General features: G+C 46.9%; 1 protein-coding gene across 4 annotated transcripts; it reads right to left on the reverse strand.

Moving 5' to 3' along the window:
* Window positions 1-22125: 22125 nt before the first annotated feature.
* LOC138453356 (glutathione S-transferase-like) lies at window positions 22126-834558 on the reverse strand. Of its 4 annotated transcripts, none has more exons than XM_069606105.1 (7): window positions 834414-834558; window positions 666715-666820; window positions 583539-583590; window positions 383223-383355; window positions 224314-224455; window positions 160406-160537; window positions 22126-22800 (listed from the first exon to the last, which is right to left on the reverse strand). In XM_069606105.1, exons 1-7 carry the CDS (start codon window positions 834434-834436, stop codon window positions 22678-22680), a joined length of 711 nt encoding a protein of 236 aa, XP_069462206.1. In that variant the 5' UTR covers window positions 834437-834558; the 3' UTR covers window positions 22126-22677. The 4 variants fall into 4 exon arrangements, with proteins under 4 accessions (XP_069462206.1, XP_069462208.1, XP_069462210.1 ...); XM_069606107.1 differs by lacking the exon at window positions 834414-834558 and adding an exon at window positions 834067-834201; XM_069606109.1 differs by lacking the exon at window positions 834414-834558 and adding an exon at window positions 714714-714830.
* Window positions 834559-1102432: the final 267874 nt, after the last annotated feature.

The following is a 1102432-nucleotide window of genomic DNA, read 5'->3' on the forward strand; positions in this document are numbered from 1 at the left end:
GTGTTTGCTCTACTTGTTTATATGAAGTGTGCCTGTTTTTTCACAAATAATTGACATGATTTTCATGACATTTACAGGGGCTTTTGAGATAGCCCCTGGTGTATCAAAACCATTACCTATTGGCTTTAACAGTGCTTGCTTGTTTAACTCTGTTAACTCTGTACTTTTCATGTTGCTATTTAGGAATGTTGCCAAGTGTGCTTGTGAGAACCACAGCAAAAGAGATTACTTATTTTACTGAACACCAGCTTAAAAGAAATGTATTTTCTTCAGCTGTATGTTAATATTTTCAGATACAGTTACACAGTGAGAAAAACTTTCATTTCTCATCTGTATGAGATTAGAAATATCAAAACACACTCATGGCAAGACATTTCACACTTAATGATACCCACTATTACTGACACCCACTATTACTGACTTCAATAAGCAAGAGAAAGTACAACTTATTCTTCCCTCTCCCTCCTTACTTTCTTCCTCCCCTTTTCCCAGGAAACCTGGTCAATCCTGTTCTTTCAAATAAAATGCTGAATTCACATTAAACAGCACACCTTTCCCTTCATTAGACTGATTATCCACTAGCTGAAGGTGGTGATGCTTCCCTTTCGATGTTCTCCTCTAAACTTTCCCTATTCAGCACACTGCCACCCTGGTAGTATCTGCAAATTTGGACCACAATTGAAACCATTGCCCATGACGGTCTGTGCATCTTGCAGCCATAATGTTATTTCCTTCCATTTGATATACAACTCCTTAACCTTCTGCAGCCACTTTATCTTGGATGCTGGAAAAGTCCTCCTCCAACATTGTGCCAAACTTGCCCGCTAACAATATATAATGTCATGTGAGGAATGGGGCAGGATTTCTCCCCCTTTGGGAGTATTCCAAATAACAATAGCAAGGGTTCATTTTTCTTTCTAACCCTTTAATGCTTTTCATCCATCATAAAACATCTGGCCAAAACCTTTACACCACTTTACAAGACCACCAGATTATCCCTTTTCTACACAAACGTTCACCACATCAGGGTACATCTTCACTCATTTTACCTGGGTAGCTGCCATCTATTTAACAGTTTAATGGCATGGAGTACAAATTGAGCTGACAAAGTCTTACAGGTCAAACCCACCCATTATAGGAAATTCTGTATCCTTTTCCCTTCTTTCTATTAAATCCGATGAAGTATTTCACGCACAATATACTTGTATCAATAGCTGATGTTATGCCTTTATTTCCCGGGTGAGCATCTAGTATTTGTTCAAATGGAGGAGTAAAAGGTCTAGAAATGTATGGTTTACAATTTTCCTGTAAAACAAAATCCAAATTTTGATACTTTTTTTTGGCCCAACTGAAAATATTATGCAGAGATGGTAGCTTCATCAGATGGCGATCACAAGATAAATGAGCAACAAAGAAAATCACACACACAGCTGGACATTGCTTTTACAAACTCCAATGGCCGTGGGAAGAAGCATGACAGGAATTTCAGTCCTGCATGGCCCCTTTATCTAGGGCCGTACACTTAGAAGGAAACAGATGCATAACCAAATGCTGAGAAGCCGTTCTCATTACTCAGAAATTACATTTCAAGCAGAGCCACGTTAATTACCCAATGTTGATGTAATGCATAATGTGTGCAAACACTTAAACACGTGTCTAATAAGTGGAACCGAATATGAAAAAACAGTGATGCTGTTTAAGATGGATTTCTAAACTCTGACCTGGTGGGCAGAAGTTTAGGAGACCATCCTAATTTAGTGGAACAGGGGAACCTTCTGGACAAGCCAGATCAATCAGGGTGGCTTGGCGGAGGTCACAACTAAGTCTCGCGAGGGGGGCGAGAGTAATCGGAAGCCCACAATGAGCACACACAGTGAAACCCCCACAGAATAATCTTAGAAAAGTGTATATCAAAAATACATGTACATTTATTATATGCCTTGTAATTAAACATGAATAAACCACAGTGATATAAACCACACGCATTTCACTATTTTAACATATATACAGTTATGTTTCGGCTAATGCGGTAAAGGGGAAAACACAGCCTGTAACAGAAGGGTAGGTTAACACAAATATAGCATTAGGCAGTTCTTCATAATCGATCCCTAACTTAAGCAGTCCAGCCCTACGAAGTGGGGAGCCTTGTGCTCAAAGGTATAGCAGTGCGTTGAAAACGCACAGTTGTGCGTACTGAGAAAGCAGGTCCTTTTCAGGAAGGGGCTTGAGGTGATGAAGAACAATGTCCCACTATTGGAGGAGGGTCTACCCATGCAGGCAGAGAGTTTCGGGAATAGGTAGGGAGCGCAGGCTAGCCCAGCTAAGGTGAGTAACTTTTTAGGGATTCTCGTGTGTAAAGAACAAGGCTGTGCCAGGGGGTCACCGGTAAGTGATGCAAGTACTCACCGACCCTCGACACAGTGCGGATCAAACTTTGCCAGTCTAGTCCCAGTTGCTTGCACGTTGCTTCGGCTCTCAGCTGCTGCAGGACGGGATGATCATCCATGGGGGGACCGTAGCCTTTTTTCAGCTCACAATGAAGAAAAGAGGACAGTTCCAGTGCAGCACGTCTCAGTGCACAGGGGGGCAGGCAAGGCTCCAACGACAGTCACCACAGCAGGGTGACACATGGACTGCAAATGCTTGCTGCGTGGCGCCTTCTAGTAAATCGCGACCCAGAGGAGCTAGGAATTTATCGAGAGAGGGCCCAGGACCACAAGCTAGAGATTCCCCATGTCTCGAGTGTCAATTTGGGACGGCGACGCTCCTATGCGATACCCCGTCTTCGAACTGGTCAGTTCGCTGGATGGTCCAGGAACACTTCCGATGAGGCTCTTTTGGGGGGTAATCAGGATGTGCCGAGAGTAGTTTTTCCCACTACTCCAAAGGGTTGAAGCCATTGCAGGCCTTCTGTGATTGATGCAAAGGCAGGGGTCCGACGGGACAACAGCAGGCTCAGGGTGCCAAACCTTCCAGCATGTCTGACGGTTCCACGGGTCTGCTTTAGCATTTCAGGATACTTGGCTCCTGAATAGTTGCTGCCTTGCTGAACATTAGGAAGTAGTCCAATCAGCAGTGAGGACTGCACATTCTATTGAATCCAGGTGAATCCTTACTACATAATATGGGAACCTAAATACTGTGCAACTTTTGTTTAATCATTTTACGATGTAGTTGAAAGCACTCAACTAATGAACTCTACTAGAGATGCAATTGAAGAATATGGATGTATGATCTTAAGTTTTTGCTACTGAAGAAGGGTCTTGATACCCGAAACGCAGCTCTGTTTGTATATTATTTTTGGAATTGATAACTCGTTTTAATTTTTTCTCTGATTAAAATATTTTGTGCTTTTTGATATACATGTTTTCATGTGAAATTTCTTTGAGCTTTCATGCATACCATGGTTTAACGGTGACTGATATCAGTGTAAGCGGTGTGCTGGGGGCGTGAGGGGCCTTACCTTAGGGCTCTTTCTCTTCTCTTGTCAATGTGTGACCTTGTGCCAGGGTCTTTTTCCCTGCCGAATCAATATAATAAATGCAATACATTTTCAAAGTGTTAGGTCACTTTTGATAAAGGTGTGCACTGTTAGAGAACCAGTAGACTTTCCTATCTCAGCATACATGGCAATAGAGGTAAGTGTTTATCTCATGGAGGCTTTGCCCATAGTGTGTCTGGATTCTGACCCCCTCCTGGAAATTGAAATCCCAGGACAAATGCAACTATGTCTCTCACCTCAAGACATCACATATAAGGAATTATTCCCTTACTTGGGGAAAGAGAGAGGGGCGCTGATGTAATTTTATCAGCTGGAGGAAAGACACGCAGAGCAGGCGCCGCCTGGAGGCGGGACCACAGCCCTTACGTGGTGGGCAGAGAGCCCGTGCAACGCTGCCGAGGCCTGCAGCGGCAGAGTAGCACGTTTCTTGGCTCTCCATCTGAGAGTCACCTCAATTGAGAAGGTGGAAGACAGCGTGCCAGAGAACAGGCACCTGCTGGTGGAAGCACAAAACCAGTCTGGAGGAGACCACCGCTGATGGAGCAACAGCAGGGGTGGGAAGGGGAATACCAGGGAACAGCATTTATGCTGTGGGAGAGCCGGAGAGGAAGGAGGGCGATTGAGCTCCACAGCCAGCTGCGGAAAGCTCAGAATCCTGTAACTGAGAGGCCCGATCTGGCCAGGCGAGGATGCCCGCTTGAGACCTAAAGAAGGGCAATCAATAACTTGCTTGGCCAAAGAGCCCCCTAGAAAACCTAGCACAAGAGAAATATCTTTTGTTGGGGAACCAAAAGAGTACATGCAAGAAGTGGGTGCAAGATAAACGGAACAGAGGAGAAGACCCAAGAGGGGGTGTAGGCGAAAGGGCTAGTTCACCTGATAGAGATACAGAGTTCAGAGCCGATCAAATAATCAATGTCACTTAGAAAAGCCAAAGAACTTTAATCAAGGCTGTGAATCAAATGCAACAACTCCTCAGGTAACCACCAGAAACTAACCCAAACAAGAGGGTGAACTTGTCCCAAGGGGAGAGCCAAAGGGACTAGTAGAATTACCTTAAACGCTACAAAACCTAATTTTAAATAAACAGGCAGTTTACCTGTAAAAGTTGTCACAAGTGTATGGAAGGGCCGCTCGCTGTTTGCACAAATACACAGATAGACAAATCCTTGAAAAGGCGGGGGGGGGGGGAGAGCAGGGCTCAGTGGTCCTGGGAATGTGAAGGTGGCAATCTACCAGGACCTGTCCTTACTCACACTGACGAAGAGGCATCAATGCGCCCCTTAATGAAGTGACTCAGTGAGAAGGGGGTGAGATACCGATGGGGCTTCCCTTTCTCCATATCCTTTGAAATTGAGGGCTACAGTTACAAACTGGTGACGGAGGAAGACATAAGAAGGACCACAGAGGAGCTGATGGGAGGTGAAGGGCAGAAAATTGCCGGCAAGGAAAAAGCCAGGAGGACAGGCAATGGCACATAAAGGGTCCAAATAGATGCAAAGTCCCAGGCTCAAGAAAATTCTGGAAGCTCAACTCCCCTCTAGACGGTCCCTCATGAACCGATGGGACATGCCCGGAGGCATATCGATGGGACATTGTGCATAACATGAGGGGGGAGGGGGCAGCTGGCATATTGATCTTTGTTGAAAAAAGGGGTTTGAGTTAGTGGGCTTTGTAAATCTGGTCCTTGCGCAGAGAGGACCTCTGGTGATTCATTCCCATCAGAGGAGATGCATCCGGACGAGGTTGGAAACCGTGGGATAGGGGGTTGAGGGGAGATGGGGTTGTTAAGGTTCAGGGGATGAACGTCCTCACATTATGGTGCGGTGTAGGGGCCAAGTTTAAAAGGGTTCTAATCATGGATCTGTCTTGGAGGAGGGGGGGTATGGTGATATCTCAAAAAAGAGGCGAGGTATGGCCTGGGTGAGATGAGCTTCAGCTCCCTGAATGTCCGGGGCCTTAATTGGCCCTCTAAAAGATCCTTCGTACTCTGTGAGTTAAAGAGGGCCAACCTCGATTTGATGTGCCTCCAGGAAACCCACTGGCATAGGAGGGGGTGAACCCAAATTGCACTCTCGGGAGGTGGGGGACGTGATTATGGCCTCAGATGTAAAGAGGCGTGGAGTGGTGATCCTGATATCAACCCGGCTGGGATTCACGATAGTGGGTACTGTCCGACCCAATGGGAAGTATGTGTTTGCGAAGGGCCAGCTGAATGGTGTCATGCTTACGATGGGTGCAGTGTATGCACTGAATGTGCATCCGTTTGAATTCTGGGAGAGAGTCAGGGATAGATTAATCAAATTTGTCAAGTGTCATCTAGTGGTTGGGGGACATTTTGGTGTTAGACCCTTTAGGAAAGAGGATAGGGGAGAGACAAATGAGCAGGGCAAACTCTAGTTATTCGGAACGGTTTAAAGAGGTCAGCAAAGTGTTGGGGTTGTGTGACTCCCTCCACCCAATACCAGAATGTGACATGCAAGTCACCTTTTATTCTGTGGTCCACGACTCCTCACGTATAGACCTCGTTCTGGTGGACTCATCCCTAAAGGAACAGGTCCTGGAATCCATGGTAGCCCCTATCCCGTGGTCGGACCACAATATGTTGAGGGTCTCCATTGAAATGGGGGGATCCCGGGGCCCTGGGGGGGAACTAGAGATGTAATGACTTTCTGCTAAAGGAGAAGGCACTGCAACAGGAACTGCTTAAGGAAATTGAACAATACTTCCTCTTCAATAACACTGGAGAGGTGGGGAATCCAATCAGTCTGGGAGGGCTTCAAGGCAACTATTCGGGGGACCATGATGAGAATAGGCTCAAACAATAAGAAAGAAAGGGTCAGAGGGAGACCATGTTCTGTAGAAAAATAGAATAGGTACAGCCGGAGGGGAACCAGGGAAAGTATATTTCCACTTCCGAGGTGAAAGAACTGAGACGGTATAAGACACAACTGAAGGCCATCCTGACGCAGGACATGGAGAAAAAAAATCCTGTTCCTCAAGCAGAAATACCACGAGAAGGCGCACCGGGCAAATAGGATCCTGGCCTGGAGACTGAGGGAGGAGAGAAAGAGGAGGAGCATAGGCGCCATCAAGATGGAGGAGGGCATGTCTATCTACGACACCGAGAACATCAGGAGGGAATTTGTAAAGTTCTTCACTACCCTCTACACCCCTGAGTGGACAGGGGAGGAGGCTCAAATAGATGAATTTTTGAGAAGGTTACCCCTCCCAGGGCTCCCCAAGAAGATGGTGGAAAACCTTGAGGACCCCATAACCATAGAGGAGGTCAAGCGGGCCATTACAGGGATGAAGTCGGGGTCGGCCCCGGGGGAAGGCGGTTTCACGATAAAATGTTATATATTATTTAAGTCTCCACCAGCCCCATTTCTGGTGCAGGTGTTCAACACTTGTTTGGGAGGGGACCCTCTCAACCCCACAATGATGGCCGCAATCACAGTAGCAATCCCAATGGATGGGAAGGACCCCACTAGGCGATCCTCCTTTAGGCCCATTTCCCTCCTCAATCGAGATCTAAAGAGACTGGCTAAAATTCTGGGTTTGAGACTGGAGGAGTGTCTGCCACTTCTAATACATGGAGACCAGGTGAGTTTTATTAGGGGGAAGACAAGGATCAGATAACATCAGGAAGACTATCAACCTAATCCATGGTGCACAAGTGGGGGAGCTAGTTGCATTGGACTCAGAGAAGGCCTTTGACAGGGTTGAGTGGCCCTTCATGATGAGGGTCCTGGGGAGGATGGAACTGGGAACGAACTTCCTAAAATGGGTGACAGCACTATACGATAGGCCCAGGGCAAAGGTCTGAATAAATAGGGGACTCACAGAGACCTTCGAACTCAAGAGAGGTACTAGGCAGGGATGCCCCCTCTCCCCACTGTTGTATGCCCTAGCGATGGAGTCGCCTGCAATTGCAATTCGAATGAACGACCATATCAAGGGTATAGCGGGGGGAGACATTGAGTGTAACATTTCGCTATTCGTAGATGATATTTTGCCTTGCCTTACAAACATCCAGGACTCCCTCTCAGCACTCATGTCCCAGATTGCAGAGGATGGCCGCCTCTCTGGGCTCAAAATCAATGTGGGAAAATCTACAATTATGCCGATGCTAGTGCAGAGTCCCCTTCTAGGCGTGAAAGAGACTTTTCAAGGCCTGAGGGTTAACCAGGGAAGCATTCAATATTTGGGAATTTGGGTAGCAAGGAACCTGGGGGAGATGGTGGAGACCAACTACAATCACGTCTGAGCTCAGTTGGCGGCCAACTTTAAGAGGCGGCAACCATTGGTATTGACATGGTATGGCAGGATGACCTCTGTAAAAATGAACATACTCCCCAGACTGTTATACTTGTTTGCAACCGTTCCGAGACAGCTCCTGGAGACGTTTGTCTTGGAGGTTATGGGGGAGCTCCGTTGGTTCATATGGGGGGAACAAGACACCAAGGGTGAAAATGGCAACCCTGACTCTTTCAAGGGACAAAGGGGGAATATGGGTTCCCAGATATCCGCTTATATTACAAGGCGGCGCAAATTAGGGGGATGCAGGAACCCATGAGGGAAGATCTGAGGACCTATTGGACTTATATGTAAGACCTTGCTGCACAGCCACTGAAGGTCAAAGATTACTTTTGGTCCCCGCTAAGATCAAAACCATAATGTCTCAGGTTCCCCCCCACATTGGGGGTCTTCTGGTCAGGCTGGCGGGAGAATCCAGAGATACACTGGGGTATACATTTGTGGCCCTCCCCTATGTCTTCAGTATGGGGCCCCCGTTCAGCCTGGCACACCAGGGATTAGCCCGCTCACAGCACTGGTCAGAAGCAGGTCCTGAGAGGGTGGGACAACTGTTTGAGCGGGGAAGCTTCCAGGAATGTCCCAAGGTGCGGGACGTACTGGGTGGGGACTTGATTACAATATTCAAATATCTCTGCATCAAGGGTATCCTGACAGACCCAAAATGGGGGCAATAGGGGGCTAGAGAACTAACAGCAATGGAAAAAGTTCTAGACCACTCCACAACAAGTAAGGGCATATTGTCCAAGCTATACAAAGCGATGAATGACACCTGTATGGAGGGGAAACGAACCTTCCAGAGGTATTGGGTGATGTTGGGGGAAGAGATTACTGAGGAGTGGACACTAATATACAAGGTGGTCTTCCAGGGTAGATTGTTTACCTCCACGATAGAACACAACTTTAAAATGCTAATGGGATGGCACAGTGACCTGGTGAAACTGTCCAAGATGTTTGCGGAAGCTTCCCCTATGTGCCCCAGAGGTTGTGGGAGTCGGGGTACCCTGTCCCACATGTGGTGGCGATGTCCCTTGGTACAAGTGTTTTGGAAAGAGGTGTTGAGTTTTATGGAAGAGATCACAGGGATAGGGCTGGGCCTGGACCCGCTACAATCCCTATTAGGACTACTGCAAAGAGATAGGGAAGAACATAAACTCACGCAGATGTGGGAAGCAATGGTAAGAGGGGGGAGATTGGCCATAGCTAAGTGTTGGAAATGTGAAAAGCTCCCCTCGAAAGTGGTTTTGGGAAGTTAATGTACAAAACATGATGGTTATGGAGAGGCTGACAGTGGTGGTGAATAATAGGATGGAGGAGTTTCAAGCTGAATGGTGCGCTCTGCTGCTCAAATTGGGTCTGCAGGAGGGTAACCATGTGAATTGACACAGCAAGTGAATGGACTAGGATGGGGGCAAGGGAGGTAGCAGGCCCGAGGGGAGCCGACAATGGTTATGAACAGACACAGTGTGAACTTTTGCCTCAGACATATTGGGGGCTGGGGGAGGAGAGACCTGCACCGCTGAACAAGGGTTTAGTCAGAAGAGGGGGTGGGGTGGCGGGAGGGGGATTTTGGGTGGGGGGCAGAGGGTCTTTTGTTACATTGGAAATTTCTTGTTCTCTTTACAAATGCTAATAAAACCAAGTTTTCACTGGTTGGCGTTCCCAAGCATTGATAAGATGCTTGACTTGCCCTAACTTGCCCTAACTGTGCCCCCTTGTGAGTCTTTTGAATCTGTATTTGAAGACATGTTAAATTTGTAGCCCCCATATATCTTTTTTGTTCTAGTGTCAAGAATTGCAATTGAGACTCCGGGCATCTTTGGGTAGAGGTGGTTCTTGCTCCACAAAGATGGTGGCTGGACCAGTGACAGGATAAAGTCATGCTACAGGATTTAACTCTCGCACCGTGCCTCCAGCTGGGTGAACACAAGTTATTCCTATTGGTGTTCCTTCCTGCCAGGGAGCATTATCAGAATAGGCTTAAAAATGAATGAGAACTGAATCGCCTCCCTCCTCACCCTCTGGAGGATTTTTCTGTACCAGGTTGCCCTTTGGCGTGGCTTGAGTGCCCCCCTTCCCTATAGGCTTAGTTGGACCTCCGCCTTTGTCACTCTGGATAGGGGATAGTGGCAGCGAACAAAGACATTTTCTTGACCCCCAATTATTTACATTTGCTGTAGTTCTGATATTTTTACTCTTTCACTTTTGCCCCCCCCCCCCACTGACTTTTTCATGCTCTAGTAAAATATGAAGTTATTCGGAAGTACCTTGACGTCCTCAAGATTTTAGGCATTTTCCACTGGCAAACCGGCGGCAGATAAGTCAGCTTGAGGAACACATATGCACAACTATCGTGATGAGATGACTGCTGGGACAACATACATGTTTGCATCACCTCCCAGAGTTGGGTTTCTTCCTCCTCGGGCAGCGTGACTGTTGCACTCACCCATGACTTACTCTTCAATTTCAGCCGATTCGAAATCGGAACCTCCTATAAGGCACTCGGTCGACACAGAAAGTTTCAACGCTGTAATATATCCTTTAATGATGGACATCTTGGAGGTCAGAATATTCAAAAGTGCTGCATGCTCTTTGCAGGTTACATTGATACTCGCATACGTTTGTACTAGTGGGGTCAAGGCGAAACTAAATGCTGAGGTGGTAGTGGCCACCAAAGGGGGGCCTGGCATGCATGATTTCTGTGCAGATGACAAAAGACAGGGACGATGATAAAATCGATGCAGATTTAGGACTCACAGGTTTATCCTCGATCATCAGTGGAGAAGAAGGGACAGGAGAATGTAGCTCCAACAGAGCAGCCACTGTATAATTGATAATGTTTACCAGTGCATCCTGTAATTTGGCATATGGTAGAAATATAGGCATGGAATCACTAGCTCTTGGTAAGGGTGTGGAAGTTAAGTCCATGCCCTGCTCACATCTCAGTAAATCCTTGTCGGGAGTGTCTTGCACGGAAGTAAATGCAATAGCCTTTAAGGAGGCATCAATAGAGGCAGGAGAGGCAGATTTAGAAAAATAACACGTGACTGTAGAGCTCAGTGTTTTTGAAAAACCCATTGTGTGTGGACGAGAAGGAGATGACAAAAAGTGGGCCAGCAGAGTCCTCGGTGACCGTGTGTCCTATAGGAAGGGGTGGAAGTGGAATAACTGGGCTAACTCCCCGCACAGTAGCTGCTGAAAAACACGCTGGCCTGGCCTCTCCAGAATAGAATTCTTCCCCCAAAAACAGGGGAGTTCTGGCTGATGTTGCTTTGCTATGTAGCGTGTTGTTTGTTGGCATTTTCCTCCAAGCAGGAGAGCAGATTTCAAACTAGCGGGCTGTGGTATCCCAAGTCACGGCCTTCCTAACAACGCAGCCCAGCTAGATGGTCTGTACTTCAAAAGAGGACCCTTGGAGCGTCTCAACGGGCGACCAACCCTGTAGTCACTGCCCTTGCTTTCTTCAAAGATGCCATAGTTTCATGTACACAAGAAGTATGAGTGTCCGAAGCAGATAATACAGCTGGTGCCATGTGTCGTCAGATAATGTGCGTGCACAATTGGCCAAACACTGCAGCACTTACCACAAGCGGGTGCTGAAGCCCACCTGCAAGATCCCCCTGGGCCCCTGTCTCCCACACCAGGGATCACCGGAATCGCTACCACACAGCCTTGCCACCAACCTCCTGATCACAGCTGTGCAGATGAAACAAGAGACTGAGTGCCTGGCCTGGTCGAAGAATCTTGGTATGATCCTGTCCATCACTGACCCAAGCTAGAGGAAAGGCGCACACAAACGCACACCAGCATCAAGCCGCATTGATCATACTCTCATGCAAGGTCACTCGGCCAGCCGCTTCTGATGCTTTCTCATGGTTTTTCCTTCTTTTACACTGCCGTACACTCCACATCCATCACCCTGTGGCAGACTAGCAATTGACAATAGTGAGTCCGATTAGGCGCAAGTCAGAGTAAATAGCACTGTCAACCATTAAATTACTTCAAGGGTTTTTGAGGCAGAGGTCAGAGATTTAAGGGGTACACACATTTATTAATGTTAAAGGACATTTGTACCGTGCACTATCACCACCGCAGAGGTCCCCTGGTGCTCTGGTGGATCTGAAAGGTAAGAGGGTAGGGAGGGTTAGGGGTCTAGCGGGATAAAGGTAGAGCGAGATTGGTGATGTCCTGTTGGCAGCTTCAGTTCGGTTAAAACCGTTCGCTGAGCATGGGTATGGTTTACGGATCGGTAGACTCCCATGTGCTGTAGTTCAAGACTGCAATTTGTTTTGTTGTTGCAGTGTACTGAAGTGCGTGCAGTTTACTGTCAAGAAATTGGCTGAGTTTGTTTAGGGTATGAGGTGCAAGCAGAGAGTTGAGTTTTTTTGTTTTATTTTATCGGATGGTTTAGTGGGTTTGCCTTGTTGTTTCGGACAACTGTGTTGAGTGTCTGTGCCCTTGCTGTCTGCAGGAGCGTTCCCTTGGCGGCTTATTCGTCTGGATGTGCCTGAGGCGGTGGCATGTCTCTGTGACTGTCTGGTGATCTGTGGGTGGGAAGGTGGTGGGGGTTTCCCCTCCAAAAGGTTAAGATCGCTATGGTTGTGGGTTGCTCTTTGGTTGACAGTGGGGTCTGCCTGCCCTTGCCTTCCCGAGTTCCTGAGGTGAGGTTTCCTCCCTCCAAATCCAATGTTCAAATAAATCACAAGGTTTCCATAACAATAATAACACTGTAATGGCCACCAAAAGCCATGCCCTTTTTTGAGGAACAATTCATTAGGTTTCTAGACAGACTCACAACAGCTAACACTACCGTCATCATCCTTGGCAATTTTAATCTCTGGGCCAACGATCCTCTAGACAAAGAAGCTACTTCTTTGTCAGCAGCCTTAGGCATCAGAGTATTCCCAGACTGTGAGCAGACCCACTCGCATTGCAGACCACACCTTTGATTGGATTCTCTCACATTGCTTACCGGTGTCTGACATTTCCATCCGAGCATGGCCTTGGTCAGATCACTCTTTGGTAACGGCTCTTGTGCATCCCCCAGCCCCTCTGATGAGGAACAATGCTAATTCCAATTACACCACGACTTCAAGAAATCTAAAAGAGTCGTGGCCGAGAACCTTCTGCCCATTCTTAAAACCAAACTCACTGGGCTCGAGAAATTTGATAACTCCTCCAACCTGGCCCCCTTTCTTGTGGACACCTTGAATACAACAGTCAACTCTCTTGCCCTCCTTCAAACCAGTGTCCTCGAAGAACTGCTGGTTCAACAAGGACATATTTGGAGTGGAAACACTCCAAAAGGGCAGCGGAAAGTACCTGGCATAAATCCCCCTCTCCGCTTACGCTGACCCTGTATAAACAAGCCGTGCAAAACCTCGTCGGGCATTACAGCCGCTAAAACCACTACCTACAATAATAGAATTTCTCAGGCTAAGTCCCACTCCAAGGAGCTCTTCACAATCCTGAAGGAATTTGTGGGCAAGTCAGTGGTAGGACCTACACCCACTAAGGACTCAGTGGTGTCAGACAAGCCACAATTAATTCAATCAAAAAATATGCAAACATCAGGAGGCTATTTGCGCCGACAGGGAGACCATTCCATCTCCTGGGGTGGATATAAGTCCAAGCCCACCCTAGGTTGTAGAGTCAACGAGTTTACCTTCTCTCCCTGTTCTGAGATTGGCATCTCTCAAATCATAAGCTAATTGAAACCAACCGCCTGCCAAGTAGACGCTTGTCCCTCAAGGGTGTTTAAGGACTGCACGGTCATTCTTGTTCCCTGGGTTACCAAGCTTGTGAATTCATCCTTTGTCGAAGGCCTGGTACCCCAATTTCTGAAGGAGGCCTGGATTACGCCAGTTCTCAAAAAAGGCAGCCTATCGTCCCAGCACAAACGCTCCCTTTCTGCTGAAAGTGTTGGATCATGCACCAGCACTACAATTCCAGAGCTACATCGAGGAATATAACATTCATTGATACTCACCAGTCTGGCTTTCGAACCAGACATGGTACGGAGACTGCCCTAATTGATCTGAAATCCAACCTCTCTCTCATAGTGGATGATGGGCATCCCGCACTGTTGATATTGCTTCACCTCTCCGCAGCCTTTGATCTTGTGGATCATTCCCATCTGATCAATCGGCTGTGGGAGGTAGCAGGCTGCTCGGAGGTGGCGGCTCAGTGGGTTGCTTCCTTCTTGGGACAACGCAATGCCGGAATTTCTGTTGACAATGCAGCTTCCACTCCTGATGCCATTTCCTGCGGGGTACCACAGGGTCCTGAATCTCGCCGATTTTTTTAATATTTACATCCTCGGCTTACTGGCACTTCCTGACAACCTTGGTGTGCAATATGCCAACTATGCTGATGACACCCAGATGGTCTTGAAGCTTTCAGGGATCTATATGCAAGACACAGCAACCATCAATATGGTCTATGGCGTGATCCACGCCTGGATGGCAACTAACGCATTAGTTCTGAACAAAGACAAAACAGAACTACTGATTGTCGCTACAGGGCATCGGCTGAAAAAACTATCTGCAGACTTTGAAAATAGCTGGATCTATCATCCCGGTTGCAAAAAGTGTTAAGACCTTAGGGGTTATGTTCGACTCGGAACTCTCCATGAAGCCCCACGTATCCCTTTTACGAGCATTCTGTGGCTATAGTAATAAACCTCTTAGCCACAGTCGCCCTTTCCTGTGACCAGAGGACATGGTCCTCCTTGCTTCAGCACTTGTTAACTCACGCCTGGACTACTGTTACAGTTTGTTTCTGGGCACCTGCCAGGCAAACCTAGCAGCACTCCAGGTGATTCAAAATGGGGCAATCCGGGCTACTAAACATCTAGCCAGACGAGATCACATCACCCAAGCAAGAAGGGAGCTTCTTTGGGTCCCGTTGAAACATTGGGTTACCCACAAGGCCCTGACACTGAGCTATAAATGCCGGAACCTCCAAGCCCCTGCATATCTGTGCAAACGCACCAAACGATACCAACCTGGCCACTCACTTCGATTGGCCGATAAGGCCAGCAATAAAGGGTTTGGTGGTACCTCATTTGATGCTCAGGCCCCCATGCCATGGAACGCACTTACTCCTGATCTGAGAAAGATAATTTCCCTCACAGATTTTAAGAAAAAAATCAAGATGTACCTCTACATGGCATAATGGAACCCCCTCTATCTGATCTTTCTGACCCAATCTTTGTCTGTCCCCTTTATGTGCACCCTGAGACCTACGGGTGAGTAGCGCTTTATAAAAATGTAAATAAATAAATAGGCCCCCTGTTCTGTTGGGCACTAGTTAATGATCGCTTTCCATGAACTAACGCAGAGAAGCATTTGCCCTAAAGACACTGAAAGTGGACTCAAGAAGTCCAGACTCCCCAACGGAACTAGACTGTGAAACTGTTGCATAGTGAGAAAGTGATTTGAAACCCCACACCTAGAGTAAGTTGATTGGGAAATCGAGGGCTGCTGGCAGAGTCAGCCCAGACCCCGAGAGTGAATTACTAACTGCGGCACAGTTACAAACTGATGATGTGAATCCAGAATCCCAGAGAAAGATACAGGTAGAATCACTTGATTTGAGAATACTGTTTGCTGCGGTATTCAGCGCCAAAGGCCTCAAAGAGAACTGAAATATCTAAGGCTGATACAAAGAACTAAAACTCTTGGTATCACATGTTTTGCGGCAGCCTTTTTTCACTGTGGCCATCTGTGGTGTATTGACTGCTGACGTTTTTTTTAATGGAGTGTGCGGGGGCCGTACTGCCCCAGCCCTCCATCTAACCCACCCCAGCACCTCACCCTGCCACCCACCACCACAAATCCCCTAACCCAAACGCACACATTTATGCAACCCAAAATCAAAATAACTACCATAAACGGCTGTGACAAAAGCACCATGTTTAAAACAGCTGCCGTGAATCCTGCCGCGACAGAACCTCGTTAACTGGCATAGAGGAGTGTTCTCTAGTACCACTAACAAGTTTTCCTAGAGATGAGCCTAGAAGGAGAAGCAGACATCAACATTGAAACTGGGTCACTTGGTGCAAGCAGAAATCTGATTGGAGAGAATCCTTCGAGCTTCATTTCTGTCAACCAGTTTTGAAAGTGGGTGTGCTTGAGAGAGGTACCGAAGATGATGAAGCTGGTTTTGAGGGGTTGAGAGTTAGGATGTCTGCTGTAATTCTTTTGCCCTGTTAACATACTAGGTAAGTGTCCTTTTCACACCACGATTATGAAGCATGCTTCAGATCTTGAAAAAATTAAATAAGGGCAAAAAGACGTTTATTTGGATTGAATTCCAATACCAATTAAGTGTGAACTAGAATCATGTTGACTGGTTCGTGAAAGTCACATTAGTTACCCCTTATTTGGGACTCATCTGCTCTGTAGACTAAGGGTGCAGTGTGCCACTGGGAAGTGGCCAATGGGGAATTCCAAATATCTCCATGTGCTCAGCCATTCCTGTTTTATGCAGTAGAAGCTGCGTAGCAACTCTCGTTTGAGCCATCTATGCGTGCAGAAAGTAAATCATGTCACCATATGTAGAGGCTCGGCAGTGCCTTAACTCTAAGAATCTGTCCTTTGGGTAAAGTAAGTCCAGTCCAGCTGTTGCTACACTCTATTACCCAACAGTGAAATATCCAAACAGACCAATCTCCCAGAGAGAAGCATGACTTCTGTCCGTGTGCTGAGCAGCTTGTACCCATAAGCCAAAGATGCTTACCTGTGAAACACCTATTGGGTACAAGGGGCAAACGTGAATAACAATCCCTCTCAAAGAGAGGCATACTTGCCTCTTAAAGGAATAGTGCGCTCTAAAATATTATTGCTTTAAAAGATGGGCAATAGTCTAAAACATACTTTAAACATTTTTTTATGAAAGTTCCTATGTAAACTCTTTGAGCAAACGAGGCTCAAAGCGTTTACATCGGAGCATCCATTTTGCCATTTCAGGCAGCCTCCTCAACTCTGCCCTGGCGGCACTAAACAAGCAGCAAGCTTACTGCAGCCAGGGCAGAGCTGAGGAGGCTGCCGTCACTTTCATTTTACGTTTTCGGTGCTCCCCAAGTCCAGGGAAGCACAGAAAATGTAAAATGAAGGAAGAAAATATGGGGAGAGGGAACGCCCGGGCTGAGTTTTGGCCAAATTTGCCCGCCGGGAGTTCGGGTCCCCAAACATCCCGGCCACCGAGAGACCCGATGGCACCTTAGCTACACCACCACAGGACATTAATTCCGAATTCCTGTCCTTCTATGAATCCCTTTATTCAAACGCTGATAGTGTTTCTTTGTCTGAGATCGATGCTTTTTTAGACAGCCTTCCCCTCTCAACCATCTCCGCTGAAACTAGCTGCTGCCTGGATGCCCCGATCACTGCAAAGGAAGTCTCCAAAGCTATTGAGTCATTAGCATCGGGTAAAGCCCCGGGCTCAGATGGCCTTGCAGTCGAATTTTATAAACAATACAAATCCTTAATATCTCCCACCTGATGGCACTTTGGGACGAATCCTGTGTGATTGGTAGACTACCTCCATCTCTCAGTGGAGCCATTATATCTGTACTACTCAAACCTGGCAACCCCCCTACTCAATGCGGATCATACCGCCCCCTTTCCCTCATTAATTTCGATGTCAAAATGTATGCCAAACTTCTGGCCTCACGATTGGCTCCATACATGCCGCATATTATTCACCCAGATCAAGTAGGATTTATTCCTGGATGATCCACCTCCCTGAATCTAAGACGCTTATTTAACATTATTAGTAGAATTGACCCGAACGTTCCAGCAGTGGCAGATACGCTGGATATGCAAAAGGCATTTGATTCTGTATCATGGAAGTACCTCCGGAGAGTTCTCGAAAAATAAAAATTTGGTCCCCGGTTTCGCTCCTGGGTTGGGCTGCTTTACTCTGACTCGGTGGCCAGGGTCCGCACTTTTTCGAATTGCCAGAGGCACGCGACAGGGATGCCCCTTCTCGCCCTTAATCTTTGCAATAGCCATAAAACCGTTTGCGGATATGATGCGTCAGACTCATGCTCACAGGGGTTTGCGTACGGCCGGCCAGTCAGATATTGTTTATCTTTATTCGATCCCCTGCTGATTACCTTGCACCAATACTGGAAGATGTTGTCCACTTTGGTAATGTCTCCGGCTTTAAGGTAAACTGCTCCAAGTCCACCCTATTCCCACTCACCGAGGTGACACTCCCCCCCTCCTGATCCAATGGGTTTCAACTGGTCTCAATCAAAATTCACCTACCTTGGCATAGTGGTGGCTCGCCACTCTGAGATGCTACTTGAGGAGAACTATCAGAAATATCTAACAACACTTGAAGTGAAGGCCTCGGGCTGGGGGAGACTCCCAATCTCCCTGGCGGGCAGGATTGGTATTCTGAAAATGATCATACTACCTCAACTTCTGTATCGGTTCATTAACCTGACCCTATGGCCAGGTGAAAGTTTCTTTCAAACCCTGACCCGTACTGTTAATACATTTCTGTGGCACTCCGGTGCTGACCGACTCAAACTTGGGACGTTGTCTACTCCCATGGAGAATGGTGGATTTGGCGCCCCCAACTTCCCCAGATACTGGATGGTTGCACAGGCCCAATTCGCTTCCCACTGGTTCAACACCTCGGACCCTCCCCCGCACATTTGACTGTCAGAGGGCGAGATATCTGCTACCTGATTCTTGCCCCCCCCCTGCAACCTGGGTGGCTCTTGCATGACCCCATCGCCAGCACGTCCATTGCTCTCTCAAAAATCTGGAAGCTATCCGGCATGCCCCACCCCTTCCATGGCAATTTGCTTCTATGGAATTTCCTACCAGGGGTCCCGCACATTCCCTTATCCATTATACGCCACTGGGCCGATGCTGGCTATGAATCAATCCGTGATGTTTTCGATCAGGGAAACTTTCTTGAGTGGTCTGACCTTCCACTCACCCTGCGACGGAAACCATCAGCTTGGCTCCAATACTCTGCCCTTCGAAAGACTACTTAAGCTTAGGTATCCTAATTTTCCTACGGTACCCACTGATGACCCCGTGGTTGCTGAGTTGTGTAACTTCAACACTTTTAGGGGGAAGGTATCCAGATTATATGCTTTGCTACAGGCTAGATCTATTCCCCTGTTCGACAAATTGAAGCGTTTGTGGGCTCATGACCTGTAAGTGGAAATGACTGACCAGCGTTGGAGCCTTATGTGCACACGCAGCCACAATGTGTCCTTTAACTCCCGATTTAAGTTAATCCAATTCAAGGTCCTACAGAGATATCATTACACTCCAATCAGACTGCACCGCATCTCACAGGACCACTCCCCCAGATGCGGTTCTGAGGACGCTACATACATCCATATGATCTGGTCCTGCTTGCACCTGGCCCAATTCTGGGCAGAGGTATGTTCCACCATATCTACTATCCTTGATCACACTATTGCCCCTTCACCGTTAGTGTCTATTTCATGAGTTTCCTGGTCTGGCCCGCGACTCCAAAAAAACAGCCGGCCTTTGCATGCTCCTAGCTGTACGCTGTATTTTACTGTGGTGGCTAGGCCCTGGATTGCCCTCACACATACAATGGGTCAGGGCTGTAACATGGGCCTCGGATACCTGGACCAATCAACAGCCTCCGCATTCTAGACCCAGGAACATTTGGTCATTGTTTGGCTCCTATATGAACTCTATCTACGGACCCTGATGATATATCCCCTGCACCCTCCTCTCCCATTCCTACCAATTCTTGAATTTATGCCCATGGTCTCAATTGTATAGCTATGTGCCTCTTGACTATCGCCGTCATGCATGCATGTAATATTGACTTCTACTTGTATATACTGTATGTGTCATTGCCTGACTAATTGTTGCTCGCTTCTCCTCTGTCTTGTCGAGCTCAATAAATAAAAGTAAAAAATAAAAAAATAAAAAATAAGCACTTACCCAGATGCAGCGTTCCTGCCTGCAATCTCTGGTCTCCGGCTTCCGGCACCAATGAAGCAAAAGCCACCCAATGGTAGCTTTTGTTTATTTCAGCTGGCTGGCTTTTGCATCATTAGTGCTGCAAGGGCAAGCACAGGAGGCATCCATTTCACAAAATGGATGCCTCCTAGTGCTTCACATTTTTCAGTTTGAGCTTCATTTGCTCAATACTTTACATAGGGACTTTGTTTAAAAATATTTTTTAGATATATTTTTGATTATGGACCATCTTTTTAGCCAATAATATTTTAGAGCACATTATTCCTTTTAAACCTGCCGACCTAAACAAAGGTCCTAACTTTGCTTGTTAAAGGGGCGGCCCAGGAAGTCTGTAAAACCATGTGACCAGCATCTTTGGCATGTGAGGCTCTATATAAACGCTTTTGAGACCGGGGCACCCATTATGTCATGATGGAAGCAGTCTGGAGCCACACTGATGCACCCTGGTGATGGTTTCAAGATTTTAGGATCCTGACTGCACTTGCAGTGATTTCTAAACATGAAGAATCTGTTGAAGGTATTCATTAGCACAAGGGAAGGGAGCATAGCTCAGGGGCAATGCGTTTGTCTTGGAAGCAATACAACTCGGAGCTGCACAGGTTTGACTCCCAGTCCCATACTTACTGGTATCAAGCAGGTAGATTATTAAATTAACAAATTCGTGTAGAATGGTCCAAAGACATTTCTTTGAACCACTCACACAGGGTTCAATTGCAGCGATTGATAAAAGCAGCGAAATGGCTGCCTTGAAAGCCTGATGCAAGCCCCTTCAGTGGAAGCAGGACATGAGAAAACGCCAAGCAAACCTCTTCGGCCAAGTATGATGATCCACTCCCCACCTGACCCTTTGCAATCTCATTGTACCCACCATCCTTCCCACTATGTTTGCATTTACGGGCATCTCTTCCTGCTTTGCTCACTGTGTTCTGCAAGTATATTTGGACACTTTTGCTGCATTGGTGTTCTCAGGGAAGTCATTTAGGGGTCGCCAGAGGTCGCAACTACGACCTCTGAGGTCTCCCTTGCTACTCCTGCAAGCTCCTGGGCTGTGGCCAGCACCGTGTGGCTCTTAACTTCTGGAGTGGCTCGCTTTCTTGTTCAGGACTCTTAAAAAAAAAAAAAAAAATTATAAAACCGGGGTGCCACAAGTAAGAAAAGGAATACCAAATAATATGTCTTTCTTGAATTCTATACAGTAATTGCTACACTCGGTTTATTTCAGGCACACTTCAGGGGGTGAGTCACTGATTTAGTCTGTTCTTATACACCTCAACTCAGCCCTTCATCTTTGAGGTCGATAAATGAGTACCAACACAGGTTGGGTGATATTGGTTCTATATTTTCTCTATATAAAGTGCTTAAGCGTAAGTGCTATATAATAACACATCATTATCATTTGGCCATGGACATCTGCTTGCATTCACAGTAATTTGGTAATATGGGTCTATACACACTGATCCTCAGGATACATATGGTGATCCATTCTTGTATGACATGTACATCATCACATTATAGTGATATCGTAAACATGTTTTTTGTAGTGTACTTAGGAACAATGCTAGGTGATGTCACTTCCTCTTTCTTCAAGGGGTGAAAGGTCGAGTTCCATTGCTTCCCGCGATATCACTTCGGGTGGGGTCAAATGACATCACTTCCTGTGATGTCATCAGTGGTCAAGGGTCATGTGATGTCACTTCCGCTACCCCATGCATTTTGGTGAAATGACGTTCAGTATGCAAAGGTTCCGACAGCTGCACCCATGGTAAGAAAAGGGCAGAAATGCCTGCAGGCACTCTGCTCCTTCCCGAGGAGCAGGAGCCCTCGCTTCAGAAGACTTGCATGCATGACTGAATGCAGAAACAGCCAAAGCCACACATCCTGTCCACATTGGTATGTATGGCTTACAATTTTCATATATTTGTTAGAGTATTGTGGCCAATGAAAAGAGCAGAGTCCAGCTTCCATTACCCACTCAAAATGTTTTCTTGCTGAATCACTAACCCAGACATGTTTCAAATTTAAAATGGTGGACATATTCTTATGTTCCCAAAATGCTCTCTGCTTTTATGCAAATCGTGATGCTTGGGTCCAATGAATAGATACTGTGTTGCATGACCTGGACTGGGGCCACCCCCCTGCCCTTCCCACCAAGGAGGGTATTTGTGTTCCATTGCCAGTACTGCTGCATCTTGAAGGTTCTCTACTCCATACAACACAATTTCCAGAGTACATTTTGGGCAAAATGCCATTTGTAGGCGTTCATATTTGGCAAATATCCGAGGAACAGGAATGACCGAGAAAAAGTACTCGCAAGGTTCCAAAGGCACTTTATTCTCCAGGAGTATATTGTACAGTTCATTATGCATTTGATTGCCTGGCATACTGGTTGATTTTATTCTAGGCACCGTTCTACATGTACATGGAACTTCTGTGCATTGTTTGCATACATGTTAATACAGACAACGTTCCGACATCAGTTATCCACTCTGCTAACGTAAAGTCGCACGTTAATTACATTTAAAGACAACCTACAGTGATTTATTTTATTTCATTTTCTATTGGCGAAGTTTTAAAATCATTCTAATTTTAAAATAGTTACTCATTAAATCTCTTACAATGTGCTACGTGCAGCAGAAAACGCTTTTTCTTCAAACAGAACAAACATTGCAAACAGAAGGGGGCTAATTCTGAAGATGGTTCTCACTAGTCCGCATGCATGACACTTTAGCAATGTAAATAGACACAGGTAGCAATTTGCAGATAATCAGAATATGCGATTGCATAGTAGGACGAATTTGGGGCCTTCCATTTCCCAGAGCAGCCGGCCTTTAGCTGCTCTAATTGCAAAGTGAATTCCATTTTTCAGTCGAGCTGGTAAATCTCCTTTATGACTTGTACTTGCTTTTGTTCGAGGGGTGGCTTTCTTTGGCTCCCTGACAGGTACTTCTGAATGGTTGGAATGCGGCTGGTCTGCAATTTGTATGCCTACAAGGATTACAAAATAACAATGAATGCTGTGCCAATTCCCTAGAAGCAGTTCAGCAAAGCAGAGCGCATGGAAATGCTTCGTAATACACTGCACAAGTAAAGTCATTTGTAAATAGTGCATACATATCCAAACATACGAGCAAGAAAGGTGCAAGTGAATTCAGTGTTCTGCAACCAGATTACTTCACAAAAGAAGGCCCATAAGGTGGGTGAGAAGGTAGTTCAGGCACCACATACACACCTTGCAAGCTGCCAACGTTGTGCCAATGTCCAGAACTGTTTTGTGAAAAGTAGTATGTAGGAGGGGGCTAGCTGGTAGAGGTTTAGTTTCCTGAGAAGGTGACGCCAATCGGATAGTGGTGATCAACCAAAAAATATAACAGTTTAAAGGAATGGGAGGATTATGGTGGGGAAGCCAAACATCCTGTAAGACCAGTCGACAAGGAACAAGCTCCTGCGAGAGAGACCAAGGAGCATGACATAGGTTCATACGAGACTGGATATCTAACGAGTTCTCCAATGGTTCAGCAAACCACCAATCAAAAAGGCTGATGGCCAGACCTTTCCTCCACAGATGAAGAAAGGAGGAACGCATCTATTCCAGAAGGCACCAAATCTTCCCTCACAGAGTTTACTTGTCTGAGCCAGAGGGTGATGCCGTCTGTGGAGTAGTTTATACCGCATATCTTTAGTCTGCATGCAGAGAGGTCTTTGCTGCTCATCAGATCTGTTCCCACAACAATTCTTTTCTCAAACATCCATATACAAACTGGGCCCAAGAGGATACTTTCCTTGTAAATAGCAGAAATTAGCCCCTTTGGTGATCGTACCCCTTGAAGTATTTTCTAAAAAGGCAGCGAAAGGCGGGCTTCCCAGTGCCTCAACTGAAGGTAATTTAGTCGATGTCAGCATTGCATAGTTTACTGAAACGAGATCACCCAGATGGAGCACCTTCGCCCCCCACATCTGAAATTATCTCCTAGCCTAGCCTGGGGAAAAAGCAGAGCTTCTGAAAAGTGGTGTGAATGGTGAGGGGGGGAAGGTGGCCCCTGATTTTCATAGGTCATGCCAGTGATTTGCACTCAAGTACCCAGAGTTGGAGCTAGCTACTGCTGGAGCAAGGGCTGCTTTCAGATGTGCGTCAACAACCAACTGCTTCATGAATAGCCCCAGCTTCTCCAATCTGTTCTGCATCCACCCCGCCTCCCCAATTCTCTGAGGATGCTCTGCAATACCCCAGTATACGAAGGCATCCAATGCCTCCACTTGATTTTGTCCTTAATTTAATACTTGAACGCATCTAACAATTGTTCCTCGTTAAATGCAGTGCCATTGTTGTCTGCATCCACCTCCTAATATATGATGGGATTAACAGGGAAGGGGTTGCTCTGAAAGGAGTAGCCTTTAATAGAGTCTAAATATCTGGTCATAGCACCTGGTCTTCCAACCATGGACAAAGAAAATGTGGTTCTGAATTATTTTGCTTTGTTGCAGGATGTTAAGCAAAGTTCCAGTCTAGCGGGGTGTTGGAGCAGATAGTGAACACCCCTGGTCAGATGGTCAATATCCCCACCACCCAGAATGGCATCTAAGTATTGAATAAAAAAGGCCCCAGAGATTACAAGCTTCCAAGTCTATATAACCGAGATTAGATGGAAACTCATGAAGAGGCTATTACTGAAGTAACCACCATCAATTGCAAGGATTAATAGAATCAATACTAAAAGATGGTTTAAAAGGAATATTGGAATTCTAAGCGAAAGTCTTATACGGTCATTGTGATAAATATATCTCATAATACCCCAAAATTGAATTTGTCCAAGTTGAGCCTCAAAAACCACCCGGAGGCAGGGGGGGCCAAAAAAAGCATTGGCGGGTTGATTTGCAATTATGATGCACTGACACATTTATATACAGCTGGAAAGAAAATCAATAGGCTAGAAATGAATACCATCCTGGGCCCTCTAGATTAAGCAGCTCATTACTGGTACTTGGGTTTAGAATTGAGTACTGCCGCAAATTATAGACCTATAGTTGAAATAAAATCTAGGAAAGCAATAGACAATATGCTGCAAGTAGGTCAATTTTCTGAAGAACACGCAGGATATTCACTAGATAGTATTCTTTCTCTATATAAGCAGTGCTTTTGCCCGACAATTTTATATGGGCTTGAAACACTTGCAATGAAAGACCTTAAACGGATGAGCAGACTGGAGGAGACTTTTTAGCGCAGTATCTTGAGGTTGTCCCCGTCTTTCCCCATGGAGTTTCTTTGCCTTGAATTGGGTTTCATTTCTCTAAATGATATGGTACTTGGAGAGGTGAGCTTTGTATTAAGTCTTTGAAATGTTCCCTCTCTCAGGACGAATTCAGCATCATGGTTTCCTCCCAACTTTGACAATAAGGGGCATTTAGGGAAAGTCAAAGAGCTAAATATAGAACTGTGAGACCATTGGTTGGACTCCCAGCTTTGAGCAGGGGGTGCGAGTTACGTTGTAATGAAGATAACTTTTAATAAAAAAAACCTGACGCCTGGGATTGGTACAATAGAGATTTGCAACTATATAAATTGAAGCGCTACCCAGAAGTATCAAGTTAAATAGCACATCCTTATTTACTGCTATGTGCTGATTCAGCGGTCCGCCAGTTAATGTTGCTGTTACGTACAGACCAATTACCCATATTGACAATCAGGGGGGCGGGGGGGTCTCAGCGTTAAATAGCGAACAAGGCCCGTTACTGCTGAATATGCAAAGTGCCTCAAACCGGAGACGGCCAAGCATGTTTTTACAGAATATGTTAAATTGGGTGCATTATACATGAGTACTTGTGTAAAACGGCTTCACACTTATGAAGCAATTAAGACACACGACTTCTGGAATTACTCTTAACACTAAATCACTTGCCATGCAAATTGTACTATATTGACTTTGGGTCCATATAGAAAACTGTTTAAATTAAGGCTATTGATGGTCTTGAGAGATTTTAAGACTTACAGATGTGATGACTATAGGATATGGAGGTTGGGGGGTTTGTGGGAATCTTTTAACATGAATTTACAGATTATTTTAAAATGTTCTTAAAGGAATGGTGCGGTCAGAAATATTATTGTCCCTATGGTTCGGCCATGTGTTTTTAACCATACGTTGATCGATCGTACAAACATTTCCTATGCACCTTACCGTAGTTTTCGTCTTTTGTACACAATAGGCAGCAGGGCGCGGCCATCTTGTGATAATCTTATCAGTTGCCGCATCGCCCAGGGTGTACTGCCTTTGTGGCACTAAATCATATCCCCCGCCCCTGAGCCTGACATCACCAAATCATTGATATTCTCCGCATTTCTCCCTGACGTTACTGGGTAGCGTAGCCAAACTCACCCAGTCGTCACCTATGCGACTTGACGTAGAACCCGGAAAACAACACACATCGTCTCACAACACAGCACGTCACAATTCAGAATATGAAACTGTACTTCAAAAGGAAACAGCAAAACTGTACAATTGGTAAAGTACATTTATTTCACAATAAATGCTTCGAGAACATTCGGCGATTGACATATCCAATCAAAATGGAACTTTTTTTCTTTGCTCTCGATCCCCAAATGGTTATTGTGAGTCACGCGCTGTTCCTTTTGGGTGTACAGGGTGTTCGTTTTGGGGAAAAGAAGCACTTTGGTCGCACAGTGAATTGCAATGCTTGTGCATCAACTTGGCACTAGACCACCGTAAAGGTTATGTTGCTCCTAATCGCTGGTACAGCGTAACGGTATATCAGTCCTTGGCGATCGTCTCAAAAAAGAGTCAAATAAATCCAGTGATTGACATGTAGCTGCAGCTGGCGGTTGAAGAAACTATCGGTTGGGGTCTGGAATAGATGACAATCGCAGAATGGCAGGATGTACCCGTTTGCAAAACATAAAAATAGAAATATGTCTCAGTAGCCGATCTTTATTACAATTAATAATTGTACTTATTAGCACAGACGTGACACAATGTGAACAGAGAGAACACAACGTGGAAAGTACTTCACTATTTGCTTCTGAGGATAGTGCAATGGAGTATGTTCAGCTCTAAACATAATGTGTAAGCTGAGGCAACAATTTGAGGTGCACAATGTAATGATTTATTAGCGTTGAACCAGGGGGAACAGAGTAGTGGTCTACATGCGTGTCGATTCTGGATTGCCCATGTACCCGGTAGAAAGACCAGCACACAAAGGTTGTACTTGCGCATTTCATTGCACTATGCCACACAGATCGAACGAGTACAATGTAATCCAGCAATAACGGTCAGCTATTGATATTTGGACTAGTTCTGGTATAAAATCGTCTAAAGTGAAACTTACATTATATTCTGCATTTCCATTCTCTTGGCGTAATGCAGACTCTGTTCGTGTGAACGAGTTTTCATAAACTGAACTTACATGTAACCAAGTCCAGTTTTGGAATTGGACAACCTTATCATATCTTACATAATTACACCCCTCCTTCAATTCAATCCCTTTCGGAATGGTCACTGACTCTCAAGGTCAAAAAACAATAGAACCTTATACTGTGTGTGCGACGCGTGGGCTTCCTCAGCTCGCAAGCAAAAATTAAAAGCTGGTGACCTTCACTCACAATGAACATACATTCTTAGTTTGCAATATCTCGTGTCAACGCATCCATGAGAACTGGAATTGTAAAGCACGGGCCCTGGAGGAAAAATTTGGGGGCTGTCACTGCTCGCTGTTCGTGGCGCTGCTGAGGGGTAGGGGAAACTTGGCAATGACAGAATGCGACCTACTCCAAAATTGTAGCCGAGGAAACACAAAAACTGAGTCAAAGTGTGTCTAGCAATACCCCCACCTCTGCTTATCTCACGGCCTCCTACCCCATGGCATGTTTTCACAGTCAGTACTTCTTGCGTGCCTAGTATCTTGAGTAGCCTAGATCTCATCCCTTTTGTGTGACGAGCAGTTATTCAGCGGCTTGGGGAACTGTATGGTAAGGCAACTGCCGAAACCCAAAGATTCTTACACACTGTTATCCATCTGGCCCTACCACGATAAATGAAGGTCCCACAGTAGCTCGACGAAACTGTGAAATGTGAAAGCACAGTGTTTACCTGCCCACTACCGCAAGGCCTTAAGATAAATCCAGAAGCGTGACTCCCCTGTGGCGGCATGTGAACGAATAGAGTCGGAATAGCGTTTGGGAGCAATTTTTGAGGAGTCGTCAGTTGATTCTTCTTTGTGTACAAGGATGTGTCGTACATATTCAGGGTAAAGTGCAGGCTGCAGATGCGGTATCGATCACCCCTCTTGTCCTCCTAGACTTTTTTGACTCTACTTTCAAGCTCTGCTGGTGCAGATCCGCAATATCTGACCCATTCTCTAATTCGATCTACAGTCTTTGGGAATACATGCATTGTAGTGCCTTCAGATTTGTCATGGGTCTTAGAAGGGCAACCGAAAATCGAACATGCAGGCATTGTTGTAAATTCTGCAAAAAAAAGTCAACATTATTCAAAACTTACTTTGCATAAAAATGTGAGAAAGAAGGACTTATACCATACATTCTTCAATGCAAGCTTTGTTTTGGTCACCTGGTCACCACGGCAAAACCAGTGCATCGTGGGCGGCTGTTTTATAGGATAATTTTCATAAACAAATCATTGATGTGACGAAAATCAGAACATGTTACTCGTCCCTAGGATGAACTATCGTGCATCAAAAGGAAACATGCTTATATTATAGACACAGTCCGCGAAGGATGCAATTCGATGCCAATTGACACTGATGAAAATTGATATATCGATAACATTACAAATGAAACTCCAGTCAATAGCAATGAGATGAATGAACATAACACTACTCAGTACGTTAGTTCGAAATAGATAGAAATTTACAGATGAAGGAGATATGATTAGGATACATGCCCTTACCTTGACCAACAAACAGTTAGATTCAGCAAGCAGAGTAGTTGGTGGCAGGAGAACAGGGCGATGTTCACAGGTAGCACGGTGACGAGTTGACTTGCAGCGGTCACAGAAGTTCACAGATAGCACGACGATGAGCAGATTAGCATCGGTCACCAGGGTTCTCAGGTAGCACGATCATGAGTTCACTTGCAGTGCTCAAAGATGTTCTCATGATAAATATCAAGTGGTTTATAAAGAATTACAAAAATGGGTGTGTATGTGAATGAATGACCTGTATATGTCGTGGTATTATGTGTATTGCAGACAAGGCACCGGAACACTGGTGAATGGAGACACACCTATGTGGATTGCAGGGGCGCGGCCTGCTTCAAGGGGAGCCTGCCAGGAGACCCGGGGTCTGAGGAGGGCATGTGAACAATGACACCTGCGTGTAAGATACCTTTAAAATGTACATGGTGTTTGGCACCTTGGCCGTTCGCGCCCCTTGGCAGCGCACATCCACTGGTGCCAACTGCCTTTGATAACAGAGGGGGGATCAATGGGCCTGGGGCGTGCAGACAAGGCACCAGAACACTGCTGAATGGAGACACACTTATGTGGATTGCAGGGGCGTGGCCTGCTTCAAGGGGAGCCTGCCTGGAGACACAGGGTCTGAGGAGGGCATGTGAACAAGGACCCCTGAGCGTAAGATACCTTTGAAGTGTACATGGTGTTTGGCACCTTGGCCGTTCGCTCCCCTGACAGCACCCCTTGGCAGCGCACATCCACTGGTGCCAAACGCCTTTGATAATGGAGGGGGGATGGATGGGCCTGGGGTCACTTGATTCACTGAAAAACAAACAACCATTGATAAAAAATATGTTGGGTTTAATTTTGTTTCTTATTTTGATGGCACAAAACTACGACACATTGTAAAGGTCTGGTTGCAGCACAGTGAGGGAAAATCCCCTGTACTGACCGCTGTCACTGCGGAAAGTTTCTCGAATGGCACCAACGACACAGGGGGGTATTACTCGTCAAACGCGGTGTCCAAGCCTCCCATGAAGCCACCATGTAAAAGAACGATAGGCCACGAGCCTGTACCACCTGTAAAAGAGAAAGATACAAACTGTTTTTAAATGACCAAGATAAGTGTATTAAGCCTTAGTTGTCGATGACAATTCTTGTATCCAATGGCATTTTAGCCAGTACAATTGCTACCTAGACACTGCACAATATTGAACGACTATTACTAGAGAATTGCAAGACTAAATTGGTATTACAATGATATACTGAAGTTAAGACAGTAAAGGAGACAACCATGAAATAGTAGTGGCCTAACAGACATCACAACCAGAGTATACTTACTCGTTACTTGGATTACGAGGGCGAACTGTTGCGCAAAGTTCGTGCATAAGCACCATCAAAATCCTCAACACGGACCATGTGAGGCAGGCTGCCCTGAAGTCCGGCAGCTCGGTAACGCATTGCGGCCATGGCTCGCCTTGCGATATGTAGGACAAGCATCCAGAGTTTTCTCGGCAGCAGCAGTTTTCCACCTCGGTTGGCATTAACGTGCACCAATTGCAGGTACACCAGGTGGAGATGCCATCCATGCGACTAGGCTCAGGCTCTTGATCTGTTGAATCGTCCTCCCAACTGTCGTCCGAAGCCCCATCGTTTCCGCATCTTTCTCTTTCCAGTAATTCCGCCTCAGAATACTCAGGCTCGTACTGGTAGGGCATTATTGTTGCCATTGTGTGGTAAACAAATGAAAATCATTTATAGCAATGGTACTGGTATCTGTTCGCACGGGCTACAAGCAACAAAGGTAGCTGACCAGAGCACAGAAACGAGTCACAGAATACTCAAAGAAATACAGTGAGAGGAATGGAATAGAAAATCTGATGATGTGTGTTGTGAAACGTTCTGTTTATACTTATTGAGGAAAGAGGCATCCTGCCATTTCCATGGCGACACGTCAGCTGAAGTGCAGAGAATGTTGACACGAGATGTGCTTTGGTGTTGTGAAATGGGCGGTACGCGTCTAGTGATGTCAGGCTCAGGGGCGGGGGATATGATTTAGTGCCGCAAAGGTAGTCCACCCTGGCCGATGCGTCAACTGATAAGATTATCACAAGATGGACACGCCCTGCAGCCTGATTTCACTTGTGTACAAAAGACGAAAACTCCAGTAAGGTGCATAGGAAATGTTTGTACGATCGATCAACGTATGGTTAAAAACACATGGCCGAACCATAGGGACAATAATATTTCTGACTGCACCATTCCTTTAATGTTTTAAAATGTAAATGCAAAGTACTGTAAGTATTGGATAACCATTTTATCGTGTTCCTAAATGATTTGTGTTGCATTGTGTATGTATTGTGCATGACTGATGAATTTTCAGTTTTGGGGAAAAGTCCAATTTGCACTAAAACACACAAGATTAAAAATATACTAGAAGAAGTTGGAAAAATAGAACAACAGATTTTAATACTAAATCATTGCGCAGTTGTGCACATAGAATATAAGGTATTTTCTTGCTCTTGGCTAACCTTTCTTTTTTCCATTCTTTAACCATGTTGAGAATAGCTTTTTCTTTATACATCTAAGCTGCGGGAAAATGTAAGTTTTGTTTTATTCCGTTCACGTGATTGTGTTCTAAATGCATTTAAATGTCCATGCATATGCCACTGTATCCTTTGTTTTAGCCACTATACATGAACTGTCATGTGAAGCGATTCCTTTGCATATAATATTTTCTGATTACATCCGTTTCTCATGTGTGCATTCGTATTTTTCAATCGGAATTTGATTTACTGAAAAGAGCTTTGTGTGAGTGACTCCCCTGGAGTCACGAAATGCGGAATGGCTTGGGACCATGCAACATTACAGCACTTGTAGAACGGAAAGATTGTGATTTTGGCTGACTTTTGGCAGGCACTTTCTAGAAGGACCTATTCAGGTGATTTATGAGTAAGGTGTCTGGGTAGACAATTCCTTAGTGTAATAGCAGCGATTAGTTTCTTAAAGTCTCGTGTACGGTTTTGATCATGTCACAAGGGCTTAATGTGCAAGGGTTGATGTCTGGTGGGTGGATCAAGTTGCTTCTGGTTTCTTTTGGTAGAGAACACTGCGCTCTGTAGATTGTCTTGCAAGACAAATCTGACTCAAACTCTGCTGCTATCCAAAAATGATTTTGTGAGCTTGGTTTCATCAAAATAATTAGCACAGGGATTCATGTTTTCTCATTCCGAAGGAGCACTGCCAGCTTGTGGACTGCTTTCTCCAAAACCCCACCAACAAAGAGGTAAGGAGCCCTATTTAAAACCTCCAGTAGGGAGGTCTGGACCATAAGTGGTGCTTCTGTGTAGCCGCTCAGGGAACCGATGATTAGTCCCGTATTGAGATGAAATGCAGAGAATTTAGTAACTGGTAAAGGATCACATCTGGTTAATAGTTTTGTAAAGTATTCTTTGTGGATTTGCTAAGAATAAAATATACCCTCTCTGTCTGACAACTTGGAATTTAAATCTTGCCAGGCATTATGATTGAAGTAGGCATGCAATTTTGTTCCCCCTTTTAGGATAGTTTAGCAGAATCGCTAGTATCCTAATCCCCTTTCTCCTCGGGACGGCACAAAATTGGGATTTTCCTTGTGTGCTAATAGTGAGTGTGATTTGGCTGATGGAAATATAATCATATTTAAATAGAAAAAAAGGAACAATATAATAAAAGCAAGGTAATGGAACAGTCTAAAGAAGTCCCTATGCCACCAACAGGCTTGCCGGCACACCAAATATAAATTAAATACAACAGCAGGACGTGCAAGTATTTACAAGAAAGGCATAACCTTACTCAGGAGAATCGGCATAACCAGTCCCCGCTAGAAGATACCTTTCACCATGAGGAGCTAACTAACTGTGAATTATGGTTAAAGAAAGGAAAAATGTGTCAAACGATGGGGGGCGGGGCCTTACTCTTATTAATAGTATCCAAAATTAGGGGACTAACAGATTTGAATGACAGATTGAGGGATCAAAAGAAAAGCCTAAAAAAGCATGGATGATAGGGAAGGGACAGTGTTGGCACCAGATTAACTGTATACAATTGGTAAAGGATAAGCTGGGTAAGGAGAAAGCAGTGGATATAAAGTAGTTCTTGACTAGTGCATAGCCTGTCCCTTAACAAAGCAAGCAATTGGGTGGTGTGATCCCTCTACTAAACTGAATTGACCAACTCAGGTGACAAGACCACAGGGGGGGTCTCAAGGTAATCCTTTGAATTTAACACAATACTGCCTGCATACGTCCATACAGGGATGCATGGAGGGACGGCCAACCCAAGTTCACAGATAGCCATTTCGCCCCCTTTTACTGCTTTGCATGAGCAACCAACAATGGAAGGAACTCTCGTGTTATCCAAGCACTGATAAGACAAGTGTCAGGGAACACCAACCGCACAGACGGGGAAGATGTTTTAGTTTTCAGGAAACCTTAGGAATTTGGTAAAGGAATTTCTAAATATTCGAGAACCACATCAATGTTTCACTGAGGAGGTTTGTATTTGAATTTATTTGAACATGGATGTTAATTTTGAACAGAAATGTCTTACAATAACACATTTGCAGATGGTGGAGGTATTACCATGAAGGGCGCCTGTACAACAGCACGAATATGAGAACAAGTGGTGAACCAGTTTACGAAGGTGCACACAAGTGGGGCATACAAGGGACAAAACCAAGAGGAAAAAATAATCTATATACACAAGTTACTATTGAGTGTGCTTGGAGGGTACAGCGGGCCTGGCGTACAGTGTCTCCTGGGATGCTGGATGTCCTGGAGAAGTCTGAAGAGTGGTCCATCACTGCTTTACTGTTTGGAGGTTTATTCCACAGCTGTGCTTTGCTGCTTCGTGACTGCTGCCATCAGGAGAGCCTGGGAGCTTGCTTGACTCATCGGTGCTGCACTGTGAACTGTGCAGTGATCCACCTAGTCCCCTCCCTCTGAACTCAGAGCCCGGAAGCTATAAAACCTGCTACAGGGAAGTCCAGGCAAAGTCTGCCAAGTCACTGTACAAGCTTCTAGAAGGTGCTGTTTTTTCACAAACTTGATCTTTTATCAATTCCAACTTTACTGCTTCCTCGCTTTCAATCTGGTTTTCGTCCCTATTATTCTACTCTGACTGCTTTACTTGCGGTATGTAACTCCTCTCTCAGCTTGACATGCAAAGCAGTCGTCACTCCCAATTCTCCTTTATGATCTCTACAGCTTTCAATACGGTTGATCACGCTCTTCTCCTTTCCTCCCTTTCGTCCCTCTGTTTCTCTGGCTCTGTCCTTAATTAGTTTAAATCCTATCTCTTCACCCACACCTACTCTGTCTTTCGGATGGGCAAGGCCCCTCCAACGTTACCTCTTAACCACAGTGTTCCTCAAGGCTCTGTTCTGGGTCCCCTCCTCTTCTTGCTTTACACCCTCTTGCAGCTATTATCTCCTCTTTCAAACTTTCCCACCATTGCTACATAGATGACACCCAGCTTTTTCTATCCCTTTTCACTCTAGAGATTCACAATACCATTTCCTAGTGTCTTCTGGCCATTAAATCATGAATGGCCGACCACTATCTGGTCATTCATTCTTCTAAGACAGTAGTTCTTTTCTTTCCTGCTTCATCTATCCCGCCCTCTCTTCCACCTGCCTGCATCTCCTTTCCTTCCTCTGCCTTATCCATCTCATCTGCAGCTAGCAATCTTGGGGTCTCATTGAACTACTCCAACTATTACCATATTTCTTTTCTCCCCCGCTCATGCAGAACTCACCTCTTCAACATCCATAAAGCCTGACCCTTGCTTTCCTTCCATGCTACCAAGCTCACAATCCCTTCCCTAATCTTTTCACATGTTTTCTATTGCTCTTGTGTACTATTTGGTCGCTATGTCTCCCACCTAACTCCCCTCCAATCTATCTAGAACTCCCTGATACGCCTCCTATTCTCGTTGTCCTCTCGTGAATCAATCTCTCCTGCTCTTTCGTCACTGCAGTGGCTTCCGTTCCACTCTAGTCTTAAGTTCAACGTTTTATGTTTAGTCTAAGTCGGTTCCTAACCTCTCCCCTGTCTATCTGTTTTCTCATGTTTTTATTTCCCTACTCGTTCTCTCCACTCGCAGTCAGTTATTTCTTACTTTCCTCTCACCCCCCACCCCCTGCACTCAGTCCCACTGGAATCCACTCCCTTTGGTACTGTTCTCTTTCCACTCACTCTTTTCTGTACTCATGTAACAAAAATCGTCTGTTATCCTCAACTATTTTACCTGCGAGTTCCTCCCGTTGTGACTCGTGATGTACCGCTTTTAATCTGCTCAGCGGTTTGGCGTAAGGCGCTATATAAGTTCAAATAAAATACAAAATATATATATTTCATTGATAAAACGAGCTGAAGCACTGTTAAGGTGAAACAATCTGATGCAGCAAAACCCTTGAAATTCAGTGAAAAAATGTTAGTTGAAGTAACAATAAGGTGCCCATTAAATGAACAAGAATCCTGAAATTCAGCAGGTGCTGGACGCTAAGCCACCGTAACTATGAGGCCTGCATTGCGCTGCCCGTAAGCACCATGGCATCACAAATTACACCACGGATGATATCACATATGACATCACTTATGGAATTAAGAGTGACATGACTGGCACAGTAGATCACGCATGCAAGAAAGATGCAACATTTATAAATTGCGTTTCTGCATAGCAGGAGCATCACTGTTGTTCAGTGCTCCCCCTCCCCCTGCGCATCCTGCTCCTTCCTCAACTCTAGCACCAATGTAGCTTCCTATGCAGGTGCAAAGGCTGTTTAAAAATAAATATGACATTGTGGCACGGTGCTGTGCCATGCCATACCTTCAGAAGTATTTTCTCTGTTGATGACATCACGGTCATCAGAGAAAATGGATTTCAGGAACTAGGACTTGGTGCCGAAGTGCACTGCAAGGTGTCTTCTTTTTTTCAATTAGAGACCCTTAGCACCTGCATAGGAAACTAAACTGGTGTTAATGGCGAAATAATTTGTGGCAGCAGGCTGAGACTGCCGGTAACAGTACCTACCGCTGCCTGCATTAAGGGACCCTTGTTTCATTTGGGCCTTTAACTTGAGCGGAAGGCGGTTTATCGGCAGCTTAAGCCGTTGCTGTGCTGCTTAATATTAAACCCACCTCCCCTAGTTTAGTGTTGTTTTTTTTTTACTTTTTATTGTGGTTCTGAAAAGAACCATTATGGGGTCAAGGAGAGGAAGGGAGTGGATGTAGGAAAGATAGGTGGAAAGTAGACAATTTATTTTTTTGACATGTTTTATAAAAAACATTTCTTATCGGTATGAAGTTACAAGTTGGACAGGCAGCTCTGTGAATTAAGTGCTTGCAGCTAAGATATGTATGCAATATGTAGGTCGCAGGTTTGAATTCCAGCAGGACCACCTTAGCCTTTCCTCTACCTCAGTATAATAAATTGAGTACCTCTAAACTAGACACCAGTAGTTGTGTATTTGATGGATATTTAGGCCAGAAAAAATTTCCCAAAAATAGTATTTGTCACAGACACAGGAAAAACACTTAACAAATATCTTTTGTTAGTATAAATATAAGGAGCCACATTACATGGCCTGCGGTAGCGGCCCTGTAGTTATGGTTAAGTTGCTCAACTCATAAGAAGAACACTTTTTTGGCGGCTTATAACTTTGACCCTCCCACCCCCCCCTGGATGAATCTGCACAAAACCTTGCCAAAAAAAGGTATATAGCCCAGTCAGATTGATTCTGCAAAGTTTGGTGATGTTTCATACAGGGGTTGCAAAGTTATAGGGGGGGTCCCACAATGTGTGTTTTTTCCATAGACGGAATGGAAAAAAAATGTTGCTCATGCCTACAGCCCAAATTCGCTGGATGGATTTTCACCAAATATGCAGCAGCTTGGTCCAAAAAGCGTGCCTTTGTACATTTGGCATTAATCCGTCCAGTAGCTATTTTTAAAAACGGCCCAAAAGTAGGTAAAAGAAATTAGTAATATCTGGGTTCAGTCTGCAGACCCATTTCCCTGTTCACTCCGCTAACCGAGTTCCGATTGGTCTAGAGTGTGACGTGATGTCCGCAGACACCAGACGTGCTCGCCGATTGGATGGTGAAGAGCGTGAGGTGCATTCTATTTTTCTGAAACGCCCGCCATGTTGGATCCGCTGACAGCGGCTGTGTCCGTGGACAGCGCAACTAGGGAAAAGGTCTGGGAAACACATTTAGGGTTGGTGGTGGAAAGAAGAGGGACTGGGGAGGGTGAGGGAGTGTAAAATGATATGGGGCTCTTTGTATAGGTGGCAACAGAGTATAAGGGTGGTGCGGTAGTCAGACAGCTTGAGAAACTCATTTAGGGGTATTTGGTGCCTGACAGAGGGCTTCATCAGGGTAGGGCAGTGGAATACAGATGATATGGGGATTTCATTGGTTATAAATAGGGTTGGCGGTCCATTTTGATGTCTGCAGATGTTATTTGAATTGGGAGGGGGGAGTTCAGGGCGAGTTGTGTTATTCCAATATGTGTTCTATGTCCTTCTTATATATGGTTTAATTATGCTGTGGTGGTTGTGGCCAGATTCTTGTGTGCAAGGCTGAAGGCCATGCACCCAAGAATATGGCCACTGTCCACAACCATTATAATATGTGTCTAGTAATTAAATCTGGCCACAACCATTATAATAATATGTGTCTAGTAATTAAATCTGGCCACAACCATTATAATAATGTGTATAGTAATTCTAGATAGTGTAGGGGCAGTTTGTAACATGGTGACATAATACAATTGAAGTTATGATTGCTGTACAATTTAGGGTATAGGTTGAGTTTGTTGTACATGGTAATGAAGGAGAAATCTTTGCTTCTTTCTCTGCACAGTATGATATGTTAGGCAGGATAGTTTAAAATGTTTCGTTGCATACAATGTCACATATTCATGTACTTTTTAGACCCTAATAATCAGTACATTCTAAGTACTATGTTTGGAACAACATTACAACAGAGTGGTTGCCCCTGGGCTAGCAAACCAGTTTTAGTTTGGATTTAAAAATATTTGTTGATTTTCCGGCGCCTTGGACGCCGTAGTCCTCCCCTGCCTCTCCTTCCCTGCTTGCAGCTTGGTCCCGCCTCCCTCTTCCCTTCCCAAGCCAGACTGACGTTGAGTGGGCAGCACAGCCCTCTTATATCATCTGTCTAGGGCAGCCCACTGCCTGTTGCAGCCCCTTTGGCGAAGGACAACTCCAGACCGTGTTGGCCCGTGTTAGCCTGTGGGGCCTGCAACCATCACACAGCAGCCACTGACTAAGTGCGGTTACTGCAGGGGGTGCAGCCATTACTGCCTTCCACTAAACTGGCCAACCCAAACCCTCCTTGTTACCCTTGTGCTTAACCTTATTGTGCCATATAGCATTTCACATTTAGCCAGATTGTGCAGGATAGCCTGATTGTGCCAGATGGCAGCATTTCAAATTTAGCCTAATTGTGCCAGATAGCAGCATTTCACATTTAGCCTGATTGTGTCAGATAGTCTAATGGTGCCAGATAGCATTTCACATTTAGCCTGATTGTGCCAGATAGCAGCATTTCACATTTAGCCTAATTGTGCCAAATAGCATTTCACATTTAGCCCGATTGTGCCAGATAGCATTTCACTTTTTGCCTAATTGTGCAAGATAGCCCAATTGTGCCAGATGACAGCATTTCACATTTAGCCTGATTTTGCCAGATAGCCTGATTGTGACAGATGGCAGCTTTTCAAATTTAGCCCAATTGTGCCAGACAGCCTAATTGGGCCAGATAGTTTTTCACATTTAGCCTAATTGTACAAGATAGCCTAATTGTGCCAGATAACAGCATTTCACATTCAGCCTGATTGTGCCAGACAGCCCGATTGTGCCAGACAGCCTAATTGGGCCAGATAGTTTTCACATTTAGCCTAATTGTACAAGATAGCCTAATTATGCCAGATAACAGCATTTCACATTCAGCCTCATTGTGCCATATAGCACCATTTCACATTTAGCCTGATTGTGCCAGATAGCTGATTGTGCCAGATAGCTGATTGTGCCAGATAGCTGATTGTGCCAGATAGCTGATTTTGCCAGATAGCCTGATTTTGCCCGATAGCATTTCACATTTAGTCTGATTGTGCAAGATAGCCTAATTGTACAAGATAACAGCATTTCACATTTAACATGATTGTGCCAGATAGCCCGATTCTGCCAGATAGCAGCATTTTACATTTAGCCTTATTGTGCCAGATAGCCTAATTGTGCAAGATAGCATTTCACATTTAGCCTGATTGTGCCAGACAGCCGATTGTGCCAGACAGGCGAAATGCAATCTGGCACAATTAGGCTGTCTGGTACAATTAGGCTAAAAGTGAAATGTTGCTATCTGGCACAATCAGGCTATCTGGCACATTCGGGCTAAATGTGAAATGCTATCTGGCACAATTAGACTAATTGTGCCAGATAACAGCATTTCACATTTAGCCCGATTGTGCCAGATAGCAGCATTTCACATTTAAGCTGATTGTACCAGATAGCAACATTGCACATCTATCCTGATTGTGCCAGATAGCCTAATTGTGCCAGGTAAACTAATTCCTAATTGTTACCAGATTTATTTATTTTATTTATTTATTACATTTGATTACACGCCCAAACCGTTGGGTATCACGGCGTACATGAAGCTTAGTCAAACATCTTATTTACAGGATTCAAAAGTAATTAACATTTGCAGGAAAATTCAGTATTCAAATCGGCTTTAGCAGTTACAGGCAGGTTAGTTACAAGCAGGTTAGTTACAAGCAGTTAAGCCAATGCCGGAATGGTGGGCTATGTGGCGTGGGTGCTGCTAGTATTTATTGAACAGCTAGGTTTTTAGTTTCTTGAACTTGAGAAGGGAGGTTTTGTTGCTGAGGATGGTGGGGAGCGAGTTCCAGATAACCTAATTGTACCAGATAGCCTAATTTCTTTTGCCATATAGCAGTATTTCACATTTATCCCGATTGTGCCAAATAACCTGATTCGGCCAGATAGCAGCATTTCACATTTAGCCTGATTGCGCTATGTAGCCTGATTGTGCGCCAGATAGCCTGATTGTGCGCCAGATAGCAGCATTTCACATTTAGCCTAATTGTGCCAGATAGCCTAATTGTGCCAGATAGTGCCAGATTATGCCAGATAGCAGACTTTAACATTAGCCGGATTTCACCAGATAGCATAACTGTGCCAGATAGCTGAATTGTGTAAGATGAACTGACTGATTCAAGATAGTAACACTCAACATTTAGCCCAACTGTGTCAAACAGCAGCACCTCACATTTTAGCCTAACTGTGCCAGATAGCCTAATTTTGCCAGACAAGCCTAATTTGCAAGATGACCAGATTGGGCTACATGGCAGCACTTCACTTTCACCTGTCTGTGCCAGATAGCCCAATTCTGCAGCATAGCCCAACCGTACAAAGGTCTTTCTCATTGACTACTATATCTAAAACTAGACATACCCTTATAAAGCTAACCAGAAACCCCAACAATAAGCCTTAAATCCCATCAACCCTAGGACCTCCTCTAGTAAATCCAACGGTAAAACAAGGACCCACAGGCTACTTCCCCCAACAGTCTTCCCACCCTCCCCACAACTACCTGGCATACCAAGCCATAAGACCGCCCAAGGTTAAACCATTACGCCTATAATCGCAAACGTAAGGAAGCCAAGAACCATCATAATCCAACCAGTAAAGCATTGCATGTGGGCTACAGCCCCTGCAAACTGAAAAGAAAGCTAAACGCAAACAAACTTACAAACGAAACCCAAAAGATCACAGCACTGACAACCCAAACAAACACCTAAAACAACCTACCACTAAGGAATGCAACATGCCACGAAAACAAACAGGACCACACAAAAGACAACCCTGAGTAGGAATGAACCAAATGCAACCACACCACATAATCACAGCCATGGAACACACCCCAACAAACACCGTCGACAACAGATCAAACGCCAAAAGAAGAGAAAAATCTCTACACCTAACAACACACCTCGTGACCAACAACTCACCGGAGCAAGTCAATTCGGCCAACGTTGCGAGATGGACCAACAAAAGAGCTGCGCAGAAAAAGGACAAACGCCAAGAAGGAATATGAACAAAATCGATGCACTCACCTCATTTATCACAAAAACACGAGGACACCTCCTTCAACTACAACAAAATATAGAAGAGGAACCTGAAGTTTAGTTTAGTTTAGTTTATTATTTGTATAGCGCCGCCTGGCCCTAGGGCATCCAGGCGCTTGCGATGAATACAACAAGAATAATGAATACAACAAGAATAATGCAGCAGAAATGTACAAATCGATTACATATTTACAAATTTACAGTCTTGGTGCATGCTAGTGCGGTAGGGCTAGGCAGTTTCTTTGGATAGAAGCCAAGTTTTGGTGTTGTGTCTAAATCTGTGAAAGGACGGTTCTGATCTCAGCTCGAGTGGAAGTGAATTCCAAAGTTTGGAGGCAAGCACGGGGAAGCTGGAGCCACCTGCTTTTTGGAGCTTAAATCTTGGGATATTTAAGCAGTGTGTTTGAGCTGATCTGGTAGGGCGCGCTGGGGTGTGGTGCTTGAGGTTGTCGGATAGGTATCTGGGTGCTTGGTTAGCTAGGCATTTGTGTGTGAGTGAGATGGTTTTATATTCAATTCTTTGTGGTATGGATAGCCAATGGCAGGTGCGTCTGGCGTCCGAGATGTGTTCTTGTTTGGGTATGTTCAGGGCTGCTCGCAAGGCGTTGTTTTGTATGACTTGTAGTTTGTTGATGTTTTTCTGACTGGTTCCCAAGTATAGCGCATTGCAGTAGTCAACTTTGGAAAGGACTAGCGCTCTGGCTAAGGTGATGCAGTTGGATGGTGAGAGGTAAGGTCTGCTGGCATTGATAAGTTTACAAGTGTAAGCAGTGGCTGAAGAGATGGAGTTGATCTGTCTTGTCAGTGTGAGGGAGGAGTCGAGGTAGATTCCTAGGGTTTTGACGCTGTTAGAGACGGTGATGTTATTGCCGTCTATGGTGAATGCTTGATAGAGTTTGTCGAGTTTATTAAGTCTGGGTTGGGAACCTAGGAGGAGAAGCTCGGTCTTGTCGTCATTAAGGCATAGGCCATGCTTGGCCATCCATTCTTGTATAATGGAATAAATGTTGTTGAGAGCAGTGAGGTCGGTGGAGTAGTCGCCTGTTAAAGGGATCAGTATTTGGGTGTCATCTGCGTAGTTGGTGTAGATGACACCCAAGCGGTCCAGTATGTCAAAGAGGGGTTTCGTGAATACATTGTATAGAGTGGGGGAGACGCAGGAGCCCTGGGGGACACCGCAAGTGACTGGGGCTGGGATGGCAGAGGCTGTGGGTGCGAAGACTCTCATGGATCTGTTGTTAAGGAAGGAATGGATCCATGCGTTGGCGTTATCTGAGAATTTGGCTGCTGAGGATAGATGTTTGCAGAGGATGTCGTGGTTGACCAGGTCGAAGGCGGCCGATAAGTCAAGGAGGAGAAGGAGGGCTAGTTTACCATTGTCTTTAATGTTGTCCATCTGTGTCTTAAGGTCAATCAGGGCGGTCTCAGTGCCATGTTTGGGGCGGAATCCTGATTGTCTGAGTCCTAGTAAGTTATTTTTCTCGAGGTGGTTCTGTATCTGGAGATAGGCAGCTCTGTCGAGGATTTTTAGTAGGAAGGGTACAGTCGTTATGGGTCTGTAGTTGGTGGGGACATTAGGGTCAAGGGTGGGCTTCTTGAGTAAAGGAAGAACCCAGGAGTCCTTGAGGTTGTTGGGCACTATGTTGGAGGTGAAAGATGCGTTGATGAGGGTGGTGATGAAGGGAGCAAGTTGTTTGGCAGCATCTTTAATGATAGGGGCTGGGCAAGTGTCGCCTTGGCATTTGGACGGTTTAAGGGAGTAGATTATTTCTTCAACCTCTTTAATGGTTATGATGGAAAACTCAAAGAGGTTATTGTCATCATTTTGGGGGGTGGTGTGGGTGTGTGTAGAGGGGGTGATGTTATCGGAGAGGGTGAGGCTTTCTTTCTTTGTCAAGATTTTGGCTTGTAGCGTGGCAATTTTGCCTAGGAGTGCTTCCTGGATGTTCGTGCACCAGTGGATGTCTTTGTTGCAGGTGTCTGGAATGGGGGAGGGTGATTCGAGTTCTCTCAGGATATTGAAGAGCTCTTTGGTATTAGATTTGGCGTTGCTGATTCTTTCATTGTACATGTTTTTTTTAGACTGGATGATGGCTGTTTTATAGATGTTCGATGCTAGTGCGTAGGATGTCTTGTTAATGGTGGATGGTGACTGTTTCCATGCTAATTCAGCTTGTCTTTTGGCTTTGCGGAGTGTTTTTAGTTTGGGGGTGAACCAGGAATTGAGGTGTGCTCTTGGTTTGGCTTTCCGAAGCTTGAGTGGTGCTATGGTATTTATGGCCTTAAGGATAGTTGTGTTGTATAGATCTACTAATTCAGTAGGGTTGGTCATGGTGGGTGAGAAGTCGATGATGGGTTGGAGTAACGGGAGGAGTTTCTCTAGTGTGATATTTTTGTTGTTTCTTGTGAGTGTGGGTGGGGCATTGGAGGAGGGCCCTGGTGTTTGAGTGCCTTTGTTGATGGTGAAGGTAATAAGGTGGTGATCGGTCCAGGCGCATGGAGTGTTGGAGAGGATGGTAGTGTTGCAATTGAGGTCAGCTATCCAGTCAAGGATGCGTCCTTTGTTATGTGTGGGTTGTGCGATATGGTGGGTGAGTCCTAATTCTGAAATAGTGTTGGCGATAGTGTGAGCTTTGTCATCTTTCTCATCATTGAGACCTAGATTAAAGTCTCCTAGGATGAGTAGTCGAGAGTTAGGTTTGATATTGTTAGAGAGTAGAAGGGCTATGTCGTCATTAAAGGATAGTATGGGGCCTGGCGGTCTGTAGATGAGGTGGATGGTGATAGTGCTTGTGTGTGTTGTGGATAGTTTGAGGGTGAGTAATTCCGCTGATGTCAGTGATTGGTTTTGTATGTGTCTAATGTTGATGGAACTTTTTGCAATAACGGCTACTCCACCACCTTTAGCTGTTTGTCTGTCTGCACGATAGATGGTATAGTCATTGGGTATAGCAAGTGATAGAGAGGGGCCAGATGCTGGGTGGAGCCAGGTCTCTGTAATAGCTATGAAGTCGAGATCATTAGCGGTGATAATGTCTGCAATGTCTAAGGCATGGGCGACTACAGATCTCGCATTGATGAGTGCACCTTTAATGATTTCGGTGGTGATGCATGATTTTTTGATGTGGGTGCGGGGGGAGGGTGCGATCAGGCCGTGTGATATCTGGTCTGTCGGGGGTGTAGGGCGTGTGCAGTGAGGGGCAGATTTGGTAAAGGTTATGTTTTGTTTGTTGCCTAGATTGGGGAAGGATGCGGGTGTGTGTGTTCTGGATCTGAGTCGGGTGAATCTCGATAATCCTGAGCAGGGATAGGATCTGCTGATAGTAAGGTTCGTGATAGTGGGTTGGCCGATGGGAGTAGTTTGTGATGCTTCTTGGGGGCTGGGGGTGTCTGCTATGCGATGAGAGTCAATGGAGGAGGTAGGCTGGAAGGGGTTGATGTTAGGTAGGAAGGGGGTGGGGCAGGGTATGGGATAATGTCTGGGGCAGGCTAGTCTGCTGAGGCCGTTGGGGTGTAAGCGAAAGTGTGACCCTGTACAAGGGGTGTCATGGGGGACCAGGCAGAATGGGAACATAATGAGGAAGGTCCAGGTTATCATTTCTGAGTTTAGAGGGAACTGACGCACAAAATCGTCAGAGAGAAGCTAGTGCGCAATGTTAGTACGCAATGGTGCTGCAGTGCGGGTACTAGCGCAGAGAATCGGAGAAATGCTAGTGCACAGTGCTGATACTCAATACTAATACGCAGTGTAGTCTAGGCGACCATAAGGCACTACACAGTGTCACAGTAGTCTCTAAGCGACCATAAGGCACTACACAATGTCATAGTGGTCTCTAAGCGACCATAAGGCATGAAGAAAACAAGAACCCAATGCTTAACCTACCAGACCCATTCAACAACTGAACCACCATCACACCCTGAGAGCAACATGGAAGCAAACCAACAAAAGACAAAACCGTTATTAAAAGACAAACACCAAGTCAAAAAAATCCACTGCAACCTAATCAATGCAAGGTCAATGTCAAAACACGCCACAGAGATATACGACCTGCTCTGCGACTACGGCATCAACTTCCTATTCATCAAAAAAACATGGGTGGATGACAACTACAAAATCACACTCCACAGCTGCCTACCCGACAACCTGAAGAGCACAAAGTTAAACAAAAAAGGAAGAAAAGGAGGAGGTCTTGCAATAGCTTTCAAAGAACACCTGAAAATAAAAACAGATGAACCACTAAACATCAAAAACTGTAAATCCATGGTCCTTCACTTGGAAGGAAACCCAAAAACAAACATAAAATTCATACTGATTTACAGACCACTGACATAAGATGCAACGTTTGTCGACAACTTCATAGAAGCCATCACCAACATAGCCATCCAACATGAACCTCTGATAATCCTCTGGGACTTCAATATCTGGTTTGAAGAAGAAAATGCAAACTCATGAAAATCGCTAATCGAGCAACTAAAAGCCATGAAACTACGACAATTGTTCAAAGGAGCAACACACACAGCAGGACACACACTTGACGTACTCTACGCCAACAATAATCTCAATAATCTTATCGCCACTGCACCACCAATACAGGTACTCTGGAGTGACCACCTCATCATACTATGACAAAAACAAACTGTAAAGCTGTCAAAGCAAGCAAATTAATAGAACAACTTGAACTCACAAAACCAACTACCACTAACCTGGACGAAGCGGACCTCAAAGGAAAAACAGCGTTACTTCACAAATGGATCGCTGAAACAATTGACGGCATCTCCCCTGAAAAACCTTTCACTGTGTCATGAAAGAGAGCAATGGCAAAATGGTTTACCCTAATGCTCAGCACCATGAAAAATAAGAACACGAAACTCGACCGGGAATGGAGGAAAGAATACGACCAAACAAAGAGCACAATTCCAACGACAGATCCGATCTTACAAAAACGAAATTCAAAAAGCCAAAAAGGAACACTATGACAGCAGAATCACCAAAGTCACCAACATCCAAAAATAACTGTTCAACATCATAAATAAAATGAGGAACCCACCGGGGTGCAACAACAACCTGGTACCTTCCCAGAAACTATGAAACGACCTAGCAAACCACTTAAAAAAAAATAATAATAATCAGGGACATACATCAAATTATACAAAGGAAACCAGTCAACCCAAACACACAACCAATGCCGCCAAACAAGGAACCACAGTATAAACTCCAAAGCTTCCCTCAAATACCAATAGAGACATTCGTCAAGCTGGTAAGACATAGCAATAAAGCAGGATTCCCCCATCGACCCCTGCCCCCCAGACATTTTTAAATCCATCCTCACACAGGGCGCACCACTGGAACACTACATAAACCCTTTTAACCTGTCACTCGAAACAGGGAAAGTACCACGATCATTCAAATCGGCGCACATCAAACCACTCCTCAAGGACACGGGAGGAGACGTGGAAGACCTCTCCAACTACAGACTGATTTCAAACATTCCCAACCCAGCAAAACTACTAGAAACCTATGTCTACAAACGAACACATAGAACATTCACCAGCTTTTGGACCATGCGCAAGTCGGCTTTAGACCCGTGAGGGGAACAGAAACTGCACTCCTATCTATCTGAGATGACCTAAAGACAAAGGCAAACTCCGCCACAAACTCTACCCTAATTCTACTTGACCTCTCTGCAGCATTCGGTACAATCAACCATGACATCCTCATCAACAGATTAGAAGAAATAGGAATAACAGATTTAGCCCTACTCTGGATAAAATAATTCCTAGCAAATAGAACAAAAACTGTCCTGTATAAAATCCTTCAAATCCAATCCAAGGGACACAGACTGTGGAGTACCACAAGGATCATCCGTATCCTCACTTTTCTTCAACATCTACCTGGCTCCGCTAATAAAGATCATCAAAAAACACAACCTTACGTGCTACAACTACGCAGACGACATACAAATTATCTATAAAATGGAAGATACACAAGAAGAGAACACAACGTTGGTAGAATGTCTAAAAAACCCCTACGACTGGATGAACACAAACAGCCCAAAACTCAACCCAGGCAAGACAGAAATCATGATTATATCCAAAAACCTGGAGAACGAAAACACTTATGTCCCATGGCCCACAGAACTAGGAACAGCACCCACACCATCGAAAATAGTCAAACACCTGGCAATCCTAATAGACCACGTGCTAACATTAGAACCACAAGTAAATGTGATAATCATGAAGTGGATTTTCCTTCTACACCCAGTAAAAAGAATCCTACCGTTACTGTCTTTCACCTATAAGATACTGACAATCATCACCCTCATCATGTTAAGAATTGACTACGCCAACAGCCTTTAGCTTGGAATGCCAGAACACCTACTGAAGAAACTGCAATGTATCCAAGACGCAGCGGCCAGTCTCCTCCTCAAACTTTCACGAAGAGACCACATCACCCCAGCGCTAGAAATGTTACACTGGCTTCCAGTCAAACAACTAATCATGTTCAAAACAATGTGCATAATGCACAGAGCTATCCACAACCAAGGAGCAGAATTTTACCAACCGATCAGAACACTCAATTCATGCAACGACATCCGCCTTGAACCAAAACCTTACACAAGGAAAAGGCTAGGGAGATCCTCCTCTCACCTGGTAGCAAAAACTTGAAACACTTTCCCAAAAGACATCCGAAATACAAAGGACCACCTAAAATTCAGGAAACTACTCAAACCCGGGCTCTTCGCCACAGAACCAGAATGAATTTGGTACCTCCAAGCCAAGCCCCCTCGCTAAGATAAACCCAAGGGACAGGGACCATTGCTAGAGATGAAGGAGCAGTAAACACACCCGACAGGAGAGGGAGCACTTACAACTCATAGGGAGGGGACCACCCATAGGAACAAAGGGAGACTATGCTAGACAGAGTACTCTTACGACCAAAATAAAAACTGATAACCTTAGCAATCTCAACCCCGGGTGGCGGAGGCCCTCACCTCCTGTCTCCCCCATGGAGCACTAGACAGCTTCAGGGGTAGGCCGTCGCCTCGTGCAGAACTGGGTGAAGGAACGGCAGCTGAATGCTCCAACCGACAGTAAAACCACAGAAAGAAACGCAAGACAGAGAAAGAACAAGATAATCCTACTAGCACAACCGCTAAAACCTCAACTCTTGGCACACACCTTTCAAACGTTAAACAAACACAAACACTCTCCTGCACCGCAAACACTTCACTGCTCTGCAACAACAAAACAAGCCGCACATAGTATTGCGCAAATGCACATGGTAACCCACAGACCCAGAAATTGCACCCATGCTCAGCAAACGGGGTGCTAACCGAACTGAAGCTGCCAACAGGATAACTCAAATCTCACTCTAACTTTATCTCGCTACACCCTATTAACCGATCCTATCCTCTTAACTTTCAGACTCGCCAGAGTGTCAGGGGACCCCTCCGCCGGTGATAGTGGATAGTGTGTGGTATAAATATCCTTAACATAACATTTAGCCTGATTGTGCCAGACAACCGGATTGTGCCAGATAGCCTGACTGTGCCATATAGCAGCATTTTGCATTTAGCCTGAGTGTGCCAGATTGACTAGTTGTGCCAGATCTCTCACATCAAGATGATTATTAGTGAGCAATATCTCAAAACTAGGTAGACTATACTCTGTGCTAGCTAGTCCAGACACAATTGCATATATGAGCCAGCGTCACAATTAAACAGAATTGTGAAGATTAGCATTACGTCATATCTAGACAGAACTGTAATACTAACTTGCGTCATATCTATACAGAATTGTGAAGATTAGCTTGCATCATATCCAGACAGAATTGTCAAGATTAGCTTGCGTCATATAAAGACCGATGTAATACTAGCTTGCATCCTATCTAGACAGAATTGAGAATGTCAGCTTGCACCACATCTAGACAGAATTGTGAAGATTATCCTCTGTCACATCTAGAGAAAATTGTAATACTAGCTTGTGTCACATCTAAACAGAATTGTGAAGACTAGCATTGCATCACAACTAGTCAGAATTGTTATACTAGCTCACGTCATATGTAGACAGAATTGGAGACTAGCATTGTGTCACATCTAGGCAGAATTGTAATGCTTGCGTCCCATCCAAATAGAATTGTAAACATAAGCTCGCCTCATACCTAATCAGAATCATGAATGTCAGCTTGCATAACATCTAGATGGCATTGTAAAGATTAGCAGTGCACCACATCTAGATAGGATTGTGAAGATTAGCATGCATTGCTTCTAAATAGCGATGCCACTAACCAACCCCACTAAACAATCTCACCCCTCTGCATACACCTCTCATACTCTGCACATACACAACCACACCTCCAAAGCACTACAAACTGCATGCACATCACTACATCGCAACAACAAAATATAACACACATAGCCTCGCACAACAACACATGACGGCTACCAACCGAAAATCACACCTAAGCTCAGCGAACAGTGTTAACCGAACTGAGACTGCCAACAGCACATCACAGCTCTCTTGCTCTTTTTCCTGCTCAACCTTACTAACCAATTCCACCCTCTTTCTTTTTCAGATCCACCAGAGCGCCAAGGCACCACTATGGTGGTGATAGTGCGCAGTATAAATATCCTATAACATAACAGTTGCTGTTTCTATTTGCATAATCATTGGGGAAAAAAAATCATACAGGAATCAAAAAACCCTACTATATTTATGTGAGTTTATGTTTGACAGTGAGTGCACAGATAAGTGTATTTGTTATTACAAGCAGTGTGGAGTATTTGAATTGAAGTGTAATGAAGGGTATTTTTGAAGTAGTTGGATACCTGTTGGCATACTGTAACTGTTTTGCTTTTCAAAAGTACCTTTGTACTATTCTTTTAAAGGTATTTTTGAAGTATTTAGATACCTTTTGGCATATTGACACTGTTTCGCATTTTTAAAGCAGCATTTCAGTACTGTAGATGTAGTTAGATACCAGTTGACGTATTCTAACTCTTGATAGTTTATAGTTCTGAAGGGTATTTTTTAAGTAGTTAGATACCTGTTGGTGTATTCTAACTATTTTGCTTTTCAAAAGTAGCATTGTAGTAGTATGGATGTAGTTAGATATCAGTTGGTGTATTCTAACTGTTGATAGTTTTACAGGTCAATGACTAAATTTAGGTTTAAGGAATATTAAGTAGGCATTTGTTAGATATGCTTGTAATCTGTTTTAGAGTAACGGAAGTGTCCTTGCATTAAAGCAAGCACTTCTTTTTTAATGTATGCAGTGGTTGTAGCAACAGTGTGGTAGATTATGCCTACTGTTGTGAAGGTTTTCTTGCCAAGAGATATTTGCCTGTGTGTGAAGCTAGTAGGCTTGCAGTTGTTTTTGGTACCATCTGCATTGTACCTTAAACGCAATAGTATCAGATATTGGCTATGTTAATTTATGTGCATGGTGAAACGATTGTCTGAATTGCAACAAATGCATAATATGGCATGATTTGCATTTTGCAAAAGCTGATGAAATGGAATGGATTCACAATTTGGTATGGATACATACACAAATCGTTCATTAGGGATGTGCAAATGTGAAACATGGTTCCATAGAGTGCATGTATGTTTCCACGTATATGAAATCTGGAAGATTTCATTTATAGGTATGTTTTTGGTTTCCAGTACTTGCAGTAAGTACATTAGAAATTCTAGTGGATCTTCCTGTGTGTTTATGGTTTATTTTATTGTTCCTGTACAATAGTCAAATTATTGCCTTATTCCTGAAACACTAAGTGTTGTCAGGATTACTTGTGGCATTTCTATGAAGGACGAGCATTTACAAACACAACTGGTCTAAGCCATTCAAGTAAATATTTTCAACAATTGGTGGCAATTGGAAGAGAAGATTGATTGCTACATATGCATAGAAATTCACACCAGTTGTGATGGAAAATGTAAATGTACCAGAAAATTCTGTCTCTGTGTCATTTGCTGGACTTCCACTTGTTCTTTTTTAGAAGAAATATTTCCCTTTCCATCTTCTGATGGATCTGCAGTTCTGTTTGCACTAGACAGTTTTGTGGTTGTACTGCTTGATGGACAGGTGGAATATCAGTTATTTTTTGTTTCTTTGGTGGTATTGTTGGGAGATCTTTTACAAGCTCTGTTTGCATTAATTTTGTTTTCAAAACTTTAGCTTTTTGAGCAAGAGGGTACATATCTAGATGAGGTATGTAAAGTGTATGTAGTCTATTGTACTCTAGGATACTAGGAATGTCAGCCTTGACTTTGCATCAAAATTGACTAGGAATAATCCTTCGAGTGTGTAAGTAGATGTTAAAGTGCTACATAACTCCTAACTTCTTTAAAGACGGTGCTGCCAATGTCATTCAATGCCTGATCTAGGGTTAGACCTAGCGATTTGTGTATAGTGACAGCATATGCAAGAGACAGAGAGAATTGTTCTCTGCGTACATACATATGTTTGAAAAGAAGGAAACGTGCTGTTGAGTGCCCTATTATTTTAATTCCTGCAAATTTGTCAAAGTGGATGTTGACAAACTGAATGTTGTTGTCATGTGGATATGTCTGGAAGCCAACAACTTTGCCAGTTTCTCCATTGACTAAACCTTGTCCTACATTAAGTTTATGTTTAAGAATAACTCTGCAGTTTAGACACAACATTAACATTTTCTCCAATCCAGCTGTGTTGGAGATAGATTTGTCCAAGCTATTTAGTCGTGCACTTGCTTGTTGACATATAGGGAGGGTCATTCCGTGCACTTACAGTTTTCCAGCATCTGTTTTATCGTTTTGTTGCATTTTTCTACCAATCCATCCATCTGGTGATGGTAGACCGATGTTCTGTTCCTTTTTTTTTTTTTTTTTTATTTTTTTTATTTTTATTTGATATGGTTAAAAATTTCAACCTTTCAAATTTAAAATATCACACCTTTACCATATTTTTAGCAGTAACTTATATAGAACAACCCTATATTACAGAATTGCCTATTATACTTTGTGTCTATCAGTTTAAAAATAAATATGTGGCCTCTAAAAACATAAAAGGACATAATAATTTCATTACATTCAGTTACATTTACATAATGGGATTTCACAGCGTTCCTTCAAAAGCTAAGGGGTCCCTTTTTTTTTTTTTTTAAAAAACAACTGTGGAACACACAACTTTAAAGTTGCTAAACAAGATAGGGACATTTCGACATCAATTGACATCGTCCTTAGCAGTATATGGTAACACTGTTTGGACGAATTGAGTTAAGGCAATGTGTATGACTGTTCTGTTGCTCGTGATCAAGGCTATCCATATTTCATAATGTGAGCGTAGACAAAAAAATTGCAGTACATTTTTGAAATATTGTTCTCTCAATCCAGACAAGGCCAAACATTCAACAATTATATGGTTTAACGTCTCAATTTGATTCACATTAGTACAAAACCGACAAAAGGCTTCGCTTTTGGGAATAAGTCCCCGTCTAGCTAGTATTTGGTTGGTTAAACACAGATTCAGTCGTATTCTTAACATGGTGGCACGAACCACCATAGACGGGCATTTAACTAAATAGTCACTCATCTGTCTGATTTTTTTGTGGGGAAAAACGTTGGAATCAAAGTCGACATAGCCAGAGCAGACCTGTTGGGTTATAATCCAATCATGACGATATAAACTTGCTTTGGCTTTACTCGGGTTTGATAGCAGCGTCTGTATAGATATGTCTGCATCCACAAGCGCATTTAGCACAAACAATCTCCAACTCTTAGAAAATATATCCGATGAGGAACACAAATGATGGCCAACAATTCCTAAGATGTTATCTGATTGCAAGCCCAATAGAAGTTTACGGTAAAAATTGCAAAATTTCCACACCACCTGTGCATGCATTGAGATCAAGCCCAATTCGTATCTTATTAACCATATTGGGGTACAAGATGGCAAGCGAAGAACTGTTTTCCAAAACTTTCCTTCAAAGTGATCCCAGTATCCTCTTTCCCTGGGCGGAAACGTTTCAGCCCCATAAGACAGAATTGGGACGACTTTCTGCAAGTAGAAGGTTTTGACATGGCTTGTGGTAAATTGCCCATACTTAAATAGGATAATTTTGCCCTGTGATGTCAAGGCCATACTTTTGGCTTTAATGGTGTCCTCACGGATTGAGTTTGTTCTTGACCCTGAAAATGGAAGGCCCAAATATTTATAATGCAGTACTTTCTTCAAAGACAGAGTGGATACCTTCCATTGATAATTCATCATTTTTGGATTGGCTTTTCTAAGACAAGACACAATTTGCGTTTTGTTTGTATTGATTATTAAATTGTTCTTGGTTGTATAATCCGCTAATTGGTTCAACAGTTCTTGTAACCCATTTGGGGTAAGAGATACCAATACTAAGTCATCCGCATACAAGAGCCACATAATCTTTTGTGTACCTAATTTCGGTGCATCTGCCCTGCAGTCCTGCAGGCTTATACCCAGGTCTAGTAAGAATAAATTAAATAGAGTTGATGCCAAAATGCAACCCTGTTTTAGACCTCTGAACGTTCTAATCGCAGATGATAGTAACCCATTAAGTGACAATTTAATTTGTATGCTCGTGTTTATGTGAAGTTTTTTAATCACAGTAAGCAAAGAAGAGGGACATCCATATTTGTGCAATTTCTGAAACAGTAGGCTACGGTCTATTGAGTCAAAAGCGTTTCGAAAGTCAACAAAAGCCATATACAGTGGCTGCCCAAGTTTGTGATATTTTGACTTTAGCAAGTTTAATGTGGTTAGATTTACGCCTGTTCCCATTCCAGCAACAAAGCCCGATTGAAATGGATCTCTTTTTCCCTGTTGGATGGCCCAGGTATTTAGTCCTTGTAGAATTATTCGACTATACAACTTTCCAGGGGCGTCCAACAGAGCAATCGGTCTATAGTTGTCTGGTATTTGCCGATCTCCGCTCTTGAATATGGGCACTATTATGGATCTTTTCCATGATTCAGGAATGAGTTGTGTCACATTAATTTGTTCAAAGATTCGGTATAGGATATCAGCCCAGACCTCGGGCTGTTGCTTGAATAAATAATTAGACAACCCATCAGGGCCCGGGGCTCTTGACTTACTGATTTTATTTATGAAATATAATATGTCTGGTTTCTCGATGTTTATATGAAAGGGATCATTATTTTCCTCAAGCTCCATGGGCCTTGTTTCAATAGGGCTTGCATATAACTTCGAATAATGTTTTACCCATTCGACTTCAGGCACAGTATGGACTTGGAGAGCTATTTGTGATGGCACGAGTGCTGTGTTTAATAATTTCCAAACACGGGCCGTGTTATGTCCATGCAAAGCTTTGAGCATATGTTCCCCATCTGTTTGTAACAATTGAATTCTATGCCAGCGACACCAATTCCTATAAGTCGTTTTAGCCTTTTTTAGAGCAAAAGGTTGCTTATCTATTGACAATTTCATAGCTGCACGTTTTTCAGTGCGAAACAACGTTTTCCTTGTTCTGGCAGCTTCATTAAATATGTGACGATTTTGTACCGCTCGATGATTATTTACGCTACAAGGAGCAAAATATTGCATGAGCTCACAGTAAGGAATACTACTGATTTGGTTATGATTTTTTGAAGGCAAATAGGCTAATTGTAACATTTGATCAAATTGGTGCACCTTTGCCTCTGTCCATTTTATTCGATTCAAGCTATTGTTCACGACTAAGGGCCCGTTCACAGGATATAGGGCTGGCGCCTCTACATTACTTGCTTCAGACCATTCAAGAATTAACATACAGTGATCACTGTCAGGATGCGGACAAATGACAAATGTTTGTATTTTGGACCACAATTTGTCGTCTACATAAATATAGTCAATTGTAGCCGTATGTTGTCCTTGTCGCCACGTGTATTGTATACAACTGTGGTCAAACCGACTCCCATTTAGCATATTTAAGCTTCTTGAGGCCATGAGTTGCCCCCATAAAGTTGTACAAGTGTTTTCTACGTTAAGGGCTTGTGGTCCACAATGTAAGTTCAGATCCCCCGCTACAATGGTGTGGCTAATTTCAGGGACCTGGGCAATGTAATCCAAAGCCGTTGAGATTTCAGAAAGGAATTTTTCTTCTTCATAGCTCTTATGATTCCAGTATATGTTAACTACCGCATAAAGAATCGACTGAATCGATAAGACTGTTAGTTGCACAAATGGATTTAACGCCAAAGCATGCACAATGTAGACTTTCGCATTAAGTTTTGTGGCCGTTAAAAGGCCAGCCATCGGTCGTCCCTTGGATTTTTTCAATGCTGCTGTAAAGTGTATCTCATGGTTGTCCCAAGAAGGTTCATTAGACATCCATGTTTCTTGCAGCAAAACAAGGTCAAAATTGTTCAAAGTATTAGCTTTGTTATTTATTAAGTGCCTAAAACCGCGCGTATTCCACGATATCATGGAAAATACGCTTGTTGTCTTTATCTTACTAGGTAGTTAACTATTAGAATCACAAGAGCAGCAGCATTTGGATTTTGTGTCTGGTTCATAGTGTCTGGGATTGTTAAACCCATTGGCAGGAGTTTTAGGGGATACCTCTACTTTTGTATTAGTACTTGCAGGCCCCGATATTAATATGAATCCCATAGACGCTAGTTGTTCTTTGGCCTCCCAAATTAGATTTCTTACGATTCTTGATCGCACCCATAGACAGACCATGCTCAATGAGTCCTTATTGAAGAATTCTACTTGTTCAATGTCAGAGGATTCAACTTCTTCCAGGGCTGTGATGTCTGAGAATAATTCTAGGATGCTCTGCCGATTCAGCAAAAATTGTTGGTAGGGGGGAGGACGGCAGCTCAACACAAGAGCAAAGGTTTGTTTATCTGGTCTTATTGGGCTGCTAATTTGGTTCTTTTTCTTATTTATGATGGTCTCCTTCGCAACTGATCGTATGACTGTGTGCGAGGGGGCATAGATGGTTTGCAGCACTTTTGTTAAATCCGCTTGATGTATAGCAAATTCATGTGTTTCCGTTTCAGTTATTATGTTTTTGTCATCCACAAACCTCACTTTTGTCTTTGGAGCAAGACACGATTTTAGGGGCAGCTGTGCTGGCAGGCTACTCGCCCTTATGCTCTCATCAAGACTCTCGGGAGCTTTTCTATCTACCATTGTGGGTGCAAATTCAGGCATGGTGGGGCATAATGACGGAGCCTGAAGGTTTGGCAGAGGCATAAAACTATCCATATATGCATCAACAGCTTTTCTAATCTCGAGTCTTCTCAATATGAGCTCGGAATGTTGCTTATCTGGGCTAGAATTTATATTATTTATCAGCCCTGGTCGCGCTTTTGTGCTGTTAGACTCTAACATCTTCTGCTCTGCTGAGGCACTCTGGGATTTTTTAGGGGTCTGGGCAATTTTTGGTGTAAAGACAGCCGCCGAATTTCTCTCACTTTCATGTTCTTTCACTGCCGCAACCAACTCATCTAGCGGTTCATAGGCCGTTTGCGAGGAGGCGACTTTTCGTTTTTTGCCAGCTTTCACATTGCGTTGTTGGTCCAATAACGCATATTTTTTTAGTAACCGCATTAGAGGTTATTAGTGCGTTTTTCGCGGGTAAGTTGATGTTTTGGATAAATCGCTTCGAGGCCGTTGTCGCCAATACCTTAGATAAGGGCATATTTTTGGTTTTTTTTTTCTCGCCTAGGGATTGTACTTTTGAACGAGATATGTTTCCTTTTTTATCGAAGATGGTATACAGTTTGGAATCAGATCGAGTGTTTCCATCTACTGGTTCATGTATGACCTGTGCCGTGTCTTCACCACTATGTTTGTTAATTGAAGTGTTCTCTGTTATTATAGTCGGAAAAAAAAGGTAATGGCTGCGGAGTGAAAGAGTTCTCGACCACCTGAGTTAAGCTCCTCAAAGCAATTTTATCTTTCGGATCAGAAACCAGCTTAGGGATGTCGTTATGTGTAACTCTATCTGCTGACTCAAACATTGGAGAGAGCTTCTGGTCCACCATCACTGGAAAACTTTCTTGCGGTGGCCGTTTATGACGGCAAGTGGAGGAAGTCTGGTTAGCCTGCCAATTTAGCACTGCAGATAGTTGCACATTTTGCGAGTCCATTTTAGCGCTGAGTGAGTTGAATAATTGCATCAACGTCTGCAAAGTTAAATTCATAGCTTCTAAAGTCAGTTCAATGAATTTGGGTGATTGTTGTGGTTTTTGTGACATTGGGAGTTTTTGACTACCTAGATTTCTACGAGGGGTAGGGGCTAGGAATGAGGATGATTGATTCGGTTGTGATGGTTCAATACTCGATAACATCTGAGGAGAGTAAGATAAATTTTCAAAATTTTCCTGTATAGTAAAATTGGATTCCGCTACCGATAGGTCTATAATGGCTACATCATCCAAATTTATATCTGAGATTGTGTCAAGCACGATCTCACCAGTGTCAACCACACGCTCTAAGCATGGGGGCACTGGAAGTGACACAACATCAGTTTCTGGGAACACTTTCGCGGTGGGTGACGCATTCATGCAAACAACATCAACACTATTAGTGTTCTCTATAGTCGAGTTTCGTTCCTTAACAATCTTGCAATTTCCCCATTGTTTCCCACGAGAGTCTGGGAAAAAGCGTCTAATGTCACCCCCACCTTCACTTGGTTTTATAACCTTAGCTCGCAAATTGGAGATTGGTGACTGTTGTGAGGAAAGCATTCTTGTTTTAGGCAAAGGATGCATCGGGGTGGAGACACGCGCCAAGTTTTGAGTTGGTTTTTTGGGACAAGCAGTTTGGCATTCTATCTGCGGCATGCCCGTGCGCAAGGTATACAAATTGCGACTCATGTCGCCCAAACCAAATAAGATAAAAACTGAGTCTTGTTGTATTATTGTGCGCCGTCTAATATGCAATGTGAGTAAGCGCCTTTTTAGTTGTAAAAGCACCTTTACGCTTACAGACACACCTTTAAAACGGTGCCCGTTCCGCTCCGCTCGCGAACTCGGCGAAGCGGCAAAGCGGGACTTCTACGGGACTTCCTCGGGTGCGCGCGCGCGGTGCGCGCGCGTTCCAGTTAATATAGGCCCGCCTCCACACAAATCAGCAAAGCCTAGAGCAAACAGAAACAAAGGTTATAGCTACATATAACCCAGTATGAATGCTAATGCTAGTATAGTTCAGCATAAAGTTTGCACTCTTCACCTCCTGGTAGTATGAGTCCGTGCAGTGACGTAACCAAAAACACGCCGTGAAGTAAGAGAAGGAGTCCGGCAGCAGTAAAAACAGCGTCTCCAGGCAAAGGCAAAGCGGGACTTCTACGGGACTTCCTCGGGTGCGCGCGCGCGGTGCGCGCGCGTTCCAGTTAATATAGGCCCGCCTCCACACAAATCAGCAAAGCCTCCTGGTAGTATGAGTCCGTGCAGTGACGTAACCAAAAACACGCCGTGAAGTAAGAGAAGGAGTCCGGCAGCAGTAAAAACAGCGTCTCCAGGCAAAGGCAAAGCGGGACTTCTACGGGACTTCCTCGGGTGCTCGATGTTCTGTTCCGTTTGACCTTCAGTTGTTGACAAACGGTTTTCATGATGGTTGGAACAAAATTCCTAATCTGATCAGTGACAATTTCACTGGGGATACGAACCCGGGCGAAAAAAGGGATCAGAAGATTGCACACCGAGAACTTTTTCAATAGTTTCTCTTGCGTTTTCTGGGTACCCAAATGTCCCCCTGTGGCCTCATGTGCCAATTAAAGGACAACCTTGCGGAACTGCCTTGGCACCAGTAGTTGCTCTGCTTCCTTGTTTGCTTTGTCGATTATCACTCTGTAGATCAATCCTTTTCATTTACCACAGTGTGGTGGTCCCTTGCGGCCGAGCAGATAGTGCCTGTTCCTGGGCTCTCTGTAAATAGGGTCCTTGAGAGTCTCAATTCTGAATGTCGCCTCCTTACCATCACTCAACCAGTCAGTGAGGCAGCTGACGGCTCTAGACTCGGCCCATTTTCTTTTGATCAATCTCACCTCTGCCGGCACTTTAGAGGCCATCTCACTTTGGGGTTATTTAGTTCTGCGTTGGAAAAAGGGGCCTTGCCCAACCACTCCAGGTCCTTGACACACTCCCTAAATGAGGGAAGGTCAGTTCCCAATAGGACAGGAGATGGCAGCAAAGGCATTATGGCAACTCTCACATCGGAACAGGTTTTATTCACTCTCACGTTCACCACTTTGGAGGGATAGCTCTTAATGTCCCCATGCACACATTTAACCGGCATAGGTGAACCATCCCTTTTCTTTACAAAAAAGGTAGCAGGCGCTCCTCTCCAGAAAGAACATGGCATGATAACCTGTTCTGAGATGAGAGTTTGCAGCACACACTTTTTGCTCACTGTACCTTTCAAAGATGGGAAATATCCATTTGCATATCAATCTTTGTCCCACCCACATGGGCAGTCCAGCACCGAAATGCTATGGCAATTCCTCTCTGAACAAGAGAACCAACAGCAAGCCCATACACGTGTTTCAGCCTTGTTGGGCATCATCAGTGAGGTGAAGCTGCGTCTCTCTGAGTACAGTGAGCAGGGAGTCCACGTCTGGTTGCCCCCAGGTAACTTAGGGTGACCAACCCCAAGTTCCTTACAAATATTTCAAAAAAGGTTACAGGCAATCCTCTCCAGAAAGAACACGGCATGATAACCTGTTCTGAGATTAGAGTTTGCAGCACATGCTTTTTGCTCACTGTACCTTTCACAGATGGGAAATGTCCATTTGCATATCAGTCTTTGTCCCACCCACATGGGCAGTCCAGTACGAAATCGCAAACTCTCATTTTAGAACAGGTTATCAGCAGAAAAGTTTTAACAAAAATGCCAGCTTCAAAAGGATCTCTGTAGAGTCAATAGGAATCAAAGTTTGATAGAACCAGGTCCCTACACAACTTAAGTTTGCGCAGTTCATATACTACTTCTATAGCCACAGTTTTAAAATTCAATCTTCTCAGGTCGCAAGTTTTGTATTAGCCCTGATATCACAAACCTAGGAACTTCATCTCATTTTAGGTGCTTAGGTACGATTGAGTCACACGGTACTTTGCCTTTGAGGAGTATAAATTGGTTCCGTTGTGCTGCTACTGCCAATTTAGATGTGACAGTAATATTTAAACTAGCCGCTTATTTCGCATTGGCGTGGAATGGCCCACTGGCTTAAGGGGCCACCAGAGTCCCTCTCCCACCCTCATGTGTGTATATGTACAATTTCCAATAAAAGTGCAGAACCCACTCTGGGTGCACTTGAGAAAAGAAAGCGCTCTTCTGCCACAGGTTGCTCAAGACACTGGCGGTGGGATTGCACTGAGGATGCTGCTTAGATTTGTAGACACCCCAGAAGGCAGAAACAAAGGAACGGAAACAGGGGTGACAATAGATGCATGCCCAACGATTTTCTGTGGCTGTTTCCAGTCAAGATCGCCGGAGGCAGAAAGGTCACACAGGGCAAGATAATCTTGGCAATAGTTTGTTCTTAGCTTGAGTTGGGTGTTTACTCAATAATGTTCACCTAAATTACATTTTGTTTACCGCATGCAAGTCCACACACGGTCATTTTACAGGCTCCTTCACTATAGTTAAGCGCAGGGCCTCGTACCCCAGCACCAGTCCAGGCCAGGCCCACGGAACACAGAACACTCAACCTCACTCTGGAGACTGCAGTGTGGAGAGGTAACTGTACCTCCAGAAAACAAGACCAGGGACAGCTAGGGTTGCCTGGTGGTACCCACAGCAGAACCCCTCCCCTGGGCCAGGAAGGCGTACCGAGGTCTCTGAGGGGCAGGATATGAGAGCCTGACCTCATTTGAACATCCCCTTCAGGCTCCTGCAGCTCCCGAAATCATGGAATGCTCTTTTGGGGAGCTGCGAAGTGGGATCACAGTGCATTCTGGGACTGGGAGTCCAAACATTTTCAAAAACATATTTTGAGAGGAGGCTCGAGCCCGACAGAGGGAGGTCTTCCCTATGATATATAAATCTTGAGGAGAGGGGTCTGAACCCGGCAGAGGGAGACCCTTAAATTGCAAGGCAAAACACACGAGGAAGCAGCAGTTCCGTGATGGCAGTTCAATACGATGAGAAAGACGGCAAGACCAGAAGGGGTTGCCAGGAGGGAATTGCTCTTGGCCTTTTCAGAGGAAAACCGCTACTTTCACAAGCCCTCGAGAATAAGAAACCCAAGCCCCAGAATTAAAGCTGAAGAAAGGTTGAGTGTCGAAGGTATCCGGGGCTCCCTGCATCGATGGCCAAGGTGGGGAGGAGCGATTGCCGCTGTGGTACTGTCCTTGACTCCTACAACAAAGCAGTGCAAGTAAAGTCAGCCCAGCTGGTGAGTCGGGGAGACTGATAGCAGACCGGTATGTGTTAGAGCCAAGGTTGCAAGCGGCAACATTGCAGAGTGCGAGGCGTATGTGATGAGCGACATGAATATAATTGAATATCCAAGAAGTGACTGAACTTTTGAAGCCATGATAGATACCATATACAGAGTGGTCCAGCACCACATGGATGCTCATTCGAAGGTCTTTGTTAGGTATCCAACTGAGAGTGTAAAATTGTGAAATCGAAGTGGTCCTGCAACGGGTCAAGCTAAACCCTGTGCACATTTGAAAGTCTTCGATAGCTAATACGAAATGCAATTGGTCTGAGCCTGGCTGACGGAGACTGGGGGGAAAGCAAAAATCTGAGCCTGGATCAGGGGGATCCGAGGTGAACTGTGAGTCACCCGAGAAAAGATATTCTATAAGCATTGGAGAAGATGACCTGAGCCCGGAAGAGGGGATCCAAAAGTGTCACACTCAAGACCACCAAATGGGTGTATACAGAATTCACTAATTGCAAAACAACGTGGGCTGTCTACGGAATACGATGCCCTTGCAACTTGATATACAGCAGCAAAAAAAAAAGAGCAGTGCGTCAATGCATCTGCGAACACTGCTCATGTGTTAAAAACAAAATAGCAGATAAATCTATGGTCGAGCACTTTCATGCCAAACAACACACTCAGGCAAACATTAGCTGGTTCGTCATCCAAACTGTACCAGCGAAAAAAACACGCTGGAGAAAGAGATCTAGCCCTGAGACGTTTGGAGCAAAAATGTATCCAGAAAGTAGACAGTGTAAAGAATGGCATGAGAGAGAGAGAGAGAGAGAGAGAGAGAGAGAGAGAGAGAGAGAGAGAGAGAGAGAGAGAGAGAGAAAAAAACAAAAAAAAAAAAAAAGCAGCACAGAAAAGCGTGGCGTGGGCTACGGTCTTATCATGAAATGGATCTGGAACTGCCAAAAAGGTAAGATAGATGAGTAAGTATTCAGGAAGTTCAAGTAAGCTATATAATAGACCTTAATCTACTACCTAGCATGAAGAGAGATATTGGGCAGAAGCGTCTCCGTATCAGTCGAGGAAAGGCTCGTTCCCCTGTAACGAGGGAAGGATCTTGAAGAAGGTTGGAACAAGAACTGGGTTGAGATTTCGGACGGTAGATGGAAAGCGCTGCTAATGATGTGTCCGCTTTAAATCAAACAACAAGAGATTAGGAGGCAGAAAATACACAGATAAAAAATTCCCTAGTTTTTGTACACTCACGGAGCGTCTGTCTGAAGAGTAGCGACGCGTTGACTTGCTATTCCGTGGCTGCTATATTGTCACGTGACTTCTCTCCGGCGTCGGAGACGTGCGTGTAAAGACCGCACCTCTTATCCCCAAAAGACAGGAAGATTCTACTGCCATCTTTGGAGAGGCAAGCAATAACGAGTTACAATGCCTTCCGCGGTGCCACAGAGACCATTGCCGATAGTGGGATGTAACAGTATGCCCCCTCCGCAGAGGCGGAATCCCTGGTTTGCCGGGGTGCCGCCGAAAGAACTGTCTCACCAACTGAGGGGCATGAACCCCCGAAGCCGGTTCCCAAGAGCGATCTGCTGGTGAGTACCCTTTCCAATCAACCAAAAACTGTAAACGCCCTCTATGGTATTGAGTCACAGATGCCAGCCACCTCAAACTCTGGACCTGTAGCAGTGACAGTGGGAGGAGGATGGGTCGAAGGGTGTCTTCGGAAACGATCTGCCACATTCAGCTTGATCTGGGAGAGATGAAAAACTGGATGGAGCAGGCGTACAGCAGCTTCACCCACCAAAGCCTGTATCCGAAAGGGTCCAAAGAATCTGGGTGAAAGTTTAGACGGAACCAGGTGACGTGGTAAGAACCGAGAAGCCAGCCAAACTGTATCTCCCACCGCCAGGGCGGGAGCAGGTCGACGATGTAGGTCAGCATATCTTTTGGCACGATCCTGTGCTGCCAAAAGAGCTTGGTGAGCAGTACGGTGCCCTGTGTGTAAGTCAGAAATGAAACTATCGACGCCAGGACATTTTGTGGAGGCTGCCATGGCTGTAGGTACAAAGGAGGGATGAAAGCCATAAGTGCAATAGAAAGGACTAACCTTGATTGCCGTATGAGCAGCATTGTTATAAGCAAACTCGGCCAAAGGAAGGAGATCCACCCAGTTGTCATGGACTGCAGAAACAAAACAGCGCAGATACCCCTCCAGAGTGATTTAAACGTTCTGTTTGGCCGTTAGTTTGAGGGTGATAGCCACAGCTAAGTGCTCTCTGTAACCCCAGATAGGCATAGATCTTCTGCCAAAAATAAGAGGTATACTGAGGGCCCCTATCTGATACGACAGTTTCCGGGAGCCCGTGACGAGAAAAAACCTCCTTGATAAAAACACGGGAAATTTGTTCTACCGTTGGTGGTTTGAGCAATGGAGTAAAGTGCGCCAATTTTGTGAAATAATCGATGATTGTCACCATGATAGTGGTATGTTGTTTCGAAGGAGGTAAGTAGACTATGAAATCCATTGAGATTACTTGCCAGGGTTTGTCAGATATCGGCATCCGAGAGAGGAGACCTAACGGTGGTACGCGGGGTGTTTTGGATTGTAAACATGTGGGGCAAGCCAAGACATAATCCTTAACATCCGATCAAAGAGTCGGCCACCAAAAATGTCTCTTGATCAGATCCAACGTAGTTTGATATCCCCGATGACCTGCCACACGCGAATCATGGCACATGCGCAGAACCTCCCTCTGAAGGGCTTCTGTTGGGACCACAACTTGTTCATCATGAAATAAATATCCCTTCTCAGGGATGAGATGGTAGGTTTGGGACATGGTCCTGCAAGATGGTAATGTGAGGTTTGTTGGCTGTTTGATCATCTGTAGGAAATCTGTCAAAACCAAAATTAATTTAGCCCATGGGAAGAGTCTCTCAGGTCTGAATTTGGAGACAGACTGGTCCTTGCGGGAAAGAGCATCTGCTCAGACATTCAGACGTCCAGGCAGGAATGTGAAATGGATTTGGAAAGGAAAAAAAAAAGAAATGAGCCCAGCGTGCCTGCCGGCTATTGGTAGTCTGTGCATATTGTAGAACTTTCAAATTTTGGGGATCGGTTCGGACTTCAATTGGATGAGGAGAACCCAAGAGAATGTATCTCCACTCCTCAAAGGACTTTTTCATAGCTAAAAGTTCCTTCTCGAGGACCGAGTAATTAATCTCAGAGGCATTGAAAGTCTTAGACAAATATGCTATTGGTTTTTCACCTTCGGTTCCAGACTCTTGGAGGAGAACTGCTCCCAACGCATTATGGGAGGCATCTGTTTCTAGGATGAATTTCTTTGTTTGATCAGGTGTGGATAAAAAAGGGGCAGTAGTGAACAGCTCGTTGAGCTTTGAAAAGTCCTCCTGTGTTTGATCATGCCAATTGAATCGGATGTTCTTCTTTAGAAATTGGGTAATAGGCAAGATGATTTCCAAAAAGTTTGGGATAAATTTGCGATAGAAATTTGCGACTCCAATAAATCTTTGTATTTCTTTAATGTTAGTGGGAGGTGGCCATTCCAGCACCGCAGCTACCTTTCGAGGATCCATGGAGATGCCCTTGGCTGACAGAACGAACCGTAAATAGTTTACCTGGGCTTGGTGGAACTCACATTTGTCAAGCTTGCAGTATAACCGGTTTGCCTGTAGTCTTTCCAGGACCAAAGAGACATGATGGATACGTTTCTCTGCATTGGGAGAAAATATTAAGATGTCATCGAGGTATACAACCATAAAATGTAGTAAGATATCTGAGAAAATATGGTCCATAAAGCGTTGAAATACAGCAGGCACGTTGGCCAGCCCGAAGGGCATAACATGGTACTCATAATGTCCAAAAGGAGTACGAAAGGAGGTCTTCCATTCATCCCCAGGGGCTATTCGTATGAGATGCTATCCCCCACGGAGGTCAAGTTTTGAATAAATGGTGGCCCCTTGTACCGCCTCCTCGACTAAAGTGATTTTGTTTAAACCTCTGTAGTCGATACAAGGTCTTCACTCCTCAGAGTCCTTCTTTGGAATAAAGAAAAGGGAGGCCCCAGCTGGAGAAGTGGATTCGGTGATCAGACCGTTTTGAAGATTGGTATGTAGATATTCCTTAAGGGCAAACTTTTCTTTTTGGGACAACATATACATTCAACCAAAAGGGATAAGTGTATCTGGTTGTAATTCAATGTGACAGTCATCTCTCCTATGTGGGGGCATTGTTGAAAACTGTGGGTTGGAGAATATGGAGGAGTATTGGTAGTACATCTCCGGAATCTTGTTTACTAGACCCACCATAGTAACTGTAGTAGGAGCAGATGTAGGAGGAGACACCTGGAGGCCGGCTGACCTGTTAGCTAAACAGTGTGATGCACAATACTCGGACCCCAGGAAGAGCGTTCCGGCAGCCCAATTGATGAAAGGATTATGTAGCCGTAGCCACGGTAATCCTAAAATAATGGGGAAATGAGCAGCTTTGATTAAATCAAAGAACAGTATTTCTTTATGGGATGAGATCTGACAATCGAGGGGCTTTGTTTGCTCTTGGATAGGACCGGAACTCAGTGGACTACCGTCCACTCCTTGTATAGTGGTGATGGACTCCTTAGCCACCCGTGCAATTCCATCCTGTTCTGCCCATAGGTCATCGATGAAATTACCAGCAGCACCGCAATCTACCAATGCTGGTATACCAGAAATGACCTGATCTTGAATGTGTAAACTAAGCGAGACCACCACCATCGACAGATCTGTAGGAAGAGAAGTTTGAGAGGGAGCTACTGTTTTTGAGGAACCATTCTTGGATTCCCTGACCGTGTTCCTCCTACGGCAGGGTTTTGGAGTTTCCCGGCAATAAGGCTGCAGGTTTACGAGGAGGTACTATGGGACATTCTCGGAGGACATGGGCTGCAGAACCACAGTACATACACAATCCCAAGGATTTATGTCTTTCCTTTTCTCCTTTAGTTAAAGGTCCCCTTGCCGAACCAAGTTGCATAGGTTTGTTTTGTGGTATAGGTTTAACCACTGATGACAGGCCCTCGGAACGAGGACGAAACGACCTCCCTTTCTTTCGTTCATGTTGAAGTTCTTGTAGACGGTAATCCATTTGCATGGTTAAGGTAATCATATCTGCCAGATTCGCGGGACGGGGTACCCGTGATACCTCATCCTTAAGTTCCACGGTAAGACCCCTCCGGAATTGAGTCAATAAAGCGTCATCTGGCCAAGTAGTCTCAGAGAAAAGCTGCTTGAACATAGTGATACAAGACATCAGTTCCTGTGTGCCTTTCTTAAGGTTCTAAAAGATTTTCTTGAGCTGCCACTAAAATCTCCTGTCTACTGAACATGGATTTTAAGCTATTTACAAAGGCGGTGTAAGAATCTAGGACGGGATTCCCCGAAGTCACTAAGGGAGTTGCCCAAGCTAGGGCCGCTCCTGAGAGATGTGAAACTAAAAACCCAACCTTGTCTTTGTCCGTTGGGGAATAGCGAGGTTTGAATGTGAATTGCACTGTACAGCTATCTAAGAATTCCTTCAGTTTGAGGGTTTCCGTCATATTTACCAGTGGGTAACGCAGACGAGGGAACCTCAGGAACAAGCCGAGCCACTTGTTGTCTTAACTGGCTGTTTTCCTGCTTAAGGTTCTGTACTTCATGAGACAGAGACTGCATTGCAGCCATAAGCTGCTGCATCTGTTGTTCCATGATTTTTCACTGCACTAATTTGTTCTTTTGGCGTCGCTATCTATTACAATTCTGTACGTAGACAGGTACTTAAACAGTTATACCAAAGAAAACAAAAGCAGATTTCCACTAACCTGCCGTGAAGACCGTGTGTGAAGATAATGAGAGTTCCCCTGAAAATTCTACCACCCCCCCTTCGTTTACGAAACCGGAGGCGAGAGGGGAGTACTCCCAGGGAAACCCTCTGGGGCAGAAAAATCTGCAGTGGAATGGATGTTGCTCCTCGGGAATTGAAGGATCTTCGGAGCAGGGATCGAATCACAATTGAATTCAGTACTCAGATGGATTGTCTGAATGTTGCTGGACGGAATCGCCCACTATAAGGTAAGTGATAAGAAACGAGAAGTTAGAGCCAAGGTCAGTAAAGAAAGAAATGATTAGTGGGAGACGGGAGAATCCTACCTAATGGATGCTGGTTTGCCGATCAAATGATTTTAACAGGATCAGCGTTGAAGGAACAGAGAAAACGCTTACACTGTAGTGTGGCGAGAGAGAGAGAGAGAGAGAGAGAGACCATCAGATGAGAGCAGTGACTAAGAGCGATTTAGATAAATACTCGTTTCCTACTGGAAATACTTGAATGAGGATGCAGCACAGAAGAGCGTAGCGTGGGCTACAGTCGGATCATGAAACGGATCTGGAACTGCCAAAAAGGTAAGATAGATGAGTAGGTATTCAGGAAGTTCAAGCAAACTATATAATAGACCTTTACTACCTAGCATGAAGAGAGATATTGGGCAGAAGCGTCCCTATATCAGTCGAGGAAAGGCTCATTCTCCTGTAACGAGGGAAGGATCTTGAAGAAGGTTGGAACAAGAACTGGGTTGAGATTTCGGACGGTAGATGGAAAGCGCTGCTAATGGTGTGTCCGTTCTAAATCAAACAACAAGAGATTAGGAGGCAGAAAATACACAGAGAAAAAATTCCCTAGTTTTCATACACTCACGGAGCGTCTGTCTGAAGAGTAGCGACGCGTTGAGTTGCTATTCCGCGGCTGCTATATTGTGTCACGTGACTTCTCTCCGGCGTCGGAGACGTGTGTGTAAAGACTGCACCTCCTATCCCTGAATGACAGGAAGATTCTACCGCCAACTTTGGAGAGGCAAGCAATAACGAGTTACAATGCCTTCCGCGGTGCCACAGAGACCATTGCCGATAGTGGGATGCAACACTCACATTGCCAATAGAGAGCCAGAAGCAATTGGTATCTGGTATAATCCAAAGCAAATAAAGCCTGTAGATGAAGAATCACTGCAGTACACTAGACAACCACCAAGGAAAGGTAGGAATATGTTCCTATGAACATTAAGACTGAATGATCCTGTCTAGAACTATGTTTAAATACATCTGGTTTAGGGTTTAACTAGGACCCCATGTGATTTGATTCAACAAATACTGATGCCTCAACGCGACATATGCGACGCCTCTACATTGTAACCTGTCCTTGCGCTGTCCACCAAATAAGGTTAGTGGATAGATCCGTGCTAGTATCTATATATGCTCTATATATTAAGAGCATGGTTTTAACCAAGACATCCATTTCCCTGTTTTTAATTTGTAGATTACAAACTTACCTGGGTTTAGAAGACTAAAGACCTTACAAGATCACTCATCTCTGTCCTGACGAAGGCCAAATACAAATAATGAGAAGACCAAGTTTGGATTTGGTCTATCTCCACTCAGAAGGGCCGAAACGCACCGCGTCAACACTATATCTGTATAGATATCCACTGTGAATTAAGAATATACTAGAGGTGACAGAGAGTCAGCCCCTCCCAGAGATAATACAAGGGGTTAGAGTAGAGAAAGCCAGAGATATTAATAAACATACAAAGAATAGAGCTGTGAGCAAATGAGTCATGACACCACTCGAAAGGCTTGGAACAAGATAATATCAAGTCTTCGTATATACCTTGTATGACGAACTGTATATATGATTGTTTCTCTACCCTACAGAAACCCTTGGTCAATGTTATTCTGTGTAAGGAGTTTGCCAAAGCAATATGAATTTCTAGAATTATGGAGGGAGAATGGAGTAGCTGGTACTCTAAGGCACATTGTTGTTTGTCTGTGCTATATTAACCCAGAATTTATTTATACATAAGTAAATGTGCTATATGCGATTTTGTTATTTGTTACGTTATATGTTTTTTAATGAAAAGGGAATGGTTCTGTGAAACACAGAAACCTCAACATAGAAAAGAATAAAATATGGTTCTGTGTTTGATAATACAAAAAAAGTGTATATTTCTTGTTCTAGAAGCGGTAAATGAATGAACTCTTGGATACTAGTTTGGGTCTGACGATTTAGAGTCACTGTTGTGCAATAGCAGGAGGAAGTTTGTGATTCCCCTTTTGTTCTCATTATACAGGTACCCTCATATATCACAGACCCCTCGAAAATCAAACATTTTTGGTTTGACCTACTTTACAGATGACCTCTAGGTTAACCTGAGATAGGCTTAAGTGTTTTAGCGTGACCTCTCAGGGACCACACTGCAAGGACTAGTTTGTGAGGAGCAGGGTGGAGTACCCTGCCCCCCTGCTGGGCCAGGAGAGGAGGTGGGTCCAACGGCAGGTGAATGGGTGGTCTGTCCGATAGGCTGAGTAGCTCGGAGAACCACTGTCTCGCCGGCCACCAGGGAGCTATCAGAATGATGCTGAGGTGCCAGGATTCCTTTATTTTGCAGATCATCCTGTGGACCAGGGGTGTGGGCGGGAAGGCATAAGCCGTCATGTTGTTCCATTGTATCTGGAATGCGTGGCCCATGGAGCCGGAGCCCTGCTCCTGCCAGAAGGCAAACTGTTGGCATTTCCTGTTGTCCAGGGAGGAAAAAAGATCCACCTGGGGATGCCCCCACCTGAGGAAGATCTCCTTCAGTAGCAGGTCGTTCAATTGCCACTCGTAATTGTCTGCCCCAAGTCTGCTGAGCCTGTCTGCTTCCAGGATGGAGTCCCTCCCGGGAGGTGGACAGCCATGAAGTAGATGTCATTCTCCAGAGCCCATTCCCACATGCCAACTGCTAGGCTGCACAGCGGAGGGGATCTGGTGCTCCCCCTGCCTGTTGACATAGCACATGCTGGTGGAGTTGTCTGTCTGGATAAAAACTGTCTTACCCTCGATAAGAGGGAGCAAGGCCTTGAGAGCCAACCATTGGCCTTATATTCTAGCCAATTGATGTGAGACTCCGGCAGAGTCAAGACTCCATGGACACTGTGGTTGACCAGGGTGGCTCCCCAGCCATCTGGGGAAGAGTCCGTAGTAACTGTGACCTGAGGGGCCGGCTGTCAGAGGAGCTTGCCCTGTCTCAGGTTGAAGTCCGCGGACCACCATTGGAGGTCTGACAGGAGAAAGGGAGGAATGTTTACTAGCTCCTCTTGGGAGCCCTTCTCCTGATTCCATGAGGCTGTGAGTGCAGCTGTAATCTGTGTGGGGCACAGCCAAAAGGACTGCTGCCTTAAGACCCAGTAGGTATTGGTACCACCAGGCCGAGGTCACAGGCCTGGAGAGGAAGTGAGCTGTAACTCTCTTGATGGCCACAATCTTGTCCTCCGAGGGAAAGACTCTCACAGAGCTTGTGTCCCAGATGAGGCCCAAGAAGGTCAGGCTCTGCGTGGGGTGCAGCTGAGACTTCTTGAGATTGATAGTGAACCCCAGGTTGTGCAGTGTGTTCATCAGTGCGGAGGCAGTATTCTGAACCGCTTCCGGAGAGGTGGCCCGGATGAGCCAGTCATCCAGGTATGGGTAGATGTGGTGGCCCTGGGCCCGGAGGAGGGCTCCCACTGCATTCATTAACTTGGTAAATACCCTGGGTGCCGAGTTGAGGCTGAAGGGTAGCACTTTGTATTGGAAATGGAAGCCCATGATCCTGAAGCGCAGTAAGGAACGATGCAGCTGCCAAATCGGGACGTGCAGATAAGCGTCCTTCAGATCCAGGGAGCACATCCAGTATCCCCAGTCCATTGTTTCCGCAATAAGAGCTGGCGTAACCATCTTGAGTTTTTGCAGAGGGAGGGAGAGATTGAGGGTCCAACACAATTCTCAGGCCAGCCTGGTTCTTCTTCTGTTTGGCAAAATATCCTGGAATAGAAGCCCAATCCTCGCTGGGAGGCTGGGACTTCTTCCACTGCCTGGCTCTCAACGAGCGACCGGATATATGCCAGCAGAGTTGTTGTCCAAAGCTGTGGGAGAGGAGGGGACGAGGGAGGAGAGAGTAGAGTAGAGGAGGGGAGGATGCAGGAGAGGAAGGAATCGGTAGGCGGTACCCTGTGGAGACTATGGAGAGGATCCAGGGGTCCGAAAAATTCTGGCACCAAAATTGCCCGTGAAAGGCAGGCCAGCCCCCCACCTAAGACACGTGGAGGAGGGGGGATTGGAAAAACCCTTGCACGCCCCCTCCTTTTGTCGTTTCCTCCGATGCTGACTCAGAGAATGGTCAGGTTGTCTGGACTTCCGTTCTTGGAAGCCTCGGAACCCGCCAAACGCCTGCCCCTTGTTGGGGTGTTGCTGCAACTGGGTGTAGGCCTTGGGCGTGGCTTTCGTAAGAATAGCTAAAGACTTTGCGGTTTGCAAGCTATTCTTTTTATCTAATTCCTCATCCGTGGTGGATGGGAAGAGGTCACTACCCTCGAAGGGAAGGTCCAATATGCGTTCCTGGACATCAGGATTAAACTTAGTAGCCCGGAGCCAAGCCGGTCTTCGCATGTCCATGGCAATGCAGATGGCCCGGGCAGAGGTATCGATGTGGGCCATGGTGGACTCCATCATGTCTGCGCTACCAGACTGGATTCTACTGGTCACGCCTTCAAGCGCGCTTGGCTCTGTGCCGGAAGTTCTGGGAGGAAGTCTGCAATTTCCCAGCAGAGACCAGAGCCTTTGCTTAGCGGTTGCCAGAATGGCATCTACGTTGGCCTGACGCAGGTGCAAGGAGGCATTGGAGTACAGCTTTTTGCGTACGCCTTCAAGATCTTCTCTTCCTTGCCTAGCAGCGTCGAGGACGAGGTGGCCAAGGATGGCTGAGACTTGGAATAGAGTGACGCTGCAGCGATCACGGAAGGTGCAGTTGAGGATGCGCTGAAAGCAAGAGTGTGTCCCCCTCCATCTGCCTGTACTTGGTGTCTAGGCACCGATTGACAGGCTTGGCAGAGTGTGGCTTGAGCCCCCCCCCTTCTTGGCCAGGGCATCTACATCTTTCTGCATCGGGATCCCTGTTTTGGTAGGGCGGTCTTAGGGTGAGGACTTCTGCTGTGGAGGTTGGTGTGGAACCGCCACAGTGTACCGTGGGAGGCAGGGAAGCCAGAATCGGAGGAGCCGGCTGGGCAGCAGCAGCTGCGCTAGGGCACCGGAGCCATAGGCGGAATGACCATGGGTGCCGGTAGGGTAACCCGGGGGAGCATGTCCCTGATAGCGCCCTGAAGGATGGCCCTCATCAGCCCTAGGAACCTTTCGAAGAACCTGTCTTCGGAGGCTGTAGAGGTGGCAGGTGATATTGATGGAGTTTGCCAAGGGAAACTGGGGCACACACTGCCTGAGGTGCAGGGGAAACCAGCCCTGCCCTGCTTATGGATAAACTGTAGGCCACACACTTGGCTGACACCAGTCCCACCTTGTGATTCTTTCCTCCACCCACTCTGCAAGAGGGGGTATTGGACAAGCGGCCATCTTGTCTGGCACAGCAACCATTTTGTCGAGCTGCGTGCCACATGCCAAAGTTGTGGTGCCTGGCTCGCTGGAACCAGCCCTGTCCAAGACGCTTAGTGTTGGAACAAAAGGCCTGTCCGGCACCTCAGGCCATGACCTGGAAGGTGTATTGCCCTCGGCAGAGCTACTGGTAGTGCTGCGTGAAGGCACCCCCTCGGACATGATGCAAATACTAGGGCGTTGCCCCTTGCGACTAACCCGGGTAAACGAACCTTACGGTCCCTCAGCACTGACCCCGGAAGGATCCAGAGACCCCTCAGCCTTGAGGCCGGTAGCTGGACTAGCCTTGGTACATATGCTGGTGCTAGAACCCAAAAGGTTCCTCCCAATCGGGCGCTTCCTTGGGAGTCGCCTTTACAGGGGGGGGCAATGGTGAATAGAGGCCTTTCCTTCAGCCTCGAGCGATGTTTGATGAAGACCTTTAGGCCCTCCGGAGGTGACTTCTGGAAGAGCTCCCTTCCCCTAGCTAGCCTGTTGTTCAGTGCCCGTGGAGTCATTGTGTCACACGCAGACCAACCGTCCCATCCGCGGTCACGTCCAAGGCAGCGGAGGCAAAGGGCATGGGTTTCGGATGTAGGGAAGAGCCCCTCACAGGCTGGACACCTGCTGAAACCCGCTGAAGTAGACATGTGCCGGGGAGGGGGAGCGTGGCATCGGAGGCCCAAGTACCTAAGGGAAAAGAAAGATTGAAGAATATCTGTGGAAGAGCATGTGGTATTACATGGCCGAAGCCAAACCCAGGAGCGCTGGTGAATTCGGCCCAGAAAAGGGGACTGAGGAGTGGCACCAGTGGGTGGAGTCAGGCAAGCACATGCTCCCAGGGCCGCACCCCAGCGTGCCTCTAAATTTAACGGGGAACAAGATTTTTTCTGGTGAAAAAGGTTCTGTCTCCCGTCCCTCGTGAGGGACGCCCATACAGTATGGAGGAAAGGGGACGGGATATAAGAGTATTGGTGGGAATAGAAGCAAAACCATGGGCAGAAATTCAATTCACTATAGTTCAACATTGTCAATCAATGCAAGAGAATGCCAGAAAGAAACTTCAGGAAAGAAAGCTGGAGGAAGTGAAGTTAGTTCAGAAAAAGCCATCAAAGTTTTCAGTGGAAGGAGCCGTGTTTACGAGTGGGGAAGGGGTGGCTACACCAAACACACAGCAGGCACAGCCAATGGCTGGATAAAATTTCACAGGAAAGGGAGGATAGAATTATTGACCACGAGGAAGAGGCGTTAGATTTAATGGGGGACAGCTCAGAACTGGAGGAGAGCCTCAGCAGTGCTGGAGGTGTAGGAAAATGAGACACATTGCTAAAGTATGTAGAAGCAGGGGATGGATGGAACAGAATTGGCAGGATCCAAGAGGGGGAATGATGTATCCTCCACCATACAGTGCAGAGCCACCTGAACATTATGCCTAAAATCACACACTGTATTAGACATATTCACTGCAAATACAACTTGCACAACAGGCACCAATGCAAGCATAGCAGCCACCAATGCAAGCATAGCAAGCTTCCAGGCAGACACAGATGCAACCGCAAGAACAGAATACTGTGGTGACATGGAACGCCATTGCAGGGGCACACGCACCTACACCCAGAATAGGGAGTGTGAGCATGGTGGGAGGACACCCTTTCATTGGGACGGTGATGAACATATACACGCAATAGGACAGCCCACAGAGGGACTTGATGTGTTCACTTCTATCATTTACACCAGACACAGAAGAGGAACCACGGGTTGGAGTGACCATAGGTGATGAGACATTCTCCTTCTGTGTAGATCCGGGAGTGACTAGGTGCTGTTTTAGGGAGGAGAAGTACCCAATGTCGGGTATTGCCATGAATGTGCAGGGTTTCTCTGGCACCACAAGTTTGGTTGCATTTACTGATGACTTACCTATCACTATAGGGGAACATGACCTTTCCATGCCACTATTACACTTCCACAAGACACCAGTTACTATAATGGGAAGGTATATGTGTAAGCACAATATGACCACATCCTTCACTGACCAGTGCTCCTCTCCAGGGATTCACTATATCAATGCACAATAATTCATATCAGCATTCTTTGGCAAAAAAAGCACAGCAGGCGTACCATTAGATCCAGAAGTATTTCTTTATGGAGTACAACTCTTGTCAGCATGTCTTCCTGGGTTAAGAGGTAGATTATTGTGAATACCTGCAGAAATGTTGTTTAGACCAGTAGTAGCTATGGATGATGAGGAAGGACATGTGATCCCCATAGAGCTAGAAGCAGTTATAGTGAGGGAAGAAAGGGTGATTATTGACAGGATTAATGATGAGGGAAAAGCCTTGCAAGCAGTAATAGCTCTTGACGAAGGGCATAGGCTGACTGATTTGACAGATGAACTATTCAGAGACGAGGATTCAGATGAAAGGTTGTGTTTTTTTTTTATAAGCCTCACTTATTGGGTGAAAATTGAGAGCAGAGAAGTACTGCAGAGAATGGCATTGATAGAAAAAGACACCATCATTTTTCTGGGAACATTTGGCACAGGTACCGAGTATTGTATGGACCAGCAGTCCATATCACGTTGGACTACTGAAAGGAGTAGGTGCAGTCAAAATCAAACTGAAACCATTTACAATGAGTAAGAAAGTATCCAATGTCAAAAGAAGCAGATGGGGGCATTTCTAACAATCTCTGTGCTAGTACGACAGGGAATATAAGTGCCATCAGAATCACCATGCAACACAGCGATGTACCCAGTGAAAAAAGCAACGGGGGGAGGGTCATGGAGATTTATTCAGGACCTACGCCCCCTAAACAATATTGTTGAAGCACAATTTCCATTGGTCCCAAATCCAGCCACGATATTGTGCAACATCCCATCCAAAGACAAATATTTCACAATGGTCGATTTAAAGAATGCTTTCTTTTCAATCCCACTCCACCAGGAGTCACAAGACTTGACTTTGTTTTAATGCAGAAATGAAAAGTGAAAACACACTTGTTTATCCCCAGTGTACGGTGAAGTCCCATCAATTTTAACAGGGTCCTCCAGCTTGACCTAGGAAATGTACACCTTGACAGTGTAGTGATCCAGTAAGTAGATGGCATTCTGGTGTGCAGAGATGCAGAGGGACAGTGCCGAAGAGGGGTACAAAGTAGACCAGGAGAAATTACAATATTGCCAGGAAGAGGTCTTGTTCATAGGGCAGTTAATATCCCAAGAAGGCAGATGATTGACCCCTGAGAGAGCAAAAGATCATGAAAACAGCTGAACCAAGAACAGTGAGGGAGATGCAACAATTTCTGGGCCTTTGCAACTACTGCAGGGAATGAGTCTTTGATTACAGTACATACATCAGACCCCTCTTAAAAGGACTCGAGGAAGCTCAGGTGAAATGACAGAAGCTTTCGCTGAATTAAAAGGGATAATATGCACAGCACCCGTTCTAGTAATTCCAATCCAGAATTGTTCCTATTCTCTCATTCAAACAGAGCAGTAATGACAGCAATGCTCACATAGAAGACTGCCATGGGACACAAACCACTAGCATATTACAGTGGGATCTTATATCCAGTCATGAGAGGACATTATCCTTGTGAACAATCACTGGCAGCAGCCACCTTTGCAATTGAGAAGTCTGCCAGTATCACAATGGGCTGTTCCCTCACATTATATGCGGAACATGCCTTGTTTGCCATTCTTGAGAAGCCCAAAAGCACATTGACCACACAGAGAGCATCAGGGTACGAGGTGATTATATAGAAACCAGCAATCAAAAAGGTCCAGTGCAGAGTAGTGAATCCAGCAACATTCGTAGCTGAGCCAGTGGAGAAAGGAGACAATGTGCATAATTGCACCAAGTACGCTGAACAATATGACGATATAGCCTATGTTACAGAAAATGCTCTTGGAAAGGGTGCGGGGACCAGAGCACAGGTGGACGCAGTGGTAAAACTGAATGATAACTGAGACAGTTGTGGGGGGGCGTGGCTAAGGAGCTATGTGAGAGGACGGGATTCTCTGTGGGCTCCCGTAGATCCGGTAAACATCCGAAAAAAAGACAGTGCAAACTGCAGCGTTTTAACCTGGAAAAAGAGGAGGCTGCGTGTGAAGCTTCGGAGAACAAGGAGGCGTATTGTGCGAGTGATCCTGGCAGCGAGAGAGGAACGGTGTCCAAAGGAAGGTCGCGACACGAAGGCGACCGAACAAAGGAAGATGGCCGACGGCAGACAGTGAAAGGACAAAGAGACCTGCTGCGGGCGACGGAGAAGCGGAGGCAACCCTGGTCAAGGAGACGCCGCCCTGGAAGTCATAGGATCCCCTGAAGTGTAAGAAATACAGGCAGTGCAGGTATGAGGAGCAGCACACCAGAAGTGTACTGATCATGAGAGCCGGATGAGGCTAGTAAACGGCCGCCTCTCCGAGATGTGAGGAAGGACGTGGGACGGACGCCGCGGGACACATTGTAGCCCCGCTCCGACGCCAAAACAGGCCATCGCGCTGTGCAGTGCGATCATGCATGGGGCTGGACACAAAGTATCCGCCACAGTAACGAGCGAAAGAGCGGCCGCGGAGGGGGGCCCGGTAACAAAAGACAGTGCACACGGCAGCATTAGGCTGTGTGGTGATACATAGTGCACAGGACTGGCCTCAAACAGGCACTAAAGACAGCTCTCCCCAGAGAAGGCAGATACAAGGAGAGGACAATTGGGGAAGATCACACGGGAGATACAGATAATGGAGGAGCGCACCTGAGGGGTACAGCCACGGACAACGAGATAAGGCATAGGGGCAGCTAGCCACCAAGGGTGCCCCCCATAATAACACTACAGTTCCAGCCCTGGATAATTACCTCTCAACCATTTGTGTTTTTGGCGAGCGAGAGGCCCATTGAAATGAACGGGTGTGATGGAGGCTTGGCGGGGGAGTCTGCTGTTTGGAGCTTTTGAGGGTCTGTGGCCCCCCCATGCTGTGGTAGGGCATTGGACATCTGGTTGCGGAGTTGAAGCGGTGGGTGGACCCACAACAAGTGACTGCTGCGTTATGTCTACCAAGCCAATACGACAAAAAGTGAAGCAACCTACACTGGACAAATTTGCCAGGACGCTGACAGGCCCGGAAAGTGCTAGAAGTAAAGATAAACCCCCCGCAGGTGGCTTGGCCGCCGCGGGCCCAAATCAAGAGGTTCTGGCTGCAATTGCGGACTTAAAAGCAGATTTAAAAGCGGCCTGGGAGGCCAAGCTCGAAATAGTGGTGGCAGAATTGAAGGCTGTGTTGGACCTTAAAGTTGGTGAAGTGCAGGAGGAGATGAACCTACTCCGACAGGATGTGAGGTCCCTGGCGGAGCGCAGAGAGAGCTTGGAGAAAGAAGGGAGCTCGAACACAGCGGATTGTGCTGCACACACATCTGAACTGCATGCCCTTGTGCAAAGAGTGGGCAACCTGGAGAGCAGAGCAGAGGAAGCGGAGGGACGCGCCCGAAGGAACAACATCCGTCTTGTGGGCATACCGGAGGGAACAGAGGGCCACAACCCCACGGAGTTCATCGAAAACATGTTGTTGCAGGAGATCACAGGAGGAGCTCTGTCTCAGGGATTTTCTGTGGAACGAGCGCATAGGGCCCTGACGAGGAGGCCGGCGCCAGGCAATCCGCCCAGGCCAGTGATCGCCAAGATCCTTAATTATCGGGACCGGGAGAGGATTTTGGAACACTTTCGTAAAGGGGGAACAATCAAGCGAGGAGAGGCAAGCATAACAGCTTACCCGGACTACACCCTTATGGTGCAGCGGAGCCGAATGAACTTCGGGGCTGTAAAGAGGAGACTGAGGGAGGCGGGCCAGAAATACATGTTACTTTATCCGGCGAAATTGAAGGTCTTTCATAAGAACAGAACTTTTTTTTTGACACGCCGGAGGATGCCATGGGATGGCTTGATACGCAAGACTGCCCCCAGGAGCCGGACGTCCAGGCGAAAGAAGGAGATGGTAGAGATAAGTAAAGAGTGCTGGGAGCACAGTGAGATTGTGCGGTGTAAGACTATGGGACTGGATTATAGTTATTGGAATTGCCTGTTTGTAGACGGGCCTGGAGTAGCATAGATAATGCACTGTTTGCACTGTGGCTATTGCTTTGTAGGGAGCCCTCCAGGGCTAGTCCCCATACCCCCAGTTAGTATTAATAGTTAAGTGGCCATTAGGGCGACTTCACCCTACTGAGCTCTGTGTGTATCAGACGGGGCTAGATGTGGGGGTGCCTGAGATCCAGGGATGGAGCTGGGCAAAAGTTGGGGAGGGAGTTGTTGGGGAAGGGATGGGTGGGGGGAAGGGGAGTTTGGGGTGTATGCAGTTTTTGGGAGTTTGAGTTTTTACGCGAGCCTTCAGGGAATAGCCCTAGTATTGTATTTGTGTTGCGCAGGCGGACGGGCGGGCCAAGAGGGAGGGAGTTGGATGCTGATGAGCCATGGGAGATCTTAAAATAGTGACATGGAACATCAGGGGACTTAATAGCTATTTAAAAAGAAACAAAGTCGTGATGTATTTGAAAAGACAAAAGATAGATATTGCATTGTTACAAGAGACGCACTTGACACGGGAAAAACTGGAGCTGGTGAAGAGGAAGTGGAGGGGTACAGTAGTGGGATCTTCATATTCGGCCTATGCTAGGGGTGTGCTGGTCTGGGTGGCGCCGCATGTCCCGTTCCAGCTGCTACAGGAAACGGTGGAAACTGAGGGGCGTTTGGCCATGGTGAGAGGAGTGGTGGAGAATAAAGAGATGTGCATTGTGAACACGTACGCCCCTAATCAAAACACGGCGGAGTACTTCCGGACTATGTGCACCAGCCTGAGCTTGTGCGCGGGTAGTGCGGTGATCTGGGGAGGGGATTTTAACTGTGTGCTGCACCCCGCAGTGGACAGGTCGGATGACAAGTTGGCCAGGCCTGCCCCAGCAGCTAGAGCATTGCAATCGTTGTTAGACGACTTTGGACTGGTGGATGTGTGGAGAACTAAACACCCTCAGGTTAGGCAGTATTCACATTACTCGGCACCGCAACAGTTAAACACTAGACTTGATTATGTCTTTGCCACGTCCGATGTAATGATAGAGATCGCTCATATAGAATACAAGGCGAGGGTCCTGTCGGACCACTCGCCTCTGGCCGTGGGGTGGCAATACTGCACCCCTAGGGCACGGATACTGGTGTGGCGCCTCCGGGCTGAGGCGCTCAAAGACCCGGCTTTTCGGGAGGATATGAGAGATGAAATCATTAGTTATTTCGAGGTGAATACAGGCAGTGTGGACTCGGCAGGGACACTGTGGGAGGCCTTCAAAGTGGTGATACGGGGGGTGGCCATCTCTAAGTCCAAGGGCTTGCAGGATGGGGTCCTGGCTGATTTACAGAGAGCGGAAGGCGAATTAGAGAGGGAACTAAAAGGTGAACGCATAGACACCAAGCTGGTGCTTAAGCTACAGCAACGGTGCACGGAACTCTGGGAAAGTCTCTGCAATCTCAACTACAAAAAGTACGTTGAGAGACAACATGCAGGCGGAGATAAAACGGGCCGTCTTTTGGTGTGGCTATATAAAAGTGAAACCCCGAGGCCCCCGATTAGGACAATAACCAGAGAAGATGGAGAGGTGGCAGACACCCAGGAGGGAGTTAACAGAGAATTTGCAGATTACTATAGAGAATTATATGGAGACAGAGGGGGAGGCAGCAGGGAGGAAATGCTGGAAACTCTGCAAGACATTGGATTGGCTAAGATTAGCACAGAAGAAAGAGAGGAACTAGATGCTCCGATTACGTTGGAGGAACTGGAGGAGGTTGTTAGGCAGCTACCTACTAGTAAGACCCCGGGAGCAGATGGTCTACCTAGTGAATTTTATAAAGCATATGGGGCGGAAGTGATCCCCCGATGTTGGAAATGCTCAACGAGGCGTTTGAGGTGGGACAGTTGCCGGAGTCGCTCAGAGAGGCGGTCATAATACCACTCCCCAAACCTAATAAACCGGGACATAGCTGTGGGTCATACAGGCCATTGTCAATGTTGAACCAGGACAGCAAGATATTAACGGCTGTCCTGGCGAATAGATTGCGGAAAGTAATAGGCAAACTGATACACCCAGACCAAACGGGCTACGTTCCGGACAGGAATATTACTCACAACCATAGGCGACTCCATCGGGTGATCGAATGGGGCTGTGACGATGAAGGAGAGATGGCAATCGTGTCCTTGGACGTGGTAAAAGCTTTCGACTCGGTCAGGTGGGCGTGGCTGCTCGCGGCCTTGGGGGAGTATGGAATGGGATCGGGATACATTAGATGGGCGGAGATGCTGTATAGTGTGCCATTAGCCAGGGTGCGAACAGGGAAAGTGATATCTGAGAGATGGCAACTTAGCAGGGGCACCAGACAGGGGTGCCCCTGGTCCCCGATGCTATACGTTCTAGCTCTGGAGCCTTTGGCACTATACCTGAGGCAGCAATACGATGATAGGTATCATGGTTGGGGGGAAAGGCACCTGATATCCCTGTATGCGGATGACTTGTTATTATATTTGAGATACCCGGAAGAAAACCTTCAGTATATTCTGGAGGTGATGGAAGGGTATGCGAGGTTGTCCGGTATAGCGGTGAAACCCCAAAAATCTAGCATTTTCCCGCTGGGCAGTTACAAAGGGATCCCTGTGGAAAGGTTACCGGTGTTGCAGGTGCCGTGGACTGTGGTATCTTCCCACTACCTTGGGATAGAGGTGTGCCACACGGCGGAGGAGGAACACAGGCGTAATACTGAGATGGCCGTTGAGAAAATCCGTAAGTGTATGAGGTTTTGGGAGAAGTTGCCCTTGGCGATGATGGGACGGGGTGCGATGCTTAAGATGGTGGTTCTGCCTAGGCTCTTGCATTTCTTTAGCAATATCCCTAATATGATTCCTAAGAGGTTTTTTGCCCAATTGAATGGGGTGTGTAGAGACTTTCTGTGGCATGGTACCAGGAACAGAGTAGCGCTCTGGAAGTTGCAGAACTTTCACGTAAAAGGGGGGTCAAGCTACCTAATTTTGAGGCCTACTATATAGCAAGTCAATTACAGTTTGTGGCCAAATGGCTCTCTGACGAACCGACCAGCGAATTTAGATTGTTTGGGCATGACTGTGCCCCGTTATACCTGAAAGAAATGATCTGGTTGCCTGAGGCAGAGACTAAGGAATACCCGAAGATGATGAGGCTGGGGTGGAAAATGTGGCGACGAACATGTATAATGATGGGGGATCTGCTGCCGTGTTCCCCGCAGGTACCTCTAGTTGCTTTGGCGGGTGGAGATAAGCAACTGAGGGGGATTATTAGAACCTATTGGGAGTCTGTGGGACTGGTAACGTTAGGTGATATATGGCAGGAGGGGTCCATCAGAGAGTTTGAAGGACTTGAAGAGGAGGTGGGATTACATGGGTGCCAATATGTTACATATCACAAGCTGGTGCGGAAGATTCGGATAACGTGGCCTGAGACGGTGCTGGCGGAGGAGCCAGACGCCATTGTGGGGATGATATGACATATCTGAGGGAGGGCATGAGATCGCCAGATTGTATGAAATGGTAATGACTAAGGTTGGGTAAGAATTGACACATTTGAGATTGGATTGGGAAACAGAAGTGGGAGCCCAAATGGATGATGGGATGTGGGAGCGGGCCCTGGGATACCATAAGAAAGTATCTAGAATGCCAGACTGCAGCAAATACAGTTGTATGTGACGCATAGAGCGTATATGACCCCGCTGAGGATATCTAAATTCCGGAATGCCGGGAGACAGGCGTGCCTTAAGTGCGATGAGGAGAATGTGGATATGACACATATGTTTTGGGCGTGCCCAGTGATTGAGGGTTTCTGGAGAGAAGTGGCCCAAAAGCTAGCAGAGAAAGGGGTCACGCTTGCCGTTGACACGGCTTGGGCTTGTCTGTTGGGAGGGTTTCCTAGGCCACGAAAGCTGAAGCATGTTGGGAAATTGAAAGACCTAGCGTACATGCTTGCAAAGCGAAGGATAGCTATGGGCTGGAAGAAGTGTCATAAGCCACGGGTGGAGGTGTGGTGGAAAGACTTACAGAAGTGGGCAGAGGCTGAGACGGTGGTGTGGCAGGAAGCAAGTTGCATGGCTTGGGAGGAAGAAGCGGGTACCCTGATGGCATGGAAAACATTGATATCAGGCTTATTTGGGACAGTGTCAGACCCAGAGGAATCTGATGAAAATGACGCCCAGCTATGTGCGGCAGATACTGGATGTGAAGGACAAACAGGCTCGCGAAGGGGGGTGGGAACAGGGGGGCAGTGAACAAAGACCAATTGATGCTAATGTAATGATGGTGGATTGCACTGCGTGTTTTGTTTGAATTGTTGGTTGTATTGAAAAACTAATAAAATTTTAATTAAAAAAAAAAACTAAAATAAAAACTGAGACAGTTGTGAGTGTGCGATTGCCTTTACATTTTTCAGCCCAAGCGGCAGAACTAGCAGTGTTTATTGAGGCACTTGAAACACATGAAGATGAGGAGGTAACTGTGTATTCTGACTCTGCCTGCATGACATCAACAGTACATGTAGGATTGTCACTATTATTCCGGCTCATAGACGCACTACAACTACAATCAACCATCACTGTGGTGAAGTGTGTAGCCCACACTAAGGGCGCAGACAATTTCCTATTGGCAATGAAGCTGCAGACACAACAGAGGCCAAAAAAGCAGCGTATTTTTCTGAAATATCTGGATTTGGCACAGCACCAAATAAATACACACAGGCAGCAGCATGGTAATGACCTCCACCAGAAAAACAGGATTCATGGAAGCGTAGGGAGTGCTTATTGTTCCCCACTAATACAATTTGGTGGCAGGACAGCACTGGAAAACCAGTGTTGCGCATTGGATTACATAAAGTAGCATTAGATTAACTGCACTACCCAGCACACACACAACACGAGACTTGCAGCTCTGGTATCGGAAGAATCGTTTGTACCAAACTTAACCGAAGACATTGCTGCTTTTATTATAAACTGCAGAGTCTACCAGAAGTTTACCGCAGGGCGAACAGTCAGAGAAGCAATACCATATACTACTAGACTCTTCCAGCATTTGCATGTCAGCTGTGTACATATGCTCCAAGTTTGTAATGGCTACAGATATATGCTAGTAGTCGTATGTCCTTTTTCTCAATGGATCTAAGCTGCCCCGTGCACACATCCTGATGCCACATGTGCCGTGGAGTTCCTTGCACGGGAGGTTTTCCCGAGATGGGGAGTGTGGGAAGACCTTCAGTCTAACAATGGACCCCATTTTGTAAACAAAGTGTTTGAGAACATCACCATCCTACTGGGTATTAAGTATAAATTCTCTTCTGCTGATCACCTGCATGCAAACAGAATTTGCAAGTACCTCAACTGCCTTCTCAAAGAAAGACCTGCTAAGATAGAAATGACCATGAAGAAAGGATGGCTCCATTGCCTACCCTCCCTTAGCCCTATTGAGCCCGGCTCAGACTATCACCTTACTCCTCATGAGCTAGTGACTGGACACTGTATGCATATACTTTGTGCTCCTTCCAGTTAAGTGTGAACCTTTGACCAGAACACTAATGTGCATGGCTCTGAAATACATGAATACTTAGTTGCTATGATTGCTAGTGTCTCTTGTGTCTCAACAGCTTTGAGATCGGCAGGGGAGGTCAAGGAAGAATGCGGAAGACAGCGAACAGTCAATCCCCAAAACCTGCTCAAGCCCCCCACCCTATACCCTAGTGATCATGTTCTTATAAAAGATTTTGTGCAGCAATAGCAAAAGCCACGCTTTGAAGGTCCTCACCTCGTTGAGGAGGTCACCCCCACTGCAGTTCAATTATAAGTAAGACGTCAAACCATACAAATGGAGAGATCCCTCTGCCAGAAGCAGCTGAAGAAGAGGTGACGCGGATACAGACACGATCAGCCACAAGAAGCAGACAGAAAGAGAGACAATGTGATCATCCCAAATAGGCAAAAAAGAAGCAAATAAAAACATTTCCTCCTGAGGATTTTACCCAGACAATTAAAGAGATCACACTTGTCCAAGCAGACATTCGACTTTGCGCCTACAAACACTATTATTTGCAATTTCCTCTTATATAGTAAATTCCTGCTCTGCTTCGTGAGGCAGATAACGTTACTATTGCCATTCTCTTTTGTAACCCGAAGACTTACTTTATCCTCAAAAGAGTCCTTCATGTCATCATTGTGCAATTTTTCTTGTAGAAGCCTACAGTGTGGAAACATCCTGAAAGAGGCGTTGCTGTTGTAATTGTGCAATTCTTTTTGCAGGCATTGACATTTTCGGAAACACAAGGATTGATTTTTAAGTTTGGCAGATATAAACTCTTGGCACGAGGGCCTTGTAATGCCCGTGGCCCTTTGCAACATGTTGACAGATTAGCAGTAATGCTTGTAGTTACATTTATTAACATTATGCGGTCTCTATTTCTTTATTCTTTTAGCATTGCAAGAATTGGTCTTCTATAATGTATCAAAGCCAATAAATAACAATGTGACCCCCATTCCCATGTTGGATGGGACACTAAACCAACACTTTTCTGTTGCCACTAACCAGATGAAAAGAAATGCTAGAAATAACTTCCAACACAACTCACCAATTCTGCCCAGGTGACTAATATGTGGTACAAGCACATGAGCCAGGTGGGGGAGGGAGACATTGGATGAGAGCTGCTATGTGTGCTGCCTCATTCCCTACACCATGAGTGCTTACAGGAGATTTGTGGACACAAAGATACCTGCACATGATGCACATTGCCTTACGCATTCAGCAATGTGCATAATTAGGGGGCAATTTGAAGGAAAATGGGCCACTTTACGATGAATGTCAAAAAGCATGTTCCCCTATGAGGATAGCTATATAAAACCAAAGACTATAATGGACGACCCAAAGATGAAAAATAAGATGCTACAATATTGGATGGCCCAAATAAAGGAGAGTCTAAAACAGTAGATCAACAATTGCTACAATGCCCAACTGTAGGGAAGGAGACAGCTGGGGTGCAAGGGTATTGCGAGAGAGAGCTCAGTTATTGATATATGGACAGGTATTTACCTCAGAAGGGTCGGTCGAAGGGATGATGGGGTGAAAAGTACAAGCACTCATTGATAACAGTAGAGGTGGTACAGAACGCAAATGATAAATGTCTGAAGGAATGGACTAAATTTTCCAAATTGCTCACATGGGTAGAGGATGAAGCAGGCCCCTTACCCATAATTCCTGTAATAAATGCCACCCTATGCTTCTACAATAATGGTACCATAAACGTTGCAAAAAATAAAGGGTGTAAACAGATCTTTGATGTGCCTGGCATGAAAATAGGCATTGATGGACCACTATTGGGCTTGTGGATCCAGAACATATATGATTTTACCCACTGACTGGGGAGGGTTATGTTCCCTAGTGCAAATGAGCATATACCCACTATGTTAGTATCCCAAAGTGCACACCTGAGAAAGAAAAAAATCCATCACCCTTACTGTCAGGAATAGGTGTTGGGGCAAAAGGAGACGTGTAACTTGTAAGAAACGGCTGTGAACTACAATTCCCAGCAGGCTGTGGGACATTGTGTAGTTCAAAGCGTTCCCGCGGCAGGCCAGCTGGTGTAATCATGTGGCTTCATAAATCGTCAACCGCCTGTGCTCCAGTGCGGATAATTACGGATGAACAGCATGGGCAGCTGCGGTGTTCCATATGGGTGAGGCGATCTAGAGGTTAGTGGAACGCCAGAGGTACGTTGCCTGAGAAGACCAGGCCGCTACACTGAAGATGAGCAGCTGCGGTGACATGCTTATCCAGGAGCCCGGGCTGCGGCAGTGAACAAAGGCGGCCCCGGCTATATCCCACGTCATTCTTCAGGGTCCGGGTATCCTTGTGAGGCGCAGATAAGTGCCTTGGTATTCATTCCTTTGGGAATAGTGTGTTCACAACTCTCTTACTTGTTAATGGGAAAAGCATGCACGGGCCAAGTGTACGCTATTGATAACTGATGAGGAAACGAAGTGAGAGGAGTTAGAGTCACGCTTCTCTACTTAACAGCGCATATGCCTTTGAGGTTTTAGAGCACGACATACATGCTGACAAAGGATATTTAGGAGACATTATTTTTTAACATTACATGCCATATAGGGGTGATTTCTCCAGACCAGTGGAGAGGAGCACAGCTAAACGTAATGTTTTGCAATGTTTGTTTGTTGCTTATGCTTGCCCATTGGGCCATGTGTCTTGTGTTTTCATGGAAGGGTACTCCCCTTTGTTTGTGCCATACCGCTTGCGGTTAAATCTAGTTCCTGTATATTGATACCATAAGTTTGCTTTGTGGTGCTATGTTCAGTTATGCTTTTTGTACCTAACACATATGTTGTATGTGCATTCATGTTTAGGCTTTGTGCTGCTCCAGCAAAATGCTAGAGTGCAAATAATACGCCTGGAGGCAGGAATAAGGTTGATTGAACAGGTTTTGGGAGGTCAGGTTTAGGATTACAGGCTGAAGAGTACAAGTTTTACAGGGATGTGCTTTGTTCGTGTTTGATCCACCCTGACAATAGATTGTTTGTCAATTGATTCTATTGCTTGTGAACACGATAATAATGTTTGTCATTGTGGGGAACAGTTATGAATTCCTTTTCCCCATATGTTTTTAGTATGGTTTTCTTGTCTTTTAGCATTTTGGATGTTTGTCATTTTATGATGAGTTGTGTTTGAATGTTGAACCATGAATGGCAAGTATGTGTGATGATGTTTTAGCCTATTTTAGGCATATTGTAGCTGCTGTTTTGCTATGTTCAAGTGATTAGTGTTTAATAATTTGTGATTTAGTCACCATTTTTTCAATTTTGTATCACTTTAAATAAATTTTGATACAGCACTATAAATATTTCTTTCTCTGGACATATTTTTTCTGTTTATTGAAGAGTACAAGTTGTCATTAGAATTTCAATGTTTTTTTTGTTGAATAATTTTTATTAAATCCAACTGAACAATACAAACCAAACAAAACATGAGTCATCAAAAACATCATACACTTGACATCAATGTACTGCTTCCCCCGCCCCTCCTCCCGGTCCGAGCCTAACCATCTTCATTTTCCATTTCTGCATCCTGTGGCAGATGCTGCTTCCCCGTGGAGTCATCTGGGTCCGGAAATGACCCGAACAGTTCCGCTATTAGTGACTTCCAGGCCATCAGGGACTCCGTACCCTCCAATCCGCTGACATTGCTAGCCTCCTGCCATGCCATAGTTTCTGCCTCCGCCCATTTCTGCAAGTCCCTCCACCACACCTCCACCCGTGGTCTATGACATGTCTTCCATCCCATGGCTATTCTTCTTTTTGCCAGCACATATGCTAAGTCCTTCAGTTTGCTCACATGTTTTAGTTTATCAGACCTCGGGAACACCCCTAACAAACAAGCCCACACCGTGTCCACTACCATCTTGACCCCCTTCACTGCCAGTTTACTTTCCACTTCGCGCCAAAATCGTGCAATGACCGGGCACGACCAGAACATGTGTACCATGCCCGCGTTCTCCTCATCACACTTGGGGCATGCCGGTCGTCCTGCATTCGCAAGCCTCGATATCCTCTGGGGTGTCATATAGGCCCTATGCGTGATATACAGTTGTATCTGTTTTAACCTAGCATTTCTAGACACCTTCTTAGGATACCCCTGCACCCGTTCCCACATCCTGTCCTCCATCGGGGTCCCCACTTCAGTTTCCCAATCCAATCTCAGTTGGGTGATCTCTTTCCCCACTTTCAGCATCAACATCTCGTATAATCTAGATGTCTCATGCCCCCCTTCCGCTATGTCGTAGATCGCATCCACTGTGGCATCTGGCTCTCCCTCTAGCACGGTTTCAGGCCACATTTCCTTAACTCTCTGCACCAGTCTATAGTATGTAATATACTGACCCGCATGCAACCCACACCCATCCCGCAACTCCTCAAAAGCAACAATTGAGCCCTCCTGCCAAATGTCTCCCATGGTTGCGAGCCCCACCGGCTCCTAGTGGTTCCTGATTATCATCCTTCGCTGTACATCCGCCCCCGTCAATGTAACCAGTGGTATCTGCAGGGAGCATGGAGTTGCACTTTCTAACATCTTACACGCTCTACGCCACACTTGCCACCCCAGCAACATCATCGCCGGACGCCCTTTCAGTTCAGCTCTGGGTACCCACATCATTTCTTTCAAGTAAAAAGATGTGCAATCCCGCCCAAACAACCTGTGTTCAGAGTTTTCTTCATCAGAAAGCCATTTAGCGACGTACTGCAGTTGGCTTGCCACATAATACACCTCATAGTTGGGTAGTTTTATCCCTCCTCTTTCGTGGAAGTTCTGTAGCTTCCACAATGCCACTCTATTCCGTGTGCCATGCCACAAAAAATCCCTACTCATACTGTTCAGTCTGGTGAAGAACTTCTTAGGTATCAGGTATGGAATGTTCGCAAAATAATGCAGGAGTCTAGGCAGGACCACCATCTTGAGCATCGCTGCCCTCCCCATCATAGCTAAGGGCAACCTCACCCAAAACCGCATGCAGTTCTCAATTTTCCCCAACGCCATCTCGGTGTTGTGCCTATGCTCTTCTTCCGCAGTGTGATAGATATCTAACCCTAAGTATCGGAACGTATCAACCGCCCATGGCACCGGCAATACAGGTAACCTCTCCGCCGGGATCCCCTTATACCTTCCCAGCGGGAACATGCTTGACTTCTGGGGGTTCACTGCTATACCGGAAAGACCCGCATATCTATCCATTACCTCCAGGATGTGTTGAAGATTCTCTTCCGGGTACCTCAGGTACAGCGACATGTCATCTGCATATAGAGAGATGAAATGTTTTTTCCCCTTTTACCTCAATGCCTATTGTATCGTACTGTTGTCTCAGGTATATCGCTAGAGGTTCCAGGGCGAGTATATAGAGCATTGGGGACCACGGACAACCCTGTCTGGTGCCCCGACCTAGCTGCCACCTTTCTGATATCACCGATCCTGTCTTGACCCTGGCCAGCGGCTCCTTATACAAAATCTGCGCCCACCGTACATATCTTGGCCCCAGCCCATACCCTTCTAGGGTCGCCAACAACCATGGCCACTTAACCGAATCAAAGGCCTTTATTGCGTCCAGGGACACTATCGCCATTTGCCCGGTGTGTTTGCTGCTGCTTTCAATGATACGCTGGAGTCGCCTGTGATTATTCGAAATATTCCTGTGTGGGACATATCTCGTCTGATCAGGGTGTATTAATCTACCAATCACCCTCTTCAACCTATTTGCCAATACAGCCGTCAATATTTTACCGTCTCGATTAAGCATTGACAAGGGGCGGTACGAGCTACAGCTGTGCCCAGGCTTATTGGGCTTGGGCAGCGGTATTATGACCGCTTCCCTCAATGACTCCGGCAGATATCCTGTCTCAAATGCCTCATTCAACATTTCCAGCAGCGGAGGGAGAATCTCTTCCGCATATATTTTATAAAATTCAGTCGGGAGTCCATCTGTCCCCGGCGTCTTGCTGGTGGGTAACTACCTCACTACCTCCCCCCAGTTCCTCCAGGGTGACTGGTGTGTCCAACTCTTCTCTCTCCTCATCACTTATCTTGGGCAACCCGATATCCTCCACTGTCTCCACTATCGTATCTCGGCAGTTTTCCCCTTGGTCTGCATATAATGTCTTATAATAGTCCACAAATTCTTGGTTGACTTCCTCTTGAGTATCTGCTACACTACCGTCCTCCCTTGTAATAGTTCTAATCGTAACTCTAGGGTTCTCACTCTTATATAACCATGCTAAAAGTCGACCTGGTTTATCCCCCCCTGCGTGCTGCCTCTCTACATATTTCCGATAATTTCCGGTTACACAATCTGTCCCAGTGCTCCGCACACTTCTGCTGCAGCATAAGTACTAACTCTAATTTCTCTTTAGTGTCGTCTTCACCCCTCCTCTAGTCTCTCTTCTGTCTCCCGTAGGTCAGCCAAAATGCCACCTTGTAACCCTTTAGATTTAGCGATAGCTGCCCCTCTCATCACAACTTTAAAGGCCTCCCACAGTGTTCCCGCTGAGTCTACGCTACCTGTATTCTCCTCAAAATAATTCACAATCTCCTCCCTCATGTCTTCTCTAAAGAGGGGGTCTTTCAATGCCTCCGCTCGCAGGCGCCACGTCGGAATCCTCGCTCTCAAGGGGCTAAATCGCCAGGCGAGAATCGGGGGCGAGTGGTCCGAAAGGATTATATTCTATTTGTACCAACTCTGCTGTCACTTCAGACGTAGTAAAGAAATAATCTAGCCTAGTGTGCAGCTGCTGCGGGGCAGAATAATGAGAGTACTGCCTCTCTAGGGGGTGACACGCTCTCCATGCATCCACTAGCCCAAAATCATTCAACAATGCCTGCAGCGCTTTGGCCGCAGGAGCTGGGCTATCCATCTTCTCGTCTGACCCATCTACTCTTGGGTCCAATACGCAGTTGAAATCACCCCCCCAAATCACAGCACTCCCCACGCACTTGCTCACGTTAGTACACAACATCCTAATGTACGCTGCTGTGTTCTGGTTCGGGGCATATGTATTTATTATGCTTATTTCCCTATTTTCCACTAGCCCTCTCAGAATGACCATCCTCCCGTCCGCCTCTGCCACCTCTTGTAACCGCTGGAAGGGGACATGCGGAGCCACCCAAATGAGCATGCCCCTAGCATAGGCAGAGTAAGATGAGCACACCATCACTCCCTTCCACTTCCTAGCGATCATATCCGCTTTCTCGCATGTCAGGTGAGTCTCTTGTAGCAATGCAATGTCTATTTTATGCCTGCACAGGTAAAGCATAACCTTATTCCTTTTCAAATAACTTTGTAGCCTCCTCACATTCCATGATATTATTCTAAGGTCCCCCATAACTTTCTCCAAGTGCCTTCCGCCTCCCACAGGCGCAGTACGACTCCGAGGTCTCTACTCGTCTATTTAGGCTCTTTCCCAAATACCAACTCCCTTTAACCCAAAAAACACCCAACTCCCCGCTCCACCTTCCCTCTCCTCCCAAAACTATATACACGTCAAACTGCACGGTTTTCCTTCAGTTCTAATTTCGGATCGAGGTAGTCAATTTATTTCTCATTTTTGGCGAAGTTGCTGTCGGTCGGCTCAAATTGATGTGAGACTTTCGACCAGCCACCACCCTCAAACCGGCGGACAAACCGAGAGGACCAATCAAACTCTGGAACAGTATTTGCGCTGCATGCTACAACAAACTGAAAAAACTTGGAAAGATATCCTTTGGATAGCCGAATATGCCTACAATAACTCTGTCCACTCGGGAACTGGGAAGACCCCGTTTTTTCTTTTATACGGTAGTCACCCTCGAACCTCGGAGTTGGATCCACTCCAAGATCTTGGAACACCAGCAGTAGACCACCTGCATTCTACAATCACCCAAGCCTTTAAGGAAGCCGTTTCTCACCTTCAAAGGGCTAAAGAACAATACAAGAAAGGAGCAGACCAACATCGGAAGGAAGCCCCCCAATATCAAGTAGGAGATCAAGTCTGGTTATCCACCAAATATCTACCTCTAAAAGGACCACGCACATTCAACCCAAGATACCTTGGTCCGTATTCCATCACTACCATAGTAAATCCAGTAGCGGTCAAGTTGGACTTGCCCGCTCACATGAAGATACATCCGGTCTTCCACGTCTCTCTATTAAAACCTGTGCAACCGCAAACCCGACTAACTACATCTCCAAAACCTATTCTAGTTGATTGAGAACTCAAGTTTGAAGTCAAAAGCATCCTGGATTCCAAGATCTCCAAATCTAAACTATTTTACCTGATTGACTGGAAAGGCTACGGTCCCCAAGAAAGATCCTGTGAACCTGCAGAATATGTCCACGCGCCTCGTCTAATCAAAAGATTTCATCAAACATTTCCTAACAAGCCCAAACCCCCGGAGAAGCCCGGTTTGGGAGGGGCCTTGAGGGGGGATGCTGTCATGATCTCTGCTTCCAAAAGATCAGGACTTGCCCGACTCCCTTGGAAGCAGACCCATAACCCCGGTTCCGAGTGCCAGCCAGTCCCAATTGGGACCTTTTAGACCCTGTCCTGGCGCCAGTGGCACCAGGCTCATAAAGATGCCCAGTCCCAGCGCTGGAAGCGCCGGGCTCATAATGCTTGGGTGGACTTACCTGCAGCAGACCATGCTGCTTACTTACCTGCCAGTTGAACCCCTGATCCTCTTCTGTTTGGGACTACTTTTCCTGTTGGGTGGGGCAGGAGCCACTCCCTAGGTTCAGAACACTGGAACTCTTCTGGAAAGCAGGAACTCTTTTCTTACCTAGGCGTGGCTGTGGAAGGAGACACCCAAGCACTACAGGAGGCTATTTAAACCACACCCGATGGATGAATCTTGCTTTGCGTTATTCTGCATTCTCTGCAGCAGAACGCTCATCGTGTCTTCTGCTTCTGATCCTGGGCCTAAGGGAACAAAGGCTTACCATCCTGGAATCCAGTCTTCAGCAGCACCTGTAAAGACAAAGAAAGAACAGGTTAGCACTACGGTCTTCAGTGGCAGCGCATCTCTTACCTGGTCCATCGGCTGTCACCAACGCCTCGCGCTGCATTCCGGCATCTGAAAGACAAAGGCTTACCTACTCTTCGCATGCTCCGGAGGTCTTCGCACTGCATTCGGCATCTGAAAGACAAAAGCTTACCAGCTCTTCGCACGCTCCGGAAGCCTTCGGCGCTGCATCCCGCATCTGAAAGACAAAAGAAGGTGCGTTTAAAGACATTGGGCAACTTTATTACTCACGTGCCATTACTCCTTCCCACGCCGAATCCAGTGGGTATTCCAGCACCCTTCAGCTTCTCTAAAGCTCCGAACTTGTACCTGCAAGATAAAAGGGACAGTTAGTGCGCATCGTGAAGCAGGCTACAAGCGCTTACTTACGTGCTTCCAGGCGCTTCTATTCCTCACGCGGGTTCGATCCTCAACTCTCATCAGCCCGCCATCGCCGGAACCCTGCAAAACAAGAGATATCATTACAAAAGACTTTTAAGACATTTGAAGTGCCCAGAACTTACAGTTCGTGCAGTTAACGACGGACAGCAGTCCTCTAGGTCAAGAGGCCTGCACCCTTATCCAGTGAAGAAACTGGTTACGGCACCCTGCCCCGAGGCAGATGGAGAGCTCGGCGTTCACTTACCTAAGGTGAGGGCGTTAACCTTTGGGGTTCTACAGGAGAAGAGAAAGGGAAGAGGAGAGAGGCACCCAATAAACCCAGTTCATTAATCCCATATTTTCTATCTGCAGACATCTTACTCTTCGAGTCAGACATACAGTGCACAGAGGTCCAGCCCAAAGAGCCAACCGTGTGTTACACATCACCTTTGAAGATACGGCATTCACCCAGTCAAGACCGGCGCCTCTGCGGGAATCAGGTGAGCGTTACAGAATTCAGTTGACCTGAGGAGGGGGTGACCAGGATATGGACCCCCAAAGTGCTTTACTGGGTAGAGGGCCCTCGAGTAGATGTCTGTCCCTTCCCGTATCATAGAAATGAGAGGAGTACATCATATGCTGCAAGGGGAATCAAGTTGCCGAGTCCCAAGAGGAGAAAGGAGCACAACTTTGGGTTAAAAGTTGCAAGAAGGTGAAAGAAGGGTCTAGAGCACCCATGCCTAGCAGACAACTGATTAGAGGGGTCCTGAGAGAACAGGGAACTGTTGCTATTGAATTAACAAGTGTAAAGTCCAAACTACACCAGGGCTCGAAATCTCAAGGGGGTGAGGTGGGCTTCAAGATTGGACATTGGCGGAGGAGACAGGCTTGAAGATTGCACATTGTTGGAGAAGGAGGATAAGTCAAATACTCCTCTGAGTATGTGATAAAAGCTTGGGTGAATGGAGTGAATGAATGACTTGTATACGAGGAACTGAGAACGATCTGGATTTGCTTTATGAAAACTGAACTGTGATGAGGAACTGTGTGATCTGGATTTTCTTCATGAGAAATGTTACAATGAACCAGGTGGCCAGGGAGTGTCCTGGAGAGAACATCTATTAAGAGCATCTTTTAAGAGAATATATGAAGAAGAAGGGGTCAGCTAGAGGGGTTTACCCAAACCCAGGGTGTTTCATTGTTTTGTTTCATCTAGTGGTAGGGCCAGATAGTTTGTCGAGAGGCAGATAAATACATAATTCATGGCGTCTGCCCCTCCCCCACCTCCATATCATAGAAACGAGAGGAGTATGTCATTTATGGTGTCTGCCCCTCCCCACGTTTATACCGCAAGCACGAGAGACGCTATTCACTTAGGCAACCCTACTGACATTATCCCGGAACCATCAAAGAAGAGATAAATCTGTAAACTCCAGATGAACTAAACATGGTGCTGTAAATGAAGAGAACAAGTGACATCTCTTCCAAACGGACTCAGGTACACACAATAGACAAGAAGCAGATATACACTAACCGTGAAGAAACAGACATTAGGTCAAAAGTGCATTTAGACATGAAGAATGTTACCTGCAACATAGAGACATTAGTAACACAACAATCAATGTATACGCTGAAACGCAAGGCAAACTATATACATGCAAAGCTTGCTTAATGTAGAAATGCAATAGTAACGATGTGGCCATATTGTATATAATGAACGGCGAAGCCACGTTAGAGTGAATCGGAAACTCCAAAGCTCCAGGCCGACTCCGTGCTGAAATACAGATCTTTGCTAGCCTGACACTGGCTACACAGCTCCCTCTCAAGGTTACTACAGAAAAGGGAGGTTTGGATCGCTCTAAAGAGGAACAGAAGATAATAATTCCCAAGCGCAAGGCATATTTCTCTTATAGGTAAAATATTCAACAATTTTTCGGTGACAAATGCCCAGCAATTAAAAGCTGAATATTAAATGAGGAATAGCTCGACCAAGTCTCCATTGGCCAAAGAGGGTAATGGCACCCAGATTAATACGAGCTAAATTCACTGTAATAGCAGGGCAGAATAATTCAAAATGTGGTCCCCTCACATGCGATCTATAAGAAACAGTGCCCATTTATTAGCGCCAGTCACTGCACCTGCCTCAACTCCCCAACGATTCCCAGGACAAGAAATGCAGAATAAGGCCAAATTCAAAGCTAAAAGTCCTGGCTTGTGGCCTAGGAAATCGGGGATGGTGTCTTATTCAAGTCAAAGAGGCCGTTCCTTGATGTTGCTCCCCCTACCACTAGACCCATGTTAACAAGTTTGACAAGTTAGTAAGGAGTACTGTTTTCTCAGTTATTCTGACAAATTGACGAGCACCTTAGTTTTGGTTTCGCAGGAAGTCCATCCCCTTTCAGCAGTAGGGCAAGTTAGGCATTATTCTTTCTATATGAACACAAAAAACACACTGAACCATGTCCTCTGATCAGAGTAGCACTTCTGGTAACCCACACTGCCAAATAAAACCTATAAATTATCAATGTGCTGTTAGTGTTCCAGCTCCTTGAAAGTCTCTGAAGGCAAAAAGGTGGAACAGGAACTGTGTCCAAGGCAGCTTCACACAGCAGACTATTAAATCTGTGAGTTTGGCATGTTCTCTAAATCTGTAAGGAATAGTGCATATTTTATCAACATGGCTTTGATTACTAGAATTCCTAATGAGGTATGATGATTGTTCATACATGAATTTGAAAATGATCCCCTTTGCTAGTATCTTTGTGTGCGCTCACAGTAGTACCACTATCATGATAGACATCCCAGGAACAAAGACTAGTTGAATTGATAACAATATACAATACAACTCGGTGAGTTTTTTTTTTGGTTTTATCCAGTCTTGAGGATCAGCTCAAGAAAATGCTAGATTTTGGTTGCTGTTGTTATGGGTAGGAACATGGTCTAAGAACCCAATATAACAAATCATTAAAAAGCATTTTTTACATGACTTGTCCGTCACAACATATGTTTTTGTATTCATTACATTTTTTAATAATTTGCTTTTGCATCAAAGCATCTAAGAATTTACAAGTAGGCGTGTTGGAATGCAATAAAAACAGAACATATTTCTTCTTCCAACTTCAATTATTGTTGTTTTTTTGTCGTTACTTTTAGAGTCTGATTAATAAAAGTATATAATGCATTATTTTAAAAATGTTTATTAAGTGCTTTTTGAACTTTGTGCTCGCAGAAATAAATTTGCTAATTCTTTAGTAGACCAGACTTTCAAATATATAATGTCATGCTTTGACATGCACTTGAACGCATGAAGTGATTAAGTTGCACACAGCCCTCCAAATTCCATCTTTGAATTTAACAAAACATTTTTACTTCCTGTTCTACTCATTTCACCAGTCCCACTGCTACTGCAAATAAGTACATCAATATTGTATATGCAACAAAGTGATTTAGTTCACAGAGTACCATTCAAGAAATGCTAGTCATTTGATGGTGTATATCCTTGGTTCAAATGTATCTAAGTGACAGTTAATAAATCACACCAGCACACTATTCGTCATGGGTCCTCAAACGAGGGACACAAATTCAGGTCTTCAAGGAATATTGCCCTTAGCAGTTCTCCTTTCTTCCAGTAAATACTGCTGTTCATCATGTTCATTTGGGTGAATCACCTCAGGCAGCAATTCATCCACATCAGGCTAAGGTGCTGTGAAGCTACAACTTGAGTAGTTACCGCCATGTACTCTGGGTAGAGAAAACGTTCTCACCTTCTCCCAGAGCATCTAGTCATTAACAAATTGACTTGAATTTCTACTTCGTCCACCACAAGACCAAAGTCAATCTGATCATTCACTGTCATTACCATACCTGTAACTTGAAGATCAACTCTCAGTAATCTTAACTACTCCTTGTAGTGCTAGGGTAACAGCAACACCTTTGAACATCTAAGGGAAGCCATGAACAGAAATGGTGCGCCACACTTGCTCAGGCAAGCTACTCTGTATTTGTCAATGAGCATTACCCACAGTTGGACTGGCCCCCAATATCACGAATATCTGTGTAATCATTTTCATCCATTAACCTTCTCAAATGGACACTACATAGTAAAACGGACGTTGGCATATTCTGTAGTAAGCTGTTGCTGCAAGAAGGCAAAAGATACTAGAATAACAAAAGTCTCTGGGCCAAACATGAGGAGGAAAGACTGCCCCTTTGAGTCAACAACTCTGCCAATAAAGAAAAAGGAGGTTCACAGAGTGGATATCCAAGGTGTTTGCAATGCATCTCTGGTATCCATTCATAGGGTCATATGGTCCACAAGTAAACCAGTTTCACCAGGACCCTGAATTCAGGGAGGCTTATTGTGCAATGATGTTTGTGATGGCGAATGCGACTACCATTTACTACATGCCCATAAGGGTTACACATTAAAATGCTGGCCTTATGGGATCCAGTTTAGTCTGGTGTTGCAACCTCTCTTATTTGCTTCCATTACCTGTTTTGTTTTAGGAGAAAACCCAATCCCCTTATAGGACCCTGTGTTTAAAACCAAACGATTCAGCAGTTACAGGTAACTTCTTGGGATGCAACACTCAAGAAAAAGATATATTTTGCTTTAGGTGGTAGGAAAAGGAAAACATGAGTTGAAGCATGACTACATTTGAATTTCTCAAGAGAGGACAATGGTCTTTTTAAACCGCTTATATTTTAAAAGGATATTCGTTCTCATAGGTTTCCCAAATGACATAAGCTTGACTCTTCTAGTCTCTCAATCTATTTAAAAATTGAGCTTCAGTCTAGGGAAACAGTAAGGGTAGAGCCATGTTGTATTATCTCGAACGGGCTGTCAAATCCATGATGGCACAGCTTTCACTGTGGTGAACAATACAGTGAACCAAACCAATCTCATCAGACTCTTCAACTTCCTATACCACGCAATAGTACTGAAATTCATTCAATAAATTAAAGAATTTAATTGTTTTGATCTAAGAAAAGCAGCAGATTTTTAGATAACACAGGTTGAAAGGAGGACCATAATACATTCTTTAGAAGACCCGTTTTTTTCACCCAGAACACACAAATCTTGTACTTGTTTTATTTATTCTATTTATCCCATGTACTGCACTGTCCCCTCTCCCTTACCACCCCGCACTTTTCCCCCTTCCTATGTACTTGAACGATCTGAATGACACCTGGCCTAGTAAGATCGTTGTTTGTCTTCCCTGTCCCCCTCCTTGCCCTGTCGCGCCTTGAAACACTTGTGTATAGGCACGTTATAAATGCCATATCATATGAATTTCCATGAAGATTTACAGCACTTAGAAGGACCCGTCTCTCTCTGATGACTCTTTCTTTCTCCATTTGCACCATGTCAAATTTGAGAAAAACTGAATATGAACTTCAGCTCCAAAAAACAGAGCATAAGTATCTTTTTTAAGATCAACCAAGGATTCGGCATGAGAGTTGCCATTGGGGGGTTGGGGGGGCAGAGGTAACTTCATTGGGGAAAGAACATGCAGGGTCGCTGGTTATAGGGCATGCACCAGCCTCATTTGAAATATTAACGCTCTTGCCACCATTCCTAGTCTACTGAGCATACATTGTTTTGTGCATTATAAAACAGAAAATGAGAGCACCACTGTATTTGTGTATGGGAGGGGTTGCCAGGATAAGCTGGGATAAGATGACTGAACCATAAGTGCACGGGGGTCTTGCGTATCCGGATTTTGAACTGTATTATCTGGCATCCCAGGTCCAGTTTGCTAAGCACTGGTACACTATAGATGCTGAAGTGATACATCTACTGCTAGAACAATATGGTGCGTCCCCCACTAACCTCCAGTCGGTACTGTTTTGTGACGGATATATAGACTCTTGCACCCATGTCCCTATTAGAACCACGGTCAACGCTTGGTCACGGATTTTTCGGAAATTGCAGATTTACACTCCTTGCCATAAGGCGGTCCAACTTTGGGACTTTCCGGACTTGACACCCACGTTCAACAGGGAACTTAGAAAGGCTTGGGACCCTGAAGGACTATTGATCCTTGGGGATATGTTCCAAGAAATGGAAGTTCGTGTTAATTGAGGATTTCTCTTGTCGACTAGGGGTAACCCTCTACGAATGCTGCAATACTACCGCATGGAGGCAGTGTTTCGATGGAGATGGTCTTCTTTCCCCGCGGAGCCAGTGACTTATTAATGCATTTGTTCAATAGTGGCAGCAGATGCGACTAGGCATGTGGTGTCTACATTATATTGTATACTACAATCACACATACAAACATAAAATGGCATGCAGGCGGTATGGGAAAGGGACGATGACCAATGGCGACAATGCTGTCAACTGACTAAGAATGTTTTGTTAAATGCTGGCCTCCGACAGATACAATTTAAAGTGTTAAATCACATACACGATACACCAGCTAGACTTACTAGGACCCCCTACACCCCACCCCCGATGCGTGCACCAGTTGTGTTAATTGTGGACACGAGCAAGCAGATTCATTTCACACGTACTGGGCCTGCCCCCCTGTTACTGCATTCTGGAAAGATGTTGCTGAGATACTTGAACATATGTTGCATATTCCACCATCCCTTTCACTGATAAAGTACCTGCTGGGGGACATAGGGAAATTGCCTGAAACTTCTCGATGATTGTTCAATGTGGCAAGCATAGTGCACTCGACAAAATCAGAGCGACAGTTGACAAGCCTTGATTTCAACCCCTGCACAACTTGTGTAACTCCTTGTGTGCACTTGGGGCCCGCTATATATTTCTGAATAAACACTACTGCTTCACGGCATGGTGTTTCTTCCCCACTTCTTGGCTTCCCTCGATCCTCCCCTGGCTCCTCCTCCATCCTATCCCCGGCCGCTGATTGGCTGAGCGACCCCATTTGTTAGAAGCCTTAGGGCAGCCACTGCCCGTTGCAGCCCCTGTGGCGAAGGGCCCCAAAGAATAGGGCGGCTCCTACAGAGGGGGCTCCAATCTGTGTCTGCAGGTGTCAGCAGGGGAAGCCAGTGGCCAGCCGTCAACCACCAGCAACTACCAAGGTACGTGTGGCATGGGTGGTGAGTAGAGCAATTACTCTACACCAGCAAGGCCTGCCACTCTACCTTACCTCGGAACATAGCTGTCCAGGCTTATATTACTAACCAGCTCCACAAAGGGTGAGAATTGTTGAATTATTAAGCGAGCTACATTGGGACAGTACTGTGAACATTGGCCTGCGTCACACTCTTGGGGAACTGTGCCTTGAGCCACATCTAGATGGTGCCACATTGGGATGGAACTGTGACTATTAAGATGGAACTGTGACTATTAACCTGCAGCGCTCTCTTAGAGAATTGTCAATATTAGCAATCTCCCACTATATAGTACTCTCATCTAGGTGTAACAAACCATCTATGTCTGTTATATTATGAAAACCAACTGTATTACATTATGAAAAAGTACTGTATTGTGAAACCTAGGCCTCTCCCACTGTACAAGACTCCTAAATCTAGGTATAGCCTCCATCTTTGTCTATTCCATGTTGAAACCTACTGTATTGTGAAACATATGCCTCTCTGCCACTGTACAGGACCCTCAAATTTAGGTGTAGCCTCTGTCTTTCTCTATTATATTTGAAACCCACTGCATTGTGAAACCTAGGCCTCTCTCCCACTATCCAGGACTCCCAAATCTAGGTGTAGCCTCCATCTGTATCTTTTATATTTGAAACCGTCTGTATTGTGAAACCTAGACCTCTCTCCCACTATACAGGATTCTGAAATCTAGGCAATGAGCCAAATTGCAAATGTTAGTTGTAAGACATATAACCTACTAACCAAAAAAGCTTAAATGTCTGCATACTTAACTCACACAAAAACCCACACAACCACCTCTCGCACAGAAAACCACACGCACTTCACAACACCAAACAATACATAAGCCGCACCAACAGCACACAAGAACTGACATCGATCCAATATTCGCACCCAAGCTCAGCGCACAGTGAAAACCGAACTGAAGCTGCCAACAGGACACCACTCCTCTCACTATCCTACTCCCTCTTCACTAACCCTCCCTGCCTTCTCGTTTGCAGATCCACCTGAGCGCCTGGGGACCAATTCCGTTGGTGACGGTGTGCGGTACAAATACCTTTAACATTTCACATAGTAGTTAAAAGATGCAGACTGGAAATCGAGACATTCCACCAGTAGTACCGAAAGGCTGCGCTCCTTGATTGGCGTTAATGATAGAGAAGAGACCTATGTAAGGATGGTTCCGTCTGGGAGCTGGCCTAAAGGGATCTGGGAGCCGCTCAGGCGATACTTAACATTGACTGAGTCTGTTAATTCCACGGGGAGTGGGGACATCGACAATTGCGCACTGGTTGCTGTTTAGAGCCCATAAGTGATGCATGCACCCAGGACATCAAAGATGACATCACCTATCAAATTAATTCTGATTAAGTCTATACAAGGAGTGGTGTTTACAATGTTGGTAGCTTTAATTCTACAAAAAGAAGACGTGTATCAAAAGTATTGTGTATCCAAAAAGCCAATTTAGCAAAATGTCTTATATTCTCATGAAAATAAATACACATTTTATTGAACAAAAAACTTTTAAAACAATCATAAAATGATCACATTATGTAAAACTTTGTATGAAATACAACACCTAAAACACAACATATAAAAAAAACAACAACACAAGTTGACCAATGTGTATGGGTCCTAATCATATAGTACACTCAAATACTCCGTGTGACTTCACGCTGGGGCCTTTTAGCCTTTCAATTAGGTCTATTAGGTTTCTCTTATTATACTTTATGACAACCCGACTTGTACAAGTTTCTGTCCATAATACACACATCAATGTTGGACATTCTTCAGGGGCAAACGTTGTATTGTGTCTGTAATGTTAAACAATCTTTACTTGTTTTCATATCCTTTCTTCAGAACAATTTGTGTGGTACCCTCGTGGGCTACTAGGGTATTTATGCCCAAGCCTTGGGTCAACCTCAAGTGTTTGTTTGTTTGTTTGTTTATTTATTTATATTGCGCGCCAGACCCAAGGGTAACCGGGCGCAGTGAACAGAATATGCGAAGCTTACAATGTTGCGTAGAAATTACAGTGTTACAGCAAATTCAAATTACAATGTTGCATAATTAAATTTACGATAGTGGTAAAACTCTGATGATACATATATACATTCAGATAAGTAACATAACACAAATTAAGTCTTTCAGTCCTTATGTGTTGTTGTCATTGAGGTGTTTGATAAGATTTGTTCTAAATTGAGGGAAAGGTTGATCTGATCTGAGGTTATGTGGCAGGGCATTCCACCATTTGGCGGCTAGCACAGGGAAGCTAGTGCCGCCAATTTTGGCAAGTTTGAATCTTGGAATTTCCAGACAGTTGGAATTGGGAGTTCTAATAGGTCTGCTAGAGGTTTTTGTTTTTATTTTGTCCATCAGGTAAATGGGGGCAGCGTTATTGAGGGCTTTATGCGTCAGGGAAAGCATTTTTAGGTGAATTTTATTGTTAGTGGAGAGCCATTTGTATTGTCTAGTGAAGGAGATATGTTCCCTTTTGTTTATCCCTAAGGCGGCTCGAAGGGCGTTGTTTTTTTGGTGATAGTTTTTTTAGCGCCATTGTAAAGGGCATTGCAGTAATCGAGTCGTGATAGTATTAAGGCTCTCGCTAGGATCATGCAACTGTTATTAGATAAGAAGGGTTTACCTGCTCTTATTAGTTTGCAGGTATAGGCTGTCATGGAGGCTAAGGAGTTAACTTGTTTGGCACACGACATGGTGGAGTCGAGATAGAAGCCTAGTGTTTTTACTTCACTCGAATCCTTGATGCTGTTGCCATCTATGTTAAACGTGGAGTAGTCCTTGCCTAGTTTGTTGATATTGGCCTGTGTGCCCAGAATGATCAACTCAGTCTTATCATTCAGGCAGAGGCCATGTGATGCCATCCATGCCTGAATAATGAGGTACACCCTATTCACCAATTCCCCGTCTTCGCTGTGATCCCCATAAAGCGGGAGGAGAATCTGTGTATCATCTGCATAGTTAGTGTAGGTGATACCTAGAAGGTCCAGATCATCGAAGAGGGGTTTAGTGAATATGTTGTACAGGGTTGGTGAAACGCAGGAGCCTTGAGGGACGCCGCACGTGATTGGGAGAGGGTCGGCTGCTGCCGAAGGGGAGAAGACTCTCATTGTTCTCTCACTCAGAAAGGATTCAATCCATTTGGTGGCATGCGTGGAGAAGTGTGCAGCAGTGTCCAAGTGTTTGCAGAGGACCCTGTGATCCACTAGATCGAAAGCAGCTGAGAGATCAAGTAAGAGGAGGAGTGCCGTTTTACCTTGGTCTCTCAGTTCGTCTATTTGGGTCTTTAGATCAATGAGTGCAGTTTCAGTACTGTGGAGTGGGCGGAAACCAGATTGTCTGGCTCCCAGTAGATTGTTTGAATCAAGGTGTCTTTGAATTTGTGTATAGGCAACCTTGTCTAATATCTTCAATAGGAAAGGTACGGTAGTGATGGGCCGATAATTAGTGGGGATGAGAGGGTCAAGAGTCTGCTTCTTGAGAAGAGGGAGCACCCATGATTGTTTTAGGTTCGCCGGGATATTACCTGTGGCGAAGGAGGAGTTGATCAATTTTGAAATGAACGGTGGAAGGTCTCTGGCAGCGTCTTTTATTAGTTGTGCTGGGCAGATGTCACGTTTGCAGTTCGACGGTTTGAGGGAAAGGATGATTTTCTCTACCTCTAAGATGGTAGTTTTAGTGAAGGAGAATTTGTTGGTTGGGTTGTTGATGGTGTTGTTAGGTGGCGGCTTGTTTGTGAGGTTTAGGGAGTCTTTTTTTAGTTGGATTTTATTTTGCAGTGTGGTGATTTTATTTGCTAGGGCTGTTTGGATATCTGTGCACCAGGTCTGGTCTTTAATGCAGGTATCTGGTGTGGCAATGGGGGACTCGAGTTCTTTCAAGATGGAGAAAAGTTCCTTCATACTTGAATTGGCATTGGCAATGCGAACATTGTAGGAATTACGTTTCGCTAGACAAATTTCATTTTTATAATGCCGAGAGATATTAGTTAAATTAGCTTTATTCTCTTCGGTTGGACATAGTTTCCAGTCAGATTCACATTTTCTTTTGTTTAGGCGCAAGACCTTAAGTTCTGGCGTGTACCACTTGTTTAAATGTGCCTTGGGTTTGCTTGTTCTCATTTTGAGAGGGGCGACTTTGTCCATAGTGGTGCGCATGATGTTGTTGAATTCGTTGACCAGTGCACTAGGGTCAAGGTTGTCTGGCAGTGCATTTAAGGTAGGGAGGATCAGGGGAATAATATTATCTGCTGTAATATTTTTTGTTTCTTGTAGGGCATGGTGGAGCTGCCTGTGGGTCAAGGCTGGGTGGTTTGATAGTTAGTAAATTAAAGGACACCAAGGAGTGGTCTGTCCAAGAGAGGGGCGTAATAGAGGATACTGTGGCTGAGCAGTTGGAATCAGCGACCCAGTCAAGTATTCTACCCTTTGCATGTGTGGGGGAGCTGACTTTTTGGGTAAGTCCTAAGGTGTGAAGGGTATTGGCAATAGTGGCAGCATGGGCATCTGCTTGGTCATTCAAGCCAAGGTTAAAGTCCCCTAATATCAGCAATTGGGAAGTAGTTTTGGTATTGTTGGATAGTAGACTGTGCAGGTCCTCCTCGAAGGTTCCAAGTGGAACCGGTGGTCTGTAAATTAGGTGAATAGAAACAGTTTGGGTGTTGTTTATGGGAATTTTGGCAGTGAGCGTTTCACAGGATTGCATAGTTGTGGTAGGGGCTAGGCGTAGTGATAAGTTTATTTTGGATATAATGGCGATTCCACCTCCGCTGGAGCCTTCTCGATCCTGCCTAGATATGGTGTAACCGTCAGGAATGGCCAATATGAGCGATGGGCCTGCTGCATTGTGTAGCCAGGTCTCAGTTATAGCAATAAAGTCTAGATTGGCTTCTGTGATTAAGTCAGCTAGGTCAATGGCGTGTGCCACTAGGGATCTTACATTAAGGAGTGCTCCCTTGAGGGAGTGTCCTTTAGGGTCCATTTTGGTTGTGGCCGAGTTGGATGAGTTGGTATTTGTCTTAAGCAAGTTTGTATTCACTGATGGGGAGGATTGAGGGGGTACAGTGCATATTCTAATGTGTTGGTCTTTCGTTGTGCGTTTTATAGTGGGGAGGCATCTTCTAGGAGGTTCATAGAGTTTATTAAGTCTGGCGCGTAATTTAAGGTTTCTCTCGTGAGTTGGGGTAGGCTGAGCGATGTAGACTAGTTGGCCTGGCATGGCCTGGCATGGCCTGGTGCACAGGGCTGATGTGGCCAGGGTAGTTGGGTATCTTGGGTGTGGTGAGTAGGAAAGGAGGCGCGAAAGCTGGCTTGGAAGGGGGAACTTCAGTGCGGCTATTCTTGGGGGAGGCGTGCAGTGTGGCCATGATCATTAGAAAGTAAATATTGAGTAAGCTAGACATAGTGCAAAGCTATTCCTATTAGCTAGCAATGCCACTTGGTGTGTGTGGACTAGGGTAACTGGCCCTCAATGTACTGAGTGTCCGTAATTGGTGTTCATCAACCTGTCTCCTCTTATTCCATTCTGGGGTCACTAGTTTCTATGTCTTCCCTCCAGGTAGCAAATAAAACGGCAAATGATTCCAAAGATGTTTATTTAGCCAGTCACGATCTCGATTAAGAGCCTCTGCTTCTTAAAGGATCAAATCTATGATGCGGGACATCCGTTTTCCAAAATACTCCTCACAGAATTTATTTGTATCTCCTATTTGGTTCATCAGGCTCCACCAAAAATACCTCAGGATCACAATGTTGGTAGCAACATATCAGGGATGATCGGTAGTGCTCTCACGAACTACTTAATGTATTAAAAAATGTACTCATTTAAACAAAATGTTATATTGGAGTATTCTTGCTAATAAAACGACCTAATGATACATACACATAGGCAATAGGTGCAGCGTGAACCACAGAAAAACAGTATTTTTAATCTGTTAATTTTGGACATTAAAATAATGAATGCAAGGCTATCAGAATCTTGACTAATGTGAAACTTGGAATTAATACCTCACAATACAAGACTTACTACACATTTGCGTTGGTACAAACGATACATATAAACAGCCACACACAGGGAAACTCCAGTAAGGAGGAAAGAAAGAACACCCCTAGAAAATGAGAATAAGATTAGAGTTTAATGTCATGTATACAAATTAATTGTATACAAGAGACGTGCTTATTTCCCCGTGTATGTGTAGCATGGGCTCAGGCCATATCCTAAAGAAAGCACCTTAACAACATAGGACAAAGTTAACATCTAGATATAAAGCACCTTTTCAATTTTAAAATTCTTATTGTCATTGAAGAAAAACAACTGGCCTAGACATGTCAGTTAACAAAAACAAGTGGCCCACATATGTGATGTCATCCATGACATTTGTGATGTCATCACTGATGTCCTTGGTGTTAGTGTTAGCAGTGTACGGTTCTGGCACGAGTTATGGTTGCTTAGATTACCATAACTGGCGAATTTCTGGGGTTTTTCGATTTTACTTGTAATTTCAAAGGTTTTTATTAGTGCAACGTAACCATAACGTCCTTTAACTAAGGTTTTTCACAGAATTTCATAGGTTTTTACCAGTGCACCCTAACTTGCTACAACTTCCTAATATCATACTCACCCCCAATATAGCAGCATTTTAGGCTGATCTAGGAAGTTTTAACTGAAAACTGTGCCTTTCCCCGCCTCCTAGTAACATTCTTAACACTTCTATCAACTTTCTACACCGTTTTCTGTTCGCTGACGTTCACAAACGTCTGATGTTATCACAGACTTCCCGAACAGTGTCAAGTGGCCGCGTGCATGGTGTGATTAAGTGTTTGCGAACGTGTCTGTTCTTCGCAGACATTTTTCGAAACTGCATTTGCAGCCGATCTAGGAAGTTTCAAGCTGAAAGTTTTCCCTTGCACAGCTCGTAGACCTATTCTTACTGATTTTCCATCTGCAATCCAGGAGAGAGTACCTGCTTGGAGAGTATTAGTATACGGCTGTTTAACTTAAAAAATGAGAGAATCATGGGTGTTGTGGTTCTTTAAGACCGTATGAGGGATATCCAAGGCTCAGGCTACCCATGTTGAATGCATGGAGTGTGGAATCATACTCAGTCGGGGACAACAAGGGGAGTACTCTTTTGGTACCACTTACATGCGCTGCCACACCCACTCACACCACCCAGGTGCTCTGAGAAATACTGTTCCTTTCTCGGGAAGTAGTAGGCTGTCTTCCTCTACCTCATTTTTGTCAACCGCTATTGCCACCACACAGGCTACTCCTGTGGGGCAGAAGATCCCACCAGCTACCTTGCAAGCCATAAAAGAGGCTGTTATCCATTTCTTTCCAAGACAACAGTACTCTGTATTTACAGCAACACACAACTCTGCAGGGGGGAGCAGTTTCAAAGCGTTTTCGAGGCTGCAATCAAGGAGCATGAGAAACAATGTCCTTTACCTAAGATTTAATTAACACCCAACATCTTCCCCTTTCCACCTGCCCCTCTGTATCTGTGGTTGGTGCCCCTAACCTCATTTCCCTCCTCCACCTTCCTTCCTGGCCTCTCCTGCATAAAAAGAAGAAAACAATACAAAATCAAAAAACACCACAAAAAAATTCCTTTTGGAGCCACCTTTCAGAGTTAAAAAATAGAACTAAAAACATTAATCTTATAGATTTCATCTACTTTACATTTTTGAATAAAGTTGTTAGACTCAAGATTCTGCAACATTCCCATGAGCATTTTGGACTATACTAATGGAAGTAATGGACAATTGTATACTAGATAAAAAGAAAAAAGGGCAGAAACTATTTTCTGTCACAAATACTTTCCTCTAGCATACAATAAGGACCATAATCCATGGACCTTCATAACTACCCGCAGTCTCTGCAGTCCCCTTTCCAGGCCAGGCATCATTAAAAGACCAGGATGGCGGAGACCACCATGGGGCGCAGACGTTATGGCTGCCTGAGCCGTCGTCTCCCTCTCCAAGCACAGGAAAATGGTGAAACATCCCCCTTAATGGAATCCCCATAAAACTCTGACTGCACATCCCAACAGCTAATGAGGTGGAGTGCGACGCAGCGAAGAAAGGAACAGAACTGTGACTGATTTCTTAGCAAACGCGACAAAGAAAATTGACCGAGCTGCCATGATACGGAGGGACCAAGATGGCAGGCGCTGGGTAGCGGACACGGAGTACTAAGAGAAGCAGAAGCCGTGGCACCAGTATCAAACAAAGCAGAACAGCGTAAAAACCCCACAGCCGTCCCGCAGAGTCAAGGTCCTCCTCCGGTCAAAGCAGCGCCACAAGCGGAGAGACCCGTGAGGAATGACAAGCCCATAAGACGCTCGGTAAGCAGGGAGCGCTCTTCTTTATGCATGGCGCCATGGCCGGGCTGCTTTCCATGCCGCAGAGCCTCCCGCATGCACCGGCAGGGAGTAGGCAGCTAAAGAAGGTCACTGTTCATTGATGGAAGCGAGCGCATCTACACAGAAGCATCTGCCCATTCTCGCAGCCCCATACACATGCGGCTGCATGACTTTCCCCTCCCAGTCTCCAGGGAGCGTGGAGGAAGGCATACCAGTCAGCGGGCCGTGTGGGAGCAGCGCAGAGGACTGCATAGTGAACAATGATATTAAGAACGCCATGAAGTGAGGGAAAGCGGTGGACAACTGCATGCATATGACGTTTTAATTGGATTGGTTTATTTGTAATAGTGCATTCACATCGGAGTTCTGAAGCTCCACGAACTGCACTTTCTCCCAGGGAAAGTTAATCCTCAAAGCTACGGCCTAGAACAAATAGAATAAACATGTGAAGCGAAAACAGCATTCCCAGACACACCAAAAGCCCCTTCCAAGGGACCTTATCTGTAAAATGGAGTTCAGGAGCACCTGAGTTTGCGTGTACAAAAGGCAATGCAAGAAGACACCGGGAGAACAAAACATACTTTTCAAACATAATAAAGAAGAAACACAGGTTTTTTTCTGATTGAAGAAGTTATTGCCCCAACCTCGGAGGAAGAGGCTTGCTTTGGGTTCGGTTTGAAGGCCAACCACGTGAGGCGCCTTTGCCAAAAACGCTCACTGAACCCCCACGCCCATCGGAGCACTGGACCCAAGCACATTTTCAAAATTGGGGACATTCAGCCGTACCCCAAGAGACATGGAGCAGGACGAAGTGCAAAGCTCTTCAGAAATACCTGGGAATGACCGAGATAGTGCCACCAAGTCCGGCATTCGGCTCCTGCTTGGAGAAATGCGTTCAATAAAGTCCAGCCTCACAGAAACAGTTTCAGACTTGCAGGCGAGGATGGTGAAAGTTGAAGATCGGATTGAGGCAGTAGAAAACAACCAGCTGTCAGGTGATCTGGCAGTGATGAACTGTGAAGCCAGGTTCCAAGATCTGGAACAAAACGTGAGGGATATAGAACTGAAGCTTGACGACCTGGAAAACCGGAAACGGATGACAAATATATGCATTATTGGCTTCAGCGAAAAGCAAGGAGAAACCCCAGATGGCTTAGAGAGTAGAGTAAATGCTCTAGTGGCATCTCTGTTTGATGCGGTTCCCGTCCCCGCTATGGAATTTGACAGAATCCATATTGCTGGAGGCCCCCCCCCGAATGGCCCAAGATCAATCCTGGTAAAATGTCATTATTACAAGCAGAGGCAGTACATATTACAAAGAGCAAGAGAGAGAGAACCCATAGAGTTAGAGGGATCCAATGTGAAAATCTTTGAGGACCTCTCTGCAGCAACGCTGAATAGACAGAGAAGCTGCCGCCCTTTGACCACCTGGCTGCAAGAGCACGAAATTTGCTACAGATTGGGGGGTAGAGGGTACCATTTTCTTTATGCTTTTAACACAAAGGAGAAGGTTATCGGGTTACTTCGGAGGAAGAGGAGTTCTAGAGGGCTTACAGGCGGGCACGTTAGGAACTGACAGGGATAAATCTAGGAAATCCGGCAGGCCGCTGCATAAAGCTTTACCCTCATCGCCGAAAAGAGGCCAAGCTCCAGGAACTAGAAAATACAAGCGTTAAAACATGCCCTAAAAGTTTACACTCTTCCGGAGTACTGTATGTGAGTGAACGTTTTTCAAAAAGTGTTGGCACGCGCTCCCACTGGGAGGTGATGGCTCGCTCCAATAATGCAAATTAACAAGGGGCGGTCCTGGGAGTCTCTCTGCCAGACATTAGTCCTGGTTACGAGAGCCTTACCCAGATTCTTTAGTTCACTATCATTCACAGAGGAGAAGTACCCAAAACATAGCCTTTGTCCTGCCCTGGGGCAGTCCTGCACCGAAATGCTAGGCAGTTCTCCTCTGAACAAGAGTACCAACAGCAAACCCAGACACGTGGTTCAATCTGGTTGGACCTAATCAGTAGAGTCGAGCTGTGCCTCTCTAAAAATAGTGAACAAGGGGTCCACATCTGGATTCCCCTGGTAACTTACGGTGTGACCCAAATCTAACAAATTATGAAATTTAACAAGGGGGGGGGTCCTGGGAGTCTCTCTGCCAAACATTAGTCCTGGTTAAGAGAGCCTTACCAAGATTCTTTAGCTCACTACCTTTCACAATATCCAAAACATATTAGTCTTTGTCCTGCCCTCAGGCAGTCCAGCACCGAAATGCTAGGCAATTCTCTTCTGAACAAGAGTACCAACAGCAACCCCAGACATGTTTCGATCTGGTTGGACCTCATCAGTAGGGCCGAGCTGTGCCTCTCTAAGAATAGTGAGCAAGGGGTCTTTCCCCTTGTGTAATGGCTTGGCAAGCAAAGAAATATGGTCTGGAGGGTTGCCCAGAGCAATGCCAATGGTTAAGAGTCATTCTAAAACTTCCAGCCATCACCTCTTTGTTTTTGCTTTGTCACTCCGAGTGGGACGGGTATGCCCAGACGTGGGTCCCGTGCCCGCTGGGCCTAGAGACCCAAGCTACTCCTCACTGATGAGGCCCAACAAGGCCGAAACATGTTTGGGGATGCTTGTGGTCTCGTACAGAAGGGATGTGACCTAGAATTTCGGGCTGGACTGCCCCTTTTGGGTGGGTCCAGGCTTGATTTGCATATGGTATTTCCCCTCCTCTAATGGCTTGGCAGGTGAAGAACCATGGTCTGCAGGGTTGCCCAGAGCAATGCCAGTGGTTAAGATTCATTCTAAACCTTCCAGCCGTCACCTCTTTGTTTTCGCTCCAATAATGGGCATAGAAGAACATATGTGTTGTCAATAATGGTAAATTGGTTTGGTGCCTTTTAAAGGCCATGTGCGTTGGGATGTTCTTAAAGTAAAGTTATGTTGCAGGATACTGCTGCCATTTAACCTTTGGTTCTGTTACAGTTATGACTATTAGCCTGGAGAGGAGTCAGTGTATTGTGGCCCTTTTTCAACTGCGTCTCAGTTGTTGGAAGGTGCCTAGGATGGCATTTTTCAAGGGGAAAGGAGGGGGATAGCAGGGAGACATGCATCAGAGGGATGGGAAAGTGCACTTAAATACCTCAAAAGCTTCGCAAACACAGCCCTACACATTTTTCAATCTGTAACATTCTATGCGCGGGTTAATCGCATACATCCAGATAATCCGCCATGCAACAACTAATACAGCAACATGGCATTACTTGACGGGATAAAACGTCAAATGCCTCAACTCCCCACAAAAGCGCTCTATGATAGCACAGGAATTTAAACTCTCAAAATTAGAAATAGTATTTGTACAGGAAACAAAATGTGCCTAAGGAAAAGAATACAGGTTAATAAGTAGCGAAATAGGGGGCACACTACGGGCTTCGGGAGGTCACAAGAGGGAGGGTATGGGAATGATATATAGGAAACTGGTAGACCTTCAGGTCGAACAAATACACCGAGAAGAGGAAGGGAGGTTTGTAGCCCTGAAAGGGAAATTAAGATCGCGCAGAGTCACATTTTGTTCTGCTTATGCCCCCAACCAGAATCAGACGCAATTCAGCAAGTCCCTCTTCAACTTCCTAGATTCCTGGAAAGAAGGCATATTGGTATGCAGCGGTGATTTCAATACTGTAGCCGACCAGAGTCTAGATTGGGATTCTATGAGATGGGGTGCATTCCTGCCAAGTGGCACTCTGGGGGAAAGATTTTCAAGCCAACTGAGGGCAAACAATTTAATCGATGCATTGCGTATGGTGTACCCACGGAAGAGAGCTTTTACATTTTACCCCCTCATCTCACCTACTCTCGGATAGACCATTTGTTGGTTGGAGCAAACAATGAAGGTTTCATTTTAAGCGCAACTATAGAGATAGTAGCCTGTACAGACCACGAACTAAGTAGGCTGGAATTAGATTTCAGACCTTCCTACTATAAAGAACGTAGATGGACTTGTAACGATACCCTCTATAAGGACCCATTATTTAAAAACACCCTCACAGATGCGATAAAAGATTATTTTACACAAATGATACAGGTGAACTACCATTCAGCACAGTATGGGAGGCGGCGAAGGCCACAATTCGAGGTGTCCTGATTGCGTGGCCGCACATAGGAATAGGATCAGGCTAAAAAGGGAGAGAGCTGAAATCCGATATCACGCGTAAGGAATTAGATCTTTGTGTGCAGCCAGCGGATGCAGAGGGAATTTTAGGGCAGATTGGGGAGCTCAGAATGAAATTAAGGGATATTTGGCAGGGCAAAGCATTGACACAATTGAGATACTTAAAACAAAAATGTTATGAAAAAGGCAATAAAGCCCACACCTTGCTGGCCAATCCCTTGCGTAAACAAAGGGCAGACAGGGCAATCCCCAAAATTAAGAACAAAACGGGAATAAACGTAATGAATCCCAGAGAAATCACAGAGTGCTTCTTGAGATTCTACACCTCCCTATATACACCTGAAGGGGAAGGAACAGAGGCCGAAATTGAGAGTTATTTGTCGAACTTCCCCTGTGCGCCAATACCGCTAGTCCTCCAGCACATGCTAAATAGCCCAATAACAGCTGAAGAAATCCAAACTGCCATCTCCACGATGAAAGCAAGCTCGGCACCCGGGCAGGATGGGTATACATAGTATTCTATAAAGTCAACTGCAACTCGTTAACCCCCTTTTTAGTAAAACTTTTTTACTCAATCCTAGAAACAAGTCAAGCCCCGCCATCGTTCAACGAATCCAGAATTGTATTTATACCCAAAGAAGGTAAAGACACCACAGAATGCACATCATACCGCCCAATATCTCTCATAAATGTGGATGCAAAGATCTACGCTAGCATTCTTGCCAACCACTTGGCCCAGATTCTGCCTCAGTTAGTACATACCGACCAGGTCGGCTATGTGAAAGGTAGGCAAGGTGCAGAAAAATGTCTGCAAAACCCTTGATCTAATTGCCACCATCGGCGAGAGAGAAGACCGCCCTATTTTGATGTCCATCGATGCAGAGAAGGCATTCGACAGAGTCGAATGGCCTTTTCTACAAGCGGTTATGAAATGGGCAAGCTTTGGATGTCGGGTGCGTTAGCACTATACCGTACCGCTGTTACCAAAGTCCTGGTCAATGGAATGACTTTGTGGCCCTTTAACCAGACACGGGGCATGCAACATGGTTGCCTTTTGTCCCCCCTTTTGTATGCCCTAGAGGTGGAACCCTTCATGCAGGCAGTTGGAATGAACCCCCAAATTCACAGGATAGAAATAGGGGGGAGGGAATATAAATTGGCACTATTTGCGGACAATATCTTAACTTGTATCTCCCAGCCGTTGGAATCAGTGCCTGCCCTTTTTGAGTTCTTGAGGAAATATGGTGCACTATCAAGATTCTGGGCAGACCTGAACAAAACGATGGCGCTGGTGCTCCAACCGAATGCGGTTCTCCCAACCCAACTAGTGACAGAGTGGGGCTTCCAAGTGCAGATTAAGATATCTAGGGGTACAAATCACAAAACAAGTGGCCAATTTATTCAATGCAAATTATAGACTCCTTTGGAGCACTATCAAAGCAGATTTAGAGAGATGGTCTAAACTAATGCTCTCATGAGCTGCAAGGTATACATCAATCAAGATGAGCATACTCCCTAGATTTTTATTTCTCTTCCCATCTCTCCTGGTAGCTGTCCCAGAGGCATTTCATGCAGAGGTCAAGCGGTCCCTTCTAGCATATTTATGGGCAGATTCAAAACCCCAGGTCTCATATGTGACCCTGATATTACCAAAAGACAAGGGGGGCATGGGATACCCTGATCTCGTTGAATACTATAGGGTCTCACAATTTCGCATCCTTGCGGATCATTTGTGGGAAAACTCTGAGAAACAATGGCTAGTCTTAGAAAATGAACAGTTATCGCCCATCACCCTGGGTGAATGGCTGTGGGTTCTATATCGAACTATGCCACGTAAAATTCGGGAACACCCAATCTTAGCAGTATTGTGGTCTCTATGGCATCCCACTCACACTATGAAGGGAGTAACATCCTGGCCATCTCCCCTCAGTTGCATATGGGCTCCTCCTATTCAAGACCAATTGACCGACGTACTTCGCTTTCAGCCCCAATATGAGGAAGGTCTGGTAAAGGCAGGGCAGATGTGGAGGGAAGGCTCCAACATCTTTAAGTTAGAGGAAGCACTACATGGGGGTGTGCAAGGGTGCAGATATTTTGGGAGGAGGTCCTGGGGTGGATCCCAGCGATAGATGGCATCACTAGGAGGTTCTCCCCGTTGCTTGTTTTGTTTAGTATTGAAACCGGCGGAGAAGAGGCATGCACAATCCTCTCTCATATGCCTAGAAATTTGTTGTTAGCAGCAAGAGTGTGCTTAACAGTTAAATGGAAATACAGCACTTTGCCGATGAAAGGGGGATGGCTCACGAAAGTGTATACCATTTACCAGATAGAAAGTATTATGGTGGCCTTGCTGGAGTCCCATTCCCACATAGATATGATTTGGCTTCCCTTTCTGGAACACTACACTGCATATAGGGATGCATTGATGGGGAGGGAGTGAGCTAAAGGGAAAGGTCCCCACCACTGTTTGCACGAAGTTCAAAGTGCCCCTGGGTGGTGTCCCTGCTGAGATGTTATGAAAGGTTAACATTGGACATGAAGGAGGCTCAAATGCATGGAAAGGAAAGTCTAGTGAAATGTAAAGGGTAAGAAAACTAATAGTGTTGCTTTTGATATTTCTCTCATGTGTGGGGTGAGGGGTGAGGGGAACGAGGGAGGAAATATGAATGTTATCATTATTGTTGACCACCACCTAACTGGAGACGACTTGGTTAGTGCCGACAGGCGAATAACAAATCCCGTAGGAAATGCAACTTGGACTTTGTAGATACTAGTCAGAGAGATATAGGATATACAATGGTTTGGTGTTCACTCGCCACTTGGACTATATTGTTGATTCAAAGTCTACTGTCCCAGTGAAGTTAACATGTGCATGGAGTCGCTTTTAAACTTGCTGTAAAACCAATAAAATACGTTAAAAAAAATAATTAAAAAAGACGTCCTGGATGGCACGTGCACACCATCACACAGGACAGCCCTTCTAACTCTTTTTACTTTTATGTTTGTAACACTCCCTCATTGCCTGCTTTCGAACAGTCACACATCCATCCAGCAATCACTTCCAAAAAACTCTACATGTAACCCTATCAACATATTAAACTTCCACACACCAACGACCACTTAATGTTCTAGAAATCTTTTCCATCTGAATTTCCTTACTTATTAAAACATTGTACACAGTGCTGCTATAAATGCACATATGCATTTTGCAGTGAGAGAAGTTCATGAATGGAAGGGGGAGTAGGGATGGGCAAGTGCTGATGGGAGCCTGGGAAGGAAGTGCCAAGGGCTGCCAAGGTGGGAGGCCACTGGCTACGTACTGGGGCAGAGGAGTCCCAAGATTAGGGTGCACAGCAGCCAGGCGGTGGGTCCGCAAGGACAGTGCTGAAGGGAGAGGGGTTGGGAGGGCGGGTTCTGATGTCGACTAGGTATAGGGCCTGGAACCTGTGAGGTTCATGAGTGAACAGGCCGCCAGTCTTGGTGGCAGTGGGATGAGTTTGCAGGGAAGGGAGAGAGGGGAAAAGAAAGGCAGAGTTTTTAGAAGTTTCCAGAACTTAAGAAAGTCCGGCTCAATTCTAAGAGGGGCAGGGAGGCTGTTCCAAAGAGAGGCACCAGCTGAACAGAGAGACCTGCCTCCCGCTCTCTGTTTGAAGAAGAGTTTCACAAACAGAGCTCTCCGCTCCTCCAACTTAAATTCTCTAACGGGGGAGTATTTAGGGAGACAAAGTTGGAAATAGCATGGTCCCAGGCCCCAGAAAGCATTGCGATTGATGCAGAGGGTCTTTAATTTACTTTCTGCAGCCCTAAAATCTCTACACTGGCTCCTGGTGACCGCAAGGATGAGATTCCTGGGTTTGAGGACAAGCATAAGGCTTGCAGCCCTATTCTGGATTAGCTGAAGCGGGTGTAGGGAACAAAGGGGGAGATTGAGGAATACGCTGTTGCAGTAGTCCAGCCTAGAGAGGATCATGGCTCTGGAGACGTTGAGCTTCTGGGGGGAAGGTGAGGAAAGGTAGATGTCTATAAGGAGGTGAAGCTGAAAGTGGACCTTCTTGAAAACATCCAAGATGTGAGGAGTGAAAGAAAGGGAGGACTCAAAGATGACCCCAAGGTTTTTGGCATCACAGGATGGTGAGGATATAGGGCACAAGGAGAGCGGCCAGCGGGTAGGAGGGAAACAGGGCACAGGTGTCACAATCAGAAGGATCTCCGTCTTACTGGCATTGAGACAGAGATTGTTAGCCGCACACCATGCCTGGATGGCAGTCACACAATCCAGTATTACAGGAGGGACAAGAAAAAGTAGTACAGGGAAGTTTTCAAGGAAAGCTGTGTGTCATTGGCATAACACTGGAAATGAGGAGAGAAGGAGGAGATCAGGTGAGCCAGAGGGAAAAGATAGATATTAAAGAGCCACAGTGATAGGATAGAACTCTGGGAGATGCTGGAAGTAGAGACAGAGTGAGGTGCTGGAGAAGAAATGGCCCAGTTGCAGCTGGGACGGGCGGTTAGTGAGGAAAGATGTCAGCCAGTCCAGAGCCTGGTCCGTGATGCCAAAGGTATCATGAAGCCGTTTAATAAGGATAACAAGGATAGAATGGCTGACTGTGTCAAAGGTGAAGGAGAGATTGGGGATCACTAGCCCCACATGTTCTACGATCATAAATACCATATACACTTCAATTACATATATGGTACACTCCCCTTATAGTACCTATACTAACTATGCACATATTACTATAGCCCACAATAGAATTAAACCATATAACAAGTATGTGCAATACACCTTCAAATAACAAGACTCACCCACACTCCCCCCTATCTGCTATATTATTCTTTGATACATTCCTTTTTTAACCCCAATTAATAGTCCACGGACTGCACAATTATTTGGGGGTCTGTTTACAAAATAGGGTGACCGTGGAAATCGCAGTGTCTGTACATGTTCCGGTCTGACATGACGCACTCTTAATTAGTCCGCGGACAGCACGCCCATTTGTAGACATTCATGCACATGCGCCTGGCGTCTACCGCTCCCAGTGGTCCGTGGACACCCGCCGCTGACATCCCAGACGTCATCATGTGACTGCGCCCGTGCAGTGTGACAGCATGTCCGTGGATCTTGTCAGTCACTGTGGACAGTTTCAAACTGCATTTTCGGCCAATCTATGTTCAAGTTGAAAGTTTACCTTTCCAGAGCTTTTAGAAGAACACGTTACTTACCAACTGATAACGTTCTTTTCGACTGGATGTTCCTCCAACGTATTCCACATCTTTGACATGTAATGTCCACAGCTGCGCTGCTTTGGACATTTTTCGGCAGAGGACATCCTGCGTCGATGGATTCGGGTAAATGTCCCTCGAAGGCCTCCGTCGAGGGTGATATCATCGGATGTTATAAATAGGCCCGTAGCCTCAGTTGACTGCACATAGCCTTGCGGGAACGCAAGCTGCAATAGCATAGGAAATTCTTCAGAGGGGCAGGCTGGGAGGGCGATGAGGAATACGTTGGAGGAACATCCAGTCTAAAGAACGTTACCAGTTGGTAAGCAACTTGTTATTCAAATGGATTGTGTCCTCCAACGTATTCCACATCTTTGACAGACTCCCAAAGTAGTATCAGTGATTGGAGGAGGGAGAAGAATTTAGAAATACCCAATCAGATGGCAGAATAAAGTACTGCTTCACCAAAGGTCATATCCTGACCATGGAAAGTATCCAGGGAGTAATGCTTTCCAAAGGTGTGGATGGAACACCACGTTGCAGCATCACAAATATTCTTAATAGGAACTCCCTGTTGCAGGGCTGTGTAAGTAGCCAAACCCCCTGGTGGAGTAAGCTCACAAACCCTCAAAAGGGTCCTTGCCAGCCAATCTGTAACATTCAGTAATGGTGAGGATAATCCACCTGGATAAGGTCCGTTTGGTAACAGCCTGGCCCAATCGGTGTCTAGTGTACCCCACAAAAAGATGGTCGTCCACTCTGACCCTGGACATCCTAGAAACATAAAAGCTCAAAGCTCTCCTAAGGTCCAACCTATGTCGTCTCTCCTCTTCCCTACCAGGATGAGGAGGAGGATAGAAAGCAGGAAGTACCACTTTCTGGCTCAAATGAAACTCAGACACTACCTTAGGTAGGAAGGACGGACGTACCCTCAATACAACCCTATCCTTGTGGAACACAGTAAAGGGTGGCTTAGATGAAAGTGCCTGCAATTCACTCACTCTGCGAGCAGATGAAACTGAAACCAAGAAAGCAGTCTTGAAGGTCAACAGTCTTAAAGGACAAGAGAGCAAAGGGTCAAACATAGCACCCATCAGTAATTTCAAGACTAAATTCAGATCCCAAACCGTAACCTGAAAAGGGGACGGCAGGACAACATTCGTGAGCCCTTTTAGAAATTGGGGAATCAAAGGAATCTTAAAATAAGAACATTCTTCAGACGAGCGCTTGAAAATAGACAGTGCTCCCAGGTAGCCTTTAATGGTACCCACTTGAAGGCCCTTGTGGGCCAAAGAAAGAAAGAAAGAACCATTGGAATGGAACACTGAAAAGGATTGACATGGTGTCCTCTGCACCAGTCGCAAAACTTACGGTAACGGTACAGGGATTTAGTTGCCGGACGTCTGGCCGAAAGCAACACCTCCATCGCGTCATCCGGGAGGGCCCAATCTCAACCTTTCAGAAACCAAGCGTGAAGGTTGAGAGTCCTGACCTCTGGATGGAGAACCCAAACCCTTCCACCCCCATGCCCCCCCCACCCACAGAGAGAAGTTCCTCTCTGTGGGGAAGAGGGTGAGGAGGACAGATGGACATTTCTAGAAGTCCTCGGTACCACGCTCTCCTGGCCCAATCTGGAGCAATTAGGATCATGTGAGTCCCGAACCTCCACAACCTCCTTAGAACCCGAGGAATGACGGGGACTGGAGGAAACACTTACAGAAGCGGGAATGAGCAACCCACGACAAACGCGTCCCCTAAAGCTCCTCTCAGAGGAAATTCCCTGGAGCAAAATCTTACGCACTTTCGGTTGGCACCGGATGCAAATAGATCCACTTGAGGGGTTCCCCAAAGGACGAAGATCTCCTGAAGGACTTCCTAAGCTAACTTCCACTCGTGGGAGACCGTGCTCTGACTGCTCAGAGCGTCCGCCACCGCCGCATTCTCCTTTCCGGCCAGACGAACTGCCAAGAGTGAGATTTCTTGCTGTATTGCCCAGAACCAGAGCTGCATCGCCCCTCTGCACAGCGTGAGTGACCCTACCCCCCCTTTTTTTTGAGGTAATGCATGGCCACTGTGTTGTCCGTCATGATCAGGACACTCTTCCCGCGCAGACGGCAGAAAAGCCTTCAGGGCTAACCTGATGGCCCTCAACTCCAAAAGATTTATGCAGAGTTTGGACTCTGATGGAGATCAATGACCGCTGGTGGACAGCTCGTTGGCGTGAGCTCCCCATCCTGTGAGGGAAGCATCCGTCACCACTGTCTTTTCTGGCCATGGCTGCCAAAAATGCTCCCCTCTCATCAGATTCCCTTCGCTGGCCCGTCACAGAAGATCCTGTGAGACCGTGAGTGGAATCTGAAGAGGATCCGACATTTTGCCTGAGGACTGTGACCACTGCATCCTGAGAGCCCATTGAAGGGATCTCATCCTCAGTCTGGCCTCTGGCACAAAGAAAATACAGGATGCCATGAGGCCGAGCAACCTTAAGAATTCGAAAGCCGGAAGACTCTGGGCATGTTAAAATTTGTTGACCATCTGTACAATCTGATGGGCCCTCACCTTGGGTGGCGAGCACTTCCCCACGGATGTGTCCAACACAGCCCCGATGTACTGGACCTGTTGGGAAGGTGTCAAATGCGACTTCTTGAAATTGAGGGAGAAGCCCATCTTGTGAAGGGAGTGGCAGGTGAGACGGAGATGTTCCAAAGCTTGTTCGGGAGAACGCGCTCGGATCAGCCAGTCGTCCAGGTAGGGGTGGACGTGAATCCCCCGCTCTCCTGAGATACGCTGCCACCACCACCATGAGCTTGGTGAAGACCCTTGGGACGGAGGTCAATCCGAATGGCAGGACCCGAAACTGAAAGCACGAGTCGCCAGCCGCAAACCTCAGGTACTTTCTGTGCTGTGGATGTATCGGCAAGTAAGCATCCTGTAGGTCCAGAGACACCAACCAATCCTGAAGTCGAAGGGCCTGAAGACTTGAGAAAGAGTGACCATCTTGAACTTGTCCTTCTGGAGGAACTCGTTCAAGCACCGTACGTCCAAGATGGGTCTCAGTCCTCCGTCTTTCTTTGGAATAAAAAAATCTGGGGAATACCAACCCTTGTTACTCTCCGCCACAGACACCAGTTCTATAGCGCCTTTCTCCAGCAGGGTCAAGATTTCCTGCATAAGGAGCAGGTCTGGAATCTTCAAAGAGAGGTTCCCTGGTGGATTGTCGTGAGGCCAACGTAGAAAGGGTAGGCAGTAACTGTGGGCTATTGTTTCCAGAACCCACGCATCTGAAGTAATGATTCACCACTCTTCGAGATGCTGAGACTGTCTGCCCCGAACTGGCGAACAATGGGACCTGACCTCATAGCTGTTTTGGAGTAGCTGTGGCAGCCCCGCAAGGCAACGAGGCAGCTGCCTGAGCGGCTTTGGCACCTCTTCCCCGTCCACCACGGGTAGTTTTACGGTGTCCCCTTTGACTGGCTGCTCCTCTCATTCTACCAAAAAAGGAGTAGTAACGAAAGGAACCGCCCCTCCACTGCTGTCCCCTAAGACGAAAAGGCGGAGGTTAACGCACAGCTGCGCCCAAAGATTTTGCATCAGCCTTGCAGCCAAACAAATGAGAGCCATCAAAGGGCATGTTGAGAAGACGGGCCTGCACATCCGGAGCAAAACCAGACTTCTTTTATTTTTTTTAAATTTTGTTTGGTTTAAAAAAACCTTTAAAATATTTGCTCCTAATTACAACACATCATAAGAACCCACACCATCCCTTCGTAAGTTCACAATCATTTCCTGCTTTCTCATATCTCGACTAGGAATCTGTTGGAAACAACGCAGGTGTGGGATTCAGATAAGTCAAGCAGATTTTTAGGTCTTTCAAGAACAGTACTAGTCCAAACATGACTTTTCGTTCCGATCCTTCAAACATGAATTTCCACCAATCATTTGCGAAGTAAGTTCGCTGCTCCTCTATAAGTGGTCAAAACAATTGGGCAAAATAAGGTCGGATGTTTGAGAGTCTCTGTAGGGTATTCGCAGAAACAACAAGTTAAGTTAGAGTTTTCATTCCGCCTCCAAGTTCTTGCGCGGTCTTTAGTCAGATAGAGGTTTAGTCGGTATTGTAGAAATGACAGTCTGGAATTTTGATCTGGTGATTGAGCCAGATAAGACTGTAGTTTGTCATACTCTCTTGCTTCCGGGGGCGCATCCTTCATGAGGTGAGAACTTGCAGATCTACGCAAATTTGGTGCCAGTCCGTTCGCCATAACTTTAGTTTGGCTTTGTCTGGATTTTCTAACAGTGTTGTGATTTTTATGTTGTTAGCAGCCAGTACTTCGGTGCATAAGTTACTCCATTTAGAAAGGACCTTGTGCGTTTGGTCGGAGGCTGGTTTTTGTAAGATTTTGAATTGTGGTGTTGGTTTGGGAAGTAAAGTCTTCCTGTAAAGGGTTAATGCATTCCAACACACCCTAGCTTGTATTGATATCAGGCCCAATTCATATCTTATATTGCTGGTAGGACAGCCCTTCGGAAGGTGCAACGCTCTGGTCCAGAAGGTGTTCTCCAATGTGTTCCATAAAACATGCGGACAGCCAAACATGTTTTCTGTGCCATAAATTAGTGCCGGAACAGCCTTCTGTCGATAGAAATCAATCATGGGCTTTATAAAGAATTTGCTGAATTTTTTGTTTATAATGGTGGCTTGGCAAGCTAGCTGTTGACATTTCCTTTTTGTAGCCTCCACCCATGGACCATCGTTTATGTTAGAACTTATTAGAGATCCCAAGTACTTAATGGAAGGTGAGATTTTGAGCGTTGCTTTTTCTAGGTGCCTGACATGTTGTTTGGTTCCTCTTTTATGATTTGACAGGTTTCGTAAAATCAGGACTTTGCATTTTTGCTTATTAATGACGAGCCCATTTTTGTTGACATACGTTTCGAGGGCGTTCAACCTTTGCTGAAGTCCAATGGGCGTGACGTCTAAGAGTATTAAATCGTCTGCGTATATAAGCCAGCCTAGATGAGGTCCATGGAGTTTAGGTGAAAAGCCTGCAACCATGTTAAGTGTGTCACCAATGTCAGAAATGAAGAGATTAAAAATGATTGCAGCCAAGGAAAAACCCTGTTTTACACCTTTGTAGGTCTTGATCAGTGCGGACAAGGTGCCACCTTGATCTAGTCTGACTTGAATGGTCGTATTCAAGTGCAGTTCTTTTATTGCAGCAAGTAGACTAGGTGGACACTTCCCTGCTTCTAGTTTGTCCCACCGATTTTGGCGGTCAACGCTGTCAAAGGCATGTGAAAAATCGATTGATGCCACATAAATTGGAGCGTTAGTTCTGATTGATTCCATTTTTAATAGGTTTAGCAAAAGTGTATTTAAGCCACATCCAACGCCTTTTACAAAACCTGCTTGCCGAGAGTCAATGTGGTTGTTTTCAGTTGACCACGCTAGCAGCATTTGTTACAATTGGCGTGCATAGCTCTTTCCAAGCACGTCAAGCAGGGCGATTGAGCGATAGTTCCTTGGGTTGGATCTGTCGCCTTTTTTGAAAATGGGTACAATGGTAGCATTTTTCCATGATTTCGGTGTTTCACATTTCCTTGTTATTCTTTCGAATAAAGTGACGCAAACGATCGTCCATGCATCAGGATTTAATTTTGGCGTATAGTTTGTGAGGCCGTGTGGGCCTGGGGCTCTTGAGGCACTGGAGTTTTTGATCGAGCTCAGGATGTCAGATTTGTCAAACTTCAACTCCCACGTCATCAAGTTTTCAGGTTTATTCTCCATTTCCGCTTTTGGGTTAGTAAGCATTTCAGTATAGTGTTTTACCCATGTTTCTTCAGATATTGGGGAAGCTTGAATCACATCCTGTGGTGTGGCCAGATTGTTTGAGGCTCCAAAATTCAGAGGATTTTTTGTTCTTAAGTTTCATCAGCATCTCCTCTGAGTCGTTTTGAAGCAAGTTTGCGTTGTGAGCTTTTATTTTTCACGTGATAGCTCTCGTATCTCTCTGCGCATCATTCGTTTGTGTTGCAACACCTGGATGTCAAATTTGTGTTTGTGTTTCGTCCTGCGTTGTTTTAGCCCTTGTTTGTGTTCCGAAAGTTGCGACAAGAGATGCTGGTATTCTATCGCATCAGATGTTGATGACATGGTTGATACGATCAGGTTCACGTCACTATTTTTGAGATTAAGCCTTATTCTTCCCCAACGGTAGATGGTGTCATGTGGCCATGATGTTTGTGAAGTGTTATGAGTGTTATTGCAAATGTTAAAGGTCATTTTTAACAGATCATGGTCACTATGTTCCGTCTTGCAAACCTCCAAGCAGCAAGCTTTTGGTAGAAAGGATTCTGAGACGAAAATATAATCCAATGTTGAGAGCTGTTGATCTCGGCTCCACGTTGGATTTGCTGGAATGTCGCCAGACAGATTCCCATTCAGGAGTGTTAGTTTGCGGGAGTCCATTTCTGAACACCATGTGTGGGTGGCTTCTTCGTTCGCCCTCTTACCACCTAGCTTTGTTGTGTGATTAGTGTCCAGGTTCAGACAATCAATGTTTAGGTCACCACAGATTATTATTTGGGCAACAGATGAGTTTTCAAGTATTGTGTCGATAATCAAAGTCACTTGATCGATAAATAGTGTTGTTCCCGTTGCAATCTGGTTCCAATAAAGGTCAATAATGTAGAAGAACTCAGGAGAGCCAACGCCTGGTGTCGTCACTTTAGCGGTTTGTATATAAGGAGTGAAATTCTTTGTCTTGACAATCTTAAGGCCGAGTTCTTTTTTGACGGCTATTAGGAGACCAGCCATTGGTCTACCTTTACTCTGCTTGATCGCGGAGTTAAGGGCTATCTCAAACATTGGTGATATAAGACTCTCACTTGGCCATGTTTCCTGGAGGCAGATCAGATCCAGGTTTCGCATCCACAGTGTGTGAAACAAGTGGACAAAGCCACGTGTGTTCCATGATCCAAAAGTCCGGCTTTCACATTGTTTGTGGCGTTACTTGCTCTGCTTGTTGTTGAGCGGAGGCCAACCATACCCAGTTTCCGTTTTCAGAGATACTTCCAGCCATGTCTTCATGAGGGGTTATGTCGTGCTTGGTAGAACGGCCTTCAATCATTATTTTGATTTGCTCATCTGCAACCAGAATTCCGCAACCACGCAAACCTGCGTATCAAGGTGCTTGCAGCCATGGACCGGCTAACCCTATCAGCTGTGTCCAACCCAGATTGAAGGGATTCACACATGGCATTCTTGCCATCCTGCACAATAGCAGGAAAACCATCCCTTTCTTCCCCTTTGGGAATATGCTCAGCCGCTAGAGAGACACAATTCCACAGAGTGTGTGAAAATGTTGCCAAGGCACAAGTGGAGTTCGCCGATTTCAGTGCCATACTCCCAGCTGAAAATAACTTACGTTCCCATCCATCGAAGCGCTTGCCGTCCCTATCAGGAGGGATGGTAGGCTACACAGCCTGCCTCGAGGTGGCCGTGGCCGCCTGAACCAACAAACTCTCAGGAGTGGGGTGAGTGGATAGGTAGCCGGGGTCGCTACTGGATGGGTGATATTTCTTAGTCAACAAAGTGTTGACCGCCGGAAGAGTCTTCGGGGTCTGCCAAGTAGCAGCCACCCTCTTCTGTAATGCCATGTGAAATGGCAACACTGGGTCAATGGACGGACCCGGATCTAAAATGTTTGTCAGGTCATCCTGGGTGAAGTCAACTGGAGGGCTGGCCCACCCTAGGTACTCCGTAACTCTCAACATGAACCTCCTATAAGAGGATTCAGCATGAGCCCCACGCTCTGGTCTCCCAAACTCCATCTCAGGGGATGTGTCAAGACCACTGGCATCATGTAGAGACGGATGCAGATCCTCCAACTGACTTTCCTGAGAGAAGACCATCTCAGTAACCTCAGGTGTTTCACCAGGAGTATCAAAAGGCTCCAACTTTACATCAGACGTCTCCTCATCCTCATAAATGTCCTGCAGAGAATGAAAGAACTTCTTCCTAGGGACAGGAGCGGGCCCTGGAATGAAGAACAGGCCTCACAGTCTTAGATAGAGCCTTTCTCGGAGGATCCACAGCCACAGAGGCCTCCAACTGCAAATTCCGGCCATTTGGCATCAACAAGGGTGCCCGAAGGCTCTGAGGACCGGACTGAAGGCAAAGGCCCAACAGCCACACTCGATGGAAAAGGCGCTGACATGACGACACCGTCCTCAACACCTTGCTAGATTTCGTCAGTTTCGTTGGGGACGAAGACCGCAATCTAGATCTGGCACGTCACTGGTGATACGCCATAGCCTTGTCCGAACTGGACCTCGACGGTTCCCGTTGTTTAATGCACCGAGTGCCCGGGTCCGAGGGCACGCGAGCATCGGACCGAGACCGTTCCCTGCTGGCTTCCACCGAAGGCGCGGACAGAACTGTGCCCTGGGATTGAAAAATCACCAGCCTTTGCTCCCTGAATTCCTCCCATTCCTCTGGAGTAGAGGATTGAGTGGGACAAGCCACATTCCTCACGGAGCCATCATCCAACGAGGACGGGGAAGGCGAACGGGGAAGCAGCTTCCGGGAGTGCCTCGACGAGGACGAGTGGCGGGAACGACTATGGGACAGAGATCCCCTGGACTCCCTCTTACGGGGGGGGGGGGGGAGTCACCTCTCGAGTCGTCGGTAGACAGACCCGTAGACTTTTTGGATTTACCTAGTTTAGAAACCCGACCTACCTGCAACTTCCCCTTACGCTCCCGTAAGGCCTTGGCAGTCAACAACTGGCACTTCGAGCAGTCGTCGGTATCATGGCCTTCACCCAGACACCACAAGCAGATACAGTGCGGGTCCGTGATGGACATTTTGGACTTACAGTCCTTCCATTTTTTAAAGCCAGTCCGCGGAGTCGGTGGGGTAGAAGGCAAAGACATTCTTTCGAAGAAGATAACACGTGGCGTGCCGAGTTCTCGAAGCAAACAAGTTTGCGGAAGAAAAGAAAACTGAGGCTACTTGCGCTGTGCGTCCTATTTATAACATCCGATGACATCACCGGAGGCTTTCGAGGGACATCGACCCGACGCCATCGATGCAGGACGCCCTCTGCCGAAAAATGTCTGAAGCAGCACAGCTTACATGTCAAAGATGTGAAATACGTTGGAGGACACAATCCATTCGAACCATTCTTACTTGATCTTTCAACATTTTAAAACTCTCCAAGGCCTATTTTCGGCTTGGTAGTCTGCAAACAGTCACCCAGCCTACGGATGGTTCCTCTGAAGGGACCCACCCATTACTTTTAGGCATTCTCAATCTGGCACACCAGGAGAGAGCTACTTCCAGGAGTTTAAAAATCTGTTACGGCCATCCCTCCTTCCCAGGGGCCGCCATCACCAAGTGGAGGGCCTGGACAGGGGAACAGGCGCAGTGATGTGGAGGAGGATGACAAGGAACAAGAAGAGGAGGTAGAGGTGGTAGAGGAATTGCCTACCTCCAGCACCTGGAAAGACTCATGGGTGTGATGTTTTTTTACCACACTTGGGGGTGTACCAAATGCTCGGGCTGCCTAGGTGAAATGCATTGAATGCGGGTCGTACTCAGTCACAGACAACCTGGGCAGTACTTCCTCGGAACACCTCCATGCGCCGCCACACCAGATCCAACCACCTGGGTGCTCTGAGAAAGGCTGTTCTTTTCTCAGGGAGAAGCAGGTTAACGCCTTCTACCCCATCTTCCTTAACCGCTCCTGCCATCATACAGGCTAATCCTGTGCGGCAAAGGATCCCGCCGGCTGCCTCGCAGGCCATACAAGAGACTGATGATCCTTACCTTTCGAGGGTCACAGTTCTCTGTATGCACTGCGACACACCGCTCTGCAGGGGGGAGCAGTGCTTTCGAGCCCGCGGTCAAGGTGCACGAGAAAAATAGACCCCTACCTTAGAATTAAGGCCCGCCGAACATCTTCCCCCATCTACCTGCCCCTCTGTATCTGGGATTGGTCCCCCTCCCTCCCTTACTTCCCTCCCCCACCTTACCTACTCACCTCTCGACAAAAAAAAGGTTCCTTTAGAAACCACATTTCAGATAAGAAATAAAACTAAAAATAAAAATCACAGGACGCTTTGAGGTCTGTGTATTCTGCAGACAGTACGAAAAGTTCAGACACCTAGAAAATTCCAGGCATGGGGTGGGGGAATTAAAATCATTGAAATCTTTTTTTGTTCAAAAATTGTGGTTCTTAAAAGAACCTTTTTTGTCATTTTTGGGGGTTTTTATATATTGAACTAACAAATGTTCTACCAAACTTATTCATTTTTTCCCCAACTTTCACAAAAACTGCTTCAATTTCTTTTTTTTACAGTTTTTGTTTTTTATTTACTACAAAAATAATACTTGACGACATATTTCACAGGTTCACAAAAATTGTTGCAGTGCATTTTGGATGATCATAAGAAAACTCTGATTTCCAACATCAGTCAAATGCACTCTATCTTCTCAGAAAATATTTACGCCATCCAAATTTTCGTTGTCATCTGTGATGTCATCATTGTATTCATAGGCTGCTCAACAGGGGGGGCGAAGTTAAGCAGGCTTCAGCTGAATTTCAGGGCTTTCATTGTGTTAAGTTCTCACCTTAACGTCCCTGCAACTAAAGTTTTTTCATTGAATTTCCAAGGTTTTGTTACAATGTATTGCTCACATTACCGTCCTTGCAACTAAAGTGTTTTCCTTGAATTTTAAGGGTTTCGCTATTCCGTAGATTTCTAGAACGCTTCCAGACCACTAGCATGGTCTTCGGCCACGGTCAGTGGGCACGGCCTTTGGTTGGGCCCACTGTCCATTTTAAAACGCTACCAGCCCACAAGCCATGGCCTTTGGCTATGGCTGGTGGGCACGGCTGAACACTACCAAAACCACCAGCCATGGCTGGTGTGCACAACCACTCTGTATTTTAAAACACTTGCAACCCATCGCTCAAAAGCAATCAATCACAAGCTGATTTTGGCCTGTTTTGACAGTTGTGTTATGTATAAAAGATTTCAGGCTTTGACAACTTTGAGAATGTTTTTAGTCAATGCGCTGTGAGATTAAATGATTTGCCATGGACCAGACCCTTTGGTTAAGCAGCATGCTCCAAGTCCCTTGTTTTATGGCGGGTCTCTTGGTGATTGTTGTGATACATGGCACAACCCCAACAAACCACATTTAAGCAGCCCGGAAACGGGAAAAGAAATGTTCGGCTGAAAGAATAATACATGCCCAGGTACTTTCTGCGCCCATAGCGAAAATCAAAAGCTGGCATCCATCAATATACGCACAGTAAGTGAACATATATCTTAAAGTGAAATATACAAATGTAGTTCATTTGACGTTGCCCTTAGAAGAAAGTGCACAAGTCAAAATAGCTTTAGACTTTTTAAAAAAGTGATGAACACCAGAAAAATAACCAGATAGAGGAAATGTTCCAATAAATATGTTGGCAGAGTATAAAAGGTGCTCATCTTTTAAACCAAGTTATCTGTCGTGAAATATTCCCTGGTAAACAAAATCCCAATACGAAACAAGTGCTTGTGGTCTTGTAGGTAAGTGTCTGCACTGGGAACATGACAACCCGAGTAAAATCCTGGTAGCCAAATACTTGAGTAAGCTTGCCAACCTCAAAAAACTTGAGTTGCGTCCGTCCTCTGAAAAAAAGGTACGCTCTTCACACACGTGTCCTTTACTTGTGCCCTGAAAATCAGTCACAATCAGGGGAGAATAACAGCACCAGTGTCCAGGATTACATACTCTTGCCACAATGTGGGCAAATACTCACAACCTACTTACCCTCTCATCACTTCCCCTCCTCACCCTCATATCTGGCTTTCAACAATTCTATAATTTATAAAGATAACTTGAAAAGTACACATTCCATAGTGTCACTCAAATATATAAATCCTCATTGAACTACGTTAGGAAATTGTGCCATTATCTCCATCCCACTCTTGACTGGCACACTACAAATACCAGAATGCAATTCAGCAAAAGGCAAAAAAAGAAATGCTCTCTGACTGCAATACTTTCAAGGACTGACAGTAGAACGTTAAAAGAAAAATTAAAGTGGATGCCATGCGTTTTATTAGTGTGTTATGCAATATTTAAAATGGAGAAAACACACAGCACCAGACTGTGGACTGTCTCCAATCCATGCAGTAACCGGGGCCAATTCTGTTTAGCTTCAAAGTGAGGAAAGGGCCGACCCCCTCAGGCTATATTGCTCTAAGTGGTCTTGTAACTTTGCCTCACTTATTAGGCACCATGGCCTAAGGGGGCTGACCTTTTCCTTGCTTTGAAGCTAAGCAGGATCGGTCCTGGTTACTGCATGGATGGGGGATGCAGGTCACTAGTTATTTTTCACCCCCGATGTCACTATCTGTAAAAATATCTATTTTCTTTTATTTTGTATAAATTATTCCAGGCTTTGAGAACTCCGAAAGTTTGTAGTTAATGCCCTCTGCGATTAAATTATTTGCTGATGATCACACACTTCGGTTAAACTGCATGCTACAAGCCCCTTGTTTTATGTCCAGTCTCTTGGCGACTGTTGTGATACATCGCACAATCTAAACTAACTCCATTTAAGCAGCACGTAAAAGGGAAAAAAGGACCAGCTACAAGAATAACATATGCCCAGGTACTTTTGCCCTCACAGCGAAAATCAAAAACTGGCACCTATGAATATATGCCTAGTAAGTGAACACATATCTTACAGTGACATATACAAATTTAGTTCAATATACCTACACCCTAGATGAAAATGTGCAAGACAAAATAGCATTGGAAGTTTAAAAAAGTAATGAACACCAGAAAAATAAACAGAGGAAATGTTCCAATAAATATGCTGGCAAAGTATAAAAAGGTGCTCACCTTTTAAATCCAGCAATCTGTTGTGAAATGTTCCCTGGAAAACTAAATCCCAATACGAAACAAGTGCTTGTGGTCTTGTGAGTACACGTCTGCACTGGGACATGACAACTTGAGTAAAATCCTGGTAGCCAAATACTTGAGCAAGCTTGGCAACCTTGAAAAACATAAGGGGTTGCGACTGCCCTCTGAAGAAATGTAACGCTGTCCACCTACATGTGTCCTTTACTTGTGCCCTGAAAAGCAGCCACATTTAGGGGGAAATAACTGCACCAGTGTCCAGGATTGCAAACCCTCTTGCCATATCATTGGCAAATACTCATGACTTACTTTTCCCTCTTATCACTTCCACTTCTCACCCCATGTCTGGCTTTCAACAATACTCTGCTTTATAAAGCTAACTTGAAAAGTACACATACCACAGTGTCACTCAAATATATAGATCCTTATAGAACTATGCTAGGCAAAAGGTGTATAATTGTTGCATCATTCCCTCATCTGGACTGAGACTACAAATACCAGAATGCAATTCAGCAAAAGGCCAAAATATTGTCTGAGTGCAAAACTTTCAACAACTGACAGTAGCACGGTTTAAAAAAAATAATGTGGATGCCATTTGTTATGAGATATTCAAAACTAAGAAAACACACAGCATTCAGGACTGTGGACTGTCTCCCATCCATGCAGGGACCGACCCTGCTTAGTTTCAAAGCGAGGAAGGATCCAGCCCCATTAGGCATGTTTCTCTAAGTGGTCTTGTAATGTGGGCTCATTTATTAGGCAATATGGCCTTAGGGGGCTGACACCTTCCTCGCTTTGAAGCTAAGCAGGGTCTGTCCCGGTTACTGCAGGGATGGAAAACCCACTGTTGCTGTAAAAATATCTATTTTTTTATGATTGACTGGGAGAATACAAATACCAGAATGCAATTCAGCAAAAGGCAAAAAATGGTCTCAGAGTGGAAACCTTTCAAGGACTGACAGCAGCACGGTTTAAAAAAAAAAAAAGAATTATGATGCCCATTCGTTCGCCGATCCAAACAGTAACTGGGACTGAACCTGCTTAGCTTCAAAGCGGGTCTGACCCTACTTAGCCTCAAAGCAAGGAAAGGGCCAGCCCATTTCGTAAGTGGTCTTGTAACTTTGGCTCATTTATTGGCAACATGGTTTGAGGAAGCTGGCTCCTTCCTCATTTTACAACTAAGCAGGGTCTGTCCTGGTTAATGCATGGATCGGAGACCTGAATGGCAATCGTATCACTGGCCATGGCCAATGGTTTTTCACCCCTGATGTCACTTTAGCTGTAAAAATATCTTTTAAAATAAAACTAACTGCAGGGACTGAACTACACATATCCTTGGCTATCCCTAGTCCTTTACAGCCTCGGGTATAGCCGCAAATTTTGGAAAAACGGCTGAAGGAAAAAATGCTTTCCTGCCCCCATGCACTCACCAAGTGCCCCCCTAATCTGTGCCAGCTCTCCCCACACCTCAGATGGCCTACTCACCTCCCCTGCCCTCTCGCTGCCATAACACACACTGTTTCTGTGACACAGTTTACTTTGAGATGTCAGCTATTCGTGGTTATAGCCAAGGCTACAGAAAGCTTTGTTTTGTAAACTCAGTCCCTAGACCCCCTACAACTCCCAAATTTCACTTGGTGCACTCTGGCCACCCCCGGCCCCCTCTAGCCTTATGACATTTGCTTGTTTTTTGACCTGCAAATAGCTGTTTTGCTGCGTTTCATTTTCCTATAACCTTGAATATCTCTCGCATCGAGAGAAAAACAAGATTGCAACTTTTTCATTTCTGAAAACCATGGTCCTGCAATGCACCATGGGAGATCTAACTAGCCATTTTTCAGAAGGGCCCCCCCCCCCATACTCCATTAAATATTTAAATAACTACTACGCAGAATAACAACAAAGCATGCATGGATCGCAACGCTTCGTGGCCAAGTTGTTTCAGACCTGGTCCAAATCCGTCCAGCGGTTTGGGCTGGGCACTTTGGCAAAAACTGACCTTGTTTGTCTCTGTGAAAATGAATGGGAAGTAGGTCACAACTTTGGAAAAAAAGTTTTTTGGGCTTCTTAATAACTATTTTGTAAGGGATCTTTACAAAACTTTGCACTTGGGGGAGGGGAGAGCGCAGGTCCCTAAACATTTTCGAAATTTTGGTCAAATCTGTTCATCTAATCAAAAGTTATTAACAATAGAATTTGGAGGGCTTCCTATGGGAGTCTGACTCGCATTAACTATGAGGTGGCTTTCGCCGCCCTATAAAATATATATAATGGGCTCAACACTAAATTGTTCTTTCTCCTCTGGTTGGTACCTAGGTCAACCATGCCACAGTACAAATACTCTAATACTCTGCCTGATGGGACCTACAACCAGTATTTGATGATATCCCTTTGTTGTATAATAATCATGTACAAGGTAACTTGTAGCAACAGGCTTTCTTTATCCTCCTCATGCAATAACAAGCATAACTGGTAAATGTGTCCAGGCTGCAGGTGTAGGTTATGCAGGGTATTGGGCCTCAGGCTTGCCCTCCAGGCCCTGTGGCAGTCTTCAAGTCCTTGGTTAAAGAGGAGTGCCAGGAGCTGCCTGCTCAGTGTCACTGGCGCTGTCCTAATGCTTGTGTGCCGTTGTGTGCGCTTCACAACGAGATCTCTCGAGACTATGGCGGTGCCGCATCTCACAAGCTCTCTACACAATTCCCTTTGGAAAACAACAATGTCTATTCCATAATAAAGTCATCATACTTCACCGGTCTTCTGTGCTCTCTTCTAGGACGACCCTCTTTCGTCCCGGGTGCGTCCGGTGCTTGCATCGTTTCACGAGACACTTCCAGCCTCTCGCTTTCTGACTTGTTTTCTATGACCTCTTCCACTGATGCTTCTCTCTCTTGCTCTCTCCTTGCATCGTGGTCTTTGCAGTTGCTAGGATGGGACTCATCTTGCGTTTTCTCAATGGTCTGTTGCTTCTCAAACATTGCCACACATTACATGTTCCACGTGCAGCCATCTTCTGTGCGGACATGATTGATTCCTCTGTGTATAACTGTTATGGGCTTGCAGAACTTCAACCCTGTAGTCTGATCCTTATAGGGTAGACACATTTTGATCCAGTCTCCTTCCCCGACTTTGGGTCGCTCTTCTCCAGTCGCTCCACTTTTTCATTTGTGCTTTGTTACTTTCCAACCACCAGACAACCTGCTCCATGCTCACTTAATCATCTATTTTACCTTGGTCAACCATGGCAGTACCAGTGTAGATGCCGCTCCCCTCCCCCTCAGCATGCGAAAGGGCGATACTTGGGTGACACCATTGGGGGTTAATCTGTGGGCTGCTATGGCCTCCTTGACGGTTTTCAGGGGATCCATTCCTGACGCCGTTGCTAACTGTATCGCCCCCTTGATAAACCTGTTGGGCTTTTCAACTAGTCCATGCGCCTGGTGTGATACAATGCGGCCTTCCTTTGCCTTATGTTGTGTCTCTGCATAAATGACTCCATTTCCTGTGAGACTAGTTGAACTGTGTTTCCAGTGACAATATCTTTTGGGAGGCCTTCGCTCTGAAAGATGGACATGAGGACTTCTATAACTGTTGCGGTAGTGATATTGGGGACACATTCCGCCTTGACCCATTTTGACAGATCGTCCACGATTCCTACTCTGTACCAATGTTTGGGAGCCATCACTTTTAATGGACTGATGGATCTCTGACAGAATCATGGGGGCCTGCCTGGTCTTCAAACGGTTATCACTGTTCATGCATTCATGGCATCTCTCAATCATAAAGCGGATGTTCTGATCCATCGCTGGCCACCAGTATGCATCTCTTACTCGCCAGCGTGTCATGCAGTTCCCCAAATGTCCTGAATGGGCTCTGCATAGGATGAACCTTCTCATTCCTGTTGTGGGTATTACTTGGTCACCCTTGAGAATCAGTCCTTCTGCCTCGGATATTTGTTCCGCCACCTTCCAGTAGGGCCTCATGCATTGTGGAATGACTCTTTCTTCTGCCCACCCACTCCTGACCCAATCTCTGACTCTCACCATTACTGACCTCCTTGTTCCAGTGACCTTCACTCATCTCAAGGAACTGTGGACGTCTCAGGTCTTGAATGGATGCGACAATACACTCATCCAGGAGGATTGTGGTGGCTCTCTCTCTCTTTCTGTGGAGCCTGGACATACAGTCCGCTTGGGCATTCTTCCACCCGGCTATGTGGGTTATTTCAAACGTATACTCCTGAAGTTTTGCTGAAAAGCGCCAGGCGGGGTGTGCATGACTTTGTTCCTCCTTGACACAACATTTGGATCAGGGGCTTAAGGTCCGTAACCAATTTGAATGTTGTGCTCCATATGTAAGTCATGAAATGTTCTACTGCCCAAGCACAGGCTAACATCTCCTTTTCTACAGTGGAGTAGTTCCCCTCAGCTTTGCATAGGGCTTTGGAGGCGAATGCCACCACATGTTCGGTATCACCTTTACTCTGGGTGAGCCCGGCGCCTAGTCCACACACGCTGGCATCCATGGTGATGACAGTGTCCCATGCGGGATTGAATGGCTGTGGACACAGTGCTTCTACTATCCTTCCTTTTATGTCTTCCATGGCCTCCTTCTGGGCTTCAGACCAGGTGAACTCTGCTCCTTTCTTGGGCAGGTCTCGCGGTGGTGCAGTGACTTCCGAAAACTTTGGGGGTGAACTTGGCATATTATTCTGAAAGTCCCAGAAATCATCTTACTTCGTCTTTGCTGGCAGACTCTGGAGCTTTGATAATGGCCTGCACTAGGTTTCGTTTGGGGCCGATTTCTCTGGCAGATATCTTGTACCCCAGGTATTCCACTTCTTGTGCTTTCAAGACACACTTCTTGTATCTTAGCTTCACCCCAGCATTCTGTAACATGGTGAGCACTCTTCTCAATGTGGCATCATGCGTGTCCTCGTCGTTGGCGTACACCAGTATGTCGTCCTGAAAATAGGAGAATTTTCCTATATCTCGCATTAGTGAGTCCATCATACATTGGACTGCTGAGGCTGCTGGTGATAGGCCGAAAGGCATCTTGGTGAAATGGTATATCCCAAACGGGATAATGAATGCTGTGAGGGGCTTGGAGTCTTTCTGAAGATGGATCCGATGATACACATTCCTCATGTCCAGTTTTGAAAACACTTTTGCCTCTTTCATTATGAGTATAGGTTCATTTATATTGGGGAGGGGATAGCTGTCCGTAATGATCTCTAGGTTGAGGCTGCAGAGGTCTATGCAAACCCTCAAGTCCTCCGAGTTTTGTTTTTATAAGCACAACTGGGCTCAGCCACTCCGATGCCTCCTCTTCCTCGATGGTGCCCCTCTTTCACCATCTTGCTGAGTTGATTTTTTTTGTGTGTCCCTAGTAGCGGCTACACCTTGTGCTGGACAGGGACAGCGTTGGCCAGGAGTGTTATTTTGTGAACAAAGTTCTTGATTTTCCCTGGACCCTCAGAAAACAAACAATCTGGGGAAGTCTTCTTGCACTACCGCCACTCCTCCTGTATTGACTGCCAATACCTGATCTTTCGTGCTGGTATCCAGTTTGATCTTAAGTTTGGCTTGGTTGTCCCATCCTAGGACGGCCTGGCCTTCTCTGGACAGGTATACTTTCGTCGTGGTCTCTCTTCCTTTGAACACCACGACACCTTTTTTTTAAAAAAAAATGTATTTGTTTTTACAACAAACAATTAACAGTCAACAAACCCAGCAGTGCTTGTCATAATACTTTAAACATCGTATAAATATCGTTAAGTGTCCACTGCTTACCCATTACCCTCCCGCCCCCCAACACAAGCCTACTCCATTTTGCCCTCTGCCTTTTTTTCCCATAGGAGTACCTCCCCATCGGTATTCTCAGAGGTATCATGATCGCTTGAGCAGTCCTGTGTGGACCCCGACAGAGTGGCCACTAAGTGTTTCCAGGCCGTCGGGGTTTCTGCTTCCTCCTCCCCTCCCCCGCTGGCCGCTTCATTCCATACCGCCGTTTCCGCTTTGGCCCATTTCTGGAGATCGTTCCACCAAACCTCTACATTTGGTCTATTGCATGCTTTCCACCCCAAGGCGATTCTGCGCTTGGCAAGTATGTAAGCCAAGCCCTTAAGTTTGCTCACATGTTTCAATTGGCGCGGTCTAGGAAACCCCCCTACCATGCATGCCCACACAGATTGCACGTTTAGCGTGATCCCTTTCTCATTTGATCTGTGGGCTACTTCTCCCCAGAATTTCCCAATTTCCGTACATGCCCAAAACATCTGTATCATCCCTGCCTTCACTTCCTCGCATTTGGGGCATGTTTGTCATTCTGCGCTTTTAAATCGAGCAATCCTCTGGGGTGTCATGTAGGCTCTGTGGGTTACATATAGCTGGATTTGTTGCATCCTCGCGTTCCAAGACACTTTTTTATGGTACCCCTGAACCCGCTCCCACAACCCATCATTCATGTGTTCCCCTGCTTCCTGCTCCCAGTCCCGTTTTAGCTTGGTCTTTCCCACCATGGACATCAGCAGTTCGTAAATTTGGGAAACCTTGTGCCCTCCCTCTGCAACATCGTACATTGTTTCTATGGCCGTATCGCTTTGATCTTCCAGCACTATTTCAGACCATGTCTCTCTCACCCGCCGTACCAATCTGGTATAAGTGATACACTGCCCTTGGTGTAAACCTGTTTCTTCTACCAGCACAATGAATTCCTTTACCTCCTCCTCTTACCATATATCTCCCATTGTTGTAATCCCCACCGGTTCCCAATGCCTACGAATCATCATCTTCAGTTGCTAGTCTCCTGCGGTCAATGCCACTAGCGGCACTTGCGGAGGACACGGGGTCGGGTTCTCCATGGCCTGGTAAGCCTTACGCCATATCTTCCATCCTAGTTCCAACATTCCCGGGTGCCCTTTTCTCTCTGGTTTGGGCAGCAATATCCATTCTTTCAAGAAAAACAGGGCACATTCAGATCTCAACAGTCTAGACTCTGATGTTGTCTTCCGTTAACCACCTAGCCACGTATTGTAGTTGACTGGCCAGATGGTAAATCTTAAAGTTGGGCAGTTTTATGGCCCCCTTGTCATACATGTTCTGTAGTTTCCATAGGGCTATTCTATTCCTAGTACCATGCCAAATGAATCCCCTTCATATGGCTCTGGAGTTTAACAAAGAATCATTTGGGTATCATATATGGTATGTTCCCAAAAAAGTGTAGTAGCCTGGGCAGTACGACCATCTTCAACAGCGCCCCCCTCCCCATCATGGCCAAGGGGAGCTTAGTCCAGAACCTCATGCTATTCTCAATGTTTGCTACCGCCTTCTCAGTATTATGTTTATATTCTAACTCTACAGTGTGATGGATATTGATCCCCAGGTATCCAAAGGTACTGGTCTCCCATGGAATTTGTAGTACTGGCAGTTGTTCCTGCGGGACCCCTATATACCTCTCTAGGGGGAATATGCATGACTTCTTAGGATTTACTGCAGTGCGGGAGAGCAACGCAAATCGCTCCATTACTTCTAAAATGTATTGCAGATTTTCCTCAGGGTACGTCAAATTTAACAACATATCATCTGCATATAGTGATATTAAGTGTGCTCCCCCTTTTGTGTAGACCCACTTCCTCATACTGTTGTCTCATGTATATCGCTAGGGGTTTCAGTACGAGAATGTACAGCATCGGGGACCAAGGGCATCCCCGTCTAGTGCCCCTACTGAGTTGCCACCTCTCCGAAATGATCGCTCCCGTCTTGACTCTGGCTAATGGTGAGCTATATAGTAGTTTCACCCACTTCAGGTACCCGGGTCCCATCCCATATTCCTTTAGGACCGCCATCAGCCAAGGCCATTTGACGGAATCGAAGGTCTTCAATGCATCTAATGATTCAATTGCAATCTCGCGCGTGTCTCCTCCTGTTTGCTCTATGACATGGTGGCGCCTTCTGAGGTTGTCGGATATGCTTCCGTGCAGTACATATCCGGTCTGATCGGGATGTATTAGTCTGCTTATGACCTGTCTCATTCTATTTGCCAACACAGCCATGCGTATCTTGCTGTCCTGGTTTAGCATCGATAGCGGTCTGTACGACCCGCAGTCCATGCTCAGCTTCTTAGGTTTGAGGAGTGGACTAATGATCGCCTCTCTCAGGGATTCTGGCAATATCCCTGTTTTGAATGCTTCATTTAACATTGCCATTAGCGGGGGAAGCACTTCCTGCTTATACGTTTTGTAAAAGTCACTGGGGAGTCCGTCTGCTCCCGGGGCCTTGCTTGTAGGTAGTTGTTCAACCACTGCTTCTAGTTCTTCCAATGTGATCGGGCCATCTAGGTCTTCTCGCTCTTCAGCACTTAATTTTGGTAGGCCAATATCCTCTAGTGTTTCCACCATCTCGCTCCCTTCAACCCCTCCTTCATCTCTGTACAATCGTTTACAAAATTCAAGGAACTCTCCCTTCACGCCCCCCTGGGTATCCAATATTTGCCCACTCTCCCCCATTACTGATCTAATCATTGGTCTGGGGGTCTCACTTTTATACAATCATGCTAGCAATCTCCCTGGCTTCTCTCCACTAGTGTGCTGCCTTTCTATGTATTTCTTGTAGTTTAAGTTGCATAATCTCTCCCAGTGCCCTCCACATTCTTGCTGCAATTAGTTTATGGTTTCAGCACCTCCTCTACCCAAGACTGCCACTAGTTTCGCCTCTGCAGCTCCCGTAGTATGCCTCCCTGCAGCCCCTTAGATTTGGCTATAGCTGATCCTCTCACCACCACTTTAAATACTTACCATAGAGTGCTGGCCGATTCTACACTCCCAGTGTTATTTTCGAAGTATTCTACAATTTCCTTCCTCAGGTCCCCCCTGAACACTGTGTCTTTCAATACTTCAGCTCTGAGCCGCCAAGTTGGGATCCTAGCTCTAGTGGGCACGTATTGCCATGTTAAATCCAATGGCGAGTGGTCCGAGAGGACCTTCGCTTTGTATTCTGATCGTACTATTTCTCCCATCATCTCCTGAGAGGCGAACATATAGTCTAACTGTGTGTACAAGTTTTGTGGGGCAGAGTAATGCAAATAATGTCCATCATGTGGGTGGTGTAGCCTCCACATATCCTCCAGCCGAAGGTCCCCCAACAGGGTCCTTAGAGTTTTGGCAGCGGCGGTGGGTTTGTCTAATTTCGTGTCTGACCTGTCCACCCTGGGGTCCAACGTGCAATTAAAATCGCCTCCCCATATAACCATGCCCCCCAGTTACGGGCTAATTTTACTATATAGGGTCTTGAAATAGGCCGCTGTATCTTGGTTCGGGGCATATGTATTGATAATGCATACTTCTCTATTTTCTATCAATCCCCGTATTGCCACTATCCTCCCGTCAGACTCCGCTGTGGACTGTAGCAGCTGGAAGGGGACATGTGGTGCTACCCAAGTGATTACCCCTCTGGCATAAGCCAAATATATTGCACCTATGGTGGTCCCCTTCCATTTCCTCTTCATCACTTCTTGTTTTTCCTTCGTGAGATGCGTTTCCTGTATTAAGGCAATATCTATTTTCTGCCTCCTCAAGTAACTGATCTTATTCCTCTTCAAGTAACTGTTGAGCCCCCTGACATTCCAGGTTATTATCTTTAGGTCTCCCATCTTTCATCCATACCCAGTCGCACCTCTATATCTTCCGCGTCAAGCTCAGCAGAGTGTGTGTGTGTAAGCTCGTTCCCTCACTAATAGCACTGCAAATCACCCAACTCCCCTCCGTCACCCCATCCTTCCAGACACAAACTGTTGCCCAGCTCCATCCCTGGATCTCAAGCGATCCCGCATTTAGTCCTTTCTCGGCTTGCCGGTATTAGGAATTTAGCAGGGGGTTACCACACTACCGGTATCCTAACTAAACTATCTATAGGGGTATGAGAGTGAGTACGCTCTATCTCCCGCAATCATGCCACATTATACTATGCTCGCCCGTATTCTTCTACTTAAAGCCTAGCTCGTCTCTCAGCTTACGTTTGCCCTATCTTATAATGAAGTCCCAATGTTATAGTTAATACAGCACCTCGGCCTCTGGAACCGCTGCCTGACTTGTCTGTTCCTTCCACCTTCTGTTTGTCTGTCCCCAACGGGCAATTCTGTGCATCTAGCCACTCTATCGCATCTTCTGGAGTTTCAAAAAACAGGGTCCTGTTCCTATGAAACACTTTCAGTTTTGCCGGGTACATCAGCATGTATTTAAAGCCCGCCTCACGCAGCCTCTTCTTCACAGTCCCGTAGTTCAGTTGCCGTCTCTGCACCAGGAGTGTATAGTCCGGGTACGCCGTGATGGACGCGGATGCCCTTTGTATTGTACCCCCTTTCCGGAAGAATTCCAGGATCTTCTCCCTATCCCAATAATTCAAAATGTTGGCAATTATCGGTCTCGGGTGGGGGGGCCTCCCGGCGGTGGTTTTCTTGTCAGAGCTCTCTGTGCTCTTTCCACCACAAACCCTTGGGTAAGCGCACCTCCTTTGATTTCTTGCAGAAGCATGGTCTCGATGTAATCTGTGGGGTTTAGTCCTTCACCTTCCGGGAGTCCCACAATGCGTATGTTGTTTCTTCGGGCCCATCCTTCAGCTTCCTCTGCTCTGTTTTCCAGATTGCTCACTTGTTGCTGCAGCGTGTGGATCTCTGAGGCGTGGGTCGTGCAGGCTGCTGTGTTTGAATTTACTTCTTTCTCCAGTTCACCTGTGCGTTCTGCTATTTTCCTTATGTCTTGCCTCAGTAGGTTTACATCCTCTTGTACTGCACCAATTTTAAGATCGAGTGCTGTTTTGAGTTCAACCATGGCTGCCTCCAGTTTGGTTTCCCATGCTATTTTCAGGTCTGCAATCGCTTCCAAGATCTGCTGATCATTGCGCGCTGGTGCAGTGTCTGTTTGTGGGTTCCTTTCCCTGTTCCTGGCCCCCTCCGTTGACTGTGGTGTTTTCGTAAATTGCTCCATTGTTGAGTTTTTCCCCTTTGTTTTGGATGCCATCACGGTGCCGCCAAGTGTATCAGTACACAGTAGTTGGGGTCAGTCTTACGGGCCCTTCAGCTTGCCCCGGCTCGTCTAGTGCTTGGGTCCATTTGGGGGATGCTAGTTGCGCCTGCGGGGTGTGGGGTGTGTCTGCAGTTGTTAGTGCCCGCTAAGGTGTGCTGGTTGAATGCGTGGGCCTGGTATCGGGGGCCTCTTACTGCGCCTCCCAAGCATGGTTGTGGCCCCTGCACCTCCTTGCTCTGGCGGGGTTGTCCCTCCTTAACAGTATTGATTATTGTTCAGGTTCCTACTGTGAGGTGTCGTTTTGTGCAGTTCTCATGCATGCATGGTGCTGGGCTGTGCTCCCTCCAGCTAGTCTTTAGTCGGGTTCATGGGCATAGCAGGCTTTTATTTATTCAGGGGAGCTCCTCCAATTCTCTGGCCAGGTCCGTTTGCTGTCTTCCACCTCACTGTGCTCTGCTGGTCAGTCTTCCCAGGTCTGGTGGTCATAGCCCTCATACGTGCTGACCTCTGTGTCTAGTGTCTTCCCAATGCATTCTGTGACCCAGCTTACTTGTATGCAAGCGTTTTTCAGTTCGTTTTGTGGCTCCGCGCCAGTTGCATATGTATTGCCTCAGCGTGGCTCTATTCCAGCCGGTTAAGTACTTCCTATAGGGCTTGCTCTAGTGGGCGTAATGCAAGGGCCTGACTAGCCCTTTATATGAGCATGTTCCGCGTATATCCTCAGCACTTCCGCTGCCTCTTAATTGTGGCGGTGCCTGCATGTGCCTAATCTGGGGTCTACATGTGCCCCAGAGTCCCGGGCTGGTGATCTCCTCGGCCGTGTGGCTGCCTGTGTCCGCGCCCAGAGTCCCCACCGTGCTTAATGTGGGCATGTATCGCTTCGTATTTCGAAATGCCAGTCTCGCAGGTATATTCTGTCCAGCCCCCACTGCGGTTCGTTACTCATACTGTCCCAGCACCACCTCCGTGTTCGCCGAGGACTCTCTGGTTATCTTCACTCTCCGTGTCATCTTGCTCCTCTGTTCCGGATCTGCTTCTGTTACTGCTGATTAGCGTACCACAGCCCTGGACTTCTCAGGTGCATTCGTTCTCACAGTGTTTACTTCGGCTTCGGACCAGATTTCGTAGGTCTGCTTTTCAGAGGATTCCTTTGTCTCGGGCCGTCGCCATCTTGGGGATCAATGTACTTGATCTGCAACAGGACTTTCTCAGCTGTTTCCTCAATAACCGCTTCAGCGATCTGAGTCAGGATATTCCCATCTGTGCCACGGCATATCACAGGCTAATTTCTGTTGTTGTCTCCGCTCAAGGATCTCTCAATGTGAGTCTCTTTCAAGGATTATTAAAGGATCAGCGGGAGCTTCTACGGATGCACATCCTGTTAAATGGCTCCTTAGCCAAGCCCCCACAACTCCAAGACACCCTTCATGTACCCTAACAGGTTCACTGACGCACCTCCTAACATGGTGAGCTTGTGGTGCATGCCGAGTACGTCAGTTCACACTATTTCCTTGTACGTGTGTAAGGATAAGGGGGTCAAATCTGAGCCTGAGTTCGCCATCACTCGTCACCATGGTGTTCACCCTTATCATGCAGTATGATATGATATGTTATTTATAACGTGCTTAATACCCAGAGGTTTCTAAGCGCGGACCCGGGGATCGAACCTGTGTTGCTCAGTGTTGTCTTGCTTTCAAGCCGAGCACGTTGCCCCTAAGCTATGCTCCCGATCAGTGGGGCTTCTCACTTCTGGCTCTTGAACAGTTCACCATCAACACTGTGGGTCTCTCTTCTTCTGACGAGGAATCTACTTCCATGTTGTGTTCTGCATGGATGGTCGTCATCTTTTTGATGCGCCACCTGCAAACCAAAGCAAAGTGTCTGATTTTCTTGCGCACAGAGCACTGTTAGTCCCTCGCTGGACATTCTCTGTCATTGGCTAGTTGTTGAGTGCTGGTGCACCTGTGGCCCTTTAATGGCTCCTTTCTTCCCCCTTTCCCCACTTCACTTCTCTTGTGTCCGTCACTTGCTTTTCTTTTCTGTTTTTAAAGGTGATCGCTTGGACCTCTGCTGGGACTGAGCTGCCTGCAAACTCTTTCTGTCGCCCCACGGTCTCTTCTACGGCCCTCGCTATATCTACGGCCTTGTCGAGCTGAAGTTCTTTCTCCAATATCAACTTATCTTGCAGCTTCCTGCTGTTGGTGTGAACCGTCAACATGTCGCAGATCATACCTTATCATTTCCGAAGTTGCATAGTGCGGCTAGTTCCCGTAACTTGGTTACATAATCGTCCACGGGTTCTGACGCTTCTCGTTTGCGTCCATAAACTCAAATTCTGTGCACCACTGTGTTTTCCTTGCTAGCAAACTGCTTCACACTTCTTACGGCCTCCTTGTACACATAGTCGTTCTCATCACCTGCTTCGGGCGTAAGGCCTGTGTGAGAAACCTGAAGGTGTCTCCCTAGCTAGTCCCTGGGGTTCTGTCATCCAGGTGACCAGGACACGGCCATCGCTATTGGATCCAGTTCCTGGGGGTGGACCAGTGAGGGGGGATTGCCTGGATGGGGTTCCTCGGGGAGGGGGCGTGGGAGACCAACGGGTGAGATGCTGTATCCCTCTTCCTTTTACACCTTTTCCTCATCCTCTCACAGAGGACATTCCAAACCACTGCCCCACCCCCTTTCTAACTAACACTTTCGCACAACATAAAGGACAACAGACTAACACCACAGCCGTTTACCTAACATGTCCCAATACAAGGGTCAGGCAAAGTCAGGCAATTGATTGGAATCCCACACACCCCATGGCCCTTTCCGTTCCCCACAGGGATAAAAGATGGAGCCAGAGAGCACAGTACGAGCAAGGCGAGTACAGCAGACAGCATGACGAGACAGGTACCACGCTGTAGTTTAAAAGAAGGAGAAAGGCGGCGGGAATCGAGGGGGTGGCGAGGAGAGAAGTGACCTTGCCCTTTTCGTCCCAGGCCTGCAGAACCTTCCTGGAAGAGAGCCTAAGACTGTGAACAATAGCACAAGTGTCCTGCAGTAGATGTCAACAGTACACGGGGAAAGCCTATGACAATAAGCAGGAGCGAGGGAAGCTCTCGTGCCCGTGGTACTGGCCTTGACTCCAGAGAAGCCAAAAGCCAAGCGGTTCATCACAGCCGGTGAGAGGGGAGAACAGATAAGAAACGGGATGTGTGGAGTGAGAATCACAAAGTGGCAAGTTTTGAACCAAAGCTGATGAACTTTGAATGAACTGTTAAAAGTGTGAAGCGGAGTCCAGCTGCAGAGAGAAAGCGGCACCCCGTGGGTGCTAACTCTAGAGACTCTGGACGAGCCCCATATGAGAGAAACTACAAGTACCACAAGGCCCTAGGAAGGCCAGCGAAATAGGTCAAAGTGGTCATACAGAGCATCAAGCAAAATCCCAGTACAATCGAAAGACTTTGATCTACAAGCACTGTGAAAGAAAGGAAGGAAAGTCAATCCCACAAACAGTAAACTGTATAAAAGATATAGTTGGAAGTAAAGAGAAGAACGGTTCAAGCCCGACCGAGGGAGAACCAGGGGTGAAGCTATCACCCAAAGTTGATCGAATGAGGAACTGTGATACATTTTGGAATATGGTACGTGAAGGGTCTGCGCTCAGAAGAGGGGGGCCCAGGGGTGACCCCGTCACCCAGCAAACTTTGATCTGTTAAAGGAAGTTTTATTTGTTGTTATTTGAACACAAATGGCCCTGAAGGCAAGAGACTTTCACAGGAAACGAGACTTAGCCATCGACGGTCCTGAGAACTGCCATTGGAACTGTTGTCTCATGCTGGAGAAGCCCGAGACTGTACTGTGCTCCAAACTCCCATCTTATCCAGTGTCCAAAACGTGAGGAAGGGATACCCAGGCTACTGCATCCTGACATATTTGAGAACACTTCTTTCTTTTCTTGAGAACTATCCCACACCCCTTTTTGTATTAGTTGTGAGGTTTGGCAATAGGTTTCTTAGTATAGGCCATTTTTGTTTTGACGCCACTAGGACTACCTTACAGCATTCATTGTTCAATAAACACCCTTGAACTGTGATCACTTGTGTCTGTCTTACTTGTTGTCACCATGAGTTCCTCACATATGGTGTCAGTAGTGGGATGTGACCTTACAATTTCAAAAGCTTAGTCAGAGAGCCTCCAACCCTTGCACTGCCACCAAGGAATCAATAGGGTTTGATATCTGTAGAAGTAGGGAAACTATCATTCCTCCTGGGAAAAGAGGAATGATTCCTACGGATTTAGTTTTGATTCCCCCTCCGGAGTGTTACATCCTACTGCCCCAAAATCTGGCATTGCATGGAAATTCGAGATAGACGTCTTAGCAGGCATTATTGACTCACAAACAGCATTCATTGTTCAATAAACACCCTTGAACTGTGATCACTTGTGTCTGTCTTACTTGTTGTCACCATGAATTCCTCACACCTGCGAAAACGCGTTCTCCTTGTACTCCCGAGGGCATTCAATAACATTACTCTGTGCCTCGCAGTGGTATATCCCGCACCTACAAGTGCCTCAACATATGTCGTGAATAGGGGGTTCCCATTGTGGCCATGGGATGGCAGGCCTACCTGGTGTTTGCAGGAACGGCGGGGGAGGCGTGGCTCCTTGCATGGTGATATGCAGGTGTCAGGATCACGTCCTTTGTCGCCAAATATGTTGTATAATAATCAGGTACAAGGTAACTTGTAGCAACAGGCTTTTTTTTTTCCTCCTCATGCAATAACAGGCATAACTGGTAAATGTGTCCACAGTGTGTCCATAGGCTGCAGGTGTAAGGTATGCAGGGTCTGGGGCCTCAGGCTTGCCATCCAGGCCCTGTGGCAGTCTTTAAGTCTTTGGATAAAGCAGAGCGCCAGGAGCTGACTGCTCTGTGTCACTGGCTCCTTCCTAACGCCTGTTTGCGGCTGTGTGCTTTCTCAGCAAGATGTTACAAGACTTCGGCAGTGCCGCGTCTCACGAGCTCTCTATACCCTTCCTAATTGGCTGACATTTAGTATTATATGGCAGAATGATGCAGCACCGGTGTGCCCTACATTTACACCCACATCAAGAGCAATGTACTGATACAACGTTTATGAAAAGAAGAGGTAGCTATGGCCATCTGGATCAGAAGGAAATATCAGATGAAGCCGGTGTTGCAAATCTAAACTGAAAAGTTATTCTATTCAATATGCTTCGCGTGATTTACAGAATTTGGATGTCCCCTCAAAATGCTGCCGATTTTTGACCAGTGAGGGTCATGGCGGACCATTCGGATAATGAAACAGACTGGTTAACTCTGGCGCTAATGCATAGAAATATTTCTGTAATTTGACTTTGGTTTTAGAAGCAGCGTGGCTTTGGTATTTAAAGGAAAGTAAAATCAATGATGCCATTTTTTTTTATTGTGCGGGCCAGAAGACTTATTATCCGTGAAGTATTTCTGCAATGAAACTTAAATGCAAACCCTAAAGTTATATTACCATGTGGACTGCTTTAATTACTCCTAAAATCATATTATTGAAAAATGTGTGTGTGGAGGAACAAAGACAATGTTGTTGCATTGCATTTGCGTGGTGAATAAATACTTTGAGTACATTTTGCTCTGGCATCTGCTCACGTCAAGAGGAGAGGAGTGGTTTGCAGGCTGTGGCTGCATACTTGACAAGCAGTGGAGGGAGTGGGCTCTGGTTTACAGCCGACAGGACATTTGATCTCAGCTTGATCATGGTTGAGATTAGGTTATCACAAAATGGTGGCTGGGAACACGTGCGGTTCCCAGCACTGCTTCCAAACGTAACTTAGGCTCTACGAAAACAAGCATTGCCAATGCCAGTAGTTTTGGCGTTTACTATTGTTCTTTGCATTTTGTATTTATATGCACCGGTGTGCAAGGAGGAGAGTTCAAAGTAGGATGTGATAGGGGGTGCAGGTGTGACATAGAATAAGAAGAATACAGTAATGGAGGATGCCATTGATTGAGAGTGCCATCAATGATGAGCAAGTGCAAATATGAGCAAACAAGGGTGAGTGTAAGAAAGTCAGCACGGAGATAGTGACAATGCACAGAGAGACAGCAAAGAGAGAGGGGAAGTGTGGAGAAAGAGAGACAGTGCATAATGAGAGAGAGTGGCAGCAAAGAGTAAAACAGAGGAGAGAAAGGCAGTGCAGAGAGAGGCAGCACAGAGACAGCAAAGAGCGAGGAGTGACTGCACAGTGTGTGTGGAGTGGCAGTGCAGAGAGCCATATAGAAAGGCAGAACACGGGGAGAGTAGCAGTGCAGAGAGTGACAGCACATAGAGAGACAGCACAGAGAGAGAGAGAGACAGACGGCACAGAGATTAACATGTATAGTAAATATGTGCATTGTGGGGTTGTTGCCTCTACCAGTAAAGTCGGTGTTCAGCAGTTGCAAGGCAGACAGCAAACGCAACTGAGCTGTGACGGGGCCTGCGCCGCACTGGCGATTCCAAATGCAGCTGAACAGCCTCAATCTGGCTCAGACTACAGGTGTGGCTGTTTATCGAGAGTGGTGAAGGTGGGAAGGCTGATTTAGGTTTGATACACCTCCTTTGGATTACTGAAACAACACCTATTTCGATCAGCAGCTCTTCAACCTCTCACGAGTGTTCCAAATACAGCCCCTGCAGCGTGCAAGTGCCCAAGTCCTAATACCTACAGACATAGAACCTTGGCACTTGGAGTGAACCCAGCACCCTCACTCGCACAAGATCTGCGGGGACCCATTTCGAATGTTTAGGGGCCATCTTGCCTACAGCTGGGAAAACCCACTTTAATATGTTAACACAATACAGTGGCAGAAGTTTCATTGCAGGCTTCAGTTCATGCCCCAGTTTATGCACTTGTCCACTATGTGATCCAGGTCAGATTACGGTGCATTTCTGCCCCATATTGTTTGTTTCTTAATATAACTAACGCTGGAAATGGGCTACAGGTAAGCACTGTTGACCCAAAGTGAATAGATGTTAGAGTTTAAATTAAATAAAAATTGTCCTCCCACTGTTACCTCAAATACCATGAAACAGTACAGTATTTGCCTACAAAATTCCTCAACGGGAGAAAATCAAACATGTCACGCATAAATCAGCCATATCCATCTTACTGACACCCTACGCAGAACATCACCACATCGGACCTACACGCAAGCCACGCATGGACGCACAGGTAAAAACCATTATTGCACAAACCGGCAAAGCCATTATTGCCCGCACAAGTAAAACACACTTCACAGAGCTTTGGGCAGCCTTGGCACCTGAGACTGCATACAGAAACTGCAAAAGCCTCACATCAAACAATCTGTCCCCACATAGGAGAAGGGGGCACAGCAGTGTCGTGAAGCGGGCCTTGAAAGACACTAGACCATTCAGAAATGCATACAGGATATGGGCAGCAGTCCTCCCTGCGCTACGCAAGCTGCCCCTCCATACCAGAAACCATGGAAGCAGGGCGTGAAAAAATGTTGCCCCCCGACAGCCAACACCCAGTACCCCAAAAATCATAGCACTCTTGGAGCCAAAGTTGCCATGTTTAAATATACCATGGGGGGACCGCAGATTTCACCAACGGGTGCAAAGCCCCACAGAGATCTCTGGTGGGGATGCCCAGCACAGGCGGGCACTCAGACTGCTGCATTCACCCACCCCGCCGGCAGCTGCCATTCAAGTTTTAAAACAATGCTGTGGTTCCCGATTCTAAAAGGGAAAAAGTGGGTTTGAATGTGGCAAATGCAGCTATATTCGGGCAGTAGCATAATGGATACTGAACACATAAAAATGAACACACTGGAATAAAGAAGTAGCGCACACTGCAAACATGCTGCAAAACACAATTCTACACACCAACAGCCCGTACAAAAAAAGCATGATACGAAACGAAGAGAACACTGCAGCCACATTCAGACCCTCCAAGGGAGCGAACAGAAACGCGCACCTTCCAACGAAATAAACATAGCTATAATCTGGTCGATGCTCCAACCCTCTCTCAAGTGTCGTACTAGAACATCGAAACGAAACACGCCACTGCCGAGTTAACACACAACAAATGAAATGCCTGCTTAATGTCCCTCATGGACGAGGTGCACTTTTAATCCATACCTTAACCTGTTACTACTCCACACAAATGATATCCCCATCCCCCGGACCCCCCCCCCTTGTCGTGTTCAGTCTGGCACCGTCCTACCACACCAGGCACAAAGCAGGATTTAATGTAGGAGGGGGCAGGAGGTGGTGGCGATGTGGGAAAAACACATCAAAAGCACATTTGCAATGCTACAGATCCCAGAACCAGTCAGCCGACGTGGACAAAGGATCCGATGCGCAATAGGGTCACTCCGGGATAGACCACTGGACACCTCCTGCTTCACTTCATCTGGGGATGCTGAAGGGACTTTGTTTGGGGGCTGCAAAAAAGAGTTCAATCTGCGGCGTACATTAAACATAGTCCGAAAGAAGTTCAATTAACAAAAAGCATTGGTGTATACAAATATCATAGTTAACTGCAGTCATTTTGCTCTTACTTCAGAGCAGCACAGCTCCCCAGCAAAAGCAACAGGCCGGCAGATGTAAGCGAGAGGGACAAGGCCTTGCTGGTGCTTCGCCCATTTCATCGCCAAGTGTTGGCATGTTGCCATGCCAATACCATACACTGATCCGAACTCCCCTTTACAGTTTTTTGTTTTACTGTAGCAATGTTTTGGCAATATTGTGGTGGTTGAACCACCAAAATGCACCAAAACCAAATAATTGCTACATCACTATGTGGTGTGGGGGAATGTCATGATGACTGATTGAATTAAACGTGTGGGTAAAACATTCCTTTAAGGGTACCAGTGCAGGAAGATTGTCATTTCAGGATTCCAATTTAGTTTTTTATTGTAGCATCAATCTACCTTATAGTGAAGTGCTGCGGGGGTATTTTGTAGCCCTATTTTCTTTGTTTTTCATCTTTTTTAACCTTACTGTTGTGGCTCAGCCACCCTGGTGGCCGTGAGCCGTGGTTTGCTTATTATTGTAGTGTAATACTGCGCAACATTCCTATTACTACATACCATTTCTAGTACCATATACTAGAAAACAACCATGCTGTGTAGTTTTAACCCTGTCTTTATGGCCTCTCTGGTGCAGAGAAGCCATATAAGGTGTGAACATTTTCAGGATCTAGCCTTGGATTCCCAGGCAATGTGCTTTGTGCATCTGACCTGATGGAAATGAGGGTTTGGACTTTCTGGTCCCAATCAGCATCCATACCAAAGCAGGGCTGTTGCTGGGCAGCTATGGGGTTTGAGGGTGCCCAGAATTGGACAGCTGTTAAATGTTTGAATGGTGCAGGCCCTTGCCCAGCTCGAGTTTTGCATAAGAGGAGGGTGGCATCCACTGGACTCAACACCTTGAAGAGGAGTTCGCCCCCCACACACTCCCCTACTGAAGATCTAGAAGAAATGCTGCTATGGAAAGCCAGTATTATCAAGGCCTTTCCCAGTGAAGCCCTGCTACTCTTGATGAGACAAAGACGACCCTTGCCATTGCTTAACACTTGTACTGATGGGAACAACCATTTTGAACCAGAAGCCCCGCCATCTGAGTACATGGGAAGTTTCCCGAACACCACTATGGGCTGCCCATATTCCGCAAAGGAGCTCTCTGCTGCACCGGTTGCAGTGCCTGGCATGCAGATCATTGTCTTGTAGCCCAAGATCATCTCTCCTCCGGTTTCTACTCTCCTGGATGAAGAGAGGAAGTCCTGCAGCCGAATCGTTACCACTGCCACGATTCAAACCTGCTGACCCCAGTTTTTCATTGCTACTGTACTGCTTATGCTGTGACCTGGAGATCACTTCACATTGGGGGACGTGCAGGGACTGTTGTCTAGTGTGTCTTGCCTGCTAAGCTATAAACCTGTTGAAGTAGTCCCAAAACGGGAGATCGGAACCACAAGCATAGCTTGACCCCAATCTTCAGCACTTACACCTGTGACCACTGGACCTCCATGGATGGGGCCAATGGCAGAAAAAAGGGTCCCCAGAGATGGTCACTGAGTATGTAGCGCAAGAGTTCACATCCGATTTCGCGGTCCCCTACTGCCATAGGGATTTAAAGGGTGCACAGTTGCCTCTAATATGGTGGGATTAAGAGTGTACCGCTAAAAGTATTACTTACCTTCCAAATCCAAAGGTGCTTTTAAAATACATTTTACTAACCTTTGAGCTTTCTGAAGGCTTGTGATGGGTAACATTTCAGAAACTTACCTTGAACTTTTACTCCGTTGAGGCACTTGCCTTGCTTACCTGATATGATATGGCATTTGTAATGTGCCTACATACAAGTGTTTCGAGGCGCGACGAGGCAGGGGGGGGAACACGGGGAGACAGACAACGATCCTACTAGGCCAGGTGTCATTCAGATCGCGCAAGTGCAAGGGTAGAAGGGAAGGGAAAAGTGCAGGGGGGAAAGGGAGAGGGGAAAGTGCAGTACAGGGTTAATAGCATAAGGATAAATAACAAGGGCCAGCTAGTAGTAAGTGCGAGGTAAGTGCAGACAAGTGCTGGGAAGGGGGGCTGTAGGGATACAGACACAATCCCGCAGTGCAGGGGGTGCCAGGGAGGCAGTGCAGGGGAGAGTGGCTGGGCCAAGAACCGAGAACGGTGAGTGGCCCAGTTGCAGATTCAGTGCAGTTTCAGTAACTTTAGCAGGGGAGAGGGGGAGAGAAAGCAGAGGCGAAGAGGAAGGTTTTGAGGTGCTTCCGGAACCGGAGATGGTTCTCCTCAAGTTTCAGGGAGGCAGAAAGGCTGTTCCAGAGGGAGGCCCCTGCAGTGCAAAGAGATCTGCCCCCAAGTCGTTGTTTGGAGAAGCGGCTGACCCTGAGGGAGTTGGAGGCGGATGAGCAAAGAGCTCGAGAAGGGAGATATTTAGGAAGAGAGAGTTGAAGGTATTTTGGCCCAAGGCCCCAGAAGGCCTTGTGGACAATGCAGAGGGTTTTGAACTTGATCCTTGCAGTCACTGGGAGCCAGTGTAGTGATTTCAGTCCTGGAGAGATACGGTCCCTGGGCCTGAGGCCAAAGACAAGTCTCGCAGTCCTGTTCTGGATGAGTTGCAAAGGGCGGAGAGTAGAGGCAGGCAGATTTAGATAGAGGCTGTTACAGTAGTCCAGCTTTGAGAGAACCAGGGCTCTAGAGACAGTGAGCTTCTGGGGGAAGGAGAGGAAAGGAAGGATACCTCTGAGGAGGTGTAGCTGGTAGTGTGACTTCTTAGAGACGTCGGATATGTGAGGAGAGAAGGAGAGTGTGGAGTCGAAGATGACCCTGAGGTTTTTTGCCTTGCAGGTAGGAGCAGGAAGAGGGCCAGAGAGCTTCAGGGAAGGAGGGGGTGGGTGTGCCGATGAGTAGAATCTCAGTCTTACTGGATTAAGGCAGAGGTCATTGGCGGCACACCAGTCCTGGATAGCAGAAAGACAGTCAGAGATGAGGGAAGGAGAAGAGGAGGCTGAGGGTAGCCTGAAAATGAGCTAGGTATCATCCGCATAGCACTGAAGGTTGGGGCAGAGAGCGGCGATGCGGTGGGCGAGAAGTGCCAGTTACTGGTTGAAAAGCCAGGGAGAGAGGTTAGATCCCTGGGGGACACCACAGGTAGAGAAAAAGATGTTAGAGAGGAAAGACCCCAGTTGGACCTGGGAGGGTCGATTGGAGAGGAAAGAGGTCAGCCATGCCAGAGCCTGACCAGTGATACCCAGGTTATCACGGAGACGGTTGAGCAGGATGGTAAGGTTGACAGTATCAAAGGCAGAAGAGAGATCAAGCAAAATAAGAACACATGGAGTGTTGTGGTCAAGGTTCGAAAGCAGGTCCTCACGGATTTTCAGGAGAGCAGGTTCCGTGCTTCTGGCACCTCTGAAGCCAGACTGATGGTCATGAAGACTACCAACAGATTCAGCATGGAGATTAAGCTGGGAGATGGCCAGTTTCTCCAGGAGCTTGCCCACAAAGGGAGTGATAGAGATTGGGCGATAGTTAGCTGGGCAGGTGGGGTCAAAAGGGTTTCTTAAGAAGGGGGTGCATCAGGGAGTGCTTGAGAGGGGATGGGAAGACTCCAGAGGTGAAGGAGTGATTGCAGAAAAAGGAGTCGATGTGGTCCTTGATAGTTTTGGAGGAACAGGGGTGGACCTGTTTTGACGAGACTTTCATAGATCGGACTTGTCTCGAAACCTCAGCAGAAAAAAGGGGAAAGGCAGAGAAGGGGAGAGGAGGGGTGGCTGCAGAAGGGCCAGAGGAAGAGCAGGGAATAGAGGGGGGAGGTGATAGGAGGAGAGTGAGGACAGGATGTCCTGAGTTTTTGAAATGAAGTGAGAGGCCAGTGCTGTGCAGAGGGCCTGGGAGGGGACAGGAGAGGTAGAGACTGCAGCAGGATTGGCCAGCTCCTTGCAGATTGTAAAGAGTCCGGCTGAATTGTTAGATGCCGCAGAGATGCAGGCTTGGATGAGGGCTCTCTTCTTGTAGAGAACCGAGAACTGGTATTGCCTTTGGAGCAGGTGACAGGCCAGTTTGTCAGAGGATGAACATGAAGCACGCCATTTCCTCTCTGCCACCCTGCACTTGCGTTTAAGGGTGACGAGATCCGAGTTATACCATGAGTTACATTTGGCTTTGGGCTTCAGGCGGATTCTCATGAGAGGGGCAAGAATATCAAGAGTATCAGATATAGCAGAGTGGAGAGGGCTGTGTCAGGGTGGGAGTCAGCCGAAGGGGGAGGAGGGGGCGAGATAGTGGCAGTGAAAATATCAACTGACACGCGCTTCATGGGTCGGATGACCGAGAAGGAAGGTGGCAGTGAAGAGGGTGGCTTAGCCTGTGGGGTAGGGAAGGTGAGGTGGGAGGAAAGGAGAAAGTGATCACTCCAAGAGAGAGGAGTGGAGAGAGGGACAGAGAGGGGAAGGTCAAAGGAGATCAGAGCATCAAGAGTGTGCCCTGCAGAATGAGTCGGCCCAAACGGGAGAATAGAGAGTGAGAGAGAGTCGCAGAGGTCGCGAAAGAGTCCAGAGGGGGTACAGGAGGCATCCAGGTGGATGTTGAAGTCTCCAAGAAGGAGGAGTTGAGTGGTTGAGTACAGGAGTGAGCAGGAGAGGTCCGCCCACTCAGAGAGGAAGGAAGAAATTTGTCCAGGTGGCCGATAGATAGTAGCCACGGTAAGGGAATGGCTATGAGAGAGAGAGTCGTCAGACAAGACATTCAAAGGAGGAGTAGATCTGCGTGGGAGTAACAGTGGCAGGAATCCACTCAGGGAAGATAAGGGCCACACCCCCCCAGCACGGTTGGGCCTGAGCACTGAGAGGATCTTGTAATCGTCAGGTAAGAGTGTGTCAAAGCTGGTGACAGAGCTGGCCGTGAACCATGTCTCAGTGAGACCGAGTACGTCAAGGTCCAGTTCCTCAAGAAGCCGGCAGATATCAGAGGAATGTTTAACGGCAGACCGAGCGTTAAGTGTGGCAATGTGGAGAAGGCTGCCATCTTTGAAGGACTTCCGGGGAGGGGTACAGATCAGAGGTACTCCCTGCAGAGGTGAAGAGGGAGAGCGAGAGGGGGCAGGGAGGGAGGGTGGAGGCAAGGTAGCCGAGGACAGAGGAGGGGGGACAGCAGGAGAGGACAGGAAGTTGATGAGGCGCGGGAAGCATCTATCAAAGAGGTGAAGGTTGGCCTGAGGGCCTTAGACCAAGACGGTTCCATTAGCATAGACATTTAAGATGGCCTTAGAGGAGTGGAAGGAGGCCAAGAGGACATCTCAACGTGTGCCACCATTAATGGGAGAAGAGGAGAAAGGAGAGAGCACAGAGACCATATGAAGGGTCCATAGGTCAGGTGAAGGCACGAAAAAGAGGATGTCAGTGAGAGTTTCCTTGGAGGAGGCACTAGTGTAGGTGTCAGCGATAGGGAGGCCTGGGTTGGAGACCAGGATGTCCTTTTTAAAGTTTTTCCTACCAGATTTAGTGAGGAGAGAAGGATAGTCAATGGAGAAGCAGTTAGAAAAGATAGGTGAGATAGAGAGCACCATGGAATAGGAGGGAGTGGGGGGGAGACAGGACGAGCACAAGAGGGCAGGAAGAGAGCGGCAAGCTCTAGTTTACCACAAGTTCAGAGCACAAGAGAACACAGTAATGCGTATCAGGTACCCAGTGGAGAGGCCACCTAAGTTTGAAAATCCTGCGAGGGGAGAAAAACCCTAGTTTCCAATGATTAGCAAACACAATTAGGTGTGGCACCCGGCGAAGAAGTGAAGAGGTAAGGGTGGGGTGGGCCGGGGGAGCAGGTGGAGCTCACAAGAAGCAGCGGCGGGATGGCGCCTGGCGTCCCCTGCGGAGACCTGCAGACACAGTGGGAGCCGCACCCGTAGGTGGATAGGAAGGATTGCTGAGGTTGGGCATCTGCCTCATACTTATAAGCCAGGGTCTGTGGTTTATGTTTCAGTTCATGGTTCTCCTAATGGTGTAACCATCCAAAAGAAGCATATGTTGCAAAAAGGGTAAAAAATGCTCATTCCAACCCACAAAATATTAAAACTGTCAAAAAAATTACAAGTTGGAATAAACGTCAAAGTGCAACGATTTAGCCCCATGAACAGTTTGCTGCCTTAGGGTAAAGGGATCTGAAAGATCGTATCTTCTTCCACAGCAGTTCAGCTCTGACATTTTAGTTTTCCGCCACATGCTTGAAGCAAGCGTTAAAAAGAGAATTTTGATTAATTGCCAATTTGTAAGCAGTTCTAGTCTATCAGAACCTTTTATTCTCGTTCTTCTACATTGGCACTTAATCGGCACACTTTACAAGTGTCCAAACCTTTTGTTTTGAATCCACAGGAACCCCTCTCTGTACTATATATATTGAATGCCCACTGGTTCCTAATCTTGGGCGGCCTTGTGGTCTATATAATATACTTCTAGTCTATAGGCCATAGTCAATGAATTTGCTGCTTGCTCTCTTGCCCAGGCATTCAAGTCTTGTGGGATCAGCTGTGCCGCCATCTGCATGTGGAGTGATGTAGCCTTCGGCCTCTTTTAAGAAGTGGATCCTTACTGTCTGATACAGTTGGTTGATAAAGAATGAGTTGCTTCCCTTTAAGCTCATTTACTGCACCCCCCCAGTTTCCCTGTTAGCCTAGCCAATCCAAACCTTTCAAATGGGTATCATTCATGTAATCAACTGCAATGGTCACTTTGTCGATTTCCATTGAATTGAAGTCAATTTTACATTGTCGGTTGTACACAGTCTGGTAAAACAGCCATGTGTGTCTTTGACGAGGAAATGCAAGAGTAGTGCTGCCTATGTTAGCCTCTTAGCAACTGTCTTTGACAAAGAACAGAACGGCAGCTTCGCCCATATTAAAAAATATATATATATTTCGGGCTTCATTAGCTCATTTAAAAAATTGGGCGCGTCTGTTTAGCTTCACTTTTACATTAACTGACATGGAAGTGTGCCATGTACACATGCATCTTTAGAATAGGACATGTAAACACCCTTATTATAATTGCAGACTATTAGTATCTTCTTCTTATAACCTAATGACCGCGAATGAGGGAGCATTTTCTCTTTGCATGACATCACATTAAATAATGACGGATTTCTACATTTTTGTGTGACATGGACCAGTTTAAAGAGAGGATTATTTAAAATGATTACATTACAATTTACAAGGATGTGATGTGCGTGACAATGTAAATGTATGCTTATTACAGTTAGTCATGAAGCATTTAAAAATACGCTTCTCGTGTTTAAATACCCATGCTTCTTTGAAATGATTGTACGTAATGTATGTAATTTAATTTATTAAGCGCATACCAAGGACAAATGGCATCACAAAACATTTCTGACCTGAATACAAAAACATTTTGAGAGCTCTTCAGAAACACAAGTGCCCCGCAATCTGCCGCGGGTAAAGTCCACAGTAATTATTTCCAGGGCCTTTTTTAGTTTCCAGTCCAGCCCTGTCCATAACATGGGGGCTAAGACCGAGAAAGAGCGCCCACCAGCTTGCACCTTAAAAAAACAAAACACTGAACATGCAGCTAATTCGCAGAGGCTGAGCACAAAGTACAGCAGGGGGCATAGCGAATTAACTTAGACTGAAGAAAAGATGGGCGGAAGATTAAAAGCATGACGATGTGCAATGCAAAGTGCCTTAAAGTTTGTACTGCTTTTCACCAGAAGCCAGTGAAGCTTTACCAGCAAAGAAGAGGCAGAAGAACACTTAGGGGTATTTAATGCCAGACACGCTGCAGAGTTTTGTAGAATCTGGAGCCTATGGACCAAATATTCTGGTTGCCCCAAATAAATGCCATTGCAATAGTCCAAAGAGCCCATGATGGAGCCTGTGACTATAGTAGCACGAAAAGGAAGCACCTTCCTTAGGAGTTTCAATTTGAAAAACTCCGAGTTACAGACTGATGCAATCTGTGCTCCTCTTGAGCCAGGATTTAACAGGTAGGCTCAGGGCTGGGTAAGGTCTGAGGGAATAAAGGCAGAAATCTGAATGCCAGAAAGAGTGGGCATTCAAAGGACCAATCACCAGAATCTGTTTTCTCGCCATTGAGCCTCAACCAATTCTGTGACATCCAATCCCTGACGGACAAGCTTTTAATTTAGTTGGGGGATCAGATAAACAGAACTGAGCCTCAAAATTGATTACGTGTCGTCGGGATATGTATAAAAACATACCTCGAAAGAAGAAAGATTAGCCAATGGGTGCATGTTTAAATGAAAAAGCAGAGGGGATAGAGGTGATCCCTGTGGGATACCACACGCTGATTGGTGTGGGGGCAGCTTGAAAAGGAAACACTTATACAGTCTGCAAACGATAGGTTGCGCTCTGCACTGTATTGTCATAATAAAGTGAGAGAATAACAGATAACTTGCTATGCAGGTTTGTTTTAGCAGAGCATGTTTGGTAAAATGTCTAGCTTTAGGCCAGCACCCTCACGTCAACTGCAGTGAACAGTTTTTAACTATCAATTTAAAACGGTTGTAATCATGGTTTCTATATTTTCATTTGTGCTTGAAAGGACTGTCAAAGCCAATAGTTGTGAATGAGCATGTCTTAATGTCAAAAGGAAATTGAGAGCTGTTCAAATCACAGGTATAGTTATGCAGTTTATGACACCACTTTTAGGCCACCCCCATAGCTCCTGACGTCTGCCATACTGCTCAGTTTATATTGCCTAGATTAAGTCGGGATAGGCAAAGTGTCAATAAGTGTTTACTGACTCGGTCGCCTCTTAGATCCCTCCCATTTGGCTGGTTCTGAAAAGCCACCTTAACACTTAACAATTGCCAACAGCTGGCAACAGCACAGTGTTTTTTCACTCTTTAATTTCCTCTTGTATTACAGCGATGCACACAGCCCTATTCCATGTGCTGCAGCCATCAGCCTTGATCTAATAATTATTCTGAACTCCTCTTTTGTTTCCAGGTGGAAACATGGGGGCTATGGTGGGTTAATGCAGTTTCTGGGGTGTGATATGTAATGTGCTGGTTATGCGCAGGAAGCCTACCAATCCATTGATGTAGTTTTCTAGAACACAAAGACCTACATTATTGAATGGTTGAGTTGCCTCCTTTTTCCACAGACTGTAGGGTATGCTGCAAAGCACACATAGCTTATTTACCCTTGCAAAGGATGGAGCCACGTACAACAGACAATCAAGTGGAGGAACTCCTGTGTTGTCAAACCAAATGGCCCACTAACATTGGGGGACAGAAGCGGGCCTGAGTAACTGTTCCTACTGGTAACAAAGGATTCTCTTAACACAAAACGTTACCTCCCATACATACCTGTAATATAGGGAAGTTCACCAGCACGGTGGGAAAAGTTTCCTCTACTGATAGTAAAGTTTCAAGAAGATGTACATCTGCAAAGCTCAACTGGTTTCCAACGAGAAAATTCTGCCCATGATCTTTTAAAACCTAAGAAATAAACAAGACATAAATTAAGCATGGTAGGACATGCATTTGAAAAATTTGCAGTTTTCAGAATTCAAGTCAGTGTGCAGTACAGTTTTGTACCACAATCAAAGTAACAATCCCTCTGCACAAATTCAGGAAGAATTCAAGAGAAAGATGTAGTTGGCAATCCAGCAGAAACCAGCATTGGCTTTCGACAAACTGTAGATAAACACCTACTAACAGCTCTCCCTGATCCGTTCCATCAACCCCCAAAGTGATGATGGTCCTCGCGATACTCGGGCCGCGGACAGATGATACCCAGTCCATTTGCGAAAGGTAAAAATGTCATCTCTAATACAAGTATAAAGTTCTCCAGAAACAAGACACTGAATTCCAGACTACCCCAGGCAGTGCTAAACAGAGAGGGGACATAGGTGGCAGCCATTAAAATCTGCACCAAGTTGCAAAGTATTGGCATATCTGTATTTTAGTTTAGTAAGGTAGACTGGTAACAAGGTAGTGTAACCTATCCACCTGTAAGTCCCAAACCACCAACTTCAATATAATCATGGCCACTTGCCAACTACAGCAAAGCACCTAGCAAGTATAAGAAATGTGAGCTCTCTGCAAAGTTAGAGGAGAAGGCAGACAGGAACATTGTAGAGAGCACTGCTCGTGTAAAGCAAGGCCAACATACATTGCCGTAATGAAGGTAGCCGGTAAAAAGCTAAAAGATGCCCCTTGACTTGCCATGGCTGCAGGCATTGGAGAGACTCGTGAGGCTGAGCCACGTCACTCGCTATGTGACGTAGGGCCTGGGGGCAGTATGAGTATCACATCTGGTTTCCCCCACAGCACAGGGATATGCTGGCAGGGGATTGTGACACTGTTAACACTACACTACACAACCATCATAAACGACTCCCTCTCCTTAGGAATTTTTCCCAACGCGTTCAAAACTGCTCATGTCAAGCCTCTTCTAAAATAACTTCCCTCGACCCTCATGACCCAAAAAACTACCGCCCTATCTCAAACACCAGGTTTCTTGCTAAACTCATCAACCGAAACGCTTACTCCCAACTAAATTCCTTTGTCGAAGCCAACAATCTCTTAGACCCCGCTCAATCAGGTTTCAGACCCCGACACGGAACCGAAACCACCCTAGCCCCAATCTGGATGACCTTAAAAATACTGCAGAGACTGCGGGATGTGCTGCACTAATCCTTGACCTATCGGCCGCCTTTGACACAATCAACCAGTCAATCCTCCTCAACCGCCTTCACTCCCTTGTAATCTGTGGAAACGCTCTCAAGTGGATAGCATCCTTCTTCACAATAGGAACCAAATAACCCTACTCTCCTCCTTTACTTCCGGCGCCCGACCAGTCGATACCAGAGTTCCACAAGGAGCGTGTCTATCAGCCCTCCTTCTCAACCTCTATATGTCCACCCTCCCACGAATAATCCTCTCGCACAATATCCTGTGTTACAACTACGCTGACGACACCCAACTAATCCTAAAACTCAAAACCCAGCTGCCAACCCGACCTCGCTGCCTGCCTCCTTGACATGGACTACTGGATGACCACAAACCATCTCCTTTTAAACCACTCCAAACCGAAATCATGGTGTGTGGCAACACCAAACTTCTTCCTCACCCTCTACCCTGGCCACCTGCCGTGGGGAAATTCCCAGACAACGTCAACCTCATTTAAAAACCTTGGATGCACCATCGACTCTGACCTAACCGTCTTGCACCAAATCAACAACGTCTCTAAGTCCTGCCACTACCACCTCAAAATTCTTAGGCGCATTTTCCCATACCTCTCCTTTCCCAACAGACTCCCTGCGGTCCAATCAACTGTAATGTCAAGACTAGACTATGCTAACTCCCTCTACCTCGGAGTCCATGCGTACCACCTCACTAAACTACAAAGAGCACAAAATGCAGCAGCCAAACTGCTACTAGCACTTGGCCCAAGGGATCACACCTCCAAAAACTCTCTCAAAACTCTGCACTGGCTCCCGGTTGGCCGAAGGGTGACCTTCAAAACCTTATGCATCTTGCACCGAGCAATGCATAAAACCGGACCTCAGTATCTACAGGACAAACTAAGACCCTACCATCCACCACACACTCTAAGATCAAGCTCTGCCCGTCTCCTAGTGATACCAAAAACCAACTCAGTTAGGTTAGGTGGATCATCATTCTCTGCCCTGGCCTCCACTCTGTGGAACTCACTTCCACCCCACATCCGACTCACCGAAGACCTCATGTCTTTCCACAAATTAATGTAAACATGGCTCTTCCCCTAAAAATCGACTCTTAACACAAACTGTATAAACAGCAACAATAAACAGTAACCCTGCTGAATCAAAAAAGCATCGAGACCCGATCGTGAAAAATTGAAAACTAAAACTGCCAGTGTAAATTTAAACAGATAAACTAAACAGAATCGAATGAAATGGATGAAAGAAAATTAATGGATGAAACAAGTAAAACGGATGCAGTGGATAAAACGGATCAAATGGATGAAATGGATCACTCTGATGAAGCTGATGTAAGGGACGACGTGGATGGAACGGACGAAGGGGACGGAACGCACAAATGAAATGGATAGAACGGATGCAATGGATAGAATGGATACAGTAGACAGTACAGTTGGTGTAGATGAAACAAATGATGCGGTGGGTACAGATGGAGTGGATCGATCTGATGGGAGTAGATGGAACAGATGAAGTGGTTGGAACAGATGGAATGGACGGAACAGAAGGAACGAATGGAGCGGATTGAAGTGGATGGAACACATGTAGTAGATGGAGTAGGTGGATCAGGTGAAGTGGATAGAACAGATGGAGTGGATGGAACGGAGGAGTGGATGGAACGGATGGAGTGGATGGAGCGGGTGCAACTGATGGAACGGATTACATGGAACGGATGGAGGCATAGAACGAACGGAACAGATGGAGTGGATGGAACGGCCTTACTGAAAATCACCATATCACAATACCACGGTTACTCTCTCCTATACACCACCACTCAACTAAAACACAGCGATACTATGACACATTCGGTATAGCTGCCTCATACTCCTCAACATCCTAATTAAGCACAGCTAGCTGAGCACACACTGCTAGCCTAAGCGTCTCCTCAGGCCTAACGCAGCCAGAAATCAGTCTGGGTGTCAACCCTCCAGAGTGAACACATGTTCCTGACCTCCCAAACACCACACCTATCGCTAAGAAGCAGCTATCATGCAAGCAAGTGCCACACCAGCTGCACACATATCTGGTGCACTCACGCAATATATATATATCTCCTGACTTGAACTACGGTTCCCAAGGGCCTTCAACCTACCAGCGCTTTGAGATCATACCAGTGATACATAAGGCGCTATATAAATGCAAAGTAACGTAACATAACATGTAATATTTCTGCAAGAGCACCTTCCTAAACAACTGTAAAAAGGAGTTCACATAGCCCTTAAGGCATGACACATGGTATCAGACCCTTGCAAGCAATACCACAGAAGGAGCAGACGTAGAATACACAAAACAGATCGCCACTACTGTGAGAAACTCATGGTGACACAAGTAAGAGACACAAATCATCACAGTTCAAGTGTGTTTGTTGAACAATGAAAAATGGTGTGCGGGTTGGAAAAACTACTAATCTAAACCTAAATCGAAGATGGGACAGGTGTCGACCTAGTGGCGTTGTGTCAAAATAAAAGGGCCTATACGAAGAAACCTATTGCCAAACCTTACAACTACTGCAGAAAAGGGTTTGGGATAGTTCTCAAGAAAAGAAAGAAGTGTTCTCAAATAATAAGTCAGGATGCAGTGGTTTGGGTCTCCCATCCCCACTTTGTAGCACAGGGTAGGATGGGAGCTTGGAGCACAGTACTGTCTCAGGCTTCTCCAGCACGAGACAACAGTTCCAATGGTATCTCTCAGGACCGTTGATGGCCAAGTCTCTTTTCCTCTGACAGTCTCTTGCCTTCGGGGCCTGATGTGTTTCAATAAAAAAAAAAAGTTCTTTTAACATATGAAAGTTTGTTCACAATATTCACTGGGTGATGGGTTCACCCCTGGGTCCCCCTCTTCTGAGCTGACCCTTCTCAATTGTATTCCACTGTTCAAAGTGGGTGATGACTTCTCCCCTGGGTCCCGCTCTTCTGGGCTGACCCTTCACGGATCACTTTCCACTTAAAGTCTTGATGAAAGCTTCGCCCTAGGATCTCCCTCGAGCGGGCTCGGACCTTTGACTGCTAGTACTTGGGTGATAGCTTCATCTTTGGCCTCCCTCCTTCAGGCTTACTGTTGCCGTCTCTTAACTTTTGCTTTGGGGCGACGACTTTTCACCCTTGGATCCCCCTTCTGCCGGGCTCTGACCCCTCTCGATTCTTAGCCTTCCTTCACCGAGTTTGCTATGGACCTCGAGCAGGGCGATAGTGGCTCACCCCTGGTTCCCCCTCTTCTGGGCTGACCCCCCCTTTACTTTCAATGTTCTCTTTCTTTAACTTTTATACACTTCAAAGGATTCGGAATTCACTTCCCCTGCTTTCACGCCAATTCACGAATCAAAGTCTTTTGAATGTATGGGGCTTTTGCTCAACCCTCACATATGACCACTTTACATTCCTTTGGTGGTCTTTCTATGGCCTTCTGGTTTCTGTAGTTTCTCAATATGGGGCTCGACCAGAATCTCTCAAGTTAGCACCCATGTGGTGCCGCTTTCCCTCTGCAGCTGGTCTCCCCCCCACACTTAACAGTTCCTTTAAAGATCCTAAGCCTTGGTTCAAAACTTGCCACTTTGCGATTCTCACTCAACACAGCCCGGTGCTTATCGATTCTCCCCTCGACTCACCAGTTGTGATGAACCGCTTGGCTTTCGGCTTCTTTGGAGTCAAGGCCGGTACCGCGGGAGCTTTGCTCGCTCCTGCTTATCGACATAAACTCGCCAATGTACCATTGACATCTGCTGCAGGACACTCGTGCTATTGTTTGCGGTCTTAGGCTTTCCTCTAAGGTTTCACAGGTTTGGGATGAAAAGGGCAAGGCCACCTCTCCCCACCACCTTTTCAATTCCTGCCGCCTTCTTCCTTCGTTTGGACTTCCGACTTGTATTAGCCGTCTCGTCATGCAGTCTTTCGTGCTCGCCTTCCTCGTCTTGTGCTTTCTTGCTACATCTTTTATTCCTGTGGGGAAAAGGAAGGGCCGTCGGGTATGTGTGATTAGAATGAATTGCCAGACTTTGCCTGACCTTAGTGTCGGGACATGTCAGGTAAACCGCTTTATTAGCAGTCCGTAAAACAGTATGCATGTCGGAATGTCCTACAGGATAGGATTGGGAAACTGTGCTACTGTAAAAAGGGGATTGAGTGGTAGACTGAGGAACAGAATGGGTAGGGTGTGTGAAATAGGCAAAAATGACCGGAATGGAGGACAGAACATGGGGGATCGTGGGAATTGTAGTATTTCATCTGAGCAGATTGGGTGTTTGGAAGATGACAATCAAAGGGAGGGGATTGATAGGGTTCACAAAATAAACAAGGGGAGTTGTGGTAACGGTAGTGTTTTTTCTGTGCAAACGGGAAGCCTGGGAAATACGGACTAGAGGGGCGTGAAAAAGAATGGCCGGGAGCATGCAGGTACAGAACAGGGAAACCAGGGTTTTGGGAGATGCAGCTTTGAGATGCCACAGGGTTTGAACTTGTAGTTGGTTTATCAGAGGTAAAGGGTTGATAGGACTTTACTAAGGGATCTTCTATGGGTGGAAGGGAGGTAGAAATGGAATAAGCAAAGAAAAACGCAGGTAGTTCGTCCCCCTCTTCTTCTTCCTCCTCCTCGGTACAATACCGCGTCTCAGTTGGGTATTCCCCCCTCGCATAACCCGGGCTCCCCTACCCAGGTGATCCTCCCCCACTGGTTCACCCCCAGGTACTGGATTCTACAACGATGGCCGTGTCCTGGCCACCTGAATAAGGGAGTCTCAAGGTTTTACTGGGAGAATACCCTCAGGTTTCTCACACTACTGACAAGCAAGAAAGGCCTAATAAGGCTGATTGCACACACAACACTTATTGCTACTCCAGCGAGTGGAGACGGAAACGCTGAAGGGACAGGAAGTGCATTGGCTCCATCCATCGGGCACAGCACCTGTCCTTCACTCTGCAAGTGTGTGTTGAGCAAACCAAATCTAGTGGGCCTGACTTTTGGAGACTCGATCTTCATCCAAGTCATGTTGCACATCATCCAATTAACTACACCTGAACAGGATTTTCCAGTAGAGGCCTGCCAATCGCTAGGTAGCAGCATTAGCACATGGGGAAGAGAGTCTAGCCAATTAGGTGACTGGAACTGCAGGTGGGCTTATCAGAAAGTATAGTGTTCTCAGCCACCTCTGCCTCCTTCACAGAGTCGGACATTGTTGCAGCCTCTGCTGGTGCCATGTCTTTTCCTTCCAGCTGTCCCGGTCCTCCCCCGACTGGAGCCCCCCGCCCGACTTTCTCTTCCCACTTACCTTCTCATCTGTGTGTCAAGTCTATCCCCTGCACGGGGAAACAGAAAAGGGACAATGTCCTTTGCTTTTTCCCCTGATGTTCCTTCCAGATTTTTCTTTACAGGAATTTGGCAAGTCTAAAAGGTTCAAAGCCACTTTCCCACAGAGAAATAAAATGCCTCTCAAAACTACTTGCTCCCTAGGAGAAAGCCTGGGGTGCTAATAGCAATATCCCCTGCATTCAGGAGCTGACCAAGGTGGTACCATCCAGTTGCCTTTGTCAAGGCTCTTGCTAGACTCAGGCGGGCAGGCCACTACTACCCCAGTCAGCCCCCAAACACAGGTGTTATCGCTAAAAACAAGAACCCCAACTGCAGATCCTCAGGGAAGGCCCGGCCCAGGTTGAAGGAATCCAGTGGTATACAAGCCTACAGGCAGAGGGAAGCAGTGTGGGGATTTGCAAGAGGAGCAACAAGCAGTGTGGAGGTATAAGCAGAGAAGAAGGTGCAGGAAGAGGTGAAGCGGTGGACAGGGCAAAAGGTGGCAAAGGGGTGGACATAGTGAAAGCTGCCGAAGGAGCAGGTGAGAACTGGAGGAGAGGATGGAGGTGGGAAGTAGGTATGATGGGGGAGGTGAACATCAATCAGGAGGGGTTTGATAAGATATTGTAGGTGTTAAATACCAAGGAGGGGGAGGGAGGACAGAGGGGGCTGAAGGAGGTGTATATAAAAGGAAGAGGAGTAGAGTGATGACAAAAGGTTTGAGAAGGTCAAGGAGGGGGTGCGAGTACAGAGGGGTTTGGCAGAGAGGGAGAAATAGAGCAAATGGAGAGAATGAGTAGGAATGGTTCTGGGAAATTAGGTACATTGACAGCGAGAGAGTATTACAATGCACACCTCACGGTTGTCTGGTAGGAGGAACAAGCACAAGTATCAATGAGGTCAGTCGCAAGCCAGGTTGAAGGACAGACACTAGGTTCAATGTCCAGCCCTGAGGCATGAGTGAGCGGTGAATCGTAGAGGTTTAAATTAAGATTGGGGTGGGTCGGAGAAGGATGAGGACCCTTAGGTGGGAAGGTGATGGGAGACCCAACCAGGCCTATAAGGACCCATTCCTAGCCCACTTTGCCTCTGGGAAATGCTGCGACAGACTTGGAAGTTTAACATGGACTACAGAAAAATCCTGAAAGCCACTCCCTGTCCTGTTGCATCCGAGGAAGGGCCCACCAGCAATGTCGTCATAGCCGGTCAGAGCAGTCTGTTTTCTAAGGAATAACGGAAACAGGAAGACTTTTGAGTGATTTCATTTTTGGCACACAACACTTTTTCCCCCTTCTGACCACATGTACATATAAATCAGAATACACTGGTTTTAATCGGACCCATGAGCTGCGTTCTCTGAAGTCCTTTTGGCTTCTTCACACCACCCTACCACAAGTGCATGATCAATTGATTGGAGAGGGACTTGGTGGTGGAAAGTGCCAAAGTTGGCGGTGTTGATAGTAAATCCATTTAGTCATTTTATCTGCTTGTGGCTTAAAGGTGAGTTCTTTATCAAACACAACCCAGTGAATTTTCAGGAACCCAGGTATTTCCTTCTTTATGAACTTACATCAAATGGAACTTAAATTCTGGGGACATTTCCACAAAAAACAAATCCAGAGAAATGTCCACAGAACATGCACTACTGTAAATAAAAGTAATCTTTTCATGGACATTTCTTTAGAATGTTGTATTAATATGAAGTTGGATAATAATTTCGACATTTTAAGAACAAAAATTACAAAAATGAATGATCAATTTCCTGACATTTCCACATAATTCAGACCTTTTGGGAATTATCCTAAAGCATGAAAAAAAATTATTTAACAAAAGTGCCACAGAGCAGAACATGTCCATTCCTACAAGGAGGAAACCTATTTTACAGAGACCTACCACCCATATAACATTCTCAACAACATAACCCTCACATCTCTCAACTTAGAATCATAGCCATCTATATATTTCTTTTGCTTGCAGAATGTCATTTTGCATTGCAACAAACGGACACAATGCAAGACTCAGCAGCCAAATGTCTATTTTCCAAAGATGGTACAATTCCTTGCACTGGCCCAAGAAATGAATTACCTTGAACCACATACAATCATTGCATTGACAGCCATCTGGGAGTTCTGCAATCAGATGAAAGCATGCAGTCTCATCCTAGCATCTATGCAAGGTCATAACTCCTTGTGGATTAGCAACATTCTGATGGCATACGGCAGGTCTGTTTAGATATTAAATTTCAGGACCTGAAATCCTCCTTATGATAGTTTTACTACTGATCAGCAATTGCTGGCAAAACTGCAAAGAAGTGAGGAGACCTGCGACGTGTCCTGGGAATGACAGCAGCAAGATTATCCAAAATGGCTGTGACAAAAGAAATTGAGTATGAAAACATATAAATACATTTTACATAATGTTTAGATTGACGCAAATAAATGAGACAGCTCATAAAGTACTGTGCTAAAATCATTATTTTGACTAATCTCAAACTTCAAATTTAAGTAGGAAGAATTATGGACCCAGGGCTGTTAAGCAAGATTGTATGCAGTACCCTTAGGGTGCGCTACAATAACCTTGACCTCCTGGCAATAGGAACCCAACCTTTTGTATAAGTCTGTACTAAACAGGTTGGTAGTGTGGCTGAGCAGCCAGGCTTATCTCAAGAGGAGTCAGTGTGAGCTGTAGGGGGTTACACAGAGATTTACAGTGACTAGGATTTAAATAAACACTTACACACAAGGTTTCTTGAATAAACAATTATTAATTTATCAGTCAGTTAGAATAAGCCTTCTTCAGAAGGGAGCAATATAAAAAGCAACACACAAATCCACTTCAAAAATTGTACACTCTTAGTTTCTAAATCAGTAAAGACCCCTTTAGGAGGGCCCACAGTCACAACCTACACCCTGAGGTGTCTTCAATAGCTAGGTTGCTGGGGACATTAACATCTTACTGTTGCATTTAGAATACTCTTAGAAATTGGTCAAAGGAAAAGATTATTAGAACAAACAGGAGACCACAAATATTCATAAGCAGGCAAATGCTTTTGGATCCCCAAATCAGAGTCATTCAGTATAACAGTTTAAGCCAAAGTCTATGGGCAAAAGTCTTGTATGGGCTGAAGCACTTCTGGTAGTTAAGTAGAAAAGTCTTTGCACAATGTTTTAGAAATCTTTGAAGAAAAGAAGAATCAAATGTAGTGCCACAAGCTGATTAGACATGTGAGTAGTAGAAAATGCAAGCAACTCTACAATGAGAGGCAAGTTCTCTCAGACTTTACAGTACCTTTGTATTGAAGACAAAGTGAAGCAAATGACTTCTGTTCCTGTGCAGCTCTGCATATCTCACTATTCCTGGGCCTCAGTCGTGGGGACAAGAGGTAGGACTTCTGGGGACTCCTGCTCTGCAATGGGACAGTCACCGCTCGCAACCGGCAATCTTTCCAACAAGTGTCACTTCGGTGTTTCAGCTTCTCAGGACTACCGTAAATAGCAACACCGCGGCTTCTGGCTGTTGAAATGGACCTTCCTTGCTTCTGGGTTCCCGTACTCTGTTGAGGGGGCTCAGGCTCGGTCAGTCCTGCTTCCTGGCAGTCCGGAGGATCTTCCTGGAGTTCTTCGCCAACTTAAAAGCAACGCCCACAATCTGGTGTTCCTCTCCCTGGCTGTTCGGTTTCCAGCAGCAACTCTGTGGAAATGCAAAAGGGAGAAGTCGTCCTTGCAGGGGCTTCTTTGTCGATACGAATTTGGAGTTTCAGCACAGCAGCAGGGCTTCACCGGGCAAACCAATGGTCCAGGAGTTGCAGCAGGCGTCCTCTTCAAGTTCTTCTTTGGTTCCTTCGTCCAGTGGTTGACTCTGCCTTCCAAGTCAAAAACCTCGCCTTTTATTCAGTTCTCTCCCATTCATTCCAACCTAGCTGTCATTCACCCAGTAGGGTGGCTGTCCTTGCCGGACAGTCAGCCGGACAATCACTACAGAGTGCATTTGGGTCTGCTAGAAGACTACGCGCACAGGGAGTTTCTGGCACCTCCCTCACTTCCTGCCCACCACAGACACCCTGGAGCCAGAGGCGGGCTTCACTTATGAATCCGGCCAAAGGCAAAGCGAACAATGGGACCAAACCTGGTTTGGCACGCAGAGTAAATCTCAAGAAGGACATATCCACAAAGAAATGGCAAAAAAAGAAGACTGGGGCCATTTTGACAAAAATTGCACCCTTGGATGCTTTACTGCAGCTGTGAACGGAGTTGGTCCCCAGGCGCTCTGGTGGATCTGTAAGGGAGAAGGCAGGATGGGTTAGTAGGGTGAAGAGGGAGTATGATAAAAAGAGGAGTGATGTTCTGTTGGCTGCTTCATCTCAGTGTACACTGTGCGCTGAGCTTTGGTGCGAGTATCGGAGCGATGTCAGTCCTCGTGTGCTGTTGGTGCAGTTTATGTGTTGTAGCGGTGTGGTGAAGTGAATGGGGCTTGCTTTGCGAGAGGTGGTTGTGTTAGTCTTGTGAGTGAGTTAAGTATGCAGAAAACGTGAGCTTTTATTTTTTGGTTAGTGGGTTATATATTATGAAACTAATCATCGCAGTGTGGCTGAGTGCCTCAATTTCGGGAGTCCTGCATGGTGAGAACAGCTAGGTTTGCGAGTCCTGTTAGTTAAGTGCAATCCTAAGGCACAGCTAGATTAGAGGGTCCGTCCTGTATAGTGTGAAGGGGCCTAGGACTGACAGAAATTTAGGTTTTTTGGTGGAACGTGCCTCCTGTTCTATTCTAATGAACTATGTATAGTGTTGCAATTTTAATGAAATAAGTATAGTGGGGATAGGTGTCTATTCTCCTCCATGGGTGTCGGAGCAGATGTGGTCTCCTTTTACCATATTGTCTATGTGAATGTGTCAAGGGCCCAATGTGTCAAGAGAAGGCATTTAAACCTTTGGGAAATCTGAAAGACTTCCCTCTGCCACTGCACTGAAGGTGATGTGCGACACCACGTGAAAGATGCCTATGGAGTTTGTCAGACTTCACAACCAAAAGAAACAGTGTTCAAAAATCACATTAAAATACATGAGAGAGTGGGAAAAAGGGTCTCACTCTCTCCAGGTAAAAGAATCAAGTCCTAAAATCCAGCAAAGTTGCTGGGGGTCTCTAAGGTGGAGGGAATTAGCACATTTCTGAGAATTCTCCCTAACAATGGTTACAGCAAAGGGAAGGAATTCTGAAGGAAGGAGAGGTGGGTCTGGTGGGCAAAAGATGCTTCACTGAATGTGAGTGTGCCCAATGAGTAAAACCAAGTGGGGGAATCCGGCACAACATTTGATATATGATTTGATATGGTATTTATAACGTGCTTGTACACAAGTGTTTCTAGGCGTGACAAGATAAGGAGGGGGGAAACAGAGGGAGGAAAAAAACAACAATCTTACTAGCCCTTGTGTCATTCAGATTGTGCAAGCGCAGGGAAGGGGAGAAGTGCAAAAAAGGGGTGGGGGTTGCAGGTAGTCAAAAGTTCAGCCAGCCGGTGGCTCAGTCCAGGTAATCAGAAAGTGCAGCTAGGGGGTAGCTCAAGGAAGTGCAAGGTGTAACTGGACAGGCAGGGACCTGGGCCCAAATTCAGAGGGTAGACAGATGACCAGTGCATGGAACAGATGGGTCTCAGCACGGTGGGGTGGGGGGGAGAAAGCGGAAGCGAAGAGGAAGACAAAGGTCTTGAGTTGCTTCCGGAACCAAAGATGGTTCTGCTCAGGTTTGAGAGAGGCAGAGAGTTGAAGTGGATGAGCGGAAAGATTGAGAAGGGAGATACATTTTGGAAGGGAATGTTGGAGGTAGTGCAGTCCCAGGTCCCAGAAAGCCTTGTGGACAATGCAGAGAGTCTTGAGATTGATTCTTGCTACCACTGGGAGCCAATGAAGAGATTTCAGAGCTGGAGAGATACGATCCCTGGGGTTGAGGCCACGGACAAGTTTTGCGGTCCTGTTCTGCATGAGTTGTAGAGGACACAGAGCAGAGGCAGGAAGATTTAGAAAGAGGCTGTTGCAGTAGTCCAGCCTCGAGAGGACTAGAGCTCTGGAGACAGTGAGCTTCTGGGAGAAAGTGAGCAAGGGAAGAATACCTCTGAGGAGGTGCAGCTGATAGTTTGACTTCTTAGAGAAGTCAGAAATGTGAGGAGAGAAGGAGAGAGTGGAGTCAAAGATGGCCCTGAGGTTCTTAGCCTCACAGGTAGGAGCAGGAAGAGGACCCAGTGTGGGCGACCAGAGAGAGAGAGGAAAGGAGGTAGCTGGTGTTCCGATGAGGAGGATCTCCATCTTAAAGGCATTAAGGTAGAGATCATTAGTGGCACACCACTCCTGAATTACACACAGTCAGGAATGAGAGAAGGAGTATAGGCGGCCGAGGGGAGCAAGAAAGAGAGCTGGGTGTCATCCACATAACACTGAAAGTTGGAGCAGAGTGCAGCGATGCGGTGGGCGAGAGGTGTCAGATATTGGTTGAACAGCCAGGGAGAGAGGTTAGACCCCTGGGGAACACCACAGATAGATAGAAGAGAGGAAGGACCCCACTTGGACCTGAGAGAGTCGGTCAGTGAGAAAGGCGGTCAGCCAGGCCAGGGCCTGATCAGTGTTACCCAGGTTATCACGGAAGAGCTTGAGCAGGACGGCATGGTTGACTGTGTTACAAGCAGAAGAAAGATCGAGGAAAATGAAGCCAGAAGGTAGCTTAGAGTCAAAGTTGGAGAGCAGGTCTTCACGGCTGTTCAGAAGAGCGGTTTCCGACTGATGGCCCTGGAACCAACCAACAGATTCAGTATGAAGGTTAAGCTTGGAGATTGTCAGCTTTTCCAAGAGTTTGCCCAGGAAAGGAGTGATAGAGATGATAGTTAGCCAGAGGGGAAGGATTGGCAGAGTGCTTCTTAAGGGGGTTGAGGTGGGCACAAGGGGGTGCTTCAGGGGGAGGGGAAAGTTCCAGTGGCAAAAGAGGGATTGCAGAAATTGGCCAGGGCTGGAGAAAGGGTATATATGTGGTCCTCGATGGTTCTGGAAGAACCTGTTTTGACGAGACTTTCATAGATCAGACTTGTCTAGAAATATCGTCAGGGTGAACAAGGGAGGAGTGGAGGAGGCCCAAGGCAGGCCAGGAGTGGTGGAGAAGGAGTAGGAGGAGGAGAAGGAAGAGAGGGTGGACAGGATGTCCTGAGTTTTAGTGATGAAATGAGAGGCCAAGGCAGTGCAGAAGGCCTGGGAGGGAACAGGAGAGGTAGAGACTGCAGGGTTGGCCAGCTCCTTGTAGATTTTGAAGCGTTTGGCCGAGTTGTTAGATGCTGCAGAGACGCAGGCTTGGTTGTGTGCTCTCTTCTGGGCGAGGGCAGAGAAACTGTACTGCCTTTGAGGCAGGCAGCAGGCCATTTGTCAGAGGGTGCACCTGTAACCCTCCACTTCCTCTCAGCCACCCTGCATTTGCGTTTGAGGGTGACAAGGTCAGAGTCGTACCAAGAGTTGCACTTGGATTTGGGATTCAAGCTGATCCTGACGACAGGGGCAAGTACATCAAGAGTGCCTGAGATACAAAGATAGAGGTTAGAAAGGGCTGTGTCAGGATGCGAGTCAGCCAAAGGTGCAGGAGGAGGAAAGAAAGTTGCGGCGAAAGCCTCCACTTACGCACGCTTCATGGGTCGGATGATCGGGAAGGTAGGTGGCAGTGCTGGAGTAGGCTTGGCCTCAGGGGTAGAGAGAGAGATGGGAGGAAAGGAGAAAGTGGTCACTCCAGGAGAGAGGAGTGGTGAGAGGTTTGGAGAGAGGGAGGTCTGAGGAGATCAGAACATCAACGGTGTGACCTGCAGAGTGAGTCGGGCCAGAGGGAAGAACAGAGGGACAGAGGGAGTCGCAGAGGTTGCGGAAGAGTCCTGCAGAAGGACAAGAAGCATCCAAGTGGATGTTAAGGTCTCTGAGGAGGAGAAGGTGAGAGGCAGAGGCGAGGAGAGAGGAGGAGAGATCCACCCACTCAGAGAGGAAGGAAGTGAGGCACTGAAGAGAGGCACCAGAGCAATTTAGGATTGATTTAACTTGTTAAAACGACCATAGATTGAGTAAACAAAGTTGTGAAAGTTCACTAAGGTCTGTCATATTCAGGATATCATTCTATACTGAGTAAGAGAAGGAGATAGTTGTAACCAAGAACTAAAAGGAGCATGCAGAACATTTCTTGAATATATGCCAGCTCTAGCAACTGAGCAATCGTTGCCTTTAACTAGAAAGTGAACGTGAGAAGGTAATCTGGTGTCTGCACGAACACGGAACATACGATCTTAAGAGGTATTTAAAATCCCTGCATTAGTGATGTTGGGCGACTGTTTAACATACAGATACCTCGTTTAATTTTTCTCAGTTTTCTTTTAAAAAAGCACAAAATAAGTGAGCTATCCATACAGGGTACTAGACTTGTTGCGTTTCAGTGACTACACAAATCCCCATTTGTAACAATGAGTTTGCACATGTCACACACAAATGACCTATTCAGGTTAGTGAATCTACCCCCAGTGTCTGTTTAATGCATATTGTTGAAACTCCCCCTTAAAGAAGATGCTAATTTAGTCCGGTGCCATGCAGGTTGAATTTCTGTGCAAGTGAAGTCAGCTTCACTGGAAATGGTGCAAAAACAGCAAGGGTAGTCTTTTTTTATTCCATCTTATTGAGCAGAAATTCATAAAAGAATGCACTACCCATCTTCTAACTTACATCAATGCAAGAAAGCCGAAACACACTAAGGATCAGACTGGGGCATAACATTCTCCCGGGCACCAATGAAAAAGTGGTCCACTGCTGCAAATGGCAATTCATTCCCTTTGTTATATACTGTTTGTGTAGTACCCGAGGGGGTTGATAAAATGTGATGCAAATTGTGCATTTTAAAGAATATGTATACAGTAACACTGGTCAAAACTACTAACCGCATGTTGAAGTAACTTATCAAACTGGACCATATGGGCCAAACAATTGGCCCAATTTGACCAACAAACTGGCCCACACTAGCATTTTGCGTCATGGTTTTTGGTTCGGGCCAGTCCGAGCCTAAATACACAGTGAACAAGGCACGGCCAGAACCTCTCTCAGACAGTGAGATGGGACAAGTGAAGAAAGTATACCCCAATGTGCTAAAGGAGCTGGGAAAGGCATGCAGAACCCTTACTAAAATGCAGGGAGCAGAAGGGAAAAACGCAATTGTGTTAAAAAGTGTCCTACGCCCTATTGAAGTCCTATCTACAGATAAAAACAGGACTGTATCTACGTCTCCCATTAAAAGTACAGGACTGTATCTACGTCTCCCATTAAAAGTACCGAACCGAGCAAATCATGACATCTAGCAAACAGACTGAAAATATTGAGGGGAATCAAAATGTGGAGAATAAGACAACAAATCAAGATGATACCCCAGGAACGTTATTAAGGCTTCCTTCCAGGAGAGTCACACAATTATTGCAGTGAAATTGAAGGCTGTGGTGGATTAGGGCAAGGACATCCAAGAGTATTTAATAAAGTAAGATACCATCTTGTGTTACCCTATTCTTTGGAAATGCATTTCTGATATGCTTCGGATGAATTTGTTTCTTGAAACATTGCACATTTGTTTATTTAGGTAGACCAGAATCGTCTGGCCTTGGTTGCATCATTTGGACACCTGACATTCAAGGACAAGACCGTCCCCAGGCTCCCACCAATACATGTAAATCCTACTACTGCTTCAGGACTGTAGGTGGGCTTTTCAGGAGCACAGGAACACACATTCCCTAAAGCAGTATAAACTGATCCGATACAGCTCATAGTGAGGCCAGCTCACTGTGCCTGTTTCCTCGTATTTGGTGCAGCATTTCTACAAGGAGCAAGGCCCCATTCCCTCTTTCTAGTCCGCACAAACCATGAATATTAAAATAGATATTCCCTAGCCCCGCAATCCCCATAATAATACAGCGAACAAACGCAGAAAAACAGCTTTGAAAAAATGCAGGAAAACGGCCACGATGATTGGGCCAGTACGCTACGAATATAGGAGGGAGAGGGAGAAGGAGAGAGGGAGGAGGAGGAGGAGAGGGAGAGAGAGACTATCCTTGTCAGGACTTGTGCATGAAAACACACACTCTGTGGGGACTTGGTTTCACTGTGAGGCCCTAAACCCATGTCCCCACATGGTCATATCTTCCAAATGATTTACAACTTAAAAGACATCTGTGCCAATTTGTATTACTTTTTTAAAAAATTGCCTTGTGGGGACCTGTGTTTATTTTGGTGTGTTGATTTTTTTCTCAGCTCTGCCCCCGCAGGCTGGGTGTGGTATGGCAGTCATCAACACACAGACAGGAATTTAAACACATATCGTAAGTCTAATGCCTTACATGCATGGCAGCAAACAGCAGATTCCTGGGAACCATTTATACATAGATAGAATTGTGTTTTTAATGGCCTTCAATTGAATTAAGCTATTTTATGTGCATTTTGAATGTTTACAGAATTGAATATAATCAATGCTCAGCTAAGTCTTCCCTCATTGCACAACACACTTCCAGATTCAGTTTAAGCATTGCCTACTTTTGTAACAAACCAATCAAAATGTGACTTACTTTACTTCCTTATGTTTCTGTCATTTTGTTGAAGTCCCCACATGGGTGGTGTGTTATTATATTGAATTCCACACTGTGAACACAACATAATGTGTACACTGCTGCTGCCTTGTCTATAGTCTGATATGTGAATTTATTGAATATTGGCTTTACATTTTTACTGATTATACAAAAATGTTCACAGGGTTGATGTTTAATTGATACTAATTTGGTCTCATTGCAAGTTAGCCGGTAAGGGGAAAGTGGCAGTAACGGAACTGTCGCCACTTTCATCAATCTGCTTATATAAGAGTTATTGTTAATGGATACAAATTCCATTGGTGGAATTAACCCAGAAGAAACTAGCACTGGAGGAATAAACAATGAAAAACAGTGATAATTCCACCGGTGCTGAATCCGTCCGCGGAATTTGTTTATTCCATCGTATCTTCAGGTTGAAATACCAGAGGAAGCTCTGCCAAAAATAGTAGCCAAATTAACCAAAAGCATAATGCAGCTGCCTCCATCCAAAAGGTGAAGGAAAATGCATTCAGTTGATGCAAATGAAGCCACGGGTGCAACGAAGTGGCCCATAAAGGGTATGTGAGGCCCACAGCTTCTCCAAACATACTTTCCAACACCATGCAGCCACTACATACAACCACCAGCAGTAGCAAACCTTAAGATCCAATACTTCCTGCTTTACATTGAGCTGAAGGGGCATGCACGGCTGTATCACAGAGTACAATCAACACAAATTCAGAGGAGATGCCTTGAAAAGAGAGCACCAATTCCCCGGGTCTGGCAATTTCCCTAGGCACTACCTGATGTGCAGCTGATAAAAATATAGTGCGTTAACAGAGACATTAGCTCAGCTACTCTCCCAGTTACAGGCACATCTTGAAGGATTGATGAACACACGATCAGCCATCCCACCATTGCTGAAGCTTTTGTTGGTGCCTTACGTTTATGCCACAGGCACCTTCCAGCACATTATGGGCATGCAGCATGGCATGTCTTTCCCAGGTGCTGGACACATTCATGCAGCATGCAACCCAGCACATCTCCCTGCCCACCACCCCTGCACAGCTAAATGCAACAAAGGCACAGTTGTATGCGACTTCCCACTTGTACAACATCAGCGCAGCAGTGGTGACATTGATGGTGCCCTGGGCATTGAAAGAGGTGTACTGTAACAGGAAACAACATTGCCTTAACATATAGGTGGCCTGTGATGCAGTCCTCAATGTGACCCAATTCTATGCCCACTTGCCTAGGTTCCACCAATGATGCCATGGTCTTGTGGATCCTGGGTAAATACAATCAGCATCAAACACACAGGGTTCCCACATGTAAATTGTAGGACCAATGAGGGGTTGGGTTTTCACCTATGTGATTGTAATGTAATGCAAGCCCTCTCACTGCTCTGTGCTAAGATGACCTGCCCTCTGACCCAACAAATAAGCACTACCCTACTGGACAAAACCCTGCACAACAACATCTAAGAATGAAAGGAATGCAAACACCCAAATTAACAATGACTGAACTACAGGTCCCCCAATGTATAGGAAAACCATACCTAGACATGAGACAGCACAGTTCTCCGGTGTAAGACGACAGTGCAACACTGACAAGCAAAGATGGCCCAAAAGCTGCACCATATGAATATCATTTCCCAAGAGCAGTGTCACTATCACAAAGTCCACAAGATTATCAGAAAGCATACCAAGGCATGCATGCATGAGTGCACAATATTGAAGATCCAAAGATAACATGTCAGTTTGAAATCCAGTTACAGTGTATGTCTGTGGAAATGGGGTAATAACCTAGTGACATTAATTATTTCCCCCCTCATTCTACGAGGGACTGCATGATTCAGGTAGAGCGAGAAATTATGTAACAATTGTACCATTCGTACATTACCTGACAAATTGACCATCATGCCATGACTACTTGTTCAAAACCAAACTAAAAGCCTACCTCCTTGCCACTGAGTTACCCACTTAATCTACTTTTCATCTGCCTGCAAGCTAACATTTTTCCCCTCGCCTTTAACCTGCCTCTGTCCCTCACTTCCTCTGTCTCCACTCTAGCACTATACCCATCATGGTCACATCTCGAGCACAGCTGGCCGTACCGCCTACCTACACTTAAAAAAGTCAAATGTTGGTTGTCCTTAATCTATGTATGTTGTAAGGGTGCAGTAGTAAGACTTTGACATGGAGGGGTCATAGTGGTTGGCATAAACATTTATGTTATCACGAAACTGAAAAGAAAAGCCTATTGTACTCTAACTCTAAGAGGAGTTTCCCGGTCTCAACCAAAATAACGAATGGTCACTGAGGATGTCGAAAGAAAAAAGTCTCAATATCCAATGTCAGAACCATAACTCTGTCACTCAACACTCTAAGTTTAAACTAAATGAAAAGGAGGTCTTCTTGGCCCAGAGGAATTACTCTTCCCCTGGACAAAAAGGCAGTTCAGAGTTTATTAGTTCCTTTAAATGGTAGGGGGAATGTCTCCCTTCCCCAGCCTCCTTTATGCTTCTGGTGCAGTTCAACTACTGGGGGATGTCACCCTTTCCCAGCCTTCTTCAGGCTTGCAACACAGTTGAACCTCTTCTCTGTCTCTGGGGTCCCCGACCCCTGAATTAGCAAGCCTGGTTCTTTTCTCACCAGGCACTATGACCAAGAAGAGTTTGGATACGTCTCAAAAGTGCGGTGGGCCCCTGACCCTGGTGGCAGACCTGGCTTCCTTTGACCAAGTACTGTGACGAAGAAGAGTGGCTTGGATGCTCCTCCAAGCTCTGGGGGTCCCTGATCCTGTTTGGCAGGCCTGGTTTCCTCCTACCAGGCAATGCAATGAAGAAGAGTGGCTTGGATGCTCCTTCAAGCGGAGGTAGGTCCCCAACCTCGATTAGCAGACCTGGTTTCCTTCCAAAGCTTGCGTTAGCTCTCATCGACATCTGAACCACAGTCTGCCCATTCTAACAAGTTTGCCACTGCAACCCCGTCAGCTAAAGCGCTGTTGCCTCAGCTCGAACAGAGAAGTGCTGCTGCATCTGCATTGCTCAAACCACTGTTCTCACCACCAGCCTCTTCATTGCTGATAGAGTCTATGACCGAATCACCACTGGTGTTCTTCCCAAACCAAATCCTTCAAGCCACATCAAACCAACTCTCTGCCACATCCTGTTATCAGTCCATCCCCTGTTGAACCTTAACCAGTGAACCAAACCTGATGACCTCCATGATCGGCACAACTTGAGCCGCTTTGAACTGCAGCCTTTTTCCGGTTCAATACCTCCTCGACACCTGGTCATTGCTGAACGTCCATGACTGCCACATCTAGATCTGACTCGAACTACCGAACAGTGCTGAGCAGCCTTGTCCGCTATTGCTGAGCCTCCAAGATCCCGCAAAAAGGTATCAATGCCTGATTTCTGCCCCATTTTGGGCCGTAGGCACTAGGACACATTAATCCCTTTTTCCAACACAAGAACATATGCTTTTTGGACATTGTAGTTTTTAGTGCCTTTTATCCCTCTGTCTCATTACGCAGTGTTGCATCTTTGCATATTCTGTGTTCTTTCATCATTCATGGGGTGGGGTTTTGTAGTGTTTTCTATTCAGTCATAATTGCACATGGTGTGTTTATCTGAAGTATATATATATTTGTATAGAACCTTGATTAAACATTCCTTTATTTTGGACTAATATGCTTCACTATTTAGTTTGCTATTGAACCACATTCACACCTCTCTTGAGAGTATAACCTTTCCTCTGGCCCACATAACCACAATAGGCAAAGGAGGTAGCTCTCTCTTAACTGTGCCTGTTTTACCTATATGATTGTGTTGGCAGTCGGTTTGTAGAACTCTGAGGACTGAGTTGGAGTTTAAGCTTCTGCTCTTCCTTGAACTCCTGCAGGGAAGAAGACAATTTGTCACACCAGGCCTCTCTCGCCAACTCCTAATGCCACCTCCATGACTACGCACGTTACAGATTTTATGGAACTGTTGCTCCTGCCTCTTTGCCGTGCTTCACTGGACAAGGTACCCCTGTGAGCAGTCAAAAATTTGTGACCATGACTGAGATACATAACTGGCTTAGTTGTGCAGTACCAGATAAGCTAAAGGGTCAAAGTGTATCGAGATCTGAGCTTTCATGTTGCTCTTTCCGCATAGGAAATTGACATGAGCGGTTTGGTCTTTGCCCTCATGCAGCACTCCTCCATCAGGCTGCTGCAGGATCTGCATACGCTCCTAACCAGACTCCAATAATCCTGCATCTACTGCGAGTCTTACACTCCTGTCTTTCTCTCCCATCTGATCAGAGTTTAGAGTATATAGGACTGGCATACTGGCTATCAGAACAGCACTGCATAATTAACTCTGGAACATCCATTAAAGTGACAGATTCAGCATGGCCATACTGATTGTGACAATTGAGGAATCAGATGAAACCAACTTTGGATCTAACATCATGCTGTGGGTGTTGGCCCCGGCTCTTGCAACCACTCCATCCAGTACCCCATAGACAGGCAGGGGACATTTGTCTCCCCCCTTCTATCCCATTCAGGGAGTTAGTTTGAGATGGATATGACAGGGCAAAGGTAGAGAGGCCTTGTAAGTCCTGTGGTAATTCCCCATGGGTTCCTTAACCTAAGTGTCCAAGTTCCTTTTGTTCAGTGAAGTCCATACTGCTTCTGGGGTCTCCATCCTTTGTCTTTCCATTTTCTGCTGGAGCCACGCTTTGAATTGGGGTATATCAGTGCTCATGATGACATCTTCTGGCACCTCCAGCATGACTACAACTTAATCCCATACCCACTGGTTCCCAACAAGAAAGTTCAGTTGGGTATTAGGGTAACTCTCCTGGAGCCTGTGCACATCCACACAAGTCACTGACACCTTTGCTTTCGGATAAGCTATTCCGGATACACAAGTTTGGACCTGGCCACCATCTGCTATCTTCCATAGTCTAGTAGAGCCATCACTGGTTGTTCGTCTAGCTTAATGGGAAGGTAGCATTTTCTCCTCGTCCTTGGGTAAGCATCATCTTTTCTCCAGGTATCTTGTCCCACCAAGATCGAAACCCCCACTTCTCAGCTTTATGTTTGGTATTCACTGATCGACATTAAATACTGTACATTTGCTCCAGGACCAACTTGGCCGGGCAGTTCCTGGCAATATGTTCCAACCTTGCGCATGCATAGCAATACATTGGAACTTAAATAGTGGCAGGCAGGGTTACAGTGCAAACTAAGGTCCTGTGGTGGGAAGGCCCCAAACTCCAGACCAGTTATTGCCTTGAGAAAGGGGTACTTGGTTAATTACTGCCTGTTGCAGGCTCAGTGGACCTCTGTTGCTGGGCTTGTTAACGACCCACAGCAATCTCAATCACCATCTCCAAAGTAGGTTGACAGTGGTGGTGTTCAATAATAATCTCTGGATTCTTCTGACTGCAACTTTCCAAGCCATTTCTCCTGTAAGCTTTTTACTCTATAAGTAATCTATTGAAGTGATTCCTGAGATAACAAACAGACTTATCATACCTGTTGACGGTGATACTCTTTATCATAGCTCAACCGTCCCAGTATCCTACTCTTCAAGGTGTCCTACATCCAATCTTGTGTCAGACTGGTGTTCTCAGTGAACGGCCTTACCTGAGGGTCCTCCTTGGTCTTCCCTTGGTCTTGTCTGGGAAAAGGAAGTGCCAGTGTCCACGAACAGCCACCTCGTCCCCTGACCTGAACAGGGGAGGAGTATACTTCCGAGGGAACGTAGCCTTTTCCCCAATACTGGAATATGCGATGTCTGAGACTACACTGGGTGTTTCCAGAATGAAAGAAAGAGAGGAGGGAAAGAGTAAGGCAGAAACAACAGTGGGAAAAACAAAAAAGACAGGAATGATAGGCATGGAAACGCAGGGGTACAAGAATTAATGCACTGAGGAGCGAAAGGCAACTCTAAGAGAGAAAGGAGTTGCGACACAAAGTTTACCATACTTTAAACCGTGGTCTCTATTCCTCACTGAACACAGCTGCTATCTTGGTTGCTGACGACAGTGAGCGTGCGTCCGCACATGCCAGCCATCTTTAATGAGTCTCTAGGTGCCTGCAAGTAGCCATCTTTGAAGAGGCATGTTTTGATGCCATCATTGCCATAGCAATAGTCCTGTCTCCGCTTGTCAGGTACAGAATCTGAAAGGTTCCCATCACTAGGATCGGGGGATAGCTCAGGGGCAACGCGTTTGTCTGGTAAGCAAGTCGACGCATAGCAACATAGATTTGAATCCTGGTCATGTGCTTAGAAACCGTTCCGGTATTAAGCACGTTATAAAAGAACAGTAATAATTATAATAATTATAAATAGGAGAACTCCAGGAGCTGGAGGCTTCACAGTTTGGTCTTTATGTCTCTTCAAAGCATTTGCGACCCTTTTCAAAAGGGACATTTTTGCCTCCACACTCAACAATGAATTGCCCATTTCCTTCAGTTGGAGGCTGATTCTATTTGCAAAGATAAGACGCCTTCTTCCAGAATTGGGGTACACCACCTATTATACTTTGCAACGATTGCAAGAATGTTGATATTGTCAGAAGCTCTACATCAAAAAAAACATTGTACACTACAAAAATACCACATTTATGTAAATGCATAAATGTTAGCAAGATAAAAACCCTTCTGAAATCCAACAGAAAGATGTTTTTTGTGGTCCACACTGTTAGCTGGCTTTATGAAATAATATTTCACTGTGAGTGCAACATTCTGCAAAAAGCGATGATGCTGGGGCATTCATGCTGTTACTAATGTACATAAAAAGAATTGCAGGTCACAGAAAAACTATTGCTATAGCAGTGCAGTAATCTGATGACCTATAATTTAAATATACAGAAGCCCATTGAACTCAAATGCATACCTTCTAGTATCTGGTGAACAATTCATTTTGTTGAGCAACTTTTAAATGATTTACAAATCCTTCACTTACCAACTTCTGTTCATACATTCAACACAACACAGGCTCTGCAGACTTCTACACAGATTCAAATTCGATCTCTGACAACCCATGTGAATAATCACACACTTGAGTTGAATAAAACATGCCTCTGATCACAACAGAATGCCATAATTTAAACAGTCGAGGCATTGATAAAGATGTTATGTTTGTCCCACCAGAGCAGTAGTGTATTACTCAACATGGGAAATTACTGACCCATCCTTTGAACACTGTTGCACACGATGTATGGGTTATTCAGACCCAAGAAAGTAGAGATGATTTCCCCAAATTCTTTGGACTGGTTCTATGTCCGTGAAATCAAAGTTCCAACGTTCGTTTTTAGTTCTAACTGGGGCGGGTTCCAAGCAACTTACCAATGCATGTTGATAAAAATAAATGCCTGACAAGTGATTTCTTTTCAAATACGAATTCAGCCATACCAGGCTTTCTAAAACGGCTCTGTTTCCAGGGTGCTCCTGCAGGGCACTTCCAGGAGGAACTGCCACACCTCTTTAACGAGGCGTTAACAGTCAGAAGTGGCAGAGCAATATTCAGCAGTAGGCATGAATATACAAATGGCAGCCTTTGGTGGTTTCATTAGTTTGCTTTCAGGAAAGGTTTGTTAAGTCTTAAAACCTTTTGTTAAAAAATAATACAGAATAAATATTAAAGATTAAGTTACTTTGAGAATAATAATATGTGCTGGGAATATGCACAAGGATAATTGGGCTTTGAGAGCAATGCTGCCACGTTTTGAAAGAAATCAGAAGGCTCGGCTGGTCACCCTCCCCCTCTACGCTCATAGCCTCATTTTCATTAAAGTTTCAGAGCTGATGCTCATGTAACTGGGATAGAAGTGGTGCAGCACAGAGACATTGGCTTGGAAAGTGATGACTTTACCATCCATCAAAAGCCCAATTGATATTTGTATCACCTGAACGGTACCTGCTGGTATATACGTTATCCTCCCATAGTGACGTTAGTGTCTATTGGGAATGAGCCCTCCCCACCAGAAGTTCAAAAAGTCCTTGAAAACTTGGATTTTTTTTTTGTTTTTTAATATGTTTATTTTTGAACAAGGAAGGAAAAATAACACATCCACATAATATCCACATTTAGTATGCATTGCTTATACAAGTATGTTTCTCCCCCCCCCCTCCCTATGTCCGTTATATTTTCAGATTCCCTCTTCTCCCTCCTGCTCCTGTGGGGCAACCCAGCTCTCTAGCACCCTCCTGGCCAGCTGGGGTTTGACGGTCAATGCTGGGAAGTCTCGATCGAACTCAAGGACAGGGTTCCAAATGTTCTGGAAGCGGTGGAGGAGCCCCGCTCTGGCTGCCGTCACCTTTTCTGCAATTATTACATCCCACAGCTTCACCCACCAGAGAGGCAGGAGCGGGCCCTCTACCGATTTCCATGTGCGGGCCACCAATATTCTAAACCCCAACAGACATTGGGATAACAGTTTGGCTGTAGGCCCCGTGCGTGAGTAAATCCAGGGAACCGGGGTGCCCAGGAGGATAGGTTCGGGCTCCAGAGGGAGTTTTGTGTGCGTAATTTCTGCAATGACCGCCAGGCATTCCTTCCAGAAACTTTAGGCTTTTGGACCAGTCCATAACATGTGAAAAAAGGATCCTATTTTGCCGCAACAGTCTCCAGCAAGCTGGGTCTACAGTATGGTTCATGTGGTGGAGTCAGAGGGGATAGTACCAGCGCAGTAAGATTTTATAGGCACATTCTCTATTTGTGACACAGGTAGATGCCGATTGGGCGTGAGTCCAGATGTCCACCCAGGAGTGGTCCTCAGTGGGGTGACCTAGGTCCTCCTCCCATTGTGCCATGGACCGAGATTTGGAGGTGAGAATGTCTTTCTGGAGGAGCTTGTATAGCACAGAGATCTTGCCTCGAATCGGTAGGTCATTGAGAGTTAATTCTATGGGGGTGGGAGAGCGGGTTGCTGCTTGGAGTGTCTGAGGGTGGGTGCACCAGTGGCTCAGCTGGAGGTATGTAAACCTGTCCTTTTCTTGGAGGTGGAAGGTTTCCTTACACCGTTCATAAGAAAGTGGTTGTTTGCCTTTGAAAAGCTGCCCCACAGTCTCCAGTCCCCCCTCAATCCAGTTTTTGAAGTTTTGGGGAGCTGCTCCAGGTGAGAAGGCTGGGTTCAGAAAAACCGGGGATGAGGGGCTGAGTCCCCTTGGGATCTTCTTTTGCTTCAGCATTTTGTCCCAAATGGCAGTGGTATGTTTGGTGGCCAATAGTAGGTTCTGCCATTGCCGTCTTATCGCTGGTGGGATGTGGGGGAGAAAGCGTAGGGGGAGAGCCAAGCGCGATTGTTCCATGTCCACCCATCTGGGGCGATTAGTGATTGTTTGCCATGCTTGAGTGCACGTTAGTTAAGCTGCCATCTGGTATTTCTGTAAGTCTGGGACCACCAGGCCGCCAAGTTTTGCATTCCCCAGCATCGTGTCTCTCGGGATTCTGGCTTTTTTCCCCCTCCAAATGAATTGTAACATTTTTCTCTGAAGGTTCTGAAGAGCTGGAGTCGGGATCATCACCGGGAGGGCGGAGCATGCATACAAGAATCTTGGGAGTAAGCTCATTTTACACGCTGTGATCCGGCCCATCAGGGAAATCTCTTGGGTCGTCCAGTGTTTTAGGGCGGTTTCCAGCTCTTTGAAGAGCGGAGGGAAGTTCATGCGGTAAACGTCTGTTGGTTTGGCTGGGATCTGGACCCCCAAGTAGCTGATAGCCTTCGTCTTCCATTGTATTGGGCACATTGGGATCAGGTCTTCTCGCTCTCTTGATGAAATCCCTACTCCCAGGGCTGCCGACTTGTTGAAGCTAATGGGGAATCCTGCGACCTTTCCATAGCTGTTTAGTTCTGCTAAGGCGTGTGCCAAAGAGTTGCGGGGGTTTGTGATGGCCAGGAGGACATCGAAGGCATAGAGGGCCAGTTTATGGTGCGAGGGGCCAACTTGGAGACCCTTAATTAGGTGGTTCAGTCTAATCCGTTGGGCAAAGGGCTCCATGATTAAGGCGAATAGAAGCGGGGACAGCGGGCATCCCTGTCTAGTTCCGCAAGTCAGCGTAATGGGGGCTGAGAGATTACCATTGATCCTGAGTAGAGTTTTGGGTGATTTGTAGTTGGCTAGAACCATGTTGCGGAATTCCAGCCCAAATCCGAATGTTTCCAGGGTAAGCCTCATGAATGTCCAATCCACCTTGTCAAACGCTTTAGTTGCGTCTAGTGCCATGAGCACGATCCCTTGTACGTCTCGGGAGGCCAGGTCCACCAGGTTCAGGGCTCTGCGGATGTTGTCAGCTGTAGATCGGTTCTTCAGAAAGCCACATTGGTCAGGTTGGATTATTTCTGTGAGGACGTGAGCTAGGCGATTTGCCAGAATCTTGGAGTAAATATTGGCATCAATGTTGAGAAGAGCGATAGGTCTGTATGAAGTTGGGCTTCTCGGATCCCCCCCGGGTTTCAGGAGAAGGATTGTGATTGACTCTTGCATGGAGGGGGTTATGACGCCAGTTTCCCTAAAGGAGTTGAATAGCTGTACCAGTGGTGCGAGTAGCTGGTGCTTGAAGACCCTGTAAAACCTGGTTGTGTAGCCATCTGGGACAGGGGCCTGGGATTTAAGGGATTTTATGGCTTCATCTACCTCCTCACTGGAGATCGGAGAGTCCAGGAGGTCTCGGGTTGACTCGGATTTGGGGGAGTGCTGCTTTTTGTAGGTATTCCTTTTGTTCACCCACGTCTCGTGGGGGGGCGGTCATTACCTGTCTCAGATGCTCCGCTGCCAGGCGCTGTTTGTCTTGCTCTGCGTATTGGTTTCTGCCTTGTGCATCCCGGAGTCCAATGATCATGTTTCGTTTTGCTTTGGCCAGTTTGGCTGCCAGTAATTTGTTTGCTTTGTTGTTTTTAGCATAGTAGAATTGCTTGGCTTTTGTGAGTTGGTGTGCTGTGTGTTCGGCGTAGTGGGCTTCGATCTTTTTCTGTGCCGTGCGAAGGGCACGTTGGGTTTTCAGGGACCATCCTTTTTCTTTATGGGTTTGCTCTGCTTTCCGGAGGTCGTCCTCGAGGGCCAGGCGGGTTTGGCGCCTAGCTTTGTGGAAAGCTATGCCTTGAGCTATCAGTTCCCCACGTACAACCGCTTTCATGGCATCCCAGGTGTTGGCGGGAGAAGTGTCAGAAGTGGGGGCAATCGAGTCCCTAAGCAGCATTTCGTTGAGGATTGGATCATAGAGAGTCCATCTACTTTGGGCAGGGCGGGGTGGTTCCTGTATCTGGATTTCTAAGATCACCAGGCCGTGGTCCGACAGAATCCGTGGGCCTATGGTAAAATCATTGGCGAACGAGAGAATCTGGGGAGAGACCAATAAGAGATCAATTCTAGAAAATGTTATATGGACGTAAGAATAGAATGAAAAGTCTTTTTCAGAGGGGTGGAGAACCCTCCATGAGTCTACCACCTCCAACGTTCTAAATAGCCGTAGGAGTGCCAGGGCTAAGGTGAAGTCTACGGATGATGGAGGGTGAGATTTGTCTTTTGTGGGATCCGGGACTCCATTGAAGTCACCGCCAATGATAACTTGGCCCTCCAGGAAGGAGGGGAGGGTGGAGCATAGGGCATCATAGAAAGCAGCTTGGGCTGTGTTAGGAGCGTATATTGATACAATGGAGTATAGTTGTCCAAGTAGCAAGCATTTCACAGCAACAAATCTGCCATCCGGGCAGAGTTTAGTGTCCAGTATCTGGGGATCTAGCCCCTTCTTAAAGAGGATGGCAGTGCCCCCTTTCTTGGTGTTTCCAAATGCGCAGAACTGTTTCGGGAAGAGGCGGGAGTGTAAGCGCCCGAAATCGGCTGGCAATAAGTGCATTTCCTGCAACAGGACCACTGCAGCAGTTTCGTTTTGAAGTTTTTGCAATATTGACTTGCGTTTGGCTGGGGAGTTTAGTCCTCTAACATTCAGCGAGACGAATTTCAGGGTGGAGTGATCTGGAGTGAAAAGCGAGGGTATCGCGGTGTCCGGAGAAGGGGCGGGAGACGTAGGCGCGTCAGCCGGCATCTCGTAGGATCTGTGGTCATGTTCTTCCCTGCCATTGAAGTTTTTGCTCCGGCCTCAAACAGAGAGGCGGAGATTTAACTGGTGGAGGGGGCAGCTTTGTGGGTCCAGCGCCCCCCCCGGCCAACGTGGCCAAATAATTGTTCGTAGCCAACATGGCTAAAATTGTGGGTATAGTCTTCCAAGGACTTAGATGGATTGTACCTTGGAAGCGGGCATAGGCCGTGGGGTAGGGACCGTTGCCTCGATCGTCAGGGCGTTCTTTCGCTTGTCATAGACGACAGTGTTCCCTCGGGAGAGGCCATTTCTTTCTTCTGAACCTTGGGACTCTTGACCAGGAATTTGGTTTAGCGTTAGGCGACATGGGGAGGTCCGAGTCGGTAGTATTCTCAGGATTCATGGGTGACTGAGCCCCAGGGGGGGTCGGGTTCATGATTTTCTGGGCATCTTCCAGGTGGCTAATCCTTCTCTGGGTGCCCTTGTAGGAGAACTGCAAGGCCGTGGGGAAGAGCCATCGATAACAAATTTGTTGGTCTTGCAAAAAGACAGCCAGGGGACGGAGACTTTGTCTTCTCTGGAGGGTGAGGATGGATAGATCTTGATAAATTTGGAGGGGGGCGCCCTGAAAAGGTATTTCATCAAGGGTGCGACTGATTGCGGAGATGGCTTCTTTTGTCGTGAAGAAATGTACTCTAGTAATGACGTCTGGTGGAGCGTCGGATTTCACTCCACGGCGAGGGCGCATCCTGTGTGTGTGGTCTAGGAGGAGTTGTGACTTTTCTAGGTGTGGGAGAAGGGACTGGAATAGATCCCCCACATATTCTGCCAGGTTTTTATCTGGGACTGAGGTCGGGACCCCTCAGATGCGAAAGTTGTTGCGTCGGGCCCTATTTTCCAAATCTTCTTGTTTAAACTCTAATATTTCGCATTTATCCTGGAGGAGTTTGATTGAGCGCTGGACCTCCGCCAGGGTGGAAGCTTTGTCCTGGCTCCGGTCTTCGACTTCCCCTAATTTCTGTTCAGCATCTGTCACCCTCTGGTCAGTGTTTTCCAGTTTGGTGGATAATTCCGACATACATGATCTAAATTCGGATTTGATGTCAGCCATGAATGCCCTAATGTCACTTTTTGTTGCGAGTGTACTTTTGTCCTCAAGGGACTACTGAGGGTTAGAGCCAAGAGGTTCTTGTTTCTTGGCTCTGTCAGTTGACATCAGCATTGTTGCAATGTCTGAGGAAACGGATAATGAGATCACCTCCTGCTTAGGTAAGGAGACAGTCCTAGTTCTAAATCTAGTTGACTAGGTCTACTCTCACCTTTTATATTCCCAAAGACCTGATTTCTGCTCACACCATCTAAGCCATACCCATCACACCAAGAAAAGCTATATTTTTGTTAGCACCACAATTCTCTGGCAAAAGGAAGGAAGCCCACCCTACACCTAGTGGAGCTTCCTTGAATCATGTCAGGAGCAGTCACCCATGTCGGGGAGTAACAGAGTTACCATAGCATTACCACTATTCTGCCCCCACCGCTATACTCGTAATGAGGCCCATAGACTTAATTTAGTTAGATAAGGCATAGTGAGATAAAATAATTTATTTATTGGATATTTATAAGGCGCTTATACAGTGTTTCAAAGCGCCACAAGGCACAAGGGAGTACGGGAGTAAAATAAATAATGGAAAAGAACAAATATGATATAGGATATATGATATGGCATTTGTAACGCGCCTATACACAAGTGTTTCAAGGCACGACGAGGCAGGGAGGGGGGGAAACAAGGGGAGGACAGACAACGATCCTACTAGGCCAGGTGTCATTCAGATCGCGCAAGTGCAGGGGTAGGGGGAAGGGAGAAGTGCAAGGGGAAGGGGAGGGGGGAAGTGCAGTACAAGAAAAGGGCCAGCTGGTGGCAAGTGCAGGGTAAGTGCAGACAAGTGCTGTAGGGATACAGAGACAGTCCCGCAGTGCAGGGGTTGCCAGGGAGGCAGTGCAAGTGGAGAGTGGCTGGGCCCAGGACCGAGGTCGGTGAGAGTGGCCCAGTTGCAGATTCAGTGCAGTTTCAGTGAAGAATTAGCAGGGGAGAGGGAGAGAGAAATCAGAAGCAAAGAGGAAGGTTTTGAGGTGCTTCCGGAACCGGAGATGGTTCTCCTCAAATTTCAGGGAGGCAGGAAGGCTGTTCCAGAGAGAGGCCCCTGCTGCAGAGAGAGATCTACCACCAGCTCGTTGCTTCGAGAAGCGGCTGACCCTGAGGGAGTTGGAGACGGATGAGCGAAGGGCTCGGGAAGGAAGATATTTAGGAAGAGAGAGTTGAAGGTATTTAGGCCCCAGGCCCCAGAAGGCCTTGTGGACAAGCAGAGGGTTTTGAACTTTATCCTCGCAGCCACTGGGAGCCAGTGTAGAGATTTCAGTCCTGGAGAGATACGGTCCCTGGGCTTGAGGCCAAGGACAAGTCTCGCAGTTCTGTTCTGGATGAGTTGCAGAGGGCGGAGAGCAGAGGCAGGCAGATTAAGATAGAGGCTGTTACAGTAGTCCAGCTTTGAGAGAACCAGGGCTCGGGAGACAGTGAGCTTCTGGGGGAAGGAGAGGAAGGGAAGAATACCTCTGAGGAGGTGCAGCTGGTAGTGTGACTTCTTAGAGACGTCAGATATATGAGGAGAGAAGGAGAGTGTGGTGTCGAAGATGACCCCGAGGTTTTTTGCCTTGCAGGTAGGAGCAGGAAGAGGGCCAAGAGAGGCCGGCCAGAGAGCTGCAGGGAAGGAGGGAGTGGGTGTGCCGATGAGTAGAATCTCAGTCTTACTGTCATTAAGGCAGAGGTCATTGGCGGCACACCATTCCTGGTAGCAGACAGACAGTCAGAGATGAGGGAAGGAGAGGAGGAGGCCGAGGGTAGCCTGAAAATGAGCTGGGTATCGTCCGCATAGCACTGAATGTTGGGGCAGAGAGCGGCGATGCGGTGGGCAAGGAGTGCCAGATACTGGTTGAACAGCCAGGGAGAGAGATTGGATCCCTGGGGGTCACCACAGGTGTAGAAAAAGATGTCAGAGAGGAAGGACCCCAGTTGGACCTGGGAGGGACGATTGGAGAGGAAAGATGTCAGCCACGCCAGAGCCTGACCAGTGATACCCAGGTTATCACGGAGACGGTTGAGCAGGATGGCATGGTTGACAGTGTCAAAGGCAGAAGAGAGATCGAGCAGAATGAGAACACACGGAGTGTTGGAGTCGAGGTTCAAGAGCAAGTCCTCACGGATGTTCAGGAGAGCAGTTTCCGTGCTTCTGGCAGCTCTGAAGCCAGATTGATGGTCATGAAGACTACCAACAGATTCAGCATGGAGGTTAAGCTGGGAGATGGCCAGTTTTTCCAGGAGCTTGCCCAGGAAGGGAGTGATGGAGATTGGGCGATAGTTAGCCGGGCAGGAGGGGTCAGAAGAGGGTTTCTTAAGAAAAGGGTGCACAAGGGAGTGCTTAAGGGGGGATGGGAAGACTCCAGAGGCGAAGGAGTGGTTGCAAAAGTCAGCCAGGGCAGGAGCCAGGGAGTCGATGTGGTCCTTGATAGTTTTGGAAGAACAGGGGTGAACCTGTTTAGACGAGACTTTCATAGATCGGACTTGCAAGAGGTGGAGCTAACTTGGCACAAGGAGAAGGCAGAGCTGTTAACGTGGCTAGGTACACCCCTGTGAGGCTGGTGGAAGAGCACTGCAGAAGAAGGAAAAAACAAATCTTTAAGCAGCCACCAATTGGGAGAAAAGCTTAAGGAGGCCGAGCGAGACACCCTCTGGTGCAAAATTCTGTAGAGGTTAGAGCTTGTTGCTGACAAGGGGCACTCTTCTGAGCCTAGTGGAAGAGCACTGCATGGGCAAAAAAGAAATAACCTCTTAAGTAATTACGATTTGGCAGGAAAAGCTGGAGAAGGCAGGGCTAGGCCACATGTAGAACAAAAAATAAAGGAGGCATAGCATACACTTTCTCCAAACCCATATCAATCAGTTTAGCCACATGGTCTCCAGCTGCAATATCCTCTGCCACAATTCCTTACTTCCCTGAAATGTTAGGAACCATAGACTTCCCTCCTCAAATATAGTCAGAAATCTATGCATCCCCATCCAACGCTAACTTTCTTGACATGGCACATAAATCATTTCTGTATCCTCCAACTCATGTTTCAGAATGCAATGGATTGACTGGAGAATTTGTACTTGAGGAGATACTTGTCTATCACTTGTAATAAAGCAGTCACTTTGGTCAGGCAGACCCATATCTTGTGCTGGGAATTCCAAATTATTCAATGCATTTACCAATTCTTCTGGTGTTAATTCTGTTGAAATATAATAAATGTTTGAATAAGGATCATTTAATGATCTGTCTTCATCAAGGTCTGGATCACCTGCAGGTGTTTCAGGTACTGATGTTTCCCTCTTAATTCTGCTGCAATAGCCATGCCCATCCTAGCCTGTAGCTGTCCCTTTCACTTGGGCATCTTAGGAGAAACAGACCTCTCATGAGAGACCCTTTCCCCTGTTTCTAGGGATTTCAATATCACAGTAATTGCTTCAGCGATATAGCTACTTCTATATCATAGACACCATACACCATCTCGCAAGGGACTTCATTGACAGAATCATCGCACACCACAGCTGTATTTTATATGCTTGCTTATAGAGTGAACCTAGCTCAAGAGCAGCAAAGCACTTTAAAACAGGAGGGTGCCAGAAATTGAGTTGGCAATGAATGCAGTAGTGTAGTACTGTTGGTAGAGGGAAAACAGGGATTTGTATACGTTCAGCAGGTATTGTTGAAAGAGCCAAGTTTTTTGTGTTTTGCAGAACTAGGAGCGGTAAGGACTATACCATCATCCCCATCACACACTATCTGTGGGGGCGTAAGCATCTCCAACAATACACTTTAATAGCACAATCACCACACACTATCACTTTAAATACTTTACTGTTTCCTTCCTTCCTCACTTACTACCCCTTTTGGGATTTACATAAACATTTATAACATCACACATAATGTCTATGGTTACTTAAAAAGCTGTTTTGGATATAAATGTAACTCTTCACACGCATCACACATCATCCCATTGGGTGCTGCAACACTGCTATTTTGTCAAACTTCTCTATGGGGACTTTAAAGTAATGATTATCACACACTATTTCTGTGGGGACATCAATGGCATGATCATCAAACACTACCTCTGTAAGAACTATACACATACTTCATCACAATCACAATCTGAATTAACTTACAAATCTCCCAATGACTAAACCGTCTCTGTGGGAACTCCAATATTACAGTTCGCACACCATCTCTGTGGGTTCTTCAATAGCACAATAATCACACACTATCAATATGAGGATTTACCATCCCCCTCTCCACTAAACATCTCTTTTGGGTATCAAGCATTTCTGATACCACACAAATATGTATAGTCACTTAAATAACTCTTTTGGGTATTAATGTTACCCTTCACTCTCATCACACACCATCCCTGTGGGGGCTTCAACAGCACTACTTTTGGACACATCTCTGTGGGGACTTTAATGCCATTATTAGCACACACTATCTCTGTGGGCACATCAATGGCATAATCATCAAACACTCTCTGTAAAGACTATACACATACTTCATCACAATCTGTCATGTAACTTAAAAATCTCGCAACGGCTAATTCATCTCTGTGGGAACTCCAATATCACAGTTCACACACCATCTCTGTGGGGACTTTTATGGCACACACATCACACAATATCACTGCCAGGACTTACCATCCTCCTCTCCACCAAAGAACAAGTTACTCTCTTACCTGGTAACGTTCTTTCGATGGGATGGTCCGACGACGTATTCCATATCTATGACAATAATCACCACAGCTGTGCTGCTTCGGAAAATCTTTCGGCGTCTGCATCCTGCGTCGATGACGTTGATACGCTGTCCCCGAGGGCCTCCGTCGAGCTGACGTCACCGGATGTTATAAGTAGGACGCACGACGCCCGTAGTTTTTTTTTCCCCAGAACGTGTGGCACCAATCTTCTGCCAGTATGACCACAGAAAGCCTTGCGGAAACGTAAGCTGCAATCGCATAAGAAATTCAGTAGCAGGGTAGGCAGGGTGGGAGCGATATGGAATACGTCGTCGGACCATCCCATCGAAAGAACGTTACCAGGTAAGAGAGTAACTTGTTCTTCGAGGGGATTGGGTCCTCCGACGTATTCCATATCTATGACAGACTCCCAAAGCAGTACCAACGTATGGAGGAGGGAAAAAGAATTTAGAATATAGAAATTTAGAATGCCCAATCAAATTGCAGAGTAAAGGATCGCCTTGCCAAAGGCCAGATCCTGCCCATGGATAGAATCTAGGGAGTAGTGTCGTACAAAAGTATGGACCGAAGCCCAAGTGGCTGCTTCACAGATGTTACTAATAGGAACACCCCTCTGCAGGGCAGTAGAGGCAGCCATACCCCTAGTAGAATGGGCCCGTAAGCCTACCGGAGGATCCTTACCCGCCAAGCGGTAACATTAAAAAAATTGCCAAGATAATCCATCTAGACAAAGTGAGCTTAGTAACAGCTTGTCCCAAACGCCTTCCAGCGTAACCTATAAAGAGCTGACCATCCACTCTGACACGGGATATGCGTGAAATGTTGAAACTTAAAGCTCTCCTAGGATCCAACCTATGGAGCCTCTCCTCTTCCTTACCAGGATGCGGAGGAGGATAAAATGCCGGAAGAATGACCTTCTGGCTTAAATGAAATTCCGACACCACTTTCGGAAGAAAGGAAGGACGAACTCTATGGACAACCCTGTCCTTATGAAACACAGTGAAGGGTGGCTTAACTGAAAGTGCCTGTAACTCACTCACTCTGCGAGCGGAAGTGACCGCAACTAAAAATACAGTTTTAAGGGTTAACAGTCTCAAAGGACAAGAACGTAAAGGCTCAAATGGAGCATCCATTAGGAACTTTAGAACAAGGTTCAAATCCCAACCAGACACCTGGAAAGGTGACGGTGGGAACACATTAGTGAGCCCTTTCAAAAACTGAGAAATTAAAGGAATTTTGAAATAACAACACTCCTCAGACGAGCGCTTAAATATGGACAGCGCCACCAGGTAACCTTTAATGGTACTCACTTGCAGGCCCTTGTGGGCTAAAGAAAGCAAAAAAGACAGAACCACAGGAATGTCACATGAAAAAGGATCCACATTCTTAACCATGCACCAGTCGCAGAACTTTCTCCAACGGAAACGGTACAGGGACTTTGTTGCCGGCCGTCTGGCCGAAAGCAACACCTCCATCACGTCTTCAGGAAGGTCCCAAACCTTCTACCTCAACCTTTCAGAAGCCAAGCGTGAAGGTTGAGGGATCTGACCTCTGGATGGAGAACCTGACCCCCTTCCCGTGAGAGCAGATCGTCTCGGTAGGAAAGACGACGTGGAGGGCAGATGGACAAGTCGAGAAGGTCCGGGTACCACGTCCTCCGGGCCCATGCCGGAGCAATGAGGATAATCCGGGAACCGAACCTCCGTAACCTCCGCAACACTTGCGGGATGACGGGGACTGGAGGAAACGCATACAGCAGTGGGAAGGACCACTCCACCACGAACGCGTCTCCTAAGGCTCCTCTTGGAGGAAATTCTCGCGAGCAGAACCTTTCACACTTCCGCTTGACACTGGAGGCGAAGAGATCCACTTGAGGGGTCCCCCAAAGGGCGAAGATCTCTAGGAGAATCTCCTGAGCCAACTCCCACTCATGAGAGATCGCGCTCTGCCTGCTCAGAGCGTCTGCCGTCTCGTTTTCGTCTCCAGCCAGATGAACTGACGAGATCGAAAATTCCCTGCTGGATGGCCGAGAACCAGAGCTGCATCGCCTCCCTGCACAGAGGAAGTGACCCTGCCCCCCCTTTTTGTTGAGGTAGTGCATGGCCACCGTGTTGTCCGTCAGAATCAGGACATTCTTTCCTCGCACAGTCGGCAGAAAAGCCTTCAGGGCAAGCCTGAAGGCTCTCAGCTCCAACAGATTGATATGGAGTCTGGACTCCGACAGAGACCAACGACCGCTGACTGTCAACTTGTTGGCATGAGCTCCCCAACCCATGAGGGATGCGTCCGTCACGATCGTCATCTCCGGCCAGGGTAGCCAAAACAGAGCCCCCCTCATCAGAGTGCCTTCGTCGGCCCACCACAGAAGGTCCTGAGCGACGAGGGCGGCACCTGAATGGGGTCCGACATCTTGCCGTAGGACTGTGACCACTGCATCTTGAGAGCCCATTGCAGCGATCTCATCAGCAACTGGGCCTCTGGCACCAGAAGAATGCAGGATGCCATGAGGCCGAGCAACCTCAAGAACTCGAACGCCGAGAGACTCTGGGCACGCTGAAACTTGTGTACCATCTGCGGAATGTTAAGAGCCCTCCCCCGGGGAGGAAAACACTGCCCCTGGATGTGTCGAGCACTACTCCGATGTACTGGAGCCGCTGAGTTGGCATCAAGTGGGACTTCTTTAAGTTGAGGGAGAAGCCCAGCTTGTGAAGGCAGTGGCAGGTGACGGACAGATGATCCAGGACTTGCTCGGGAGAGCGCGCCCTGATCAACCAATCGTCCAGGTAGGGGTAGATGTGGATCCCCCCTTTCCTGAGATACGCTGCCACCACCACCATGAGCTTGGTGAAAACCCTCGGGGCGGAGGTCATTCCGAACGGCAGGACCCGAAACTGAAAGTGTGAGTCGCCAACCCCGAACCTCAGGTGCTTCTTGTGCTTGGGATGGATCGGCACATGAAAGTAAGCATCCTTGAGGTTGAGAGACACCAACCAGTCCTGAAGTTGAAGGGCCTGGAGGACTTGAGAGAGAGTAACCATCTTGAACTTGTCCTTCCTGAGGAGCTTGTTCAAACCGCGCAAGTCCGTGATGGGTCTCAATCTCCTGTCTTTCTTCGAAATCAAAAAATAAGGGGAATACCATCCCTTGTTCCTCTCCGCTACAGGCACCAGTTCTATGGCGCCTTTCTCCAGCAGGGACTGAATTTCCTGCGCAAGGAGCGGATCCGGACACTTCGAGAGATTCCCTGGTGGATTGTCGTGAGGCCTCTGCCAGAAAGGAAGACAGTAGCCGTGGGCTATGATCTCCAGAACCCATGCATCTGAAGTAATGGCACGCCCTTCTACAAGAGGCTGCGCCAGCCTTCCCCCAACTGGCGAACCATGGGACATTGCCTCATGACTGAGCTGAAGCGCTGCGGCATTGCCTGAGGGTAAAGAGGCAACTGCCCAAGCGGCCTTGGCACCTCGAGTACCCTGTTTTCCACCTATGGCACTCCTACGGTGGCCCCTTTGACGTGCAGCTCCTCTCGATCTACTAAAGGGTGAGTAATATCGAAAGGAACCTCCCCTCCATTGCTGTCCCCTAGGACGAAAAGGAGGAGGTTGGTGAACTGCAGCGCTCAACGACTTCGCTGCAGATTTGGAGGTCTGCAACCTCTCAAGGGTCTCGTCAGCCTTGCTGCCAAAAAGATGTTCACCATCAAAGGGCATGTTGAGGAGCCGGGCTCGCACATCAGGAGCAAACCCCGACTTCCACAACCACGCAAACCTGCGTATTACGGTGCTCGCCGCCATGGACCGGCTGACACAATCTGCTATGTCCAGACCCGACTGAACGGACTCACACATGGCATCCTTGTCATCCTGCACCATGGCAAGAAAACCATCCCATTCCTCCCCTTCGGGAATATGATCAGCTGCTAACGAAATATAGTTCCACAGAGTGTGTGTGAAACGTGACAAGGCACACATGGAGTTGGCTGCCTGCAAAGCCATACCCCCTGAAGAAAACACTTTCTTCACCCAGCCATCAAAACGCTTGTCATCCCTATCAGGAGGGATGGTAGGGTACAACGCCTGCTTTGCTGGGGCCATAGCCGCCTGCACCACCAAACTCTCCGGAGTGGGGTGCGTGGTCAAGTAGCAGGGGTCGCTACTGGTAGGACGGTATTTTCGCGGCAAAGACTTGCTCACTGCCGGGAGACTCTCCGGGGCAGTCCAAGCCGCCGCCACCCTTCTTTGCAAGGCCATATGGAATGGCAGTACCGGGTCAGTTGGTGGACCTTGGTCGAGGATATCCGTCAGGTCATCCTGCAGAAAATCCACTGGTGGCGTAGACCACCGCAAGTATTCTGTTACCCTCGACATAAGGTGCCGGTACGAGGACACGGCATGGGTGCCAGGCTCAGGCCTACAGAACTCCACCTCCGGAGAGGTGTCCAGACCACTGGTGTTGTGCAATGACTGCCGCAGGTCTTCAATCTGGCTATGCCCAGACAAAATCTCATCAGGTACCTCCTCAGGACTCATACCTTCCTCAGACCCTTCATCCACCTCAGAAATATAATCCAGAGGCTGGAATGAGGGCACATAAAAAGGGATAAAGACATTTTTAGCCTTGGCCAGAGCCTTTCTAGGGGGTTCCACCGTGCCACGGGGTACCTCTGACAAAACAGCCTCGAAAGGCGTCGATGGAATCGGCGTCAACTTTGAGCGTGGCGTCGACAGCTTCGGCACAGTCCTCGAGGGCAGAGCCCCGAGCGTGTCCTTCGACATCCTGTGCGCCAATGGCATCGACGGCTTCCTTGGAGGCGGAGCCTCGAGAGAGTCCCTCGACGACCTCGGCGCCTCAGGCGTCGATGTCTTCTTCAAAGACTGCACAGGCTCCGACGGTCTCGAGGGTGTCGAGGACCGCAACCTGGAACGGGCATGTCTAGAGCGACCAACCTTGTCCGACCGCGACCTCGAAGGCGCCCGGTGATCGTGACGACCACTCATGCCCGAAGGCGTGCGAGTGGAGTCTCTAGAACGGTCATGGCCGGCGTCTTTCAATGGCGCGGACGGACCGGAGCCCTGCGACTAAAAAATTGCCATCATCTCCTGCTGAAAGGACTGCCATTTGGCAGGACTGGAATGCTTGTTGGGTCAAGCAACCCGCCGACAGGCGGAGTCCTCGGACGAGGACAGGGAAGGCGACCGGTGACGGTGCTTCCGTGAGTGCCTTCAAGAGGCAGAGGAATGGCGGGACCTACTCCGGGACCGAGACCCCCCGGACCGACGACGACGATGATGCAGAGAGTCGCCCCTCGAATCGTCAGTCGAAAGGCCGTTGGACTTCGACTTCCGGGGCTTAGCCACCTTACCTACAGAAAGCTTCTTCTTATGCTCCCGCAAGGCATTCGAAGCAAGTGACTGGCAGTCCACACTGTCATCCGTGTCGTGGTCCCCACCGGGGCACCAAAGGCAAGCAACGTGCGAATCCGTCAACGACATCTTGGACCCGCATTCCCGACACTTCTTAAAACCCAGCCGCGGGGTAGAAGAAGACGAGGGCATCATAGATATTCACAAACGAACAGGTTCGAGGAACCGAATTAGAACAGAACTCAGAAGAGTCGAGGCGCGCCGAGATCTCCGAAGTGAACACGTTTGCGGAAAAAACGGAACTGAGGCTACGGGTGTCGTGCATCCTACTTATAACATCCGGTGACGTCGGCTCGACGGAGGCCCTCGAGGACAGCGTATCAACGTCATCGACTCTGGACGCAGAAAGATTTTCCGAAGCAGCACAGCTGTGGTGATTACTGTCATAGATATGGAATACGTCGGAGGACCCAATCACCTCGAACACCTCTTTTGTCAATCAATCATTTCTAATACCCTATGTATTAGATACCACATGTAATAATACATTTCTCTACTCTTATAGCCGCCTCGCACGTGCTTGCTAAATTGATTCTGCTGCCTTTTGAATGCGCTTTGATGGCATGTCTTCTGTTACAGTCACATAATGGTAGAACGAACTTAACTGCCCATTACGTCCGTTTTTAATTGTGATCTCAGCACATGACTTTACTTGCACCTTCTTAAGTGTACAAAAACAAATTTAACTGCCTAATACATGCTAGGTGCAATGCTAAAACTCCAGTAACTGCCTTCAAGTGTTGTCACAAAACAACGTTATCGCATTTTTATGTGCTATGATAACACTATCTTGGCTATCACTATCTTAGCTGCTTGTTACATACTATGCTCCATAACTAATGGCCTGAGGAATTGCCTTATTCACCCATCGATACCTACACTTGCTCCCTAGTTTAGATCTCCCAACCTGTAGTGCAACAATCACATTAAAGTGCAGTACTCTATGCTACAGTACTTCTTCTCCACTGTGCCCTGACTGCTTAATATGCCCCTGGGCCACTTAGCATTACCGTCACAGATGTTACTCACACTCTTCACCATATTAGCCTGGGCATCTCTGCATACAGCCCACTTACAGCTCCCTAGTTCCACTACACCCAACATTCCCACTGGTATAATGACAAATCCTGTTAATAGTCGCTTTCTGAATCAACCACAACAGATATTTATTTATTTATTTTTATTTATTTGCATTTTTAAAGCGCTCACACAGCCCGTGGGCATCAAGGCGCTGTTACAGGAACTGTTTCTTTTTTAGTTGCGTAATTGTTTTTTTTTTGTCTTAGTTGCGTATTTACAACACACTTAAATACCCAGAGGTTTCTAAGCGCGGACCTGGGGATCGAACCTGTGTTGCTTTGTGTCGTCTTGCTTCCAAGGCGAACACGTTACGCTGAGCTATCCTCCCGAGATAGTGATACTGCGGGATGGTTCCAGGCACGTAACACATTACTTAGCGACTCATCCACATCCACCAATCCTTATCTAAATTCACCCGCATTATGGCTTGAACACTTCGCTGAGAAACCTCTACCCAATCAACCCTGCGCTGTCCACCTAAGAAACTACATACTGGGCTCTAGAACTCCCTGTATCACCAGTTGCACACAGAAACCTTGCACCTTGACCAATTTACCTACTCTGAGCCACAATCACTTTGAGCCAGCCACATCTCATCTAAACCCACGCACAACACCCTACCACATACTCCCAAAGTTACACCCATTAAGGGCGCTCTAATCAATGCTAGGTCCCTCCCTGCTCAAGCATTGGAAATTGCAGATCTCATCAAGACGCAAGACCTTGATTTTATCGCCATAACAGAGACGTGGCTCCATGCAGCTTCTGGACCACTTCTCTCGCTCGCCATACCAACGGACTACTCCATTACTAGATGTGACCGTAATACTTCGCAATCTAGAGGGGGCAGAGTTGCCTTTATTCATAAAAATTTACTTGGTTTTAGAGCGATGCCTAGCAAAAAGTTTACATCATCTGAGATGCTGTCAGTCATGCCTCCTATCTCTCCTAATCAAACGGCCACCTTACATCTCATTTACAGACCACCTGGCCTGGCAACTTCTTTTGGGGAGGACATCACATCCCTATTATTAGAAAATTCAGAAACTAAATTTCATTATCCTACTGTGGGACTTTACTGGGGGACTTCAACTTGGGTTTCCAAGATCGGAATGACCCTCATGCGCTGATTTCGAGAACACAAACTGACCTAGGGTTCTCTCACCACATTTTTTAACCTACTCACACTAAAGGGCGGACACTCGATTGGTTAGTAGACTCTAATTGTAACATTAGCCTTCCGACCAATGCACCATGTGCTTGGTCTGACCATCATATTGTTACCTTCAACATTGAAGCTATTCAATGCCCTAAACAAGCAATTTCTCTGGCATTCCTACTAGAAATAAAAGGGATATAACAAGAGACAAACGTCTCCCTCTTATTCTCCCCTCCCTTTGCAAAGCGTCTGTTTCATGTTCTGACCCTTCGATTCTAGCGGAAAAATATAATCATGTTATGCTCACAGCACTGACCTCAATCGCCCCAATTAAACTTAGGAAATGTAAACTTCGTGCACATCTCAATGCATGGTTCACACCTCAACTGATAGTGCTACATAAAGAAAAACGCAATGCTGAAGCCCGTTGGAAAAGTCATCCTTCAGATGCCCACAAGAACAGTCTCATCATAGCCTCCATTAATTATAAAGAGACCATCCTTCAGGCCAAAAAAGACACAACCGTATAACGCAAGCAAAATCTAACACTAAAGAATTATTTAAGATTCTTAAGGAACTTGAATCGCCTGCTACTCCCCCTGATTCTTGCATTAAAGACAGCAAATGGGGCTCGAACATACAGAAAGCACTCGTGGACAAAATTGTCACGCTCCAAACTAAAATCAAAATTAAACAAAACTGTCTACAGACAGACACGCAACTTAATACTACTACGTCTGTACTCCCACAGGCCACTTCCAACATCAAACCTTTCACCTTCTCCCCACTCGCTATCGCTGAAGTTGAATGTATCATTAATAAAATCAACCTTCCAATTGTCAAGGTGATTCGTGCCCAGCCCCCATTATCAAGGAGGCCTCCCACGAGCTAGCCCCATTCATTACCGCCTTTATAAATTTATCCTTCAAAACAGGTACTGGGTCATCCCTTTGCTTAAAAAGCCCTCCCTTGATGCTAGCGTACCTACCAACTATAGGCCTATTACCACGGTCCCATTTTTGCTTAAAATATTGGACCGTGCCGCCTACCTCCAGATCCACGACTATCTGGAAGTAAACAATCTTCTTAGTTTAAGGCAATCTGGTTTCCGGCCCATGCATAGGACGGAAACCACCCTTATCGACCTAAAAACACAGATTGAGGTATTGAAAGACAACAGGGAAAATAGCCTTACTATTATTAATGTTCTCTCAGCGGCTTTTGACTTGGTCAATCACCACATCCTTTGCCAGCACCTCATATCAGCCGCCCACTTTTCTGACTCTGCCACTGCCTGCATCAGATCCTTCTTAAGCGACAGATCTATGCGGGTTATCTCTCCGTCAGCATCTGCAGAGCCTGCTCCCATGAACTGTGGTGTACCACAAGGGTCTTGTGTGTCACCAACTCTTTATAATGTGTTTACCAAACCTTTGTTTGATGCTCTTGACTATCTGGGTGTCTCGTACACCAACTATGCCGACGACACCCAGATACTCATCCCCATCACGGGTGACTATGCAGTGGACACTAAAGCCCTGAATGATGTTTACTTGGTTATTCAGGCCTGGGTGGCGCAACATGAGCTTTGCCTCAGTGATGACAAGACGGAACTACTTATTCTGGGTTCACACCAGCGTCTCAATAAACTTGACCCGTCCTTCACGTCTTTCATCATTGATGGCAACATCATCAAGGTATCTAAGGACACTAACACTCTAGGAATCTACCTCGATTTCTCACTATCACTATGCCGACAAACCAATGCTGTCAGTTCAGCGTCTGCATATACATGCAAACTTATCGCTGCATGTAGACCATTTTTGACTAGTCCAAATTGCATTACTTTGGCCAGAACACTTTTTATGTCCAAGATAGACTATTGCAGCGCCCTTTACCTAAGGACTAGTCAATCTAACTTTAACAATCTGCAAGTCATTCAGAATAATGCCATTAGAGTAGCATTTAACATACCTAGAAACCACCATATGTCTAACCTCAGGCGCGATCTACTTTGGCTTCCTGTTAAGCATAGAAGCTCCTTGAAAACACTTGCCTTGTCTCACAAGTGCCTTACCAACCAGGCACCTATCTGCTTAGCCAACCGACTTACACCACACACTTCCACCCAGCCTATGAGAGCAGCCCAAGCCCACAGTTTACACCTCCCTAGGTTCAAACGACAAAAAGCGGCCGGCTCGAGCTTCCGGGCCGTGCCTCTAAGCTTTGGAATACCCTTCCTAATGATATTAGAGCAGAGACTTCCTTCCTAGCCTTCAAGAACAAAACATTTAGGAGCCTCATTACAAGTTTTGCAGTATTCCGGTGGTAAATCTGTCCAGAATTCTGCCAAACAAAATTACTGTTACAGCCACTTGGCCCGGTGGATTTACAGCCGGATTACACGTGGTGATAAGCAGTGTTAGTCCCCATTTATTGGAGTCCATATTAATCCCCATGGAGTTAATCGGAATTACCCCTGGCAGTAATTCTTACGATTTTGATGATTTTAGGCAGTAAAGTGGCAGATTTACCTCCAGCCTTCTGCATCACCCAACTTGTAGTGCATTCATGCGGTAATGGAGTTACCATGCTGTTACCGCCAATTTTTAGCACACTGCCAGACTCATAATAAGCCCCAATACTACAGTGCCTCTTTTGGATATTAATTTTACTCTTCACTCTCATCACACAACATCCATGTGGGGACTTCCACACCACTATTTACGGACACCATCTCTGTGGGGACTTTAATGCCATTATTATCAGACACTGTCTGTGGGGACTTCAACTGTAAAATCATCCCATACCTCCTGTGTAAGGACTATACCATACCCTTCATCACACTCACTCTATGTTGTGACTCAAAAAACTGCAACAACCACCATCCCTGTCAGGACTCCAATATCACAGTCATCACACATCATCGCTGTGGGGACTTCAATATCACAATTCTCACACATCATCTCTTTGAGGACTTTGCCATCTCCCACCTCACTGACCCCCTCTGCTGAGACTTAAACAATTCTAATATCCCACAAAATATTTGTGGTCACTCAAACATCTTTGTTTAATCTTAACATCACTCTTCACTGTCATACACCATCCATGTGGTGACTTTAACACCACTATATCCGCACTCCATCTCGGTGGGGACTTTAATGTCATTATCACGTGCCATCCCTACGGAGACTTTAATCACACTATCATGCAACATAGCATCCCTGTGGAGACATGCATCTCACCGTCACAATATATCATCCCAACGTAGGGAGCAACATCTTTATAATCATACTATTCTTGTGGCGAGGATCTATTTTAATGGTTATGATGGTGTCTATGCAGCCATAAAACCTAAATTTAAACCTCAGTTTCCACTCTCTGCCACATATCATACTCCTAGGCCAATCCCAATCAAAATGTCTCACTTAGTTTTACATTTTTGAAACCCTGAAGCACATGGAATGTGGGTACAGCCCAAAATGTAGTGTCATTAAATGAACACACAATACATCTGTTCGAAAATTCAAAATCAATAAACTGCATTCATTGAGGATCCCCTAATATTCCTAAAGTGAGTTCTATATGGAGAAAGAATTGTGTAATTAATGTGTGTTGTTGTAAATATGCATTTGGGCATTTGAACATGAAAGAACTAGATTCCAAAACAGAGTAATAATCCAAGTGCCAACCAGTATAGTAACACGTTCAAGTCCCCACAAAGATGGTGCTGTACACGTGATTAAAAAACAATCTTAAATTGGATCCTTAAATATGATTTTTTTCTGAACATGTTTCTGCTATTAACGCATTAAACATTGGTAAAGGATACTCCCCACAAGGTGGGGGGGGCAGAGGGAGAGAGAAAGAGAGAGAAAGCGAGAGACAGAGAGAGACAGAGATTTCAACCGCACAGTGTTGCCTAAGAATCCCAATCACCTGCTCTTCACCACCCCTCCAACTGTGGCAAAACCAAAGTCCAGTGGATAGTGCCAGATAATCCAGAACAAAGTCCCTTTCTCGGTTAACCCTTTTCATTAACACAGTGGGAGAAACGATTTTAAAAAGGAATTCCACAACTGTAAGGGTGCCCGCCCCCTGATTGCAAATTAGAAATGCATCCTGCATGTTTTGCTTGCCCGTTGTAAATTCCAATGCCTTCTTGGCCCAATAATGTTGTCAGTGAAGCAATCTGTTCTCTTCAGATTATCCCCGTGAAGCGTGGTTTGTTTCCAACACATGAGCAATGGGTGAGCCGGCTCCAGCCAAACATCCAGTGGCTTGCAGCCTGAACACAACTGTCCAGATGTAGTGCCCACAGATGATGGTGGTGCCCTTCTCTGCTCTTCCAGTTGTGCCACATAAGGGTCCGAGGCACAGGCAGGCAGATTAATGCATGTGCTCAGAATCACACCAAGCTGTTCAAGTGAACGAGCGATTTAAACACAGGACTCGTAGATGCCAAGTCGGTAGTGCAGCTTCTAACCCACATCTGCACCATGTGTGTTGTATTTTTTCTATCAACTAATTCTGCAAGAAATGCTAAAGACGTTGGGCGATTCTCACTTTACTTCTAACCACACAGCATTTGCTCCAGTCAGCAAATAGCAGATTTCCCTGTGGGTTCAGAAACAGCCATCTAGCACTGCACGTTGCACTTTAAGTGTGGGAGGGTATTATCACAAAACATGAGCTGTCAGTTGTAATGGTACAATACTTAAAATAGCCGCCCAACATATACAATGCATATATGCCCCCCTGCTTGCCATTAGGAAGTCTCCCTGCAGCGAACCTGAGAAAACCTCTAGCAGAATACCCAAGTTGAGGGCTTATGACAAGTCCTCACCTTTCACCTTTAGGGACCAGAAACCTAATAAGGAGTGACATCCCAACGTGTCACACCTGCATTTCACTACCCAGGGAATCTACAGTATGCATTTTGCAACAGCCTCGCACATTACAGTGCCTCATTTAAATAAATGGCGCTCGATATTTTAAGCAAAAGTCTAATCGAAGTTTGATAAATCGTCCTTGGAAGATACTTAAAATCTGCTAGGAATTTTGACTAGAACCCCTCATTTACAATTTAGGATGGAAAAGCTTTTGCAGAGCTGGGATACTGAGTGTCCTTCTGGGTAATTCTTACCCCATTGTCACCCCCTCCCCCCAAGGCTCTTCCGGGCTAGCTAAAAAAAAGTTCATTCAATAATCATTCCATGTGAGCCAGGTTTATAAGCAATCAAGTCTCGAACATTCTGGGACTAAGGTCTTGTGCTGCAATTATGTTGCAGGCATAGGCGTTGCTGGGGGGGCGAAGGGGGCTATAGTCCCAGGTCTTTTGGTTGTAGCCCCGGATAGAATCTCAGGAGCTACATCCAAAAGGCTAGCTTGAGCCCAGTCCTGACGATTCTGGCATTAGCAAAGCCCCAGATCTTTTCTAGACGTAGCAACACCCCTGGTTGCAGGCCTTGTAAAGGGGGACCTTTGGAGGGAACGCGTCCTGGTCCCCACAAGAACACTGACAGTGCGTGCTAAAGGGTAGGTGTGCAATAACGATTGAAGTTGCAAAGGACTCTGACTTGTGGATGTATATATTAGACCACCTGGGAGAAAGATGCACTAAAGTTGCGAATAGGTTATATGTTAAAAATATATCTTGGAATGTAGGGTCCTCCCTTTTTTAGTTTGGGCTATTAGGTGTTGTTTGCGATGCCAAAAGCCGAAACTATTGCATTGCAGTACAGATGGGGAGGAATGGCATATGAGGAGGGACACAGAGGAATGACATAGGAGGGACACACAGACTATAGATGTTGTTTGGCAAAGAGCCCATACATTGCCTTGCAAATCCATATGGCCATTCCCACCCATTCCTGCCTCTGCCCGCCCAAAACACTTCCTGTTGGGAACTCCTTGAGCTCGCTTTAATCAAGCCTTACCATCAGGCTTTGCATTCAAAATATCTCCCAGTGTTTGTTCAAAGCAGTCTTCTGAGAGCTATTGACTTTATTGGAGTGTAAACATGCTGTCTTACCAGGTCTGCCTTCAGCCGCTCAATTTAGATTTACTTACCATGTCCTTCACTCAAGTCCTGTATGAAACAAGCATTGGCAAAACCGACATTTTTGGCTTGTGCATAAGTTTTAAGCTTTTGCCAGACACTGCTATTAGATACCTAGGTACTGCACCATTTAGCACCTGCCACCAACAATGGTTAGCTAATAACACTACAGCTGTGCCTAGCAAGTGGCTTTGCCATCTCCACAAAAAAGCCCAAACTGTTGACATTGCCTATAAAGCCCAAACTATTGCGTTCAAATTCAGCTTCATGTACATATGGAGGACGGCATATGACAAGGGGCACAGCAAAATGACATTTGAGAAGGGATACACTGTTTTATCATGAGCCAACCAATTCCCTGCCCATAGCCAGGGCCATTCCCACCCATTACTGCCTTGGCCCACCCAAGCTCCTCCTACACGGGAACTCTTTGAGCTCTCGTCCGTGGTGGCAGCCATATTTTGCAGCATGCTGATTTTATGTACACAGAGACCGTGCTAGGTAAATCTGCTGGTAAAACAACTATTTAGGTATTTCTTTACATTAGTTAGCTGATTGTTGCTACTACAATATAGCACTATTTTTAGTGAGGTTTATTTTTTCTATGTCTACTTCTGGAGGGGGAGATGGGAGAGTTGCCTAAGAAAGTGATAGGCATTACTAGATTTTCGGCTACTTTGACATCTGTGCACCTCTACATGGGCGTCAAATGAGAAATATAGAAGGCATCGCACTATGTAGACAGCTGTCTACACTTTGAGTGGCAGTCCCTTTACGCTTGTTGAAGCAAATCTTGGCTAACTGTGTTAACGGGAATACGGTGCTTTGCTGCAAAGAAAATGTGTGTGGCCATGTCTGCAGGTAGGTGGTGTGAAGGCATCACGAGTCAGACACAGACAACAGGTTCAAGGTTTTCAACAAAGTTTTACCAAATGAAAAGGCAGGGTGGAATAATACCTAACTTGCCCTATGGTAAGGTGGGATTTCCCTACCTGAAAAAAACTAAGGATAGTCTGCATCAGAAAGTCCAGAGTAAAAGCTTGGTCTGTGTCCAAAAAACCTATACTTGCCCTGACAACTAACTGCATACAATTTGTACGGATGTCAGCATCAAAAATTAATAGTGTTCAAAGTAAAGTTCAGAGCTTCTTCTAGCTCTTTGACTTGTAATCAGCTTCCCTTCCCCAAGTTCAAAGTAGTTAATCAAACACAGGGGTTTCCTTCCCAAGAGTTCAAATCTTCCAGCTTTCAAACAAAACACAGGGGTTTTCGTTCCCCAAGGATCCATATCTTCCACCTCCAACTACTCAAACACCACTTGACTTCAAACTTCAAAATCACAAAAAAGGTCTTTGTACAACACAAGCTTCTTTATAGGTGTTTTCAGTGGCGTATCCATTCAGGGACACCCGGTCTAGGTGCTGTTGTCAAACCACACTGTGCACCCATTACAGATCACACAACCGGTACCCCTCATTGACTTCTTTTCCATTTGACACCAGTTCACTGCTTCTCCTCAGCAGTGGGCCTTGCCTCAGTCCCATGTGTCACACTCTCCTGACACTGTATAGCGACTTGGTTAGCCATCATGCACTTGTTACACTTTAAGTTCCCTTGGCTCTTTCCAATGCATGTCCTTATAATATACCGTTTTTTGCACTTTCCAGGCTTGGACCAATGCTGAATTTCTCAGATCATGCATACAACTCTTTCTGCTCTCTTGGCTTTGCTACACTTGTTTTCAGCTAATGCAGTTCATTGTTTCAATGCAGTTAAACAACTTTCTTTCAAGTAAGATTCACAATTTTTCTTTCACTCTTCTCAAGATGCAAGAGTGTTCCCAACTTGCTTTCATTTCGTTCAGTATTCAAAATGCCTTGCCTTCATTTCGTTCCGTATTCAAAACGCCTTGCTTTGACTTTCATAGCAAAGCGTACTTTCCATTCATTTTACTGTCCATAGCTTTATTTCCATCACCGCCTGCCAGCCCGGTGTTCCTCTTCCTGGTTGCACTCGCTGGTTGCTCTTACGGCTTCTTGCAAGGTCCTCGCCACCACGGCCAGAGAGGTCTGCCTGCACCCAACAGTTCATGGCTGTTCTCCCACAGCTGACTCCATTTCTTTCAGGCTTGCAGCTTTTAAAGCTCTTGCGTCCATTCGCATTCCAAAAAGGACTAGACCACTCACCTTCAAAGTGGTAGTCCTGCTTTGCTCTTGTTGTCCTCCTTTTCACAGTACTTGGCTGGGGCTGATAAGTGTTCGTTTTCACAAAGTGAGGCTGTGTTGTTCTAGGTGTCCTCTTCTTCGTCCCAGTACCATACTGGTGCAATTTGGGGAATACTTTAGGGGAGTCACAGAAAAAAGGCTGACAAGTGCCCATAAAGGCTTGAGGGATGGAGGGTTTGTGCTGAAAGAGGAATGTGGGATACCATGTCTCACTTAAGGACGTCCTCTCCCCAAGTCTCCTCCTACCCCCACCTGCGAGGCCAAGAACCTCGGGGTCATCTTTAACTCCACCCTTTCCTTCTCCGCCCAGATCTCTAAGGTCTCTAAAAAGTCAGATTTCCAACTGCACCTCCTCAGAGGTACTCTGCCTTTCCTCTCCTTCACCCAGAAACTCATGGTATCTCAAGCTCTGGTTCTCTCTAGCTTGGACTATTGTAACAGCCTCTTTCTAAATCTAACTGCCTCTACTCTCCGCCCTCTGCAACTAATCCACAACAGGACTGCGAGACTTGTCCTTGGCCTCAAGCCCTGGGATCATATCTCTCCAGCTCTGAAATCTCTCCACTGGCTCCCAGTGGATGCAAGGATTAAATTCAAAACCCTCTGCATTGTCCACAAGGCTTTCTGGGGCCTGGGTCCAAAATACCTTCAGCTATCCCTCCGCAAATACCTCCCCTCTCAAGCTCTTCGCTCCTCTACCTCCAACTCACTCAGGGTCAGTCGTTTTTCTAAGAAACGAGCTGGGGGTAGATCTCTGTCTTCGGCTGGGGCCTCCCTCTGGAACAGCCTCCCTGCCACTCTAAAACTTGAGGAGAACCATCTCCGGTTCCGGAAGCACCTCAAGACCTTCCTCTTTTCTTCTGCCTTCGCTCCCCCTCTCCCCTGCTGATCTGTTCTCTGTTGGCACCGTGCACCTGGCCACCCTCTTTCTTTTGGGCCCAGGTACCTGCTCATCCTGCCACCCTCCCGCACTGCCTCCGGGCCACCCCTTGCACTGGGGTCTGTATCTGTACCCATACAGCCCCCCTTTTTCTTCCTGCACTTATCAGACCTACCCTGTCTGCTGCCTTAAACCTAGCACTTGCAAATTGCTGGCTGCATTACCACTGTTTGTTGCCTTTATTATTTATTGTTATTTATCCGTTCCTCCTCTGCTTCGCACTTTCCACCTCTCCCCCCTTCCATGCACTTTTCCCCTCCCCCTCTCCCATGCACTTGCGCGTTCTCAATGTCACTGGGCCTAGTAAGATTGCTGTTTTGTTCTCCCCTGTTCCCCTCCCTTGCCTTGTCGCGCTCTGAAACACTTGGGTACGAGCGCAATAGAAATAAAATATCAATCAATCAATCACCCAGGTTATCCTCCCTCACATATCCACTGCCAAGGTCGGGATCCAAAAGTGACGGCCTTTCTCTGGCCACCTGAGAAGAGGATACCAGGGTTAAAGAAGTGAGGACGCCCTGAGGTTCCTCACAATGGTAACAAGAGGGTGGAAAGAGTTTGGGCAAAAGTCAGTTCACCACTGAAAGAGCCTGGGGGCAAAAAATAGCAGCTGGGGACACCTGGGACCGAACGCAGTAACGTCATGCCGCGCTGCTTATCCCAGTTTTTTTGTGGGACAAGCTCCTGGATTGCGTGCAGCTCGGTGTTGTATGCTAGTCAAAGACTTGTTTTTAAATACGTAATACTCCCAGGTACTTTTGCACAAGCCAGGATTTTAATCCCAGGCATCCAAAGGAACTTCAAAAATGGCTTCCTTTTAAAATGAACACTGAAGCCATAGAATTGAGTTCAATGAAAGTGTGAAAAGGCCATGTGTGTCTGTCTGAGCCCTTCTGAAAAGAAACCGTTCGCTGAGCGATCACTGAGTACCTTAATGTATGGGGGTTGTCCCATTTTTTACTGCACATTTTTTGAGACTTGCTCCACTGGCCATTCATTGCCAAATTTGTTTATTTGCCAGAAGCCTTTAAAAGAATCCCCTGCTTATGCTGCATTCAACCGATCGGCTAACGTGTGTATAATTGGGGGCAACCACAAACATTCAAATATTTTAGATCCCAAGAGAAGGAACTGCACCCATAAACTATTGTTCACTGCCACGGCAAAAATGTAAAAATGGTTTGTGATCGTTCTGTATACAGCACAGTGAGAACTATTTCATGTGCACTCAATAACAGGCAGCACTGAAATATGTCAGAACAACTTTTTGTAAAATAGCACTCCGATATTTTAGCAAACGTAATCTGAGGCTGCCCGGGTTCACTCTAAAGTGGTTGTAAATGGCCCTTATGCAGTTGTGTGGTAGCTTCTGGTTTGTTAGTTGTTTTTGTAGGTTGGGATTTAAACCAAAATTATTGCATTAGAGTACATGTAAAACTGAGATGACGCGAGGAGGGTCACACAGCTTGTGGGTATTGTTTGGTTATTTACCCACCCATACACTTCCCTTGGCCATGCTAGTCCCTATGAGCATTCCCACCCACTTGCTCTATCAAGCAGAAACATCAAACTTTAGCCGACCAATGTTTTTTTCTATGCAGTCTGCTAAGAGTTAATGGCTTAATTACAGCTGTAAATAGCTTAATAAAATACCTTATTCAAGTGTTCCTTTCTCCACCTTATTTATATCTGTTCCTTGCACTGAAGTCCTGTTAAAAAAAAACGCATTGACAAAGCCAGAAGTTGGGGCTTATGTATAAGCCATTAGGTAGGCCATTGCAAGGCACTGCTGTCATATATCATGGTAATCACATAATTTTATAGCTGTTGCAATCTTATGGCCAGGCAGTTATATTTCATCGGTGCCGAGCAAATGCCTATCACACCTACATAAAAAGAAGCCCAAACCGTTGCCTTTGCCGATGCTTGTTTCTGCTATTGGTTGCACCGATGCACTTGCACAAAGGGGATACAAACATGAGCATTCATATATATTGGTAGAGGATCTATTGCTAGACTAAAAACTGCTCCAATTTATTTTTCTCCTTTTTTGCCAGAATTTTACGACCAAAATGTAGATGATGGGTTGGGGTCAGGCAATATTGGTAGGGTGGGTGGCAAAGGGTAGTGGAGGAACTTCAGGGGTTGGGTGGCGCAGGAGGAAATTGCCCCCTCCTTTCATAAAAAAGTTAAGTGGAACGTGTGGCAGGTGAGAAACAGGAGTGATGACTAGACATTTGTTCTCACATTTCTTTGTTTTTAAGCAAGAACATAATAATCTTTTCCTAAAAGCAAGAACTATTCTATGAAGGCGGAGACGTCTTTATGGGAGGGCAAAAGAGGCACTTGCCCCGGCCTTGCAGGGGGCCCCCACAAGGCTGTCTAATGTAAAGAAGTCAGTTACCTCTGTTCAAACATAAATAGCATGTGTCAGTATATTTTATGGCATGCTGCTGAAGCTAAACAGATTGCCTGTCTTGTTGAGAAATACATTCATGCAATAATGCTTTCTGTGTTCACTGTGGTACACATAGTTTGCGCATTCCCTATGGCACAACTCCTGTAGCATTTTCACCTTTCTATGGGATCATATTGATTATGTGCAATAGCCTAGGTTGAAATGCATATTGGTAGATTTTAAGCACTCATTGCAGAGATCTGTGTTCAGTTGCAAGATTACAAAACCAGATTCCAGTAAGGCTAACTCAGCCTTTACTATGTCTGAAGTTGATACCTGCATGCATATGAATTTTGTTTTGTAGCTCATCAGGTGCTATTATCAGCAATCTACCTGCACCAGAAAGCACTTGCTATAGAAACAAACACTGCATCAGTATGGTGAAGGTCTATGAATCGGTTTCTTCAGACGGGTGGTTGTAAACCCTAGGCAGACACTCCCAATGATGAGCAGAAAGTGTAAGACTGGAGAGGTGATTAGGTAACCTACTTTGAATCTGTGGAACCAAAGAAGTCATTCATGTATCCTGGCTTTGCCAGCAGAGGATACCTTGGTCCTAGACAAATCATTGTATGTTGATAACAATATTGTGCTGTCTTCTGTGAAAAGGTCTGCCTTCTCACACCTGGTGGCATTGTTAATTCATTACCTGATCTTTCTTTTTCTAACGGACGTTTGACTGGAAGGGGCTCTAGACCACCAAAGCATAACCGTCGCAGGCCTCAGGCAAGCATATTTTTAAGTCTGCTCATTTGACAGAAAAGCGGTTTGCTTTTTCGTACAATTCAAAGGATTATCTGCACATTTATATATAATTTTACAAGCCTATGTTCTGGGCATATTTAAAGCTTTAAAATGCAAAAGAAAAACCCAGATAAAATCTTGCAAGATCACATCAATTATAATGCTGGTACTCGTATACTTCCTTTGATGGAGACAATGAAGCTAGAATCCTTCTCATTTTGCATAATATGACATACCATTTTGTTTTTTTTTAAAAAGGTTCATGGTAAGAACTGGAAAAGAAAGTGATAAAGTGCAGGAATTTCAGAGTGGGCGCAAACCCCAGTGTAACATCTTAACTCTTTAATCTCGTATTGCCTAACTTGTCAAAATTACCAGTCCCTAAACCTTTCAAAATTGTCACCCTTCAGAGTGATTTCATTCTCAGGGCATCGGCTTCAAAAAAGCCTCACTCATGGTTTCACTGGCTATAGTGTTGCTTCATCTATGATAATATATGATAAATTGCACAACACAGCCACTTGTCTTTTTGCTCCCTAATGGCAACACCACTTGAAAACCATGTCGGTCTTCTAATTTCAGTCCGTATGGATACAGACACCTTCCTGGTACATTCTAATCATCATCCAGTATATATACACAATGATATGTGTAGCTATCTTATTGCCTCCAATTTGTCTCCACTACCCATGCTTGGGTACTTCATTCTGTGAAGCAGCTAATCACAGTCGTCTGTCTATTTTGGATTATTGCACCTTTTTCATGTGATCTGTTTCCTTCATTTATATGGCCAGTATACTTTCCAAATGGCTGCTATTCATAAAACGTGCCTATGCTAGAACCCAAGAACCCTTATCGTGGACTACTAATGTGGCCCTTGAAATGCGATTTGTTTTTTTCTGATTCTAGCAAGAATGAAGAGGGTAATGGAACTGAAAGGGAGCACACATGCTTATTTTGATCGCTGCTATTGGTGATGATCGCAATGAGGGGGGCGCAACCAGATATTCAGATCCCTTAATCTTTTGGTTTGTGGGAGGGGGCCACAAAGGTATATGTGCCCCAGGCCCCAAAAGTGCTTAAGATCGACCAGTACATGAAGGAAAATCATAACGGTGCTCATCAAGATAACTCAACAACATAACAGTCCTCCGTACAAAATTCTAATCTAACCTAACCATGAACCTATCTTCAAAAGGAGACAACACCAATAGACTTTGGGGTATTGCAAAGGGTGGCTGCTGGTTTTTGACCCATCCTAATCATATCCCCTCTTTAAAAAGGACCGGTTCCCACAACTCCAGTTCAGGGCATACAGTTCTTGTGGGGCTGGAATGTTGTCCAGAGGTTCCAGCCCCAAGTCTCTTTCATGTCTCATCCCCTTTTAGGGTTCTGTCAGTCTTTCTTCCTTATTACTCCAAGGGTACTCCAAGGGCTTGTCGCTTTCCCACTCTGGGGCTTTCCCCTCCTTTCCACTCCCCACTTTGGAATTCTTTTCACTTTATCCACTCAGGGGAGTCTTTCTCTCCGTGTTCTGGGCTCCACTCTGGTTCTCCTCACTCGAGTGGTCTTTCCACTACCCACTCTGGGGTTTTCTCTGTTCCTCCCCACTATGGGGTGCTTTCCTTTCTCACTCCCAACTTTGGAGGTAGATCAGCTTCCCCCCACTCTTCGGTTTCCCTATGTGTCTCTCCACTCTAGGGTGCTTCTCTTGCTCTTGCCCACTTGGGAGTAATTCTTGTTCACTCCCCTCTCCAGGATCCTTCTCTTCCTTTCACTCTTTTCCACCAACTTCTCTCTCCTGTGAAGCCACTGTGTCCCAGTGATCTTCGCAAAGGCCAGGGATCAGGTCTCTTTCTGCTTGTTGCAGAGCTGCCTATGCAACTATACAACTGGGCTCTGCTTTTGTCTGTCAAGGATTGGCCCCCTCGCTCTTGCAGCCTTCCAGGGCTGTTCTGGTTGGCTGGTGACTGTGTTCTATGGCAGCCCCTCTGGTGCACCTCTGGCTCTGTTACGCCGACACTGACATTCCCTCTTTATCCCTGAACACACCTCCTTTAATCTCCTTTGAGAGGTTGAACTCTGTGGGGCCTTGTGACTCCCCTTTGGGGGGCAACGATCCCAAAAGGGTTGCAGGGCCCATGAACTGCTGAAGGTGTAATAATTGGTTTTCTCAGGTAGGATCCTCATGGGGGCTGGTTTACTCGTTCTTTCTTGGCTTCCAAATGAAATTGGGCACAGGTAAGGTCAGTTTTTACTGAAGGGTGTCTAAGATCATGCTAAGTACCAGTCCCTATTTACCCCAGAAAGGTGGTTTGTAATGCGGGGGCGGGTGAGGCAGTGACCTACATCCCTATTGGGGACTCTCTCCCCAAAGGGGAGTCAACTCCAGAGGGATCTCGCTTACCCTGTCCCCTAGGAGGTGTAAAGCATAGTGGGCTCACCTCCCCAGCTCCTAAAACGGTGGTTCCCCCTTGGGGAGAGGCAACAATCTCCCTGGATCCATCACATACCCCCTGCCATTGGATTGAAGCCCCCCTCTAGTGTGGTTGGAATCTTAGTCAGGACTTCTTTCCAAATCCACTTGCAGCCAGTCCTTCCTCGTGGAACTACTGCCAGGAGGACAACAAGGAGTACATCACCTGGGCTACTTCCTTGGAGGCAGGGTGAAGAAAATCTTGAAAATGAGGGAAGTTCAGGGTATACATTCCTTAGTGGACTGGACTGTTGTCCAGATGTTTCAGCACCAAGTCTCTTTCCATCTCCTCCCCATTTAGGGCTATGTCAGTCATTCTTCTGCTTCACTACAGGGGTTTCTTAATAGCCTTTCCACTCTGGAGCTTTCCTCCTTTCTATTCCCCACGCTGGGGTTCTTTCTGCTGTTGCACACTCTAGGGAGTCTGTCACTCCCCGTTCTGGACTCCTCTCTGGTTCTCCACACCCTGGGGCACTTCTCCAATCTAGGGTGGTTTCCTTTCTCACAGCCCACTTTGGGGTTTTCTCTTCTTCTCCCAAATTCTCGGTTTCCCTTCATGTCTCTTCACTCTAGAGCACTTACCTTGCTCATTTCCTACTCTGGGGGTGGTTCTCTTGCACACTCCCCCCTTTGGGCTGCTTCTCCTGCTCACTTACCCCTGTGGGTTTTTTTCTTGGTCACTCTTTTCCACTTGCTTCCCTGTCTCGTGGAGCCACGACATACATGAATGCCTCAAGCAGTGTTCCTTGGTAGGGCTGGGAGGGGGCAGGGGGGGAATCAGGATCAGGTCATCATTCTTCTCGTCACACAGTGGCTATCACAACTATTCAACTGGGCTCCACAGTGGGCGGGCTCAGCTTCCTAGGTCTCGCAGTTTGGTCTCAGCAGAGGTGCTTACGTGACATCTCAGCTGGGCTTTGCTGATGCCGTTTGAGGGTCGACTCCCTCGCTTTTGCAGCATTCCAGAGCTGCAATGGTCGGCAGCTGAGTCCTGCGGCACCCGCTTCATGCCGTTCAGGCCAAGTCACGCTGAAACTGGCGTTTCCTCTTTCTCCCAGGCCACACCTCCTTTTATCTACTTCCAGTGGTTGAAGTGAGCGGGAACGGTCGGGAGCGGTGCTCCTATACTTTTTAAAATTAACTTATACAGTTCCTATAATTTTATTTTAAAAAGAAACCATTCCGGAATGGTTTTGTTTTAAAATAAAATTATAGGAAGAAGTTGAAACCTTCACTTTCAGTGCACTGCACTGAACGTTCCATTAAACAGCAGGTGCAGGTGTTTGGGGGGGGTTTACTGTGTGTGGGAGGGGTTGTGGCAATGGGGTTTGTGGGGAGCAGGGGCAGGCCAGCAGGGAACATAGTTCCACTACTTCTTTTCGTACACTTCAACCACTGTCTACTTCACATTGTTGAACTCACAGGGCCTGGTGGAAGTTTGACGATTGGTTGTCAGAGGGAGACTCTTCCTGGGGGCTGGTTTACTCAATCCTCCTTTGCTTTCAAAGCAGATTGGGCACAGGTACGGTCAGAAACCAAGTTAGCCAAGACTGAAGGGTGTCTACGATCATGTTAAGTACCAGTCACTATATACACCCCACAAAGGTGTTAATAGGGGGCTAGATGGGCACCTACATCCCTACTCGGACCTTTGCTCCCAAAGGGGAGTCACCTCTGGAGGGATCCCACTTACCCTGTCCCCTAGGGGTTGGGTGTAAAGGATTGCCATTTTAAGGGTGTAGAAGCCCTGGCGTTTTAGAATTGCATTAATAAAACGATGCTGGTAATCATCTCTGAAAGGGTGGTCTGCTAGACAGATGCCCCTATTATTAAACTCCATGCCAAAAGCATACTGTACACCTGCATCTTTATGCATCAGTCTACCAGACCTGCAGCTTCTGATTTCCAGTGGCACAGTGCAGGTTCAGAGGTTGCAGGAGCCCTGTTTGACAGAAGTTGTGACAGTAAATTCACGGCAATGCAGGGGTCTTATTTATTTCTGCACCTCTGTTTCAACACCATAATAAATATCATAAACTACTACCTGGTGGCAGGGTAATCTTAAAGTATACGCCAGGCATAGATTTTGGTTTGGTTTTTGGTAGTTAATTATTAAAAAGCTACACCTGACTGTAACACACACATCAGCAATGTGGGCCCAAGGGTTGTGTGTATTCTCGACAGCCCCTCTCTGCTCAAACAGCAGGTCAATGGGCAGGAATACTATGCCTCTTTGCTCTTTTGTGAGATCAGGTAACATCTCTGTCCAGCAGGAGCCACCTGGAAAACAAGCTTCAAAGGGCACACCCTAAATAAAGGGAGAGCATTGCACCAGGCCGTTGCTTACCAAAGAACCTTTGCAGTACAGGTTTGGGGAAGGGGCAGGTTTAAGCAGACAGAGCGGAGTGTTCCTCCATCTTGGTTTTTTGTGGGCCTCTTTTGTTCCTGTCTCCTATACAGAAAAGCACTTTGTGTATGTTGCCAGGAGGCAAGTCACCAGTTACCTAAACTGGGATTGGATCCCTCCGAGGAGGCTTGCTTTTGTGCAATCCTAGATGGTCTTTTGCAGTTATAGGGAAGGGATCTTCTACTCCTTAGTCTATTCACTTTTGAATCTTAAAGGACAACAGAAGAATTCATCTGGATCCTGCTGGGAGAGCAGTCCTCCCCAAAGACCTGTGCCAGAGGTGACGGCAGATGCTCCAAGGCAGAAGCAAGGTCTGCTCTCTACTGACATGTAATTTGAATGTGTCATACTCTAAAATGGTGTAATGAGTGAGTGAGGAGCCATCACTGGCTTCCTTCCCCTCTTTTTACCTAGACAGGCTTGAAAGTCTTATGTATAAATATGGAGTCTACCTTCTTCTCATTTTAATATGATTTTTACCAAGTGCCTGGAGATACAAGCAACATAGTGCCTTACATAGACAGGTAAACCCTGAAAGCACTATATACTGGAATGGTACATAACACACAATGAAACAGCTTAGCAGTAAGTGTAATGTTCAACATTTCTACACTGGCCATTCTGCATTGCAATGATACAAATGTGCAATATGCAGCCCTGTTCTTGGAGAATGGTAAACATCCATTTACTATTATTGAAAGGGAATTTTTATGGTAGCTCACAAGAAGGAACAGTATGACCTAGCCTTGAGGAAGCCATGAGCTTCCGTACAAGAAAATTCAGTGGGGTGATAAGATGTACCATCCAAAATCACTCGCAGCCATTTCTTCAGGGACATGAATTCAGCGCATTCCTAGATGGCTCTCTGACTGCAAGTGCAGACGTAGCTGCGTCAACTGGTGTAACATCAGTGAGAGAGAATTATACAACAAACCTATAAATTGCGCCAGCAACTATTGGAGTTAGGGGTGTGACAAGACAGGACATTGGAGCCACTGCCACATAGGAATTCATTGGGAACCACCAACAGACGACTAACTGTCAAAGTCCATCACAGATCCAGCATTAGGGGGTGCCCATACGCCAAAGTAGGTATAAAGGTGGCCATCAGACTTCATTCTGGAGGCTGCCAGGATAGGCATGCAGATTGGATAAGGACTGTCCTGCAAGAGGCCATCCTAGGAGAAGCAGTCGATAAATGGCTCATAACATGTTAAATTATGTATATGTTTCCTGGAAATATATATTAGCATTCAAAGGGTGAACTAGATGCAAGGATTTGCATTAGATTTGTTTTGCATTGGGAACCTTTCTTGCATTTCTGAATGCACTTGTCTATAATAGAAAGTGGTGCTTCCAGCATCCATGGCTGAGGAGTTGGCTATATTTTAATGAATGCATTTAATGCCTTACATATTAACTGTGCCCTGATGCCTGAGGGTTTGTGTGCACTGTACAAATGAAAAAATAAATAAAATATATAAATAAACTGCTGTTTGCATTTAATCTGATTTGTTTAGTTGCTGAACATTTCTGAAATAGTATGTGGTACACAGCCCTGTTATTCATTTATGATACTTTGGGTACACAAGTGATTGCAAAAGCCTTCTGAATTATGCTATATGATCTGTAGGAGAGTAGTTATCATGTGTTATTAACTTAACACCTGCTCTCAAATAAAGTGTCCTTTAGTATTTTGCTTCACACTGTGAAAGTGATGTGTGGTTTACATCATTCACCATATAGGATATACAAGCGTCTTGCATTGCATCTGGTGTTTGAATCCGATATGATTAATGGGGTGGCAGTTACCATGCGTTATTGAATTAGCACCTGCCCTCAGAAGAAGAGAAAGCTATAAGCTTAATATGTGTGCTTAAGTGTTTGAAATGCTGTGATCGCATTAACTGAGTTGAAATGTTCTTTTGGTCTTAAGTGGCTTTTGGTTTTGAGAATTGTCTGAAAAAGTGGCTTGTATACTTTTAATAATAACATGTTTTGAAAATACAAAGAGAATAGTCAGTGCATTTTCTTGAGTTCATATTTCATTTGATTGATATGCTACAGTCTGAAAATGAATGCCATATTGTCCAGTATGTGTTGTTCACTTTTGAATGCATTGCATTGAGGTACTACAACGTGAAAGGCGTGTCTGAATTTAACAGTGCCTTCCAGGGTTGGATGATTGTGCTTAAGGTGGGCTAGAAATAACATTCCTTACGAGTATTATGTAAGAGGATGCTGACTGGCTTCAAGAACTCATGAAAAATAAAATGAGTTGATTGTAGGCATAATAAGATTGCACTTCCAGGCAAACAGACGTCTGTTTACATCTGGGTTCTGTAATCTATGCTGTCTGTCTTTTAGAGCGGATGCTAGCTTTCGTCTGTGAATGAGTTACAGGTGGGGATATTTTCGTATCCCCGTTGGATGCAGCATTTCCTATGCTAGCTGGCATTTTCAAATAGAAAACACAACACTACCTATTTCCCAGGGCACATTAGGGGGCACTGCTTCTGGAGCAAGGCCTGCCTCTTTGCCAGCTGCACTGGTACACAGGCCCCTCACTGTAGGTGCTAGCTAGCCTCCCCTGGGTGGGAGTGAAGGGAACAAGGACCCATCTTGTCCCAGAGAGCCCAAACTGGGACACACCACACCAGAAGAAGCAAAGCAGCTGTTTTCTACATTGCTCTTAGTCCAACCACCATTGACCATCGTCTACCCTGTGCAAATGCCTTTGAAACATCAGGACCCATAGAGCTGCATTTGTCACTTCTTCAAACGCTATTCATGCATTCCTCGAAACAGTTCACTACCTCATTACACCAGCTGAGGGCCTCCTTGGCTCAAAAAAGAAGCGCTATTGCAGAAGACTTCAAACAGTGCCTCAAACCACCAGCATCTTCACTCACCAAAAGCTTGACTGTCAAACCAACTCTGATGGCGCCTGCATCGTTCAAATGCTGCATAGAACTGCACAGAGCTTCGCCTCAGCGCAGATTCCCTGTCTGGATAACCACGACTCTGCAGCTGAATCTGGAACGACCCACTCGCACAATGTGGAAATGCCTGGTTTGACACCATCGAACCACCAATAACTGGGGAAGAACTGGTCAAAAGTTAATTATTAAAAAGAAAGGTACTGTTGAGAGGCCCCAGCCTCCTTGATCCACTTTTGGGATCTTAGAGACTGCTATGCGACCCATTTGCACCTTTCTCAACATAGATATTGTTTGGGATTTGTTTTTCACCTGTTCCCTGCTACATTACCCAGAGTGCTTGCTACATTTAGAATATTCTGTGTTCTTTCCACAAGGGTGGTTTTTGTTAGTGTTTTATAGTACAGTTATTGCATATTGGTGCGCTTAATTAAAGTACCACAGAGGTAGGACCAGCTTGTTCTTGGGTGATTTGATCTATAAAACCTTGAAGAAATGGGAGGAAAACTACATAAGGAAAAAGGTGAACATGCTGGAATTACAAGCAACAGTTTGACAGAAGGCCAGACTGAAAGTCAGGTATGAGGGTAAAATGGTGGCAATCTAGGCATTCCCCGACACAATACACGGGAGATCAGTTAGTGTCCTAGTGCAGTAGCAGAGGTTGCTTGAATCAGGTTGGATTCTTTGAATGTTGAGGACAGAATCAGCATAATGCAGCAATGATGAGCACAATGATTTACACAGCAACTTTTAAAATAAATATGAAACATTTCCTACTTGCTGGTCTTAAGAGTTTTGAAGCCGAACACTGCACTGTGCTCTTTCGATGGCTTTGTTAAAACAGCGCAGTATTCCATACCTTTTCGTACACTGGGAAATACCGTGTGGTGGCCTTCTCCCACATGAGCTTTAGTCGCATTTCATGGTCATCAGCTGATAGAAAGGGGAGCATTATCACCAGTTCCATCAAATCCGATGTTCCTCCAACAAACATGTCAATTCTACACAAAATACAAAAGGGTTATTTTTAATTATTAGTAATCCGCTCTCTACATTCTATTTGAAGATTGCTTTGGGTTTTTCCAGGAGATGGACTTCCACCAAAGATTGCGAGAGATACAAGCATAAATTGAGACTTTGATTGATACATTGGGATGCCGCGCATTGTAGAAATGCCCCTGCACATATTCCCTTTGCCTAGCTGCAGAAAGTATGCAAAAGTACCAGAAGAAGGAATGCAAGAACCCTTTTGTTCAATAACCCACTTCCAGGCAATCAAAGGCTGCTTCTGTCCAGGGACAATAAAAGCACAAAAGGCTTGAACAGGCCAGCTGCCTAGCCCAGTTGAGTAGAGTGGGGGAACAAGCAGACCAGGCTGCAATAACTACACCTGCAGCATCAGCCATCAAGTCGATAACACAGGGTGCATTCGTGGAATAGCATAACACTGAACATGGAACAAGTTTGCACCTCTACTAAAATTCTGCATCGAACCACTGGATGTGCCATTGTGCATACCCTATGTATCTTAAATAATGTTTGAAATGGTCCGGGTCACTTGGACAGGTTATGTGACTGGGTCCTACACAGCGCAACTACTAAGCAAAAACAAAGAGGTGATGGCTGGAAGGTTTAGAATTAAACTTAACCACTGGCATTGCTCTGGGCAACCCTCCAGACCACCATCCTTTGCCTGCCAAGCCATTACAGAAGGGGAAAGACCATATGCAAATCAGGCTTGGCCCCACCTCAAAAGGGGCAGTCCAGCCCGAACTGCTAGGTCACATCCCTTCTGCACGAGACCACAAGCATCCCCAAACACGTTTTGCCATTGTTGGGGCTCATCAGTGAGGAGTAGCTTGGGTCTCTAGGCCCAGCAGGCACGGGACCCACGTTTGGGCATACCCGTCCCACTCGGGGTGACAAAGCAAAAACAAAGAGGTGATGGCTGGAAGGTTTAGAATGAATCTTAACCACTGGTATTGCTCTGGGCAACCCTCCAGACCACCATTATTTGCCTGCCAAGCCATTACAGAAGGGGAAATACCATATGTAAATCAGGCTTGGCCCCACCCCAAAAGGGGCAGTCCAGCCTGAACTGCTATGTCACATCCCTTCTGCACGAGACCACAAGCATCCCCAAACATGTTTCGCCATTTTCATGGCCTATGGCTACTGATCAACTTACATTTGAAAGAACCATCAATCCTTTATCATTGTGTTCCTCTCCCAGTCGCAACTCATTGTGTGTGTATTGTGTCAAACAAGAATGTATTAAAATTTTTATTTCAGTAGATCAACAGCACTTAATGTAACAAATCACAATAAAACTCCATCAATATGTACTGAAATACATCTCCCCCACCTGCAATCATAGCCCCCACAAGCATAACAATGAAAGGAAGAGTAAAATGATCATCTCCAAGTTCACATACAGCTAGTACGCACTGCTTAAAGTAGCAAACCTTGGGACTCCCAAGATGCTGCCAGGGTGGTAACATCGGGCTAGCTCCCTCTGCGCCCCCGGGGCCCTTCCACAAAGCACAAAACATGGAAATGTCCCGATCTGAGCCAGTGTGGCGAGAAAAGAGAAACAGCGCCCTTGGAGCAGTAGGATAATCGTGATTGCTCAGTGACCAAGACTTTGGTCCTCACTCTCCCAGGGATGGGCTCAACCCCATCCTCTTTAGGATTTACCAAAGCCCCCCCCCCCTTTTTGCACAATCACTGGGACAAGGAAGAGGGTGACTAAGAGTAACCAGACTAACTCCATCACATCGTACTGGACATGTCCCGTTAATCGGGTCAGGCAAAGTCATGCACTTTACCCTAAGTGCATACACCCGATACCAATTAGCTCCCCTCACCCGAAAAAAAGACACACGGAACACGAAAAAGAGCAGAACTTCCGGGACGAGAACTGCAGGCTGAAAACAAGGCTTCCCTACTGGAGGTGGTTGCCTCAGACAGATCCCGACAGACACGTGGAGAAAGCCAGATCTCACAAGGGAAGATTGCATTGTGTTCCAAAGATGGCAGCAACTCTCCTGGGTGAACAGCACTGTTGGGGAGGGGAGGACAAGCCTGTTGTACTAACCTTGGCTCGAAAATTTAAAAACTGCAAACCAAGAAAGAAGCACACACAGTCGGTGCATTGGCAAGCGACTTAAGAGACTGGTGTGTGTCAAAGTGAATGAAGTAGCAATATCATATCACAAGTGAATGCTGCATGCGTGTGGATGAGACGCGAAGAAAGGCAGACCCGTGAATGAACTTGAAAGTAAAATACAGCTGCAAGATCAGCAATACTAAGTAACAGAGTTGTACTGTGAAAGGAAGTAGCCCATTCGCAAGTCTCAGTGCACGGTGCATTGCTTGAAGCTAAAGGGTGAACAAACAGCAAGAGTGAAAGTAAATAGTGAATGTTAAGTCGAAGTGGTCCTGCGGTGGTCTGTAACAAAAACCCACGCACATTCAAAAGACTTCGACATCCGAGAGTTGTCCGCACCCGATTGTGGGAGACCCGAAGTGTATTAAGCATGGGGAAGGGAGCCCACCTTGCAACTTTGTGTGAACTGCATCGTGGGAGGTCTGAGCCCTGCAGAGTGGGACCTACGAGAAGTGTGTGGTGAAAGGTCTGAGCATGGCAAAGGGGGACCTTTGTAAACATTTTGGTTGAAACAGTATTTTGGAAGTCAAACAAAGCAACTGTAAATCTGGAAGGCCAGGGGGGCCTCGATCCACGGTTTTGAACTTTGTACTGTGTTCGAAGCTGAGCCAGAGTGTGTCATCCTGCCTCCAAGGATCGCCTTACCCCGTGAGGCCTAACGTGGGGAGGAGAGCAAGTTCAGCCACATTATCATTTGAACACTGACTTTTCCTTTTGCATACATTTTCTCTTTGTACACTTTTTGTATAAGAGATAGGGCAGGCATTAGGTTTTTGTTAGCATAGGCCATTTTGATTTGACAGACTCCACTAGGATTGTTTTATTTATCGTTTGGTGGTCAAGACTACTCTCATCTTAGCTATAGGGCAGAAGAACAAGTTACTCTCTTACCTGGTAACGTTCTTTCGATGGGATGGTCCGACGACGTATTCCATATCTATGACAGTAATCACCACAGCTGTGCTGCTTCAGAAAATCTTCGGCGTCTGCGTCCTGCGTCTATGACGTCGATACGCCGCCCTCAAGGACCTCCTCTGACGGCCGACGTCACTGGATGTTATAAGTAGGACGCACGACGCCCGAAGCCTCAGTTGTGGTTTTGTTCCCAGAACGTGTGCCACCAGTCTTCTGCCAGTCTGACACACAAAGCCTTGCGGAAACGTAAGCTGCAATCGCATTAGAAATTCTGTAGCGGGGAAGGTAGGGAGGGAGCGATATGAAATACGTCGTCGGACCATCCCATCGAAAGAACGTTACCAGGTAAGAGAGTAACTTGTTCTTCGAGGGGATTGGGTCCTCCGACGTATTCCATATCTATGACAGACTCCCAAAGCAGTACCAATGCAAGGAGGTGGGAAAAGAATTTAGAAAACAGAAATTTAGAATGCCCAATCAAATTGCGGAGTAAAGGACTGCCTTGCCAAAGGTCAGATCCTGCCCCCAGATGGAATCGAGGGAATATTGACGTACAAAAGTATGTACCAAAGCCCAGGTGGCTGCATCACAGATGTTTCGAATAGGAACACCCCTCTGCAGGGCAGTAGAGGCAGCCATACCCCTGGTAGAATGGGCCCGTAAGCCGACCTGTGGGTCCTTACCCACCAAGCGGTAACACTCGGAGATAGCCAAAATAAACCAGCGAGACAAAGTCTGTTTCGTCACAGCCTGTCCCAAACGCTTTCCAGCGTAACCAATGAAGAGCTGATCGTCCATTCTGACCCGGGACATGCGTGAAATATAAAAGCTTAACGCTTCTCCTAGGATCAAGCCTATGGAGCCTCTCCTTACCATGATGTGGAGGAGGATAAAACGCCGGAAGAACAACCTTCTGGCCTAAATGAAATTCCGACACCACCTTCGGAAGAAAAGGAGGACGAACTCTAAGGACATCCCTGTCCTTATGAAACACAGTGAAGGGTGGCTTAACTAAAAGTGCCCGTAACTCACTCACTCTGCGAGCGGAAGTGACCGCAACCAAAAATACAGTTTTAAGAGTTCACAGTCTCTAAGGGCATGAATGCAAAGGCTCAAACGGAGCACCCATCAGAAACTTGAGAACAAGGTTGAAATCCCAACCGGGCACCTGGAAAGGTGACGGAGGGAACACATTAGTGAGCCCTTTCAGAAACTGAGAAATTAAAGGAATTTTAAAATAGGAACACTCTTCAGACGAGCGCTTAAATATGGACAGCGCCGCCAGGTAACCTTTAATGGTACCCACTTGAAGGCCCCTGTGGGCCAAAGAAAGCAAAAAAGACAGAACCGTGGGAATTTCACATGCAAAAGGATCCACATTCTTCACCCTGCACCAGTCGTAGAACTTTCTCCAACGGCAACGGTACAGGGACTTCGTTGCGTGCCTTCTGACCGAAAGCAACACCTCCATCACGTCTTCAGGGAGATCCCAATCCTTATACCTCAACCTTTCAGAAACCAATCATGAAGGTTGAGGGACCTGACCTCTGGATGGAGAATCTGACCCCACTCCCGTGAGAGCAGATTGTCTCGGTAGGGAAGACGACGTGGAGGGCAGATTGACAAGTCGAGAAGGTCCGGGTACCACGTCCTCCGGGCCCACGCCGGAGCAATGAGGATCATCCGGGAACCGAACCTCCGTAACCTCCGCAGTACTTGCAGGATGACGGGGACTGGAGGAAGCGCGTACAGCAGTGGGAATGACCACTCCACCACGAACGCGTCTCCTAAGGCTCCGTTTGGAGGAACTTCCCGCGAGCAGAACCTCTCGCACTTTCGGTTGACACTGGAGACGAAGAGATCCACTTGAGGGGTCCCCCAAAGGGCGAAGATCTCCAGGAGAATCTCCTGAGCCAACTCCCACTCGTGAGAGATCGTGCTCTGCCTGCTCAGAGCATCCGCCGTCTCGTTTTCGTCTCCTGCCAGATGAACTGCTGAGATCGAAACTTCCTGCTGGATTGCCCAGAACCAGAGCTGCATCGCCTCCCTGCACAGAGGAAGTGACCCTGCCCCCCCCTTTTTGTTGAGGTAGTGCATGGCCACCGTGTTGTCCGTTAGGATCAGGACATTCTTTCCTCGCACAGTCGGCAGAAAAGCCTTCAGGGCTAGCCTGACGGCCCTCAGCTCCAACAGATTGATATGGAGTCTGGACTCCGATGGAGACCAACGACCGCTGACTGTCAACTCGTTGGCATGTGCTCCCCATCCCGTGAGGGATGCGTCCGTCACGATCGTCACCTCTGGCCAGGGCAGCCAAAATGGAGCCCCCCTCATCAGATTGCCTTCGTCGGCCCACCACAGAAGGTCCTGGGCGACCGAAGACGCCACCTGAACAGGGGCCGGCATCCTGCCGGAGGACTGATACTACTGGAGCTTGAGTGCCCATTGCAAAGATCTCATCCGCAACCTGGCCTCTGGCACCAGAAGAATGCAGGATGCCATGAGGCTGAGCAGTCTCAAGAACTCGAACGCTGAGAGAGTCTGGGCAAGTTGAAACTTGTGCACCATCTGCTGAATGTGATGAGCCCTCACCTGGGGAGGAAAACACTGCCCCAGGGACGTGTCGAGCACAGCTCCGATGTACTGGAGCCTCTGAGTTGGTGTCAAATGGGACTTCTTTAAGTTGAGGGAGAAGCCCAGCTTGTGGAGGGAGTGGCAGGTGACTGACAGATGATCCAGGACTTGCTCGGGAGAGCGCGCCCTGATCAACCAATCGTCCAGGTAGGGGTAGACGTGAATCCCCCCCTTTCCATGAGCTTGGTGAAGACCTTCGGGGCGGAGGTCAATCCCAACGGCAGGACCCGAAACTGAAAGTGCGAGTCGCCAACCGCGAACCTCAGGTACTTCTTGTTCTTTGGATGGATTGGCACATGAAAATAAGCGTCCTTGAGGTCGAGAGACACCAACCAGTCCTGAAGTTGAAGGGCCTGGAGGACTTGCGAGAGAGTAACCATCTTCAACTTGTCCTTCCTGAGGAGTTTGTTCAAACCGCGCAAGTCCATGATGGGTCTCAATCCCCCGTCTTTCTTGGAAATCAAAAAATAAGGGGAATACCATCCCTTGTTCCTCTCCGCTACAGGCACCAGTTCTATGGTGCCTTTCTCCAGCAGGGATTGAATTTCCTGCGCAAGGAGCGGATCTGGACTCTTCAAAGAAAGATTCCCCGGTGGATTGTCTTGAGGCCTCTGCCGGAAAGGAAGACAGTAGCCGTGGGTTATGATCTCCAGAACACACACATCTGAAGTAATGACGCGCCACTCTGCAAGATGCTGCGCCAGCCTTCCCCCAACCGGCGAACCATGGGTCATGGCCTCATGACAGAGCTGAAGCGGCTGCGGCATTGCCTGAGGGCAAAGAGGCAACAGCCCAAGCGCCCTTGGCACCTAGAGTACCTTGTTTTTCACCTCTGGCACTCCTACGGTGGCCCTTTGACTGACAGCTCCTCCCGCTTTACCAAAGGATGAATAATAACGAAAGGAACCTCCCCTCCATTGCTGTCCCCTAGGACGAAAAGGCGGAGGTTGTCGAACTGCAGCGCCCAACGACTTCGCTGCAGCTTTTGAGGTCTGAAACTTCTTAAGGCTCTCATCATCCTTGCTGCCAAAAAGATGTTCCCCGTCAAAGGGCATATTGAGGAGCCGGGCCTGCACATCAGGAGCAAACCCCGACTTCCGCAACCACGCAAACCTGCGCATCACGGTGCTCGCCGCCATGGACCGGCTGACGCAATCTGCCATGTCCAAACCTGACTGAACGGCCTCACACATGGCATCCTTGCCATCCTGAACCATGCCCGTTCGTCCCCTTCGGGAATACGTTCAGCTGCCAAGGAAACACAGTTCCACAGAGTGTTCGTGTAACGTGACAAGGCATATATGGAGTTGGCCGCCTGAAGCGCCATACCCCCTGCAGAAAACACTTTCTTCACCCAGCAGTCAAAACGCTTGTCGTCCCCATCAGGAGGGATGGTAGGGTACGATGCCTGCTTTGCCGGGGCCGTAGCCGCCTGCACCACCAAACTCTCCAGAGTAAGGAGCTTGGACAAGTAGCAGGGGTCACTACTGGCTGGGCGGTATTTTCGCGGCAAAGACTTGCCCACTGCCGGGAGACTCTCCGGAGCAGTCCAAGCCGCCGCCACCCTCCTCTCTAGAGCCATATGAAACGGCAGTACCGGGTCAGTTGGCGGCCAATGTCGAGGATATCCGTAAGGTCATCCTGAACAAGCTCCACCGGGGGAGCAGACCATCCTAAGTACTCGGTGACCCTCGACATAAGGCGCCGGTACGAAGAATCGGCATGAGTGCCAGGCTCAGGCCTACAAAACTCCACCTCCGGAGAGGTGTCCAGCCCACTAGCATCATGCAGGGACTGTCTCAGGTCGTCAAACTGGCTATGGCCCGAGAGAATCTCGTCTGGCACCGTGTCAGGCACCATGCCATCATCAGAGCCCTCATCCACCTCTGAAATAAACTCCAGATGGCAGTAAGAAGGCACAGAACTTGAACCAAAGCCATGCTTGATCTTGGCCAGATCCGTTCTAGGTGGTTCCCCCGAGCCACGGGGTACCCCCGTCGACACAGCCTCGAAAGGCGTCGAGTGAATCGGCGGCGACGCCTAGCGCGGCGTCGACAACATCGACGGTGCCGACACAGTCCTCGAGGCTGGGGCTCCCGAGCGTGTCCCTCGACAGCCGGAACGCCGATGGCGTCGACGGCTTCTTCGAAGGCAAGCCCTCGAAAGAGTCCGTCGACGACCTCAGCGTCGACGTCTTCCGGGAAGACACCACAGGTTCACACAGTCTCGAGCGCGTCGAGGACCGGGACCTGGACCGGGACCTGGACCGGGCATGCCGAGAACGATTCCCCTTGTCCGAGCGGGACCTTTCCCGCGAATCGTGACGATCACCCGAGCCGGAAGGCATGCGAGCGGTGTCTCTCAGCTGATCACAACCGACCTCACTCGGAGGCGCGAACGGACCAGTGCCCTGCGATTCGAGAATCGCCAACATTTTCTTTCCGATGGAAGCCCATTCCTCCGGTGTCGCATGCTTGGTGGGGTAAGCGACGCGCCGACGGGCGGAGTCCTCGGATGAGGATGGGGAAGGCGATGATGACGGTGCTTCCGGGAGTGCCTCAAAGAGGCAGAGGAGTGGCGAGACCGACTCCAGGATCGAGACCCACTGGACTTCCGACGACGACACGGAGAGTCGCCCTTCGAGTCGTCCGTCGAAAAGCCCTCGACTTCCAGGGCTTGGACACCTTACCTACCGATACCTTCATGCGCTCCCGCAAGAGTTTCGACGTGAGCGACTGGCAGTCGACACAGTCATCCATGTCATGGGCCTCCCCGAGGCACCAGAGGCAGGTGTCGTCCGAGTCCGTGACCGACATCTTGGACCCACAGTCCCCACACCTCTTAAAGCCCGGACGCGGTGTGGAAGACGAGGTAGATATCTTCACAAAGAAATACTTCACAAATACCAAACAGGTTCGAAGAACCGAGAAACAACAGAAACTCCAAAGAGTCGAGGTGCGCCGAGATCTCCGAAGCGAACACATTCGCAGAAAAAACGGAACTGAGGCTACGGGCGTCGTGCATCCTACTTATAACATCCAGTGACGTCGGCACATCCAGTGACGTCTGCCATCGGAGGAGGTCCACGAGGGCGGCGTATTGACGTCATCGACACAGGAGCCGAAGATTTTTCAAAGCAGCACAGCTGTGGTGATTACTGTCATAGATATGGAATACGTCGGAGGACCCAATCCCCTCGAATATGAGTTTCTCCAATCCCAACATTTTTAATAAAGGTTTTACAAATTGTATCCATTGTGTCAGTGTCAATACTTGTCATACCATGTCTTCGTTACAGTTATGACTTACCAAATGTGCTGAATTTCAGGGGTTTTGTTGCGATAAATCTGGCCAACTTAACAAAACTGTAACTAAAGTTTTTTCACTGAATATGTATAGATGATATATACACACACATCATAGTTATTTTATGGGCTACTAGCCATGGCCTTCACTGTGTCCACTGTATATCTTCCCACAATATGTTTCTTTTACACCCACTAAAGTGGGGTCCAAAAGCCATGTATAGTGGTCATGACCATTTTGTAAAATATGCCGTCCGGTAGTGTTGTAAAACATACAGTGGGCTCGGCCCTGGCCAATGCCCACTGTATATTTTAATACACTACCGGGCCACTAGCCATGGCTCTCCGCCATGCCCAGTGGCCACAGCCTTTGGACGTGTCCACTGTACATGTTCCCCCAATATGTTTCATTTGGACACAATAGGTGGCCACGGACTTCAGCCATGGCCACTATACATGCTGCAGCCACTACACACCATTCTTTATAACTTTTTAATTTTTTGACAAATTGTTCCCAACATTTCCAGTTTGGGGGGCCCTTAACAATCTTTTGGCTTAGAAAATGTCATCCACATCTGTCCAGCAAATCAAAAGTTATTAGCCTCGCTCAGCCTCTATGCTCAAAGCATCAATACCGATGTAAAGGTTTTAAGGCGCAGAGGTCACCACGTTCTCTGTCAAATATTTTAAGAAATACTGGATAGATTTACCCCAAACCAGTCAAGGAAATTAGTCCATGTTTTGTGCCCAAATTGCGTCCAAACCTGCCAAGCGGTTTTCACACTACGGCAGTTGAAATACTGCATTTTTTCTCTCTGGGAAAATGAATGTGCGTAGACTGAAAGCAGCATTTTTTATGTGTTTTCTTAATAACGTTTTCATTTTCTAATTAATCATTCCCAAAATGTTCAGTTTTGTTGGGCTCTTGATAAGCTGTTTGGAAACTTTCATCCAAAGTCAAAAGTTATTAGACTCACTCATGCCTCACTGGTGTAAAAAGCACCAAGGCGGATATCAAGGTTTGAAGGAGCAGGGGCCACCCCATTCTCCTGTCAAATATTTTAAGAACTACTGGATGTATTTACGCCAAACCAGTCAAGAAATGTAAGACAAAGCTTTGTGCCCAAGTTGTTTCTTATTTGGTCCAAATCTGCCCAGTGATTTTCACGTTAAGGCTGTACAAAAACTGCACTTTTTCTCTATGTGAAAATACATGATGGAAAACGGTGGTGTTTTGTTTCCTGAATAATTTTTTCATTTTATAATGTTTATCTTCAGTTTGAGGGATGGGTGGCCTTGACAAACCTTTTTTTTATATTTTCATCCAAAACCATTAAGCAAGTCAAAAGTTATCTGCAATAGAATCTTGGGGAAAAATGGCTCCTTTTTCATTTCTGACGCACAATGGAGATATAGCTATACATTTGGGAGACGAGGGCAACCAGCCCTATAGATAAGGGGTGTATCACCCCCCTTTTACTCCCTGAAAATTGGCAAATAATTCCCCAAAAATAAAAATGGGGAGTAAAAATACTCCCAACCAAAAATAGGAAAAAGATGTGTAGAATTTTGTGCCCCTGCTTTCACCTTCACAGCTCCATGGATATGTTTGGACTAGTAGTGCATGCAGTACTGAAGGAAGACACTACTATTTTAACTGCCTGATTGTGAGAAATAAACATGTATCTTTTAATGTGTATGAACAACTAGGTGCAAGGAAATACACATTACAAAACCATTTCTGTTTTTCAGTTAAAAAATGTTTACTCGCTTAAAAAATACTCACATTGGGAACTGGACTTGCTTCCTAAAAAATCATTTTACTCCCAACATTAAAAAATAGGGAGTAAAATACTCCAACTTCCAAATGTTATCTGGAGCACTGGGGGCAACCCCTTCCTCAAGTATTTTAAAAACTACTGGATGCAATAACCCCAGACCCCTCCCGGAAATAGAGTCAATGCTTCGTGCCCAAGTTGTTTCATACCTGGTCCAATTGTATCCAGCGGTTTTGGATGTGCGCTTGAGCAAAGATTTGACCTTTTCCTCTATGGGAAAACAAATGGGGACCAGGACGAAACAGTGTTATTTTACATTTCTTAATAACTTCTTATATTTGTATGAATCTTTCCCCAAAGGTCCAGTCTAGGAAGGGGGCCGTGAGTACAATTATGTTTGAAAAACCTCAGCCAAATCCATCATACCGGTCGAAAGCTACTATTAATTCATTTTTAGGTTTTCCTATGGAACTCAATACTCAATGTAGCTATATTGTGGCAACTGCCGCATTATTATATTTATATATATATATATATATATAATATACACAAAATATATATATTTTTGCAAAGGGTGTTGAGAGGCGCACTGTTTTTCTCAGCTCAATCACACAGTCCAGATCATGTTCTCCTCCAAGCGCTTTCGTGCTATATATATATATATATACACACAAAACTCAGAAGAGAACAATTGAATACTTTAAAGTCCACAAGGAGACCAGTATAATTAGACAACACTAGGGAAACACATAGCCCAGGAAGCTTAGCCCCCTACTAGAGGGCAGTAACATGTACACCGACCAAGCTGGGATACTCGCAAAAAGAAGACATAAGTGAATACAGACAATTCTGAAAAACAAGTGATTTTAGGAACAAAGTAGGGTACCATCGGCAACATGAGTAATATTACAACATATGTCCTCCAATACCCCAAAAACAGAATAACGTATCAATAGCAGGGCGTTTTCACAGTATTACTCAAATTGACCTTTTACAATTGACCTTTTGTCCTATATATTATTTTAGTTATTTTATATATGTATTGGGTGGGTTTTGGATTATAAATAATATAAGGGGATTGGGTGGGAATATGCAGGGGGTTTTGGATTGGGTGAGGGGTTGCAGGGGGTTTCCCCCGCATATATGTCCTAATTGACCTTTTAAATTAGGTCATTACTCACGAGGTCAATTGTGAAAAGGTCCATTAGTATACATCCATTTTTTACGGTCATAAACTGTACTGTATTGCATTTTGCACACAGCATACAGCGCGCTCTGTCCCTGTGGCACCATGCCTGCTGTAAAAAGAAACGTTATGCATAAAAAGCCACAGGCTACCCTAATTATGAAACCCGACCAGATTTCTATTAAGCTTGGCTAGAAAATCCCAGCCATTGCTCCTGTGGTCATCTCACCATTTCCTACCAGGGATGGCACTGTTGAGGTTCCGGTGGTGAGCTTGCGCAGGAGGTAGGGATCTAACCTCTCTATGCACATGGTACATATCTTCCCATTGATGATATGGGGATTAGGGCTAACCCTGAACCATATACTGCCTCAATACATCTGATATCTGATTCTGAGGCCTGTCCACAGCCCCATTTTACCCCCGATCAATGGACACAAGTAAAGGCCAACATGTCCAAAGAGCTGAACATGTGCAATAGTTTTTGTGAATTTTGTACATGGATGGATACATTGGATAAATGTGCTGAGGAATCGCGTCCGGCTAAAACAGATAGTTCCTCCCAAATTGATTACACACCTCCGCCTGGGGAAGTCCAACATATGGATAAAGTGGACAGTCGCTGTCAGACTGACTGTCAATTAGGGGAAGTGACCCAGACGCTTCAATCCACACAGACCATATCTAATGGGCCAGGCTTTGAAATCGCTTCCCTCTCTACGGCCTTATGTTCGTCTGCATTTTCTGTCGCAAGTGAGCGAGTGCCTGTGTCAAATACCTTCCCCTCAGTCGCTGTAAAAAAATAAAAGCCAGTTTTTTCAGGGGTTTATAGTCCTGCAGAAGCTTGTGCACTTCTAGCTATGTCTAGAAGTTTGCGGATAAGAAAATCCCTAATGCCGTCCACTATGGAGAATAATACCAGAGACATTGTGATGGACCAAAGATACGTTATTATTACCAATATTGAGAAACCTTGTGATAAAGAGCCGAGAGAAGCCTTACGGAATAAAGTAATGTAATGAATCCACCAAAGAACTGAGACAGGAGTCGTTAGAACCTCTGACTTGAAGATCTTGCGCAGACTGGATATAGACAATTGGTGTACTCTGGAGAATAGGGACTGTGTATTGGTACGTTGTGGGACAAGTAATCTGCCACATTTCCTTAGCATCTGCCAATATTTGCCCAAAGGCTCCTCAAAGCTTACCCTTATAATCGATTAAGATTTGTTGTTTTAGTAGGAATGCTTCCTTCTATGGTTTTCTGATCTTTGTGTGTCTTGGTCTTATGTGTTTTGTAAACTGTTCTCTGTTGTAGCGCTCTGATGCCTGCAGGCTTTCAGCGCTATACAAACAAACCAACAAATCTGCTCTGTAAATTGCACAGAACATCAGAGACACAATGAGTAGAGGTGATGTATAAATCTCCATAGTGAGTAAAGCTGCCGACATACTTGGGCATCATCAGCAAAATTCCAACAGATGATACTGTCCAGAGAGTGAACATAAAGTCACATGCGTACCTGGAGAAGATAAATAAATGAGTCTTGTCATCATGGACAATCCAACGGCATTTAATTTGTTTGAATCCCAAACTCCGTTTGAACTCCAAAATGGTTTGCATGTATCTTTGACAGTTGCAGTGAAGTACATACATGTTTCGGTAGTCTCCTTTTTTCTCCCCCAAAGCCAGCTTCAGGATTATATTGAGGTCTCTGAAATTAAATATTATTAAGAGGATAGGATGCTGCACCACACCTGGAACTGGCTTGGACCCAGCGATCTGTGTCCTTTGTTTTTCCTGTGGGGCAGGCAAAACAAGGAGGTTTCTGATCAACTGCAACATGTAGTGTTTCATACCACACCACCAACACTGCCAATGTTATTCCTGCGGGAACGACTCAAAATATGAATTATGTGCAGCAATTACTTTCAATAATGAATTCATGTTCTCAACCTCTAAAGGGCAAGCAGCACACCTTATTCCACACTGGAAATACTCTGCTCAGCTTTGTTCGTGTGAATACCATGCCGCCCTAGTCTCTTCTGCAGGCATTCCATTTTACATGTACGGGTATCAGTTTCAGCACCCAGCATGTTAATGCCCTCCAGCATGTTAAACTCCAAAAACACAGACCGCACTTCTGCCTGTCTGGTAAAGATTGGGCATGGCAGACCGTTTGGGACATCAGAGGCACTTTGGTTGGGGATGGGGGTAGGTTTCCTGACTTTCTTCCTCTCCACCAGCCTCAAAGTTCATTTTCGATTGGTGCCAGTCCAGTTTGCCCGTGATCAGTGTTAGAGAAATGTATCTTTTTGCAACTTGCTCTTCATTGATTCTAACGGAAACTGCAAGCTTATCAGACTATGTTTCGGTATCTTGTCTTTTTCTGGAGTCGGTTTATTCTTTTTAACTACACTCATCTACCCAATTCACTTGTTTTGGAGGCCCTGATCAGTCTCTAATCCTGCAAGTTCAGGGAGAGTTCCACCCCCCTCCCCACCCATTTGTATTTTCCTGTTTTCACTATGTATTAGACAACCCTTTAAGTGGAGTGTTACTGTCACAGTGTCCCTTTCTCTTTTTGTTTGGCAACATGTTTATGCCTGTGTGATATGCCTAAGACAGGCTGGTGGCACTGACGCATGTTTTACAACCTTTTCTGGTTCACTACCATGCGCCATCCCTTTTTACTGAGGTATTGTCATTTTGGGTACCATACCTCTTAGATAACCGGGTCTGTGGCTCAGTGGACTAATGCATCCACTACAGGGACCTGTGTTTGACCTCATGGTCACAGGTTCGAATCCGGCAGGTCCACTCAACCCTTCATCCTTCTGAGGTCAATACAATGAGTACCATTAAGTTGGGTAACAATAAACATCTGTTATTAGCACCAAGATGCCCCTTCTGGGGTGAACGTGCACTTTACAAATACACATGTTATGTTATGTTATAGGGCGTACACTTTCACGATATCTGCATAAGGGTAATTCCCAGTCAGTGCTTTGCATGACAGGCAGGGTCAGTCAGTGCTTTATTAAAAAAATATATGATTTAGCATACAATTAAAATTACAATAATACATCAACAAAATACTAAAATACAGGCCTTCACAAAGACAAAATAATAAAATGTGGCAAGCACAGTATATGCTAGTTGGGGAAGAGGGCTATTAAGTGAATTTAGGAAGCAATTCTTCTTTAACCTTAACATACAATGTAGGGATTGTTTGATAAATGAACCTAAAATGTTTCAGAAGGTGGTATTTGGTGGAATTTATGGTACTTTGAAAGATTTAATTTGTTGATAGAAATTGAATAAAAAAACAGTGTAAAACAGAAGTGTTGCCTATGCATGTTTTCATTATCCTTTGTTGTTTTGTTTGGAGAAGCGTTCCCGTGATTTTACAATGAAGATCTCTATTTTTCAGATTTTCATTTATGACTTGTGCATTTAAATACATATATAAAACAGTCATTTGTATTAAGCATTGTTAGGCAGAAACCTGTGCAGTTCCCTTAGGGACCACTGCAAAAGATGTAAGACTACAGGTGTTTGGCAGTAAACCCACTTGGTAGCAGTCTGTACCACACAGATTCACTTGGTAGCTGTGGCTGAGCAGTTAGACTTCCCTCAAGAAGAGTTAGGCAGTATGCAGAGTGTACACCATAGGTACAGAGACACAGTAGCACAAACAAACACTGACCAGAGCTTTGGTGTAAAAGTATATAATTATTTATTTAAAGACACACTTGGGATTTACACTAGCAAAAACGAGGTAAGTAAATTCAGCACACAGTCACAATCATATATTTATATACAACCCTATGCACTGATTAAACAAGTCTTAGTGAGAAACACCACTTATTTTCAGACAGAGGTGAGCTCTTAACATAAGATGACACTCTAATAAGTTATAAAGAAAGGGAGGGAAAAAGGCAGAGTTAAGGAAACACACAAGTTTCAATACTTTTAAAAAGAACCACAGTAAGGCTTCTACTGGGGAGCCAGGAAGTCAATTGCAAGGCCCACTCTTGGAGAGAGCAAGCAGAAGGGGTCCAGGTTCACACAGTGGGGTTATGCCCAAAGAGTCTTGTAGATAGTTCGCACAAAAAGGATGAAATTAAAGTCAGGAAAAGTTAGCTAGGTTGTCCCAGGCTAGCCCAGGTTAGAAAGTCGAGGCTTTACTGTCACCCCGAATGATCTGTTGCAAGGGAAGCCAGGCGGGACACAGTACCTTAAGTGTGAAGGAAGCTCCAGAGGGGGCAGTTGTCCCTGGCAGCAGGTGCAAGTCGGTGTTTCGTCCAGAGGAAGAAGAGGTCTCGCTGTGGAGGAAAGATGAAGGTCGTTGCACTGCCAGGGAAGAAACCAGCCGCAGAGTTCTTCGGTTAAAAGGTACTACCCTTCTCTTCGCGGTAGTGGTAAACCGTGGTATTCCGTTTGCCGGGATGCTTGGCACGGGCAAGGCGGCCACGAGATGCTCCATGAAGGTGAAAAGAAGGCAAAACTGGTTATCCCCACCAGTCAAAGGAAGAAGACTCTCCGGACTGGAGATCTCCTCTGTCAGGAAAAGTGGTGAGACGGTTTAGTAGGGCTCCACCGGTGGTGTCATCGTTGCAGGTCGGCTCAGCTTCTCCCTCCTCGGATTCTTAGGTCCTGTGGCGGCTTCTGAAGTTCCAGCCCCCAAAGCCCTGCTTTTATGCAGCACACCCCCATTCACTCAGCCTAGCTGTCAATCAAACATGCTAAGTGGTGAGCCGGCCGGCTCACCACTTGGGCCAATCACACAAGAGTGCGACTTGAGTTACCAAGGTAACTCAGTCCAGGGTGTCTAAACCCCCTCCCACACCCCCTGTAGTACCCAGAGTGGCACCACTTTTGGAGGCTTCTGTGGAGAAGCCCGCCAAAGAGTGGAACAAAGGGCTCGACTTGGGTTGGAGTCACAGAAGAGAACACAAACGCCATTTTAGAATTGAGTTCTGGCAAAAAATACCAACCGGGGAATTAATATTAATTAAATAAACCGGCGGTATGTTCGAGGCTATAAGAATTAAATAATTAAAGTTGGTAGCTTCGAACAATGGGAAAATCCCATAGAGATATATTCGCGGTCGAATATAAAAAGTAGTTTCCACTGCCAACAGCCAAAACTCGATCAGGGGAGACGGAGACGTGCCCCCTCGAACAACAGACCACGGGGCAATTGAATTGCCCCGACCAGTACGTCCACAATATGATGGTTTGTACTGGTTTCTGATCATAATTTGGGACTAGTAAAGCCAATGGTGACTTTACATGCCCTGGGAGACAGTAGTCAGTCCCAGGGTATGGAATCTATGTTGGGGGGTCGCTACGACACCCCTGGGTTACGGCACTGAGGGTGCTGTGTAACCCACATCAAAAACGCATGAGACCCTATGGAGTAAAAGACCCCATAGCCCATAAAACACATGGAAAGATAAAGGAACACCTCAAATCATGTCTAAGAGTGGGGGTAAAAGAATCTCACTCTTAGCAGGAGAGAAAAAAATAAACCCCAAAAATCCAGCAAAGCTGCGGGGGGACTCACTAAGTTTGGGAAATTAGCCTTACAGAGAATTCTCCCTAACAAGCATTAAATAAAGGTAATGGTTAGTCACTTTGGAAATTGATACTGTGAAAAAATGCTTTTCAAAGATCTCAATTTTCTTTGAGATGTAAGATCGATTCATCGAGCAGCAAAATAAAAGAGAAAATGATTCACAAACATAAAATAATAAAATGTGACCAACATGTTATATGCTGGTTGGGGAAGAGGATTAGTAAGTGAATTTAGGAAGCAATTCTATTTTTTTTTAAAGAAATAAATACAGGAATTGTTTCCTAAATTAACCTGAAATATCTTAGAGGGTGGTGTTAAGGGGAATGTAATGTTTGGGAATATAGGACAATCTTTGAAAGCTTACATTTGTGGATTCAAATTAATAAAAAAAAGTTTGCTGCAGAAGCGCGAATGTTGCCAATGCAAGTTTTCATTCTGCTTTGTTTTGAATGCACATGCATTTCATGTGATTTAACAATCAAGAGCTTGATTTTTGGGGGGGAGGGGGGGGGAAGTCAGCAGTGAAGATCGCCATCTTCATATAAGAAGCATGCATTTGAATACATATATAAAACAGTTATTTGCAATTGAATGGTTCAAGGGAAAATGGAAGGAGCATTAAAGAGAGGTAGGGGTCGAGTTCCTTTGGAAATTGATATAGTGAGAAGGGAGAAAAATATGCACTATTTTTTTCAAAGAACTTGATTCTCATTCCGATTCTGGGAGAAGGCCACCAGAAGATTCAGTTAAATTCGATCACAATCTCAATCTTCATGTATGAACCATATAAATAGATAATGTTGTAAACAGCAATTTAAGGTTTTTGGATGTGAAGGGAGAATCCTACTATGGAAATCTCGATCTTTATATATTTAAACAATATAGATATATTACACAGTGGCTGTGTAGTCATGGTTAAATTGCTAATCCCGTAGGAAGTGCACATTTTGGGCGGCTTATAACTTTGCTCCCCCAGGACAAATCCTCACCAAACTTTGCAGGACAAGTATAGGGCCCACTCAGAATTTCTTTTCAAATTCTGGTGAGGTTTGGTCCAAGGGGAGCAAAGTTGTAAGGGGGGGGATCCCAAAACTTCTGTTTTTCCCATAGACATAATGGGACGGATTTGCACCAAATTTGAGGCAGGAACGGCGGCTTGGTCCCGAAAGCGTGCTTTTGTTAATTTGGTGTAAATTCGTCCAGTAGATTTAAAAAAAATATAAGTGATATCTATGCCCGCTCCGCGCACACACTTCCCTGTTGGCTCCGCGGACAAGACACCGATTGGCTACTTTGCTTGTGTCATGTCCGCGGACAAGCAATGTGTTCGCTGATTAGCTGGGGTGAGGCGTGAGGTGCGTCACATTGTTTCGATGTGCCCGCCATCTTGGATCCACTGACAGCGTGGCAGCGAACAGAGGCAAAATGCAATTTTGGGGAGTGTGCTGGTGTGCAGAAGTGCTTGGGAGGGTTGGGGAGTAAGAGATGGGTGAAATACAGTATTAGTTTAGGTGGCAGGTGCCCCTGATGTGTTCATTATGTCTGCGGTCGTAGCGGTTGTCCGCAGATATAATCAATGCACTACTGACTATTTTACTTTAGTATGATGTTGGTTTTGGGTTGCTGGTAGAGGATTGATTGTAATTAATATCCCCTATAAGCAGCCCACATACCACAGTCAAAATGTTTGGTATTATAGGTGTGTTATGCTGCAGTGATTGTGGCCAGGGCGTAGTCTCTTGGGTGCATGGCCGAAGGCTGTAGGCCATGCACCCAAGACTCTACGCTCTGGACACAACCACCGCAGCATAACACACCCTCAGAATCAAACACCCATCAAATATCAAGAACGCAAACGTTTGTGTACCATTTCATTTGTAGAGTTTGTATGTGAAGTTTTGGCTAGGCTATGCAGTTAAGATTGTAGGGTTTGTAATAGAACTGTGTTATTATATACCTTTGGAAGTAAATATTTTGGATGGTGGTGTATGATTGTGTACATTTTCTTTGAGATCTAATCGTAAACAAACTACTTTGCCACAAATGACTCACTAATTTAGAGGGAGGTAATTTTGCTGTTTTTGTTGAAGGTGTACTGTGGCGGTGGCGAACAGAGGCAAAATGCAATTTTGAGGAGTGTGTTGGTGTGCAGAAGTGCTTGGGGAGGGTTGGGGAGTAAGAGATGGGTCAAATACTGTATTTGTTTAGGTGGCAGGTGCCCATGATGTGTTCGCCATGTCAGCAGTCGCAGTGGTTGCCCGTGGATATAATCAATGCACTACTGGCTATTTCACTTTAGTAAGATGTTGGTTTTGAGTTGCTGTGCGAACAGGAGATGGGCCGAGCTGACGGGTGGTGTGGCCTGACTGTGGGAGTCACTGGGAGACTGCGAAGTTCTCCAGAGGAACAAAATAAATCCATAGAAACGTCGGCCGCATTGGGGAATGGTAGCAAACAATTCAATTCAAAAATATTTGTAATGCCTCTGTGCTGTGAAGCGCTATCGGTTTCCATTCTGAGTGAAGGTCAGCACCGTTGAATTTTTGTTTCCTAGCTGAGCACAGCCACGCATGGTACAGAGTATAAGGTTCAATTGTTTTTTGACCTTGAAACAAAGGGAGAATTGTGAACGGAATGCATGAAAGGAGGTGTGTAAGACTATCAAATATGATAATGTTCACCGTTGAAAAATTGGACAAAGGAACATGTAATTTCATTTTATGAAAATTAGTTGAAGTGGAAGGAGTGCTTGTTTTACACAGATAGAATGGAAATGCCGAATATTATGCAAGTTTTACTTTGGACGATTTTATACACAAACTAGTCAAATTATAATTCGGTGACAATTTTGGTGGGGTACATTGTATTTTGTGTTGTGTGTGGTATATTGCAATGACACGCGATTAGAACTTTTGTGTGTAGTTTGTTTTTTCGTGGGGATATGGACAGTGCAGCATCGAGAGGGGTGTAGTGCAGTAGTGGGTTCTCCCAGGTTCACAAACGTGTAACTGAACGCTAATATTGAATTAAAATTCTGTAGGGGGCGCAGAGATGAACAGGCTCTCTGCGTGAGCTCTGTCTGCGCTGCCCCGAAAGACGGATTGAGCCCCCTCTTTTCGGCACCCCCCAACGAAAGTGAATGGAGATATAGTTGTGGGAACACCCCCCCCCCGGTGTGGAAAAAACTCTGATGAAAAACAGACCTCCGCAACCCGTGAAATCAGTGAGTGAAGCGGAGGCCCCTGACCGCTGGTAGCACCCGGAGCGACATCCTGCTGCGTATGCACGAAGATGCTGGGACTCCGGGGCCCTGACACTGGACCCCACGATCGCTGCCCTCCAAGAGACGTAAGCTTTGAAAGAACCCGTGTCGGGACTTCGCCGACCCGTTCTGAGCCAGTGACCAGCCGTTGCCTGCGAGCTGCCTGGATGCCACGCAACAAGGGACAGAGACACGGATGAGAACCCCGCTCCATTTCGCCTGACAACAGCGACCTGCATGGGGCCGAACGCTCCCTCACCACCACGTCCGACGCCATAAGCAAGTATGGCACTGATCCCATTGAAGGGCCTTTCCCCGCCAAAAGGTGTATCACGACTAACTGGGTATGAGGCCTTCATACGTGCGCGAGGCGTGCAGCAGAGCAACGCCTAAAGCGCCCGCTACTATTCCTGATCCCCGGGCTCCACATGAACTATTGCCGGAGGCCACCTCCCTACTACCCTACGACGAGCCTCTGGAGAAGGACGGGGGTTTTTCACCCGCACTTGCTTCCCCTTAGGAAGTTAACTGTGCCGCTACTCAGGGAATAGGCCGCAGTGGAATCTAATGAAGAGGTGCGTGTTCTAGAGGCAGAGAACATCACTCCCACACACAGATCGCCCCTGTTCCGGGGCATCACTAGGACAAACGGACCCAGTCACACCGCTCACCTCGGGGCACATATGTGATTTAGTGCCCCTCTCTTCTCTGGGACTCTGGGACTCTGGGCCATGTGACTCCTGATTAGGAGAGTAAAACCCTGTGTGGTTTTGACAGCACTAGGCCGCAACGCCTGAGCCCTCCCCTGAGGCCCACACAGAACCACACGGTGCTATACAGTGATCTATTACCGGTGTGTGCCACCTCATAGGGTTCGGAAGGAGACGCAAACACGCAGACAAGGGAGGCATCATTCGCCCTCGACGCCCAAAGAGGCTTGAAATTCGCTTCTCAAAGAATTCAACGAAATCCCACGGCGTACCCTGCACCCCGAAACCCTAAACAGCAAATCTGTGACACAGAACGTAACCGGGCCTGACACCCTACGCACTGCACGTTGGATACCACCGCCAGAGATCCATATGAACGTTCAACACAAGCTGTCGTTTTTTGCCTACACCCCTACTTCGCCTGCTCTCACTAAACCGAAGCTGGCAAATTCCGCCTCTATTGAAAATGATCTTGCTGCAGCAACAAAGGGAGACATTGCCGCCCTCCTGGGGGAAATCAAGAATCTGGGCACAAGCATAGGAGGCAAGATAGACAGGATAACCCAGAGACTAGACAGTATGGAAGACAGACTTGAAGGGGTTAAAAACAATCAGGCCTCCATCGGCACGCTAGAGGCCCAGCTTGATCAAAGAATGAATGAGTTAGAACATCGAGAGTAGGAGTTCAAACTCAAGCTCCATGATTTAGAGAACAGAGAACGACGGAACAACATCTGCATTTTTGGAATCCCCGAAAGAGAAGGGGAAACAGAAGCAGACTTGAAGGAAACACTCCACAACATTATCAAACTCCTGACGGCAGACGACGCGGTAGATGAGCCGATAACCGAATGAATTCACAGAGCAGGAGGCCCCTCGGGTGGACCACGTTCGGTTCTTGCCCCATTTCACTGCTTCCAAGACAAAGCTCGAATTCTTGAAAAGGCCAAAAGGAGCGATATGATCACGTTGGGAGGAGCTCAAATTTCGATATACCAGGACTTATCCTCTCTGACATTAGCCCTCAGAAGGATGTGTGGCCCCCTCACAAAGAGACTCAAAGAGAAGAACATTCGATACAGATGGGGCTACCCCTTCTCGTTGACATTTGAATATGAAGGAACCAGACACAAGTTGAAATCTGAAAAAGAAATAAAGGCGTGCATATGCGACATCCTCGGAACCTGTGAGGATGATGCCAACCAGAACGAGACCCGAAAAGGGGAACCGGAATGGCGTGTGCAGGGCGCCCGGAGGAAGAAAGTGAAGGGGTCCCGAAAGTTCCGTAGAGGTAACCTTTCCCCAGAGGGGGATAACTGAAGCGCTACAGTACAGGTAAGATGAAATCGAATCAGCTTTCTATGGGGCGTATACAAAAGAAACTATCATTAGCACAGTTAAGATAATCCTACAACCCCAATGAGGATAACTGGGGGGATCATGGAGGGGCTCAATCTAAACAAAGATGGCACAATTGGACAAGGGGCGTGATGTAACGGCCCTGAAGGTGGTTCGACACCGACTCGGTGCAGTCAACCGGGTGCGATCGGATGCCACCGACTGGGAATGGGAGGGGGAGGGGGGTTTACGGGGGGGGTCTAAGGTCCTTGAAACGGTCAGAGCAGCACTCATGGTAAACCAATGCAGTCCACGCAGCGTGCAACTGAGAACTGATAAACAACAAAAAATAGCGATTATAAGATATCCTCCTGCACAAATAATCAATGGCTACAAACACTAATGCAGGGGCTACGTCTCTCTTGAGAGTGGGCACACTCAATGTTAAGGGACTAAACTCCCCAACGAGAAGGTCACTTGTGGCCAGAGAATTCCGCAGGGCCGAGATTGACATCCTCCTTTTGCAGAAAACAAAATACATGAAGGGTGAAGAGCGACGAATCCTACCAAAGTGGGGTGGAACAGAATTCTGGGGCTCCGGGCCATTGAAGAGATGGGGGGTTGGGATTCTCATTAGGAAAAGCATAGGCTTCGTACTCACCAAGATGTGGTCTGACGTAGAAGGTCCAACCCTCCTCGTAAATGGCCTAATAGGGAAAGTAGAAGTCACAATCACTACCCTCTATTCCCCAAACACTGGCCAGACCAGATTCCTTACCAGAATGATTCCGAAGATACTATCTGAAGCATCAGGCCATATTATCTTGGGTGGTGACTTCAACCAATGGGCAGACCCGACCAAGGACCACAAACCCGGCAACCCCAATGTGAAACACACAGCAGAATCGACCAAACCGATCTCGCATGTGTGATGGAAATGTATAATATGAGAGACTCATGGAGAGATCATCACCCGGAGGAACGAGGCTATACTTTCTACTCAAACCCCCATAATTCATACACCCGAAATTACTATATATACTTATCCAGGGAGCTAATCGAGGTGATGTCACACTCAGATTACCCCGATCACTTGGTCTGACCATGATATGGTCCTTACAGACATGCAATGTTCTAATCTGCCAACCAGGGGTGGAAAATGGCGTAGTAACGAGAACCTATGGAAAGATGCAGTCTTTAGAGCGCAAATGGAAACTGAAATTTCCCAATTCTTTGAAGTAAATAATGGTGAAGTGTCCAAACAGATGGTGTGGGAGGCGGGAAAAGCTACTTGGAGGGGAATTCTAATAAGAGAAGGCTCGTCAAAGAAAAGGGAGCGAAACATTATCGAACACAGATTACGGACCGAAATCTCTCCGCTGGAAAATCATAATAGGAGAGATACAGAGGTCGACCTCGCGAAATCGAATGAGGCAAAATAGAAGAGACAGGAATTGAAGCTACTAGAACACGAACAGATAGTGCGCAAGCTGAGATTTTTAAAACAAAAATTCTATGAGAAAGTGGATAAGGCAGACACACTTCTCGCCCCGAGGCTCCGGGAATAGAGAGCTGAAAGAACAGTCCTACGAATAACAGAAGAACCCCCCCCCCCCCCAATACGCACACTCAGTCCACTATACCAGAGTGCTTTGCCAACTTTTATGAGAATTTATACTCCTCGGAAACAAATCCCGACCTACCAGAAATAGAATCCTATCTGTCCTCCGTAAACATACCCCGTATACCGCCCATAGATGCCGAGGTCCTGGAATCCCCTATAACAGAATCGGAAGTCCAGGCTGTCATAAAGAGACTCACCATAGGTAAATCCCCGGGTGAAGACGGTTACACTGCCGGATTCTACAAAACTTTTACCACTTCACTCACTCCTTTCCTAACGGAACTCTTTAATGAAATAATAGACACCGGGAAACCCCCGGACTTCTTCACCAGAGCGCTAATCAGGGTTATTCCCAAAGAAGGGAGAGATCCCATGAACTGTGGATCGTATAGCCCTATTTCTTTGCTCAACCTTGATGCGAAGATCTATACGAGGGTTTTGGCCGCAAGGTTGGAAACATGAATGCCACAACTTATACACTCTGACCAAGTTGGGTTTATACTGGGGACACAGGGGGCCGACACAATGCGTAAGACCCTGCACCTAATACACGCATCCCAAACCATGACTAATGACCCAATTCTCCTATCCATCGATGCAGTGAAAGCCTTTGATAGGGTCGAGTGGGGTTTCTTGAAAGCGGTCTTACGTAAGGTGGGAATGGGCCCTAGGTTTAGGAAGGCAATACATGCGGTGTACACAAACCCCAAAGCATCAATATTTGTAAATGGTGAATACTCTAGATGGTTTAATTTGGAACATGGAACTCGCCAAGGGTGCCCCCTTTCCGCAATCCTTTTCGCGCATTCCCTAGAGCCCCTAGCAATAATGATGAGGGGTGACCCCATGGTTGAGGGTATTTGCCTGGGGACAACGGAATATAAGGCAGCCCTGTATGCAGACGACATCCTTCTTCACATCACTAACCCCATAATTTCAATCCCCCGAGCCCTCCACCTATTGGATGAGTACGGCAGACTCTCAGGGTTCAAAGTGAACAAACAGAAGTCCACACTCTTTCCCCTACAGGGTCTGGAAGAGGCCAACACCGCTAAATTCTCCACACTGGGTCTCAAAATTGAACATGCACAATTACAATATCTGGGGATACAAATCACTAGACAGCTAAATGATCTTTATGAAGCTAACTTCCCTCCCCTATTACGCCAATTCCGGGCTGATCTTGCAAGGTGGGATAAGCTCACAATATCTTGGCTGGGTCGACTCAACGCGATTAAGATGGTGTCCCTCCCCCGATTTCTATATCCCTTCCAAATGTTGCCTATTAAAATCCCAAGCAGTTTTTTTCTCGAAACCAAGAGGGCCCTCCTTCGGTTCCTCTGGCAAGGGAAGAAAGCGAGGATTCCGTACAAGACCCTAACACTTCCCAAAGAGAGGGGTGAGGTTGGGCTTCCTAACTTGCAGAAATATTATGAAGCCTCCCAACTTCGAGTTCTGATCCCCCCACTTACGTGACCGCACGAATATCCAATGGGTCAACATGGACAACCACTATTTTTCGCCAGCCACAGTGTCTGAGTGGCTATTGTCCCCCAAGAAAAGGATATGCAGAAAACTTAAAGGTCACCCAATACTGAGCACGCTATGGGACATCTGGACACAGGGCAAGAACATGCGAAACATCACTACATGGCCCGCCCCCTTAAGCCACCTATGGTCACCTGGAATCAACGACCAGATACCGAATGTAGCAAGATTTCAAACATGGTACGAGGCTGGCCTAGAGAGAGTTGGGCAACTACAAAAAAAGGATTTCATTATATCCCTCACAGACCTAACAGATGCCCTTGGAATTGGCCCTCTATCCACCTTCCAATATCTACAGATAAAGGGTGTTTTGACGAGACCAATATGGAAGTCCCAATTAATGCGAGATCTCACGCCCTTTGAAAAGATCCTAGACTCAAGAACGGAAATTAAGGGTCTGATATCGGCAATGTACAGAGAACTGTTGGGAGCATGGGCGGGGACTACAGACTCACTGAGAGACAGGTGGGGAAAGGACTTAGGCGAACAGATCACCCCAGAGCTATGGGATACCATGTGTCTAGCGGCAACAAAAATCTCCATTTCAAACCAATATAAACTCCACGCCATTAAATTGCTCCATAGATGGCAATATGACCCTGTCAGAATATCGAAAATGTTTCAAACTGCCAATCCGGAATGCTGGCGGAAATGTGGAGTGAACGCTGACTATTGGCAATTGTGGTGGGGTTGCTCTCGAATCAAAGTTTTCTGGAATGAAGTCCTAGGCTGGATTAAAGAGATTGATGGCATTGCGAGAACAGCTGACCCCTGCCTGGTATTGTTTGGTCTCGAGAAAAGTGAAGAAAAATGGTCTAGAGTAAGAGATATAGCCCCACAGCTTCTCCTGGCAGCTCGAGCTGTACTCGTTATGAAATGGAAATCCAACTCCGTACCCACTAAAACCGAATGGATCAACGTCGCCACCAATATATGTATTATGGAGCACATAACAGCATCACTGCACGGAAGGTCATCACAAACGGAGGCCCTATGGGCAGACTGCAAAAACAAATATCTCTCAAGTGGACTCTTTCGTGGTTCAACGCATGGCCCGCCAACTGAGGGGTAAAGCACAATATGGGAACGTACAATGCTTCCACACTACAGTGTTCTCACTCCTGAAGTGACCCTATGACACACAGAGACTGCGATTTGCACAGGATAAATGCTGCAATGGTTGAACTGAGACCCGCACGACCGGCGGGGGGAGGAGGTATGGGGGAGGGAGGGAGGAAGGGGGGAGGGGGTGGGGGGGGGAGTCATGGACTTTTGCCAGACCCAATCGGAGATATCGAGACTGTAAAGATTATTAAGTATACGGAACTTCACTGACCTGTCTTGTAATCTGATGTTCTTGAAATGTTTCTTTTTTTTACCATGTCTAATATTTGTAAACCAATAAAGCCAAATTTACAAGAATTCTGGCCATCTGTTCTTTTTGGTTTTATTTAGCTCTCTGATTGCAGCATCAGCGTTAGCATCCCATTTCAAGCTCACAATAATCCGTAGCAGTAACGTGTACAGCAAACTGAAGAGTAATTTGCACGTTCTTTTGTTCGAGCTATCATTGTTTGACGTCCGTGGTTATCAATAGTTATAACAGGGGCCCAAATTGATGGTTAAAATGATAAACTGTAATAAGATTGGTTACTGAAACATATTTCTGTTATCTTTTTTTTTAAACAGCTACATCTTGACATTCTGCGATTTTCATGGATTCCAGATACCAACTGATGTTTTTTTTTTAACCGTCAGCTACAGATATACATCAGTGGTTGGATTACAAGCGATGCTTTTTTGTGATGATCGACACGGGCCCATATGCCCGTACGCCATACCAGCGATATGGAGCAACTTCATATCTTTTGTGGTGGCCTAGCGGAAGTTCATGCCAAAGTCTTCACAGTGCGTCCAATCTGTTTTTAAATCCAAAAGGAATACCGCGTGACTCAACATTTGTGATGTCATCTTTGATGTCCTGGGTATTAGTCTTAGCAGTGCACGGTGGTGGCGTGAGTTATGGTTGCTTAGCTTACCATAACTGGCGAATTTCAGGGGTTTTTCGGTTTTACTTCGAACCATAACGACCCTTTAACGTTTTTTTTACTGAATATATATATAGCATGAGGAAGGATCACTCAGGGGCAACACAGGTTCGAACCCCGATCCCACGCTTAGATACCACTCGCTGGTATTAAGCACCTTATAAAATTATAATATATAAAAGTATATAAAGAAATAGAAAGTCAAGTATAATAGTTTACAAAGAAAATGGCTAGTTGAGGATCTCCCTTCATAAAACAATCTTTACATTTCGGTTTACTATATAATATATTCCATATGATTTATGACATGAAGATCTACCAGTGGGCTGCTCCCAGATCCAGAATGAAAATCAATATCTTTGAAAAAATAGTGAAAATGTTCTCCCTACTCACTATCAATTTCCAAAGGGACACAACCCCTACATCTCTTTAAAGCTCCTCTACCGTCTGACAGTCCTCTGCACTGGCCCTTTTGGGTCTCAGCTCCAACTAGGGCTGCACTGCTACTGGACCCCACAGGCCGCTACATTAGCAGGTGTGGGATGATGGAGTAAGGAGGCTGACAAGCCGTTATCATTTTGGCTATAGACTTATAATACAGTACCCGTTTCTCCCTATTCCTAAAAGGGTTTGCCCTACCTCAACACAGAATAACTTGGATGCTCGTCAGGATGCAAGTCAAAAACAAATTACCGTCCTCTGTCCAATCCCTACTATTTAAAGGATTCAATGAACCTCTTATGAAAGCCACCAGCAGAATGGCTCCCTTCTCCTGGTGAAACAATCCAGTCTTAGGCGGACTTAACAGCAGTCTCTCTTAACAGCAGTCTCTTGCAATAGGGTATGATTTATCAAATACACGTAGACCTGGAGAATGACTCCCTTCTCTGGAAGAGGTTTGGAGACTGTTCTTTGATATTTATTTTATTTATTTTATTTTTTAAATGTATAAAGCGCACTGGCAGCCTGGAGGTATTGAGGCGCTGTTACAGGAATGTGTCTTAGTTAACAGGTACATACATTGCTACAGATTACAATCAGTGTAGCAAAGTTAAGATTTGAATGTACTTTATGGTGTTGTAGTTACATGAGGCATTTACAGTTACAATCACCACATTGAGAACAGTGAGAACCCATTCAAGGGGTGATGGCAGGTTCATTACGAACAGCATAGTTTTAATTGCTTTGCGGAAGGCTAGGTGGGAAGCTATTCCTCAGAGGTAGGGTGGTAGGGAGTTCCATTGGTTAGGAGCTATGAAAGGGAAGCTGGAACCTCCGGCCGAGTCCTCAATACCTTGGGCACTGTGATTCGGTTGGTGTATGGGTTTCTGGTGGGTCTAACTGTGTGTGGTCTTGTGATTCTTTGTGCTAGGTACAGGGGGGCTGTATTGTGGATGCATTTGTGTGCGAGGGCCAGTGTTTTGAAGAGAACTTGTTCTTTAATGGGGAGCCAGTGGGCTAGTTTCCTGGCTGCTGTTATGTGGTCCCTTTTGGGGATGCCGATGGCAACACAGAGCACGTTGTTTTGGACAATCTGGAGTTTTTTTCAATGTTTTTGGCGGAGGTGCCGTCAGGAGAGCGTTGCAATAATCAACTCGGGATCCAATTATGGCTCTAGCTATGGTTAGGCGGTTCTGCTCAGAAAGGAAGGGTCTAGCTGCGTTGAGTAGTTTGGAATGGTAGGCCGCTGCAGAAACTATAGCATTTACCTGTCTGGTCATAGAGAGGTTGGAGTGTAGGTAGACCCCCAGTGTTTTGACGGCTTTGGAGACAGATTTGTGAGTTGTCGATCGTGAAAGCACTGTATTGGTTGTCAAATTTCCTTAAGGTTTCTGGGGATCCAATTAGGAGTAGTTCAGTTTTGTCCCCGTTTAGGCACAACCAGTTTTCTGCCATCCCGGTTTGGATGGTAGAGTAGATGGAGTTGAGGGTTTCGGTGTCAGACTCGTAGTCGCCGGATAGTGGGAGGAGGACCGGAGTGTCATCGGCGTAGTTTGTGTATGTAATGCCTAGTGAGTCAAGGATGCTGAACAGTGGCCTAGTGAATATGGTTTAGTTTAGTTTAGTTTATTCATTTGTTTTGCGCACCAGACCCGAGGGTATGAGGGCGCATGAGCAGCAAGGTTATTCAAAGCTTGGTTACAGGTTGCTTATACTTTACATTACATACTTCCGGTGTGACAATGAAGGAACATGTGTACAGTTTGGCAGGAGATAATGCAGTAAATATATTTCAAGAATTACAAATATTTACAAATTTAATATTACCAATTTACAGATTTACTTAAAGCATGCAATGCGGAGAGCAACCGTGTGGTGTTAGAGGTGTTAATGGTTCGTGTTCTTTAACCAAGAGTTCTGAGCGATGGTGGTAAGGAGTTCCAGTGTTGAGGTGCTTTCACCTGGAAGCTGTTGCCGCCCATTTTGGTGCGTTTAAACCTGGGGACAGTGAGTAGATTAGCATTGGAGGTTCTGGTGGGTCTGATGGGGGTGTGTTTGCATATTCTGTCTGCCAGATAGCGTTGGGCAGCGTTATTCAGGCATTTGTGGGTGAGCGATGCTACTTTAAGCAGGATTTTGTCTGTTGTGCTGAGCCAGTTAGGGGATTTCCTGATATTGGAAATGTGTTCCCTCCTGGGAATGTTGAGCGCTGCCCTAAGAGCGTTGTTTTGTAACGTCTGAATTTTGTTGGTGATTTGCTTGGTGGCTCCTATGTAGAGGGCGTTACAATAGTCCAGTTTGGATAATACCAATGCTCTGGCTAGTGTAGTGCAACTCTGGGTGGAGAGGAATGGTTTGGCTGCTCTTATAAGCTTACATGTGTAGGCCGTGGAGGATGCCATCGAGCTAACCTGTTTGTGGAAGGTTAGGGAGTCGTCGAGGTATATTCCTAGAGTTTTTACTTCTTTGGAAACCTTGATTAGGTTCCCGTCTATGATGAAGTTGGCGTAGTTGTGGTTGAGTTTGGTTAGGTTGGAAGTGGAACCAAGGATGATGAGTTCAGTTTTGTCATCATTCAGGCATAGACTGTGCGAAGCCATCCATGCCTGGATGATGAGATACACCTTGTTCGCCAAGGCCAAATCCTGGTTGTAATCTCCCGGCAACGGGATGAGGATCTGTGTATCATCGGCGTAGTTGGTGTAGGTGATACCTAGGCCATCTAGATCATCAAACAGGGGCTTTGTGAACACGTTGTACAGAGTGGGGGAGACGCACGAGCCCTCTGGGACTCCACACGTGATGGGGATGGGCTCGGCAGAGGAGGAGGAGAAGACACGCATGGATCTGTTGTTGAGGAATGACTCAATCCAACTGATGGCTTCTTGTGAAAAGTGGGCAGCTGAGTCTAAATGATTACATAGGATTTTATGGTCAACTAGGTCAAACGCCACGGAGAGGTCTAACAAGAGTAGTAAGGCAGTTTTCCCATTAACTCTAAGGACGTCTATTTGGGCTTTCAGATCTATCAGGGCGGTTTCAGTTCCATGTTGGGGTCTGAAGCCGGATTGTCTTATTCCTAGAAGGTGGTTTTGTTTCAAGATATTTTTGGATTTGTTGGTATGCCGTCTTGTCTAGTATCTTGAGCAAGAATGGGACGGTGGTAATCGGTCTGTAGTTGGTCAGGATGGACGGATCAAGGGAGGGTTTTTTGAGGAGAGGGAGGACCCAAGACTCTTTGAGGTTACTGGGGACTGTTCCTGAGGAAAAAGAGGCATTGACGAGTCTGGTGATGAATGGCGAGAGGTCTCTTACCGCGTCTTTAATGATTTGTGGGGGGCAAAGGTCGCCTTTGCAATTGGAGGGTTTAAGGCCAAGAATGATTTTTTCTACTTCGAGAGTAGAGACTTTGGAAAAGCTGAAGCGAGCAGTGTTGGGTGTGTGGTGTGAGGGTGGAGGGCTCGAGTGGGGGTTGGCGAGTTTGGTGAGGGAGTCTTTCTTGTTTTTAATTTTTGTTTGAAGGCCAGTGACTTTGTTATTTAGTGCATTTTGGACACTGGTGCACCATTGTTTGTTTTTAACGCAGGTATCTGGGATTGTTACCGGGGTTTCCAATTCTTTCAGGATAGTAAATAATTCTCTGGTGCTGGAATTGGATTGTGAGATTCTCTGGTTATAGGATTCTTGTTTGGCCGCTATGATTTCTTTTTTATAGTTGGCCGTTATTTTGTTAAGCATTAGTTTGTTATGGTCTGTCGGAGACTGTCTCCAGACTTGTTCCAGTTTAGGCTTTTCTAATCTAAGGCTTTTAAGATGGCTGGAGAACCATTGTTTGAGGTGCTTTTTTGGTTTGGATTTTCTAAGTTTCAATGGTGCAATGGCATCTAAGGCTATGCGCATTGGTGGTGTTGTAGCCTTCTACGAGGTCATAGGGATTAGAGTCTTGGAGTTGGCTAAGCATAGGAAGAATGAGCGGGATCAATTTTTCCACTGTGATTTTTTTTTTACTTCTCGTGGGGATGGCTGTGGCTAGTGCCATGTTGGTTGTTGGGCTTGAGGCCTCAAGTGAGAAGGAGAGGAGATGGTGGTCAGTCCAGAATTGGGGAGTGTTATTAGTGATTGATACGGCACAGTTGTAGTCTGCTATCCAGTCAAGGGTTCTCCCTTTGTTATGGGTGGGGCTGGTTACTTTTTGTGTGAAGCCTAGTTCAGACAAGGTGTTACTGATGAGTGGCTTGATTGTCTTTGGGGTCTTTGTAGCCTAAATTGAAGTCTCCTAAGAGGAGGCATTGTGAGGAGTTTTTTGGGTTATCGGTAAGGATGGCATTGAGGTACAATCCCAGGGGTCCAGGCGGTCTGTATAGTAAGTGAATGGATATTGTTTGGGAGTTGGCAGTGGGTAGCTTGGCTCTAAGTGATTCGCCTGAGGGGAGGTGTGTAGCGGAGTTAAGTCTGATGTTAAGGTGGGTCTTGGCAATGATGGCCAAACCTCCGCCTTTAGCTTCAGTTCTGTCCGATCGGATGATGGTGTAATCAGTGGGGATGGCTAGCGAAAGGGCTGGGCCTGCGGCTGCATGAAGCCAGGACTCTGTTACGGCTAAGAAGTCTAGATCTTCCGCTAAGATGAGATCAGCGATGTCCGTGGCATGGGCAATCATGGAGCGTGCGTTGATGAGGGCACCTTTTATAGGTAGGGTATTGGTTTTGGCAGGGGTGGGGGTGGTTGCTGTGATGAGCGCTCTGTTAGTTGTAGTGGAGTTGACGGGTTTAAGTTCGGGTTTTTTTAGCGTAAGGTTAGCGCAGGTGCTAATGGATGTTCGGTTTGTGAGTTTGGATTGTGTGGAGTCCCTGGCTCTAGGCTCATGTATTTTGGGAAGTCTGGGTCGTAATCTGGTCAGCCTGTCCGAAAGGCATGGGGGAGAGAGTAGGGTAAGCATGATTGTGGTGCTAGGCTCTGTGAGGGTGGGTGATGTGGTGCCTAGGCTGGTCAAGTTGAGGGGTGAGCTGGGCAGGCATGCGGAATTGATGATGTGGAGAATGATTCTCAGTAGTATAGAGTAAAGGCCCGGGAGGAACATTGTGTGAGGTGGGTAAGATGCAATGCGTGTCCTGTCTAGGGTCAAAATCTAGCAGTAGGCACGTAAGTGTAGTCAGTGCAGCCTGCCTGGAATAGCACTTAATCCAAGTAGCGCATGGTTGCAGATTGGCATCTGATTCAGATACAGGCATGCAAAGTGGCCCTTAGATTTAGAATAGTGCAGATGTGCAGATTAGCAATTAGAATCAAAAATTGCAAGCGTTTGTAAATTAGCACAGCATTAGGTTTAGAATGGCACCAGCGTACCAATTAACATCTTGGAGCTCAGAATAACACCTAGATTCAAGATAACACCTAGATTCAGAATAACACCTAGATTCAGAATAACACCTAGATTCAGAATAACACCTAGATTCAGAATAACACCTAGATTCATCCTAACACCTAAATTCTGAGTGACACTTAGATTAAACGTGACATGAGTTTGCAGATTAAGCACAACATTGAGTTTAGCGGCTATAAAAATATGTTGCACGAGGACACATTGGGCTACAGGTCAACAGATCTAGAGGCAATTGGTGAGCAGATCAGCTGAACAAAGGCAGATGGTCACAGTGCAGTTAAAAATGGCAACTAGAATTGCATTAGGGTAACAAAGCAGCAATGAGGCACAGTGCAGTTATATTAACCACAAATTCAGAAAAGTGATTGGGCTACAAGTCAGCAGTTGTAAAGGCCATTGGTGAACATAGCAGGGGCCGTTAGGCACAGTGTAGTTATAGCGATATCTAAATTCAAGATGTTGCATTGGGCTGCATCTAAGTAATTCTAACGGCAATTGGACACAATGCGTTTATAGAAGCATCAAAGATCAACATATTGCGTGTGGGCTATAAATCAGCGAGTCACAAAGTAGTTAGGCACAGAGCATTGTCATAGCATCTAGATTCGAAATGTTATAATTGGGCTGTAAACCAGTCAAAGTAGAATGCGGTCAGACATGATGAAGGAAGGTTTAAATAGGCACACGCGTGTGACTTTTGAATGGATTTTGTGTCGTATTTAGGCACAGAGCGCTCAAGTCACCCTGACGGGCATAGGGTGTCACGGATAGATGTTACCTTAGGAGACTGGTGTTGGGAGGCCAGAGGGACTGGCGGGTGGCAGGATCGGCAGGTAACAGGCAGAGAACAGGCTCCAGCCTTGTTCCCGAGGGCCTTGTTGTGAGAGGGCCGGCTTCGCCAGCCGGCGGCCAATGGCTGCAGTCATAGTTGCACTAGCCAATCCGCAGGGTCGGGCTACTGCTGGGTGCCTGATGGTGCACACCATGAAACAGGCATGAAAACGGCGGCCATCTTTGAAAGGGCGCCTGGTGTAGGGTGCCTCGAATGCTGATTTGGGCACAAGAACAAGCTCTTTCGGCTGCGGAGCAGGTACAGGGCTGAAAGGGGTTCCGAATCCTTACAAATGCTTTTGGGGCAATTAGGTGTAAATGCACGCCAAAATTGAAAAAATGACCATGGAGGCAGGATGTAGCAGAATGTGGCCGCGCTTACCGGGGATGGTTTCCTGGGCCTGCCCGCTGCTCCTGCAGTGTCAGGGCCTCGAGGATGGAGCTCCTGCTCACCGGCTGAGTTCTGCAAATGCGGCATATCCCCCACCCTGGTGTACAGGGTGGGGGATATGCATGAACCCTGCAGGACTCTGCACTTGATGATGTTTGGGTCGGCGCAGGCTTGGTCTGAGAAGACTCTCATGGCTCTATCTTGGAGGAATGAGGTGATCGATGCTGTGGCATTGGGGGAGAAGTTCGCAGAGGATGAAAGATGATGGCAAAGGGTTTTCTCATCAACAAGGTCAAAGGCCGCTGACGGGTTTAGGAGGAGTAGAAGGGCTGGTCTGCCCAAATCTTTGATATCGTCCATTTGATTCTTGAGTGTTTCGGTTGCTGTTTCAGTTCTGTGGCTTGGGTGGAAGCCTGACTGATGGAGACCAAGAAGGCCGTTAGCTTCAAGGAACTTTTGTACTTGCAGATAAGCTGCTTTATCAAGGATCTTTAAGAGAAACGGGACCATGGTAATGGGTCTATATTCCCTTGATTGGTTGGGTCCAACGTGGGTTTCTTTAAAAGTGGGGCTACCTAGGCCTCCTTAAGGCAAGTTGGGACATGCCCAGTGGAGAAGGAGGCGTTGATGAATGCCGTGAGGAAGGGGGCAAGGGTAGAAGCACACTCTTTGATTTGATAAGAGGTGGAGGGCAGATGTCCCCTTTACAGTTGGATGGTTTGATGGAGTTCAGAAGGGCGATGACTTCCTGCTCATTGACTTCCTTAAAGGGGAAGAGAGGAGTTTCACTAGAGTTGAGGTTTGGGATGTTTTGTCCTTGGTGGTTAAGAGACTGTTGGTGAGCTAGGATTTTGCTCTGTAGGGTGTCCAGTTTGAAAAGCATGGCAGATTGGATGCTGTTGCACCAGGCTGTCTTTGGTGAAGGTTTGTGGGGGAATGTGGGGGGGGGGATAATTCTAGCTCCCTGAAGATGTAGAGGATCTATTTGGTGTCTGATTTGGCATTGTCTATTCTGGTGTTGAAGGTGGGGGCTTTGGCTCTAATGATAGCTAGTTTGTTTTCCTTAGCGTTCTTGTTGAACTCTAGTTTTGTGGAATCGCCAGGTTTGGCTTTCCAGGTGAAGAGTGCCTCCCTTTTTCTGGTGCGTAGCTCCAGAAGCTCAGGCGTTGGTGTGCTTGGTGCATTTGGCTTTCCTTGAAGTGAGTGGGGTGATAGTGTCTACTGCTTGGGTAATGATGTTGTTGAATGTTAGTGCTAGTGTTTTAGGGTCTTTAGAGAATGGGGGCCTCAGGGTAGACACTGAGAGGTGCGGGAGAGCTGGCAGGAGCTCCTTATGAGGGCTGGGGGAAGGGGAGTCTCTTGCTGGGGTGTTGTCTTCGCAGTGTTAAGATCGAATAGGATGATGTGGTGGTTGGTCCAAGGAAGGGGTGAGTTAGAATTGATTCTAGGAGGGCAGTTGATGTGCAATCCAATCGAGGGTGCGACCTTTGCTGTGGCTGGGGTTCGTGATGGCTTGTTTGAACCCTAGAGTTGCTAATGCTTTATCAAGTGAATTTGCTGAGGAGTCATTGGGATCATTTAGGCCAAGGTCAAGGTCTCCTAGGAGGATGGCCTTAGTGGATTTTTTAAATTGTCAGAGGAGGTGCATCAGGGAAGCCTGGAAGGCAGCGGCGGATCCCGACGGGCGGTAGATGATGTGAAGGGTGATGGTGCATTTCGGGGAGGGGTTCACTTTGAGGTGTAGGTAGTCACTGTTTCCTATTTCACTGTCCACCTTTCTGATCAGGATGGTTTCTCTCGCTATGAGTGCGACCGCACCCACTTTTAGGTGGGGGCGATCTTGCCTGAGTATTGTGCAGCCAGGAGGGATTGCTAGGGCTAATGCTGGGCCAGATGCTTCATGGAGCCAGGTTTCATTGATTATAAAAAGGTCAAGATTGAGGGGTTCCATGTAATAATGTCGCCACAAAAATATCGCCATACAAAAATATCGCTGCAAAATGGTCTTTTTTTTAATTTTTATGTTTTTTTTTGCCCCTATCGCCACATATATGGTCACCCAAATAATAACGCCACAACATTTTCCAGGCAATTATTATTTACGGCGACCATATATGTGGCGATATTGTGATGGTTGAGCTAAAACATGGCGCTGGTGCGCAGTGCATTCTGGGGGAACTCAGAGCCATAATGGATATTTATCCATGCCTCAGTGGAAAGCTGCACTTGCTTTGTGAAACAACATGTTTTCAACGTTATTTGCTGATGGGCTTGGAATGCAGGCCTTCTCAGCCAAGGACACGGCGCTGGGAATGCTAAGATCCGCAGGTGCTGGCTGGTACCTGATAGCGAAGTTTGTTTTGGTTTGCTATGCCTGTGCCAAGGTTTTGAGATGAGTTATGGAATTGTTTCCCGGGGCGTTTAGGAGAGAGAAGCGCTTTGCTCCTTGAGGTTGCTGTCGGTTGACCCAGCTGGCAACCAACGGTCACCCATCAATGCGCAAGCGCATTGCCAGAAGGTTCGAGAAGTTGCCACCCCTTGTTGAGGAGGGCATATATGCGGAAACCCTCAACAGTCAGATGGGATAAGCACAAAGACCTCAGTCGGAGGGGGGACGCTTCGGTCCGACACTCCTGTGGGTTGTTGTGCTCTCGGCCTGGCTGTTATCAGGGTCTTTCAGCTGCTTCTGGCGAGATGAAGTTTCATTAAGTTACGCCCACGGTGATGTATTCTTTCTTTGACTTCTTTATGTGTTCTGTGATCTATGTCCATGTTAGTTGTATGAGTTATTTCTATGTACCTGTAAGCTTTGAATAAATAGCCGTAAAGAGCTGATTATCTTCTAAAGTGTGCGTGGCTGTGAATTATTGTGTCTGTTTTTGGGTTGAAGTATTTGCTCTATAATTGCATTGGTGATTTATGGTAGTTCCGTGCACTTTTCAGAGGAGAGCAATACAGATATTAATACCTGATACCGATTGAGGCTGGTGATTAATTATGTATGTCCAGGGCGTGGGCTGGGAGTGACCGGGCATTGATGAGGGTGCAGCTAAGTGGTGGGGTTTGCGCTTTGCCTGGTTTGGTGAGGTGGGGAGTGGGGCTAGTGGAGGAAGAGGCATTGGTGGGGACCTTTGTGATGTTGTTACTTGTGGTCTTGTGGCGAATGGGCAACTCATTATTATGCTTCCTGGATGGTGCATGTGGGTCTGAGGGCGTGGGCAATTCCAGGCATAAAAGGTAGAGGAGACTGATCAGCATACCTCATGGTAGGAGCATGTGGAGTAAAATGCATTTTAGTGTCACTATCAATTACATGTGCAGGCAGTGCAGCAGACAAATCAACAAGCTTGCTAGTGGGTACAGGTGGAACAGATGAATACATTTAATTATCACAGTCATTTACGAGTGCAGCAGACAAGTCAACAAGCTTGCTAGTGGGTACATGTGGGACAGAAAATGTTTTGGTATCACAGTCATTTACGAGTGCAGGCAGTACAGCAGACAAATCTAGAAGCTTGCTAGTGGGTACAGGTAACTCAGTGCATTTTGGAATGAGGGTCAGTTACGAAGGTAGAAGAAGCAACAGATAATTCAACATAATTCATGTTAGGTGTGCAGAGATCAACAGGCATTTAGCGGCAGGGTCAGTTGTGGGTATAAGTGATTCCGCATGCACGTTATCAGCGTGATTGAAAGTGGGAGCATGATTTACAGAAGCATATTTACTGAGTGGCGCATGCGGGTTGGAAGGCCGATAAACAACATTGTTATGGAAAGGTGCAGGCGGGTTGGTGGGCATTTTGTGAACATTGGGAGATGTGGGAACATGCGTATAAGCCGGCACATGCATTTCGTGAATCACAGTGGGCATGATAGGTCAATGAGCATTTGGGTGATAAAAATGGTTCTTGGCTCATGTACAATAGCGTTCAAAATGTTGGGTCTGGTTGATTGCAGGTATTGGAGGAGCAATCTGTACGTTAGCCGTATGATCCTTTGTGGGGCGTTTAGACTTGGGGTGCATGATCTTCGTGGCACGTGTCTGAAGACTGGATATGATGCGGGGTGCGCCGTTGTGTTGAGTGCTGGCAGGATGAGAGGTTTTTCCATCCTCCTCTGTTGGCCTAAGCTTTGCTTTGGTGAGTCAGGAGAGAGCTGCATGTGGATGCGCACAAGTGACACCATCGTGCGTCATAGGGCTGCGGGGTAGGTATGCATGGTGTCGCGGCGCATGAAGTGGCTGATGGGTTAGGAACGTGGACGGATTTCTAGGGCTGGTGCATAGACAGATGTTCCGGGCGTGGGTGGGCATGTGGGTGGATGCCAGGAGAGTTGGGAGGGAGTGCACCCAGAGGTGTGCTAGTCTGGTGGGGTAAGGGTATGTAACCGAGGTGGGGATTGGTGGGGGTGCAGCTCTGACCCAATGTGAAGGGGGGAGCAAGCTGAAGCCTGCACTTGTTTCGGCGTTGGGTATCTTACTTTGCAAGCTTACAGAGCAGGGTGGTTTGGCAATGTGAGGTGGCATCGCCGAGCAGCAGAGAGTAGATCAGGCCTTTGCACATGACCTGCTGGCTAGTATGCCATCCATTTATTGGATGTGATGATCCTGACCAATCCGGGCCTGCTGCAGTGAGTTTCAAGGATTCTAGTGTTGCTAAGGATGCAATCTCCTTGTGGGTGGCCATTTTGGGGAGGCTTCGGTCTCTTCCAAAGTCGCTTGATGTGGGAGCTGATGCAGGAGCTGCAGGGAAGCACTCCAGTGCCACTGGGAATGTTGTGGACTGAGGGCCTCGCAGCAGAGTGGCAGAGAGTAGATCAGGCCTTTGTACACAGCCTTTGCTCGACGCCGGCTTTTCCTGCCGGCCAGTATGCCATCCATTTAATGGATGTGATGATGCTGACCGATCCGGGCCTGCAGCGGATAATTTGTTGTATACGTTTTTTAGAAGTCTCTTTATTTTCTTCCAAGGATTTGCAAACAACAGAGTTAAGACTTTATCAACTCTTCTTATTGCTGGCAGTGTGAGGACTTTTTAGATCTTTTATGTTTAGGAGATTATTCCCCGACAGTTCTTTGTCCTTTGGTATCATTCACATGTGTGGGATTTTCCACTGTGATGAGGGAGTTCACCTCTGAAGCACTCTTGAGATGTATGGTTTATCTTGTCACCATGGTTACAAGGGAGATCACTCCCGAGGAATACTTGACTCTTTGGGCTCCGTGGACCCCAAGTCGGCTTTCCCACAAATCCTGTTACCTGTATCTCCAATGGGTAGTGCTACCGGTTCTTCCCAGGTCACTGCTGGTTATGCATGCGTTCAGTGTGTGTTCCTGCTTTCCTCTCTGGTCTATGCCGCTCCACAGAGTTGTTGCTGCGGCGGTCTCAGCATGTTTTAGGCAAAGCCATTGCTGGATTCTTCCTGCTTCTGCTCGCATGGTTCCTTTTAGCCTCTCCTTCCAAGACCGACTGTCTCTCGATGCTTCGGGCAGCACAGGTTTGAAATTCCTGGGGCCAGCAGGACAAACACCAGCTTCCCTCACTACTCTTCCTGCTCTCAAACACCTATAGTCCTTCCTCAGTCTTTATTTTATATTGCTTGGACAGCCCCAGCGTAGCACCAATGTTCATCGTTCATGCCTCCGAAGATATCTTCATACCTCTTAGGGCCTCCTTATTGAAGTTCTTTGGTATTCCCTTCTACTGTTCTGTATGTTTATTTGGTTCTTCTTCGTCTCTGTTGTAGATGGCCTTGAATAATGGGATAGTAGAAACTTCACAGTAACACCCAGTAGTAGTTTCAGGTTGGATGGGAGTAGTTGTTAATAGAGCCATGGCTTCTGGGAACAAGGGTTTGGGGAGGTCCATCATGGGATGGGAGTCCTTATCCCCATGAGGGGAGTCTCTCCCTATGAGTTCTTCCTGCTTTTTACCACCCATAGGGGGACTACTGGGTAATGGTCTCCCTTCCCTAGCCTCGTCTTGAAGGGCTCCTCTCTGCGGAGAAGTGGTGAAATCCTGTGAATCGTCACACAGGCCACATACAGGAACCACTGGAAGACCTGCTCACCAGTGTATGCAGGCAAAAAAAATATACTGGTACCAGAACCCATCCACTTCTGCGGTTTCTCTGGAAGGTGGTCACAGTGGGCTGGGGGACCACAGGAAGGATAGTTGCAAGATAACTTAAGCTTGTGGCTTTGCAATGTTCCAGCAAATTGCTTAATCTTAAGAGCACCTCCTGGCCTATGTGTTAAAGTTGCAGAGCTCTCCAGTGTATCAGGCATGAGAGGTCTCTATTCTACACCGAATATTGGTAAGCGTTCCGATAGCTCATCAGTCCGCCTCTGCATGGCCGATGACTTTCAACACCTTACTAGTCCAAGTAGAACCACACCAGGATCTCTAATTCCGTCCCGATCACTGCAGTAATTAAGCCTAAGTGTTTTGACCACAACTAATTCAACCTAAGGGCACGCCCACCAGACATGGAGACCAGTATCCCCACAATATGCCTACAGGTCTCATCTCTTGTCATGGTTGAAAGCTTCACTGGGGTCAAAACCCACCTACGTAGTGAAGATAGCATGCCCATTTTGTCTTGGTAGTTCTATTTAGGCAAAGGAGGAGAGTTTACCAAGACCTAGAAATGGCAGGGATAAGTGGCACCTATAGCACTGTCAATCGCGCACTCGTTTCTCAGAGCACCTCTTAGTGTACTCTCCAAATATCCACAGTTGTGCTGCTTTATAATACCAAACTAAACCTGGGCAGCCTATGTTTCCCCTGTTAACCAGGGATGGAATTCCCATACGCAATGTATATTATTCTATATATTATATCTATATAAACCTAGTCTGACGGGTTTTGCCCAGAGAAAGGAGAAGCCAAGACCAGAAACATGTACAAAAGTCACTGAAAGACATTCATTTCAGTACATTGATCCAGCGAAAAATTGTAAAACTAAGCCTTTTAAACTTCCCCAGGTCGGCTGCAACAGATCCAAAGAGAGATGATTAGTTGCATCTGTGAAGGTCCCACATTCTGTTGGTAATATTGACCACAAGGTATCATTTTTCAGTGCACTTGTATCCAACTATCGCTGAGATTTTCAATCAATCCCCTGCCATGAACCTGCGACCCATTTCATCTGATTTTCAAATATTGTTTTTGAATCCAGACTTCTACATTTGTCCCAATCTCCCTATCCAGTTTAGGCAAATACATGAGGGTCAGAAATGGCCAATACATAAGCTCCAAACCTCACTAATTTAAAAAATGGTTGGATCTTACAATATTTTGGTGAATGGTCCTATGGCCAGAACGAATAAAAAGAGGGCAGCCCTGACCAAATGCTCTGCCCAGAAGGCTCCTACGCCAGGAAGGCCATCATTGGCTATAACCATTGTGATCGGGTAGACCTAGATCAGAAGGACGTTTTTGTGAAGCACTGCACCAAACTAACCAGCACTCAAAGCTATGAAAAGGACCAGTCCACCCTATCAAACGCTTAGTAAAGCGTCTAAAGAGGGCTCCCAGGGAGAACAGATTTACTTTATCCGCAAGATGGGCAACTTAAAATCTTACCAAACAATGATGGTCCCATATGAAGAAAGAATGGTCTGCATGAATGATCCATGTCCTTCTTAAGACAAGAGGACAAGACTTTGTTATTTGTTTTACATCAGTGTTTAATAATATGATTAGCCTAAAGGAGCAGCAAAGCGCTTCGGTATGTGTGTGGCTTCAGACATGTACTTTGTCCGTACCAGTTTTCTGAAATGAGTTGAAAAGCTTTGTAAGGAGGGGGTATGGGACACCAATGTCTTTGAGAAGATCTTAAAGAAAAGCACCATAAGACCATTGGTACCCAGTGCCTTATATGTTCTAAGGGTCAAAATTGCTGCAATAATCTCTTTCAATAGGCGCATATAGCTTCCTTTTGTTCAAGGAAGATTTTGAACAGTGCAGCTGTGTTTGTGTATTCTACTGCCGAGTGGAAGTCTGGGTAAAATTATGTGAAGGATTTCATTTTGTGTTTCCAATAATATCTAGTGCCAGTTTTGTCCCTACCTGCTTTGATGAAAGTTCCCCTGCTAATAGAATGTACATTTGAGAGGCTTCTTTCGCACCTATCTATCCGCAAATGACCACTTACGGATTGCAGCATCCTGAAAATCGCCATCAAGCCTGTTAACCTGTAACTGGATTCCAGTACCCCAAGTTCCTTTTGTAATGTGTATGTGGCAGTCTTGCAGAGTCTCTTGATATGTGTGGCATACTCATGAGTAGGTCCTAAGGCCTTAAAAGCAACACTAGCTGACGAGATATATTCTAATGACAGGGGTATGAGCATGCCTGCCTGTTTGGAGAGCTCAGTGGTCAGTGTAAGAAACTCATGGTGGCAACAGTAAATAAAGATACAAGTGATCACAGTTCAAGGGTGTTTATTAAACTGTATGAATGGGTGAGAAAAATGCCTAATCTAAACCTAAAGCTAAAATGGGGGCAAGCTACAACCATCAAAAAATAATAAGGCAGTCCTAATGACGTCTTGTCAAATGAAAAGGGCCTATACTAAAAAAAAAATTCCCAATCCTTACCACCAAGTTACAAAAGAGTGTCAGATCTAGTTCACCAGAAAAGAAAGAAGTGTTCACAAAATGATAAGTCAGGATGGTATGGCTGGAGTCTCACTTCCCCACGTTTTAAGCATGGGACAAGGCAGGTCTTCTGAGCACAGCACACTCCTCGGCCTCTCCAATACGAGGTTCACAATTCCATTCAACAATACCAGAACCTTCAGGGACCAAGTCCCATTTCTCTAAAGTCTCTTGCCTTTGAAAGTCTGCTGGATCAAAACAACAATCAATCAAAAGTTATTTTGGTGGTCTTGCACCTTGGGCGATTGCTCTTTGCCCCTAGGATCTCCCTCCGTCTCATCAAAAGCAAGGTTCCCTTCTCCTAGCGTTCTTTAGGCAATGGGTCAGAGACTTTCGATTGTACAAGAGATTTGACGTGAACCTTGTAGGACCACTCCTACACCTCACGCCTGCCCTTTCCTAGGGCCTTCTGATACTTGCAGTTTTAGAATAAAACAAAAGGGGTCAGCAAGAGTCCTTCGAATGAGCACTCCTGCAGCACTTGACCACTCTGCAGCTGGCCCTTCTCTGGGCTTTCCCAAAAGTTCAAACACACACACAAGTTCTTTGTTCCCAAGTTCCTTGCGTTCATATAATGTTGCCACTTGCACCCTTGGGCTCAACACAGTTCGGTTTGCCATCAGCTTTCTCATACTCACAAGCTGTGCTGAACCCGTTGGCTTGTCCTGCTTCTGGAGTCAAGGACGGTACCACTGTAGCTAGCGTGCCTCCCAGCCTGTGTTATTAATGCAGTAGGCCCCCCATGTACTGTTGACACCTAGCACACCACACGCCAGCTGTACTTCCCAGTCTTGTGATTCTCTTTTCGGGGGCTTTGCAGGTCTGAGTTGAAAAGGGCAAGGGCAATTCCCTCCTCGTCGTCCTTTCAGGGCTCACCGCCTTTCTCCTCTGCTTGAACTACTTGTCCGGAATAGCTGCTCCCTCGTGCGTTCGGCCTTGCTCAAAGTGTGCTCTCGTGCTCCACCTTCATTCCCTGTGGGGAAGGGAAAGGGCCATCAGGTGTGCTTAGTTATGGCCAATTGCCTGACTCTGCCTGACCCTTGTGTGGGACATGGCAGGTAAACGGCTCTGGTGTTCGTCCATTGCCTTTCACAGTGTAGTAAAGTGTTTGTGTCAGAAAAGGTGGGAGCTGGGGGATTAGAGCTTCTAAGTATCCTATAGGGTAGGATGGGGAAAAGATGTCATAAGGAAGGGAGTGGTTGATCAACTCCGAAAGGTCAGATTTATAGGGTTTGTGAAATGAAAAGGGGGGATTGTAGGAACAATAGTGTTTTATCAAAGCATACTGGGAGTTTGGGAGAGAATAATGAGAGGGACATGGAGAGTGTACTCCGAGACCTCCGGCCGGCCATTAGAGCCGAGGTTTGCTCAGAAGTACTTTAAGACGAGATAGCTGCACCCTTGAGATGGATGGGGGTGCAGATTAATTACACCAAACACCAATCAATAAGGACAACTCAATGGTTTAGCAAAGGGAGTCAGTTTAATGACAAGTACAGAAAACGGGGAGTCGTGGATGTCAGCAGTGATGCGATCGTCCTCGCGTCAAACTCCAACGAACTTCATACAAGTTGTAACATTTATACTCAAAACTCGTCATCATTGACGTGTAACACTCGTAAACACTGTCAGGTGGGCGTCTAAGCCCTTCCTTCAAAAATGACTACTGTAGACGTCACTAAAAGTACAACATCCCATTGGTTCTTCTAACTATAGGACCCTAGATTATTTGGTCCACTGTGATTGGGTTGGCAGCAACCCCATGCATACTTTTCCACTTTGCTTAGCAGCACGCAGAATGGTCAGCCAGGTGCGGGGTGCCCCTTAGTAACCATAATCAGAGGAAGGCCGGGTAACTATCAATCATTACTTTAATAGCCATGTGTCAATTAGTTCTCTGTGTTTGGCCTCGAAACTGCATCTTCTGTCTGGAAAAGTTCTTTTTTTTAAACTTTTTTTTATTATTCAACGTGGCAGCAAAAACACAGGCGAACAGCGCCAGGCAAGTACAATATGAATACAAATTCACACAATTTAGGCATACAGAGGTGGCTTCACATGAAAACATAACCAATGGGCACATTTGTACCATGGGCAGGATGTCAGAGAGCTATGATAGGGGTGAGGACCCGGGCTGGTGGGGGGGAAGCATCCTGTGTTGTTTCAAGGTCGGACATATAAGAACGGAATCTGAGCCAAATGTTCCTAGGCCTGGAGTGGGTGGGCTGTAGATGAGACCAGGCTTCCTCGGAGTCCGAAGCCCACGTGACCGCTCTTAGCCATTGGGCGTGTGTGGGAGGTGAGGGGCGAAGCCAGCAGAGCAGGATGGATCGCACCGCGAGGAGCATGCAGTGGCCAGCCAGTTTTTTGGAGTTCCGGGAGAGGCCTGGGAGGTCGTGGAAAAGGCATACCACCGGGGAGGGATCGATGGGGTGGTCAAGCATGGCGGACACCGTCGAGAAAACTGCCTCCCAAAACTGCGAGAGGTGGAGACAGGACCAAATCATGTGAATGTAATCGGCAGCATCCTGACCACATCTAGGGCAGCTAGAGGGGTGATCCCTGGACATGCGGTGCAATCTGATCGGGGTGTAGTGGAACCTATGTAGTACTTTGAACTGAATAAGTTTAAAACGGGAGTTGAAAGACACCCGATGTGTGCGCTCACATAAGTGTGCCCAGCGCTCATCCGACATTTCAACACCAAGGTCTACCTCCATGCTCGTTTCAGTTTAGTGAAATCTGGGATAGTTCTGGACTGTAGCATAGTGTATAGTCTAGATATATTGCCTCTCGTAGGTAAGGGGGAGGTGAGTTCCTCGATGGCAGGGTCGTCCGGTGGTAATGCGGGGAACATTTGGTAATTACGCTTAAGGATCCTACGGAGGGACGAATATTGGAGCCATACACACTGGCCCCTCCTTAAGGACAATGGGAGGTCAGGCCATTCAGCAAATATACCCTGATCAAACACATCACGCAGCAACTCATAACCCGCCTCAGCCCAGCGACGAACCACAGCTGGTGGCACCCGTGGGACCCCTGGAAGGAAGTTCCAAAGAGGGAGGTTGCCGTGAAAGGCGTAAGCAGTTCCGGTTAGCCTCCTAGTTTGCGCCAATGCCAGGGATGTGCAGGCGACCGGGTTCTGTGAGTCCAGCGCCAGGGAGGCGGGCTGTATCACCAGGGAGCGAATGTCGCGGTCGCAGACCGCAAGTTTCTCGAGTCTAACATGTGGGGGAGGGTCCGTCGTGTTAAACCAGTAGGATGTATATTGGATTTGGGATACCAGCCAGTATTTGAGGAAATTGGGGGCACCAAAGCCCCCGTAAGTCATAGGGGTAGACAAGGTATCCAGTTTGAGACGGACCGCGCCCGAGTGCCAAAGAAAGGAGTTGACTGTGCGGGTCAGTTCGCGGAAGAAGCCCCCTCCTGGCCACACGGGAATGTTGGTAAACCTATAAAGTAGCTGGGGCAACACCACCATTTTCAGTAGACCTATTCTGCCTGCGAGGGATATCGGGAGTTTGTCCCAGACTAGAACTTTAGCCGACAGGTGTGCAAGATACTTCTGGTAGTTCTCCTTGAAAGTTAGCACTTGATGGCGCGTTACCTCTATCCCCAGATAGGTAATCGTGGACTGAGCCCAAGTGAACCCCTGGGTGTCGGGAGGGGGGAGAGTGCACTCCGTAAGTGGGAAGAGAGTGGATTTTGAGCAATTCACCTTAAGGCCCGAGATTCAGCCAAAATGAATGACGTCCTCCAGAATTGGGGGTAAGTTGATGGAGGGGGAGCGTATAAACAGTGCGTCATCAGCATATAGGGACACTATGTCCGCCTGGCCCGCAGTACGGAGACCTCTGTGTGCATGGAATTGGCGGAGCATATCGGCGAAAGGCTCTATTGCTATGGCAAAGATCAGGGGAGAGAAGGGGCAACCCTGTCTCGTCCCCCTGGCAATATCGAAGAGAGGGGAGCAACTGTCTTCTGTGGAAACCCTAGCCACAGGGGCAGAGTAAAGCAATCTGACCCAGGATAGAAAGGAGGGCCCAAATTTACAGCTCTTGAGAACTCGCCACAGATACCTCCAAGAAACTGAATCGAACGCTTTGTGCATGTCCAGTGTGGCAGCCACCGCATGTGTATCGGGGTTTATCCTGTTAATTATATTAAAGAGACACCTTAGGTTCAGGGAGGTAGAGCGACCTGGGATGAAGCCCCCCTGATCCGGGTGGATGATAGATGGTAAAAAGGGAGCCAAGCGGAGTGCCAGAGCCTTGGCGTATATTTTGACATCCGAATTTATAAGTGAGAGCGGGCGATATGAACCACATTGCGAGGGGGATTTGCCAGATTTAAGTAATACTGTGATTGTGGCCTCACGGAGAGAGGGGGGAAATACACCAGCCTCCACCGACTCCTCCCAGAGAGCAAGCAAGTGAGGGAGCAGTAGTGACTTATAGCGCTTGTAAAATTCGACTGGGATACCATCAGAGCCGGGGGCTCTCCCCGAAGATAGGGAATCCATAGCATCTGAAAGCTCCTCAAGCGTAAGTGGAGAATCAAGGGAGCCCGCGGTCTCTGGGGATAGGGTTGACAAAGGGAGGGCATCAAGAAAGGAGTCGATCTCCTCCACTGACACCTCATCCGAGTTGTAGTATAGGGTTTCATAGAATGAAAAAAATACTGTGTTGATGTCCTGCGAGGAGACAGCCATAGAACCGTCAGACCTCTCAATCCCAAGTATATGCATGGATTCCGTCTCGTGGCGAATCAGTCTCGCCAGAAATCGGCCAGGGCGCTCGCCCTCCCCGTATTTCCTCGCCATGCCAGGGTTATCCAAAAATCTTTGTTCGCACTCCGCAAGGGAACGGAACGTGTCCAACTCCACCCCGATGTCCGCCAGGGTATCCGGGGTGGAGTGAGCATTTAGCTTCCAGGGTCGATAATTTGGATTCACACACGGCGAGATCTCTCCGGATTGACCTGAGGACACCATTCTCCTTTGACAACGCCATCCGTCTGATATAAGCCTTAAAAGACTCCCATAGGGTGGCCTGTGATGTTACCGAAGCCGTGTTCGTTTCGAAGAACTCCTCAATATACTCCTCGAGCTCGGAACAGAACTCCGGGTCCAGCAGGGAGGGGGGTTTCAACCTCCAGCGTCGAGTACGGCCGGGATCAGGGTCCCAACCTATGGTGACAGTTACAGGAGAGTGGTCAGACAGAGTTCTGGGAAGGATCATTAACTGTATAACGCTCTTAACCAATTCGTTGGAGATCACCCATCTGTCAATACGGGAATAGGAATCGTGGACTGAGGAGTAGAAAGAGTACACACGGGAGTCCGGGTAGAAGAACCTCCATGCATCTACCATGGCGAGACGGGGCAGGGATGATAGTGCAGCGTAGGCTGCCCTGGAAAGTTGACGGGGCCTGGATCCAGATCTATCAAGGGCTACATCGAAAATCGTGTTGAAGTCACCCCCCCAAAGGATGGGGACAAGGGGGAAGCCATCAAGGAGGGACGTGACCTGTACATAGAAATCCGGGTCATCTAAGTTAGGGCCGTAAATGTTCAGCAGGACCACCTCCTTGTTTTGGAGTGTGGCATGAAGCAGCACATATCTACCTTGAGGGTCTATTTGTGAAGAAATAAGAGTAAACTTGAGACTCTTGTGAATGAGGGTCATGACCACGCGGCTTTGGGTAGAGAAATCGGTAAAAAATCTATGGGGACCCCAAATTTTTGCAAAATGCATACACTCTTCTGTGCGAGCATGTGTCTCTTGTAGAAACAGAATCTTGGACCCATGACGCTCGGCCTGTAACTGGAGCTGCCTCATCTTTTTATAATTGCCCAACCCACGTACGTTCCAGCTCATGAAGGTCAGGTCACTCTCGGTCACAGGTGCAGTGGTGGTTGAATAAGAAAAAATGTCAATACCCAGCGGGCCAATTTCACAGCCCTGCGGCACCAAGTCCTGAGTACCACCTCGCGGTCTGCCTTCGCTGCCAACGTCAACTTTTTAATAACATAACCCCCAACATGACCCACCCCCACTCACATCCCCCCCCAAACAGAGAAACAGAGGGATGACAGTCCCAACCCCCCTCAACCAAAACCAAACCAGAGGCATCAGCGCCTGGGGGCCTGTAGGCCGGACTGGCTGCCGCACTCCGGGCTGCAGCAGATCCAAATAAGACAAAAGGTGCCCACAGTAGAAATTTGCATGTAACTTGAACGGGGTTTTTGCACATGTTGGTGTGGCACATATTTGTAAGATGAACAAAACAAGCAGATTCCGGAATAGAGGGTCAAAGTGGCCCTGATGCAGGAAGACGGCCGGGCCTGGCCTCTCCCCGTCGGGACAGAAGGGTAACTCCAAAACCGTGATCAGAGGAGAGGGGTCAGCCAGGGAAATGTTCGTCCATAAACCTGGAGGCCTCCTCCGGGATCGTGAAGAAGAACACCTGGTTGGCGTCTTCTATGCAGAGTTTGGCAGGATAGAGCATGGCGTATTTGATTGAGTGGTCTCGCAGCCTACGTTTCACAGCTTGGAAAGTCTTGCGTTCACGTTGGACGGCCGTTGAAAAGTCCGGGTAAAGATGAATCCTTGCGCCGTCCAGTAGTAGCTCACCCTTAAGTCTGGCCGCCCCGAGGAGGGCATCACGATCACTGAAGTTCAGCACCCGGGCTATGATGGGCCGAGGTGGAGCACCGGGCTTAGGTTTAGCCATCAGGGCTCGGTGTGCCCGCTCAATGGCGAAGTGCGGGGAAAGCTTGGGAGAATCCAGGAGCGAGACCAATGTATGCTCAACAAAGACCTCCATTGGTTCATGAACTTCATTCTCGGGAACCCCGATAATGCGGAGGTTGTTACGCCTTGATCGGGATTCCAAGTCCTCGTTCTTCTTCTCCACCTCGAGGACTCGGCTGGAGTGAGCGACGAACTCGGAGCGCAGGGCACCAAGTGCATCCTCTGCGGAACCGACCCGTGTCTCGACCTCTGACACTCGACTATCGGTCCTCTCGATGTGGGCCTTAATAGAGGATATAGTGCCGTTCATGTCATCCAATTTTGAGTGAAGTGCAGTGAAGCCCTCACGGATAAAGTCCATCATATTTTGGGATTCCGGTGCTGTGATGGATGATGATGCAACGGGGGCCTGCTCAGTGGTCTCCTCTGACGATCTCACCGCAGCCTTCGCAAACATGTTGATGGAGCTCTGTTTCCTCGCGCCCCCTTTGGTCATCTTGACGATGTTGGAAGTCGAGTGGGGGTGAGGGAGGAACCCCAGCAGCCCTAGGAGAGAGGCGGGGGGAGCTCGGACCCTGTACCACGCGAGGCAGTATGCGAGGTATGGTATGAAACAGGGAGTAATGCAGAGGGTGCCGTGGCTGTGAATCCGTATAGATGAGATATTGCGGCTACCAGTGCAGGTCGCGGGGTCTCAGCCAACCCAGGGAGACGTGGGGGACAACGCCAGGAGACCTCGGGGGTAGGAGACCCCAGGGATGGGGGTGATGATGCCCAGCGGACACTGAGTGCAGGAATCCAAATATGAGTGACCAAGTGCGATGAATGGAGAAGAGCACCTCCCAGCACAATGCTCCGCAGGGTAGACAGGCCGCACCTCGAGCGCAGCGATGTAGGATAGGGCAGGCACCTGGTAGGCAAAAGGTCCTGCGTAGAGTAGTGGCACTGAGATCACTGTGGCCCCCTCAGAAGGTAGGAGTCCCCCAAGAATGAAAATATGCGTGGCCTGCGAGGCCAAAGGCTCACCCAGTAGGGCGAAGGGGTGAAGGCAAGTCCGCGAGGCAGGGGGGCGCTCAAATAAATGCAGGCTAGGGAAAGTTCGAGCGCGCTAATCTCGGGGTGACACCAGTTGTTAATGGGCCTTGAGGCTGGGGGCCGCCGATGGACAATCCGTGAGGTACTGCAGGGAGGGGGTGAGGCAGTGTCACCGCCCAGGGGCGTCTGCGGGGCCTCCCCGCTTCACGTACCTGATTGCTGCAAGGATCCGGCAGCACAGCGTGTGTCGACGCAGGGAGCGCAGTACCTGGTTCCCACTTGTGTACCGCAGCTCCACCCCGAGGGTTGAAGTCTCGCTGTCGGTAGGGGGGAAGGCTCCCGCTGAGTAGGTTCCACGGCGAAGGCCAGCAATCGAGGAAAAGGGCCTGGGCAGCCCCGATGCAGGGCAGACGTCCCTCCAAGTACGCCGGAGCAGCCCGCCCCGGGCCGCCCAGCACCAGCGGTCGCGGCCACCCAAGCCGGCGGTGCGCGGCCTCAGGATGCGCCCAGGCTGCCTCCAAATCTCACTGCCAGCCGGGGCAGAGGCGGACCGCCGCCCGCCGGCACACACCCGCCAGGGCAAGGGCACACCGCAGGCCCCCAGGCGAGTCTGTCCGCCACTCCGCCGGGGCTGGGTTTTGACGCGTAGGAGCGCTGCAGGCGGGGGGATGGTCACAGCGGCGCCCAGAGATAGTGTTCCACAGCTCCGTTTTCCGTCGGGATTCGGTCTGCAGGGTCCCAGGGGTAGCGGCTCAAAAAGCATGTAAGCCGGGATCGGCTGCCTGGTGGTGGAAGTGCCGAATTAGGATTTTGCGATCTGCCTGCCGCGGAGCTCGAGATTCAGGCGGCCATCTTGTTCGGCGCTCAACAGCGCCCCCCCGTCTGGAAAAGTTCTGATATCTCTGCTTGGTCCGGTGCCAAGCGTAGGTGTGAACTCTTGCTTCTTCTTGCTCGGCTGGTCAGGTGATTCCTACACTGTGAATCTATCTCTTTTCTCTCAATTTGTGTATTTGATTCTCATTTAGCCCACCACCTGCCTACGTCTTCTTATCTCAACCTTTCAGAGGCAGGATATTCTGTTCTCAGTTTCAATTAGATGTAGCTACTGTTCGCCGCTTTTATTAGTATGACCTTGGCTTTCTTGGCACGAGTTGCCTCTGCCGAGTTTCGATTCAGCCGTCTCTTCTCGTTTTGCTAAATATGAATCTTTCTCATTTGGCCTTTAGTAACCTGGGTTGATTCTGTTTTTTGTGCAAAGTAGAAATATACTTATAATACTGTGCTTCGTTTGAGGTAGATTATGTATAATGGCGCTAGCCGAACTATTCTTCTACTAAGCATAGCAAGCCACACTCTTTTCTTAGCTTTCTTGCGGTTCCAAGCATATTTACAGGTGTTAAGTGGTCGAATATCTTCATCTTGCTTACAGCTTGAACTTCTTTGCATTTCGACATTGTCCTTTCACTTTAGGTTCACAATATCCTCATTCATGGCGTTTCATCTCTGTGTGTCATTCTCTGGTTGTCATTTCTTCTATCTGCAAGTCAGTCTGGGTCCTTGTGACGTCATTATTCGTCTTTCATTAAGGCCTTTTTGGTTTCTTCAGGGACTGTACTCAGACAATCTTCATTTTGTTTCATTTGTTGGTAAGGTTTTCTCAATGGATACCTTACTGTCCACGGTTTTCTGGTTATCGGTACTTCAACAGGTGCTGTTCTTCTGATAGGCACTGGGCAGAGCCCTACTGCGGCTCTCTGCTTGTTTATTTGCTCATCATACGTCTCATATCTCGTTGTTAACGTTCCTGGAACTTCAAAATGGACGATTGCAGTGCAGGCTTTATTTGGGACCTCCTCTACACTCCCCCCTCTGGGAGATTCATCAACCACTTTCACTTCCGTCTTTGCATTCATCTTACTCGGTTCTTCTGCATTCATCTTCTTTTCATCGCCTGGGTTCATTCCTTCTTCATCTTCTGGATCTATACATGATGGTCTGAAGACGTGTCTCTTTGGAGTCCATATTTTTATTGCTCAGGCTTCCTGCTGTCCTTAAATGTTCATCTTTATTCCATGTCATCAATTGACATTGTCCATTTGGGCTGCAGTAAACCCATCTTCCCACATAGTTTCGAAGTTTCCTGGGGTAGAGAAATTTTGTTCCCTCTGGTGCGTGAATGCTGGCCTTCACAAAGTCTCTCATTTCTTCATCAGTCAGTTCTTTGGGCTTCCATCCTGGGTTGACATCAATCATGATCTTGATCCCTATGGCTTTTTTCGCAGTCTTCTTGCATTGAGAGATTATTATCTTGATAGCACAAAAGCCTAGTAATATCATCACTAGCAGGGCTCCCAGGAACTTGAATGCATCTGCCATCCATTGTGGGACCCATGAGAATAGTCATCCAAACCAACTGTCATCATCAACTTCGTCAGTTTCGTCAATCATCTGGTTCTGCAGTTTTGTCAGCATACCTATGGCTTCTGTTAGGGTTCCATTTTCCTCATCGTGAAAAGGTATAAATGTGCAACATGATTCTCCGATTTTTGCACAAACTCCTCCATTCATAGCTGTGATCATGTCAAGCACATATCTGTTCTGGAGAGTCATCAGTCGGATGGCTCTTAACTCTTCCTTGATTGCATTGAATCCTTTTATTGTCATGTTGATGGTTTGCAGTAACTCCCATCTGGTTATCTGCAACCGTTTGGTATTTGCTCCAACTTGGAATCTTGGCATGAAAATTGTTGCGAACACTGATGAGGTGAGGCTGAACAGCTTGTGTTCATATAGGATATCATGAAAGGCTTCTTCTGATTTGGCAGAGAAGTAATTTTCCCTTTTCAATCGAGTCATCAGTTCTACAGATCTCTTTTTGCTCAGGTGAGCATCTGCTTTCGGAAAACTGTCAATATTCAGGTCACTTTTCGGGATCACCAGTGCTGGAACGTGGACATTCACTATGTTGCATATACCTCCCCAGTTTCTCGGCAGTCTGATGTACGCTTTGGATCCACACGCCCAATAGTGATCCATAATTCCTGCAGTTCCGTGCTCCATGCCTGGGGCATCAAAGATTCGTCCACAATTCTGATTCTCTCCCATCTTTCTTGTGCCATTGTTCCTGAAGCACAATGTTGAGCTTTCTAGTGGCACTGTCTGCAAAGGCCCTCCTCTGTCTTCAACCCATGTCAGTAGTTTTGCGAGCTTTGGCCACAATGGCTTGCATAGCCTTTGTGAATTTTCAATTGCTTCTTTGCAGGCTCTCAGGACAATTCATGCTCTGCAAATCACTACTCCTTTTTCCCATCCATCTGGTGAAGCACTGTTCCCCAAATCTGCATTTGCCCTCTGTTCCTCCAACTTTGAGCCTCTTCTGGAGTTTTTCCTTGGTCATTTAGCTTCTGATTCACTTCTCTTCTGATTTCTGCTCCTTTAACTCCAGGCTTCTCGTACCTGATCACGTGATTTCTAGTTTGAGCTCTATTTCTTGTCTTTATATCTTGGACATAATCATCTTCATCTGGATAGGCTGTTTCAGTTGCCCATACCAGTGAGGCATCACTACCCATAAACTGGCCTCTAGTCTTGCACATGGCTACGTGCGAAAGACAGTGTGCTGTCTGGACATCGATTTCTACAGCTACGAAGATCTTGGACTTCCCCATGCTGTATGGTAGGAGTGCACAAACAAAGCATTCCCCTTCTGAATTTCATCTTCCAACTTCTTTCATGTGCTGGTACCAAATGTTGTTTCCCAAATGTGCTGTGCTGTGCTGTCCAGGTAATCATTTAGTTTGTTGTCATCTCGGTGCATGCTCCTCTTGATTCTTAAGTTTTTCATGTAGTTTGCTATAACTACATCCCTGAATGCATCTGTATGGCTCTTTCTTGCTGGAGGATTCTCAGGTATCCCGGTCCATGGTGCAGGCATCCTCATCTGCGCCATTCGTGTAGAGCATAGAGCAGAGTCTGGCAGCCTTTTCCTTGTCTTCATATATCTTTTTCTTTCTGGTTAGAAATGTCCGCATCCACTCTGGCATTGGTCCAGTATGTGGCTGTACTGTAGAACCTGTACTTGTCCCTTTCACTGGAACATATATGCTCAGCAATGTTGTCTCTGTGGGCTTCTTCGTCAGCTCCTCCAGTCTTTTCCTTTCTCTGGCTATGAATGGCCATAATGAATCTATTATCAGCTGTGCTCGTGCAGAGACCTTCTCAGAGTTTGCTTCTGCCTTTCTTGGCTTTCTTTCCAACTCTTCTTGTCTTTCCATGATGTCTGCTTCCTTCATTTGGCTCTTTGGTTTACTTGTAGTAATATTTCCCACAGTAGGCAGTCTCTTCTTCTCTGAGGCTTTGAATTGTGGTTCTGCAGTCATTGACACTAGGCCTGTTGCGTGTGCATTCCATGTTTGCATGCGTGTGGTTGTCCGTAATCTTGTCACATTCATGCTTTGCCGACCCTGTCTTCGGCTTTTCGATTTGTTTGTCACCACAAGTCTGTCACATCTGTGTGTCATTGCTAATCACATCCATCTCAAGTTCATTCATTCTACCATCAGATCTTCTAGGGACTGGACTGACCATGTAAGGTCTGGGTATTTTCGTGGGTTTCATGCGTACATCATCAGGTGGGTGCACTGGAATAGGAACGCTTTGTGCACCAATACAAAATGCAGTTCTGATTGTTAATGACAATAAAACTATGATGAATATAATACATTATGCCCCTGTATGTCAGGCGGCAGCATTTATTTCCAGAGAAGCATGGCCTTCTTTCCTCCTGCGGGAGGACAAGGTTGCTGCTCTGGATCCCCATCTCGATCATTCGCCAAAATGTTAACTTTTACTATACTCGTTTAATAAATATTGTCTTTCGGATTCCTTATTGCTAGTTTCAGGTGTTACACAATTGTCCCCCCTCTTGTGAATAATGAAGTCTATTATCTCAAGATACAGTTTTTACTAAAATATGGGAAGTGTCAAAATTAAGTGATAATTCAGCAAATGTCTTTACTGTGCATGTTTGAAGTATGTCAGCTCCCAGTCCGTGCCCCTGATCTGCTTCAGTTCCGAAGACATGTTGCCTTTGTTAATGGAAAATAAGAAATGAAATCTCTGGCAATGCTTTCTCGATCTGTCCCTCGGTGGAAAGCTTTTAGAATCTCCTCAGATAGTTCTGCTGATGGTTAGAGAGTAACACTTGTAGTACTATTTCATGCAACAGCATGCCCATTTGTGCAATATTGGCTGGGTCTCTGATAAATGTGAGGACGTCAACATTGATCGGTCTCCCCACTAAATCTGGAAAATCAGTGACTAAACAAAAGAGAACGTTGTGGGCCAATCTACTGTCTTCTGGTGACAGGGACATTTGTTCCGTTTTGCTGATGTTCAGGACTGTATGCTTTCACTTCAATGTAAACAATGTCTGCACTGTCCGTTTGCGTGGAGTGCAACTAAGATCACAATTTTATTGAGGAATTGGCTTAGATGTTCTGTATTTGCTGGGTCTCGAAGAAACGGGAGTACATCAGTTGTTCTTCTGAAAAGATTTGGACAGTCTTCAATTATTCGAAAGAACAATGTATTGATAAGCTCATTTACTTCCTTCTCTGCTTGGGACATTTGGCTTCTCCTTGCTGTATTCAGGAAGTAGGAGAAATTGTTTGGCAATTACAGTAAGCAATCTTCTTATTGTCTTTTTGTTTTCAGGATCTTGAAGAAAGTCAGTGACACTGGTGAGCCTTCCCACCAATGAAGGGTATGATCTTAGCACTAGATTAAAATATGTTACCACATCTTTGGTGATGTCACTACTGTGGGACACCATAAGTGATTCCGAATAGGGTCTCGGTGTGGAATGAGTCTGGATACTGTATTTTTTTTTCCAATTTACGTGCCCTCGATCAAAATTTGGCATGTTATTTCCTCGTCACAGTTTTAATGTATCTCGATCCAAAGTTCAAGTTGAACAGACTATGTTGTGGCTTATACGTGCAATTTTTTCTTCACCCTGCAACTAGGATGCACAGAGTGTCCTTCGTTTATGTCCTTATCCCCTTTTTTGCTCAGAGGAAATGTCCAATTTTAAGTCACAATTTTCAAAAAGTTCTTTGTCTTGGTCTGGCTGGTCATGCGTCCTTTTTCTTCGTCATGGATCTCGTCTGTATGTTCTGTGGTTCTTCCCCGTCGCTCGTAGTCTCCTTGCGCTGGGGTGCAGGCAGGGGGCATTCTCCGATGTAGGGTTTGATATCGCCCAAGAAAATCCAAGCTCTCTTGCCTTGTAGTTTCACTCCGGAGGGACTGCAGTCCTCCACTGTAAAGGGACCGTTAAATCTTGGCTCATCCCACCTTTTCCTCGTATGGTTTCGTACAATGATGGTATCTCCAGGGAAAATGGATGGTACACAAAGTCCTTGAGCTGTGTCTCTAGTAGTATCTCCTTCTGTGTTCCGTGCTGCCCTGCACCCCTTTCGTCGTCTCTGCAGCTGGTCTGGAATTACAGTAAGGCAAGATGTCATGCAATTCAGGTAATTTTGCATTTCAGACCCTAAGATTTCTCCTGTTGACTGGGCATCACATCTAGCTCTGTCTCGGGGTGTCAGGGGAGTGTGCATTCTTCTTCCTGTGGCTATCTCGTGTGGCGTAAAATGATGGTCGGAACCGGGTTGGTTCGTGAGGGCGTACAGTGCCAAGGGAAGGCAGTGCAACCATCTCTTTCTTAGAGTAAGCTTCAACTCAGCTATTCTTTCCTTTAATAAGCCGGTGAGCTTCTCACATATTCCATTAACTTGCGGATGATACGCCGAAGAGAACTTGTGCTTTATACCAAGCAGCAAGCTAATCTGTTCCAAAATCTTGTTTACAAAGTGAGCTCCATTGTCTGATCTCATGACTTCACACACCCCCCACCTGGGAAATACCTCTCACAAAAAATGTGCCCGCACAGTTAGAGTCTGGGTGTGTACATGGACCTCCCTCTATCCATCTAGAGAATGGACACACCTCAACAATTAAGTATCTGTACCCCTTATATACTTGAATCATGTCGACGTAATCGACGTGCAAGTGCTGAAAAGGCACATTTGGCCTGGGGATGACTCCTCTCATTACTTTTAATGTGTGCCCAGCTGTGAATTGTTGGCAGATTATACAGTTCACTATAAAAAATGCAACGTGCTCGGTTAAATTCGGTATGAACCAGTCTTCTGCAGACGTTGCTGCTAGATTCTCTTTTGTTTTGTGTGTCGGATAATGTAGCTGCTCCAGCGTTAATTTTAACAGGGCTATAGGCATCACTGGTTTACCAGTACTGTCTTGTTGCCACAAACTGTCAGAGGGGTTTAAAGAACACCCTCCCCGTTTCCATAGATTTTTCTCTTCCTGTGGTGCCTCCCCTTGGAGTTGCATTAACTGGGTTTGCCCCATGTTACTATAACCCTCAGGTTCGCTTCGTGCAACAATCATTCTCTCATTGGTATGGGTGACTTCCACTTCCATGATCGTCTCATTCTTGGATGCCATACGTTTGGCTTCCATGTCTGCTGCTTGGTTTCTGCGTGAGATAAAATCTGTCCCTTTCATGTGGGTGGAGCATTCCACAACCGCTATGCCCACTGGGAGCTGTAGTGCCTTGATTAGCCTGTCCAATAAGGCTGCGTGCTGCACTGGCGTGCCGTCTGCTCGGAGGTAGCCCATTCTTTTCCAGCACGCTAAGCCTGTGTGCACTGTTGACGTCACATAGGCGGAGTCACTGTACACCGTTACTTCCTGGTCTGCGTGATTCTCAATGGCAAGTATCAAGGCCAATAATTCTGCAGATTGTGCTGAATAGCGAGATGGTATTCGTGCACTAAGGAGTACTCGAAATTCTCCATTTGCGGTGTGTCATTACAGCGACGCCTGTTTATCTTTGCCCCTCGCTTTGATCGATTCTCGAAGAACCGTCAATAAAGACACTTTCTCCTTCTGCCAAAGCATTTTCTTTTACCCTGGGAATTTCATCATATAATTCTTCATAGTTCACACAGTCATGTATTGGTTCTCCTTAGGTGACTGGCTCTGCTATAAACATAGCTGGGTTCACTATCTTACATCAGACTACTTTAATCAATGGATTCGATATGATCACCTCATAGGCAGAAGCTCTCTGGGATGTCAACGTGCCCTTTGGTTTCTCTAGAATAGCAAATAGTGAGTGCTCGACGTACAACGTCATTGAGCATCCCATTACAATGGCAGTAGCCTTTTCAATTGCGAAGGCTGCGGCAGCTAAACTTTGTTCGCACGGGAAATGGCCTTTCATCACTGGGTACAAATTCCCACTGTAATATGCCAGTGGCTTGTACCCCAATGTGGTTCTCTTTGTGAGCACTGCCGTCATAACGCTGCCATTCGTGTGTGAAAACAGGTAAAATTCCTCTGCATAACTGGGAATCCCTAGAACTGGTGCTGTGCAAATAGCTTTTTAGAGTACAGCAAATCCTTCCTCCATGGTCTCAGACCATTCAATTTTCTCTTTCGTCACTTGGGCCTTCTTTAGGACCTGAAGTAGAGGCTTAGTGTAAGAGCTATAGTCGAAGACCCATGCCCTGACATAGCTGCACAGGCCTAAAACGCTCTGCATCTGTTTTATCGTGTGTGGCTTAGCCGTGTTCAGTATGGCTTCAGCCCTTTCTGGGATCATTCTTTTTCCCTCATGTGAGATCAGCTTGCCTATGCACAGCACTTCTTGTTGACAATATTGTAACTTTTCTTTTTCAACTTTATATCCTTTCTCAGCCAGTATAGCCAATAGCTGAACAGAATCGTGCCTGCATTGCTCCTCTGTCGTGCTGCAGATTAAGATGTCATCCACATATTGCAGGACAACGCTTTCCAATGTAATATTGCTTAGGTCTATCTGCAGGACTCTGTTAAAAATAGAAGGGGACTCACAGTACCCCTGGGGAAGCCACATGCTTTTCAGATGCATCTGTCTGAACGTGAATGACGTCAGATCTTGTGAGTCACAGTGCAACGGGACTGAGAAAAATGCATTTTTCAAATCAATCACCGTGAAATATTTTGCTTCAACAGGTATATTACATAGAATTGTAGCCGGGTACGGGACTAGAGGGAACTCGGCCTCAACAATATCATTTATTGGGAGTAAATCCTGAATTAGCCTCCAAGACCCTCCCTTTGATTTTTTGATCGTATAAGCCACAGTATTGCATGACGATTCTGATGTCACTAAGATGCCGTGTTCCATTATAGCAGAAATTGTCTTAAAAATCCCTTCATCTGCCTCTGTGGACATGGGATATTGTCGGGCTCCTGGTTTCAGTTTGATTTTCACTTCTCCAACCCCTTTCAATAGGCCTACGTCATAGGGTCCTGTGGTCCACACTGAGACAGGCACCTGGGCCATGTCGTCATCAAAATACTCAGGACTGTTTCGTGTCAACACCATTCTCTGAGGCACTTCTCTTTTGATCATTCTCACCCAAAAAGTGAGACTCACCTCCACCATGGTCTCTTCCATATCTGCTTGCTCTTCAAACAGATCGTCATCAGTGACATCAGTCAATCGGTATCCTTCTTCAATGGCGATTATTTGGGACCTCCTCTACACTCCCCCCTCTGGGAGATTCATCAACCACTTTCACTTCCGTCTTTGCATTCATCTTACTCGGTTCTTCTGCATTCATCTTCTTTTCATCGCCTGGGTTCATTCCTTCTTCATCTTCTGGATCTATACATGATGGTCTGAAGACGTGTCTCTTTGGAGTCCATATTTTTATTGCTCAGGCTTCCTGCTGTCCTTAAATGTTCATCTTTATTCCATGTCATCAATTGACATTGTCCATTTGGGCTGCAGTAAACCCATCTTCCCACATAGTTTCGATGTTTCCTGGGGTAGAGAAATTTTGTTCCCTCTGGTGCGTGAATGCTGGCCTTCACAAAGTCTCTCATTTCTTCATCAGTCAGTTCTTTGGGCTTCCATCCTGGGTTGACATCAATCATGATCTTGATCCCTATGGCTTTTTTCGCAGTCTTCTTGCATTGAGAGATTATTATCTTGATAGCACAAAAGCCTAGTAATATCATCACTAGCAGGGCTCCCAGGAACTTGAATGCATCTGCCATCCATTGTGGGACCCATGAGAATAGTCATCCAAACCAACTGTCATCATCAACTTCGTCAGTTTCGTCAATCATCTGGTTCTGCAGTTTTGTCAGCATACCTATGGCTTCTGTTAGGGTTCCATTTTCCTCATCGTGAAAAGGTATAAATGTGCAACATGATTCTCCGATTTTTGCACAAACTCCTCCATTCATAGCTGTGATCATGTCAAGCACATATCTGTTCTGGAGAGTCATCAGTCGGATGGCTCTTAACTCTTCCTTGATTGCATTGAATCCTTTTATTGTCATGTTGATGGTTTGCAGTAACTCCCATCTGGTTATCTGCAACCGTTTGGTATTTGCTCCAACTTGGAATCTTGGCATGAAAATTGTTGCGAACACTGATGAGGTGAGGCTGAACAGCTTGTGTTCATATAGGATATCATGAAAGGCTTCTTCTGATTTGGCAGAGAAGTAATTTTCCCTTTTCAATCGAGTCATCAGTTCTACAGATCTCTTTTTGCTCAGGTGAGCATCTGCTTTCGGAAAACTGTCAATATTCAGGTCACTTTTCGGGATCACCAGTGCTGGAACGTGGACATTCACTATGTTGCATATACCTCCCCAGTTTCTCGGCAGTCTGATGTATGCTTTGGATCCACACGCCCAATAGTGATCCATAATTCCTGCAGTTCCGTGCTCCATGCCTGGGGCATCAAAGATTCGTCCACAATTCTGATTCTCTCCCATCTTTCTTGTGCCATTGTTCCTGAAGCACAATGTTGAGCTTTCTAGTGGCACTGTCTGCCAAGGCCCTCCTCTGTCTTCAACCCATGTCAGTAGTTTTGCGAGCTTTGGCCACAATGGCTTGCATAGCCTTTGTGAATTTTCAATTGCTTCTTTGCAGGCTCTCAGGACAATTCATGCTCTGCAAATCACTACTCCTTTTTCCCATCCATCTGGTGAAGCACTGTTCCCCAAATCTGCATTTGCCCTCTGTTCCTCCAACTTTGAGCCTCTTCTGGAGTTTTTCCTTGGTCATTTAGCTTCTGATTCACTTCTCTTCTGATTTCTGCTCCTTTAACTCCAGGCTTCTCGTACCTGATCACGTGATTTCTAGTTTGAGCTCTATTTCTTGTCTTTATATCTTGGACATAATCATCTTCATCTGGATAGGCTGTTTCAGTTGCCCATACCAGTGAGGCATCACTACCCATAAACTGGCCTCTAGTCTTGCACATGGCTACGTGCGAAAGACAGTGTGCTGTCTGGACATCGATTTCTACAGCTACGAAGATCTTGGACTTCCCCATGCTGTATGGTAGGAGTGCACAAACAAAGCATTCCCCTTCTGAATTTCATCTTCCAACTTCTTTCATGTGCTGGTACCAAATGTTGTTTCCCAAATGTGCTGTGCTGTCCAGGTAATCATTTAGTTTGTTGTCATCTCGGTGCATACTCCTCTTGATTCTTAAGTTTTTCATGTAGTTTGCTATAACTACATCCCTGAATGCATCTGTATGGCTCTTTCTTGCTGGAGGATTCTCAGGTATCCCGGTCCATGGTGCAGGCATCCTCATCTGCGCCATTCGTGTAGAGCATAGAGCAGAGTCTGGCAGCCTTTTCCTTGTCTTCATATATCTTTTTCTTTCTGGTTAGAAATGTCCGCATCCACTCTGGCATTGGTCCAGTATGTGGCTGTACTGTAGAACCTGTACTTGTCCCTTTCACTGGAACATATATGCTCAGCAATGTTGTCTCTGTGGGCTTCTTCGTCAGCTCCTCCAGTCTTTTCCTTTCTCTGGCTATGAATGGCCATAATGAATCTATTATCAGCTGTGCTCGTGCAGAGACCTTCTCAGAGTTTGCTTCTGCCTTTCTTGGCTTTCTTTCCAACTCTTCTTGTCTTTCCATGATGTCTGCTTCCTTCATTTGGCTCTTTGGTTTACTTGTAGTAATATTTCCCACAGTAGGCAGTCTCTTCTTCTCTGAGGCTTTGAATTGTGGTTCTGCAGTCATTGACACTAGGCCTGTTGCGTGTGCATTCCATGTTTGCATGCGTGTGGTTGTCCGTAATCTTGTCACATTCATGCTTTGCCGACCCTGTCTTCGGCTTTTCGATTTGTTTGTCACCACAAGTCTGTCACATCTGTGTGTCATTGCTAATCACATCCATCTCAAGTTCATTCATTCTACCATCAGATCTTCTAGGGACTGGACTGACCATGTAAGGTCTGGGTATTTTCGTGGGTTTCATGCGTACATCATCAGGTGGGTGCACTGGAATAGGAACGCTTTGTGCACCAATACAAAATGCAGTTCTGATTGTTAATGACAATAAAACTATGATGAATATAATACATTATGCCCCTGTATGTCAGGCGGCAGCATTTATTTCCAGAGAAGCATGGCCTTCTTTCCTCCTGCGGGAGGACAAGGTTGCTGCTCTGGATCCCCATCTCGATCATTCGCCAAAATGTTAACTTTTACTATACTCGTTTAATAAATATTGTCTTTCGGATTCCTTATTGCTAGTTTCAGGTGTTACACAATTGTCCCCCCTCTTGTGAATAATGAAGTCTATTATCTCAAGATACAGTTTTTACTAAAATATGGGAAGTGTCAAAATTAAGTGATAATTCAGCAAATGTCTTTACTGTGCATGTTTGAAGTATGTCAGCTCCCAGTCCGTGCCCCTGATCTGCTTCAGTTCCGAAGACATGTTGCCTTTGTTAATGGAAAATAAGAAATGAAATCTCTGGCAATGCTTTCTCGATCTGTCCCTCGGTGGAAAGCTTTTAGAATCTCCTCAGATAGTTCTGCTGATGGTTAGAGAGTAACACTTGTAGTACTATTTCATGCAACAGCATGCCCATTTGTGCAATATTGGCTGGGTCTCTGATAAATGTGAGGACGTCAACATTGATCGGTCTCCCCACTAAATCTGGAAAATCAGTGACTAAACAAAAGAGAACGTTGTGGGCCAATCTACTGTCTTCTGGTGACAGGGACATTTGTTCCGTTTTGCTGATGTTCAGGACTGTATGCTTTCACTTCAATGTAAACAATGTCTGCACTGTCCGTTTGCGTGGAGTGCAACTAAGATCACAATTTTATTTAGGAATTGGCTTAGATGTTCTGTATTTGCTGGGTCTCGAAGAAACGGGAGTACATCAGTTGTTCTTCTGAAAAGATTTGGACAGTCTTCAATTATTCGAAAGAACAATGTATTGATAAGCTCATTTACTTCCTTCTCTGCTTGGGACATTTGGCTTCTCCTTGCTGTATTCAGGAAGTAGGAGAAATTGTTTGGCAATTACAGTAAGCAATCTTCTTATTGTCTTTTTGTTTTCAGGATCTTGAAGAAAGTCAGTGACACTGGTGAGCCTTCCCACCAATGAAGGGTATGATCTTAGCACTAGATTAAAATATGTTACCACATCTTTGGTGATGTCACTACTGTGGGACACCATAAGTGATTCCGAATAGGGTCTCGGTGTGGAATGAGTCTGGATACTGTATTTTTTTTTCCAATTTACGTGCCCTCGATCAAAATTTGGCATGTTATTTCCTCGTCACAGTTTTAATGTATCTCGATCCAAAGTTCAAGTTGAACAGACTATGTTGTGGCTTATACGTGCAATTTTTTCTTCACCCTGCAACTAGGATGCACAGAGTGTCCTTCGTTTATGTCCTTATCCCCTTTTTTGCTCAGAGGAAATGTCCAATTTTAAGTCACAATTTTCAAAAAGTTCTTTGTCTTGGTCTGGCTGGTCATGCGTCCTTTTTCTTCGTCATGGATCTCGTCTGTATGTTCTGTGGTTCTTCCCCGTCGCTCGTAGTCTCCTTGCGCTGGGGTGCAGGCAGGGGGCATTCTCCGATGTAGGGTTTGATATCGCCCAAGAAAATCCAAGCTCTCTTGCCTTGTAGTTTCACTCCGGAGGGACTGCAGTCCTCCACTGTAAAGGGACCGTTAAATCTTGGCTCATCCCACCTTTTCCTCGTATGGTTCCGTACAATGACGGTATCTCCAGGGAAAATGGATGGTACACAAAGTCCTTGAGCTGTGTCTCTAGTAGTATCTCCTTCTGTGTTCCGTGCTGCCCTGCACCCCTTTCGTCGTCTCTGCAGCTGGTCTGGAATTACAGTAAGGCAAGATGTCATGCAATTCAGGTAATTTTGCATTTCAGACCCTAAGATTTCTCCTGTTGACTGGGCATCACATCTAGCTCTGTCTCGGGGTGTCAGGGGAGTGTGCATTCTTCTTCCTGTGGCTATCTCGTGTGGCGTAAAATGATGGTCGGAACCGGGTTGGTTCGTGAGGGCGTACAGTGCCAAGGGAAGGCAGTGCAACCATCTCTTTCTTAGAGTAAGCTTCAACTCAGCTATTCTTTCCTTTAATAAGCCGGTGAGCTTCTCACATATTCCATTAACTTGCGGATGATACGCCGAAGAGAACTTGTGCTTTATACCAAGCAGCAAGCTAATCTGTTCCAAAATCTTGTTTACAAAGTGAGCTCCATTGTCTGATCTCATGACTTCACACACCCCCCACCTGGGAAATACCTCTCACAAAAAATGTGCCCGCACAGTTAGAGTCTGGGTGTGTACATGGACCTCCCTCTATCCATCTAGAGAATGGACACACCTCAACAATTAAGTATCTGTACCCGTTATATACTTGAATCATGTCGACGTAATCGACGTGCAAGTGCTGAAAAGGCACATTTGGCCTGGGGATGACTCCTCTCATTACTTTTAATGTGTGCCCAGCTGTGAATTGTTGGCAGATTATACAGTTCACTATAAAAAATGCAACGTGCTCGGTTAAATTCGGTATGAACCAGTCTTCTGCAGACGTTGCTGCTAGATTCTCTTTTGTTTTGTGTGTCGGATAATGTAGCTGCTCCAGCGTTAATTTTAACAGGGCTATAGGCATCACTGGTTTACCAGTACTGTCTTGTTGCCACAAACTGTCAGAGGGGTTTAAAGAACACCCTCCCCGTTTCCATAGATTTTTCTCTTCCTGTGGTGCCTCCCCTTGGAGTTGCATTAACTGGGTTTGCCCCATGTTACTATAACCCTCAGGTTCGCTTCGTGCAACAATCATTCTCTCATTGGTATGGGTGACTTCCACTTCCATGATCGTCTCATTCTTGGATGCCATACGTTTGGCTTCCTTGTCTGCTGCTTGGTTTCTGCGTGAGATAAAATCTGTCCCTTTCATGTGGGTGGAGCATTCCACAACCGCTATGCCCACTGGGAGCTGTAGTGCCTTGATTAGCCTGTCCAATAAGGCTGCGTGCTGCACTGGCGTGCCGTCTGCTCGGAGGTAGCCCATTCTTTTCCAGCACGCTAAGCCTGTGTGCACTGTTGACGTCACATAGGTGGAGTCACTGTACACCGTTACTTCCTGGTCTGCGTGATTCTCAATGGCAAGTATCAAGGCCAATAATTCTGCAGATTGTGCTGAATAGCGAGATGGTATTCGTGCACTAAGGAGTACTCGAAATTCTCCATTTGCGGTGTGTCATTACAGCGACGCCTGTTTATCTTTGCCCCTCGCTTTGATCGATTCTCGAAGAACCGTCAATAAAGACACTTTCTCCTTCTGCCAAAGCATTTTCTTTTACCCTGGGAATTTCATCATATAATTCTTCATAGTTCACACAGTCATGTATTGGTTCTCCTTAGGTGACTGGCTCTGCTATAAACATAGCTGGGTTCACTATCTTACATCAGACTACTTTAATCAATGGATTCGATATGATCACCTCATAGGCAGAAGCTCTCTGGGATGTCAACGTGCCCTTTGGTTTCTCTAGAATAGCAAATAGTGAGTGCTCGACGTACAACGTCATTGAGCATCCCATTACAATGGCAGTAGCCTTTTCAATTGCGAAGGCTGCGGCAGCTAAACTTTGTTCGCACGGGAAATGGCCTTTCATCACTGGGTACAAATTCCCACTGTAATATGCCAGTGGCTTGTACCCCAATGTGGTTCTCTTTGTGAGCACTGCCGTCATAACGCTGCCATTCGTGTGTGAAAACAGGTAAAATTCCTCTGCATAACTGGGAATCCCTAGAACTGGTGCTGTGCAAATAGCTTTTTAGAGTACAGCAAATCCTTCCTCCATGGTCTCAGACCATTCAATTTTCTCTTTCGTCACTTGGGCCTTCTTTAGGACCTGAAGTAGAGGCTTAGTGTAAGAGCTATAGTCGAAGACCCATGCCCTGACATAGCTGCACAGGCCTAAAACGCTCTGCATCTGTTTTATCGTGTGTGGCTTAGCCGTGTTCAGTATGGCTTCAGCCCTTTCTGGGATCATTCTTTTTCCCTCATGTGAGATCAGCTTGCCTATGCACAGCACTTCTTGTTGACAATATTGTAACTTTTCTTTTTCAACTTTATATCCTTTCTCAGCCAGTATAGCCAATAGCTGAACAGAATCGTGCCTGCATTGCTCCTCTGTCGTGCTGCAGATTAAGATGTCATCCACATATTGCAGGACAACGCTTTCCAATGTAATATTGCTTAGGTCTATCTGCAGGACTCTGTTAAAAATAGAAGGGGACTCACAGTACCCCTGGGGAAGCCACATGCTTTTCAGATGCATCTGTCTGAACGTGAATGACGTCAGATCTTGTGAGTCACAGTGCAACGGGACTGAGAAAAATGCATTTTTCAAATCAATCACCGTGAAATATTTTGCTTCAACAGGTATATTACATAGAATTGTAGCCGGGTACGGGACTAGAGGGAACTCGGCCTCAACAATATCATTTATTGGGAGTAAATCCTGAATTAGCCTCCAAGACCCTCCCTTTGATTTTTTGATCGTATAAGCCACAGTATTGCACGACGATTCTGATGTCACTAAGATGCCGTGTTCCATTATAGCAGAAATTGTCTTAAAAATCCCTTCATCTGCCTCTGTGGACATGGGATATTGTCGGGCTCCTGGTTTCAGTTTGATTTTCACTTCTCCAACCCCTTTCAATAGGCCTACGTCATAGGGTCCTGTGGTCCACACTGAGACAGGCACCTGGGCCATGTCGTCATCAAAATACTCAGGACTGTTTCGTGTCAACACCATTCTCTGAGGCACTTCTCTTTTGATCATTCTCACCCAAAAAGTGAGACTCACCTCCACCATGGTCTCTTCCATATCTGCTTGCTCTTCAAACAGATCGTCATCAGTGACATCAGTCAATCGGTATCCTTCTTCAATGGCGATTACTGCGCACCATTGTCGGCCTTTGTCGTCATAACCATCTATCAATGCCATTTTTCCTCGTACTGCAGCTGTGTGCATCATTAAGGGAAATACTTGTCCCTTCTCCTCGTGCATAGGTATTGTTGGTCTAAATAGAAACTCATCTGGGGTTTTCATGATTCTGTCTGCAAGGCCTGGCAGTCCTGCCATTAGCACACGTATTCCATACGCAAATATTTCTGGCTCTAATGGTATAGTCCTCATGGCTGTGTGTCCTGCGTATGCTCTAATCATTTCGCATATGTTTGAATAGTGCATTCCTGGAGTTGAACATACTATGCCCTCCTCCGTGAACGAGATTGTCATATTTAACTTTGTCATTAGATCTCGACGCAAAAGGTTTACTGGGGTCTTTCGTGAATATAATAGGAGGCACGTTCATTTCACATTCTCCTATAGAGACTGGAAGTGCGTTTGTGAAGGGAACACGACTTGTAGCTCCTGTGAAACTGAGTATTTATGGCTTCGCCAGACAAGGAAAACTTGCCTTCACGTATACACGAGCGTGTTGCACCTGTGACAAGTAAGAAGGAATATTCTTTATCCCCTATAACGACATCCACCCTAGGTTCCCGGTGAAGGTCTGGTGTCACTGATAGGATAGAACACATCAGGGTTCCCAGTGAGCTGTTCTAATCCATATATAGCTTGCGCCCACCGTGTGCTGATGGATTTCCCCCATTCCCAGTGTTATAACCCATTCTAGGGTTCACGGTCTACCCTGCACTCATTGTTTGTGACAATTGAAGCAGTGACTGTTGGGACTGCCCTTGTGGAAAACTCACTATATTCTGAGGTTACAAGACTTGTTGCGCTCCTGGCACTTGTTGCATCGTGTGATTCTGTGCAACTCCATGTTGTACGAAGGTGGGTGGATTTGCCACGCCTGCTCCTATTACTTGACCGTTTTGCATCATGCCTTGATTTCTGCAGGTGCGCGCTAAATGCCCTGTCATCCCACACAACCAACATTCTAGGGGTGGTCAGATCATTTGCCCATTTGATGTAACTTGATTGCCATTTTGCATGTTTTGGAAACCTCCTTGATTATTCTGAAAACCTCCACGATTACTCTGCCATCCCCCTCCTCCAAATCTTCTTCCCCTTGGGTAAAACCCTATATTGCCCAGATTATTCTGTTGTGGATGAATGACCTGCTGCATGCTCGATTCAGCTGTGCTAGTTATCATGGCTCCCTCAAGAGCATATTTTGACAATTTCTTCTGCACCAATTTCGCTTCCTCACCCTTTCGTGCAGCTTCCTTTTTGCAATTCTTCTCTTGTAGTAGCCTGCAATAGTGTGCGATGGTCAGCTGTATTTCTGACCATGGCTTAGCCTCGATTCCTACCAATTTCTTGAGCTGTTTCTGTACCGGCTCTGGCAGCCCTTGGCACAATATATGGTAGAACACAGATATAGATTTTGTCCAAGATGCATGAGTCTCGAGTACCCACGTGTCTTGAAAATTCTGTATGTAAATCAATGGATCGTCAGACTTCTTCATTTTACGTGTCATTATAGCTCCCATATCAGAAGTGTCTGGGTAAAGCACACGTAGTGCCTTCCATACCGTGGCTATGCAATTGTTAAATGGAGCTCCGTCATGCATGGTATTAATTGTGGTCACACCAGGGTAACCTGCCCGTGTCCACACGTCGTCTGCTCTCTCACCAAGTATGGCGATTAGGAGACCCTTGATATCCCCTATAGCTAGTGCGTTTCCTCCTGTCATTTTTTCTAATTCGTGTATCCATTTTCCGGCTCCCGATTTCAGCATTGGAAGCTTGTTTTTCAAATTCTCTCGATCCATGTGTAGCCATGGAATATATTGTGGTCTTGCCCACCCCTTTCTCTATTAATGGAAATTGGGATGTACAGCTCTCTCTCTCTCTCTCTCTTCTCTCATTGTTCTCCTTTCTATTGCGAGGGTAATATTCCTGCATCACCGCCAGCCTGGCAATGTCCTTAGCCTGTCCGCATAGGGCGGTGATGACACCCCCCTCTGACCGTGAGATACTTCTTTGTGTCGGTCTGACTGTGTGGCTGACTCTGATGCCCTTGGTGCAGACTCGCTAGTGTCTGACCACCTTATCCCTTTCTCCCTTGGGAGTAGTTTTTCACTCCTTTCCTCTTCCTCCTTTTCCTCACGCTCCTCCCTTTCTGAGTCGGACATTGTCTGTGCCCAACTCGTGCCACTTCTTGTGTCTTGTTTGTTCCTACTTATTTCTAGTCCATCCAGGGATAATGCTCTATTGCCACCACTTCAGAAAACATCCTCAGTGTCGTACAGCTGAGTGCTCTCCAGGCGCTCGTCTTCCCCCTCCCCTTGGGGTATTTGTTCTAACCCCATTTCATCATATATTCTATCCATTGTTTCTCCGATGCTTCTGGTCATGAAGTCATCCTCGATATTCGCCCTAGACGTGCCTGGTATTGAATCGTATGCAGGGAAGAATTCTTCTATATGTTCCCAATCTACTACTTGCTAAGGTTTTTTAACCTCTCTCTCCAGATATTCAAGATCACATGCTCTGTCTTCACTTACGTTCTACATAGTCATCGAATTCTCTGCACTTCCTCGCCTCTTCTCTGACCCGATCTTCTTCCTTCTTTTCATTTCTACATTCATCTGCCCTTTAGATTTCCTCATCCCTTTGTCTCTTTATTCTTTTCTCTCAGATCCTCTGCTCTTCCTCTAACTTACGCTGCTCGGGTCTGTCTTGATCATTGGCTGCTGTCGTAACTTGCCACGAAGTGAAGAGTATTGAGCCTCTGTCCACAAATCACCCACAGGGAGAGAAAGATAAGCACTCCCTGTGCGAGCTTTGAGGCCACAGGTGGTTGTTGGTTTGTTGAATCAGATGGCGCCGAGGACCCCAGAGGCTGTTGGAAGGAAGTCGGGGTTAATACAGGCAAAGACAGTGCTTTAGTTAAATGCAAATAAATGATACTCTCTTACCTATGTTCAGTGGAAGGGAGCCTGAGGAATTGGTGCAAGGGAGCGCCAACGATTCAAACAGTCAAGTACCTGGAGGCAGGTACGGGCTGACCACCCGTAACACTTAAGGTGCACGTAATGGTTTCCAAGAAAGAACGGAAGGAAGGTCGTAAACAATCCAAGGGTCAAAATCCAGGTTGTAGCAAGTGAGCAGATAGGGAAAATCCAAAGCAGTCCGTTATGCGTAAGCCAAAGGTCCAAAGTACCAGTATCCGTGCAGAGCATCAGCAACCGTATCCAAGGAGCAAGAGTTAACCAAATCCGTGATGTGTAAGCCTGAAGTCGAAATCCGATGTGGTCAAAAACAAGAGTCAAGAACGCCGAACAGTGTTGGGAAACAGCTGTGAAGCGGCGAGTGATTCAAAGCTCCCGGCTTTTATGTGAACCGCCTCCTGATCACGTGAGCGGGGTTTCGTGCACGTGATCGGGAAGTTGATGTGAAACCAGGAAGCAATCGCGATCGGCTGTTCCAGCCCGATCGCAATCTCCATGGCAGTTGCCATTGGAGACGAGGAAACAAACAACGCCGTCCTCTGCGTGTGAACCGAAACCATCGGTGATGGCGACTCCCCTGCACCCTAGGTGATGGGATAACTGGAGGGTTTGACTGTGACCCGGGGAGCCTGAGAGTCCTTTGTGTCGGAGTGTTATGCAAGGTGTTGTATGAATGTGTAACTGACCTATTGTGCATGACAGCTGCTCTCTGTTTGCGATCGAGCTGTCTTTCTTGCTCTTCGAGATGTAACAGTTCTCGTCTCTGTCCATCTTTTTCCCTTATTGGTTCGTCTCTCAATTCTTTCTCTTTTCTCTGTACATTGTCTAGTCTCTCCTTTTGTTTCGCATCATCAATGCCTTTGCCATCGAGTTTCAATAAAATTTGCCCTCCCATCCATTCGTCTTTTGCAAATGCTATCTCATCAGTTCTATCTTCGCTTCCTTTCCATCTTTTGCCTTCTCTCTCTTTATCGAGAGGTGCACTTGTCTGAGCCTGGTCCCTTCTCTCATCATCGCGTGTCTCCTTGTCCCTTGGGACTATGGAGGTGATATCCTTATCTTCACCTTGATTCTCGTCACTACTTTGCATAGGTGACTCATGCCAGGTTGCTACACCCTGTAGCTGCTTTAAGTTCTCTCAGCGGGTATAACCCCTCGTCTTTATTTTCTTCAGTCTTTGTTTCGGATGGGGCAGGTGGCGCGGTAGGCGTCTCACCCCCTCTGTGCATACATTAAGTATCCAATCTATTGGCGGCTCCTCTTCCTTTCCCTGTTCATACATTTTCCAAAGCTCTAGAACAGCTAGGGGTTTGTCTAACTTTTTGCCCATGTATGTGGCGTGCAAATATGTCGTCATGTGTTGCAAAATAGCTTTAGATAAGGACCTGCCCTATGGCCATGGCATAAACATTTTGTGGGCGGTTCCCTTAACCCACTCTGTACTGTATTTTTTCATCTTAGGTGAATGTTTCGGCAACTGTTTGCATAGGTGTGCCAATAGAGTTATGTCCTCCATGCTTAAATCTGTTCCCGTTCTCCTTATATGACACTTTAAACAATTCCGACAATATGAGCGAGCACCAATCACTGCAAGCTCCAATACAGATTTTCTCACAAAATTTGATATCTTCTATTTTACTCAAAAAACATCAATTCATATACTATAATATCTCAGTTATTCAATTGCGTAAAATTTAAGTCAGTTCTAAAGAAAAGGTTCAACTTATGACGTCACAACAAACAACATGCAAGACAGACGTTTAACAGACTAGACGAACACCAGCTGGTCACATGTATCTCTGCCTCTAAAGTTACCCCGACATGGAGTTTAAACATATCCCTTTCGCAGCGCCTTTAACCGCCGTGGTAGTCTATTCGATCCCCTGTTATTTGGGACTCGATACACGTTTCTTCTAGCCGCTATATTAGCGTAGGAATAAGGCAAATCATCTCTCTTCTTGGGTGTCCTCCTCGGTAACCTCTCTCTTCTCGGGTGTCCTCCCTGAAATCTTTCCTCTAGTTACTTCCCAGTTACTCTTGAGTCATTATTCCCTTCCCCTTAGATATATGCATTCTTCTCTACTTCTAGCTATATTCTGTTTTCCCGCCTCCCTCCGTTACTTTACTTGTTCTTTACTTGTTCTAAAGCATGCACTTTTGCCAAAACACTCTTTTTCACTCACCGTTCGCATGTTTCCTCTCTGGACCCTCAGGGATCACTGCCTTCGTTACCGTGCTTTTCTCCCGCTCAGCTGCCCGTAGGAATGGGAAGGGGTTACGTGGAGAAACACAGGTCTCTTCAGACCTTGTTCTGCAGGTTTATTTCTTAAACTACCACTGTCTACGGGGAGCTTCACGGTCTACTCAGCCGAATGGCAAAGGACTTGTGATATTGCCGAAGACCTAGAGTTACTTTATATCGACGGTCAATGGGTGTCTTATTCTAATCGATAATTGATGGCCATCAATCTCTGCTACCAAGTGTACTCCGAGACCCCCGCCTGGCCCAGAGAGCCGAGGTTTGCTCAGAAGTACTTTAAGACGAGATAGCTGCATCCTTGAGATGGATGGGAGTGCAGATTCATTACTCCAACACCAATCAATAAGGACAACTCAATGGTTAGGCAACGGGAGTCCATTTAATGACAAGTACAGAAAACAGGGAGTCGTGGATATCAGCAGTGATGCGATCGTCCTTCTCGCTTCAAACACCAACGAACTTCATACAAGTTGTGACATTTATACTCAAAACTCTTCATCATTGACATGAAACACTCAAAAGTTAATATGCATTTCTATTGGTTAGGAAAGGTAACTTTACTATAGGTACTATATCTGTATATGGGAACGGAGTGAGGGGATTGGGTAAACACGGTCAGGTGGGCGTCTAAGCCCTTCCTTCAAAAATGACTACTGTAGACGTCACTAAAAGTACAAAGTCCCATTGGTTCTACTAACTATAGGACCCTAGATTATTTGGTCCACTGTGATTGGGTTGGCACCAACCCCATGCATACTTTTCCACTTCACTTAGCAGCACGCAGAATGGTCAGCCAGGTGCGGGGTGCCCCTTAGTTACCCGGCCTTCCTCCGATTATGGTTACAATCAATCATTACTTTAGTAGCCATGTGTCAATTAGTTCTCTGTGGTTGGCCTCGAAACTGCATCTTCTGTCTGGAAAAGTTCTGATATCTCTGCTTGGTCCGGTGCCAAGCGTAGGTGTGTACCCTTGCTTCTTACTCTGCTGGTCACGTGATTCCTACACCGTGAATTTGTCTCTTTTCTCTCAATTTGTGTATTTGATTCTCATTTAGCCCACCACCTGCCTACGTCTTCTTATCTCAAGCTTTCAGAGGCAGGATATTCTGTTCTCAGTTTCCATTAGTTGTAGCTACTGTTCGCCTCTTTTATTAGTATGACCTTGGCTTTCCTGGCACGTGTTGCCTCTGCCGAGTTTCGATTCAGCCGTCTCTTCTCGTTTTGCTAAATATGAATCTTTCTCATTTGGCCTTTAGTAACCTGGGTTGATTCTGCTTTTTGTGCAAAGTAGAAATATACTTATAACACTGTGCTTCGTTTGAGGTAGATTATGTATAGTGGCACTTGCGCACTATTCTTCTACTAAGCATAGCAAGCCGCACTCTTTTCTTAGCTTTCTTGCGGTTCCAAGCATATTTACAGTTGTTAACTGGTCGAATATCTTCATCTTGCTTACAGATTGAACTTCTTTGCATTTCAACATTGTTCTTTCACTTTAGGTTTTATTTGGACCTCCTCTACAAGAGTAATGACTGGGAGTATTTGGGTAGGAAATAGGAAAACAGGGATTCTGGGAGATGTGGTTTTCGAGTGCAACAGGGTTTGGGCTCCTAGAGGATTTATCAGATATGGATAAGAGAGATTCTTTGGGTGGAAGGGAGGTAACAAACGCCTCAGAGACTTCGCCGTCCTCTCCTTTCACTGTATAATACCGCGTCTCACCTGGGATATTACTCAAAGCATAACCCCAGGCTCCCCTACCCAGGTGATCCTCCCTCGCTCGTCTGTCCCTATGGGTGGGATCTGAGAGTATCAGCCCTTCCCTGGCCACCTGAATAAGGGATTTTCTAGGTCTTCTTCGGAAAATACCCTCAGGTTTCTCACACCAGGAATCATTTGAGCCCATGCAAAACAAGTTCAATTCAGAAAATATTGAGACAAGAGGACAGGGAGCTGTAAAAGGCCAGTTCAATAGATGGAGAAGAAGAGATAGGTCGTCAGGCGTTTGTGGAATTATGGCAGGTTTTCTCCACTTCAGAGGTGAGCAGGAAGGACATTACAGATCCTTGGAGGCTAGGACATCGCGTTTTCTGCTTGTTGATATTATTTAAGGTGGGGGCATGCAGGAGGATGTGTCTGAACTACAGGGGTCTTCTTGGAGAGGTTTCTGAAAGCAGCCATACGGGTAAACCTTGAATGTGACATAGGGGATGCACTTGCTAGTTGAGCCAGGAAACTTTGTTCAGGATGCCTTGAAATTTTTCCAGGATGCCTTGAAACATTTAGGACGATATCAGCCAACATCAAGAAGTGAAGGGGTTGAGCTGGTTATGTGTCATCCATATACATCTGGACGTTTAAGCCAAAACCACTGATTGGGAGGTCAGAGGGTCTAGGTAGAATGTTGAAATGGAGTAAGCTAAGAGGGAAGACAGCATTGGGGAACACCACAACACAGCATACACAAGGGGGCGAGAGAAGGGGAAACAGTCTGACCTGTTTTGATGTTTGATCTAAGAAGGTGGTGAACCAGTCTAGGGCATGGTCAGAGATGTTGCACCCTGACTTTAGTTGGCCGATGAGCATTGTATGATAAACAAATCAAATGCTGTGGTCGAGTCAAGGAAAATCAGGATGGTGGATGGTGAGGCATCTAGTTGTTCCAGGATTAGTTCCCCAATGATGAGAAGCACCATCTCTGTTCACAAGCTGGTCCGAAACCTGACATGTGCCAAGAGAGTTTAGTTAAAAATCAGATGGCAGCCGATTAGCACTTTTTCCATTACATTGCCCAGATAATAGGTTGAAGGTGAGGCAGCAATTCAGAGGATGGCCAGGGAAATTGAAGATTTCTTTAGAAGCAGGGTAATGATTGCATGTTTAAGTATTGATGACACCCTTCCTTCCTCAAAGGATTTTTTGATGATCCTCAATTGATCATAAGCAATATTTTCCTCACGTATAATCACAATAGGAAGGGGAATGGGCCGTTGGGAGACTCAGAAGGGCATGCATACTTAATGAAATTCAGAATGTCATAGTCTCTGGCTGGTTTAAAACGATTGAGGCAAGGGGGAGGAGGAATGTTAGACAGGGTATGGGTGGTGTCAGGCTAGATGGAAGGAGGCTATTCTTTTTTGGATTGATTTTTAAGATGAAAATGTGCACAAGATTCCTGAGGTTCTGGGGTTATGGTATAGGAACGGAGATGCAGAGTGGTACAGTGAGGACGCTGCAGCCCGTGAATTACTCTTTAGAGTTGCTCTGGTCATCTTTTCACTGAGCATCTTAGTTTAGCTGTTGCTGTGGTTTTGAGGGTTTGTTGCTGTATTCGGCAGGTGAGCTGATCTTCCAGGAGGCTAGTTTCCCCACCTTTGTCATATGAGTTGATGTGTGATCCTTTTGATTGATTTGTCACGTGTGAAACATTTATTCAGTCGATGGTTAAGAGGTTTAGAAATGCAAGCTGGGGAGTTTCTCAGTTTCCATCTATGGGGCTGAAGATCTGGATGAAAGCGTGTGGTGCGACTACTTGCAAAGGCTTAGTAATGGAAAGGGTTGATTATGTAATCTTCTATGATAAGCTCAGAGCAAATGGGTTTCCTGAATAAAAACATACTTCTGCCTCTTGTTCATGAAGTAGTTGAAATCGGTATGCCTTCTTGTTAAGAACTTAACGCTTACTGTCTGATCAGCACATGGCTATAAAGTGATGTGACCTTCCAGTGCAAATCCCTCCACCAAGAATCCCTTGCATGCATATTTCGTCCATCCCCAACCTCCAACAGCCACTCTCTCCCAGTTCAACACAACAAGAAATTGTAAAAACTGCAGGGGGGATAGGTTCCTGCCCCACCCAGAATGTGTGTCCTCACCTGCAAAGTCAGGCAATAGACATATTCGAAATGGAAGACACACACACATTCAAGAATAGGGTCAGTACAATTTGGAGACATTGGGCTGCAATACGAGATCAGCAGTAACCCGCCTGTGCATCCGGCGGGTTGCCGCAGACTCCGTAATACTGGACCTTCCGCCTGGCTTCTCGGTGCCACCGGGACATTACAAGTGACGGCAGAGCAGGAAGTCAGGCAGCAGATCTTGTAAGTCTGCATTGGGAATGGGGACGCTGAGGCACCGTCGCTGATGGTGCTTGCATGGCAACTCTGCCTGCGGGGACTGCTGCGCCCGTCAAGGTCAGACCTGCTGGGTGCAGTGGTCCAGGCAGTCAGACTCGTAGGGCGGCGGTCTGGAAACAAGGGTGGCGGTAAGCTTACCGGCACCCTTGTTTCCGGACCACCACACTTGTAATGAGGGGTGCACTCCTTACTCTGGCCCTATCAGCTCTCCCCTGTTCTCTATCCGTTTCTCTACATTTACCGAACATCTTCCTCCAAGTGCTTATCTCTCCCCCAACCACTCTGATCACTTCCATTGTTTTCAATAGTAAAAGTCTGCACAAGTCCCCCACTTCTGACCAGTCTGGTAACGCGCTCGCCCAAAGTACCCCATCTAATTCTGAGAGCATATTGCCAGGAAGTCCCGGTTTCAGGGGCACTTCTTGATAACAGACTGTGCAGTCCCTGTGTGAATAATATGACAGGGTTCAATCTCACTCCTTTCTTGAGGAGCTCTTGCTTTGTTCTGAAATACGGCTTGTTAGGGAGAATTCTCATTTATGGCTAATTTCTCTCACCTAGTGAGTCCATGAGCAGCTTTGCTGGATTTCTGGGGTTTATTTTTTCCCACCTGGTAAGAGTGTGAACCTTTTTTCCCACTCTTACATGTGTTTTGCCATGTGTATTTCTACTTTTTGTGTGATCTTGGGCTCTGGAGCCACACCACTCCATGAGCCCCACTTTTTGTGTGTGTTACACAGCACCTTCAGTGCAGTGACACTAGGTTGTCTTTGAGACTTCCCCCTGACTCCATTTTTCTGGGCCTGACTACTGTCCCCCAGAAACATGTAAAGTTGCCATTAACTTTATGTAGTCTCTAAACTACAGACCCAGTACACCCCATCTTACATGGAGTATTGGAAAGGGTTAGTTCCTGCCCCTTTTTGTCTGTGCCTCCTGGAGCCTTGTTTCGCTCCCTTAACATTAAGACTTGGCTGGTGGCAGTGGTCTCTACCCTAACTTTTCTACTGCGATTATAGCACATAAATGTGGTACTGTTTTAGGCTATTGTATTAGCCTCGAACATAAACCCGCTTGACCAAATACATTTTATTTTGGCTCCGGTCGGGTTTAGTCACCATTTCTTTTTGTTAAAGTCCTTCTTGTGTTTTACTTTTCGCGCCAAATCAGGTTTGCCTTCTTTGTTCGCCGTCCTTTGGCGGGCTTCTGCCCAGAAGCCCTCCTTTGGTGTCTGGGTGTCTAGGTGGGCTGAATGTGAGGGAGGGGTTTAGTAACCCCCTGCACAGGATCTCCTTGGAGACCCAGGTCGCACTTTGTGTCCATTGGTTGAGGTAGTTGTCCGGGCCGGACAACCCCCCTGCTGGGTGAGTGACAGCCAGGCTGTGTGAATGGGGGATTTTGGCATAAAAGGCAGGACTCTTGGGCTGGAAGTCAGAGTCGCCACTGGAACTGCAAGAACCGAAGAGAAGCGGAGAAGAAGACGGCTGCTGCAACTCCCGAATCCCAGTGAAGCCCTGCTGAAGTCCTGAGCTATCTACCCTTCAACGACAGAGAAGATCCAGTCCAGAGTCTTCTTCCCTTGAGCCTGGTGAGATCAACCAGCTCACCTCTAACAGCCAGAGAATCCTCTTCTGGGTCAAAATCGCTGCACACAGCTGTAGTGGTCCAGATAGCCATCAGAAGAGCCCTCTCCTGTTTTAAAGGAGCACACCTTTTATCCACTGTTGCTTCCCTGCTGCTGGCTTCATCCCTGGGTAGTGCAGAACGCTCCAGACGTCGTCCTTGTCCCCACAACTGAAGCTTCAGGAACCGTGAGTATGCAGGAACTACCAGGAACAACTGCTGCAGCACCAGCGTTCTTCATACGAATAAGGTACTGTGTCCATTTGGTCGTTCTCTCCGTCCGACCTTGAGGAATCGGGGTGAACCCTTTTCCTTTCCGAAGGCTTGTCCTTTCTTCCTTCCCTCTTATAACTTTTGCTTCCCTTTGACAATATCCAAGTACTCCTGGCAATCGTTAATCATGAACTATTTAACTGTGTGATCCTCGACAACAGGATTTCTGTTCCATTTGACACTGGCGCAGGCCTATTGACTTTTATCTACCTTTTAGAAAGTGTCCTCTGTTTCTATTTGCCTTGACAGAAGTATTGCCTATGATTTTTATTCCTTATTCCCTTGTTTTAATTCCTTGTGCTAAGTGTGTTGGAATTCAGGCGTGTTTCTTCCCGCGGATACGCTTTATTTTCGTAAGAGCGAACTGTCATTACTGTCAAAAAGTGATCGCGTATTAACCCCTGCTAACGTCTTTCTTTCGAAACACTGGTCTGTCAAAATCTAATGTACTTACCTTGAATTGACCTAAACAAGAGGAATTGGTTGTGTGTAGTATAGTTTAAGTGTGGTTTTATTTAATAGAAGTGAAGTGTTTTGTGAACAGATGGTTTAAAAATAAATGTACTTATATTTAACCAGAAACCTTGAGTTAGTGTTTGAGTCACAGTAATTGTAGTCCTTTGTTTAATCTCTACTACTGCTCATTTGCTCTTGAGATAAGTTTGGCTGCTCAGCCATTGCTACCACTTTACTGTGTAGTGCAGGCATGTACCAAAGGTGAAATTGTGCTACCACTTGTAGTCTTAATTGTGTGCAGTGGTCCCTAAGGGCACTGCATATGATTCTGCCTAACACGGCTTCTATCAATGGTTCCAGAGTCAACTATTTGGTTGGTGCAAACTCAGTAGCTTGGAACCCCGTCTGTGGCGAGGTAGTAAACGTGGTCCTGGGATTGTACTGTAATCTTTGTATACATGGGATGGACCACAATATAACTGATTTTTTTCTTTGGATTGTTGGTCTGTGTTAATACCTCTGTTTCTGTAGCGTTTGCAACAAGATGTTCCTGAAAATAGAAATCATGCTCCCAGAAAATGAATCTGGAGTTTCTCTTGTTGATGTGGTTAGGTTACATTCCTTTTGCAGTAAAATCACTAACAAGAATGTCCCCAAATCTGTCACTGTCAGCGGTGGTCTTGGGAGAAGTCCAGCGAGCCCTCTGCATTTCCAGTTGAAACCCCTGCTTTTCCAGTAAAATAGAGTTGAAAAGCTAGAGTGCATAGCCATGCATTCAGTTGCCCATACACGATCTGTTCAACGTTCTCACGTTTTTAACAAAAGTGAATGGAGGGCTTTGAGTTGCACAAGATCTTCATTGGAGAAGGTAGCAGCAAAGTGTTTTTTTTCTTCATTAATGTGGACCCGTCCATCCAAGGACTGAAACTCTAGTTGGGCGTCTTTAACAACTTCAGTGCTTCTTCCTTCACACAATTCGTCAAGACTTCAGAATTAAAAACTCAGTGGCATGAGTAGCCCCAGTTTCCGGCCCTAACCCAAGCCAGTGACCACACCCATTCCTGGCCTATGTCGGCGACAGTCCCCATGGACACCACCAGTCTCACCACACTGTCCCGCTGGGTAGGAAGGGGTGCTGCGCCTGCCAAATAAAATTGCTGTGAACAGAAGATGAACTACACCCTGAGTTCTTAGATGGCTAAATGGGCACACAAACCAGAGTGGATTGTGTAGGTATCCCAACAGGGACCCCTCTATTTCTTTATTATAAAAACATGTATTCTTTTAAAACATTCTTATTCCCTGTCCTCCTTTCCCCTGGCATGAGTGCCAACTAGACAGGGACCTTCTATGCCAGCTCACCCTTCCTTAGAGAGGTCTGATGGACCCAAAGTGTGAGGGATGCCACAAAACCCTTCCCTGACTTCAGGTACCACCCACATGGAGTGTAAGGCCATACATTCCCCAACGCTATACTCCCCCACCTCCCACATACCAGTTGCAGATATATATTTACACTACTTAACATTTAATAATTAAATATGCACATATAAATATATATACATAGACATACAACATATAAACAGGATATCACAATGGGTTATCAGAGGCCTAGCCCCACTTTTGTCCTTTCTTCTGGGTGGCCCAATCCTGTGGGCCACACAGAAGAAAGAATACAGCAACAGATTTGCTGGCCATGAGGCGGGCCAACTGGGGGTATGGCTGGGCAGCCTGGTTCCTCTTCCACAGACCACCTATTAAGTCTGAAGTAACATCAGGTCTTACCCACCTTGTTGTGTCCCTCCCTCCCCCACCTCCTCCATGTACCCAAACATGAGCTCCTGTTTAATAAATATCGCCTAGTTGGGCACTGATCTACTCAAAGCCATAGTACATGTCTGGCCAGACATGAGTTCAGTGTCTCTGGAGGATAGCTCAGGGGCAACGTGCTCGTCTTGGAAGCAAGACAAACGACCAACACGGGTTTGATCCCCAGGTCCGCGCTCAGAATCCTGTGGGTATTAAGCGCGATATAAGTAATCTATCACATCTTACTGGGTTGGCATCTTGGATATCGGCTTGTGCTGTTCGAAAGAAAAAACCTGCTGGTACACTTGCAGTTCTATCATAGTGCCCTTCTACCAGTTGTCACCTTCCTAGTCACATAGGGGAGCTGCCCATTGAGTACTTGGTAAAGGTGACTTGCCTGTATGCCATTGAGGGAAAGCATTTCCGATTTATGAGGACACAACACGTTTCTGACTAGGATCTCATCTTGCGCTGACCAGTGATAGCAAACATGTTGGTCCTAGTCCCTTAAGTGATGTTCTAGCCATCATGAGCCAACACTGTGATCCTTATAAATGGGTCCTGGGAATTTTCTTTTTTATCCAATCTTAGAGGTCTGGATTGCTGTGTTCCTTTTTTCTTTCTGGGATTCCAAGGTTTGAAAGGTTCTATTGATAATTGTATGTTTCCATTAACGGTCATCCAAGTCATTTTATTATACATGCTCAAACGTGCAATGGAAAATCACTCTCAGAAATCCATTTTTTGTTTGTCTCACAACAAACCATTGTGTGGCCACCTGAGAGCAAAGACATGCTCGTGGATTTAAGCCCTAGATGTTTTTTTTTGTTAGGTGCATTTATTAAATCATGTTAGTACAGGCACATCAGATGTATAGTCATCTTGAAGGTGCCTTCCTTCCACAGTGTAAGAACAGCCTGTGGCTTAGTTTCTGTGGATTTCATGTATCCTCCTGATTGCACCTAGTATTATTTTTATAAATTATCTTCCATTTTCACTTTGGTATTAAACGTCAGTGTAGTATATCCTTCAAGTCATCTACGAAATGGGTATCTCATGTACTTTCCCACCTTTTAGCGACATTGCATATCGAATGAGGAAAGTTTCAAGTGTTTCTATAGACTGAGTTTAAAGGATTTAAACCATGACATACCAGAACCTTGAAGCAGCTAAAAGATTACATAATAACATCTGAAGTAAGACATTCCTGAAACAAACTATTTGGGCATCACTGAGGCTCGTTAGAAAAGAACCACCAGGACTGGAAAAATGAAAGTGTTGGGATGCCACAACTCAGGTGGAGAAATGACAGGGTGACCTTGGTAAAATGATGGCAAGGCAAATGGGGAACGAAAAGGGGGTGACAGAGAGGAGAACAATGAGGGGGACAAACACTTGTAGGCAGATACTAAAATGTAGAGAAACCGATAGAGAACAGGGGAGGGCAGATAGGGCCAGAGTAAGGAGTGCACCCTAGACTACAAGATTAACAGAGATGCAAAACTACAAAACAGGATGTGGAATTGTATGACGCTTTTTGTATCTGGAAGAAATGGAATTAAACAATGCTTCCATAGGAGGTCTCACTTCACCGTCGTACTTTCAGCAAGATGAGCAGTATTTTCTCTATTATTTACAACCCTTTATTTTCCAACCTCTGACAAATATCAATGTCAAACATACATTTTGCACAATGCTTTAGTTTTAGTCCAATGGATTTCAGCGTTTGTTTTAGACCTTCTGTAATGTTGGCTTTAAAAAACAGTTTCCTGCTTCAGTGGCTGCCTCACCATACTGGTTTTAAGTGCAATCCAGGAAACGAGACCTACTTTCCCCAATTATCGGTTGGGTCATCAGTTGCTCTTGATGAGCGAGATTTGCATGCAAGCTTCTCAAATGTATCTTTCGTTTGGTGGACTTTATCCTGTTAACAAATGTTGGTTTGTAGCTGTTTCGAACAACACATCAACTTGCCATGAATTGATTTCCTATGATCTTGCCCATCGCCAGACTGTTGTCGTTTCCCAGCAGGTTTTCCATACATACTACTACATCTGGCTAAAGGCTCGATATTCCTAAAGCATGTCGTCGCTAGCAGTCTTGTGGCTGCCTCAGTTGTGTCCAATGTTTTCTTTGTGGCTGTTTGTGTGAATAATTCTCCTTCCCACACTTATGTTCCAAGTATATATCTAAGAGGTGTATCATCAGTGCCATCAGCTGAAACCCAATGGTCAACATCTTGCTCTTCATGTCAGTACAGCCCTCCTCCACCTCCTGCACTATACTTTCTACCCTGGAATCTCCTTTCCGGGAGTTCATTCTGATGCAGCTAAATCTTTGTAGCTCCCTGGCTGTAGCAGCAATACTTTAATCTACTTCAAGAGGCTGTTTTGAATTGTGGAGCAGAATTCTATCCATCACTACTCGAACGCACACAAGTGTTTGGAAGAGATTCTTTGCTGGCTGTAGGAGATCTCTTAACCTAGGAAGGAAATAATGTGTTGTTGTCTGACCTGCTGCTAAGCTTTTAATGGTATCTTTAGTGCAGAGTGCTTCTGAACCTTTATGGATGGAGTGTCGAGTGGAATGCTTGGGAGGGTTATAACTATGAAGTTTGGGGCAGGTAGTTTTGTGTTATGAATCAGGTGGTTTCCTCCAGTCTCTCCTGGCTTTTTACTTGCATATATCAGTATTAATAAAAACTCACCTTTTCTAGAGCTGAATAATACTACTTTGGCCAAACCTCATCTCTTTAATCTACTTATATCTGGAAATGGATGCTAACATTTTAATAAGAATATGGAGTGTGATCTTTGATTGGAGGGTCACATCATATAAATGCACTGCTCTTTGATGACTGCATTTTATGTGGCTGTAACGCTCACCTGATTCCCACGGAGGCGCAGGTCTGGCTTCGAGTGCTGATGCTTCTTCAATGGTGAAGCGCAGGACTTCTGAAGATGGACAGGAAGGGCCCTCTACTCTGGCTTCTCCGGCTTGCAGGAATATTCCCCTGTGCGTGAAAAGGGAGTATTACCTACTGACTGAGTTATGCTCAATCCTCCCACTCTCTTCCAACCCTCCACGATACCCTTCCACGATTCCCCGTGAAGTCTCACCTTAGGGTCTGAAAGGACGAGCTCTCCATCCTGCTTCTGACGCAGGGGCGCGTTGAACCCAGTTACTTCACTGGATTGAGGTTGGATGGGAGTTCAGGTAAGCTTGATTATACTGGTAAGGCGCTGTAAAAATTCTGTTGCAAGTTCAAAAGTTCAAGCTTTAAATAATAATGTTCATTGTCTTTTTTCAGGTGATGAATGAAGATTCCTTTGGAGACTTCTTGCAACAAAGCGCTGATGTTGATGTCTTTTCCCCATAGGGGTCGGGGTTCGGAATGCCGGAGATATGGTGCCGACCCGAAGTGAAACGTGCAGTTCCAGTAAAGATCCGGTAAGTCCTAGATGAGCGCTCAAGTAATGTTTTTGCATTCGCTCATCTAATGTCTTTGTCTTTTTTCCCCATAGGGGCCGGGGTCCTGCTTGGAAGCAGCAAGACCCGAAATGAAATGGGAATGACCCAACAGGTAAGTCTTAGAAGGAAACTGAGCTTTTCCTATTCCCTTCCTTCTCTCACCTCTTATTCTTGTCTTTTTCTCTAGGCTCTGGGAAGTGGCAGTGTATCCGGATGATCGCTGCTGAAGATGGAGGAACCCAGGAAAGGTGAGTGAAATGCAGCGCTGCAGCGATCGTAACGAAATGCTTTTAAAAATGATGTCTTCCCTTTCAGGATCGTCGGTGATGTCTCTGTGGTGCAGATTAGCTGGTAGGTCTCTTGTCTCCCTTTGCAGGTGACCCAGGATGCTGACAGGCGTGGCTGAAGTCCAGATGCAGGAGCTGACACGGTGAGCGTCCAGCTGCGAGGAGCAGAACAACGCGAAGCGTGAGTTGCTGATCGGGTGTGGTTTAAATAGCTTTGGAAGAAGTTCCAAGTGTGTATCCTTCCTCCGATCAGGTATGTATCCTTCCCCGACCACACCCGGGTGGAAAGTAATCCCACAGGTAAAGTAGTTCCTATTCAGGCCTCAAGAGGGCCTGGATGTGGCAGCATGGTCTGCATCAGGTAAGTGCACATTAAAACACTTGAACACATGTCTAGCTTTATGAGCCTGGCGCCTAAGGCGCCAGGACAGAGGTCCAACATGAGCCTGGCGCCTAAGGCGCCAGGACTGCGTCCAAAGGGCCCCAGCTTGGGCACGCTGGCACTCCCCTGGGGGAAATGATGCCTGCCTCTGGGGTTGCTGGGTCGGACCTGGCTCCTTGGAGGTAGGCATCATGACAGTGGCAGACCTTCTGGATTCAAATAAGTTAATGTTAGGCAGAATTATATGCAGTATCCTTTGGGAACACCACACACAATTAAGACTACAAGTGACAGTACAAATTCACCTTTGGTACAAGCCTGTACTACACAGTAAAGTGGTAGCGATGGCTGAGCAGCCAGGCTTATCTCAAGAGCAAGTGAGCAGTATCAGAAGTTACAAAAAGGACAGCAATTACTATGATTCAAACAAACACTGACTATAGGTTTCCTATTAAAAGAATATACATTTAATTACACATCAGTTATATAACATCTCACTAAAGTAAAGCAGTTTAAAAATCACGCTCTTAATACGCCACACCACTCCCAATAAGTTCCAGACAAGTTAAGCTCACAAAATGAAGTGGGAGCAAATGGCACTCCAGAAATGTAAAAGGGAGGGAAAGAAAGTTAGGCAGAAATGAAACCACACCAACAGGGAAATTGAGCAAGAGGAACTACAGTGATAGAATCAGGGGAAAAAAGGCTTAGGGCCAAAGTCAATAGGTCAAAAGTCTTTTGCTCAAGATCACACGGTTCAGGGTAGTTCGCAGTAAAGTTTGTGCCATGAGTTCCGGACGAAGTTGGTCGGCAGAAAAGTGAGTTCAAAGAGAAGAAAAGGACAAGCCCTCGGATTGGAGAAAGATTTCACACACTTTCACCGCGGCTGAACGAAACTAACAACCAGATTTGCACAGTACCTTAAAACGGAGAGGGAGCTGTAGCTGAGGCGGACGTTCCTAGTAGTTCCTGCATGCTCACGGTTCCTGAAGCGACTGTCGGACTGACACGAAGTAGAAAGACTGGAGGGTCCTGCACTACACAGGGAAGAAACCAGCAGCAGAGCGAAACAATGAATAAAAGGTGCTCTCCTTAAAACCCAAGCAGGGTCCGACCTTCCTGGCTATTCGGCCCACTGTAGCTCTACAGCGAATTCGACCAAAGGAGGGGTCCTGGCTTGAAGTTTGGGCAAGGGAAGAAGATTCCTGGAGGATCCTCTCTGTCGTTGAAGTTTGGAGATTCAGACCTGCAGCAGGGCTTCACCGGGCGGTTCAGTCGTTGTAGAGGTCCTCTTCTGTCAGCTCCTCATCGGTTCTTTCGTTCCAGTGGCAACTCTGCCTTTCCAGCCCCAGAGACCTGCTTTTTATGCAGTTTTCCCCCATTCACACAGCCTGGCTGTCAATCACGCTGCAGGGTGGGTGTCCTGGCAGGGAAAGTCACCCAGTCAAACAAAAAGGAGTGTGACTTGGGTTACCAAGGGAACCCATGGCAGGGGTCCTAAAACGCCTCCCTCAAATCCTGCCTACACAGACTTTCAGGCACCTTAAGGAGGACTTCTGTGCAGAGGCCCGCGAAAAGACGGTCAACAAAGGGACCAAAGCTGGTTTGGCGCGCAGAGTAAAACACGAGAAAGACATTTACAAAAAGAAATGGAGCATAAACCCAGCCGGAGACGAAATAAAATATATTTGGTCAAGCAGGTTTATGTTCGAGGCTAATAAAATAGCCTAAAACAATACCATGGTTATTTAAGATAACCGCGGTATGAAAAATTGGGTAGTTATCACTGCCACCAGTTAAGTCTTGATGAAAAGGGAGCCAAACAGTCTCCAAGAGAAACCGACAAAAAGGGATAAGAATTTACCCTTTCTAATACTCTATGTAAAATAGGGGGTACTGGGTCTGTGATTTAATGAGACTACATAAAGTTAATGGCAACTTCACATGTTTCTGGGAGACAGTAGTCAGTCCCAGAAATATTGAGTGAATGGGAAGTCTAAAAGACAACCCTGTGTCACTGCACTGAAGTTGCTGTGTAACACACAAAAAATGTTGCTCATGTAGTAGGTGAGGCTCCACAGCCCAAGATCACAAAATTGGTAAAAACACACACAGCAAAACACATGTAAGAGTGGGAAAAAGGCTCACACTCTTACCAGGTGAAAAAAATAAACCCTAGAAATCCAGCAAAGCTGCTGAGGGACTCAGTAGGTAAGGGAAAATAGCCATTTTGGAGAATTCTACCTAACAGTTAAAAAGTGAAGCTTCACGTTGGGAGATTCCTACCAGACATCAACTTTAACCCTTTCATCTACAGACCATAATCATTGTCTGAGACTAGCAGTTTGGGTTTTTCACCCACATAGGTTGTACAGAATATCTCAATTCTATTTTTAATTAGGGTGTTCTGTAGTGACAGGAGCATATGTTTCATACTCTGTTGTGCTCGGAGTGCAACCTTGGGCACAATGCTTACATGATCCAAACATCTGATCAGCCAACCGATTCAAATCTTTATCTTTCAGCTTTATAATGTTGCAGTGTGAACATGTTCGATAACTCTGTAAACCTATTACTTGAAGATCCATTTGAGGATTCTGCCTACTAAATCTTTCTGGGCTGATAATGCTGCAGTTATGTGTTGTCAGGGTTACAGGAGCTGAATTGGGATTGCTCTGTGTGATTGAGGCGTGGCTACTTTCCTCAGGAAATCAATATAAATGACCAGCACCGCCACTTCCTGTGCATTAAAAACGTTTATAAAGTAATGCAGACTCACTGATGTAAACATGGTTCAGTAACAAAATTGAGATTAAGATGCAAGCCATTTGTAAACGTAATACTTATCATTATGGTTAATACTAACACTTTAGCAGGGGGGGGGACACTGTCCAGAGTTTTCAAATCTACCAGAGCTTACCCATGTGTCACCAAATGATGTCCCTTGTTCTGGTCACCAGAAGGTGGAACAAGTATAAGGTAACTTAGTTAACCTGTCACACCCACTAGTGGCACAGATAATTGTGCAGTGACCTGCTATTACAAAAAGGCAGCAACCCGCCAAAGCCTTGGGAGAGCTAATGACTGATCACATGGTGGGTCGGCGGGGGTGTGGGGGGGGGGGTAGTGGGGGGAGGCTATCGGTAGTCTGTTAGCCCATCAAGACTCCTGCCCTATAACTAGGTCTGTTGTCCTTCGTGCACCCTCACAGTGTTGGGAAGATTCTGAGATACCTCTATTGCCCCAAGAGGATATACCAGAAAAAGATTCCAAGTGGACTTTGGGGGAAGTAGGAAAGTCCTAGGCATTCCGTAGCCAATTTCAGTAGCCTTCAGGGCTCTGTGAAGAAGGGCAGCAAAGGAACACAGGAAATAATCCAGGCAAAATAATGGCAGCCATGTGCTGGTGGCGAGAAAAAGCAGCAGGAGCCATTTGCTACCTGCAGAGAATACAAAAAATACTTAACAACAAAATAAGCACAAGTAAGATTTAAAGCTCCATCCCTGTGGTGTGCTGTCAAAGCACGGTTCGGACAGGCCCAAGATCTGTTGTGCCCTGCACCCCCCTCTCAACACAACCAGAGAGAATCCACCCAAGAGTGTGTTACCCTACAAAACCAACCGTACATAGGAGCATTTTCCAATAAATATTCATGATGCCTTTGTCTACAATATATGCCAATGTAAGACATGCTGACGGTGCACAATGCTGATGCTATTGGTACCAAGTTTGACAATTGACTACTGCTCTGCTCTGTAGGAATATATGGATGAAGAGTGGCAAAAAACAACTTAGCAGTGATCCAAATCATAAAGGTGAATCAGGCAGAATCCAACATATATACCCCCTTTGCCTCTTTTGGTAGCATGGGCCGAGGGAAGTATACACTATTCAGGAGGGACAGAAGCAATCCAAACAGTAGTACAGTGGTATCAAAATAAAAGAATGTCCAACCAAGGTTCTATAAAAAAAAACGGGATGTATAATAAAACTAAAAAAAAATGAACACAGCTAAATAACGTTACTGGCCCACTCCTGTAAAGAAACAAAAGCAGACAAATGTCAAGTTTATGAAAAGGTCTTTAAAAAAGAGAGAAGCGGGCTTAAAAGTCAGTAGGTTGCTTTAAGGAAAGACAACGGGGCAGGGCCCCTTCAAATACCTTTGGTTTCTTGTTTTTGGGACTCGTGTGAAGCAGTCAAGCCTTTGTCAAGACAGGTCTTCCTAATGGCGAGTCAGCATTGAAATAATAGGGACGGTTAGGGCGAGGATAGGAAGATAACTGGGAAACTGGAAGGGTCAGTTTAGGGAACTAACCTGGGAAATGCCTAGGATGGATGGGGTCCTTGGAATGCTTATGGAAGCAGGAGCCCGGTCGGGAAGATTAAGGGAGGACCTGTAGGAGATGGGTAAGGGGATGAGGAAGGGGAAGGAATGGCTAACAGGATCGGGGGGTGGGGGGTAGCTAATGGAGGGGGGTGCCTTGGTAGAGAACATTATGGCGAAAAGGGAAGGAGCTGGGCAATGCAAGGCCTGGGTGGGTGTGTGGGGCAGCTAAGGCGATGAATTTTGGACAGCACTGGGTTCAATGAAGAGGGGGGAGTCCCAATAGGTAAGGGAAGAACGCAACGGGGAACAGGAAATTATAAGGTATAATCGATACTATCAAGGGGAAAAGAGAAGGGGGAGAAGAAGAGGGTATGAAGGGGAAAGTAAGGAATATATAATCGGGGACAAAGGGAGAAGTTGGAGGGAACCAATCAAAGAAATGAGGCAGAAAATGACAAGTGAAAAAACTAAACACAGAAAATAAAAAAGAAAATGAAAAGAAAAATGGAAAAGAAAATGTTGGCAGGGGTAGAGAAGGGGGAACGGGCCCCTCAACGGGTCCGAAAGGACCTCAAGGGGGTGGTGGGTTAGGATGCTACCCTCAGTGCAGAATCCCGAGGGTACCAGCGAAACAGAACACCTGTAAGTTACCTCCTGACTTTATGTATGTCTAACCTCCACACAAAGCACCCAGAAATTCCCCAACATCGACACTGAGCCCTGCCACACACACTCTACACTTCTCCCCCACAGACACACTCGGCCCCCCAGCACAAAGCCCTCCCACTCAGCACCCAGGCACCCCCACACTCAGCACCCTTTTGCACCCAGCCCCCCTCTCTCCCTCTCGAAAACACACATACACATGACACCTATAATCCCCCCAACACCACTGCCAGACACACGCAGTCCCACACATACTCAGTACCCTCACACACAGCTTCCACCCCCACCACACCTCCATCTGTGCCCATTCTACGCCAACAGCCTTCCACTACCTCCCCACCTGCTCCGCCCCCTCTACTCCCCCAGATGCCCCCACCCCACTACTGCCCAACTGCATCAATTGCTCCCTTCTCCTTCGCTTAGAGACTGGTCTCCTGTATTAAGGGTGTTGAAAAAAGATTTCATCATTTCTCCACCCAACTGCTCCCACCATTCTGCCCCCCCATATTCCCACTTTTCCCCCACCCCTCTTCTCCCCCAAATCCCCCCTCAGCCCCTCCACTTTCTTCTCCCCTATCCCTCTTCTCCCCAACTGCCCCACCCTATACATAGTACACAGTGTTAAAATACAAATGTTTTACTATAATCTGCTGCTCACCCAGCAAATTTAGCCATACTCTCCTCAGAAACTCTTTTTTTAAAAAAAAACACCCTTTGTTATGGGCAGCACAGTTAAATGAAACCCTCTTTATGAACCAGCTGCTCATCTCTGTCAAACAATGACTAAAATAGGTGACCTTTTTAATCACAAAGGTTATGTTTGTCAGCTTGGTTTATCATGTGATTTGCATTCTTTTTAAGTCATCTCCATCAAAACCCAAACATGTCCTGAAACTGTAGCTGAGAAGATATGTGGTTAAGTACTACAATAGCAAGACTTGGCTCAAGTCCCGATTTCACTACTTCCCTAAAGCTTCTTATGGGAAATTAATTTTGATCTTGCTGTCCCTAGTCTGACAAAATTTGAGGTCCCTGGGAGTGATTTATTTTGCAGGGTACGCAATTATAAAAAGGCCTCAGTCATGGGGCCTCATTACACGTTCGGCGGTAAGGGTTTACCGGTACCGGTAAGGGTACCTTACCTCCTTACTACGAGTTCCCTTTGCAGGACCCGACCTTAACAGCTGGTTTTACCAGCCGTTACAGTAGGGTGCCGCAAAGGAACCTCGGTGCTAATTACGGTACCGCAATTTGCAGTACCGTAATTGGCTCCTTCCCCATTCCCATTATGCCCTATGGGGGCAAAAATGGGAATGGGGAAGTGCCTTGGTGAATGGTGAATTACCGCCCCCGCTCACCTTGGAGTAGGGCGGTAATTCTGCCATCCACCAAGGTGGACACGGTAAAATACCGGCGGCAGCTATGGCGCTAATAGCGCCATGGTTACCGCCTACCGTGTAATGAGGCCCATGGTATTGCTCTAAATGTTTCCTTGTCTCCCCTGGGGTCCTGATCTCCCTTTCCAGAGCAGGGAACCACATGGCAGGTGAAAGCAGATTTTGTTTTGGATGGGTGAGAGCCCATTGAATTATATGGACAGGTAAGAGGCTTGGTCTCAAGCTTTACCCCTGCCAGATTGGTGATTTTGAGGTTGCCTGGGTGCTTGCTTTTCACTGGGATGGAAAAGGATTATCACCCAGGGGTGCATGTTATGTTTAGGCCTGTGGCTTCCATTTTCACCCAACATAGTCTCAAGCTTTACCCTTGCCACATTGGGGATTTTGAGGGTGCTGGGTGCCTGCTTTTGACTGGGATGGCAAAGGATTCTCACACAGGGGATGCATGCTATGTTTAGGCCATGTTTAGGCCTGTGGCTTCCATTTTCGCCCAACATAGTCAAAAAGGTGTGCATAACAAAGCATTCGAAAATTATTCAGCACAAATGCAACTGAGCAAAAGCTGAATGACAATCGGTATTAGTCCGCAAATCATCCTACAAACTCTGTGATGCTCTGAAATAATCAGTAAACCATCCCCAAATCATCAAGAACAAACATGTTTCATGGCGATGCTCATGAAGTAATCAGTAGGTCATCCCAGAATCCTCCCCAAATCATGAGGGACAAACAAGGTGATGCTCTTGAAGTAATCGGCAAGTCATCCTAAAATCATCAGGAACAAAGAGTTTTCTAAAATAGGGATGATGTTGGCATCCTCAGCAAGTCATCCTAAGCTCATCCCCAAATCATCACCCACCATTCTGAGACATTTGCTGATGACTTTAACAGCGTGATGACTTCTGATGATGTGGGAATGCCTTCTACTGTAGTTCGATGATCATCGGATGACTCCAGGATGGCCTCTTAAGTCATCCTTTTAGACTTGTGGATACACAGGCTCCTGGTGGATCAAGTCAGCGTTCTAGATGTTCGTTCGATCAATGTCTTCCACTGGGTGAAGTCTGCAGTGAGTCAATGCTTCTGTGACTGAGTGATCAGTAGCCGTGTTGTAAACACGCCGATTGGTGCTTAGACCCAGAACAGTCTTTTTCAAAGCTTTAACAACCACAATATTAAAATAAATATTGAAAGTGTAGATACATGAACATCCCAATTGTGGTACACGTGTATGTGTAAACATAGGTTACACATCATCACAAAAAGTCAGCACATATCAAATAACGTACCCGAAAACAGTGTCCTTGGTGACTTGATTAATGTGTCAAGTATTAAGAGAAGCGGAGGGGAGAGAGAAAGATGCAATTAAATGAAGTGGTCATCTAAACACCTAATATGTATGTGTGTGGTTATAATATTAGAGTTGCCTCGCCTGATAACACGTGTTAGTCTTAAACATCGGCCACCTGTACCCGTTATTGAATCGTATAATCTGCAAATGATATTGGGTATTATATTGTAAAGGTGAGCTACAATACAATATGTGTACATGCAAGTCAAAAGTGTGCGTAGACCTGTAGAATCTCTTCATGTAAGAACTGCTTATATGCTGCGTGCGTTACCGCCTTTCCTAAAATACTTGGGGCCTCATTAGGAGTTTGGAGGTAACCATGGCACTATTAGCGCCATGGCTGCCTCCAAATCCTTACCCACTCCGCCCTGGTGAATGGAGCTATTACCGCCCCATTCCAAGGTTGGCGGGTGGGTAATTCCCCATTCACCAGGGCCCTTCCCCATTCCCATTTGAGCCCCCATAGGGCTCAATGGGAATGGGGAAGGCGCTAATAACGGTACCACAAATTGCGGTACCGTTATTAGCACCAAAGTCCCTTTGCGGGTCCCGTCATTAACGCCTGGTAAAGGCGTTAAGGGAGGACCCGCAAAGAGAACTCGTAATAGGGCGGTAAGGGATTACCGGTACCGGTGCCCTTACCGGTAATCCCTTACCGCCCACCTCGTAATGAGGCCCTTGGTCAGTCCATCTGTGCAGGTTACATGTATCTTAATGCCACAGAGGATCGTTTTAAACTTTACAGATATTGCAGGTATATGTTATTATTAGTATTAACAAAATATACCCATGCAGTCAGCAGTGCAGGTAGACTATCGTGTGTAGCACAACTGTTTTCTAGCATGCAGAGCAATACCCTGGTGGGTTGCATGAATTGCATGGTGGCATGCCCGATATACCAAATGTCCATTACTTGCCCCCATATAGGCATTGCATTGCCAATGTCTCTCAGTGCTTGTGTGCTGTACAGGGAAGTGCATTAACAAACGGCTAATGTGCTAAGAGTCCGGCTTGGCTTAAGTGGGAGAGTATTATAGTGAAAAATAAAAGAAGTAGAGCTTGCATAGCATAAATATGGTGAGAAGTACAATTGCTGCTACTGGTACCCAATAGTCGTCCAAACGGCTGTGGTCGGCATGCTTCCTGCCCTGTGGGCATGTCAGACGCGATTGGATATGTATGGCATAGAGGTCCTGATTTGTGCTGTTTTGAGTGTGAAATTGGGTCAAGGCGTTCAGCTTCAATGGGTTGAGTTGGCATCTGGATAGGTTGAAGAGCAAGTAAGCAGTTCAACGTACTTTGTGATGAATCCTACTAAACCCCTGCATAAAGTCTCCTCCCAGATGGCCAGGGAAAAGCAGACGCTTCCTGATCCTGACCTTGGGGGTGGTGTACTGCAGGAGAATTAGCTGTGAGGAGACAAGGCCCAGGGTGGTGAGGAGAACCCTGGGCCGAGACACAGCATTTATTCTTTAAAAGGGAGAAACCTTTAAAGTTGCCAGAACAGGTAATGGCTTATTGTCATTATGATGCATCTAAACCACATACAAGGTATGTGGCTCTGAATGCAAATGCTTTTAAACCTGAACGGACCTTAACAATAGAAAGACCATGTAAGGTACTTCAGGATAAAAATCCTCCTTACTCCCAAAGGAATAATGGAAAGGAGTTTAGAATGATGCCATACATGGAACAAGTTACTTACCTGTAACTGTTGTTCTCCAGCATGGGTCTGGCATGGATTCACATGCTCATGAATATGCCCCGCCGTCAGGCCGGGAATCCTCTAAGAAAAGAAAGAAGTCTTGCTTTAAATTCTTGAAAACTGCCTTTCTTTCATTCTCAGTCACTGGAGACTGGATTAGACTGCACCCATCCAATGACGACCATCTCCTTGGGTCCCACCCCCTGCGGCCATCTTCAGATTCAAAACGCATGAGGTGCCAGTATGAATCCAGAAGAGCAGAGCCGGGAAGGAGGGAGGGTTTTCATGTGAATTCATGCCAGACCCATGCAGGAGAACAACAGTTACAGGTAAGTAACTTCTCTTGCATGGGGGCTGGCATGGATTCAAATGCTCATGAATACGATTATACAGCAGTACACCCATGCACAACAACAGGAGGTGGCAAGGCCCAACAGAAATACAAACACTTACCCACGGAACAATACCTCAATCAAACAGGTTGCGTAGCACCGCTTGGCTGACTCTGGACTCCTCCCTGGAATCCTAGTCAACACAGTAGCACCTCGTGAAGGTGTGTGTAGACATCCACATAGCATCCCTGCAGATGTCCAACAGGGGAACCGTAGAGGAACCGCCGTCTTTGCAGCGATGGCTCTGATGGAATAAGCTCTAGGCCAGCCCGGGAGTGGTCTGTAGGCCAGACGATGACAGTGCATGATGCAGCCGGCGAGCCGCCAGGATAAGGAAGCCTTTGACAGGGCATTTCCCCGATTCACAGGACCAAAGTTCACAAAAAGTTGAAAAGTCTTCAGAAAATCCTTTGTGAGAGCCACATAGAACTTCAAGGCCCGAGCAACGTCCAGTGTATGCAGTGACTGTTCAGCAGTTGAAGCAGGATTCGGGAAGAAGATGGGAAGTACCAAGGGTTCGTTAAAATGGAATGCAGACAGAACCTTAGGCATGAAGGAAGGGTGGGTCCGAAGCACCACCCTTGCAGCATGAATTGACTGGTATGGGCGTTTGCAAGAGAAAGCTTGAATCTTCCCCATCCGCCTGGCCAAGGTGATAGCTACCAGAAACGCTGCTTTCCAAGAAAGAAACTTCAGGATGGCTTGATGCAACAGCTAGAATGGTGGCCCATGAGCCTTGTGAGGAGGACATTGAGCTTCCATGCTGGGGCAGGAGCCTTCACTAGAGGGAAGGATCTGAAGAGGCCCTTCATAAATTCTTTGACAAGCCTGCGGGACCACAAGGATGGTCTTCCCGGTGAGCAAGTGTATTGAGATATAGCTGCCAGATGCCCCCTGATAGAGCTGTGGGCCAATCCAGCCTTGGCTAGAGACAGTAGGTACGTCAGGAGCTGTGGGGGGTGTGGCGCGCAGAGGCGTGCTCTTCTGGGACCTGCACCACACCGTAAATCGCTTCCACTTGTGCCCGTTGCACGATAGTATAGACAACGCCCTAGCCTTGGCAAGAGCTGTCTTACAGTCCATAGCACGATCATAGTGGCCCAACTCTAGGGCTACAGGAGCCAAGCCGTGAGGTTCAATGATGCTGGGTCGTGATGCAGAATGGTCCCCCCTTCTCTGGAGAGTAGGTCGGGAAGAGGAGGCAGACAGATGTCTGAAGCCACCGAAAAGCGGAGCGGGTCCGGGTACCACATCTGACGGGGCCATGCTGGGGCGAAGAGTATCATCTTGCAATGACAGAGTTTGAGTGTGTTGATGACACAAAGTAGAAGTGGAATGGGGTGGGGGACATACAGAAACCGCCCTTCCCATCTGAGCAAGAAGACGTCCCCTAGGCTCCCCGGCTGGGGAAACCTGCTGGCGAACTCCTTGCATTTGGAATTCACTGCCTTGGTGAAGAGGTCCATCTGGGGATGGCCCCACTTGTTGAAGAGGAAAGATCCCTGCTCCTGTTGAATCTCCCATTCGTGGAGGACCGCAGCTCCCTGCGGAGGGCATCTGCTACAGTGTTCTTGATGCCTGCCAGGTGAAACGGAACGAGGACCATGCCTTGAATAATCACCCACTGCCACAGGGTCTGAGCCTTTAGCCAAAGAGCAGGGGATCGGGTCCTGCCCTGATTCCTGATGTAGAACCTCATGGTGGTGTTGTCTGTGAAGATCCTTACTAACAGTCCACTCAGAAGAGGCAGGAATGACTTGACAGCCCAGAATAAGGCCCATAATTCCAGCACATTGATGTGCAGATTCTTCTCTTCCGGCCGCCAGAGACCCCTGTTATGGAACTGCCTGGTGTGAGCCCCCCATCCGTCCAGAGAGGCATCTGTGGTAACTGTAGCCTGGAAAGGTGGGATTTGAAACAGGTGTGAGCGCACTTCCCACCATTGTATGGACTGTCTGAATTCCAGGTTGAGGGCAATCTTGTCTGACCATTTCCCTGTGGCTTGGCGCCACCTTGCGTCCAGGAATTCTTGAAGCTGACTCATCTGCAGCCTGCAGAACAGGACCAGGTGGATGTAAGAGGACATCATGTCCAGTAGTGACTTGATTGCTAGAATGGTCCCGGAACGCATTGTGGACAGCCGATGTACCTTCCCCAGGTACCACCCTTTCCTCTGAGGGGTATGCAAATGTCATGATGCCTACCTCCAAGGAGCCAGGTCCGACCCAGCAACCCCAGAGGCAGGCATCATTTCCCCCAGGGGAGTGCCAGCGGGCCCAAGCTGGGGCCCTTTGGACGCAGTCCTGGCGCCTTAGGCGCCAGGCTCATGTTGGACCTCTGTCCTGGCGCCTTAGGCGCCAGGCTCATAAAGTTAAGACATGTGTTCAAGTGTTTGAATGTGCACTTACCTGATGCAGACCATGCTGCCACATCCAGGCCCTCTTGAGGCCTGAATAGGGACTACTTTACCTGTGGGACTACTTTCCACCCGGGTGTGGTCAGGGAAGGATACATACCTGATCGGAGGAAGGATACACACTTGGAACTTCTTCCAAAGCTATTTAAACCACACCCGATCAGCAACTCACGCTTCGCGTTGTTCTGCTCCTCGCAGCTGGACGCTCACCGTGTCAGCTCCTGCATCTGGACTTCAGCCACGCCTGTCAGCATCCCGGGTCACCTGCAAAGGGAGACAAGAGACCTACCAGCTAATCTGCTCCACGGAGTCATCACCGACGATCCTGAAAGGGAAGACATCATTTTTAAAAGCATTTCGTTACGATCGCTGCAGCGCTGCATTTCACTCACCTTTCCTGGGTTCCTCCATCTTCAGCAGCGATCATCCGGATACACAGCCACTTCCCAGAGCCTAGAGAAAAGGACAAGAATAAGAGGTGAGAGAAGGAAGGGAATAAGAAAAGCTCAGTTTCCTTCTAAGACTTACCTGTTGGGTCATTCCCATTTCATTTCGGGTCTTGCTGCTTCCAAGCAGGACTCCGGCCCCTATGGGGAAAAAAGACAAAGACATTAGATGAGCGAATGCAAAAACATTACCTGAGCGCTCATCTAGGACTTACCAGGTCTTTACTGGAACTGCACGTTTCACTTCGGGTCGGCGCCATATCTCCGGCATTCCGAACCCCGGCCCCTATGGGGAAAAGACATCAACATCAGCGCTATGTTGCACGAAGTCTCCAAAGGAATCATCATTCATCACCTGAAAAAAGACAATGAACATTATTATTTAAAGCTTGAACTTTTGAACTTGCAACAGAACTTTCACAGCGCCTTACCAGTATAATCAAGCTTACCTGAACTCCCATCCAACCTCAATCCAGTGAAGTAACTGGGTTCAACGCGCCCCTGCGTCAGAAGCAGGATGGAGAGCTCGTCCTTTCAGACCCTAAAGTGAGACTTCACGGGGAATCGTGGAAGGGTATCGTGGAGGGTTGGAAGAGAGTGGGAGGCTTGAGCATAACTCAGTCAGTAGGTAATACTCCCTTTTCACGCACAGGGGAATATTCCTGCGAGCCGGAGTAGAGGACCTTTCCTGTCCATCTTCAGAGTCCTGCGCTTCACCATTGAAGAAGCATCAGCACTCGAAGCCAGACCTGCGCCTCCGTGGGAATCAGGTGAGCGTTACAGAACGCAAAGCCTACCCACAATTTCCCACCCGGGCGCTATGGAGACTTCCGAGACTGACCAGCTGGCCCAGCTTTTGGGGGAATTACGGGCAGAGGTGCACTCAGCCCGCCAGGAGACTAACGCTCTCAAAAGAGAACTGATCTTATCTAAGGAAAGAACTGATGACCTAGCCAAAAGGTTATTACAGGCCCAGGCAGGGCACACTCCTTTACCTAATTCCGGAGACATTTCCACATCAATGGGTTTGAGTAACCCGGTACAAATTAATCTACCTGGACACATGCCTTTGGCCCCGCCTGAACGTTTTGCGGGGGATCCCAAGAAATATGCCGTCTTTATGAACCAATGTCGTTTACACTTTCTATGCAGACCCGGAGCCTTCCCTAACGACCAGACCAAGGTAGCCTTTATACTATCTTACCTCAGTGGCAGTGCTGCCGATTGGTCTATTCCATTGGTAAATCAGGATGATCCCATTCTCCAGAATTTTCAGGGCTTCCAGGCCAGCATGGAAAGATTGTTCGCTCGACACTCTCAAGGACAGGCCCTTGATAACAAACTGCTATCCTTACGACAAGGTAATCAGGATCTTCTGTCCTACATAGCCACCTTTAACAGACTGGTTGTGGAAACTGGATGGCCAGAAGGCAAAAGGATCACATTGTTTCATCGAGGCCTGCGCGGAGAGCTTATGGATGTTCTAGCTCAGATAGTAAACCCACCCCAGGTCTGCGCAGACTACATTGACTTGGTGGTTCAACTTGATCACAGGCTTCAAAATAGAAAAGCAGATCGGTTCAAGTATGAAAACCGAGCACCTCCAAGAGTACCGACGCATCTGAACCTATGCAAATCGGTGGTGTTAAAGGACCATTAACGCAGAAAGAACGAGAGAGAAGGCGGCAAATGCAACTTTGTCTGTATTGCAGGACTTCCGGTCACTTTCTTTGAAATTGTCCAGTTAAACCACTGAAGAAGGTGGTTGGAGCTACTGATAACGAATTAGTGACACCTGATTCGGGAAACGACCTAGCCCGGCAAGCATAGGGGTCCGCTTGCCGAGCTTGAAAACTAACTCTTTGACCTCGCATTTCGTCATGCCAATGGTGCTCGTGGACCCAAAACAGCCTCAGCAGTTGCATGCTATAAAAGCATACATCGACAGTGGAGCTATTGGAAATTACATAGACCGTGAATTGGCTTCCAGGATTAAGCTTCCTCTCCGCCCGAAAGTAACCCAAGATGTCATTACTACAGTAGATGGAACCGAAATAGCCTCAGGGCCTGTAACGCATTCCACTGTTGAAGTGACACTGGTGGGTCAGGATGGGCATCGGGAAGCAATCGTGTTTGCTGTGATCAAGGCCCCACAATTTCAGGTAATTCTTGGAATTCCTTGGTTAGAAACACATAATCCCAGAATTGACTGGCGAGCAAAGAAGATACGTTTTCCTGATTGTGAACCAACTTGTTATCCAAGAAATCCAGCTATGGGTCTAGCCACAGCAACTTCCACCCCTGTACAGCTACCGTCAGAATACCAAGAATTCCAAGACGTTTTTCAGAAAGAACAGGCTAACACGTTACCTCCCCATCAGTCTTATGATTGCCAGATCGATCTGGTACCCAATGCTCAACTACCTTGTAGTAGGATTTATGCTCTTACGGAACCTGAGAACCTGCATTTGCGTCAGTATTTAGATCAGTACCTAGCCAATGGTTTTATTCGCCCGTCCAAGTCTCCTGTCTCTTCAGCTCTGTTCTTCGTGCCAAAAAAAGAAGGCGACCTTAGAACGTGTATAGACTATCGCGCCCTAAATCAAATAACGATTAAGAATCGTTATCCTCTGCCCTTGATCCCTGAGCTTATCGACCAGGTGAAAGACGCTTGTGTGTACACCAAGTTAGATCTCCGAGGAGCTTATCACCTGGTGCGCATAAAAGAAGGCGACGAATGGAAGACTGCATTCCGCACCAAATTTGGGCTCTTCGAATATCAGGTAATGCCCTTCGGTTTGTGCAATGCACCTGCCGCCTTTCAATACTTTATGAATTATGTTCTTCGGGAACTTATCGATGTCTGCGTCATTGTTTACATTGACGACATCCTGGTGTACTCTTCTTCAGAATCTGATCACAGAAAACATGTTAGGGCAGTTCTTGAGAAACTGCGCCAGCACAGACTATTTGCAAAACTCGAAAAATGTGTTTTTCATACCACAGAAGTTGAGTTTCTCGGATTCATCCTGACACCTCAAGGAGTCCGAATGGACTCGCGAAAGGTGGACGCCATCCTCAAATGGCCATCTCCAAGCTCGGTGAAGGGAGTTCAGAGCATGCTCGGCTTTGCCAATTTCTATCGAAGATTCATCCCGGAATTTTCCCGAACAGTCCAACCCATCACCGCTCTCCTAAAGAAAAACAAACGCTTCGAATGGACTCTTGAGGCCGAACAAGCCTTCCAGGACCTGAAAACCAAATTCACCTCTGCACCTGTATTGAAGCACCCGCACCCAGATCTCCCGTACATAGTGGAAACCGATGCTTCCAGTTCGCCATGGGAGCTGTCCTGTCACAAAGAGACCCAAAAACTAACCAACTACACCCAGTGGCCTTTTGGTCCAGAAAATTTTCTCCTCCTGAAATCAACTACGCAATTACCGATAAAGAGTTACTGGCCATCAAATCTGCTTTCAAGGCTTGGCGTCACTACCTTCTCGGGGCAAGACACAACATCACCGTAATTACGGACCACAGAAACTTACAGTATTTAAAGACGGCCAAAGCTCAATCTTCACGACAACTCCGATGGGCTCTATTCTTTGCGGCTTTTGATTTTGTAATTACCTATCGCCCTGGCTGCAAGAATGGAAAAGCAGACGCCTTATCCCGGATTGGCATGGAAGAACCTAATTCGAGCTTAGAACCTGTGCCCATCATACCTGAGCAAAGAATCTTAGGCTTAACTTCATTGCAATCTATTGAGGATGTCCAAACGCAAGTAAAACAACTTCTAGACTCTTCAACCTTACTGGAATGGAGTCAAAAGGGTCCTCATTACACCGTTAAGGATGACTTACCCTACTTCCAGGAGCGGTTGTTTCTGCCAAGTAAAGAATTGCAAGAACTTGTTATTGCCCATCATCATGAATCTTTAATGGAAGGACACCCTGGTATCGCGAAAACGGAGGAAAAAAATCAAACGCCACTTCTGGTGGCCTTCTTGGAGAAAAGACAAAGTCTTTTGTATTGTCTTGTGGAATTTGCGCCCAAAACAAGGCTCAAAAGAAAAGGCCAGCCGGCCTACTTCAACCCTTGGATATTCCACCGGCACCATGGCACACCCTGTCAATGGACTTTATAACAGATCTGCCTCCTTGTGCTGGTTACAACACAATCCTTGTAATTGTGGACCTATTCTCCAAAATGGCCCACTTTATCCCTTTAAAGGGTTTGCCTTCAGCTTCCACCTTGGCCAAGGAATTCCTGGAGAATATAGTTCGCATACATGGTTTCCCTTCCATTTTAGTCTCGGATCGTGGAAGTCAATTTATCTCACATTTTTGGAAGAAGTGTTGCCAACTAGCACAAATAGATGTGCGGTTATCCACCAGCCACCACCCCCAGACCGACGGACAAACCGAGAGAACCAATCAGACTCTCGAGCAATATCTTCGGTGCATGTTACACCAATCCGAGTTAAATTGGAAAGACATCCTTTGGATCGCAGAATATGCATACAACAATTCAGTGCATTCTGGAACCGGACAAACCCCCTTTTATACTTTGTATGGTCACCATCCTCGGACCTCTGATCTAGATCCACCTCTGACCCTGGAAATGCCCGCAGTAAATCATCTGCATTCCACAATAACCCGAGCCTTCAAAGAAGCTGCAACTCATTTACAGCAAGCCAAGAAAAAGTATAAAGAAAACGCTGATTTGCACCAAAGTAAAACTCCTCCTTACCAAGTAGGAGACCAGGTATGGCTAGCAACTAAACATTTACCCCTCAAGGGCCCGCGAACCTTCAATCCCAGATTCATAGGACCTTATCCCATCAAAGCTATAATCAACCCAGTGGCCTTTAAACTGGATCTACCGTCCAACATGCGTATTCATCCAGTTTTTCATGCATCACTTTTGAAACCAGTACAACCAGGAACCCGATTGTCCAAGCCTCCAGATCCAGTTCAAATTGAAGGGGAATTAGAATTCGAAGTTAAAGACATTTTAGACTCCCAGGTGGTAAAGTCGAAACTCTTCTATCTTGTTGACTGGAAGGGATATGGACCTCAGGAGAGATCGTGGGAGCCTAGTAACCATGTCCACGCACCTCGATTAGTACAAAGGTTTCACTGGAGATTTCCGAACAAGCCCAAACCCCCGGAGGGAAGAACCTTGGGAGGGGCCTTGAAGGGGGGTACTGTCATGATGCCTACCTCCAAGGAGCCAGGTCCGACCCAGCAACCCCAGAGGCAGGCATCATTTCCCCCAGGGGAGTGCCAGCGGGCCCAAGCTGGGGCCCTTTGGACGCAGTCCTGGCGCCTTAGGCGCCAGGCTCATGTTGGACCTCTGTCCTGGTGCCTTAGGTGCCAGGCTCATAAAGCTAAGACATGTGTTCAAGTGTTTTAATGTGCACTTACCTGATGCAGACCATGCTGCCACATCCAGGCCCTCTTAAGGCCTGAATAGGGACTACTTTACCTGTGGGACTACTTCCCACCCGGGTGTGTTCAGGGAAGGATACATACCTGATCGGAGGAAGGATACACACTTGGAACTTCTTCCAAAGCTATTTAAACCACACCCGATCAGCAACTCACGCTTCGCGTTGTTCTGCTCCTCGCAGCTGGACGCTCACCGTGTCAGCTCCTGCATCTGGAATTCAGCCACGCCTGTCAGCATCCTGGGTCACCTGCAAAGGGAGACAAGAGACCTACCAGCTAATCTGCTCCACGGAGACATCACTGACGATCCTGAAAGGGAAGACATAATTTTTAAAAGCATTTCGTTACGATTGCTGCAGCGCTGCATTTCACTCACCTTTCCTGGGTTCCTCCATCTTCAGCAGCGATCATCCGGATACACAGCCACTTCCCAGAGCCTAGAGAAAAAGACAAGAATAAGAGGTGAGAGAAGGAAGGGAATAGGAAAAGCTCAGTTTCCTTCTAAGACTTAGCTGTTGGGTCATTCCCATTTCATTTCGGGTCTTGCTGCTTCCAAGCAGGACTCCGGCCCCTATGGGGAAAAAAGACAAAGACATTAGATGAGCGAATGCAAAAACATTACCTGAGCGCTCATCTAGGACTTACCAGATCTTTACTGGAACTGCACGTTTCACTTCGGGTCGGCGCCATATCTCCGGCATTCCGAACCCCGGCCCCTATGGGGAAAAGACATCAACATAAGCGCTATGTTGCACGAAGTCTCCAAAGGAATCATCATTCATCACCTGAAAAAAGACAATGAACATTATTATTTAAAGCTTGAACTTTTGAACTTGCAACAGAACTTTCACAGCGCCTTACCAGTATAATCAAGCTTACCTGAACTCCCATCCAACCTCAATCCAGTGAAGTAACTGGGTTCAACGCGCCCCTGCGTCAGAAGCAGGAAGGAGAGCTCGTCCTTTCAGACCCTAAGGTGAGACTTCACAGGGAATCGTGGAAGGGTATCGTGGAGGGTTGGAAGAGAGTGGGAGGCTTGAGTATAACTCAGTCAGTAGGTAATACTCCCTTTTCACGCACAGGGGAATATTCCTGCGAGCCGGAGTAGAGGACCCTTCCTGTCCATCTTCAGAGTCCTGCGCTTCACCATTGAAGAAGCATCAGCACTCGAAGCCAGACCTGCGCCTCCGTGGGAATCAGGTGAGCGTTACAGCAAATGAGGCCACTGTGTTGAGGCGGGCACCCAGAAACAGAGCTACCTGCAATGGCACTATCCAGGATTTCAGATAATTGATGTAGAGTCTGAGCTCTGTCAGTAGGCGTATGGTTTCTTCTGTGTGCTGTATCGCCAGGACCTGAGAACACGACCAGATGAGTCGGTCGCCCAGGTACTACAAAGCGCAGGAACATTCGATGCCTCGGGTATATGAGGACGTGAAAGTAGGCATCCTCCAGGTCCAGCGTTGTCATGTAACTCCCTTCCTCCAGTTGGCTAAGCATTTGCTGCAACATGACCATCCTGAACTTCTAGGATTTTAGGTATTTGTTGAAGCATCGCAAATCCGGGATCGGGTGCCAGCCTAAACCCTTGTAGGACAAGGTTGAGGTGTTGAGCGACGCAGGTGTGCAAGACGCTGCCCGATTACACGTAGCATGCTACGATACATCCACGCTTCCGAGCCTTTAATGAACCGAGGTTCAGACCCTCTGCAGCAAAGTCCTCGCAGGACAATGCCAAGGTGTTGAGCGAAGCAGGTGTGCAGGAGTTGCTGCCCAATTACATGTAGCCGGCTACGCTATGTCCACGCTTCCGAGCCTTTAAGAACTGAGGTCCGGACCCTCTACGGAAAAGCCCTTGCAGTACAAAGCCACAGTGTTACGCTGTGTTGAACGGCGCAGATGTGCAGGAGACGTTGCCTGATTACACATAGAACGCTACACTACGTCCCCGCTTCCGAAGCTTTAAGAACTAAGGTTCGGACTCTCTGCGGAAAAGCCCTTGCAGGACAAAGCCACAGTGTTACGCTGTGTTGAGCGGCGCAGGTGTGCAGGAGACGTTGCCCGATTACACATAGAACGCTACACTACGTCCACGCTTCCAAGTCTTTAAGAACCGAGGTTTGGACCCTCTGCGGCAAGGCCCTCGCAGGACAAGGCCGCAGTGTTGAGCAGCGCAGGGATTTGGTGGCGATGGGTTGAAGGGTAGCGGCGCAGATTGTGAGCGTGGACGACTTCACCCTCCTGTCTGTGATCGCAAGGTAAGAAAGTGCGTGGAGCGTTAGCACTGCTACACTTGACGCACCCCCCCTGACCTTGTGTCCCTCTCCCCCCGCACACCCCTTCTCCTGCAATCGGTACTCGCACCCCCACATGCTCGTTCTCCCCCTGCCTACGTGTGCCCCCGGCAACTTAGGCCACGTGTGGCCCCCACAACTTAGGCTGCATGCATTCCCTGCAATTTAGGCTGCCTGTGCTCCCTTGCAACTTAGGCCATGTGTGCCCCCTCACAACTTAGGCTGCGTGTGCTCCCTCACAAATTAGGCTGCCTGTGCTCCCTCACAACTTAGGCTGCGTGTGCTCCCTCACAATTTAGGCTGCGTGTCCTCCTTCACAACTTAAGTCGCATGAGCTTCCTTGCAACTTAGGCCATGTATGCTCCATGCTTCTCAAACCACACGCGCTCCCTCGGATAAGGCCGCAACCATTTTAGGCCACTTGCGCTCCCTAACATCAGGTCGCACACATGTTAGGCCGCATGCGCTCCCCCACAACTTAGGCCGCATGTGCTCCCTCGGATCGTATGGTCCCCGCATCCTGTCCACGCTACCCCTCCCAGCGTTCCCTACCTTCCTCTTGCATCTTTTACCTCTTTGCTCTGACCTATTTTTTTGTCACCCCCTTGCGTGGTGTTCACTGGCCAATCCATTGTTTTGTTCAGTACTTACCTTTGCACTGCCTGCATTCCTCTACTTCTAGGTTCTTCAGTTGGGTACTGTGCCTTGATGGATTGGGTGTCTGCACTGTACTTTGACACTGCCGTTTATTTCCCTACTGTACCAACATTGTGTTCTCTACAGTTTTGCATTGCATTGCCTGCATTCTTTACTTCTAGGTTCCTTGTTGTGTTTTGTGCTTGGTTGTGACATTGTTTTGTTCTCTACGGTTTTTGGCATTACACTGCATTGCCTTAAATCTTTACCTCAAGGTTCCTTGTTGCATATTGTGCGTTCTTGATGGTTCTGTATTGAATCAGATTTCGTACGTCCAGTGTTTCTTGTTCTGTGTTGTGCTCCCCCTCCCTGCTGTGCCCCCCCTTTGTTCCTTCCTCCTGCCTGCAACTTGCACCACCCCTCCCCCCTTCCTCCTGCCTGGGCTCCCCTGAAATCCCCCCTCTTTCTGCCCGCACCCACTTTGTGCTCTCTGTCTCACCTATCTTCTCTAACTGCTATTCTATCGACTATCCTATCCTTCTCACTATGTCTGGCAGGAAGAAGCTCAAAAGGGACATCCTGATCTCCAACCCAGGCCTCCCCATCACTGATACCTACACCAGCACTTCATCCAGACAGAGCCATACTGACATCCTCTGTCATTCCCTCTCAAGGCCTATGGACCCCCAATATGGTCTCTGTTCTCCCTCTCCTTTTTTCTCTTCTCTCGTTAATGGTGACACCCAGTGGGAGGCCCTCCTGGCCCCCTTCCACTCCTATAAAACCATCATTAATGTCTACTTAAATGGCATTGTCTTGGTCCAGGGCCCTCACGCCAATCTCCTCCTTTTTCTAGACACTTCCCACGCCTTATCAACTTCCTTTCTTCTCCTTCTATTCCTACTTAGACCTCTCAGGCTCCTCTGGCGCCTTCTTCCTCTGCCACCACTTCGGCACCCTCTGCTACTTCTTTGGACACCCTGTTGCCTCCTTCCTCCACCACCACTCTGGCATTCTTCTTCCTCTCAAATTACCATGCCATCTCTTCCTTCCTCCTCCGCCCATCTCGGGCACCTCCAACACTTCTGCAGGGCGTACCTCTGGCCTGTACCCCTCCATGGAAGTCCTTTAGTGGTGGCAACCTGTTCCACATCGCTCTTCTCAACTCTTACTCTGCTGTCAAACATTCCTCTTACATCTGCCGTCTCCTGGAAGAGCTTGATTTGGATGTACTCGGTCTCACTGAGACTTGGTTCACGGCCAGCTCTGTCACGAATTTTGACACCCTCCTTCCCGATGGCTACAAGATCCTCTCCGCTGCCAGAACCAACTGTCCCAAAGGGGGGGGTGGCCTTGATTTTCCCAGAGTGGATCCCTGCTTCTGTCATTCCAATGCAGGACTACTCCTCCTTTGAATGCCTGGTCTGCAGGCTGTCTATCTCTCCTGGCATCTCTCTCACTGTGGCCCCCATCTACAGGCCGCCTGGCCAAGTTACCCTGGATGTTACTTACCCCTCTTTGGGGCTCTTTTGCAACCTCTGCTACACTCTCGCACTATACATATTCTTCCCTCTGGCCTGACCCACTCAGCAGGGCACACCCTAGATGTTCTGATCTCCTCAGACCTCCCCCTCTCTAACCCTCTCACCACTCCTCTTTTGGAGTGATCACTTTCTCATTTCTTAACACCTCTCTCCCCCTAGTGCCCCCAGGTTAAGCAGACCCCAGCATTGCCACCTACCTTCTAGGTCATCCGGCCCATGAAGCGTGTGTCAGTTGTGGCTTTCGCCGCTACTTTCTCTCCACTTCCTACAACTTTGGCTAACTAACACTCTGACACAGCCCTCTCTAACCTTCATCTCTCTATCTCTAACACTGTTGACGTCCTTGCCCCTGTCATGAGGATCTGTTTGAAGCCTACATCCAAGTGCGACTCTTGGTGCGATTCCGACCTCGCCAGCCTTAAACACAAGTGTAGGGTGGCTGAAAGGAAGTGGAGGGCATCAGGCGCACCCTCTGACAAACTAGCCAGCCGCCTGCTTCAAAGGCAGTACAGACTCTGTAAGCTCCAAGCCCACATCTCTGAAGCACCTAACAATCCAGCCGAACTTTTCAAAATCTGCAAGGAGCTGGCCAATCCTGTTGCAGTCTCTACCTCTCCTGTTCCCCTCCAGGCCCTCTGCATGGCTCTGGCTTCTCATTTCACAACTAAAACTCAGGACATCCTGTCCACTTTCTCTTCCGCTACCTCCTCACCCTCCTCCTCTACCACCCCTGGCTCATATTCGGGTGTTTCTCCTCCTCCTTTCTCCACCGTTCACACCTGACAAGGTTTCTAGACAAATCTGATCTATGAAAGTCTTGTCAAAGCAGGTTCTCCTCTGCTCATCCAGAACCATCAAGGACCACATTGACGCCCTTGCTCCAGCCTTGGCCGATTTCTGCAATCACTCCTTTGCCACTAGAACCTTCTCCCCCCCCCCCCCTGAAGCACTCCCTTGTGCAACCCCTTATAACAAAGCCTTCTGTCGATCCTTCCTCTCCAGCTAACTATCGCCTGATCTCCATCACTCCTTTCGTGGGAAAACTCATGGAAAAGCTGGCCATCTCCCAGCTTAATCTGCATACTGAATCTGTTGGTTGTCTCCACAACCACCAGTCCGGCTTCAGATCTGCCAGAAGCACAGAAACTGCACTCATGAACACCCATGAAGACTTGCTCTCCAATCTCGACTCTAATCTTCCTTCTGTCCTCCTTCTCCTCGATCTAGCTTCTGCCTTTGACACGGTCAACCATGCCATCCTGCTCAATCGCCTCTGTGACAACCTGGGCATCAACGGTCAGGCACTGGCTGGTTGACCTCCTTTCCCACTGATCGACCCTCCCAGGTACAACAGGGTCTTTTTCTCTCTTCTAGCTCTCTCTCTGCTTGTGGTGTCCCTCAGGCGTCTAACCTTTCTCCCTGGTTTTCCAAACACTACCTGGCACCTCTTGCCCACTTCATCGCTACATTCTGCTCTAAGTTTCAGTGTTCTGCGGATGACACCCAGCTCTCCTTCAGGCTCCCCTCAGCCACCGCTGCTCCTTCTCTCATATCAGAACGTTTGGCAGCAATTCAGGAATGGTGTGCCACCAATGATCTCTGCCTTAATGCCAGTAAGACTGAGATCCTCCTCATCGACACACCTGCTGCCTCCTTTCCTCTCTCTCTCTCTGGCCGCCCACCCTTTCCCCTCTTCCTGCTTCTTCCTGTGCGGCTGAGAACCTTGGTGTCATCTTCAACTCCACCCTCTCCTTCTCTCCTCACATCTCCAACATCTCTAAGAAGTCACACTATCAGCTGCAGCTCCTCAGAGGTATTCTGCCTTTTCTCACTTCCCCCCAGAAGCTCACTGTCTCCAGAACCCTGGTCCTCTCTAGGCTAGACTATTGCAACAGCCTCTTTCTATATCTGCCTGTCTCTAATCTTCGACCTTTACAACTTATCCAGAACAGGACTGCAAGCCTAGTCCTTGGCCTCAAGCCTAGGGATCGTATCACTCCAGCTCTGCAATCTCTTCACTGGCTCCCTGTGGCTGCACGGCTCAAGTTCCAAGACCCTTTGCATCATCCACAAGGCATTCTGGGGCCTGGGACTGCACAGCCTCCAACTTTAAATCTTTATGTATTGTTCATCAAGCCTTCTATAAGGTTTGAACGGAATTCCTTCTGAACAAGTTGCAGCCCTATATTCCCCACGAGACTCTCTGCTCTGGTGGTGACAGTTTGGTCGTGGTTCCCAGGTTCCGCCTTCAGAGAGTTGGTGATAGGGTCTTCTCTGTTGCGGCTGGCAAGCTTTGGAACAGTCTTCCCCCCCTTCAAACTTAAGTCTATCGAGAACCATCTGAACTTCTGTTTGCTACTTAAAACTACTCTCTTCTGCTGATTCTCTTCTAGCTGCAGCCTTGTTGTGTTTCTCCTCACACCAAGATGCCCTTGGGTGTATGTGCGTGTTACAAATTTACCTAACTTAACACACCAGGAGCAGAGCCTGAACAGACTCCTCTTGCCTTCCTCCGACATGGTGAGGCGTGAAGTAGGCCTCACTAGGCCTTCCAATACTTGACAGAAAGATCCAAAAGGTATAGGTGTCGATCTTCACTGGCAACAGATCGCTGCTACCGGTACGGACTACAAGCCAGCTGAAGAGAGATTTAGGACATTTCTTCTGTCGAGAAACAATGATGAAAAAAAAAAGGTTGAAGAGCAACTCACGAGGACTCCCTGCACCAAAACATGCAGTAAAAATATGAAGATGGCCACCGGGGGCGGGACTCAGGGAAACTGACGTCCTTGGATGGGTGCAGTATGACCCAGTCTCCAGTGATTGGATAATGAAAGAAAGGCAGTTTTTAAGCTTTTAAAGCAAGACTGCTTTCTTTTCTTATCGAGGATTCCGGCCTGAAGGCAAGGAATATTCATGAGCATGTGAATCCATGCCAGACCCCATGCTGGAAAAAAAAAAAGTCTTCCCCTCTAACAATACATTCTAATGATTCATCTTTAAGTAAATCCAAGGGAAATACATTTACCCTAAAAACGCAAGTTATTGAAAAGAAGTAACTTCACTGTTGGGGACTACAAGTCCCATAATGCCATAAGTACTGGGACGAGGAAGAGGGTTGAAGAGTCATGCTGTAGTAATAGTCAGGCAATTAAGTCTAATGGCCCACACCTGAAGGAACTTGAGAGGCTTAAAAGGCCCTCTGATGCAGGCAATTAGAAGGAGCTGCAACTGTGGCTAGAGTTTGTGCAGTAGTAGCAGAGGCAGAAGGAAGGCGGCACAGTGTTGGCAATCCAAGCAGAAGTGGGAGAACCAAAGGGGCACTGGAACTTTGATGCAGCAGATTTCACCTGCTTGTTCTGTGAGGGTCCTGTTCCCCCAAACTGAGGTGCAGAGGCTGCACAGCGGAATGTGTGCAGGAAGGCTGCATGCTGTGTCAGAGACCGAGGCAAGGAGCTGTTGTCAAGCCGTGGATCTCAGCAGCGAGAGGGGCTTCGTAATTGAGTGGCTGGACCGGAGACACCTTCAGCGGGGAATGATGTGGGTCCCAGTGAAGTCAGAAGCAGTAGTTGTTGTGCAACACATGGAGAAAGGAACACAGAGGTCGTGAGTCAAACCTGGTGTTCCGATTTCTTGCACGAGCACTGCCGGCAACAGTATACAGCTTAATATTCACACGCATAAAAGCAGAAGCAAGCTGAAATTATTCGTTGAGTTCTTAACAATGGGACAATTGAAATGTAGCACTTGTGTGTGATCAGATATTTTCTCTTTGACTCGCGTGAAGAGCAAACGCTACGGAAAGCCATTGTTAAACCTTTAAACCTTGTAAAAGGTATGAAGAAGTGGTCGAGTGTCCCTAGTTATGCAGAACAAACGGTATGAGAAGCAATTGCTACATCTTTGAACTTTGTAAAACCTATGAAGAAGTGGTTTCGTGTGCCTAATTTCGCTTTTCAGTGGAAGTGTTAACTTTGAATCCATATTCACACAAACAATTGCTCATAAATCAAGTGTTTAAACATTATATTTGAAGTTGGAGAGAGCAATCATTGCCCAAGCCAAGAGTATTCCCCAATTGAGACTGAAACCAGCATTTCCAAAAGACAGAGAACCATTTAAACCATACAGTGTGCCAAATAGAGTTTCTTAATGGCCTCCGATACAACTGTGCAAGCATTACCTGAAGCTAAGAGAGTGGCACCAAAGCTTCTAGGTAATTATTTTGGCTAACAGTTGGCAAAGGGATGAAGGCAAGATTGAGGAAGGGGAACTTGCTACTTCTAAATATTCTTTGAAGTTGATACAACCTACATTGCCAAAGACTCTAGATGGAAGAGAGAGTGTCCTAACAGCAATTAGAGGTTGCAGGTTGCAGATAGACAAGAGCGGCAAAGAGGCTGCCCCTTTGGAAAAGGGATATTCAGGGGAAGAGTGGCTTGCCTATTTGAAGGTGTTGAAGTTCTGAAAGTGAATCTTGTCATAACCTGTTTGAAGTTACAAAGTACTAAAACTGTGGTGGTGTATAGGGTTGTCAGTAGATGCGAGACTTCAGTAGCACAAATGAAGTGGAATGCTATGAGGCAAAGAAGTGTGCTCTTGAAGAGAGGGTCCCTGGAATTTACCTATTGACCCCCATAAGCATGACAGCCCGAAGAGCCAGAAATGCAAGATGCCGGTTACTGTTTGGCCAGCCCGCATCAGGGCCAGTGACATCTACATATGCAAACAGATATTTTCTCAGACAACCATTCAAACCTTATCCAGCTGACCTATACCTGGATACAGGTGCCTCAACACTGATCATGGATGCAGGTGCCTCACTGGACTTGATAGACTACTGACAGATATCCAGCTTTGCTGACGTCATTAGAGACACCAGGACATAGTAACGTTAGCCATGAAGCAAACTCGCATCCCTGGAAGAAGTTACACAGACACACACATGCACACACGAAGAACGTGCTTACACAGTTCCGCAGATAGGACAGCTACATATGCATACTGTCAAAAGCCTTTCCTATTTTTTCTCATTAGCCAAACGCATACACGCAAAAAAGCAAGAGATACAGAGCAAGCATGCAGCCGCCTATTGCAATTAACCATATGGAACTACAGGGTCGTATAAAGAACCTGGAAGGACCAAGTACCACTAACCCATAAGAAAAATAATACAATAGACATATAGAAATCATGGCATAACTATAGTAAAATTACAAGAAGCCACAGGGCTCCGAATATGGGACGAAGGAAAACGGATTTTGCAGCACGCTGTTCAGGGCTAGTGCTCGCAGCCAAGGTCAGAGATGAGCAGAATATTCCTGGCCCCAGAGACAAGGAGCCACCTGCAAAATAACAGAATAAATCCTCACTAATTGAAGACCAGAAAGCTCAGTTTTGCGGTCCCAACACCTGTGATCTGGCTGAGCCGAACAATAGCCATTTACCCGCAGTGGGAAGAGCAGCAGTTCCCAGTGCAGCAGACAAGAACTGATATATGTGTTGTTTTGCAACCCTGCAGGCACTCTCTAAGGCAAAGTGGTAATACCAGTAGCAATAATGGCGACACAGTCTTTCTCATCACCTTGCGAAAGTACACAGATCGCTGAGAACAGACCTGGGTCCCAGGCATGAGGAGACCCGCTCCAGCCAATCGGGGAACACAAAGCCAGGGGTGGATGGCAAAGGGCCAGGGCCAATGTTAATCCTGCGACCCTGTAACAATGCAATAGTTTTTTTTTTTTTAGGTGAAGGCTCAGGCAAAGCCACCTGACATGTGAGGACCAGTTAGCTAACCTTTATAGGTGCTGGCTATAGGCACTACCACCCCAGTCACCCAATCGTGTAAACTCATAGGTTTTTGGGGAAAGCCCCAACTTGTGCCACCACACATCCACAAAAAACCCTGACGCGGGCTCAGGAGCTGTGATTGCTGGAGATTTTCCCATTTCCTGTATGATCCCTGTCTGCTATGGAAAATAAAGGACAATTCTAACTTGCCCTTGGCTGAGTCCTCCGTCTATATATTGGGGAGGGTTTTGTTGGGCCCTGGGTGCTCTGAACAGTGACTCTATAATGTGAACCCCTTTCCTCTGGTATACCCAAACAAGTGGTAGATGCTTCACTATGCCAGTTTGGCATACAGCCACCTCTTCTGTCACAGTGCCTGGAGGGCTGTGAGGCACCACACGGACCGCAAGACCATACGGGAGTGCACCCCATGCAGAGGCCGTCAGGAGACGTCTTGGGAAATATCCTGCCCGCGGTCCGTGAGGAGCCCAGCAGACCAGAAGGGCAGTGTGGCAGTGTTGGGGAGAGCCGGTGGCCGAGCTTTGGGGAGAGTCGGTGGCCAAGCAGCGTCACTGATTTGAAGAATGCTTTCATCTCTATACCACTACACCCAGACTCACAAGACTTAAATTTGTTTCTATATAGAATTAAGAAGTGGAAACATATAAGACTTCCTCGAGGGTAATGCAAATCACCTTCCATATTCAACAGAGTCCTTCAAATGGATTTAAGAAATATAAAATTGGAGAGCGTTGTTATACAGTAGACAACATATTGATTTGCAGCGAGACAGAGACACAGTTTAGTGATGACTCTGTGCATATGTTGACTGTACTAGCAGAAAAGGGGTACAAGGTACACATGGCTAAATTAAAATACTGCCAGAAAGAAGTGTTGTATATTGGACAGCGGATATCCCAAGACGGGCAGAAAATGACACCAGAAAGAGCAGAGGCAATACGCAAGACAGCAAAGCCCACAACCATAAGACAAAAGCAGCAGTTTCTAGGACTATGTAATTATTGTAGAGCATGGGTACTGCACTACAGCACTTACACTAGGCCCTTACTGAGTGCGCTGAAGGAAGCACAAAGAGGGGAGGGTACATTGCAATGGACAAAAGAAATGACTGAAGCATTTTATGAGCTGAAAGAAGCCATATGCACAGCTCCAGTGTTAGGGATCACAGACTATTAAAGGGAATTCTTCTTATTCTTGCACTCAAATGGAGTGACAGCAGTACTAAAACACAGGGGGGTAAGGGTGGGCACCACTATGTTTGTAAAGTTACTTAAGCTTGATGCAGGTCCTTGTAGATTAACTGGCGATCCTCAGAGACCAGATGTACACCACATCAGTACATGAAACCCAAAGCAGAAAAGTGTCTAGTAAAATCTCCACCAGACCTGGGTTCGCCAAGTATTGTAGTTAAAACTACTGAATATTGTGCTTGTGTTCAGTTTATTCTGACTAAGTATATTCATCACAAAAAAATGAAGACGTGTATTTAAAAGATGCATAAAGTCTCTTATTTTATTCAAGTTTGTTTTTCAATGTGATTTGAGCAGAAGCCTCTACCGCCGGTGCATTTAGGACCGAGGTCCTTCTTCAGGGCGGGTTCTACAATAACAATATCAAACAAACAGTATTTAGAAAGGGGCTGACAATTTCAACAGAGCAAGGGAGTCATATTTGTCACATGATTATACGTGCAAAATCAAAAGAAAAAGAAAAGGGAGGAGGAGCCTCATTGTGCCTGCAGTCACGGGAAGTCAAGAGAACATGTGCATACAATAGCTAATGGTGTGCTTCATTTCTGTAATATAAATATGTATGTAATATACAAGGTCGTGGAGTGACCGCAGTAGTGACACTTAAGACAAGCATGGGGCACAAACCTCTAGAATATTACAGTGGGAAGGGGGCGTGGCTTAACAAGCCAGGGGATAAGACGTCTTTCTGCTCGTCTCCTGCTGATCCGAAAATGATCCTGAAGCTACAGCTATTTATACTGTCGAAATCGCCATGAAAATGCACCTGGTGCTTGCTAACACTATGCAGCATATGGAGATCACCCAACGAAGTTGAACCGACCTGTAACTCGATGGTCGCGAGGAGTAATGTGTAAGGAGCGAGCTGTGGCAACAAAAAAAGAAAATGGCACTGGACCCTGGCCAGGGAACAAAGAACTAAGCAAATCCATTGACTGCGGCGCGGATGAGATGGAAAGTGCAGATCACGGTCGCTGATGCGACATACACCAACGGATTGCCGTAACCGCTTACCCCCAGAGACTTGTACGTGGACCAGGAAGTAAGCAGCATATAGATTGAGCACCGAACGAGCACCCGGTAACTACGAGACATCGAACACTGTCCGAGGCGTGTGATATGTAAAGTGCGTCTGGTAGATTGAGGGGCCATCGGCAATGCACAGCGAGGAAGAATATGGAAGGAACATTGCCCTTCGTGCAGTGCGTAAACCTAGACACACGGACATACGAGCACCGTGATGCCTGAACAGAGGGGCACACAAAATCCACCTACCCGCGGCACTGTAGACAGAGGAGAACCAAAACTTCTTGATGACAGGCACAGGAGCCCAGGACCCGGATGACACGCCTGAATGTAGCCACTGGATGCAACACACTGGCGATCACTGGAACGAACTTCCCAGGAGATAGATACACAGACGCATGCAAGGTGATGCTGGCGGTGGCCCCGACAATGCATCAGCGAGTAGGCACAGTAACAATGAAATCTTGGGAGCAACAACGTGCACGCAATGCAGCCAGGTCTTAAGGGCTGGGCAGAGAAGTACTCACACAATACAGAGACACAAATCCCCCCCCCCCCCGTTGATATATATTGCAGTGCAACCAATAACAGAAACACTGATAAAAGGAGGAACCCTGGACCAAATTGACAGAGCACTCTATGGAAGGATTGCCAAGGACAGAGGTACAGCTGCTAAAGGGAGAGATAGAGAGCTTCTGAAAACCCTGAGAGACCTCAGCAGACGAACAGAACCTAAATAATACTGATTGCCCACTGACACTTACCGGCCCCTGCTGCTACAACACAGGGGATAGGTGTGCACATAGCCGGACGCGATAGACAACTATCAGTGGTAGGCTAGCACCGAGGCTCCACAGGCTCGGAGCTCTAACTGTTGCTTGGGCCACAGTGTAACCTCACGTCTGAAACATGGTGTGCGCAAATCTGAGACCATAGGTGAAGAATGGAGTGAGCCTGGAGACACAGAGAGCCCTATGACAATGAAGGTTGAAATTAGGACCCACAACACTGCGCAAACGACCTAGAGAGATAGCGGAAGTGGGCTAATTTGCGACGCCTGTAACAACTAGGAGCCACAGGGGAGCCACAAACCCAGAACCAAGTTGTGACTGGTTGGACCACAGCGGATTTGAAAAGGGAAGTCACGCCAGACAGTGGAGGAGCACATGGTGTCCAAAATGAATAAAACCAAAGCGAAGCAGCTGCTGATGGATATATTCATGAAATCGCTGCAAGCAGGTAAGGCGGCAAAACTGCTGGAACGCAATAAACAGGAAAATCATACCTGGGCGAGAGATGACAGTCAGATCCTCGCAGCAATTGCCGACCTGAAAGTAACATGGGAAGCTAAACTGGCATCCGCCATTGCAGACTTAAAGACATCTCTGGAGAAAAAAAATAGACGCAGTCAGTGTGGACGTCAACCTATTGAGACAAGATGTGAGAGGCCTGGCTGGAGGCACAGGCAAACTGAAAACCGAAGTGCAGACGAACACCAGTAGCTGCACCACTGTCGCCAAAGAGATTGCAACGCTCCAACAACAAGTGCAAAACCTGGAGAACAGGACAGAAGAGGCGGAAGGTAGGGCACGCAGAAACAATCTTTGTATCATCGGCCTGCTGGAAGGGACGGAGAACCCGGACCCAACAAATTATGTGAAAAATCTACTGCTGCAGGAGATTGGAGCGGGCTCGCTCACACAGGGATTACGGTCGAAAGAGCACAGAGCCCAGATGAGGAAACCACCATCTGGCGCTCCCTCTAGACCAATCATCGCCAAGATCCTAAATGATAAGGATAGAGAGAAAATCCTTGAATATTTCCGCAAGGGGGGCACCATCAGCCGGGCGTCAGCAACTATAACAGTATACCCAGATTATACCTTCCAAGTGCAGAGACAACAGTTAAGCTACGTTGCAATCAAACGAAGGCTGTGTGAGTCCGTCCTGAACTATATGCTGATGTATCCAGCAAGATTGAGAGTGGTACACAGGAACAAAACGCTGTAATTTGAATCTCCTGAGGATGCAACAAATTGGATGGACTCGCAGAACTGCCCAGCAAAAGCAGAGGACAAGTCGGAAGGCGATGGTGATAAGTGAACTTAAGTCTCATTTACCGTAACTATGCTGTGTATAGGGCTCAATGTCACAAGAGTTAATAAAGGGGAGTGGATAGGATACACTAGCCGAGCTCTTGAATTGTGGACTTGTACTACGCAAAAGCGGTATATACCGCAAGTGACTAAGAGGCAAACATTTTTTTGGGACTATATTATTAAGACACCCAGTAGGCAGATATGAAGCAGTGCGCAGGATGCACAAGTAGATAACATGATATAGTATTGATGCAGGGGCTTCGGGAAGACGCGTCCTTAACCCCCAGTAGTTAGTTTAGTTAAATATTAGTAGAATATTATCCCCCTACTGGGTTCTGAGTATCGGCCAAGGCCAGGAAAAGGACCAGATGCGGGGTAGCCAGAGATCCAGGGATGGAGCTGGGCAATTGTTTAGGGTGTTGGGAGTTCAGTTTGGGGGTGAGTTGGGGGGGGAGATAGGGGGTCGGTGGAGTTGCTACAAAGGGGGCGAGCTTACACCTATTCACCATTGCGCATGGAGCAGAAGATGAGGGAGGATAGAGGTGGGATAAGGTACAGATAAGATCGGAGACCTCAAGATAGTGGCCTGGAATGTCGGGGGGCTCAATAGCTACTTGAAGACGAAGAAGGTTATGATGTATTTGAAAAAGGCAGAGAATAGATATCACCTTATTGCAAGAAGCTCACCTTATAAAAGAAAAACAGACAATGGTAGAGAGGAAATAGAGAGGGACCACCATAGAAGCTACATATTTGGCATACGCCAGAGGGGTTTTCATGTGGATAGCATCACATGTCCCTTTTAAGCTACTACAATCAACCATAGAACCAGATGGAAGGATGGTGATAATAAGGGGATTAGTGGAGAATAGAGAGGTGTGCATTATGAACACGTAGGCTCCGAACCAAGATGCTACAGGCTATTTCAGGACCTTATACGACAAAGTTAGCCCATACATAGGGTGGGGCAGTTATATTTTTTTATTTTATTTTGCATTTCTTTAAAGCGCTCACACAGCCCACGGGCATCGAGGCGCTGTTACAGGAATTGAATGTTTATTAGTTCGTAATTGTTTTTGTCTTAGTTGCGTATTTATAACGCGCTTAAACACCCAGAGGTTTCTAAGCGCGGACCCGGGGATCGAACCTGTGTTGCTCCGTGTCGTCTTGTTTCCAAGACGCGCATGTTGCCGCTGAGCTATCCTCCCGGGACAATATATGGGGAGGGGATTTAAATTGCACATTGGATCCAAGGGTAGATAGATCAAACAGGAAGACCGAAAAACCAACCCCAGCAGCTAAAACTCTAAGAACCTTGTTGAGAGATTTTAACCCAGCGTACGTGTGGAGAACGCACCACAAGACAGGCAATACTCCCACTATTCGGCCCCGCAAAACTTATACACGCGGTTAGACTATTTGTTTGCTGCTCCAGAGCTGGCAGGATTGTTAGTGCGGTCAAAATACAAAGCGAGAGTCCTACCTGACCACTCGCCGCTGATTATAACATGGCAATACTTGCCACCCAGGGCTAGGATCCCGACGTGAAGACTTAGGGCCGAAGCACTGAAAGATACAGTGTAAAGAGAGGACTTGAAAAAAGAAATTGAGGGATACTTTGAACATAACACCGAGAGCATAGAATCGGCTGGTACACTGTGGGAGGCATTTAAGGTGATGGTGAGGGGAGCGGCAATTGCTAAATCCAAAGGTCTGCAGGGTGGGATAATACGGAAGCTGCAAGAAGTAGAGGAGCAAATAGAAACAATTATGCGTAGAAATGGGCAAACCCCTGAGGAGATGGACACCATACGACAATTGCAACAAGATTGGGGGGAGTATTGGGTGAGATTATGTAACCTGAATTATACAAACTACATAGAGATACAGCACACAGGGGTGATAAACCAGGGAGGCTGTTGGCATGGCTATATAAGAGTGAGACACCCAGACAAACAATCAGAGCAATACGGGGAATGAATGGGCAATTACTTGATACTCAAGAGGGAGTGAATTACGGGTTTCTAGAGTTCTATCAGCAAATGTACAGGGATGTTGAAGGGGGAGAAGAGACTGAGGTGATAGAAACATTGGAGGACATTGGCCTTCCTAAACTAGGGACAGTGGAGAGGGAGAACCTAGAGGCTCCAATTGCAAAAATCTACAAAACATACAAGGCAGAGTTGCTCCCCCCGCTATTAGCTATGCTAAATGAAGCGTTAGATAAGGGGATGCTGCCAGAATCTCTGAGGGAGGCGATCATTATCCCGCTCCTTAAGTCTAACAAGCCAAGCATGGACTGCGGGTCGCACAGACCGCTATTCATGCTGAATCAAGACAGTAAGATACTCACGGCTTTGCTAGCAAATAGGCTGAAACTGGTTATCAGTAAACTTATTCATCCTGATCAGACTGGATGTGTTCCGAATAGAAGTATATCAGACAACCTCAGAAGGCTCCAGCATGTCGTGGAACAGACGAGGAGAGACACAAAAGAGGACGCAATAATCTCTTCAACTCTGTCAAATGACCTTGGCTTTTGCAGATTTTAAGGAAAATGGGATTGGGCCCACATACTTGAAATGGGTGCAACTGCTGTATAGTGCACCACCGGCTAGGGTCAAGACGGGAGCGACCATCTCAGAATGATGGCAGCTCAGTAGGGGCACTAGACAGGGATGCCCGTGGTCCCCGATGCTGTTTATTTTAGCACTGGAACCCCTAGCAATATACATAAGCAGCTATACAGAGAGGTGGGGGATCAGCATGAAGGGGGTGCTACACCTGGTGTCGATGTATGCTGACGATATGCTGCTATACTTAAAATATCCTGAAGAGAATTTACAGTATATTTTGGAAGTTATGGAGCGATATGCAGTGTTCTCTGGCATAGCAGTGAAATCCCTACAGGGGAAAGACGCATGATTTCCCGGGAGGATCTACCAGTATTACAAATACAATGGGAGGCTAGGACCTTCAGATACCTGGGGATTGATGTTTATCGAGGCCGAATACAAACATAACACAGAGAAGGCGGTGACTAACATTTAAAACAGTATGAGTTTCTGGGCTAAGCTCCCTCTGGCCATGATGGGGAGAGTGGCATTATTGAAGATGGTGGTACTGCCTAGGCTTTTGCACTTTTTTGGGAATATACCATAAATGATACTCAGGCGATTCTTTGTTAAGATCCAAAGTATTTGTAGAGGGTTCATATGGCATAACACTAGGAACAGAATAGCACTGTGGAAACTGCCAAACATGTATGATCAAGGGGGCATTAAATTACGCAATTTTGAAGTGTACTATTTGGCCAGCCAATTACAGTACGTGGCTAAATGGTTATCAGAAGACTCAACCTCAGAGTCCAGATTGTTAAGGGCTGAATGTGTTGCGTTTTTCATAAAAGGGTGGGTATGGCTACCGAAATCACAGCAAGTGGGGTGCTCAAGAATGTTAGAATTGGGAAGGCGGATGTGGCGTAAGGCTTACCAGGCTATGGAGAACCCAACCCTGTGTTCCCCACAAATACCGCTAGTGGAAATGACTGGAGTGGACGAGCAATTAAGGAAAATAATCTGTAAGCATTGGGAACCGGTTGACATAGCAACGCTGGGGGATATATGGCGAGATGGGAAGGCGGCAGACTTTGACACACTGTTAGAGGAAACCGGTCCACACCCGGGACAGTAAATCACTTACACTAGATTGGTGAGGAGGGTGAAAGATACGTGGTCGGGTATAGTGCTAGAGCGTCAGCCCGACACGGTCATAGAAACGATTTATGACATTTCAGATGGAGGACATGAGGTCTCCCGAATTTATGACCTGCTGGTGTCAAGGGTGGGAAAGGAGGTGCTCCAACTGAGACAGGACTGGGAGAATGAAGCCAGAGAACCTATAAGCGATGGGGTGTGGGTGAAGGTCCAGAGGTACCACAAGAACGTATCCAGGAATGTGAGGTTGCAACAAATCCAGTTGTATATTACCCACAGGGCGTATATGACCCCTCAGAGGATTGCTCGGTTCAAGAATGCAGGAGTCCAAACATGCCCCAAATGTGGGGAAGTAAACGCGTGGATGATACATATGTTCTGGGCGTTCCCGGAAATTTAGATATTCTGGTGGGAGGAAACCCACCATTTGACTGAGAAAGGGATTAAACTGGAGGTGGAATCTCTGTGGGCGGGCATGGTGGTGGGATTTCTCTAGACCATGCAAGATCAAACATGAGAGCAAAGACTTGGCCTACATGCTGGCCAAGTGCAGAATTGCCATGGGATGGAAAGCAAACAATATACCAAGGGTGGAAGTCTGGTGGCATGACCTCCAGAAATGGGCGAAAGCCGAAACGGTGGTGTGGAGCAAAGCTGTTAGCAGAGAGGGGGATGAAGTAGCTGAGACATTGATGGCCTGGAGACACCTGATGGCCACACCGTATGGGTCCGCCCAGACCTGCTTAGGAGGTGAAGATGCCTCTGAGTGGGGAGGGCAGGGTACCCTCAGATAGTGCGATGGCAGATGGTGAGGCGGAGTAGGATCAAGTTGGGGGAGAGTAACAGGGAGACAGTGGAGATATTGTGCATCTGTGTATGATGCTTGGAACTACGTTTGATGATCACCGTTTGGTTTTTACAGTTTTGTTTGTAAAAAATCAATAAAAATTATTTAAAAAAAATAATAATAATATTACAGTGGGAAATTAGACCCAGTAATGAGAGGACATTCTGCATGCAAAAAGGCACTGATTGCTGCTGCATTTGCAGTAGACACATCGGCGGGTATTACCATGGGTTGCAGCACCACTCTGTATGTGGAGCATGCTCTTCACAATACTGGCAAGGCCCAAAAGTATATTGACAACACAGAGAGCTTCAGGGTACGAGGTGTTACTGTCAAACTCAGCTCTCAAGATAGCGAGATCCCGACTTGTCAACCCGCCGACTTTCATCACTAAACCCATACATGAGGACGACTATGTGCACGACTGCACAGCCAACATAGAACAATTCAGCGACACCCCAAAGGTACATGAGAATGTACTTGAGGGGGGAGATCTGCTTTATATTGATGGATCATCAACAATTGACCAAACAACTAGGGAAAAGACATACTGGGACAGCAGTAGTGAGGTCAAAAGAGGACAGGACGAGCAACGTGGTGACAAGCGCACATCTTCTGTCACATTTTTCAGCACAAGTAGCAGAATTAGTAGCTTTAATATTGGCACTGGAGCACAGCAAAGGCAAGGAAATAACAGTATATTTAGATTCAGCATATGTGACATCCACAGTGCATTCTGGGCTGTCACGTTGGGTGAGGAGGGACTTCAGACGTGTTGATGGGTCACTGTTGCTGCACGCAATCCTATTGGGCAGACTGATAGAGGTACTCCAGTACCCACTGCGCATGGCAGTGGTGAAGTGCCAAGCACACATGACGGGGGAGGACCCCATCTTGAGGGACAACGAGGGAGCGGATGCAGAAGTAAAACACGCTGACCATTTTTAGGACATGTTAGAAATAGATTCTTCATCCCCAGTACGCATTTATCCGAGAACAATGATACTAAAAGAAATATATAACACATTACCAGTGAGACAGATTATGGAATTCCAGGGAGCTGCACCAAGGGAAGAAAAGGAGTATGGATAAAGAGGGGATGTACAATATCTCCGACAAACGCCTTATTTATTTTTATTTTATTTATTCTGCATTTTTAAAGTGCTCACACAGCCCGCGGGCATCGAGGTGCTGTTACAGGAATCGTTTTTTTTGTCTTAGTTGTGTATTTATAACACGCTTAAATACCCAGAGGTTTATAAGTGTGGACCCGGGGATCAAACCTGTGTTGCTCCTTGTCGTCTTGCTTCCAAGGCGAACACGATGCCGCTGAGCTATCCTCCCGGGACAAAATATGGCGGCAAAATAACACAGGAAAAGTGGTAATAACATTACAACATCCTACCCATATACGGAAGGAGGTGCTTGCTGCTCATATTGGAGACAATTGGTTCTGTCCTAATTTGGCAGAATTCATGACTAATTGTCTAGTTTGTAAACAACTTACAGCAGGTCATTCACTAACTGTACTGAGAGGAGCCATACATCGCGCCCAATGGATCCATTCCAACACCTTAATTTCGACTATGTTGAAATGCTCCAGGAATGCCAGGGCTACTGCTACATGATAGAGGTTGCGTGCCCATTTTCCCGATGGATCGAAGCCGGTCCCTGTTCCCATCCTGATGCCCTTAGAGCGGCGAAATTCCTGGTTCAAGAAATCTTCCCATGATGGGGCGTGTGTGAGGTCCTGCGATCTGACATACTGTCCTCACTTCGCTAATGAGATGTTCCACCACATCACAACCTTGTTGGGAATACAACATAAATTCTCTTGTGCCTATCACCTGCAAGCAAACGGTATCTGAGTGCCTCAACGGGCTGGTCAAAGAAGGCATCGCCAAAGTTAAAAAGACCCTTAATAAGAGTTGGCAGCACTGTCATCCATTAGCATGAGGAGCGGCGCATGAGATTTCCCCGGGCCCCTCCCACTAGGGCGTTAAAGGATGCAGAGAAAATGTTTGATGTATTTGGTCAGGAAATGTACGAGTACACCGCTTCCTTGAAGGCTAGTGCCTCTTTTATTTCTCGTCAACTGCAGGGACAATGGGAGAGGCCTGAAGCAAGAGGAGAAAACAATGATCCAGAAGCAAATAAGGACCTTTTAAAACAGCAACAGTTGTATCCTGGCGATCAGGTTTTTCTCAGGGACTTCACCAGGCGGTGGTATAAGCTATGTTTTACAGGACCTTACAGTTAAAAAAGAAATTGATTGAGCAGTAAAGCTACAAGGGAAAATGTCCTGGAATCACCGGAGGGAGATCATGCCCTGCAAAGTGATGGCGTCTCCTAGCACCAACAACGAAAAGGGCCAATGACCCACAAGTAGAAGAAGAAAACATTTTTTTTATTAAAATGTTTTAGTTTGTTCACAAACTTTTCATTTATGATTTACATTCAATGAAACTTTGGTTTGGAAAAAAATAAAAGATACAATGATATACTCGTGAAGATAAACATCCATTTTGCTATTGATATATAAGAGTCTTTCCTTAATCTGACATTGTAGGTCCCTTCATAATTGCTTCCCAGAATGGGATTATTCGGCATGTATTTAAATTGTCATTTCCTATTACAATGTGTCCACCTTTCATCAGGACTAAGCGTTCCAACTGTTTGCTTAAAAATATTTGCAAATAGTCTTCGTTTCTTGTTTATTTCCTGACATTCCATAAAGATGTGACAGAAATTCTTTCTGCTCTTCTTGTCTACAGAATCTACATAATGCTTGTTCTGACGTTATTTGTTTTGTGCTTCTTAAATATTCTTTTGTTGGAAGTATATTTAGTCTCAACCTCAGAAAAATTTCTCTAATTAGACTATCAGGGAAGCGACATAGATAATGAGGTAATTCATTACATTTTCTTATTTCTGTTGCAGGTTGTATTTTCATTTGATATTTTGATTTCTCTGTCGATGTTTGTATCCAATCACTGAGTTGGATTTTTAATTTTGCTTTGTTTGGTTAATTAATCAGGAATTCGGAGGTAATTTCTTCATTCCTCATAAATTGTCTGCACGTATTCCCCCATAAAGTTGTTATAGCTTCATCTGTTTGTGGAGTTGCACGTAATATATCCATTGCTGGGATCTTTTCTGCGGTGAGCGTCTTTCTATACATATTTATGTTCTTCCACATCACTATGGATCCAAGTGATTGTAATGCTAGTTCATATCTTATCCTTGCAATTGGATATGTCGCAGGTAAGGAGATGATTTTCTTCCAAAAGATGGCTTCTAATATCGGCCAGGTTTGTGGCGGGATGTTCAAGGTACTTTCACGTCCATATGTTATTATTGCTATGACTTTTTGTCGACAGAAAGTGATCACGGGCTTCAATGAAAACTTCCCATATTTTCTATGAATTATTGATCCTTGACATGCCAGGGATTGTATTTTATTCTCAGATGTTTTACCCAATTTATTTCTGTTTCTGAGTGGTTTATCCATACTCCCAGGTATTTTACCGTAGTTACTGGCATGATCTTTTATCCTTTTATGAATATTGTCAATGATTTGTTCCGTGGATTTGGTCTGTTAGTCAGTGCATCACTTCCGTTTTTTTGTTATTAATTTGCAGATTATTTTTTTCTGTGTATTGTACCAATGCTGTTAATCTTTTCTGTAGTCCATTTTCTGTTTTAATTAATAGCACAATATCATCTGCAAAGAGCATACATGGTATTTTTACGTTATTCAATTTTGGGGGGTCTCCAGTTATGGCAATATCAGTTGTTCTCAGATCTGCTATATAAAGAATAAACAAGAGGACGCTAGAGAGCCATCCAAGATGGCAGCTCGCTAGAGAGCTCCATGCAGAGCCCCTACATAAATCCTGGAAAATAGTGTTTTGTTTGCCACAATTCTCTACCAACCTACAAGGTCGACGTCCAGAACTCCCAGCAAAGCCCCCGAGACGGCTGTCGGTGCCCAGCAAGTGTGACATCCGCACCGCCCTGACCGGGAACGTGACGGGTGGTGGAAGAAGGGCCTGAGCCCCGCACCTACCCTGAAGAGCGGCGGAGGCGCAGCAAACAAACACCTGTTGCTGAACCGACCGCCACAGCTACCCCACTGGCCACAAGACGCCTGCTAGAGCCAAGGGTGGTCACTGCTATGGTGGTGGAGGTGCAGATCTCTGGCTTACTCCCTAGGCAGAGGCAAAGGGCAGCGACGCCCCGTCCTGCAGTAGAGACCTGGGCCGAGTAAGACAAGAGCCCACCAGACCTCACTAAACAACATTGCTGGACCGCCACTCGTTCGGTTCCCAATTACCATGACCCAACAGCCCCGAGGGCGGGGAGTATCGAGATCTCCGGCCAGCAGTTGCCGCTGAGCTCCGACCCGCACAATCCCCACACAGACATACAGCTGGCAGGAGAAGGCGCCCAGAGACATCCAACAGCAGGATAAGGAAACACGGTGGAGCAACGACAGCCGGAGCCCAGCAGCGAAACCGGCCATCAGATAGGAGCGAACCGCGCTCGACCAGCTATCCCCCCACATTGGCAGAGGTGCGGGGCAAGGAGGCAGACCAGCAACAGACGTGTCGAGGTGAGAGGTGCGCCACGGCCGCACATCCTGGGCTGGGCTGCTCCTCTCTTCACCTCCCCCCACTGAATCCTTGACATTGGCCTCTCCGGACAGAGTGAGCTGGGCGTTGGCGACTGGGAGGCGTCCCGGCCCCGCCATTCGGCCTTGAGCCCGGAGCAGGCAGTTGCAGCGCGGTGCAGGAGCAGCCCACGCACCCCACCTATTTAGAACGGCGAGGACCGCAACCAATGCCAGTGAAAGGGTTCTACCTCTGCCCGCGAGCAACAGCATAAGCAGCCCCCTCCGCTTTGGCCTTCCCCAGCAGTTGCCCAGGAACCACACCGTCAGAACCGCTGCCCACACCAAGAACGCCCACAGCAGCAGACAAACCCATCCTGCCACACTGCCCACACTGAGGGAAACACACCGTTAAGATCACTACGCACAACTGTGAACCCTCCAGCAGCAAGGTGAAACTAGCGCTAAGACATGTGCGGCGCAGTGGCATACCCTCGACAGTCAAAGATACAGACCTCTGATTCTGCAAAGGAGGCCACATCTCGCCGAACTACTGACAAAGCCTGCCAGGACCCAACCATCACTAAGGCATGAATACTCACGTGGCCCGACTGCACGTCCAGTCTAGCTGATATCAGGACTGGCAGTACGATCCTTCTTGTGCATGCTCCATAGCCAGCAGTCAGGCCAGTACATGGACCAGCTGCACCAACCGTCCACCGCTCCCGCCCCAAGGCTGTCAAAGCCCCCCCCCCAATTACCTCATTGCTGCTGACAGCCTACTGGCGAATGACCACTCACTAAACCTCACATATCCCCATAACAGCTCTGCCACACAACGTTCGCCACTCCTGCCAGCAGACCCTCTGGGCCATGGACTCTACGGGTTTGCCCTCCCTGAGAACCCAACACACTAACTGACCACCCTCTAAGAGCCACCGACCCTCCCCTGGGCACAAAACTGGAGTACCGCTATTGGCTCCACCTTGCAGCTTCTCACTAATCGCTCTAGAACATCTCCCACCAAACTGCACTGACTTATCAAGCTCCAGACCGCCGGCTCCCCAGACTCTCTCTACCGAAGCTAGCATTAAAATGGGCAAAACAGACAAATTGCAACAGCGTCTAACCTTTGAAACCGGCCCCATAGTGAAGAACCCCAAACAACCGAGCCAGGAGTCACCTCTACCACCCGCCATGGAATGCGATGATGATGCTACACAGCACCCGGCATTCGAAATCAGTGAAATCCTCCTCAAAGCTGGCATTGGTAATCTCGACTCTAAAATAGATGCCTTGTCATACAAGGTCGACCAGCTGCAGCACCGCCAAGATAAACACGGCAACAGACTCGACACAGTAGAGCAAACGGTCTCCGACCTAGACGACAACACCACATCATTGACGTCCAGAGTAACAACACTCGAAAGACAAAAGCGGTGGCGGACAAAAACGAAGACCTGGAAGGGCGCACCCGCTGAAACAATATCAGGCTGGTAGGAATAAGAGAACAACAAGCCCCGGTAAAAATGGAAGACTTTGTGGAGAAGGTGTGCAGAGATCTCTTCGGGGCACCAGCATTCTCCCAATTATTTGTGGTGTAGCGGGCACACAGAGTTCCGTCCAGCCGCCCGGTCCCCAGAGCAGCACCCTGCCCCATCATTGCAAATTTACTCAACTTCAGAGACCGCGACACCATTCTCAAACTAGCCAGGGATAAGGGTGACCTGCAATATGATGGCAACAAAGTCCAGATTTTCCAGACTTCTCTCCATTGGTGCAAGCATCGCGAAGGGCCTTCGCCGGGGTGATGCGCCACCTGTGTGATAGTCAATTACAGTATTCAATGCTATTCCCAGCCATACTGCGTGTTCTTCACGCAGAGAAAACCCCCATTCTTTACCTCCCCTGAAGAGACCAACTCCTTCTTAGACAGAATTGGCTGCGACCCCCTGCGAGATAATCCCAAACCACAGAGAAGAGAGGTGGGAGAGAACCACCATGAAACCACAGCTATCAGAGTGCTAAAAAGCCAATGACAAATCCGAGTATACCACACAAAAACACGAATGTTTGATCCTTAGCAGGGGCAGCTGCTCTTGTAGGGCACTGGCTCCCCACGCTCTGCACTGTTTACTTTCGTCTTATTAGAAAGGGTGGGTACAATAACGGGCAAGTTGGGGGCTGCCAGACTGGGAGGAAATACGGGAGGGGAAACAAGTTCTGATGGTTGCAACAGTTCCGGGCTCGGCCACCGCCATCCAACGCCCCACAAAGACTCATCAAACTTCAAGCAGTCATGTATCCCCTCGTCCCCGGCAAGACTCCTAGTCTGTAAAATCTCACTGAAATATCTCACCTCGGCTGCCCATTCAAGCTAATCACATGGAACATTAGTGAAGCCAGTGCTTCAGCTAAAACCAGAAAGATATCCCTCTACCTGAGACGTCACAAGGTAGACATCGCCCTCATCCAGGAAACTAACCTTACCCGCACCACCGAAAATAAGTGGGCCACTATGGGAGGATGTCACCACTACTACTGCTCCTTCTCATCATACGCCAGAGGGTTCACTATTCTGATCAGCAGGAACATAACCTTCAAACTGATTAAAGTCTACCAGGACGCAGAAGGTAGGGCACTGTTGGTGAATGGAATCCTATCAGGCATCAATCTAATCCTGGTCAACTCCGACGGCCCCAATGTTCACGACACCAACTCCTTCGACTGGGTAATGCAACACCTGGCAGACTCCGAGCATGCCACGGTCATATGGGGTGAAAAGTTCAATACAGTGCTGAACCCCACGTTAGACAGATCTAACACAAACATTGCACAAACCTCAAAAGTGAGCTCCCAAATCAGGGAAATATGCGACACCCACAACCTGGTTGACATCTGGCGACTTTCTCACCTACCCGTCTGTGAATACACATTCCACTCATAGGTGCAATGGACCGGATCACGCCTCGACTATCTCCTAGTGTCAAGGACAGGAAGACTCCAGTGGTACGAGTGCCAGATCTTACCCCGGACCATCTCTGACCACCCCTTGGTCATCCTCGATGCCACGCTAGCAGGCTACAACTCGAGAGGCTGTTCATGGAGATTCAAAACAGGAACCCTCCAAGACGCAGTGTTTGCTCAAGAACTAAAGGAAGTAATCACATCCTTCTGTTATGGTGTGAACTCCAAAACCCCTGGAGCTGTTGGGCCCATCCCAGTCCCCGCCAACCAGAAGGACTTGGCAGTGCCCCAGAGTCTCATGGACTCAGTCCTGGCGCCGTTGGCGCCAGGCTCATGAAATGGGCTGAATTTATGGAACTATTTAAACTGCCTGTGAGGCTGAGTCTTCTGTTTAGTCCAGGGTGTGGCAGAGGGACTATTTTTCCTGAGAGACAGCGTGCGATAAAGGGACTACTTTACCTGGAACTACTTACAAGGCTATATAAGCCACACCCTGCAAGCAGAACACGCTTCGCGTTATTCTGTACTCCTGCAGCGTAACGCTCACCGTGTCTGCTCTGCCCTCGCGTTTCTTCAGCCACGCCCGTTGGTGCTTTCCATCTATCGGTGCCTGGAACAAGACAAGGAGAAGAACAGGAATTACTACAGCGACAAGCTGGTTCTCTGATCGCCTCCCCTGTTGGAAAAGGACTCCCACGCAGATTCCGATACTCACCTGGGATTCTGCATCCTCTGGGTTTCTTCGGAACGGTTCTTCCATTCTTCATCTTGGGGCCGCGCCGCGCCTGCAAAAGGGGAAACAGAAAAACAGCAGGTTAGTCACGCACCATACAAACGAACATTTACTCTGTCATCCAGCGCCACTCATTCGCACCTATACTCACCTGGAGGCAACCAGCTCAGCATCCGAGGAGGGCCGAATCTTCTCCCGGACGACGCCCAAAATTGCATCTGTAAGAAAGACAAACACGTTTAAAGCCTTGGGACAATATGAGCATCTATACTAAGCTGTTATTGAGATAGAGACTCACCTGATTATCCAAGCATTCCGAAAAAGCAGCAACAGCACTCGGGAACAGTGAAGTAACTGAGCCTACCGCGCCCCTGCTGAAGGTCAAGCAGGACGGAGCGCCAACCTCACCAAACTCATAGGTGAGCAGGAGAGGAGTCAGGCACCATGAGGTGGCAGGTAGTGGGGCCAATCCAACCCACCGATAGCTAACTTCTTGTTTCAACATTACAGGCTTCTGGGGAGATAACAAGGGAGAGGACACCGCTATACCATCAAAACTACACCAGTGCAGTTCCCGGTCATACGACTACGTGCTACGCCCCGTGGAGACCAGGTGAGCGTGACAACTTCCTCGCCTCCAACCAAGAAATGACCCCATCGCAAGCCATACTTTGGTAAACCCTAAAATACTACACAAGGGATGTCTGTATAACCAAAGAACACGCAGTCCTGAAGACTATCAGAAATGACCTCCAAAAGAACGAAACCCATCTGAAAGACCTAGAGCACACCTTTGACCTCACAGGGGACCAAGCCACACTGGGCCTCATAAAAGCAGAACTGAACGAATTCAGGAATAACGCAGAATGCAAAAGTCGCTACTTGGCAAGAAGCCATCAAATACACCAGTACGGTGTAGGGCAAAAACCCAGGGCACTCCTCGCCAGAATGCTCGGCGCGGACAGGAAGCCACAGCAATAGACTGCGTCTACAATCAACAGGGTGCCCTAGTTCACACAGAAAGTGAGATTGTAGAGCCTTCCGAAATTTCTATCAAGAACTTTATAGCTCCAGATCCACAGGCACCACAGAGGCACTCCAGAAATACCTAGATGACACTGAACTGTTTTGGCCGTCAAACGCTATGAGGGATCACCTGAACAAGCAGATCACAACTGAAGAAATACTAACAGTCATAAAAGAACTTCCAGGGTCAAAGGCACCGGGCCCGACCACCTAACGGGTGAATTTTACAAGGCGCTGGGACCGTTGCTTGTCTCGCCCCTCCTATCAGTCTTCAATAAAACCGCAGCAGCGGGACACTTGCCCCCCACACTAGGAGAAGCCAATCTCATTTTATTGCACAAACCTGGAAAGCCCCCAGAAGACTGTGCCTCATACAGGCCAATTTCGCTGATAAATTTGGACAACAAAATTCTGGCCAGAATCCTAACCAACTTGCTCCTTCCTCTGATGCCTGGACTAGTACTAGCCAACCAGGCTGGCTTTATACCAGGACGGAGTACAACCTCTGGAATCCACGTCTCTTCGGCGTCCTGGAAGCATTAGACCCGGCGAGCAAGCCATAGCAGTTCTGCTCGATGCTGAAAAGGCATTAGACTCTGTCGAGTGGCCCTTCCTCTTTGCGGTTCTTCAGAAAATGAGCCTTGGTGCCCCCTTCCTTAAACTAGTCTCACTCCTATATAAGAACCCACTAACCTATATCACACTCCGGACCACAAAATGTGACCCCATAGAGCTGAAAAGAGGCACCAGACAAGGGTGTCCCCTGTCGGCCTTACTGTTTGCCTTGGCCATGGAACCTCTTGCGGCCAATCTCAGGAGCAAATTTATGGATAAAGAAGTCTCCATCGGGCCGCATAAACTGATTCTATCCCTCTACGCAGACGACGTAGCCTTACTAATCAGCGACCCAGTGACCAATTTAAACCCTATGATGAAGGAGGTCCTCAAATTTGGTGCCTTCTGAGGACTGAGAATCAACAATAGCAAATCAATAATATTCCTGCTGACTTCAAGTACAGTTGCTTTTGCCTAGGACTTCCAGTTTCGCTGGTGAAACATCAGGCGTCAGATACAGCGGAATCATGATGTCCAGAGATCACAATGACATTTTCCGAGACAATTAGGCCAGGGTTCTCACGGAGAAGATATCTCGATGTAGACACCTACCCATCGTCAAGATGGTTATACTTCCCAGACTCCTATACCTGTTCGTGAACTTACCACTCCTGCTTACACAGTGTTTTTTCAGACAGCTATGAACACTCATTCTCGATTTGATCTGGGCGGGCAAGCCAGCGAGAGTGGCATACTCCACCCTGATCCAACCCATCGCAAAATGCAGCCTCGCACTTCCCGACCTGGAACGATACTACTGGGCGGCGCAGGCACAGTTTCTTAGCCACTGGTACATGACCCAATTCATCAGGCCACATGTCCAAATCGAAAGGGCACTTGCCACCCAAAATCTCCTGAGAGCGGTTGTTGTAGGGGAGCTGCCCGTTCCACCTAAAACTACATAGTACTCACCACGTACGAGATCTGGAGGAGGATAGCCCACAGATATGGCTTTACACACAGATATTCTCCTGTCCTCCCGGCGAAGTTCATACCAGGGATGCCGATCACCACCGAGAATGTGTACCTCCAGCTGGCTGACAAACTACAGATCACCGTGATAGACGACTGGTTTGTTGAAGACAACTTTATGACACTCCAACAGGTCAAAGAGCGCGGCTCAGTCACATCTCTAGATATCTTTGTGTACTTCAGACTCCGACCCGCATTTAGAGCAAAGTTCTCCACGTTCCCCGCACATCCACCCACATGGCGGCTGTTACACAAAGTCATCATGGCGCAAGGGGAAGGCAAACTAGTGTCAACTATATATAAAGAATTACTCACTACAACGCAATAACCACTAACTGCTAAAGCGAGATGAGAAAAGGCCTTAACGCATACAATCGACAGAGCCGAATGGTCCTATATGCAAAGACAAACGCAAAAGGTCGCTCTGAACGCACGATTCAAACTGGTACACTTTCATTTCCTTCAACAGATACATCTCACACCAAGCAAACTCCAGTGACATCGTAAGTCTATCTTTCCAGCATGCGCATGCACGATGTGGCCTCACCCCCCACCAACTTTCTACATCTAGCCTGGGAGTGTCCACCTGTTAGCCATTTCTGGGATGACGTATTATCCACAATGTCTACAATAGGCGGGGAACAGATCAACAGGTGCCCCACAGTGACCATGCTGGGATACACCCGCGATCTACAACCAATCAACAGGAAACTAATATGACTACTGCTGGTGCTGGCTAAACGACAGATCGCCATGACCTGGAGCAAAGGACCACCACCGACAAGAAGTCAGTGGCTGCAGGCTGTGACATCCTGCCATAACGTCGTAATAGACTTAATTAAATCACTGCTGCTCCACGCCCGACCACCGGACATCTGGAGCCCATTCGTGAACTACTTGCTGACACAGTCCGACTGAGCGCCTGCATCGGCAGCTACAGGAAATACTGCTGCGAGACCACGCTCTCTCACTGGGCACGCCACTAGCAATGTCAACACCGATCAGACTGAGCGGAGGAAGACAGGGACATGGACCTAATTTTGAAATACCGGGGAGAAGAGGGTCGGGTGGGCGGGTGACAATGTGTTTACACTGTAACCTTTTGTTTACTTACGGTTGTGCTTCTTTTTGTTTGCTTATAAGGAAAATACCACAAATAAAGGTTTAAAAAAAATAAAATAAAATACAGAATAAACAAAGTAGCTGCCAGGGGGCAGCCTTGTTTTAGGCCCGAGCTAGTTGGAATCTCCTTTGATACTGCACCTTGTTGGGATAAGCACACTTTTATGGTTGTTTGCGAGTATAGCGCGATTATAGGAGCCAATATGACTTTAGAGCATTTCCATGTTTTTAGTTTCACCCATAGTTTTTGTCGATTCACAGAATCGAATGCTTGTTGGAGATCCACGAAAATTGCATACGAGTTTGTCTTTGTTCTGGATGCTTCATGTTTTAGCCTATTTAGTAGTATTGAATTTGTATTGGTGCCAACATTCTTGGTGAATCCTGTCTGTCGGATGTCAAGAAGGTTGTTCCGAGTTGCCCATGTGGTGAGATTTTTCTGGATACCCCCGCAAAATAATTTCCCTAGAGGATCCAGCAGGGCAATCGGTCGGTAGTTACCCGGAAGAGTTCTATTGCTCTGCTTATGTATAGGGATTAGAATTGCAGTTTTCCAAGTTTTGGGAATTTCCACATAAATGCTTATGGCATTAAATAAGTGTTAGCATATATCTGCCCACTGTTCGGGGTTCTCCTTCATTATTGAGTTGCTCAGGCCATCAGGCCCGGAGGCTCTCGAGCTATTCAAGTGTTATATCTGGTTCAAAATATCTAGACGATCACACCGTATTTCCCATGACACTTGTTGTAGATCACCTTCTTTTTTCTTGTTGTCATTTCGACTGGATTACAGGTTCGAAAAGTGCTCTATCCATTCTCTTTCTGTTACCCCTGAAATTAGTTTACTACTAGCGTCTTCATTATCATTAATTAGCTTCCAAAGGTCTTTGGTGTTTCTCTTATTTAAAGCTGTAAGCATCTTTTCGGCATCCTTTTGATGAATTACGATCTTTCTGTTATATGCATGCAAATGGTTTCCATGCGTTGTTAGACCTTTAGATTGCCTAAATGGAATAAAAAGTAACGGGTGATCTAGTTTTACTTTTCCCCAGATGTTTTGTCCTCAAAAGCGAGCTCAAATTTTACTAGCTGTTTTCCAGATATCCTTAGTCTGTAAGAGGTGTTCACAAGTTCCAATGCCAGGATTTCTAGCATTTGGGTTTTTTCATATACTGCATTCCAAGTCATGGATAATTTATGGTGGTCACTTCGTTCTGTTGGCAATACCTCGTTTGTTTTGATCTTCTGAGTCATTGTCTCTGAAATGTAGATATAGTCAAGTAAAGCCGGGGTTCCATTTCCATATCCGGTTGGTTTTAATCTCGTTTCGTGTGTATCAAGCTTGTCAGCTAGGATCAAGTTTCCTATCCCAGGAGGATAGCTCAGCGGCAGTGTGCTCGACTTGGAAACAAGACAACACGGAGCAACACAGGTTCGATCCCTGGGTCCGTGCTTAGAAACCTCTGGGTATTAAGCGCGTTATAAATAACCTATCATATCATATTTCATATCTTTATCCATTTCCGTTTTCCAAGTTCTTGCTTTTGATGTTAATTTACCTTCCGCTATTTCATGGCCTTCTGGGTGTATAGGTGTATATTTAAGTCTCCACATAATATAATTTCGTCATAGTTACCCATCATCCGTAGATTGTCAATATAAGATAGGACTGTATCTAAGAGGTTTGCCTCTTGGATTCCAGCTGTACCCCAGTAAAGATTGAATATTGCTATTAAACCATCATCTGTTGAATTGCTAATTTCTGTGTTTGTTTTTTGTTTCTTTATTGTTGGTTTCAGAATTATGACTTGTATAAATGGGTTCGGATTATTATGACCAATGAGTCTGAAATTTGCTTCTGCCCTAATTAGGGTAAGCAATCCTCGATCTAGTGATTTCTGGATTTAGCAAGGTTTGATATCCATCGCATGTCGGTTTTGCTATTAACCACGTCTCCTGCAGGCATATCAGATCAAACATGTGTAGGTCATAGTTGTTATTTTTAAATAAATGTTGCGCACCTCTCGTATTCCAGGAGCATAGCAAGAGTATTTCAGATGTTCTTGGTGATGTTGGTTGTTACTGTTGATTCATCCTTCCTTTATCTGTTGTTCGTTTCTTGTCTCTAGATAGTTGTTTGTGGACTAAGTTTCTTTGATTTCCTTTGTCCTGATAAGAGGGTCCCCTGCCTTGTTTTTGGCTTCGGGCCATGGATTCATTAATATAGGAGATTTGAGCTGTATTAATCGACATATGTGATCTTACATGAATGAATTCAGGTTGCTTTTCAGGCGATGTTTGCTTTTGTTGACGATTTACGTAGTTGCCCTCTGTATAACAATAAAACCCGAGCATTCAGAGTTGTTGACAACATCCCAGTAGCTAGTCATGTATCTGCTGTGTACCAGGTGTCACTTCAACAATATCGGTTTCATTTTCAAAGGGAAATTCCATTAGTTGGATATCCCTTGTAGATATGTGCTGTAACTTCTCTGTCACATGCAAGACGCAGGGTGTTTGTTAGATTTAAAATTAGATGCTCTTTTTTCCTGTTGAAGCGTTCAAGTCTCAATTTGTATACATCATTTTTCCGTTGAGCTACAATAATCGGCATTACCAATACCATGTTTCTTATTGATTGGTTGTTCTTTGGTTGTAAATGTTCTCTGTACCGATGGGCTTTCTCTCTTCTGAGCCCTGCATTTCTTGAGTGTTGTCTCATTCTTTGGTTCAATGTTTCGTTGTCTTGTTGATCTGTTCCATACGAGATTTCTCTTATGGTACATGAAGTTTCTAAGTCAGTTTTTTATATGTCTTCCAGGGTTAGAATCTCATTCTCTTCGTTTGTTGAATCACCTTGTTCATATGCATCTACAAAGTACATTGATTCTTGATTTCCATCCGTCATTAATCTTTCTTGCTCAATCTGCGAGTAGATATTGACATTGTCACTGTAGGTAGACAGACTGACAAGCAGGTCTACCATTTCCTAATCTTAATTCTTTTGTAGTTGTATTTCTTTGTTGTTAGTGAGTAATTCATTCTCATTAATTTGGACTGTTTCTTTATTGTTATTATTTATTGTTCCCCTCTTTGTTTTATCTTGTGTTTGTTTCAGTGGTAGCGTCAGGTTGCGAAGGAATGCTCGAGAGCCCCTCTTTTTTGCATTCAATTGTTTTCCTTCGGACTTCTTGTTTGTATTACTTTGTCCATTTTTTGTTTCGAAGTGTTGTACCCTTTCACCCTGTGATTTCGTATCAAATATAGAAAAGCTTTCTATATTTGATGTCACTTTTTGTTGTTTATTCTGGATACTGACATCTGTTCTTATTAGCTCTTTGTCTTTATTCAATTTATTCGTTTCCAGTTGTGATTTTGTATCTTTTGATGATATTGTGTTTCCATCTCTTGTATCTGTAAGTTCTAGTATATCAACTATTTTTCCACTATGCTTCTTGGTATTCTAATCTTTTGGTTGTCAATTTCCCCATCTGCTGTGGTCCATGTTGCATATATCCTGTTATTGTTGTCGGCAATATCAGATCTTGTAGGTTGTCAGATGGTTGTTTCTGCTCTTTCTTTTTCTTTTCTTCTGTGATTTGTGTGTTATCTAAGCCTTGTTTAATTATTTTCCCTTGTAAATGTAGGTTATCCTTATGCGTTATGATCATCATTTCAGTTAATGTATTTGCCATTGCAGCTTTCTCTGCTCTATCTCCTCATGCGATTTCAAATAATCTTTCTTGCCATTGGGCTGAGGCTTCTGCTTCTTTGTCCAGTCTTTGTTGTAGTTTTATTATAGAAGACTCTTGATAGATTTGCTTTGTATGAATCGTCGCTACCAAGGATGTCTGATCTTTTAGTGTCCCAGCCACCGATTCATAAAGCTTCATGAAGGGTATTAGAGAATCTGTTGTTGTGGACATTAGTACATTTTGGAGGTCTAACATAGTTGTTGGGATTGTTTGATATGGTTTTTGACAATCATGTGAACTATCTACTTGATCATGTGCTGCCGAAGATGTATTGCTGTTCAACTGTTGATTTTTTAATTGAACTTGTTTAGAGAGGTAGAGTCTTTCCCATTTCCCCTCTGTGGTTTGTTCGTATTTTGTGGTTGTGAGATGTCTCCAGTATGAGGATTGTTTCATTCCATTTTCTCCCTTTGGTGTGATTTATCCGTCTGTATTGGTGTTGATGTCATGCCTTTTGGTTGTTTCACATATTCTCCTGTTTTCTTATGACAAAATTAATTATGTTGTTTATTCCCGATTTGCCATTATGGGCTCTATTTCTGTTATATCTAATGAGAGTCTAGCTACTCTCTTCTTTGCTCCACTGTGTTCATTTCTTGCCATTTCAATGTGCGATGAATCCTGGATACATTTTTGTTGCCATTTTCTTTTAGCTTCTGCTGCTTTTTCCCTTTGGGTGAGTATTGTGCTCTTATTATTTTCCATTCCTCTATTCTTGTTATTTTCTAATTTAATTTTGTTTGAAGTCAGATTACAATGTTGTGTTGTAATGTCTCCTAGTTGTTCCAACTTGTCATCTGTTTGTACCGTTTACTGAATTATGTCTCATGTTACTGAAGGAGTTTACATTGTTGTACATTTCTTCGTATAGAGATGCTTGTTATGTCTCAGGTAGTTTGGCCTCTGTGGTATTCATCAGCTGGGACAGTATGTCTTTACCCAGCACTTCTTCATCCTTCCCTTTGTTGTTAATAAATGTGTCTGTTGAGTTTCACTTCTTACTGTTGTCAATTCGGGTAGTGTTACAATGTTTGCTGGGTTTCTGGGTTAGTGCTATCCATAATAACTTTTCTATGAGGAAAACAATTGCCTGGAAGCATCACAACCCAACAGAGACCAACCTATGATGACTCGTTCCAGAGCAAGAGAGATAGGGAAAGGACTTCCTACACATACAGAGTGAGGGTGCACCATTTATAATTTCTTTTGCCACATAGCGTCACCATTCATTGTGAAAGTGCAACTGTTATCATTGCATTGTCCCATGCTTCCCCTTTATCCCCATCCTGATATCTTTCAAGGCCAATCTGTCCAATTTGTTAAGAGATCTGACAGCAACAGAAGACGCCATCTTAATGTGTTTTTCTGAGTTTTTATAGCTTATTTCACCCAAGTATATCCACACCTAGAGATAGTAAGTCCATATTGGCTTGCAGTACTTCGTGATCCTAGAATACGCACAGTTTGGGAACAGCTATTCCTTATTGCAATGACCCAACACCAACTTTTGCAGTGCTTGAATTAATGAAATACTAATACAATAATGCCTTATTTTTAGCACATTTCAGGCAGGCAACAAACATCTTGAAGACTACACAGGATTCAAGTCGGTATAAGTGATGGGGGACATTATTAACCCTTTAAATGCCAGCGACGAGCCGGCTCGTCGGTAAAAACCGCTCCAGGTTGCCACCGACGAGCCGGCTCGTCGGTGGCACTTAAGGGGTTAATGAGGGGGGAAATGTTGGCGGGTTTGGGCGGTGAATACCGCGATTTTAAAAAAAAGCCATTGGCACTGGGGGGGAACCTCAATGGCACTTAAGAGGTTAAAAGAATGCCTATTGTGCCCTGTGTTATATTTTCATGTGGTATTTTTGCCCTCATCTTTTGGTGAATGTCATATGTTGCAAGTGATACTGCTGTGACCTTTACTAACACAACCCCAACTCCAGCTGGTGGAACGACCATGTCAGGTGGAAAGGTAAGCACTGTAAGTACAGTAAGGAGAGCTAGATGCAGTGCTGATGCAGACATGGGAGGGGTGGATCTCTATCTCACTGATACTGCTCGAGTATCTAATAACATATGTTACAAGCACATGACTAAAATAGGTAAACCACTGGGGAGAGCTTCTATGTCTGCTCACTAATCCCCTATGCCATGAGTGCCCCCAGAACGTTTGTAGCAACTGAAATACCAGCAGCAAGAGCACAATGCCTTATGTACCTGTCGATGGTTACAAACAGAGGAAGATTCCATGGGAGAACAGCAACATTGCGATGGATGTCCAAGGCAACATTCCCCTATGAAGATAGTTATATAAAAACACTTGACATGATGGATGAGTACTGGAAAAAGACCAGGCTATACAATGCATAACTGACAGCCCACAGAAAGGAGAGACAAAAACAATAACACTGAAAGAATTGCCATGTCCTAAGAAGGGACCCAAAGAAATAGGAGGAGAACCAGGATACTGAGAATGACCACAGATGCTTGTGTATGTCCAAGTGTACACAGCTGAAGGATGGAAGGTGGGAGTAGTAGGCAGCAAGACACATTCGCTGCTACAAGCTTCAGTAAACACAGTACAAACAGAAAATGATAAATTCCTGAAAGAATGGGATGCAAGTACAAAGTTACTGACCTGGATGGACAATGAAGCTAGACCAATGCCCATATTATCACTGAAGAAAGCAGTATTGTGCAGATAAGCATCCAAGCATGAAGGTTGGGACGGCAGTATTAAAGGATCATTATTGGGTGTGCGTATCCAAGGCATATGAAAAGCTGCCACCCAATTAGGGAGGAGTATGTTCGTTAGTGCACATCTATATGCCAGCACTAGTAGTGCCACAAAAGGACATCAAAACAGAAGACTTCCCTAAGATAGACAATGCAAGAAGAAAGAAGGTCAGTAGAAGTGAGAAGAGCGAAAAGAGAGCACTACTTCTCATCTGTATCGGAAGCATCCCTGGACGACAGACCACCTGAACGTTGATTGTTCAGTAGGACAGAGATGTTCTTCGTGTCAGTAGTTCCAGCTGTACAGATATACACAAATGCAAAATGGCTCCAGATTACAAGACGAGAGCTGATGCAGACAAACAACTGTAAATTGCTTCAATGCAATAAAAGAAGAGAAGTAAGGTTGATGGTTCTCTAAACAGATATGTTCTAGACCTTCTCAAAGCCATGGAAGGAGGAGTTTGTGCCAAGAATAGGTCTTCTTGCTGTACATTCGTGCCCACAAATGATGAAGCAAATGGCACACTGACAGAAGCAGTAACAAGATTGTCGAACATGTATGCCAAAATGGAGGAGGAAGCAAAAGGTACAGGAAAAGATCAAAGCTGGCTTTCGTATATATATTTTCATGGATGCCAACATGGATGGAAGACAGACTAAAAATATTACTAGGAGCTTCAAATACTCATGCTATTAGCACTAGGTGTGATTAAGATCTGCATCACGCAATGCCGCAAAATAACAGAGAAAACAATAGGGATGAAAGTACTAGTAGATATAAATAGAAATGGTGAAGAAGATAAGATGATAGAAGAAATAAATAAAATAAGGACACAGATAAAGAAGTGGCCATTGTTCCCGACCGACATGATAACATTCGATGATCCCGGGGACTACAAGAGGTACTGGTCGCAATGTGTATAGTTTAACTCGGGAGGAGACTGCAGTTACATGACATTGACTTTCGATGACCATGCAAATGACTATGGACATCCTGGAGGAATAACACAGATATGGCTACCAAAAGCAACGGTGACTAGGTTTGGTGGCGTGGTCGACAAGGCGACCAGAGGGGGGACTGAAGAGAGGGTCCCTGGAATGCCCTTCTTGACCCACATTAGCATGACAGCCTGAAGAGCCAGAAATGCAAGGTGCCAGTCACTGTTTAGCCATCCACCAGGAGGGCCAGTGACCGCTACATATGCAAACAGATATTCTCTCAGACAACCATTCAAACCTTATCCAGCTGATGTCTTCCCAGATGCAGGTGCCTCACTGGACCTGATCGACTAATGACAAACATCCAGCTCTGCTGATGTCATTAGAGACACGAGGACATATTAACGATAGCCACGAAGCAAACACGCATCCCTGCACGAAGTTACACAGCCACACACGTGCACACACGAAGAACATGCTAACACAGTTCGGTAGATAGAGGAGAGATACATATACATACTGTCAAAAGCCTTTTCCTATGTTTTCTCATTAGCCAAATGCAGAAACGCAAGAAAGCAAGAGATGTAGAGCAAGCTTGCAGCCGCCTATTGCAACTAACCATATGGAACTAGAGGGTCGTATAAAGAACCTGGAAGGACCAAGCACCACTAACCCATAAGGAAAATAATACAATACAGACATATAGAAATCATACCATAACTATAGTAGAATTACATGAAGCCACAGGTCTTAGAATATGGGACGAAAGAGAACACATTTCGCAGCACACTGTCCAGGGCTGGTGCTCGCAGCCAAGATCAGAGATGAGCAGAACATTCCTGGCCAAAGAGACAAGGAGCCACCTGCAAAATAACAGAATAAATCCTCACGAATTGCAGATCAGAAAGCTTAGTTTTGTGGTCCCAACACATGCGATCCACATGAGCCGACCAATAGCCTTTTATGCACAGCGGGAAGAGGAACAGTTCCCAGTGAAGCAGAGAACTGATACATGTGTTGTTTTACAACGTTGCAACCCTGCAGGCACTCCCTTAGGCAAAGTGGTAATAATAGTAGCAACAATGAGGACACAGTCTTTCTCATCACCTTGAGATGGTACACAGAGCGCTGAGAACAGAGCTGAGTCCCAGGCCTGAGGAGATCAGCGCCAGCCAATCAGGGAACACAATTCCTTGGGTGAATGGCAAAGGGCAAGGGCCAGTGGTAATCCTGCGACCCCTCAACAATATAATAGACAGTTTTTGGGGAAGGCTCAGGCAAAGCCATCTGACATGTGAGGATCAGTTAGATAACCTCTATAGGCACTACCACCCAGTCACCCAATCGTGTAAACTCATTGGTTTTGGGGAAGAGCCCTAACTTGTGATGTTACACATCCACAAAAACCCCTGACACGGGCTCAGGAGCTGTGAATGCTGGAGATTTTTCGATTTCCTGTATGATCCATGTCTGTAATGGAAAATAAAGGACAGTTCTAACTTGCCTTAGGCTGAGTCCCCCATCTGTATACTGGATGAGGGTTTGTTGGGCCCTGGGTGTTCTGAACAGTTTTTGTGTAGTGTGAAGCCCGGTCCTCTGGTCTACTCAAACACTCTAGTGGTAAACTACTGTAGAAGTTGAAGTTGTTGAAGTAGAAGAGAATGGCTGTGAGGCCATCCTGACAAAAGATACCTACTGTGACTCCTATTCATATAAAGAGAGACAAAACAAGTGTTAAGCACAAACTTTGTTTTAGTAAAATTTGCAGAAGTTGTATTTCTTATTAACTGTGGCATGCTTTCTTGTATAACTGGAAGCGTTGGCAAAACAGTGTGGCTGGGAAGAACATTGATGCTATTTTAAGGAAGTGGCAAGTCCTTATTTTGCCAAGAAGAAAAGTTTTGTTGTATGTTGGAACTTTGGTTAACAAAAACTTTACCTTGACATTAAAACATCAGGAACTAAATTGAGATTGCACAACCTACATGCATTTCCTTGCTTCTTTTTGTTGAACATTGGAGCTGAATTTACCTTTAATCCCGGGGAAGGGAGTTCACCTAGGTTACTAAAAGGCTATCAAGAAACTGTGAATATAATTGTTGATGTTATTTGATATCATATATTTACTTTGTGTATTTGAGGTTTAAAGGCATACTCTAGTAAAACATTTTATTGTCCCTATGGGTCGGCCATGTTTTTTTAAGGCTAAGTGGGTTGATTTTAGAAAACTTTCCTATGGACCATACTCGAGTTTTCGTCCATTAAACGCATGCGAAAACATGCACCTGTGAGCCGCCATTTTCTGATAATCCTATCTTTTCCCCGATCGCCCTGGCAGACCTGCTTTTGCGGCACTAAATCAATTCCCCCGCCCCTGAGCCTGACATCAGCAGACTCGTACCGCCCATTTCCCAACGCCAAATCACGTCTCGTGTCAACATTCGCTGCGCTTCAGCTAATGACGTGTCGCCATGGAAACGGCAGGAAGCCTCTCTCCTCAATAAGTATAAACAGACCGTTTCACAACACACAGCAGCCGATTTTCGATTCCATTCCTCTCTCTGTGTTACTTTGAGTATTCTGTGACTCGTTTCAGTGCTCTGGTCAGCTACCTTCGTCGCTTGTAGCCCGTGTAAACACCTGTACCATCTCGGTAAATTATTTTACTCTGTTTACCACACAATGGCTACAATAATGCCCTACATGCACGAGCCCGAGTATACCGAGGAGGAACTACTGGAAAGGGAAGCACGCGAAAACGATGGGGATTCGGACGGCAGTTGGGAGGACGATTCAACAGATGAAGAGCCTGGGCCTAGTCGCATGGACGGCGTCTCCACCTGGTGCACGTGCAATCGGTGCGAGCTAATGCCTACCGAGGACGAGAACTGCTGCTGCCGAGAAAACTCGGGATGCCTGGCCTACATTTCGGAAGGCGAGCCACGCCCGCAATGCATCACCGAGCTGCCAGACTTCAGGGCAGCCTGCCTCACACGGGCCGTGTTGAGAATCTTGATGGTGCTTATGCACGAACTTCCAGCAACTGTTCGTCCTCGTAATCCCAGTAACGAGTAAGTATACTCTGCTTGTCATGCCACTCCGATTTCATGTTCTTCTACTATATCCAAAATTACATCTACATATCATTGTAACGCATGTAAGGCCTTGAATAGTGTGCATTGTCTAGATAGCATTTGTCCGTGTAAAATGCCATTAGTTACAAGAATTGTCATTGACAACAAACGTTTATTAAACTTATCTGGGTCATTTAATAACAGTTTGTTTCATTCCTTTTCACAGGTGGTACAGGCTGGTGGCCTATCGTTCCTACACATGGTGGCTTCACGGGAGGCTTGGACACCGCGTTCGACGAGTGATACCCGCCTGTGCCGTTCGTGCCATTAGAGACACGTTCCCGAGTGACAGCGGTCAGTACAGGGGATTTTCTCTCGCTGTGCTGCAACCTGACCTGTATAACCTTTAAAGTCCTCTAATTTTTTTTTTTTTCATGAAAATAAGATTCAAAATAAAACACCACATTTATTTTAACAACATTTGTCTCGATTTTTTAAATGAATCACATATATCTATACTATCAATTACCATTGGATTATACAGGCCTTCGGGTCTTGGCCACTATAATACACTGGTTGAAGTGTGGGTCTGTGCTCACAAGAATCTGCGTTATGTGCCATTTGTTATTGATAAGCAACGATATACTATCATTCATATAAAGGCGATATACTGTATATTCATATAAAGGCGGTTCGCGCCGGTGGATGCTCGCTGGCATGGGGGGGCTGTCCGGGGCGCGAAAGGCCAAGGTGCCAAAGTACATGTACACTTCAAAAGGTGTCCCACGCCAAGGGGCCATCGTTCACATGGCCTCCTCAGACCCCGTGTCTCCAGCCAGGCCTCCCCTTGAAGCAGGTCGCCCCCCTGCAATCCACATAAGTTTGTCTGCATTCAGCAGTCTTCCTGTGCCTTATCTGCACGCCCCAGGCCCATCCATCCCACCCCCCTCTATCGAAGGCGGTTCGCACCCGGGGATGAGCGCTGGCATGGGGGGCTGTGACAGGCGCAAACGGCCAAGGTGCCAAACCACATGTACACTTCAAAAGGTGTCCCACGCCAAGGGGCCATCGTTCACATGGCCTCCTCAGACCCTGTGTCTCCAGCCAGGCCTCTCCTTGAAGCAGGCCGCCCCCCTAAAACCACGACATACATACGTCATTCAACACACCCCTGTTCCAAATACTTTATAAACCACTTGATATGTCTCATTAGAACATCTTTGTGCTTTGCAAGTCAACTCCTGAACGTGTTACCTGGCAACCACCGAGATCTACGCTAATCTGGTCGTCGTCGTGCTATCCGTGAACTTTTGTGACCGCTTCGAGCATACCCATCACTGCGCTACCTGTGGCCATCCACCTGTTCTCCCGCAACATACTGCTCTGCTTGCTGAATCCAACTGTTTGTTGGTCAAGGTAAGGCCATGTATCCTAGTCATATTTTGCAGATTTTTAAATTTCTATCTATTTGCGAGCTGAGTACACAATAGTGCTATGTTCATTGGTCTCATTGCTATTGACTATAGTTTCCATTGCTATGCTATCAATAGATCTATTTATTTTCATCTGTGTCTATTGTCATCGAATTGCATCCTTCGGGGGTCCAGTCTATAATGTAAGCATGTTTCCTCCTCGTGCAATACAGAACAGCCAAGGGATGAGTCACATGTTCAGTTTTTAGTCACATCATTTATACATTTCTGCAATTTATGCAAATACTAAGCCGCACATAATGAACTGGTACAGTTCCTGCGACCAAAACAAACCTTGCATTGATCATTGTATGATTCATTTACTTTTGTATCAAATCTTTATTCTTGAAGATTGTATAATAATGTCGATATTTACTTTTCAGATTTATCAACAATGCCTGCCTGTTCGATTAGCGGTTGCCCTTCGAAGACCCATGCGAAATCTGAAGGAACTACAATGCATGTATTCCCGAAAACTGTTGATCGAATAAGAGAATGGGTCAGACATTGCGGATATCCACTGGATGAGCTGGAAAGTAGAGTCCAACAAGTCTTAGAGGACAAGAGGGGTGATCGATACCGCATCTGCAGCCGGCACTTTCCCTTGGACATGTACACAACTTCTTGGGTAACAAAGAAGAATAAACGGCGAACTACACAGAAATTGCTCAAAAACGCTATTCCCACTCTATTCGTCCACATTCCGCCACCGGTGAGTCAAGTGTCCGGATTTAGCTTTAGGCCTTGCGGTAGTGTGTAGTCGAATGGACTAATAGATATTTTAGGTGTTCTATCCCTTGTAATAATTTCGATATTGATATGAGTGTATCGTTTTTTGAATAATGACATTTATCAATATATTCTTTTTCGATTTCATAACCCACAAACGCAATGTATATATATGGGAACAGGGAACTGTGCTGTATTGAGCATTTTTCAAGTATTCTGTCTGCTTACGTGGCTATTTTTTATATTGACATTTCATTATCACTCATTGATTGACCTTAACAACTTCTTGACTATCCCTTGAATCTGAAGCAAGAACATTCTACATCCTTGACGTGGTCGCAGTTATCAACCACTTCTAGCGCATATCAGGTAATCTTACTAGGCTAATCCGCTACAGACTTGTGTTATGCATGTCAAGTAATAGTTTTATTCTATCGTGTAATTATTTTACCGAATGTTTGGTTACTGCTTTCCAATTAATATACACCTTAGTTATCGCCCACTGGTGTTTGTTTTCAGTTATAATTACTGTTATCCATACTAATGCAAGTACTGTCTTTCAGGGAGATGCTGAAGCGTCCGCCACATCTACAACGTTTCTAGATGTTCCTCACCAGCAGGAGGTATGTATACTGACAGCTCCATCGAGCGTCATCTTCAGAGCCGGAATTCCTGTCGTTTGATTGTTCTACACAATGTTTCATTCGTGGTTAGCCGTTGATATGTACCTGTGCTGTCGACCACAGGTGTATGTTATGTTTTCACAATTGTAATCCTCACTAATGCAAGTGCTGTGTTTCAGGGAGACGACGGAGCGTCAACCCCCACACTTGATGCAGAGCCTGACATTCAAGTATACGAATCGGCGCAACAGCTTTCGGAAGTGCGCACTACATTTGCAACATCCATAGATATTCTTCACCAGCAGGAGGTATGTATACTGACAGCTCCATCGAGTGTCATCTTCAGAGCCGGAATTCCTGTCGTTTGATTGTTCTACACAATGTTTCATTCGTGGTTAGCCGTTGATATGTACCTGTGCTGTCGACCCCAGGTGTGTGTTATGTTTCCAATATTGAAAAGCATACTAATGCAAGTGCTGTGTTTCAGGGAGACGACGGAGCTTCCACCACAATCAGAACATCTCATTTAGATGATGCAGATGTAAAGGAATCGTTGAAATAAGTCGATGAAATGTGATCATATTTGGATTTTCCTTGATTCTTTTGGACAATGCATCTTTCGCGGTTATATCTTTATATGTACCTGTGCGTTCGACCCCAAGTGTGTGTTGTGTTTCCAATATTGAAAAGCATACTAATGCAAGTACTGTGTTTCAGGGAGATGCGGATGCCTCCTCTCCAATACAACCATTCATGGCAGTCCATGCAGAGCCAGAGGTATGGATACTGACAGTTCCATCGAAATAGATCATCACTGGTCAAATATTTGTCATTTGATTGTTGCACACAACGTTTAAATCGTGTTTGGCTATTGAGATGTACCTGTGTGTCCTCACGTGTTTTATGCTAACAATATTTCGATACATAGTAATAAAAGTAATATGTTTCAGGGAGACGATGGAGCCTAATTCCATGCTGTCTATGAGGATACAGAAAATATAGTCCTTGCAGCGCAAGCGGAAGGGAGGACAAGCGGAAAGGAATCGGAGCTACAGCGTGCAGATGTTGAAGGTCGAGTCAAAAAAGTTGCAAAGAAAAAAAAACAAAAAAAGGTTAGTTACAAACAGTTAATAACTTTAAAACAATTGTTGTGGTGTTGACTATTTTATGTTTTTTTCTATTCAATTCTACTACACTCCATCTTGTGTTTAAACTGAACATCCCTTTTCCAATCTCTCCTCCAGTTACCCGTGGGCGTCAGAACTATACACACACAGACAGTGAAGCGAATGAGAGATGTGGCTTGCCAGACCATGTACACTATGGAGGAACTATTAATTGAGGCGCGGCGTGTTCAGGCTCGAGATGCTTATGTCCAATGGCCAGAACATGAATTAGCTCTGTTTGGAGACTACAGCAAAGTTGCATTGGACCATGGCTACTGTGAGACCGGACCACCACAAGAAGATGTTATTGAATGTTTTGGAGATAGCTCGGAAGTAGTTGCAGATCAATTTACACAATCTACACCAGCCAAAAAATTGCCACCAAAAAACATGTCGACATTGTTGTGTTCTCCCATCAATGTTGAATTAGCAGATGTTGAAATGAGAGAGAATGAACCAGCCGCAGCATCCATAGACGCAACAATACTTGATAGCAGCGATATTACTTTCCAATGTGTTGACATCTCCACAATGTCAAAGGCCGAAACAACGTTGACGCAGGATGACAGTCTAATGAAAGAGAGCAAATACATTGTATTCCACAGTTGCTTGATGGAAATTATAAGTATGCTGAAATGTGTGCATTCCGTTAGAGGGAAAGTATGTGGGAAGCCATTCATTAATGTGACTCGTAAAATGAAAGGCTGTAACCTTAAAATAAATTCCGCCTGTAGATTAAATCATAGGTTCTCATGGTCTGCACAACCAATGCTGGGGAAACTGCCAGCAGGCAATTTACTGTGTGCAGCGGCTTTACTTTTTAGTGGCTCAAGTTTTCGAAAGGCAGAGGCTTTCTTTAATTTTATAGGACTCAAATTCATTTCAAGTGCGCTGTACTACACATACCAACGTGATTATCTGTTTCCGGCCATTAGTGATGCTTGGAGAATTGAACAATTGTCTCTTGCAAGTACATTCGAAGGCAAACGATTCAGGCTAGCCGGCGATGGACAGTGCGATAGCCCTGGATTTTCTGCCAAGTACTGCACCTACCACTTTCAGGACATGGATAGTAAGAAAATTGTGAGTTCCGAGGTCGTGCAGGTAACACAATGTACATCCTCAGTGGCCATGGAGAAACTAGGATTTATAAAATCAGTGGAATATCTGCAATCGAGGGGGATGCACATCGACCTCATAGCCACGGATAGACATGTTTCAATTGCCAAGACAATGAGAGAGCAGTTCCCACACATTAAACATCAATTTGACGTATGGCATCTTGCCAAATCAATCAATAAGAAAATCTCGGCTGCAGGGAAAAAAAAAAGGTTTTGAAAGTATTTTGCAGTGGTCACATTCTATCACCAACCATCTTTGGTGGAGCTCAAAAACTTGCGAGGGGTCATTGGAAATACTTCTAGAAAAATGGCGGTCACTGATGCACCACTGTACCAACGTTCACCGCTGGACAGCAAATGAACATTTCCACCAATGTGAACATGGCCCTTTGTCCCCAGAGGAGGCACGGAAGAAGAAGTGGTTGATTCCATCATCACCGACACACAAAGCCATTGAGAAGATTGTTTTCGACAAAACTATCAAGAGATTTGAGAGGACTGACAGAATTCTGTCACACAGGAGATTTGGAGGTGTTCCAAAATATGTGCCTAAAGTACAGGCCAAAGCGCTTGCATTTTAGCTTTCAGGGCATGAAACATCGCACCCTACTAGCGCTCTTGGCCCATAACAGCAATGTCGGATGCGAACAATCTAGGACTAGGGGCAAAGTAAGGATGCCTCGCTACACCAAGGTGTTTTCAAAACGAAGTAAGCAATGGGTGATCAAACCAGTCTATGATGAAATGCAGTTCGACTTTGTGAAAGGCCTTATTGTTGCTGTGTTAGAGAAGCACAGATATGGGATTTTGGACGTTTCTGTAAGGAGCAGTGATCCATTGCCACCAAACATTGCGACTGTGCCATGCCCACCCGAAGCACAGCTGATTGTGAAGTACAAATCGCGGTTTAAATAATTGCAATAGGATTGTATTTTTGTAAATAAATGTTATTGTACAGTGTACCTGTAAACCTAAGCTGTGTGTCATCTTTGAATTCTCTCTATTCACCTCACATATGTGTATGTATATATTTTTCTCATGTCTCATCTCATGTAAATGTAAATGCTGCGCACTGTTAACGGAGGGGAGGCTTGCGTATTGCAAAAAATAAAACAAACAAACAATAAATCTCACTTTTAACTCAACCCCTGTGGTACTTTATACTTTCCCTGACCTTCCGCAAAAAATTAAATGTCTCAATTTGGGCTGCAAAGCTCGCAGACAACGGGGAAAAAATTGGGGCACTTAGAACGCGCCAGCCAAGCAGGCCGTGGCATTTGGGAGAGAAGCCAGTTCGCATTTGCACATTGAGGCGCACTACATAGACGGGTTCAAAACTTCAAGTTCTCATAGATGCCTATACTACGTGATGTTGCAAATAAAGAATGCGAAGGACAGTGCACAGATGAGGCCCACAAGTCGCACTGGAAGTATAAGGGTCTATTGTTTTTTGACCTTGAGACAGGGACCATGCAGAAAAAAATACATTTGAAGGGAGTGCGCAATAACGTGAGACGATAAGGCAGAAAATTCAGAAACTAGACCGAGTTTCAGTTTTAGGTCAGTATACGAAAAATCATTGTCAAGAGCACGGTCCGTTTTACAGATTGCATTACGAAGAGACACAATGGAAATTTCAAATATAATGTAAGTAAATCTTTACACGCTTTTATACCAGAATGAAGATTTAATGAATGGATGCATGAATAAATGAATGAATGAAGACTGTAAAAGATGTTAAAACTATTCGTAGTGGGCACATGTGCATGCTGGATCACTGGTGTCACCGATCTCGCTCCTTGGCCCAGCCACTTTTCCCTGCACCACGGGACTGTCTCTGTACCCTTCAGCCCCTTGTCCCGGCATTTACCTTGCACTTGCCAACAGCTGGCCCAATTATTTAAATTGTATTCAACTAACCACGTACAGCCCTTCCCCATGCGCGATCAGAAAGACACCTGGCCCAGTAGGATCGTTGTCTGTCTGCCCTTGTTCCCCACCTGCCTCGTCACGCCTAGAAACACTACGCGCGTTACAAATGCCATATCATATCATTCCTCATGCATATAGAGTGTCGTTTATCATTGTGTGTTGCCCTCGATTTATCTCGTTACTTTTTGCATTTATGTTAGAGAAGAACATACTCCATTGAACTACCCTTGCAAGCAGTTTCTGATCGGCCGTAATAAATGAAATGAGTAATATTAATGAAGTTCGGCTAGCGAGACTAATTATCTTTTATTTGTTTTCTTAACAGGTATTTGATCCCCTTCTGCAACTGCCACCTGTTTGAGGCACCGGCGGATGGATTCTTCAGCAGACACCTGCAGCTTCGTGTCAACAACTGGAGCACGATCACCATATTATGGGACGATCGCCAAGGGCCCACATGCCCTTACGCTGTACTAGTGGCTAGAAGTAACATAACGAACTTTAGGCTGGACTAGTGCCTAGTTGATGGAACAGCCTTGCGGTTCACCGTGCTTACAAAGTGATTCTTTTTACGAAAATGAACACCCTGTGTGCCATAATGGAACAGCGCGTAACTCAAGATTAAACTGAACAGTTATTGCGGATACAGATAAAAGAAAATAAATGGCTTTCGGAGTTCATATGCCAATTGATGAATATTCTCTAAACATTTAATGTCAAATAAATGTACTTTACCAAATGTACCGTGTTGCTGTTTCATTTTAAAGTACAGTTTCATATTCCGAATTGTGGCGCGCTGTGTTGTGAGTTGATCTGTGTTGGTTTCCGGGTTCTGTGTGGAGTCGCGCAGAAGACGACTGGGCGCGTTTGCCTACGCAGCACAGAAACGTCACGGAGAGAGGCGGGGAATATGAATGTTTTGATAATGTCAGGCTCAGGGGTGGGGGAATTGATTTAGTGCCGCAAAAGCAGGTCAGCCAGGGCGATCGGGGAAAAGATAGGATTATCAGGAAATGGCGGCTCCCAGGTGCTTGTTTTCGCGTGCGTTTAATGGACGAAAACTCGGGTATGGTCCATAGGAAAGTTTTCTAAAATCAACCCACTTAGCCTTAAAAAAAACATGGCCGACCCATAGGGACAATAACATTTTTTACTAGAGTATGCCTTTAAGTGTGAGGGCCAGACATCCTGTGTTGGAGTGTTTCCCTTTAGTTGTGTTAGGCAGGGAAATCGTCGTTAGAGTGGGCATAGTGAGGCGTTAAATAACGTGCGATTTAATAAAATGGCATATTTTGAACAATCATCCAAAAGTAGTCCACCTCGCATTGCGGACCCCTCACAACTAGGGAGTGCAAAACGCAGCACTGTGGGTTCAGTAACAGCTTGAAGTGAGTCGTGCATAGTTGAGCCAGTTCAAACAGTCTCTCTATGTGGTAAACAGGGTTAAGGCGGTTTCCTGGACTTTCCATTTGCCGAGTGATCCAGTCCAGGGCCTCATGAGCAAGGTGAGTACTTTCTTTGCTCTTCCCAGCCAAGAAGGTTTGTAGAGGGCACTTGTAGTTTTCTTTTTACTATCTCAAGTGATAAGGTCTCGGGTACCAGTGCCGCAGTTGTAGGACGTCTCCACACAGCAGTTTTACTCCAAACATGCTCTGTTAAGCTTTCCTCTTCCATGGTGCAGTCGGTCTTAAACTTTATGGGAAAGAACTTTGGAATAGATTGCATGCCCGTGAGATGTCCAGGTGAATCTTTGTCTCCAAGTCCTAAGATCTATCAACTAAAGGGAGCTCCTCATACCTTAGACGAGCAAAGTGCTACACTGGACTGGTTCACCACAAGCCTGTTCTAGGCAAATCCAGACTGATTTATCAAGGCTCCTTTGTCAGCTTATGTCATAACAAGGAAGTGGGTAGAAACGGGTAAGGCGTAATACATTTGGGGGGCCTTAGCAAAATCCAAAATGATGTGACACCCCTGGTCTGAACCACTCTCTATCTGCGTACATCAAAAGACCTCCAGTAACCAGTACCCTGGAGAGAACTAGCCATTGGACTGGGAGGGCTGGATTTGAAGTGCTAGTCCCCAGCTACATCCTATCCCTGGACAGACGTCCTGCTCTAGAGAGGAGATAAACACCCCCAAGAGAATCAAGAGAGAACTTTGAGACCAACACTCGTAGTGCTTGGGGGAAACCGTGCTGGTCCTACAAAGGTAACTGTCCACCATGCGGAAATTCACGACATCGAAGACTTGTGGCTGTATCTCAGGAGCCAACATGTCAAACCAGACATGGTTTATGTTTAGATGTTAGAATACCACCAGAACCTACAATGTACAGTTATTACTTTGGGAAGAAGGTGATTTCAAAGGTATCCATCTAAATGTTCGAATGAAAAAAAAAATGAAGAAGAAATGACTGAATTTAAGTACTTATATTTTTTGAAATTGTGGGACCTTTTTAATAAAAATATAGGTGTGGGTGGTGCAAGGGTATTAGTTAAGGTAGAGGGGTGAAGAGGTATGTGGGGGGTCTCCATGCCCTCAGAATTGTTAGAAAAGAAAACTAATTTCTCCTTCCACATTTTTTTATTTGATCATTTAATGGGAAACCGATTTCAAAGGCAACCCCCATCCCATTCCTTGATACAAAATCTTTGGGCTCCAGTAGGAATGTACATTATCTTTGAACAGTCTATGAACCTTATGAACAGTCTACAGTTTGCCCGGGGTGTGGTGCTGCAAAAGAGGACTTGTTGCATTTTGTTTTATTCTGCCCCCTCTATCATGATGTCAGAAAGAAAAAACACTGATTTGGGACATGTTCCACCCATCAGATGATAAACCACCGTGAACACACATGAGATATACTTGAAACAGACGTGACATGATATGGAATGCACGATTGATACAAGGCTAACTGCATTCTCGCCCCATGCCCAAGCTCCCTATGACACACTTCACACCTCTACACTTCGCTACATAATCTGATACAGACCACAATATGTAAGTCTAGATATGAAGACGGTTTGTTGTTGTGAACTTATCATAAGTATCAGCAGTAAAAAGTGGCAATTAAGATGCAATGAGTAAATGTAAATCATTAATACCAATAAAAATATTTTAAATTTAAAATTTTAAAATTAAAAAATGATGTCAGAAAGAAAGCCATTGTCCCGCTGCTTAAAGCTATGAATTTCTTGTTAGCTTCTCCGGCACCGATTTATCTCCTGCATCCAGAAATAATATCAGTTGCATGGAGTTGCCTGGAATTCTTGAGAAAATCTTGGTCAAAGGAAATAAATGCTAGAAAGCAAGATTTAACTCATTTTTTTTATTCAGAATTTTCTCTCTCCGTTTTAAACATTGGTTGCACATTGTGATTTTATATTGAGGGCAAGTTTTGATCTATATTTTTACCTTGAATTTGCTTGTGATTTTTGTACTGTTTGAGGATCATTTTTTTTTTTTTTTTTACATATTGATATATTGTTGTACTTGTGGTTTATGGATTGTCAATCCGAATATACTTTGATGATGCTGACATTACCTTTGACCTTCTCAGTTTGCTTTACAAGGCGGTTGCTGGGAGATGTCAAGAGACAGTCCCCAGCCGGGACACATGGAAACATTATGGATTCTGGCATGGAGCATAATGAAAGAGGTCTGATTATCAGGCCACTTTCAGAAACAGAATTACAAGCATCATTTAATTATTAAAAATTAAAAAAACTTAGGCTATTTAACTCTCGCAGATGGCATTCAATACAGTAACACAAGCTCATGCTCGCTGTACAAATATATGCCAGTAATCCCATGAAATAAGCACTCATATTGGCTTTGTCCATAATGCATGTAAAAAAAAAAAGCCACTAAGAAAACATCCAGGCTAGCTGTCAGTTCAGACCCCCAAAACCTCCACCCCATTGCTGCCGACTGCATTCTGGTTCACAATTATCACAGCCACAGCCAGCACCTGGTTCCTAAAGCCACAGACACATACAGGCAGACACACACTCTCCTGCAATCATACACACTCTGCTTTTGTTCTTGGGCTATGCAAACCAAAAGCAGGACCCAGAGAGGGAAATTGATTGACACTTCCGACTATGCGCGATTATGCTTCAACTGCGCTCAAGCACAAGGAAGGGAATGAGGCCCTGTAGACTTCCAGTATGTGCCAGAGATTGCTCCGGTGCTGTTCTGCAAAACAGAAAAGAAGCAATCGTCCTAGATCTCCAGATTTGTCCACTTTTAGACTTTGTTAATCAGGTGTAAGTTAGCATGGGCATCACTGATTTGCTCCATTGCATAGCTTTGTGAAACTAGACAGTAAGGTCAGGAATGGAGTACAGACATGTTAATCTAGAACATGAAAAGAATACTAACAAGGTAATCTTGAAATATGCATTAATAGCGAGTGCTTTTAGGTTTTGTTATCCCATTCTTAGCAAACAAGACTTTTGGATGCTGTAACTATATGGCATACTAAAGTAATAATTGTATTGAATAAGTGTCTTGAGTATAGTGTTATCGTCCAGGGTCCTCTCAATGCTTGAGTAGCAAATGTTTGCCAATAACTGACATCCCCCCAAAGTTTTTACTATGCTTTACAGATGGCATAGGACTCTTCATGCTTACATGCTGCTGTATGACTTCAATACTGTAGTGATTTCCTAGAATCTATGCACAGTTTCCCAAAGAGAAAAGGAGGACACCCAATTCTGAAAGAGACAGCAGAAATATTAGTCTCTAACTCCTCGCAAAGATCCCAGGTGGCAGGAACTGCCATCCATAATAAATCCAAATTGAGAAAAAGATCAGACGTTCCAACAAGCATTCCAAGTTGATTCAGTGATTTTAAAAAATCCTTGGAAGCAATTAAGAAAATCTGTGGCACCATATAAACATGTTGGCAGTGCAAAAGATGCAAACAATTCTTCGTTCCCACTGTAATTGTAGGTGGTCAACTGTATTTGCAAAGAGAAAGAGTAAAGTAACAAACACAAGGGATCCTAGTTAATTCACTAAACAGTGATCACATGTTAGTATTATTTACTAAAAGATAACCTTCACTTCAATGGTGACATAATTATGAAGACATACAGCACTCTTTCTTGTAGGTTCTTCCCATAAAGGTTGTACTTTGCTGCGATGTAGCTGAGAATAGCCCTCGTTTGTACCAGCTTCATTCCATCCATTTCGACCATTGGCACTTGTTGAAACAGCAAAACTCCATCTTTGAAAGAAGGCATTTGAAATGAATAGGATTTATTCAAAGACAGTCTCAGAAACTATCATGAATAGAATCACATGTAATACAACCACTCCCCTAAAACTGCAACAATAATCAGATGCAATCTAAAAAAAGACATTGAAAATCATCAATCATATTAGCATTTTAACGACTGATTTTAAATATAAGAGAAAATATTACCCAGTACATTTATGATTTTGCATTGAAAGATTGTCAACTTTAATAAATCTTCAGAGACCTCTCAAATATTATAATCCGAAAAACTAAATAGGATACATCAGAGTCATTAAGCAAACACACCGAATATTTTTATATATAGTACAGGTTCATGAAACTTATGACAGCAAATCATATCTAGACCCATAAAAGAGGGAGGATGTATAAGACAAAAACTTAAGCTCCTTCAGGAAAACGGGACATCACTGAGAAGCTTGGAATTTGGGGGAACAAGAATGAGTACTTTAGAAATTAAGTAACTCAGGGAGTTTTACATCATTGAAAGATCTGCTAAGTAGGCAGGTGCAACACAGAGCCACGAGCTTACACTTGTGCCAGTGGGATGGCTTTAATCTTAGAAAATTGCAATTTAATTTATCAATCCTAAAATCTAGAATCTAAATCTAGATAAACAGCATTAAGGAAAACATGGTGCCAAGTAAAGATACATGTAAAACATCAATGAGTAGTGTGAGGGGTCAGACATGAGAGGCAGACAAAAGGTTATATTATTCTCAAAATCAGACATTTTATTAAACAAAAATGGGTTAGAAAAATGCCTCTCTAGTCCTATTCTACATGGGAATTTCCTACCTCCAACTAAACTAAAAAGGAACGGTCAGGGTTGAGTAGTTAGTAACTAAAAAGCTGTGATTATGTCCAAATAGTCTAAGCTGACCCTCACACTAAAACAAAACATCAAAGGATGCAAGAACATGTCTTTCACTTGATATAAGCAAACAGTGTTCACAATCAAATATTAGGATGACTTCAACAGAAACAACATCCAAAGAAAGATCCTTGGATCCACAGGGTGTTTCCCTTCCCATGGACAGTTAGGTAGGATGGTAAAAGTGTCTCTTTATCCAACATTTCTTTTTGCGTCCTTATGCTGGACACACAAAGTTCTTGTTCAAGTGATGAATGGCATAAAAGTCTTTATTTAACTTGGTCAAACAATTTCCAAGGCAGCTACACTTCACCTTGATGAAGCAATAATTTTCACAACCGCTTTTATTTAACTTGGTCAAACAATACATTCCAGGCCAGTCTGTCTTTAGGTCTTGTGATAACCTTTGCATATTTCCTGGTATACTCCCATGACAAGTATCTTCCCACAATGTCTGAATGTGTATGCAAAATATAATTTGTATACAACTTAAGGTGTCTGGCACTTCTGCTTGCCTGGACTTTTGGTTTACTGTTCTTTCATCTTTATCACAGTAGCATTTTTCCTGCGGTGCTGGACATATTTGCCCATGGTAATACTTGCTTTAGTTTCGCCCACGTTGGCATCTCATGCACCTGTACTGCGTTGTTTGCTGTTGCACTTTGTCTCGCCAGCATTCAAACATTCTGGTCAGATATTTGGAATAGGATTGGACTTTATTTGCATTCAACCACTTTTGGGTATTGTGAGAAACCAGAAGGTGTCTCACCCACTAGTCCCTGGGGACACAGCCATCGTTTTTGGATCCAGTTTCTGGGGGTGGACCAGTGTGGGAGGATCACCTGGGTGAGAGGTCTTCAGGGAGTGGGGGGTGTGACACCGGATGGCGAGACGCGGTATCCCCACCGTAACACCTTTAGCCCATCCTACCAGGTAGGATACGTGGGAACTTTATCCCCTGCCTTCCCTTCAGGAACACTTTCAAATGGACAGCCCACTCTGGGAGAAAACAGATTCACACCCGAGCAGTGTACCTTACATGTCCCAATGCTAAGGTCAAGCAATTACTGACAAATCACTCACACCTGGCTTCCATTAAACTTCCCCCACACGGATAAAAGGCGGAGCATGAGAGCACACCGAGCAAGGTAATGCACACAAAGGAATAATAAGTTTCTGACAGCAGCTGAACGAGGGAAGACAGAAAGAGGAGGGAGATACCCTTCACCTTTTCGGCAAGAAACAGTTACTTTCCAGACCCTGCGAATTAGAAAACATAAGGCCCGGAAACCAAACTGCAGAAGCTTGTATTGTGCGTCAGAGGTACCCGGCCCTCCTGCACAGCTGAGGTACCGCTGTGGTACCGTCCTTGGCTCCAAGATTAAAGTAGCGCCTGAGAGATCACCACCGCTGGTGAGTTGGAGAAACCAATAAAATACCGGTCTGTGTTGAAGTCAAGGTTGCAAGCGCCAACATTGTATGAAGAGCTCAAGAACAAAGATTGAAACGCGTGTAATGAAAGACGTGAGGAAAGCTTAATGGCTGATGGATGTTTGAACATTTACAGAAGAACGATACAATACCAATGACAGAGTGGTCCGGCGCCACATGGGTGCTCAATCAAAAGATCTCTGTAAAAGTAATCAGCCAAGAAGTGGCAAAGACAAAAGAATATTGTGTGAAGTGAATTGAAAAGGTCCTGCGGCGGTCTAAGCAAAAACCATTGCATCTTTGATTTTGATGTCAAGAGGAAAACGTAGAAAGTGAGATTGCATGATCCGAGACCGAACGAGGGAGACCAAATTTGAATATTGTGCAAAAACGATCCGAGCCCGAATGAGGAGATCCATGGTCCGAGCCCGAATGAGGGAGACCATTTGTGAACATTGTGGTAAAAAGGGGTCCAAGCCTGAAGTAGGGAGACCCATGATTAATATTGGAAACAAGAACGTGTACATGTGAAAATCCTGATAAGAAAGGAACTTTGGTGCTTGCTTGTTACGACAGGCCCTCTGCAGTAAGAGAAGCTATTGGAAAGGAGGCTTTGGCAAAAAAAGCCATGTTATCTATGCTTTGAACTGTATCCTCATGGCAGAGAAGTCAGTGTGTTTTCGAGGCTCGAATGTGCCACCTTGCCCCATGCTGAAAATACGGGGAAGGGGACCAACTGCTCAACTATCCTCACATATTATTTCTTAAACACTTTTCTTTTTGTATATGCAATTGTCCCACGCCATTTTGTATTTAGAAGTAAGGACTGGCAATAGGTTTATTAGTATAGGCTCTTAAATTTTGACAGACACTACTAGGACTGCGTTATTATTTGATGGTCGTAGCCTGCTCCATCTTTAGATTTAGGTTTAGATAAGCGTTCAACCAACCCATTCAAGTTCAATAAACACCCTTCAAATGTGATCACTTGTGTCTGTATTTGCAAACTTGTAACATTAAGTAATTTGTTCACACGCATGTCGGTACGCCCTGGAGTCCCCCACAACCTTGGCCAGACTAACCGGTCGTTCACGTTGTCCCCGACTCTTGATGTGCCTTTGCACCAAAGCCTCTTTGCTGGATGGGCTTCCCACGCGGTGCAGACGTTCCCCCAGCGTGTTCTGCAGCTCTGCAATCTCTCGCTGAATTCCCCCTGTGGCTTGGACCAGAGACCACTGCTTGCTGGCACAACTGCACTTCCAGGATCTCTGTTGCAGCTTCCAGTTCTTCCTAGGTCCCTCAGGTGTGCCTGCTGTGTCTCTTCTCCTCTCTCACCATGCCGATAAGTGAGCCTCCTGTTCTTAAGCCGCTGCCAGGCTTTGGACGTTTTCTCTCTTGCTGCTCTCCCCTGCACGGTTCTGTCTCGCATTGTCTTTGCCATTTTTAAATATTGCGCGCATCTAAGGCGCAGCAAGACAACTAGCTTGTGCATTAGGCTTCAGGCTTCTCTTGATCGGCATAGCCTCCTTTCTCCTCTTCTGCGTCTCAGTACTTGCTGTTTTATGGGAAATTAAGTCCATAGCTGCTATTGGGTTTCCTGGGTGTTGTAGTCTTCCAAAAAGCCATATCAAACCCAGAATGTGTAATACATGAGTTATGAATGGCTGAGTCATAAATACAGGTTTTACTACAGGGATTTAGAGAAAAGGTTTTCTGACATTCATTACAGGTGGGCACTGTTAAGTGACAAGCCATTAAAGACTTGAGCATTAGAAAGTCTTTGGCAAAGGAGAGGGGGTAAATACGGAGTCACCACCTCCCCGGGTAGTTGTCTCCTCCCATGTGATCCTCCCTCATATAGCTGCATCCAAAGTCCAGATCAGGTAGCACCTGCCGTCCCCTGATCACATGGGAGAAGGTCATCAAAGGGGAGTCAGTGATGAGTCCCCTCGATTCATCACAGTAGTGAGTTGCCAAACTCAAAGTTGTAGTACAGTACATAAACATTCTAAAAGATAAACCCATGACTCTTGAGGCAACAGCCAAAGTCCTAAAGAAGAACAAGTTACTTTCTTACCTGGTAACATTCTTACGATGGGATGTTCCTCCGACGTATTCCACATCATTGACATTGATTATTACAGCTGTGCTGCTTCGGATAACTTTCTGCGTAGGCGTCCTGCGTCAATGAGCTCCCACGAGGACCTCCTCCAACGGCCGACGTCACCAGATGTTATATGTAGGATGCACGACGCCCGTAGCCTCAGTTGTAGTTTTTTCCCCCAGAACGTGTGGCACCAATCTTCTGCCAGCCTTACCACAGAAAGCCTTGCTGAAATGGAAGCTGCAATCGCAAAAGAAATTCTGTAGCAGGGCAGGTATGGAGGGTACGGAGTGGAATACGTCAGAGGAACATCCCATCGAAAGAATGTTACCAGGTAAGAAAGTAACTTGTTCTTCGAGGGGATTGTGTCCTCCGACGTATTCCACATCTTTGACAGACTCCCAAAGCAATGCCAACATAAGGAGGTGGGAAAAGAATTTAGAAATTTTAGATTGCCCAATCAAATTGCAGAATAGAGGACTGCCTTGCCAAAGGCCAAATCTTGCCCATGGATAGAGTCCATGGAATAATGTTTCACAAAAGTATGGACAGAGGCTAATGTGGCCGCTTTGCAAATATTGCGAATCGGAACACCCCTCTTTAGTGCAGTGGAGGCAGCCATACCACTAGTAGAATGGGCCCATAAACCTACAGGAGGGTCCTTCCCCACTAAACGATAACATTCATAGCGTCAAAATGGTAAATCTAGACAATGTCTGCTTAGAAACAGCCGGACCTAAACGCCTTCCAGCGTAACCAATAAAGAGCTGATCGTCCACTCTGACCCGGGACATCCATGAGAGATAGAAACTCAAAGCTCTCCTGGGATCCAACCTATTGAACCTCTCCTCTTCCTTACCAGGTTGTGGAGGAGGATAGAATGCCGGAAGAATTACCTTCTGGCTCAGATGGAATTCCGACACAACCTTCGGAAGAAAGGAAGGCCGTACCCTAAGGACAACCATGTCCTTATGGAACACAGTGGAGGGTGGTTTGGCGGAAAGTGCCTGCAAATCACTCACTCACTCACTCTTTGTGCGGAAGTAACCGCAACTAAAAATACAGTTTTAAAGGACAACAGTCTCAATGGACAAGAATGTAAGGGCTCAAACGGAGATCCCATCAGGAACTTTAAAACCAAATTCAAATCCCATCCAGGCACCTGGAAAGGCGACGGTGGAAACACATGATTTAGCCCTTTCAGGGACTGGGAAATCAAAGGGATTTTAAAATAAGAACATTCCTCAGAGGAGCGCTTAAACATGGACAGCATCGCCAGGTAACCCTTAATAGTACCTCCTTGCAGGCCCTTGTGGGCTAGAGAAAGCAAAAAAGACAAAACCAAAGGAATGGAACATTGGAAAGGATCCACATTCTGTAGCCTGCACCAGTCGCAGAACTTCTTCCAACGGCAACTGTACAGGGATTTCGTTGCGGGCCTTCTGGCCGAACGCAACACCTCCATCATGTCTTCAGGGAGGTCCCAATCCTTATATCTCAGCCTTTCAGATACCAAGCATGAAGACTGAGAGACTTGACCTCTGGATGGAGAACTCGCCCCCCCTCCTGTGAGAGCAGATTGTCTCGGTAGGGAAGATGACGTGGAGGGCAGATGGACATGTCTAGAAGGTCCAGGTACCACGCTCTCCTGGCCCATGCCGGAGCAATGAGGATCATCCGGGAACCGCACCTCCGCAATACCTGCGGAATGCCGGGGACTGGAGGGAACGCGTACAGCAGTGGGAAGGACCACTCCACTACGAACGCGTCCCGTAAGGCTCCTCTTGGAGGAAATTGCCGCAAGCAGAATCTTTCGCACTTAAGGTCGACACTGGTGGCGAAGAGATCCACTTGTGGGGTTCCCCAAAGGGCGAAGATCTCCAAAAGAACTTCATGAGGCAGCTCACACTCGTGACGAGACTGTGCTCTGCCTGCTCAGAGCATCCGCCGCTGCGTTTTCGTCTCCGGGCAGATGAACTGCCGAGATCGAAATTTCCTGCTGGATGGCCCAAAACCAGAGCTGCATCGCCTCTCTGCACAGTGGGAGTGACCCTGTCCCCCCTTTTTGTTGAGGTAGTGCATGGCCACTGTATCATCCGTCATAATCAGGACATTCTTCCCCCGCACAGATGGCAGAAAAGCCTTCAGGGCTAGCCTGACAGACCGCAGCTGTAACAGATTGATGTGGAGTCTGCACTCTGATGGAGACCAACGACCGCTGGCTGTCAACTCGTTGGAATGAGCTCCCCAACCCGTGAGGCAGGGGCGTTGCTAGGGGGGGGCTAAGGGGGCTATAGCCCCGGATCTTTTGGTTGTAGCCCCAGATAGAATCTCAGGAGCTACAGCCAAAAGACTAGCTAGCCCCCAGTCCCAACAGTTCCGACATAAGCTTAGCCCCGGGCCTTTTCCAGACCTAGCAACTCCCCTGCCGTGAGGGATGCGTCCGTCACAATCGTCACCTCCGGCCATGGTTGCCAAAACAGAGCCCCTTTGAACAGATTTCTTTCGACGGCCCACCACAGAAGGTCCTAGGTGACCGAGGGCGGAATCTGAACGGGGTCCGACATCCTGCCGGAGAAATGCGACCACTACATCTTGAGTGCCCACTGCAGAGATCTCATCCGCAGCCTGGCCTCTGGCACCAGTAGAATGCAGGATGCCATGAGGCCGAGCAATCTCAAGAACTCGAACGCCGGGAGACTCTGGGCACGTTGAAATTTCCACCATCTGCAGAATGTGGTGAGCCCTCACCTGGGGAGGCGAACACTGCCCCAGGGATGTGTCTAGCACTACCCCGATGTACTGGAGCCGCTGGGTAGGTGTCACATGAGACTTCTTTAAGTTGAGGGAGAAGCCCAGCTTGTGAAGGGAGTGGCAGGTGACGTACAGATGATCCAAGACTTGCTTGGGAGAGCGTGCCCTGATCAACCAATCGTCCAGGTAAGGGTAGACGTGAATCCCTCCTTTCCTGAGATGCGCTGCCCCCACCACCATCAGCTTGGTGAAGACCCTCGGGCGGAGGTCAATCCGAACGGCAGGACCCGAAACTGAAAATGAGAGTCGCCAACCGCAAACCTCAGGTACTTCCTGTGCTTGGGATGAATCGGCACATGAAAGTAAGCATCCTTGAGGTCGAGAGACACCAACCAGTCCTGAAGTTGAAGGGCCTGGAGGACTTGAGAGAGAGTAACCATCTTGAACTTGTCCTTCCTGAGGAGCTTGTTCACACCACGCAAGTCCATGATGGGTCTCGATCCCCTGTCTTTTTTCGGGATAAAAAAATATGGGGAATACCATCCCATGTTCCTCTCCGCTACAGGCACCAGTTCTATGGCGCCTTTCCCCAGCAGGGATTTGATTTCCTGCGCAAGGAGCGGATCCGGATTCTTCAAAGAGAACTTCCCCGGTGGATTGTCATGAGGCCTCTGCTGGAAAGGAAGACAGTAGCCGTGGGCTATGATCTCCAGAACCCACACATCTAAAGTAATGGCACGCCATTCTACAAGATGCTGCGCCAGCCTTCCACCAACCGGCGAACCATGGGACATGGCCTCATGACTGAGCGGAAGCGGCTGCGTCAGTGCCTGAGGGCAAAGAGGCAACTGCCTGAGCGGCTTTGGCACCTCGAGTACCTTGTTTTCCTCCTCTGGTACTCCTACGTTTGCCCCTTTGACTGGCAGCTCCCATTCTCATCGATCTACCAAAGGAAGAGTAGTATCAAAAGGAACCTCCCCTCCATTGCTGTCCCCTATGACGAAAAGGCAGAGGTTGACGTACTGCAGCGCTCAACGACTTCGCTGCAGCTTTGGAGGTCTGCAACCTCTCAAGGCACTCGTCATCCTTGCTGCCAAAAAGATGGACACCATCAAAGGGCATGTTGAGAAGCCGGGACTGTACATCAGGAGCAAACCCCAACTTCCGCAACCACGCAAACCTGTGCATCATGGTGCTCGCCACCATGACCTGCTGACACAGTCTGCCACGTCCAGACCCGACTGAACGGATTCACACATGGCATCCTTGCCATCCTGAACGAGGGCAAGAAAACCATCCCGTTCCTCCCCTTCAGGAATATGTTCAGCCGCCAAAGATACAAAATTCCACAGAGTGTGCGTGAATCTTGCAAGGGCACAAACGGAGTTGGCTGCTTTTAAAGCCATACCCCCAGAAGAAAATACCTTCTTCGCCCAACCGTCAAAGCGTTTGTCGTCCCTATCAGGAGGGATTGTAGGGTACGCCGCCTGCTTTGCTGGGGCCGTAGCTGCCTGTACCACCAAACTCTCCAGACTGGGGTGCGTAGACAAGTAACAGGGGTCGCCACTGGCTGGACGGTATTTTTTTCAGTAACAACCTTTTTACAGCCGGAAGACTCTCCGGAGCATTCCAAGCTGCTGCCACCCTTCTTTGTAAGGCCATATGAAATGGCAACACCGCGTCAGTGGGTGGACCTTGGTCAAGGATATCTGTCAGGTCATCCTGCAGAAAATCCACAGGTGGAGCAGACCACCCCAGATACTCCGGCACCCTCGACATGGGGCACCTGTACGAGGAGTCAGCATGTGTACCAGGCTCAGGCCTGCCAAACTCAACCTCCGGGGAGGTATCAAGACCACTTGCATCATGTAAAGATTGACAAAGGTCTTCCGATTGGCTATGACCAGACAACAGGTCATCAGGAACCTCAGGAGGCACCTCTTCCTCAGACCCTTCCTCAACCTCTGAAATTTACTCCAAGGGTTGGAACAAGTCCACCCTGGGAGGAGGAACAGAGTATGGGTCGAGTATAGGCCGCACAGACTTGCTGAGCGCCTTCCTAGGAGCTTCCACAGCTCTCCGGGGTACCTCCGGCAAAAATTCTCCAAAAGGCGTCGAGGGCGCCGATGGGAGTGGCATCGACGTCGACCGAGGCGCCGACGACTTCGACAGCGGCTTTGAGGCCGGAGCCCCGAGCGCGTCCTTCGACTGCCTCGGCGCCAATGGCGTTGATGGCTTCCTCGGAGTCGGAGCCTCGAGAAATTCCCTCGACGGACATGGCGCAGACGGCATCGATGCCTTCTTTGAAGGCCTCACAGGCTCCAACGGTCTCGAGGACCGGGAACTGGAGCGGGCACGATGGCGATCCTCCTTGTCCGACCGGGACCTCGAAGGTTCCCGGTGATCACGCTGACCGCCCAAGCCCAAAGGTGTGCAAGCGGTGGCTCCAGAGCATTCCGTGCCAGCTTCTCTCGAAGGCGCGGCCGGAACGGTGCCCTCCGACTCAAAAATCGCCATCATCTCCTTACGGAAGGTGACCCATTCTGCCGAAGATGAATGCTTGGTGGGACAAGCAACCTGCCGTCTGGCGGAGTCCTCAGATGAGGACGGGGAAGGTGACCGATGATGGCGCTTCCGTGCATGCCTAGAAGAGGCCGAGGAATGGCAGGACCCACTCCTGGAACGAGACCCCCTGGATTTACGCCGACGCAGAGAGTTGCCCCTCGAATTGTCGGTCGAAAGTCCACTGGACTTCGACTTACGGGGTTTGGAAACCTTACCCGCCAACAGCTTCTTCTTCCGCTCCCGCAAGGCCTTCGACATCAAAGACTGGCATTCGTCATAGTCATCAGTGGTGTGGCTCTCACCGAGGCACCAAAGGCAGACGTCGTGCGGGTCCGTCAGAGTCCCGACACTTCTTGAAGCCCGACTTCGGGGTAGCAGAAGACAAAGACCTATTTCCGTTTAACACAATGATATTCGAAGAACCGATTCACAAGAGAACCGCGGCGCGCCAAGATTTAGAAGCGAACACGTTCGCAGAAAAACGGAACTGAGGTTACGGGCGTCGTGCGTCCTACATATAACATCTGGTGACATCGGCCGTCGGAGGTGGTCCTCGAGGGAGCGTATCGACGTCATCGACGCAGGACGCCTAAGCCGAAAAAGTTTTCCGAAGCAGCACAGCTGTGGGAATCAATGTCAAAGATGTGGAATACGTCGGAGGATACAATCCCCTCGAAAAGCAGTATACTGAACAGACTTACTCCCACAAAACATGCAAATTATCCACCCCAAAATAAAAACTAGAGTAAAACTATTCCCAACAAAAAAATGCAAACGGGCCCTTCCTGATTCTTCTAGGGCACAAAGCGCCACTGATGTATAACTATCAGGAGTACCAGCGGAACAGTGTCTCAGGAAGGTTCTCGAATATAAATGTCAAATTTGAAGAGGAACTAAAGTAAACATTTATCTTTTAATTTGAATGAATAACTAGGTGAAAAGAAACATGGATTTTAGAAAGATTCATTTTAGTGTCAAATGATAAGCTTTAATAATCTTTAAAAAGAAAAAAGACGCTGCTCTCACTAGGACTGGGAAGACCTGTAAACAACTAAATGTACCTGGAACTTCACCATGTAAGCAAAAGAGGCTACTAACCGAAAGAGAAAAATATTGGCATTATTAATGGCCATCTTCCTCATAATAGATTTACCCGGCGTAACACTGACATTTTCCAATTAGCCGCTGAGGGTTTATCACATGATCCTTCATGGATTTACTATTTTCTAACTAAAAACCAAGAAAGCTTGCAGCAACAATGCTGAACAGACATCCAGTCTTGAAACAAAGCCTCCAGTTTCCCCATTTCATCACAACAAAAACAGTTTTAGTTGGAATTTTAAATTTAAATTAGTGGCCACCATCCAGGATTCAATTAAAGCCAGGTAAACTATACGGTATTGCCATTTCTGGTTATTACAAAAGTATATTTTTTCATGCTTTTTATATATCTGGATATATAAAGAGAAAAATATGTAGGGAGGTCACAAAAAGAATTACACAATATCTTTATCGTTAGTGAGTCCCACCATCATCTTGGGTTTGGGGAGTAAACAGACAGCAGAGCGAGAAGACTTAGTAATCCCAGTGTAGCTTCTACCAGAGGAAATCATAAAAATCATGGGTAATGCTCTAGGTGAAATACAGTTGTTTTGTTGCTGTTACACACAGGTATGCCAGTGTTAAAAGAAAAAGTCCTTTTATGAACAGATGTCCCAGAGTTGGATCGATGGCTATGGGAAGGAGACCATGATCTGTAATTATACAGAGTTCGCGTCCACGGAGGACTATTGGGGTCAGTAGATGCATAAATGGTAAAACCAGGACATCTGGGAACACTTGTTATGGCCAGCAGTCTTTCATCCATGATAAAGCAACTCTAAGCCTTAGCCACTACAAGATAATGTTTTCAGACTGGTTTGCCGGGTGCTTGCTTACCCAAATCAGGAGATGACAGAAGCAAGAATCAGAAGCCTTGGAAAAAGTAATCAGAAGTTGTATGTCATGTAGCTCTAAGGAAAGAAATGGGAAACTAGCACCAGCCTACCGTGAGGGAAAGCCTGTTCAAAAGGGGAAAAAGGTACGTGATGAAGTTAGGTCCCTGACTCCATTGTAAGGTCAGGAAGGGTATCTGCAGCACAAAAGGCCAGGCCACCAGCGTACTGTCAGTCACAGACTTCTCAGCTGAAGTACAGGTTAGGAGCTGCAAAATCCACCTCCACCCAAGCTATGGTTCTGCCAAAACCAAACTAAAGGGAATCCTGAACTTGCACAGAAATCGGAGCTGAAGCTTATTAGGGATGCCCCTTTCCCCAACGGCTGGATGTAATCTAAAGGCCATTATAGCATGGCAGGTAGGAACCCTGTTGGCTCTGGCAATGCTTCTGGTAGCATGCTTTTGATGAACCCCACGAGATGAAGAAAGAAGTGGGCAGGTAGAACTGACTAAGTTCTATTAAAGGAAGTCAAATGAATAGGAATCAGGCAGGAACCTGTATGTCAGGGTGCCCTGCAATGAGGAGTGAGAACACCAGAAAGCAGAAAGCAGCGAGGATCCCTACTGGGATCCCCATGCACATGTGGGTATCTGAATGAGTGATTCTCAAGAGTTCACTTGCACAAAGAAGGGCAGAGATGGAGATAGTGCTTCTGCAGATGCAGACCAAGAGCATCGCCAGGGAGCAGAGGGCTGGTAGAAAGACAGGACTTCCACCGACATGAAAATCGATGCCAGGTAAACTCATAGCACTAAAGAGCCACAAGAGATAGGATGGATAAATACTGAAACCCAATTAGTCAAACAGCAGATCCCAAATTCAAACTACAGAAGAAACAACCAATCAAAGACAGCGTGACTATAACAGAATTGGGGTGAGAGCTATTAAAGCCATTTGAATGGGCATCACAGGGCACTAAATTCCAGGGAGCAGCAGAGTGGTAATAGCCAAAAGAGTAGATTAGAGCATTGCAGGCTGGATAGAGCCAACATCAGACCAAAGCATTGTAGGCTACAGAGCCCTGAGCAGACCATAGCAACGAGAGCCAGAGTGCAGAAGGCACTACCAGTACCAAGAAGAGCAGAAAAACAAAGGCAGAGGCAAGAACAAAGGGTGTAACACTGGACCTATGACAAGTGGGAGAAATGTCCTAGAGGGCAGTCAGTCATCTGGGGAGGTGAACCCAACCGCTGTGGCGAGGACTGAGGAGGGCTCCCACAACCTGGACATGATCTTTGCTGCTCCCTGGACAGAAGCGGAAACTGCCATCTTGAATGTGATAGCATATTACCTGCAGAGAAAAATACTTGCCAGTGAGGAGTGTACCATATCCCTTAATGAGCGTGAGAGGGCAGACTAACACTTACTAGTGAACTGGTGCAATATAACCTCAACTGAAAATTTCATTCAGTAACGCCAATCTTAAGATCCTTATGTTGGCTTCCCTTACTGGCCCTGATTCTTTTTAAATTGGGATGTCTGACCTTTAAAGCTCTTGGTTATGCTGCTTATATTTCTGAAAAAGTGTATTTAAGGCAGAAATGATAATTCCTAAAATAAAGATAAGCTGCCACTTTTCACCCCAAAGGCAAAAAAGCACTGACAAAAAAACAGGCATTTTCGATTGCTGCCCCAACATTTTGGAATTCTCTTACAATTCACATATGTAAAGGTGATTATTTTCAAATGTATTTATTGGCATTTCTTAAGGTTACAAGAGTGGCATGTCTTGGTCAACATGCTACGACATTAAGCATTGCAGGTGATATATGACAGAACAATAACGTAAAATCAACATTAACTGTCTCCGTGTGCATGATGATATAGCTCAGTATGAGAGGGACAAGTATGGGGGAAAGCATGAGGGGTAAGGGGGGGTGGTCCAATTCGGATTCGGGGAATGACCCGTTACAGGTGCATCTGTGGGTGATGAGTTTCAATAACAATGGAGCGGCTTTGTTCAAGGGGGTTTATCATCAGAGGGATGAAACATACTCCACGTTGGTGCTTTCCATGCGTCCAGCATCACACTTGCATCATCAGGAGTTCTAGCGACACTATCCTCCCAAGTTTTGGTTTCAGCTCCCACCCAGCATTCTAGCTCTCCATACCATGTGTTGTATTGTGGGCCATTAGGTTGTTTCCATGCCATTGCAATGGTCCTTTTGGTTAGTACACACGCAATGCCCATAAATTTCACAGTGTGTTTAATTTTTGCTAGTCTAGGATAAGTTCCTAAAAGGCATTAATTGGGGAACCATTCCTATCGGGACATGCCTGCACTCCTGCACGTCTGTTCCACCTCAGCCCAAAGACGCAGCACCTTGGTGCATTCCCAAATCATATGTAAAAGATCTGCCTCGTCAGCGTTACACCAAGTGCAATTAGGATGAACTTGCTGTTGAACTTCGCCATTCTATGTGGAGTTAGGTATGTGCGATATAGTACATTCAGCTGAATTAGTCAAAACCTGGAATTCCTGGACATCTCTTTAGGGAACGCGAGAGCCCTGTCCCACTCCTTATCAGTCATTTCCAGCCCTAGATTTTCCTCCCACCTGGATTTTAATTTGGTGGTGCGGGCGTTAGGATTGTCCATTAGGTGGCCGTATATTTGGGACACTGGTTTCCAGCCCTCCACGAGGTTATATGGTAATGTCACAAAGGTGTCCGCTTCAGGCTCCTCAGGCCATACATCCCATTTAGCCCGCGCCACCCTACGGATCTTCTGGTACCATAGGAATTGACCGCTAGGTACGTCATCTTCGGACTGCAGCGAGGCAAAATCGTGAAAAGTGCCATCTGTATGTAGATCTCCCCACATGTAAACTCCTTTTCTTTCCCAGAGTCTAATGGTAGCCACGTCGACGCTGGTTTTGCACAGGTCTGAGACCATTGGAATTTCTGGGGAGTATGAATGTTCTAGGTGCAAGAGTGTCTTGGCCCTGTGCCATATTCTCTTTCCCAGGGTAGCTAGTAAAGGCGCTCCACTCAGGGGATGTTGGGGCGCCCAGATGAGTGCTTTCAGTCATATCGGGGTAATCAGATGCTGTAGTAAAGCAGTTTCAGACATGACTGTCTGCTAACCACTTAGCCACGAAGCTAAATTGGGCTGCTAAGTAGTATTTCTCTAGATCTGGGAATTGAATTCCACCTAGTCTATATGGGAGGGTTAGTGTGGACAGCGCCATCTTGTGTCTGCCCTTCCCCCATAAAAACTCCCGGAATGCCTCAAGCAAGCAAAAGAAAGGGGGTATTGATGTAGCAGTGTATGTTTTGAAACCCACAGAGAAACCTAGGAAGGACAATCATTTTGATGATGGATGCTCTACCCATCATAGATAAGGGAAGCTTCGACCAGAAGCCTATCGATTTGCGTAGAGCAGAGAGCACAGCCATAGTGTTGTATTCATGCATCAGTTCCGGAGTGTGCATTATATTGACCCCAAGGTATCGGAATGAGGTCAGTTGCCAATGTACGCCCACTGAAGGTAGGTCTTCAAAGTTCTTGCCCCTCAAGTCTGCCAATGGGAATTGCCAGGACTTGTTTGCTGAACTGTATTCCAGAGACCTTGGCGTACTTATCCAGGACTTCTAGCATGGTCGGTACGTTCAGGTGTGGGTCCCTGATGTATAGGAGGACGTCATCCGCATATAGGGAGATTATATGGTTTACCCCACCCAACTGTATGCATGTATCCAAAAACTGCTTCCTAAAGTAAATGGCAATGGGTTCTAGTCCCAGTATGTAAAGCATGGGGGATAACGGGCAGCCTTGCCTAGTGCCCCTACATATTTCCCATGCCGCAGAGACAAACCTCCCAGATTTCACCCGTGCCCTTGGTTTGGTGTAAAGTATTTCCACCCATCTGATGAATTTCCCCCCAAAGCCAAAACTCTTAAGGACCGACAGTAGCCATTCCCAATAGATGGAATCAAATGCCTTTATGGCGTCTAAGGATAGCAGTGCGTAAGAACCTCAGTTTAAATTGGTCTGGGCTATAACGTGTTGGAGCCTGCGAAGGTTTGCAGTGGTGTTGCGGCCTAGCACGAAGCCGCTTTGATCCGTGTGCACTATCCCGCCCATCAATGTGGAGAGCGTTTTGGCTAGGATCGTGGTTAGTATTTTTACATCGTAATTGAGCATTGCAAGTGGGCGGTAGGAGTCGCACTCATCTGCAGGTTTACTGGGTTTAAGTATCGGGACCACAAGAGCCTCTCGCATGCTTTCCGGTAGGACCCCTTGATCGTATGCTTCTTGAAAGACTTTATGTAGTAGCAGTGTCAGGGATGATTCATAAGCTTTGTAAAATTCTGGGGGTAACCCGTCACTGCCAGGGGCCTTACAGGTAGTCAGGGATTTAATTACCTCAGTTATGTCTTCCATGGTGATGTCTGCATCTAGGGCTTCGCTTTGCGCGGGTGATAATCTGGATAGCCCTATTTCATCCAGTGTGTCTGTAATCTCGTCTGGGGGGGGGACCAGGGTGTCATGAGAGTATAACTGGGCATAGAAAAGTTTAAAGGTTTCATTAATGCTTTGTTGAGTCTGGTGCAGTGTGTCATTGTCGTCTTTCAGTGCGGTAGTTCAATGTCTAGGATGTTCTTTCTTACAGCTGGTAGGCGGCTGGGTCCATCTGCTTCTGTGTGTGCCCTAGTGGTTCTAGTGGTGTTGTCGAACTTAGCGAGCCTGCTCCATGCTTCTTTGCATTGGACTCTGATCTGTTTTAGCTTGTCTTCCTCCCGCTGAGTGCCCTGGGTGGTGGATTCTAGTCTCTCACTCTTTTTCCCATTGTTCCAGTTCAGTCCACAATAGCCTCCTGATGCCCCCTGCTTTTGCTATGATTTCTCCTTGCATTAGTACTTTCAGGACATCCCATACCGTGCTTAGGCGGTCTACACTTCACATGTTTACCTCAATATAATTCTCTAGGGAGTCCTTAAGGTCATTTCTAAATGCCAGGTCCTTCAGTGCTTCAGTGGGCATTATCCATGTCAGGATGGAGGGTCAAGGGCCAGTAATGCTCCATTCCACCACTAGGGGCGAATGGTCTGAAATCGATCCTCCCAAATATTGCGCCATTCCATTTGGGGTAGATGTTCCCTACCAGTAAAAACATAATCTATCCTAGTGTAGAGGCAATGTGGGGATGAAAAATAGGGGTAGCCCTTTTCCCCACGGTCAGACATCTACGAGATATAAGCACTCTAACATGGTGTTCAGCACGGTAGTGGCCGCTGTCGGCCCATTTAGGAGGGGTGTGGATCTATCCATCTCCGGGTTACAAACACAATTAAAGTCTCATTAAAGTCTCCCCCCAGATAAAAAAGCCATTCCTATATTGTGCAATCTTGGCATACATTAGGTTCAGGTGAGCTGGGATATTGCTATTGGGGAAGATATGAGTTCACAATGCATACCTCTTTTTGCTCAATACAACCCCATAGTATCACATACCTGCCCTCCAGGTCCGTCTCTGTCTTGGTTAATTGGAAGGGGAGTTGGGGGATGATCTAAGTGCATACCCCCTAGCATATCTGGAGTAAGCCGCCCCGAACCCCTGCCCGCCCCAGTGTCCCTGCAACTTGGCCATGGATTCCCTTGTTAATGAGTTTCTTGTAGTAAGGCTATTCCAACCTTCTTCCTGTGCAGGTAAAATTTAATTCTGTTTCTGTGAAGATAAGTGCCTAATCCCTGCACGTTCCATGTTAACACATTAATGCGTGCTGCCATAGTGATTCAGGGGAGAATTCTAGGGTTACTTTCCCTCTGCCATCGACACCTCTAGTGCTGGTCAAGCAGTAAGGGTGTCTTGCGTTCCAGACACCTGGTTCCAGCCAGCCCGCCCCACCCCAACCCCACCCAGACCATTGCATCATTATATGTAGACTTCATAACTACATTAACATTCATTCTAGCGAATGAGAGAACAAACCATAACAACAAAGAACTAACCCCAGCAGTTGCCATCTAGGCCCATCCAGGTAATTTGTTGCGGGTGGTGTGCCGGCAACAGGCCTGCACAGGTTCCAATAGGGTGCGTTGTAGCGGATTGCATGTGTGGTTCTGTGGGCTCTCGTCCACAGTAGCAGCTAATGGTATTGCAGTGGTGGGTTGGTTATAATAGCTCTGCATCTTGCGGCCACACAATGTAACCGCTAGCTCAGGTGGAGCCTTCGGTCCCCAAATCTCACATCAGCGCATGTAATGGGCTCCTCGTCTCAGGCCAGGTGTTTGTGCTCCAGCCACATGTTGGCCGCAGCTGGGGTTTCCAGGAATATCGCCTTTACTTTTTAGAGCACCTTGAGGCGTGATGGGTATAGCAGCATGTATTTGAGGTTGAGTTTCCGGAGCCTTGCCTTCACTGGCACAAAAGAATTCCTTGCACGCTGCACTACAGGGGTGTAATCCGGGTACAGGACGATCCTGGAATCATTTAGTTTAATCTCTTCTCCTTCCCTCGAGAATTTAAGTACTGTTTCTCTGTCCCGAAACTTTAGGATTTTCACGATCATTGGGCGTGGGTATGATCCTGGTAGGGGCTGTTTTTTGCAGAGATGTGTGAGCCCTCGCCACTGAGAATCCTATGGAGAGTTTTCCGGCCCCAAATTCTTGCTGTAGCATGGTCTCCACAAATTCAGTCGGGTTCGATCCTTCCATATCTTCCGGAATTCCTAATATGCGTATATTGTTGCGGCGGGCGTGTCCCTCCGCATCTTCGGAGAGCGCCTCGAATCATGCCACCTTCATCTCCAACTCTTGGACTCTAGCGTTCCGATCTGAGGTGGTCTCGACAGTGTCTTGCAGACATGCTTCCGCCGTGGTCACTCTCAGTCAAGTTGCGGGCAGCTTGGCGCATTAATTGCATGTCTGATTTGACCTAGTCTATTTTGGTGTCAATAAACTATCTGAGCGCTGCGATGGCCTGCAGTACTTGTGCGTCCTTAGGATTGTCATCGGAGGCGGGTGGTTCCTGATGTGTGGCGGCCTCGTGCTGCGGTTGCTATTTGGGCCTGATCGCTGTGAAGGAATCCATTATCGATGACTTAGATTTGGTCCTGGAGGGGGACATTTCTATTTGCGTCTGAGTTATCGCAATGGTGTCTGCCTGGTACAGTGCTGCCACAATGTGTTACGTGTGGAACTGTGCAGCAGGCCCCTGATTCAACTAGCCTCAATCGTGGGTAGGCATGAGACCCTCGCACGCGGTGTTGGCGCTCCTTCTGCAGTGGATTCAACCAGAGTACAAGTGTGAGGGACATGCACCCTCTTGTCTTTCCATGATGTCAAACCCAGTGCATGATGTCTAGCGTAGTTTTGTTACCCCAAGTTGCGGCATGTGGGCAACAGTGTTGCCCCTTGCATGTGTTATAGTGACGGGGTATGGGGAGGTGTAGCCCCCAGGTAGCAACCCTCCAGTGACAGACAGGACAAGTGAAAAGGTCTGTGAGGTCTTCTGTTGAGTGCAGGGGTTCACGTTGCGCGCTGCAGATTGAGTGGTGCAAGTTTTCCTATTGGCCCAGTTCTGTCTGGCGCCCCTTGCTTACAGCGTATTGAAGGATCAAGTAGCCCAGCAGGGTTAGCATACAAGTCTCACGCCATCATGCGGGAGGCTCGCTCCATGTGCTGCAACCCAAATGATCTAAGTGTTCCTGATGGCCTTGTGCACAAGGGTGCGGCAGCGAATGGCTAATACAGGGCTCGCACTAGCTCAAAGGATCAGTGCGTATGGCTTGTTTCTCTGCGATCCAGAGCTCCAAGAAAGGAATCCCAGGTGCCGTGAGGGTAAGAATGGGGTCGGGCAGCAATGACAGCAGTCATGGGTCCGGGGGTGGGAGCCCGCACCGACAGTTCTGGGTCACTGCGTTTGCTGAAGCAGTTTCGGTGTCGCGTACCTCACTCCGGGCTTTGGTCCGCTTCCAGACGGTCCTCTGCAGTGGAATCCCTGTGGTGGCCTGGCTCATATGGGCACTCCTAGCAAATGACAAGTACGAGTCTCAATAAGCCCTGCATGGTCAGTCCGACCATCTCGGTTCTTCGTGTGGTAAGCACACGGTGTGCATTAGAGACCAGGCAGCCCAGGCTTTCCTGATGGGCTTCACGAGCGGGTACCCCCGGCGTGTGGTAAAGTATGGGTCCAATCAGACCCACAGGGTCAGCATGCCCAATTTGTGCCTCCGTGTTCTGTGGATCTGGGAGGAGGGAGTCTGGTAGGAATGTTGGTAGTGGCAGTAACCTTAAACACGGGGATGAACGTCCGCGCTTAGGCCGTGCCAGTAGTTCAATGGTGTTATGGATGTAAGGGTAACAGCGCTGCGTACCTTGATGTAGACTCCGGTCCTCTTGGTGTTAGACTGCGGCACTCCAGTGGCCGGGTAGCGTCCAGGGAGCGTTCTTGAGGCCGATGATGTCTGTCCCTTCTGTGGGCCCACGAGTCACTGTTTCAGCCTGTTGCATGGCGTTTCGCACTGTATTTCGACTCTCACCCGAGCAAAGGAGACTCCAGCTCACACTCGAGCAGATCCGAGGTGTAACCATGGGCAGAGAAACAGCCTCCACGCTCAGTAAGCCCTGCACTGCACTGCTGAGGGGTCCGCAGTCTTCAGTGGGCTCCATCCCTCCCCGACCAAGCACTGCAGGCACTCAGCGCCATTTTGCGAGACGCACGGGAGTCGTCTTCTGCGGCTTCTACTCTGATGCACAGGGTCCGATTTTCATCGGAAAATGCACCGGATGGTGGAAAAGGAGTTTATACATCAGGTGCTGTGTTCTGTAAAATTACAGCTGCAACACAATCATTTGCAGGATCTGGGACGGGAGCTCAGCAGAGCTGCTCCCTCACGCCATACGCGCTAGCCACGCCCCCCGTAAAGGTGATTCTTTACTGCATTTTAGAAAGCTGCTAAAAAATGTACCTTTTTTCTAGAAATGAATGTGTTCCTACATCTAGGTTTATATTAGTTTATATTGAATTTGTTCGCATTTTTCGTGTTTTTCTTATTGGAATTATATTTAGCAGAATTGTATTTTGTTTAACAATATACTGTTTTAATATTATTGTCAGTAAGGCCGCAATTTCAGATTTGGAATCTTTTTGTATGAAAAACTTTCTTTTCAGATTTGTACAGCGCTCTGTTTGATTCGGGATCAGGAAGATAATGGGGGAAGACCGGGGTAACCAACAGGAGTGTTTTCCACCACTCACCCCCCAACAGGGCCAGTTTTAGGGAATACACATCCCTCATGCATTTGCAATCCAAAGGGTAAGCAGAAAGCCCAGTCTCCACCTATACAGTTAATGGACATATAGTCAGAGACCCACTTCCTTTCCACACTACCAGGAACATTGGAGAGGTGAGAAATTGTGTCTGCTTCCCAATTGCCAATAGCAAAAGGGAGACGATCACCTGCAGCCTCCATTACAGGTCAAGGACACCAGCACTGCAAACAAAGGAGAAAACGCTTTTTCCACCCAACATGTGTAATGCTAAGTACCCTGAGCCGTTTGATAGAAGTCACCAAAATAAAATTCGGAGAAGGGAAACTCACCAAACTGAGACAGGGGAACAATCCAGCAGTTCCTTCCCAGCCGGCATCAAACAAAGACTGAAGTAGGGTCCAAGATAGCGGCTTCCCCATTTAAAGGCTTCCCCCTTGAACTCAGGACTACAAAGAATCCCAGCAATGGAACATACCCAGAGTGGGCATGTGATCCCTCATTCCCCCCTAGTCTATCATGTAAAGGTAGTCAGTACCAGCACTAAATAAGGGCCAGCCCCCATGGCAAGAGTGGAAGGGAGTGTTGTGGTACAGAGATGAGAAGTTGTGCAGTTAAAAAGGAAAGATTGCTGGAGCAGAGAGAGTATTTGCTGGGCTGGCAGTAAGACCTGGAGTAGAAGAGGAATATTCCTGGAAAGATTCCTGCACAGATTGTAGGACCTGGAGTGGAGTGGTGAATTTTAACTTCTGTTGAAGAGTGGCTGATTGTAGGACCCAGACAGGAGAAACTAATTGTACACCTAGAAAATGGAGGAGACTGAAAGCACAAGACCAGAAATACAGAAAAGTTAGGCGATTGAAGTGGAGACCAAAGCGCAGGTGAATAGAGACCTAGCCACAGCCCTATTCAATAAAAGGGCAGAGGAAGCAAAGGTGGAGGCCTTTGATCAGGGCAAGAAAAGGAAGGTGAAGACAGAGGATCTGACCAAGGGGAAGGAAGAGCAGGAAAGGGCAGGGATTATGAAAGGAGAGAAGGAGGACGTGTTCAAAAGTGGCAGAGAATGGAAGGGTAGAGACCCTGGCCCACGAGATGTAAAAGATATTTAGGAGGAGGAGGAGAAGAATGTAAAAGCTCCCCGGGAGACTAACTCTGGGAAAAAAGAACAGTGTCCTTGTGGAGTGTCGGGTAGCACTTAAACCACAACCATCCTGACACAATGAAATAAAAAGCATAAACTTGAATATCCTTGTTGGGTTCTCTGTTACAACTTGCAACAGTACGATCATCAGTTATCCAGCTTTTAAAATTGGAAGTCTTCTTTAACGTTAAAATGCTGTTCTAACTGCATTCTCCCATTTAAATACATTGGACTAAACTTGCATCTTGGACAGCCGCAGCATGAACAGGCCTGTTTTTGGGAAAAGAAGGAGTGAAAAGTTCATGTCAATGTAAATGCTTTCACTGGGGCAGTTTTTATACTGGGAGAAATGGCTTGAGCTCGGCAAGCGAATGAGATGGGATGAACATAGGTTTGGTCCTGAGTGACAAAAACAAAGTAGAGGTCTAGACGTGTCACAGCAAGTAGATTATTCAGGAGGTGACAATTATATTTTTGTGCATGTAAATGTCCTTTCGTTTGCTTACAGAGTTCATGCACCATCTTAGTTTTTTATTCATTGCACATGATCTGAAGCAGTGGTCATGCTCAACTAAGTACAACAGTTTCACAACCACATGGTGCATATACATGGAATTCAAATGGATGGAATATTTAATGCAAATGAAAACAGCCAGATATTTACTGCAAATAAAAACAGCCGGATATTTAATGCAAATGAAAATAGCCGACACGTGTTTCGACCACAAGGTCTTCTTCCAGGCTAATCTATGCATTTCAAATTTCACAAACAACTGATATACACAATAAATAAAAAATATGAGAGGGTCCAATCCAATTATTGGATGCACCAGACACGGAATTCGGGGCATATAGGTGCAGGTAAGGATATGAGATGGACCAAGCATTGAATTAATGGTCTTAAAGTTACAATAAAACAATTTTACCATTCATGAGTTGAAGTGAATATGGTCACCAAAGTCACCAACAATCGATACTAGGGAAACTAAAATACATGCAACACATAGTGAAGGTATATATAATCCATTGTCAGTTAAAAAAAATCCTGTTTTAGTCTACCTTTCAGAATACAACTAATGTTAGGAGTGGAACTTCACCATGTGAACCAATTAAAAGTACCCATTGGTTAGACATTGGCAAAGGTACCATCAAATGGACAACACTAAAGATTTGAGGTTTGTATGAATTACATCCTCCCTACCTAGGGGTGGGAACCTTGAACTCATGCTGAGGCAATTACAGTCTCGCCTTATTTGCAATTATAGGACAGTCCACTGCGGTGTTAACACGGAGCAGGAGTTCTCTGTGTTCTTGTGATTATATAAATGCACATATATAATCAGATCTAGGTTAGTCAAGAATGGAAATCAGTAAGAGGCACCATGAGCAATGAAATTGTAATGTAACTATGTCCATACATTGGGTTTCCAACCATGCCATTGAGCTTCACACGCTAAATGTTTGCTTCGTTTCTTGCTTTTTCATCAGTGTTGAATATGGTTGTATACATTAGGACTTCCATACATATCTATGCGGTTAGTTGTGTGTATTTATGTTCTGTTAATTTGCTTATATTGCAAGGTCTGCTAAATACTATATAAATCTATGTGCTCCTCAATGCCCATTTGGGTACCATCAGAGCCAAGTTTTGGTTTTATGACCTAGAGCCTCAGTAATAGAAAACCCTGCACATGCAAACACTTTTGTTGGGTTAGCGGTCTCGGTCCGATTCATGCTTCTTATACTCCTCTCCCATGCTAAGATGTTGGGCCAATGTAGCCAAATTCATTCATTCTCAACGTTGCAGCAGTTGCTTAGGAAAATGTGGGAGTCAGTACACGTTACTATTAATTGTGCACGACTTAATTTCTAATGTGAACACTGTACATGGTTACAGTTGTCAGACTTTAACCTTACAACTACCCCAATCTAAGATGGCGGCCGAATTTGGGTTTACGGATCACTTTTGGGTCTTTCGGAGCGGCTTAAAAGAACGCAGTTACAGGGCAGTCGCCATTGAGAATGTATGCACAGCGATCTGCTAGGGATGTCAGGTAAGCGTTATATGTGTTTGGATATGAATTATTCATGCATACTCTAGGTCCCACCCCACAAGTGAAGGGAATGTTCTAACACCATCCTTCCTTTTTTCTTCTCTTGGTTCCTCTAATACCTCCATGGATACCAGATAGATTTGAGAGTTGCGCAATTGCAGGTGATATCATTTACTCAAAACAGGTATGTTAATCTGAGAAGGGGTGTTGAGAGACACCTACAAATAATGATTGGGGGCATTCAATAGGGTGTAAGCCGTTCTTGTTTTTTATTCCAGCATACTTTAATTCACAAAAGTGGGGGAACAGAACACATTACGCCTATGTACATTTGAACCTCAGTTGTTGATTTAGAATTCTACACTACGTGTTACTAACTATGTACATTTGAACCTCAGTTGTTGATTTAGAATTATGCATTCCGTGTAACAACCTACGCGCATCTGAACTTCTCAGCTGTCTGATTTTGACCATTGAGCACCATCATGGCTGCCTTCCACAGAGCTACCTTGGCCTCCTTCCTACCTCTAGTTCAGAAATCCATTCCCTCCTACGCCCAATCTGCACCACAGACTCTCAACCCGAAACCCTCAACTACACTACCCCTCCTCACAGCAACTACACACCATAGCAATAATCTTACACCTCTTGAACGGTTAATCTGTTACACCACACCACTCGTCCCCTGCCCAGTCCACATCAGGAACCAGAGACTAGGCTCCCGTCTCCCAAAACACAAAAGGTACTGCCCTCTCCAAAAACCATCCAATTGGTAACACCCTAGACAGTATGCGCCCTATTGCCCCCTTCATCTCGCCCACTCATATCAATATATCCACACCAGCCCTTTGTATCAAAGGCGCCCTCATCAACGCCAGATCCATTGTTGCTCACTCCTCAGAGATCGCAGACCTCATTATCGCAAATAGCTTAGACTTCCTGGCCGATACCGAAACCTGGCAACACCAGGCAGCAGGCCTGGCACTCTCTACAGCACAACCAGAGGGTTACACCATTATCAAAGCGGACAGATTGTCAGGTAATGGCGGTGGAGTCGCATTCATCGCCAAAACCCACCTCTCCCTCAGACCCATCCCCCACTCCAGCCTCGCTTCCGCTGAGCTCCTGTCAGTGAAACTCAATCTCTCACCCACCCAAACTATACTCCTGCACCTCATCTATCAACCTCCTGGCCCCTCTTCCTCCTTTGAGGACGATATCCTCAATCTTCTCTCCTCGCATACTAAATTGGGGTCTCAAAAAATTCTCCTTGGAGATCTGAACCTTGGCCTCCACAACCCTACTGACCATCTAGCTACAGCAGTGGACAACGCCAAATCTAACCTGGGATTTACACACAAAATCATCTCCCACACACGCCAAAGGCAGAACCCTAGAGTGGGTTTCTGACCTCAATTGTTCAGTTGCTATTACCCAAAACGAACCAGTAGCTTGGTCGGACCACCTCATACTTTTCATGATACCGAGCCGCACCCCGCCCAAAGTAGCATTTGCTTCCCCTACACTCTCCAGAAATTGCTGCAACATCACCATTGACAACCTCCAGCCTCTCATTGGCGACATCCTCAGTGAGCCAAAAATCCACAAGCTTAACCCTGCCAACCTGGTAGAGCTCTTCAACAATAATCTTAAGTCGGCACTAGACTCCACTGCCCCGTTAAAACTCAAGAAAGCCAAACCCTTAGCACACCTCAATAAATGGTTCACATCAGAACTGAAACATCTTAGAACCACCAAAAGATCCACTGAATCATCATGGCGTAAATCTCCAACTCCCATTAACAAATTGGCCTTCACCACTGCTGCCTCTACCTACAAAGCAGCCATCCTTTCTGCCAAAAAAGAAACTTACAATTCCAGGATCCAAAATGCCAAATCCTGCACTAAAGAACTCTTTAGTATCTTAAAAGAGCTTGAAACCCCCGCACCACCTTCACAAGACTGCATCAAAAATGCAGAATGGTGCTCTAAAATCCAGAAAGCCCTGGCAGATAAAATCACCCAATTCCAAGACAAGATCAGAGTAAAAAAAGCAAGCCTCTCCACCAGCCTGCTTACGCCCCCGGACCTGTCACCAAAACCACACACAGGCGCCCCATTGTCTTTCTCGCAAGTGACTCCTAAAGAAGTCGAAAACATCATAAAAAGCCTAAAACCCTCCCACTGCCAAGGAGACATTTGCCCAGCTTCCATCATTAAAGAGGGAGCTAAAACCCTAGCCCCATTCATCTCCTCTTTAATAAACTCATCATTCTCCTCCAACCAGGTACCCAATAACCTCAAGAAAGCTTGGGTCATGACAAAACAACCTTGACCCTAATGTCCCCACCAACTACAGGCCCATTACTACTGTCCCGTTCCTACTAAAAATCCTCAATCGGGTGGCCTACTTGCAAATCCAGAAGCATCTGGAGGACAACCAACTCCTAGGTCTCAGGCAATCGGGTTTCAGACCTAAACATGGTACGGAGGCTGCACTGCTAGATCTCAAGATCCAAATGGGCGAGGCAAAGGATAACGGCAAGCTAGCAGTCCTCCTGTTATTAGATCTTTCTGCTGCCTTCGACCTTGTCGATCACCAAATTCTCAACAAACACCTCAAAACAGCGGCGGCATTCTCCACCAATGCATCCCACTGGATTAAATCATTCCTCTCCAACCGGACTACTAGAGTCTTTTCTCCCTCTGCCTCCGCCAATCCTACTCCAATACTGTGTGGTGTCCCACAAGGATCCTGTGTGTCGTCCACACTATACAATATTTTTACTAAACTACTCTTTGACCGCCTAGATAAGCTGGGTGTTGTCTATACAAATTACGCTGACACACACGTCCTCATTCCCCTCACTGGTTGCTACGATCATGACTCAAAACTGTTAAACAACATCTACAGCGAAATCCAAGCATGGATGGATACCAATAGTCTTTGCCTCAATGACGACAAGACCGAGTTAATGATCGTGGGAACTCAGGCACGCCTAAACAAACTTGACTGAATATACTCCTCTTTTGTCATTGATGGTATCAGGTTCAACGTCTCCAAAAAGATAAAAACTCTAGGGGTCTTTCTTGATTCAACCCTCTCACTCAAAAGACAGATCAACGGTGTCGCAGCCTCCACGGCCTACACTAACAAATTGATCTACAGTTGCAAACCATTCCTCTCCACAAGCAGTTGCCTAACGTTAGCTAGAGCACTTGTCCTTTCTATAATGGATTACTGCAACACATTATTCCTTGGTACGACTGAACAGAATCTAAACAGACTTCAGGTACTTCAAAACAATTCACTAAGAGCCACACTCGGTCTACCCAGATCCCGTCACATCTCTGCCCACAGAAAGAAAGCAAACTGGCTGCCCATCCGTGACAGAATCACACTACGCACCCTAGCCATCACCTTCAAATGCCTCACGAATTCAGCCCCCGAGATATCTGGCAGACAAAATCTGCCTGCACAAACCCACTCGCACTACCAGATCCGCCCTCCACATTAACCTAGTAACACCAAGGTTCAATCTCAAAACCGCTGGAGGAGCCAGCTTCCATGCTGCCAAACACTGGAACTCCCTTTCCACAGCGCTCAAACAAGATCCTTCCTTCCTCTCCTTCAAAGCCAACTTAAAAAACTGGCTCTCCAATGAACACTAATATGTTTTCAACTAATCGTGACCTGACGCTTTACTCATTGTATGCCACAATCACATCTGATCCATATGTAACCTGGGTCCATCACATTTATTTTGTACTATGCCTGTATTCATCTGCCTCCATTCATGTATGCAACCTCAAGCTTTCAAGCCGGGTTTGGTGCGCGATACAAATATTAAACAAATACAAAAAATACAAATAGCTCATTGTATGCTTCCAAAATGCACCCTAATTTCTATAATTAGCTGCAACTTCACAGTCATTTGGTGTCTACTAGATGATCAAGCATGCATTATGATTTACTTGGCTCTGGTGTCACCTATTGGGGCATTATAAACACAGTGAAATACTTGTAATTGGTCAACATGGGGGAGTTCCACCCCTAACATTAGTTGTATTCACAAAGAAAAGACTAAAACAGGATTTTATTTTAACTGACAATGGATTATATGTACCCTCACTATATGTTATATGTCTTTTTGTTTCCCGTTTCCCTACTATAGATTTTTGGTGATCATGTTGACCTCAACATATGAATGGTAAAATAATAATCTTTGAAGGTTGCTAGCTTCACAGACTGCGCTCAATCATATGTTTGCCACAATGATGTGGTGTCAATTGTTATAATTAGAGAATTTTTAAAACATGAGACCATTAGTTTGAGACACACCTTGTGAGTTATAAGTAGGGTTCCTGTATTTTGATATTAACAAAAAGACACATGTATTACTATCATACATCGTATTGTCAAAAAATCAAATGAGCAATTGAAAAGGTTATACTTTTCCATCCAATTAATAAAGTATGAATAGAACCTAGTCACTCTTAATTGGCCTATCCATACATTAAGTTTGTTCTGAAAAGAAATAGATTTGGACACGCCACATAAGTTTGGTCACGCCACGCCAACACGTGTTTCAACCTTGCTAGGCCGTCTTCAGGGCGTAAGAAATGCTACCAAATAATCCAATAGTCAAATTAAACATTCAATCCTGTGAACTGCAGGTTTTCATCGTAATTGATATTCAATTATTCAGCATTGTATATAGGTGCCGTATTCGGTTTGGCTGCAATACTTTGACTGTTGTCAGACGTCTTCGGGTCCTATCAATTACGTTATGTTAGTTTATGTTATGGCATTGACATGTGCTTAGTGGTTCCAGTCCTATGCCATGCCACACACGTTCCCTTTGTCATGCTAAACTACTGTGATAGAATAGTGTTAATAATGTAAAGCTTCTTTCATCAGTAGACAGCATCCTTTTACTCTTTTCAGCTGCAGGACCGGGATACCACGTTATCAGTTTTAGCACTACGCATTAAACCTAGCAATTTGACTTAAACGGTCCATGTGCATCTAACTCACTCCTTGCACACTCAAAGTGAAGTGAAAATAAAACTACCTAATCTCCTCCAGATACAGCATGGATGTCCTAGAAAGTGCGGTCTGAAACTTGTTTTTATTTAGATGCACTTTTTCTCTTTTCCTCAGCATAGCTTAAGTACTTAATTGTGCTGCCCATGTCAAATATATATTTATTTTGCCCATGGTGGGCCCGACTTTTTTATTTGCAAGTAAACAGCCACACATTCCGATAAACCAAGTTTTTGTTACAGCTGAACATGCCATGTATTAATTCCATGCATCTGCCTGGTATATTTGACAGTTATCAAACATAAAATAGCACATTGTGTCTGTGTGCCATATTTATTTAATACATTTAGACTACAAATTGACAACTAGATTTGTCTGCAGGACAAGCAGATTTGTCAAACATCATGTCCCTTTATTCTAGACTTTTAAAACAGTTCCACACCCATGTATGGGGTATGCCTGGACGTGGTTGAATTATAAGTAACCCGTGCCTTATAGCAAGAGACTTCGTCAACACGCCTACCCACTTCCTCCTCTCCTCAGTTTCTAATTGTATCTCCTTTGTGGGCTTGTGGGTCCTATTGCTTCTATTCATTTACTCTTCCTGCCTTTAGCTACTGGAATTCACCTCCCCCAGGCCCCCACCAACACGATCTATTTGCATTGCTCATTACCTCGGTTTTCCAACCCCTTCAAAAAGAGTACTTACTTTTGAATTTGCAATTGCATGGCCGAATGGTTTTCTAAAGCTGCAATTGGGTTGCAATGCTTGGCCTTTTGCATCAAGTTCCTTTTTTTGTAATCCTATTTACTAATATAAAGCGCTTTAGCAAAAGAGTGCAATAGACAGCACAATAAAAATTCAATCGAGGCATCGAACACAGAATGTGGGATGCCTCACTGCAATGGAGTCCATGCAGGAAAGAAAGAACATTAGTTGGATGTGGCTCACATCAAATTTGACCCATTCCCGAAGGAAACCACTGTCACCGACATAGCCTTTCACACAGCATCCTTCACCCAAAAATCAGTACAGCTAAATAGAACGTTACAAGACTTGGCATTTCTGCCAAATGTTCATTTGCATGCAATAGTAAACGCACAGTATCATGAAATATCCTTATCCCAAGTGCAATGTTACTCATATCATGTACGTTCAGATCATGGCAAACCATTTCTTAAACAATCAAGGTTGAGTAAACATGCATGTAAGGTTTACCATACGTGAATGCAGTATGCGTGTAATGCGCATGTAAACCATTTCAGAGCCTCCACCTGCAATCAACGCCTCTAGGGTTAAAAAGTTGCATTTATTCACATAGTTAGCTTAACTTTTAATTCAGCTGCTCTATATCAGCTTGATGAGTTCAATGCCAAATTTGGTCTATACCAGCAATCACATTCACTGGCAAAACAAATTGCACAGCAACCCATGCAATACACAACTGCTGAATACAACTTTGCAGTTTTTGTCTTCTATTAAAAAAGAAATATCATTTGCATGCACTAATGTAATGGCCTTCTCATGCAATGTAATACACTGTTTATCATTTGTTCAGACTACGGTCTGCAGGACCCCAGACAACTAAAACCGTTACCATGACAATGGTGGTTAGCGCTATTAAAAAAATAACATCTCACATACTTATATCTACGGCCCTTGTCCAGAAGAATCGTGTGCTGCAAGGTGACAGAGCAGTAGCTGTTAGAGCCGGAGGGCCATTTAAGGGACCACAATCTCGGAAGGGGGGTCTCTTCGGTTTTAATAAGAGAAGTAGGAGCTGATTGCCAGTCAATGGATGAAGAGCTCCTTCTTTATAACCATTTTAAAATTTAAAAATAATAATAGTGGACCCTAGAGCTCAGAGAGCATGCCTCTCCCCCTAGGAGTGTCCACTCTTCATTTAGTAATGAATGTGATGAAGAAGAGCATGGCTTTGGGTAATGAGGATTACCATATGTAATTGGTGCATTTTTATTACAGAAAGCTAGGCCCTGATCATAGAGCATGGGGGTTGCTTCTCGTCACAGTATTTTATTTGTATGTGGTGTGATGAATCCTGTGGAGTGACCCTGAACCCCAGCCTAAAGTCTCCTCCGATGTGGCCAAGGGAAGGCAGCCGCTATCAGAGGAAAGGATCATAAGGGAGGAGAGGGCTATTCAGGGGAGGTCATGACTTCACTAGGAGAGACGCAGTATCTTCAGTATCCGCACTATCGACTCATCCGCTCTATCGACTCATCCGCTCTATCGACTCATCCGCTCTATCCAGTATATCGACTCATCCGCTCTATCCACTCAGCCGCTCTATCCACTCAGCCGCTCTGCACATTCGACAGTTCTGTACATCTGTTCCAGCGATCTATACACGCTCCGCACTTCGGTATTCACCCGATATCCACATTCATGTGCTCTACATACTCATCCGCTTCACATACTCATCTGTTCAACACATTTATCCGGTTTACGCTCGTCCGTTCTGGACATTCCTCTGTTTTACGTATTCTTGTGCTCTACACGCTTCATTGTACTTGCGCTCTCATCCGCGCGACATGCTCGTAAATTCTACACATTCAGCCGCTCTACACATTCATCCACTCGACATGTTCATCCATTCCATACACTCATCCAATCTACATATTCACTCGATTACCGTACTCATTTGATCTAGATAGGCATTTGTTTTTACACTCATGCATTCGTCAACTCGGCGCATTCATTTGTTCCACTTGTTTTATCGATTCTAACTAGTTCATCCACGCCATTCACGTCGTTCATTCCGCATGCTTTCTGTCCATTTCTGTAGTTTAGACCTCCTTACTATTTCCATATGATTTACTCTTATTAGCCATTTCACTGCTTTCATCTTCTTTATTCGTTTAATTCCGTTTGTCCTTCAAGTTTATATTAGGGGTTATTAGCTGTCGATTTCTCGTATCAGGGGGTTTGATGGATTGGAGTCATTGAGTTGCTGTTGGTCTATTTGTTACGCGTTGGCTTTAGGGGAAGAGCCAGAATTTCAGCAATTTGCGGAAAGACGTTAAATCTTCAGTTAGGCGGATGTGGGGTGGGAGTGAGTTCCATAGCGTGGGAGCCAAGGCTGAGAATGATGATCCGCCTAACCCACTTGGGTTTGTCTTCGGTTTGACTAGGAGGCCGGCTGAGCTTGATCTTAGGGTGCGTGGGGGGTGGTAGGGTTTTAGCTTGTCTTGAAGATATTGAGGTCCGGTTTTGTGCAGAGCTCGATGGGAGATGTACATGGTTTTGAAAGTCCCTCTTCATGCTACTGGAAGCCAGAGCAACGTCTTAAGGGCTGAAGAGATGTGGTCTCTTGGGCTGAGTGCAAGTAGCAATTTGGCTGCAGCGGTTTGTGCCCTTTGGAGTTTATTCAGTTGGTACACGTGGACACCGAGGTATAGGGGGTTTGCGTAGCCCAGTCTTGATATAACGATTGATTGGACCGCAGAGAGTCTGTTGGGAAAGGAGCGATATGGAAAGATGCGCCTCAGGTTCTAAGGTAGTAGTGGCAGGATTTTGAGACGTTGTTGACTTGGCGTGAAAGTGTTAGGTCGGAGTCAAGGGTGCATCCAAGATTTTTCACCGAGTTGGATGGGGTCGGTTAGTTGCCCATGGCGGATGGCCAGGGTAGTGGGTGCGGAACGAGGTCGAAGTTGCCACATACCATGATTTCCGTTTTAGAGGGGTTTAACAGGAGGTGGCTTTGGGTCATCCAGAGTTCTAGGTCAAGGAGGCAGGAGGCCAGGTCTGGTCGGGAGTTGGGTTTTGAGTTCAAGAGTTTTAGAATTAATTGAGTGTCTTCGGCGTAGTTGTAGCACAGGATGTTGTGCGAACGAATTATTGGTGGGAGAGTGATTAAGTAGAGATTGAACAGGAGGGCAGATAGGCATGCTCCTTGTGGGACTCCCGTGTCGACTGGTCGGGCTTGGGAGGTATAGGTGGAGAGTATCGTTATTTGGTACCTATCTTTGAGTAATGAAGCTATCCATTTAAGAGTGGTTCCACGATTCCTAGGGAGTGGATTTGGTCTAGAAGGATTGAGTGATTGATTGTGTCAAAGGCGGCGGATAGGTCAAGAAGGATTAGTGCTGCGCATCCCACGGAGTCTGCCGTCATTTTAAGGTCATCCCAAATTGCGGGATGAGTCGATAGTGCGGATAAGTGGATGAGTCGATAGTAGGGATGAGTGGATGAATGGATAGAGGGGATGACTAGATGAGTAGATAGAGCGGATAGAACGGGGGAACGGATGAGTAGATGAATGGATAGAACGGATCAGTGGGTGAGTGAATGAGTGGATATAGCGGATGTGTGGATAGAGCAGATGAAGTGTACAGAGAGAATGAGTAGATAGAGCAGATGAGTGGATAAAGTGTTCAGAAAGGACGAGTGGAGAGAGCGGACGAGTGGAGAGAGCGGACAAGTGGAGAGAGCGGACGAGTGGAGAGAGCGGACGAGTGGAGAGAGCGGACGAGTGGAGAGAGCGGACGAGTGGAGAGAGCGGACGAGTGGATGCTACGGATGAGTAGATAGAGCGGTTGTGTGGATGGTACGGACGAGAGGACGAATGGATAGAGCGGATGAGTGGATGTGTAGATAGAGCGGATAGAACAGATGAATGGATGAAAGGATAGAACGGATGAGTGGGTGAGTGGATGAGCGGATGGGTGGATAGAACGGATGAGTGGATAGAACGGATGAGCGGATAGAGCGGATGAGTAGATAAAGTGTAAAAAGAGAATGAGTAGATGGCGCGTATGAGTGGATAAAGTGTACAGAAAGGATGAGTTGATAAGATCTGATGAGTAGATAGAGCGGATAGAACGGATGTGTGCATAGAGCGGATGTGTGGATGAGTAGATGAATGGATAGAACGGATGTGTGCATAGAGCGGATGTGTGCATGAGTAGATGAATGGATAGAACGGATGAGTGGAAAGAGCGAAGGAGTAGATAAGTGTATGGATGAGTGGATGATCAGACGAGTGGATAGAGCGGATGAGCAGACAGAGCGGATGAGCAGACAGAGCGGATGAGCAGACAGAGCGGATGAGCAGACAGAGCGGATGAGCAGACAGAGCGGATGAGCAGACAGAGCGGATGAGCAGACAGAGCGGATGAGCAGACAGAGCGGATGAGCAGACAGAGCGGATGAGCAGACAGAGCGGATGAGCAGACAGAGCGGATGAGCAGACAGAGCGGATGAGAGCGGATGAGCAGACAGAGCGGATGAGAGCGGATGAGCAGACAGAGCGGATGAGAGCGGATGAGCAGACAGAGCGGATGAGCAGACAGAGCGGACGACTGGATAGATTGGATGATGAATGGATGAGTAGATGAGTGGATAGAGCGGATGTGTGGACGAGTGGGTAGAGCGGACGTGTGGATAGAGCGGACGTGTGGATAGAGCGGACGAGTAGATAGAGCGGACGAGTAGATAGAGCGGACGAGTAGATAGAGCGGACGAGTAGATAGAGCGGACGAGTAGATAGAGCGGACGAGTAGATAGAGCGGACGAGTAGATAGAGCGGATGAGTAGATAGAGCGGATGACTGGATGGAATGGATAGAACAGATGTATGCATAGAGCGGATGAGTAGATAGAGCAGACGAGATGATGAGTGAATAAAGCGGATGAGCGGATAGAGCTGAGGGTGGATAAGTGTATGGATGAGTGGATGAGCAGACGAGTGGATAGAGTGGACGAGTGGGTAAAGTGGATAGAGAGGATGAGTAGATTGAGCGGACAAGTAGATAGAACGGATGTATGGATAGAGCGGTTAAGTGGATAGACCGGATGAGTAGATAGAGCGGATGAGTAGATAGAGCGGATGAGTAGATAGAGCGGATGAGTAGATAGAGCGGATGAGTAGATAGAGCGGATGAGTAGATAGAGCGGATGAGTTGATGAGTGGATAGAGCAGATGAGTGCATATAGCAGAGGAGTGGATAAGTGTATAGAACGAATGAAAGTATAGAACAGAGGAGTGAACAGAAGAATATATAGAACTTGATATTGCTGCTGATTGCGTGAAAAACGCAATTGCTTAAAGACGATGAGTGCGGGGAGCACATGAGTGCGTAGAGGGAGCGAGTGCGTAGAGGGAGCGAGACGGTAGAAGGGGTGTGTGTGTGTAGAAGGGTGTGTGGGTAGAGGGGATGTGTGGATTGATGGGGGCGAGTGCCTAGAGGGAGTGAATGCATAGACATCTGAAAGAACATATATCCCATCATATCTCACCACCATCTCTCCTGTACATCACCACTCAACTAGAACACAGAGATACTATGACACCATTCGGTATAACTGTTCTCATACCAACATCTGCCGCTCACTCCACATCATTCTAAGTAAACACTGCTGGTTACACACCCCCCAGCCAGGTGTTCTCCTCAGGCCTAACGCAGCCACATCCGATCAGGATATATCCTGCCAGAACGAACACATACTCCTGATCTCTCGACCACCACACCTACCGCTAAGAAGCAGCTATTACACGGATCCCGCATGAGCTGCACACACACCTGGTGCTCACACGTACCTTTGACTCTCTCTACCCTCTCTGATCTGAATTTCGGTTCCCAAGGGCGTTCAACCTACCAGCGCCTTCAGACCATACCAATGGTATATAAGGTGCTATATAAGTGCAAAATAACAATAACAATATAGCGTACATCATTCCCAAATATTTAATGGCATATTATGCTCCAGTCCTTCTAAAATCAAGGTTCCAGGCACCTGTTATAAAGAGGCAGTTAGAGTCAAGTTGGTACCTTAACGGCTCAGAAATGAAATGGAAACCCCTTTGAATTTCGTGATTCTATTCTAAAGAGTGCCTCCCCCCTAATGTGAAATTGCAGACTCTCTATCGAAGCCCTCCTCAATCTGGTCACTCTCAGTTTTTGAAACAATTTAATATAGTTGAAAATAACAGAAGTTAATATCACACATTCTCTTAAAAACTCCAATTCCCATAATGCAAGAAGTACTGTGATGAAGAAGATTAACTCAGAGGCCATGGAGAGCCAGAAGTGCAAATATCCAAAAGGTGAAGTCTAGTCTTCATCAACCAGAGGATCTGAGCGGGATATTTAAAGGCAATAATTAGATGCAGCTGAAGAGATCAAGGAAGAAGCTGGGGCCGTGTTGTACTGAGGTTGATGAAGAAGCAGTTCAGATTTGTGCGGGAGGTGTAGCAGAGGAAGCTCGAGGTGTCCCTGGTGCAGGTGAGAGACCCGCAAGCAGAAGTCAATGGGTGAGGATCCGGAGAACTGCAGAGTACATGCAGCGGAAGGCGGCGTACTACAAGGAAGCCCAGCTGCGAGGAAGACGCGTTGCTGAGGCAGCTTTAGTCAGGCTGGAGGAGCTATGGGAGATAAGCAGAGCTTGTTTTTCTCCCAGAGACAGCTGTGTGCTTGAAGCTTGCCAGAGCGGAAGCAGGGACAGAGGCATGTAAAAAGCGCTGCTGCGAGAACTGACAGCTGAAGGGAGCAGCCGCTAAGAACTGGGGAGTGTTACGGACACCGGCGGGCTCTGCAAAAGGAAGCTGTCAAACAAATGTTTTTTAATATCGAACACTTAATGATGCTAAGCAAAACGTGTGTGATTGGAAATTTATGCAAACAGATGAAAATCAATGGCAAGGAAGAAAGTTTTTGGGCAAAATCTCAGAGCAAGAAAGAGGGAGCAAGTATTGCCTTCAGCCAAAGGGCTGCTATAAGAATTTATGCCAATATCAAGAGAAAGAAGATTGGAATAAGTATTGCATACAGCGAAAAGGCTGTCATAAGACTTTGGGCAAACATCCAGAAGGGTTAGGTTGTAATTAGTGTTGCCTACAGCCAAGAGGCTGTCAAGAGGCTTTGAGCAAACTACCAGTGGGAAACATTCCTAACCATTATCACCTATTACCAAGAAGCAACAGGGCTAAAAAACCAAGACAAACCCTGGGAAATATTCATATTGAGCATTGTGAAGAGGTTGTGAGAGAACCTTAATGATACAACTAAAACTTAAGTTTCCTTTTAAGAGACATCGTTTTGGAAAAGTTTGTGTCTCACATTGCCAGCAATCAAGAAATTGTGAAACCACATCAGAAAACTGGTGTGACGAGTACTGGAACCAGACCAACAAGTTTGAAGTTAGTGGTAGGAGTTTTCTTGCTGGTAGGCGACTACACCAAGAAAGGGACTCAGTACTTAGTCCTGGCAGGTGAGTGGACCAAGAAAGAAGATGATTTGACAACCTTGTTGCTGAAAGAGTTATGGAAAATAATTTTTATTGAATGAAAGAATGTGTTAATGCAATGTTGACAAACCACAGTGTTACGGAAGTGAACTGTTGTTCACTATCCTGACAAAAGAGTGTTGTTATCAAGATGAAGTATTGAGGATTGATGACACAAGAACAATTGCATTCAGACTTTCAATGTTGACAAACGACACGAAGCAAGTTGTGGACTGCTATTCTGACAAAAGGTCTAACATAGAAAAAGTTTTATGAAGCAAGTTGTTGTTTGTTATCCTGACAAAATGGCATTATTCCTAAGCCCAAGAAGTATTAAGAAAGAGACATTGGTTGTGTTGAAAATCAGGTGTACATGACCACAGAACAATTGTAATTAGGTTTTGAACTTGAATCGTCTTTGAATGTATGTATGGGAAGATAGTCCAACATCATTGAAAGTCTTTTGAATGTGTACATCAGAAGAAAGTCAAGCATCCTTGAAAGGGAATCTTGGTGCAGACATTTTATCATTTGAACAACCATCCATTTAGGGTAAAAAGGGCATTGTGTATTTCTTTAAGAAAGACTTTTGCTTGGAGATGACTTTGCTATTCCTTTACCGATAATTTGGGTGCTTCTGAATTCATCCAGGGGAAGGGAATACAACCCTGGTCACAAGGAGTACTTCCAAGATACATTTAAGTTTGCGTTACCCAACTGTTTGGTTGAATTTAAAGCCATTCATAGTTCCTTTGTATATTTTGAGTGTTTGTAATGATTTTGAACATTAGGTCGGTGTCCTTCAGTTTTAGTTTACCGGGCAGGCACCGCTCTATTAGGTTAGGGAAAGTGAGGTGTTTTTCAAAAACCTTTAAATAAATGGCAGATTTTGAGAAGACTTTACCTTTTTGTCTGTTTCGCATTTCTGGCCCCGAACAGTGGAAAGGGTGACTGTAAATAGATTTTCAAAAGCTATTCTGGGGGTGGATTCTGGGAGGCCAACCTATTATGGTGAAAAGGAAAGATACTTAATTCAGCCAAAAACAATCAAGTGGCTAGTAGAGCGGTATGGCTTAGATTTAAAGTGGATGTGAGTAATTTAGGGCTACAATGAGTCTACACCAAAAATTCTACTTAGACATGTAGGTACAAAAATATAATACAATGATTTATTAGGCGGTTTGAAATAAAACAACAAGCAATTAACCCTCTAGGCAAAGATTCTCACATAGTTACTATAAAACATATTATATACATTCACCCTTAGGAGAATATAGAAAGTTTTGGATTCAATAACCAGTGTGAACCAAAAAAGTACACAGATACATAAAATTTAGTGGAAACACTTTAGAGCAACACAAACAATCCTCTAGCACTTAGTAAGTCCAGCCCTAAAATGGTTTGGGGCCTTGTGCCCTAAAGTCATCAGCTCCAAATGTCAACTTTTCAGGTACGTTTACTATTTATTTATTGTTATTTTTAGTTTGAATGAACTTTAAGAACAGTGCAAATTATATTTACATAAATCATCACTGGAAAAAATACATTAAGCATTAACAATATTAGGTCATCAAAATATTAATTCATCAAAATATCACATCCTAAAATTATAAAATCATGATGTGTAACATTCATACAGACCTGGATGGCATCGCCAACATCAATTCTCATATGTTACGATATCATTCTAGATTTGCATCATTTGTTCATACTATGATGTATATGCACTTCGACATCTGCTATCAGTTCAGGATGCTCATAGGATCTTTCCCAGATAGTACCGATTCATAAGGCTGGGGAATAAATGTGTCAAAAAATATAGCAGTGTATATAACAGGTTTGACCATGGACTGGGCTATGTTCCATACATGATATAAGGCAATAATCAATGCTTCAGATGGTTTATTTAAAGTTTAAAGTACCAAAAATGTATGGTAGCAATGGAATCATGGTTATATACATATCAATCATACATCTTCCCATATAGGAGTAAAAGATTAGGACACTCAGTTAAAATATGCTTTACAGTCTCAAGATTGCCCTCAATTTTACATATCCAGCAATACCGTTGATTGGAAGCCAATTTCCAGTGGGTTCCATACGTAGCTTTCACCTATAGTTGGTTCAACCGCATTAATAGTCGAACTGTAGTCAGGGTTTACGTACGGCAGGGCTAGGGCATCTCACTAGATATTTTTGGGAACAACGATGCGTGTGAACAATGCCCTCTAATTATAGATAGTTATGGAGTCTACTCATGTGGCTAGAATTGTCTTGCCAATCTTTTTTCTGGGATTTATTTTTAAAAGCCCCTTTAATGGCCTTATATACACCACAAGTTGAGCGCTCAACTGACCAATTAAGGGCAGCAAAAGAATTCATCCACAATGCATCGTATTTTCTTATATCATTACTTGTTTTAAGTTTGATGAGATTTTGCCCCATAATGCAAAGCATTTGGCTGACCGGATGGCACAATGCTTTCAAAAGGAAGTAAATCTCTTTGATATTGGATGATAGCCCTTAGGGACGTCAGTCCGAACTCGACTTTTATATATAGGTTTATTACGTGATTGGAGGATGCCAGTGGTTGCAACTCAGGCAAGTATCTCAATTCCACTACTCTAGAATAGTCCTAGAATGGGATCCTTGACCAGATCACCACAGAGCTAAGTTAAGAAAGAACGAGATAGGGCCAGGACTTCATGCCCATGTAAGCCCATGGAACAAAGGTTGGGGGAAGGGGTAAGCCATGTTAAGTTACCTCCCCCCCGGCTCAGATTTCTACAGAGACCACTACTGAGTTCCGTAGTCTGCTGGGGACATGTTCTTCTGTGCATTGGCTTGTCTATGGAAGCCAAGGGGTCGCTTGTGCAGAGGTAGTTTTCGGATGCTGGATTTAGTTTTGGTTGATTACAGTGCTTGAATCTCAGTTCCAGGCACCTTCCAGCTGAACACCCTTGTGAATAAAAGATGAAGACCTCTGCAGAGCAGGTGACAGGACACCTCACGGGAACAAAGAAGATGGATTGCAGTGGGAGTCAGCAAGTTCAGGCGGAGACAGGCGAGTAACGGAGCAAGTCCCTTACGGCTTCTGTTGATGCAAGGTGTATTGCATAAACTGAAGATACTTCATGTTCCAAGGATGCACTTTGAACAGAAAAAGCTGCTACAAGATAGCCTAGTAGAGAGCTTGTCAGTCCAGTGGTTGGTCCAGGGGCACTTCCAAAGGTTCGGAAAGCAAGGATCCTCAAGCAGGGGTCGAGACTGGCTGTTCCCACCAGTCCAGAGGTAGAAACACTGATGAAGGTGTTCTTGAGATCAGGAAGAGGAGCAAGGCCTTACCAGGACTTCACTGGAGTTGATGCTGGTCAGTTGCAAAGGTAGTCAACAGATGCACTTCATGATTGATCACAAGTCCCCTGCGAAGATCTCTTGGACAGCTGCAGAAATCCTCCGATCTAAAATTGGGACTGGAAGCTTGCCAAGGTCTATCAATGGTAAGGATCTGCACCGTTCAAACAGGCAGTAGCGCTGGTCACACAATCTGCTCAGAAACACACATTCAGGCACCAGGATGTGGAATGGGACCAGACAGTCCCAGTACCCCACATCCGGCCACGCACACACAAACAGACCATCCATTAGCCCACAAAAGAAGCAGCTTTGCCCGGGGAAGGGCATTCCACATAAGGCAATTCCAGCCCAGAAAGGGCAGGAAGAAGGCCAAAGGACAGACAAATATCTCATGGCACGGCCATTTTCGAGTACTATTCGCTCTTAGTAGCCATTTGCGGTAATTGGAAAGGTGCACGAGTAAAAAGTTTAAAACACGGTACGAAAATATCCACTGCCACAAACCCATCCTGGGCACGTGTATGCAACCCAAAGTTTCAGGTGATGTGTGAAGTTGCAAAAATAAAAGAAATCCATACTCTCACAGCACTGATAGTCTTATGGACTAATCAGTGTCGCCATAAAAATGTGCGCAAAGCAGGTGAAGTAAAGCATAAGGCTTTACTTACCTCCAAAAGGTCAGGTCGGGACTCAAATCAAAAAGAAAGGATGTTTCGGAAGGAAAGCTCTGGGGCTACGCACTTGTCTTGGAAGCACGACAATGCACAGTAGCACAGGTTTGAATCCCGGTCCCACTCTTAGAGACCGCTCTCTGGCATTAAGCACATTAAAAAAGATGAATTAATAGAATTCTATGGAGGGAAGCAGCACAAGAAATCTTTCTTAACAGTGACCAACAATCCCATATTTTGGTGATCTGCTCCAACCAATTTTATGGTCTGTGACGAATCTTTGGATATCGTCCCTGTTAGGAAAGATTTCCATTTATGGGTAATTTTCCCTCCAGTTGTGTACCCCCCAACTTTTTGCTGTTGTTTGACCATCCTAGCCTGACTTTTACCAGTGGAGCCCAGCCCTATGCTGTACTCCGCTGGGCTTTCACTCATTTTGTTATGGGGAAACTAACATGCCCTTAAGACAGTCAGTACTGGGAGACTTTGTTTCCCTTAGTCTTTCACTTTGTTGCTATTCTTTAGTAACATTTTATCAGTGCGCAAAGTACCTTAACAGTGTGCTGGGGTCCCTTTTTAATTTTTAAGGATTTTTTGGTGAATGTACAAGTGTGTCTTGGGCAGAGCTGGTGGCAGCTGTTACTTTTTATGTGTTTTCAACTCTTCAATGGTGCAAACCGCGTTTACCAAGTGTGGCCCAGGACAGTGGCCAGTGCCTAAAATGCCCATGCCACGAGGTTCTTTGTTCTGTCCTTTGGCCATTTTGTCAGTTTGCCTTTCCCAGGTCGAGCAGACCCGGGAAATTCCTTATTTGCTCATGCAGACCCCCGTGCAAACAGAAGCTTTCGCAATCTTCTGCATGCCTTGTGTGTGTGGCTCCAGGATGTAGGCTGGAGCTGTCTAGTTCCAATACACATCCTGGGTGCCAGGATGTCTGGTGTGCTGGGATGACTGGGACCACAGTGGTCTGTGATTGGTCCAGTCTGAGTTGGCTGTATGTAAGCAGATCTCTTATTGGTTTCTCTTTGTTTTGGCGCAAAGGAGATTTTGGATAAGAGAAGGCATCTTACACCCATTTCAGGTCGATCTTCTAGTTCACACCCAACTTAGTAAAGGAGCCAAGTATCCTGAATCAACTAAGCAGATCCGTGGAACTACTGGTGACCCGCTGTAAGGTTTGGCATCCTGAGCCCACTGTTGTCCTGTCGGACCCACCGTTTCTGATCGAACCCAGAAGAACTACAAGGGTGCTTCGACCCATTAGAATAGTGGGACCAACTATTTTCTGCACCTCCAACTTAACCTGTAAGCGAGCCTTTTCGGAAGTGTTCCTGGATCGCCCAGTGAACTGACCAGCTCGTACGGGACCTTTGCCCTGGAACCGCCTTTGGAGACTGTAAACTCCGGGTATAAGGCACTCTCCCACCAGGTTTCGTACATCTAGCATTCATAGGTCTGGAATTCTGAAAGTAAGCCTGAACCCAAGCATACGCGGTCACTGTGTCACCGAGCTGTGGCGACGAACTTCATGGGTGCCTTGCTGCTGTGCCCCCCTGTGCCCTCAGACTCGCTGCAGTGGAACTGGACTGATCCCTTCATCAGGAGCGCAGAAATCGCCACTGTCCCACCATAGAATAATTCCTGGAACGCAGCCCCTGAAAGCTGCAGAGCCGCGCATCTGCAGGATTTGAACCAGAGACCGAAGTGGACTCAACTGCCGAAGTTTGGTCTGGAGTCCGCCAAGGGTTGGTGAGTACTTGCAAGCCTTACTGGTGACCCCTGGCGCACGTATTAATTTTGACCCACGAGTGTCCCCTGAGAGCCACTCTTCTTTATCGAGGTAGCCTTTGCTACCAAGCTATTCCCAACTCTTGGATCATGTTCTGCTCTCTTTGGGAGACCCTGCACGCATAGTGAGAACTTATTCTTCACTGTCTCATCCACCTTCCCGAGTCGCAACAGCCCCTTGATGAGACCCCGTTTTGACTCAACCGCGTGTGCCAGCACTGAAAGTACTTTTGAGCTCAAGGCTCCACTCATCTTAGGGACTGGACTACCTCTTAGTTAAGGTTTGAATTGAAAGGAACTGCCTTATTTGCACTGTGTGAATCCTTTCTTTGAAGGTTGTGGATCAATACTGTGTACTATTCCTTTAAGCCATTCGTGACTGTATATATTTGTTTGCTATATTAGTGTTGTGTTAGTTTTGTTATTACTGCTTTAGATTTACTTTTCTTTACTTAAAAAGGTCTTTAATAAATGTATATATTTTTTATTTTTTTATTTTTTATTTGTTTTTAATCCAAATGGATTTTTTTAACAAAAAGTAGAAGTAGAAAATAGCAGACATGCTTAGAGTAACATAAGTGTTTTCCTGAGAGTAGAGAGAAGAAAAGTCTTAAGTGAATGCAATCGGACCAGTGGTTGAGTCTTGAGGGAGAAGCATCACTTTGGTGATGTATTGCATGATGTTTACTGTTGCCAGCAGCCAAGTTGGTTTATCCCCTCCGATCAATTTGTACCAACAATTTTCCTCATCCTGAAGGGTGGAGTTGGAAAAGATGTTTTCCAAGTATAGCAGGCGGATGTCCTTTGTCGCAGGGTGGGTCAAGAGGAGGTGGCGGATGGTTTCCTTTTTCAAAGTCGATTTGCAAAGCCGGCAACAATTTTCCGAAGATAGGCCTCTAATTGCCAGAACTTCATTTGTTTCCAGTAAGTTCAGGCGGATTTTCAGGAAGAAGTTGCGTACTGCTCTACTCGGGAACAATCTGAGGTAGGTTTGTAAAACGTCTAATTTCTTGAAGAACGGGGGGAGATGAATAGCCAATTTGTTTTTGTTCTCTGTTTCTAAGGTCTTTATCCAGTCAAGTTCCCAGATCTTTTTAGTGACTGACTGGATTGTTTATGAGTTCGTCTTCGTTGCTTTCCACTAAATGTAGAAGAGCCATGTTCTTGGCTTCCCATTTGGACAACATTTTGCAGGATCCAAGGCGAATTTCTTGATTTATCAAGCGGTAGACGTATGGAGCGTCTTTCAGGGTGCATTATCTGTATAGCATGATACTGTTCAAGTCTACCGTTGTTTCCAAAGATGAGAGGCTGAGTTTGCTTTTGATAAGTACGACAGAAGTTGATTTGGCTAGACCAAAGATGGATCTACAGAAGATTGCTTCTAGTTTGGACCATAGCTCTTTAGGGAGATTAGGCATAGCTTCTGAACCGTAGGTTAAAGATGGTATAACTTTCATTTTGTAGAAATCTCTTAACGGAATCGAGGAATAACGTCTGTATTTGAGGTCAATAGCTTTCCCTTGAGCGGCCAATTTGTTTGCTTTCTCATACAGTGTCTCCTGCATAGCTTTTCTTTTGCCGAGATGTCTAGTGCGACACCTAGGTATCTGAAGTATGGAACTCTTTCAACAATGGCTGAACCTAGGCGAAGAGAGATCTTTTCGTTCTTCTTGCTTGATTTTTCAATAATCATCATTTTCGTTTTCTCTTCATTTATTTCCATGTTGTTTTCCACCATGTATTGTTGTAAGTTGTTAAGTTGACGTTGGGGGCCTATTGGAGTGAAATCTAGGAGGATCAGATCGTCGGCGTATAATAGTCGATTGATCTCCTCCAAGTTTTGGTGGAAATGATCGAATTGCTTTTTCAGATTCCTGCAAGTCGCCTAAGTAGGTTTAGAACAGGGCCGGAGGCAAAGGGCAGACTTGTTTAACACCTCTGGATGTGCTGATCTTGTCAGAGGGTCCCTTGTTGGTTGAGTCGGACTCGCATGGAAGTGTTGGAATATAGAGCCTTGATCGGGTTCAGCAGTTCGTGGGGACATTTCCAGTTAGAGAGTTTCTGCCACAGTCTTGAGCAATCAACTTGGTCGAATGCCCGAGTTAGGTCCACAAATGCGATGAAAATTCTGGGTTATCCTTCTAAGATCTTGCTTTTTAGCACGCTCAAGATGAAGATATTTGCATTTGTACCCATATTGTTTTTGAATCCAGTCTGTAGGTGGTCTTGACAGGGAGCGTTGTTTGCCCAGACTGTGAAATGTTGGAGAAGGAGAGACCCGAAGACTTTGCCTATGGGGTCTAGGAGGGCGATTGGGGGATAGTTTGCCAGATCTGCCCTATTTCCCTTTCTGTAGATGGGCACAATGTTTGCGCAGTTCAATGATGGTGGGATGGATTTAGAGGAAGCGCAGCGTCTGAAAATGACACTTAAGAGCGATGACCAGGCTTCAGGGTGAGTTTTCAAATCGAAGTTAGTTATACCATCCGGACCAGGAGCACAAGATGGTTTTAGTTTTCTTATCAGGTCCAGGATGCCTTCTTTGTTGTCTAGCTGTATCCATGGACTGTCGTGTGGGTCCGTGTCCTCTTGGGTGGTTTTGGGGAGTTTGAAAAGGGAGTGGAAATAGGCTTCCCAAGTAGATTCTACAATTCCGTTTAGTTGAAAAGGAGGGGCACCTGCTGATGTTGAGTGTAAGAGCGACCAAATGTCCCTCGCGTGATTCCCGTTAATTGCTGCAAGAATGTTCTCAGCGTGTTGTTGGTATAGAATGTGACGGTAGCCTCTCAACCAAGATTTATAGGATCTTTGTGCCTCACAGACAACGTTTGCTGCGATAGATGGTTCTAGTTTGCGAGCCTGTCTCTTTGATCTTCTAAGGTCCCTCTTTTTTTCCGCGATCAGTTTGTCGTAAAAGTGTTTCTGTTGTGGCTTAAGGTGTTTCTTCTTTCCGTGCGGGACCTTGAATGTGTTCAGTAACGTGTTATAGTCCACTGCCGTGAGATTTTCATGATTTTTTAAATCCCTGTAAGCCACTGTTAGGAAGCTAATTGCTTTTGTTGACATTCAAAGTCTTGTGCCTTGGCTGTTGACCTCAAGATTAGGTGGCGTGGTTGCATTTTTTGGAGGGTTTGTAGACCAAGAGGTTTGTAGAAGATTGTGATCACTTGCAGGTGTCTTCACCACTTCGAAAGATGTTATTTGTGGTAGTAATGATTTTGACACAAATATATGGTCGATTGATGATTTTGAGTTGGCTCTTTCCCAGGTCGGGGGTCTGTTAGGATCGTGGAAGACTGAATCTAGGTTTGAGAACGATCTTGACTTCATCAATTTCAACCATTTAATTGCCCTCTGGTCAAGGTGCGATGTCTTTGGCTTACTCATAGAAATTATATTGTTAACCTTACAGTTGATGTTGAGGTCCCCACACATCACAATGTGGTCAGTTTTGAGGTTGACTTGAATCCAGTCGATTTCTGTCTCGATAATGTTAATGAGTTTCGTGCAGTCAATTATAGCAGGATTCCAGTAGATGGTAATAATGACCATCAACATTGTCAGAATTTTGTTTTTTTCCACGTCAGTTGTTGGCCAGTTTAGTTTAACCATCAGCAGGGAGGAGTTTTCTTTCAATTTTTGAGAGTTAAGCCGTGTCCATTGCGTATTGCAATTAGAAGTCCTGCTGTCGGGCGTCCAGTGGAACCTTTTTTTGTTGCAACTGTATGGATCTCATAACCGTCGAGGGTAGGAGTTTGGAGTAACCACGTCTCTTGCAGGCATATGATGTCGTAGTCACTCAGGTTGATGGAGCCTGGGACTGTTAAATGAAGAAAGCCCCGGGTGTTCCATGAGCACATCTTTATTGAGTCGTGATCTTTTGCCGCTCGGTGGACGCTCATAGGGTTGGGTGTCTTGATCTTGGATGGCTATTTTTGGTGTTGGATCTTCAGGGTGTTTGGGAGCCATGACCACATAGACTGGAGTGAAATGCTAGGTTGTGGTTTTGTCGTAGTGGGGAAGATCTCATTCAAAATTTTCCTTTGGATTTTCGGAGGTTCTTTTAAGTGCACGTTGTTAGCTTGAGAGCTAGGGTCTATGGGGGGTCCTTGAGGTACTGTAATCCTCGGGTTTGGGATATCTTGGTGAGCAAAGTTAGTTATTCGACAGCTGGTTTCATAGCTACCGCCTTCAGTTTATGATAGTTGGCAGTGAAGGGAGATTCTTGAGTCATTGCGTCATGTCTGGAACTCTTTGATGTATTCCGACGATCCACGCTAGTTAGTCTACGTCGAACAGATTTTAACCCTGATTCCAGGATTTTTTCCGGTTCCCGGTTTCTGTTCTCTTTGATTTTCCTGGATGATTCTGTTAGATCGTAGATTATTTGCAGGTCTTCTGTTGATGCTCTTAGGAGGTTGTTTATGGTCGATGATGCTATATATAGGTGAGAAATTGCCTTTGAGCATTCGTGACTTGTATCGACGATCTGGAGGTTTGATGATTTCATTGAGCGCAGTTTCGGAATATGATAGAATAGCTCAATTAACGCTCTTCTGTTTAGAATGATATCGTCATGGTTGACCGGGATCTGTTCAAGTTTGAGTGTCCATCGGGGTTGAATTTTTGTTTGGTAGGTGACAGACTTTTGTTTATAGTAGGACTTTGAGGATTTCTTTTCCTGCTTTCGGACCAGGGGTTTTTCGAGGCGTTTGGTAGATCGGTAGTCACGGGTTCGCCTGTGGGACTTTTCGTCATAGTTTTTCTTTGGGTAATAACTGGGCTTGTCTCGTTTTCTTTCTTCGGAAGTTCTGTGGGTCTTTCTGGGATGAGAGACAGGAGTGCGGTGATGAGCTTGAGCTTTAATGTCGTCATTGTGTTTCATAATCGCATGACGTCTGCGGTGCTCAAGTGTGAAAAACAGTGACTCCGGAGGTTCAGGTTCGTCGCTGGTAGGTGGATTCAGTTGCAGGGTCCTTTTTGACGTTTCTGGGTTTTCTTGGGCCTCCAGGTTTGGACCTGTGGTCGAGTCAGCTAGATGTTGTGTGAGGTTCATCAGCTCTTCGATCCCTGACAATTCTTCTATTTCTCTGGGTGGTTGGTTGATTATCTCGATTTCCTCCATAGGTGGCGCCCGGGCTTCTTTTGCTGTTGGTTTTAGTTTTGGCTGTGGCGCAGGAATTTTTAGAAGAGGTGTGGACGGATTCATTTTTCCCTTTGTTATCTCTGCAAAGTGGAAGATGGGTTTGAGTGTTAATGTTGCGTTGGATTTTATTTCGATTCCTGCGGGATCTTTGGAGTCCGATGCCTTAGCAGTTGATGGAGACATTATTGATGTCAAGTCGATAAAACGAAGAGTTTGGGTACCTTCTGATTTCTGGGAAGTCCTTATTTGTCCCGCTTGTCTCTTGGTCACTATGGCTTCTTGGGGGCTTGCAACTATTGGTGGACGTTGGTCTACAGCCCGGTTGCCATGGTTGTTCTTTAGCTCTAAAGCCATGATGTAGCCTTCAAGAAAAGTTAATTTGGTTAACATCGAGGCTTGTATCGATGTATGGTCTTTGAGTGTGTCTCCAATTGTCTACGAAAATTTCGTAAAAGGTGTCAAGGCAATCGTGATTGCCGACATCAGGGTGCACATATCTGTTTTTTAAGGTTGCATTTCTTTAGATGTTGCAGAACTTTGGGAAGATAGTCTTGGCTTTAAAGGAGATGGAGGCCGTAATGATGGTGTGCCTATTTGAGGCGGCAATTTGTTAAATTGGTCTAAGGAATGTCTTCGAGGACGGTTGTAGTTGTCCAGGTTTGTGTAAAAGGTGTCCAAAGATTTCTCAAATTGTAGTCTGTTTTTTATTTTCGCAGCGTTCTTATTTTCGTAGGCGTATCCCGGCTTTCCTTTCAAATGGCTGTTTGACGTTCCTTCAATTGAAGGTGTTAAATTTTTTTTCTGTTGCTCTGTGTTGATATCACTTTCAGCTGGAGTGGCCCTAGAGTCTCGATTTGTTGACGAGTCTTTTTGTAGGAGAGTATTTGTCATAAGGAGGGACTTCTCTCTAACAGGTGTTAGGTTAGGGCTCGTTGATCGATTTGCGGCCTCCACTCCTGTGTTGTCATTCGGGGTGGGACTCCCGTTTAGTGGTTTGGGTTCCAAGCCATTTTTAGTACGGTTTGATGGTTCTTGTTGGGAAAAGTCATGCAGTTCAGGAGAGCTGGAATCTTTATTTGCCTTTTGAGGTGTTGAAGAAAGCATAGGCAGAAGGTCTATATCTAAATCCGGGTCACAGTTTGGTTGGATGCTCTTGGAAGGTACCAATGTGGGTGGAATTTTTCCTGTGAATTGCCATTTGTCCTTACTGATCTTTTGGCTGAAAAGATCTCCACTTCTCAGTGGAGGTTGAGAAGATTTTCGGGTTGCTGTAGCTAGTTTGCGCTATTTGCGCGGGGGGGGTAGTTTTGTGGACTGCTTCAAGGATTTCAGCATTAGTTAATTCTTGGCATTTTTCTTGTACTGCTTTTAAATGTCTGCAACAACAGAAAATCTGATAATTTTAAAGGGGGTAGTGTTTTCTTTGCTCCTTTTTTTTGCCCTTTCGGCCCATGTGGCCAGATTTGTTTGTCTTGCTTTGTTTTAGGGACATCCTTTGTCTGGACGATAATTTTGTTGTTTTATTTGCTTGAGGTAGGATCGCTATAGCTTCAATTAAGTCTCTAACTTTGCGTTGTCTTTTTTTCCGTTAGATGAGGCTGTTTCTTTTTCATTGAGTCCAGGGACAAGTGTATTTCCTGCATTGGTTTCTAACTGATCCTGGGCTTCCGTGTTAACAGCAGCCATTTGATTCGCGTGTATCAAGGCTTTTACCGTTAATACGGTAATAGGAGGAGCTGCCTCTTTGTTGCTTACACTTTTGCTGTTCGTCTCCCGACTCGCGGCTTCAGACGTCTGAGGGGGCACGGCACTCAAATGCTCACGCAAACCCAAGCTACCACCGTCACCCTCCCCCACCAGACGCCCACTCGCCGGCCTCCGAGGCGACTCACCCTAACCGGCGGAGCTCAGCCCAAAGGCTGCCGGCAAGGCATTTGTTTTGGCCCGGTCAGACACCCCGCAGGACGGCTCGCCAGGAGGTCTCAACGCGGACCCCCCCTCCGGGGGACTGCAGAGCTCCGGGCAAAAACAGACCAGCGTTGAGTCATGCAAGGGTCATGATGGAAGCTGGGGCGTCCTCGTGGAGTCTTTGTTTCAGGGAGGGGGGGGGGGTTAAAGTTGCTTTGCGGTTGAAACTGTACAGTTTTTGAAGACGTATGTAGAGCGCTGTCGTGACACTCTGTGTGTATTTGGCTTTCAGATCTTGAAAGTTCAAGTTGTTGCTGGGTGTCTGGTGTGTTGATATATATACTGGTTGGTATACTAGTTAACAGATCAGTTAAGGGCTCCGTACGGGAGCGCAAACTCCTCAGGCGGCGTCCTGTGTCATCCTCTAAGACTGGAGAAGGAATTGGCTGGGCAGCCCTCTTGCCTGGCATGACTGCAAGACCGCCAATCCGCGTCTGCTCCGCGGATGTAGTGAGCTTTTAAAGGAAGTAGGTAGGTAGCAGGAAACACGCCTCCTCAGCTGCTGTAGACACAGACACAAGACTGGAACAGCAGGGGCAGACTGCAAGACTGCCACTCACCACCACTCCACATGTATATATATTTTTAATGCACACCTGACAGAGTAATTTGTGGTGTTGTTTCCTGTGTGTGCTCATTATGGGCTTTCCATCACCCTCAACCCTCCTGATATCTAGTCTTGACCGCCGCCAATGCCAACGTGATTGGTCTGCCTTGTCCAGAAGGTTACCCTGTTCCAAGAAACTAGGCTGGCCTTCTGAACCTCTGCCCGCCAGGCCAGAGTTCAGAAATCCATCTCAACAGTCCCTGCTTCCCTAATGGGAGCCCCTTCCCAGGAGGCAAGGGAGGTGAGGCCACTACCGATAGTTCCCCTGGGGTAGTACTCAGTGGGAGGATCACATGGGAAGGGATCCCTCTATGGCACTAGGGATGACTACCTCTGGAGAATGCAGTATTCTCCCCACCCGCTCTTCTTCACTCCACCTTCTCCATCCTTTGCCTCCTCTCCTATGTTTTCTGTAGTGCCACAGTAGTGATACGGAGATGAGGAGGAATAGGCAGGAATTAAAGAACTCTGTAAGAACAACCACTGGGACAAGGAAGAGGCACAGAGCAATGAAGAACACTCTGCAGAACCAACATGAGCAATCTAGACACTCTACACCCAATACGAGCACAAGGGTAAATAAAAGGGAAGAAGGACTGATGGGAGAAAGATTCTCCCAGGAGGAGCCAATCACGAGGAAGTCAAACGGCCTGGCATTGAGAGTAGACGGCTAACCAGGATGTCGAGACCTTTCCAGAGGCGTCTCGATCCGGTCAGCAGACCGAAGGAAAAGTTGGAAGGAAGAAGGCCAGGCGGAAGCAAGCCCTGAATCAAGCGATCATGGAGTGAGCCTCCACGCGTCAAGCTTTCCTTGCTCCGAGCCGCCACAGAAGGAACCAACCCTGCAAGAGAGAGAGAACGTGGTAAAGCATACATAGCTGCTGGACTGTCTGGACCAGGAGAGAGGGAGCTGTCGTGGAGAGAGCCTCCAGCCGTCCCGCAGGCACCGCCGCAGAACCACTGCAGGGAGCGTAGAGCCTGTGAAAGAGCGAGAACACAGCAACCTGAACGGAGCTGTTGAAACGCTCTGTCCATACAGAGGAGACCCACCTTTAAACACAAAAGTACAGGGCTTGTTGGTGGGGGAGATTGGAAAAGCACAGGAAACCTGAGAAGTAGGGTCTGGGACTCATATACATATACAGAGACTGTCTTAAGTAAATTCAGCCATAAGAATATCTGGCAGAGTAGATAACTAAGTGTACGAGGAAGAGAAGCACAATCCCTATTCTTTGTCACAGTACCTGGAAGAGAAGCAAACCAAGTCTTCCAACGAGGAAGGGAGACATTCCCCCACCAGTTTTTTAACTGTACTAAAAGCCTGAGAAAGGCTGGGGGAAGGGAGATATTCCCCCACCAGTTGTTGAACCGTACCAAAAGCCTGAGAAAGTCCAGGGGAGGCGAGACATTCACCTTGGTGTGGCACCAGAAACCAGAACGAATTCAGGGGAAGGGAGACATTCACCCTATTACGCTCACCTGACTCCCACAGAGGCGCCGGTCTGATCTGGGCTGCTGCGGCCTCCTCCAGCGTAATGATAGGGCCGAGATGTGTCGTTTGTCTGGCCGGTAGGAGTACTCTTCTGTGAATGGAGAAAGGGGAATTAACCACCCGTGGAGTTGAGCGTAAATTCCCCCCACCCCCGGTGTTCTCCCCACAGACCACCTCCGATGTCCCCTCTAAAGTCTCACCTTATAGTGAGCTCTCCATCCTGCTTCAAGCGCAGGGGCCCGTGATGGATCAGTTGCTCCACTGGTCGAAGGAATTGGTGAGTTCCAGGGCTATTTTGACTCTCCCGGCAAAACGCCCTAAGTATGCAGTTCGTAAGAGTTCAAATGCCTGACCATCACTCCTATCCAATCCCGTAATATGTGGTCTTCTCCTTTATTCAGGTGCTGAGAGAAAACCAGAGTCGAGGAGTTATAACTCCGGCGGTAAAATTAGGTAAGTCTATGGCGGGAGGTGGCTCCCCTTGATTGTCCTTTTGATTCACCCTGTTGTGCTTTTGTTTCCCCTTAAGGGCTGGGGCACGGCGATGGTGCAGTGGGAGCTGCGCCGACCCGAGGAGAGGAATGGTTTCCCCGTTGGTAAATCAGGTAGGTCTTAGGGTGGTAACCATTATTCCTCTATATGTTCCCTTGGCTCACCTTATTGTCTTTATCTCCCCCTAGGTGCGGGAATGCGGCGGGAACATGCAGGAGGCTGCAGTGAAACGTGAAGATGCTGCGAGGAACGGTGAGTGCAGCGCGGCGCTGCTGCTGGCGATGCGACGTGTTTTAAAATAAAGTCTTTCCTTTGGTTCGACGATGCGATGGCTCTGGAATCAGGTAAGAAGCTGGTAAATGTTCTGGTTCTAACCTTTCTCTTTCTTTCCCGTGTTTCTAGGTGCTCCGGGTTCGAGGCGGGCATGGCTGAAGTCTGGATGCTGCTGTAGGCACGGTGAGCGTTACGCTGCTGGATGCAGAATAACGCGAAGCGTGTGCTGCTCTTCGGGCGTGGTTTAAATAGCCTCCAAAGTAGTTACAGGTAAGTATTCCTCCACCGTCACACCCGAGTGGCAAAAGAGTTCCTAGGTAAAGTAGTCCCTTCTAGGCCTCTTGAAGGCTTGGATCCCTTGCAGCATGGTCTGCATCAGGTAAGTCCAGGTAAGTTTTCCCCTTATGAGCCTGGCGCCTATGGTACCAGGACTGAAGTCTCAGATGAGCCTGGCGCCAAAGGCGCCAGGACTGTGTCCAGATGGCCCCTAACAGGGGTCGCTGGGCCTTTCCCCGGGAACGTGATGCCTGCTCCCGGGGCTGCTGGACCTGGTCTGGTTCCCGAGGGTAGGCATCATGACACCCCCCATCAGTCGAGACTGAATTGTAACTTCAAAGTACCTTTTAATTCAGAACTTTATATCTTGTTTTCAAAAGTCACATGCAACCTGGGGATAAGGAAACATCCCCTGAAGGATTCTGCCCCACTTTGGGGAACATTATTTCATCATCCAGAGGAAGGGAGCCCATCACAATTTCTGTGGTGTGATAAAAGACAACACTCTCTGCACTGTTCAACTTGTAGTTTATTTTATTTCATATAAACTTCAAGAAACTGTCAAAGTTCACTGATATAGCTTTTCACTCCTGTCAGTCTTCCTATTTTGGCAGAAGGACAACCCCAAAATCAGCATAGCGTCTCTCTCTCTTTCTTTTTGTTATGGGGCAGGCTGCCTGTAAAGTGGTGCCTTAGTTGCAGCTTCTTCCTTGCTGCATGGCTCTTTCTGGTCTTAACAGTTTATTATCTCCCTTCTCTTTATGGCCCCACGATATTAATTTATATATTCCTTTTACAGTCTCACTTATGACTTTCATGCCCTCGGAGCGTCCATGTCATCTTCGGAATCTTGTGTAGCTTTGTTTACTTAAGAGCGTTTTCCATCCTCACTTGTTTTCTTTTAGTTCCCTGCGGCAACCCTGCTCCCTTCTATGTAAATGAGTTTCCTCACAGACGGGACTCGAAGCGAAGCGCCGTTGCACTTCCGTTCAGGCTATCTGACATACGCCGTATCTAATTTGTATTTGTCAGTTTCCCCATCAGTTCTTCTCTCCAGTGGCTGCGGACGCGAGGGAAGGTCACTCTGACAGCTGTTAGGAGTGCGGCCACCAGAGTATGGCACACCCCCTCAGCTGTTCCTCTCGCTGGCTGCTATTGGGTCGACTCCGTCACCGCCCCTCAACTCAGCGTCTCTCCACAGTTCGGGGTAGGAAAATAAACCCCTGCCTCCCACCGCTGCAGTTACTATTCCTCCCACACAGGTGGCTTCAGCTCGGCATCCAAACGAATGCGCACGTAGCGCAACAGGTTTCCAACTTAATCAGACAGCCAAACGTGGCTAATGTAACATTTAGAACAAGTTCACTTTAACGTAGGATTTCAACCTTAGAAGTCTTCCAGTGTCAATATGCCCACTCATAACAGGCCACGTCCACCGTCTCAGCTGATCCCTGCCAATGAACACACACTGGCATTAGAGAAAAGCACCCTCACAGCTAATTTCACATTTACTGTTTGTTGAATGACCTGTCCATCAACCCTCTAGGAACCACCTCTCTGACCTCACCCTTTTACCCTTTCATTGCAGTGATGCCTGGCATTGCAGGACAATGCCTCCTGGCTTTTCTTCAGATTAACCCCTTCACAGACCCTCCCCCTCCTGGGCCCTTACGTTCGGGAAGGGCATGAGCAAGTGACAGGAAGTCTGCTTGGGCTAACAACCGGCCAGGGTGATGAATGGTCTGGAAGGAGTAAGGTTGTAAGGACAAAAACCATCTGAAGACCCTGGGGTTGGTATCCTTGTTCCAGGACAGCCAGACCAAAGGTGCATGGTCCGTCACTAAGGTAAAGTGTCTTCCTAAGAGGTAATATCTGAGAGCTTCCACCGCCCATTTAACCGCTAGGCATTACTTTTCGATGGTTACATAACCCCCTTCGTGTGGAAGTAGTTTCCGGCTGATAAATAGGATGGGCCTCTCAGTTTCGCCTTGACTTTGGTACAAGACTGCCCCAAGTCCTGTCCCAGAAGCATCAGTATATAGAAAAAAAGGTACCTCATAGTGAGGGCATTGGAAAACTGCTTGATCAGTAAGAGCATTCTTGAGAGAATTAAAGGCTTCTTCCGTCTTCTCGTTTCGCCACTCTCTTCTGGAGGGGGCAGACGATCTTAAGAGATCAGAAAAGAGGAGCTGCAATAGTCGGGAAATGTGGAATAAACCAACAGTAATATCCCACAAAACTGAGAAAAGCCTGTACTTGTCGTGGGTTAGCCGGGAACGGTAACCACTGAATCGGCTCCATCTTCTCTTGTTGAACACAGATGGTCCCTTGACCAACAAATACCAAAGATATTTTGTATGGAAATTGGCCAGGTGTTTTTCAGGTTGATGTGTAAGCCGGCTTGTTGCAAAGTCTTGAGAATACCATACAGATGTTCCAGATCTGGCCAAGTCCGGCAATACACAATAATATCATCTAGATAGGCCCCTACATATTGTTCATGACCCGTAATCAGAGAGTTCATAAGTCTTTGAAAGGTTGTAGGTGCCCCGTGAAGACCAAAAGGTAACAGTGAACTGATACAGGCCGGTGGGCGTGGCAAAAGCCGTCTTCTCCTTGTCAGGTGGGTGGAGAGGTATTTGCCAATACCCCTTTGTGAGATTGATGGTAGTCAGAAATTCTGCTTTCCCCAGTTTGTCCAGTAGGTTGTCAATTCTGGGCATGGGGTACGAGTCAAACTTGGACACTTCATTTAACTTTCGGAAGTCCATACAAAAACGTGAACTTCCGTCCGGTTTGGGCACTAGTTCCATGGGAGAGCACCAGTCACTGTGAGAAGGTTCTATCACCCCTAATTGGAGCATCTTTTGAACTTCTTGATTAATGGTCTGAATCCTAGCTTCAGGGATTCGATATGGTCGCAATCTGACCATAGTTCCTGGCGTTGTATTTATATGATGGTAAGCCAACGTGGTCCTTCCTGGTATGGATGAGAACACCTCTGTATAATTGTCTGCTAACAATGATAGTTCAATCCTTTGAGCTGGATCCAGGTCGTTATTTATGTTCATGCCTTCCTTTCCCATTTTCTCCCAAGTCGGAGGAAGATGTTCAGTCTGCACTTTTTCGGTATTAATCATTGCGACTGCTTGAATAGGTTCTACCTATTTTTTTAATAGGTTAACATGGTAGGTTTGGACAGGCACTTTCCTGCCCGGCTGGCGGACGCAGTAAGTTACCGGACCTAACACTTTTTCTATGGTGTAAGGACCTCTCCACGCCGCCAACATCTTGTTCTCAATGGTTGGTAGAAGAACTAAAACTTGATCACACGGCTGTAAACTTTGCATCTTGCTGTTTTGATTGTAATATTGTTCCTGCCTTCCCTGAGCTTATAGGAGATTGTCTCAGGCCACTGATTGTAGTTTCTCTACTCTTTCCTTCAACTGGGAAGCATATTTGGTGAGGGTAATCTCTTGGGAGGGCTGTTCCTTCCATCCCTCCTTTAATATGTCCAATAGGGTGCAAACAGGTCTTCCAAAGAGCAGCTCAAAGGGCGCAAACCCAGTCGATGACTGTGGTGTGTTTCGCAGCGTCATCAATATCCAGGGTAGCAGCCTATCCCAGTTCCTCTCCCCCGGAGTGGTTGTTTTCCCCAACATTTGCTTGATAGTTTGGTTATATCTCTCAGCCAATCCGCCCGTCTGGGGGTGATAAACAGCAGTTTTGAGTTGGTCGATATGAAGAGTCTCACACACCTGTTTAAGTATTGACAACATAAAATTGGTACTTCGATCAGTCACAATTTCTCTGGGAATACCCACGCGGGCTATGAAAGGGACTAACATCACAGATTTGCTGAGCATTGGTGGATTTCAATGGAAACGTCTCCAGATATCGTGTCACTTAATCTACTATCACCAAGAGATATTTGTGTCAACGACTAGTTGGATCAAGAGGACCTACTATATCCATTCCGATTCGGTGAAATGGCTAAATTGTTTTAGTGGCATAGGGTGAAAGGGTACTTTAGTGATGTAGGCTCTGTTCTTTTTCTGACACTCCCCACATTGCTGACAGAACCTGGCCACTTGTCCATACATCCCGGCCAAAAGAATTGTGCCAATATCTTTTGGAGTAGTTTTCTCCGCTCCCAGGTGGCCTTCTCCTACTTGTACATGAGCCACTTCCAGAACAGTCCTATCATATTTGCTGGGAACCAGAACCTGCCGGACTGCTTCCTCTCCAGGGCCTTGCGAAATTCTGTAATAGAAAACCCTGATCCTTGATGAAATATGGTCCCTTTTCCGTTCGTTTCTTCCCAACAGACGCTCTTGCATGATTCAATACCAGGTCTAGCTGCTGAGCCATTCGGAAACTATCTCCCTGTTCGTCCAGTTTCCAATCCACTGTGATTGGAAGCATATTTTGTTCACCCCACTCTCGTTTGATCTTTCGTCCCCCTGCCCGGGTTTTCCTCTCTTTTACGGACGCTGTGGCAATTTCCTGGTCATGAAAGGGAGCACTTTACAACCAGTTCTTTTCAATGTTTTGGATCAATTGGGGAAGACTAGGTACATCCAATCCAACCAGGAAGGTTTCCGGCAACACCGGCATCACGGCCACCCTGACCTCTATCTGTTCCCCTGCCACCTTTATCTGTATATCCGTAGTTGGATAACTTCTCACACCCCCATGGACACACTGTATTGGAATGCTTCTATTTGAATGAGGCACATCACCTACCAAATCAGAACTGACTGCAGTTTGTAGACTCCCAGAGTCAATCATTGCCCTAGTCTGTCGACCCTCCACCTCCACGTTGCAGGTATACACATAAGGAGACTTCATAAAATGAGCTTCTTCATGAATGTCAGTCTCTTTAGGAACATCGAAGGTTCCAAAGGTTCCAACATCCATTGGTTCTCTCTGGACTCGTTTGGGGCACAGACATGCCCAATGTCCCCACCCCCCCACATTCAAAGCACTGTGTCACGATCCATGCCCTTGGCCCACTCAGGTATAACAGCCCCCTGGCAGCAGTGGGGCTAGAGCCCTTCACACTGGCCCCAAGGGCATTAAAACTCCATCAGAAACATACATGGAGTCAGTCCTGGTGCCTTTGGCGCCAGGCTCATTATCAGGAATAAAGAAATAACAGTTTTGGGCCTTAATCCAACATGGAGGCCTATTAAACAGCTCAGTTCTTTAGAACAAAGCCATGCGGTCTAGTGTTTTGGGTGTGGCTGGGCCTGGAACTACTTGGCCTGGAACTACTTCACCTGGGCTATTTAAACCACACCCAAACAGCAGAACACGCTTCGAGTTATTCTGCACTCCTGCAGCGTAAGGCTCACTGTGTCCAGCTCCTGCTCATCTGCTTCTCCGGCGGCCCGATCCTGAAGCCCTAGATCCGGATTCCATTAATAACCTGGAAGAAGAACAGCATTAGCAAGCAAGAACACTTACCTGTGAAGTAACCGGCCTTGAATCCATCCTGCGCTTCTCTTACCTCGCCCATCTCCGGAGTTCGCCACAACCTGCAAAGGGAAAGAAACAAGGACAGCATTAATAACAATTCTTACCTGGGCAAGCAGCGAGTTCTGGCAGCACCCTGCGCTTCTCTTACCTCACCCATCTCCGGGTTTCACCGCAACCTGCAAGGGAGAAGGAACAAGGTCAGCATTAACAAAGCAGATATCTGGGCAAGCAGTGCTTCGATCGCTCATCACTCCGGAACATCACCGCAACCTGTACAAAGAGAAGAGAACCCAGGTTAGCAATTAACACCAATAAACAGCGCAGCGCTCCGCGCATCAATAACTCACTGTGGTCTTCGCCATCGGCGTGGAAACTCTGAGATCGCAACCATCCCTGTGAAAACAAAGAGACATTGTTAGAGAACAGCGCAGTGGAGCAAGACGCCGAGAAGACAGAGAAAACGGAGGGAAAGAAAGAGACAGAATAAAGACGGAAAATACATTCTAACTCACCTGGAAGACAGCAGGCAGAGTCGGAGTCACAGCCGGTCTGGACCCGACATAAGGGCACACGGAACAGTGAAGCAACTAGGTCCACAGAAAGCCTGCACCAACCAACGCGCCCCTGCACAGAGACGCAGGACGGAGAGTTCAATGCACAAAAACCTAAGGTGAGCAATAACCCCAAGGGAGGGGATTTGGACCAGAGGGAGATGGGAGTCCACCCATCACAGAACCAGTATCTTAACCCTCCATTCTCCTGTTATAGGCGCTACCCAACGTCTGGCACATAACCAAGCAGAGAGGGGTCCGGGATAGCGCTGAGACCTCCATCCAGTATCATGTGGCGCCCCCGTGGATACCAGGTGAGCGTAATACACTGTGGCCCTCTGGAGCTCATGCTGCATGGCCTTGGCACTGGCGTTCCTTCACCGTTAGTGCGTGACCTGGTACTTTCCCAATCTGTTCGATGAATCATGGAGTTTGGCCATCTCTGTATGTTGGCAGGTCTGCTGGCTGAAGTCGAGGCACCATTCACCACTTTGGATGTGCTATTATAAAAGACACCATATTGGCTTGACCGGCCCTTTTGGTATGCTGATGCAATATTAACTGCTTCCACTAAACTAGGGTGATGGTGTTGTCTAACCCAGCGTTGTATGGGTAGCGGAAGCGCTTCTATGAACTGCTCGAGCACAATCTTGTCGGACCTTTCTTGGGTTGTTGTAGTGGCTGACTGAAACCACTTTTCCCCCAGCTCCTTCACCCTGTAGTACAGCTGACGTGGAGTCTCGCCATTTTGTAGTTTACTTTCTCGAAACTTGATCCTGTAGGCCTCTTCATCGTGTCCCAACCTTTCGAGCACCACTCTTTTCATATCTACGTAGTTGGTGTCTCCCGTTGGATTTGCAGCTTGATAGGCACTCTGCATCTCCCCCATCTTCAGGGGGCAATGTAGTGGCACCATCTATCTGCCGGCCACTGTGCTTTTGTTGCCACTCGCTCAAAGTTCACAAAAAATATGCCGGGTCTTCACCAGAATTATACTTCTGGAGGACTGAAGCAGGTACCTGCGAATGCTTCCTTAAATTAGTTGCATCAATTAGCTGGGCCTGCAGGGCCCGTAACGCCTGTTGAAACGCCTGACGGTCCGCTTGGGCCTGTTGGCTTTGTAACAGTAGGGCCTGCTGTAATAGATGTTGACCCTCACTTAGGGTTTTAATAAATGCCTCCATGGTGTTCGTCTTTATCCCACCGCCGCCACCAAATGTCACCATTTCTGTGGTGGGATAAAAGACAACACTCTCTGCACTGTTCAACTAGTAGTTTATTTTATTTCATATCAACTTCAAGAAACTCATTTATTTTTAAATGTTTTTATTGGCATTTTGGTGAAAGACATTCGCGTTACTAGAGGTTAATTATGCAGTAGTGCCAGTTTTAAATAATAACCATCAAACAAAAAAAAAAACCAAAAAAAAAACAAGCGATTCTCGTTACAGTCTTGGCATGTGAAACATGAGGAGAGGCGGATGTCTCCTCATCCGGGGTGCCGTTCTTGCCCTTCTTGGAGGCAACCCCTCCAGTTCACGCATGGTGGGGGTGGGTAGTTTGCCACCCAGGCATGGGGGGAGTGCTCATCATGGTGTGCAGTTCGTTCATGGAGGTTTGTCATCGGAAGGGTGAAACATGTCCCATACTAGTGCTTTCCAGGCAACCCATTTATCACCATCATCCAGCGCTGACCTGCTTACCGCTTCCGCCCATACCTTAGTCTCAGCCTCCGCCCACCTCTAGAATTCCCTATGCCAATGTTGGTACCGTGGCCCCCGAGCCCTCTTCCATGACATGGCAATGGTTCTCTTGGCCAGGATGCATGCGAGGTCCATGAATTTATGCACATGCTTATGTTTGCTGATCCTGGGGTAAGCACCAAGCAGGCACTCCTTCGGTGACCACTCATACCGGGCGACGCCAGCAGCTCTACAGGCTTGTTCAATCCACACCCAAAGATCCCTCGCAGCCCCAAAACATATGCATCATGTCTGCCTCCTCTCTACCGCACCATGGGCAAACCGAACTGGCGCTCCTGTTGAAGGTGGCTATTCTGTGTTGGGTCATGTAGGTGCGGTACAGCACGTTTAGTTGTATCAGTTTGAACCGATGGTTCCGCGAGACTGCTTTGGGGTAACTCAGTGCCCTCTCGCCCTTCCCAGGTCTGCCTCCCATTGTTCTTTCAATGCTGCACTCTTGGGGTTGGGCGTTTCTATGAGCGTGCTATATAGGCTAGAGACTGGGCGCCAGCCACCATCAAGGTTGTACATTAGGGTAAGAATTGGTTCAGCCTGCGGCTTGTCCGGCCAGCCCTCCCAGCCATCTCTGGCCACCTTTCGGACCCGTTGATACCACAGGAACTGCCCACCGGGGACCCCCTCCCGCTCCCGTATTGAGCTGAATTCCCTGAAGACCCCTTCGTCATACATGTCCCCCCACATGTATATCCCATGCCCTTCCCATCTTCGCAGACCCGCCAGGTCCGAACTGTCCTGGCATGCACCTGCCACTATTGGTATCTCTGGAGTATAAGGATGTGTGGTCCCCAGTACCGCTCGCGTTGTTTTCCATATCTTCCGCCCCAGTGTCACCACCATTGGAGTGTGTTTCGCAGCCCAGAGGTTTACCCAGAGTATTTCTTTTAGTGTGAGGGGCGCTACCAGCTGTTGTAGCAGGACAGTCTCTGAGGTGGGGTCATCAGACAGCCCTTTGACCACATGGCTAAATTGGGCCGCCAGATAGTACTTTTCTAGGTTTGGCAGCTTCACGCCCCCACGGTCATATGGCAGGTATAGGGTCTTCAGTGAGTCTGTGGCGAGCAGCACCCCATAGGAACCCCTGGATCAGCCCCTCCAGTGTGCGGAAGAAGGAGGCCTTGACGTAATAGTGCACGTCATTAAAGCAGTATAGGAACCGCGGTAGGATGATCATATTGGTGATGGCGACTCTATTTAGCATTGATAGCGGTAGCCTGGCCCAGAACTTCATAGAGTTCCTCATGCCATGCAACACCCTAGCCATGTTTTCGTGTTTTTTTTCAGGCGAGTGTTTAATGTTGACCCCCAGGTATTTAAACGAGACAGTCTCCCATCGGAGACCTACTGCAGGCAGCATGCTGGGGTCTCTCCCTTTTAAGCCAGCAATTGGGAATATGCAGGATTTAGATCTGCTAAAACTGATTCCAGAAACCTTGGCATAGTTGTCCAGTATATCTAGGATTACCGGGACGTTTAAGTGCGGGTCTCTGATGTATAGAAGGACATCATCCGCGTAAAGGCGATAGTAAGTGCCCCGCACCTGAGACCCAGATGCCTGCATCCAAGTATTGCTTTCTTAGGTATATCGCTATGAGTTCAAGACCCAGGACGTACACCATTGGGGAGAGCGGACAGCCCTGCCTTGTCCCCCTCTCAATATCCCAGATGGCAGACATCAACCTCCCTGTTTTGACCCTGGCCTTAGGATTAGTGTACAGAATACGAACCCAGCGAATGAAGGCCTTCCCGAATCCAAACCCCCTCAATGTCGCTAACAGCCACTCCCAATAGATCGAATCAAACGCCTTAACTGCGTCCAAATAAAGTATAGCGTATTCCTTCTGGGAGCCCTCAGTCTGTGCCAGGATGTGTTGCAGTCTGCGCAGGTTTAGGGCAGTGCTGAGCCCAGGTATAAAGCCTGTTTGATTGCTGTGTATTATATCCCCAATTATTCTATTCAGGCGTTTGGCGAGGACTGTGGTAAGGATTTTGACATCATAATTTAACTTCGCCAAAGGGCGGTATGAGTCGCAGCTTTCAGTCGGTTTTCCGGGCTTCGGTATTGGGACAATTAATGTTTCTCTCATAGACCCCAGTAATACCCCATTGGTGAATGCTTCTTGGTAGACCTCGAGCAGGACCGGGGTGATGACATCAGCATATGTTTTATAGAACTCTGGGGGGAGTTCCTTGCTGCCCGGTGTTTTGCCGGAGGCGAGCGACCTGATTGCCTCAGTGATATCCTCACCTGTTATTTCAGCGTCTAGTGCCTCCCTGTGCGTGTACTCTATTTTGGGAAGGCCTATTTCATCTAGAGTGTCTAATATGTCCGAGTTTGCCACTTGGTGGTCGTGGCTGTATAAGCGGGAGTAGACAAGTGTCATTTATGTCTTGCTGCGTTTTATGTGTTGTGCCTGTTTCGTCCTTTATCTCGATGATTTGGTGCCTCAGGTGTTCCCTCTAGCATAGCCATGCTAACAGCCTGCCCGGTTTGTCGCCTTCAGCGTGTGATTTGGCTGTCTTAACTGTGAAATCGAATTTGGAGAGCCTGGTCCATGCCACCGAACAATTCCCTCGCAGCAATGCTAGTTCTTCCTCCTCCCCCCCCCCCCCCGTGTTCCTGTAGTATTGGTTTCCTTGTGTTTTATTTCCTCTTCAGTTTTTTCAAGTTCCGCCCTTAGTGTTTTCCGTATGCCGCCAGCTCTGCAATAGCCTCCCCCCTGACAACCACCTTCATTGCTTCCCACACCGTGCCCCAGTGTTCTACACTGCCCACGTTTGTTTCCAAGTACCCTTCTAGCTTGTCCCGTAACTCCTCCGCAAAGGTTTGGTCTGTCAGGGCATCTGGGGACATGCGCCACAGTGGTATAGGTGGTCTGGGACCCCTCATTGTCCACAGCACCTGCAGCGGGGAGTGGTCCGATATTGACCTGCCCAAGCATTGGGCAGAGTCCATTTGCGGCTGATAATGTTTGGGCACGAATATGTAGTCTATCCTGGTGCGCAAGGCGTGGGGGCAGAGAAGTACGAGTACTCTGTCCAACGGGTGGAGTTCTCGCCACACGTCGACCAGGTCTAGGGATTCTATCAGCGCGTTGAGTGCCCCGGTCGCCGCATCGTTTCTGGTGATCTAGATCTGTCCAGTTCCCAGTCCCTTACACAATTAAAGTCGCTCCCCCCAGATGCAGAGGCTGTCCTGGCAGCCAGCTAGTTTGGCTCCCAGTGTGTCTAGGTGCTTTGGGATTCCATGGTTGGAAGTATGAGTTTATTATGCAAATGTTTGTCTGCTCGGTCCATCCCCTTACCAGCAGATAGCGACCCTCACAGTCCGCCTCCCAGCTTGACACCTTAAACAGGACCAAAGGGCCGATGCAGACAAGCGCCCCCCGGGCGTATTTGGAGTAGGGAGCCCCATAGCACTCTCCGTCCCAGTGGTCGCTCAGCACCCCCAGGGTTTGTTGGGTCAAGTGGGTTTCTTGCAGCAGAACTATGGACACCTTCTTTCTGTTAAGGAAGGATTTAATTATATTCCTGCGCATGTAGGTCCCCAGGCCCCAAACATTCCATGTTAGGATTCTAATGGCATTGGCCATTTCGGCATGTGCAACCCCACCGGCTGGATCCAGAGCCATCCAGCCACTGATCTCGCCCCAGCAGACAGGCCATTCGCTTGCCCCAGCCGAGCTCACCCCCCACCCAACAACCTGCAGTAGTACTCTCACCCCTCATGCTACATGCCTCATTTTGCGCTGAAATCTCATCGCTTGCGTAATAAGAACAAACCAAAACCAAACAAATGAATAACCAAACCAGAACTAGAACTGAGTAACTCCGCTCAGCAGCCACCTTGTGTCTGTGGCACTCGAGCGCCCCCGCAACTGACTGGCTCTCCAAGGCCAAGGTGTGCGGGCTGTGGTGTGTCAGCAACCGGCCGACACTAAACGGATTGTGGGGTGTGTGCCTTCGCCCAGTCGGAGGCCCCCGCTTGCCCCTGCCTCATAAAATACTGTGGCGGTCATCTCAATGTTATTTTGCGCCCAAGCAGGCTTCACTTGATGCGTCCCCTCCCACATGGCTGTCTGAATCAGCGTTCCTCATGTAACAGCTTCACGGCCATCGTCCAGGTTGTTGTGCTACAGCCACATGTTGGCCGCGGCAGGCGTTTCAAGAAAGACGGGACGCCCTTTATAAAGGACCTCGAGGCGGGTCGGGTACATCAGCATATATTTGAGGTTCAGTTTGCTGAGTTTCAGCTTAACTGGCACAAAGGAGTTCCGGGCTCTCTTCACCATTGGGGTGTAGTCCGGGTATACGGCTATTTTGGCGGTATGCCAGCGGATCCCTCTTCCCTCTCTGGAGAACCTCAGAATGATTTCCCCATCGTGGAAGTTCAGTATCCTAGCTATCATGGGTCGCCGATGTGAACCCGGAGACAGCCTTTTTTGTAGTGATCTGTGGGCACGTTCCACCATGAACCCCTGCGACAATTTCTCCGCTCCAATCTCCTGGAGTATCATGTTTTCAATGAAGTCCGTTGGGTTGGGCTCTTCCATTCCCTCCGGAACACCCAGAACCCGTATGTTATTACGCTGGGCTCACGCTTCAGCATCTTCTGCTCAGGCTTCCAGGGCTGCGTTGTTCCTTTCAAGCTCTGTCAGTCGCCTCCCCAGGTCACTGGTGGTTCCTGCTGTCTCCTTCAGGGTCATTTCGGCCGTGGTGACTCTTTCTGTGAGGTTTCTCATATCTTGTCTCATCAGTTGCATGTCCGACATTATCTCCCTAATTCTGGTGTCGATGAAGGTACGCAGGGCTGCAATTGCTTCGAGCACCTGATTGTCACTGTTAGCGGGGCTCTCTGCGGGATGTCCTTGTGCTTCTGGGGCGGCCTGTGGTTGCCCTTTCTGTTTGGCATTGAAGAAGTCCATGATCATTGTTTCCTTTTTTTGTTTCGTGGATGGCATGGCCCCATTGATGGTCAAAAGTGGAGAAGGATGTAGTGGTCTTGCGAGGGTAGTATTGCGTCTGGTGGTTCACGTGTTGCGTCTAGGGACCAGCCGCTCGTGGTTTATAGAGGTTATAGGCCCCAGGATATGCGTAGTATAGCATGCAGTGTGCCTCAGTACACTGCCCCCAGTTGCTTGTTTCAATGTTTGACCCATCCAGTACCGTCAGCAAATAATGTCCCTGGGTCGTTCGCTGTTGCATGGGTGACCATGACAAATTATGTCCAGGAGTCCCCGGGACCCAACCCCTCTGCGCATATTGTGGCTCTCTCGGTGGGCCTCGGACGTGCGGACGCGCCACGTACCTCTCATCTCCTCCGGGGTCTCCCCATGTGTACCAGGTCCCTCCAGCTGGTGGGCCGGTCTCCGCGTCCCTCGATGTCCTCTGCCGCGCTTTCTCGGTGTGTCGGGCGGGCTCACTCAAAGTCGAACTTGTAGCCGCTCCTCTCCCTCACTGCCAGGCTGAGGCCACGTCGGCCATCTTGAAGCCCGGGGGGTTTCGGGTTTGCCGTCGTCTCTTCTCCCGCCCGCACTCTGATTTTAGGATTTGCGCGGTCCGGGGGCTGGGGAAACGCTTGTCGGAGCCTCCAGTGCGGGTCAAGTCGCTCGGTCTTGCCTTTTATTTAAAGAACGCAGGATCTTTCCAGGATCAGGGCAGGAGCCGTGGTTGAAAACATCCTCACGGCATCAGCTCAAGCCACGCCCCCTTCAAGAAACTCTCATAGTTCACTGATATAGCTTTTCACTCCTGTCAGTCTTCCTATTTTGGCAGGACAGCCCCAAAATCAGCATAGCGTCTCTCTCTCTCTCTCCCTTTCTTTTTGTTATGGGGCAGGCTGCCTGTAAAGTGGTGCCTTAGTTACAGCCTCTTCCTTGCTGCTTGGCTCTTTCTTGTGTTAACAGTTTATTTCCCTTCTCTTTATGGCCCCACGATATTACTTTATATACTCCTTTTACAATCTCACTTACGACTTTCAGGCCCTCAGAGCGTCCATGTCATCTTCGGAATCTTGTGTAGGTTTGTTAACTTAAAGGATAGTTCCGGGACTTTTTTTTTATTGTCCCTACGGGTCGGCCATGTGTTTGTAAGCATAAATCGGTAGATCGTAGGAAACATTCCTATGGACCTTACCCGACTTTTCGCCCATTATCGCACTCGAAATCAGCCTCCATTTTGTGATAATCCTATCATTTCGCCCCATCGACCTGGCTCACCTGCCTTTGCGGCACTAAATCAAATCCCCCGCCCCTGAGCCTGACATCAGCAGACGCGTACTGCCCATTTCAAGCACGTCTCGTGTCAACAATCGCTGCGCCTCAGCTATTGACGTGTTGCCATGGAAATGGCAGGACGCCTCTTTCCCCAATAAGTATAAACAGACCGTTTCACAACATACAGCAGCAGATTTTCGATTCCATTCCTCTCTGTGTGTTACTTTGAGTATTCTGTGACTCGTTTCAGTGCTCTGGTCAGCTACCTTCGCCGCTTGTAGCCCGTGTGAACACCTGTACCATCTCTGTAAATTATTTTACTATCTTTACCGCACAATGGCCACAATAATGCCGTATATGTACGAGCCCGAGTACACCGAGGAGGAACTACTGGAAAGGCAAGCACGCGAAAACGATGGGGATTCAGACGGCAGTTGGGAGGACCAGTCAACGGATGAAGAGCCTGGACCATGTCGCATGGACGGCGTCTCCACCTGGTGCACGTGCAATCGGTGCGAGCTAATGCCAACTGAGGAGGAGAACTGCTGCTGCCGTGAAAATTCCGGGTGCTTGGCCTACATTTCGGAAAGCGAGCAAAGTCTGCAGGAAGGCGAGCAAAGTCCGCAATGCATCACCGAGCTGCCAGAGTTCAGGGAAGCCTGCCTCTCACGGACAGTGTTGAGGATGATGATGGTGCTTATGCACGAACTTCGTGGCACTGTTTGTCCGCGTAATCCGAGTAACGAGTAAGTATACTCTGTTTGTGATGTCAGTGATGCCACCACTATTTCATGGTCGTCTCCCACATATAAAATTACATTTACATATCATTCGAACACATGTAAATTGGTTCCATATAGTGCATTTTCTAGATATAATTTTTTTCTAAGAAAAATGACATGTGTTACCTGAATCGACATTGATAAGAAAGTTTGGTCAGTTTAATACAGTTTGCATCTTTTTTTTTCACAGGTGGTACAGGCTGGTGGCCTATCGTTGCTTCACTTGGTGGCTTCACGGGAGGCTCGGACACCGCGTTCGGAGAGTAATACCTGCCTGTGCGGTACTTGCCATTAGACAACATTTCCCCAGTGACAGTGGACAATACCGCGGATTTTCCCTCGATGTGCTGCAACCTCAACTTTACAATGTGTAATGTTTATTATTTATGTTTAATTAAAATCTAAAATAAAGCCCAACATATATTTTAACAATGGTTGTTTTGATTTTTTAAATGAATCTAGTGTGTCTCCGTTGAATAGCCTTCCAGTGTCTTGTCTTGTCACACCACATGTCTCCGGCCAGCATCCTCCCTCACGCTGGCCGCACACCTTCAATCCACATAACCGTTGAACCCATATATGCAGCAGTCATACATATATTATTTTGTGGGTTGGCATCAAGCGTTGGCAATAAAAAGCTGTTGGATTTTATTGATACAAAACATGGTTATAGGTAAATAATAAATATGGTTGATCATAATAAATCCTCTTTTTGGGCACCGGGTACAGAGATGACCCCCATATATTCTCCTGGGAGGGTGAGGTATTTATAAACTCACCCCCCTGCCTTCCATGTAGTAGATCCTGCAGCCATCCTCTTACATTCAGTTAGATGGCCTCTCCTTGGTGAGGCCCTGCGGCAAACGGGTCTTGTCTGCACGACCACCGCCCCGATCCACCCCCCGCCCTATCAAAGGCAGTTCGCACCAGGGTACTTGCGCTGCTGGCAAGTGGAGCTGTCAGGGAGCGATAAAGGCCAAGAGGTGCCAAAGACCATGTACACTTCAAAGTGGTCTATAGAGCATGGGTTGTTGTTCCCATGTCTACCTCCAGACCCCGTGTCTCATGCCAAGCATCCCCCCTCACGCTGACGCCCCCCTGCAATCCACATAAGTGTGTCTCCATTCACGAGTCTTCCTGTGTCTTGTCTGCACGACCACCGCCCCGATCCACCCCCCGCCCTATCAAAGGCAGTTCGCACCAGGGTACTTGCGCTGCTGGCAAGTGGAGCTGTCAGGGAGCGATAAAGGCCAAGAGGTGCCAAAGACCATGTACACTTCAAAGTGGTCTATAGAGCATGGGTTGTTGTTCCCATGTCTACCTCCAGACCCCGTGTCTCCTGCCAAGCATCCCCCCTCACGCTGGACGCCCCCCTGCAATCCACATAAGTGTGTCTCCATTCACGAGTCTTCCTGTGTCTTGTCTGCACGACCACCGCCCCGATCCACCCCCCCCGCCCTATCAAAGGCAGTTCGCACCAGGGTACTTGCGCTGCTGGCAAGTGGAGCTGTCAGGGAGCGATAAAGGCCAAGAGGTGCCAAAGACCATGTACACTTCAAAGTGGTCTATAGAGCATGGGTTGTTGTTCCCATGTCTACCTCCAGACCCCGTGTCTCCTGCCAAGCATCCCCCCTCACGCTGGACGCCCCCCTGCAATCCACATAAGTGTGTCTCCATTCACGAGTCTTCCTGTGTCTTGTCTGCACGACCACCGCCCCGATCCACCCCCCCGCCCTATCAAAGGCAGTTCGCACCAGGGTACTTGCGCTGCTGGCAAGTGGAGCTGTCAGGGAGCGATAAAGGCCAAGAGGTGCCAAAGACCATGTACACTTCAAAGTGGTCTATAGAGCATGGGTTGTTGTTCCCATGTCTACCTCCAGACCCCGTGTCTCCTGCCAAGCATCCCCCCTCACGCTGGACGCCCCCCTGCAATCCGCATAATGCCACGACATATACACGTCATTCATTCACAAACACACCCCTGTTTCGAATTCTTTATAACCCACTTCATATTTCTAATGAGAACTTCTTTGCGCTTTGCTAGTCAACCCGTGAAGGTGCTGGTTATCTGCTCTTCGTCTCTGTGAACTTCCGTGACCACTTTGAGCAAACTCGTCAGTTTGCAACCTGTGAACTGCTCCCTGTTCTACGACAAGAAACTACTCTGATCCCTGCATCTAACTGTTTGTTCGTCAAGGTAAGTCCATGTACCATAATCATTTTGCGTCCAATTTTTTAATTTGTATCTATTTGCTAGTAGTCATCAAATTGCATCCATGTTTTCTTTTCGTTCACGACAGTACATGCAAGGAACTAGTCACATGTTCTGAGTTTAGTCAAATTACTTTTTCTATTTTTTGAAAGTTATTGAAATACTTATCCGCATGTGAATAACGTGTATAGTTCCAAGAACCAAAACGGACCTTGCATTGAACCTTTTATGTGTCATTTAATGTTTTAACACATTGGTATTCATAGAGAATTGTTGATCTTTACTTTTCAGAACTTTCCATAATGCCTGCCTGTTCCATTGGCGGTTGCCCTTCGAAGACCCATAACAAATCTGAAGATACTATAATGCATGTTTTCCCTAAGACAATAGATCAGATAAGAGAATGGGTCCGATATTGCGGATATCCAGCCTCTGAGCTAGAAAGTAGAGTCCTAGAAGTCTTTGCGGACAAGAGGGGTGATCGATACCGCATCTGCAGCAGGCACTTTAGCCCAGACATGTACTCCACATCATTGCTAATAAAGAAGAAAACACTGCGAGCGAGGCGAAAATTGCTCTCAACCGCTATTCCCACTCTATTCGTCCACATCCCTCCACTGGTGAGTCAAGTTTACGTATTTGTCTCTCGGCCTTGCGGTAGTGTGTAGCATTAGCTAACAATAATTTCCCCATTTATGTATCCACTCAATATGAAGGCGGAAGATTCTCCATCCGTGTCGTTATTGCAGTCATCAGCCACTTCAAGCGCCTATCGGGTAATCTTACTTAGCTATTCTGACACTGACTTGTTTTAGGCATGTAAATCAATAGTTTTAATTGATTGTGTAATTATTTTACCTAATGGTACACCACAGTACTCGTCCTCTAGTCTTTGTTTTCAGTTATAATTATTGTTATCCAAAATAATGCAAGTACTGTCTTTCAGGGAGATGCTGAGGAGTCCAACGCATTGACGACAACCGTAGATGTCACTCAGATGCTCGAGGTACGTTTCCGGACAGTTCCATCGATAGAGATCATCAGATCTTGCATTCTTGTAGCGTGATTGTTACACACAATGTTTCTTTCGTTTTTAGCCATTGGTATGTCCTTCTGTCGTCGCCCTCCTATGTGTCTTCTTTTTTCAATATTGTGTTCATTACTAATGAAAGTCCTATGTTTCAGGGAGTCGATGGAGCATTAGTCCAAGAAGAAGGGGGAGCATGCAGTTACGGGTCGGCGCAACAGCTTGCAGAAGTGTGCACCGCAGTTACAGCGTCCCTTGATGTTTTTATGCATTTCGAGGTATGGATACTGACAGATCAATCATGCGAGATCAAATGACGTGATTACATCCGCTATACTTCCTTCTTTATTAACGCAAGTACTATGTTTCAGGGAGCTGACGGAGCTTCTTCAACAAGAACATCACCCCTAGTAGTTGATGCAGATCTCTGGGTGGTGACACTTCCAACGATGGAGCAAATCGAATCATATTTAGATATCCATTATTTATTTTAGACAACTGATCATTTGTGCAGGTCTATTTAGATGAGCCGTTGACGCCTGCAGAAAGTTTATGTTCTTTTAAACAAAATAGAAAACCATACTAATGCAATTACTGTGTTTCAGGGAGTTGCTGAAGCGTCATCTTCAATAATATCATCAATGGAAGTCTATGCGGAGCCCGAGGTATGGATCTTGACAGTTCAATCTAACTAGATCAACAATGCGTGAACTATTGTCGTTTGAATGTTCTACACAATGCGTTCATTCGTGTTTTGCTATTGAGATGTACGTATGGGTATTGGTCCCCAAGTACATTTTGTGTTTTCAATATTATTATACATACTAATGAAAGTTCTATGTTTCAGGGAGTCGATGGAGCCTCAGTGAGTGATGGATGTGCTTATCATGAAAATATAGTCGTTGCAGCGCGAGAGGAAGTGGAGACATGCACACACGAGTCGGAGCAACAGCGTCCAGATGTTGAAGTTCGAGGCAAGAAAGTTTCAAAGAAAAGAAAGCAAAAGAAGGTTAGTGTCCTGTTCACTATATTATGTTGTCTTTCACTGTCAATAGTTCAATACTGTAAGTTGTGTTTAAACTGAACATCCCTTTTCTAATCTGTCCTCTAGTTGCGAGTGGGTGTAAGAACTAGATCTACACAGACAGTGAAGCGAACGAGAGATGTTGCTTGTCAAACCTTTTGGCAGGGACTTGAGACTGGAGATGCATCGTGCCAATGGGAAGAATATGAAGTGATTGACAACGGAGCTATACCACCACCAGCCATTGATAGTGAATGTCCTCCTGGTAGTTTGGATGCAGTCGGAGATCAATTCACAGAATCCACACCCGCAAAAAATAAGAGCGCGCAAAAGTTGAAGACATTGTTTTTTTCTCCCATCTCCGGACAAGGAACAGTTGTTGCAGTGGAAGAGAATGACATGGACGACAATGAAACACCATCAATATCACTCAGCATAGCGGAAGACGATATCAGAGATTGTACCTTTCATGCGAGTGACATGTCCTCAACGTTACAGGCCGAACCAGCTGGGATGCAGAGTGACAGTATAAGGAAAGAGGCCAAATTCATTGTATTCGATAGCTGTTTGATGGATATTATTATGATGATGAAATGTGGGCATTGGGTTGGTGGGGAAGTATGTGGGGAGCCATTGATTAATGTGACTCGTGCAATTCGAGGCACTAACCTTAAAATACCTGCCACCTGTACACAATATCATCCGTTCGCATGGTCTGCACAACCCATGCTGGGGCAACTGCCAGCAGGCAATCTACTTTGTGCAGCGGCCGCACTTTTTAGTGGTTCAAGTTTTAAAAAGTTACAGTATTTCTTTCAGTTTGTGGGAATCCATTTCATTGCGAAAACTCAGTTCTACAAATACCAAACCGATTATCTATTTCCAGCCATCAGCGAAGCTTGGAGAATGGAAAAAATGTCAATGGAAAGTACATTCGCGGGCAAACGCTTCAGGCTAGCCGGTGATGGACAGTGCGACAGCCCAGGATTTTCAGCCAAGTACTGCACCTACCACTTTCAGGACATGGAAAGTAAGAAAATTGTGAGTTCGGTGGTCGTGCAGGTGTCACAAAGTACATCCTCAGTGGCCATGGAGAAAGTTGGCTTTGTAGCATCATTGCAAGAACTACAATCGCGGGGAATGGTAATCGACCTGATAGCCACGGACAGACACGTTTCAATTGCCAAGACAATGAGAGAAGAGTACAAAAATATAAATCACCAATTTGACGTATGGCATCTTGCAAAAACAATCAATAAAAAATTGTCGGCTGCAGGAAAAAAAAAAAGATATGCAAGGTATTTCACAGTGGTCCAAGTCAATCAGCAACCATCTTTGGTGGAGCTCAAAAACATGTGAAGGGTCGTTGGAAATTCTACTGGAAAAATGGCGGTCAGTAATGTTGCACTGTAGCAACGTACATCGATGGTCGACAAATGAACATTTCCACAAATGTGAACATGGCCATTTGTCCACAGAGGAGGCACGGAAGAAGAAGTGGTTGATTCCTTCATCACCCACTCACAAGGCCATTGAAAAGATTGTATTTGATAAAACTATAACAAGAGATTTGAGGGGACTCACGGAATTCTGCCACACAGGAGATTTGGAGGTGTTCCACAATATGTGCCTAAAGTACAGGCCCAAAAGATTGCATTTTGGCATGGAAGGCATGATAAATCGGACTCTTCTAGCGGTCTTGGCACATAACCATAATGTTGGCCGTCAACAAAGTAGGACGACCGGAACTTTAGGGACGCTTCGCTACAATAAGGCCTTCACTAAAAGAAGTAAACAATGGGTGATCAAACCAGTGTTTGAGGATATGCAATATGAGTTTATTGAGAGACTTATCGTAGATGTCCTCGATAGGCACATACATGGAGTGGTGAACGAACCTATGCAGGGGACAACTGCATTGCCACCCAACATTGCCTCTGTTCCATGTCCACCTAAAGCAGAGCTCATTGAGAAATACACATCACGGTTTAAATGATTGTAATTTGATTGTCTGTTCTCTCGAGTCTCCTCATGTTGCAGGCCCATTGCATATGTGTAGCTATGTATTGTGTAAATAAAAGTGATTGCTCAGTGTAAATGCAATGTGTCTCTCGAACCTTGTTCATTTGCGCATTAAATTAAACCAAACAGTAATATAAATCATTTTTACAAAAATTATAGAATGTTTCCGTATTACAAACACATGGCCGACCCATAGGGACAATAAAAAAAAAGGCACGCAGACAAGATGCCCTTACACTAACTGCAGCTAACTAGAAATGTGTGCTCGCTCAAAGTGAAGGTCAGCTGCTTTGATGTTTTGCTCGGGTGGCGGAACGGCCCACGACCCAGTATAAGGTTCTATTGTGATTTGACCTTGACAGGCCGGGACCATCCTGAAAGACTAAGAAAAGATAATGAATAAAATTTCAGAAACGAAACGATGAGCCACGTTCATTAGAAGAAGTAACGTCGGCAAAGAAGGAGTGGTGTTTCGGGTCTGCCCTACACAGAGACACAATGGAAAATGCAAATATAATGTAAGTAACTTTTGATGAGTTTATACCGCAATTTCATTACTATACAGTGGCTTTAAAGACGGGTTCAGTTGTACTTGTTCGTTCTATGTGGCATATTGTTTTCTACCGCGCACTATCTTGAGGAGAAACATCTGCTTTTACTGAAGCACCTCAAAACCTTCCTCTTTGCTTCTGCTTTCTCTCTCCCTCTCCCCTGCTACAACTGGTCCACTGTCTGCGACCTCGGTCCTGGGCCCTTCCACTCTCCACCTGCACTGCCTCCCTGTCAACCCCTGCACTGGGGGACTGTCTCAGTATCCTACAGCCCCCCCTTCCCAGCACTTGTTCTGCACTTACCTTGCACTTGCCACCAGCTGGCCCTATTTATTTATTATTTTATGCTACTTACCTTGTACTCCACTCCCCCCCCCTCCCTGCCTCGCCACGCCTTTAAACACTTGTGTACACCCAGTAGCGCTGTCCTCGCTATGATTTTAATAAGGATCTGATGGTGAGACTAATTTCATTTTTTATGTTTTTAGGTACATCATTCACTACTGTCTGTGTCACGAGTACCAGACACCGGCGGACGGCTTCTACAGCCGCCAGTTGCTTCTCCGCGTGAACAACGTTACCACCCTGACCATTTTATGGGACGATCGCCAAGTACAAGTATGCCCTTACGCGGTACTAACGGTTAGATGCAACATACCTACCGTTGTGGTGGCCTAGTGCCTCGTTGTTGGAACAGCCATGCGATTATCAGTGCGACCGAAGAGCTTATTTTTATCGTAAACCAACACCCTGTGTACTGCACACGAACATCGCTTCCCTCAAGACGAACTAATTTGAATCGAGAGCAAAGAAAAATGCAAATCGCTGAATATTCTCTAAACATTTGATGTCCAATAAATGTACTTTGCCAAATGTACAATCTTGCCGTTTGCTTTTAAACCACGGTTTCACATTCCGAATTGTGGCGCTGTATTGTGAGATGCTCTAAGACCCTGTGTACAGCAAAGGACCATCGCGTTCCTCAATACGAACTTTTTGGAACATGAGCAAATAAAAATGCAAATCGCTGAATATTCTCTAAACATTTGATGTCAAATAAATGTACTTTACCACATTTACAATCTTGCGGTTTGATTTCAAAGTACAGTTTCATATTCCGAATTGTGGTGCGCTGTATTGTGAGCTGATCTGTGTTGATTTCCGGGGTCTGTGTGGAGTCGCGTAGAAGACGCCTGGGCGCTTTTGCCTACGCAGCTCAGTCACGTCACGGATAGAGGCGGGGAATATGAATGTTTTGATAAAGTCTGTTTCAGGGGCGGGGGATTTGATTTAGTGCCGCAAAGGCAGGTGAGCCAGGTCGATGGGGCGAAATGATAGGATTATCACAAAATGGAGGCTGATTTAGAGTGCGATAATGGGCGAAAAGTCGGGTAAGGTCCATAGGAAAGTTTCCTACGATCTACCGATTTATGCTTACAAACACATGGCCGACCCGTAGGGACAATAAAAAAAAAGTCCCGGAACTATCCTTTAAGAGCGTTTTCCATCCTCACTTGTTTTCTTTTCGTTTGCTGCAGCAACCCTGCTCCCTTCTATGTAAACGAGTTTCCTCACAGACGGGACTTGAAGCGAGGCGCCGTTGCACTTCCGTTCAGGCTCTCTGACATATGGCGTGTCTAATTTGCCTTTGTCAGTTTCCCCATCAGTTCTTCTCTCCGGTGGCTGCGGACGCGAAGGAAGGTTCACTCTGACAGCTGTTAGGAGCGCGGCCACCAGAGTATGGCACGCCCCCTAAGCTGTTCCTCTCGTCGGCTGCTATTGGGTCGACTCCGTCACTGCCCCTCAACTCAGCGTCTCTCCACAGTTCGGGGAAGGAAAACAAACCCCTGCCTCCCTCTGCTTCAGTTACTATTCCTCCCACGCAGGTGGCTTCAGCTCAGCATCCAAACGAACGCACACGTAGCGCAACAGGTTTCCAACTTAAACAGATCAGACAGCCAACCGTGGCTAATGTAACATTTAGAACAAGTTCACTTTAACGTAGAATTTCAACCTTAGAAGTCTTCCAGCCTCAATATGCCCACTCGTAACGGGCCTCATCCACCATCTCAGCCGAACCATGCCAATGAACACACTGGCATTAGAGAAAAGCACCCCCACAGCGGATTTCACATTTACTGTTCGTTGAATGACCTGTCCATCAACCCTCTAGGGACCACCTCTCTGACCTCACCCTTTTACCCCTTCATTGCCGTGATGCCTGGTATTACAGGACAACTCCTCCTGGCTTCTCTTCTTCAGATTAACCCCTTCACAGAGCCATTCCGCTGGACCAAGGAGGCATGCCCTTAAGTCTAATTTGAAGTGTAAGGGACAGAGATAGGATTCTGACATATGACCGTGGACTTTTGATTTGGACATCCTGACAAGTTCCAAAGTATTTTAAATTGAGGCAGGGAAACCCCCTCTTAGAGTTGAGGCAAGATAAGGTTTTTCTTTTCATTTTCATTCATAAATAAACGTCTTTACCAACCACCATGCCTACACCATGTCAGAGTCGTACTTCTGCACCCTTACAGGTATGAACACCATGTCTGGCACACAACCACTCTGGGACAGGGAAAAGTCCTGATTTTGCTTGTCCACAGCTTGATCAGCAGTTCACTGCCCCGCCAGTACTCGGAGATCGGAATGAAGCATATGGTCGCTCTTTTTCCGTGATGCACTGTATTTCAGTGCAGGGTGGCAAAGCGACTCCATATGGGGTATGTCAAAAAGCTTCTTAATGTGTGCTTTGTTTTACCAAAATATTGAAACCGAGAGATTAGTAGTAAATGGCTGCAGACAGCATTGAGTGGAATATTGGGAGGTGGGATTATTGCCCAAGTGGCGCAAGTGGTGGGCAATTAGTAATGGAAAGGGTGCATGTTGCAGCATGCTAAATGACAATAACTGAGCAAGTCATCTAATCAGATTTTCTTTCAGTGGGCCTATGCATTCAGAATATATCTTTGAAACCCAAAAGGATATTAGTTTGTAAATCTTCCATTTAGGATGGTGAAAATAAAGCTATAACCATACCCTTTTTGCTAGGCAGGTTTCTTTAAATATTTATAGTCTGGTCAGTTTATTACATGATGTGTGTACTATTCAAAACATTTGCATAAAACAGTGTTATTTCGGCTTTTTAAACCGTAACAAATATTTGTAAAAACGAAAGCTTACAAGATAAGTGGACCTAAACTGCAGATTTTGCTCACATCCCAGTTTCACTATTCGGCCAAAGCGTGATCCCAGGCACATCAATTAACCTTGCTTTGTCATGTCCTGTGTGTCAGTTTTGGGGGTCCCCAGAAGCAATTCGCTCTGTGGCTTACATTATTAAATAAAATGCCTCAATCATGATTTAATATATTGCTGGTGATAATTCATATACTGCACTTGGCAATTTATTAGAATGTCACCTCCCATGTTTCTCTTTAGTATTAACGACTGATCAAACTCCATGTAATGTTCTTTTCTATTAACTGACTTCTGATGGAGGTCAATAAATATGCAAACTAGGGGGGGGCACGTCCTTGGTGCACAGGACCTCAGCTATACTAGTACACTTGGTCCGCTTGGAGGGGAAAAACCTGTCAGTGGCCTGTATGTTAAAATGCCAATTGTCACTAATGTTACCAAAAATAGTGGATTGGTACGGACAAAAGACACGCAAATTATCCCATACAGTACTGCGGCGACGCCAGACTGCTTTTGATGCACCTCCGCCATCCTGTAAAGTGTCCTATTAAACCATTTTTTATAAAGTTGGCCGACCTACATGTGAACAAGTGTGCAAGGACTGCTCCAGAGTGTGGTGGGGTACTCCACTTACAGCATATGCACGTGTGGTGTTACTCCACTCTGGGTAAATGTGTCTGCTTGAGAGTGTGGAAGAACAACTGTGACTGTAAAGTAGCTGCACCCCAGTGCTGTTTGTGGTACACTCCTCCGAGTGTGTGAGGTGCCCTGAGAGTGACAGCATATCCCATGTGAGTGTGTCTATATGAGAGGCTACGTGAATGTGCAAGGGAGGGTGAGATTGCACTTCCTAAATGTGGCAGGGTATTCTCCTGGAGTGTATGAGGGATTCTGCATCTTATGATAGAGTACCAACATGTGAGCCAGCCTATGGTGCTGCAGTCACCCAAATGAGGATCAGTGGGGATACCCTTCAGTCTGTTGGACTGTCAGTGTTTGTTGAGGGGTGTGGTCCATTACAAAAACTCATCATCCTCTTATGAGGGGACCGAGCCATAGCAGGACCTGATCCGCCAGCTAGAGAGTAGGAGGAGCAATACTCCCTGGTCTCATCACCTCTTCCATACGTGGTATTTGGTTGTCCTCATTGAGGACACCAGACACTGTAGCGTCACAAAGGGACCCCAGGTCCCAGGAGCCCCTGTCCCTGACACCAGGACAGTTCCTAAATAAACCATTTCCTAATCACAAATGGTTAGTAAAATGTCCCTACCTGCATATCAAGGGAGAGGGCAGACGCTGAGCCACCCCTGGACTGAGCAGTCAAATGGGAGTGCCACACTCGGATGCCCAGTGAACAAAAAAAGTCACAAAAACTCTCTCTCAAGACATTTCAATATGGAGTGGGACAATTTGAAGCCACTGAAGCAGCAAATGAGAATGATGGAGGCACTGTTTCTAGCCTGGAGAAGTTGTACAGGGAATGGCAATAGAAGGAGTCACTGATCAAGAATAGGGCAGGGGAAGGAGTGATGTGCCTGGCTCCAAGAGCAAATTGAAGGCCAAGTAAAAGGAAAAAAGAATACTCCAAGGAGAGGGCTGGAGGAGAGCCCTCGGAGAAAAGACTGCTAAAAGAGGGGATGAACCAAGACACCCGGCAGAGGATGGAGTTGAGAGTTCTCCCTGGATTCACAAGAAACCAATTCAAACCCCAAAAGGCAGGGAAAGGGATTAATACCCTTGTCCCAGAGAGAAATATGCATCCTTTAATATTGACCGGGAGGCTGGAGGAGAAGGACTTCTCTGTGCTCATCAAAGTCTCGAGGGAAGTAAAAACACTTGGTTTTTACCTTGATTCTACCATGACTTTTACTAAACAGGTCAACTCTCTAGCCTCTACCACAGCCTACACCTGCAAATTGATAAGAGCAGGTAAGCCCTTCTTATCCAATAATAGCTGTCTGATCATGGCAAGAGCCCTAATACTGTCCCGACTCGACTATTGCAATGTCCTCTATAGTGGAGCTAACAAAGCCACCACCCAAAGACTCCAAACGCTACAAAATAATGCTCTTAGAGCTGCACTCGGCATAAAGAAAAGGGAGCACATCTCCTCTATTAGGCGGCAACACAAATGGCTCTCTACGGACAACAAAATCCATCTAAAAATGATCTCCTTGACCCATAAGGCTCTTAATAATGCTGGTCCTAGTTACCTGACGGACAAAATAAAAATAAAAACTTCCAATAGACCCACGAGAATTGCCAACTCCAACTGCCTGGTAGTACCCAGATTTAGACTTGCCAAAATTGGTGGCACTAACTTCCCTGTGAGAGCTGCCAACTTGTGGAACGCTTTGCCACCCAACCTAAGAGTAGACCAAACTTTCTCACACTTCAGAAGGAACTTCATCAAATACATTAATGCTAACAATGCCTAGACACCCGAATATGACTCCACTGCATGCTTAGCCCTACTCAATTGTACATAGATACTATTAGCTATCCTTCATTATGTTTATAACTGTTAATATTGTATGTATACTCTTGCTCATTTCTTAGTTTCTCCTGGTAATCACTTAAATATATTGTAAGTTTGTAATTGTACATTTATGTAATATTGTAAATTTTATTCATTGTACATTTTTATTTATGTAACACTGTAAGCCTCGCATATACTTTCTGCTGCGCCCGTAACCTCTGGGTCTGGAGTGCATTATAAATAAATAAACAAACAAAATTGGAAGGAAAAAGCAGCTCCATGGCAAGGGTGAAGGGAGTCCCTGCGCTAACTCCGGGCTAGGGAAGGACATAGTAACCTGGCATAAGTGAAAATCAAGCACTGGGCTGGAAAAGAGAATGATACAGTCTGGAAAAGAAACTGTGAAGACAGAGTAGAAGTCCTGGAAAAGCCAATAGAAGTTTAGACCATAAAAGGTTCACAATCATGAGCACCCCCTGGAATGGAGTGCCCAGGGATTTGTTTGTAGATCTGTGAAGGTGCATATCCAGCGTTCTACAGGGTATTGCAAGTTGAAGCTACGAAAAGTATTTTAGCAAGGCCTTAGGCCCAGGTAGTGATACAGTAGCCACATGGTTTGGTGACATCATCAGGTAATTAGAATAAGCATATAGCTGTGCCACACATGAGGGAGCTGGTAGGGTGGAGGGCGTTGCAGAAAACAAACGTGCAGAAGGGAAGTTTTAGAGGGAACTTGGGTCAGTAAACCTATATTGGTAGATTGAAGGGCAGGTAGGTGGGGCTTGGTTTTATTATGTAGGTTGAACTGTATCAAGTATCATTGTTAAGTTGCTGCAGGGAGCAAGAAGACGGCCACATTGGGGTCAGTTAGATTTGAAAGTTGCAGAAGTATTAGCTAAAGGCTGCAGTATCCGTTTAATTGGATTTTATTTTCACTGCTCGGTAGAGAAGCTCAGAGTGAAGGTCAGGATGAAAAGGGGTGCCAAACAAGAGTCTGAAGTGGAGGGGCAGGGAAAATCCCAGAATATAATAGCAAGAGGTCCAATTCGGGGTAAATCCCCACACCCAAGAAATGGAAAAGTCAAACATTTTGACAAAATCAACTTTTTATCATGATATCTCGCAGACTGGGACATAATATGGATATCACAGGATGGCCAACACTTTCTCTCAATTCGTTACAGTCTTGTCAACATCTTTTAACAGGTTGTGATGTCATAAGTGATGCGCTATTCTACAAAAACCTAAGGTAGGTCGGGGTTGATTAGCGGGGCAAACTACGTATAGAAGCTATATGGGGTTAGTTTTTTCATTGGCTACACACTATCTGGTGGCTCCACCCGTGACCACCTCCTAAATGTTGCAACTATAAGCATGTCAGGTTAGTGCATTATAAGGACAATTGTCATGACCGCAGCCTCCAAGGAGTCAGGTTTAGCCCAACTGCCTCGGAAGCCGGGTCACAACTTCATTTCCAGGCTCCCATCGGCTCCCATAGGGGCCTTATGGACCTTGTCCTGGCGCCAGTGGCGCCAGGCTCATAAGGGGACCCAGTCCCGGCACAGGACGTGCCGGGCTCATGATGCAAGGAAGGGTGCTTGGGTGGACCTACCTGCTGCAGACCATGCTGCTCACTCACCTGCAGGATGAAATCCTCATCCATCCATGGCTGGAACTACTTTACCTTCTGGGTGTGGCCAGCACCACTCCCTGGGACTGGATACTGGAACTATTCTGGAAGCTGGGACTTCTTTCCTGGGCGAGGCTGCTGTGGAAGGAGACACCTAAGCACTCCAGTAGGCTATTTAAACCACGCCCGATCAGAGCAACGTGCTTCGCGTTATTCTGCAATAGCAGCAGGACGCTCACCGTGTCAGCTCCAGATAATCTGCAACTTCTGCATCTAGGGAAGAGAAATCCGTAATCTTACCTTCTGAAATACCATCTTTGTCTTCAGCAGCATCTGAGAAGGGAAAAGAACACCAGGTTAGCACGAGATAAAACCAGCGCAGCACTCCATTTTTTGGCACCCTGTGGAAGCAAGGACATTGGTTAGTAACCTTCGTGAACCTTTTCCTACCTGCGCTGCATTCTTCTCGCCTCCGCCGACGCTGCTACTCGCATCTGTAAAACAAAAGGACATCATTAAGAAATACAAAACTCCATCCATACGCACGTGTTTTGGGCAGCTCTCATCTTTCTCACTCCTCGGCGCATTCCTCGACATCTGCAACCTGAAAAAGGAAAAGAGACATAACGAAGTGCTTTAAACTTCGAATTGACATTTCTTACTTACTTGCCTGCAATACCTTCGCATTTCCATCGCTCTCCATTCAAGCAACCGCCGTTCGTGCTGCTAACGACGGCCTAGCTCCAAATCTTCATCCTCTGCAACCAAGAGGCTGGACAATCAACCAGTGAAGTAACTGGCTTCGGCGCCCCTGCACAGACGCAGGATGGAGAGCTCCGCTTTCACCTATATAAGGTGAGCACAGTTAGCCTACGAACTACGTGGGGATTACCAGGAAGGGGAGTCAGCTTGCCTGTCAGGCTTATATATCCTATTAACCCCTTGCTCTCACAATTGCAGACACCTCACCCTTCAGATCAAGATCTCAGTGAGGAGAGGGCCTTTCCAGGGTGGCATTCGAGGCCTGCGCGTGACCCTAGAAGACTCCGAGAACCCCCAGCCCAGACCTGCGCCTCCGAGGGATTCAGGTGAGCGTTACAGAACGCGAAGCCTACCGCAATATTCCCACCCAGGCGCAATGGAAACCTCGGACACAGATCAACTGGCTCAAATGCTTGGGGAACTAAGGGCAGAAGTACACGCATCTCGCCAAGAAACAAACGCCTTACGAAGGGAGTTGATCATGGCCAAGGAACGGACTGATGATCTGGCCAGACAGTTGCTACAGGCTCAAGCGGGACAGACGCCACTGCCTCTCTATGGAGGGGGCGGCACGCCTACAACTTCAAGTAATCCGGTGCAAATTAATCTGCCAGGGAATGTGCCTTTGGCCCCGCCCGAACGTTTTTCCGGAGATCCAAAGCGATATGCAGTATTCATCAATCAATGCCGCTTGCACTTTCTGTGTAGACCCGCCGCATTCCCAACGGACCAAGCCAAGGTAGCGTTTGTACTCTCCTATTTTAGCGGTAGTGCTGGATATTGGTCCATTCCTCTCGTGACACAGGATGACCCGCTCCTCTATCACTTTCAAGACTTTCAGACCAGTATGGAAAAGTTGTTCGCAAGACATTCACAGGGGCAGGCCTTGGACAATGAACTCCTGTCACTCAGACAAGGTAATCAGGATCTCCTGGCTTACATAGCGTCCTTTAATAGACTGGTGGTTGAGACCAGGTGGCCTGAAGATAAGAGAATCACGCTCTTCTACAGAGGCCTACGTGGGGAACTTAAAGACGTTTTAGCACAGGTGGTTAATCCGCCGCAAGACTGTTCAGATTATATCGACCTAGTGGTCCAATTAGATCATCGGCTACAGAACAGGAAGTCCGATCGATCCAGATTTGAAACCCGGGTACTTTCAAGACCTCAGAGCTCCGCTAAAGGGAATGACTCCGTGGAACCAATGCAAATAGGAGTAGTAAAAGGACCATTAACTCAGAAAGAACGGGAAAGAAGAAGGCAATTACAGCTGTGCCTATACTGTGGGAATTCTGGACATTTCCTTCGTGATTGCTCAGTGAAACCGGTCAAGAAGACCGTAGGAGCTTCTGATAAAAATGCTGAGAAACTGGAATCGGGAAACGACCTCGCCCGACAAGCGTAGAGGTCCGCTTGCCGAGCGTTAAAACCAGTTCCTTGACCTCGCATTTGGTTATGCCTATGGTCCTCATAAGTCCCAATAGACCAGATCGCATGCATGCTATCAAAGTATACATTGATAGCGGAGCAATCGGTAATTATGTGGACCACGACTTGGCTACCAGGATGGATCTTCCCCTATGTCCCAAGATGGTAAAGGACGTAATCACTACAGTGGATGGTACTGAAATAGCTTCCGGACCAGTTTCTCATACCACCATGGAGGTAACGTTGCTATGTCAAGGCGGACATCGGGAGAAGATCGTGTTTGATGTAATCAAGGCCCCGCAGTTTCAGGTGATTCTGGGAATGCCTTGGTTGGAAAAGCACAATCCTCAGATAAACTGGCGAGCCAAGGTAATTCGGTTTCCAGAATGCGCTTCAACCTGTTATCCTCAGTCCGAAATCAAGCTAGCAGCCATCACTTCCGAGGACCCCCGATTACCTCTGGAATACCAAGAGTTCAGCGACGTCTTTCAGAAAGATCAAGCCAACACCCTGCCACCGTATCGGTCATACGACTGCCAGATAGACCTGATACCTGGGTCCACCCCTCCGTGCAGCAGAATATATGCCCTCACTGAACCAGAAAACCTCCATCTCAGGCAATACTTGGACCAGTACTTGGCTAACGGATTCATCCGCCCCTCGAAATCCCCGGCTTCCTCAGCTTTGTTCTTCGTCCCGAAAAAGGAAGGTGACCTAAGAACGTGTATCGATTATCGCGCCCTGAACCAGATTACAGTAAAAAACCGATACCCGTTGCCATTGATTCCTGAATTATTGGACCAGGTAAAAGGCGCCTGCATATACACAAAGTTAGACCTCAGAGGAGCTTACCATTTGGTACGCATTAAGGAGGGCGACGAGTGGAAGACGGCCTTTCGCACTAAATATGGATTATTTGAGTATCAAGTAATGCCCTTCGGACTATGTAACGCACCGGCCGCTTTCCAGTATTTCATGAATGATGTCCTCAGAGAACTTATTGATGTGTGCGTAGTCGTTTATATTGACGACGTCCTGGTATACTCAGCCTCAGAAACTGATCATCGTAGACACGTCACAGCGGTTTTACAGAGACTTCGCCAACACCGCTTGTTTGCTAAACTGGAGAAGTGCACCTTTCACGCGAAGGAAGTGGAATTTTTAGGGTTCATTTTATCACCCAACGGAGTTCACATGGACTCAAGAAAAGTGGATGCTATCACCAAATGGCCTTCCCCAACTTCCGTTAAAGGTGTGCAGAGCATGCTGGGCTTCGCTAATTTTTACCGAAGGTTCATTCCTGAATTCTCTCGGGTAGTCCAACCTATCACGGCTCTTCTGAAAAAGAATAAAAAATTCGAGTGGACTCCAGAAGCCGAACAAGCCTTCCAAGAATTAAAAGCCAAATTTATCGCTGCTCCAGTCTTAAGGCATCCCCGTCCAGAACTTCCCTACATCGTTGAGACAGACGCTTCCAGTCTTGCAATGGGGGCGGTGCTGTCACAAAGAGACCCCGAAACGCACCAGTTACACCCTGTAGCCTTTTGGTCTCGCAAATTTTCGGCTCCTGAAATCAACTACACAATTACGGACAAAGAACTCTTGGCAATTAAGTCCGCCTTTAAGGCCTGGCGGCATTATCTTTTGGGAGCCCGGCACACAGTAACTGTAATCACGGATCACCGTAATCTCCAGTACCTGAAGTCAGCTAAAGCTCAATCTTCGAGGCAACTACGCTGGGCTTTATTCTTCGCAGAATTCGATTTTGTAATCACATTTCGACCAGGCGTTAGGAACGGAAAAGCAGACGCCCTTTCCCGGATAGGGGTAGACGAATTTACAGCTAATCCAGAGCCGGTGCCAATAATTCCTGAACAAAAGATACTAGGAGTAATCAACACATTATCCCTCGAAGAGATTAAAGCAAGGGTCAATAAGCTCATAACTCCCGAAGATTCATCGAATTGGCAATTGAAAGGAAAGGACTTTACAATAGATCAGAACCTATTGTATTTCCAAGGAAGACTATTCTTACCCTGCGCGGACTTACAAAAACAGGTCATCACCTGCTACCATGATTCTCTAATGGAAGGACATCCTGGAGTTGCCAAAACCTCAGAGAAAATTAAAAGGCATTTTTGGTGGCCATCTTGGAGGAAAGACGTTAAGGAGTTTGTGGCTTCTTGTGGTATCTGCGCACAAAACAAGAGTCAGAAGGAAAAACCAGCAGGATTATTACGTCCAATAGACATTCCACCAGGCCCTTGGCACACGCTCTCGATGGATTTTATCACGGATTTACCCCCTTGCTCCGGATACAACACAATTCTAGTGATCGTAGACCTTTTTTCAAAAATGGCTCATTTTATCCCACTGAAGGGTTTACCTACAGCTTCCATTCTAGCCCGAGAATTTCTTGAAAACATTGTCCGGTTACACGGTTTCCCTTCAGTACTAATCTCTGACCGAGGGAGCCAATTTATTTCCCCATTTTTGGCGGAGTTGTTGTCGTTTAGCACAAATTGATGTACGACTTTCCACCAGCCATCATCCTCAAACCGATGGGCAGACTGAGAGAACCAACCAAACTCTAGAACAATATCTGCGCTGCATGTTGCATCAATCCGAGGGTACTTGGAAGGATGTCCTTTGGATTGCTGAATACGCTTACAATAATTCAATCCATTCTGGGACGGGAAAAACCCCTTTTTTCCTGCTGAATGGAAGTCATCCTCGAACCTCAAATCTGGACCCACCTCAAGCTCTCGGAACACCTGCTGTTGACCATCTGCATTCGACAATAACTCAAGCATTTAAAGAAGCCACAGCTCATCTTCAACGAGCTAAAGAGTCATACAAAAAAGGAGCAGACCAACATCGAAAAGAGGCTCCTCAATATCAAAAAGGAGATCAAGTCTGGCTGTCCACTAAACATTTATCTTTAAAAGGGCCACGCACCTTCAACCCAAGATACTTAGGGCCCTACTCAATCACGGCCGTGATAAACCCAGTGGCTGTCAAACTAGAATTACCTACTCGAATGAAGATACATCCTGTCTTCCATGTTTCTCTCCTGAAACCTGTGCAACCCGGAACCCGTTTGACTAAACCTCCTGAGCCAATCCATGTTGATGGAGAATCCGAATTTGAAATTCGAGACATCTTGGACTCCAAAATTTCCAAATCAAAACTATACTACCTGATTGATTGGAAGGGATATGGACCCCAGGAGAGATCTTGGGAACCCTCAGAATATGTACATGCACCTCGTCTAGTCCGAAAATTTCATCGGGCTTTTCCCAACAAGCCAAAACCTCCGGAAAAGACAAGCTTGGGAGGGGCCTTGAGGGGGGATGCTGTCATGACCGCAGCCTCCAAGGAGTCAGGTTTAGCCCAACTGCCTCGGAAGCCGGGTCACAACTTCATTTCCAGGCTCCCATCGGCTCCCATAGGGGCCTTATGGACCTTGTCCTGGCGCCAGTGGCGCCAGGCTCATAAGGGGACCCAGTCCCGGCACAGGACGTGCCGGGCTCATGATGCAAGGAAGGGTGCTTGGGTGGACCTACCTGCTGCAGACCATGCTGCTCACTCACCTGCAGGATGAAATCCTCATCCATCCATGGCTGGAACTACTTTACCTTCTGGGTGTGGCCAGCACCACTCCCTGGGACTGGATACTGGAACTATTCTGGAAGCTGGGACTTCTTTCCTGGGCGAGGCTGCTGTGGAAGGAGACACCTAAGCACTCCAGTAGGCTATTTAAACCACACCCGATCAGAGCAACGTGCTTCGCGTTATTCTGCAATAGCAGCAGGACGCTCACCGTGTCAGCTCCAGAGAATCTGCAACTTCTGCATCTAGGGAAGAGAAATCCGTAATCTTACCTTCTGAAATACCATCTTTGTCTTCAGCAGCATCTGAGAAGGGAAAAGAACACCAGGTTAGCACGAGATAAAACCAGCGCAGCACTCCATTTTTTGGCACCCTGTGGAAGCAAGGACATTGGTTAGTAACCTTCGTGAACCTTTTCCTACCTGCGCTGCATTCTTCTCGCCTCCGCCGACGCTGCTACTCGCATCTGTAAAACAAAAGGACATCATTAAGAAATACAAAACTCCATCCATACGCACGTGTTTTGGGCAGCTCTCATCTTTCTCACTCCTCGGTGCATTCCTCGACATCTGCAACCTGAAAAAGGAAAAGAGACATAACGAAGTGCTTTAAACTTCGAATTGACATTTCTTACTTACTTGCCTGCAATACCTTCGCATTTCCATCGCTCTCCATTCAAGCAACCGCCGTTCGTGCTGCTAACGACGGCCTAGCTCCAAATCTTCATCCTCTGCAACCAAGAGGCTGGACAATCAACCAGTGAAGTAACTGGCTTCGGCGCCCCTGCACAGACGCAGGATGGAGAGCTCCGCTTTCACCTATATAAGGTGAGCACAGTTAGCCTACGAACTACGTGGGGATTACCAGGAAGGGGAGTCAGCTTGCCTGTCAGGCTTATATATCCTATTAACCCCTTGCTCTCACAATTGCAGACACCTCAAACCTCACCCTTCAGATCAAGATCTCAGTGAGGAGAGGGCCTTTCCAGGGTGGCATTCGAGGCCTGCGCGTGACCCTAGAAGACTCCGAGAACCCCCAGCCCAGACCTGCGCCTCCGAGGGATTCAGGTGAGCGTTACAACAATGCAACAAAGTGAGAAATGGTGTGGAAGGTGGGTAGGGATTGGTCAGTGAGGGTCTTCTCAGCCTTGGTACATTGACGGTTACCAGCCCATAAGCAACAATTCAAGGTGATGAGAACAGCTCTAAAAGGTGCTGTCTGTACTGTGAGAAACCAAACGGTGCCTCACCCGCTAGTTTTCAGGGACTTGTCATCCAGGTGACCAGGACAAGGCCATCGTTTTTGGATCCAGTTCCTGGAGGTGGACCAGTGCGGGAGGATCACCTGGGTGAGGGGTTTTGGGGAGTGGGGGTGAGATAGCCGATGGTGAGATGCAGTATTCCCTCCTCTTTTGTTTATCTACCCCATCCTATTTTTTTAGGATTTACCGAAGTCCCAACTACCCTCTGACCCCCTTTTTTGCAACACAAACACTGGGCTGAGGAAGAGGGTGACTAAGAGTAACCAGATTTACTCTCTCAGATCGTACTGCACATGTCCCGTTAGTCGGGTCAGGCAAAGTCATACACCTTAGTCCAAGTGCATACACCTGATACCAATTAGCTCTCCTCACATGAATAAAAGGCAACACATAAAGACACACTCTGAGCAAGTTGGAACACAAAAACGAGCATAACTTCCGGGACGAAGGCACACCTACTGGAGCAGAGCAATGGACCAGGGGAAGAGAGCAGCGGGCCAAAAACCCCAATGCTTCCCTACCAGAGGTTGTTGCCTCTGACAGACGGAGAAGGCCAGATCCCACAAGTGAAGATTGCATTGTGTTTCAAGGACACCAGCGACCCTACCGGGTGAACAGCAGAGTTAGCGAGGCCAGGCCAGGCTCGGAAAATTGGAAACTGCAAAACAAAAGAGGCGCACACACCAGGTGAGTTCGAAAGCGACCTGAGAGACTGGTGTGTGTTAAAGTGAATGAAGTAGCAACATCATATCACAAGTAAAGTCTGCACACGTGTAGATGAGACGCGAAGAAAGGCAGACCTGTGAATGAACTTTAAAGTAAAATGCAACTGCGAGATCAGCGATATTAAGTAACTGAGTGAAATAGCCCATCCAAAAGTCTCAGGGACGTCATTTAGGGGTCGCCAGAGGTCGCAAGTGCGACCTCTGGAAAAAAATGTTTAAAACTTTCTGTTTTGTAATGCAATCTCCTCGGCTGTGGCCAGCGCCACGTGGCTTGTTACTTCTGGAGTGGCTGGCTTTTTTATTCAGGCCCTTAAAAAGAAGAAAAATAAGAACAGGAGTGCCAGAAGTCTAACACTTTCAACACTGACCCTAAATAAGAAAGAATATGAATACCAAATAATGTTTCTTTCTGGAATTCTATACAATAATTGCTAGACTCAAAGGTTTATTTCAGGCACACTTCAGGGGGCGAGTCACTGATTTAGCCTGGTTTTAAATGCCTCAACTCAGCCTTTCATCCTTCTGAGGTCAATAAGTGAGTACCAACACAGGTTGGGTGATATTGGGTATATATTTTTTCTATATAAAGCACTTAAGCGTAAGTGCTATATAATAACACATCATTATCATTTGGTCATGGACGTCTACTTGCAATAACAGTAATTTGGTAATATGGGCCTATACAAACTGATCTTAACTATGGCGATCCATTCTTGTATGAAATGTACATTACATTATAGTGATATCGTAACCATATTTTTTGTAGTGTACAATGCTATGTGATGCCACTTCCTGTTTTGTCAATGGGTGAAAGGTCGTGTTCCATCGCTTCCCGTGATATCACTTCGGGGTGGGGTCAAATTATATCACTTCCTGTGATGTCATCAGAGGTCAAGCGTTGTGTGATGTCACTTCCGCTACCCCAGGCATTTTGGTGAAATGACATCCCTGAAAAGTCTATGTCAAAGGTACAATAAACGGCAAGAGTGAAAGTGAAATAGTGAACGTTGAGTCGAAGTGGTCCTGCAGTGGTCTGTAAGAAAACCACGCACATTCGAAAGACTTTGACCTCCAAAAAGGGGTCCAATCCCGATTGAGGGAGAACTGAAGTATCCTAAGCTGGGGGAAGGGAGTCCCCTTGCAACCTAGTTATGTTATCTTGCATTTATATAGCGCCTGATGTACCATCGGTATAATCTCAAGGCGCTGGTAGGTTGAACGCCCTAGGGAACCAAAGTTAAAGTCAGTAGAGAGAGTCAAAGGTGCGTGTGAGCACGGTATGTGTGCAGCTGGTGTGGCATTCGTGTAATAGCTGCTTCTTAGCATTAGGTGTGGTGGTTGGGAGATCAGGCATATGTGTCCGTTCTGGCAGGTCTATCCAGACCGATTCTGGCTGCGTTAGGCCTGAGGAGAACGCCTGGCTGGAGAGTGTGTAACCAGCAGTGTTTAGAGTGATGTGGAGTATGAGGCGGATGTTGGTATGAGAACAGCTATACCGATTGGTGTCATAGTATCTCTGTGTTCTAGTTGAGTGGTGGTGTAAAGAAAAGAGTAAGCGTGGTGATGTGATATTTACATGTTCTTTCAAACGTTCTTCGCACACTAAACCATTCCATGTATGTTGCGTAATTCTATGCGCTCCAATCTGTTCCATGGACTCCAATCCGTTCCACGCTCTCGAATTCGTTCCATGCTCTCAAATTCGTTCCATGCTCTCAAATTCGTTCCATGCTCTCAAATTCGTTCCATGCTCTCAAATTCGTTCCATGCTCTCAAATTCGTTCCATGCTCTCAAATTCGTTCCATGCTCTCAAATTCGTTCCATGCTCTCAAATTCGTTCCATGCTCTCAAATTCGTTCCATGCTCTCAAATTCGTTCCATGCTCTCAAATTCGTTCCATGTACTCCGATCGGTCGATGTATTCCACGTTGATTTATGCACTCCATCCACATATTATACCAGTACCTTCCACATACTTCACCCGTTCCATGTACATATTTCACCCGTTATATCCACATACGTCACCCGTTCCAACCATATACGACATCTGTTCTATCCACATAGATCACCAGTTCCATCCATTTTCTACCCTATTCCATCATTCCGGCGTTCATCCGCTCTGCGCATTCATTCGTTCTACGCCATGTACGACATCTGTTCTATCCACATACATCACCCATTCCATCCATTTTCTACCCTGTTCCATCATTCAGGCATTTATCCGCTCTACACACTCGTCCGCTCTAGGCACTCGTCCGCTCCAAGAACTTGTTCTTACTGCGCACTCACCCGCTCTACGCACTCACCCGCTCTGCGCACTGCCCACTCCGCGCACCCATCCGCTCTTACACCCGCTCCACGCACTCATCCTTTCCGCGGGCTCATCTGCTCTACACAGTTCTTCGCTCTTACGCACTCATCCGTTCCATACACTCATCTGCTCTATACACTCATCCACTCTATACATTCATCAGCTCTAAAACATTAATCTGCTCTATGCACTCCTGCAGGTCTGCACAATTCCTCCGCTATTACGCACTCATCCGCTCTTACACTCGTCCGCTCCGCACAGTTGAACTTTATCGTGAGAGGTCTGAGCCCAGCAGAGGGGGACCTATGAGAACTGTATTGTGAGAGGTCCGAGCCCGGCAGAAGAGGACCTACGAGAACCATATGGTGAAAGGTCTGAGCCCGGCAGAATGTTTTGATAGCATAGGCCATTTTGATTTGACGGACTTCACAAGGACTGTTTTTTTTATCGTTTGATTGTAGATACAACTCCCATCTTAGTTATAGGGCAAAATAGGAGTTTCTCCAACCCCAACATTTGCAAAAAAGGTTTTACTAATTGTGTCAGTGTCAATACTTGTGATAACATGCCTTCCCTACAGTACCAATAAGGTTACCATCTCCGATCCTCTAGGCCTTGAGCTTAGTACACCTCGCTTTCATCATGGTATTATTTTGTATCATCTGTCCTGAGCTGGGTGAGAATGAAGGTCTCTGTCTGGCTCAAATTAACAGGCTTATCTCCCCCCCCTTGTCCGTCCCCCCTCTCCCCCCCCCCCCCCCCCCCCCGAGTCTCAGATCACATGTGTAGAGACCAATGGCTCGACTTTCCTGCTCCACATTTACGAGGATTCTTTTAGCATTTATGCATGCAGGTATCTAATCTAACGACTGTTTCTAATGTGTCCATTTGTCTGTGTCCTTGGGTGTTGATGTGAGACTCTCTCCCTTGATAGCTTTGGCTGGAACACGTCCACCCGCTGCACAGCCAGCCTGGTCTGGATTTCCCTGCTAAATCAGCGAGTCAGGCCTCTGCCTGTGTTCTCGAACCTTCTCCGTGCTTTCCATTCACTCCAATATGGCTGTATTTCCATTTTGGTTTTCATGGCTACCTATTTTTACTGCATTCAGCGTTATGCAAGTTTCATGTCTTATTCTTGTGGGTCATGCGTTGCGGCATAGAAAAGAGTGTATGCCTTCTAACTACGTGTATCAAAACCATGTTCTTCGTGTCTAAGAAGTTTAATTTGGGGGCGTGGCTAGGCAGCACACCATGCGGCAGCGACTGCTGTAAGCTCCGTATGAGGATGCCCATCTGAGCTATATACGGCGCCCTGAAAGATGGAAATTGACCAGGAAAGGTAGTCAGAAGGTGTCTGGAGTCTGTGGCACCCAACAGGGAGCACTTTTGATGGTGAGGAGCAGACTTTTGAAAGCGTTTCATCCGAACCGGCGGCGTACAAAATGGCAGGCAGACTCCCGATGCTGCGTAGCTGAAGAGGCAGAGGCAACGGTAGATGAAAGCACGAAGCGGGTTCTGAAAAGCCTTATCATGGACCAGGGTTTGAGGAGAATATGGTCCGGGTGTGAAGAGGAAGCGCCAAAGGATGAAGCAGTACTGGTGAGACTGACAGCGTTTTACTTTGACTAGCTCAGTGCGCAGGAAACGGAAGAACGCCCAGAGGAGGTGAGCAGTGACTGGAGGACGGGGGGGGGGGGGAGTGCGCTGGAGCAGAAGACCTAGGGCAAGCAAATCAGGTGGCTGAAGGCATCCACTGGCGCCGTCCTGGGGTGGAGCGCTGTGGATCTGTCAGCTCGCGGTCTGCGAGGGACTGCATGGCACGCACGGCCCCGGCGGAGAAGGAGCAGCTTTCCAGTGCTCATCTGAAATGAGAGCTGCAGAAGGTGGGTAAGCTGATGGCGAGGGACTGCCTGCTGAGGACGTGTTTCTGGGTGTGAGCTGGTAAAGGCAGTGTTTAAGTGCAACGTTGCGCTCCATGGAACATGCTTAAGAGAACGGGGCAGTCGAGCTACCCGGCTGTAACAGAAGAGCTACTTATCTGGCTGAACTAGACACACTTCACTTGTACATTTCATCTGGCTCCACATTAGAAAGAATTCTAGTGCGCTCTTGGCTGAAGCCTGTGCGTTGCCTGGCAGGTACAATAGGTCTACTCAAGACCTGCACAATAAATCGCTTTGCAATGCCTAAGACCGCACAGAAACAGAAAGGAAGCGAAATTACAACATATTTGCCGTCTGGAAATCTGGGAAATTCAAAAGCAGATCCCCATCTCCAGCAAGAAGCCGGGTCCCTTGCAGCACCAGTCTTCAAGGCAATACTTTGAGGTGATGAGGTCTCTTAAACAAAATATAACACAGGAAATAAAACCTGAAATAAAATCCTCTAACGATTTCCTTGCTGAACAGAACACTCCTCTAAGCGGTTTGGAGGAGAGAGTTAATGACCTGAAAAAGATTACTTGTGAGCAGGGTCATGACTATGAGGAACTCGCTAAGAGAACTCAGAGCTTGGAAGATCAACTGGAGGAATTAGGGGCGAAACAGGCGGATTTGGAAAGTCGATCTAGAAGAAATAATATCCGCCTTCGTGGAATCCCGAGACAAGTATTAGACCACACCTTTCAGAATACGTCAGAGGCCTTTTTAAGTCCTTGCTAAATCTCGGAGAATCTGATGAACTGATTCTGGACAGGACTCATCGGGTCTATTCTTCAATTCAACAGAGGAAAAACTTTCTGCCCAACGTTCTCTCCAGGGTTCACTTTTTTCACCAGAAAGAAGAAATTATGGCAGCAGCCAGAAGAGCCGAACCAGTGAAGTTCTGTGGTTCCTCGTTGAGTTTGTTTCAAGATCTCTCCCCCTCCACTTTGGCAAATCGCCGACAGCTTCAGAAGGTTACGGCCTGGCTTCAGGAGGAAAAGGTCCGTTATCGGTGGGGATTCCCATGCAAATTGCTATTCGAATATCACAACCGATCCTACGTAATTCACTCTGAGGAAGAAGCAAAAAGGCTAATGCTGGGGCCTAATGGAGGGGAAGCTGACACGGGAGCCAGGGTTTCTGGGGACCGGTCCCGGAGTCCTACGCCGAAGGATGTGAGCAGGAAACCCAAAGGATGGGGTGTTGTTACGCTCACCTGGTCTCTGCGGTGGCATTGGGGCACAGTTGGAGCCCTCCCTCAACTGGACTCCCCTGGATCGCCTCCCTCTCCCAGTTGCCGCAGAGCCTGCTGTTCTGAATACTGGTGTTGCAATTGAGAGAAGATGAGAGGCAATGAGAATGGCGTGGTGGTGTTGTGACTTCCCTCGACCCTCTCGTGCTAAAATGAAGTGCGCAAGCGTTTTCCCATGCAAGCTCACCTGTTGTGTTGTAATGTTGAGCTATCCGTCCTGTTTCTTATAACAGGGGCGCGTAGAGTGACCTACTAACTTCACTGGTCCGTGGAAGTGTTGATCCAGACCGGCTGCAACCAATCCACTTAGAAGGTAAGTCTTTTGGTTATGAATATAGTTAGTTTGTTATGTCGTCTTTGGTCTTGATCATTAATAGTCATTCTTGCAATGTCTTATCTCTTCCCAATAGGTGTGAAGATGCAGATCGGAGTCGTGGAGTGAATCCGTGGATTCCCCTGAGGGTGATGAAGTTCCCAATTTAGCTGGTAAATTGGCCTTTATAATGGAACTCTAGTCTCAGGTATGACGCGGCCAAGCGTTCGTTATCTATATGATTTCTAACCTGTTGTTCCATTTCCCTTGCAGGAGAAGGCCGGCAGCGTAGAGCGAAGTCTGGATGCCCGGCACAGCTCCGCAGTTGCAGGATGAAGGTACCGCGATGGAGAAGAAAAGAAGTGGAGCTCTGAGTAGCTGGACGCCCAGATCAGGTGAGAAGAAGGCTCCGACTCTGACAGTGATGGGATGCAGGTAAGAGGCGCACACATCGATGGAGCGGCTGGAAGTAGGTAAGGTGTACCTTTAGCGGTGGAGTAGCTGGAATCAGGTAAGATGTCTTCAGAGATTGAGCAGCTGGAATCAAGTGGATGCACAGGTAAGGACAGTGGTAAGTGTTACGCTGCAGAAAGCAGAACAACGCAAAGCAGAGGCATGTGAATGGGTTGGCCTTCTATAGACTGGCCCTGGCCCCTCCCTTTAGCCCCGCCTAGTGGCTCCAACTTGCCCCTCCCAGGGATTCCTGCACGTGCCTTCCAATGATGTTCTATGGCCACGCCGGGGCCCTGATGCACGTGCTTTAGGCACAGAGTGTGCAGGGCACACTTTTTCATGAGCCTGGCGCCAGCGGCATCAGAACTGGGTCCATTTGGACCCTGGGGGTGAGGAAGGAATGGACCCTTGTCCAGTGGCCATGACAGCACTCGTCCGCAAGGCCCCTCTCACAGGCGTTCCTCTCCCCGTTCCAGGTTTGGTGGGGTTGTTATGGTGAAACCGCCTGATTAGTCGAGATGTATGGACAAATTCCACAGGTTCCCAAGTGCGATCTTAAGGTCCATAACCATCCCAGTCGATTAAGTAGTACAGTTTTGATCATACTATTTTAGAATCCAGGATGTCTAACCTTGTACACAGGTTCTCCTCCGATAATTTCCGGCTCCGGTGGGTTTTTGATCCGGGTCTCAGGCTTCAAGAGAGAAACGCGAAACACAGGATGAATTTGCATATTGGCGGGTAGATCTAGTTTTACAGCGGCCGGGTATATTTCTGGCAGCCAACCCTACTTTATGCCCAATTTGCTAATGTGGAGCTTCCCTTCTATGCCTGTCAGCAAACTTCTTTTGTAGTTTCTTGGTTTTAGTTAAATTCTTGGTTGCTTCCTTAAGGGTTTGAGTAATAGTCTTAGGTAGAGAGAGGATTGCCGGCATTTCTAGCTCGTCAAGCGGGTCAAAGGAGGACGTCCGAGGATGCTGACCATTCATGGTATAGAACGGGGCTTGTCCCGTACTAGTGTGGATAGAGTTATTGTATGCAAATTCAGTTAACCAAAGAACGTCCTTCCAGGATCCTTCTGTTTGCTGCAGCATGCATCTCAGATATTGCTCTAACGTCTGATTAGTTCTCTCAGTTTGACCATCGGTTTGGGGGTGGTGACTGGTGGATAGACGAAGATTAATCTGCGCTATCTTGCAACAACTCCTCCAGAAGGCTGAGACGAATTGTGTTCCTCGATCAGAAATCAGTACTGAAGGGAAACCATGTAGTCTGGTTACTTGTTGTAGGAATACAGTAGCCAGAGTTCCAGCAGTAGGAGAGAGCCCAGCGGAGCTGACGAGAAGATTGGGCCTTGACTGTCTTTAAATATTTCAAATTACAGTGATCCGTGATAACAGTGACAGTATGTTTAGCCCCCAGGAGGTAGTGTCTCCAGGTTTTAAGGGCTCCTTTGATCGGCAATAGTTCTTTGTCGGTTATGGCATAGTTCTTTCCTGGTGTTGTAAACTTACGGGACCAAAATGCTATGGGATGTAACTGCCCCCATGGCCACACTGGAGGCATCGGTCTCAACCACGTAGGGTAGATCAGGTCGAGGATGCCGAAGAACAGGTGCTGAAGTGAAAGCGAATTTCAATTCCTGGAATGCTTTTTCAGCCTCGTGAGTCCAAGAAAACTTTTTATTCTTTCTTAGTAAAGAAGTGATGGGATCAACGATTTGAGAAAATCCCGGGATGAATCGCCGGTAGAAATTGGCAAACCCAAGTACGCTCTGCACTTCCCTTGGTTGATGTCGGGGATGGCCATTGAAGAATAGCTTCCACTTTACATGTGTCCATGTGCACCTCTCGTGGGGTAAGCATAAAGCCCAAGAACTTGACTTCCGTGACATGGAAAAAACATTTTTCCAATTTGGCGAATAGGTGATGCTTGCAGAGTTTTTCCAGAATGGCCATTCCATGGCCCACGTGATCTTCCTTGGATGCTGAGTAGGTTAGGATATCGTCGATGTAAACAAGGACACAGACGTCCAGCAGTTCGTGGAGTACATAGTTCATAAAGAACTGGAATGCTGCTGTTGTGTTGCATAACCCAAAGGGCATGACCTGGTACTCGAAAAGCCCGTATTTGGTTCGGAATGCTGTCTTCCATTCGTCACCTTTTTTCACTCTTACCAAATGATAAGCTCCCCGTAGGTCTAACTTTGTATAGATTTGAGCATTCTTTACTTGGTCAAGTAGTTTGGGAATGAGTGGCAGTGGGTATCGATTATTCACGGTAATCTGGTTTAACGCCCTATAATCTATACAAGTTCTGAAGTCCCCTTCCTTCTTTGGCACAAAGAAGAGAGCTGAGGAGGCTGGAGACTTGGACGGGCGGATGAACCTGTCATCTAGGTACTGATCTAGATATGTTCTTATGTGCTGATTTTCTTCCACTGCAGGGGTTTTGCGCTCCTGGGACCAGATCGATTTGGCAGTCGTAAGTTCTGTGTGGAGGCAGGGTATTAGCTTGTTCCTTTTAGAACACGTCCAAAAAATCTTGATATTCGGAAGGTAATGTGCCCGAAATTCCTAGGTTGCGTTTCTCCTTGTGTTGTAGATTCCTCACATCCCTATGGTAGCAGCTCTTTGCACATTCTTGAGGGAAGGTCAGCTTTCTTGTGCACCAGTCAATCCTTGGGATATGGGTTTCAAGCCACAGCATTCCTAGGATCATTTGGAACTGAGGGGCTCCTATAAGATCAAACTAAATGCTTTCCCCGATGACCATCCTGGCATGTCAGCATTACCTTATCGGTGTGTTGAGTTACCGGCCCGGAAGACAGCCGAGAGCCATACACGGCAGTAACGTTTTCCGAGTGTGGCTTTTGCTGAAGTGGAAGGCCTATCCGTGCGGCCAGATCCTGATCGATGTAATTTCACACTGCACCACTATCAATGTAGGCTTCTAGAGCATATACTCTTGATGGTTGTGTGTGGTGGGTTATTAATAATGGGATGACCAGGTGTGAAGTCTATACAACTTTCTTAATTCCGCTCGACAAGTGGACCCCTACACTTGCCGGGCATCTGAGTTTTCCGACTGCTGTTCCTTTTCTTTGTTGCCATTGTCCGTGGCGCCTACCATCTTCTTGGGGGGTTTAATAGGGCAATCACGCAAGAAATGTCAAGCCTTTCCGCAATATAAACAAAGTTGTTGTTGCCTCCTTTTTTCTCTCTCAGCCTTGGAAATGGGAGCTCGTAATCCCCCAATTTGCATAGGTTCAGTGGTTTCATGAGCCTTGGTTTGATTGTGCCGAGGTCGTATGTAAACTGATCTCCCTTCCGCCCTTGTACGGTCCATTTTTCGGTCTTGTAATCGGTGGTCCAATTGCACAGTTAGGCTGATATAGTCCCACAACATTTGGGCTGATTGACAACTTGAGCTAGTACGTCTTTTAACTCACTGCATAGCCCACGGTAAAAAAGGGTGGTCCGTTTCTCCTCAGGCCAATTAGTCTGTGCAATGAGGCCGTTGAAGGTGGCAATATAAGTAGGGTTTCCTGTTTTAGGGGTTTCTTTTTTTTTTACTTCCGGGGGTGTTTTTCCAGTGTTTTCAAAATTTTTTGGAATCTGTGGTTATCAGTGTTTTCCCATTTGCCCCTTTCAAAAAATCGCGGACAACTGTTTTTCCAGGTGTAAACACAGACATTTTATTTTATTACTTCATTGCATGCAAATGTAGGGTAATCTCTCAATGTGAGATGTTCTAAGGTCCTGCCCCGTTCTGCTCCTCTGCCACGGCCTTATTTTTTTATTTATTTGGACAATGTTTTTCAGGTCAACATTGCGGAAATAAATAACCGGGTCCATGGACCCGAAGAACATTGTCCAAATAAATAAAAAAAAAAAAACAAGGCAATGGCTGAGGCCTGTAATTGCCGCTGGGCACCAGTGGCAGTAACCGCCCTCCCCACATCCCGCTCCTCTGCTGGTGGGGGAGCTATCGGGGGCCAAGGGCATGACTTGCCTCTTGGCACCGCATGGTTTATTTATTAATTTGGACAACGTTTGTTGGGTCCACAGACCCGTCCAAATAAATAAATAAACCAGGCCGTGGCGAAGGCCTGTAATTTAGGGTGACCAGATTTCCAAAACAAAAACTGGGACAACCAACAACATAAAAGAGGGACTACCACATCGCAGCCCACCAATGACCACCACTCCCCAATACGTCCCCACAACCACCACCCAATCATATTTCCAGCTCTTCTCCTTTTTATAAACTGTATATGATCTCATTAGTGCAGTTTTGTCTCTGAATCTTGGCATGTTAATTCAAAACAAGCGTTTGCTTTAACTGATATTACATGGCCTGCTGTACAATTATTTCCAAGCCAGTCTCTGTAGCACAGTTAGTAAGTGTTGCGACTTGCACCTGAAAGGTTGGGGGTTCAAGCCAATCCTCCAACTCCAACATTGTGAAAAATAATTACAATTTTAATTACCATAGTCACCAACCATGCAAATCCCGGACAGGGTTTCGAAAATGAAAAAAAACTCCCGGGTCGCGGGACGGAGGGCGATTTCCCCGGGAAAACCGGGACGTCTGGTCACCCTACTGTAACTGCCTCTGGTTCCCTCTTGCAGGGGGCACCAGAGGCAGTAACAGTCTTGCTCTCGTCCTGCTTCTCGGCCACGGCTGCGTTTATTTATTTATTTGGACAACGTCTTTCGGGTCTGTGGACCCGATCAATTTATTTATTTCCGCAATGTTGGTACCACCAACATTGCGGAAATAAAATTAATTAATCGGGTCCACGGACCCGAAGAACATTGTCCAAATAAATAAAAAAACACGGCCGTGGCAAAGGCCTGTAACTGCCTCTGGTGCCCCCTTGTAGGGGGCACCAGTGGCAGTAACCGCCCTCCCCACATCCTGCTCCTCTGCAGGTGGGGGAGCTACTCGGGGGCCAAGGGCATGACTTGCCTCTGGCCATTGCCGTGTTAATTTATTTATTTGGACAACGTTTTTCGGGTCCGTGGACCCGATTCATGTATTTATTTCCGCAATGTTGGTCCCATCAACATTGCGGAAATAAATTCATTAATCAGGTCCATGGACCCAAAGAACATTGTCCAAATAAATAAAAAAACACGGCCGTGGCGAAGGCCTGTAACTGCCTCTGGTGCCCCCTTGCAGGGGGCACCAGAGGCAGTAACAATCTTGCCCCCGCCCTGCTTCTCGGCCACGGCCGTGTTTATTTATTTATTTGGACAACGTTCTTCGGGTCCGTGGACCCGATTAATTTATTTATTACTGCAATGTTGGTCCCCACCAACATTGCAGAAATAAATATATTAATCGGACGGACCCGAAAAACATTGTCGTGGCTGAGGCCTGTAGCTGCCTCTGGCAGTGGCAGTAACCGCCGTCCCCACGTCTGGCTCCTCTGCTGGTGGGGGAGCTATTTGGGAGCCAAGGGCATGACTTACCTCAGATACTGACGGCAGGTTGCAAAATGCAAATGCAATTCACCATTCAGCCACAAGGTGGCAATGGTGCATAATCATTTAAGGCACTAAATCCAAGTCTTTCATAGAGCTGCTCACTGGCAATGCTTCTGTCTTGAATACAAAACATCACAGCTTCAAATCCCACTCCCTGCATATGATTTACCGGGGTTTATCGGAGTCCCCCGAGTAATAAATAAATAATAACGGGATCTAGATATCGGGGAAAAATCGGTAATCACCGAAAACGGGAAAATATACGTCAATAAAACATGGTTTCCTTGTCTAAGAGATAGTAACTTGGGTGTGCCTGGCAAACAATTTTTCCAATTCACATTGGAATTCCTCAAAGTTCCGAAGTATTGGATCATCCTGGGTCACTAATGGTGTGGACCAGTCAGCTGCACAGCCTCCCAAATAGGAAAGTACAAAGGCCACCCTTGCGCTGTCTTTAGGGAAGGCTCCTGGTCGGCACAAAAAGTGGAGACAGCACTAGTTCATGAACACAGCATATTCGTTCGGGTCACCAAAGAAGCGTTCAGTTGGGGCCAGTGGGACTGCCCCTGGAAGTACCACCTGCACTGGTGATGATGGCTGTGGCAAAGTAGTTGGTGCAATTCCGGGTAACAGAACTTGTCCTGCATGTGCCTGGAGCATTTGCCTTGCACAATCATCCGTCCGTTCTCAGGCTATAATAAGGTCTCTCCACAAGGATTTAGTCTCTTGTCTAGAGGCATGCACTTCAGCCCCCAGCTCCCCCAGTAATTGAGCTAACTGGTTGGTTTCCGAGATTTCCATAACGCCAAGGCAGAGATTCGGAGAGGCTTTGTGTTCTGTTACGCTTACCTGGTCTCTGCGGGGGCGTTGGGGCACGGTTGGAGCCCTCCCTCGACTGGACTCCCCTGGATCGCCTCCCTCTCCCAGTTGCCGCGGAGCCTGCTGTTCTGGATACTGGTGTTGCCCCTGAGAGAAGATGAGACAATGAGAAAGGCGTGGTTGTGTCGTGACTTCCCTCGACCCTCTCATGCCAAAATGAAGTGCAATCGTTTTCCCATGCAAGCTCACCTGTTTTGTAATGTTGAGCTATCCGTCCTGCTTCTTGTAGCACGGCGCGTAGAGTGGACCTAGTTGCTTCACTGGTCCGTGGATGTGTTGATCCAGACCGGCTGCTACCAATCCACTTAGAAGGTAAGTCTTTTGGTTATGAATATAGTTTGTTTGTTATAATGTTTTTGGTCTTGATCATTAATAGTAATTCTTGCAATGTCTTTTCTCTTCCCAATAGGTGTGAAGATGCAGATCGGAGTTGTGGAGCAAATCCGTGGTTTCCCCTGAGGGCGATGAAGTTCCCAATTTAGCTGGTAAATTGGCCTTTATAATGGAACTCTAGTATCAGGTATGGCGCAGCCAGGCGTTCGTTATCTATATGATTTCTAACCTGTTGTTCTAGTTCCCTTGCAGGAGAAGGCCGGTGGCGTAGAGTGAAGTCTGGATGCTCGGCGCAGCACCGGGGTTGCAGGATGAAGGTACCGCGATGGAGAAGAAAAGAAGTTGAGCTCCGAGTAGCTGGACGCCCGGATCAGGTGAGAAGAAGGCTGCGACTCTGATAGTGATGGGATGCAGATAAGAGGCATGCACAGCGATGGAGCGGCTGGAAGTAGGTAAGGTGTGCCTTCAGCGGTGGAGTAGCTGGATTCAGGTAAGAGACGCCTTCAGCGATGGAGTAGCTGGAATAAGGTAAGATGCGCCTTCAGCGGTGGAGTAGCTGGAATCAAGTGGATGCACAGGTAAGGACAGTGGTAAGCATTACGCTGCAGAAAGCAGAACAACGTGAAGCGGAGGCAGGTGGATGGGTTGCCTTATATAGGCTGGCCCTGGCCCCTCCCTTTAGCCCCGCCTAGTGGGTCCACCTTGCCCCTCCCAGGGATTCCTGCATGTGCCTTCCAATGATGTTCTATGGCCACGCCCGTCCCTGATGCACGTCCCTTAGGCACAGTGTGTGCAAGGCACACTTTTTCATGAGCCTGGCGCCACAGGCGCCAGGACTGGGTCCATTTGGACCCTGGGGGAGAGGAAGGACTGGACCCTTATCCAGTGGCCATAACAGGTGTGGTGAAGGGAGCCTTGGACAAAACAAGAGAACGCAGATTCCTCGTGACTTTGGAAAACTGTTCAAGAATGATAGTCCCAGCGGAAGACACACGAATAACTGATGTCTGCAGACTCACATGCAAATTATGAGCCTATAGATATGGAGCTAACTGAGGCTTGGGCTCTTTGGGGAAGGTTCTTGCTTCTGCAATGAATGCCTGGTTGGCCTTGACAATGCTCTGATGCAGGCTTTGACCACAGGCATATTGTTGTCTCTCTATAACAATGAATTACTCAACATTACTATCAGTCGATACGGAGAGCCTCCCTAGTTGGTGGTTCAAATTTGTTATCTTTACACCAAGACTTCTTTCTGTAGAACACTCATTTGAAGGTAAAAGGGCAAATTTAAAGCTTGGCATATATGGGCGCCCAACACACGGATTACGTCCGCCTTGGTGACCCTGAGTGGGTTGCTGTTCGAGTTTACGAAGGCTTTAAAAGCCTGGCAATTAACTGTTTTGTTTTTGGTTTTCTTTGTTTCCCAAGTTATCCCATGGGGTTTCAATCATGGGTTTTGCTGGCTATGCTGTTTTGTTCACACTGTTAGTACTGGAGTAATGCTGGCACTTAGCGCTGAAACATGGCTGGTCTTGGGGATGGCATGCTCCTCATGGCTCACTGTGACCCTGTATATGCTATATGGGCAGAGGAGGCAAGGAGAGAGAATTTCTCAGGGATGGTTTCATGTGGGAGATCAGATGTCTTAGGTACGCATAGAGATTAAATGGACACCAGAATGGCAAGTCCGAATATAAACTGCCTCACCCTGAACGTACTGGGCCTAAACCCCCCCCCCTAAAGTGGAAAGCTTTATTTCATCATTTGGCCACGCTTAATGCTTCATGTCTAATGCATCTACGTCTTGGTCTTAGTTGCGACGTCATCGGCTCCCTGCACCGTCACAGTCAGTCCACTTGCTCTATCGTCTGCAAGTTTATTTCCTCTAAGTCGTCATCAGGATAGGGTCTGAATGGTTGTCTGAGTGAGTAGCGTTTGTCACATCTGCTGTACAGTGGTGGAGAGGAGGGGGCCAGGAACAATGTACACCTGTCATTTCTGTATCGTCAGGTTGAGGGAGGGACCGGAGCGATGAGGGCCACAATTCATCTGTCTCTCTTCGAGTCCAATTAATTGTTGCAAGGGAGTATTTTCACATTGGCCTAAAGTTGATCTCCAGACAGCAGGTGCCTTCCCAGACAAACAAATGAATACACAGTGATCGTGAAGACACAGTATGGTAGGGTGCACCAGGGGCTCAGATCGTGGCAATGCCAAAGTAAAGAACTAGAAGGGGAGCAACAACACCCCCAATGACTACAGGGCATTTGGATCAGGATGAAAAGTTTGAGGTAGAACTAATAAATAGCAGGAATTAATTTCTAGCAGCAGGGCCGTGCACACGTTTTTCATGTAGCTGTTCATCGCACCGTAGGGTGCACCATGGGGCTCAGATTGTGGCAATGCCAAAGTAAAGAACTAGGAGGGGAGGGGGCGCTAGAGAGCCCGACCAAGATGGCCACGGGTCTGTGAAGCTCTCCGGTGCCAAAAATATCCGGTTTATTATCTGGTAGACTTCTGCACAAATTTAGTATACCAGCAGCATAAATTGACATCCTGGGTCAGCTGGCCCCTGCGGACGGAACCCCGAGGCGAATTAGCACTGGTGTGGCTGTGAGCGCAATGTCGCTGTAGATCAGGCTGATCACATGGAGTGGAGGAGGGGCGGCCCCACCGAGTGCTGGGCATTGAGGAGGCGGCTTTGGCGGACTGTCGCAGGCATCTGCCGGCACCCGGTGGATGTGCGGTGGAGCGCTTGGAGGCCGGTGGCGCTGTTTCTACTGGTGTGCTCTGTAGAGGCCAGACTGCGGTGAGTGGCACCCGGCGGCCGATCCTGCGGAGTGGCATCCACCTCTTGAGGATGTGGACGGGGGCATGGCGAAGAAGCTGCTGGAGGCCGTGACTCTGCACAGGCTCCCCCTGGACTGCGGTGCCCACCGGGAGGCATTCGGTTGGAGAGGCGAGGGAGCGGACCGGCATGCTGAGGGAGCTGACCCAGTCCCTCTTGGGGAAGGTTGGCTCTTACTCTGTGATGGCATTGTATTGGGGCGGATCGCCACCGAGAATTGGTTGGAGAAGGTGACATTGCCCCTGGGCTCCCGGGCTGCAACGTTCCGACTTGCTGGATCCCTGGGCGCCCAGCCCTCGCTTCATCTCATCGCTCCCCATCCGCCCCCTCTCTGGATGCTTACCTTCAGGTCATTCCCTGCCCCCCCTCCCTGACGCTCTGAAGTGCTTTGATCTGCACAGAGCACTATATAAATAATCCACCAGATGAACAAATAAGCACCCCTGGGTCTGGCGTGAGCACCGGCAGGAATACAGAGGAGTGCTTGGGAGCCTGATGAAAAAAAACTGTTGGAGGATGTGGCCTGGTGCCGCCCCTGGTTTGTGGTGCTCCTTGGGTGGCACTCAGCTTGGGAGGTGAGGAGGCAGACCGGCAGGGGAGACACGCTGGGTCCCTCGGAGTGGAGCTGAGGCAGCATTGGTGGTGATTGTGACGCCCGGAGCTGGCTGGCGGGGCGCCAGGGGTGAGCGGAGGATGTGAGGCGACAGCGCTCTGGACCGCCCCCCCTCAATTGGTCCAGCACCCAGGTGGGGGCTGGGAGAGCCGGAGGAGTTTCTCTTGCGGGGACTGGTTCTGGCTCTGTGGCGGCAAGGCTATCTGAGAGACGGGCTGCTGGCAATTAGATTGGTCCCCGCCTTGTGACTCAACGTGCGTGGCCAGAGAGAGGTGAATGAGGGCGGTTAGTAGACGTCCGGACGTTCTTTGATCCTTGGCAGTAAGTGGGGTTGGAGAACAGTGGACTCGGGGGGCAGACCTGGGTGAGCTGCGCAGCGTCTATCCCTGTCACAAACCATGTCAAAATCCGGCAAAGGAGGGAAACAACAAGCTAAATTGAATTTCGAAAGTTCTACACAGGCCAAAAACAGCGGGGCTATGGAGGATTTAGTAGCGCTGCGTACCTCTGGATCAGAAACGGACCCGGGTGCTGCCTTTCGGGACATTAAAGCTATGTTCACGCAATTACAATCTGGGATACAATCGCTGGACAGGAAACTTGATACGTTGATTCGTTGATCTGTAAAGTAGATCATATGCAAGTCCGTCTGGACAAGCATGGGGAGAGGCTGGATGAGGCGGAAGGGAGAATATCCGGGGTGGAAGACGTGGCGGCCTCTGTCTCACGGGAGACGTCAGGAGTGCGGAAGGCTCTGAAAGAACTCAGGGAGAAGCAGGAGGACCTTGAATCGAGGTTGAGAAGGAATAACATTAGGATTGTGAGCCTGGCTGAATCGGCTGACCAGAGAGGTATGGAAGCCCTGGTGGAAGACATTCTGAAGGAGTCGCTGGGGCCTGACTGGTTCTCCCCCATGTCTGTCGTGGAGAGGGCACATAGGATACCCAGTGGGCGGAGACCGGTCCCGGGGGCGCCGCCCAGACAGCCGATAGCCCGTCTATTGAATTACTGAGACAAGCACATGGCGCTCCGAAGGGTAAGAGAAAAAGGCATTGTTACCTAAAGGGGAGCACTATTACATTTTTTCCTGATTTCTCAGACAGGGTGCAAGCGGCTAGGAAAACGTTTCTGGACGTGAAGAGGCGGATGCGGGACAGAAACATGAAGTACGCAATGCTGTTTCCGGCTAAGCTCCGTGTTGAACATAATGGGAAAGCACTTTTTTTTTCAGACTCCGGAGGAGGCAGCGTCTTTCCTCTTCCGGAGGCCACAGGGCAGCATGTTAACAATGCTTGACACGATACCTGAATGCAGATGATCCTTGTTCGAGGAGCCTACCGTGGGATGCGGGCTTCGTAGTTTGTGCAGGAGTCGAGGTGCCCGGAAGGGCCGCTGGAGGGTTGGGCTGGTAGCTGCCCCCGATGCGAAGGCTGGAAGTTGAACTGTTGGGTTCTGGGGGTGAGTCGGCCAGTTGGGGTATCCGGTGTGGGTGGGGTGGTTGTGGGTAGGGGGACGGGGGGTTCGGAGACAAGGGGGGCACAGACCAGTTATGGGGTTGTCGGTGGGGGTGGAGGGGAGGAGATGTAGGTACACAGATGATGCACATATGCAATGTTGCAAGGGGCGAATGGGAGAATGTAATTGTGTTATTAGTGAATGGTGCCGTTAAGACTTATGACCTGGAATGTTAGGGGCCTTAACAATCCACCCAAATGCAGGAAGGTTCCGCAGTATTTGCAGAGGCACCAAATAGAGGTAGCCTTTCTCCAAGAAACACATTAAACGGTGGATTCAGAAGCTAAGTTTGGCAAGAGTTGGGGTTTCCATAGGTATTTTTCCTCCTATTCCTCATATTCCAGGGGAGTATGCTTCTTGGAACATAGCTTGGTGGGGTTTCATCAGACTAAGGTTCTGAAAGATCAGGAGGGCAGAGCACTGGTGGTGCAGGGTATCATTCGGGGGAGACTACATACACTGATTAGTTACTATGGCCCTAACCAAGATATGACCGAATCACTGGAGTGGGTCGAGAGGCAACTGGGGGGCATTCCGGAGGGTGTGGTCTTGTGGGCAGGGGATTTCAACACAGTGCTAGATCCGGCTCAGGATCGGGTGGGGAGTGTGCCACGTCCGACCAGTAGAAGTGCTACCAAAATCCGGGGTATGCTGGAGGTGTGGGGACTCGCAGATGTGTGGCGGTTGACAAACCCGCTGGTTAATCAATTTACGCATCACTCAGCACCGCATAATTCAGCCGCACGATTGGATTACTTTCTGGTGTCCAATGGGCTCATGGGGCAGGTTACGGGGGTGGATACCCTAGCCCGCACTCTCTCTGATCATGCTCCTGTCGTATTAACTATCCGGCTAAGAGGGCGGGCGGGACGTAGACCTCAGTGGAGGTTCAGTAGTGAGGAACTCACCGATATCCTCTTTAAGGAGGCGCTCTCGCGTGCCATAGACAAGTACTTTGAGTTGAATGCAGGGTTGGTTACCTCAGCGGGTACTCTGTGGGAAGGGGTTAAGTTTGTGATTAGGGGGGAGTGCATAGCTAAGGAGTCGGGGATCCTGCGACGTATACACAGAGAGTTGGTAGATTAGGAAGAGGAGATGCGCGCTTTACAAAAGGCGGCCCCCATCCTGTCGAGAACTCAGCATGGAGACATACTAAAGAAACTTCAGGAGTTCAATGATCTGGCCCAACGGGAGGTGAAGTTTGTCTGGGACAGGTCTGCCCCCTCGGAGGTATGGTGAGGGCCAAACTCCAGGAAGATCACTCGCTAAGGCTACTCGGATGGATGGGCAGGGGGGTAGAGTGGCGGTGATAACGGATGAGAGGGGGATAGATCATTTTGAAGATGAGGCGATTGTTAGTGAGTTTCACAAATTTTACAGCCGTCTATATCACGCTCACCTGGTCTCCACGGGGGTGTGCTCGTGTTCGAAGGATGATGTCTGCACTGGTGTTGCTCTGCTTAACTGAGGGTGCTAGCTCACGTCTTCCCTTCGTTCTTGCCTCAGGAGATGTTCGTCTGCAAGTCGAAACAAGATATTAGCCAATTGAATGGTTTTGGTTTTCCCCTCCTTCCGATTTTCACTTCTGTTACTCTGGCTCACTTTGGTTTTTTAATGGGTGAGCTCTCCGTCCTGCACTCTCTGGCAGGGGCGCAGTTTCACAGTCTTTCCAGGATGAAGTTACTTCACTAATCCGATGGATTGCTGAAATGGAAAGGCTGGAGTAAGCAGGTAAATCTATTCCAAGAACTCCTTGAAATAGCTGCCTTAAGTCTTTCTGCTCAAGATATCTAATGTTCGTTCTTGTCTTTCAGGTGCGGCTTTAAGTGGCTTTTGGATGATGGATGACTCTCCTGACAATGATGAGCAGGATTCCAGCTGGTAAGTATAGCACTGTGCGGGGCGCGCTAATTGTTCGCTGTATTTAGCTTTCCTTGCTGTGTGCGACTAACCTGCTTTGTCTGTTTCTGTTCGGCAGGTGCGGCGCAGTTCCAGGAAGAAGATGGAAGAGCCACTTGACGGGTTGAGTTGCGGCACGATGCTGGAATGATGAAGAACTGCTCGATGGAGTTCCTACAGGTGGCCGAATTCAGGTGAGTAGCTACCCGAGAGGATACCTTCAGTTCTGCTCTTCTACAGATACGGTGGTCCGTGGGTAAGCAGAAGGCGAGATCAGGATGTTCTGCAGGTAAGGCCTTCAATGCGTTTCTAACTCCTGTTCTTCTCTTTTCTCAGGTGCCGATGGAAAGAAGACTCTGGATGGGCGTGGCAGAAGGGAAGCAAGAACTGAGCTGACACGGTGAGCGTTACGCTGCAGGAGTGCAGAATAACGCAAAGCGTGTTCAATTTGCAGGGTGCGGTTTAAATAGCCTTGCAAGTAGTACCAGGAAAATAGTCCCCCTTAACCGTATCCTGTCTCCAGGTAAAGTAGCCCCAAGCCACACCCTGTACTGAATGGCTCAGCCTCTCAGAGCCAAGCATAAGGACCATGTATTTAGCACCTACCATGAGCCTGGGGCCAGGACTGAGTCTAGGTGAGCCTAGCTGAGGCCTGGGAAGTCCCCAAGGAAGCCAAAGTCTGGGATGGGCTCACCAGTTTCAGGGTTTTGGGAGCATGCACCATGACACTATACTCTGCCCAATCGCAGACTGGACAAGCAGAAATCGATGCATTTCTTGACCAGACAGGATTGTATTGGTGCTCCGAGGGGCAGCTGGAGTGGTTGAATAGGCCGGTGTCATTGGAAGAGGTGGTGGGTGCCATTAGGTCTCTACCGGGTGGGAAGTCTCCAGGACCCGACGGCTTCTCAGCCGAGTTCTATGAGTGCTATGCTGGCAAGTTGGCGCCGTACCTGTTGCTGTTTATCAAGAAGCAGTATCGGTGGCCCGTTAGCCGGATTCTCTTAGAGAGGCTGTGGTTGTCGTACTGCTCAAACCGTGGAAGCCTGGGGGGGGGGGGGGGGTGGAGTGCTCTTCGTATCGCCCGATATCGCTTATCAATATTGATAACAAGATCTTATCTAAAATCCTAGCGGCTATGTTAGCCCCGCTGATGCCGGTGTTGGCTGATCAGGCAGGGTTTATTCCCGGCCGGTCGATCTCGTTAGGGTTGCGGAGGATGTTTGGGCTGATATCTGCCTTGCCAAGAGACGACCCAGTCGTGGTAGTTCTGCTGGATACCACTAAAGCATTTGATTTTGCTGAGTGGCCGTTCTTGTTCACAGTCCTGCGCAGACTGGGGTTGGGTGGGTTCTTCATTTCCCTGGTGTCCCTTTTATATAAACATCCGGTCGCCAGAGTGTGGGTGAACGGTCAAACAACCAAGTTAAACCTGCTTGAGCGGAGGACACGCCAGGGGTGCCCCCTGTCCCCCCTGTTATTTGCCCTGGCGATAGAGCCGTTGGCTGAATGGGTTAGAGAGCAACATATGCACTGCGGAGTTCAACTGCACACTCACAAACTAGTAATTTCATTGTATGCGGATGATATGGTACTGTTCATTCGTCACTCGGAGGTTAACCTAAGGCCAGTTATGTTAGATGTCCAACAATTGGGGAGATATCTGGCCTCAAGGTGAATACTAGCAAATCGGTTATATTCCCGTTGACCGACGGGTCGGTCCGGTTTCAAGATGGGTGGGGGTTTCAGTGGGATTTGGTCAGGACTCGGTACTTAGGGATCACAGTAGCCAGGGATGAAGGGGTGGTATTGAGCGGTGCTGGAGAGGTGGCGCTCAATTCCACTCAATTTAGTGGCATGTGGAAATAGAGAGGTCGATTGCTTCCCCAGCGCTGCTGCGTTCGGTTATTCTCACCGCTCCAGTCGGCTCCCGGGCACCCCGGAACCTGGTGGAGTTGACATGCGTGCAGGGCTTGGGCCGAGCTGGAGCGCGCGCCCAAGGGCAGTAGATTATATTCACCAGAGCTCCCGATTATATACGTACCGGGAATTCCCCTGTCTAGCGAAGCAGGTTATGTGGCTTTAATGAAGAGACTGGGTGTAACTAAATTTGAGTACTTGTTCCCAGATAGGCGGTTCATTTCTGCTGCTCAGCTAAGGGAGAAAAGGGTTTTATCAAGCCTGGATGTGTGTTTGTACTGCAGACTGCGGGTGGTGCTGCGACAGCTTTTCCCAACATTCCCTGAGCAACCCCGGACAGCTGGCATGCTGGACAGAGCGGTATGGGAATGTCTAGGGAGGAAAGTAGTCTGAGTTATACAGGGAGGCCTTGCAAAATCGACCGCGGGTCGCGGTGTCTCCATGGGAGGAGTGGGAGAAGGTATTGGGTAGGGAGATACCGGAGGCCACCTGGACATATTGTTGTAAGATGATTATGAAAGGCAGTATCAATACTAACTTTAAACTTATTCATTTTAAATGTTTGCATCTGTATTATTACTCACCGGTTTAGTTGAAAAAGTACTTCCCTCTGAGGTCTGGGGCCTGCGCTAGATGTGGGCGAGAGGCAGCCGGATTCCTACACTTAGCCTGGGAGTGTGAGGAGCTTGGTCACTATTGGAGGCGAGTGTTTGAAGTGGTAGGTGAAATAGTGGGCCAATGGTTTGAGCCAGATCCGGTGATGGCTCTGCTGGGGTATACTAAACCGGTTTCTAAGGACACCCGGAAGTTGATTAGTCTCCTGCTAATTCTAGCCAAGCGTAGGGTAACTATGGGTTGGGGCAAGAAGCGTGCCCCAACAGTAGCCCAGTGGTCTGCGGATACTCTGTACTGTAATAACATGGAGTCCAGATGGGGCATAATACAGAGGGGTAGTGAGGGGGGTGGGAAGATGTGGGATGCATACACAGCATATCTGCTCAGACAACCAAGCAGTGAGGAGTCGGCACCTTGCTCCTCACGGAGCGCCCCACACTCATTATTGCCGTAAGCATGTCATACCTGGTACCTGGTACCGAGAGCAGTAGGAATCCTGTAGCCGGGACAACATGGAGTACTAAATGGGACTAAGTCACGGGGCTGTGGCCTGGGCCCACCAGTGGACATTCCTCGACTTTGTGACTATTATTTGTATGGCTTTTCTTTGTGATCTTCTATGTTAAACCTGGGACTCACCCATTGGCGCCCTTGCTGTGGAACAATTTGCCATCTGTGTATAAGCATTAGGGGGTGGAGGGATGCTGTTTGTTGGTTGTTGTAGTTAACGCAAAATGCTAATAAAGTTTCAAATTTTTTTTTTTTTTTTAAAAAGAACTAGGAGGGGAGCATCAACACCCCCAATGACTCTACAGGGCATTTGGATCAGGATGAAAGGTGTGTAGGTAGAACTAACAAATAGCAGGAATTCATTTCTAGCAGCAGGGCCGTGCACATATTTTTCATGCAGCAGTTCATCGCGAGAAGCAAACTAGAAGTTTGGGCCCAGAGTTGGCACATGTATATGCACGGGAGGTACAGAGCGAGCAGGTGCAGGGGGCGAGGGGATCCAATCAGGAGAAGGGGATTGTATGTGCCAAGGGCTGAAACATAGTTTTGTCCTGGCAGATTTCCACACCTAATATCACCCTGGTCAGTTTCGGTGAGATGCTACTGCCTGTGCCATCTCCAACAGAGTGGTCCAATTAGCATCAAGCATTTAATCACCATGCCGCTATAAAGGATGCCAGCCAATCAGTATGCCAAGTTTTGTGCTGACCAGCAGAGTATGTTGTCATCAATGGACAGTATGTTCATTCGTCATAAGAAATTAAACCACCAGTTAGATTTGTTAATGTATAGCATTCTTTAGGGGATCGATGACAAGCAGCCAAACAACATGCTATAATTATACGAATCGTTGCAATTTTCTGCCTTAAACGGTGTAGCCCGGAAGTGGCAATTTGAGAAATGGTTTCCAGTTCAGTTCCACTGAGCCGTCTGTTCTTTCTCCCTTGCAAAGTGTACACTCATTGTTTGACTTTTTTTGGATTATTTCTTGGATTACATTGGGGCATTGCACCTTTACAGATTAGAGCCGATTGGTGTTCGCAATGATTTACAACATTCCTTTGTTGAAATACAGGGTTAGTCAGGAAGCTAAAAGACGTCTCACTGCCTTTAGATTGTTTATAGAATATAGTGTCTCTGGAAGGGGAAGGGCCTAATAAGAAAATGCTTAAGACTTCTTTTCCAGAAAAAATACTCTCAAGGTGCAGAGAGCCCATGGTGAACGCCACTTTGAGTTGTCCCATTGACACGTTCGGTTTTGTGGAGTTATTCCACATTATTTTTAGGTTATTCCTCTATATAGGCATTTTACCAACCTAAACTTTGACACGTTACGTCTGACTAAGACACTGACTCCCATTTCTCTACGGACTAAAACAAAAACAAATGGGCGGTTGATATAATGACTCTCCAATTGTGGTCCTTACGGATACAGCAACAGAAACATGAGCGTCTTTTCATCTCCCTAACCCACTGAATGTAGCTGTCAGCCCAACGCATAGCTCAAGTAAATGGAAGCTCGAAATAACCACAGCCCACACAGAGGGTGATCAGCTGTGAAGCCGGAAGTGGGGGACGCATGGTGGGGTGGTAGTTTATCTCCGAGTGTGTGGGGCTGCATTTGAACAGTAAACCCCGAACATTTGCTGTGCTCATCAACTACACAGCTGATAGCTGCAATATTGTACTGTAGCTGCCAGCAGTCAGGGGCTTGGAGTAAATGGTGGGCATCCTGCTTCGTGTTATAAGGAATAAGAACCACTCACGCATGGAAGAGGACACGAGACGTGTTACTCAAAACTCTTTCTTTATTAAACTAACTGACTCATCCCACTCAAGGCTACTCCTGTTCCTCCTCCTGCGTCATCTCCCTTAACCCTTTCCTTGCTGCTGCCTCCTTCCTCAACACCTCCCCCTCACAACATCTCTTTACATCCATGTTACACTTCAATAAGTCTGCATGGGTTCTTAACGGCTCGCCTGGGTTGCCCCTCTGCCATGTCTTCGTCTCTCGCTCCGGCTGGAGTCTCTCCTCCTCCTTCGGGCGCCCTCAACTCCTGTCTGGTGTCTTCATCCATTTTGAAGTGTTTCAAAAGCGGCGTTGGCCGCTGTTATCATGGTTCCTTTTTATCTCAGTCACTCTGAGGGGGGTGCTGTAGTATCAGGCGTCTGTCTTTCTTTGTACACGCTGCTTTACTAGCACCTCTTCTCCCTCAAACTCCTTGTCCTTTGCTCCTCTGGTCTGGTCAGTCGTTTCCTTTGCAGCTTCTTTCGCCACTGCATCCCATGCCCTTACTTTATCTTGCAGCATCCCCCACTCTCCTGGTTCCCTTTGAGCCGTGGTGGTCCCCTGAGGTAGGCGCATCCTGGCTTGGTATGCCCTCAACAGGTCTCCAGGTGCTACTCCTTCCACTGAGTTCCGGTAGTGGCGGAGCATACGGCACAGGTCTTGCTGGATTGGAATTTCTACAATGGTCGCCTTCTGAATGGCCTCTTGATGGAGGACATAAAACTCTCCGCCATTCCGTTAGCCTGTGGCCACAATGGGGTTATCCTCTGGTGATTGAACCCTAGATGTTTCTCAAATCTGTGGAACTCATAAATGCCATTGAACGGCAGTCCATTGTCTGACTTAACGGTAGTGGGGATGCCCCACTTGCTAAACACTTCGTCTATGACCCCAGTGGTCTGGGCAAAAGATGTGGATGATCTGCGTTTGACGATAGGGCATCTGGAGAACTCATTGATGATCACCAAGAGGTAGTACCCTGTTTTGAGTGGGCCATAGAAGTCCATTGTGACACCTCTCCATACCTCTTTGGGGATGCAACGGCAGCGGAGGGCCGCTCCTTGCTGCGCATTGGCATGGTAGGCAGCTCCTCACAGTATCTTCCACCATTGCGTCCATGAGTGGGAACCATGCTGACTGCCTGAGTAAGTTCTTGGTTGCCTCCACCATGCGTTGTCCTTCATGAGCTTGCTGCACTACTCCTCTGCGGAGAGACGACAGGATGACTAGTCGGCATTCTCTCAGCAGCATACCCTGTTCGGAGACTGCCAGTTCCGTGCTGATCTTGGCAATGCGTTCCAACTCCTGTCTGTTCACTCCCTCGCATTATCACGATAGCCTTTTAAAGTCCCTCCATTTGTTCAACACTGTGAGCTCCCTGGCCCACCTGGTTGACGGGTCGGTATTGTGTCGGTCTGGCTATGTACTCGATGGTGAGTGCGGGTGGGAGGGCCTATTCAATGACTTAGCATAAGTATTCTGCAGCACCCCCGTCCCCTCTCCGTGGCGACAGATACAGTCTGCCGGGTTGCTGTCACCTCCTGGTCGGTGGACGATGGTATAGTTGTACACTTGGAGGCCGATTTCCCACCTTTTGATCGTGGGAGGCATCTTCGTTCTTGGTTTGCCAAAGAGTGATATGAGAGCCTGTTGGTCTCTCACAAGAGTGAACTCCTTCCCTATTATGAAGTAATGGAAGTATTTGCACGACCATACTGCAGCCAGGCTCTTTTTCCGCCTGTGAATATGCCCTCTCCGTCGGGGATAGGAACCTGATTGTGTATGCTACGACACAGCTTGCTGGGGCATCCGGCTTTCCGCGTTGAGCCAGGATGGCTCCCAAGCCGACCAGGCTGGCATCGACCACCAGTTCTGTGGACCATCTTGGGTTGAAGTATGCTAGATGTGTCGCTTTTGCCAGCTCTAATTTATTTATTTTTAACTTAATTTCTATTCACATTTGTTAAGAGAACAAGACATTTCAAAAATAATAATTCCAATCACTAACCATATCACTATCACAGGTCTTGCCCTACCATCCCTATCCAACCCCCCCACTTATTACTTATTCTACCCCTAAGCTACCCTCCTTACTCCACTGCCCTCCCTTTACCCCCCCTCACAACCAAACTCGTCCAGTGGTGGTGTTTCCCCTTCACCAATGTCTCGGAGGCTCCATCTTCATTGTGTCTGTATTTTACCTTGGTAAGCTCCCTCCGGGGCCTCTCCCCTCTCCTCCAATATTTAAAAAACCCACTCATGTGATAGTGCAACCCACCCAGGTTCCCTTCACCCAGTCCCCACTTGAGCAGCAGGGTGGTCCACTCTACTTGAAACTCACTCATTCCATCGTTCACTGCCGCTGTCAGCCTCTCCATTATCATATTGTGTACTTTCCCCACCCATACTTCTTTTGACAGAAGCATTTCACTTTTTCCAACATTGGGTTATGGCCAATCACCCTGCTCTCAACATTGCTTCCCACATTTTAGGGAGCCTGTATTCTTCCCTGTCCTTTTGTAGGATCCCCAAGAGAATCTGCAACAAGTCTAAGCCCAACCGTATTCCCATGACCTCTTCCAACCAGCTCAGCACCTCCTTCAAAAACACTTGCACCTTTGGACGCCACCACCACATATGAGCGTGAGACCCCCCTGCTGTCCACTACCCCTGAGGCACATGGGAGAGGCTCCCGCAAACATTCTGGACAGCCTCAGGGGATCCCTGTGCCAGCCCATCAACATTTGGAAGTTTTGTTCTATCGTGGAGATGAACAGGCCACCCTGGAAGGCGACTTTGTACATTCATGCCCAGTCCTCTTCCGAGATCATCTCCCCCACCAAGTCTACCCAGTACTTTTGGAATGTTCGTCTCCCCTGTAGACACGTCTCATTCATAGCTTTATACAACTTGGAAAGGACACCCTTTTTCGTGGTGGATGAGTCTATTATCTTTTCCACTGCCGTTAACTCTCTCGCCACTGATCTTCCCCACTTTGGGTCTGTTACTATAACCTTGATGCACAGATATTCGAACACTGAAATCAAGTCCCTCCCCAACACCTTCCGAATGGTGACCAAGTCCAGGAAGAACCTTTCCTGAAATAGTTGTCCCACCCATTCAAGGCCCATATCTGACCACATCTGCGAGAGGGCTAGCCCCTGGTGCCCAAAATCAAATGGGGCCCCCATACAGATGACATAGGCAAGGGCCATGTTGCGAGTCCACATGTGCCCTTGGCTTCAAGCCAGATTGCCCAAAACACCCTTGGAGTGGGGGTAGGACCTTAGCTTTTCCAGAATGGACCTGATTGGGGACCAAAGATAGTCCCTCACCTTCAGCTGCTGTACCACCAAGTCCACAGGTCGTCCCTTATGTGTTCGAGCATCACCCTAAATTGGGCCGCCTTGTAATACAGACGGATGAACAGGAACCCGAATCCCCCCCTTATACCTTGGGAGTGTCAAAGTCGCCAGGTTTACCCTAGGTGTCTTATTTTTCCAGATAAATCTACAGAGCTCTCCTGTTACTTTTAAGAAGAACTTCTCCAGGAGCTGTCTCGGGATAGCTGGGAACAGATATAGCAGCCTGGGGAGCACATTCATCTTTATAGAGGTCATCCTGACACACCAGGTCAGTATGAGGGGGTCCTATCTCTTCAAGGCAAATCGTCAGTTCTACCCAGAGGGGGTCATAATTAGCTGGAACCATCTCCTTCAGGTCCATAGTCACCCGAATACCCAAATACTTTATGCTCTTTTCGTCAACCCTCATGCCTTGGTATCTCCTTTTCGAATCGAGGAAGGGGCTTTGCTCAAGTATCAGACCTATACAAGATTTCCCTACACTGATCTTGAGCCCCGAGAGGGAGCCATATTCCGAGATCTGAGTCATGAGTCCCGGGAGGGAGTGCTGTAAGTTGGTGAGGTTAGCCAATATATCTTCTGCAAAGAGCGAGAGTTTGCACTCTATCTCCCCCCCTCTATGCTCTTGATTTGGCCACTTGTCCAAAATGCAATTACCAGTGGTTCCAGCGCCAATGCGTAAAGTAGTGGAGAGAGAGGACACCCTTTGTCTTGTACCTCTTGTTAACACAAAAGTCTCTCTGAGAGCCCTGTTGACCTGGACCCTGGCCCTGGGTTTATTGTAAAGTTCTGCCACCCATCTCACGAAGTTTGCCCCCAGCCCCATCCTCGTCAGGACCTTCATCACGAAGGACCATTCAACCCTGTCAAAGGCCTTCTCTGAGTCCAGCAACACCAGACAAGCACCCTGGCCCTTCACTTGGGCACCGTGAATGAGGTTCATAGTCTTCCGAATGTTGCCCGACCCTTGCCTCCCTCTTATAAAGCCCACCTGATCTCCATGTACTAATAGCAGTAATCCTGCCTCTAGTCTCCTTCCCAAGACTTTTGCCAGGATCTTTACATCCCCATTTAGGAGAGGGATAGGTCGATAAAAACACCTGGTGGGATCCTTCCGCTCCTTGGGTATCGCCACGATTGTTGCGACCAACATTTTGGGGGGCAGGAACTCCCCTTGCAGGCATGCGTTCAACATCTTCACCAGGTATGGGGCTAACAGTGATCTAAATCGTTTATAAAACTTCATCAAGAAGCCATCCTCCCCCGGCACTGACCCCGACTTCATCCCCTTAATGGCCAGCAGGACCTCCTCTACAGTTGTGGGGTGCTCAAGGTTCTCCACAATTAACTTGGGGGGCGCCGGGAGGGGTAGTCCCCTAAAATATTCATCTATCTGTGCCTCATCCCCACTCCATTCCATTCCGATGCATAGAGATTACTGTAGTACTTTACAAATTTGTTTCTGATGCTTCTAGTGTCATACACAGACCCTCCCTCATCAGTCTTTATAGCTCCAATGGTTTTCCGCTTCCTCCCCTCCCTCAGCCTCCATGAAAGAATCTAATACGCGCTGTCCCCTTTCTCATGATACTTCTGTTTCTGTGCCCTGTGTTCTGGGTCCTGTGCCTTCAACTGGGGTTTATATCACCAGAGCTCCTTCCCTTCCATCAGAGATATATACTTTCCCTGAGTGCCCCCCAGCTGTATATGCACCATTTTCTGACAGAGCAAGCTCTCCTTCATCCCCCTTTCTTTTTTTTCCTTTTTAGAGCCTATCCCCATCAGGACCCCCGGATGGTTGATTAAAGCCCTCCCAGACAGACTGGATCCCCACTTCTCCAATATCATTAAAAAGGGAGTACTCCCCGATTCCCACAAGTAGTTCCTGTTGCACTTCCTTATCCTTTAACAGGAGGGTATTGCTGCTCCAGCTCCCCCCAGGGCCCGCTGTCATCCCCATCTGTATCAAGACTCTTACAATATCATGGTCAGACCATGGGATTGGGGCGACCTGGGAGTCCAAAACTTTGAAGATCGAGTCTACCAGGACCAGGTCTATGCGTGAGAAGTAGTTGTCTATTGCTGAGAAATGGTGTACGGCCTATCACCTTCCAAAGGGTGCGTGAGGGATTCACACAGGCCCAAACCCCATTTATCTGCTTTAAGCATTCGGAGTCTCCTATGCTTGCCCTTGCTGTCGGTACCTCCCCCATTCTCTTGCGGTCCCTTATTGGGTCTAACACCATGTTAAAATCTCCCCCAACCACCAGTTGACCTTTGGCAAACTCAATCAATTTTCCCCTGACCCCCCCTCCCAAAATTCACACTGGCCCACATTTGGAGCATACATAGAACCCAGCATAAGCCTGGAACCATACAACTTTCCTTTGAAAAACACATACCTTCCATGGTGGGTCGGCTAATACCGATTCCACCAGAAAGCTCAGCTGGGATGGGATCAGGACCGCGCCACTAAGCCTTTTTTTTCACATTAGAAGCTATGATCACTTCCCCCCCCACCTCCCGGGATCGTAGTCAGGGCTCTCCACTCTTCGGCCAGTGTGTTTCCTGAAGGCACATCCAATCAAGTCGTGCCCTCTAAAATTCCAGAAATGCCATTGATCGCTTACTCGGCGAGTTGAGGCCCTGTACATTGAGGGAGCCAATGATCATTTCACCCGGACCAAACATCACCCATTGCCGCAGCATCATGTAATTTCCCCCTCCCCCGAGACAGATCCATTCATGAACCCATATTGCCTGGGTCCATGCTGCGTACACACCCTCATGAAACGAAACACCCTGTACATTACAAAAACCAACCACCCTTTACTCCCCCTTATCCCCTCATTCCCCCCCCCCCACAGCATCCAACCCCGCCCAGATTCATCACCTCAGACGGGATTAAATCACCAGAGGTCCTCCTAAACCCCGGACGAGCTTAACTAAGCTCTTTTGCTTAAGCCCCCTTCCATCACCATATTTCTCAATTTAAGAAAAAACAAAACTGCCCCCCCCTCCACACCATCGAACACACTGACACCCTTATCCATTAAACTGGCCATTTTCCTCAAACTCAAGACAGCGCAGTCGGGGGGTATTGAGTTTCATAAATTTCGTCGAGCCTGGGACTTTGTGCCTGTTCAGCCCCTGTATGCGCCATTGCCTGTCATCAGGACTTTTTTCCTCTCCTTCCACCATTGGTGCTCCCCCTCCCATCAGTTCTACCATAACCCTCTGTATGTCGTCCTCCGTCACCAGTTTTTAGTTATGGCCAACAACTTTAAAGGATATAGAGAAGGGGAAGCCCCATATGTATCTCACTCCCTTCACGTTCAGCCATTTTGTGAGGGGGGTACATTGGCACCTCTTTGTCAGCGTATGCGAAGATAGACCCTGGTAGTTTGTAATGTTCACATTACCCATGGCCACGGAGCCCTGGCCCTTTGCTTTTTACCAGGATTTTTTGCCTGTCCTCGTAGTTGTGGAAGCATGCAAGAACTGATCGTGGCCTCCGCCCTGCCGTCCCTGCTGTGTGCACCCTGTCAATTTCAGGTTCATCAATATTCTTGTCTCCAAACAAGACCTTTATCGCCTTGTGGATGGTCTTCCTTAGGTCCCATTACGATTCTCCCCCCTTCTCTGGGATTCCAAGAAATCTCATGTTGTTCCTCCTCTCACGGTTTTCAAAGTCATCAATTTTCAGGGCCACCTGACTCTCCCTTCTCTGCAACTCCGCCAACCTCATATCTATTTGAATCTCCATTTATCTCGAGGGAGGTCTGGTTGTTCTCGACTGCTTGGAGTCTCTCGTCCATTCTGTCAATTCTGACATTTATTCTATCCACTTTTCCTCCAATGTCGCCCTTCATCCCTCTGATCTCCTCCAGGAGGGAGGCAATGTCTCTTTGTGGATATGGTGTCACCGCTGCATCCGGCATGGTGGAGTCTGCAGTGTTATTATCCATTTCCGGCATCTAGAATTCAAATTGCCCCAACTTTGCCCTCCAGTCCATGGGCGGGTGGGGTCCTACCTTCTTGATTCTAGATTCACCCCTACCAGACTCACTGGTGACCTTCTGCGGTGCAAATGGGGCTCACCTGTGTGCCCTGGGCCCCCCTTCACACTGCTTGTTATCTGAGTGTCTCCATGTCTCCTCCGGGCCTACACCTCCTGCATGGTTGTGGACCATAGCAACAGGCCTCCTCCCACCGTGATTCCTGTAGGCTTGCCACCTGGGGTGGCCTGTTATCACCTTGGCACATTGGGACCTTAACTTGGTTTCACCACCTTCCACTGAGGTCCGTCGCCGCACTCCCTCTCCTCCTGTGTTCCTTCTCATAGGTAGGCACATTCCCTGGGTTCAGCTCCGGGGGCCCACACCTAGTCACTGCCCTTTGCAGTTGTTCCATGCCCAGCACCCAAGGGTCTTAAATGGCAGCTGCAACGTGGGATGGGCACACTCCCCTCCTCTCCTTCAGGGTGATTAAACCTGTTCCATCAGCTTCCCAGCACTCGCGAGGCCCCCCCTACCGGGCCTAGTCTGTCCCAAGTCTCCACTGGCCTCAACGTATGGCCTTTCGTGCTACCTGCTCCTTCTAGAGGTGCTTAGTGTTCTTCCCCTACTCCTTTCCCCTTCTAGGTTCTATGCTGCCGGGGGGAAATCCTCTCCTATGCCGTGTGAGAAACCTGAGGGTATTCTCACAAAACAGCCCTGAGAATCCCTTATTCAGGTGGCTTGGGAAGGGCCAATGCTCTCAGATCCCCAGAGAGAGAATCATCTGAAAAGGGGAATCTGAGGTTGTACTCAGGGAAAGATCCCAGGTGAGACGTGGTATTATAACGTGGGAGAGAAAGACGAGACCTCTGAAGCCTTTATAGGCTATATGACATCTACCTCCCTTCCTCAGAGTGAATCCCTCCGGCCGAGATACAACGATCCCTTCGTATATAGCCAAGCCACTAAGATTACAAACCACAAACATCTGAGAATCTTCCTTTTTACATTATTCCCCAATCTAATGACCCCTCCATATCAAGCAACTTCCCCAGGAACCCAAATCCTGTTACATTCAAAATCCACAACTCCCAGAACCTGGTGTTTCCGTTTCCTTTCCGAACACTCCCAGTCATTGTTCTCCACATCCCTCTCATTATGGCTTTTCACACTCCCAGTCTATTTGGATCAAACACAATCCACCCTGCTTATTTTCCAACAATAATCCTGGTCATTCCTGTTTGTTCCATAAACTCACCTTTTCCAACACAAACATTTTTCCACACCATGACAGACAACGGACTAGAAAAACTGTTTACCTGACATGTCCCAACCCAAGGGTCAGGCAATTGACCAGAACACCACACACCTGGCGGCCCTTTCCCTTCCCCACAGCGATAAAAGGTGGAGCACAAGACGAGCAAGTCAGGCAGCATGTCCAGGGAGCTAACTCAACACGGCAGTTCAGGAGGAGAAAGACTGTGCATACCGAGAGGGTGACAAGGAGAGAAGCGACCTTGCCCTTTCCGATCAAGGCCTGTGAGACCTCCGGAGAAAAAGAACCATAAGACCGCGAACAATAGCCAGCGTGCATTGCAGCAGACGTCTACGGTTCACAACACCCTCTTCTGTTGATAACCAAGCCGGGGAGAGATGCTTGTCTCCGTGGTACCAACCTTGACTTCGAGAAAAAAGAATGCCAAGGGGTTCATCACAGCCGGTGAGTCGATAAGCACCCGAACTGTGTTGAACGAAAAGTAGCAAACAGTTAATTGAACTTTGAAAGCATAAAGAACAATTGTTGTGACGGGGAAAACCAGCAACAAAGGAGTCCCGCACCACATGGGTGCTCACTCAGAAAACTCTGGGCGATTACCCAAGTATTGAAACTACCGTAACCAGAAGGCCTTGGGAAAGGCGAGAAGAGGGGTCAAAGTGGTCATACAGGGGTCTTGTAAAATCCTTTGTACCGTCGAAAGCCTTTGATCGACAGATGATTGTGAAGCCAAGGGGAGTGAATCCTGCATCCTAAGAGTTTAATGCAGAAGACAAGATTGGCAAGAGTGAACCCGAACAAGGGATGCCGGTAAAGAGGGGGCAAAGTCTAACGTCCCGAAAATACAGTGTGTTGACAAGAGTGAACCCAAACGAGGGAGGCAAACAGTTGAGAGGGGTCTGAGCCCGTTCGATGGAGATCCAAGGGGTGAAAAGTCATCACCCAAAGATTTGTGAATGCCAGAAGGGTCTGAGCCCGAACGAGGGAGATCCAGGGGTGAGCAGCCATCAGCCAAAGATTCTGTGCAAACAGAAAAACAAGTTACTCTCTTACCTGGTAACGTTCTTTCGATGGGATGGTCCGACGACGTATTCCATTTCTATGACAGTAATCACCACAGCTGTGGTGCTTCGGAAAATCTTCGGCGTCTGCGTCCTGCATCGATGACGTCGATACGCCGCCCTCGAAGACCTCCTCAGACGGCCGACGTCACTGGATGTTATAAGTAGGACGCACAACGCCCGTAGCCTCAGTTGTAGTTTTTTCCCCAGAACGTGTGCCACCAGTCTTCTGCCAGTCTGACACACCAAGCCTTGCGGAAACGTAAGCTGCAATCGCATAAGAAATTCTGTAGCAGGGAAGGCAGGGAGGGAGCGATATGGAATACGTCGTCGGACCATCCCATCGAAAGAACGTTACCAGGTAAGAGAGTAACTTGTTCTTCGAGGGGATTGGGTCCTCCAACGTATTCCATATCTATGACAGACTCCCAAAGCAGTACCAATGCAAGGAGGTGGGAAAAGAATTTAGAAAACAGAAATTTAGAATGCCCAATCAAATTGCGGAGTAAAGGACCGCCTTGCCAAAGGCCAGATCCTGCCCCTGGATGGAATCGAGGGAGTAGTGACGTACAAAAGTATGTACCGAAGCCCAGGTGGCTGCATCACAGATGTTACGAAAAGGAACACCCCTCTGCAGGGCAGTAGAGGCAGCCATACCCCTGGTAGAATGGGCCCGTAAGCCGACCGGTGGGTCCCTACCCGCCAAGCATCTTCACAGCTTGTCCCAAACGCTTTCCAGCATAACCAATGAAGAGCTGATCGTCCACTCTCGCACGGGACATGCGTGAAATATAAAAGCTTAACGCTCTCCTAGGATCAAGCCTATGGAGCCTCTCCACTTCCTTGCCAGGATAAAATGCCGGAAGAACAACCTTCTGGCCTAAATGAAATTCCGACACCACCTTCGGAAGAAAAGAAGGACGAACTCTAAGGACAACCCTGTCCTTATGAAACACAGTGAAGGGTGGCTTAACTGAAAGTGCCTGTAACTCACTCACTCTGCGAGCGGAAGTGACTGCAACTAAAAATACAGTTTTAAGAGTTAACAGTCTCAAAGGGCATGAATGCAAAGGCTCAAACGGAGCACCCATCAGAAACTTGAGAACAAGGTTAAAATCCTAACCGGGCACCTGGAAAGGTGATGGAGGGAACACATTAGTGAGCCCTTTCAGAAACTGAGAAATTAAAGGAATTTTAAAATAGGAACACTCTTCAGACGAGCGCTTAAATATGGACAGCGCCGCCAGCTAACCTTTAATGGTACCCACTTGAAGGCCCCTGTGGGCCAAAGAAAGCAAAAAAGACAGAACCATGGGAATGTCACATGCAAAAGGATCCACATTCTTAACCCTGCACCAGTCGCAGAACTTACGCCAACGGCAACAGTACAGGGACTTAGTTGCGGGCCGCCTGGCCGAGAGCAACACCTCCATCACGTCTTCAGGGAGGTCCCAATCCTTATACCTCAACCTTTCAGAAACCAAGCATGAAGGTTGAGGTATATGACCTCTTGATGGAGAACCTGACCCCCCCCCCTCCTGTGAGAGCAGATTGTCTCGGTAGGGAAGACGACGTGGAGGGCAGATGGACAAGTCGAGAAGGTCCGGGTACCACATCCTCCGGGCCCACGCCGGAGCAATGAGGATCATCCGGGGACCGAACCTCCGTAACCTCCACAGTACTTGCGGGATGACCGTACAGCAGTGGAAATGACCACTTCACCACAAACGCGTCTCCTAAGGCTCCTTTCGGAGGAGATTCCCGCGAGCAGAACCTCTCGCACTTCCGTTTGACACTGGAGGCGAAAAGATCCACGTGAGGGGTCCCCCAAAGGGCAAAGATCTCCAGGAGAATCTCCTGAGCCAACTCGCACTCGTGAGAGATCGTGCTCTGCCTGCTCAGAGCGTCCGTCTCGTTTTGGTCTCCAGCCAGATGTACTTCTGAGATCGAAACTATCTGCTGGATTGCCCAGAACCAGAGTTGCATCGCCTCCCTGCACAGAGGAAGTGACCCTGACCCCCCCCTTTTTGTTGAGGTGCATGGCCACCGCGTTGTCCGTCAGGATCCGGACATTCTTTCCTCGCACAGTCGGCAGAAAAGCCTTCATGGCTAGCCTGACGGCCCTCAGCTCCAACAGATTGATATGGAGTCTGGACTCCGACGGAGACCAACGACCACTGACTGTCAACTCGTCGGCATGAGCTCCCCATCCCGTGAGGGATGCGTCCGTCACGATCGTCACCTCCGGCCAGGGCAGCCAAAATGAAGCCCCGCTCATCAGATTGCCTTCGTCGGCCCACTACAGAAGGTCATGGGCGACCGAGGACGGCACCTGAACAGGGTCCGACATCCTGCCAGAGGACTGAGATCACTGGAGCTTGAGTGCCCATTGCAAAGATCTCATCCGCAACCTGCCCTCTGGCACCAGAAGAATGCAGGATGCCATGAGGCCGAGCAGTCTCAAGAACTCCAACGCTGGGAGACTCTGGGCAAGTTGAAACTTATGCACCATCTGCTGAATGTGATGAGCCCTCACCCGGGGAGGGAAACACTGCCACAGGGATGTGTCGAGCACTGCCCCGATTTACTGGAGCCTCTGAGTTGGTGTCAAATGGAACTTCTTTAAGTTGAGGGAAAAGGTCAGTATGTGGAGGGAGTGTCAGGTGACCGACAGATGATCCAGGACTTGCTTGGGAGAGCACGCCCTGATCAACCAATCGTTCAGGTAGGGGTAGACGTGAATCCCCACTTTCCTGAGGTGCGCTGCCACCACAACCATGAGCTTGGTGAAGACCCTTGGGGCGGAGGTCAATCCGAACGGCAGGACCCGAAACTGAAAGTGTGAGTCACCAACCGTGAACCTCAGGTACTTCTTGTGCTTTGGATGGATCAGCACATGAAAATAAGCGTCCTTGAGGTCGAGAGACACCAACCAGTCCTGCAGTTTAAGGGCCTGGAGGACTTGAGAGAGTAACCGTCTTGAACTTGTCCTTCCTGAGGAGTTTGTTCAAACCGTGCAAGTCCATGATGGGTCTCAATCCCCTGTCTTTCTTGGAAGTCAAAAAATAAGGGGAATACCATCCCTTGTTCCTCTCCGCTACAGCAGGGATTGAATTTCCTGCGCAAGAAGCAGATCCGGACTCTTCAAAGAGAGATGCCCCGGTGGATTGTCTTGAGGCCTCTGCCGGAAAGGAAGACAGTAACCGTGCGTTATGATCTCCAGAACCCACACATCTGAAGTAATGGCGCGCCACTCTGCAAGATGCTGCGCCAGCCTTCCCCCAACCAGCGAACCATGGCCACATGACTGAGCTGAAGCGGCTGCTGCGTTGCCTGAGGGCAAAGAGGCAACAGCCCGAGCGGCCTTGGCACCTCGAGTACCTTGTTTTTCACCTCTGGCACTCCTACGGTGGCCCCTTTGACTGGCAGCTCCTCTCGCTTTACCAAAGGATAAGTAATAACGAAAAGAACCTCCCCTCCATTGCTGTCCCCTAGGACGAAAAGGCAGAGGTTGTCAAACTGCAGCGCCCAAAGACTTCGCTGCAGCTTTTGAGGTCTGCAACCTCTCAAGGCTCTCGTCAGCCTTGCTGCCAAAAAGATGTTCCCCGTCAAAGGGCATGTTGAGGAGCCGGGCCTGCACATCAGGAGCAAACCCCGACTTCCGCAACCACGCAAACCTGCGTATCACAGTGCTTGCCGCCATGGACCGGCTGACACAATCTGCCATGTCCAAACCCGACTGAACGGCCTTACACATGGCATCCTTGCCATCCTGAACCATGGCCAGGAAACCATCCCGTTCATCCCCTTCGGGAATATGTTCGGCCACCAAGGAAACAGTTCCACAGAGTGTGCATGAAACGAGACAAAGCACAAATGGAGTTGGCCGCCTGAAGCGCCATACCCCCTGCAGAAAACACTTTCTTCGCCCAGCCGTCAAAACGCTTGTCGTCCCTATCAGGATGGATGGTAGGGTACGACGCTTGCTTTGCCGGGGCCGTAGCCACCTGCACCACCAAACTCTCTGGAGTATGGTGCTTGGACAAGTAGCGGGGGTCACTACTAGCTGGGCGGTATTTTCACAGCAAAGACTTGCTCACTGCCGGGAGACTCTCCGGAGCAGTCCAAGCCGCTGCCACCCTCCTCTGTAGAGCCATATGAAACGGCAGCACTGGGTCAGTTGGTGGACCAATGTCGAGGATATCTGTAAGGTCATCCTGAACAAACTCCCCTGGGGGAACAGACCATCCTAAGTACTCAGTGACCCGTGACATAAGGCGGCAATACGAAGAATCTGCATGAGTGCCAGGCTCAGGCCTACAAAACTCCACCTCCGGAGAGCTGTCCAGCCCACTAGCATCATGCAGGGACTGCCTCAGGTCCTCAAACTGGCTATGGCCCGAGAGAATCTCGTCAGGCACTGTGTCAGGCACCATGCCATCATCAGAGCCCTCATCCACCTTTGAAATGAACTCCAAATGGTGGTAAGAAGGCACAGAACTGGAACCAAAGCCATGCTTGACCTTGGCCAGAGCCTTTCTAGGTGGTTCCCCCGAGCCACGGGGTTCCCCCGTCGACACAGCCCCGAAAGGCGTCGAGTGAATCGGCGCCGCCATCGAGAGAATCGGCGTCGACAACAGATGCGGCGCTGACAGCATCGACACAGCCCTCGAAGGCGGATCCCCGAGCGTGTCCCTCGACATCCTGGGCGCCGAAGGCGTCGACGACTTCCTCGGAGGCGGACCGGGCATGCCGAGACCGATTCCCCTTGTCTGAGCGGGACCTTTCCCGTGAATCGTGACGACCACCTGAGCCCGAAGGCGTGCGAGCGGCGTCTCTCAGCTGATCACGACCGACCCCACTCGGAGGCGCAGACGAACCAGTGCCCTGCAATTCGAGAATCGCCAACATTTTCTTCCCGAAGGAAGCCCATTCTTCCGGTGTCGCATGCTTGGTGGGGTGAGCGACCCACCGACGGGCGAAGTCCTCGGATGAGACCGATGACAGGGCTTCCGGGAGTGCCGAGACCCACTGGACTTCTGACGACGACGCGGAGAGTCGCCCCTCGAGTCGTCCGTCGAAAGCCCCACAGACCTCGACTTCCAGGGCTTGGACACCTTACCTACCGATAACAACTTCTTGCGCTCCCGCAAGGCTTTTGACGTGAGCGACTGGCAGTCGACACAGTCATCCGTGTCATGGGGCTCCCTGAGGCACCAGAGGCAGGCGTTGTGCGAGTACGTGACCGACATCTTGGACCCACAGTCCCCGTACTTCTTAAAGCCCGGACGCAGTGTGGAAGTCGACATTGACACCTTCACGAAGGAATAGTTCACAAACAGGTTCGAAGAACCGAACAAGCAACAGATACTCCAAAGAGTCGAGGTGTGCCGAGATTCCCGAAGCGAACACGTTCGCGGAAAAAACGGAACTGAGGCTACGGGCGTCGTGCGTCCTACTTATAACATCCAGTGACGTCGGCCGCACGACGCAGATGCTGAAGATTTTCCGAAGCAGCACAGCTGTGGTGATTACTGTCATAGATATGGAATACGTCGGAGGACCCAATCCCCTCGAAAGGAACTTTGAAATTGTGTTTATTATTTTGAACCAAACGTCCTAGAAAACAAGGGAGCATAACTATCAGAGGTCCGGGTATCATTAAAGAACTTTCTAAGGGATCTGCGCCCGGAAGAGGGGGATCCATAGATGAAAGACAACAACCAATGATCCTGATATTGCTGAAAAGGAACTCTTTGTTCAGTATTTGAATACTTATTTGATACAATAGGCCCACTGTAGCAAGAGACTTTTTGATGGAAAAGAGACTTAACCACTGTATGCCAAGATTGCTGAAAGCAAAACTTTTAGCTCGTGCTGGGAAAACTCGAGCGTGTGCTGTGCTCCAAAGTCCCACCTTGTCCCATGCTGAAAACGTGGGGAAGGGAGACCTCAAGTACCGCATCCTCACTTATTTGTGAACTCTTTCTTAGGAACATTATCGCACCCTTCTTTTTGTATTCAGCATAAGGATTGGCAATAGTTTTTTTTATAGTATCGGCCCTTTTATTTGGCTCAACGCCACAAGAACTTACTTATTATTTGATGGTCGAAGCTTGCTCCCATCTTAGATTTAGATTAGGCGTTTTTCCAACCTACCTTTACAGTTTAATAAACACTCTTCAACTGTTATCACTTGTGCCGGTCTTTACTGTTGCCACCATAAATTCCCCACAGCGGGCAAACTCCCCAGGCTCCCACTTAGTCACTGTCCCTTGCGGTTGGTTGGAGTGCTGTAAGGCAGGAGTGCGCTCCTTGTTTCAGTTGGGGGGAGGGCGACTCCTCCACTATCGGCTCCACAGTGCTTTACAGACCCCTAAACCGGAGTCCTCTGCGGTCAAAGATTTCCGCCAGTTCAGGCCCCACCTGACTCCCTGCACCACTGGTGCGTGTGCCGTTCCTTTCCCCCAGTTCCTCTCATCTTCCCGAGAGTGTTTCTGCAGTGGGGAAAGGGGGGGGTCAGTCGATCCCACCAGTAGTCCAGGCCTGTTTCTCAAGGGCCTCCTCACCTCTGGGCCTGCCACGACATGCCCATCGCGGTCTGGGCGTCTTCGCGGGACTCCACGCCAGCGGGATAACTTTTGCTTACCTGCTGGCTTCCACAACACTGCTATCTCAGCCTCCCAGTGGTCATTTTTATCTGTTTTTGGACCGGAGTGCGGCCCAAGGTATATGGAACCTCCGGGTCTCCGGTGGCACCCATCTGGGGGTGGGGGGGTCACTGCGGGAGCGCAGTCCACTTTTCGGCCTGCAGGGTCCGGAGGAGTACGTTCAGCCTGCGTTCATGCGCACACCCCATGGTGGCCACGCCAGCTCTAATATGACTGTGTCAAACGCCTTCTGGCATTCTCTTGAGCACGTGAATTGCTTGTCCATTCTTAGGAGCCGGAGGGCTTGGTGGTAATGGCATATTTCTGCAGGTAGCGGGTGTAATACCCTGTCATTCCTAGTAGGATCTGACTTCCCCCCCGTGTGTGGGCTCCTGCAGCTCATTAATAGCTCACACTTTTTCTAGGTCGGGCTACATGCCTTCCCCGGCGATGGTGTGGCTGTAGAACCTTAGTTTTTCCTTACTGATGTTACATTTGTCATAGTTGAGAGTGAGTCCCAGAGACGTCTTTATGGGAGGGCAAAAGGAGCACTTGCCCAGGGCCCCCACCTTGCAGGGGGGGCCCACAGGGCTGCCTGATGTGAAGAAGTAAGATTCCATTGTTCACCAGTCTTAAATAGCACACATATTTTATGGGGTGCTGTTGAGGCTCTAAACCCATTGACTTTGTTTTGACAAGTACATTCTGCCTTGATCAATTCATCATGTTTTGCTTTGTGTGTTCACTGTGGTATACATAGTTTGTGTGTTCCTTACGGCACAACTCTGTAGCATTCTTTCCTCCCTATGGGAATTATGTTGATCATGTGCAACAGGCAACAGTGAAATGCATATTGCGTTAGCAGAACAACATCTCCTATTATCAGCAATGTACCTTCACCAGATAGTGGTTGCTGTAAAGACTAACATATCATCCGTATGGAGAAGTCTCGAAATTGGTTTGTTCAGATGGGTTGTTGTAAAACCTAGGCAATTGCCTCCAACGATGGCATAAACTGTTAGTCCAAGAGTTGAATAAGTATCTAAATACAAGACTATGGAACAAAAGCGTTCATGCTTGTATCCTGGATTTGCCAGAAGATGATACAGTGATCCTGGTTAAATATCTTAAATTACTGTGCTGTCTTTTGTGGGGTTTGCCTTCTTGCATTTTGCTGGTATTATTTAGCCATTTGGGTGGAAGGGTTGGTAGACAGAAGAGAGTGAACCAGATGTTAAAGGCCTCAGGCAAGCATATTTTAAGGTCTGCTTGTTTGACACAAAAAAAGGTTTGCTTTATGGTAAAATTCAAAGGTTCTTATGCATGTTTATAAATGAAAATGTCACAAGCCATTGTTTTGGAAATATTTTAAGCTGTAAAAAAAAAATGTATTAAGTGTATTTGGTTTATTACAAACCTTTCACAATTAGCAAAAATGTTTGACAAAGAGATCAAGCATAGATAAAAGAAATCAAACGTAAGAAAAATGAAGAAAAAAAAAAACAAGAACAAAACAACAACCCTTAATAAATCTAACTTAAAAGAAGCCTCCGGATTTGCGCAAGAGTTACTTGAAGAGTATTTAAAAAAAAGTTTTGAAGAAGTTTGAAGATAAAACGTTACATCTTCTTAGTTATACTAATTAACTTTTTTACATTACATCTTCTTCGTCAAAATGATCTAGCTTTTTAAGGGTTTGTTCTAAAAATGAGAGCGTTACAAAGTTTATTCTTGGGGATCGACAGTCGTATATTAAACGCCACCATTTCTCAGAGTCTAGGCCACATAAATCAACGATGTTGCTGTTTAGTTACAGATTTCGGAGATCTCTTAGTTTTGTGCAAAATAGCACCAAGTGTCTGAGAGATTCTTCACTTCTTTTACACAATCTGCACCTTGTGCATATCTTTTCTTTGGTATATCTTGCCTTTGTTGTTTTTTTTCGGAGCCCGACTGCCGTTTGTCGTAAGTATTTGTATCCTTGATCCACTTTTTCAGTTGTTTTAACAAGAGGGTCGCAAAGATTTTTCCAACACAATCTAGCAGAGCAATTGGGCGGTAATTTTTGGGTTCCATCCTATTACCTTTTTTAAAAATAGCAACAACGATGGCCAACCTCCATGATTTTGGTATTTGTCCCAGATTTATAATTCTCTCAAACAGTCTTTCACATAAAATTGCCCATTTCTCTGAATCTTCTTTTAACACCGCATTCGATAGGCTACCTGGCCCTGGTGCTCTTGAGGAGCTTGCTTTTAGAATGAACAACTTTATGTCTTCTTTATCGAAGGGGATATTCCAGGAACCTGCTTCATTTTCGTTAGTATTGCTTTCGAAGTCCGGTTTTTCTATCTCATTGAACAATTTTGTGAAGTGCTCCATCCAAACAGTTTCTTGGATTGGGTTCATGAGCGCTGCCGCTGATGATTGTTTTTCATTTAGCAAGTCCCATAAAGTCCTGCTGTTTATGTTGTTCATGGTTTTTTGCATGGCTTCAGCATCCTGTTGTAACAATTGTATTTTATGGGATTTCTGCCAATTTTTGTATTTTTGTTTTCTTTTTCGGATCAGTTCTTTTGTTACTTTGTTCTTATCTGCTTTTAATACATATAGATCCTTTCGCAGTTGTTTTTTTTGTATCGTCACCTCTGGATCATATACATGTAATTTTTTGGCTTTTGGTTTCATGTATTTTCCTGTGCTTTGTTTGAATATAGTAGAGACCCATCATATTCTACAGACATTTTTTCTTTGACTTGCCACTTTTCCAGATTTTTCAATACAGTGTCAAAGTCGTTTCTTTTCAGCCTTAGACGATTTAATCCAGATTCCAGCTCGATTTTGTTATCCCATATCGGATTTTCTCTTGTCTTCCAGTGAGAAATCACAGCAATAATTGGCTCATGATCGCTATGAGTTGATGGTATTACCCTGAAGCTTTGGATTTTCGCTAACAGCTGTTCGGAGACAAACAGTCCAGTATATTGCTCATATTGCCATTGGTCCAGGTCTAAGTGGGCGGTATGTCCCCCTTCGTATTTCCATTTAATCTTTGCAATCTCCTCGCTTCCATTTCATCATTCCACGTTTGCCCACGTTTGCATTTTTGGCCATTTTTTGATTTATTTCATTTTGTGTTTGTTTCTTTTCTTCGAAACAGTTTGCATTAAGATCACCGCAGATGATAATATTCAAGTCTTGGTGCGCTTCTCTTTTGCAATCAAGCATTCCATTATTTGATCTATGAATTGTTTGCTTTCATTTTTTAAGGGATTCCAATAAACATTCAGTATTAGCAACCTTTGTGTAGGCTTTGGGGCTTCCGACTGAAATTGCACTACTGTTGCCTGTATGCACGAGTTGATATTTGTGGATTCAAGCACCGTTATTCCAGCCCCGTTTTTAATTAAGGTTAATAGACCTGCAGATGGTCTTCCAAGCAAGCCTCATTTTGCTGGATTGCATAGCACGGTGTATCCTTCCTTACAAGGTGTAATTTTTAACCATGATTCTTGTATGCATATTATTTCAGGGTTATTTAAGGTTGGGTTGAAATCGTTGAAAAGATGGCGGAATCCTCTAGTGTTCCAACTTCCTATTTTCCATTGGTCTGCTTGGTATGTTTTGGATGGCTACAGTTTTGGTTTTATGGCAAGGGTGCCAGCTAGCCAGTTACAATACTTCGGATCATCTTTTAATGTTTGTGTTATATTGTTTAAATCAACCATTTTTTGGTTTCTTTTTATGGTTATTTTTATTTTGTTTAAGTGTTCCTTTTCATGCTTTTGAATTTGTTCTCCATTTTCATCTTCCTTTAATTGTCCTTGCGTTGGTTCTGTAATCTGCCTTGTTGGATCATTGCTGCCACAAAAGTGACTCTGATCGTATTCAGAGTTCTCTCTCTGTTTTGGCTTCACGTTCTCATTTCTCAGTATGTTATGATTCACTTCTTCGTCTTTGAAGGGATCTCTGTTGAAATGCTCAGTTGTGTTATTGCTGCGAGGCCCCGTCTCTTCTTCGAGGTTTTGATTTTCTACTAGTTTTGTGATCTTGAAACCCAGTACTCTGAAATTTTCGTGAGCCTCTAGCATAATGGAGGCAAGTATGACCGAGTTTGTCACAATTTCAACTAGATCACCACGAGCTTCAACGGGGAAACCTACAGACAAAATTTCCTCCGATTTTATAATTTTTAATTTAGGAATATATTGTAGGAGTTTCATGACTGCTGATCTGTTTAATATCAGCCCGTCAACAAAACAAACCCAGATTAAATGTGTTAAATCACATCAATTGGTAGTCTGGTACCTATATACTTCCCTGGATGACAGAGAGAATGAAGCTAGAATCATTCCCATTTTGCAAAACACCCTTCAATAATATCTTCTTTAAAAATGGTCATGTTTGGTAATGTGATTTGTGTACTTTCCAAGTACGTTTTTTATAAAATGAGATTGTTTTAGTTCATGGTAAGAACTGGAAAAGAGTGTTCAAATGCAGAAATTGCAGAGTTGGTACAAATCCCAGCTTCACCCTACCCCTTAACCAATGTGTGATCCTGAGCATCTCATATAATCTTGTTTTGCCTAACCTCTCAATATTGCCAGTCCCTAAACCTTTCAAAATTGTCAGCCATTCAGAGGGATTTCCTTCTCATGGTATGTTCTTCATAAAAGCCTTATTGGTTTCACTGACTATATATAGGGTTGCTTCCACTTTAATAGTGAACATATTTATAATCACACACCACAGGCATTTTTTCCTTTGATATCTAATGGCAACACTATTTGAAAACCATATCCCACTTCTAATCTCAGTCTGTCTGGATAAAGACACCTTCCTGGTAGCTTTAAATCTGTATCCACTATCCTTGCTACGGTGATCCTAATTCACAGAAGCGTTTTATAATGGTGCAATCCCATAGGAAAACGTTCTGTAAATCAGGCCCGGTACGTGTAGCTTTCTCCTTCCTTCCAACGGGTCTCCTCTATCCATTCATTCATGAGCACTTTTGCATTCTGTGAGGCAGCTAATGTGAGTTCTCCGTCTATTAAGGGTTACATGTACCTTTTACATACGGCTCTGCATTCATACTACAGGCTGAATACTTTCCTGGATGCAATTGATAAAAAGTATCCTGTATGTATTAGAACAGTAGCCTCTTCGTAGACTGCTAATGTTGGTCTTCAAATACTACTTGTTTATCATTCTTATCAGAGCAAGAATGAAGAGGGTAAGGCGACTTAAAGGGAGTAAACGTGCTTATTATGCTGCGAGACAGAATATCAACCTATAGGTTGTGAGCGCGACGGGTTGGGGGGGGACAGCGCAACCAGTATTCTTAATTCCTTTGGTTTGGTGGAGGGGGGCCCCAAAGATGTCTGTGCCCAGAGCCCCAGAAGTGCTTAAAATGGCCCTGGTGAGTCCCGCTGTCTTCAGGATCTCGCACACCTCTATCAGTGCCTGATCATGCTCCTCTTGCGATGTGCCATACACTGAGCTATCGTCCGAGTAGTTAAACGCCCTTTTGACAGGGAGGAGCAGGTGCCTGATGGGTGTCCTGAAAATTCTCAGTGGCGGAAGAGATCCCAAAGTTCAACTGCTTGTACCGGAAAAGGCCATTGTGGGACGCTAATGTTGTGATTCCTCTGGAGTCAGGGTGTAGCTCCACCTGGCGGGACCGCAGTGAGGCGCGGAGCGTGAGCGAACATGTAATTCTCTACACATCTTCCCCTTCAAAGATAAGACAAGGTAAGTCCAATTCTCTTTTATTATAAGAGCCCCCACAGAGCCAACACCTGCCTCTCACGCCGTTTCCAACCGCCTCACTGCGGTCCCGCGACAGCCCCGCTTGAACAGCAACAAGACTCGCGTGATCGCAGCGAGGCGCGGAGCGTGAGCGAACACACAATTCTCTACACATCTTCCCCTTCAAAGAAAATAAAGTAACAAAGCAACCAGATCACTCTTACCTAAAATAATGCACTACTATTACTATAATAAAAAATACATGAGAAAAACAAGTAATTAACCTTTGCCCTTCCCCAGAATAATATTTGCAAACCCAAAATTATACAAAATGATAAATGAGGTTGAGCCGAATGAAAATAACTAGCACTATTACATGCAGTGCTTTAACACTCAATCTCTCATCCACACAGGCTTCGACCTTGTCCTATGGGAACCTTCCCCACACAGCTCCTCCTCTACCACTCCTCTTCTGAATCCACAGCTCTTGCTAATCTTCCTTTTGACCACACTTCTCCCCCTTCTAGGATAACTACACTCTTTTTTACTGCACATATCTTTTTCAGACCCAGGAGATTACCTTCCACACATTTATTCACCAACCTGGGGTTTTTAACATAAACCAAGTCCCCAACCTTCCACTCACAATCTTTCACCCTCATCTTATCATCAAACAACTCCTTGTTTCTTTCCTGACTCAAGCCGATAAGCTTCATGATGCGGTCCCTATCAACTTGAACAACTCTGGCCATTCCTAGCCATCCTGGACAGAGCCTTATCACTGGCTCTCTACCCTTAAGGGACACAAACGGAGAAACTCCAGTCACTGTGGGGTAGTTACATAATTCCAAGTTAACATACTCAACACTTCCCTCCAGGGTTTCTTCAACCTCATGGCCATTTGCAAACCCCCTTTCAAATATCTGTTGACTCTTTCTACAAGACCATTCGCCTTGGGATTATACAGCGCTGTCCTAGTGTGTTTTATCCATAACTAGTTAGGAACCTCCTCATAGCCTCAGACACAAACTGTACTCCGATATCCAATACAATTTCAGCGGGAACTCCTTCTTTGAGGAAGACTCTTTCAAAGAACACAATCAGTTCCCTAGCGTGACTTCCTTAACAGCTTCCCACTCAATCCACTTAGAGTGAAAGTCTACCACAAACAACAAAAATCTCAGGCCTTCACCCAATCCCGCTATCGGACCCATAATGTCCACGGCTACTTTGGTCCATGGTTGGTCAGGTATGATGTTGGAAACTAATGGGGTCTCTCTGACAACCTTGCTGTTGTCACAAGTCTGGCAAGCTATACAATTCTTTACATACCTCTCCGCCATCCTGTCAATCCCTGGCCACCAATAGTTCTGCCTTAGTTTCCTTTTCATGGCTCCTTCCCCTGGGTGTCCCTGACGTGCAAGTTCTACCAACGTGGATCTCAGAGAATCTGGGGGAACTACACATCGTCCCCTCCTTATCCTCTCTTCATACAAATTCAACTCTTCCTTAATCTCCCACCACACATTGAACCTCCTGTCTTACTCCTTCCTATCCGGCCACCCCATCACAGTCCACCTTTTGATCAAATTGAGGTCCTCAACCAAATCCTCTTCTTGTGCCCATCTTTCCTGACTAATAGCACTTTGTAATTCTGCTACTACTGACTCCTCATCTGCATCCTTCTCGGCCTTGTCCACTAGTACTTTCCCAATCGGCAACCTAGACAGGCAGTCCGCCACCACATTCTTTTTCCCCAGGCAGATAGCTCACATCACAGTTATAATTTTGAAGTCCTAATCCCCACCTACTTATCGTGGGGTAACCCAGAGAACATCTTCCGCTTTCAAAAAGCTGCACCATGGGTTTGTGGTCCGACCTGACCACGAATCTTCTTCCCCATAAAAATATTTAAAGTGACTCACAGCCCAAAACATTGCTAACGTTTCTCTTTCTATAACGGAGCACTTATATTCTGCCCCCTTAGTGCTTTAGAGGCAAATGCAATGACTCTTTCTGTGTTGTCCCTGTCATATTGTACCACGGTCGCACCCAAACCCAACATGCTCGCATCCACCACCAAAACAATCCTGTGCTTGGGGTCGAACCTTCTAATTGAGGATGCGTTACTCACCGCCTGCTTAATACAATCAAAGGCTGCATCACACTCTGGAGTCCACTCAAACCTTGCACCCTTGTTAAGCAGCATTCTGATAGGTGTGGATACCTTGGCAAAGTCCTTCACAAATCTATGATAATATTCGGCTAAACCTAAAAACGATCTCACTTGATCTCCGTCTACTGGCACGGGAGCACATTTCACCGCCTCCACCAAATCTCTTTTAGGTTTCACTCCTCGTTCATCAATCTCATGCCCCAGATACTCCACCTTGTCCACCGCAATTTTACATTTACTCCTTCTTACAGTCAACCCAGCCTCACTCAATCTGCTTAGCACTTGTCTCAAAATCATATCATGTTCTGTAATGGAATTAGCATATATCAACATGTCATCTTGAAACAAAATAATGTTGTTTACTCCATCTATTATAGTCTCCATCGCTCTTTGGAACACGGCCGCTGCTGAGGCGAGCCCGAATGGAATTCTGCAATATCTAAACGTTCCAAAGATTGTTATGAATGCCGTCAAGTGTTGACAGTCTTCCTTCAGAGGAATCTGATGATATGCCTGAGACAGATCACTGAAAATACTTTGGCTTCATTTAGGACGGACAACTTGTCCCCAATTATCGGCAAGGGATGTCTATCTATTAAAATGTTCCTATTAACGTACCGCAGATCTACACAGAGCCTAATGTCTCCATTTGACTTTGTAGTCACCATCACTGGTGACAACCATTCTGAACTCTCACTCCTTTCTATAATCCCTTTCTGTAGCAATGACTCAATTTTGTCACGGCTCACTCCCTTCGCTCCCGTTCCAGTCACTTGGGGGCATGTTTTGGGGTTTTTTCCCTACTGGATATTTCCTCCGAACCTTATGCTACAGTACTGTGAAGAATTGGGAGCGCTAAAACCTTATTTTCCAAGTTACTTCCCTTCCGGATCCATTCCAGGTTTTTGGCAGCCAGCATGCTACGTTAATCTAATGACTATGCTTCCCAGAATGCCTGGCTCACTGCCTCACCTCCTCCCTTGCAGGACAAGGTTGGGTGGAGGATAGGCAACACCTGTGGCTGCAGGTGCAGCAGGCGGCACACCTGAGGGGTGTGCTTGTTAAGGAGCTTTAAAAGCCTCAGTTTACTTCAGTCCAGCGCTGGTCATTGTTGCAGTGTTCCTGTTGTGACTGGTCTCTTGTTCTTGGTTCCTAGTTTTTGTGCCTGGTTCCTAGTTCCCGTTTCTTGTTCCTCTGCCCTGGATTTCGAATTTATGTGCTTAATTGATTTCTGCTTTCTGGATTTCCCTTTCTGTCTTCCTCTGTCTGCAGGCAGCCTTTCTCTGTGCTTTACCCTTTGATGCTGCCCAATTTGCCTGTGTTCTCTGTTTCTTTGAAGCTGTCCTTTGCTACTGAAAAACTTGATGCATTAGTCTTTCCCTTTATAGATTTAGCTTACTGCCTTTTCTCCTTGGATGGGTGGGAAAGGTTTCCTTTTGTGATATCATTTTCCCTGCTCCTGATCCTTACTTTCTATTGGGATCCATTCCATGTTTTCCATTGCACTTCTGCATTTATTTCCCATTGATTATTAGGTGTGGGGTGCTGTTGTAACTAGTCCCAGTGTGAATGCCCTTTGTTTTCCTCACTATTCTATAATCACTATTCCTACTTGCCCCTTGACTAGGGTCTTATGTATTTACTTTCCTCCACACATTGCTGTTATAGCCTTCAGGGTCCCTGTTTGATCAACTGGGTTTGTGGGTTTACTGACATTCAAGTGGTCTTTACGGTCCTCGTGGGTACTGTTTCTAAGTTCCTTATTCAGTATCATCCAGAGTGTCAGCTCACAGATCCTGTTCTTGCTTGCCCTCTACGTGGGCTTAGCGCTGTCAGTACCTGTAATAGCATAGTGGGTAAGGAGTTTGCCGACTTTCCTTTCAGTCATAAGGAGGTACTAAGTGCTTACCCCACATCCCTTTTCATATATTGGTATTATTGTTTCACTCTATTTGCACTCCTGGGTTTTAGTATGCACGAGTCTTGGGTATTGTATGCACGTTGTTAGATTCAAAGTTGTTCACTGTGTGATTCTGTGCACATTTCCCTTGCCATATTCATTGCCTTCTTCCTTTCTTAACAAATGTCCACTTTCTGTTTCTCACTCAAACCATGAGGCACTGGCCTCACCTTGTGTACCTTCGGACTAGCACCAGCCTTTAAACGTATCTCATGTTCAAATCCCTTCAGCATGCCTAATTCTTCTTGAAAAACCATTGGAAATTCCTTGTCCCATTTATCTCTCAGCTCAGCCACAGCAATTGGTTCTTCTGTACTTGCTTGTATTCTAATTCCCAATTTACCTCACCCCACCCCAGGAGAGACAAATCTTCTTGAGTGACATACACTTCCGACTCACAGCTTCTTCCCTTGTATTTGATAGAAGCTTGGAACTTCCCCAAAACTTGAATTCTCTCATTGCCATAAGCATAAGGTTCTATTCCATGCTCCTTTAATAGTTTCACATTACCTTGCATACAACCTTCAAATGTCGCCCTCGACATGAGGATCCAAGGCGAACAACTGTCCACCTTCATTGCCACTGTTGACCATGAATACATCCGTTGGTGCACCTCCTCTATGTGAAACTTCTGATACTTCCAGCACGTGTTTGGCCTGACTGTTTTGTAAGGTCGCCGAATTCTCCTGTTCAGGTACTCTTCCGCTAGACTCAATGTTTTGCACCAGTCCTGACTCCCGACAGACTCTTGCGAAGTATCCCTTCTTTTTGCACTTCAAACATGAAATGTTTCTCGCAGGACAGAACAAACTCGTAGATATGTGGTGGTTGCTCCCGCACTTATAGCATTTAACTTCCTTGTTAGAGGTTCCTTTGCGGAAGCCTCTTACAGCAGTTACTTCACCTTCCTGTTTGTCGCCTTTCATAGAAGACATATACTTGTGGGTCTGTTCCATACTTCTTGCTGTTTCTACAGCGGTTTCCAGTCACACATCTTTTGACAGCAATCTCTCCTGTATTTCCATGTTATTGGTAAATCAGACTAGTTGGTCCCGTATAAGTGAGTCTGTTAGCGGTCCAAACTCACATGTGTGGCTGAGAGACCTTAATGCTGCAATAACATTTTCCCCTGGTTCCTGTGGATCTTGTGCCCTCTGGAAAAATGTGTGTCTCTCGAATGTAATTTTTTTTTAGCTTCAAAATGAATCTCCAACTTGTTCTCTGCCACAGAATACTGATTAAGTCCCCTTGGCCCTCTTGTGGAGGTTCAGGCAGTCCGTCATAAACGCTTCGCTCTTCAGTACCCAGATTGTGGAGCAATATGGCCTCCTTTCTTGCTAGAGCAAACTTTTCACCTGCTATGGCAATCAGTGTCAAACAGCCTTTTCCATCTATACCACCTTATTGCCGGAGTGCCCGGTTCAGATAGAAAAGGCGGTGGTGGGGCCATGCTTGCTGCAGCCATTGTCAATGAGGGAATTTCTCTGTTATTTTCTGTGGTGAACAAATTCTCTGGCCTTTTTGTGTGCCGTGTTGTATTAAATGTTCCTTTCCCTTATTCAGTACATATATGTGTACAACTTCTGTTTATTACCAGGCCAAGTGTGTTCACAGAATCTGTTGTCTTTTGAACTTCTTATCCTTTACATTCTATTTGCAGGTGCCCCCTTGCCTGATCCTGCTACTGCTGAAACCGCTTTTTGTGGCAATTGGGCTTGTTTGCCTAATACCTTGACTCTTGTTCTCTGAGACTGGTTGCTATGACTATGAGTGGACCTCCCCTTCTGGGTGTGCCCAGCTCTATTCCCTCTTGTCTGCTCCTCACCTCGGTAACCAATGACTGCAGGGTGGGCGGGCCCCAAACAGGTGGAGTATCTGGCGCATGAAATTGATGAAGGAGTGAAACCTAAAAGAGATTTGGTGGAGGCGGTGAAATGCGCTCCCATGCCAGTAGACGGAGATCAAGTGAGATTGTTTTTAGGTTTAGCCGAATATTATCATAGATTTGTGAAGGACTTTGCCAAGGTATCCACACCTATCAGAATGGTGCAAGGTTTGGAGTGGACTCCAGAGTGTGATGCAGCCTTTGATTGTATTAAGCAGGCGGTGAGTAACGCATCCTCAATTGGAAGGTTCGACCCCAAGCACAGGATTGTTTTGGTGGTGGATGCGAGCATGTTGGGTTTGGGTGCGACCGTGGTACAATATGACAGGGACAACACAGAAAGAGTCATTGTATTTGCCTCTAAATCACTAAGGGGGCAGAATATAAGTGCTCCGTTATAGAAAGAGAAACGTTAGCAATGTTTTGGGCTGTGAGTCACTTTAAATATTTTTATGGGGAAGAAGATTCGTGGTCAAGTCAGACCACAACCCATGGTGCAGCTTTTTGAAAGCGGAAGATGTTCTCTGGGTTACCCCACGATAAGTAGGTGGGGATTAGGACTTCAAAATTATAACTTTGATGTGAGCTATCTGCCTGGGAAAAAGAATGTGGTGGCGGACTGCCTGTCTAGGTTGCTGATTGGGAAAGTACTAGTGGACAAGGCCGAGAAGGATGCAGAGGAGGAGTAAGTAGTAGCAGAATTACAAAGTGCTATTAGTCAGGAAAGATGGGCACAAGAAGAGGATTTGGATGAGGACCTCAATTTGATCAAAAGGTGGACTGTGATGGGGTGGCTGGATAGGAAGGAGTTGGACAGGAGGTTCAATGTGTGGTGGGAGATTAAGGAAGAGTTGAATTTGTATGAAGACAGGTTAAGGAGGGGACGATGTGTAGTTCCCCCAGATTCTCTCAGATCCACGTTGGAAGAACTTGCGCATCAGGGACACCCAGGGGAAGGAGCCATGAAAAGGAAACTAAGGCAGAACTATTGGTGGCCAGGGATTGACAGGATGGCGGAGAGGTATGTTAAGAATTGTATAGCTTGCCAGACTTGTGACAAGAGCAAGGTTGTCAGAGAGACCCCATTAGATTCCAACATCATACCTGACAACCATGGACCAAAGTAGTGGAGGACATTATGGGTCCGATAGTGGGATTGGGTGAAGGCCTGATATTTTTGTTTGTTGTGGTAGACTTTCACTCTAAGTGGATTGAGTGGGAAGCTGTTAAAGAAGTCACGGCTAGGGAACTGAATGTAAATTAAGTAAAGAACTGAAGTAAATTCCTGGGTCCGAAAAAAAAATGTGCAGTAGAAAAGAGTGTAGTTATCCTAGAAGGGGGAGAAGTGTGGTCAAAAGGAAGATTAGAAAGAGCTGTGGATTCGGAAGAGGAGTGTGACCGTGCAGCGTGTGGCAGAGCAGCTTTGCGAGTTGATAATAAAAATGCTGGTGGAGTGGTAGAGGAGGACCTGTGTGGGGAAGGTTCCCATAGGACAAGGTCGAAGCCTGTGTGGATGAGAGATTATGAGTGTTAAGGCACTGCATGTAATAGTGCTAGTTATTTTAATTTGGCTCAAACTCATTTATCATTTTGTATAATTTTGGGTTTGCAAATATTATTCTGGGGAAGGACAAAGGTTAATTACTTGTTTTTCTCATGTTGTATTTTTTATTATAGTAATAGTAGTGCATTATTTTAGGTAGGAGTGATCTGGTTACATTGTTACTTTATTTTCTTTGAAGGGGAAGATGTGTAGAGAATTGCGTGTTCGCTCATGCTGCGCGCCTCGCTGCGGTCACGCGAGCCTTGTTGCTGTTCAAGCGGGGCTGTCGCGGGACCGCAGTGAGGCGGTTTGAAACGGCGTGAGAGGCAGGAGTTGGCTCTGTGGGGGCTCTTATAATAAAAGATAATTGGACTTACCCGGTCGTGTCTCCGGCTTCTCTTCCCAGAGCTTGCAGATGGTTACATGCGAATAACCTTATGGAACTGCAGGGGAACTTCTGGAACCTGATGGAACCAAGTGTGACTAATCTATGGAGAACATAGTATAGCTCGAGCATTGTAGAAACTGCATTATAATGGTTTAGGAAAATTACAGCAGGCCACAGACCCCTCAGCAAGAGCCGAGCTGAGCTGAATTTGGGCTGGACAAGGAGCAAAACGTGTGAAACAGGACTCGCTGCCAAGGCCACAAGATACAGATGACATTCCATTCCCTGAACGACCAAAGCACCAGCTGCAGTAAATATGAATAATCCCTCATAATTCAGAGCTGCACAGCTCAAAATCATGGTCTCCGAACACGTGACCCAGCCGACGCAGACATTGGACAGCAACCAGCGCTGGGAAAGGGAGCCCATCTCAGCCTACAAGACAGAAGACCGCAACAAAGACGCTACAATGTAAGACAAGTGTTGCACTGAGCAAACAAGCACTCTCATAGACCAAGGTGGTCCACACAAGTTACAATACAGACACACAGTCTTTGCCATTACCTTGAAAAGGTATACCAAGAGCTAAGAAAATTTGCAGATCCTAGGCCTGGAGACATCAGCTCAAGCCAATCACAGTTTAGTGGCTTAGGGGTGGGTAGCAACGGGCAAGAACCAATGGCAAGACCCTCACACTGCAACATTGTTATAGACAGTGACATGGGGATGGACCAGGCCAGCCACCTGACATGGGAGAGCCAGTAGAATAACATATATAGGTGACCATATAAGGTATTAGGCTCCTGACTGCCAATCCCACAGGTCAATAGGTTTTTGGAGAGAGGCCTAAGTAGTGATAGAGCAGTGATGCAATTTTGTATCCAAACTGGCCTGCGAGCCAGGGGAAGTTGAGACTTCCACAGATTTCTTCTGTCCCTGTGCTGATCACTGTTGGTTTTGTCTGTAATAAACCACAGTTTGAACGTGCCGTTGACCGAGTCCTCCGTTTGTCCTGTGGAAGGTGTTGGGCCTTCCGGGAGTCTGCAAACTCCATCTCCTTCGCTGCCGAACCCAAGAGTCTCTGGGACCCTCGCATATTTCTACAAGACAGGAAAACGCGTGCCCATGTACAGGTCGTCAGGAGCCCCTTGTGAATTATCCTGCCCCGAAGTCAGCGAGTTGTCCAGGCAGACCAAGAACTGGAGGCGAGCGCCTTGACAGGTTACCAGCAGCCGAGCAGCGCTAGCACAGCACGGAGTGTACGTATTGACCCAGTCTAACGGCAACTGTGTGTGTGAGGGAGGGCATTGAGTATTGTGGAGTATTGTTCAGTACTGTCAAGTATTATTAAAGTATTGTCTACTATTGTCGAACGTGAATAGGTACGGGAACGGAGGTAGAAGTACTTTTTCTATGTTTTGGGCACATTCGGTCTTAGAGGTAAAAGCTTCTGGTGAATAACCTAGACTATTGACCCTAGGGCTTGGATGACAAAAGATATGTAAATAGCGGTATTCCTGTGGGTTGGGCGTTTTAGCTTAGGTCACAGATGACGGTATCCCTGTGAGGGTTTGCAAGGGAGCTGGCCTAGATTGTGGAAGTTGAGTCGACTGGTTAAGTCTCCTGGAGTGAGACGTTTCGCATGCTAGATAACGGAGTGAGTGCAGTTCGATCACAAGAGAATATTGGTACACTCTGCCTGGAGCGCGGGAAGCTGTGGGGTTTTCTGTGGTTTGGGAGTAAAAGGCTATTATATATTGTGTGCGCGCAATATTTGATTTTCCTATGCTGTTCTGGTAGCTTGCTGACGTCACCCATAGGTTTGCACACAGGACACAGAGAGCTTGAGATGGTGAGGAGCTAGTACCGGAAATTTGGGATTGGCAGACGAAATGAACCAGCAGCGGTGGGCGGTAGGTGCATGCGCAAGATTATGGGTGTGCCTGGGGAGGCAGTGAGTGCAAAGGTGGGGCGGTGTGCGGAGCATGGCTGTTAAGATTTGGAGCGTGAGAGGCTCGTAGACACTGAACAGTACAGTAATTATATTGTACCCTTTTTCCTTAAACATCGGACTATCAAAACACTAGACTTGAGGTCAGGAAGGATATTGGGATGTATCAAGGCAAATGTGGGGTGCGGGGGATACCCCCCTTCAACACCTGTGTAAGGCACTTCCACCCTCTAGGGAAATCAATCTGTAAATATAGCGGAGAAAGGTCTAAAGGACCTGAGGGATTGTTAACCAAACCATGGCCACCTTGTGGAAGTTTCTCCAAAGATGTACAGCAATCGCTATTGACACATATACAGGGTCCCTACAGGGGGAAGAAATTGACAAAACGCATGGCTATATTCAAGTTGTGGTGCATCTTCCAGGAGGGCGAGGGGGATGCCGCGAGGCGTCAGTGGATGCCAAGCCAGCAAGATGTGAAGGACCAAGGGACCCATCCCTCCGTACTTCCTCCTGTCCCTCCGAGTGTCGCATCCGATGATACAGACGATGAACAGGGAATATATCCAATGAGGGAAGTAAGGGCAGCAGAGGGGTATTCAAATCCAACATATAAACCACCACCATACACAAAGGAAGAGAAACCGAAAGGCGCAGGTAAGCAAGTTAGTGACCCAGAGGTGAGCAGCGAGGTGCAGTAGGGTGCGAAGGATGGGCTTGAGGGCATAACTATGAACAAATGGATAGCAGCACAGGTACTGTTGAAACTTTAAGAGAAAACAAATGGAGAGGCAGAAGGGGCGACCAAGGCAATAGAAAGACTGAAGAGGTACAGCGACACGACAGATTGGGCAGAGAGAATGGTCGAGGAAGACAGGAGGGACAAGGAGAGGGATGTGAGATTAGAGCGCGAAGACAGAGAGCGAAGGAGAGAAGAGAAGTTGGAAAAGGGAGGATAGAGAATGACGAAGGGAGGAAGAAAGGGAACACATGGAAAGGGAGCGGGAAGAAAGGAGAGAACTCAAGGAGCGGAAGAGGGCGGAACGAGAGATGAAGGCGAAAAAGGGAAAGGGAGCTGGAGAAGGCAAAGAGATGGAGAGAGATAGCAGAGCAAGAAAAACGCAAGTTAGCAGAGCGAGAACAGAGTAAGTTACAGTTGACCAGACTGACAAGGAAGCAAGCGCGCAGGGAAGAGGACGAGCGAGCTGTAAGAGCAGTAAAGACACAAGTAGCACTAGAGAGGTGAAAGGATCGTTTTCAGGAGGGCAGACGGACAGAGCCACGCATGCTAAAACTAGTGCTGGATGCCCTCCTGAAGCACGCTAGCACCCACATATCCCTACCACGGACTGCCCAGGAGATAGCCGACACCAAAGAAGGCTTCTATGCACTGGCAGGAATGCCCAATTGTGTTGGTGCCCTGGACTGCACCCATGTAGAATTGGTAGTCCCCCATGGTGTAAAGGCGGTGTACCGCAATCGCAAGCAATACCACTCCATCAATATGCAGATGGTATGTGACTCCAGCAAGATCATCACAATTTGCTGCGCCCGATTTCCCAGATCAACACATGATGCCATGGTGCTGCTTAACTTCACGCTACCCTGTCACATGGAGCGACATGCTGGACAACGTGCCTGGCTGCTTGGTGAGTTGACTGACTGGCCCATGGCAGTACATCGGGGTAGTGATGTGTTGGGATGCATACTCCACCTGGGGGGGGTATGGAGGGGATGCATACTCCACTGGGATGGGAATGGGGGGATGCATACTCCACCTGGGTGAGAATGGGGGGGAGAATGCATACTCCACCTGTGTGGGAATGGGGGGGTGGATGCATACTCCACCTGGGTGGGAATGCACGGTGAGTGGAGAATGCACGCAGAGCTAAACACTCCTGACCTGAACCTCCCAACCCCAACATAACATCACTGGCACACATTGGACCAATTACGTATATCAATGACAACATGTAAGATGCACAACCTGAACACCATGGGTATGTCAAGAAATGCATTACTAAACATGATTGCAACTGTGCCAATGTGGCTAGTGTGACCATGCACATTGTAGTATACAGAGCAAAAATGGCAGGCATAACATCGTCCTGCAACCACAGTACATCCGCATCTGCATGCAAGAATTCACCCTGCATCATCTGTACAACGCCATCCAGACTACCACACCATATTGCAGTATAGACTGCATCTAAATAACATTTGCGCATACGTACAGGGACATGTGTGTTGACAGCAAATAGCTGCGGGCATGACTGTGAATCCTGAAGGTGGCAGCTCAGAGTGACTCACATAGACCCATTTGTATCTGCTTGCAGGTGATGGAGGATATCCCTTGAAGCCGTGGCTACTTACCCCTGTGCAGAACCCGCAGAACAGCCATGAAGAGGACTACAATCGGGTACATACCCGTACCCATGTTGTGACTGAGCAGACCGTTGGCCTGTTGAAGGCGCAGATTACGCTGCCTAAGCAGGTCTGGTGGAGCCCTTCTTTATAGGCTTGAGAAGGTGGCAAAGATCACCATGGCCTGTTTCATGCTGCACAACATGTGCGTCCGGAGAAATGTACCACTGCCACCTGACATTGACATGCATGCACCGGGTGAAGATGAGGATGAAGACGGAGGAGAAGCATCACCCCTGCCAGTACGTGATGCACAGGATGGCCGTGCAGTACGCCAATCACTGATTGACGAATACTTCTGACCCACAGGGAAGTTGATAGATGTGTCAGTGACACATTGTACACTGGGTCCATGTGGACATGCACACAGGGAATGTGGGGAGTTGGGCACTGCACACCGTCATAAATTAAAAGCATACACACGAAATGAACAATGTCCAGGCATTGAATGATTTTTCACACAAAGGGTGTATTGATATGAACAGAAGAAATGTGCAACCCCCCCAAGCCCCCGGTGAATTCTCTAAACCCCCCAGTGAACTCTCAAAACACCCCAGTGAACTCTCAAAACACCCCAGTGAACTCCCAAAACACCCCAGTGAACTCCCAAAACACCCCAGTGAACTCCCAAAACACCCCAATGAACTCCCCCTAATTCACCCATTCACTGCCAACACCATCGGAGCCACTCCCATAGTTCTCCAACACTATTTCCTGCACTTCTTGATGTCCGGGGGCAGCATTTCAGAGTGCCTTGCACTACGTCTTGTTAGACGCACAGAGCTGGAGGGTGCAGAGGAAGTGGGGGCAGAGGAAGCGGGTGTGGTGGATGGGGTGGAAGCCGTGGGGATTTGCATTGCTGGTGCGGGTTGTGGCTGCTGCATGTGCAGCAGGATGGAAGCGAGGACCTGCATGATGGCCCCCAGACTGTCTCATCAACAATGCCGAGGCATTGACAGCAGCAGTGTTCGCCGCTATGGCAGCTGTGGTCGCTGCTATGGCGGATGTGGTCCCCGCTATAGCCTGGGCTATGTCACGCCTCGTGTCCTCCACATCGGCGACATATTGTCTTAGCAGGTCCAACATAGAGTCCTGTCTAGCGCCACCCTCGATAGCCGTGCCTCAAGGTTGTTGGTGGGAGCAGCAGTGGTTGAGGGTGCTGTGACCGGGCCTGCAATGGCAGTGCTGTCCTCGGGGAGGCTGCGGAGGTCAGAATCTTGCAGCAAGGGATCCGCACTGCTGCAGGTGGGTGAGGGCTGAGTGTGGGGTTGGGGGGCGGACACAGGGCTTGGGGAGTGTGGACATGGCACATGGGTCAGTCCATCCTGGTCCACATACTCCTCCACTGCGGTATCAGTGTTGCTCAGTGGGTCAACAGCCTCGCCTTCCACTAGTGTAGCCAGCTCAGTGTCCACGGTGTCCTTGGGTGTTGGTGTGGGCTGCGAGGCTGCCCCGGAAGTGGTGCTGTCGGTGGCCGTTGTCTTTGGCCGGGACGTGGATGCCCTTGCGGTTGGGTCTTCGCTGGCATCTTCTCCATCGGTGCCTTGGGGGGTAGAAGAGATGCAGGGCATCAGTGATGGTGTTACATGCTAGATGCATTATATGGTGCTGTGGAGTATTTCATTTATCATGCATTCATATCTTACAGGTGTGTCACACAGGGTAGTATGAAGGGGCATTTTTGCGTTTGATGCATGGCAGGTGGCATGCCCTTGTGTTGGGGTTTGTGTGATGTATTACATGGGCACAGTCTGTGTGTGTTGGCTGTGTGTTGGTAATGGGATTGGCACTCAGCATGCATTTCAGTGTGGCAGGGTTTGGCCCTCCATCTGCACAAGGATATGTTCATGTGTGTGTTGGGACATGCATTGCCTTGCCTACACTCTCTCCCACATCACTTGTGCTAAGTCATGGTTTCCCCTACAGGGATCTGCAGGGTCACTCGCCTCCATCTCCATCGCCGATGTTGTGGCACCCGTCTCTATCTGCCCAAATCCCTCAATGGACTCCATCTGAATAAACATGCTTGCAGTCTCCTCCCAGCGTGACAATTTGGCAGGTGAGTGGAGACCCCTGCCTGTAGCCATGGCCTCCCTCCTGTTGCTGGCCAGGATATTTCGAACCCTGAGGCAGCGGTCATCCCACCTCTTTTTGCAGTCCTTCACTGTCCGTGGGGTGGTGCCGACTGCCGAGACCTTGCGGCCTACCTCTTCCCAGATCTCCTTTTTGTGCTGCTGCACCTCCCTCTTCAGGTTCTGCAGGTTGATCTTGTCTGCATGTGCAGCAAGGGTGTCTGCCAGCATGTTAAGTTCTTCATCTGAAAAACGATTTTTGCGCAGGCAGGGGTTGTTTTCCGGGTAGCTTTTGACATGGTGAAGGGATTGGCACTAGTCTCTCCTGAACACAACTGGTGGTTTGGGAGGATTACAATGGAGTGTGTTTTTAAAGATGGCCGCCGGTGCATTTCCCATTCTGACACGATGATGTTACTTCCGGGTCCGGTATTACGAGCCCGGTATTAGCATGCTGTTACTACCTGGTCGGTATTAAGGGGTGCCTCCTAGGCGGAGGCGGTATCGGCGGGTCCCGTGATGGCGCTATGGGGGTGTTGGAGGGCCTTTAGCGTCATGGCCATTACCGGCATGGGGGTTCGCACGTGCTTGCGCACTTGTAATCACCCGCTATTAGCGGCGCCATACGAGCATGGACCCGCTAGTTCCTCCATGCTGGTAACAGACCTGTTTTTACTGCCCTCCTCGTAATGAGGCCCATAGTGTGCTCAACACCAGGCATAGACATGCTAAATGTAAGGCAGATTGTTGAAGCATATTGTGGACGCACGGTACAGAGGGGGGAGCCAGTGGACCCATAGATGTTTCAGTATGGGACCGACATTGCATGGCTTGCAGGCATCGCAAGTGTGGCAGGTCCCAAATGAGTGTTTGATCAGGCCAGAAACACAATAGTTCCCATATAAATAGAGGCAGTGGTGGCAAGAGAGAATTGAAGTGCACGGTATGGATCACGGGAGACTAACATGAAAAGCCGAGTTGGGGTGCCCTTTGGGGATGAATTATAAGCAGCTGGGCACTTGAAGTACTAGCTAAACACATAAATGCATTGCTGCAAGCTGAAAGAGAGTACTCTGCACCTTATTTGGTTAACTAAGTGGTAGAGTACCTTATAATAAATAGGGTTCTCTTGTGTCAAATCAAACCCTTAGTTTTAACCATATTGATGCATGGTTCCTGTAAAAAAAAATGCCACAAAAGCCATTACATTTTCAGCATACAAATTATATTATATAGACAAAAAGTACAGTATGTTCAGTACTAAATTTGAACCACAGTAAATGAAAAATGTATATATACATCATGAACAAAGACAAGATCAAAAACACGTGTAAAAAGGACATTGCATCATTTTCCAATCATATTATTCCAATTCGTCGAATGAAAAGACAGTAATAAAGGAAAATAACAAGGAATAAAAGAATAGAACAGTTTAAGGTGTAAGTGAATAGAGACCCAGTGCTCGAAGGGGGTGGCGGGGGGGGAAGAGGATATCCTCTGGTTGAGTAAAGAAAAAATAGTGAAACAGAAGATTTTTACAAAAAACTTAGAAAGAAGTTCATTAGAACAATTAAACAATTTTGTAGAAACAACCCTGTATGTCAAATTATGAAAAAAGGTCTGGTGATTTTAGCAAGGGTAGTCAAGACCATCAGGTTTTTGGTATCCACTGTTTTGCTTATACATCCTGAACGTAATTAGGTCTTAGAGTCACTATTTCTATTTAAGAGTTATTTTTTGCAGGACTCTAGGCGGAAACCCCCACTGGGTTTGCCTGCACTTGTAGGGGGAGCAAGAAAACGTAACTTGTGATGCAGAAAAACCAAAGAATGGTATGCTTCCAGGTTAACCAATAGATCCCTAAGAGTGGGACCAGTTATCTAAATTTCCAAAATGGTGTAGTCTGGAAGCCAATCCCCCTTATCTTTTGTCGCGTTTCGTTGGTTATATGTTACCACCTTTATCGGAGCAGATTCATAATACCCTATTGGGAGATAAAGCAAAGAAGAGAGACTAAGTTTAAATCTGAAAATGTTTGGCTGTAGAGGCAGTAGAGCAGGCTTGAAAATACATATTACGTTACAAAACAAGCTTGCTGAGAAATTTTAAAAGCGAAAGGTTCTGCTTAAAACACAAGACGTGTTGAACCACCCCAAAGGTGGGAATCAATGAAAATATCTGATCCTCACCTGGAGGGGTCTGGGTTGAACAATTTCCGAAAACATGAGAATGCGAACTGTGTGCTTGTCTGCACCGTCTCAGTGACCTTCACATCAAAGTAGCTGAAGGCTGTCGACGTGTCTAAATCACTGTGGCATAGAAGATGTTGGGGCACTGGTTCGGCATAAATGCTGCGAACCTATAAGAAGGTGAGTGATAAATTAGTTCCTAAGACATGTTGGCAGAGGTAGAAAAAATCTACTTAGGACTGCGCTAAACTGTTAAGGTAAATGTGAGGTTATGCAAAAGTAGACACACCTACTGGGAATGTCTAGAATTGGAGGAATTCCACTGAGTAGAGCTGGTTACAAAATCGGATGGTAATAGTCCAAAAGGATCTTGTAACCGCGTTTGACCAGGTATGACGCCTCAAAAGGTTGTCCTGCAATGAAAGCGGGGACCGAATTAGTCTCCGTAGTAATGTCGAGGCGCTGCACAAAAGTGCAGCGTGATGTCAAAATGAGGGACATAACGTCCTGCATCGTGTTAGAAAAGGAGGGTGTGCTGTACTCACCCTGCGTTGTAACTACAGAAAGTTTGTCACACTGGCGGCTGCTCGCAGAGAACGATGAGTCATCTGCTCCTATGCATGAGGAACTCGCCTTCGATAGAGGCGCGGCTCGTTGCGGCCGGTTGCTGGGGAACAAGTAAACTGAAGGCGTCTTATGTCAACGTGGCCCGGAAGTTGAGTTGCTACGTCACGAAGATGAACTGCCAATCCACTGTAAGATTGCACAACCTGCCACATGGACTGCCAATCACTGGCAAGAATAAACACCCAAGAATGAAAAGATGGGTGGTGTCCCGTGATCTAAAGCTGATTGGTTAGCTAAGCTGAGGTGTATGCTAACATCTCGTCTAATAACGGGAGGGGAGAGGGTGAAGTGAGAAGCACAGCAGTGCTTCAGTCAATGCTGACTGTACTTTCACATCAGGAAAAGTAGAAAACAATATTGTATTCTGCTGGTGTCCATGTTACACCCAAATGAAATGACGTGGGGGAAAATATGCGGTAGATAGAGTCCCGGAATCCTCTAGAGTAGAAGTTATTAACATAAGTACTGCTGATTGCGGGTGTTGGAACCTAGTGTGTACATGCGCATTGGTTTAGCAACTGGATACCGTCCGCATGCTATGCAGAACAGGTTCTATGATTGCAGGACCACAGGAGAAAAAGAAGGTGACATTCACTTATGTAAGTGTCCACATGAAGATAAGCCATATTTGTAGATGGGTCCAGTAGTGGACTAGAGAGATGACACCCAGCTTAAGTATTAGAGTCGCTCTCGTAGGTTAACTGGAGGCTGTTCATAGGGCAGGGTGCTACATGGCACAAAATTATGGGGTGTGCGTGTGTCCATCAACACATGATGAATAATTCATGAGACATGCAGTGAGTGGTATGGATATGGTCTCTAGAGTGGTGCAAATTGTTCATTTAAGCCATTCTCTCAGCTGTCCAACCTATGTATCCATCGACTTTCCAAGTTCAAAAGATGTTGTGTTCCAGAGCCAGTGGGCAATTTCTCGAGAACCCACCATAGTAGGCCATCTAGTGTGCGTTTCTTGTTGAGGTAATGCTGGACCAAAGGTGAGGTTTCTTTCCTGCATCGTATCCTGGATCTATGCTCCGAGATACGAGTATTAATGCTGCGCATGGTCTGTCCAACATATCGCAGACCACAGGGACACACAATACAGTATACTACTTGCGTAGATTTACAGTTACTGAAGTGTCGAAATGTCCAAGTTTTGTTCCCAAAAGTGAAGTTTAACATCTTCTTGGTGTATTTACAGCAACACATGAGCCGCATGGGTGGTGCCCTATTATGGGTCTCAAATTCCAAGGTCCGCCCCGAGTTGCTTTCTCAGTGAAACGGGAGTGAACAAGAATGTCCCTAATATTCCGTGTTCTTTTAAATGCAAATCGAGGTTCCATATCTTCCGTTAGATTGAGTCTTGCCAGAGGCCAGTATTTACGGATGATCTTTTTGATGTTTTATGTATGAGGGCCATGTGTAAGAACACACGTCAGTCTCGTATCTTGGTCCTCTTGTTGGAAGTTCCCCTGTGGTGTCAGGATGGACTCGCGGCACGTAAATCTAGCTTGTTTCTTGGATGTGGTCATTAGTTTGTTAGGGTAACCGCTATATCTCAATCTTGCACTTAAATCAGCCGCGTTGTTATAGAAATCCTCCAGTTGTGTACAGTTTCTGCACAGGTGTAAAAATTGGCCATATGGTAAATTTTCTTTCAGGTGTTGAGGATGGTTACTTGTGAAATGTAGCAATGTGTTGCGATCTGTTGCTTTCCTATATAGATTACAACTCCATTTGCCTTCCCTGTTGCTAATCTTCAAATCCAAGAAGTGTATAGTTTGCCTGTTATATTCCATGGTGAATTGACTATCTGGGTCTTGGTTATTTAGCCATATAAAGAAGTTTTCAAGTTCTCCCTGATCACCTTCCCATATAAATATGACGTTGTTGATGTATCGACGCCACCTTTTAATGTGTTCTGTCAAGGATTGGTTTAATTCGTGATGTGTTTCTTCTCGTACGCTGCCATGTATAAAATTGCCATACTGGGAGCAAATGTGGCACCCATGGCAGTGCCCTTGGTTTGTAAATAAAATTGGTTGTTAAAAGTAAAAACGTTTTTACACAGTGCCACTGTCAGAAGTTCAATAATGAATGCTGCAGGGACCCTTGATTGTAAATGTGTCTCTGTCAGAAAGTCATAGATGCAATCAATAGCGGCATTTTGTGGAATACACGTATATAGCGCTTTAATGTCCATTGTTACCAAAATTTGGGTGTCTGGGTTGTATTCCAAATTCTCAAAAGTCTGTATGGTATGTGTAGTGTCTCTGAGATAAGAATGCGTATTTCCAATCATTGGTTTTAAGAATTCATCAATTAATTTGCAGAGTGGTTCCAAAAGGGAGCCACACCCGGATACAATCGGGCGGCCCGGTGGATTGATTGCATCTTTATGCACTTTTGGTAATGCATAAACGCATGGGGTGCCTTCCTCTGATGCGGTCAAAAAGTCAGACTCTTTTTCAGTAATCCACCCTCTTTCTTGGGCAAATTGAACTATTTCTGAAATTTAGGTCCGCAGTTCCTTTGTTGGATCTTTGCGTAGAAGGCGATAGCTGTCTCTGTCACTCAGCAAAGTCATTACCATGGTCTTGTATTGCTCATATGACATGATCACAATGCCCCCGCCTTTGTCTGCCAGTTTTATTACCATATTATTGTTACTGGCTAGTTGGGTAATGGCCTCTCTCTCTAGTCAGGAGCAGTTGTGTTTGATTGGTGTTTTTTATTATTATAACTATTCGGTGCTAGTTTTTTGTATTCCTTGAGTATACATTTCTCAAATGTAATCAAGTAACTCGGCACCTGATTCTCCGTTGGACAGAAAGTAGATTTGGGGTGTAGACCCGTATCTGCTTCTTGTTCAGGTGGTTCTCTCTCCTGAAAGAAAGTTTTTAATCACACCATACCTAAGAAACGTCTGATCTCCATCTCTGTTTGAAACCAGTCCGTGCCGGTGGTAGGTACAAATGTCAAACCTTTGCTTAATATCGAAATTTGTGCTTGTGACAAATCTATATTGGCAAGGTTAAAGATCGGGAGATGTTCATCTGGATTTTCCATCGGTTTTAGCAGCGTCGGCGTCCTGTTCGACGCCAGTGGTCGTAAGGTAGCATTTGCCAATGTGGTGGCCCCCATCCGCCTCCTTGCCCACCTCTGCCTAAAAAAGGCAGAAAGGAAAGGGGTGTTAGGGGTTGTCCAAACTGGTTGAAAACACTGGGTTGAAAATTATACCGAGCTACTCCCTAATGAGCTGCTACTAGAGCCTGAGAAGGATACCCACTTTTTCCTGCCTCCTGTGCTTTGGTTTGATTGTGTTCCTGGTTTATTAATCGAGTTGATATAATCTTCCGAAGTATAAGGATATACTAGTTCAGTTTTGAATTCTTTAATATCCTTCTGCAACTTATTAGTTTTTTTACTTAATGTATTGGTTTTGAAAATGTCTTGTTTATCTATTTCCCGTAATTTTTCCTTTGCGTTTGTAATCACTGTACTAGTTTTAAATTTTGTTTCTTCAATGTCTAGTGTCTTTTGAATCTCAGAGGCAATCCTTTGGGCTGTGGAAATTGTTAGGACCATGAGGTCTCTACTACATTTTGTTGCTATATAGCTGAAATTTGTAGTGTATTCCTTGTCAGTAAGGAATAGGACCGGTTTGTTTCGAACAATGAGTCCTGCTGGTATAATGCTGGCTCCAAGGTATTCTCTAAGAAAATGACCATGGAGCTCTGTGCGGAACACTTTCTTTTTAAGTTTCAATAATTTCTTGCTCGTATTGGTCTGGCCACTACCTGTGTTGCGGGCAGATTGGTCGAAAATAGATGGACTCCAGGTTATTTCTAGGATTTGTTCTTCGGTGTAGCTTAGGGTTGCACTCTCTGCCATAGTGTCGAAGGCTACCTGACATTGGGTCCCGATATGTAGAGACCTGCACACAGTTCGTGGTGTTACATAGAACACCCAATATATAGCAAAACCGATCAAATTAAATAATCAACTGAGTGTCTTGAAAAAATAAAATAAATAATGTACACCCACACTAACAGGGAAACATTTTTTAATAAAAATGCCTGTTGTGGGGCTCCCCCTTTACCAATTCAAACAACCCAGGTGGTCTAGGAAAACTAACATGACAAGCCGAGTTGGCGTGCCCTTTGGGGATGAATTATAAGCAACTGGGCACTTGAAGTACTAGCTAAACACAAAAATACATTGCTGCAAGCTGAAAGAGTACTCTGCACCTTATTTGGTTAACTAAGTTGGTGGAGTACCTTATAATAACTAGGGTTCTCTTGTGTCAAATCAAACCCTTAGGTTTAACCATATTGATGCATGGTTCCTGTAAAAAAAAATGTCACAAAAGCCATAACATTTTCAGCATAAAAATGAGATTATATAGACAAAAAGTACAGTATGTTCAGTACTAAATTTGAACCAGAGAGTAAATGAAAAATGTATATATACATCATGAACACAGACAAGATCAAAAACACGTGTAAAAAGGAAATTGCATCATTTTCCAATCATATTATTCCAATTTGTTGAATGAAAAGACAGTAATAAAGGAAATAAAGAATAAAAGAATAGAAAAGTTTGAGGTGTAAGTGAATAGAGACCCAGTGCTCGAAGGGGGGGGGAGAACACCGGGAGGGCATGGAAAGTGATAAATGCCATTGCAGATGGGTACAGGCTGACCACAGTGACAGCTGATGAACTGTTCAAGGAGGAGAGACAGGCACTGGAGATGGTGTTCAAAATGTGTGTAACATATTGGTTATAGATACACTACATAGAGGTACCACAGAGAATGGCGCTGGAAGCGCCGCCCTCATTCTGGGAGGAGGACATTGCCAAGGTACCCGGCAGTTTATGGACCACAAGTCCTTATGATGTGTGCTGTATAAAGAGCATAGGGGGAGTGAAGTTCAAGCTGAAGCCAGGAGCGATTTTGCCAAGAGTAAAACAGTACCGCCTAACAAAGGAAGCTGATGAAGGTATTCATGAACAATCACAGCTCTGATTGAGAGAAGCATTCTGGTAACATCAGATTCCCCATTTAACACTGCAGTGTATCCCTTGCACAAGGCAAATGGGGGGTCATAGCATTTCTTTCAGGATTTAAGACCTCTTAACCATATTGTAGAAGCAGAGTACCCTCTCATTGCAAACCCAGCGACAATTGTGTTCAGCATTCCAGTGGAAGCTGCCCGTTTCACTGTCACTGATTTGAAGAATGCATTCTTCTCAGTGCCGCTACACCCAGACTCACAAGACTTGACCAGCTTTATGTATAGAAACCAGAAGTGGAAACATACTTGTTTACCACAGGGGTACTGTGAGTCACCATCCATCTTTAACAGTTATCCATATAGATCTGAGCAACATACAGACGGAAAGCACAGTTTTACAGTATGTAGACTGTAAAGACTGGAGGGGGGGGTCTGTACTTCTGCTCTCTATATGGCAGAGGAGAGGCGCAGAAGACCCCAGCCAAGATTCTCTATTATTGGTAACATAGTCGAGCAATCAAGGCCTAGCTTCTCAGGAGGTGATGCAGGTTAGTTCTTAAGTACAGTGTAGTGTAGTCCTCAAGCCCCCACAAAGGAATGTCCACACACTGTATTAGTTAAAAGACAGTCTTTATATAGTTAATATTCAAGGTTATGTACACTATCACAATAACTCACTTTGGGCTCAGAAAATCTACAATGGCAAATATATACAGTTCTAAAGTTGTACCACAATTATTATCAAATCTCATTAAAGTGCATCAACTATACTCTGGTTAAATGTCACACAGATCACTTAATAAAGGTAACTAAGAACAGACATAGAAGGGAAAGCAGTTGGTTAGAATACTGGTCCCCACCACTAGACACAGTTCTGTGTGGAGATTCCCCCCCCCCCCCCAACCTGGGCAACCTGTAAAGCAAAGATAGATCACAAGCCCAGTCCATATATTATTCAAAGAGTCTTATTTCCTTCTATAAGGTTTCTACCCCCCCCAATGTACCTGGTAGAGCAGAGTTCTTCGAAGAGGCGTCAATGGATCCTTCTTGAGTGACTCCCTTTAAAGCAGGAGCTACGGATCGTCGTGAGGCGTCGAAGAAGGTGAACATGGCGTCGATTCAGGCGGTGCACGTCGGCGACGTCCTGCGAGGATGAGGTGTGCGGGACACCTCGGCGTTTGATAGTTCAGGACCGTAAAGAGTTTCTGAAGAACTGTGGCCCGACAAGGGCGTTGAGTCGTCGAAGTCTTTGTGGTCTTCAGGTGACCAGCAGATTCTCCTCGGCGCGTCAGCGTCCTCAATTTTCTCCGGTGGGATAAAGCGGTCGCTGGTGCGGACAAGGGAGTCCTTTGATTCAACAGTCTTAGGCAAAGGAGCGGGCAGCTCCGGTCGTCGGCGGCACAGCATCCAGCAATCCCCTCTTCTGGGCAACACGGTTTCGACGGGCCTCTAGCGGTTACGGCGATACTCCGAACCCTGTTCGACGGCAATGGGCTTCAACGACGTCGATGTCCAGGTGCTTCACTTCGTTCTCCTCGGCGGTCCCCGTCTCTGGTCAGCAACCTTTCGAGGGTCTGACTTCCAGGGAGCTTCGGTGAAGGTTAGCGGTGATCGATGGTCCCTCGGAGCACGGGAAGAGGGCGACTTACCAGGTCCTCTCTCGGATCAGTCCTTGATGAACTCGACCGCTTTCAGATCGGGTCGTAGCAAATGCTGCAGCAGTTCTTCTTCCAGCTGGGTGTCAAGGATAAGCAGTTCCAGTTACTCTTCAAGTGTCAACTCAGCTTCTGAACAATTTCCAGTGGTGAGAGGTCCCCAGATATACTATTCTGTCTCTCATCCACACTGCTCGGTCGCACTCACCAGCCAATCATACAGAAGGGCATTCATGCAGTCAATCAGGCATACAGTGCATTCAGGCCATACTCCTCCCTCTAGGATACTCACAACAAGGAAAGTGTATTGGGACAAGTACCCAGCCATTCAACACTACACACTGCATTCATACAAGTTTCGGGCAGGGCTGTCTCAGTCATTGTGTCAAACACCAGAAACCAGACATCCACAACAAGAAGTGCATATTGGTCACACACTCCATTCACCCAGGTCCCACCCACAGGGTGTACCCACAACATACAATCACTGGGAAGGCTCCAGCCAGTCTGGCCTGGACTTCACAACACCCCCATATATGGAGCTTCCAACCAACAGCCAGTCAGGGGGAAGGGACAGAGTCAGGGCTTCCCAGGACTTTGGGAAAAAAAGGTAACAAGCAATAGAAAGCAAGAGGCCGCAGGGGGCATCTTGTTTCCTATCAGGAATCAACTGATTCAAATGGCAGGGTCTGGGTATCCCAAAATGGAGGATACTCAGAGCACCTGTCAAATTCAGCATGGAGCTGCCACCAGCCCATACCCTGCTCTGTGCGCCACACACTGGTGCCCAAAAACATACACTAGGGGCACAGGGTTGCACCCCCACCCATTGGTGCCATAAGGGTATCCCATGGGTCTGTACACCAAACCAAAAACAGGAAGAGCTGCACTGCCAGGAGTCCCACATGGACTCCTGGGCAGAAAACAATACAGAACACAAATGAAAAAGGACTACAGGACAAGGACAGGGAGGCCCTGTCCTTCCAATGCATCTCCAGCATCACATAGATGACATTCTGATTTGCAGCGAGACAGAAGATCAGTGCAGGAGGGACTCAGTGCAAATGCTGACGGTGTTAGCTGACAAACGATACAAGGTGGACAAAGCCAAGTTACAGTCTTGTCAGAAGGAGGTGCTATACATTGGACAGACGATATCCAAGGACGGCCGACAGATCAACCCACAGAGAGCAGAGACAATACGCAAAACACTTCAGCCAACCACAGTGAGGGAGATGCAACAGTTGTTGGGGTTATGCAATTATTGCAGAGCATGGGTCTTTGATTACATCACATTTATGAGGCCACTATTGTGCACCCTGAAAGAGGCACAGAGGGGAACAAAGACACTGACATGGACCACCGAGATGACTGAATCATTTGAGGAACTGAAGGAAGCAATAAGCAATGCCCCAGTGCTAGGGATCCCATACTTCCTATTCTCACACACTGACAGTGCAGTGATGAAGGTAGCACTGACACAAAAGGCAAGCACGAGCCATATGCCAATTGTTTACTACAGTGGACAACTTGACTGAGTGATGAGAGGAAATTATCCGTGCGAACAAGCTTTGGTTGCTGCGGCCTTAGCAGTGGAGAAGTCAGAGCAGTAACAATGGGGTACACCACCACTCTGTATGTGGTGCACGCCCTCTTTGCGATACTGCACAAGCCAACGAGCACACTGACCACACAGAGCATCAGGGTACAAGGTGATACTATTGAATGTAGGATTGAAGATGGATAGATGCAAGACTGTAAATCCAGCAACATTATTGGCAGATGTGCTCCAGGCAGGAGACTATGCACATGACTGCACAAAGAACAGAGATGTTCAGTGAGAAATGCAAGGTAGAGGAGGACGAACTTGAGTGGGGAGACGTGCTCTACATTGAAGGTTCTTTGACAATTGATCAAACTGATGCGGTCAGACGTACCGGGACTGCAGTGGTAAGACTGAAGGAGGACGGGACAAGCAAGGTGGTTGTAAGTACGCGGCTACCATCCCATTATTCAGCACAGGCAGCAGAACTAGTGGCTATCATATTAGCACTGAAAAACAGTGTGGAGAAGGAGGTGATGATCTACTCTGACTCCGCCTACGTGACGTCAACAGTACACTCAGGACTGACACAATGGCTCAGGAGAGGGTTCAGGAGAGCAGACGGGACCCCAGTGCAGCATGCGCTATTATTGCACAGATTGATCAAGGTGATTGCTTATCCAAAGAAGGTATCAATAGTGAAGTGCCAAGCCCACACAAAAGGGGAAGACCCTATCTCAAGAGGAAATGAAGCAGCAGATTTTGAGGCAAAATGTGCAGCGTACTTTGGGCAATTGCGGGAAATGAGAGAGAGACAAAAGGCTTAAGGGGTGGTGAGGAACATGGTAATGAAGGAGGGTTACAATGTATTACCAGAGACACAAATTATGGAACTGCAGGGAGCTGCACCCAGGGAAGAGAAGGAGCTATGGGTGAAGAGACGGTGCTCAATGTCTCCGACAGACACCTTATGGTGGAAGAACAAAACAGGGAAAGTGGTCATGCCACTAGCATGGTAGCGTTGGCACAATTACACTATCCATCACACTCAGAGAAGGAGGACATTGCTACATGCATTGGAGAAACGTGGTTCTGCCCCAACTTCAATGAACATGTGGCTGAATTTATGACTAACTGCTTGACATGTCAGCAGTTTACAGCAGGGCATACGTTGAGAGTGGTGAGAGGAGCCATACCAAAACCAGTAGGCCCATTTCTGCATCTCCACATGGACTATGTGGATATCATCCAAGTCTGCCAAGGATACCGCTACATGATAGTGGTTATCTGCCCATTCTCTAGGTAGATTGAGGCATGCCCATGTTCACATGGTGATGCCCTTAGAGCGGCCAAGTTCCTAGCCACTGAGGTATTCCCGAGATGGGGTTTATGTGAGGTCCTGCGGCCCGACAATGGCCCTCACTTCGCCAATGAACTGTTTCAGCACCTCACAACCCTTCTAGGCATCCAGCATAAATTCACCTGTGCGTACAACACAAAGGCAAATGGGATGTGTGAACGTCTGAATGGACTCCTAAAGGAGTGCATAGCCAAAACTCAAAGCACCAAGAAAAATGGGTTGCACCGTTTTCCCCTTGCCTTGTTTGCACCGCGCAATAAGCCCGGGTCCGAACACCATTTAACGCCCGATGAGGTGGTGACAGGACGGCGCATGCATTTTCCCCTGGCTCCTACCACAAGAGCACTGAAAGACTGAGAATAGTGCAAATGTGTTAGGACAGGAGATGTACGAGTACATTAATTCTATGGTTGCTTGCGCTTCTTTTATCTCTCGCCAGATACAGCAAATCCAGGGGCGCCCAAAAGACGGCGAAGAGATCAACTGCGATGATGCACTACAAGACTGTGGACTGAAACACCCTGTGAAAGTGGGCGATATAGTGTTAAGAAATGTTATTCAGTGCTGGAATGCACCTAGGTTTACTGGACCCCATGTGGTCGAAGAAGTGGAAGACCGTGCTGTCAAGTTTGTAGGTAAAACTGTTTGGAACCACCTGCAGAAAATCAAGCCCTACAAAGCAGTGGCCTCACCTGGCAAAAAAATTATCTGTGACCGACAGGGCCAACGTTCAGAAGCTGGACGAGCTGCAAGTGCATTCTGAACTTACACGCTTAGGGAGACATGGACACCCCATGGTCACACGATCCCAAGCAGCAGAGGCAGCGACTGGAATACTTGTACAAATCGACTGAGGATACATTGTCTGTCATTGTCTCTTTCCGTACACGCAGGGTCTACGTGAATGTTGTGGGGATTGTACTGTTTGTTTCACCCATGTTACCTTCCACCTACCACACAGACACTTTCTCTAACCAGTTTGTCTACTATCTGAGGAGACCCAACAGATTCAGAGCACAATCTCCTGGAGTATATTACCTTGTCTTTGTAGAGTATTTGGCCCAAACATACCCACAGCTTAAGCACGATGAGCGCCCTGTGCTGGCCACATTAAGAGATCCATCAGTAAGGAATGTCTGGGAGGGGGAATTTGCCTTTGCAATAAGTGATTATTTGGTTCGCTGGGCTAAAGGGCACTGACAATACTAACCCAGTAACGCACTTTCTTGTGCATTTTAGACGGGCAACTGTATCACCAGGCTGTAAAGATCAAGCAGAATAAGTGGAAATTAAGTGAACAATAAAGAACGTTATCGTTATGGCATGTCTTAATTCCCAGTGGATTGATGGGATTCATATTTTGGCAATTATATGTTGGTGTTACTGCTACCTCTGTATCCTCTACAAACAATCCCTTCATGTCAGGTGTACGAGAGAACACTGCTGAAAAGATAAGGAGAGGTAAGCACAGTGTGGTACAAACATGACAAATGTAGGTAAGGAAACCACTGGGGGATAGCTGTTATGTCCGCTCTTTAATCCCCTATGCCATGAGTGCCTCTAGAACATTCATAGCAACTAAAATATCAGCAGCCAAGAGCACAATGCCTAATGTATCTTGCAATGGTGCAAAGGAAGTCAGCAACATTGAGATGGATGTCCAAAGAAACATTTCCTTAAGAAGATAATGACATAAGACATTACACATGATGAATAATTATTGGCAGCTAAAGGAAGCCATACAGTACATAACTGACGGACCTGAGAAGGGGGAAACGAAGACTATCACACTGAAAGAACTGCCATGTCCCTCAACAAGAGTGAAGGAAAAAAGAGGAGAGCCTGGCTGCTGGGAAAGGCCACAGATACTAGTATACGGACGAGTGTACACAAACGAGGGATGGCAGGATGGAGTGGTGGGAAGAGAGGTACTGACACTAGCCCAGTCCTCAGTGAACAAGGTACAGGAAGAAAATGACAAGTGCCTGAAGGAATGGGATGTGAGCGCTAAATTACTGACATGGGTAGAAAATGAGGCTCGATTGATGCCGATAATCCCTCTGAAGACACCAGCCCTGTGTTATCAGAACAATGGTGAGGTTGAAGTTGGTGAGAACGTTGGGTGCAAAACAATTGAACAACTTGCAGCCATGAGGGCGGAAACAGCAGTACTGATGGATCACTACTGGGCTTGTGGAACTAAATCGTATGAGAAGCTACCACCTGAATGGGGAGGCGTTTGCTCATAGGTACACATCAAAATGCCCTTGTTAGTTGTACCAAAGAAGGATGTAAAGCTCAATGAATTCCCGGAAATGAACAACAATAAGCGCAGGAAGAGATCGGTTGAGGTGGCACCAACCGCCAAGGCAGAGAAGACGGAGGAACAGGAAGGATTGAGCAGAGTAAAAAGAGGGGGGAATTACTTCTCAGAAGCATCAGAAACAGCACTGGACGAGAGCCCTGCAGAGCACAGGCTGTTCAGCAGGACACAGATGTTCTTCGCATCAATAATACCATTGGTGCAGACATATACGAACACCATTTGGTTACAGATCACTCGCTGGGAGTTAATGGTAACGATTAACTCTACTGTGAATGGGTTCAACGCCATAAAGGAAGATCTCAGAGCAATACCGTTGGTGGCGCTCCAGAATAGATATGTTCTGGACCGCCTCACAGCTATGGAAGTAGGAGTTTGCGCAAAGATAGGAAGTTCCTGTTGCACATTCACACCTGCTAACAACGAAGATAACGGAACTCTATCGGACACAGGGGCACAACTGGCATGCCAAGATGGAAGATGAAGCACGAGGAACGGGGAAGGGCAAGAGCTGGTTGGGATACATATGGTCATGGATGCCATCATAGCTGTCAGACGGACTGAAGGTGATAGCCGGAGCTCTCGTGCTTGGAGCAGCATCTATGTGCGGGATCAAGATTTGCATGGCAAGGTGCAAGAAAACAGCAGAAGAGGCTATCGGAAAGCAGATCCTGATGGATGTAAACATAGGGAGAACAAAATATGAGATTGTTGCAGAACGGGACAAGCTCAGATAGAAAATTGCACCGTGTCAACTATTCCCAACTGAACACAAAGCTGGACATGAAGCTGGACAACCCGCACAATCCAAAGTACTATGAGGATGGTGGGTCTGTGTTAAGATAGATTTCTGAACTCTGACCTGGTGGGCAGAGGTTCAGAAGGCCAGCCTAGTTTCTTGGAACAGGGTAACCTTCTGGACAAGCCAGACCAATCAAGGAAGCATTGGCTGCGGTCAAGACTAGATCTCAGGAGGGATGAGGGTGATCGAAAGCCCACAATGAGCACACACAACCAGGACACTACAAATTACTCTCAGTCAGGTGTATCTCAAAAATACATATACATTTATTAAAGGCCTTTTAAATCAAAGATAAGCAAAGATCAGTAGCAATGCTTAAACCCACACAACACTACTATAAAAAATATATACAGTTACAGTTGGCCTAAAGGGATGGCACACAGTAAGGGTCCAGAAACTGTAAGGGAAAGGGAGCAAACAGTGCAGATATGCTTTAGGCAGTCCTTCACTTTATCAACCCTATCTGAGAGGCAGTCCAATTCCTAAGAAGAGTGGAGCCTTATGCACAAATGTACTTTCGGATGCAGGTGCACGCGATCGTGTGGTTGGATAAAAACAGGGTCTCTTGCAGGGGCTGTAGCAGCTCAGGAAGGCAGCTGAGGCAGTGAAGAATAAGTTCCCAAGAGGGCAGAACAGAGTCCAAGAGTCGGGAATAGCTTGGTAGTACAGGCTACCTTGATAAAGGTGAGTGGCCCTCAGGGGACACTTGTGCATTAAAAGTGATGGAAGCACCAGGGGCCACCAGTAAGGGTTGAAAGTAGTCACTGACCCAAGGCGCACTCCGGACCAAACTTCGGCAGTCAAGTGCACTTTGGTTGCGGGTTCAAATGATTCAATTGTGCAGCTAAGCGGCTTTCAGCGGCTGAGTTCTAGATATGATTCTGTGGTGGGACAATGACCATTTCTCATCTCCTGGTGAAGGGATCACCTCGATTTCACTGCATCACGTCTCAGGGCAAAGGGGGGCACAGCAGCAGCGCACTCTCAAAGTTCGTCACCACGGCTGGCCGACACAGTGACCGATTGCACTCGGGTTTAGGCATACTCTATTTCCAGACTTAGGTGTACTAAATTCTGCGGGAAAGTGCCTTGGACCCAGTACTTACGATCTCCAAAGTCTCAAAGGTTAACGTGAGACAGCAGTGGTTCCCGAGCAAAGGTCCTGCGCAAGCTGATCAGTTCACTGGTTGGCTCAGGAACACTTCACAGAGGGCTCACTTGGAGGTTAAGGTGGAGGTGCCGTGAATAGTTATTCCCACTATTCAAATGGGTCGAAGCGCTTTTGCAGATCTAAGTTCTATCAGTGGCAGAGGGGTCCTGCGGGACAACAGCAGGGACAGGGTGCCAAACCTTCCAGCAGGTCACCAGCGGTTCCTCGACTGGGCTTCTTGGTTTCAGGATGCTTGGATCCTATCCTAGGTTCAGTGAGAACTCACGAGATTGACCTGGTATGGGTGTGTTGAGACTTCTCTTGTCCAGAATCTCCTTTGTGCCAAGAGGACCCAATGGGATATCTGCTCACATACAGGTCAACCAGCCGTGGACCAATCACGGACCATGTGGTCCCAGTCATTCCCAGCACACCAGACTCTCTGGCACCCAGGTTGTGTATTGCAACTAGACAGTCCAGCCCACATTCTGGAGGCACACACACAAGACATGCAGAAGCCTGTGAAAGCTTTGGGTTTCGCGGGAAAGTGCATGACCAAATAAGGGTTTTCCCCGAGTCTGCTCGACATGGGGAAGGCAAAGGGACAGGGTGGCCAAAGGACCTTGTGGAATGGCCATTTTGGGGCCAAGCCATTGTCCAAGGCCAAACGAAATACATGCGAAATGGACTGCAAGAAAGGGTTAAAAATATGTGAAAAATAACAGCTGCCACCAGCTCTGTCCAAAGTACATTTGTACTTCTACCAAAAAATCCTTTGAGGGAGTCTATGGCCTTTGGAAATGAAAGGAAGACCCCAGCTCACTGTACTATAAAGGTACTTTGTGCACTGGTAACATGTTGCAGAAAACGCAACATTGGAAAGGACTAAGGGAAACAAAGTCTTACAGTACTGACTTTTAAGGGCATGTCGGTTTCCCCACAACAAAGTCAGCAAAAGCCCAGCGGAGTGCAGCAGGAGGCTGTGCTCCACTGGCAAAAGTCAGGCTAGGCTTGTTAGACAACAGCAAAAAGTTGGTGGTTTCAAAATTGGAAGGAAAATTACACAAATGGAAATCTTTCCTAACACTCGCCCGTCCCAGACCAAGGACAGGCGGAATTAATCCACCCCTGGATGAGTCTCATGTTCAATTCAGTTAAACATTCTGGAAGACCCATCAGTATTGCTATGTAGAACACCTGGCCTATGCTCATTCGTGAAGTCAAACCCTTGCAGGCTTATGGACCACCTGAGCAACTTAGGATTCTCTCCCTTTATGTTCATCAGTCACTTTAGGGGTTTATGTTCAGTTTGCACAGTGAAGTGGGTCCCATAGAGGTAGGGCCTCAGCTTTCTTAGGGCCCACACAACAGAGAAACATTCTTTATCTACTGTGGACCACCTGAGCTCTCTGTCCTTAAGCTGGTGACCAATTAATCCAATAGGATGTGTCTTACCCTTCTCATCTACAAGTGATAGTACAGCTCCTATCCCAGTGTCAGAGACATATGTCTGCACAATAAAAGGTCTTTGGTTATCAGGGGCCCTGAGAACAGGGGCCTGGCACAAGGAGTCTTAAGCCATTGAAGGCCTTCCCACAATCCTCAGACTAGGGGACCTTCTTCGGTTTCTTTAGAGTTGTGAGAGCAGTCAGAGGGGCAACTATAGTGCCATAGTCTGCCATAACAGTTCTGTAATACCCTGTGAGTCCTAAAAAGGCTCTCACCTGGGTTTGTGTAGTTGGGGTAGGCCGGTCTTGTACTGCTTGTACTTTACTAGGTAGAGACTGGATCCTCCCTCCACCTACTTCATGTCCAAGGTAGACCACTGAACCTTGACCAATCTGGCACTTACTGGCCTTTATGGTCAAGTGGGCCTTCTGAAGAGCCTGTAACACAATGCTAAGATGTTTCACATGACCCTCCCAGGTGGCACTGAAAACTGCTATATCATCCAGATATGCTAGACAGAATTAATCCAACCCATTAAAAGACATTATTCACAAGTCTTTGAAAAGTGGCAGGTGCGTTCTTCAACCCAAAAGGCATTACCCTGAACTGATAAAGACCCTCTGGAGTTGAGAATGCTGTCTTCTCCTTGGCATGTTCTGCTAGGGCTATTTGCCAATACCCTGCGGTGAGGTCATATGTGCTGAGGTACTTGGAGGCACCCAAAGTATCCCCCAGCTCATCGGTTCTAGGCAAGGGCTGTGCATCTGTCTTGGTGACAGCATTCAGAGCCCTGTAATCCACAAAGAACCTCAACTCAGAGGAACCTGCTTTTGGAACCAAAACCAGAGGGCTGGACCACAGACTACTGGAGGGTTCAATCACCCCAAAATCTAACACCTTGTTGACCTGCGTCTTGATGTAAGATCTCACCATATCTGACATCTGTATCCCCTGCTTTTGGTAGGTACACCATCTCCTGTGTCAATGTCATGTTTGCACTCAGGTGTCAAACCAGGAACTGGGGAAAACAAGGGGGAGAACTGCCTCAGCAAACCTCTCACCTCAGCTTGTTGAACAGAAGTCAGGTGAGGGGCCACTTTGACATCCTCAACGGAGCTGTCTGAAGGACTGCCCTGGAACAGATCAGGAAGAGGTTCTGACTCTTCCTCCTCTACATCTGAAGCCAACAGCAGTGCAGTGCAGCTATTTCAACTCTTGGGATGAAAGCCTTCAGCCTATTTACATGGAACACTTTTGGAGCATGTCCAGCCCTTCCAAGGTCCATTAGTTAACCTCACCCAGTGACCCCACCACTGTGGAAGGGCCTGACCGTTTGCCCTGCAAAGCTCTAGGCCTTATAAGATTCATGATCAGGACTTGCTGGCCAGGTGCAGAGTTGATCAGGGAAGCTTTCTGGTCATACCAATGTTTCAATAGAGCTTGCCCAACCTTCAACCTCTCACTAGCCTGACCCATCAGGAGTACCATTCTTTTAGGAGTAGGAATCTCCCACCCCCCCTTGACTATAGCCAAGGGCCCCCTCACAGGGTAACTAAAAAGAATTTCGAAGGGGCTGAAACCAACACCCCCCTGAGGTACCCCTCTGTAGGCAAACAACAGGCATGGCAAAAGAAGATCCCATTTTCTTCTTTGGGGCTCTTGCAGAGCCCCTTTCATGCTTTTGACAGTTCTATTACACCTCTCAACTAGACCATTGGTTTGGGGGTGATACGCTGAGGAAAACGTATAAGTAACCCCACACTCCTTCCACATGGCCTGCATATACTTTGAAATAAAGCTGCTGCCCCCATCAGACACAACTTCTTTAGGGAAGCCAACCCTAGTAAATATGCCAAGTAAAGCTTTTGCACCTGACTTGGCATTCACAGTCTTCAATGGGATGGGCCTCGGGATTTCTGGTGGCATCGTCGACCTGCACCAGGATTAACCTATTGCTTGAGGATAGTTAGGGGGTCAAGGGGACAAACAATGTCAATCCCTACCCTCTCAAATGGTACCACCACAATGAGGTGTGGTACTAATGGAGCTTGGATTGCTCTGCCACTTTTCCCAGATAACTGGCAAGTGGCACAACTCCTACAGCGACATTCTACTTGCACCCCCATCTTGGGCCAGTAGAAGTGTATGGATAACCTTTGTTTGGTTCTCTTGATATCAAGGTGGCCAGCAAGGGGACTTCATGTGCCAAATGCAAGAGGAAGGGTCTTACAGCAAGGGGACCCACCAACCTCCTATGGTCTCCTTCTGCAGACTCTGTGGGCTCACTGTAGAGGAGCCCACCTTCCCAATAAATCATGTGCTTCTCAGGAGGTTCACCCCCAAGCTGGGAGCAGGCCTGTCTCCTTAGGCCTTCCAAAGATGGGAACTCACGTTGGCCCTTACTGAACTCAACCCTATCAGGACCACCTTCGACCAACAAATTCTGGAGTTCAGGATGGTCACGTGGATTGAGAATTTGAGGCAACACCTCTTCCTCTTCAGGTTCAGGTGTTTGACCAACTACCTCCACTTCAGCGGTAGGTGAGTCATGGGGAATGTTCTCTTTCCCTCTTCTGTCTTTTTTTTACTCCTTTAGCTTTGGGTTTCCCCATTTGGCTTGGGCTTGGCTTTGGTCTTGACCAATGCAGCACTTGTCTGTGACCTTGTGCATGGTCTCTCTGTTGTGTCACCCACAAGACCTAAGTCCCTGAGATTGTTCGCCAGCAGGACTTTGCCTGGGACCTGCCTCTGAATGCTCACTGGAATCCTGACCATAGTTCCATTGATAGTAAGATTTACAGGCATTATTGGGCACCTGACAGGGGGACCATCAGCTAACTTGGTGGGCATGAAAGGAGCTCTGGCAAGTTCCTCTAGATCTACCAAAGTAGAATCCACCACTGTTCTGCTGGCCCCACTAGCCCTAAGGGCAGCACACTGTCCTTAAAGAAGTGCTTGGTATTGTCTGGAATGCTAGCATAAGCCTCTGAGACTTTAGGCACCCAGGAACCCAGGCAAACTAGGACTACCTCAGATTCTATCCCACTGGGGAAGGAGTCTGAGGAGAAGGATTCCCCTGTGATCTCTTCCTCCTCATAGGAGGGAAGGCCAGACTCACAGAGTGGACCCCCAAGGTTTTGACCTTGCATCTGGGGTCCCCGTTCACATAACCAGAGTTCTGCTGGGAAGGATACCATGTACATTCTCTTGGGACTTAACCATTAATTTCTTTTTGTGGTTCTTTTGGGAGGACTTTTTATCAGATTCCCCCAACTTCTTTATCTTTGGACTTTTTCCCCCTCCTCCTGCTTGCCAGGAGTAGTCTTGTCCTTATGAGACACTCTGTGGACACCCATAATTCGGCTGCCATGGCCAACTTCTTAGGATCTAACTAATTTAAAGCAGCCAAATTCTGCTTAAGCTCAGGGGAACAAGATGTAAAAATATGTTTAAGCATGACTAATGAAATCATACCCTCAAAGGTGGAGACCTTATAGCCTTCAACCCAGCCAGTCAAGTTCTTCAAAGAATCTGTAACATAGGACACCCAAGTGTTACCTTCTTTGTTTGTGTACTCTCTAAACCTCTTCAAATATTGGACAGGAGTCTTCCCAAACATTAAGATGAGAGTCTGCTTCAAGTTTGCAAAGTCTACTCTATCAGTCTTTGACATTTCCATAATAGCACTGCAGCCAGAATGGGATAGTCGACTGAGCAACCATGCACTCTTGTCAACATCCACAACCTCTTGAACTTCACATGAATACGCAAATGCAGTCAATAAGTCCATAATGTCATTCTTCTCATCATATACACTGAGCAGATCTTTAGGAAACCTTGGATGAGAGAAGGACCCAGACCCATGTCCAGATCCGTTGAATGAGCAATTTGAAACCTGAAGCTTCGCCAGTTCCAACTGGTGATCCCTGTCGTCCTGTTTTTCTACCTGCTCTACTTTCAGATTTGCCATGTTGAATTCAAGCACCTTCTGCTTAAACAGCAGCTCTTGCTTCTTGAACTTTAACATGGCCTCAGCATCAGAGCTGGCAGAGGAAAGATGGGACATTACATCATCTGTGACATCATGGGCACCATGGACAAGTGCAGCGACAGAACTGTCAGCTCTGTCAGTGATAGCAGCCCCACCACCTTCTGCACAGTCATTTGAGGTAATGGCATTGTGTTGTGACTTGCCAATCCATGACCTCTTGGATCATTTCACTCTTTGTATCTTAAGCAGGCAAGCCTCTCTCTGTACATAGCATTCTCAATGTTTCTGATCTAGAAGCATTTAAGGTCATGTTTGCAACTGTTTCCATATTATAAAGATAGGTTGTTTGGCCTTTACAGTACTATACTACTAAGGTTACTATGTGACCTGGGTACGTGTAATCCGAGTACCTTTACCAGTGTGCAACACTGGGTACCTTCGACCCTATCCCAATGCTGCCACCAATTTGTTAAGAAGGATTTCTGAACTCTGATCTGGTGGGCAGAGGTTCAGAAGGCCAGCCTAGTTTCTTGGAACAGGGTAACCTTCTGGACAAGCCAGACCAATAAAGGTAGCATTGGCGGCAGTGAAGACTAGGTCTCAGGAGGGGTGAGGGGGATCAAAAGCCCACAATGAGCATACACAGCAACAACACTACAAATTACTCTCAGTCAGGTGTATCTCAAAAATACATATACATTTATTAAAGGCCTTTACAATCAAACACAAGCAAAGATCAGTAGCAATATTTAAAAGCACACAACACTACTATAAAACCTATATACCGTTACAGTTAGCCTAAAGGAATGGCACACAGTAAGGGTCCACAACCTGTAAGGGAAAGGGAACAAATAGTGCAAATATGCTTTAGGCATTTCTTCACTTTAGCGTCTTTGTTGTGGTCTTCTATCTGGTAGCCTGAGATCAGCTCCCTTTCCAAGCGCTGGTTGCTGTCCATTGTCTGTCGGCTGGGTCACATGTTCAGAGACCATGATTTTGAGCTATGCAGCTGTGACTTATGAGGAATTATTCATATTTACTGCAGATGGTGCTTTGGTCGTTCAGGGAAAGGAATGTCATCCATTTCTTGTGTTCTTGGCAGCAAGTCCTGTCTCACACATTTTGCTCCTTGTCCAGCCTAAATTGTGCTCAGCTCAGCTCTTGCAGAGAGGCCAGTGGACTGCTGTAATTTTCCTAAACCATTATAATGCGGTTTCTACCGTGCTCGTGCTATACTACATTCTCCATAGATTAGTCACACTTGGATCTGTCAGGTCCCATAAGTGCTCCTGCAGTTCCATAAGGTTATTTGCATGTGAGCATCTGCAAGCTCTGCTCAGGATCTCTTGCTTCTTGCGTTTTCTGGGTTGCTGCGTTTGGCTAATGGCAAAAATAATAAAAGCAATGACAGTATGTCTATGTGCCAGTCCTCTAACTATACAACTGTAAGATTGTGTTCTTAATGTGTTCCAGTGCATGTTTATGTCCCAAAGTAAGTATGGCACGTGTGCTTCATGTCTAAAGCTGCTTAGTCATGGTGTCTCCACCGACGACATCAACATAGCTTCTTGGCACTTTAATAAACACTGTCGATTGATTTGTCTTTAGTTGTAGCCTGGGGCTCCTCATCCACTCTAGGGTACATTTGTACCGCACCTGGTCTGTAGGGCTAGCTGAAGGGGTACCTCTTGTCAACCATCGGTCTGTTGGGGATTCCTCTGAAATAGAATGGCTGATTGCAATGTTTCCTGGCCTCCTTCTGTGTCATGAATTTTGTAGGAGGGGGTAGCCTTCCATGTCCCTCTTCAGTCCCCCCCCTCTAGTCGACCTGTCGACCACATCCCTATATGACAGTTCTGTTACCCTGTGCTGTCATATGGAACAAGTTACTTACCTGTAACTGTTGTTCTCCAGCATGGGTCTGTAACAACAGTTACAGGTAAGTAACTTGTTTCTTCTCCAGCATGGGGTCTGGCATGGATTCACATGCTCATGAATATAAGAATACATAGCAGTATACACCTGCACAACCACAGGAGGTGGCAAAAGGCTCAATATCAAGCAATACAACAACTCAACATTAAGCAACTCTTACCTCCTCATCAGGCTCACCTTAGGCGAACAGGTTGCTCAGCACTGCCTGGCCGACTCTGGACTCCTCCCTGGAATCCCAGTCGACGCAGTAGAATCTCGTGAAGGTATGCGTCGACCTCCACGTAGCAGCCCTGCAGATGTCGAGCAGGGGCACACCAGACAGGAACGCCGTAGTAGCAGCGATCGCTCTGGTCGGATGGGCTCTCAGACGGCCTGGCAACAGTCGGTTTGCCAACCGGTGACAGTGCATGATGCAGCCGGAGAGCCATCTGGAAATAGAAGTCTTCGAGAGAGCCTTCCCTTGATTCACAGGTCCAAAGTTCACAAACAGCTGTGATGTCTTCCGAAAACATTTTGTGCGGTCCACGTAGAACTTCAGCGCTCTAGCTACATCCAGCAAGTGCAGAGTCCTCTCAGCCAGCGACGAAGGCGACGGGAAGAAAACTGGCAACACCAAGGGCTCGTTGAGGTGGAAGTCCGACGGCACCTTGGGCATGAAAGAGGGGTGCGTCCTTAGCACCACCCTTGTGTCGTGAAAAGTCAAGTATGGAGGCTTGCAAGACAGGGCCTGGATCTCTCCCACTCGTTGTGCAGAGGTGATGGCCACGAGGAATGCTGTCTTCCACGACAGAAACTTCAATGGCACTGAATGCATAGGCTCGAATGGGGCCCCCCATGAGCCTAGTCAGCACCACGTTGAGCTCCCACGCCGGGGCAGGGGCATTCACCGGCGGGAATGATCGGAACAGTCCTTTCATAAATTCCTTCACCAGTCGATGAGACCACAAGGACACCCGTCCTGTAGTTCTGGTGTTACGTGAGATGGCAGCCAGATGTACCTTGATGGAAGCGTGAGACAGGCCAGCCTTGGCCAAGGACAATAGGTACGGCAATACTTGAGGGGCCGTAATCCGCAGAGGGTTAATCTTCTGTGCACGGCACCAGACAGAGAACCTCTTCCATTTGTGTCCGTAGCACTTGAGAGTTGAGGATGCCCTGGCCTTCGCAAGAACTTCTCTGCAGTCGGCCGGGATGTCGTATCCTCCAAACTCTAGTGCTGCAGGAGCCAGGCCTGCAAGTTCAACGAGACTGGTTCGTGATGAAGAATGGCGCCTCCTTCTCTGTGAGAGAAGATCCGCGTCCGTCGGCAGCTTGACTGGTGTGGACGCTGAGTAGTCCAGAAGGTCCGGGAACCAGATCTGCCTCGGCCACGCTGGTGCAACGAGGATCATCCTGACCTCTTGAGCTGGTTGACGAGCCGGAGTAGCAATGGCAATGGCGGGAACGCATAAACGAACAGGCCGTCCCAAGGGAACGAGAAAGCATCGCCCATGCTCCTCGGTTGGGGAAACCTGCTGGCGAACCTCCGGCACTTGGAGTTCGCCGCCGCCGCTGCGAAGAGATCGATCTGGGGTTCGCCCCATCGTCGGAAGAGTCGGTCCACTTGATCCTGGCATAGTTCCCACTCGTGGCACGAGCGCAGCTCTCTGCTGAGTGAGTCGGCGATGGTGTTTTTTATCCCAGCCAGATGAAAGGGTACCAGAAACATCCTTGGGCGACGGCCCAATGCCACAGATCCTGGGCTTCCTTGGATAGGGCAGGGGATCTGGTTCCGCCCTGCTTCCGAATGTAAAACATTGTGGTGGTGTTGTCGGTGAAGATCCTCACCACCTTGCCCTTGAGGGACAGAAGGAAGGACCTGAGGGCCCAGAACACTGCACGGAGCTCCAAGATGTTGATGTGGATAGTTTTCTCCTCCGGGAGCCAAAGGCCTCTCGCGTGGAGACCCCCGGTGTGCGCTCCCCAACCTTCCAGGGAGGCATCCGTCGTCACAGTCACCTGGTGGGCCGGGGCTAGGAAACCTGTTCCTGCCGTCAGATGAGAGCGGACACCCCACCATCGTATCGCCTGACGGAACGCTTCGTCGAGCAGGATCCTGTCCTCGAAGCTGCCCGTCGTCTGGATCCAGTGGGCGTCGAGGAATTCTTGCAAGGGCCGCATCTGAAGTCTGCAGTGGCGCACCAGATAAATGCAGGAGGACATCATTCCGAGGAGGGACTTGATAGACCTCACTCTGGCCACGTCCGTGGCCAGCAGACGTTGCACCTTTCCCAGGATAGTCCTTATCCTTTCCTCCGACGGTGAGGCCCGCCGCACCACTGTGTCGAGCTGTACTCCCAGAAAGAGGGCGACTTGCGACGGGACCAGGTGGGATTTTGGCAAGTTGATGGAGAACCCCAGGTCCGTGAGCAGCTGGACGGTCTTCGCAGTGTGTTCCACGGCGAGCTCCCTTGTCCTTGCCCGTATGAGCCAGTCGTCCAGGTAGGGGTAGACCTGGATCCCCTGCAGGCGAAGCCATGCCGCCACCGGTGCTAGGCACTTGGTGAACACCCTGGGCGCCAATTTTAATCCGAACGGGAGGGCCTTGAACTGGTAGTGCCACCTTTTGACCACGAACCTGAGGAACTTTCGGTGCCTCTTTAGAATAGGGATGTGGAAGTATGCATCCTCCAAGTCCAACGACGACAGGAAATCGCCCTCCTCCAGCTGTCCCAGCACGTGCTGGAGGGTGACCATCCGGAACTTCTGTGCTTTGATGTATTTGTTCAGTCGTCGCAGGTCCAGGATGGGACGCCATCTTCCCGTCTTCTTCTTTACGAGGAAGTATCTTGAGTAAACTCCGGAGCCCCGAAGCCTCTTTGGAACGAGCGCGATGGCACCTTTCCTGAGCATCGCCCTTACTTCCAACAGCAGTTGAGGGACGTGATTTTCCTTCCTGGCCACGGGAGGAATGCAGGGGAACCTCTTGTGGAACTTGAGGGCGTGCCCCAGGGCCAGGGCGTCCAGCACCCAACGGTCGGTGGAGATGGACTCCCACATGCCGACGAACTTTGTCAGCCGGCCTCCCACCGGGGTGCTTCGGCGGGGGCCCAACCCGACGGTCGGTTCAATCTTGCTTGGAGGCCGCTTTGCCTCCTTGACCACCTTGGCGACGATGGCAGGATCCACCTGACTTGCAGCGTCCCCTGTAGGCCTCCTGTGACGAAGATCTGGCCGCTTGACGGTACGTAGAGGAGCTGCTGCCGGCTCCCTTGGAGGCACCCTGTCTGCCTCCGGAGCTCCGAAAGGACGGCCGCCGCTGTTGGAGCACACCCAGTGCACGGGCCGTCTCCGTGTCCGTCTTGCCAAAAAGGTTGTTCCCATCGAAGGGCATGTCCAAAACCTTGGTCTGTACGTCCTGGCGGAAATCCGTCACCTTGAACTATCCTCGTCGTCTCAGGCAAATGCCGTTGCCCAACTGATGGAAACCGGTGTCAGCGATGTCCATAGCCACCGTAATGGCGTGATGGGAGGCAATCTCACCTTCCTGTAAGATTTCCAGGGCCTCAGTTCAATTGGCGTCCGGAAGGAAATCCAACAGAGGGGCGATCTTGAACCATAACTCCCTGTCGTAGCGGGCTACGATGGTCAGGGCGTTGGCCGCCTTGATGGTCGTCGCTGCAGATGAGATGACCCGTCGTCCCATCGCATCCAGCTTCCTACCTTCGCCGTCCGGCGGGGAGGTTGAAGTCGAGGCCGATGCCCGCCCCACTTTCTTCTTGGCCGCCGCCGAAACGACCGAATCCGGGGTAGTTTGCTCCCTAGGGCACAAGGGGGCAGTGTCGGGGACCCGGTACTTCTTCTCGTACCGGTCCCTCTTCGCAGGAGCCATGGCAGGGTTCTTGAGGAGGGCGAGCCCCTCATCCCAGATGTCATCAAGAAGCGGTACGGCGAGGACCGTCTTCCTTTTAGCCTCGCGCCGTTAGTAAAGGAACCCTTCCTTCTTTTCTTCGGGGCAGAGCTGGAAGAGCTCGGATGCCCTGGAAATCATAGCCTGGAAGGATCCAATCTCGTTGGGCGGGGACGCCCGGGCAGGGGGCGACGGTGGACGCGTCCTGTCGTCGCCTCCGTACCCGTCGTAGTCGTGTCCATGCCTGCATCATCCCCGTGGGTAGTGGACCGGGGGGAAGGCCGAGAAGGCTGCAGAGGCGGGAGAGGAGGCCTAGGATGCGTCGTCCTCCTCTTAAGTGGTGGGCTCTCCGAAGGTCCTGGCTCCGGTTCCCCCGTCGGGTCTGGCTCAGGTACCTCCGTCAGGGGAAGGGGCAACCTAGTCCTTATCTCGAGCATAAGGACTGGATGGCTGACAAAATGGCCGCCGAGGTGTCCTGCGGCACCGGAAACGACGGGAGTGAGGGCTCTTGAGGAGCCTCGTCTGCGTCACCGTCGCCCTCGTCGTCGCCCTCGTCGGGATCCCTCCCGATGGGCTGGGCCTCCTACACGACTTGGATGAGCTCCTCTTCAGAGGTCGTGTCCGTATCCACGACGGCCACCAACCCCTCTCCCACCCTTTCCAACGAGGACTTCGTGGGGGTCTTCTCATGGGCCTGAAAGACGACTCCCTCCGCGGTGGCAGGGAGACTCAGCGCCTCCACTGGTATAGCCTCCACAGGCTGAGCCAGGGCCGCGGCGACATCCTCAATCGAGGTCTTAGCAGGGTGAATTAAGGCCAACGTCACCTTCTGTACGCCTGGGGCCTTCACCTTGGGGGGAGGGTCCGAGCCTCGCTCCCCCTCTGCCGGAATCTTCGAGATCGACTGGGGCCTCTCCAGAAGCTTCGCCGGGTTCTCAGACTTCCTCTTACCCGAGCCAGAGCGTTGGCTCGTGGTCGATGGCGCCGGGGAGGATGCGCCCTGTCTGGCAGCCAAGGAGCCCGACCGCTCGGCGCTCCCAGTGCCCGCGGACTCGCGGTGCTTAGCCCTTTGTTGGGCCCCCATCGCCGGAGCACCCTCACAGGACTTAGAAGACCGCTCTGACTTCTTTTTCTTCTTCTTCTCGCCTGGCGGGCTCTTACCTTCCAACCAGTTGGCGAGACAGAGGTGGTGATCCTTCATGGTCCACTCCGACATGTTCCCACAAAACGTGCAGTCCTTTTCCTTGTGCATCTTGTCCTCATGGAGACAGTAGAGGCATAACGAATGCTCGTCCTCCTTGAAAACGTTCTGAAGCTGGCATCCAGGGCAGGACCTGAACAGCTTCCCGGGCGTCGAGCTCCCTTTCTCCTGGGCCATGTCGGGGGTAGGCCTCGGAACTACTGGAATCCTTCAAAAGCGTAACTCGACGAAATCTTCACCCTTGAGGGGCGTAGAAACCCCGAAACGGATCCCCGTTGATCGGAAGTAGAAACGGTGGAGCTTGAGGCTCTATTTAACCAAAAAAATGAGAAAATCTCCTGAAAAAAGCGCGAAAACGCAGCAAAAGCTTGAGAGCTACAGCACGAGGACTCCCAACACTTGAACATGCGGTAAAAATCTGAGGATGGCTGCCGGGGGAGGGGCTTAGGGAGAGGGCAGTCATTGGCTGGGGGCAGTATGACCCACAGACCAGTCATTGGTTACTACTGAGAAAGACAGATCAGAAACGAAACTGATACTGATTTTTTCTATACCGAGGATTCCCGGCCTGACGACGGGGAATATTCATGAGCATGTGAATCCATGCCAGACCCCATGCTGGAGAACTTTGTTACTTTGTTATTCCTCCAAGATGTCCATAGTAGTTTGTGTGGTCGTCGAACGACCAGTGCATGTAACAGCATTCTCCTTCAGGGTTACACCAGGCTGTTAGGAAAGATTCCCATTTATGTGTAATTTTCCCTCCAGTTGTGAACCCCCCAACTTTTTGCTGTTGTCTGACAAGCCTAGCCTGACTTTTGCCAGTGGAGCAGAGCCTTCTGCTGCACACAGCTGGGTTTTCGCTCACTTTGTTATGGGGAAACTGAGATGCCCTTAAAGACGGTCAGTATTGGGAGACTTTGTTCGCCTTGGTCCTTTCCAGTGTTGCAAGTGTTTCTGCAACATGTTACAAGTGCACAAAGTACCTTACAGTACAGTGCCCTGGGGTCTTCCTTTCATTTCCAAAGGCCCTAGACGCCCTCAAAGGATTTTTTGGTAGAAGTACAAATGTGCCTTGGAGAGAGCTGGTGGTAGTTGTTATTTTTCATATATTTGTAACACTTTCTTGATCTCAGGCTACCTGATAGAAGACCGCAACAAAGACGCTACAATGTAAGACAAGTGTTGCCCTGAGCAAACGAGCACTATCATAGAGTAAGGTGGTATACACAAGGTACAATGCAGACACATAGTATTTCCTATTACCTTGAAAAGGTACACCAAGAGCTGAGAACCTTTGCAGATCCCAGGCCTGTGGACGTCAGCTCTAGCCAATCACAGTTTAGCGTCTTGGGGGTGAGCAGCAATGGGCAAGAACCAATGGCAAGACCCTCACACTGTAACATTGCTATATATAGTGACTTGGGGATGGACCATGCCAGCCACCTGACATGGCAGAGCCAGTAGAATAACACATATATGTGACCATATAGGTTATTAGGCTCCTGACGGCCAGTCCTACACGTCGGTAGGTTTTTGGAGAGAGGCCGAAGTAGTGACGGAACAGTGACGCAATTTCGTATCAAAACTCGCCTGCAAGCCAGGAGAAGTTGAGACGTCCATGGATTTCTTCTGTCCCTGTGCTGAACCCTGTTGGTTTTGTCTGTAATAAACTGCAGTTTGAACTTGCCGTTGACAGAGTCCTCTGTTTATCCTGTGGAAGGTGTTGGGCCTTCCAAGCATCCGCAAACTCCTAGTGGCCAACTGGCATACCTGGGAGTTTGTCCCAACAAGTGCGATGCTGCTTGTGGTGTGTAGGGGCGCATCCTGACACCCTGCTTGGTCTACCATGACTGCTGGGTTTCAGTTACCATGGCGTGGCGTGCTGCTGGTGTCAAAAGATGATCTGTGAGGAGCTTCCGTCTGCCGCCCTCACTCCTTTGGTGTCTTCTGCTGCCGTGTGATGGGTCACTGTGGCTGCTATTTGTTTTTTTTTTTGTTTTGTTCAGTGTAGGGGCTAACTGGGTGGCTCTAGTGGCCACTCTGGTAATGGTGCCAGTGCCTCACTGGTTGTAGTGTGGCCTATGATGCAGATTGTGCTCTGACCCTCGTCCAGGCCGCAAGGGGCAGGGCTTGCTGACTTATCGCCAACGGTGCAGGCATTTGAGAGGAGTGTCTCTTGCGGGCCTCCTGGATGGCCCGTGGCACTCTTTCCCTCGTTGCCCAGTTTGGAGCTGCAGTGGGCGGGGCTAGCCTCCTTATTGCTAATGGTGCCGGCATTCAGGGTCTGGCTCTCACTTCGATGTGTCCTGCAAAGCCTCCTGGCCCTCGCAGTCTCTGCAGCTCAGGGGTGCCAGGACAGGCATCAGAAAGGACGCTGGTACACGCGCGCACAACAAGGACGGCCCACTGCCCTGGCCAAAGGACGCCAGGCGGCTAGGAGGATGTGTGCTTGCACACCGAAGGACAGCTGCCAGGCTAAATAAGGTCTGCTGATCTCTTGCTCTACCTTCGTTGCCAGTTGTTATAAGGAATAAGGACCAGTCAAGCATGGAAAGAGGACAAGAGACGTGTTACTCGAAACTCTTTATTAAACTAACTGCCTCTTCCCACTCGAGGCTTCTCTTCTTCCTCCTTCTGCCTCATCTCCCTTACCCCTTTCTTTGCTGCTGCCTCCTCCCTTACAACACTTAGCAAGGTGAAAACCTTGTAGAGCAGGAATCACTGCATCATTTGATGCAGGGAGTCCGAAAAAGCCGAAAGGGTGTAGCTGGGAGGAGGGGAGAAGGCCCAAAGAGGATTGGATCATTTCCTGAGTGGAGATTCACTCAACAATTGATCTACGAATCCCTTGCCCTCAACCATAGATTGAAAATTGTGCGCTAGTCTTTATCCAGAACCTCACATTTAAACATTTTAGTATGGCCAACAATCAATGCAGGGAGCCCTCTGAATTCATCCCTAAAGTATTAGACTTCACAGTGAGTGATGCACTTTCTTCTGTGAGCTAAAAAGTAGGAAGATATTCCTGTGTTTTTGTCCAAAACGCATCACTAGTAGTGGTTGCCTTAAGTAAGCCTGCGCCCTGCTGCTCACTACCACCCACCTCGCCTGCCCCAATTACCTCTACTTTGCTCATATCTCAATCTCCCAACAGCCCAAAAATGAAGCTGCCTCAGTTCATCACTAAAGCTTCCTCAGTCCACATCCGTAACTTTTTGGCTTGTACATAAAGCTCATGTGGCTCAAACCTAATGTTTGCAGAGTGCACTGCAGAAACGCACTAACTTGGCAAGCTGACTATGGCCCACGACCAAAGCTTTGCGCTTGATAAGGAAAGTCCACGGCTTCAATGCTAAAGTGAATTAGCTGAACTTTAAATCTATTTGGCTCATATCCAAAGATCGACCCTTTGTTCTTATCTCGACTACTTTGACTTGCTTGAAAGCTTCAAACCCCTCTGCCAAAGCTCCAGATAACTGCAAAAGTTACTTAGTTCAATTCTCAAATTCAGTGCATCACATCTGAAGTTTGTCTTTTCTCCAAGATTTCTGCTCACTTACAACGCAGCTGTGCGTGCACGTTAAACTCCAATGGTTCTTCATGTGCTTCTTATTGTGCAACCCATCACTTAGTAACTTCTGCTTCCCACCATGCTGCTATAACCTTCTCACTCAACCTTCATTTTAAAGATACTCCAACTTGCTGCCACGATTTCTAAGAAGTCTCCTCTGATCAATCGTCTCTATTATTTGGGAGACATGGCACGATACCTCTCCACTATTCCTTTAGCATGCAGGACGTTGCTGGGGCGTTTGATAAGAGCAGCATGCAAGCTGTGGACACAAGGAGGTCTCAGGGCTGCTCGCCATTGCTGCATCAGCGGTCATGCTCACCCCTCGATAACAGGACTTATGACACCACGGCTGTGGAGAACAAGGATGCCAATTCATTTTTACATTGTTGCTTCTGGTTTCACATCCCCATCTGCAAGGTTACTTATCTGCCTGCCGCATGCAGAACAGTAAATGCACGGTTCTGTAACCATGCATGAAAGTATAATTTTAGCTACACTTTACACTCAAAAGCATTTAGCTTTGCAATACATCGGCCTGGCTAAATCTGGGCAGTGTGTCCAGCATCTGCTTCATTCTCTTTATTGAAGGTCGTTTTTCAAGTGCCCTCGAAGGGAGGGGTGAGCAGAATTAGAATGTCACGTTCAAACTAGTGTTCTGCAGTGGTTGGTTTATAAAGCATAGCTGTATCTGACTATGGACCTGTAGTGCGCTTTACAAATCCAAAAATAAAATAAAACAGTGGACGTCATCTTGGGCTCACATACGGTTTTGCAACTGCTAGTGTGAACGTGGTGAACTATCCCGCTATCAGAAAAGGCAGCACATTGTCAACATAGCCTTACTGTAGATTTTGGCAACATGTGCACTACATTTTTATGTTGCTTAATGGGACTGTGAGCACAGGACGCCCTCCTTTGCCTGGCACAAACTCCTGCTGACACGTGCAGAATATGCTCCAGAGAAGCCAAGTGGGCTCAGTGCAGCTTCAAGGTAGTGCTATAACGCTTCTGCACAATGGACTGACCATCACTGCACCCTGTGTGAACTTGGGTAATGGTTCAGCTGGGCATAGAGGACATCAAACTGCCAGGTGCCATTAACAGCACCAAATGCCAAAGCAATGCCATCATATCCCCAGCTACTGTCATCATATACCCAGGTACAATTGCGAGTGCACAGGTACATTCAATAAAAATATATTGACAATACGGCTTCAGTTTCAGACATTTGGTGTTAGATGATTTGTCTTTCAAGGTCAAATGTAATAAAAAAACTGCACTGTTGGATTCTTTCAACTTAATAATAATAATATTAATATATTGAAATGTCATCAAAAGCATTTAAATGCAATGTATTTATACAAAAGAATAATGGATTTCCTTAACACGAACTCAGAGGGATTGGAACTTGCCTATTTTGATTTGATATCGTTTTTTACATTTCAATATCATTTTAATCGAATGACTGCAATTGTACAGTATTTGACCTCACCCGGGAAAGCACTCCCCTCCCACCCCCCGTTTTCATGATCTTTTACAAAAAATTATCTGTTTCATTAGATCTCTGTTAGACCTGGTTTGATCAACAATTTTTGACGTTCGATCTGCTACAGAACAGGAGTTATAAGCAATTCCTTAGTGGGGGATGGGCTAACCCATAGCTAGCCCCCACTCAATCAGAAAATGGACCAAAATGTATTTAATTTGTTAGATCTTTGTTAGATCCAGTATGATCAACCATTTTCAATGTTAGATCTGCCACAGAACACAAGCTATAGGTAATTATTTCGAGGGGAGGGGGGGAAATAACCCACCCTCAATCAAAAATAGTACAACACGGATGTCATTTGGTAGATCCAGTATGATCACCAATTTTCAATGTTAAATTAGTTTCAGAACAGGAGTTGAATGCAATTATTTAGAGGGAGGCTAACCCGTCGTGAACTAGTTAGTACCCCCCAACCAGAAAAAAAAGAAATCAGAAAAAAAAAAAACATTTAAAACAAAAAGAATCAGTGCCATTGGTTAGATATACATTAGATCAGGTATGATCAGTCATTTTTAACATTAGATCTGCTACAGAACAGTAGTTATAAGCAGTTATTTAGAGGGGGGCGCACCCATAGCCAGCCTCACCTCAATCAAAAATATTAAAAATTGACCAAAATGTATGCGATTTGTTAGATCTTTGTTAGATCTGATAGGATCAACCATTTTGAATGTTAGATCCACTACAGAACGAAGCAGTTATTTAGAGAACAAGGGCTAACCTATAGTAAGCTAGTCACTCCCCCATAATCAAAAATAGTACAAAAACATATGTCATTTTTTAGATCTTCGTTAGATCTGGTATGATCAACCATTTTCAATTTGCTACAGAACAGGAGTTCTAGGTAATTATTTAGAGGGGCGCTAACCTGTAGTGAGATAGATAGCCCCCCCTGCCGCAGCCAGAAAATGCACAAAAACATTGATGTCATTGGTTAGATATATGTGAGATCCAGTATGATTAGGCATTTATTTTGTTAGATCACACACAGGTGCTGAAATATGTGGCTGCAAAGGAGTGGGCCTGCCCCCCCGCTGAGCTAAACAAAATATTGGGGGAAAAAGTAATTAATTTCAATACATATTTGCTAGATCCAGTAAGATCAACCATTTTTAACATTAGATCCGCTACAGAACAGGAGGTATAAGCGATTATTTAGAGGGGGGGTGTGACGGGGTGGCCCGCCACCAATAACTACACTGACTTATGAAAAGTCCAATGGTGTTTATTTCGATATACATGGTCAGAATGATTGCTTCTCTCCTTCATTCTCTGGGATCTAAGGAACTGGGAATGATTGGCGCTAGGTCGGTCCCTTTTTCTCTCTCGACTTCCCCAGGTGTGGAACCCACTTCCCAGGTCCAGACTTCCTTATCCGACTGTTCGGACTCTATCAGTAACCCCTCTCTGTTTTCTACTTCTCTATTCTTCAGGGGTTTGCCCTAATACGATGGCTACTTGACTCCCTAGGGAACTACTAACTTTCCCTCTCCTATTGTTGGTTAGTCTCTCTGGGAATAGGGAATGGTGCATTCTTTCGCCCTGTGTCACGTACATTTCTTTCACAAACTCTCACTCCTGACCCTTCACTAATCTGACCTTGTAAGCTACTCTCCTCCCACCACGTCACTGTCCCTTCCAATCTCTCATTGCACCTTTCCACCTGCACCCTCCGATCTTACTTGTTTTCCCACTTTCTTTAACGCTTCTACTTCCAACTATCCTTCTACTTCCATTATTCCTTTTCCCTCCTTACTCTCAGTCTACTTCCCCACTGCTTGATATTCCCCTCATTATAATTTCTGTCTCATTTAATGCCAATAGCCCCTCCTAATCTCCCACTGTCGCTCATCCCGCTCTACTATTGTTCCCAATACCCCGACCTCTTTCTACTACCTTCCAAGTTACTCCGGGATATTGTGCCCTGCACACCACAACCACTGTTACAGACAACCAGGGATATGGTGCCTTGCCAACCCTCTACTAGCCCATATTCCACCCTCAGGGACTTCCAGGGATATGGTGCCCTGCTTATCCTTCTACTAATAATTTGCTTTGCTCGCTACTCCCACCAACTGCTATCTTTACTCCCAGCAACTACTAATGCTACCTCTGCTCCTACTCTACTTCTACTACTGGATGACCGGTGGGCCAGTGGTGGAGCTGCCTGCCCAGTTAAGTTGGGAAGCCCCGGTTGTGCTTCTACAGAAGATGGTGGGTGGGCTTCCCAGGCTGAGCATCTGGAACATCTTCCTTCGAAAACCGTAATGGTCTTGCCTGACTCCCAAGTGGGGAAGCTAAATGGGGTGCTTGACTGTCTCCCTGCACGGGTGGGATGGACAGGCGTTGCCGTCTCCCCCAGGACTCCTGCATTTGCAAGTTTGGGCCAATGTCTGGACAAAAAAGTTGAATATGATTCCTGCCGGTGGACTACTCTGCTTGCGTGTCAAAGAATGCAGCTGGCTGCGAGAACCAGTGTGAATTGCAGGACACATTGACTGACACCAAGCGCACCTTGTGGCCCTGAATTCCTCCTATGGCTCTACCTGTCTGAGGGTCACTTGACTGTCAATAGCCCAAGGACACTCCCCGGGTTCATTACTTGGGCTGTTGCAGGGACCCTGTTTCCTTCATCCCCATAAGGTGAAACCCCGATCAGCACCGTTGCATGATCCTTGGACCCGCCTCAGAGGCTTATTGCTGGAGAATCCTGGCCTCTGTTTCCCCAGCCCAATGTGCCCAAGGGGTGGTGGTGGCAGCCTAAATACATGATGCACTTTCCCCTAACCCCAGGCACCTGGCAATGCCACTTGTCTGTGGTGTCCTATGTCTGCCTGTGTGAGAGCCATGGAGTGCAGGCCTTGCAACTGCATCCAAAGGCCAACTCCTCCTAGGCGTTCTTTAGTGCAGATCTGAACAGCACACACACGGCTGTGCCAGAGGTGCAGGGCTGGGGCAAATCCCCTCAAACAGCCCAGGCCCTGCAGCTGGCTGCCTGTACTTTGGCTCCCCGACCGGGACCTCAGATTAGACGTGGCGACCTGCTGAAATTAAATCATAGAACTAAGCAGAGTAAAAGAGGCAAACCAGTATTCCCTCGTAAATGGCAAGTGAAGAGGGAATAAACCAGTGCAGAATCCACGTCCGGCTGCAGGGTGAGTCCGGTATCGCCCCACCCCCTGGCATACTAGGATCGGGTCATCTTGGAGTTAGGTTGCTTGGGAATACAGGCAAAGTGGGTGGCAAACTTCATGTAAGACCAAATACGGACATCAGACCAATAGCCAACAAGTACCATAAGGGAAAGTTGAAAAGAACTCTGAAGACAGAGTACAAGAGGGTGTGAAACTGTTGAGAGGTAAATGGGTGGGGTCCATGCAGTCCGCTCAGAGGATTCAACCCAGCGGGGCAAGTTGGCGTCCCAGAATGTCAGGTCCCCTTGTGGGACTGCCGTCCGGGCCCACACAACACCTGCAGGTTGCATTTCTTCCATTTGTGCCTCCTGAAGACTTCCCAGTAAATCCCCGGAGGTGCCGATAGCGCTGAAGGCTTCGACGCCGAGAGCACCGACAACCTCGACGCCGTGAGCGCCGAAGGCTTCGGCGTCGACACAGTTGCCGACGGCGCTATGGGCTGGTACGAGGGTAAAGCGTTGACATCCGAGTCGGACTGACATCGAGCCCTCCATAGGTAGCTGCGGTCTCGCTGGGGAGGAGCACCGAGACCTAGAGACACGTCTCTTGCAACTTTTCTAATCCTTTTCTGTACGGGACCTCGAAGGCTCCCGATGCGAGTCACGTCATGGACCCGAGCCCGAAGGCGTGCAAGCCACGGTACGAGACCGATCCTGGCCGGCTTCATCAAAAGGCGTGACCAGACCCATGCCCTGCGATTGAAAAATCGCTAACATAGATTCTTTAAACACCGCCCATTCCGCCATAGTCGAGGACTTTGTTGGGCACGTAACCTTCCTCGAGGCACCATCTTCCGAGGAGGACGGGCAAGGCGACCGGTGACTGTGCTTCCTAGCGTGCCGAGGAAGACGAGTGGCAGGAACCACTCCCGGACCGAGATCCCCGGGACTCCTTCCGACGCGGAGAGTCGCTCCTCGAGTCGTTGGTGGAAACCCCCTTGGACTTAGATTTGCAAGTACGGGACTGAACGGGCTTAGAGCCTCTACCTACCTGGAGCTTCCCCTTGCACTCCCACAATGCCTTGGCAGTCAGCGACTGGCATTTCGAGCAGTCGTCGTTGTCGTGCGACTCGCCCAGGCACCACAAACAAATGCGGTGCGGGTCGGTGAGTGACATTTTCGACTTGCAGTCCCGGCAGGTCTTGAAGCCAGACCGCGGAGTCGCAGTCAAAGAGAAAGACATCGTAACGATGAACACACGAGGTGCATCGAGTCTCACGAAGTTAACACGTTCACGGAAAAAATTGAACTGAGCTACAGGCGCTGTGCGTCCTATTTATAACATCTGCTGACGTCGCCCTCAACAGCGGCCTTTGAGGGACATCGACCCGACGCAGGACGCCCTCTGCCGAAAAAGTTTCCAAAGTGCACAGCTGTGGACATTACATGTCAAAGATGTGTAATACGTTGGAGGACACAATCCATTCGAAAGGCGTTTTTCAAACCCAATTGAAGTTCAAGAAACACCCTTGAACTGTGGTCACTTTTGTCTGTCTTACTGTTTGATACCATGCCTTCCTAACAGTGTTCACTGTCACCAACAGACCTGATTTGGTGGCAGAATAGCAGAGGGAAGCCTGTGATGCCCAAGAAATTGTTAAATGTAGTTTTAGAACAGCTGCATTTTCCCACTCATGCATCAAAGAGCATAGCAGCAGAGCTGAATGAAGGATGGTACGTTCCAAACATGCATGAGCGAGTAAATGGCTTTGTTGGAAATTGTATGGTTTGCAAACAGTTTCTGTCTGGTCACACATTAAACCTTAAGGGGAATGATACCATGGACGGAAGGGCCCTTTGTGCACTTGGATATTGACTATGTCGACATGCAAGAGAGATGCGTCTCCTACAGGTACCTAATGCTAGTATTGTGTCCATTTTCAAGTTGGCTTGAGGCAGGACCCTGTGCAAATAATGATGCTAAATCCGCTGCAAAGTGTCTAATGAGGGATGTATTCCGAAGGTGGGGTATATGTGAAGAGATAAGATCAGATAATGGTCAGCACTTCGCCAATGATCTCTGAGGAGAGAACACGTCTCCAAGGAATTAAACAAAAACTTTGCACAGTTTACCGGCTGCAGGCGAACAGGATTGTGGAAATGATAAGTGGCTTACTAAAAGGGTGTTTGGCTAAGGTAACAAATACTATGTGGCAAAATTGACTTTTTTGCCTTCTTCTTGCATTCTTTGCCCTCCGTAACACATCTTCTACGGATCACCACCTGACTCTGCATGGAATTGTAACTGGAAGGAGAATGCATGTGCCTGTACCTCCTTCACGTTCAATTTCACACACTAACCCTAGCTTAGAAATCCTTAGAAAGGAAACAAAAAACTATCTGACCGAAATGACAAATGTGCTTTGCTACATTTCCTGCCAGATTCAGCAACCCACAAGCGCGCCAACCAACACTGAAGAGAGTGCACAAGCATTTCCATAAAAACAGCCACTCTACCCAGGGGACAAGGTCCTCATTCGAAAAACAGTGAGAAAGTAGAAAGAGCCTCGGTTTTTTGGTACGTTTGAAGTAATCTTCCCAACACCCACAAGCAGTGAAGATAACAGAACGTCGTGCATGGATTCAGTACACTGATGTTCAACGCGATACCAGCAGCACGTTGGAAAGAGGAGGAGTAACTTGACGGGAAGTATAACCCAATTCACATTAACATTTTGTACTACAATAAGGTGTTACAGGAAACCCACAATGAAGATGGACGATGGATAAGGAAAAAGAAAAGGGGCTGGGATTAATGAGAAGAGTGGGGCAAAAGCAAAAAGTGCTATACTCTTCTACATCTTTGTTTTCTGTCTTCTTCTACTCTTCTGGTATTTAGCTCAGAAAGATAAACTGAGCCCATCAGCTGGTGGTGAGAGGTAAACACGCACAGATAGCCCCATTTCATGTTTAACATGCTTGTGCCAGATAGCCACATTTCGCACTTAACCTGATTGTGCCAGAGAGCTTCATTTCACACTTGACCCGAGTGCACCAGACAGCCTTATTCCACATTTAGCCTGACTGGGCTGACCGGATAGCCTTATTCCGCATTTATCCTGACAGTGCCAGATAGGCTTACTTCGCACTTGGCATGATTACGTCAGACAGCCTGATTCTGTAAAACAGCCTATCTTCAAATGTAACTTGACCAGGCCACATTACCACAGTTAGCATCTAGCCTGATTGTACCAGATAGCCGGGTTGGGCCTGATAGCCATAATTCAACTATCCTGGAAACTCAAATCTTGGTTGTCTCTCAAACTACTATGCTCTGAAACGTAGGTCTTTCTCCCCACTGTCCAGGAAACACTAATCTAGGTGTCTCTCATTAACTGCTATATTCTGAAGCTTAGACAACATTCTACAGAGTTAGCCAAACCCTCCCCCCAACCCACAAAGGCAAGCCTTGAATCCTATCAAGCCTGGGACCTCACAAACATAGCCCGTTCGCAAGCAAATCCAGTGGTAAGGTAAGGACTCACCGGCTACGTCCCCCAACAGCCCTCCTACCCCACAACCACCCCACATATCAAGCCAGAAGACCCTACAGCGCTAAACCAATACGACCATAATCACAAACGCAAGGAAGCCAAGAACTGTCACAATCCCAATCCATAAAATGTTGCTCCCGCCCCTGCAACAAAACGCAAACAAACTTCAAAAACCAACTTGGCCCTGAAGAACGCAATATGCCACGAAAAATTACAGGACCATGCAAAAGACAAACAGGAGAAGGAATAAGTCAAATGTTACACAGTTACAAAGGCGGAACACTACCCCCCCCCAAACACGTTTGACAACGGAGCAAACACCAGGAGAAGAGAAAAGTCTCAATACCTAACACCATACCTCGCGACTAGCCATTCACTAGAACACATCAACTCGACCAACGATGCAAGACAACGTACCGAAACTGCACAGAAAAAACAAACACCCAGAAGGAATAGGAACATAATCGACGACCTCACTCAACTCGGCGCCCTCACTCCATAAATCACAAAAACACAGGGACACCTCTTTCAACAAAATATAGAAGAGGAACTGGAAGAACGCAATACGTAACCTAGCAGACCTATTCAACGACGACCTAGATGCCACTGAACTACCAGAGCAACTTGGGAGAAAATCAACACAACAACCACAAGACAAAACAGACATTAAAAACCAAAAAAACCACACCAAAAAAAAAATCTGTGCAACTTAATCAACGCAAGATCAATGTCCAAACATGCCACTTAGATATACAACCTGCTATAAGAGGGCAGCATCAGCGTTCTATTCATCACAGAAGCATGGTTAGATGACAACTACAAAATCACACTCCACAGCTGCCTACCCAACAACTTCAAGTGCACACAGTTAAACAGGAAAGAAAAAAAGAAAAAAAGAAGGAGGTCTTGCAATAGCATTTAAGGAACACCTAAAAATAAAAACAGACAAACCACTAAACATCAAAAACTTTGAATCCCTAGTCCTTCACCTGACAGTAAATCCAAAAACAAACATAAAATTCAGACTGCTCTATAGACCACTGACATACGATGGAACTTAAGTTGACAACTTTGTAGAAGCCATAACCAACATAGCCATCCAACATGAGCATCTGATAATCCTCTTGGACTACAACATCTAGTTTGAGGAAGAAAGAGCAAACTCACAAAAACCACTAATTGAGCAACTAAAAACAATGAAACTCCAACAACTGGTTAAAAGGAGCAACACACAGCAGGACACACGCTTGACGCAATCTTCGCCAACAAAAACCTTATCACTACTGCACCACCAATACAGATACTCTGGAGCGACCACGTCATCATTCCATTTGTGATCAAGCTACCAATTAAAGCAGCCAAACTGCCGAATAAACCCGCAACTACCACAAAAAGAAACTGGAAGACCATCAAAGCAAGCAACTTAATAGAACAACTTGAACTCACAAAACCACTAACCTGGACGAAGCCGACCTCCACGGAAAAACACGGCTACTTCATAAATGGATTATGGAAACAATTGACTGTATCTCTCTGGAAAAACCATTCACCCCATCACGAAAGAGAGCAATGGCAAAATGTTTTACCCTCCTGGCTCAGTGTCATGAAAAGGAAGAACAAGAAGCCTGAACTAGAATGGAGGAAAGAATACAACCAGGAAAAAAGATCAAAATATCAAAGATAAATTCGATCTTACAATTCAAAAGGCCAAAAAGAAATACTTGGGACAACAGAAACACCCCAGCCACCAACACTCAAAAAGAACTGTTCAACATTATAAATGAAATGAGGAACCCACCGGGATGAAACAACACTGAGGGTACCTTCACAGACACTATGCAATGACCTTGCAGACCTCTTCAAAATCAGCAAAATCCATCAAATCATACAAAGCAGACCAGTCAACCAAAATACACAATCCAACCACAACCGTGGAACCACAGAATAAACTCTTCCCACAAATATCAGTAGAGACATTTGTCAAGCTGGTAAGAAATAGCAATAACACAGGCTCCCCCATAGACCCCTGTCCTCCAGAAATCTACAAATCAATTCTCACACAGGGCGCACCACTGGAATGCTACAGAAACCTCTTTAACCTATTGCTCGTTACTGGGAGATTACCGCAGTCATTCAAATCGGCCCACATCAAACCACTCCTCAAGGACACAAGAGGTGACGTGGAAGACCTCTCCGACTACAGACCTATTTCAAACATCCCCTACCCAGCAAAACTGCTAGAAAGCTATATCTTCAAATTAACACAGGAACACAAAGAAAAACACCAGCTGCTGGACCAGGCAAAGGTCTGATTTAGCCCTGAAAGAGGAACAGAAACGCCACTCCCGTCTATCTGGGATGACCTAAAGACAAACACAGATTCCAACCCAAACTCAGCCCTGACACTACTCAACCTCTCTGCAGCATTCAACACGATCAACTATGAGATCCTCATCAAGAGAATAGAAGAAATAGGAATAACAGATTTAGCCCTACTATGGATTAAATCACTCCTAGCGACCAGAACGGAAACTGTCTGGATAAAACCCCTTAAAATCCATTCGTCGGGAAACTAACTGGAGTACCACAAGGGTCATCTCTATCCTCACTGTTCTTCAATATCTACCTGAACCCACTAATAAAGATCTTATGCAGATGGCACACTAATAGAAGAAGGACAAGAAGAGAACAACGCTGGGAGAATGTCTCAAAGAATGTCTCAAAGAACACTACGGCTGGATGACCACAAACAAACTCAACCCAGGCAAGACAGAAATTATGGGTATATCCAAAAACTTGGAAAATAACTATATCCCATGGCCCACAGAACTAGGAACAGCACCCACGCCATTGTAAATAGTCAAAAACCTCAGATTCCTAATGGACAACATGCTAACATTAGAACCACAAGTAAATGCAATAATCAAGAATCCTTCTTCCTTCTAAACTGGATAAACCGAATAGGGACCCTCCCCCACTTGTTCCATCATTTACATTGTAAAATAAGGAAGGCGGAGAGAACGGCGAGGACGGAACGATCGAGCCGGGATCAAGAGGTGTTCGGGGCGCCCCTATGAAAGCGATGGGAGATTTCTTTACAGATCTGCACACAAATTATCCCCGATCGACGTGCCCGGCCAGAGAACAAGGAGGCGAGGGTCCCAAAACGAGGCAGAGTGAGCCAAGATACGCAGACACGACGTCATTGGTTGCGTCAGTATACGGACGAATTGTGTCCTGAAAAGACAAATTGATTGATCATGTGAGTCGTGCCCCGATTCAAAAGTGATCCTGATATTGGTTGAGAGTTGATTTTGCAAAATCAAACACCCAGCGTAAGGTTGATTAGCTAAGGGTAAGGTTAAAACATGCCTGGGGTATTGTCCACCTTAGCGGGATTTTTCCGCTGCGGCGGACAATCTTTGGAAACTGACCAGGTTGCGCCACCTGTGGGAACGCCTGCGTACGAGATATATGTGAAGTATGGTGTGGGAGCAATAATGTTTTGTGAGATTTGGCATAGGCAAACCAGAAAGCAGGAAGATCTTCAGTGGCCGAACCATGGGAGTTTTGAGATGACGAGAATAGGTCATTTGGAGAAGGTATTGATGAAAAAGAAAACACGGCCTGCAGCATTTGATATCCTTAGGGACTGGAGAAGGGAAGCAATGCTTCGCTGGAAAAGTAGAGAGAAACATGCGCGCAGGCATAAGTCGAAAGCAGAGAGAGCAAAAGAAAAGGAAGAGGAGTGGAATGATAGTTTGAAAAAGTCAAATAGATGCGAGCAATTGAGCATAGAAAAGATATACCCACAACGCCAGTTGCATTCATCAGACGAATTAATAGATAAAATATTGACAGATTCAAAGCAAGGTCCGACGAGAGAGACTAAAACAAACGCGTCAGTGGCTATTGCTCAGCCCCCTCCTGTTGCTCAGCCCCTCCCAACTGTTCAAATCCTAACACAGGCACAGACCGCACACTTAGAGTCTCCTAGTAGCCAGTCAGGACCGCAACAGTCATTTCCCATTCTCGTTGTCCCATCTGCACCTCCCTCCCAAGAGATTGGTTCTGCCCTATCTGCCCCTCCCGTAATTGAACTTTTGATGAAAAAGAAGGGGCTGGACAGAGGGGATGTACGAGAGTAACTCGTAGTGCGATCAGTAAGGAAAGTAAGCGAGAGTTGCAAGAACAGACAGAGATGTATATAAACGGGAACAATGGGACGTCAGCACTGGCCTCGATGTATGATTTCAGAAGGAGCAACGAAAGACAGGTAGTGTTGGAATGCATGGGTGAATATTTAGTGGCGAGATGGAAGCAGTTTATTGGGAAGCTGCCTCTGCAACGACTGTTGGATTTGAACGCATTGGCACGTTGAAGAGGGAGGGATGAAGAGATAAGGGAACATGTAGACCGACTTTTTGAGCTCAAGAATGAACTTGATAATGAATCTGCTGAAATGTTTACCACACCTGGGTATAGGAGTAGCGATATTAGGAGAGATAGAACTGAAATTAACGGTAAATGTAAGAACATTTGGAAAAGTTATATCCATGCTTTAACATGGATAAACGAAAACACACATCCAGAAAACAAAGCCACTGACACAATATGTTTTAGAGGCAACTTAACAATAATGCTGGGGATGAATACCAGCTGCAGGAGGACAATAGACATTGCGGCAAGGGGGACGCTGCTTTGATTGACACTTTGTGGGCGTGCGGAGCAAGATAATACACCCAACTACCACCAGATTGGAAGGGAATTTGTGCGCTGGTGACTTCATAGACCACGCTCAATGGGCTATATACGGCTAAGGAAAAAACGGCAGCAGAAAAACAAATGAACCAACATCAGGTAACAAGGAAGAAAAGGTTCAGTAGCAACTATATCTCGGCAAAGTCCACCAGGAGCTTAGAAAACATTCCATCTCATTTGAAACTATTCAGTTCAGCATCTATTTTCTTTACTTCACTTCTGGTACCTGGGGTGCTAGCTGCAGCCAATGCAAAATGGCTGCATATCACCCGCTACAAACTGCTCCAACTGGCAAATGCAACTGAAACTGAAAACGGACTCAACCTGGTGCATGAAGAACTACGGGCTCTATGGTTGGTGACCCTCGAAAACCGTTTTGTTCTCAATCTTATGACAGCAATGGAGGGAGGGGTGTGTCATAAAACAGGGAGGTCATGCTGTACCACAATTCCGACCAATGAAACAATCACAGAGGCGGTAGAGAAAAGAAGAACAATACACGAGAGAATGACGAAAGGGGAGCAAGACATCAGTATCCTGGTTGGATTCATTGTTCGCCTGGGCAGAGTAGGAGCCGCTTCCAGGTAAGTCTCATATTAAGCAAGGCTAAACCTAGCTCGAAGCAGATCACTGAAGTCGGAATTCCATTAGGTAGGGATAAGACGTTTCTCGACAAAAAGGCTTCTAATTTTGACAGATCGAAATAATACAAAAGGTGGTAAATTTCTAGACCGTAGATGGGGGGATGTTCCATATCTATTGTTGAAATGTTTAAATGGGTCATTAATTGACAAGCTTTTTTTAGGTAATTAATTTATATTTCTTTGTTTGGTCTTGCAGTAAATGTAGAGCATGCTCACTTCCTGTCACTCTCCATTGCATCCCCCACTTTTTTTTTTTCCAAGGACTTGTGCCCCGTGATGAAAGGGACCCACATTTATGCCTTTAGCATGTGGAAACCAGAAGATCTTGGAGACATTTCTGTAACGCTCACCTGGTTCCCACGGGGGTGTTGGTCTAGTCTGGATTGCTGTGGCCTCTTCTAGCGTGATGCACAGGACCCGGAACACCGATTGGACAGGACCTCCAAATCGTGCTTGCCTGGCCCGTAGGAATATCCTTCTGTAGATGAGAAAGGGGATTAACAGTCTGCAGAATAGTGTGCTAGCTCCCCCCTTTTCCCCTTCGTTCCTCTCTAACTTCCTCCAAACCCCGGTTTAAGCTCACCTTATGGTTTGGAAGGATGAACTCTCCATCCTGCTTCTGGTGCAGGGGCGCGCGTTCGTCCAGTTACTTCACTGGTTTTCAGAATGGCGCTGGCAAAATCCACTTGAATTTCCTGAGCGATGCGCCGTAAGTATGAAAGTTCAAAGTTCAAGTGAGGCCCCCTTTATGTTGTCTTTCTAACCTGTGATCTGTCCTTTATTTCAGGTGCAGAATGAAGGCGATGCGTCGAGGGGTTAAACTGCCGAGGTGAGTAGTGATGAGGGCGATCCCTCTAATTGTCCTTATCATTTCCCAGAAATGTCTCTTGTCCTTTACCCATAGGGGCCGGGGTACGGTACCTGCCAACGGGGCGGTGCCGACCCGAAATGTGGAAGAAAAGCCGGTAAGTATTATGGCTGTTAATCAGGCTTTCCTTCTGTGTTCCTTCTGCTCACCTTTTGTTTCTTCCTCTCTCCCCTAGGTGCAGAGATGTGGCGTCCGATGCTGACAGCCGCGATGGAGCCAGGAGATGTCTCGAGGACAGGTGAGTGAAGCGTGGCGCTGCAGCGAGCAACGCGATGCTTTTAAATGGAAGTCTTTCTTCAGGGATGCTGGCGAGAAGATTCCGGATGCAGGTAAGAAGTTTGAAATAGTCCTTGGTTTTCACCTTTCTCTTCTCTTCCTTCCTTGCAGGTCTTCCAGGTTCGAGGCGGGCGTGGCTGGAGTCCAGGAGCAGGAGCAGACACGGTGAGCGTTAAGCTGCAGGAAGCAGAACAACGCGAAGCATGAGCTGCTGTCTGGGCGTGGCTTAAATAGCCTCCAAAGAAGTCCCAGGTATGTATCCTTCCCCAACTAGGTATGTATCCTTCCCTGGCCACGCCCGAGTGGAAAAATAGTCCCTATGAAAAAATAGTCCCTTTCAGGTCTCGGGGAGGCCTGAAGCGTGCAGCATGGTCTGCATCAGGTAAGTGCACAAAACACCTCCCTTTAGGAGCCTGGCGCCAAAGGCGCCAGGACTGAGTCCAAAGAGCCCCTATAAGGGGCCGCTGGGCTTTTACCCGAGGGCATGATGCCTGCTTCCGGGGGTGCTGGGCCTGGCCTGGTGCTCCGGGGGTAGGCATCATGACATTTCTGGACCACTAGCCTAAGGTCAACTACAAGTTGACAAAGTGTACTTCCAAAAGGGTGGGGCAATCTCTGGTAAAACCTCTGTAATCTCTGTAATGAAGAATGTGCCAGCAGCTACTGGCCTGAACCGATTGGCATGGGGCATGTCCAACAGGAATTCCCACACTGCATTGAAAGTATTACAGCCAAACCTACAACCCCCGATTGCCATCTGTGCACATGATCAAATAGGCCACATGCCCAGTTTTACACATTATAGGTAAACTAAACAGAAGTGTAATTTCCCTAATTTCCACTTATTTTAAAACAAAAACAAAAATGCACCTTGTATTTCTAGGAATAACTAAGGCGAATCTGTTTCAATGGCAGGCACATTCATCGACTATGATATTACATGTTACTTGTTAATAGATTAAAGTGCATTGTAAACCTATGTATTTTGTTAATCTGTAGTACCAGAAATTGTTTTTCCTAAGAAAATGGTCAGAATTTTCTCAAATCAAAATGTCTTTACATGTGTTAAGTTTGCACTACAATTGCAGATTCAATATAAACATGTTTAGACATAGCAACAATGTCGCCCACACCAAAGAGCCCCATTCACAGAAGTACTTTATAATGGTGCAATCCCATTGAAAAACGTTCTGTGAATCAGGTCCATAGTCTTAATATTCTGAAATGAAATACAGGCCATTAAGTAATGTTTCAGTCTCACCCTTCAACAACTTTAGAAGATCTTGCCTCGTTTCCAGAAACTCTTCCTCGAACTACAAAAGAGTAAAAGAAGATTGAATGCAAGCGCTCGGATGTTGCATACTCCTTGAACAACATCGACAAACTTTAGTGCCTACAGGCTAAGCCCATAGAAATCATACAGGCAAACAAGAAAAGATATGCATGAGCATTACCCCGTTAATACATAAATATTTATTAAAAATAAGTTTATAAAAAGTAGAAAAACACATTACATAAACAAATTCATTATTCATATGGATGGTCCATAAAATGGATCGTTACTAAGATTGCCACTTAAACACTTGTCATTATTCCTTCATGCAACATCAATCCATTTAATCATATATACACGGCAGCAATATTTCACATATAACAAACGCAATACTGCCAACAATGTTTAGATTTCAACTGAGGAATCTGGTACTTTTTCTGAGGTGTACGATAAGAAAGGCAGAAGAAACCGAAATGCATGTTTTTTCGATTGATAACTCATCACACTGACACTTTCCTTTTCATCATAAAGTACAAGGGGGTTTTATGTCACCGGGAACTCTACACAAAGAAATAATTAAATGATTTTTAAACAGACTTCAAAAGGATGGCTGAGTGGAAGGCAAAGTCAACAGAACATAGAAACAAACATATATTCAATTACAAAATGTTTATTAATATCATAAAGATAAAAGCCATTGATCTGAATATTCTGCCCATAATTCATATAGGGCTTCTGCAGTGGATAAAGGGACACAAAGGGCCTCATTACAAGCATGGCGTTCCGGGAACTATGGTACCGGTAAACATGCCGGTACCGTAGTTCCCGGACCGCCATACTACGTGCTCTGCTTGCGGGTGCCGTTTCACCTGCCAGGTTTTTCCTGGCAGGTGTAACAGCACCTGCGAGCAGAGCACGTCAGATGCACCGACTGTTACGCTCACCTGGCTCCCACAGAGGTGTCGATCGGAACTGCACAGCTGCGGTCTCCACCAATGTGACGCGTAGGGCCGAGATGACAGACTGCACTGGCCCACCTAGCTTCGTTTGCTTGGCCCGTAGGAATATTCTTCTGCAAATGGAGAAAGGGAATTAACCACCCGTGGAGTTGAGCGTAAATCCCCCACCCCCGCTGTTCTCCCCACAGATCACCTTTGATGTCCCCTCTTATAGTCTCACCTGATGGTTTGAAAAGATGAGCTCTCCATCCTGCATTGAGCGAGGGGGCGCGTTGATAACCAGTTGCTTCACTGGCTCGAAGGAATTGGTGAGTTCCAGAACAATATTGACTCCGAGATTCCCGGCAAGACGCCGCAAGTATAAAGTTCGTAAGAGTTCAAATGCCTGACTTTCACTCTTGTCTGATTCCTTGCAGGTTGCAGCTTGACCCTAATGAAGAGTTCCTCGTGGCAACCGGTAGTATTCTGGTAAGGATTTGTATTTTCCAACACAGTTCGATAAAATAATGTCAATATGTAACCTGTTGCTTTCTCCCTTATTCAGGCGCTGAGAGAAAGTATGAAGTCTTGGGGAATACCACCTCCGGCAGTAAAATCAGGTAAGTCTATTGTGGTGAGGAGGGTTCACCTTGTTAGTCCCTTTGTTTCACCTTGCTGTCCTTTTGTTTCCCCTTAGGGGCCAGGGTTCGGCGAAGATGCAGTGGAAGCTGCGCCGACCCATGAAGAGGAATAGTACCCCCGGTGGTAAAATCAGGTAAGTCTATGGGGGGGTAACTAATATTCCTCTGTGTATTCCCTTGGCTCACCTTGCTGTTCTTGTCTTCTCCTTAGGTGCCCGAGTGTGGCGGGAACATGCAGGAGGATGCGATGGAATGTGAAGATAACTTCTTTCTTCCAGCTCGAAGGCGCGATGGATTGGGAATTCAGGTAAGGATTAAAAGGTATTGCTCTTGTTCTAACCTTTTCTCCTTCTTTCTCCCTTTTTCTAGGAGCTCCAAACTCAAGGCGGGCGTGGCAGAAGGCTGGATGCAGACTTGCAGGCACGGTGAGCGTTACGCTGCTGGATGCAAAATAACGCGAAGCATGTGCTGCTCTTCGGGCATGGTTTAAATAGCCTCCAAAGTAGTCCCAGGTAAGTATTCCTTCCCTATGGCGCCAGGACTGACTCTCCATATGAGCCTGGCGTCATAGGCACCAGGACTGGACCCAAATAGCCCCTAGCAGGGGTTGTTGGGCTTGCTTAGAATAGCTTGATGCCTGCTTCCGGGGTTGCTGGGCGTGGCCTGGGTCCCCGGGGGTAGGCATCATGACACCGACACAACTCTGAATGTGCCGGTGCATCTGACGTCCCTATCCCCATGCAGCCCCGTGGAGCAGAATGGGGATGGGGAGGCCCTTGATTCCAGCACCCACAAATGGGCAATTACCGGGTCCGCCGAGCTCGGCAAGACCCGGTTCTTGCCCATTCGCAGGTGCCGGAAAAAATGCAACTCCGGCGGCTGCCGTGCCATTTTTAACAGCACGGCTACCGCCAGAGTTGTAATGAGGCCCAAAGTTTCTAATGCCAAAACTTTCCACAGTGTAAAGCTGTTATGCAAACTAGTAAAGAGAAAATATCCCAAGTTGAGACTGCGCCCAGTTTTTTCAACAAGCGTTTTATTATATTGATGCCCTTAGTGATGACACGCGTTTTCGTTCCCTCTTGGACCTTTCTCAGATCAGGGCTGATGTTATGTATCAATCAAAAGAAATCATCACAAAATTATAAAGATATTTTCAAAATCAAATGAAAGCAAAATTAAAAGATGACAAATGTTCATTCACATGTTTTACCAGTTTTTGACAGTAATTGATGGATTAAAGCAAACCATAAAAAATAACAGTTATTAAATCAAAGTAAACCAAAATGCCAGACAAAAAACAGAGTGGGGAATAGGGAGGAATAGTGGGGGTCAAGAGATAGGCAAAACCACATTTTCATTAGTCAATGTTACATGTTGTGTCGCATAGGAAATCAAGGAAATTTGGATTCAAGTTATCTTTACGTTATTTTCATCTACTGCCCCTTATGGGTTAAAGCAAATAGTAGTCTCTCTTCGAGACTCGGGTTAGATCCTTTCAAAAAATTACAAATCACACAAAGTTGTCACCTCCAATTATGTGTGCAAGATCTCCATAGGTATCACCGAATATTGCGAAATAGTAATTCTATAAATCACCAAGGTAGGTGTGTTTCTTTTCATTCTTAAGCGTTGAATTGTCGTAAGGATGTTCATAAGTCTCCATTACTTTGAGTGCCTAATTAATAGTACTGTGCGTTATCCATACATTTCATACCTACATTTATGAGAAAGTAATGCCCTTATTCCTTTTATAAATACTCATTATGGTTTTCAAGTCATTCTTAACTGACTGTGTATTCTGGCTTTTATAAATGTTCTAATAAGGAAACCCGTGCGCGCGAAAAACACTGTGCACGGCAAGACAATAATGCTGCTGAGCGTTTATATCTTGGTCCCAAAGTCACTGCAGACATTTCTAACAAACGCAGCGTGTGCTACACTTGCAGGACGGTCTCTTACCTGACAACTTTGTACTCGCGTCTAATCGCGTGCCACGGATTCTCCTGAGGGGCCAGCGATCGGCGCCAAGTCCCTCATTATTGTGTTCGTGTTGTCATGGAAACAGATCCTAGCCCTGGTCCGTTTTCTAATTGTGTGACAGCATTTCACCTATGCTCTCGTGGCAGCCAATTTAAGCTAGTGTTTTTAAAGTTACTCTGGTGTATTTCGGGCATGTTTTCTATTAAATTTAATTCACCATAACTTTTGATGTATTTTCAGAAATTACTAAAACTTACTATGCCATGTACTACATCATTCCGAGATTAAATTGACAGTGTTATATACTTACGAAACTTTTTAAGACACCCGTATTTTTTACAATTACGTAATGGTTGCATGCATGTTAATCCTGGGTTCTAGTCTCATTTAATGGATTATTAATGAGACAAATAACCACTTAGGGTTCACTGTCTAATATAATTTGTGTAACTATTGTCACTTACTATGAGTGCCAGTCGGAGCATTACAATTCTCATATGAAGATACAATGCTAGAGTGCCATACTGAAACCTGTTCAGAGAGATAGGTACAAGTATACACATTACAATATATTCGTGGTAGTTAATTTGGACAAATAAGGTTGTGAAAGAGAAAAGGGTCCTCTATAGAAAGGACACCATTTCATTGTCCGTGTTTAATCCAAGTACTGTAGGGTTCAGTTTGCAAATTATTCTCGCTTCCGCTTGTCTTAGTTTCTTTTCTTTATTTCCACCTCTTCTGCCTAGTGAGATCTTCTCATGGCCAATAAATCGTAATTCAGCTTTATTAGCCATCTGATGTTTTTCCTGCCAATGGTAGTCTTGGATCTTGACTGCCAATTTTGGCAAGATGTTCTCTCACTCGTATCCTAAATTCTCTTATAGTGCTACCAATGTAGACCAAATTGCAAACACATAATTCCATACACTACATAGTTTGACCTGCAGTTGATTGGTTGTAGAATCTTCAGTGTTTTATTATTAGTGCCAGTAAATGTGTTCGTTTTGTTGTGTGCAAATTTGCACATTGTGCATGTACCACACTTTCTAAAACCATTTGCTTTAAGACAGTTTGTTGGTTCTTCCCCAGTCAGATCTGGTAAGTTCGATGGACTCAATTTGTTCTTTATGGTTGGTGCCTTTTTGTATATAATCCTTGGTTTATCGTCCACATTGTTCGCAATGTTCTCATCCATTTTGAGAAGGTGTCATTGTTTTGCTGGTATTTTGTACAAATTTCTGTGGTCACTAGTGTATTTGATGATAAATCCCATCGTTGGTTGCTCCATCCCTTTAGTCTTGGGTGTTAGTGTACGCTCTTGGGTTAGTATTAAGCTTTTTTTCCAATGCTCTTTTGACACATTGTTCTGTATACCCTCTTTCCAGAAACCTGGATGTTAAAAGAGTACATTCCTTCTCGAAGTGTTAATTTGTTTGGCAATTTCTTCTTGCTCTTATAAATTCACCTGTAGGTATGTTCAAAATTGTTGGTCTATAGTGGCAGCTCCCTGCGTGGAGAGTTGAATTCACTTCCGTTGGTTTCCGGTATGTTCGGGTTCTGATCGGATTGTGATCAATGTGTGAGATCGAGAAAATCTATGCTTGTCTCATTGCAGTTGCCCGTAAATTGTATTCCCATTTGATTTTGATTGATTCTGTCTTTAAAGTCTGTAAAGTCTGAGGTTGTACCTTTCCATATTATTAATACATCGTCGATGTATCTCATCCAATGCACAAGTTCTCTCTCATATGCGTTGTCTTTGTAGATGATTGTGTCTTCAAACATGCCCATAAAGATGTTAGCTAGAGCCGGGGCATATTTGGTGCCCATTGCTACGCCGTTTGTTTGTCTGAAAAAGTTATTGTCGAAGTTGAAGATATTACAAACTATACCAGTAGAAAAGAAGCCGAAGGGGAAAGAGGCTGTGACTCTCTGAATTGTATGAATATAACAAAATGCAGAAAATAGAGAATTTAGACAAATAAAAAAGACATTCATTTTATTTTTATTTTTTTTAATTTAAAATGGTATAGTTTAAACAAACATTTAATTTGAATTCATAAAAATATGCCTCTCGATCGACTGAACATTTCCATCTATTATTTTCTTGTGCAAGAAGAGTTCAACAATATTACAAAAGTGAGTTCTTCAAGTTGCAGACAAGAATGGGGAATAACAAAGTTGAGGGGAAAAAAAAGAATGGTGGAAATAATTTTCCTCAAGTTAGTCTATGGGTTTAGTTCTTTTGTAAGAGCCAAAATATTTGTGAGGAATTGAATGACTATATATCAATTTCTGTATTGGCCTCTTAGTATTTTTGTCCATTTAGAGTCTAGAATGGATTTAAGATACAGGGAAACTAAAGTGAATCTAATAAATTTGACCAAAGTGCATTGAATCTAAAGAACATAGAGTTAAAAATCAATTAAAGTGCATTAAGTCATTAAAATGCATTCAATCTGCAATACATTAAATCTGAAATCAATTGAGGTGCATTGCATCTTAAATCAATTTAAAGTATTTTTTATTTGACAGAAATGCTCTATTTTCTGCCAGTTGTTATATTCATACATACTGTCTTTCCTAACCGGAATCCTAAGAGATCTAGCAAATAGCAAGTAATGTCTTGTGGCTCAAACTCAAAAAACCTTTAAAGTTTGGAGTACACAGATGTAAGAAACTTGAACAAAGGACAGCAAATTATGCTCCGGACTGAATGCTTAGGCAGACTGAGAAAGATAATAGGTGACACTGCTTTCTTCCAATAAAGAGATGCACCGAGCAGAACAGGTGAAAAGCAGCAAATAATGAAATAATGAAACAATGGAAGGGGAGACCTGTTCCAATGGCCAAAGCCAGCCTCTGAGTTGGAGGGACGGGCAGACTATAGTACAGTTTTATAAGACAGGTTGTGAGTGGGTCCATGGAGGATTACCCAACAGCAAAGGCCTCTCCATGTAGTTGATGTATCTGCATGCACACTGTCAATTGTGCCTTTCTTTTCCCACTCTGACCTCGATAGAATAAACAGTCTCTATGCTTCCAAATGTCCAGAAGAAAGTCAGTAAAAATAAAAAAGTGAAACAAAGGGGTCAGTATTGCAAGGAACGAAATGGGTCACTTTCTAGGTGATGAACCGACTACAGATCCCAGCATAGCACGCAAACATGTATCTGCACCTGACCAGGACTATAGATAGATGCAGTAGGTGCATTGACCCACGCACTATCGACATCACACACCCATTGCACAGAGATAAGGAGACTTATAATTTCGCACAAAAGTGGCGCACGCGGCTGGCGCACAGTGTGCGCGTACGAATGTCTGCGCCACCCGCGTGCGCTAAAATCGATTTCCGCGCACATCGTATTCATGGATTTTAGCCTCCAAAACCAGCCGTGGTGCAGAGTGGCGCAGCGACCATGCAGCAGTGCCAGTTACGCCCCCAAGAACGCCCTCGCGCAAGGAAAAGCCATCAAAATTCCCAATTCAGCGCAAAGGGCTGCGCTAACCCTGGACCAGTTTACAGGTCTGCCAAACAGCAAACGCCAAGCGGGGAATGTGTATTACTGGGGTGTGCGTGAAGTTTCACACGCAAAAGGGCCTGTGTGAGTGGGGTACATGTATTACGGGGTGCGCGGGAAGTATCACACGCGATTGGCCTGGGTACGTGTATTTCAGGGGTGCGCGGGAAGTTTCACATGCGATTGGGCTTGGTACGTGTATTTCAGGGGTGCGCGGGGAAGTTTCACACGCGATTGGCCTGGGTACGTGTATTTCAGGGGTGCGCGGGGAATCCTACACGTTAATTGGCAGTGTGGGTCCTCCCAGGTGTCCCCTCTACCCCCTCCACGGCCCCTGCAGGCAGCCCATACCACAGGGGACTACCCTGCACCCCTGGTCATGTCCCGCAGGCGGCCCATCCACTATGGGCATGCCCCCCAGCCAAGCCACATGTCACGTTGCAATATGATCACCAACTCATGTCTCCCAGCACCCCCACCCCCACAGCAGTCAGGGGCACCTGCCAGCAGGCCCCCACCCATGTCCCCCTGCACCCCCACCCCCACAGCAGTCAGGGGCACCTGCCAGCAGGCCCCCACCCATGTCCCCCTGCACCCCCACCCCCCAGCAGCCAGTGGCACCTGCCAGCAGGCCCCCACTCATTTCCCCCAGCCAACACGTCATCACAATCCAGATCCCTGGCTCTTATGGCCACACAAATCCCACCCCACAGCACCCCAGTCCAAACACCCAATCAACCTTTACATCCACTCCAAATTGAAATCCCCCCATTACATGATAGATCACAAATAAGCAGTATGCGCATGAGTACAAGTCTGTCCGACCCACACAATGGCAACACATGACTGAGAAAACCCACATTGTGACATGCATGAAACCAATGAGAGAAGACCAAACATTGAAGTAAGAAACAAAAATGTAATCAAGTCAAAATGAAGGGAATGAAATAAAAACACACAATAATGCCAATAATAATGAAAATGCAGCATGTCCCAAAAAATGATAAATAAAAAAAATGCAAATCCAAATTAATCCAAATGAAAATGTGTCCAAAGTCACCGTCCAACAAAGCAAATACAAAGGGAAATAAAAGCGTAATATCCATTGCTCCATGGTGAAGAAAAATAAAGATGAAGGAGAAAAATCCACTGTAAAACTATGTTCAAATAGCAAATCCAGGGTCCATGAGCCCAACGACATAAATGAAACCTACAATGAAACCTACCTAATTACTAACTATATACAAAAATGTGGGGCATAGTCCATGCACCCCAAATGAAAGAAAAAAGAAATTAAACTTAACGCTAATGAACTATATACAATGGCGGCGGGCAAGTCTAACGGCTCACTTGTTGATGTCATGGGCCAGGGCATCATCGAACTCCTGTTCAATGTCTTGGAGGCGGGGCTGTTCTTTGGCCCCGAGGTCTCAAAGGGATCACGCCATGTCCATCTCCAACTCCCTGCGAATTCCCTCGAGGCACTCAGCCCGCCTTAGCGCCCTGCACATGGAGTTCTCCGCCCTGACCATCGTGAGCCGTGCCTCCTCCGCCACTCCACACCTATCTGCTGGCCCAACCACTGCCACACGGAAGACACTCCCATTCCAGGGTCCTCCTGCCCTCCGGCCGATGCCTGCCCCTCTGATGTAGATTGCCCCGAGCCATGATGCCTCCCACGTTGAGCCTGCCGCTGCCTCTGACGCAACTGCCTCTGCCAGCACGACGGCATCCAGGCTGATGGAATCCACTGATGCCGTCGTGCACGTGCCCTGCTCGATGATGCCAGCACATCCTCCATCTGCTGGGGTCCAGTTGCTGTGGTGACCACCCCTGCTGGACCTCCGACTCCCGACTGTGGCAGGGATGGGATCCACACCGAGCTGGCTGCGTTGGTCAGGGCAGGTCCACAGGGGTCCTGGTGGCATCTGGGCTGGAAGACGGCATGGAGAACGACTGGCGCATAGTCTCCACAGAGGAGGAGAGGGCCGCGCCAGAGTGGCCGACACATGTACAAAACCCCGACCATGGACACTCCCAACTGGGCCACGTTGGCACGCTGCTCTTCGTGATGAGGTGCGTGCTCCCCCCGGGATGCACGCACGTCATCACGAAAGTCACGCGTGCGCAACACGACACCAATCAGGACCTTCTCCATACAGCCAGGGGTACCCTCGTCCGCAGGTAGAGGAGTGTCAGATGACATGGACATCCCTCCTACCTGCGGACGGGCCTGGGATGGGGCATCCCTGCTGGTGCATGGTGGTGCAGTCACAGGGTCAGGGACAGTGACATGCACAGGCCCCTCCGCGGTGACCTGTGCTGCCTCCTGCCCTTGGCCCTGGACTGCACCACTTGCACCAGTTGTACCACCACCACCAGGCCCCATGTGCGGCACAGTAGCGGCCTCCTCCTCCTCTGTGGAAACCTCCAACCTGGATGGCTCCACACCGTCTTCCGCCGTTGCAAGCCCCTGTGGGGGCTCACCCACCCCTTCCGCTGCAGCCGTAGTGGCAGACGCAGCACCAGTCCCCTCACACCCGGACGATGGTAAATTCTGGGAGGGTGACTGGGCCTTGCGTCGCTGGCCAGTGGGGGCATCCACGCCACCTTGCTCCACAGCGCCGTCTCCGCCCTCTTCATCACTTGCTGCTGTGTAGAGGGAGACATAGAACACAAGCATCAGGGTACTGTACAATGGTCCACTAGACAGGAAGCAATAACAGATGAGTGGCACTGTCAAACATCACTTCCATCATGTCCCTCCACAACACATGGGTTAGTGCAGGCAAAACACATGCAGCAACAGGCATGGCGCAAGCCATGAACATTAGCATACATGTCCAAGGGACTCTTGAAACATACAATGCTGGTTTGAAACTCACATGCATCATGGGTCATGCCTATCACATGCACACACTTCACCCTAGTTTCATCCAGCTGGCCTCGTACACCCCAGACACAGTGGATACAAGGATGAGTAGGCTGCATCAGTGAATCTGAACATTATCACAGACGTGTCATGCATCCATGGCATTTCCAAGTCACAGACACGCAAGTCAGACACACAGACATGGACACCATACATGTCCATGACAGCAGCACCCACCTCTCACACCCCATCAATGTCCAATAACAGAGACAGGCATGCATTAAAGTGTGCATTCCCCATGCTGCTCCGCATGTTGCATTGTAACACATGCACCAACCATGTGGTTCACACATTTCTGGTCTCACATGCATGACCATGATGTCCCTGCAGACACACATACGTACATGGCCTATGTCACACATACAGGAAAGTATCAGACAACCAGCACCCTGCAACATGCCCTGTCTCACACAGCAATGCTTGGCCACTTACCGCTCAACTCCGGACGGGTCTGCCTCCGAAGGATCTGGGCGTGGAGTGCTGGGCCTACGCGTTCCAGGACCCTCATCTGGATGGTACTCATGCTGCCCCGCCTCCCCTCCACGAGGCGCCGGGCCTTATGCGCTAAGGGCCTTTGGTCCAATGGAATCGCGTGCGTGCGCTCACGCGCTAAGGGCCTGTCCTCGAATTACACGCTGACGTGCAATTTTTTCACGTGCCAAATCACTCCGTATCAAGCTGGCCACGCGAAAACACACAGAAGACCACGCTCCTGCCCTGAAGGCCATTTTCCTGCCCCCAAGAGCCCCGAGCACGCTCCCACCTGCCATCTGCTGCTGCCTGCCTGCCTGCCCATGTGCCCTGCTATTTGCTGCCTGCACATCAGCCATCTGCAGGGGTGCAGTTGCTGTGACCACCCCTGCTGGAACTGAAGACTCCCGACTGGGATACCATCGCTCCACAGCCCAGCCCCAGGACCCAGTTGCCCACCCACGCCTGCCTCTGGGGTTGCCATGTCGGGCACACCACCATCTGAGACCACTGGCAACCCCCAGCCAGAGAGGCAGAGGGCCACCAGCTTCACTGCCACCGAAGTTGGTGTCCTGGTGGAGCAAGTCCTGGGGCAGTATGATGCCCTCTTCGGAAGTTCGCGCACAGACAAGGAAGGACGGACCAGGATCTTGACGGACATCGTGACTGCCATCAACGCGGAGGGGGTGGCAGTCCGAAGATTCCAACATGTCAAGAAGCGCTGGGAGGACTTCAGGTCCAGGACCCTCAACAAGGCCCGGCACCCCTTAGCATCCGCTGCCTTCAAGAGGCGCCGGGCCACCTGTCGGAACATCAAATGAGGGTCCTGGAACGCATATCCCCAGCGCTCCACGTGCAGGTCCTTGAGAGGCAGACCCGTCTGGTGTCGAGCGGTAAGTGTACATGCATACTGATTGTAAGCTGTGCGTGTGGTGGTGTGTCAGTAGTGTGCAGGTTGCACATGTGGTTTTGTAGGGCCATGTATGGATGTGTATGTACAGGGCCGTGAGGCTAACACATGCGAGTCCTCTCATGTGTGAGACACATGGATGGTGCATGTGTGTGTAAGCTTGCATGCCAAATGCAGATGTGTGAGCACACATGCTTGAATGACTGTGTATGTAAGTTGGCATGGTTGCAGTGTCACACATGGATGTCGGTTCCAGCTGCATGTATCTGCACCGTGTACATGTGCATGTGTGTGTATTTCACAAGGGTGCAACAGTGATGCAACATGGATGGTTGGGACACTGATATGTAGAAGACTGATTGCCAGATTTGACATGGATGCCGATCTCATCACTGCGACAGTTGGTGGAGGTGTACACTTGCATGTAAGTGTGGTGGCGTGTGTGCATGTCTAGTGCACTCCCTGTGTTTCATGTGATGTCTGGCTCACCTTTGGCTGCTCATGCTGTTGTATGTGTATGGATGGTGCTGGCTCTTGCCATATGGCTGTGGAATTGCTCAGATGTGTGAGTTGACATGCTGTGTGTGTTGGGGATTGTGATGCCATGTCTGAAGTTTGACACTGCCACTCATGTGCAACTGGCATGAGTGTATCAGTCCATTGTACAGTGTCCTGATGCCTGTCTCCCATCTCTCCCTGTCTGCAGCATCAACTGATGAAGAGGGCGGAGAGGGTGCTGTGGAGCACAGCGGCGGGGATCACACCACCAGCCGGAGATGCAAGGCTCAGCTCCTCTCCCAGGTTGTGATCTCGTCAGGGAGTGAGGAGTCCGATGCCGCGTCCCAGGCGGCAGCTGCCGAGGGTAGGTCCAAGAGGTGGAGGTCGGAGTTGGACTCCTCGGCAGCTGAGACCCCACAGAGTCCGACGAAGGAAGATGACATGGAGTCATCCAGGTTGGTGGGGGGTTTGGTGGAGGAGGAGGCCGCGCAAGGGACAGACGGGGTCTGGAGGTGGGGATTCCACTGGTGCCAGTGGTGCAGTGCAGGGGCAGGGACAGGAGGCAGCATAGGCCGCCGCGGAGGTGCCTGTGTGTAATACTGTCCCCGATCCTGTGACTGCATCATCCCGCACCAGCAGGGATGCCTACGTCCAGACCCGTTTTCAGGGAGGGGATCCGCCTTACAACAACTGGCCTTCCTCTCCCTGCAGACGTGGCTATCCGGGACCGGGTTGAGCCTGTCCTGGGTGGGGTGGCATTGTGTCAACGGGACATGCGAGGTGACCTGCAGTCTTTTCATGGGGAGACTGCACGTCATCGCGAATGGCTCGTTGACCACGTCAGCCTACTGGGACAGGTCACTCAGGCTGGATTCCTCCATTTGCTGAACCTTGCTTCGACCCCCTCCTCACCTGAACCCCCTATGCGCCAGTCATCCTCCGTGCCATCTTCCCACCCATGTATCACCTGGGTACCCTGTGGAGCTGCCTCTGACCATGCGGCCAGGCTGGTGGAGGACACATCCCTGCCACAGTCGGGAGTCGGACGTCCAGCAGGGGTGGCCACCTCAACAACTGCACCCCAGCCGGAGAAGGATGTGCAGGCAGCAGGAGCCAGGGCACGAGCACAGGCACAGCAGCAACAAGGTGGGAGCCATGATGGCTTGGGGCCTTCGACATCGGAGGGGCAGGCATCGGCCGGAGGGCAGGGGGACCCAGGATGGGAAGTGTCTTCCGTGTGGCAGCGGTTAGGCCATGCTATAGATGCGGAGCGGCAGCGGGTGGAAGAGGCACGGCTCACGATGGTCAGGGCGGAGAACTCCATGCAAAGGGCTCTGAGGCGGGCCGAGTGCCTCGAGGCAATTTGCAGGGACCTGGAGGTCCAGGTGTCATCGTCCCTGCGAACCCTCGGGGCCTTAGAAGAGGACCGCCTCCGGCACATCGAGCAGGAGTTCGATGATGCCCTGGCCCGGGAAATCAGGAAGTGAGCCGTCGGACTAGCCCACTGCCATTGTATATAGTTAATTAGTGTTAGGTTTCCTTTTGGTTTTCATTTCATTTGGGGCGCTTGGACAATGCCCCACCTTTTTGTATATAGTTGTTCATTAGGTAGGGTTTTTGTAGGTTTCCTTTCAATGGTTGGGCTCATGGACCCTGGATTTGTACTTTGTATATAGTTCTACACTGGATTTCACTTCATTTAAGTTTCTTTTTTACCATGGATCAATGGATGTGTCTTATTTTTACATTTTGGATTTGGTTGGACGGACAGACTCTTTGGACCCATTTGCTTTTGGATTGATTTGGATTCTGGTTTCACACATTTTTTTTGAATATTTTGGACATGCAGCTTTTTCTTCATTTTTTCCATTATTGTGTGATTTATTTTTATTCATTTGGTTAATTATTGAATAGACATTTATTATATACTTTACTGATGTGGTCTTATCTCATTTGGTTTGTGCATGTCACAATGTTGATCTTTTCACAGTCATGTGTCACCATTGAGTGGGTCTGAGGGACATGTATTCAATGCCATGCTGGTTATGTATTTTCTATCATTACTTTGGGAATTCAATGTGGGGTGTTTGGACTGGGGTGGGATTTGGGTGGCCATGAGGGGCATGGGTCTGGAGTGTGATGACCTGTCGGGGGGGGGACATGTGTGGGGGCCTGCTGGCAGGTGCCCCTGACTGCTGGGGGGTGGGGGTGCTGGGGGACATGAGTGGGGGCATGCTGGCAGGTGCCCCTGACTGCTGGGGGGTGGGGGTGCAGGTGGACATGTGTGGGGGCCTGCTGGCAGGTGCCCCTGACTGCTGGGTGGTGGGGGTGCAGGGGGACATGTGTGGGGGCCTGCTGGCAGGTGCACCTGACTGCTGGGGGGTGGAGGTGCAGAGGGACATGTGTGGGGGCCTGCTGGCAGGTGCCCCTCAGTGCTGGGGGGTGGGGGTGCAAGGGGACATGAGTGGGACATGAGTGGGGGCCTGCTGGCAGGTGCCCTGCACTGCTGGGGGTGGGGGTGCAGGGGGACATGAGTGGGACATGAGTGGGGCCTGCTGGCAGGTGCCCCTCAGTGCTGGGGGCTGAGGGTGGAGGGGGATCATGCGTTGGTGATCAGTAGTGCAAGCTGACATGTGGCTTGCCTGGGGGGCATGCCCATGGTCGATGGGCTGCCTGCGGGACATGACCAGGGGTGCAGAGTAGTCCCCTCAGGTGTGGGCTGCCTGCAGGGGCCGTGGAGGGTGTAGAGCGAACACCTGGGAGGAGCCACACTGCCAATTGACATGTAGGACTCCACCTCACCCCCGAAATACATGTACCCCTTCCCGCGAACCCCAGATTTACACGTACCCAGGCCAATCGCGTGTGAAACTTCACGCGCACCCCCGAAATACACGCACATGCTATTTTTCACACTGCGGGTGTCCGTATTTGTCGCGTACCCCTTTGCACGTCATTTGTCCTAGAGGGCCACAGTATGGGACATTCATCAGAGCTGTATATATGTGCTTTTTGTTAGCGCACATTTTGGCGCACATTTTTTTCATGCGCAGGGACGCTACCGCCTGCCTTCATGTAGCGGACGTGTTTAGGCCTGTGCGCGTCTTTGCCCGTACGCTGGTTTGCCCTATTCGATTCCATGAATACGTGTTGTAGGCGAGCGTGTGGGCGTTCCGCGCACTTGCCTCCCGTACTTCCCCCGTGACGCCCACATTTTCACGCGTTGTTCCCCATTCTGCGTGTCACGCCCCGTGTTGTGCCTACTTTTGTTATGTGCGCCGCGCTATGTGCGCTTTCGCTGTGGCCGTAGCGCACGCCGTTAGATGACCTGTGCGCCGGCATGCGCCACACAGATTTTCAGCGCACATCCCAGATTTTACTCGCGCACGGACTTCCATGAATTGATGTGCGCGGGTTTCGCTGCGATTTTTGCACTTGCACTGCGATTTTCGCAGTTGCACTGCGATTCGCACGCTTGCGCAGGAATTTTCAGCGCACATTAATTCCATGAATCGGCCAGTAAATATTTACTATGCTTACTGTTGGCCCATTAGATGCATCTCACACCCCAATTCAGAGGGTATTTATTTTCACAAAGATGCTATTCGGAAGGTGTGAGCCATCTAAAAATGGATTAGAGCAGTTAGTCTCCGATTTGGTCTGGGGGAATATTGATAGGGGCAGGGCAGGTTCCTGTCCTCTGCCTTGTTGGTTTCGGTTGACTTAATGGGTTTTAAATGTAAATACATTGCTCTCAGGGGTGAGAAATTTGACAGGATGTTGCTGTAGCGCCGGCCCCTTTCGTATCGTTGCCACGAACAGAGAGCCACAGTAGAGTCCTGCCTTCTGCCTTTAACTTCCTCAATGTGGGAGGGCATAAACCCGCCCAAAGACGGTGACTGATGCCACCACTGCCTGCTCCTGTGAAAATGGAGAACTTTGCGAAAAAGGCCAGGAAAGACAGAAGGCTGAAAAGATTCAAGGATTTGTGAAAGAGCTCCAACACTGAGCGTTAGAGGAGCACACTTCGCAAAAAGCCCCAAAATTCTTAATTTCATTTGAATATGCTTTCATCATGTAAATGGAATCCGCATATTTCATGGGGAGGAGATCTAATATGGATGGGCAGGGAAGGGGAGTGGCAGTAAATCTCCTGACCTTCTACTCAAACCATCAAAACCAAAGGCCGTATTCCATGGTGACCTCTCCAGCCCCCACACTCCTGAAAGAAGACTTTTTCAGAGCTAGCTGATGCTAGAGCAAAGCTCAAGATGGAATCAACTGCAGAGAAAACCCCCAAAAATGCAGCCAGGAGCGGCACCATAGCCACCCTTCCCCACTCAGTTATTGAATGCCATCTTTCACTATTTCAGGAACTAGCAAGATGCTGGCTACCCTAAACGGCGACGAATCAGTGAGACCGTTAGCCCAACATAACAAATGCCTTTCCATTCACCTATAGACCAAGAAAAAACAGAAAATAAAAAATCTGCTCTAAAACAACATAATCGAAACAGCAACAGGGTCAACACCACGAATGTCTCATATTGCGGTTGTACCAAAGAAAAACTCTAAAGATGAATTACGCTATGTGGCCGGGTGCCTAGTCAACAAGGCAATAGAACAGGAGAGGCTTCAGGGCAAACATATAAATGACATGATTAGTTCCCCCAATAGAGCTTGCATAGTCTCCAAGGTAGACCTCAACAAGTGAGATCATCAGATTCAATTAGCCAGCAGTCAAGGTTCATTACCTTTCCACTCACATCGGCATATAAGGGTATAAACTATTGAATTTCGGCACTCGCTTCCCACAGAAATATTTCCAAGAAAGCCTAAGAAATGTCATCAGTAATGTTGGCAAATGCTTCAACTACAGTAATGATATAATAGTGTTCAGGAAACAGCATGGAAGATCATGACAAAAGCCCTAAAGAGGGTGTGAGTTGCCCTTGAGGAAGCTGGCCTCACACGAAGGGAAAATGTGAGTTTGGGAAAAAAGGGACTTTCTCCTGCAATGTAATGCAACCTGATTCAGCTTCAACAGATGGCAAATAAAGATGTTGTCCTTTATAACTCATTCACATGTCTGGCAGCATTTTCCCAACGTCTTTGGGAAACCACTTGAGGAGTAAAAGGTTAGGGGCGTGGATAGGCTTAGGCCCTCCTTGGAGAACTGAAAATAAGGAAAAGAGTGCATCAAAACACGAATTTTACAAAGGCATCTGGCAGATGTAATTGCCACTAGAAAATGCCTTTACGGCTTAGTATTTTAGTGTAAGCTGTTCCATATGTAGCAAGTGTTTTGTAATACATTTAATGGCTTGCATCCAGTGGGTTCAGTCTTTGAGAAGTTGGTAATGGGGCATCAAAAAACACAAATCGCAGCCAGTTGCAACCTAAGGGGAGACACTTCCAAGCCCAGATTCAACTCCTCTTGAAGAAATTAAATGATCTTAACAGAATTGCATGAGAGGGGGAGGAGACCTCCCTTGAGGCATCAAGTTGTGAAAGAATCCCAATGTTTATTATAGCATTTCAGGGTGAAGGTTTCTAAGAGTGTTGAATTGCCAAGGCTACTCCCAAGAACATTTCCATTTCCACTGGTCCTTCTCAGTCAGTAGACAGGACAATAGCCCAAGTCTTTGCATTTAAAACAGGGCGTCATTTCAAGCCGAAATGACTTTCATAGGAGGCACTAACAGAGTAAAAGCAGTCTTCTGGATTGAATGAGTAATACTTGTTGTTAAGAAAGAGGCTTCTTTCTGCAACTTTCCTTCAATCGACATCAATGGAACCCCAACTATTTGCTCGGTCTTGAATCCGAACCTTACTTTTTGCCTAACTTTCCTTGCTCAACGTATGTATTTTTACGGCATTAGTCAGCCAATGAGGTTACCAGCGCCGGAGGCCTGTGCCCACTTTCCGGATTTCCTGTATGGTTTTCATGTAGCACACATCACCATACATTGGAGTGCTGTAGGGTTACTTGATAATCCTTTTTATTTGCTTCTTTTCGCCTTCTTGATGTGTCTAGTCGAGGTTGTGGAAGTGAACCATATTGCTTATATTTCTGATTCACTACTGTGTGACTTTTTTAATGCATAATGCCATTTTGGAATACCACATACTCAAATTAGCCACGTCATGGGGTTTAAATCCAGTCCCTTGGCCACATTGCTTTTTGACAGTCTTCCTGTCCTTTTAGGTGAGGAAATTGCAATGTAGATTAGCACACCTAATTTATGTTGACATGGGTAGATGTAACTCAATTCCGATTTGGAAGAATTTATGCTATGTTTAGGGTGCACGGGAGAAATCTGTGACTTTGGCATCAAAAGTCACTCTCTATACTGAAAACAAACTGTGTGTCCACAACTTATGGACACTCCCGTCCCATGCACACCTATACATACTGAAGAAAACTTCAGTATACATTTTGTAATGTATACGAGACATATTGAATATTCAATATGTCTCGTATACATTACACATTTTTTTTTTAAATACACATTATGGAATATACCTTGGTGTGTATAGTAGTTACTATACTTATTGCACACATGAGTAACTTGAAAACTCAGTAATACCTCATGTTTTAAGTGCACAACAAGATTAGTTACAATTCAGGTTACAATACAATTTACAATGGTGACAATAAACATTTCTTTTTTACAATGGTGACAATAACAAAACACAAAAAAAGTTTTAAGAACTCTACACGTTTTGAGAATTCCATCTCTTCTTCAGGAGCAAAAGTACAGATCGTCTTACATTTTCACCAAAGTGTCTAAAAGATGAATTCCCAAAAAACTGTATCAGAAATTCAAGCCTCATATATGTCAAGTTATTTTTTATAAGAATATGATTTTTAAAGAAGTACTAAATTTTGAGATCTCCATACTTCACCTAATATTTCTTAGCGGTGTGGTAGACTGTGGTAAGATGGTATACCTCCTTTCAATTGCAAAGGTTTTGAGGAATTACAAGACAAATCAACTGTAGAGGATCTATTTGTAGCAAATTAGAAATCCTAATGATTGAATTATGATGCGGACGTCTCTCGCATATCTCAATGTGATGAAATGACCTTACGGCGTGTTATCACAGAACAAATTTTCACACTTGATTTAATAGTATCCGTCTTCTGCCACAATGCAGCTGTCAGGTTGTGGAACTGTGTGAATGCGAGTCACCCCATGGATGGGGAATTTGCATTAGTTTACTGTCTAATATGCTGTAAATTAACAAGTTACTTTCTTACCTGATAACATTCTTTCGATGGGATGGTCCGACGACGTATTCCATATCTATGACAGGTAATGTCCACAGCTGTGCTGCTTCGGAAAATCTTTGGCGTCTGCGTCCTGCGTCGATGACGTCGATGCGCCGTCCCCGAGGACCTCCTCCGACGGCCGACGTCACCCGATGTGATAAGTAGGATGCACGACGCCCATAGCCTCAGTTATAGTTTTTTCCCAGAACGTGTGCCACCAGTTTTCTGCCAGTCAGACACACAAGGCCTTGCGGAACGCAAGCTGCAATCGCAAAAGAAATTCTGCAGTGGGGAAGGCAGGGAGGGAGCGATATGGAATACGTTGTCGGACCATCCCATCGAAAGAACGTTACCAGGTAAGAAAGTAACTTGTTCTTCGAGGGGATTGGGTCCTCCGACGTATTTCATATCTATGATAGACTCCCAAAGCAGTACCAAGCAAGGAGGTGGGAAAGAATTTAGAATACAAATTTAGCATGCCCAATCAAATTGCGGAATAGAGAACTGCCTTGCCAAAGGCCAGATCTTGCCCTCTGATGGAATCAAGGGAATAGTGACGTACAAAAGTATGTACCGAAGCCCAGGTGGCTGCATCACAGATGTGACGAATAGGAACTCCCCTCTGCAGGGCAGTGGACGCAGCCACTCCTCTGGTAGAATGGGCCCGCAAGCCAGCTGCAGGGTCCTTACACACCAGGCGGTAACACTCGGAGATAGCTAAAATAATCCAACGAGAAAGTCTGTTTCATCACAGCTTGTCCCAAACGCTTTCCAGCGTAACCAATGAAAAGTTGATTGTCCACTCTGACCCGGGACATGCGCAAGATATAAAAGCTCAACGCTCTCCTAGGATCAAGCCTATGGAGCCTCTCCTCTTCCTTACCAGGATGTGGAGGAGGATAGAACGCCGGAAGAACAACCTTCTGGCTCAAATGAAATTCCGAAACCACCTTCGGAAGAAAAGAAGGACGAACTCTAAGGACAACCCTGTCCTTGTGAACACAGTGAAGGGTGGCTTATCTGAAAGTGCCTGTAACTCACTCACTCTGCGAGCGGAAGTAACCGCAACTAAAAACACAGTTTTCAGAGTTAACAGCCTCAAAGGGCAAGAATGTAAAGGCTGAAACGGAGCACCCATAAGAAACTTGAGAACAAGGTTCAAATCCCAACCTGGCACCAGACGAGTCTCTGGTGCCAGACGAGCCTCTGGCACCAGAAGAATGCAGGATGCCATGAGGCCGAGCAGTCTCAAGAACTCGGACGCTAGGAGATTCTGGGCAAACTGAAACTTGTGCACCATCTGCTGAATGTGAAGAGCCCTCACCCGAGGAGGAAAACGCTGCCCCAGGGACGTATCGAGCACTGCTCCGATGTACTGGAGCCGCTGCGTTGGTGTCAAATGGGACTTCTTTAAATTGAAGGAGAAGCCCAGCCTGTGAAGGGAGTGGCAGGTGATGGACAGATGATCCAGGACTTGCTCGGGAGAGCTCCCCCTGATCAACCAATCGTCCAGGTAGGGGTAGACGTGAATCCCTCCTTTCCTGAGATGCGCTGCCACCACCACCATGAACTTGGTGAAAACCCCTGGGGCGGAGGTCAATCCGAACGGCAGGACCCGAAACTGAAAGCGCGAGTCGCCATCCGCGAACCTCAGGTACTTCTTGTGCTTGGGATGGATCGGCACGTGGAAGTAGGCATCCTTGACGTCGAGAGACACCAACCAATCCTGAAGCTGAAGGGCCTGGAGGACTTGAGAAAGAGTCACCATCTTGAACTTGTCCTTCCTGAGGAGTTTGTTCAAACCGCGCAAGTCCATGATGGGTCTCAATCCCCCATCTTTCTTTGAAATCAAAAAATAAGGGGAATACCATCCCTTGCTCCTCTCCGCTACAGGCACCAGTTCTATGGCGCCTTTCTCCAGCAGGGCTTGAATTTCCTGCGCAAGGAGCGGATCCGGATTCTTCAAAGAGAGGTTCCCTGGTGGATTGTCGTGAGGCCTCTGCCGAAAAGGAAGACCGTAGCCGTGGGTTATGATCTCCAGAACCCACACATCCAAAGTAATGGCTCGCCACTCTACAAGATGCTGCGCCAGCCTTCCCCCAACCGGCGAACCATGGGACCTGGCCTCATGATTGAGTGGTAGCGGCTGCGGCGTTGCCTGAAGGCAAAGAGGCAACTGCCTGAGCGGCCTTGGCACCTCGAGTACCTTTGTTTCCACCTCTGGCACTCTTACGATGGCCTCTTTGACTGCTAGCTCCTCTCGCTTTACTGAAGGACGAGTAATAGCTAAAGGAACCTCCCCTCCATTGCTGTCCCCTAGGACGAAAAGGCGGAGGTTGGCGAACTGCAGCGCCCAAAGATTTCGCTGCAGCTTTGGAGGTCTGCAACCTCTCAAGGCTCTTGTCAGCCTTGCTGCCAAACAGGTGTTCACCGTCAAAAGGCATGTTGAGGAGCCGGGACTGCACATCAGGAGCGAACCCAGACTTCCGCAACCACGCAAACCTGCGCATTACTGTGCTCGCCGCCATGGACCGGCTGACACAATCCGCCAAGTCCAAACCCGACTGAACGGCCTCACACATAGCATCCTTGCCATCCTGAACTATAGCAAGGAAACTATCCCGTTCGTCCCCTTCGGGAATATGATCAGCCGCTAATGCAACACAGTTCCACAGAGTGTGTGTGAAACGTGACAAGGCACATATGGAGTTGGCCGCCTGAAGCGCCATACCCCCCGAAGAAAACACTTTCTTCGCCCAGCCGTCAAAACGTTTGTCGTCCCTATCCGGAGGGATGGTAGGATACGACGCCTGCTTTGCCGGGGCCGTAGCCGCCTGCACCAAACTCTCTGGGGTGGGGTGCCTAGACAAGTAGCAGGGGTCGCTACTGGCTGGAAGGTATTTTCGCGACAAAGACTTGCCCACTGCCGGAAGACTCTCCGGAGCAGTCCAAGCCGCCGCCACCCTTCTCTGCAAAGCCATATGAAAAGGCAAGACCGGGTCAGTGGGTGGACCGAGATCAAGGATGTCCGTGAGATCATCCTGAATGAACTCCCCTGGGGGAGCTGACCAACCCAAGTACTCTGTAACCCGAGACATAAGGCGCTGATATGACGAATCGGCATGAGCACCAGGCTCCAGCCGACAAAACTCCACCTCCGGAGAGGTGTCCAGACCACTGGCATCATGCAGCGACTGCCTCAGGTCAGCAAACTGGCTATGGCCCGAGATAAGGTCATTTGGAACCGTAACCAGGCCGCCATCAGATCCTTCATCACCCTCTGAAATGTACTCCAGGCAGGGAGAGGAAGACCTCTGCGGACCAAAGCAGTGCTGGACCTTAGCCATAGCCTTTCTAGGGGCAAACCCCGTGCCACGGGGCCCCTCTGACACCACCGCCTCCAAAGGCGTTGAGGGCGCCGAACGAGTCGGTGCCGGCGTCGACAGAAAAGGCGTTGACGTCAGCTGCAACGCCTCCAGCATCTGCGGCGTCGACACAGTCCTCGAAGCCGGAGCTCCGAGTGTGTCTCTCGACAACCTGGTCGTCGACAGCGGACCCCCTCGGAGACGGAGCCTTGAGAGAAATAGTCGACCTCGGCGCCACAGGCGTCGACAGCTTCTTCGAAGACGGTACAGGATCACGCGGTCTCGAGCGCATCGAGGACCGGGACCTGGAACGGGCATGGCGAGAACGGCTACCCTTGTCCGAGCGGGACCTCTCCCGCGAGCCGTGCCGACCACCCGAGCCCGAAGGCGTACGGGTGGTGTCTCTCGACCGGTGCCGACCGACCCCACTCGGAGGCGCGGACGGACCGGTGCCCTGCGATTCCCGAATCGCTAGCATCTGCTTCCCGAAGGAAGCCCATTCCTCCGGCGTCGCTTGCATGGAGGGATGAGCATCCCGCCGATGGGCGGAGTCCTCGGAAGAGGACAGGGAAGGCGACCTATGCCGGCGCTTCCTGGAATGCCTAGAAGAGGCGGAGGAGTGGCAAGACCGACTCCTGGAAGGAGACCCACCGGACTTCAGACGATGACGCGAGACCGACTCCTGGAAGGAGACCCACCAGACTTCCGACGATGACGCAGAGAGTCACCCCTCGAGTCATCGGTCGAAAGCCCCGCAGACCTCTACTTCCGGGGCTTAGACACCCTGCCTACCGACAGCTTCTTCTTGCGTTCCCGCAAGGCCTTTGCAGTGAGCGACTGGCAGTCGACACAGTCGTCCGTATCGTGGGCCTCCCCGAGGCACCAGAGGCAGGCGTCGTGCGAATCCGTGACCGACATCTTGGACCCACAGTCCCCGCAGTTCTTGAAGCCCGGACGCGGGGTCGAAGATGAGAAAGACATCGCCACGAACAGGTCTTCACAACAAACCGAACAGGGTCAACGAACCGAGAATAGAAAACAGCAAACTCCAACGAGACGAGGCATACCGAGATTCACGAAGCGAACACGTTCGCGGAAAAAACGGATCTGAGGCTATGGGCGTCGTGCGTCCTACTTACCACATCGGGTGACGTTGGCCGTCGAAGGAGGTCCTCGGGGACGGCGCATCGACGTCATCGACGCAGACGCCAAAGATTTTCCGAAGCAGCACAGCTGTGGACATTACCTGTCATAGATATGGAATACGTCGGAGGACCCAATCCCCTCGAAATATCCATTTACTTCGATTCTTACAATACTTACAAGAGTTGTTTGTATATTTTCACACGTTATAGCTTTGAGCGGAACCGGAGATGATAAGAGATAATCTCCCTCTGTCTTTTGACTTCCGCATATAACTGTAAAGAAACAAACGTGGCATTCCGTTTGTGTCTTAAAGATCATAAGTGTTAGTTTTTGTCTAATCCCCTAAAGCATTATCCGTGCATTTATAGAACTTTCGTTTTCGTGATCTTCTAATTTCGAGCGGGGACTGTGTGGACCTGCGTGTTAGTGCTCATGGAGTTCCGCCCGTAGTTAGCCTGTGTTGCTTACCGTTACTAGGCAGCAGTTGTCTTTATAAAGAACATAATGATGTCTCAGGTGAGAAAACACCATATAAGGTAATTTACTTCCCAGGATCCAGCTTGGTTTCACAGGCTAGTTGATTTGTGTGGATGAACTAGTCAGGGATAGGTTTGGGAATGTATGGTCCCAATGCACATCCCTACCATGAAGTGTGTGTTGCTGTGCAGATGCGAGGTTTATAGCCATCCATGAGTGGCCAGCCCTCATCTCTTTGAATGCTTCAGATCCTTACCATTGATGGGTTTGGGGGCAGCCCCTAGCCTGAATTTGGAATAAGTGGATCTCTGCAGCCCTTTTTCAAGTCACCACTGCAGCGCAGAATCAAAATAAGGGGCCTGCGCTGAAGACCCGGAATACTGCTGCCAAGGACAACCAGCACTGCCAAAGCCATCTCCCGGTAAAGACCTTTTGCTGCAACCACAGAAGATCTTGCCGGTGCTTCAACCCTTGGACTAGTGGGAACAACCAGTTATGCCCCTGCCACCAGAAGCCAGCCGGTTTATGCCAAAGTGTCCCGAGAGCAACCTGGGGACATCCCATTGCGGACAATGCCTCTCTGCTGGACCAGCCACTGTCCAAAGCTGGAGCATGGGACTCTGTAGGAAAACATTTGGCCTACAATCATTGCTTCTGCTCTCCTGGATGAAGAAAGCCCATCCTGGAGCCTGAATTTGACTACTGCCACAAAGTGTACCCGTCGACCCCAGACTACGATTACGTTGCTGCTGCACTTCATCTGCTGTGTTCTCGAGGACCCTTCACCTAATGGGACCTGCTGTGGCTGCAGTCCTGAGGTGTCTGACCTGACAAGCTGCAAGTCTGTCTGAGCCGCCCCAGAACCAAAGATCAGATCTGCTGTGCAGCCAGACCCACACCGGACATCAACTTCTGCCAACTCAAGACCTCAATGGCAGAATTGTGCCCACCAACTGGATACCCCAGAGGTGGTCAGTCAGTAAGGAGTGCAAGTGTACTTACCTCTTTTCGTGCCCCTCCCCCTCCATAGGGAATTTATGTGTGCAAAGTCCTCCCCCTAACACTTGACAAGTAGAGTTCTAGCCAAGTGTACCCACCAGAGAGGTGGAATTGAGAGTACACCTACAATTTCTACTTATCGGTTTTTTATCAAAGGGTGTTTTTAAACTTTCGAGACTTCCAACCCCCTCAGGTGCATGCCTGGAACTTTGACTGAGGCACTATGCTCACTTGCCTGGTAGGAAGGACCACTACAGTTAGGCATCTGCCTTATAAATATAAAGCCGGGTATTTGGTTTATGTTTTAATGCATTGTCCTTTTCACTTTATTTACTACAATTTCATTGCTTTGTTTTTACTGTGTTTTAATGTAAAGTATAGGTAATCTCATTTGGAGGTTACCAACGGTGTACATGATTGTGTATTTAAGTGTGTTGTGTGATATTTGCTCCTCTTGTGGTTTACCTGCTTACTGTGTTATGGCCAAATCATTTAGTATATGTGTGTACTTCTGTGAGGACTCCAATACTTGACTGGCTATGTGTGGTTAACTGTACTTAGTGAAAAAATGAAGGAGGGCGAGGCGCGCACTCCAGGTCCTGGTCAATTAAACCTGTTGCAAAAAATATATATCTGGGTTAAATCCCAAAATGGACAAGTATTCACCAGGGTTAAATCCCCTCTGCTGCAAATCCCAAAGATGAACAAGTATTAACAGGGTTAGCTCCCTTCTGCTGCAATTCAGTTGCTCAGTATTAACAGGGTTAGATCCCATCAGCTGCAGTTCTGTTTTATGTAGTTGTTCTCCTCCAAGCGCTTTCTTATCTCAAATAATCATCAGGGAGGCTGTGTTTCATTAACAGGTGTTACTGATTAGACTCAAAGGATTCTGGTAGCTGTAGTGAAAAAGTGTTCAGTTCAGGTGACCAGGGACCGACACCCCTCCAAAAGCACAAGTCCTTCCCAAGTTTGGGGGAAGGGAGAGAACCATCTTTATGATTCTCTAAGGTGGGGCACAATAACCCCGGTGCCGCTGCCTCTGGAGCCTAGGACTTCCATAGCATTAAGTGGAAAAAATGAAGGAGGTACTGTACTTAGACCCGCACTACAGCTCCTGAAGTGTGTGTTACTATTCGGCGCATGTTACCTTGATTGAGATCATCAATACCTGTTCAACAACTGGGTTGCTCTCTCAGAATTCCTCCACAGGCCCAATTATGAAAATCCATCTTAACACCAGGTGATTGATTATGAGTAAGGGTTGGAGCATATCAGGGACAAGCACTGGAGGCCACAACAATATTTAAAACATTGATGGCCAGATGCCAGTATTTACAGATTTACAATTTCCATAGAGTAGCCATGATGGCAGACAGTAAGAGATGTGGGTAGAGTGGTTAGTTTGGATAGGAAGGTTAGAAAGAGGTTGGGGTTGTTTAAAAGCTATAAGGGTAAACCTTAATTTGAAGAGTTTTACTGTCCTAAGATCATTGCTCCTGCTGAAGAGATGGCTTTGCTGGCCAGAGATTAGCATTGCAGGAGAGCGGGGCAGGTAAGGAAAAGGAGGCAGGGACAGATAGGTTGCATTTCGAGGAGAGGTGGAGATCTACCAAGTTAGGTAGTGGGACAAATCCATGGATGGATTTATAGAACATTAGCAGGAATTTAAAAAGAGCAATTTGTATGGAGAGCCATCCAGCGTTATGATGGTAGGTAGGGGCATGAAGAGATCTGGGTAGGTTAAAAGGGTGCCTCTTGCAAAGTTGAAGACTTTGTTGAGGGGTAGACTAGGAAAGAGACTTGTGCAGTTGTTTTGTTTGCTGGGCAGAAGGGTAGGGATAAGGTTGAGTGGTGCATGCAATGCGGACATACTTTTCTAATGTTTAGGAGGTAGAGCCTACCTTCGGTGGCAGTGGCCATGATGAACTCAAACTCTCAGTTTGCGGTCAACAGGAAACCCCAAGATTGTGAGATTGAGGAAAGGGGGTAGGAGATATGAGAGAAGGGAAAGCAGGTTGGCATTGGAGGCTAGGAGAAAAATCAGATTTGAAAATGGGCCCAGGACTGATGCTTGAGAAACCTCTACAGGGAGAGGTGTTAGGGAAGAGGAGCTGGCATTCCAGCTAATGGAGAAGGAGCACTTACAGAGAAAGGAGGACACTAGTGAAGTCCGGTGTCCTTGAAGCCAAGGAGAAGAGCTACAGTGGCAAAGGCAGTGGAAGGGTCCAGAAGAATGATGATGTAGGAGTGTTGAGTGGTGGCCAATCTTAAAATAATTGCAAATGTGGGCGACAGCAGACACTGTGGAGGGGAGTTCTGATTGAAGGGTGGGTGCTGCCGCAGGTGAAATTACTCTGGGATAGACTAAATGGATGAAGGATTTTAGAGAGTTAAGAAGGAGAGAGGCAGGTTTGTAGAATGAGGTGTTCATGGGGTCAGCATATGGCTCCTTCAGGAGAGGTATGACACTCGCTGTTTTGCAGCAGGCTTGGATAATTCCAGTTGAGAAAGATAGATTGAATAAGTAAGCAGAGGTGACATGTGCAAGCTCATTAACTGTTAGCGGTGCAAAGCATCAATTGAAGTGAAGGACAGGTAGAAGTTCAGTGGGGCAGATGAGGGAGAAGTGGAATATAGTGGGGGAGAGAGGTTAGAATGAGAACGGAGGCAGTAGAGATAGAAGGATGGCCACTATGTCCTGTGCTTTAGTGAAGAGGTATGAGGCACAGTAATCAGAGAGAGGAGGAAACGGAGTGGTTCTTAAGGGGGTGGCTAAGGTATGGACTGAATCGGCTGTGGATAGCTTGTGGGGATGCAAACAAAGAGTGGAAACAATTAGTGCAACAGGAGAGTTTGGCTGCATCAAGAGCTGTTCTCGGGGGCAACAGAGTTCTTGTAGGCAGTGAGGACGGGAGGACAAAAAAGGGGGAGCAGAGGGTGGGAGGCAGGTGTTGTCCTTATGCCAGTGGCTCTAGAGAACCATGGTTGGGGACACTGGTGGGTTGAAAGCATCTGGAGGGATTGGAGCATAAAAAGGAAGCAGTGTGATGTTGAATCCAATGAAGGCTAGCTCAATGGAGCGGAAACGTAGTGGAGAGAGCTTGCAGAAATATTTTGACTAGGTTGAGGAAGGGGACCATGGAGTTAGGCTTGAATTTACATTTGGTATTAGATTCCATAGTGATAAGGGAGATTGGGGGAGAGCTGCCTGCAGAACCGCTTGGTTGAGAAATGGCAACCTCAATGGGGAGGGGGAGTTTGGGATTATTCATGTTTTCTGCTTAGACATCAGAAGCATCACCAGGCACCACTGTTTCCATTTCCAATATGAACCTATCAGAATAATTCTCACCCCTTCCTCCAGTAGATTGTTGGCAGGAATCTGGGTATATGGGGCTCAGTGGGAAATATGTAAAGTAGAACCTCTGACCAGCTTAGTGATGATCCCCTCTACCAGTGTTTTCGGTCCCTGGTTAGGAAATAGTAATAAGGGTGGCAGAGGCGTGGGGGTCGGAGTAGATTTTTGATGCTACTAAATCCAAACAAAAGGGCTCACACCTTTGTTCAGATCTTCTTGAAGATGCATGTGGTCAGAATGTTTCCAGGCAGATCCTTCTCCATGAGTTCAACTTGACATTCTCTTTTCTAGGGATGTATGATGAAGTCAGATTAAAGAGGTGGCATTCTTCCAAGAAGCATAAAGTTTGGGCCTAATCTGCCAGTGATCAGCGTAGAGTTCCACCCTGGTGATTGGCGTAGCATTTTGCTACTAGATTGCCAGTTCTCACACGACCAGATTTTAGGTCTAATTTCCTGGAGAAACTCTAAAGGGAGAGAAATATGGTGGACAGCTTCCTGGGTTGGGTGACCTCTGGCAACTATTGGAGCTGGCCTCCTTTGCACTGCGTGGTTTTAGGGATAGCTGCCAACATTCATTTTGCTGGTGTCTCATCACGATGATAGGAGGAGCTGGTTCAAACTCCAAGCCTTTGTAGATGTTTACATTCTTCAAACACTACTGAAAGGATGTCATCACAACCAGTGTCATGCGACCAGGGTTTTGTAAACTACGTCTTTTGAATTTCAGTACTGAGAAACGCAGATAAATAAGGATTTAAGATGGAAATTCACCCAGGGAATTGACCGACACATAGGGCCCGATTCATAGAATCGGGCGCAGAAATGGCTTAAGGGCTGCGTGCCAAGAAGGACCCTGCGCGAGCCGTGGCGCAGAATTTATTTTGCGTGCCAAGCATATTCATGGATTTAAAGATGCATTACTGGCCGTCGTGCAAGTACAAATAAGCTGCGCGAGGAATGCCCACAACACGCCCCCAAGCACACCAAAAAGCAAGCAAAAGGACAAACACAACGTAAGCCTCCGTGCCACCCCTGGCCCACCATCTAGTACCCCCGTCAGAAGGCGCGCCTCACCTCACAAGCCCAGGCTGCACCCCAGCAAAAACGCGTGACCTCCCACGCAAAGCCAGACTGCACCCAGAAAAATTGCGTACATCACCTAGCAAGCCCAGGCTGCACACCATCAAAAACACCTGCCCTCCTTGCAAAGCCAGACTGCATCCCAGAAAAATTGCGCACCTCACCTAGCAAGCCCAGGCTGCACACCATGTGCCCTCCTTGCAAAGCCAGACTGCACCCCAGAAAAATCGCACGCCTCACCTCGCAAGCCCAGGCTACACCACAGTGAAAATGCGGGTCCTCCCTCGCAAAGCCAGACTGCACCCCAGCGAAATTGCATGCCTCACCTCGCAAGCCCAGGCTGCACCCCAGTGAACATGCGGGTCCTCCCTCGCAAAGCCAGGCTGCACCCCAGCAAAATTGCGCACCTCACCTCGCAAATCCAGGCTGCACCCGAGCAAAAACGCAGGACTCCCTTGCAAGAACAGGCTGCACCCTCCACACCTGTGACACCCCCCACAGGCAGCCCACTCCAGACTGGACCCCCTGCCCACAGGCAGCTCACTCCAGACTGGACACCCCCCACAGGTAGGCCCCTACAGATTGGGCACAACCCCCTAACCCCCTCACCTGTGACACTCCCCAGGAAGCCCACTCCAGACCCGACACCCCCCACAGGCAGCCCACTCCAGATGGGACACCACCCCCCAGGCAGCCCCCTGTCAGTCTCCCACAATACAAGTGCAATGCATGTTTGCAGCTCATCAGAACTTCCGTGGTCTGACAGCACCATGAAGTGCAACACCAACATGTACTTTGCAAATATGACCAACTGGAAGCACCGGACATCCATCCATGAGTGTAGCATCTGCTCACACACCCTTCCAGGCATTAATCATCCACCCCCATACACAAGTGACACGTGAATGCAAATCTGTGTGCATATTGTCCATGGCGCGTTGCCAAGGTATCAAAGCACATTAACTGAATGTGTGCCCACGACAGAAGCAAACCTACCAAAACATGTTGGAAGATACACAAACAATGGCCAGGCGTTTTACAGCCTGAGCATCAGTGACCTGGGTGGGGAAAAAACCTATCAGGGAACAATCACATGACAGGGCCATGCATGGGTGATGGTAGGGCAGTCAGAGAGAGCATGAGTCACAGAGACTGGAGAATTGTGCAGCCACTCCAGAAGGGCAAACATGGCCCACTACTGAAATCCAGTGGTAGAGGTTGAGCGACACACGGTAGTGTGTGACTGCACATTCTGGTGGGCGCATCTGCATGACATAGGTTTTACACAGCAATGACAAACATGCTATAAACGTGGCCGTGTAACTCCTCCACAGTGAGCCCACCTCCCTCCACCCCAACCACACTGATGCCAAACACACAGTGATGTTGCACAGATAAATACAAATGAAAACATAAAGTGCAAACCCAGTCGTCTGATGGACACCCCCCCACATGTCAGGCACATGTGCATCCTACCATCCGTAACCATCCCAGCAAAAACAACACACAAGCATGCACGCCACAAAACACATGACTTGCAATGGATAGATGCACTGGCTGAAAATAAAACAAAGTGGCTGACACACAAATGAACTGCATGAAATGTGGAATGTAACAAACAGAACTATGTATTGGACATAAATATGTACACAAATAAACGGGGATCAAGCTCAAAGTAGTCCAGCGGAAATTTGAAATGAAAAAAAAAATCCTAATCCTAAACAACTATATACAATAAAAACTGGGAAGTACAGTCTCCAGTCCAGCACCACATCCTCACCCCTCAGATGGGCCTCCGTTGTTGCCTGGAGGGCTAGCAGGTTCTCCAGCATGTGTGTCACTCGGGTGTCCCTACAAGTGGCCTCCAGGATGGCAGTACGCCTCCTTGCCCGACGCAGCACAATGTCAGCCCTGGCAATCACTACCCTCGCTTCCCAAGCCTGCTGCCTCTCTGCCCCGATTTGCTCTTCATATCCTGGGAACAAGGAAGACATCCTGTCCCACAGGTCCACGTGTGCCTCCTGTCTCACACTTTGCACCTGACTCCTTTCGGTGGTCTGCCCTGAAACAAATCATGTCCTCCTGGTTGCCACCTGCTGCCTCAGTGCCTGCTATGTGGTACACCTTCCGAGCTGATGACGATACCCGGGGGCGTATTGCACCTGCACTGCTCCTGGGTGCCTGCTGTCGGTTCATTGCCGGTGCCCCTGTCGCTGAATGGGTAGGCACTGTGACCACCTCAGCTGTTGTGCCCTGGACTCCCAACTCTGGCAAGGATGCAGTCTCCACAAGATTGGGCACTGTGGTTGGGACTGGTGCACTGGGGGCCGTGGTGGTAACTGGGCCGGAAGGCCCCCTGGAGGACGACTAGCGCACAGAGGAGGAAGACGAGGAGGTAGTCGCAGCAGTGAACATCCCATGGAGGACACCATGGAACAGGTATGTTGCAAGCTAGCCAATGAGGCAGTATAGCCCACTGTGATGATGTGCAATCAGACTACGAGTAGTCTGCATGTCATCATTAATGACAGCTGTCTGCCTTGTCAACCCGGCCATCAGGGGTAGCACATGATTCCGGATGGCAACACCAGAAGCGGGTGTCGGTCTGGGTGGACACCCAACACCGGGTGGTGGGTCTGGGTGGAGGCATCCCGGCAGGCGCATATTGCTGCATCTGATGGCCCCGGGACTAAAATTTGAACAGGCACCTGCACAGTGGCCTGCACCGCCTCATGCCCCTGGGACAGGAATGCAGTACGCACGCTCACCTCAACACCCCCACCTGACTCCATGGGCCGGGCTGGGCTGCAACGGCCACTTCCTCCCCATCCCCTCTGTCAATCTGGATGAGACTGGGGCGTCATCCACAATGGATGGCCCCTGTGTGGCATCACCTGTCCCCACCGCTTCTTGGACTCACTCCCAGCAGCCATGCACAATATCACTGGCGCTGCCACAGCTACATCGCTCCTTGAAGATGAGCTGTCACTAGGGCATGGCTGGGGCCTGGTGGAAGCATCCCTGCAGCCATGCTCCACAGCCCTGCTTCCACCCACTTCATCAGATGCAACTGTGGAAAACGAGACACAGAACAGAACCATCAGTGTACTGTGGCAAATTGTGTGTGGCAACACCAACATTCACATGAACATGATTTGTCAAGGAAACGACTATCAACCTCCACACCCACACACAAGGACATTAAATCCACATCTATGCAGACACCTGCCTGGCCATAACTCCACACACAATCACATCAAGCTACTTGCCACGGTCACAAACATTTGCGTATGCTATACACACATGCATCATTTGCACATGCGAGCATGCCACAGCAACAAACACATACACATGTCATGCACACATATCAACTGAGAGGCCCCAAGCAGTGCGATGACCAATCACATCAGAGACCTGTGAACTGCAATGCCTCTACGTAACTAAGTCAGACATCCAAATGCACATGTTGCATACAGGCATGAGTGATGCCCAGTCACACATTCCCATTTTTGGCCCACACACGAGCATCATGCATGCATAGGACACGGGCAACACCACCTCAACTGGCACACTTGTCACACTGGCACATCTCAGACACAAGTAACATTGCATGTGCACGGTCTGCAAGCCAGCACTACAACACACAATGCAAGTGATAGCACTTTTAAAATGCATATAGGTCTGAATGCACACATGGAGCGCAATGTTTGGGGCATGCACGCAGACATCCGTCTCAAACATACTTGCTGCAAGCTTAAGGGGGTCACTGCCAACATGCTAGTACATCCACAAAGCACATGTGCCATAGAGCATTACACCACATGGCTACTCACCAGTCGACTCCAGAGGTTCCCCCGTAACTCGCAGACCTGGGTGTGCAGCGCCGGGTAGAACTTCTCCAGGACCTGCATGTTAGCCAACATCCGGCACCTGCGCACATGGTGCACCTCTGTGGTGGCACCTGCCTGGACGTAGCGCAGGGCCTTGCTGTGGGTTTGGATTTCAGGTCCTTCCAGAGCTTGTGCATTGTCTTGAAGGTGCAGGGTGCCACTCCCTCTGCATTGATGGCATCCATTATCCTGTCCCGGATCTGCTGACGTCCTTCCTTGCCACGTTGCACAACAGGATGGAAAAGGGCACCATAATGCTCCAGGATCTTCTCCACTAGGATGTCAACTTCCCTGGTGGTGAAGTTGACAGCCCTCTGCCTCGCTGCCATGGGTTTGCCACTCTGGTCAGTGGATGATGGTGCTGACATGGCAACCCCCGAGGCAGGTGTGGGTGGACAAGGTGGTCGTGGAGCTCAGCTGTGGAGTGGTGGGGGTGTAATGGTACGGTGGGAGTCCAATGAAGCAGCAGAGGTGGTCACAGGGCCAAAGACAGGAGCACAGGCAATAGCTGGACACCAGGCACTCCAAACACAGTGCAGGTGGGCAGCAGGCACACACTGGTCAGGCAGCAGCAGATGGCTAGGTTGGAGGCAGCACAGGGCAGTAGGAGGCAGGTAAAATGGCACGGAGGCAGGAACGTGCGTCTTCCGTGTCTCGCAATGTAGGCAGCCGGAAACAGAGTGAAGGGATTTAGCATGTAAAAAATTAGCGTGGACATATGAAATCAGAGGAAAGTTCTGCAGGGCGTAACTTACGTGACATGTGCTGCGTGCAGGCGTCCAGCGCGCCATATTCAGGATACATTAGTACATGTAGAAGCAACTCTAGACGTGCGTGCAAAGCGTGTAGAAGCAACTCCAGACGTGCGTGTGAAGGGGAGGAGATGGACGAGTGGAATACTTTGTATTTTGGTGTGCCACGCAATCCGTTCACTTCATGGACTGTACGAATTTCATATTTTGGTGGATTTGCCTCAGCGCATACGCGCATCTACTTTTGATTTTTGCGAGGCTATCATTGAGTGGCGTACGCACTTTTTTCAACTGTGAGTGCCCCTGTGTATCATGTACCACTATTCTTAGCTTTCTGGTTGCTATCTGGGTTATGCGTACGCATTTTTTGTGTTGCTGGGTGCCACTGCATAATGCGCACCGTCTTTTTCTTTTTTCGGAAGCTATCCCGGCATCGCGTACGCATCTATTTTTTTTGGGGTGCCTGTGCGTTACGCATACCATATTTTTGACACCTGGGGTACATTTCAGCCTTGCTAAAACATAGAACTACATCTTCCATCACGTAGACTGCCCCCTTACTCAAATTGCCCAGGACAGTTGCTTGGTGTGTCTTCCATTTTTCCCTTACACCTGCAACATGAATGGAAAGGCCCCAAGCAGGAAAGGGGCCGATATGGCCAGGGACGTGCTGCGGAAGCAGCTGCCCAAGCTACAAGGGTTCAGGGGCGCGCTGCAGAAGCAGCTGCCCAAGCCCCAAGGGTCCAGGCAGAAAAAAATGGCAGAAAAAGCTGAACATTGCCGTGTGACAGTACTCATCCCCCACTAGCAAACCCCCACAACATCTGCAACATGATACCACAACATGCACTCTTGTTAGCTGCATCCTTGCCGTCAGTGACTCTGCTCTGCTAGACATGTGCTTGTGTCCGAAATACGAGTTACACTTCATGCCCTTCAGGGTATAGAATCTCTTTTCACACATGTAAGTAGGTGCTTTCATGCTACATAGAACATAAAAGATGACAACCAAACACCTTACGGCGTGCCCTAAGTGTGCATATGTCTAGACTGTGCACATCCCAGCTGCCATAATGGCAATGACTCCTGAGGCAAATCGTTGTGCAGCCTGATCCCCGCTACCCTCCCACACTCAATGGCTCCATGCCCCTCTCCCTTTTGTGGGTCACTCTACTGTACCTTGTTCCCATCTACAACTCCATTGACTTACTCGCTCCACCTCACAGACCTTGCCTAGGTGGTACTCTTACAGCCATACATCAACTTGGGACCGTTTCCTTTTTCACACACTTATGGCATGTTCCCATTGTGTACAGTCTATGTACCAGTTCAACACTGGTGTGGCATGTGATGGATGCAGACTTGGATGTGGATATGTGCGTCTGCCTGTTGCCATGTGATGAATTGCACATCACAGAGCCACCTGGCCATGCCCATTTCACTGGTATTAGTCAACAGTTAGCTGTGCCATGAGCCATAATGTGCTTCTTAACAACCCTGTTTGTTGGCAATGTGTCCACTGGCAACATGGCCCTGAGCAGGGACTGTTGTTGCCAGTCGGCATATGCCATGCTCAGGTAGCTTGTTGTACACAGTGTGTGGATGCTGTATTTCTTATGATGACATGCCCTGCATTTTGTTGCATGCCAGCAATGTGATACACATGTTTACTGTAGACACTTTGCACATGACTCCACGTTTCTTTTTCTGTCCATGTGCAGGTGAGGAGGCACTAGATGCAGAGGAGGAAGAAGCGTCTGCGGTGCTTCAGACCACCAGTGGAGGATGTGGCATGGCAGGCCGTGAAAATCCATTGGTGCTACAGACCATCCTGAGACGTTCTGCAGACAATTCTGACTCTTTGGACTGAAGTAGCTCTGATGCTGAACCGGATGTGCAGTCCTCAATGCTGGCAGAGGTGAGTGCACCAATGGGTGGAGCAGTTGGGGCCCGTGAGACTGCCAGGGGTCAGGTGCCTTCAAAAGGCCAGTCAGTGGTGTCACACCCATCTGTGGTGGTAACTGCTGCAAGGCCACACTCCCATGTACTGGTTTCTGGCCCTCGGGCAGATGTCCAAGGGAGGGTTGCAGTCTTGCAGCCAGAGATAGGGGTCACATCAAGGGTCATGCTCCCTTGGATCAGGCAGGTGTGGGAGACGTGTGCAGACTGGGCAGACACTGTGAGAGCAACAACAGATTTTGTATTCCGCACACCAACAGGGTGCTGCCCATGAGAGTTTGGCTGAGGGCATGGATAGGGTGGCCAGATCCATGATCCCCCCAGCAACACAGGTGGATCAACAGCTGCAGGTTATGCAGTCCACATGCTGGTCCCACAGGCTGCGCATGGTGGCCAACATCAGGGGCCGACGGGCAGATCTGCAGTGTCTGCAAGCATCCCTGCTTGTAGAGGGACGGACACACAGGGAAGCCCCTGAGGTGTGAGTTGTTGGCCCACAGAGCTGCAATCCGTGAGGAAGAGGCAGCCAGCAGAAGACTGTTCCACCAGGAGATGTTATCATTGAGGCAGACAAACGTGCAGGAACTCTGTACAACCCGTGAGGATGTGCATGGTGACCTCCAAGCCCTCAGTCTGCTGGTGCATTCATCAGTGTCACGCACGGAGGCTGTCACCGAGGGCCAGGGCACTGCATGCTGAGACTCCAGGACCACTTCCAACTTCTGATTCAACGCAGTATATTGGTGCAAGCAGAGACAGGCCTCCCAGTCCACCGTAGCCGTGCGGTCCGTGAGCCCATGGAGGGGAATATATATTTTATTTATTCCGTGCACCCATGGGTCTATGACATGCACCCTGCCCCCCCCCCCCTTACCTGGTCCAGGATAGACATTTTTTATTTTTTTGTTAATTTTTTGATACCAGGGCAGGATGTTGGCATTTTATTTTTGAATTGCCCTTTCCAAGTTTTTTATTTTTTTTATTATATTTTTTCCTTGAGTTGTGCAGTTAACCTCTCAAGGCCATGACATTTGTAGTGGTGGACATGCAGGCATGCATAGTGAGGTCAACTTGCATTTTTGCATGGCGGTGCACAGGATGGCATGTGCAGGTCACCATGGGTTCAGTGTTTCCTCGCACGTGTGCTGTGTGAATGGTACTTTACTATGCCTGTTGTAATGTCTTCTACCATGTGGTTTCAGTAATCCGTGATCTGGGGGTGAATGCTGTCCCGGGGGAGACACCCTGCACCCTTTCATGTCCATGCTCCCCATGTTCTCCACCAGGCACTGTCCTTCCTGTCACTAATTTGGAGACAGTTCCTGTTGAAGGTGATGCAGGATTCACACCATGCCGGCACAGTCAGCGGGTAAGCATGAGCACTGTCTTGCAGGTTGAGCATGCATCATTCGTCACCATGTTTGCTGCATGTGTAACCTTGCTTATATGTGCTTTGTATGCTACCATGCCGGGATGGTTATTTAAGTGGTACTCATGTCACTGTGTTACCTGCCTCGGTCAATTCATCTATGGCCACACCTACTGTGGTGTAGTGCATGTCATTGGCCATCTCCAATCCAAGTAGTGTACTCCTTGCTGCGTGTTTAACTTGGCCTTCCCTCTCACTGCCACTCTCTCCCTCTCTCTGTTGTGGTGTGCTGCAATCACAATCTATCCTGTTACCCTCTTGCAGTGAGTGCTCTCTGCATATTGTCTGGATCAATGCGTGTGTTTTCATGAATAGGCATGTTCTTTCTGTTGTTACTATTCATGTCATTGTATTTAGGAACAATGGGATAAGGTATATCCAATGCGCAGTTCCAGAAAATACGCAATCACATCAGAATATGGAACCAAAGGTCATCTGCCTGTATGCAGGGTTTATTGGTCATAAACAGCCAACACATGTTTCGACCAATATGGTCGTTATCAAGGCGTGAATCCAGTAGTAAAATGAGCAATTGCTCTAAATGATTAGAAAGTAGTAAAGCAGGATAAATACCAACAATTGGTAAAATCTTAGAAAAAGTCAAATGGTAAGGAAATCTGAAATAGCATAGATGCTAATAGCAGTCAAAGGGTCCAATCCCCATAGTAACGTGTTATTTCCTGGAACTGCGCATTGGATATACCTTTTATCTCATTGTTTCTGTATTACGTTTCCTGGTGCTTCCTAGGGGGCGCCAGAAAAAGGTTTACATAGAAGCTGATCCACACACTTATATTAATTAGTGGTATTAACTAGCGCACTACTACCTTATGACCCCCAGGTTTTTCTGCTGCTCATTGTATTTAGGGGCTGCGTCTCCCAATGGGTTGCATTTTATGCAAGGCAGGTGGGTACCCTGTGCAGGTAAGTGAAGGGCATTTGCAGATACTTGTGTGGTGTTTGGCTGGGAGTCTTGCACTGTGTGTGATCACTTGGGATTGATTTGTCTTGTGGGGCACCAGTACGTCTCCATGGGTGCATGTTTGACAGGGTGTGGTTCTGGTGATAGGTCTGGGCATGGTGTTTCTATGGATTGGTGGGGCCAATGGTTTCATATTCATAATTGTGTGAGTTCCAACTGTGTGGGCCTTTCTTGGGTGTTTGGGAGGTTCCATGTAATAATGTTGCCACAAAAATATCGCCGTGCAAAAATATTGCCGAAAAATGGTCGTTTTTTGTGGCGACATTATTATGGTCACCCAAATAATATCGCCACGACATTTTCCCGGCGACCATATATGTGGCGATATAATTACCTGATACCATTTGGGAGAGGGTGGCAGGGCTAGCTGTTTGTGGCCTGTGACAGATGTTGATGGTTGTATTGGTGTGTGACTCATTGAACTTTGACCATGTGTACTGAGTGACACTTCACATCCCTTGCAATGCGTGTGGGCTCTCTTGCTTAGGGTTCCCAAATTATGGTGTGCAGCCCCAGTTACAAGCCACAACCATGGGAACATTGATGCACATTTTTGGGATGCTATGTTGTGTACCAGCACATTACGTTTAGCAGTGTTGGTGTTTTCACATACATGTTCCATGCATGCTGCATCATGGTGTTTGCGGCTTCAAGTTGACAGCAGCTGGGTGGATGGTACTGCTGCATTCAATTGAATGCAGAATTGGACCAATTGTATGCTGTCACAATGAAGTCTGCATTGACCTTGCACTTTTAGTTTGCATCCTACGTTTATCCTTGCCTGCAGTATCACATTGCTTTGTGTTGGAGGCATATGTCTTCCATGGTAGTTGCCTCGGTGGCTAGCCTTCCAGTCTGACATCGGCCTCTGTGAATTGATGAGTCAAGCATGATCCTGCCTGGAGTGCAAGAGGTATGTGTGTACTTGAATTCTTGTGCTTTGCATCACGGCTGAACTCTACAAAATCTGCAGGGAACTTGCCAACCCGTCTGCAGTATCTTCTGCCCCTACTCCATACCAGGCCCTTTGTAATGCACTCGCCTCCCACTTCTTTTCCAAATCCCAGGACAAACTGAACAGCCTTTACACGCACTCTTCCAATCCAACCCTCCCACCTCTGCCCCCCCTACTACCCACCCTTCTCCTTCCTCCTTTGCTTCCCGTCTCCCCTGAAGAAGTCGATAAACGGAAAAGCAGGTGACGGGGCAGGGGAACCTATACCTGCCATAGACCTGGTCGTCAGACATCCCAAAAAAGCTGGTCCTTGGGTGGAAGATCCGGGCATGGCCATGCTCCTCCTCCTCCTGGGGTGTCCCTGGATGATTGCTGCAACAAATGGTGCATTCATCGTGGATGTTTCCGTGCATTTGTTGATCGTGCGTGGTTTTTATGCATTTGTTAGTGTGCGCATTGACGTTTACGCCTGCTATTGCATAGGTGTTTCTGGATTTGCATGTGCTTTTTCGTGCACCGGCATTCCCTGTTCTATTCCTTGAATACGTGTTTTGCACGTGTATGTGTAGTGTGATTGACGGTGGAATGTCCCTCGTAATGCCGGCATTTTTGCTTGTACTTCCTCATTCCACATGTTACGCCCCCTTTTTAGGTGGCTGTGCATGACTCGCCGGCCCTCCTCTTGCAGTCTCGCGCCAGGAGTTTGTTGGGTCGCAGTGACATGGTGGACTGGCGCGGATTCCTCGCAAGTCTTGGGTAAGCCCCAAGTATTGTGTTCCATAAATCAACAAACAGGGACTTGCACGCAATTTTGCACACACATGTTTTTGTCGAATGTTGGGCAAAGAAGACTCAGAAAGGAAATTATTCTGCTCTTAATTGTCCGATAGGGCAGAAGAAAAACCTTGTAGCTAACTGTACTGAACACAACACTGTATTCCAACTGCTGGTTTAGGATTGGTTGAGAATATTTCTAAGTTAATAACCCATCTTTGACTTTCTAGCAGCAAACATACCTTTCTGGCATGGAATTGAGCTACAGAGTCTGACTTGGCATGGATTAACCAGTCATCTAAACAATTGTGAATGTTGATCCCTTGGCCACGTCAAATCAACAGTATAGATGCAAGGACCTTTTGTAAAGACACTCAAAGCAGTTGTGAGCCCAAAGGGAAGTACTTGGAACTGAAAATATTATTTTCCTGCAGCAAATCTTTGGTGTTATTAGAACCAAGAAATCCCTTTTTTCACATCTCAATACACAGACTTCAAACATTTCTTATAGTTGTCTTCAAGTGTGGAACAGATTGGTTGAACAGATTCCATCCTGAAAATCATTGATTTTACAAACTGGTTCAGGTCCTTCGCAGCCAGAGGGTTTACTTAATAGAAATATGATGGACTAAACAGCTTCCCATTGTACTTCTAAGGGCGCACAAGCGATGGCTTTTTTTCTGGAAGAGTTTATGGACACCTTGTAGGGCAGCAGCCTTCTTGTTCCAGGGAACAGGCATTATTTTGTGCATTAAGGGATATTCAGGAATTTGTTAGACTATGCCGGGTGAATGAACTCCAATATCGAAGCGGACAATAAAGGAATTTATTTAATCACCCGTACACCACTGTTACAAATGCAGACAAAAAGAACCCCAATCTAATAGTGAGGAAGACTATTAGCTTGGATGAACCAGTGCGCATGTGGCTTGGATAATTACCCCACTTCCACAAACTCTTACCCTGTTGGATTTAGGGCCATGCAAGGATGAATTTCCAAGGGCTGAGTAGGGAGTGTTATTCCAAGTTTGGCTTGAGGAGCATGGTTTACCATTAACCTACTTGTTTCATTCACTTGCCAAGCATAGAGTCAAATCACTTCTACCCGACGAATATAAGAGTAGATGCACTTTTTGCAAAGCATCAACTTTTAGATCCCTTAGCCAATTGTCTTCTTGCACCCACTGACGATCCAGGTGCTAGTGTGGCTACTGGGTTATGAACAATGTCCAGTGGGACATGTTTTTCAGAACTGTACGACCCTATGACAGAATGCCATCTGTGATGACAGGATAGCCTGACCTGATTTTTTGTAATAAAATTATGCAGGTAGCTCTGTCCTTGGAAGGGATGTCTGTTTATCAGACGCCCCCGTCCAAAAATCCTCCATGGTAAAAAGCATAGTGAACACACGAGTAGACAATTGCATTCCTGCCAGCAACTGTTGGAAACAAAAGGCGAGCAGCCAGGATCTGCCTTCAACAGTGGGCAATCCTGCAAATCACTTATATTTAGATCTGTCATCTGGCCCCAGATCCTGGGGACCACAATTATATAAATGTGGATGCAGCCTGCACCTACATTTATATCATTGTGGGCCCCATGATCTGGAGGCAGATGACAGTTCTAAATATAAGCTATGTCTTGTTATGGCATGGTGCTCTTTGGGCACAAGTATATTGGCCAAACGGTCTGGTGTCATTTTATTAACAGCTTTGTTTCTAGCGACCCTCCTGGTCAGTGGTCTCCCGTGTATTCAATGTCTAGGACTGAGTTTGAACCCAAACAAACCCTTTGGGCTTGGCACCCAGCACACGCCTTTGTCCTCTCTTGGAATGGTGCCACCTTCCAGAAAGACAAGAAATGTCACAGGCCAGGGAGAGGCTCATTGCTTCAAGACCAGGCTCTGCTAGGCTAAAGGAACTCACACCAGGGGTGTAATTTGCAAAGATTCTGATGTAGACAGCCAGGGGAAGGGGGCAGAGTAGCCAGGAGAGAAGCCTCTGTCTACAGAAGGGTCCCAACATGCATCTTGAATTCTCCAAGGGCTCCCAAATGTCCTGTAAACCCTGGAGAGTAAGTAAAACCATATATGTATTTTTACTCACATTTTGCAGTGCTGATTTATACCAGGTGGTATCACACTTTAGTCACAGCTCACGGTACACCCATAAATCTGTTAAAAGGAGCATATTACACAAGATAGGCCTTCATAGTTGCAGGTTCCTGCTGCATTCATTCTGCAGGAGGGCTTTCATGGCCTCAATGTATGTGGGGAACATAATGCAAAGTGCAGTAGCAATGCACGCCTCCTCATCCGCCTCTCCTGCCATGCTTCACTATAGCAGACACCTTAGCGGAAGAGAGGGTCCACACTTGCCTGAAACGGTCTTGCCTGTGAGAAAGAAGAGGAGATGGAGGCACAGCTTTCTTTCATGCAACATATGAAGGGGAGCAGTAGAGTACAAAATAGTAATTGTTTAATGCTTGCCAGCAGAAATCAGCTCTTGGGCTGGAGGCCCTTACCTTTGTTAGTACGTGGACAAGGAAGACTAGATGGCCACATAAGGTGGGTTTTTTTCTCCCGTCAGATCAGAATTCTGACTGTGTTCATAGAGGAATTGCTCGATTTCATGATGGAAATGAGTACTGCAACAGTTTCCTCATTCCTCTACCAGAGTACTCCTTAATAACACTGGTTAAAGTCCTCAGACTGTTTAGCCAAAACTGAATACACCAAAAACAAGGATATCTAATGAATTAAATACATTGTTTGAAAGGACAAGCCAAACAGGAGTATATCAAAATGTTTGGTCGAACAAAAACACAAGAATGACAAGGTAAACTTAAACATGCCAAAAGTATTGATATAAAATGAATTACATGGTTGTTTGAAAAGACAAGCAATAGGTGAACAAACCAAGATGCTTCGTTGAATATATTCTGAATTGATGACCAAAAGAGCAAGTTACCAAATGTCTGAACTTGCAAACTTGAACGGATAAACTTTCGAAATTGGAACTGTAATCATGGGAGAACAGTAAATATAACAGTACTACTAGTACTGGTAATGTCAACTATAATTTCAATGAACTAAAAACAATGAATGATTTTAATCAGAATAAAGGAATAGATGAATTTTGAAAACTACACATAAAATAACGTGAGTGCACAATGAATGCTTTGGGCTACACATTCATAATGAACTAGAGTAAACTAGTTGAACTTTAATAATTATATTAATGGAGCTAACCAAAACAAAAATACCAACTGAAGCAAAGGATTGGAATGCCATCTCCTTTTATTCATTTTTCTTTCTTTGAAGTTTTTATAATAAAATTAAATGATTTTTCAACTTAGCATTTTGAGTAGTGATTGCACATAAGTACCCCAAGATAATTTGACATACCTCCAAAGGCAGTAAACCCGACTGGGTAGTTTGGAGAGACATCAAGTTGTGCCATGTAAGGTGTGAAGTAATAAGCAAGTACTCGTTTTTTCGGCTCAGATTAGATTGCATTTCTTCACGTGTAGTGCTGCATTTAGAATGGAAACAGGAATGCAAAATATTGCAAAAAAGGACTCACACATGATTTAGCACTGTTTCAACATATTTTTTAAAAACGATAGTGTGCAAGAGAGTGATTTTAGGTGATAACTGCTGAACCCATATGCATGCAATTTGTATTGGCCGAACCCTTACCCCCCCCCCCAGTAAATAAGTTAGGTCACAACGTTTGTCAAGTGTTGGGAATAAAAGGCCGTAGGATTTTATTGTACAGATATGGTTATGGAATAACAATCACATATCATAATGATATCATACTTTTGGGCACCGGGCCCTGAGGTTACCCCCTCTGGCCCGAGCCGCCGTATTGTCCCACGACTTGCAGTGGTCACCATACAGTGTCCTTAACCTTCTTATTCTCCCTTCATTTTGTAAGGTGGGAGGGTTTTGTGGTAAAAGAAGCAAAGAGTGGAGGACGCCGAGTAAACAGCGAACCTCCTGTTTGTTTGGGTCCCCGTTCAGGGTCCACAAACAGCTTGTGATTTCTTAGGGCTTGCTGCCCTTATTTATCAGACCCAGGGGAGCCCTGGGCCTTTGTAGTGCATAGTGGGGGCTGTAATCCAGCCCCCAGGCCGGTGTAGCTGACTGTCTGCCGCCCCCCCCGAGGGGAGGGGCAGGTCTTTGAACCCGTGTCTGCCTGACTGTTACTTCCAGGTGCATTAGCACCTTGTTGCTTTCGGAAGGGTGAGGTGATTGTTCGCACCTCACCCATCCTTTGCTTTGTGTGCCAGAGACTGCGTGTCTCCGTGACCGTGGGGGGTGAGGAGCAGGCATGGGGTGGGGGCTGCCCCTCTCCCTGGCCTGCCAGATGGTAACAGCAGTTACCCTGCCTCGCCTTGGGCGGCCCTGCGGCATTGCCCAGAAAAGTGGGTAGTTTTTTTCTTCCACACTAATCTTAGCAGGGTTTCGAATTTTCATATTCACTGGTTCCTTTTCGTGCAGAAAACTCGAAGTTGGAGGGAAGAGAAAACATTTACTCCTGCCAGTTAGGTGGGTTCAGCTATATGTAGCTCTTCAGAGATCTTTGTGCATAGTGACAAGGTCAGTAACCTGGCCGTGTCACAAGGGGATACGAACCGCTCTCTGCCAGGGATGGGAGCCCTACTATATTTGAAGCCAGAGCCTGTTCTAAACCAGGGAGGGAAGGGGAATAACGGTGGCAGTTAAAAGGGCCATTTCCTGACCCCCTCCCCAAGTGCCAATATTGATATGGGCAGTACCCATTTGCATCACCCCATGCCTCTTGCTTCAGATGTTCGCCAGATTGTGCCTCTTTGCTTCAGATGTTCGCCAGATTGTGCCTCTGTTTCAGCACTGAAGTCACTGCTGCAGTCAGAGGAAGAGACCACCCGAAGCAGCAAAACCCTATCGGTGCCCCATGCCATCTGGTCAAGCACTGAAGCAACAAAGGCAGTGAAGCAACGGAGGATGTGGCAGGGAGTCTACGTGGCCACCGGCTACGCCGCACACCGCTCCCCAGCAACAGCGCAAGCAGCAACAAAAATGCTGTGGAGACCAGGAACTTCAATCAGCCAAAAGGACTGTATTTACCTTGGGCGAAGCTACGCTAGGACCCCCTAAGTTTAACTTTAACACTGAGCAATGTAGGCTGCCATTGCTACATCACAGCGGCTCTGCAGAGAGAAGGAGCAGGGCTTCACTCACTATTAGAATAGTCTCTGTATGCGACGCCTCCTGGGCAGGGAAGACGGGGCCAGACAACCAGCCAGACGAGAAGGAGTGTTAAAAAGAGACCCCATGAAACAGGAAGTTGTTGGTTGTTCGGCTGAGGTCAGAGGAGGAGGCAGCAGCAGCAGACAGACGAGCTGGAGGAATGAGGGTGGATAAGGGTGGAGGCTAATTGTAGAGAAGGTGAGGTATTGGTTGGGGAATGCAAATGGTACTGCGTTCAGTGTTCACCCGAAAAAACACGGGTGAGCATCTGCACAATTTTGTTTTATTGGCCACTCATAATCTCAATATCACTGCAACCCAGACATAAGAAATGTATGTACAAATGCGTCTTTCACTCGGATTGGTTGGAATATAACCAATGCGAGTGAACTGTGCCTCTACCCTGGCTGTGTGCTTTTTCTTGACAGAGCAGGCCTGGTGGGCACTGTTAAAGCACACGTGGCAGGTTTAAAGGTGGGGTCTAGAGGTACGATTAGTGCGGCCATTGACAATCCTCATGTTCTTTATGTTGCACAACCTTGTACCCATGCCCCGTTTGTTCAGTTCTGGAAATGCACGGATTCTGACTTGTGACCCATGCTTCTACCCACCCTTCTGCAAAGCAGTTCATCAAAGGGCAATGGACACGTGTTGCCTAATTTTGCTTTTGTGCAGCTGCTGGACCTGTTGGCTGCCTAGAAAGCTGGCTCATTGAGGCACTGTCGGCCCCCTCGGTTGCCACTGATTAACCCGGGGAGAACCAATGCCGCCATGACGGGACTTGCTACTGCAGTGCATAGCGGGTGCCAGAATGCTTCCAGCAACATCACTGTCATCATGAATGTTAAGCTTTAATTACGGAGTCTATTCATTTCAACTGTACTAATGGGGTGCATTCAGGCATGAGAGGAAGTTTGCACACGTTGTTGGACATCATAAAGTCAAGTATTGTGTCGGAGGTAGAGTTGTCACATCTCCCTCTGTGGCAACACAAGCATTACATGTTTCGAGACTCCAGTCTGCGGAACTTCCTTTTTTTAAAACAAAAATTCACTATGCATGGAATAGATCCTTTTGGCGCCAGTGTTCTGCATCATGCAGTCGGCATGTACCAACTTTAAGCCACTTGCTGCATGCTTCAAAAAGCCCTCCAACAATAGTTGTACAGTAGCTATTCCTCAAATACTTGAGGAATGCAAGTATTTCTGTAGCAAAATCCTCAAATGCATAAGAGCCGTAGGGGCACGTGGGCCCTGGCCCATTAGTTTTATGGTGACATGTTTTGTCCCTGAAACGAATCTGCTATTAAGCGTGTGTGTGTCTCACAAAAATAATAGTTCATGCTGTGGAGGTGGGGGGGGGGGGGCGGGGGGGCATCAGAAAATCCAGTGATTGTGCATTCCTACCTGTTGTGGCTTATGAAAACGGCAAGAAAACAGTGTATGGCACTGTAGACTGACGTCTAAAAACGATATGACAGTTCTAAGAACGACTTCTTGCCTTTGATCCGCCTATATCAGTGGCAGGCCCTCAGGCCCCGAACAGACCATGCTAGGTTTAAAACTTTTGTATGGATGAATACTTTAATTTCATTTTAAATGTGAGTTAAACTTAACTCTGAATGGACACATTTGGCAGTTTGTTGTACATGCAAAATTGCAAATTTTGTATTGCTCTGAGCGGTGGCTGGCTCACTCAGACAATAGTGTAATGGAATTAGCCGAGGAGTGAAAGGTAAGGATTTTATGTACTAAAACATGGAGGTGTTATACAACATTATAGACACATGAACCGTCTCTATTAAGGCACAAATGCGCTGTTGCATTAGGTATATCGAGCTGGCTTTTGAACGTATGATAATATTCCCGATTAGACATGCCTACGTCTTCTCTCGTAGAAAAGCCTACGTTTTCTATACATTATAGACAACGATTGATTCATTATTCGAACGCCATCAGGAAGAAATGCTGATAATGAGCCTGCTCTGCAGCCATCAGAGAACAGCCTCTGCATAAAGGGTCTCAGTTTTCTAAGCGATTGATCCTCTGAAATGGTAGGTTAACATTTAATTTAATTTTGTCAACTCCTCAAGCAGATATTCATAAGTGTTTTACCCTTGCATGCATGCATGCATGCATGCATGTTACATTCTGCACTGACCAACAGACGTGATTTTATCCAGAGGAGGATTTAGTTAGCCGATACGCAGTCACTGTGATGGCATGCCTCTTTTCAGAGTGCATATACTTAGCCTGTTAGTATAAAGAATTCTTTTGCATTATCCAACTGATTTAAGCTGCTCTTTGGTGGGTTGTAAGGCAGCCTTTATTGAACAGGGTTTTTGCTGAGTTATTGAAAGGCAACTATGCAGAAGCTTTTCATGTTGGTGTAATTTTTTTAAGATGGGATGGGAGGAAAATATATGGTTTGTCAACTTGCCAAGTTCCAAAGCGTTAAGTGTTGAACCTGGAAACCTGCAGTCAAGTCTCACTTTCTCCTTTGACCAAATGATGTGATCCTGGGTAAATAACTTCACATTGAAACTGCCCCTATTCAGTGGCGACAGACCGTCAAGTGAACTTGTTTTAGCCATAATAATGCATCCATTACCATGGGAGTAAATCTGCAACATGTTTAATATGAACTAAGGCTGGGGAATTATCAATCACCCCAATTACAAGCAAGAGGAACTGGGCAGAGGCAATCCCCTGCACCAAAAATGGAAGCGTCCAGCCATGTGACAAAAGGATTACTGTTTATTCAAAAATGATTAACATGAATTGAGAAATGAACAAAGCACCATTCTCCAGTACTCGCTCAGCGATTTTGAGCCTGTCGTCCAGTTTTAATGCTGCGTGATAGCACAAAAATAAAGATACACCCAGAAAACCTAACAGGGATCAGGATTGGCTAGTAAGGTAGACTAAATATACATTATATAGGGGGTTAGGACATCAATTAAGACAATGCATACCTGGTGGCTTCTCCTGCAACCACCTTTGAAATGTTACAACTAAGACATTTCAGGTTAGTGTGCTGTGATTGGGTGATGCAACAAAGTGTGAGCTTAACGTGAAAGGTGAGTAGGGATTGGGCAAAGAGGGTCCTCTTAGCCTTGGAGCTTTGGACAGTTACCTGGCCAAGTGAAACTATTCAAGGTGGTGAGAACGGCCCTGAAGGTGCTGCATGTTCTCAACAAGTTACCACCTCCGATCTCCTAGGCCCTGAGACAGAACATTCGGCTTTGAACCTGGTATTACTTTTGTATCATCCTGCCTTCGGTTGGATGGGAACAGCTTCCTTAGCCTGGCTCGAAAGAATAGGCTCAGTCTCCCAGATTCAGATCATGTGTGCAGGGACCACAAACTTGATTTCTCCTGCTTGCATTTATGGGGATTTTCAGCTTGTATTCTTGCATGTGCCCTTTCTCGTCTGTTAACTTGAAACTTTCCCTCTTGATGTCCTTGGCAAGGCTGTGCACAGTGGCTGCACTGGGAGCCTGGTCTGCACATCTCTGCGGAATCAGCCTGTCAGTTCCTCTCTGTATTCGAGTCCTTTCAGCTCTTACCATTCACTTCCATTTTGATTTACATGGCTGCCCATGTTAGTTGCGTTTAAGCATCAGCAAGCAGTTCATATATATTCTTGTCCAACTTGTAGTTTCTGCACAGCAAGAGTGTGTCCGTCCTCTATCTAAATGAGTCATAAGCATGTTCTTAGTGTCTGCCAGCAATTAATCCAAGTGTCTGCGTAGCTTCATGCAGGGATGCATAGGTGCTTCATGTCTAACACATCTATGTCAAGGTGTCCATCGTGAAGTCATCGGCTTTTCTTCAAGGTTACAGTCAGTCAACTTGCTCCATCGGTTTCCGGCCTGTCTCTTCAATGTTGTCATCAGAATAGGGTCTGAATGGCTGAGTAAATAGCGTTTCTCACATAGGGAGGAGGAACTCAGGAGCGATGCGCATCTTTCGTTTTTTTGTCGCTGAGATGAGAGTGGGATAGGTGTGAGGACCACGTTTAGGTCTCCCTCTTCAATCCCACCCTTGGTCGATAAACCAACCACACTTCATTGACCATTCTCCCTGTTCAGGTGCAGCTTTGGGATTCATACTTTCGTCACTCCTCCCAAGTGACCATGATACTTCCCTTGTTCGTCTAAACTCCAGGTCATGTAGCAGCAGTCCCTGTCGGGCTTGCACCACACCCATCTTCCCACATAGTTGCGTAGATCTGGGGGAAATGAGAATGTTGTGCCTGGCGGAAACAGAGGACATTGCTTCAGGCGTGACTGTAATGCATCGAAAGTCTGCATTTCTCCATCTGTTTTTGTCTCTATGTCCAGTAATACATTTCATCCCTTTTGTCTTCTCTGTGGTATTCTTGCACTGTGCAATAGCTACTCTAATAACACAGACGACTAGTAGAACTAGTACTAAGGCAGCTACGAGTACCTTCAGTTCACTGGCCATCCATGGTGGTATCCAGGAAAAGATATAGGTCAGCCAATCTTCATCTTCTCCTATGGTGTTTAGCATGCAGGTCTGACAATTGCATTATTGCCTCGGTCAGTGTTCCATTCTCTCCATCATGGGAGGGTTCATATGTGCAGCAAGACAGCCCGCTCTTGGTGCACACACCTACTTCCATGGCTGTGAGGAGATCCAGAACATATCTGTTCTGCAGGGTCATTAGTCGAACAGCTCTCAATTCTTTTTTGATCGCATTGAACCCTTTCGCTGTCTAATTTATCATCTGCAATATTTCCCATCCGGTCACCTGGAGCCATTTGGTGTTTGAATTGGCCTGGACTCCCCGGATCAACTGATGCAATGAACATTATAGTTCTGCTGAACAGTCTGTGCTCTGATGTTATCGCATTGAGTGCTTCGTCCATCTTGGATGAGAGGTAGTTTCCTCTTTTCACTCTTGTAAGCTCCACTGATCTCTTCTTCCTTTGGTGTGCCTCTATTTTGGGGAACCCATCTACTTGCATGTCCTTTCGAGGCACCACTAATGCTTGTGTGTTCAGCTGTACTAGGGAGCATATTTTTCCCCAGTTTGGCAGTAGTTGCACATACGCCTTGGACCCACAGGCCCAATAGTAGTCCATTATCACTGCAGTACCGACCTTCATATCCAGTAGCTTCGATATTCATTTGCATCCTTTGTTCATTCCAACTTTTCCCTGGAGCATCATTCTGGAGACACAGCGAAGAATTCTCGAGTGGTATGATTGGCATATAACCTGCTTCATTATCCACCCATGTAAGCAGTTTGGTGCTTACCGCCCATTCCTTGAGGCAGTCATTTTCCTTCTGTACCACTTCTACTGACCTTTGCACCCCACCATGCCTTCCATCCATCCTTTGCCTGTGAACTCTTGTCCATACACCGGCAGCTGATGTCTCTCCCAGTATCCTGGCAGTCCTCCCATCTCCTTTTCTCCTGTCTTTGGACATTCCAACTCCTTTTGTGTCACTATTCTTGCTTCTCCTTTGTTTGGTCCATCCAAAATATATTCTATTGTCTTGTCTGAACTCCAATAGTCATCCGTCACTGCTTGAGTCTTGATACAGCTATCTTTACATGGGAACGTCTTCTGTGACATCCAACGCAATGTAGCCCATCTTCATTTGGAATCTGCCTCTTGTGGTGCAGAGCGCTAGATGCATACGGCATTGTGCTCTGGCTGTTGGAACTTCTGTGGCTATGTTCTGGAAGCACTCATGGCATAGGGGATGAGAGAGTACACATAGCATCTCTCCTTCATTGGCTCTCTTCCCCACCATGATCATATGCGGATAAAACACGTTGTTGGACACGTGGGCTGAATCAGCTAGATATGCATTTACATGTTCAAAATCTACGTCTATGCTTCGCCAGAGTCTTTTTACCTCTCGGGCAGCACTGGTGACCTGTTCAGATATGGCTTCAGTGATGGCAGGAATTGGGGTTGTATTGACCCCTTCAGTGCCAAGGACGAGATATCTCATCCTTGACATTACCGCCGCAGTGCCAAGGACGAGATAGCTCGTCCTTTTTAGCACTCTGTTTTGAGCGATCCCTGCAAAGCAGGGGTCGCTCAAAACTGTAATCCAACCCTCGGGATATGTGAGGGGGAGGTCCCCCCTCACTGCCAGGGGGCTGGATTACCTTCAGTTTCACATCGGCATGCGTAATGCACACCGGCGTGAAAGTGAAAGTAAATTCACTGTGGCAGCCATTTTCAGCTGCCGCGGTGAAGAGAGAAGGTGAGTGCCCTTCTTCCTCTGCCTCGCTCTTCGGCTGTATTTCAAGCCGGAGATCGAGGCAGGTGTAGTTGGAAAGGGGAGATTCTCCCCTTTCCAACGACATCCTTTGTGTAAGCATTGCTGCTCCCGGATCGGGCGCAGGGCACTATCCGTGGGCAGCAATACCACTAGACGCCAGGGATGTCTAGTCAGTACGGGGGGGCTGCTTACTAGGTAAGCAGCCCCCCTCCCCCGAGGCCCCAAAGCATGGAGCCACATGTATGGAGACCCCTGGGGGCAGATGGATGACCATCCGCCCCCAGGGGTGGGGGGGGGGGGGTCAAAAAAAGAGAAAAAAAAGAAAAACGCCCAAGATGAATGAAAAGCTATGGGAAGGGGGAGGGGGTTGGGGACGCTAGATACCAGGGATTTTGTGATGGTGCCGTTGTAAAGGGGAGATTCTCCACTTTCCAACAATACCATTTGTGTAAGTATTGATGCTTCCGGATCGGGTGCAGGGCGCACGATCCGTGGGCAGCAATGCCACTAGACACCCCCCGAGGCCCCAAAGCATGGGGCCACATGAATGGAGACCCCTGGGGGCAGATGGGTGACCATCTGCCCCCAGGGTTGGGGGGCAAAAAAGAGAAAAGAAAAAGAAATATCATGGCTTGTGTTGGGGGGAGTGCATCCCCACTGGACCACCAGGGATTTTTTTTTTTTTCTTTTTTTAGGGAAAGGGGTTGTCCCCTCCACCCAAAATGGACTTGGGATCATGTCATGCAGCCCTCCGTGGGGGCAGTTATCTGCTCTTAGGAATGGGCATGTAACCCCAGGGAGGGCTGCATGAGAACCCCGCTCTTATCTGCCTCCAGGGAGGGCTGAATGAGATGACCCCAAGTCCATGTTTGGTGGGGAGAGGGACAACCCCTTTCCATAAAAAAATGACATCTGTTGTTGGCGACGTGTTTCGGTGAGTGGACAGAGGGAAATGTCTCTGAAATTGGCTGGAAATAAGACAATTCTCAGACATTTCGCTCTGGCCACCCACCGAAACACACCGCCAACACCACATGACCTACCTTCCCGCGTCCCCACACATGTCCCGATGAAAACGATACCACACATGTGTGGGTGTACCAACCTGGGGCGCAAAAGGAAAAAGGTAACCCATTGGTAACCCCAAGCCTTTCGGCACAGCACATTTTGTTCATGTGGGCAACCTACAGAGTTGGGCCCAGGGTGTCAAAGCCAGCAAGGAAAACAGGGAACCCCATGCATTTCTGAAAAGAGGACATCCGTGGGAATCTACAGAGACTGACTTGTGCAAAACTGCCCAGAATCTACTACCCAGAACCCCCGGCAAAGTCCAAATTTGGGTGTAAAAAACACAATTTTCAGACATTTCACTCTGCTCACCCACCGAAACACAACGCCAACAACATATTTCACACCTTCACGCATTTCCACAGGTGTCCCGACGAAAACGGTACCTCACATGTGTGGGTGCAGCTACCGGGAGCAAAAGGAAAAAGGCTACACCACTCGTAACCCCCAAAGGGCTTGGGGAGACAACATACAGATTTGGGCCTGGGGTGCCCAAGCCACCAAGGAAAACCGGGAACCCCATGCATTTCCGAAAAGATGACATCCGTGGGAATCCACAGAGGTCTGACTTGTGCAAATCAGCCCAGAATTTAAGACCCAGAAACCCCGGCAAACCCTGAAATGGGGTTGAAAAAACCTAATTTCCGCACATTTCACTCGGCTCACCCACCCAAACAGGCCACCAACAACACATGGCCTACCATCCTGCGTTCCCACACGTGTCCCGATGAAAACGGTACCTCACATGTGTGAGTGCACCTACATGGGCGCCAGAGAGAAAGCCTAAAAGACCCCTAACCCCAAGTCTTTTCCGACAGCTGAATTTCACGATGTTTCAGACCGCCACACCATACATATATGGGCCTAGGATGTCCAAGTCACCAAGGAAAACAGGGAACCCCATGCATTTCTCAAAAGAGGACAACTGTGGGAATACACAGGTCTGACTTGCGTGAAGCAGGCCAGAATTTATTACCCAGAACCCCCAACAAAGTGAACATTGTGTTTTTACCCCACCAAATATCACACTTGGTCAGGGATTGTGGGTAATACTGGGCCGCGCAAGTCAGACCTCTGTGCATTCCCACAGGTGTCCTCTTTTCAGAAATGCATGGTGTTCCGAGTTTTCCTTGGTGGCCTGGAAACCCTAGGCCCAAATCTGTATGGTGTGCATATTAGTCAAAATCCTGCATTTCTGCTATGCAAAAAGAGTTGGGGTTACCAGTGTTTTAGGCTTTCCCCTTGGGGCCCAGTTAGGTGCACTCACACATGTGAGGTACTGTTTTCATCGGGACACCTATGGGAACGCGGGATGGTAGGCCATGTGTTGTTGGCAGTGTGTTTCGGTGGGTGAGCCGAGTGAAATGTGCGGAACATGGTTTTTTTTGGCCACATTTTCGGACTTTGCTGGGTTTTCTGGGTAATGAATTCTGGGCCGATTTCTGCAAGTCAGACCTTTGCGGATTCCCATGGGTGTCCTCTTTCCGGAAATGCATGGGGTTCCCTGTTTTCCTTGGTGGCTTGGACACCCTAGATCCAAATCTGTAGGGTGTGCGCATGAGCAGAATTCCTGAAATTATGCTGTGCTGAAAGACTTGGGGTTACCCGTGTTTTCGGCTTTCCCCTTGGCGCCCAGGTAGGTGCACCGACACATATGAGGTACCGTTTTTATAGGGACACATGTGGGAACGAGGGAAGGAATGACATTTGTTGGGTTTATGTGGTTTTCATAACATTTCGACCCATTTGCTGGTGCCCTTTGTCACACACCCCTTTCATTTCCCAAATGTGCCCTACATTTAGTCGCTGCTTTAGGCACCATACACTTTGTAACCTGCACAAGTCACCTACCCTTGAAAAGGTCTGCCTGTACACTTTCAAAAAATGTATGCTTGCCGTTCCTCACCACATTGGTTTTCCTGATTTACACATGCTAAGTATGTCTGTTCAGGCCATAAGCATAAAACTCCTGTGCACCATGGTTCAGTGTGTGGCTTGTGGTATTGCTTGTTTTGTGAAACACTACGGAAAATGTGTGCTTTCCTAACTGCAAGAGTCGGGGGAATATAGCGGAGCATTGTTTTTCTCAAAATTCATAGAAGCCATTGCCGTACCAAGCCAACCATGTCCACCACATACCTTTTTTTTCCTGTCACTTTCCAGCTTTTTCCCCAAACTATGGCCTTTTCCCCTACCTAGTTGTTGCCCGACCTGCGCAAATCACCCCTTCTTGAACTTGGAATTTTGTCTACTTTTCAGAAATGTATGCCTTTCTGTCCTCCAATGCGGCTTTCCTACCCTTTTATTCCATTCCGTCCACGCATGTCCAATTGGCAAAAATGGCCAAAATCGCCTACCTCTCACAAAACTGTTGATAACCACATCAAAATAATGTTTTTTCGTTTCCACTCAACCTGTTCTTGAAAGCCAGCACATTGGGGAATTCAGCACAGTAAAGCATTTGTTCCTCGCTCTTACAAGGAAAAAAACACAGGCTTCTTTGTACATAATTTTATTGGCATTTTTTGAAAAAAACACACATATTCACCCTTTTTGGTTATTTTCTCTCACCCCCCTACAGCAACCTAGGATTCCTGGGTGGCATTATGACGGCCTGCATGTGGGAAAAAAGGGTCCAAAAAAGGCAGAGATATCTCACGTAACAAAAAAGTTACTAGGCATTGAATGGCGACATACCGAAATCACCAAAAAAGCCCCTGGCACTGGGGGGAAAAACCCATGGCACTTAAAGGGTTAATGTGTGCATGAGACAATGCAACCTTTTGTAATGCAAAGAGGGTAAAGAGGTAAAGACAACAGAATGCAGAAAACGTCAATACAATTGCTTTGGCTACAGGTTCCACGTCATGTAGAGCTGTGCAGTTCTGCCTTTGTCCAACCATTTGGCAGAAAAACTTACCAGACCCAAAGACATCATCACTGGTTAGAATAATTAAAATCTTCTATGATAATATTGTGTTAATGCAGCAATAAAGTGTTGCTTGAAAACAAATTGGACCTTTGAGTCCCCAAGCAAAGTAATAATGGGCAGCCAGCGTCTTATCTATATTGGGTATGTGTGTGCAACATAGAGAAGAAAAGAATATAAAAAGATCTTTGCTGGCATCCTCTGCTCCAAAGCTTCTATGAGTTCATAAAGTGCTTTTTAATGTTCGTGCACGTATAAAATTACTGGTCGAAAGACAGTTTAAATATTTGCAGCAGCCACCTAGTGTGACGAAAAAGCAGTGTGCCTACTCTAGTGGGAGGAGCAAGCGGGAGGCGCATGCGTCATCCTGTCACCACCTCATGAGGGGTTAAAATGGTCAGATCCAGATTGATTGCGCAATGCTAATAGGGCTAGGTGCAGGCAATTAAATCATCTCTTTTTCAGTGTCACTTTTTGTTTTGGCCATTTTTTTCCATTCAGCAGGCCATTGAGGCATTCACAAACCCCATTCGCTTGGGGGTAAAAAGCACAGGAAAACATATGCTTAATTCCCAGCAGGGCTTTCATGTGCTCAAACACTTAATTTACAAAGTGAGGTCCATTGTCTGAACACAGGACCTCGCACACCCCCCCATCATGGAAACACCTCTCCGACGAGGAATTTCACTGCGTTAAGGGCAACGGGGTGTCAGCATGGACCAGCTTCGATCCAGTGAGAAAATGGGCACACTACAACATTCATGTACCTTTAGTCATTGCATACTTGGATCATATCCACCTAGTCAATGTTGAGATGTTGGAAGGGCATATTAAGGCACTTTATTGCTCCTTGCGCAGCGTGTTTTGGCCAGGTATGCCAGAGAGGACCACGGTTCACACTACGCAGTCACCGTTCAGAGCACCCAGAACCCAACAAACCAAGGGCAAATAAGAACTGTCCTTTCTTTTCCATAACAGACAGGGATCATAGAGGAAATCATTCTCCGGCAATCACAGCTCCTGAGGCGTTACATTTACGTAAGAGGTCGAGTGAGGCGTCTAGATAGACACCCAGCGTTTTGGCAGTAGGTGAGATGGGGATTAGGTTTCCGTCGATGTTGAAGAAATTGTAGGCCAGATCCAAGTTGCACAGAGTGGTGGGGGAGCCAACAATGAGAATCTCGGTTTGGTTTTATTGTCGTTTAGGAATAGCATGTGTGTTGCCATCCAGTTTTGGGCGATGTTGTAGACTGAGTTGATGGTAGCAGTGTCTTGGTGGTAAGAGCCTGAGAGGGGAGGAGAATTTGGGTGTCATCAGCGTAGTTCGTGTAAGAGATGCTGAGGACATCCAGGTGATCAAAGAGGGGTTTTGTATAGATATTATACAGAGTCAGGGAAAGGCAAGAACCTTGGGGGACGCAGCAGGTAACTGGCATGGGTGAGGAGGCATGATCGTCTATAAAGACCCTAGAGGATCTGTCAGCTAGGAAGGATTTGATCCAGTCAGTGGCTGCAAGAGAGGTTTGCTGTGGTGGTGAGGTGATCCCAGAGAAACTGATGGTCAACGAGATCAAACGCAGCTGAGAGATCCAGCATGAGGAGCAAGACAGGTTTACCTGTGTCTTTGATGTCGTCTAGTTGATTTTTCAGATCAAGCTGGGCAGTTTCCATGCCATGCCTTCTGCGGAAGCCTAATTGATGGGTGCTGAGGATGTGGTTGGCTTCAAGGTATTATTGTACTTGGATGTGGGCTGCACGGTCGAGGATTATTAAGATGAAGGGCTCTGTTGTGAAAGGATGGTAGTTGGTAGGGATGAAGGGGTCGAGGGAGTTTTTTTTTTTTTAGTAGCGGGGTGATGCATGCTTCTTTCAGGGATGCTGGAACAGTTTTTGTGGAGAAGGAGGCATCGATTATGGCTGTGATGAATGGTGTGAGTGACTCTGCACAGTCTTGATGATGGGGGCCGGGGAGATGCCACCTTTACGGCATGAGGCTTCCGATTACGTTGGCTGCTTCCAGTTCTGAGACAAGGTGAAAGTCAAAAGGCGGGGAGGAGGAGAGGGTGGTGCTTTGGCTCGGATGGCTTGTTGCTTGGAGCAGATTTTTTTCTGGAGTGTGCATATTTTTCCTGTAAAGCTTCTTGCACCTTGGTGCGCCAGTCGTCAGCTACTGTGTGAACGGTGGGAAGGGTGACTGGAGACTCGAGTTCGCACAAGATAGTGAAGAGTTCACGGGAGTTAGAATTGGCACTTTCTAGTTCCTTGTTGTAGCTGTTGGCTTTGGCGGTGTGTATGGCCTTTTTGTACTCTTTGACGAGAGAAGTGAATTCAACTTTGTTAGCTAAAGAAGGGTTTTTCCTCCAAGTTGTTTCTGCAGCCCATTTCAGAGTGCGCGAAGCAAGGAGCTCAGGGGTGAACCATGAGTTTTACTTTAGAGCAGGTTTGGCTTTGCGCTGTTTCAGCGGGGCGAGTATGTCAACTGCTTTAGCATTTGTGGCATTGTAGAGATCGACTAGGGCCAAAGGGTTGGTTGTTTTGTTAGTTGGGTTATTGAGGTTTGCGATGATTGGTAGGAGGTGGTCCTTGTTTAGGTTCTTGGTGCAACAGTCTAGGTCATTAGGTTTCATTGTGTGGCAGGAGGATGGCCGGTTGCCCATCGGGATGTCAAAGGTGATGGTGTGGTTATCAGACCATGGGCAGGTCAAGAGAGTCGGGCAGGAGATGTTACTTTGGAGATCAGCAATCCAATCAAGGGTGCGGCCATGGATGTGGGTAGGCTCAGGGATTTTCTGAAGGAAGCCAGAGTGATCGAGAGACATGGCTACACCTTTGGCATGTATATATGTTAGTGAGGGATTGATGATGTGTAAGAGATCTTCCTCGAAAGAGGCGATGGGGCCAGGTGGTCGATAGATGAGGTGGAGATTGATGGTGCATGTAGCTGAAATGAAGAGCTTGGTGGCGAGTGATTCGCTATTAGGGATAAGGCTCGAGTTAGTGGTTCTGATGGCAAGGGTGTTTTTGAAGATGAGTGCGATCCGCCACCTATGTGGAGGATTCTGTCGTTCCATAGGATGGCTTAGCCAGCGGGGATGGCAATGGATAATGCAGGGCCAGCGGCATGATGGAGCCATGTTTCGTATATGGCAAGCAAGTCAAGGTCGTTGGAGGTCAGGAGGTTGTGGATCTCAGGAGCATAAGCTGTTATTGACCCCCCCAGTGACAAGGCCTTTTTTGGTGATTTCGGTATGTCGCCATTCAATGCCTTGTAGCTTTTTGGTTACATGAGATCCTAATTTGCTGTAGGGGGGTGAGAGAAAATAACCAAAAAGGGAGAACATTTTGGGTTTTTCCAAAAAATGCCAATAAAATGATGTACATAGAAGCCTGTGGTTTTTTCCTTGTAAGAGCTAGGAACAAATGGTTTGCTGTGCAGAATTCCCTATTTTCCTGGCTTTCAAGAACAGGTTGAGTGGAAACAAAATATATTTTTTGAGAGGTAGACGATTTTGGCCTTTTTTTCCCCCAAGAGGACGTGTGTGGACGGAATGGAAGATAAGGGTAGGAAAGATGAATGGGACGACAGAAAGGCATACATTTCGGAAAAGTAGAAAAAAATTCCGAGTTTAGGCAGGGGTGATTTGCGCAGGTCAGCCAACAACTATGTAGGGAAGAACTCCATAGTTTGGGGAAAAAGCTGGAAAAAAAGATGTGGTGGACATGGTTGGCCTGGTACGGCAATGTCGTCAATGAATTTTGAGAAAAACATTGCTCCGCTACATTCCCCCCGACTCTTGCAGTTAGGAAATCACACATTTTTTGTAATGTTTCACAAAACAAGCAATAGCACAAGCCAAAAAACTGAGCCATGGTACACAGGAGTGTTATGCTTACGGCCTGAACAGACGTACTTAGCATGTGTAAATAAGGAAAACAAATGTGGTGAGGAAGGGCAAGCATACATTTTTTGAAACAGCACAGGCAGACCTTTTGAAGGGTAGGTGACTTGTGCAGGTTACAAAAGCATCTAGGGCCTAAAGCAGTGACTAACTGTAGGTCATATTTGGGAAATTAAAAGGTTGTGTGACAAAGAGCAGCAGCATAAACGGTACCTCACATGTGTGGGTGCACCTACCTGGGCACAAATGGGAAAGCCGAAAACACTGGTAACCCCAAGTGTTTCGGCAGAGCAGAATTTCAGGAATTCTGCTAATGCGCACAACCTACAGATCTGTACCTAGGGTGTCGAAGCCACCAAGGAAAACAGGAAACCCCATGCATTTCCGAAAAGAGGACACCCATGGGAATCCGCAGAGGGCTGACTTGCGCAAATCGGCCCAGAATGTATTACCCAGAACCCCGACAAAGTTTGATATTTGGTGGGAAAAAGCACAATTTTCACTTTGTGGGGGGTTCCGGGTAATAAATTCACGGCAGCTTTGCGCAAGTCAAACCTTAGTGGATTCCCACGTGTGTCCTCTATTCGGAAATGCATGGGGTTCCCAGTTTTCGTTGGTGGCTTGGACAACCTAGGCCCAAATCTGTAGGTTGTCCACATGAACACAATCTGCTGTGCAAAAGGCTTGGGGTAACCAGTGGGTTAGCCTTTTCCCTTTGCGCCCAGGTAGGTGGACCCACAAATGTGAGGTACCGTTTTTGTCAGGACACCTGTGGGAATGCGGGAAGCTCGGAAATCTGTTGTCGGCGACGTGTTTGGGTGGGTGGGCAGAGGGAAATGTCTCTGAAATTTGGTGGAAATAAACACAATTCTCAGACATTTCACTCTGGCCACCCACCGAAACACGCCCCCAACCAACCACACATGGCCTACCATCCCGCGTCCCCACACGTGTCCCGACGAAAATGGTACCTCACATGTGTGGGTGCCCATACCTGGACGCAAAGGGGAAAGTCTAAAACACGGCTAACCCCAAGTCTTTTCGCACAGCAGAATTTCAGGAATTTTGCTCAAGCTCACACCATACAGATTTGGGCCTAGGGTGTCCAAGCCAGCAAGGAAAACTGGGAACCCCATGCATTTCCGGAAAGAAGACACCCTTGGGAATCCACAGAGGTTGACTTGTGCGAATCGCCCCAGATTTTATTACCCACAATCCCCAAATGGAGGGGGGGCATCTCATGAGGTCCTCCCTGAGGTCAGGTGTCCTTTCCTAGGAGCAGATATCGGCCTCCAGGGAGGGCTGCATGAGATGGCCCCCACTCCATTTTGGGTGGGAGGGGAGAGGGCCACCCTCCTTTTCATTACAAAATTCCCTGGCGGTTTAGGGTGCCCCACAGCCCCCTACAATGTGGTCTACGATTTTCAATTTGTTTCTTTGTTTACCCAACTTCCCTTGGTGCAGGTGGGCACATTAGTGTGCTAATCTGCCTCCAGGGTGCCCAAAACCTACTGCCCCACTCATTGGGGGCCTGTCCGACGTTTTGTGATGGCCCTCTCCCCCCACCCCAAATGGGTGGCGATACCTCATGCAGCCCTGCCTGGGGCTCCCACGAAGGACTGCATGAGGTGCCCCCTCTATTTGGGGTGAGGGGGAGAGGGCCACCACAAAACGTGGGACAAGCCCCTCAGTGGGTGGGGCAGTAGGGTTAGCCCATCTACGCCAAGGGAAGTTTGGTAAACAAAGAAAGAAAATTGAAAATGGTAGGCTGCACTTTAGGAGGGGGCTGAGGGGCACCCTAAAACGCTGGGGAATTTTGTAATGTAAAGGGGGGTGGCCCTCTCGCTCCCACACCAAATGGAGGGTAGGGTGCATCTCATTCAGCCCTCCCTGGGGTTGGATAAGTGGGGGCATCTCATGCAGCCCTCCCTGGGGTCAGATGCCCCTTTCTAGGAGAAGATAACTGCCCCCAGGGGGAGCTGCAGGAGGACATGGCCCCCAGTCCATTTTGGGGGTGGGTGGGACACCCCCTTTCCATTAAAAAAAATCCCTGGTGGTCTAGTGGTGAGCACTCCCCCAAAAACAAACCATGTATTTATTTTTCTTTTTTATTTTTTTTGGGCACCCATCTGTCCCAGGGGGGCCCTAACCTGCAGGCCCCATCCTTTGGGGAGCCTGCCCACACTTTCCTGCTGGCCCTCTTCCCCCCCCCACAAATGGATGGGGGGGCACTTCATGTACTCCTGTCTGGAGGCACCCCCCTTTCCTGTACATACAAAGAAACTACCTGGTGGCTAGTGGCCCACCACCCTCACCCACGTCTTCCGTTTGTATGCTTTTATTATTATTATTCATTTATTTATTTCTTGTGTATCCCCCTTCCCTGGGGGCAGATCATCCCCCTTCCGTGGTGGCAGATCACCCATCTGCCCCCAGGGGTCTGCATAGCTGCGGCCCCATGCTTTGGGGCCTCGAGGGGGGAGAGGGCCGCTTTTCTAGTAAGCAGCTCCCCTTCCCCGCCTCCAAAACGGATCCCTGGTGGTCCAGTGGCATTGCTGAGTGCGGATCGATGCTTGCAAAAAAGGGGTCTTTGGAAAGGGGACAGTGTCCCCTTTCCAATGACACCTCCCTCGATCTCCGGCTTGAAATACAGCCGGAGATCGAGGGAGAGAAAGGTGGACACTCGCCTTCTCTTTTCACCGCGGCAGCCGAAAATGGTTGCTGCAGTGAAAATACTTTCAGTTTCATGTCTCGCATAGCCCGGGATTTGGATTACAGTTTTGCAGGGATCACACAAAACAAAGTGCCTAAAAGGACAAGCTATCTCGTCCTTGGCGACCTGGAGGGAATGCCAAGGACGATATAACTCGTCCTTGGCACTTAAGAGGTTAAGGCAAATTTGAGCCTCGTGTTCTCTGTCATCTAGTGCCTTTCTACATAGTGCCCGACAAGCTCTTGAGTTCCGCAGGCCGTCCACTGCACCTAGCTGCTGCCCCCACTGCTCAGCCTCCAGATGCTTGTGCCCCACACTCTCGGGCCTTACCAAGCCGTTACGTGGCCCAGAGCCCCCAGGCAGCCCTGCCACCACTCCTCACCATGCATCAGGCTCCAATTCAGTTAGGGCAGTCGCTGATGCTCAAAGGTGTACGTTCTCCCAGCTTAGTTTTTCACAGGCCCAACACTAGCCTTCACCTTACCCAGGCAATCTCCCCCAGCACTGTGGCTTCAATGTGTGGCAGTCCTCTCCCTGCCTCCACTCCTGCTGGGTGGCCACTGTACTCAGGCACAGCCCTTAAAGCACACTCCAGCACTTGCCTTCCCCATGGAGAGTTTCTGCCTCTGCTCCTCCCTTACGGCTGTTGGATGTGGGGTTTGCCCTGCAGGCACACCCCACCACTTGCCTGAACCTGGTTGTGGCCTGCCAGCACGACCTCTCCCCACCTCACCTCCTCGCACCACACTCCAGCACTTGCCTTCCCCATGGAGAGTTTCTGCCTCTGCTCCTCCCTTACGGCTGTTGGATGTGGGGTTTGCCCTGCAGGCACACCCCACCACTTGCCTGAACCTGGTTGTGGCCTGCCAGCACGACCTCTCCCCACCTCACCTCCTCGCACCACACTCCGGGCTGCAGCTCCCCTGGACTGTCACCCAATTAAATATCCTCCTATTTGTCATTAGTCGATCAGCTCCATCGAGGCATATGGACCCATGATCAATGTTGGGGCACCCGTATCCATGATGATGATAGGTGGATAAGGTTTGAATGGTTGTCAGAGAATATCTGTTCGCATATGTATTTGTCACTGGTCCTCCTGGGTGCTGTCCTAACAGCAACTGGCATCTTGTGTCTCTGACTCTTCGGGTTGTCATGTTTATAGGGGTCAAGAGGGGCATTCCAGGGGCCCTCTCTTCAGTTCCCCCTCTGGTCAACTTGTCGGTCAAACCAGCAAACCTAGTCACAGTTGCCTTTGGTAGCCATATCTTTGTTGTTCCCTCCAAGATGTCCATAGTAATTTGCATGGGCCTCGAAACTCCATGTCACGTAACTGCAATCTCCTTCTGGGTTACACCATACCCATCTCGACCAGTACCTCTTGTTGTCCACAGGATCATCGAATGTCATCTCGGGCGGGAACAATGGGCACTCCTTATCTGTGTCCTTATGTCATTTCTTTACTCTACAATCTTATCCTCTTCACCGTTTGCATTTATGTCTATCACTTCCCTCCCTATTGTTTTTCCCTTTATAAACCTCTTGCAAATGTGTGTGTAATGGTTGCTGCACAGATTTGGAGAAGCTCCCGCCCTTTGGCCATGGCTTAGTCAATTCACCTTATGTGCTTTTCGTTCACTCTGTGCTACATTTACAAATCTTGTCCTTATATAGCCTTGTAGATAAAACACCTCTGCGAGATTTAACCAGAAGAACACCTTCCACAATTTAAGCCAGCTCCATTTGCTAATCCCTATTTACGGGAATACCATCATCCATGACCCGAGGTAAAATGCCCAATCCACAGGAAATCCAACATTTACATAACTTCTGTCATCCGTACCCTTAAGTTAATAGTCTAGGCTAGCCGCCTGAACCTTTCACCTCAAAGATCGAATGTTCCCTAACGACGAACAAATTACATCTACCTCCGCTCCTTTCCCTACTATACTACATAATACTCGACAATACTTCAACAATACTCATCACCATCCCACAGCAAACATTTATTTACCACCCCACTCAATTGCTGTGTGGCCAAGTCAATACTTACACTCTGCGATCCACCGATGCTGCTCGGCCACCAGCTCTCCCCAAATCTGCCACACACCCTTTTTGGTCTGCTGGGCTCCTCGCACGCAGGATATTTCCAAGGCAGCTCCCGACGACCTCTGCATGGGGTGCACTTCCTGTGTGCACTCCCGCTTTGCGTGGTGCCTCACATTCCTCCAGGCATTGCGACGGAAGAGGCAGCTCTATGCCGAACGGGCGTAGTGAACCATCCCTCTGCTACCACTTGTTGGCTAGTTATGCCACAGAGGACCAGGGTTCACACTAAGCAGTCACCGTTCAGAGCACCCAGGGCCCAACACACTCTCCCCCAGCATACAAACGGAGGACTCAGCCAAGGGCAAGTTAGAACTGTCCTTAATTTTCCATAACAGACAGGGATCATACAGGAAATAATTCTCCAGGAATCACAGCTCCCGAGCCCGTGTCAGTGGCTTTTGTTACAGTCTGACATCACAAATCAGAGGTCTTCCCCAAAAACCTAAGAGCCCGTCTGATTGGGTGATTGGGGTGGTAACACCTGTAGCTGGCACACAGATGTTATTTGGCTGGCCCTCGCATGTCAGGTGGCTTGCCTGAACCTTCCCCAGAAACTATCTTTTATATTGTTGCAGGGTCGCAGGATTACCATTGGCCCTTGCCCTCTGCCATCCACCCCTGGATTTGTGTTCCCCGATTGGCTGGAGCTGGTCTCCCCAGGCCTGGGACCCAGCGTGGTGCCCAACGCTCCATGCACTTTCTCAAGGTGATGAGAAAAACTGTGCCCATTGTTGCCATCAGTATTACCACTTTGCCTTACAGAGTGCCTGCAGGGTTGCAAAGTTGTAAAGCATCGCATGTATCACTTTGTGTCCGTTTAGCTGGGAACGGCTTCTTTTCCTACCACGAGCAAATGGCCATTGTTCGGCTCGGCTGCACCACGTGGGTGAAGACCGCATAATTGAGCTTTCTGGTCTGCAATTAGTCCCAGTACGTCTTTCTCCTGTTGTCTGGTCGATAGTCGAGGATCCACCAATAAGGAGTACCTCTCCGCCCCTGAGGGTATTCTCCCTTGCTCTAGGGATGTCATCATTGTGTTCTGTGTATGTAGTACAGTCGTGTAGATAATCTCCCTCTTCTACTGGTTCTGCTATGAATGTCGCTGGGTTTAAAACTATGCACCTTACTACCTTTATTGCCAGATTTGAGATCATTACCTCATATCCAGACACTGTCTGCGTGGTCAATGTGCTCTTGGGCGTTTCAAGAATGGCAAAAAGGACATGCTCCACAGAGCGTGTTGCTACAGGCCATAGTGACATTTGCTGACTTCTCTACTGTGAAGGCAGCAGCAGCCAATGCTTGTTCGCAAGGCTAGTCACCCCTCATTACTGGATCTAAATGTTTGCTGTAGTAAGCTATTGGTGTATGCCTTAGGGTCGTCTTTTGTGTGGGCACTGCCGTCATGACCACTCCGTTGCAGTGTGAAAGAAGTACAGTCCTGCCTTGTAGTCTGGGATCCCCAACACTGGAGCTGTGCATATTTCCCCTTTCAGTTCATCGAATGCTTCAGTCATCTTCTTTGTCCATGTCAGTTTACCGTTCCCCCCTCTGGGCCTCCTTGAGACAGCTTAGAAGAGGTCTAGTGTATGTGCTGTAGTCAAATACCCAGGCCCTGTATTTATTACAGAGACTCAAAATTTGGTGCATTTCTCTCAGTCTTTGGTGGTGGTGTTCTGCAAATCGCCTCTGCTCTTTCAGGGGTTACCTTCTTGGGATATTAATGTCCAATGTAGAAAACCTCATTCTGGCAATATTGTAGCTTCACCTTTTCCACAGTGTAACCCTTTTCTGCTAACACTGTCAGCAACTTTACTGAGTCTTTTTGACACTGCTCCTCTGACCTGCTACATATCAAAATGGCATCTACGTACTGAATAACCATGCTGTCCAAATGTATGTTCCCCAGGTCCATTTGAAGGACCCTTTTAAATATAGAAGGGGATTTAACACCTCTTAGGAAGTTTAAGTGCAATTTTTGGTGTTTCCTTGTTCCATTGGAATTTGAGAAGGAGGGAGTCCATTTCTGTAAAGAACGTTTTGGGAAAAGAGATGGGAATCATGGACAATAGGAGTGAACATCATGCTTATAGTGTCAAGTCTACCCCACCACGTTAAGTATAATGGAGACAATTTAGTGATCATATTTTCAATCATAGTTGTAATGGAATCAGTATTCATTTTTAGAGAGTGGGAGATAGTCGCTGCAATAATAATTCCAAGGTTTTTAATACTCGTAGGACAAAGATATCCCGAAAGAATCAAAATCATCTGAAATCAAGGAGCTAAGGGGAGAATTTCGGATTTATCAAGATTACATTTATAATCGGATACCTCTAAGAATGTTTTCATGAAAGCAAGGAAATTTGGAATGCAAGATTGAAGATAAGACATGTACAGTAGGATGTCATTCGCATAAGCAAATATCTTTAACAGTTATAGAGTTAACACAAATACCAAAATATTATAAAACATATTTTGATTCACTGCTCAACTCAATCTCGATAATCTAATTGTTGAAATGCATGACAACTTAGATTTAGTCTATATTTCCTCTCCCAACTTATTTCACTTGTGTTACCATTGCCTTTTATCTAATTTCTTTAATTGGAAGAGCTTCGAACGCCTGTCCTATACTTCATGGTGGAATTATCTTTGTTATATTCACAGGAATGAAATGGGTTGTGCAGTTACTACTGGAGATGCACATAATTATAATCAAAAATGGAATTGTTACTGAATATCTTAATTCCTCTTCATTGTAACTTCTCTAATATATCATATTACCACATTTATTCCCCCTTCTGTATCTCTCATTGTCCTTTATGTTGTATTTCCTTTGAATTACTTTGCGTTCAATGGCAAAATACTTCATGTCAATCACTTTCATTAACACTAATTGCTTCTGCAATTAGTTATTATTGTATTACCAATGTAATGTTTCATTTTTATGTATAATTTTGATACACCACTTTGACTCTTCTAACTTGTTAACAAAGCCTTGGTATTTATTCAAGATTTGGTAAGATTATATTTATAACTATGTTGACTGCTGAATTTAACTCTTTGTTCTCATTCATTATAAATGCTTAATATAAAATGTATTTAACAAAAAAAAAAGAAAATGTAGAAGGGGACTTGCATTACCATTGAGAAAGTCTTGTATGTTTCCACTTTTTTGCTTCCATACAGAAAAGGCATCAGATCATGTGACCCTTCGTGTAGTGGGATAGAGAAGAAAGCATTCTTCAAATCTATCACCATGAAACAAGTAGCTTCTGATAGAATACTACACAATATTGCTGGATTGGGAACTCTGCTTTAACAATGGTGTTCAAAGGGCACAAATCCTAAATAAAATGCCACAATCCCACGTTGCCTTCTTCACAGAGTACACAGCCATGTTACACTGTGATTCTGAAGGCACCAAAATCCCTTGCTGCACTAACGCAGAAATTGTTTCAAAAATGCTTTTGTACGCTTCCCTGTATAAAGGATATTGTTTGGCTCTTGGTAAAATTGCCCCTGGCTTAAGCGCCCCCCTCTTTCAACAACCCAACTTCATACGGGCTGTTGGTCCATAATATGTTTGGTACCTGCGTCAGATCTTTCACACTAAACGACACTAGGCCCTTTTTCAGTACGGCCATTCTCTGTGGTACTTCCCTGTAATTAATGCCCACCCAGTAAGTAATGCTCATAAAGAACACTGTCTCAAGTTCTGAATAGTCGCCTCAAACCAATTCATTGTCTGTCAAGTCAGTCTGTCTGTCTGTCTGTCTGTGCCCCTCTCCTACCTCGATCACTGCTCTCCATGGTTGTCCTGTGTCATCAGTCCCATGTAGTACTAACCATTCTTCTTTCACTATAACTGTCTCCAATTCCAGTGGAAACACCCGTTGTCCTTCCTCTTCTAGGGGAATCTCTGGTCTGAACAAAAACTCTTTGGGCAAACAAAGCCATTTGCCCTGTATCCCTGGAAGCCATGCTAATAGCACTTCCACTCCATATTGAATTAATTCAAGGTCTACAGGCACCCCACTCTGTATGGTCTGACCGCAGAAAGCATGAATGAACTCTTGTGCGTTCATGTAGTGCATTATATTACCTATGCTTGTGATGTGTACACCATAGGCTGTTCTAACTGTACTGATGCATGTTGCACTGGTGCCCCATGTGGTGCATGTGTCTACATTTGATCTTGGGCTAAAATGTCACCCCCCGCCCCGTTCTGCTGCATTCCTCCTCTGTTGCTACACATTCGTGATATGTGGCCCATTATTCCGCATGTCCGGCATTGTGGTGGACCTCCCATGGGTCTAGGCTGCCACCTGTTATACCCGTCTCCACCTTGCTGCATTGGATACCCAACTCCTCTTCCCCTGGGCACCCCCTTCTTCCCGTGGCCAACAGTTGGTGTCTACTCACAAAGCTTCCTCCTGCTACCTGCTCTCAATTGTGTGCATTCTGAGTAACCACTCACTCTCCGCTTGTCAACATTGCCCCTTCTATTGTATACTTGGACAATTTTTTCGAAGCTAACTTTGCTTCTTCTCGTTTTCTCTCCTAGCATTTCTCGTGTTTTCTTGCATTAGCGGACAGTAATGTGCTATAGTCAGCTGCATTTCTGACCACAGCTTTGCCTCCATTTGCAATAATTTCTTAAATTGCTTGTGTGCCTGCTCTGGTAACCGATGGCTTAGTATGTGGTAAAATAAACCCACTGTTTTATCCCACGGTTCCCTTGTCTCGAGGCACCAACGTTCCTGATATCTCCTGAATGTATTGAAGTGGGTCTTTGTCATCATACATTTTGTGTGCCATAATCGCGCTTGTGTCAGATATGTGTCAGGATACTGTACGGTCAGAGCCTGCCATACGGCTGCTCTGCTGTTATTGAAAGGCACTCCATTGTGTGCTGTGTTCTGTGCTGTCACTCTGGGATACCCGGCCCATTTCCAAACATTGTCAGCTACCTCCCCAAGAATGGCTGAAAGTAAGCTCATAATGTCACCCACTGCCAATGTCGTCCCTGCGGTCAGTCTTCCTAACTCAAAAATCAATTTTCGTGCTTTCCCCTTTCAATATCCTCCTCTCCATCCCATCATTTCTCTCACTCTGGGCTTGCTCCCCAGGAGGGACAGCATGGTCTCCTCCCTTCGCCGTCATCACTTTCCACTGGGTCCTCATCTGACCCCATGTCATGCGCCGCCTCACCTGGCGCATTTGGCCACACAAACGAGTGTATTGCTCTTAAGCCCCGCCTTTCCGGGCTGACACTGCGTTGCAACTCACTGCTTTCCTCGTGAGTCTGACGCTGTGTTGCTTTCCTATTACCTTCCGTTTTTCCTTGCCTTCCGTGGTTTCCCTTGTCTTTCTCCCTCCGGCCCCCCATGGCGCCGCTTCCCGTCCTTTTCTCTGGTTTCTCTTTTCTCCCAGTTTTCTACTGTTCACACGGCCCTTGTTACCTGCTTGCGGGGACTTCGGCTGCTTTCTGTCCGGAGCCTTTTCCCCTTTTGGCTTCCACCTTGGGTCTCCCCATTTGTTTAGCCATTCCTCTGGACATTTGCAAGTTTCCACGATCAGCCTTCTCTCCTGGTTCATACTTACTTCTGCTGCTGCTGCATTCTGGGAGTCATAGTCCTTCACCGCCAATCCACAGCGAATTCCTTACCTGCCATCTTTAAGAGGTTTTTTTTGCCGGCTGGGTTTTTTTCGCCGGCTGGGTTTTTTTCCTCGTGTTGGACTTCGTCAGAAGGGGGCCCCTCCTGCTTGCCATCACAGAAAGGCAGCAGAGTGGCTTCCGACCGAGGGAGACCCTTTCTCTTCGATCGAAGGTCTAGGTGCAAGAAGAAGAAATAAAGACAAAGACCGGACAACACTGTTACCTCAGCTGAGGAGGAGGAGGAGGAAGGGGATATTGATTCCTGTTGTGGCTCAGAGCATAGCACTGACTCAACTCCTGAGACCAGTTCCGAGCATTCTGAGACCCCAGGCTTCCCATGATGTCATCACTGTCCTCACCCTCTTCGTCTTTAAAATTAAGACCCCCTCAACATGTGTTTCCCCTGTCGTTTCCCCAATGTTCTGTCCAATGAGTCATTCTCCCCCTCAATGGGGACCCCGATATAGTCCTGCTCGCCTTAGGGGCAGAAACACTATCCCTTCTGCTCCTATACAAGATCCCTATTCTCCGTATTCCTTCTCCCTCATCGTCATTTAGACAATTTGGTCCTGTCATAATGTCCTTCTCTACGTCGATGTTCCTTAACAAGTCTTTAAATCTTCATTTTCCTCTTCTCTCTCTTCACTTGCAACTGCCTCTCCTTTTGTTCCTCAGCCTTTCTCATCGCCTTTTCTATCCCCTTCTGTCTTTTCTCTTTTTCCTCTCTCTCTCTCTCTCTCTCTCCTCTTCCACTTTCTCAGACTTCCTTTTCAATGTTGCCTGTTCCTCTTCTCTAAACCTCCTCCATTATCTCTGCCCATTCTCAGTCCTCTTCCTCCTTCTCCTTCTCCTTCCATCTCTGGACTTCCTCCTCAACGTTTCCATGCGCTACTGTAGTCCTTCCATCTAGTTTTGAGCAGTATCTGTCTTCCCACCAACTCGTTTGGTGGGACTGTCGCCACCTTGTCCCCACTGTGTCCTTGAACTATCTTGTTGCAGCCCGTCAACTTCGCTTGCAGGTCGCTGCGCTCTTTGCCTTCATCAATTATAGTCCCCGTTTTCTTATTGGCCAGTTTAGCGCGACTAAGTGTGTCTTCGCTACTATACGCTGGTGATGCATGAACAGGGTTAGTGTATCCTGCTGCTGCTTGTAATTCCTGCAAGGGGTAAAATCCCTGGCCTTCTGTCAGAGAGTCTGATTTGAGGAGGCGGAGGAGGAGGAGCCGTGGGTGCTTCGCCGCCCACATCATACTGGCTTAGCATCCACTCTCTCTTGGGTGGGTCCTCTTCCTTGTCCTCAAACATTTTCCATAGCTCCAATATAGCTAATCGGTTACTCCATTTTTTTCCCTTTATATGCAGCATTTAAATATGTGGTCATGTGTTGCAGCACAGATTTGGAAAGACAGACTGCCCTCCCTGGGCCATGGCTTTGCCATTTTGCCCTCTGTATTGAGAGTCCATTCCGCGTTAAACTTGCATATCTTGTCCCGATACTGCAGAAGGGACTTGCACAAGTGTTTAAGGGGTGTATCCCCCATGGTGGCATGTCACTTTCTGACTGCCCATACTTACTTGACCTCAAGGCGGGATTTTGTATACTTTCCAACGATTGTCAAATTACTGTCATAATTTATCATCAATTCTTAATCAATTTCTCTACAACCACAACACCTCGGAATTTACTCCACCAGCCTCTCCGGCTTCACCAACACCAACAAGAGCATGCATCGCACAGCGCCCGCACTCAAGCATCTGCCCGAAAACGGCCAAGTCACAATTCTTCCATGTGCTCCTCGATGCCCAACCTAGATGGGACAACACTCCTTTACAGCTTCAATATCACCTTGTCTTGTTGAAAACCACCATCTTTTCCATGTTTTCTCTTTTCGCCTTTGACAATTCCGAGCCCCACTGAGGGCTTTCACCTTCGCATCAATGCGTTATGTCCTATTAACAACCTTCTGTGTGACATCACCAGTCCTAATGCAAAACCCCATTACTTTGAGTACACTCTGAAACCCCACAATATCCCAAAACACAACAACACAAATGACCCCTGGCCGTCTTCCTGCTTTTCAAATCACAGGGATACCAACTCTCAAACATGTGCCCTTTCTACACCGGAGCATAGGAATACATCTATAAAGATACACTAAGAAACCACCTTCTGTGACATAAACCAGTGCCTAAACACAGGTATACATTTCTTTGTCCGTAAACTAAGACCGCCTAGAAACAGGTATACTTCTTTTCATCTGTAAACTAAGCTAGCGCCAAGAAACAAGTATCCATACATAATTCATCCGTAACCTAGGTAACGCCTAGGAACAAGTATACTTCATATATAACACAAAAACACATCACTAACCAACAATTTAAAATTTCCCGCCCCAATATTTGTCGGATGCATAGGGCTATATTTACACTCACCTAATCCGCTGAAGCCCTCGGGTACCGCCTCTCCCACAATCTGCCACTCTGCTGTCTAGTCTGCTTGTCGTCCCACATCTAGGTCCTCGCGGATCACGACTCATCCCTTTGGGCACGCATCAGGAAAAAACAGTATTATTTAACTGCTGGGGGTCTTAGCGACCGTCCTCTTCTACCACCTGAAGTAAGGCAGGGGAATTATTATCAATCACCCCAATTACAAGCAAGAGGAACTGGGCCGAGGAAATCCCCTGCACCAAAAGAGACATGAACAATGCAACATTCTCCAGTACTGTCTCAGCGATCTTGAGCCCGTCGTCCAGTTTTGATGCGGCGTGACATCACAAAAATAAAGATACACCCAGAAAACCTAACCGGGGTCAGGATTGGTTAGTAAGGTACACTACATATACATTATATAGGGGGTTGGTACATCGATTGGCTAAAACATACCTGGTGGCTTCTCCTGCGACCACCTCCTAAAGGTTGCAACTAAGACATTTCAGGTTAGTGTACTGCGATTGGGTGATGCAACAAAGTGTGAGCTTAACGTGAAAGGTGAGTAGGGATTAGGAAAAGAGGGTCTACTCAGCCTTGGAGCTTTGGACAGTTAACAGGCCAAGTGCAACTATTTAAAGGTGTTGAGAACGGCCCCAAAGGTGCTGCATGTTCTCAACAAGTTACCATCTCCGATCTCCTAGGCCCTGAGACAGAACATTCGGCTTTGAACCTGCTATTACTTTTGTATCATACTGCCTTTGGCTGGATGGGAACAGCTACCTTAGCCTGGCTCGAATGAATAGGCTCTGTCTCCCAGGTTCAGATCACGTGTGCAGGGACCACAAACTTGATTCCTCGTCTGTTAACTTGCAACTTTCTCTCTGTGTCCTTGTCAAGGCTATGCACAGTGGCTGCACTGGGAGCGTGGTCTGCACGTCTCTGTATTCAAGTCCTTTCAGCTCTTTCCATTAACTCCAATGTAAAAGTGGCTTCCATCTTCATTTACATGGACGCCCATATCAGTTGCGTTTAAGCATCAGCAAGCAGGTCATATGTATTCTTGCACAATTTGCGGTTTCTGCATAGCAAGAGTGTGTCAGTCCTCTATCCAAGTGAGTCATAAGAATGTTCTTTGTGTCTTCCAGCAATTCATCTAAGTGTCCGTGTAGCTTCATGCAGGAATGCCTAGATGCTTCATGTCTAACGCATCTATGTCAAGGTGTCAGTCGGGACGTCATCAGCTTTCTTTGAGGTTACAATCACTCGACTTGCTCCATCAATGGCAGGCCCGTCCCTTCAACGACATCATCAGAATTGGGTTGACTGGCTGTCTGAGTGAATAGCGTTTCTCACACCTGCGATACATAGACGATGGGGAGGAGGGACCAAGGAGCGATGTACACCTTTCGTATCTTTGTTGCCCAGATGAGTGGGATAGGTGCAACAAGGGCCACGTTTAGGTCTCCCTCTACAAATACCTGCTTGTTCTTCCCCCTTTTCTTTTGAAATGCTAGTTTTCAAACTTCTTTGCCTCACTGTGCAGTATTTAAGATGGTAATGAGTAGTCTGTGCTCTAACTCTAAACTTTACCCTAAACAATGAGTCTTTTGCTCTGACCTGAGGCCATACAGCCAATGATAGGCCTCACCTTCCCCAATGTAAAGGTTATAACCTTTCACCCTACAGACATCACTCCATGTAGGAATTCCAGCACCCTCTGCAGTACACACTTCCATAACTGGGGTATTTGAGGTTGAACTTGGTTTACAATAATCGAATGCTAGACACACCTACTCTTTTCTAACTCTGATTATCTTGGTACCCACCAGCCAGGCATTGGACTGGGCCTATGATGTGTCTGCAACTTAAGGAGGAAGTCACTCTTATCACCAAGGGCATGGCCATTAATCAGCTCAGGCAGATCTCACTTTGGAGCCTTGCTATGTTCCCCAATGTTAATCCCAGACAAGGTTTAGGGATGTTTTTGAACTCGCTCAGAGCCAACCAAGTTTCCCAACTCTTGATTTACTTATGCTGTGCTATCCGGACGAAATTAACTGCATATGGGTGCAGATCTCATTCAGGCTTCAACCATTCCAGCGAGAAAGCCAGGTTTGTCCTTATTAGGTAATCCCTAAACTTAGTTAAACAAATGCGTCTTTAGTGTTTTCTGAAATGGAGTCAACTATTTCAGATTCCTAATCCTCTAAGGAATTAATTCCAAAGTTTTGGTCCATAGACTGAGAATCGTCTGTCTCCTCTGGGGACACAAGGGGGAATGACACGCTTATGGATTTTTTGTCCAGTTTCTGTAATAGGCATTTTCTCAGGATGATTACTCAGACTTTATGGAAGTGCAAAAACATTATTTAAGTGGCTCTTTTAGTTCTTCACAGTGACTTTTCAAATCTGCTTGAGTGGTTTCTGTGAAAAGAACAAGTTACTTTCTTACCTGGTAACGTTCTTTCGATGGGATGGTGCGACGACTATTCCATATCTATGACAGGTAATGTCCACAGCTGTGCTGCTTCGGAAAATCTTTGGCGTCTGCGTCCTGCGTCGATGACGTCGATGCGCCGTCCCTGAGGACCTCCTCCGACGGCCGACGTCACCCGATGTGATAAGTAGGACGCACGACGCCCATAGCCTCAGTTAGAGTTTTTTTTCCCAGAACATGTGCCACCAGTTTTCTGCCAGTCAGACACACAAGGCCTAGCGGAACGCAAGCTGCAATCGCAAAAGAAATTCTGCAGCGGCGAAGGCAGGGAGGGAGCGATATGGAATACGTCGTCGGACCATCCCATCGAAAGAAGGTTACCAGGTAAGAAAGTAACTTGTTCTTCGAGGGGATTGGGTCCTCCGACGTATTCCATATCTATAACAGACTCCCAAAGCAGTACCAAGCAAGGAGGTGGGAAAGAATTTAGAATACAAATTTAGCATGCCCAATCAAATTGCGGAATAGAGAACTGCCTTGCCAAAGGCCAGATCTTGCCCTCTGATGGAATCGAGGGAGTAGTGACGTACAAAAGTATGTACTGAAGCCCAGGTGGCTGCATCACAGATGTGACGAATAGGAACTCCCCTCTGCAGGGCAGTAGACGCAGCCACTCCCCTGGTAGAATGGGCCCGCAAGCCAGCCGGAGGGTCCTTACCCACCAAGCGGTAACACTCGGAGATAGCTAAAATAATCCAACGAGACAAAGTCTGTTTCGTCACAGCTTGTCCCAAACGCTTTCCAGCGTAACCAATGAAAAGTTGATCGTCCACTCTGACCCGGGACATGCGCGAAATATAAAAGCTCAACGCTCTCCTAGGATCAAGCCTATGGAGCCTCTCCTCTTCCTTACCAGGATGTGGGGGAGGATAGAACGCCGGAAGAGCAACCTTCTAGCTCAAATGAAATTCCGAAACCACCTTCGGATGAAAAGAAGGACGAACTCTAAGGACAACCCTGTCCTTATGAAACACAGTGAAGGGTGGCTTAACTGAAAGTGCCTGTAACTCACTCACTCTGCGAGCGGAAGTAACCGCAACCAAAAACACAGTTTTCAGAGTTAAAAGCCTTAAAGGGCAAGAATGTAAAGGCTCAAACGGAGCACCCATAAGAAACTTAAGAACAAGGTTCAAATCCCAACCTGGCACCAAAAAAGGTGACGTAGGGAACACATTAGTGAGCCCTTTCAAAAACTGCAAAATTAAAGGAATCTTAAAATAGGAACACTCTTCAGACGAGCGCTTAAATCTGGACAGCGCCGCCAGGTAACCTTTAATGGTCCCCACTTGCAAGCCCCTGTGGGCCAAAAAAAGCAAAAAAGACAGAACCATGGGAATGTCACATGCAAAAGGATCCACATTCTGAACTCTGCACCAGTCGCAGAACATTCTCCAACGGCAACGGTACAGAGACTTTGTTGCCGGCCGCCTGGCCGAGAGCAACACCTCCATCACGTCTTCAGGGAGGTCCCAATCCTTATACCTCAACCTTTCAGAAGCCAAGCGTGAAGATTGAGGGATCTGACCTTTGGATGGAGAACCTGACCCCCCTCCCGTGAGAGCAGATTGTCTCGGTAGGGAAGACGACGTGGAGGGCAGATGGACAAGTCTAGAAGGTCCGGGTACCACGTCCTCCGGGCCCACGCCGGAGCAATGAGGATCATCCGGGAACCGAACCTCCGTAACCTCCGCAGCACTTGCGGGATGACGGGGCCTGGAGGGAACGCGTACAGCAGTGGGAATGACCACTCCACCACGAACGCGTCTCCTAAGGCTCCTTTTGGAGGAAATTCCCGCGAGCAAAACCTTTCACACTTCCGGTTGACACTGGAGGCGAAGAGATCTACTTGAGGGGTCCCCCAAAGGGCGAAGATCTCCAGGAGAATCTCCTAAACCAGCTCCCACTCGTGAGAGATCGTGCTCTGCCTGCTCAGAGCGTCCGCCGTCTCGTTGTTGTCTCCGGCCAGATGAACCGCCGAGATAGAAACTTCCTGCTGGATGGCCCAGAACTCGAGCTGCATCGCCTCCCTGCACAGCGGAAGTGACCCTGCCCCCCCCCCCTTTTTTGTTGAGGTAGTGCATGGCCAACGTGTTGTCTGTTAGAATCAGGACACTCTTTCTGAGGCACAGTCGGCAGAAAAGCCTTCAGGGCTAGCCTGACGGCCCTCAGCTCCAACAGATTGATATGGAGTCTGGACTCCGACGGAGAATAACGACCACCGACTCAACTCGTTGGCATGAGCTCCCCATCCCGTGAGGGATGCGTCCGTCACAATCGTCACCTCCGGCCAGGGCAGCCAAAATGGAGCCCCCTTCATCAGATTGCCCTCGACAGCCCACCACAGAAGGTCCCGGGCTACCGAGGACGGCACCTGAACAGGGTCCGACAGCCTGCTGGAGGACTGAGACCACTGGAGCTTGAGTGCCCACTGCAAAGATCTCATCCGCAGACGAGCCTCTGGCACCAGAAGAATGCAGGATGCCATGAGGTTGAGCAGTCTCAAGAACTCGGACGCTGGGAGATCCTGGGCAAATTGAAACTTGTTCACCATCTGCTGAATGTGAAGAGCCCTCGCCTGAGGAGGAAAACACTGCCCCAGGGACATGTCGAGCACTGCTCCGATGTACTGGAGCCGCTGCGTTGGTGTCAAATGGGACTTCTTTAAATTGAGGGAGAAGCCCAGCCTGTGAAGCGAGAGGCAGGTGACGGACAGATGATCCAGGACTTGCTCGGGAGAGCTCCCCCTGATCAACCAATCGTCCAGGTAGGGGTAGACGTGAATCCCCCCCCCCTTTCCTGAGATGCGCTGCCACCACCACCATGAGCTTGGTGAAAACCCTCGGGGCGGAGGTCAATCCGAACGGCAGCAGCCAAAACTGAAAGTGCGAGTCGCCAACCGCAAACTTCAGGTACTTCTTGTGCTTGGGATGGATCGGCACATGGAAGTAAGCATCCTTGAGGTCGAGAGACACCAACCAGTCCGGAAGTTGAAGGGCCTGGAGGACTTGAGAAAGAGTCACCATCTTGAACTTGTCCTTCCTGAGGAGTTTGTTCAAACCGCGCAAGTCCATGATGGGTGTCAATCCCCCGTCTTTCTTCGAAATCAAAAAATAAGGGGAATACCATCCCTTGTTCCTCTCCGCTACAGGCACCAGTTCTATGGCGCCTTTCTCCAGCAGGGCTTGAATTTCCTGCGCAAGGAGCGGATCCGGAAACTTCAAAGAGAGGTTCCCTGGTGGATTGTCGTGAGGCCTCTGCCGAAAAGGAAGACAGTAGCCGTGGGTTATGATCTCCAGAACCCACACATCCGAAGTAATGGCTTGGCACTCTACAAGATGCTGCGCCAGCCTTCCCCCAACCGGCAAACCATGGGACCTGGCCTCATGACTGAGTGGTAGCGGCTGCGGCGTTGCTTGAGGGCAAAGAGGCAACTGCCCGAGCGGCCTTGGCACCTCGAGTACCTTTGTTTCCACCTCTGGCAATCTTACGATGGCCTATTTGACTGCCAGCTCCCCTCGCTTTACTGAAGGATGAGTAATAGCGAAAGGAACCTCCCCTCCATTGCTGTCCCCTAGGACGAAAAGGCGTAGGTTGGTGAAATGCAGCACCCAACGACTTCGCTGCAGCTTTTGAAGTCCGCAACCTCTGCCAAAAAGGTGTTCACCGTCAAAGGGCATGTTGAGGAGCCGGGACTGCACATCAGGAGCGAACCCAGACTTCCGCAACCACGCAAACCTGCGCATTACGGTGCTCGCCGCCATGGACCGGCTGACACAATCCGCCAAGTCCAAGCCCGACTGAACGGCCTCACACATGGCATCCTTGCCATTCTGAACCATAGCAAGGAAACCATCCCGTTCGTCCCCTTCGGGAATATGTTCAGCCGCTAATGCAACACAGTTCCACAGAGTGTGTGTGAAACGAGACAAGGCACATATGGAGTTGGCCGCCTGGAGCGCCATACCCCCCGAAGAAAACACTTTCTCCGCCCAGCCGTCAAAACGTTTGTCGTCCCTATCCGGAGGGATGGTAGGATACGACGCCTGCTTTGCCGGGGCCGTAGCCGCCTGCACCACCGAATTCTCCGGGGTGGGGTGCCTAGACAAGTAGCAGGGGTCGCTACTGGCTGGACGGTATTTTCGCGACAAAGACTTGCCCACTGCCGGGAGACTCTCCGGAGCAGTCCAAGCCGCCGCCACCCTTCTCTGCAGAGCCATATGAAAAGGCAAAACCGGGTCAGTGGGGGGGACCGAGATCAAGGATGTCCGTGAGATCATCCTGAACTAACTCCCCTGGGGGAGCTGACCAACCCAAGTACTTGGTGACCCGAGACATTAGGCGCCGATATGAAGAATCGGCATGAGTGCCAGGCTCCGGCCTACAAAACTCCACCTCCGGAGAGGTGTCCAGTCCACTGGCATCATGCAGCAACTGCCGCAGGTCATCAAACTGACTATGGCCCGAGATAAGTTCATCCAGAACCGGAACCGGAACCAAGCCGCCATCAGAGCCTTCATCACCTTCTGAAATGTACTCCAGGCGGGGAGAGGAAGACCTCTGGGGACCAAAGCAGTGCCTGGCCTTAGCCAGGGCCTTTCTAGGGGCAAACCCCGTGCCACAGGGCCCCTCCGACACCACCGCCTCGAAAGGCGTCGAGGGCTCCGAACGAGTCGGCGCCGGCGTCGACAGAAAAGGCGTTGACGTCGAGCAAATCGGCATCGACGTCAGCTGCAGCGCCGCCAGCATCGGCGGCGTCGACACAGGCCTCGAAGCCGGAGCTCCGTGCATGTCTCTCGACGACCTACGTGCCGACGGCATCACCGACCCCCTCGGAGGCAGAGCCTCGAGAGAAATCGTCGACGACCTCGGCGCCACAGGCGTCGACGTCTTCGTCGAAGACGGCACAGGATCACGCGGTCTCGAGCACGTCGAGGACCGGGACCTCGAACGGGCATGGCGAAAACGGCTACCCTTGTCCGAGCGGGACCTCTCCCGCGAGCCGTGCCGACCACCCGAGCCCGAAGGCATACGAGCGGCGTCTCTCGACCGGTGCCGACCGACCCCACTCGGAGGCGCGGATGGACCGGTGCCCTGCGATTCTAGAATCGCTAGCATCTGCTTCCCGAAGGAAGCCCATTCCTCCGGTGTCGCTTGCTTGGAGGGATAAGCGACCCGCCGACGGGCGGAATCCTCGGAAGAGGACGGGGAAGGCGACCTATGCTGGCGCTTCCGGGAATGCCTCCAAGAGGCGGAGGAGTGGCGAGACCGACTCCTGGAAGGAGACCCACTGGACTTCTGACGATGACGCGAAGAGTCACCCCTCGAGTCATCTGTCGAAAGCCCCGCAGACCTCGACTTCTGGGGCTTAGACACCTGGCCTACCGACAGCTTCTTCTTGCGTTCCCGCAAGGCCTTTGCCGTGAGTGACTGGCAGTCGACACAGTCATCCGTATCGTGGGCCTCCCCGAGGCACCAGAGGCAGGCGTTGTGCGAGTCCATGACCGACATCTTGGACCCACAGTCCCCGCATTTCTTGAAGCCCGGACGCGGGGTTGAAGACGAATAAGACAACGCCACAAACAGGTCTTCACAACAAACCGAACAGGTTCAACGAACCGAGAATGGAAAACAGCAAACTCCAACGAGTCGAGGCGTTCCGAGATTCACGAAGCGAACACGTTCGCGGAAAAAACGGAACTATAACTGAGGCTATGGGCGTTGTGCGTCCTACTTATCACATCAGGTGACGTCGGCCGTCGTCCTCGGGGACAGTACATCGACGTCGACGCAGGACGCAGATGCCAAAGATTTTCCAAAGCAGCACATTACCTGTCATAGATATGGAATACGTCGGAGGACCCAATCCCCTCGAAACGTCATGTACGTTCACTACTTTAAACAAAGGATACGAATCGTCTCGAGAATAGACTGTTGCACACCAATGAACGTACAAGGCCACTACTGCTCAGGTTTATAATACAAGCTTGATCAGGATTAGGCTTTAACAATTCGACTTGTACTTTAGTCACAATGCTGATCTCAAACCAGGGCACTGCGGCAGGGCCCTATTGCCACAATATAGTCCTAAGGCTCTCGGGTTGATTTCATGTGTGCTTGGAAGTGCACTAGGTGGCAGAGCAGAATGGTATTTAGCCCTTTTATTTTATCTTTATTACCTCACACTAATCTGAAGAAAAAAAATGCAATTTACACACATCTTTCTGAAATTTAACTTTTGATATAATGCAAACAAAATCGATCGTTCTCGTTTTTCAGATTTAAAATAGTACCATTTTACACTTATCTTTCCATCACCCAAACCCCCTAAAATTAGATGATTCCCCACAACGCTCTTTTGCTTATTGACTCACTCATTTATTTAGATGCGCATATGACAAATAAAATCAGAGTGCACATAAGGATTCTACTGCAGCACACAGCTTAAGAACAATTAGAGGTGACATTGACTGCATTGTGAGTGTTCATGTGAGACTAGTGAGTGGGATTACTGGAGGGAGTGAATGTGAAGTGGTTGAGAGAGTAAAAGGAGTTTGACTGGGGAGTAGTAGTGTGGAAGTGTGAAGGAGAGAGTAGCAACATTGAAGTGTGAATGTAAGGCGTAGAAGTGATCAACATCAGAGGGACAGAGGAGGAAGACCCCGGGGAGTAGAAAGAAAGTAGGTGTGTGCATTTAGGAGAAGGAGAGTAGTGAGAGGAAAACATCAGACAGAGAGAGTGAGGAATATGTGGGCATAACAGGATGAGTCAGGCAGTGTCTGAAAGATACACTCTGTGCCTCCAAGTCAACTAAAAACATTGATCTTGGAAGGGTCAGTCTAGGAAGTCCCCGAGTGGCATTGGCCCATCCCATCAAACGAAGTGAGAACCTAGAAAGTAGGGAGAAACCTTTAGTATATGCTAACCTGGGGAATAAAGACGCCTGGGTTAGGCTGGGAGTGGTGCTTTTAGGAGAGAGAGTGAGTGAGCCCTCGATCCCTGAAAGGAAATTGTGATAAACCCTTGACCCATGTCTGGGAGTTTGAGTGTTCTTTCAGCCACCATCCTGCATGCATAGATGCTCAAACATCTGTGCGGTCTTGTTCTTTTATCTTTATGCAGTCAATAAAATGAGTAACCTTTAGTTGGGTAATATCAACATGCATTTTTTAAAGGTTGGGCTCACTGTGAGCTATGGGCACTAACTGATGTAAAGTGCACCGATTGTCTAATTGTGCCAGGTAGCTTTTTGGCCATTTGTTTAGACAGATAAGTGCTTGGGAGCCAATGTGGGCTTAGGGCATTTTATAAAGTTTGCCACATCACCTCTGCCATTCTACGTACTCCCCAGTGACAACCTGTGTTTATGTAGACTTTGGCCTGTTTAGGAGAGACGAGTGGAGACTGGACCGTTGTAGTGAGAACTGCAAATGCCAAATCTTACTATAAAATGGGAGTATTTCAGTGCTTCACACAGCCCCAATTAGCAATCTATCTAAGACAGAAAATAACCACGCACCTTTTTAAACGACTTCATTTATTTACATAATATCTGTTGGGCATCTTTGCATTCTGGGTGAATAGAAGAAAGCCGTTAAATCGGGTCTTAACTTTTAATTTGAAAAAGTATGCAATAGACTATATAAATTCAAACGTCGTCCCAATGCACAGGAGCGTGCTAAAGAAAACGTTGCTCCAATAAAATAAACGCACCTCCTTTTCTTCGCGGGAAACCTTGATTTATACCCACTGCTTTCTTGAATTACTGCAAGACTCTTCATTTCACCGATTAATATATTGTGCTGCTGGTCTTACCTTTCCCGCCCTGCCCACCGATAGTCCCTCTTTCAAGGCTTGTGGCCAGCATGCGTTTCTTTCCTTAAGTACACTTTTTCTAACTTGGAAATCATTTCTAGCCTATTTTTTTTAAACTATGCAAACACATGTTAATGTGCTAAATACAAGAATATAACAGTCTTGTGTAAAAATGAAAACAAACCTCAACTCCAGCTGCTCCCAACAGGAACCGTATGGATTCCATTCTGCCCCTTGCATTAGTATAGTGAAGCTTGGGCTTGTCACCCATGTTTCGAGTTCTAGAATTCCTGTCATATAAAAGAAATGTGTTGTAATCAATAAAACATGCATCCACTGGCACACATTGTATAGAACAAGCGGTTTCAGCAATGGGTTCAAAGCATCCCTGCCTATACTCATTTTGAATATTCACACAGTGATGGCAGCAGCATGATTTATTTTCACAAGTAATATTTTTCAAGACCTCTTTATTTGCTTTAGTTTTGCCTCACAGGTGGCATAATCGTCTATGAGAAAAAACAAAAATTGAGCAATATATATGATTTTCAAAATGTTAAATTTTACTAGCTAATCAAGTCTACTGTCACAAATCTAGCAACATTGTCACCAATTCTCTGGAAGGGAGCTTCTCTTACATGGCCAGGGAAAGGCATAATCTACCTGACTATGACCCTGGGGGGGGCTATCTGAGGGAGGACCGCGAACGTGAGGACAAACTCCAAAGAAGCAGGAAAACACTGAATCAAAATAAACCTGCAGATGTTATTCTTATTGACACCCATGTGCTTTTGCAACATACCTGCATGGCTTATTGTGACGCAGATAAAGAATTCCCAAGTTTTCTTGACCAACAACCTTATTTACCCCCGCCCCTTTTTTTAGTACTGAGACGAGGAAGAGAACAATGAAAATGGGCAGAAGGGGTTAAGCAAACCCTGCGTTCTAGTCTTTGGAAAGTGTTAACTAATTCCGGGAAGTTTAAAAACACACACAGCTGAACAGAATACAAGTGAGAGGCAGAGACTGCAGCAGAACGCAGCTTGGCGGATGCTGTTTGGAAGGCCGGAGGTGAGCACACTGTGGAAGGCAGCACGGAGGCTAACAAGAACTGTGTGCAGAGAGACAGGGCAAAGAAAAGCTCATCACTTCATTGCTATAGGCAACTGGAGCCGCCAGAAGCAAAGGAGGATAAAACGGGAGCCAAAGAGCTAACGGGACACCACCCTGCCTCCAGCCAGCGAACTGAAGGAGACGACAGAAGGACGCGAGAACCGCCAGAGCTGCCCGGTAAGCCCAGAGAGAGGGGGTTTGTTACCAGACCGCTTGAGAGCGAACGTCGCATATCATTAACAGTGTGAGAAAGCTCAATTAAAGTAATTGTGAGGAACTGATACGAATAGTTTTAAGAAATGGTCAGTGACCCAAATCCTGGAAAGAGAGATTGATACAAATACGAACAGTGTTAGTGAACCAGGCAACCAGTGAGTCTGGGACTTGCACCTATAAAAGGATATAACCCCCTGGCAGGAGAGTAAAAAAGGGTGCTGTGCTAGTTTGGGACCCAAACCGAAGAAGTAGAACTGTGATATCCAGGCAGGAGGTAAAACCAGGAGTTAGAAGAGGAGTACACCTGAAATGGTGGAACAGTAGGAACAAATGCAAAAGGGAAGACCCATACCCTTTTAATGGATCAGTAATAAAGTTGCAGTACCATGGCAGGAGAGTAAAACAGGGGTATAAAGGGGAACAGACAAAGGAAAAGGGAAGAACCATACCCCTTTAAGGTTACTTGAAATACCGAGTGGGATAAACTGAACATTTAAAGGAGCTGTGCATTTAAAGGAGACTCAAGGGAAGAATATTCCTCTTTGAACTGTGATAAAGTGAAATTCAAACTACCAGAAGAAATCTAGGGGAAAGAAAGACCCCCTTTCTGGTGGAACTTTATTCCTTTGTTTTCAACACCTTAGAACTTTACGTTTTCGAACACTTAAAGGAATGGTTCGCCCAAAAATGTTTATTTCAAAAATAGATAGCCAATATTAAAAAAAAACGATTGGCTTTTTTTTTTCGAAGTCCCTATGTACAATTTTTACCAATTCAAGCTCAAAGATAGCACATGGGGGCATCCATTTTGTGAAATGGATGCCCACCGCTGTGCTCGCTTTAGCTTTTGCGGCACTAATGGAGGAAAAGCCAGCCAGCTGTAGTAAACAAAAGCTAACACTGGGTGGCTTTAAAAACGTTGTACTTATGTTTGCGGTCGCTTTTGAAGCGACCGCAAACAAATACAACGTTATTGTGTTTGAAAACGCTGCGTTTTTTCTTTCTAAGTTTCTCAGGCTCGGAGGAGCCTGAGAAACTTAGAAAGAAAAACCGCAGCGTTTTCAAACACAATAACGTTGTGTTTCTGCCTGCTGTGGCTATCACTTTGGGTCTCCGGTGCTCCCCCAGGAGAGCACCGGAGACCCAAAGTGAAAGCCAAGGCAGGCAGAAACACAACACGGTTGTGTTTACATGCCGCAGTGTTTCTGCCTACAGCTGATTTCCCATTTGGGGCTCTCGGGCTCCCCACGGGCGGCCCGAGAGCCCCAAATGGGAAATTCTAAATGCTGCAGTGTTTCTGCCTAAATCTGCTTTCCCATTTGGGGCTCTAGGGCTCCCGGGGAGCCCTAAAACCCCAAATGGGAAAGCAGATTTAGGCAGAAACACAACGCGGTTGTGTTTGAAAACGCTGCGGTTTTTCTTTCTAAGTTTCTCAGGTTCGGACGAGCCTGAGAAACTTAGAAAGAACAACCGCAGCGTTTTCAAACACAATAACGTTGTATTTATGTTTGCGGTCGCTTCAAAAGCAACCGCAAACAAATACAACGTTTTTAAAGCTGCAGTTTTATTTCTAAGTTTTACGGGCTCCTCCAGCCCGGAAAACCTAGAAAAAAAACAGCAGCTAGTGCTTATTTTAAAAAAAAATAAAATAAATAGCACTTACCGAGATGCAGCTGCAGCTTTTCTGCCTGTAGACTCCAGTCCGCGTCCTCCGAGTCCCGGCACCAATGAAGGAAAAGCCACCCAGTGGTAGCTTTTGTTTACTAAAGCTGGCTAGCTTTTCCTTCATTAGTGCCGCAAAAGCCAAAGCGAGCACAGCGGCGGGCATCCATTTCACAAAATGGATGCCCCCATGTGCTATCTTTGAGCTTGAATTGCTCAAAATTTTACATAGGGACTTCGAAAAAAAAAAATGCCAATCGTTTTTTTTAATATTGGCTATCTATTTTTGAAATAACATTTTTTGGGTGAACCATTCCTTTAAAGAAAGCTACAAGTAGCTATCTTATAGAAATCCCCTTTTCACACTTTATATTGACTTTAGTGTGCAAGGGCCAGTTTAGGATTTTAGACAGCGGACGCTCTTTTGTTTAACATCCTGACAGACATTCCTTAGTTTTGTTGAAGCACAGAAACCCATCATATAATCATTTTATGATCAGTAAAAGTTTATAATCAACACTTAATATGCCACTGTGTCCAAGTCTTATTCTTGATCCCTTACACTAAACATTTTAGAAAAATCAACATTAAATTTAAAGTTTAACATATAAATAAACATAAACGTAGCATTATATGCTAGAACTATAAACTTAGCATTAAACAGAATATAAAATAAAAATGACATGAAAACTAAGATTTTTGGAATCTAAATGTGCCTCTATTTTAGAATTGGTGTTAATGCATTGATAATTTCATTGTTTTTTTGTGTTTTGATTGCACATCGATGTTATAGGTGTGCTAATTTGTCCTTAGACTGTATACATTAGTTATAGTTTGGTGTGAAAAGTGGTATGAAGATGGTACTAAAAACTGTTGTGAGCTAGTGGTTTTATTGATTGCGGGTGACTTAATTGTATAGGTGTGGACGGGGGCCCTCTCCCAGTGAGCCCAATTATCAGCAGAGAACACTTGGGCCATCAAAGACTCCCCGCCACAAGAACGGAAGACTCAGCCATGAGGCAAAGTTACTGTTTTATTAGCATACAAAATTAGAGGGATCACAAAAGAAAAATAAGTATGCTCCGGAGCTCTCGTCTTCTCAGCATGCCTCCTGATTTTAGCCCAATAGGATGTCAAAAGTTCAGGTTCCAGCCCAAAAACCTATCACACATTTACATTGGTCAGTTTGGGTAGGATACATATAGAAGATATAAGGGTTATTTCTATTATTGGATAGCCATATCTAGTGGCTCCTCCTAGCACCACCTCTACCAGTATCAATCTTCAATGTTGCAGGATCGCAGAGAGACCATTGGCCCATGCAACACATTATATCGCCACGTGAAAGGTGAATCTGGATTCGGCAGAATGTGTCCTCCCATCCCTAGGACCCTGGACGGTTACCAGACTGAGTGTACTGTAAGGAAGGCGTGGTTATCAGAAGCACGACAGAAACAAGGCGTATAATCCAACAGTGTTTATTAAACAGTATAAGGTGATATAAATGCCTAATCTAAGCCTAAATCTAAGATGGGAGCAAGCTACAGCCATCAAAGTAAAGAAAACGCTGTCCTAGTGGTGTTGTGTCAAAAATAAATGGTCTATACTAATAAAACTATTGCCAAATCCTTACTCTATATAACAAGAGGGTGTGGGACAATGATATGTGTAACAAAAGTGTAGTGCAAACTGAAATGTCCAAAAGGGATTCGATAGTTCAGAACTGCTGAACTAGTGTACTCCCTTCCCCACGTCACATCACGGGACAAGGCGGAACAGTGGCATGACTGAGCACCCCTTGAGTCTATAGGTATCAGGACGCAGTTTCTTCAGAAAAGGCACAATTCCTCAAATCAATGTCTTTGGTGTGCCATTAACAGACTTTTCCCAAGTTCTCACAATGCGAGATTCCCCTCTTCCACGGCTTCCTCATGATACCCCCTTTGTTGGATTCACCTTCGTCTTTACACCACTGTTCAGTCACTTTAACAAACTGTGGGATTCACTTTCCCTTGCTTTCACTTGGCATCCCTCTGTCGGGTTCATTATAACCTTCAAATCACATTTCAGTTAACTTCATCAGCTCTACTAGCTTATAACATTCAGGAACTCTTGGTCTTGTTAAACAAATATTTGGTGTGGCATCCCTCCGTCGGGTTCACATTTGCCCATCATCTTTATCACAATTGCGGGATTCGCTCCCCTCAGCTTTCTCTTGGCATCCCTCTGTCAGGTTCACACTTGCCTTTCTCTTTACAACTGTATACTTCATTTCCCACTTGTCAAAATACTTTCAATTGTATGAGGATTTTGCTTGCACCTTCGTATGACTACTTTGGCTTCTTTTACTTTGGTTGGCCTCTCCTAAGGCCTTTTGGTATTTGCAGTATTTTCAATTATTATTATTCAATTACCGGACCACTCAGTTATTCTTAACATATTTCCGTCTTAAACACATTTGCAAGTTGCAGGATTCCCTCGCGGTTTTCTGAGACATGCGCAGCTTCTGCAGTCATTGTTCTGGTTACAATGTACTTTCGCTCGCAGTGTCACAAAACCCTGCGTGCCTCTTCAAATGCTATGGTATCTCTCACCTGATAATGCCAGCCGGTCTCACAGTTCACTCCCCAGTAGCGCTTGATACCATTCGTCCAGCATTTCCTTGAAGCCAAGGCTATCGCCAAAGCACGGCTCGCCTCCTCCAAACTCTTGTCGTTCACCCGAAGGAGGGCCCGTCTTCACCTTGTGCATTAGCAGGGAGGTTTCCTTTGAAAAGTCTGTGTGACCTGCACTCTGCAGCCGGCCGGACCACTGCCCATCTCTCACCTCTTGGCCCTTCTGCTCTCTTTCCATGGTCACTCTAATTTAATGTTATCTGTTCTCCTCCCGCTTGCTGGTTCTGGTCGCCTTGCCTCACAGGTGCTCTCATGCTCCGCCTTTTATCCGAGTGGGGAAAGGGAACAGGATTCAGGTGTGAGTCATCAAGATTAAGTGCCTGACTCTGCCTTACCCTGATATTGGGACATGTCAAACAGACCAGTTATGTGCAAGTCTGTCTTTCTCTGAAGCACTTTATCTGTGCAGCAGAGTGTGTGTAGAAAAGGAGGGTGGGGGTGATAAGGTTCCTAGATGGTATATAGAATGAGGGTGTTCTACAGGGAAATGGTTGTAGGGATATCGTGATCCTCCTGCACTGGTCCACCCCTAAGTCTGAATCCAATAGCGATGGCTGTGCCCCAGCCACCTGGATGACAGATCCCAAGGCACTAGTCAGTGGACACCCTTTGGTTTCTCACAATACCTTTCCAAGGCAATGGGAATAAACATGGATGTGCAAAGTGTTCCCATCTCTGAACACCTAAGGCTGAGAGAGTGCAGTCAGTTAGCAGTTGGTGGGCAACACTTGTAGCTTTCTCCCGTCTGGTTCTATGGGAACAGTTCTCTTCGTCTACCTCGATTGAATGGGCATTCTCCTGTTCAGCTGGGTCACTTGTGTTTAGACCACAAAATTAAGCTTTCCTAATATGAGGATTGTAGCCTGATTTTCTGCAGGTGGCTCAGTGTCTTGGTAACTGGAACTTTCAGTCCTTGGTTGGGTGCCTTGTCTTTGCATGCCTCTGGCTACGACAATCATGTCAGCTTCTCCAGGTACTCTAAGCCTATCTCTCCTTTGCTATCCTTTTCAGAGACCTATTGCTTCCATATCATTCCTTATGGCTTCTCCATGTTAGTAGCAGTCAAGCACGTGCACGCTAAATATATGAATACTTGCATCTTGCAGTTTCAGCTTTGGCGAAGGAAGTGAATGTGAAGAGATGTGTGTGTCCGTCCTCTACCTACGCGAGTCATAAGCATGTGCTTTGTGTCTATATGCGATAAACTAGTGCATGTTCGTGTAATCTTCGTGAATGGATGAGTATGTACTTCATGTATAAATGTGGCTACGTTGTGATGTCATCTCCATGTCGTCCAAATCATTGATTGGGTATGGTCTAAACGGCTGTCTGAGATAATAAAGCTTCTCATATCTGCGATACATAGATGAGTGCGGTGATGGGCCTAAGAATGAGGCACATCTGTTTCTCTGCCTTCGTGTGGAGGACATGAGGGTCAGATTTGGCCCCCCATCTACATGATTTAATATAAATTGTGACTGCATGTGTATGTTTTGAGATCATTTAATATATAATGTAAATTTAGTTACATGGTTACGTGGTGTGTTGTTCAAATGTATTGCATACATTTATGGATTGTAAAGGTATAGTTATGCGATTGTTACTTTTCTTGTTATTTGTGAGTTAAGGTTCAAACATTGTTGGAATGAATGCAGTTTTTATTTTTGGTTACATTTACTGTTAATTTTCCTTTTAATGTTTAATAATATCCTAAACCTCAATATTAATAATATTTCCAATGCTTGTATACTACACTTTTTAGTTCAATAGTAAACTTAACTTCAAGAACTAAATTTTCTCAATTTTATTTGCATGATTTTTTTCCAATCTTGCTTACTTACCCTTTAGAGGTTTAATAGCAACATTAATTCTTTTTTGTTAAAGATAGTATGTGTGTAATAATGGCACATTGTGTGTGGGGAAGAGGTGGCACACAAAATGAGATGCAAATTTACGAGAAGGGGCACACAAAATGAGATGCAAATCTACGACCATTTGTCATTGAACAAATACAAACAGCATAACTATTGGCTTTGCAAATGCTTGTTAGAGAAGTTCTGCTGAGATACAAGAATGTTATTGCACCACAATGCCTTTGGTGACCGTGCGCGTTACAAATATATGATTGCTTGACAACACTACAATCATTTGTCAGACAACATCTACAAATGCTAGAACTACAGGCTTTGCCAAAGCATACTGGCTACATTTTGACACAAGCAATTGCTCTTAGTAATTGATGGCATGTAATTGATGATATGACGGTTTTGTATGAATAAACAACTACAAATGGCAAAGTATTGGATTTACCAATACTTGTTTCTTTATACATTTTTACACAGATGATTGCACAGATTGAAAATATAAGCATGTGTGTAGCGTGCCGCTACTTGGGACTATACCAGCTAGCCTTGACTATGAATTTAATGGGAACTTCTAGCCAAAACCGTCATACCTGGAACGAAAAGGTGGAGCTACATGCACTGAATTAGAACATAGAGAACGTCATCCCTCACCATCATTCAGGTCTGAATGTGCCCTCGTTACGATTTACAAATATTTATGTAGACCTAAAGGCGTATCCTCTTCCCAACCTCATTAGTCACCTGTTGCAGTACTGTTTGAATAACACGCCTTTTTGCTTGTAACAGTGTTATGCTAATTCTACCGCATTAAAATAATAAAAGACCATACTTTAGAGCACAGCATTCAAGACAACAAAAGCCATTGCAAATAAGGTGTAGCCTAAAGGCAAACAACCTCTGTAATTAGGCCACAGGGCCACAGGACTTCAGGACCTCTGGACACATCAAAGCCCTCCAAACAACCAGACCCCATTTGTGGGCTTCATGGGATATTTATAGGGTAAATGTAGAAAGTCCCCAATTGATATACTCTCATATCATTTGATGGGCAATCATTCTGGATCTACTGAGGCTAATACAGATCTATGTGCATGGGCCATTAAGGGTACAGCCTTTAGGTGTGATGTGTATCAATAATTAAATAGTTACGCCACCACCAACAATACGTTGGGCACCAGCTTTAATGCTCGTGGCATATCTGTCACACGCAAAGAGTTTCCTTGCTCTGTCTGCGGCAAAAGCGTCTCATGTATCTAAGGCCACGTTTCATCTGTGCCCAGAAAAAAACTTTCCTGGGGCAGGCTACCCCAAAGCAATTATCTCTCTGTTCTACCAGTCTTCAGCTCAGCTCTTGGCGTCCGACGGCTGGTGTCCTGATGGTTCCACCATAGCACAACTTAAAATGTGCATGTATAAAGGGCAAGCAAGGCCCTTTTGCACAGTACGTCTATAGAGAAAAAATGTATTCACTTGACGACTTGCTGGCTCAGTGTGATGTATAGACTATGCAGAATTGAATATGTACGCATGGCCGTTTGCATCTATGTATATCCTAACTACCAAGCATTAAACTAAAAGGAATGGATTATATGTATAAGTGAATGTAAACACATTACATGGCTGCATCTACGAAATGAGACTTATATAGACCACTATAGGCCTATAGTGCATTAAGTGCCTCTTGCTGAATAAAGCGCTATATTGCTATGCAGTATAAACGGGCCGTTTGTTTAGGTGCTATATTCTAACTATGTTGTTATGCACTGCCCTTTAAGCGTATAGCACCTTGCTTGCTTTAAGGCACTATATAAGGGGAATGAGGATATGAAATGGTATCTCAAGCGCTCTTACTCCCTGCTGGGCAGAATGGGCTCTACCAGATTAAATGTGTCAATGAACAATTACACACACCCAAAAGCATTGGGTTTAGCAATGCCTGTTATTTCGTAGTTTATACACAAGTAATTGAACTTTAACCATGTTTTCAGTGCACTGCAAAATAATTGATTTTGCCAATACTTGTCCTTTCATTCAAATGAATCAATGATCTTGGTAAATGAAGCTACGACCATTTGTTTGTGAAATGCAATGGGCAAAACTGCTGGCTTTTCCCAATATTTGATACGCATTTACACAAGTTATGCCTCAGTGAAACTGTCTGTCATCTACATACTTATCTTGTCAAGAATACAGATAAATGTGGTTTTTCTGAAGTTCATACCTAGTGGTTGGTTGCTGCATTTTTCAAACTTTTGCACTTAAACCAAATGGACAGTAAGCTTCATATCTGTGGAAATAATTAGCTGAATTGAAGCTGGCAATTTTACAATATGTTCTGATAAAGTTTTCCCTGTGGAGATCCCATTCTAATCTAGCATTTCTGGATGGGTTCCTATGCCACATTTTAAAGCACCTGTAGCACATCCTAGGCCATCTCAATTCATGACATAGTAAGATAATTTAGAACAGTAATTTCTGTCTGCAAAACCTGCTGTTGAAAGGTCATGGTTAACTGTAGCCATTAAGCAGCTCCTACTGCAATAGAAACGGTTAACCAACTGTGCTGTATCACCTAATGTCATTGGCAGAGAGCACAGTTCAAAGCTAATAGGTTCGGGAAGTTACCTTTCTGGATCCTGTCGCAGAAGTGAAATGGTAAAACATCAGGGAACAGGTCTATCTACCTATATAAAAGCCACCATTGTTGGATTTGCCAAAAGCCGGAGAACTGACAGGAAGAAGTCTGTTTTTGCCAACCAAAATTACGTTGCGTAGAAAACAACATTTGTTTTTCAACCTTATGTAAACTGGTTTTAGATCGTGTACAATCAACTTATTTTACCAAAAAGGGTCTTCAAACATTCGATGGAGCCCAAAGTGTGGGTGACTCAAGTGATGCCCGAAAAACACCCAGAAAGCAATACTCGGGGGTGGGGGGGTGGGGCTATTTTGCTATGGGCAACATTGCTGGAAGCCACTGTGGCCACAAGTGGGCGGCAGAGCGAAAACCCACCCAAGCCAAAGCATCTGTGTTACCTCATCCGATGGGGTGGATTTTCACACCTAAAAGGCTCCATCCTGTATTTTTAGTACAATGCTAGTGTTTTAAAAAGTTCCCATGGCCTGATGGAGCTTGCTAAAATGTGGCCAACGTATCATTCCATTTTGACTCCCAGACTCTAGCAGAGAAACCAGAAGAAAATAAATGAATAAACATGGAGGCGAGAGGGAGGGGAGAGAAAGATGAAACAAGAACAGGGATCACCTGGCCCAGTTTTATGAAGCTGAGTTCACATGTTGCGTCGCACCTCGAGTACCCATTTATTTGTTAATGAATTGCATTAGTTCACAATACCTTATCACCCTTAAGCCAAAGACATACAGGGAGCATATTGAAGGGTGTCAGATATGTAGCACAACTGCTTCCTCGATGGGATAACTAACCGCCTCTGACAGCGCCAAGAATCCATAGAACACCACAACTTACAAATGGTACATAACATAGAGGGAGGACCATATTAAAGCATTATGTGGCGCTTGCGCAGGCTCAAAAGAAAACTACCAGCTTCCAGAGACCATCTACAGTATGACGTACAAGAGTGCATATTCCGAAAAGAACTCGAAACATGTCTTTCCTTAAATCTCTGCTCAAATTACTTGACAATTCATCACTCTCTTTAGAGACAAATTGAATATAATGTCAATTGTAACCTAGCAAGTGGCAAAAGGTGAATTCGTTTTTTCTAGGTTTTAGGTTTGTAGGTTTTTTTGACAGTGGAGCATTTTCCGACTCTTTCATGAGGCCGTTGCCCACAATACGCACCAGTAGAAACATCCTTTTCATGCTGGCTGTGTCCATAAATGTCCATGGAGGCTGCATGAATATTTGCCAGAATTACCATATAAGGACATATGCTTTACCGGTACAAAATGCCATGACAGAATAAAAGAATATGTTCAGGACGCTGCAACAATGTAGGCAACTTTATAATATTCATGTTGGCTTCATCACCCTTGATGCAGTTACAAAAGGAAAAGAAAACGCACAAAAAAGCCATGCCACAGTAAAGAAAGATCTAGAGATATTGACTCAGCAACGTGGGCCAGTACCATATAGTAATATTCATCATGCTGCCTTTAACCTTGATCGACAGTAATATGCGATGCCAGAGTAAGAAAACATGTCCTCTTGCCTATGAACCCCGGGATGTGACTAGAAATCACCTCTGCTTAAGAGGGGTGGGGTGGGGTGGGGGGCGTGCAGGGCTGGTAACGGACCTGGGCCTAGCGAAGGCCTTCGCTTTGCTCGAGCCTACCCAGGCCTGGGCCGGCAGGCCATTACTGGCCCTGTATGCCCCCCCAGCCCCGCACTTCCCTAAGCAGGGACGATTACTATATTCACTTTCACAGACGCATCAGCATTTATACGGCATTCATTCTCACATTCACCCATAGAGCATTCATGCACTCTCTCATTGGCACGGGCACTTACAAACCAACAATCTTGCATTCACATCCACATACATTTTATTTAACTTTCATACCAGCAGCCCTTCTCCTGCTGCAAAAAATGCCACCCGGCTTCCGCACATCATGCCACAGAAACTAGAGCATGCTTCATGTTTCCTGCATATATGCATTGGATCCAGAGAGCCTCCATCACACCACCCCGTAGTCCCTGCATGTGTGGGGAGGCGCACGAGTGCCCTCTCGAAATATTTAGCCCAACAGTACACCAGCCTGCATCCGGAATGGGCCATGGAAGGCTGGGGAAGTGAAATGCTCAACCTTACATGGCTCATTGGGCATGTATTGTGGACTAGGTGACGAATGGCAGGAATTTGTCCCTTCTCCTCCCTGCCCCCCCCACACCCCACCATGAGACTAGGGAGGTGAACCTGCTCTGCAATACAGTCCTTAGGGGTAGAGGCAAGTGGGACCTCGTCGGGAGAGACTTCCCCTGTGGGGACAAAGACTCCCGCCAGGAATTCCCTCTAGCCAGCCATATCGTGACCTACATGGGGTGTTTCAATATGCCACAAACTACAAAGTATCAGAACTGAGACAAAGAAACTCCTAATGGATATAGTTATGTTATCATACAAAAGGATTATGTACCTTTAATACTGAATGGCCCATTCACTGGGACGGAACCTTAAAAGTGTGCGTCCAGAGGAAGGAGGACGAGAAGAGAACAAAGTGATAGCAGATCGCATACGCAAGCTGGGGGATTCCCCATTCTGCATAACCAGTGGTCGAAGTGGGTGGGAGCGGTGTTCCTCTACTTTTATTCATTAAGTTTTACTGTTCCTATAGTTTTATTATTAAAAAGAAACCATTCCGGAATGGTTTCGTTTTTTAAAACAAAATGTGTAAGAAGCAGTTGAAACTTGCACTTCAGTGAACTGCACTGAATCTTTCCATAAAACAGCAGGCGTATGTGTCTGCGGTTTGTATTGTGCGTGGGAGGGGGCGTGGCGATGGAGCTTGTGGAGAGTGGCGGCAGGCCAGCAGGGAACTCTTCCACCACTGTGCATAACAGCTGGAGGCGCTGAGGACCAGGAAGCGCGCAAGTGTCAAACTCGCCGGAGGCTCAGAACGGAATGACAGACTTGCGGCAGACCCCCAAAACCCGAAGAAAGGGGAACGCAGGAAGCAGTGGTGGTGAGACCATGGAGGGAAGTACGTGGTGGACAGCTGGTCCGCATAACATCACTGATACCACCGGTAAGAGAAGGTCACTATCTGCAAGCGAGCAGCCAAACACTGCAACGAAAAGGAGGAACGAGATGAGACAGGCCCTCAAGAACCGAGAGAGCAGTCCTGAGGAAGGCGGCATTCTAAAATGTTCCCCTTTCAGAACAAAGGTAACGGGGAAAATGGGAAGCCCTGGAGGAGTCATGGGAATCGTTATTGCAGTTTACTCGTCACAGTAGAATCTATGAAACAAAGTAACCCCAGAGATTGTAAATTCCCAAAAACTAATGTTGAAAAACTGAATAGTGTGAGAGAAAACCAATGACAACAATACTGTGGGAAAAGGGGAAGATAACTATTGGTGAAAAGCCGAACAGTGTGAGAGAAAAGCAATAAAAAAAATACCCTGGGAAAAGAGATCGATAATGCGCCATCATGTACAAGACAAAGATAATGGAAGGGAAGAGATGAACCAAACTTCAGAGGAATTAGGCAATTGTGCAGACGCAAAGCCAAATTAACCAAGCTAAATGGACTGTTATTATCCAAGAGAGAAAGGATATCACAGTAAGATTGCCTGCCAAGAATATGCAGAGACACAAGGCAGAGAACATAAAGCTAATAAGGGAAGCCTAAAAGGCAATTTTAGAGAACAGGGAAAACTCAATTGCCCAATTGAGGAATTTCATATACTGATCAGAGAGGCTATCCATAGATTGGATATTAAAGACTAGCACTGGAGGTAAACGCAGAAGGGAGTCATTCTCATGTTCGTTTTCATAAGTGGTAGGGTCAGTTAGGATAGTTTTGGACTGTGGACATATTTCTTTGGGACACTCACGACTGACAAACAAGCCCTAGTTAGTAACACAGGTAGGGACCATACATAGAGATCGGGAAAATTAGGCCTTCTACTGTTACTTTAATAAAATATCATGCATCATGCCATTTGAGAGTCTGGGTCCTACTTCTGAACTGCAACAAATGGTGTCAGAGGTGGAATCTATACAAGCTGATATAAGTTGCGGGCCAATAAAATTCACAAAATTGAGCTCCAAGGTGAGCAACTCCACTGTAGCCACAGCTGAATCCGTAGGGTTTGAACTTCAGAGCACTAAAGAAATTGAAATACCCTCAGGTGAGAGGTGTTTGATCTCCACAGGTTTAACGCTACCCCTCCCAGAGAAACCTATATTAGGCTCACCTCCAAATCTGGTATTGCTTGGATACATGGGTCAGATGTTATGGCTAGAGTCATAGACCCTGATTTCCAGGGGGATGTTAAAGTACTTTTGCACAATCGTGGAAAGAAACCCTATACTGTGAGAGAAGGGGAAAATATTGCTCAAAGTATGTTAGAGAAGGATTTGTTCCTAGTGCCCCAAGAAGTATCAGAACAAGAAGAGACAGTATGGGGTTCAAAGGGGTTTAGCGAAGCAGACTGCTCCTTTGCAGAGAGAAACAACAAAGAACTAGACTAGGTTGCTCCCTTACCGACTAGACCTTCAGCCACTGAAACAATCCCATACTTACAGAAGCCTTTAATGAGGTCATTTTCAAAGAAGCTGGACGTAGTTAAACCAGTCAAAGGATTTTTCATAAAAAGCTGTTTGCTCTACAGAGGCAATATCACCGAGGGAATGCGCCAAACAACTGGTGGGACATAGGTAGGGACCATCCATAGCAATAGGAAAAGTTAGGCCTTATACTGTTACTTTAATAAAATATCCTATATAATGCCGTTTTGACCCACCACAGTTACTACTGAAATGTCGAAGGGAAACCTTGCGGCAGCTGAAGGAGTGCTCAGTGTTTTTACTGGTCTGACTTGGCTCATCCATAATGAGTGATGGGTCAGACCCCTGTCGCCCACTATGGACGAGCCTCCCCTGGTGAAGGGAGGATAGGGAAGGACAACAGACGGAATGATCATCCAAGCCTTTCATTCATGGGTCAGATTGTGTTGGTTTATTTTTAGAACGCTTATTTGCATTTGAAAACATTCATTATTGTTTTCAAAACTATTTCGTAAACCCTTCTTTCCACCCCCACACACCACCACTCAACATGGACACCAAGGCTGCGACGTGCATAATTCCAAGACAACCCCTTTTTATCCTACAAAAGGGAGGAGGCCAATTATTTCAAGACTTCCATGTGCCTTTTCCCATGTATTCCAAACTTTACCATGCTTTTGCAGGCAACCTCTCCATTTGTACACCAACCTCTCGTACTCTATGCTGGGGTTTAAACCTGTGGCATTCTGTCAAGGTAGGTAATTCTGTGGACACCAATCACCTGGAAAATTCCCTTTTTGCAGTCACAGAGCTTATGGTATTAAACAGTTTGCCTGGCCATGTGCCCTGCCCCTCCTCCCCAAATCCTTAAAAGGGCATATTTAACATTTTAATCCAGTGGAATGCAATGAACAAAGTTGAGCTAACTGCAAAGAACATCACAGTATACCTGGACTTGGGACATGGTGTACAAGAATAAACCTGTGACAATTAAGCATTTGGCTATAGGGCATTTACGCTCCAAGCGATCACATGCAAACTCAAAGAGGAATATTAAAATATATGCAGAACCTTAAAATGGTATCGGTCCAATACTTGAGCTGAAGGTGATTTACCTGGGGGGCACATAGAGCCTGTGACCAATTTTCTTCTTCTAATATTCCCAAATATTTTTCCCATCTAGCCTTTCATTTTGAGAAAGGGCCCATTTTATTTTTAGTATAAACCTTGTGCATAGAGGAAATTGGTTCCTGAGACAGCTAGACTCCACTTACCATTCTCTCCGCAGGGGTGACCACCGGCAGATCATACTCCCCACCCAACTGCTCTAGAAGTGTGTCACACCTGAAAATAATGGAAGAAATGTTTTTCACAGGGAACACTCCTTTTGCAGTCCATACATGATGGAGGTAAGCCTGGTGAACCATATCACCCAAAACAAGAAAACCTTAATCCTTCCATTTCCCACTATCAAAGGCCTGCTATACTTCAGGCAATTGGGAATTACCTCTAAGAGTTGCAGTAAGTGTGATTTTTCCAACCAAACCTATTTTTTGGCGACTCCTGCCATAATTGAATAATTATCTTACTCGCAGCAGGTGTGGGTAGCCACATTTCAGTTAGCATGTTGAATCAGCTGGGGCTTTGGGTCATCCTCTCCAGCCTGATAGCTGGAGGTGAGCGATCATTTACATTTTTGCTTTATTGCTTATAGCGCAAACCTACCTAGCATGAAAGCAGCATAGCACTTTACAATGGAAGTGTGCCATTTTATACAGTACTGTTGGTGGAGGGAGGGATTTGTATTAATCGGGCAGGTATTGTTGAAAGAGCAAGGCATACATTAGTTTTGCTAAATTGATTAGCTGAAATTGCTAAAGGAAAAAGAAAAATGGATTAGAAATCCAACCTGAATGGATAGACATATTTTATAATCACTATTTTCAATGGGATGAGCAGTTAACTGCAATACGACATCAATGAAGAATCAACGGTTTCTGTGTGTGCGCCATTTTTATTTTATTATCAAGTTAGACTATTTTGCCAGTGTTTGGTATAAAAGTGATCAGCCACACACAACTGGTTCATTGAAAACTGGATAACACATTTTTGAAAGGACTGTAGGGCTACAATGTTTTTTGAGATGTGCTTGGTGTACATCAGTTCTTTTTGGGGCGAGCTATGCCGAAACTCATTACCACCAGGACGTCTAGGTGTTTTAATACTTTTAAGTGGAAGTTTTGTGTTTTTCAGCTCCTCTTTGGCAACAGACCACCTGGCTGTATTTCCTTGTCTCCATTATAATGTATGCATTCCAAGGATTTCTCTCAGATACAGGCAGAGGGGGACTCCAAAAATCATGTTGAAATGCTCCCACAAGCCGTGGCCAATGCCAGAGGAAGATGTGTCATGGCTTGTGGGGGTCTATTTCAACATGAATGGGGACCCCTCCTTATCATTGTCACCATTGTAATGTATGCACCCCATGGGTGACTCTCACTGTTTTGCTCTCGGCAGGGCCCCCTCCGGCCCAACCATAATGTTGAAATGGGCACCCACACATATAGGTTCCATATGTAGCGTAGCAGAAGGAGCCAATGAGCAGGAGCGATAGGTTTTCATAACTGACATCACAGGGACCCTTTTTGTACTATATAAACTCTGTTGTCTGTTCAAACATTGGAGAATTATGGGGTGAGAACTTGGCTTTTATCTTCATTTTTCCCCGGTCTATTGCAATAAGCTGGGTTACCTTGCATTTAACATACCACACTCTGTGCTGTCTCTTTTTTGACAAATACCAGTTGGAGGGCTTTTTGGTTTTTGACCTCTTCTTATCACTTGGTAGCAGAGGACGGTTCAAGCTTGTGGGATTTTTTGTGCCCTAGCCACCCTCCTTTTGAGCAGCGGATTGATCAGGGGAGCAGATTTACTTGTGTGCACAACTCAACAGTAGGGACAGCAGGGCAAACCTTGGAGTGGAACTGTGCCCGGTCTCCCACTGCCTGCTGGAAGCAACAGAGGAGCTGGCCAGTGAGGGTACCCCGGAAGCCCACAACCCTCAAAGATCCACTGAAAAACCAGAGTGTGCTATGTGCAGGGTAACAGGGGGTGGGACATTTATTGTATGATATTTAAGAAACTTCAGATGATTGAGGATAGCCCAAGACAAGGTCTTGGAAGACTGCGCAGTAGGGCCACTGAGGGCCCAGCCTTGTAAAGTAAATGAGGCAGAGAGATAAGGATATCCCGGGGGGAACCGGAAGACAGCTGTACTTTATTGTGTTGCATTGTGGTTTTGTTGATTAAATTGTTGTTTGCCGGCATTGTGTTTTGTAAGGCAGGTCCTTTAGAGGTGATTTTTCTTGTATGTTGTGAGAGTAGCAGATAGTACTATTTGGTAAAATTACTAAATATCATGCTGAGTGGGTGAAAGAGACTGCTGGAAATGTACCTGTTGTGGCCACAAGGCGGCACTCACTGTCAAAATGTACTCCGTGTGCACGGTACAACGTCCTTTCATCGCAGGATGTTTTTTCCTGGGATTTTATTTTACAAAAAAACCCATCCATTTTTTTAGGGGGTTTAGAAAATTATATATATGGTGTGTGGGTGTTTAGGAATACATAAACCATTAAAGGGAATAGGAGGTTTGGGGGGAAACCCCCCCAAAAAAGAATTTTTAAAAAAGTAATGTTTTTTTCATTTAAAGGAATCCCGGTAAAAAACCCTGTGAAAAAACATCCCGCGATGAAATGACATGGAACCGTGTGCACATACTTACATGCAACACACAAGGGCAGGAATCTCTTGGAACATGCTAAGGGTATTAGAACTCTGGAAGGCCTGAGAAGAAGAAACAGAGGGGTCTAGGAAGGAATGGAAGCTTAATATGTGTTAGGGGGAGAGAGAGCAGCCCACAACACCGCCGCCTCCTCCTCCCTCTGAAGAAAGCGCTTACACATAGCCAACAGCTCCACCAGCTGAGGCAGGCATCCACACACAATTCACAGCACCACCTCCACATGAGGAGAGCACACCAGGTTCCACCATCCCAGGAATATACAACGAGCAGGCAGCAGCTGTAGGGTATAGTAATACCAGGTATGAATACCTTGATAGGAAAGTAATGAAAATAGGAAAAGGGTGAAAGGGGTAAAAGCACCATTACTGCAAATGGAGAATGAAGCATGGCACAGCTCAGAGACACAGTTAAGGGAGGATAAAAAACAGAGCGCTACATAGCTTAGAAAAGCAGCAAAAAGCAGCCAAGGGAGAGCTCCAGAGAGATTGAGAGGCATGCAGATAGATGGCCATATGGCAAGAAGCGTACCCATAGGTAATGGGGATAGTGGTGAGACCATGATGAAACCAGAGAAATGGGTAGTAGGAAAAATATTGCTAAAATTCGATGGGAAAGGCACTGAAAATAGGTATGTGACGAGAGTAGAGTATGTAGAAATGAAGGAAGCAGCCAAGGAGGAAGTAGGATGGAGGCACAGGAAGAGGTAGAGCAAAATGCACAAAGAGAGAAAGAGAGGGCACGCAGAGAAGCAGCAGAGAAGATACAGAGAGGGGAACAGGAAAAACAAAGGAGGAAGAGGGAAGTAGGAGAAAGAGATGAGGATATAAAGAGGCTAAATGAGAAGAAAAGGAGAATGACAAGAGAAAAGGAAGAAATTGAAAAGATGAGGAAGGAGATGAGCAGAAGTATGATGCCAGAGATGTGGGGAGAAGGGAGTGGGACAATAACACCAGAGACGAGGGCAGAGATGTCTTACCAGAGAATGAGTGGAACATATGCAAGGGAGCCTGTTAAGAGAGTGAGATTTGATCTCATACATGAGAATGACGAGAGCGGAGAAGGTGACAGGGAAACAGATTGGGTAGACATGGGGTGAAGAGGGGGGAGAAGAGGCAGTGCAAGCCCCACAAATGGATACCACAGGACCAGGAGTGGGAGAGAGAGCAGATTTACTGGGGCCAAACCTAAGCATGTATCCACCCCTCACTTCAGTACTGCCCATAAATGAAGACAATAAATCACCATATTACTTAAGAAACATGCAAAAATGCCAGCGACATCATGTAGCTGACACATTGAAAAGTAAAACTCGCGCAGCATCACCTTTGCTCAAAAAAAAGGGGTAACGCAATTCCCACTGCTCCACAAGGGATTAGGGCAACCCAAATGTACTCCATGTAATCAGACAGACAAAAATAACTTGATGGATTAGCTAACATCACTGACAGCAGGGGCGGGCCATTGGATCTGCAAGCTAGAGCAAGAGACCGCTGGGATAGTGTTACGCTCACCTGGTATCCACAGGGACGCCACCCAGCCGGGTTACTCGCTGGTATGCTTCTCAGCTTTGCCCTGATGTGGTCTGCAGGGAAGGTTCTGCCTGAAAATACAGGACGACTGTGTTCAAGACTGACCGACTGGGGCAAGTATCCTCCCTCCACCCCCGTATGCTTTCAGTCCCTCTGGCGCCCTCTCCTCACCTTGTAGTAGAATTAGGCGTGCTCTCCGTCCTGCCTTCTTTGCAGGGGTGCGTTGTTTTTCATGGGTGAGTGCGGTCCAGTTACTTCACCGACGCCGGCCCATTTAATATTGTGCAGGTAGGTCTTATTGCTGTTCTTTAGTTTTGTTGCTACCCTGCATGCCTTTCTTTGTTTAAAATGTCTCTTTTTTTCTCCCTTAGGTATGCAGAGCTTCAGCGCGGCGAACTGGCTGGGTTGAGCCCCGCTGGAAAATGATGGCGCATTAAGAGCGCCATGATGCGGTAAGCAAGCGCTATGCGCAGCGCTGCAAAGTTTTGCCTTTGCTAACCTTTGTTTTCCTTCCTTGTAGCTCGCGGTGTTCTTCAGCGCAAGTGGAATGTCCGGTGTGGTGCCAGCCGAGAGGCGACCAGCCAGGTAAGTCTTTTGAGCAGTTCGTAATTTGTAAATGTATCTACAGCTTTCTTTAATGTTCCCTCCATCTTCCTCTTTCAGGGAGGCATACAGATTCGAGGAAGCTGTTCTCAGTAGCTGTGAGTGTTTAAAGATGAAGACTGCAGGTAAGAAGCTGCTGCTAATGATGTTCCTTTTGTCTCCTTGCAGGTTCTGCTTCTCTGAGGTTCGAGGGAATAGCTGGACACGGTGAGCATCATGTTGCAAGCTGCAAAGTAACACAAGGCATGTTCTGCAGTCAGGGTGTGGTTTATATAGCCCAGGTAAAGTAGTACCAGGGAAAGTAGTTCCAGGCCTGCCACACCCAAAACACTAGACCGCATAGCTTGGTTCTTAGGGAACCAAGCTATGTGGATGCCTTCATGTTGGCTGACAATACAATAAAGTAGTTCCCAAGCACATTGTTGTTCATGGTGCAACGCTCACCTGGTTCCCACGGAGGCGCGGCGTCGAAGGCGCAGAACTCTGAAGATGGACAGGAAGGGCCCCTCTATTCTGGCTTCCCTGGCTCGTTGGATACCCTCCTGTGCGTGAAAAGGGAGTATTACCAACTTTGGAACAATGCTCAAGCCTCCCACTCCCTTCCAACCCTCCACGATTCCCCGTGAAGCCTCACCTTAGGGTTTGGAAGGATGAGCTCTCCATCCTGCTTCTGATGCAGGGGCACGTTGAAACCCAGTTACTTCACTGGATTGAGGATTGATGGGAGTTCAGGTAAGCTTGACTGTTCAGGTAAGGCGCTGTAAAAGTTCTGTTCAAAAGTTCAAGCTTAATAATAATGTTCGTTGTCTAATTGCAGCAAGCGCTAATGCTTATGTCTTTTTCCCCTTAGGGGCCGGGGTTCGGAGTGCCGGAGATATGGCGCCGACCCGAAGTGAAACAGTTCTGGATGAGTGCTCAGGTAATGTCTTTGCATTCGCTCATTCAATGTCTTTGTCTTTTTTCCCCATAGGGGCCGGGGTCCGGAGATGCCAGGAAGCGGCAGGACCCGAAATGCAGTGGGAATAATCCAACAGGTAAGACTTAAAAGGAAACTGAGCTTTCCTTATTCCTTTTCTCCCTCTCACCTTTGTTCTGGTCTTTTTTCCTCTAGGCGCCGGGGCGTAGCTGAATCCGGAAGATCGCTGCTGAAGATGGAAGCGCCTTGCAAAGGTGAGTAAAATGCAGCGCTGCAGCGATCGAAACAAAATGCCTTTAAAATGATGTCTTCCTTTTCAGGGCCGTTGGAGAAATGAATCCGGGATGCAGATTTAGCAGGTAAGGGCTTTTCTTCTCCTATTCTCTTCCTTTCTCCCCTTGGAGGTGTTCCAGGGTGCTGGCAGGCGTGGCTGAAGTCAGGATGCAGGAGCTGACACGGTGAGCGTCCAGCTGCTAGGTGCAGAACAACGCAAAGCACGTGTGGCTGTTCGGGTGGGGTTTAAATAGCCTTGGAAGAAGTTCCTGGTATCCATCCTTCCACCAATCAGGTATGTATCCTGCCCCGACCACACCCGGGTGGTGAAGTAGTCCTACAGGTAAAGTAGTCCCATTCAGGCCTCAAGAGGGCCTGGATGAAGCAGCAAGGTCAGCATCAGGTAAGTGTGCACCCAAGCACTTAAACACATATCCTCTTCTATGAGCCTGGCGCCTAAGGCGCCAGGACTTGGGCCCGCTGAGACTTCCCTGGGGAAAATGATGTCTGCCTCTGGGGTTGCTGGGCCCGGCCTGGCTCCTTGGAGGTAGGCATCATGACCGTACCCCCCCTCAAGGCCCCTCACAAGGTCTTTTCCTCCGGGGGTTTTGGTTTGTGTGGGAATCTTCGATGGAATCGTTGAATTAATCGTGGTGCGTGAACATAGTTACTGGGTTCCCAAGATCTTTCCTGAGGTCCATATCCTTTCCAATCAACAAGATAGAAGAGTTTCGACTTAACTATCTTGGAATCTAAAATGTCTTTCACTTCGAATTCTAATTCTCCATCAATTTGGACAGGGCCTGGGGGCTCAGACAGTCTGGTTCCAGGTTGTACTGGTTTTAGAAGAGATGCATGAAAAACGGGATGAATCCGCATGTTGGATGGTAAATCGAGTTTAAAGGCCACTGGGTTGATAATAGCTTTGATGGGGTAAGGCCCAATGAATCTGGGATTAAAAGTTTGCTGACCCTTGAGGGGTAGATGTTTAGTTGCTAGCCATACCTGATCTCCTACTTGGTAAGGAGGAGTTTTACTTCGGTGCAAATCAGCGTTTTCTTTATACTTTTTCTTGGCTTGCTGTAAGTGGGTTGTAGCTTCTTTGAAGGCTTGGGTTATTGTGGAATGTAGGTGATTTACTGCAGGCATCTCCAGGGTCAGAGGTGGATCTAGGTCAGAGGTCCGAGGATGGTGACCATACAGGGTATAAAAAGGAGTCTGTCCGGTTCCAGAATGCACTGAATTGTTGTATGCATATTCTGCAATCCAAAGGATGTCTTTCCAATTTAACTCGGATTGGTGTAACATGCACCGCAGATATTGCTCGAGAGTCTGATTGGTTCTCTCTGTTTGTCCGTCGGTCTGGGGGTGGTGGCTGGTGGATAACCGCACGTCTATTTGTGCTAGTTGGCAACATTTCTTCCAAAAGTGGGAGATAAATTGACTTCCACAGTCTGAGACTAATATGGAAGGGAAACCATGTAACCGCACTATATTTTCCATAAATTCCTTGGCCAAGGTGGAAGCTGACGGCAATCCTTTTAAAGGGATAAAATGGGCCATTTTGGAGAATAGACCCACTATTACGAGAATCGTGTTGTAACCACCACAAGGAGGCAGGTCAGTTATAAAGTCCATTGACAAGGTGTGCCAAGGTGCTGGTGGAATGTCCAAAGGTTGAAGTAGGCCGGCTGGCCTTTTCTTTTGACTCTTATTTTGGGCACAGATTCCGCAAGACAACACAAATGACTTTATGTCTTTTCTCCAAGAAGGCCACCAGAAGTGGCGTTTGATCTTTTCTTCTGTTTTCGCGATACCGGGGTGTCCTTCCATTAATGATTCATGATGACGGGTAATGACAAGTTCCTGCAATTCTTTACTTGGCAGAAATAACCGCTCTTGGAAGTAGGGTAAATCATCCTTAACGGTGTAGTGAGGACCCTTTTGACTCCATTCCAGTGAGGCAGAAGAGTCAAAAAGCTGTTTTACTTGAGCTTGGATGTCCTCAATGGTTTGCAATGAAGTCAAGCCCAGAATTCTTTGTTCCGGTATGATTGGCACAGGTTCTAAACTCGAATTGGGTTCTTCCATGCCTATCTGGGATAAGGCATCTGCCTTACCATTCTTGCAGCCAGGGCGATAGGTAATTACAAAATCAAATTCCGCAAAGAATAAAGCCCATCGGAGTTTTCGCGAAGATTGAGCTTTGGCCGTCTTTAAATACTGCAAATTTCTGTGGTCCGTAATTACGGTGATGGTGTGTCTTGCACCGAGAAGATAGTGACGCCAAGCCTTGAAAGCTGATTTAATAGCCAGTGGTTCTTTGTCGGTAATTGCGTAATTGAGTTCAGGTGGAGAGAATTTTCTGGACCAAAAGGCTACAGGGTGTAGTTGGTTAGTTTCTGGGTCTCTTTGCGACAGGACAGCTCCCATGGCCGAACTGGATGCATTGGTTTCCACGATGTAAGGGATATCTGGGCGCGGGTGCTTCAATACAGGTGCTGAGGTGAATTTGGTTTTCAGGTCCTGAAAGGCTTGTTCAGCCTCAAGAGTCCATTCAAAGCGTTTATTTTTCTTTAGGAGAGCTGTGATGGGTTGAACAGTTCGAGAAAATTCCGGGATGAACCTTCGATAGAAATTGGCAAAGCCAAGCATGCTTTGCACTCCCTTCACAGAGCTAGGAGATGGCCATTTGAGAATGGCGTCCACTTTCCGCGAGTCCATTCGGATTCCTTGAGGTGTCAGGATGAATCCGAGAAACTCCACTTCTGTGGTATGAAAAACGCATTTTTCGAGCTTGGCAAATAATTTGTGCTGGCGCAATTTCTCAAGAACTGCCCTAACATGGTTTCTGTGATCAGATTCTGAGGAGGAATACACCAGGATGTCGTCAATATAAACGATGATACAAACATCGATAAGTTCCCGAAGAACATCATTCATGAAGTACTGAAAGGCGGCAGGTGCGTTGCACAAACCGAAGGGCATTACTTGATATTCGAAGAGCCCAAATTTGGTGCGGAATGCAGTCTTCCACTCGTCGCCCTCTTTTATACGTACCAGGTGGTAAGCTCCTCGGAGATCTAGCTTGGTGTACACACGAGCATCTTTTACTTGGTCGATAAGCTCAGGTATCAGGGGCAAAGGGTAACGATTCTTAATCGTTATCCGATTTAGGGCGCGGTAGTCAATACAGGCCCTAAGGTCTCCTTCCTTTTTAGGTACGAAGAACAAAGCTGAAGAGACTGGTGACTTTGATGGGCGAATGAAGCCATTGGCCAGGTATTGATCCAAATACTGGCGCAAATGCAGGTTCTCAGGTTCAGTAAGAGCATAAATCCTACTACAAGGTAGTTGTGCATTGGGTACCAAGTCGATTTGGCAATCGTAAGATCGATGGGGAGGTAAGGTGTTAGCCTGCTCTTTCTGAAAAACGTCTTGGAATTCTCGGTATTCAGATGGTAGCTGTACAGGGGTGGAAGTTACAGAGGCTAGACCCATAGCTGGATTCCTTGGGTAACAGGTTGGTTCACAATCAGGAAAAGTTATCTTCTTTGCTCGCCAGTCTATTCTCGGATTATGTGTTTCTAACCAAGGGATACCAAGAAGTACTTGAAATTGTGGGGCCTTGATCACATCAAACACGATTGCTTCCCGATGTCCGTCCCGACCCACCAGAGTGATTTCAACTGTGGAATGCGTTACAGGCCCTGAGGCTATTTCGGTTCCATCAACTGTAGTAATTACATCTTGGGTTACTTTCGGGCGGAGAGGAAGCTTTATCCTGGAAGCCAATTCACGGTCTATGTAATTTCCAATAGCTCCACTGTCTATGTATGCTTTTATAGCATGCAACTGCTGAGGCTGTTTGGGGTTCACAAGCAGCATTGGCATGACAAAATGCGAGGTCAAAGAGTTTGTTTTCAAGCTCGGCAAGCGGACCCCTACGCTTGTCGGGCTAGGTCGTTTCCAGAACCAGGTGTCAATAACTCGTTATCAGTGGCTCCAACCACCTTCTTGGGTGGTTTAACTGGACAACTTTGAAGAAAGTGACCGGAAGTTCTGCAATACAGACAAAGTTGCATTTGTCGCCTTCTCTCTCGTTCCTTCTGCGTTAATGGTCCTTTAACACTGCCAATTTGCATAGGTTCGGAAACGTCAGTACTCTTGGAGTTAACGTGGGTCTTGATAGGTACTCTGGTTTCATACTTGAGCCGATCTGCTTTTCTATTTTGAAGTCTGTGATCAAGTTGAACCACTAAGTCTATGTAGTCTGCGCAGGCCTGGGGTGGATCTACTATCTGAGCTACAACATCTTTAAGCTCTCCGCGCAGGCCTCGATGAAACAATGTGATCCTTTTATTTTCAGGCCATCCGGTTTCCACAACTAGTCTATTAAAGGTGGCGATATAGGACAAAAGATCCTGATTACCTTGTCGTAAGGATAGCAGTTCGTTGTCAAGGGCCTGTCCCTGCGAGTGTCGAGCGAACAATCTTTCCATGCTGGCCTGGAAGCCCTGGAAATCCCAGAGAATGGGATCATCCTGATTTACCAATGGAATAGACCAATCGGCAGCACAGCCACTGAGGTAAGATAGTACAAAGGCTACTTTGGTCTGGTCGTTGGGGAAGGCCCCGGGCCTACATAAAAAGTGTAAACGGCATTGGTTCATAAAAACGGCATATTTCTTGGGATCCCCCGCAAAACGTTCCGGCGGGGCCAAAGGCATGTGTCCAGGTAGATTGATTTGTACCGGGTTATTCGAACCCATTGTTGTAGAAATATCTCCGGAAACGGGTAAAGGAGTGTGCTCTGCCTGGCCCTGCAATAACCTTTTGGCCAGATCATCAGTTCTTTCCTTGGATAGGATTAGTTCCCTTCTGAGAGCATTAGTCTCCTGGCGGGCTGAGTGCACTTCTGCCCGTAATTCCCCTAAAAGATGGGCCAGCTGATCTGTCTCGGAAGTCTCCATAGCGCCCAGGTGGGAAATTGTGGTAAGGCTTTGCGTTCTGTAACGCTCACCTGGTTCCCACGGAGGCGCGGCGTCGAAGGCGCAGAACTCTGAAGATGGACAGGAAGGGCCCCTCTATTCTGGCTTCCCTGGCTCGTTGGATACCCTCCTGTGCGTGAAAAGGGAGTATTACCAACTGTGGAACAATGCTCAAGCCTCCCTCTCCCTTCCAACCCTCCACAATTCCCCGTGAAGCCTCACCTTAGGGTTTGGAAGGATGAGCTCTCCATCCTGCTTCTGATGCAGGGGCGCGTTGAAACCCAGTTACTTCACTGGATTGAGGATTGATGGGAGTTCAGGTAAGCTTGACTGTTCAGGTAAGGCGCTGTAAAAGTTCTGTTCAAAAGTTCAAGCTTAATAATAATGTTCGTTGTCTAATTGCAGCAAGCGCTAATGCTTATGTCTTTTTCCCCTTAGGGGCCGGGGTTCGGAGTGCCGGAGATATGGCGCCGACCCGAAGTGAAACAGTTCTGGATGAGCGCTCAGGTAATGTCTTTGCATTCGCTCATTCAATGTCTTTGTCTTTTTTCCCCATAGGGGCCGGGTCCGGAGATGCCAGGAAGCGGCAGGACCCGAAATGCAGTGGGAATAATCCAACAGGTAAGACTTAAAAGGAAACTGAGCTTTCCTTATTCCTTTTCTCCCGCTCACCTTTGTTCTGGTCTTTTTTCCTCTAGGCGCCGGGGCGTAGCTGAATCCGGAAAATCGCTGCTGAAGATGGAAGCGCCTTGCAAAGGTGAGTAAAATGCAGCGCTGCAGCGATCGAAACAAAATGCCTTTAAAATGATGTCTTCCTTTTCAGGGCCGTTGGAGAAATGAATCCGGGATGCAGATTTAGCAGGTAAGGGCTTTTCTTCCCCTATTCTCTTCCTTTCTCCCCTTGCAGGTGTTCCAGGGTGCTGGCAGGCGTGGCTGAAGTCAGGATGCAGGAGCTGACACAGTGAGCGTCCAGCTGCTAGGTGCAGAACAACGCAAAGCACGTGTGGCTGTTCGGGTGGGGTTTAAATAGCCTTGGAAGAAGTTCCTGGTATGTATCCTTCCACCAATCAGGTATGTATCCTTCCCCGACCACACCCGGGTGGTGAAGTAGTCCTACAGGTAAAGTAGTCCCATTCAGGCCTCAAGAGGGCCTGGATGAAGCAGCAAGGTCTGCATCAGGTAAGTGTGCACCCAAGCACTTAAACACATATCCTCTTCTATGAGCCTGGCGCCTAGGGCGCCAGGACTGAGTCCAAAGGACCCCGACTTGGGCCCGCTGAGACTTCCCTGGGGAAAATGATCTGCCTCTGGGGTTGCTGGGCCCGGCCTGGCTCCTTGGAGGTAGGCATCATGACACATGGTGTATGAGCCTGGCGCCAGGACTAACCCGATGAAGGCTTTTGAAGAGAATGCCAGGCTCTAGAGGCCAGAGTCCTGACTCCACCTGGCCAATGGGTTTGCCAGAGGGGGTTTTGGGCGAGGGTCGTGACAGATAGCAGTAGCTGCAGTAACAGAACATATCACCACTAAATATGACGGGTCACCCTTTAATAATTACAGAGCTAATTTATGGAAGGCAGTGAGGGAGCTATTTCTAGATCAATCTGACGTAAGTGCCATAATGGCTAGAAAGATGGGGCCTACTGATGACCCGCTGCCTATATTCAAGACATTAAAGAAAGTTGGCATTTGAAAACTAAAGACAATTGGAATACAAATATACCAATGTTTTATATTCTATGTCAGGGCTTACCTGAAGAAGTACAGAGACAGTTAAAAAAGATTGTGGGGATTGAAATTAGACCATGGCCAGCAATACAACTGACTATCGTCCATCACTGTAGGTTAAAACAGGAGAAGGATCAAAAGAAAGTAGAGGAAAGGCAAAAGGAAGAGGCAAAATTGGTACAGAAGATATGATCCAAAATGGCGGTAGAAGGAGCGGTATTGATAAACACAGAAGAGAGGAATAATGGACAGGGAGTTATGGCACAGCAGGGCATCGGTGGTTGTTTTGCAGGAAGAGGGGAAGAGTAGTTTTTACCCCAGAAGAGGAAGAAGATTCGGTCACAAAGGGAGAGGTCTTGGGGGTAGTGGAAGGACAGCCTGTTTTGGAGGCCCTGTGAGAACTGGAACAGTATGTTGGACATGTGGGAAAATAGGACACACTTCATGAGTGTGCAGAAGTAGAGGAGCAATGCAGCATGGTGAAAAACAGTATGGGCCAAGAGGGGGAGTGGCATATTCAGCACCATATAGTGCACCACAGCAAATCTATGAGTACTATGACTACACACAATATTCACCAGATCAGACAAGCACAACAGGTGCAGCAACCCCAAGGGCCACAGATACAACCACAGACAATGCCACAACAACCACAGAAGACATTGACACAGAAACCCCAAAGTGCAGTACAATCACAGCAAGCAGTGACACAGTGGGATACCAATATTCTGCCACAGACACCACAGATAGGAGGAGTGACAGTGGTTGGGGGGCACCCTTCTACAGGGACAGGACTGAACATGTATCCCCAAATAGGACAGCCCACAGAATAGTTGGTGTGCCCTATTCTATCAGCAACCATAGACACTGAACAGGAACAGAAGGTGGAAGTAGCTACAGGTGACCAGACTCTCTCTTACATGGTGAACACTGGGACAGCAACATCCTGTGACAGTAGGAGAATAGACGGTAGCTATCCCATTCCTATATGCCAGGAAAACACCGGTTAACATACTAGGAAGAGGTCTTATGGCCAAATTCAATATGTCAATATCATTAACAGAGGACAGCATAGTATACTGTACACCAGGCATATACTTACAGACCGAAAAATAATACATACTAGCCTTAAATTGAAAATGGAGAATACAGGGTTGCAACAACAAATAATGTTAGCTAAAATGTTACCATCAATTATGGGAAAAAGATTTGGCAAGGGCACCCGGCACACTATGGATGACCAGTACATACGCTATGCGGTTGTTAAAAGAATTGAAGCAGTAAAAATAAAAGTAATGATAGGGCAAATTTAGCGGAAGTGAAATAGTACCAAATCTCCAAAGAAACGAATGAGGGGATTTATGAAGAAATAAAATTGCTCATTAAGCAGGGAGTGATAGTGCCATCGGAATCTCCTTGCAACGCTGCTGTATACATAGTGAAAAATATCAAGGAGGGTCATGGAGGTTTACTTATTTATTTATTTTGCAATTATAAAAAACACAAAACTCTCGGGCATCACGGGTTAGCGAGATTAGCAAGATTGCACCTGACTCCTTATGAGTTGGTGACAGGCTGTAGGATGCAGGAGCCCATTAACTTGCCAATGCGCGCGCAGAAAGATTCCCAAAGTACTGCGACTGTTTGTAAATGTGTTACAGGACTTGTTGTTGTCCATGACTAATACCTTTCTTTTTCGGTTGTCAAGGTTTTTTGAAATATTTTTTATTACAATTCTTTTTCCAATTGGTCAACATAACCTACGTAAAAACGATAAAAGAGTGCTGCCTCCCTGCCCAGCTAGCAGGATCCCGAGAGAGAAGAGAACGAAATCAGACCCAGGACAACAGCTCAAGTGCATGCTGAGAAAGAAGATAAAAGGAAAAAGAACTTGAGAGTAAAGGAGATCGCATTGCACCACTTGAGGAACACTGATGCTGAACTTTGAGGATGAACGTTTACTGGAACAATAAGAAAGGGTTTGGTGCTTTGCCTTTACTTGATTAAAATTAATTAAAGTTTCTAACGCGCAAACCCAAAAGTAACAAAGCGGCAAGCTACAAATATGCGGAGGACTTTTTGAATACATAACCAACACAGTATTTCTGCTGCTGCCGAGGACTATTGTTTACAAGAACGACCATCTTTAACAGACTATTTTCTCTACCTTCCTACCTCAACCGTGCATTGGGACTATTTTATATACTATTTTTCACAAGGACAATCATCTTTAACGGACAATACCCTCTACATTCCCATCTCTAAATTTTTATTGGGACTATTTTTATACTATGTACACAAGAGCATACATCTACAATGGACTGCTTTTCCTACTTTTATCATCACATTTGTTATTGCGACCATTTCTGTTTTCCACATTTTTATGTTTTATCAGCACTATTTTTATATTTGTCAATGAACATAATGGTGAAAGTGGTTTGAAAATCAAATATTTTATTATTGTCATTGAATGCAAAATGTTTTTAAATCAGTATATACAGCTTGCCTCACTTTCTTGAAAAAATAGTAATTGACTATTGCCCAGTACTAAGCAAACTGTACGAATCTTTTCATATCCTTATGTACCTAATCTCTTCTTAACACCCCAATCAATACGCCGCAGCACACCTCTTCAAACAATTGACATTATGGCTATTGCAGTACTTCTGTTTTTCTTTCTCTTTTGTTGTTTTTATTGCTTACTTTATCTCACATTTCATTTAAATTGATTATGATGAGGGAAATGTATCCCTATGGCATGATGTTAGTGAAGGAGTTAGAAAACAAGCAGATTTCCATTTAGAGCAGGAAATGGTATTACGCCCAGTTGTGGAGACAGTAAGGGCTAGGAGAAGTATTACAGATGAGTATTTCATGAGAAGGTATTTTGATAATTAGATACATATTGAACAAAAGTAATGGTATAGGTCAATGGAGAAATTGGCGAGAGAGAGAGAGATCAAGGGAAAGCTGTTTTGTTTGCTCACTTAGACCCTAAACCATGACAGCCTCTCCAGCATTTATACTTCAAAAGATACCCGAGTACAGAACACATTGCTTGGTACATCTCGCAGTATGCCAGACTAGAGGATATTTTCATGGACAATAGGCCATGATAAAGTATGTCACAGGATCAGAATTCCCATACGTAGACAACTATATAAAAGAAGCACACATGATGGAGGATATAAGAATGTACATACTATCAGGTCCAAAAAGAGGAGATGTTGAAGTAGTAGATAACCAAATGTTAAAGTGTACAGATGCCCAATGTAATATGATACCTCATTGTGCCGACAGACAGCAATTACAAATAAAAGGGAAAGTATATTCCTCAGGGGGATGGGTTGATGGAATAATGGGATGTAAAGCAGAGGCAGTATGGGCTATACCAACAAGTGATAAATAATGCAGACAGAGTGTGCCTTGAAGAATGGAAAGAAACTGCAAGATGTTTAACATGGGTAGAAGATGAACCAGGACCACTACCCATAAACAAACTACAAGCACCAACATTATGCTTTAGAAATAATGGTTCAGTAAAGCTTGTTGACAATGAAGGTTGCAAACGCATTATGGATTTGCCAGGTATGAAAGTTGGCACAGCTATACTAATGGACCATTACTGGGCTTGCGGTACAAGAGCTTATGTACAGCTTCCACCCAAATGGGGTGGCATATGTACCCGCACATGATGATGAGAATGGGACCTTGACAGAGGCCATATACTCCTCGAAGGAGCTGCAGGATAAAATGGAGGAGGAAGTAAATGACGTTGAGGATGCTAGCTGGTTCAGTTATGTATTTTCCTGGATGCCCACATGGCTGACAGATGCATTCAAAATTCTGTTGGCAATTTTGGTACTGGTCCTAAGGCTTTTTGCATCTTGAGAATAACAATAAGCCAATGTAAAAGACTGGCAAGAAGGCACTCCAAATGACAGTAATGGTTAATGTGGCTGACACTGTGCATTAGTACACTAATACTGATGAGGAAGTACTGTCCCATGTAACCATTTAGGCTGCCAGTAAGACAACCTGGAGCATGGTTTACATGCCCAAAAGATACCCATAACTACAACAAGCACTGGATGAAATGTGACGACAGTGGCGAGTGCTGGCCTATGACATGCAGTACAGCAGAATACGTAGCACAAGGAGGTAACGTCAGGGGGGGGTGTCACCAGATTGTGGCTGCACAAGGATGGCTATAATATGAGAAAAAATTAAGGTGTGGTTGATGACTGGACCAGAGGGGGGAAATGTAGTGGGGCAATTGTTGGCTAGAATGCAAGTGCCTCCTTCCTTCCCCAAAAAACACAGAATTATAAAATCAGAAAGAACACATTTGAAACTGCACTTTAAATCCTCCTGGAAATGCAGCTGGCACAAATAATAGTTAGGTTCGCTACACAAGTAGGGACAGAAGAGGCATTAACTGGCACAATTAGTGTGTCCTTTTACATAGAATAGACTAGGTGGCAGGAAAGCGCATACCAAGAGAGGGTCACACTACACATGTAGGGCAGCATGGCTATAATAGGTAGGGTCATGTTGCAGCATACATATAGGTAGAAAAATGTGTCAGACATGCACCAGGCCTTGGTAGGCAGCAAATAAATACAGAGCTAATGTGTGCTGCAGAAGAAACACAAAATGCCATTTTAAAAATTGCACCAGCAGAGAATAATTCAACCCTGCAACTTTAAGAAAGGCCCAGTTGAACACGCTTCAACAAATCAGGAAAAATGCTGTAGCTGGCTTGACAGTGACTAAGCCAAAAGGAATGTCAATGCCAAGCCGTTGCAGGAAGTGCACATGACAAAGTAAGATATTATTGTGTTCAGTCAGTTGTCAGATAAAAGTTACAAGGACACAGCAAACCGTTTTAAGTTTATAGCATCCCAGGATATCGGAAGAAAAGCGACAGATGAATGCATTTTGCACCTAGCTACGCCTGAAGGGAAGATGTGAGGAGTGTCTCAAGAAAAACAATTAAATACTGCAATGAAAACTTAATATGACTCGTAAAATAATCATTCATAAATATGTGAAGAGCAGGATGGCGATTAAGGATTGCGAACAAGGCTTTCAGCATGGCATGGTAGGTAAAACATGGGCTATTTTGATTTAATTGAAATAAAGCAATATGTTGTGTCTCCCTCTCTCGTACCTAGATAAATGTGTCCGCATGCAGCCAGTTCATGGATAGTGTGACGGCATTGTATCCAATAAGCACATGTCTTTTTTCACCGCAGAAGTAATTCAGAGCCTACCAAGTAATCTCCAGATAGGATGAGGCAGCACTTTCTTAGGGGAAGGTCTATGGGTGGGGTCTTAGATAACGATGGTCCAATCCCTGGGTGCACACATATAGGTTTCATATATAGCCTAGCAGAGGGTGCCAATGAGCAGGAGCGATAGGTTTTCATAACTGACATCACAGGGACCCTTTTTGTACTATATAAACACCTTTTGTCTGTTCAAACATTGGAGAATTCTGGAGTGAGAGCTTGGCTTTTATCTTGATTTTTCCCCGGTCTGTTGCTATAAACTGGGTTACCTTGCATTTAACATAACACACTCTGTTTTGTCTCTTTTTTGACAAATACCAGTTGGAGGGCTTTTTGGCTTTTGACCTTTACTTATCAAGTTATCCACATGGCCTAGAATGTATGTCATGCAATATCACATTTTCTTGCCCCATACCTGGGGAGCATATTTCTGGCTAATCTTTCTGTTTTCCCCACAAAATATCTCCCAGGGGACCTCGCGGCAGGGAGAGTGACCAGCCCGATCAAGAGAGCCTGCAAAGATCTGCAAGACCACAAAGCAATCCACAAATTGGACCGGCAGCCGCAATAGTCTACGAAAAAATGTACTGTAAACTTAGCTGTACCTTCAGCTAGATGGTGGAGTGGCCAGTGTGTAAAACCACCATTCCCAACGCTATGGAAAATCCCTGGCAACAAATGTGGAATGGACTGTATCTTGCACAAGCCACCAATATCCAACGCCTGCCAACAAATACTAAAATGTACCATGTTTTGAGCAGACTGCCATTTCCAAATGCCAGTAGACCCATGAACAAGAAAGGGGTGGGGCTTGAAGTTCACTATATGTGCTTGCATACCTGTAACCCAACCCCTAAGGAGAAATAAGCCACTGTTTGGCCATGGGGAACCAGATGAGGGAGAGAACGGGGCACAAGAAACCAGAAGGTGTGGGATGTTTGAGTGAGGCCAAGGAAGGAGCCAGAGGACCAATCTGAGGAAGAAAGGTGCAGAGGAGCGTGGAGAAGGGATGCTGAAAGAGGGTGTAAGGTGAGGTATTGGTTGGTGGGAGAAAAAGATATGTGGTTGTGCATGCAAAGTGAGTGAGGGAGACATACAGAGGGGGGAGTAGGAGGTGAAGGCGAAAGGAAGGGGATGGTAGGAGAAGGTGTGGGTGGAGAGTGCAGTAGAAGAAGGGTGGAAGGGGGAGAGCAGAAGTGTAGGGGGGCAGAGCAGTATCAGAAAGCGGAAGAAAGTAGGAGTAAGAGACCATCAGAGGAACAGCGAAGAGTGGCACCCCTTTGTGCACGATTGTATTTTGGGACCTAGGTTTGCATTCACCTAGAAGAGAGGGAGGGGAGTGGAGTGGAAAGTGGAGAGGGCAATCACCCTTTGGCCATGACAACCAGCCAGTTCATTATTAGATAGCAGTAGTTACCGACATCTAGTGACCATCTTCGGTTGAGGTACACCTTGCCCAGGGAGGGAATCTCCCAGGGAAGACAAGGGAGAAAGAGGGGTGGCCTTTCGTGAGCCCCTTCTCAACTACTTGAATAAAAACCCTTGAACTTTCTCAGAGAGAGTTGGTACGTTCTTGAGGCCATCTGTCACACAGTCTACAGGAAATTGTGTTGCGAGTCCAGTAGAAGGCACATTAGCACTATGGTGATGTTTCCTCATGCGTCACCATGTATTTTCAAATACAAAAAGAATGATGCCGTGGAGTTCATTTCTCTTATGTAGAGTACATAACTAAGTTATTTGAACTGCAAGTCTGACACGATTTTAAAGATTTTGTAAGACCTGATAACATTTCCGGACATTCGTTTTTCTTTGAATATGAGTTTGCCAGCACTATCAAGATATCGTTCACTTTCAGAAAAAAAAAAGGTTCCCGACAGGCTGCCTTTCTCGAACAGCAGCTTGTCGGGAACAGCACATGGCAAAATTTGCATACGCTTTCACCGACTCCGAAGCTGGGGGCAGAGGTGGAGGCAGGGGAGGAGGGTAAAGAGGGAGGTGTGCCGGCAGGAGACCAGAGGTTGCTGGGGTGTCTTTAGCATCTGCATGAGACTGAGGAACTGGGCAGGAGAAAAGTGGGGCAGGGTACTTTAGGGGGGCGCACGTGTGTTCCTCTACATTATAGAAGATGGCAGGGATGTAGCAGCCCTAGGCAAAGTGTTTCCCACACAGCACCAAAGTAGGACCCGGGAAACCGCTTCCACAAAAATTGCCTGCACAGAACACACATGGGACCCTTTTCAGCACCCAATACCTACAAAGAAGCCAATCTGGCGTGTTCATCCTATAGCACTGATAATCAATGTTTCTTTCTGTGTACAGCCACAACAGAGAAGATAGACAAGATGGCCGCCATGTAAATGCTGCTGTGTCTTGGGCTATCAAGACAAGGTAAGGATCAGCTTACTATCTATGCTTATATCTAACCATCCTTACTTTATGTATGCAATGTCCGTTAAGGAGTCCAGCGAGAACTTCAAAATAGATTTTATGTTTTTAGTCCATTTTGAATGTTGGTGACAATCTGCGTACCTTAGGTTGCCTTGAGATTTCTGATATTTTGTCTGTTTTGTGCGGAAAGGCACAAATTATATTGCTGTGCTTTATTGGGTTCATTCTAGACACAAGAGGGAAAACAAACTAGAGTTGGGTGCTGTGCTGACAGACCAGCTTTATTCCGAGCCTTGAGTTAATATTGGAACCATCAGTGGGAATCAGGGGTGAGTAGACGGCACTGCTAGAGAGGTAAATAGCTTTGATCCAACTGGTCAATGGCTGTAAACCACATACATCATTAGTCTCTGTACACTGAGCTTGGCACACTAGGTGTAAATGTATCTTTATTTGCAGATTTCATTGTTTTGCCGTGACTTTTACATCACCTTATGTACTTTCAGGCTTCCAGACTTATTGTGAAGGGTCAGAAATGCGAAACAGACAAAGGTAAAGTTATCTCATGATTTGCCATTTTATTAAGTGAAAAGGGTGGGGATAAAGGCCTATCTTTCCCTGTCCTAATAAGGAAGTCCCTACCTAGCAAACTAAATAAAGAAAGGTGATCTAGGCCCTCATTATGAGGTCGCCGGTAGTACCGGCGGCCTACCAGTAACCTCGGCTTACCGTTTCCACCACCAGATATCCCGGTATTACAGGCAGCGCCAGAATGGTATGTTCCCATTCCGATGGAGTCCTGTGGGACTCCATGGAATGGGAACCACTGAAGCACTTGCACCATTTTAAATGGTGCTTCAGTGAATTATCTGCTGGTAGGGGCCTGAACTACTGGCAGTTCAGGTCTGCCAGTAGTTTACTTTCCCTACCGGGAGACTCAAGAGTATGCCGGTCTGGAAAAGGTGTTGGTAAGCGTTGTTGCCGGCACCTTTTTCCAGACCGGAATGCTCATAATGAGGCCCCTAGTGTCCAAAGGTTTCTGAACCTTGCACTAATACATAAAACAAAATAACACAAGGAACATTTGACTACATTAAATTCAAAAAGTTCAGACATATAAGCTTTGAAAAGTACTCCTTGTGACCAGGGTTGGATCCCTTTCCCCTGAATCAATACAGAAATACATTTGGAGAATTCTTTTTTCAATAAAGTTCTATTCAGTTCAACACATAAGATCTTTTCCTTCAAATGCGACCTTCTGCTTGGAAGTAAATGTCTCTTTAAGAAACACTGGTTCCACAACTTCAAAGCAATTGGTCTTTCCCAATATCCCTCTTAGGAAAGCAGAAATGTCTTTCTCTTTCATAAATCAAAGCAATTGTCAGCAAATGTCTTTCTCCTTCAAATGAATTACTTTTGTCAGCATATCACAGAAACGGTTTCTTTTTTTTTTGTTGAAACTTTATTTTATTGAGAGTCATATCGGTACCAACACATTACATCGACGTCAGTGCAACATGAGCGCAACATCCTGCACATCAAAGAAAGACAATAGATCATGGCGTGGAGATTGGAGAAAAGTCACTGTTGGATAGCATATCACACAGATAGTCTCTAAAAGGTGCCCAGATGTCCTTATGGCGGCTTGTTACAGGCATAGGTAGTACATATTGCTCTTCGCATTTGTTAACAAATGTTAGTTCACTAAGGAAATCGTCAATCGGGGGGCACTTGTGTCTTTCCTACATTTCAATACACAACGTTTTGCAACAACACAAGCCACATTGAAGAGACATCTGGTGGTTTCAGCCACCTTACCAATGTCTCCGAGCAAATATTTCAAGGGGGATATCGAAGCCAGGATTAATGTTATTTTCTCAAGGATCTCTGCAACATGACCTTCGAATACAGTTAACAAAGGGCATGCCCAATACATATGAAAAGTGTTTGCATTTGGTTTGCCACATTTCAAACACTCCCGCAGCAGGTCACCGTAAACCTGGCCATCTTGACAGGCGTATAATGGAGCCGATTAAGAATTTTGAACTAGATCAGGCGTAGGCCAGCGTTTAAAAGACACAGATTTCGTCAGTTGGCAATATCTGAGCCATTGTTCCTCGCCTAATGTTACACCCAAGTCCGTCTCCCATGTAGCCTTTATAGTATTCAGGGTTTTGGAGTGTTTTTGAACCGGTGTATACAAATTAGAAACCTCTTTCTTTACCCCATTCACTGCATTTATTGTGCGTACACACTCATGTGTAGTGGGCTCTTCAGGAAACGTTGGCCATCTTGCAGCAAACTCAGACCTCATGCAGTGATACTGAAGCAATTTAAGCTGTCTGCCATCAGTGTACACAACGTCCCTCAAGCTCATTTAAGTACCCTCAGGAAACATATCCTGCATCTTTAGCTGCTTATCTGGGTCCCATGTCCTCTGCAGTGCCCCGTCAAATGTGGGGGAGATACCAGGGAAGTGCCATAGCAGGACTCGGGGTCATAGGGTATTTCCACACCAATTCTTTGGTATATCTTGGACCATGCATGAGCGGCAGTGCCGACAGGGTCAAACTTGCAGGAGTCTTTATGGAGGGGACTGAAAATGACAGATCTGAGGTCAGTTGGGGAAGCTGCATATTTCTCTATAGGGATATTTGTGGCTGTATCGTCAGGGTCGTACCAGTGTTTGGCGAATTGGGCCTGAGCCATCAAGTAATAAAGTTCGAAGTCTGGTGCAGCAATACCACAGCTCGAGTATGGTTCCACCAGTTTGTACCATTTCATTCTTGCTGCCCCCTTACCTCCCCACACAAATGAAGTAGCTAGGGTTTGTAACTTTGTGGAAAATGTACTGCCTGGCCAGAGGGGGACATTTCCAAAATAGTACAGTAGTTTGGGAAGAATAACCATTTTAAGAAGTGCCACTCTGCTGTATAAGGAGATAGGGAGTTTAGCCCACAGCTGGAGCTTGACTGTTAGTACTTGTAAAAATGCTTCATGGTTATTCGCATATAATGTATGTTTCTCTCTTGCCACAATTATGCCTAAATAGCGGACTCACACAGGAGTCCATTTAAATCCGCTGATATTGGGTGGGCATTTGGTAGCGAGTGTAAGTGGAAACAATTCAGATTTGGAGTTGTTGATTTAATACCCAGAGTAGCGTGCAAAGTCATGTATGTCTGTCATGATGGGTTCCAGGTTCACCTCAGGGTCTCGAATATAAAAGGAGAGTTTTGTCCGCGTAAATACATATTTGCAGCGGGACAGTCATTCTGATGCCCCTATGCGCCCGTTTCTTCCAGACAAACTGAGCTATTGGTTCAATTGTAAGGGTAAACAGTATGGGGCAGAAGGGGCAACCCTGTCTGGTACCTCTGCCCAGGGGAAAAAGTGTGGATAGAGTATGATTGGTGAGGACTCTAGCACCCGGGTTAGTGTAAAGTAATCAGACTTATTTTATAAAATAAGCCCCCAAGCCAAAGCATTCAAGCACCGAGAACAAATATGCCCAGGAGACCGAGTCGAATGCCTTCTTGGCCTCGAGTGCAGCTACTGCTGCGTTTGCATTTGGGCAAACCTGTACCATCACCCCGAATAGCCTACGGAGATCAAGGTCTGTGGAGCGCATTGGGCTGAAACCCGACTGGCCTGGATGTACCAGGCTGGGCATGTTAGGGACAAGTCTAGTCGCAAAGATGCTGGCACAAATGCTGGCATCTGTGTTGATCAGGGAGATCAGGGAGATCAGGGAGAGGGGCCTGTATGGGGACATGTGTGCGGGGTGTTGAGGTTTCAGCAGCACAGTTATTATAGCTTCACGCATGAAATCTGGGAGCATAGCCCGGTCCTTAGCCTCTTCCCACACGTTCAGCAAAATGGGGGCCAATTTCTCGTGGTATACCTTGTACAGTTCAACATCCAGACCATCGGAACCGGGAGCTGTCCCGGAAGTCAGGGCCTTGATAGCGTTTGTTATCTCCTCTGGGGAAATAGGCAAATCCAGCGTGGACCCAACCTCGGGCGAGAGAACTGGAAGCCCAAGTCCGTGTAAATATTTGGATGTTTCCTCACGAACCTTTCGTCACGATCAGAGTACAGTGCTGTGTAAAACTGTAAATGTGGCATTTATTTCTTCCTCATGGTTCACAACCACCCCCTGTGTCGTTTGAATACTAGTAATAGGATTTCGATAGCTTTCCACTTTCAGCATATTGGCCAAGGATTTACTTGCTTTATTGCCCTCACCGTACCTTCGGGCCCTCAATGGGGCAGCCATATATTGCACCTTTCCATCAGCCAGCTTGTGAAATTCACTTAGTAGTTTATGGATGTCTACAAGGGTATCCTTATTATGTGTAACACTATAGTGCTGTTCAAGTTTCAACAGTTGAGACTCTGTTTGACCCAAATCCTTCCTGATTGATTTGAGTAGCCCGGTAGTCTTGGCCATAAGGATACCACGTACCCACACCTTGAATGTTTCCCATAGTGTTGCATAGAAGCCAACGGAGCCTTCATTAATCTCAAAGAACTCCTCTATCTCCGTATGTGGGGATTTGCACACATTAGGATCGTGGAGAATAGCAGAAAGCATCCTCCAGCGCTTAGGTCGCGGGGGGACATTACGGAGTTCAAGGCATAAGGAGATCAGAAAATGATCCAAGAGTGTATGCGGGTGGATGTCGCATGCCGATACCGCATTTGAGAGTGAGGTGTTAAGAGCCAGTAGTCTATCCGAGACTCAAAGTCATGGACCGTGGAATAGTATGTATATTGTTTGTCTGTTTGTGAAGCTTACTCCAAGCGTCTATTAGGGGTGTCTGTAACAAATATCTGTAACAATATCTGTTGCAAAGTGCTGGCCGCTTTCGAGAGCGTGCCGGGGGCAGTGGACGACCTGTCCAGCATTGTGTTGTGGATTGTGTTAAAATTGTCACCCCAAAATACTAGAGTCTCGTCCAGCGGGACGAGCATATCCAGCACAGCCTGATAGAACTCCGGGTCATCTACATTCAGCCATTATGTGTTGACCAGGACCACTGAATGACCGGCTGGTTCCCCCACACCAACACAAATCTTCCCATAGGGTCTATTTTACTGTTTAAATACTGGAAATCTAGTGACAGATGAATGAGGGTAAGGACTTCCCTGGACTGTGCAGAATATTCCGTGTAGTATCGAAGTGGGCCCCAGCGCGTGTTAAAGTTAACAATTACTTTTTTTAGTGCATGCATTTCCTGGAGCATCAATATCTGTGGTTATGTCTTGTCACATATGCAGCCACTTTTCTGGCCTTGCCCGGGTTGTTAAGACCCCGTACATTCCAAGAGAGCAACCTAACTGTCAGTCCGCTGCTGGTATGGTTGCCATTTGTGATCATAATGCTTATCATATGTCGGACATGCATAATCAAGGTCAATACTGTTTGCAGCAACATGACTCATTTTTATAACCTTTAAAATCCCCAAATCGACCCCGTCCAATGTTGAGGGTCGAACATCGTTAGCCCCGCCCCCCCCTTCCCCACCCACACCATCAACCCAAACACAATAATGACATTCCCCCTTGAACTTGTGGAACATTCCAGAGATGCGTATGCTGCCGTTCGCACCTGCCTCAGCCGGACGCTACCAATCCGGCACAACCTTACAGTTTAGTTCAGTGCCACCCAGATACCTCAATCTCCGGCACATAAAAAGGATATTGCTTTCAACAACAGTCAGTCTGTTGGGTCTCTCCCCTCCGCTAAAAGCTGTGGGATTCTGTTCTGGTCTGGTACATGGTCACGTGGCGGTAGTGGAATTGAGGCTTCGATGTAGTCCATTGCTGGATTTTTTAAAAAGTTAGCTCTTCCGCCGTACTATATCCATAGCTTCGCCGGAAAGATTAGCGCATCTGGGACATGTCGCAGTCGGAGTTGCCTCTTAACTTGCTCGTATGATCTCCTCTGAGCCTGCACCCCTGCAGCAAAGTCTGGGTAGGTATGCATGTTGTCTCTTTCGTGACGCAGGGGCCCAATCTCTCTCGCCAACCTGAGGACTGCATCTCTGTAATTGAGCAGTTTGGCAATGATGGTAAGATCAGGAACCCTGGGTTTAGGCGCCGGGGCCAATGTTTGTTGTGCTCTTTCCACGAGAAAATGGTCTGAGACCGAAGTAGCTCTGACGAGGGATTTCAGGAGGAAATCGAGTCAATAATGCAAAACCATGAGAAGCAACATGTTATTTCAACCGTATATACAGACAGGATAATTGACATCAAAACGAGATGATGTCGACTCCTCTACAAAATACTAAATCATGTTCAATGAAAAGAATAATGAAAGAGGAACAATAGGACTTTCAACTATCACAACAAAAGAGTATAGAAACACGCACAAGTGAAAAAAAGGAAAACATTACCATCAACACCACAGCAAAAAATACAAAGTAGAAAATCGGAATCAATAACAAGCCATCACAAACCTTCTCACACACCGAATAATAAAGAGAAAATCTATCCAGCTATTCCAACAACTAAGTTAAAACTACAAAACGCTCTAACAGCGGCAACCCATGCACTACTGCCATTTATGAAACTATATGAAACACTAGCAGAGACAAAAGACCAAACTACACTCCTAGCTTTAATAAATACATACAAAACAGAAATATTTAGAATCATACACACCAACTATGCATCAGAGACTTGACAAAGAGGCTGAAAACTCCATGAAATGGCAGGATAGACTATTTGAAATTGCAAGGAAAGAGAGCGGAGAAAGAGGATTTGACAAATAAAATGACAGAAATGATGATAAGAACTCACAAAGAAAATGTAAATCTCCAAACTGAAATTATTAAACAAGGCCAAAATAAACCAACTACATAAAAACAAAAAACAGAGAGGCCAATAACTGAAGCTGCATAATCCACAGCTCCAGCTGTACTGATGAAAGCTAATGTACAAGTAACTGAAGAATCAAACAGTGATGGAAGGAATATCAGAGTAAAAGAAAAGGAGACGAATAAGAAGATCCACCTCCAAACAAAACAACGCTTACAATAACAAAGAATAATCAAAAAGATGCTCCTCAATCTCAAATATGAAGTTTCTCCATATTTGACTCACTATGAGAACTGATAAACAAAATACATTATTAAATCAAAAGGCGAAAACAAACGACAAAGGGAGAGAAAAAGGTGCAAGGAACAAAGAGGACTCAGAGCATTTTTACGAAATCTAACACTACCAATAAAATCAAACAACAACATAACTAAGAACGAGAAAGTATCAACGTCTAAAAAACAGTTTGATGAAAAGTCAATAAAAAACAAGGAAAGAAAAAAAGAAGATAGAAAGGAACCGGTGGTTGAAATGAAAGACCAACAAGTGATAGATCAATTAATACATTTTTTCAACATACAGTGCCTATGATGATAATGATGACGACACACAGCTAGCGAATACAGGGGACAAAATAACATCTGAAACTTCACATGTTGCATTGTATATTGTAGATGCATATACTCAAGGAGACTCTGTGATATCAGAGAAAGAGATACGACCATTGGATGACATCTCAACAACCGATTTGGAATCTACAAGTGTTACAAGTGACATATTAAATTGGACAATTACACATTGAAACAACAGAACAAACTATGAAAGGAAAAACTGTAAACAAAAAGTTGAGATCAAATGACAGATATACCCAGAAAATTCTCCTGAGGAAGACAATGACTAATATCGTGACAAAAAATGCAGGTAGAAATGCCGATCTTTATAGATCCCTGACGGAAATGCGAATCCTATAGAGTGACATTTGAACGACTGAGGAATAAAAGATCCCTTAATACTGAATCGGACAAACATTTTAAGACTAATACATGTGACAATTATGCTACAATATATCACCTCAAGACATACAAGTAGTAGAATTCCCACTAGAAGAGAAAACTGATATAGTCGAAGTACAACTTAGCTCCTATCCAATATACGAACAAATACTAAAACCAGCTAACACATTTCGGAACCTGGGATTTCGATGCTATGCAGAAGAAGACTACCTGGATAATTCTGAGTTAGACGCATCAAATCACTATCAAAAAAGAACAGACAGTAGGACAGAGGAAACTACCAGTGAGACATCGCAAGATAGTTACAATGACGAAGTAACTGAACGAAATTCAGAAGGAAAAAGTCCAAAAGAAAGATACATTAAACAAAGCAAAGACCAATATTAACAATCAGAAATCTTAATAAGACAGTCTATTTCGTTATGTTCTTTGAATACGAGGGGATTCTCCCACTTATTTGGAAACAACAACAATGACTTACTGGCATTTAATATGTTTGCAAGAAACATGGCTAACTCTTCCTCCAATTTGTGATATATTCAACCCTGCAATTGCAAATGTGAAGGATCGACCGTCAGCAGGGATCTTAACTTTCATCAAAGTCGATGCAAACATTAAAATGATTGACTCCTTTAATTTGACTCCTTTCATTCAAATTATGGTATGTCAAATAAGAACTAAAATAATCCAAAAAACTGCCTATGAACAAGAAGAGAAGGGAAAAATAGCCATTATAAACATCTTTTGGAGCGCTAAAGCAATACATAAAGCAGCTTTTATTGATACATTATTAACACAGATAGATGAATTACAAATCTCACACAATTCACCTATATACGGAAGAAGGCAGAAATATGGACGATAGAAAACTCACTTCGAAAGCGAAAATATGGAATCAAGAAATGACAAATCGAAAGATGATAGTAGCAAATAGTCCATTCACATATAATAATGAAATAACATGGTGTGGAAATGGGAAAACTGCTCTACTTGATAACATATATATTCCAGAATCAATGACGTCAAAAATTGAAAAAAGTGACGTAATACCAACGACACAGAGTGATCATTATAAAGTGGTCATGCAATGGAAGCTGATGCACAACGAACACAAATAATACAATTGCAACCATTAGCCCTGGTGAATGACTCTCACCGATTGCGGATCCGGGATTCCCACGTCGAAGAGCTGAAAACAATATTTCTTGATACAAACAGAACCAGTAAAGAAAAACTAGAGTATCCATGGCTATTGATACCATACAAAAACAAGAAAAAAAGACATACAAGAAGGAAAAAACTGACACCTCCATGCATACAACCAACACATTTCAGAGAAAAAAAAGAATTAAGAAAGAACATTAAACTTGCGAATAAGTTGAAATCAGAACAGTGAATTAAGAAAATACAACTAAAACAATATTATAGAAATTGGGTAAGGAACAATCGAGCTCAAACATTACAAATTGGTGCTGAGAAAATGTTAATGACATTAAATCAAAGGAACACCATAGATTTGTGGATCCTACTTAATTGGAATGAAGACTCTGTAACCAATATGATATCTGGAGTAACGTAATGCGCATGGATTGAGCACTTCTCAAATTTGTACTCTAAATCAGATCACCTAAACGAAAGCCCCAAAAAAACATCAATGGAACCCTGGAATTTACAGTGGGAAAAGAATGATATATTGGAACAAATAAACTGACTAAATGGCTCAAGGGTTCCTGGTCCCGTTGGCTTAAGCAAAGCAATACTTAAAAGAAATCCAGAAAAGTGTTCAGATATTTGTGGGACTATATTTAAAATAGCAAGTAAACATGCGAAAATCCCAATGACTTGGAAAACTACTACACTAAATCCCATTTAAAAAAAAGGAAACAGAACTGACCCTGCTAATTACCAGCCCATTGTATTATTGGATCCGCTGGGCAAATTATTTGCAGGTGCCCTACAAAAGAACCTGACCAAATGGGCATCTTCGATGGACCTATTGGACTATCGACAAACAAGATTTACAAAACAAGTTGGAACAACTATAAATTTGACATTATTGAACATGTTAAAACACAAAGCATATAGACTGCGGAATTGGATTTTCGCAATATTTGTGGATCTTCAACAAGCCTTTGATTTGGTTAACCGACAAAAACTATGGATCAAACTGAAACAATGGCAATGCCCAAAAGATAGTCTAAATCCCATAATAGCACTATACACTCAGACATCTGTAAAAGTGTGATTATCAAAAAAGGGAGCTATGTCAATGGAAATAAAAACAGACATTGGCTTAAAACAAGGATGCCCACTTCCAGCTACATTGTTTATACTATATATCAGATCTGAAAATGACAGAAGTTGCTACGATAGGCGATCCACCAAGATTGAACTTCATAAAAATTGCATATATGATATTTGCTGATGATATTGTCTTATTAGACAAAACTGAAATTGGCCTACAGAAAAGAGTCTCAGCGCTCGTATCATATACAGACAGAAATTCTCTAAGAATTAACATAAAAAAAACAGAAGTAATGTCATTAACTTATCAGACAGCCTCTAAAAAGAAAAAAATCTTGGCCATAAAAATAAAAGGAGAAAAAATCAGTTCTGTAAATACAGTAAAATACTTGGGGCTATGGGTCAATCAATCAGAAACAGAAACAACTCATGTAGAACATCTTAAAACAAAAGCAACATCATTAGCATGTCAGGGATCCATAATTCATAGAAAATACGGAAAATGTTCAATTAGACCACTGACTACCTTTTATAAACAAAAAGTTGTGCCAATTTTGGCATAAGGAAGTGAGTCTCTACTGAACATTCCTCAAAAATCTGGATTCAATTAGAAGCTATCTTTTGGCGAAAAACCTTATCCCTAGCAGCGACATATCCTATGCAGCGTATAAGATATGAGCTAGCGCTATCATCTTTGGAAACAACAATCACTTGGAAAAAGTTAGACATGTATAGGAAAACCTTACTAACGGATAAAATACCAGCGATTGACATCTTGCGTGAAAGAAAGTTCTTCTTAAATCAAACTACGACAACTATATGGGCAAAATCATGTAACCATTTAATTAAGAACTTAGAAATATCTACAGAACTATTAATTAATAGACCAACCAAGGCCAAATTGAAGCTACAACAAAACGATTGGATACGAACATCAAATGATATTAGAAAATATCAAATGAACATACATCATGAGATAGAAACAAGGGCTATTAATGAACTTCCATCATATTTAGCCCTATTTCCAGATCGACATAGCAGAGATATGTCCTTAAGACTGCGATTAAATGTCCTGCCCATTAGAGAATATCTACAACAAAGCAAACAAATAGGACCAGAAGTCGCAGGATGCCGATACTGTACACAGCAACTGATGAAAGAAACTCTTAGACATCTAATTATGGAATGCGAAGCGCTGAAATAAATACGAGACAGATTTGAAAATTTGCTACCCGAAGAAGCAAGAGAAATGGGAGTAACAGAGCGATGGACATATTTTATTTTTAATTTCACACAGTTTATACAAACTTTTGAAATATAAAACTAAAAAAAGAAAAAACCTAATTCTAAAAATAACTAAGAGGAGCGGAGAGGAAGTGGGGAAGAAAGTGGTCTGTTGTGGTCTGCCCTATTTACCTGGAGTATATCTTCTATTGCTACTGTTGGAGGAGGAGCATCAAGGGAGCCCCTACCTACACCAACTACAAAACACCACCTGCAGCGTGGAGCGCGCACGGATAGGAAGTGGGGAAGAAAGTGGTCTGCCCTATATTGCTACTGTTGGAGGAGGAGCATCAAGGGAGCTCCTGCCTACACTAACTACAAAACACCACTTGCAGCACGGAGAGGAAGTGGGGAAGTAAGTGGCCTGTTGGGGGATAGAGAAGGAGAAGGATAAGGTACTTTCCACATGCTTTGGCTTTTTTTGTGAGAATACAAGATTCGCTAATCTTGCATTCATCCCGTCACAACAGCCACCATTGTGACTCTGAAAATAACTTACTAAAAACAGTCGTACATTACTGTGAGTGACTGTTACATACCTATATCAGCGCCGACGTGTGAAGCCCCATCCCTGGTGTTCGGAGGAATGGTCTCTGGGGGAAAAAAATGTTTAAAAAAAGAAAATATACTTTGAAAAATGAAAGCCGCGGGAGCCCGCGCTGCTGTGCTGTTTTGAGTCAGTATAGTTGCGATTGTGCTCGAAGGTCGGATACTGCAGCAAAGCAACCTTGAGTCATATGTCAGTGGGAGACTGCAGAGCAGCGTCTCTTTGATCCTGCTGACTTCTGACTTTGATGTACGGCGATATGCCGAGTACTAAATACAGCGGGAGACTGCGGAGCGGGGTCTCTTTGATCCCGCTGACTAGGTTTTGTCTTTGTGAGTGGCGGTGTGCCGAATGGCTAAATATAGTGGGAAACTGCGGAGTTACATCTCTTTGATCCCTCTGTAAATTACTGCCTCTGAAAAGTTACAAGCGGTTGTGTGCCGTGTAATCTATATAGTGGGAGACTGCAGAGCTGTGCCTCTTTGATCCCGCTGCATAGCCTTTTTTGTTCGAACTCTCCATTTTCTAAACTGCGGGCGTTAGTATGCTGTGCGTTTGAACCCAGTGATAGCAAGTAGAACTCCTCTGCTACTAGCTGGTGAACTGACTTGTTTCTGCTCATGTTATCTACAACTGCTTCTTGAAATTTATTGTTCGATTTTTTTTTGAGTTTCTGCTGCAAGCCAAAAAAAAAAAAAAAAAAAAAAGAGGGAAACACCCCAGCCCAACTGTCAGCTTCTAGGCAGCAGACAAAGCCAGGAGCTGGGACTGCGGACTGGAGGCTGATAACTGTGCAACGTGCAGCCTGTGGGCCAGTCCTCTTAAGTGACCTCTTTACTAGTAATTTAAATATTCTGTGCATTTAAAGTGGCCTACAAAGTAGTTGTTTGGCCGCGTGTGTGTGGTGAAAAGTGCAAATTAATAATTGTGAATTGCGATACACTTTCTGGCAATTGTTGCCGCATTTAAGTATCTATCACTAATTCTGCTGCCACTCCATTGTGTGTATACCTGTGAGTATAAAGTAAATTCTATTGCAGTTGCACCGCGATAAGTGGGAAAACATAACGTACAGCTTTCGCCCACTTCTCTAATAGTACTGTTATATATCTCCTTATGGAATCCACTTTGAGGAACGGTAAGCAAATTTGTGATTCCCCAAAGAAAATGCCGGTTAATAAAATGCCTCATAAAAATGATGAATCTAGGCAATCCTTAGGGACAGGACAAAAGTCTTTACTCTCAGTATCAGTCCAAGAAGATGTGTGTGCTGTTCCTAAACATAACATACCTTTGGCCCTGCCCACTCCCCAAATCACTGCTCCAGAGGCTTTGGAGGAGTCCATACCATTACTAACACATTTCAGTTTAAAGACTGCTAATGACTCTGCTGTGAAATTTAAAGCAACAGCTTTAGGGATTGTAAATGATAACTTAAACTCTAATGAAGGCCCATACAATATTTCATTTGCACCCCTCTCAGACACCTCTATGCTTGCCCCAGGGGTAATTACGGCACTTGAACGGCGAATTAGTCTCTCATTTATCCCATCCACCCGGCTTCTTCTGCGAGTGCATTTCGCGAGCGGGTGCATTTCCATCCGGCTCCACTTCCTTTGCCTTCCTTGTCTAACGCACATGCTTACTGCAGCAAGCCTCTCCCGTTCTTTGGTGCCAATAAGCTTGCTAGTTCTCCTGTAAGGGAATTATTCCCTCGTAAGAATGTACATTTATAGGACGCAGAAAGTGTCCATTCACCCTCTATACACACTCTTCAAGATACTCCAGCAAACTCGACTAGATCTCATTCACCGGTGCCCTCCATACTTCAAGAGGGCAAGTCTGTGCATGCCATGGAACACGAGCTTCACACATTCCTTGTACTCTCCAGGATCCTAAACCTCTTGGCCAAAGGGCATGAATATACCCATCATTTGCTAAAGGATATGAGGGAGAAATTGACCCTTAATACTGAGAAATTAGCCAAAATTGAAGGGTATATTCTGGCTCAAGAAACATGTCACAATTTTCATACTACCTGTCATGAGCGTGCTGCAGCCATTGTAAATAAAACTTTGTCTGCAGCCTCTCCTCTCTTGATTGTACATTCACAAGGAACGCAAACAAAGGAAGACTTATTGCTAGCAAAAGGAATTCCCACCTCGTTTGCTTCAGTATTATCTTCAAACCCTGGTGTTGGTGACGTTATTTCGGTGTCACCTCCCATTGATCTGGTTTCTGTTGCCACATTGCAGCATGAAAGACTGTTACAGGTGGAACACATTCTAATTAATGCTAAACTAGTTCCTCCCACCTTTTTCCAAAATGATTCTGGAGAAAATCCCTTAAAAATGGATGGTGAGCCACCTGACAGTCCCTTTCCTCTTATTGAGATTCTGGAGAAAACTGAGACAGTCTCCGTTCCAACTGTTGAGCCTCTTGTACTAGCATCCACAATCTCAAACATATATCATACTTCAAGAAGGACTAAAAAAGCATTTCAGAAGGCTAGCAAAAGAAAACAGAGCAAAAAACAATAAAACATTAAACCCATTAAACAGCCCACACACGTCTCAAGCTCTATCTGTTGGCTCAGAGCAAGGGGGTTCTAATCCTACTGAAGAACAACTCTTAAATCTGAGCCAACTAAATGAAGAAAGCAAAAAAGCTCTCCAAATCAAATCATTACAGAAGACGTTATCTGACGTACTCTGTAATGCAGCAAATTCTTCACCTCTTACCAAATCTATGTTGATGCCAGAGGTCAAAATAAGCAAGCCGGGTGTGCCTTCTCTGATTTCTTCCAACATGTGTTATGATGAACCTCCAAACACGGTGCAAGCAAATATGAATACAAACTTTCCAACTGCATAAAATAAAAAACCTGTTCATTAGCTTCTAGTGAACCTTCGATTCCAAACATTGTAGGGCCAACCCCCTCTGCGCCTCTTATTTTTATTTATTTTTTTTAATATTTATTTTTGACTTTTTACTGCATCAAATAAACAGTGCTCCAACAGGGAGCCTCATAATACAAATCCCGACAACAGTTCCCCCACCCTTCCGCCCCCTACCCCTCGTGTCCACTGTAACTTTGGTTGCCTCCATCCTTTGTCTGAGTTGGAAGGAAAGCTTTCCACGTTGTCCTTGTGTTCCCTGATCCCACGGCCCCTCTCTCTAGGGCCTCGGATTGTCTGAGTCTGAAGGTTCGGCGTTGTTCATCAGATAAGTGATGTATGGCCCCCAGATGTCGGGAGGGCGCGCATGCAAAGGCAGCGTTCGAATATATTCGGTGTCCATGTCTTGGCAGTATGTTATATCCCTCTCCCAGTCCACAATCTTGGGGAGTGGGCCGCGACCCCACGACATAGCAATTCTTCTTCGTGCTAGCACCATGAGGAGTGCCGTCAACTTGCGTGACGCTGGCTGTAGATATTTAGTGAGGCCGAGGAGTGGTCCCAGCGGTAAGGGGGTCATCTGCTCACCTATAATGTTGGACGTTATTTGTATAACGGAAGTCCAGAAACGTTGAATGCCAGGACAGCCCCATGCCAGGTGAAGAAAATCAGCGTTGGCAAATGCGCATCTCTCGCAATGGGCTGACGCTTCTGGATGGTGTCTATGTTTCCTGACTGGGGTGTAGTATGTTTGGTGCACAAAGTTAAAGTGTATTAGCTTATATCGAGAATTTAGTGCTACCTTTTGGGTCTGTCGAAGAATATAGGCCCAGTCTTCCTCATTAATCGGTTATTGGATAGCCGATTCCCACTTTCGTTGCACTTTAGGTTGAAGTTTCCGGGTGTCTCTTAACAGAGTTTTGTACAGAGTTGACACCAGTCTACCTTCACCTTGTGCTAAAATCGTGCTATGTAACAGATCCCACATAGGGGGTTGCTTAGGGAATGTGGGGAATAACCCCTGAAGGGTGTGGCGGAGTCTAAAATAGAGAAAGACATCAGGGATGTGTTCCCTCCTCTGTCTTTAGCCATTTGAGGGGTTAGAAAGGTGCCCTCTGGGAAGAGGTCTCCCAGCGATTTTATCCCTATTTTATCTATCCATATCAGGAATACTCTTTCATTCGTGAGGGGGATGCCGGGGATGAATTTTACCGGTAACAGGGGGGAAAAATCGTATAGCCACTCCGTATTCGCTAGCGATCTTCTTCCATATCGCATATGTGGATAGGACTGTGTTCAGCGTTTTATGCGGCACGGGAACGTGGCTTATTATGACTGCAGCTAACAGATCGGGGGAAGCTAGGGCCCGCTCCACTTGCACATGTGGTCTGATGTAGTGGGTTGAATACCAGTGACTTAGGAATTGGGCTTGGGCTGCCCAGTAGTTTTTCTCTATATCGGGGAGAGCCAGGCCTCCGCTTGATATCGGTAGTGTAAGTGTGTTGTACGCTACCCGCGCTGTTTCCCCGCACATAGTAGCTCTAGGATCAAGCTCTTGATTTTTGATAAGAAGGATTTGGGGAGGAGTAGCGGGATATTCGTAAAGAGATACAGAAGTTTAGGGAGAATAACCATTTTTGTCAGTGAGGCCCTGCCCCACAGCGTCAGTGGTAGAGATTTCCATCTCTGGATACGTTCTTGTAAAAGCTGCAGTGTAGTTACATAATTGTCTCTAAATATCTTGTGATGGCTTCGTGACATATTGATCCCTAAATAGCGCACCTTCGAGTTTTCCCATTTAAACCCGTGGTCATCTGCAAACTCTGAAGTGCAGGGGGTCAGGGGGAACACTATCGATTTGGAGTGGTTGGTTTTGAGGCCTGACATTAACCCGAATTTTATCACCTCTCGCATTACAGGGTTGAGATTGGTTTGTGGGTCGCTGACAAACAGCATGACGTCGTCAGCATATAAGGAGACGATTAATCTGTGAGGACCCAGCTTTAACCCTCGACATAGCTGCTCGGCTCTCAGCCTCGAGGCCAGGGGTTCCATCACCAGGGCAAAGATAAGGGCCGAGAGTGGGCAACCCTGTCTTGTTCCGCGCTCCAGTGTGATCTCTGTGGATCTGGTATTCCCTAGTGTGATGTATGAGCGTGGTTCGTTATATAACAGAGCTACTAGTTTCAGGAAGAAGTTACCCAAACCCATCTGCCTTAGTGTTGCGAACATGAAGGGCCATTCTACTGAATCAAACGCCTTCTCGGCATCTAACAGAACTGCTATTGCCGGTTGCGTCGGGTCCAGGGCCTCAATGACGCCAAATAGTCTCCTGATGCCATAAGTTGTACTACGCCCTGGGATGAACCTGGCTTGGTCGCCCAGCACCAGAGCTGCCATCAAGGGAAGTAATCTGGTCGCCAGAATTTTAGCTAGGATTTTGTTGTCTAAATTAATTAGTGAGAACGGCCTGTACGATGCGCAATTTTCTATAGGTTTGCCAGCTTTGTGCAACATCATTACGTTAGCCTCACGCATCGTGGGAGGGAGTTTCCCTCGCTCCACCGCCTCTCCATAGACTTGAAGAAGAAGGGGGCCACCATTTCCACGTGTGCTTTATAGAACTCACCATTGAGTCCATCAGGTCCGGGGGCTTTGGTGTTAGGCAAAGATTTGATTGCTGCCTGAATTTCTTCGAGTGATATGGGCGTGTTCAAGGGTTCGCGCAGGTCTTGGCTCACCCAATATAGTTCAGTGTCATTGAGGTACTCTTGTATCGCGTTGGGATCTGAAGCACCTTTCGAGCTATACAGGTTTTGATAGAATTCTCGGAATGTGTTGGAGATCTCTTCTTCTGTGTAAACCTTCTGACCTTGCGCATCCTCGATATATTCAATGCGGGATCGAACTTTATCTATCATTAGTAGCCGGGCCAGCAGTGCACCTGGTTTTTGCCCTTCTCCGTACTGTCTGATCTGTTGCCTGCGACCCAGGAATTTCAATTCTCGGTCCGCTGTCTCTCTGAACCCCAAGAGTTCTTCTTTGAGCTCGGCTTGAGTGCGTGGATCTGGGGCATTGGAGAATTTGTGCTCTAGTTCCTTCAGACGAAGCTCTTTAATGAATAATTCCCCCCGGATCAATTTCAATAAACTGTTTTCTTTTGCCAGGCAAATTCCTCGTACATAGCACTTGAGCGATTCCCAGATGGTACATGCCGATTCGACCGAGTCTTGTTTGATTTCCAGGAAAGAGACTATTTCTTGTCGCAGTTCTGCTGCAAATACGGCGTCTGCGAGTGATTCGGGTTTGAACCGCCAATTGAGGCCAGGTACTGCGACGCCCGCCAGTGTAGCCTCTAGCACAACCATCGAATGGTCGGAGTAAGATCTTGGTAGGATATGGCACGCTCCCCATTTCAATGGGCTATGGGAGGATGCCATGATATAATCGATCCTGGAACTGGTGTTGTGCACGGCTGATCGGAAGGTGTAGTCCCTGCTGTCTCGGTTGTGTCTTCTCCACATGTCAGATACATTAAAGGTCTGACAAATCTCTCGAACCCGAGTACTGGCCTTTGATGGGCTTCCTGATGTATTATGGGATTTGTCGAGCCTGGGATCGAGTGGAGTATTGAGGTCCGCACCCCATATCACAGTCGTCGCGTTGGTCACATCTAGATGGGACATTATCCAGTTGAAATTATCAGGTTCATCTGTGTTCGGTACGTACGAGTTCACAATCACCACCTCTTTCCCCGCGATTATTCCCTTCACCATTAGGGCCCTCCCCTCAGTATCTTTCTTTGACTCAATGAAGCTGAAATTAGTTCTCTTGTCGATCAGGATCGCGACACCTCTGGCGAACGAGGAGTAGGATGAGAAGTATCGATGGCATCCCCATGATCTGGCCCAGTGTTGTTCCGACGAGGGCAGCAGATGAGTCTCTTGGAGTATCACTATGTTAATTTTGTGTCTTCGAAGATATTGAAGAATTCTCCTCACTTTCGTAGACTGGTTACCGCCCCGTATGTTCCAGGTGGCGATTTTCAGCGTTGCTGATGCCATCTAGAGGGGTCAATGTAATCATGTCGAGCCGGGTTTAACTGGAGTCGCATTCCATAGAGGAAAAAGGAGAACTTGACAGTTAAGTACATAGGTCTTCGTGTGACTGTTGCGGAACGGGGGTATGCGGGTTGTGGCGGTTTTGCTGAGCTAACTTCCCTCCCCTGCATGGGCAACCCCCAACTGGCCCGTGATGAACAATCCCGTGTTAACAGTACAACTAGCATTGCTGTGCTCGGGGCGCAGGTGGCCCTCCAAGAGGAGGCTGGCTCCCTTCTTCGGATGCAATATTGATCTGTGGTGGTTGTTTCTAGGCAACCACGAAGTCTCGTGCCGCCGCTTTGGGTATCCTATAGATAAATTTTTACGGCGGGTTTCTTCTAGGTCTGTCGCCCCTTTGTGGTCTTCCGTTAAGTGTGGCGGGTCTGCAGCCGGAGCGATCTAGGTAGTCGCTTGTCTCCTCTGGGGTGTTAAAAAACGGAGTCTTGCCCTCGTGTTGAATACGGAGTTTGGCCGGGAAGAGCATGGAATATTGGATCTGGTTCTCTTGTAGCCTGCACTTCACTGCTGTAAACGATCTTCTTTGCACTTGGACTGCTTGGTAGAAGTCCGGGAAAAACTGGATCTTTTCACCATCGTATTGGAGATCTCCCTTTTCCCTGGCCGCCCTTAGAATAGCATCTCAATCCTTATAGTTGAGCAGTCTCGCTATGATTGGGTGGGAATTTGCCCCCGGGATCGGTCTGACGTTGGGAACTCGATGAGCTCTCTCCACGACAGACAGTTTGGACAGGATCTCTGTACCAAAGAGGTCCATACATAACTTTTCAACGTAGTCTTCCATTTTCGTGGTGAGTTGTTGTTCCCTAACTCCCACGATCCTGATGTTGTTGCGCCGAGAGCGGCCTTCCAAATCCTCGTTCTTTGCGTTTACTGCTTTCATTTGCACTTCCATGGAGGCCACTCTGGATGTCAGGGCCACTGCACCATCGTCGAGGTCAGACACTCTCTGCTCGACTGTGTCCAGTCTGTCAGCGTGTTTATCCAGCCGGTGCTGGAGTAGGTCGACTTTGGAGGAGAGTGCATCGAGTTTGCTTCCCAAACCTCCAATCCCGGCCTTAAGTTCAAGGAGGATTTTCCTGATGTCAAACCTGTGGGCCTCCTCTTCATCCTGGGCTACAACCTGGGAGACTGCGCTCTGCTGTTCGAGGAGGTTGCTTTGGTCGTGGAGCTACTCTCCTTCGCCATCGAGGGACCGGGACTTGGTGTCCGAGGGTCGACGGATGAAATACCACGTTCTGTGCGGATTCGCCTTGGCTACAGACCGGAGGCGACTGTGGACAATTTGCACACCACAGATGCTTCGATTAGTCAGGATTTTAGGGGAGCTCCACGGAGCTCACAGGCGCCATCTTGGACGGCTCTCTAGCGCCCTTTCATGTCTCTGCACCTCTTATTGTTCAGGCCTTGATTCATTCTCCACCCTTGCTTGCAACTACGGAGGAAGCGTCCAGACAAGCAATATCCATGCTTAATGCATCTTCTTTAGAACTGAATAACAATACACTTGCTTGTGATGATATACCAGGTCACGATCCTCCAAAAGGTCCTGGGGCCTTACTTGCTCAGGACCGGAATCTGAAAAAGACGAAGTTGGAAGCACCTACTTTGCCCATTTTTCCTTTGGTTATACATAATGAAACCTTACTTCCATTTCAAGAAATTCCCCTTGAAATGCAATCTAGAATTGGGCGGATTAGCAATACACAGGTGAATGGTATCTCCCGTGTTAGTCACACCTTCCTAATGAATACTCTGTACAAAATTCCCTCACTTTGCAATCTTGTAACGCAAGATGTAGAATGGATCAAACTTGCAAATATCAATAATAACCGCATGCTCTGCAAAGTCCAAACTCCAATTATTGCAAAACTACTGTGGGAGTTTAAATCTGATTTTCGTATTTTTGGGGCTTGAATTACATGCATTCATTTCGATAGAAAAAGCGATGGACTTTGAGTTCATTCCACCTGTAATGCCTTCCCGTCAAAAGGAAACTGAGCCCTCCCTTGCCACTCAGAATGACAACTACGAATTCTTGGCACAATTAGCCTCTCTGACAACTGCATTAAATGGATTACTAGGCATAATATCTCTTACAAAAGCGGCACCCTCAAATTCTTCCCTGCAGCCCTCGTAATGTAATGAACTAATAATTGGGTCATGGAACTGTTGCGGTTTGAAAAATTTAAAATCATGGTTTCTTATAAGAGGCTTCCAACCACTACCTTCAATTTTATTCATTCAGGAAACCATGTCCTCCAAGCATATCGAATTTGATGGCTTTACCTCTTTTTATAATCCAGCCACTAAGAACAATCAAGGTCGGCCCTCAGGAGAACAGCCATCCTGCTTAACAACAACTTACGGTTCACGGTAAATCATACTTTTAACACTTCATTTTTTATCCTGATCGACCTTACAATTTCTAGTCGCAAACTAAAAAATGTTATTCTTATTTCACTTTACTGGAAACCTGCTGCTCTGTCCATTGATTCCGCCATTGACATTTTAAACAATACCTTCACTGAACTAATCTTAAATAACCCTCAATCGGACATTCTTTTGTGGGGGGGGACTTGAATTCCTTTCTATATGCCACTACTACTTTAGATCTATCCTCTTCCATGTCCAGTCATTTCATACACGTCTCTACCAACGGTAGAAAATGGTCCCGATATTTTTTTGATTGGGACTTAATTGTAATCGTTCCAACGTCGTTGCAAAATTATTTTACTTGGAAGAGAGGTGTCTCTAAATCAACTATTGATTACATTGTGATCTCGAAAAATCTATCGGGCTTACTTTGCCCCATTGTCGCCCTTCCTGTCACCCTTGGTGATCACGCTATGATATTCACTACTATCGCAACTGCGGTTGAGAATTTCCAGAATTTACCGACTTTGGCTCTAGTTGAAATTGATAGAACTACTTTCAATTCACTGGAATGCTTCTACGTGCAAACACTTAACATTCTTAGTGAATCGTGATCTTTGGCCGGACTGTGATCGACATCATAACATCTGAAAAAATTCTAAAATGGAATCCTAATATAATCCAAGTCCATCTTAAATCACAGATTCCACACTCCAACACTATTTTGCCTACAAGCACAACACGCTCTCCCCTTTTCTGTCCTGCTTGCCAATTTAAAGACACATTTTTTTTAGAATTAAGGCGATTAAAGAAAGGCGGCAATATTGTGTTGCAAAAAAACATTTTACAGAAGTTTAAAAACAAAACTAAAAGAATTCGCTTTCAAACCTCGCTTGTGCGAAACCAAAAAAATGGTTAGTTACATCTTTAATTACAACACTAGAGACATTTGGCGAATTCTACGTTCTGTAAATGGGATTGTCCACGATTCTTTAGATTCATCTATCGATGGCACCACCTGGTCTACATGTTATGAAGCCAAATACTCTTTTCCGTCTAGGTTCTCTCAGTTTGACATTTCAAACTTATTGCTCACGATTCCATCTAGCTGCCCTTGGACTATTAACAATATTCTGCTTTCCATTAACAAACTTAAGTCATCGAAATGCGCAGGGCCTGATGGTCTACCTCCATGTGTGGTAAAAGATGATCCTCAATTTTGGGCAAGCATCTTCCTAAGGATCTTCCAAATTGTCTTTAAAACCAAGTCAATACCAGACTCATGGGTCACTTCTATTATTATTCCTCTTCACAAAACGGGCCCTTTGAATGATCCATTGAACTTCCATGCTATTGCGCTCATTGACATTGCAGCTAAAGTGTTTGGGCTGCTGTTACTTGGTGAGGTGGAAACTTTTATATCCAAAAACTCTATCCTCAACAAAGCACAAATCGGGTTCCGAAAATTCATGGGTACTCGACTCAATGCATCAATCTTAGCTCATTTAACCGCTGCAGCTCAATCTTCCACTCGTGGGCCCATCTTTATGGCCTCATTAGATCTTTCTTCTGCCTTCAGTTGTGTTATCAGAGGCAGACTTTGGCTAAAGATGTTGGACTTTAAGTTTCCCCCTTATTTGGTTGCACTTATTTCCCTACTTCATCACAATACCAACTTTAAAGTAAGAATCTCCAAAGAAGGTTATCTGACGGAAGCAATCCCAACCTTCATTGGAGTCAAACAAGGATACAACCTGGCAGCGGTACTTTTTAATCTTTATTAGTCAGACATCGGGAGTATCTGGAATCCTAACAAATCCTTTTCAGTACGAATAGGCGACTTACATCTATTATGGCTAGCATATGCTGATGATGTCCTTCTAGATCGAACGCATGCAGAGCTTCAGAATAAACTGGGATGCTTTTCTAAATACTGTACAATAAACAACTTAACTGTAAATTCGATGAAATCCAATATTATAATTTTATCATCAAACAAGAAAAAGAAATGCGAAAATTTCGATGGACGATTGATTCAACTGCAATTCATCTCGTCAGCCATCTAACCTACTATCTCAGATTAATACCTTGCCTGAAGAATTACCATGGAAATGGCGTCTTGCTAAAAAAATAATTTTTCGAAACGATTGGGCTGCGACATCAGACCTAATTTCGAAGTATTCTTCATTTGCTGAATATGCTAGCTTTAGACATAAGCAATATCCTTGCTTGCAATATTTATTGCTTTTCCCCTGTGCAACTTCTCGCACATTGTATATGCGATTTCGTCTCGATCTACTCCATACCAAATCTAGAACAAAGTCCTGGTCAATACAATCAAACTCATTTGACACTCTTACTTGTCGATTCTGCAAAACTGAACGGGCAGAAGAAACATTAAAACATCTTTTTCTGTTCTGTATACACTTTGAAATAGAGCGACTTAACGTTTTGAAAGCTTTTCATCATGCAAACACGGTTACAGGAAGGAATCTTGTGTGGGCTACCTGCACGTGGGTAAGCTGCAATTCAAATCATTCTGGCAACTGTACGCCTTCTTAAAATCATTGAATCTGCTCTCACTGTATAAAGTTCCAAGAAAGGTTATAAAAGCTAAACTTACCTGTCATTAGTTAAAAAAGAAATATAAGGATTGCCTGAGGATCATATTGCGGAAACAAAAACTATATCTTTGCAATCCAATTAGAAACGTTATGTCGATTTATACTTATGCTGTTTGTCCACATATTTTATCTATAAGCAAGCGATTAAGCCTTTTCTTCTTCGTTCTGCTATTTTTTAAATCAAGTTTAAATAAGCTGTTTCTTATTTTTATGTATGTGATTATACTTTGAAGCGATTAAGTCTTTTCTTCTTTGTCTTGCTATTTTTAAATCAACTTTAAATAAGCTGTTTCTTTTTATGTAGGTGTTTATATTTTGATGTTGATAATATGCAATTAACTAATGTAAGAAAAGGTCTTTTTTTTCTTATTTTTCATATATGTGATTGCATTTTGATTTTGACATTATGCATCGATTGTAAGAAAAAAGTGTTTTCTTTCTCTTTTTGTAAAGGTGCGTAAGCACTAAAAACAAAATAAAAATAATAAAAAAAATAACTAAGTAACTACTAAGCAAGAAATAAAAGCAGATGTTTTAGTTTGCATAACTTCATATTAAGCTACATGCATGAATCCACCTCATTGATGTACAGCTGTCACTATCTCCAACATCCTTTGTAACTGTTCTAGGAACCTTGTGAGTGCTAATGTTAGGGATTTGCATTCACTAATATGCATTGGTTGCCACCAATCGTCTTCTTTATATGTCAAGCATTTGCCCAGCTCTTTCCCCAGGTAATTTGCTCGTAGATCTCTTAGTCCAGGGCAAGCCAGTACTAGATGTTTTAAAATTTTCTTTGTTGACTTTGCAGAATCTGCAATTTGTGTTATCCAGATGAATCGTTAGTCTTTGCCTCAGAATTTCTTTGGTTTCAAACATATTTAGTCTAAATTTCAGGAAGAGCCTTCTCAGACGTTTACATGGTCCAATGCCCATGTATTTGGGTATAGTGTTGAGCCTTTTAGCTTCGACAGGTGAGTTTTTCATGCATTTATGTTGGGATCTTTTCTCTACAGTTTCGATCCAATCGAGTTCCAACAATTTTTACTTTACTGAATTTGGGTTAGACCATAAACATTTTTCATCTGTGTCCAGTTGGCTCAAAATGGCATTACATTGTTGTCTCCACACCATTATTGCAGTGTTCGCCTGGTTTTGTCATTCGATTAAGACTTCAAATGGTGGTAAATCCGCTGCCTCCAAGGTCTTTCTAAAGAGTGATAATTTGTTCCATATTATTCTGGCGTTTAATGTGGATACGCCCACTTCATACAGTATACAGTCGGTTGGACAGCTTTGGGGTAACTGAAGAATTCTCTTCCAGAAAGTGCCCTCACTCAGCCGAACATGCTTTCTGCTCCAAAAACCAATATAGGGGTCACCTTGCTTTTGTAAAACTTTATTATTGGATTATAGGAGAATTTCCCATATTTTGTTTGCAGTATTATGCCTTGTGATGTTAGCTGTTTACAGTTGCTTACAGGTTTTTTCATCATTGGTTCATTGTTTATGCTACAATTTACTAGCGTTCCCAAATAACGAGTATAGGGGAACTTATTCAGGCCCTCTGATCCCAATGACCACCTTGACTTGTTTTTTCGTGGGTGACCTCTCAGTTTGTTTCAAGGACGAGAATCTCTGATTTCGCTACATTGATCTCGAGTACTAGGTCTTCAATGAAGGTCTTTAATGTGGTCAGCTTTCTTTGGAGACCGATGGGTGTCAGATCTAAGACAACCATGTCGTCAGCATATAGGATCCAACTTAAATGCACCCCCATTCAGCTTTGGAGGAAACGACACGACACTCTCTAGCGCGGAGCCGACTTCTGATATGTAAAAATTGAAGAGTGTTGCACCCAAGGGGCACCCTTGCTTTACGCCCCTTTCTGTTGGTATGGGCTTAGTTAAGTGTCCCACGCTGTGCAGGCGAATCTGTATCTGAGTTTCTGAATACAGCTCTTTTATTGCTCGAATCAGACTAATGGGACAACCTCTCGCTTTTAGCATTGACCATAGAGTTTCGCGATCGACCCCATCGAAAGCACTGGCCATATGTATAAATGCCAAATAGACCTTCTAGCCTGTTTTAATAGCGTCTATTTTCAGCAAGTTCAGTATGAGCAGGTTTAAACTGCATCCAATTCCTTTGATAAATCCGGACTGTCGAACATTGTAGATCGTATTCGTTCTTATCCATCTCACCAATTGGGCTAGGGGAAGACTTGCGAAAACTTTCCCTACCACATCCAGAAGGGCCATTGGCCGGTAGTTTGCTGGATTGGTGCGGATGCCCTTTTTAAAGATCAAAACAATAATGCCTAGTTTCCAAGTGGATGGAATGCGGCCTTCTTTGATTATATTTTGGAACAGGGTATCGCAAAAGTCTGTCCATTCCTCAATGTTATTTTTGAGATCGGCGTTCGAGAGGCCATCAGGTCCTGCAGCTCGAGAGGAGCTGCACTTTTGGATGCACATCCGAATATCATCTCGTTCGATCCTTAATTCCCATGGGTGACTTATTTGCAGACTAGGGCACAATGTTTTTTTTTTCCTTTTCTTGAAAAGGTGCTTATAATGCTTTACCCAATCATTTTCTTTCACCATATTCGTTAGAGAGGCATCTAACATTGATTCAGCATCTCTTTATTCAACCGTAGCTCTATGTGCTTTGCTCCAATTGTTCTAGATGTTCTTCACTTTTTTTTTTACTCAGACTTTTGTGTAAGATTAACTGCACCACCGATTCTTCTTAGATCCTTTCTCAAATCCTTTTTTTTGGGCAACTTGCGGATCATAATAGTGCCTCTGATAGGTTGATTTGTTCCAAGCACTTTTTTTGACTTTATAAAGTTCAAACAAGAGATGGTACTCTATAGGATCTTTCAGCACTTGCTCATCTTTCAGACTGATGTGTTTGGTTAGAGTTGTGATGTCACAATTTCTTAAGCTTAGTCTGTTATGACCAGAATCCAACAAAATTTGCTGTTGCCATTGCTCATGTGATTGCGGCATTCTTTGTTTCCAAACAATTGTGACCACGTTGTGATCCCTTTGCTTAGACTGTTACTTTAAGAGTAGAGATAGGACGCGCCATTGCTTCCTATACAAAAAAATAATCTAGTATTGAGTTTTGTGCGCCTCTTTCCCAGGTCACCTTGGGCGGGATATCTCCCTTTGTGGCACCATTCAAACAGCAAATTCCTGCTCGCTATTTCCTCAAGCCATCTTTCACTTTTTCGCTTCTCCTTATGATTTGACATTTTTGGACAGGTCAACTTCTAACAACTTCATGTTGAAATCTCCACACAGAACGATTTGCGCATTTGCATTTCCTATTAAGATTATCAATAGTGTCTAAAAGTTCTTCTTCACATTTTTTATGAGCTGCAAGGGTTGTGTTCCGATAAACATTTATCACATGGAGAATTTTTGACGATTGTCTCATGGACTCATTTGTTTCTAGGCTTACATACTGTAGGTGAGACGAAATATTCTGTGCTGTTTTAATCTGCAAGCCACATTTGTGTTTTATCAGAATTAGTTGTCCAGACATTGGTCGACCTTTACTTTGAGTGATTGCTGGGTTTATCGCCACCTCAAATCCATCAACACATGGAGTTTTTTCCAACCACGTCTCCTGGAGACATACTATGTCAGTCATCACTAGAACTTTTGGGAGAGACTTAAGGAGATGTGAAAATCCTCTTGTGTTCCAGGTGGCGAACACAATCTTGTTTGACAGATCATGGCATTAACTTTCCAACGGGCCATTTAGAGCTTTGGCAACCCACGACCAACAATTTTTTTCACCTTCTACTTTGTTGATTTTTTTCGCTGTCCGTAGACTCTGGCATTTTGCACTTTAAGTTCTCTACTGTGATTATAATTTTCTTCCTTCTTAATTCCTCATTTGATACTATCATTTGGGGCACTTGTTCCTTAGTCGAGCCGACTTCTCCCTCTTGTTGTTCCTTTAGAGCTTTCATCAGGGTTATATAAGACTGCGCACTTGACTTTACGTTTTTATTTGAGCTATTTGCTCCTATGGGTGCTAGGGGTTCGTTATTAGCCAAAGCGTTATCGACCTCGTACACTTGATAACCGGCATCTAGCAGCTGTCTTTCGCACAACATCACAGTTTGCACATCTTTTCGTTCGGCAATATGTAGCAAAACAAACTTGCGATTTAGGTCATCCATAATTTCCACTCGATCCATTCTTGTACTTTTAATAGATCTTAGTGCAAGGATGAGATGAAATAACTAATATTGTATGTCTGTTTAGCGGCACATCCCCTTTTTCTGCTCGATCCGTTCAATCAAAATTCTAAATGGCTGAGGAAATTGTATGGACTTCGGGGCTAAAGAGGGCTGGGTGTCGCTCTGCGACTCAGCCCCCTTCTTTTTATCCAGGAGTTCTCTCCCACTCTCCTGGTCGCTCAACAAATCTTTGCGAGGGTCCTCATTAATACAGTTTTTTGTGGTCACTTCACTTGACAACTGCTGTCCAACTCTATTCACTGGATAATTAATTTTGTTAGTTTGAATACTGAGCAAACATTTCTCTTACAATGTCAGGAAGGGTTTTTATCAGTGCCTCCTTCGCAATTTCACTTGTTTTGGTGTTGTCGGTTTTTTTCGGGCATCTGAGGCCACAAGATCACTCGTTTCTCGGGGTGGACTCTCTCATTTGGAGCTGTCGTGTTGGTCGGGTGCATCATAAGTGGCCTGTTTTCTCTTTCATCCGGTTTGCAACCGATGATTTTCATTTTTTTGCACCGGGACCACAAACCGTATCTCATCGTCTCCTTCCTCTTCAGATAGGTCGACATATTCAGCAGCACCTGGGCGTCATCTTCTTCGTCTTGACTCGCCAATGCGGCTTTGCACCCAGTCGTCATTCTTCCCTCTTCACTTCTGTTAGTCAACAGATCGTTCCTTCTAGTTTCAACTGTATCTATTCCATCATTACGGTTTGCAGTGTCGGAGTTGTTAAGAGTGATATTCAAGGCTTTTATGTTTCTGAAAACGTTGGCTGCATTTTGTGAGTTTTTATTCTTTTGTGCTGGCATGTTTTTTGTTTTTGTCTTGCATTTGCCTTGTTTCACAACATCTCCAAATCCTTTATACATCTTTTGCGATGTGGATGTTGTTTGCGGTTTTTCAAATATATCAAACCATTCTACTTCTTTTGGATCCGTCAATGTTACTATGGACTTACTTTTTGGTTGATCCAACAAACCATTTACTGTTGCCGGCCTATGGGAGGCGGCCACCTCGAGACTCTGCTTCACTTCCCTTTCGTTCGTATTGGATGGGCAATTTCCTGCCTCTCCAGTAACGTGCAAATTTGTCCACTCCTCTGACCCCACTGGGGCTTCCATCTGTTCTGCCGGATCTTTCGCACTGCCCACCATCATACACTTCTCTGGTGTGAGGATTTTTCGCACCTTATTCACTTTGCTCAAGTTCAGTTGAGGATTCGTCCGCTTCAGATCGTCCCCACCTTCGGGTCGAGTCTCATTTATTCGATGAGCCTTCGCGCATTCTGACTCCTCAAAGTCTGCAGCTAGGCCAAGGGGTGGCTGACTTTCTGTTTGCGTTTGCTTGGGAGCCACACCGCCCTTCCATCATGTTCTTTTTGGAGTAATTGAAGGGCTTGTCTGGTTACTTCAGCTAGGAGCCTTTTATCATCCTCAGTTATTTTTCAAGGAATCCTTCAATACAGATAGTGAAATATCATTCCCTCTCCTTGTCACCGTGATTTGCGACATCACATCGACAAGATCAGCTTCCAGTTTTACTATTTTTGAGTTGAGGAGAGCGACGAGTGTCGTTTTATCACGATAGTTCTCATTCAAGTTTTCAAACAGTTTTGTTAGCGGAGCCACCGCTATTGTGCTTGCAGACATCAGTATAGGGCGTAATTTGTTGATTACTTTCTCAAGTATCCCTATCGTTGGTTCATGGCATCTTTGTCCTTTTGCTAGTTGGCGCTTAAATTCCTCTTGGTTCCTATTCCTCTTATTACGTGAGCTATCTTCATCTCTTCATCGTCCGAGGATGAAGAGGAGCACGTCTCGATCTCATCTCTTTTATTCTTTAAGAATGTGTGTATACTCGAAACATCCCTTTGATTTCTACTTGAAGGTATCACAACCTTTTTGTGAGGTACGGGCATCACTTTCAGAGTTTATCACATGTCTAGCCCTTTTTTGAGATGTCATAATTTCATCGTTCCTTGCAGCAAATGATGGAGTGTTCAGCTCTAGGCTGACTAGGTCACTCAAATCCTTGTTCTGGAAATGCGCATTTGTCGCTGAAGACGTTGGTATTCCATGTGGTGTTATTTTATTTTCTCTCGCAGAAGCAGCTAGTTTGGAGTTCAAGACTACTAGGTCTTTAAGAACCTGGTCTGCAATTACTAATGAGTTGCGGCGAGAGGGAGGAAAGATGTGATTCGATACTTCAATTAAGCCCCCCTGCTTCTCTAAGGGCTCCCATACTTCAACCAGTCCTTCCACGTCGGATAGCTGGTTTGAACCTTCCGAGTCCGAGTCAGAATCCTGGCACTGGGCATCTGCCTGCACCAATCCACTCATCGGAGATGGCGTTCGAGCAGTTTCAGTGTCAGCCGCCTTTTTTGGCTGTTTTGGTTTATTCATCATGGCAACCCTCCACCATGCTATTTGCTTTAGTGGGGGGTATTACGCCTGTCATTGCACCACTTTTGGAGGCATGAGCTCGTAACAATGCATCACTTTTTCCACTCTTTGTGATTGAATTCGCTGATGTGGAATGGTCAAGAGACATTCTGTTGCCCGTCAGTCTGTATTCATTTTTTTTTTTTTGGCATCTGCGCTAGGGTCTGTGCAGTTTTGTTTGGCAATTACACTATGAGCTCAGCTGTATCACATTCACTTTGGTCTATAGAGGCTGGTGCTTTGGGGCAATGTCTGTATGCACCATCTGTCAGCACTCGCTGCTCACCCCCTGCAGTACCGCATTCACCCGTTCGAGATCACAAAGTTGGGGCGAGGCCCAGCCTATGAGCAGCAGCCGGCACCTTCGCCAGTACACAGCCAGCCATAACACAGCCCGCCACCAAGGGACAGCGCGCCAGCTCCCCAGCAGTTTGCTCAGGCTCATCTGACGCCTCCACAGGTAACATGCTCACCCCCATACCCCCACCTCTGCTTCCTCCCTTCGTCTCAATGTCACTCACTTGGTGTATTCGCTCCAGGAGCTCCGCTGCGACGGCTACAGCATCAAGCTCCAGAGTTGGTTGAATAGCGGGACTCTCTTCGCTCTGCGGTCCACAGTCCACACCCAATATGGGTGAGGGAGCTCTCTGCTTTAGCCCACGTTTCGCCTGGGCACGAGTCGTGGGGATTCCTGTTCTCCGACTCATTCTGAATCAGTCAGTTACCTCTCGGTCACGGTCACCGCTGGTCCTGCGTCCTCACGACTCCCACGGCAACACAGGCATCACACTCCTGCAGGGTGTTTTGTGTTAGCTCCACCTTTTTCAAATGAAGGTGGAAAAAATACTGCCACTCGAACACCACTGGGCAAGCCTCCTCCACAGGCAACACACTCCTGCACACTCTGATGGAAATACATCGTATTAGGGCCATAAAGATTAACACGATCAGACTTATAAAATATTGGGACACTATTATGAAACTAAACATAGCAGTATAAATGGATGGAACAATACACAATTGACCTCAAAGACTGGATGTATGTACTGTGATCTACCCCCTGTGATCCTCGGACATTAAATAATATTAGATTTATTTTTACTGTGAATATGATGTGTTGGCTTTCTTTTTTCTTGATTGTTCTCTTGCTTTTACTTTCTTCTTTTGTCTGTTATTCGCAAATTGACAATGAATGTAAGATGTAAATAATGAAAAGTTTGTTAACAAAATAAATAATTTAAAATAAAATAACATTTGTATAGTTTTATTTTTTTTATTTCTCCTAGATCTGGATTCTAGGTCGTCACATTTGCCATGCATCCTGGCAACCTCACCCTTTAGCAGAGCATTGTCACGGCTGTTTTGGCTGATTGTGTCCTCATTGATACTTATCCTGGTCTCCGCTTCGGTCACCCGGGCGGTTTCCTTATCCAAGCGCACTTTGAGTGACCCAATTGTGGAGACAATGTCATCTAGCTTTATGTTGACGGATAGAAACCCGCTCTGCATGGTGGCGAGGAGATGATCATCCCTGGAAGTATTTGAGGACGTTGTCAGGAGCTCTCCGGTCGCTTGCACCATAGCGGCTGGGGTTTGAGTGTTTCTGAATGAGTCCATCAGACCTTTCTTCCTGGCGCCAGAGCCCTTTGTCATTGACAAGGGGTTGCTGTGCTTATGTTGTCCTGCACGCAGCACAGTGGGAGAGGCCAAAGTTATGCAATGGTGGAAATGTGCCCAGGGGTTGAATGCTTACTGCGACAAAATTATACGTGTGGTGACACCCTGTTGGGGTTTCCCCTCACCGCGTCTGGTTTGATATTAGGATAAATCCCCTCTTCAGCAGGGTCGGGGCATTTGACTGTAGCACTGGCGTGGGGTCCTATGCATGGACAGAGATGAATGAGGTCATCCCAGTATTCACCTCAGGATGAATCGGCGTAGATTCAGTGCCTCGCCCACGTATCAGCGTTCAGGAGTTTAGAACGTGGCTAGTGGTTTGTTCAGGCAATGTTGTCAGCGGTTGAGGGGCCGCTGTTCAGCCGATTATGATGCACCCATCAGATATATTCCTGTGGTTCAGTCACAGTAGCCCTTATTTGGCTTCCCCCTGCTTCCAATGCGTTGCCTTCGGTGCAACCAGTATGTAAAGCCAACATGAAGTATATAGGTCAGTCAAGATTAGGTACCGTATTGTTTTGTATTCTGCCTCCTCCACTCCACACTGTTTGAAAGGATGGTTTGTGCACTCCCACGTCTAACGATATTGACTGCCTCTCTGGATCAAGAACCAATATGCATACAATGTTCTACATTCATGCCTCCCCCTTATCTGACTCGGAGCACGTCATGTAACACACCACTGCGTTTTGTACCGCTGGTTATCGGTGAACGCCAGTGTGTCTCTGATCGTATCTCAAGTGTTGTGCAATCAGGTCCTGGCAACGCTAGTGGTCAGCGCAGGAAGGGGCACTAACTTCAAAGCAGACTTCCATCTCTCGTGCCAAATGCCCATGCAGCTGGTAGGCTTCCAAGTTTCTGAACCAGCATGGAGGCTTGGGCAGGAGATCTCCCTATTCCTGCTGTGTTCGCGGTATCCGCATGTGGCTCCAGCAGGTGGCTCCGTCCAAGATCCATGCGTGCATCACGCCACGTTTAAAAACTAATATCTGGTGTTGGCTGCAGCAATGTCACCAATTGACAATTCTTGACTGTACCCGGGCCTAGGCAGCCCAGCCAACATTAAAGTACGAGTTTCAGTAATCCCCCGGGACTATCCACGGTTTGGGGACCAGGATGCACTGTGGCCACTCATGTAGCAGCCAGTATGTGTATTATGCCAGATGCCCATCAAGGCGGGTGAAGCGTTCAAATTATTTCCCTTTATATGTTCAAGCTCTCTGCTCTGACTGTTTATAGTGATCCAGGGGTTGGCTTACCGTTGGATTGTGGCTCGATATCATCCCCTTCCTAGAAGGATCCAAGTTGGGTTGTGCGTCGCGGGGTTCCCGCTCCCAATTCAGGTTGCAAGCTTCTGCCCTGTGTGTGGCAGGTATGGGCCGGCGGGCCCTGCGCTCGTCGTGTATCTGGCTTTGTAGCCGTATGCAGCAGGCTGACCCTTAGGGTTCGCGCAAGGGATAAGATGCCGCCCATCTACCTCTGCGGTCTGGATCTCAGCTGGGCCATGTTGTCCTCCCGGTCTGGGGCAACATCAGGGCTGAGGAGGGCCTGTGCAAATGGATTGAGTGCATGTCGCTGGCTCCAACCCCCTCTTCCGATCACTGCCGCAGGGTCTTCCTAGCCAGTCTCATAGGGGCCAGCGGTGCAGATGCAGCCGACCACAACATGGCCAGACAGTCAGTCACTGTCCGTCTGTCTCCGTGCAGCCCAGCATTTCGTGTGTGGGCCAACTCCGGTTGCGCCTGACGCGGCTAGTAGGATACACGTCCCCTTCAGCAGGGGTCGGCACGCGGCCCCAACCCCTCAGGATGTTACCAAGGCCGTTCAGCAGCCTCCACACGCGGGGGCAGCAGAAGCGTTATCGTAGCTACGCCGCATGAGTGGGGGAGGTCTCTTCATGCTCAATGATGAGTTGGTGACCTTCTGGGCTCCTCCCTCTGCGCAGCCCAAGGGCGCAGCTCCACCTGCAGGCTAAAGTACTTTCCTTATGGTACCCGCGGTCGGCCTCCGCTCCCCTTCTCTCTGCCAAGTTCTTACGGTGCGGATATCTCAGCCAAATGACGTCGGATTCACACAGTTTTTCTGCCAAGAGGACCTCAGCACATCACAAGCTGGTATCAACGTGAGGTACTTCTCTGGGTGGCTCCAAAGTAGGATGTTTCGCAAATAAGGATTTCGGCCAGAGCGGAGCTCGACAGCTAGGCAGCCATCACATGTGTGCGCAACAGGGCCCCCCGCACAGCAACTGTTTCTGATAATCTCACACTTGTTCTTCAGATGAAATATCTTTAACAAGTTATTTTCATCACACTTCACAAAACATCTTCTTTCCTTGTCCACTCGTCTGCCAGGACTAACTACTATCGGTCCCTTTCCTGGTTTACTCGCCTGCCTGGATATAAACTCCTACAACTACAATTATGCTTTGTGACAATAGTTGCTCCAAGATTCTCCACACCAGTATCCTTTGTGGGGAGGTTTGAACAATGTCTGCCTCTTTTTATGGTTTCTTGACTTTTGGTATGGAGGGTTACAAGTCTCCCCCAGTTGGTGTCCCAGATAAGGGGAGTAGTGTCCTTGATGACTTTCTTCTGTTCCTTTACAGCCTCTTGACTGTTGGCAATGCAGGTTAGAGATTTTTCCCAATTGGTGTCTCAGGTAAGGGACATTACGCCCTTCTTGCCTTTCTTCTGTTCGGTATTCAAAAGTATTGTTCGATAAGTGTTCTTTTCGTAGCACCCCGGATTACCTTTTGTTTTAGGCCCACTCACATGTCTGCTTTGGCATCTCCTGTTCCCTTGCTGGAGCTGCGATGGACCTTTTATCTGCTTTCTGCCTTCCTGTCAGCTCCCTTGTAACTCCCACAGTTTGTACAGCTTCTTCCCAGAGCTCTGATAGCTCCAGCGGACCTCCTGCACACCCAGGTGCTCCTCATCAGCTGGGAGCACGGCTCCCTCTCGGTCAGGCATCTTGCCAGACACCACTTCTCGCTGCACTTACTCTGCCACACCACCTGCCTTCATATCTCTTGCGTCGCCATCAGCTGGCGTTCTTCTTTCTTGTTCTGCATTCGACACAGCACTCTGGTCTGCTTCTGTATCAGCTACTCCTTCGGTGTCCTCTGACACCTGCAACTCATTCCTGAGTTTAAATGTCCCACTCGGGTGTCCTCTGGCTGACTCACATCCTGACACAGCCCTTTCCATGCTCCACTCTGCTATATCTGATACTCTTGATGTTCTTGCCCTCGTCATGAGGATCTGCTTGAAACCCAAAGCCAAGTGCAACTCTTGGTACGACTCAGACCTCGTCACCCTTAAACTGTCATGATCCCAGCCAATGAGTACAGTGTACATTTAGGCATCCCAGATAAACCAGGAAAATTACCTCAGTCAGTGGGTCTAAAGTGGGTGTTATCCTGGCATATATGGCATTTTCACCACTCCCAGCATCAGTTTTCATAGACTCTCATAGTATTAACATTGGTCTTATACTCCAAACATGGCTCCCGCAAGATTCAATTCATATCGGACAGCACGTTCCATTTATATTGCAGAGGGAGCTACTTAAGACCCGCCTCCGCTGTAGCGCTCGCTTCGCGTCTTCTCCACTGACAGCAGGTAACGCTACCAACGCTTTCTCCTCACAGAACCTGTCAAAAGCAGAGAAATATTAAACATAAGTTTCTTCTCAGTAATTAGATGTTATAGCCATTCTATGGTTGTCGGTATAATTTCAGGCTGAGAAAGCATTACGCTCCCGAGGAGTCCAGGTAAGCATTACGTAAACGCAAGTGCAGGGTGGCCGAGAGGAAATGGGTGCTTCCGGTACATCCTCTGACAAACTGGCCTGCCGCCTGCTCCAAAGGCAATACCGGCTCTCTGTCCGCACCAAGAAGAGAACCCACATCCAAGCCCGTGTCTCTGCGGCATCTAACAACTCGGCCGAATTCTTTAAAATCTGCAAGGAGATGGCCAATCCTACTGCAGTCTCTACCTCTCCTGTCCCCTCCCAAGCCCTCTGCAAGGCCCTGGCTTCAAATTTCATCTCTAAAACTCAGGACATCCTGTCCTCTCTCTTCCTCTCCCCCTCCCTCCTCCCTCTACTCCCTGCTCTTCCTCGGTCACCTCTCCTCCCTCCCTCCCTCCCTCCTCTGCCTTTCCCATGTTCTCCTCTGACGAGGTTTCCAAACAAGTCCGATCTCTGAAAGTCTCGTCAAAACAGGTTCACCCATGTTCCTCCAAAACCATTAAGGACCACATTGACACCCTGGCTCCTGCTCTGACTGATTTCTGCAACCACTCCTTTGCCACTGGAGACTTCCCCCTCCCCCTTGAAGCACTCCCTTGGGCACCCTCTTCTTAAAAACCCTCTGCCGATCCTTCCTGCCCGGCTAACTATCATCCAATCTCCATCACTCCTTTCCTGGGCAAACTCCTGGAAAATCTGGCCACCTCCCATCTTAATCTCACAATGAAGATCTGCTCTCCAACATTGATTCCAGCACCCCCGTGCCCTCATCTTATTTGATCTCTCTTCTGCCTTTGACACAGTCAACCATGCCATCCTGCTCAACCATTTCTGTGATAACCTGAGAATCATTGATCAGGCCCTGGTTTGACCGACCTCCTTCCTCTCCAATCGACCCTCCCAGTTCCAACTTGGGTCCTTCCTCTCCTCTATCTCCATCTCTGGTGTTCCCCACGGGTCTAACCTCTCTCCCTGGCTGTTCAACCAATACCGAGCACTTCTTGCCCACCGCATTTCCGCTCTCTTTCAGTGCTATGTGGATGACACTCAACTCATTTTCAGGCTCCTTTCCGCCACCTCTTCTCCTTCCCTCATCTCTGACTGTCTGTCCGCCATCCAGGAGTGGTGTGCCGCCAATGATCTCTGCCTTAATGCCAGTAAGACAGGGATTCTCCTCATCGGCACACCTGCTCCCTCCTTTCCCGCCACTCTCTGGCCGGCCTCTCTTTGCGCTCTCCCTGCGCCCACCTGTGAGGCTAAAAACCTTGGGGTCATCTTCGACTTCACACTTTCATTCTCTCCTCACATCTCTGATGTCTCTAAGAAGTCGCACTACCAGCTGCACCTCTTCAGAGGTATTCTTCCTTTCCTATCCTTCCCCCAGAGGCTCACTTTCTCCAGAGCTCTGGTTCTCTCTAGGCTGGACTACTGCAACAGCCTCTTTCTAAATTTGCCTGCCTCTACTCTCCGCCCTCTGCAACTCATCCAAAACAGGACTGCAAGACTTGTCCTTGGCCTCAAGCCCAGGGATCGTATCTCTCCAGGACTGAAATCTCTGCACTGGCTCCCAGTGGTGGCAAAGATTAAGTTCAAAACCCTCTGCATTGTCCACAAGGCCTTCTGGGGCATGGGACCTCAATACCTTCAACTCTCTCTTTCTAACTTTCTAAATATCGTCCCTCTCGAGCTCTTCGCTCATTCGCCTCCAACTCCCTCAGGATCAGTTGCTTCTCCAAGCAGCGAGTTGGTGGTAGATCTCCTTCTGCTGGGGCCTCCTTCTGGAACAGCCTCCCTGCCTCTATGAAACTTGAGAACCATCTCCAGTTCCGGAAGCACCTCAAGACCTTCCTCTTTTCTTCTGCTTTCTCTCCACCTCTCTCCTGCTGATCTCCTGGCTGAAACTGCACTGGTTACCTGGCTACCATCCAATCTCGGGCCCAGGTCCCCCCTCCCCACCAGTTGCACAACTGCACTGCCCCCTGGCAACCCTTGCACTTGGGGGACTGTGTCTGCATCCCTACAGCCCCTACTAGCACTTGACGCCCGATGTCTGCTCTTACCTTTGCCACCACCTGGCTGCACTTTTATTTGTCTTATTTATTTTACTGTTATCCTATGTACTGCCCCCTCCCCTTCCCCCTGCACGTGCGCAATCTCAATGTCACATGGCCTAGTAGGATCTTGTCCGTCTTCCTCGGTTTTCCCTCCCTTGCCTCATCCCGCCTGAAACACTTGTGTATAAGCACATTATAAATGCCATATCATAACTAGACCGCACATGATGGCTAATGGCATTGTTGCTCCTTACCAACTCTGGCCCCTCCTCGTCTCAGTACCAAAGGCATTATGGATCCTGAAGTAAATAATGGGTTTGGTTTTTTTTATGTTCAATTATTTTACAGTGCTCTGTGAAATTAACATGGTCAGAGTTAGGGGGTTTTGCAGAAAAGGTTAGTGTTTCTACATTGGATTTCAAGCCCCCATTTAAGACATGAGCATGGCAATTAGAGAATGTTACATTTCATTCCTGATTAGATGACTTTTCACAACACGTTCTTTGGATATTTTCATAGGAGGGACTTGTACAACAACAGCATGCCATTAAATATTTGGGGATCTCATCGTTATAATAAAAATGAACACTGTGCCTCTCCCAAAGGAATCAAAACTTCCCACTGACAGCCATCTCCTCCCATGTGATCCTCCCTGATGTTATCACCTGCAGGGTTAGGATCAGGTAGCAGCTGCCTTCCCCATGCCACATGGGAGTAGATCTTAAGCTGGGGTTTAGTGAGGACTTCGAAGGATTCACCACATTATGGTCTGTGCGTTTGCTCAGTGCTTTGTTATGAACCATGGTTCAGGGTCGCCAATCTGCTTTGCTGATCCTGTATGTTAGGGGAGGCCACACTGGATGGGGACCTCTCCGAAATAATCACTTGGGTGCTCAGTGTTGGTCTCCAACTGGCAGGCGTAACGTTGCACACCTTTTTTTGACAGACACCAATCGACCGGGCATGCACGACACTGGCGAAGTGTTCCGTTCACCACATCCCTTCTTAATCATAACAAAACACCTTAACATCACCATAACAGTGTACCAGTTTCTGGCTGACGCCCATCCACATTTACTCCACGGCAGTCGTCTCTCCATCCTTGCAGGGTATGGTTGTTCCCCTGCTGGGCCCTCATGCTCTTATTTCATCTCTTGACTCTCAGGGGTCAGATCACCAAAGCTTGTAGGACGAGCCTCTTCTCTGTCACTCTGGTCCTCACCTCCATGTTCATTGTTGGGTGAATTCACTTCAGGCTGGCCGACCCTCCGGAACCAGCTACAGTTCCTTGTGACCGTTTCCGGTTCCTTTGGCTGTTATCATGGAGACTTTTCTATCTGTCACCCTCCACGGTGATACCTCATACAGAGACTCAACTTGTGTGTGTGGTGCCGATTCTTCAGCACGGCCAGGTCTCCCACCTGAATGTCTGATGACTCTAGCCTACTCTACACTGTTTCGTTGTCATTGCGCCTCTTCTGTGCCTCGGGTACTTTTTCTGTGTCCACTTCAGGGGTGTTTCTGGAGCTATGCTCCAGCATCATTGATACGATTTTCCACCCCATGTATCAGTGCCGGCGACATGAAGATTCTGGAACCTCTGAGAACATCCTCCTCCCCTACTGACAGTTCTGTTTGTACTCGACCACAGGCCTGCCATGAAGGATTTGGGGTCCTCTGTGAGTCGAGCCGGATCCCTCGGAATTGATTTCCAATGGTCTCCTTTCAGCTGGTCAACCACCTGTTCATACCAATGTGCTGTTGCGTTTCTTCAGTGATTTGTGGCAGGGACATGGATTTTGGCACATCCATGTGCAATATCATGTGCACCAGTGCTCCTGCTTCCAGGATCTCTGGTACATTATCCTAGGGCATTGGGGTCTCAACAGGTAGGTAATCTGCCGGGTTGCTTACTCTGGGGCAGGAATTGGAGGGGGTAACCCATAATCTTGTAACTGAGGCATCCAACGGTCCAGTTGGAGTGGCGTTCGAAGTGCGGACCTGTTCAGGGTTGGGTCGTCCAAATATGTACTAATGGAAGACTTTGCACCCCCATAAGACCACCAACACTTGCCTCTCAATTGGCGAGTATTGCTTTTCTGTGGGTGAAAGTTGCTCGTTTCCATATGCCAGGGAGTGTTCACCCCTTCCTCTTTTGCCAGCAGCAGGACAGCATTGAGGTCCACTGGGCTGGTGTCGACCCATATTTCAGCCGGATCTCTGGGATTGAAGACCACCAACTTTATCTCCACCGCCAGTGCTGCCTTGGATTGTTCAAATGGTTCTTGGACTGTGGCTGTCCACGCCCAGTCAGCGTACTTCTTCACAATCGTTCTTAGGGGGTTCTGTGATTGTCACCAGGTCTGGGATGAACCTGCTTCACACTTCAAATGGGTTTGTCGGTGGGTGGAGGCTTTGTAGCCGTGACTTTTTGTAGATCGGGCAAGATCCCTACCCCTTGGAATATGAAGAACTGTACTCAGGCATGTAAAAGGTGGCATTTCTCCCAATGCAGCATAAGCCCCATTTCTCTCAGTCGTTGAAACTATGCTGTCAGGATGTGTAGCTGTTCAGTCTCGTTCTTGGAGAATATTAGCACATCATCACTGAAGTTGATGACCCCTTGCAGACCTGCAGGCACCACTGTGATGGTATGTGGGAACACTTACACGGCCAAGGATACCCCAGAGCTGAGCCTCTTATACTGAAAGAGTCCAACATGGGAAGGGAATGTGGTTATGGGTCTGAATTCCTTTTGCAGGGTCACCGGGTGGTATCTTGCTCTGAGCACAATGGTGGGAAAATACTGTTGACCCCTGCAGGTCCGCCAGTAGGTCATTGAGCAAGGGCGTTGTTCCCTTTTGATCGCCTTGTTGGGCAGTCGCATGTCCATGCATATTCTTACTTCACCTGGCTGCTTGGATTTGGGTGCGACCACAATCGGCAATACCCACAGGGTGGGTCCTTGTACGAGTTTGATGTCGGCCCGTCCCATGCATTGTACTTCTTCTTCTACCTTTTTCCTCAAGTGGAAGGGACTCCGTCGGTGTCGTAGCGAGATGGGTTGCACTGTGTTGTCCACGTGCATCCTAATCTCTTGATCCTTTTGGTAGCCTATGCCGTGAAATAGATTGTCATATTCAGCGCACAGCAGTTCCACGTCAGTGAGGTATACCGAAAACACGAATTGCGCTAGTGCGAGGATTTCTGCAGGTGTACAGCTAAGGAATGTATCTTTTGCTTCATCAGTGACGTAGAATGCCACCTTGGTAGTAGATCACACAGTGTTACTACCGCTTGGAATGCCCCTTGCATCGGGGTGCCAGTTTCAGCATTGGTCTGGGCTGCGTATAATGGGTCATGGGCATTCCATTGACCGAGGCGCCGCTTTCCATCAGTATTGGCACTTGTGTAGATAGAATGGATACCTTGCAGCAGGTCTGCCACTTCTTTTGTTGTAAGCCCAGGGCCATTGTGGAGATGAAGAACACTTCATCAGTGTCGCGGTCCTCAATGGCTGCGATTTCTTCCTCCGGGTAGTACTCCATACCCTCTACAGAGTCTGTTTCAGCGAGTTCCTCAGAGACAGCCAGTTTGGCTGTCCTGCCCTTCTGTGGTGGTTGCGACCTGGGTCTTGCCATTATCGGCCCTGGGGCTCGGCATACATTTGTGAAGTGCCCTATCTTGCTGCACCTTCCGAACCGACCGCTGGATGATGGGCATCGCTCAGTGTGTGGTAATGCTACCCCACAGAAGTCACAGACATCTGGATTCCTCCTTCCGGAGCCCTGGGTTGGTGGCGAGGCTTCATCCTCTTGAACTTGAGGGCCTCTGGGCTTGCAAGCTAATCACGTGCACTTCCTCTATTGTCAGGCCTTTTATAGCTTCTTTCTTAAGGCTTACTTTGTGGCCAACTCTTTTGCGCCCTCCCTAGCTCAAGTGTTCTCATGAGTGATATGCCTGGATCTTTGAGGATCTGCTTTCGCAATTTATTGGAGCTACACTTCTAGATGATTTGTCGATGCAGCTCACCTTCCTCCTTGGGAAACATGCAAGTCACTGCCAGTTGACAAAGCAGTGTGAAGAATCTATCAACGGATTCAGGGTGCCTTTGGGCTGCCTGCCTCAGTGTCAGGATTCGACCATGGAAACTCTGGCATGCTTGGAAACGCCCTGCAGTTTAGAGTTCCTTATCAGGCGGTCTAGTCCTCACCTAATATGGCCGCCATGTGTATTTTACAAAGCCCCACCTACCAACCGGTGCGTTGTATCTGCTTACTGATACTCAACGCTCCGCAGCCAACCACGCTTAGCAGCCCTCCTTTGCCTTCCTAAAAAGTGTGTTAATACCTCTTTCTCTCCTTTCAGTCCGGCTACTTCGCCGAGCTTCCTCAGAAGTTTTCTGCTTCCTTTTCTTTTCAGCACCCGCTCGCTACTATCCTCCTCTCTTTTGTTTTCCTTGCCGGCGGCTACGCCATTCTAGCTTTCGGTTCCACTTCTCCGGTTCCGCCTCCTACAGCTCTCCCAACTGTTTTCTTTCGTGGGATCTCTCTATCTGGTAAATGGGTTCCTAATTTATTGCTTCTTACCTTTTCCTTCCGTGGTACTCCAAACCGTCTCTCCTTCATTCTACGTGTGCTCACCCTTCGTTCACACCGCGGCTGACATCGGCCGCATCATTCTAGTTTCCAGACCTATTCCTTGGATTTACGCTGCAATCATACTCACCCAATCCTTCGGTATCTTCAAGATCTGCACCCCCGAGTATATCTTTTTGTCAAAGTCAAGACCCAGGACATACTCATTTTCCCAGTTGTGTGCATTCACTTGACAACCCGGACCTACCCACAGAAGGACACTGCATCAGGATTTTTTGGCGCCATCCGGCTTTTTCCCTGATCTTTGGGGTTTGGCTCCCCAGAGTTCCCCTCAGACAGGTACCAATCCCTGTCAAGGTGGCCTCTGAGGGAGCCAGACCTTATCTACATGATACGAAATCAAAGGATAAGACACCAAGGGAGAATTCAAGATCCCAGAAGAAATCAACATCCTCTTCCAAGGACAGCAGATCAGATGGTTCAGGTGAGGAGCGGGGGAAGGGCAGGGCACGTTCTGACAGAATACAACGCCTGACCAAACAGATGACTTCCCTAGAATAATACCAAGAAATAGTAACTGCTCTGCAGGGCCTCACAATTGAGGTGCAATCTCTCAAAACTGAAAAACGCTGCACTTCGTCAACAAGTAGTGCTACACAGAGATGTTCAGGGTGATTTACCACCCATGCCATTGTCATTTGGTAAATATGATGGCTATCCAGGAGGTCTTAAGGATTTTTTAGATGCCTGCCAGGTGCATTTTGCCTTTAGACCCCATACCTATGAGACAGCCAGATCCAAGGTGGGTTTTCTTATTGCAAACCTAACAGGTAATGCCCTAGCTTGGGAAACCCCTCTGGTCTCAAATAATGATCCAGCTTTTAATGATTTCGACAGATTTGTGGAATAGTTCAAGGGGAGATTCGACCGTCCTGAAGTCCTGTACATGTCGCTGGAGGCTATTCTGGATGTCAAACAAGGAACCACAGATTTACAGATTTACATCTCCCGCTTTCTGAGATTGGCCGCTAAGGCGGACTGGCCAGATTCAGCAAAACAGACCATTTTTAGAAGAGGACTCCACGACGATATAAAAGACGAACTGGCTCGAGTAGCACGACTTCCCTCCTTTCAAGACCTTGACACTCTCCTTACAGATCGAATACCGGCTATCTGAACGCCGACAGGAAAGACGAAGGCCTCGATTATTCTCTCCATCTCCTAACCCTGCTCCTTCACCATCTAGAGAACCTCCAACTACGGAAGAACCTATGCAGATATGAGCCACCCGTGGACCCTTAGCACCAACCAAACGAAAGAGGCGCAGACACTCAGGTCGCTGTATGTATTGTGGCTCCTCCAAACACCTACTCAGAGACTGTCCAGAGGTACCGCCATGACAGAAGGAAAACTGCAGCCCCCGGTCCTATGCAAGGGAGGTGTCCGGGGGGGCGAGGTCTACCAACCTTTCTATCGCACAAGACCCATCGAAGTAAAGGAGGATAACAGTCTGATGGTTTTTCATGTCAAATTGTGGACTACAGGTACAAGACCCATGGAGGTATTAGCCATGTTGGACTGTGGGGCGGCAGGCAACTTCATGGACATCAATTGGGCCAGAGAGAATCAAGTACCTGTACAACATAAGGAAAGGCCGATACCTGTTGAAGGGGTGGATGGTAGCCCATTGTCCTCGGGACCCATAAGTATGGAGTCCTTACCCTTACAGATGGCATTAAGCGAACACCAAGAGTTAGTAGTATTGGATTTAATCCAAGCAGCACATTTTCCTCTGGTGATCGGAATACCATGGTTGAGGAAGCATACCCCAAACATAGATTGGGCCTCTAACCGAGTAAGTTTTGACTCTTCCTTTTGTAAGAACCATTGCATGACCACTCCTCAGAGGAAGGAAGAGATTGTTGAGAACAGATCAGCCAACCTGAAGATAGTATCCTCAATTCCTCTTCAATACCAGGAATATGCAGAGGTATTTAAGGACACCATACCCAGACTTTTACCTCTGCATAGAACGGAAGACTGCGCTATCGAAACACTCCCAGGGTCGGATGTTCCTTTTGGAAGAATGTACCCATTATCGCTTTCTGAGAGACAGGCTCTAAGACAATATTTAGATGCTATTCTACAGAACGGACTCATCCAAGAATCAAGGTCTTCCGGCGGGGGGACTCATTGTTTTTCATTCCAAAAAAGGATTTGTCAGAATTGCGACCTTGTATAGACTACTGAGGTCTCAATCAAATCGCCACGGGAGACCGCTACCCCATGCCATTGATAAGAGACATTTTGGAATCTGTTAAAGGGGCAAGATATTTCACCAAACTGGACCTCAGAGGGGCATATCATCTCCTGAGATAAGAAGCGGGAATGAATGGAAGACCGCATTTAGGACCCCGTTTGGGTTATTCGAATATAAAGTGATGCCGTTTGGTCTAGTAAATGCCCCGGCTATATTTCAAAGATTCATCGACAAGGTGTTCTCTGACATGTTGTTTATTTCAGTAGTCATCTACTTGGACGATATTCTGATATTTTCGAGAGAACTTCAGTATCATCGCACTTTGGTAAAGAAGGTTCTACGCCGTCTCCAGACCAACCAACTCCTAGTGAAGCCAGAAAAATGCCAATTCGAAGTCACATCAGTCTCTTATTTGGGATTTATCCTCTCAAAGGATGGTATAGAGATGGACCCTTGTAAGATTAAGGCTATCCTGGAATGGAAGGAACCAAGGTGTGTCAAGGACATAAAAGATTTTTGGGTTTGGCTAATTTTTATCACTAATTCATCCCAAACTTTTCAAATCTAATGCTACCCCTTACAGTGTTACTTAAAAAAGGAATCAAGTTTCAATTCAGCCAAGAATAAAGAGAAGCTTTCTCTCATCTCAAGAAATTATTTACCTCTGCACCGATATTGATACAACCAAATCAAGATAAGCCCTTTTTACTTGAGACGGACGCCTCTGGAGGAGCTGTTGGCGCAGTTCTAGTACAAGAAGCAGATGATGGACTAACCCACCCTGTTGCGTATTATTCTAAGACTCTTACAAAGAGTGAGCATAACTACTCTGCCCTGGAAAGAGAGCTCTTAGCCATTAAGCTAGCCGGTCAGGAATGGCGACATCTTCAGGAGGCAGCACACTGTTTCCTTATTCGAACGGATCATCGAAATCTACGAGTATTACAACAAACGGAGTGTTCTAATGCCCGACATGCTAGATGGGCTTACTTTTTCTCCCAATTTGACTTCCAAATAACATACATACCTGGATCAGAAAATAAGATGGCAGATGCCCTCTCTCGCAGTCAAGGAGATGAGACAGGTTTTTACCAAGAGCATGATCTCTTATTCCCAGAACTAAAAGTGATAGCTAATGTGTCACCTTTTCTTCATGAACTCATAACCTTGCACGCTCAACAACCCAGCTTCCCCGTCACTGTAAACCAAGGGTGCGACGACCTTTACTATCATGGCACGGCTCTATACCTTCCTTCTAAGAAACTTAAGGATCAGGTCCTTTCATGGTGTCATGATTTACCCCTCTCCGGACACACGGGTATCAAGAAGACCTATGATCGTATTAGCCGGCACTTCTGGGCCCTAATACGCAAGGATGCCGATAAATATGTGTCCTCATGTCCTGTTTGTGCCGCAAACAAATACAGAATGGGCAAACCTCTCGGAATGCTTCAACAACCCCAGTTACCCGGTCGTCCATGGGAGCACATATCCATGGATTTTATTGTAGACCTGCCCAGTTCGGGGCATATGACTGCCATCATGGTCACAATAGACTCCTACAGCAAGATGGCACATTTTTCTGCTTTATCCCAACTGCCTTCAGCTCCTGAAACTGCCTCAATTTTTCTCAGAGATGTGGTACGCTTCCACGGACTACCTCGAACAATAGTCTACGACAGAGGGACTCAATTCACATCAAAGTTTTGGGCCACTTTAAGTCAACATCTAGGAATTCACAGAGCTCTTTCTTCCGGTTACCACCCACAAAGTAACGGACAAACAGAAAGACTCACCGTGACACTCGAACAATATCTGAGATGCTTTTGCAGCAACAAAAAGGAAAGGTGGTCATCTTTCCTCTCTCAAGCCGAGCTCCCTTATAACAACTCTCATCACTCTTCCATCCAAATGAGTCCATTCTATTGCACCTATGGATACGATCCTCAGCAAATACCATGGACTGGGATACAATCCACAAGAACTCCAGCTATTGAGGACATGCTAACTGAACTCAAGGAGGTCCACAATATGGCAAAGAGGGCTTTAGAGATCAGCCAACAGACCCACAAGAGGTTGGCCGATCGGAGTAGGCTAGCTAACCCTGAATGAAATCCAGGGTAATTAGTCTGGCTATCTACTAAATTCCTACCTCGTTGGGTTCATGTTGGCAAGTTAGCCCCCCGATATTTGGGTCCATTTCCCATCCTAGCTCGAGTGAACCCTGTAGCTTTCAAACTACTTTTACCCAAGAGTCTTCAAAGAGTACACCCGGTGTTCCATACCTCTTTGCTCAAGGAATGTAAAGAGGGTCCATATCAACGGAGGACGCCGAGAATGAAGAACCCCGCTAGACCGGAGCCACAGGAATATGAGGTCGAGTATTTGGTGGATTCTCATTATCGTAGAGGCAGAGTCCAGTACTTGGTCCACTGGAAGGGATATTCAGCTGAAGAAAGAACATGGGAACGAACCCAGACACCATATTCACGCTCCTAAGTTGTTGAGACGCTTTCACGTGCGACACCCTGGGAAGCCGGGGGGTCTCCGGAGGGTAAGGGGTTATACTGTCAGGATTCGACCATGGAAACTCTGGCATGCTTGGAAACGCACTGCAGTTTAGAGTTCCTTATCAGGCGGTCTAGCCCTCACCTAATATGGCCAGGTGTGTGTATATTACTAAGCCCCGCCCACCAATCGGTGCATTGTATCTGCTTACTGATACTCAACGCTCCGCAGCTAACCACGCTTAGCAGCCCTCCCTTGTCTTCCTAAAGAGTATGTTAATACCTCTTTCTCTCCTTTCAGTCCGGCTACTTCGCTGAGCTTCCTCGTACGTTTTCTGCTTCCTTTTCTCTTCAGAGCCGGCTCGCTACTATCCTCCTCTCTTTTGTTTTCCTTGCCGGCAGCTGCGCCATTCTAGCTTTCGGTTCCGCTTCTCCAGTTCCGCCTCCTCCTACGGCTCTCGGTGCTCCCTACTGTTTTCTTTCGTGGTATCTCTCTATATCTGGTAAGTGGGTTCCTAATTTATTGCTTCTTACCTTTTCCTTCCACGGTATTCCAAACCGTCTCTCCTTAATTCTACGTGTGCTCACCCTTCGTTCACACCGCGGCTGACATCGGCCGCATCATTCTAGTTTCCAGACCTATTCCTTGGATTTACGCTGCAATCATTCTCACCCAATCCTTCGGTATCTTCATGATCTGCACCCTGGAGTATATCTTCTTGTCAAAGTCAAGACCCAGGACATACTCATTTTCCCAGTTGTGTGCATTCCCTTGACAACCCGGACCTACCCACAGAAGGACACTGCATCAGGGTTTTTTGGCGCCATCTGGCTTTTTCCCTGATCTTTGGGGTTTGGCTCCCCGGAGTTCCCCTCAGACAGGTACCAATCCCTGTCAAGGTGGCCTCTGAGGGAGCCAGACCTTTTCTACACGATAGGAAATCAAAGGATAAGACACCAAGGGAGAATTCAAGATCCCAGAAGAAAACCTCATCCTCTTCCAAGGACAGCAGATCAGAAGGTTCAGGTGAGGAGCAGGGGAAGGGCAGGGCACGTTCTGACACTCAGTTGGAATCGCGCATAGTCTATGTTCACCCTAGGCATGAAGTAGTTAATCAGGGCTCTGCCAGCATCATTATAGTAGCAATCTCCCTGTGGTAGCATCTTAAATAGCTTGTGTACGTTGCTTCCCACGTAGAAAAGAGGAGTTGCGTTATCTTGTGCGCATCATCTATCTCTGCTGCATCAAAGAACATTTTCGAGGCACTCTGTTTACTGAACCCTGGGACAGGGTTTCTGTCGAAATGTGGGCCATTGTGTTGGTGCTCCCTCCTTTGCAGGTGACTGTGTGGCTGTGTCAAACTCCTCCCTGGGTTGGTCGATACCGATATCTTTCTCATCCCCTCCGTTAACATTGAACCTCTGATCCATGTACATAGTCTCTTGAACGTGAGAAAGGTGCCTGCGGCTATCGGACTGGTGCGGTGATATGATGGTTTATTTGTATAGTGCCTATAGACACCTGTTTCAAAGTGCTTCAAAGCAGGGGAGGGAGCAAGGGAAAAATACAATACCATTCTTACAAGGCCTTGAGACAATAACAATGAGTAATTAACTATCATACTAGGCCTGACGGCATTTTTTATAGTGTAAGAGCATCGACAATAAATAAGGGAAGGGAGGGGTGAGTGACAAACAATAACTATCGTCTAGGCCTGACAACATTTAAGATAGTTCAAGAGCATAGACAATAAATGAGGGTGCCTGTTAACACTTTAATGTCACGGTTTTCTTATTTCTTTTCCCCCCTTTTGGGATGGGAAGGGAGCCTTCAAGTGCTTATATGTGAGGGACAAGTAGGAGGCACTTCAGCGTGGCTGTGCCACCCAATCCTGTGTGGAAGGATGGCCTCAGCATCTCTTCCGTAGCCTGGCCACACAATCATTCTCCTATTGGAGAACTGCAGTCAGGTTCCCGCCTGCATGAGGAGTAGGGAGCAGATTGCGCTGCATCCCAGGCTGGATGCTTCCTGCAATGATTGCACCTGAGGCGCTTAGCCATTGCTGATGCACAGTCCGTCTGAAGGATGGGAGCGAGCAGGTGATTATTGAGAGCACGTCAGGGAGGCCGGACGGCTCAGCACGGTCCTTCCTCCGCTCGTCGCCAATTTTTAGGAGAGGCAGCAATGGATGTGGACCTCTCCGTAATAATCACTTGTACGCTCAGTGTTAGTCTGCAACTGGCAAGCATAAGGTCACTCACCTGCCTTTATTGGCAACCACCATGTGACCCAGCACACACCACACTGAGGACGTGTTCCAGTCACGACACTGCATGTCTTCTTCTGCAGGTCAAGCTCCCCTGCAGGGCAGTGGCGTCGCTAGTGGGGGACCGGGCCCCCCCCTCTGAAATCCTAGGCCCCCCACTTGTGACCCCCCTACATCAGCTGGGCTGCTCTCTCTGCAATGTCAACGCAACACAACACAGGAGCTGAACAACAGGATAGCGTACCGTTGTGCAGAAATAGATAGTGAACAGAGGCCGTCATAAGTCTTCATAAGCACTCGACTTGACTCATAAGCACAACAATCAAAACAGTTCAGTTCCCTCTGCAGCGAAGAACATCCCCTCCAATCAGAATGTAGTGCACAAAACTGCTAAGGGTGGGCCATTAGTCACCAAATAGTTTTGTGCCTGCACGCTGATGGGAGGGGAGGTGCAGTGGGGTGTGGGTAGTTGTGCACAAAAGCCTCTCTGCAGGAGTACTTGTGACGTCACACATTACCTTTCATAGGCAGCCCCCCCACTTTTGTCTGTGGACCCTCTTCTTTTGTCTTTGTCCCCCTTGCCCTCTGTGCCCCTCCTAAATTTAATTCCTGGCAACGACACTGCTGCAGGGGACAGGCAGACTATTTAGTTAGCTCTGAATTCGGAGTAGGCAGACTTGCTTCCGGTGCTGAACGAGGTTCTTTGATAGAGCTATTTTACTTGACGATTTGATGAAGTAGTGCGAGGTACCTCATTTTAAGCCCCCCCAACTCAAGCGCATCTCAAGGCCATCATTTACCCATCATTCGATTTTGAAATACTATCAACACATGGCACTGCTACCCGACGAGGTACTCGAACTGTTCTATATTGACAGTTCTTAATTCTTATCACAACCTCTTTTGGTCTAAACCCATACTACTGGTATAAATGCAGACCAGTAATCACTATCACTTAACCTTATGTTTTCTTTTCCCTTTTGTTGTGACCAATTTCCCTCTGTTTTGTTTCTCAGACTTTCACACACTTTGCCATTTCCGGTTTACCTTCCTCTCAATTTTTCCTTTTCACTCCGCAGAACATGGTTTGGTTTACAACCTGCGTGGGGGGTAAGAGGGGTCACAGTTCGCATAAACGGAAAAGGATTTGGCACTTTACCACCATGGTGGTGATGTGCACAGTATAAAAGCCAATGACATAACATTCATATGCTGTAAGCAGTACAGTAGATCCAAGAAAGCTTTTCGGTGCCCGGGTAGTGGCAGTGAATTGGCAAGGATAGAAAAAGTTGTAAAATGTGTAGTATGTGCATCATAAGTCTTCAACATATCTGGTTGGGTGGAATGGAGGAGAGTTCAGATTGCTTTCAGAATGATGAGTTGCCATCTGCGACGGTGAGAAAGTCCATGCTTTTTTGTTTATTGACATAAAATGTGGGTAATTCTGCTGCTGAAAGGGAGGTGTGCTCATCAGACCCCGGTCCCTTTTCATAAATGCTCTATGCCAAAATTATACAGCACATATGTGCTTCTGCTGAGACACCCTGCAGGCAGCCTGAACACCAGCTCTTTAGTGGCACAGGGCAAGTTCAAAGGTCACATGTGCATCCCCGATAGCTGCTGAGATTCAAAGTTCCTGCAGGCAGAGGTGGCTTTTACATTTTCCGCATATGTGATCTAAATTATAACTGTATGTCTTTGCAGGTCTGGTGGCACATACATCTTTAAATATAAGCCATGTCAAGTAATGGCATGTTAACTAATAAGAGCGCAAAATGATACAGCCACAGCAATTTGATCTCACACAGTGTCAGCTATGTGAGCAGGGCCAGCAATGACGGGACAGTGAATTGGTTTCTGGTCTGATGGTCTCCACTACAGCCACGTGAAACAATGGCCAGGAAGCGGTCTCTGATTCTCCTGCTGGAAGGGGACTGTAGCAAAGCAGATGTACACACCATCTATAGTGCCTGCCCCCTCACCTCTGTCATACTGGAAGAACAAGAAGACACTGTGCATGACACCAGGTATCATCCCAATACCGCATCGAAGATATGAGAGACGCTATGCAATCAGACAACCGTATCAAATGTGCCCTCAAACTGACATGGTAGAAGAATGCCTGCAGACACCACTGAACACAGAAGAGCTATAAGTGAAATCTGACCAGTGTAAAGTGATGTCATAAGGAGAAGACACAAGGACGCACTAAGACACTATGCAAATACTTAAAGAATGAAGATGTGATTGAAGTAACAAAGTGAACATTTACGCAAATATGAAGAAATCACAAGGTAGATGAGATATATAGAAGCTTGCTGCAGTAGAGAATATAGCACGGGTAAAGCAGCCATGATGGTAAAACGGACGTTGACTTTGTATAAATAGTAAATGAGAAGCCTGAAGGAGAGAGACTGAGACTGCAGAGCTAACAGGCGCTGAAAACAGCTTTGTGCAAAGAACAAATGGTATTTGGTTGGCTTGGGATCAATGATTTCACAGCAAGAAGCAATTGCAAAGCACAAAAGCAGTCGAAGAGGATAAGCCATGTACGTAGGGCAAATTTCTCTTAGATCAAGTAAAGGAGTGAACAATTACAAGTGGCAAGTATTGAACAATCAAACGAGCAGAAAGCATATGCAAGACGTAGCAACCAAGTCTACAGAGGTCAAGAGGAGTAATAGCACCCAGTATAATTGAATGAAATAGCACTAAATAGAAGCACAGGATGGACAAAATCATGGTCTCCTCACACGTGGTGAAAGACCAGAAAAACAAGGCCTATTCATTAAGCTCCAGACGTAGATAGCAATGTACCTTCACCCCCAATAAAGTTCCAAGGGAGGGAACAGTCAGCAAGGTCAACTACAAAGAAGCCTTGTTTTAGGGCCTAACTGATCAGAGATGGTAGGCTAATTGGCCAAGTGGGAAGCTGTCTGATGTTGTTCCCCACACATGGGTTTCGTTTTGCTTACATGCTGTAGACGAGTCAAATGTCCAAGGTTGGGACAGAATGCCAACCAATCATAAGGGCCTATGAAATGATGGACTATACATTGTTGCAGAAGCCTATCCGCTGCTGTTATTCTGCTACATCTGTATTATACTCAGGAGGTAGTTCAAGGCGTGCCAACCAGATAAGGGGCAGCCAATGTTACTAACACCTAAATAAGCTATAGATTATATGTTCCCTTAACCAATCCCTCCGTCCAATAGGTTTTATGGTTTGCCACATAGGATGACGTCATTACTGAAGTACATTGAGGTATAAAGCTTTTGTGTAACCAAAATGTATTTGAGAGTGTGTGAGCTGCAATCTGTTTGCTCGCAAGGTTTCCCTACTTTATTGAGCAAATAATAGTATTTTGCCATATTCTTTGAGTCTGTCTGGTTATTTGTGCCAGAGATCATTTATTGGTAATCCATCTGGCACTTGGAACGCTCCAGGTACTACTGCTCATTTTGGTAGCAGTGCAGATGGTTCTGATCCAGTCTCCCGAGTTCAGATCCAGACTCTCAGATTTTTGACGTAGTCCTCCAGTAGCCAGAAGATGGCAGAGTTTCTGGTGGAGAGCGGGGGAAAAAAAAAAAACACGTGTGAAAACGAGACAGTTGGCAGGTGCCCCTTTGAAGAAATACCTGTCCGGTCCCCCTGGGCGCAACGCGGACTGAAGGCAAACTGGTCGAATGAGAAAGAGTCGATACCGAGGGCCTCTAACTGAGCAACGGATGTATGTAGAGCATCGAAAGTGGCAAATACAAGGGGAGGGATTGAGAGTGAGAGAGAGACCTCTACCTCTAGTCCCAAAGGAACAGAAGGGCACACATTACACACATTACACTCACAGAGGGGCAATTTTTTATGGATTCCTGAGGCAAGGCACTCCAAGAGGGAGTAAACTGTAGATAAGCTACCTTTACTAGAGAAAGTAAGAGAAGACTATCGTAGAAAATTATATTGCACATTTGTTTGGGGTTATAAATATGTCAGCGTAAAACATTCGATTTGTTTAAACTAAGAAACATAAAATGATAGTAATAATCTAGCTGGTTATCAGACTCCAAAAATAAGCGATTGCCAAAAATCATAGGAGAATAACAGTTGAGAAAAAATTATGAGTGAAATAAGATTTCTAGATTGTCAATAATAAAATAGCAGGACAGCAAGAATTGATAGAATTATTAACCAAGGAATAGGAGAACATTATTGTATAGGCTTCAAAATTGGTTATTTATGGGTCATGGGCGGCAATTGGTGGTGCTGCCCCGAACTGATTGTTGTGGTATAATTAATTTAAGCTATAACAGAGCAAAATAAGCGGTAAGTATTGCCAGCTAAAAATGACATGGAGACCACCAGGGGGCGCAAACGGAATGGAAGCTTAATCCACCGTCTCCCTCGTTGAGCGGCGAACGACCAAAAAAAAAGAGCCAAGCGCCTAATAAAATGCAGAGAAGGTGACCGAAGGTAACACTGAACCCTCCCTCCAAGTCGGGACCATTTTGGTGCAGGGAGTCCGTGGCCGCTGGCTCCAACCAAACGCAGCCTGTGTCTCAGCAGTGAGGCCTGTGTCGAGTACATGCAGGGGCCCAGGAGGAGAGCTAGGAGCACACCACCGAAGCCCTACAGGGGATGAGAGACAGAGCCCTGCATGTAGCGACACCAGTAAAGTTGAGCTGGGGGGGACCCACAGGCTGAGGGCAGAACAGAAACATTACGGCAGTGAGCCCGGCACAGTGTGATGCTGCCAGTGGCACCCGACGGAGGAGCTAGCTCGCCCCAGCAGTGGAGCCCTAGATCTCCAAATAGCTGGGTTGGTTTCTCGCAAGGCGAGGGGCTACCCTAGGTTGGCCCTTTTTTGTTAGGGCGTCTCGGTCTCGGGGAAGTGCCTTTTCTTTTTCCATCACTTTGGCGTAAAGCGATGGGGCAGGGGTTATTTAGGGACACAGGTAGAAGGCGGCTTTGGTATCAATTGATGAAGGTCATAAAGGCATGGGATGGAGGGACGAGGAAGCGTTTTGCACATCGCACAGGTGAGAGCAGGGTGAAGGGGCTATGTCGCGGGCGAGGAGAGTCTTGAAGTAGCTGAGAAAATTAGAAAACCGGGCTATAATTGGGGATGATTGTTTCGCTTTATTTCGGCCATGTGTCGAGACCTTGTACTTACGCCCCCCGGACCTTTCCTATCGTTGGGTGTAAATCCCGTGCAACAGGAACCGTAACAATAGCCCCAGAAAAGCCCTGTGAGTCCATAACTTTGTTTGACAATTGAAACCCACCATCCCTTATGCAAGATTTGGTGGCCCCTGTGTCTATCAAGAAGAATCTAACTCCCCTAAAATCCATCTACCACTCCTCTATCCGTACTCTATGCCTCCTCGGCCCATGAGACTCTTTCTTCCTCTCTCCTCTCAACTTGGCTGGCTCCCCTTCCTCTCAACTGAAATTTAAATTCCTTTGTCTTGTCTATAAATCTCTCCATGACCTGGCACCCCCTTACCTTTCCTCCCTCCTCTCATTTTACTCCCCCTCCCGCTCTCTCCGCTCAGCAAACCTCTAGCTCCTCACTGTACCTCCAGCTCCATGTGCCTCCTCACGCTTCCGCTCCTTCCAACTCTTGGCCCTCCTACAGTGGAGCTCCCTCCCGCTCTCCATCCGCTCCCCCCATACCTACTCATCCTTCCGCCACTCCCTGAAAGCTCATCTTCTATACTCCCCCTTCCCTTCCCCTCCACTCCTACCCTTGCCCTCTCCTTTCCCCCATCCTCTCTCATTCCCCTCTGATCTTAAATTAGTAACAAATACTACTTAAAGGCAATGAGGACACCAGATCACTCCCCCACCCTCCCTCTGCCCTCCTCCCTCCTCCCGCCCCCCACCTCAAATCCTACACCGTAACTCCCTTCACCTACCCCCTCCTCTACCCTATCCCCACCCTCCCCTCCCTTGTAAATAGTTCTACTTATTGTTCTAATGACCTGTTCATGTTTGTAAATATGCTTCTCTCACTTTGTACCTGTTAGATTGTAAAGCGCTTTGGCTTAAAGCGCTATATAAATTCAATAAACATAAACATAAGAAGTCTCTCTGTCCCATCTTCACTGCTACCTCGTGTTCCTCGTCTGGGTCTTCATTTACTGCTAGGATTGGACACACACGCACATTTTGTGAGCCGTCCTATTTGGGCGTTATTATCTGAGGGAACAGAAAAGTGTTCCCTCCCAGAACAGTCACTCGTGTAATGGGGTACTACATTCTGCCCTAAGAGTGTACCATCCAGTTGTGGAGGTGTTTACGCGGGTGCTTGTAATGCCTGTGTAGGTGTCCCCGGCACCCATGCAGGTGCTCCTTGGGCCGATATCTGTGTCTGTGTCAGGGGCAGCTGGGGCTGAATCTGCTGCAATTAGAACTGGTGGCGTGGCACCTGCTCTGGGGGGGGGGTGTGTTGTGCTTGCTGCACAAAGGGACACGTTAGTGCACTATGTCCTTGGTTGCCACGTAGAAAGTAACACCCAATAAACCTGTATCCCACACATCTAAACCCGCCCCCTCTGCAATTACCCTCTCCCCTTGGGGTAGCATACCATTTGCTGGTAAGCTCCCCCTTGTAGGTTGAACCCCTGCTGCTGGACCCCTCCTTTGTGGGACATAATGTGGTTGCATATACCCCCCTTGTGGGGGCACACTTCCTGCTGGAAACCCTCCCTGCTGGGACCACGGTGGCAGAGACCGATGAGCATTGCCCCTTCCATTGATAACTTTTCCAGCTTCTTTTCTACCGACTTATTTTATGCCTTTGTGGCATTATCGGTTGACTCCCTCTCCTTATCTTGTTTCCTTTTGCAATAGTTGCTTGAATTTCAGACCACCCTTTTGCCTCTATCCCCACTATTTTATCTAGTGAAGCTTGCACATCTGATGGAAACCCCTTGACCAGTATATAATAGAAAAGAGGTATGCATTTGTCCCATGATCTCCTTGTCCCTTATGTCCAAAGCTCCTGTACCCCTCATATATACTCTGCAGGGTCCTCATCTGGCTTCATTTTGCGGGCCATCACTGCCCCTAAATCTGGGATGTAAGGATACATGCTTCACAGTACTTTCCACACGCGAGCTCGCCAGTTATTGAAGGGTGTTCCGTTGTGTATGTTCGTACTTAGTCTAAACCTGTTTTATCCCACTTTTTCCCATATTTTATCCCCTCACTCCTCTATTATTGCTGCAAACAGGATTTTCATGTCCCCTATCACTAGAGTAACCCCTCTTTTTCAACAGCGTTTATATACATTTGCTCACTCAAGCCATGAGGGAGGGCAAGTTGCATATCAAATTGTCCATAGTCTGCCATGGTACATAGTGTGCATCCCCGGTCCCCGTCTGTAACAGGGGCAGGGTTGTCCGGGGCCCTATGTCCTGTCTCCTGCTTGTGACCTTCGCCATTCCCATCTTTACCTTCTTACGGTGGAGGATCGTTGACCAATCTCTTCCTTCCCAGTTGTCCTCCTTTGCTTTCACTCCCTTTCTTTCTGTGATACATCGCCCATGGATCTTCGTCCCCCGTACTCATTTCTGCCTCCTCCTCCGAAGGCTTTTGGTCTGCATTGGATGTGTCCATCGCTTCCTCCCCCTTGTCTGACTCCTCATTGTCCAGTTTAAACATCATCTTCCCCGATGTCCACCCATCGTCACCCCTGGTGGTCCCCTGCTCTTTTTCCTTTCTCTGCACTTCTTCTATCACCCTCTCCGTTTCCTTGAACATTGTGTCCAACTGTCGCTGCATGCTCTTTTCTATGTCTGCAAGGTACTTTCAGTCACCCTTTTCCTTGGAGTCTCCTGCACCACCTTCCTTATTAACCCTCTTCCCTGTCCCAGAGTTCACCCTACTCAGAGGCACGCGCCTTGGGTTGGTGTACCCTGCGGCAGGCTTCAAGGTTGGATACAGCCCATGGGCACGGGTGGGGTGCTGGGTGGTTCTGTCATGTCACTGTCTTGCACGCCCTTCGTCGGGCTCTTTCATTGTCTCTTCATAGAGCTTGCAAAGCCCTATTATATTTTGTCTGCTATTGAGGCACCGGCCCTTCTACCTTGGCCGACTCCACATTAAATCAACAAATGCTCCTTTTATCATGACAAAACAAACACCAGAAAGTTTGATTGCCAAATTAATTCAACATACAACACTCTACCACGCCTTTGCTCAATACCTCAAAAACACTCCATTCCTAAAATGATGTACAATCGCCGGCACTACGCGCAGTTCCCATCGAATGGTTTCCTGCATAGTCTACGTACTCACCCACGCCCTATCGGATGGATGGAACTAAAATCTACTACTACTAAGGCTGATCGTCCTACCCTCCTCTGTAGGATACATCCTAAACACCATAAAAATAATCCCTCTGCCTCCCCCCGTGGACATGAAACCACAGTGCCACGTGTTCATGCGAGGATACACTCACGGGTCCTAGAGATCTTCTAGTCCTCCCGACACACAGCCTTCTGTGTGGCTCACCCTTCCACCTGAGTGCGGGAGGTGCTCAGGATCAGGCAGACCTTTGTGAACTCTGCGTCTGCAGGCCCTCCCTTCAGTGGTGCATGTGGTACAGGTCTGATCTAGCCTGATCCCCGCCCCAATGGAGGGCGGCCAGAATACCCTCAGCTGGCTGTGGAAACAGAGGATCTCGCTGGAGCCTCCAAATGTATTAGGGATCCTCTTGGGCTCGTACAGATGAAATCACAAAAGTAGTTAAAAAAAGATGCGTACACCCAGCAAGATGGAACGCTGTTTATTACAAGTACAGACTCAACTGGGAGAGCAAAATTCATTCAACACAGTGGAACAGGACTGAAAAGAAGGGCGCTGTCGGCGCCGCCTACCTCGGCCAAACATTTTATAGTATTATTAGCATAGAACAAAATTAGCAACACTGTTTAATCATCCTACAAAGTTTTATTGGCGGGACTACGTCAGCCCTTTATAGCAAGGCATACATTAGTCAAACATGATTGGAACAAGCCTTCTTGACTCCCTCCGCCCAAAACTACCCATGGTGACCGACCTTCCCACACCACCCCACAATGACAAACTTTTCATGACACAGCTGTGCTGACCACCAGAACTTTATTAATCTGCCATTGGCAGTGGTTCTCATGAAAAACACAATGCAACCTGGGTTTGTCCTCTCCTGCTCTAGGGATGCCCCTTATCTTTAATCATCATTCCCACAACTCGTAGTTACGCCCCCGCCCCCTTGGCAGTGCTGTATTTGAACCTTAACCGCAAATGTAACAGGTTGGTTGGGTAATGCTTGGTTCTGCTCCAGTTGGACTCTCCTTTCACAAAAGCCCTCACGCAGAGAGGCAGGCATTCAGCTATACCCAGGCTCGAGCTGGCACTAGCTCTCATACATCTAAATCAACATATCACAATACAGCAAGCTCAGTTAGCACAACAGTACGATAACGTGACTTGTGCAGGATCACAATTTGGGCACGCCCGAGACTCTGTCCCTTCCCCTGACTGGCTGTTGGTGGAAGAACCATATATGGTATTGTGGGGAAGTCCATGCCAGACTGGTTTGAGCCTTCACAGTGACTATGTTGTGGGTACACCCTTGGGTGGAAACTGTGTGAATAGAGTGTGACCAATATGCATTCTAGGTTATGGGTGTCTGCTTTGGTATCTGTGTGTGTGACACAAAGAATGAGACAGCCCTGCCTGAAACTGACACGAATGCAGTGTGGTGTGCTGAAATGCTGGGTGCTTGTCCCAATCCACATTCCTTGTTATGGTTGTCTGGGTGGAAGAGAATGGCCTGAATGCACTGTGAGCCTGATTGGCTGCGTGCATGAATGCCCTTCTGTCCAATTGGCTGACTGAGCTTGACTCAGCAGTGTGAATGAGGGACAGATGTGTATATCTGGGGACCTCACTTCCCAATTTGTTCAGAAGCTGAAGTTGAAACTTGAAGCTGTTTATCCTTGAAGCCCAACTGGAAGAAGAAGGTTTGCTGCTGCTTTCCGTCAACAAAATCTAAAAGCTGTCGAGTCTACCAAGGACTGATCCAAGAGAGGACCTGGCTAGGAGACCTCTCCCTGAGCTACGAGGGAACATCGTGCAGAAGCTGATCGTCATCGAGGCACCCTGGAAGTCAGTCCCGAAAAGCTGTTGACTGGAGATGGGGTCCGCCGGGAAATCTTGAAGTAAAGCACCAGGACATCAAGGCCGTCTAAGACCATCGTCGTCGACCGGGGTTTGGAGTATTTCCGTGGCCGCTGGAAGCCCGTCAAGTCATGTTGCACTTCACTATTGAGCATAGACCAGGGAAGAGTTATGATAATGCAGATGGCCTTTCCAGAAGTTATGTTGACCGTCTGGATGAGGGTGTTAATTTCATGGGAGATTGGACCACCCTAACCTCAGTCTGGGGTTGGGGTGTAGGGGGCGACTGTGATGCTGGAAATGCATTGGAAGGACAGGGCCTCCATGTCCTTGTCCTGTACTCCCTTATGTGCGTTCTATGTAGTCTTCTGCACACGAGTCCAGTTGGTACTCCTGGCAGTTCAGCTCTTCCTCTTTTTGTTTGTGGTGAATAGAGTACCTTGGGATACCCTTATGGCACCCATGGGTGGGGCTACAACCCTGTACCCCTAGTGTATGTTTTTGGCCACCTGTGTCTGGCCCACAGAGCAGGCCCACAGAGCAGGGTATGGGCTGGTGGCAGCTCCATGCTGAATTTGACAGGCGCTCTGAGTATCCTCCATTTTGGGATACCCAGACCCTGCGATAGGAATCAGTGAATTCCTGATAGGAGACAAGAATGTCTCTCTTTGTTTCTATTACCTGTTACCTTGTTTTCCCAAAGTCCTGGGAAGCCCTGACTCTGTCACTTCCCCTTACTGGCTGTTGGGTGGAAGAACCATATATGGTATTGGGGGGGGGGGGGGAGTCCAAGCCAGGTGTATGTTGTGGGTACACCCTTGGGGTGGGACCTGTGGGAATAGAGTGTGTGACCAATATGCCTTCTAGGTTATGGGTGTCCGGTAACTGTGCGGGTGACACCAAGAATGAGACAGCCCTGCCTGAAACCGACATGCATGCAGTGTGGTGTGCTGAAAGGCTGGGTGCTTGCCACAATCCACATTCCTTGATATGGGTGTCTGGGTGGTAGTGAATGGCTCGAATGCACTGTGAGCCGGATTGGCTGGCTGCCTGCATGAATGCCCTTCTGTCTGAATGGCTGACTGAGCTTGGATCAGGAGTGTGAATGAGGGACAGATGGGAGAAGAAGCTTTGCTGCTGCTTTGCGTCGACGATATCTAAAAGCTGTCGAGTCTGCCAAGGAATGATCCAAGAGAGGACCTGGCTAGGAGACTTCTCCCTGAGCTACGAGGGAACATCGTGCAGAAGTTGATCTTCATCGAGGCACCCTGGAAGTCAGTCCCGAAAGGCTGTCGACCGGAGACGGGGTCCGCCGAGAAATCTTGAAGTAAAGCACCATGACATTGAGGCCGTCTAAGTCCATCGTCGTCGACTGGGGTTCGGAGTATTTCTGTGACCGCTGGAAGCCCGTTGAGTCGTGTTGCCCAGAAGCAGGGACAGCTTGACGCTGTGCTGCTCGACGACAGAAGCTACAAAGCTCCACCTTGCCTAAGCACATTAAATGAAGGGCTCCCTTGCCATCACCGTCAACCGCTTAGTCCCGCCAGAGAAAGTCGAGGTCACCGATGACCGAGGAAAGTCCACCAGTGGGTTTCCCGCCAACCGGCAGTCCAAAAAGATGCAGACAAGTGAAGATCCGAAATCCAGCTGTGTTTGAGACCCGATCATAGACCTCCGACACCGGGCCTACATTCTTCACCGGGTCCTCTTTGCAACACCAAACTCTTTACATCAAGGTGCACTGCACGCCTCATCTTTGCAGGACCTCGACGATCGATCGTCGACAATCATTGCGAAGGTCGAAGCTGTTGTCTCGATGACAGGATTCACATTTCTTTGGAGGAATCTTGATGCCCTGTGGCTCCTGCTTTAAAGGCAGTCCACTCACGAGGGATCCGTCGACAAACCGTCGAAGAAGCTTTTCTAACTCGGGTACAGTGGGGTAGTTGAACATTTTTACCAAGAAACAAGACTATTTAAACATTAATGGACTGGGCTCGTTAACCCTCTTTATTACAGGTTGCCCAGGTGGGGGCATCCTCATCCAGAACTGTGTTAGTAGCAAGAGAACCAATCTGTCATTGTTTAAACTAACTTGCCTTCCTTCCTATGATTTATGCTCAAGTCAATAGCTAAGTGTGTGTCATGATTCCTGCCCCTCATGTCCCCAGCCCTCCAAGATGTCTGGCTGGAGTCAGGCCACGATCACCTACACGGCCCTCAAGGGCCTCTCCATCCCTCCAAAGACCCACTTGGAGTCAGAATTGGCGCTTGTGGCACCAGACTCACTCACTCACATAGGATAACATTGGGGATTGGACTTGTAGTGCATTGATGGGGACAAGATGGATCCCCCCACATATTTTGGTTCCCAGAACTGCATGTGCGGTCTAGTCTTTTGGGTGTGGTTCAGCCCAGAGACACCTGGGATACCGAGAGACTATTTAAGCCACACCTAGACTGAGAAACATGCTTTGCGTTTTCTGCACCTGCAGCGTGACACTCACCGTGTTCGGATCGGTCTCCAGTAGGCCTGCATCCTTCTTCTGTTCTCAGCTCCTGCAAGAACAAGAACACCGTTAGGAACAGCCTTACTTTGCGGCGCTTCTGCCCATCATTCATCGCTCCTTCTGTTCTGCGGGAATCTTCGGCGGTGTCATTACAATCCCAGCCCGCCGCTTCCTAAGGAAAAGGGAAAACAACAGAAAAAAGGCATTAGTAAGCATTCTGCAAATCTTCGTTTATTTTTAAATACTGTACAAGCTTCAAACGCTTACCTGAATCCCAGCCGCTCTGGAGGAACTCTGTCTCCGGAACTTCTCATCCATCACAAGAGGGAAAAGACACTCCAGGTTAGCGTGGAAACATCTAGAGGCGCCACATACCGCGCTTACCCACCGCATTTGTTCTTCATAAGCGGCATCCACACTGAAAACGTCGCGGCATCTAAAAGACACAGATAAAGAACTCAGTTCAATGCAAATACGAAAGGGGTGCATCGCGTATCGCGCTCTCACTCACCTTCAAGCGCTACTCATCTCAGCAGCACGCCGCCATCCCCGGACGCCGGCCATCATCTAAGGAAGGAAAGAAACAAAGTTAGAGAACTGTTCAAAAGACTCATTATACTTACCTGTCGGACTCTTGCCAGTGCAGTAACTAGGCAGCAACGAGCCCGCATCAATCAACGCGCCCCTGCACTGAAAGCAGGATGGAGAGCATACTATCCAAGAAAACAAGATGAGCTGTGGATCAAAGGGAAGGGTTGGACCCCGGGGAAGCAAGGGTTCAAGCACACAGAGACAATAGGGAGTTAAACTCTACCAATCCTGTGTTTCAGGCCCAGTCTCCAGTCAAATAGCCTCCAGGGAAGGGTTCGAGGTCATAAGAGGTCAGAACAGGCTGAGTGACGTCCCCGTGGATACCAGGTGAGCGTTACAGTGTGGTACCATGTAGACATTGTATATATTTGCCAGATTAGAATTGCCAAAGTACAAAGTGTGTTATCAATTGATGTATATATATTGAACCTTATTTATATAAAGAACTGTGTTAGCACATTACAGTGTGTGGACATTCCTTTGTGGGGGATTTGGGGAATACACTGTACTTAAGAACCAGCCTGCATCCCCTCCTGAAGACTTGAGCCTTGATTGCTCGTCCATACTACCACATAGAGAATCTTGGCTACGGTACTCTGAGCTTCTACACTGCCATATAGAGAGCAGGAGTACAGATACCCCCCTCCAGTCATTACACACCCACCTTACTATATTTAACTTCTATGCCCCAAACATTGATGAATCGACATTTCATTTGACATTCCTCTGAGGGGGCTGACCTCTCCTCCTCACCTCTACCTCTCAGTGGAGGAGAAGTTGAGACTTGAACATCCACATGCATGCTACCAGCCCTTCTTCAGGACTCTTTTGCAACCTCTGCGATATATTATTCTCTCTCTCTCTCTCTCTCTCTCTCTCTCTCTCTACTTTGTAGGGCACAACCTGGATGTTCTGATCTCCTCAGACCTCCCCTTCTCTAACCCTCTCACCACTCATCTCTCTTGGAGTGATCACTTTCTCCTTTCTTCCACCCTCTCTCTCCCTTCCCCCAGGTCAAGCCGACTGCAGCACTGCCACCTACTTTCTCGGTCATCCAACCCATGAAGCGTGTGTCATTTGAGGCTTTCACCGCTACTTTCTCTCCTCCTCCGGCACCTTTGGCTGACTCGCACTCTGACAAAGCCCTCTCTAACCTTCCTCTCCAACACTCTGGATGTCCGTGCCCGGGTCATGAGGATCCACTTGAACCCGAAATCCAAGTGCAACTCTTGGTACGATTCTGACCTCGCCGTCCTTAAATGCAAGTGCAGGCTAGCGGAGTGGAAGTGGAGGGCATTGGGCGCACCCACTGACAAACTGGTCTGCCACCTGCTCCGAAGGCAGTACATACTCTGTCCTCTCCAAGAAGAGAGCCTACATCCAAGCATCTAACACCTCGGCCGAACTCAAAATCTGCAAGGAGCTGGCCAATCCTGCTGCAGTCTCTACCTCTCCTGTTCCCTCCCAGGCACTCTGCACGGCCTTGGCCTCTCATTTCACTACTAAAGCTCACGACATCCTGTCCACCCTCTCTTCCTCTAGCTCCTCTTCCTCTTCCTCCTTTACCACTCCTGGGCCATCTGAGGCCGTCTCTCCTCCTTTCCCGTTCATCCCCGACGATTCTTCTAGACAAGTCCCATCTATGAAAGTTTTGTCAAAGCAGGTTCTCCCCTGCTCACCCAGAACCATCAAGGACCACATCAACACCTTTGCTCCAGCCTTGGCAGATTTCTGCAATCACTCATTTGCCAATGGAACTTTCCCCTCCCCCTTAAGCACTCTTGTGCACCCCCTTCTAAAGAAGCCCTCAGCCGATCCTTCCTCTCCAGCTAACTATCGCACGATCTCCATCACTCCGTTCCTGTGCAAAGTCTAGGAAAAGCAGGCCATCTCCCAGCTTAATCTACATACTGGATCTGTCGGTTGCCTCCATGACCACCAGTATGGCTTCAGAGCTGCCAGAAGCACGGAAACTGCTCTCCTAAACACCCGTGAAGACTTGCTGTCCAATCTTTACTCCAATCTCCCTTATTTAGTTTATTTATTTATGTATTGGTTTATATTGCGCCGAAAGCCCAGGGGCATCGGGGCGCACACACAAACACAAAGGACAAACATGTAGAACGGGACAGTGAAATCTGCCTAAGGGGCAGGATGGGGTAACAAGGTCAGCTCCTTCACTTGAGTTTTCAGGGTCTTGTGAGTGATATGCAATTGGATTTGTGTCTGAGTTGTATTGGTAAGCTGTTCCATTTTTGCGCTGCCATCTACGGGAAAGCCCTACCCAGGCCATTAGACTGTTTGTGGGGCGGACATGTGATGTGCCCCAAAACCTTGGATCTTAGTGTCCGCCTGGGTACATGCTGTGTAATCCATTCTTTAAGGTAGGCCGGGGCCTACCCAAACAGCCATCTATGAACTAAGGTCATGGTTTTAAAATGTATTCTGTCCTCTACGGACAGCCAATGGAGAGCAACTCTGTCAGCCGTAATGTGTTATATTCTTGTTTTTGTTTTAACTATTCTAACTGCGTTATTTTGGGTGATCTGACATTTTGTTAGGCATCCCTTGTTTGCGCCCAACAATAATGCATTGCCATAGTCGATCCGGGATAATATTGTGTTGGGGCCAGATTATCTCCTCGGCTGGGGCCTCCCTCTGGAACAACCCCCCCCCCCTGCCTCTCTCAAACCTAAGCAGAACCACCTCCGGTTCCAGAAGCAACTCAAGACCTTCGTTTTTGCTTCCACTTTCTCTCTCGGCACCTGGCTACCCTGTGATTTCGGGCCCAGGCCTTTGCCCACTCAGCCACATACCTGCACTGCCTCCTGGCAACCTCTGCACTTGGGTCTGTATCTGCAACCCTACAACTCCCCTTCCAGCACTTATTAGACACTGTTTGCCTACACCCAACATTGCACTTCTGCCTCCAGCTGGCTGCACTACCCGTTGTTGCTTGGTCACATTTTCTGCACTTTCCACCCCCCCTGTCCCTTGCACATTCACAATGTCACTGGGCCTAGTAAGATTGTTTTTGTCCTCCCTTGTATCCCTCCCTTGCCTCGTCGCGCCCTGAAACACTTGTGTATGGGCGCGATATAAATAAAATATATCTCTTCCTCTCCCCTGCTGCTGCACCCGACTGCTCTGCGCAATGGCTCCCTCTGAACTCAGCCCAGGCTCCTGCATGTCCAGTTGCCCCCGCACTGCCTCTGGGCTTGCGGGCACTTAAGGGTCTGTATCTGCAACCCTACAATCCCTTCTCCCTGCACTTACGAGCCACCCACTGACTGCACTTGTGAGTTAACTGCACGTCCCCCTCCCCTTCCCCCCTGGCACTTCTCCCCCTTCCCCGCACTTGCGCGATCTGAATGGCACAAGGCCTAGTAATATTATTTTGTCCTCCCTTTGTTGCCCCCCTTCTTGTCTTGTTGCGCCTAGACACACTTGTGTACAGGCACGTTATAAATGCCACATCATGTAATATCAGATCAGCTGGGGAAAGGAGTACAGTATTCGCATACTCAGATTGTGTGGGCAGGTGACTTCAATAACATTCTCGACACGGTTCTGGACAGGTCTAGTAGCGTGGCTAGGACTCTCTCATAATCTGCATGAGAAGTTTGAAGGGGGATGGAGGACCTCTGACTCCTGGACCTGTGGAGGTCTGTACACCCGACTGATGGGAAGTACTCATAACATGCACTCTCGTATGGACTACATTTTTGTGGGGTCTGGGTTTTTTCATAGAACGAGTGTGCACTTTACTCCCACTTGCCTTCTCGGATCAGTCACCTGTACTTGGAAATTCAGCCTGGCTTGAGGGGCTGTGGAGCAACTGCCCTGGCAGTTTAAGTCACAGAGGTTTCTGGATGTCACATTTAAAAGTGATATTGCAGGCTGATTTCTACCTTTATTAAAAGCAATATAGGTTTTGTCCCCTCAATGACAATCTCCGCGGGAAAAACGGTTATTACACTTATTTTAAAACCTGCGAAAGACCCGACCGGTGTCACCTCATATAGACCCTACTTTGTTCATAAACATGGAGACAAAAATCTTTTCCAAGATTCTTGCTGATCATTTGTTATCTCATATCTCAATGATAAACCACCTGGATCAGTCGGGCTTCCTGCCTCGGAGGGCTACGGCTCTGTATCTAAGACAGTTATTTGCTACATTTGATTCTGTCCCTTTGGAGTATCTCTTCTCTAGACTGGAAAGGGTAGGGATCTCAAGTTATTTTGTGCAGTGTGTAACGCTTTTATTCTTTGGGTTGAGTACAAGATCGGGATATTGGGGAGATGATCTTCTTACAGATTGGGTCGAGGGACACAACTGTGGTGTCCGTGGTCATCCTTACTGTTCGCTATAGCAATAGAACCATTGGCCACACAACTGCGTTTTCTACATCGTTAGCGAGGGCTGGCATTGGGGAAGTAACAGGGAGTGGTTATCTCTCTATGCTTACAAAATTATACCATATATTAGGGTCCCAGAAACCAACCTTGTACCCGTTACGCAGGAAATAGAAAGACTTGGCTGCATCTCTGGGCTCCAAATCAATTGGACCAAACTGATTCTTTTCCCTTTAACCACTGCAATCCCAAAACTGTGGGATCACAGTTTGTATAGGTGGGAATAGACATCAGTGACATTCTTGGATAGCACTATCAGTAGCGGTCATACATCCCTGGTAAAGGAAAATCATGATGCACATTTATCATTTGTGAATGAAAATAGCACGTTGGATGCTGTAGTGTGTATCAGGTGAACATCCATTTCAGGGGAACTTTCCACCCACCCCCAAACTAGGCACGCACAATTTTCCTTTATTTAATACATTTTGTTTTATGAATCTGGGACCCCAATTTAATAGCATTGATTCCTTACAGCTTCCCTCCCCTTCCGGGACAGGAAACACGCAGAGTTGCACAGAAGGTCAGCTTCTAAACAAAATAGAAATAACTGAATCGGTTTAAAGATAAACTAATTGTTTTCTCATGAAAGGCCAATGATAAGAAATAATCACACTATTCACCTCAGTTTCCAATAGTACAGTTATAGAAATAGAGACTATTGTGACACACATTATCATAGGTACCTATGCATTTAATTCACCCGGACAACGTAGGCAACATGGAATGAATGCATGAGAGTCCAGGAGGAATCTTATTTGTGAAAAACACAAAATTAGTTTAAAGTATCCCTGTCTATGCAATTCTCTTTACTTTCCCTTTACTCAAAGTACATACTATCCCCTATACTCAGACATGTCCGAATTTCAGCAGCATTTCAAATACTCAATTGCAACAAACTACTAGAAATTCATGTATGTAAATGGCTTGTAGAAAAGACAATGTATGTTCAACATGTATGTAAGCTAGATTCCCTTTGGGGGCATTTCTTAGTAATTAGCGGGTAAAAAGCACACCTCTCACTTTCAATGGGCACCTTAAACAGTGAGAGAATGGGAAGCAAATAATCCTCTCCCATTTGTCGAACAACTTACCTTTAACAACAATATTCTGCTTGATGGTATACCCAAGAGTTACTTCAGTTATATTCTTTGTCTAGGTATGCACACAGATGTCGAAATTTAACTCCAAAGAATTCTTCCATGCTGGACGTCAATACACAGAAAAAGAGTGAGGAGATCTCACTGAAGACACCCCATGGACCGAGTCTATAAAATATATTTTCTTCAGAAGCACATACACTTCTGAAACGTTCCCTAACTTCTCTGGATGCATAATTGATATATAGTCCTACCCCTCATTACTGACAAATAACAGGTGACAGAATGTAATCTAATTTCCTTTATAGTATCACGCCCCTCAGGATTATTTCCCCTTAAGATCATACTCACACAGGCCTCCAGATAAGGTGGGTACCAGACCTTTTTATGCATAAAAATCTTGCAAATACGACAGCTTTATTATTTTCCTGGGTACATTTACACACAGCTTTAGCGCAAAGGGCAGTGCAAAGGTAAAGTTACTTGATAGAAACTAGGAGGCTTATTTTGATTTTTATCTACATGGATGTAATTGCAAGCCACCTCTGAAACAGAATGTATTTCTCTGAAGCCTTTTAAAAAAAGAAACTGCACACTGTGATAAAAGGAATTGTTTCTTTCCATTCAGCTTTAGAAGCACTGTGCATAATTTCCTAGAATTTTAGGTTTGTATAATTAATAAAATGGAAAACTAAGTTGCAATTGAGAATTTATATTTTGTAACAAATTATGCTTTTTTCCAGTGAAATCAAACCAGTATCACACAATTGTATTTTTCAGAGTTCTGGTGCTGTGTGCATAATCATGCAGAGACAGATCATTTTACACTGATAATTTAATTTACACTATAATTATAAGTGTGTAAAATGATGACTATGCACAGTCTAGATTACATCCATTCAACCTTGCAGTCAATGGGGCACATTACTATAAATGTACTGAGTGAGGAACTTCTTGAGTGGGGATCTCATAAGGTGTACTCTCGCGACCCGTATGTTAGTGCTATTAAAGTTGGCAATGGTTTTCTTATTTTATTATTTTATTCTTGTGTCGCAAGGATGTAGGTCAACACGGAGACATAGAGTCCCTCAGCTCCGTTTGTAAAGTAAGCAGTAGTTTGTTTGTGCCTACACCTCTTTGCGCCAAATTTCTGATGTAAATGAATAAAAGTACGTAGTCAAGTTTCTTCAAGTATATTTTCTTAATTTATTTGATATATGTTCTGCCCATATGGATGACACGTGTTTCGGCGTTCCATTGGCGCCTTTTTCAAATCCGGGCCTTATTGAATGTAATGCGAATCTCTCTTTCCTTATTTCCGGGAATTAGTTTTTAGTTGAAGTGTATCACGGTAGTTCCAGGGTTAAATCCCACCTACAAAATTCTCTTGCTCATGCCTCAAGCATCGGGGGTCCTGTTTTGGTTCTGGCAAATCCTTGTTCATATCTGTAACTCTTTATGAACAAGGATTTGCCAGAACCAAAACAGGACCCCCGATGCTTGAGGCATGAGCAAGAGAATTTTGTAGGTGGGATTTAACCCTGGAACTACCGTGATACACTTCAACTAAAAACTAATTCCCGGAAATAAGGAAAGAGAGATTCGCATTACATTCAATAAGGCCCGGATTTGAAAAAGGCGCCAATGGAACGCCGAAACACGTGTCATCCATATGGGCAGAACATATATCAAATAAATTAAGAAAATATACTTGAAGAAACTTGACTACGTACTTTTATTCATTTACATCAGAAATTTGGCGCAAAGAGGTGTAGGCACAAACAAACTACACATTACTATAAATGGTCAGTCGCAGCAGAGTCTTTGCTCAAAGGTGAGTGATTGTCATTACACCAATCACAGGTGTTCTAGCCTCTCAAATCTACAAGACTACAATCAAAACATCCAAAACCTGACTCTCCAGGAAGTGCAAGCGCTGTTCAAAAACAAACAAATGAAAGTTACATTTGTAATTGAAATAGAAACTCAGCAAAACATGTCCCTTTGATAATCCAGATAGGTATTTAACTTCATGCAGTGCTTCATAAATGGTTCATCCAACATCTAGGTACTGTGATTATTATACCTCAGTCGATACTCAGTTAATCGACCTCTGAAGGATGTTAGCCAATAAGATAGCTCAGCCGGTTGAGCACTCATTGCTGCAATCTGTGCGTGAGATGTAGGTTGCAGGCTCGAATCCCAGCAAGTCCAACTCAGCCTTTCATCCTTTCGAGGTCAATAAAGGAGTACCGACTTTGGTTTGGTGATAATTGTGATAAATATGTTCTAAATATGTTCTATGTACAGCACTTGGCCAAAGGCGCTATATAAATAACCATTTGACCTTTAGATTAGATGTAGAATTTAGCATGGATTCATTGCCTCTCTGCACTGTTGTATCATAACATTGGTATACCATTAGGTAGTAATAGCTCCAGGAAATGAGGACTCATTAAACATCAAATGACAATTCTGCTATCAAACCACAAAAACACACAATACAATTCATGTTTGCTTTAGTATGTAATTGGCTAGGTTTTTGTGATTTCAACATTTAAATATATACAGGAGAGATCAAATGACCAGACCTCAGAGAAATAATGAAAGGTGTATTCTGTCACAATGCAGAAGGATGCCATGGGGTAATGATTTTCATACAGTTTGTGAATGCGTCGGCTGGATGTCGCATGCATTTTACTCTCTTGAAAAGGAAAAAAAGTAATTTTTATTCTCTTAAATTCACATTTACTAAAGTAAAATACTCCCACCTCAAAATCTTATCTGGAGCACTGTACTCACATATGAATGAGTGAGCATCAGTAAGCAAGATGGGCCCAGCTTTCCTCCACAGCCTGTCTGCCATTTCTTCCACTGAAGGGGTGGGGCTTTAACTCCTGGTAGGCCTCACTTACAGTCTCTGTTAATAATCCAACAATGGGTCTAAAAGGAGATTAATCTAGTCCTTCTCCTTCCTGTTATCAATTCTTCTTTCTCTCCTCTCCCTGGAAGTGCCCTTGCAAGTGCCTGTCAAAGAGCCTGTTAAGGAGTCCGTGAAGGAGCGGTTTGGCTTCTGACTATTTCGACCTGCAGTCTTCGTTTGTAATCACGTGCTCTCTGTGACCCCACCCATTAATCTTGCACACTTGCTATATCAGGCACGGGCGTACGCCCTTGCAAGTGCCTGTCAAGGAGCCTGTTAAGGAGTCTGTGAAAGAGCTGTTTGCCTTCTGACAGTTGAACGGTGCGGTATGAGTTTTGACCCGCCATCTGTATTTTTTATTTTATTTTTAAAATTTGTTTATTGGCATTTGTGGTTATATGCATTGCACATTTTCATTGGTCAGGTCTTTAGCTCAGGCTGACTGACTTACTTGCAGGTAACATGCCATTACATTCACAAAGGTTAACAACATTAATACAACATAAAAACATTAACTGTCTCCTTATGGGGGTTATCTGGAGGTTGGTCCGTCTTCGGAGGGGGGGTGGACGGTTGGCACGGCTTTGGGGGGGCCATCGGGAATCCTTCTGGGATGGCCTGGTTGACGGGGGGCCGTGTTCCAATATTTATTCGTTTCAGTGGGTCGGTAGGGTGTTCGAGTTCATTATTCAAGGGGGTTTATCATCGGAGGATCGAAATATTTTAGCCATAGTGTCTTTCCATGCCTCCAGTGCCGTGCTTGATTCTTCGGTGGATCTGGCTATGCTGTCTCCCCAGGCTTTGGTTTCAGCATTTGCCCACCTTTCCAGTTCTATGCGCCAGGCTTTACAGCTTCCATGCCATGGCGATGGTCCTCTTGGCTGTTATACACAACAGGTCCATCAATTTCACAGCATGTTTAAGTTTGGCTAGCCTGGGGTAGCTACCCAGGAGGCATTCCGCTGGGGTCCATTTGTATCTCGTGACTTCAGCTACTTCGCAAGTCTGCTTCACTTTTGCCCAGAGAGTTTGTGTCTTAACGCAGTTCCATAGCATATGGATCAGATCTGCTCCTTCCGTCCCGCACCAGTTACACTGTGCTTGGTTGTTCTCATTAAACTTTGCTAGTTTTCTTGGAGTCAGGTAGGTGCGGTAGAGCACATTGATTTGTATTAATCGGAATCTCTGGTTCCTTGACACCTCCTTCGGGAACGACAGTGCCCTGAGCCATTCGTTGTCGGACATTTCCTGCCTCATGTCCATTTGCCAGCGGGCCCTCATTGCTTCACTTCGAGGGTTGGGGATGTTGCGCATGATGCTGTATATCTGCGATACTACCTTCCCGCCATCGTTCAGGTTGTATATCAATGTCAGAAAGGGATCTGCCTCCGGTTCTTCGGGCCAGGTGGCCCATCTAGATCGGGCTATGTTCCGGAGCTTTTGGTACCACAAGAATTGTCCGGCGTGGATATCCTCCATCTCCCGTATTTCGGCAAATTCTCTAAATATGCCGTCCATGTAGAGGTCGCCCCAAGTGTATAGCCCTTTCCTTTCCCACGATCTGATGTTGTTCAGGTTAACGTGTGTTTCGCCCAGGCCAGCCAATATCGGCACTTCTTGGTAGTATGGTTGTTTCAGATGCTGGATCATCATAGCTCTGTGCCATATTCTCTTGCCTAGGTCTGCCAGGAATGGTGGTTTGCACATAAGGTTTTTAGGGGCCCAGATCAATTCTTTCAGCCGAAGCGGCTTTATCAGCCCTTGCAGCAGAGGGGACTCGGAAGTGACTTCGTCTGCTAGCCATTTGGATACATGGCTCAGTTGGGCCGCCAGGTAGTATTTTTCTAAGTTTGGTAGTTGAATTCCGCCCTGCTCATACGGCAGGACCAGCGTAGATAAGGCCACCCGGTGTCTGCCGTTTCCCCACAGGAATTCCTTGATTATTGCGTCAAGGAGTTGGAAAAAGGGTTTTGTAATGTAGAAGTGCACGTTTTGAAATCCGTATAGGAATCTGGGGAGGATGATCATTTTAACTATTGAGGCCCTGCCTAGCATAGACAATGGAAGCTTTGCCCAGAATTTTATGGATTTCCTAAGTATGGGAACCGCTGCCTTCGTGTTATGCTCATGCATCAGCTCCGGGGTATGCATTACTTGGATCCCAAGGTAACGGAAAGCCGTCGTCCGCCACTCGACGCCCACCTTGGGGAGTTCATCGGTGCTTCTATTTTTTAATCCTGCTAGTGGGAACAAGCAGGATTTAGTTTTGCTAAACTTAATGCCAGAGTATTTGGCATAGTTGTCAAGGACGTCCAATATTTTTGGGACATTTTTATGGGGGTTATTTACGTATATCAGGACGTCGTCGGCATATAATGAGATGATGTGGTCTATTCCTGCCAGCCTGATCCCTGCATCAAAGAACTGGTTTCTAAGGTAAATTGCTATGGGTTCTAATCCCAGAACGTAAAGCATGGGAGAGAGTGGGCAGCCCTGCCTAGTGCCCCTTTGGATGTCCCAGGCTTCCGACACGTATTTCCCAGTTTTGAGCCTAGCCCTCGGGTTATTGTATAGGATCTTAACCCATAGGATGAACCTTTGGCCAATTCCAAATCCCTCCATAACCGCTATGAGCCACTCCCAGTATATGGAGTCAAACGCCTTAATGGCATCTAGAGACAGTAGTGCTAGTTGTTCGTCACATGCGTTGGTTTGGGCTATGATATGTTGGAGCCTTCGCAAGTTCAGGGACGTGCTTCGGCCGGGTATAAAACCATTCTGGTCTATGTGTATGACGTCTCCAATCACTTTGGAGAGTCTGTTTGCTAAGACCGTCGTCAATATTTTGACGTCATAATTCAGCATAGCGAGCGGTCGGTAGGAGTCGCATTTATCGGGAGGTTTATCGGGCTTGAGCATTGGTATCACCAGGGTTTCTCTCATGCTGTCTGGTAGGATGCCTTCTTCGTAGGCTTCTAAGAAGACCTGGTGTAGTAGGGGGGTCAGGGAAGGTTCAAATGCTTTATAGAACTCGGGGGGGAGCCCATCTGTCCCCGGGGTTTTACATGTGGCTAGGGAGCGAATGGCTTCTGATATGTCCTCTTGTGTGATGTCAGAGTCTAGGGTCTCGGATCGTGTTGGCGATAGTCTGGGTAGCCCTATTTCTTCTATGGTGTCCAAGATTTGTTCTTGCGGGACTTTTTCTGTATGGGAATATAGTCTGGCATAGTAAGCTTTGAAGGCATCATTGATGCCCTGTTGGGTACCATGCACTGCACCATGTTCATCCTGTAGTGTCGTGGTTATGTGTTTAGGGTGCTCTCTTTTACAAAGCCAGGCTAGTAGCCGGCCCGGTTTGTCCGCTTCTGAGTGTGTTCTGTTTGTTCTGGTTATGAAATCAAATTTGGCTAGTCTGTCCCATGCCCCTGAGCAGTCCTCCCTAAGAGTTCTGAGGTCATTTTCCCTCCCGGGGGTATCCACTGGCGTGGATTCAAGTGTTAATATCTCACATTCTTTCTGTTCAAGGGCGGTTTTTAGGGTTCTCCTGATTCCTCCGGCTTTCGCTATAACTTCCCCTCGCGTAACTACTTTTAGGGCGTCCCATAATGTCCTGGCGTGTTCGACGCTACCTGAGTTTTCAGTTATGTAGTTCTCTATAACTTCATGTAGTTCCTCCCTGAAAGCTGGATCTATTAGGGCCTCGGTGGGCATTCTCCACATGGGGATGGGTGGTCTGGGGCTATTGTGTCGCCAGTCTAGCAGTAGGGGGGAGTGATCGGAGATAGTCCTCCCTAGGTATTGCGTGTCACTTACTTGGGGTAGGTGTTCTCTGCTTATGAAGAAGTAATCAAGCCTGGTGTGGAGTTTGTGGGGTGATGAGTAGTATGAGTAGGCCCTTTCGGCTGGGTGTAATTCCCTCCACGTGTCGGTCAGATCCAGTTCCTTTAATAAGGTGACTAGGGATAGAGTGGCTGCGGAGGGACCCTTCTGTGGGGACCAGGATCTGTCCAGTTCTGGGTCATGAACACAGTTAAAGTCGCCTCCCCACAAAAAGAGGCCCTCTCTGTACTGCACCATCTTGGAACCCAGTGTTTTCAGGTGGTTGGGGATGTTGTTATTGGGGAAGTATGAGTTAACTATGCAAATCTCTTTGTGCTCAAGGGTGCCCCATATTATGAGGTATCTGCCCTCTGGGTCTATTTCCGTTTTATGCAGGTGGATTGGTGTTCGTGGGTTGATCCAAGTGTAAACCCCTCTGGCGTATTTAGAGTAAGGTGCTCCGAAGCCCTGTCCCCCCCAGTACTCATCAAGCCTTGCGTTTGCTTCCTTGTCACAGTGTGTCTCTTGTATCAGGGCTATGTCCACTTTCTTCCTGCTTAGGTAGGATTTGATTCTATTTCTACGAAGGTAGGTGCCCAGGCCCCTTACGTTCCAGGTCAGTATCTTAATGTGCGTTGCCATCTAGGTTATGTTGGAGGTGCGGGAGGGTCTTGCTTCTCCCTGGTGTGTCTGCGTTCTCATCTGGGGCCTCAAGGTCAACCCTTGCCTGTGGACTCCTGCCCCTCCCAGCCACCGTTCTGGCCCCCTGGCCCTCCAGTTGTGCTTCTTCATTTGGAGACTGACTAACTACTTCAACTACCATTCCGGGGAATGGATTAACATTACAAAACAACAAGAAGAAACTGCCCCCAGCAGTTGTTTCAAACTCACAACGCTCGGGGGCTCCCAAGCCTTCCATACCTCTCCAGGTCTTCGGGTTCGGGCGGTGTGTAGCTGCGTTGACTACACCTTGTCTGTTGGGGGGGTTCAGCAGCTGTCTTGTGATTGGGGCTCATGCTTCCTGCCCAATCTTTCTGTTTCCTTGATGCGGATCTGGGTTCAATCATTACGTTCTATTTCGCTTGCGTTGGACTCTTGCGGAGTCAGCTTTTGCTGCTTTTCGCCTGTTCCTCTGTGTCTTCCGCTAGGTTATTATGTTCGAGCCATAAGTTTGCCGCGTCCGGGGTTTCCAGGAAGATCGCCTTCCCTTTGTGTATTATTTTAAGTCTTGCTGGGTACAGCAGCATGTATTTAAGATTTAGTTTGCGTAGTCTGGCCTTTATGGGTACAAAGGAATTTCTTGCCCGCTGCACCACCGGCGTGTAATCAGGGTACATGACTACTAATGCATCATTTCTTTTGATCTCTCCCCCTTCTCTGGAGAACCTCAGTATAGTTTCTCTGTCCCTGAAATTCAAAATTTTTGCAATCATAGGTCTCGGGTAAGACCCTGGGGGTGGGCGTTTCTGGAGAGATCTGTGGGCACGTTCCACGGAGAACCCCTGGGTGAGGTTGCCTGCCCCAATTTCCTGTAGTAGTAATGATTCTATGGATTCTGTGGGGTCTGAGCCCTCCATGCCCTCCGGGATTCCCAAGATTCGAACGTGGATCTTGCTTCTAGTCTTGCCACCGTTGTTTCTAGCGCTTTGACCTTCGCTTGTAGTCCCTGCGTCGCCTCTGAGGTCTCACGTGTGGTGGCTTCTGTGGCGGTGACTCTTTCAGCCAGGTTTCGGGCATCTTGCCTTATTAATTGGAGGTCCGATATTATCTCCCCCCTCATGTCCTCTACTGTTGTTCTCAGTGCCGCGATTGCCTGAAGGATCTGTGAGTCACGAGGGTCTGCCGCCGGTGTTGGCGCCTCGGCCATGTTGTTCTCCGCGTGTGATATCTGTTGTTTCGGTTTGGGGGTAGTAAATGCGTCCATCGTTATGTTTTTTGATCTGCCTTTGGGAGGAGACATTACACCGCCTGAAGGTTCTGGTTTTACCGGTGCCAGTTTATGGATAGTGGCCACGTTGAGTTATGAGGATCTCTCCTCTGGGGATCGTCTCAGAGCTGAGTCACACCCTGGCTTGGTGCTCGTGTTCTCCCCCGTTGGCCGTGGGGGGTGGTTAGATGGTTCCACAGTCCCGCTATAACCGCGTCATCGGCCGTCCGTGGCGCCCCCCCCCGGCGCGACCCTCAGCGGATTGTCCGTGGGCTTGCAGTTCGGGTAGCTGGGAGAATGATAGCTCCCCCCGGGGTTAGGTGGTGTGAAGCAGTTCCGAGCGTTGGTCGCCGCCGCACCCTGCAATTGATGGGACGGTCGGCGGCCCCCGCCGGTGGGTGGCCGTGTGTCCGCTCGTAATGGCAGGCACTTACTTCTGGTGTGCTGGTCGGGGATGCGGTTGCCTCTCCTGATCCGGGCCTTGTCCCGGGCTGGGTGATCCGTGGGTTTCCAGCTGGGGCCCACACCGATGCTCGGGTGTGTCACTTCCGCGTGTGCTCTCGCCGGCGGGCCGGCAGGGACAGCTAGCGGCGGCGCCGGGTCCCCTCGCTCTCTGGCTGTCGCAAGGTTCTCCGCTTTCTCCCTCCACGGGGCGATGCAGCAGGGGCCCGACAATCGTCCGCTTCCTGTGCTTGGTGGGGGATTGTGGTTATGGCCGCAGTCCGCCCTTTGATCCTACGCTCTCGGCAGGCCGTAGCGTTGTGGGTCCCATGGTCCGGCCGCCATCTTGGACGTCTTGGGGGGAGTTTCAGGACGCTTCGTTCTCGGTGTTATCTGCTCCGATTTTCTCCGGTATTTTCGCCGGTCCCCCAGAGGTGGTTCATCTATGGCTCAGCTGAGTTTCAGCGTCAAAAGTGCATTATTTCGGCCGCGATTGTTCGCGCTTCAGGATCATGGGCAGGAGCTTCGTGGAGAGCAGTCCTCACTCCATGCGTGCTGGCCACGCCCCCCCTTGACCCGCCATCTGTATAGTCATACCAACGGGCAATGTTACTTTGGACTTGGACTTTGATATTATCTGTGTCGGCAGTCACACTGTTTTTTATTTTTGCAGTGCTCTCTGTGGCCCCACCCCTTAATCTCGCACACTTGCTATATCGGGCATGCGCACGCGCCCCTGGAAGTGCCTTGCAAGTGCCTGTTGAGCCTGTTTGGCTCTGTGAGGCTCAATTGCTCACTTTGTTTTTCTTGTTTTTTAATTGCGTACGTGGATAAATCCTTAACCTTTCAGAATATTTTTTTGCAGATCCTCTGTAAAAGATTTCAAATTTAAGTTTGAAGACCCTGTTCTTCTATTGATGCAAAAGCAGAGGTAACGTACAAACGCCTATTTCACTCATTTATTGCACCCAAACTTTGTAGGTCTTCGTTTTAGTGATATACACAGAGGTGAAACTTGTGGAACTATTCGCCATCTCTTTATTTTACAAACGCTGTGTTTGATTGTTTCAGACCCTCGTAGTGAAACCGGTGCTGCACGTTACCTCCGCGGAATATTGAGGGATATGTTAACCCGCCCACTGTAAAACTTTAGTGTGCGTAGTCTCTCTGTATCGTTTGAGACCTACCCCTTTATTTAGACCCCTTGACACAGATGATGATTAGTGTGTAACACCCAACGACATTACTAAGGGTACTTATTCCCTTTTACACCTACATTTCTCTATTCGTATCCAGTAGCAATACTGTTTTCTCTTTATCTCGTTTATTCTGGGTGCTCCCTTATATAAAGTTAAAAAAATATATATATATTTTGAATTCATAGTCCTTCCTCCATGGTAGGCGAACTACGCAGCAGGAGGTGCCTCAATAAGCTTGCTGTCTCTCTCAACATTGAAACGGTGTGCACCGTTAACTCCACCAGTAAGAACCCCTCTGATAATCAAACATGGCCTTGCATAATGATGAACACTCTAACAATGTGACAGATGCTGCCCTCTGTATTGGTGATTATCCTCTTTCTGATATCTCTACTACTAAATTGGTGAGTTCTGCCAATTCAATCCCTAGGGTCCTGCCATCGAATCCTAGGGAAATCACGGTTTGTGTGCATGAGCACCACAATTTGGACATGTTGTTTGTTAACAAAAGTGCTCCGGAAAATGTATTACCTAACTCCTCGCAAGGGATTCATTCATACTCCTTCATGAATTTTATGATTTAAACAATTCAGCTCTGAAAAATCATATAAACAATCCTGGTCCTCCTGTGCGGAGATCTTAGTCGTTGAATTCAATTGCCTCTGACAACGAGCCGATCTCCGATAATTCTATTCTTGCACCGGCAGTCATGGCCGAACTTGGTAAAAGAATTAGGCTCTCGGTCACAGTACTCCTATTACACATCAATCTAAAAATGTGGATGAAATAAGCCTATTTTCCAAAGAAAATCCATATGTTAAATCTCCCAGACCAACACTTTCATCTGTTCTGTTTAAAAATAAAATGAGCAATGAATGCGACTCAAGTTCTCCTATTAATGAGTCGTACATAAAATCTCATAATTGAGAGGGGACTCCTAACTGTTCTATAGTCAATCCACAACTTATTGAAAATTCTCATTTTGGGGGCTTGGGTAAGGGGGTTGCGGAGCAAAAGGGTTCCATCAAGCTCCAATCTCTTAACTAATCCCGATATGTCAGATCTACACACTTTTCCTGTAATGTCTAGCATTCTAAATCTTCTAGATAAGGGACATGAACTCACTCACACCTGGAAACCAGGGATATCAAATCTACACTGTCAGACATTTTGTCCAATATTAATAGACTGGGAGACATGTAGACCACCTGTTATTGTTCTCTCCTCGACTCAGGTTACCACTTGTAACATACAAACACAGACAAATCAGGCTATCTTAAAAAGCACAAACATTGCCAAAATGAGTTGGTCACAGTTGAAAGCTCCCTGTACAAAGCTGCCAATTCAGACATTTTAAGTGACCTGAACGCACAACTGAATCGCATAAATGTGGCAAAACATGAAAATACTGACTAACAAAATTCAGTCTACTAAAGACGAAGATTCCATCAAAAACCATTTGGAAATTTCTCTGTGTGAATTGGGGTCCTTGTCTGACAACACTGACACAATACATCCCAACAGTCCATCTGCATTAACCGATATCATTGACTATGAACAAGCGAAAGCAGTAGTTGACAGTTCCTCTGCTAGTGCTACAATCTTTCTCTCACGCAGAAATAAAAGACTCCAAGTGAGAGACGCCAATAGAAGAGCCCATAGGCAAATGATAAAAGACTCTAATATGAAACAAAATAAGAATTAGCTCTTACCTAAGATCAGTGGCCACAATTCAAACATTAAAAGGCTTTGTGTTATTGGCAATGAGGATGAGACCTTAGATCTTTTACAAGTAAATGAAAGTAGACAATACCTACAGCTGAAAGTTGACCCTAAGCATGGGAAGAAGTCTGGAACTAAATCCTCAGTAACCAAGGACAACCATGGCTCCTATAAGGTAGACAGTTTAGTTAAACCTACAATTCCCATGATCAGGAATACCATTTTATTCAAGTCTATCAATGATATACACATTTCTACTACTGACTTGTATGAGCTCAGTGCTAGGAAACAAGCACCCTTGTTTAAGTTTCATCCTGTTGTTGGTAGGATCAAGAGTTCTGGGCCGTCATTGTCTAGACCTACAGTATCTTATGTTCCTCCTGTTCCTGCTGCAAATCCTTTTCAAACTCGTAACCTTTTGACTCAAAGGGTGACGCACTTGTCGTATGCCGAAGTGGTTAGGTGTCAGACTAATTGCCCTCCCCTAGTTGACACTATTCTCCCCCCTAGTCTGGTGAGTAAGCTCTCGCCCCGTTTGAAAAGACCAAATGGTGCTAATGCAACTTCCTCTCAAACGGTCTTGGAGCACAATGCTCCAAAACATGGTACCATCTCGTCCCAACGTACTCACGGTCCTTCCTTGGTCATTACCAATTCATTTATACCTAAAACTCAATTAGAAGGAAGCGCGGGTACTCTACCCAATGCTGATGCTCTTATGCAGCATCCTACTAGTGTCCCTGTAATGATCCCTCCACTTGGTGCCTCCTGATTTATGTCCTTCAGTGGCTGTTAATCATGCCAATTTACCTATCATCAGTCTCTTATCACATTTAAGAATGAATTGTCAAACTATCACAGATGTTCCCCCTTCCAAAATCAATGTCTCTTCCTCTTCGGTAGAGAACCAGTTACACTCTATTGCTAAGAGGACAACTTTAGATGTGGGCAGCATTACTACCCCAATGCCCATTAACTCTGTTGTAGGTGACTGATCAGTGATATACATCTTCACTTACGTCTAATATTATGGGCTTGGAGAGTGATCAAGATTTTAGGCAATCGCACCTCTTAGGCATAATCAAATTCCCTCGTTAAGAATATTAAAATCTGGAGATTTTAATTGGATTGCTTTGGCATTACATAACAACAGATGACTTGTAAAACACATTCTAGTATTGTTTCAAAATTAATCTTGGATTATCGATTGGACTTTGTCCAACTGGGCCTCTCTATTCAACTTTTCAAAAGACAAGAAGAAGCATAGATATTTCTGAAAACCCCTTCTGTCCAAGACGTTTCACTGGAAGGGCGAACTAGGGTCAGTGATTCCGTGCAAATTCCGAACAAGGATAATATTACACAGTTCTCATCACTTGCAGGTTCCATCAAAGACTGGACTTGGATTGAGCCTCTTGTGAAATCTATCCTTCCACCTAAACCTATAGTGACTTCGGCATAGCCCGCTTAGGTGTCCCAAATGTTCTTTGATATCTTGGAATCCATGTGGATTTAATCATTTTCAAAGGTGGTTTTCCCCTTCTTCCTAATACACTCAAACCCAATATCATATTCCTACAAGAGACCATGAAGGTTGGTCAATTTCTTCTAGACGGTTATACCGTATATTCTTTATCAGCCACCTTTGCTCAAACAGGAAGACCTTCTGGTGGTTTAGTTATTGCTATTGATAATGGTCTCAATATAGTTTAACTTATATCATGCTCTGAACATCTTGTAGTTGAAATCTACTCAAATCTCACGGTTGAAAGCGTCTTCTCATCTGTCTGTATTGGAACCCTGCTTAAAGTACAGAAGAAACCATTTTTGACCAAATTGACTATTTTAGAAGATGTATTCATATCTAATTTAAATTATGAGTTAATCGTAGCCGGTGACTTTAAGTCTCACTGTGATGTAAGCTCTTTCTCTGCTACTGCTATAACTCAAGTGTTTTGGCTATTCACTTTCCAAAAGCAGAGGTAAGAAATGGTTGACTATTTTTCCGACTGGAATTCTTATTTTATTAAATTTGCAGATCAATCCGCCATTTACACTTGGAAACGTCGTACAACCTGTTCCTTGATTGAATATTTTTGTGTTTCTAGTTCACTTTTTAATCTCTGTGAGCCAGTGATGGTTTATGATGTTAATTTAAGTGACCACTTAGTAAAATACCATACAAATCCAGTTTGGAAGCTTCTCGAAGTAGATCGTCCAGTAATTTCTTTGCGCTGGAATTCCTATCTGTGTCAAAGTATTACAAATATGACTTTAGTAGAAATACAAAAGGTCTGGGGATATCACGAAGGGTCACAGAAGTCTTGGTGTAATAGAAGAAAAAATTAATAATATATTATCCAATTTAAATCATTTAGCAAATAACCAAAAACCTCTCAATCGATACCATAAGTATTCTTTTAGTGTAGAACTTAATTTGTTAAAATGACAACAACAAAAAAGAATTGAGGTATTTGAGATATAGTAATAAAGACTCTTCAGTTTTGTAATAAGATTATTCTTCAAATTTACAAAAGTAATTTGAAATGAATCAAAAAGTATAATGCTAACAGTCAAAAAATGATCAAATCCATCTGTCAGCACGATAATAAATCCATCTGGTCTATGTTCAAACAAGATTAACACAAATTCGACGAAACCTTATCTTCGTCAATCTCTGCTGAAATATGGAAAGACCATATTACAGAAGTATTTCATCTACCCTCACGTGTACCCTCACGCTTTACAGGTCCTTTGGATTTAAGACTCTCACAATGTATGATGGGCAAATGTGAATGGAACGTCGACGAAATGGAATAGGCAATCTCCAAATCAAACTCTTCGAAAGCCGCCTGGCCCGACGGCATTTCTGCCTGTGTTTACAAATCGAATCCCAAGTTCTGGGCGCGTATTCTCTGGGTCAAATTTGAATATATCTTTGAAACACAGACTCTTCCTAAATCTTGGTTACTTTCATTAATTGTACCCATCTATAAAAAGGGGGATCCGCTGCTCCCCTCAAATTACAGACCCATTTCCCTCACAGACACATCTGCTAAGATTTTTTCTATTCTTATTCTTCACAAATTGGATACATTTATTACTGCACATCACACTTTATCCAAATTTTAAATTGGTTTTAGGAAAAACATGGGTACAGCATTCTGTTGCACATTTTGGCACAATCTAAATGTACAGGATCTAATCCAATTTACATCGCTGCTTTAGACATGTCTACAGCGTTCGATAGCGTCATAAGCGCAATATTGTGGGGAAAAATGTTTAAAATGGGTATCCCTTGTCAGACAATTCTTTTAATATCTATGCTCCATAAGAAAACTGCATATAAGGTAAGGATTAATCAGGAGGGTGCTTTGACTGAAAACATTCATACTTATGTAGGAGTTAAGCAAGGGTGCACCTTAGAATCTGCTCTTTTTAATTTATATTTATGTGATTTGGATGATGAATTGGACGCAAACAATATTTTTTCTGTTAGATTGGGTAAAATGCGCCTTCATTGGATAGCATTTGCAGATGATATTTTATTACTAGATACCACCCTATTTGGACTTCAAAATAAGTTACATATTTTCTCAGCATATGCATTCAAGAACAACTTAACATTGAATCCAAGTAAATCCAAGATAATGATTTTTACAGGAAGAACAGCGGAGTTGGCTGCAGAGTTGCAGTCTGTGGCAGTCACTCCATTTTGCTCCTCTGAGACCGGAGTCTCTCTACAGTTTCCTGCCTTTCATTTGTGGGTGGACCCATAAAACCCTCATTCAGCCACGAAGCGGCCGCGGAGTTGGCTGCAGAGTTGCAGTCTGTGGCAGTCACTCCATTTTGCTCCTCTGAGACCGGAGTCTCTCTACAGTTTTCTGCCTTCCATTTGTGGGCGGACCCATAAAACCCTCATTCAGCCGCGGAGTGGCCGCGGAGTTGGCTGCAGAGTTGCAGTCTGTGGCAGTCACTCCATTTTGCTCCTCTGAGACCGGAGTCTCTCTACAGTTTTCTGCCTTCCATTTGTGGGCGGACCCATAAAACCCTCATTCAGCCGCGGAGTTGGCTGCAGAGTTGCAGTCTGTGCATGGCTGAAATGGCTTCAATGTCAGTGTACTTGCCCTCTATGGACATGGACCATGAACCCGTGGAAGCAGAGGAGGGCCGCCTGCTCAGAAGCGCGTGCCCATGCCTCGCTGCGAAAGCCTTACAACAATGTGGTGCACATTTACAACATTTGCCGGGTCCGTCACATAAACATCTAAAGACCCTAGCAGCAACAACAGTGAACGCCCGCTTAAAACGGGTGGATTTTATTGACCAATCTGCAGCAAAAAGTTTCAAATCACCAACCATCTTGTCAAAAACAAGCCCCACAGAAGCAGTGGACACGCGTCAACACGCACCTGGTCCCCTGCCTCCAGCGTCGGATCCGGAGCCTCTCTGCACCTCGCCAGTGCTTCTTCGACCGCGGCCCCCACCCTCACAGCTCCGGGACCTGATGGCTAGCCTGGGGGGGAGAGCAAAGTCCTGCACCCCGCCCTCGGCAATGGCTGCCCCGCGTAAGGACCTGTGCGAGGCAACGCAGCCGCGGGTCATTCCGGGGGAGGAGCCTGGTTCCATCTCTCCTCCCCCAGCAGCATATGACCCGCACTCGGATGGGCCCGTCGGACCCAAGGTCACGCCCCCCTCCGAGGAGGATTCCCACCTAGCGATCTCACAGGCAAACGGAGTGCAAGAGCCCTCTGGGGACGAGAGAGGACCAGAAAAGCATTCAACAATCCCCACTGCAAATCCAGGACTCAAACACACGCTACAAATAGTAGCTCAAGTGCACTCCAGCCCGCCACTCAAAGCTCCTCAAATCCCAGAGGGCTCTCCTTGTCGTCCAGAAATCGACTGCAGGGTCCTGGTTACCCCAGGAAACGAAGTTCAGGTCCCTGGCCTGGGAAAGCCCCCAGACCCCCTGCCCACCCCCCTGGCAGGAGCACCAAATAACAAAAAACGTAGTAGAAAAGAGTCCCCCGACACCGAAATCTCTAGAGCCTCCAGAAAGAAAGTATCCCCAAAAAAAGCTAACAAAAAACAAAAATGCACAAACAGGCTGCAGGTGCCCAAAAATAAAACAAATGGTCAACCACCTAAGAAACCTTGGATCCCAGAATCAATAAAACCATCGGTTGCTAGCCTCGTAACGGACTTCTTTCACGCATTCGCCCCAGATTCTCATTCCAGGCAAGCTGATCTTACCGATGAGGAAATCTTGGAAGCGATTAAAACCTGTCAACCTCCAGAAAAAGTAAGAAAAATAGGTTAATCGTCAGATCAGCGTGCCCAGTCCCAAAATTCCGCAAACGACAAACAAGAACCACCATCCCCAAAACGGCCCTTGCAGGTGGAATCACCAAAGCAATCTGATTTGGCCCCCCACCTTGGCCCGGCGCCCCGGATTGCATCTGGAAAGGAGAAATCGTCAAAACAAACAGACATAGGCACCAACCCCAGTCGGGGGACTCAAACCGCACTAAAAAATGTCCAAGACTTTGTACCCTCTGACAAGCTTACCAGTGAGATGACAACAGCCTCTCCCTTGGAAACCCTCACACCTGCCAAACCTAAAGCCATGCAAGCCCACATTGAAGGTTCCTTGAATTCAATCCTGCCGACAACCAAAGACCACCCAACAACTTCAGGGCAGGCAGGGGCACAGTCCCCTCAGGCACCAGCCCTTGAAATCCAGAGGCCAGCTGTGTTGTTAAATGGATAGAAGCCCGGAACTTCAACTCACGCGCAGGCCCATCTCGGATAAACAAGGATCATCCAGACAGCCCCCGGCAGGAAGGCGCCCCAATTGAACACCACCTTAAACCGCAGCCCCCGGGGCGACCCAGCCGTGGCCCACCAGACCTATCATCTTCGCCTGTAGTGAGATGGCTCCTAAACGAGAGCTATTTACCTTCACCAGCTCCCAAACAGCGCCTCCTCCCTCAGGGTTTGCCAACGGACTCTCCAGCGCAACACAAGAGAGACCTTCTATCAATGTCAGCAGTCACAATCGCAATGAACCCATTCATCAAACTTTACAAAGGCATTAACGAAAATCTGAAAGACAACACCTCGATCCAAGCATCAATGCTTTCGAACTTAAATTTTCTCGAAGGATACATCACAGCCTTAGATGATAAATTCAAAGGCCTAAGGCTGGACGTGGAACAAGGACACAAAGAACTTGCGAACATCCTCTCAACATCCTTCATGGGGGTTAAACCAGGAGGTCTAAACCCCCGCCAGTGCAATTCCAATCTCCACCTTCCAGCACCACATTCCATCATTCATCGGGCCTCGGCTCGGCAAATCCCGAAATTCACGAGGTGATCGACATCACAGATGACATTTTCAATGTTCCGCTAACCCTGAAAACACCAGTGAGGGTGGAAGACCCTTCCTACCCCCTGCTTGCAGGTCTGAGATCAGAAATGTCAGCACCAGGGGGAGAACCTAAAACCCAGAAATCTGAACCAGTCAAGCAACAAAGCACATGCTCAACCAAAAGAATCGAGAAAGCGGGAAACCCGGCTCAAAGTCCGGTTTCCTACCAAGCAAAACCAAAGGCGACAAACGTCTCTCCCAGAACACCAGATGACTTCCTGGCAGACGAGGTCTTGATGAACATCTCTCAGCATCCAGACGATATTCAAGACTCATCGCCGGACAAAAGTGGGAAAAAGCACCAGCCATTAAATTCGCCGGCCCCTCTACTTGACTGCGGAAACAGACTCGAGAAAGAAATCATCGATGAATCGTCGGAAGAGGAATCTGCTCACAAATGTACCACTCTGGAAGAGCGCAGGACAATTCTCCAACGTCGGAAACCCACCAGCCCACGTAGCCCTCCCAGTTCTCGAGTGGTGTCGTTTACATCACCAACAGCCTGCGAGAGGCCAACTCGTAAAAAGTCAGCCTCTAGTGTCCAACACCTCCAACAGTTTGGGAGACGAAAGCAGGACCACCACTCAAAGCCCCGAGGAGGCCCACTTTTAGAGCTAAAGTCAACCGACAAAAGGGGGCAGCACTCGCAGCCCCACTTCACCTCAAAAACTGAGCAATACCTAAAAGGAAATTACTCCTCAAGGGAGTCCCCCATCAAGCTCGAAAAGCATTCTGAAAACGATGATGACATAATACTGAACAGAAGAGGGATACTCTCGCTATTCAGGCTGATCCCAGCCCTTCGGGAAATAAAGTCTTCAGACTTAAAAATAGTGGATCCATACCATTCAAATGACAGAGCGAAAGCCTATATCCACGCAGCTTCAAAGCGCATCAAAACGGAAATTGCTCGAACAACTACTGATCTGGCTGCGTTAGGATACATCGTGCAAATCAAACCTCACAAACTCCAATGTCAGGAGAAGGGTCATTCGGAAAGGAACTTGGCTCGCAAGGACAAAACCCCAGAAAGAGAGAAGGGTAGCGGATCGTAGAAGAACCACTGAATTCACCCGAACCGTGGTCAACTTACACTCCATGCCACAGGCGAGCCCCTGCGTCAAACTACAAGACAATCCCAGGCGTGACAAGCCGATAAAGACCACCGATCTCAAGACTCCGCAGACCCAACAGCCAAATCCAGACTCGCTCAACTTGAGCACGACTGTGCTCACTGCGCAGAGAAACAGGGCAACAACCCGAGAATCCAAAGAGAGTGTTAGCACGTCTTCAAAATCAGCTGCCAAACTACAGGGGTTGTGGGCCTGGCTCCCAAAGGCTCTGTCTCAATCGAAAAAATAGCAACCCGCAGGTCGGCTTGCTGGGTCCTCGGACTATCGAAAGGTCGACCACTCTTCGTCTTCTCTACACTTCTGCTCATGGAACACGAGAGGTTACTTACACCTCACAACAACGGGCGACGCAAATTTAGCCTCATTTGACATCATTTGTCTCCAAGAGACCTGGCTCAGACAAACTCCGGCTATGGATGGCTACGACACCATCTTGGCCCCAGCCAACAAAGGGGTACTGGGACGTCCGACATCAGGTCTCCTTTTGGCCTGCCGGCAGGGAATTGGTCTGACACTCAAGTCCACTCTCCAATCTAACCTCTCAATCTTGGCAGTATTACTTGATTGGGTCGAAAAACCCTTTTCCAGTCCATCGCAAATAGCGCTGATCAATACCTACTGGAACCCAGCTGCCATCAACCACCAGAATTACCTGTCAATGATGGAAAATTTGGTTGATGAAATTCAAGCAACATACCAGGTCTCTTCAATCATAATCTGTGGGGACCTGAATGCCAAATGCACAAATGAGCCTCGAATGCCGGATGCAACCTCACAAACAACAACAGCAGTGAAAAGAGGGTGTCTATGGTCTTCTTTAATGTCCTCAAGAAAGTTCAAAAATCTGAATTTTGTTTTCCCAAATGACCAGCGTCTGCCAACCTGGGAACAAGGATCACTAAACGCAACCATAGATTACATTTATGCATCCAGACCCCTCCTGGGAAAAGTAAAAACATTTGAAGTCCGAAAAACCACAGCCAGCGACCATAACCAGCTGACGATGTCCCTGGCAAACCACTTCGAAGAGCCCACACCGTACGCCATGGAAGTGGAACCAAACGCTCGTGGAAACCGCCTAAACTTGACAACCCGAGCGGTCACAGCTTTGCTGGCTAAATATAACGGGGATGGAATTGCTGAGGGCCTCAATTCCTTGGACTACGTGCCCCTGCTGCTTAAACACGTGGTGAAATCAAAACAGAAAGTTCTGTCCTCCATGTCTCCCACCAACACCTACGACATCACACTGGTGGCAAAAAGACGTGAACTCCGCAAACTCAAGAGACAGCTGGGAAACCATCTGTCGAACAAAGAAAAACTAAAGTCGGCAATCTCAACCTATAAAATTTGGGTGAAAGACCATCGACACCGACTTTATTTACAAGATGCGGAAACCATGTTAAAAGCCATCTGTGGCAACAAAGTCAAAGAATTTTGGTCCTTGTTGAAATCTGCAGCGCCTTCGCACAACAACTTGACCATCAATGCTATGCCGGAGCATAAATGGATCACCCATTTCACTACTGTCTTCCATGCCCCTGCCCCAACTGTTCAATTGGACAATCCATCCCAGATGTCAGACTGGCTCAAACTGGATGATCAACAAGAAATCAGCAATCACATCAAAAAACTGAAGCCCTCTAGAGCAGCAGGCCCGTACGGGATCTCAAATATCGACCTGAAAGCAAACCGACCAGAATGGGCCTCGCTGATAGCGTCCATCTTCAAGAAATGCTCCGAGCAGAAATCTCTGCCACCTTCATGGACAAAATCCATCATTGTCCCAATCTATAAAAAGGGGGACATCACTGATCCTCTAAATTACCGTCCCATAGCACTTTTGGACTGCATTGGCAAAGTCTTCGGGAGTCTGCTTCTGAATCGTTTCCAATCTTGAGCAGAATCGGCCCCGTGCAATGACAAGTTCCAACCGGGCTTTAAAAAAAACATGGGCACGGCAGCAAACATTTTAGCAATCAGCACCCTGAAAAGCAAGGTCTGGGAGAGAAAACCTCGGATTTTCATTGCCTTCATTGACCTCTCCCAGGCTTTTGACCTAGTTGATAGGTCCCGCTTGTGGAAAAAACTGGAGGGGTGGAGTTGCCCACAGGAGGTACTGCAACCAATTAAAGCCCTTCATACGGACACCACTCTCAGGGTTCGTTTATCCCAAAGAGGCACCCTATCAGATGAAATCCAGATAGGACGGGGGGGGTAAAACAGGGATGCCCTCTAGCTCCAGCGTTGTTCCTCGCATACATTGGTGACTACAGGGCCTCAGAAGATCTGGAGCACACATTTCCACCGTCACTCGCGTCCTCGAAAATAAGTCATCTGTTATACGCCGACGACCTAATCCTACTGGACCAGACCCAGATCGGCCTCCAGAGACAGTTATCCAATCTCTTGAGCTACACTGCTGAAAACAACTTAAAAATAAACAAAGAGAAAACAAAAATCATGATACTGGAAGCCGGTCAGAAGAAGAACAAATGTTCAGAAAAATTCAAATGGTTCCTTGAGAAAAATGCGAGAGGGTCACCGACTACAAATACCTAGGCGTCCAGATAGGCTCCTCGAAAAATGAGTCTTCTATGCAGAACGCACTTCAAATCAAATTAAAGAAACTAGCCTCTCAAGGAAAGGCTATCGATCTAAAGTTTGGAAAATTCACTTGCATCCCTGTAATCGAATTTTACAAGAAAAAAGTTGTCCCCTCGATCACCTACGGAGCCGAGGCCATGCCAACGATTCCAGCAAGAACCTGGCAAAAACTAGAAAGCATGTTCTGGAAGACGGTCCTTGGTCTGCCGAACTCCACATCAATAACCGCAATCCCCCGGGAGCTAAGTCTAGTGTCACTAACAGCAACAGTCAACTTAAACGCTCTTAGGCTATTTAGGAAATGCATCACGGACGAGAGTGACCAAATTTACGGTCTGTTAAACAAAGAACTCCAATCTGGCAAGGTAAAAATGCTAACTATCTGGAAAGAAAAAAACATGTCCCTACTCGAGTCAGTCACGTGTTCGAAAGCTGATCTCATTACAAATCCATCGAGAGTCTATAAGAAGCTGAAAGAACTAGACTGGATTCATACTCGAGATCTAGCAACCAACAACAAACTTCTTCTCCATCTGCCTCCTTTGTTTTCCAAACTCAACGAGCCGATGCAGTACCTCCAAAAATTCCCAATCAGGGGGGCTCGAAACTTCATGCTGAGGACTAGGTTGAACCTGCTTGAAACCAACAAAATCCGAAACATTACAGGTTTATCAGACTCCAGCACGTGCCGTTTGTGCAAAGCCAAGACGGAAACCATCCGGCATCTACTGCTGTCATGCCCGAAAACTTTAGACTTGAGATTGGCCTACGTAAAGCACCTCAGCCTAGACGAGCGTGGGTGGGACAAAGATATTTGCTGGCAAAGACTAATCAGAGGAGACCAAACCACCTGGCTCCTAGCAACCACCAAAATACTCCAACATACCTTGATGAGGATAGCAGGATGAGGGTCCCACCCTTGTGTAGTTACTGCACTTCGTTTTTTTCTCTCAACTTTTTTTTTGTAAAGTTCTTTTGAACATATACAAATAATTAAAAAAAAATAATAATAAAAAAAAAAACACAGAAGCCTTTTAAATGGTCGATTGAAAGCATCCATATAGACCAACCACTATCCGTAAAATACTTGGGTTATACTTTGTGCAATGCTTAGTCTATCAAAAAGTGAAATTAAATACTCCCTCAAAAAATATGACCACTTATATCCCAAATGAAAGTAATCTACTCTAAACACTGCAAATTTTCGATGCTTCCCTTGATAGACTTCTATACTTTAAAAGTTGAACCTGTCTTACTCTATGAATTGGATATCTGTCTCAAATGTATCACTCTATTTGTAAATTTATTACAAGGTCGCACATGGAACTGAACACTAAATCTTGCTCTGTCTGTCCCCAACGCACTACTACGTCATGAACTGGGATTGATTTCGCTAGCTGCCAGGTATGAATGGTGGATGTTAAACAATTATGCCAAAATCTTAAATCCCCCTGTAAACTCTTTGTATGAAGATCTCCATGAAATGAGTCAAGAACGACGAAACTCTTTTGTATCTTATTGTAACAAATGCCAAATTTCACCAAACTTGATGTCTCGAATGAGGACTTCATTATTCGTCCAGGTTATGTCAGGATTGGATTGCAACTATAAGAACTGAACAAATATCAGTTGTACACTGAATACGCAATATTTTTTAGGAAGAGGAGTATACGCAGCTCTTATTTTAATTCCTTCCCATGCCCAAAGGCCCGTCTATTGTATATCCGATTTAAGTTGAATCAATTTCACACAAGAGAGAGAACTGCACATTGGCTATCTGACAGTGTTACTACTCTTCCGTTGCAGTGCCGTTTTGCACTTTGTGAAGAGTTAAAGGAAACACTGAAACACTTGGTCTGTCCCCATTTTAGAAATATTAGACTGTCCACATTTAACCACTTTATCATTAACAAATCAGAATTTTCCATGAATTCATTATGGATGAGAATGATGAGCGGTGAAAACAAGACCCTAATTATTGCACTTAATTGCCTACTGTGGAAAATTGATGAAATAGCACAAAAAACATAATTATCTCGAGGATCTGGCAGTAACTTGGTCTTAAAAACGTGTGTTAACTTGTTCTGGTTTCAATCAAGTAGCAAAACTTTATAGTAAGTGTCAATTTTATATTCTTTGTGAACTTTTATATATGATCTATTGATCTTTGTATTTTGCACATTCTTGCATTTATGCACATTGAACCTATGACTATTTGCACTTGAATTTTATTCTTGTTATTTTCAAATTGTTTTAGCCTCTGAGACATTTCGTTTTTATGTACAAGAACATGCTCTTTTCTTTTTCTTTTTCATAACCTGTTTATCTTTCATATCCGTTATGTGGGAATTGACCTTAATTTTGATACATTAATACTGTTTGGGTTCTAGGAATCTTCAGAGACAACTTGAGATTTGGACCTCCGCCTTGACATTTTATTTTTTTCCGGCTTTAGGAATTTGTAAAAATGGTTCTAAAATATATATTTTAGGCTACTGTAGTTTGCTTTGATATCATTTTTATTGACCTTATACTCTTGCACTACCTGTCTGCACTTTGCACAGTATATTTCACATCTCTACACCTTAGATGTTGCAATGAAATTCTGCAACTCTGTTATATTTTGTTCATGCTGTCTCATGTTTAAGAAGGAATGTTAACTGTTCTTACTGTAAAGTTGTAATTCTATTTGTAAAGTTTGATTAAACCAAATACAATACAAAAAATGTAAAACAATTCTGTCCCGAGTATGTGTTGAATCCTTTATAGAACAGTAGCCCCACCTTTTTGATTCATTTATACTTTCCCCAATCCAATTGGTCAATGTATGTGATTGGACAGTGGTCCAAAAGTGGCATCACAGTAGACATACCCCTCTCAGTCATTGGGCATATTAATTAAGAGGGTAGTCTAATGAGAGTAACTTCTAAATCCAGTTTCCCTTCCATTTCATGTGATGTCATCCCAGGGATTTCTTGCATTAAACAGACTTTATTTCTTTTTGTACGTATTCCAGTCAATAACAGAGCATAATGTATCTTTCGTTCTTTTGCTCTTAGTTCAGGGCTAGAAGTATAGGATTTATCACCCAGTGACTGGCGGTTGATGAGGTCTTTTAAAGTCTTTGGGCTTTTATGACTTTTGTCCTGCCCCTCTTGGACAGCTCCCGAGTCTGGTACATTTTCAGATAACTCTTTCTTTTTCAGGTATCAAGATTGCTGCTTTCAAGAGGGCGCTAGAGAGCCATCCAAGATGGCAGCTTCCTGAGTGAGCTTTGTGTGGCTCTAATAAATCCTGAAACATCGTGGCCCCTGTGGTGACCAGCTAACTTCAAGTTACTGATGTGCACCCCGTGAGGTCTTACTGATTAACCCGAGACCTTTCTTATCTCTCAAGACAATATATAGCCTGCTCTGTGGCTCGTGGTCTCAGGCCCACATGCCGACGCGCAGTGGAGGAGGAGCCATGCTGTGATGCAGCCCGTCGCTGGAGACAACCAGCGTAAACCAGGTCGGCCCGAGTGGGCGCACTGTTCCGTTCAAGACAGCGGGAGGACTTGCGCACTTTCGGCACCACGAGACACGGCGGTCTCCATCCCCGCAGCGGCTTGGTGCAGGGCCTGCCTGGATGTCAACCTGAGCGGTGAAACCCGACCGTTTGCCAGGTAGGAGAGCTCCATAGCGCGCGTGACCTGCTGCGAGGGCCCATGGCGGTCTCGCGGTTCCCTACCGGCCCAGCGAGCGGCTTGCATATTGGGCGGAGAAGCGGGGACGGTCGCCTGCCTCGGCCGCCTACACGCAAGTACGCTCCGGCGTGAGGACGGCCCACGAAAGACCATATTGCGGAACGAGTTTGTCATCTCCAAGACCCCTCCAATAGTCCACCCCAGGTGTGGATCGCTGACGTCTATCGGGCCCGGCCGCGGCTGGGCGCGGAGGGGCTCCGCTGGCCCGGCAAGCGGCATGGAGCATAGCGGAGCTTATCGAGAAGAACTACGGCCGTGTGAACGGAATGAGGTCCTGTCAACCAGATGTCAAGTACCCAACATGAGCCACATTAGCGACTCCCCCAGCTACCTGGTAGAGGGGGCATTGTTGCTTAAACAGACTGGGAGTTCACCAACTTCACTCGGCACGCAATTGAGAAGTCAAGGTAGCCACTGCATCTATGCTCCGTAGCAATCAGCATCAGCATACAGTGGTATGATCTTCAAAACCACCGGACCCCATATCTACACGTTAGCGGATATTCCCCATAGGCGCTCAACCTCCCCAGCTCCTCTAACGGCTTCAATATACACGTCGCACAGCCAGCAGAGATGCGGCAAGACCCCATCAATATCTCAGGGGTCATTGATCAGTGCAGCAGAGAAAGAGAATCACCAAACCGGCTGTCAAGACGCTTCTAGGCCCACAGCAGCAGCGGGAACAAGGTTGAAGCGAGAACATTGGCCTAAGACCTTCCAAACCACGCAGTCTCTCCACACTAATCACCATCACGGAAGCTCTGGCAGTGGAACGCTGAAACAGGTCATCCGCCCACAATACAGCACAATCCCTCAGTTACTCTCTTCCGGATATAGCCAGCAACGATCACTGATCAGAGTGATTAGAACCCCCTCTGAAAACGGCAGCGGGACTCCACTGGCACTGGGACACGCCCGAGTACCATTACCAGAAGCGACAATCACCAACTTTGTCCACTCCAAGATCCGTGTCAATTATGGGGAGAACGGATAAGTCTAAAAAAAACTGAACTCCGAAGCCAGTCCCTCGAATAAACCCATATCCAGCAGCAGATCGGAGTCTCCAACATCCGACATAGCACAAGCGGAGGAGCAGACCCCGCATTTCGACATCAGAGAGATCCAGATGGACTTGAAAGCCGGAATAAGCGGCCTGGGGAGCAACCTAGACACTATCGTCCAAGGTAGATCAACTCCAGCACCATCTCGATAAACATGCTGACAGACTGGACTCCGTTGAACAGCGCGTGTCCGACTTGGATGATGGCACAGCAGCATTGACATCCAGAGTCTCCGCGCTTGAAACCCAGATGAAAGTGGTGTGTGCCAAAAATGAGGACTTGGAAGGTCGTTCCTGGAGGAACAATATCAGAATCATCGGGGTCAGAGAACAGCAACTGCAGGGTAAAATGGAGGACCATGTCGAACGGATGTGCAAAGAACTATTTGGAAACGAAATTCTGTCCCAACTCTTCGTTATAGAAAGGGCACACAGGATCCCAAATGCTCGATCAGCCCCAGGTGCGAATCCTCAGCCCACCATAGCAAAGCTATTAAATTATAAAGACCGCAATGCAATTCTCAAGGCAGCCAGGGATGCAGGGAAACTCCAATTCGACGGTGACCAGATTCAATTCTTTCCAGACTTCTCACCAACAGTCCAGGCGCAGAGGCGGTCATACACAGCGGTCAAGTGGAGACTACAAGATAACCAGATACCTTATTCTATGCTATTCCAGGCGAAACTTTGAATCCAACATGAGGGGAAAGTTCAATTCCTCAATACCCCGGAAGAGGCCAGCGACTATCTAGACCGGGCTGGATGCAGACCCGGTACGAACAACCCCAGGCCTCGACGAGAAGACCGTGTGCGAAGAGACCCACCGTAACCCCTGACACCAGCAACTAAGATTTGGGATGGGATTCCACCCCCATCTTCCAACATAACAATCACCAAAGGGTCAAAATCCTAGTGTAATTGGGAGCCTTTCCCCCACTTGGCAGGCTACTGGCGCCCCGAGCACAGCAATGTTCACAGTTATGTTCTTATGGGCGGGTCTTCCGTGGGCCTTTTGGGGGTTGCCCACGCAAGGGTGGGATGTTGATTTTACCAAGTTATTTAAGACTGTTCACCAACGTTCCAATGCAAGACAACTGAACAAACCCATAATCACCGTTCACGGCCATGCAGCCAGGCTCGACCCCACACTCTTCCAGAAATGTACACCCTCGTCATGACAACCTCAAACATCAGTGTTTTTTTCTTCCATGTTAAGAGTCATCCGAACCCGGCGATTAAGTAATCCTCTGCGATCTTCACCTAAACACTCCCAATGGATCCACTGAAAATAGCCACCTGGGACATCAGGGGTGCCAATCAACCAGCTAAACTTAGGAAGGTCATCCAGTACCTCAGAAGACACAAAATCAATATTGCCATGGTACAAGAAACCCATCTCTTGCCAACGGCCGAACAACATTGGGCCCGATCATGGGGCTGTCATAGGTATTTCTCTTCTTGCTCATCCTATGCAAGAGGGGTAGCCATACTGATCGACAGGAAGACCAACTTTAGTCTAATCGAATCAAAGAAGGACTCTGAGGGAAGGGCTCTCTTGGTAAGAGGGCTACTGGTGGGGAAGGAAATAGTTTTAATAAACTCTTACGAACCCAACACGGAGGGACCAAATAACTTCAACTGGGTCATTTCCCAGCTGGGAACACTTACTTCAGCGACAGTCCTTTGGGGTGCAGATCACAACATGCCACTGGACTATAGAAGTGATAAATCCCACAATACAACCGGTAAACCATCCAAAGCAAGCCAACAGGTGTCCGAGATTTGCCAGTTATTTGAACTGATCGATATCTGGAGGCATACCCATCGTGATGCACGTGAATACACGTTCCATTCAGCAGTCCATGGCACCAGCTCCCGCATTGATTATATCATGACTTCGACCCAAAGCCCATACAGCTTGTACGGGACCTTGTCAAATTCTACCTCGCTCCTTCTCTGACCATTCCATGGTAACGTTAGAGTTTGCACTCCCCAACACCAAGGAAACGCCTCATAACTGGAGATTCAAAACAGGCTCCCTTGCAGACTCCATCTTTGCGGCTAAACTTTTGCAAGCGATAACCACCTTTGTTGAAGTCAATCAAGACTCGGTAAGCTCTCCCGGCATTTTCTGGGAAACAATGAAATTCTATGTACGCGGTGTATGTATGGCAAAAGAAAACGGTATTCTGAAATTAATACGTCGAGAATTGACAAATAGCGAACAACGGCTGCAGGAGCTAGAAAGTAAATACTCCTTTTCCCCAAGATCCTCAGATCAAAGCCGACATGAAGGCAAACTACAAAAATTCCATGCATCAGCTGAACGCGAAGTTTCTAGGTTGGAGACACCGTATCTGGCAATACGGCAAGGGTCAGAAACCGGGCGCACTCCTAGCCCGTCTGCTGAGAATCGACCAAACCCCAGCCCGGGTGGACTGTGTCCGGAATGCACAGGGAAACCTAGTATATACTGAAGAGGAAATAGTAAACACATTCCATGACTTCTACCAAGACCTGTATGGTCCCAAAAATATCATTGACCCCGTATCACTGAAGGAGTACCTCCAGGACACTGAACTGTACTGGGTGGAGCACTATCTCCGTGAACCATTAAACACACCCCTCTCAACAGAAGAAATAATAGAAGCAATTAAATCGCTCCCGAATACTAAGGCCCCCGGGCCAGATGGCCTCACAGGCAAATTTTACAAAGCACATGTCACCATCATAGCCCCGCTACTACTTCGAGTATATGAAGAAGCCCTAGAACAGGAGATCCTTCCCCCCACACTTCGTGAAGCTAACGTGTTCTTGATACACAAACCAGACAAACCCCAAGAAGACTGCGCCTCGTACAGGCCAATCTCTCTAATAAATCTAGACAATAAAATTCTGGCAAAAATTTTAGCAACACGTCTTCTCCCTCTCATGCCCGCTCTAGTGCTAGGAGACCAGGCCAGCTTTATTCCCGGGCGCAGCACCACCTACGGCATCCGTCGGCTATTTGGCGTCATAGCAGCACTTGATCTGACACAAGCAATCGCCGTCCTACTGGACACCGAGAAGGCATTCGACTCCGTGGAGTGGCCTTATCTTTTTGAGACACTTACATGAATGGGCCTGGGGAAATCCTTTCTGAAAATGATCTCTCCTGTATAAAGACCCTCGATCATATATTACCCTTGGTAACAAGAAATCTGCCCATTTCAAACTAGAGCGCAGCACCAGACAAAGCTGCCCCCGATCGGCCCTCATCTTTGCCCTGGTCATGGAACCGCTCGCTTCCAGACTAAGATCCCATCAAATCGACAGAGGCCTCACCCTACGCCCATACAGACTAGTAGTTTCCCTATACGCCGATGACGTCATGCTATTTGTCAACGACCCCCAGGCAAACCTTAACCCAATAATGCAGGAAGTGATCAGGTTCAGTAATATTTCGGCCCTTAAAACTAACCACTCCAAATCAGTGATACTCCCACTGACACCGAATACCCTTAAGTTTACAGATGACCATGGACAAATATGGGAATCTTCGAAAGTATGTTATCTCGGCATCCTAATGTCGCTGAATCACAATGAAATATTCAAGGATAACTATGGCAAAACAGTAGACTCCCTTCGAGAACGCGTTCAGAGGTGGAAGTCTCTCCCACTAACGTTATGGGGACGGATCTCATTGATCAAAATGGTGATTCTTCCCAGACTTCTGTACCTATTCACAAATATACCTCTTCTATTGCCACGCTCATTTCTTCAGAAAATTAAAAGCATCATTCTAGAACTAATATGGGCAGGGAAACCGGCAAGGGTTGCCTACACAACGCTGACACTTCCAATTTCGCAAGGAGGCCTTGCACTACCAGATTTCGAGAAATACTATTGGGCCGCACAGGCACAATTCCTAAGTCACTGGTACACCACACACTTTATACGCCCACATGTGCAGGTCGAACGGGCCCTAGCCTCACCGAACCTCTTAAGAGCCGTCATTATCAGTAATTTTCCAGTATCACACAACACGATGAACACTGTTCTTTCCACCTACGCCGTCTGGGAAAAGATTGCCCACAAATGTGAAATCCAAACGAGATATTCCCCCCTGCTACCAATTAAATTCATTCCCGGTATTCCCCTAACAAGTGAAAAGGTATTCCATAACTGGCTTACCAAACTTGATATCCAATCCATAGGTGACCTATTCCCCGAAGGAATGTTCATTTCCCCTCAGATGGCCAGAGAGAGAGGAGGCAATACATTACCTGACATATTCATCTACTTCAGGCTACGTCACGCCCTACAAGCCCACTTCCCATCCTTTCCCAAGGAACCAACGACATGGGCTCTGCTACACAATATGATTCAGGCGAAGGGAGAGGGAAGACAAGTGTCTATAATATACAAATCACTGCAGATGGACACAATACCCGCCAATACTTGTGCACAGAGACGATGGGAGGTAGCCCTCCAATCCCCAATTCCAGAAGACGACTGGTCCTACATTCTTCGCCAAACCCAGAAAGTGGCCTTGAATACCCGCCTTAAACAAATCCACTTCAATTTCATACACCAAAATTACTACACCTGCCAAAAAACAACACCAAAATTACTACACCTGCCAAAAAACAACACCAACACCCCGAATCTTCAGCTCAATGTGAGATGCAGGGCACCAGACCCAGACTTTGTCCATCTTGCCTGGAGTTGTCCCGGGATCGCTCGATTCTGGTCGTCTGTCCTACAGATAACAGAGGACATAGTGGGAGAGGAACTCAATCCACAGCCGGCCATTACAGCATTCAGTGAGGAGATTGGCGGCCCTTCTAGTACTAGCACGCAGAAGAATAGCATTGTTCTGGGGTCGCGGCCCCCTCCCCACACTAACGGCATGGAAGAGACATTTCTTATTGCCAGGACATGGACACCGAATTCATAAGAACCTTACCCTCCATGCGCGAACCCCCCCGACATTTGGGGCCCTTATATCGCCTTCCTGCTCACCAGCGCAGATTGTGCCGGCTCATGGACACGACCCTCCCAATCACAACGGAGCAACACTTCCACTCCTGCACCAAGCAACGGAATGGGTTGACACACAGTGACCATTATGCTAAAGTGAACAGAGACTACCTATGATGGGACGGGGGGGGGCTAAGTCGAGTGTCTTGCATGTTTTGAATGTTGTTTTTGTTAACTGCACCCCAATGGTGCAGTCTGCTTTTGCCGTTTTGAAAACCCATAAAGTATTAAAAAAAAAAGATTGCTGCTTTCAAGAGAGACCTGGGAGATAGAAATCTCAGATTAGGCAACACAGATCCGCTCGTCAAGCAGAACCCCATTAGTTATTCATTATCATAAACCCACCATACACAGATGCAACCCATAGAAATGCTGGTTTAGGATTGATAGAATGTCTATCCTCCCTGTGACTATGTTGCAGAGACCGTCTTAACATTATCGCTCAACCTCCACCAGTTCATCTCAGCGAGAAAGCATGGGATCGGTTTTCACTTCTCATTTTGGGGGGGGGGTGGCATGAGCAAAAAACAGATGACAGAGTTCAGTTTTGGCTTCATTTAATGTGGTCTCATTCACAATTTCAGATTTTAAATATACATTTTCCTGTTGCCCTTGATTTGACATTTTCCATGAATACGGCAGTCTATCCATTGCACTGGCCTGTCAACTGCCATCAAAGGTTCACATCTGTAGGTTTCATAACCATGATCCCCGATTTCTGTAAAGAAAATAAACACAAAGCAGCAGAACATGCAAATTCACTATTTCTTTCCTCCACTTAAGCAATTCTCCATTTGAAAAAGGTTTTCAGGATATTTTCTTGTACTGGAGATGTTTATCTCTGATTTTGTCAGTTCTATTTTGTTTAGAGAGGACTGCAACCTCACACGTGTGTTTTTCAAATGCTGTGCACAGACCGCAGCTTACATGTTTGTTTTTAAAATAACACCTTGCTCTGCTTCTTTTCTTTGAATGAGATTTCCCTACAGCATCGCTCCCCATCTCCATGTACAGCCGGATAGCCACGGCCTAAGCGCCTTTATTTTGTTCGGAATAGTCCAGTTTGTCCAGCGGCCACTTTCTTTAGACAACTGCGTTTTCTCCTGGTGCCTCTTACTTGGTACCCAAAACAGCCCAGGATTAAGTGGGAAACAATGACCCAACCTTGTGCTTCAGATCCGTGCACCTGACATGGAACTTTATGTTTTGCCGGCACATGCGCAGTTCGTATCATATTGGCGTTCCCCCATGTTAGATTTGAGAGGATGTATGTGCATCCCTATTCGCTGAAGGTTGCCTGGTGTCACCAATTGGTACTGATAAATGCAAGTTAGACATCACAACATTTGGGGTCCGTTTCAAAGATTTCTTAGTGACCACACTGAGGACAGTTGTCCCGCACTGCTCCATCAGCTGTACTGCGTATCCAGGATGTGGAGGTGTACCTGGACAAGGGATACATGCCATGGTTTGGGTCTTGTTCAGATTGGGTGGGGTCCAATGACCAACCAGATGTATCTCACTGTTGAAATGGCTTAGGTATTATTACACATGTAGGTCATTTTGAAGTGCACAAAACGTTTTATTTTAAACTCGGATTCTCCAGGAAACACATCCAGTGGCTGGAAAAGATTATTGTTATGGTGCCAAGAGTAGTGTAGTGGGTGCATTGGAACCAGTTTAGGTGGAGATGGCACAGTTTCCAGTGCCCAAAACCATTACAGAGCAGCACCTCAAGACTCATAGTAATGAGGCCGATGTTAGTAGCCCAGTAAGGCAGCCTGGAGCAACCACAAGAGTCAGCCCTCTTTCTGCCAGCTCAATCCCTTGCAGAGCCTGATGCACTACTTAAAGGCATACTCTAGTAAAACATTTTATTTCAAAAATAGATAGGCCACATTAAAAAAAAATACTAGCATCCTCCGTTTTAAAAGTTCCTATGTAAAATTTTGAGATATTTAAGCTCAAAAGCAAGCACAAGGGCGCCGCCATTTTGTGAAATGGAGGCCCTCCTGTGCTGGCTTTTGCGGCACTAATGAAGGAAAAGCCAGCCAGCTGTAGTAAACATAGTCTACCGCTGGGTGGCTTTCCCTTCATTAGTGCCGGGACTCGGAGGACGCGGACCGGAGACCAGAGCAGGAAAGCTGCAGCTGAATCTCGATAAGTGCTATTTTTTTTTTTACAAAAAATAAGCACTAGCTGCGTTTTTTTTTCTAAGTTTTCCGGGCTGGAGGAGCCCGGAAAACTTAAAAAATAAAACCGCAGCTTTAAAAACGTTGTATTTATGTTTGCAGTCGCTTTTGAAGCGACCGCAAACATAAATACAACGTTATTGTGTTGGAAAACGCTGCGGTTTTAAAACCGCAGCGTTTTCCAACACAACCGTGTTGTGTCTGCCTGAATCTGCTTTTCCATTTGCGAGAGCCCCAAATGGAAAAGCAGATTCAGGCGGACACAACGCGGCATGGCGGAAAACAACCGCGTTGTCTCTGCCTGAATCTGCTTTTCCATTTGGGGCTCTCGGGCTCCCCAAGGGGAGCCCGAGAGCCCCAAATGGGAAATCAGCTGCAGGTAGAAACACTACGCGGCTTGTAAACACAACCGCGTGTGTTTCTGCCTGCTGTGGCTTTCACTTTGGGTCTCCGGTGCTCCCCTGGGAGCACCGGAGACCCAAAGTGATAGCCACAGCAGGCAAAAACACACGCGGTTGTGTTGGAAAACGCTGCGGTTTTTCTTTCCAAGTTTCTCAGGCTCCTCCGAGCCGGAGGAGCCTGAGAAACTTGGAACGAAAAACCGCAGCGTTTTCCAACACAATAACGTTGTATTTATGTTTGCGGTCGCTTCAAAAGCGACCGCAAACATAAATACAATGTTTTTAAAGCTGCGGCTCCTCCAGCCCGGAAAACTTAGAAAAAAAACCGCAGCTAGTGCTTATTTTTTGTAAAAAAAATAAATAGCACCTACCGAGATTCAGCTGCAGCTTTCCTGCTCTGGTCTCCGGTCCGCGTCCTCCGAGTCCCGGCACTAATGAAGGGAAAGCCACCCAGCGGTAGACTTTGTTTACTACAGCTGGCTGGCTTTTCCTTCATTAGTGCCGCAAAAGCAAAAGCCAGCACAGGAGGGCCTCCATTTCACAAAATGGCGGCCCCCCTGTGCTTGCTTTTTCGAATTTTGAGCTTGAATATCTCAAAATTTTACATAGGAACTTTTAAAACGGAGGATGCTAGTATTTTTTTTTTTTAATGTGGCCTATCTATTTTTGAAATACAATTTTTTACTAGAGTATCCCTTTAACCACTCCTACGCAGTTTGGCAGTATGCTCACATGGCTCTAGTTGGTAATGTGATGCAAAGGTTACCACTACTAGGCCTGGGGTGGCATCGAATAATTTCACCACTCACGTTACAGGCAACACTTCAGGAAAGAACCACTTTTGCATAGATAAATCAATTTAATCAGATTGTTGCATCACTGGATTTACATTGTACGGTCCAACTGCTGCATAGTGAGACCTACCTGTTGCTCAATTCCAGTTGATTTTTGCTCAAAAAATTTAAATGGTTGCATATGCAGATTTGTTTGCTTAATCACAATGTTGCATAACCAAATTCAACAGTTGCATAACCGGATTCACATTGCATAGCAAGATTGAGGTCACTTGCTAATCAGATGGTTCTATAGCAAGATTCATGTGACTGCTCCACCACAAATTGTTGCAGATCCAGGTCAAATTACATAGTCTGGACAGAGTTATCTGTTTGCTTAATTAGATCAATTGTTTGCAGACTGATTCACATTGCATATTCAGGCTTGCTTGTTGGCTTAATCAGATTAATTACAGGTATAGTTAGAGCCACATTCAATAGCCATATTTTTGAATGCTTAATCAAATTGTTCCATAAATAGATTCACATTGCAGAAGTTAGTTCTTCATTTTTTCTAGTAGATTTATTTTTGCTTAGCCAGAAAAGAATTTCTAATAGCCAGATCTGCTTCCTGCAAAAACACAGATTATCTGTTTTGCACATTCAGTATCACTGCAGCATAACCAGGCTCATTTACAGGAGCTAGATTTCCTGCTCGACTAGCTAGATTTACTGCTTATAATCTGAGTAACCACAGAATAGTCAAACGCACTTGCCTCATCCATCTTCTAGATCACTGCAACATAGCCAGACCTCGCTTGAATAAAGCTGAGTTCTTTACACAACTCAGATACATTTCAGTTTAGCCAGACCTTCTTTGCCAGGAATCACTGTTAGAACGATTGATCAAAAGTTTAACAATTTGTCCAAGGAATTGTCACAACAGCTTGCCTTACAAAAACCCCTTACATTGGTACCCTCACCATTATTATTATTATGGAATTTATTAAACGTGGTTACATTTTGTCTGGTACCTTTCGACTGAACGTGGACCTGGCTTCGAGAAGCAACTGAGGGCTTTACAGAGGTATACAACAGTACAGATGCGTAGCAGAGTGCTTTTCAGAGGTAACAGAACAGACATACAGCGGGGGTGGGATACAGAGTCATGTGGTGTGAGCGGCGATGTGATGGCTTAGGTTTTGAGAGGTTCCTTGAAGAGGTGTGTCTTACGTTCTTTTTGGAATTGTAGGAGCATGGGGAGAGTCTGATGCTGATGGGGAGGAGGTTCCATAGTCTTGGGGCGTAGGCAGAGAAGGCTTGTTTTCTGGTTATTTCCTTTTTGCAGCAGCAATTTCCAGTCTGCAGGTGTCCTGGCTTCTGGTGGTGCGCTGTCCACCGGAGATGCTGCGTTTCTCTCCAAGGTAGCTTGGTGACTTGAGGGCAACTGCCATATAGATGACGCAGAAAGACTTGAAGGTGATTTGTGCGTGCAGTGGGAGCCAGTCAAGGTCGATGAGGACCGGGGTGATTGGGTTGCATCTGCGTAGACCCTTGATGAGGCGTGCGGCCGAATGCAGGACACTTCTCAAGGGCACAAGGGAGGACAGGAGGCCTTCGAGGAGTGTATTGCCCCCATACAGGTGGGACAGGACCAGTGACCAGTGCTTGAACATTGGATCTAAAACTGTCCGGAGTGAGGAAGGGCTTTTCGCAGGAGGGAGAGCTGACACCAAGCTGTCTGAATTTTCTTAGCTATGTGTGTCTCGAAGGAGAGTTGTCGTTGTGGAACCAGAGGGACTTGGCACAGGAATTGAGCTCAGGTGTGAATCCCTCAGTTCATGGTTGATAGCCAGGTGTGTATGTCTGGTTGTTCGTGCTTTTGGTGAGGAGTAGGAATTCAGTCTTGGAGAGGTTGAGCTTCAAGTATGCACTGGACTTTCAAGACTGGATCAGCAAGAGTCAGGTTTTGAGCCTTACGATGTCCTTGATGGAGTTGATCTTGAGGTATAGCTGTGTGTCGTCGGCCTATTGGTGGAGGTGGCTGTTGTGTGTGGCTAGGAGGGAACCCAGCAGCTCTATGTATAGATTAAAGATCACTGGGTAGGGGATGGAACCCTGCGGGACTCCACAGGTGATGGGTAGCATTGGCGATCTAGCAGAGTGCATCTGAACAAACTGCTGGCGGTTGGGGAGGTAGGACTTCAACCAGCATAGGACAGGGTTGCGGATCCCCATGCGCTGATGCAGGGTATCCGTAAGCGCCTGGTGGTCTAGTGTGTCGAAAGCGGCAGAGAGGTCGAGTAGAACCAGGAGGCAGGGGTGGCCGTCATCAAGGATGTTGAGGGCGTCAACCACCTGTATGGTTGCTGTCGGTGCTGTATCAGGGTCTGAACCCAGATTGGTAAGCTTGGAGGAGATTGTTGGTGTCGATGTGTTGCTGCAGTTGTGCGGTTACTGCTTTATGATGATCTTACCTAGGAAGGGACGATGAGTGATGGGGCGATAGTTACCTAAGTTGTTGGGATCCAGAGAGCGTTTCTTTAGTAGAGGGAGGATTTGTCCTGTTTTTAGGCTTCATGGGAAGGTGCCCAGAGTTAGGGATATGATGATGATCTCCAGGTACGGAAAGAGCTTCTGCAGGGAGGGTCTTGAGGATGGATGCTGGGAGGATGTCATCTGCATACAATGTGGCTTTGAGGGTGGCCAGGGTTTCTACCAGGTCCTCTGTCAAGAATGTCTTAAATGTTGCCCCGAGTGTATAGATTTCGCAAAGGGGGACTCGAGGTGGATCTGTGGATACAGAGCTGGTGTCTATGTGCTGGCGAATCTTGCTGATTCTGTTGATGAACAAGATGTTGATGGCAGTGGATTTTTCAATTGAGCATGGTATGGCAGGGGCGGGTAGCGGGTTGATGCAGTGATTGACTATTTTGAAGAGGACCAGAAGATGGAAAGACAGCAGGATCAGTGATCAGTGCACAAGATATGCCAGCAATCAAAAGAAGTCTGCCCCAAATGCCTATGAACCAACATCAACAAGAGAGATTCATGGAAGCCCAATTCTCTTATCCAAAAGACCCATGAAGACCGTCCCCAGATACCTCCTCAAACAACTCCCTGTTACAGCATCACATGACCAACTCTTTACCCAAGCCAGCATCCTGAAGAACAGCGAACCAACTGAATACAATAGAAGTGTTTCCAACCATAAAATAACCCCCTCGACCACCAAAGCTACAGCACAATCCATATCAAGTCACTTTTAAATCACACCTTACATCACAAACCACCACCCAACAGCCATCCCTCACTTAACTTAGGTCAATCAACCTGACTGACAAAGAACCTACTCCACTTGCTTGAGGACGAAGGCAATAACCAAGAGTCTACAGTTGACTGCGACACAAACAATGAACAAGCCAATCAGCTTACCCTCATCAACACCTGCTCTATCACCAAACATTCTAATGATATACATTATCTTTTTTGCAGTGTAAGTGACAGTCTGCAGTCTGCCTTACCTGCCTCATCTATTGCTACGAGTCTCTCTACGCTTGTTGCTGCTGCCTTGACCCCACCTCTGCTTTTTAAAAAATGTTTACATTTCCTGCGACGGTATCGGCTCTGATTATGGTTCTATGTTTATTCGTTGCATCATACGATAATATTTGGAGCGAACTCAAATCTACTTAGCTGCTATTGGTGGAGGTCAACAATAAATTGGACCTCTGTGACCCAGGCTTTTGCCTTCAGCCGGGTCCTCGCCTTTTAGGCCACAGCACCACTAAATTTGATTCCCCACCAGGCCTACCGGAAGCAGATTTATTGGTGGGTGACAGCCAGGCTTTGCAGCCTTGTATGGCTTTGAGGCGGCAAGAGAGTGCTGGACCAATGCCTGCAACTACAGGGGGGCCGGTGATTATTGACTTGACCAATGAATCCCTTATCCAGGGGCCCAAGCGCAACCAGGAGGTTTCCTCTGAAGGTTCAGCACCTAAGTGTTCTGCGACTTTATCACCTAAAGCGATCAAAGCAGAATTTTCTAAAATGGCCACCTAAATAATCAACAAAAAACTGCCCTTCAAACCACAGCCAACAAATGTCCTGCCAACTATTGCAGAGGAACAGAGACAGTTGAATGAAACAATGCAAAAGGTTGACTTCACGGCGCAAACAACCTTGGATCAGGATGCCATCAGAAGGTACTTGAACGGAACTCCTTCCATTGCCTACCCTGCTGTACCTGATGTGATGCCAACTGAGGCTGGGGGGCTTCCCTAGCTTGAAATCGGCTCTGCCTTGCTTGGGTGTTACTTCTAGCTTATTAGTGCAGGGGGGCCTCTCGGGGGAGGGGGGCGACCCAGCCTCTCTGGGAAATCTGAGGGTGGACGTAGGCGGAGTGGATAAATGCACTGATAAGGAGGGTTTTTGGAAGGCACTTGAGCCTCCTAAAGCCATAACCTCTGATTCGAACACACCAATGCTATCATTGTTAAGTGATAATCCTTGGCAGAATCTGTATTGCCCCAGTATTATTCTCTCTGGCTATTCCAAACTGCGTAGACCCTCAATACAGATAGCCTTGGATGAGAAACTAGCCAGCAAATTGAATAACTCTGAACAACTGCTGCCCAAGCTTATTGGCCTAGATTTGCGGGCAGGTGCATTGGGGAAACCTTCGGCCTGCATGTACCCATCCCTAGCAGCTGGGGTGGGGAACTTGCTGGAAGGATTACACCGGCCCTCTGTAATACAGGGTAGTAGGGCTAATTTAACGGCGCAAAATAATAAGGGACACAATTAATGTAATCATTTACTTGATCCCTGAGCCTATGGTAGTGGCAACGGAGAGATTATTCAAGCAGGGGAGAAAATAAATTGTCCAGCTGTGAAAGAGCACAACACGCTGCAATTAGATTCACTTGCGATTTAGGGAGTAACCCCCTGATATGTATAAACAAAGGTAACTGCTGATTTTTGGTGAAATTTCCGATCTAGCCCTGCTATCATCCTCCGATATTGAGCGGGTGGCCTTTCCTGAAATCTACCACCCTGAAACAGCCATTATTTATTTTAACTCGAAACTAGTAAAGGAGCTGGTACTCTCGAAGAGTACGTCTACAGGCAATTGGTTTTGATGCATGTTCGGTTCATCAACAGGAGGGGTCCCTGTAGACCAGGCTTGTCCAACCTTGTTGAATGTGGGGCCAAAGTATTAACTTTTGTCACCCGGTGGGCCGGTGAGCCAAAGGTCACCACCCTCACCTAAAGCAATATATTCAAAAGTGATGGTGTGTGACCTTTGACACAATAGCATCACAGGCATAGCCATGCAGTCCCAAAGATAGCTTTTGGTGTCAGGGGCAGTGATCAAAGGTTAGTTTCTTGTGATTTCTTCTAGTGTGTATGTGTTGATATTTCTCTGAAATAGTGGGGGCGAACGAGCGTAGAGAGGGAGCTATAACGATCTAGGGAGGGTGTGGGGGGTCCCCCCGCCCCAAGATTTTTTTTCCAAATATGGGGCTGAAATTGTACATTTTACAGGAAATGTGACCTTAAAGCCATAAGTTTAGAATCAATTCTAAAGGGGAACATGTACATTCCATGTCACCAACAGCAGCCAAGAACATTGTAGAACACAACACATTTTAATGATCAATATGTCCACAGTGTGCATTCAATCACTCGATGTATGTCTGCTTCCAAGTGTCGTGGATGAAGGTCCTCCCCCAAAATTACAATGACAAAGTATAATTGTTTCGGTTGCGGTTTTTGAAATTTGTTGAAAATAAAATAAGCATAAAACAATTGTGTTATATAAGAAAAGACAGAACTAAAATAAAATATTGACTTGTACCTCAATCAGCCATTTTTCTGTTCACATGCCTTGGAGGCGTCTTGAACCCTGCAACATTGACCAAATAAATAAATAAACCAGGCTGTGGCCTTTAACTGCCTCTGGTGCCCTCTTCCCCCCTTCATTGAGCATGAGCCACATCCTCTTTCCCTCCATCATTGCCCCTAAACCACAGACACTTTCCCTGCTTCATTTCCCGAGCCACAGACTCTTTCCCTCCGCCATTGCCCTGAGCTACAGACTCCTTCCCTCCACCATTGCCCGAGCCAGACTCTTTCCCTCCGCCATTGCCCCTGAGCCACAGACTCTTTCCCTCCTTCATTGTCGCTGAGCTACACTCTTTCCCTCCGCCATTGCCCCTGAGCCGCAGACTCTTTCCCTCCTTCATTGCCCCTAAGCCAGACTCTTTCCCTCCACCATTGCCCCTGAGCCAGACTATTTCCCTCCTTCATTGTCACTGAGCCACAGACTTTCCCTCCTTCATTGCCCCTAAACCAGACTCTTTCCCTCCGCCATTGCCCCTGAGCCACAGACTCTTTCCCTCCTTCATTGTCGCTGAGCCACAGATTCTTTCCCTCCTCCATTGCCCCTGAGCCGCACTTTCCCTCCATCATTGCCCCTAAACCAGACTCTTTCCCTCCTTCATTGCCCCTAAGCCAGACTCTTTCCCTCCACCATTGCCCCTGAGCCAGACTCTTTCCCTCCACCATTGCCCCTGAGCCACAGACTCTTTCCCTCCTTCATTGCCCCTAAACCAGACTCTTTCCCTCTGCCATTGCCCCTAAACCAGACTCTTTCCCTCTGCCATTGCCCATGAGCCACTCTTTCCCTCCTTCATTGTCGCTGAGCCAGATTCTTTCTCTCCTCCATTGCCCCTGAGCTGCAGACACTTTCCCTCCATCATTGCCCCTAAACCACAGACTCTTTACCTCCTTCATTGCCCCTAAGCCAGACTCTTTCCCTCCACCATTGCCCCTGAGCCACAGACTCTTTCCCTCCTTCATTGTCGCTGAGCCACAGACTCTTTCCCTCCTTCATTGTCGCTGAGCCACACTCTTTCCCTCCTTCATTGTCGCTGAGCCACAGACTCCCTCCTTCATTGTCGCTGAGCCAGACTCCCTCCTTCATTGTCGCTGAGCCACAGACTCTTTCCCTCCTTCATTGCCCCCAAACCACAGACTCTTTCCCTCCTTCATTGTCGCTGAGCCACAGACTCTTTCCCTCCTTCATTGCCCCAAACCACAGACTCTTTCCCTCCTTCATTGCCCCTGAGCCTCAAACTCTTTCCATCCTTCATTGCCCCTGAGCAGCAGACTCTTTCCCTCTGCCATTGCCCATACGCACACTGTTGCTTGCATATTCCTACATGAGCTAGAAAACAGGGGTTGCAGAGCGCAGGAACTAGACCTCAAGGGCTGCATAGAAAGGGGGTGCAGAGAGCAGTGGGTCGCAGGTACTAGACTGCCAGGGCTGCATAGAAAGGGGGGGGGTGCAGAGTGCGATGGGGCGCAGGCACTAGACTTCCAGGGCTGCATGCACGTAAAGGGCTGCAGAAAGCAGTGGGGCGCAGGAATTAAGACTTCCAGGGCTGTATAGAAAGGGGGTGCAGAGAGCAGTGGGGCGCAGGCACTAGACTACCAGGGCTGCACGGAAAAGGCTGCAGAGAGCAGTGGGGCGCAGGAACTAGACTTCCAGGGCTGTATAGAAAGGGGGTGCCCAGAGGCAGTAACAGTCCTCCGCCATGGCACAGTTTATTTATTTATTTGGTCAATGTTTGTCGGGTCTGTGGACCCGATTAATTTATTCATTTCTGCAATGTTGGTTAGACCCAACATTGCATAAATAAATTAATTGGGTCCACGGACCCAACAAACATTGGGCAAATAAATAAACCAGACCATGACTTGTAAGTAACTGCTTCTGGTGCTCCTTTCCCGGGGGACACCAGAGGCAGTCACGGCCCGCTTTATTTATTTATTTGGTCAATGTTTGTCGGGTCCGTGGACCCGATTAATTTATTTATTTCTGCAATGTTGGTCAGTGTAAAGACTGGAGGGGGGTGTCTGTACTTCTGCTCTCTATATGGTAGAGGAGAGGCACAGAAGACCCCAGCCAAGATTCTCTATTACGGTAGCAACGGACGAGCAATCAAGGCCTAGCTTCTCGGGAGGTGGTGCGGGCTGGTTCTTAAGTACAGTGTAGTCCCCAAGCCCCCACAAAGGAATGTCCACACACTGTATTACTGAAAACACAGTCTTTATATAATTTATATTCAAAGGTATGTACACTGTCACAATAACTCACTTTGTGCTCAGGAAAATCAACAATGGTAAATATCTACAATTCTAAAGTGGTACCACCAATATTATTAGATCTCATTAAAGTGCATCCATAGCAATGTAAAAATGTCACACAGATCAATAAAGAGGAAACTAGCAATAGAGATAGGAAGGAACGCAGATGGTTGGAACAATAGGCAGATTTATGGCCCCTACCTCTAGGCACAGTTCTGTGTGGAGATCCCCCCCACCTAGGCAACCTGTAAAATAATATATATATAGCACAAGCCCAGTCCGTATATTGTTCAATAGTCTTATTCCCTCCTATAATGTTTTACCCCCCCCCGATGTACCTGGTGGAGTAGAGTTCTTCGAAGAGGCGTCGACAGATCCTTCTTGAGTGACCCCCTTTAAAGCAGGAGTCACAGATCGTTGAGAGGCGTCTAGGAAGGCGAACTTGGCATTCGGCGTCGGGGAATCGACAACCTTTCTTGAGTGCCCTTCCTTTAAAGCAGGAGTCACGGGTCATCGAACGTCCGACGGTGAACAGGGTAGAACGGCGTTGATGAGGCGGCAACGTCGATCCGAGCGGTGCTCGTCGACAACGGAGCGTTGGCGTCCTGCAAGGAAGAGGCGTGCGGGGCATCTCGGTGACGATAGTTCTGGACCGCAAAGAGTGTAAAGAACTGTGGCCCAGCAAGGACGTCGAGTCGTTGAAGTCTTTGTGGTCGTGAGGTGGCGGGAAACCCACCGGCGGATTCGCCTCGATGCGTTGGTCGTCCTCGGCTTTTTCCGGCGGGATAAAGTGGTCGGTGGCGCGGACAAGGGAGTCCTTTGATTCGAATGTTCTTAGGCAAAGGAGCGGGCGGCTCCGGTCGTCGGCAGCACGGCATCAAGCGGTCCCCGCGTCTGGGCAACACAACTTCGACGGGCCTCCAGCGGTTACACAAACCTGCGAACCCTGGTCAACAGCAATGGACTTCGACGGCGGCGAAGTCCGGGTGCTTCACTTCGATCTCCTCGGCTGTCCCATCTCGGGTCGGCAGCCTTTCGAGGGTCTGACTTCCAGGGAGCTTCGGCGAAGGTTTAGCGGTGCTCGATGGTCCCTCGGAGCACGGGAAGAGGGCGCTTACCAGGTCCTCTCTCGGATCAGTCTTCGACGGATTCGGCAGCTTTCAGATCGTTCGAAGCAAATGCAACAGCAAGTCTTCTTCCAGCTGGGCATCGAGGATCAGCAGTTCCAGTTACTCTTCAAGTGTAGACACAGCTTCTGAACAATTTCCAGTGGTGAGAGGTCCCCAGATATACTATCTTGTCTCTCATCCACACTGCTGGGTCACTCTCAGAAGCCAATCATACAGAAGGGCATTCATGCAGTCAGCCAGCCAATCAGGCACACAGTGCATTCAGGCCATCCTCCTCCCTCTCAGACACTCACAACAAGGAATGTGGTTTGGGACAAGTACCCAGCCATTCAACACTACACACTGCATTCAGGCCAGTTTCGGGCAGGGCTGTCTCAGTCTTTGTCTCTCATGCCAGAAACCAGACAACCACAACAAGAAGTGCATATTGGTCACACACTCCATTCACCCAGGTCCCACCCAAAGGGCGTACCCACAACATGCAGTCACTGGGAAGGCTCCAGCTAGTCTGGCCGGGCCTTCACAACAACACCATATATGCCACTTCCACCCAACAGCCAGTCAGGGGGAAGCGACAGAGTCAGGGCTTCCCAGGACTTTGGGAAAACAAGGTAACAGGCAATAGAAAGCAAGAGGCCACAGGGGCCATCTTGTTTCCTATCAGGAATCAACTGATTCCAATAGCAGGAACTGGGTATCCCAAAATGGAGGACACCCAGAGCACCTGTCAAATTCAGCATGGAGCTGCCACCAGCCCTTACCCTGCTCTGTGGCCCACCCACAGGTGCCAAAAAACATACACTAGGCGCACAGGGTTGTACCCCCACCAATGGGTGCCCTAAGGGTATCCTATGGGTCTGTACACCAAACCAAAAACAGGAAGAGCAGCACTGCCAGGAGTCCCACATGGACTCCTGGGCAGAAAATAATACAGAACACAAATGAAAAAAGGACTACAGGACAAGGACAGGGAGGCCCTGTCCCTCCAATGCATTTCCAGCATCACAGTCAGACCCGACATTGCAGAAATAATAAATTAATCGGGTCCACAGACCCGACAAACATTGGGCAAATAAATAAATAAACCGGGCTGTGGCCTGTAAGTAACTGCCTCTGGTGCACCCTTCCAGGGGGCACCAGAGAAAGTAACAGTCCTCTGGCATGGCCGGGTTTATTTATTTATTTTCCCATTGTTCTTCGGGTCTATGGACCCGATTAATTTATTTATTTCTGCAATGTTGGTCGGACCCAACATTGCAGGAATTAATAATTTAATCAGGTCCACGGACCGACAAACATTGGGCAAATAAATAAACCGGGCTGTGACCTGTAAGTAACTGCCTCTGGCCAGAGGCAGTAACAGTCCTCCGCCACGGCCCGTTTTATTTATTTATTTGGTCAATGTTTGTCGGGTCCGTAGATCTTTATGCAGTCACTGTCATTGGATTGGAAAATGGAGGTTTAAAATGCTAATAGTTTTGAAGTAACTATTGGCAATTTGGTGAAGTGTGTGGAAATGAATTGCACCCCAAGTGTTACGAATGTCAGGCGAGTTTGCAAGGGCCAAAGCTAAGAGGAGAAAGGATATCAGATGGGCTAATGCAGCTTCGACGAATTTAGAGGATAAATTAAGCACGACCAAAAAAAAATAAAATAAATAAATAAAAATGACTGTACATTCATGAAAGATTTGTTGCTGCAACGAGACGCAGAGATAATGCTGTCCGTTTTAATTGCATCAGACATGGGGTCGTTTTGGTCTTCGATGCAGAATAACGATCCTATTACTAAACACAGTCCAGATTAATCCTGTTTCGAAATCTCAGTGGGTGGACCATTTTAAGGCTATATATGGCAAGGGCCATGAGATCAAGGATAGTGGGATCTCAATGCTGAGGATTCAGACCTTTGATCATCTATGGCCTTTCGAATTAAATAGATAAGTCATTCTTAATCTCCTAAAAAAGTGCAGGAAATCGAGGGCCTAATGCCCTAACTAACCAACACCTTTAAGGCAGACCCGGGAAACGGGGCTAGTGCCCTTTTTCTGCAGTTTGGAAGTATTCTTGACACAGGCCTAATGCCAGCTTCGTGGAGTTCGGAAATCGTAGTGCCAATATTTAAAAGGAGCATTATGGTTGACCCAAAGAATTACTGCCCAATCTCTCTGATTGAAGCCAACGGTGGGAACTTGATACACAACACGCCATGAACATGGCAAGGACCTGTGGAGACCCTCCCCCGCTAACAGCGGTCAATACCTGGTCTAAAACCGAGGGGGCAGACGGCGACCCTGAAAACACCCATGGCATAGCACGCATAGCTGGGGACCACATGGCCGCTTCAAAGGAGGATATGGAACGTTGTCTCCAGACATTCTAGGACAAGCTCACAGCGTCCCTTCAAACGCAATTCCACGCTCTCACCACAGAACTTAAAGCAGAGCTGGCAGATATGCGCAAAGACATCGCATTCCTGGGTGAGAGTCGATACTAACGAAAGGGCACTGCAAGACCTGGCGCCGGACTCTTCTAAATCAGGGGAGCTTTTGGATCATCTAGCCAGGACAACCCACAACATTGAGCTACAATGTGATGACCTCAAGAACAGATCTTGTCAGGCCAATATCCGCATTCGAAACCTCTCCGTATCAGTACGGGATGAGGACCTCAAAGAGCAGGTGTCAAATATATTCAAGGACCTGTTGGGCACGGAGGGAGAAACAGATGTTCCAATAGACAGGATTCACTGCGTAGGACTGATACACAAAAACCTGGACGCCCGCCCTAGAGACACCCTGTCCGCATTAGCCTACCCACAATAAGAACTGATCCTTAGGGCGGCAAGGAAGGCAGCCTGAATATCATACTGCAGCAAAGAGATCCAACTATATCAGGACATATCTCAGCTAACCCTGCAGAAGAGAAGGGACATGCGAAACCTGCTGCGACAGCTGCAAACCAAAAAGATCACATAGGTGGGCCTTTCCCTTCAGCCTCCTCTTTAGCAGGAATGGCACACCTCACAGAATAACTACCAAAGAGGAGGGAGCCAGGATAATGCAAATCGAACAGGATGATCAGCCTGGTTCAACGGTCACAAACAGGTACACTCCCAAGGGCACCCGGCATTGGGGATGGACAACGAAGGGACGCACCCAAACGAAGCTCTAAAAGAATTCCCTACAAAGCACACCTGGCGCCACTCCGCCTGCTGGAGAAGCGCCAACAATAAGGGATTGACAACCGATGAAGAGGCCTGTCGGGACATAAATACTATCCATAGCAATTTTCGGGTCGCTACGAGCTGACCTTGGAATCCAACTAGGAGTAAGGGAAGTTTTTTTTTGATGATACCCCGCACATATGTTTTCCTAGTTTATATAGTGGGTTGCCTCCAAGGTCTCATCCATGGTTGGCTTAGTAAAGGCCACCTACACCAGGGAGGGTTGGAGGGAGGGCATCAAGGGTGTGGGGAGGGAGGGGAAAGAATACAGGTTAGGGAACAGGGTTCTCGTCAATGGGTTAGGGAGGTACACAGGGGTATGTTGATGAATACAATACTGACTAGTAAAGATTGTATTCCCAACGGAGGGCGCACTCTGAACAGCCCGGACATTCCAGTGATTAACACTTAACATTCGGGGGCAAATACCCCGTAAAAAGGTGGAAACTAGAACGCCATCTCTCCACTCACCTGCCCGATATACTAGCCCTTCATGAAAGGCACATTACATTACAGGACCAACATAGGCTAAAGTTACGACACTACCCACAAATCATCCAAGCTAATGACAAAGGGAAAACATTAAGGGTGGTCCTAGCATTCAAATTAGGTACCCAAGTGTCAATACTGAAAACACACGCTGACAAAGAAGGCTGCTATATCTTCGTTCTCATCAAACTGGGTCAGATCGCCCTGCGGTTAGCTTCAATATATGCCCTGAGCACTGGCCAAGAGAGCCTTCCAAAAATGGTTCTAGAATGTTTCGGGGAGGGCAAGACAATCCTGCTGGGAGACTTTAACATTGCATGGAACCCCGCACGGAATAGGAGCACTAGTACCAAGTATGCCCAGCCCCTAACGCCCAAAACCCTCAACACCAAATTCGAGCAACTAGCATTTAGGGATGTGTAGACAGCGCTGAGGGGAATGAAGTTGCATACACACATTATTCCCATGTAAATAAGTTGTTCTCCCAGATCGATGACATTTGGTCCTCAACCACACCATTAGGCAATATCTCCGACATATCCATACATGCCATCACCATCTCAGACCATGCCCTGATAACACTCACTCTCACTCTCGCCAATATAAAATACACTATGGACCTGGAAATTCCCTGTTGGGTTGTTAGCAGATCAGGTCCTCTGTGGGGAGATAGACCAGAAAATACAAGAATACTTTTCCTCCAACTCCAGCCGGGTGACTAAGCCAGGCATTCTCTGGGACGCGGTAACTTCAAGGGGAGAGCTCATAGCGGCAGCAACCCACAGGGCAGATTAAGGAAAAAGATAGAAGCTAATCTGGAAACGGAGCTCAGAACCACAATGAAACAAATGGAGACAGACACCAGTGTGCACTCCAGAGGAGATATAGGGATGCAAAGGGTAAATTGAATCTCATACATACGAAACAGGCTGAAAAAAGTTTGCTCTTCCTCTGGCAGAAATAATATATCAAGGCAAACAAAGCTGAAACTTTTGGCGAGACAACTCAGTGGGAAAAACCCAGCCCAAACTAACCTGGGGGTGGAAGACCCGAAGGGGATAAAGTAACGACAACCGACCAAATCTCTGCACAATTTTACGCTTTCTATTCAACCCTATATAAATCGGAACACCCTGCCCTGCAACTCCACAACGAATATCTACAGGCAACCCCCCCTTGAAAACTATTACGACTTCAGACAGGGACCAGTTAGAAGCAGACATCACTCTGTCATCTACATTGACCCACTGAACAGACTTGCTCCATAACCAAGCTGCGCTTCAGCAGAAACAGTAAAATGACTGCGCTGGCTCCAGTGAACACCATTGCACCAAAACTGCGTTTTGCAGCAACAAAAAGATTGCTGCACTGTTTTGCCAAGTGCCATGGGGCAAGATGGAACAGGAAGCACCCCGAGAAAGCTACTAGGATGTGTTCTTGTTTGTCTTAAAGAAATAGAGCGGAAAAGCAGTGCTGCTTTGCTGCAAGCCCAAAATTCCCATTGAAAAAGGGAATAGGTCACCTCTAAAATGATGCCACTCTGATGCTATTTTTTCACGCCCGGCCATATTCATATTGTGCTCCATCAGAAAAGAGCTTTATTCCTGAATGCAGCCAAACCTGAGAAAATCCACAAAAGCTTTCCTTCAGCTACACGGGAAACGCTTAAATTGTGCTACAAAATGTCAAAAATCACTGCTTGAAAAGAAAATCGGAGCTTTCTGTGCACTTGTCAATTTCAGGAGACCTTTGCCTTGCACAGACTGGCGTGTACAAGAAACTAACTATGGATGCAAAACAATGTGGGAATCTAGATAGAAAAACCGGATTTGCAAGAAAAATGCAACTTTCAGTCACCACATGTTAAATGTACTTTTGAAAAATAAAGGAAAATATTGGTTTTAAAAGGGCATGTTGGATAAGGTCCTGCCCTTATCTAACAATGTGAAAGGGGATTGTGCTGTGACAATACATGGATGAGATGGTTCTATTCAGCAGGTTTTCTTCCAATTCAGAGCAAAAATAAATACAATTGAATCAAACTGCAATGGCTGCCTGGGGGGGAAGTCAGCCCAAAAATAGGTTTCTGCAGTGGCTACATGGGGGGAGAACCAGCCAAACAGGTCTGCTGGGAGGATGCTAGCAACATAAGGAGCCCTACAGTAAACGCCTTGAACACACAAGTGATAATTGCTCGTTTGGAAAGACAGTTGTCCGTGCTCCAGTCTCGTGCAATAGAATTCTAGGACACTAAAGTGCAAAGTGAAAATTCACATCTCCTTGTGATTTCCACCAGAAAATTCAAAGGAAGTCTCCGACAACCTGGGGTGAGGGGGTAGCCTTGGAAAGGCATGCTCATACATGGAGAACAATGCTGACATTTGTTTCCAAAGACTATTTGTTAATAAAAATGTTAAAGACTTTTACCTCTGCTGCAGGACTTTGCAAAAATGTGAAAATGTCACAGTTTAAACGTGATTTTGTGGTTTATAATTTAAGACATTGTAGCATTCACTGGGAATAGAAATGGCTGAGAATTGGGTATTCTAAGGAAAGTATCCATTATGCCATTGCGAATTTTAATACTTACATGTCTAATAATAATCTATACACGTGTTCATTTATAGAATTTTAAGTAATATAATTCTCCCTGAAAAGTGTGAAAAACTGGTAGACTGGCAAAACAAGGTACCACAATCGTGAGGATTGGACTGCTATGCTCTACATACAATATGTAATCTGCCCATGTGATTTGTTAAAATGCTGCAAATGTATTAATGTGTAAATTAGGTTATGACTGATTTTGGGCAAAAAGGACTGTGGGATGGCTTTTTACCTCATAAAATGCAACCTCATAAAAAGGGACTCCTCCCAGAGGAGGCAACCAATATTTATTGGCCTATCCACTTCTTGGAGGTAGGCCTAGCTCAGTTCTACCCACCAATAATTCTGCGATGTCCCCATGCTCAATATAAAGAGTAGCTGACAGAATTACAGACACACGCTGTTCCTGAATTTCCTGCTCCTGCGTTCCTAATCTTCTGCATTCATCCTGCCAGATTCCAGACCCCACTGCAGGCCAAAGCATTGCTGGTCATTTTCCCAGCAAGGCCATTGATCCAGAAAAATCCACTAGACTCCGATTAAAAAGGGGAAGAGCTGTGGTACCTTTTGCATCCTGAAATCAGACCAGCTTGCGGCCCACTATCTGCTTGCCCACTAACTGCATCCAGCGGTACCTTTGCCATCCGGTGACCCGAATTGCCCTGCTGTTCGCTACCCGGTGACCAGACCTTGCCCAGCTGACTTGCCAGGCGCGCCGCCGTGTGGTCACCAGACCCTGTTGACTGTCCAAAAATCCCAAAACCAAAAAATGGACTGCGAGTATAATCCCCACCCCATAGAAACACATAGCCTATCTTGTCTTGCCTTTGTCCTCATCCCACTCTCTGAGTAGTCATTTTTTATACCTTTGTAACTTGTTGAAACTGTTAGAATTATCCTCATATCCTGTGCTTAATGTTTACGTGCTAGCGATATCTCTTTTCAATTTTGTCTGATGTAAATTATAACCCATAGTTATATTTGGAGTAATCAAACTCATTTCCATATATTTTATTGTTGGGGTTGAGCACTGGGGTGACAAGGTTGACCTCGCAAATCAACCCTGCAGCTTACTGTGTTCCTCCTTAAAGGGATACTCTAGTAAAAAAATGTATTTCAAAAATAGATAGGCCACATTAAAAAAAAAATACTAGCATCCTCCGTTTTAAAAGTTCCTATGTAAAATTTTGAGATATTCAAGCTCAAAATTCGAAAAAGCAAGCACAGGGGGCCGCCATTTTGTGAAATGGAGGCCCTCCTGTGCTGGCTTTTGCTTTTGCGGCACTAATGAAGGAAAAGCCAGCCAGCTGTAGTAAACAAAGTCTACCGCTGGGTGGCTTTCCCTTCATTAGTGCCGGGACTCGGAGGACGCGGACCGGAGACCAGAGCAGGAAAGCTGCAGCTGAATCTCGGTAAGTGCTATTTTTTTTACAAAAAATAAGCACTAGCTGCGGTTTTTTTTCTAAGTTTTCCAGGCTGGAGGAGCCCGGAAAACTTAGACGTTGTCCAACACAATAACGTTGTATTTATGTTTGCGGTCGCTTCAAAAGCGACCGCAAACATAAATACAACGTTTTTAAAGCTGCGGTTTTATTTCGAAGTTTTTCGGGCTCCTCCAGCCCGGAAAACTTAGAAAAAAAAACGCAGCTAGTGCTTATTTTTTGTAAAAAAAAAAATAATAGCACTTACCGAGATTCAGCTGCAGCTTTCCTGCTCTGGTCTCCGGTCCGCGTCCTCCAAGTCCCGGCACTAATGAAGGGAAAGCCACCCAGCGGTAGACTTTGTTTACTACAGCTGGCTGGCTTTTCCTTTATTAGTGCTGCAAAAGCCAGCACAGGAGGGCCTCCATTTCACAAAATGGCGGCGCCCTTGTGCTTGCTTTTGAGCTTAAATATCTCAAAATTTTACATAGGAACTTTTAAAACGGAGGATGCTAGTATTTTTTTTTTTAATGTGGCCTATCTATTTTTGAAATAAAATTTTTTACTAGAGTATGCCTTTAACAATATAGCCTAGATAATTTAGTGTAAGTAACATTTTGCTTTCTTTCAAAACCGATTTTCTCACTTTTGTCTGCTCCATTTACCTAAAAACGAACCTCACTCTCCCTTCCAAATCTCTCTCAATTTACCAGATAGAGACCTAATTTCACCTCTATATTGTCCCTGTGATATACCTCTATCCCCCAGCCCAAAGACCGCACTCCACATCAGAATATTTCACCCGTTTCTACTTAAAACCGTTTGGGTAATTTAAAGCGGGATTTGAGGAAATTGCAACTTTTCAACGTGTCATTTGGCTGCAGCATGCTCTAATCTTTCCACTCATTTTCGAATTGTATGCCTTTTGCTGATCCATTGCCTTGTGAGTGCCAGTGATATAATATACCTGCTTTTGTGATAAAATATATGTATATTATAATTTAACCACACATTATTTGCGGGTTGAGGGAACATTGCAGGGGGAAACCTTAACTTAGGTGCTATCTTTCCTAAAATCAAAAAGTGCTCCTATTCAATTGTGCAGTGTATATGTTCTGGGAGAAGGCTAATTAAGTGCATTGCTTACATTTCTATTATAATTATAACCCCAATGGTGATTGCTGCCCCATATTAAAAATTGTATGATTTCCTTTGAATTTTAAAAATAAATAAATATTGTATTTTCACCAACCGGCCTGGTTCATGATCCATTGTGACCCAGGGTATTTGAAAAAGGGTGTGTGATGCAAGTGGTGTACCATCTCAAATTGAATTTGCATAAAATAAAGAGAAAGGCATATCAATTGAGCGCTACATCCTAGGCTGAGACCAAAGTGTGTGTCGCCTGATTGAAATCCTTAACAACTCGAGAGGCAGTCCAGAAGGCCATCGCAAACCTCCCCCTAAACAAATCACCGGGCCCAGAAGGCTACCCTCCATCCTTCTATAAAATAATTTAGCTCTACCTTAGTTCCCAAGCTCAGTGATCTCTTTAATTAATTCTCCACCTCAGGCACAATAACGCCTACTATGGAGGAGGCGAAGATAATTCTATTCCCTAAGCCGGGCAAGGACCCGGCCAAAGCAGGTCTTACAGGACAATAGCACTCATGAGCTTGGATGCAAAAATGTACACCAAGATCCTGGCTAACCGCATTGAACACCTGATGCCGGCCCTAATTCACCCCGATCAAACGGGATTAATGAAAAACCGACAAACCCATGACAATCTGCGTAGGATATGCCACCTACTAGAAAAAGTAGATAAGAAAGGGGACCCTGCAGTGCTGGTCTCGGAGAAAGAGTTCGACAGGGGGGAATGGGCGTTCCTCTTCAACACCCTGCGAACAATGGGATTTGGGCCCAAATACATTGTGATGATGAAAGCCAACTACGCCAATCCCAAAGCCAGACTGCTGATAAACTGCCAACTGTCCTACTTGCCCCCTCTCCCCTCCTCTACACACTACACCTAGAGCCCCTCCTGACACAGATCCGCCTACAAGTAGTGATTAAGGGTACACATTTTGGCAGATATACACACACTAATGGCTTACACGGGTGACATGTTCCTTGCCATCAAGCACCCGGTTATTCATTCCCTGCAGCACTGTAGGAAATAGAAACCTTTGGCTAGGTCGCCGGACTAAAAATCAACGTCCCAAAATCAGAAATTCTAAACTTATCAGTCGAGCGAGACAGATTAACCAGAGCCAAGGAAGTGACACAACTGAGGTGGGTCCCCAAAAGCATCCAAATCCTAGGGGTATCCATCAAGTGTTTATTGGGGGAACTGTACAAGGCAAAGTTCGAACCCCTTCTTGCCCAAACCCAACTACAAACATGGACTCCACTTACGATAACGGGGTTGGGAAGAGTCAACTCCATTAAAATGATTATCCTACCCCGGATTCTTTATCTATTTCCAGCCCTCCCCATCAAGGTACCGTCAAACTTTCTTCCGTTCCCTGAACACAATGGTATCCAAATACATTTGGAAGAACAAAACCCCTCGAATAACGTTGGAAACCTTAATGCTCCCCCCAAACAGAGGGGGTCTGTGTCTTCCAAATTTCAGAGAATACTATACGGCAGCACATCTCCGAGTGATAAAAGACTGGTTCGCAGAGAACATAGACAAAAGGTGGGGGCAAATTAAAAGAGTGCTAACAGGCCAGCAGATGGGGGGAAAACTGTGGCTCAATAGGTCGGATAGACCACAGAACATTCACTGTAGTGAGTTTACGAAAATATTGGAAGACACTTGGAACCATGCAATTAGACAGCACCACATCACAACCTTTCCCTCTCCCCTTACCCCAATATTCGCAAACCCCCAGTTCACTCCAGTCATGCAACAGGCGACATTTACAAAGTGGGGAAGGGCGGACTGCACCAAATTCTGTGATATGTTCCAGGGAGATGACATCAAATCCTTTATCCAATGTAAAAAGTAATTAGGCCTACCAGAATCACAGCGGTTCCAATACTTTCAGGTGTGCCATTGGCTGATGCCCCTCCACCCCCCAGACAGACTAGCCGCCACACGACCCTTTGACACCATTTGAAAAATTCCTAACTTCTAATCCAGGAGATAAACATTTGATATCCAGCCTGTACACATTTCTTAATGATGAGCCCCCACTCTCCAGACTCCCTTATCAACTCAAATGGGAACAAACACTGGGAACGCCCCTTGAAGAAGAAAACTGGACCTCCGCGTTAGGCAAAGTTTGTATGCAGTACCCTTTGGGAACACTACAGACTACTAGCACTACAGGTGTAAGCAGACCAACCTTTGGTATAAGTCTGTACTGCACAGTTTTTGGTAGCAGAGCTGAGCAGCCAGGCTTATCTCAAGAGGGAATGTGAGCTGTAATGATGTTGCACAGAGGTCTACAATCACAGGTGTTCAAATAAACTTACAAGCAAGGTTTCTTTGTTAAATACTTATACATTTATTTAACTGTCAGTTATAAAACATTCATAAGAAGGCGGCAATGTAATCATACACAAATATACTTCAGTACTGTACACTCTAAGTTTCTGAGGCATTCAGAATACTTTGATGGAGAAGCAAAAAGGTATAGGTTATCAGAACATAGAAAGAATGTATGATATGATAGTTTATTTATATAGCGCCTATACACAATGTGTTTCAAAGCGCTAATATAAATATAGTTATTTCTTAGGCAGTGCAGATATTTTGAGTTCACCAGAAGAGTCAATTCAATTGGCTAGGCCAAAGTCAATGGGCTAAAGTCTTGGATAGGATAAAGCAGTTCTGGTAGATAAACGGAAAAGTATTTGCAAAAGTTCTTAGGAATAGTTTGTAGCAAGAACAATCATATGTTTGGTCACAAGCTGATTAGGCCTGTGAGTTGGGAAAGTTTCAAGCACTTTCACCGTGAGAGGCAAGTACTCTCAGTCTGGATTTACAGTACCTTTACAAGTGAAGAAAAAGATGCAGCTGGTGACCTCTGTTCCTGGCAGTTCCTGCAGATCTCACTGTTCCTGAGCCTCAGTCGTGGGGACAAGAGGGAGGACGTCAGTGGACTCCTGCACTGCACGGGGACTGGTCAAAAGGCTGGCAACTGGCAGATCTTCACTTCCGGTAGCTGTAGTCAGGAACACAAGCTGGTGTCCCTCCTCCCTGGTTATTCGGTTTCCTGCAGCAATCTGAAGAAAATACAACCAGCTCTGAGAATGGTATCCAGGTCCCACCAACTCAAAGGAAGAAATCGTCCTTGCAGGACTTCTCTGTCGAGATGAATTTAGCGATTCGGACCTGCAGCAGGGCCTTCACCGGGCAAACGAACGGTCAAGGAGTTGCAGCAGCCGTCCTCTTCAAGCTTGTCTTCGGTTCTTTCGTTGCAGTGGTCGACTCTGCCTTCCAAGCCAAGAGACACCTTTTATTCAGTTCTCTCCCATTCATTCCAGCCTAGCTGTCACTCACCCAGCGAGTGGCTGTCCTTGCCGGACAGTCAGCCAGCCAATCACCACAGAGTGCATTTGGGTCTCCTAAGAGACTAAGCACAAGGAGTTTCGGGCACCACCCTCACTTCATGCCCAACCCAGACACTCGAGCGCCAGAGGCGGTCTTCACTCCTAAAGTCCGCCAAAGGCGAAGGAACAAAGGAACCAAACCTGGTTTGGTGTGCAGAGCAAAACTCAAGAAAAACCTTTTCACATAGAAACGGTGAAAAAAGAAGACCGGGACCTGTTTTTTACAGAGGGGGCTCAGACGCCATCTTTAAAAACATGGCTCCCGCGATTTAACGCTACCGGTGTTCGCGGTCGGGAAAAATCATGGTAGTTTGTTGTAAACCACTGCCACCAGCGATTTTGAGGGGAAAGGTTAGCATTTGACTGCTACATGAGTATCTAGACACAGGGGATACTAAGTAATCCCTCCAGAAGTCTATTGTAAGATAGGGGTGCAGGGTCTAGGAATTTAAAAAGACTAGTAAAGTCAATTTCACTTTACTTACTCTGGGAAACAGTAGTTTATCCCAGAAAGGTATTTAAACCTTGAGAAAGCCTGAAAAGGTTTCCCTGCGCCACTGCACTGAGGGTGATGTGCGACACAAATGAAAAGATGATGCCTATGGAGTTGTTTAAACTCCATAATCAAAAAGAAACGAGCACAGAAAACGCATTGAATTAAAAAGTTCAAATTCCCAAAGTTTAGCAAAAGAGCAGGAGGGCTCTAAGGTGGGAGGAATTGGCACATTTATGAGAATTCTCCCTAACACTCCCTATGGTCTGATATCCCACACAGGGACACGGTCTCTACAAATCAGAGAAATGTGGCTAAAAATAATGTTCCAGTGGCATTATACAACCACACTACTACATAAGATGTCTCTATCCATATCGGAGAAGTACTGGGGGGGTTGTGGGAATACAGGGGATTGGCTACACATCTGGCGGACCTGCTCGAAAATACAAGTGTACTGGGAGGAAGTGGAGGGACACATGCACAAAATATTTTGCCTCACTAACGAGAGACCCCTAGCTGAAACCCTTCTGGGCTTGGCTGGGCCGGACAACAGACTTTGGCCAAAATATCGTCAGAAAGCCTACACTATTCTCAGGAGAGCAGCACTAATGGTAATAGCCAGGAAATGGAAGTCTGCAGATCCTCCACAAGCACTGGACTGTACAGACATTTTGGGACTTTGTCTCGGTGGAATGGGTTATGTATGCAATCCAAGGGGAACAACTCAAATTTATGACAGAATGGACAACCATACTGGACTTTCTCCACAGTGATTATGTCGAATAGTACTGCAAACACCGATTATGCCTGCAACCTGCTGGGGATATCCTGAACAGTTCATAGACTCTTGATCTTCAACTACGCCGTCGGTGTACCAGGGTGGAGGGAAAAGAGGAGGCGGGATTGTTTAAATCTTTTCTGTTTGTATTAAAACTCAATAAACAAAAATATAGTTTTTTTAAATAGACCTACTCTTCATCGCAGAAACCTTGCTTCTCAGAAAATCCCTCACCAGTTATATAAAAAAAAAACTTTCCCTCATGTTACAAAATCAAATATAAGATACAATGGGGCTCCTAAAACAACTTTTCACACATTTCAAGAACAAATTATAAACACACCAAAGTTCAATGAATTTGAAACTCTTAAGGACTAAAAAGTAAGACTGCGTGGGAAATCAAACAATACTCAATTTTATTAAAGTGATAAAGAAAATGGATTCAGTAATACTACAAAATATTTTTGTCCACACCAAAACAGAAGACATTTTAATTGAAACAGTCATTAATGTCCCACTACACACACCGGTTCACGGCAAGGATGCTCCTTATCACCCTTCCTATTTACGATGCTGATGAAAACCCTTGGCTGAAAAGGTGGGGGAAGACATCCATTGTACAGGTATCAAGAATGAATTGGGACAAGTCGGAGGTCATGCCCCTGCTACCCGACATCCTTTGGGAACCAGGCAGGGAGACACCATTTAGGCTCCAACGCCACTCTAACATCTAGGAATATACATCAACGCAAAGCTAGCCGACCTGGTCAACTTAAACTATCCCCTCATGCTCCACAAAATACAACATGATTTGGCTAAAAGGAACACATTGCCCCTTTCGCTCACAGGTAGAATTAATGCATTCAAAATTAACCCGCTGTCAGAGCTAATATACCTATCCTACATGATCCCAATGAGCCCAACAGTGACAATGTTTGAGGAGCTAGACAGAAATGTTACGAAATGTATCTGGCGCAGGAAGAAAGCACGCCTAAATAAGTCTAGTTTATAGGCCCCTAAGCCTGATGGTGGAATGGCACTCCCTTCAGGTGTGCTGGGCCAAGAGATGGCTCAATGTAGAGGACACATTGAGCTGGAGATCTACAGAACTACACACGCTCCAGCCATTCACACCACAGGAAATATTAGCCATAATACCGTCCAAACTATCTAAGGTAATTAAGAATCATCCTATCATTGGGCCTACGCTGCTTCAATGGCACCGGATGCGTGCACCAATGAGAAATTACATACATGCTACACCGCCATGGATCAACATCAGAGCACTACTCCCTTATGGCACACAAACTAAGATACACAACAAACAAAACACTGACTGGTAACACATGCGACTCATGGATTTATATGACTCCAAACCCTTGCCGTTTTGTGACGCAAAGTGATTACATGGACTAACAGGCAAATACTGGCTTCAATACACAGCCTTACAATCAATTATTGCCACACAAACAACACCTGAATCGTGTGCTTGTGAACCATCGACATGCGAAGTTGAATATGGACATGATCTATTGGAATTTCCAAAAATTAAAACATTTTATAGCTATGCATACCAAATAACCTTCAATAGGGAAATACCACTAGTTACTGTGTGGGCTGAGGATCTGGAGGTGCCACTATTTGCCAGTGATGTATACGGTTTCTTCTCAGCGATAAAAGACGTATCATACAACTTAAAACACAGAGATGCAACGCAGAGAGATGCTATATAAGAGCATAAAACGGGCATAGTTTACACCAACCAGGTTATATAGCATACGATTTGTACAATCCACCACCTGTGGGAGACAATGTGGCGGCTCTGGGAAAATGGGGCATATATTATTGATGTGCCCGAAGATTAAGCCCTTCTGGTCCATGGTCTTGAAGCAGGCTTTTTTAATACAATGCTCTTCCATTACGATGTCTCCCAGGTCAATGTTATTTGGGGTGGACGATGAGGAGTGGCATGAAGAGGCGTCGACAGGAAAACGTCTCCATATTATGATATTTTCGGCGCTCTAGGCCATCCTCCTCAGCTGGAAGGCTGAGGCCCCACCAAACGAAAAGAAATGGTTAACGCTCATGTATAAAATATCTGCAGGACAGAAAGCTAACTTTTAAGCAAATTGCCAATACCTCACAAGCGGACAGATTCTGGAAATTGGCAGATCCTTTTATATAAATCAATCTTATTCCAAAAACTCTAGAGGAGTAGACATCTGACCAACTATTGGGAGACGTCCCTACTACATGATCCAACGGGGGTCTCACCGCACTGTCCACAGTGTAGTTACTATGGCTACTTTATGTTAGTGTGCACACGAAAGTACCACGATATGTATGGCCTGACACTTATGGGCCTGGTATCTGGGATAACCACATTAGAATGTAATTTTGATATTGTGATTGCATTTGGGGGGGGACGTTGACGGTGGGATTGCAATGGCTTTGAAAACTGCACCGAGCTTTTACAGATCTTACATCTCAATAAAAAGATGAAATCAAGAAAACAATCATTCATGAAAAAGGGTTTTAAACACCAAGCCACCATAAAGAGAAAAGTCCATTCATACATTCACATTCGTGCCACTCCCATGCAAGAAACTTATCAATCATACAGTGCACTGCATAAAAGTAAAAATAAGGTAATAAAGCATTAACAATTAATGTCACAGAGTAAGGGAATGCATCCGCTGAATTGTTTCAATGAATACGATGCCCAAATCTTATTCAAGAGATACACAGGCTGCCCGACATGGCAGTTTTGAACCACCAAATGTGCTATCTATTTCTTCAAGTACGTGGTCTTACTCAGAAGCAAAATAATGTTGTGGTCAACGGTATCATATTTTAAAGAAAAACAGAGGTAACATGATTTTAACAAAGGAAACTCTGATCTTTCAATGATCTACTTAGCCTCTATTGTTATCCACACCGGCTTACAATGTATTCTGAATTGATTAACTCTATTGTTTCAAAAAAATAAAAAGGGGCCAGCTCCCCAGAAATAATTCGGATAAAATGCAATTGTTACATGAAGTAGAGTCAGACCTACTATATGAGTGTTCAAATTATCGTCACGCATAGTCAGGCAAAAGGAGAAAACCCTTGAATACTGAAGTATGATACAACTTGCTAGGATGCTATTTTCTGTGATATCAATTCATATTCAAAATAGGGGGCCCGCGTATCTATTAGGGCTTTGCAAATCCTCAAAACGGTCCTGGTCTTCATCAAAAAACTAGGGGGGTGGGAAACCAAGATGGGGGTCCAAAGAAAGGAACAATTATGGGGTGTGTGTTCCGTTATTTACAGTCCCATTCTTTAGCCGGCACGGATCGTGTCTGGCTCTCAGAGTCAAGCCATACCTAGAGACCATATTAGGGCCTTTCAACCCTTCCAGTTGAAAGAGGCCTCAGGGGATCCATCAGCAACTGGCCCCATGTTGCCAGTCAGCAGTCTTATAACTCTGCAATATATTCCTTTCTAAATTCCTTTTGTTCTCGGGCTTTACATCTGTGCTTTGCAGCGCTCACTTCCCTTCCAGCCATCACTTCCTCAGGTTATACAGAAATGTTAGCACCTATTTGGCTTTTACCACTGGCTGCTCCACACCAGCCGCTTGTTGATACATAGGATGCATAGCTTTAGTGTTGCAACTCCCTGCCCATCTCTTGATAATCAGCGACTATTAACCCCTGGCTGCATTTCTTGGTCTCCATTATACTGTATGCACCTCACGGGTGCCTCAGGCTGTTTTACATTCTAAGCAAGGGGGGGCAATCATCATGTTTAAATGAGCCCTCACCCATCTTCATCCCGACCTGGCCATACTTGACTCCAAACATGAATTCTCTGGCTCCTCTAGCCTGTATACCTGAGGCGGAAGACTAGTAGGTGAGGAAGTTGGGTGGTGTCGGTGATCATGTTTAGTCACGGATTATCAGCAGCCCAAGATGATATCTTGGTTGCCAATGCCGCCTGGATTCTAACCCAGACATTATCTTGTGTATGCAAACACACAATCGTCATTGCAGTGCGTGTTAATCCAAGTTCACAGTTTCCGCGCATAGACCTAGAATATTTCTGCCCTGATCCGATGGAACAAGCCTAATGTTACAAGCATCTAAACAATGCAGTATCTTAATAGGCATAAACTGTTTGGAGCCAAAAGAAATCCACCGTGCTGGTTCCAATGGCTCCGAGCTCTTGTCCATACAAAAGCACAGATGGGGATCTAATGTAAACTGAGATTGCCCAACATTGCACACATCAATAGCATTCTTCCACCGTGTGCTAGCCAGTGTACATTAAACAAATATATCCAGTTTCTTGGTAGGCGCTCATGCTCCCACCCTGTCAGAATAAGCCGATCGACAATGACACTCCTCATCAGTTGCCAAGGTCCTAAACTTGAGTATCTTGCAACTAAACGCAAACACTGTGGGGCAAATACTCACAGAATTAAAAATGCTCATCCTCCATCTGACATTTCTTTAAATGTTAGTCGCCGTGTATGGCAGGCGAATGGGGAAGATTATATTCAACCCCACGTACAGCCACTGCCGGACATCATTTCGCCAAACACTAGATTAGTGGATAAACGGGATATCAAGGAGACAGGGCGCTGTGCTGTGCACTCTTAAAGAAATCTTTTCCACAATTTCATGTGAGCCATTAACTATATTAAATGCCACAAGGGGTGATATTTTTTTGCAACACAGATGAAGCTTCGCGTTCGGCGCGATGGTGTCTTAATTGTTGACTCTGTGAGTTTGGCAGAAATGCGTTGCAACAGTTCACTCACCGGGAGCAACAGCTAGCGTGCATCAATCTGCCAAATGCTACAGCCTGAACCAACCACCTGCGTTTGCGAATGGGCTGTCATCAGCTAGACGCCAACGACACAGAAAAGGGACTATCTTCTCAGGACCGGCTAAGAGAAAGAAAAGGAGGACTTGCCCGAGAGAATGTACTGACACCAACAACGGTTATGGACATGTCTAAAACGGAACGGTTTCTCTTCCCAACAAAGGTAACTACTTAAAACAAAATCGAAAGAAAAATATTGTGTCGCCATATGATTATTTTTTCATGCAACAGTTGACCTTATAATAATTATTTTTTTTTCACGTAACATGTGAAAACAATAATATATGTTACCAAAGCAGAACGGATATAAATAGAAAATGTAATTGTTGTAACAGTACGTTTACAGTAATTGTATGTTTTCTTGATGTGCCTTGCTCAATACCTGCCATTCAACAGAGGAATTCCATTCCAAGATGGAGCCATGCTCTACCTCCTACTACACTGTGACTGTTTTGGTAGTCCTCCCTCTATAAAAGGAGGGAATGAGTAAAAAAAAAAAGCACCAATGGGTCTAAGCTTGCTTCTTTGCATAGCACCAAAGAGCATTTTGGGAAGAAAAAAAACACATAATAGCTTTACATTTAGAAACTATGCTTGGCGAAGATATTTGATAACTACTGCACAACTAAGAAATGCTTTCTGGTACTAATGTAAAGAAATAGATCACACCCTATTGTTGAAGTATTTTCAAAATTGAAGCATATATAGGTACATGGACATCTTACAGTTCGGATGTGAGGGCGATCTGGCTGCGACATCTGTCACCCCATTGATCGCTAGGGTTGATTCGGCTGATCTGGCTGGCTAGGCGGGTGTCCCCTTCCTCCCTCACCGCTCCATATGCGTCCCTCCCGAAGCTGTGCGCTCGGTCGCAGAGGACGGCTGTTCCCCGCTAGAAGAAGTACCGGTCTCCGGTGTCTCCTGGGTATATGAGTAGCTGCGCTCCCCTGCTAGAACCTCCAAACAAGTTTCAAGGTCCATTTGTAGGAGAAACGTAGGGTAGTCAAGCTCCAAGTCTTCAGGCACATCCAAGTTAGGCGCTGCACGTGGCAGTCTGCCTTTCTTTTAAATGGTATTTGCTTTTCTTTTTATGCAAGGCTTGCATTGATTGTTTATTTTCTGCGGCGTTTATCATTAACTAGACTAATTATTAGATTATTATTTTGTTAAAAGAGGGGGCTTTTGTAGTTCACAATACAACTCCGAGGGGCAAACTAATTTGCCAAAGATCACACACTTTAATTATGTGGTGAAGCCAGGATTTGAGGCCAGGGGACTTGATTGCATATTTTCTCAGGTCTACTTGGTAAAAATGTGTGCTTTGTGTGGATTTAAAAAATCAAACTACACCATCTTGACAATTCATTAATTATTAACCCCAGCAGAAATATATTAAGCAAAAAGCATATAATTCTATGTCAAGACCGAAGGCTCGTATTATACTTTCTCTTTACTTCACAAACTCGAGCAGCAAACGCAATCAATCCAGCTTTAACCAACAAACTCAATAAAGCACTACAATTTCCTCGAAACGTGTAGTCTCTTGAAATTTGAACCCTTGAATGCTCTAAGTAATATCACTGTATGGCATTCATGAATCGTGATACTGGTGTCCTATAACCTCGCATGTCCTTCCTATTCCTTTTCTGGGAAAGTGCTGAGAGATTAACACCTCTGGGTCCTGGAAGCAGTGCAGAGCTTTCAGCTAGATTTTATTCATGAACGCTGGCAAGAGAATCCGCCAAACTTGTTCATTCTGTCAGAGGAGGGTCAAGGGTTAATGGACAAGGTGGTCACAGAGATTGTAAGAAAACGAGCAATAAGACCAGTTGATCACAGGGCGCTAGGCTTAATAAACAACCTCTTCCTAGTAAATAGGAAACAAAAAGTCACGCTGGTTATCAACCTCCAAGCCCTCAATTCTTTCCTCGTCTAATGTCATTTCAAGATGGAGGGGAGCCACCTCCTGTGAGATATTCTACAGAAGGGCGATTTGCTGGCCTCCATAGATCTTCAGGACACCTACCTAGCAGTGGCCATATACAAATCGCACCAGCATTTCTTCCAATTCCTCTGGCAACGCTGCCGTTGGGAATTCACCTGTCTCCCGTCCGGGTTGTCCTCGGCTCCTTGACTAAGCTTCTCAAACCAGTAGTAACAAAACTATGCAAGCGAGGAGTAAGGCTAGTACCAATACTATGTAAGTAGGGTGTGAGGCTTATCGTGTATCCCAACCATTTGTGCCTGATGGCGCAGGACGCTCACCTTCTGCAGGCTCAGGTGTCCAAGGCGACAAATCTCCTGGTGGAATTAGGATTTCTTGTGAATTGGGAGAAATCCGAGATCAGGTCTTCGCAGGATTTGTGATGGACTCGGTTCAGGGGACTTTGAGTCTTCCCCTACGGAAGGTCAACAATATCAAAAAGGGGATTAAGTCGGTCATGTCCAAGGATCTAATGTCCCAGAGAGAGCTAGCGAGGATAGTGGTGCGTTTAGCATCCTCCATCCAAGCGATATTCCCAGGGCCTTTACATTATTGGGCCCTGCAGCGTTGAGGCAAAGTTTCATGCCAAGGATGGGGAGTCGTCCTGCGACTGATTGGAGGTGAGTGCTGTTTCCCAGGTCGGAGGACCGGCCCACTCAGGGTACAGTAAGTCACCTGCTGATGCAGTGCTTTTAAAAAAAAAAGTTAGTTTTGTGATTTTCCATATAACGCAACATATTCCCCAATTCCCCCAGACCTCCCCAAAACAAAACCAATAGAAAAGTATGTAGGAATTGGCTGTCAGCCAGGGCAGTCAATGAATGGCCAAAATGCGAAGTTTCTGGGGACACATGGATTCTCTGTAATCATTATGGAGAAATGACAGAATCATACCCCAGTCTGTTTGAAAGCGGGTAGCGTCTCCTTGTAATGTTTAAGTCATCCATTCTAGGGCCACAAATTGCCAACGTTTTGATATCCAGTCTTGTTCACCCGGGATGTTGCCTGTTTCCACTTCTGGGCCAGAACCACCAGTGCTGCTAGGAAGAGAACCATATACTTTTTGCGATGTTGTCGATGTAGCCGCTCTTGGTTGGAGTCCCCCAACCGACAGTCCTCCATTTCCCTTTGTATGTGAGGGCCAAACATCTCTTTTATCCTAGCATTGACAGTCTCCCAAAACGACACAACCTTTGGACTGTGCCACCAATATCGGCCCACTCACCTTCTGCCCCACATCCCCTCCAACAGAGTGCTGATATTGCTGGGTTAACTCTCTGTAATTTCCCTGGGCTATAGTGCCATTGCACCACCATTTTTAGCCCAATCTCCCTCACCTGTATCGCCCAGGTGAGTTTCTGCAGTGCTTTTTTAATGCACATAAAAAAATAATAGAAAGAAAACAGAGATCCGGCAGGCACGCCATTTAGCTGGTTGTGTGTTTCAGGCACAGGGCCTGAGGCGGGGTTTCGGCCTGCGACCAGGAGCAGTCACTAGTCTGCAGAATGGGAAGCAGGATCGGAGGCCTGCCAAGTTACAGCGGGTGGGGCAGAAGTCCTTATGGTTAGCAGAGGCTGGTGGGAGAACAACAGAGTTATTTCTGCTACGCGTGGGATCTTTAGTCATCTGATTCCTGGGCCAATCGTTTGGTGCAGCTGGTTTGCAAGAAAGAATTCCTGGCTTCTCCCCCACACTCCGGATCCATCAGGATACTTTGGCCAAGGCACAAACCCAACAGTTTGGCTCTACAGGAGATGGTACAAGAGTTATTCAAAAATAAATTCCATATGGAGAGTGCCCTAGGGGCCTGCATAGGTAAGGGTTTCTATTCTATCATCTTTCTGGTCCCGAAAGGGCTTGACAAATTTCACTTGGTGATGGATTTGTGGGGCTCAATAAATTTGGGTCCAAACTTCCCTTCAAGATGGAGATGTTTTACAGGATTATTCCAGTGGTGCAAAGAGGGGACTTCATGGTTTACGTTGACTCGCAGGATGCATACTTTCACATCCCAATCTGGAGGTCTCATCAGCAGTTCTTGTGATTTGCAGTGGGGAGGCATCATTATCAATTCAATGCTCTCCCATTTGCCTACAGTTAGCCTCGAGGGTGTCCATGAAAGTCCTCGCCCCGGTGGTGTCTTTCCATACTTGGATGATTGGTTGGTGAAAGCTTGCTTAAAGAAGAGGGTGCTCTCGACAGACTCGTCTGGGCTTCTTGATCAGTTGAGGAAAATCCTGTCTTGTGCCATTACAGGTTCTGTCATTCATTGGGTCTCAATTTTGGAGGGACCTGAGATTGGTCTCACTTCTGTTGTATTGCGCTGTTCATCTTCCGGGGCTGTTGCAGGAGTTGCACTAGATGGAGTTTACATCAGCTAGGATGTTGCTCAAGGCACATGGGGCATATGGCATCTTGTGTGTTTTTGGTGCTGTGGGCACAGTTCCATCTGAGGCTCCTGGTGGCTCATCTTCACAGACATTGGTGCCCGGATTCAAGGGACTTCGAAGCTGTGCCACCAGTGACTCAGGACCTGAAGGACAATTTTCTTTGTTGGATGGATTTGGGCTCATTAAGGAAGGCTTTTTCAGGTGCATTATATGTTGGTCTGGATGGACAATTCACCAGCAGTGGCTCTAATGAATTGGCAAGAAGGCATTCAGTATCCATCTGTGGGGGGATTTGGCACTGTGAACCAGTTCAGTGGTTGCTCCTCTCATCCCAGCAGAAGTCACTATAATTAGCAAAGTTCAGGAAGCTTGGAGCAAAGTTTAGATTTCCCAGCCTTGACCTCTTTGCCTCTCTGGGGAATGTTGAGTTTCTTTGTTGTGCTCCAGGTTTCCAAACAGAAAAGCTTGGGAGTGGATGCAATGTCCTTGGAGTGGCCGGGAGGTCGGGTTCATGTATCACTGATGTGAGAAATGTTACTCTCTCAGACAGCCATTCAGGCCATACCCAGTCGATGATCTGAAGGAGATGCAGATGCCATCAATCGAACAAATTGACTGACCGCAAATCAAGAAATAAATGATGTCATCAGTAACATCACGATGTAGCTGCACTTAGACATGAAGTATATAGTCACCCATTCACGAAGTTACTCGAACATGCATTAGTTTATTGCATATAGACACGAAACACATGCTTATGACTCACACAGGTAGATGACAGACATGCATACATATCTCCATATATTGTCACACTCTTCAACAAAGCTGAACCGTAAGCTGCCAAAGTATACGTATACCAAGCTTGCATATGCTTGACTGCCACTAACATGGAAAAGCCATAAGGACAAATATGGAAGCCACAGGCCCACTGAAATGAATGAGGAAGGGGAGACAGGCTTTGAGTACATGGAAGGTCATACATAATCACTGAAGCCAGAGGCAAGCAGAAACGATGCACCCAGCCAAGGAAGAGTGGAGACAGAAAGTTCCTGGTTACCAAGAGGATAAGCCACCAGCGAGAAATTTAGGTTAAACTCCTCTTAATTACAGTCAAGAGAGCTCCATTTCATGGTCTGGACACACTTGACACAGCAGAACAAGACAATGCCCATTCAATCTAGGTGGACAGAGAGAAGCTGTTCCCACCAAATCAGAGGTGGAAAGATACAAGTGTTGCTCACGAACTGCCAACTGAATGCACTCTCCCAGGCTTGGGTGATCAGAAGTGGCAACATTAGGGAACACACAGCCCCTCCCTGTTCATTCTCATTGCCTTCAGACGGTACACTCAGCCTGGTAATCGTCCAGGGTACCAGGGCTGGGAGGACCCACTCTACCCAGTCCAGAGTCATCTTTCACATGAAGATATATGTTGCAGGAGGCAATGGTCTCCCTGTGACCTTGCAACATAGTAGATTGAAACATGCAGAGGTGGTCCCAGGAGGAGCCACCAGATATGGCCATCCAATAGTAGAATTAACCCCTATATGATATATACCTAGTTCGCCTAAATTGGCCAATGTGAATACCCGATAAGTTTGAGGGACGGAGCTTGGTTTTGTCACATCACACCTTTTGGCATGAGTGAAGCCTGATGGGAAAGTACTTGATTCTGGCAAAAAATGGCCCCGTGAGTGAGATGGAAAGTTTGCCCCGTACTGTAAAAAGTCAGGAGAAAAGCCATCTTAAAATAGCCATGGTAGCGTCCAGCCTCAAAGAAGCCTGGGTTCTACCCCTCCTGAAAAAAATGTTGCTCGACCCAGCCTTACCTAACAACTACCAGCCCATCACGACAGTTATTAAAATACTTGATAGAGCTGCTGATGTCCAAATCCATTGCCATCTAGAAGCAAACCATATCTTAGGAGTCTGCCAATCTGGCTTCTGCCCAGGGCATGGCACAGAGTCAGCACTACTTGACCTGAAAAACCAGATGGACGAAATTAGGGATGAGGGTAAACCTGCCTAACTGCTCCTCCTAGACCTGTCCGCCACCTTTGACTTAGTCTACCACAATATACTTTCCCATCACCTCACCTCTGCAGCCTCATTTTCCCGGGAAGCGGCAACTGCGATCGGCTCTTTCCTAGAAGGTAGGGTAATAAAGTTTTCTCTGAGAATGCCTGCACTGCGCCATCCCCCATCAACTGTGATGCACCCCAAGGATCATGCGTCTCACCGACTTTGTATAATATATTTACAAAGCCTCTCTTCGACCTCCAGGATTTCCTTTGCATAGCCTATACTAATTACGCTGATGACACGCACATTCTCCTCCCCCTCTCCGGCACCTACTCTGATGACGCCACTAATTGCCACCTCCAGCACTATCCAAGCATGGATGGCGACCCATGGCCTCTGCCTCAACGATGAGAACTTCTCATCATTGGGCCCTCTGCTGTGAAAAGAAAACTAGACCCAGAATACTCAACGTTCAACATCGATGGCACATCGATTCAAGTCTCTCTGTCTGTAAAAACCCCCAGAGTATTCCGTGACGCCACACTCTCCCTTACCGGTCAAGTAAATGCCATATCCTCCTCTGCAGCCTATTCAACTAAACTCCTTAATGCCGCCAGACCCTTCCTCTCCAAAGACAAGTGCCTGACAATCGCCCATGCATTGGTGGGCACCAGGCTGGACTACTGTAATGTCCTTTTCGCTGGTACAATGGCCCATAAAATACAAAAACTTCAGACCATTCAAAATAACGTCCTACTAGCCTAGATCTGAACACATATCAGCAGCCCGCAGAGCAGTACACTGGCTCCCCATCTGAGAAAGAATCTCTTTTAAGTCACAATCACCCACAAATGCCTCTCCAACTCTGCCCCGCCTTACATGGTTCAAAGAATTGTCAAGACCCATTCGGCCAGCCCCACTAGAACCCTTTACAATAGGCTTGTCCAACCTTTTTGAATGAGGGGCCGAAGCAGTAACTTTTTGTCACCCGGTGGGCCGGCGAGCCAAAAGTCAACAATCTCACCCAAAGCTGTAGATTAAAAAGCAGTGGTGTGTGACCTTTGACACAATAGCATCACAGGCAGTGATAGCCATGCAGTCCCAAAGATAGCTTTTGGTGTCCAGGGCAGTTATCAAAGGTTCGTTTCTTGTCATTTCTTTCAGTGTGTATGTGTTGATATTTTTCTGAAATAGTGGGGGCGTCCGAGTGTAGCAAGGGCACTATAAGGATCTAGGGAGGGTTTTGGGGGTCCCCCCCAAGATATTTTTCCAAATATGGGGCTGAACTGGTGCATTTTACAGCAGGAAAAGTGACCAAAAAGCCATAAGTTTACAATCAGGTCTAAAGGGGAACATGTACATTCCATGTCACCAACAGCAGACAAGAACATTGTAGAACACAACACATTTTAATAATCAATGTGTCCACAGTGTAAGACAGCACTGTCACTGATGTAACACATTGGCATGCTGGTTGTGCCCAAAATATGCCTCTGTAACAACATGTCTATGCTGGCTGTTCCCAATTTAGGCCAGCATTGTCCTGTACAAAGCATGATTGCTGCTGCCTGAGCATGTGCAGTGTGCCCAATAAATATGCCAGTTTATCTCTGTGATACACATTCATTACTTCTGTGTAAATGATGACGTCACTGCTCCCACGACCCGGTTAATGTATTTATTTCTGCAATATTGGTTGGGTACCTGTATCCAACCAACATTGCAGAAATAAATACATTAATCGGTTGGGCCTCCCCACAGGGACCTGGGCTGAACAGAATTGCTGAAGCCTGCCTTTCGTGGCGCACTGGGCATGTAGTGCTCGTGAAAGGGTGAAAAGGTCTGAAGGTAAAACCTGGCAGAGGCAACTGTGGATCCTCCACATTTCCCAACTCTAGAAGATGTGGCCAGCACCCGGTAATGTCGGACTTCACACGGCTGGCCTACAGCCACATGCCCCGTAAGAGGTACGGCCAGCCTCTGCTTACCCAACTACATTTAGGGACGTATGCCCATGCCCAGCCTCCACGTGGCCAGGAAAGGGCATGGGTAAGTTTGCAGCAAACCGTGTTCGCAGTGTTCCCTCTTGGGATCTTTACCTGCGGTCAGGCTTCCAGCCGGCCAAACCACAACGGGCCATCTCCTTCCTCATCCCCATGTAACGTGGAGTGGCAAACCGGGCATAGTGTGTGGTTGACAATGGCTCCTCGCAGCCGACATGTGGGAGTCAGGCATAAGACACGGGGCCGACAAACATGGGCAAAATAAATAAATAAAACACGCTGTGGCTGAGGCCTGTAAAATGCATCTGGTGCCACCTTGCAGGGGTCACCAGAGGCAGTAACAGTCCTCCCAACGTCCCGCTCTTTTGCCACGACCCTGTTTATTTATTTATTTCTGCAATGTTGGTCGGGTACCATACCCGACCAACATTGTAGAAATAAATAAATTAATCGGGTCCACTGACTCTCTTGAGCCCCGTGGGCCACATCAAATGGCTCGGAGGGCCGCATTGTGGCCGCGGGCCATATGTTGGACAACCTTGCTTTACACACATAGACTGACTCAACCCAAGTACAAATGAGCCAAAGCATGCAGAACTAACTAGCGTCCCATACATCGTTGCCAAGCAATGGAACTCCCACCCACATGCGCTAAGAGCAGAGGAATCCTACTGGGCCTTCCGCAGACCCCTTAAAACATGGCTGTTTGGCTAAACAACTGAACCCCTTGAACCTCTCCAATACTAAACTCCCTTACAATTATGTACCTAATGTGATGTCTAGTACATGCTATGTAACCTCTATGTACTTTGATATGATATGATATGGCATTTATAACATGCCTATACACTTTATGCTTGTTCCCTGCCTCTGGTTACATGTAACTGGTTCTGCCCAGGCCCTAATGCCTTAGGGTGTGTTGTGCTATACAAATGAAATAAATAAGTAGAGATCCTGGTTTAATGCTTGCAGCCTGGTTTGCAACGGCCCTGGGCAGCACCTCGCCTTCCCCTGCTTCACTATAGCTGCCAATATGTCTTTAGCTGGTCACGTACAGCTAATCTCCTGTGTGCGCCGCCTCTTTAACAAGAAATGCAAGCACTTTCTGGGGAAGGATGTCAGTGGGAGGGGGATCGCCCCAGCCTGCGCTGGTGACTCCCGCGCTGCCACCTGTACCTCACTGGTTTGCACAGCTCCTCTGGCCGTTGCAGCGCGGCTCTGTGCCCTTTCAAGCCAAAGCACCTCCCCAGCTCCTCACCCGGCACGTGCTCCGCAGCAGTGGCAATGCTGTGTTAGGACACAGCAGGCCCCAAAGTTCACAGGAAGGGTTAGCAGCCCCATGTAGCCAGAGCAGTGGCGTAGTCAGGAATCAAATTTAGGGGGGGCACAGAGGGGGCCAGAGACAAAAGTAGGGGGGCCACAGACAAAATTAGGGGAGCCGCCTATAAAAGGGAATGTATGATGTCACAAGCACTCCTGCAGAGAAGCTTTTGTGCGCACCAACTACTACCAAACCCCACTGCACCTCATCTCCCATCAGAATGTAGGCACAAAACCATTAAGTCACTAATGACCCATCATTCACAGTTTTGTGTGCTACATTCTGATTGGAGGGGCTGGCCTTGACGGTAGAGGGAACTTAACAGCTCTTCATTGTTGATTGCGGCCCTGTGTGGGTGCCGTGCGGGAGAACACAGCACTGCAGACAGTGCAGTGTGAGTCGCCCAGCCCAAAGGGGGGGGGGGCCTAGCAACGCCACTGAGCCAGAAGAATATGGCTACACCTCTATGAAGCTCTTGACTACGACATTGCAAAAGATTGAATACATATGTGATATGAGGGGCTTTTATATGCTGCACTAATCATCAGAGAGAGTGCCGTTTAGGGAACACCCCGATCGGGCGCAAACCTCGGGCAGAGGTCGAAGCAGAGAACTGGAGAGGAAACAACAGGTGAGCCCTGCAGGGCCTGCAGGCCCTTGGGTGATGTTGGGGGTCGCCTGCCATGGACATCCGGCAGGCGCCCCAGGGTGCTATTCATCAGAGCACCCGACAGGCCCAGTGCCTGTGTGGGTTGGGGCCTGCCACGGACATCCGACAGGACCCCTGGTGCTATGGGACATCAGCACCATCAGGGTGGGGGCACAGCCTGCCAGGCTCCTGAACATGCGAACCTCTGCCACCGTCCTGGCACAAGGGTCCCATGTCATCAGGGCCTGCAGGCCTGGGCCGCCACATGTAGGCCTGCGGCCTATATCATTAATGAGACACAGACTCAGTCGTTCCTCTTTGGGAGTCTGCAGCCGTTCTGTCTTACGTGCCTGCAGGGGCTCCTTTTATTAGCTTGGGCCATGACACTGTCACGTGAGGGTAGAGCGGGAGTCCGGAGCCAGAGACTGGAGGATCACCAAAGGCCAACCGCAGAGGCGAGGCGTGGTCTCGGCTGGGTGCTTCTGGCTTGTTTTCACTGACGAGCAGAGTGGGCACGTGTTTGGGCTCCCTGGTGCTGGCAATACGGCGGCTCACTGACAAGAGATGGTGGGTGCTTCGAGGTTTCTGCATGCTGAGGGACCTTTTGTCACCTGAGAGGTTGTTAATGCTGTCATGTGGAGCACACTATTTTTAAAGAAGGCACTATGATGATGAAATGGATCTCTTAGCAGAGAGGCCCAGGGGGAAGCGGATACCTATGATGCAGGCAGATTCAGTTCACCACTAGGTGGCCAAACCCTACAAAGTACAACTGTTAAGAGTGCGATGAGGCACCAACAGCTACCAGCATGAAAATATAAGATATATTCTTGGACTGTTGGAGCGGAATCCCATTTGGACAGAAGTCCTGCCCACAAGACAACACCAGCAAAAAGTGTAAATCTGATACCTTGATTCACTACGACATATATGGCCACTGGGAAAGGCAACAAGAAAGATAAACCCACTGACTCTGACTTTTTTCTATCACCTGGCTACATAAGCAAACAACCCCACCTGGAGAGGTCTAGGCCATCCTCCCCATCAAGGGACCTGTGATAGCTGCGCTGGGGAGCATTGAAAAATCAGTGACATGTCGGCAGAACAAATTAGACAAAAGGGCAGAGAAGGTGACACAATTGGAGTTGAGAACTTCAGTTTTGGAGCAGAAAACAACAGATTTGGAACAGCAATGAGCCCATTTATCCCCGGTAGTGAAACAGATGGAAAACAGACTTGAATACCTTGAGAATGTTATTAGATCAAAACGAATCAGGGTCATTGGTCTCCCAATGGGCGCAGAAGGGGATGACCCAATTGCGTTTGCAACCACCTGGATTCTGGAGATGCTTGGGCTGGAAGTCGAGGAGGATCCTATATATGTGGACAAGTGCTATCAGATCAAGTCACACCCCTCTGATAGGACACGAGACTCTCCAGTAGGAGCAAGACTAACTGTGAAGTTCTCTGATGCCCGGCATAGAGAGAGAGTGTTAAAAGCAGCAAAGGATGAGGACACTCTGTAATATCAACAACATAGAATCCTTCTCTTCCTGGACTTGGCTCCAGCGACCAAGAGGAGAAGGATGAAACTGAATACGCTCAAGAAATCATTTTTCAAAAGAGGGGTGAAGGCAGGGTTACCTGGCCTGTTTAATTGAGGGTCACCCATGAAGGAACGGGAATATATCTTTTGGTATGCTGAAAGGGCAGAATTACTTTTACGCTCTATCTCGGAGAAGGAGAAGGTTGACACAGACATGGGTTGAATGCTGGGAGTCACGGACGATGGAGGGGACATATGTGGCCTGACACGGAATGTTTAATCACTTGGTATTTGGTTTAGCTTTGTCTAGTGGAATCCTACCTCTTGGTACTGTGGTGGAATTGTGTAGCTTTATGGGTGAGCAAGTAGGGATATTTGGGTGTTTAGCAACACGAGGCATTAGAGTTAGTAGGGGTTACTCTGGCAAGTAGATTTCCTGGGATTGTTGTTCATGAGGTTCATTAACCCAATGGGTGTAGAAACTTAGTAAGGGCTTTCTTAATGGTGATAACATTATATGTTTGCTCCCATCCCCCTTCCCCCGCATTCTTGCATGCACTTTCAGAGTTGTTTTAAGCTTTTCTGAATATAGTAATGTCTATTTGCATAGCTCAATGAGACTTCTCACATTTTGCATTTGTATTGTTTTACATTTCAAACTGAAATAAAAAGAAATGCAATTGAAACTGGCAAGGCTATGCTTAACTAGCAGCTGGCGCATTGAGTGGAACTTTGACGTGTTTAAAGAACCATTATGTATTTAAACAATTGTGTATTTAAACATTACCCCAGGCAGTTTGGCACTTTAATTAGCAACACGGGTCCCGCTGAATTGATAGCACCTTACAGCATTTGGGCAACACCAAGGTGTACTTTGAAGTAACCTGGCATTTTACAGTAACATCCTGCAACCAATTCTCTTATATGCTGCCCCTTTTTCCATAATATCCTGGCAAAATATAAAAACTGGTGTCATTCATACTGACCTATGATGCATAGTTGGGATTGTACTTACAGTTGATGCCCTGCATCAGAAGTATTAGAATATTTATTTTGCCCTACAGAATTGCTTATAAATACTTATTTCTTAATCCAACTTTCCTCAATTATCGTGCTGCAGAATGGCATCATTTTTACCTCTCCTAGGTCACTTTGAGCTACTTCGCCGGCGCCGCATCAGCTTGGGAAAAGCATATACATCGCTCCATTTATAGGTGGCCGACCTACTTTTACTTGTGGGCCCTTATGTGCCCCCCCTCCCTACATTCAATTCCTGGAGACGCCACTGGTCATGTGTTAAAAGTCTGGGAGTGCACTAAGCACTGGTTTGGTTTTGCAAAGCATGTGTTTGTGATGAGATCTGAAACTGCTGGAACTTAGTGCAGCATAGTGCAGAGGTACAATGTAGTGGCAGAAAATTACTCTGCGGTTGGGGTTGAGGGGCTGGAGTCATTGAAGGCAAGTAGTAGGTTTTTAAAAAGTGTAAAAAAATCACCTAGCTGTTTTGTGGAGATGACTTGAAACGTGCATACATTACATATTTAGGAGTAAAGGGGCGACTAGTGAATAAACTGCCTACTGAGCCCTCACACTTCTACAAACCAACAGTGATCTGTGACTAATCACAGAATTCATCCCTTCTCCCCAAGGGGGAGCCACCCCCTTTGGGACTAGGGAGGTGAGCCTGCTACGTAAGTTTCACCCTAGGGGACAGGGCAAGCAGTTACCTACTGGGGGTGACCCCCCACCCCACGGGAACAGGGAAGGATTAATTCCTCCTTTGTTCACTGCAAAGTCCCAAGTGTGTGTTGGTTGTATGGGAACTGAACAAATCAATCATGTACAGGGCCCCAGCAAATTTAAATATATTACAAAGTTTATGGACCTGGCGTGCCTACTGGCCAAAAGATGTATTGCTATGGCGTGGAAATCAATCAAAGGCCTGCAATATACACGCTGGCAAAAAGAGGTTGAACACTGGGCGGCGGTGGAAACTAGGGTGTGGGGCGGCATTGTGGAAAGATCGGAGAAAGGCTCTAGTGCCACCTTCGAATCCTGGAAAACACTGATCTGGGACATGTTCCATTCTTCAGACGACAAACCCCGCTCACACGCTCACCAAGGGACGATACCTGGTTGGGAAGCCGGGCCAAAAGGAACTGAGGGTCAGGATGTCCTGAACATTTGCACCCTAAAAACTGAGCATGCATCTAAAATTGCCTTTGAAGACTGTTTCAAATTGACTGTTGTATTTCTTGTTTAACATAAAAAGCATTCAAACTGTGAAAATGGAAATGACGGACACCGGGTGATCGAGGCTAATACCTAAATGCCAATAAAAACATTTAAAAATAAATCATGTACAGGGCCCCTTTAAGGTAGCTTGATTGGTTTTAATATAAATCGATGTCCATCTTTCCATCATGGTCGCTCTAGCCATGTTATATTTTCCTCTGCAGCAAGATTCTATATGTCTCATCTACCTTGCATTTCTGTGTATACAAACGTATTAGATACGTCAATAGGTTACTTTATCTTCTTTGCAAATACAATTTCTTCATATTTGATTACATGTTTCTCTTGTTACTTTAGTTACATTTTTATTCTTTGAGTATTGGCATATTGTTTCAGCGAGTCGCATTATCTTTCCTCTATGATGTCACTCTGCTCTTGTCAGATTTCACTTATAGTTCTGTGATGTCTAATGATGTGTACAGACATCCTTCCATCCTCTCAGTGCGAGGGTACATTTGATATGGTTGTCTGAGTGCATATCGTTGCTCATACACTCAATGCGGTATTGGGATGATACCTGGTGTCCCACCTTTGATTGAGACGAGGGGGCGGGAGCTATGGATGACTTGTCCATCTGCTCCTCTACATTCCCCCCTCTGGTCGAGTCCTTGACCACATCCTCTTCTTCAATCTTCGTCATTCTCTCTTCACATCTAGGTTTCTTTGAGATCCACATTTTTATCACCCCCCTCAGGTCACCTGCATTCGTTATGTGTTCATCCAGACTCCAGGTCATGTGACAGCATTCTCCAGTTGGTTGACAGAATATCCTAATCCTACATATTTCTTGTGATCCTTAGGGTAGTAGAACTTTGTTCCTGGGGTGCCAGGGGACTTTTCTTCATGTTCTCACAGGTAGTATCTTCAGTCGGTGGTGTATGGTCTCCATTCACTTAACTCATTGGCCCTCATTACAACCCCGGCGTTAAGGGTTAACGACGGCGTTAACCCTTAACGCCGGATTCCCACTTTAACGCCTGCTTTTGGCAGGCGTTAAAGTCCATGGCGCTAACCCGCCATGGTGCTAATTACGCCGCCGTAATTTACGGCGGCGTAATTAGCGCCTTCCCCACTCCCACTATGCCCTATGGGGCAAAAATGGGAATGGGGAAGGGAAAATGGGAAATGGGGATTTACCGCCCCACTCACCTTGGAATGGGGCGGTAAATCCGCCATCCACCATGGTGTAAACGTAGTTTACACCATGGTGGTAAAGTTGGTGCACTTAGCACCAAGGTTGTAATGACCTCCATTATCTTCATCCCAATAGCTTTCTTGGCAGTTTTTTTGGCATTGTCCCAAAACTATCCTTATGAGATGGAATCCTAGCAATACCAACACTAGTATTGCTCCAAGTAATTTGAAGGTATTTGCCAGCCAGGTTGAAATCCACTAAAACAGAGATGAAAACCAGTCATCCCCTGCTGTCTCATCAACTTTATCCTCCATCTTGGTATGCAGGGTCGTCAGCATAGTTATTGCTTCTGTCAGGGATCAATTTCCTCCATCCTGCAAAGGTATGAATGTACAGCAAGAAGGCCTGACCTTGGTATACATGCCTCCTTCCATTGCTGTAATTAAGCTCAGGACATACCTGTTCTGGATCGTCAAAAGCCTAATGGCCTTCCGTTCTTCTCTGATTGCATTAAATCCTTTTATTGTTGCATTGATCATTTGCAGCAGCTCCCATCTGGTGATCTGCAGCCATTTGGCATTCACTGCAGTCTGGAGTCGTGGCATAAATATAGATGTCATTATCATTGCCGTCTTTCTGAATAATGTATGCTCATCTGGTATGTTATTATAGGCTTAATTTGACTTTGATGAGAAATAGTTCTCCCTCCTCGGTCAGCTGAGGTTGTACAACCTCTCCTTCTCTGGTTTTCATTTATTTTTGAAAATGTGTCAATATGGAGGTCACTTTGAGGAGTAACTAATGCAGGAACGTGTATAACCACTAGGGAGAATACAACTCCCCAATTCTTAGGCAGCTGCATATAAGCTCTGAATTCAAAGGCCCAATATTCCTCCATTCATTCCTGGCACTTCGAGCACCTGATTACATCCATTATTTTCTCCAGCCAGGACCAGGCCTTCATTCTTGAAACATGTTGTTGCATTTTTTAGTGGTATTATAGATACTGGTCCTGCTTGATTGTCAACCCATGTTAGTAGTTTAGAGTACTTGGCCCATGATACTAAACACATGTCAGTCACTATTTGTACTATGCTTACTGGTTCCTTCTTTAATAAGTGTGCAGGGCAAGATAACATTCCTCTTCCTATCGTGTGTTATTAGCAACTCGTCCATACAGCAATAACTGAGGTATCTTCCAGCATACTGGTACTCCAGAACTTTCCACTATGTCTGAATATTCCATCCTCCTCATTTTGACAACCTTTATATGTTTTCCAATCTGGGATAGATACATTCATGTTTTGCTTGTCGAACCCATCCCTTTCTCCATCCTTTGGGTTTTCACATAAGTATCTGCCGTTACATGTCTTTTCACCTAATTCTTCTTACCGAAGAAATGTTTCCACAAATGATTTTCATCTAAAACACTTCCATCGAATCTCTATTAATATAACTGAAAGTGTTCATTCACCGAAAATGATTCAACTAAATTAATAGCGAGTTCGATGAAGCATAGAAGGGTTTGAGGAAAGGACCCTATCTAAGTAAATCTTGAGAACTGACAGTTGATAACAACGGTTCCTTGTCATTCACCAGCTGTCAGGCCTAACTCCTTCCTCCCCCGACGCCTCACCTATATCCTCTGTTTCACATTCCTTGTAAACGGAAGTCTGCTTCCTTGTGTGTCTGGAGGAATCCTTGGTTGATCTTTCCCATGACTTCCGGTCATGTAAGTAAGGTCTGGCTCCCTCGGAGGCCACCTTGACAGGGATGGGAACCTGTCTCGTGGGCCCCCGAGGAGCCAAACCCCAATCGTCAGGGAAAAAGCTGAACGGCACATAAAACCCTGGGAAAAGGTCCTTGAAGTACTCTAGGCTTCTCAAAGATGAAGTTAGACTGCAGATGGGATTCCAAAAGCCATGGTATGAGGAGCGTAGGAATGCTGGGCTGATAACGATCCGATGTGGAAATCCTCGGGCTGCACACTGGGAGCTGAGTAAAGTGCTGCCATAAGGGTCCCCAGCAGGCAAACAGGAAGTAGCAAGGTGGAAGGTAAGCACAGAAGACAAGAGGAGAGAGAGAAGGAAAGTAGATAAGAAAACCAGACCCGACTTACCAGATTCAGTGTAGAACACGAAAGAATAGGTTGGAAAGCGAAGCGTCACAGAGGAGGCGGAGCTAAAACAGAAGCCGCAAGCATGGAACGGCGAGGTCGCTGAAAGGTAAGTAGGTAAGTATGAAAACAGAACGGCAGAATGCCGAAAGAGTAAAGCAAATCGAGTAACAGAGGGAGGGAGCACGAAGGGCAACCTGATGGTACCGGGAAGCAAGGAGTAATCAGGATGGCAAAGTGAAGGCTGCTAACGGGGGTTAGCCGCGGAGCGGAATATCGGAAAGCAGATACAACGCACCGTGTAGTGGGTGGAGCCTAGCTTTATAACCCTGGCGGCCATGTTGGTTGAGGACTAGACCGCGGCCACCGACAAAGAACAGCGTTAACCTTCCAGGAATGCCAAAGCTTCCACGGTCGAGTCCTGACAGTATAACCCTTCCCTCACTGGAAACCCCCTGTTTTCCCTGGGTGCTTCTGATGGAATCTCCTCAATAATCTAGGAGCATGTATGTGATGTTTGGGTTCCCAAGTTCTTTCTTCTGCCGCATAGCCTTTCCAATGAACCAGGTATTGGACACTGCCTCTTCGATAATATGAATCCACCAAGTATTCCACTTCATACTCCTGAGGCCCCTTCTGGATAGGTGTCTTGATCTTCTGAGTCTTCCGTAGAAAGGGATCCTCCTTACATTCCTTGAGTAATGAGGTGTGGAAAACGGGATGTACCCGTTGAAGGCTTTTGGGTACGCGTAGTCTAAAGGCTACTGGATTGATTCTAGCTAGGACTGGGAAAGGCCCCAAATACCGAGGAGCAAACTTGCCTTTGTGAACCCAACGAGGTAAGTACTTTGTGGATAACCAGACCATCTGTCCCGGGTTCCATTCAGGATTGACGAGTCTGCTCCGGTCAGTCCACTTCTTATGGGTCTGTTGACTGTTCTCCAAGGCTCTTCTGGCTATGTTATGGACTTCCTTAAGTTCAGCCAACATGCTGTCTATGACCGGGGTCTTTGTAGCTTGCAGGCCTGTCCATGGGATCTGTTGAGGATGATAGCCGTATGTGCACAAGAATGGGCTCATCTGGATCGAAGTGTGATAGGTGTTATTATAGGCGAATTCTGCCTGAGAAAGGTGGGAATTCCAGCTTTCCTGTTTGTTGCTGCAAAAACAACGTAGATACTGCTCTAGACTGGCATTGAGTCTTTCGGTCTGACCGTTGCTTTGCGGATGGTACCCAGATGAGAGTGCTCTGTGAATCTCTAGTTGTTGGCATAATGATGCCCAGAACTTTGAGGTAAACTGGAACCTCTGTCTGAGACTATGGTACGGGGTACACCATGTAGACGAAGGACGTCTCTGAGAAAAACTGCCGCTGTTTCCGGGGCAGTGGGTAGATGACGTAAGGCAGAAAAATGAGCCATTTTACTGTAAGTATCGATGGTTACTATTTTAGTGGTCTTGTCATCTGAACTAGACAGGTCTACTATAAAATCCATGGAAATATGTTCCCAAGGACGGCCTGTTTGGGGTGGTTGTTGAAGTCTTCCTAGGGTCTTGCCTGTTGGGTACTTGTTCACTGCGTAGACTGGGCAAGTAGACACGTATCTTTCCACACCTTGGCATAGGTTGGGCCACCAAAACCGACGGCCAATGAGATCATGGGTCTTCCTTATACCGGGATGTCCTGAAAGGGGTGAGTCATGGCACCATGAAAGGACATGTTCCTGAAGTTTAGCAGAAGGAAGATACAGTCCATCCTCGTGATAATACAGATTGTTGCTTCCCTGGACTACGGACACTGGGAAGTTGGGTAGTTGTGCATACTGGTCTGCCAGCTCGTGAAGAAAGGGTGAAACGCTGGCCATCACTCTTAGCCCTGGAAACAATAGATCATGACCCTTCATGAGGTCTGTATCCTCTTCTTGGCTCAGAGAAAGAGCGTCTGCCATCTTGTTCTCAGTACCCGGTATGTAGGTTATGTCGAAATCAAAGTGGGAGAAGAAGTACGCCCACCTGGCATGTCGAGCATTGGAGCATTCCATCTGTTGTAATACTCGAAGGTGATGTCGCCATTCCTGACATGCTAGTTTAATGGTTAACAATTCCCTTTGTAATACTGAATAGTTGGGTTCGCTCTTAGTCAAGGTCTTAGAATAGTAAACAACCGGATGTGTAAGTCCGTCTTCTGCTTCTTGTAAGAGAACTGCACCCACTGCCCCTCCTGAGGCGTCGGTCTCCAGGATAAAGGGTCTTTCTTGGTTAGGCTGCACCAGGATGGGTGCTGAGGTAAACAGTTATTTGAGCAGAGTAAAGGCTCTTCTTTGTCCTTGGCCGAATAGGAATTTGACTCCCTTCTTAAGTAACCCAGTAATGGGTAGTATTAGACTGGAAAAGGTGGGAATGAATTGGCGATAAATGTTTGCCAGCCCTAGAAATGTCTGGATGTCCTTGACACACCTTGGTTCCTTCCACTCCACAATCGCCCTTATTTTACTGGGATCCATTTCGATTCCCTCCTTCGAGAGGATGTAACCCAGATATGAGACTGAAGTGACCTCAAACTGACACTTCTCTGGCTTCACAAGAAGTTGATTTGTCCTAAGGCGATGTAACACCCTCTTGACTAGGTTCCGATGTTCCTGGAGTTCTTGAGAATATATGAGTATATCGTCCAAGTAGATGACTACTGATACGAATAACATGTCAGAAAATATCTTGTCTATGAACCTTTGGAATATCGATGGGCATTAACTAGGCCAAACGGCATAACCTTGTATTCATATAACCCAAATGGGGTTCGAAAAGCCGTCTTCCATTCGTCCCTGTGCCTTATTCTAAGGAGATGGTAAGCTCCTCTAAGGTCCAACTTGGTGAAGTAGGATGCCCCTCTTACCACTTCCAGGATGTCTCGAATAAGCGGCATCGGGTACCGATCCCGAATAGTGATTTGGTTTAACCCTTGATAATCTATACAAGGACATAATTCCGAGGAGTCTTTCTTGGGGATGAAAAACAAAGTCGCACCCCGTGAAGATCTGAATTCGTGTATGAGTCCATTCTGTAGATTGGCATTTAAGTATTGTCGTAAGGCTTGTTTCTCGGACAGTGACAAGGGATATATCCTGCCGAAGGGAACAACAGCTCCTGGTTGAAGGTCTATGGCACAGTCCTCATCTCTATGTGGGGGTAAGAGCTTGGGTATGGTGTCTTCAAACACTTCTGCGTATTCCTGGTAAAATGTGGAATTGATGAAACTATCCGACGGCCGGAAGGGTTGCATCTTGTAATCACTTCTTCACTCTGGGGGATAGACATGCAGTTGTTCTTGCAAAAGAAGGATTCAAATCTAACTCAGTTAGAAGCCAAGTTGATATGAGGATTGTGCTTTCTAAGCCACGGTATGCCTAGCACCAATGGAAAATGGGCTGCTTTGATCAGATCACATTCTATGAGTTCATGGTGTTCGCAAATGTCTAGGTGTAATGGGTAGGTTTCGGTACTGATGGGACCTGAGGACAGCGGTGTACCATCCACTCCTTCTAAAGTTATCGGCCTCTCCTTCTGTCTTATGGGTATTTGGTGTTCTTGAGCCCACTTGGTGGCCATAAAGTTCCCGGCTGCCCCACAGTCCAGACTGGCAAAGACCTCAAAAGAATCTGGCCCAGTGGTCCATAACTTGACTCGAAACACCATAAAACTGTTGTCTTCTCTGGCTGCGACGGGTCTTGTGAGATTGCAAGGACTGTGTGTGGTTCCCCCGAGACCTCCCTTGCATAAGACCGGGGGCTGAAGTTTTCCTTCCGTCTCGGAGGTACCTCTGCACAGTCCCTGAGAAGATGTCTTGCAGAGCCACAGTAAATACAGACCCTCTTCTTTTCTGTAGGCGTTAACGGTCCTCTGGTAGCTCCTATCTGCATAGGTTCCTCTGTAGTTGGAGTTTCCCTGGATGTCAGAGGAGTCGGATTGGGAGTCGGAATGAATACCCGAGGCCTCCTTCTTTCCTGGCGACGTTCCATTATTCAATATTCTATTTGTAAGGAAAGTGTCATGAGATCCTGAAAGGATGAAGGACGGGCCACGCGGGCTAATTTGTCCTTTATCTCGTCCTGGAGTCCTCTCCGAAATATGGTCTGTTTAGCGGAATCTGGCCAGTCGGCCTTGGCAGCCAACCCTAAAAAGCGAGAGATGTATGTCTGGATGTCTGTAGTTCCCTGCTTAACCTCAAGGATTGCTTCATACGATGTGTAAAGGACTTCAGGGCGATCGAACCTCTCCTTCAACCGGTCTACAAACCTATCATAATCATTCAACGTGGGATCATTGTTTGAGACTAGGGGCGTGGCCCAAGCTAGTGCGTTTCCGGTTAAGTTTGCTATAAGAAATCCCACATTGGTTCTGGCGGTTTCAAAGGCATGGGGTCTAAAGGCATAATACACCTGACAAGCGTCTAGGAATTCCTTGAGTCCTCCGGGGTAGCCATCATATTTTCCAAAAGATAAGGGCATGGGCGGTAGGTCTTCTTGATTGCCTCTGTGTAGTACCACCTGTTGACTTTTTCCGTCTTGAGAGATTGCATCTCGATAGTTAGGCTTTGAAGAGCCACTACTAGCTCTTGATATTGTTCCAAGGATGCCATCTGTTGGGTCGGGCGTTGTTTTCTGTCAGGCCTAACTCCTTCCTCCCCCCGACTCCTCATCTGTATCCTCTGTTTCACTGTCCTTGTAAGCAGAAGTTTGCTTCCTTCTGTGTCTGGAGGAATCCTTGGTTGATCTTTCCTTTGACCTTCGGTCATGTAAGTAAGGTCTGGCTCCCTCGGAGGCCACCTTGATAGGGATGGGAACCTGACTCGGGGGCCCCCGAGGAGCCAAACCCCAATCATCAGGGAAAAAGCCAAACGGCACAAAAAACCCTGGAAAAAGGTCCTTGAAGAACTCTAGGCTTCTCAAAGATGAAGTTAGACTGCAGATGGGATTCCAAAAGCCTTGGTATGAGGAGCTTAGAAATGCTGGGCTGATAACGATCCGATGTGGAAATCCTCGGCTGCACACTGGGAGCTGAGTAAAGGTCTTGCGTAAGGGTCCCCAGCAGGCAAACAGGAAGTAGCAAGGTGGAAGGTAAGCACAGAAGACTAGAGGAGAGTGAGAAGGAAAGTAGATAAGAAAACCAGACCCGACTTACCAGATTCAGTGTAGAACACGAAAGAATAGGTTGGAAAGCGAAGCGTCGCGGAGGAGGCGGAGCTAAAATGGAAGTTGCAAGCATGGAATGGCGAGGACGCCGAAAGGTAAGTAGGTAAGTAGGAAAACAGAACGGCAGAATGCCGAAAGAGTAAAGCGAATCGACTAACAGAGGGAGGGAGCACGAAGGGCAACCTGAAGGTACCGGGAAGCAAGGAGTAATCAGGAAGGCAAAGTGAAGGCTGCTAACGGGGCTTAGCCACGGAGCGGAATATCGGAAAGCAGATACAACGCACCGTGTAGTGGGCGGAGCCTAGCTTTATAATCCTGGCGGCCATGTTGGTTGAGGACTAGACCGCGGCCACCGACAAAGAACAGCATTAACCTTCCAGAAATGCCAAGGCTCCCACGGTTGAGTCCTGACACCAGCTGTCCTGTCAGGTGAATTCTTTATCCCTTGCAGCTCCCTGCGGGGCTGTAGTGACCCTCTCTCTTCCTCACATTGTTCTCGTGCTTTGATCAGCACTATGCTTCTATGAAATATATATTCAATCTCATCATCCTTTGATCCCCTACTTCTGTTCATCTCATCTTTCCTTCTTCTCATCTCTCTTTTCTCTTCCTCTTGCCTTTTTTGCAACCTGCATACATGCATTCTCTGTATTTCTATCTCCACTCGCTTCTTCTCTTCTACTCTCCCTTTTTCATTCCTTGCCTTGTACCTTCTTTGTTCTTCCTTTCACTTCCTCTCTTTTTCCTTCGCTCTGTATGCTCTGTCCTGTTCTCTTTCTTCTCCCACTCTTCTTTCTTCCCTTTCTAGAACCCCATCAATGCCCTTATCATCTAACTTAAGCAATATCTGTCCCCATCAATTAATTCTGTACTAGTGTTACTCCCTTAGCCTTATCTTTCACTTCACTCTGTCGCCTCACTTCATCCTCTATCCCCATCTGTCTATTCTGTCTGTCCTTTCTCTCATCACACTGTTTACTTTCATCGCTTGTTCGCATATATTTGTGTTATTTACTTTTGCTCTCTCCTGCATTATCCTCACTGTTATAAGCGGGGGGCTCATATGTCGGATTAACATACCCCGCTGCTGCTTTCAATTCCTTTAAAGGATAAAATCCTTGTTCCTCAGTATCTGTACTCTTGTATTCAGAAGGAGAAAGAGAGGTTTTTTCAGGAGTGGAAGAGTGGCTCCGGTGTTAGACGAGTACCAGTGAGCCGGGGTAGCAAGGAGAGCTCCTCCAGTGACTGGTGTGAGTTGCAAGAAGCTGGGAAGCAGAGGATTCCAGGCTGCAAGGGGAATCAGCATCAGAGGACCTGGAGGCAGTGAAGGCGAACAGATGCGCACGACAGACCCGGTGAGTTCACTAAGTGATTGTGACCCTGCAGCGCTCAGTAACCATTTGCTTCACAAGACCGGGTGCTGAAACCGTGAAACGAACACAAGTAGAATGAAATTCAAACGGAAGCATTATTTTGAATGCCGAACTGAACTAATGCAAAATAACCATTATTTTGTAAAGCAAGTGGACTGTAAAAAGAACAAGTAGAATAATAAGAACATAATCACCAGACCAGAGGCTTGTGATTTTATGTATGTGGGTTTGACTAGAGGCCAACAACAGGCGAGACCAATTAGGTGAGAAACTAAGTTAAACAACTATTGCCAAAGCCAAATGAGAACTATAACAAGGCAAGTGAAAGTGACCAACCATTGCCATAGCCAAAATAGAACTATAACAAGGCAAGTGAGAGGTAACAACCATTGTCAAAGTCAATAGTTGATAAGGAACATATGAGAGTCTCCATGATTGTAAAACATATTGCTCAAATATAAAGAAGCTCAGAAGAGTAATTGGCGCAAACCCATATTGGAATGTCAGGAAGGCTGCCCTTCTGATAGAAAGCATTCAGAGGGAGTGGAGCATAACCTGCATTGTGTGTGGCAATCGCAAGTGTGTAACAAACAGCACCAGTGTGATTCTTGTTTTCCCTAAAGAAAATTTTGAACTGGATGTTGTGAAGCAAGAGGCATTGCTGATTTGTTGGAGGTTTATCTTTACCACAGAAGTACTTGCAGTTATTTGTTCATTCTGGCCTGGCAGGAGAGTACACCAGGTTAGAAAACCTTGTAGTAGTTTTCTCTGTTCTGGGAGGAGAGTACAACAGAGCAGAGGATGTTGGAGTAGTGGGCCTGACAGGTGAGTGGACCAGGTGGAAGTCACTAAAGTACTGCGGTCTGATTACAAATCTAAAAGAAGAAGTAGCAGAACTACAGTGATGTTTTAAGTTGTTGATAAATCATCCTGACATCACTGAAGAAAGTTGTGTAAACTGGTGTAGAATCATATTCAATTTCTGGAACAAGTATTTATGAATCGTCGCAGAAACAGGAAGAGAAGAACACATTCTAAGTTCTTTGTCATAATTGAAAGGATAAACTATTGGTTAAAGTCAAATTAAACCAAACAGAACTGTGTTGGAACTTTTATTGTCAAGTTAAGACAAACAGAACTGTGTTGGAACATTTGTTGCCACGCTGAAACAAACAGAACTGAGTTGGAACTTTTATTATAACAAGAACCTTTTGGAACTGTTAAATAGAATCCTGCTTGAATCTGGAGAAGGGGAATTCACCCAGATTATTATATATTTTTTTATTTAAAACATATGTTTTTTTACTAACCTTTGTCTTATATCTAACATGAAAACATCTTTTAACATCACCCAAGATCAGTGGACTTGGTCAGCATTTCATTCCATTCTATTAATCACTTTCCATTCTGTTCGCCACTTCTTTTGGGCTCCACAAGATGTCTTCCCCCAATTTAAATCAATAAAATACTTTCTGTAAAAACTTTACCAAAAGCAAAAGTAAAACGAAAAATTCCCCCCACAACATAACTAGCCACAAATCTTCCGCACAATAGGTTTTTTCGGTGACTCCACTTCTCCGCCTCTCGCCCAGAGAATCTACAATTTACTTCACTCTCAGTTTGTTTATAAAGCGAAGTCATCTATTTTGTTGGATAGAGATTGAACCTAAATCTCAAAAAACCTTGTCTAAATCTGGGGCAGGGGAATTTAAAGAGATATTTAGGAAGACAATTGAACCCCTTTACTTCCTGCTGCATGCCTTCATGAAGCCGATAGTTGTTTTTGGCGTTTTATTCAATCTGTCTGCCAAAGCTTTTTTTTTACCTTGTCTGGATTTAACACCAGGATCTCTTGGGCCGTACCTATCTGTTCCAGAATTGAAAGGCATTTAAATTTCCAAAAGTTCATTAGGCTCTCACTACTCTTTGTCAGTCCCTCCCCCAGTTGTTGGCATAATGCATTTCCGAAAGAGAGATAAGGTTTTCCAAGTGGTTCTCGCCACTAAGGATATAAGACCCATCTAAAACCTTAATACTACAGTTGGAAATCTACAAGGGACTCTTAAAACTGCTCTCCAAAAAACTCCCTCATACGATGACCATACCTTCGCTGAAGTACACACCCAGGCCTCTGCTCCATAAGTTGAGCTGGGACTACTTTCGAATTATAAAAAGCTAGCACTGGTTTAATTGGAAACTTCTCATACTTTCTGCGTATCACTCGCCCCTGTGCTGTAAGATTTTTTTGTCTAATTTTCAAATCCAACAAGCAAGCAAGGTGCATCACAAATACCAGAGCTTACACGTGAGCCCAAGTAAATGGTGTATGGAATTACCTCCAATAATTCCAAGTTCAAGTGACATCTGAAAGGTTTCCTCTGAGTGCACTGGGCAAAACCCAAGATCAAAACATTTGATTTAGCAGGGTTTGTTTCAGTTGATTTGCCTCCATGTAGCTCTGCAGCACCAGCAATCTACGCTGAAGACCTATGAGAGTTTGATTGCTCAGGACCAGGTCGTCAGCATAAAGTATCCAACCCAAGTCCTGTCCTCCGATCTTCGGTGGAAAAGATCTTGATAGTTTTAATGAATCTTCTAGATTCCTCAGGAATAGATTAAAAAGGGTCAGAGCCAAGGGCCAGCCCTGCTTCAGGCCCTTATAAGTATGAATCTCCTTTGTAAGCTCCCCTGAGCAGTCAGTCTGACGCGAACTTTAGTTGAAGTATATAATGCCTCCATTGGCACAAGGGGATCCATCGGGCAGCCCCAAGCTTAGAGCTTGGCCCATAGCATTTCTCTGTCGAAATTGTCGAATGCCTTCCTCAGGTCAATGAAGGCAAGATATACTTTGCTTTGCTTACTACAAGCATTGGTTCAGGATGAAAAGATTCAAATCAGTCCCTGCACCTTTACCAAACCCTGTTTGACGGGGGTCTGTTCTATTTGATGTCACTAGCCACTTCTATAGATGGATAAGAATTAATGAGGCATATCATTGGCCCAAGTGATCCAAGTGGGCGATGGGGCGATAGTTTGAAGGATCTGCCTTACCGCCCCTCTTGAATATAGGGACAATTACTGCAGTCCTCCATGTGTAGGTATCACACGCCAACCTATTTACCCATCCAAACAAGGTCTCAATAAAGGGCAGCCTGATCATATCATAAGTCAAACTGTCTGGGCCAGGTGCTCCCGCTGATTACGCCCTCTTGATCAACTACTCTATGTCCCTTTGGTGGAAAGAAATGATCCAAGGGGCCCCACTTCTGCTCACAATGCACTGAGGCAAAAGAGTCATCTAGACCAAATATAGTTCCATAGAATTCTACCCAATCCTGCTCCATGACTCCATTAGTCAGGAGCGCTACCTGTGGGAGTGTTTGGGAACCAATCAGTCACCATATTTGTCTTGTGTCCCGTTTCGCTATTGCAGTCAGCATAGCTTCCGAGTCACTCTGGAGGAGTTGGGCCTTATAGGAAATGAGCCAATTCTTATAGCTTTGCTTTCTTTTTCTGACTAGTATAGAGCTTACTTTATGGATGTTTTGTATGACAGTTTGAAGATCTCTTCTCAATTGTCTTTTTTGCAAGGCAGCTGTTTGATCAAACTCGCCTTGGAAAAAGTCTGCCCTTCTCCTATTTGTCCCTCTTGTACCAAATGCTATCAACAACAACACATAATTAGTGTCCTGGGGGAACGTATCATCTTTTCATTAAAACCATTCACAAAGTAAGTTGCATCCAATGAACACATGCACTGGCGATTCCTGCCCTTATTGACTTCAGGTATAAAGTGCCAGGAGACTCTCTGATCTCTCAGCCCCAACCCACATATTATTTTGACTAATGCATGATCACTATTTAAATTCTTAAAGACTTTCAGTGATTTAACCTTGTTTGCCGACCCATGAGAGGCAAAGAAGTAGTCAAGGACCCTCAATGGATTGTCATTCGACCAAGTTGGTGCAATAGGAATGTCACCCTGCGTTTGTCCATTCAGCATCCCTCCATCGCATGGCGTTCATCCATTTATTGGTTCTCAAGTTTCCCTAAGTCGAGAGTCCCTTCTTGAGCTTATTGCGAACCGCTTGTGTGTCAATGCAGGAAAGATCCAAATCTCCACACAACACTATTGGAAGGTTATCATGATGAGCATGTCCTTCATCAATAGTGTCCATCACTGAGTCAACAAAGGGGTCCATTGAAATGGCCGCCGGGTTCCAATAGACATTTATAATAGGAGGCAGCATCTTAAGATTTGATGGCAGGGCCACCCTTTCGAGTACGAGTGACTGCAAAAATGGATTAGGCGCTTCTTCTGCCATGACTAACAACCCCGCCCCGTGTCTCACCAGAGCCGACAGCCCTGAAGCAGGTCTACCTCTAAGGCCTCTATAGGTCGGGTTTGGAAAAGACCCAAGACCATCCGCAACTGGGGCTGGTTTTAACCAGCTCTCCTGGAAGCATAAAACATCAAGGTTTTCACCACGTGGGTGGGGGGGGGGTGTCTTGACCAAAGAGATGTTTGTGTCCTCGAGTGTTCGAAGAGCCAAAAGACCCTTTCTCTCTTTCCAATTGTGGTGGCTGTTAATTGCTAGTTGCCCGTAGTAATGGTCCCAACAGCATTGAGGAACCCACAAACAATTTTCAGGGTTTGCTTGTTATGTTAGTTAGATCTTCAATGCGCCTTCTGGAGGTATCTTGATTGCAATCAAATGTCACTCTTATTCGATGATTTGGCTTGCTAATAATGGCCTTGGCCCTCCATCAAATATTCTCTCGGGAGCTTCCTATCCATTGGGCCTCTCAGAATTGGGAGCAGGTGCAAATGGATCTAGGTCACCTGGCCTAAGCCCCGCCCACCTGGTGCCTTCTTGCCTGCCGCTCTTTTTCACCACTTAGCAAGCCCCGCCCACCTGGTGCCTTCCTGCTTCCCGCTCTTTTTCACCATTTAGCAAGCCCTGCCCACCTGGTGACTTCCTGCCTGCCACTCTTTTTCACCACTTAGCAAGCCCCGTCCACCTGGTGCCTTCCTGCTTGCCGCTCTTTTTCACCACTTAGCAAGCCCCGCTGTTGTGGCCTCTAAGGACGACAGGACCCCTGGGTAATTATAACTGCCTTTATTGCTTAACAGAACACGTGGCTGCAATAGTCCGTTTGCGGGACGGGACAGGTACTCACAGTCTTAGCTGGGCCTTCCAGTTATCTTCACTGGAGGCGGGGTGTGCATTTGGGCTGCACGCTGTATACTTTCAGGGCCCCCATGAGGCCTCCTTTGGCATTGGACTTATCCCTGGAAGTAAGCTGGCACTGGCTCGGGGCCTTCAGTCACGTTGGCTCCTCATAAGGAGCAGCGCTATCCAGACCGACTTGTCTGGCGCTCTGCCAGCCTCACACTGGCGCCAAAGTCCCCGCTCATGGAGCGCGGGTCCGCAAGATCGCGTTGGGCCGAGATCTCGCGAGACTGCGCTCCCGCGATCACGTGATGTCCCCACACACCTCCTTTGCTGGGAAAAGGATAGAGGGTCATTTCATGATGAAGTCTGCAAACTTGCTGGGTTTCCTTTTCTCCCTCTGTGGTCTGCCTTGGTCTAGAAGTGGAGCAGGGTTGCGGAAGTACTCCTGGGGAGGTGCGGGTGATTCAGATCCTCCTTGTTTTGCCTTCCGCTGCAGCTCCCTGAGTGCAGCAGGGGAGTTGCTGCTTGAGAACTCACTGCCGTAGGGTGACTCTGAGGCATCTCTTTCTGGCTGGCAAGGGTTTTCAGATGGCTCTGGTAGGTCTTGGTCTTCTCCGGTTTCCCAGCGTGGCTGTTCAAAGGATTTTTTCCTGCGGTACATGGCCATCCTTTCTAGGTTCCATTTCCTTCCGTCGCTGGTGCAGATGTGGTTTGGCCCTTTGACAGCGACTTCTATGGGACTGCTGTACCTGGAGCCTGTCACAGTGTCCTCGTGGGGAAGCCGTATCTTGACCAGGTCGCCTCTGTTAACTGATGTGCGGCAGGCAGCCCGCTGCGTGTCTCCTTGAGTCTTCATGGCCTCTTTGCTCCGCTGCATGCGAAAGACTACGTCTTCCATGTCCACATCTTCGTCAGCCCTCACTTGCTGGAGCCACGGTGGTACCAGTGTGGATGCTGCCCTTCTCCCCCTTAGCAGATGGAATGGTGACATGCCGGGGACAACATTGGGAGTGATGCGGTGGGCTGCGACGGCCTCTTTGACCGTCTTGTATGGGTTTAGGCCCGAGGCATGCGCTATTTGCAGCGCCCCTTTGATGAAGCGGTTCGCCCGCTCGACCAGACCATTTGCCTCTGGATGGTAGAGACTTGCTCTTCGCTGTTGAATGTTGTTGAGTTTGAGGAATTTCTCCATTTCTCGAGAGGTCAGCTGGACCCCATTGTCCGTCACAATTTCCTCCGGGAGGCCCTCGCGCTGGAATATGGCGGTGAGTGCTTCAATGACTGTTTTTGTAGTGATATCCGAAGTAAAGTCAACTTCGACCCATTTTGAGAAATAGTCAACCGTGACTACCCCATATTTATGTCCTGGGGGCATGCTGTCCAGCGGCCCGATGAAGTCCAATCCTAGTTTGTGCCACACCCCTTTGGGGACTTCGGTGGGCAGCATGGGGGCTTGTCTCACGGACAGGCGCTTGTCGCTGTTGGTGCACTTGTGGCACCTTTCAACCATTTGTCCTATGTCCTGATACATTCCTGGTCACCAGTAGGTGTTGCGTATCCTGCGCCTGGTCATTTTGTACCCCAGATGGCCTGAGTGCGCCCTGCACAGTATTACTTTGCGAATCCCGCTGGGCTGGATCACTCGGTCGCCTCTCAAAATGAGACCGTTCATGGCAGTGATTTCGTCGTTCACCTTACAGTAAGGGCGTAGGCCTTCGGGAATCGCCCTTTCATCAGGCCACCCTCCGTGGACCCAGGCTGTTACACGCCTTAAGGCATTGTCCTGCTCGAATTCCTCCTGCCGGTGGCGGTCACTCATGTCCATGTACTCGCCGTTCCTCAAGTCGCCTATGGAGGCTACAACGCATTCATCTTCTAGGAATGTGGTCCCAGGGGCGTTTTGGTTCAGGAGCCTGGACAAGCAGTCCGCTTGTGCATTTTTCCAGCCAGCAATGTGGGCTATTTCGTATGTGTACTCTTGAAGTTTTGCGGCGATCCTGGCCAGTCCCGGGGTGGCAGTCTTGGTACCACCTGGGTACAACATGTGAATGAGGGTTTTGTGGTCGGTGACCAGCCTAAATTTCGTGCCCCAAACGTAAGATCTGAAGTAGTCGACGGCCCAGACACAAGCCAACATTTCTTTCTCTACGGTAGAGTAATTCTTCTCCGCTGGCGATAGTGCTTTAGATGCAAATGCCACGATGTTTTCAGTGTTGCCCTTCTTCTGGGTCAGGGTGGCCCCCAGTCCGTATGCATTGGCATCCGTAGTGATGCAGGTGTCCCACTCGGGGTTAGGCAAGGTGCGTGCAGAATTCTGCGTTTGATTTCAGTGAAGGCTCCATCTTGCTCTCGGCCCCAGGAGTAGGTTGCCCCTTTCTTCAGAAGATCCCTCATGGGGGACGTGGTTTCAGAGAACCTTGGGACAAACTTTGCGTAGTACTCCGCTAAGCCCAGGAACGAGCGGAGTTCCTCTCTGGACCTCGGGGCCGGGGCATCTGCTATGGCCTCCATCAGGTTCTTCTTGGGGCTCACCCCTTCGCTTGAGATGCAGTACCCAAGGTATTCTACTTTTCTCACTCGGAAAACACATTTCTCGTGGCGAAGATGAACGCCTGCTTCCTGAAGCTTGCTCTGGACTGCCCTGAGAGCCTTGTCATGATTCTCGTTGTCCTTGGCATACACGAGGAGGTCATCCTGAAAGAATGAGACGTTTGTGAGGCCTTTGAGGAGGGCATTCATCATTCTCTGGAATGCTGACGCTGCCGAGGATAGCCCAAACGGCATGCGGGTGTATTGAAAGGTGCCGAAGGGAGTGATGAACGCCGTAAGGGGGCGTGAAGACTTGTGTAAAGGAATCTGGTGATACTAGTCACGCATCTCGAGCTTTGAAAAGATTGCTGCCTCCTTCATCATCAAGACAATTTCACTGATACTGGGGAGCGGGAAGCTATCGGTAACGACCTCTAGGTTTAGACTTCGCAAGTCGATGCATATTCTGAGGTCGTTGCTGGATTTCTTCAAGACTAGAACCACCGGACTCAACCACTCTGAGGATTCCACCGTCTTAATGGCCCCTTCTTCGACCATCTTCCGGAGATGGGCCTCTAACGCAGGTGTAGCCGTGGCAGGCACCGGTCTAACTTTGTGTTTCACAGCCACCGCATTAGGTTTCAAACGAATCTTGTGAACAAAGTCTCTCACTTTCCCCGGTTTCTCGGAAAACAGGCTTGGGAACATCTCCTGAAAGTTTAGCGCTGGTCCTGAGGAGACCACAAGTACCTGTTCTGGAGTGCTGGGGTCTAGTTTGATGCTGAGTCTGTGTTGATCGTCCCACCCGAGCACGGCTGGACCTTTGGTTGAGAAGTACACTTTGGAGTTGGTAGACCTCCCTTTGAATTCAATTTGGGCTCTGATGTAACCCAGTAGGTCGACGGTTGCACCACCGAAAACCGTTGGTTTTTGCCTGGTCGATCTGATCTTCACTTTAGCCTTCTCCATAATCTCCTTGTATGTGTCTATCGGAAGGATTGTGAGGTCTGATCCTGAGTCTGCCATGCCATCCACTTTAATTGTGCAGTGGGGCTTTTCTTTCCTGGCGTGAAGAGCATTGACCATGATGACCATGGGTCTGTCCTGTGGCTCGTCCTCGTCGCTTGAAGCACGGTCGCCATCGACGCAGGAGATGGTTTTTTCCCACCACGTGCATGAAGGGGCCACGTGACCAATGCGTCCACACTTCGAGCATTCCTTGTTTCTGGCGGGGCAGTCATGATCATTCGCCATGTGTTTGGTGCTGGCACATCTGTAGCATTTAGGAACATGCCTTTGCCTGGGGCCTTTTTCTCTGGGGCTGTCACCGGACTGCTTGTCTCTGCGCCCTCTCCATTGTAGCACTGTCAACTCGGGTACGGGAAGATGACTTCCTGCCTTTTTGCGCCTGCTGGAGGTTTCTTCTTCCGCCCTGGCGATTTGGATGGCCTTGTCGAGGGTCACTTCCTTTTCTTGTATGAGCTTGTCCTGTACTTTCATGGAGTTGGTGTTGACGACCAGCATGTCGCAGATGACCTGTTCCGCGTTTTCGCCAAAGGCGCATAAGGATGCCAGCTCCCTCATCCGGGTGATGTAGTCGTCCACAGGTTCGCTCCCTTCTTGTTTACGGGTGTAGAACCTCAGCCTGTGTATGACTATGTTCTCCTTATTGGTGAACCGCTTTACGATGCGACGGATTGCCTCTTTGTAGACGTTGCCGTCGTCGTCATCAACTGGTATGGCTGTCAAACTGGCAAAAATGCGCTGTCCTTCAACCCCCATTGCGTTCAGCAGCATCGCCTTCTTCCTGGCAGGGGCATATCCTGTGCCGCCTACGGCCTCAAGGTACGTGGAGACGAGTGGCTCCCACTGCATCCACGGAATTGCCGGGGTCCCAGGTGAGGGGAGAAATGCCGGGAGCGGTGTGGCGCCTTGCATGGTGGGTCCGTGGGTATTCAGATATCCTCGTCGCAGTTATGTTGTGGCCTCTAAGGACGACAGGACGCCTGGGTAATTATAACTGCCTTTATTGCTTAACAGAACGCGTGGCTGGAATAGTCCATGTGCAGGATGGGGCAGGTACTCACAGTCTCAGCTGGTCCTTCCAGTTATCTTCACTGGAGGCGGGGTGTGCATTTGGGCTGCACGCTGTATACTTCCAGGGCCCCCATGAGGCCTCCTTTGGCATTGTACTTATGCCCTGGAAGTAAGCTGGCACTGGCTCGGGGCCTTCAGTCACATTGGCTCCTCATAAGGAGCAGCGCTATCCAGACCGACTTGTCTCACACTGGCGCCAAAGTCCCTGCTCGCGGAGCGCGGGTCCGCGAGATCGCGTTGGGCCGAGATCTCGCAGGACCACGCTCCCGCGATCACGTGATGTCCCCACACCCGCCCACCTGGTACCTTCCTGCTTCCTGCTCTTTTTCACGACTTAGCAAGCCCCGTCCACTTCCCGCTCTTTTTCACCACTTATCAAGCCCCGCCCACCTGGTGCCTTCCTGCTTTCTGCTCCTTTTCACCACTTAGCAAGCCCCGCCCACCTGGTGCCTTCCTGCTTTCCGCTCTGTTTCCCTACTTAAGGAGCCCTCCAGCTTCTTTTCCTTTGCAGATGGGGAGCAGGTGCAAGTGGATATAGGTCATCTGGCCTAAGCCCCGCCCACCTGGTGCCTTCCTGCCTGCCACTCTTTTTCACCACTTAGCAAGCCCCGTCCACCTGGTGCCTTCCTGCTTCCTGCTCTTTTTCACCACTTAGCAAACCCCGCCCACCTGGTGCTTCCTGCTTGCCATTCTTTTTCACCACTTAGCAAGCCCCGCCCACCTGGTACCTTCCTGCTTCCCGCTCTTTTTCACCACTTAGCAAGCCCCGCCCACCTGGTGCCTTCCTGCTTCCCGCTCTTTTTCACCACTTAGCAAGCCACGCCCACCTGGTGCCTTCCTGCTTGCGGCTCTGTTTCCCTACTTAAGGAGCCATCCAGCTTCTTTTCCTTTGCAGATGGGGAGCGGTGCAAGTGGATATAGGTCATCTGGCCTAAGCCCCGCCCACCTGGTGCCTTCCTGCCTGCTGCTCTTTTTCACCACTTAGCAAGCCCCGCCCACCTGGTGCCTCCCTTCACCATCACTGTCTTGTGGCCATTGCTGGATTTGACTTTTATGGACTTCATTAATTCACGGTGCGTCACTCTTTCTCAAGTCTCATGCTGGACTTCCTTTGCATCTTGTACTCATGGTGGTCCTGAATCATGCTGTTCCCATCTTCATCTTGTATCCTGGCTTGCGACATTATGTTTTACTACTGACTTCTGCAATTGTATTCGCTCTCCACTCGTGCTTCTCCACTCTTTTTGACTGCTTACTCTCTTTTCTCTCCTCCTTTCCCTTCTCCCTTTTCCTATCTCCTCCCCTTACTTTGTTCTATGCACTTACTCTATCAGAATTGTCCCTGGACCTAATATCATAGCAACCTCTTCTGTTTCCTCCACCCTCCCATTACTGTTTTTTTCCTCCCCACCACCCTTCCAGCACTATCTGAAATGTCGTCAGGCCTAGTATGATAGTCGCTTGTTTTGTTCCTCCACTCCCTTTCTGCACCCCTCTCCCTCACCTTTTGTTTTTCTCCGGCTCTACCAGAAATGTCGTCAGGCCTAGTACAGAAGTCGCCTGTCTGTTTCCATTTCCTTCCCACCCTCCCCCTCCCTTCCTAATCTATGTCTTAGCTCTTGCACTATCTGAAATGTCGTCAGGCCGAGTACGATAGTGAATTTCACATCCTTACTGTTCATGGCCTGTAAGAATGTGGTTGTATTTTCCCTGGTTCCCTCCCTTGCCTTGAAGCGCTTTGAAACACATTGTGTATAGGCGCTATATAAATAAACGATATCATATCATATCATACAATTGTTTATCAGAGTTTGTCTCCTGGACTGAGCTGGTTAGATTGTTCACCGGTTGCTACTGCACCCATTATGACTTTTGTTTGGGAAAGTCTGTTAATTCAAAACCCAGTGAAAGAAGTAGATGAGCGACCTCTAGCAGTGCAGACTTAATTGTAGTTGAAATCAGGTTCATGATCACCTTATCCAATTTTCTTTCTTTTGGAAATTCTATTATTTTGGTGTCGTCTGTATTGATAAGTCTCAGCAAAGGAATATGGTGAAACAGCCTTAATACATTTGCCCGATTCAAAATAAAGCCATCATCTGATGATGAAATCCGTTCTAGCAATAGCTGTGGCCCATGCCAAATCCTCCTTTCCCCCTCTCCACTGGGGTCTGGGGTTTGGTCATCTGAGTGTGGATTGTACCTGTTGTGGTCACTTCTCAGGTCAAGTAGTTAGTACTCCTTTTATATGGAGCAGTCCCACATCGCTTCTGAACCCCCTAGTTATCCGAGAGCAGTTTTAGATCAGCCATCAATTTGCTTTTCAGCTAGAGTTCGAAATGGAGTGTGGAGTCCATAAGCGCTTGATTGCAAAGGAAATGCTCCACCTCTGAAAAGGAATGCTGTTTTCCCGGGACCACTTTCAGCACCTTACAAACCTCCTCCGTAATGTTGACAGGGTCTTTCAGTACAATATAATATAAGTCGGTATTGGACTCTATGATGTTATCACTGTTTGATTGACCTTTGTCATCAATGTCAAGGGCCAAATAGACTGCTCATTGTAGGTCTCAGAAAATCCTCCCGCTCATCCTGATCAAGCGAGTAAACTGAGAGATCAATGAGATCAAAGTTCTCACCAGGTTTGCTGGACTGAAGCATATCCATTAAAATTATCCCTTTAGATTACTCAGATGGCTTCAAAGAGTGAAGAGGGGATAGAACTTGAAGTTTCCTCTTCTCTATTGCTTTAGATGTGATCGCCGGGGTGGATAGATTATGAAAAAAAAACGTAAGCGTCATTGGATTTCCTTTGTTTTAAGTTGACTATATTCTTAGGTTTCTTTAATTGCAGATACCCCCAATTCCTTTTTTTCTTGGATGAAATATGAGGAATGGCGTGCCCGGCCCAGTTTCCTCTTTGTCCCGAGAAGACTGTCCTTGAGTTTCAAGAGGTGGAGCAGCAACTGTAGTTCCCCTGTCACCTCTCGATTCCACCACTTTTGTGGCTGATTGAGTCAAAATCAAATTCTCTGGTTCATCTGGTGGATGTACAGAGTGAGCTGTTAGATCTATCGTGCACTCTGGTTTTTGTGCAATGTTTTTTCCCCAACCTCCATCTTTCCACTAAGGTGTTTGACTTTCAGCATGCCCCCTCACGAATTCACCGCTGTTTCTGGGAGGGAGTTTGTGCTTGAGAATTTCAAAGAGGGATCTCCTTATATTTCGCTTGTCGGCATGCTCATTATCCAACGTCTCTATGAGGTTTTCGTTGAAGGTAGGATGAAGTTGCTGATTCATTATCTATCCTAGATTGTAATCAGGATCTAAATGATTCCAAGTACATTTGTTACCAATTCATCATGGCCAGTAGAGTGGCTTGATCCTTGAAGGATTTATTCATTGTTTCAAACAGATCTATGTATGGAATTAGGGCAGTCGTTACTGCTGACATGACGTTTTCTTCATTATTTGAAGTCATGAAGCTTGAGGATTATGCTTGTCCAAGAAGTGTTCTGAGCGAGAATAAGTCATCCTCCAATGAAGATTCAGAGCCAGCAATCCTTGATTGTTTAGACACAAAGGGGAGAGGCAGATCCACGCCAAAATATATCAAGCGTACTTGATTTGATGAGATCCCCTCCCCACCTCTAGTCAGATTCTCCAGTCAGTCTCTGCTACCTTTGGAGATCCAGATTCACCTTTTTGCAGAACAGTATCCACATTATGCACATTGAGCTCATACTTGTGCTCATACTTCATTATTGAAGTCTGTATTACAAGCCCTTTTTTTATCAATGCAATATTGCTAGTCGTGCCACAAACATCGATGGTGCCCCCTCTCACCCACAACCTCCCCAGACACAACAGCTAGCTGAGAGGTGGGTAGTGAGGGCAAATCCACCCTTGTTGGACAGGAGCAGTCATTTGACAGAGTGACTTGGATATCCTGAGATACTGCCCCATTAGCCATTGTTGGTGATTTCAAAATCTGCCCACTAATACATTCTATGTTGTGGGCAGCTGGGTCATTACAGCTTGTTTGGAAGGGATGGTCCTGCACAGTTGATACATTCAACTCCAGAATTTCTGCATCTGTGATATCATTGATAATTCACCTTATAGCAGAATCCAATTTTATATGAGCTTTCTGGGGGTCAGAGTTTGTACAGTCTGTGGCTTCCAAGGTGATTTTACACAAGGGCAGAGCAGCATCCGTGATTCACGATGTTGATTTCTTTTTCTTTTTAATGCCCTAATCAGCCCTGCGCACTCCAGGACCCCTTTTGAGTCCCCTACCCATGATTTTGCATCTTTCAAGCCGGTTACCTCGGCAGCCTGCAGTATCAGTTTGCCTGAAAACATGAGCTGTTCTGATGCTGCCAAGGATTGTACTATTACTGGCTCAGTAGTCCTTTTACTCAAAGTTTATCTTCCGTCCGCAAGGGAACGGAATTGCCGCTGTGTTCTCGGGTTGTTGATTTTATGTCAGACACAGATTTCTGTTGCAGTCCCTGGTAGCAGAGCCATGGGAAGTATGTCAAATAGCAGTCAACCCGCTAACTAATGTCCCAACAGCATGCAGCAACGAGGGCACACTTACCAGCGTCTTGAGTTTGTCCCGAGAATTAAGTTCTTCAGCTTCCACTGAGCTCTCCTGGGCTCCCACGGAACACGAGAAACATTCAGGATGCTCCGCGTCCGGAGATTAGGTTTTCACAGGCAAGCTCCTGCTTCCAGCAAACAACAAGGAAAGCAGACACAGGTTCAGTCAGGGAATAGACCCTCCACATGGGAAACACTTAGGACACTCCGCATATAAGGAGAGACGAATATCTGATTGTGAATCTAACTCTGATATTTTGCTTTGTCATATATTACCTTATTGATTTGTTGTATGTATAAGTGTGAGGGACAGAAAGGTTTTGTTAGAGTCTTTCCTTTTAGGCAGGGAAATCCTCACCAGTGTAAGGTTAGTGAGGCGTTTATTCAACCTTTTGAAAAATCATCCGAAAGTTGTCCACCTCACATTCTGACCCCTCACATATGGTGTCAGGGATGGGATGTGAAGAGGTTGATGCAAACTAGGGGAGCACGAAAATTAAAATTTGTGAGTTACTTATGAAAATAATAATTCAACCCATGGGGGTAGATGAGTTTGTTTTACATGTCAAACCACAAGACACAATTTTTCAAATCAAATGACAAATAGTGCCCAAAACTGCTTTTCCCCAAGACCAGGAAAAACTTTTTTTCCACCAAAAGCGATTGTGAAATATAAAAAGAGTGGCAGATCGTAATTTAAAATCCTATAGTAAACTTACTCTGGTACTCAGAGTTTCCTTTTCCTTTTTAGATACCCAACCCGAGTCTATTGAAATCAAGCCTGTCTTCGTCAAGGGCACAGAAGTAGCTGAAATAGAAGAACCCATAGAAAGGGAAGACAGTTTGAAATTCAATCAGAAGAAGTTACAATGGCTACTTTAGATGTCCTTCTAACAAAATTGACATAACATCAAATTCAAGCCAAGGCTAGGTTCCAAGAAGGGTTGGAAAGAATAGCTGTGTCCTTTCAAAGACCAATAATCCCACAGGGAATCTTTCATTCTTATAAAGAGGGGGATGATTTAGGGAATTTCCACCTGAATTTTGAGCGGTTAGCCTCTCAGTCGAATTGGAGCCCCGAATTAAAAGCATGCTATTTGGCCACTCTTCTAAATGAGAACTTTAGAAGTTATATCATTTTCTAAATCCAGAACGTATAACCCCGTTTTTTTTTAAATCAAAGAAGCGTTATTAAAGAAAGTGGGGCAAAAAGAAACTTTTTATAAGCAAACATTGAGGAGTATTAAATCCTGAAGAAATCCCTATCGAATAATCTGCTAGAATCCAAAATACACTGTCCTTATGGTTAGGGAAGAGACCATTAGAAGAGGTACTAGAAATTCTAACCATACAATAATGTATCAATCTTTACCACGTTATCTACAAAAAGCAATATTAGAGCTCAATAAACCTAATTTAGCCTTCGTCGTCGAGACCGCCATCAATTGTATGGAATCTAACTGCCATGTAAGAAATGTACAGAAAGGTGAAGCAGTGAAGTCTAAAAATACCTACCATGCTCCTCATGTGATTCCTAAAACCAAGAATTATGCGATTTCTACCAAAGTAATACCCAAAGAAATGAGTAGTGGGATCGGAGGGGAAAACATGCTAAAGAGAAAGGTGAATCTAAATCTGAAGCACCCCCGAAGCCAAAAGCTACCATGGGATTGTGTTTCTTCTGTGTACAGGCAAGTCATTTAGCACATCATTGTGTCTCCAACATGAAAGAGGAACCTAGGGAAATTGAATTTATGATGAGAGAAGAGGAGGGAGAACGAAGTGAGAGGATGGAGAACAAAGTGACGTAGAAAACATCAATAGTTTGTTTTTGGTAAGTGAGAAGTTCAAGGCCCATGATACAGCTTTAGTAAATGGAATCATAGTTAAAGCTCTAATCGATTCAAGTAGCAGACAAATGGCCGTATTACAAGTGTGGCAGTCTGGAAATAAAGGATGCCAGTCGCACCGTACCAGCACCCTTTTCAGTACGGCTGCACTACAACTCTGCCTTCTGGGGACGTTGCGCCCGGCAGGTCTGACATGCTGGGAACAACGGACCCGGAAAGCAGAGTTGTCATGGAACCACTGGCACCGTTAACAACATTGCCAGTGCTTTCATTAACCCATTGCCCCATGGGAATGGGGTCTTACCAAATCCGCCGCCTGACTTGCTGCTCTGCTACGAATTGTAATGTCCTGGTGGCACTGGGTTGTCAGGCGGCAGATTGGGTGTTACAAGGATGGCGGCAGCCCGCCGGTAGCACTGGCAGATTACCACCGTCCTCATAGTTAGGCCCAAAGTGGCATATGACCTAATTTTGTTTCTTTGACAAACCCCAAAACAATCCAACCTATTAGGGTGACATGTGTGCATGGGGATGAAGAAATATATTATAGAACTCCTGTTACTATTGGGATTAATGGAAATACCACTCAAATAAATGCTGCTGTTGTTCCCGGGTTACAGGAGGAAATTATTATTGGAACAGACTTCCCAAATTTTGAAACCCTACAAAAGAATGTAAATAAACCTTTATATTCCTCATATTGTCCTCAAAATTCTTGGGTGCCAGAAGAAACATTTTCAGAGGAGCCAATCTGGGACTGGAAGGCATGTGAATCCACTTTAAATGCAGGGGAGACTAACGGTTGAGAAGGGGGAAATGAACCTAAGCTGTGAGGTCAATGTTTAGGGGAAGGGTATGTAATGAATCCTACAGAGTAATCACAGTAACCCTGCCTCAAGTCTCCTCCCAGGTGGCCAGGGAAAGGCAGACACTTCCTGATCCTAAAACGGGGCATGGTATTAGCTGGGAGGATCACCTGGGAGGAGAAAGGCCCCGGGAGAACGGGAGGACTCTGTTGGATGAGATGCATAATTTGTCTCCCTCTATGGATAAAGTATCCGGGATACCAAAATATATAATGGCTTGCTGTCAAAGAGAGTTGTTAATTTCCCAAGATGACTATCTTAATGTGGGTAAAAATAACCATCATTATGTATGTATCAGGAGAAATGAAATCCCTCTTAAAATCGTAGACCTCCATAAAGGTGAAAGTTCTCATGACTATCAGAGTCTTAATAAAGAGGAGTCTTTAAATAGCTCCAAATTAAATCAAGAAAATCCTCATTCCTCTGTGAAGACAAGTTCCCCATTACATTCTTATGATATTCCCCTATGGAATATAATTAAGGGAAGAGATTAAAGTAACATTCTTATTCCTGTTAGAAAAACTGATTTTCATATTGTGGAATCCAAATCCCACAATTCCCAAAGTACTGGGATGAAGAAGAAGGCTGCAGAGGCACAAGGCTGCAAAGTGCAGCCTATTAGTGGTAATGTCCCACACCTGAGGGAGATTGAGAGGCATAAAAGGCCAACTCAGGTGCAGGCCACAGGAGAGAACAGTATTAGAAGGTGGAGTCGTATTACCTCCACGTGGTGGCACAAGCAGAGCAGAGACCCTGGGACCATCGTGGTGCATCAAGTGGATGTAGGTCCTGAGAGGGTTCAGACTGTGAATGCAGAGGTAGCGCAGTGGGAAGTGGGAGAGTTGACGGCTTTCCCCCTGAGGACTAAATCTGTACAAGTCGAAGAGCGGGGAGTGCAGCATTTGAAAGGTTTTCCCGATGTCAGTTGGGCTCCAGTATTAGACGAGTACCGGTGAGCCGTGGGAGCAAGGAGAGCTTGTCCAGTGACTGGCGCAAGTCACAGGAAGCCAGAAATCAAAGTAGTCTAGGCCGCAAGGGGAAGTTGCAACAGAGAGCCTGGAGGCAGCGAGGCGAAAGGACGCGCACGACAGACCAGGAGAGTTCACGAAGTGATTGTGACCCCGGAGTGCTCCATAACTGCTCGCTTATCAAGACCGGGTCCCTAAAGCGTAGAAGTAACACAAGTAGAGTGAAATTCAAATGAAAGCATCATTTTGAATGCCGAACTGAACTAAAGTAGAGTAACCATTATTTTGGAAAGCAAGCTGAGAGTAAAAAGAGCAAGTGGAATAATAGGAACATAATCACCAGACCAGAAACGTGTGATTGTATGTATGTGGGTTTGACTTGAGGATAACAACAGGTGGGACCAATATGGCGAGAAACTAAGTTAAACAACTATTACCAAAAACAAAAGAGAACTATAACAAGGTAAGTGAAAGTGCACAACCATTGCAAAGCCAAACTAAAACTATAACAAGGCAAGTGAGAGGTAGCATCCATTGCCAAAGTCAGGAAAGGGCAAGTGAGAGTCGCCATATTTGTAAAAACTATTGCTCAAATATAAAGACGCTCAGATGAGTAACTGGCTCAACCCCATATTACAAAAACCAAAGAGGTGAGAGAGAAAGAGAGAATCATTGTCAGCAGTTGAATAAAGCAGAAGTGCGGAAACAAGAGTGGCAGTAAAGCTGCCCTTCTGATAGAAAACATTCAGAGGGAGTGGAGCATAACCTGCATTGTGTGTGGCAATCACAAGTGTGTAACAAACAGCACCAGTGTGGTTCTCGTTTTCTCTAAAGACAATTTTCAACTTTGTGAGGCAATGTGCATTGCTGATTTGTTGGAGGTTTATTTTTTACCACAGTAGTACTTGCAGTTTTTTGTTCATTTTGCTCTGGTGCGAGAGTACACCAGGTTAGGAGATGTTATAGTAGTTTTCTCTGTTCTGGCAGGAGAGTACACCATAGCAGAGGACATTGTGGTGGTAGGCCTGGCAGGTAAGTGTACCAGACAGAAGTCACTGAAGTACTGTTGTGTGATTACAAATCTAAAAGAAGAAGTAGCAGAACTACAATAATGTTTTAAGTTGTACATAAATCCTCTTGACATAACTGAAGCAGGTTGTGTAAACTGGTGCAGAATCATATACAATTGCTGAAACAAGTATTTATGAACCATCGCAGAAGTATTCCTACAAGAAGAGAAGGAAACATACTAAGTTCTTTGTCACAAGTGGAAGGAGAAAAAACACTGTTAAACTATTGGTTAAAGTCAAATGAAACCAGACAGAATTGTGTTGGAACTTCTATTGTCAAATTGAAACAAACAGAACTCTGTTGGAACTTTTGTTGTCAAGTTGAATCAAACAGAACTGAGTTGGAACTTTATTATTTCAAGACAGAAGTTCCTTGTAATTTTTTTGGAACTGTTGAATAGAATCTTGTATGAATATGGGGAAGGGAAATTCACCCAGATTATAAGGAGAGCTGAATATCTGATTGTGAATCTAACTGTGATGTTTTGCTTTGCCATATATTACCTTGTTGATTTGTTGTATGAATAAGTGCGAGGTACAGAAAATCTTTGTTAGAGGGTTTCCTTTAGCGTATTTTAGGAAGGGAAAACCTTGTCTGGGTAGGGATAGTAAGACGTTTATCCAACCTTTTGAACTAATAAAATGGTATATTTTTAAAAATCTTCACAAAGTTGTCCACCTCACAATTCTGACCTCTCACCATACCTGGTGTACTCTGCTGCCAGGTTTTCTCTAACGCTTTTGCCAGTCCTGCTGTATCCTCATCAGGACATCCATAGATGATATATTTTACACACTGCTCAACTTGGCCTTGCCCGATATGCTTGCTTACCAGGGCTTTCTAATATGAATACTTTTTCAGCTTGCATCTTCCTGGTAAACTCTCCTGCCAGGGCTTTCTCATATTTATACTCTTGTGACTTGAATCTGCCTGGTATACTATCCTGCCAGGGCTTTCCTTATAGGTATACGACACACACTTACAAACTTAACAGTCTGTTATATTTCCTTTGTTCTGTCTCTTTAAGTAATATTCATTTGCTTTCTCTTTCTTTAATACTTCATTCAATGTTATTTGCTTTAGGGAGTGTTGTCAATATGCCCAGGTGTCGCCGCTTCCATTGGGTGGACTCATTTGCTCTTGATGGCGTGTATAGGTTCTACCGCGGCAAGCATGTGGCTCTTCAGCATTCCGTTCCCTCTCGCCGCCTCTGCTTCGTGGCTTCTGTGCTTCTTGTGGCTCCCACTCTTCCATTCAGTGTCTCTCTGGGATCAGGCAGCGTGAAGGCTGCCTCTCGGTACCTACGAACATTCTGAACCCTCTCGTCTGCTTCTGGCATCCTCGCAGTGTACCATCCTCTGCAGTCAGCTCCCCTTGATTCCTTCGGTGAACCGCTTGTCTCCACAGACTTTTCACCAGCCCTGCAGTTTCTCAGTCGACACCGAAAGGACTTGAGTTCTCCAGCCAGCGTCTCTCTGTCAGCTGGTCCGCCGGTTCAGATCTCCCAGCAGTTTGTCTTTTCCTGCAACAACTAGAGCACAGCTTGTGCTCTTAGCCTCCATTGATCTTCGTTACTCAGCTCATCTTCTTTGTCCCAGTATTTTCATATTAAGAAAAAGGAAATAAATTCTTGGTGACTTGTATGAAAAATCTGGAAAAGTGTTTTCAGTTTTCTAAAAGGCAAGTCAGGTTTTTATGACTTGTATGCAGAGTATGGTTGTGTTTTCAGTACCCTTCCTAGGTGGGAGAGGGGAGGTATAACAATATGCCATTAAGGCATTGGGAATGGATGGGGTATCCTTAAAAGAAAAAGGGGGATAACATTTCTCAACCGATTATGTCATGTCACTCCCTTGGGATTTTCCTCCACATATGATCCTCCCTCATATAGCCACCCCCACAGTCGGGATCAGGTAGTGGCTGCCATCCCCTGGCCACAGAGGGAGATGTCACTGCTAGAAAGGAGTGATGACACCATCAGATTCATCACATACCCTTCCCATAAAGCTGCTAGTTCTCTCATTACATATTGGGAAACGGGAAAGGGAGTCTACATTTCCCTGTTCTCTTCCTTTTTGGTGTTCTACTGTGGAACAAAAGGGCTGCATCTCTAAAAACCAGTGCATGACCTGTGTATTCGTGTCCTTGCGACAGCTCATCCATGTTAATGGAGAGTGATCTGTGGCCAATCTAAATTTTCTGCCGGTGATGTAGCATTTGAGGTATGACACTGCACACTTCAAGGTTAGGGCCTGCCGCTCAATGGTGGCATAGTTATTTTCTTGGGGGTATAGTTTCCTACTGATAAAAAGGATCGGGCATTCAATGCCATTGTGATCTTGGGAAAGGGCAGTCCCCAACCCTACATATGAAGCATCTGTCTGTAAAATGAACTCTTGGTTCAAATTTGCCACCTTTAACATTGGTTCACTGCACAGAACATTCTTTAGATTATCAAAGCACAGTTGGTCTTCAGCTCTCCACTTTATCTTTTGGGGTTCTACATTCTTAAGTTCATCAGTGAGGGAAGATGTGATGATGGAATGACTGGGTATGATTCATCTATAGTTCCCAACTATACCCAAAAAGGCTCTTAGATCTGTCTTGGTTCGGGGCACTGGAGTTTCCCGGACAGCTTTCACCTTATCACTTTGGGTTGGAACCAGCCCATTACTCACAAAAAACCCAAGATACTTGACTGCTGACTGTGGCAAGTGGCATTGTTTTGGGTTTGCTGTGAGACTGGCTTTCCTCAAGGCTCTAGTAACTAAGTATAGGTGGTGTAGGTGTCCTTCACATTTTCTACTATGAATTATTATATCATCGATATAAGCCCCACAGAAAAAGGAGCAAGGGCGGAGGACGTGGTCCATTAACTTTTGAAAGGTGGCCCGGGGCCCATGTAGTCCAAATGCTAATACTTTGAACTGTAATAGTCCAATAGGGGTGGAGAAAGCTGTTTTCTCCTTGTCCTCTGGATTAACGTGTACTTACCAGTACCCTTTCATCAGATCAATCATGGAGAGGAAAACAGCAGACCCCCAATGGATCAATCAGATTGTCTATCCTTGGAATTGGATAACTGTCGAATAGGGATACTGCTTTCACCTTTCTGAAGAACCTCAATGATTGGCAACAAGTACTATCAGAGAGGACCAAGGACTCTGAGATGGTTCAATGATATCAGCTTTTAGCATGTTTTCCACCTCCTCTGTGCCTATTCCTATTCTGGCTTGTGGGGTCTGATAAGCTTTTAAATGGACCACCTTCCCTGGGAGTGTACAGGTGTATGAAAACCCCCTTTTACTCTTCCTGGCTCAGATCTAAAGACATCAGGAAACTGTTCTAGCAACTCTAACAGATCTCTCTCCGATTCCAGTGAGCTTGTAATATTGTCGTGACAGTAGCCATATGTTCTTTTAACCATTGGGCTGTTTGGGAAAGGGGCAAGTTGGCTTCCACCCATTCTTCCCAAGTTTCTGATAACATGTGAAGGACACCCAGTGACTCTCTGCCATATAATAATTCAAATAGAAAATCCCATTGAGGATTGTGGTGTTTTTCAGGTGGCAAAAAGAGCCCAAGGTGTCATGATATCCCAGTGTTTGCCGTCTGCCTCAACTAATTCTTTTAGGATATGCTTCAAGTTCTTATTGAATCGTTCCACTAGTTTGTCAGTTTGCGGGTGATAAACAGAAGTCCTGAGAGTTTTTATATGCAGGATTTCCTTCACCTCTGACATTAACCGAATCATGAAGGTAGTCCCCTGGCCTGTTAGGATCTCCTTCGGGAACCCAACTCGGGAGAAACATGGGATCAGGTGTTTCAGAATATGTTGGGTCGTATTATTGCCTAATGGGAATGCTTCTGGTTCTCTAGCTTTGATGGTTCGAGGGGCCCAACTATGTCCATGGCTATATGGGGGAAAGGGTACTTCAATGATAGGTAAAGGCTGTAATGGAGCTGGAGGGGGCATTTGAAAACTGATCTTTTGGCACAGGGCACAAGTAAGCATAAGGTTTTTCACACCAGCAGAGATTTCCAGCCAATATAAATGGCTTAATATTTGAGCCTGTGTCTTGGTTGTTCCTAAGTGACTACCAGTTAAAGGGGAGTTGGCAATTTCTAATAGCAGGACTTCCGTAGGTGATATATTTTACACACTGTTCAACTTGAGCTTGCCTGATATGCTTCCTTACCAGAACTTTCTTATATGAATACTTTTGTAGCTTGCATTTCATCTGTCTGGTATACTCTTCTGCCAGGCCGTTGCTATATGAACACACTTGCAACTTGTATCTGCCTGGTATACTCTCCTGTCAGGGCTTTTCTCATATGTATACTCTTGTGACTTGAGTTTTCCTGGTATACTCTCCTGCCAGGGATTTTCTCGTGTAACCTGAATCTGTCTGGTATACTCTCCTGCAAAACAAAAGAGTTTATGGATTGGTCACTTCCCTTTTGCATGAGACTACAAGCATCCCCAGACATGTTTCAGCCTCATTGGGTCTCATCAGTGAGGAGTAGTTTGGGCCTCTAGGCCCAGTATGCACAGGACCCACGTCTGGGCGTTCCCGTCCCACTCGGGGTGACTACAGAAAAACAAAAGAGGTGATGGCTGGAAGTTTTAGAATTAATCTTAACCTCTGGCACTGCCCTGGGCAACTCTCCAGACCATTGTTCTTCGCTTGCCAAGCTATTGCAAAAGGGCTAAGACCATATGCAAATCAGGCTTGGTCCCACCCCAAAAGGGGAAGTCCAGCCCAAACTGCTTGGCTATATCCCTTCTGCACAAGACCACAAGCATCTCCAGATATGTTTCAGCTTCGTTGGACCTTATCAGCGAGGAGTCGGTTGGGTACTAGGCCCAGCAGGCATGGGACTCAGATATGGGCATACCAGTCCCACTCAGGGTTCGAGCAAAACAAAAGAGTGATGGCTGGAAGGTTTAGTATTGATGGTAACCTCTTGCATTGCTCTGAGCAACCCTCCGGACCATCGTTCTTCACCTGCCAAGCCATAACAAAAGGGGAAAGACCATATTCAAATCATGCTTGGTCCCACCCCAAAAGGGGCTGTCCAGCCCAACTGCTTGCTCACATGCCTTCTGCACGAGACCACAAGCATCCCCAGACATGTTTCAGCCTCATTGGGATTTTGGGATTTCCCAATGTTCCCAGATGTGCACCAACACCCTCCAAAGAGAGTAGTCACGGTTAATATACTATCCCTTATGATTTAGAGAGCCGAGAAACTACACAGGCGGCAACCATGCACAGTCTAAAGGAACCTTGATCATAACATAACTTTATGGGAGACATTACCAGAAGAAGAGCTAGGGTCCCTGTGAGTCTGGCAGAAGGGCGTCCTGACCAGGATTGCAAGCCTAATAAACGAGGACCTAAAATGGCTATGTGACTAATCCAGGGAATGTGTCCTCTCTCCCCTCTTTGGCTTTGGGACTAAGGAGGTGAGCTTGTTTACCTTAACACACCATATAGCCGGTCAAGTGGCACATCGAGTAGAGCACTCGCTTTGATATCGGTGCAGAGTCTGCTAACGCAGGTTCGAATCCCGACAGGCCAAACTCAGCCTTTCATCCTTCCGAGCTCGATAAATGAGCACCATACACCGTGGGTAATAATAAGCAGCCCTCAGCTACCTGAGGGCTCGTAGCAGCTATATAAATGCCAAGTTATTATTATATGGGACAGGGGAAATGGGATCCCACAGGGTGATCCGCCCTTAGAGGACAGCAGGTCCCTAGAAAGCAATTTGTGTTGCCTTCTCTATCTCCAAGATTCCAGTACTACCTTTGTTGGATGAAGATTGGAGTGGTTTCTGTTTTTTTTAAACTTTATTTTCAAAAACATTAGACAGACAGAATGGCATTTCCAAATACAAGCACCTACATTGACAGCAAAACATGAGTGGCATCTGTACTTTAACCATCTTTAGTAACCAACCATCAGCCCACGGTTCATGTGGTGAGTTCCCAATACTCTGCTCAGCACTGGCACTACTTATTACCCAGTCCATGGGTTCTCCTCCTGGGCCAGGAATGCACAGATTGGGGCCAAAATCTTTTGGCCGGCAGGCTGCAGTCACAAAAGCTATTAAAGTTTACTTCCTCTCACTTGTATACACCAAGTCTTTGAGCCATTCCTCACGAGTAGCGGTCAGTGCAGCCTGCCAACGTTGCAGAATAACGTTTTTGGACACCATGCAAGCCAAATTAAAAAAAATCTTATGGTAACCACCAGGACTTTGACTATATCTCCCAATCAATATTTTAATGGGGATATGTCAGGCGGAATCCCACAATATCGTTCAAAAGCTCGGCCACCAATATACACTTACAGGAGTACAATCACAAAACATATGGTAGGAATTGGCAGGGGAAATTCAAAGAGAATTTAGCAATTTTGGAGGCAGAATAATGTAATTGATTAAGCATCTTAAACTGTATCAGCCAGTATCCAGCATTCATAGACACTTCTTTAGTGAGCTGGCAGTATCCAGTCCATTGTACATCTGTAAATTCGATGCCTACATCCCGCTCCCATTTCTGGCGGGCCTTATTCTTGCATCTGTTTAGCGCCTGTATCATGCAGTACAGCCTGGACATCATGCATCTATTATCCTCCCTCCCAAGATTGCCTCAATACATACATGAGTTTCAGGTTCTAGTGAAAAGGATGACTACAGCCGCCAGACAGCAGCTTGGATCCGATAATAGTGCCACATTTTCAGGAAGCTTTCACAGAGCCTGGACGGAAACTCGTCAAATGATACAAATCTGCCATCAGGAAACATGTCCCCAATTGTCAAGTGTTCCTCCACCCCCAGACGCGGTATATTAACATATAGAACATTGGATGTATACCCGGCTAATTCTAAAGTGGGACCCGCCTACTGTATGGAATAGTCAGTGCCATCCTACAAAATATTCTGGCCCATGTATTCACCATCGTGTGCACCAGATCAAAGGAGCACGAATCTACATACTGGTCACTAAATATCACTGATTGTAAGTTCATGGGAGCCGCCCCATTCTAATGCCACATGAACCGCCTCTCCAGTAGAGGCATACCAGTATCCAGTGAAATGCACCTCAGCCACTAGGTGATATAGTTCAAAATCAGGCCCAGCAGCTCAACCAGTTGTTCCCAGCTAATTCTAGCCGCCCCACCTCTCCGTACAAATTCCAGCGCATGTGACCTCAAACTTGTGGAAAACTCTCTTCCCAGCCATATGGGTACATTACAGAAATAATACAGTACCTTGGGGAGCACTATCATTTTAAGTAATGAGAGTCTACTTTATTATGAGAGTGGAAGCTTAGACCACACCTTAGGTTTGGCCCGAGTAGTTGCAGATATCCGGCGTGGTTATCAGAATACAGGGATGTCTGTGACCTGGAGACCACTACACCCAGATATGTAAGTCGCTCAGGAACCCATTTGAACCCCATTAAGTCTGATGGAGTCATCATAGCGTCTGTAACCAGGAATAGCTCAGACTTTGAGTTATTTGTTTTATATCATGAATATACCATAAACTCATAGACAGCATCCATCATGGGCCCCTGCCACACATGAGAGTGTCATCTGCGTATAACAAGCATGACTTGCAGGGGGCCTGATATACGAATGCCCATCCGTGTAAGGTTCTAATATGTACTGCCAGGGGCCCGATGGTGAGAGCAAAAAGCAATGGGGACAACGGACACCTGTGAGGAAGTTATGGTGGCAACAAGTAAGACAGACACAAGTAATCACAGTTCAAGGGTGTTTATTGAACAATGAATGCTGTATGCAGGTTGGAGAAACGCCTAATCTAAACCTAAATCTAAGATGGGAGCAAGCGTCGACAATCAAATGAAAAATAAGGCAGTCCTGGTGGTGTCATGTCAAATAATAAGGGTCTATACTAAGAAACCTATTGCCAAACCTCACAACTAATACAAAAAATGTGTGGGATAGTTTTCAGGAAAAGAAAAAAGTGTTCGTAGGATGCGGTAGCCTGGGACTCCCTTTTCCCATGTTTTCTACACGGGCTAAGATGGGAGCCTGGAGCACAGTACACACTCAAGCTTTCCCAGCATGAGTTAACAATTCCAATGGCAGCAATCAGGACCGATGACCAAGTCTCGTTTCTCCTGAAAGTCTCTTGCCTTCGAGGGCCTGATGTATCCAATAACAAAACAAACATAAAGGTCTCTTTGCAGTACACGCGGGGTGCTGGTTACACCCTTGGATCTCCCTCTTCTGGGGCTGGCCCTGCAAAACTATTCCTCTTCTTAACGGGTTTTGGGTGAGGACTTCACCCCTGGATCTCCCTTGTTCGGGCTCACACCATCTCGACTGTTTGCCTCCCTCCGCCGGGTTCCCTATGGCTTTCAACAAGTCTTCTGCTATTGTTCTCGCAAAAAGTCTGTTCAACAGTTTGCTGTGAACCTCCCTTTCTAGACTTCACGTGATCAGGGTGATAGCAGCTCACCCCTGGGTCCCCCTCTTCTGGGGCTGACCCTACTTTGACAAGCAGGACAGCATACATCTCACGTCTTATAGTGTCTCTTGGTTTCTCCCTACATCAGGCTGGGATTCCAAAATGACCAGCGGGACAGTGTACTTCTCCTGCCCCCTCCTTAGCGTTGCAATGTCTTTTCAAACAGCTCATAGGGTGCATTTCTTGTCTTTGTCAACACACTGTTTCTTGGGACTTTAGACTTTTCCCCCTTCTAGTTAGCAACCCTCTTATGGGTTCCTTCTTGCCAACTTCACATTCACTTGTAATGTTCACGGGATTCACTTTTCCCTTTTTAATTTCACCATGCAGGATTCACTTACCTGTTACTTTCTCAAGTTTGTGGATCAACATCTTTCGATAGTACAAGGATTTTACTAGACCTCCAATATGACCACTTTGACCTCTTCTGGCAGCTCTCCTACGGTCTTCTGGTTTCTGTAGATTTCTTCAAAACAAAATGGGGATCAGCCAGAGTCTTTCACACGAGAACCCATGTGGTGCCGTAACACTCTGCAGCTGGTCCTGAAGGGTTGATTTGTGTTTTACAGCTTCACCACTAGGTCTCCCTCTGTCAGTCTCTGAACCTTCTTATTGCTCCTCAAGGTTCTCCCTTGGTCGGGCTCAGACCCCTTTCTATGTTCACAAAGGCCTCCCTCTTCTGGGACAAAGCCTGCCCACAAAAGTCACAATTTTAACAGAAAAAGTTTCCCCAAAATGGCACTTTGTCATTGGGAAGAAAAAAGAAGAGTCATAGGCTACCCCTAATCTGACCATATAAAAAGGTAGGCTGAGAAAGAGCAGGTAGCCAGTGTATAAATGCTGGCGAAAAAAGAGGAAAGGAGCTGAGGAGATTGCAGCAAAAACAACAGTTTATTTACACACTTTTAAAACAATGGGTCTAGACACAAAACCTATTTGAGGGTTTTCTTGAGTCAAAACCTCAACACAACATTGAAATTGTTTTTAAACATCACAGTATGGAATAGGTGGAGGTTAGTAGCATATTAAGTGAAAAAGGAAGTTTGCATTACTACTTTGAACATATAGTAGTATTGGTTGCCGACACATGAATATGTTTCCAGTCCGGGATAGAAATGCGACTTCACTTGAGCGTAGTGGTGTAGTTTAGTGAAGGGTCCGGACTTTCATCAGGACGAGGTTTAAGGGGTTGGGTTTCTGGAAAAGGATAGGAAAGTTTAGAATAGTGTTTAGAAACAAGGGGGGGGGAGGACCTCAAAACCTGCGGGGTTGGAGCCTACCTTGTGCAACATGAACGGTCAGATTGAATAATCTTTTGAAGAGGGCCTGCGTAAAGAGCTAGGCGGAACGCTGTAGCTGGAGTCTACAGGGAAAATGGATAACATGAAGTTATCTAAGTGCAAAGAATTCCACAGGATGGCAACCATATAATAGAATTTTGAAGGGTTACCTTAATCAAAAAAGGAAATACAGGTATGAGGCTGTAAGGCGGAGGCACTGGTATGCCGTGTCCGAACGTTGATGGCACTGAAAAAATTGTGACAAAATTAATTAAAATTAATTAAGGTGCTCAGCCGAAAACAATTAAAAAGTGCGCGGTTAAATGTCTACAGTGGGATGTTATCAAGACTAGCGCATGAGTGGACGGTGTGGTAAGGCCGTCCGTGAGGGATGAAAAATGGCGCTTGTTAATGGAAAGCTAGGAGGAATTCTATGTCCTAGTAAAAGGCCGAGGTACACAATTAGTGAGACCTAGGGCTGTACAAACTTACCAACTAAAGCTGGGCTACAGGGAACAGTAGCGCTTCTGTTCGTGAGCCGGGAGCGGTGCACGAAAAGTGAGCTGTCTCCGACTTGGGTAGCTAGGAAAAGCTATTAGGTGCGCATGCGCGTAATAGGGCCGCGCGGAACATAAGTGGGTCAAGGAACGCGGATGGTGAGGCCGTAAAAACTTACCAACTAAAGCTGGGCTACAGAGAACGGTAGCGCTTCTGTTCGTGAGCCAGGAGCGGTGCACGAAAAGTGAGCTGTCTCCGACTGGGGTAGCTAGGAAAAGCTATTAAGTGCGCATGCGCGTGATAGGGCCGCAGTGAAACTGATCGCGCGCATGTGCAGTAGGTGATGCTAATCAGCTGAGCATGCGCAATGGAATGAATCGCAAAAGAAGAGTAAGTGTTATTGGGCTAGAGGTATAACAGGTATTGTTGTTAATTCTCGCACATGGATGTCAGTAGCAAATGGTGAGATAGACAGCTAAAGCATTGATTCGTGTAGCATGTGCGAAACATTATAAAGAAAGCAAATTAATTGAATTTTATAGACAACAATGAGGGACATTATAAGAGAGACTCTTAATGTTTTGGCACAGAATATGTTGTTTAAGTGCACAAGTCATGTCTTTGTACAAAAGGGCAAGTGCAAGGTCAAATCAACTATTATTTAGAGAAGCTACAGCAATGAATCATGTAGGTATAGTTCAAAGCATTATAAAGAAGACAAATTAATTAAATTGATAGACAACAGTGAGAGACATTATAGGAGAGACTCTTAGAGGGTAATTCATAGAATTTCGCAGAAAAGTGTCGCAAGCGGCTGGCGCAGAGTGTCCGCGTGCGATTGTCTGCGCCAGGCACGTGCGCTAAAACCGATTTCCGCGCACAGCGTATTCATGGATTTTAGGCTCCCAAACCAGCCGTGGCGCAGAGTATCGCAGCGACCCTGCAGCAGCGCCAGTAACGCCCCCAAGATCGCCCTCGCGCAAGGAAAAGCCATCAAAATCGTTAAATCATCGCAAAGGGCTGCGCTAACCCTGGACCAGTTTACAGGGCTGCCAAACAAGGAACGCAAAGCGGGTAACGTGCATATCAGGGGTACGCATGAAGTTATACACGCGATTAGCCAGGCTACGTGTATTTCAGGGGTGCGCGGGAAGTTCAACACGCGATAGTCCAGGGAACGTGTATTACAGGGGTACGCGGGAAGTTCAACACGCGATTGTCCAGGGAACGTGTATTACAGGGGTACGCGGGAAGTTCAACACGCGATTGTCCAGGGAACGTGTATTACAGGGGTACGCGGGAAGTCTTACATGCGATTAGCCAGGGCATGTGTAATACAGGGGTACGTGGGAATTATAACACACGCAATTTGGCTGGGTACGTGTATTACAGGGGTACACGGGAAGTTCTACATGCGAATCGGCTGGGTACGTGTATTACAGGGGTGCGCGGGAATGATCACACGCGATTTGGCCTGGTACGTGTATTACAGGGCTGCGTGGTAATGATCAGACGCGATTTGGCTTGGTACGTGTATTACAGGGGTGCGTGGGAAGTTCTACACGCGATTGGCCAGGGTACGTGTATTACAGGGGTACGTGGGAATTATCACACGCGATTTGGCTGGGTACGTGTATTACAGGGGTACACGGGAAGTTCTACACGCGATTCGGCTGGGTACGTGTATTACAGGGGTGCGCGGGAATTCTCACATGCGATTTGGCCAGGTACGTGTATTACAGGGGTGTGCGGGAATTATCACACGCAATTAGGCTGGGTGGGTCCTCACAGGTGTTCCCTGTACACCCTCCACGGCCCCAGCAGGCAGCCCACAAAACAGGGGACTACCCTGCACACCTGCTCATGTCCCCCTGCACCCCCAGCCCCCAGCAGTGCAGGGTCACCCTCCACCAGGCCCCCACTCATGTCTCCCACCACCCCCACCCCCCAGCAGTGCAGGGGCACCCTCCACCAGGCCCCCACTCATGTCTCCCACCACCCCCACCCCCCTGCCACCATGGGCAGCCCCCACCAGGCCCCCACTCATGTCTCCCACCACCCCCACCCCCCTGCCACCATGGGCAGCCCCCACCAGGCCCCCACTCATGTCTCCCACCACCCCCACCCCCCAGCAGTGCAGGGTCAACCTCCACCAGGCCCCCACTCATGTCTCCCACCACCCCCACCCCCCAGCAGTGCAGGGTCACCCTCCACCAGGCCCCCACTCATGTCCCCCTGCACCCCCACCCCCCAGCAGTGCAGGGTCAACCACCACCAGGCCCCCACTCATGTCTCCCACCACCCCCACCCCCCAGCAGTGCAGAGGCACCCTCCACCAGGCCCCCACTCATGTCCCCCTGCACCCCCACCCCCCAGCAGTGCAGGGTCACCCTCCACCAGGCCCCCACTCATGTCTCCCACCACCCCCACCCCCCAGCAGTGCAGAGGCACCCTCCACCAGGCCCCCACTCATGTCTCCCACCACCCCCACCCCCCTGCCACCATGGGCAGCCCCCACCAGGCCCCCACTCATGTCTCCCACCACCCCCACCCCCCAGCAGTGCAGGGGCACCCTCCACCAGGCCCCCACTCATGTCTCCCACCACCCCCACCCCCCTGCCACCATGGGCAGCCCCCACCAGGCCCCCACTCATGTCTCCCACCACCCCCACCCCCCTGCCACCATGTGCAGCCCCCACCAGGTCCTCACAATCCCCAATCATGTGCGTAATGGTCAGCCTCCACAGCCAAAAAGCCCTACCAAGTAACCCATTCACCCAAATGGAAATGAAAACACATGTTACACCCCCAGTGTTCATGAAGCAAATGAACCCATGTCCGTCACACACAGATTTTCAAATTGAATGGGAAAACACACAACATGACATGCATGAAACCAATGAGATGAAACCACACAGTGAACAATGGAAAAAAAATGTATTGGACAAAAATACAAATGGTAATGAAAGAAAAATAACTACAATGTAAATGTGAAAAAATAAGCTGCATGTCCGCATAAAAACACAAAAGTAGAAAATCAAATCCATAAAATATTGTCCAAAGTGAAATGTAAAAACTCTCCATGCAACAAAGAACTATGTACAAAAATAACAAGGGTCCATCATCACAACTGAACTAAGGAAACCTCCTAAAAAACCTACCTAAATATCAACTATATACAAAAAGTGGAGCAGTGTCCGTCGACTCCAAATCATAAGAAAAAACAAAGGAAACCTAAAACTAAAGAACTATATACAAAGGCGGCGGGCAAGTCCAGCGGCTCACTCCGTGGTGTTCCGGGCCAGGGCATCATCGAACTCCTGTTCGATGTCCCGGAGGCGGTCCAGTTCCATGGCCCCGAGGGTCCGCAGGGACGACGCCGTGTCCTCCTCCAACCCCCTGCGGATTGCCTCGAGGCACTCGGCCCGCCTCAGGGCCCTCCGCATGGAGTTCTCCGCCCTGACCATTGTGAGCCGCGCCTCTTCCGCCCACCGCCGCTCCGCACCTATGGCGTGGCCCAACCGCTGCCACACGGAAGACACTCTCTGTCCTGGGTCCTCCTGCCCTCCGGCCGATGCCTGCCCCTCCGATGTCGAAGGCCCCGAGCCTTCATGGCTCCCACCATGTTGCTGCTGCTGCTCTGCCTCTGTCCGTGCACTGCCTCCTGCTGCCTGCACATCCTCCGCCGGCTGGGGTGCAGTTGTTGATGTGGCCACCCCTGCTGGACGTCCGACTCCCGACTGTGGCAGGGATGCCTCCTCCACCAGCCTGGCCGCACTGTCAGAGGCAGCTCCACAGGGCACCCAGGTGACTGATGGGTGGGAAGATGGCACAGAGGACGACTGGCGCGTAGGGGGTCCAGTTGAGGAGGGGGTCGGAACAAGCCCCATCAGACGGAGGAATCCGGTCTGGGTGACCTGTCCCAGCAGGCTGACGTGGTCAACGAGCCATTCGAGATGACGTGCAGTCTCTCCATGAAAAGACTGCAGGTCACCTCGCATGGCCCGTTGACGCAACGCCACACCAGCCAGGACAGGCTCAACCCGGACATCCTGGATAGCCACGTCCGCAGGCAGAGGAAGGCCAGTTGACGTCAGCTCATCCCCTGCCTGGAAACGGGTCTGGACGTAGGCATCCCTGCTGGTGCAAGATGATGCAGGGACAGGATCGGGGACAGGATTGCACACAGGCACCTCCGCGGCGGCCTGTGCTGCCTCCTGTCCCTGGTCCTGGACTGCACCACTAGCACCAGTGGGATCCCCACCTCCAGACCCCGTCTCTGGTGCTTGCACGGCCTCCTCCTCCACCAGACCCCCCACCAACCTGGATGACTCCGTGCCATCTTCCCCTGTTGGGCCCTGTGGGGTCCCAGCTGCCCCTTCTGCTGCCGAGGAGTCCAACTCCAACCTCCGCCTCTTGGACCTCCCCCCGGCAGCTGCGGCCTGGGACGCGGCACCGGACTCCTCACTCCCCGACGAGATGACAACACGGGAGGGGAGCCGGGCCTTGCGTCTCCGGCTGGCGGTCGGATCCCCGCCGCTGTGCTCCACAGCACCTTCTCCGCCCTCTTCATCAGTTGACGCTGAAGACAGGAAGAAACAAAACCCAGGCATCAGGGCACTGTACAATGGACACATACACACATGACAGTTGCACATGAGTGGCATTGGCAAACCTCAGACATGTCATCACAATCCCCAACACACATGTCATTGCAACTCGCACACATGAGCCATACCACAGCCATATCGCAACTGCCACCACCATCCATACACATACAACAGCATGAGCAGCCAAAGGTGACCCAGACATCACATGCAACACAGGAAGTGCACCACACATGTACACACACCACCACACTTGCATGCATGTGTACACCTCTGCCAAGTGTCGCACTGTTCAGACGGGCATCCATGTCACATCTGCCAATCAGGCTTACACATACCGCAGTCACATGCATCCATGTTGCATCACTGTTGCACCCTTGTCAAATACACACACATGCACATGTACACAGTGCTCATACATGCAGCCCAATACAACATACATGCGTGACATCACGGACATGTCTACTTACATACACATACATACAAACATGTGTGCACGCACAACTGCATTTGCCATGCAAGCCTACACACACAAGCACCATCCATGTCTCACACATTACAGCCCTCGCATGTGTCAGCCCCACGGCCATGTACACCCCCACCCATACTCGACCCCATACAAACAGATGTGCAACCTGCACAATACCGAATAATCACCACACGCACTGCTCACAATCAGGATGCATGTACACTCACCGCTCGACTCCAGACGGGTCTGCTTCTCCAGGACCTGGACGTGGAGCGCTGGGGATATGCGTTCCAGGACCCCCATCTGTTCTTCCGACAAGTGGCCCCGGCGCCCCTTGGCATCCGCTGCCTTCAAGAGGCGCCGGGCCTTGTTCAGGGTCCTGGACCTGAAGTCCTCCCAGCGCTTCCTGACATGTTGTAAGTCCCGGACTGCCACCCCCTCCGCGTTGATGGCAGTCACGATGTCAGTCCAGATCCGAGTCCGTCCTTCCTTGTCGGCGCAGGAACTTCCGAAGAGGGCATCATACTGCCCCAGGACTTGCTCCACCAGGACACCAACTTCGGTGGCACTGAAGCTGGTGCCCCTCTGCCTCTCTGGCCGGGGGTTGTCAGTGGTCACAGATGGTGTTTGCCCCGACATGACAACCCCAGAGGCAGGAGTGGGTGGGCAACTGGGTCCTGGGGCTGGGCTGTGGAGCGATGGAATTCCAGTCGGGAGTCTTCGGTACCAGCAGGGGTGGTCACAGCAACAGCACCCCTGGCTGATGTGCAGGCAGCAAATGGCAGTGCACGTGGGCAGCAGGCAGTCAGGCAGCAGCAGATGGTAGGTGGGAGCGTGCTCGGGGCTCTGGGGGGCAGTAGTTCGGCCTTCTGGGCAGGAGCGTGGTCTTCAGTGTGCTTACGCGTGGCCAGCTTGGTACGGAGTGATTTGGCACGTGAAAATCCTGCACGTCAGCGTGAAAATCGAGGAAAGGCCCTTAGCGCGTAAGCGCGTCAGCACGCATACGCGATACTATTGGACCAAAGGCCCTCAGCGCATAAGCGCGTCTGTGACGTGACCCGCACGGGTGTTTCCCACACAGCACGTGATGACAGAGCACACGTGGAAAGACTGCACGTCAGAGTCTCATCGCGTGTGATTGGTGGAAATGGCCCTACACGCAGAAGTGACAAAGCGTGTAATTGGAGGAAATGTCCCTACACGCAGAAGTGACAAAGCGTGTAATTGGAGGAAATGTCCCTACACGCAGAAGTGACAAAGCGTGTAATTGGTGGAAATGGCCCTAGCGCGTACACGCCGCGTAAGTGACGCTGGACGTGTGGGCCTGTATAAAAGGTACGCGTAGAACACCACTTCCTTGTACGTGCTTTTCGTGGAGAGCGAGTGGGTGAATTCTGTACTTCTTGTCGTTTCACATGCGATTTACTTCACGGCGTTTCAAGTTCGTATTCCCTGTTACCTCTGACAGCTTTTTCTCTTCTTTCGCTTTTACTGATTTACCTGGGCCTGTTCCCTCAAACAGTGTTCCCTTCTACTGTTGTCCTGTCTCCTCAGACAGCGTACAAATCTTCTTTTGGCGGGGGTGTTGCCAACCAAACGTGCTCCTTTTACACGCTCGTTTACCAGGCAGACGGTGAGTCACGCACGTATCTAACATCTGTGCTTGCCCCGTGTGTAGCCTACCCCTTCAGAGGTCATTCTAGGCTGCGTGTGACACGCATACGCTCATTCTTGTGTTTCTGGGTGCCACAGCGTAGTGCATGTTTTTCTTTCTGCACACGTGGTCTAGGAGGGGTTGCGTGCACGTCATCTCCCTTTTTTTGGCCTCCTGTGCGTTGCGTGACCCGTCATCTTTCCCCAGGGGTTACATTCAGCCTTGCTAGAGCACTAGGGTACAATTACCATCTGGTACCCAACCCCTTTGACCCCCAATTGCCCAGGACAATAGTCTACATCCACTCCCATACGCACATTAACATCAGTGCCATGGCTGGGAGGCGAGGATTCCGTAAGGGTGGCAAAGGTGGAAGAGCCACAAGTGGTGGCCGTGGTGGATCCGGTAGGGGACGTGGTCGTAACTTGCAGGGTGAGCCTGTCCCCCCATGTGTGGAGGACCAGTCACGGGCACCCATAATCCCCCCTCCCCTACCCCCCTCCCATTGAGGCTGATGTGGCTGACACCATCCATGCTCAGCCCTTGTTGGACCAGCCCATTGTGGCACCAGACCTGGCTGACTCCATGGCTGACTTCCAGGTCAGCAGGGCTACGACACGTGCGCTGGTGCACGTTGATGCCATCATGCCACGTGGATCTGGGGCAGCAAGGTCATCTGCTGCACCAAGGAGGCAGGGCGGAGAGGCTGCAGGGGCAGCTGCGGCTCCATCCACCCCAGCCCTCACACACCCAGCCAGGACAGTGTCGGTCCTAGTCCATGCTGCTGACATTCCCCCTGACACCATCACACTAGAGCCAATGCCTGCACCAACTCCCATGCTGAGTGTGCAATCCCACACTCCTGATACAGAGTCCACCAGGGCTCCTGCCCCTAGTGTCCAGAGCGGCGCAGGACACTCAGGATCACCACCACCTTCCAAGCGGAAGAGGAAGAGTGCTCGTCCGGCACAGGCTGATGCCCCAGACACGGCTACACAGTCCGGCCCGTCCAGGAAGCCCAGCTTCACGGATGACGAACTGAATGCACTTGTCGAGTATGTGTCCGGACATGACAACGAGATGGTCATTGTTGCAGGATCCAAGACCACACCTGCACAACGCCAGGCACACTGGCAGACCGTTGCGGACATCGTAAGTGCCCTTGGAATTGTGAGGCGCACAGCCAATGATTGCTATAAGCGCTGGAATGACCTAAAGCGCAGGGCAAAGAGTAAGCTGGCCTCAAGTCATGCCGCAACTCTAGTGACTGGAGGTGGGTCTCCAGTAGTAGACATGGAACTCACTCCACATGAGTCAGTCGCTGGGACCTACGTCACGGAGGAACAGATCCAAGGCGTGGGAGATCTGGCTGATTACGAGGCATTGTGAGTGCACATGCATGTGTGTGTCATCCATGTGCATGGTGTGTGTGTGAGGGCCTCTGTTTGTGTGCCAGGTGAGAGTGTGTGCGCCTGAGTCGTATGGGTCAGTCATGTGCTTCATGCAATCCTTCCTGCGCAGCTGCATTTGGCCATAGCAATATCCCTTCTGCCAACAGTAGACATCTAGCCCAACTGCACGCCAGTTGCCCTTGAAGTGTCACCTTGCCACAACATATTTGCTTATTTTTCACTGTTCATTCAGTCAGTTTGTTTGCATTCCACCACTTTCACTAGGCATGTCGCTGTCCACTAGTCACATGTCTGACATGGGTATGGTAAAGTGGAGTGACTTTGTTACCTGGATATCATTTGTACACACATGTCCCTGTGCAATTGGACCATTTCAGACTGGCAGCTCCAGGTGAAAAATCTGACCTGTTAGAATTAGAAAAGCAATTACATGCGGGAACTGGACTGAATGAATAGGTGCTGCCCTCCTCTCCATCTTCACTCAATAGCAATGGTACATGCCATCTGTGTGATGGCATGTGTGTTTCACCTGGCAATCACAGGCCAATGTGTGATGCCACTGCCAGGCAGCATGCAGAAAATGTGTTCATCTTCCATCTTGGTGTCATCAGTGTGTGCCATTTGCCTGCACTTCATACGCAGTGAGGGTGCATGCATGGGAGGGTTTTAGTCATGTGGGACATGTGTCAATCAAGTACTGGTTCTCTTGCTTCTCAGCCCTCATTGTGTGCCATGGTGCTAATGCCTGTTTCCATTTCTTTATTTTCATGTCTTTGCAGGGGAAGACGCACCTGATACTGCTGGGGTTGTGGAGATGGTGCAGACCCAGGAGGGGTCCGAGGGCCGACCAACCACCAGTGAGGGACGTGGTGTGGTGGTGGGGGAGAACCCACAAGTGCTGCAGGTCGTGCTCTCAAGGGGTGTCTCTGGCTGCACCTCCCCCGAGCTGTACTCAGGTGTTGATTCGGATGAGACCTACGTGCCGTCGCAGGTGAGTGTTCCAGGGAGGGATTCTGTTCTGTCTCACCCACCTGCACCAGGGTCAGAACCCTCCATGGGGATGTCAGTGTTGGCAGCTACGCCTTCGGTGGTTACGGATGCAGGGTTACACTCCACGACATCTGATCCTGTTCCTGGGCCAGCAGATCAGAGGGGGAATGCAGTCCTGCAGCCTCAGGCAGTGCCGGCACAGCAAGGCGCAGTTCGCCTTGCCCCAGACAGGTGTGGTGCCCGCCGACGTGGTGGCCGTACGCCACCCGGCAATACCGCATGGGAGCAATCCATTTACGGTATGGCAACCCAACAGGCTGCATCATCCGAGATGATGGCTCAGGCCATGGATAGGGTGGCCACTTCCATTGTCCCCCCAGAAAGGCTGATGGAGCGACTAGAGCAGGCAACCGACTCCATCTGCCAGTCACACAGGGAGGACATGTTGGGGTCCAACAGGGACAGGCGGGCGGCACTGGCGACTCTGCAGGAGGCCATCTCCATTGAGTCCCAGGGCCACAGGGAAGCCCTGAGGCAGGAGCTCCTTCACCTCAGGACGACTCTTGTTGAGCTTGAGGCTTCAACACACCAAAGGACAGAACAGCAGCTGGAGCGTCTCACCCATACGCTCTCAGCTGAGATGCAGGCAACGAGGGCGGAGGTCCGGGCATCCCGTGAGTTGTTGCATGGGGACCTCCGCACACTCATCCTCCAGAACCAGACCTACCACACCCGCATGCTTGCAGCCATGGAGGAGCAGACTAGGGCCTTGCGTGGGCTGCCTCCCATAGTGCAACCACCTCCGGATGCAGCTGCACAGGGTGATAATAGCGACAGCAGTGATACTCCCACAATAGGGTAGCCGTGTGGGCCATGAGCCCATGGAGGTGTTTTATCTTCCCAGGATCCACGCAGGTGGGTTCTGGTGTGCATCCTGTCCTCGGACCTCCTGGGTGGCCTCCCCAACCCCCCCGGGCCCATCAATGGCCATTTTTGATTGTTTCTTATTTTTATTTTTATTTTGATTTCTTTTATTCCCAATTTTTTTGGGACGATCTGTTGGCTTCCGTGGTTCCTGTGGGCATACGCTGCATTGTGGCTGGGCACATGCAGGCTTGTAATGTATTTGGTTCAGATGCTTGGGTTTGAGTCACACACACCCCTCCTGCTTCCCGTTTCCATGGGCTTGCAAAGGGTGTGCCCAAGTGACAGTGAATTACACAGTGACGTTGGACTCCCATGAGCTGTGTGGCCAGTCTGTAGTCAATACTGTGTATACATTCCTAGTGCATATTGCTGTGGTGTTGTACACTGCATGTTGCATTGATGTGTAACTCTTCTTCTGTGTCTACCTCCCAATTTGCAGGTCCCTTCCTCATGTCCACACAAGGACCTCTAGTCTGGAGATGGGGGCCATGTTGGCAGCAGTGCACCTACAACTCTACATGGCGACAACACTGCACAGTTGGTAGTGGTGGGAGTGCAGGCATTTCCAGGTGGTGAGACTACTAATATGTAACATTTGTGATGTCATGTTAATGGTAGTACGTGCTCAAGTATGTTGTTGGTCCGGCATTGCTGTGAGCATTTCAGGTGTTGCAGGTTTCTAATAGGGACACTGTACATAGTTAGACTGATGTCATGTTGTGGGGATTACTTTGTTTACCTGCAATTAGCATGACATGGCACGGTGTGTCGTGTGGCGGTGCTGGGGTTGGGTTGGCTGACATGGCACTGTCCTCTTGTTGCATTTTGCAAGTGGGTATTCATTTTAGCTGCTTCAATGTGTAACTTCACAAAACTGCATTGGTGGTGTCTGTGTGGGTAGGGATGCACACATTGTGACACTTCCAGGTGAACAATCTCAGGCTGACATGGTATTCCAGGTTCATTCTCCAGACATTCAGGATCAGTGTCAGGTTGAGTCATCATTGATTGTCAGATGGAATGTGCTAGGGCAGTGTGCACTCCACAGGGGTGTGATTTCTATGCGAAGTAATTAGCCACTAGCTGTGTACGGGCTGCCTCCCCCCGTGCCCTTTCCCCTCCCATGCGCAGCGGCTGTGCATGTGGTTGGGGATGTGGGGCCACCACCATGTCCACGGCCAAGCCCCGGCGTGTTGCAACGTTGTGCAGGACACATGCTGCCACTATGATCCTGCACACTGCTGGGGGAGCGTATAACAGCTGCCCGCCAGAACGGACAAGGGAGCGAAAGCGTGACTTTAGCACTCCGAATGTGCGCTCCACTATGCCCCTGGTTGTAATGTGGGCTGTGTTCCGAATTGGCGTCATCATGTGTGGGCTGAGAGGGTAGGCACTGTCCCCTGTGGAGGTGGTGATTGGTATCATTGGTGGGGTTGTGACCTTGCTCAGTATCCAACATGCATGCATGTGCAGTGGCATACATACTCACCAAGCAGCCATGTATCGCCATGCCGCCCATCTTCTAGGTCCCGGCTTAGGGTGGACATTCGGTAAATGAAGCTGTCGTGGGTGGAGCCGGGATAGTTGGCATATACTGAGGTGATGATTCCCTTGGCATTACATGCTACCTGCACGTTGATGGAATGCCAGTGCTTGCGGTTCCTATAGATGTGCTCAGATGCCCTGGGGGGACGTAGAGCCACATGGGTGCAGTCGATGGCACCTAGCACTTTGGGGAATCGTGCCACAGTGTAAAAATCCAGGGCGGCAGCATGCCTTTCTGCAGGTGTTCTGGGCAGGTATATGTGCCTGCGGACTGATGGGCGTGCAGTGATGATGTTCAAGACCTGGTGTAGGCAGCGTGACTGGGTGGCCTGTGACACCCCACCCACTATGGCACTTGTCCGCTGAAATGATCCAGTGGCTAAGAAGTGCAGTACATTGAGGACCTTCTCCAGGGGGCTGAGTGCTTGGGAGCACAGGGTGGGTGATGTGAGGTCATCCTCCCACTCACTCACCAGGTCCAGTATAATGTGTGGTGGAAACCTGTACCTCCCATACACCTGGTCATCAGGCATCCCGAAAAGGCTGGTTCTGGGTGTGAATATTCTGGCCCTGACTATCCTCCTCCTCCTCCTTTGGTAGCCCACTGCCACTGCTGCTACGAACGGTATGTTCATCCTGGCGTCTGAGCTTGTTATTGTAAAAGTCCGCAAATGTATGCTTTGCGCGTGTTCTAGGCGAGCGTGTGACCCGCGCACCCCTGGAATCCAGTTCCCAGTCCAATAGCGTGTGGAAATTCACACGCACCACGGGATACAGCGTGTGACCCGCGCACCCCTGGAATCCAGTTCCCAGTCCAATAGCATGTGGAAATTCACACGCACCACGGGATACAGGTTCGCTGGCGTACTTGCGTGTGTAAGTGCCCGCGCACCCATTAAATACACGTACATAGGCCAATCGCGTGTACGCGCACTTTTGTCCAATTACACGCGATGACACTCTGACGTGCAGTATTTCCACGTGTGCCCAGTCATCACGTGCTGAGTGGGGAACACCCGTGCGGGTCACGTCACAGACGCGCTTACGCGCTGAGGGACTCTGGTCCAATAGAATCGCGTATGCGTGCTGACGCGCTTACGTGCTAAGGGCCTTTCCTCGGATTTCACGCTGACGTGCAGGATTTTCACGTGCCAAATCACTCCGTATCAAGCTGGCCACGCGAAAACACATGGAAGACCACGCTCCTGCCCAGAAGGCCGAGTTACTGCCCCCCAGTGCCCCGAGCAGCCTCCCACGTGCCATCTGCTGCTGCCTGCCTGCCTGCTGCCACCGTGCCCTGCCATTTGGTGCCTGCACATCAGCCATCTGCAGGGGTCCAGTTGCTGTGTCCACCCCTGCTGGAACTGAAGACTCCCGACTGGGATTACATCGCTCCACAGCCCAGCCCCAGGACCCAGTTGCCCACCCACACCTGCCTCTGGGGTTGCCATGTCGGGCACTTCCACATCTGGCACCAGTGGCAACCCCAGGCCAGAGGGGCAGAGGGGCACAGCTTCACTGTCACCGAAGTTGGTGTCCTGGTGGAGCATGTCCTGGGGCAGTATGATGCCCTCTTTGGATCGTCCCGCGCCAGCAAGGAAGGACGGCAGAGGATCTGGGCCGACTGTGTGGTTGCCATCAACGCGGAGGGGGTGGCAACCCGCGACGTCCTGAAGATCAAGAAGCACTGGGAGGATTTGAGGTCCAGGACCCTTGTGAAGGCCCGGCGCCTCGTGGAGGGGGGCCGGGGCCGCATGAGTTCCATCCAGATGAGGGTCCTGGAACGCGTACGCCCAGCGCTCCACGCCCAGATCCTTGAGAGGGAGGCCCGTCTGGAGTTGAGCGGTAAGTGTCCAAGCATTACTGTGTGAGACAGGGCATGTTGCGGTGTGCTGGTTCTATGATACTTGCCTGTATGTGTGCCATAGGCCATGTATGCATGTATGTGTGCAGGGACATCATGGTAATGCATGTGCGACCAGTGATGTGTGATCCACATGGTTGTTGCATGTGTTGAAATGCCGCATGGGGAGCCCTATGCAGATTTTGAACATGAGAGCATGCCAGTCTCTGTACCTGGACATGGGTGGGGGTGAGGGATGGGTGCTGATGCCAGGTACATATATGGTAGCCATGTCTGTGTGCCTGACCTGCGTGTCTGTGACTTGTGCATGCCATGGATGCATGACACATGTGTGTGACAATGCACAGATTCAGAGAAGCCGCCAAATTACCCTTGTATCCGCTGTGTTTGGTGTGTTTGGGGCCAGATGGATGTGACTGAGGTGAAGTGTGTGCATGTGATAGGCATGAGCCATGATGCATGTGAGTTACATATCATTGAATGTTTCAAGAGTCCATTGGACATGCATGGAAATGTCCATGGCATGCACCATGCCTGTTACTGTGTGTGTTTTGCCTGGACTGACCCATGTGTTGTGGAGGGACATGATGGAAGTGTACTTTGACAGTGGTGCTCATCTGCTATTGCTTCCTGTCTAGGGGACCATTGTACAGTGCCCTGATGCTTGTGTTCTTTGTCTCCCTCTACGCAGCGGCTAGTGAAGAAGAGGGCGGAGACGGCGCTGTGGAGCAAGGCGGCCGGGATGCCCCCACGGCTGCAGCGGAAGGGGTGGGTGAGCCCCCACAGGGGCCTGCTACGGTGGGAGACGGTGAGGAGCCATCCAGGTTGGTGGTTTGCACAGAGGAGGAGGAGGCCGCCACTGGGGCACACATGGGGCCTGGTGGGGGCATCCCTGCTGGTGCAAGTGGTGCAGTCCAGGGCCAGGGGCAGGAGGCAGCACAGGTCACCGTGGAGGGGCCTGTGCATGTCGCTGTCCCTGACCCTGTGAGTGCACCACCATGCACCAGCAGGGATGCCCCGTCCCAGGCCTGTCCGCAGGTAGAGGGGATGTCCATGTCACCTGACTCCCCTCCACCTGCGGACGTGGGAACCCCTGGCCGTGCGGAGAAGGTCCTGATTGGGGTCGCGATGCGCACGGCTGTGATTCGTGATGCCGTGCGTGCTTCCCGGGAGGAGCACGCACGTCATCACGAAGTGCACCGTGCCGACGTGGCCCAATTGGGATCGGCCATGTTCGGGGGTTTCCTGCATGTGTTGGCCAATGTGGCGGCCCTCTCCTCCTCTGTGCAGGCTATCCACCAGTCGTTCCCCTTGCCGTCTTCCAGCCCAGATGCCACCAGGGCCCCCTGTGGACCTGCCCCGACCAATGCAGCCAGCTCGGTGGGGATCCCATCCCTGCCACAGTTGGGAGTCGGAGGTCCAGCAGGGGTGGACAACACAGCAACTGGACCCCAGCAGATGGAAGATGTGACAGCATCATCAGGCAGGGCACATGCACGACGGCGTCGGTGGTTTCCATCAGCCTGGATGCCGTCGTGCTGGCAGAGGCAGTGGCGTCGGAGGCAGCAGCGGGCTCGACGTGGGAGGCATCATGGCTCGGGGCCATCAAGATCAGAGGGGCAGGCATCGGCCGGAGGGCAGGGCAACCCTGGGATGGTGGTGTCTTCCGTGTGGGAGCAGTTGGTCCAGCGGATAGGTGCGGAGCGGCAGCGGGCGGAAGAGGAGTGGCTCGCCATGGTCAGGGCGGAGTTCTCCATGCGTCGGGCGTTGAGGCGGGCTGAGTGCCTCGAGGAAGCTCGCAGGGAGTTTGAGTTGAACATGGGGTTATCCCTGCGAGACCTCGGGGCCAGGACAGAGTCCCGCCTCCAGGACATCGACATGGAGTTCGATGATGCCCTGGCCAGCAACATCAACAAGTGAGCCGCAGGACTTGCCCGCTGCCTTTGTATATAGTTATATAGTTAGTTAGTGTTAGGTTTCCTTTATTTGTTTTTATTATTTTGGACCGCTCGGACAATGGCCACTTTTTTGTATATATTTTTTTCATTAGGTAGTAGTAGGTTTCCTTTATGGTGTTGGGCTCATGGACCCTGGTACATTCCTGTATTTAGTTTGTTTTTTGAAGGAAAATTTTCTTTTTTTCATTATTGTGTTCACCATGTGGAAATGGTTTTTCATTCTTTTGCTTCTACTTGATATTGCTTTGGTCAACATTTGTTTTTTTATTCCTTTTTCGTTTTTTGATTTTTACTTTTGTTCTCCAACATGGACCATTTATTTTGTTATCCACATAGTTGTATGTTTGATTTGTTTACTTATTTTTAATCTTTAATACATTTTTTATTTTTACTTCCACTTGTCTTATTTTGTCTTTGGTTTCATACATGTCATGATATGGGTTTTGACATTCACTTGCAGCCATTGTGTATGTGTGTGTGACGGACATGTGTTCATTTACATACTTGCCATTGGGGTTGTGTCATGTAATTGCATTCACTATGTGGGTGGATGCAATCCTTGCCTGGGTGTTTGTGCTGGGTATGCTGCCCATTACTGCCATGATTGTGTATCGTCAGGACCTGGGGGCAGGGGGACATGAGTGGGGGCCTGGTGGAGGCTGCCCCTGCACTGCTGGGGTGTGGGGGTGGTGGGAGACATGAGTGGGGGCCTGGTGGAGGCTGCCCCTGCACTGCTGGGGTGTGGGGGTGGTGGGAGACATGAGTGGGGGCCTGGTGGAGGGTGCCCCTGGTGGCTGGGGTGTGGGGGTGGTGGGAGACATGAGTGGGGGCCTGGTGGAGGGTGCCCCTGGTGGCTGGGGTGTGAGGGTGGTGGGAGACATGAGTGGGGGCCTGGTGGAGGGTGCCCCTGCACTGCTGGGGTGTGGGGGTGGTGGGAGACATGAGTGGGGGCCTGGTGGAGGGTGCCCCTGGTGGCTGGGGTGTGGGGGTGGTGGGAGACATGAGTGGGGGCCTGGTGGACGGTGCCCCTGCACTGCTGGGGTGTGGGGGTGGTGGGAGACATGAGTGGGGGCCTGGTGGAGGGTGCCCCTGGTGGCTGGGGTGTGGGGGTGGTGGGAGACATGAGTTGGACATGGGTGGGGGCCTGCTGGCAGGTGCCCCACAGTGCTGGGGGGTGGAGGTGGTGGGTGACATGAGTGGGGGCCTGGTGGAGGCTGCCCCTGCACTGCTGGAGTGTGGGGGTGGTGGGAGACATGAGTGGGGGCCTGGTGGAGGGTGCCCCTGGTGGCTGGGGTGTGGGGGTGGTGGGAGACATGAGTTGGACATGTGTGGGGGCCTGCTGGCAGGTGCCCCACAGTGCTGGGGGGTGGGGGTGGTGGGTGACATGAGTGGGGGCCTGGTGGAGGGTGCCCCTGGTGGCTGGGGTGTGGGGGTGGTGGGAGAAATGAGTTGGACATGTGTGGGGGCCTGCTGGCAGGTGCCCCACAGTGCTGGGGGGTGGGGGTGGTGGGTGACATGAGTGGGGGCCTGGTGGAGGCTGCCCCTGCACTGCTGGGGCGTGGGGGTGGTGGGAGACATGAGTGGGGGCCTGGTGGAGGCTGCCTCTGCACTGCTGGGGTGTGGGGGTGGTGGGAGACATGAGTGGGGGCCTGGTGGAGGGTGCCCCTGGTGGCTGGGGTGTGGGGGTGGTGGGAGACATGAGTGGGGGCCTGGTGGAGGGTGCCCCTGGTGGCTGGGGTGTGAGGGTGGTGGGAGACATGAGTGGGGGCCTGGTGGAGGGTGCCCCTGCACTGCTGGGGTGTGGGGGTGGTGGGAGACATGAGTGGGGGCCTGGTGGAGGGTGCCCCTGGTGGCTGGGGTGTGGGGGTGGTGGGAGACATGAGTGGGGGCCTGGTGGACGGTGCCCCTGCACTGCTGGGGTGTGGGGGTGGTGGGAGACATGAGTGGGGGCCTGGTGGAGGGTGCCCCTGGTGGCTGGGGTGTGGGGGTGGTGGGAGACATGAGTTGGACATGGGTGGGGGCCTGCTGGCAGGTGCCCCACAGTGCTGGGGGGTGGAGGTGGTGGGTGACATGAGTGGGGGCCTGGTGGAGGCTGCCCCTGCACTGCTGGGGTGTGGGGGTGGTGGGAGACATGAGTGGGGGCCTGGTGGAGGGTGCCCCTGGTGGCTGGGGTGTGGGGGTGGTGGGAGACATGAGTTGGACATGTGTGGGGGCCTGCTGGCAGGTGCCCCACAGTGCTGGGGGGTGGGGGTGGTGGGTGACATGAGTGGGGGCCTGGTGGAGGGTGCCCCTGGTGGCTGGGGTGTGGGGGTGGTGGGAGACATGAGTTGGACATGTGTGGGGGCCTGCTGGCAGGTGCCCCACAGTGCTGGGGGGTGGGGGTGGTGGGTGACATGAGTGGGGGCCTGGTGGAGGCTGCCCCTGCACTGCTGGGGTGTGGGGGTGGTGGGAGACATGAGTGGGGGCCTGGTGGAGGCTGCCCCTGCACTGCTGGGGTGTGGGGGTGGTGGGAGACATGAGTGGGGGCCTGGTGGAGGGTGCCCCTGGTGGCTGGGGTGTGGGGGTGGTGGGAGACATGAGTGGGGGCCTGGTGGAGGGTGCCCCTGGTGGCTGGGGTGTGGGGGTGGTGGGAGACATGAGTGGGGGCCTGGTGGAGGGTGCCCCTGCACTGCTGGGGTGTGGGGGTGGTGGGAGACATGAGTGGGGGCCTGGTGGAGGGTGCCCCTGGTGGCTGGGGTGTGGGGGTGGTGGGAGACATGAGTTGGACATGGGTGGGGGCCTGCTGGCAGGTGCCCCACAGTGCTGGGGGGTGGGGGTGGTGGGTGACATGAGTGGGGGCCTGGTGGAGGCTGCCCCTGCACTGCTGGGGTGTGGGGGCGGTGGGAGACATGAGTGGGGGCCTGGTGGAGGGTGCCCCTGGTGGCTGGGGTGTGGGGGTGGTGGGAGACATGAGTGGGGGCCTGGTGGAGGCTGCCCCTGCACTGCTGGGGTGTGGGGGTGGTGGGAGACATGAGTGGGGGCCTGGTGGAGGCTGCCCCTGCACTGCTGGGGTGTGGGGGTGGTGGGAGACATGAGTGGGGGCCTGGTGGAGGGTGCCCCTGGTGGCTGGGGTGTGGGTGTGGTGGGAGACATGAGTGGGGGCCTGGTGGAGGGTGCCCCTGGTGGCTGGGGGGTGGGGGTGGTGGGTGACATGAGTGGGGGCCTGGTGGAGGGTGCCCCTGGTGGCTGGGGGGTGGGGGTGGTGGGTGACATGAGTGGGGGCCTGGTGGAGGCTGCCCCTGCACTGCTGGGGTGTGGGGGTGGTGGGAGACATGAGTTGGACATGTTGGGGGGCCTGCTGGCAGGTGCCCCACAGTGCTGGGGGGTGGGGGTGGTGGGAGACATGAGTGGGGGCCTGGTGGAGGGTGCCCCTGGTGGCTGGGGTGTGGGGTGGTGGGAGACATGAGTGGGGGCCTGGTGGACGGTGCCCCTGCACTGCTGGGGTGTGGGGGTGGTGGGAGACATGAGTGGGGGCCTGGTGGAGGGTGCCCCTGGTGGCTGGGGTGTGGGGGTGGTGGGAGACATGAGTGGGGGCCTGGTGGAGGGTGCCGCTGCACTGCTGGGGTGTGGGGGTGGTGGGAGACATGAGTGGGGGCCTGGTGGAGGGTGCCCCTGGTGGCTGGGGTGTGGGGGTGGTGGGAGACATGAGTTGGACATGGGTGGGGGCCTGCTGGCAGGTGCCCCACAGTGCTGGGGGGTGGGGGTGGTGGGTGACATGAGTGGGGGCCTGGTGGAGGCTGCCCTGCTGGGGTGTGGGGGTGGTGGGAGACATGAGTTGGACATGTGTGGGGGCCTGCTGGCAGGTGCCCCACAGTGCTGGGGGGTGGGGGTGGTGGGTGACATGAGTGGGGGCCTGGTGGAGGCTGCCCCTGCACTACTGGGGTGTGGGGGTGGTGGGAGACATGAGTTGGACATGGGTGGGGGCCTGCTGGCAGGTGCCCCACAGTGCTGGGGGGTGGGGGTGGTGGGTGACATGAGTGGGGGCCTGGTGGAGGCTGCCCCTGCACTGCTGGGGTGTGGGGGTGGTGGGAGACATGAGTGGGGGCCTGGTGGTGGGTGACCCTGCACTGCTGGGGTGTGGGGGTGGTGGGAGACATGAGTGGGGGCCTGGTGGAGGGTGCCCCTGGTGGCTGGGGGGTGGGGGTGGTGGGTGACATGAGTGGGGGCCTGGTGGAGGCTGCCCCTGCACTGCTGGGGTGTGGGGGTGGTGGGAGACATGAGTGGGGGCCTGGTGGAGGGTGCCCCTGGTGGCTGGGGTGTGGGGGTGGTGGGAGACATGAGTTGGACATGGGTGGGGGCCTGCTGGCGGGTGCCCCACAGTGCTGGGGGGTGGGGGTGCAAGGGGACATGAGTTGGTGTTCATTAGTTCAAGGATACATGTGCCTTTGCTGGGGGGCATGCCCATGTTGGGTGGGCTGCCTGCGGGACATGACCAGGGATGCAGGGTAGTCCCCTGTGGTGTGGGCTGCCTGCAGGGGCCGTGGAGGGTGTACAGGGTACACCTGGGAGGACCCACACTGTCAAATCACATGTGGAACTTCCCGCGCACCCCTGAAATACACGCACCCAGGCTAATCGCGTGTGGAACTCCCCGCGCACCCCTGAAATACACGCGCACCCAGGCTATTCGCGTGTGGAACTTCCCGCGCACCCCTGAAATACACGCGCCCAGGCTATTCGCGTGTGGAACTTCCCGCGCACCCCTGAAATACGCGCACCCAGGCTATTCGCGTGTCGAACTCCCCGCGCACCCCTGAAATACACGCGCACCCAGGCTATTCGCGTGTGGAACTTCCCGCGCACCCCTGTAATACACGCGCCCAGGCTATTCGCGTGTGGAACTTCCCGCGCACCCCTGTAATGCACGCACCCAGGCTATTCGCGTGTGGAACTTCCCGCGCACCCCTGTAATACACGCGCCCAGGCTATTCGCGTGTGGAACTTCCCGCGCACCCCTGTAATACACGCACCCAGGCTATTCGCGTGTGGAACTTCCCGCGCACCCCTGGAATACACGTAGCACGCTCCCCCAGGCCCGATCGCGTGAGGAACTTCACGCGAACCCCTGTTATACACGTAGCCCGCTCCCCCAGGCCCGATCGCGTGTGAAACTTCACGCGAACCCCTGAAATACACGTAGCACGCTCCCCCAGGCCCGATCGCGTGAGGGACTTCACGCGAACCCCTGTAATACACGTAGCCCGCTCCCCCAGACCCGATCGCGTGTGAAACTTCACGCGAACCCCTGAAATACACGTAGCCCGCTCCCCCAGGCCCGATCGCGTGAATAACTTCACGCGAACCCCTGTGATGCACGTACCCTGCTGAAATCGCGTGTTAGACTTCCCGCGCACCCCGGTATACACGCACACATATTTTTTGTCAGCGGGTGTCCGTGTTTGTGGGTACCCCTTTGCACGTCATTTTTCCTGGAGGGCCACAGTATGGGACATTCATCATGGCAGTATATAGGTGCTATTTGTTGGCGCACCTTTTGGCGCACATTTCTTGCTACCGCCTGCTTTCTTGTGGCGGTCGTGTTTGTGCCTGTGCGCTGGTTTGAGCGTGCGCTTTTTTCCCCTATTCTATTCCATGAATACGTGTTGTAGGCGAGCGTGTGGGCGTTCCGCGCACTTGTGCCCTGTACTTCCCCCGTGACGCCCACGTTTTGGCAAGTTGTTCCCCATTCCGAGTGTTACGCCCGTGTTCCGCCTACTTTTGTTGCGTGCGCCGCGCTATGTGCGAATTTCGCTGTGGCCTGTGCGATTTTCGCTGTGACCTGGCGCACGCTGTTAGATGGCCTGTGCGCCAACGTGCGCCGCACACTTTTTTATCGCACATGCGCTGGTTTTCTCGCGCACGGCCTTCCATGAATCGACGTGCGCTGCTTTTCGTGCGATTTTCGCTATTCCACTGCGATTCTCGCTATTCCACTGCGATTCGCACGTTTTTGCCCACTTGCGCCGCGCTAATTATTCCATGAATCGGCCTGTTAATGTTTTGGCAAAAAATATGTTGCATAAAGGCACTAGTTATGTCATCGTACAAAAGAGTAAGTGCAAGGTCTAGACGTTATTCTTAAGAGCAAAGAAAGAGCAGAGGCATTGTTTGCAAATGTATTGCTGACCTGTTTTTAGTAACACATGGTTGGATAATCTAGGTAATTGCCACTATGACCTATAGGACACAAGGAGGGGAGGACTGGTAGGTTATTTGAAGAATAGGTTCCATTCGATGGCCACGTTAAGGCCTTGCTTTGCTGAATTCAGGCGATATATCCACTGTTGCTCCAATTTCCGTAGGGCCAAGTCTCTGTCTCCTTCTCTAAAAGGGTTCTTGGCTGTTTGCAGAATGAACCAAAAAATATCATTGTGTGTGTGTTTCTTTTCTTGGAAATGTGATACCATAGGTTTATCTTGAATGCCATTCCTGATACATGAGCGATGTATTCAGTTGATGGGTGAATGTGTGTGTCTAGGTCCTCAACAATCACTATTTATGTATTTCACAAGGGGGTGGATAGGCTGATTATAATAAGCCCACCCTGTAGGAAACTGATTGGTCAAAGTATTCCCTCTCTCCTGATTTGAGAAGGAAACCAGAGTGTCATGATGTGTCATGATGACGCTGTGTTTATGGTCCAGGGAAAAACCTCCCCTTTGTTTCTACACAGAAAATATATTTTTCATCTAAAGCATATTTACAATATCACCAACTTGCTAATAATACATATTTACATTACAGATTAAATAAGGCACGTATCTGTCCAAGTCCCATCTTCCTAAGATTTTCGGTTAACAAATGACAGTTTTTTGTGCATTTGGTTGGTTACACAGTGTCAGATCTGTACAAATTTTTCCACATACATGTGCATAACATCTGGGCACAATCCTGTAAATTTTCATATTCCTAGCTTTATCACAATTGCTACAATATCAACATTTTCGTGGTCCAGTCTCTGAATATCGCACAGATTCCAGAGTGGTTTTAAAATGTGACCAACATTTTCATTTTAACAACCTCTAAATTCCAGATTTTTACAAGCTTGACACAGTTTTCTATAAGTCTTTTTCTCAAAACTATATTTTCTTCAGTTCCAGATACACATTTCAGTCTAGCCCCGCCTCCAAGGTTTGGCTAAGCCAAGAGCAACCTGAGCCTCTTCCTGCCAGCAGCTGGTTTCTGTTGACGCCCAAATTTGCATTTCCTTTCATGCAAGGGAGTCTTTTGTTTCTTGTCAGAGCAACAGGCCAAAGTCCCCTCCCACTTCCTTTCACAACTCCCTGTCAGTTCCTCAGCAGAGAGCAGGGGGGAAGATTCCTTTGTTTGGGAGAAACTGTGGAATGTCTTTGAAGCCCAGAGTGGCTGGCTTTAGCTCACTTTTAAAACACTGTTTAAAATGGTCTTTTCCTAAAATACAATTTACATTTTTACAAATATAGCCACAAATCTCTTAATTCCAGCCTTTTTAAAACATGGGATTGAATTGTATCAACCTCTATTGCTTTTGATGGGAAGTCTCTTCTTTTCCACACTTTGATTTTAAGGTACAAGTTTAAATGACAGTATAAGTAAATGCCAGCTTCTGACACAGGCGAGTGGCGGTACTACGCCCATTTCTGACATATTTTTCCCATGCAAGCACTTTTGAATGTGTATTTTCTTATGATGAAATGTGCTTCTGCTGACATTGTGCTTATGTAGATTCTTTAAATAAAGTGATGTTTAACACCCAACAAGGATGTTGGATCTTTTCTGCTGTTTAAGAATCATTATTTTGCAAATTTAACAGCCAAGGAAAAACAGATTTTTAAAGCAGTTCTGCGTTTCCCTTGCAATGTAGCACTGCTTTTTCAAGTAGTTTCATTTTACTCTGTGGGCAGCCAAATGATAGGTTTTGGCAGTGGTCTCCTGTGTTACCACTGACATAGGCAAAATGGATTGGCAGCCTATTTTTCAGGTTTCCCTGCGCAATTCTCAGCGAATTTTAGCGCATATAAGGCTTTTCAGCAGCCATTCTGTTGTTTCTGATGCAAGCAGCGCACAGTGATGTTGCAGGGCATAGACTAGTGGGTTAGAACATCCCACAAGCTATAGCTGCACTAACTTCCTCCATCATTTTGGGACTATCAAGGGCCATTCTGCCATCTTGGGGAAACTCCGACAGGTCAATATCAGCCAAGTATTCCTCCAAGGCAGTAGCGGTACAGGTATCTGCGTTGGCGTATAATGTAGCGTAATAGTCCTTAAACACCCCATTGACCCCATCACTGGTTACAACTACATCCTCAGATGGACCACAGATGCCAGTAATGGCCTGCAATTCCTGCTCCATCCTAACCGCCCGTGCCAATATCCTATCAGGTCTTGCTGAGTCCCCATTCACTCTAGCCCTCAGAGGCTTAGCCATATATCTAATTTCTTTTTCAGTAAGCTTTTGAAACGTCAGTATGTTCCCTTTTATCACCCCCAACACCGCCCTGTCCCTGGTCAACCCATATTAATTTTCAAGCTGCCTCAGGTGCCACGTGGCCTCCATGAACTCAGCACTAACTGACTTACAAGTACCTATTATAGCCGATATCAACTCACCCTGTATCCAAACCTTAAATGTCTCCCACACCGGGGAACACCGGTACACTGATCCCCTATTAATTCTGAAAAAGTCATCATTCTTATCCTGCAGGGTGGCCAGTAATCCAGTGTCTAGCAACATGGTTGGGGACATCTGCCACAGAGGACGAAGCCGCTGTTGTGAATGCAGATCAATGGACAAGACAACCAGGGAATGGTCAGACATTGTACGTGGTAGAACGGCACAGCTTCCTACATTCAGTACCATAACAGTGGACAACAGCCAGTAATCAATTCTGGACATCATGTAATGTACAGTGGAGTAGTCGGTATACTCTCTCGCATTTGGATGAAGGCAGTGCTAGACATCAACCAATTGCAACTGGTGCATAATATGGAGAAGCATCAACGCAGTGGCAGATCCTGCACAGGGGACCGTGTAGAATCTGTGGAGGGCATCATTAAGAATGGTATTAAAGTACCCAACCGTGATGAGGGGGGTATCAACGGCTCATGCAATTATCTCAAATATAGCATTATAGAATATTAGGGCCGTAGGTATTAAAAAGGTCAACTCAGTTGCCATATGACTTACCCAGTACTATCACATAATGGCCCATTGGGTCAATCACACTACTCACAGCCTGAAATGGGATCCAATAATGCACTGGGGTGAGTACGCGCCTAGTCTGTGAGGAGTAGTTAGTGTAATATCTTTGGCTACCCCATCCCGGGGCAAATGCTGCATGCACATTCCCCAAAGTACGCGTCTCTTGCAGCAGAAGCACCTTTGGTTGATGTCTAGCAAATAGGCCAATATCTTCCTCACCTCAATCGGGTTATTCGCTCCCTCACATTCCATGAGAAAAAGGTGACTTGGTCCCCCTTCCCATTGTTATCAGGACGAGCCATGTTTACGATCCTCGCCACATCCCCTGAATCCCAACACCCAATGTCGCCACAATATCATAGCCACTCTGTGTGTCAAACCTTTAACTTTAACACCCAAACCCTCTTCCCCCGCCGGCACCGTCGATCCCAACCCAACAGTGTGACCCTGCAACCTCCCCATATTGAACCTTCAAGTACAGCAGTGCGAGTAGCAACCCAATTTAACAGATTAGGGCTGCCCGAAATAGAATTAATATGCATTCATACACCTTTAGCAATGTATGAAACAAGGCTGCAGCATACATTGCAGTAAAACATGCATACACCTCAACACATCATGTCAGTAGAAGCCTGGGACATATAGCGACTGAAGACCAATTTCCCCCAAAATAATCATCCACAGAAGAGTAATGCAGTCAGTTATTGGTTGAGGACTTTCGCCCCAGGAAGGAAATAGACGCTTCGATGTACTGCATAGCGTCACCTGGGATTTCACAGAAATGAGCCCTTCCACCATGTAAAAAACAGAGCCTTGAAGGTAAAAGGATGGCATAATGGACCTGCCGGTCCTGCAGCAAACGCTTGACCAGGTCATATGATCGTCTGGCCTCCTGGACCCCAGCCGAGAAGTCAGGATACACATGACTGGCACTGGCCTCAAATTGGAGCAAACTCCTTCATCTGGACAAACACAAAATGTGGTCTCTGTCACGATAATTTAACAGCCACGGTATGATTGTGTGCAACGTCACACCAGACTTTGGAGCAGGTACCAGGGTACGGTGTGCGTGTTCCACCAGGATGTGTGCTAAAAGATTAACATCCACAAAAAGAGACTTCAGGAGAACCTCCACAAATTGCTCCATAGGCCCCTTCCCTGCCGCCTCCGGCACTCCCACTATGCGTATATTATTTTGATGTGAGCATGACGCAAGGTCCTCACACTTCGCTCTTACAGCAGTTAGCTCCTTCGTGACCCCCTCAGGAACTGATTGTGCGACAGGACTGTATCATCAAGTTGCCCAATTCTTCTTTCGGTTTCGGTCATACGCCCATTTTCTTTATCCATCCTGGCCTTCAGGAAGCTGATATTAGCCACTATGTTGTCCAGTTTGGTGTTAACAGAGGCGATTCTTGGCTGCCCCCTTTGTCATTCCCAGGAGCATACGATGTCCCAGCAGGTATGTCTGCCTCCAGGAAAGCCAGCCGTGAGAGCTTCACAAATATCAGCAGTAGGTCCGGGCCCACACTCCACCCCACTCATCAGGACCAGGCACCATCCAATCCAGTCAGGCACTCACCACTAGGACCATCTACCAGGTGCTGCCCCTATCCAACATGTTCTCCAATGTCAGAGTACTAGAATGGGGATATTCTCAACCTCTCCCCTTATGCAAGCAGCTTTGAGCAAAACAATTATTGGGGTAAGCAAAGTAATAATGTCCCTGGCTCCCAGTCTGCAACCACTGCCCCTACACATGAAGTGCATACAATATGTCAAAGATATCCAATGTGGATCGCTGCAGATCCGGGTCCCAGGAGGAGACTCAGCTCAACCTCATTGCCCCCAACCTCCCTTCACACCGCCTGCAATATTCAGCCTACAGGAGGCCACCAGGAACTCCCGGCACACTATGCGCCACAGCGGATGAAGGATATGAAGTTGGGCCCCCCACTGCGTTTATGGAGTGGCATGTTCCCTAGATCACCACTGGGGTGCTTCGCGCTGTCCCGTGTTGGACAGACACAGCAGCCCAATGTCGGGAGCTCACAGACCAGCCGTGCGCCGAGCCCGCCAAGGCGCAGCATGCCTCCCGCCCAGTCTGCAGGCCGGTGTTGAGCCGGAAGTGCCCTGTGACACAGGCCACCGGCCTCTGGCAATATCCTCCGGCAAGGATTTTGGTGCACATGCCGCAGCCCGGTCCCAGAGTCAGGTCTGTGGATCATGGTCACCTGCAACCTCAGCAGCCATTTCTGATGCGTACCACCCCCCCGCCAGCGTTTCCCACCTCCGGTCTGCAAAAGCACTAAGGCAGAATGCAGGATTTCAACAACAGGATTTCTTATGGCCTCGCGATAAAGTACCCGCTCAGCAGCACCCCCGATTGGTGTGGTTTCTGACACTCTGTGTACACTGATCAGCTGAGATTGAAAGAGCCACAGGAAGCCCTACCCCCAATGGAGGAATAACGAGCCAATCATCCTTAGAACAAAGTACGAGACATCCGAACAGTAGCATACGCATGGAGCCGTCCTCCTTGGAGGCATGCCTGGAAGACAAGCCAGCCAAGCATGGCGGACCCGCCCCAGGCCAAGCATGCATAAACACTGATAAACCTGCTAAAGGAGAAACCGGAAAACCTGTCAAGAGCACCAATTCAGGGCCCAAGCCAAGACAATATGTGGGCTGAGGATCGGATACCACAGCACACTAGGATGCCTGCAGAAGGGAACCGCAAGCTCCGATGGTAACGGAGGAACACCAAGACACAGAAGAACAGGCAATGCTTGCACGTAGCCTGCCTGACCTCCCGAGGGGCATCACAGTGAAACAAAAAGTACATGATGGTTCCAGGTAAAGAGGCAGGCAAGGAGGCATGGCCCAACCTTAAACCAAGGCGGGGTGAGACCAAACAAACCACAAGATGGGGTGCATTTTATGTTTGATTTCTTGGTTTTGTTACCAGTGGTATGGACAGAGACTAGGTTAAGACGCGGTTCTAAACAGAGAACTTTCTTAATTTTGGACAGACATCCTGATGAACACCCTTTTGGATATCCTTTCTTTTGTAGAATAGAATCTTAAACATAGGGCAGCTTAGGGTTTTGGTGTATAAATAAAAAGGAAGTTATTCACAATTCCTTCTTCTCAGTCTGCTGTTTCTGACTTGCCACAAAGTCCAAAATAAAGGGACTGTCCAATTGAGGTTCTACACATATATATATTCACTTTAATAAAACTCAGCATCTGCAATAAGAACTAAATAGAAAAAAAATACTACACAAAACCAACCCCTTTAGAAAGAACATAGAATATGCAAAGATAGTAAGATGCAGCATTGTGGGTAATGAATCAGGAATGAAAGGCAAGTAACCACACATTTCATAAAAAGGATATGTTATTGTGTGCAGAAGGTATTAAAAAGCATCGAACAAGGTTCTTCGTTTCAGCTTGTGAGATACGAATCAGGCTTGAATGAAGCGGGCGCAGTGTTCCAGACGGGGAACAGGTGTGGAGCTGGGTTTAGCAGAAGGTTTTTGCGGTTCGAATAGGTGTGGATTGTGAAGGTCCCCAGGGTCGGAGTGACTGTCAGTTTGATGGCAAAGATGCTGGTGTTTGGATGCAGTGCTCGAGGCTGGCGGTCCAATGCAGCATTCACAGTTCGCTGAGGCCAGAAGGGTCGATAGGACTGGCGATGACGATCAGCAGCAAAGATGCTGGTGGATCAAAAAGTGGTTCGAAGTAGTGTTCAGCAAAGCTGAAGCTTTAGCAGAAGCTTTTTGCGGTTCGGGTAGGTGTGGATTGTGAAGGTCCCCAGGGTTGGTGTGACTGTCAGTTTGATGGCAAAGATGCTGGTGTTTGGATGCAGAGCTCGAGGCTGACGGTCCAATGCAGCATTCACAGTTCGCTGAGGCCAGCAGGGTCGATTTGACTGGTGATGACAATCAGCAGCAAAGATGCTGGTGGATCAAAAAGTGGTTTGAAGCAGTGTTCAGCAAAGAGCGGATAGTGAGGGCCACCAGGGTTGGTTCCACAGTGAAGATGCTAGCAATTGGATGCGCAGTTGGAATTGGGCAGTCCAATGTGGCGTTCAAAGGTCACGGTTTGATGGGCACTTTGAAGGCATTATGAAGTAGACACAGACAACAGATTCAAAATTGGTTCTCGAAAGGCTTCATTAACTCAAAGGTCAGGATGGAGTAAGGCCTAACTTGCCATATGCTAAGGAGGGATTTACCTAACTAAAGAAAACTAAGGATAGTCTGTGTCAGGAAGTCCAAATCAAACGTCTATCTGTGTCCAAAACCCTGTCCTGGGAGGATAGCTTGCTGTGGAAGCAAGACGACATGGAGCAACACAGGTTCGATCCCCGGGTCCGCCCTTACAATCCTCTGGGTATTAAGTGCATTATAAATAACCTATCATAACATATCTATACTTGCCCTCACAACTAACTGTATACTATGGGCCTCATTACGAGTTTGGAGGCAGCCATGGAGCTAATAGCTCCATGGCTGCCTCCAAACCGGGCTCCATTACCGGGTTCCTGCAATGAGGAATAACCAGGTCATTCCGACATAGGAGGACCTGTTAATTCCTCCTTGCAGGAACCATTCCCCATTCCCATTTGAGCCCCCATAGGGCTCAATGGGAATGGGGATGGAGGTAACAACGGGCACATTACAAGTGTCCCGTTGTTACCTCCCTCTTCCCCTCGCGGGACCCGGAAAAGACGTCTGGTTTTACCAGATGTCTGGTCCAGGTCCTGCAAAGGGAACCTCGTAATCCACACTATCGGAATGAAGGGGGCCGGTCCCGTACCAGCCCCCTTCATTCCGAGAGCGCAAGGTTCGTAATGAGGTCCTATGTGTAGGAATGTCAGCATCAAAATGAATAGTGTTCAGAATAAAGTTCTGAGCTTCATCCAGCTCTTGGCTTGTACACAGTTTCCCCTTCTACAAGTTCAAAACAGTTCATAATATATCAGGGATCCCTTGGCCAAGAGTTCAAAACTTCCAGCTTTTCATAACAACACAATTCCTTGGTACACGTCCCAGTTCTTTTATCATCAGTACTTTTCAATGGTTCACATAAATTGTTCTGTTTCTTGACTTCAAAATTACATAAGTGACTGTTCTAAAACACAAGCTTCTTTATTGATGCTTTCATTGGCTTTTTCCATAAAGGGGAGCACTTGGTCTAGGAACAGTTGTCGGACCTCACAGTCCACCCATTACAGGTCATGCAACCAATACCTCTTCTTGACTGCTTTCCATCAACAATTGTCCATTGCCTTCCTTTGAAAGGGAAGCTTGTTTCTTTCATCAGTGTCACACACTTCTAACACTTTACTGTGGCTTGTTTGGCCACCATGCACTTTGTTACACTTTCTCTATTCGTCTGGCTCATGCCAATACAGGTTTCCTCTTAACCTGCAGTTCCTTGAACTCTTTTAGCTGTGGACAATAGCTGCAATACCTTTGCAGCCATCTAACGTCCACTGCGCTCTTTTCGGATAAAGCCAACGCATGGATCCAGTTGTCCCTAAACAATAGATCTATGAGAGTCTTTGCACCATTAGCCACTGCTGAATCAAAACCTGTTACTTGCAGAGTCCCCCAACGATCTGCATGTCCCCAACACTTGATAATGTGTTCACAAAGCCTCTGTTTGATGACCTTGACTATTTGGGTGTCACCTATACCAATTAGAATGATGACAGTCATCCCTATCACGGGAGACCATGCTACGTATAGCAAAACATTCAATGACATCTACCTCATTATACAAGCCTGGATGGCCAACCATGGACTCTGTCTTAACGACGATAAGACAGAGTTGCCCCTCCTAGGATCCCCAGCAAACCATAACAAACTAGATGAACAATTCACCTCATTTTACATTGATGAGAACAGAATCAAAATCTCAAAGGATGTAAAAACCTTGGGCATTTACATTGATTCTGCTCTCTCACTAACAAGAGAAACCAATGCAATTGCCTCCTGATCGGCCTATAGGTACAAATTAATTACTGAATGCAGACCATTCATCACTACGGCAAACTGTATCACAATAGCCAGAGTCCTAGTCCTGTCAAAACTCGACTATTGCAACGCGCTTTACTTAGGAACTATTCAACAGAACCTAAATAAGATGCAAGTCATACAAAATAATGCCATCAGATCAGCAATGAGCATCCCAAGGTCAAAGCACATCTCTGAAACCAGATGTAATCTGAACTGGCTATCCATCAAGCAAAGAATTGCACTAAAAACCCTATCACTCACACACAAGTGGCATGCTAATCTGGCTATTAAGTATCTAACTAACAGCATCTCATGTAACATACCAGCCCGCCCTACCAGAATCGCTCAAACACATTGCCTCAAAATCCCCAGGTTTAGATTAGCTTCTCGGTTCTAGCAGCCAAAAGCTGGAACACTCTACCCATAACGCTAAGAACGGAACCCTCCTACAACCTGTTCAGATAAAATGTAAAGCTGTAGCTTCACAAGCACCATAGTAGCAGCTCCAATTGACACTGCTTTTGAGCTGCTTTGCACTGGCACTGTAATTATGGTATTCACAGATCTGCTTATAACTAAACTAATTTGTATACATGTAACTATGCAAGCTTTCTGTATGTAACCAAACTGTATGTGTACAACTATGTAAATTGTAATATAAACGTATGTAATTATGTAACGTGTAAAACAAGCGCCCAGATGCCCCAGGGCTTGGTGCGCTCTACAAATAAATTGGCTTTGCCAACAATTGTGTCTAAAACAGTTCCTTCCGTGGTATCTGCTACTTGCACCACCTTGCTTTCACTTCATTCATAAGTGCTTATAACTTGCTTTTGCTCTGTGGGATATTCAAAAGTGTTTGCAATGTCTTTCAATTCGTTCAGCATTCAAAAGCACTTGTTTCAGCATTCAAAAGTGAATTTTTCAAGTTCCTGTAGTGCCCTGGTATGAGTGTTTCTGTTTCCACTCATTGGTGGGACTACATCATTCCCCCATATCCAAATATATATTAAATGATCTTAATTGGTTGCTACAACTTTTGACCACAATTACATTGATACCCCTCGTGACCCCACAATCCTTCCCACACCGGTCTGCAATTTTGTGATTGTGCTGATCAGGTGAAAAATACTAATTTGCCATTGGTTGGCACTGTAAAATATACAGAATAGCTTGAGATGATAAGGGACGAGACATTTACACACGGTCGGACAAATGGTGTGTCCTGCAGACATCAGCGAAGACACTGTACAATGTTGCACCCTAGAGACAAGGAAAACTCTCTCCGCTGATTGGCACCCATCACACCCCCCATTGTCCCAACCCCAACGCTCTGGCCCCCCAGCTTCCTTCTCACACCTTGCTGCCAAATGGGATCTGAAAAAACTATACCACACTGAGTGCAGTTGAATTAACAATATTTAATTTCTATTACTCTGCCAATTCTCCCCACGCACCCAGGTGCCTAGCTCATTGGCCTCAAAAGTATCTCTTAGACTGAGCCATGCCACATTCCAACACACTGTTTCTGCTAAATTTTCATGAAATACATACTGCTTGTCTCACAATGGACTGCAGCTCTGTTCTTATGAGCTGTCTGAGACAAATGCTTTCCAAACATGGCTCTACAAACAAAATGGCTTCTCTACTGTTCACAAATTGCTAAAAAGCCCCCATACCATATACCCCCATAGGGCACCTTGCACCCCCAGTCTATGCCCACTCTATACACCCACCCTGCCTTGAGTTCCACCATGTGAAAATGCTTCTATTTTGTGGTATTCTGTGTTAGCCTAGGCACACACATTGAAGTGCACCATTCAGATTCCATTTAGGTTTCTTTGCTCCCTTACTGGGTTTTTATTCTGCATACAGAAAATGATCACAGCCTGAATGGCTGGAAAACAGGTCTCTGCGAGGAATACTTATCTAATAGAATTTATCTGCAGAGGCCTTGAACAGGCAGGCACCGACAGACAAAGGGAAGTTTATGTTCCTTCTTGTCTTCTGCTTTCGAAGCTAATCACACAACTCATGTTTAGAAAATATAATGTACCATGCACATTCTAGAGAGGAAAAGCTAATTGAACTAACAAGCCAAAATGCAAAATTCCCTTTTCGCCTAAGACAAACATTGATTATGAAGCACAAGGAATGTCTCCTGATGAGAAAGTGATTAACTTCGTCACTCTGAGAACAGTAAATTGTACAGCGGTGACGCAGAGCGAGGTACCATGTGTCACCATGGAAAATGCACACGTTGCCTAGGTCGTAAACTATGTATTATTTCAGCAACCAAAGCCGAATTTAAGTGTATTTAAGGCTGCTTGTCCCCCATGTGAATTGCTCAATTTCTCTATGACTGTGCGCAGGCATAGTTGAACTTGGGTCCGCTTAAAATGAAAATAAACTCTTCTTATATATTTGTCTCGTGACTGGTGTGTTCTTCATTTACTTGCAGTTACTCATTTTGGGACTAACAAATGGTGCCTGGACCATGGGCCTCTTCCGATGACAAACCATTGCTTTCCGAGGACAGAGTGGACGAACCGAGACCAGTAAGTAACGGGGCGCCCTGATAGGTGACTTGGTTTCTCGCAGTCTGCTACTTGTGATCTCCGTTCTCCGCTTCACCCTGAGGTCGTGACGGCGAGATTCCGGGACTGTATGCAGCGACTGTTTTTCGCTTTTTGGGAGACCACCAGCCACAAAGGGGTTTGTTTTGAATTGATGGGGATTGATTTCATTTTGATCAGGTGAGTTTGTTTCAAACTGAAATTGTTTGGATAAACGATTTTGCGCAATATATTTGCCAGGTAATAATCATTGTTTTTGATAAACCTGGCCGGTTTCAGTAAGTTGTCCACTTGTTGGGTAACACTTTGTTGCATGAGAAGACAGAAGAACGACTTAGAACATAGTCAGCCAGCGCCGCCGGAAGGGTCACCTGCCTACGAGATGTATATAAAATTTGGATTAGGAGCTATAGTTTTTAACAGTATTTGGCATTGCCAGACCAGACATGAGGCGGATCTTCAGTGACCTAAATTGGGAAGTTTTGAAATAAATCGCATACAGTACTTAGAGTCAGTACTATTGAGGAAGAAAGTGAGACCTGCTGCCTTTGACGCGGTTAGGGATTGGCGGAAAGAAGCCACCCAACGCCTCAAAAGTAGGGAGAAATGTGCACGCAGACACATTACCCAAGCTGAAACGGCATTAGCACACGATCAACAGAAGCAAGACGAGGCTATGAGAGGAATGGATAGGGGGTTCCAATTAGAAGTGCAGAAAATATACATGTCAAAAGATTGCATGCATCTTATGAATAAATAAATAAACATTTGAATGAAAGACAAACACCTCCTACTGCACCTCATCCGTATATTCCTCCACCTGCCAAACCAGCACAGCCACCCTTATCAGCACCTGACACACACTCTGACGGTTGGCCACCACCCCCTACCTCCTGGGATTTACTTTTGCCATTAGTAACCTCTGCCGCTTCCGACACACTTCCTGTAGTGCCTAGTGATCACAGAACTGTAACCCGCAGTGCAGTACCTATAGCACAGAGAAAGGCTTTACAGAAATGGGCAGAGTTTTATAAACAGGACGCCGACGAAACAGCAGCTTCGGGCTCTTTGACAGATCATGGAGGTATCCCTGAACAAAAAGTATTACTAGAACAAATGGGACAATACTTAGCCCAGATTTAGGGCGATCTTACTGATTCTGCCGTTGTCATGAGTTCCGAGGGTTGGAGGCTGTGGAATCGCTGGAGGAGCCAACTCCATTAAGTTTCCCTTCACGTTCTATCCGCGTTTCCTTCATACGCTGTCTAGTCTTTTCGCAACATGGCCACCGCCAGTTAGCTTTTAGCCATTGTGCTACCAGCGGCCAACATGTTGCAACTTGTTAGGTATTTCCTTGCTGCTTTGTTGCTTCGCTCCAGGTTCATTTCCCTTTGCGGTGCTCCCCATCTTTTCTTGCTGGCTCCTCTCCTCCCTGTATTTTTCCTGCTTCCGCTTTTCTGTTTCTAGGGTCGGATCTCGCTCCGGACTCGAGATCTACCTTTGGCTGTATTTCTCTCTCGCTTTCCCTTTTTCCTTTCCGCGAGCTTCCGGCCTTCCATTCCGTCTCCCGTGCAGCCAGCCTGCTCTCTTTTTTCCTTGTATTCCTTTCCGCTTGGCTGTCATCCCTCTGGTGTCTCTCTCCCTCTCTCTGTGCTTCCCAGTCTGGGCTTCCCACTTCCTGCCTTACCTGCAAGGTAGCCCACTCTTCTTCTGATGTCCTGCCTTTCTGACACCTCTTGCTTTGCCTCTCTCCTCGCACCGGTCCTTTTCGGTGTTCTACCCTTTTTCAGAATACTCCTGGAGGTCTCTCCCTTCTATTAGGAGTATTTTTGGTCCTTCTTGGGGACACTCTTCATTGCTATTGCACTCAGTGTTCCTCATTTATTTGGAGTGAAGTTTATAATCGGTTAACTGCGATCTATTTGCTGCAGTTTTTGTCATCAGCCCATCATACGTCAGAGCCTCTTATTAACTGACTTCCTCCGTGCACAACTTCTACTCTGCTATTCTCCTGGGGTTTTCTATGCCGGAAGGCTTGTTCCCCACACACCCGGCTGTCTCAGGAGCGAGGCCCCTTGTCTGTCTGAACAAGCAGACACAGTGGCTTTGTTTCATGGCAGACCCTACCTTCTAAAATGAAAAGGGAGATACCAACTAGAAGAAAAAAGAAGACCCCCATCTACGTAACCCAGTTTATCAGGTGAGGAGGAAGAGGGGGATTTTGAGACAGAGTTTTCAACATCTGTGCAAAATGAAATTGAAGGCCGTACCACAGGAGTTGCAGGATTTGAATTTCTTGTCATGCACTAAAGACACACCATTGAAAATACAGGAACCTTGTCAACATTATTTACCTTTAAACGGGAACTAGATCTGTTGCACCAATTAAAATTAGATAGAGATGTACAGCAGACATCCTACGTTCAAAAAAGATTTTTAACCACACAATAAACTGTTAGTGAAGAAATGCGCATCTGCACGAGAGACGCGCTTAGATGGATTACAGATGCCTCTATCTCACCTATTGGCATTCATGACATTTTTAGTCAATATACTTCCTCCATGCAAAGGAAAGTATTACATGTTATGGTTGAATATTTTCAAGACGAGTGTCTTAAAAAGAAATTATGTTGTCCTCCCGATATTATGGTAATATACAAACTCACGTTTTCTAATGACACACTGTTAACCTCATTGTCCCTCGACCTAGCATTACTCCTTAAGAAACGATCTGAGATTCCCACTGCACAGTTATCCATGTGAAAAGTTCCCCCTACCCTTGTGCCCCAGAAAGAGGAAGCAGGTGTTAACGGCGCGCCTGCAACAGTTACCCCTGCACACTATATCTCACAATTTGTACATGTCCCTTTTTCAAAGCAAGAAGTAAACACTCTTAAACAGTCTATCACTGACATTAGGAAGAACCCCACATGTTCTATAAAGAAAAAGAGTCTGTATTGAACTCGTTGGTTTTCACTTTGGGGGACATTGACTTGCTATTTCATGTCATCTTGCCGGCTGATTTATGGAAACAGGTTAGGTCCGTAGACGATGTACCTGTTATGGGCGATACCTGTGCTGCACTCGAACTAGCTGATAGGTCAAGAAAAGCTGGCAAGAAACCTCCACAGAACATAATGATATTACCGAATCACATTGTAACCAAACTCAAGACTTTGGTACCTGAGAAAATAATCATTTGGGATAAATTTACTGCATGCATGCAGGGGAAGACAGAGGGGCCCACAGAGTATTTTAACAGGTTTGAGCAAATGTTTTCGGATTACAGTGGTCAGAATTTGAGTACGGAACCAGGAAAGAGATTGTTTGTTGATAAATTTGTACACAGGTTATTTCACGACATTCAGTCTCAAATCACGGCCTCTGAAAGTGCATGGCAGACTAAGTCGCAATCTGAAATTCTACATATGGCACAGTATTATGAGAATAGGGTGAACAATGAGAAGGAGAAGATTGAAAAGAAAAAGGTTGACTTAAAAACTAGGGTGCTCTTGCAGCAAATTGCAAGAGGACCACACAGAGGAAGTACTCAACAGAGAGGACAGTTTACCCCACAAACAGGGACTGTAAATGTAAACCAATATGCATATTGTAAGCAGGAGGGCCACTGGAGGGCACAGGCTCCGATCCTCCAGCAAAAAGCAAATGGAGTGCCCAATAGAAGGTTGAGAGCATGTAGCAATGACATGCAAGGACCGAATAGAAATCAGTTTTCCCAAAACCAGCTATATGATAACAATGCGGGGAGCGAAGATGGGCAACAAAATACTAGAAGCGCAAAAAATTTTGACAACACTACACACACATATTTTTCTGAAGACTTTACATCCAACAATGTTCTGTTTTGCTAGGACAGACCAAAGCAGGGTCTGGAACTGACTCCTATCCCCGTAGACCAGAAAGGACCCTATGTATAAATGAAAGTTGTTGATAGAGCAAACACTTTTCTGGTGGACGCAGGAGCTCAGAAATGCTCTATTGACCATGCAAAGGTTCCTGATATTACCCTGTCAGGGCAACAAAATGTATCAGTAGGGTTCTCTGGTACCCCAGTAGTAAGCCCGGTTTCTAAACCAGTGCCAATTTCTTTAGGGCCTTTCACTGACTCATGTCCATTTTTATTGACAACCAACTGTGGTGAAAATCTGCTGGGATTGAATTTATTGAAAAAATTGCATGCAGTAACTTACTGCTCTCCAGAAGGAGTGTACTTGACCATTTCTCCCCAGCAGAATTGCACCTCACAATTCATGTCTTTGCCTTTATCCAGTGAATTGCACTAGGTACCTACACATTTATGGGCAATAAATGACAATGGGCCTCATTACGACCCAGGCGGTAAGTTACCGCCTGGGTCGTACCTTTACCACCATGGCGTAAACTATGTTTACGCCATGGTGGTTGGCGGACTTACCGCCCCATTCCGAGGTTGGCGGGGCGGTAAGTCCCCAATCCCCATTTACCCTTCCCCATTCCCATTTTTGCCCCATAGGGCATAATGGGAGTGGGGAAGGCATTAATTACGCCACCGTAAATTACGGTGGTGTAATTAACATCAAGGTCCCTTAGCGCCATGGATTTTAACACCTGCGAAAAGCAGGTGTTAAAACCTCCATGGCGCTAAGGGACCTCGGAATCAGGCGGTAAGGGTCGGCGCTGTTTACGCCGCCATAAACCCCTTACCGCCTGAGTCGTAATGAGGCCCAATGATGTATGCATTCTAGATGTTGAACCAGTGCACGTAGTTTTAAAATCCAGTGTTACATTGCCTCGCATTCCACAGTATAAAGTTTCAGTCGATGGTGAGCAAGCACATAAAAGTATTGTCTCTGATTTAATACATCAAAATGTGATAGAAGAAATCTCTGGTAGCACATGCAATAGCCCTGTTTGGCATGTTTATGAGAAAGGTGACAATGCATTACCATACCATTTTGTTATTGATCTTGGAGCGATTAACAAGGTAGTCGCACCACAGTTTCCCATTGTTCTCGACATCACCACAATTCTGGCTGTGATTCCTGCAATGGCAACGCATTTCTCAGTCATTGACCTGAAAAATGCATTTTTTTGCATCCCCATTCACCCAGATAGCAGGTACTTGTTTGCTTTCTCCCTTTGAGGACGTTCCTTTACTTTCACTTGAACACCACAAGGGTACACTGAGAGTCCTAACATTTACAGTAGGGCCCTTAAGGAACAACTGGATACAATAGATTTACCTTCCACTTGCACACTTGTACAATACATTGATGACTTATTGCTGCAGATTCAGAAAGCGCTTGCAAGGAGGGTACTATTTTGTTACTAAACCATCTAGCCGATAATGGTCATAAAGACTCTTTGAAGACATTTCAGTATTGTCAACAGGAGTTTGCCTATTTAGGCGATATCGTGTCGGGGAGGGAAGGTGCCTTGCACCTGAAAGGATACAGAGCATCTCTGATATGGCGATACCAAATACACAGAAAGAGGTTAGGGCTTTTATCACAATGGCTTCCTATTGTAGGCAATGGATTCCAAATTTTTCACTTTTGATCAAGCCTTTGTTGACACGGACATGGAAAGAGGTAGCGTTACCTCTACCTTGGGATACGGATTGTCAAAACGCTTTTGATCTGCTCAAAACTGCGCTATGTTCCGCACCGATACTGGGCACACCAGATTATAGCAAGGCGTTTGTGTTGTTTGTTCATGAAAGAGATGGATGTGCTTTGGCTGTTTTGACAGAGAAACATGGAGGAAGGATGGCCATGCAGCTATTTTTCCTCCACGGTAGACCCTGTTGCATGCGCTTTGTCTCAAGACTGCTACTGCTGCCGCCACCTCAGTTAGAAAGAGTGATGGCATGGTTTTGGATCACTCCTTAATCATGATGGTGCCTCACTCGGTAGATGTATTGAACCAATATGTGGTATATTGGAGTTGCGCCACCAGCCAGTACTTAAGGAAATCGGGAGCCCCAAAGCCACCGACCTCCATTGGGGCAGCCAGGGTCTTGAGTTTAAGCCGGACCGAGCCTGAGTGCCAGAGGAAAGTGTTGAGGGTACGGGTCAACGCCTGGAAGAACCCGCTACCCGGCCACTGTGGAATGTTGGCAAACCTGTACAGAAGCTGGGGTAGTACTACCATCTTCAGTATCCCTATCCTGCCCGCCAGCGAGAGCGGAAGTTTGCTCCAGCCCAGTGACTTTACTGTAAGATTTGTGAGATATTTTCGGTAATTTTCTTCAAAGACCTGTTCAGTTTGACGTGACACTACAATGCTTAGATAAGTAAAGACGGATTGGGCCCATGTGAATCCCAGGGTGTCAGCAGGGGGGGTGTGCCGGCAGTGAGGGGAAACAGAGTGGATTTAGAACAATTCACTTTGAGACCAGAGATTCGACCAAAGAGGATGATATCTTCCAAAATCGGGGCCAGATTAGTATCGGGGGAGCGGATGAAGAGAAGGGCTTCGTCGGCATATAGGGAAACTATATCCGAGGAACCGGCGAGGCGCAGGCCCCTGTGTGCATGGCATTGGCAAAGCATGTCCGCAAATGGCTCCATCGCTGCAGCGAAGATTAGGGGGGAAAAGGGACAGCCCTGTCTCATGCTCCTAGCTATTTGAAAAAGGGGGGAGCATCGGTCTTCAGTGCGAACCCTGGCTACAGGATTGGAGTAGAGCAACCTGACCCAGGAGAAGAAGGTGGGGCCGAATTTACATTTGTCAAGCACCCGCCAAACATACTTCCATGAGACAGAGTCAAAAGCTTTTTGCATGTCGAGTGTCGCTGCTACCGCGTGGACATTTGGGTTCACCCTGCTTATAATGTTGAAGAGGCGCTTCAGATTCAAGGAGGTGGAGCGTCCCGGAATAAATCCCGCTTGGTCAGGGTGACTGATGTGAGGCATGTAGGGCGCAAGACGTAAGGCAAGTAATTTGGCACAGATCTTGACATCACAGTTGATGAGTGAAAGTGGACGGTAGGAGCCACATTGAGTGGGGGGTTTACCGGGTTTTAGCAAGACGGTTATTATGGCTTCACAGAGCGAGGGGGGGAACTGGCCCACTTCCACTGACTCTTCCCAAAGGGCCATCAGGCGAGGGAGAAGGAGTGATTTAAAATATTTGTAAAATTCGACAGGAATTCCGTATGATCCTGGGGATTCTCCCAAAGAGAGCGAATCCACAGCCTCCGAGAGCTCTTCGCTGGTGAATGGATTCTCGAGGGAGCCAATGGTCTCGGGGGAAAGGATCGAGAGGGGGAGATTATCTAAGTAAGCATCAATTTCCAATGTTGTAGCGCTGTCCGCTTGGGCATATAGGGATTCATAGAAGGAGAGAAATTTGGAATTAATGTCTTGGGGTGAAGTGGCCATGGTTCCGTCAGGTCTTTCTATTCCAGGGATGGGTGGGGCGCCAGACTCTCGGCGGAAAAGTCTAGCCAGGAGGTGGCTTGGGCGTTCACCCTTGCCGTATTTCCGCGCAAGGCCTGGGCTGTCCAAAAACCTCAGTTCGTGGTCCGCAAGGGAGCAGAAGGTATCTAGTTCTGTACCGATTGACGCCAGAATTTCAGGGGTTTGATCTAACGTGCATTGGGCTTCCAGTGCGGCCAGTGTAGCCTCGCTTTCGGCAATTTCCCTTCTAATAGTTTTAAGGATGCCGTTTTCCTTGGACAAGGCAATACCTCTGATATAGGCTTTGAAGGACTCCCAAAGGGTGGCCTGCAAGGACACAGTGTTGGTGTTGATCTCAAAGAACTCCTCGATTGCCGACTCCAACTCGGACCTGAAAACAGGGTCGAGGAGAGAGTGTGGCTTCATTCTCCAGTGCCTGGTTCAACCACGGTCTGGACCCCAACACAGGGCGATAGTCACTGGTGAATGGTTCTGGGTAGGATCGCTAGGTCAGATACACTCCTTATGAGAATATCAGACACCAGCCATCTGTCCATTTCGGGAATAGGAATCGTGTACCGAGGAGTAGAAGGAGTAAGAACGAGAGTCGGGATAGAGAAGCCTCCATGCATCAACAAGGGCCAGGCGGGGGAGAGATGAAAGTGTAGTGTAAGCAGCTTTGGAAAGCTGATGTGGTCTGGAGCCCGATCTGTCCAGGTCTACGTCAAATATTGTGTTAAAATCACCTCCCCAGAGGATTGGTAACAATGGGAAACTATCAAGGAGAGGTGTGAGGTGTAAATAGAATTCGGGATCGTCGATGTTGGGACCGTAAATGTTTAACAAGACCACCTCCCTATTTTGCAGGATACCATGGAGTCGCACATATCTACCCTGGGGGTCGATCAGTGAGGCTATGGGGTTAAACTTAAGGCTCCTGTGAATTATGGTCATCACCCCACGGATTTGGGTAGAATAGTCAGTGTATTACATTGAGAGCCCCATGCTTTGGCAAACTTTTCACAATACTCACTGCGGGCATGTGTCTCTTGTAGGAGCAGGACTTTAACCCTGTGGCGCTCAGCTTGGAGCTGAAGTAGCCTCATTTTCTTATAGTTTCCCAGCCCCCGCACATTCCAACTCATGAATGTCAAGGTGTCCTCACTCAACGGACCTGTGGTAGTCATTGGAAGTTGTGAGTAAATGGAGCGGTGCCCCCCATGGTCGGTGCACAGCATAGTTAGATCCGCAATACCGCCGGCTCCATAATGCCCTATACTCTACCTCATCTGTGGATACCAAGCCTTTTTTAACATAGAACCCAATTCCCTCCACCCACTCCCACATCCCTCCCCCAAACAGAGGAATGATAACCCTGTAAACAAACAACCAAATCCAAACCAATGGCGTCAACGCCTGGGGGGCCTGTGAACTGGCCTGGCGGCGATGCTCCGAACCGGGAGGCAATGTAAGGGTAAATATGGTGCCTAGTGGTGGTAACAGGTGCTACCCGGGAGGGGGCCTTTCCGGGTAGGCAAGGCACGGTCGAATAATAGAGAAACAGTTTGCACAAACTCGGCATGAATGGTTTCTCAATCGGATCATGCCAATGTGTGGGTTCAACAACACATATTAAAGGGATATTATAATAGTGGATGAGTACTAGGACAGTCCCCAGCAACATCCACTCGACAGTTGGTCTATGTTGTAGTAAATCAATGTCTCAATTCGTGAACAAAAATAACAAGGAACAAAACATTAACAATGTATGTTGTAAATGTGATTCAGCCAGGGAAGTGTTCATCAATGAACCGGGAGGCCTCCTCAGGAATCGTGAAAAAGTACACCCGGTTCGCATGTTCAATTCTCAATTTGGCCGGATATAGCATGGCGTATTTGGCCTGCAGATCTCGCAGCCTCCTCTTCACCGCCAGAAAGGTTTTGCACTCCCGCTGGACCGCCACTGAGAAGTCTGGGTATAGGTGGATCCTGGCTGCGCACAACAGGAGTTCTCCTTTGGCTCTCACCGCCCTAAGGAGAGTGTCACGGTCGCCGAAATGTAGGACTCTGGCAATAATAGGTCGTGGTGGTGCGCCCGGTCTGGGCTTTGTCGCGAGTGCACGGTGGGCTCTCTCGATTGCAAATTGTGGGGAGAGTTTTGGGGAATCCAGCAATTGTAATAGCATGCCCTCTACATAGTCCTCCATGGGTTCCCGTATGCCATCCTCCGGTACACCGATAATGCAGAGGTTGTTGCGCCTCTAGTGAGATTCGAGGTCCTTGTTTTTCTTCTCGACTTCAGTGATTCGGGCAGAGAGTGTAGAGACCTCTGCTCGGAGGGAACCCAAGTCATTCTCGGTGGTGCTCACTCGCGTCTCGATTTCGGCAACCCGACCGTCGGTCCTTTCCATATGCGCCTTGATGGAGGATATCGTGCCATTCATGTCGCCCAGTTTGCTATGGAGTGTGGTAAACCCCTCCTGAATGTATTTCATAATTTTTTGGGAGTCGGGCGGTTCTGACGTTGATGGGTTGGATGGTTCCTGTCCTGATGTCTCCACCACCGGTCCCACCGGGGTCTTTGTAAACATGTTGATTGAGGATTGCTTTTTTTCCCGTTCCCTTTGTCATGATGCCAATGTAGGGTGGGCTTCAGGCCCAGGAGGCGGCCAGGGCCGGGCAGGGGAGAGGCCAGGCCACAACGGGAGGTCAATCGGGCTGTCCGGGGTGCTGTGGACGCACAGGAGACCTCAATATCGGGGTAGAATGCAGTGTCGCAGGTTAGAGGGGGTCTAGACGCTGACGACCAAGAGGTCAAGGACCGGAGAGGCCACCTCGGCCAGCTGGAGCATGTGGGAATGGGTGGTCAGTGATTGAGCCCACCAGTGCAGCCGGCACAAATAATCCTGGGTGAGGGCCGGGGCCCAGGGATCAGTGTTCCGTAGCTGAGATGGAAGAAGTAGAGGCTATGGGCACTGATGCAATTGATTGGATTGAGGGTATACTCCCTGTGTCGAGCAATGGAGGATCCGCCGGTGGATGGGGGAACTGGGGACAGTGGGTGCAGCGCCGCAGTGGAGGCCTCCCACTAGTATGGTATAGAAAGTAGCAAGATCCGTGGCTGGGGGAGGCCACGCCGGGGGCAAGCACTGGGTGCGGCACACCGGCACCCAGGGGGTGCGAGGAAGGAGAGGCCCAGCACCCAAGGAGATCCGGTCCCCCTAGTAGTGTTTGCAGTTCACGTTGGGGACAAGGGCCAAGTATAACTGGCCGAGTAGATGGGCAACAGAGTCTGAAGGCCATCGCTGTGAACGCCGGTGCGAGGGGGCCCAGACGTCATTCGAATCTTCCGGGAGAGAGGCGGTGCAAGCCCAGATCAATGTCACTGCAAGGCGGGTGGGGAAGTGACCGGGGGGCCCTGACCGATTCACCACGGCCGCCCATATCGGAGACGTCCAAAGGGCAGGTCTCCAGGCGAGGTCCTCGGAGGTTGCAGGAGGCAGCACGCCACCCAGGGGGGGGGCGGCGGAGCGGGCCGCTCTGGACTCTGGTGATGGCTCCCGGGTCCCAATCAGGGGGCCAAGGTCACAGCGCGAGTCACCACGGTCCAGCAACAGGTGGGGGAGGGCAGCACGGCACAGCGCACCTCCCCCACAGCAGGCCCCGAAGCTGTGGGTCTCAGGCACGCTCCCCTGGAACTGAGAGACGGGCCGGAGCAGCACCAGCTCCCGGCCCAATTCCAGCAGGTTGTAGCTCCGCAGCGGGGGCGATCCGAAGGACAGCGCTCAGGCAGCACTCGCCCGAGACCTCCAGCAGTCAAAACTGGTGGTCGGATTCAGATTTAAGCGGGCACCAAGGCAGGATTATGGAAGGAAAGTGCCTCATGGAACAGAGCACGACATCAGGCGGCCATCTTCTCCGAGCGCAACAGCGCCCCCAAATTTTAAACATTTTAATGTTGTATATTTAATATGTTATCTTAAATAAGAAATCCCTTTCTGATATTTATGGATGTATTGTATGGCGCACATATGGATGAGTTTTATTGTGATGTATCATTTGTACAAATTTTTATCTTTGATGATTTTTTGTAAAGGTTTTATAAACTGAATGGAAATAAATATACAAAAAAAGGAACTCTCCAGATATTAGGGGATGTAGCAAAATCCATGATTCCATTTTGGGGACAAATAATAAACTCTTGAGATATTAGGAAATTGGCCAGAGTATTAGAGAAAAACCAACAATGACACAACTGATATAATGTTTAATATCACATTAGAAAAAAGAGCTGTTAGATTAGTCACTCTTCAAAATAGAATCATCTTAGATGTCATGTTTGCTGAGCTTGGAGGAGTTTGCAAAATAGTTGGGTCAGCATGTTGCGTTTACCCAGCTGACTCCTCCCCTACTTTGTTACAAGCTATCAAAAGATTACATACACTAAGTTCTGAAATTCATGTAGATGAATGAGATTGGAACATTGGGACATGGGCTTGGAATCTATTTAGAACTTGGGGTTGGAAGATATTCTCTGCATTTACGTTTGAGTAATCTTGTTCTGCTGCTGTTGCATACAGTGTTTGCCAGTTGTAGGTTCCATACTAGGAAACTGCTGCTGTAGAGCTCTGGAAAAATTAAAACCTGTACCTTATCCCTCTATCGATATAACTAATGCCTTGATCATGCAGAATGTTTGTTTGTTTGTTTGTTTGTTTATTTATTTATAGGGCGCCAGAAACGCCCTAGGGTAGCTGGGCGCACAGATCAACAAGAATACTTAGAACTTGTTTACAGGTTGCAGATTACAGGTTGTTTGTATCATATATTATATACAGTAATTACATTATGTACATTCTTTACATGCAAGGATAGAGGGTGACATATTATAAACAGTAAGTACATTATGTAAATTTTTACATGTGAGAGTGGAGGGGTACGTATGGCATTAGATCACAATGTATAGGGTTGCAGGTTTCAAAGGTCATTGCATCAAAGCCAGGTGCGGGTACGGTGCCTGAAGCTGTTGTAGGGCTGGTCCCTTCTTAGTTCAACTGGTAGGGCGTTCCAATATTGAGCTGCTTGCACAGGAAAGCTATTCCCTCCTGTTGATCTTAGTTGGAATCTAGGGGTTTGGACACAGAAAGAGTTGGCTTTTCTGGTTGGTCGTGCAGCGGTTTTTCTTATTATTCTATCCCTAAGGTGTGGGGGGGGCTGCATTGTTCAGTGATTTGACTGTTAGTGTGACAATTTTGAAGGTGATCCTATGTGCTCTCTGGCTGGGAGGTTCAGGGCCGTTCTGAGCGCGTTGTTTTGCAAGGTTTGAAGCTTATTAATTAAGTATTTATTTGCACCTGCATAAAGTGCATTGCAGTAATCCAGTTTTGAGAGGATCAGTGCATTGGCTAGGATAATGCAGCTAGCTGGTGCGAGGAAGGGTCTGCATGCTTTAATAAGTTTATCAGTATAGGCGGTAGATGAGGCCAGGGAGTTCACTTGTTTCCTTAGGGACAAAGTGAAGTCCAGATAGAAACCAATGGTCTTCACCTCTTTGGCGACGGGGATTATATTGCCGTCGATATTGAAGGAGCTGTAGTTGGAATCAAGTTTTTATAAGTTGTTGGGTGAACCTAGAATAAGGATCTCTGTTTTTTCGTCATTCAGGAAGAGGCCATCATGCCTGAATGAGGGTGTACATTTTGTTTACTAAAGCTGTATCCGTAGTGAAATTGCCCGAAAAGGGGATGAGGATCTGGGTGTCGTCTGCATAATTTGTGTAGGTGACACCCAGTCTGTCCAATTTGTTGAATAGAGGGTTAATAAAGATATTGTACATCGTTGGCGAGACACAGGAGCCCTTTGGGACTCCACATGTTGTCTGGATAGGGTCTGCAGAGTCTAAGGTGGAGAAGACTTGCATGCTTCTATTATCGAGAAAGGACTGGACCCAGGCTATAGCATCACTTCAGAAGTGGACGGCTGACGATAGGTGTTTGCAGAGTACTGCGTGGTTCACTAGGTCGAAAGCCGCAGACAGATCAAGGAGGAGTAGCATAGCTGTGTTTCCTTTGTCGTTGAGATCATCGATTTTGGGCTTTAAGATCTATAAATGCGGTCTCAGTGCCATGCTGAGGTTTGAAGCCTGATTGACGTGTGCCAAGGAGTTGGTTAGTCTCCAGGTGTTTTGGGATTTGGAGATAGGCCACTCTGTCAATAATCTTCAGGAGGAAAGGTACAGTAGTGATGGGCCTATAGTTGGTGATGATGGAAGCGTCTAGGGTTTGTTTTTTTAGCAGTGGGAGAACCCAGGACTCTTTTAAGCTGCTTGGGACAGTGCTAGATGAGAAGGTGGCATTGATGAGTTTGGTGACGAAGGGGGCTAGGTCTCTGGCAGCATCCTTAATTATCTGGGCCGGGCAGTAATCGCCTTTGCAATTGGATGGTTTTAGTGAGGCAATGATTTTTTCAGTTTCATGGGTGGAAACTTTAGTGAATTTGAAGGGTGTTAGGCTAGGTTTGGGCGTGGGCGTGCTGGGAGTTTCGCTGAGAGGGAGCAATGCTTTTTTTATGGTAATTTTTGATTGTAGTGTCTTCACTTTATTTGCGAGGGCATTTTGGATATTGGTACACCATTACTTGTCTTTGGAGACGTTATCAGGTGGTGGTATGGGGGATTCAAGTTCTCGCAGGATTGCAAATAATTCCTTTGTGTTGGAACATGCTTTGGACATTCTCTCATTATAGACGTCTTTTTTAGCTTGGATGATTGCTTTCTTGTAGTTAGTAGCGCATAGTTAGAATGTAAATTTGTTTTCAGCTGTAGGGGTGTGTTGCCATACAGTTTCAAGCTTCCTTTTTTCAATCTCAGTGCTTTTAGGTGAGGGGTGAACCAGGTATTGAGGTGGGATTGTTGTTTACTTTCACAGTTCTTCAGTGGGCCAACGGTATCCAAGGCTATGGCCATGGTGTCGTTGTATATTTTGACCATGGTGTCTGGGTCAGAATCAATTGGCAAGGCATTGATGGTTGGGAGGAGCAGGGGTAAGATATTGTCAGGTATGATGTTTTTGTCAGCTATGATGTTTTTTTTCAATTTTGGGCATCTTGTTAAATGTTGGGTAGAAATTAATGAGGAAGTGGTCAGTCCAAGGTTGGGGTGTAATTTTGGTGATAGTGGTGGGGCAGTTGGAAGTGGCTACCCAGTCTAATATTCTCCCTTTGTCGTGGGTGGGGGAGAGAACATTTTGGGTGAGGCCGTATTCCTCAAGCATGGTAGCAATAACTTGCGCTTGTTTGTCATCTGGGTTGTTAAGACCTAGGTTAAGATCACCAAGGATCATTGTATGGGATTACTTTTTTGTGTTACTCGCTAAGAGGCTGCATAATTCCTCTTTGAATTGGCCTAGGGGCCCTGGTGGCCTGTAAATGAGATAGATAGTTAGGGTTTGGCATGGGGATATCAGTAATTTAGCGGTCAGGAGTTCGCAGGATTTTAGGGTGGGCAGTGTTGTTAACCTTACATTCAGGCTAAACCACCACCTCTGGCGTTCGGGTGGTCTAGTCTTAGTAGTTGGTACTCTTTGTGTATTGCTAGGGAGAGGGCTGGACCTGCTGCGTCACGTAGCCAGGTTTCTGTGACTGCTAGAAGGTCAAGGTTATCTGACGTAAGGAGGTCAGCTATTTCAGTGGCATGGGCCACGACTGATCTAGCATTGATCAGTGCTCCTGTTATGGAGGTTGTTTTGGGTAGACAATTGGTGTTAGAGGTAACAGGTATTTGTGGGTTAGGATGCGTTGGGCTCCTAGTCTCTGGCTTTTGGGGATGGTGCTGCGGTTCAAATAGGCGTTGCTAAGTAACTGCGGTTCGTAGAGGGTGGAGAGTCTAGCGCGGAGCCTAGAGTTTCTATGGAGAGTAGGGCAGGGTACATGTTTAAATTGGTCCATAGTTACCAGTATTAATTGTAATAACAGCAGTGGGATGTATGTTGATAGAGTTGTGCTAAAATGCATTCTGCTGGAGTAGAGGATGTTATACCATATACTGTGACGTATAGATAGGTAGGCTGAGAGCACCGGATCCCAAGGCCGGCACAGTAGGCAGTCACTCGATTAGGGCAGTGGAGTAGGATAGAGGTAAAACAGCTATTCATAGGTTGTAACTTCACTAATGAGGCTAGGCACTAGACATATTTGTGTGTTGTAGTCACAGATCGTAGTGGGCAATGCAATGTAATAGACACGCATATGCTCACAATGGTAAGTAAGCATGGGGAATACCATTGAAAAATATAGGCATTGTAGTACATGAATTTAAGAAGTCAGATATGCAAGGCATATTGGGTACATGCAATACATGCAGCGTAGTATGCTAGGACAATATGTGCAGAGTTAACATGGACTAAGCATTGGGTGCCTAATATTTAGAATACAAGTATGCTAAGACACAATAGACACAATAGGTACCTGATATGCTAGAACAAGCCACAATGGGCACAATTCAGTATGCTAGAGGTCAATTGCAGCGGGCGGTACATTATGCTGGTATATAGTCTAAGTCACAAACCGCGTTGTACAATGCAATATGCTAAGCAGGGCGCAAGATCACAATCAGTTCGTAGCGGCGGGTATGTGATGGGCGTGGGCCTAGGATTTCGGTAGGTGGTACAGTTAGACAGGCATGAGATCAGGGTGGGCTGGTATTGAGCATGCAGTTATTGTAGGGCTGGGAAAGGTAGTTGCTCACACAGGGCGAGGTATTCAAAGGCAGCAAGGGTTGAAAGTGGCGTTGCACTGTGGGCGGGGGTGATGAATGTGGAAATGTGGAATGTGGAAATCAAACAGTTTATGGCTAGCGATATATATGATTCTGATGATGTATTACTTCAATGTGTTAGCTTAGGCTAAAAGTAGGGTATGTGAAAATGCATCTATTTTGTGGTATTCTGTGTTAGCCTAGGCACACACATTGAAGTACGCCATTCAGATTCCATTTAGGTTTCTTTGCTCCCTTACTGCGTTTTTATTCTGCATGCAGAAAATGATCACAGCCTGAATGGCCTTTGGCAAACGTGTCTCTGCGAGGAATGCTTACTTAATGGAATTTACCAGCTCGAGCCTTGAATAGGCAGATACAGACAAACAAAGATAAAGGGTAGTTTATGTTCCTTCTTGTCTTCTGCTTTCCGAAGCTAATCACATGACTCATGTTTAGAAAACATAATGTACCATGATGTACCATGCACATTCTAGAGAGGAAAAGCTAATTGAACTACCGAGCCGAAATGCGAAATACCCTTTTCGTCTAAGACAAACATTGAAGATGAAGCACAAGTAATGTCTCCTGATGAGAATGTGATGAACTTCCTGGCTCTGAGAACAGTAAATTGTACAGAGGCGGCACAGAGCGGGGTACCATGTATCGCCATGGAAAATGCCCATGTTACTTAGGTCGTAAACTATGTATTATTTCAGCAACCAAAGCCAATTTGAAGTGTATTTAAGGCTGCCTGTCCCCTATGTGAATTGCTCAATTTCTCTATTACTGTGCGCAGGCATAGCTGAACTTGGATCTGCTTAAAGCTAAAATAAAAACTCTTGTTATATATTTGTCTTGTGACTGGTGTGTTCTTCATTTACTTGCAGTTACTCATTTGAGACTAACACAACCCAGTATGTTACCTGTCATGGCACAGCATTACTTGCGCAACTGGTACGTGCGCCCCAAACGGCACCTTTGGATCTGGACCTGCACAACATTCCCCCCTTCTATTGATCGACACATTTTGGGCTAGCAGTTCTTTGCTTTTTTCCTTCAGTAGCCACACTTGTCACCCTTTGCAAACTCTCCGCTTGAGCCTCGTACTCCTCCGTTGAGCAACCCATTATCACACATGCTTTCCCATCAGCTGAACAGTCTACCCAAAAAGCCTCATAGTTGTCTATATCCAAGGGTGGCTTTGTGTGCCATCCTGATGGACCATATTCAGACATTTCCGTTTGTGTTTCTGTGTGGTGTACACAGTGTATACTTTTTCCAGCCCCATCAACATTCATGGGCATCATATATTTCCTCCTCCCCCTTTTCCTTCCAAAATCTTAGTCCTAACCATCATGCACAAAAGGTGATGAGCATCAGAACAAGTATCAGGACAGCTACTTTAAAAATGTTCGCCAACCACATGGGATCACAGGCCAATAGATTGTCAAACCAGTTATCTGAGGTTACTGTGCTAGTTTCCTTCATTATAGTCTCGTGGAGCGTATGTAGCTCCTCAATAGCCTCTGTCAAAGTTCTGATTGCTGTGTCATTTGCAGGTGTAAAAGTGTAGCAGCTGCTTCTGATCTTCTTGCAGACACCCCCCATTGCTGTTAATAGGTCCAATATATATCTATTCTGGAGGGCAACTAACCGGAACGCCCCCAGTTCTTTTCTCACAGCATTGAGCCATATTTCCGTCAAATTTGCTAATTGTAGTACCTCATACCTTGTGATCTGCAGCCATTTTGCGTTGGCTGCAGTTTGACACCTGGAAGTAAGAGGGACGCAAAGAAGGTTAATGCTTTTGAAAACAATCTAAACTCCAGTGAAATAGCAGCCAGTCTGTCCAATGACTTTTCTGACCAGTAATTACTGTCCCTGTGATTTCTCTTCAGGTTCAAGGACCGGGCCATGTGTGCACCTTCCTGCTCAATACTTTATTAATGTGTAAACCTTTATTCAAAAGTGTAGGATGATTGTTGAACAGAATGATTTCTGAGCGGGGCACCATCACGGCAGGGCGGTGCAGGGTGGCAAGGGAACACGTGCCTCCTCAATCTGGAGGGAGCTGGGCATTTGCATGTGTTCCACAGGCCCACCATTGGCCCATGGTAACTGCAGGCTAGTACATCCAGTATTTCTCCCCAGATACATCGACCCTGTGGATCTGAAACAAAGAAAAGCATGTGAGTTACTTCATGAGCAAAAGCTGTTTTTCTCGTCTATCTAGGTTAAAGCATGAATATGTCTGTTCCAAACTGTACGCCAACTAGTATTCATTTTACTTACTGCATCTTCTTCAAACCCTACCAACACTTCCCCCCTACATTGTAACATTCCCCCTCCCATACCCCGCCATTGAAGACCGACCCAAAAATTTGCATTAATGGTCTTGTATGGCACCACGGAATGCTGTGCCCCATTTCATTGTGACACCCTAATCTACTATGTAAATCGTGAATGGCAATCAGTTGATGAGGACTTTGTTCTTTGGGCGAATTCAGTCTCAATTTATTCAGAGGATTAAAGGTTTGGTTGTCAGCTATTACGATTGTAATATTATCTTGATTACCAGAGATAAGAATTTATAGATTCAGTTAACTCCAATAGATAAGTATTCAGCTTTAGTTGGTGAGATCCATAATAATAATTTCCACACTTATGGATGAAGATAGTTGAACATGTTTTTATTACCCAGAAGGTTTTCAGGTACTCTCTTTTTTGTGTTTCACCCTTTTTGAGAATCAAAAGGGATCATCAGGAGAGTTTCTGTAAAAAAGGCAAATTAACAGTGTAACTTAATAATAAAGGAAAAGGTAATCTATTAACATGCATTCCATGGTTGAGATTTTTAGAAATACTCAAAATTTCACTGAAAGTAAATTCTATTAAGAAAACAGATAAGTAGAAAACAAATCATTGCTTCAAAAAATAAATTATACAATTTCTTGTGCCTATTCGGCCACTCACCAATTCTTGGTAATATTGATCAAACTAGATATTTTAGTACAGTCCTTTTCATTTTCTTGAAAGCGATGGATAGTGAACTGCAGGATCCAGTATTAGATTTTCACTGGCTTGAAACGAGGACATAAGTGGGTATTTAGCCACAAAACTTGAATGTGGTTAAACAAGTACTTGTTTAAGATAATGGCTATATCTGGCTGGAGAGAGTGCTCTTCTCAACCAGATAGACTGCATAACTATTATCAGCATAAAGTTAGCCAAAAAGGAGTATTCAGGTGGACACCTACCTTAAATTCAAAGAGGTAGTAAGTAAATATGAATGTGGACAGGAGAAAGATGCGCTTGTCCCCTCCTTGGAGCATCCGGTGCTGCACAATTTTGCAACACAAGCCATGGGCTTAAATGTGGTTTCCGACCTACGTGCATGACGTCATTACACTCGTGTGCTGCGTGCGCGATGGCATCATCACGTTTTGTGTCACGTTGACCATTTCGTTTTGCCGAAATTTCGAGGGGGAAAAAAACTATTTTTTTTGTTTCTTTCTGGGAAGTTTGGAAAATTAGAATTATTTGTTTATCATTTGAACAAGCTATTGCTACATCACTGATAATGATTTGTAAGTAATAGTTATTTCTAAAGTGTTTTTGTGAATACTTGTAGCCTTGTTTGGAATTTAGTTTGGAAGAATTATAGTTTTTGGTTACGTTCATTCAAATCGATCTTGAGAAACGAAAACTGTTTAAAATATTGCAGAATAAAGAACTCAACAAAGGAGAAATTATAAGAAGAAATACAAAAAGAAAGCCACATTTATGGCACAGAAGGCATTCACAGTGTGAGTAATGGTAACCATAAAGTCCACAAAACCAAACGCAGTGCTGAAAATCTTTGGAAAAGTCACCCTTCTGACGTGCACAAAGACAGATTCTTCTTGGCATTGCTAACCTACATAGAAGCCATTATAGAGGCAAAAAAAGAGTCCCTCAATAATTGCATCCTGCAAGCGGACTCCAATTCCAAGGAACTCTTTAAGATCCTAAAAGAGCTTGAAACACACGTCCCCCCCCCGACACCTGCATTAAAGATAGCAAATGGTGTGCTAACATTCAGGCAGCGTTACTGAACAAAATCACCACGCTTCAATCTAAAATCATAGCTAAACAAGACAGTCTGAAACTGTACAATCGCCCTCCTACACCAGCTGGGGCCCTCTCTCCTGACTTGCCCAGTCTCAAACGGTTTGCCTTCGCTCCGCTCACCACTGCGGAGGTGGAAAACATTATCCTGAGGATCAAACCATCCAACTGCCAGGATGATCCCTGTCCTGCCCCAATCATTAAGGAATTGGCACATGATCTGGCTCCATTTATCACATCCTTCATTAACGCTTCCTTTAAAACGGGAACTGTCCCTGACAACCTCAAGGACACATGGTGATCCCCTTACTCAAAAACCCTCCCTGGACCTGAGCATACCTACCAATTACTGACCTATTACTACTGTCCCATTCCTGATAAAAATCCTAGACCGCGCAGCATACCTGCAAATCCAAGAGTACTTGGAAGCCAATAATTTCTAGGTCTTAGATAATCTGGCTTCCGCCCCAGACACGGAACTGAGACAGCTCTACTAAACTTAATAACTCAAATTGAAGTTCTAAAGGACAACGGCAAACTGGCCCTGTTACTTCTACTCGACCTCTCTGCGGCATTCGATTTGGTCAATCACCAAATCTTATGCAAGTATCTGCACTCTGCCGCCCATTTCTCTCCGTCAGCTACGGTTGGATCAAATCATTCTTGAGTGATAGATCTATGTGGGTCTTTTCTCAATCTGCAGCTGCAGATCCTTCCCCTATTCACTGTGGCGTCCCCCAGGGCTCTTGCGTGTAGCCAACTCTCTATAATGTCTTTACAAAACTGCTCTTTGATGTACCTGACTATCTGGGTGTCTCTTATACGAATTACGCTGACGACACCCAGATACTCATTCCCATCGCTGGAGACTACTTGGCTGACACTAAGGCCCTGAATGATGTCTACTTTGTCATCCAAGCTTGGATGGCACAACACCAACTATGGCTCAACGAGGACAAGACTGAGCTCCTCATCCTGGGCACTACGCAACGCCTTAGTAAACTTGAACCATCTTACCAATCATTTATCATCGATGCAACACCATCCAAGTCTCGAAAGAGACGAAAACCTTAGGCGTCTACCTTGACGCCACCTTATCCCTATCCCAACAAACAAATGCAGTCAGATCTGCTTCAGCATACACCTGCAAACTCATTGAAGCCTGCAGGCCATTTCTGACCATGCCAAACACGGGCACACTGGCCAGAACCCTCATCATGGCCAAAATCGACTATGGTTGCGCCCTCTACCTATGAACTAGCCAAGAGAATCTGAACAAATTGCAAATCTCCCAGAACAACGCCATTAGACCGGCTCTAAACATCCCGCAAAACCACCACATCTCAGAATCTAGATCCAATCTACACTGGCTACCTGTCAAACAGATAATTTCACTGAAAGCCTTAGGCCTTACCCAAAAATGCCTAGCCAACCAAGCCCCCCGTATCTCTGCAGCCGGCTATCCCGCCACGCGCCTACTCGCCCTCAAAGAACCGCCCAGACCTACTGTTTAACTATCCCTAGGTTCAAACTACAAAAAGCGGGTGGATCAAGCTTCCCCGTCCTAGCTTCCAAGCTTTGGAATTCTCTCCCCCTCACCATTAGATCAGAAGAATGCTTTAGTGCCTTCAAGGCCAAAACGAAAGCCTGGCTCTTCAATCAGTCTTGAAACTCAGACCTCTTATGTACCTGGGAGTAAAGTGCCTGCTCTAATCCCTACTTTGTAAATGATGTATATAGCTGTATGCTCTGAATACTTTGCACTGTACCTATAGTTTGAATATATGTATGCTCGTTATGTAACCATGTCTAAATTGCGCCCTGGTACCTCCAAGCCTGATGGTGCGCGTTACAAATAAAACAAATACAAATACAAATATATGTTACATTGGTCATGACCTATAGCCAATTATAGAACGCATTGTCCGAATTGAGGCCTGTGTCACAGGTATCCATTAAACAAATCCACTTTGATTCCCTTTGGCGCAAGATAAGTTCCTTGTTGTCACCTCTGGCCGGATCGTTGATTTGTTCCAAGCCAAAGATTCTCAATTGATCGATTTTTAATTCTGGATATTCCGTGATGCAATGCAGAGCTAGTGGATATTTCAGGTCTCGGTTTTTGATTGCTCGTAAGTATTCAAAAAATCTTGTTTTTAAGTATCTGATAGTGCTCCCTATGTATGACTTCATGCAGATACAGATAATTGCATAAATAACAAATTTGCTATTGCAATTGATTAGCTGTTTAACCGGTTTTTCTTTTCCATTGGGCAAGGTGATGATTTTCATTCCATTTACTATTAATGGATAGAGCTTACAGTTGCCACATTTGTATGTGCCAAGGATTGGTTCTTGATTCAATAAACTCATAAGGTCTTTTTGGGCAATTGATTTAAGATGGCTCGGGCTAACCATGTTTTTACGGTTGGTGCTTTCCTGTAGCAAATCTGTGGTACTTGGTCAATATATTGGGATAACTTATCATCTAGCTTTAAAATTTTCCAGTGTTTTTAAAATATTTTTCTGAGTCTTGAGGTATCTGAACCATAGGTGGTGATACATTTTGTGGTTGTTAGAATTTTTGTTTTCTTAGGTTTGTCTTGTAATAGGAAACCTCTAGTTACATTTTTTGCTTTTGTGATAGATTCTTTCAGTTTACGTGTTTTGTAACCCCTTTGTTTGAATTTGTTAAATGTCTGCTCAGAGAGTACCTGAAAAACTTCTGTGCAATAAAAACACGTTCCACTATCTTCATCCATAAGTGGGGAAATTATTATTATGGCTCTCATCAACTAAAGCTGAATACTTATCTATTGGAGTGGCGCAATTGGGATTGTACAAGTTAACTGAATCCCTAATTTACTATGGGTTGTGAACAGTTGCTCCCCCTTCCCGCCCCTTATGTGACATAGTCTAATATAATTCTTTCGCAATTTTTGTGAGTTTCATATAATTGTCGGCATATACCTCCTTTATCCATTGTACTGTAACTAAGTTTCCTTGGATACAGGACCCTTGTCTTACACAATGAAAAATGCATCAGACACCACCCCTTGTCTGCTAACACTTCTTGTCAGACTAGATTGGCTTGTGGACCACAACAGTAACATCTCCATCTTATCCAACTGCCCATGCCCATGGTCAGACCACCCCTCAGTCTCCTTCTCCATACCCACTCCTGCCACACCTACCAAGTAAGTGGTCAGCCTTGCCCTCATCATGGCTCACATCTCTCTCAACCTGACCTATGACCAGATGATTCCCCTCCTCAGCTCACCCATCCCCCACATGTCGGATACTACCTCCTTAGTGGAGCACTGCAACACCTTGCTACACAACTGTTAACCACTTAGCACCCCTCAAAGCTAAGAAATCCAAAAGCATAACACACCTCAACTCCTGGTTTACCCTTAGCCTTTGCTCCACCAAAGCCCCTCAAAACCTGGCAAAAGAGCAGAAGAAGCTGCATGGCGCAAAGATCCTTCTGCTGCCAACCAAGCCCTCCTCTCAAACATCTCTCTCCTCTAACAAACAATCTATTCTGACCTTGAAAGCAGCCATCTACAATGAGAGAATCTCCAAAGCTGCCTCCAGCTACCAAGAACACATCTTTCGATTCTTAAGGAACTAGAGACCCCTACCACCCCACCCCCACCATCACATAAAATAATGCCTGGTGCAACAGCATCCAAGACACCCTCACAGACAAAATCACACAACTACAAGGAAAATAAAAGCCAAACACATATCCATACCAGCTCCAACACCCCACCTCCTCTCACTCATGACCCTACAGCCATCCCCCCTTCCTGTTCCAACCTATCAGCACCATCACCCTCGCCAACATCATTAAAGGCCTCAAGCCCTTCCGATTCAAGGGAAAGGCCTGCACAGCTGCTCTAGTTAAGGCATGCGCAGAACTCCTTCTCTCCCTTATCGCCCCCATCATCAACACTTCCTTTTCCACCTGCACAGTGCATGTCTCGCTCAAAGAATCCTGGATTGCACCATTGCTAAAATAAAGAACCCTCAACCCAGCAGTCCTCACCAACTACCGACCCATCACAACGGTCCCCTTCCTCTTAAAAATCATGGACAGAGTTGCATACCTGCAGATCCAATCCTTGCTTGAACTCCACCACATCCTCTAGAACCGACCATCTGGCTTTTGCCCCAAACACGGGATGGAAACAGCCCTCCTAGACTTAAAAAAACAGCTTGCCACAGCCAACGACTAGGGCTCCCTTTCACTCCTCTTAATGCTTGATCTCTCAGCTGCCTTCAACCTTATGGACCACAAGATCATATGCCAAGCCCTCTCCACCTCCGCCCTCTTCTCCTTAGATGCAGCCAAATGGATCTCCTCCTTTCTGGCTGACAGATCGTACAGAGTCTTTGCTGTGGAGGCTGCCGCCATCCCGATGTCCACCTGTCATGTCACCCATTGCACATCCCCATTTATGCCAAACCAGATGCCCAGCCAGTTCTCGCCTACCTGGTTCAGCGAACATCACCCACCGAGGCCCCTGCAGTTCCCGTATCCATACACAGGAACCTCCCCTGCCTGGTGAGTTGCTGCCGTTGTTTATAACTGGCAATCCGGGAGTTTTGCACCCCTTCTTACACTGGCATCTGCCATGGAGATTTCCGCATGGGCAGCGCTACCACAAGGGTGCACAGAGATTCTCTTGTCACGTGACCAGGCGTCAACAACAGCCTCCGTCAGCATCGCGGGTCACGTGACACGGATCTCACGTTTCTCAGTGACCTACGTCATGTGACTATCTTACGCAGTCAAAAGGATCGGGGAAACACGGAAGGAACGCTTCACAGCTGCTTCCTTCGAGTACTGTTTGGCGTTTTGGATACTATTGGATTCTTCAGCTGCTATGACCACAGAACGTTCTACGGATTGCCTTTGTCTTTGTCCCTGAAATTAAGTCACACTGTTTGTTTTCTGGTATTTCGACCTATGGATTTTGGAAACAAACTCTCTTGACTTTGTTGCTACTACTGGCTCTCGACCTCGGATTTGTTTACTGGACTGCCCACGGATTATCCTGTGTACTGTACACTTGGCTCAGGTGTCTTCCATTACCCAGAGTGCTGCTTGGACCCTACCAACCTGTTGATGCTGCCGGTCCCTCCTGCCCACCCTTTTACTACTAAGGTTGTTTTCTCATCACACTTAGGTAAGCCCTCTTGCAACATCCTCTGCCACACTGCATTATTGTCCATTGCTACCGTTTGACTAACCATTCATTGCCTTGCAGTGGTCAGGGGGTCCTTCCGGTGTTCCTGGTTCCAGATTGACGGCACTCTACACCTGTGGCCTCAAAGATTGCACGGGTAGTAGTTTTGATTTCTACCCGTGTGGTACTTGGGGACGGGGGTAACATTAATCTGCACGAGCATCAAGTTCAGAACACCACCTCCTGCGGTGTACCAAAAGGATCCTGCATATCAATGTGTATACTAAACCTATGTTTGGCCATCTAGATGTCAGCATCTCATTCACCAACAATGCAGACACACAAATCCTCATCCCCCTCACTGGCGATCACGCCACAAACTCCCTCCAAATAAACACCATCTATGAAACCATCCAGTCCTGGATGGCCACTCACAGCCTCTGCCTCAATGATAAGAAAACTGAGCTCCTCATAATTTGCGCCCCGGCCAGCATGGCCAAACTTCACAAGCCATACAAAACCTTCACATCGACGGCCATAAGATACCTGTAGCATCCTCTGTCAAAACCCTAGGCGTACACCTGGATTCTTCACTCCGTATGACCTGCCACATCAACCACATCGCCTTCTCCCCATGGTATGCTACCAAACTCATTAATACCAGCAAACCATTCCTCACAACCCAGAACAGCCTCAAAATCACCCGTGCCCTAATAGGTTCCAAATTGGATTATTGCAATGCACTACTCTGTGGCACATTGAAAATAAACCTGCAAAAACCTCCAACAATCCAAAATAATGCACTCCGGGCTGCGCTGGACATTGGCAAGCATGCCCACATCAGAGGCCAGAAAGATGCCCACAGGCTACCGGTTAAGGACAGAATTAAGTTTGAGATACTGTCCATCACCTACAGGTGCATCGCCAATGAAGCCCCTCAAAACCTGGCAGACAAAATTAAAAAACATTCTTCAACCAGACCGGTAAGATCAGTCTACAAACACTGTCTTGTCCCAGCTGAAACATATCGTACAACTGATTTATGATGTGGGCGGGTCCATACTGGAAGGATACTAAAATGAATAAAAACTTCAATACGCAGAACACCGCGCGGCCGCCTATTTGTAGCTTGGAGAAATATGCCAATCACATATCCAAAAACATGAATGAATTGGTGGAATGAAGATAAGGCATGGACCGCAAATGCAGCAATGCGTTATATGATGGGTAATACACCACGGCTGAAACATATACAACTGACCTATGATGTGGGCGGGTCCATACTGGAAGAAAATAGCGAGAAAAATTAACATCATGGCAATATTATACTAAAATTAATGAAAAACTACAATACCCAGAACACCTCATGGCCGAGAGTAGCCAGAGAACCCCGACGGCTTAAGTTCGTTGGAAAGTAAATCTGTGATCGCACTCAGATCGGAATCCATGATAGTAGACTAATCTACTGCAGTTCCTTTCAAATGTTATCTGTAAATAAATGTAACACACAGTGATGGCATAGAAACAGAAAGAAGACTAGAAACGCTGGCTATCAGATTCACATGACTTCAAAATACGGGCCATGTAATACAGATTTTCCACACATTCTTTACAGAAAGTCACGATTCTATTAAAGACTCGGAGTCGAAAGATTATGCTCTGACTTCTCTTTACTAACTCGAGCAGCAACCATTATAAAACAATAACATGGAAAACAATGACAAAAAACTACAAATTCCAACAGAACCCAGCAATTTTGTAGTTCGTTTTCCATAGGTTGTAAGAAAAAACCACGTGATCCTCTCCTCCAATCACCATCACTTCTCCCTTATAACATCCAACAACTCTGAAGTTCTTCCTCTTTCTTTCGCTGAACTGATAAACTCGCGCCCCAACCGGTAGACGACTTGTTCCAGCTGATCTTCTCAAGTTGTCGCTTTCTGTTCCGCTCCTGAAACAAACATAAGCCGTTAGAAATCCCATCATGGACGGGTGGGCAATCGCATAGCAATACCAATATTATCCCCAGACAAGATTGCATTATTTCCAACAAGATTGCATTATTTACAACATGACAACAAAACTTATATCATAGCGATTGAAATTGGGTGGAATAATCTTTCGCCTCCGAGTCTTTAAAGGATAGTTCCGGGACTTTTTTTTTATTGTCCCTACGGTTCGGCCATGTGTTTTTAAGCATAAATCGGTAGATCGTAGAAAACTTTCCTATGGACTTTACCCGACTTTTCGTCCATTAACGCACTCGAAATCAGCCGCCATTTTCTGATAATCCTATCATTTCCCCCCATCGCCCTGGCTCACCTGCTTTTGCGGCACTAAATCAAATCCCCCGCCCCTGAAACATACTTTATCAAAACATTCATATTCCCCGCCTCTATCCGTGACGTGACTGTGCTGCGTAGGCAAACGCGCCCAGGCGTCTTCTACGCGACTACACACAGAACCCGGAAACCAACACAGATCAGCTCACAACACAGCGCGCCACAATTGGGAATATGAAACTGTACTTTTAAATCAAACTGCAAGATTGTAAATTTGGTAAAGTACATTTATTTGACATCAAATGTTTAGAGAATATTCAGCGATTTGCATTTTTATTTGCTCACGTTCCAAAAAGTTCATTTTGAGGCACGTGATGTTCCTTTGCTGTACACAGGGTCTTAGATCATCTCACAATACAGCGCCACAATTCGGAATATGAAACTGTGGTTTAAAAGCAAACGGCAAGATTGTCCATTTGGCAAAGTACATTTATTGGACATCAAATGTTTAGAGAATATTCTGCGATTTGCATTTTTCTTTGCTCTCGATCCAAAATAGTTTGTCTTGAGGCAAGCGATGTTCGTGTGCAGTACACAGGGTGTTGGTTTACGATAAAATAAGCTCTTCGGTCGCACTGATAATCGCATGGCTGTTCCAACAACGAGGCACTAGGCCACCACAACGGTCTGTATGTTGCATCTAGCCGTTAGTACCGCGTAAGGGCATACTTGTACTTGGCGATCGTCCCATAAAATGGTCAGGGTGGTAACGTTGTTCACGCGGAGAAGCAACTGGCGGTTGAAAAAGCCATCCGCCGGTGTCTGGTACTCGTGACACATACAATAATGAAGGATGTACCTGTTTTAAAAACATAAAAAATGAAATTAGTCTCACCATCAGATCTTTATTAAAATTATTCATTTTATATATTAGGTCGGGAAATTATTTCATAGCTAGGACAGTGCAACTGGGTATTATACGTAAAGGGGGGGCTGTAGGATACTGAGACAGTCCCCCAGTGCAGGGGTTGACAGGGAGGCAGTGCAGGTGGAGAGTGGAAGGGCCCAGGACCGAGGTCGCAGACAGTGGACCAGTTGTAGCAGGGGAGAGGGAGAGAGAAAGCAGAAGCAAAGAGGAAGGTTTTGAGGTGCTTCCGTAAAAGGAGATGGTTCTCCTCAAGATAGTGCGCGGTACAAAACAATATGCCACATAGAACGAACAAGTACAACTTAACCCGTCTTTAAAGCTACTGTATATAATTAAATTGCGGTATAAACTCATCTAAAGAGTTACTTACATTATATTTGCATTTTCCATTGTGTCTGTGCGTAGGGCAGCCCCGAAATACCACTCCTTCTATGTCGACGTTATTTCTTCTAATGAACGAACATTAAATGGCTTTCGTTTCTGAAATTATATTCATTATCGTTTCTTACGTTATTGCCCCACACCCCCAAAAAGAAGTCTTTCGGGATGGTCCCGGCCTGTCAAGGTCAAATAACAATAGAACCTTATACTAAGTCGTGGGCCATTCCGGCACCCGAGAAAATAATCAAAGCAGCTGCAGGGTCGGACTGGGACAGGAAATAGGCCCGGACGTCCGAAAAAAAGTGGCCCACCCCTCACCTTAAAAAAGTAGCCCACCCCTCGCCTCAAAAAAGTGGCCCACCCATCGCCTCAAAAAAGTGGCCCTCAAACCATAATCCCTGAATCGCATCAATTCACGACTTTACAGAAAATGCTATGCCAAAAGAGAGAGAGGCGGAAAGTTCACAATCATCGAAATGGTTACACACCCCAGTCATCTGTGCAGAGGGCTATCGAGGCACACAATCTCACAGACTGCGTGTGGACACTCACACAACCGAACACAAGGGCACCTGGGGCAGCAACAGACCTCGCCCCCTGTCAGCGTACCTTCACTCCCCTAGCACCGAGTCAGGGCCTTCATGTTCCCTTGCAATCTATGCAAAGCTTCCTGCATAGCCAGCCCCGCATACGCACATTAAGGGACTTCACTGTTGACACCCTGATTGGAGAGTGCCACGTTCATGCAACTCTTCATGCAGACCCTACTCCCTGAACTCGCATAGCTGCCAAGTTGCCCACATACATGTCTGACTCCTCGAGCCAGTCCTGTTTCTGTTCCCCACTGCATGCTGGGACTTGTAGGCTATTCCTTACAATGGGAAAAAACAAACTACAAGTTCCAGCATGCAATTGGAAATACAGAGTAGGACTAGGCAGGGGTGCATCTACACTAACATTTTGTCGGGAGAGCTGGGGCTAACCTTTCAAACGTTGGGAGGGGCGCTAACATCACAGAATGTGTGGGGGCCGGGGGGGGACACTTCCTTGTGTGGGGGAAGCTAACTTCTTTACACATTCAAAAGAGACTATTCTAGTGCACTCGCAACGTTACAAGCAATTAACTCTCCCCTTCATATCTGAAACCACACACACCTAATAACTGCAGTGAGAATGAGCGGTCTGAACCCCCTAATCTTCCAATCCCTCCACTGACATGCAAGTACTAACTCCCCGACCCACCCCCCCACCAATCCCGATTTCAATTGTCTACAAACGTATGTATAAGAACGCAAGTACTAACAGTGAAACGTGTTACATTAGTAATTGCCGGGCTTGTGTTAATTGTGCAGCCGAGGGCACTATTTATTTTCTGTGTCCTGTCCTGCCCTGCCATGACTCTGGGTCAGCCAGGCCACGCCAAATAGGCCATAAGAAATAGTCGGTCACATTTTGGAAATCCTCATCCCTCTGATCACAAACACGTAATGGAGGACTACTCTGTGCGCACCAGCGTTACTTATTAACACTGCATGATTGGCGTATTGGAAATCACACCAGCCAGTAAAAAGAAAAAAAAAAAAAAAAAAAAAAAAGAAATGTGTAACTTACGTCCGCCGACTGCGGGCCCAGGCGTGGGCTTCAGCAACCGGCCGCAGGCCCAGTGCTTCATCCATGATTTCGGTCCAGCAGCCACGGGCTGAATGGCCGTCGGGTCAATCAGGCTCTGTCACCTCCCCACCCGAATCTAATCCCCGGAGTTTCCCCATTGCCCTCCTCCCTCTCCAAGCCCTGGGCACCCCCCGCCCGGCCCTGCTCGCTGTTAATTGAATCGTGTCGGCGGCCCATTGACGGCTCGGCTCCGGCTCAGGCGATTTCAAGCCGCAGAAGTGATCACTGAGGCCGGATCTGAGGGGAAATCGATGGCAGCCACAGCCCGAGGATTAACTGCGAAACCGGGGGAGATGGGGCGGGGGGAAGCAGAGCAGAGAGGTGGGGGGAAGTGGACGGATGAAACAGACAAGGGAAGAGGGGAACTAGACAGAGAGAACGCAGCCGCTCAGCCCTCTCAGCACCAGGAAGACTTCAGGAACTCACATGACCGGCCCAGCCCCCAACAACCTGCCATTGCAAATGCAATGAATCACAACAAAAGGAGCGGCTCCTGGCCCAGGAGCCGCTCCCCTTGCCGTGACCCACTGCATTTGCAACAACTGGTGCCACACTGTCGGCGGATCGGCCCAGAGCCCAGGGCACCACCAGGCCAGTGCATTCACCAAAGAAAGGCAACACTCGCGTGTTACCTCTCTTTAATGAATGCACACGCTGCGCGCCGTGCAAGCCAGCCAGCACACCGGCCCACACACAGCAAACCGGCCCCCAGGGCCTCGGAATGTATCGGCCACGGGCCGATTGGCCGACGGGCCAGTCCAGCCCTGAGCAGCTGACCTTCACTTTGAACGAGCACACATTCCTAGTTAGCTACATTCAGTGCAAGGCCATCTCACAGGACTCACAGAGCAATCACTTTTATTTACACAATACATAGCTACACATATTCAATGGGCCTGCGACATGAGGAGACTCGAGAGAACAGACAATCAAATTACAATCATTTAAACCGTGATGTGTATTTCTCAATGAGCTCTTCTTTAGGTGGACATGGAACAGAGGCAATGTTGGGTGGCAATGCAGTTGTCCCCTGCACAGGTTCGTTCACAACTCCATGTATGTGCCTATCTAGGACATCAACAATAAGTCTCTCAATAAAGTCATATTGCATATCCTCAAACACTGGTTTGATAACCCATTGTTTACTTCTTTTTGTGAAGGCCTTATTGTAGCGAAGCGTCCCTAAAGTTCCGGTCGTCCTACTTTGTTGACGGCCAACATTATGGTTATGTGCCAAGACCGCTAGAAGAGTCCGATTTATCATGCCCTCCATGCCAAAATGCAATCGTTTTGGCCTGTATTTTAGGCACATATTGTGGAACACCTCCAAATCTCCTGTGTGGCAGAATTCCGTGAGTCCCCTCAAATCTCTTGTTATAGTTTTATCAAATACAATCTTTTCAATGGCTTTGTGAGTGGGTGATGAAGGAATCAACCACTTCTTCTTCCGTGCCTCCTCTGTGGACAAATGGCCATGTTCACAATTGTGGAAATGTTGGTTTGTGGTCCAGCGGTGAACGTTGCTACAGTGTAACATTACTGACCGCCATTTTTCCAGTAGAATTTCCAACGACTCTCCACATGTTTTTGAGCTCCACCAAAGATGGTTGCTGATTGACTTGGACCACTGTGAAATACCTTGCATATCTTTTTTTTTACCCGCAGCCGACATTTTTTTATTGATTGTTTTTGCAAGATGCCAAACGTCAAATTGGTGATTTATATTTTTGTACTCTTCTCTCATTGTCTTGGCAATTGAAACGTGTCTGTCCGTGGCTATCAGGTCGATCACCATTCCCCGCGATTGTAGTTCTTGCAATGATGCTACAAAGCCAACTTTCTCCATGGCCACTGAGGATGTACTTTGTGACACCTGCACGACCACCGAACTCACAATTTTCTTACTTTCCATGTCCTGAAAGTGGTAGGTGCAGTACTTGGCTGAAAATCCTGGGCTGTCGCACTGTCCATCACCGGCTAGCCTGAACCGTTTGCCCGCGAATGTACTATCAATAGACATTTTTTCCATTCTCCAAGCTTCGCTAATGGCTGGAAATAGATAATCGGTTTGGTATTTGTAGAACTGAGTTTTCGCAATGAAATGGATTCCCACAAACTGAAAGAAAGACTCTAACTTTTTAAAACTTGAACCACTAAAAAGTGCAGCCGCTGCACAAAGTAGATTGCCTGCTGGCAGTTGCCCCAGCATGGGTTGTGCAGACCATGAGAAAGGATGATATTTTGTACAGGTGGCATGTATTTTAAGGTTAGTGCCTCGAATTGCACGAGTCACATTAATCAATGGCTCCCCACATACTTCCCCACCAACCGAATGCCCACATTTCATCCGAATAATAATATCAATCAAACAACTATCGAATACAATGAATTTGGCCTCTTTCCTTATACTGTCACTCTGCATCCCAGCTGGTTCGGCCTGTAACGTTGAGGACATGTCACTCACATGAAAGGTAGAATCTCTGATATCGTCTTCCGCTATGTTCAGTGATATTGATGGTGTTTCATTGTCGTCCACTTCATTCTCTTCCATTGCAACATCTGTTCCTTCTCCGGCGATAGGTGAATAAAACAATTTCTTCAACTTTCTCGCGGTCTTAGTTTTTGCGGGTGTGGATTCTGTGAAATGATCTCCGACTGCATCCGAACTACCAGGAGGACATTCACTATCAATGGCTGGATGTGGTATAGCTCCGTTGTCAATCACTTCATATTCTTCCCATTGGCACGATGCATCTCCAGTCTCAAGTCCCTGCCAAAAGGTTTGACAAGCAACATCTCTCGTTCGCTTCACTGTCTGTGTAGATCTAGTTCGTACACCCACTCGCAACTAGAGGACAGATTGGAAAAGGGATGTTCAGTTTAAACACAACTTACAGTATTGAACTATTAACAATGAAAAACAACATAATATAGTGACGAGGACACTAACCTTCTTTTGCTTTCTTTTCTTTGAAACTTTCTTGCCTCGAACTTCAACATCGGGACGCTGTTGCTCCGACTCGTGTGTGCATGTCTCCACTTCCTCTTGCGCTGCAACGACTATATTTTCATGATAAGCACATCCATCAGGCACTGACGCTCCATCGACTCCCTGAAACATAGAACTTTCATTAGTATGTATAATAATATTGAAAACACAAAATGTACTTGGGGACCAATACCCACGTACATCTCAATAGCAAAACACGAATGAACACTTTGTGTAGAACATTCAAACGACAATTATTCACGCATTGTTGATCTAGTTAGATGAACTGTCAAGATCCATACCTCGGGCTCCTCATAGACTTCCATTGATGATATTATTGAAGATGATGCTTCAGTAACTCCCTGAAACACAGTAATTGCATTAGTAGGGTTTTCTATTTTGTTAAAAAGAACATACACTTTGTGCAGGCGTCAACGGCTCATCTAAATAGACCTGCACAAATGATCAGTTGTCTAAAATAAATAATGGATATCTAAATATGATTCGATTTGCTCGATCGTTGGAAGTGTCACCACCCAGATATCTGCATCAACTACTAGGGGTGATGTTCTTGTAGAAGAAGCTCCGTCATCTCCCTGAAACATAGTACTTGCGTTAATAAAGAAGGAAGTATAGCGGATGTAATCACGTCATATGATTTCGCTTGATCGAACTGTCAGTATCCATACCTCGAAATGCATAAGAACATCAAGGGACGATGTAACTGCGGTGCACACTTCTGCAAGCTGTTGCGCCGACCCGTAACTGCATGCTCCCCCTTCTTCTTGGACTAATGCTCCATCGACTCCCTGAAACATAGGACTTTCATTAGTAATGAACACAATATTGAAAAAAGAAGACACATAGGAGGGCGACGACAGAAGGACATATCAATGGCTAAAAACAAAAGAAACATTGTGTGTAACAATCACGCTACAAGAATGCAAGATCTGATGATCTCCATCGATGGAACTGTCCGGAAACGTACCTCGAGCATCTGAGTGACATCAACGGTTGTCGTCAATACGTTGGACTCCTCAGCATCTCCCTGAAAGACAGTACTTGCATTATTTTGGATAACAATAATTATAACTGAAAACAAAGACTAGAGGACGAGTACAAGGGTGTACCATTAGGTAAAATAATCACACGATAAATTAAAACTATTGATTTACATGCCTAAAACAAGTCAGTGGCAGAATAGCTAAGTAAGATTACCCGATAGGAGCTTGAAGTGGCTGATGACTGCAATAACGACACGGATGGAGAATCTTCCGCCTTCATATTGAGTGGATACATAAATGGGGAAATTATTGTTAGCTAATGCTACACACTACCGCAAGGCCGAGAGATAAATACGTAAACTTGACTCACCAGTGGAGGGATGTGGACGAATAGAGTGGGAATAGCGGTTAAGAGCAATTTTCGCCTCGCTCGCGGTGTGTTCTTCTTTATTAGCAATGATGTGGAGTACATGTCTGAGCTAAAGTGCCTGCTGCAGATGCGGTATCGATCACCCCTCTTGTCCGCAAAGACTTCTAGGACTCTACTTTCAAGCTCAGACGGTGGATATCCGCAATATCGGACCCATTCTCTTATCTGATCTATTGTCTTAGGGAAAACATGCATTATAGTACCTTCAGATTTATTATGGTCTTCGAAGGGCAACCGCCAATGGAACAGGCAGGCATTGTGGAAAGTTCTGAAAAGTAAAGATCAACAATTCTCTATGAATACCAATGTGTTAAAAAATTAAATGACACATAAAAGGTTCAATGCAAGGTTCGTTTTGGTTCTTGGAACTATACACGTTATTCACATGCGGATAAGTATTTGAATAACTTTAAAAAAATAGAAAGATAATTTGACTAAACTCAGAACATGTGACTAGTTCCTTGCATGTACTGTCTTGAACAAAAAGAAATTGGACGCAAAATGATTATGGTACATGGCCTTACCTTGACGAACAAACAGTTAGATGCAGGGATCAGAGTAGTTTCTTGTCGTAGAACAGGGAGCAGTTCACAGGTTGCAAACTGACGAGTTTCCTCGAAGTGGTCACGGAAGTTCACAGAGACGAAGAGCAGATAACCAGCACCTTCGTGGATTGACTAGCAAAGCGCAAAGAAGTTCTCATTAGAATATGAAGTGGGTTATAAAGAATTCGAAACAGGGGTGTGTTTGTGAATGAATGACGTGTATATGTCGTGGCATTATGCGGTTTGCAGGGGGCCGTCCAGCGAGAGGGGGGATGCTTGGCAGGAGACAAGGGGTCTGGAGGTAGACATGGGAACAACAACCCATGCTCTATAGACCACTTTGAAGTGTACATGGTCTTTGGCACCTCTTGGCCTTTATCACTCCCTGACAGCTCCACTTTCCAGCACAAGTACCCCGGTGCGAACTGCCTTTGATAGGGTGGGGGGGGGGGTGGATTTAGGCGGTGGTCGTGCAGACAAGACACAGGAAGACTCGTGAATGGAGACACACTTATGTGGATTGCAGGGGGCCGTCCAGCGTGAGGGGGGATGCTTGGCAGGAGACACGGGGTCTGGAGGTAGACATGGGAACAACAACCCATGCTCTATAGACCACTTTGAAGTGTACATGGTCTTTGGCACCTCTTGGCCTTTATCGCTCCCTGACAGCTCCACTTGCCAGCACAAGTACCCCGGTGCGAACTGCCTTTGATAGGGCGGGGTGGATTGGGGCGGTGGTCGTGCAGACAAGACACAGGAAGACTCGTGAATGGAGACACACTTATGTGGATTGCAGGGGGCCGTCCAGCGTGAGGGGGGATGCTTGGCAGGAGACACGGGGTCTGGAGGTAGACATGGGAACAGCAACCCATGCTCTATAGACCACTTTGAAGTGTACATGGTCTTTGGCACCTCTTGGCCTTTATCGCTCCCTGACAGCTCCACTTGCCAGCACAAGTACCCCGGTGCGAACTGCCTTTGATAGGGCGGGGGGGGGTGGATTGGGGCGGTGGTCGTGCAGACAAGACTCGTTTGCCGCAGGGCCTCACCAAGGAGAGGCCATCTAACTGCATGTAAGAGGCAGGCTGCAGGATCTAGTACATGGAAGGCAGGGGTGTGAGTTTATAAATACCTCACCCTCCCAGGAGAATATACGGGTGCAGTTCACCCTGGAGACCCTGGATGCCTAGGCAGTTAGTCAGCAGCAGGCTGGCCTGTGGTGGCAAGGCGGCATGGGCCACAGGGGGTCATCTCTGTACCCGGTGCCCAAAAGGATGATTTATTATGATCAACCATATGGATTATTTACCCATAACCATGTTTTGTATCAATAAAATCCAACGGCCTTCCTTTTATTGCCAACGCTTGAACAAAGTGGTGTGGTAAGTATTTTTGGGGGAGGAGGCAAGGCCGGGAGGCTTTATGCCAACCCGCAAAATAACATATGTATGTCTGCTGCATATGGGTTCAACGGTTATGTGGATTGAAGGTGGGCGGCCAGCGTGAGGGAGGATGCTGGCCGGAGACATGTGGTGTGACAAGACAAGGCACAGGAAGACTATTCAATGGAGACACACTAGATTCATTTAAAAAATCAAAACAACCATTGTTAAAATATATGTTGGGTTTTATTTTAGATCTTAATTTCAATTGAACATAAATAATAAACATTACACATTGTAAAGTTCCGGTTGCAGCACATCCAGGGAAAATCCGCGGTATTGTCCACTGTCGCTGGGGAAATGTTGTCTAATGGCAAGTACCGCACAGGCAGGTATTACTCTCCGAACGCGGTGTCCGAGCCTCCCGTGAAGCCACCAAGTGAAGCAACGATAGGCCACCAGCCTGTACCACCTGTGAAAATGAAAGATGCAAACTGTATTAAAATGACAAAAAACTTTCTTATCACTGTCGATTCAGGTAAAAAATGTCATTCTGCTTTGAAAAAAATTCTATCTAGAAAATGCACAATATGGAACCAATTTACATGCGTTCGAATGAAATGTAGATGTAATTTTATATGTGGGAGACGACCATGAAATAATAGTGGCATCACTGACATCACAACCAGAGTATACTTACTCGTTACTCGGATTACGCGGACGAACAGTGCCGCGAAGTTCGTGCATAAGCACCATCATCATCCTCAACACGGTCCGTGAGAGGCAGGCTTCCCTGAACTCTGGCAGCTCGGTGATGCATTGCGGACTTGGCTCGCCTTCCGAAATGTAGGCCAAGCACCCGGAATTTTCACGGCAGCAGCAGTTCTCCTCCTCAGTTGGCATTAGCTCGCACCGATTGCACGTGCACCATGTGGAGACGCCGTCCATGCGACATGGTCCAGGCTCTTCATCCGTTGACTGGTCCTCCCAACTGCCGTCCGAATCCCCATCGTTTTCGCATGCTTGCCTTTCCAGTAGTTCTTGCTCGGTGTACTCGGGCTCGTACATATACAGCATTATTGTAGCCATTGTGTGGTAAAGAAAGTAAAATAATTTACAGAGATAGTACAGGTGTTCACAAGGCCTAGAAGCGGCGAAGGTAGCTGACCAGAGCACAGAAACGAGACACAGAATACTCAAAGTAACACAGAGAGAGTAATGGAATCGAAAATCTGCTGCTGTGTGTTGTGAAACGGTGTGTTTATACTTATAGAGGAAAGAGGCGTCCTGCCATTTCCATGGCGACACTTCATTAGCTGAGGCGCAGCGATTGTTGACACGAAACGTGCTTTGGCGTTGGGAAATGGGCGGTACGCGTCTGCTGATGTCAGGCTCAGGGGCGGGGGATTTGATTTAGTGCCGCAAAAGCAGGTGAGCCAGGGCGATGGGGGGAAATGATAGGATTATCAGAAAATGGCGGCTGATTTCGAGTGCGTTAATGGACGAAAAGTCGGGTAAGGTCCATAGGAAAGTTTTCTACGATCTACCGATTTATGCTTAAAAACACATGGCCGAACCGTAGGGACAATAAAAAAAAAGTCCCGGAACTATCCTTTAATAGAATCATGACTTTCTGTAACGAATGTGTGGAAAATCTGTATTCTATGTGAAGACTCGGAGGCTCAGATTATGCCCGTTTAAAGCTTACCTACCACCAACGATGCTACTCGCTCCACTGGTCTAAAATAGAAATTCTTAAAGGTCTCCTCATTAGACCAGTCTGCCGCCTTTAGGACATCTTCCAGACGAGCCCCTGCCAGAAAGGCAGACGATGCCATAGCACCTCGTGTAGAATGTGCTCCAAACTGTTGCACGTCTAGCCCTGCCTCGGCCATGCACCACCTGACCCATCTAGCTAAGGTGGCTGATGCTACTGCTCTAAACGGTTTCCTAATCGCTATCAGTAGCTGGTTTACTCCCGCAGGTCTCACTTCATTTGCTTTTTGTTCGTACACTTTCAAGCACCTAACTGGGCACAACATAGGCTTGTCCGGGAAGGCCATGTACTCCACAGATTTAATATTCGTCTTTGTCCTCCTCGCTATGAAAAATATTACCCCTGAAGGTGAAAAAGATTTTCTGTTCGCTTCTAAATCTCTCACGTCCGAGACCCTTTTACAAGAAATAAGACACAGAAGGGTAGTTAACTTGGCCCACAGTGCTTTCCGAGACAAGAATTCATTGTCCGGCCAACTTTCAAACATCCATAAAACTATACTCACATCCCACAAACGAGAGTATCTGGGAGCGGGAGGTCTCATACACCTAATGCCCTTCAGAAGCCTACACACCAAGGGATGCTCGCCTACGGGCTTATTTTCTATGTACGCATGGCCTGCTGAAATCGCCGACCTCTAATTATTAATGGTCCTGTAGGCCTTCGCCTGTGCTGCCTGCGCTGCCAAGAAATTCACTATGTGTACTACATCTGTATATACGGGATCAACCTGTCTCTCCAGACACCAATCACTCCATCTATGCCATGCCACTCTATATGCCTTGCCTGTCGCCGGAGCCCAAGACTCCCTGATGAATTCCTGAGCTGTGCCTGAAAGCCCTGGCTTAGACCAGTTCTCCCTGAAATCGCCCACGCCAGAAGACTCAAGCTCCCTGACCTGACCAATGGATGGGTCTCTCCTGCCGGATTTAGCAATATATCCTCCCTGGCTGGCAGCCGAATAGGGGCTTCGAACGACAGCTCCAGAAGATCCGGAAACCAAGCTTGGCCTCCCCAGTCTGGCGTTATCAGGATCACTATTGCTAGCTGACGTCTGACCTGCGCAACTGTGCGCGCTATCAAGGAGAATGGGGGAAACCCGTATTCCCTTGCTGGTCCCCAGACCTGGAGAAAAGCGTCCGTCGCTGTCACTTCTGGATCCGGTCTCCAACTGTAAAATCTGGAGAGCTTCCTGTTCAGCCTGGAAGCGAAGAGATCCGTCTGACAGGGACCCCTGCGGCACATTATCTCCTGGAATACTGAGTCGTCCAGCTGCCAGTCGCTGGAGTCCCTCAGGTATCTTGAGTTCCAATCTGCTACCAGATTGAGCTCCCCCGGCAAATGTTCTGCTCTCACGTTTATTCCCTTCTGGAGGCAGATCTGCCAAAACTCATTGGCCATCTCCGTCAGCTTCTGCGACCTTGTTCCATCCAGTCGATTTATGTATCTGACTGCCGAAACGTTGTCCATCTTCAAGAGAATGGACGATTTCGCACCTTTCTGTGTCCAGCACTGAATTGCGAAGGAGCCCGCTTGAAGCTCCAGGCAATTGATGTGGACACCCAATTCCTCTCTCGACCATCTCCCTCCTTCGACTGGTCTCCACATCTGGCTCCCCATCCCCAGCGGCTGGCGTCGGACTCTATCACCAGGTCCGGGGATGAGCCAAATATCGCCCGGCCATTCCAGGCTTCCATGTGGCAGAACCACCATTCTAGCTCCAGTCTCGCTTCCTGTGATAGCCTCACATTCTGTTCATAAGAAAAACCTCTCCTGAGATGGTTGATCTTCAACCTCTGAAATGCCCTGTAATGCAAGGGCCCTGGGAATATCGCCTGTATCGATGATGACAGACGTCCTATAAGCCTCGCTATTTCCCTCAGGGAAACCTCCTGCTTCGCTATCATCCCCTTGATCTCCCTCTTGACTGAATTGACTTTGGCTAGGGGTAATTTGAGAATGCCCTGCGTTGTCTCTAAGCTGAACCCCAGAAATTCCATATCCTGATCTGGTTCTAACTGTGACTTCTCCCAATTTATTAGGAATCCCAGCTGTTGTAGTAACCCCGTGGTTAACAGGACCTGTCGAACCAGAATTTCTTTGTCCTGGCACATTAAACATATGTCGTCCAGGTAAATAATCAGCCTGATCCCCTGCTCTCTCAGGTGTGTCACCACTGGTCTCAAAAGTTTGGTGAAACACGATTGGCGCCGACGCTAGCCCAAAGGGGAGACATTTGAACTCCCACTTCTGTCCCTGTCATGATCTCTGCTTCCAAAAGGCCAGTACTTACCCAAATCCCTTGGAAGCAGACCCATAACCCAGGTTCCGAGTGCCAGCCAGTCCCAATTGGGACCTTTTGGACCCTGTCCTGGCGCCAGTGGCGCCAGGCTCATAAATATGCCCAGTCCCAGCGCTGCAAGCGCCGGGCTCATAATGCTTGGGTGGACTTACCTGCAGCAGACCATGCTGCTTACTTGCCTGCCAGTTGAACCCCTGATCCTCTTCTGTTTGGAACTACTTTTCCTGTTGGGTGGGGCAGGAGCCACTCCCTAGGTTCAGAACACTGGAACTCTTCTGGAAAGCAGGAACTCTTTTCTTACCTAGGCGTGGCTGTGGAAGGAGACACCTAAGCACTACAGGAGGCTATTTAAACCACACCCGATGGATGAATCTTGCTTTGCGTTATTCTGCATCCTCTGCAGCAGAACGCTCATCATGTCTTCTGCATCTGATCCTGGGCCTAAAGGAAAAAGGCTTACCATCCTGAATCCAGTCTTCAGCAACATCTATAAAGACAAGAAGGAACAGGTTAGCACTACGGTCTTCAGTGACAGCGCATCTCTTACCTGGTCCATCGGCTGTCATCAACGCCTCGCGCAGCATTCCTGCATCTGAAAGACAAAGGCTTACCTACTCTTCACGCGCTCCGGAGGTCATCGCACTGCATTCCGGCATCTGAAAGACAAAAGCTTACCAACTCTTCGCACGCTCCGGAGGCCTTCGGCGCTGCATCCCAAATCTGTAAGACAAAAGAAGGTGCGTTTAAAGACATTGGGTAACGTTAAATACTCACGTGCCATTACTCCATCCACGCCGAACTCAGTGGGCATTCCGGCATCCTTCAGCAGCTCCGAACTGGTACCTGCAAAATAAAAGGACAGTTAGTGCGCATCGTGAAGCAAGCAACAAGCGCTTACTTACGCGCTTCCAGGCGCTTCTATTCCGCATACGGGTCCATCCTCAACTCACTTCAGCCAGTCAACCGCCATCGCCGGAACCCTGCAAAATAAGAGACAGCATTACAAAAGACTTTTAAAGACATTTGAAATATTCGGAACTCACCGTTCGTGAAGTAAACGACGGACAGCAGTCCTCTGAAGTCAAGAGGCCTGCGCTACCTATCCAGTGAAGAAACTGGTTACAGCACCCTGCCCCGAGGCAGATGGAGAGCTCGGCGTTCACTTACCTAAGGTGAGAGCGTTAACCTTTGGGGTTCTACAGGAGCGGAGAAAAGGAAGGAGATAGGGACACCCCAATAACCCCAGTTCATTAATCCCATATTTTCTATCTGCAGACATCTTACTCTTCGAGTTAGGCATACAGTGCACAGAGGTCCAGCCCAAAGAGCCAACCGGGTGGTACACATCACTTTTGAAGATACGGTAGTCGCCCAGTCAAGACCGGCGCCTCTGCGAGAATCAGGTGAGCGTTACAGAACGCAAAGCCTACCGCAAAACTCTCGCCCAGGCGCTATGGAAACCTCGGATACCGACCACCTAGCCCGGTTACTTGGGGAACTAAGGGCAGAAGTGCATGCAGCTCGTCAGGAAACGAATGCTCTAAGAAGAGAACTAATTATTTCCAAGGAGCGAACAGACGATCTTGCTAGACAATTGCTACAGTCACAAGCCGGACAGACCCCGTTACCCGCATCAGGGGCAAATCTTCCTTCAACATCCCCTATGAATCCAGTGCAGATCAACCTACCTGGGAATGTACCTCTGGCTCCGCCCGAACGATTTTCTGGTGACCCAAAGAGGTTTGCAGTATTTATCAATCAGTGCCGGTTGCATTTTTTATGCCGGCCAGCAGCCTTTCCAACTGATCAAGCTAAAGTAGCTTTTGTGCTTTCGTACCTTAGTGGCAATGCGGCAGACTGGGCGATCCCTCTAGTTAATCAAGATGATCCGGTTCTCCATGATTTTCAAGCCTTTCAGCTTAGTATGGAAAAACTGTTCGCAAGACATTCACAGGAGCAGGCCTTGGACAATGAGCTTCTTTTGTTGCGACAGGGTAATCAAGACCTTTTGGCTTATATTGCATCTTTCAACAGACTAATAGTGGAAACTCAATGGCCTGAGGACAAAAGGATTACGCTGTTTTATAGAGGTCTACGTGGAGAGCTCAAAGACGTTTTAGCCCATGTAGTGAATCCCCCACAAGACTGTTCGGATTATATAGACTTAGTCGTTCAAATAGATCACAGACTGCAGAACAGGAAGGCCGATCGTTCCAAGTTTGATGCTCGAGTATTTTCCAAACCACCAACTCCTTCCAAAGGAGTAGACTCCGGGGAACCCATGCAAATAGGGGGCCTGAAAGGACCACTAACACAAAAGGAGCGGGAAAGGAGAAAACAGTTGCAATTATGCCTCTATTGCGGAAACTCAGGGCACTTTCTTCGAGACTGTCCGGTGAAACCAGCCAAGAAGGCGGTAGGAGCTGCAGTTACCAAGGTCACAAACTCTGAGCAGGGAAACGACCTCGCCCGACAAGAATGGAGGTCCTCTTGCCGAGCGTTAAAACCAGTTCCGTGACCTCGCATTTCGTGATACCTATGGTCCTCATTAGCCCTGATCATCCGGATCGATTACATGCGATTGAAGCTTACGTCGACAGCGGTGCCATCGGCAATTATGTGGATCAGGAAATGGTTTTGAGGATGAATCTAACTCTTTGTCCCAAGGCTGTAAAGGACGTCATTACTACGGTGGATGGTACGGAGATGGCCTCCGGACCAGTAACGCATACCACTCAAGAAGTGACGCTAGTAAGTCAAGATGGACACCATGAGAAGATCGTGTTCGATGTGATCAAGGCCCCTCAGTTCCAGATTATTCTAGGGATACCTTGGTTAGAGAAACACAATCCTCGGATCGATTGGCGAGCAAGAACGGTTCAGTTCCCAGAATGTGTCTCTACTTGTCACCCTCCACCTGGTGTTGCTCTAGCAGCAATTTCTTCGGAGACTCCCCAGTTACCTCCCGAATACCTAGAATTCCAAGATGTTTTCCGGAAGGATCAGGCTAACTCTCTACCTCCTCATAGGTCCTATGACTGCCAGATAGACCTGATACCTGGATCTACTCCTCCGTGTAGCAGAATGTATGCCCTCACCGAGCCTGAGAACCTTCACTTCCGACAATACCTGGATCAATACCTAGCGAATGGGTTTATTCGTCCTTCTAAGTCCCCTGCTTCTTCAGCTTTGTTCTTCGTTCCAAAAAAAGAAGGGGACCTTAGAACTTGTATAGATTACCGCGCCCTGAACCAGATCACCGTTAAGAATAGATATCCGTTACCTTTAATCCCTGAACTCCTGGACCAAGTCAGAAGAGCATGCATATATACAAAGCTGGATCTTAGAGGAGCCTACCACTTGGTACGAGTAAAAGAGGGCGATGAATGGAAGACGGCCTTCCGCACCAAGTATGGGCTATTTGAATATCAGGTCATGCCCTTCGGGCTTTGCAATGCCCCGGCCGCCTTTCAATATTTTATGAACAATGTCCTCAGAGAACTCATAGATGTATGTGTTGTCATTTACATTGACGACATCCTCGTTTATTCTTCATCGGAATCTGAACATCGGAAACACGTGAAAATGGTCCTTGAGAGGTTGCGTCAACACAGACTTTTCGCTAAGTTGGAAAAATGTGTTTTCAACGTGACTGAAGTTGAATTCTTGGGATTCATATTATCACCTAGCGGAGTGCGTATGGATTCAAGGAAGGTCGATGCAATTCTCAAATGGCCATCACCATCCTCCGTAAAAGGGGTTCAAAGCATGTTAGGCTTCGCCAACTTTTACCGCGGGTTTATCCCCGAATTCTCCCGAATAGTCCAGCCCATCACCGCCTTGTTAAAGAAAAACAAACGTTTTGAATGGTCTACCGAGGCGGAACAAGCTTTCCAGAATTTGAAGACAAAATTTATCTCTGCACCAATTCTAAAACATCCTCGCCCCGAACTCCCCTACATCGTTGAAACTGATGCTTCTAGCCTTGCCATGGGGGCAGTTCTATCACAGAAGGACCCAGTAACCAATCAGTTACATCCCGTGGCATTCTGGTCTCGCAAATTCCTGCCTCCTGAGATCAATTACACTATTACTGATACGGAACTTCTGGCTATCAAGTCTGCCTTCAAGGCTTGGCGGCATTATCTTCTGGGGGCCCGACACACCGTTACTGTGATTACGGATCACCGAAACCTGCAATATTTGAAAACCGCAAAAGCCCAATCCTCTAGACAACTCCGTTGGGCACTATTCTTTGCCGAGTTTGACTTCATAATTACCTATCGACCGGGTACAAAAAACGGTAAAGCTGATGCCCTTTCTCGGATGGGAGTGGAGGAACACTTGACCAACCCTAAACCTGTACCTATCATTCCCGAACAAAGAATTCTGGGTGTAATAACCACACAATCCATAGAGGAAATTAAGGATAAAACCAGGCAACTTATAACTCCAGCAGAAATACAGAATTGGCATCTGCAGGGGAAGGACTTTGCAGTAAAGGACAACTTATTGTATTTCCAAGAACGATTATACCTGCCCAGCACAGATTTACAGAAAAAGGTGATCTCTTGTTATCACGAGTCTCTAATGGAAGGACATCCCGGTATGGCCAAAACCTCAGAAAAGATCAAGCGCTACTTCTGGTGGCCGTCTTGGAAAAAAGATATCAGAGACTTTATAATGTCCTGTGGAGTATGCGCCCAAAACAAGAGTCAAAAGGAAAGACCAGCCGGCCTCTTACGCCCTATTGACATCCCACCTCGCCCTTGGCATACGCTTTCTATGGACTTCATCACCGACCTACCTCCATGCTCCGGATACAATACGATCCTGGTAATCGTGGACTTATTCTCCAAGATGGCGCATTTCATTCCACTCAAAGGCTTGCCAACAGCAACAACTCTGGCCCGAGAATTTCTCGAAAACATCGTCCGACTGCACGGTTTTCCTTCAGTGCTAATTTCGGATCGAGGTAGTCAATTTATTTCTCATTTTTGGCGAAGTTGTTGTCGGTCGGCTCAAATTGATGTGAGATTATCGACCAGTCACCACCCTCAAACCGACGGACAAACCGAGAGGACCAATCAAACTCTGGAACAGTATTTACGCTGCATGCTGCAACAAACTGAAAAAACTTGGAAAGATATCCTTTGGATAGCCGAATATGCCTACAACAACTCTGTCCACTCAGGAACTGGGAAAACCCTGTTTTTTCTTTTATACGCTGTCACCCTCGAACCTCAGAGTTGGATCCACCCCAAGATCTTGGAACACCGGCAGTAGACTACCTGCACTCTACAAACACCCAAGCTTTTAAGGAAGCCGTTTCTCACCTTCAAAGGGCTAAGGAACAATACAAGAAAGGAGCAGATCAACATCGGAAGGAAGCCCCCCAATATCAAGTAGGAGATCAAGTCTGGTTATCCACCAAATATCTACCTCTAAAAGGACCACGCACATTCAACCCAAGATACCTTGGTCCCTATTCCATCACTACCATAGTAAACCCAGTAGCGGTCAAGTTGGACTTGCCCCCTCACATGAAGATACATCCGGTCTTCCACGTCTCTCTTTTAAAACCCGTGCAACCTCAAACCCGACTAACTAAATCCCCAAAACCTATCCTAGTTGATGGAGAACTTGAGTTTGAAGTCAAAAGCATCCTGGACTCCAAGATCTCCAAATCTAAGCTATTTTACCTAATTGACTGGAAAGGCTACGGCCCTCAAGAAAGATCCTGGGAACCTGCAGAATATGTCCACGCTCCTCGTCTAATCAAAAGATTTCATCAAACATTTCCTGACAAGCCAAAACCCCCGGGGAAGCCCGGTTCGGGAGGGGCCTTGAGGGGGGGTACTGTCATGATCTCTGCTTCCAAAAGGCCAGGACTTACCCAACTCCCTTGGAAGCAGACCCATAACCCAGGTTCCGAGTGCCAGCCAGTCCCAATTGGGACCTTTTGGACCCTGTCCTGGCGCCAGTGGCGCCAGGCTCATAAATATGCCCAGTCCCAGCGCTGCAAGCGCCGGGCTCATAATGCTTGGGTGGACCTACCTGCAGCAGACCATGCTGCTTACTTACCTGCCAGTTGAACCCCTGATCCTCTTCTGTTTGGAACTACTTTTCCTGTTGGGTGGGGCAGGAGCCACTCCCTAGGTTCAGAACACTGGAACTCTTCTGGAAAGCAGGAACTCTTTTCTTACCTAGGCGTGGCTGTGGAAGGAGACACCTAAGCACTACAGGAGGCTATTTAAACCACACCCGATGGATGAATCTTGCTTTGCGTTATTCTGCATCCTCTGCAGCAGAGCGCTCATCGTGTCTTCTGCATCTGATCCTGGGCCTAAAGCTAAAAGGCTTACCATCCTGAATCCAGTCTTCAGCAACATCTATAAAGACAAGAAAGAACAGGTTAGCACTACGGTCTTCAGTGACAGCGCATCTCTTACGTGGTCCATCGGCTGTCATCAACGCCTCGCGCAGCATTCCTGCATCTGAAAGACAAAGGCTTACCTACTCTTCACGCGCTCCGGAGGTCATCGCACTGCATTCCGGCATCTGAAAGACAAAAGCTTACCAACTCTTCGCACGCTCCGGAGGCCTTCGGCGCTGCATCCCGCATCTGTAAGACAAAAGAAGGTGCGTTTAAAGACATTGGGTAACGTTAAATACTCACGTGCCATTACTCCATCCACGCCAAACTCAGTGGGCATTCTGGCATCCTTCAGCAGCTCCGAACTGGTACCTGCAAAATAAAAGGACAGTTAGTGCGCATCGTGAAGCAAGCAACAAGCGCTTACTTACGCGCTTCCAGGCGATTCTATTCCGCATACGGGTCCATCCTCAACTCACTTCAGCCAGTCAACCGCCATCGCCGGAACCCTGCAAAATAAGAGACAGCATTACAAAAGACTTTTAAAGACATTTGAAATATTCGGAACTCACCGTTCGTGAAGTAAACGACGGACAGCAGTCCTCTGAAGTCAAGAGGCCTGCGCTACCTATCCAGTGAAGAAACTGGTTACAGCACCCTGCCCCGAGGCAGATGGAGAGCTCGGCGTTCACTTACCTAAGGTGAGAGCGTTAACCTTTGGGGTTCTACAGGAGAGGAGAAAAGGAAGGAGATAGGGACACCCCAATAACCCCAGTTCATTAATCCCATATTTTCTATCTGTAGACATCTTACTCTTCGAGTTAGGCATACAGTGCACAGAGGTCCAGCCCAAAGAGCCAACCGGGTGGTACACATCACTTTTGAAGATATGGTAGTCGCCCAGTCAAGACCGGCGCCTCTGCGAGAATCAGGTGAGCGTTACAGTCCCTTCCAAAGGAACTGGAGGAGTTTTGTCTGTTCTGGCCGGATAGGAATTGTTAAATACGCATCCCTGAGGTCTATCCTTGCTAGCCAGTCTCCTTGCTGGAGAACATCCCTTAGAAGATGGATGCCTTCCATTTTGAAATGCCTGTACACCAGAAAGTAATTCAAACCCCTCAGGTTTATCACTGGTCTGACCTTGTGTCTCTTTTTGACCAAAAACAGATTGCTTATAAAACCCCCTGGTCCTTCTGAAGCTGGACCGATTGCATTCTTTGCCTTTAGCAATTCTACCTCCTTGTCTAGAAGGACCTCGTCTTCTCTGCTGAATTTCATATGTCTTGGCCGCACTACCTGATATGGTTCTCGCCAAAATTCTAACTGAAACCCTCTTACGGTCTGCCTTATCCAAGCATCTGAAGACAACTCTTCCCATATTTCGACATACAGTTTCACTCTCCCTCCTACTGGAGGAATACTTGCATTTGACCTTTCTATGACTTCCACATCTCTCACCTGAGGGACTCTGGTGCTGTTGCCTTCCCTTGTTCCTCCAACCTCTACCCCTGCCTCTTCCCCTAGAAGGGAAGAAGGGGTTGGACCTTCGGTCTTCTTGTCTCCAAGCTCTGTCCTTGTAGGAGCCTCTGTACTGGCCACGGCTGGACGAGCGGCCCCTTCCTCCTCCAGCCTTGTCAAAAACTCTTCGACCGAAAATCTTCTTCAGGGAAGATTGGGCCCTGTCCATCGATACATAAGTACTGGCGAATTTTGCCATGTCCTTGATGAACAAGTCCCCGAAGAGCTTGCCTCTCGCGGCTGTGGCCTGCCCGGATGTCGCCATCTCCCCTAGCCTGGAGTCCAGTTTCATTAGGATCGAACTTCTCCTTTCGGTTGCTAATGCTGTATTTGCGTTACCGAGCAGGCAGATAATCCTCTGAGCACAGCCAGATATGATGTCCGGGTCCATGGGCTCTTTCTTGGCCTTCGCCTCCTCGGCCAGTTGCCAGATCTTGGTGACCGGTCCTAGCATGTCCAGCACCTTGTCCTGACAGGACCGCCAGGATCTGTCGATGCCCCTCTTCACGTCCCTGCCATACCGGCCCAGGAACGTCAGGATTCTCTCGTCAATTTCCAGTGTCTCTGCTACCCCGTCCGGGACTCTCGGTCTTGGGCACTCTGCCTTCAATTTAGATCTGGCTTGTCTACTTAAAGGTGCCCGCAGGCGCCGTCTAAGATATTCCGTGATCTTCTCCGGAGGGTCCCATTCATTGGACCTGGGGTGAATAAGCTCATCGGGGTGAACTCCTCCTTGAGAAGATCCTCCTGTTCCCTCCTGCCTTTCTTTTTAGGTTGGCTTTCCTCCTCTTCCGGGGAGGTCTGGTCTTCTGAGGAGGTGTAAAACTCAGATCTTGAGCTGCTCTTGCAGTTGTCGTCGTCCGTCTCGCTCGAGCTAGTGCTCCGTCTCTCGCGGGATCTCGCCTTCCTTTTCCCCGATCTGTGGGGTGAACCCGGGGGGGTCTGGGCGCTACGGCCCCTGCGGGTTTTGTCTTTGCTTCCCCCTCTCTTTTTACGAGATTTGCCCTGGGACAAAGCCGCCAAGCTTTGCAAAATGCTCCTCTCTTCCCGGGGCCTTTCGGCACTCTGCAGCATCTGTACTGCTTCGCTCATACGATACCCACTGACATGAGGGCCGTCAGAGTCGTCGGTGTAGTCGCTCATGTTTTCACCGACTCTGTAAACTATCAAGGTGCCTTGTGCAGTTTGCTTGGGTTGCCCCCGTCAATATCTGTATTGAGAAGCTAGGCGAGCCCTCATATGAATAGCAGTCTTACCTGGGACTGAGCCCGTCAAGTGGAGGCCGTAGCCTCTCTCACCTCCTCCCCAGTGGCAGAATGAGGGATAATGTGTTTGTGCTGACTTTGCAGCTCACCGTCTCTGAGCAGGATTTCCTTGCCTGCGGTACCAGTTTCAGCCACTAGGTGGCGTGCACAGCTAGGATATGAGCCGGTGACTCCTGACTGTACACACGGCTGTGCGCCCCGAGTGACGGAGCTTCGTGAGGGCCAGGGATCAGAATATAACTGTGTGAGCCCCGAGGAGCTTAGTGCTCTGTCTCCTTCTCCTGACACGTAAGTTCGTAATGGCGCCGGAACTCCTGAGGTCCCGTCGCGCCGTTGCGAACTTCCGTGCCACAGTGCCTCCTAACGAGGGAATCGACGCCGGAACAAAGGTCCCGTCGCGTCTTCCCCGCGGATATGCTCCGCCAACGTTCTACGCGCTCGCTAGCTAGTTGCGTGCGCTAGCCTGTTTAAACATATAAAGCCTAAATAAACATTCCAACATTAGTAAAACAAAAGGTACTTATCTCAGTTGCTCGAGCAGCAAAGAAAGAGAGGAAGGACTTCGGAGTTGTTGGATGTTATAAGGGAGAAGTGATGCTGATTGGAGGAGAGGATCACGTGGTTTTTTCTTACAACCTATGGAAAACGAACTACAAAATTGCTGGGTTCTGTTGGAATTTGTAGTTTTTTGTCATTGTTTTCCATGTTATTGTTTTGTAATGGTTGCTGCTCGAGTAAAGAGAAGTCAGAGCATAATCTGAGCCTCCGAGTCTTGACATAGAATTTCTGCATACTTTGCACTGAATTTTATTCAGAACTGACAGAGCGACACACACTACGGGAGTACTGTGCAAGACACAAGGTAAAATGCAACCCGCTTGCTTAGACGAATACGCAGCCCTACGGGAATACAAGTGCCCTAGAACAGAGAGTCCAAGAGGTATTGAATGGAGCGTGCACGGCTAATGGCTGTCCCTTAACTAACAAATAGAAAGAACTAAGGGCAACGAGCACTAATCCATGCAATAAGCAAATAGCCATAAGAGACCATGTGCCTGTGATTTGTGCAGACAATTGAGCTGGAATTAAACTGTGATGGCTGTCTCTTTAGGCTGTACTAAGAACTGCAAACAGCCGCAGTAAGCGTAATCCCACAAAATAGAACATAAGATTCGAAAAAACAGATGGCACAGCAACAAAGCGGCAGCGCCAATACACTGGTGAGGAATTTTGGGAATATGACCTTAAAGATACATTAATACAAAAACTACTGTTGCTCAAGTTTACATCAGAAAAATGTGTATTGTCCGCATTAATAAAACAGAGATATTATATCTCTGGTTGCCTACTTACAGGTTTACTGTACAGAATATGAGGCATTTCGAGACCTGAATACAAGAAAAGAGAAAAAACAAGTAGATAACCGGAAAGACAGCCAGTGGGAAATTTAAGGTGTTCTCTGATGCCCTGACAAGATGGATACAAGATTAGAAATTGATGGTTCCTTTTTTATATATTCCCTTGTAGGGAACTTGGAAATTAAGACACCTGTAGAAGAAAACAAGAGACGGTCTCCTCCTTTACAGAAAATGTAGACTAAGACATGAAGAATTATGTTGTCTTTTTTAGAAAAAAATGCTTGATTAATGGAGTCCAAGTTAGAGCCCTGAAGAAAGCAGATAGTGATACCCATCCCGCTGAAACCGGTTTACCATACAAAGCTCAGGGTGATGACCTGACCTCCGAGACCTGCTTACTAACTAGCAAGCTCTGCAGAATAGTATCATTTTAATGAAATGATCAGGTTGATTCTGTAGATACATGAGTGTGAACATATATACACGCAAAGCACAAAAAAAGACAAAACATAGCAATCTGCACATTAGACTATGATTTCTTTTTTTTTTAAAAATCAGAAATAGGTGCTGTTTGGAATTGATAAGTCACACGTTGAGGAAGCAAAAATAATAAATAGACGGATTTGACCTCTGAAAGTGTGCACCTATTTTTAGATGCTAGAAAAAGTAATGGGAGAGGATAGGGCTACTCTCTTATCTATCCCCTAACCTAGATAGGCGGTACACCAGCGCTCACTAGGGAGCTAACACCCAATTGAGGGGTGTTAGTCTCTGTGTGAAGGGATATTTAGCTAGTCATAGGTGACTTTAGATGTAGAAGTTGTAATTTACTAACTAACGAAAATGTCTGTCTCTGTTGTGATAAAAGTATACGGGTTCAGACAGAATCTGTTTGCCCAAAGACTTCTGTTGTAGTTTACCGCCACATCAACCACATCACCTTCTCCTCAGGGTATGCTACCAAACTCATTAATGCCATCAAATCATTCATCACTACCCAGAACAGCCTCGAAATCGCCTGTGCCCCGATAGGTTCCAAATTGGATTATTGCATTGCATTACTCTGTGGCACATTGAGAAAAAAAACTGCAAAAACCTCCACCAATCCAAAATAATGCACTCCGGGCTGCGCTGGACATTGGCAAGCATGCCCACATCTGAGTCCAGAAACACTACCCACAGGCTACCAGTTAAGGACAGAATTAAGTTTGAGATACTGTCCATCACCTACAGGTGCATCGCCAATGAAGCCCCTCAAAACCTGGCTGACAAAATTAAAAAACATTCTTAAGGGGGGCGAGGCTTGGAGCCGACGCGATGCAGTCGCTCCTCTAAAGCTGCCCGTGGACGGCCCTCTGCTTCAGCTAAAAGTCTGTGGTTCCTGAGGCCTATACGATCCACCGATGCTAGCTATGTGGATCGGAACCGATGGAGCACTAGCGGCTCTAGGATGAAAGCTGGGAGAGGGATCCCTGTGTCCGTACTCATCGCCTGAATCCTGGTCCCCCCCTCTGCGGCTCAGAGAATCCAAGATGACGGGTGCACGTATGATGGCGGCTGGAGTCACGAGTCGAGGGTGATCCTCCCCGTAACACTTGAGCCGGAGGGAACGGTCGGACATCCGGATATCCAGACAAACGGGGACTATTTTCATCGGCGAGGGGCCCCCCCTGGAACCGGCAGGGAGCCCCGCATACATCGGCCCTGTTTTGCGCACCCTCTCCCCTTTTCTTCCTGGGGCGCCCCGGCCCACGCCGCCTACACACGGACGGAGATCTACGCAGCTGCGTTAGTGGCCCACCTGGAGCCCGGTGGAGCCTACTTTCCGGCTCATGGACACAGATATCGGCCCTAAAAAGCGATTCAATACCTGGAGCGAAGATTCAATTCCTGAAGCGAAGATGAGATGAGAGACCCTCCCCCCAACTGTTGGCAGTGGGAGCCTTCAGCGGGAGCCCCCTGGGAGATTGAAGGTAGGCCTAGCTCGCTTCCTGGGGCACCCCGGCTCACAATCCTGCTCCTCCTCACCACTACATCGCTCCCGGCGGCCATTGTCCTGCCTCTAACAACTAGCGCGATGTCCAAGCAACAAAAGACCACCAAGACTTCGGACATAGCAACTCTGCTGACCGCTTCTGACAAAGCTAAAAAAACAAGATTCCGGTACCTCTATCCCACGGGAGTCCCTAGATAACAAGGGACCTTTGGCGACCAAAGAAGATATTCGTGAATTCATGGCGGATATCAAATCAGAATTCCGCTCTTGTATGGCAGAACTCACAACTAAACTGGAAAGCACAGACAAAAAGGTCTCGGAGGTTGAACAAAGAGTAGGAGTTGTTGAGGATTATATCCAAGACCATGCCTCCGCGCTAATAGAGGTCCAACGCTCAATCGGACTATTGCAGGACAGGTGCGACATCCTGGAATACAAGCAAGAAGACCTCGAAAATAGGGCCCGACGCAACAACCTCTGCATTCGGGGGGTTCCCACCGCGATCCCAGACAAGGGGTTAGCTGAATATGTGGGCCTCTTTTTCCAATCTCTTCTACCCGATGTCAAAGATTCACTGCTTCTCCTGGACCGCACTCACAGGCTGAACCCTCAACGCGGAGTGGAATCGGATGGTCCGCCCGTCGTCATTACTAAGGTGCACTTCTTTACTATGAAGGAAGCCATCTCGGCAACAAGCCGCTCCAAAGACGAAATTACATTTCAAGGGACTTCTCTCCAGATCTTCCAGGACCTTTTTCTGCTTACTCTTCAGAAGAGGCGAGCCCTTCACCCTTTAACCGCCCTTCTTCAAGCTCAAAAAATCCGCTACAGATGGCTCTTTCCCACAGCTTTGCAATTTTCCTACAAGGGCTCGCCCAGGAAAATTAGCCACCTGGAAGATGCCACCGACATCCTACGTCCAGATGCTTCCAACCCCTCATCTCTCCCGCCCTCCGAAGCAACGGCTTATTCAATCCTGGTGGCCTCCCCAAATCCCACACAAAACTCTTGGTCGAGGGTTCCCAGATTCCAGAAGAGGAAATAGCTAGATGCGACTCCATGGTGGAGCTTCCACCTCGATCCCAGCTCACAATCCTGCACCATGATCCGATCTACACCCTCAGGAACACAGATAAGCTTTATTCTTCAAGCAGCGGGCATTATTCCGCGGCCCATGCCCGGTTCCAAGGCACAATCCATCTACGAGTCCTTGGAACAAACCACTACGATTACTCATAAACCTAGCCATGTTGGCTACACACTGTTCGATGGCCCCATTGGCCAAGGGAGGCATTAGACCCACAAAAGGTCAGCCACCCTCAGTTAAAACTCGGTCCCCCCGTTGGCAGCCCGAGAAAAAACTCCACAGGCAGGTTGGGGAATGGCAACACACTCTGCGACATGATGGCTGATTCCACTATAGTTCCCCCTCTCTCCCAAGACTCGTCAACCTCCCCGGTCCTGGCCCCGGAACATAGAACTTTAAGGTTCATCTCCCTGAATGTCAAGGCACTAAATTCGCCCGCCAAACGCAAGTCTATCCTACAGAAGCTTCAGAAAGATGGTGCAGCTGTGGCTATGCTACAAGAAACCCATCTGCTGCCGGCAGACCACAGCCACCTGCGCTCCCGAGACTTTCCGAAGCAACTTTTCGCGTCTGGAAACTCCAAGAGTGGTGGCATAGCGATCCTATTCAGGAGGGGCCGGAACCCTCAGATTCTGGACTCTATAAGCTGCCCGGAGGGGCGATACATGGCGGTGAAATGCCTATTACTAGGACAACTCTACTCTATAATCTCTGTATACGCACCCAACTTAGGCCAGGCGCCGTTCTATGAATCCCTGTGTACAACCCTCTCCCCGTTTTTGGAAGGCCAGATAGTTGCCAGATAGTGGAGGGGACTTCAATGGGGTCCCGGACCCCTCGAAAGACAATTCACACCCACCCAGCGCTGGAGACCTCACCATAGCCCTGGCTCTCTTACAACTATTTAGAACCTTGGGGGTGGTAGATTCATGGAGAGTTCTCCACTCATCCGAAAGAGACTTTTCCTTTTATTCCTATGTCCACCGGACCTTCTCCAGGATAGATCTTCTCCTAGTGTCCCCACAAATCTTTACGTTTACAAACGATGGGACGATTGGCTCCAGAATCTTGGCTGATCATGCTCCGGTGACCCTGGAGATCCGAGGGCAGGAACCAGCTAACCCCCAACAGCGCAGATGGACCCTATATGATCTGATTCTCAACGAGATGCCACTCAGGGACGCAATCGCGATCTCCAACTTCTTTAGGGAAAACCCCAGTGAGGACACCTCTACCGCCAACACTTGGGACACAATGAAGGCAGTAGTGCGGGGTGAACTGATTGCGCAAGGAGCGGCATACCATAAACACAAGCGTCAAACTTGCCAGAACCTTGAGGAAGATCTTAAAAATGCAGAAAGGACCCATAAGGAGAAGGGCTGGACCCCTAAAACCCAGCGAGCCATCCGGATAGCACAGAAAAAGATTGAGGCCCACTATGCTGAACACACTGCCCACCAAATGGCAAAAGCAAAACAGTTTTATTATGCTAAAAACAACAAAGCAAATAAGCTACTAATGGCCAAACTTGCCAAAGCGAAGAGGAACAATACAATTGTGGGCCTGCGGGACCAACAAGGCAAGGTCCATTACGCTGATCAGGACAAACTGCAGCTCGCTGCGGCCCACCTAACTCAGGTGATGACCGCTCCAGCACGGGACATGGAGGAACAGAAGGAATACTTGCGGGGTGTGGCACTTCCCCGGCTAAAAAGAACAGCCCGTGACACTCTGGAGGCGCCGATCACTGACAAAGAAGTGGATGAGGCAATAAAAGCTCTCAAATCCCGAGCCCCTGGCCCTGATGGCTATACAACCAGGTTCTACAAGATCTTTAAACCCCAGCTATTAGCTCCTTTGGTACAGTTGTTTAACTCATTCAGGACCACGGGCACTGTAACCCCGTCCATGCAGGAGTCAATTACGGTCTTACTACCTAAACCGGGGGGGCGATCCGAAGAACCCTGCATCATATAGACCCATTGCCCTGCTCAATATAGATGCCAACATTTACTCTAAAAACCTGGCGTCTCGTCTGTCTCGATTCTTGCCGGAGATAATCAGTGCGGATCAGAGTGGCTTCCTCAGACACTGCTCCACGGCCGACAACATTCGCAGAGGCTTGGATCTGGTGGAACTCGCTTCCCGAGATTCCCGGGAGTTGGTGCTCCTGGCCCTGGACGCGACCAAGGCGTTTGAGAAAGTGGATTGGACTTTCATGAGACTTACCCTGGAGGCTTTCGGATTTGGCCCAGAGTTCTGCACCATGATGCTAGCAAATTACAAAGCCCCCAAAACCCTTCTTAGAGTTAACGGCACCCTCTCCTCCCCCATCAACCTTACTTGCGGAACCCGACAGGGATGCCCGCTGTCGCCACTTCTCTTCGCTTTAATTATGGAACCGTTTGCCCAGCGGATCAGGTTGAATCCTGCAGTCAAAGGCTTTCAATCAGGCTTGGCGCACCACAAGCTGGCCCTTTATGCAGATGATGTCCCCTTGACTATCACGAAACCCCGCTCCTCCCTTCCTCAAGCCCTGGCTGAGATAACAAGCTATGGCAGGGTCACAGGCTTCACAGTTAACTACCGGAAATCAGTCGCCATGGGAGTGGGCTTGATCCGAGAAGCCCGAGAAGCCCTGGTTCTGCTGTGCCCAATACACTGGTCGACCAAAGAACTTAGCTACTTGGGAGTTCAGATTCCGGCCAGTCCAAGCAAAACTTACCGGGCTAATTTTCCCCCACTGTTTACGAACTTGGAGGCAGATTTGAGACGCTGGGCAACACAGGAGATATCGCTGATGGGCCGTATTACAGCCTGTAAGATGAACTTACTGCCGAGATTCATGTATGCATGCTCCACACTCCTGGTGCCGGTCCCGGCACCAGCCCTTCAACGCTTACAGAAGAAAATGTTGCAGTTTATTTGGAGGGGGAAAAAACCCAGGATCCCTAAATCCACGATGCTGGGCAACACGAAACTGGGTGGGCTCGGGGTCCCTGACTTGCAGAAATACCAAATGGCGGCTCACCTGTCTTGTATCTAATCATGGCAAGTCCTTACCAACCGCCCTAGATGGGTAGACCTTGAACAAGCGCAGCTGCCCCTCCCACTACGCTTTCTCCCACATGTCCCCCCTCCGGAACGGCGACAGCGGCGGAATCTCCCGGCATCCACCAAACACACCATTTCGTTGTGGGACAAGGCGCTGAAACAGAAGAAGACCCCGACGGGGCTCAGCCCCCTCTCCCCAGTGTTCATGAGCCCAACCTTCTCTCCTGGTCTGTCTCCCCGGAATTTTAAAGCCTGGATTGCAGGAGGCCTAGAGACCTTGGGTCAACTTTTTGATGGGGGCCAACCCTGTACCTTTGAGCGATGCAAAGAACTTTTTGGGATCCAGGAACGAGTTCACATATATCCAGCCACGCCACTGGTGCACCCATCCTCAGACTCGCCAGGCGGCTACTCGTCCCCCCACAGCCATCAAATTGACCCTTAAGGAGCTTCCGCCCGAGGACGAATCTCCACTCTGTACAGGCGCCTCCAAACAGACTTCCTAACCTCCAAGACCCGGCATATGGCCCTATGGGAGGCAGACTTGGGCCATCCGATTGAAGATCAACAGTGGGTCGACATCTGGTCCCGGGCTCACACCTCCTCATCATGCATCACGAACAGAGAGTGCGCCTACAAGATCCTCCTCCGGTGGTACGGTGGTACTACCCTCCCCTAAGACTCCACCACATGAACTCCACGATCAACCCTCAAAGCTGGAGGCAATGCAGCTAAATAGGCTCCTTCTTCCACATGTGGTGGTCCTGCCCCAAGGCCCAAGCCTTTTGGAAACAATGCCTAGCGACGATAGCGGACATCACTCAGGTGCGACTGCCCTTGGCCCCCGAGCCCATCCTCCTTGGAGCACCGGTCCCCGGGATCTACCCCAGGTCTGGCCCCAAGGCCAAACTACTGTCACAATGCCTACTTGCAGGTAGGAAAGTGATAGCCTGCACCTGGAAAACGACGGAAGGCCCTCTCATGCCTTTCTGGTGGATGAAGGTCTGGGACATCCTGATCGCCGAGAAGGTGACGGCTGCCGGAGCAGGCACCTTGCATCGCTTTCGCAACATCTGGGGTCCGGTATTGGAGTTTGACCAAAGGTTCCCAGCCCTGACTTTCAAGCCCCATCTGGCCAGGAGAACTATTCGGGATGGAGACCCCCCACAGGGAAGTGAGGAAGGAACTTGAGCCCAAGGAGTGGGGTGGGAGGAGCGTCAAATGGGATTACTGTATGCTACATGTCGCAAGTGATTAAGCTTTGTATTGCCATAACTTGCCTGTTTAAAATAAACACGTTTAAAAAAAAAAAAACATTCTTCAACCAGACCGGTAAGATCAGCCTACAAACACTGTCTTGTCACATATAAATACAACAGGAAATGAGCGGGTGGGGGAAGGTTCCTAGTCCATGCTCCAGCTCTCTGCAACCGGCTTCCTCCATACCTGGGGACAAACCATCCTACTATGCCTTAAGGAAACATCTTAAAACCTATCTCTTTAACTGACACTTTTCTTTTTCTCCTTCTGTAACCAGTGTCTAGATGTCCAGGGGCTTTGTGCGCTTCTTATAAATGTAAAAAATAAATAAATAAAAAGCTTGGGTGCCCCTGTAATGTGTGGAATGATAAAGCGCACATAACATGTGTCATTAGCCCTCTCTTGCCCCACCCGTTTCATTTGGTCATGCCATACATTGCCAGATGCAGTGCTGCAACTGCCCTAATCCCGTCTTCAAACATTTCAGAATTGAATACCTTTTGTTTGGTGCATACTCCATTATTTCTCCTTAAGGGGCAAGCTGTCCTACACTACAACAGCATACCTTATACAATGCTTGTCCTCCTCCTTTCACCTCCATCTACTGCAACACCCATGGCCCACTCACAACTTTTCTATATAGGCGAAAGGATGAGACAACTGTCATAGACAACTGCCAAATACGTTCCATCAGTTGGCCCCCTATTTTCTTCTGTGAGGGGAACGACAGCGTGGTCCCGGTGGACGTCTGAGAGGTGTATGCATGGGTGCCTCTCAGCTACCTTCACCGATGTCAGGGTGCAGTACATGACCGTGAAGGGACCTGTGAAACATGGTTCTTTCCAAGATCTTGTAAAGTTCCTGATGAGGATTTGGTCGAATGGATTGAGGGGTGGCTGTACTGCGAATGTCTCTATTTCTTGTGCTGATGGGATGTCCGCATTTGATGCTGGGTCTGCAGGCCTGCCTTGACATGGTCGCACCTGATGTGATATATGGGTGAGGGACCTAGTAGTGGGCTCACTCAAATATACTTAAAACTCATCACCAAGAGTTGGTCTGAACTGTTAGCATCCGAAATTGTACAGGCAGGAGTGAGAAGCGCATGCATTCTCCCGCCAGTAACAATTTTGTGCCGAGTCAAATGATGATCTGCGCTTAGGGAATTGCGTAGTGGAAATAAAGCGAGCAGAAGACAATAGAGCCAGTTGTTGTCAAGTGTCACTGACAGCTTGGTAATGCTCTCCTTAAGCAGGCCATTGAGGCACTCAACAAGTCTGTTGATTTGAGGATGTGACACAGAGCACATCTTGTGCTTGATGCCAAGGTGGGACATTTACCTCATTAAATAAATCATTGGCAAATTGTTGTTCGTTGTTAGACCTCAACACATCACATACCCCTCACCTTGGGAATACTTCATGAACCAAAAATTTGGCGGCAGATTTTGCCTCATTGTGAGCACATGGGCCAGCCTCAAGCCAACGTGAAAAAGGACATGCAATGATGATCATGTACCTATAAGAGCTACATCGCTCCCACATATCAACATAGTCAATATGCAAATGCCGGAAAGGGCCCCTGTAGGCATGGTAATGTTGCCTTGATAGTTTTAAGTGTGTGCCCTGTGGGAGGGGTCAGAAATGTGAGGTGGACAACTTTGTGAACATTTTTCAAAAGATATCATTTTATTAACTCAAAAGGTTGGATAAACGCCTCACTATCCCTTCCCTGACAGGGATTTCCCTGCTCAAAATAAACTAAAGGAAACACACTAACAAAATGTTTCTGTCCCTCACACATGTACATACAGTAACTCAACAAGGTAATGCATGGCAGTTCAAAGGCAACACAATTATAAAAGTTAAATTCACAATATGACAACAGTCTCTCTTTATGGTCTGGGTGAATTTACCATCCCCAGACAAAAGTTCCAACATAGTTATTTGCAGCTTCAATTTTACAACACGAAGTTCCAACACTTAGGATTGGTTCACTAAAAGTTCTTTCTCTTCCGCTTGTAATAAGACTCAAAACAATCTTCTTCACATAAACCAAGACTTTTTCTTTAGCTCATCATCATTAACATGAATTGTCTTTGTCAGGATGCTTCTGCAACAACCTTTTATTTCTAAGGATATAGAACACTTCTGCAGCAACTTTATATACAGTTCTGGCTTCGGCAATGAAAGTTTGTCAAGATAATCTGTCAACACCACTTCACAGCACTTCATCAACTTCCACCTGGTTACTTCCATGCCAGGCCTACTACTTCAAAGTTTGCTGTTCAGGTATACTCCCCTGCCCGAACAGTAGTTTACAAACAACAAGTGCATCTGTGGTTAAAGTCAGCTTAACACAACTTCGTAGTGCTTCTTACTTTATAACATCAAGCTTTAACAACTCTTCTGTGAAGGCAAATTTCACAATGGTGCTCTTTAGTACACTTTTGTGACTTCCAGAATCTCTACAAGTTATTTTCATCCCTTCTGAACAGCCTTTATCAGAAGGGCAGCCTTCTTGCCACATTTGTTCCCCCACTTATTCACTAACCAAACCCTGACTATGGTATGGTTTTATTCTGGTTCTTCCTTGACTTTGGTAATGTGAGTTCATATCAGCTTTTGTTATGGACTTCTTTACACATGGGCAATAAACTTTACAACCTTGGGGCTTCTGCAATGTTTGTTGGTTTTATGTTATTTTGGCTTGGGTAGTGTTTTTTTATATTCAGTTTTAGAAATGTTGCCCTGTCTTGCTGGGTTTTAAATAAATTCAAAATCTTAAAGTCAGTCATTTCATCTCAAATAATGTTTTCTCTGTTTTTTGCCAGTTCGGTATTCAAAATGTGCCTTCAGTCTTATTTTCATGCATATGCTTATTTATTCTTTTATTTTATGTGCCTATAGAAAGCCAGCGGGCATCAGGGCGCATTGACATAAAATGTGAAACAGGGACAGGACTTAGACAAGAAAATGTCAGGGTCTCCTCATTCTATGGCGTGTTTACTTGAATAGATGAGTCTTAAGATGCTTTCTAAAGATTCTGTAGTTTGATTCAAGGCGGATTGCCGGGGGCAGCTTGTTCCATTGCTGTGCTGCCCGCACTGGAAAGGCTCTACCAGCGCCCGTCACTCGACTGAACTCAGGCACCTGTAACCTTCCATAAGCTTCAGACCTCAATGACCGATTGGGTATGTAACTAACAATTTTATTCTTGAGGTACCACAGTGCCGCGTCATAAAGGCACCTGTGCACTAGCGTCATGGGTTTGAAAAGAATCCTATCCTCAATCCTAAGCCATTGTAGTGCTCTCCTTCCCTCTGATACATGATCCCTTCTGTTGATCGCTTTAATGATGCGTACCGCATTGTTCTCCATTATCTGACATCTCTCAACACCTTTCTTATGGCACCCAGCAACAGTGAGTTACCATAGTCCAAACGGGACAGGATAATGGCCCTAGCAATAGTGGCAGGGTTCTTCTCACTTAAGAGGGGACAGATGGCTCTCAAAAGACAAAGGTAATACGATGTGTTTTTATTTAGGTAATTCAACTGAGCCTCATCACCCAAGGACGCCTCCATCATCATCCCAAGGGTTTTAACCTGAGCTGCTACTTTAATGTATGAGTCTTTAACAAAAAAGGACTCATATTCTGCTTCTAGCTTGGCTCTTGCTTGACGGGAGCCAAATATCATCAACTCAGTGTTTTTGCTATTTAGGCACATCCAGTTGCCCTCCATCCACTTTTCTATTATGCCATATACTGCCACGATCTTGGCTATGTCTGATCGGTAGTCTCCCTCTAGCTCCAACACCAGCTGTGTATTGTCAGCGTAGTCAGTAAAATATATGGCAACTGTTTCCTCTAGCTCACACAGGCATTTCATATAAAGGTTAAAAAGTAATGGAGATAGGCTAGCTCCCTGTGGGACCCCGAAGCTTATGTGGGCTGCCTTAGAAAACTTCTCTCCCCAATGGGCTCTTGCTTTCCGGTCTGCCAAAAAAGATGTCAGCCAGGCCAGCACCGCATTAAGCATCCCGCTGTTTTGTCCAGGACCTGCTGTAGTAGTTGGTGGTCCACCAAATCAAAGGCCGCACTTAAATCCAAGAGCATTAACAGCCCTGTCTTACCCATGTCAAGAATGGATAGCATACAAGTCTGCAAATCCAGCATAGCAGTCTCCGTGCTATGTGCCGCACAGAAACCCGACTGCTGCTTGTGCACAATATTGTTAGCTTCAACATGTAATTGCAGTTGGTTTGTTGCTATTTTATCCATGATTTTAAGCATACAGTTGGTGTTGGTTATTGGATGCAGGTTACCAGGGTCCTTAGGATCTAAACCAGGCTTCTTGACCAGGGGCGTGATGGAAACTTCCTTGTTGCATTGGGGGACTGTGCCATCTTGAAAAGAAGCATTAATTATTTTTGTCAGGACTGGGGTGAGCAATTTCTTAATTTCCAGAATTATTTTAGGAGGAATTACATTTTCTGCGCACAAGGAGGATTTAATCTTAGTCAGCACTTTAATCATTTCTTCTTCTGAGATGGGTTGGAAATTAAAACTCACCTGTTCTTTCTGTGTCAGTTCTACAGCTGTAAGGAAGAGACTTCCTTAGAGTCCTCTATGGCCATAATAATCCTCTCTGGCTTTTGGAATTTTATCAGAAAAAGCTCTTTGCACCAATTCACAGTCCTCCTCTGATGGAACATGTGGGGGGGGGGGCAACACTTTTGCTTTTTCTACTGAGTTAAGAACACCAAAGTGTTTATTTGTGGAATTAGGTGTGGCTTCTATTAGCTCATTATAGTAATTGGATTTAGCCTCTCTAATGCTCGTTCTATATTTTGCGTTAAAGCAATTCAAGCGTTCGTTGTTAGCTGCCGGCGGGTCTTTTTGCCAGTTCCTTTCCAGTCTTCTTTTCTCAATCCTGAGCTCACAAAGCTTACTGTGGAACCAGTTGTGATGCTTATTTTTCTTCCTGACCAATTATGATTTAAGGGGTGCATACTGCTCCACCACTTCTCGAATTTGGTTGGTCTATTGCTTCAGCATTTTTTCACAGGAGTCACCAACTTGAAAGCTTTCGGCAAACTTTTTTAGGCAAGGTTCCAACTGGGCAGGATCTAGATCTTAAAAATGTCTACTCTGCACCCTTACGTGGGGGCTATGAGTTTGTTACGGTGGGTCATGCAGATGTACGTCAAAGGTGACTGTGAAGTGATCTGACCAAATGCACGGCCGGGTTACCATGTTCTGGATGTTTTGTTTTTGCATAACAATCCAGTCTAACTGGTTTCCTTTAGCCGTTGTGGGTTCGCTATTTTTGACTATAAAGTCAGTATTTTACATTGTTTTTTCAAGTGGAATAGCTTCTTTATCCAGCAAATTCCCACGCCACCTATTGAAATCCCTGACCAATAATGTAGTTGCGTTGGTTGATTTCAGGCCATTTAACTGCTGTGTAATTTCACTACAGAAATCTGAAGCAAGGGAGCGAGGCCTATAAATCACGATGAAATTAATACATTTGTTTGGACTGGGTGTGTATTTACTATGGAGAGATTCACAACCAGTACATACTAACGTTGCCTTGAACAGACTAATTGACTCTCTCGCTATTAAAGGCAACTCCCCGCCCAACTCCCCTGCCCATCCCCTTGTCTCTGTTCTAATAGTATATTATGTGCCCTTCTGGGACGGCTTTGTCACATACCGGGCCCATAGGGTCTTTAAGCTATGTCTCCGTAATAAATAACATGCTTTTCTATCTGGCAACACATGAATTGAGCATGCAAGTGGTTACCAAGCTCTCTGATGTTGCAGTCACTTCAACTCACCGGGTAAGGCTTGCACGTCCATTTCCCTCGCTGCTCACAGGTTCGTCACAGGCTCTTCTCTTCAGCAGCTCCTCGTGGTGCAGCAAGGTGCTTATTTCAGTCGGCTGCCACCTGCGCCACTTCCACACAGAGCTTCCTTTGCCCCTGATGCGCTCCAGTGCTCCCCTGCCCCCAGAGTTAGCCTTGGGGAAAGGGAAGCTTTCCAAACTTTCTCTTCCCGCTGCTCAGCCTCTGCAAAATAGGTCGCTGGGGGCAAGCTTCCCTCTCATGTTTCCTGCTGTACAATCTCTACAATTAAGGCTTCTGGAGGCAAAGACCCTCTCAGGACGGGCTACTGCTTGCTGCTCATCAGTGGTCCCAGTGTACTCTTCCTCCTCCACTATCTGCTTCTACTACAACGTGGAGAGTTCACAATTCCTATACCTACGACTGCTTCTCTGCACCTTCTTCCTTATGGCCTGCACCTGAACGGGCCAGTTAAGCCTCCCAGTCTCCCTCAGGTGTGGGCCATTCCCATTAACAAGCTGACCTTTGCAGTTTTGCTCCTCCTCAGCCCTCTTAATGCAGAAATGTGTTTTTATAGCTCATTTCTGCTCCTACTACTCTTTACAGGAATCTCATAAGGATCAACCACAGGACTTGATTTGATAGAGAAATAAAGGTTTTTAGAGTTTAAGTTGTTATTACTCACAGACTCCTTTTCACCTTACCTTTGGGAGTTAGGAGAGCATCTAGCTCTATAAGACTCCTTGGATTTAGAAGGCTTTTCACGTGTTTCATTGCCTAAGGGTATATGAATGTTTTCACCCATATTAAGATATTCAAATTGGGGAGCAGAAAGGGTGATCTGACAAGCCATTTTATACTATGGCATTGAGGAGATGTCTTCCCTAGAGCAAGCTGAATATTGTGTCTCACCCAACAGAGTTCCTGTATTCCGCTGGGCCCTTTCTCCTCCCAGGTGATCCTCCCCCAGAACACCACCTCCAAGGTCAGGATCAGATAGCGTCTGCCTTTCCCTGGCCACCTGGGAGGAGGCTTTAGGGGGGTCTTTGAGAGGACTCTGCAGGATTCATCACTCCTGCTATACATTTCTGGCACGTGACACAGTTGTTTTCAAACTCAGTTACCAGTTCTTGTAGCTTTGGCACAAACCACTGTTCAAATATCTCTGCAGCTACATGCTCTTTTGACACATGTGCTGTGCAATGCAGCTGATCCAGGGCCGATTGGAGCAGCTTCTGGGGCATTACCGGTTTCCCTGTATGGTTATGTCTCCACACCAAGGGCCTCATCACAAGTTGCCCAATAATCCGGCACACATTTCTGCCGAGGGTAAATAGCGCTACAGCTGGGTCGTGCATTGGTATTAGCGCCGAATCACAACCTGGCGTGAACGTGCCCCCTACTGGCGGTAACACTATTAGCGCCCGACAGAAACTGCGCCAAAATAAGGGTTACCGTTGACAAACCGGTGCTAATGGCACTACCGCTGGCTATTCGGATGCTATTAGCGCCGGTGGAAATTGCATCTTTGCTGGAACGGGAAGCATTGCAGTGGCCATTTGGAAAAACACAATCTATTAAGTATCTCCACTTCCTGCAGCTATCCAGTGTTGTAAAGAAGAAATATCCCAGGATAGGAATAGGCAAGGTTGCAGAACATCACCTGCGCAAACCCACTTTTAGTGAGCGGCAGCTAGTGGTCCTCACAGATGAGGTCATTGCTCACTGTGAGGAACTTTGTGGCAGTCGGTAGCAGAGGACCAGTGAGCAGCACAGGACAGCCATCTGGAGTTCCATCTGGCAGAAGGTGACAGCAGTGTCAAGTGTACCCCGTGATGGAGAGGACAGCCGCAACTGGTGGAACGACCTGAGGGTCAGGGTGCAGGGACTGCTGTCACAACACCGCCAGGAGGGGGGGGGGGATGCAGTACAGTGATTGACATCAAAGGGATAGAGGAAGTCTGCAGTGCAGAGGCGGGTGCCAGCAGCTGGGAGGCAGGAGGTGAGTCAACACCCCCCCACAACACAAGTGCATGCACATATGACAGCCCAGCATAAGATGCCCCCGTGGACAAGGACACATGTTATCAGACTCGGATGCTGGCCATGCCAACAGGGTGGAGGGGCTTGCACATCAGCCACCCTCCACAGCAGCTCTGGGGCAGGGCACCAAGGGCAGCCCTGAGCATCACAGCAGTGGGAATGGGTGGCAAGGGACCCAACCAAATGCCATGCGCATCACACCCCTACTGGCGCACCCTGTGCCAGCAAGATTGAGGTACGTGTGTAACCACGACACTGTGCAGCACTCACACCAGCATGTTGTGGGCCCAGTTGGCCTACCCCATGTTGGCATGGCAGAGAAGCCACAGGGAAGTACATGTCCCCCACACCGACATGTGTTCAGCCTGCCAATTATGGTGCACCATAGTGCAGTCTTGCTGGCAGCACAGCAATGCCCCATAGAGCCATGACAATGCCATGGACTCTGCCACCACCCCCACCATGTGAGTGGCACCCAGGGAAGGGATGTGGGGGCATGAAGGACCACAAGCATGCATGCCAGACTTCAGCTGCCCCAGCATGGACACCTTGTTCTCCCCACACACAGTCCAAAGACCAACAGGCCATGTGTCACACACTCATCGCTACAAGCAAGCCCATTTGCCCATATGTGTGGGGTCCCACCCTGTACCATAGCAAATGTGTCTTGCATGCCAGCACACATTGGGGAGCCATACCTGATGACATTTCCTATGTCCCCTACAGGCACACATGCATCGCCAGAGGCATCAGAGGTGGAGGAGTTTGCAGGCCCATCTGGGAGCGGCGCATCCAGGTCCTCACAGTCTGCCACCACCCAGCAAGGGCCACGCAGGCTACACCGAGGCAAATGTCACGCCGTGTTACACTGCAACACAGTAGGGTCAAGTCAATGCCCACACCACAGGCCACCAGGAGCAGTGGAAGGCCCACTGCACCCACACTCACAGCTAGAGGCACAGACACAGAGGCCACACCTGCTGACAGGGTGACTGAGGAGTCTCAGGGGGACACCAGCCCAGTGTTACTGCCCTCTGAAGGGCCACAGACCCCGGAGACCCTCCACACCACCAGCGTCTGCACTCCCCAGATAGCCCCCCATGCCACCAATGTCCACACTCCCTGGATAGCCCTCCATGCCACCAGCGTCCACAGGCCCAACGCAGCCCTTCAGGCCACCGGCGTGCAAAGTCAACTGAGCCGGACGTTGATACGCCCTAATTTTCATATGGCTCCCCTGAATTAAGCCTGAACACAGCACACACCAACACACAACACGCTATTGCGGAGGCTTGAGGACATGGAGCAAAGACAGCGGGAGATGGAGGCAATTGGCCACACGCACTCCGAACACCTGCAGGCCATTAGGGAAAGCATTCAAAGGCCCACCTGCGGGATTGTGCGGGCCATCACGCAGAACACGGCCAAGACAACTGCCAACACGTCCACCCTGACAGTGTACGAACAGAGGTTCAGGGAGATGACTGAAGGTGTCGCTGCACTGGCAGAAACCACCCAGCAGAGCACAGAGGTGCAACGGCAACAAAACCTGCGACATGCTCCGTCCTTTCCAGTTCAACCACTCCCACAGATGGGTCACAGCAGGGCACGCTGAGGCATCAGTCACAGCGCCTTCTGCGCCCCAAACTCAAAGGAGGCTGGCAGGGGGGAAAGAGGTCACGGTTGTAAGGAACTCTGAGATACTGATTAGCATGCCTGGCCATGCTGGGGAGTTGGTGGGGGTAGGGAGGATAGTGTGCTGCGTAGTTTGTGATGGGAGGAGGAAGGGGGGGGAGATAGTGTTCCGGTAGAGTTGGTGGTGGGAGGGTGTGGGGGATAGTTGGGGCACTGCATTCAATAAACAGGGTTTAATCATTGCAAGGCCATTCCTGATTGTGTCATTGTCGTGTTTAATGATTGAGTTGGTGTCACACAGTCGTGCATGGCTTGTGCCATGTGGAGGTGTCAAAAGAAATTGTCTGTCAGTCCCTGACATGACTTTCTCCCATCCCTCACATCATCTCTGGCAATGCGTGTATTTGCCTCTGCCACAGGCACTGCATCCTCACCCTCTGGGGATGGCATTTCCACATCAGGGAGCAGCAGAACATTCCACTTCAGGCAGATATTGTGCAGCATTGCACACAAGTACAATGTTGCCACTTTATCTGGAGCATACATCAGGGCTTCACCGGTATGGTCGAGGCAGCGGAACATGCCTTCAGGAGGCCAGAGGTACACTCGATGCACACATGGGTCCTGCTGTGAGTGTGGTTGTAGGCATTATCCTGCGGTGTATGTGAGTCATGCACAGGGGTCATTAGCCAGGGCAGCTGTGGGTATATGGAGTCACCTGCATGGGGGCGAGGGGGCACAGGCACTAGTCACGGTGTAAGGTGTGGAAGTGTACTTCCACAATATCAGGTCAATGGACTACTTGTGCATGCACATGGGCCTTAATATCACTGCATGTGTCTATTCTATGTCTGTGCATGCAGTGTCTCTCGTGCCATGCATTGTTTTTTGCTTCACATGCATCATGTTCCCTTGCAGCATAAGTTACGCAAGGTGTATATCAGTGACATGTGCAGCGGACATGATGGCTATCATGTGGAAGTGTATTTACACCGTGCATGTGGCATGCTGGGGTCCCCATGTGCCATCCCTGGGCGTCTGGTGCCAATGAGTGGGTATTGTGGGCTGGCCGCACGTGGGTGCATTGATGTGGTACTGGCAGGGTTGTTCTTGGGTGAGGCGATGTGGCCATGTGTCAACAATGCTTTGGTAAGTGCATGTCGCATTGTGGTACCTGTAGTCATGTTGGTGTTTATAGTTGCTACTGTATGTGTACATCCGCTACTCCAAACAGGTAAGTCTGACATGTGAATGCTCCTTGGCCTGTACTGTGACATTGGTCTAAGAGGTGGTCAAGTACTGTAAGAAAGGCATGGTATCAAACAGTAAGACAGACACAAGTGATCACAGTTCAAGGGTGTTTATTGAACTTTAATTGGGTTTGAAAAACGCCCATCTAATCCTAAATCTAAAGATGGGAGCAAGCTATAAACATCAATAACTAATAACGCAGTTCTAGTCGGGTCTGTCAAAAGAAAAGGGCCTATACTAGTAAAACTATTTTCAATCCTTACTTCTAAATACAAATAGTGTGTGAAACAATGTTATGCAAAAGAAAAGTGTTCAAGAAATGATATGTCAGGATATTCAAGCTGTTGGCTTCCCTTCCCCACGTTTTCAGCACAGGACAAGGCTGCACACTGTCTGGCTTCTCTTACACGAGAATGCAGTTAAAAACCTCAACATCAGGGCCTTCTGTGCCAAAGTCTCTTTGACAATCAAAAGTCTCTTATTTCAGAGGGCCTGATGCAAAATAACAAACATTAAAAACAAAGGGGGTTCTGTGAGTCTCTCTACCAGCACAAACATAGCCCATTGACGTGTTCTTGGGTGCATGGTCCCGGGAGAGTCTCAACTAAGTCTTTAGCTCACTGTCCCTTTCACAGTGAAGAAATATCCCTGCATATCAGTCTTTGTCCTGCCCAGGGGCAGTCCAGCACCGAAATGCTAGGCAATTCTCCTCTGAACAAGAGTACCAACAGCCACCCCATAAACGTATTTCAGCCTTGTTGGGCATCATCAGTGAGGTGGAGCTGTGGCTCTCTGAGAACAGTGAGCAAGGGGTCCACGTCTGGATTCACCTGGTAACTTAGGGTGAGACCCAAAGTTACTTAATAAGCAAAACAAAGGGGTTTCTGGGAGTCTCTCTACCAGCACGAACACAGCCCATTGACTTGTTCTTGGGTGGATGGCCCCCGGGAGAGTCTCAACCAATTCTTTAGCTCACTGTCCCTTTCACAGAGATGAAATAGCCCTGCATATCAGTCTTTGTCCTGCCCAGTGGCAGTCCAGCACCGAAATGCTAGGCTATTCTCCTCTGAAAAAGAGTACCAACAGCAACCCCATACATGCGTTTCAGCCTTGTTGGGCATCATCAGTGAGGTGGAGCTGTGGCTTCATGGCATTGACCTGGGCTGGGGTGATAGGTAGTGAGATGTGGCATTGCATTTGCTGCAGGAGGGCTTCAAGCACCTGGCCCAACATTGCGCAGAATGTGGGCTGTGTCCTGCCATGCATCATAGCTACTGAGTGTTGGAAGTTGCCAGTTCTGAGGAATTGTAGAACAGACACTAGCTTCAGCAGTGGCGGCACAGCTGTCCGAATGTTGATCCTTCTCCCTATGTCATCCTGTATTGTGGTGATCGGCTCTGTTATGGTCTCCCAGTTGAAGTGGTACAGGGTGATCAACTAGCTGTCAGTGAGGGTTCAGGGTGAGGCCCTAACCCTAGGGATCAATGCACAGCTTGCCTGTGCTCTCTTCCTCCTCTTCCCCCACCCCACACCCCTCTGTGCACTGGCCTGGTTGTCCTGTCTCTCTTCTTCCAGCTGCAGCATGAGCAGCTGCCTGTCCCACCTCACAGTGGCTAGTGGCAACATGGTGTTGGAAACAGTGTTTGGGGTAGAGGTGTGCCTTATGTAGCACTCTAGGGTGCATTGGGATCGCTTGTGGCTTCATTTTAGGCACCTGTGTTTATTTACCTCCAGCTGAAAGCTGGAGGTAACTGCACCATGCTTTCAGCGGTATTAGGGCCAGTTTCTGGCACGAATACTGCTGAACATGGACTTGTGATGCGGCTGTGTTTGTGCCACGTGTGACGTGTGTAATAGCGCTGGCTGATTTTACATGCCGCTCATGATCCAGCAGAGCGATATTGGCACCGTTAATTCCGTTACTGCCACTTTTAAGGGTTACTGCTAGACTTGTGATGTGGCCCAAAGTCAGTAGGTAACAGTGAGCAGCCCCTCTTTTTCCATAAATCCTGTTGTTATTGGGCTGCACCTCCCTGCAACTCAATCACTTGGATGATGGGGCAATGCGTTAAATGTCTGTGAGTGTAGGATGCTACCTTTGCAACAATGCCACCAAAGGCAACTTATCTCTTAAAAGGCATGAACGGTGTGGCATGTTGTGGTAAATATGCAGCTTCTATGGCTGCAGAGTCGGCCCTATAATTGGCTTGGGAAATAAAGTGTGTGCCACTAGTATGGCCAGCATCTTTTATTACTGTGCATTGTGCTTTGAGAGGCAGTAACTCTATTAATTGGGACAAGAAAACCTAGGAGCCAACAAATACATAATCGACAAACTTCAAACACTGCAAAACAACGCACTTAGAACAGGCCTTAACTTACCATCCAAGGAACACATCTCTAACAAAAGAAGAGAACACAAATGGCTCAAAATCTGTGACCGTATCTCACTCAAAAAAGGCATCACTCACCTTCAAATGCCTAAACAACGCAGCCCCCCCCATCTCGCAACCAGAATAGTACAAAGAACCTCCACCTGCCCCACCAGAATGATTAACTCTTACTGCCGACAGGTACCCAAATTCAAACAAAAGAAAACGGGCGGCAGCAGCTTTCCTGTCATGACAGCACAACATTGGAATGCTCTCCCACTCAACATCATAACAGACCAATCCTACCACAGCTTCAGACGAAACACACTCACCTGGTTACGATCCAACAACCCCCATGACTGACCCGTGCACTCTCACATTAACAGACCTTAGCCAACCTGACTGTAGATATGTACATTCCCTAACTGACCTGCCGAAATGTAACTTACTGTATGTATATATGTATATATGCCATCTCACCAGATACTACGAAATGTAATGCTCTGCTTTATACTCAATTGTGCCTTACCTTGCAACTAAGTTTTTATGCATTCTTATCTTCTTGTTCTCTGTTGCGCCCTGTTACCTCTGGGTTTTGCGAGCCATACCAAATAAATAAATAAACAAACAAACAAGAACCACCTTTCCCAGTGGGCCAATCCTGAGTGCACCGTGGATGTGCCCAGGCTGAATCTGATTCTTTTTTTTACTGCATAAAGGCTAAGCCATTTTGTTATCAAAAAATGTGGGTGAGTCCCTCATTTTTTGATAACAAAATGGCTAAGCCTTCATGGCTACAGCAATTTACGGGTTTTCGCAAATGTGGGAACTGCAATCAGTGTCCTTGGGCTTTTCCCAAGTGTGAAACCTTCACTGATAAGTTTGGATCTATAGTGACTATTAAGGATTTCATTAATTGTAGGACAACCTATGTGGTGTATGCCATTGTATGTGTCTGTGGCAGACTCTACGTGGGCAGTACTATTCGCCAGCTTAGAATTTGTATTAGAGAACACTTGGCCAGTCTCCGGATGTGTGAACCAAAATCTCCTTTAGCAATTCATTGGCAATTAGAACATCAACTTGATTCAATCGCTGATTTGCGTTTTATTGGACTGATGAAAGCACATAAGGGGAAAAGGGGCGGGAATCTCCAGCTTAAACTGAGGCAGATGGAAGCAAAACTAATATGTGTTCTGAGATGCACCACACGTGGATTAAATTCTGACCATGAGATGCACGTTTTTTTGTGAATCCAACTCACTTATTAATGTTAAATTCTGCGTTTTTAAAATGCGTTCTCAGGTGTGTGCATCATTGATTAAGCCATCTGTCTGATTGTGGCCAGTCATCACCGTGGCGCACCACTGATGCGCGTCCAATCGCCAACACCTACCATATCTTTTAACAGTGTCATTTGGATATTCTGAGGCCGATTCATGGAATAATTAGCGCGGCGCAAGTGGGCAAAAACGTGCGAATCGCAGTGGAATAGCGAAAATCGCAGTGAACGTGCGAAAATCGCACGAAAAGCAGCGCACGTCGATTCATGGAAGGCCGTGCGCGAGAAAACCAGCGGATGTGCGATAAAAAGTGCGCGGCGCGCGTTAGCGCACAGGCCATCTAACAGCGTGCGCCAGGTCACTGCGAAAATCGCACAGGCCACAGCGAAAATCGCACATAGCGCGGCGCACGCAACAAAAGTAGGCGGAACACGGGCGTAACACTCGGAATGGGGAACAACTTGCCAAAACGTGGGCGTCACGGGGGAAGTACAGGGCACAAGTGCGCGGAACGCCCACACGCTCGCCTACAACACGTATTCATGGAATAGAATAGGGGAAAAAAGCGCACGCTCAAACCAGCGCACAGGCACAAACACAACCGCCACAAGAAAGCAGGCGGTAGCGTCTCTGCGGCTGTAAGAAATGTGCGCCAAAAGGTGCGCCAACTAATCGCACCTATATACTGCCATGATGAATGTCCCATACTGTGGCCCTCCAGGAACAAAGACGTGCAAAGGGGTACCCACAAACACGGACACCCGCTGACAAAAAATACGTGTGCGTGTATACCGGGGTGCGCGGGAAGTCTAACACGCGATTTCAGCAGGGTACGTGCATCACAGGGGTTCGCGTGAAGTTTCACACGCGATCGGGTCTGGGGGAGCGGGCTACGTGTATTTCTGGGGTGCGCGGGAAGTTCCACACGCGAATAGGCTGGGCGCATGTATTCCAGGGGTGCGCGGGAAGTTCCACACGCGAATAGCCTGGGCGCGTGTATTCCAGGGGTGCGCGGGAAGTTCCACACGCGAACAGACTGGGCGCGTGTATTTCAGGGGTGCGCTGGAATTTCCACACGCGAACAGCCTGGGCGCGTGTATTTCAGGGGTGCGGGGGAAGTTCCACACGCGAACAGCCTGGGCGCGTGTATTGCAGGGGTGCGCGGGAAGTTCCACACGCGAACAGCCTAGGCGCGTGTATTTCAGGGGTGCGCGGGAATTTCCACACGCGAACAGCCTGGGCGCGTGTATTTCAGGGGTGCGGGGGAAGTTCCACACGCGAACAGCCTGGGCGCGTGTATTGCAGGGGTGCGCGGGAAGTTCCACACGCGAACAGCCTGGGCGCGTGTATTTCAGGGGTGCGCGGGAATTTCCACACGCGAACAGCCTGGGCGCGTGTATTTCAGGGGTGCGGGGGAAGTTCCACACGCGAACAGCCTGGACGCGTGTATTTCAGGGGTGCGGGGGAAGTTCCACACGCGAACAGCCTGGGCGCGTGTATTTCAGGGGTGCGCGGGAAGTTCCACACGCGAACAGCCTGGCCGCGTGTATTCCAGGGGTGCGCGGGAAGTTCCACACGCGAATAGCCTGGGCGCGTGTATTTCAGGGGTGCGCGGGAAGTTCCACACGCGAACAGCCTGGGCCCGTGTATTTCAGGGGTGCGCGGGATGTTCCACACGCGAACAGCCTGGGCGCGTGTATTTCAGGGGTGCGCGGGAAGTTCCACATGTGATTTCACAGTGTGGGTCCTCCCAGGTGTACCCTGTACACCCTCCACGGCCCCTGCAGGCAGCCCACACCACAGGGGACTACCCTGCATCCCTGGTCATGTCCCGCAGGCAGCCCACCCACCATGGGCATGCCCCCCAGCAAAGGCACATGTCTCCTTGAACTAATGAACACCAACTCATGTCCCCTTGCACCCCCACCCCCCAGCACTGTGGGGCACCTGCCAGCAGGCCCCCACCCATGTCCAACTCATGTCTCCCACCCCCCCCACACCCCAGCACTGTGGGGCACCTGCCAGCAGGCCCCCACCCATGTCCAACTCATGTCTCCCACCACCCCCACCCCCCAGCACTGTGGGGCACCTGCCAGCAGGCCCCCACCCATGTCCAACACATGTCTCCCACCACCCCCACACCCCAGCCACCAGGGGCACCCTCCACCAGGCCCCCACTCATGTCACCCACCACCCCACCCCCCAGCAGTGCAGGGTCACCCTCCACCAGGCCCCCACCCATGTCCAACTCATGTCTCCCACCCCCCCCACACCCCAGCACTGTGGGGCACCTGCCAGCAGGCCCCCACCCATGTCCAACTCATGTCTCCCACCACCCCCACCCCCCAGCACTGTGGGGCACCTGCCAGCAGGCCCCCACCCATGTCCAACTCATGTCCCCCACCCCCCCCACACCCCAGCACTGTGGGGCACCTGCCAGCAGGCCCCCACCCATGTCCAACTCATGTCTCCCACCCCCCCCCACACCCCAGCCACCAGGGGCACCCTCCACCAGGCCCCCACTCATGTCACCCACCACCCCACCCCCCAGCAGTGCAGGGTCACCCTCCACCAGGCCCCCACCCATGTCCAACTCATGTCTCCCACCACCCCCACCCCCCAGCACTGTGGGGCACCTGCCAGCAGGCCCCCACCCATGTCCAACACATGTCTCCCACCACCCCCACACCCCAGCCACCAGGGGCACCCTCCACCAGGCCCCCACTCATGTCACCCACCACCCCACCCCCCAGCAGTGCAGGGTCACCCTCCACCAGGCCCCCACCCATGTCCAACTCATGTCTCCCACCACCCCCACACCCCAGCACTGTGGGGCACCTGCCAACAGGCCCCCACCCATGTCCAACTCATGTCTCCCACCACCCCCACCCCCCAGCACTGTGGGGCACCTGCCAGCAGGCCCCCACCCATGTCCAACTCATGTCTCCCACCACCCCCACCCCCCAGCACTGTGGGGCACCTGCCAGCAGGCCCCCACCCATGTCCAACTCATGTCTCCCACCCCCCCCACACCCCAGCCACCAGGGGCACCCTCCACCAGGCCCCCACTCATGTCACCCACCACCCCACCCCCCAGCAGTGCAGGGTCACCCTCCACCAGGCCCCCTCCCATGTCCAACTCATGTCTCCCACCACCCCCACACCCCAGCACTGTGGGGCACCTGCCAGCAGGCCCCCACCCATGTCCAACTCATGTCTCCCACCACCCCCACCCCCCAGCACTGTGGGGCACCTGCCAGCAGGCCCCCACCCATGTCCAACTCATGTCTCCCACCACCCCCACCCCCCAGCACTGTGGGGCACCTGCCAGCAGGCCCCCACCCATGTCCAACTCATGTCTCCCATCCCCCCCACACCCCAGCCACCAGGGGCACCCTCCACCAGGCCCCCACTCATGTCACCCACCACCCCACCCCCCAGCAGTGCAGGGTCACCCTCCACCAGGCCCCCACCCATGTCCAACTCATGTCTCCCACCACCCCCACACCCCAGCACTGTGGGGCACCTGCCAGCAGGCCCCCACCCATGTCCAACTCATGTCTCCCACCACCCCCACCCCCCAGCACTGTGGGGCACCTGCCAGCAGGCCCCCACCCATTTCCAACTCATGTCTCCCACCACCCCCACCCCCCAGCACTGTGGGGCACCTGCCAGCAGGCCCCCACCCATGTCCAACTCATGTCTCCCACCCCCCCCACACCCCAGCCACCAGGGGCACCCTCCACCAGGCCCCCACTCATGTCACCCACCACCCCACCCCCCAGCAGTGCAGGGTCACCCTCCACCAGGCCCCCACCCATGTCCAACTCATGTCTCCCACCCCCCCCCACACCCCAGCACTGTGGGGCACCTGCCAGCAGGCCCCCACCCATGTCCAACTCATGTCCCCCACCCCCCAGCACTGTGGGGCACCTGCCAGCAGGCCCCCACCCATGTCCAACTCATGTCCCCCACCCCCCCACACCCCAGCACTGTGGGGCACCTGCCAGCAGGCCCCCACCCATGTCCAACTCATGTCTCCCACCCCCCCACACCCCAGCCACCAGGGGCACCCTCCACCAGGCCCCCACTCATGTCACCCACCACCCCACCCCCCAGCAGTGCAGGGTCACCCTCCACCAGGCCCCCACCCATGTCCAACTCATGTCTCCCACCCCCCCCACACCCCAGCACTGTGGGGCACCTGCCAGCAGGCCCCCACCCATGTCCAACTCATGTCCCCCACCCCCCAGCACTGTGGGGCACCTGCCAGCAGGCCCCCACCCATGTCCAACTCATGTCCCCCACCCCCCCCCACACCCCAGCACTGTGGGGCACCTGCCAGCAGGCCCCCACCCATGTCCAACTCATGTCTCCCACCCCCCCCACACCCCAGCCACCAGGGGCACCCTCCACCAGGCCCCCACTCATGTCACCCACCACCCCACCCCCCAGCAGTGCAGGGTCACCCTCCACCAGGCCCCCACCCATGTCCAACTCATGTCTCCCACCCCCCCCACACCCCAGCACTGTGGGGCACCTGCCAGCAGGCCCCCACCCATGTCCAACTCATGTCCCCCACCCCCCAGCACTGTGGGGCACCTGCCAGCAGGCCCCCACCCATGTCCAACTCATGTCCCCCACCCCCCCCACACCCCAGCACTGTGGGGCACCTGCCAGCAGGCCCCCACCCATGTCCAACTCATGTCTCCCACCCCCCCCACACCCCAGCCACCAGGGGCACCCTCCACCAGGCCCCCACTCATGTCACCCACCACCCCCACCCCCCAGCACTGTGGGGCACCTGCCAGCAGGCCCCCACCCATGTCCAATCCATGCCCCCCTGCACCTGGGTCCCAACATTCCCCAATCATGTCCGTAATGCCCATCCTGCCCTGCCAAAAGGCCCAACCAACTATCACACCCACCCACATATCAAAGGCAATTACATGTTACACCCCCAATGTAAATAATGCAATTTAACACATGTCTGTCACACACAATGGCTGCAAGTGAATGACAAAACACCCAACAAGACATGCCTGAAAGCAATGAGATGATACGACACATTGAAGAATAAAAAAATATTATGTATTGAACAGCAAACAAGAAAAAACACAAAGCAAATCAAACTAAACAAGAAGAATGTCCAAGAAAAAAATCTGAATTATTAAAATAAGGAAATTAAGAAGATCATCCTGGGTCCATGAGCCCTACCAAATTAAACCTAACTGACTACTAACTAAAAAGTGAACTATATACAAAAAAGTGGTGCATTGTCCAATCGCAACCAAAAAAAATTCAAAAAAACAAAGGAAACCTAACCCTAACTATACAACTATATACAAAGGCAGCGGGCTATTCGGACGGCTCACTGGTTGTTGTCATGGGCCAGGGCATCATCGAACTCCTGGTCAATGGCTTGGAGGCGGGCATGTTCCCTGGCCCCGAGGTCCCGCAGGGATAACGCAGTGTCCAGCTCTAACTCCCTGCGAAGACCCTCGAGGCACTCAGCCCGCCTCAGCGCCCTCCGCATGGAATCCTCCGCCCTGACCATCGTGAGCCGTTCCTCCTCTGCCCGCTGCCGCTCCGCACCTATCCGCTGGCACAACCTCTCCCACACGGAAGCCACTCCCATTCCAGGGTTCTCCTGCCCTCCGGCCGATGCCTGCACCCCCGATGTTGATGGCCCCGAGCCATGATGCCTCCCACGTTGAGCCTGCTGCTGCCTCCGACGCAACTGCCTGTGCCAGCACGACGGCATCCAGGCTGATGGAAACCACCGACGCCGTCGTGCACGTGCCCTGCCCGATGATGCCGTCACATCCTCCATCTGCTGGGGTCCAGTTGCTCTGGTGTCCACCCCTGCTGGATCTCTGACTCCCGACTGTGGCAGGGATGGGATCCCCACCGAGCTGGCTGCATTGGTCGGGGCAGGTCCACAGGGGGCCCTGGTGGCATCTGGGCTGGAAGACGGCAAGGAGAACGACTGGTGGATAGCCTGCACAGAGGAGGAGAGGGCCGCCACATTGGCCAACACATGCAGGAAACCCCCGAACATGGCCGATCCCAATTGGGCCACGTCGGCACGGTGCACTTCGTGATGACGTGCGTGCTCCTCCCGGGAAGCACGCACGGCATCACGAATCACAGCCGTGTGCATCGCGACCCCAATCAGGACCTTCTCCGCACGACCAGGGGTTCCCACGTCCGCAGGTGGAGGGGAGTCAGGTGACATGGACATCCCCTCTACCTGCGGACGGGCCTGGGACGGGGCATCCCTGCTGGTGCATGGTGGTGCACTCACAGGGTCAGGGACAGCGACATGCACAGGCCCCTCCACGGTGACCTGTGCTGCCTCCTGCCCCTGGCCCTGGACTGCACCACTTGCACCAGCAGGGATGCCCCCACCAGGCCCCATGTGTGCCCCAGTGGCGGCCTCCTCCTCCTCTGTGCAAACCACCAACCTGGATGGCTCCTCACCGTCTCCCACCGTAGCAGGCCCCTGTGGGGGCTCACCCACCCCTTCCGCTGCAGCCGTGGGGGCATCCCCGCCGCCTTGCTCCACAGCGCCGTCTCCGCCCTCTTCTTCACTAGCCGCTGCGTAGAGGGAGACAAAGAACACAAGCATCAGGGCACTGTACAATGGTCCCCTAGACAGGAAGCAATAGCAGATGAGCACCACTGTCAAAGTACACTTCCATCATGTCCCTCCACAACACATGGGTCAGTCCAGGCAAAACACACACAGTAACAGGCATGGTGCATGCCATGGACATTTCCATGCATGTCCAATGGACTCTTGAAACATTCAATGATATGTAACTCACATGCATCATGCCTCATGCCCATCACATGCACACACTTCACCTCAGTCACATCCATCTGGCCCCAAACACACCAAACACAGCGGTTACAAGGGTAATTTGGCTGCTTTACTGAATCTCTGCATTGTCACACACATGTGTCATGCATCCATGGCATGCACAAGTCACAGACACGCAGGTCAGGCACACAGACATGGATACCATATATGTACCTGGCATCAGCACCCATCCCTCACCCCCACCCATGTCCACGTACAGAGACTGGCATGCTCTCATGTTCAAAATCTGAATAGGGCTCCCCATGCGGCATTTCAACACATGCAACAACCATGTGCATCACACATCACTGGTCGCACATGCATTACCATGATGTCCCTGCACACATACATGCATACATGGCCTATGGCACACATACAGGCAAGTATCATAGAACCAGCACACCGCAACATGCCCTGTCTCACACAGTAATGCATGGACACTTACCGCTCAACTCCAGACGGGCCTCCCTCTCAAGGATCTGGGGGTGGAGCGCTGGGCGTACGCGTTCCAGGACCCTCATCTGGATGGAACTCATGCGGCCCCGGCCCCCCTCCACGAGGCGCCGGGCCTTCACAAGGGTCCTGGACCTCAAGTCCTCCCAGCGCTTCTTGATCTTCAGGACGTCGCGGTTTGCCACCCCCTCCGCGTTGATGGCAACCACACAGTCGGCCCAGATCCTCTGCCGTCCTTCCTTGCTGGCGCGGGACGATCCAAAGAGGGCATCATACTGCCCCAGGACATGCTCCACCAGGACACCAACTTCGGTGACAGTGAAGCTGGTGCCCCTCTGCCCCTCTGGCCTGGGGTTGCCACTGGTGCCAGATGTTGAAGTGCCCGACATGGCAACCCCAGAGGCAGGTGTGGGTGGGCAACTGGGTCCTGGGGCTGGGCTGTGGAGCGATGTAATACCAGTCGGGAGTCTTCTGTTCCAGCAGGGGTGGACACAGCAACTGGACCCCTGCAGATGGCTGATGTGCAGGCACCAAATGGCAGGGCACGGTGGCAGCAGGCAGGCAGGCAGGCAGCAGCAGATGGCACGTGGGAGGCTGCTCGGGGCACTGGGGGGCAGTAACTCGGCCTTCTGGGCAGGAGCGTGGGCTTCCGTGTGTTTTCGCGTGGCCAGCTTGATACGGAGTGATTTGGCACGTGAAAATCCTGCACGTCAGCGTGAAATCCGAGGAAAGGCCCTTAGCGCGTAAGCGCGTCAGCACGCATACGCGATTCTATTGGACCAGAGTCCCTCAGCGCGTAAGCGCGTCTGTGACGTGACCCGCACGGGTGTTCCCCACTCAGCAGGTGATGACGGGGCACACGTGGAGATACTGCACGTCAGAGTGTCATCGCGTGTCATTGGACAAAAGTGCGCGTACACGCGATTGGCCTATGTACGTGTATTTAATGGGTGCGCGGCCACTTACACACGCAAGTACGTCAGCGAACCTGTATCACGTGGTGCGTGTGAATTTCCGCACGCTATTGGACTGGGAACTGGTTTCCAGGGGTGCGCGGGTCACACGCTGTATCCCGTGGTGCGTGTGAATTTCCACACGCTATTGGACTGGGAACTGGTTTCCAGGGGTGCGCGGGTCACACGCTGTATCCCGTGGTGCGTGTGAATTTCCACACGCTATTGGACTGGGAACTGGTTTCCAGGGGTGCGCGGGTCACACGCTGTATCCCGTGGTGCGTGTGAATTTCCACACGCTATTGGACTGGGAACTGGATTCCAGGGGTGCGCGGGTCACACGCTCGCCTAGAACACGCGCTAAGCATAAATTGCGGACTTTAACAATAACAAGCTCAGACGCCAGGATGAACATACCGTTCCTAGCAGCAGTGGCAGTGGGCTACCAAAGGAGGAGGAGGAGGATAGTCAGGGCCAGAATATTCACACCCAGAACCAGCCTTTTCGGGATGCCTGATGACCAGGTGTATGGGAGGTACAGGTTTCCACCACACATCATACTGGACCTGGTGAGTGAGTGGGAGGATGACCTCACATCACCCACCCTGTGCTCCCAAGCACTCAGCCCCCTGGAGAAGGTCCTCAATGTACTGCACTTCTTAGCCACTGGATCATTTCAGCGGACAAGTGCCATAGTGGGTGGGGTGTCACAGGCCACCCAGTCACGCTGCCTACACCAGGTCTTGAACATCATGACTGCACGCCCATCAGTCCGCAGGCACATATACCTGCCCAGAACACCTGCAGAAAGGCATGCTGCCGCCCTGGATTTTTACGCAGTGGCACGATTCCCCAAAGTGCTAGGTGCCATCGACTGCACCCATGTGGCTCTACGTCCCCCCAGGGCATCTGAGCACATCTATAGGAACCGCAAGCACTGGCATTCCATCAACGTGCAGGTAGCATGTAATGCCAAGGGAATCATCACCTCAGTATATGCCAACTATCCCGGCTCCACCCACGACAGCTTCATTTACCGAATGTCCACCCTAAGCCGGGACCTAGAAGCTGGGCGGCATGGCGATACATGGCTGCTTGGTGAGTATGTATGCCACTGCACATGCATGCATGTTGGATACTGAGCAAGGTCACAACCTCACCAATGATACCAATCCCCACCTCCACAGGGGACAGTGCCTACCCTCTCAGCCCCCACATGATGACGCCAATTCGGAACCCCACCACGCCACCCCAGGTAAGATTTAACACAGCCCACATTACAACCAGGGGCATAGTGGAGCGCACATTCGGAGTGCTGAAGTCACACTTTCGCTCCCTTGACCGTTCTGGCGGGCAGCTGTTATACGCTCCCCCAGTAGTGTGCAGGATCATAGTGGCAGCATGTGTCCTGCACAACGTTGCAACACGCCGGGGCCTGGCCGTGGACATGGTGGTGGCCCCACATCCCCAACCACATGCACAGCCGCTGCGCATGGGAGGGGAAAGGGCACGGGGGGAGGCAGCCCGTACACAGCTAGTGGCTAATTACTTCACATAGAAATCACACCCCTGTGGAGTGCACACTGCCCTGGCACATTCCATCTGACAATCAATGATGACTCAACCTGACACTGATCCTGAATGTGTGGAGAATGAACCGGGAATTCCATGTCAGCCTGAGATTGTTCACCTGGAAGTGTCACAATGTGTGCATCCCTACCCACACAGACACCACCAATGCAGTTTTGTGAAGTTACACATTGAAGCAGCTAAAATGAATACCCACTTGCAAAATGCAACAAGAGGACAGTGCCATGTCAGCCAACCCAACCCCAGCACTGCCACACGACACACCGTGCCATGTCATGCTAATTGCAGGTAAACAAAGTAATCCCCACAACATGACATCACTCTCACTATGTACAGTGGCACTATTAGAAACCTGCAACACCTGAAATGCTCACAGCAATGCCGGACCAACAACATACTTGAGCACGTAGTACCATAAACATGACATCAAAAATGTTACATATTAGTAGTCTCACCACCTGGAAATGCCTGCACTCCCACCACTACCAACTGTGCAGTGTTGGCGCCATGTAGAGTTGTAGGTGCACTGCTGCCAACATGGTCCCCATCGCCAGACTAGAGGTCCTTGTGTGGACTTGAGGAAGGGACCTGCAAATTGGGAGGTAGACACAGAAGAAGAGTTACACATCAATGCAACATGCAGTGTACAACACAACAGCAATATGCACTATGAATGTATACACAGTATTGACTACAGACTGGCCACACAGCTCATGGGAGTCCAACGTCACTGTGTAATTCACTGTCACTTGGGCACACCCTTTGCAAGCCCATGGAAACGGGAAGCAGGAGGGGTGTGTGTGACTCAAACCCAAGCATCTGAACCAAATACATTACAAGCCTGCATGTGCCCAGCCACAATGCAGCGTATGCCCACAGGAACCACGGAAGCCAACAGATCGGAGCCAACAGATCGGAGCCAACAGATCGGAGCCAACAGATCGGAGCCAAAACATCGGAGCCAACAGATCGGAGCCAACACATCGGAGCCAACAGATCGGAGCCAACACATCGGAGCCAACAGATCGGAGCCAACAGATCGGAGCCAACAGATCGGAGCCAACAGATCGGAGCCAACAGATCGGAGCCAACAGATCGGAGCCAACAGATCCTCCCAAAAAAATTGGGAATAAAAGAAATCAAAATAAAATTAAAAATAAGAAACAATCAAAAATGGCCATTGATGGGCCCGGGGGGGTTGGGGAGGCCACCCAGGAGGTCCGAGGACAGGATGCACACCAGAACCCACCTGCGTGGATCCTGGGAAAATAAAACACCTCCATAGGCTCATGGCCCACACGGCTACCCTAATGTGGGAGTGTCACTGCTGTCGCTATTATCACCCTGTGCAGCTGCATCCGGAGGTGGTTGCACTATGGGAGGCAGCCCACGCAAGGCCCTAGTCTGCTCCTCCATGGCTGCAAGCATGCGGGTGTGGTAGGTCTGGTTCTGGAGGATGAGTGTGCGGAGGTCCCCATGCAACAACTCACGGGATGCCCGGACCTCCGCCCTCGTTGCCTGCATCTCAGCTGAGAGCGTACGGGTGAGACGCTCCAGCTGCTGTTCTGTCCTTTGGTGTGTTGAAGCCTCAAGCTCAACAAGAGTCGTCCTGAGGTGTAGGAGCTCCTGCCTCAGGGCTTCCCTGTGGCCCTGGGACTCAATGCAGATGGCCTCCTGCAGAGTCGCCAGTGCCGCCCGCCTGTCCCTGTTGGACCCCAACATGTCCTCCCTGTGTGACTGGCAGATGGAGTCAGTTGCCTGCTCTAGTCGCTCCATCAGCCTTTCTGGGGGGACAATGGAAGTGGCCACCCTATCCATGGCCTGAGCCATCATCTCGGATGATGCAGCCTGTTGGGTAGCCATACCGTAAATGGATTGCTCCCATGCGGTATTGCCAGGTGGCGTACGGCCACCACGTCGGCAGGCACCACACCTGTCTGGGGCAAGGCGAAGTGCGCCTTGCTGTGCCGGCACTGCCTGAGGCTGCAGGACTGCATTCCCCCTCTGATCTGCTGGCCCAGGAACAGGATCAGATGTCGCGGAGTGTGACCCTGCATCCGTAACCACCGAAGGCGTAGCTGCCAACACTGACATCCCCATGGAGGGTACTGACCCTGGTGCAGGTGGGTGAGACAGAACAGAATCCCTCCCTGGAACACTCACCAGCGACGGCACGTAGGTCTCATCCGAATCAACACCTGAGTACAGCTCGGGGGAGGTGCAGCCAGAGACACCCCTTGAGAGCACGACCTGCAGCACTTGTGGGTTCTCCCCCACCACCACACCACGTCCCTCACTGGTGGTTGGTCGGCCCTGGGACACCTCCTGGGTCTGCACCATCTCCACAACCCCAGCAGTATCAGGTGCGTCTTCCCCTGCAAAGACATGTAAACAAAGTAATGGAAACAGGCATTAGCACCATGGCACACATTGAGGGCTGAGAAGCAAGAGAACCAGTACTTGATTGACATGTCCCACATGACTAAAACCCTCCCATGCATGCACCCTCACTGCGTATGAAGTGCAGGCAAACGGCACACACTGATGACACCAAGATGGAAGATGAACAAATTTTCTGCATGCTGCCTGGCAGTGGCATCACACATTGGCCTGTGATTGGCAGGTGAAACACACATGCCATCACACAGATGGCATGTACCATTGCTATTGAGTGAAGATGGAGAGGAGGGCAGCACCTATTCATTCAGTCCAGTTCCCGCATGTAATAGCTTTTCTGATTCTAACAGGTCAGATTTTTCACCTGGAGCTGCCAGTCTGTAATGGTCAAATTGCACAGGGACATGTGTGTACAAATGATATCCAGGTAACAAAGTCACTCCCCTTTACCATACCCATGTCAGACATGTGACTAGTGGACAGCGACATGCCTAGTGAAAGTGGTGGAATGCAAACAAACTGACTGAATGAACAGTGAAAAATAAGCAAATCTGTTGTGTCAAGGTGACACTTCAAGGGCAACTTGCGTGCAGTTGTGCTAGATGTCTACTGTTGGCAGAAGGGATACTGCTATGGCCAAATGCAGCTGCGCAGGAAGTATTGCATGAAGCACATGGCTGACCCATACGACTGAGGCGCACACACTCTCACCTGGCACCCAAACAGAAGCCCTCACACACACACCATGCACATGTATGACACACACATGCATGTGCACTCACCGGACAATGCCTCGTAATCAGCCAGATCTCCCACGCCTTGGATCTGTTCCTCCGTGACGTAGGTCCCAGCGACTGACTCATGTGGAGTGAGTTCCATGTCTACTACTGGAGACCCACCTCCAGTCACTAGAGTTGCGGCATGACTTGAGGCCAGCTTACTCTTTGCCCTGCGCTTTAGGTCATTCCAGCGCTTATAGCAATCATTGGCTGTGCGCCTCACGATTCCAAGGGCACTTACGATGTCCGCAACGGTCTGCCAGTGTGCCTGGCGTTGTGCAGGTGTGGTCTTGGATCCTGCAACAATGACCATCTCGTTGTCATGTCCGGACACATACTCGACAAGTGCATTCAGTTCGTCATCCGTGAAGCTGGGCTTCCTGGACGGGCCGGACTGTGTAGCCGTGTCTGGGGCATCAGCCTGTGCCGGACGAGCACTCTTCCTCTTCCGCTTGGAAGGTGGTGGTGATCCTGAGTGTCCTGCGCCGCTCTGGACACTAGGGGCAGGAGCCCTGGTGGACTCTGTATCAGGAGTGTGGGATTGCACACTCAGCATGGGAGTTGGTGCAGGCATTGGCTCGAGTGTGATGGTGTCAGGGGGAATGTCAGCAGCATGGACTAGGACCGACACTGTCCTGGCTGGGTGTGTGAGGGCTGGGGTGGATGGAGCCGCAGCTGCCCCTGCAGCCACTCCGCCCTGCCTCCTTGGTGCAGCAGATGACCTTGCTGCCCCAGATCCACGTGGCATGATGGCATCAACGTGCACCAGCGCACGTGTCGTAGCCCTGCTGACCTGGAAGTCAGCCATGGAGTCAGCCAGGTCTGGTGCCACAATGGGCTGGTCCAACAAGGGCTGAGCATGGATGGTGTCAGCCACTTCAGCCTCAACGGGAGGGGGGGAGGGGGGGAGGGGGGGGTGATGGGTGCCCTTGACTGGTCCTCCACACATGGGGGGACAGGCTCACCCTGCAAGTTACGACCACGTCCCCTACCGGATCCACCACGGCCACCACTGTGGCTCTTCCACCTTTGCCACCCTTACGGAATCCTCGCCTCCCAGCCATGGCACTGATATTAATGTGCGTATGGGAGTGGCTGTAGACAATTGTCCTGGGCAATTGGGGGTCAAAGGGGTTGGGTACCAGATGGTAATTGTACCCTAGTGCTCTAGCACGGCTGATTGTAACCCCTGGGGAAAGATGACGGGTCACGCAACGCACAGGAGGCCCAAAAAAGGGAGATGACGTGCACGCAACCCCTCCTAGACCACGTGTGCAGAAAGAAAAACCTGCACTACGCTGTGGCACCCAGTAACACAAGAATGAACGTATGCGTGTCACACGCAGCCTAGAATGACCTCTGAAGGGGTAGGCAACACACGGGGCAAGCACAGAAGTTGGATACGTGCGTGACTCACCGTCTGCCAGGTAAAAGAGCGTGAAGAATGAGCGCGTTTGGCTGGCTAAACCCCCGCCAAAAGAAGATGTGTACGCTGTCTGAGAAGACAGGACAACAGTAGAAGGGGACACTGTTTGAGGGAACAGGCCCAGGTAAACCAGTAAAAGAGAAAAAAGAGAAAAAGCTGTCAGAGGTAACAGGGAATACGAACTGGAAACGCCGTGAAGTAAATCGCGTGTGAAACGACAAGAAGTACAGATTTCACCCACTCGCTCTCCACGAAAAGCACGTACAAGGAAATGGTGTTCTACATGTACCTTATATAGAGGCCCACACGTACAGCGTCACTTACGCGGCGTGTACGTTCACCAATCACACGCTTTGTCACTCCTGCGTGTAGATCCATTTTCACCAATCACACGCTTTGTCACTTCTACGTGTACATCCATTTTCACCAATCACACGCTTTGACACTGGGACGTGTCACGCAACAATTTCCTGCACGTGCAGGTGACTATAGGCGCGCATATGCTGTTGACGGGTTTACGCGCTAAGGGCCTTTGCTGACGTGTGGGATTTCACTACCTATCAGGCTGTCCACGCGTTCACACACGAGAGACCACGCTCCTGGCCAGGAGGCGAAATTACTGCCCCCCAGAGCCCTGAGCACGCTCCCACCTGCCATCTGCTGCTGCCTGACTGCCTGCTGGCCACGTGCCCCACAGTGCTGGTGGGTGGGGGTGTTGGGAGACATGGGTGGGGGCCTGGTGGAGGGTGCCCCTGCACTGGTGGGGGTGGTGGGAGACATGGGTGGGGGCTTGGTGGAGAGTGCCCCTGGTGGCGGGGGGTGGGGGTGGTGGGAGACATGGGTGGGGGCCTGGTGGAGGCTGCCCCTGGTGGCGGGAGGGTGGGGGTGGTGGGAGACATGAGTGGGGGCCTGGTGGAGGCTGCCCGTGCACTGCTGGGGGGGTGGGGGTGCAGGGGGACATGAGCAGGTGTGCAGGGTAGTCCCCTGTTTTGTAGGCTGCCTGCAGGGGCCGTGGAGGGTGTACAGGGAACACCTGTGAGGACCCACCCAGCCTAATCGCGTGTGATGATTCCCACGCACCCCTGTAATACACGTACCCTGGCTAATCGCGTGTATAACTTCACGCGTACCCCTGTAATACACGTACCCTGGCCAATCGCGTGTTAAACTTCCCGCGTACCCCTGTAATACACGTACCCTGGCCAATCGCGTGTTAAACTTCCCGCGTACCCCTGTAATACACGTACCCTGGCTAATCGCGTGTTAAACTTCCCGCGTACCCCTGTAATACACTTACCCTGGCTAATCGCGTGTTAAACTTCCCGCGTACCCCTGTAATACACGTACCCTGGCCAATCGCGTGTTAAACTTCCCGCGTACCCCTGTAATACACGTACCCTGGCTAATCGCGTGTATGACTTCACGTGTACCCCTGTAATACACTTACCCTGGCTAATCGCGTGTTAAACTTCCCGCGTACCCCTGTAATACACGTACCCTGGCCAATCGCGTGTTAAACTTCCCGCGTACCCCTGTAATACACGTACCCTGGCTAATCGCGTGTATGACTTCACGTGTACCCCTGTAATACACTTACCCTGGCTAATCGCGTGTTAAACTTCCCGCGTACCCCTGTAATACACTTACCCTGGCTAATCGCGTGTTAAACTTCCCGCGTACCCCTGTAATACACTTACCCTGGCTAATCGCGTGTTAAACTTCCCGCGTACCCCTGTAATACACGTACCCTGGCCAATCGCGTGTTGAACTTCCCGCGTACCCCTGTAATACACGTACCCTGGCCAATCGCGTGTTAAACTTCCCGCGTACCCCTGTAATACACGTACCCTGGCTAATCGCGTGTATAACTTCACGCGTACCCCTGTAATACACGTACCCTGGCCAATCGCGTGTTAAACTTCCCGCGTACCCCTGTAATACACGTACCCTGGCCAATCGCGTGTTAAACTTCCCGCGTACCCCTGTAATACACGTACCCTGGCTAATCGCGTGTTGAACTTCCCGCGTACCCCTGTAATACACTTACCCTGGTTAATCGCGTGTTAAACTTCCCGCGTACCCCTGTAATACACTTACCCTGGCTAATCGCGTGTTAAACTTCCCGCGTACCCCTGTAATACACGTACCCTGGCTAATCGCGTGTTAAACTTCCCGCGTACCCCTGTAATACACGTACCCTGGCTAATCGCGTGTATGACTTCACGTGTACCCCTGATATGCACGTTACCCGCTTTGCGTTCCTTGTTTGGCTGCCCTGTAAACTGGTCCAGGGTTAGCGCAGCCCTTTGCGATGATTTAGCGATTTTGCTGGCTTTTCCTTGCGCGAGGGCGTTCTTGGGGGCGTTACTGGCGCTGCTGCAGGGTCGCTGCGATACTCTGCGCCACGGCTGGTTTGGGAGCATGAAATCCATGAATACGCTGTGCGCGGAAATCGGTTTTATCGCACGTGCCTGGCGCAGTCAATCGCACGCGGACACTCTGCGCCAGCCGCTTGCGACACTTTTCTGCGAAATTCTATGAATTACCCTGTCTATGTTTACTGTGTAGATGGAGTCCATATACTATATGACGATTCGCTTTCCACTTGAGTCCCGTTCAACAAACAACGTTCACATGCTTTTTATCCCGCTTCTGCGGTTGGAAAGGTTGATCGATTTGAACCTCATCGTGATCTTGTATTGTGTTCCGGCAATCGCCGGTATTTGGAACTTTTTTCGGTGCTGTGTTGACACTATATGTCATTGCCTGCGACTGTGGTTACTTTTCTTTCTGCTACCGTCACTTTGTTGACATAATACGTCACTACAGCGACGTAACGTGTCAACGTTTCCGTCTGCGTCACTCTTGTGACGTCTCCAGCGGCATCTATTATTTCGGAGCGTTCACGATTAGCGAAGGTTGGATTTGTCCCGTTATACTTGAATCTCACTCGATTTGTCGAGTAAGTAATTATCTCTTTGCGAGCATTTGCTTTTTGCTCATCTCAATACCGCAGTTTCTGACTAATTTTGGTCATCTTTCAGGCTATATATTTTTGCCGGCCAATGTGGCATCTTGTCTTTTGTTTTCCTTCACTCGTAACATGTCCTGATTGACGGGAATCACTCAGCGTATACAATCGGTGAGTGTTTTTATTTAAATCTCTATTATCTGATTCAAGACGCATTGAAGCCTCCGAACTGAGGTCTATTTTACTTCTTTCCTTAATAGGATATCACCATTGAACTAATTATTTGTAGCTTTGTGTGGTAAGTGGTTCTATTGTGTCCCATTACTCTCTGCCGGACTCCTTACTATAGGATGTTGTGATTTTATATAATTGGTGTCTCGAGTTGCCTTTTGTCACCAATGAGTGGTTAATGTGTTCATTCCTGTATTCTTCCTTTAAATATCACAATTATTGTTTTTGGGGTTTTCTAGATTTTTGGTTATCACCTGAACTCTTTTGGTGTCTGGATTCGCATGTGGTTGTGCCACGGGGTGCTGGTCATAACTAGTCTAGAGATGGCAATAGGGTATTAACCTTAACTTATGTTGATGAATCCTGTTTTGATTATTGTTCATTTCTTCTTTTATTTTTATTGTGTACCTACATTGATCCGCAACTGCTGTACCACACCCCTTACCTGTTTCTTGGTATGTCTTTTATTCTGTAATATCCTTTAAACACCTTGTCGCATTTATTTCAACAACAATTTCTTCACTGTTATCTATTGAATATGTTAATTATCATTTGTTAATGATGTTTGTGATTCAGCCTTGAAGACGACCCAAGTGTCGAAACACGTGTCGGCTGTTCTTCAATATATTTTCATTAAAATACTGTACCCAGATTGTTGATTTTTGTACTTCAATGGTGTTAAGCACAATCCTACCCCTCTCAACATACAACTGTCAATTTAGCGCCAGCCTCTGTGGATTGGTTGGTGGGTACTGGACTGCTGCCAACACCCTTTTCACTGATATTGTGCTTCACGGATTTAGTAGTGATAAATAGCGCACAAGTACTTTGTTTGTGACTCCACACTTCTGGTTACTGTGTGTCATATATACCCTTGTCTGCTTCACGTGATAGTGGGTAGTTTAACCCGGGGCAGCAGTGTCTCTTCCTTCAAGCCTATATCATGGGGGCCACTTGTCCATAGTACCTCTGGTACTTTTTCCAAATCTTTCCACAATTGAGTGGCTGCCTTGCTCACTATCTGCATCCTGCGGGGGACCGGTCTCTCCTCTACATTAATCTGACATGGAATGCATATCTAAAATACCATTTCCCCTTCCTCTTCATCCTCTGAAAACAGCTGTTCATCAGTGAAGTCTGTTAGTCTGAATGTCGGGTCAAGGCAGAAGACCATGCGCCACTCAGTGTCATCTTCATCTGTGCCAAATAAAATTACCATATCCTTCATTGTAAGTGCTGCTTCTAAATGTATGGCAAGTGCTGTTCCGGGGTGCTATTTCTCTGCGTACTGCTGGTCTAAGCAATGATTCTGTGGCCAATCAGAATACCTTATCTTTCATTCTGGGTACCGAACCTAGCAATACTTGTACCCCATAAAGGAATACCTCAGGGTTGCGTGATGGCCTGCTTAAAATGTGGTGTCTGCAAATTGCTTGCATGATGGCTGCGACCCGTTCATAAGATACCAGGTGTCGAGCATTCTATGCCCGTCTCTGAAAACAAAATTGTCATATTTAACTTGCTCATTATGTCCCTTCCTAGTATGTTGATGGGAGTGTTTTCTGAATATAATAGGGGTAATAAAATTAGCTGTGTGCCTATTTTGAGTGATAAGTCTTTTGTTATAGGAACTGTTACAACGGTCCCAGAAAACCCCTGTCTGTTCATTACTTTGTCCAACAGGGGAAAGACACCCTCCTTAATACAGGATTTGGTGGCTTCTGTGTCGACCAAAAAAGAGAGATTGTTTTGTCCAATCTTCACTGCAACCTCAGGTTCCTCATTAGGGTCCTCAGTTACTGAAAGGATTGGGAACACGCGTGTCTTCTGTGGACTGGCCTATTGGGCATTTGGGCCTTGTCCTGGAAATGGGTTACTTCCAATGACTATCCGAGAAAAAACTGCGTAAAAAAAACACAGTTAGCCAGACGCTCTCAATGTGTACTCACAATCGAGTTACTATAAATTAATGGGTTGAATTAATGTAATTTGTGTTTTCTCTGTATGGTTCTCAAAGAATTAAGTTCTCCAAGTTAAAGTCGTATTTCAAATGAACAATCTCAAATTCTTTCAGTGCAAAACATTTTTTTAGGTTTAATTTTCAACAGAAGGTGAGGCCAGTGTGTGCCTCCTTACAGTAAGAGCTCTGATGCCAATGCATTTCGGAGTGTTGAACTCCTTCATCAGGGCAGAGCCCTTTAACAATACAACATAACGTGGCATAAACAGCATCAACATAGTAAATTATACATTTGTATCAACACAGTGTGAACATCATGTAATGAATGTAAAGTACATACCAGGTTTTAAATGTAGAGCAGGTTGCAGTATAAAACAAAATCAGAAGCAAAAAACAGTGTTAGTATCTTGCATGATCTAAATGTCATTATGCGAGTATGCACATGAAAGAATCTTGAGCCATACCTTAATCTGTGTCTGAAAGTGGTCCAAATCTGCATTTGTCAAGCGAAAAATGTGCACTTAATCCTACGTTCTGTGAATAAACCAAACATTTATGGATAAACCATAGGTTCTTTTGTGCTGCCGTATATGTAGCAACTGAATAGACTCAGCGTGAGTGAAGTCTCCTATATTGTTTAGCCTGGGGCTGCTTACCTGCTGTAGCCGGTGGGGTCAGCCAAAAAGTGAAGGACGCGCGCACACGTGCGTCTGTAACATTCATATATTTCTATGGCGACAGCTAGGGCCACGATGCGGCCCACCTGAGGGTGTGGACACGTCTGTAGCGTCTCGCATCCCGATGGGATCGGACACGCCCATCGCACTAAGTCTTTAGTCATGGTGTAATAAAATGAACACATTTAAAAGATGCTGATTACAAGGTATGGATTGGTGCTCGTCGTGTCATGTGCTGCCTTGGATCAACGTCATCACTCTAATCGTTCCGCCCACAAACGCAATTGCATTGGTCTCACCATGGCGACAGTGAGATGAATTAACATTACTCAGATGAGGACAGCATTAGACTCATTCGTTACTTCTAGTTAACGTGCACGCATAGGAGTCATATTATGTTTCAATCGGATACGTGCAAAATAGTTCATAATGCGGAGCCGGCTGTGCTGCGCTGTCACATTGTTTCTAAGTGTTGTTAGCAATGTCACTCGAGAAAATCTCATTATTATATAGTGCATTTCCATGGCAGCATAAATCAATGTCTCAATACAATCAGTTTGTGCAAAATATAGGAATTGAAGAGTTATATTGTAGGTGATTGGAGAGTCAAATGTAACATAGAAAGTCAATCTCTTCATTCATCCCGTTAGGGGTAAGGGAACCAATCCGATCTATCCAGAAAGTCTCTCTTCTGTCTAGTTTGATGTTCATGTCTTCATGAGGGTTTGTTTTCTGTACAACCTCTACAATCTGGAATCTTAATTGTGACTGGTTATGTCTTTTTTTCTTTCCAGTGCCTGGCCACTGCTGAGTTTGGATTAGAGTTCCTGGTGCACAATCTGTGCTCATTCCACATTGTTTTCGCCATGCGTCTCGATTTTCCAATGTAGTATTGACCACATGGACATTTAATTGCATTAATGATGTTGCTGCTATCACATGTCGCAAAACTCTTTAGATGAATTCTCTCACCCGTGCATGGATGATTTATGGTGCTGCCCTTGATTATGAACCCGCAATTAGAACAATTATGGCAGGGAAACGTCCAAATCTTTTTGGTCATTGGTTCTTTGGAAGGTAGTTTGGTGGAGACTAATTTGTCCGTTAGGTTCTTGCTCCTCTGATAAACAAACACCTGTGGTGTCTTAAAAAGGTGTTGCGCTCTTGTATCAAATGTCAAAATCTCCCAGTTTTTCTTAATAATGTTCTTGATACGATAACTTTGTATAGAGACTTTGGACACATACACTAATGGATGCTCATTATTTCTTTCTTCCTTTTGAGTTAACAACAACAAGGTGTTTCGATCAATGGACTCAATCCTGGTTGTAGCTGCTTCAATGTCTGTGCTATCCACGCACCCTAAATTTCTTACCTATTTCAGAGGGTTCTCTAATACAGTCCTCTAGGTCAATCATTATTCTTTTGATGCGTAACATTTGACTGAAGGGTAGATTACGTATCAGGCTGGGTTGGTGAAAGCTTAAACAATGGAGGAGGTTGTGCCTGTCAGTGTCCTTCCGATATAGACAAGTACTATATCCCTCTGTACTTCTTTTGTTATTGACACCTAGAAAATGTATCTCTGTATTGGAAAATTAATGAGTAAATTGTATTCTGCGATCTATGCCATTGAGGTAGATGAAAAACCCTCTAAACTCTGTTTCTGTGCCCACCCAAATCCCAAAAATATCATCTATGTACCTGATCCATAGTTTAATCGTTGCCTTCGAAGTGATGTAAGATAATACATGGTCTGTCTCAAATTTAAACATGAAACAGTTGGCATAGATTGGGGCCATGGTTGCTCCCATGGACGTTTCGGAAACCTGTAAATAAAAAATGTCTTTGTATTGAAAGTATGAATGTTCGGCAATGAAATGCAACCGGACAAGGATTCATTCCTTCTGTGCTTTAATTTCTGGTTCTTTAAGGAGCATCCACTCAATAGCTTCTAGTCCCAGGTTGTGAGGAATTGATGTATATAGACTTTTTCCATCCATTGTAAATAAGTTGTTATTTGGGTAAAATCTGGTAACTTGTAGTGATTGCAAGAAGTGAGTGGTATCCCTTATATATATGTGTTGGTTCACTGTATGAGGGGTTGCATAAAAAAGTCCACTTATTTGCCTAGAGGTTGTAGAATGCTGTTGTTCCCTGCCACAATGGGCCTACTTGGCGGGTGGAAAGGGTCTTTATGGCTTTTAGGTAAGGTATACAAATTCAGAATTCTAGGATGAGTATTCATAAGAAACCTATGCGTATGATGGTTAATCCAACCAAGTTCCTCTGCTTTGGTGAGCAGTTCTCTAGGTTCTGTTGGATTGAAACTGTTGGCAGATGAGTAGGATCGTGACAGTGGCCTAAAGGTAGGGAATCATACTGTACAGCCAACTCGTCTCAGTGTTGGTCAGGAAATGAAATTAAGCTTGAAACAAGTAAATCTAACAATTGTGATAAAACCGAAGAGTGCATTGTTGAAAAGTTGAACATAGAAAGAGGAGAACAAGGAATCCCAATACCATAGGAAAAGGGAAAATAGCTTAAATTCAACTTGAACTGAGGAATAAAAAGTATAATACGAAACAGTGAATTACAGAAAAGATAAAGAGAGAAGAAACTGTAATAACAGTACCATGGGAGAAGGGAAAAGTAAAGAAACATGTCAAAAAGACCAAAATTAACTGAGCTATATTGAGAAAAGGGGGACAGATGCCCCAAATAATTAATGTATCCAAGGATATACTGAGAGCCAGTATCAAGAGAGTAAAATGTATAAAAGAACATAAAGAAGATTCCTCAAGAAGGAGGGACTTACAATAACCAAAGTAACAGAGACTGATTAAAGAAGTCACAAGGGACTATTTAAGGATCATATATCAGTCTACAAACTGATACCAGAAGTATCCTGATGAGAAGGGAGTCATTCTCCAAACCAAAGTTAGTTTATATTGTGGTAGGGTCAGTGAGGGTAGTTTTGGACAGTGAGCGTCCTCATTTGGACTTCCACGACAGACTGATGAGCACCTTAGTAAGATAGTTAGGGACCACCCATAGTTATAGAGAAAGATAGGCCTTATAATTCTTGCTTTAATAAACCATCCTGAAACATGTCATACGGGTCTGTGTCCTTCTGACCCACCACAAAGGGTGTCAGTGGTGGGATCTATACCAGTGGGACCTATACCAGCTGATAGAAGTTGGGGACCCATAAAATGTATGAAATGAAGTGCCCAGGACAAAAGCCCCACTGTCACCACAGCATAGTCCATATGGTTTGACCTACAAAGTACCAAAGAGAGACATCTGATCCCTATAGGCTTGACATTAACTCCTCCCAAAAGAACCCATATTAGGCTAGCCTCCAAGTCGGGCCTGGCATGGAAACATGAACTAGATGTCATGCAGGGGTTATCAATCCTGATTTCCGAGGGGACGTTAAAATTCTCTTACATAATCACAGTAAAACCCCATATGCTGTAAAAGAGGGTGAGAGGGTTGCTCAAGGCATTTAGAAAAAGCAGCATTCTCAATTCCCCAAGAATTAGTCAAGCAAGAAGAGTCCAAACGAGGTACCAAAGGGTTCGGGGAAGCAGACGTACCCACTGAGGAAAATAAACCCGAAGATCTTGTAAAGGTTGTTCCCTCACCCAACCTGGCATTTGCTCAGAGGAAGACTCCATGCTCACAGAAGCCTTTTTTTTATTTTTTACAAACACTGACGGCAATATCACCCCTTCGACCTCACAATGCACATAGGAAAAATTACAACCACAGAGAAAAGAAATAAGTTGGTCCCAAGCTTAAAAAAACAGATTATTGGTCATACCCCACGTAACTGCTGATTGACAGTAAGTATGCAACATACGGACCCGAAATGTCTTCCAGCTTCAAGGCCTGGTCTACCGTAGTTCCATAGTCTGTCTCCATCTTATAACAATGTAAGATATCAGACCACCACTGGTCATATGCAGGAGTTCGGCCCCTTCCCCACACCATAGCCACTCTCCTCCTGGCCAACAATAGTAACAACACCAGTAACTTTCTGACATGCTTAGGCAGTTCAAGCATGTAATCCAGCAATGCTAACATTGAGAGGGCACCACCCTTACCCCCACCAAGTACCTCCATCATTTCAAAACACTTCCAAGTATCGTCCAAAAGGGGGGCACCCAGAATGTCCTTCCACTTAACCCAAGAATCCCCATGAAGGACAGGTGCAACAGGGGGTTCGTGGGGGAAGTCTGCAAACTTGTCTTTCAATGCGACACGCAGCCTAAAATATACAAAGATGTCTAACGCTGACACCCCTCCTTTGGCCGTGAATTCTTCCAATGTAAGGAACTGCCCGTTTAGGAATAGATCCTGCCAACCTGTCAGGCCCTACCTGTCCATACATTGCACAAAAATCCTGTGGGATATATTTACCCACTCAGCAGTACTTCCCACATCACTAAGCTGCACTTCAGCAGAACCAGCAAAATGGCTGCGCTGGATCCTGTGAGCACCATTGCACCCAAACTGCGTTTTGCAGTGACAAAAGGATGGCTGCACTGTTTTGCCAAGCAGCATTGGGCAAGATGGAACAGGGAGCACCCTGAGAAAGGCTACTAGGGTGTGTTCTTGTTTGTCTTAAAGAAATGGAGTGGAAAAAGCAGCGCTGCTTTGCTGCAAGCCCAAAGTTCCTATTGAAAAGGGAATATTTCACCTTTAAAATGATAGCGCTCTGATGCTATTTTCCCCTGTTCTTCATCACACCACCTTTATCAAAAAGACCCTGTAAGGTCCAGCCATTTTCACATTGTGCTCCATCAGAAAAGAGCCTTATTCCTGAATGACAGGCTGTGCCAGCCAAAACTGAGAAAATCAACAAAAGCTTTCCTTCAGCTAAATGGGAAATGCTTGCATTTTGCTACAAAATGTCAAAAATCACTGCTTGAAAATAAAATCATAGCTTTCTGTGCACATGTCAATTTCATGAAGACTTTTGCCTTGTGCAGACTGTTGAGTAAAACAAGCTGACTACAGCTACAAAACCATGTGCGAATCCAGATTGAAGAGCAAAACCGAATTTGAAAGGAATATGCCAGCTTTCACCACATGTGTCCGGAATGGGCTTTTACAAACCAGAGGGGAAAAAAATGCCTGTTTTAAAAAGTACAATGTTGAATAAAAGCTTGTCTATGCCTAGCAATGTAAAGGGGTTTGTTGCTGGGGAAACATATATGGGCTGTTTTATTCAACAGGTTTGTTTTGATCCAGGACAAAATAAAATAAAATAAAATAAAATGAATTATACTGCATTTGCTGAATTGTGCAAGCTCCAGAACAGGTTTTTCCCTGCTGGCTAAGCTAAGTCTTCCCCCAAATGTAGCCACCATAAACTTCCAGGACACAAAAGTGATAATTGCTATGTTGGAAAACTTTGATTTACCAGGACAAAGAAACTTCACATACTAATCGGACTTGGGTCTGGGCTGAGGCATCTTACAATGGAACTTCTAGGACACGAATGTGCGAAAAAGACAATCACACCTCCCTGTGACTTCTACAAGAAGCATCAAAGAAAAACTCCATGACAAACCCTGGATTTAGGGGGGTAGCTTGGAAGCTATGCCCGTATATGGGGAACAATACTGAACATTTGTTTCCCAAGACTATTTTATAAATATAACTTGTAAGACTTATGTTTGCCACAGGACTTTGCAAAAATGTGACAAGTTAACAGTTTAAAAGTGATTTTATGGGCTTTCATTTAAGTCGTCATAGACTTCACTGACAGATGGGGAATAGAAATGGCAGAGAATTGGGTATTATAAGGAAAGTATCCATGATGCCATTGCAAATTTTAATACCTACACCCATGTATAAAGTTATAGAATTTCAAGCAATATCATTCTCACTGAAAAGCCTGAAAAACTGGTAAAAGGGTGAAACAAGGTCCCACAACCGTGAGGATTGGACTGCTATGCTCTACATACAATATGTAATCTGCCCATGTGATTTGTTAAAGTGCCACAAATGTATAAATATGTAAATAAGGTTATGACTGGTGTTTGCCAAAAAGGACTGTGGGATGGCTTTTTACCTCATAAAATGCAACCTCAAACTGCGACTCCTCCTCGAGTAGGCAACCAACATTGATTGCCCTATCCGCTTCTTGGAGGTAGGCCTAGCTCAATTCTGCCCACCAATACTTCTGTGATGTCACCATGCCCTATAAATAAGAGTGGTTGACAGAGCTCCAGACACTCTCTCCTGAATTTCCTGCAGCTGCGTTCCTGATCTTCTCCATTCATCTTGCAGATTCCAGATTTCACTACAAGGCCAAAGCATTGCTGACCCTACTCCAGCAAGGCCAAAGCATTGCTGATCCTGTCCCAGCAAGACCATTGATTTAGAAAAAAACCCACTAAAATCCAATTTAAAAAAGGGAAAAGCTATGGTACCTTTTGCATTCTGAAATCAGACCAGCTTGCAGCCCACTACCTGCATGCCCGCTGCAACCCTGCCATCCAGCTGTCCTTGCCATCCGGTGACCAGAATTGCCCAGCTGTTTTCTGTAAGGCGCGCCTGCCATGTGGTGACCAGACCCAGTTGGCTGTTCCATAATTCCAAACCTATCCCAGAGAAACACATAGTCTCCCCATCTTGACCCTTTTGTCTGTATTGCACTCTCCAAGCAATCCTTTTTATACATTGGTAACTTGTTAAAACTGTTAGAAATCAAGGACAGGGCGCACAGAGAATTGTAAGAGCTAGCGCCATCTCTCTTTTCATTTCTCTCTGGTGTACATCCTAAGCCCTTAGTTATATTTTGAGTAATCAAACTAATTTCCAGTTAAAGTTGAGCACGGGGGTAATAAGGTTGACCTCGCGAATCAACCTTGGAGCTTACTGTGTTCCTCTTTAACAATATAGTCTAGATAATTTAGTTTAAGTAACATTTGCCTTTCTTTCAAAACTGAAGTTTTCATTTTAACTGCTCTATTTTTCCTAAAACTGAACCCCATTCTACCCCGAAATATACTTCTGTTCCGCAGACCAAAGACCGCGTTGCGATTTTCAGTATTTCACCCATTTTTAGAAAAAAAATATTTTGGCTATTTTAAATGGGAATTGAGAAAATTGCAACTTTCCAACGTGTCATTCGGCTGCAGCATGTGTTAACTTTCCACTTATTTTTGAATTGTATGCTTCTTGTTGATCCATTGCATTGTGATTGCTAGTGTTTCCTGTTGTTGGGAGAAATCATATTTACTTAACACATTTAACCGCACATTAATTATTTGTCCATTTCCCAGTGTCATTTCATGCCTTTGCAAAGGGTTTATGATGTGATGGAAGTTCGGATTTTGAATCTGTTTCTGCCCCTTATTCCTGCTGCTTCTTTCTAGCCACTCAGAATCTGATTAATTGTGGGTTGAAGGAACAGTGTAGGGGGAAATCCTAACTTGGGTGCTATCTATCCTAATTCAAAAAGTGCTCCTATTCACTTGTCCTTTGTATATGTTCTAGGATAAGGTTTACCAAGTGCATTGCTTCCATTTTCATCGTAATTATCACCCCATTGGTGATTGCTGCCCCATATTAAAAATTGTATGATTTCCTTTGAATTTTAAAAATAAATAAATATTGCAATTTCACCAACTGGCTTGGTTCATGGTCCATTGTGACCCGGGGTATTTGAAAAAGGGGGTGTGAGAAGAGTTGTGTACCAGCTCAAATTGAATCTGCATAAAATATAGAGAACAGCATCTCAGTCGTGCACTACATACTAGGCTGAGACTAAGGTGTGTGTCAATTGAAATACTTAACAAATTTGGGGCTTTAGCCGGGAATGGAGTTTGGTTGGATACGTGGCAGGACGGTGGCCTATTACACCGAGCATTGAGTGAGTTATATATGACCCCAAAAATTAAAGAGGAGCAAATCAAAATTGTCAGAATCGCTGCCTACATGTATCTCCACATGGGAGTGATGCAGGAAAAGCATGAGAAAACACAACTCTTGCGCAGAATCAATCTGAACTATTAAATAAAATCCAGACGGAACTAAAATTAGCAGAACAAAAAAGCCACGATTTGGAGGTAGAATCTGGAAATTACATCATAAAATTCAAAGAGGACTTGGCTCTCCAACAGCAGAATAATATAGACATAGAGGCCCAACTAGAAGCAGTAAAAATAGAGTGTCAGGAATAGTTTGACTGTCTAGAAGTGAGTCAACAGAAGCCGACTCAACAATTAACGTATAACAGGAGCTGCTCAGGACAAATAACCATGCTGCAAGATCAGGTCAAAAGATTGGAAGAGGAGAATAGCAAATACATTATTAAAGAACTCCACTCCCAAGCTGAATTTGATCAAGAGCACCAAAAATGAAATACCATCAAGCAACAAAGGGATGACCTGGCTGAACAGAGGGGCACCCTAAATCAGGAGAAAGACGCTCTATGCCAGGAAGTAAGCAGTTTAAAAACAGAGTTACAGGGAAGTGAGTTAGGCCTCCAGAAACTAAATGAACTCAAAACAGAATATGGGAATCTACTGGAGCACGCCAGATGGATAGAAGGTGTTCTGGAAGAGAATATCCAAACCAAAAATGCACAAACTCAGGAGGTGAGTCTCCTGCAACAGAAATTGGCTCAGGGTGCCCAAACTATACAGGCAGAACGAAGAGATAACGAGGCCCTCTGTGAAGAGAATGATGGGCTCCACAAACAAGTGGTGGCACAAGAGCGGGTCATAGAGGCCAGTAAAACCCTGATAGCTGAACAAAAGGCTCAGATCTTTGCCTATTATCAAGAGATAGGGGCTGAGAAAGAAAACTAGCGAGGTTGGAGAAGGAGTATCCTAAATCTAATACAAACTGGAGGGACCCCGAACAGGTAGAGAGGGACAGGGCAACCCCTGATCATAGTATGAGGACCTCTAGACTAAGGGACTCACACCCATTTAATCCTTTGCGCACTGCTGACTTCATGGCTACCGGTTCACATGAGCCGGAAAGCATGAGGCCATCAGATTAATAGGCCAAGTATAATGGAGCCGACAGGTCAGTGCCCCCCCAGAAATTGATAGAAGGGTGTCCCTATGCAGGTACAAAAATATAAAGGCTGATGTTTCTGACCAGGAAACCTCCCATGAGGAGAGAGTCCGGGAATCAGACATGCAGGAGCACTACCTCCAAAGGGACCAGTTGGTTCAATTTGCTCAAGAACAACAGAAAAATAAGCCCTATAAGAGCTTCCTGAAGACCACCACCCAATCAGGGCAGTGGGGGGGTACTCTGCCAACCCTGGGAGCAGGGAGGAGTCAGAAGGCTACTTTCCTGTGCGCCGCAGGAGTGAAGAAACTAGGCCCCACCATTCTGCGAGCCCCTCTCAAGCTCACAGAATCAGGGAGCGCCTAGATGATTATGAGGGGACCTCAAGTAGCAGCTCCTCTGAGTCTGAGGGCGAGTGGACTCGGGTAATTAACCAAAGAAGGCAAATAAACTCGAGAGTTATGACAAAGGACCCCATTAGGCAGATTAAGGCCATTAGGAGTTTCATAACCCCATACAACAAAAAAGCAAAATATTCTGTCTGGGAACACTTGGAACTCTATGAGCAGATGATGGACACTTTCCACCTGAAAGACAACCAGAACTGCATAGAGTATGTTAAATGGACATTCTCTCCAGAGTACTCCAGCCTCTTTGCTGGACTCGAGGACCAGAACCATTCAAGATGGTCCACCTATAGGGCGGCCATCTTGAAACCCTTTTCCACCCACAGAAACCCCCAAGAGGCTCGCAAAACGGCCTACAATCTGCAGTGCGGGGAAGATCAGGCCCCACGAGAATTTGTGCAGGAGCTAAAATGCGCCTTCGCACAAACCACTAGGAGGGTGCACACGGATAGCAGGGAGTTTATAACTACCTTCTTTCATGCACTCCCAAAGTATATTATAACCCAGCTGGTGAGGGACTTCCACGAAAATAAATCTCTGGACTGGGTCATAGAGCAGGCAACCGCATTTATGAAGTCCAAAAACCTGCACAAAACCAAAAATCAGACCAAAAACCCCAAGCCAGCCAACACCCCTGCTGCTTCTAAGGTAGCAGAGGTGAAGGTGGCCCCCATTTTAGACCTAGAGATGGGGGAGCCTAAAAATGTACCTACACAAAATCAGCAAAATCAGAGACCCAGAAGGCCTTCAGGCCAATCACAAACAGGTGGCAGTCAGGGATGTAATCCCACCAATGGGACTCCTAACTCCCCTGATTTTATAATTCCCAGATACAAGAGCAGCCGACCAAAAGAGCAACCAACCAATCTTGGGGTATGTATGGACTCCCCCAGCCCAAGGGGGGGGGTCCAATCAGGTAAGTAATGCCCCGGGACACTTCCCTCCTAACTTCCCCCAGGAGGGCAGTAATCCCCCAAATGCTGGGTTAAGTTTCTTTCCCCAGTACCCACAAACCCCAACCTACAGGACAACCCTCCGTTCTTTCCCCGCTTTCAGGAGCCCAGACAACCCAATCCGGGAGAGGTGAGGCCAAGGGTGGAGGGTTACCAAAATTCATAATATCCAGGGTACTACGGGAGAAGGGATAGTTACCCTTCCTGTGATCCACCTAGATTTGAACAGAGACCCCCGTACCAGCCGGAACGGATGTCCCAACTGGAGCGCCAGGTCCAGAACCTTACCCAGGATCTGGGTTGCATGTTGAGGGCACAACTGAACCCTCAGATGAACATGGCGGCTCAGAACCCCACAAACCAAGGGTCTGGCACCGCAGAACAATGACGGAGAGAGAACCCTGACAACTCACCGGTTCCAGAGGAGGAGGCACAGGGGCAAAGGGGGTGTAAAGCCATAGAGGAAGCTTCCTTCATCACCTGTGAAAAGCCCATGACGCCCCGGAACCGGAACACAAATCTCCTGCCCCTGAAAATCTGCAAACCAGGGAACAGAGGGTGGGTAGGAGAAATAAAGACCTCAAAAAGGCCCATTTTGGGAAGAAAGTTGGTGTCCTCCAATTTGAAGGGGAAGACTCCTGGGGAAAAAAAATCTTCTCCTTCAGGGACGGGGGAACGCCTCTAAAAGAAAAATGGGTCCCAAGAGATCTAAATGAAGACTGGGCAGGTGTGGGGACTGATTCAGAATCGCCCATCCTTGAACCCCAGAATGAGCATCCAGGGAACCAAGTATTCAAAGAGGATTACCAAACTTCCCAAATCAATTCTGGTGACTGCCTCCAAAAAGGGGGGACCTAGTCCCGACTAGGGGGCAATCCCATGGGCTTTCATGATTCAGAAAAAGCATTTCGGTCAGCCCAACTGCTGCCGTATGCAGTTGAAGTTCAAATTGGAGGAGGTCACCATCCCAAGACGGACTATTCCCACTTGAATAAAAAATGAAAAGAGGACAGAAACTGCAAAATCCTGACATGTATGTACACCTCAACGCCCATCTACAGCAGCAGAGTTTGGGGTTAAACCCAACACCATTAGTCAATGTAGAACACAACACCATTCCAATATTGATGGATAACAGCGACTCTAGGAGTATCACTCTGGGCGCAGGCACTATTATTGGAATGGCGGTTGATGATCGACGTTTTTCCATGGATCTAGGTAATGAAGTGATAGGACCAATCCCCAAGGACTGTTTTGACAATGACAATGACTTACCACCAGACAGGATCTTCACCTGGCAAGGGGGGAATTTCCTGGTGTACTCTTCCTGCTCTTACGGTGAGGAAGAGGTGACCTCTGACATCAGGCAGGATGAGGTGATAGTTCAGGTCCACAAAGACTACCTCTCCTACCTGAAACCCTCTGTCCAGGTGAATACTCTAACCAGGGACCTCTCCACCCAATTGGAGGAGGCCTCTGAGATAGCAAAACCGGAATTCTTTCCAGGCTTAAGGCAAATGGTTGAAGAGCGGGTCAACCTAGCTGATGCCTGTGAGACTCGGGAGCAAAAGCAAAAGTTGAAAGAGGTGTTCTTAGATTTTCAAGATCTCTTTGCGGTGGACTCGTATGACTGTGGTCGCACCGAAATCCATACAACAACAATTCCCACGGACCCTGGAATGACTCCAGTGTTTGTGAAGCAATACTGCTTGCCTCTCACATCCATGGAGTCCCTGACGGAAATCATCAAAAACCTCGAGTCCTGTGGGATAATTCATCCAGTCCACAGCACCTTTAATAATCCGGTGCTGGGGATTTTAAAACCCAATGGCCAGTGGAGACTCTGTGCAGACCTGAGGGAGCTGAATAAATAGGTCCACATGTCCTGATGGCCTCTTCCCTACATTAACTAAGGACTGGCTGATACGCTCACCTGGCATCAACAGGGACGTCACCCAGCTGGGTTACTCGCTGGTATGCTTCTCAGCTTTGCCCTGATGTGGTCTGCAGGGAAGGTTCTGCCTGAAAATACAGGAGGACTGTGTTCAAGACTGACCGACTGGGGTAAGTATCCTTCCTCCACCCCCGTATGATTTCAGTCCCTCTGGCGCCCTCTCCTCACCTTGTGGTAGAATTAGGCGTGCTCTCCGTCCTGCCTTCTTTGCAGGGGCGCGTTGTCTTTCATGGGCGAGTGCGGTCCAGTTACTTCACTGACACCAGCCCGTTTGATATTGTTCAGTTAGGTTTTATTGCTGTTCTTTAGTTTGGTGCTATCCTGCATGCCTTTCTTTGTTTAAAATGTCTCATTTTTCTCCCTTAGGTATGCAGAGCTTCAGCGCGGCGAACTGGCTTGGTTGAGCCCCGGTGGTAAATGATGGTGCATTAAGAGCGCTATGATGCGGTAAGTAAGCGCTATGCGCTGCGAAGTCTTGCCTTTGCTAGCCTGTGTTTTCCTTCCTTGTAGGTCGCGGTGTTCTTCAGTGCGAGTGGAATGTCCGGAGTGGTGCCAGCCGAGATGCGACCAGCCAGGTAAGCCTTTTGAGCAGTTCGTAATTTGTAAATGTCTCTACAGCTTTCTTTAATGTTGCCTCTATCTTCCTCTTTCAGGTCGTTCTGTCCGGGAGGCGTGCAGATTTGAGGAAGCTGTTCTCAGTAGCTGCGAGTGTTTAAAGATGAAGACTGCAGATAAGATGCTGCTGCTAATGATGTTCCTTTTGTCTCCTTGCAGGTTCTGCTTCTCCGAGGTTCGAGGGAATAGTTGGACACAGTGAGCGTCACATTGCAAGCTGCAAAGTAACACGAAGCATGTTCTGCAGTCAGGGTGTGGTTTATATAGCCCAGGTAAAGTAGTACCAGGGAAAGTAGTTCCAGGCCTGCCACACCCAAAACACTAGACCGCATAGCTTGGTTCTTAACAACCAAGCTATGTGGATGCCTCCATGTTGGCTGACAATACAATAAAGTAGTTCCCAAGCACATTGTTGCTCATGGTGTATGAGCCAGGTGCCATAGGTGCCAGGACTGGCCCCATGAGGGCTTTTGAAGAGGATGCCAGGCTCTAGAGGCCTGAGTCCTGACTCCACCTGGCCAGTGGGTTTGCCAGAGGGGGTTTTGGCCGAGGGTCATGACAGTGGCCCAGATCCAGGGGTCAAAGGTATACACTGCCATTGACCTGACCAATGGGTACTGGACCGTGTCTGTCAGTAAGGAGGACCAATACAAGCTGGCCTTTACCTTCGGGGGGGCAGCAGTACACGTGGATCCAGAATCCCTTTGGATACATCAACTCCGGCAACAAATTAAACATCTTCCTACATAATGCCATGCCCGACTTGGGTGAAAGGGGTAACCTGGCCTATGTGGATGATGTCCTGATAAAAAGCTCAACTGTGGAGGAACATATAGCGGAAATCCATTATGTTCTGACCCAGTTGAGGGTTGCCAGAGCAAAACTATACTTCCAAAAGGCACAGTGGTGCAGGACCCGTGCCAACTTCCTGGGGCACGAGATAACTCTCGAGGGTCTCTGTCCCCAGGAGAAGAAAGTGGAAGCACTCCAAAAACTAAAAGACCCCACAACTGTGCGTGAGCTAAGAAGCCTCAGTGGACTGACTAATTACAGTAGGAAGTTCATTGAGGATTACGCTGAGATCATAAGACCCTGATCCATCTGTTGAGGGGGGGGGTCCAGTGGGACTGGGGCCCAGAACAAGCCGAGGCAGTAAAACAACTCAAAAGAAGCCTCTCAAAAGCACCTTGTCTAGCTTACCCTGTCAAAAACAAGGAGTTATTCTTGACAGCGGTATTATATCAAAAGCATGACAAGGTCAATAAAGTCATTCCCTATGCAAGTAAACCTTAATCCTCTGTGGAGGAAAAATTTAACGATTGTGAGAAGGCACTCCTTGCAATGGTGTGGTCATTGAAAAATTACCACCCGTTCATCCAAGGGGAACACATCATAGTAGAGACTCCACACCAGCCTTTCTCCAAAGTGACAGAATCCGGGCCAGAAATGTGAGTAATGCCAGATTACTTCCTGGATTCTGTCAATGCAAGGCTTTATTGTGGAGGTCAGATATGGCCAAAACAAGAAGAGTCCCCTCGCGGAAGGTCTGACTTGCATGATTGTGCCAGAGAAAACTGTATTGAGGACGAAATTCTTAAAACCCAGGACAACATGGAGGCGTACTTGAATTCTCTGCACAAAGTCTATGAAGAAGACAAGTGTGAGGGAATGCCCATAGTTTATGTGGACGGGTGCTTCTACCATGTTGACAACAAAGGGGAAAAAGGAACTTCTGGCCAGCGTTGGGAATAATGATGCCCCGCAACCCTCCCCTGGGTACAAAATCGGTCCCGGCAGTAGTCAGGTGGCAGAGTTGATGGCAGTTCATCAGGCCATCCTCACTGCCGTCCAACACCAACTCCACAAACTGGTCATAATCACCAATTCAGATTATGTCCGGAACGGGTTCGTGGAGCACCTGGTAAATTGGAAAACCAGAGGCATGCTATGTGCTAACAATAAACTGCTGAAACGTGGCAAGCTAATCCAAAATATTGATGACCATTTATTGGAAGAAGATCAAAGGCCATTCCAGAATAGAGGGGCCAGACAAAACTGGAAATGACCTAGCTGATCAGCTGGCCAAAACCAGAGCCATCCAGAGGGATTGCCTTGAGATCGAGTCCCTGTTGGGTGAAATACAGGTCACTGCTATCACTAGGTCTCAGACAAATGCTCACAATTAACTCTCATCTGCCCAGTGGAGTAAGGAGACCCCAGATGCTGATTTAATCACGGTACATAAAGAGGATCCGATTATTGGTAAATTTTATCAACACATTGAGGGCCCTGAGAACTTTCCCCCAACAGATACTGATTACATTGGGAAAGAGGATGCCAGAGTGTTGATGAAGTGTCCAAAAATGTTCCAAATCCAAGACGGTTTGTTGGTAAGGAGATCCATATCTGGCTGTGACCAGTAGGTGGACCCTACCTCATTCCGAAGCCTGATGCTAAATCACACCCATGATGGGCCACAGCCGGTCATCGTTGGTTTCACACTACTTTAGAAATCTTGCGAGAGGTTGCATACTGGCCACACATGGGGCAGGATCTCAACCAATACTTGAAGGGGTGTCTTGTGTGTACACAATTTCAGCAAATGTCACTCACACACAAAGCTCCCAGATTTACAAGTAGATTTCATCGGGCCCATGATTTGCTCCTGTAGGTGGGAACAAGTACATGTTAACAGTGACATGCTTGTTTACCAAATGGGTGGAATGTCTCCCAGCCCCAAATTGCAAGGCAGAAACAGCAGCTGTCTGATGATCAACCACATCTTCGCGCGATTTGGCCTACCCAAAAGGATTGAGTCAGACCGAGGTAGTCACTTCACCAGTGAAGTGAGGACAAAGATGTGGGAGATATTTGGGGTAAAAAGGAATCTCCACATTGCATACCAAAAATCCTCTAGTGGGGGAGTTGAGAGGTACAATAAAACCGATGTGAGCATTTAAAAAAAGATTGTGGCAGATTCTGGGCCGAGTTGGGGCATCCCATTACCACGTGTCCTGATGGCCATCAGATCTGCAGCTTCTTCTGCGACCCAAGATGTCTCCATTTGAGCTGATGACTGGATGAAGGATGGTGATACGTCAGCATCTGCTCTATAGAACACAAGAGCAGACACTGAAACGCCTCCAAAACAATCTAAGAAAACACCTTCAACATGCTTTTGCGTATGCTCAGCGGAATCTGGAAAAATCTGCAGAGGGTATGAAGACTCAATATGATTTAAAAACAACCAAAAAGGAATACCAAGTAGGAGACACGGTCTACTTTTACAATTTCCAAAGGAACCAGACCAAAGAGCGTACATTTTTACCAAGCTGACGGAGTCCTTTTGAAATTGTACATAAAATGTCACCTGTCATCTACAGATTCCGAATCCCCAAAGAAGAACTGACAGAAGAGAAATGGGTCCATATTAATCAGTTAAAAATGTGGCACACTTTGCAACTTATTGAGGAGCCAAGAGAAAATCAAATAGAGGAGACATCTAATGAATAAGAAAAAGAAGAACCAGAAGGGGTCAGATAATTATTTAACAGGGAGTATTGGTCATCATTTGTCTTTATTATATAAAATACTGTCATTATTGAATGCATGTGTGTCCCACTGCTGTCAACCTTCGTGGAGGGCAGTCAGTGGGAAAATGTAGTAACCGGTTTGTGTTTATTTCATAGATTCGTACTGGTTGCACCTTCACTACCAAGGACGACCTCCCCGGGGACCGGGAAAGGAAATATCAAAGAAAATCTGGGGGTGTCGCTCCACACCATAAAGGAATACCAGAAGGAGAACTGCGGGTGTCGCTCAACACTACCACGAGAGACAACGGGAGGATTGTGGCGTACCGCTCCCTGACGGAAGGACTCCACCTGATGAACCCTGCTTTGCCCCATTGATTAATCCCAATTTTCCCTACTCTCCCTCCACAAGGAATCTCAGTAGAGCAGGGTGGGGGAATTTGGGGGATATATTTACCGACTAAGCAGTACTTCCCCACATCACTAATCTGCACTTCAGCAGAACCAGCAGCATGGCTGCGCAACAGGATGGCACACTGTTTTGTCAAGCGCCATTGGGCAAGATGGAACAGGGAGCACCCCGAGAAAGGCTACTGGGGTGTGTTCTTATTTGCCTTAAAGAAATGAAGTGAAAAAGCAGCGCTGCTTTGTTGCAAGCCCAAAGTTCCTATTGAAAAATTGAATATTTCACCTTTAAAATGATGCTGCTCTGATGCTATTTTCCCCTGTTCTTCATCACACTACCTTTATCAAAAAGACCCTGTCATGCCCAGCCATATTCACATTGTGCTCCATCAGAAAAGAGCCTTATTCCTGAGAGACAGGCTGTGCCAGCCAAACCTGAGCAAATCAACAAAAGCTTTCCTTCAGCTACACGGGAAACGCTTACATTTTGCTACAAAAGGTCATAAATCACTGCTTGAAAAGAAAATCACAGCTTTCTGTGCACATGTCAATTTCATGAAGACTTTTGCCTTGTACAGAGTGTTGTGTAAAACAAGCTGACTACAAAACCATGCGGGAATCCAGATGGGAGAGCAAAACCAAATTTGAAAGGAATCTGCCAGCTTTCACCACATGTGTCAGAATGGGCTTTTACAAACCAGAGGGAAAAAAAATGCCTGTTTTAAAAAGTACAATGTTGAATGAAAGCTTGTCCGTGCCTAGCAATGTAAAGGGGTTGTTGCTGGGGAAACATATGTGGGCTGTTTTATTCAACAGGTTTGTTTTGATCCAGGACAAAATAAAATAAAATAAAATAAAATGGCATTGACCTGCATTGGCTGAATTTTGCAAGCTCCAGTAAAGGTTTTTCCCTGCTGGCTAAGCTAAGGCTTCCCTCAAATGGAGCTACCATAAACTTCCAGGACACGAAAGTGATAATTGCTAGGTTGGAAAACTTTGACTGACAAGGACAAAGAAACTTCACATCCTAATCAGACTTGGGTCTGGGCTGAGCCATTTTACAATGGAACTTCTAGGACACGGATGTGCGAAAAAGAAAATCACACCTCCCTGTGACTTCTACAAGAAGCTTCAACGAAAAACTCCATGACAAACCCTGGACTTAGGGGGGTAGCTTGGAAGCTATGCCTATATATGGGGTACAATACTGAACATTTGTTTCCCAATACTATTTTATAAATAAAACTTGTAAGACTTTTATCTTTGCCACAGGACTTTGCAAAAATGTGAAAAGTTAATAGTTTAAATGTGATTTTTTGGGCTTTCATTTAAGACGTCATAGACTTCACTGACACATGGGGAATAGAAATGGCAGAGAATTGGGTATTATAAGGAAAGTATCCATGATGCCATTGTGAATTTGAATACCTACATGCCTAATGATAATCCACACCCATGTATAAAGTTATAGAATTTTAAGTAATATAATTCTCACTGAAAAGTGCAAAAAACTGGTAGAAGGGCGAAACAAGGTCCCACAACCGCGAGGATTTGACTGCTATGCTCTACATACAATATGTAATCTGCCCATGTGATTTGTTAAAGTACCACAAATGTATAAATGTATAAATTCGGTTATGACTGATTTTTGGCAAAAAGGACTGTGGGATGGCTTTTTACCTCATAAATTGGGACTCCTCCTCAAGGAGGCAACCAACATTGATTGTCCTATCCGCTTCTTGGAGCTAGACCTCGCTCAGGTCTGCCCACCAATACTTCTGTGATGTCACCATGCCCTATAAATAAGAGTGGTTGACAGAGCTCCAGACACTCTCTCCTGAATTTCCTGCGGCTGCATTCCTGATCTGCTCCATTCATCTTGCTGATTCCAGATTTCACTACAACACCAAAGCATTGCTGACCCTACTCCAGCAAGGCCAAAGCTTGCTGATCCTGTCCTAGCAAGGCCATTGATGTAGAAAAAACCCCACTAAAATCCCATTAAAAAAGGGAATGGCTGTGGTACCTTTTGCATCCTGAAATCAGACCAGCTTGCTGCCCACTACCTGCATGCAAGCTGTAACCCTGCCATCCGGTGACCAGAATGGCCCAGCTGTTTGCTGTAATGCACGCCCACCGTGTAGTGGCCAGACCCAGTTGGCTGTTCCATAATTCCAAACTTAAGAATGCGAGTATCTCCCCATCACAGAGAAACACATAGTCTCCCCATCTTGACCCTTTTGTCTGTATTACACTCTCTAAGCAATCCTATGTATACCCTGGTAACTTGTTAAAACTGTTAGAAATGAAGGACAGGGTGCACAGAGAATTGCACAGAGAATTGTAAGTGCTAGCGCCATCTCTCTTTTCATTTCTGTCTGGTGTACATCCTAAACCCTTAGCTATATTTTGATTAATCAAACTAATTTCCAGTTAAAGCTGAGCACGGGGGTAATAAGGTTGACCTCGCGAATCAACCTTGGAGCTTACTGTGCTCCTCTTTAACAACATTTGCCTTTCTTTCAAAACCAAAGTTTTCATTTTAACTGCTCTATTTTTCCTGAAACTGAACCCCATTCCACCCCGAAAATCTCATCCAAATCTTCAGCTACCACCATTCTTTCACTTTGATACTGTCCCTGTGATATATATCTGTTCCCCAGACCAAAAACCAAGTTGCGATTTTCAGTATTTCACCCATTTTTATAAAAAAAAATGTTTGGCTATTTTAAACAGGAATTGAGAAAATTGCAACTTTCGAACTTGTCATTCGGCTACAGCATGTTCTAACTTTACACTCATTTTCGAATTGTATGCTTCTTGTTGAGCCATTGCATTGTGATTGCTAGTGTCTCTGCATTCCTGTTGTTGGGAGAAATATTTGCCTCACACATTTAACCACACATTAATTATTTATTTGTCAATTTCCGAGTGTCATTTCATGCCTTTGGAAAGGGTTTTTGGCTCTCGTTCTGTGACGGGAGGTAGGATTTTGATTCTGTTTCCTGCCCCTTATTACCGACTACCTGCTGCTTCTTTCAAGCCACTCAGAATCCGATTCATTGTGGGTTGAGGAAACAGTGCAGGGGAAAATCCTAACTTGGGTGCCATCTATCCTAATTCAAAAATTGCTCCTATTCACTTGTGCTTTGTATATGTTCTAGAAGAAGGTTAACCAAGTGCATTGATTCACTTTTCATTGTAATTATCAACCCATTGGTGATTGCTGCCCCATATTAAAAATTGTATGATTTCCTTTGAATTTTAAAAATAAATAAATATTGCAATTTCACCAACTGGCTTGGTTCATGGTCCATTGTGACCCGGGGTATTTGAAAAAGGGGGTGTGAGAAGAGTTGTGTACCAGCTCAAATTGAATCTGCATAAAATATAGAGAACAGCATCTCAGTTGTGCACTACATACTAGGCTGAGACCAAGGTGTGTGTCGCCTGATTGAAATCCTTAACATGCTTAATTTGGAGAAGCAGGGAATAAAGCTGCTCATCGCACGTTGTACCCTCTATTAGTTTCCAGGCATTACAGGTACGCTCAACCATAGTACGAGGCCTATGCTGCAGCAAGGTAAAAACAACTCCCCTAAAGTGCGAAGGAGTGACCATTTCCCTCTCTATTTGCACGTGTGCCCTGTCTGGAACCAGGTTATACCAATGTGGCAGAAAGGATGCTTGTGCTGCTGTCCAATATGTCTCACAATCAGGAAGTGCAAGCCCTCCCCTCTTTAAGGGTGCTACCAGCTTATGCCATCGCACCGGGCCTGCTTTCCTTGCCAGATAAAATTTGTTAAGAGTGACTTAAGAGATTTATAGAATTTGGTGGGGGTCACAATGGGTACATTGTGGAAGGTATAGAGAAATCTTGGCAATATTATCATTCCTTGTACCTCTGCTATTCACCTACTATACGCTGCCCTAGGAAAACTCATCTCATCCTTTGGAATTCACTACCACCTCTATGCTGATGGCCCTCAAATCTTTTTCTTGTCCCCACCCAGCCATCTCAAAATGACTGCAATCTGTCAATGGATGGTTCTCCGCTGCCTCATGTTAAACTCCTTAAAAATGGAAGTCATCTTTCCTCCAGCTTCCAACATCATCTCTAACTTGCCCCGTCTTATCTTTACCATCTAAACATCTTGCTCCTCGCCCCAAAGCTCTCAGTCTTGGGATCCTCTCAGATAGCAGCCTCTGACTGCAACAATTCATCACTACCACCCACTACTGCTGCTCGTACTAACCTCAGCATTTGAAGAATTCACCCATTTCTTACTCACCACTCTACAACAACTCTTATCTCCACCCGTATGCTCATTAAACTGGACTACTACACAAACCTACTCCTTGGCCTTCCCCTTTACTCCTTCCTCTAGGTAAAGTCCTCAGCTTCGCTACCTGCACTCTATAGCCTACTCAGATTCTCCCCTACTTCTTTCTACCTGTGCCCTGCTGGTTGGCTCTCCATTCACAACAGCTTCAATTTCCTTCTCCTAGTCTACATAGGTATACATGGTTTGTTCCTCAGTACCTGCCTGACTGTACCCCTATCCACTCACTAGCTTATTCCCTCTGCGCTCACTCACAGTCCCATGTCTCCTCTCACTTCTGCTTTCTCTCCCTTCTCACCCAACTCCATACAAACGTGCTGCTCATCACAATTAAAGCCAGCTCGACTGTGGATCTCTTCACAGCTTGGCTTAAACTTCACTTACTTGCAAAAGAAAGAGTCCCCTCTACTCTCTTCTCTATCCTGCCTACCGGACCCCACCATTCCCTCTTGTGCCATGTAATAATGAAATCATGTACATTTGTACAGTACCCCTCTTTAGTTGGAAGCACTTGCTCCCACCCCCAGGTTGATATTCTCTTTGTAAGTTATCAGATGCTTATATTGTGCGGTTTGGATTGCCCTTGGCCTATGTTCCACTTACACCTGCAAACTTGTTTACCACTTGTTCTTATATTTATTTTATTGTGCAGGCACCTGTCCAGTGAAAGCCTTTCCTGATCGAAATGGACATCCCAGTTCTTCAAACAAATACACAAGATGGAATTTCAGCATAGAAGTTATGGAGGCAAGGACAGAGTGCAATGGGAAAGGAAAGTAGTGTAAAAGTGTGTTACAGATTAGACTTTATATAAAAAAAGTGGCTAGTCAACCCAAATTTTGAAAAATGAATTTCAAATTCATTTACACCCTAGTATTATATATCATGGCAATGGAAAGCTATGGCAATGAAACTGGATTTAGACCACATGCTGACCTATGCCAAAAAACATTGCTCTCAAAGAATGCCTTCCAAAATCTGCCATTCTCGCCCAACTTAGTAGCCAATTTGAAAGAACATCTCAGGTGCTCATCTTTAATTTGTGAATTTGTTAGTGTCACAACTAAAGAACTTTCATTGGCCACCACCTTCTGTGTACACTGTAAAAAATAAGGTTTGTGCTTTCACTAAAACAAACTTTGCATTCCTTTTACATATCAATGGGTGGATATATTGATTATGCACTACAACAACGCAATGCATATGCATGCAATGGAAGTGCAAAGGTGTTTGAGCAGATAGATCTGTGAATTAAGCTCTTTCTGAGGTGATCTGTGTTCATGTGCAAGCCTATTGCTGTTTCCTGCTTTTCTTAACAGAGTAGCCTACAGAGTTGCAGCAATTGGGTAAAACAGTTATGTCTGTGTGTGGGCAAAAGGAACACATGCCGGTCAAGTGGCACAGTGAGTAGAGCGGGGCCAAAATCAGCCTTTCATCCTTCCGAGGTCGATAAATGAGCACCACACACCGTGGGTAATAATAAGCAGCGCTCAGATACCTGAGGGTTCGTAGCGCTATATAAATGCCAAATTATTATTATTATTATTATGCCCAGAGCAAACACCTTGGAAGCGGCTACCACATGACTGCCCATTTCAAAGAAGCGAGATCCCCACATTTTTTCATCAAGAAAATTACACGTCATGATATTGTACAGGGCAATGCGGCTTTCAGTTTGGAGCCTGCTACCTGGCTGAATTTTAGAAGTACATTCAGTGCTTAATTTGTGGGGGTGGTTGCTGGTGCCCAACACTGGCACTCTTTTTTGGGCACCGGACCTCATGCGGGGCCAGCGCACGTGCAATTGCTTTATTTGTTCTTCCACTTCGCTTTGATTCGATTATAAATCATTGGGATTTGTCATTCTGATCTCGATCCCTCTCGTGCTTGCAGGTTGCAGGCCATGGCTGGCTGGGCCTGGGAGGGGCCAGCAACAACAATGAACAAAAAACTTACAAACAACAGCCAATAAAAACTACCATTCTGTTGTTACTATGCAGTATTTGCTACTTTCTGTATAGTACCACAGAATGTGCAGTTTTCATTGGCTGTTCTTCTGAGCCAGTGAAATTACATGGTGACGGGTTGTTGTGGCCACAGGAGGCAGCGCGGCGCCACCTTCATTACACGAGTTACTGTGAAGTGAAGGTGTCACGGCGTGGCGTAGTCGGTCTTGACTTGTGAGAGAGATAGCCTGCACTGCGTGGTGCAACCTAGTTGCTTCCTGGGGCCCCCTCTGCCTGATTTTTCATTTATGCGGGTGCCAGTGTGCCCACGAGTCAGGACCCCACTAGGGGCCATCCGCACCCAACTTCTGTCTGTGTGACCTGTGTGCAGTGTGCTGCTGACTGCAGTCAGTGCCAGGCTCAGGCCAATTTCTGTGACCAGGGGCAGGGGCTGCCGCTGCCACAGACTGAATCGGATGACTCTGCTGCGGGCGGTCGGGCCCGTGGATTGTGCCTAAAAGTATGTTTTTTACTTTTTTCTTTGAAAACCTGACCTTCCGTGGAGCCGGTGGCCAGAGCCCCGCCCCACGGAAGGTAGATTTTAAAAGAAATAACTTATTTTGAGTGGCGGCTGTGGCCCATCACCCAAATATACTTTTTTTCTTTTAAAATCTTACCTTCCGTGGGGCCGCTGCACTGCACACCTATTTTTGTCATCATCAGGCTCAGCATGGCCGTGGTGGTAGCCCCAAGGAAGGTAGCGTAAGTGATTGAGGCAAGGCAGGGCAAAGCCCAGGACCGGGCGGGGCACGTGCGGCAGCATGGTCCCACAAGTGTCTGTAACAAAAGGAATGAATTGTTGTTTGCAACTTTGGCCACTTTTACATTGACGCCGAGCCCGACTCGAGACAATTGTATGCCCCAGTCCGACCCTGGATAGCATTCATCTAAGCAAAACATGAACTTTGAATTTTTGCCTGCGTGTTGCTGTTTTTCCTTTTAGTGTTATCAGCCTCATTAGTTCACAAACGAGCTTCAGCGAGGGGACCCGGAACGGTGCACGTATTGGGCCGAAACCGAACCGGCTGCACTTTGCGAGAAAAGCCCATGCAAAGACGAACGTCTGAAATGCCATTTCAGGCTTAAAGATACACACATGGAAACTAGACAGGGATAAACATGGTGCACATGCCCACTAATCTGTCATCATAAATAAAAGCACTAGTTGAGTATTCGTGTATAATTCTCAACCATCTTTTGCTGTCATTTTTTTTACATAATTCCAGCGCATGATTTCTAGCCTGATGTGTGGTTTATACACCAGATGTGGCCCCTTAACTTGGGTACAATACGCTCCGAGCATGTGCTCCGAATAAGAGCACAAGCAATCCTCAGATAGGGAGGTGGGTGTCTGTTACACCCCGCAGTTTAGTGAAGTATGTCAAGAACATGTCAGTGGGAAGGAGACATACGAATATGCATTCTCCTCTGGCTCCTGAATATGGGGTGACAAAGCATATTTAGTTTTTTAATTTGTGTTAAGGTGGAAAGAGGCCCTAAAGCAGAAGTAGCACAGGCCGTTGATTTCACAACAGTGTCTTGCAGAAATGACTTTTTCCAAGTAAGTTCATAAAAAACCCTTGGCTTGGAAGGTTTGGTCTAAACTGGCGACATCCGATAGTGGTAAAAAACTGAATGTCGTAAACGTAAGTAGTCCAATAGGTCCTTAGAGTCGCGTCTCACCAAGTCGGGGGTTTAGCCAAGTACAAGACCCCTTGCTAAATAGTATGAAGTATAGGTGACCTGGAAGGAGACTGCGCCTGATTCTTGCACACAAGACTTATTTTTTTAATTTTTTAAATTTTTAATTTTTATTTTTCAGAAAATTGCCCTTAACGTTGATGACACGTGTTTCGGTCCTCCAAGGACCTTTTTCAAATCAGGGCTATTGATTAGTCTGCTGTTCAGATTAAGCGCGTACAATCGCAAAGTTGCTACAAGTCTCAAGGGGGCCCCCTTGAGACTTGTAGCAACTTTGCGATTGTACGCGCTTAATCTGAACAGCAGACTAATCAATAGCCCTGATTTGAAAAAGGTCCTTGGAGGACCGAAACACGTGTCATCAACGTTAAGGGCAATTTTCTGAAAAATAAAAATTAAAAATTTAAAAAATTAAAAAAATAAGTCTTGTGTGCAAGAATCAGGCGCAGTCTCCTTCCAGGTCACCTATACTTCATACTTTTTCCAAGTAATACAACACCATGCTCATGCTTGAAGGAAGGGTGAAGGGGGATGCATTTACGAGATGTGATGACTGATAAGGGCCTGAGAGTAAATTGATCACACAAAACACCTGGATGAGGTGACTGAAGAACGGGCTGAGGAGGGTGCTCTTCCTGGAGGTAACCGATTAACAATACTTGGTGTACTTAACAGACTGCCAGATGGGGCAGAAGGGGTAGAGACAAATACAGAGCAACAGTGACTGAAACAGAATGCTTTATTATTTATTTGCATTTTTAAAGTGCTCACACAGCCTGGGGCATCGAGGTGCAATTACAGGAGGAGCATGCCTTAGTTGCTTATTTACTACTAGCCTGTGCCAGCAGTTGCTGCAGCACCAAACATGTGACATGGAGCAGCAGCAGAGCGATGGGCCGATCTAGGTAGCTCTAGCACTGAACTGGCATGGCCGGCACACCCACGCTGATGGCGGCGCCGCGCCCAGCATTATGGGGCCAATATATTTTGGGCACTGGCACTTATTTTTTTACAAATTAAGCACTGAGTACATTTAGAGCCGATTCGTTTAGCCTGTATTGTGTTATGTGTTCAAGCTAGTAGATACTGTATGTCCTCTCACGATAGCACACGTGGTGTAATGTCTCCACCTCTGTGGTGAAAATAATGATCATGTGCAGTAACCAAATTTGAAATGCATATGAACGCTGTTGTACAGATTGCTGACTGTGAAATGCACTTGTTGCATTAATCAGTGTTCATACGCAGGACCACAGTAGCAAATTCAAGATAAGCCAGGTGGGCCTTTCCCCTCTCTAAGGGGACTTGTTTATATTAATCATTTTGTGATAGTAATACCAATGGTGCTACAAACACCTGCAACAGATAGTGCTACTTTTAAAAACATACATATCAGCATAATACAGGTCTAGAGCTCCATTCCTCTAAATGAGGGTTGTAAAAAAACCATTAGCCAGTGCCAATAAAGAGCATCAAGTGTTAGTCTGTACAGGTGATTAGGCAGCTAAATTTGAGACTATGCAACGAAGGTGTTGAGGCCCGTAACCCAGCTTTGCCACATGATACAGTACTGTGCCGTTTTCTGTAAAGAGGCTTGCCTGCTCACTTTCTGACTGTATTTTTAAGCACAGTGCCTGCTGCTTCATTTCACATAGGCTATCTGAGTGGGAGGAGTTTTGGATAGCAGAGAACCAATCAAATGTCACAGGTTTTGACTGGCTTAATTTCTTTTCTGCATATTCAAACCGAACAGTTCGCTTTTTGTACAATTTCAAATTTTCTTATTCAAATGTGACATCATGAAAAATAGGCACATGTGTGCTGAGTATTTAAAACCGACATACAGTAGTAAAACTCAGATGATATAGGTTATGCTCAAATCAATTATTCAGGTACTTTTGTACTGTATTTGATGGAAGAAAAGATACAAGCACAACCATTCTCCTATGCCCAAAAAACAAACAAATATATCGTCAAGATTGTTTATTAGATGATTTTAGTAGTTTCCAAGTCATGTCTACAAACCCAGGAATTATTTTAGTTTATGTGGAACTGGCAGACTGATCTCGAATCCCATCTTCACCCTAGAAGCAAAGTGAGATCCTAGTGAACTCATTAATTCTTATGCTCCCCAATCTGTACAAATTGCCAGTCAATAAAACGTTCATAATAGTCGTTCCTGAAGAGTGATTCGGTTATCTGGGTAAGCTCTTCAGAAAAGCATGAACCTATAATGTTACTCGGCGAAGGCCAAAGGAAAAGGCCTCATACCCTCTCTGCAGCTCTGGTGCGAGAGAGATCTCCAGGGACACCCAGCATCAACCCTGCCCATAAGGAAGGACGGGATCCTGCCGCCATTGAAGACACAACAATCGGGAGCCGGGTCTACGCTCCATGGCAACAGGCCACTACATCACCGAAGCGGAGTCAGCTGACTCGCGCGCAGGAGCCTGCAGCCCCTCCTCTCCCGCTTCAAAGGGAGAGGAGGACCACCGCCAGGCAAAGCCACCACTCGGCGAAGGCCAAAGGAAAAGGCCTCATACCATCTATGCAGCTTCGCTGCGAGAGAGATCTCCAGGGACATCCAGCATCAACCCTGCCCATAAGGAAGGAGGAGCCCCTGCCACCATTGAAGACCACGTGGCCTCAGCCACAATACACAACAATCGGGAGCCGTGTCTACGCTCCATGGCAACAGGCCACTACATCACCGAAGCGGAGTCAGCTGACTCGCGCCGGAGCCTGCAGCCTCTCCTCTCCCGCTTTAAAGGGAGAGTAGGACTGCCGCCAGGCGAAGCCGCCACTCGGCGAAGTCCAAAGGAAAAGGCCTCATAACCTCTCTGCAGCTCTGCTGTGAGAGATCTCCAGGGACACCCAGCATCAACCCTGCCCATAAGGGAGGACGAGCCCCTGCCGCCATTGAAGACCACGCGGCCCCAACCGCAATACACAACAATCGGAAGCTGTGTCTACGCTCCATGGCAACAGGCCACTACATCACTGAAGCGGAGTCAGCTGACTGGCGCGCCGGAGCCTGCAGCCCCTTCTCTCCCACTTTAAAGGGAGAGGACCACCGCCAGACGAAGCCCCCACTCGGTGAGGGCCAAAGGAAAAGGCCTCATACCCTCTCTGCAGCTCTCCGCTGCTCGACGGCGCGGATGGCGCCCTTATGCCGGCTCACACAAGGTAAGGCCTTGTGCCTCAGTGCCCGCATGCCCTACCCCTCACTAAGGGCTGCCCAGGTCACGACCATGCGCACCGTGGATGTCGTGGATTCGGAACTGGTCATCCGTGCGCTGGTGATCACTAATAGGATTCGGTTGAGGTTACTAGAGAGTATGAAAAAGTGCAAGCAGCAATAACACTCGTCCCACCAACCAATCCACCCTGGTTGGTACTAATGAAATGTACTGATATAAAATGGGAAGGGAATGCGCTTTACACCATTAAACTAAAGCATCACATGAAATGTAGAAGATTTTTAATAGGGTCATGAACAGCCGACACGTGTTTCGACACAACGGTCATCCTCAAGGCGCGCGAGATTGTAGTCAAAGTAAGTTCATGAGATCCAAAGAAAGGTCCGTGGCCACTATACGGCAATACGTATCAGCGTCGTCATCAAAATGGGAAGGACAAAGTGTAAAGCCTCACTGGCCGAAGCACATCTTCAATACTCTCATCGCCAATCCAGGTTCCACGGCTGCTGCGAAAGTAAAGCACAATAATAACATTGACTCTTCACTACCACCCATGCCCATATCCAGTGTTGTTTCTATGCTGACTGCTCATGCTGTTGCCCCCATGGCCATAGTTGATACTGCATTGCCTAGTGTTGTGACCATAGTCGATACTGCATTGCCTGCCATGCCTAGTGTTTCTATGCTCAATGCTCATGCTGTTGCCCCCTTGACCACAGTTGATACTGCATTGCCCAGTGTTGTTTCTACGCTCAATGTTCATGCTGCTGCCCCATGACTATTTATGACTCCATGCTACCCACTATATCTGAGCCACCAACCACACCGATTAGGCCACCCACCTCAACGCCTCCCACTGCCTACACGCTCAGCTGCGCCCTGCTCAACACCTGCTCTGGACCCGCCCACGCCCTGGACATCAACGACTTGATCATTAAGGACAACCTTGACCTCCTTATTCTTACAGAAACTTGGCTCAACGGGAGCTCAGGCCCGGCATTATCTCTGGCTATTCCATCTGGGTACTCCATCTTCAGGAAAGACCGCACCTCTCAGAGAGGTGGAGGCGTGGCCCTCATCGCTAGGGAACCTCTTGCCATCAGAGAAGTGGAAGGATTACTTGACAACAATAGTGACTACCTCCCACTAAAAATGTATGTCTCCCCTAACTGCACTATAACTGCACATTGTTTACAGACTCCGGGCCCATGCATTGACTTCCACGAGACCCTTATCCTCGCACTGTCCAACAACATCAAAAAGACCTCACATGTCCTACTTCTGGGCGACTTCAACCTAGGGCTCAACGACTCCAAGGATTCCCCTGCCAAATCCCTCAAGAATGCCCTATCCAACTTGGGCTTCGCGCAATCTATATCTGACCCTACTCACCTTAAAGGGCGCACCCTGGACTGGATCAGTCATTACAACTGTTCCCTACTCATCCTCGCCAACACCCCCATCCCTTGGTCTGACCACCACTACATCCAATTCAACCTTGGCACCAAGAAAGGGGCCCTTTCACCTTCCCCCGTGCCCGGCCACCTTCGCCAGGAGCTCACGCCTACTCACAGTTGAGAACTTAACACCCTACCTTCTAAACCCGGCCCTGCAGGCCCCGTCCTCCAACAACCCTGAGACCTTAGCTAACACATTCAAGGATGTCATCACCTCAGCTGTGGATGCCATTGCTCCACTGACCCTTAAAAAAGCCAAGAAAGCCAAACACTCTAACTCATGGTTCTCGTAAGAACTTCTTGACCAACGTGCGCAAAAGAGGATTGCCCTCGCCGCATGAAAAGCCAACCCATCTGAAGCCACCAAAAAGATGTTCAAAGCCATCTCCAAATCTTACAAAACCAACATCACCATAGCCAAAGCTGCCTCCTTCAACACTAGGATTTATGATGCCAAATCTGGGTCTAAGGAGCTATTCACCATCTTTAGGGAATTGGAAAAACCATCTGCTCCCCCCCATCCGTCATCAAAGATGACAAGTGGTATAATAGTATTCAATCTGGCATGCTAGAGAAGCTTAACACTCTCCAAACCAAAATTCGTGGCCACCAAAAAGCCCTCTCCAACCTTATAGCTAACCTGCACGCTGAACCACCCACCAAGACCATCTCCTCCCTACTATTTGACATCAAAGATATCACTGAGCTAGAGGTCATTGCCCTGCTCAACTCCATCAAACCCTCTAACTGTAAGGGTGATGCCTGCCCAGCTAGCCTCATCAAAGACTCAGCACCTATCCTAGCCCCCTTCCTAACAGCATTTATCAACTCCTTCTTCCAGTCAGGACATGTTCCAACTGGACTCAAGGAGGCATGGGTACGGCCACTCCTCAAAAACCCTTGCTTGACCCAACGGTCCCGGGGAACTATAGGCCCATCACCACTGTACCATTCCTGCTCAAAATCCTGGACAAAGCAGCCTACCTGCAAGTCCAAAAGTTCTTGGAAGAAAACCATCTCCTCGGCCTGCAGCAATCTGGCTTCCGCCCACGACACGACACCGAAACGGCTCTCCTAGACTTAAAGAACCAAATGGACGATCTTAGAGACGCAGGCAACCTGCTCTCCTATTGCTCCTGGATCTATCCGCTGCCTTTGACTTGGTTGACCACAACATCCTCTCTCACCACCTAGCCACCCGAGCTAACTTCTCCACCAAAGCCTGTCAATGGATCACTTCCTTTCTCCAAGAAAGGGCCATGAACGTCTTTTCTGAATCGGCCTGCGCCACTCCCAGCCACATCACCTGCGGTGTTCCACAGGGCTCTTGTATCCCGCCCACACTTTACAACCTCTTCACGAGGCCCCTGTTCTGCATCCTTGATTCCCTGGGCATCTCATATACAAACTATGCGGATGACACAGGTACTCATCCCACTTACGGGTGATTACCTAGTAGATACCAAAACCCTCACCACGATCTACTTCACTATCCAATCTCTGCCTCAACAGTGAAAAAAAACAAACTCCTCCTCATAGGGTCACCCTGCACACTGGGTAACCTCGGAGATCAGTACGCCTCCTTCACTATTGACAACATTCCCATCAAGGTCTCCAACCATGTGAAGACACTCGGAGACTACTTGGACTCAGACTTGTCCATGGACAGGTCAATGCTATCGCCACCTCCTCAGCTTACTACTCTAAAGTCCTCAACTCCGTCAAGCCCTTCCTGTCACGCCAAAACTGCCTCACCATTGCCAGGGCAATAATTGGGTCAAGGCTAGACTACTGCAATGCCCTTCTCGTGGGGACCTCCAACAAAACATTGCCAAATTGCAGCTAGTCCAAAATAACGCACTCAGGGCAGCCACAGGTACCACAAGAAGAGACCATATCTCCGAAATCAGAAGACAGGCACATTGGCTCCCTGTCAAAGAGAGAATTGTCTTCAAAACACTTGCCCTCACCCACAAATGCCTACATGAACTTGCTCCTCCCTATCTGACCCATGGAATCACCAAGCACACTGCCACAAGACTCTTAAGTACCTGCTACGCCAACACGATTGTCACGCCCAAAACACGAAAGGTGCGCGCTGGTGGCTCCAGCTTCCCCACCCAGGCAGCCACGCACCGGAATGCACTGCCACCTCACTTAAGATTGATCGAGTCACACCAAGCCTTGCGCAAAGCTATCAAAACCAGGCTCTTTGCATAAATTGCATCTCGCATCACTATGAATCTGTATAAGTCATTTCTTGCATCTCTGCCTGTATCTGTGTAACCATGAGACCTCTGGTCACCTGTATATAAATCATAAGTCCATCATCTTCTTGTAACAGCGCCTCAATGCTTTGTGGGCTGCAAGTGCGCTATACAAATGCAAATAAATAAATATATAATAGTGACTGTTGATATATTGAACACCACAAAGTAATTTGTTTTTTGGCTCATGAATGGCAACATCACTTGAAAAACATGTCCCTCTTGTAATCTTAGACTTCGCGGTCTATGCTCGAATATGTGTTCTGTTTTTATGTCACTACTGATCTGTGGCAAAACAAAAGAGTTGATGGCTGGAAGGTTTAGAATAAATCTTGACCTCTGGCATTGCTCTGGGCAACCCTCCAGACCATCGTTCTTCGCCTGCCAAGCCATTACAAAAGGGGAAAAACCATATGCAAATCAGGCTTGGTCCCACCCCCAAAGGGGTAGTCCAGCCCGAACTGCTATGTCACATCCCTTTTGCAGGAGACCACAAGCATCCCCAGACATGTTTCAGCCTTGTTGGGCGTCATCAGTGAGGAGTAGCTTGGGTCTCTAGGCCCAGCAGGCAAGGGACCCACGTCTGGGCATACCCTTCCCACTCGGGGTGACAATAGCAAAACAAAAGAGTTGATGGCTGGAAGGTTTAGAATAAATCTTGACCTCTGGCATTGCTCTGGGCAACCCTCCAGACCATCGTTCTTCGCCTGCCAAGCCATTACAAAAGGGGAAAAACCATATGCAAATCAGGCTTGGTCCCACCCCCAAAGGGGTAGTCCAGCCCGAACTGCTATGTCACATCCCTTTTGCACGAGACCACAAGCATCCCCAGACATGTTTCAGCCTTGTTGGGCGTCATCAGTGAGGAGTAGCTTGGGTCTCTAGGCCCAGCAGGCAAGGGACCCACGTCTGGGCATACCCTTCCCACTCGGGGTGACAATAGCAAAACAAAAGAGTTGATGGCTGGAAGGTTTAGAATAAATCTTGACCTCTGGCATTACTACTGATCTGTGGCCTGCCTCTACGAATTAAATGGGTCACCAGTGCACGTTTAGGCTTTTACCAGGAAGGTGCTGTTGCAAATATGTGTGACGTAGCAGCTAATTGATGAACATAGGTATTGAAACGCACATAATTAATTGCTGGGATCCTCATCAGTTGGGCATCTGAACTTTAATTTGGCAGACACTATAATTAACTCTGTTGCACCTATCCAAGCCCATTTTTGCTATCTTTGAAGGATCAATTAATTTAAATGAACCACTATTAGTTTCTTTAATAGGAGATAAAAGAAAGAGTTGCATTGCATGTTGGCCAATGGCAGGTGTTGAAATGTACAGCTTTAATAAAGAAGATACATTGGAGGAAACAAATAAAGCCAGTACTTTAGATCCATCATGGCCTAGAGATTTCATGCACCTAGCAAACAATAAATCCAAGCTGCAAGGGAGGGTGCAAAGTTGGGACATTAAAAAGGTAACAGGTGGGGCTGTTCACGTGGTGTTTATTTTAGCCACAAGAGCCTGAGAGCAAGAAAAATAGATTTGCTTCAAAGTGAAAGGCATTAGAACTGGAGATAGAAACAGAAAATGGAATTGACAGCTGTGCTGCAAGTATGTAAGCTTTTTCAATGCATGGACATTCATGGCGTGGTCACAGGGATTTTTAAAAAATATTAAATGGTTGAGAAATATGTGATAGAAGGCAGTGTATTACACACAAGTATCATGTAACACTAAAACCAACAGCTAAGTCTCACCTGCAATAATAACACAAACCAATAACCAAAACATACATGACCACGTCAAAAAATAACCAAGGGTAGTACAATGACTGCCGTATGATGAAACCTAGGTCTTTCTCCTACTATCCAGGAAACTGAAATCTAGGCGTGCTATTTCACGTCTACCATTTTGTGAAACCTAGGCATTTCTCCAGAAAACTCAAATCTAGGTATGCTATCTCACGTCTGCCATCTTGTGAAACCTACGACTGTCTCCCTCTGTCCAGGAAACTCAAATCTAGGTGTGTTATCACTTGTCTGCCACTTTGTAAAAGCTAGGTCTTTCCCACTATCCAGGAACACCCAGTTACCCAATGAAAGCAACTAACTATAGCTAGGCCACTGCACCAAACTAACTAGGAATCCAGGCCAGGTCATCTCCCTTCCCAGCCGGACCAACTGCGTTACCCTCTCTGCAACGCTTAGCATCCCGACACTGCCCCGCACAGACCCTCCACCCACAGGAAAGAAGAGCATCAAAACTCCAGCCACTACTTGGGAAGCCTTACCTGAAAACCTGATTATAATACCTGCCCCACTAGAACCACATCAAGCCCTGACCCCCTCCAATATCTCCAACCTGCTCATACTGCAGAATCAGGACACCCCAGCCAATCTGCAACAGCAACTCACACTATCACCACCACCTTCGGATTATAACCAAGGTACAAAGACACAAGGCCACAGAGTGTATTCCGCTACACCTGCAATCACAACGCAATAGGATTTGACACCATCCAAACCACAGAAGGTCCTACAGGTGGGCTACAGGCCCTGTGACCCAAACCCCAAACCATGTTACCAACAAGGACAAGATGCCTTGACACAGAATTGGACGACGTCAAAGAAAAACAAGACAAGAAACAAACCGAACGTATCCACAAACTCTTCCAGTAGAAACGGCCACAAATACAGAACACACCCCTACAAACACTGCGGCCAACAGAACAAACATCATGAGAAGAGAAAAATATCTATGGAGTACCTTACAACTGCCCCTGTACCTCAACATTTCAACAACACCGACATGCCTAGACATGCTCAGAACCATGCAGTAAAGAAGAGAAACTTTAAGAGGAAGGAACAAAATCAACACCCTCACTCCTTATAGCACAAAAACACAAGGGCACCACCATCATCCACATCAAAACACGAAAGAAGAAATCAATAACCCAACAAATCAATCCAACAGACCATTTCAATGATGATACAGACCCCATGGAGCACCAATCAATGTGTGACAGCAACACGTAAGCCCTCCAAAAGAACAACTGCAAGACAAAACAAGTATTCAAAATTAAACCAAACCACATTGAAAGGATCCATGGCAACCTAATCGATGCAAGATCAATGTCCAAACATGCCACAGAGATTTACGACCTCCTGTGTGACAGGGGTATCGACATCCTATTCATAACGGAAACATGGCTAGATGACAACTACAAAATCACATTGCATAACTGCCTCCCTACTAAATCAAAATAATCAGGGTGAGAGATCACACATATTGGTCCTTTGGTATACTCATACACAATCACAAAACTATAACACTGTTACTGTTGGGTCAAATGAGTCTCTGACCCTAAGTTATTTTAATCAACGAGTCAATATTTAAAAATGATCAAAGAATCAATACCCCACAAAGGACACTGTCAGTTTCAACAAAAAGTGATACAAATGTGTACAATACAATTGAATCAGAAGGATTTAACTCGTACAATACATGTTTTTTTCATTCTCGACGATACATTTACATAAAAGCATGCGCTATCCAGAGCATTAGGTCTTTCTGGAGTACAAAGAAAACAGTGTGAGATTCAACACTGAACATTACAAAAAGGAGGTTGTCGACACTATAATGTTTTGGCCAGGTAGAGCTATTTGTTGAGGCTCGTGTGAAAATGGCCTTCTTCAGGACGGGAGAATGATGTGTTATCTGTGTCCATTGGGTATCTGTCAAAATACAATGACAGTGGATGTGTGTGTTAGACCAGTGTGTGATCTTAAGGAGCTTATTATATAATGTAAACACATCCTGTTAGATGCTTATTTCGCTAAACAATATGCAAATGTGTATAGTGTCATTGGCATGAGGCTTACCGTCAGTACTTGTTTGCAGCGGTAATTTCTTGCAAGTAACCCTCTCTTAAATGCTAGGAGGTGCCCGCCTCTCCATGACTCATCTATAAATGCTGATTGTGAAAAATCCAGTCCACCTATGACAAAACCAAAGGGACATGGATAGAACTAGTTGTAGGGCTGAGAAAATACAATACTCAGTCTAATATATTAGTGCGGGACGGTTTTTACCTTAGGGTGAAACAGCCCCTTATGCCATGCATTTAGTCATGGATCCAGTAGAAGGGAAGTGGGTAAATATCCTGTGTTGCCAAGCGTCGTCTGACGGGAATGTAATCCAACTAGAAATAAAAAAACAGGCGACACATATTGTGTGAGATTCTATCAATTCCCGTTGTGACGGTTCATGCCTTTAATATCTATCAAATCCTGTGGTAGTGCCTGGGTACGCTGCTGTGGCATGCGTTGTCTTAGGACATGCGGCCGTTAAGTGTGAAGTCATTTATATGGATATTTGCCTCATTTGTTTGAACAGTGTTATAGTTTTGTGATTGTGTACAAGTATACCAAAGGACCAATATGTGTGATCTCTCACCCTGATCATGTTGATTTAGTAGTATATACCTACCTGGTTTATCAGGGCCTAGCCAGGTGCCCTTTTTTTGAATTTCGTAACTGCCTCCCTGACAACTTCAAGTGCTCACAGGCAAACAGGAAAAACAAAAGAGGAGGACTTGCGATAGCATACAAGGAACACCTGAAAATAAATTAAAAAATGAACCACTAAGCATTGAAAACTGTGAATCCCTAATACTTCACCTAACAGAAAACCCCAAAACAAAACAAAAATGTGTTCTGGTATACAGACCACCGACTTCCGATGCAACCTTCGTGGACGTCTTCATTGAAGCCATTACCAATCTAGACATCGAGCAGGAACACCTGATAATCCTCAGAGACTTCAACATCTGGTTTGAAGAAGAAAGCACTAACTCCAGAAAATCATTAGCCAAATAGCTGAAGACAATGAAACTACATTAGCTAGTCAAAGGAGCAACACACACAGCGGAACATATGCTAGATGCAATCTTCGCCAACAAAAACCTCATCACCACGGCGCCATCAATATATATCCTGTGGAGCGGCCACCTCATGATCCCTTTCGTGATCACAATACCCATGAAAACAGCCAAACAACCCGACAAACTGCCGACTATCATGAAATGAAAGTGGAGGACCATCAAAGCTATGAACTTAGTAGAACAACTAGGACTCTGTCAGGATTCCCTGGGTCTTATTCTGTGATGGTGGTTGATTTAGGGTGTGATTAGGCAAGTATTGCTATGCATTCTTTCATTGTGTGCTGGTTGGGCCTTAACTCTACCATTTAGAGCGTTGATAGAATCCCAAGTCAAGATGGAGGGTCACAGCAGTGATCTGATTGGCTGTGAATTCCTTTTGTTCAGCTGGAAGGAGTGCTCAACTGCCTTTCATACTGTCAGGCTGAGTCTTGTCTAATGATCTGCGGAAGCTGCTGAACCCCGACAGACCCTCCAAGGTGTGAAACACTCAACCAATAATTTCCACAGCTAAATATTCCACACCTCGGGGGGGAAAGGAGATGTGGAATAACCAACAAACAGACTCCTTCCTGACCTCTGGACCCTCAGGATATCTGCAGCAAGGAAGGAAGCAAAGATTATGCAGTCCAAAGATAATTGAGTCTGCATGAGCTGCTATAAATCCCGACGAGACCGCTATGGATGTTTTGGGAGATATGATTAGGGAATTGAGAGAGGAGTTAAACATTTCTCATAGGGAGAACGAAAAATTGAGTAAGAAAATGGAGGAATTGAGTGAGAAGGTTACGAGTTTGCAGGAGGCAGAGGCAAGAAGAATGGGGGATTTCAGAGTTCAGGATGGAGAGGATCCTCCTGTGTTATATGGGGTGCATGAGGATCGATCTCAGGCAGGGAATAGCAGTGGAGTGACAGAGGGAATTCCCTCTTTACTTTTGCCAGTTCCATTGGCGGCTCCTGAGCAGTATGGAGGAGAAGCTAAAAAATTTCAGATTTTCACCACACAATGTGAGCTCCATTTTTTGAGTAAACCAGAAATGTTTTCTTCTGAAACAGCTAAAGTCACATTTGTTATGTCTTATTTAACAGGGGAGGCAGCCGCTTGGGCTGGGTTATTGGTAACTCAGAAACATTCAGCCCTGAGAAACTTTGCTTTGTTTAAAGAAGAATTTCGTAAAATGTTTGATAAGCGTCAGACCTCTTTTGAAGCAAATGGGGAATTATTAGAGCTGCGTCAGGGAGGACGTGATCTGGTGTCCTATATTACTCAATTAAAGTCATTAGTTTTGGAAAGTAAGTGGCCGGAAGAAAAGAGGTCTTCTCTTTTTTATAGAGTTTTAAGGGAGGAATTGAAGGATTCTTTATCCAATGTAGTGAATAGGTCGTCCTCTTGTGAGGAGCTACTGGATTTAATTATTCAATTGGACTATCGTTTAAATGAAAGCAGGAGAGAGAGAAGGCAAGCATTTGGTGATGGAAGGCGTTTGGGCATGGTTGAACAGCCAGTTAAAGTGGAGTTGACAAGTAAAGAAGTAAGAGGTTGAGGTATTGAGGATAAGGGATCCGAACAGTGTTCTAGGGTAAGAGCCCCTTTAACTAAGGAGGAAAGGGAGAGAAGGCGTGCCAATAAGTTATGTCTGTATTGTGGTCGGGACAGTCATTTTCTAGGGAATTGTTCATATACTCCCAAGAGACCAATTACTTCAGCGGTTAAAGATCAGCAGGTGGCGAATACCAGACAAGCAGTTCTGCATATTACAGTGAATGTATCCTTGTTTGATAAGGTAACAAATCTAAAGGGTTCTGGGCCTGTAGTTATTGATTCAGGAGCCACAGGTAACTTCATGGATTGGGGAGCGGCCAGGGCCTTGGGTATTCAGTCTATCCAGAAGGAGGTTGTAGAACAAGTGCGGGCTGTTGATGGAACTTCTCTCTCATCAGGGCCTATTACCCATGAAACTGAAGTGTTGAATATGGTTCTTGTTGGGGGTCATAGGGAGGACATTTCATTTGAGCTGATAGACGCACCGCAGCAAAAAATTATTTTGGGTATGCCTTGGCTCACTTTCCATAATCCCCAGATAGATTGGGGGCAAAGAACAGCTGAAATGCAGTCCCAGTTTTGTTTGGAACAGTGTTTGGTTGGGGAGAGATCTGTTGAAACTTCTCAAATAGAAGGGGTATCCGCGTCTAAGGTTTTGGCTGAAGAGGGAGCTTCTGTAGTTCATCATGCAATTGGGGCTTTAGTGGGGGGAACTACCAGATTGTTATCACGAGTCTTGGGACGTTTTTGATGAGGATTGCAGGTGAGTTAACCCCACATAGATCTTTCGATTGTTGGATAGATCTGGAGCCAGGAGCAGTATTACCCAGTAGTAGAGTTTATTCTCTTACTGAGAAAGAGAACAAATACCTGAAAGAATACGTGGCTGAGATTCTAGAAAAGAGATTTATTCGGGACTCACAACCCCTTTTGGCTTCCCCCTTGTTTTTTGTGCCAAAGCCATATGGTTCTTTAAGAACTTGTATTGATTATCGTGCAGTGAATAGGGTGACCATTAAGAACAGGTACCCTATTCCATTAATTTCTGAGATGCTTAATCAGATCCAGGGAGCTACTATTTTCTCGAAACTTGATTTGCGAGGAGCTTATCATTTGGTCAGTGTTCAAGAGGGGGATGAGTGGAAGACAGCTTTCAAGACCGGTTTGGGCTCTTTGAATATCAGGTGATGCCTTTTGGCTCGTGCAATGCTCCGGCGGCTTTTCAGTTTTTCACGGACGAAGACCTTTGTGAGTTTTTGGACATTTTCGCGGTAGTGTACATTGATGATATCTTAATTTTTTCTTCCGATATTAATCAACATAAAATTTATGTCAAGAAGGTGCTCTAGAAATTGCAGGAAAATCATCTGTTCGCCAAATTGGAAAGTCAATTTCATTCTGAATCCATCGAGTTTTTAGGATTTATTATTTCTCCAAAGGGGTTAGAAATGAATCCTCAGAAGGTTCAGGCAATATTAGATTGGCCCTCACCCACTAAGGTAAAAGAGGTCCAGAGTTTTGTGGGGTTTGCTAATTTTTATCAGAGGTTTATAGAAGGATTCTCACAAATTGTTTCTCCAATTAACAAATTGCTCAAAAAAGGATTGAAGTTTGTTTGGCGCTCGAGGGCAGAAAAATCTTTTCAATTGCTAAAAGGCTAGTTTTGTGTCTAGTCCAATTTTTATTCACCCTGATCCTGCAAAGCTTTTTTTTGTTGAGGCCGACGCTTTGAACCTAGCTATGGGAGTGGTTTTGTCGCAAAGGCATGCTGTGACTGGACAGTTACACCCTGTGGCTTTCTTTTCTAAGAAATTTTTACCAGCAGAAGTTAACTACACTATTTCTGATCGAGAACTTTTGGCCATAAAATCAGCATTTAAGGAGTGGCAACATCATTTGTTGGGAGCTAGACACACGGTGACGGTTTTAACCGACCATCGCAATCTGCTATTTTTAAAATCTGCAAAAACCTTGACTCCTAGACAGTTGAGGTGGTCCTTGTTTTTCGGAAACTTAACGGTAAGGCTGATGCCTTGTCTTGCCAGTTCCCGGGAAGCAAATCTTTGAGAATTGACTGCGATCCTGTGCCACTGATTGCTCCAGAACGGTTCATGGCTGCTGGAACTAAAGACAAGAGAAATTTGGCAGAAATGATCAGGAAGGTAATGTCTGTAAAGCAGAAGAAGATTGGGAGTGACAAGATCCAGCTCGCTGTATTCGTGATGGTTTGCCTTATTTTGATCATCATTTATTTTTACCCTATCTGGAGTTGAGGGAGCACGTATTAAAGGATTGCTATGAATCTCAGTTGTCAGGCCATCCTGGTTTCAGAAAGACCCTTGAGTTAATCAGACAAGAGTTCTGGTGGGAAAGAATTAGACAAGATACTTTGAATTATGTGAGGACTTGCCCGGAGTGTGCACAAGCAAAAAGTCAAACTGGAAAGCCAATGGGTTTACTGGAGCCTCTTCCAATTCCTCCTCGACCCTGGCATACTGTAGCTTTGGATTTCATTTCTGACCTGCCTAAAGATCAGGGTTGTTCTTCCATTTTGGTAGTGGTTGACCTTTTGACTAAAGAGGGACATTTTATTCCTGTAAAGGGAAAGGTTACAACAGAGAGTCTGGCTCAGTATTTTCTTCAAGGGGTGGTCAGATTACATGGCTTGCCTTGTAAGATCATTTCTGATAGAGGATCTCAGTTTATTTCTAGGTTTAGGAAAGCGTTTTGTAAACGATTGGGGATGGAGGTCAGTTTAACTTCAGGTTATCATCCCGAAACTAACGGGCAAGTTGAGAGGGTCAACCAAGAGTTGGAAAAATATCTGAGGTGCTATTTGAGTGAGAGTTCTGAGTGGGTAGATTTGATTTGGTTGGTGGAGTTCGCCTACAATAATTGTGAAAAAGATTCCACAACTATGTCTCCTTTCTTTTTAGCCAGAAGATTTCATCCTTGTTTCTGGTCTGATTTTTTGGGAAGGGAGGATGATAATCCAGCGGAGGAGGTGCGACTCCGGTCAATGGAGTTCAACTTTTTGAGGGCTAAGGGAGCCCTAATGAAGAATAAAATGAAGTATAAGAGATATGCTGATATGAAAAAAAGATTGAGTCCTCAGTATAAAGTTGGGGAGTTGGTGTGGTTATCAACCAAGTATTTAAGACTTAAAAGGGAAAAACAAGTTCAGTCCTAGGTATGCTGGACCATTTGAAGTTGAGAGAGTAATAAATCTGGTGGCAGTGAAATTGAAATTGAATTTGCCTGCTGGTCTTAAAGTTCATCCCACATTTCATGTTAGTCTTTTGAAGCCTGTTAATAAAGGAACTAGACTAAGAATTCCTGGGAGTTCAATTCAGGTGGAGGGAGGTTCAGAGGAGTTTGAGGTTAAATCAGTTTTGGACTCTAGGAGGGTTAGAGGGTCCTTGCAGTATCTCATTGTTTGGGCAGGATTTGGTCTAGAAGAGCGTTCCTGGGAGGAAGCTAGATAAGTCCATTCTCCGTTATTGATTGCTAAGTTTAATAGAGAATTTCCCTGTAAACCTGGCCCTGAGACAGGGCTTTAAGGGTGAGGGTACTGTCAGGATTCCCTGGGTCTTATTCTGTGATGGTGGTTGATTTAGGGTGTGATTAGTTAAGTGTTGCTATGCATTCTTTCATTGTGTGCTGGTTGGGCCTTAACTATCATTTAGATTGTGGATAGAATCCCAAGTCAAGATGGAGGGTCACAGCAGTGATCCGATTGGGTGAGACTTCCTTTTGTTCAGCTGTGATCCGATTGGCTGAGCATTCCTTTTGTTCAGCTGGAAGGAGTGCTCAACTGCCTTTCATTGTCTTCCATCAGCTGAGCAAGTCAAGTACTTTAGAAGATCCAGTGGTGGGCCATGTTTGCCTGGGCCTGGCCTAGCTTGAGAGAGCTAAGAAGAAAGTTTTGGTGTTTTACTGGAGAAAACAGAAATGAACTGTGAGCTGTGGATGCTTCAAGTTAAAAGAGATAAGTGCCTGGCTGACTTTTACCTCATCAGTTAATGAACCGTTGTTCTGAACCATAAAACTGACTGATACAAGCAAATAAGTGGTTTTAATCAGATATTATAATCTGTGAGACTCTATGCAGTAAAGCAGGTTTTATTTTTGGTCATGTGCGCGCATGTCTTTCTTTTGTCTGAGCCAGCGCTATGAAGAAAGTTAATCCTTTCCTAAAAAGAATTGTGGTTTAATGTAAATATTCTTTGAGAAATATATGCTGTGTTTTAGGCTAGCGTAATGTTAAATACTTCAGCATCCTATGAAGTTTATAAAATATAAAATATACTTGGTATGAAGTTGATTGGGACTAATATGTATTTTTTGAATATTGTTTTTTAAATATGTCATGTAAAGATTATGAAAAATTGCCTCTGAAGAAGTGAATTGTTTTCACGAAACGCGTTGGGCTTCCAATAAATAATTTGATTTACATATATGAATCATTGTCAATGTGCATATATGTGTATATATGTGACCAAGTAATAATTTATTTTTGTCAAATTCTATTTAAAAAGAACATCATTTCATTCTCTACTTGAATACAAAACTACTTACAGGACTCGTTACTGAGCCACCATTAGAGTGCAGAGGACGGGAGTTCCCACATTTGGGAACTTTATATATTTCTGTATGTCTTTGGAACCCATATGCCAGGGTGGTTTCTATTCTCCTCCGCACCTTAAGAACAACTAAATCCTAAAAAAACCTACAAATGATATTCACACAAAAATAAGGTGTGCAGATTGATCTTTTTATTGTTTGTAAATACTTCAGCATGCCCATAAATGACAACCCCGGCGGCCGCTGAGGGAATTACATTTTAAAAGTTGATAAGTGATAACATAACCAAAGCGTTAGTTTATAGTTATTAAACACATATGCAGCTTTTAAACAGTGGTTAAGGTTGTAGAGGCAGAGTTAAAGGTCATGTGATAATTTAAGGACTTGAAGATCGCAGTGACTTTTTATCCACCAGTGGAGCATGGAAGACTCAGTATCCTGTTTGCATCGAGGTCCATAAAAACAATGTGTTTGAACAAGAAGTTTAAAGAAAAGAGGTTGAAAAGACAGAGCTTAAAGAGCAACCATTTTTCTGTGCATATCTTTATTTTTTGGAGTAAAGACAGACTGATATTTTGTGAACACAGTCTTTCAGCCACTCTAGGGAAAGCCGTGTTACCTTTAATTTGGTGAAGCTTTAATGTTTCCATCCTCTGGGCAGGTAGCAGAGGATTAACAGGTACAAGAGTTATTCAGCAGTTCATTATACCTTGAAGCCAAAGTTAAAGTTGATTTTGTATGTTGACTGCATAATCTTTGCTTCCTTCCTTCCTTGCTGCAGATATCCTGAAGTCAGGAAAGAGTCTGTTTGTTGTTTTTTCCGCATCCCCCCTCCCCCGAGGTGTGGAATATTTAGCTGTGGAAATTATTGGTTGAGTGTTTCACACCTTAGAGGGGCTGTCAGGGTTCAGCAGCTTCCGCAGATCAAACAAGACTCAGCCTGACAGACTCAAACAACCACCGACCACAGCCCTGAAAGAAGTTGACCCCGACAGAAAAACAGAACTAATCCATAATTGGATCACTGGAACAATCAATGACATCTCCAAGAAAAAACCTTTCACCCTGTCGCACAAAAGAGCAACAGCAAAATGGTTTACCCCGCTGCAAAGAAAGAACAAGAAGCTGGAACTAGAATGGAGGAAAAAATATGACAAGGCAAAGAAATTACAGTTTCAACTGCAAATCTGTTCCTACAAAAAATAAATCCATAAGGCCAACAAGAAATACTATGACAACCGAATCACCAGAGCTGCCAACACCCTCAAAGAACTGTTCACCATCATAAACTAAATGAGAAACCCCCCTGGTTGCAACAACACACTGATACCCTCACTGAAACTATGCAACAACCTTGCTGACCACTTCAAAAACAAAATCAGCGCCATCCACCAAATCATACAAGGCAGACAGATCAGCCACAACACGCAACCCACACTGCACCGAGGATCATCAGAACAAACTCCAAAGCTTCCCCCAAATGTCAGCGGAGACATTTGTCAAGCTGGTAAGAAATGGCAACAAAGCAGGCTCCCCCATGGACCTCTGCCCCACAGACATATACAAGCCAGTCTTCACACAAGGAACACCTATGGAATACTACAGAAACCTTATTAACCTATCACTTTCAACAGGGAAAGTACCAAGATCATTCAAATCGGCATACATCAAGCAACTCCACAAGGACACAGCAGGCAACGTAGAAGACCTCCAACTACAGACCATCTAAAACATCCCCTGACCAGTGAAACTACTCGAAATCTACATCTATAGAAGAACACAAGAATACATAGAAAAACACCTACTGCTGGACCAAGCACAAGTCTGCTTCAGATCTATGAGAGGAACGGAAATTGCACTGCTCTCAATCTGGAACGATCTAAAGACTAATGCCAACTCAGATACAAGCGCAGCTCTAATGCTCCTGGATCTCTCTGCAGCATTTGACACACTCAACCATGACATTCTGATCAGGAGATTGGAAGAAATGGGAATCACTGACATAACATTAATCTGGATTAAATCATTCCTAAAAGATGGAACAGAAACAGTCTGGATTAAACCTTCACCTCCACTTCAAGGGAAACCACCTGTGGAGTACCACAAAGATCCTCCTTCTCTCCACTGTTCTTCAACATATACCGGACTCCACTAAGCAAACTCATTGAAATTCACTGCCTTAAATGCTACAACTACGCTGAAACACAGATCATCTTCAAAATACAATACACACATGAAGAAAACACAACACTGGAAGACTGCCCACAAGAACTCTACAGTTGGATGAACACAAACAGCCTCAAACTCAACCTGGGAAAAACAGAAATAATGGTTAAATGCCAAAATGGGGAAAACAACCACTACATCCCATGGCTGGTGAAATTAGGAACAGCACCGACAGTCAACAACAGTAAAACACCTTGGAGTCTTGATGGCAACAAACTAACACTAAAGCCAGAATAAACTTAATAATCAAGAAATGTTTCTTCCTCCTGCACACAGTAAAAAGGATCCTACCATTCCTCTCCTTCACCCATAAAACACTCCCCATCATCCCACTCATCATGACCAGAGTAGACTACGCCAACAGCCTATACCTAGGAACACCGGAATGCCTACCAAAGAAACCTCAACATATCCTAAATGCAGCAGCCATACTCCTGCTCAATCTACCACAAAGAGGACACATTACCCAAGCACTGAAAATGCTACATTGTGTACTGATAAAACAACAAATACGGTTCAAACCAATGTGCATAATGCATAGAGAAATCCACGGCCAAGGAGCAGAGTGCCTAAAAAGAAAATAACCATCTACCATCCTGCAAGACCACTCAGATCAAGCAACGACATCCATCTAGAACCAAAACCATAGATTAAAATAAAATTTGAAGGATCATCTTTCTCTCACCACCCAGCACAAACCTGGAATTGCCTACCAAAAAACATAAGAAATACAAAGGATCACCAGAAATTCAGAAGACTACTTAAAACGTGGCTCTTCACATCAGAATCAGTAGGGAAAGTCTAGGAACCATAGACTCAGCTGGAAAACAGAGGCCCAGGGAGGGACCTACTAGCCACTAAATCATCTCTAACTGGAGGTAGGGGGAGGGGGGGCATACGCCCCAACCACCCATCCACATATTGCTAGAATTCTACCACTCATGTCCACATACCACTAGAATGCCACAGAGGGAAACCACGGTAGATGGGGATCCACCCACAAGAAGGCCTGGCATGGACCCATAATCCCCTAACTGTATCATCTCTATCCAAGGGTGGGGGGAGCCTGGCCCTACCACTCATGTCCACATGAAAACAAAATTCTGCATAGGAAAACCAACAACTCACAAAGTGCCTGCCGACTAGGCTGCCACACAATATCCAAAACACAGGATGGTCAAAGATGTCGAGCACAGAAGCCCAAATCAAAGAGTTAAGAAAAAACTCCTGCTAACCCAACTCTAAAACCTCTATTTTCCACACACACTTCTACAGAAACTCACACAACCACATCTTTGCACAGCAATCCGCAAACACTTCACCACACTACAACAACGTACAAACATATAACCTTGCACAAGAGAACATGGGAATCGCACCAACCCGAAAATCATACCTAAGCTCAGCAAACCGTGCAAACCGAACTGAAGCGGTCAACAAGACATCACAACTCTTACTTTGCCTATTTCCGCTATACCCTACTAACCGCCTAAGAAACCCCCACTTCGTTTTTTCTCACAACCTCCTTTTCAGATCCAGTAGAGCGCCAGGCGACCACTCTGATGGTGATATTGCACGGTACCCTTTAACATTAACAAGGGCCATGTATGATTTCTTACATGGGACGGTTCTATGTGGCAACTACTGTTATTAGAAACACGCATTATTTTTGATAGATAATGGGCATGATCATAAGTTGGACTTCAAAGTGGAATTACACTAGAAACGATGCTATAAAAAACAATCTTATTTGTTTTACCTGTGCAGAAGGATAGGTGTCCAGTCCCACCAACTCCTATTTAATGGTGGCTTTTTAATAACAGTCCTATATTTATGAATTTCATGTTAATACAAATACCTAAATGACTCAACTGCTTTCTTTGAGAAATGATATTGAAAACAAATGAATTCAGAATAAATGGAGGAAGTGAATGTGAATATGCATTACAAGAGAAAGCATCTTCTGCCTTTCTATGGTGACATGTGATTGTCTAAATACATAATGTATTTTATTTTACATTTATAAAGCGCACAAAGCGGCCATGCGGCATTGTGGCGCTGTTACAGCAATGCTTACTTATTAAATGAGAAACAGCCAGAGCACCTGTTTGCGGTTTGTTTTCCAGCAGTCACAGCCGTTACTAGAAGGGCGAGAAATTAAAAAGGAAATGGGCCAGCACATATCCCTCCTTAATCCAGTATGTAGACGAGAATTCAGATGTGAGAATGGTCACTTGGCCCCATAGGACATAGCGTCTCCCACATTTTGGCCTGGTTAAGGCAGTTGGAGGCATTGGTTAAATCCATGCACAACAGATATATTTACTCCTATAACCCCGTATATATTTGTCAAGAATTTATTTGAGGTTCAATGTCTACTCCGCTGTACCTAGGCTTTCACAAAAACTGAATTGTGTGTCTCGTCTGAAAGTAAATCATTGGTTCGGGTCTGACCCCATTCCATAACCATGGAGTAGATCAGTTTGCCAAACCATTCTGATGAAATCGAAAAAGGGAAAATAAGCAGTAACATTTAGGATCCAACCTATCCCACTTCATCAAATTCTGAACTATAGTACCTTTCTTCCAGCTGTGGGAGATTACACTCCACAATGACTGCAGTAAAAAATCCGGCAAACACTCAAACCCAAATTACTTGGTCATGCTTAAACATGTCCAAAGGCACGAATCAGGATTACGTATTCATTTTTTCCCTCCACTCAAAGTGGCTCTCTTGCAATCTACCACTTTGAAGCTTGTGACTTACGACCCTGTGAGAAGCCTGGGACCTGAGGTGAAGTCTGGCTGCCACCATTATACTTGCATAGGCCCTCATGAATTCTGGATCTAAGCTGTCCTTCAAAACAGGCCTCAACGGCTCCTATAAGGAAGTGGGGGTGCAGATTTCATCCGATTTTTGCTCTCGTTTTAGATGTTTCCATTTCAGGCATTAAAGACTACAATTAGTACCTGTTGGAGTCCAGCATCATGGGAGAACAAATGCTATAAGCTGCTGCTTTTTCCAAAATACAAGAACCATCTCCTGAGCAATCCTCCAGTGTATGACAAAAATCTCACTGTCCAAGAATGAAAGGGCACAACATTCTGTCTGGACCAGAACAAAAAGAATCTTCATCAAGAAAGCCGATCAGTAATGTATCTGCTACCAAAGGATTAAGATTGCCCTTGCATAAAGCCCATTAGAAATAGGCATTGCCTACCCATCGCAATTTCTTCCGCTCCCTACTTGCTTTTGCTGAAGCGTGAAAAAAATCAAAGCCATGCATAGGAGGCGGAAGGAAAGCTTAAGTCTCCTGGAATATTACCATTTACAAGTTGGCCAAATAAGTTACAAAATCAGTATCGCTGCCATTTTAACCCAGCAATGCCCCAGGAGGCTACGGAAATGGTGTTCAGATAGTTCTGTAGTTTCATCTTCATAATACTATAGTATACAGATCGTGGCAAATTCACTGTTGCTTTCCAATCACGTTGACCTTTCTTTTAATGGACGGGCTCCCCACATTAACTTCCGCTGTCCTGCCAGATCAAGTCCCCCTTATCAATTTCTATATCTGATTTGCCATGACCTATCTGTATACTTTTAATATTGTATAGGTGAAACCACTGCCTAGTATTCTCAGTAAAAGGTCTGATTAAGTCGCGGTGGAAGCACATTAATCCATGATTTGGGATGCAGTGACAGGGTCTATATGATGCTAGCAAGTGCACCCCCACCCACCGAACACTGCAAATGCCATTTTTGCAGTTGCCACAGGATTAAGGGAATGGTCAGTGGAATTAGGGAACATGCAAGAAAAACCTGTACATTAGCGAGAACCACATACGGAAACCAGGAATAGCCAGGAGGGTTACTACTTGCCATCCCAAAATGTGATTACCTTATCAGACCTCCCACACAGACTTTTCCCCAGGGACAGACGGCACTCCCTGACTCCGCATGTATACAAACGAATTCCAAAATGAGCACCAGGATTATTCTACATTTGGAACAGACCCATTCCGATTTAGAAAATAAGTGGTCCTGGAACCAACAAACACCTTATTCACAGCACACAGCTGCAGACCCTCAACCCTAGTCCTAGAAGACGTAGTAGTGGTGGAGTAGGGACCCTAGTCCAGGGGTAATAGTAGTAGGGGAGTAGTGAGGTTACCATACAAGTCAGGCAGCCCAGTTCAGGGCTGAAGGTGGCTGGAGCAGGAAGGCTAGAGTCCGCAGGAGGAGAAAAAGGCTGGAGAGACATTAGAAAGGGCGATAGAGTGGAGAAGAGGAGAGTAGGAGAGGCTGCAGCAGGAGAGAGGAGGTGGCGACATCCACAGGAGATATGTGGTGCGAGAAGATGCAGTAATAGAGCAAGGAGGTAAAAAGAGGTCTTGAGTACAGACGAAAGGAATGATGCAGTGAAATCCAGAGCTGAAGCAAAGAGTAGTGTCAGAAGACAGATTGGAGGAAGTTAAAACGAGAGCAGAGTTGAAAGTGATGGTAGTCACTGGAGAAGCAGAAAAGGTATGCGACAAGAATCAGATAGTTGAGGAGGTGGCAAGGTCAGACACAAAGTCGTCGGTAAAATCAAGAGGGAAGATAGAGACAAGGTGGTAGCAAGGAGATGGTGAAGGACTAGGAGGAAGAGGTAGGAAATGGAGAGTAGTGAGGGCGAGAATTCCACAGGTAGAGTATTTATATGATGAAGAGGATAGTGAGAAGGTGTCACATGTTAATAAAAAGGGGAGGAGGAAAGAGGGAAATAGTGAAAAGAGATTGGGCCCTTGCCAAGCCATTTATTCAAGAGGTTGGGAACAAGATTAGTCATCCACAAGTAGGAGATTCCAGGGGCCCATGTCAGGTCCTAGGCAGGTTTGTAGGCTGGGAGGAGCTTCAAGTAGGAGTCAGGAAACTGGCAGGTCAGGAGAAGGATGCAGACTCGTTTTAGACATTTCTGAATGTGCTTATTAAAGAACAAATTTAAATGCCTATTTTCCCTATTTCTATGGGGTATTTCCTACCTAACAAAATTAAGGTACCTGTCAGTCATCAGTAAAATGCCTAAAATACAGGAAAATGGGTTCCTTCTCCTGGGTTCTTGCTTCTCGCACTTTGTTCAATAACTAATCTTCAAATTGTTATTTAATAATTTCACAGTACTTTACAGTCCTTCTCGATATGTAACTCTTGATTTGATATGATCCCTCCTCTTATCAGTGTCTGTTCTTCGTTGATTACCTTGCTCTTTTATTCTATGTCCAATATTGATTCTTCCCTTTTCCCAGGGTAAGATTATCAAACCTTTGTGTGATTCTCTGTTGCTTTCTTTACTGTGACTATACCAAGTCGGATTACTCTCAGGGTTTTGCCTTCTACTTTTTATGTTTCTTGATTAAGCACTCAATATCTTTAATGAGATGAATAGGAATGGTTTCATAATGATTCCCTTCTTCGCTTGTTCTCACTATTGTCTTTTTGTTATCAACTGACGACTAGGAGCACTGTGAAAACGATCTCCTCCTCCAGGCGATTGCTTGGTTACCTTAACTTGTCTGACTCAGAATACTTTTTCATGATTTTCCTTAACCTCTTACTGATGGATTCCCATTATATTAACTGGGCCGAGTATGAATGTTCATATACTGATGTTCATTTACTTGTATTTTCAATAGGATCTTTTCATTATATTTACTGGGAGGTGTGAGGGGTCAGAAATGAGAGGCGTACACAAAGTTGTAATTTTCTCATTATCAAACATCTTTACTAAACAGAAATGGGTTGGATAAACCCCACTCTATCCCTATTCTAAGGAGAGATTCCCTACCTAGGAAACTAAAGCCAAAGATTAGTCGGTGTCAAGTCATTAAACCAATAAACTGGCCCTCGCACTAGAAATGAACTAAGGGTGCAAGGAAATGTCTCCAATTTATGGTTGGCAAAAAGTGTTCATAATTGAAGTAAATAGATAAATCCAACAGAAAAATATTTTTAGAGGAAATAGAGAATAAAGGTGGTTGCCTTCCCATGGATATTTAGGTAGAATGGCAAAAGGAACAAGTTACTTACCTGTAACTGTTCTCCAGCATGGGTCTGGCATGGATTCACATGCTCATGAATAGTCCCCGTCGTCAGGCTGGGAATACTCGGTAAAGAACAAATCAGTTTCAGTTTTGTTTCTAAACTGTCTTTCTACTAATAAACAATCACTGGTCTTTGGGTCATACTGCCCCCAGCCAATGACTGCCCTCTACCTAAGCTCCTCCTCTGGCAGCCATCTTCAGATTTAGTAGCACGTAAAGTGGCAGTAGGACCAAGAGAAGAGCCGCAGAGAGGTTGGAAGGAGGGTTCACATGTGAATCCATGCCAGACCCATGCTGGAGAACAACAGTTACAGGTAAGTAACTTGTTCTTTCTCCAGCATGGGGTCTGGCATGGATTCACATGCTCATGAATACAAGAATACATAGCAGTATACACATGCACAACCACGGGAGGTGGCAAGGCTCAACATTAAGCATTTCAACAACTCAATATTAAGCATCTCTTACCTCCTCACCAGGCTCACCTTCAAGCGAACACGTCACGCAGCACTACTTGGCTGACTCTGGACTCCTCCCTGGAATCCCGGTCGACGCAGTAGAATCTCATGAAGCTGTGCATCAACCTCCACATAGCAGCCCTGCAGTTGTCCAGCAGGGGCACACTAGACAGGAACGCTGTAGTTGCAGTGATTCCTCTGGTCGAATGGGCTCCAGGACGGCCAGGCAACGATCGGTTTGCCAGCTGGTGACAGTGCATGATGCAGTGGGAGAGCCATCTGGAAACGGAAGCCTTGGAGAGGGCCTTCCCTTGGTTCACAGGACCAAAGTTCACAAACAGCTCTGATGTCTTCTGAAAACTTTGTGCGGTTCAAGTAGAACTTCAGCGCTCTAGCCACATCCAGCGAGTGCAAAGTCCTTTCAGCCGGTGACAAAGGCGACGGGAAGAAAACGGGCAACACCAAGGGCTCATTGAGATGGAAGTCGGACGGCACCTTGGGCATGAAGGAGGGGTGTGTCTTCAGCACTACCCTCGTCTGGTGGAATGTCAGGTACGGCGACTTACAGGAGAGGGCCTGGATCTCTCCCACTCGTCGTGTGGAGGTGATGGTCACAAGAAACACTGTCTTCCACGGTAGGAATTTCAGCGGTGCCGAATGCATAGGCTCGAATGGCGGGCCCGTGAGCCTGGTCAGCACCACGTTGAGCTCCCACGCCAGGGCAGATCCTTCACCGGCAGGAACGAGAGGAACAGTCCTTTCATGAACTCCTTCACCAGGCGGTGGGACCACAGCAAAGACCGCCCCAGAGTTTTGGTGTAGCGGTAGACAGCAAACAGAGGAATTTTCATGGAGGCATGCGCCAGTCCTGCCTTGGCCAGTGCCAGCAAGTACGGCAGCACTTGGGGGGCCGTAATCCGTAGCGGGTTGATCTTCTGTGCACTGCACCAGACAGAAAACCTCTTCCATTTATGTCCATAGCACTTAAGAGTAGAGGAAGCGCTGGCCTTGGCAAGTACCTCTTTGCAGTCTGCCGGGATGTCGTAGCCTCCGAACTCTAGTGCTGCAGGAGCCAGGCCTGTAGGTTCAGAGATCTTGGATCATGATGTAGGATCGCGCCTCCTTCCCTAGCGAGAAGATCCGCGTCTGCCGACAGGCTGACTGGCGGTGGGCACGCTGACATGTCCAGAAGGTCAGGAAACCACATCTGCCTTGGCCACGCCGGTACAATGAGGCTCATCCTGCACCGGGACCGTCTGAGTTGACTGATGAGTCGCAGGAGCAATGGTAACTGTGGGAACGCATAGAGGCACAGGCCATCCCAGGGGAAGGAGATTGCATCCCCCATGCACCGGAAACCTGCTGGTGAACCTTCAGCACTTGACGTTCATCGCCGTCACAAACAGATCGATCTAGGGATTGCCCCATCATCAGAATAGGAGATCCACTTGATCTTGCCGAAGCTCCCAGTCATGGCAGGAGCGCAGCTCCCTGCTGAGTGAGTCGGCGACAGTGTTCTTTACTCCTGCCAGGTGGAAGGGTACCAGGAACATACCCTGGGCGACGGTCCAGTGTTACGCTCACCTGGCTCCCACAGAGGCGTCGATCGGAACTGGACAGCTGCGGTCTCCACCAATGTGACACGTAGGGCCGAGATGACGAACTGGACTGGCCCACCTAGCTTCGTTTGCTTGGCCCGTAGGAATATTCTTCTGATGGTTTGAAAAGATGAGCTCTCCATCCTGCATTGAGCGCAGGGGCGCGTTGATAACCAGTTGCTTCACTGGCTCGAAGGAATTGGTGAGTTCCAGAACAATATTGACTCTGAGATTCCCGGCAAGACGCCGTAAGTATAAAGTTTGTAAGAGTTCAAATGCCTGACTTTCACTCTTGTCCGATTCCTTGCAGGTTGCAGCTTGACCCTAATGAAGAGTTCCTCGTGGCAACCGGTAGTATTCTGGTAAGGATTTGTATTTTCCAACACAGTTCGATAAAATAATGTCAATATGTTACCTGTTGCTTTCTCCCTTATTCAGGCGATGAGAGAAAGTATGAAGTCTCGGGGAATAATACCTCTGGCGGTAAAATCAGGTAAGTCTATTGTGGTGAGGAGGGTTCCCCTTGTTAGTCACTTTGTTTCACCTTGCTGTCCTTTTGTTTCCCCTTAGGGGCCGGGGTTCGGCAAAGATGCAGTGGAAGCTGCGCCAACCTGTGAAGAGGAATAGTACCCCCGGTGGTAAAATCAGGTAGGTCTATGGGGGGTAACTAATATTCCTCTGTGTATTCCCTTGGCTCACCTTGCTGTTCTTGTCTTCTCCTTAGGTGCCGGAGTGCGGCGGGAACATGCAGGAAGATGCGGTGGAATGTGAAGATGCTGCGAAGGCCGGTGAGATCAGCGCGGCGCTGCAGCAGGCGAAGCGACGCGCATAAATACCTTCTTTCTTCCAGCTCGAAGGCGCAATGGATCGGGAATTCAGGTAAGGATCAAAGGTATTGCTCTTGTTCTAACCTTTTCTCCTTCTTTCTCCCTTTTTCTAGGAGCTCCAAACTCGAGGCGGGCGTGGCAGAAGGTTGGATGCAGACTTTCAGGCACGGTGAGCGTTACGCTGCTCGATGCAGAATAACACGAACCGTGTGCTGCTCTTCGGATGTGGTTTAAATAGCCTCCAAAGTAGTCCCAGGTAAGTATTCCTCCCCAGCCCTGCCCGAGTAAAAAATAGTCCCCAAGTAAAGTAGTCCCTTCCAAGCCCCTTTTGGCTTGGAGCTCTTGCAGCATGGTCTGCATCAGGTAAGTTTTAATCTATGAGCCTGCCGTCTATGGCCGATAACCTCACATCGATTTGCGCCAATTGACAGCATTTTTTCCAAAAATGTGAAATGAATTGACTGCCCCAGTCAGAGACCAATATGGACGGAAATCCGTGTATGCAAACAATGGTTGAGGAACTCCTTGGCCAGGATTGAAGCTGAAGGTAATCCCTTTAAAGGAATAAAGTGGGCCATCTTGGAAAAAAGATCCACAATAACTAGAATGGTGTTAAATCCATTGCATGGGGTTAGATCAGTAATAAAGTCTAACAATAAGGTGTGCCATGGTGTAGGCGGAATGTCTAAAGGTTGTTTCTTTTGAATTTTGTTTTGGGCGCAAATGCCAAAAGACATCACAAATGATTTAATATCCTTTCGCCAGGTGGGCCACCAGAATTGGCTTTTAATTTTAGCTTTAGTTTTTGCAATACCTAGGTGCCCCTCCATTAGGGTATCATGATAACAGGAAATGACTAGCTCTTGTAGTTGCTTGTGTGGCAGAAATAGCCGCCCTTGGTAATAAGGCAGATCATTGGTGACAGTAGTCCGGGCCTTTTTTTACCCAGTCCTGCAGGGCTGTAGGATCAAAGAGTTGTTGGATCTTTACTTGAATGTCCTCTAGTTTCTGTAGAGTAGTCATGCCAAGAATTCTTTGTTCGGAAATTATAGGTACTGGTTCTGGGTTCACTTCTGCCTCTGCCATCCCTGTTCGGGATAAGGCATCTGCTTTACCATTCTTACAACCTGGTCGATAGGTTATTATGAAATCGAACTCGGCAAAGAACAATGTCCATCGGAGTTGACGTGATGATTTTGCCTTGGATGTCTTTAAATACTGTAAGTTCCAGTGATCGGTGATCACAGTAATGGTATGCCTGGCACCGAGAAGATAGTGCCGCCAAGCCTTGAAGGCGGATTTAATGGCTAATAACTCCTTGTCGGTAACCGCATAGTTCAACTCGTGTGCCGAGAACTTTCTGGACCAAAATGGTACTGGATGAAGCTGACCAGTTTCAGGGTCCTTTTGAGACAGGCAGCTCCCATGGCTAGACTGGATGCATCAGTTTCCACTATGTATGGAAGTTCAGGGCGTGGGTGCTTTAATACAGGTGCAGACGTGAATTTCGCTTTCAGCTCTTGGAAGGCATTTTCAGCTTCTTCATTCCACATAAAGCGTTAATTTTTTCGCAAGAGAGCTGTTATGGGATATACAACATGTGAAAAATCCGGGATGAATCTGCGGTAGAAATTGGCAAAGCCGAGCATGCTGTGTACTCCTTTAACTGAACTTGGTGATGGCCACTTAAAGATTGCGTCCACCTTTCGTGAGTCCATTCGGACTCCCTTTGGGGTCAGGATAAAACCAAGGAATTCAACTTCTGTGGCATGAAAAACGCATTTTTCCAGTTTTGCATATAGTTTGTGCTGGCGCAATTTCTCAAGGACTGCTCGGACGTGCTTCACATGGTCAGATTCTGAAGAGGAGTATATTAGAATATCATCGATATATACGACAACACAAACGTCAATGAGCTAACGAAGGACATCATTCATGAAGTATTGGAAGGCTGCTGGTGCATTCCACAACCCGAAAGGCATCACCTGGTATTCGAATAACCCATACTTAGTGCGGAAAGCAGTCTTCCATTCGTCGCCCTCTTTTACACGTACCAGATGGTATGCCCCCCCCGCCGGAGATCTAATTTAGTGTATATAAAAGCGTCCTTCACTTGGTCTAGTAGTTCAGGGATCAGAGGCAATGGGTATCGGTTCTTAACAGTTATCTGGTTCAATGCGCAGTAGTCTATGCACGTTCTGAGGTCACCCTCCTTTTTGGGCACGAAGAACAAAGCTGAAGATGCAGGGGACTTGGATGGGCGAATAAAGCCATTGGCAAGGTACTGGTCTAAGTATTGTCGTAGGTGAAGGTTCTCAGGTTCCGTAAGGGCATAGATCCTGCTACAAGGGGTTTGTGCACCGGGTACGAGATCGATTTGACAATCGTACGATCTGTGAGGAGGTAAGGTGTTTGCCTGTTCTTTTTGGAAGACATCCTGGAATTCTTGGTATTCTGGAGGTAGTTGCATGACTGCTGTGCTTACTGTGGCCAGGCCTGCGTTCTGATTTTTCTTTGGGTAACAGGTTTGTGCACAATCCGGGAAGGTTATTCTCTTCTCTCGCCAATCAATACAAGGATTATGTGTTTCCAACCAAGGTATCCCCAGTATTATTTGGAACTGTGGGGCTTTGATTAGATCAAACACAATAGTCTCTCGATGCCCATCCTGACCCAATAGTGTCATCTCTGCGGTGGAATGAGTTACAGGCCCAGAGGCAATTTCAGTTGCATCGACTGTGGTGATGACATCTGAGGTGGTTTTTCGTCAGAGAGGTAGATTCATCCTGGAAGCTAATTCATAGTCCACATAGTTTCCTATGGCCCCGCTATCAATGTATGCCCTTACTGCGTGCATACACGATGGCTGCCCTGGATCTACGAGGAGCATTGGTATGATGAAATGCGAGGTCCGAGTATCCTTCTTCAAGCTCGGCAAGCAGACCTCTACGCTTGTCGGGCGTGGTCATTTCCCGAGTGACTCCATATGGCTTTCATCAGCAGCTCCTTGTCATGATGCCTACCCCCGGAGCACCAGGCCAGGCCGAGCACCCCCGGGGGCAGGCATCATGCCCCCCGGTAAAAGCCCAGCGACCCCTTAAAGGTGCTCTTTGGACTCTGTCCTGGCGCCGTTGGCACCAGGCTCATGTTGGACATCAGTCCTGAAGCCATAGGCGCCAGGCTTATAAAGGAAGGTGTTTGTGCACTTACCTGATGCAGACCATGCTGCAAGATTCAGGCCTCCCCGAGACCTGAAAGGGAATATTTTTTCATTGGGACTATTTTGCCACTCGGGCATGGCCAGGGAAGGATACTTACCTGGAACTACTTTGGGGGCTATTTATGCCACGCCCAGACAGTAGCTCACGCTTCGCGTTGTTCTGCATCCAAGCAGCTGAACGCTCACCGTGTCTGCTCCTGCATCTGGTCTCCAGCCACGCCCGTCTCGATCCTGGAAAATCTGTAAGGAAAGAAGAGAAGAGAAAGGTGAAAACCAAGAATTTTATCAAACTTCTTACCTGCATCCGGAAACTTCACGCCAGCGTTCGTGAGAAAAGACTTTCATTTAAAAGCACTGCGTTGCTCGCTGCAGCGCCGCGCTTCACTCACCTGTCCTCGGGAGTTCTTCTGGCTCCACCGCGACTGTCTGCACCGGTCGCCACCTCTCTGCGCCTAGGGGAGAGAAGAAGAAACAAAAGGTGAGCAGAAGGAACATATGAGGAAAGCCTAATTTTCCGCCATAACACTTACCGGTCTTCTGTTGGTGGATCATTCCTCATTTCGGGTCGGCACCGCTACGTTGGCAGGTACCGCACCCCGGCCCCTATCGGGAAAAGACAAAAGACATTACTGGAGGAATATAAAGACAATAAGAGGGATCGCCCCCATCGCTAACTCACCTGAGTTTACCATCGGCAAGTCAATCCCTCAACGCATCGCCTTCATTCTGCACCTGAAATAAAGGACAGATCACAGGATAGGAAGGCAACAGAAAAGGAGGTTCAACACTTGAACTTTTGTAATCTTCTTACTTACGGCATTCCGCTCAGAAAAGTCAAGTGGATTTTGCCAGCGTCATTCTGAAAATCAGTGAAGTAACTGGACAAACACGCGCCCCTGCACCAGAAGCAGGATGGAGAGTTCATCCTTTCAAACCATAAGGTGAGCTTCAACCGGGGATTTCAGAGGAAGTTAGAGAAGAACGAAGGGGGGAAGGGGGGAGCAAGCACACTATTCTGCAGACTGTTAATTCCCTTTCTCATCTGCAGAAGGATATTCCTACGGGCCAGACAAGCAAGATTTAAGGGTCCTGTTCAGTCGGTGTTCCGAGTTCTGCGCATCACGCTCGAAGAGGCCACAGCAACCCAGACTAGACCAGCGCCTCCGTGGGAGTCAGGTGAGCGTTACACTCCTACCAACTTCTTGGGTGGTTTTACAGGGCAATCCCATAGACAATGCCCAGAAGTTCCACAATATAGACACAATTGCATTTGTCGTCTCCTTTCTCTTTCCTTCTGGGTTAAGGATCCTTTAACCCCTCCGATTTGCATGGGTTCTGAAGCATCTGCTCTTTTGGGGTTAGCGTGGGTTTTGACCAACACCCGATTCTCAAACTTGGCTCAATCAGCCTTTCTATCCTGAAGTCTGTGATCTAACTGGACTACTAAGTCTATATATTCAGCGCAGTCTTGAGGTGGGTTCACGACTTGAGCCAAGACATCCTTGAGTTCTCCTCGAAGCCCTCGATGAAATAACGGGATTCGTGTTACCTCAGGCCATCCAGTTTCCACCATCAACCTATTAAAGTTTGGGATGTAGGATAGAAGGTCCTGGTTACCCTCTCATAGGGACAAAAGTTTGTTATCCAGGGCCTGTCCTTGGGAGTGCCGGACAAATAGTCTTTTCATGCTCGTTTGAAAGCCCTGAAAATCCCGAAGAATTGGGTCATCCTGAGTAACTAGTGGAATTGACCAATCAGCTGCACTGCCGCTGAGATATGACAATACAAAGGCTACCTTGGCTTGATCGTTTGGTAATGCTCCAGGTCTGCATAAAAAGTGCAAGCGGCATTGGTTCATAAACACGGCGAACCTTTTGGGATCTCCAGCAAAGCGTTCGGGTGGAGCTAATGGAATATTTCCTGGTAGGTTTATTTGCACAGGGTTACTCGATAACACAGGAGCTGGATTTCCCCCAGAACCAGGTAGGGGTGCTTGTCCGGCCTGGCTTTACAATAATTGCCTAGCAAGGTCATCAGTTCGCTCTTTTGACAAAATCAGTGCTCTCCTAAGAGCATTGGTTTCTTGACGGGCGAAATGCACTTCAGCCCTCAGTTTCCCTAGTAATTGGGCCAATTGGTCAGTCTCTGAGGTATCCATAACGCCCGGGTGGGAATTTGTGGGTAGGCTTCGTGTTCTGTTACGCTCACCTGGCTCCCACAGAGGGGTCGATCGGAACTGGACAGCTGCGGTCTCCACCAATGTGACGCGCAGGGCCGAGATGATGGACTGGACTGGCCCACCCAGCTCCGTTTGCTTGGCCCGTAGGAATATTCTTCTGATGGTTTGAAAAGATGAGCTCTCCATCCTGCATTGAGCGCAGGGGTGCGTTGATAACCAGTTGCTTCACTGGCTCGAAGGAATTGGTGCGTTCCAGAACAATATTGACTCCGAGATTCCCGGCAAGACGCCGTAAGTATAAAGTTCGTAAGAGTTCAAATGCCTGACTTTCACTCTTGTCCGATTCCTTGCAAGTTGCAACTTGACCCTAATGAAGAGGTTCCTCGTGGCAACCGGTAGTATTCTGGTAAGGATTTGTATTTTCCAACACAGTACGATAAAATAATGTCATTATGTAACCTGTTGCTTTCTCCCTTATTCAGGCGCTGAGAGAAAGTATGAAGTCTCGGGGAATAATACCTCCGGCGGTAAAATCAGGTAAGTCTATTGTGGTGAGGAGGGTTCCCCTTGTTAGTCCCCTTGTTTCACCTTGCTGTCCTTTTGTTTCCCCTTAGGGGCCGCGGTTCGGTGAAGATGCAGTGGAAGCTGCGCCGACCCGTGAAGAGGAATAGTACCCCCGGTGGTAAAATAAGGTAGGTCTATGGGTGGGTAACTAATATTTCTCTGTGCATTCCCTTGGCTCACCTTGCTGTTCTTGTCTTCTCCTTAGGTGCCGGAGTGTGGCAGGAACATGCAGGAGGATGCAGTGGAATGTGAAGATGCTGCGAAGGCCGGCAAGTTCAGCGCGGCGCTGCAGGAGGCGAGGCGACGCACATAAATAGCTTCTTTCTTCCAGCTCGAAGGCGCGATGGATCGGGAATTCAGGTAAGGATCAAAGGTATTGCTCTTGTTCTAACCTTTTCTCCTTCTTTCTCCCTTTTTCTAGGAGCTCCATACTCGAGGCGGGCGTGGCAGAAGGCTGGATGCAGACTTGCAGGCACGGTGAGCATTACGCTGCTGGATGCAGAATAACGAAGCGTGTGCTGCTCTTCGGGCGTGGTTTAAATAGCCTCCATAGTCGTCCCAGGTAAGTATTCCTCCCCAGCCCCGCCCGAGTACAAAATAGTCCCTAAGTAAAGTAGTCCCTTCCAAGCCTCTTTTGGCTTGGAGCTCTTGCAGCATGGTCTGCATCAGGTAAGTTTGCAGCATGGTCTGCATCAGGTAAGTTTTAATCCTTGAGCCTGGGGCCATAGGCGCCAGGACTGGACCCACATAGACCCTAGCAGGGGTTGTTGGGCTTGCTTGGGATAACTTGATGCCTGCTTCCGGGATTGCTGGACTTGGTCTGGGTCCCCGGGAGTAGGCATCATGACATCCAGTGCCACAGATCCTGTGCTTCCTTGGAGTGCTGGGGATATGGTGCCCCCCTGCTTCCGGATATAGCACATCATGCTGGTGTTGTCAGTGAAGACCCTTACCACTTTGCCCTTGAGGGACGGAAGGAAGGACCTGCGGGCCCAGAATAAAGCCTGACGCTCCAGGAAGTTGATGTGCAGAGACCTCTGCAGTGACCTCTCCTCCGGGAGCCAAAGGCCTCTTGCGTGGAGATCTCTGGTGTGCACGCCCCATCCCTCCAGTTAGGCGTCTGTCGTCACCGTCTGATGCGTTGGGGTCTGGAAGTCTGTGCCCACTGTGAGATGCGCGCGGGTGCCCCACAACTGGATCGCTTGACAGAAAGTCTTGTTGAGGGAGATCTTGTCTTCAAAGCTTCCTGCCACTTGTATCCACCGGGCGGAACACCTGCAGCGGCCGCATCTGCAACCTGAACAGTCGCATGAGGTAGCTGCATGACGACATCATGCCAAGCAGGGACTTGATGGACCTCACCCTGGCAACTTCTGTGGTCAACAGCCATTGAACCTTGCCCAGGATGGCCTTTATCCTCTCCTCCGACCGTGAATCCAGCCGCATCACCGTGTTGAGCCTGGCTCCCAGGAACAGGGCGTCCTGCGATGGCACCAAGCAGGACTTTGCATAGTTTATCGAGAACCCCAGTTCCGTGAGCAGGCAGACAGTCCTCGATGTGTGGTCGACGGCGAGTTCTTGACTTCGCTCGGATGAGCCAATCATCCAGGTAGGGATAGACGTGGATCCCCTGCAGGCGCAGCCACGCTGCCACTGGTGCCAGGCACTTGGTGAATACCCTTGGTGCCAACTTCAAACCGAAGGGCAGTGCCTTGAACCGAGTGTCGCCCCTGGACCACGAAGCAGACATTTTCGATGTTCTCTGTGTATGGGGATGTGAAGTATGCATCCTCCAGGTCCAGCGACGACGGGAAGTCCCCTTCTTCCAGCTGTCCCAGCACATGCTGAAGGGTGACCATCCAGAATGTTTTGGGATCGTATGTATTTGTTGAGGCGGTGGAGGTCCAAGATAGGCCACAAGCCGCCAGTCTTCTTTCGGACAAGGAAGTACCGCAAGTACACTCCGGAGCCCCAGAGTCTCTTTGGGACGAGCTCTATTGCGCCCTTTTCCGGCATAGCTCGTACCTCCAGAAGTAGCTGTGGAATGGGATTTTCCTTCCTGGCCACCAGTGGAAAGTTGGGACACTTCCTTTGAAACTCCAGAGTGTGCCCGTGGGCCAGGTCATCCAGCACCCAACGGTCAGTGGAGATGGATTTCCACATGCCGATAAAGCTAGTCAGCTGGCCTCCTACTGTGCTGCTCGGGTGGGGGCCCCGACGTCCCGTCCGGTTCAGTCCTGCCTCGCCGAGGCCTTGCCACCTTGGGCCCTTTGGCAACGATGACCACCGGCCTTGCTGTGGCCCCTGTAGGCTTATTGCGCCGAAGAACGTGCCGCCTGACGGTACGACAAGGAGCTGCCCCCAAAACCTTTGGAGGCACCTTGAGACTTGCCTCCGGAGGCCCGAAAGGATGGCCATCGCTGATGGAGCGTGCCTAAGGCACAGGCCGTTTCGGTGTCCGCCTTGATGGCCTGCAGTGACTCATCTACTGCCTTGCCGGACAGCTTGTTCTTGTCGAAGGGCATGTCCAGTACCCTGGTCTGTACGTCCTGACAGAAATCGGTGGCCCTGAGCCAACCGCGCCAGCGAAGGCAAACACTGTTGCCCATCTGGCGAAAACCGGTGTCGGCGGTGTCCCTGGCTACCGTGATGGCGTGGTCAGAAGCCACCTCGCCCTCCTGCAGGATTTTGAGGGCCTCCGCTCTCTTGTCATCCGGAAGTCCAGGAGGGGGGTGATTTTAAACCACGGCTCCCTATAGCAGTGGGCCACGATAGCAAAGAGCGTTGGCCGCCTTAATGATCGTCGCTGCCAACGAGATGACCCGACGTCCCATGGCATTCAGCTTCTTCCCCTCGCCATCCGGCGGGGAAGTGGAAGTGGATACCGTCGCCCCTGGCGATTTCTTCTTGGCTGCCACGGAGACCACCGAGTCTGGGGACGGTTGCGCCATGAGACACATGGGAGCGGAATCTGGGACCCGGTACTTCTTCTCATACCGGTCTTTCTTCGCAGGGGCCGTGGACGGATTCTTCAGAAGGGACAGTCCCTCGTCCCAGATGTCGTCCGACAGCGGGAACGAGAGTACAGTCTTCCTCTTGGCCTCTCGTCGCTGATAAAGGAATCTCTCCTTCTGCTCTTCGGGGCATAGCTCAGAGGCCCTGGCGATCATGGTGTGAAATGAGCCAATTTCGTTGGGAGGGGAAGCCCGGGGAGGGGGCGATGGGAGATCTGTTCCGTCGTCTCTGCCGTCATCCGTCCATCCCCGCCGTCTCAGTCTCCGTCTCATCCCTCGGCGGAGGGTCTGGAGGTGAAGGATGGAAAGGTGGAGGTGGATGGACTCACCTCCGCTTGGCTGGAGGGCTCCCTGACTGTCCACGTGCCGCTGGATCGTCCGCTGGCGGTAAGGTCAACCTTGTCCTTATCTCTGTGCACAGGGTCTGCAGTGCCAGCAAGATGTCATCCGACCTGTCCGGCGGGGTTGGCATTGGTTGTGACAGGAGCGTCGGCAGAGGCTCCTCCAGTTCCTCCTCAACCTGCAGTTCTTCGTTAGCTCCACCCTCGCTCTCGACGTCCGCCTCGTTGGGATCCTTCCCACAGGCCCTGACCTTGTCGAGCCTCCTGTCCAGGACTGCCTTGATGACCAACAGCTCGTCCTTGGAGGAGGTATCCGAGACCACTAGGACTACCGCTCCCCCTCCTTCTCGGCCCAGGGCTTCACAGGGTTATTTTTGATCGGTTGGAAAGCTGATTTCCTCCGGGATGGCAGGGAAACTCTAGGCCTGGAGGCTTTCTCCACTGGGGTCGCCTCTGCGGGCTTCGCCAGGGATGCCACGACTCCCTCATTCAGGGCCTTTGCTGGGTGAATTTGGGCCTTCACAACCTTAGGCGCATCAGAGGCCTTCACCGTGGGGGGGAGGGTCACCGCCTCGCTCCGCCTTGGCTTTCTCCGTCGGGATCCATCAGGGCTTCCCCCGAAGCTTACCCGGGTTTTCCGACTTCCTTTTCACCGAGTCGGAGCGTTGGCTCGGGGTTGACCGCGTCAGTGACATTGCACCTGGCCTGGAAGCCAAGGAGCTCGAACCAACGGCGCTCCCTGTGCCCGCAGACTTGCAGTGCTTTGCCTTCTGTTGGGCCCCCATCGCCAGAGCACCCTGAAATGTTCTTGCAGAATGCACAGTTCTTCTCCACGTGTGACTTGTCGGAGTGCAGGCAGTAGAGATACCAGGAATGTTCATCTTCCTTGAAGACGTTCTGCAGTCCACATCCTGGGCAGATCCTAAACAGCTTGGATCCAACGGGCCTCAAGTCTCCTTTGTCCTGGGCCATGTCCACGCGGGGTAGGCCTCAAAGATCTTCCAGAATCCTCCAAGAAGTGAAATTTGATGAAAAATCGCCCTTGAGAGGCATAGAAATTTCCGAAACGGGTCCCTGTTGATCGGAAGAAGAATTTGTGGAGCTTGAGGCTCGAATTGACCGAAAAATGAGAATAAACTCTTTGAAAAAACGCAACACGCAGTAAAAGCTCGAGAGATATAGCATGCATGAGGACTCCCAACACTTGAACGTGCGGTAAAAATCTGAAGATGGCTGCCAGAGGAGGGGCTTAGGTAGAGGGCAGTCATTAACTGGGGGCAGTATGACCCAGAGACCAGTGATTGGATATTAGTAGAAAGACAGTTCAGAAACAAAACTGATTTCTTCTTGAGCATGTGAATCCATGCCAGACCCATGCTGGAGAACAGTTACAGGTAAATGTATTTTCCAAACAGTCTCTTGATATGTAGTTTGGATGGCAATAGTGTCTTTCAAACAAAAAATTATTGATGTTCTTTTTTTTTTAAACACTCTTTTTGTAGTAACAAACCAGAAAAAAGTACAATCCCAAAGTTTCCCTTCCCCCTTCCCACCCTCCCCACTAACCCCCAGTTCCCCTATTAAGACTTTCTACTGACCTTTTATAACAGCATCAAAACCACAGCCCCAGAAGTTACCCTTCCCTCCATCCACTCCCCTCCTCCTCCCAGAGTCCAGGTCACATCCTCCAGGCCAACATGCCTTCCATAAATCACCACGTGCAGTCCACCATGCCCGAAGCTGGCTTTAAAACGCGGACGGCTCCCCTCCCACTTCCTCAATCCATGTCCTCCCCCTTCCCCCTAATCCCCCCGTTCCCCCCCCCTCCTCAGTCACTTTTGCCGTAGTTCATTGTCCTTTGACAAGTCATTCAGCAATTGAGTCCAATGTATCGACAGGCTCTCCCCTTCCATTTCAGTTGCTGCCTTCTGGATAATCGTTAGTTCTGCCATGTCCCACCTCTGGGCATCCACCCGCCACATGTTTACTGCCGGGCCTTGTGGGCTCTTAAACTATGGCCATTCGGCGTTTCGCCAAGCTCAGTAAAAATTGGCCCATCCTGTTCCGTAACTTATGCCTTTTCCCCCCTGGGAGTTTACCCCATAAACAAATTTCCGGACTCCATTCCCATCTGGTCCCCAACAGCCCATTCACCCCCTTAATAACCTTGCTCCAGTACTCCATTATCCTGCACTCCCATACCATATGCCAGAACCCCACCTGTGCCACACCACACCTGGGGCATTCATCCGACTGCTCCCTGTTCATTGCCCGAAGCCCCACCGGGGTCACTTACGTCCTGTGTAAAATATTAAACTGGACCAACTGGAAGCAGCCATTCCGTGATGTCTGCCGGACCAATCCCCAGATCTGTGTCTATTCCTTTTCCGAAATTTGACGTCCCATGTCCCGCTCCCACCTCTACTTTATCCTCAGCTCACCCTTGGGGTTCCCCTCCCGCAGGGCTTCATAAATCTGCGATATACGCACCTTACCCCCCCGTCTGGTCTAGCAACACCCGGAGCACTGGACTCGCCTCCAGATCTTCGGGTATTCCCTCCCATATCTCCGCTAATCTATGGACCACCGCGCCATATGCCAAAAAAAGTCCCTGAGGTAGACCAAACTTCAAGCACCATTCCTTGCAGGTTAATAGCTTCCCGCCTTCAAAAAGATCCCCCACCATCTCAGACCCCCTCTCGCGAAGCCTCTGTAGACCTGCCCTTCCAAACGCCAGTCGGAGCTTCCGGTCTACACCCCATGGAAGTCTACCCTCATAGAGACCCGCCCCCCCACTCCGCTACCACCAACATATTTCCTCCACGTCTCTCACCGCCTCAACTACCGTGGTTTTCCCCTTATTACTTATTGGGTACTATAGTAGTTCAACTGCTCTACAGTTTGGCGGTAGGTCCCCTATCAATCCTCACAGGGTTCTCTCCCCCGCCCCCCAGTTGATCCCACACCAAGATCGACTGCATTATTTTTCATAATCCGGGAGGCCCAGTCCCCCTTCTCCCCTATCTCTCTGCAATGTTTCCAAGGATAGCCTCCTTCTTCCCGTGTTCCACAGTAATTCGCTAACCTTACCGTCCAACATTTGAAATAAGACTTTTTTCTCCACATAGGGAATATTTGGAAAGAAATAGAGCAGTCGTGGCAAGATCACCATTTTGCAGAGGGCCACCCTACCCATCAGAGACAGGGGTAAGACTTTCCAAAATTGTATTGAGTCTCCGACCCTTGACAGCGCCCTTCCCGTATTATGTACGAACATGTCTTCCACCTCATGGAATACCCTTATCCCCAGATATTGGAATGACTCTCTCCCATTTAATTCCCACCTCTTGTAGTTCCTCCCTTGGACTACCTCTTAGCCCGCCCTAACGGGAACAGCACCAATTTCCCAGATTAATGCGAAAGCCAGACATGAAACGAAAAATGTTCAGTATCTCGAGCAACTCTGGAAGATAAGTCTTGGGGTCAGCCACATCCAACAATAAGTCGTCCGGATAAAGGGAAACTATATGCCTTTGTCCTCCCACTTCAATCCCTGCCTTACTCATTTACTGCTACAAAAACGCTGCCAAGGGCTCCAGGGCCAAGGCAAACAAAATCGGGGAGGCCGAGCACCCCTGCTGCGTCCCCCTGCCACGTTGCCATGTTCCAGACACCCAGTTATTGGTCCTCACCATAGCCCTCGGCTTTGTATATAACCGGGCCAACCATCTACACATGTTATCCCCAAACCCAAATTCCCTCAGCACCCAAAATAGCCATTTCCACTCTAGGGAAACAAACGCCTTCATAGCATCAAAAGAGACTATCGCCATATCCTACTTCCGCGACTTCACTAAGTCCATAATATAGTGGAGGCGGGAGATGTTACCAGACGTGTTTCTTCCCCCAACAAACCCGCATTGGTCCGGATGGACCAAGACCGGCGCTACCCTCGCCAACCTAGCGGCTAAAATCTTCCCCAAGATTTTCCCATCCACATTCAGTAAGGATATCGGTCAATATGCCGCACAGTCCATCGGGTCCTTCCCCTCCTTCAATATTGCAAATATCACCACCTCTCTCAGCGAATCCGTGAGGCAGCCCCTCTGAAAAGCTTCCTCGTATACCTTCTTCAGCTGTGGAGCCAGGAGATCGGCAAACGTGGAGTAGAACTCCACTGGAAGTCCATCACTACCCGGCGCTGTACCCTTCATTGCATGGATCGCCCAACGGATATCGGCCTCCTCGATCGGGGCCTCCAATTCTTCCCGTAACTTCTCCCCCAATTTGGGTAATTGTAGCTGTTCCATGAGGTCCTCCACCTCGACACCCACATACCCCCCCTCACTTGTATACAACTCCTTGTAGAATGCCATGAAGGCTTCCTTAATTTCCCTTTGGGTCCCAACCATCTCCTGAGCTTTTCCTGATCTGGGTTATGACCTGGCTTGCGTTTTCCCTTCTGATCAACCAGGCCAGCAGCTTGCCCGCCTTATCCCCCTCCCCATGCAATCTCACTTCCTGCCTAGTGCTATCAAAGCATGACAGGTCTGCCAGGGTCTCCTGGTGGAGCTCCAACTTCTGCGCCAGGGCTTTCCCTACCTCTGACCCCCCGCCGCCTCCCTATCCAATTCCGCCACCTGGGCCTCTGTTCGTCGCAGCATGTCCAGGAGCCGCTTGCGCATACCTACTGTCATGGATAGACACTTCCCTCTTATGGTCGCCTTAAAGGCTTCCCAAAGCAGCCCCCTGGACTCCACCAATCCCTCATTCAACTCAAAGAACACGGTGATCCCCTCTCCAAGCTCTCCGACAAATGCCCCATTCCCCTCCCCATCCCCCAGTGCCTCTCTCTGAAGTCGCCATAACCGCTACGGGGGACCCTCACTGAACCCAAATACCGTGGCCACCAAAAGGGAGTGATCTGACAGGGTGTGCCCTAAGTAGTTTACCTCCTCAAAATACTGACAGTGCTCCCTCCCAGTTATAATATAGTTCATTACAGCCATGGCATTCCTTCTACCTCCTGCCTGACTCTGGTCTCCCCCCCCCCCTAGCACCCTTCCCCAACTCGGTGCACCTAACTCTAACCCCCTCCCCAACCAGAAACCCTCCTCACAACCCTCCCCCACCTCCCTCCCCAACTGTCCCGTCCCCCTCCCACTCCAGCTCCCTTTCCTCCCCCCTACCCTGCAACTGCTGTGGGTGGCCCCCACCCCCACCCAAACTGACCCACCCCCACCCAAACTCCCCTTCTCCCTTCCTTATAGACCTCTTGACAAGTCTACCCCCACCCCTCCCCCTCCCTCGCGGACAGTAGTCAACGACGTCACCAGTTCTGGGGGAGTCCGCTATCCCTCCGATACCCATCTCCCCTATAACATACCCCTCACATCCCACCCCACTTCTCCCTCAGACAACTGTTTCCTGAAGAGCTCCACCTGATCCTTACCTCTGTCCCCACCTTCCTCATCCCTCCGTGGCCCAGTGCTCCTCCGCCCCGGCTCACTCAATCTGCGGGTCTGATCCATGCGCCCTGGCTTCCAGCCAATCACATACCTCCCTTGAGGACGTGAAAAACCACAACCTCCCCCGACAGCACCTTCAGCTTTGCTGGAAAGAACATAATATATTTTAAATTGAGTTGAGTCGTCACCTCACTGCGTCATGTGACCTTTGACACTGCACATCCAACATGAAGTCCGGAAATATCCTCAGCTTCGCTTGTCCAGTTTCATAGTGACCTACTCCACGGGTGTCCTGAAGAATGGCATCTCGATCCCGGAAATTCAAGAAGAAAATTCTTGATGTTCTTGAAATTAGTTTTAGAAAGTTCTTATGTAGACAGTATGTCGCATATCATTCAACTCTTCCTCAGTTTCTTTGTTTCGATTTCACAAGCGGTCTTATTCAAAGTGAGAAATTCCACACAAGGTTTTCTTTACCTTTTCCTGTACTTTGGCGGATTACCTAATGTGTTTCTTTATCAGGATTTCTCTTGCGAAGTCCTACTCCCCTGCCAGGTATCTTTTCACAATATCATCAAGGCTTTGTTCAACTTCAGAACTTCAAATGCATGGTGCATATACACATCAAAGCCTCCTCCAGGCGTTTCCTAGTTTCCCAGGGATACTTCACCCAGGTGTTCCGCAATATGGATAAAATGTCATTCTTTAACTTTAGTGGACTTCCTTGTATACTCCCCCTGCCAGAAAAACTTGAATGGGTTCTTCAGATACCCTGGTGTACTCTCCTGCCAGGTATCTTGTCACAATGTGTTATAACCTTCTATGCTTTTGGGTGAAATCTCTGTTATACTCCCCTGCTAGGAATCCTTCTTTGGGGTCCTACAGATCCCCCGTGTACTTCTCTGCCAGGTCCGCCCCGCGACCCCCAATGTGAACTGCCTGCTGTACTCCTTTCACCAGGGCTTCCCATCAATTTCACTGTCCTTTAATATGCCACATTTGTATCACTACACTGTATTTCTATTTACTTGCTTAAGGTAATACTTGTTCCAACTTTCCCCAAAGTGACATCTCACATCAGGCAGCAATGGACCTGGGTAAATATGCCCACATCTCCGAAGCTAGGAGATCTGTTCACTGGCTCCCCATTAGAGAGAGAATCAAGTTTAAGACACTCAATCTGTCATTGTGGTTTATCAAACAAAGCACCAACGTTGGATAAACGTGGTTCCAGTTTCCCAGTGCGTGACACTAGCCTCTGGAACAACATCCCCGCTCTGCTGCAGGATGAGCCATCGTACCAGTCATTCAGAAATGAGCTTAAAAACGCACCTCTTCAATTAACCACTTCTCCGCTTTCTCTACCCGTTCTTAACATCTGTGTGTAACTAGAGACTAGATGCCTACAGGCTTTGCGGACTGCTATAAATGATTAAATAAGTGACTTGTTCAAGTTTGGTTATTGCACTTGTCAGTATTCAAATATTTTTAATTAATTTACTTGTTTACATTTTTGTCGGTACGCCCCATGGTCCCCAATGGCTATGGGCAGACTCGCCAGTGATTTGCAGCATCCCAGACCAATGGCTTGCCTCTGCAAAGAAGCTCCCTCTAGGACAGCCTCTGTCATGCTGCAGACCTTTCGCCAGCATTCCTTTTAGCTCCGCGCTCACTCGTCGGCTTCTCGTTCACTCCTGGACTGGAGCATGCTGCCTTCTAGCACAACCGTATCCCCGGGAGCTCTGCTGCTTCTCCAACAGTCTTCCAAAAGGTGCCTGCAGTGTATCTCCTTCCTTCTTGGCAATCAGGTATGTGACCCTTCCATTTGCAAACTGCTGCATGGATGTGTCTGTTCTCTTGACTTCCTCTGGCACGGCCCTTTCCTGTTCTGCCTGCATTTTTAGTGCAGATCCCAATTATAAGTGTCCTGCGCACTCAGGATTTAACCAAACAGCTAGCCTGCATGTTCAGTTTTGGGTTTCTTTCAATCCGCATCAACTCCTTCCTTCTCATCTCTGTACTGGAGGTCTTATGGGTGCTGAATTCCATAGAGATCATGGATTTTTAAATTGATGTTTAGAAGTCTTACTTAGAAAAATATCAAAACATGAAGTTATCGGTGTGTTAAGTATATTTGAAGCATGAATGAAACTCTGTCTACAGTGACTTAAATAAAGGGGTTTCTGGGTTCTACAATAAGGGGTTTTTGTGAGGTGACAAAAAGCCCTCAAGAATTTGGATATTATAAGATCTCCTTTAGTAGGAGAGGGAGAATACCACCTCTTTTCCAATGGAGTCACCACCTCCCTCCGGCAGTCTTCTCCTCCCATATGATCCTCCCTCATATTACCACCCCCAGGGTCAGGATCAGGTAATGGCTACCGTCCCCTGGCCGGCCACATGGGAGGAGGTTATAGCCAAGGAATTAGTGAGGACCCCACAGGATTAATCATAGAGGAGAATTAATGTCCATATAATTAATTACTGTCTCCTACCCAGGACTTCAGTTTTCCTATGTTTCCTGCTTGTCTCAGCGATAACATCACCAGGTTTCTCCTTTACTCGTCCATAGCCCCTTTCTCTTGTGATCTCTCCTGCTCTTCCTTCAACGGGTGCACGGTATCTCTTTGCCTGCTGTGCTTCATGGTTTCATCTACGTAGCGGTATCAGTATATTTGACAGGACCTCCGGCCCACCACTGTCTCGCTTTGGCCATGCCATCGCTTACCGCTTTTTGCACTCTCCACTGCTGAGGATGCTGTGTGTCTGCTTCCTCAACTCTGGTTTGGCAGCCTGTTCGAAACTCCTGAGCTCTCCGGATTTCCCAGTCTCCTCCCCTTGCAGAGGTGACGTCACTGTGGGCCTTCCCCAGCTTAGCTTCTCCACTCCTGTTCTCTCGTGTTGGCTTCTTGAAGCCCTTCGTTATTCATCATTTTCGTCTCAGTAGAATAAAGTCTTTCCCTCAAAGGAATATTTACAGTTTTACAATAACACATATTGGTTCCGTCTTTGTAGGAGTACTTGTGGGACATGGTTGAAATACATTTAGGAGAGTCTTTAGGGAGTTCCTTGCAGGAACAGGAGTCCTTTTCCCCACAGGGGGAGTCTCTCCCAGTGAGGTGCCACTTGCCTCTACCCCTAGGGAGGGTATTGCAGAGCAGGCTCACCTCCCTAGCCTCAAAAGGGGCAAGGGGGATCCCCTTGTGGAGAAGGGGCAAATTCTTGCGATTCAAAATAAAGCCTAGAAATAGTTTAGAGAAGAGGTGGGAAGGACAGACTCAAGAAAAAAGGACTAGGTGGGTGGGGATGTCTGCCTCTCTCCAGTCTGACCCATATCTTGTCCTCTAGAACACCAAGGACTGGTTTAGCCTGCATGTATGGGTTTATGGATTGCCCAACTCTTAGCTCTTTTGAGCAAGAAACAGGGTCCGAGACACCATATTACCCACCAGGCATAGTAGAATGAGGGTATCTTAACCCCCTTGGAACATTGGAACTATACACATGGGACAATGGGGCCTTCATACCTCGGTATATACCAAACCATTTGGGCTGCAAGTAGAATACTGACAAAGAAACAAACATTGAAGGAAGGCCATCCTGCTTTTTGTTTTCTTTTGGGACAGTCCAAGCTATACATTTATGTTGGGCTATCCCTAATAACAGTTTAGCACTTGGCGAGTTAGGCCTTTGCCTACTTCCTAGTCTCCAATGTCCAGCCTGTGACAGTGTATAAATGGAAGTAAGAGCGAGAGGGTTCACATCTTTCCAGTATTTAAAATCCATACATTTTCTGTAGTATGCCAGTCCTCACAAGTGACAGTACTTTGCAGTTAATTAGATATGTTTCTATCACCCAAATGAATAAGTGACGTAGAAGAGGTTAAAACAGACAGCAAAGCATCAAGATCATCACAGAAACAACTGGTTGGGCCAGGGGGCCGATAGAACAACAGGAAGGTTTCACAAAGACAGTATATAAGAGTACTCAAAAGTAGAACAATACAGAAGCAGAGAAACAGGAGTGGGGGGAAAGCCTTGTGTAAGTCTTTTATGCCTTCCATCAAACGTTACCCCCATTTTCATTAATTAGTATGGCAGATAGAAGGGGAAGAATGCAACTTGCGTTTCTGCCACTTTTCTTCATCTGTCATACAAATGCTCCAGCATTTGCACCAGCATGGATTTTGATGCCGGCGCAAATGAAGGAGATCCTTTTGGGGTCCGCCGGCATTATGCCGCAGCAGACCCCCTAGGGATCCACTGTAAACCCTGCCCGACATGCATGCATGTCGGGCAGGGTTTATTTGTGAGCGCTGCTAGCCATGCCTGCCATGCGAGCAGCTTTTACTCACTGCACGGTAGAGTGGACCAGTGCAGGGCAAAAGGCGGCATACACACTTGCACGTCACCTTTTTCCCCTGCACTTTTCCAGTCCGCCGTACAAATGACAAATATTTGGCAGCAGGAAGCCGCCTCCATGTAGGTCAACACACAACTGCTCCCTCCGCCAATTTGACAAAAATGAGCTCCCTTGTGTAAAGGCTTGCCAGACCCGTGTCTCAAATGTAAAAAAAACGTGGGGGTAAAACTAGATGCATCTCCAACTCAGCAGATTTTTCATGTAGTCCAGACCGAGCTCCTTCCATGCAGACTACTGCATACAATTCTTACTTCTCAAATAATGCTCAGATCACATTTGTATATACTCCAATTCCATTTAGGCTTGATTATTGCAATGTTCTGTTTATTTTTAATAATTTGAATGCTAGTTCACATGAATCTCGTGTTGACTTGAATAAGTTTCAATGATGATGGAAAGTCCATTAAAATTAGATTTTGTCTAAAAACATGAAAGCGAGTGAGAGTGTTTTAGAAAAAAACAGAATGCATTTTGAATGGTTTATCGGGGAGATCCCCATTTAGGAGAGCACGAGGACTACCTGTTGACAACAGGTTCCATTGGTTAGACTGTATCTTGCTTTACCCAATAACAGTGCGCTACAAGCTTCAAATAGTAAATAATTTCGCAGTCAAACTACAGTGTAAATTGGGACAATCAGACCATTTCAAGATGATTAAGCGTAAAGCCTAATATGGTCTCCTAGGTTTCTGTAAATCTTTGGAATGCCAAGGGTTCAGAGAAGCCCCTCCTATTCTATGTCAGCCAGATCCTTAGTCAGCTTCTGCTCTTCCAATGGCAGCTTGTCTCCGGGATGTGGAAAGCATAATGCTTTGCCAGCAGAGCCACCTGAATCCCCGTTTCAATTCCTTGACACACTAAGCCTCAGATCCGGTGATACGGTTCATCACAGGTGATCTCTTGGGGGCACGGTAGAGGTACTACAATGGGAGGATTTTTCAACAGTTTGTCTCTTCATCCCCGATATATTCAAGAGCTTGGTCGCCAGCCTTGGTACTAGCTGCCAGTAGATCATTCTTAAGTCCCTGGGGGTTAATAATTCTATATTGAAGAATTCAGAGTGCTCCTTAATCTTCAGAGAAATAAGGATGCTTTCTGAGAGGACCGTAACTATTTGCGTACTACTCTGTTTCAGTACCAGAACCATGGCCCAAAGCTGCTGCCAACACCATATTTTGTAAGGAGTCTAAGCAGAGGCAGTATTCAGTGCCTTGGATGTCCCGTGACAAGGTAAAAAGGGTTTTATTAGGACACGCGACCAGCCAATCCCAGGCCTACCTGGCGTTCGCGTTCCGCATCCTACGGATACCCAAAGCCCCAGAGTTATGAGGGGTTTACGTTACAAAGACCTTCTATGCCTTTTGTACATTGGGTTTTCATGACGGCTAGGACCAGTCTCGCAGAGCGTTGGCGGTTGCCCTGGAGACTGGGTCATTTCGGGCACCGTAGTGGTCACGTGCAACGTATCTGCAGATCACGTGACGTTGGGCTTTTAAGCCGCTAGGCGATTCGGCTCCGCGCTTCTGATTGAAGTTTGTGCTTTGTTACTTTCCGACCTTGTTGTGTATCGTTTTGCCTTTACGACCCTTGCCTGCCTAACGGATTACTCTTGCCTTTCCCTTTGTTTGGTTATCCGTCTTCCCGGTACCTCGACCCCTGGCTACGTCCCTGTACTGTTTTCTGTCTTTCCCTTTGTCTTGCATTGCCCGCCTGTTGCTAAACCTTGCCTTCGCATTTGATTGCCTCTTGCTCAAGCATCAGGGATTCTAGCCATTTGCTCACGGACAATCACTGTCACGACGTGCAGTGCCGCCGTCCCATCTTTTCATCACGGACTTTGCAGCTGTGTATTCGGTTTCATCCGTTAAAGGAGTCAGCACGTCCCAACATCCACAGAACGACTTGTAACTACTTACTGGAATACTTTGCAACTCAACGGAAGAACGTGGAATAACATTTTACCAGCAATTTCTGGTCTCAGACTCAACCTACCTAAGGCGTCCTCGTGCCATCGGGTCCAGTGGTTTTTGGTGTGGACTTAAGACTTACCACCTCAGTAAACGCGTCCGCGTGCCATCGGGTCCGGTGGTTCCAATGAACTAGAGACTCGCCACCTTAGTTCTGCATCCTCGTTTCGTCGGGTGGTGTTTTTCCCTTTCGCGACCAGAATTGCTCGAGTTGTTCTTCCCACTTCATCCATTTTGGTAAGCCTGCTTTGCCTCTAATATTGGTTGTTATCCATATTACTAGATCTCTTATGGGGTTTAACGTGTGTCAGGGGGAAATTCTTTAAGATCATTGTTCCCATACAAATTCCCAGTTTTTCTCTGTTATACATTTCATATTCTTGTGTAGTGTAGTCTTTACCAGCATTGTTTAGGATACTGAGGAATCTTGTACTTTCTGAGTGGTACCTTTATCTTTAGGTGATTATCCTGTTGAGAGTTGCAAATCATCCGGTGACGGAATCCCCAAGTTCGAGTCTACAACTGACCTCCATTCTTCTGAGCAATACTCCTATTGTTGTTTTTTTCCTTTGGTTTTCGTACTGACCCAAGGGGAATATTATTTTGAGGAATTCTACGGCTACACTACGTGGTCAAGGCCGTGGGATTCCTAACATCTTTGGTCCGTCTTAATGCTCCTGAACTCATAAGTACTGAGCAGGTAAATACAGAAGCAGGTACGTTTTTCTCAGATCTAATAGGTAGAACAAGCTTTTTTTGTGCCCCAGGAGTTTTCATTTCCGTCTATCATCAGAAAGGTGCTGGTAGAGCACCTTCCATTGATAGTTCCAAGAAACTTCTCTGGGATCCTTACAAAGAGCTACATGCCAGGATTCGCTGTTAGCACCTACGAATAGCCTTAATGTAGGTACACATGCCACTAAATGTGTAACTTCTAAAGATCTACATACAAATGACTCCAAATGCTATGTTTTGACCTGTGCTGAGATTACCGTGACAAGGAATTCTTTACAGATAATATGTTCCAAAGAGTCTGTACCTACCTATAACCTCCCCCCACCCAATAACCCAGGGTCTTGCTTCTCATCAAGCTAGGGCATCCCTTTTCCTCTTCAGACTGCTTTCTATCAGGCGACATTTGCACACAAACTATTTGCGAACTTCCTGTACGCCTGGTGCTGCATCACCTTTCAAAACGAAGGGGACCAGTTGCCAAATCTGGGTAGGGCAGGCTGCTCTACAGCAGGGCTCACCTTGCCATAAGACTATGTATTGTTGCAATACGTTACCATTGCTAATGGTAATTTAGCCTTCTCGGGTGCATCAACAAGTGCCTATGTATGCAACGGTTAACTAGAGCCCACCTTTTCTGGGAACTTACTGTAAACAAGATAGGTGGAGAAACTCTGAGGACTATCAGCTCTTCAAACATGCACTGCACACCTATTTAGGATTGTTGTAATATATATTACACAGCACGTGTAGTTATGGTTAAGTTGCTAAATCCATAGGAAGACGACTTTTTCGGTGGCTTATAACTTCGCTCCGCTGGAGGAATCCTCAAACTTTGCAAAACAAAAGTATATGGCGCACACTGAATTATTTAGTGAAGTCTCGTGCTGGGGTTGGGGGGGTGCGGGGGGGGTTTGGAGTTATAGGGGAAGTCCAACATTTTCTTTTCTCCATAGACTGAGTGGGCAAAAACTTTGCGCACGGCTACAGCCTGAACAGCTGGATGGATTTTCACCAAATTTGCGACAGGAGTGGCTTCTTGGTTCTGAAAGTGTGCTTTTGTGGATTTGGAGGAAATCTGACCAGTACTTTTGTTGCAAAGAACTGAAATGTAAGTCTAAAAAATGAGTGATATCTGGCTCCGCTCCGCAGACCCATTTCCCTGTTCGCTCCGTGGACAGAAGTCTCATTGGTTTGGAGTACGCCGTGACATCGGCAAACTTTGGACGCGGCTGGTGGTTGGCTGGAGGGAAGCGTGATGTGCATCAAAATTTTGGGAAACGCTGCCATAGTGTATCGGAGAGCAGTGCGGCACCGAAAGGGACTGAGAAATATATATCTAAGGCATGTGGTGGTGAGAAGAAGGGATGGAAAGGGTGGGGGCAAGAGAAGTGGTTCATCTGAGATGTGCGATTATTAGGTGGACGAAGACAGTGGGGTGCCTGCGCTATCTCTGCATACTGCAACAATTTGGCGGTCCCTGCACAGGCAACTACCATGTGTGCTGAATGCAGGCTGCCTTTGTTACAGTACGATAGCTTGTGCCGTGACCTCTTACCCTGGTGACAGCTGATTTGCAGAAGGGGAGTGCATTGGAAAAGATATTACGCCATGTGGTGGTGGGAAGATGGGATGGAAAGGGTGGGGAAGTGAGAAGTGATTCATCTGAGAAATGTCAATAAGTGGACAAAGACATTGTTGTGCTTGCAGTATTCATCCATATAGGGCCAATCCGCGGGTCTCTGCACAGGCCACTATCATATGTGCTGAATGCAGACAGGCTTCGGTACGGCAGGACAGCTGGTTCAGAGACCTCTTTCCGTGGTGACTGGTGGGAGCTCAATTGCAGAAGGGGAGTGCATTGCACATAACATGCACATTGTAAGATAGCGTGTACTCCAGTGTGTTGCATGTGGGAAGGCCGTAGCTCATTTGATGTACGGATGGAGGCTTTGCACCAACCACTATGTGTCATAGTTGCAGTTCGGTTTGACATTGCCTTCTGTGTGTGGTTTGTCAGCATTGCATACATTGTTGATTCCATGGGTGTGGTGCTTGTTAGCACATCCTACAGTGTGCACCGAGCCCTTCTGCAGTGTGTGCACTAAGTGCAGTGTTGCAATACTGTCATTATAGAAGCAGGAAGGTTGAAGTGCATCTTCTATGTGCAAGTGGGTGTAATACGCAAATGGCGTGTGCAGAGACGTGGATAGGGGTGAACTGCATATTTCATAGGATTGTGTAGTGTCCATTGCGCAGAGTGCTGACTTCTATATTGCACTACGAGGTATTGCTTTTGTGTACTGAATAGAGTGCTGGGAGCAGGGCCACTGTTGCCGAAATGTTTTTGGTTTGGTCGGCAGTAACGCCATACTGCGTAAACGGAAGTGGGTATGGGTGCCAGAGGCTGTCGAATGTTTGTAGAATCTGCTAACTCTTGTATGTTTCCATGCATAGCTATATTAAGGTGCAAAGGTTGGGTAGCACAGGCAGTGGCTGTGGTACGTGTGTGGAGTGTGGTACTTGGGCACATGTTTCCATGCATGGCTGCATTACATTGCTGTGGACAAGGCCTAGACTATTGGGTGCATGGCCAAAGGCCGTAGGTCATGCACCCAATAGTCTAGGCCTTGCCCACATTCACCGCAGCCATTACGGAATGGTTGTGGAGCACATTTTACACCAGAAGTGCGCTGACATACATATATTGTTGCTTCGATGGGTGCGGTCATTGTTAGAACATGCTACGGTTTGTGGTGTTTGGCTGAAGATTGTGCATTGAAAAGTCCTGCAGTGTGCTCACTGGGTGCAGGAGGGTAGGCTTAAAGTCAATGTTGTATTTGCTTGGATATTCTGATTTGTGTAGCTTCCTGGGAGTAGGCCCAATGTTGTGAAGATTGTGTGGTCTGGTTGGCAATGACAATATTTTGTGAATGGAAGTGGGTAGGGGTGGCGGATGCAGTGGTATGTTTGTGGACTCTGCTAACTGTTACATGTTTCCATGCATCGCTGTCTTATGGTGCTGGGGTTGGATAGAAGTGCTGCTGGCTATGTTACATTTGTGGATTGTGGTTTATGGCCACATGTTTGCATGCATGGCTCCATTATGTTGTGCTGGGTGTGGGCAAGCAGTAGACTCTTGTGTGCATGTCAAAGGCATGCTGGGTGCCGCTCTGGATGCGGACGTGGATTTTTTTTCCAGAACACAGTTTTCAATAGTAAATATGGAGTGCTTGGCTGCGATTGCTGCATGCATGATTATTTCACAGTACTCCATGAGGGAGTGCTGGAAGACGAACAGTGGAGAGGAGACAAGGACTGTCCCTGCTTCACTGGGGTGTAGCCCTTGCTGTAGCTGGGAAAGCGCACGTCACATCCTGCCATTCTCAGCATGGTGGGCATGCAAATGGAACTTTGGGGATTATGGAATCAGGTGTCAAGAGTGTGGTTCACAGGAAGGGGCAGTACTACTTTTTCCCCCAATACTCTGTGTAATGAGAGGTTGGTAGAGATGGAGAGACGCACAGTGCTGCTCATGGGGGATGCATGTGTACAAGACCTGCACAGGTATGCCGTGGAAAGAGACGTTGCTGCTATTTTCGGGTTGGAAGGAGTGGACGCTTTGTGGGCCAGTCTCTATGCGTGCAGTTTTGGCGGGATGGTTCGTCTTTCGGGATGGTTCGTCTTTGTAGATATGTCGCCTCTATCGTTACTGGTCAAGATGTCATGATGCATTATGGAGGTCCACATTTGGGTTATGTGTCGTGTGGACGGTTGCTCCGTCACCTGAAGAAGTTGATGAATGCAGTGACGCAGATTTTTCCCACTGCCAAGGTCGTTTTCTCAACCATTCCACCAAGAGGAGTATGGGACCGTGCCGGTGTAATTTGTCCCCAGCCAGAGCTCGGAAGGTGCCTTATAAACAGAAGCATGTCTGCATTCAAGTGCACTGATGGAATGTTCTCCACCAACTATGAGAGCATGAAGTTGCAAAATATACACTGCTTCCATGCAAATGGCATTTATTTGAATGCCATTGGCAATAACATTTTCTTTTACACTGTGCAAGAAGCGTTGACCTTAATTTCGGTAAATTGGAAGGAGACACAAACAAACTCATACAAAGAGAAAAAACAAAAATGGTTGTTTGCAAGCTCTTCAAAAACAAAACCTGTAACAAAATAAAAATAAAAAAAAAAAGACCAAAACTTTTCAGAGGGACCACTAAAAAAAACAATCTCCTACCCTGTTTCACACTCATTCACCCCCCCCCCCACTCCCTGCCTAGCACGGATTCCACAGTTTCAGGATTACCCGTGCAACATCCAGCCATTTTCAGGATGGGAGCCATGGAAATAGGACTGTGGAGGCTATGGCATTGCGCAATAAGGTTTGTGGTGTGTACGCAAATACTGTGGCAGAAGGTCTCTTTGCACAAAAAAGTGCAGAAGGCTATGGTGGAAATGTGCAAGGTAAGGGCCAGGCATCCTGTTTGCATGCATGTACTGTATGTACTTGTGTGAGTTGGTAACATGCATTCAATGCTGCTTTTGTGCGATCATTTTTAAAAGGTTTGTAGTAAGTGGGGTACTGCGGAAAAAAAAAACCTGTAAAGTGTACAAGGTAAGTGGCAGGCATCCTGTTATGAATGCAATGTGTGTATATCATATGATGTGAAATTGTATGATATGCCATTTATAATGCGCCTATACACAGGTTTTGCAAGGCGCGATGAGGGAACAGGGGAGACAGACAACGAACCTACTAGGCCAGGTGTCACTGATCGCCCAAGTGCATGAGGAGGGGGGAGGGGAAAGTGGAGTACATGGGAAGAAGATCAAATGACAGTAAGTAAAAATACGGTCCGATTGTGCCCAGTACAAGGATAAGTCAGACATCAGTTGGTGGTGGAACTGTTTGCGATACAGAAAGTGCAGGGGTGCTACTGGCAGGGGGAGGTGGCCTGCGCCCAACAGAGTTGCCAGGTAAACAGTGGAGAATCAGTTGCAGCCAGAAAGTCAGCCGGGGAGAGGAGGACAAAAAGCCGACGCAAAGAGAAAGACTTTGAGGTGCTTCTGGAACTGGCGATGGTTCTCCCCAAGTTTCAGGGAGTGTTTCAAAGGGAAGCCCCAGTCGAATAAAGATATCTACCACCAAATGGTTGCTTGCAGAAGTGACTGACCCTGAGGGAGTTGGAGGCGGATGAGGGAAGAGCTCGAGCAGGGAGTTATTTAGGAAGCAAGAGTTGAAGGTATTGCGGTCCCAGGGCTCAGAAGGCCTTGTGCATAGTGCAGAGGGTTTACACCTTATTCATCGCAGCCACTGGGAGCGATTGCAGACATTTCAGCGCAGGACAGATACGATCCCTGGGCTTGAGGCCAAGGACAAGTCACGCAGTCCTCTTCTGGATGAGTTGCAGAGGGCGGAGAGTAGAAGCAGGCAGATTTAAAAAGAGGCTGTTGCAATAGTCCAGCTTAAAGAGAACCTCATTTGTGTAGACAGTGTCCTATTGGGAACTTTAGGTTGGTAAGGTTTTGGTGCCTTATTTTTACGATTTATGTAGGAGATGGGTTAGTGGGGAAAACAAATCGTAGCATTGTCAGAAGGAAAGAAGAGTGTTTCTGTTTCGATATTACAATGTATGATATGGGTAAATGACAACGTTGCAAGCACATACCATTGAAGTGCCACTCGATGGTAGGGGATGGGAGAAAAACAGTATGGTTTTCAAGAACATAGTGGATGCTCAGTGGCAGATACCGTGCGCAGAGGCACTTTTAACAGTTGTAAACATACTGCATAAAAAGTATTCATACCTCCATTTTGTGGTGATGGGTGCTCATGTGGATGAATGTGGATGCACAAATCCTGCAATCTTTTACTGAACTTTCTACTGGACGTGCTTTTAAATGACAACACTTGCAGGCTGAATTTGTAACGGTACTTATGAAGTGTTGTGCAGAGCTGACAGTGTTGGATGGTAATGTCTTCGATGACATTGGTGGATGCGTGTGTGACCATTTACCCATATCCAACGAGGTAGTGGTGGACAAAAAAAAATTGTGGAACGGGAAGAAGGATTGCCCCTGCTTTACTGGGGCACAGCCCTCACGGTACTTTGGGAAGCACACGTGCCACATTCTGCACTTCTCACCATGCTGGCCAATGGAAATGGGACTGTGGGGATTATCCAATTAGGTACTGAGGGTGTGGTTCACAGGAAGGGGTGGTCAAACTCTTTTACATTACTTTGCGTAGTGAGGCTGGTTGACATGAGAAACACAATGAGTTGACTTTGGGTGATGCCTTTGTGATACATCTGCATGCCCTGGAAAGACACTTTGATGGCAATTTCGGTTTGGAAGGAGTGGACCGCAGTTATGCATGCACTTTGCAGAGACCTGGCCACTTTTGCAAAGGTCCATGTTGTCGTCATGCATTTGGGTTACATGGCTTGTTTAAGCTTGTTCCGTCGACTGAAGAGGTTGCTGAATGTAGTGAAGAGGCTTTTTCCTACTGCCAAGGTGCTTTTCTCATCCATAACACCAGGAGGTTGATCCGAGCCAAAGGTTGGAAGGTGTCCCATCAATAGAAGCATGTATACTTTTTTGTCCAATGGTGGGATGTTCTTCTGCAACAATGACCTCATTGGTTGTGGAAATGGGGAGTTTAGCAAATGGCATTTTGTCGTCACCCATTGGTAATGCCGTTTTGTTTGCCCGTCTACAGGATGCGTTGAATAGTTTACTGTAACAATGCGAGCACAAGAAAACACAACATCAAATAAACAAACAAGGGTTTTGCTAGAGGCACCTTAAAAAAAAAAAAAAAAAAAAAAGCTATTTTCAGAGACGCCAATAAAAACAAACTTCCCTACCCGGATTCCCCCAGGCCCGTACGCAGCACGAAATCCACATCCAGGAATGTTCAGGCAGCCTTGGAAATGGGACTGTGGAGCCTGAGGTATTGTGCAATACCGGTTCTGGGTGTGGTGTGTACGCAGGGGACTGTTGTGCAGAACTGATACTGTTACATGGAAAGCTCTTCAATGTGATTGGTGGCTGTGTGTGGAACATTCCAACAGTACCCAATAACAGCGTGCTGGAAAGAAGAAAGTGGAACGGGAAGAAGGAATGTTTCTGCTTTATTGGGGCAAGGGCCTCGCCGTACTTGAGGAAACGCACGTGCCACATAGTACTGTTTTCAGCATGCTACCCATGGGAATGGGACCGTGTGAACTATCGCAACTGAGGGCGAGAGTCACAGGAAGGCCTGTTAATACTTTTCTCCATTACTGTGCATACTGAGCCGGGCTGACATGGTTGCCATTACTTGCAAAAGCAATGTATCACAGCAGGTTCTGTCCACCATCACTTACAGGGCAAACCTATGTGGCCTGCTACTCTGTTCTGAAAAGCTACAGATTTCAGAGCAGCTCTGGGGTGTGGCCTTTTGTAGGGCTGCTGTGGAGAACTTGGACCTGGAAAACAGGCCTACATTGTTCAAAAACATACATATGCACCGGCACAATGTGGTGTGTTGTCAGCATGTACTTTCCGAAAAACACTATGTACACTGCACAACACTGTACTTTTCCGCTGTCCGAGGGGCCGGATCGTGTCCCCGGCATAACGGCCAACGTGCAGCGTGGTGACGTAGCCACTGTTCTCCCTTGGGACAGCTGTACGCAGGACGCCTTTTGGGCGGCATACGTAGTGTGCATGTGCATAGGCGTGCCATGCATACTGTTGCCACTTCTCTACTAATTAATAGTGCAACACACGTGCGCCAACCATTTTGGGAGACGCTGGGTTTTTATAGGATATAGCAGGTGGGATGTTTATCTGTATCACTACCTGTAGTTCGTGGGTGGGCGGCACAACCCAATTAACGTGTGTTCGCATATTGTGCACAGGGGCGGTGTCACCAGGCTTTGTACGGATGGCTCCATTGTCATTGCGGATAGGCCGAGCAGCTTCCGTGTCTGTAGGATACCTATCTTTTGCTTAATTTCGGTCATTACTACGAGGACTATTCGCTGCCGAGTTATAACAGCATTTCAAAAACAATACGACATATGCACTCAGCAACAATTTCAATATCAACGTTTGCTTGCCCACATTCATACACACCATTAGGGAAGGGGTAGCAGAAGTGGGTACTTAGTGTGGGGAATTGGGGATTTGCACAGGTTGGTCGTGAGGGGAGGAAGGGATTGAGGTATCACTGTATTGTCTCCCATCACACAGATTTTGAGGGGATGGCGGGCTGTGACATGGGGAACGGGTTCAGGTGCTGGTCTGCCAGTGCGGTTTCATTTTGTCCATAATATAACCTTGTACGCATTCTTTTAAGACGGCACAATTGTTCTCCAATTCTTCCATTTTTGTCTCCCAGGCTGTCGATTTTGCCATTTACAGAGTTTCTTTCCTTTCCTATGCCTGTATGCTGTTGTGGAAGGGGTGCCACTTGTGCTGCCTTGCTTTCCTTGCCAATATGTTCTCTTACAGAAAAGAGAATGCGTTAGGTGTACACTACATAAATTACGTTTCACACTACTGTGAGTATCAATGGGGTTAGTATCATAAGTCATTTGTGTCATGAAGGACATTTTCATCCAGCCACTGCAAGGCGTTTGCCATTGCTACGTACAAAAAATGTTCCGCTTCTGTACTATTGTATGCTTCACCACATGTGCAATTATCAGAGAACATGTAGTGTGCTTGCTTAGTACTTTGCCGTCCTTACTCTGGCCGTTCGTTCTTTGTTCCCATGCACAGTAGCAGTGAGGTAAGATTGTTGAAGGGAGACATCAGTTCTGTTGTTGGTGTATTCCGTTACGGTGTAGTCCCTATGCCTTTGTGCTGTTTGCTTCATAAGTACACAGTTTGCACCCCATCTCTCATCTTACCTTGCAATTCATGTACATGACGCTGCTTGCATATGTTCCTTGCGTTTGCTGAATGCTACCACTATGTAAGACAGCCCCTGCCTTTCTGAGCAGGTTGGATGCCACCCGATGTCTGCGACCAGACGCATACTCCGAGACGGCTTTGCGCACTAACATGGTGCCCAAATGTTCAGTATGTTGTTCAGCACATCTTCAAAAAGTAAGGGTATCCTGCTAAAAACCTATGCAATTCACTGAAAAAACGTTGCTGAATGAACATTATGCTTAAGCTGCACTAGTAAAAACCTATGCAATTCACTGACAAAAACGTTGTAAAAGGGACATTATGGGTAAGTTACACTACTAAAAAGCTATGAAGTTCACTGACAAAAAACGGTTCCATGTGTTAATATCCCTGCGAAAATACCGTCATATTTTTGCGCCAATATTACATCATGGAACCTGCAGGGGACACCCCCATAACTCCTGCTTCCAAAACCCCCAAAAATGACCCCCCCCAAAAAATATCCCCTATGGCTGTTCCAAACAACTATATATACACAGCAATATTTTGGGTGGGGATAATATCTAGTGATACCCAAATAACTTTGTTAAAGGAACAATATGGCTCCGTTGCCCTAGGAAAAACCTATCATATTCAGAGCAACAAGTACTTGAAGGAACATTACTTACTTCGCACTAATAACAACCTATCCATATTATGGTTACAAGTAAAACAAAAAAAGAAATTGGCCAGTTGTGGTAACCTAAGCAAACATAACTCACCCCACCAGTGTGCACTGCTAAGACCAACACCCATGACATCACAAATGTCACTGATCACATCACATGTACATTTAGTTTTCATGATAAGCCTCCACAAGGGATTGTCATTATAATGTTGCCAGAAAACTATTAGAGGTCATTATCATGACATACATATTTCATTAAGTAATGCATTGCTATAAACATCATTGCATTACAGAGTTCTTTCCAGTACATGCACCTACTCATGTTCAAACGTAGACATTGTCTGTAGCATGCCCCATAGAGGGGCAATATTCAAAATCTTGCCATGTTCGATAGTACATTAATGAATGCTTTTGTTTCACAGTTTTGCGTACTGTGAAACATGTAATAAGTAGATACCAATCCCTCACTTACTACATCAATTTACTACTACACTCATAACACAAAGAGACCACAACGGATACAAATGTAAGTATATACAGAGAAAGTAAAGTAAGCAAAACAGCTGCAGTATTACCAGCAAGTGTTCATAACTTAACTGCTTACCTTCATGCACATAAATGATTGCCTTGTTCCCCTATGTACATTTATCATATGATGTGATTGAACCCTAAGGAAAGTAGTGTAAGGACATATGACAAGGGTAAGGTCTTCAAATATAGTTCTTTTCGATTGCTTAGTTCCCGACTGTCAGTGAAGAGGGAGCCAGACATGTGATGTGAATAGTGATATCAATGACATTTGTGAGGTCATGGGTGTTAGTCTTAGCAGTGCAGAGTGGTGGAGACAATTATGGTTGCTTAGGTTACGATAACTGGCAGATTTCTGGTTGTTTTTGGTTTTACTTGTAACCATAATATGGATAGGTTGCTATTAGTGCGAAGTAAGTGTAATGTTCTTTTCAAGTACTTGTTGCACTGTTTTCGATAGGCTTCTTAGGGCAACTGAAACATATTATTCCTTTAACAATGTTTTTTGTCCGTGAACTTCATAGCATTTTGTCAGTATATATATATATATATTTGATACATTACTCACTGTAATTGTATTTCTGATGCTTGTATCTGCTTAGATTCACATACTATGCATAGGCCGACATCTAGTGGAAGAGGCAGAGTATTACAGTTGTTTTTGAAACTCGAAAAATGACGTCGACAGGGCGAGCCAGTATTACTATCCCTAGTGTGACGTCCACTGTACCCTTGGTCCTTCACGCGTCGAGGTCCCTCAGATTGTTTTGTTCCGACATGAGGTTGCATGAAGTGTAGTGTGAGTACAGATGTATCCAAGCTGAGGTTAACAGAAAAGCTCATAACATCTATGCACATTCTCTCTGGGGAGGAAGGGTGGGTGCATGTGAATCTAAGGCCTTTCTTTCTTGCCTCACACTCCATCAATGCTCTGCTGAAGAAACACTTACCTCTGGAAAAAGAGGCTATCACAGGCCTTTAGTGTTAGCATCTTGGGGGTTTGAGGAGGAAGAAAAAAAACCAGGCTACACAAACCTGGAGCACACATCTGCCTTTTGTATCCAGTGTGATATGCACGCATTTACATCCTCAAACAGCGAAGAGAAATAAAGCCTTCATCAGCACTGCCCAGGGTTCCCGGTTTGAGAGAGACTAGGTGCAAAATTTGGTGTCAGAAGTGAGATTCTGACACCTCCACAATGGAAAATCTCTTGAAGACCCTAACTGCATGCATAAACAGAAAGCCTGTTCTAG

This window comes from Ambystoma mexicanum, chromosome 4p (assembly GCF_040938575.1).
Source record: "Ambystoma mexicanum isolate Mex_15411 chromosome 4p, UKY_AmexF1_1, whole genome shotgun sequence".
Lineage (NCBI taxonomy): Eukaryota > Metazoa > Chordata > Amphibia > Caudata > Ambystomatidae > Ambystoma > Ambystoma mexicanum.

Excerpts from the sequence above, each read along its gene's own strand:
- LOC138453356 (XM_069606105.1), bottom strand. The coding sequence starts at position 834,436 with ATGCACGCTAGCTGTTGCTCCCG. Across the intron at positions 666,821-834,413 it reads CACGCTAGCTGTTGCTCCCG|GAATTCTAGAACTCGAAACA; the intron begins GTGAGTGAACTG and ends TTTATATGACAG. Across the intron at positions 583,591-666,714 it reads TGGGAGCAGCTGGAGTTGAG|TTCGAGGAAGAGTTTCTGGA; the intron begins GTTTGTTTTCAT and ends ACTCTTTTGTAG.